Source organism: Trichoderma atroviride, chromosome 6 (assembly GCF_020647795.1).
Source record: "Trichoderma atroviride chromosome 6, complete sequence".
Lineage (NCBI taxonomy): Eukaryota > Fungi > Ascomycota > Sordariomycetes > Hypocreales > Hypocreaceae > Trichoderma > Trichoderma atroviride.
Window position 1 is genome coordinate 2,425,717 of NC_089405.1, and position 1,021,646 is coordinate 3,447,362.

The following is a 1,021,646-nucleotide window of genomic DNA, read 5'->3' on the forward strand; positions in this document are numbered from 1 at the left end:
TTTGCGGAATAGAGGGGCACGCTTTCTTTTGCCGATGCAAAAAATTTCCCGGCACTCGGACGGAATTCCCACGACACACACACCTTGCTCGTCCACTCACCCATCACGCAACAGACAGGTCAGACCAGCAGCCAGCAGCCAGCAACCATGACCCGCGCCCGCTCCCCACAAGACAGACTCCGAGTGCAGCTCGTCAAGCAGTCGGTTTCCATTCCAACTGGAATTCTGAGGGCCAGGTTGGGTGTTGGTGAGTGCGGCCGCTGCTCACATGCAATGGAGGGTAGTGTTGCACCTCTGGTCCTCCCTCGTTTGCGTCACTCGTCGGTCTCACGATGCCCCTCCCCGGAGCACAGGGTTGGGCCTGTTTGACAATGCTCTTGTCCGAGGGGCGCCCTTCAAACGTGCTCTTACATACTCAAGGCCCGCGGGCTCGAGCGTGCTCGCAATTTCGAGGACTCTTTACTCCGTGCTCGAGCTTGCTTGACAAACGGCCTAGTGGAATCTGATAACGGCAGATGCGCCAGATTGTTCGGCCGAGATGGCTAGCTGGACATTTCAACCCGTAGCGGATGACATGTCGCCGGCTTTACCAGATACACGCCGAGCCTCATTGCTGCATCGTAATCTAAAGACCGGCCTCAGCACTCGCTCTCAGGCACAGAGACTGGCCATGCGGCGGCCGAGTCCGCGAGCGATATGCTAACAGTCATTTGGGGCATATCTGCGTCCAAGTGCACCAGCACAAGGCCGGCGCCGCGAGTGGGCTCGCTGTGGATTTTGCAAAAGGACCTGTGCAATTGGAGCCACAGCAACGCTAGACACCAAATGGTAGCCGCTCCCGGGGCTGCTTAGCGCCTCGCTGCTCCGGAGTACACGGTCTCGTCCCAGCTACTGTGCGCCAAACCATGCTCAAGGGCATTGTCTGATTCCATCCCTTCTTTAGCAGTGACGAAGTGGCTCCCGGGAGAGTAGAGGGGCTGCTGTCCGTTATTGTTTCCGTCTGTTCTGTCCATCTGCGCCGTTCGGGGCATCCCGCCTGCTTGTGCTATAATCAAAGCGCCTGCGACTCCGTGCTTCACATCCTCGGTTATTTGCTGATGCTGTGGACCAGAGGACTTGAAATTGGGAGTAGGACCACTGGTAAGAAGCTGCTGCTGCTGTTTCGCCGGCGACGGCGTGACCGACACGATGGAAATAGAAACATATGATTACAAGTTTCATCTTACATCCAAGATGGCATCGAGAGGAAACGTTTCGCTCGCACCCAAAGAGGATGGCTGCGAGTTTCAACCGTTCTTCATCCTCAGCTTACAAGCAGCAAGCTATGCGACTGCTGCTACCTACGACTGAGCGGAAGGAGGGAGGGGGGGTGGTCTGGCAGAAACGCATTCACGTCCATGTGCCAACGCCAGTCCATGCATTGACTCTTGGTATGCCGGGAGTCATCTTTGCATCTTCGGCTGGCGTTTTGCTGTTTTCTGCTCCGTTTTGCTTTTAGCAGCGGAACTGGCTATACAGGGCGTCTGCATATCCGCCTCCATCTCCAAAGCTCACGCCTTACCGTGCCGTACTTGCACACCCTCTCAAATCGACGACCCCCATCTAGGCGTACCCCGGCTGGCCCTGATGACAGGGAGCTGGCATCAACGACAGAACGGCCCTAATCGTCCACCCCTGTTTCCCCATCATGCACCACATGCCTTACCACCCACCCCGTCTGCGGCTCTCACTTGGGGGGGTCCCCTGCCTCTGCAGAGTCCTGGGAGGCTAGCTCACAAGAGGGCCCGAGCCAGGATGATCGTTTCTGCACGCCCCCCCTTGGACATGTAATCCCGGCCTGGCTAGTCTCTCTTCATGTGCCAGTCCCGCTGATCTTCTCCTCTTTGTCCAGGGTCGCTGCTCTTACTGCAGTACGGGGATTCATATCCAGATAGCCCACCGCCCTCAAAGCACAAGTTGCCCCTTGCTCACGATCCATGGCACAAGCGCCCCGGCTGCCACTGCCTTTGCCGCTACTGTGAAGTGCCATCCTGGTCATGATTTTTTTTTGTGAGAGCCACTCCATATCAGCCGGGTCCAGGACTTGTGCCGATTCACACCACACAATAACCGTCCCTCTCGTTCATACATAACCCTCATCATGTCCGTCCTCATCTGGCTGCTTTGACACTCGGCATAACTTGCTTCATTGGCACAGTCTACTTCATTCTATATTCTGTCTCATCTCCCTTCCTTTTCAAGTTATCCTTACATCTTTGACTGCATCAAGCATCGATATATATACTATATACATATACACATACCTATATATATATACATCATACCTGCCCCTCCCTTCGTCTAAGTTGAGACTTTGAGAGAATCTTAGCTCCGCAGCCAACGAACAATCTTTTGTTCTACTTTTATATATACAATTTTCCCCCCCGACAATCCGCCGCTCTCACATCAACATGACTGCTCCGTTATCCCAACCTACCGTGGCTGTCAAGGACACCTCTGCCACCATCCGCAAGCGCAGAAGACGCGCCCCTGCTGGTGGTGCCGCAGACGACTGCTTCACATGCTCGAAACGCAATGTCAAATGCGATCGTCGTCGACCCTACTGCTCCCAATGCCTTGAGATTGGCAACGAATGCTCGGGCTACAAGACTCAGCTTACATGGGGTGTCGGTGTTGCCAGCCGTGGCAAGCTTCGTGGGCTGTCTTTGCCCATTGCAAAGGCCCCTCCCGTCACGCGTGAGCCCAAGAAGTCGCCCGTCTCGCGAGCAAGGGCCCATTCCAGCGCCGCTTCTTTGTCGACAAACATGTCTCGAAGCCCAATTGACATTCCGTCAACCACGCATACGGCTTCCACGCCGACTACTCCGGCCTACCAAGTCCCCGCGTACGACTACCTCTCCATCTCACACCACAACCACACCCCGCCGATGACGCAGAGCGGCTGGGGATACTCTCCAGGCCTTGTGCACTCGCCGGATGTGACGCCGAGATATGCCAGGTACCCTCTTCATCTGAGCACTGATGCGCTTTCCTCTTCATGCGAGTCGGTTGGCAGCGAGGTCGACTACCTTTCTCCTCTGAGCTCGTCTTATGCCCGCGAAGAGATCCCCTTCAGCCACAGCCCAAACGTCCTGTATGACGGATATCCTGCACAGCACAGCTCTCCCATTGCGCAGAGCCCTCCTACCGTGCTGGTTCTTGACCACTGTCGCGCCCCAACCTCATATCCTGGGCTCGTCTACGCCCCATCAGAGCCTCACTCTGCCCTCAGCCATCACATGGATCCTTTTGGGTCGCACCTGGGCCACAAACTTATGCGGGGTTGTGAAAGCCTCAGTGAGCATCACATGGCGCCCTGCCCGGCCTTTCCCTTCTAATAAGCGAGCAGGTGTCTCTGAAGTCGATGCGGGTACCGGTGGTGGCTCCACACCTCGAATTGCACGAAAAGAATTACAACAGCGGAGGCGCCATAGCAGTGGCCAGGTGCAATGGTTTGGGCAGGTTGGCTCCAAGACGGATCTGTTGGCCAAGATGCCGTTTTTCATGGACTACTTCAAGATTACAATGGCCCCATCTATGGTCTTTATAGATGGTCCTCACAACCCTTTTAGAGAACACGTTCTCCGCCTCGCTCTGCACAATCCTAGTGTGCAGCATGCGATTTGTGCTTTATCGGCTTGCAATTTACGAATGAAGCGAAGATTGAGCTTGGGATACGGAACTCGAGAGTTGCTTACAACGCTGACACTGGAGAAGCAGGCCGCAGAGGCCACTCCAGGACCAGAGATTGAGGATCAATCACTGTCTGAAGAGGTGCAGCACCGCAACTTGGCTGTAGATCTTTTGAATCGGCAACTAAGCGACCCAACGAGATCACATCACGACTCTGTACTTGCAACGATCCTTCTCCTGTGCCATTATCGAATGGTCGAATCGGGCGTGGCAAAATTTCATACCCAGTTTGTGGGTGTGCGCCAGATTCTGGCCATGAGAAGGTCCCGAGAACCAGCCTCATCCAAGGACTCTTCATGGATGGAAACTCTGTTTACCTACCTTGACGCCATTTCCGCCAGCATCAATGAGCGAGAAGCGCAGCTGGCGCCTGGGTTCGAGGGTGTGTCCCCTGATGTACAGGAACTACCTGCAGGATCCGAAAACATGATTGGATGCGATCGAAAGCTTTTCAAGACAATTGGCAAGCTAGGCCGCCTCAATCTTTTATCCCAGCATCGGTCTGTGCAAGGTATCAACGACTCGACGCCATCTGAACAAGACAACGCAGACGAGACCTCAACCCCGACTCCACAATTTGATGGAAATGGCTTCGGTACCACAATCAATGATGACGAGATGCTTGCTTCTGCAATGTATTCCTCCATATCCTTTGATGAACGCCGAGTCATCTTCTGGGCGGAGTGGAGAGCGGCGCGAAAGGAACTTCAAGATTGGCAGTTTGACGCATCTGCATTGGCTAAATCACTGCCAGGATCACCAACCACAGGACAGGTCCGGGATTTGGGAGCCGTCTCCGAGGCATTTCGTTATGCGGCTTTGCTCTACTCGGAGCGCCTTGCAAACCCACAGACATCATCTACGCATGCCAACTTCCAGAATCTTGTCAGCCATGTTGTTCATCACGCCACGAGCTTGGAGACTAGCAGCTCGGCAGAAAAGTTTTTACTATGGCCACTGTTTATTGCGGGGTCAGAGTGCATCGTGGAGTCACAGCAGAACGTTGTACGTGAAAAGTGCCGTGGTATCATGAGCCGATCCGGCTACATGAACAACCTGGCCGCTCTCGACGTACTGGAGAAGCTGTGGTCAGGGGAGATTAAGAATGACGCAAAGCTTGGCTACTACAGCGCTATGGGAACTGGCCGAGGCCCCTTCAACTGGACCAAGTGCCTTGGCGGACCAGGCGCCGGGGTCGAGTGGATTATGTTTTGATATGGAGAAGGTTTGCTTCCTCTTTTGACTGTATATACCTTGTTGGCTTTTTTTCTTTTCCTTTTTTTCTTTTTGTCTGTGTTTTTTCTCTTTTGTTTGTTTTCTTTCTTCTTTTGGTTTATCACTTGTATATGGTATTACGCGATGAAAAAAAAATATGGGCATCAGTTTCTGTACAATAGCTTACTGTCCTGCATGGACTTTGATGATGAGCGGCAATGTCTGCATGTATTGTATTCCAGTTTTGGGGATCTCAACGAGTTAGTTGCATTAGCTAGCGGGTATAAACAGCTTGGCATAACCTTGGCGTTTTACAGCAATGGAATTGAGTTTTTAATAATCACTTTTGCCCAGTATACACATACTCCTTTAAGCTGCGCATTGTGAGCTCTAGATAGCAGTTGAAAATTGGCGATGGAACGACAAAGTATGCACAAGGCAATTCTCCCTCATCGAGATGGCTGTTATCAATGTCACGTTTACTCTTGTGTTGGTACGATAAGATAGGATAGCAGTGTATGACGGTTCGTACGATATTGGCATATCTGCTCAGACTGATGAGGCTAGTTTTCGGCGATGCCGGTTTCAAAAGTCCATAGCAAAAGGCCCCTCTAAGGAAACGGGTGGAAACGGGCAAGCTGGGCGAGGACTTGCGTATTCGCGTCCGCCCAGATGGGGAGAGAGAGGGATGAACGTCCCCAGCTGCAAGGCACAAGGCGCCAGGCACCAGGCACCACGATAAGTGATACCTACTAGTAGTACTAGGTGCTTGCTGGCAAGACAAAAATAGACATGGAAGAGGGGGAATTGGTGTTGTTAGTTTCTTGGGTAGCACTGCTCTCACATGTCTTGTCCTACTACGTGGTACTGTAGTATATGGTGGCAGTGGCAGTGGTGCTGGAGCTGGTGAAGGACATGGGGGCGTGTGGTGGTGATTACAGTATGGAACAATATGGAACGGGGCCAGCCGAGAGAGGCCCGAGGGAGCAGAGAGACGTTGCTTGTTCAAAAGGGAAATGGGATGATGACATGGAGGGTGATGTTGGCCCGCCGTATCTTGGAGGATTTGAGATGGACTGCACGAAGCAACATCTAGGGAGGGCCGTGAAGGGTGTGGCGTGTAGCTTGAATCTAGATATTAGCGCCTCGTTTTTCTCCTACAGGGCACTAGTAGATAGTAGGCGGTAGGTAGCCTCTGCTCTCTTGGCCTGAATCTCATCACTTTCTGTGTTATGCCTAGCACTAATACTAGCACTACTCATTTGCGGACACGGAAGATTGATTCGGCAGATTGAGATACTAGCTCGCAGTAAGCGGAAAAATTAAGTTAAAAAAGGGCACGGATAAATACGGAGTATTAATGGTAGTAAACGGTATTGTGCATGGCAGCGGGCGCCCAGGATCGCCAGGATTCTGGCACTACTGGGAGTGGAAGGAAAAATTACATGTAAGAGAGAGAGAGAGAGAGCGAGAGCGGCCAGTAATAGCGAGCTACAGTACGCTAAGCATGGTGGGAAGAAAAAAAGTCGCGTGGACGGGACAGGGCATTGGAGGTGAGATTTTCAGGGTCCCTACCTGTTCCTTTTAGGATCATCTTTTTCCGTTTTGCTTAGGGGAGAGGTATAGGGTTTCCTCTTTTGGCCGAGGTTTATTACTGATTGTAGATGGAGATGGAGATGGGATTCTTAGGGATGGGGGCGTGAGATGGGATGGACGGATGGGCTTCTTTGCTTTTTGGATGAAGTATGGAATCTTTACTCCGTTGGGAATATGCTGTTTAGTCAGTTGAATGCAACGAATGTTGGCTCACCCGTAAATAATGGATGGCGGATCGGCAAGGGCGAGTTACTATTACACAACTTGGCTATCCAGGTACAAAAGGACACCGGCTCTCGGGAGACGCTCGTCCGCAGGCCGACGGGACGGTTTCGGGGGAGATGCTGGCGAGAGAATGCTACGGTCAGCATGGAATTAACTGTGGTTACAGTTTTGTGATGATGAGGTGACAAAGGTATTTTTTCCGCGACATGAGACTTTTGTTGCTCCTCTTTTTTTTTTCCCTTCGGATTATTTTCCTCCTCTTTTTCTTCTTTTGTTCCCTCTTTCCCAGTTGCTCTTAGTTTGAAGTTGTAGACTGTGCTATTTTGCGTGATATATGGAATATCCCGTCTTTTGTCATGATTCAGGACTTGCGCGACTAGTATAACCGTAATTCTAGACCAGCGCTTTTCCCCCACGGTTGAATCTGTTAGTATTCATGTTATCTAGCTAGCCTTTGCAGGAGAAGCGGAATAAGGTCAGAGGCGGCCGCGGGTCCTCGTCGGCTACAGATACGAGTACCGCATACTTGTATACTGTATGTACAGTAATCGGGGCATTGACGCCATGAACGGCAAGATGTGTTACCGGGTTCAGCGCTTTTTTTGCCGACTGTCTAGTCCAGGGGGGGGCTGGCTTGGCCAAGCAGGCAGAGATCAATGAGTGATGCTGCTAACAAGGTCAGGCCCAGCAGTGAGAAACGAACCAAGACGACAAACGACGAAAAACTCCGGATCATTTCATGCATCGACCTGGGGCTCTCAATGCCTAGTGCTCATTGGCTGGCTCGGATTGGACGGGAAAAAAAGAAGAAGAACAAAGGACCAGGTGATTTGAGAAAGGGCCCTAGGAGATATCAGATCAGAAAGAAAGAGGGCCGTAAGCACAGAGATTGCGGTGGCCTGAGCGCGAGGCTTATTCTTTTTTTTTTTTTTGCTCTGTGGAGGCGAGCTTATTAAGTGCGAGTTGTGAGGCAGGGGAAGGGGATTTGAGAGTTTGGGTATTGATTCGTGTAAGAAATCTGGTAGATTTATGCGGCGTGTCTTGTGAGTTTCGACTTGTGTGGTATATTCACTAGTATCGTGTGGCTGATTTCTTCTTTCTTCTATTTTTGACCTCTTCTTCGAAGCGAGATTCTTAGTAGTGCTGGGTGCGATTTAGGTTATGCAGATGCATGTCCCTGGTGGGGTGTAAGTTATGATGACCCTGCTCCGTAGCATAACCCCGAGGGCGATTGCCATGATATGATTCGAAGCCTCGTATACTTGGAGAGCTTTCTACTATCAAGCTTATCTGTTGGCGGGACGCAGATCCCCAGGCCTAGAACGGCTGATAATGGACTAGACAGACAATGTAATCAGGCAAACCCTCGCGTCTAAGTGTATAAAAAAAGAACAGAGTGCTAGTATACGCTCGCTATGCCAGATGGCGGAATAATCTGTGCAGATCTTCATCCGATGATTGGTGTGTTGTTTCCGCGGGATAGACTAGGGACCGTTGAAGAAAGATGGTGTGTACAACTACTAGCAGCATTTCACCTTTTGGGACCACTTGGGTACGCGAATGGAAAAACAGGCGAGGGTGGGAACATTTCCTTCTAGCCCTCTCTGTGCCCTTTTTACTATAGATGATAGATATTCTTACTTTACTGGACTAGCACTACACGCTTTTGCGGACGCCCTCCCGCTCGGCACTTTTGCATGGGGGATCTGCTCACTAAGAGGGAAAAAAAGAACTGGAGGACGGACAGAGCCACTGGCGCTTACACCGGGCCAGCAAATGCCGCTGGATCACGGACTTGAGTTGATTTGATGGGCACGATCTGGGGGGGAGGGAGTGATTCGTCCGCGGCTGGGCGAGGCTAGCTCACCGTTCTTAGACTCTGATCGTGGCAAGGCTAATGTTTAGTCTTACAGAGTGAAAAGAAGACTCCATTGACTTTGTTCTCACTCCCAGTGGTCGATGGCGTGTAGTTCGCCTGAAACGTGGCTGTGAGCCATGCATGCTGCTATATCTGCACGGAAGAAAATTCCGCAGCTCGGTCAACCCTGATGGTGAATTCTTTCGCTCTTGGCAAAAACGTGTTTGAACCTAATGCAAGGCGTTTAGATGATAACGAAAAGAAACGGCCCCAGAATGTAAGCATATAGGGCGAATAAATCGGACGCTCCGTCCCCCCCCCCCCCCCCCCCCAAAAAAAATTATGGGCAGTTTTTTTTTAGGCCCCCCATCTGCGGCACTAAAGTGACAGTTTGGACGGGAAAAAGAATCCAAAAGTTTCCTAATTGGGACCAAGCGAGGTGTTTTTGTCGAGTCGGATTCGCAGATGGATCACACGTGTGGGCGTGCTTAGTGTCTGTTGCGACTCATTTAGTTTCGGTAGTTGCGAGTTTTTGGAAGAGGTTGCCTTTGCGATACCGAGGAAAAACGTGGTGGTGTGAGTGAGCGGACCGCCATGGGCGAGAGGAAGCTGGGAAAAAGTGCATCGAATCCATTCTCTTAGCTTGGGATTGTCATCGTCGATGGCATGTCACCGCATGGCATCGAACCCAAGGCGCAGTGGAGGGTGGGCTTGAGGCGATGTAATGCTATGTCGTGCCATACGTTCCGGTGCCAAGGGACAGGATGATGTTGTTGAAGCTGTGGTCTGTACATCCGGATATGGTAATACGCTTGATGCGTAAACATTGTATAAGTGCGGACTGCGGACAACTGAGGATTCCCGACGTTGGAGAATGTCCATGGGATGTGACGTAGCTGGAAGCAAGACGGCTTATTTTGTTTACCATCTCCCCCGGCTCTCTTATTAACACGGCCTGTGAAGCAACCAAGACGAACAACGCCTGCGGCAAAGCGTAGAGTATCCGCAGCAAGCCATCAAGGTATCCATGGCTGGATTGGATTCCAGGAACGCGGCACGCGGCACGTGGTAGGCCAAGACTATATGGCTCGAGAAGGCTAGAACCAGGCAAGATTTGTCTGCAACATAGTGGCATCTGGTCATTTTAGGATATACTGCTTTCGGGAGGCTTGACTCGTGGGCGCCATCATCACTGACTAGCCGGGGTTCTTGATATCCAAGACACATCGCCAGAAATATTAACGGCACTAGGACAACGGGAGGTCTCGCTCACACAGCACTTACAGCAGTTTTGGCCCTCGGCTGCTCTGATCCACGGACCTGGGCCCAGAAAGCCAAGGCCTCAAGGTTCCTGCGGCTGTGGCGGCGGCTCTTTTTTGCCTGCAACCACACCTTGTTGCCTTTACCCCGGGAACATACCTGTAGAGAAACGCACACACGAGTGCCTTACTTGGGATCACCAGGGGGGGGACCAAGTAGGCTATGTATGTACCTTGCCCTGTGCGGGTGATGTATCAAGATACAGGTGCCTGTCTGCCCGCGTGCCTCGGCTACAAGCATTTACATTTTTCGCCTCTTTTTTTTGTGTTGTTTGCCCTGTATATACCTTCATGTCAAGGCTTACATGTGCCCTGTATTACCAGCATCTCTCGAAAGCCTGGGTAAGACAACCCATCCGATGGAGAGATGTACATCAAACGAAACAAAGAAAAATAAAAAGCCGAAATAAACCAAAAGAAAGGCCGCTTTACTTTCGGTCCGGCAAGGGGACTAAAAGACAGACGGACGAGGGGAGGCGTATAGTGCTACTATACCATCTTGCTGGTGGTGCAGGAACTCGTGTGGCCCTGGACCTTGTCTCTTTTCGCCTTGCCGGCTCCCTGTTGCCTGCCTCTAGAACCCGCATGATTGCAGAGCAGGAAAAAATGGAGAGAATCATACTGCATTATTTAAAAAGACGCCCCAAAGGTGGTCTTCTTGCGCGTATCTAGTGTGGTCATGGTGATGGCGTCAAGGTAGTTGAAAACACCCACTGAACACTAGGACTGGCGTCTAAGTCAAAACTCGAAGCAAAAGAAAAAGAGCCCCGGCGGTTGTCAATCCGCAGCTTTCAGCAGCAAGGGTCCTAGCCCCCCGCCTAAAGTAAATTACAAAGTTCAAGGCGAGACTGTCCCAGTCCATTTCTGACAGCAGCTATACTGCAGTAGGTAGGATCCAGGGGCAAGGAAGGAGGAGGAACCGACCCCCCTCCCCCCTCTCTCTAGCCTGCTTCTGGGAATTTCCATCGTGGCTCATTTTTTGTGTTTATACAGTAGAGCATAACGGCCGGGCTGCGGCGGATCTGCAGATTCCACCAGTGCCTCTGTTCTTTATGCTCCACGAGAAAAACCACACCAAAAGCGTATCTGCAAGGTGGAGGGTTGGAATAGAAGAGAGTCAAGAAGGGCAGGGGTTGCACACTTACACCCCTCGTCCTTGGGGCCATCTCGCTGCAACTAGCTCGTTGGGTGTACTGTAATACAGACTCGATTTGTGACCGGACATGCCACTGCCGCATCGTGTCATTGTTGGCCCTCTCTCTCTCTCTCAGCTGCTCTTCTTTGCCTCTTTTGATACCGTTTTAAATCTTGACAATGCGGTACTACTACAATACAATTGAGCGTAAGACATGGTCTTGGGTTACATATATACACCCACCCCCATTTCTTATTGTCTTTTTTAATATTGCTTTTTTTTTTTTGCCCTCTTTGCATGGGTTTTTATTTGCCCTCTAAATATAGGCCAAAGCAAATACTACACGTACTTTTCCCTCTTCTCTCCCCCGTACTATCTTGACGTCATCTACACGACGAGGAGTACTTGTAAACTGAAGGATTCATCCCAACACGTGTAATCGCCAAAAGAAGAGCCTGGTGTAAAGAACGGGGGTAAGGGAGGAGCAGGAGGAGGGGATAAAAAAAATGCATCTAATTAATACTACCTTTTTTGACCAGGCATAGAGAGGCATGGCTGGTGCCTGCAAACCGTTCCTGCTGCTAGGTTCTTACTCCGCAAAATCCCATGGCTTGGATTGGTGCATTGGGACTGGACCTGGTTCTCGCTGCAGGAAGGAGAGTCAGCTGTCTGTGCTACCTACATGTGTTTAAATTACGAGTGATATTCCGTATTAGTGTGTTGCGTAGATACAGAGCACGGCACGGCATGATACAGTATGTGTAAGTTGAGTTTGTTAGTTGGCGTCTGTTAGTTAAGCATGTCCGTCCCAGAAACCCGTTTTCGCCGCGGTGGCGTTTTTCTATTGACGGAATAAACAACTTCCATCATCCTTCGCAGAGGCTTCCATCTTTTCCCGCCGTCCGCCAGTCCGGCCAATCAACATGAGGTGACCGTCAGCCACTAAGACCCGGCCGCGCCTAAGTCAGCGAGTCAAATCAGCCCCCCCCCCATGGCAGTTGAGGTTTAGGCCAATTAATCGATCAGCCATCTCGCTAGGCACTGGGACAGAGGGCAGTTCTGCCAATCGCGTAAAATGACAGATGACCCATCATGGCTGTGGCTGTCGCTGCGCGGGAGTGGATGGGGGCAGCAGTGGCCTGGAGGCCATGTTCGCCAAAACGGTTCCGTCTCACTCACAGACAAAGCTCCAAGGGGACCCCGGATGGCTGATGCTGGGAATACCTATACAACTACAACTACACTATAGAGGAACAAGCCAGCTCGGCAATACTCCGCCCCCCAAGCTGCTTTGCACGGTCTGGGATATGCCTGCTTTGCCTTGTTGAAGCCTTGTCTGGCTCTCTCTCTGTGCTAGCATCGGTCCCTTGAGGGCCATCCAGCAAGGCCTCCTTGCTCTTTGATAGCAACACCCTCTCTATCCAAGGGCCCCCAGCTGCCTTTTCTCCCCATGGAAAGGGCTCCATATGTAACCATCGCTAGCGGAACTTGGGTTGTGAAGCCAATGCCAGTGGTTCATCTGCATCTCTGCATCACGCCCCCATGGCTGGCTCTCGCTCAAACCGATGGCCTTACTGTATTGTGCTGTACGGTAGCAACTCGCTCAAAGCTTCTCCCCCTGCTCAGCATCTTCCTCAACCCCCCCCAACCCCCCCCTGTATCTGCCCAGTTCTCTCCGTATAGTCCGATTTCCAAGGTGAGTTGATTTGAGTTAGCTGCTACAAGGAATCAATGCAGGGGAGGGGCGTTTGTCGCCCTCCCCGGCCTGCTGGAGGATCAAGACAGAGCCACGTGATGGCGACAAGCCGCCTCGCTACACCACTGTCTCTATTCGCTCGTCGGGAATTGATTGGTATGAATGTTACATACAGAGGATGGGCGCAGAGTCGCACTGGAAGTATGGGGTACATGACTAGGCAGATGCGTTTCTGCGGATTGGGCCAGAAAAACATGCCAGTTTGCATGTCGTTCCATATAATTGCGCACAATTATCAGACACAGAGAGTCAGTCACGGTAGCATCGTCGGATTCCACCGATGCAGTGCAATCGCTAGTTTTGTTTCGGTCCCAGCAGCGGTTTATCTGGATGAGGTTAAATATATCACGACGCAATGCCTGTTTGAGTCATCCGTAGATTGAAAGTGGTCATTGGTGCTGCTGTCACTAGTAGTGATACTATCATGACTTCAGTGTTTGCTGTACAAGCCGACTCAGCGTCTCGGCCCCGGCTCGGACATTTCACCGGGTTTTTATTCCTCATTGCCATTCACAACATACAAGTGCTCCTAATAGCATCTGCTCGTAATATAGCCCAATCATCAAGCACAGCACGGCTGCGTCTTCCGTAAAGCGCCCTCCAAGGCCGCGGAACCAGCGCTGCTCTTCGCCTACCGTATACTATCGACTTGTAACGCCACTTCCAGCCTCGCAGTCCCCTTCAATATCAATTACGCCCGACGTGGCCCCGAGTGTGGAGGAACAAGCGCGTCGGGGATAATCGCCTACCCCCTTGGGTCGTGACGCGACAAAATGGTCCGACAGACCAATCATGAACCTCGTTGTGCCGCAAGTTGATGGAAGATGGAGCCCCGGTCCGGGCTGCTTGTCCCGCAGAATCGATTTGCAAGGTGCCGACGCCCCCATGTTTCCGTTTCCGTTTTCTGACTGGGCTCCTGTCTGCTCGTTTCTTCTGGGATAAGCTTCAAAGTTCCTTCTCCTCACTGTCGGCCCCCTTGTGTTATTAGTGTTGACGTAGAGAGTCCAGTCCCTGTCCTGGTATAGAGACCCTGGGATGGTTATCGCCAACAGCTTGATGGCACTAAACATTATACGACTACACGGTTTCTGAGTAATGAGTCTGTGCGATTTGATTCCTCGCATCATGACAGGGACAAGGCCTCCCCTCCCCTACCGCGAATCCGCATACTTGTGCACAACTTGCAAGTATACGCCCTGCCTCGACAAGCTGACTGCAGTATACCCGCGGCCCTCGCTGCGTATTATTCCTAGCGATGCTTCCCACTTGCCGGGCTGCGCCTGGGTAAATTGCCCGTGCTGTATGCGTAGCCATTAAGCGCGTGGCTCAATGCTCGCAATCGAACCTTGTCCAGGCAGAAGCTGCTATAATATTCCTTGCCTTGTACGCTGCATACACTTGAATATACACTTGTACACATCCTTCACTTACACGCGGAAGCAGGCTTCCGGCTCGACACTCGACTTTACCCAAACCTTGCCCCGTGATCTTGTCGTTGTTAATCTATTTTGCCCGTTACGCATGCACTGCAGCATCTCGGCATCCATCACGAACCCCAAATGACTCGTAAACTGCACGCCCTTGCTGGCTGCAGCGGTCCAGGTGCACGGCTCACCATCGTGCTCCTCCATCTCCATCTCCATATACTGGTGCATCTCCATACACTTTATACCCAGCACAGCACCGAGGGCACTTGATAGCAACGTCCTGCAGCAGCCAGGCACATGCAGTAGCTGCGTTTCTTAGAGCAACGCAAAATGCCGTATATGGCGGGAGGCGCACCCTTTTTGAGGATTTGCCGCGTGCTGGGGGGGGGGGCCAATATGCCGTCAGCCTCGTCGAGCAGATCGACAATAGCTTCCAGCTTTTTTTATTCTTCCGCAATTTGCATGTACTTGTAGTTTCTAGTGGTTTGCCACTCGCTTCTCCCGTCCCATCCCACACCAAAGTCGCAGCCTCAACTCAACTTCAGCCAGAGCCAAGAGGTTCGATTTCCGTTCACAGCAAACATTTCGGCTTTCCATTCCGGATAACATCTTGGCAAATCCAACTGCCTCTCTCTGTCTCTCGGTATTGGGCTTACAGGTACATGTCGTGTTGCCCCCGGAAGGATTGTTGTCCCAGCAGACGCAACTGTGTGTGTGTGTGCTTATGCGCATCTCACCAACGCCCTGCTATTTGCGGATTATACGCAACCGTCATCCAAAAACGCTTTCTGCATGTCCTCGTTTATTTTCTCTTCTGGGACGGGCTTCGTAGTAGTAGTTGACCTCTTCCTTCATCCGTACGCTCACCAGTACCTACCCTACTACACGCACAGAGTGCTACACAAACACAACATTACATGCTACTGTACCTACATACCTATTCATTACATGCTGCGTCCAGTCTCACTTCACACACACAGCCTCTTCCTGATAATTGATCCCTGCTGCCCGCCCAAAGGCGTCCAACTTGCTTCAAATCCGCCCCCTTTCGGCAGCGCCCTCCCAAAGCGCCGACTAATATCCCACCGCGCAAAAGTTCGAGGGCGGCTCGCTGTAAGATTACACATTGGGAGCTCGTTTACAGCAGAAGCGAGCGAGGCGTGCGCTTTTGCTTCCTTATTGGGTCTGTGCCATACACGCACGCTTATCCAGAGTTTGTTGTTGATTACATGTAAGTGTCCAGAGCTCAGTCGAGCTAGAGTGTGCATGAGAGAAGACTCGCACAAAGAAATACTCAAAGGAGACAATGAAGCCATTAACACAAGCCGTACCCCCACTGACTCCCCAATTATACTAAAAGAGAGTAGCGTTTAAGCATCATCACAAGTTTGTCCCCCCCGTTCCTGAGCGGCGGCGATTCTTGCCTGAAGCGAGAGGTGGAACTGCGCAACATCGACTTGATGCGAACAGATGTTTGTTATATTTTTTTTATTTGGAATTATTCTTTGCCATCGTTGCTATGAACAATGTAACGTAAAATGGTTTCTGAAATCATGTGTGCATCTTCTCTTCATCCGCATGAGGAACTGCCGAGGCCAAGACGCAGCGGCTGAGATGTGACAAAACAGCCTCGCATTTTCTAGCAGCCATGTAGTAATCAATTTCACAAGCCTCGAAACGATGGTAAGATGAGATGCCGCACACGATGCCTCGTATACTTGGTTTCCGAGCACAGACTTGATCCGTTCCATGGAAACTAATCGCTTCACCGTATTTTACGTCGTTTCTTATTTCCGCGTTGCCCCGGATAAGGCTTCCGGTCAATGCATCGCTCGCTACCAGAAAGTCCTAGGCTAGTAGTGGCATCATCTTCACCGAAACTCTCTCCCCTTCTCCCTATTCTCGATGCAATTTATCGCTGAAACAAGTTGCCAAAAAAAAAAAAAAAAAACCACGTCTTCGGAACACACAGCCGAGGCGTCAAAGCTGAAGCCAGGCGAACCAAGTCTGGCCGAGAGTCTACCGGGCGTTTCATGTAAAAGACCCTGTCCGCTGCCGCCTTTTCGTCTCCAAAATAAAAGAATACAAACAAAGCAGAGGAAAACAAAGCAGGTTACTATAGTAATACGCTAGAACCAATCTCATACAACGTAACAATGCATTAGCTGCCGATAGATAGTACCTCACCTACTGATGGGGCATTCCATCTACTCCTTGCCCGTCATAGCCAACCCCTCTCTCCTCTTTTTTTTTCTCTCCAAAGCTCACGGCATCCCCTCAAATCAGCGCACAAGACACACCTCGACTGGTGCTGCTTTAGCCGAGCTTCATGTCTACAGTCAGACGAAAAATAACCCAGCCCTGCGGCGCTTGCCCGAGTTGTTTTTGGAATCTTCTCCGATGCGCCTGACAGGTCATGTTCGTCTGACCGCAGCAAGAAAAGAAGTAGGGAAAAAAGAGGCAAACGCCCAACGAATGGGGGCTGGATATGGGCAAAAAAGGGGGCAAATCTGGTAAAAACGAAAAATGGCTTCGGCACTCGTTAGCTCTGGACCCCATACGGCACATGCGTGTCTAGTGTATGATGAATGCCTGCTTTTCCACATGAGCCATCGCATGAGTCTAGAGCTCAACGAGTGTAGCCGTAGGAGTGAGATCTTGTACGCCCCCTTTGGCATCGTCTAGATTGCTTCAGCCGCATCTAGGGATCGGCCCATCCGATGTGGATAGCTGGTCATTACAAGATGGTTTAGTCCGGCTTCCCAGTAGAGCTTTTGATTTAATATGTACGCATTGGGTTAATAGAATGGCAAGCTGTGAAAGGGGGCATGACGGAGAATCGACAATGGGACGAATGGAAAATGGCCTGATCTCTTCATCTCTAACCTCACACCGAACGACGACGTATGATATCCACAATCTTGATCGGCATAAACTTCAGCAATCAACTGGGTTAGACTAAATCGCCATCTTGGCGGCCGTTGTGGTCTCTCAGGGCGCGCCGAGTCCCAAATCTCACAGCACCACCTCAACACCAAAGAGGGTGTGTTCACGAACTTGCACGACATCTTGGAGAGCAAAGGCCCGATGGCCGGAGATAATCGTAGCGCTTGTTATGTTTTGCTAGATTTGTGACTACGGGTATCCCGTAACCCACACATTCTCGTAATATTTGTTTTCCTTATTAGCGTTGCGTAACTTTGTAGGCGACGAATTGATGACATGTCTAGCGAGATTTAGCTCCAGGCTGCAGCTAATCAAGATTCCCAATTTCCTCGTTTTGCCACCATCTCTGTCCATCTCGTGATGGAAAGCTTACCAACTGTTACCTAGGTGAACATGAGATAGGGGGGAGAGGGCGCTGGTGGCAATGGAAGTTCGCCGAGAAGCTGCCAATGGACTACGCAGTCAGACTCGAGAAGGGAACCGCAATAGTTGCATCTGAAGTGGAGTATTGTCATACAGCTGAGGACGATCATTGAGCTATGTAAGAGAGCTAAGAAACGGTGGAGGCTTGGTCTAGAAGCACTGAGATGGTGTGCCAAAGTGTGAAGCGCGCGACGGAGATGCCAAGATAGTGTGTAAGATATACTGAGGAGAGAAACGGCAATAGACTTATAGTAATACTAGAAGAAACATATTTGTTGTAGCTATAGACGAGAATGAGATTAGAGAGACACTAGAACGTTGTCAGTCGTCGTCTGTGCAGGAGTTTTCAGCGTGTGGTATTTATGATGGATAGAGTAAATAGCCGGCACACCATTTGCACATGTTATGTAGAGTATAAGATGGAATATTACTTACTGTGCTAAATACAATTTCTCGTTTCTCGCTGTAACTGAACAATGTATAATGTACTAAAGCGATGGCAGTAGTATTTTGTTTCTAATATCGCTGCTGTAATTAGGATGTTACTAGAAGAATAAATGCACAAGCAAGACGGATGAATAGAGTTCTTTTTCTACAGTAGCTGTATAGGCTTGGACTGAGATGATCTGTAGTCTTTGTATACCATTTCGGGCAATTGACAAGTGTTATAGGCTACAAGAGATTCTAACAAATAATAATTCACTTTGCAAATATTTTGCAATGACTTCGAAACGGGATGTATGATCATACATATAAGGATGAGCGAGCTATTTACTCCAATCAAGATATAGCGAGTTTTATAAACAACACATGGACTATTTCTGGGCTGAAAGGGAAAAGTTAAATCCAAAAAAATAAAATAAATCCAAGTCCAATCATTGCTAAAACGTCCAGACTCGTAGTAAATCGCCCGGCTACGTATGAACAAGAGATTGAGAAGACTCGCCGAAAGAAAAAAGAGAGAGCTGGAGTAAACACGACTGACAAGTTCAAATAACAAGCATATAACGCTGGCCTATCTAAATTCACGCTAAATCTACTAAATCTAATTCCTAATCCAAATCCAAATCCCTTTCGCCTTGAACCGCAAGCCATCCATGTATCTCGTAAATATTGGTCTATCGCTTCAGCAACATATGATGAGTGCCATCGAGATATTCTCACAATCAGTCGTAACGTAGTATAAATCAAGTTTCCAACCCCTAGTTCTCACTGGGATTGGTCGTTGGGCTCAAAAGACACCGTATGGAATCCTCCAGATGGCCCCTCAGCGCGGCGGCGAAGCCAGATATTGTGCTGTTTGGAGCTGGGAGGTGAGTCGTGATTCCCGAGAAGAGACCGGCGTGAGCGATCTTCGTACTAGATCAGGGCTGAGACCACGAGGAAAGACTGACTGGGCGATGGTCTTTCGCGTGCTGTCAATACTAGCCGGGCTTTGAGAACCACTGGTTGCCTTTTCATTGGTAATGAGACCCTTTTCTTGGACGAATGCGCTGGAGCGAACGTGATATGGATCTCCTTCGTAGTATTTGTCCATGATGGGATGAACCATGACAGTTTGCCGGTGAATCGTCAGTATCGAGTTGGTAGGAACATTGACCCAATTTTCTAACATTAAATAGTCAATACGTATTCTCAAGTGCGTGCGTCTTCGGCTCTATTAGCATTCTTACCTCTTTCAAACGTCAGTGGCTCGCTTGCGACGAGGACAATATCGCCCCCTTTGTCTTTTCTATCCATTTGGTATTGTCGATCATCCGGCGATGGAGTTCTCGTAACCCATTGCGTTCCAGACGAATAGTATAGGCTGGCGGCCTCATCCTTGGAGCTGCTGATGTAGCGGGTGCAGATGACGCTGTGGCCGTCTGTTACGGCAAAGTTCAACAGACTTCTGGTGTCAACATCCTCGTTCTGCAGGATGCTTTGAGGGATGCTGTCGGTTAACTCGTTGATTTGAGCAATCGTCTTCTCCATGGCGGTACGCAGCACTGTTGGTCCAAATCCGTTGACCGGGCATGCGCTCGGGTCGTAGCCTGACTGTTCAAGCGTGTTGAGAAACAGGGCGAATGCCCATTCGCTGTCCGTTCCTCCCTTCACGCCGAGATACCATTTATCTGCCAGTAGGCTTCCCAGACGTCGTTTGATGTGTTTCCAGCCACCAAGGCCACCGTTATGCATCCACATCAAGCTTCCATGTGTGAATGGGTGGCAGTTGTCCTCGCTCAGAGAGCCCTCGGTCGTCGCTCGAACATGGCCGAATATTAATCGAGATGCAGTCTTGGATGCGATGCGCTGAAGATTCGTGCAGTTCCACGCGGGGATAGTAGATGTGAACAGGCAGGGTGCCGACCCGAGTTTGATATCGGTGTAGAAGCCTATGCCAAAGCCATCGGCGTTGTTTTGGCCTCGTCGTGTGTCCTATGAATGAGAAAAGGGCATGTGAGCCAGGTCTGATCGTGACATTGCGGTGAGGAAAGCAGGGAGGGAGCTGAGTCTTACGAGTCGTAACCGTGAATCAAATGACTGCTTAAGGATCGAGTGAGTCGGATCGAGAATTAGTTTCGAGAGCAGGATTTCATCGCTGCCTTTGTAGACCTAGATACCGGACAGAACTTGGGTTAGCCTCCCTGCAAGATCCGATCTCGGGATAGCAATGCTTCGTGTTTGCGGTGCCCTGGGTGATGACGTACCAAGAAGCGGCACATGGCGGTAGTCGGAAGCGGCGCTGGGATAGGCTCGGTAGGTTGACTTGGTAGGGTCGAAGGCGCTGCAGGATGAAGCTGGCGATATCAATCAGCGACTTGCGAGTTCAAGCAGCTGAAATATGCACAAGTACGGAGAACTATGGAGTTCGCAGGATGAATCATCGGCCAGGATGACACCATTGCCGATCGGATTGTGCCAGTGCCCAGGCCGCATTGGGCTAGCCTGGCGGAAAAGATGGGGTATCGGTACCTGCGCCTGGATGGCTTACCGCTTTCGTAGGACTCAGCTCCTCTCCAAATTGAAGGATGAAAGAAGTGATATGATGACGCTGCCTTGGGCTTTGTTTGCCTCAGGGAGTAAGATGAAGCAAGTCAAGAGAAGGATATGTTTTGAGTATCAAAAGTCGGAGACGAGATGGCCGGTGCTGAAAAGAGGTTGGCCACCAGGTACATGTACTTGCACCTTAGATGTTGGTAGTGCTGAGATATGCGGCTATTAGTGGCTAAAGATTGCAAAAATCTTTCAGTACAAGGACATTGAATATAGCTAGCCTATTAGCCTTGGGTACTACAGGCTTAGAAGAGTCGTGGAATTGCCACGGAGATTTGACAGCTACCTAGGTAGGTATGCATATTAGAAGTTTATTGACACATGTTGGGTTTTTATTTCCTTTTACACTACTACAACCTGCGTTGTGTTTTGCTATCATGCGTGCCTTTGAAGAACCTTTACATGTACTATATTCACTCACCAACAACGTATCTGTAGCAAGCTAGGTCACTTGGAATATATTACTCTTCATGTGAAATCAAAATCTAGCAAGGAGTGTCACATTTGATTGCTGCAAAATAATTTCTCTGGGACAACTTTCCTCTACAGACGTCGTGGATACGGTGCGTGTACAGTTATGGAGATTATTAGCAAGTGGTTATATCTTTCTAAAAGAGATGTGGGAATAGACAAAAAAGACGAGTTAGAGCTAACTTGGATTGCGGTTGATGAATGGGAAACGTCTGTCAATAGCCCGCCAAATCGTGGCTTCGCTCTGCGTCTAAATATGTATGGTACATTCACGCTATTTAATAAGAATCCTTGATGGTATTGCAAATGAAGTAAACGAAGCTACTAATCAGAGAGCTCGATTAGATGTACACCATACAGCTTTTTTCCCAAAAAAGCAAACCAAGCATCATTTTTGACAGTGTGGTCTTTGCCAGACACCACCTGCGACGACACGTTAAGCAGAGAGAACAGTAGCTCGTAAAGCGGAGTTCGATCCAATACCCTTACGCTCACCCAAGTATCAAGCCCGCCTGTAAAATTACTCAGGCTGATTTAAGAAAGAAGGCGGCGAATAGAGGAAGGCCAAATGGTAAAGAATGGCTGAATTCGAAGATAACATCAACGGGTTGGACATCAACTCGTAGTCTATGAATAACCTTGCTTGGAATGGCATGTTTATGGCAATATCTGCTTAATCACTCTGTTCCAACCTCGTTTTACCCCTTCTCGCAGATGATGTATCATTCGTCTTCCATTCGTCGAGGTGTGAGGACACCAATGGATGATTTCTATGCTTTCGTCGTAAAGGATGCCAGTGCGGTCAAGTCGTCGATAATGCGGATTTGAGGACAAAGAAGGCCGAACCTGGTGCCACCGAATGGTACGAGCTTTTTTTTTCAATTTGAAGGGAGACTGTACCACGGCCATAGAGATGGCTGCAATAATTGCAGAACTGCATCAATAACAAGGATTTTGGGCGCTATTGGGATTTCAAAGAGAAAGTCGCGCAAGTAATGAACTTGACTGAGTCTACTTGCAATTATCATGCCCCTAGTGCTGCGACAGCATCACTGTCAAGAAGATCCGCTGAATTGAAACGGACGACAGGACAAGGTCACTGCTCGTATAATCAACCCGAGAGCTACTGATTTTGAAGTCTCTGGCTTGGCGCTTCACAACTAAACGTACTTGTAGATACGTACAGGGCCCGTCGGGACAGCATAAAGCAACCGGAATGCCCATATCAGGGTTCGATCAAGTGCTCGAGACTGCGATTGCGAATCTTCACCGAAAGGTCAACGAGGGCCCTCTCAAGGCTCTCTTTCAGAGAGCTAGCCACACCGACAACGGGGCCGAGCTCTTGGGAGCACAAAGGCAGCAGCCCTTGTTTGGATCGCTCCCTGCTGTAGGGAAACCCATAGCTCATTATCATGGTATGCAATATCGCCGGAATTCGACAACAGTCGGCGCTATAATGATTGGTCGCAAAGAGAACAAGATGACGTGTAGACAATCAGAAACCACATATACTGTCAAATATGAGATGCAGTTGGCTTGCCCTTGTCGAGCGTCTGCTTGATACATGCCTGTAATACCGGTGATATCCCTTCATGCACCGTGACACATTGGCGTTGGCACGCGACTTCGGGATAGTCTTGGTATGACTAACACTACTGGCACATGTAATTAATTACTCGCGACGCCACGGAAAGCAACATTTTTCTATACGAGATTTGGTGTCTCCCGAGAAGTGCTTCCGACAAGCAAAAGCATCAGCAAGAGCAGCGACAAAGGCTTTACGCACAGCCCGTTTCGCGAAAAGAGAGAGTCGACGCAGGCTAAAATAGCTCATGTCGACAACAACAAACATCGACTCGATCGCCAGCTGAGCATGGATTGATCCAGCCCGACAATATGCAGCGGCTCAGTGACACGCAGCACGCCTTGCCCGCCCCTGCAGCCCCGCCGTGACAGGCGACGCAGCGCCAATACAGCGCCCTGGCCCGCTGGAACCGCCCCGACGCCAGCGGCAGCCCCAGATTCGTCAACTCCCAGAAACGCGCCAACGATCTCATTTACACGCTCCCGCGTCACCGTGAGACCGCGTCTCTCCACTTTGCCTCCATGTCCCTAGCCTCACTCATTTTCGCTTATCCAAAAATCTAGTCTCCGCTTGTCCAGACGCTTTTCCTCTGTTCCCGTGCTGTGCCTCTCCCGTGCCATGACATGATTCGCCTCGCCCAGCTCTCTTTTGCATCCTCGTCACCTCGTCCAGCCGCAGCCTTTGAGACGGCATCCTCGCAACATGGTGCATTACCACTATGGCCCGTCCTCAGATCCCATCTACCCCTCGAGCCCGCCCACCGTCAATGCGTCCTCTCCGGCAAGCCAGATGCTGTCGCCCACGAGGTCGACCCGGCGCAAGGAACGACGCAATCCCTCGGTGACGCCTAGGAGGTTTGGGAGGTTCTTTACGCCGCGGTCGTCTCTGCCCAGCGGGCGGCTGGTCTTGGGCATGCTGGACAGCGCCTCTGTCAACAACCGCCAGCTCGCATCCCCCATGTCCTTTCTCAGTGATCCGCTGAGCTCGGATCCGCTGTGTCCGCCCTCGCCCAGTGAACGGCTAGGAATGAACGGAGAGCAGAAGAGGCTACTGGAGGAGGAGATGCAGGCGGATGGCACAAAGAGGAGGAGACTCAACGGTGGTGCGGATTCGTGGTTAAGCAATGGAACTATTATCGAGGAGGATCTGACCGAGGGCCTTTCCGAGGACGGAGCCGGGACAAGAGAGTCTCTTGAGAGCTTGGGAGAGAGGCGGAGAGCTACTTTGGTAAACAGAGATGCTCTTTTTTTCTTTTTTACAAGTTGACTGTGATTCGCTGACAGCTTCCTAGAATCTCTTCTTCAAGGCTAGCCGCAATGGTTCCCGCGAGCTGCAAGAAAAGATAGGACTGACCCCACAAAGACTTGTTGCCGCAGACCCTAAAGCTCCCCTGGTATAGCTTACTTACTTATACTTCCCCTTGTTACTGTCCTGGAACTTGTTGCTAATCTTTCTTGCTACCTGCAGCAGCTTGAAGGATACCAGCCCCAGCCTGTCCGCAAGTTCCGGGATCTTGGATTTGAAGCTCATCTCGTCGACCGGGAGCATGGCTTCTCTTCGCACCACGGTAGCCAGTATCTGACTTCTCCGGCATGTGACCCCAGGATCGAGACATGTTCGTTTTATAGCCGAAGCAATGATCTTCACCACTGCGTTGCCTCCAGCGGAAGCGGCAATACCATTCCATTCAGCTTGGCCAGCTGCCACAAAGCTTCGGTTACCGCCATTGGCGACGAGCAGGGATATGTTCGCCTATTCAACACCACCTTGAACGATGTCTCCGAGGACTCCAAAGTTGACGTATACATCTCTGTCCACGATAATGCGATTATGGATCTGGCGTTTTCGGAAGATGATACACGGCTGGCGACGGCCTGTGGTGACCGCAGCGGCAAGATTCTTGACGTTCCCACTCAGACCGTTGCTGCCGAGCTCGGAGGTGGCCACTGGGATTCATTACGGCAGATTGCATTCCAGCCCGGCGAAGCAGCCGGTAATGTCATCGCCTCATCTGACCGAGCCGGCCGTATCCAGATATGGGACTTGCGATGTTCCTCATCGCCAGTGAACAGCTTTTCCTGCCCCAGCGGCATTGGCCAGCGAGATACGTATTTGGAGCCATTCCCAGCCAAGGGCATAAATACCATCGACAACGCCCATGAGCGTACGGTCCAGGGCAATACATCGTCCGCGTCAGTCACCGCTATTCACTGGATGCCACCCGGCCGCGAACACCTTTTACTCTCCGCATCTGAAGCCAATGCCTCAATCAAATTATGGGACACGCGATACATCAAGCCTCGGCGGCAGGCTGAAGAAACACCTCTAGCCGTGACACAGGAACCACGAGGCCACACGTGGCGTTCCTACGGTATTACTTCCATGGCTCTCAGCTCCGACGCGGCCCGCCTCTACGCCGTTTGCAAAGACAGCACCGTCTACGCTTACTCGACGAACCACCTGATGCTTGGCCATGCCCCTGAGCTCGAAGATGGAGCAGTCAAGCGTAGACCCAACGGAACTCATGGCCTGGGCCCCATGTACGGTTTCAAGCACGACTTGTTCCGCGCGCAGTCTTTCTATGTCAAGTGCGCTATCCGCCCTGGCATCAACGGCTCCTCCGAACTTCTCGCCGTGGGCAGCACCGACGGCTGCGCACTCCTCTTCCCCACCGACGAACGTTACATTCGAACCGCCTGGGCTAAGCGCTCCCACATCCTCCCCGAAGCCAGCGCCTTTGCCACTCCATCACAGAGCATATCGACCCCCTCTGCCTTTGGGTCATCCGCCGCCGCGCCTCTACTCCCCATCTCACGGTTCGGTACACCCCTTATTCGCGGCCACAGCCGCGAAGTTACCACTATGAACTGGTCTCACGACGGCAAGCTCGTCACCGCTTCAGACGACTACATCGTTCGCCAGTGGCAGCAGAATGAGTCTCAAGCGCGGTATCTACGGCAGGTGGGCGAATTCGGTGGCGAGCGTCACATGGCAGGGTGGGCCGACGTGGGAGACGACTGGGACTCTTCCGATGACGACGACGAATAAAAGAAGGAAAGAAAAAAAAATCAACAAGCATTAAAAAAAAAAAAGAAGAAACAAGGAGCGTTAATGATGAGTATATGAAAAATGAAGGATACCATGGTATGGGACTATTCACCTGTTCTGATTTGTTTTGTGGACCCCCCCTTTTCTTTCAACGCTTTAAAGAAAGTTTGCGGACATTGTGGCATAATATGTATGCTTGGATGAGCATTGTGTGGAAAAAAAGATTTTGGAAGCTGTATCTCTTTCTACCTGAGAGAGAATTGTGTTTCTCCTGTTTCATATCATCGTTAGAAGCATAGCAGTGGCGTTTGAAGGGTTCAGCTGTGGCATAGCATAGCCAAGCATTGTTCTGTTTTTTTTTTCAAGCCATGATGGGCGAATTACATGTAAAAAATTAAACACTGTTAAAGATCATAATCGTAACTCTATTGATTGCTGATTGAATATCCAACCATCTATCTAGGGAGTCTGTCTTTAGGAAATTCATGTCTCGAACGCACAGTGATGTGCTAACAAACTTGTACAACAGCCTTTCGTCTCACGCTCTTCTCTTCCGACTTGAGGTGGTATACCCAGAGACCTCATACAATAACCCCTCCAACGCGACTGTACACTACATACAGGAAAAACAAGCCAAATACGCCCACCAGCGCCGGCCCTATCAAAGTGCCGCTAGCATCACGCCGTTGCGACTTTGTATGTAAATCGAACCCCGAACCGCCATCTTTTGCAGCACGATGCTTGCGTGGCGGGATGGGCAGCGACTTTGCAAACCTCATAGATTTGGGAACACCAGAGCACGCTGGTTCAGTACTTGTTGTGCCATCGCCATGGCTAGTGCCCTTTTCTTTTTCCACAGCGTCTTGTGGTTTGCCCCGGAATGGATTTCCAATACCGCGCTCTCGGGCAATGAGGAGGCTGTCACGCAGACGCGCCCCGAATTGGGTGCCACCAACAAGACCCGCCAAGGAAGGTCTCATGGGGATCTGTACGACCGGCGTCTCCTCGTCCTGTACGGCGCTGCAGACAGCGTCCAGCTGACCAACCAGCAGGCCTATGCTCTCCAAGATGTAGACAGATTCTTGGAGGATATCCTCTCTCTCTTCTGCGGACAGTTCGCTTTCCCATTGAAGCAGCTTGCTCTTATACTCCTGCTTCAAGTCCTCGCCGTCGTTTTCTGAGTCAAAAGCCCAGAATCGCAGCGGCATGAGATTGTCCTCTTCGATTTGCTCCAAGGAGGAGTCAATGAACGAATCTACCTCGCAGGGCTGCATCGTAGGTTTGATAGTCTCGGGGACAATTTGCCAGAATTCTGCGCCGGCCTTTTCGAGGGTTGCTCTGATGAAGCGTCCTCCGGCGAAGAGGGCCATGAATAGGTTGTACGAGTAGGCGATGAGGACGTGTGGCTTCGCGCGGACGGCTTGTTGGATATGTGAAATAAAGACGGATAGCTCGCCTGTTCCCTTTACGCTGTTGATTTGGAGGTCGAGAATGTCGTCGGTCCAGCCCGTGATGAATTTGATATCGGCTCTGAGGCGGTCGGAGCGGAAGAGCTGAGGGAGATGTATTTCTTTGAGAATCGTATGTACACGCTCGGAAATCTGGCCTGGAGCGTCTCCGGGAGGCGTATCGAGAATGTCCAGCCACAGCTGCTCAAATGTCATGTATATCGGGAGAATGTGCAGTAGGCCACAGGCATAAGGGCCGGAGTCGGGTGCTTTTGGAGGAACTGCCAGTGGCAGGCGAGACGTAATCAGTTTGTTGATTTTCGTATGCATCGGCCTTGTTGCGCTGACCATGTCACTGGCAAGTGACTTTGGGGTTTGTGAGGAGGCATTGGCAGGATAGTCCATTGTGATGGCGGAGATGGTAAAAGACAACGATAGGATTTTGCTGTTGATGCCAGGTCTGCTCGAGTATATTTCGGTGTAGGAAATCGATAGGACGTGAGATGGAAGGTGTAAGATGACAAGTTGATATAGGAATGGTATATGATGTTGATACGATGCTGCTATGTATGGCCTTGTTCAGCAAAGAGAGAAAGAAAGAATGAACAATGGCTGAAGAGAGTTGCGGTCGAGACGAGTTCGTGAACAAGAAGGGAGTCTCAAAAGAGTGTTCAAAAACGTAATAAAAGAAAAGAATAATCAGATGGTCGTAGTAATTGGAGTAGAGTCGGGTATCCTAGGCAGGCGGAAGTAGGTTCAAGACATGCAAATATGGTAGTACAGAATGACACGCTAATAAGCACAAGAAAAGCGAAGCCTGCTGCTCGCACTTTCCGAGAACACCAAGGGAGACGAAGAGTAAAAAAGAGACCAGAATCAAATGGCGTCGAGCTGCATGTGCTCCGAACAAGTCTGCGTCATATGATGGAAAAGCCTCCTTGCATTTCCTGTGATACCAGCCACAGTCATGGGGTCTTGTAAGCTGAACAACGGATCTGATGACGCCTTGGCCAAGGAAAGATGCGCAATGGAAGGGCAAAAAGCGCGAGATTATAGTATGCAAAAGTCAAATCGAAATCGATATCGAAATCAGAATCGATAAACGGATTTGCGCTGGTTCCTGAGCAGATCGATGGAGGCTTTTTCGCCGTTGTGCTGATCTCCCGCTGTAGCGAGGGCGCTACACTGCCTTTTTCGGGGGCTCTGTGGAGTAAATGTGTGTGTGTGTACATGCAGCAGTGTAAGTCGAGCAACGCCCTCCTTTCGAGGCCTGCACTGGATGCTTTCCCGGCAAAAATGGCAGTGTCAGCAGACAATTCAGCGACCTCGAGCTTGCTTCGTCCAGCAGGCAGCAGTGCTGCAAATTGAGAGTGTTTGAAACACGAGCTGCTAAGGACTCGTCGCTGCCTCGGAGCAGACGCTCCCTTGCGGCGTGACCTCCGCTCATGGGTTTTCTTCCATCAGTCACTAACGATCGGGAATTTAGCGCTTCATCGGCAGTATTTCAGCGCGGAGTCCCGCTAACAGTTGGACGTTGCTCTAAGCGTAGCATAGCGTGTCTCGTCCAAAGAGCTGGCGCTAGGGATTTTATCTGATCATCTCCATCTAAAATGTCGCGATAAGAAGCAAATGCAGCGTCTATTAAAAAAATCTCATCATGGGGTATAATGTAGTTGTTGAATGCACATATCTTTGATCGTGTGTTAACATGAGAGCATATTTCAAACTGGCACAAAAGGCTCATCATTCTCATCCATATACAATGTCCTCGTCGACGCCATCAGCATCAATAGCGGCGGTGGGGACTGTAGCCTTGCCAGAATCGTCCTTCTTTGTCTCATGATTAACAAAGACAAAAGAAACAAAGACGACTGCGGCACCAATCCAGTAGATGAAGCTGGAATACTGCTGGTACTGGAATATCTCGCCGATGAGTGACAGCGGTATGGTCAGAGACAGGCCAACCGTGACAACCAATGGAGTGGTCAGGAGCATGGCCAGCGCCCAGGATAGGTCGCTGACAAAGGATGCAATGGCATTTACCTATGCAAAGTGTGAATAACTTGATCCAGGAGAGGCGAAGAGAATGTGACTTACAATGATGATGGTCCAAATCTGGCTCGTCGGAGGTAATTCAAACTGTATTAGACTCGGGTCAGTCCTCGCAAGCTCATTCCAGGTGGAAAAAAGTTGGTGAAGCTATACGTACCGGCTCCATTTCAGTCCAGTGCAAGACAAAGAATAGCGGCCACAGCAGCGACAGGTTAAACACTCCAACCAGTCCAAAGAACAGCTGCATGTTGACCTTGTCCTCGTTGCCCACCCGCCGCTTCATCACAGTCACATAAATGCCGTAAAGCACGGCACTCATAAAAGCCATGGTGTCCCCGAGCGCAATCTGCCCCGGCGTTTTATGCGGGAATGATCCCCTGTTCTCGTCACTCTTGCCCGATAGATCTACCATGGAAATGAGCGCAACGCCTGTGAGGGATGCGAGAACCCCAATCAGTTTGCGCATGGAGAACATCTCGACGCCAAAGATTGCACCGAATACCAGCGTCCAGACGCTGCTAGTTGATGTCAGAATGGTAACGCTTGCCACGCTGGTGTACTGGAGACAGGCAGACGACAGGTAGTTTGCCAGAAACCAGAGTATGCAGAACTCGAGGCTTAGAACCGCAGTCTCGCGGAATCCAAGCTTCTCATCTGTAGAGTTCCACCCGGGGCCATGTTCGTTGACTAACAAGCGCTCGTGTACTTCTGAGCCCTCCTCGTCTGTTGTAGGGTTCGCGGCGGCAGCTCGATATCGGTATTCTGCCCATATACGCCTGATGTCGCTTCGCAGTCCGTGGATTCCTCTTTGTGCTAGATATCGAATGAACATGGGTATGAGAGATATGGCGAACATGGAGGTGTTGAAATAGACGAGGAAAAACGGCTTGTCATAGGTCTGGTCGGAGAAGATGAACTACAACAGCACTGTCAGTTTGTGTCTGTATTCCATTAGCCCAGTAAGATAGGTTACTGACGCTGGCGAGAAAGTTGGACAGCGTCCATAGAAACACAGTCGTCAATAGAAAGCAGATTCCCAGCGTCCTCCGGGCCACGCCTCCCAGGCCCAGGCGCTCCCGAAAGCCAACTGCCGGTGCCGGCATCTGGCTGCGACTTGAAGCTGTTGCGTGCGAGGGCCGCCTCACAGCCGGGCCGTCGAACGAAGACATGGCCACGCTGGTGTTCGTCTCGGTCGTGCGTCTCGTCCGTCGCAGATGCTGGCAGATGCTGGTAGTGGCGCGGCTCTTATCGACAACAGGCCCGTGACGTGTGTCGGATCAAGCGCCAGTCATACTGCGGCGGTCGCGTGCATTCTTAGCTGGCTATCTTGGAGTAGGTGCTGGATTGGATCATGCGCTGGCATATGCACCTTCGATCCTTCGATGGCGACTTCGGTAGGGCGAGATGCACGGTGAGACTTTGGCAAGCAACGCGCCAAGCGAGGCTTCTGGCCTGAGTCGATTTGGCGCTGGAGACGAGAGAAGCGATTTCGCAATGCGGCGATGGCGGTGCACAAAGCCAGGCTGACGGAGTGAATTTTGCCATGGAGGGCTAGTCTCGGTGTTAGTGGGGTGTAGCGGGACAGGCTTCGGTCTGGACGAAGAAGAAGTATTGCTGCAGATTCTGATGCTATTCCTGGGGTGGAAGATGGAATTAAGGCGTCTTCGAAAACTACCTAATGACTTTGAAGGAAGAGTGAAATGTACATGTAGGTAGGTTGCACGCATGAAAGGCAGCAAAGCTCTATACAACCACTAAGGCAGTAGGTATACCCGATACCACGACTTGGACCAGGCCTTTCTAGATGGGCTGCAACTTTATGCTACAAGTACTATAATATGTAATATAAGCACAGCAAATGCGTCATATGGTTCATTCAACCCCTTTGCTTCTGTCTTATAGCTCACAAGTACAGGATTGATGATGGCCAACACCCTTGGACGGATAAATCGGCGATGATAATACTGATTGAGAATTATAATTGAATTCTCCAATGAGAGTGCCCCCTATACTACAGACGTCAAATTGATAATAGATGTGCATTAGCGGAAAAGTACATGTTCAAAATAAATCAAGGAAGCTCAAGATAATCCCCGACGTGGCCGACACACGGCGCCAATTGTCTCAGTTTCCCACATGACATGGTCGAATAAGGCAATTTCTAGCTTTAATGGAACACGCTGACGTTATTTCCCGATCGAGGGGTTGTCGGCCAGTTCTCAGCTCTCAAGCGGAAATGTCCTCGCGCAGAGATGGAAAGTTCCGGAGACGCAAAATACTCCAGTTCCCAAAGTCTCGGGATACGAGCCAACTGCCGGGGTCCATGATTCGATTTCAAGGTCACTGAACAAAGTGCATCGTACAAGTACCCTCTGAACGGCGTCTATAGTGCCTTATTAAGCATCTAGCGCTCCCTAGCGTCGCTGTTAGACCCTGAACGTAATGGCAACTTGGGCAAACAGCCCATTCGCGCTCTTCGCTTATCTCGCGTGCTCGCTGCTGGTTACCATTTTGGGCTCCGGAGAAGGTCGAATCATGCAGCTCGCCAACGAAAGCCGGGCTCGCGAAAGTTCTAGCGCAGTGCGGGCGTTTAGTACTCTATTCTCGGCCTTGGATTGCTCAGTTTATCTTTGTGTGTCAAACTACAAATACTACAAATGTGTCATAATATGATGCTCCGTTCTCGCCTCGAGTATTTCTTTTAAGTGGAGGGTGTCGCCCATATTCTCTAGATTTGTAACATGATACAGCTGTCTAGCTTCTTATCAATTGACTGTTGTTTTCTGTTTACTATTGTGCATCATCCAAGGTGGCACTGCAGATAGCCCTTCTAATTCTCGAAAAGCTGGAATTGTTTTGACTACATCGACTTCTCGCAGCATGATCTCGAATACCCCAACCGAAGAACAACCACACTCTCTCGGAGACAGCGCTGCATCTCAACCACACAACATAAAGGCAACACCAGAATCAACGGATTTCGATACGGATCGATATATGAAAGGCAGAGACAGGAGACGCAAACGAGTGTCCAAGGCTTGTGAGCGATGTCGAATAAAGAAGATCAAGGTTTGTTCACTACAGATTAGTTAAGGACAAGGTACTAACAGAAGGCCTTGGTAGTGTGATGGTGAACTTCCTTGTCAAAAGTGCAAAAACCATGGCAATGTCTGCACTGCGGGTATCCGCAAGAGAACAATTCATGTGGAATACAAGCAGGTCCCCAAGAGGTTTGTTCATTATTCATCAACATGAAGGCAGAAGACTTGCTAAATAATGAAGCTATGTTGAGTTCCTTGAAACCACACATTTGGCCATGATTGGTACTGTTCACAAACTATACATGATGATTCAAAAGAATCAGCCATGGGACCTTGGTGAACCAGAATTGAATGATCAAGGCGAATTGGTTATTCACGACATAGCCAAGAAGCTGGGATGTATTGGTCCCAACGACGAAATCGAGCTGCCTATTCAATATGAATTGCCGACAACTGCTTCTGGCATGGCAAGGGCCGCAGCACATCCGAAACGACTGCAGTATGGAGACTACGATGCAAAGGATAGCAACGATAAGGAGCCAGACTCACCCGCAAATGATTCTACAGACGAAAGCGTTCCATCACTGGAACCAATGCAGGGCGTCGAAACGGAGCTGAACTACCAAAGAGACGCTGTTGCTAGCCACAGTCACCGCACGACAAAGTCTCCTCAAAGCGCTTACAGCTTTGACGACTTGGACAATAGCCATTCTGAGTCTGAGGGAGCCAACACTTGCGTTACATCATCACCATATATTTCAACAAGTTCAGACTGCACCGATTTCCCTCAGCCGCAGCTGGGAACAGTGCCCGACGACATGACGCTTTTCCTTGAACAATATGGATCGATTCAGGTTACAGAGAAGATGACTTGGGAATTGGGCGATTCGAGTCATAGTACTCATAAAAGCAACTTTTCGGAAACATCTGATATTGAATCGCTACTTATGGAGAACCAGATGATGTTTCCCGATTATAATGGTCTTTTCGGCATAGGCATCGCAGACACTGTTGGTATAGAAGGAAGAAGACCAAATACATGTATCTAGGTCGCATCTAGCATTATTACATTGAACAAGTGTTGCTTGGATCAGAGCACCCGAAGCATTCATACGCGCCAATTGCCAAGATTTTTGACATGTATGGGAATACCAAATTTGAACTCAATCACTCTTGCATGAGATGCAGTAGGCAAAATATTTTTAACATGGGCGCTTTGACATCATTTTGAACTCCACGGCGTCAAAGCTTTGTATTTTCCCAAGTCTCATGCATCAGCATCATTCGCGCCATGGCATCCAGATTCTTCAACTGCTCAGTGCCTGAGTGCGGTAGGCCAAGTGTTAGAGCAAACGGCGGTTGTGATGGTTGTCATCGCTACTTGTGCTTTACTCACTTGTCTCCTTCTTTCCATACGTGTGACGAGGTACGAGAAACCAGCTTCCCCTCCCTTTCTTTCATCACAAGACAACATGTGTTACAACCTTTCAAGATACAATGCTAAACGTGGAGTGGGCGAACAGACCATAGATGACGCAACTTATGAGGCGCAACTTGTCTCCGAGATGGATCGTCTCCGCTCTCGGATCAACGACGCGGCCGTATGCCAACTTGCGTCCAGGCTGAATGGCGGTCGGAATTGCAGAATCGAGCACTCGTCCGTGGTTGGACCGGGCGCTCTCATGGGAAACGCCAACTACCATGCGCGTATACGCTTCCAGGACGGCTCCCCCTCGTGGCTCCTTCGAGTGCCGCGAGTGACGGGATTTGCTGTTAGTCTACCCATCCCGTTGGCGGACTATCTGATAGCCAGCGAGTACGCGACGTTGAAGTTTCTCGAAACCACTGCTGTGCCGGCACCTCGAGCATTCGACTATGGCGTATGCAGCAACGGGACAGATCATGGTGTCGGCGTGGCCTTTCTTCTTATGGAGGAGCTGCCAGGAAGACCCTGGATAGGCCAAGGTGTGTCGGGTCCAACGGCCACAGACGACGAAAAGGCAAGGATTTGGAGTGACCTCGCCGAGATCTTGGCTGAGCTAGAACATTACCCGTTTCCCAAAGCTGGGTCGCTGTGCTACCAGTCATGCAACATTCAAGTCTCAGCTGTAGCAAGCGACAGGTTCGTCGTCCTCACTCCTCACGGCCCATTTGATAACTCGACAGCATATTATACTGCCTTTGCCGAGCAGTACTTGGCACTGATTGCAGATGGTCAACTCTACACCGAGTTTCCCATCGATGCGTACCTCGTGTACCGCTTTCTGAAAGACAACGTCTCACAGCTAGTCGAACACGGCGGCGAAGCGAAGCCTTTGGAGGATTTCTTCCTAAAGCACGTCGACGATAAAGGCGACCACTTACTTGTCGATGACGACTTGCACATCACGGGCATTATTGACTGGCAGATGGCACGTGTCGTGCCGCGACGTGAAGCCTTTGGTCCGTCGCTTGTTACTGCCGACATGAATGCGTTGTGTGGTGGAAAGGTTTCGCTCAGTGCCGATGATGTTGCTTTGATGGATGCGCTGCGGCAAAAGGGCCTCTCTTGGATGACCAAGTGCGCAGTTGACGAGAAAGCCAGGAGGTTCTTCTGGGGCCTGGCCTTGGAATCCGAATGGTCGGATGCCTTGCCATTGGCGATTGCGATACTGCAAGACTTTGGGGTCAGCCAAGATTGGGCGCAGTGGAGGGAGATGGCATTGAAGGAATACGAGAATGACGAACGCCTAAAAGGCCTTGTTGAGCGTTGTCGCCCCTGAATAACAGGCAAGGGGGGACCAAGCCATGCGCAAAACAACAAGACGCCTGCCCAAATGGCATTTCACACTTCTCAGTCGTTCTAGTTTTGAGGCCCGATGAGAGCGAATCTTGGACCAGGTAATTAGAAGAAAAGTTTTCAATTTGATTGAGATTCAAAGTTTTCTTAGTATGCTTGGGACGTGGCCTGCCTCTCCGCAAACAATGCGCGCTTCGCATCCAAATTTATACTCTATAACAATTTCATATAGCTGCTTATTGATTACTCATAAAGTTGAAAAAGGAGAAGAAGAAAAAAAGTACTGTAAAAATCCATCAGACCTTGAACTTTCTTGGATCCAAATTGCCAACATTCGCACTCTTCGCTTCGCCATCCAGAATATACTCTGACATCAGCTTCCCCGTCGCTGGACCATTTTGGATCCCCCCAGCAGGTATGACCAGCCGCAACCCATAAGCCGGGAGTGACCGTGGGCCCTATGAGAGGACCGCTCTCCTGTCCAAAGCGTATATGCCGTGGCAGGTAGCAGGCTTGTTTGGCCTTGATCGGCGCAGCAGCCAGCACAGGGCTCACGGTTGCAAAGTAAGAGATGATGTCGTCGCAGTGGGCTTCGTTGAATTGAACCTGATCAGCTGTTTCCGGTAGTGGTACGTCGCTGTCGGGCTCGCCTGTTGCAGCGTTTTAACATTAGCATCATCTTACATAGAAAAGCGTGTTTTGCTGTTCTCGGGGCGACTTACCACACGCATACGCCTCGCCAAACGGCCGAGCATAGATTTCGGGGTCTACCCTGCCTTTGTGCTGCCTCTTCTGTCCCATCTTTGCCCGATGATCGGGGATAAAGTCTGCGGGCAGCTCGATATCTGTGAAGACGGCATACGGCGTGACGTTGACATCGTAGACGACGCTGTGAGCTCTTAGGCCCTCAACCTTTGCCCGCGGGAGAACGCGGCCTGTCCATGGTCCCGCCGCAACAACGATGTCGGTGACATCCGTAATCTTGTTCACCTCGTCTGTTGTCCGGTCTAGATACTCGACCCCTTCCACGGCTGCCTTTGATGTGATGAGCCTCGTGACTTTTGCATTGGTTTTGATCGTGACGCCCCCCTTCTGAGCCAGCTCTGCAATGGAGGTCGTAAAGTGGTACGGATGCACCTGGGCAGTCTCGGTAGCTCCCGGCGACCCCATCTCAGCCCATCCTCTCACCACCTCTCGGTCTATCCAGTCCAGATCAGCAGGCAGCTCCTCGTCCTGGAGCAGTTCCTTGGCGGCCTCATCCTGCTTGGGAAGCTTCTCCCACGCCTTGCCATTTTCATCTGCGGGATTCTGCAGCCCATCAAGCTTCTCCTTGGTCACAACGGCCTCGATGCTGCCGCATTTTAGCCTGCGATAGCCCCAGCGACTGGCCCCGTCGTGCTCGGCGGCCAGCTCCGCGTGCAGTCTGTACGACAGCGGCACGATGCTTGCTGGATACGCCCACAGCCCAAGGAGACCGCCAGCCTTGCCCGAGGCCCCGGCAGCCACCGCTGGAGCGGCCTCCAGAAGCGTGACGGTGTGCAAGGCAGGGCTGAAGCTGGGGTGGCGGGTCAGGTAATAGGCGGTGGTGCAGCCGATGATGCCGCCTCCTAGACAGAGCTGCGGTGTTAGCTACTACTGCTAGTAATGCCGTTGCAAGCCTCGCTAGCCAGCATCGAACCCCTCTATATGGGGAAGCATCAGCAGTAATGCTTGCGTCGGGATGTGGCGCTGGCTTGGCTGGCCTGACACATGGGCGGGCTGGATTGGTACTTGGAGATACATACCGACAATGACAATGTTTCTCTTTCGCTCCATGGCGGGCTGCGATTCGATTCACTGCTACGATTGCCGACGTTACGCAAATGCAGACGGGAGCTCAGTTGGAGCTGCAGAACATCAACATGCGCTGGTGGGTCTGCCGGCATGACGTAAGCCATTCAGGCACTCACAATTGATGGACAGTAACTTGTTGTACCATGTACTGGATGCGAGATTTCATGCTATAATATTTGTTGGGCAATCGAGGAGTGCAAGTTCACTTGATGGTGATTGTATCGTGTCTGGTGTTGTCCGTATCCTTTGCAGGAGAAGCAATCAACTTATACTGCCAAGCCTTAGAAGGATGCTATCTCTCTCAAATAGTCTTGAATTCTTACAGTCATAACTATGCTGTGTTCTTGCTCATCGATTTTATCTGTCATGCGATTTCAAAAAGTCAACCTTGATAAGGTTCTGTTAGTGTACCAAGATAATGGTCTTTGTGTACGGCCATCAATCTTTCATCGCACTTATAATCCAGCACTACCACTGCTTTTCTTCAAGATACTCAACCAATTTATCGAATTGCGACGCTACTATAGCTAATTTAAAATGATCAACAGGCAACATTGGCATAGACTTTGAATAGCCTGATACTAGCTCGTTCTCGACTGGTCGACATAATGCCCTTACGTGCGTCACTATGATTCTGAGGCGTCTGTGAAATACCAGACTGGCAAATGATTGTGCTACAAATCAGCCATTGGTTGGAATGGGCTTTACAGATAGGTCGGAACTCTCTTTTCATTCAGAGCGCTGCTAACGCAATCGAGTGTTGTGAGGGGTCTGTGGCTTACACGGGGACGCGGGGAATCACAATCCCCAGATTCACTCTTTGAGCATTGAACATTATGTTTAGATATTGATACTGAAAGCTATGTAAAGAAGAATGGAAATTGACATGGAATGGATATTAATTCGGTATTAGTAGCCATCTCCACTGCTTATCAGACAGTACCGGCCACAAAAGGATCATTCACCTCTTCAAATCAGTACACTAGTATCTTGAGGACCCTGCCTTGCACCACATCCAGCACAGAACCTATCCCCATCTCGGCAAGCATAACCGCATTGCGTACAATATCGAGATCGTAATTCTTGAACCGGCTCCGCAGAACCAAGTCCCTGTGCACTCTTTGGCCTCGCGTCCGGCGCTGGAGATGCCGACAAGTAGTACGCCGGCGGCTGTGGAGAAGGAGCTCGCATCAGCTGCTCTGGCTGCTGCATGTTGGGCACCATATACGCTTGTTGCTGTCCGGGCGACAAATAGCCACTGTCATGCCCCTGAATTGGCATTGGGTTGTTGTACTGCTGCTGCTGCTGCTGCTGCTGCTGCTGCTGTTGTGGAGGAGGCGACGCAACGGCGCCCTGTTGTGGTTGGGCAGCCTGATTTTCCGCGGCAGACTTCTTGAGGGCTTCCTCGACGGCGCGCTGTGTTCGTCGGTCTTGTTCTTCTTCTTCGCGTCTGCGTGCGTCGACTTGGTACTGGATCTCCATCTCACGCTGCGTGCTCATCATGTCCTGCCGTTGTACTGCGCGCTTGGCGGCGACGCTGGACGCACCGACAAGCACGGCGGCACCGAGGATGGGTCTTCGTCGACGACCAAACATTGTGATGGCTGGAACTGGAAATTGTAGTTGAGATTAAAAGGTAGATTTGGTTGATTGATCCAGTGTATAGGAGTCAATGGTGTCCAAGGAAGAGTGTATTTGAACGTTCTTATACCTGGGGCAAGACAAGACAGCCCCTCAGCTCCTCGGTATGTCGACACTTAGAGTTCAAGCCACCCAGTCGATTGTATGAATCTATTGGATCTCGGCTTTGGCCGGGCGAGGCAGTGACAGTTGGCTGTGCCATTCCCCCCCCCCCCCCCCCCCCCCACTCAACAACGGTTAATTATGTTTGTTTGGACAGTCTCTGGTATTGATGCCAACGTTTCTTTGCATCGGTGCCTGCGGCTGACAAGCCATATCGAGCTGAGCAGGCAATACTAATAGCGAAGCCACCGCCATGATCAAGTTAGCGGGCTTTCAGACTATCGAGTTGTTGCCAAAACTGATGACAGTTACAAGAAACATGGTGCTATCGACAGTTGCCTGTGATATGATATCGTGCAGGGAGAGGGCGTAATTGCGATATGGGAAGCTGAATACGCAGAGCATAATTGTATAAGATATGATGACTGCTAATCTGGTATAATGTCATCAAACGTTACATACTTGTCTATGTACAATCCATCTATTTTCCCCCCTCACTCGTCCCACTGCACGCATCAATGCACATTTATGACGCAGGCGCAGGCTTCTTGATCTCCTCCAGGATCCTGCCCTGGAACTTCTCAGGCTCAGTAGTGCTGGCCCAGCGGTCAACAACCTTGCCGTTGCGGCCGATGAGAAACTTTTCAAAGTTCCACTTGACCCTCTCCAGACCAAGCAGGCCGGGCTTCTCGTGCTTCAGCCACTTGTACAGCGGGTGCGCATCGTCGCCGTTGACGTTGATCTTGCCGAGGACGGGGAAGGTGACCTTTTGGTCCAGGGAGCAGAAGTTCTGGATCTCCTCGTTGGAGCCGGGCTCTTGGCCGCCGAACTGGTTGCAGGGGAAGCCGATGATTGTGAAGTCGTCGGGGTACTCCTTCTTGATCTCCTGGTAGACGGACTCGAGGTTCTTGTATTGGTAGGTGAAGCCGCACTTGGAGGCGGTGTTGACGACCAGGACGACCTTGCCCTTGAAATTGGACAGAGGAATTTCGTTGTCGGTGGCTGAAGAAATAATGCGCTCGTTAGCAGATGTCTCCAAAATGCGAATGTACGTGCAGGCGCAGATGGCGCAAGGCTGATTGATAATGAGAAATAGAGGGGTTTGCATGTGAAGGCTTACCGTCAAGCGCCTTGAACTCGAAGAAGTTGGTAGCGGAAGCCATGGCTGAAGAATACAGTCTGCGATGCAAGGACGTGTCCAGACGGGGGATGCAATGGCGATGATGCAAAGTCGGCGTTTCACCAGGCTGGGCTGCGGCGCAATATATAAAGCGACGACTCCTCACAAAGTCATTCCACCGGTGACGTTTTGCGACTAACGGTGGCACTCGGCTTAGTGCTTCAAAGCGGCTGGCGTCCCTCCGGAGTTTCAGGCCCCGGAGATTCGGACCCAGCGCGAGGACGGCGCCTGGGAATTTGGAATGCACTGGAGGGGTCATTTTGTTCCGGCGGGGCAAAAGGACAAAGAGATGGATGGAAGCAGCAAAAGAGAACCAGAAACAGGCGATTGTTGCCGCTATTGCTTGGTTGGTGCTTCAGCCTTACGGAGCTCCGAACCGAGGCCCATGAGTTAGTTTATCACGTCGCCTGCGCTAACAAAATCTCAAATACATTGATGTGGTTTTCTGCCGGCTCGGAGCACTGAATTTGTCCGCTGGGAGGCGATATCGAAGACCCCGCAGCTACAAATGGCATGACGACTCTTCATTTTCGCCTTCTGGGCTGGGCCATTGATCTGTTTCAAATACGGTAAACGCTGGCATGAGGCAGTGGCCATCTTCATCAACAAGACTTTTGCCTTTGGCACTTGGATAGCCGCGAGGCTATACATATCCACAGGGGACTGTTTAGCGCCCTAGGTCAGGCACGGTGCGCTGTGGCGGTCACAAGCCATGAGGTGTTGAAGCTTCCAGTGTGGGGTGCGCATCGACAATAGCCGCCCGCTGAACATCGTCGATTTAGCGTAGCCAGGGCTTCTAGAAACCGAGATTGTAGTACTCAATGCTATTGTCATCTTTTTATCAAAGTGCACCGTAGAAGAACTGACTTTTCAAGGCACTCGGTAGAAGAATGATTAATCATGCTGTTACAAAGCCAGAAACTCAGTAGACTGCACGTGTTTTCTTTTCATGGAGGGGTATTTTCGCTTTATTATTCCTCACATCCGCAGCGTCTGCCAATCCACTCCCCAATTCAGAGCTTCCGCTTAACAAGTTTAAATTCAGAGAGCTACCAATCAAGCCATAGCAGTGGCCTCGGGCAGATAGCACAGCCAAGGCCTGTCGAAAACAGGATGCTAACGTAATGGAAACCGGCCAGAAGCAATGCATTTTATAACTGCCAAACTCCCCACTACCTATCGCTCAAGTGCTTCAAGTATCCATAACCAAATACATGATTTTACTAAATTACGGTTATTATTTTTACCTAATATAGGTAATTGACCTCCGCTTGTTTAGCTGCCGTGCTGTTACGCTGTTTTAGATGCTTAACATTTTCCTGTACCTCTTACACAACACTACTTCAGAATGTTACTGCAACTAAGTATTATTGCCGCTGGCTAATCTTCCTCTTTTCCCAATAAGTAAATTAACCGGAAATCCAGCGCTTCTCATTCGGGCGCTTAATATTTTTGTTGCATTACATGACTTTGTCCCGTGTAGAGTCAGGTTTCTTGACAACTCCGCGACATACTCCGAGTTCCCTGAGATAGGTTACCTAATTGTTTTGTGATTTTTCTTGCCAGGTGTAGCTCCAAGGGGTGTTATATAGTGGTACGAGGCCTCGTATTTCGCAATTGGATTTGGAAGAGATGGTAGTTCTCTACTTGTTCAAGTGGAAACATCCCTAAGACATAGGGTTTTTGAAAGCCATCATCTTTGCAATCAATAATTCCCACACACCATATTGATCATGCAATTTCGATCGGGCGTCTGGGCTGCTCTTCTGGCCTGTGTTCAAACTGCGAGTGCGACTCTGCAAATCGTACCTGGGGCAACATGGACAGCAGCATGTCTCCTTTTCCTAGCACTCTTCTTGTTACCAGTAAAAAAGATGAAGGTTTACTAACTGGTCATGAATAGTCCAACGGCCTACACATGCAGGCGCACGGCGGCGGACTCATCAAAGTGGACGACACCTTCTACTTGGTGGGCGAGGATCACACAAACGGGGCTGCATTCCAAAACGTCAACTGTTATTCATCGAAAGACCTGGTGCAGTGGGAATACCAGGGCGCATTACTGTCGCTCACCAACACTACTGGTGACCTGGGACCTAGTCGTGTCGTCGAACGGCCCAAGGTGCTATGGAATGAGCGCACGAGCAAGTATGTATTGTGGATGCATATTGACAGCAGTAGTTATGGCGAGGCAAAGGTCGGCGTCGCTGTCGGTGATACAGTTTGCGGCAAGTATGAATATCTCAACAGTTCCCAGCCACTGGGTTTTCAGAGCCGAGACATGGGTCTATTTCAAGACGATGACGGGACAGCCTACCTGCTATCAGAAGATGTATGTTTGTTCCTTTTGAACTAGTTATAAATCATGGTCACAGGCTGATATAACCGTTGATGTGACAATATAGCGAGCCAATGGCCTTCGTATCGACCGCCTATCTGATGACTATCTAACAGTTGTCAATGCGACGTACCTGTGGCCAGATCATATTGAGGCGCCAGCTATGATTAAGATAGCTAACCGCTACTACATGTTTGGCAGCCATCTGACGGGGTGGACGCCAAACGACAACGTTTATACAACATCAACGTCAATCACTGGGCCCTGGAGCTCCTGGACCATCTTCGCCCAGAGCGGGTCACTTACCTATCAGTCTCAGACCAACTACGTGCTGAAACTCAGTAACAGCGAGGCCTTTTACCTCGGTGATCGCTGGATCTCAAGCGATCTTGGCAGCAGCTCTTACATCTGGCTTCCGCTCAACATATCTGGGACATCTGTGAATATGCCATATTTCTCCAGCTGGGTCCCCAACGTAAGCGAAGCAACGGCAGAAGGCTCTTGGAAAGTGTCTCCGCCAAATAGCGTCTACGAGGGTGAGACGGGCACATACGCCAATGGAGCAAAGACTGTTAGCTGCTCGGGTTGCTCGGGTGCTGGATCAGCGGGATGGTTGGGAGGTCCCTCAAACGGCACGGTCACTTTCCATCAGATATCGAGCAGCGTTGATACCATGACGACAATCACCATCCAATACAGGAATGGAGACTCGGCGCCAAGATTTGGCGCAGTTGTCATCAATGGTGGCACGCCTGTGAAGCTCGAGTATCTGCCTAGTGGCTCTGGCGTGTCTAACAGCACGCTGCATACACTTCTCCAAAAAGGAAACAATACCATCACATGCGGTGGTGTTGGGGATACCACTTACGCGGCCGATGTCGATCGATTGATCGTTCCTGTGTCATAAGACAGTAGAGTCTTATAGTATAGTAGGTTGAAAGGAGGCATAAAGATAGAGGTCACATAGCCCGAGATGAAAAGTTTGGAATCAGTACCAGTACGCTAGGCTAGTAGTATTCTATCAGACATCTTATGTGTGCTATTTGACCCATGTTATTTTCCCATCTTCATGTCCAGCACACCGTCTCAAATTGAACTTATTACGAGAAAACTCTATGCCGATTAGAAGATCAAAACAAGTTTTGCACTTCATATGGGGCTATACCCTACAAAATGTGCTACAATAGATCATTCAAGGGCTGGAGACTGACATAGTATTACTTACATTGTGAGTTTCAAATTTGACCAATAAAGCTACCCTAATACAAAGCACGAGAGCTCACTTACTTTGACGACTGTCCTAAAACTACTACAAGAGTCTTAAAGTCATGTTCAATATAGATTTGATCTACAATTGGTAGTTGGAGAGTCAAGAAAAAGCCACTTGGGGTACAAAGCAATTGGAAACTATTCGGGTGTATCGATATAAATGACAGCAGAAATGCCTGTGAGCGTCTGAAGTCTAGTACACGTAGCGGAAATTGGGATTCTCCTGATCTGTAAGATCCTCAAAGGCCAAGTCGTGTGAGATCTCAGCGACGAGCGCATCCCTGCGGCGGTTCCTCGCCACAAGTATCACACGCGTCAAGACAACCAAGAGAATATATGACCCGTAAATAGCGCAGTGCACGACAAATCCAGTGAGGTACCTGGGGGCATCTCTTTGCTGGAAGATCTGCGGAGCAACCATATTACCAACAGCCCACCCTACGAAGACCATTGTCATGGTAATTCCTTTCTTGGTTTGGCCAGCAATGTTCCGCGTAACAAGCGAGATAATCATGTTACCTTGGGCAAGAAAGAACTGTGTACAATAGAAAGCGATGAGCATCCCTCCATCATTGCCCGAGTTAGGGACGACCACTAGAATCACGATAGTGCCGGCAATGGCGGGCAGCGTCCACAGCTATGTGCGGGTTAGCATGTAACACCTTGCGGCTGTGGTATTCCAAGACTTACAAGCATCATCAAGCAAGTTTGCCCAGTCTTTTGAGAAGCCTGGGCGGATCCAACCATGACAATAATAGTAACTGCGCCTTGTGCAATATTCAGGAGATTGGTCTGGAGCAACGTAAACCCAAACTCTTTGATGATGAGGTTCGAAAAGACCCCAAGACCGCCGATGACAAGATTGGCTACTGTGATGAGCATCGTGCAGCACCACACGAATGGGTCAGTCAGGGCTTCAACAACCTGATATCTCTTGTATTCCTTATTTTGGATACCCGTTTCGTTCCCGCGCACACGTTCAATCATGAGCTTCTTTTCCTCCTCTGTGTAACACCTTGCCTTCATAGGACTGTCAGGCAAAAATATGGCGATGCAGAATGACCAAACCACAGTCGCCAGGCCGAGCACCAGGAAGAGAAGTTGCCAATTCCTTATTGGTCCGTTGGTGAAATATGAGACGCCGAAAGCGAGAAGACCACCGACCTTTTCATTTTTAGTTGGAAACAAGTGACATATTATGGGGTCTTAACCTACCATGAGCTGTACTCCCGTCATGCAATACCACAGAGAGTTCAGGAGCGATTGTTCAGATCTCGTATACCACATCGAAGTACTGGAAACCGTTAGGAGGGCAAAGATATGATCAAGGCTCAAGCGAGGCGCCACTCACAGCAGCATCATGGCCGGTTGTATACAGCTCTCAAAGAAACCGAGCAGGAATCTCACAACCATAAGAGGGGCGAAGCTTGATGAAGCAGCAGAGCAGGCCACAACAGCGCCCCAGCAAAATACATTGACAGCCAGAACTTTTGCTAGTGGTAGCTTCTGTAGGAGGAAGTTCTGCGGGTACTCGCCAACGAGAATACCCATGTAGAGGATGGTTCCGAGCCAAGAGTACTGCCCAGAGATGTTAACAGACTCTCTTTCAAGACAGACCGATGACTCTTACTTGTTGACCGACGAGGTTCGCGTCTTTCTGGATACCCATGATGGAAGAAAAGTTGAGCGTTCCTTTATCCAAGGATTGGCAAAAATACGTGACCAGCTGGATGGCAAGAATACGACGATTGAGCTTCCAAAAGATTCGTTTATTGGTGGCTGCGTCAATCTCAATGGGAGCATCGCCTAGATAGCGGCTCGTCTCTTCATCTCCCTTGCCAATATGTTTGACGGCCATAGCCTCTATCTTGATCGCTTCTTGGTGGTCGCTCATCGGCGAGGCTTCGAGCTCTTTAGATAGCGCCATGATGAGATTGCGCCTGACCTGAGAATGTGTGCAGAGGCTAGGGTTGTTTGACTATGCTACTGTCTATGATCGCCATGATTCACACCACCTGAACTTGATATACGATATTCGAGAGTCCAAGCGAAGACGACGCATCTCTCCGCATTCACTGTGGAGTTGGTGACGGCGGACACTCCCGAGACTTGCTCCGGATCCCTACACTATCGATTTTTAGCAACATTTGATGTCTGTTGACCCACTATACCCCAGACTTTACAACTTGGACCTGGCTAATTCTCTAGCCGACCAGTGCTTCAGATAAGTCCCAATTCTATTCTCTAGGAAGTTGAGAACCCGAAAGAAAAACATGCACCGAGTTGAGCCCGAGATATCTCAAAATGGCCAGGGAGAGCATATGTCTCTGGCGTGTTTTCTGTGTAAATGGATCAGTTTCTGCTACCCCGTCGTAACTGTATTCTATATCTCTTTCGCTGAGACTAGATTATGATTAGCTTGCCAGTTTATTGATGAATGAAGCTCTCGATATGATTGAATCTATACTGGATAGCATTTTCTCATTCTTGAGCGATTGCTTTATGAGCAACAGACAACACTTAACTCTGGGACTGTTAGAGCCACGCATCCCCGTGAGCCACAAATCGTCTACTAATGTATGATACACCACTGAGAAGCATGTAACTGCTCTATTGGGCCCATTAGACCTATCCTCGAGCAGTAATGGCAAGAACAAGAGAGAAAAAGAAGGGGGGGGTGTAACCAGCATAGCAACATCCATACATGTAGTTAGCGTGATGGGCACTTTCGCGTTTTACAAGGGGCAAGCGAAATGTCTTCCGGTAACTCTTCAACTCTCAAGATATTCAGCTCTCATGATATCCCTTCAATTATAATTTCGCTCTCTTGTACTGCAGCCGCTTTTTTTCTTCTCTCTCTTTCATCTCCTTTTTAGCTGTCGCCGGCCTCTATTAAGTGGATCGTTGTATCATGCAGCTTGGAAAGGAAGTGAGCCTTGGGGGAGATTAAAAATGCTGTGAAAAGCGGGAGCTAGGGAAGGCACCCACGTCATCTATTTAGGTAGCCAGCAGCAATTATCCGCAGGAAAGGAGTGAATAGCATACATGTATTAATAACCTCTATCATTCGCCTCTAGGAATCGCAAGCCAGTCAGACATCATTTGACTTTTTCAGCATTTGTTCGGCCCGCAAACTATTCTTCTGCAATGAGTGAAGCTTAACAGTATGGCAAGGCTGGATTTGAACAGCTTCCTGGTATGAAACCCTGGCTGGTTTTTGCCAGGTCAATCTCAAATACCTGCGCTGATGGATCCAACAAGTGATCAATGATGTGGATGACGCCCTATTAAATACGAGTCAACATGTATTTTAGCTGTATAACTTCAATAAATCACTGCCTTACATTCGTAGCTGGAATATCCGCTTCAGTGACGGTGGACACCTTGTTTAGGACGAGTGTCCCGTCAACAACCTGCGCTCCAACAAATAGAAAAGTCCCTGTCTGGAAGCGTGTATACGTAGTGTTGAAATTCTTGACCATGAGTTTAGAATTCGGTACATAATGATGCTGAAGTAGATTTCCAAGCCACCATTTGCCCTTTGGGGTAGCAGCAAAGGTAGAGTAGTATGCTCCCGTATTTTTGAACGCCGTGTTCGAAGGAGCAAAAAAGGTGTAAGACCAAGAAGCGGCCGCATCGAAAGCTTCAATAAATCCTTATTGATTCGTCAGCAGCCATTATTCTAAGCGGCAAGAAGTAATGCCAAAACGCATACCAGCACATTCGCTTAGCACTTCCGCCAGTATACTTAGGTCATCCCTTGATTTGACAACATCTAACAATGTTCTGATACTAGGATCCTTGGGAGGGGCGTAAGTGCCAGGCGGAGATGGGAAATACTCCAAGGGGTCGCGATCAACAATATCAGCGGAGGCGAGACCTCCCAAGAGGGAGAGAAATACTAGTATGCGAGGTTTCACCATGCTTGCTGAGTTTTGTATCTTCGAATGACTCAATATGTGAAAAGTTGATATCAATGTAAATGTCTTCTAGGCCGCTGGTTCAAGATAAAGACGGGGTTTAAGGGCAAAGCAGCCCCTAATGCGCTGCTTGCGGAGAAGGGCCGGGGATAGATTAGGTCTCCAGGAGACCCCGCACAATATCCCGGACAGGGTTCAAGTGCCTGGACGTTCCATGTTGGCTGTCCCGGGACAATTCCAGGCCCGGTGCTGAGGGAGGAACAACATTGACAGTCTCCTAATTATGGCAGGGAGCAATGAATAGTGGCGATGGCATGTGGTACTTTTGAAGAAGCAATTCCATGTCCTGTCAGAAACTCTCACCTTTAGTATTGTAGCTGTTCAAATCTTATACACACCGACAATGTTTGTCACAACACTGGTTGTTGGACTCCTGGCCGTGCCGTGCCTAGGCAGTGTAAATCCAGCAAAGCCTCAGATGGGTAATTTGGAACCATCAACCTGGTACAGATGATGACGACTAACCTGTCTAGGATGGAATTCTTGGAACACTTTCAAGAGCAATATAAACGAGACGTTGATCAAGTCAAGCGCAAAAAGCCTCGTGGACACTGGCCTGGCTCAGGCTGGCTACAAGTATGTCAACTTGGACGACGGGTGGCAAGCCTTCACACGAGATTCCTCAGGTCGCCAGCAGCCAAACTCTACCAGGTTTCCCAGCGGCATGAAGGCACTGGCAGATTTTGTGCACCACATGGGACTTAAAATCGGCATATACAGGTGAGTGTGATGCACGTATTTCTGAGACTTGGTGTACTAATACTGAACTGCTCAAGTGACTCGGGCATCTATGACTGTGCCTTTTACCCTGGGAGCTATGGCTACGAGGAAAGAGATGCTGCTACATACGCGGCATGGACGATAGATTATCTGAAGTTCGATAACTGTGGCAGTTTCCAAGCAGGCACACTTTCTCCTCAGGAGCGTTTCCTGCGCATGGGCGATGCTTTGAACCGATCTGGTCGCAGCATCTTCTACTCGCTTTGTCAATGGGGAAATCAGTTTCCGTGGCATTGGGCATCTTTTTCAGATAGCTACAGAATCTCCGGAGACATCAAGAGTGCGTTCGGGGAGGATAGTAGTGGCGTTTGTCAATCAGCTTACTGTCTCAATACTGGTTATGCTGGAGTCAGTGTATTGACGATGATCCGCAAGATGCGAGAACTATCGCGATTTCAGAGACCTGGGTCATGGGGTAAGTTATATATTCCCCGTTATCTATTTCAAGAATGACCATTTTGACTTGGCGTAGGTGACATGGACATGCTCGAGGTTGGTACTGGAACCATGAACTTGCACCAAGAACAGACTCACTTTTCTTTTTGGGCTGCGCTCAAGTCACCGTTGATCATTGGCGCCGACGTCAATACGATCAGCAAGGTGTCTCTGAACATCTTGATGAACAAAGAGATCATTGCAATTTCTCAGGATGACGCCGGTGTAGCAGTCAACTACCTGCCAGACCTCTCGACGGAGCACAAGGTCCAAGTTTGGGGCGGGCCCCTTGCCTCTGGTAAGTCACGATATGTAGTGTTGGCTCTCAACTATGGGCTGGACACCACAAACATCACAATTCCTCTTGATGAATTACCTGGATTGAATAGATCTCACTTAGCAAAGTATACCATGCGAGAGGTTTGGGCTGGAAAGGTTTACCATCATGTAGATGACAATCTTGTGCTGGAAAACGTAGCTTTGAACCAGACAAAGGTGATAGTTTTCTCAGAAAAATAGCCGAAGAGGTTATATTTAGTCAGAACTAAATATAATAAAGCAGTCAAACATTTCGTAGTTCACTGTGGTTCAAAGTAGTGATAGCCAAGCGTAGTCTATGACATGTTCAGAATGCCGAATTCGAGGATGCAAAGACAACCAAGGATAACAGCCCGTATCTTCGGAATCTGGAATTTACAAAAGCTAAATTAGATTATTCTCCTGAAGATATATATTCCCATTTATATATACCTGTACCATATGATCTGATAAACTGCATGTTTTACGAGGTTTGGAAAGCAGCTGACCCAATTGTCACTTTATGCGGGAAGAGGGTCTAGGAAGGGCAAGACAAGTAGTTGGAATCAGATGCATCATTGTTTTCATTGAGCAATAAACTACCGCGCTCAAGCTGAGTTGATCATGCCTGTTCCATTAGGCCCAATTGCACCGCCTCCCCAAATAGTCCTCCCATCGTCATTGAGGAACTGACCCTTCTTGTCGTAGGACCAGATCAAATCCCCCCAGCTCGGATGGTCGTCAGGGCTGCTTGTACCGGCTATTCTGTAGTTAGTTCACATTCCATCTACTAGTAGCGTCAACTCTACTTACGGTTGCCTTCACCTCCGAGGCCGTTGATCGTGAGCTTCATTTTGGTGGTGTAGGGAGCACGAAGACCGCGCTTGACAACATACTGGTAGTACAAAATCTGTATCAAGGTCAATATAAATCATTCATAAAAACTATTTCACTGAAAACAAAAAAAAAAAAAACTCACATCCCAGACTTTAGGCGGTGGTGTAGCGACTCCCCGACTGATGTTGGATGGCACGGCCCATGGCCCATTGATCAGAACTGCCTCGCATCGATAGAACTTGGGGTCGTAGGGCACATTATAGCCTAGGTTATACTTTGCTGTGTATTCCGCGGCCTTGAGTAGAAGATTGTCTCCGAGTGAGTACGCATCTGTTCCCTGTGACTGCATGATCCTGGCCGCTTCTGCAGTCCAGCCTAGGGCACCCTGAGCATGGCCCTGATCGCGGCCGGTTTCTGCACCTTGTCCCGTTTCTGGGTGGAAATTTCCATATATTCCAGCGCAGAGATCGTTTTGAAAAGCGTATACGGCGTAATTGTACTATCATTGCTCGTTAGTGGCGGTTATTGCGTCTCTTCTGGCGGTTGGGAAGTTGAAGCTCACCAGTGTCACATCATCTAGATAAACGGCAAAGGACAACAGGGCCTTGATGCTAACCATGCCGTAGTTCGCCTGGCCAATGATAATGGACTGCCGTGCGAATAACCAGTACAGTTGATTCGAGAATCCGCTTCCACCTGAAGCCTTTGCTCCCGCCTCGATCCAGCCTCCTTCCCATCGCATGATCTCTGCCGCATTGGCAAACATGTCTCCCTCAAGTCCGACAAGAAGGGAAGTGTCTGTGCCGATGATGGAGGTCAAATTAGTGCCCCAAGCGTCTAGGATTGTGGTGGATCGATCCCAGTGGCTTTCATTCCTCGTGATATACCACATCAAGGCGTTTTGATATGCTGCGCGCACATCATTGCTAAAGGTAGTGTAGTTATTACATCCGCCTCGGCAGATGATGCTTTTTGGGCCTTGCATAGCGTACTAGGATATTCAAAATCAGCTTTTATTCTACCTGTATGGAGCTTCCAATCCGCGGTCATGTTCAACCTACCGAGGCTTGTGAGAAGGAATCTACACGGAATTTCTCGTATGCTGATTTCCATGGTTCTTGCCCATTCGCCACTCCCAATCTGATCCGCTCGAGGTCGTCATGCGTATGCCAGATTCCTGGGTGTATAAACTCGCCGATACGCTTCTTGGACCCAAGACCCAGTGGGACAACCGGTACAGGTCCGTTGAGCACAGGAAGCCCGTTTAGTGGCCCGGTGGCTACAACGACGTGCATTAACAGTCCAATCGCTGCTGCGACACAAGCAAGCGACTGAGTGAGAATCATCCTGATGCTAGTGGAGTAGATGTTGTCGCCAACTACAGAATTTGAAGAGAGCTAATATCATATCCAAAAAGAAGGCGAGCATCTAAACTGGGTGTAGGTGCGATATTACTTACATCATTACCCTGAATACCCGACTTCTGGCCATCACTAAGCTGAGATCCAATATCTCAACTTGTGTTGTTTCCCGCCTTTTCTCCACATATTCCCCATGCCCCGAGATCAATTTAGTGTGCCGGCCTCCGGCTGAAGTCTCGGACCCAGGCCCGATATCAAACCAGCAAATGGCCAGCAGTTTTATTTCGGTCCGAGAATTTGAGCAATGGCAAGAAGAGATACATAGTGGATATCATCTAGCCAAAACCAATGGGCGGCAAAGACCGTCTTGCCTAAGCACAGAAATGGCAGCCTACCGAAATACTGCGTGATAGCCCGGTCTCTAAGGTTATGTCTTAGTCTAAATTTTGATGACTTTGAAGATTAAGAGGCTTTCAAGCACCTACGAATTTCTTTTAGATTATCATCTCGACGAAAGAAAAAGATAGGGAGCCATTCGGAATGAATGGAATACACAAACGACGACGGGGAGAGGAAAGAGCAAATGAAGCCCAAGGGAACCATGTGAAAACAAAGGTACAAATTCCATCATGGCGCATCAAAGTCATCGGCTTCTTCAAATATTGACGTTCTCAACTCTTAGAATCGCAATACGCTTTCGAACGGAGCTGACAGTCGAGTCCACTTCTCCAACGAGAAAACAGCCTCGATTCCAAGCGGACTAGAGTCTATACACGAGCTATACTCGGAGTCAGTAGTTGCAAAGATATGGGGAATTGCTCAAAGAGATTTGGACAAGGTACGAACATAACTGTACAAGCACTTCTTGCAAAAATGTCTGAGTGGCAGTTCAGGTATTGATCTAAGTCGGCAGCCTACACCACCAACATTGTACCCGGAATACACAAAGCCGGGTAGCGTTGAATACATCTATCGCGAGCTCGAGTTCTGGACGTCGGGATTCTTCCCGGGCTCTCTCCATGTGCTCCTTGAGAGGCAGAGGAGATTTGGCCATGTTATCGCGCAGCAGGCGCCTGAGAAGTCTAGTATAGCAGCACCACACGTTTTACAGCTTGAGTTTGCGTGCCGGTGGTGGACAGCAAATTTACACAGTAATTCACAACTACAAGGAACACACGATCTTGGCTTTATGATTGCGCCTTGGGCACGGCGCCAGTGGGAGCTTCTTCACGATACCCAGTCGTTTGTGACCATGATCAACGCAGCCAAAACACTGGCTGGGCGCTTCAACTCCACTGTGGGAGCTATAAGATCCTGGGACACTTGTGAGACCAAGGTGTATTCGTTTAAAGATTTGGACACTGATTTTCTGGTCATTATCGTACGTGTGGTGGTGGTCGCCCTTGACTTATACCTTTGTTTTTCCCCGGGTTCCTTCTTAGCTAATCCCTGCAGTAGGACAATATGATGAATCTCGACATCATCTTCTGGGCTGCGGCTCAAACCAACGATAGTTCAATGTATAACATTGCTCTGTCTCACGCGAAGACCAGCCAGCGAGAGCTTGTCCGACCAGATTCAACAACCACTCACTTGGTCAACTTTGACCCCGTAACCGGCACAGTCAAGCAACGGCTGACGAACCAGGGAATGGGTCATGAATCCTGTTGGTCACGAGGTCAAGCCTGGGCGATTGCAGGTTTTGCCCAGACCTACAGCTGGACGGGCGACGTTTCCTTTCTGAAGACATCGAGGGACTGCGCGGATTACTTTCTGGAGCATCTTCCAATGACGCTGATTCCTCCATGGGATTTTGATGCGCCAAAGGACGGCAAGCAGCCCACGGATACGAGCGCTGCAGTCATCGCGGCGTATGGGATGCTGCTGATCCACGAGTCACTGACCGCTCGCGGAGACAGCTCCGAGTATCTTGCCGCGGCGCTCCGGATTCTGAATGCAGTATGCGAACATCTCCTGAATCCGCCTGCGAGGTTTGTGGTACCGCGTCTGGAGGTGGAAACGGTCGAGCACGGCGTGACTCTCGAGCACGGATCTGTGACCGTCGATCTTGGAGATGGCGAGACCATCTTGAACGGGGCTACAATCAACAACTTCGAGTTTGCGCCACGCAGATGGGCAAACCATGGGCTCGTCTATGCGGATTACTTCTTTCTTTTGTGTGGGAACAAGCTTTTAGAGATGGGGGTTGGGCAGCTCATCTTGAGGGCAGAGTAATTTGGTAGATTCACAGGTCAAATTTAGAGCCTCCACTGTGTTCCCTCCCTCCTGTGAATGCACACACACGAGCTTTCATGTACATGCTACGCAGCTTAAAGGCATGAAGATGGTATATATATAGTTTAGCAGTTGTACACACTTCATTAGTCAATTCCTCAACTCTTGCCTAGAGCTACTGCTTATATACATATAATTTCTAGGTTCAGAGCATATACTTCTATAGAAAGCAGAGGTTTAACGTAGTGAGTTAAAAGGAAATAAGTTCCAAGATGGCGTAACTACACAAACTATATCTAGGTTTAGCAAGACTTCAAGCTTCCAACCGGTATAGAAGGGTGCCGAATCCGAGCTGATCGTAACCACCGCTGGTTGTGCCATAATCTCCGCCACCGCCCTCGGCTCCGCCCCCGTTGGACACAACTAGGTCACGATACTGTTTCGACCAGGATGCGTTCAGGCCTTTAAGAGATCCATAATGACCATAGATCAGTTCCCAAATCGGGCGGACATCACCTCGGCTCGCATTGCTGATTGTGGTCTGCGTCACATCGCTGTTGACATAGGTGGTGTACGGAACGTCAAAGCCAAGGTTATACTTGGCTGCGTATTCGGCTCTAAGGAATTGATCTTGGTTAGCTTCACCTCACGCAGAAATTGGGACAATATTTCTCACCCAGCCAAGATTCTGTTGGACAGGTAGCCAAATAAATCGTTTCCCTGGTTATACGCCTGCTGAGCAAGCACTCCCAAAAGCGCAAAGTCTAGCATGGCATGCCCCTGATCCCTCCCGGCCTCTTGGTTCTGTCCCAGAATTTTGCTACTCCCAGACTCGGTGTATGTCACCCAAATTGTCTTGTTGATGGCACCATTGCCCGCACCGCTCTTGAAATAGTTGACAGCTTCGTTTGCCATTGTAGCATTGTCAGACAACACACCAACCGCATACATGGTGCAAAGATTTGCTAGATCCCAGTTGGCCCAATAGTGATCGATCTTGGCACCGTTATGATTGACTATGAAATCATGGTTCATGGGATAGAAGACCTTGTTGAGCATCGTATTCATAGCGGCGAGACCGGTCCAGCTCGAATAGCCGCGCAGGATCTCGGCCGCATTGGCCAATTGGTACCCATAGATGCCACTGGCGAGGAACTTGTCAGAGGAACCGTCGATCAAGGTGAGAGTGCTGCTCCAAGCGTCCAGTGTAGTCGCTGCAGCCGTGGCATACGCCGTGTCGCCTGTAACTTTCCAGTAAATCGCGTTGGCATACGCAGAGGCCGCATCGCGGTACAAGCTGGCATAGTTCTCAGGCGAACCGGTGCCGCGATAGACTGTAGGCTTGGGGCTGGGGACGTAGCCGGAGTTGGCATGAGCCACCAGCTTGTTCCACCCAGTGTACCATGGATTCGTCTTTGCGTTGACCTTGGATTTGATACGGGTGAAGTCTGCTTCAGTATGGAGAAGGCCAGGATGAAGGAACCCAGCGCGGGAATCGAGAGGGTGAGAACCAGTGGTGGACGAAGGTGTTGCTTGAGTCAGAGTTGATAGCACAAGGCTGGAGAGCAGCGTCACAAGAACTGACGGCGCCATATTCACAATTGCGACAGGGAGTAAACTTTTGTTAGAGCGCAATGTTGAACAAGGCGTTTGGAAACCCATTCCATCCAAGGAATTACTGTTTTATTTATACATACTCAACTTGCTCGACAAAGATTCTTCATCGACTGCATGATCTGGCTGCAGCTCGTACTTGGACTGAGCGGGTATCTTCATCGAAAGACTAGGTAGTTTAGAATCACGCATAACTCTGTCATCAGTCGTAGTGAGCGTCAACAACCCCTACACCCTATATCGGAGCGAGTCTCGGTCCGCAGAAGGTTACAAATAAGTGCCCCTGGCTACCCCGCGAAAAGGTCAAAGAACTAAGAGGCGGATCATGGGGTATGCGGCAAGGGTTTTCCGTGGAGATGTGTTGCTATTCGGCACTTACATGTTTTCAACTACCTATATTCCCAGTTACAACGTTCTCAGGATAGGTGTTTACGAGAATTATTTTCCAAATCGATGTAACACACTATTAATGACTACAGAAGGTGATAGAAATCAAGTTTAAAAGAAAAATATTCTGGCTTAACACGCAATGATAAACATGTTCATATCAAAGAGCTGTAAAAATGCAAGCACACAAAAGGCTTCTTTCTAAAATAAAACTGCGAATAGTCATGCCACCTTTCGACAGGTCATGCCAGAATCTATATTTTCCCGTGCCCACCAAGACAAAGATAATTGAGTGCAGAGTCTTCCCATTATAGCAGATTCAGTGGATCTCATATACTTCGCTTATTACTTTTTGGCACGGAAATGTACTCCGAGACTTAGACCGAAGGCCGCCAGTTAGCAAAAGCAAGCTACCCCAGACTTGCCCCCGCTTATCACAAGTTGCTCTGTCGATCGCAAAGCGGGGACAAACATTGATGCAAAATGGGGTATGTCGTATGAGTGGACATGTCAAGCCCACGCCGGTTTTGGCCGCGAATACACCGCCAGGCGGGAGATGACAAGAGCAAATCCTGAGGATGAACATGGCCGAAATAGACGACATAGACGACCAAGCGTCGGTCGCCGATGAAGACTTTGTGTTGAGCAACAATACAAAGAAGCGCAAGGCAATTGCCAAAGATGAAGGGCCAGCGTAAGTGTCAGCCAAACAACGCGTTGGGATAACTTCAGTGTCTGAATCCTGCTCCCAGCTGCCAGTCATGTCGCCGGAAAAAGGCACGATGCAGTCGTCAGCAACCCTGTGATCAGTGCCTCAAATACCGTGGGTTTTTGCCTCATGGATTACGACTCTGTCTGGGGCAAGATAACTAAACTGGTTCGATAGACTTTGAGTGTGTTTACGATGAGAAGAAGTCGAAACCTGGTCTACGAATGGGCGCCATTGAGCATCTCACACAGCGAGTTAGTAAGCTGGCACGCAATGATTTTGGTCAGTGAACAATGAAGGACAGTTAGACTCACATCCGACAGCGACCCTGGAGAATATGTTCCTTGGCCAAGGTGTCTTGTGGCAACAAGTTTGGAAATGCTTAGACTCCCTCGGAGTACAACAGCTGCCGTCTGACTCTGGATGTTCCCCAGACCATGCATTAGACAGAGAAGAAAGCAACCTGAGAGAACACACTCTTCGACTGAGAGATACACTTTCTTCGTTGGCAAACCAGGCCGCGGGCGACCTCTCCGACTGTGATAATCCTTCTCCAAAGCGAAGGCGAACTCAGGAAGAGCGACCAAAAACACAACGCGGCGACTCTGCAGAATTCGGTCACGACGTGGAGCTTCCACCGGACGATCTCATCGATGCTCTAGTTGAGATATATTTCGCCCGGATTCATCCCTGGATCCCGATGTTGCATGTCCGCGAATTCCGCGAAAGAATGGCCACCCCCTCTAAGCGGCAGCGACTGACGACAATATTTCACGCCATAGTCTCACTTTGCGTGCGGTTTTCGCACGATCCGCGACTTGATGAGCCCGAGGCACGATCGAGATATGCAAGGCGGTGTCGCCAGGTTGTGATCATTAGGAGTATGGAGTCCTTTTCGGTTGAGAACCTGCAAGCGCTGATTATCTGCGCCTTTGATGTTGTAAGGTGCATTCTCTTCTTGGCTAAATAGTTTCAACTCTCACACAATGCTAGATCGGAAGTGGGCGCGGCCCCTCGGCTTGGTCCATCGTCGGAAGCATGGCGCGGACGGCTGAGCAGCTTCAACTGAGCATCGAAGATGAAGAAAGCCATTCGCCATCGGGAGCTCTCATCAAGCGGATCGCATTTCTCCCACCCTGCAAGAGCTGGAAAGAGGTCGAGGAGAGACGGCGGATCTTTTGGAATGTCTTTCTCATGGATCGCTTCTGCAGCATCGCAACTGGCTGGAACTGCTCCCTGACAAGTGCAGACGTGAAGCGAAGACTACCATGCGAAGGTGCCTTGTGGGAGGAGGGCGAGCCCCTCAAGACACCAACTCCCTACTTTGGCATCGCGGACCAGTCTGTGAACATGAACGCAGCAGGCGCCCTTCCGACGGCGCGACCAGAGGACGAGGATCCTTCCTCGCTGGGAGGTTTCGCGTACTGCATCGAGGCAACGGAGAGTCTCAGTCTGGTTACGACGTTTTTCCTGCAGCAAGCTGTGGATGTATCCAAGATGCGGGACGTACAGCTCTGGCTCATGAAGTTTAAGCAGCTAGACTTGCGACTAGTGCAGTAAGTTGTCCTCGATGACGCTTGGTATATGACACTACACTGGAGCTGAAATACTGATGATACATGCCTTAGATGGAAGCTCTTTCTCCCGGAGCGATGGCGAGAAGCCTGCGTATTAAATGACGGCATCATGGATCCAAACCTGACGCTCGCCCACATCACCCATAATACCGCTGTCGTTCTCCTACACCAAGGGATTGCATACCCATCCGCAGAATGGCAGGCCACGACTATAAGACTTCCCTCCGCTTCCAGCGCCGAGACCTGCCTCGCTGCAGCGACAGAGGTGGCCATCATTGCCGACAAGTTTCTTCTATGCTCCCCAATTCTCACAAATCCGCAATTCGCCTTTTGTCTGTTCATTTGTGGCCGGATGCTTCTAGCCCACGCCATCCATTATAGCTGCCCGCTGGCCCCAGAATTTGAGTCACTGATAAGTAGCCTGGGGGAGATCTCGACAAGGTGCAATGGACCACATACAACAACCGCTGCTCCCGACAACCTAGCCTCCAAATTTGCCGTTCGTCTTGACCAGGCTCGACAACAGGGGGCCGAGCCACTGGATATCAGGGAGGCAGCATACTCCCAGAGTAGTAGTATGAAAGCAAGTAGCTCTGCTATAAATCAGCAAAGCTCCCCTGATCAAGGTCCCGGAATGCAATCAGCCCATCTTGGCATCCCTGTTGGAACGAAATCCGCAAATATTTCCATCAATCGTGACGAAGAAGGCTCTCCAGACAGTATATCTCTTGCTTTTCCACCTCTTCCATTGGCTTTCCAGCCTCAGCCTGATAGCGCCGCTCAGACGAGAATGCCTTCCCCAATGCCAATAACGAGCACGCTATCCGACCCTTCTTCGGTATTTGCTATGCCGAGCACATCATACGACAATCCAGGACCGCCGCGCATGGATGCTGTGACGGGACCTGGCTTCGAGCAGCTCAATTCCTATCTGGAGTATTCTTTTCTACCAAACCAGAGAATTAGTATGTTCTCTCAGCATGATGTTAAGGACTAAACAATGTCTTAGAAAGCTTTTATACCATGAAAGTGAAATTTGAATGGACTTTGGGTACAAGATGATTGGCGCCTGAAGAACCTTGAAAGGGTTTAAACAGAGAGTGTAGTTAAATCCTACCTTGAATCAAGCTGCAATATGATATAAATCAATGGGAAGGAATACACTCCTATACATACGAAGCTATTCTCTGTTATAACGATAACAGAGGACTCCACGCTAACTTTTGTGCTTAATATTCTCTTGTGGCTGGCATCACCCATTCTACGCTTAGATTCGCATACATGTACATAAGATTCAAAAATTCCTTGATGGCTTCGCCGGACGTTGATCTGAAAGTGAATATTGTTCCCGACGCCTTTCAGGGATATAGGATCAGTGAGGTGTATGTTTTTAGCGCCTGGGAAGTGTTGTTGAAGATACTGGCGGTCAATGCCAGGTATAGGGGATCCCGTGTCAATTAGTGCCTCGGCGCACGCCGTGGCGGTGTAATAATGTCAATATGATGCGCAGTTGTGTGTAAGCCTGCAGCTAGACGTGGACGTCCTCAACCAACAGTTCGATCTTGTTTTGCTCATTACAGGTAGCATAGCGCTGTAAAACCCGAACTCGCCGAACGAAGGCAGCCTTACGAGGAAAGCCAACCCACAAGTCGATTTAATGACTGGAGCTTATGAAGAAGTGCATCAGCACTGTCAACGACTTGCCAGAGTCTGACGACGCTTGGACTTTGGCTGGCCATTCAGACATTCTTGTTCAGGAAATGATAAAGAATATCATCGACGGTCGCAAAGAGCCAACGTCAATACCAGTCACTGAGTCGGTCTTGCGTGGAGGAACATCCCCAAGCGAAACTGCTCGTTCCAAGGCCGCAAAGGTTTCTGCCAAGTCCATGGCCAGATTTTCTTGCGAACTTTTCATTTCAATCGTATATTAGGCAGCACTTTGGTCATCCAACTCTGCGAATCTTCACAAGCCGAGGGATTATAATAACCCATAAAAGAGGCCTGCCTGTATCTACTAGGACCCGCCCCAACATTTCGAGTACGTGATCTCGTCGGGTAGTTGCTTTGTGAAACGTGCACCAAACGGGGCATAGGCGGCCTCCTTGAGATTTGCCAAGTGTGCGGTCAGATCATCAGCGAGGATTAGACCCCTACAACACGCATCTGCCTAAACTCGCTATTATAACATAAATCTTATTAGAGTAATATTTCTCTCTCTCTTTTTTTTACTACTTATATCCCCTCTATTTGATCTACTTGATCTACTGTTATCTGTGCTACAGCTACGGAGGTACTACAGCTTCTACCGTTACTATCGTTATTGCAGCTAAATCGACTTGTAGCTTTCGCACTAGCCCGGCCCGAGCCGTATAGTCCCTTGCGCTATCAACCACCTAAGCTTCCTACTAGAAATATCTTCAGTGAATTCTTCTTCAACCGCAAATTTCTCTTCATCTGTGCACGAAGTGTTGGCTCTATTTTCATTTTTCATTCCCCCCCTGCAAGTGCTAATGCGGGAAGCGTATCACGAATGCGAGTTTCTCTGCGTTGGCCGTAGTTCAAGCAAATTATTGGGTGCATGTAGGTATGACAACCTAGGCAGCTAGTAAATATGATCTACCAACACACCAATAGCTGAGCCCGGATCCTGAGCCTCTCGGCGCGTAAATCTGCCTTACATGCTGGCGCATTCTTCGGCGGCAAAAAGGAAGAATCAGATCTTTATATATACAGGGAAGGGCCGTGCCTTGAGTAATGTTGGCCCTATTTGTACATTAGCCTCTCAATATGTAAAAAATCGAATCTCAGCGTGCATCATCATGAATTTACTACTCATTGCTTGTTTATTTGCCCTTCTTACTCCCGTGCGTGCAGACGGCTGGGACGACTTTTCCAACAACCTTGCCACCGACCTTGCACCCTTCTTGGCCCTCTTCGGCGAGCAGACCACGAAACAATACCTCAGTGAGAGCATAACTGTTCTTGATTATTACATCTTTTCGATCGCTCCGATAGGGATCCTAACAGCCGTTATTTCTGCGATCCGAGTCTGCGGAAGTCCCTCGTTGCGGGCCTTTATCGGAAGGGCTCAAGAGGGCGGTGGGGACGCTGAAGCAGAGCTTTGTTCCTCAACAAGCCGCGATGTGTGTGAGCTCTACAACAACGGCGGAATCGCCCGAGTTTTTGGTCGCCCAAAGATTCTAGAGGTCGTGTATGACCCCTCCAAAAGCACCGAGGAAACAGCAGGAATATACCCATGCCGCGAATTCGTCAAAACACGTCCAGACGAATGGACTAGACACGACGAGTCCGCCTTGGACATGCCTATCGCTGACGAGACTGTCGCCGACATCTTTGCCCCAAATTTATCTTTGAACATCGGGATTAAGCGACAATCGACTGTCGTGTCCTGGGTAGTTGCCGTGTCTGGCACGCTTTTGCAGGTTGGCGTCTTAGCCTTTGCTGTCGTCGTCACATACTGTCTAAAGTGGGAAAAGGACGGACAGCGTCCGGATTCTTATGCTTGTCCAATGGCCATCGTCGGGACTCTCATTGAATGGGCCGGCATGTTCCTTTGCGCGTTTCTAGTAGGGAAAACTAGCCGCAAGCAAGTTTTTCAAAGGAATCGACAAGCGCTCGATAAGCAGTCGACGCTGGATGTCCAACCGACAAATTCATCCATCTTTTGGGTGCAGCCTGGAGGACAAGTCCTTGGAGACCAGGTCTTTGACCCCTTCTGCCATAGCGATCACGACCAGCCTCTACTACAGTATGTCACGTCGTGGAAGCAGTCGTCCAAAGGCTCAGACTCAGAACTTGCCTTGTGGGCTGCTGTCAGCACTACTATCATTGGCTTTGTGTTACAGTTTGTTGGGCTACGGGGCATCCACTCCGCAGTCTCCGTAGCTCAGCTTGGAGCAATGATGTTGATGAGTATGGTCCGGTCCGCGCTCCGAATGCAGCGACTGAAACCGGATGATAATTTCCTTCGTCAGTGCCCTGATGAAGTTGTTGGACACGAGCTTGACTGGCTTGCTATGCGTATTGGTCGGCAAGATGCTCTACCAGGCTCTCCGCGCCGTCTCCTCTGGAGATTCTGCGGTGCTCGTGATAATACATATAAAATCACAAAAGAACGTCCATCTATGGGTGATGATCTGGATATCGCTGGCAAGTTACTAGCTTATCGAACCCGCCTCGCGCAACTTACTCAGTCGAAAACCACTCAAGCTTGGGCTGCAACCCCTTCGCAGCAATTTGACTCGGAAATGGTTCAGGTCCGAGAGATCTCTCAACGCCTTGCTTTAGCCATTGAGTCTACTGTTAACAAAATCTTCTCAAGAAGTTCCAAGTTTCAAGAAGAATGGAGAGATCACACATCCATGTTCTGGAGTTTTGCCTGCGACGTCGTCTCTGCTGCACCAAATGAATCCTGCAAACCCCTTAGCCAGCAAACTTTGTACTTGCAGCTAACGCGCGGAAACTTGGAAAACTCCTGGAAATTCCAGAATAAGTTGGAATTGGAGGGGATTCTGGGATTGTGGGCCTGGTCACTGAAGTCTGACCCTGAGGTCGAGATCTTGCAAGGACCATTTACCGTATCTCGAGCAACTGAGATTCCGACACGGCGTATCGTTTCAACAAAGAAAAACATCAAAGAAACTGGTCTGCAAATATGGCTTGGTAATGAGATGCCTATCAGCTTCGACTTCATGTCTCTTAGCGCTGCCTCTGAACGCTGCGACCCAAGTACAATACGATATCAGGACAAGGAGACACGATTCTTTGGCTGGCATGCAGCGGATCCATCACAACGCCAGGGCTCTTCTCCCTTCGAAGTATGGTCGGCTCCTACAAATAGCTCCCTCCCGTCACTATGCGCTCAAGAGGTGTTTGGGTCATTTATTGTGAGCATTTTTGACACCGTTAATCTTGCCGAAGACGTCGGCATCCAAGAGGATCCATATGTCCGTTTGGAGAGCAGCCTGGTGTCTGAAATCATAACATTGTTCACCGAAGCCCAGCTAGGCTCAAGAGAAGACGCATTATTATGTATCTTGCCTCCGATGACATCTCGATTGAAGATGCCCTCTGCAAAAACTGTTTTGGCTATAGCAAAGAGAAGAGCGAATGAGCATCGAAGGCGTGGCCAGTGGATCAAAGCAGAAGTCATGCTTAAATGGGCGTGGGATATCTGCAATCAGTCTCAGCCTCAGTCTCATGAAGGCAGTGGCTCACAGAATCATGCATCAGCTCTCACAGACAACCTTATGCAAGAAGCAGCCATTGCATTAGGCGAGCTGTACCGGTGGGCAATGACTACCAATGAGATGAGAAAATTCAGCTCCGATGGTATCAAATGGCTTTCAGCTCAGAAATCCAGCCGTGGGCAATCAATATCTACAGCGGTTGGGGAGATTATAGATCGGTATATTGATATTGAACACCGGGTTGACCACCAGGTCGATAACTCTGGTGACGATCTAATCTCAACATTATCCCGTCTCACTGTACCGGCATCTCAAATCTTAATGCTGACAGAAGAAAAGAGCAAGGCTCTTTGCTCGGCGGCGGCGCTCGGTTGGTCAGAAGTGGCTATCACGATGCTTGAACTAGGCGCAAACCCAGACTATAAGGATGACAACAGGAGATTCAGAACAGCAATATCTTTGGCCGCGGAAAGCAATAGTGTCGATGTTGTGGAGGAATTGATACATTGGGGGGCATCCCCAGACCTGGCAGATGATTACGGTCGAACACCGCTATCCCATGCATCCGGTATGGGACATGATATTGTGGTTAAAATGCTGTTGGACGATCCACGCGTCGACCCAAGCACCACAGATAGCTGGGGCGAGACACCATTAACTATGGCGATGTGGGGCAAGCATGAGGGAGTCTTTCAGTTACTCCTTGATTCCAACAGGATTGACATAAATGCTAAGAATAGGTTTTTGAAGACTCCGCTGTCATTGGCGGCACGAGATGGGCAGACAACATTTGTTCAAATGCTGCTTAATACTGGCAGAGCCGACTTAGATGCCGAAGATGAAACAGGGAAAACGCCGCTATTGTATGCGGAGGAGAATGGACATCAAGAAATTGTCGAGCTTCTGCGAAAGCATCTTCCACCAAGAACGTGAAGGAGGAAACGATGGGGAATGAAACAATCATTTGAGGTAACAAATATGTGTTTACTACCTCTGCTGCCTCTACCGCCTTACTGTAAATTATTTTCCCTTCGAATTGAGATTGATATAGATTAATGCGCAGCTTGTTTTTGATCAGAGTCTTGTAGTTTCCACTTCTCAATTAGAAATTTTTATTACCATGAATTTTTACGACTATAGAAATAAGCACAGCAAGCTTTAAGAAAATTCTCATTTTTTTCAATGTCTTTACAATAAATTAGTTCAAAGATCTTACAATCGATGATTATTAGACTCAGCTAACATATGCCCCACAACAAATCAGATATGATGTCTACACATCAGCATCCACCTCTTCTGTGTTCGCAGCCATCTGATTTTCAACACATTGACCATTCACCTGATACAAATGCTTCTCCGTCCATTTTTGCCTTTCTACTGCAGGATGTCCATCGAACTCGCTGACTTCACAGCATCACTCGCTCTCAGCAAAGAAATATTTATATAACTTGGAAGACTTGATATCTTATTTTTATTCAATCTTTATCAGGCCATCTCTATTTATGCCTAATGTGCATGTACATATATACGTATATGCATGCATGCATGCATACCTGGTACATTATATCGTTGGCTCCTATATGTAGAGTGTCTAATAGCAATCAAGGCTAGGCCTATATTCAGAATGTATACATCATCTAGTAAAATATTTGAGATTCATACAATACTGCGAAAATGAACGCGCAGATATATAAATATATAAAACACATGTAGATGCCGACATTATGTCAACTACAGTCCTCAAAGCCGCAATAAGCCAACTTCACCAAGGCTGAGGGGCGTTCACTGATAGCGGGGTCCTGCGCCCCACCAAAGCTCATACCTCCAGTTGACCTCACACAAGTTGACTTTCAGCCTATCTTCACTTTTCCAACATCATATTTTCATCCTCCATCTATACTCGATTCTTGTTCCAGCTCTCATAGCCAGCCTTGAACATTGCATTCCACATGCCGCCAATTCAACCAACCTCCAATCCACTCCCCAGGATCATAACTTACTATCAAACCCACCATGATTCCGCCAGCAGACCAATATCCGTCCTACCACTTCTCACTCAGCCGGGAATCTCATTAACTCACGTCATCTTGGCCGCCATTCACCTCAACGAAGACCCCAACCACATCACGCTCAACGACCATCCTCCTCATCATCCTCGCTTCGAGACGCTATGGGCCGAACTCCGTATTCTCCAGGCCTCTGGGGTTAAAGTCTTGGGCATGCTTGGCGGAGCGGCCAAAGGATCATACAGGCGATTAGATGGCTCCAGCGAGCAATTTGAACAATACTACGTTCCATTGCGCGACATAATCCGTGCACGAGGCCTCGATGGCCTTGACCTGGACGTTGAGGAAGACATGTCATTGGGTGGCATCATCAATCTTATTGACCGACTAAGAAGCGATTTTGGCAAAGGCTTTATTATCACTTTGGCGCCCGTTGCTGCTGCCCTCCTTGATCATAGGAGTAATCTCAGCGGTTTCGACTATGAAGCCCTAGAAGTTATGCGCGGCCATGAAATTGCGTGGTACAATACTCAATTCTACTCTGGCTGGGGCGATATGAGCAACCCCATCATGTACGAAATGATTCTTCGTAAAGGCTGGCCAGCCGAAAAGGTTATCGTTGGCCTTATTACAAACCCAGAAAACGGCAATGGATTTGTTATGTGGGAATTTCTCTCAAATGTCTTGGCTCTGCTTCGAGGACGTCATGAGCGCTTCGGCGGAGTCATGGGATGGGAGTACTTCAATAGTCTTCCCGGTGGAAGAGAGAGGCCCTGGGAATGGGCAAGGCAGATGACATCTATCTTGAGAAACAACGTTCCTTTACCGAGCATCAATCCTCCACCGATCAATGAGGCGACGAAGCCGATACTGGAGGCTGATCCCGATGCTCCCAACGATAAGCCGATCCAAGTTCCAGGAAAGTTCGATTACTACTCAGATGGACCAGATGAATAAAGAAGGGATCGAGCTTACATACTATTGTCGCACCATATTTGATAATAAAGCAAAAGGCAGAACTCACAAAGCCGAGTGTGCGAGATTGAGAATAAACATCCGTTATATGCTGTAGTCCCTAGAGGCAGTAGAGAAGAAATGGACAAAATGGTTTTTTTTTTTAGAGCAACATACATACATCTATAGCCTTGAGCAACTAGTGTAAAGATATGACACTTCATCCTCCTCAGTCATCTGGATAGGTGATTGTAGCATTCTAAGTGATAGTAACATGCTAACGCGTATAGATGCCGACAGTTACAAAAAGAAAAGGCAAAGAAGCGACCGGTATTCCTTAGACGCAAGCCATCCAGGGACTGCACTGGGCCTCAATGGTGAAGTTGTTGTAGACGGGATAGCTGCCCTGTACTGCAGAAATGATGGGATCGAAAAAGTCTGAGTTGAAGCGAGCCGTCTCGCATGCCGAGCATGGGCCGCTGAGGAAGCCATCATACTTGGTACCGTATGAGAGATAGCCGACAACATTCCGATTTGATAGGTCGGTGGCTCTAATGGTAAAAGCCTCGGGCATGACGACCCAGCTGGGCGCCGTAATGTTGGTTCCGTTGATGCCAGGGATGGCGGGGTTCTGGTTGAACCACAAACTCTTGAGGCCAACATCGCGAAGGGCTTTGATGAGGAGGAGTGTCATGTGGGTATCATCATCAATCTTGACGCCCGCACATTCGACGTTGATGGTGTAGCCTTGCCCCTTGATGGGACCACCAACACAGTTACCGGTGGTCTGATCCCAAACAAAGCTATTGATGAAAGCTCCCCAAGAACTTTGCCAGTTGATGAAACGAGGACTGACAGTAGAATAAACGGCGAGCTGTCCCGTGTGAGGAGTAGAAGTTGGTACGGGCACGGGCTGACCACCACTGCCCGAGGTTGGGGTTGGGACTGCGGTGTGTGGTGGCTCAGAGAAGAAAGTAGTGGAAGGAGCCGCTGAAGACGTGGTCAAAGTAGAAGTCTGAGAGCCCATGTCGGCTGGGCGAGGAGGAGGATGATTATCCCGGTTGCAAACAAAGGCGCTCCAGCAGATGGCGTCATGATTGATGGTCTTGTTGATGGCAGCGCTGACAGGACGACCGCGGTAAGCCCAGCAGTTGAGCATTTGGCCACCCTCTTTGGTCGTGACTGCACTTCCAGCTTTGAAGCCATCAGGGGTGCCGTCTTCAATGTAAGCGGTCCAGACGTCGCCGTTGGGCATGGTGGCGGTTGCACCGGTTGGAACCCAGGGATACCAGCCTTCTTTGAAAGGGACTTCAACGGCCATGTCGGGAGCTTCAGGGTACTTGTAGGCAGAGCTGGGCCAGTTGATGTCCTGGTACCAGTTTATCTGGCGAGAAGTGGACCATTCTGAGTGATCAGGATTGTCTCCAATGCCACAGTCACAGAGGATGAGATCTTCATCGCGAAACTGTTGAGCGCTGACAGTCGTGAAAAGACCAATAGCGCCGACAAGGCCGGTAGCGAGCTTTGAGATGACCATTGTCGATGAGATTCCCGAGGCAGACAGAGAAAGATTCTGCGAAGAAAGGTTGGTGAACGATAGCTTGGCTGGCTGGACTAGGCGTACGGTTGCTGGTTGTGAAGCTTGAGCGAGTGGCCGTAGATTGTGAAAAGGAAGCAGAAGAGACGAAGGAAAATATATAGAGGCAGAGGACTCCCAAGCGTTTTCCTCCTCCCAAAAGTACAAAAAACTCTGTCTCACCGCCAGGAGTCGTCATTACGGTGGTTTGAGGAAGCATCTCCGGCTGTGAAGGCAAGAGGTGTATAGTGGTAAATCCCGACTCAGAGAGAAAGAGTGTCCCGAGGCGGCAAAGTTGAGCCGATGACGCAGATTTTCATCTTAAATGAGATCATAGTAGCAGGTCAAGGCATCTTGGTACTTTCCAAAGCCAGACTTTTGTGTAGTAGAGGCGGTCAAAAATGCCACCACAGAAGGAAAGAGGCAGCCCAGCTTGAGGTGACTTCACCGCTCCTACTACTAGTAGTTACCTCAAGTACTTTGTACTGCCTGTAAGGTGAAGATGGCATTGAAGGCTTTGTATCCAGTAGTTAGATTAGGTCATAGGTCTGAAAGCGATGAAATAACTGCTACGAACATGTAGTGCACTCAGATCTGTAGGGTAGATATTAGCCAAGAAGGGCTTCCGGGGTCAAGAAAGAGTAACTCTGGAATGACTGGAGACTGGGAGATTGGAAACCATCGTGCATGTGGCCATTATCACTGAGAAAATCAGACTTGGTACCTGGGATATGACACCAGCGATTATTATTTTTTCTAAGTACCCTGGCGACTTTGCTGCAAAGGTCGGAATAAAAGATGAGCTGAGGCAGAGATGCTGCTGGGTAGTGTACCTAATGGAATGCGCAAGTAGAAGATGTCAGGTGAGGATGGAGAGAGGATAAAAGCGGCCTCCTGCAAGCATCGGAATTTGAGGCTTAGCTAAACGTCGTCTCAGATGCGAGCAGTGCGATATCCATCAAATCATCTCCAGTGTGCAAATGCTGCACAGAGTCTATTTTTGTCGCAGAATGATCATAAACACAAAATCAAGATGTCTGTCTCGATGCCGCGCGCCTAAGATAGCGACCACGTGTGTCTCGCGGCACGCCGTGTAGCACACGCCATGGTGAATCCTCGCGTCTTCACCGTCATATCGATGAACGATATGTATGCATTTGAGGCTGCGCATTTACGTCTTAAATTCTCCTCTCGTGGCGCAACTTCATGATTCATCAGATGCCTTCTTTGCCACGACTGGCACCGTCAGCAGCATTGATTGGCCAGCAACCTCCGCCACTGGGACCCCGGACAGGTTTTTGGCGAATCAGTTTCGAAGCGCCAGGAGTCCCTGCATGTTTCTTGTTTCAGGTTTGGATGGCCTACCAAAGTGAAGCTCTCCTTGTATGATGGCCTAGACAAACATTGGGGCAAGCAGCAGAACCCAACCAAAGTCGTTCAGGGGCTATGCAAAAATAGAAAGGTCCGGGGGCGAGGGGGCAACTTTTTATGCGTCGATATCGTCCTTACGTCGTGCCATCCCGAGTAATTATATATACCGTCACATCTGGAGAAAGAGTTCACTTTTGATCACAGCAACCAACAGCCCAGGCGGCCCAAAGTGAATATTAAACAAGCTACTTGTACAGCTTTTCTTTCATTACCATTCAAACTTTTCGATTTGTTTGTTTTTATCACACCACTATCACACACCAACAGTATGGCGCAAAGAATCGTTGCTTGCTACCGATGGATCAAGGCCGCTAGCGGAGGAAGTCACCTATATGCCAAAATCAGCAATAGAGGCACGCCATACAAGAAGCTATCGAAGGAACCAACTTTGATCAAAGGCCAGGATGTTTTTGGCGATAACACTCCGCTGCTTGAGTAATGGCTCTGAAGCGGATCTCTAACCGTATGGCCTACTTGTTACCACAGATCTGACTGCAACTGACCGAAAAAAAAATCAGATTGATGGAAGAAGAAAAAAATTCAATACACCAGTACGACATGATGAGAACTACGATTTATATACAGGATATTGCGGAAGCGTTGGCTTGGGCGTCCTTTGCTATACAGGGATAGGGGCATTACAGATGGGCTAAGAATAAAGGTGACGCTGCTGGACACTTCGACCTAGGGGCTTCAAACGGCGTTATTTTGGGTTACAGGGGAATTATAGCAGTCAAAAACATCATAGCATGGCCTATTCAAGCCGTTTTTACATTATAAATTGTTGAAAATCAAGATACTACAGCCATTACTTTCTGAGAAGAGAGCTGAATGCCATCCCACTATGTACTAGTAGTAAACGACAGCTCATGGATTAGAGCAGACAAGCCCCACCACAAAATGCTTGTCTCCGAGTTGGAGCTGCGAAACCACCGCCCAAAAACTCTCCTCCAGCAAACTCGCGTTTGTCGCAGAATCGCCTGACATGTCTCGCGCCCGCATTGTCTTTACCTGGCGCCCGACAATACGAATACGCCCTTCTACACTCCACCTACACTCTTCAATCCGGGCCCAGTCCACCGAAGCGAGCCGCATATCACGCCTCGACCGCCTGACGTCCAAGCTCCCCAAACGCCTGCAAAAATACACAAATGGCCTTCGCAACGCCCCTGTTTCGCATGTCGTTTCGTTTATGATTCTACACGAAATTACAGCAATTGTACCTTTGTTTGGGCTCTTTTCCCTGTTTCATTATACCAACTACATACCTATATCTTATGTGACCGATCATTTTGGAGAGTCCCTGCAAGGAGGAATCGAGAGGTACGAGAGGTATTTCAAGCGCAAAGGCTTGTTTGGCTTTGGGCAGGAAGATAATAATAGCACGCCTGCATCCGAAACCACGGACCAGAACGCACATGTGGAAGATGCAGTGCAGCGCTGGCATAATGGAGAGCAAAAGTATAAAATCCTTGTCGAGGTTGCCTTGGCATATGCGATAACAAAAGCCCTTCTCCCCATCCGAATCATAGGCAGTGTCTGGGCCACGCCGTGGTTTGCAAACCTACTCGTTAGAGCTAAATCTAAATTGATGCGAAAGCCATAGAAAGGGAGGCGGAACAAAACAAATCTCAGCATTTTTTTTTTGGTATTATTCTATCATAATGCAGCTTATCCAATAGTGTAAGGACAGCATGTATGGAGCCTCCTAATAAACGACAATTGACTATTTCTCGTAAACCCAGCCGTACTGGGCAGCCTTGTAGGAAACGGCCTCACCCTCCTTGAACCAGAGAGCAATCTCCTTCTGGGCGTTCTCGACGGTGTCGGAACCGTGGCAGACATTGCGGCCGACATCGATGGCGTAGTCGCCACGGATGGTGCCAGGGGCAGAGGCAAGGGGGTTGGTGGCACCGAGGATGGCTAAGTGATTATGTTAGCTGAATAGATCCAAAGGTAGCTTTACAGGATAACGTACTACGGCCAGTCTTGACGGCATCACGGCCCTCCCAGACCATGGCGCAGATGGGACCAGAGTTCATGTCTAACAAAAGGAAAAAGGTCAGCGGAGGCCTCGATTTAGTCAAACTATGGGTAAAGAACTTACACTCGATGAGACCAGCGAAGAAAGCCTTGTCGCTAAGGTCAGCGTCTAAGGATTCGTTAGTGAAATATTATCTTGGTGTTTGTTTAAGATGGTGACCAACAGTGAGCCTGGAGGTGCTCCTTGCCGGGAGTGGTGAGCTTGATGGCGACAAGCTTGAAGCTGTGAAATTGATCGTGTCAGTTGTTGTACTTTCGTCCCGATTCGATTATGGCCTCTTACCCTCGCTGCTCGAAGCGGGTGATGATGGGGCCAATCAGGCCACGCTATAGCTAAGTTAGTATAAGACATTTCGACAGTGCCAAATGGTAAAATATAGGAAAACTTACCTGAACACCATCAGGCTTAATGGCAATGAAACTATCGAATAGGTTAGATTCCTACCAGAACAAAAAAAAAAAAAGAAAAACTCCAGCTAATCGAGGTTGATGGCGGGGTATCTCACGTCTGCTCGGTAGCGTGTTCAGAAGACATTTTAGCGGTTTTTGGAGTTGAGGAGCTGAGAGAAGCTGTCTGAACTTGTGGAACGGATTGAAGCGAACAAGATTGCTGTTGGACTTGAGGAGAAGAAGAAGAAGAGAAGAGAAAGTAAATGGCGGCTAGAAGTAGCGGGACGAAGAAAATTGGTGGGGGGAGGGTTACCGCTACCGTAGTCCACCGCAATAGCGGGTTGCGTCGCTGTTGACTTTTTGGCTGCGAAGTGGTGGACTTTGGGCTGGAAGCGGGGTCCTCGTGGTGGGGTTCAGGCATGATGATTTGCTGGCTGGGCTCTATGGGCAAGAAAAAGAACAGATGGCTGCGTTGTACAGTGCGGTATGTTGCTGGGTGGATGTTATACGCAAAGTATAACTCCAAGGCGCTCTCGCCCAAGGCTCTATGCGGCAATGCTGTTAGTAGGTTTCGAGATGGAAAGGCTTAGATGCGATGCAGAAGTTCAATCTCAGATAGGGAAATCACAGTCTCACATACATGGTTATGCAGAGTCAGAAGTGGCTAATAGCAAGCTTGAAAAAGGACGAGAATATAATACAGAGCCTTGGAGGTCAGCTGTTGATGAAGCTGTGCTTGGTACGGTAAGTATGTAGTAGTCGAATCTGTGGAACAGCTGCAAGGACTCCTCTTATATCAAGACTTTCGTCTCATGAAATTTTTCACGGTTTCATCCCATCTTGAAAAGCTTCCACGTACAGTGCCAATCCACCAGCCTGCATTCACCGCCATAAGCAAATATCAAATCGCATTATTCGTTCCAATGCATCTAACGAGGCCTACCCCTCCAGGTTGCAACTCGGCTGCCAGGCTACGCCCAATCGAGAGCTGCCGAGGAGGTCCCAAACGGACAACATAGCTTAATCTCGACGACGCTACCCAATCCCAAAGCGTGGTACTCCGTAGACTTGCCTCTGGAGGGAATTCCATCACCAGCATCCTCCCATCGCCTCAGCCGATTGACTGAATGAGGCTGTGCATCATCGACCTCTTTCCGAACCAATGTGGCCTGCTGTTGCTGCCTAATTGATAGCGAATATTTGTACCGCGCAGCTTATTTGTTTACTTGCCCAGTCTCGCCCTCGTCATGAGGTTGACGATGGGGCTGTCCCAGAAGTGGACAGTGCTCTTTAGCTTTCTGAGCTTATTCTCGTGTCTAATCGGGCCGGCCTGTATGAAAAGAAAAAGCATAATGCGATTAGGGAGCCTCTTTGCTGATGATAAGGTATCTAGTGGCTGTCAAGGAACACGACTTCAAGAAATGCGACCAGGCCGGCTTTTGCAAGCGAAACCGCGCCTACGCCGATAACGCGGCTTCCCAGAGCTCGACATGGGTATCTCCCTATCAAGCGATCGTCGAATCTCCTACTCTGAAGGACGGCCAGCTCCAAGCTGTCATCCTCAAAACAATCAATGCCAATGGCGATACCGTCCGACTGCCTCTTACAATCTCGTTCCTCCAATCGGGCGTGGCTCGCGTCAGCATCGATGAGGAGCGACGACAAAACAAGGACATAGAGTTGAGACACAACAGTATTGCCAGAAAAGAACGGTACAATGAAGCCGAGAAATGGACTATTGTTGGCGGTCTAGAGCCCGATCAGCAAGCTGAAATTGTCCACCAGGAGGGCTCTCAAATTAATGTCAAATACGGCCCCGAAGGCAAATTTGAGGCCGTCATCCGACTCTCGCCCTTTGAAATCGACTTTCGAAGGGATGGCGCCTCTCATATCAAGTTCAACGAACGTGGCTTGCTCAATGTTGAGCATTGGCGACCCAAGATTGAAAGGCCAGAGGGAGAGGAAAACAGTACCGAAGATGAAAGCACTTGGTGGGATGAATCTTTCGGTGGAAACACGGATTCAAAGCCTCGCGGACCCGAAAGTATAGCTTTGGACATTTCATTCCACGGATACGAGCACGTTTACGGTATCCCCGAGCACACTGGGCCTCTGTCTCTCAAGGAAACCCGAGGCGGCGACGGCAATTTCCAAGAGCCATACCGCATGTACAATGCCGACGTCTTTGAGTATATTCTTGATAGCCCTATGACTCTCTATGGATCAATCCCTTTCATGCAAGCTCACCGAAAGGATTCTTCCGTCGGTGTCTTCTGGCTTAATGCTGCCGAAACTTGGGTTGACATCGTCAAAGCCAAAGGCAGCAGCAATCCCCTGAGCCTAAACTCTGGCGCCCCAACCAGCACGCAGACCCACTGGATTTCTGAAAGTGGTATCCTTGATGTCTTTGTGCTCTTGGGCCCTACTCCCAAGGATGTCACGAAGAAATATGGTGAGCTGGCCGGATATACCGCTATGCCTCAGGAATTTGCCATCGGTTATCATCAGTGCCGATGGAATTACATCTCTGATGATGATGTTAAAGACGTTGACAAGCGATTTGACAAATTCAAGATCCCATACGATGTCATTTGGCTGGATATTGAGTATACGGACGGCATCAAATATTTTACCTGGGATCCTCACTCCTTTACTGATCCCATTGGCATGGGCAAGCAACTAGATAGTCATGGCAGGAAGCTCGTGGTCATTATCGATCCACACATCAAGAAGACCGATGGCTACCCGATCAATGAGCAACTCCAGTCTCAGGATCTTGCAGTCCACGATAAGGAAGGCAAAATCTATGATGGCCACTGCTGGCCAGGCCAGTCTAACTGGATTGATTGTTTCAACCCCAAGGCCCGTGAGTGGTGGAAGACTCTATACAAATACGACAAGTTCAAGGGAACGATGGAAAACACTTTTATCTGGAACGATATGAACGAGCCTTCAGTCTTTGACGGACCAGAGACCAGTATGCCTCGAGACAACTTACATCATGACAACTGGGAACATCGGGATGTCCACAACCTGAACGGCATGACCTTTCACCATGCTACCTTTGAGGCTCTCCAAACTCGCAAGAAGGGCGAGCTTCGACGTCCCTTTGTGTTGACTCGATCTTTCTATGCTGGTTCCCAGCGTTTCGGTGCCATGTGGACGGGCGACAACTTAGCAGACTGGGGCCATCTCCAGGGCTCCATTCCCATGGTTCTGAACCAAGGTGTCTCTGGCTTCCCATTTGCCGGAGCCGACGTCGCAGGCTTTTTTGGAGATCCCGAGAAAGATTTGCTCGCCCGCTGGTATCAAGCAGGTGCATTTTATCCCTTCTTCCGCGGCCATGCTCATATCGACGCTCGTCGCCGCGAGCCGTATCTGCTTGGTGAGCCATATACCGCCATTGTTACTGCGGCACTGAGACTGCGGTATTCTCTCCTCCCCTCATGGTACACCATGTTCTTCTACGCAAACCGGGATGGAGACCCCATTCTTCGGCCGATGTTTTGGACACATCCGTCTGAGGAGGGTGGTCTGACCATCGATGACCAATTCTTCGTAGGATCTACTGGTTTGCTTGTTAAGCCAATCGTAGAGAAGGATAAGTTCTCGACCGATATCTGGATTCCCGATGACGAGGTCTACTACGACTACACTACGTATAATGTGGCAAAGACGCAAAAGGGCAAACATGTCACTTATGATGCTCCGCTCGATCGGATACCGATGCTGATGCGAGGTGGCCACATAATCACTCGTCGTGATATCCCTCGCCGTTCGACCAGCGCCATGCGTTTCGATGACTACACCTTGGTCATATCCGTGTCCAAGAATGGCGAAGCTGAAGGAGAGCTGTATGTTGACGACGGCGATTCTTACGAGTATGAGGAAGGCCAATACATCTACCGCAAATTCAGTCTGGACGGCGATGTTCTCACTTCAGTCGACCCGGAAGGACGAGATGCGCGAAAGATCAAGTCTGGCAAGTGGCTCAAGGCCATGCGGGATGTCCACGTCACCAAGATTATCATTGTTGGTGCTCCTGCTTCGTGGAACCGCCAAGAGGTTCAAGTTGAGTCTGAAGGACGCACCTGGTCTGCCACCGTGGAGTACCACGCTGCCGAGAATGGCAGAGCTGCGTTTGCCACTGTCAACGGCGTCCGCGCACGTGTTGGAGAAGACTGGAGCATCAAGTTGGCTTAAGTGACCACAAATGATGACTTTTTTACGATACGACTGATGAAGGGGGGGCACGTTTATGCAAACACTGCGAAGATGCTTTTTGTCGGAAGATATGTAGATGTCCAGACTAAATATTGCATGTTGTATGTAGGGTACGATATAGACGTGGATGAAATGGAAGAGAGCGTTGACCGCTGTCGAGCAGAATACTTGGAGACGAGGCATGAAATACCTAGCAAGGCATGGAAAGATCGAATACACCACCGCACATTACATACAAATCATAGCAGCCGACCGGCGGTGTTTTCCGTGCCGGGCTTCATTCAGCTGAGCTAATGGATCAATTGCTGCCATTCACCCATTGGATGACAGCAGAAAAGCACCACTTTCAATTTTTAGACAGTTGGATAAGCTTAATTATTGGTGTGCCGGGTATTAATCTACAGTTTTACGTCTCCAAATCCTTGGCAAATTAGAGAGAGATGCTGCATGAGCAATTAATCTTGCGTTTGGCCGTATCTTTGTGTTACCCATGCCGCCTTTCGGGAATTATGATAGTCCGCGAGCGCACATTCCTCTGCAATAAACGTGTCCAGATCATCATCTGCTGCAAAATATCTACACCTGCATCAGATACCTGTACTCCAGCACAACGACAATGACGGCATTTTCATCACAAACACGAAATGCTACCGGGTATGCATCTTGCTCGACAGCGTCACTGCTCGGGCTCGGCGATGGTGGCAGCGCCTCAGCCAAAGAGGGGTGGCGCCATTCTTAGCACAAGCCCCAGCCACGGCGTATGGAGCGCAACTTGGGTCTAGAAAGGCCAGTTGCCAGCATGACGGGCAACGAGAAGACGCGGTGAGTTCACGATGGCGCTCCTCCCGGAAACGCGGCAAGGTCCTTGGCATCTGATTCGATCCACCAGCTGCGGTCTTGGTCGACGCGCCCCGCTTAGCGATCCATGGAGAGACCCTTTTCGCACCGCAAATGCTCGAGCGTTTCATCCACAAGCTGGCCCTGGCCCAGCTGTCTCCAGCGGCCAAGCTTTCTCAGCCACCATACCTGCAGCAGCCGGCTTGGCCTGGGGCTAATCGGCAATCGTTTCCCGGCTAGCCAACCACCATCGTCACCCGGGTCCAGGGGCGCACTCAGATTGGTTTGCAGTGACGCCTGGCCACAATTCACGCAATGTACATGCTACGGGCGCATTTACAGCGTCAGCTTTGTGCCGGTGCTGCGACTACTGGTACACAGGTACTACGGGATCGTGCTGACGAAACCCCCTCCCCCCTCACTCTTTCAGAGTTACGATGGCTTGGGGTGGGCAGCAGCCAGACCCTGCGAGTTGCGAGACAGATGCAGCAGATGCCAGCATCCCGTCCAACCAACGGCCACACCACAGTTTATGGGGAGGCCTCAAGGAGGGGTCCTCGCAGACCCCGCATCGTCACACGCGTCTTGGGACAAAGCGAATGGATTCAATGGCACTGTCGATTTTTCTTTTCTATATGACTGTATTTACCATCGGTCTCCGTACTGGTTGTTGAGCTGCTCCTCAGCCTGCTGCTGAGCGTGACGCTTGGCCTTCTCGCGGTCAATGAAGTCGAGACCCTTGGTCTCAACCTCACGGTCGACGAAGAAGCCAATGGCACCGGCGAGGATCTCCTTGGCCTGGGCGTGCTCGTCAGGGTGGCCTGCACAGTGAAGAGTTAGACAGGTGAACTTTGATATCTGAGTCTGGCAAAGGGGGCCTTTCTCACCATTCTGGGCAACGTGATCCTCGTAGGCCTTGGCAGCCTCGTAAGCGGCAGCGCCGCCGATGAGCTCGTGAGACCACTTGGCTTCGTGAGGTCGCTGAGTGACCTCCTCGTAGGCCTGAGCCTGATCAGAGCTATCTGTAGCACCAATTAGACGACACCAAACCACGCGTGGCAGCTCTGGAGATGATCATACCGTCGAACCAACCCATTGTGAATGAAGAGAAGTTTTGTGGTATGTGGATTTGTGAAGAAGAGAGTTTGATTCAAAAAGAAGAAGCAAAAGAAGGTTACAAGTGGGAGCGGCAGAGCTATTTATAAGCTTAGAGCTGCCTCACCGTGCAAGAGGGGTCAACGACCTCGCGACCCTTTGCACATCCAATGATCTACGTGACAACCCCTTACCCCTTGGTCATTCACCCAACGATGCACCCGAGGCTACTGCGTTGTTACTTTGGCAAGTTTCAATGGCGTAGCAGTGTGGATCAAGGGGACTCCATTCGTGGGCTCGCCGTCCGGCTTCCGCCCATTTGGTGATCTGGACTCGCAAGCTCCAGGAGCTATGATAACGCGATTGGTGGCTCCCAGCACATACGTAGTGTGGCAAATGGGTCCCATGAGTCTCCACGCTCAGGAGCTGGCAGACAGCGAGGCATAGCAGACAATTGCGTCTTGAATCGTGGAGAGCAGCAGCCGGGCACCTTTGTGGCTCAGCTCGCTTCACTGTACACAGGCCACCCGTTTGCTCCCCTGACTTCATAGCTACGGACGTCATATCCTATCAACGTGGAGCATGGAGGGGCAGACCCTTTTACTTTGACAGACTATCACACTGCTGGGTGCTATTATTGGTATGACCCCCCAAAGCCCCCTTCTGCTTGGAGCGTGCTGGAATCCCTGGACAGCTGAAAAGGTCGAATGACTTGTCGCAAAGAGGAGCAACGGTGCAATAACTCGCATTGACGACGCCGGGATGATTTCTTGTTGAGCTGTCGGAGCTATGCCTACTCAAGCTTCCTGAAAACCTGCCCCGCCATTTCTGCCTCTCCCCCCTCCTCCCCCACCAATATCTTCGTTCCGAAGGAGCCTGTTCAATGAAAGGATTGCCCCTCTGAAGCTCGAGAGTTATCACCTATACGATCGAAGAACATTATGCTGCTGAACATTTTGCCTCGAGTGTGTGTGAAGCGGCATGATGAAGGTGTGCCGAGCCTTGAGATATAACCTCGTGGTGGATGTCACTGTCTCTCTGGAGTCTCCTAAGCCACCAACGTTGGCTAAGATCTTGTTAGAGCGAGCCACTCTTCACTACGATCCCCTCAGGTCGTCGCACCCTTACTACTTACATGAGAACGCTGACTGAACAGAGCAATTGGCTTGCACATCCAATAAAGCACGGAACAACACCCCCACATACAGCACCCCGTACTAGACCTATGATTAACCAATTCGTTAATTTAGACCACTATTGCGTTCCGCGCGCGTGTAAGTCTGTGTATGGGCCTGGATTGAGACAAGCTTGGCGCTAAGATGACACTCCTGACAGGTTAGTATCAATAGGAGAAGCCTTCTGCTGGAACCGTGTCCTTCTCAGTCTACCTCGAAACAGTAGCGATATTACAAGTGCGCGGGAGATGTCCCTCAGGAGCTACCAACCAATACCACGACTACCAGCAGACACGAGGCGGTGAGGCATTGCTCGCCGTTCCTTTCGGGGAAAGACGACGATGCAATTAATTAACTCGCTGCGTGAGCTGCCTGAGACCGGGGCGTATCAAAGGGTTGCATCCATCTTCTCTTTCATGCTGGCCTCGTAAACCAAGTACGGACGAGAGAGTCATGAGGGTCTATTGTCTCCCGTCTGCAACAACAAGGTACGTACCTCCGACGGATCCCGGGTCCGACCAAAGACCGAGCCGGGTCCCACCGACAGCCACAGCCGCGCCAAAGAAAAAAAAACTGGACGAATCCGCAAAAAAAGAAGAGTACAAAAAGTGCAAAAAGAAACATTAATTGGACGAACGGGGAATCGAACCCCGGACCTTTCCCATGCGGTTAAGCAGCCTGAAGGTTGCTTGATGCTAAGGGAAAATTATACCACTAAACCATCCGCCCATTTGCGTTGTTGTTGTGGACTGTCATAGGGCAGTATATACACTATTCGCATGCAGACATTCCAGAATTGATGACTGCTTGAGACTTGTATAAGAGTTACTTCTTGCTATTGTACATTATGATTACATGTGTTTTACAGTATTATGGTCACTGGGTTTCTGCCTTATTACTACACCCTTGAGACATTGTCAGCGAGTGCCCTCGCTTAGAAACCAGTTCATGGGCTCGTTCAGACCGGTGTTGTACGCAAACATGGCGTCCGAAATCTGACGCCACAAAAAGATCAGCAAGACCATCACAAAGTGAATAGAAGAAGAATCAATACTCGACTCACCAAAAAGTCCCAATCCGGGCTCTGCTGCCGCATACCAATACCCATGTCCTCGTCCACATCCACAGCTCCCACATCCTGGCTCTGCCCAGCCCGCTCCTCCAAGATTCGCACGCAAAGCTCCATTCCCTCTTCAGAAGCCTTTCGGAACAAGGGTGGAATCTCAGACGGATCGACACCGCGCATGAGGGCTTCCATGTGGGAGGTGATGACGCAGGAGACCAGGTAGCCCTTGACGTTGGTCTCGCCGCTCTTGATGCAGCGCAGGCTGCAGTCCTGGGACTCTCGGATGACGGAGAACAGGTCTGAACGAAGAGGCCCTGGCACGAGGCCTTGCTCTTCGCGGAGCTGGGTGTCGAGCTCGGCGGTGATGAGCAGGCTGGCCTGCATGGAGGCGATGCGGTAGAAGCCTGGGCCGCTGTAGGAAAGGCGTGTGAGGAGGTCTTCGTTGCCGAGACCGGAAGAGAGAGGGGATGAGGGAGAGGAGCCCTGACTGTGGCGATGGGACATTATGGCTGAGGAAGGGAAGGCTGCGGCCCAGATCTTGACGGCGGCTTCGATGGCGAGCTTGCGCGATATGGCGTATTTTGTCTGCCGGAGGGCGGGGATGAAGTATGGCGTGTGGAGGGCGGATATGTGTCGCTGCATGAGGAAGTCGACGAATCGCAGGTCCAGATCTGAAGGGCCAAACGCTGCCTCGCCGGTTGCTTGTCGGGTTTTGAATCCACGGAGAGTGTGGACCAGAATCTTATAGGCCGATCGTAATTCGGCGTCGAGCTCCAGCGTCCTCTCATACGTCCCGCACGAAGTGAGGTCGTTCAAGAAGCTCGTCACCGCAAGACGAGCGAGAAGCGTCTTCCGAAGGGCCAGCGCAATTGACATGCCAGTGTACTCGCTCTCGGGTTTCTGGACTGAGCTCTCCGTCATGAGCTGGTCGTCGTCAAAGTTGCCGGGGGGCTCCGTGTCAAAGTCGTCGGGCGAGATGAGCGGCGGGCCGCCCGACGACAGGCTCATTTTCAAGAGAATCTCGAGAATTGTATTCCACAGCCGCCTGTGCATCTGGGTTGCATAGAGAGATCGTTTTGGCAGGTGGTGCGGATCTCGATGCAGGCCCATGTGCATGGCTCTCCGCACCAACTCGCCTGCAGACACCCAGACTGAATCGCCGGCGACGCCAACGGCTTCTCGAGCCAGGAGATGCAGTATGTGAGTCTGTATGAATTGAATGCCTAATCGCGCCTTGAACTCGGGCTCTGATATCCATGTTTGCGCTTCGTATACCCAGCGTATGGCTGAAGAACGCAAGGAGAACTCTTCGTCGTAGCAGACTGCGCCAAGAGCCAACACTAGCTTGAGATGAACGACAAATGCTATGTCGGGAAAAGACCCGGGCTCCCATAGTTCCTCGTAGTCATTCTTAAAGGATGGTAAGTGTAGAATTCGGTGGGTATTCTCCGTCGTCTTCAAATAGCAGTCGATGAGCTTGTCGCAAACCTGCCTTTCCGGCAGCTCTCTAGTTGGGATTGTCGGCCAAGGAGGGTTTCTCTTGGCTTTGATGACTTTTGCTAGAGATTTACATTTGAGAAGCAGTGGATAAGTGTTGGATTTTTCTTCCAGAAGATGTACGTCGTTGAGTACAAACATGTTTTTGAACTAATAAGAACACACACCAGTGAGCAATGTACATTGGCTAAAGTTGGAAAGCAAAACATCTGCTTACTACTTGAAAGACATTGATCCAATGGCTTTGGCCAAAGAACCGCGTCTTGTGTGTAACGCTCCGTATCAGAGCTGGCTCAGTTGAGTTTGGTAAGTGATGGTCACGATGGAAGTGAATTGCCCCTCCAGTTATGTGACGCGCTTGATTGAGAAAATCGGTTTCAGGAGATGCATAAGGAGACTGCGATCGCCGCGCCGGTGGCTGTTGCTGCTGTGGTAAAGATCTCGGTTCAGTTGAACAATAGTTATGAATGGAAGACCAGACTCTGCCAGCTTCGAGGACGCTTCGGTTGGTGATTGACTCATCCTGACTTCTCGGCGTCAAGGGACTTATCAGATTCCTAGTCGCCAAATTGGCAGTGTGACTTCTTGCGCTCAGCGATGATTCATTAGGACTGGAATTGGAGACAGATTGAGCCGGAGCCGGAGCTGATCTTGGAGCTTCAGCATCGAGAAAGAAGACGCCAACCGTGTTCTGCGCAGACACGTGAGGTCCCGGGCTGTGGCTCTCGTAGACGCATGTCTCGGCCTTGGCCCGGATACAGTTGCTGCACGGCCGCTGGCGATTACAGCGAAGCTTTCGTTTCCTGCACAGCGCGCATGATCTACAATTTTTTCTTTCATTAATTATCTGCTGAGAACTCAAGCTGTATAGGTACAGAAGCTGAGATGCGGGCTTACATTGCAGGTCTCCGCCGGCGTCGCTCTCCCTCCACAACCACCGTCTTGGGAGTGCGTTCCATCAAAAAATTGCTTTTCTTGGCAGATGTATAATAGATTGATAAGATTAAGAATACAAAGAAGAGTTAAAAAAAAAGTCGCGAGTCGCGTATCTGGTAAACGAAAACGAAAGTCTGCATGTGATGACGCTTCCTTTCGGACATGCCAACTCGGCAAATCCCCCAAACAGGCATCTCGACCGAATTCGGACTCGGACTATGGGCTTTTGCGGACCCCGGACCTTGCCGGCCAACAAGCTGTTCACCAACCTGGCTATTTCCGCTTTGGGCGAAACCCCGGCTTATACACACGTTGGCTTGCAGCGTGGATGCAAGGTCCAACGAGAAAACCCTCCGAGAGTCAATAGCCAGCCTATTATCATCTCCGAGAATGGGACTTTTTTTTGTGAAGGAATCGTCGTATGATGGAGTTGTTTGCCTGAGATAGAAGGTACATGTAGATTGTTTTTCCGGGCTTAGAAGGATGGGAGAGTCTGTTGGTATATAAGAGATGGACGCTCCCGTGCCCCTGTCCACCAACCTTTTATTCAACCTTATTATCGGATCTAGATTATAGGGCAGAAACTCCTTTCCTGGTCTCAGATCCATAAAACTGGACCAAAATATCGTTGACACTGTTCGGACCTAAAAAAAAAAAAAAAAAAAGGACGCTTCATCATTCCAGCCATGTCGACAACTTCGGTCGAAGAGAAAGGCACTCCCCTGCCCGGCGAGGAGAAGATCGCCCTCGAACAACTCGTCCCCGACGACCAAGAGCGACAGTCGACCCCGACAGACGAAATAGAGCCTGCCCCCGAAGGCGGTCTGAGAGCGTGGCTTGTTGCTTGCGGAGCGGCGTCTGTGTTTTTCTGCTGCCTGGGATTTTCCAACTCGTTTGGCACGTTCACGGAGTACTACTTGACGCACCAGCTTCGCGACCATACTCCCGACGATGTGGCTTGGATTGGTTCTCTGTCTGCGTTTTTGCAGTTCTTTACGGGCATGATTGGAGGGCCCATGTTTGATCGCTATGGAGTAAAGGTGCGTATCTGTTGAAGTTGTTTCTACCCCTTGACATGTTCTTTTTAGAAAACTAACACCTGTTATTAGATTATGCAACCCGCGGCCGTCATCTACATCTTCGCAGTCATGATGCTCAGTCTCTGCAAAACATACTGGCAAATCATCCTCGTGCAGGGCGTCCTCATGGGCAGCACCATGGGCTTCCTCCAATTCCCAGCCATGGGCGCGCTCGCCCACTACTTTGACAAGAAGCGCGCCGCCGCCTTTGGAGTCGCAATCTCGGGCTCCTCCATCGGCGGCATCATCATGCCCATTGCCGTGTCCAGAATGCTCAACGCCACGTCCATCGGCTTCGGCTGGACCGTCCGCATCATCGGCTTCCTCATGGTGCCCTTCATGGCCTTTTCCATCATCGTCATCAAGGCCCGCCTGCCGCCGCGCCCAATCGCCTTCTTCATCACCGGCGTGTTCCGAGACGCAAAGTTTATGCTCCTCATCGCCTCCACCTTCTTCGCCTTCATCGGAATGTTCATGCCCATCATCTTCCTTCCGACGTATGCCGTGGAAGCTCGGGGCATGGGCGCAACGCTGGCTGGCTACTTGCCCGCCATCCTCAATGCCGCTTCGACCTTTGGCCGTGTCATCCCGGGTATTCTGGCCGACAAGTACGGAAAGATGAACATGTATGCTGGAGGCACAATCGTCACCGCCGTCGTTGCCTTTTGCATGAACTCGACGCACAACAACGCGGCCATCATCGCCTACGCAGCCATTTTCGGCTTCACCTCTGGCACAATCATCTCCGGAGCAACAGTTACCATTACAAGCTGTGCCGACGACCCTCGCAATATCGGTACTTATACTGGCATGGGGTTGGCCTTGGGAGCTGTTGGAGTCTTGATCGGACCTCCTATTGACGGCGCCTTTGTGGCCCATTATGGTAGTTTCGAGCAGGTCACAATGTTTAGTGGTGCCATGTGCCTTTTTGGTGGCATTCTCGTACTTTTTGCCAAAGCTGCAACTCCTCAAGGGATTTTCGGCAAATCATGAGCGGATTACACAACCTGTCCCATATATGCAACACGTCTTGAATACGGATTACAACGCAAAACAAACAAAGATAGACACATCTCTCAGCTCACTCATTTCAAAAAGGGAATATAGCGCATATTAACAGCGGCACGGCGTTTATTAGGAAGATAGACTGTCTCCATATCCTAGGCAATTAGTCTTTAACTTTGATTTAGTAGATATATACAAACTCATCATTCTGACGGTCTGTTAGATCCAAGAACGCGTTTCGCCCAAGAGCATCATCCTCATCGTTGACTCCCTCAGCATCCTGAAGTACTCCATCCTCATGGTGGCTGGCTGTGCGATAATGGTTTTGCATAGAGCGGTCAAAAACTTGTGCTTCTTTTCCATTGCGTACTCGAGTCTTGGCCTGCATCTTATTGAGAACAATTAGATTGGCCCACTGCAGTAGAATCACTCCAACCAATGCTGAGAAGACGCCCAGGCAGGCACGTAAACCGGGTTTATAGTCAGGCGCGTCTCGGTCATTAAACAAGATGGGGCCGATGATATTGCCCACGGAGCTGGCGGCGTTGTATACGCTCATGATCATTGACTTTTTCGTTGTTCCAGCAGTGTTGCCGACGATCCAAGAGACAATAAGAGGATTGCCGGCAAAGAGGAAAGCCAGCAGGTAGTATCCGGCAAGTAGAGCTCCTTGGTTTGATTTGCCTCGGGGAATGCAGTATAGCATGATTAATCCAGCGAGAACCGGCAACACGAAGACAGCCAGTACGGCTCCCTTTAATTTTGCCCTCCGGGCCAAGAGGCTGGAAATGAGGATAACGATTACTTGGAGGGCGCCAAACGGCATATTGAGTAAACTGCTTGTGTACTTGTCAAAGCCGAGGCCGTTGATGATGAGAGGGCCAAACGTTACGGTAACAATTGCTCCCACGTTGAGCAGCAGCGTCATTCCAAACCAGAGATAGGTTTTCGGCTCCAGAGCAGCCTCAACGACGTGATGCCACTTGAAATCACGGCTACCAGTGCCTGTTTGGTTGGCGCGAAGCCGCTCCAGCGCTTTTGGCTTCTCCTCCTCAGTCAGGAATCGGGCGGAGGGGATGTCGTTGTCCAACTTCCAATAAGCAATTGGAACAGAGACGATGGTCAGAAGCCCGACGAAGAGGAAGATGCTAGATGAATGTTGTATTAGCCATGATTGACATTTAAAGTGGTTTTGACTGCTTGTGCCTACATCTGCCATTCTCTCAACAGCGGCGAGTTGATCTGCCCCAGCCCGTACGAAACAGCGGCAGCAAAGATGGTCGCCAGTCCATTGGTCCCGTACCACGCTGCGACGCGCATGGGCTGCTCAGCTCGTCGATACCACTGGCTGGTGATGACGCTGAACAGGGGCAAGCAGCCGGCCTCGAACAAGCCAAGGAAGAATCGCGTGGCCATGAGATCCGAGAAATCATGACATGCCGCCATGGCAGTTTGCGCGATGCCCCATCCCAGACAGAGAACGGGCATCAAGATGCGATGCGGCACCTTGACGATGAGAACAGACGAGAAAGGCTGCCATATCAGCTGGGCAATGGGGGCAATGGAGCTTAAAAGAGAATATTGGCCCGGGCTGAGGTGCGTGTCTTCTTTGAGGCCGTATGTCGCGCCGTATCCCAGCACGGACTTGTCGAGGATCTGGAGGAAATAAACCCATACGAGGATCACCAGGATGGTTCTGTCGGTTTTTCGAAGTATACGGCGGTTATCCTCCTCGGTAACGTGGATTTTCTGGTCGCCAATGATGGCCAAGGCACGATCCGCTCCTTTGCTGCCAGATTGGCCGGGGCGAGAAGAAGTCGGGAGCTCACGATGCTCGGAGTGCTGCACCTCTTCTGGTTGTTTGGGATCCATGCTCCTTTGTGATGATAACGATGTCGATATTATACTCGATAGCCACTACTTGGAAGACGCCAAAACGGGAGTCAGATGCGAGGGCCATGGAGCCACGAACGAGACATGAGAAATGACCAAAAGACGGGCGACGATCCTGCGCAACAAGTGTCGAGGAGTTGAACCTTCTTATTCCATTTCAATGGATGCCTGCTCTCCCCCCTACATAGAAAATAGCCGGCCATTGAACTTGGCCGGCACTGAGTGCCCTGCAACGGCAAACTATCCACTAAAGACTGCCGAAAGCGTCGAGCTCTGGGGTATTTCTGCTGCACCCCGCGTTCTAACGAAGATGGGGGCCGCCGCTAAAAGCGAGCTTTGTCTTAAAGTCAAGGGAGAGCCCTGCTCCCGAACCTCATAAGAGCAGTGAGCATCTTGAAACAGAGTAAGTCATCAATTTGTCGATTTCTGGCTTATACATGGACATTCAGCGTGTAGATGGGCACTGATGTAACTACGTTGCTCTCAGAGTTTGTTCTCCACGTCCACGTAGAAAGAAACTGGAGTGACTAGCAGCGTATATAGCTACCCCGACCGCCGAGATATTCGATTTAGCCAAAACAGAGCCGATGAACTGCCTTGGACGAATAAAGTAACTCACGCGTGCATCGCTTGTGACGTACTCGGTAATACTGCAGCCCGTGTATGAACTGCGGCCAATCGCGAAGCAGTGTGACTTGTCGAAGATGGGGGTCATGAGGGGTCATGAGGGAGATGTGCAACGGTTGAACGGATACACGCATTCACAAGAAACTGCATGGAGAAAACACACATCGGAGATCTGCGTTTGGGAGGCTGAATGCGTTTGGATTGTGCGACCAATGGGAGGGTTGTTGCAGATGAGTTGTGCCAGGTTGGACAACCCTGTAGCTAACCTTGAACGGCTCTTAGATATGTAACGGCTGATCAATACTTGGCCAATAGTAAGTACAGTGATGGCAACGCTGTGAATTATTTTGAGTAATATGTTCAAGTATCAAGACATGTTTCTCTTACCAATTACCAAGTGCAGAAAAAATAAGAATTTCCAAAGGTGACTATGAGCTTGCTTGATGCAACCATCTCCATGCCCTGCAGCGGCAACTCGCATAAAGCACCCATTCATCGCAACAAATCTAGCTTTGAGACGGAAGGTAGAGCATGTTTTGGCTCCTACAGTCTATCCGAGCAACAATTAAGTGATATTTAGGTTCAGGTCGCTTCTGGTGTTGAATTAGCTACTATTGGTTTGTGGTGTCACATGTTCAACAAGATGTATTTATTTCCTTTCATGACAAACATCATTCTCGTCCCTCAGTATCGTATTGGACATGTTATAAGACCTTGGTTTTTAATTTCCAGTACCTTTAAGCTTAATTTCTGAACTTGTCCTGCTATATGTAGCCCTCTTGGTTCATTTCTGTTCGACTCTACCACAATCAAAGAGCGATATGTCTGCTTCTCAATTTCGGCCCCAACGGCGTCTACATAAAAGACATCTATGACTTTCCCAGTGGGTATTGCAGGGCTTACCGGGGCTTTCACAGCATTCTTAACTCTCTCAAAGGCTTTGTTATAACGGGCGTGTGATTTGATTAGGTACTACAGAGTTGGGTGGGCATGCGTCGATGTCCATAGATCTTCACAGCAATTTTAGTCATCCCCCAGGCCATAATACACCCCGGCTTGTGTTGCCTAGGTACTTAGTAATAGTGAAAAAAGCCAGACGCGACATTTCATAGCATTTTTAGACAACCACTCATTAGGACCTCGTTCAAGTGGATTCACATTTTAGTATGCGCCACAGCGTAATGGAGGCTTGCGGACCAGCCATCGCTCCCGGGCTGGCAGGAACAGAATTTTTATCGAAGCACTTTAATTCCCAAGTTCCATGCCATCCGGCCGTTTCTTTAATTAGAAAAGAGCCAATAGATACTTCAGGCATAGGCTGAAATCTGGGCGTTTGCGTATGTACACCTAGGCCCAGTTTTCATGACAAGGACTTGCTGGTTTGTTGAGGACGCGTACTCCCGACATACCTGCTTGACAATTCACAAAAAGTGGCGATGCCAACATTGACTCAATCTTGTAGGAAAATGAAAGAGCAAGTCAGTTCAAAGATGGATGCTGAAGACTGATTATCAGGGTCGCGCTCCGTCCATACCGACCCATATACGGCAATAGAGTACATGTAGTATTTCGTTTTAGTGGAAGCCCTGAAACGGCATCGCGGAAAAGCTTCATGGTGCCCCGAGCTCTACATGTGCACCTGCAAGCGCTTAGGCTAATTGTGGAAACCAATTGAATTATGCTTATTCTCTCCTTCTCTTCGGGGGTGCCAAGCGTGCCAAGCGTGCCCGCACGTCTGGATGCTCATATGTGCGTGATGATGCACAATCTCGATTCACTGCGGAACCTGGACAGCGGCGATGAGCAAATGAAGAAGCCTGCCTTTGCCACCTCGTATTGACAGGGAGGCCTGGCGGTGGAGCTCATATGTCATACTGTATAAAGACAATTTGGTGGATAACATTGATGATGCGAGTTGGCTTTGACGATTTGGGAAAACAAAATTCACAGATATCCAAGTGAATTGATAAGCGGATCGCCTCTGATTTGCCTGTCAGATATATATTGCGTGCCGGAGCGCCACGGGGACGATGGCCATTTGCTAGCTTCTTAGCTCATCTTTGTTCGGACCGTCATCCTGTTCCGAAAAGCAATTCACATGCACCAGACGGCACAGGGGAATCGCCGTTGGCTGGGCTCGAAGCGTGTGTACGTGTCTCTCCCACAGTCTGCGGGTCCGGGGCGGGACTGGGTAGCGGCGGCCACGCGGGGCCGGCAGCACAGTGAGAAAACGGCGGTGGCTCGGACGGTGAGCTGGCCGAGCTGAAGTTCCGCGGGGCTTGAGCCGGGGTTTGGATATTGACGCACGCAAAGCATGCTGCAGTGTCTGAGGTGCCATACGGAGCCGTGGCACTGCTGAAGCGGCGGAAACGGCGGGTAGCTCGCGCGGTCGTGCCTCTCGGGATGTATTCTACTGCGGTAGATGGCTGGATGGAATGCGCGCCATGTACGATGCCGATCACTTTGCTGAGGGGGGGTCAGGGTCGGTGTGTTTGAAGCCATCGTCGCCGTCCAGCCAATTGTTTGCGCCGAGAAGGACACCTGCATGTCCTGACACGCCCGCCGTTAAAGCAGGGCTCTCGCATCCATTCCCCAAAGGCGGGCAGATCGAGTCAGCCAAGAGAGCAAATCTCTGTTCATCCGTCACTGCGATTCTCCGCGATGCGTTTCCCTGCCCAACTCGACTCCAGCACCGGTAGCAACTCGGGCAGCTCCACTGCGATCGCCCGCGACCTTGTCAAGCACCCTGCCAAGCTTCATACTAAAAAAAAGCTTGAGAGGGGAAATCAGGGAAATCATCGAACAAGCTGGTGGGCCTCTGGGGCCACGTAGGACTCGGCGGCTCTGGGGACTCTCAGTGATGCTGTTTTCCTGTCTGTTCTCGGATTTTGTCGACATTCGGGAACAAGAGACACGACGTTTGCAAGGAGAAACCGAAAAGCAGGTTCGAGAGTCTTCTCCGACATGTGGCAGAAGCGCGCTAGGCCGCAACAAGCATTCCGGCGGCGCCTTGTTCCATGGCGCCTCTTAGCGATGAGCGCTAGCAGGTGCGCTACTGCCCTGTATTTGCCTCTGCGCTCCCGCAGACAAATAGCGCGCCAGGGCAGAGATTTGTTTGGAGAGATGGGGGAGCAGCGACCAACTGGTGGCTGCACCGCTGCCCTGAAGGCGCTGTCCAGCCGCCAAAAATCATCACGCTAGGCGCCACAGGGGACTAGCCGAGGACAAAACGGGCATGATAGCGACACCAAAATGGCAGAATGGACCATATAATTCCCGGAATATGCTCGATGCAGACTTTTTTAGCCACATTTGACGGACAATTTACGCCAGCATGTAGCTATCAGTAGAGAACATTTGACTCAGCGAAGCGGGCTCCTCTTTTAATTCCTGTTTGATTTTTTCGACGGGTGGATTCCCACTCCCCAACGGTTGCAGCACATACAAAAGAAGAACCCCGGCCATGGCTGCTCATTCCCTCTTGTAGAAACGGCATCATTTCGTCACTCGCTCCACCACGACCGCCAACAAAACACCACGCCGATCCTCTGAACCCTGCGATCCTGCCATCGACCTGCGTCGTGCTGGACCGAGCCTTGTCTGCGGAGAGCCTCCCGCCAGTTCCGTTATCTGGATGTCATTCTTATTCGCATAAGCGGTGCTCCTCTGCCTTCTCACGGATCTTATAAACCGCGGCCAACAGCTTCCCATTTCCCCAGTTTCTTCTCCACAGTCAATGCGCTTAAGCCAACGTGCTTCAGCTGTGTCGCGATAATACTGCAATGGCTGGAGAGCCTTTTCCCGCCATGCCTGCAAATACTCATCCGCATCGAACCTCGTCGGAGATGAACCGGATTGACGAGCAGGAGGGCGAAACAAATGAGGACTTCAACGAGCGGTACGACGAAAAATACGAAAGATTCGAAGCACCAACCCTTGACACCATCAACACATCAAACACACTGGCGCCTCTCCAAGATGAAGCAGATATTATATCCCCGATAAGCCAGCGCGCCGAGGCAAATCGTCTCAATGATGATCTTGAGCTTCTCCGCGCTGAGCGCATGGTCTCTAACCAGGAACATGATCTCGCGTCCGGCTCTCGGATGAAGGTTCGGCATCACAGCCCCGAACCGGAGGATGCCTTCAACCAGCCTGCCCCGGAAGCGGCCGTGGAGAAGAAGAAGAATACCAATGCCGCCCTGTACAAGCTGTGGCTCTTTATCAGCAAGTTTCCTCGCTTCTTTCGATACATCATCTATCTTATCCCTGGCGCGGCTTTGCTCCTCGCCCCCGTCTTGCTTGGCACGTATAGATTTAATGGCGTTAAAGATGCCGTGGGCGGCGTTGGCGGTGTCTATCTCATGTGGTTTGGCATCTGGCTGGAAATCGTTTGGTGTTCGCTGTGGGTGACCCGAATGATCACGAACCTGATCCCCCCTCTATTCCACAGCGTCGCCAAAATGGCCGGGTCGACCAATGCGCACAAGTGGCGGGACATTGGACAGCGTCTCGAACTGCATACGGCCATATTTCTGTGGTTTCTGGCCATCCTCGTCTCCTTCAAGCCTACCATGAACAGCCACCGTGCTCCGGTACCAGAAGGACGAGAAGATGAGGTGGATATCCAATGGATCGGCATCGTCAACAAAGTCATCATTGCGCTTTTTGTCCTCGCCGCACTCAACTTTGTGGAGAAGATCCTCATACAGTGGATTGCGCAAAGCTTCCACCAGCGAACATACGCCACTCGAATCGAAAACAACAAAGGAGACATCCGTCAACTTGTTCGCCTTTACGAATATGCAAAAGCCAAGCTTGACACCTCTGACCCTTTTTGGAAAGGCAGCAATGGACATGCTTCAGCAAGCGGCTTGCAAACTCCCATGAAAGCCTTTCATAATAATGCCCGCCAGGTGCTGGGCAAAGTCGGTCATGCTGCCGGCAGGGTGGGCAATGACCTTCTGGGCCGCAAAGGGGCTGACAACAACCATCCTCGAAAGATTGTGGCCGAGCTGCTTCGCACCACTCAGTCTGCGCACTCCCTCGCGCGTCTCATCTACCGGAGCCTCGTACGAGATGGGCGCGAGACTGTCCACCTGGAAGACCTGCAGACTGCCTTTGAAACGGTGGAGGAAGCTGAGGCGGCCTTTAGCATGTTTGATAAAGACCTCAATGGCGACATTTCTGTGGACGAGTTTGAGACAGTTTGCAACGAGATTCAGCTCGAAAAAAAGGCAATCGCGGCGTCTCTCAAAGATCTCGACTCCGTCATACAGAAGCTTGATAAAGTCTTCCTCGTCATCATCGTCATCATCGCCGTCATTGTCTTCGTCGCCATCTTGTCGGATTCAACCGCCGCCGGTCTCGCTTCTGCTGGTTCCTCGGTCCTCGGTCTCGCGTGGGTGCTTCAGGCAACGGCCCAGGAATTTCTGCAATCCATAATCTTCGTCTTTATCAAGCATCCATTTGATGTAGGCGATCGTGTAACCATTTATGGTAACACCGGAGCCACGCTGACAGGCGACGACTATTATGTGACGGAAATCTCGCTGCTCTATACCGAGTTTAAAAAGATGCAAGGTCACATTGTCCAAGCCCCAAACTCGCTTCTCAATACCGTTTTTATTCTCAATCAGCGGCGATCCAATGGCCTTTCCGACTCGATTCCTCTTGAGATGCGATTTGGCACACCCGGCCACCTGATTGACGAGCTCAAGGCTCGAATGCTAGAGTTTGTCCAGGCCAACAAGCGGGATTACCAGCCGAGCATCATTACTGAGATGACTGGCTTCAAGGAAGTGAGATCATGTACTATGAACATTGTCTTCTTCCACAAGAGCAGCTTTCAGAACGAACTCCTTCGACTGAACCGCCACAACAAATTTGTTACGGAGCTCATGTATCAGATGGTTCAAGTGGGCATTGAAGCGCCGCTCCGAATCGACCCTGGCGGTAGCCGAGACCATCCTTTGTACTGGGCAAACATGCCCGCGCCACCCGCATATAACAACGCTGGCGAGAGCTCATCATCATCATCGCACGGTCGACCTCGAGCTACGTCTAGCATCCGCAGCGTCCATGTACCAAACCAGGAGCCCGCCACGGGAGGGTTCCAAGATGTATTCGAAAAACGGCGAGAGCACGTACTTATGCAGAGGATGGCGTCTATCCGAGAGAAAGAGAGGGGGCTGCAGGAGGAGTCTGCTGCAGACGCCCGTGCGTCTACTTCAGCTCTGGCACCAGTCATTTCGATCGACTCTGGGTCTCAAACGCGGTCTCGCATATTTGGACGCGCACGGAGCGGAACTAGGAGCGTCCAAAGCCACAATGACATGGTCTAACTTGTGACGCGTCTCTCTATATTGCTGGCTCCGTTCTATTCCCCCTCCCCTTATTTTACTCCCCTTTTGTCAATTTTTTTCTTCTCTTCAACACATGTGCATAGATTGCAAGATTTGCTGGGGCCAAGTCTTAATTTGCTTATTGGTCGACTTGCATTTTCAGCGATTCACTCTCTTTACACAACATTAGCAGGCCTGGCATTGCATATTTCACTTTTTTTTTATGACTTGATGGATAGGTTACGGATATAGAGACAGATGGCGCAGAGTTCGCTAATTGGAAGAGATACCAGGAAGCTCGCAGGATAAGACGAGCCAAGCGAAATATGCCAAATTCATGTAGGAATGATTAAGATGGTATGCATTAGAGCAGCCAATAGAGAATAAATGTCCCGTCAAAAAGGGAGAGATTTCTGGATTACCTTTGAAGGCTACTATAATGAAGGCGTTGAGTGAAATGAGGATGTCGAGAGTGGTGCCATGTGCCTAGTAGTATAATGCCAGGTAGTTTATTTTTATCACTTATACGACAACCCATGTCTATGACTTACACGAGCATGACGAATTACGTAAAGATGCATGGCATTTGCATACGGCTTGTTTGTGTTTTGTAGATTGTTTTTATATATTAAAAAATGCCCTTCTGGAAGCTGAACGAGAAAGGATTAGAGAGGCCCAAGTCTGTGCAGCCCAAAAGTCCGCCCAACGAGGCGTCTCTGATGGTCTTCAATAGCGTCCGTCGATAGTGACCCCCGCATCCCAGCCAATATCGCGCCCCCAGCCGCACCGGGGCTGGGGATATAATTAGAAGCAAGCCAGTGGCATCTCATATATGCTGCGGTTTCAGCTGTCAGCTGTCAGCTTCTGTTCCCTTTTTTTCCCACATGGATAGCATGGGCCCTGCTTTTGCGGTTTCTCGGTTTGGAGCAGCATCATTTACGGATTCTCTCTTTTTTGACTTGAAAGCCAGTCAGTTTATTTAAAGCATTTATTTTATTCTTTTTTTGCGCCGGCGACCAAGCATAGCGTTTTTTTCTTTTCTTTTTCCATGCAAGATTGTGGACGACTTTCCCGCGGCGATGCGACAACGGTGCGGCTGAACGAGGCAATTCGATTCCGACCCGACGCTGCTCAAACACGCCTCTGATTGAGGCTGTTTCTGAAATAATAATTCGTATACTTGTTCAACTCATGATACGAACTGGTGGAAGCGGGCTCTCGACCAATCTCGCGCCGAATTGAACAACACAAGGGAGCGAAATACAGCGGCAGGGCAGCGGGCAATCGCATCATGGCCACTCTCCCACCCGGCTGGGAGTGGGATTATGACGGAAATCGGTGGCTGTACCGCTACACGCCCACCGGCCATGTGCAGTACCATTTCCCCAGCGCGGGCGACGAGTTTCCCGACTTCATCGACGCTGCGTCTCCGGCGCCGGACCTCGCGCCCGAGGAGAAGCTCGAGTCGCAGCAGCAGGTGAAGCGGCACACGAGCGTCACCGGAGGCCCCAGCCGGACAGGGCGAGCAGCGGCGAGAGACGAAGATGGGTGGAGATTGCGCATGTCGGCGACGGCGCAGCCCGTGAGTGCGGTCTGGGAGGACGAGTTCGGGGCCGAGGACGACAACGACAACGATAACGAGGTGGAGGGCGAGGCCGTGTTTCAGCCGGAGAATTTCATGTATCTCGGCCCGGGGACGTATGTGGATGTCAGTCCATTGGTTGAGGAGGAGGAGGAGGCGGCGAGGAGGGCCGTGGTGGGAGCCGAGCAAAGGGGGGGACTGCCGACGGACAGCAATAGGGGAGTCAGTCCTATGGTGAGCCAGAACACGACGCCGATGGTACGCACAAGTGAGGCTGTTGTTCGGACGGAGCCTGGGGCGCGGGAGCATGGGTTTACGACTGCGATAAATGAGAGAGCTTTTGAGCCGCCGCCACCGATAATATCGTACGAGGAGCCGGCAATGGTGACGCCCATTGAGGGCTACATCGTGGGAGAAGCGAGCGCAGTACCCGACGATGAAGCACTAAACTACGAAATGTACGAGCTCCCGGTAGAAACCGCCGTGCCTCTGCATCTGCAGTTTGATCCCGTGGGCGTGGTGGCTGAGATGCCGACGGAGCACACGGCATCGGCCCGCGTGGAGACACACCCGGATCCGGTTGAGCTGGCCGGCACCTACATCATGGCGCCGGTTGAAATAGAGCCGCGGCCGGGGTTTGTGGAACTGCCGGCCGAGATTGACCTGGGCGAGGATAGTCAACTGAGAGAGGAGAGGTTGACGGATCAGCAGCGTCTGGAGCTGAGACGGCAGCAAGTGAGACAGCACCAGGAGGAGCGGCAGCGGGATGTCCAGCAGAGAAAGGAGGAGCGGAAGAAGCGAGAGGCGGAAGAATTGCAAAGGGAGTTGGAGATGCAGCAGTCCAACGAAGGGTATAGCCCGTCCCAGGAGCAAAACAATGGCGCCCCGCAGCCGTTCAAGATTGCCAGGAAACCGACGCTCCGAGAGTCCAGCGCCGTTTACAACGCCTATGCTGGCAGAAGCCAGGCACAGGAGGACTACCAAGCCTATGCGCCAGGCCAAGCTGCACAGACGAGCGCGATGCCGGCGCGGATAATGAGCCCGGCGCTGCAGCGAGAGGCGTCGCTGAATATGAGCATGAGGCCGGCCACCGCTGCGTCTAAACCGCCGGCGGATTCTGGGCCGGGAGTGGTCAAGTATCCTTCTGTGCTTCGACCGGCGCGCGGGAAACCGGGACAGTCACCAGAAAGGCAAGATGTCGTGAGGGGATCGGAGCAAGGCTCCGTTGCCAGTTCGAGTGCGGAGACTGCTGGGAGAGATGCTCGAGTATCGGGATATAATTTGATTCGGCATGGGCAACACCCGCCTTCCATGACGCCAGCTCCCGCTCCGATCCCAGCTCCAGCTGCTGTCTCGCAGAATCCGCCTCAGCAACCTCCAATTGCAACTGCCCAGCCCCCAGCCCCTATTCAAAGGCCATACACGACGGTTCCAGATCTACCACAGTCAAATGTACAATATGCTGTCCCCCCCTATACCACCCAAGGTTCTAGCCCAGCAGCTCCCCTATCCAACAGGATCGGTGAGAATGCCGCAGCCGCCCCTTATCCGCCACTCCACGGCGCCATATCCGCACGACGATGGACCGCCAGTCATAACTCCTTACGGCCCGCTCCAGAGCCAGCAGCCACTGCGACCAGCAAGCGCCATGCCCGTTCTTCAAAACCAACGACGGGGACCAGCTCCAGGCCAGCCACAGCAGATGCCAATCCGGACAGGCCCTGTTCCTCCCGGGGCTGTGATTGTGCCGGCTGGAACGGCACCACGCTCAGCTACAGCTGGACCGGCACAGCAGCGTCGACAGTCGTTCCAGCCAGGACAGAATGCCGTCCCCGTACAGAGCCAACAGCCGCAAAGGCCGCAGAGCGTCGTGAACCCGGGCGTTTATGCTAGTTTTGCGAGCTATCAGACACCGCCTCCACAGCCGCGGCCTATTCAGCGCCGGCCTACGCAAGAAGATGTATCCCCTATACGATCTCGATCCCAGAGCATGTCGTCTGGGGCTGCTCCCCTGGATACACCTTCGCCGATTGACTCCCGACGAAGCTCTACGAATTCCATTGCGTCGCCAACCGTCAATAATTCTTACTTTGCGTCTATATCCGGTTCTCAGGGTTCTCTTTCGAATGTGTCTTTGGCGAGACCTCAAGACTCGCCACAGTCTCCCGTAGCCCAAGGTGGTAGACAATCAGTGCCGCCACAACAGCTCGCGAATGTGAATCAGGGGAATACGCAAGGGATGCCACCTCCTCAGCCTCAGTCTCAGATGCAGCAACCAAGCCCTGGAACTGTCTCTGATGCAGTGCCGCAGTCTCCCACGCGCATTGGGCCCACGGCTTCTGGCCACCTCCTGACTAGTATTGAGGAGCATGACGAGGCGCAACATGCAGCGGCGGCGGTGGCTCCGTTGAAGGTGAACCAGCGCAGGGTTCTTACAAAGGCGCCTCCTAATTCAACGACGCCCGCTTCTCCTCTGAATCAACGTGGTTCACAGCAGGTTCCGCTCCCGGGTCCTCTGCAGACTCAGGCACAGGTACCTCAGCAGTTCACTGCCCAGATCCAAGGAGTGCCGTCGCAGCAAGTCATGGGGCCTCCTGGCCAAGCCCCGGGTCCAGGAATGCCTATGCAAGGTTTTCATCCAGTTGGTCTTCCCATGCAGCAGCCACTGCAGCAGCAATGGGCTGCTCAGCCTCTTCCCAACCCGCCTTTGGCTGCACAACCAGGCCCATTGCCGCCGATACAAACGGCTCAGCAGACATCGCCCACAGCTGGCAGCAAAGAAAACAGAAAATCATGGGGAAAATGGTTCAAGAGCAGTGGATCAAAATCGGCAGCCCAGAGCCCAGTGGCTCAGCAGCCGCAGCATGTTTTCCCCCCAGTGCCCATTCCTCAAGCAATGCCTGGACCAAATCAGCCGTTTCAGATGCAGTCTGGTGGCCAGCAATTCCCTGCAGGTTTCCAAGATGGACAGCCCATTAATCAGCACTTCACCCCGGCGCCACTCAATGTCAATGCAAACAGCATGGCAGGCGGAGAGCAGTTCCCTAATGGCATGACGCCTGCGCCGCTCTTCTCAGGGGCATCGTCTTCGAAAAGGCCTGTTGCGAGCCCAACGGAGACTGGGCAGCAGACAACTGTGCCGGCCTCGCAGAATAGATGGGCGGGCAAGTCGCCAGTGGATTATTCGGGCGGGGGTTGGGGGGATGATGACGATGACGAGTTTTCGTGATATATAAAGGGAGATGGAGGATATATGGTCAGATGTATACCCTGTTTTGTTTTGTTTTTTGGTCTATATAGGTAGATTATGTGCCTGGATATTGAGTGCATAGCGGATTATTAGAGATTAATACTACGAAGCGGATCTTTGAAGCAACACAGCCCTCTTCCATATATTGACCCAGCAAGCCTTCTTCACGGTGCCTTGCCTCATATGTAATGATACTTCTTGAAAAAACCAGCCTCAATTCGAAAAGTTGAAGTGAGTAATGGCGCACGTGATAGCGCGTTGATGTGGCGCTCAAGGCAGCAGAGTCGAGATGCCAGGCGTAAAGTCACTTGTACTTGGTGCCTCGCCAGGTGCCCCGCCAGCCCTTGACGAACTCGAGCCTCCCAGTTAGTTTCTCCTGTTCGAAATCTCAAACAAAAACAAACACCAAGAAAATGCCCTCGTAATGTCACGACCACGGCCGCTCATGCGAGCCGAGCAATTGGCGCTGGACCAAGGCGTCGAGTCGCAGGACAGCCAGGCCATTCTCGACGCTCTGAAAGCTGAGTTCGGAGCTGCAGCGGTACGTACCCCGACTGGCCAGGGTCCATGAAGCTGCATTTCGCGCTGACCAACCAGCTTCACGGGGCCCTTGAATCGCCGCCACAGCCCGGGACAGCCTGCGAGGATGTGGATGTGCGCGCGGGAAGAGGCGCAGACGAGCGTCAAGAGCGGCACAGCGAACACGGAGCCGAGGCGGGCGATTTGCACCTTTCAAGCTCGGCGAGACGGAGCGTGCGCTGGCACGATAACAGCTTCAAGGTTGGTGCTGCCCTCTGCTTTGCTGCTGCGCCATACGCAGAGCGATACGCGGAAGCTGACTGAACTGGAAAAAAGAAGCAATTCACCAATACGCCACACCACAGTAATGCGAGTGATCCGACCGCCGAAATCCACAGAGTGGGACGCGAAGCACCCCAGACTCACCAACCATTTGCACGGCCAAGGCTCCGCGAGCAGGACCTGGACGATGCTGTCGTAGCTGAGAGCAGCCCGCCTGGTCGAAACGCACGTTCCTCGTCCCCTCCACGCAATCGCGATAGCACGAATCAGAGCCACAGCGACAGCATCCCTACCATGCCAGTTGGCGCTGCTAGGCCACAGATGGGCGCCATGGACATCTCGCAGCAGACGCCCACGCAGGTCAATGTGGAACGAGACTATGACCAGTTCTACCAACCGGTAGAGTCCAGCTCTCTGCCCGACACGCTGCACGTGGATGATACCGGCGCAGTCAACTTTGGAAACCTGAGCCCTGGTGCCGCCCGCCCATCATCTCAAGTTTCTGAAGATGCAGGCTTCGAAAATACTCGCGGCGAATGGAGGGCGCCGGCTGGCACCTCACAGCACCGGCCTAGCAGTGGTCATACTCCCTTCAAGCCCCGCGACCTTCCGCCAGAAACGCCAGTACCGCCTAAGAATCCCTTTGCGATTCAGAACGATGCGAATGGGGGTGTTCCTTTTGCGGGCACCCAGCTCTTTGAGCAAACGCCTGCCGTGACCTCGGCCATGAAACTCCATAGCCCTACATCGTCTCGACCATCTCCAGCTATGTTGCCCGATACCATGTCCCTGAATGTTATGGGCACATCTCCTCTAAAAGCACGCGCAAATGTCTCTTCGCCGACCGTTGTGCATACGTCAAGCCCTAGTAGAATGAATAACATTCCGACAAGCACGCACAAACCAAAAGTGTCGCCAATCCAGGAAGAGTCTCTAGATAAAAGCAGGGAGCTTCGAGATGACATGATTCCGGAGTCACCGACTATCCAGCCGTCGAAACGCCACGAGAACCGACAGCCTTTGGCGCACTACGAGCCGATGAAGAAATCCCAAGAGCGTAAAGCAGCAGTGCATATGCCCCCGTTGCAATTCGGTATCGACAGCGATTCGGACGATGCAATCATACGAATGAGGCGCAAGAAGAGGATGAATAAGATACGACTGCAGACAGCAGAGGAGATGGAGAAGGTGACTGTACAGATACCCCCACGACGAGACATGGGCGAGAGTCGGAACCGAAAGCGAAGAAGGCTATCTTCAAGTATGGATGAGGGAACGCTTCTCAGTCACAAGCAAAGTTCAGAAAGCATGGAACTTCCCAGCACAGTTGGTGGGTTGCGCAATTCTGAGAAAGGGTCAAGTTTGCCAGGGCAGAGTTTGTTGGCCGAGTCGACCAAAGCAACGCCTCGAGACGATGCGGCCGCACCATCCAAAAACAATAGCAAAAGAGCCTCAAGTACCAAACCAGGGAGAAGCAAGGATGATGCTTCTGAGGAAATGATACCTGCTACTAGTCCCGTCAGATCATTCCCATCGGGAGCTCGGGGCGATGCGCCGGTAGCTTCTGAGCCTGAGCCTGAGCTTCCTGTATTAGCCAAGGATGAGTCTGCAGAAAATGACCCCGAAGCCGATATGCAATCGTCTTCGCTTCCTCCACTACGTCGACATGCGCAGAGATCATATGGAAGGCGAGCACAAAGCAGTCGCCAAAGTAGGATTGTTGCTTCGTCGGAGACAAACGAGAGGGCGTCGGCCGAACCAGATATCCAGGCACATAAGAGAGCCTTCTCGAGTTCCAGTAACGCAACTGTTGTGCCTGCTAGGACCGAAACGACAGAGACAGAAAATCCTGAACCCAGAGTGTCAAAGACGGACTCTGCAACTACAATACCGACAGCAATTCGGACTCTGAGACGCGATAACAAAGCGCCGCTCACACCCGTGCGACCTCGTATAGCTGATCAAAAGGCTCATACATCATCTAGCTTCACAACTCTATCAACGCCAGTGGCATCGGAGAAGACTACACCAAATACACCATCCTCCCCCGTATCTGACCAGCCGGAGCCCAAGGCCACTACTTCGTCTTCTCCTGCGCAGGGCCGAAAGATGAGGTCGAGAATCTCAGAGAGGACATCAAAGGACAAGCCTGCACGACAAGCTGCCAAAGCTTTAAGAACGAGTCTCCGGTCTGTTCTCAATGAGCCGAGTTCTACTGATGAGCTGCAGCAATCGCCGTCCAGCAGTGTTCTTGAGTCAGGAGTTTCCTCGCTGAGATCGAGTAGAATCTTCAAACAAAGCATCGGATCTACTTTTCGTGGACGAAGATTATTTGAGGGCATGGCTTTTGCAATATCCATGTCACTTGACAAGAAGAATGAAAAGACCCGTGCTAGTATAGAGGCAAAGATTAAGCAAGCCGGTGGTCTCATCCTGGAATCAGGCTTTGAAGAGTTGTTTGAGCCTTCTACGGTAATGAACACCTATAACGTACCTAGTACTGATGAGGGAGAACCTCTAAGCTTATCCAGCTCTTATTCAAACTATGGATTCACCGCGCTGATTGCAGACACACATTCCCGCAAAGTCAAATACATGCAAGCGTTGGCTCTAGGATTGCCTTGTCTAGCATATCAATGGGTAGTAACGTGTCTCAACAAAGGAGTCTTGATTGACTGGGAACCCTATCTCCTTGCTGCAGGATCATCTGCCATTCTGGGAAATGCAGTAAGGTCAAGATGCTTGCGCTCATACGATGCCGAAGTTGCAAGGCTTGTAGAAATGATTGACAAACGGCCAAAACTACTTGCAGCTGAGAAATTACTCGCTGTCGTGGATGATAAAAGGGCTCGAAGCGAAGGGAAGAGGAAAAAGAGCGACTTAGAGAAGCAACCGTACCTCTTCCTCGCTCAGGCTCTTGGGCCCTCCATATCTTGGGTCTCAACGATACAGCAGGCTCGCGAAATGCTAGATGCGCAAGATAAAGCGGGTGAGCCATTTACTTGGATATACATGGACGAATCTATAGGCACGGTCGAATCAGTGCTTGCGAAGCCAGAAGTAACTGGCAAGAAACGGCGACGATCTCAGGGGTTACCAGCAGCGAGAAATATCCGTGTGCTGTGTGACGAGCTCATTGTTCAAAGCCTCATCCTTGGAAGGATAGCGGAGGAAGATGAAATGTATGATGCAGGGGTGAAGAGTTGAGCAGTAGTCTATCCCATAACTTGGCGTTTTTTTGGATTATGGAAAAAAGGGAAAGCATTGTTTTATGTTATTGGATGCGGGAATGATATAGCACGGGAACGTGCGCTTCAAGATGGCACTGGACAAGATTTGGATTACAACCAGGGAGTTGGTTTAAAGACTCGGCCATGCTCTTGTCCAACTGGGTTTCCGGTGTTGGATTGGGTTAGAATCGGTTTATTACTGGTGCAAGGTTACAATTTAGTTGTATTTATGCCTGCTGGATAAGTTAATCGGCTTGTTTGACCAAGCTTAAGATATGGACTACAATTACTATTGGATAGATACTAATTCATCCCAGTCGATAAGCCGTCTGCTTCTCATTCCGAGCCAAGCACTTACACTTGACACAATCCACCTCGTATTGAAACGTCATATGACTGCAGCGTTAACAATATATGTTTACTCATATATTCCGCAGCAACCATGCAAGTATTCTATAATTAGCCCACCAGCTGCTATTTAGCATATCTATCAGAGACGAAGGATTTCTGCGGAGTTTGACTACCCGGCTATGCATATTTTTAGCTTGGCTCTTGAACATTCATTCGTCCCTTCTGGCTGTGCCGCCTTTTGGTGATCTTCACGCAGAGAGGACGGAGTGTATGCGTGTCGGACTTTTAAACGGCGCTGGTTCATGCGGCGCTAGACGAGGCAGCAATGGCTGTGTTTTTGGTAGCAAAGTCCTATAGACTGACTTGTTATAAAGTGATGGCAGATGCATATACGTAGGACTGAATGGTTGTGGAACTAAATGCTTTGCTCGATAAACCCCCTCTTTGTTTGAAATATAGTTTACCTTTCTCTCAAGGATTAAAAAAGGAAAAAAATGGTAGAATTAGACTCGATACCATCATCCACCCTCTGCAATGTCTGCACCGGCATCTTCAAAGGCAACTGGCGTCCTCAACTCCGCGGTTGGAAGCGAGAAATCAAAACCCCCGGCGCACCGCCCGATCCCTTCCACCCGGAGCCAGCCTTCGGAACGGCCTACGACCACGGCATGGAGCCGTACATCAACCGCAACGCCGCGCCGCCGACGCTCTCGTATCCGCACCACTCGGTCGAGGAGCTGCGCAGTTCCGGCTGCTCGTGCGCGCTGTGCAAGACGGTGGTGATGGCATTTGATGCGCTGCACCCGCGGGACAATATCGGCGTCGATTACATGGAAGGGCGGAAGCCGTATGGCGTGGCGGCGTGGAGCGCCGAGGAGGTTGCGAAAGCGAAGGGGTACGTGTTTATATATACCGAGAAGAATAAGACGAGCCGGCTGGTGTTTCGGTATCATGTGTACGCGGATTGGGCGGCGAATCGGAACATGGACGTGAATCCAACGGTGGGAGAGCGAGAGGGGAACGTGAAGGATGTGACGCTGGATATGCATGGTGAGTTTTCTTCTTCTTTTGAAGTTGATGGAGAGGAATCCTTTGCTGATGGAGAGAGAATAATGCAGATTTATCTGTTCAGGAGAACAAGCATTACATCGACTGGATGGACTTGGGCAGCACGTTGGAACGAGTCAACAAGTTTCTCGACGAGACAAAGGACTGTGACAAGATTCTCCCAAAGAGTCTTGTGAGGGAGCTCCCAACCAGACTTCTTCACCTGACAAACGATTCACCTGAGCCAATGGCGCGACTCATCGATGGAGCAAACACCTCGTTGGATGTTGATACGCCGTACATTGCCCTTTCTCATAGCTGGGGCAACACCATGCCAATCCAGCTCATCGCCTCGAGATTGTCCGAGTTCACCAATGGGATTGCGTTCAAAGACCTGCCCGCCACGTTTCGCCAATCCGCAGAATTGGCTCTCGAACTGGGCGTCAAATACATCTGGATCGACTCCCTATGCATCATCCAAGACTCTGTGTCCGACTGGCTCCACGAAGCACAGCGCATGGCTTCCGTATACGCCTTTTCCCATCTCACAATTGCAGCTTCAGCTTCGAAAAACCCTACGACGGGATTATCGCCAAGCCCTCGGCCTCGCACCGTCATTGTCCGCCCGTCCTGGAAAGGCTTCATCCAGGAATGGGGGTTGCAGCCTGGCCAGACGCTCCGCATCACCAACCCGTGGTATGAAGAATTCAAAAACACCATTGTTTCGGCTCCTCTCAACCGCCGCGGGTGGACGTATCAGGAGTACGCGCTGGCTCCTCGTGTGCTGCACTGCACGGACGGCGAATGGTGGTGGAATGGCATCACTAATGGCATCAATCGTGAAACGTCGACTAAACAGATTATGTGGTACAGTGGCCCTGGGAGCATCACCTGGCCAGACAAGGTTTCGTTTTTCGACAAGGAAAGGCGGAAGTTGACCAGTACCCCAGACATCTGGGTCTGGGACTATCTCACGTCTCAGTACAACCAACGTGCTCTTACGAAGCGCAAGGACAAGCTTGTTGCGTTTGGAGCAGTGGCTCAGCTGTTCGGCCAAGTGAACAATCTGCCTGTGGACAAACCCGACGAATACATCGCCGGTGCATGGCGAAGTTACCTGCCATTCGGACTTCACTGGAGCATAGGAGAAAACGCCGAGCGCCACGTTAGTACGCCGGGATCCGAAGATGCAGAATATGCGATTCCCTCGTGGTCATGGGCGTCTATAGACGGACTGGTCCGCTATCACGACGGCAAGTCGCTCAAGCAGACGCGAGAGGAGCAAGTCAAAGGCATGCCGCGGCTGGTGGATGCAAAGGTAGTAACAGAAGGCGGGCCATTCGGACCCGTCAAGAGCGGTTACATCATCCTCCACGGTCCAATCTTTCGGATTCGCGTGGCCAAGAAGCCCAAAGACCACAAAATGAATGCTTTTTACCGCGGCTTCAAGGTCCTGCGTAGTGACAATTCGGAAGCGTGGGACCATAGCGGACAGGCCTTCTCCCTTGACTCGTGGAAGGGCAAGCTGGAGGAGTGGGCGGATGACCGGGAGATGTATTTCATGATTGCGGATTGTGACGGGGAGAGCAGATATGGGTCTGGATTTGCCATTTTGTTAGAACTCGCCAAAGACGTGGCAAATGAAAAGGGGGTGTACCGACGCATCGGGTCGACTCTGTTTTATTTTGATGGCATTGAGAAGCTCATGAATGATGTGAGGGAAAACGGCAGCGAGCCTTTAAGGGATGGGGAATACCTCGACGCTGACCCCAAGACCGGCTTTTACACATATAAAATCGTTTGAGCAGAAAGATGGCGATCCTTTTGTAGACTGGAAACGGCTGCCGAATTGCTCTTCTGCAGCTAGGCCCCTGTTACAGTATATCGAATAAATATGATCAGTCTCTCAACATGTCGTCACATGCCATGACTCTTTGTTAAATCTAGCCGCAGTGACGCAGCCTTATGGGCAAGACGGTGACATCGCGTATCTCTATCATCGGTGGAGCAAGGTATTAGTGCTGCTACCCACTCAATAGAACCTTGTCAAGAACCAGACGAGAGATTGCGATGGTATGAAGGTGAAGATGAAGAAAGTCCGGGGTACGTGAACGGTTCACCATTTTAGCGTAGGATTGTCAGATCGACCTTGTTGATCGTTCGGACGCTACTTTCGGTAATCGAAATCCATCGAGGCTGAGCAGCAGCAAAATCGACGCATCGGGCTAGCTTCACGACAATTGCGCTGCGGCGAGTGTGTAAATGGAGAATAGAAAGCATTATTTCCTGTATATTTTATCAAGAGAGCTCATTTGTCGTAGAAAAAAACACTTGATAGGACGAATAGTTATGATGTATAGATTGTTTAGAATCGTGCTTAGACTATGACGGCGAAAGCGAGGCGGTAGGTTCGGATAGAAAATCAGACATGTCCTTGAGCTGTCCGGACATATTATTGAGGGGTTAGGTATATTTCATTGTGTCGCAATCAAAATAGGCTCTCACAGACACAAAACATCACCAGGGATACAAACGGATGAAAAAAATTACTGCCCAGAGTCTGAGCACTTGTCGACACTCGACGCTGTTTTCTGATACTCTGCGCAATCATGCGGTGCAGAGCAGCTTCGCGTGAGTTGGACGCTGTGTCCACTGAAAAGAGACCTACCTCGGTAAGTCAGGTAAAATAACAAAGCAGTCAATATGTCACGAGTATCGTCATTCTATCACGACGTAATTGCAGCGAGGCAATGAGTGTAGGATTGCCACCAGGTAAACAGCATCGCTCGGCCAGTATTAGTAACTGTGACGACATTCATTGTCGCCTCTAGGAGTTCAGCTTCCGAGGAAGAAAGGGACCACAAGCCAGGCAGACGTCGCGCAATCGAAGCCTGAGCACGTGCTCGTCCCATTCGACGGCGGTTGCGAAAAGTTGTGAGTGGGAATCACGGATTTCGGAACTCGACAGGCGCCGAACGGGATAGGTTTGCTGTCCGACTATGTATCACCTCTCCTTTATCAACAGCATTCAACACTAACGGGTGGGTGTTGAGTAATAGGTACCTATCAATTTCCGAGCAATCCGGATACGTAGGTAGCTATGAGTTTGTCGAGCAGCTTACCGAGACCAATACGCCTGCATCGAAGGATTAGGATTTTACGCGAAAGAAAAGTCTTTCTCTCTGACAATTTGACTCTTATCAGCATCTATCCAAGGAAGGATTGTCATCCACTTAGAATACGCTGCTTACCCCGAGCTCGTAATGCCTTCATGGGACCTGCAGGCTTGAAGTGGAAAACAACACTGTGCCCATTTAATACACTTTCAGCTCCCCATGGTGATGTTTGAAAATGCACGACTAAGAAGCCGGTTTATGGCGCTAGAACCAGTAGAATCCACAATTGGTTTGCGACCAGCGAGTCTCAATGCCTCGCAAAGGACAGGGTAATGGCTCAAAAGAGTTCGGTAATTGACTTTGTACAGTGCGACAATGCGTACAGGCTGAATGCGAGTGAAATGTTTATTCGGACGGTTAGTGTGTGCTTTTTAACCGCTTACAGCAATTGTAACCCACGTGCTGACAAGCCTTTGACCCCAGTTGGATGCTCAACTAAGTCAAGGACAGCTGCTGGAAGAGCGGTTCGTACTGTAAGATTGGCAAATGAAAAGAAAAGCCGTGGAGCGAAGCTTTATGATGTGAGCCATTGTCCCTCTCTTTCTCGCCTTCTCACGCAAGGCACGCGACACTACACTTACATCATAAGCCGCCGTCTTCTTTGGCGACACCCCATACGACCCACCCTTGCCGCAGCCAACGGCTCAGTCGAGGCCGAGATGTGGAGTAGAGCACGCGACAGCTGCTGGAAGAGACTAGGCCTAGGCTTGAGCTTTATCGCCGTGGGACGAGTTGGTGAGCCATTGGTTGCTGCTAGTTGCTGTCTAGCAATATCCAGCTGGTGTCGAATCCCACTTTGGCAGTAGCTGGACCCTTGCCTGCCCTCTTTCCACCACCTTTCTTTGATGCTTGCTTTTGGATGACGCGGCTCGGAGTTCGTGGAAAGGCCGTTCTGCATGTAATGGTACCTAGTATCAGTGCTCCATGTAAAAAAAGGCACTGGTGCAAACATCGTCCGGCCCTGGTCAGTGCCAAGAGCCTAGATGACTATACATGTAGTAGGTATAGTTACCGATGCAGCGGGTTCCGTACCTAGTCCCAGATTCCATGCTTGGCTCTTCGTATATAGATGCAGGGCTCGTATGCGCCGCCCGCCCACCACTCTATACTCTATGGACCTTGGATGATTGCTGGAAAAAGATTAGAAAAGGTTTTTCCAATCTAGGTTTGGGGTGGGCGCTAGAGCCCCGAGTTCTTTGTGCGCTGAGTTTCTGTTATCTTGTCTGCCATGCTTGTTGAGGCGGTTGCGTGGTGACGGATATATCGTATCGGTAAGAGATGCTCTGCTGCAAGTCATAAGGAAATAAACAGACGTATTCAGAAGAATTCAGAAGAGACATCGAAGTAAAAAAAAATCCGTTTGCTGACAGCATGAATACACAATCAGAGACGGAAATATCCTCGGAACCTTGTGCCGACCGCCAAGGTTTGAATGGTAGGGGGGGTGGTGGCCAAACCCTCCACACCCGCGCCCAACCTCCGCGAGTATCCATGACGCCGCATCAAAGTCGGTGGCCTCACTGGTAGTTGTTGCCTTCGTAATGGCCCTCGTTCCGTGCTTGGCCAATTGAGGTTATGTAGCCGAGGCTTTGTCTCTTGGTGAGAGGCAGCAAAGGTACTTGCAAAGAAAGTATGGCGAGAGTACTCCGTGCCCCGTTCCAGACCCCCGGGTACGGCAGAAAGTGGCATGGGAACATCGCGGATGTGTGTAGACAAAGAAATGCCTCCGCGGCGGATACTCCTTTGAGGCCTTGCTCTCCGTGTACCTGGGCGTGCTCGCGTGGCCCCGTATCCGTAGCCCTCCGCATTCCCAGTATAGTCTGACAAGTTCCCGTTCATATATCGCCTTCAGGCTGCTTAGAAAGCCCTTATCTGTTTGCCTTGCTCACACCATAGCCTCGTCGTCTTTTTATCCAATTCCTTTCGTCCCGAGTGTCATCATCGGGTGCTGATTTATGTCTCAGTCGCCTCTTTAGACCTCATAAAGTCATTGATGGTTCCCGTTGTTTGTTAAATGTATTTACCACAAGTCGACAATAATTTCAACATCTGTGCCCAAATTACGATGACTGTTGGAGCATTCTTGGAACCGTTCGTGGTAGTGACGCTCCTGTTTGGCGGTGCCTGGTTCAACAGGAATAAGGAGTACAACTTTTGGGAGGGCACACAAGGCTGGGGTGGCCACAAACGACGAGATGACGTCGAAATAAAACGAAGTTCATCAGAAGTCTTGTCTCCCAGGAGTCCAACATGGAGCCCGGGTTCCTCTTCGCCAACTCTCTCTGCCGATGACGAGTCAGTCTGGTCTCTTACGTCGCGACGGCGCAAGATTCAGTTCTTTGGATACAAGAGGATCGTGACAACTCCCAACACACTTGTCTTCAAAGATCGATTTTTGAGCCGAGTTCTCCAAAAGTTTCCGTTCTTGATTGAAGCATGGTATTGGGCTCTCATCTATTGGGTACGTTGGATGATTTTTGTTTAGTTCGATTCGATGAGAACACTTGCGTTGTGTTTATCTGTTGTTCGTGAGACTAATATGTTGTCGTCTTCCTCCAGGTATACCAACTAGGTCGAGCTTTCACCGCTATTACCATTGTCCAAGGCACTGTCCACGTCGCTCGAAAGCATGCTCTCCAGGTGATCCATCTGGAGCAACGCCTTGGAATCTTTTGGGAAGTGTCTTTCCAGCAATGGTTTTTGAAACATCCATTTCTGCTGCACTGGATCAACCGTATATATTCCTTTATCCACATTCCTGGCACAATCTTCTTCTTGGTGGCTCTGTTTTATCTCACTACCAGTCGAAGACGTCAAGCGATGACTAGAAAAGTTCGAAACGACTTTGTGTCCGCTGGCCCTGCATTGTACGAAGCTAGACGCCGGACGATGGCTATGTGCAACTTGATTGCCTTTGTTGTGTTCACTCTGTGGCCGTGCATGCCCCCTCGACTGTTGAGCGATCCAACCTATAATGGGGCCGATGCTGCAGAGGCGAAGAGCTTTGGTTTTGTTGATACTGTCCACAGCAGTGCTGGCGAGAGCAGTGTATGGACAACGAACAAATTCTGTAACCAATATGGTAAGCATTTGACAATAATCTCTCCTACCAATCCTCTGCCAATCATCTAACCTTTTCTTCCATGTAGCCGCCATGCCGTCTCTACATTTCGGTTACTCGCTCCTGATCGGGTTGACTGTCGCAACCATCCCCATCAATGGAGTTCGACCCAATTCATGGAAACGGGCCGGCATAACTATTCTCGGCCTATCGTACCCAGCATTGATCTTCACAGCCATCGTGGCAACTGCGAATCATTTCATATTGGACGCCGTTGCTGGAGCAATTGTCTGTGGCGTTGCATGGAGCGCAAACGGGCTCTTGTTGAATCTGTGTGTCCTCGAGGACTATTTCTTGTGGATTATTCGCATCCACAAGCCCGTCAACTACACTGATCCGGAGACTGCTGTGGAGCCCGACTATCATTCTGTGCTTCTATCGGAGGAGGTCTAAAAAGGGGTGCTCCTTTCAAATGTCTGGAGAGAAGTGCTCTTTTGGAGCTTTGGAGTGCTCGAAGAGAGATGTTTTCGGATCCTGGAGGGTCATTCGCCAGCATCGAGGCGTTATGGTTTGTAGCTGGCTACTTTCCAGCGTCCGAGAAGGAAGGCGCCTGAATTTCCCAAGCAGCGCAACTAAATCGTATCGACGGATTTTTGTTAAAGCGGGTAAACGGATCTTGGCGTACGGCATAAGACACACGTGCTAAGGCTATCAAGTAACATCAAGATAGATAATAGTTAACGAAGGGAGAGTGTGTACGAGACGAGATATATGATCGCAACGACTTGCTGGGGAGGACATGATTTGGACGGACGCACACGGATATATACACGAACGATGTACGTCGCACATGGCATGTACGGAGTATTTATAATGTTAAATGTCTTTTGTTTCTTTTTTTATGCCAGCAAGCAGCTAGCAGTAAGCCGCGCGCAACGAGCTCCAAACCCGGGAGCAATACGCATGCCAAGACCTGCTTCTGACCGTCCAGTCCTTATCCAGTAGCCGCCCTATTGGGCAATCCCTCAGGCGCTATTTGCAATATCGACAGCGCGTTTGCGGCTTGCAGTCCCGGACCATGGACGAAAAGTCGGATAATTGTAGGATAAATACAAGTGAATAGAACCATCAAAGAAGAAAGTTTCGTGACGTGACACACCAAGGCTCGCCCCCAACATCAACAACGCTGGTGTTGCGTATGGCAGTACGTAGGCATCGTCTAAATGGGGACAATAGCGGCTAGATCCGGGGCGCAGAGTCTAGGCTGTGAGACGCAGCAGTTTGCACAGCGAGCAGTATCCGCTACTCGCCCGCGCTGCCAAAAGATGCCCGAACCGTCGGTAGCGGTACCCCGGCACAGGCCGCCCTGCGAAGTGACCTACAGTGGCGGGGCACATGCGCTTCCGCGTCCTAGAGTCGTCATTCAGCCACTATCAGGCAGCTCACATGCAACTCAATTCCGGAAACGACTTTTCTTTGGAGATGCGCCACTCGAACGATGCTGCGCCAAATATCCATCCTTTAGACACGTCAGTCTCGCCTGTTTATTTTCACCTTCAACTTGTTCTTGTTTCCTCACGGACGGCGAGCACTGCGTCTTGTCGCAAAGCCAACGGTTACGTCAACGACGATAGCGATAGATCTTCCTCTCGTAGGTAGAGAGCGCTCGCATCATGAGCTCAACGCCAGCAGACCAGAGCGGCTCGGCGCGGCCAACATCGCCGGCAGGGAGCTTCTATGCCATGAGCGACGATGAAGAGGGCGGCTACAACACTATCACGCACCTGGAGTCCGGCAGAGGCGTGAAGCTGCTGTTCTCGAAGAGCAAGGTGCGCCACCACTCACTTCTAACGGAGGAGGGCCTATGCCGAAGAAGAAGAAGGGCAAATAGAGAAAGACAGAGCTGACTTGCTTCACTGACAGGTATACGTCCACCCGACGCCGTCTGCAAAGGACAACATCTGTGGCTATATTGCCCTGTTGCAACAAAAGGGCCCAAAGCGTGATCGCCCTTCTACGTCATCATCCGCAGATGACCCCGATCACATCGCGTCTTCCGATCTTCTACTTGCCTGGGTTCCAGAAGCATCGCTTGGCGATTCAGCGAGCATCTATGTCAAGCTGGACCTCTCCGACGCCGACTCACCTCCCAGACAGTCGTATCTTGTCCCCCCGCCTCCCACGGTAACCGCCCACAGCAGCTCTATCGGCGGCTATGCATTTGCCATCCCCGTCAGTGCAATCTATTCTTTGCTGGTCCGACCTCCTAGTCTCGGCTGGTGGTACGGCTCGGTCATCATCAACTCCCGAGGAGGGGATAGCTTCCCCGCTCTCTTCTTTCACGATGACGAGTGCCAGAGCACCATCCTTCAGAAGAAGAAGCTGGCACGGGATAATTTCGATCCGTTTGGAGAGTCTGGCCAGATGTTCTGGGGTGCAGACGAAGTTTTGCGATGGCTGAGGAGATATATCAAAATTGAGCGATCAAGCGCAGAGCCCAACATTTATCTCATTGAGCCTAGTAAGGAGGACCTGGAAAGCTTTGGCGCTAGAATGGCTTCGACGAAAGCCAAAGGAAAGGCCAATGCTGGGGAGTCAAAAACTAAAGATGCTCAGATGGACCCCTTTATGAAATTTGTCAAGGAGACGGGCTGGAATCTTATGGAAAAATTCAGCAAAGTTACCACATTGACCAGGAGGGCAGCTCATGACCTGGCAGAGAATCCTAGCCTGCCGCCTCAAGTGCGGAGACTGCTGAAGAATCCAGAGGTCCAGACGCTCCAGGATGAATTCGACAGCGCAAGGATCTATCTTGCCAGGTGGGCGATGGGCATGGCAGAGCAGAGTGAGCGCGATCACAGACAGAAAATATGGACTGTTCACGATGTGATGGAGCTTGAGGATACCGATGTCGGAGAATTCGAGCTCCTTGATGGCGTAAACTCGCTGGGGATTGGAGAAAGGAAGCAGCCGATATCGATAGAGGATTGGGATGCATTTTTCGATCCCGAAACCGGGCGACTGTCCATCTCGGTTGATGAAGTCAAAGAAAAGATCTTTCATGCCGGGCTGGATCCCGACGATGGGGTTCGGAAAGAAGCCTGGCTCTTTTTGCTTGGCGTATATGACTGGTACAGCACGCTGGATGAAAGAAAGGCAACGATTGCTTCCCTGAGGGACCAGTATTACAAGCTCAAGCAATCCTGGTGGGACCGACTGGAAGGAGAAGGGGGAGACGGAGAAACAGGCGAATGGTGGCGCGAACAACGTGGGCGAATCGGTATGGCAAACTCAGCCTTGTTCATCTTTGATATAGTCTATGAAATCATACTAACGAATTTGCTATACAGAGAAGGATGTTCATCGGACTGATCGAAACGTTCCCATCTTCCAGGGAGAGGACACACCACATCCCGACCCAAACTCTCCATTTGCTGAAGTTGGCACCAACGTCCACCTCGAGCAGATGAAAGAGATGCTTCTGACGTACAACGAATACAACAAGGAACTGGGATATGTTCAGGGCATGTCGGATCTCTTGGCACCAATCTATGCCGTGATTCAAGATGATGCAGTAGCCTTTTGGGCGTTTCAAATGTTCATGGAGCGCATGGAGCGCAACTTTCTGCTCGATCAATCAGGCATGCGAGGCCAGCTGTTGGCCTTGGACCAGCTTGTTCACTTCATGGACCCTAAGCTATGGGATCACCTAGAAAGCACCGACAGCACCAATTTCTTCTTCTTTTTCCGCATGATACTTGTATGGTATAAGCGGGAGTTTGAGTGGTTGGATGTGCTCAAGCTTTGGGAGTGCCTGTGGACAGACTATTACAGTGCAAATTTTCATCTTTTCATTGCTCTGGCCATTTTGGAGAAGCACAGAGACGTGATTATGACTCATCTCAAAGCCTTTGACGAAGTGCTCAAATATGGTAAGTTCGGACCAACCCCTGGATGGATTTTTAAGAAACCCGTTAACGAATTCCTAGTAAACGAACTGTCTGGCACTATCGATCTTGAGTCGACATTGATTCGCGCTGAGGTTCTTTTCCGCCGATACCAGCGATTGGTCGAAGCAGTCGACAAGAAGCACAACTTCCCGGCTCCCAGGACAGAGAGCCCAGGCCAGAGCGCCGCCGCCACCAGCCCAGCGCGGAAGCCAGCTCCCAAAGGCAAATCCAATGCCGGCTCGCCAAAGCCAGAGCGTATCATTACTCCCGAGTTGAGAAAACTGCTGAGCCGAAAAGTGGAATTATTGGAGAAGAAGCCAAAGACTGCAACTTTGAAAGCTGAAGGATCAAGTGGCTCAAAATGAGGATGAGAGCTCTTTTTTTTTTTCGCGAGATTAATCTTTTCTCTTTTGCTTATTTTTTTCTCTTTTCACCTTTTTTGATAATTGGATATGCCTCGCGCTTTTTTTTATTCTTCTGTTACATGTTTGTCTTTAACACATAAAATACGAATATAACGAACTCTCGCGGGTGTAAGGCGCCATAATATGATGTTGGTTCGGTGACCGGTTAGCGTAGTCTTTTCCGTTATATATCTTGCAATGGTTTCCAAAAAGAAGATGAAGAAAAACAATTAAATTGCCAAAATATCTGAACCTCTATGTGAAATAGTTTATGTCTTACTTCTTGAGGGCCTTCCTATACGCCATTTTTCTCAACTCATAGCATATCCATTTCATATATATCAAAGTTTAAACTTCTGAAACACAATTATGATTCTAGCTCATATAACCGTCCAAGTTTTAAAACAAAAAGTAAAATTAATAGGACATTAATAGGCATTACATGCTGCCAGCTATGGCTCGAAGCGACAATTAACAACACACCGCATGACTGACTGACTAGCTAGCTACATATGCAAGAAGAAGAAGAAAACCAAGAAAGAAATATACATCAAATAACCTAGACCTATACGTTACATCATATGAATGCAAGAGGGAGATGAGAGAAAAACCAAGGCACGTCCATCTTTTCTCTCTCCTTCATCTGTCCCCTCTTGGACCACTGGGCAGGCCTTTTCTCCGGACGCCATTAGCAGCTCCTCCTGCTGCTCCTCCTCCTCCTCCTGAATAAGGACCGCCATCGCTAGACCAAGGGGCGTTTGAGCCTACAAAAGGCTGATAGCCGCCGCCGCCGCCGCCGCCGCCGCCGCCGCCGCTGCCTCGGGCATTATCGTAGGTTCCTCCCGGTGCGAATCTGTCCTCGTAGCTGCCCTGAGACTGATGGCCACCACCACCGCCGCCTGCTGAACCTCCATTGGGTGGTGGTTGGAACGGTCCGCTGCCCCCGGAAGACGGGCTCGTGGTGCGCGTCCCCCAAAGCCGCTGCTTCAAGCGATCCTGCGCCGAGCCAGCAGCGGGAGCCGGACCGCCAGGGCCAGAGTAGCTCCCCGAGCGAGGCGCCTGCGATCTGAGAATCTCCTCCCTCGAAGCCCCCCCGGGCTGTGTCGTCGCCGGCCTGCCCGCCCGCAAGCTCTGCGGCACCTGCGGCGGCTGCTGCTGCTGCGCAGGGCCGTTGTCCCAGAGGCTGCTGAGCCCGCCTCCTCCACTGCCGCCGGCCTGCTGCGATCCGCCGAGCCCGCCGTACCGCGACCCGACCTGCGGCTGGGCGTAGACGGCCTGCGTCATCTGCGGCGGCGGAGCCCTGGGATCGGGGGGGCAGCCAGTTGGGAAAGGAGCGGCCCTTTTCGGTGTAGTAGTTGCGCAGGACGCGGCAGACGTGGGTGTCGTCTTCGGTGTCGCCATCGGCCTCGCTGGAGAGGAGGGTGGAGCGGAGGTTGGAGATTTGGGAGGATGTCTTTGTGACGAGGTTGGAGTACCAGGAACTCATGGCGAATGGGGCATTTAAGAGCTCGCGTGATGTTTTCCGGGGGAGGTTGTGTATGTTGTAAGTAGCTCAAGGATCCTTTAGCTCTTCCAAGGATATCTGTTCTAGTTGGGTGCTGAGAAAGCTACGGTAGGTTTGAACAAAGCTGACGGGTTCTCGGTCGTATATAGCGTTTTCTTTTTATCGTGTGATGACTTGATTGTGGCTTGGACAAAGAGGCTTAAGCTCCGGCCATCTGGCGGTGATGCTTTTTTTTGTCCGCAGATCTCTCGTCCGATACCGTTGTTCGTGTCGCTCGTGTGCGGCGGTGAGAAAGTGGATGTAGCTGTGGATGTGGGAGCTCGTATTGTGTCTGATAGCAAGAGAGAAAGAGAGAAAGCTGGTGGAGCGTCGTTTGTCTGATTACAAGCAGCAGCAAAGAATGGTGCCGAGGTTTTGTTGGTGAGGAGGGAAAGGAGGTTGGCGGCTAGTGACGTGGGGTTGAAGATTGCTTGGACGGAGCATCACTTGGTCTCCTCTGGGCCTTGTAACTCTATTCGTTTTCGGGCTCAAGTGCTGCGTTGATGCCTCTCCTAGCAGGCTGGAGCGCACTAAACTCCGTGCTGTTTTAGGCGGTGGGGTCGCTGCTAAGACAGGGTGCGGATGCGTGCATTGGCTCTGCGCTCTGCGTTTTCTGCCCTTCGAACACTTCTGAAACCACATTCAGCCGCTTCGGTGAAACATGATTAAGGCAATGCATTTTATATCCATCTAAATATGTGTAGCTATTTGACATTAACATAATCCCTCATCCGTACAACAGAAACGACCATAAGCCTTGTTTTATTCTCCATCCCGACGCCGCATGCCATGAAGCCCGTTCTAGGACTAATAAGCTGATACAAACTTGAAAACCCAATCTTTGAAGACGACTCAGTAACGCTGCCGTGCTCTTGGTTTGGCCGCCGCGCAATTCGCTCCGCATCCGTAATGATACCCAAGTATTAACTGCATATTCCACCCCTATCGAGAGCCCGTTTACCAGGCCAGGTCGTTGGTCAAGGCCAGCTTCTCCTTCTCCTGCTGCTTCGGTCGCTTGTTCTTCATCTTGGTGACCTTGCCACGCTTGCGCTTGCTGCCGGCCTTTTCCGCCTCGGATTCGTCACTGTCCTCCTCCTCCTCCTCCTCTTCCTCGCTCTCCAGCCAGTCTTCAAGGTCCTCGAGCTCGTCTTCGCTCTCCTCAGCGCCGGAGACGTATTCAACGGCAGCATCGGCGTCTTCGTCCTCGCTTTCAGCAATGCCGTCGAATTCCTCATCGGATTCGATGCCCTTGTCCATATCCTCGTCTCGCTCACCCTCGCCTCCCTTCTCCATGGCATTCAGCACCTTCTTCCAGATGTCCTCGCTGACGTTCAAGGGCTGGTCGCCGTAAGCGCCCTGCCTCAGACGCTCAAGCAGCTCTCTCTCGATTGTCCTCTCCAGCTTGGCCGCGGCCTCGGCCTTGCGCTCTCTTGTCGCCTCACGGTGCCTGACCTTGGGGGCCAGCTTGGGAACCAGTTTCTCTCCCAATCGCTCATCTTCAGCGGCGATTCTGCGCATGCGAATCTGCACCTGCGTCAGGCGGGTGAGTCGCTGCTTGCATTTGTGAATTAGGAATTTGGGCCAGTAGATGAGCCTCTCGTCAATCTGCTCCAGGGCCTTTGTGTAGTTGTTGGACAACTTGATGCGCTCCCACATCTTGGAAGGCAGATGCGCGCGCTCGACAGTCTTCATGTAGAGGTATAGCGTATCCTTGGTCGGATGTTGCCGAATGGTGGCATATCGCGAGTTGGCTAGAGGGCACGACTGGCGATTGCACAGTCCAGTGACGTTGTGTTCATTGCGACAGAAGTTTTGCTGCTTCTCCGTTCTGGGGGTCGAGGTTAGCACTAATTTGCTCAATTGCTACTGATGATATGAAATAGTAATGTAGAAAGAAAAGCCAATGGTGTAAAAAGGCGTGTTATCAAGGAATTCAGCAGGCGGCCAAACTCACTTTAATTTGAAGGCGCAAAACTGCTGGTTTATGATTTGCCACACAATCTCGTCGGAAGCCATCTTGTCGATTTGATTCTCCCTGTAAAGAAGTTTCGAAATCAAGTATATGAATAAAAGAGTGAAGGGACGGAGGAAAAAAAAGAAAAATACAATGTCTGATATGGAAAAGACGTGCCAGAAAAAAAAAGTTCCCTGGCGGGGCGGATCGTCTCCAGGTTCCCATAATTTTTTTTCAAAGCGCCCAGCAGAGCTTCTGACCGCCTTCCCAGTTGAGACCCCTGCATCCCGGTTCCGGAACAACATGCGCTCCGGCGAGATCCAGCGGCTGACCTGCGTCACTCACTGCGCCAGCCGCCCGTTCTCCATCATCGTCGCCTCAACACCAATCATCGCATCCAACTCACGATCCTCTCGACGACAGCCCGCGCTTCGGTCCTCTGTGAACTCTTCTTCCTCGCCTCTTCTCTTCCAATTCTTCACGGCTTTATAGGCTCTTCAACCTCCCCTCCGCGGGGCCTGCCGTCCATCGAATCCCGAAACCAATCTCCCGTCGCATTACGACGACTTCGGTCCCCCATAAGACAGATCCGATATACACAACGTCATCATGCCTGCCGCCGGCCTCAAGACCATCATCGCCCTCTCCTTTGTCCTCGCCGTGGGATTCCTCCTCGTCATCTTGTCCTGCGCTCTCTACAAGGTCTACTATCCGCTGCTGGTCGTCGCCACGTACGTCCTCGCGCCGCTGCCGAACTGGATCTGCGGCCGATGCGCGAATCCGGACGACTTTGTCGAGAGCGGCGGCGCTGCCATACTTGACGTGGGACGATTCTTCACCGGTTTCTTTGTTGTTATGGGTATTGGTACGTCATCAATCTCATTGTCCTACACCTGTTAAAAAAAGGCCCTTGTAAGACTCTGGAACTAACATGCTATGCCTTTCTCTCGCAGCCCTTCCCGCTGTCCTCGCACACTCCGATCTCATCCGAGTCGAAGCCATGATCATGTCCATCACCGGCGGCCTGTTGATTTACGGAACCATTATTAGCTTCGGCATGTTTTTCCAAGAAGAGCAAGAGTTTTAAAGAAAAAAGCCGGGGGAGAATTCCACTTGAAAACCGAGGGGCCCGAGGATAGCAAGAAGAAACAACAAACTAGCAGCCTACTATTTAATGCGTGCACGAAAAAAGAGGAAAATGAGAGAATGATACGGTTTACTCAGATTAAGATGGCGCTGTCGAACTTATGAGACCTTTTTTTTTTTACTCTTATGTATCAGTAATTTCTTTTTGAGGGGATTTCGATACGAAGCATAAGCGAATCTTCGAGTTTATTGCTTGCGACTCTACCTTTTTTTACACTCGTGTCTTGGATTCTTGGATGTACTTGAAACTAAAAATCATCAGTTTAATTTATCTGTCTATTGAGAGATATTTTGATCTATTCAAAGTGAAGATTTGCTCGTGCGTCATCGCATCTATCTAGTATATAATGTTGAACCATGCCCAAGAACACCTGCTATGCATACGTTGAAGTATATATCATCTTTCTGTTCTTTAGTCCCAAGATTCCATATCTTCTCACCATAAAACCAAACCCCAAACATGAAAAGAAAAGAGAAGAGAGAGCAAAAAGGCACACCGTAATTCCTTCTTATGCCACATCTTTAAAAATGCCCAGCGGGCCGCAAAGCTTCGTAAACATCTCCTCCGTCTCGCCTTCGGGCGTGCTCAGAATCGTAACCGCACCGCCTGCTCCAATCCGCCAGACCTCTCTCGGCTGCGTAGTTTCCCCTGCCTCTTCTACAGGTGCTCGTTCATCGTCCCAGCGGAACATTGTCCTGATGGTGACGCTCCAGTCGCCTTGGCCGCGGGCGTCGAGGAATCCAACCACGCCCGAGTAGATGCTTCGCTCGGTGGGCTCAATGGTGTGGAGGATCTCGCAGCTGCGCTTTTTGGGTGCGCCGGTCATGCTCCCGGGAGGGAGGGCGGCGGCGAGAACGTCAAGGCCGTTGGGAGCGGATTTCATGCTGTTGTTATGAGAGGGCAGCTGGCCGTTGACGACGGTAATCATCTGGAAGACGCTCGAGTACTCTTCCACCTTGAGGAGATCCGGCACCGTAACGCGACGGGCACCGCACACGCCGTAGAGGTCGTGCCGGACCAGATCCACAATCATGAGGTTCTCGGCCTCTTCTTTCGGGATGTGGAGCAGCTTCTCGGCCTGTGCCAGCGTGGATACGGCCTCGGACTTGCGGACGGTTCCCTTCATGGGCCGCATCGAGCAGAGGCCTTGTGCATCGTGGGCGAGGAAGCGCTCGGGGGAGCTGCTGAGGATAGTGGCGCCGGCGAGGCGGATGAAGGAGCCAAAGGGGGCTGGTTGGCGGGCTCGGAGGGTGCGGTAGATTTGCCAGGGGGTGCCGTGTCTAGATGCTTCATCAGAAGATGTGCCGTTGGTAGTGCTGCCGTTGGTAGTGCTGCCGTTGGTTGACGCTGGCTGTTGTAGGTGATGCGGCACGTCGTTTCCACGGGGGCGAGTCATGGTGGTTTGCGCCGTAAGACAAAGTTCGTAGGACTGGCCCTCGGCAATGGCTTCTTGACACCGGCGGACGTCGTCATCGTACTTGGCCGGCTTGGGGGTGTTGAAGCGCAATCTGCCCGTGGGCTCTTGGATGCTCTTCAGCAACGCCTCGTTGGGTGTTCTCTTCGCCGCAATCGAATTATACTCCTCTGATCCGTATCCTGGCTGCTGCCACGCTCGAGAAGCCTGCAGCTTAGCCACCATATCGCCGATCCATGCTTCGGCGGGAGTTGGTGTAAGAGCTTGAACATAAGCCACGCCGGCCTGGTGATCAAGAACCAGACTCTTGGAAATCCAGGCAAAGCACAGATCTGGCCTACGATGGCCCCTGTTCTTAGAGATGGATTCGGGGCTTAGCGAACTCAGTCCCATTTCGTACGTGACGAAGCCCATGAAGCCGCCCTTGAAAGCCGGCTCTGGCTCTTGACCAGCCTCCTCGGCGACTTTGCGCTGCTGCCAAAACTCAGAGATGACGTTCCAGACGTCGTAGGCGCCGTGCTCGTCGCTGCTGTCGATTTCTATCCTCTGGCACACCTCTTCCTGACCTCTGGTCCCGGGCTGGCGCAACGTCACCCAGCTATCACCAACATGATATTCGAACCGGAGCGCCTTTTCCACTTCCAGCGCAATGATGGAGCTGCGAGCCAGGGGGTCACCGCTGATGGTGCTCGATGAATCCAGCATGATGGAGTCAGCGCCTCCCACGCCCAGGAATTCCGCAACGTCTGCGGCATCGACGCCGTCGGGGAGGGTGATGCGACGGCAAGAGTAGACGGGTGCTGTTCTCGACGCAGCCAGGCCGGACTGCATGTCCCTCCACCATTTCTGAGTGGCGACTCGGCTGTGAGAAGCAATGCTGCGCTCAACAATCATGGACGGAGCAAAGCTGTCGGCAATGCTTTGCGAGGCCACCGGCAACATCTCCCTCCCCGTGGATTCGTTCCATTTGAGCGCCTGGCTGAACCAGTTCTTCAGCACGCCATGCGCCGCAGGGTCCGTACAGATGGACTCGGGATGGTACTGGACGCCCCAAAAGGGCAGCTTCGCATGTCTCACCCCCATCAGGATCCTCTCCGGCTCAGCACCGCCATCCTCGTAATCCTCCATCGCCCACGCAAGGGGCACAAGATCCGGCGCCCCCCCTCGGCGACAGCCACATGTCCGTCTGCCACCTCTCCCGCGCAACGGCATCCTGTCCCACGTCGGCACACAGACTGTGATACAGCGTGGCCCTAAACTCGGGCACATTCGCAAAGATGTCTCCGTCGCGATGCTCGATGCGCCTCACCATCCCGTGCAACCCCCTCCTCAGCTTCCTGATGCCGCCGCCAAACTGCGCCACCAGGCTCTGGAACCCGAGACAGATGCCCAGCACCGGCACGGCTTTCTCCCGGGGCAGCTCCCACAGCAACCGAAAGGCGCCGACGTCCGCCTCGCACAGCGGCGATCCCGGGCCGGGCCCGCAGACGACGGCGTCGAAGCTCGGCAGCCGGGCCAGGAACTCGTCCGGCGTCCAGTCCGGGCTGGGATCCGCGTGCAGCGTCTTGAGGTCCATGTGCAGCACGTGCACCAGCACCTCGTCGCCCAGCGCCTCCTTGAGCAGCGACACGATGTTGTTGGTGAAGGAGTCGTAGGCGTCCAGGAAGAGGATCCGGCGGCATCGTGGGTTTGCCACAGCTGGCTGAGACTGGAGGAGAGGCATGACTGACTGCTTTTCGAGTATGCCCGTCTCCAGTTGTGTGCGTATGTCACCACCTCATGAAATGAAAAGGATTGGTAAATGAGAAATATGAAATAAAGGTACAGTATGAAAAGAAGAAAATAAGAGAAAATGAGAAAAGTCAAAAAACGGAAAGGCCGCGAAAAGCCGGATCGCTAAATTTTTTTTCTTCTCGGATATCGCGCCGACGGAGTCACCCGGGCCTGTCTAGCATGTGCAGCCTTGTTTGCGTTTCCAGGTTGATGGGAGGCGCTAACGACAGGGGCAAAGGAGGAAATGAATGAATGGGAATAATTCCAGGCCTATCAACTCGAGCAACTAGGCGAATGCTATGCCTAATCATGCCAAGTTGGTTGCTCATCTAATGGCCTGAGCTCAATGTGGCGTTTTACACTACAGAGTAGCGTCGAGATAAACAACTCAAGCTGTAGCGTTCGTATCCCATTCTCACAGGCTAATGACTTTATAGAGTGGCTACTGCCTTTTAATAGATTTATTGAGAATTAAAAACTTCGTTTTTCAATTAATTTCAAGCCATTCAATGTCCTCGTCAAGTGATGACAGCTCAGCGCTACGCATATGGCAAAAATTGTCCGCTTATATCTTCTCTCCATATAGCAGTCATGGTAGTTTTCTTGGCTCCCTCGCAGACTTTGGATCGAGCTATGGCTTACTTTTCCGCGCGCCCAGTTATCAACTAATGCAATTCATTATATTTACTTGAATTCTAAACAGTGTGCAGTAAAAGACAAAATCAGGAGCTGGTTCTATCATTGTAGTATCTCTCTCTGTCCGGGTAGGAAAAATATGTTGCCCCGACAGCAATACCCTCAAAAATGTTCCTATTTGACCCCCTTTGAAGATCCACAGGCTCTCTTACAAAAACAGGTACAAGTTTTAATATAAAACAAAATATCAAACTACTTGAACTCCTCAACTAGAAATTTTCTGCGGGCCAGTAACACTGATAATCCAGGTTGCTGTTTAAGGACAGGTTGCTTCTTCCACACTATCACAAAATACTGACCATGCTTCCTCTACTTGACCCCTCGTCTCAAATACAACTTATTTCCAAAAGTATCTCTTTTCTACCCACTGCCCTTTGGCTGGTGCCAACACAATAATTCGAGGATTGTTATTCTCGTGCCCATTCGTTGTTGGGCCAGCTTCCATCTGCACCCACGACTGCTCCGCCGTTTCCTCAGTACATATATGTACAGGCGTTGACTTGATATTCTGTATTATATCTGTCTTGTGATGTAACATTGCAACCATCTGCGGTATAGTGGCAGCAATCTTACTCAATGGTGCATCCTCGTAATCCATACTAAGAGCGATTTTTAAATCATCTCCGATGGAAAGAGATACATCAGAGCCACAACTTGAAAGTTTTGGCTTCAGGATAGGTGGGTTGAGCCGCCCAATTTCCTTCTGTTCGGTAGCGTCCCATATTTGATGATTTGGCATAGTAAGAGTCGTCCTGATCGATCCATTGATGCCTTGGCCCATCCTCTCCATGATAATTTTTGGTACTTGTCTCATAGCTGCCAGAGGCCGAATCATCGTTGGGGCGCCCTTAATTGCGTCTGTCAATTCAAACAATGTAATAGTCCCGTATCTGCTGTTGCCGTACGTAGCTGAAGTCAACCGCGTGTCAAATCCGCTGAACTTGGATAAATCGAATAGATTTGTGTCGAGGCTCTTAAGCCGTTGCTGACAATTTTCTTCTTCTTCTGAATAATCCGCCGGGAGCAAGATTTCGCGTTCTACTGATCGAAAATAAGCCAAAAAGTCGTCTTTGTGGAACCAGTGCCTGATGAGCCTGGCTAGCCCATCTAACCCGATACCGTTTCCTTTCATTGAGATGTTGAACTTTACAGTTTCGTACAATGCTAGTGTTGTCAGATACTTTTTTTGCATGATGTCTTCTGTTGCGACCAACTGATGGGCCCGAAGACTACTCCAGTCGAAGAAATTTGGACAAACGTTTCGTAGTTGTGAGCGGCGTGCTGTGGAAGCTATTGGAATACTCCGCTGAGATGCTTCCTCTCCTGGATCAGACGGTGTATCACCTTCTAAGGGGGGCACAATCTCGTCTTCGGGGAGATTTCCTTGTTTTTTTGTATGTTTTGAAAAACCTTGACCCTGTTTTTCTGTTCCTCCTGTTCCTTCTGCCATTCCTAGTGCATCAAGCAGCTCCAGAGCACTATTTTGCCTAAGCTTCGTATTGCTCCCAAGCTCTGCGAGCCTTCTCTTAACCTCTTGCAGGTCTGAATATGACGGTACGTGTTTCTGTAATGGATCGGGTAGTCCTTGGAGTTCCACCATCGACGTATCACTATAAGTGGTATCGTTGATCACGGCATCCACTTCGGTAACAGACCCGATAGAGTGTAAGAAATCTAGAGCATAATCTTGCCTAAGCTTCACGTTGCTTCGAAAATGTTCAATTCGTTTCTCAACTTGTCGTCTGAAGACCTCATTTTCCAAATATGGAGCGAAGGCCTCCTGTAATGGCTCACTGAGATCATTAAATCCACTCTGGAGACTGCCAGCACCTCCAGCAGTCCCTACAAAGATTTGGCTAGTCTCGGTAGGTCGTGCCCAGGGATATGTACTGTCCTTTTGGAAATTGTCGCTAGGTGTCTCTGAATTGCTCCCTTTATCTTGAAATTTCAGATTGTCTATGAATAGTTAGTATATCTAGTTAAATAATATTTGTTTTTATAATAGATGTAGTAGATGTAGTAGATGCAGTAGATGCAGTAGATGCAGTAGATGCAGTAGATGCAGTAGATGCAGTAGATGCAGTAGATGCAGACTAACCTAAGGTGATTCTAATCCTCTGCTGAGCCTCAACCTCACTCGAATCTATTCGGGAAAGTATTATTCTCGCACAAGCAGCGGCCGTCATCGCTGCATAGCTTTGCCACTCTTCATTCCCGTGCGAGTCTGAGTAATCGCAGATGCCACGAATAACTAGACATGGAAAGTCGTTCATTAGTCCAGCAGCTTCCATTTCAAAGCAAAGGATATCATCTCTCTTTTCTATAAGTTTGTCGCGAACGGAGGCATCCTCCATTCGTGTATTCGCTGAAGCAATTAGGCCATAGTGGATCTCCGGGCCATCATTTTTGTCCCGGTCATGCCGCTTCACAAGACTTGATGGATCATTGCCGCAAATCGTTGAGCACTCGCCCTTGCCTACCGCCGGGTGAATAACTGAAGATGGGTAGAGTCTGTCAGAGGATGCTTCAGGCTGTAGTATTAACTGGTGGTGAGATGTGGAATTAACTGCTTTATGAACTTGAATTTTGAAGGTATAATCAGGGTTGATTATTGCTCGTAGTGCGGTAACAGCTGTACGCAATAACGCTGGTGTTTGATTTGAGCCCGTTTCGTGGAACTCTTGACTTTGCATGGTCTTCTCAAAGTTATACTGAACGACGCCACCGCTATCATTGCTTGAAATACCCACGACAACGTCGCCGAGGCGGATGTCATGCTTTGAACTGGGAGCACCGCCGCCGATTCCGACCAATAGAAGGATTCTGATGTTGGGGAAATCGCCCAGCAGAGATTTTATAACGTCCGTCGAAGATGACAACGGTCCATATTCATCATGAGTAGGGGCCGCTATTACAATGTTATTGTCTCCAATTCGTCCAAGCTTATAGAGGTTGTTATTATCATGAGGAGATGCATGTTGAGAGTAATCATGCTCTCGGCGTAGAAACGTCCGTGCGACATCGTACTCGACCGGTAGAGTGCAGATCCAGCCTATGGTGTATGCACCTCGAGGAAGCGTTATCCGGTATGGAATATTTGGATCTGTTTTAGGTTGAGGCATGACTATGTTCATTGTTGCCAGCAGTTACTTTCGCAGCAGAACAACTTGAGTGGTATTAGATAATTGCTTGGATTGAGCACCAAACTAATTTCCCGCTCTTCGGGGTAGTAGCAAAGGCGGCGAACCCCAGTAGTTGCATAGCCGTCCAGTGGCATAGATATGTGTGGGATTTCATGGCCAATGAAATCGTGATGTGAGTCGTATCCTACTTCTGGCTCTAGAATCCTTGTTGCGTACATACCTGTAGAGACCACACAATAGAAATGCACGCTCAAGTTTAAAACATAAACACTGTTTTATTAAAGAAAAAGACACCTAGCACCCCAGTTCTGTTATTAAATACTGGACCTTGGTTATAGCTTACAGTAGCAGCAGTAGCAGCAGTACATGTATCCTATTAATGCTATTGATAACTGAAGTGTTGGATAACATTTGTAGAATTCCCGGCGGTGCATTTACTATGTGGCACGCATATACGCTATAGCGCTATTCATCGCCACCGCCATCAGTAAATCGGCCATAAAAGACATCTCGGTATTAAAAGAGGCTCTAGCTATACTTCATAACTCAATCCGAATCCCTCACCGTCAATATACACGGCTGTCGCGAATGCCACATCCTCCGCTCCTTCATCCCAAGAACCGTATTCACCATCGTCTGGGTACCCGACCGCGGCCGCCCCTGGCCTTGCTCTCCATCCGCTTCCTTCTCACTGGCTTCATCCCAGATCTGAATCTCCTCGACCGATGCCGTGAGCTCAAACTCTCCTCTGCAGAGCGCCGTCACACCAAGCACAAAGTCCGTGCTGCCACCGGCTGGGAGCTCTGGCAGAAGCTGCTGCAGTGTACCGTTCCATACAAACTTTCGTGTGTAATCGAGTGCGATATTGACAGAACGGTGGCAAAGTGCCGGTAAAAGTCTCACCAGTGAGCTAATTGGACGGCTTGTTCTATTACTGATTCGCACTCGCACTTGTAGAAACTCATCCACATATGCGACGTTGATGCTTGTCCCGCTGTCATTCGGACGCTCCACAGATACATCTATGCCAATCTCGCCAACCTTGATGATGTCAATCATGCGGGTAGTAAGACGAATGTTTCGAAGTTCAGCAACGCCGTTCCGCCTAGGAACCGCTGTTGTCCTCCAAGTCGCCTTCAAGCTGTCGAGAATCTTCTCCCTGTACCAGAAAGCTTCGCGGTTGGCCCGCTCCATCTCGGGCGAGATTTTGCTCATGCTTACCACAAACTGCCTGTTCTTTGAGGGATTGAGGCTGGGGATTGAAGCATGAGGATCCTCGAGGTACACCCGCCGGACGGGTATTATAATTCGACTCGTCTTGCCGGGGAGGATGCCCTCTTCAACAGCCATGCCATCTTCGTTTTCAATATGAACTGCCATCTGACTAGGCCAGGCATTTCGCAAGTCAACGGACAGTAGGCAGTATTCGTCGGGCTTTACAGGCTTGGTGCCTCCCAAGCGCTCCCACAGCGGCTGCGGGATCAGGCCGTGCATGGGAATCACATCGATTCTTGCCATCTCAACGCTTGCGTTGACTGTAACCGTCAAGGGCAAAGATAGCTGCCGTGTGTAGAACTGCTCTGTAATCTCGTCTCGAGGAGCTCCGAGATACGTATAATCGATTTGGATTGTCGCATGCGTCAGCCCTGGCTTGCCAAGAATCTCAAACTCGAACGTTGCTTCGCCTCCCGGAGCAATGTTGCGGTTTTGATTAGCCTTTGGAAGCCGTAGAGCTTGCTTCTTAATAAGTATCAGTTCGTATTCATAAATCTCTGCTGGCGTAGCTTCCCGATTGGCAAGAGCTGTTTGGAGAGGTTCCTGTGTTGAGTCTTTAAAGGAAAAGAGCATAAAGTCGACAGGCGTCGTAGATTGGTTTTGCAGCGTGACGGAGAATATCTGCCTCTCACCCTCCAAGATCATGACTGAAGATTGCGGAAGGGTCGTTGACTTGACCGTCACGAGGGGCTGAGGCTCGGTGACGTTGAGATCAAGGGTAGCTGGCTCTATAGGCATGTCATGGTATTTGCCTGACATCAGAGGAACAGAAACCGATGCGATGCCCTTGACCTTGATTTTGTCTTCTTGGTAAGGTTTCCAGTGCTTGGGGAAGACGGCGAATCTTCTCTCTCTGCAGCCCCTTACTTTAATAATTGCCCCCGTTACTTTGATGGACCCTGATTCCTTTGCTAGACCTTGCAGCCGGACAGCCTGTGTTCGATAAGGACCGATGATGACGCTATCAGTCATGGCTTCGAAATCGACGCCCTCCGTCTCTAGCTTTATACTTTCTATATCCAACTCAACATCATATACGTTTTGGATCGTCACTTTAAATTTCGCAGGCTCGCCAGCAACCAGATTCGCGGCAGCTGCATCATCCGGCTCCTGTAGGAATGAATTGTAGATGAAGGGGTTAGCATCCTGAGACGCTCGAGTCGTCGTCGCGCCCGGCAAAATGCTGCGAGCGTGGGGAATAGGAATCCGGGTACTTGGGAGCGGCTCCAACTTGATATCTCGAACGAGAAACTCATCCCAGAATTCGGCCGTCAATTGCGACATGCCCAATCTTTTGACAAGATTCGAAGTCCTTGAAATGTTGCTTATCAAACGGACCTGCTCATCTCTATAGATCTTGGGGGAGGCATCTTCACGACGAGGGCCCGGAGCGACACCCGATCCAGCAGTGCGCATCAGGTCGCTAGAAAACTTGAGGACTCCGTTAAAGTCCGGTAAAGCTTCTGAGAAGTTGATACAGGCTCGTAGAATGTTGAGTTTGATATCTGGAAAGCCAAAGAATCGCATCTTCATCTGGCCGCGAATTCTGGCAATCACAGCATCGTCAGAGTCGTCAAAGCCTTCCCGAAGCGACTGCCGCCGGGGCTTCGCTCTATCGAACCCAATAACCCCGTAAGACTTGCAAAGGAGCTCGAGAAAAGCTTCTATGCCTTGCTCAATATCTCCTTCAGCCAAATCCAAGGCCATTGCCCCGGTAGTGCCCTGCGGATTAGAAGCTGTCACAGCTACGAGACCCGCAGCGGGATGAACTCCAGCATCCGCAGCCCCGCGCGTTCGTGCTTCGACAAGGCCTCCAATGAGGACGGAAACCAGTTCGCGAGTAACTATGGCTTTCTTTCGATGGTATCCTAGGGGCCCCAGCACAGCTGCTATGCCGCTCAGGATTGAAATTCGATCAATGGTAGTAAGCAATTCCGTGGCTGTGGAAGGAAACGCCTGGAATAGGAGGGTCAGGATCTGCTGTCTTGTCGGCGTTATCAGCAGCCTCGGCGATGTTGTGAGTTCTTTCCCCGTGCCTTTCCCCAGCACAATCATATCAAACGCCGCTTGATTAAGCTTGCCCTCGCAGACATGAAGGGCCAACATTATTTTACTGAATCTGATGGTAGTCTCCGCTAACGGTAAAGGAGGAATGTTTTCCGTTGATGTTTTTGAATAAAGGCCCACAATCCGTTCCAGAAGCTCGGGAAGAAGGGTCTGAAGATATCGAACGTGTCTAGGTGGATCACCGTCCTTTTCTTCCGGCTCCGGTTTAAGAGATGAGTGTTTATCATGAGGAGGCTGACACACTGTCGGGATTTGGAAATTTAGGCCAGACCAGCCGAGAAGCAGTAGGTTCATCAAAATCAGCTCCAATGCTTTCCCGTGCCAGACGTGATCGTTCAATGACTTGGCAGCCGCGGCTCCTTCGCTCAATTCTTTCAAAGAATCGCTCCAGCGACCAGCTTGTAGGTACATTGAGCCTATAACAATGGAAGATCTGCCTTTTCCTTTAAGCCTCCAGCGGTCGTTTGCTGATCCAGGCCCGAATCCCTGCACGGAAACACGGTCGTGGCTCGTGTCTTCGGTGAGATCAGACCTGCTCTGTGTGTCGGGAGATTCCGGTCTCTGACTTGAAGAAGGGCTCGGAAGCTCATCCGCGCTCAGGGGAGGGCTGGATAAATTGCTCTTGAGGGGCGTAGACGGGCGGCCTGGCGTTGAAACGCTTGATCCGGGGCGCTGTGTCGGGACAGGAGGTAGGGACAGTCGCGCGCCTGATCGGTCGCCCATCAAGCCCGAAGCAGAGCTGGATCGCTGTAGGTTCGGCGGAAAAGCAAACTGAGAGTTCCTCCTGGTAAAATTGCTGGTAAAACTTGTTGGCGAAGTAGCGTCCGGGCCCCATGACGTGGTGCTAAGCTGTCTAGCCAGCGAATACCCTCCCGGAGATTCAATCGCCGTCATGGCCTCGTAGGATTTCCCTAGCGTTGTCATCTCAGCTAGTAGCAAGGACGATACGTCGCACATGACCGTCTTCATTGTGGTTCTCTTTGAATCTTCCAGTGGGGGGATCGCCGCCATGCCCTCGGGTATGGGCACTTCCGCCGACGGCGAGACATAGTCGAAGATGAGGACCCGGTGTATGAGGGCTTTGGGATAGTTGTCTCGCAGGTCTTCAAGCTCCTGATACAGCGCTCTGATATTCTTCTCGATTGGCCGGGGGCCCTTTCCGTTCATGGAGGCTCGCTTGTTGATCGTCGCTTCGCCGAGTTCCTGGCCGTCGGCTATCGCGATAACAGCCATTGGCTCTCGAAAGAGGTCGAAAGGGGAGAGGGCGAGATGCGAGGGTGGGGGGACGTGGGCGATGAGGTCGTACAGCATTGCGCCGTCGGGATACGCCAATGGCGAGAACATGTCTGGAGAACCTTTACATCAGTTTGTCTAGTCCCCCAAACACGGCCGTAGCGCATAGAGTCTATATAATGTGTAGGTCTGTACAGCTTCCCCCTCCACCTTCGGCCAGCTTCCTACTTACTCCTATTGGGTCGCCCATCGGCGCTGATGTCTCGGAGCTGGACGACATGCTCGGCCTGCAGCCTCTCGGCAAACGTCGCAAATCTGGCGGCCTTGATCTTTCCGAGGGGGAGCAGCAGCGCCTTCACCCTCGCGGGAGCAATGGGAAGCAAAGGGTCCAAGCTCATTCTAGCATCGGGAGTCGCTCAGCATCGTCCTCAGGGCCGCCTTTGTCAGAGATGCCGCGGGTTGGTCGCAATGCAGGGAGAGTCGGGTTCGTTACAGAAAGGCGATGCGCATATTCCGGCAGAATCTTGGTCGTCGACTGCGCAGGGGCTTGGCGGAGGTTGATATGAAGCCGCTGGACCCTCTCCTAATGAGGTATGTTGGTCTTTGTGTCCACCGATTCCAACAGCTTGTCGCACGTCCCACTCGTGACCCCACTGGGGCAGTTTGCGGAGCTTAATCGTGGGCGATAAGGGATGACGTTGTTGAGATGTTCAGATTGTTTGCATCCAAATAAATGAAAAGTATGCTCCAAAACGATGATAGAATCAGTTGATGCTCTCATATAGGATCAAGAAAAAATTGGCACATAAATTCCAAGGTGTTGTTGATGCCTATCAAATGCGATAAGTCTGGACATACCTCCAAAGCGTGGAGTAATGACTAAGCGCCCAAAGCGGCTAGCGAGACCAACAGGTACAAGAGAGCTCTCTCATGCAGGTACATTTTGGAAATGACACGATAAGTGTCTCTCAGTGGTTTTTTACATCAACTGTTACAAATCCTAATACCCTCGCCAAATCCCTTTTCTGATCTGGCCCTACCTGCAACGAGCAGAGTTGGCTGAAGAGAGGTTGACAGGTATATATGTGATAATGCCGACATCTTCGAAAACTGAGCAAATCAGCTTCGATCATTTCGTGGAACGTGCATAAACGAGAATAAGGACATACGCGACTAATAGATGTACAGACTATATAGTGTTTTGTGATATGTGAGAGATAGCTTTATGCAACCAGAAAGTACGCCGTTGGCTAGTGCTCAAGGGAGCCAGTTCAACATGAGTTTCAGTGAACTACCCAATCGACGAAAAAGGGATCATCTGATGATAACGACCAACATGGTCTGCCCAAAGGAGGCATGGGCTCCACGTGGCGAGTCAGTCACACTGCATCATGCTTGGGCCGGCTGCATGATGATTAAAGACAGGGGACGACCGTACCCGACTGGTAGGCTAATAGGCTGTAACGTCTGAAGAGGAGCCGAAGAAGAGCGATGACTCCACGAGATCTGTACTAGTGACCGGTTGATCGGTAAGTAGGCTGGTTGTGAACCGATTGGTTGAGCAGAAGTCAACCAGATCAGGTCAATCAGATCGGTTCACAACGAACCTGCCTGTGGTACGCTCTCTCATACCAGCTTACGAATCGGGCTCTCCCTCTTTCTACACCCAATCGATTATTTTGCAGAGATTGTTATGTTTCAAGCTCATCAGTGGCATCTAGCAACTACACATATAGTGGTGGTGTAACAAAAATGGCGAATGTCATATTAGCCGGGCAAATGGCTTATATCATCACAGATGAACATGACCAAACTGTGTAACCCTTGTTTGTAAGATCCTAGCCTGAATGAACGCTATGGCGTATGGATCTACGATGAGCATGGATTATCTAAAAACGAGTCGTCATAAACGTGAACTAATTATGACTCTTGTGTTGGCAATATGTAGTGTAGGTAGTTGTCAAGCTTGTAGTGTGGGTAATCAAAGTTGCATACAACGAACAAAGTTGGCTGTAGTTACATATTACCCAACGAACAAGCAGAAGCGACCAAGATCAAACTTGAAAATCAACCTTTAGGTTACAATGGAAGCACCTTGGCCTTTCAACTCTATACATTATAAAGAAATGCCTCTTTACGTATTAAGCTCTATCATTACGAACTGCAACAACCCACTGTACAGTCGTGTCAAATAGGGCAAAATACAATAATCACAATCCTGGTAGTTGTGGTAGCGAAACCAGTTGCTTATCATAAACGTGCACCACGAAGCACCACATCTTAGCAACCGGTTGGTAATCTATTACTGATACCTGCGTAACCTCAACTGTGGTTCAAATTATGTAAAGATTTCAACATGCTCGATTACAAAACAAAAAAGAAGAGTGTAAAAACTTGGAACAGGTAATCCGGAAGAGCTCTCCGAAACCCGAACGACCGATCTGAAGATTCATAACCTTCAAAATAAGCAAAGTGGTTTGCTTCATGGGCATCGGGGTCGATCCCGATTTGCTTCATCGGCATCGGGATCGGTTCGGCTGCTGCGGCTACACTGCGGCAAAGAAAACAAATGCTCATGCCGAAAAGAATATGAAACAAGGAAGAGAGAGAAAATTTTAATAAACTTCCAGCCAGCTAGTCATGACACTTCACGTCAAACCCGGCAGTCGCATCCATAGTGCCGTACAAGTCATGTCGAGAGTTTTTTGCTCAATTGTTCTGCCACGTTTTTTTTTCTTGGATAATCCACCAGTGGGTATAGCACCCAGACCCGTATAACCTTTCAAACAAGACCCATTCTTTCTCCAGAACGAGTAATCAGTCTCCTTGGCTTCCCTCACGTTAGCGAAAAGCACTATTTACGGAATGTGGTCCCCACTTGTCAACTTCTTTTGAGGGGGAAACTAGCACAAAGACAGATTTCACGTCAAAAGTCAAGAAATGAAGTCATACCACCAAAAAAAAAAAAAAAAAAAAGGTCTCTAAAAATCCAATGGCACAAAGCTTCCGAGTCATGAGACATAAATAGCAGTCTAGCGAGGGTGTATGTAGCTACTCATGTACATGTATGCATTTGACACAAAAGAATTTTGGGGGAATTCACGCAAAAAAAACAAGGCCCAGATTCAAAAAGCTTGTAAGTGGCAAAAAATTTCTCCAAACTTCTAAAAAAACCACCACACCCCCAAAATGTTCTACCCCAAATAAAACATACGCAACACACGGCCTGGAAGCTAAAGAACGAAACCGAAAAAAAAGGCACGCACAGTGTAAGCTAGCAAAAAAAAAAAAAAAAACACACACATCTTGATTCTGTAAACGCCCGCTAGCAAGGGGTAGAACAAACGAACCTCAAAATCCGATACTCATCACCGATTTATCGGATTTAATTCGCAGAAATCGCGGCCTATGCAACTCAAATGAGGCATATCCCATCATGCTTTAGCATCAATCAAACTCGTCAAAAATGGCATGACCAAAGTCACAAGTCAAAGCAGCTAGCACGCATTAAACGCCCCCCCAGTACCAAGGTACCAAAGCAACACCAGCACGCATATTAAGGAGTGCCAAGGTACTCTAATCGAAGATCATAGCAACACGTAAACAAAAGCGGCACATACCTAAAACAGCATCGGACATCGCTCTTTAGATCCAAGGGTGGGGGGGCCAAATTACTTAGTGTCTCAGCCTCCGTCGTATTACATAAGCCACATGCACTCGTCGTCGTTTAGTCCCTATTCCTCACCATGCACCTCTTGAGCACTTTTCCTACCTATCAAAACGGAGAATGCACGAATACAAGAAATAGGAAAGTGGTAAAAAACGATAGACATCACTTTGCGCAAGTCCGAATCCTTCGCACAAGATAGTCCCCTGTGATTCGTCGTACTGGCAAGCATCTCGCCCGCACTATGTGTACTTAGTAAGGCACTTTCCTCGTAACGGTTGCAAGGAATGCGGAGTATTAATAAGCTCTTCATTTACAGCCCAATCTACAGCCCTATTGGGCGCTGCTATTTTCAGCCCTCCACGTTAGGTGATCTGCAGCCAACCGAAAAAAAAAGGACCAGCCCTGGAGAGCTCGGACCGAGCTCCGGGCTCGGTTATAGTGGGCAAAGGGAGCTTCGCAAGTACCCGAAAAGTACAGGCGAGTCTTTTGCTCTCAATGGGTATCAATTTTCAACAGCCATATGGTGCTGTTGTCGGAAAATGGCAATACATACATGAATGTAGATGCAAAAGCCAAAATACTTCACGCCTTCATACCCAACCGTTACACTACTCCGTACGCAGGCCATTGAGTGGAAAAAATGGAGGCAGACAGGCGGTGTTTTTCTTTCCACCGCATCAAGGCCTAGAGCTCTCCCCCCCCAGCAGGGTACACGCAGCTACCAAACTCATACGAAACGCATCTCATCTTAAGCTTTTTTCCCCAAGCAACTGCAGCGTGGGAATCGGGCGTTTTTAACGCAACACACAAAACGGCAAATTTCGTGCCCAGATCCGGATCGACGTCCATCTCTTTTACGGGTATTTTTTCTTTTTGCATGTGCCGTAGATTTTCATCTCGACGACATGTGTGCAATTGCTTGTTGTAGAATCAATGGCCCGTGTATTGTTGATTCCAGCTAATAGGTGTCTATGGTTGGGTAAATAGAAAAGGGTGTATGTTTTTTTTTTTTTGATCAGTACCGGATTGTGTGCAGCAAAAAAAAAAATTGGCGCTCGGAAGTCAGAAAGCAGAATTTCCCAGAATCCGCAAAAAAAAAAAAAAAAAAAACACCAAGCTTCCCTCTCACGCTCGCTTGGTGCGTTGACTTTTTGTGAAAGCTTTTTGAGATCCCGTATGAAATGTAGAAACCCCCTGAAAAAAAAAATTGATCCTTGGCCTAATTTGTCGCGCTGCTCCGTATGTACTTTTAATAAAATTGCGATCTCCTATTTCTCTCTCATCGTCTTTCCTCTTCCTGTCCTGCTTGGCCAGATGGCGTGGTCGATAGTCCCGTAGCGGGCGTTTGGCTAGCACCACGGTTCCTGTCGTCTCTAGCCTCTTCGGTCAATTCGCTCTCAAAGATGTCGACGGCAAGGCTCGCTTCGACAAAGTCCTCCATTTCCTCCGTGACGGTCTTTAGTTTCTCCTTGACAGCAAGGGCCCCCTCGGTACCGACAATGTGTCGTGAGGGCGGGTTCTCGTGGCCGCCAATGGCCGTCAGTGCGTAAATGGTCTCGTTGACTAGCTTGTCGATGGAGGATGGTGGTAATTTGGGATAGCGGTAAAAAATCTCACCCACAGCTTCGCCCGGCTCCAGTGAGACGCTGTCGGGTGACGTAGCGGACATGTCGATATCGGGATTAGCCGGTACCGCCGTGTCAGGATGCGAGTTGAGGACCGTGGTTAGCATTTCGCGGACGCTGGGGGCCTCTGCAAAGCTGCTGGCATAGGCGGGGATCTGCGGCGCAAAGGCGATGCGGTTCGTGAGCGACTGGATCTCCTTGTTGGGCTGCACGATGGTGACCTTGATGTTGAATGGCGCAATCTCGTACGCGAGCGAGTCGCAGAAGCCCTCGAGCGCCCACGTCGCCGCCGTGTACATGGACATGTGCGGCGTTCCGATGTGGCCGCCGGTGCTGGTGAGGACCATGATGTGGCCGGTATGCTGGGTCCTAAGCTGTGGCAACGCGGCCTTGATGAAGTTGACCTGGGAAAAGAACAGGGTCTCGAACTGGTCCCTGGCCAGGCTCTGGGTGGCGAGATTCGTCGAAAGTTCCTCGACGGTTCCAACAACAGCTAAGAAGATCGGACAAATCTCGCGGTTAGCAACATAATCTGCTCAATCGATCTTCGGGCTCCTCTTTCGATCGATGCTCTCTCTCTCTCTCTCTCCTCTACTCCCTTCGGATTCGGATTCGTCCCCCCCGGAGTAGTCGCACAGCCACGCGCGAACGAATGCATGGGGGTCCAAGTAGTAGCATGGTGTTTTTTTCTTCTTCCTCTCCCTCTGTAGTTCTTGTTCTTTTCTTAGACATACCTTCAGACCTGCAGCACAGCAGGATATCAATTCTTCCAAACACCTCGACGGCCTCGGCAACCGCGGCGCCGCACCCACTCATAGTCCTCCCATCGCAGCGAATTCCGCGGATCCTGTCCTTCCAACCCTCCCGGTCTTTCCGCCCGCTAGTGCACTCGTCGATGAGCTCACGAAACTCGGCACTTCGTTCCTCATGTTCAATCTCCAAGGGAGGGAAGCAGGCCGCGACGCAATCGCCGTGAGATAACAACTGCCGGATCAGACGAACGGTCAAGGGCGACAGCGATGCAGTCAGAAGCCACGTGCGAGGCGAGTTATGGGTCGCTGTTGGGCTCTCTTGGTCAGCCATTATTGATGCTTATTGCTCGTCCCGTCCCAAACATTTTACGAAAGAGACGAGGGGAGGAGGGCAATTGAAAGTGATTGACAGGCCACACACGTGAACATTTGGGTGCAAATGATGTAGAAAAAGAAGAGGAAAATTAGCAGGGAGAAGAGGAGATTGTACTGGAGGCAAAAAGGAAGGAGAAGAAGAGGAATGGGTTATTTGAAATAAGTGATCAGAGCTCGAGCCGGCCGGAGAGTCAGGCAGATTTCAAGCTAGTCCAGATGGTGAAGCAAAGGGAAAGCAAGGGAAATGAAGAGAGAGAAAAAGGAAAAGTGTCTGCCGGCGTGACAGAAAAATAAAATAAAAAGCCTGTCAAGACAGAGCAGAAAAGCAAAGACAAAAGGGGAAGACGAAGAACGAATCAGGTAAAAGCCCCCCCTTGGACTTGGTCAAGTAAATGCCAGTTCCGGCATCACCACGCAAAGAGGGCGTTGTGCTGTATACAGCCCGGGCGATCGCCACCAAGGACTGGGAGAAAAAAAAAGTGTATGTGTAGGGATGAGGTAAGGCAGGCCTCTTTTTTTTTTTTTTTTTTTTTTTCCCTCTCTCCTCTCTCCAGTAGGAAACGCATACAATAAGCGAGGTTAAAAAAAAACTAAAAGGTAACGTACGAAAGGAGGGGTTTGGCGGTCGCGTCGTCGATGGACCCGGAGTGACGTCCTGTGGGCGACTCTGGGTGCTCTGGCTCGGGGTGCGCAGCGGAGGCTGTAGGTGGCTCAAGCGCTGTCGCTGCGGCGTGCCGGCGGGCACTTTGCCACTATCGTTCCCTGACATGACAAACTCGCTCGGACCTGAGTCTTATAGGCGTATAGAACTCGCTAACGTCGAATCAATCATGCGCAAAGGTGTCGAAAGCTCCAGTCTTTGACAACCAGGGGTAAGAAGAGTGAGCAAGATGATTTTGCTTGGAAAAAGATGAGGACAGTGAAAAAAAGAAGAAGTAGGAAATAAATATAATAATAATATTGTAAGGAGCGAAGGAGAAAGTGAAGAAGAAAAAAGGTGAAATCAGAATACAGACACACACACACAAAGAATAAAATAAAAGTTCCAGTAAAGAGTGTATGAAAAGAGTGTAGAGAAAGAAAGATGGCGTATACACACAGACACACAAGAAATAAAAGAGAGTTGGGCACCTCTCAAGAACAAATCCAAAGGGGGAGGAGAGCGCAGAAGCATTATTATCAACGAATACTGTTGCTCGCTCTTGGTCGACTGAGTCGTTAGCAGGCAGCATCACGCCTGGCGTACAAGTACGAAGCGGAAAGGGGAGCGGCGATAGTAACATTTTCATAACAACAGCGGATCAGCCATCAGGTCGGGAGCTCGCTTAACTCATTCATGGACGACCGGGTCCCCGAGCGGTAGAGTAGCCTGAATCCATCACCACGAGAACTTCTAGTATTGGGCAGTGTTCCACGTACCTCCCACCCCACCGGCCCGAACTTGGCGATAGTCCCGACACTTACAAGGCCGTCGCCGTCCATAGGGCTGGCCTCCATGGTAAGCTTGTTTTTTTTTTTTTTCCCTTTTTTTTTCGATGACACGGGGGCCTAACAGCAATACTGTACAGTAGCAAGGAAGACAAGCCCGGCGAGCTGGTGGGGCCTGGCAGGATGTGGCTCGCGACTTTTTGGAGCACAGCTGCCCATGGGCCTGACTCAGAGGGCCGCTCATTATCAGTATCGAGAAGCAGAATTGCAAGTGCCGAGAATTGTGCTGCCAAGCACTTGCAGCGTCTAAGCCACTAGTCGTATTGCAGCCCCAGTTGCTGGGACGCTGCACAGCTGATGTTCGAATCGGACCCGTCAGCCTTGCATCGGACGACGAAGTGGCCCCTGCAGCCGTCCGTATCTGGAAACTACCAGCTGATATACGGCCATGATGGCGCGTCTGCTGTGGCCGCCGTGCATAAGGCCCTACAGTATGAGGTCGACGCAGCGTCCGCGTCCCCTTTGCGGTTGTCGTTGACGGTCACTTTCGGGGGCCTTCGGTGCGGCCGGGTACGGTGCCGGCTCGACCAACGGCGCACTGGCTGGGCGTGGACATGCTGGATCAAGATCTCTGGACCCCCCGATTCCGGGTCCACGCTATCCCGCCGCGCTATACCCAGCCTTGTCGTTGCTTCATCACTTGCCGAAGCCTGCGAAGGGCCTAGGGCCGCTAGCAGTTGCGCTGTCACGGACCCGGCGGGCGCTGGAGCCGCCCCAGCCTGCCCTTTGCTGTGTCTCTGCCTCTGCGAGCAGTGACAGGCGGCGTCACTAAAAGTGTTCAGCTGACTGACTCGCAGCTGAGAGGCAAAAGGGCCTGCTTGGGCAGCTCGAGTCAAGCATCGTTTGATTCCTTATCATGGGATGCATCTTCCGCAGAAACGCCAGAAAGAAACCCCCCCCCCCCCTTGAGGCGCGGAATTAGCGGCAGACGCAACTTGCTGCATGCGGCCAAAAATATCGCAAAGCTGCTCTCTTTTACGCATGGCATGGCCCCCCCCAGCATCAGCCAGATATCACTACTGCACGAGTAATTACGACTTAATTAGGCCAAATACAACTCCGTATCTTTCGTGGATCGTTATACGGGCGGGCCAACGGCGGCCCAAAGAACGCACGGCAGCCCCTGCTTGGCGCTCCCCGGATGTCGTCGGCGATTACATAATCGACCAAGTCCAAATAGGGCAAGCAGTGCATAATCAAATCGACAAAAGCAGCATGGGAGGCGCGCGAGGTTACCGGGAAACAAGCATATATTGAAGCAAGGAGCATCATTTCGATGCGCTACGCATGTCGGCCGGGCCGTTGGTGCAACCCTTCAGCCGAGCAAGAGCCTCCGAGTGCGCCATATTAATAGGCCAGAGCGAGAAGACGCAGACGAGCAAGATCGAGAAGAAAAATTGAAAGAAAATCCCTAGTTTGCTCAAGACTTGATGTCTGCCCGCTCCTCGCGAATGCTGTCGGGGGCGCCGAGTTCAGGCTCAGCTTCAACCTGCTTTACAAGCTCCGTCACGCCAAACAAGTCGTCCATGCTTTCCAGACTAAGGCCCTTGGTTTCCGGCACAAAGAACCACACAAAAATGCCCATGATGAAGCAGAAGCTACCAAACATGAAGAACATGCCCTAAGCGGAAGAAAGGAGAGAAACGAGTCAGCGCACTGATGCAACGGTGGACGGGATGTATGGGTGTGTTTGAGACGTGATAGGGGACGGAGCACTTACATAGCCAGCCTTGCCCATGGTGGCTTGCATGGTGAGAACGGCTATTCACGTCATTGGTCAGAAACTGCAAGTTTGACGCTATTGGGTCACTTATACTCCAAAAATGCGCCGTCGAGGTATACCCAGGCCGACGCATGTTGATCGGAGATAGCACAAGACAAGAGGAGGGGCCACTTACATCGAGCGCATACAAAGTTGAAAAGCCATTGGGTGCCCGCCGCAATAGCCACGTTTGTGGCACGCAGTCGCGCAGTTGGGATTTCGCTGACAAGAATCCAGCAGACGGGTCCCCAGCCGAACTGAAACGAAGCGGCCCAGAGATAGATGCATGTTATGGCAACATATCCGAATGCGGTGACCTATAGCACCACAAGCTCGTCAGTCCACGGATTTCAAATTCCAGTTTCATCTTAGTTCCAATTGCTGGAATAAGAACTCGTCGGCGTTAAGGAGGCAAAAAGGGACCAGGCGAGGCAAGCCAAGGGAAAAGGGCAAAGGGTACGGCCACTTACAGGTTCTCCTTTGATGGGGGGCTGAACCCTTCCATAGATACCCACAATAAAGAGGAAGGTACCCTGGGAAGCAGCTGTCCAAAGCAGACTCCAGCGCCGGCCAAGCGAATCTGCCACAAAGACCAGGAAGACGAAGCAAGCTGCCGTCTTGACAACACCGTACACTCCGGTGGCGAATAGCTGCGAGTCATTGCCCGTCATCCCAAGATTGCTGAAGATTTGGGGAGCATAATAGTTCTACACGTCACGTTGTTTATGGATCAGCCAATAGTTTCTTTCCCCTGCAACGCAACATAGGCGGCGACAAATCACAATGATGCTTTTGCCTTGCAAGGAAGATGCCGCAGGCAAAGGGGTGAGAGGCTTACGATGGCGTTGACACCGGTCATTTGCTGGAAGATCATGAGCAGGATGGAGATGACGGCACGGTTTCGGTTGCCTGGAATCGTCCACATCTCCCTGAGGAGCGTCTTGAAGGTGGCGTCTCCCGTCAGCCGTCTCTCGTGATCGAGCTGGTCGGCCATTTCCTGAATCTCGTGCTGGATGTACTCTGAGTCGGCAGGCAGTCTATTTTTTTCGAATCACACACCCCTCTACGGTTAGAACAAGCACTCTTTTTGCAGCAGGCGAACATTGGGCGTGGGGTTTGCTATCTTACCCTCGGAGGCGGATGAGGATCTTGGTGGCTTGATCCCAGTCGTCTCGTCTAGCACACCATCGCGGACTGGATCATCAAATAGGGGAGAGATTAGCTCTATTCGCTGCACCTCGCTTCGACCATTGTTGGGGAGAGAGTTGCCACAAAAGGGCCTATTACGTACCTCTCAGGAGAAGCGAACATGCCAAACATCATGAAGCTGATCGTTTTTTTTCGGCAGTTAGCAAGTGGACTATTTGGCGATTCATGAACAGCCAATAGGCGGTACGGATAGCTTCTTACACGGCAGGGAGAGCTTGGAGAGTAAGTGGAACGACGTAGATTGCAGGGGCCTTGACGTGTAGCAAGCACCCGTAGTTGACCCTAAGATACGATTTTGTATTAGATGATGGAGATCTTCTTGGCTCTTTGCTTTTCTGATTCATGATATTTCGGCATCTGTGTTCGGCTGAAGGGAACAAGACAAAGGGGGGCTATATGATGATTGCATACCAGAAAGCTACCATGATTCCGAAGACGTTGAAGAGTTGGTAAAAAGCTGTATATCGAGGTCCGAGGTTAGCATAAGCTCGTTCCCTGCCTTAGTGCCGTCACCTGCATGAACGCTACAATCTATACACGGAGGGCATTCTCGGCTCGTAGTCCGCGTAGGGCTCGTAGGGCTCATCTCATTCGGCCCATCTCATTCGGCCCATCTCATAGGGCATAGGGCTGCGTCTATTATGCGGGACGGGACACCCGAAAAAGGGGGCTGAGGGCAGGCGAGGCTTTTCGATTCTTACCTGTCAAGCCACCACGGATGGCACGAGGAGCACACTCGGAGACGTACAGCGGCGTCAACGCAGAAGCAGCGCCAATGCCCAGGCCGGCAATGAATCTGCCAACGTACATGACGGCCAGCGTTCCCCTGGCCGAAGAGGCAGCCTGGAAGATGATGCCGACGATGGTGATTATGCCGGCGCCGATGAGCGTGGCGCGGCGGCCGTAGCGGTCGGTGAGCCAACTGGTGAAGAAGCAGGCGGCGAAGCACCCGGCCTGGAGCGTGGACACGATGTTCTGGCTCATGTTGTTCTTTGCGGTGGCGGAGCTGTCGGCGTAGTTGAAGCGCTCCTGGAAGTCGGGCATGTTGAGGATGCCGCCGATGGAGCCCGTGTCCCAGCCGAAGAGCATGCCGCCGAAGCAGGCGGAGAAGACGAGAGCGAAGACGCGCCAGCCGTAGATTTCGTCCGGGTCGGCGCGCATGGCGTCGTTGCGCACGATGGTGCGCAGCACCTTGGCGGTTACGGCCATGGCTGGTGATTGGAGGTGGGCTCTATCTTGATCCGATACTGGGTGTTGTCGGCCGACTATATTTCGCGTGCTGTGCGAGGTATACCCACATGTACTATAGGCACACACCACGAAGAAGAGCAATTGGAAACAAAAGCTGCTCTATGCCCGGACAGCAGGTTGAATTGAACGGGCTGAGCCTCCTGGATCAAGACGAAAGAAACCTGAATCGCAGAAGGGAGACGCTGCGAGAAAGGAGGAGGAGGAGGAGCGTCTCTCGCTGATGGACGAGGCCATGCGACGCCTGATATGTGTTTCTGCCATTTCCTCGACGCCAGGCCCAGTCCACGGGCGGCAATCCTGGACCCCGGTCGCGAGACGAGGATGAATGAGGCAGATGCACAGCGAAAGGAGCAAGGCTAAAGGCCTGGTGCGAATCACAAAATGTTCCCCAGACTTTTTCTGGGTCTGGACCCCCGTTTGGAAGTGGGACTCGCCTTGGGTGTGCCGTCCGTGTAAAAATACGAACGTGAATGTACAGCTACCTGCGGTGGCCATGCTATTCTGATGCTGCTATGCATGAGCTCTGCACGGCAATCGCCATTGGGTGAGATGAGCAATAGGCAATGGATCAGCGATGCCGAGTCGCTGGAGATGGCCGCTGAAGCGTCTCAATATTAGCCGGTGATGGGTGGTTTCCCCTCAGCCTGCAAAACATGAAGCTGTGTGCACATACTAGACTACGTGCAAAAACAGCTCTCTGAACGCTGCTACCAGGCAATTGTCGTATTGCCTCATGTCGTCTGTATTCCATTACAAAATCATCATGTTCAATTACAAAATCCTCACACCCAGTAAGCAGTAGTTTTCCTTTGGAAGCTGTCTCGGGAGGGTGAGCACCAGTCCTGAATGATTGGAGCAAGCAATGCTCGTTGTCGGCCCTTTTCTGTTGTCAATGTACATTGTTCGGTTATTGCCATCGTTGCGATCAAACGCCGATTCAGCCTTGGAAGTCAGCACTCTCTTCTTCTCTTTTGCTGTACTTGTACATGTGCCATTTCCAAGATGGGACGTATTAATTTGGCCACGGCGGTGACAATTTCGATCCGCTTTGCAGCAACTCGCATCGCATTGCATTGCAAGTTGCTTAGTTACAGGTACTCTCAGCTCTGAAGCCGCTACTGCTCTGACCTGCCGCGATCGTCTTGTTAGTGTGCACGGGCTGTTAAAGGCCCAGGGTCAGAGTTTGAGGAGAGCCAGCGGAAGAATCTCGTCCCACCAATGAGCTGAGTTGCATGAGCTTGCCAAGAAACACTTGCAGCGAGGCTAGTGGTGAGCAAAGAGGCCATCTTTCAGCAAACAGCCAAAATAACCTTCTGGAAATAGTACCAAGTACTGCTGCGATTGCATCAATGCTTTTTAACTGGTTCCAATGTGCAAGTCAGGCATTCGATGATACTCGGCAGAAACAAGCCGAATGTCCCTCTGACCCCTCCAGCAGCATTTGAAACAATCGCGGCTTTCCGGCAGCCAAGCCAAACCCCCCCAGCTGTCACTACGCAATAAATGCTACAGCACCTCCCACCACTACGAGTTCGCACACACATGGCACCCGAACGTTCAATAAAGGTGGTGCTACCACTTAAGCTTACAAGGGGGGGCGCCTTTTTAACCGCTGCCGGGTGAGGGGGGAGCTACAGTGGGGTTAGCATTTCGCGGAGGCGGCAACGTTAAAAAATCTCTACGTCTTCTAGCCCTCGTGCATTTCCAATTTTACGGCTCGGCTGCCCCAGGCTATGCTGTCATTTGACTCTGTTGATCCTGTATTTCTCCAGATTCTCTCCGCATTTTCAGAGGCGCCAAGGTCTAGGCCCCTCTTCTCGGTACAGGTACCTTTGACTTTGCGGATCATAGGTACCCAGGTACTTGTACGTGTCCTGCGGAGCATGCCTAAATGCAAGTACCGTGACATGAAGCGCTCGTTGCTTTCCGGGTGGAGCCTCTCCCCCGCGAAGCTGCTGGGATTCACGGGAAATTTCAGTTCCTTGAGTCTCTCCGTCTCTTTCAGCAAAGGAGGAAAGAAGAGGTTTGGTAGTGTTTTCTCAGTTGTTGCAATACGCGTACATTGGTGCCATGGTTACATGCAGTCCCGTGTCAGTGGCTTTTGTGCTTGATATGAAGTAACTCGCTGAGTTTGGTCAAGTTCTACAGAGTTCGGATGAGATGAGATGAGGCTCAATTTCAACGGCGCTCTCTTCAAATACTCATCACAATATCTAACACGGTTTCCATCTACACAGCTACTACTTGGTTTCAATGGCAAGAAAAAAGCACATCCACATGTGCACCGTTACATCCCGCTCTAAGCTGCTGCCATCTCCAAAGCTAGCCACGCTGGGATCGCCGGCGGCTTGTTCCATCCATCGAGATAGCTCTCCTTGGGCACGCCGTCACCCGCCGGCCTGGCATAGACTGCAGAAACGTACCACACCCCGTGGCCCTGCGGGATCGTGTGCTGCAGCGTCGGTATTGTCGTCCGACTGTCCATGAGGTTCGTGTTGGGGTCAGCGTTGACCAGCATGGCCTGCCGTCCGCCCTCCTCGAGCGCCTTGATGCCCACAGCTCCGCGGTTCGGCGCCGCGGCAAAGGCTCCGTTGATGCCCGTGTCCCAGCCTGCCGGGGAGTTGAGATCGTAGTTGCCGATGATCTTGGGGCTGGTGCCTTCGCACTTGGATGCGTCGTACAGGTCCAGATATCTGCCGTTTTCCGAGTTGACGTTGAGGATGGCAAACGAGCCATCCGCCGTCATGACCTCTCGGCCGGCTTGGATGTGATGTACTCGCAGATGCCAATTCGGGGTTTCCTCAGCTGGAGGCACTAACAGCGTCTTGACCTTGACGTCGGAAAAAGGCTTCCATACTGAAACGAGAATGGGCTGGCCGTCTCGCTCTTCGATGGCGGCGTACTCTGACAGCCTCCGCGTTTTCCAGTATTCGCCACCGTCGTCCGAAAGCCCCAGCTGTGATGCCAGCGCATATTGCTCCAAGGAGAAAAGCCCGGATGGCACCGAGTATCCAAAGGCGCTGCTGTACGCGAAGCATCCATATTTGGCATGCGTGGCCTTCATTGGATAGCCACAGGCTTGGCCCGAAGACAGAAGCATGCAATGTCCGCCAAGGTAGCTTTGGAATTATACGTCGCATGGGTTAGCTGGGCTCTCATTGGTGGGTAAATGAGGCTCTCTCCTTACCTAGTAATGTGACCTGGATGTCGGATGGCTTTGACTTTTGGTATCTGGAGGCTAATGGGCTCCTCTTTGGACGTCCAGAACGGATGCTGTTCCGGAACTGCTAGGCAGATGAAGGCTAAGCATGACCAGTACTAGTTATCGACCTCCTACCCCAATGAAGGGGAGGGGAGGGAATCATGTTAGAATGAGGCGTTCCTCTGGATGATGTCGAGATGTGGGGTTGCATCAATGCTACTTACTGGACTGCCAGGACTGTTGTAGTTTTCGGTAATCTGCATTTGTTCCACGTGAAAACAACCGTCAGTCATCTAGCATCGGAGAGATAGTCTGTAGACCTGCATGAAGTCTAAACTGGGGGCGAAATAGCGCATCTCTTGGTCATGACACGTACATACATGCTCGGGTACGCAAACCCGAGCGACAGCGTCCCACTCGACGTCCAGATGTCGTTCTTGGTCTGCCACCACCGTAGATTACGCAGCACGATGCCCTTGACCATGCCCCACGTCAGGGGCGCCGGGAGGTCGACATCGGCGTAAGCCATGGCGCCCCAAAAGGAGACCATGGCAAAGCGGTAGACCAAGCTGCGGCCAAAAGTGATGGCCCGGCCTTCGACATCGTAGTAGTGGGCGAGGTCGAGAGCGGCGATCTGGGCGCGGTGCTTGAACTCTTTTGCGCGAGAAGGGTCCGACTCGCCGGCGAGTTTGGCGTAGAGGAGCTGAAGGAAGTGGATGGCGAAGCTGGAGGAGTAATAGTCCATTTCTGCAGACGACGACATTAAATGAGCATTTTGGAACGACGAGATCTCGGGGGACTGAGAAAAAGAAGGGGGGTAAGACTGACGATGGATGCCCTCAGGACCGTCGTTGGACCAGCCATCTCCTCGATAAAAGGTATCGAGGTGCTTGATATCGCTTTCTAGCCGTTCTTCCGAGTATTTGGCTCCGTTTTGCTTGAGACCGAGGTTGGCAAAGACGCGGAACCAGAGCCAATTCGTGTTGGGCATGCTACATGACTGTCAGTAAGGGCGAAACTTGAGCATTTCTACAATGAGCGATTACGATTGTCTGAAACTGACTTTTTCTCATTGATAGAATTTCCCAGCCAATTCTCGACATTAGCTCGTTCTTTTGTTGAAAGACCTTTCCAAAGATCTGGGGCGACGGCCAGCGCGAATCCTGTATAAAATACCATTTTGTCAGCCGAGTCCATCTGAAGCCATTTCATAGCTTTATAGGATAAAACCAAGAAATCTCACCAAATGGGCACATCTCAACCATTCTCTGGTCATTATCACGCGGAAAGCCCCAGTACTCTGGGCTCTCGGGATCAGTCCCAGCACTGATACCCCGAATCCACCACTCCGTGAGGCGATACTCGCCGCCTCCGGCCAGCAGACACGCCAGGCCCCATAGCGGCCGGAAAAAGCCTTCTACTTCAGACGCCCTCTGGTCGAATCTGACGGCCGTGGCTCCGGGGCATTTGACGAGGGCTTTTTGCGGGGAGAAGAAGGGCTCGAGGGGATCGAGGAGCGTTCGGAGGAGCTCCTGGACAGATGAGCGATCTGTGATGGGGACTTGGGTGAATGGATGCTTGTCGTTGTAGCCGAGTGTGAGGGGAGCCATGGTTAGTGTTGTGAGAGGGAGTTGTTATGTGAATAGGGCTGCTGGAAGAGTGCTCTGAGATTGACTACCTTGATAATGGAGATGTATGTTGTATTATCTATGGCTATCACAAGGTAAAAGTCATCATGAGCTATGGCAGAAAAAAAAACATCAAAGCTAATCGGTAGCTATAAAGGTGCGTAAACTACCGTTTAAGCGCGCAGCTTGTCTAATGCAAGCTCTTCTTTTTTTCTCCTACATTTCGGTTTACATTGAGCCGAATTGAATGATATCAGACTCCAACATCACGAATGAGGGGAAAGATGGGGTCCGAGTGGAGAATAGAGGAGAACGCGGGAGCTGCACTTCTTTGTATCAGGACTTTCTTTAATTTTCTCTGAAAGAAATTGCCATTAGCGTCGTCACTATTCTTCGCGTGTCTTTCTTAACAATCTGATGAATGGCGGGATAATTTAAGCGGATGGGTATGTGATGTGTTTAAAATGGAGTTTGCGGATTGTGCCGGGTAAGTTGATCCGAGTCATGTTTTTGACGCATGCCTGCAAACAGTCTTTTGAGCCCTGCATGATGGTGGTAGATCATAAGTTGATGGAGGGGCTTGGTTAAGACTTTGCCGGCTAAATTCGAGGATAATGTCTGTGAGTGGGATGTGCATGAACTTATGATGGGGTGAGCGATAGCGACAGAACATAGTCGAGGTACCATGTATCTATACCGAGATGGGGGTTTTAGGGATTTAAAGTGACAATCGCAAAGGCTATACAGGGTGTTACTTAACGAAGACTGAGAAATGTCGCAACCTCAAAAGCGGCTACTACCAATGTAAGAATGCGTTTGTACTTGTGTTTGCCATAACGGCAGCTAGTTGATACACTTCAAGGCATCTGTGCCGCTGTTTGTAAGCTTAAAAACTTGGCAACAAGATGCAGTTGATATGGAGTCTAGATCATGTACATATCTAATTAAGATGGTTCGAATTGAGTACCCTTTTAACCAATCAATCAAAAGAATAAAAGCATTCATACCGTATCTTTAGAAACACAAACAGTAATTAATTAAAATTAAATACCTAGGTAGGTAAGCTTCTACAAGTAGATAGATCTGTATTTTTTTTGAGATGTTCTATTTCTTTGTCCGAGGTTAATTAAACAAACGTCTACCCTACAAGAAGCGGTTTTCGGCCATCAGCCAACACATTCTGCATTAAACGCCTCCATGCCCAGCTTAAACTTGATAAATTCAATCACCTCTTAATGATTAATTAAACAAAGGTCTAATAACGTCTTTTACCACTTGATCTCGCACTTTTTAGCGACATGACACGAGTTTTAACCTCCGCAATTCATCCCCAGAAACTCACAGCACTGCCGGCGTGAAACAATCTCAATCGGCGCATCAAACCCCCCCATCCCGGCCATCTGATTCCGACCAAACCCCCACGCGCAATGTCAACAGCCGGCTCAGCATCAGCCGATGCAGATTCAAGATTAGAGCATCAGGAGGCTGAAATCCCTTCTTCTTCGCCGCTGTCGTTGCATTCCGAGCTAGACTCGCCTGTGAAGCCTGTGCGACCGCGACGCCAGGCTGCGGCAAACAAACGGTACACATCACCGCCTAGAAACGAGCCCAAATCAATACCGCAGCGGCAAAAGAAGAAGCCTGCGGCTGCGAAAAGGACTGCGAAGAAGACGAAGTGGGATGCGGAGAGCATTCTGAAGGATCCAAAGTCTCCCCTAGCTACCGCTAACCTGAGGGTTTGTCCAACTTACCTCGCTTGCTTCTCTACAGCTTCATCTTTCCTGCTGCCAAGAGATGAAACTGCCAAGGCTAACTGGAATGAGATATAGAGCATTTTATGCAATCCCCTGACATGGACCGCCCTGGATCAAGATGAAAAGACAGAAATCCTGTCGCTGTTTCCAGACAAGGGACACATTCTCGACGCCGGCACAGAAGACGCGCGGCCCAATTTTGCGTCGCTCATGAACGACGACAGCTTTCGCTACGACTGCGCGGCCTACACGGACAACATTGCGCAAGGCCGTCATGATCCGGAGTGGCTTGCGTCTGCCTGGAGCGCCCATGAGAGGAGGAGGGCGGGTGATTTCAACAAGTATCTGATTGATAAGCTGGAGGAGGACTGGGGGGTTGAGATTCCGGAGGAGATGAAGATGAGGCGGACACTGACAGCGGTAGAAGCGGATAAGGGTGAAATATCGGAGATGGGTGACTCTATGAAGCTGGAGGTGGATGACGCTAAGAAACCGGCGAGGGATGACTTTAAGAAAGAAATGTCCATGGCCGAGATAAAGGCAAAGGCAAAGATAGGTGATAGCATGGAGATTGATGAACTTGCTCTCTGAGGCGAGTAAGTTTTTGTGTGGCAAAGGGAGATGGATGATATCCGGATTGCTTGAGTTGTGAATAGCTTAGCAGAATTAATATACCATAAGACTTGAGAATGCAGAATGTAGTTCAAGAAGCTATAATTTGAAGTAGTTTACCAAGTGTTAAAAGTCATGTTATTTTATTTATATATGGCGCCTTTCAATATACGCCCAAGGCCTAACTCGATGGCGGCCTTGCAAACACGCGAGCCTCGCCATAATTTTCATCTTCGTCTCATACCCAACGTCATAGAGTCGGATATGTTGAATGCGACACTATCATGTTCCCCATTTAATCCAAGTACATTCATACACTTACATACATCTCCATGTATGATGCATACATGCTGTGAAAACGCCAGATCCTTCCATCCACCCTTGTCCCAAGACGCAACTTTACGCAGCGTTTGCAAAGTCCGCAATGAACTTGGCCAGCTTCTGAGCTCCCTCGAGAGGGATAGAGTTGTACGAGCTGGCGCGAATGCCTCCAACGCTGCGGTGGCCCTTGAGACCAGTGAGGCCCAGAGCTGTGGCCTGCTTCAGGAAATCGGCTTCAGCGACGTCGACATTGTCACCCTTTGTGACTCTGAAGCAGATGTTCATCCTGGAGCGGACCGATTTCTCGGGCACTACGCGGTACACGCTGGGGTGAGAATCCAGGGCGTCGTAGATGAGCTTTGCCTTTTGGGTGGAAACGGCTTCTTGGCCGCTGGCTTTGTCAGGGTAGGTAGCCAGAAGCTTCTTGAGGACCTGGCCGGCGATGTAAACGCTTGGAGAGGGAATGAGGGTTAGCATGTTAAGATTACGATGGTCAGAAAATGAGATGCTTACTCGAAGATGCTGAGTGTATTGTACAAGCTGTTGTTGCTAGCAACGGTATCGTACTGCAGGAAAATGGGAGGAATAGGAAGACCGAGGCGTCTCATAATGTCCGCCGAAGGCTGTGGGGTTTGCGGAGCGAGCAAGCTCTTCTTGATGACGACAACGGTGATGCCGGTAGATCCAAGATTCTTCTGTGCGCCAAAGAAGATGAGCGAGTACTTCTTGACGTCAACCTTTCGCGACAGAATGTTTGAGCTCATATCGGCCACGACAATGGGGCCCTTGCCGTCCGGGCCAGGAGCCAGGCTCTGAGGGAACTCTTGGAACTCCACGCCATCGACGGTTTCGTTGGAGCAAAAGTACACAAGAGCCGCGTCTTTGGAGAGCTTCCAGGTGCTCTCATCGGGGATGGTTCCGAATTTGCCGCCGTTGCTCTGCTTGGCGCTGGCAACAATGTTGACCTTGTCCTTTCCAAACAGCCTCGCCGCCTCGGCAGACGCCTTATGCGACCATCCTCCGGTGACGATGTAATCCAGCTTCAGGTCGTTGTCGACTGCCGCCTGCAGCTTCTGGAATTCCTCCGGGGTGCCCTGGTCCTCGTTGTCCTTGATCTGGCTGAAAATCTCACGGCGCTTGTTGGTGATCCATGAGCCGACCAGGTTGTAGGCCGTGGCGGCGAATTCGCCGGTTCCACCGCCCTGGAGGAAGCAGATCTCATAGTCGTCGGGGATGTCCAGGAAAGAGGCGAGATCTGCCTTGGCTTCGTTGATGATGGTGCTGGCAATCTGTGAGCGATGCGAGTGCTCTGCAATCTGAACCAATCATCAGCACCAGGAATACTGTCATCATCCTCAAAAGGCCTATAACTTACTCCGAGGCCAGTATTATCAAAGTTTACGAGGGCCTGGGCAGCACCCTCGAGGACGTCGGTGGGCAACAAAGCTGGGCCGGCACCCCAGCTGGGTTATAAATCGTTAATTGAGCTGTACTTTTTGGGATCCTAAGAAAGGCATATTTACTATGTGATCTCCTCTCTGGAAGGCATCTTGTAGACTGGTTTTTGAGGGCGTGTTGTTTTGGTGTGGTGTGTTGTGAGAGGTTAAAAAGGAACGTCTAGTGAGTGGCTTGGCTAGGAAAAAGTGTACGTTTGGTGACGGTATGTTGGTCTTATCATAAGATACGACGCTGAGTGAGTCACGTCACAAGACTTGGAAAAGGCTCAATGGCCCCGGCGTAAATGAAGCTGAGATGCGTTGAACTGACTTCAAAACTTCTAGTGAGTCAAAAACTCTCTCATGCTTGTCGGAGCCCATCGAGAGCGACGGCTGAAATATTGCATCAACGCCGCGCTGCTCCGCATTGGCCGCTCTCGGAGAAACGGGCAGCAGCTTGCTTTATTAGCAATATCATCGAGTCACGGATCAATTTAGCCAGCAATGCTACTCTAGGGATGAAGCCAGATCAAGGGCATTCGTCTTTCTACAATTGGGGAGTCCCTTGAGGGTTCATCATCCAATTGACGTCTTGCAGCTACAAATAACAATTGAAACTCCTCTACATGACGATCTGATATGACAGCTTTGAATTGACCAGGATTAAATGATTTTACTGACAAGCAACAAGACGCCACTAATTTTCTTGCAGCTCCAGTGTGGCTGAGGAACAGCTTGGCTCAATGCTGACTAAGTTCCGGCGGGGAGCTGGCAGCTGTGGCTGGAGAGTGCTGCGTAGTGGCGTCTGCAGCCACAGAGGAAGGCGACGAAGCTTAGGTTGCCTGGATGCGTTTCCCTCATCAACCATCTAAGCCAGACGCCAACGGACTCTTCCTCCAGCTGCCGCGCCGTTGCAGAAGCAAACACCTCCTCTTTTCCTCGTCGAGACTTTTCAGCGCCCAGTAAACCACCATGTTCAGGAACAATTACGACAACGATTCCGTCACCTTGTATGTCTCTTGTCTAACCGATAGCCCCTCCAGCTCTACTGCAAGCTCGCATAGCTGACATGCCACGGCACCCAGCTCGCCGCAAGGCCGAATCTTCCAGATCGAATATGCCGGCGAGGCCGTAAAGCAAGGTTCAGTGGTCGTCGGAATTGTCAGCAAAACACACGTCGGCTTGTTCGCCGTCAAGGCAAGTTTCCCTTGTACCCCTCATCACGACGTTGGACTGACCTTGATCCGTGTGGCATAACAGCGAAACGCAGAGGAACTGTCGTCGTACCAGAAGAAGCTTTTCGAGATTGACGAGCACACCGCCATTGCCATTGCCGGCCTCACATCAGATGCTCGCGTCCTGTCCAACTTTATGAAGCAACAATGCCTGGGCCACCGCCTCACCTACGGCCGCCCGATGCCCATACACACGCTGGTTGGCCAGATTGGTGAGAAGGCACAGATCAACACCCAGGTCTACGGCAAGAGGCCGTACGGCGTTGGGCTGTTGGTTGCTGGCGTCGACGAAAATGGCCCCCACCTGTTCGAGTTCCAGCCATCGGGCATGACGGAAGAGATGGTTGCATTTGCCATTGGCGCACGAAGCCAAATGGCCAGAACATATCTGGAGCGGAACATAGACTCGTTTGCCGATTGCTCAAAGGAGGAGCTGGTCAAGCACGGATTAAGGGCGCTCAAGGAGAGCTTGGTACAGGACAAGGAGCTGACGGTCGAGAACACATCTGTGGGATTGGTGGGCCTGAAAGAGGGACCCAACGGCCGACCGAATGTCGAGCCTTTCAAACTATATGACGGCTTCGAGACCAAGGAGTGGATTGAGAGCGTCAAGGAAAGCCAAGGAGGTGAGGGCGAGGGTGAGGGCGAGACTACGGCCGCGGGCGAGGGCGATGGCATGGAGGTTGACAGCTAGACGACATATGGAGTTTGAAGAAGCCGTGAGGAAGGATTTAGATCATGCATCACTGGAGGCTGCTCGAACAGCCCGAATTGTGAAGCTTGCTACGAACGAAGTAATAAAAAAAGAAGATACCTAATCATGACATTACTCCCGTCCCATGACGTAACTAAAACCTGTCTATGGATATATATATGTCTTTGATGGAAAACCCTCTCTATACTGTACATCATAACCAGGCATTACACATGATAGCCGTTGGAAAAGGCGCCAAATAAACAAAACAAAAACAAAACGTAGAACAGAGTGGAGTGGGAAAAAAGAAAATGACACAGCAAAGAAAAAAAAAAAAGAGACCCGAGTCCTAGCAAGCTCGTGAACAAAAAAGGTGCTTGCTGCAACTTGGAATCATGCGAATAACATTTGCCACTCTGTTTCTTTGGCCTTTTTTATCTTTTCAAAACACACCCGTTTATTGCGATCCCCATTCCAGCTTGAAAGTGCCCTCGCTGACCTGGTAGTTCATCAGCGCCAAGATGGCGTCCTCGGCGGTCGTCGCCGTCACGAGAATGTCCTTGTTGGGCAGCTTGACGAAGCCCTGCTCGACAGCCTTGTCGACCCACTGGACGATGCCGTCCCAGTAGCCGTTGATGTTGAGCAGGCAGATGCCGCGCTTGTGGATGCCCAGCTGGTTCCAGGTGACCGTCTCAAAGAGCTCCTCGACGGTGCCGTAGCCGCCGCTGAGGGCGAGGAAGCCGCTGCCCGGCCCGCCGGCGAAGACCTCCTCGGCCATGAGCTTCTTGCGCGTGTGCATGTCCTTGACGACGGTGGTGCGGCCGTAGGTGCTCTCGGTGGGCACGTACTGGTTGTTCACGTTGATGGTCTGGTAGGTGTTGTTGCGCTCGTACTTGACAAGGGCCTCGGGGATGATGCCGTGCACGGCCTCGGGGCCCTTGAGCTCGCAGAGGGTTTTGGCGACTTCGCCCATGAGGCCGACGGTGCCGCCGCCGTAGACTATAGTTGGGATGAGGTTAGCCATAGGTTGTCTTCGAGTTGTCTTGAGGATATGATGCAAACTTACCGAGATCAATGTCGTTCTCAGCCATTACTCTGGCGAGCTCGCGGGCTGTTTCCATGTGCTCGGCGTCGTTGCCGCCGCTTGAGCCACAGTATACGCAAATCTTGGTGCGAGGCGTGCCATTGGCGTGGCCGTTGGAAGAGCCGTTGGAAGAGCCGTTCTGGCCAGTTGTGATGGAATCAGCAGTCATGGTGGGGGTTGTGATGGATGGTTTGCCGTGGGTTGAAGGAAATAGACAGGAGGCGAAAAAGGCTTTGTAATGTTGTCGTCCGATATAGAAGAGAGAAAGTTGAAACTATATGGTCCGAGGGCCTCTTAGATGGCGAGTTATAAGCCACAGACAAAGTCTCAGGCAAAGGAATGGTAGATGGGGTATGGTTTTAGAAGAAGAATGATTTGAGCCAAATGGCAAAAGAGCGAAGCTTCCAAGAATGTATCCCGTTGCAAGGCAACTCCAAAATCTCTCAGTCTCGTTCGAAAGAATAGAAACAAGAAGAACGAAGAGATCAAGTCGAAAAGGAGAGTGGCGAACCGCGTCTAGATATAGAACGTTCTGTGGAATGACGCTGCGAAACCGCGCCAACTCAGGTCCTCCCGCCAGATCTGACTGCACGCTTTTTTACCCACACTAATCCTGGCCCGGCAGCCATCGGCCACCGCCGGACCCCCCATTCTTTAGGACGGGGGAAAAAAAAGCCCCCCAAAAAATCGAAAACTGGAGGCGTGGGAGTCATATGAAGTGCCGGAGCCTATCACTAAACGGGTAAATTTTTCAAAAAATTGCCAGTTACGCTCGCCGTAGCTCTCGGCCGCCCAATTGGCGTCTTTGCCGGGAGGTGGGACGAATACCTAACCCCCCCCCCTTTGGGCTTTGCCTTGCGGTCGTTCAACGTCGTTTGACACGGGGCACGTTGGCATTCTATCGTTCTTGTACGACGGTCATTGACTTACATTGGGGTTGATTTGCTGCGTTGACGGAGCTGGTTGGCGGAAAGGGGGGTCAGCAGGACAGGGCCGGTGAAGAATAGCCAAGAATTTGCGTGGCTACACACATCCGTCTGCCACGGAGTGGGTTTGTGCCCAGCCAGTGTTGTTTGTCTTTGCTACAATGTGAGGCTTGTTATCTGCATACCGCTATTGCCATGTATCTGACGCAGGGGCAGAGGCTGCTCGGCTGCAATGTCTATAATACCAATCTATGGATACTAACTACTTCTATGTGATTGATGCTACAGCTCTCGCGAATTGCAATGTCCATAAAGATCAATGCGCGGGGCTCATCAATTGTATCTATATGGCGTGCCCGAGCCGATAGACGAGTCTCAGAATAACACCGGTAGCCTCCAATGAGAGCTTCTAGCAGTGTCACCTGGACAATGGGCTGAGTCCCGATGGCGGAAGCGGTCCTCGGAAGCCATGCCACGGCAAGTGGCCGAGTGGATCAGGGACAGCGTGTCACGGCCACTGAAGACGCAGCTCGCGGCTCACAGCTTCGATTCGGCCACGGCCAGGCTCTGGCAAACAGACCCGCTGCCCCTCGCCATCGTTGAGCCTCTTCTCTTCACTATCGTCGTGTCACAGCGCCAGTCGTTGATTCGCTGACCCGGTGCGATGGGGCGAGCCCGGCGCCGACTTGATCCGGCCGCCGGCGTCTGCCGCTTGCACCCACGCATTGTACCCTGCACGTGTGTTAGTATGTGCCGGGTACTTGGGTGCATGACGCCAGTGGAAGCTCGGCGGCCTAGACCCAGGTGGGAAATCTACCTGCCAAGGCTGCGGTGCTTGCGAAAGGCCATCTTGCATCCCACCTTGCAAAACACACATCTGGCCCTGTGTCTTTTTTTTCTAGGGCGGTCGACTCTGCTCCGGATTCACTACAGCAAGGCGACAAAAGCGCCTGATTTGTCTGTGCCGACGTGACAGCCGCAGAGGCTCCTTCGACAGCCTGCGCAATGTCCGACACAGCTGCTGCGCAGAGGCCCGCGGGCCAGGCGGGACGGCGCCAAGAGGAGAGCAGTGTAAGTCGTGATGGCATCTGCCTCAGAGCCCAGAGAGATGTGTGCTGACGTTTTCGCTGGTGAATTGTGTAGGGCTTTGGCATGGGCAAAATCATCGCGGCCATTGCCGTCTACTTTGGCGTCAATGCCGGCCTCAGCTTCTACCTGGCAAAGGAACAGACCGGCAAGGTCGTCACGCATCCCGAAACCGGGGCGTCCATCACCGTTCCAGACAATCTGGGCAGCATCCCGCCTTACCAGCTTCGACCGAAACGCCTGGACGAGGGGGCCACGTACAGACCCATTCCCAAGACCATTGCTCCCATCTGGGCGCAGGACAGCTACCTGGATATCATCGTTACAATCTCGCCCTCGTTCAACCCGGCGCCTCTTTCTTCGGTGCCGGCGGAGTATGTCGTGCTGGACGAGAAGAGGTTTCACATGAACAACAAGACGGACAAGCGGTCAATCGATACTACCTTCAAGGTGCCGGAAACGGTGCAGCACAATGGCACGCTATGGGGCCACTTCTACGTTGGTCTTGCGGACAGCGTCCTGGATCCCCATCTGCCCAACTACGACCCTGGACGAGCGTACCACGTTGTGCATCCCCTCACCCAGTATTTGGGAAAGAAGAAGTTTGTGCAGAAGAGGAATTTGCTGGAAGACCTTCCCACTCGTGAGCCAGAGCCCGTGGAAGAGGATGCTTCAGGTCCCATCATTGCCAACTACTATCACCAAAATGCTAGTTTCTCCCTGGTACCTGGTTTGGGCGTCAAGGATTTGGATTCTATCCATCCTGCGCTGAAGACGTTCCTTCGTCTTGAGGCAACTGGTGCTCGCGACGGCTCGGGCCAAAACGGATGGTATTGTATGTCACTAATCCTGGTCTTGGTATAATTACTGTGCTGTAAACTAACCTGAGCTCTCATAGACCCGCCACTGTTTGTCAACACATTTTGGCAATTGAAAGCCCACATGACCCTTCTAAACGACACCGTTAAAGAGCTGCCCCTTCACATTGATCTCAACAACATGCCCAGCTGGCAGTTCTATGCTATGGCTGCCATTGAGCTCAACTCCAAAGAGAATGCTCGTCAGGCTGCTCTCGGCAACCCTGTTCCCGGCGGTGGCGATGGATCCGAGATTGAAATGATCAAGGAAATCTTCATTGACACCAACCCCATCCTCCTCGGCATCACGGCCTTTGCAAGTATTGCCCACATGATTCTGGAGACCCTTGCCTTTGGCTCAGACATTGCGCACTACCGCAAGAAGAAGGACAACGTTGGCATTTCGGTCCGATCAATCCTGGCCAACGTGTTTATGCAGACAGTCATCTTCCTGTATCTCCTTGACAACTCTCAAAACACGAGCTGGATGATTCTCGGTACGCAAGTGATCGGCATCGTCATTGAATTCTGGAAGATCACTACCGTTGTCAACGTTCGTCTCCGAGAAACTGCTCCGGGCTCTGTTATCCCATACTGGTTTGTATTCGAAGATAAACACAAGCTCACCGAAACCGAGGAGAAGACCAAGGAGTATGACGAGATTGCTTTCAAGTACATGTACATGCTCGCTGTGCCTCTGCTGATTGCTTACGGCATCTACTCGCTCATCTACGAGTCCCACAAGTCGTGGTACTCGTTTGTCATCACGACTCTTGTCGGGTCCGTCTATACTTATGGTTTCCTGATGATGATTCCCTCGCTGTACATCAACTACCGACTCAAGAGCGTTGCACACATGCCCGCCAAGGCCATGATGTACAAGTTCTTGAACACCTTTATTGACGACTTGTTTGCCTTCACCATCAAGATGCCTATCCTGCATCGACTGGCGACATTCCGTGACGACGTCATCTTCTTCATCTACCTCTACCAGCGCTGGGCCTACAGGATCGACTATACTCGTGTCAACGAGTTTGGCCAGGGTGGCGACGATGACGAGCCCGAGGTCAAGAAGGATGCCAAGGATGCTATTGCAGATGCGGCTGAAGAAAAGAACGAGGCTACAGCTACTGGGGCGGAAGCTAAAAAGGCCACCAAGAGGCGATGAGCTTCTCGGCTGGGTATCTAATACCGCAACTGCTGTAGTGGGTAGTTTATGTGTTCCAAAGACAAATAGACGCCTTGTTGGCTATGTATTAGTAATTGATAATTAACTATTTAGCAAACAATGGGAATAGTTTCAAGTATCCATCATCTTTTGTACAATCTACAATACTGGAAGCAGAGCTGTCCCAGGAGCCCCTCGAAGAGGCCTCACGCTGGGCGCCCTCGATATTATAAAGCCTCTGCTTTCGGCTTTGTTTCAGGATGGCAGCCACCAACGCCTCAGGTCGGCATCGTGTCTATTTTCGCCAACACTGATGCTGACTGCCCAGGCTTTTAGGACACCTTTCCGTCAGCCCTATCGTAGTGGTCACTCCAAAGGCCATAAACGCCCCTCCCACACGAAATAGTGCTGTAATGGCCGCCACGTTCTATTTAAGTGCATGGTGGTGTCATCAATGTGCATCCATGCGCTAATAGAGCGCTGTAGAAAAGGGTCCTGGGCCTAGACCTGCCGCTGCCACAGCCCACTATCCCGGCGCCCACGGGGAGGTGGCACAGCGCCGCACCCCCTGTATCTGCCCCCCCTCACTGACGGCCTCCAACCATTGGGCGCTGCAGCAGACAACAGTGGGCTGCTCAAGCCAGCGGGAGGATCAACCAGTTCTTGCGTGCAGCGCAGCGGTTTGTCTGCTAAAAAAGGCGCTGAGCGTTTTTAGTTTTAGCGAATCAGACACTGGCATCTGCAACCCCATCTCTCCATCTCTCTCCCATCTCAAGTCTCTTGCGTGTTCTCTTTTGACGATTGTCGATTCGCCTTTGGAGTCGCTTCTGCCCCTCGCTTTGTTTGCTCCCCCCTTTCTCCTTTTTTTTCATATCTTTGTTCTTCTTGTTAGTCGGCTTCTTTATTCTGCTACGTGCGTCATTCGTATCCCTATCCATTACTCCATCCGACCCACCGTCCGCTGCCAGCACAGCCTCACTTCTGTGCCTGTTCTCGCCCACTTCTTCTCTCTCTTTGTCCTTCCCAAGGCGGGCGTGTCCGGGGCTTCCCACGGCGCGAGCAACCGAATGCTGGCCACAGCCACGACGCTCCGTTAGATAGGAACCACGGGCCATTATCCATAACCTTACTCGTTAAGTCGCCTCGAAAAGTGCCGCCCGTTCTCTACGTCATTTTTGCCAGAAGCAACTTCACCCCAGACCGCAGAGCTTCCCCCATGCGACGCGCCCGTCGACGGGTGTCTCTCCGAGGCCCCTAGACGAGGTTCTGAATCTCGATTTGGTTTATTTATCTATCCATTCGTTTCTCTGCAACATCTTTTTGCTCGATTCATAAAGGGATCGGGCTTCCTCACCTGCAGTGTCACCGTGTGGCGTTGGCAGCTCTTTATTAATCAAGGATTTACTTTGCTACGGTCTAGCATCAGCGCGGGGTTCGCATCGCATGCCAACAAGACTCACTATTACTTCGATTCTCTCTCCCCCCCTCTCTCCCTCTCCCTCTCCCTCCGCATCAGAGCAATGGGCGTCTTCGACTCGGTCGGGACACTGCTGGCAGACATAGCGAACATCATCTCCGACGGGCAGCGCATCCTGAGCCTTTCGGACAAGCGACATTGGGGGCAGGACGAGCGCGAGCAGGAGCGTGCGCTGAATTCGGTGCTGGACGAGGCGAGGAAGGACTTTCAAGAGCTTGGGCCGCTGGTCAATGGAAATGGGCGGTCGCAGTATGAGCACGATCGCAGACGTGAGTGTCCTTGTTGAAGATGGACAGCCCCCTATAGAGATTTCCAGGTTTGCTGATATGACTGCTGTCTGTTAGATGAGTCGATGGAAGAGCTGCGAGCGATTCTTGGCAAGTTTCAGGCATTAAACGAAAGGCTAAAGGACTGGAGCCGATCTGGAGGACCTATTGACCCCACCTGGGTGCGCGAGACATACACGATAAAACGAGAACTACATCGAGCTCAATGCCGAGCAGCAATGCGAGTGTTCACATCCGCGCGGGAAGCCTCACAACGGTGTCTGGGTGCCTTTATCTTACAGCGGAAACAGCGGGCTCCTCTCCGCGACGCCAAGGCCGGAATTAAGCCAGATGAAACGACACTCGAGAGATATTATAAAGAAGAGCTTATTGCGTGTAAGGCTGTGGGGACATTTCAGCGATTTGGAGATCAAGATATTGCGTTTGTTTGCGACTTTTGTGATGGACATTTAGTATGGGAGGATTTGGAGCGCATGCCAACGGTGCGATCGTCTACCCGAGCAGTCCCGCCAAGTTCATTAAGCTCGCCAGTATCATTATTACCAAACACGTCAAATTGGCAGGCATCGGGCGTGACAAATTGCGGCCAGCATCAGAAGCAGGTCATCTTTGCTCCAGTGGCTATTGCAAACCACATTATACCGACTCATGGAGACTGGGAGGCCAAATTGCTTTGCCCGCTTTGCGAGGAAATCGGGGAACAGCCGCAGGACGAAGACGACGATGAGGATCCGTATCGCCCCGATGAAGAATTTGACGACGTGAAATCTTTACAAGAGCACCTTGAATGGCAGCATGGAACGGCTACATTACCGATTGGATTACCAACGACGACGACAGCAGAGAACAACTGTCTGGTCATGTGAGCGAGTTATGCGGAACGTGGAAGCATTTTCATTTCATTTCATCATTACAAGCAAGAATGCGGGAACAGACTTGGGCTTGGCGATTGCATGTTAGTCGCTTAGACGACGGCGGTTGCAAGAGATGAATACTGAGAGGAATTATCAATTTGTTTGTTTCCTTTTGCAAGAAAGAAAGAGAGGGAGGCAATACCATGTCTTTGATGGGTTCAGCGAGACATCTGAATTAGGAGTTTGCGGCGAATCAGGTTATACGACGTTTCCCCCCCTGCTTTTACCTACCACAACTGAATCATTTTGAAGAGCAGCGTTCAAGCTAGAGAATAAAGACAATGGGAGAGAGGGGCAAGAAATAGCTGCAAAGACATTTATGATGCGTCGAAAGCATTTATTAGTTCACATAATTGTATATAGAGTATAATGGATATCCCCATCAACGCCACGCTCCGCTCTCTGTGCATTGATGCCTTCCCCCCCCTATCGCTTTCTCACAATATACGTGAAACCGCATATCAATCATTAACATCTCTCTCTTCCCCTCTCTCCACACTTTTCCTACCACTTTTGTTTTAGAAGAACCGCCAGTAGATGAAAATCAGGATGAAAAAGCCCAGTCCCGCAAAGGGTCCATACTGCTTCAACATCAGCTCCCAGTTGATGCGCACAGCAGCCCTCCGATATTTCTTGCTATCATCCCTCAAGCGGCTGCTAATCTCGCCCATGCGCTCCAGGTTATCCCCCCCGATACAGCAGGTCCTCGATATTCTTGGTCATAATCTTGGTAACGTCGCGCAGCTCGTCATTCAGCTTATCCAGATTCTGCGCCGCGCGGGCATCCGCATACGTCGTCCTCGTCTTGACGATGAAGTTGTCAAACTCCATAAAGGCGTAGGGCCGCAGGGCCGGGTTGTGGATGTTCTGCGCGGTGTAGGTGGTGGTGAACTCGCGGGCGAGGTCGGCGAGGTAGGTGAAGGCCAGCTTGCGCGGGTAGGAGCGCTCGCAGATGCAGAGGAAGACGACGTCGGAGTCGATGAGGTAGTGGATTGTGAAGAGGGCGGACGAGGTTTCGATGGAGGCTTGCGATTCCGAGGTGCGGGTGAGTTTGCGGAGGATTTGGCGGAGTTGCTGCTTGACTTCGTTGAGGGCGGCGGCGTCGGACTGGGGGGGGAAAATTGTCAGTGTGTTGTATTTGTTTTGGGGAGGAGGGTTGGGTGAACGAACTTGTGCTTCGTCGTCGACGGAGGCGCAAAGCATGAGGCCTGGGAAATGGTGATGTTAGCGTTTTTCGGTGGTTTCTGTGGACTTGCTCCTGTGACATACCGTCCAGCCTCGATATTTGTGTTGCGCGAATCATTTTGATCTGTGGGTGTTTTTGTATGCGTTTTATAGTGGAAGCAGGCAGAAGAGAGAAAAAAAGAGGGAGAAGAAGGGATTGACGCTGTTATCGCGGAGCAGTGATGCCCAGATGGCGCTGGCTGGAGAACTACGTGTCAAGAAGCTCGTAGTCGAATCCTCAGGCAAGCCGCGGAAGTTGGAAGTTGGAATTGGCTGCTGAAATCAAGAGCTGTAGCTTTGGTTCAATCGGGGTATCCAATGCTTCAGTATAAATTGCGTTTTGTATGTTTATTCCCGTCCAGCGAAATAGTGTTGTTTAACGAGCAGGGTATTGAATCTTGCAAACACATGCGAAATGTCGATTGCTGGACAGGTGGGTTTTGGGATGTGAGGTGTGGCTGACGTTGCCCCATGCAATTAAAGCTTGTGGCGTAACCTTCGTTGAAGTGAATGCAGCTGTGGCCGTGCTCTCTCCCTCTGAATTTTCTTGCTGAGTTAGTAAAATATACATTACGAATATTTCCTTTCTGATATTTAGGTAGTTTTATTTTTCTTAATATTTAATTTTATTTTTCTGGCCATTTTGCGTTTATATCTCATCCTCCTCGTCGTCGAAATCGTCCTCTCTACCCATCTCGTATAAAATCCTGCCTCCCTCTCCGGCTCCAATGTCTGTCTGGGCATCAAAGTATGGCAGCACAATTCCCTCTCTGTCCTTTCGCTGCTTCTCTGTAAGGCCGAGATTAAACGTGCTCTCGGGCTGCTCTTCCCCGTCTTCGCCCTGCTCTGCCTCGGGCTTCTTAAACATGGAATGGTCCGTGAGAAGACAAAGCTTGCCCAGGCCAGATTTTGTCGCCGCTGCAGAGCATGGCATGAGAATAAACTTTTCGTCGACGGCTCTTCCGCTCCTCCTTCGTAGCTCCATGTTGATGACAACACCTCCCTGGTCTTCAGGCTTGCTCTTTTCTGTGAGGCCGATGAGGACGCCCTCGCGATCTTCCTTGAGGCCCCATTCTGGCTCTACGACACTCCTGTTACGTGCCTTTTGCCGCTCGATTTCTTGCTGTAGGTTTGATAGTGTTAAGATGGCCGTCGCCAGGTGGTTAAGCAGCGCAAACGGGTGAGGTTCATATTCGTTGAAGGATTTTGGTAGAATGACTGGTACGTCGACGTGATATACGCCCACGATGGAAACTACCGGTGTGATGATGCTAGATAAAAATACGGCCAGTGACTGAGTAGCAGCCGATGAAAGCGAGTTTAATGAGTCAATGAAGACGACGGCTCCTACATGACATGGTCTTTTTTAGCTATTCGACTTCCAGGTTGAAAGATGGATGCTCTCACTCACTCTGGACGGTCTTGTCTTTGATGGCTGCTGGCTGAAATGCAGGATAATGTGACAGTAGCTCTCGGCTCACTGCGTTCAAATCTTTTCCCGTGGCTTTGATGAAGACGTCTGCTTCTCGAGGCTTGCGGAGTGTGGAAAAGGACAAGAAGATGATTTTAGTTTTCGCTAGCTACTAAAACGTTAAGTCACTTGTACCACGCAGCGTAACAGAATATGGTGAATTATGAATGAGTGAATAAAAAGGATGGGGGAGGAAATTACCTTTGCTCTTGTCATGAGCTCCGAGATTACTGGACGAGCGGGCTGTTCAAGATTATCGAGAAGAAGAGTCAGAGGGCTGGCGGCATCGCGAAGATTCAGAAGCCTCTGGAGCAAGAGCAGGCTGTGAGAACGGCCATGTGAGTTTGTCGTGGGGGGCATGGCTATGGAGCTTTTCTAATATGTAATAATATTGCCCTATCTGCTGGACTTTAGCTGGTCTCGATGTTTGTGTTGGAAAATAGTTCTTGACAAGGCGGTTTGAAAATGGACATGAGCTAAACTGCGGTTCCATCATTTGTGGCGTCGGCTCCAGTTAGTCTTTAAGAGACTGCACGGGCGCTAATTCCTGGCCTGAGGAATAGCGATGCCTCCACTAAACTCCTCTATAGGGAAATGTCCAAGATGCATTCGGGCACACATAAATTTTTTTCGCATCATAGACTTTATCTGAACATATTGACGCCATATACTTTTTTTTTATTCAACCGCATTTGTCCGTCTCATTAAGCAATCTTCGCTACAGCATTGATATCTCATCATAGTACCAACAGCCAATGCGCCGCCACGATTTACGACTGGAACACTTGACTCGCGCCGTGAGACAGCCTCAATGTGCTGCTTCGATCCGGCCCATCACAGCATTGAGACCGCTGCCATTGAAATCATGTCCCTGTGCATATAGTCGTCAACAGAGATTCTATTCAGGAAAAGCCGCTGAAAATCATCAAGCTGAACCGCCCAACAGAGCATTTGGTGCGGGCACCAATGACACCATTTATGCACTTTCGACAGCCCAGGGCAAGGCGGGCATAGCTGTAATTCGCATCTCAGGGCCATCATGTTTGGATGTAAGTGCATTCACCACCAAATACAGCGTCATACACCCCATAATAACGTGGAATGTCAGATATACAGAGCGCTATGCCCCTCCAAAGCACTACCAAGGCCTAGATATGCCTCTGTGAGGTCGCTGTTGGACCCTCAGCACTCAGGGTCACGTCGAGGAGTATTAGATCCAGAGGCATTGGTCCTCTTCTTTCCTTGTCCAAAAACCGTAACTGGAGAAGATGTGCTGGAGCTGCATATCCATGGCGGACCAGCCACTGTCAAGGCGGTTCTGGCAGCTATTCCACAGTGCTCCTCAAAGTATAGGATTCGATACGCCGAACCAGGAGAATTCACAAAGAGGGCCTTTTTGAATGATCGTTTGGATCTCGCACGGGTAGAATCTCTTGGTGATATCCTTTCTGCAGAGACGGAGCAGCAGCGGCGCGCAGCAGTCAGAGGAAATTCGGGGGCCTTGGCTCGTACCTATGAGAGCTGGAGGGAAGAGCTCCTCCTTGCGCGGGGGGAGATTGAGGCGCTGATTGACTTTTCCGAGGATCAGCATTTTGACGAATCGCCCACGGATTTGCTCCACAACGTGGCAAAGCTGGTGGACAATATCCTTCAAGGCATTCATCTGCACGAACAGGGCGGCCAGAGAAGCGAACTTTTGAGGAGCGGCATCAGGATTGCGCTCCTAGGCCCGCCGAATGTTGGGAAAAGTTCGCTCATGAATTTGATTGTCGGTCGCGAGGCTTCGATTGTGTCCGGCGAGGCTGGTACCACCCGAGATGTTGTCGAGGCCAGCCTCGATATTCGAGGCTATCTCTGTTCTTTCGCGGATACTGCCGGATTTAGGTCGAGCCATCCTTTGGGGCCATCCGGTCCGGTTGGAGCCGTCGAGCTGGAGGGAATCCGCCGGGCGAAGCAAAAGGCCCAAGAATCCGACATTGTCGTCGTCCTGGCATCGGTCGAGAGTGGCCCGTCGGGGCCGTTCATCCTGTACGACCAGCAGACGCTGGACATTGCTGCCGCGGCAGAAGCCCAGCTGATTGTGATAAACAAGAGAGACGTCGCCGAACCAGGCGAGTTTGGTCGGCTCCTCGACCAGTTTCGCCAAAGATTAGGCGAGAAGGATCCCAGGCTAGGATCAGTTCAACTAGCCGCAGTGTCATGCAAGGAGGCCAGCCAAACGAGCTCCCCAGCGGCGCGGAACAAGGATCCGGGAGGGATTCATGCATTGACAGAGGCTCTGGTCAGCACCTTTTCGCAAATGACTGAGATGCCCGTGGACCTGCAGGATCTGCTTGGTGTGACAGCTCGCCAGGCACAGCTCCTGGCCAGGTGCAGGGCCCATCTGGAGGACTTTATGGCAGAGGCGCGGCCGGAAGAGGGCGAGGATCACCATCCAGGAGTGGAAGCCGATGCTGTGTTGGCGGCTGAGTTTCTGCGGTATGCGGCAGACTGCCTGGCGCGCATCACTGGCAAGGGGGAGGCTGGTGATGTAGAAGATGTTCTTGGGGTGGTGTTTGAGAAGTAAGTCACTGAAGCTCTTTTTGTCTTGCTATTTGTTCACGAGTTTGCTAATGCGAGTCTTTAGGTTTTGCGTTGGAAAATAAGGTAAATTGAGTAAGAAAAAAAGGGCTCATAGTAACATATTTTACATTCTAGATATAGTATAAAAAGGGGCAGAGAGATGAAGAAGAGGAGGAAATGGAGGAAGAAGAGGAAGAAGATGGCAAAAGGAAAAAAAAAATGAGAAAAAAAGGACTACATAAAGTGCCGTAAAGCTTCAGAAATCTAACCAAGTGTTTGACTGAACCCATATCTCTAAGCTGTCTGCTTTCTTTGCAGCATACTGTATTGCTGTTGTTCCCGTGTCCAACGCCGCGTGAAAATCATCAGGGACAAGAAGGAGGATAAGTTAAAAAAAAAATTGGGGAAAAAAACAAGAAAAGGAATCCCAGAGGCCGCCCATATAAGAAAATAAATGTCGCACGCCATTTTAATAAAAGTACAGAAGGAGGTTTGGAAAGGGAAAAACCCCCCCGAGTCGCAAGAGATATGGCTGCTTCTGTTCCCTCCCAGGGGTTGCGATGAGAGGGAATTTTCTCCGCAATGTTTAATTTTCTTCCAGTGAAGACAAGAGAAAAAAGATCCAATGTGCGTGTTTTTTGTGTTTTGTCTATCCGTCTGTCCATGCACTTTTGACCGAAAAAGTTGTATAGATAGTTTTTTTTGGTAGTTTTTGTATGCGAAAATCGAATAGCCCGCGAAGGCAAGTCTAACGCTCGGCAATAAAGAAGAAGTAAAAGCAAAAAAAAAATTGTACAGCGTCGAAAAGCGTCTAGCAAGTAAGAAAAGATTATCTCTTCTTTCTTAGTTGCCCCGGCGGCCGGTGGATGATGAGCCTGAGCTGGAGCTGGATCCAGAGCCCGGGCCGGTGTTGGGACGAGAGACGATGTTGTAGCCGCTTCGGGCGGAGTCAACCATGGAGACGGAAGCGTCGAAGGAGGAAGCAAAAGCGGCCATTGTGATGTTTGTTTGTGGAGTTGAGTGATTTGTAGGGAGTAAAAGTAATGGTGGTTGCGTTGAAGAGATGCACCGAGTTCAAGACTTGATAGAAGAAGATGAGATGAGAGAGTCGAGATGTCGAGGGGATGAATAGCAGATATATATAGACTTGAATAGTTGCTTTGTATTGCACTGCGGTGTAATGTCTTGTATTGTACAGAACTGTGTTGCGTTGCTGGTTGAGAGTAGAGTAGCGATTCTGATATCCGTGTTCCCGGGATGAAGCAGCCACCTTATATAGCCACCTTCAAACCGCCAAAATAAGATCCTCTAGAACGACCAAGCGTTTCCTCTTCGCCAGTCTACCTATTCCCTGTAGCCAAACTCCCAGTTCCCAGGATTTCTTCCCACCCCCCTCCCCCCCTCCCCTCTCACCCATCCCCTTATTCGAAAAAAAAAAGGTGAGATGACGAATGGCCATTCCCTGCCCTGCCTTGCCGTGTGCGCTGCCATACCATACCATGCCATTTTTTGTCACTCACGGCTGAGCCTGTACTAACAAGTTGCAGTGGCTACCCCCAAAAAAAAAATACAAACCTCAGCGCACACACCCTCTTGTTCTACAAAGAAAGAAAGAAAAAAAAAAAGATGGGCATTCTTTTCCTTCTCGTTTGCCCGTTACCGTATGCTTGGGGCCCTTTTTTCCGCATGGGGGTGTGTGGCTTGGGTCTGGCTGACGGCACCTTTCTGGCCATGGACAATTGGGGGCGTGAAGCTTGCCCTGTTTGGAAGCGTAGGGCTGAGACACAGGCCGTGAGTCAGCCAGAGCCAAAGCCCCAATCGTAGAGGCTACCGATGGCAGGATTGCACACCCAGTGACTGCATTAGCGGTACAAGTAAATATGAGCACAAGTATGTATATACGGGCCGTTGAAGATGTGGCTATATGCGGTGCTAGTTGCTGGTGCGGGTATCCATGTCGTGGCCCTCTGCCAAAGTGGTGATGTGCACTACTTACACCACATGTACTTGCGAATGGGATGCAGCCTACCCGCCCTCGTGGCAACTCCTCTGGGACCGTTCCTGTCGGCGTCCCCATCCAATCTCGTCCGCGGACCGGGAGCCGGCGCAGGGCCAGTGGCCGCCAGATGGGATGGGATGGGATGGGAGGGGGTGCCGAGGGATGGATTTGGGTTGAATCAAGATGGGACGAAGAGGAAGAGGCACAGAGGAGGATTCATCTTGAATCATTGTGCGCTGTGCCTCGCACCGGCACTGACTCCCTCCGCAGTGATTCGGGGCAGCTCGGTCTTGGCCGGTGCCAATCAGTGCTTCAACGTCAGCTACGCATCTTGCCATGTTGATACAAGGCAGCACATGTGCTCATAACACCGCTTTCGGCCTCGAGTCTGCAGCTGTCACTGCCCTGCTACACATCGTGTCATAGTTGTCACTACACCACCTCTTTGTGTGATTCTCCAACTGCCTGGGTAATACGGAGTGCTGCTAATAGATGGGTACATGTACCTACTTGTTGCTGCTTCTTGGCAGCCCCTCGTCTCCTCTTCTTACCTCCCCTGTCCTTCTCCATCTCTGCTAGCTAGCCCTTTCGTCTAATGATTGATGTGCCTCGGATCCCTTGCCCTGGCTCGAACTTTTAGGCGTTCGGCAAATTATACTAGAGTATAACTGGCAGTACTTACATACCGTACCAGGTTGATGCAGATTATCACGCCTGAGGATGGGAGGAACCTGCGAGGATGCAGGCACCTGAAGAGAGGGCCTCGAATGAGTGGGGGAGAATGAATATCTACCAGGTGTGCACTGTTGCACTAGACGTTGCGTCGGTATATCATCCCCGGGGGCGGCATGCGGGCTATCATCCAGCATCATCTCATTGCATCTCAATAGCTCAATAGTGAGAGCTCCCACTCGGGCAAGATTACATGTCCACGGACGTTGGGTTGCAGAGGCACAGATTGGGGAGTTGGTTCGAACATGGCAGCCCCCACGTGGCGCGTACCTTTTCCCCTTGGCCCTTTGGAGAAAGGAAAAAAAGGATGGATGCCGTATTGGGGCCCTCCCCCTCCCCCCCCTGACCCTTGTTTCTTTTTTGGCTGTGCAGCCACCATGGCCGTGATAGTCACTTGTGCATCATCATCATTAGAGTTACATGATGCGCCCTTCTCCACGCATGCGAGCCCTCGAGTGTGACATGACAGCAGCAGGTCCAAGTCCCACGACCCAGGAAACCCAAAAGCCCTTGCACAGGCTAATCCTGAAGAATGCTCAGACGCACACGAGGCAGAGGCAGCCACCCGAACCGGCAAGAGACCTACCTGCTCCGTGATGCCACCACTGCTGCTGGTACTAGCAGAAGGAACAGTAGCATCACGACGGATACACGTATTGCAGCAGCTAAAGATACTTGGCAGCCATGTACATGTAAGCTAGCTCTTAGCCGTAGATGCGGCACTTTGCTACATGCAAACACGGCACGGCACGGCTTCGAGTACAAGTCCATCCCACTGAACGCATGTATCTGTTTACTCAGACTTGGTTCCATTTTGTATGGGCCCCAGGCAAGGAAAACGAAAAAAAGCCCAGAACCAGCAATTGATTCATCATTTCCCACTGGATGGATGAGAGTCCGCGGTCCCGGAAGCGAATCCCTACATGGTGTGCCGTGCCTGGCAAATCCTCCCAAACTCATCCTCATCTCATCTCGTGCAATCATTCCATCATTGCATGCCGTCGGTTCGGGTCCCCAATTTCAAAAATAACAAAAAAAAACCACACTAACACCACAGCCAAGCACAAAATAAGATGCCAAAAAATATGCCCCGTCGTCCCAACTAAAACTAAGCCTCCGCTGCCAAGGGGAGGGGAGGGGGCCGCTTGCTGATCATCCGGCGGCGCCTAGGCGCAGACAAGAAAGAAGAAGCAAAAAAGTGTCGAGGGAAGAAGCCTCGCTTACAGGTGAGTGAGTGAAAGGCAAGACTGGAGGGAGCACGGCCCCGGTCCCTCTTTGCCGCCCAGAGAGGAAGATGGGATCAGGGCCAAGCTTTTCCGGAGAGCCAGTGGCAGCGCTGAAGAATTGCAGACGAACCGAAAGCCACAGCGGCACACCCAGCAAATGAGCCCCATGGCCACACCCCTTCCCCAATCGTAAGCGCCGCGTGAACGCTCTTAGCAGAGAAGAGACCCCTGGAAGCAACAGACACAGAGACTCTCGGCTGCTCTGGCACCAGAAGGGGATAAAAATAGCGGTCCAATGGCAGCGCAGCCTGGCGAGCCGCGCGGAGGGGGGCGGTACTTGATTTGCTGGCCTCGCTTGCGGTGCTTACATGTACCTTGGCTCAGCGTGATGCGTTTCTTACATCTCATCTTTTCTGGATCCGGGTCATTTGCGAACTCTGCCTCTCTTTCTACTCTCATGACCGGGGACAAGCTTTTTTGACGTCTGTCCATCGATCCAAGCCTTTTCATTTGCCCTCTGTTTCACAAAGCTCTATCGGTTATACAGCTATGTGCCGGTTTAGTAATTCGCTTCGCCTCAAGCCTCGCGAGGCCGTCAGCACTTGAGCGGCGCGGAACCCGGAAACGAGGGTGGCCATGAATGTTTCAACACAAACAAATTATGCATCTATACTATTTGATTTGAATCCGGAAAGAAACACGCGCGCAAGCGCACTGCCCATCTCACTAAGGCTAGGCGATATTTCTTCTTCTTTTCTTTTCTGTGTGTCTCTGGCGGCAGCGCGGATTGCCTCTCATTCTGGAACCCTGGAGAACTTACGACTAGTTATTTCAAATTAGAGGAACCGCGTATTAGTAAAGGGTCGAAGCCGAGCGAGAAACGAGAGCCGGGGCTACGCTACGAGAGCCGAGCCTCCGTATAGGTAAGCAAGGAGAAATTATCAGTCCGTAAGGTTGAGTTTCCCAACTTGATATTGAGTCCGATACCTAATACGTGAACTGATGTCCTGCTCGACCCCACGATGATTGCTTGCTTACATGTACAAGTTAGGTACCCTGGCCAAAGAGCGAGCCGAGCACCACTTCGTGCCACTTGGCATCAAATTCGCCTATACTGCCGGGTTGACACCTAGTTATGTATACCTGGATCGACTTCTTCCCATATTATACAGTGTCCATCAAGGTCCGCCCTCCCCTGGGTAAAAGGCTTCTATGCTGGGATTTTCCGGGGCGGTAATTTACAGAGACTTGCCCTATCTATGGAGCCGCGGCCGTCAATCTCGTTGAGCTTGAATTTCAGCCGCCCAAGAAGTAAGAGGGAAACCTGGATATGCAAGCCTCGTCGCAATTGCCAAGTTTTTCCTAACTCGGTAGATGGGCGATGGGAAAATGTCCCTTGACGGGGTCCCTATCAAACTTCCCGAGAATACATGCACCCAAGCCTGGCCTTGGCCCTTGACTTCTTGGGCCGTGCTCGCTTCTTGTGTCTTACATGAAAAAAGTACAGCTAGGAACTCGATGCCAATACTCCATAATAGTGCGCTTGCATGTACTGGGTACGCGAAGACGACGCAGTTCCACGCCGACCAGCTGCTCGCCTGCATGCTCAGGTAAGAAATGGCATGCATGCCTGCTTGAACTGGTGGAGACACAGGATGACTGTGATTGCCGGGTAGCTGATTCAAGAAGAATCTCGTCTGATGTTTGTCATCTCGCGTCTCCATCATGAGGATTTGTGTTTTCGACGAATCAGGTCTTTTCAGCAGCGCAAAAAAAAAAAAAAAAAAGAAAAAGAAAAATTGGAGAGGATGCAATAAGACACCGTTGAAGCCAGCAGGTGCCTGGGAAGGAACTCGAACGATGCAACATCTCGCCCATCCTTCAAGTGGGCAATGACGTATCAGCGTCGTCTCCATCCTCTTGACAAATACGACTCTACATATAACATACGTAAACTTGGTGCTTTCAGATACATTTTACGCCCACACCTCGCTACGCAACAAGACAGATGGGATCGTCCATCACAAAGTGGCACCTTGCCCTGCGGCGCTGGTTCGCGGTGGCAGCTCCGAGTTCCTGGACTAGAGAAGCAACTCGTACGCAAGCTATGGGGCCACGCTGCGTCAAGTCAAAACGTCGGAATCGGAGTAGCGAGGGAGAAGGATCACTGTGATGTAAGTGCGTTGTATAGCGTCACATTTCCGAAAGACTCGAAATACAGAACTCCGATATAAAAAAAAAACAGCTTATCGCATGTATTGCGGCCCCCCGTCTCCTCGCCAAGAGTGGGAACTACGAGTTTCGGATTTTGACAGATGCGGGTATAACAAGTATATTGGTACTGTTTCAACGAGTGTGTTGTGCCGTTTACCAAGTAAAAGAAAATAAATCCTGAGAGCACGAAGCCGGGCATGTACAGTAGGACCACTTTACCGTTGCATGGCAAAAGCAACCGTAGCATGCATTGCCGTGTGTCACGTATCTGTCGTATCAGCGAATCCCACCCCCAAAGGGCAGGGTCCGCCACTATTAGGAAAGGAAACAAGACAATAAAGCAAAAAGAGGCGAGCGAAACGCCGCATAGGCAGCCTTGCCTTGCCATGCCATCCATCTCATCACCGCCTTTTGGACAGGCCCCCCAGATCTGGGTTCGCATGGTGGTGCTCCGTGCAGAAGGGACAGGACTAGTCATGCATGGCATCAAGGCTTGGGAAGCGAACTTTCGGGCTTTTTGGGGCCATGTCAGCCCCCTTCTAGAAGATCAGATGGAACATGGGAAAGGCCAGACGAGTCAGCGCCGCCCTTTTTGCTCGCATGCAGCCTTACTGTGATGGTCCCTTTTTCTGCGCCCGGCAGCACAGCCCTATAGGATCTGGGATTGGCCGTCGCACACATACAATACGGATATGGGAAAATGATTCATCCTGCATATACGCGTGCAGTGCAGTGCTTCGCTCTCGCCTTTCGACTCATCCGAGGCTACACAACCCGTTCAATCTATCTGTGATTGCATCCCTTTCCAGCTCGCCGGGCAGAAGGATTATTATGGTACGAGTCTTGTTACTAGCTGAACCCCCCCCCCCCCCCCCCCTCTTATACTGGAGTCGCTCCCGCACAGTACATGTATCCAGCAACGGCAGCCAACAGCATCACTTATACGACGAGAAATCATGCAGCTTACCCTGAAACTCCCAGATCCAGGCGGGCGAAACGCGGCAAGAGGAGCATACAGACGGGAGGCAGGATGAAAATCGAAAGATGACACCATGGCGCAGCAGCACTTTTGACAAAAACTGCCGCTGTTGCGATCCGCAACGCCGAATCTTGCAAACGCCGAGCGAGGTGATACAACAACAAGGCTTCAACTCAGCCAGCATCATCACATTATTGCAGGGTAGTTGTTCCGCAACACCTCTCCAGCCTTCTTGATTGCGCCTGGGGCGCTGTCAGCCCGGGACCGACTTGCTTGAACAAGGCGAGCGAGCCGCTTGCTCTCTCTTCCCTCCCCCATCCCACATGGCCGCCGTTGTCTCGGGATGCACTTCAGGGCTCCATCTTCCCTGGAAGGCTCTTGGGGCCACGGCCCCGGGCTGCTCCGTGCTTTTGTTTGACACTTTTGATATATACTTGGACATGCTTCGGTAGTTAATTGCAGTTGGCTATATACCACACCCATGAAAGGCGCATGGCACATGATTAACACTGACCCGGATAGTACGGAATGGCAATCCTATTCTTGGAGTCGTTACAGGTAACTTGAATGTACTCCCAACATGCCGATCCTGGAGGGCCGGGGCAGCGAAGCCGGCGTTCCGGGCGTCGCCGGCTCTTCCAAGTCAAGTCCGGCGCCGTGGCTTTTCACTTTGGGCGCACGGGCCGATCCGTCAGTACCGCTCAGCCGGAATATTCTTGCATACAGACAAAGACGTCTATGCACAGTAGAGTCGCAGCTCACTTATACGGATGCGCATCATAACCCTAACCCACGACTTCTTCGTGGCGTTTGCGCCTCTTATCCGCTATGGAAGTGAACAGCATCATTATTCTGCTTTAACCCCCCACCGATCGTATCTACATGTACGCAGTGATTTGGGGGCCAACTTCCCTTTTCGAGAATTGCTCAGTGTCCCATGATACCCTCATCTCTTCCATTCGGGCATCCGACACGCTCGAATGCTACACATGCCACGCCCAAAAGCCATTCTGCTGGATAGTAGGTAGTATTCTGTTTAATATAGCGCCAGCACTGCCTTTTCTGCCCCCCCCCAGCCCAAGTATGCCTTGGACGTGCCCACGGTGTGGCAGGGGCCTTGTAAGTCGAGTAGGCCTTGTAAGTGGGCTCTTCGCCTTTTATCCAAACGAGCACAGGCATCCTTCTGGTCTGATCACAGCCAGGGGGGGTTCATCACAAGTGCTTGCATTGCCCCTCGACCCCTGTTCCCGGTCATCCATGGGCTGGGAATTGCGATTAATCTCAGCAGTCGTGATGCTACTACTGCTTGCAAGGGGAAATATAAGCCTAAACCCTGACGTGTCTCAACCCTGCTGCATGACAGGCCACCGGATTCAGCAAAGCGTGAGAAGCCGATAGCCATGGCCAGCGTCGCAGCGCATTCGGCTCCCACGTGGGAAAGAGGCTCGTGTTGTCAAGTAGACAGCTTCCAGTTTCTGTGCTTCGGCTTCTCAGATTGAGTGATTTCTTTCACCATCCTCGGGAAGACAAAACGTAAGTCGAATGCCTCCTTGGGACGCTTCACCTCGGACTGAGCGTCTCTCCCTCACACACCTCCAGTCACAGAAGTCTGTCAACTGCTACTCTGCTGCCTCATGGACTGACGCCACGAACAGGGGGGGCAAGCAAAGAACAAAGGCTTGATAGCGTATCCGAGCGGCTCCCAAGTGCCCTCTAGGCCTGGCCCTGTCCATCAAATCTGCTGATGGCCCTGCAATATTGGAAAATCAGCACATGGGGTACGGCACGGAAATAGTGACAAGACAAGAGACGAGGAAGAGGGGACAGGGCCTGGAACTCTGTTGTCTTGAATTGATCCGACTCGCCCGCGCAATTATGATCTCTTCATCACGTAAGCGCGAGATCTCGCGCTTACGGGGCTTCAGATGAGCCCGATGTTCGTGCTGGGTTGCTGCATCAGGAGAGCCGAAGCACAAACGCTTGACGAAGAGCGATATTCTGTCCAGTTGGGCGACTCTTTGCCGACACGCGGGGTGGCGTGGCGAAGGAAGATGGGATTTGCCCCCTTACAGAGCCCAGGTGTCGATGGGCAATCTGTCCACGGGAGTGAGATTCCCACCACAGCCGATTTGATGAGTCTATTTCTCCATCTGGCATGTATCAACATGCGAGCATACACACCAGCTGCAAGAGCAACCACTCATCTCCTCATTTGGAACCGCCACGGACCGGAGTCGTGCTATACTTGCTCTTCTCGCGAGACACAGGGAAGAACAAGTCGCAAATACTACCATCATAGGCTCACGGCAGAGGAGGACCGGTAATCTGGGTATTGGAACGGAGCTGTTTCCGCCAGAGAGAACCCGCTTCTCCTGACTCGCGCCTTATCATGTCCTTTTTCCTGGGAAACGTGGCATTGATGAAACGGCAGAGATGTGGAATCTGGCATATACTGGAATAGGCAGATGAAGATTCCATATCCACCTTGGTACCCATCAAGCCAATATCGTGGAGACTATTTGCATGGAACTGTAATTCCTCCGCGAAGCAGGACATGTTTCTGGTCCCGTGCTCGGCAACTCCTACCTTCTCAACGCCAGTGCAACCTAGAGGCGGCCACCTCCGACTCGGAGTCAGCTCTCCGAATCTCTACGTTGTGATTGTTCCTGTCTGTGCTTCTCTCGCGCATTTACCGAATGCTAGGACCAAGAGGTCCGTGTGATCCCCCCCTTGTACGGAGGTTGCGGCAGGGTCCTCAAAAGGCCGGGGCAGCGGCATGTAAGACGCGTCTTTTTTTTCCTTGCCCTCTTTATCTTCTCATTCTTGTCAAAGGCCTCCGCGGTGCAGTACAAATTTGCAAAAAAGAGCCACTGCGGGAGGAGAAATCGACAGAAGATCCTCGAATTGCATCTTGGGATGATTAAGGGATGCAGTGGACCTGTGATCCTCCCTCACCGTAGCGTTTCAGCGTCTTGGCATGCTGGTAAGTAGGTAATACCTAGTATACTAGTGGTATAATGCCCTGCTTGTCGACAATCTGTAAAAAACTCCTCATTTATGCTAGCACTGATCATTTGCCGTGCCGTCCCTGGATGGGACGATTGTCTGCCAATAATTGCGAATCACGCTTTGAGAGGCGCTACCGGAAAGATTCCAGCTGTGGAGAGAAGCACTAGTATCTGACTTTATTTTGCTGCTCTGGGATAAGTGCCGCGAGCAGGGTCAGGGGGGGAGGGGGGGTACATTGGACAGAGAGTGGAAATGGGAAATGCCATACAATCGTTCGTTTGTGAAACGCCCATGCCAGCGTAAGAGAATGGGGTCTTTTTTTTGGGTAATCCTGGAAGATGATCATATCATTGCCGACGTCTGAAGAGAAACTGACGTGTTTCTAAAATAGAAATAAAACAGACCAGATACAGATAGACAGACTAGAAAGGATAAGCCATCGTACCACGGGGGGGGGGGGGGGGCTGGAAGAATTAAAAGCTGCTCCTGAAATTACTTACACCTCGGTGGGCGCTTGTATGAGCCGTGCACAAGCTTTAAACAAAGTGCCTGGCTACTGTGCCGTTCCTAGCTCGTATTGGGATGGACTGATATAACATCTCGTATTCTACAATGATCGACGCCTTGCCAAAGTTGGGCTTGGACGGCATTTGCTAATTTATACAAAAGGTTCGATTGCATGCTGTATCTTCGATGACGATGACGAGAAGAGTTAGCTCGCCACCCCCAAAAAAATATGTATATAGCCCTTCCAAGTTATTGCACTGCCCAGACCGGGTTCCAATTTTAAAAATCCCTAGGCCGAGCAGGGGCGGAATCCTTCCGCAGATGTGAGATGGCCAACTATGTCCTTTGGAAGGATGAAGGATCGAAATAGGAATAATGAAAGGGTTAAAGGAGAAGCAGCTAGCGTGTGTGCTTAACAATGGAAAAAACAAGTCTGGCCTGCGAGTGTATAATAGGCGAAGAGTATATAAATGTACCAAGTGGGACATGTTTTAGTGTACACGGCAATTGTGCTAGGATGATCGATCTTTGCACGCACGCGGCCGTCGGAAAGCGCCAGACGAGATGGATGGAATCGAACTAGTACTTTGATTGAGTGAAATAAATACAGTAAAAGAGTCATTTGACTTCACGGCAGTTGGCTCGTAGCCAGTGCGTTAGCCGCGGTGGTGTTAGCCGTGCTCGTCTCCTTTTGTCACTTAGAACAAGGCACAGCTGGCTATTTGCCCCTAGACGACCATGTCGCCTTTTTGGTACATCTACATCATGTAGCAACTGGTTTAGATAGATTGCTTACATCTTACTTCTACGGAATATGCGTTGGCATCCGGAAAAGCTCTCGGATCATGGCTCAAGAGGCGGTAAGTAAGAAATTGGGCATCGATGCATGTCAACAATAAGCCAATGGGACCCATCGAAACCCGTTACTGCCATATACCCTATGGTCAGATGGCCGGATTAGATAGAATTTAATATCAACAAGTTAATCTTTTCATTCTCCCAAGACGTCAAGATGATCAGCCGACTGAGGGTTGCGTTGACCCATGATATCAAGCTCGAGTACGCCAGGGGGTCCTCGTGTAACCGCCGTGAAGATCAGCAACCCAACTTCAAAAGTGATTTAGACAAGGTCAATTTCCAGCTTAGGAATACCATCGTTAGGCTTCAATTTGACTTTGGCGGTGAGTTCTATTCTCCTTGTGTCTATCCGAAGCGAAACGGATAGCTGTTGCTGACGTTGATATTGTAGGACAGGCAAACTACGGCACGGGCTTTTTCATCAATCTACCTTCCACCAAGTACGATGTTATCCTGACAGCAGGTCATAATCTCGTCAACGAGGAGAGAGTCAGAGCCAAGAATCTGACAGTCATCTACCATGGCAACCGCAAAGAGAAGGTGACTGAATTCAAGATCTGTCCCCGGTATGAGGAGTTTCTTGGAACGAACCCCAGGCCACCCACCCACGTCAATTATGATTACGGTGTCATTTTGCTACCAAAGGACGAGGGCCAGGCAGATAAGAGGCTGGGCCTAGGATTGGATCTTAGCCTCAATATTGACCCCTCTTTACAGGGCTTGAGGGATGCATTCGTCAGCGGCTACGGAGATGGGGTTGGCAGTATGACTCTTCGAACGTGCTTCAGTCCCCTCAAAGGATTGGGAAACAAGATTGAATACTACCTGGAGTCGAAAGAACAGGGCATGAGTGGATCACCTATTTGGGTGACACACGATGGTCAGATGACTGTTATTGGAATTCAGTAAGTGGGCAGCTCATCCTTGGGGGGGAAGCAATATGCGGCTGTATAGGAATGATGTGCACTAACAGCATTCTCTTCTCCCCCCTCAGTAATACGACTCCCGAAAAGAAAGGTGCAAGAGGCATAGGAACAAGGATCACTGAAGAAGTGTTCCGTACGCTGTGCCTCTGGACACAATCAGGTTTCTTCGATAGACGATTTTGCGCTCCCGGCGGGAAAACCAAACCACACAACACGTACCTGTCCTTTTCTCAGAATGGAGACTCTGCCAGTGTGTTTCTGGGGTCCTCCTCTGCGGCCGCCGATAAAGACAACCTGACGTTCGATATTATACCAGCATACGTCTTTCCCAAATGGGCAAACAGATCTCCCCTTTACGCATTCAAGTGCCGCAAGCCACCTTCCTGTGGTGATGGGAAGAAATGCTGGGTTGAGTGGCAACCAGCCCATCAACAAGCTGTACTGGTCGACACTCTGAAGGATATACACTTTGTTAGGCTTATCCAGCGGCCAAGACTTAAAGCAGCGAGATATTTTCTTCTCCTTCCAGACAAACCCAAAGACGGGGGAGATGGTCAGGAGCTAAGATTATATGACCATGGCCGAGACCAAGATGATGACGTTGGTAAGACAGAGTTTGCGGGAGTGTCCTTTGGAGACTTCAAAGAGCGCGGCATTGTTGGAGTAAGTTTGATTATCAGGCTACCTAGTTAAATTGCAAACTAACCTTGCTGTCAGAGCCGGACATTCATGATTGAATAAGCACACGTATAGTTTCTCTGCTGACAGATAGTCAGTTGACTCATGTTGAGTTGGGTGGTTTTTTGCTTTTAGCTTCAAGGTTCACTATCTTTGCAATATTCATTTTGTCATGGACGCGATAAGTCGAAGTACTATACTTTATAACTAAATTATTCTCTTTTGTCTCTGATACAAGCTCATAAGCCAATATATTTTGCTGTCCTAGCTGAAAGATTAGCATAGCGTTACTGTAGCATTCAACGAAAATCAAAACCCATGTTTAGTGAGCGTCCCTTGTGCAAAAGAATCGTCAAAGATTTTGATATCAATAGAAAGACAATGGTAACTATAAATACTACTTAAAAGAAAGTCTAGTGCATGTTTAGGTAGATCAAAAGTTCATTGAGACGAATAAAAAGATGACTCTAATAGACAGCTGGCTATTCTTGGATTGAAGAAATATTGCATATGAGAGGTTTCAAAAGAAGAGACAAAAACGCTTCAAAAAAGCTATGAGACAAAAGAGAATATAGTCAAAGAGTGTCTGAAAGCAACGCTTGCCTAAATCCCACAAAAGCTTGATCCACAAACCCTGTTTCCCATCTAGCTTCAATCGTGTTACAAATTCAAGCTGTTAATAGCTTCACCCATTATCGGCTCCAAGAGCGTGCGCAAAAGCTATGCTTTCGTTAGCCGAAGTCGTATTGTAAACAGTAAGATACTACAAAGACAATACGTACCCAACGTTCAAGGTTCTGTTCATTATGTCTAAATTCTTCAAATTGCTCATCAAGGCGCTCTTTGATTCAGAAAAGATGCATTAGTTCTACTGGCCTTGCTTGTATTATGGGCGGTGCTACTTACGAGCTGTGCAATAGAGCACTCCGTTAAGATCAGCATCGTCTTGAAGCTGTTTGAGGTATTTACCAGCACTAGATGAATTGCCAATTTGGCTGACCTGGAATCGAATGGCTGTAAATTTGGTTAGCATTCCATTGGGCTTTAAAACGCCAAGACCAGTAAGCATACTTGAGGGTGGATAGCCGTTTTCTTTGAGAATTCGAACGCATTCTAAAATCGTCTCCTTAAACTGGTCGACCGGTTCGTGACTGGGGCAGCCATCTGTAATACAAGAAACGAGAATTGGTCGTTCAATTTGCTCTTTGTTGTTGATAACATCATAAATTAGGGGTTGAAGAATCTTTCTCTTCAAATTGGTACCGATCTTCGTATGGCCAGTGGGCTTCACCGAATTCATAATAGCCTTAACTTGTCGCTGACTTAGTTTATTGTCGTGTATATCGCGGACATGGTTAATGAACTGTAAGCTCGTTCCATGGCCTGGAGGTACCAGGGAAGTAGAAATTCTAGTGACTCGACGAACCATGTCCTTCTGGTCGTCAACTCGGGTGCGATCTTTCTGGCCACGAACTCGGCTGCTAGCTTTCATAGAAGTGCTATCGTCTAAGAATGTTGACACATCGTTAGCAGGAATAAATATGAAAGGATAAAAAGCTCAAAATGGTATGTCAACTTACCGCAGTAGAGCACAGGCTGATAGAGGTTAAGTCTTGTAGTGGCTCGAATGTCTTTATCTCGATTAAGTAAATTGTCTGGGTTACTTTTGGACTCGAATGCGTTATTAGCCACGGTAGGAACATAGGAAGAATTCTTTGGGAAGAATAAGCCAAGACCGGCATTTCTGATGAATCCATTTATGTCTTCCTGAATATCTTGCGGCGTGTTGAAACTTGATCCATTCGAAAAAGGCGTAGATCCATTCGAAATAGGCGTATCAGTTGTAGCAAGGCCTTTTCCTTTATCAATGATTGGACTTTCGGTGTTCTTAGGTGCTTTTGGATCAGGGTATTTGAGACCAGATGGAACACTATTAGCTTCTCGTCCGTTTCCTATTGTGGTAGATGATTCCGCGGCGGGTGGTTTGAAGGTAGAATTCGTAGTATATGTTTTCGTATTAGGCACTTGGGCCGTTTCTGATGCGGGTTCTGACTCGGGTTCTCTCCCTCTGACGTTCTTTGTTTCTTGTTCTTTGGGTTCAAGATCTCCAATATTGGATACTTTGGATTTGCATTCTTCCGGTTCAGCGTCGTTTCTTTGAGCATATGTAGTATAAGGACTGTTAGTTTGAGTTTCTTCGGCTTCAATACTCCTTGTTTGAACTTCGCCAGGTTGGACATCGCCAGGTTGGACATCGCCAGGTTGGACATCGCCAGGTTGGATCTCAATGGGTTGAATGACGATAGGTTGGACTTCGCCAGGTTGAATGTCGATAGGTTGGATCTTGGTGGGTTGAATGTCAATAGCTTGAATGTCGATAGGTTGAATGTCGATAGGTTGGACTTCGCCAGGTTGAATGACGATAGGTTGGATCTTGGTGGGTTGAATGTCAATAGCTTGAATGTCGATAGGTTGAATGTCGATAGGTTGAATGTCGATAGGTTGGACTTCGCCAGGTTGAATGTCAATAGGTTGGATCTCGGTGGGTTGAATGTCGCTGGGTTGAATGTCGATAGGTTGAATCTCTCTATCCTTTTCAAGGAGTTCGTTCTCAAGCTCTTGCCTTTCAACCTCTTCACTTTGATGTTCTTCACTTTGAGGTTCCTCAGGTTGAATCTCTTCGTTTTGAGCCTCTTCGTTTTCAAGCTCTTCCTCTTCCCCTTCCTCTTCCTCTTCCTCTTCAAACTCTTCCTCTTCAAATTCTTCGTCTTCAAGCTCTTCGTTTTGAGCTTCCTCGGCTTGAACTTTGGGGGATTGATTCTCTTCAATATCAGCTTCAAGTTCAGAAGGAGCTGTTTCCGCTGCTTCCGAAAGAGTTCCCTCTGAGCCATTTTCTTCTACTGTACCTTCCGAATCAGCTTCTTCTAACCCATCTTCTGGCCGATCTTGTCCAACTAAAGCCTCTTCTGCATCAGTTCCATGGATATTGTTCTCGTCATCTCTGAGTTCCTGGTGCTCAGCCTCTTTTGGTCCACCTTCTTTAGTTTCGGATGCGTTTGTTTCTAATCCATTTAATTCAATCGCGCCACCTTCCCTCTGGTTCAATTCGGGTTCATTTTCTTGGGGAAGAATATCTGCGATGTCGGCATGGTTTGATTCGATATTTTCTGAAGTATCCTATAAGTAGAATTAGCATACAATTCATGTTTGAGACCAGAGTTTTGCTCACCTCTTCAGTTGCATCTTCATTCTGTCCGGTGCCGAAGAATCTCCGCCTGATAGCATTCAGAGGGTTACCAATACTGCTGAACCCAACGAAAATGGAGCTTCGTGCCGAAGGGTCGCTCGGAGTTTTCTTCTGCTCCGATGTCTGTGGCGATATTATAGCTTGGGCATTGGTGATCTCAAGGCTCACAGTAGCTGAAGTCTTGTTGTTATTCACCATTGGAGCGCCACGGTTGTCGACAAAGGGCTCTTGGAGTCCATCAAGATGCTTCGTTGCACTTGACTCTTGCTGAGGATATGAGCGCTTAACGTATTGTTTCCAAAGCCCTTTCGATATAGTAGCTTGAGCTAAATCCTTGCCCCTCCGCTTAATCATGGTGTAAAAAGGGTACGGGCTCCAGAAGTAGTACTTGTTGCGCTCCCTATTACCAAGACAAGGTACGAACTCTGTACCTTCTACTCTCCCTATAGTATCCAATTTCTTGCTGCGACATTTAATTATAGAGAGATCATCATTGTGAAGACAAAAGACCAATGGTCTAATGCGTTCAAATGGCTGTCTATCCTCGGCAACAGTCAGTCTGAAGGCTGAGCCAGGTCGCTCTGCTTTTGGATCGAGTATCTTGGCGGCCGAGAAGAATACATCTAATCATTGTCAGAACATCTTCGAACCAGGTCCCCCAAAGAGATGTTGTACGCACCATTCCATTTGCCTTCTCTGTTCTCCAGATAGCGAACAGTCCCATCCGTGCTAATGTAGAATAAAAACACGGCGTAGTTGGTATTGCAAGTAGCCAGTGGAGTTCCGTCAAGTGCAGCCACAGCTGGGAGTTTGACGTCTTTCCACTGGTTATTGTACTCATTGAGGCAACCGAGAGTACCATCTGGCTTCTGGTTAAAGACAAAGACGGTGTTTCTGTCATAAGAAACAGCAAGTTGACTTTGTGGGTGGACCTGAGTATCCACACCGGCAATATCTTCTTCTTTCCAGGGGGCATCATCGTCTATCTCGTCTTCTTCGACTTGGTCACCGTCTCCAAGAGGATCTATAAAGCATTTGATCGAGTTATCTTTATGAACGACAAATATTCTCTACAAGAAAAAGAAAAGATCAGCTTAGATTCTTTCATTACACTTGACAACTATGCACTCTCTGGGCCTGACTTACCTTATGACTGCCGTTAACAATTGGTGCTGAGGTACCCGGCCTGACCTCATCAGCGATCAACTCATTGTCGATAAGTTCAGATCCAGTCCATGTCCGCATGCGAACAGAACCTTGCTCCACGAAGGTAAAATGCGTGTTATTGCCATCCCTTGAGGGCGTTCCACCGGCAGCCGTGAGGAAGCGAATAATCTCCTGCAGCCTGTCCATGCTGGCAAATGATGTTTCGATGGAAGGATTGTTAGAAGGAAGGAATTGGTCTTTGGACCTTGGACCTTGGCCACACCATATATACTCGAGGCGCCTGCCGCATACCAGAGTTGGCTAGCCGGCCTGCACAGCAACAACATCGAGGCTTCGCCCACACCCAATCAGAGATGGAGATGATGAGGCTCTAAGTGGGTGGATGCGATGACGTGAAGGGTGTTAAACTGTGCGTGTAAGGTACATACATGGAAGGAAAAAAGATTTGGGTCACGAGGTACCGTTGGGCAACGTATTAGAGACAGCTCGAGTACAGGAGAAGGCATCATTGGGTTACAGCATATCAAAGCAATGCGAGAATTGGGCTGAGCCGACTCCATAATGGTGAGCTGGCTTTGCTTCTACATCCGATGGGTAGCATAGAGTAGCAGATGAAAGCATCCGATATATCGGAACCCGTTTTACAGCCTCTTGGAATCCAAGAATGACATCCATATTTGACCAACTGAAAAGATTTCCTGCACGAGAGGCCCAAATCCTCTCACCGAATGCAGTCTATGCTGCGTGTCGTATGCATGCCGTACCCTGTTGCGTCGCCGAGGTGCGGCTGAGGCTGCACTGCAGGCAATGTTCTACTTGGGCGTTTGGGGGCCTTGCTTTGGGATCGAGATACCTGCAATCACGGGTGCAATCATGGCCCAAGCTTACATGTGCAAGTAGAGTAGCAGCTATATCTATCTCTCCACTTATACCCGTCCTCGGGTTCTCCGAACTGGATGCTGCAAGGGAAGAGCGTGGAAGGACCACGTCAATATCTACGCCTACTGAACGAACAAATGGTGAATGAATCGGATAAGGGTTGGGATTGAGACATTTGTCGGTGTCAGCAAAATGAAAACGAGGCTGTGCTACCGTGGAGCCTCTTTTGTGTTTCCCAATTTTGTTTGCCTTTGCTCAGTATCCGAGTCCCATTTCCAATTGCAAGGGTCGTAGGCGTATGCAGCGGCTAAAACGAGGGCGCGAAAGCGAATGGACTGCTCAGCCCCCATGTATTGCATGCCATATGCTCTTTATTTCAGCCAATTAGCAGACATAGTAGTAGAGCCTCATTTTTTATGCCCTCACCGAAGCCACTTGCTCGAAATTCTCGACGAAACAAGCCCGTAGCTCTTTGCCATTATTTCTAGTTTCAAAGTCTTTACATTAGTAATGATACTCTGAAAGACCACATCTAGGTTAATAATCCTTTTAAATAACGAGGCAGCTTCAAACATCCCTAGTAACTTGCTTACATGAACTAGTCCTTCAGCTGCTTCCGAAAGAACACTCGATCGTACCCATCTTCACTCCTTCTTCCCGTCTCTATATACCCAAATTTTGGATACAAGCTAATATTTTCATGCATCTTCGCATTAGTATACAACTCCAGCGAATCGATGCCCTTTTCTCTCGCCACCGCCTCTGCAAAATCCATCAACGCACGACCGCATCCTCGTCCCTGGGCAGCAGGCCCAACAACAACATTGCTGATCTTGACCGCACTACCTGCATCATCTATAGCAAGTGTAATGGCGCCAACAATTTCCGAGCCTTGGTCGCCCGAAATGGTCTCCAAAACGAAGATATCCTGTCCTTTGGGCAATACTGTGTAATTGAGGAGCATAGGTGCGGGAGGCTTTCCCATGCGCTCAATGTATTTCGAGTAGCTGGCATTGACAATGGCTTGCACAAAGGACAAATCTTCCACTGTGGCCCTTCTGATGCTGAGACCTCTGTTTACCTCGTCTTGAGAGAGAACAGCCATGGCGACAAAGTGTTGACGTTGATTGAAGCGCTCGACGTATGGCGCTAAAGAGTTGGAGGAAGAGGCTCAACTGGAACAAAGCAGCTAAGTTAAATACAACCTCAACCCCAATCTAGTGAGTCAGTAGCCTCCGCTAGTCGGAAGACAGGATCATCCCCCTTGCTCTCTATATCCGAGCGACATTTTATCAACTAGAATGACGCAAACAGGAGATTTGGCATTGAATTTTGGTCTTCTATGAGCAACGGATGTCGTTCGCATCTACTTGTCAGAAAAGGGATGCAGGGCATATCACACCGCTAAGGATGCGAACATGCGTATAATGGCGGCGCACAGCATTCGCCAATCTCATTTAATAACGGGCCATGTTGTTGCCATCGACGTCGACGTGCATCGCCAATTAGGCGTGCAGAGTAGCTAAACCCGGGGATGAAGGGCAGCAGCCACGTCTGACCATGTACATCTACGCGGCAGCCCAACGAGCCCAATGACCTCATATTACCTCCTACATCCCGCAGGATTACGAACAGAGCCTTTTAACTCGCATAGAAGCTTCTTTCAGGGGTCAACGCCACGTCCAGGATGATGCGAGGTCCGGTTTTCTCATCCAATGGCTTTTCTACAACAATTTCTCATTGTAATAGCGATGCCGATTCGTCTATCCTCCAAGGCATCAACCAGAACTGGCGTCAATCAAACTCACTTAATCTTCTTTCCGGGGCTGAGAGTCACGCTCAGGTCTAGGATGATGCGAGGTCCAATTTTCTTATCCAATGCCTTTTCTGCAACGTCTCATCGAGATGGCGGTTCAATTCCAATTCGTCTATCCTCTAAGGCATCAACCAGACTCACATTCACAGCTCATCTCTAATGTGCACAGCCTCGTCCAGCGGCTCCATCGCCATAATCTTCACCACCAAGCTCGTCCAGCCGGTGAAATGCTGCGTGCGCTGACCAGCGCCCGTCTCAGGATTGTACTGCTCCCACGCGAAGCCCGTCTCCTCCCAGCTCTTGTACACCGTATCAACCAGATTCGTGCGCAGCTTGTTATACAAACCCCTGGCTTGGCGCTGGAAGGGACCCTCTTGGGTGCCAATTTTCTGCAAACAGAATGGTTAGTTGATGCATCAAAAACGGTATGCAGTATGCAACACTTACATATAATTGCGTCAATGCCATGTAGTTGATTGGCATCCAGACCGGGCTGCGCCAGTAATTCTCTTCAGTTCCATACAGAGCATCTTGCTTGCTCAGACTACGTAGCCCATGAGGACTAAACAAGTGGTCTTCATCACCAACCAGATCAAGGATCTTGCCCAGCTTGGCATCATCGGGCTGCATCAGCCCGACCAAGAACGGGAACAGCGAGATATAACCCTTATGGCATACGAGAGCGTGCTCCTCAAATTCATCAATGCTTGCATCGCAGTAGCATCCTTCCTTCTCGGACCAGTGAAGGTCATCAAGGTTGCGCTCGATGGCAAAAAGATTCTTCTTTAGCTCTTCAATTTCATCAGCCAGGTTTAGTGCATCTGCAATGCTGATGAGCGACTTTGTCATGAATCCAACCCAAGACATGAGGTCAACATGGAGCTCGCCAGGATGAGGTGGCTGCGGCCGGGGATAATCGTCCAAGCCGCTGGTAAGACAATGGGTCTCGGTTCGGCCCCTCCATCTGTATGCCTCCTTGGAAGAGAATGATTCTCGGTCATATGCCTTAATCTGGCCCCTCTGTGTCTTGCGGAACCAATCGTATTGTCGTCGGAGAAGAGGATAAATCTTTTGAAGGAAATCTCCGCCAAGTTCCAGGTTATCCAGATGAGCACTGTACAAGGTATGTCCCTGAGACAGTTTCTCTTTTTCAGCGGGTGCGCTGCCGTTGGCGCTTCGCAGGCGTTCCATAAAGTCCTCAATGATCAAGAACAGAGTGGGTGGGTTGGCGTAGTGGGGGTATTGGACTTGGAATTCCGGTGGCACTTTGCTTCTTGCCTCTGGGCCAAGAATCTGCTCACGGGGAATCCATCCATCGCTGTCCATGGTGTTGTACCAGCTTTTGACAATCTCAAGGGTCAAGTCGATATCCCAATCAGCAATCGGGATGAGGTGGAATCCCTCATCCCAGAAGAATCCTCGTGGAAAGAATGGTCGTGATGGAACGCTTGTGAACAACTCATACGGGCCTTCTAGCTGCTGGGCCTTGCGAGCGCGAGCTTCAGCTGTATCCTCCCAGAAGCCTTCATTCTCTTCTTCATACTCGTCCGCATAAGACCGATCAATCAACTGGTGACCATGGAAATATCCAATGCCTCCAATCAAATTTGAAAACATGCTCTTGCCAAACTTCTGGTACTTTTCAGCCGTGTAAGGCGCCTTCAAATCAAAGACGCTTGAGAACCGCTCTCCAAAGGATTCTGAAGCCACCTTGATCTCCCGAGTGATGTCTTTGCTCGTCATCTCCTTACCCGCAGAGGCTGATGAGAAGATGATGTCGAATTCGAATCCTCCCTCAAAGACTTTTTGAACGACATGAGCATTGCCGCCGCCCGCCTGAGACTTGATTCGATAAATCTGCCATGGCGGAGGGAAATTCTCCTCGTCATAGTCCTGTTGCATATCTTTGATGGTATCCTGCATAAATTGGAACACTGCTGGCTTGGCCTGCCACACATCGTTCGCCGCGAGGCTGACGCTTCGAACCACTGTAGTGTCTCCACGTCGAGTAGCGCTTATTTCATGATCAGATGTTGGATGGTTACCGGTTCCCTTGGTGATGACGACGTTGTAGTCTCCTAAGGAGTGAGAGCTACCCTTGAAAGTGACATCACCCTCAAATCCGAGTCCACCATTATCATCGCCCTGGACGATAAGATCACCTAGTTCTTCTTGAGCAACGTAGTAGTGTACCAGATAATTGCTGTCAGGCGGTGCATCGTCCCGGACAGTTGCCTTTATCCTGGCGCCCCAACTGCCACCATGGCTGCCTCCAGGCACTTTAATGAAAGAAATAGTGACATCAAGGCCGTTTCCCTCATCGTGTATGGTTTGAACACCACCAGTTCGTGCATCAAACTCATCCCAGCCGTATCCATGAATGTCTTGGCCTTGCTCGCATGTATATCGGAATACTACACCATGAATATTAGCAGACAAGCCCATGAGAGCAGCCATCACCACGTACATTGCTGGATATCCGTGTACCCCTCAGCTCTCCCCCACATCAAACCAGTCCACAGGCCTTGGGGCAGCCTCGGCCTCACTCCAAAATAGAGATTTGGCTTGTACGGGCCCCATAGCAGACTCTGGTTGTTCAGGCGGCCAATTTCGTTGATCAGGATAGATTCATCGCCAATAGCGGAGGCACCAGCGACCAGCGCCGCCGCTGAGGCCAGCAATTGGGCGAATCTCGCCATGATTGTTTCTCAGAGCTCAGCTCTATACAAAGAGATTTCTTACCAGAAGTTACTCTTTATAAAAAAAAAAAAGAAAAAACAAATACCAATGGTATGAAAGAGCTGTCTTCCTCACTAAAGACAGCTGCCCTGCTGAGTGAACACGGTGGCGCTGGTCCTTGGTGGGTGAATGCAAGGCTGATGAGCTACAGCGGATAAAAGCTCCAGATGGCCAATCAAGGCGCTCTGATAAGCCACCCCAGCCACAACTTCAGCCTCCTACCCCTGTAATTCCATTGTCTTCAGCCTGGCCCAAAGATTCTAAACTTTAGCTGCGACACTACCCGACGTCATATCCCAATTACTCCCAACCAAAGAAATTCGCATCTTTTTCTTCCTCTGGTTTAAAACACCAAGATAAAATACACACAATGAGCGACTCACGTCGACCCAGGCGACCCGACAGCCGCCAAATGTGGGATGAATCAGATCGCCGCGACAGAAACGCCGGTCGAGACCGAGACCGAGACCGTGATCGCGAGCGCGGCTGGGACACTCGAGACAGAGGAAGAGGCCGTGACCGTGATCGGGGACGAGACCGTCGAAACTACAGATCACGATCGCGAGACCGACGCGACAACCAGAATGATCGTTCCGCATCACCAGATAATCACCGACGAGACCGTGGAGGGGACAGAACCCGAGGCGGCAGAGACCAGCGCAGAGGCCGAGACGGCGACAGACGAGAGAGTCCTCGCCGGCACAACGATAGAGATGATCGCGATGGTTACAACAGAGACAGAAGATGTAAGAAGCCCAATACACACTATCAAATCCTTGCTTACCAAAAACCAAAAAACACAGCAAACTATCGCGACGACCGCCGCCGCTCAGCCTCTCCGCCCTCCCTCCCATCCGCCCTCCCCACCCGTCCCCATCCCGAAAACAGCTCTCGAAAGCCCCAATCCGACGCCACAAGAAGCCCTTCACCCCGCCACGACCGCGACCACGACTCCAAGCGGAAAAACGCACCCCCTTCGCCAAGCAAGATGGACCAGGACGACTACGACGAAGACATTGAGGTCCAAGGCCAAGGCGATGACGACGACGGGCTCGCCGCCATGCAGTCCATGATGGGCTTTGGCGGCTTCGGCACGACAAAGGGGAAAAAAAGTGGCGGGCAATAACGCCGGCGGTGTGCGAAAGGAGAAGAAGTCGGAGTATCGGCAGTATATGAACAGACAGGGAGGTTTCAATAGGCCATTGAGTCCATCGCGGTGAGAGAGAGATGAAGCTTGCTGAAAGAAGACCTGGGCGTATCCTCCTTTTCCCGCTTTCCTCTCTCTCTTTCATTTTTTGTTTGTTTGACTGGTGTAACGATATCCATCACGGCATAGCACTCCAAGTTCTATCATTTTTCCATACTTGACACCTCTCTTAGTATAGAATGGAGCATTGAAATTATATAATTCAAGACAAAGGACATGTTAAGCTTTCACTACAAGGAAAAATAAATCTTAATTATACAACTAAACTACAATCGGTACAACAAAAACCAAAATGTAAATGACCATACCTTGATACTTGTTCAACATCAGCGCTTGAACACAGCTAAAAAGGCACACATCTTATGTATCTTATATATTCCCGCAGACAGCGCAGCATATCTCAAACATTGATCAACTCCATTAAAGCTTCAATCATGCCAAGGAAAAAAAGGAGAGCAGCAAAGGGCGAGCGAGGAAAGAAGGAGAAAAAAAAAAGAGTGATTAATGCCTCCTCGTCTCGCCTCTCGCGGCTGTTGTAGTTGTAGACATTAAGTATATATGTATGATACTTGCTGACATAACAGGACGTGTGTATACATATATGCTCATCCATGGATCATCATGTTCATGGGGTATTCTTTTTTTTTTCCCTTTCTTCAAAAAAAAAATACACAAAGTAATGCTTTATTCCTGCATCTCCTCGGGTTCCTCTGGCTTGCTTGCTTCGCCAACAGCCTCCTCACTCTTAGCTTCCTCCGTCTGGACTTCCTCCGCCTTCGCCTCCGTCGGCGACATTATTGTCTCCTCCTCTTGTCTCGGCGTGTCTGGTGTTGGTGGTGCCTCTTCTGCTATCGATAGTATAGAAGCTTCGTCCTTCGGTCCGTCTACTGTGCTTGAGGCCCTCTCTCTTCGCCTCCGTCTTGCTCTTCGTTCCTCTTCGGCCGTCTGTCTCCTTGCCTTTCTCATCGTCTCTCTCCTCTCAATGTCCGCCTCGTCGTTTCCATCGCCATCACGCATGCCCTGCAATAATGCCGCAGCTCGGTCAGCTACATCGTCCTCCTCATGGCCATCCCGCGATGGAGGAGGAAGAGATGATGAGGCTTGTGCATCTCCTTCTTCAGTAATAGCCGGCTCAGAAATGGTGAGATTCGCCTCGACTGCTGAGTCTTCGTTGAGATCCACAATCTGCTGGCCGGAGGCTACGCGAACCTGGTGGCGATCCTTCAAACGGGCACGGCGGCGACGGTCTCTCTGATCCCGTACCTGTGGTGCGGCTGCTCGAAGTCTCTCAAGAAGAGAGTCCATAGCGCCAGTGCTTGACGGTGATATAGGGCCATTGTCCAAAACACTTGCGGCTTTGGTCGCCGCCTGCTTGCGCTTCATAGAAGCCTCGTTGCGCTTTCTCTGCTCCTCCAACTGAACGTTCTTGTCGCGTGACTTCTTCCATTCGATGACAAACGTGGCCAGCTTGGTGAAGAAGTCCCTTCGGGCGTTTTCGTCTGCTGGGTCTTCTCCGTAGAACAGCATGATGTCCTTGTAAGTCTTCATCATCTCTTCCAAGTAAACTTGCATCTGTTCTGCCTTTCTTCTGGCTTCCTTCATCACCCTTTGGACAACTTGGCCCACACGATCCTGAGGGTGGAATTTCTTGGGATCGCTCAAGTTACCATTGTCCAATGACATCTGAACATTCTTCACATTGTCGATATACTTCCTGGCGTCGGTCTGAAGTTGTTCAATGTTGATCTTTTGCGCCGTTGTAACGGCCGTAATGTCGTCTGCAAATCCTTCCCATTCCGGATACTGGTTTCGCACGATACGCTCTACAAGATCGGCCAGCGTCGACTCATTCTTGTCATCCTTGACCATGCCTAGTCTAGCGAGCGAGCTAAGCTTGAAACCGCGAGCCTGCTTGTTGGCATCGTTCATGTAATTTCCGATATCCAAAATGAGACCAAGGACATTCATAAGGGCGACGGAATCTCTCAATGACTCAGAGACAGTCACAACGTCCTGCATCTTGGAAATAATCTCATCGTAGTCGACTTCGAAACTCTGGGTAAGTGCAAGCGCCCTCATTCTGCTCTTCCAGTAATGGTGTAGCTCGAATGCCGTATACAAGTAGAGCTGATCCTGCCGTGTGAGCTCCTCGGGGTCCATTTCTCGGGTTTGGTTCGTTGCGTCTGGGCCAGTCAAATCTTTACTATACGGAGCCATCTGTTTGGCAACATTGTCGTTGATATTGCACATATCATCCTTTGATAAGAAATCCATGGTACCCTGGTTTGTGATTATGATGTCGTCACAGTGGATGATCATCTGTACAATCTTTTCAACAGAGGATTGAGAATGCTTGGCAAAGGCGATTTCTGATTTCACTCTCGTTAGCTTCAGTCCGTTCAAGTATAGAGAAATTCACCAATTCAAACATCATCAACGTACCAAATGCTTTCCGCAAGTCGGATGATATAAGCTGTTTCTTGTCATCCTTCTTACCACCACCTCCACCAATCTTCTTAATCTCCTTGGCAACGAAAAGCTTCTCGACTTCGTCCAAGATACCTCTCCGACTAAGTTCGTTGTACTTCTCTTCTCGCTCTTCGACGGAGGGGGTGTGAGCTGCCCAGTGACTGGTCTCAGGGGTATCGACCTTCTCCCAGTGAAGAGCCTTGAGTTTCTTCTTAGGCCGCATCACCGGTAAGCCAACAGAAGGCGCGGCAGTGAAGGTAGGGTGCTGAGGTAAGTAGTGACCAGAAATGGCACCAGGCATCCCGGGAGGCGGCGGCGGAGGCGGCGGCATGCCCTTGGCACCGGGCATAGGGGGCGGTGGAGGAGGTGGTGGCATCCCTCCCATAGCACCGGGCATGGGCGGCGGAGGTGGTGGAGGCGCGGGGAATGAGCCAGGCATCGGTGGGGGAGGAGGTGGAGGCGGCGGAGGTGGGACGCCGGGCAGTTGACCGGGCATAGGGGGGAGGTGGCGGAGGCGGAGGCGGAGGGGGTCCGGTGATTTCGACTTTGGGAGCCTCGCCTTCTGCCGGGGTGATGGGAGAAGACGATTCCATGCTCGGGTGGGATGGACCGGTCGTGGTGCCGTCGTCGGCTTCGGAATCGCTGCCGTCGTATCGCTTGATCTTTGAACCAATCTCGCCTGTGACTTGAGCAAATTGAGCCTGCTGCTTCGAATCGACTACTGGACGCCTCATCTCGATCAGTCTGGGGCGCTCGATAACGACACCCTCCTCGTCAAGATCAACGTCATCTTCACCGATGGCACTCTCACGCTTGGGCGGCCTTCGAGAGGCCCTCGGCTGGCGATGAATAGTTCCGAGTACACTGTTTGTGAAATCTCTAGGCGGAGTACCGCCTCCGGGAGGCGTGCCCGGCTCTTCATCGCCATCCATGGCTTCTCTGAGAGCACGAAGGCGATCAGATGGGCCGTCAGAATCTCCCCAGATTCTACCTTCCAGCTTATACTGAGTCTTTTGGCGCTCAAGCTGCTTCTGTAGACGCTCCATAAGGCGTTCACGGTCGAGGATGCCCTGCATTTGTGCTGAGTTATCCTTGCCAGGCTTGGCACCGATGCTGGTCTTAACAGCGTTAGATGCCGCGATATCTTGGGCGTCTCGCAGCATGAGGTACAGCTCTCTCGTCTCAAGCTCGTAACGCTGTGCCTCTTTGGCTCGAACACTTTGAATGTTATTCAATTCCACTTTGAGGCCATCAGCTTGGCGTCTCTGAGCTTCGATAAACCGAGTCTGCTCGTCCAGCTGCTTCTGTAACTTGGCGACGAGCCCATCCGCTCCAAGCTCCAACTTTGCCCTCATCTCGTCTCGTTCAGCCATGGCGGCTTCAGCAATCTGGCGAGATTCCAACGCTTCATCGAGTGCCTGTCGAGCTTCTGAATCGGTGTGCAGCTTGTCCAGCAGACTCTGAACTGTAAAGTTGAGACTCTGCTTGAGGTCCATATTTGGCAGACGGCGATCCATGGCCACATAGCTAAGCATCGAATCGACAAGCTGAAACATTCGCAGCCGTTCCTCGCCATCGCTGGCGCGGATGAGCAGAAGATGCTGCAGCGCAGATACAAAGTAGTCGTGTGTCTTGGTTCCATGCAGCCGTTGCTGGATGGTGTCGGCAATTTGTATAGGGTCAGTCAAATCTTTGAGATCCGCCTCGACATTATCCTTCATGCTGGTGTTCTCCCTCTCGAGCATATCCTCATAATCAATGGCCTCGTTGGTACGGAACCGTTCAATCTGCTTGTCCAACAGCTCGTATTGAAACCCCTCCATCTTGGTCAAGATTCTCTTGATGCCACAGGCGTGGAACTGAGCTCTGATGTGGACTCTCATCTGGAGATCCTTTTCAGGAGCATCGATGATCATGTTGACCAGCATCAGGGTAGCGACCGCATATTCCATCAACAGATTCTCCATTCCAATACCTCCGGTACGAAGCTCATCGCTGGCACCCACGAGACTGCCCATCTTTCCACGTCCATCAACGGTTACCTCCACCAGTCGCATCCAAGAATCAAATCTTCCATTTTCGCCGGCCTGTGTCTTGACTTCATCCAAGGCCTGGATGACTTTCAGATGTCCCTCGCCATGGTTTCCCCACGTACAGAGGAAGGTCAAGATTTCGCTCACAAGTTTTCGGGTAGTGAGTCGAGAGGAAATCAGGCATGTGGCCAAGGCCAGCAAGACCTTTGACTGCATGAGGGCATCGTCGGCGCCAAATTTGTTGTTCATTAAAGCCTTGAGACATTTTACAATGTCGTATTCGCGATCCAGATTCTTCTCTAACCGGGGGTCGACTGCCGAAGAAGAGGCCGGTCCTCCGTTGGCGTTCTTCCTATTGATCTTGAGCAACAGAGTGACCAGAGCCACTTGTCCCTGGCACTCGACAAATCGCTTCACCCAGCCAATTTGTTGTGTTCTCAGGTTGACTTCGAGGGACCCCATGCCCTTCGCATCCAGCTTGTCCTCCATGACCCTCCTGACATACCATTCCGGAGTGCCCTCTTCATCGGAGTAAGTCGTTACGTCGGGCGTAGTATACTGGTTAGCTCTGGCGGTTTGCTTCCGTTTCTGCTCTCCTTGCCATTCTGTTAAACGATCTTGGTGCAGCAATGTCCACTTCTTCTCTGCGGGGTAGGCCGTCATCTGTCTCCTAGCCTGCTCAGGGAGATTGTGCCATCCTCGCTTCTGCATAAGCTGCATGAACATCTGCTCGACTACGTAGTTGTCATCGGGTTTGGGGAAGTAGAAGCCGTCGTGGGACGCCGGGCCGTAAGCGCTCATTTTCGATAACCGGTGCGTGTCACGGGGAGAGTGAGGCGTGAAATGTGAGCTTCCGGGCGGCGAAGGCGCAAGCGTGGTGTGCGAAGAGCGGGCTGAAGCCGGGTTAAGGTAGCCGCCGCCGCCGCCACCACCGCCGCCGCCACCACCGTGCGGGTTGTTGAAGCTCTCTCCGGAGGATCGGGCATAGAAAGGGTTCTGGTAGGAGTCGTACCGGACAGGATACGAGCCGTTGGTGGTGGAGCTGGACGTGCTGCCACGAGCCGGAACAGCTCCTCCAGGCCCGGGTCCCGGCCCCCATTGCTGGTATTGTGCCTGCTTGCCCGTGGAGGCCATGGTGATGTTGTTGATTGACATGTTGGACGATGTGCCCGGCCGCGCAGGGGTGTGGGGGTGGGAGTTGTGGCTGGCCATTGTCGACGGGTCGATGGACGGATACTGGTGAAAGTCGAATCCGCTGACGTTGAGCTGGTGCGGCACAGGCTCGCGGCGCTGCGGCGGCCCTTGGTCGGGCCTGGGCAGGAACTCGAGGGAGACTGGCGATCGAGAGCCCGGCGGGCCGTCGTAGGGGATGGACGTGATCACACCCGCCATCTGGTTGATGCCAGCATCAGGAGAACCGGGCTGGTCGACCGAAATCGACGAAGACTCCCGCTTGTGGCGCGAGGAGCGCGAAGAAATTATGGACGCCGTTTCGAATTGTTCTGACGAGCTCTTGGGATCGATGTCGGTGTAGCGCTTGTCGGCGCGGTGCTTGCCTCGAGAAAAGAGAGATCTGCCGCCGGAAGACTGTCTGGACTTATCGGCAGCGGACGACATGATAATTGATCGTGGAGAGAAGTGGGTAGGCGAAACACGTAACGGCAGCGGAGTGCGAGCCCTGGACCGCTCGCATGATGGAGGCCTAATTTGCCGGCGAAAGAGGGACAGACAGGGCTGGGCCTGCAGTGGGGGGGAGGGGGGATCTAGAGGACTATTGGATGGCCTCGGGTTTGGAGTTTCTTTTTGGTATTAGCCTTTTGTTTCGTCTTTTCTGGCGCTGCTGTGGTCCTTTTTCTTTGCGTCCTCTGATGCTGCCCCGGTCCTTGTTGGCGCTTCGAAAGCTAGGCGACTGTGCTTGTCGAAGGCTGCGATGGCGCGAGGTTTGATGTTTTGGAAGCAAGGCTGAGGTGCTACAGAAGACGGGGCCGCTGAAGGGCCTGGCAAAGTTGGGCTCAAGTAGTTAGCGATAGGGGGCGGGGGCGGCAGAATCAATCAATGATGAATGACTGGCGGCACGCACACACACCTCACCTGCGCCAGGGGAGTGGGGATTTATGGGATGGGTTATTATGGATTTTTCAGCTTTCTTCTGTCCCAGCTTGTCGTGTAATGTGTATGTACTATCTATCTGCTCTTCAGATCAGCATAGAGAAAGAGAAAGGGCCTGAAGGAACAATGCAAAAAGCAGACGCTTCCGTGTAGACAGAAATACACGTGAGAAGTACATGTACATTTGATGTGAGACAAAGATAAAGGGTCCTCCCCTGACAACAAAAGAGACTGCCACCAGACGAACGAAAGCAGGGGGTCTGCCGCTTTTAGGCTCGCTCAGTGGCGAAGCTCAGGGAACAGCGACCGAGCAGGTCAAGTCTTTTTGGGTCACAACCACTAGACGTGCTAACAGCGCTAAAAGTGGCGCCGACGCTGAAGCAGAACATCGAAGCAGGCAAGGCCAGCGGTGATTGGGCGCTGGGCTGGCGCTGACTTCAGTTGACCGTGGCCCCTAAATCGTTGGCGCCGCAGCATCGACGGGCCTAATTGGGTCTTCGGTGCGTGTGGACCGCTGGATATGGGCAATCGAGGGTGGGTTGTCTATAATCGACGACAGGCGGGAAATGAGGACCAGGGCGGTGGAGGAGAATTTATTAAGAAGTGGCTGCCGCCAGGAAAATGATGACATGTGCAACCTGAAAAAAAAAAAAAAGAGAGACGTCCTTCGATCTCAAAGGTGGCCTCTTTTTGTGTGCATTATCGAAGGCTTACCAATGACAGCAGCGAGCCCTGAGCTATCCCCCATATGGGCGGCATTGCAAAGCCAACGAAACTCGTCTCCTCAATACGAACCGAGGTGCTTCGTCTATAGACTTTCAGAGTCGCATCTGCTAATATGGCGCATGAATGCTTGCTTGTGCTACTGTACCTGCTGCCGAGCACCGCTAGTACCTACGCCCGTACTCTCGCCGCAGCGCATTACGTACAAAGTGCCTGACGATTGCTACGGCGCGGATCAGTATCAGCCTGTACGTCGTCGTGACTTGAGGCTCTGGAATAGGGACGTCTGTAGCAATCTCCAACAGCCGAGCGACAATTAAAGAGCTCCCAGCCCATGGCAGAGACAGTCGGGGGTCCCTCGTCTTATCAGTGGGGAAGAGCCGACTTGGCCCATGCCACGCATCTAGAATGCGCCCGTGGAAGCGTCCAATGTCCGATCCCGTGGACCTGCCGAGTGATGCCATAGTAAGCCCACGCGATCGCCCAGCTGGATATTCGTCAAGTTTCAGGTGCCGTAAGAGTAAGGTAGTACCTTTGCCTGGCATATACACGATGTCATGTACTTGCTGTAATATCGTGGTGGTGAAAGAGACACTTTGTAGCACTTGTACATCTGTGGATGTCGACTACTCTTCCAAGTAGCTGTTACAAGAACGGTTATCAATTATCAGTGTAAAGTGATGCCATCATGGTACCCATTGTCTGCAAATAGACTCTTCCCCAACAAGCCTAGCCCAGCGGGCTCCCAGCGGGCTCCCTTAGCGCCTCCGGGGTACGTAACTCATCCCGTTCCGGCTGGCTGGCGGCCTGTCGTCGCAATTGCGCTGCGCCTTGGCTTCAACCTTCAAAGAAACACCGACGCCAAAAACCGCAAACCCTCAATTCGCTTGTTTCTACTTGCTCGCTCGCTCGCTCGCACCTTGGCTAGGGGGCCAAACCCTTACTGCCATGATCGCCATATCCCCTCGAACGAGCAGCATCCAGTAGATCAAGAAAACTACTCCCCCTCTCCAAAACACTAAACCCAGCACTTCTTCTCCCGATTTAAAAATAGCAGCCAAGATGGGTGACACACTAGTCGTCGTCAAAGTAAGCCTCATGTGCCCATTCTCTCCTCCAAGTTCGTCGTGTGTCTACGGCTCTACTGCAACCGAGCTAACCGAAACATCACAGACGCTCGTCATCCCCGCCGTCATCTCCCTCATCCTCTTCCTCATCCTCACCTTCGTCATCGTCCCGATATGGCGCCACTACCGCGTCCGCTACAGCCAGTACCTGCCCATCGACGCAATCTCCGAACACACAACCGGCTGGCGCTACCGCCTCACCAACCGCCTCATCAGAATCGCCAGCGCTCCCCTCACATGGCGGAGGAATAGGGAGGTGGCCTCTGCCGCCGTTGACCTCGAGGAGGGAGAAGAGCTGGGAGAGATTGACGACGACATCCGGCAGGTACTCGAGGCTATTGCGCGGTCGAGGCAGGGAATTGAAAGCACGAGAAGGCTCAGCCGAGAGTATGTTATTTACCTTTATGGCGACAGACGCTCAGATGTATTGTATTCCGAGCCGACTTGCTAACTTAATACAAGCCTAGAGGAGGGATTTATCGACGACAGCGACTCCTCAGATTCGGATTGAAAGGAGTTATACGGGCAATAGACAGAAAAAGGAAAAGCCAAACATACTAAACTTACTAGACATACTATCCCTCGAAAACACCTCCAAACTGCCCCCTCCAGGCTATCCAAGGTTTGAACTGCTCCAAAAACGGGCCGGGCCTCAATAACTCGCCAAAGACAAGTTCATGCTAGCTGATTACTGCAAAGATAGGGTAGCTAGCACTTGGGTCCACCTCTGTATGAAATCACATGTTAGACATTGCCACCTCAACACCAAGGATGATTCATCAAACAGTACGGTTTAGTTGGATAGCATTTCCATTGCTTTAATTATAATAGACAAACATAGAGTCATATACATGAACAGAGAGATATAATATTTACCAAACGCTAACGCCCTCGGGTAGTCCTTGCTCTCAATATCATTCAAACTCTTCGACTCTCGCAACTGCTAAAACATCGCTGGGTGAAGCATCGCTAAAACCGTCCATGTAATGACTCAGGGTATAATATAATTCAACGAAAAGGAAAGAATAAAGGAATTAAAAAGCGAAGAGAAGAAAGCCACTCTGCACCCAAATAAATAGCCCCGCAATCATGTTCTGCTTCATAATTGCTCAAGACCCCAAAAGTTCAAGGTCCTGCAGAAACTTTATTTGCATTTCCGTCTCCCATGGATGATGTGTGTAAAACCAAGACTCTCGAATGTTGACCCACCATCTCTTCGCCCATTCATCGAGCCACCAAGTCCTTTGTTCATGCCAGAGATCTGTCTCGGCTTTGAGTCTCGAATCTTTTACCATCGATAATAGCTTGGTGCTGAAAGGAGGTCGGTGGAAAGAAAGCACGTCAAGGATTTTGTGCCGCTTCCCTCTCTGAAGCAAGTGATCCGGGTCTCCCACCAAAGCTTTCTCCATGGATCGAAGCCGCTTGATATCGCGACTCAGTTTCCTGCCCCTTCCCTTTCTGCAGAACTCATAGGCTGATGGAATGGCAAAGGCTGAGACGTCGGTATGCAACGGATGTGGCGGAGAATCGTATGGCGTGACAAGATGGCCACAGAGGTGCCGGAGGCTGATACAGTCGTAGGGGCATCTGAAATGTGCAAAGGGAAGCTCGTCGAAAATAACTAGAGAAAGCACATTCGAGATCCATCGATAGAGGCAGTCGAGCCCGAAAGAATGTCCACAGGGGAGATAGACTTTGGGCTCTCCCTCATCCGAGTATGGTTGTTCACAAAAATGGCAAAGAACGGCATCGCTCTCGTATCTGCTTGTGAAATCCAGCGGTGGAATATCGCGAAGTGGGCTCGCTAAAGGTTGAACTGTACTCTGACTCATCGGACTGACGTTGTCGACATGTTCAGACGTTGGCTCCGACGATGTAATATTGCCAAGTTGGCGTGCCAAAGGCCGAATTGTACTCTGGTCGCTCACCGGACTGACCTCAAGGGGGCTCTGCATGTTATGAGAACGGAGAGACTCTGAAATATCTGACCTCGACGTTGTACTGGACATAGTAAACGGCTCTCTAGAAATTTTTATTGCGCTCAAGAAGGGCTGTTTCGGCATAGGCTTGCCCAGAATCCCCGATGCAACCGCCAACTGCGTCTCAGCTGGTGCTAATGGACTCGGCGCTCTGATGGTTGGGGCCGTCCCCCGTGAGATTGTCCGGGTGACGCTGACTTCAAGTTTCTCAGACTGTAGCTCTGAGTCACTTCCTTTCTTTGCCCGGGCCCATGGGGGCCTCAATGCTCGTTGGAGCCGATCCTTGATCGACTGCTTTGAATGTCCAGCCCCCATTGCTCTTTTTTTTTCTTCTGCTTCTGTAAAGCGGTAGTCCGGCTTGATTGATTTCGTGATGGCGCCCATAGCGAATTGACGAGATACTGGGTTGGCGAGACAAGATGGACAGGCAATATGATGTATTGTATAGTGTAAAGCAAGTTGGAATAAAAGCCCGGTTATGCAATGCTTTGGGTTTGTGGATGTGGAATGTTGAGTTCGGGTTGTCAGTCCAACGTGCTCCAAGCTTGATGGAACTGCGGTTGCCTGAGAATTGCGCCTCCATTGTTTGGGCACATTTTCCACGGAAGGCTCGACTTTGGGACTCATATGGGCAGGCATATCGATCAGTGGCTAACACGGATCAAGACTTTCTTTCTCAACACTACCTAGAACCTGCCTGCCTTGCGTGGTGCGCGCTCGCCTAAAATGTCTATACCTGTGAGTCTTTCAAATGCCTGTACAATTCTAAAGTAGGTACCTACTACCTTATCCGATGACTTGGAAATCATCCAATGTTCATCATGTAAGCGTCGGCCTTCTTCTGTAGGTACCTTGGTATGGGGTCCACAGCGAGTAGCGACATACGCTGCAATCGAATAAATCCATATTCATTTCTATTATTCTATTAGATTTTCATGTATGAGAGAAACTATTAATCCCAATCAAATCCGTCTAAACTTTTCGAATTCCTCATATCCATCATCAACGACATTCTGCATGCAGCGAAGCTCTCCAGCACCAGACCCGCACCAAACCATTTTAGCGGTCCCATGTCCATGCACCCTGTATTTCCCACCCGCTAACTCCAAACCATATTACAACCTCACTCCAACTTTCCAACCGTGAAACTTGTACATTTTCCATTTGATGAGCCACAGCCAGAATCAAACCATCGCCCAGCATGAGGTTCCACAGCGATTTGAAAAACATCCGCACCTTTGCCAGTAAGTTCTCCTTGCATCATCATCATCATAAAAAACGAATTTCAGCTTACCAACCTTTTTCTAGAACTCACAGCCGCATTTTCCACTCTGGAGAAGCTGGTATGGCTACGCCTCAGCGATGAAACTGCACACTTCACAGTCGTCCCAGATACAGGCTCGCAGATCTGGTCGTGAGCAACCATCTTACCAAGGATACAAATGGATTGCTAATGCCTTGAACAAAAAAAAAGAACACTGCCAATGGACTTCCTCTTCGAAAACTGCACCATCCAATCCGCCGAGCCCTCCAACACCATCAACCTAGAACTTTCCCTCCAGCCCCTCCATCGCGCCCTCAAATCCGCCCAGGGCAGCATCTCAGCCTCCCTCCGCCTCACCAAGAAGAAAGGCGTGCCCGTCCTCTCCATGACAATCACCACCAGCACCAAATCATCCACCTCCAAATTCGGAAACGCGCCGCCGCCTGCTGCCGCGCCCCTAAAGCCCCCTTCTTCCTTCGACGACCCCTTTGGCGACGTCGACGAGGACGCCGGTGGTGCTGATCAAACTCACCTCGAGACTTCCCTGCGCAGAGAGCACGAAAAGATCATCACCCAGGACATCCCCATCCGCGTGCTGCATCCCGACACCGTCGCCTCCACCGTCCAGCCCTCGCTGCAGGAACCAGACGTCCACATCCAGCTCCCGCCCCTCCTGCAGCTGAAATCCATCTCGGACCGCTTCACCAAGCTCGCCCTCGCCTCTGGCGGCGGCGGTGGCTCCGCCAGCAGCAAATCCCCCCCGGCTCGAGATCAGCGCCAACATGCACGGCGGCCTGCGCGTGCGCATCGCCACCGAGACGGCCGACATCTCGAGCGCCTGGACCGACCTCGACAATCCGCAGCTGGATCCCGCCCAGCTCAGGGTTCCCATTGAGGAGCACCCTAGTACAAAGTTCCGCGATCGTGGACCCGACTCTTGGGCTTCGATTTATGTCGACGGGAAAGACTGGAGCAGAGTCCTGAGCGCCGGCAGGCTAGAGGGAAGAGTCATAGCATGTTTTTGCCACAACCAGTCTCTAGTTCTGTATGTATACATACCGCATTATGACGACGGGGCTGCAGATGATGCGGTCCTCACTGTAAGTTCTGAATTTCCAACTTCCTTCCTTCTCATATAAGCTTACAAGAGTACAGTATCATGTCCAAGCATATAGTGCATAGCCTGGAATCAATCTTGCAATACGACGTAAGAGCAAATCCAAAGGGCTCCAATGGAATGGTGTATTGAAAAAGGGATACATGTTTTTTTTTTGTTATTTCCATGAAAGATATCCAAAATGCTAATATGTGTGTAATCATGCCATGTGTATCTGCATCAGTCATCCTCTCGTCGCTTCATTCGAGACTTCATTGTTGTGAAAAAGTCACCCTTCCCCCAGCTAACAATACATCATATCACAACGTCCAATCCTATAATACAAACACTACCACCATCTCGTTACAAAGAGAGCAAAAATAGCTCATGCAAAACAAGTAAATAATAGAAGTAAACTCCAGCAGTCTATCAAGTGTCTTTGGTAGGTCATGCAACTGTTGAGCACTTTCTGTTGATTTTATTTGGCCATAACATCGACATAGCGGCCTTTCCTTGCCTTTTTCTGCCCGGGTTTACGGGGTCCTGATGCACTCAACAAGTCATCAATACTACTAGCGTTGCTCATGCTCGTAGTAGGTCTGCTTGACGGTTTGCTATCGGTACTAGCGGTAGACATGGATCGTAACATGGGCGGTGCGCCAAGGCTTTCCTGTGACGGGGCTCTGTTGAGAACTGCTGGCGGAGCCAACGAACCAAAAGAAGATGAAGGTGGAAGGCTGGCTCGGCCTTGCGGAGGTGGCGGCGTTTGTGGAGGTGTTCCGCTGGCGGATCGTGGACTGCCAAGCGCTCTAGGTGGCGGAGGGGTGGCCGCTTTCGCTTCGACTTGCTCAGCTCCGGGTTTCTTGTTGACCCATCTCTTGAGTTCAGGGTCATATACAAAACTGCTTGCTTCTCCGAGCTTGGCCTTGATGGGCTTGCCAGGAGATGATGCCTCTCCGGGACTTCCAATCTCCTTCTTATTGCTGCCACTGAACCAGCCTGAGAAGCCCCAGCCTTTCTTGGCTTGTTGCGCAGCAGCAGCGCGTTTCGCTACGAATGGTTAGCCAAAACTTTCTTGAAAATTAAAAAGACACAAAAACTCACCATCTTCTTCCGCTGCCTTGCGGAACATCTCTTGGTTCTCACGATCCTTTTCCGCTTTAGATTTTTCTCTGGCCGTTGAACTACCAGTACCAAAATCATCGTCGTCATCATCCATGAAACTCTTCTTCTTGGGCTTGGGTTCATCCTCATTTTCGTCTGCAGAGGGTCCAAGGTCGGGCTGATAGGACGGGGGCTCATATCCGTAAGGCTGGAAAGATGGAGGCTCATAGCCATTTGACGCGCCCTCTGTTACGTCCGCATTATTGATCCCAGTTTCGGATATGCTGGTGTTATTCAAGGGGGGTTCATATCCATAGGACATTGGTTGGAAACCTGCCGTAGAGGGAGTTGTAGCTGGCTCTTCATGGGGTCGTTGTGATGAGACCGGCTCTTGATATAATGGCTGGTAACCACCCATAGGAGTCTTGCCCTTATTATTAACACCAGTAGTCATTGGCTGGTAGCCAAGGCTAGATGGCGCAAATCCATTGCCACGTCCAGGTGGAGAGCCAGGGAGAGAAGGGGAGACCCCGTATGCGCTCGCAGGGTACTCGCTTGAGTTGAGTGTAGGCTGAGAGAAAGAAGAAGGCAGCTGTGGCGGCTCAACACCATAGGTAGGCTGGGAAGTTGCCGGAGCGTATCGCGACAACGCTGATGACAATGCCGACGTAGCAGCAGGAGCACCGGCCCCTGGGTATGCGGGTGAGCTGATGCCCAGGGTGTCAAAGTTGGAAACCGACGGGGAGCGGCTCATGGACGGCGTTCCTATACGGGCAAATGGGCCACTCTCCTCGCCCGGGGTGCCATTGGCGTTCTCAGACTCATCTCCGGCAACGAACTTGTTGAACCTATTCCACATGCTATCAGAAACCTTGTTCATGCTAGGTTTGGACATCCACGAGGAAGATTCTTCTCTCGGTGCCTGTTTCAAGCGCCGCATGAAGTCGTCAACAGAGGCCTCCAGAACTGGGTGATGATAAGGTGACCTCTTCGTCTGCGATGACATGGCTGAGAGAATAGCATCACAGTATTGCAGAGCCCTGTCCCGGTAGCCATATTCAGCCAACGTGATGGCGTGGTGGAGTTTGTAGGGCGCGAGATGGGGAGCGCCAGCAGCGGCAGAAGGGGTGCCCGAAAGTGAAAGCCCGTACTCGTACACTTCACTGAGCTGCAAAGCTTCTGTGTCTCTTCCAAGCTGGTGTGAGTTTTGGCGGTGATCCGACCCCAAAAGGACAAAGTCTACATTCGGATCATCGAAGCCGCCAAAAACAGATATCTGCCTGCCAAATATGAAGCAAATATGGGCGGCTTCAGCTCTTCCATAGCTGGACAAGAGCTTGCCAAGGGCGTTCAACCCGCGGACGTCGTCAGCGCTTCGGTTGCTCAGAACAAGCGTCAAGGTCTCCCTCCACTTATCCAGCCCTTCCATAGCGTCCTTGGTGGGCTCAGAAGACGACCCAGTTGAGACAAGCTGCAGGCCGGCGCGTGCATGAACTGGAACTAGCTCATCGACACAGTCGTCGTAATTACCCGATAGGATCTTGTATAGAGCGGCGAGTGATTCATTACTCTGGCCAGGGTGGTTGACTTCTTTGCGAATAAATTCTTGTGCAACACGCTTGTACAAGTCAGGCGAGACTGTATGAGAAATGAGCATGGCATGTCCCCACAGACGCTTATCAACCGCTGCCCAGACGGCGGTCTCGCGGTTGCCCTTGAGAAGATCTAGACGGATTTGCTCCATAGTAGCGGAATCAGCACCGTCAGCTTGCATTGAGGTAGCTATAGCGCCATTGATGCTTATAGTAGGGTCCGTAGAAAACAAAGCATCGTTATCCGCGGTGGGTGTTACAGTCCCTGGGGAGAGGACATCTCGCACAGCCTTCTCGGCCGCAGGGTTGCCTTCCAACACGCCGTCATGCTCGATAAATATCCGAAGGATCTTCCACAACAACAGGCGCTCAATACTTCGTTTGGCTTCGTAAGAAAGCTGCGGGTGAAAGGATATTTCTGGAAGTTCCTTCTCCAAGCCGTCGATTCCCGAAGTAAGCCACGCGAGAACCTCCTTTTTCTTCGACTTGCCTTTCAGTGGACCGGGGAATTTGGCTAAGCGGTCTGGTAGAGATTCAATATCCTTGATATTCTGCACCTTGACCTCTCCTGAAGCTCGCAGCATCGACGGTGCTGTTTGGTTCATCACATATCTCGGGATACTCTTTGGGAAAGAAGTCACCACGGTACCACCCACTCCCCATGAGATAATGGGGACGCCTTGCCATCTCTGAAGGGGGTCATGCTCTCGGCCGTCCGTAGGAGCAATCATATTTATATTGAGGGATGGCGGCCGAGGATGGGTATGGGAAGCATGGGCAATCTTAACAGAGGGGGGAGACACAGGCGAGTGTGAAGAAACAGGTCGGCGAGCAGCCTCTGCATGCTTCGGGACATATTGGCCACCTCTAGTAGCTCCTGGAGACTGCGTATGAGCGCGAGGGGGTGGAACAAATCCAGGCTGAGTCGAAGGAAGGCTGTTAGGCATGTAGCCAGAGCCTGGTCGCTTTGGAGGGGATAGCGTTGACTGAGCGGAAGGAATGGGCAAAGGTGGTGGCGAACGGGTGTTGTTAGCAACCAGATCGTCTTCTTCTTCAACCTCGCGGGTAGGGGGGAGAGAAGCAACTCGAGTGAGTCTCGGCTCGTACGAGGAACTAGCTCGTCGCTCGGCGTGGACAGCTTCTCCACTGGCACCCAATGGCTTGTCGCTGCTAATCTCGAAATGTGCCAGCGGACTAGAGGTTCGCGGAAGATGAGGCAAAGCAGCCTGAGGCGAGGTTGCCGAGACGACTGCTGGATTATAGGCGGCAGTTGGATTGGGAGCGGGCGGTGCAGGAGAATATCGAGTCGTGGGCGGCGGCGCACTTTGGCTGCCAGCTCCTTGGGGAGGGGGAGCCGGAGAATATCTGGATACGTTGGCAGTTGGTGTAGGCAGGGGAGCGTTTGGCGATTGGAGAGGCGTGTATGGGTTCACTCGCTCGGGAGCGACAAGAGTCATCTTTAGAGAAGAGCTGAGAGCTGCCGGCGGAATCTGGGTTGCCATGGGAGGGCTCAAAGGAGACGGTCCATGAGGCGAGGTGGCCAGGCCATACGGGTTAGGAGAAGCTGCTCTGTTGCTTGACCTGGACATTGAACGTGGCTTCGGTGCGGTGGGTAAATCTTCAAAGAAGCCTGATTTGTGTCGTAAGAGCGGCGATTTTTGGATACCACCACTTGGAGGGCCTGAATCGGTGGCACTCAAGCTGGCGCTTCGCGGAGGGGGAGGGGGCTGAAGCGATGAATTGTCCAACTGGAGTTGCTGCATACTGGCTCGTTTCCTTGGCTTCACCGTAGAGGTAACCAAATCTGAGGGTAGGTCATAAGGCGACGAATATCCTCCCTTTGCTTTGTCGGCAAAGCTTTGGGCTTTGGGCGAATCCGTTGCCTGTTGAGGAGGCGCTTGGCCATATTGCAGTGGAGACTGTGACACTGCTCCCTGGGTTGGGGCATTATAAAACGGAGATTGCAGCGGTGGTGTGACAGGCGTGTAGGCAGACGCAGACGCAGATCGCTGTAGAGCAGGTCGATATGAAGGGGGCGCAAAAGCCGGTGTTGATGCCACGCTATTTGTTTGCGAGCTCAACGGCGCAGTCTGTGCTGGGGGCTGGGCTTCGTCGATATCATCCAGTAATCCTTCGTCGTCACTGCCCAGGAACGCGGCTGCGTCTACTCCCGGCTCTTCTGCTGGTGTATTTTCGATAAGGAAATCCTCTTCATCGTCATCGGCAGCAAACGCTTCTTGCCATTTTGACGCGAGGTCTTGAGTTTGGGGGGCCTCCGTTTCATTTCTGTTGCCTGCCTCTTCAAGCGCTTCGGGTTCCTCCGTCACTTTGACATCCAGGCCGGTAAATCCCTCTTCATCCCACTCGAGAGTCTCATCCAGCGTGGACTGACGAGAAGGAAATTCTTGATCTGTAGATGCCAGGACCTGCATAGTTGATTTCCGCTGCAATGGCTCGTCTTCTTGGCCTCTGCTTGTAGCGTCTGCTTCAGATTGGTTGATTTGATTGAAAAAGTCGTCATCTTCATTGTCATTGTCATCGTCAAAAGAAGGGATGTGCGTATTCTCACTGCTAGCTGCAGGGTCAGAGCTGGCTTGTGCGTGCGGGATCAGTGGCACGCCTTCTTCGTATCGCGCTTCGGATTCTTCATCTTCAGCCCATTGGATGTCCCCGCCTATGGATGTGGAGTGCGCGTGTCTGTGGTGCGAATCCTTGGAAGCTTTATCCACGGTATCTGAGCTTGGCTGGGGATGCGCATCAGCTTGATACTCTTCCTCTTCAATATGAACATCTCGCTCCGCCTCTTCCAATACGTCAAGCGCCTGATTTGGTGGCAAAGGTGTATCTTCGATGAGCTCCGGGTCTTCTGCCATGAGAGGCACGGCAGGAAAAGAATTTGATCTCTCAGATGGGGGCATGAACTTGAAAGGATCCGTATCAGTCCTCGACAGAGTCCACTCGGCATCATCGTCATCGCCGAAGCTGATTTCGGTTGAAACTGTCCGAGCAAAGGACATGGAGCTCGAATGCTGCGCAGTGCGGGTCGCCGGCCCAGTCGCATCTTCTTCCTGATTCTCGGTTTCAGGTGCCGATGGCTCCGTGGGTTCCTCGGCCGTTACGGTCTGCGGCTCTGAGGCCAGCTCAGCACCCTCCTCGACGCCGCCACCGCGGGGATAAGACTGGTCTTCCGTGCCATGCTCGTCCTCGTGATGATCAACGCCATTTTGCTCTTCTTCGTGCGCCGGGCTATACTCCAAAGTCTCGGGCAAGGGCTCTGCGGATGCTGATGGTATTACATGGTCGTCGTGGTCGTCGGGGGCTACTGCGATATCATGGACGCTATTTGGCATCAAGGCCGGATTCCATGATGATGTGAGCGGCTCGCTAGCCATGATCAATTGGAGGTCGAAAGGAACGAGTCCTCGCCAGCAAGGCGCGAAACAGAAGCTATTTTACTAGCCAGACGTGTCAGCAGGCAGAGCACATGCAGACTGCGCAGCCAAGATCGGATATCAGACTCGGCACATGTATCGATATCCCAAAGTGCGCGCGAGGACACGAGAAGTATCAGCAGCTACCTTTATACAGAATCGAATCGAATCGAAAGCGCAGATGGTGGATGCTTTAAATGGAGATCATGTTCGGGAGCAAGGGTAGCATAAAAGACAGCGGCTATCAACGAAGCAGGCCGTGGATGGGAAGAACGACAAGGGCCAGTTGGCACGTAATACTTGGAGAAGCAGATCAGGAGAAGAAGCGAGCAGAGCACAGAGCACGGGCGTCCAGCAGGTACCGAGTACCTCTGCGCTAGCGGCGTAGTGGGAAAACACTCGCCTAAGAGGCCGTGGTGCAATGTGTTCGTTACTGGACGGCGAGGCCTAATGTCACATTCCGTCATTCAGCAAACCAGTGGCTTTAAGGGCGCCGAGGCTTAGCCGGCGCAACATGCCACCTCCAACGAGCGTGTCGACGCGGCGGAGGAATGTTGAGGATGTTGAGCCGAGCTACTGTTTACTGGGTTGCCCAAGTATACTTTCATTTACAGTATGGTTCTCTTGAAGCGGATAATGGTATTCGCCGTGGCAGCGCGTTGAGAGCCGAATGTGCTATGGAGTCACTAGCAGCCCAGGTCAGACCACGTACATGTACAGAGGTACAGAGCTCAGTCTTACGCACATGGCCTTTCTGATATCGTCAGCCTCGTGTGGCTACCGGCGTGCTGAGGCCATGTTTCATTCTCCACTACGTTGCTAATACTCTGTACGACATGTACCAGATATCTGTCCATTTCAAGTCGTTGTATGAACAAAGCTCTGGCCCTCCATGAGTCAACTGGCAAAGCCCCGCGATTCACCTACCTGCATTCACTATACGCCATCCCTGTGCCACGGAAACGATCCCCGCAGTAGCCCTAGATGCGACAGCCTTCTTCAGGAAGGTCTTATCGGCGCAGGCAGTGATTCGGTCCAGTCGATGCTCCCATCGCAAGTCGCCTGCAGGATACAGGTCGTACCGCCACGTCTGGATGTAGCATTTGGATGCGGGCACATGCGCAGGCAAAGGATGCGCTGCGTGCCTGTCGATGATGACACGTACGCCGTAACTTTAATAACAGTAGATGCGTACCTAGGTACTGTAGCCAGTAGTCCAACTGGAGGAAAATCTTCATGTGACGAGCTTAGTTTACAGCTCCTGCTATTGATGTTTTGTGTTGCTTTGGAGAGTTGCTCAAAGTCGTAATACCTACCTACCTTGGTAGTGACAACCAGCTGCGCGAGTCTCTGAGTTGCCCCCAGGTTGCCGAGTGCCCAATACCTTGGGTACCTTAGTAGTGCTTCACCTGCAGATTCTCAAGCTGTCCTTTCAGATACCCGCCCTTCAGGCTCCCATCTGCATCATGTGATGGCGACTTCGGCTTCTGCACATGTGCGATTGCAGCATCCGTGCATGCATAGACGCACCTTTATGCTTCATCTTCAATGCTTACCTACGCAGCTCCAGCGATCGCTAGGCACGATTCGTAGCGCACGTGTGGCTGCTCGGCGCCCCACCAAGGCTCTGATGCGGCCGAGTCCCCTGGCTCCGGGAATTAGCGCGGAGCCTTACGTATCCCTTGTGTCTGATACAGACTTGATACAGCCAACCAGCACCGGCGCTGGCTCCCTCCGAGCTACAACGAACAAACAGCTTGAGCAGCCATTGTTTTGAAAGAAGAAGATACATTTTTGGCCCATAGATTCCGCTGCTGAAGCGTACACCAGCAGTTGTCATCATAAACGGCCCGTCTGGGCAATCTGGGGAGACATCTGACAGACCGAATAATGCTTCCCACCGCATTCGCCCATCGACCGTCATAAATCATACGCTCGTTCTCAGGGCTTGCTTAATTCGTCTGTTTATTGCTCGAGTGTGCAGCATGAGCATCCGGCCACAGCGGCAGCTTTCGCAGAACGTTACACACCACTGAGGCCCCGAAATCAGCTCGAGGCGGGATGCCTCCTTCACCTTCATACCAGCCGCCCGAGTCTCCGTCCAACGATTCCGACTCCGACCTCGACCTCGACATCCAAGAGCTCGACCCCATCTCAACAGAGCCAGCTCGAGAGCTGCAGCAAAACCCCCCGGCTGAAGAACAGAGGGCGTCAAGGATAGCTCTAAGGAACTTGCGTATGGGTGGGCTGCGGCGCACAAAGCGAGATAGTGGATATGGAGACCTCGGTCGGAATCGCCAAGACTCGGACGAGCTTGAGCAACAAAACCTAATAGGAGATCACGATGAAGCTCGGCATCCATGGTCGGAAGCCGGCGGGAGCGGGGAGGACGATGCGCCGTTGCTGGGAGATCAGGGTTCGCCGAGTCGAAGACCGCCGCCAACTAGGCGCTTTGGCTCCATACGTCGACTACTGCCAAGCTTCATGTCACGGAAGAAGCCCAAGGACAAGGAACCAGAAGAGCAGGAAGAAGACGATCCGTTATCTGCACGAATGATTGCAGTGGGCTCCATCCAAACCTCTCGATTCCCGACCAACATTGTTTCCAATGCCAAGTACACGGCGTTTACCTTTCTTCCCGTTACTCTGTACAACGAGTTTTCCTTCTTCTTCAACATGTATTTCTTGCTGGTCGCATTATCACAGATAATACCAGCCCTTCGGATCGGTTATTTGTCAACCTATATTGCCCCACTGGCTTTTGTTCTTTGCATTACCATGGGCAAAGAGGCATACGACGATATTGATAGACGGAGAAGGGATAACGAGGCAAACTCAGAGGAGTACCACGTACTGCGATTTTCAGAACCGGGGAATTTCACCAGAAATAGTAAGCCGCGCAGGCCGTTAAAGTCAGAGACGATCAGGCGCAAATCTCGAAAAGTACAAGGCGAACGTCATGACCTCACCGACATCCAGGAGGATAATGAGGATGGAGATCAGCCGACTTCTGTTGTTGAAGAAATAAGTCGCAAGTCAAAAGACCTGCGAGTTGGAGACGTTCTCAAACTTACCAAAGGGCAGCGAGTTCCAGCTGATGTGGTAATCTTGCAATGTCACTCTACCGAGGGGACTACAACTAACCCATCAGCGGACGAAGCCACCGAGCCAGAGGAGGAAGAGACGCTGCTTGCATTTGAAGAGGGAGAATCTAGCTCTAGCGCCAAAGGAAAAGCACCTGAGCCAATACCATCTCAGAACGATCATGCAAACAGCGGTCCTTCTGGAGAAACATTCATCAGGACTGACCAGTTGGATGGAGAGACGGATTGGAAGCTCAGATTAGCCTCACCGCTAACCCAAAGTATTTCTCTGGAAGAATTTGTCCGCCTACGCATAACAGCTGGCAAACCCGACAGGAAAGTCAACGAATTCGTCGGGACGGTTGAGCTGATGCCCACTAGACAGGCTGCGACCAGCCAGCAAGCCCTGGCTGACAATGAGGGCAGCAGTGATTCCAAGTCGGCTGCGCTCTCCATCGACAATACGGCTTGGGCGAATACCGTCATTGCATCTCAGGGTACCACCTTTGCAGCCATACTATATACTGGTCCGCAAACTCGATCTGCATTGTCTACCTCTCCCTCCCGCTCAAAAACTGGGCTTTTGGAATATGAGATCAACTCGTTAACAAAGATCCTTTGCGCTCTCACCCTTGCCTTGTCCGTCATACTGGTGGCTCTGGAAGGCTTTGAAAAGAGTGGCGAAAACGCTTGGTACATCAAAATTATGCGATTTCTGGTCTTGTTCTCAACCATCGTTCCAATCAGCCTCCGAGTAAATCTGGACATGGGCAAAAGCGCATTTTCACGGTTTATACAGCGAGATAAAGGTATTCCAGGGGCGGTCGTTCGCACGAGCACCATCCCAGAAGATTTGGGGCGAATAGAGTATCTCTTGAGCGACAAAACTGGCACACTAACTCAGAATGACATGGAAATGAAGAAGATTCACATCGGAACGGTTTCATATGCCAACGAAGCCATGGACGAAGTCCAGTCATATGTTCGCCAGGCCTTTTATATCCAGCCCACCACCGATCCCGCGTCTCAGAGCGTTCTCATTACTCCATCTTCCGCCATGTCCAACACGGTCAACATAGGAGCTACTCGTACACGGCGAGAAATTGGTTCGCGTGTGCGAGATGCTGTCCTTGCGCTCGCGCTCTGCCACAATGTTACGCCAACGTCAGAGATTGAAGACGGCAAAGAGGTGACCTCGTATCAGGCGTCGTCTCCAGATGAGATTGCAATTGTTCGATGGACCGAATCTGTAGGCCTCAAACTGTCATACCGTGACCGCAAAGGAATGATGCTAGAGTCGACGGAGACTGGAAGGCCTGTTGTCCGTGTACGAATACTTGATGTTTTCCCATTCACATCCGAAGGCAAGCGCATGGGAATCGTCGTTGAATTCCTCGAAAACGTGCACGATGCCAACCCCGGCCTTGGCAATGGCGAGATCTGGTTCTATCAAAAGGGCGCAGACACTGTCATGAGCCCGATTGTGGCGGCAAACGACTGGCTTGACGAAGAGACGGCTAACATGGCGCGCGAGGGATTGAGAACTCTTGTTGTTGGGCGGAAGAAGCTTTCACATCAGCAGTATCAAGAGTTCGCTTCTCAGTACCACGAGGCTTCTCTTTCCATCACAGGACGCGATGCGGGAATGCAGCGGGTTGTCTCGCGCTATCTTGAGAGCGACTTGGAACTGCTGGGTGTGACTGGTGTTGAGGATAAGCTGCAAAAAGACGTCAAGCCCTCGCTGGAACTGCTGCGAAACGCTGGTATCAAAATCTGGATGCTCACTGGTGACAAGGTCGAGACGGCAAGGTGCGTGGCCATTAGCTCGAAGTTGGTCGCACGAGGCCAGTACATCTACACTGTCCAAAAGCTCAACAGAAAGGACAACGCCCAGGAGCATCTGGATTTTTTGCGAAGCAAAACGGATGCCTGCTTGCTGATTGACGGAGAGAGTCTCGCATTGTTCCTGACTCACTTCCGCATCGAGTTTATTTCCATTGCCGTTATGCTACCCACCGTGGTTGCCTGTCGATGCTCGCCCACACAGAAGGCTGAGGTGGCGAAGCTCATCCGCGAGTACACGAAGAAGCGGGTTTGCTGCATTGGCGATGGTGGTAATGATGTTTCCATGATTCAGGCCGCCGACGTGGGAGTTGGTATCGTTGGCAAAGAGGGCCGGCAGGCTAGTTTGGCGGCCGACTTTTCTATTGAGCAGTTTTGCCATCTGGTCAAATTGTTGGTTTGGCATGGGCGAAACAGCTACAACCGCAGTGCAAAACTAGCCCAATTTGTCATTCATCGTGGTCTCATTATTGCGGTCTGCCAAACTATGTATAGCATAGCGTTGAAGTTTCAGCCCGAGGGATTGTACAAGGTATGTAGAAACATCCATCCTTCACGCTATATCCTTTTTCTTTTTTTTGTTCTGCTTCTAACGTGGGATAGAATTGGTTAATGGTTGGTTATGCCACTGTCTATACTGCGGCTCCCGTCCTATCACTCGTACTAGACAAGGACGTGGATGAGGACCTGGCAAATTTGTACCCCGAGCTTTACAAGGAACTCACTTCTGGCGCTTCTCTGTCCTATCGTACATTCTTCGTGTGGGTATTCGTGTCAGTCTACCAGGGCGGCATGATCCAGGGCCTCTCACAGATCCTCACAGAAGTAGACGGCCCGAGAATGGTTTCCGTCAGCTACACGGTCCTCGTGCTCAACGAGCTTCTCATGGTGGCCATTGAAATCACGACGTGGCACCCCATCATGATTTTCAGCATTGTGGGGACATTTATCTTTTATATTGGATCGCTGCCGTTTTTGGGAGACTATTTCGACCTCGCATTTTTAATTACTTGGTATGTTTCCCTCGTCTCTTGTTGGTAAGGACGACAGCTAATGGTTTCCAAGGGGATTTGTCTGGCGCGTGTTGGCCATTGGATCCATCTCTTTGATCCCACCGTATGCAGGAAAGTTAATTAGGAGGACGATGAAGCCGCCTTCGTATAGAAAGGTGCAGAACAGGTGATGTTTTCTACTTCTGTCTTTGTTTTCTTTTTTTAGTTCTGGTTTGAGATGTGTAAAAAGCGAAGAGGGGGGATGTGGCGTATTGGCGACTGAGCGATTTTCTTGTTATGCGTTGCAATGTAGTAGGCACATGGATGGTTATTGTTGTTGCTGTTGTTTACTTTGGGCCAAGAAATTTGAAGATTCAATACACTCAATTCTCGACACTTTGTGATCCTGGTGTATGAATGCATATCTATGAGTGTACATGTCTTGGGCTTTTGGCCGTTGTATAATTCCGTTTATACATTTGACTCTACATAATGACAACGCTACAACTTCAGTACGAGCCATTCATTTGCAAGGCTCGGATACTTTCTCTGAAGCTGTCCCGCTACGCCCCCTACCGGCCCCTGAATCTGCTGTCCTCCAAGCCACCTCTTGGGTCCCGAGTAGTGAGCAACAAAGCCATCCGGGCCGGAAACCACAAAGAGGTTTTTCCCAGCTCCAGCGCCGCATTTGCAGTCATCTGCCGTTGCAGGTGTCTCGAATTCGGGTGCCAGTTTCAGCGCTGACGAGTCGTGCAGACGGCATCCGGGAGTGGCGACGGGTGAGACACCCTGGTGATTGCCTGATGAGATTGCGTTTTGGACATGCGACTCGCGGAATTGTGTTTGCTCGTCGTCAATGGCGACTTGTATGTGCAGCCGCTTGCCGTATGTTGATTTCATGGCTTTGAGCTGCCGCGCCACTGGGCTGGGATCTTGTAGCTGAGAATCCAATTCTACCAATTGGTTACCATCTGTAGACCAGAATTGCCACCACGATGGCCGTTTTCTCGCTGGGCCATTGCCACGCTGCAGCTCTTGTCTCTTTCTGATTGCCCAGAGGATATCCACCTGTGCTTCCGAGCTTTGATCCAACACTGCCTGCGCGACTTGCATTGCCGGGGCGACGCCTGTTCCGCCAGCCAGGAAAACGACTTTCTTCATGCTGCCGAGTCTTGCCAAGACATCAAACCCAACATGCGGTCCTCGTAGCCAGACATCATGACCTATGCGAAGACGGCTAAGGTAATGGGACATTTCGCCGCCTCCTATGGCGCGCACGTAGAATCTGAGGCTTCCATCTGACGGATCCTCGCCCTCGAGAGGCGGCAGCGGCGTGTAGTGGCGGGCGATTTGGACTTGAGGCTGCTTGAACTCGACGGACCACTGGGGGTAGCGCCATGAGGATGTGCCGGGGGCGAGATATGGCAGAGAAGGGTTGTGGTGCTGAGGCGAGATTGTGAAGACGAATGATGTGGGGGAGACGGCTTCGCGGGAGGTGATTGTGTAAGGGGCGAAGTAGTCGGCGTTGAGGAGCGTGGGCTTGGAGGAAGTGGTGGAGTAGTAGATGAGGGAGCCGCCGAGGATGGCGGTGGTGATGAGAATGGGGAGGGTTTTTGATCGTTTGGGGTGGGATTTAGTGGTGGCCGTGGCGTATTGTCGAGAGCAGCATTGTATGGAGGGTGGTGCTGTTCGTGTTATGGCTTTTGTGAGAGGAGCTTTGTGAAGCCTTGCCGCCCAGAGGACGGCTCCCCGGCTTGACATTCGGAAATTGAGTAGATTTGAGACAATGAGAACAAGTTGGCTTTTGTAAATAGAGAACAATTAGAATGCAAGGGAGCTGAATTCAATGATGAGAGGCTGCTATGAAAAAAACAAATCATCACAGGTGTATAAGAGAGAAAAAAGCGCCAGAGGTTGAAGGCGAGTCACGTGTTCCCATATAGTAGTTTGCCAACTCAGCAAAGCCAGAACCAAGATGCAATTCCCATTCTCCTAAAATGATGCTCTCCTAAATATACATGAAATAAAAAGCAAAAAGCGCCAATTCTCCGTTTTCTCCATCATTTTTTTTTTACAATCTGAAAATAGAATAAACTCCCCTCAAGAACCCCCCAGATAGAAAAGACACTCAAGCAATCGAAATCTCCAAGCTGTTGGACTCATACTGGCCCGAAAACTCATCCGGGTTCGAAACATCGTCCCAGTCCGCCTCGTCAATGTCCTCGGCGCGGCGCCTCCAGACGGACATCCACTGGCCGCTCAGCTTGACCGTGGCGGACGAGCCCAGACGCCGCAGCGGCACCGGGTCGCGGAGCACAATCTCGGCCGTCTGGCTCTCGCCCGGGCCGAGCGTCACCATGGTCTCCTTTGGCGGCGGCCAGGCTCGCTTGAGGCGGATCGTCGGGTAGTCGAGCGGCTCGCTGATGGTGCTGCTGCTGCCGCTGCTGTCGCTGTCGGAGCTGGAGCAGCCGGAGCCCGGGTAGATGGCGAGGTTGCCCAGCTCGAGGATCAGCTGGTCAAAGGGCGACTGGTACTCGGCAATGGTGACGAGGTGCGAGTTGTTGTTCTTGACGGTGGCGATGATGGTTGGCGGCGAGGCCTTTGTCTGGCTGATGGAGACTTTGAGTCCGTTGAGGGGATCTGCAGAGGCCATTCTGATCTGTCTGTTGCCGTTGTTCCCCTTTGTGATTTCTAGCTTTGCTTCCCACCCCTTTAAATCTCTGAGACAATTGGTTTTTCTTCTGAAAAGAGAGCAGGAAAAGATCAAGGCCAACGAAGTGATCTCTTTATCTAGGCAAGAGAAAGCAGAAAGCGTCACAGGCCGTTTTTGGCGTGGGTAGCGATTCAACTCCGGATCCGGCAGCAAGACGGTTTAAAAAAAAAAAAAAAAAAGGGAGCTATTTACAGTATCACGAGCACAGGACCCCTCGCCATTCATATACTCGCGGCGTTCCGAACAAATCCAAAGCTCGGGTGGTCCGACTGCTGTAGTATAAGCAGCGCTCACACACACACACACACACACACACACACACACACAACTCGCCGACGCATGCAGTCATCAAGCCAGATGCATGGACACAAGGTGGGTCGAGAGGAACGAGCATGGCTTGATATCTCAGACACTAGCACAGACAAAGTCAGTCGGTCGGTAGCGCCATGGCCAGTGGTGATGTTTGTCTGCTCCCCCCGTAAGCCAGTGAGTGAGTGGTTTCACGCTGCAAGACCCGGCACTTGTAAGACGCCCACTTTGAGTCGGAATGGATTCTGCCAAGAGCGGCATGGCATGCAACAAGACATGGGGCGGGCGGCTACAGTGGTCCATGGGCTTGCGGCGGGATTCAGCAGCATCGCTCGCTATTAGCTGGGCAAAACCGGGGTAAATCACATGCGAATACTACTAGATAGAAAGCTGCCTAACCCAGGCAGTTGTCCGAGCATGTTGCCGATCCGTCCAAACGCCGGAATGGTATGTAGGGCGTAGGTACCTGTGCTGATGGCTGCAGGTCCCGATGTCTCTGCTTCCGAGCACTTACACGCAGCAGCTCCGTCACTTTGTCTCTTGTTCAGCTGGTCATGCTCTAAAGTGTGTTTCATAATCTATCTAACCCGTAGGTATTTTGTCTCACTAAAAATGCGTATCCTATAATCCAGCTGATACTCTCATTCTGTCTCACCCCCCGTCGTAAACCATCATTCTACAACCTCAATATCCGCCTCTGTGCATCAATCCCTCCCCGAAACTTGTCCTCCACCACCCGTCCCTCCATCACCGTCTCCCGCACAAGTCCCTCCACATGTTTCGGCTCTACCCTCCCGTACCAAATCCCACATCCCGCCAAAGCGTGCTTCTCGCCCTTGTCATTCGTAAATCCGGGCGGGACGTAGATGATCACGTTGCCAGCAAACTTGTGTCCTCCGATATGGCTAATCAGTCCAACTCTCGCCACTTTCTTCTCCGGGCTGCTGCTCCCTTCTATCCTCCTGACCTCCTCGCCATCCAGACTCCCAACCTGGACCGCCTCCCTGGCAACGTGGAACCCTTCCATCTCAAGCTTCTCTTCGAATTCTGTCCTCAGCACAGGTCCCATTGTGCCGCATCGTAAATCTCGTCCTCCGTGGCCGCATATCAGCACCAGCACGTCCTTGACGTCCTGCACGCCGGGCAACAGGCCCTGAAATGCCTCTTTTCGCGTCAGTCGATCGCGGTGAACGGGGGACAGTCCGTCGTGGGCGCTGTGCAGCTTTTCCGGTAATAAAAAGCCCTTTGCGAGGGCCTTGACGCTGTCGAATGACACGCGCGGTAGGAAAGGGACGTATTTGAAGGACGGTAACAGGTAGGCCGACGTCGACTGGATTGCCTTTCGAGGAGGTACCGAGCTCGGAAACGAAGAGTTGATGACAGAAATGTGGTGAAACGGCTGTCCATGCGCATCTCATTAGCACTGTAGTTCCAAACCCAAGCAACTTGTAGCTTCCCATCCTCACTTCACTTACATCCGTATACTTCCCCCCTCGTCCGAAAAGCTCCTTCAAGTCCGCCGCCAGGTTATCGCCACTATTCTCATCCTCAATCTTGGACAACCAGTCGTCCTTGCCCGTACACACCACCACATGCTCCGAATACCCAGCCATGACGCCCTTGAGCGGGTTCTGGTGGTCAATCTCCAGCCCGTCTGGCATGGCCGGCGTGTCGGCGCATCCGCATGTCGGCGACGGACAGGCAGACACGACGGGGAACGGAGGCGGCCGCGCAGCTCTTGTGGCGATGCTTCTTCGGCTTGCGATTGTCGCTGCCGGGACGAGGCGGTTGTTGGTGCGAGATGGCCAGGCTCTGGGGATCTGGTAAAGCGACGATGATGACGGCAGCAGCAGCCTCAACGGCGGGTGGGCAATTATTCGCATCGACATACTGGCGAGAAGTGGCAGAGACGGATGCCAGCGCTCGACATGTTTTTAAATCTAGAAGAAAGAAAGAACAAAAGATTCTAACAAGGGCGGTAATTCGGCATGTACAAGTCACGACGGGCTCGCAGTGGTGATGATACTAATCCCGACGCTCTCCATTGGCAATGCAAGGATCGCCAGAAGACGGCGAATGGGAACGAATCAGTAGTAATCGCTGCATGAGAGTTGCAACGAATCTCGGAGACCGAGATGCGGCCTTTTGGCACTTTCTTGCCTCTGCCCGGCAGCAAAAATCTCCACCACGGAGCGGCCCCACGGCGCTAAGCTGGCTGTAGCGGATTCTCTGCAACGATGTAAAAGCACCGTCACGTATCAACTGTTGACATAACATGTACCCAGAATATGTAGTAGTATTAGTTAGAAACAATATGCTGCAAAAGTCGCTACCATCTTATCCTCCCCCCCTCGATATCTGTCTGTACGGAAATCTCTATGTGAAATCACCCATGCCTAAATACACAATACAGAAACCATGTCCTCCTCTCTATACAATAAATCCCTTGCAATCTGAATAGTAACCTCAAAACAAATGCCTTTCGTCCAATTTGCTATCCCAATGCCCGAAAGAAAACACGAATAAAAGAAACAAAACAAGTAAAAGTTGAGATAAACCCCCCTACCTTCTGCGCTCCTCACTCTCTCCAACTTCTCCACATCTCTCACCATTCGGCTCAGGTTCATGCTTAGTTGCCTCTTCGGTCGCAGTACCCGGGGAGCTTGGGCTCGGAGTTGGCCCAGCTCATAACGGTCAAGCTGGTGGTGTAAACCATGGCAATGAGACCAAAGATACACAACACAATATCGGAGTATTTCCAAAACCTGTTTCGTGCGACTGCCTTGTAGTGGAGTAGGGGCTATGATGGACAAAGTCAGTATATTGTGCATTGAATACGGGGTGAAGGGGAGGGGAAAGTGAAGGAAAGGGGCTGCTTACAGGATAGATGTAGACCAAGGGGATACAGGCAAAGTTGCCCACCAAAGCCACAAACTTGTCCAGGTTGTCGGCGCCACCCCAGGCAATGCCAGCACACATGGCCACCAAGAAGAAGCGGAAGATGTTCTTCTGCCACTTGATCCAGGGGTTGTACTTGCCACTCCTCGTAAACAGCGCGGTCTCGGCAATACGGATAGCAGGGAAGATTTGCAGCGGAGTGGACAGCAAAATGGCCATCGAGTAGAGCAGCTGCACGCTGTTCACCATGCGGTTATCCTGCGGCAGGTTGAGGAGGACAACGGTTTGCGTCTCGGATCCATACGCAGCGTAGGAGATGGCGCCCATGACGGTGAAGAGGACAGTGATGATAATCATGACAAGGAACATGACCCTGGGGAACTTTTCCGGCTGCTTCATCGATTCCTGGATGGGGATGATGAGACCAATGCCCTCGAAAGTAAAGATGGCTGTACCAATGAAGAGCGTCCAGTCTTTCTTGTTGAACATGATGATGTCGGCGAGACCATTGGCGGCGAGCGTCAACACATCGTAGTAGAAGAGATACGCGAGTCCTATCAGAATAAAGGCATCCGCAATCAGAGCCGTAAAGCCGAGCTTGCCAATGTCTCGGATGAGAGAAAGCGGCAAGAAGACAATCATCTGCAAGAAAATCAACGCTGGAATACTAACAGACTTCTGGCAGTCTGTCACGGCCAAGATGAAGGCTTGCAAGTTTTCCGATGTAAACACGATGTAGGCGGCGACAAAGCCAATCTGGCTGAGAACAATCGAGGCAAGGATGATGGCTCGCATCCATTTACCATATAGGATACCGCCCATGTCACCAAACGAGCCATCGACATTAAGTCGTGTCGTAACCAGTAAAACAAAGCAGTAGTAGCTTAGAATCGCCACACCAATAAGGACAAGGTTGCTGAACATCATGCCACCGTTGAGGTAGGCACGCGGCAAGAACAAGACACCAGTTCCGACAAAGGATTTGAGCAGCAGCAGAGCGGCATTCATCTGGCTATTCTGGCCACTGCCGCCACGGACCTTTCTCCTGCGCTTCTTTTTCGAGGGGCCAAGCAGAGCGCTGTCCTCCATCGGTTCTTCGTCTTCTTCTTCGCCGTTGTCTTCGCCAGATCCAAAGTATTCGTTGGGGCCGAGAGCCTCGTCGTCTTCTTCCAACTCTTCACCGGCAAAGTGGCCATAGATGGACAAGAATTCTAGGAAGCTTGATGTAAATAGGGGTCGCTGATTGCTGCCCGGGGAATCGATTCCTCCATAGCCATCTTCGTGGTGTCCAGACGGGCTGATGACGTTTCTCCTTAGGTGATTCCTTCGGAAGCCTCCCGGCACTTTGATGGAGTTGATGTCAAGGGTATCGCTTTCAGGCTCGGGTCTGGAGTAGTCAAAACTCTTGCTGCGTTGCATCCTCGTCTTGGCCTCTGCCTGTTCAGCCCACTTGTAGATCCCCCGTGTCACATCACCGCCCTGCAGACGCAGACTCGAGAATTCCTCCTCACTCAGGCCGGTAGTACCAGCTCCGGAATCGGCCGCCTGTTTGCCCTTGCCAGTCTCTGACGAAGCCTCTGACGTGGGGTTGTCCATTTCACTGGGCTGTACCAAATGCCTCCTGACAATCTCCGGGTCCTCGTAGGGCCCGGTGCTCTCCGCCCCGATGCGGCTTCTCGAGTCAAAGGAGCCATAATTTGTCGGTGTAGCAGAGCGGCCTCTTCCGGGAGATGACGGCCGGACCGGCGGTGTGCTGACGCGGGCTGGAGGAGTGCCGTGTCGCGGCGGCGTTTGTCCCAGGGAGTCGGACAAGGCGGCGGCCAGGGCTGACACGCCTGGGCCTTGGGCAAACGCTGGACTATCGCCGCCTTCGGGCTTTGCGAATCCCGGACGAGGCGAGCCGCTTCTCATGGGCGACCCAGCTCGAACTGGCTCGGCAAGTCTCGCGGTAAGCTCTTCTCGGGGCACTGACGACGAGAATGGCCGCTGCTGGGAGAGGCTGGGTGAATGGGATCTCGCAATGTCCTGCGGTATCCCGCTTCTCGACGGCGAAGACATGATTGCTGTGATATTCAAGCTTGATCTAGCTCAGGTTTGGTCTCCTATCGCATATCGAGTCTGATACAGATGAAGAGTATCGATGCTTTGTTTTGAAAAGCGTCGGCAAGCCGAAAGGATGCGAACCGCGCGAGGGAGACTCGGTGACAAACGAGCGCGGCAAGATTAGCGATAAGGCGCCGGCGGCGTTCAAGGTCGAGACACGCGAGATGAGTCGATGCTTTGAGGCTGCGTTGAGGCTGCTTTGTCTGTCTCCGCCGATGCTGCTTCAATTGGGAGTCTCTGGGAGAGGAGACGGGACAAAGTGCTGAAAGATGGAGGATGAAAGAGAGTCAAGGCTAATCTGCCCGGGTCTCTTTGGCCGAAGCTACGAGAGTGCGTGCCTGTTCCCAAAAGGTCCTGCACTAATGACGGACGAGGCCGCGCTAGAGCAGCTCAGGTAGCGAGGTACTTGTATGCGCAGCCAGCTCCGGCGCCAAGCCAGGTACTCTGTACGATCATGTCCCTTGCAATCGCCGGGGCTCCAGCCTGCGCCAGGCCACGCAGTGGCTGCTCCGGTCTGGTGACTGTGTTAGGGGACCACACGTACTGGGGACTGCTAGGGACTGTAGGGAGACGTGCTAGGGGGGCTCAGCAGTGGGCTCAGCAGTGGGCCTCCGGCGGCCAAGGTCCGCTATGACAGCAAGAGATCGGCTCGATTGCAGGCTGGACTCTTATTGAACAGCTGGCACGGGGCGGCGCTTGAAGGGGCAGTTGAGATGGGGCTTGCATGCATACAACACACTTGTTGATATTGATATACAACGCTGCACTCTAATACAACGACGGTTTCTAGCCAATCCATCCAGCACGCAAGCACTGCCGCGCGAATTACATGATTCGACTCATGGATATCAAACGAAGAAAAAAGGGCGGGTGCCACACTCGCAGCATGGTGTGGAGGGGTTTATGTATTTCACAAGGGGGCCCTCGGTCGATAATCCGTCAGCTCAGACAGCAGCTGGACTTGTAAACTCATCCGAATATAATTCAGAGAGTAGACAATTTAATTTTGGCGGGCAAGTTTGATTTCCTAGTTATTTGTTTGCAGTCAACTCTACATATATTCAGACGTCAACATGTCGATACACATTACTGTTCCGCATCTACTGGGCGGTATGAAGATGCATGTCTCGGATGGAAGCTTATCAGGACTGTCAAGAGTGACGGCCGATAACGGGAATACGAGATACGCAGGCGGCAGACCTGATTCGCCCAGTCTCATATCAGAACCAATCGAGATATTACGTGATCCAAGACCTTGAAAGAGGCTATTTCATTACTTGTGATTTATTCTCCCACGTCTTACCTACCGTGACGCCGTGTCCTGTCCAATATAGATGGCACTGACACACGAGACTCGCTCGTACAGTGTACACGATATCTGCTGTGCTTGCTGCCAGTACAGTATTACCAAAGCAGCCACACATATGAGCATGCGCAGTCTCCTGTCAACCGTCAAAGTCCTTGACATCAAAGTCCAACCCCAAGACCACGCCTCCGGATAAGGGCGGGAGAGAACATGGCCCTAATTGGATGGCGGCCATGACACCGAACGCCCGTTGGCTGCGCACAGCGCAAACAAACTCCCAGCGGCCGGTCACCAGCTTTATCACGAGGCTGACCACGCATCCAGATGACTGCTGGACATGAGGCTTGTGTAGCGCACCGTCCATCCGCATCTGTCCATCCACCTCCCCGCGTTCTTCTCCGTTCTCCAGAGGGCTCAGATCTCGATACGCATGTCACAGGTGGCCACAGAGTAGCAGATATATGATGCACTCGGTCATACTGGGCGTTTGAATTCCTCTGCCAACATGAAGATTAATTACCACGGGACGAGCCGATGCGGCACTAACAATGATTGTCCCCCCGAATTTGTCCGCGCAGATGGGCCTAGGAATTCTATATCAAGGTACATGCGTTCATACCTGTTCATGTACGCTACGCTTCATTTGCTTGCAAAACCAGAGTCAACATCAGCTCTAAGCTGAAGGATTCGGTATCCCTTGTGCCGGGGTGGCTCGGAATGCCGTCATGGCGCGTGATATCGCCTAGAGGCGGGGCAGCCAGAGGGATCGCCGCGCATATGCCTGGCAGTTCTCGGAGGCTTCTCTGTGTCGATTGATCTATCAGGCTGTAATGGCTTCAAGTAGACTGGTGCTTCTTTTTGAAATCAAGAGAAAATAACTGGTGTTGACGGCATACTGCAGCCCCATCATCGACAATGGCACATCGTGACCATCTCTTACGGCGGCAATTCCTGATTACGGCCCCAATTACCAGACGATGAGAGGCATAAACCGCCCACGAATCACGCCGGCTGAAGATCGTCTTGCCATTGCTGGGATGACGATGCTCTACACCACCATCGCGCTACTGCGGAGCCTGTGATTCCCACCTGATCTGTGGCTTCTCGCGATAGAGGCCAACGGTGGCCCAGTACTAACTCTCCATACGAGTTAGCAGCGTACGACGGGCTTATTCTATACCGCTAGAGTGCCGAGCCTTGATGCCAAGTACTACTAGTATTGAATGAACCGTTGCGGTGTAAACTCTACGTACATGTACTGTAGGCAGCGGCAAAACGCTACAGAAGCTGCTTCCCCAAGATGCAAAGCACCAATACGCCATCGTACATACAATATCCATACAAGAGGGCCATTCTACGTGACAGAGCATGCATGTCCATATGCACAAAATGCACCCAAACTTGATTTCGGCAGCAAATCTGCTCGGGAAATGTCAGGCATGATGGCGTCGATGGCTCTCCGTGTCTCCTCTTCTCTTACACGAATCGCCGCTCGCGCTTCCTCAAGCCCCGCCGCTGATCCCAAACCCTTGGCATGACGCCGGCCTTGCTTGATTTGCTTAATCTCAAACGGCGTTTTACAGTGTACGGTTTTAGTAGCAAAGTTCAGATGTTGATATTAACGCCGTTGCCCCAAGTGCCGGGCTGTGTAAATTTTTTGATGGCCTCTTTATTCACTTATACCCGTTGATGGCCAGAGGTAGTGGAGAATGGTTATAACACTGCGGTTTTCTTTTTGTTTTCCCATCTTCGATTTATAGCACCTGGGCAAGATTCATTCCTACCGTTTTGATCGCTGTTGGATCCTACCCAAGACAATTGCGGCGTGCAAGGCACCAGGGCCGGTTGGTTGGCTGGTGGTGGCTCCCTGGAAATTCCTCGCTCGTTGGCAACACTTGCACTCTTGCCACGCGACCTGCTTTACCTTTGGAGTCATATTCCCATGCCTCATCAAACACCAGAGAGAAAAGGCTCTTTGTCAATAGCCATGGAGCCCGTAAAGCCCGCTGGCGGCGCCAGGCTCGGCACCATATCTGGTGTCTACATCCCCGTATACCTCAACATCTTGAGCATTCTCATGTTCCTCCGGTTTGGCCAGATACTCGGACAGGTTGGCTTCATTGGAATCCTAGGTAAGTCGCAAACAGGAATCAAAATAATCTGCAGCGTTCAGTTCCAACCTGTGTCGCCATACTAGGTCTTCTCCTCGCCGCCTATTGCATTGATCTGCTCACCGTTCTCTCCCTCTCTGCCATCGCATCGAATGGAGAAGTCAAGGGCGGCGGTGCTTATTACTTAATCTCCAGGTCTCTCGGTCCCGAGTTTGGCGGCTCTATTGGCATCTTGTTCTATCTAGCTCAAGCTCTAAACACTGCCATGAATGTAGTTGGTCTCATCGACTGCATCCGACTCAACATGGGATCTGACTTTCCTCAAGGATATTGGACTGGTTACGGGCTCCAAACAGCGGCCTTGGTGCTTTGCACATGTCTCTGCTTACTTGGCTCGTCAACTTTCGCAAAGGCGTCAAATGCACTGCTCATCATCCTTACCGTGGCTGTCATGAGCATTCCAGTGTCAGCAGTTCTTAAATCTCCGTTTGAGGATGCTACAGCTGGTGTCAAGTTTACGGGCATCAGTGTTGATACGCTCATTGGAAACTTTGCTCCTCGGGCTTCTGATAGCAGCTACCAAGGCCTTAAAACCTTTCGTGACTTATTTGGCGTTCTCTTCCCGCGAGTACATTCCACTTCTCCTCTGTAGCAGAACACATGTACTAATATCAGTGGTTACAGAGCGACTTCAGGAATATTTGCTGGAGCTTCCATGTCTGGTGATTTGAGAAACCCAAGTAAAGCCATTCCACACGGAACACTATGGGCCACTCTTACAACCTTCATCGTGTACTTCACTGTCATTCTCTCCATGGCAGCGGCTACCACTCACGAATCTTTCCTGGCCAACAATAACGTCATCTCCATCACAAGCTTATATGCCCCTATTATCCTGGCTGGCGAATGCGCTGTTACCTTCTTTTCGGCTCTGATGGGAGTCATCGGATCAGCCAAGCTGTTTCAAGCACTCGCTCGGGACAAGCTCCTTCCAGGGTTGTCTGTCTTTGGAAGAGGAACTAAAGTTGGTGATGAACCAATCTTTGCCATATTCCTGACATACGCCATCGCTCAAGTTGCCCTTTTTGCGGACTTGAACCAAATTGCCACCCTCATCTCTATGGGCTATCAGGTTAGCAGGAGCTCAAGACCTATATCCAATTTATATCTCTCGATACTAAGCAGCTGATGAATGAAAACAGATGACCTTTTTTGTTATGAACTTGGCGTGTTTCCTGTTGAAAATTGGATCTGCTCCTAATTTTAGGCCTGGCTTTCAGCTCTTCAGTGCCGAGACGGCTTTCTTGGGAAGCCTCTTCTCTGCTGCAGCCATGTTTTTTATCGACGAGGCCTACGCTTCAACGGCAATTTGTGCTCTCATCCTTGTGTTTTTGCTGATTCATTATCTATGTCCGCCCAAACACTGGGGAGATGTCTCACAGAATCTCATCTACCACCAAGTGCGGAAGTATCTGTTGAGACTAAAGCCCGAGCACATCAAGTTTTGGAGACCACAAATCATACTCCTTGTCAATAACCCAAGGCGTCAGACGAGATTGATCCAATTTTGCAATTCATTAAAGAAAGGCTCGCTTTACATCTTGGGGCATGTCATTGTAACAGATGATTTCAACACAGGAGTCCACGAGGCAAAACTTCAGCAACAGGCTTGGACGCGTTACATATCAGACTTTTCTAGGATCAAAGCCTTTGTGCAGTTAACCATGTCGCCGTCGATTACCTGGGGCATTCGAAATCTCATCTTATCCTCAGGCCTTGGAGGCATGCGGCCCAATATTGCGGTTTTGGGATTTTACAACATGGAAGATCTACGAAGATCCAGTCATAGGCTACGAGTACCAGACATTCCAATGGCTCCAGCTTCCAAAATGAATCGCCCGCCGAGACCCCACGCTGGGGGCTACACACGAAGCCGTGGCGATACATCCGCCCGCTTGATGGATGGCTTCCTACCGACTGACGCAATTCGTACGGAGGATATGATGTCTCCTACAGAATACATGACAGCATTGGAGGATTTGACTTTGATGTACCGGTTGAATGTAGCGGTGGCATATGGATTTGACGGCTTGGAGACGCCTCGAAAGGACGAGGACAACACGAAGAGGTTCATTGATATGTGGCCCATCCAGATGTCCGCTGAAGTTTCATCCGATGGCAAGAACATGCTGACTTCCAATTTTGACACCTGTAAGCCTTTTTCGTATTGCAGAATGCAACTCCCTAGACATGACTAACATTTGCTAGACACGCTCATTCTACAACTAGGCCACATTCTCCGTAGTGTCAACACTTGGAAACGAGCGTATACACTGCGTGTCATGGTTTTTGTTGAATACGAAAGCGAGGTCGAAGAAGAGTTGGCTCGAGTCCGCGCGCTACTTGAGAAACTGCGCATCGACGCCGAAGTTTGCGTCTTTTGGCTGGCATGTGGCCAGTTGGACACGTACGAGCGCATCATCAATGGCAAAGGCAGTAGCATAGACTGTGAAATCATTGTTGGCGACGCATTGAGAGACGAGGAATGGTGGAACGACCTGGAAGACTTCCGCGGACAGTCAGAGCCCATGACGAATAGCCAGGAGTTTACACACGTCGCGCACATCATTACTTCGACCGCTGGACGGCCAGGAGTCTACAATCCGCACGAGGAAACAGAGTCCCGGAGACGACGCTCGAGTGTGTTTGATCTTCCCGGCATGCCTAAGAAGCCGAACATCGGCTCTCTGTCCAAGATGGGTATCAACATCGGCATGCACACGCATCATCTAAACGAAGAAGTCTTTGAGGACTCTGATTCAGATTACGAAACAAGTAGCGATACAGACTCTTCAAGTACGGTGCGATCTGTGACAGACCCGTTATTGCGCGAATCACCATCGTCGAATGCTTCACGAGGGCAGCCTTCGCCTCCTGGGATGCGAGGAAATGGCTCTTTTGATACAATCACCGGGCATGGATACATGTACTCTAACAACGGCGTTGCCTCGATTACTCCATCATATGGCACCATGTCTGGATCTCAGCCGCCTTCCATGGCCCAGCATCGGTACAATTCAGTCTTTTCTCCAGATCTAGACGCCACCCCTCGAGCAAATAACCGACAGAGTAGCAGCTTCAAAATGGAAATCAAGAGCATAGAATCCTTTCCCAATCTCGATCAGCTTGCCATGTCCGAAGCTCGTCGCAGCAACTACCCGCCAAGCAGCTCTGCGAAATCATCAAGTGCCCGATATTCAGGGGAAGATGACACTTCAACGCCCCGGCCGACCATATCGCGACAGTCGTCCGCCGCTCGCTTCTCAAGCCGGCCTGTCCCGGAGATGAGAATCACAACAGAGGAGGGAAGCTCCCGGATTGGATTCGCCACTACAAATTCCTCAAGCCCTACGACCCCTAGAATGGACCGTCCATCGTTTTCGCGACAGTCTTCACTCAATGTTCCGTCGCAACCATTACCTGGGTCCAGGAGAAATCTGGTAGGAGGAGGAGGCCCACGCGCGATTTCATACCATGAACAGCCAACGTACTATTCACGCGCGAGCACAACAAAACCCCGTTATCAATCCCGTTCTCGGAGAGAGTCCCAATATCCCAACAGCCATGGCCAAGGAGACGTCAGCCTAAATATGCCCGATCTCGTGCAATCGTATAGAGCTGGCGCTGAGTCGGGCAACGCAGAAGGCGCTCCATACTCTACACAGGGCGTTGCGCTGTCGTTCAACGACTTGCCCAGCAGAGCGCAGCATCTGATTCTCAACGAGCTGATGAAACAGAATTCGAAAGACACGGCTGTCCTTCTCAGCACGCTACCGATTCCCAATGAGGGGACGTACATGAATGTGGACAGCACGATTCAGTATCTGTCGGATGTTGAGCTGCTGTGTCATGATCTTCCGCCGGCGCTTTTGGTGCTGAGCAATAACATGACGGTCACTGTGAGCTTGTGAGGCGATTTTTATCTATGCAATTGTATTTTAAGTCGCAGCGCAATTACGCAGGAGCATCTAGAATGAAAGGATACATGTTAACTTCGATTACTACACGTATCGATAAAGAAGGGTGTGTCTTTTTTTGATTGAACCTCTGGGTAACAAGTTGGAAACTTGGATTTAATCTCTTCTTATGTATATAAATAGCAAATTGAAACAAAACAGTGTTAATATGAACAAGATACCATTGATGTTCTATTTATATGGTCGATGCCAAAGGTGCGTGCTTGAACAACAAACCCCTGTTGTCGCTTTAGTTGTACCGCGAGAACATACAAAATGAACACAGCGCTGTTCAATAACAACGCCGTTCCATATAACAAACAACAGCCCACATTTCAATAAGAAATGTCATATCGCATCACTCGATAAAATAAAATCTCGTCACACAAAAAAAAGCCAACCACCCTTCAACGCCCCCCTCCCCCAACTTTGCTCGTGAAAATGCGTATCAAAATGCCATCAAGACCGCATCTCAACTCATATCCTCCAAAGGAAAAGCCCAAAAAGTCCCTTACAAAAATTGATACGGACGTTCATCCCACAGGAAACGTTTACGAACAAAACCACGGCACCTACAAGGCGAGAGCGCACGGGGGCCCAATCATCAAGACTCCTCGGAATCGGGCTCTTTGGCGAAGAGCGGTTTATGTCCCTCATTCTCCTCACTCTCCGCCGATCCCAACACCGTCATCTCCAGATATATCTTGGTCACAAACTCCAACCTGCGCCTCACCTCCACAGATTCACTCTCCGCCTCCTCCAGTATGCCTCCTCTGCATGGGATATTTGGGAGGCGAATATAACTATACCACCTGTAACTCATGCAAAGCAAAGTACGCAACGCCATCGCACCGTATTAGTGGCGAAGATGAGTATATTGACGACTTCTTCTCTCCCAGCCCTTCTTCGCAAGATGAAGACTCAGACGCACCAATTGTGTTGCTAGATGGATGCGCTGCCAAGGGGAAAAAACCCTGTTTCATAAATAATGCTAATGATTGTGCTACACTTGCGTCACAAAGTCCAAGCTTGACGTGCTCTGATGATGAGTTTGACGGCTGTGTTACACCGGCGTCATGTTCGAGCTCGGTGTACTCCCAAGATGAATCCGACATGGACACTAGACGTCTTGAACATCTCCATGGAACAAATAGGCCTGGTTCAGAATCACTCTTCACAGGCAGTACGAATAGCTGTGTTACCCCCGCGCTGTCAACTTCGAGCTCGGTATACTCTCAAGATGAAGGTGGAATAGAAAAAGCTGAAACAGAAAGAGTTGAAACAGAAAGAGCTGGGACAGAGACGGTGGGCTACTATGAGTTACCTGAGATGGCTCATTATTTCGGCGAATATCAACAGTCCGAAGGCAAAGGATTCGAAGAAAATGTGGAACAAGACTACAGTTTAGCAATCGATATTTATTACAGGTAGCGATGAGAAATCGGTGCGGGCTATTCATCCAAAAGTTTTCGCTCTTCATTTATTTGCCCATTGTAGCTGCAATTATCTTCTATATCCCCAGTAATCTAATTCCCTTCAAGTTCATAACGTCGTCTATATAAAAAGAAACCCCGCATTTCTACAATATCCTCGTAACAACCAACTCCCCTTTATTCACACCTTCTAAATCTATTAAGCCGCCAGCTTCCAGCTTCTTCTTCCATTTATTGCTTTCGTACCGCCCCAATATCATCGTCAGTCGCAAAACAACGCCGTTGCTTGAAGCATGCTCTTCTGCGCTCTCGGCCAGAGAGGTAAACGTCCATCTGCCAAATGCCCAGTTCAAAATATATCGACCGCACGGGTTGGACTCTGGCTGTGGAACGTCGAGATCAGAGTTTTTGGGCGTAGATGAGAGGGTAAGGACGGCCTTGATACGATACGCCTCGTCCTTGGGGGCTGATTTGAGAAAATTGAGCAGCTTGTCTGTTGAGACGGCAGTGCCGCTATCGCCTTTGAGTTCGACGGAAAGCACTTCAACCTCGCTCTGGTGGTTGTGGCTATGGCTGTGATCGTGTTTGTGGGAATCGCCGTTCGTTTGGTGATTGTGATCGTGGTTGCCATTCACTTCAGCCTCCGTCAGCTCCTTGGCCAGACCCCCATCAACACCGAATATCAGGCCCATGTCGACAGATCCCTTGTCGCTCTTCACCCGCGCCACATCAACATCCAAATCGCCCACTCTATCCAAACACTCTTCATAGCGGTCTTCTCCCGCCGTCTCCCACTTATTAAACACAATCAAGTCGGTATAGCGCGCTTGAATCTTGGCCGTGTAGCTCGTATCTTCGTATCCCTTCCAATTCTCAACGTCAATCACGCTGATGACTCCGTCAAGCACGTATTTCCCCGTGTCTCTTGCGATTCGGTTGACTTCCATAGCTAGAGTTGCCGGAAAAGCAGACCCGCTCGTCTCGATAATGATGCGATCTGGCGCGACAGTCTTTTCGAGTTCAGCCAGCGCAGGGCCGAGTTGGCCTACTAGGTTGCAGCAGATGCATCCGTTGAGAAGCTCTTGCACGCCGGAAATGGCTGAGCTGGACGCCAGCTGGGAATCAATAGCGAGGTCGCCGAATTCGTTTTTTAATAGTGCGAGCTTGTAGGACGGGTTTTGGGCGCGAAGTTGGGGGATGAGGTTGAGAATGAGGGTTGTCTTTCCGGACCCCAAAAAGCCGGTGATGATAGTGAGAGGAATCGGGGCCATTATCGCAGAATAGCCTCTGTTTGATCAATCTATATCGAATTGGACACTAAATCAAAGATAAAAGGAAGGGAAGGAGAAAGGAAGAAGCCAACAATCACACCACTTATACGCTAGGTTGTCACTCGGAGAAAATATCTCGGCTTGCAAATCAGATCGATCTGGGGCAGAGAGAATGCGACGGCTTAGTTTATCTTATCAGCGCCGTCTCTCGGCCTGAATTTCTAGATGCATCCACCGTAGCAGCGCTATAGCCACGGCCTTGGCTCTAGCCTTGGCCTCTGTTTTAGCGGCCTTGGGAGTCTTCAGCAGTTGTCATGCACTGATCGCCTCTTGACTTGACGTCACATTTCGTAAAGATCGGAAATGGGCGAGCTCTCTATATAAGTCCCGGCCATGACATCTTTTTGGCGCAAAAGCCAAGATATCTCAGTCGACATTGCAGCTTCCAGTATCTGTATGCTTCTATCCCTTTGACCTTTGCCGAGACCAAGTAGAAAAAGTAATAGCCATCATGCACTCGCCATCCAAGAATCAAGACAGCCCGTCGCAGGCGCCACCAGTCAAGGAGCAGCTCGACTTCAAGCAGCAGCTCGACCAAAAGGCAGATGAGAGTCGTACTCGTGAGAACAGCAATGGAGGAGAATCATTCATCGAAACGGTTGTCCACAAGAGTAAGTTGCTTGTCTGACACTCTCCATGCTGATGATTAGCCAGCGATCAACACATGCGAGAAAATCGCCATGGCTATATGATTCGCTTCGTCTACAATCCGTCGCGATCCAGCACTGACATGCCCTCGATAGTCTCACAAGCCATTCCAGCCACGGTGCCCATTCTTGGCGGATCAAATCCAGAGGGCAAGGTGGAAGACGAAGGAGAAGCCGGTCCTCCTAATCGGCCAGAGAACGACGTCCAGATCGAGGAGTTTGTGAGGGAGCAGCATCGAAGCAAGTATGTCGGAGAGACTGACGAGGGCGCGAATCTTTCAAAGGCATGAGTCCATGCGTGTAAAGTGGAAATACAGATACCAGGTCGAATGTACTTTTTAATCAATTTTGCTTCTTTTCGCTTCAAACAGAGATGCCCACATCGTCATAACAATTTTCGTTTCACCATCGCACAGGCATTTCTACGAGCCGTTTGCACGCAGCAAACCCATGCAAACTACACACAGGAGCTCACGACAAGAGACAGCCCATTGCCCAGGCAGGCTCAAGCGATTTTAACTCGACTACAAAGCATCTGCGAAGAAAATGCACCGACATTCATTCGTTCAGCTCGTGTTCAGCGGCACCTTGGCGCTACACCAAGGGCGCGCACGAACACAATAAAACGAAAGAAAATATTACCGAGCTTGTTTAGAAGCTGGTATGTCCCCCCTTCTTGGCATCTGCCGCCCACAGAATTTTTGTTTCGAAAAACGTAGCGGTAGATTTCCTATATCCAAGGGTTTTACTTTTCTGAGCGTTTCCCAACGAGGGGAAAGGCAACGCAACACCGTGGGTTAGCTAGGTGAGGGTCGTGGCAGCTCAGGTGCTTTTTGATAAAGAAGAAAAAGAAAGAAAAAAAACTAAAAAGTTTGCTGGCGATGGCTGTTTAAATGGGCTGCAGCAATGTGGGGCATGCTAAGCTGGATTGATGACTCAGCATTTTTGTGCTACGCAGGCAGACTTGGCAGAGCACTTATGGAGCTGCAAAGGCGGGCATGCTCAGATGTACTTCTCATGGCCATTGCTGATAAGATAGAGAGAGAAAAGACGTGTGATTAATTATTCAAATCCAGAAAATCCATCTAAACAGGCTCCAAGGGCAGTCTATAAACGAGGCAGTAAAAGCATTTCATCTCATCTCATCGTCAAACCCTAATCCACTCAACTCAGCCGGTCCACCTTCAGGCCTTTTCCAAGAAGCTCGTTTCCCACCTCTACAATCAAAGCCTCATTAGGGAAAGTCTTCTTCTTTGCCAATACCGTTCCTTCGGCATCTAGAGCGCGGAGTAGATCAGCAAGCTCTCCATCAAGCTTTGTGTAATAAATTAGGTGGCCCAGTGCCGAAAGCATGCCCTGGAGAGCCTCCTGTGAGGTCTCTTCCTGAGAGATTGCCTCTACAACAGAGGCTGCAAGCTCAACAAGGTCGTCCTCTGGTAAACTTGGCTTGGCCTCGCCAAGCCTTGACCTGCGATCAGCCAAAGCAATGTTGAACAAGAGAGATGATGCCGCCACGCGGGTATTGCTGTGACTATCATCGAGAAAACTCGTTGATATTAACCGGGTGATGGGCCCGCGAAGATGATCGTGTCGTAGAATTTCGTCCAAAAACAATGGAGTGGAGAAAAAATTGCATGCCATTTGCAAGGTCACAAGACGCAGTGCGTATGGGCACTCGGTCTGCTCGTTGACGACATTGAGGATGCCAGCAACTGTCTTGTGCGCCGTCTCTTCAGCAAAATATCCACTTACTCGGGGATCGAGAAGGGCGCAGCGCAAAAGATCGACCACGGTAAACATAATCTCAAGGGGTAGTTTTGTGATTGTCTCTTGGAGAAAGCTTGCCATGTGTCCCATGTTCGGCAAAACGGCATCTAGAGCTTCCCCATTGGCGCGGTCTTCAATAAATCTTTTCAGCTGCTGAATTTCGGGCTTGCCAGAAACATCTGGTCCCATCTTGGTCATTAATTTTTGCATTGGAGGCACCTTTCCGAATAGCACAGGCTTCGTATTTGGATTAGCAAATGTGGGAAGGCGAAGCTTCTCGTGAGGATGGTGGGGATGCGCCATCTGTACCAGCAGCTGAAGGTTTCCTCTGAGGGTCGCTGGATCAGCGCCAGACCATCGGTTTTCTTGTTCTCCTTTTAGGAATGTGATGAATGTCGGAGTTGCGCTGATCGAATATTGGCTAGCAAGCAGGTTTGCCTGAGGCTGAGCGATGTCAATCTTGATCAAAGTTGCCTTGCCCGCAAACTCCTCGGCCAGTGAGTCGTATAAAGGATATATCATCTTGCATGGCGCACAGGTTGCAGAAGTAAAGTAGACCACTGCGCAGGACTGCTTTGCTTGATCCAACAGAGCAGATAGCTCCGCATGGCCGGTCACATCTTTCACCGAAGCTGCCTTGAGAGGTGCAATGGGCTGGGCACTCTCCTGCAGTCCCAGGATAGAGCCGTTTTGCCTGCTGGCATTGACCCCTTGAGTAAGCTGAGGCATCAGCATGCGTCCAAACGGCGAGTCGAGAACTGCCTGTGGCATTTGTGCAATGTGGCTTGGAATGCCCTTTCCGAGAAGGAAATTGGAAAAGGCATCTGTGAAGTTGTTGCAGTTGTGGCGGAATAGATCATAGGCCTATTTTCATTCGAGTTAGCAACTACGCAATTACTAGGCAAATCAGCAATAATGTCTTACTTCTATCGTGAAAACGGATCTTATTGACTCCAGATAGTCCCCGATTACGTCCATGGGAAGATCTGTCTTGCCGAGGTGCAGTCTCTCCAAGGGTTGGCCTAGGTGTGAGGTGCCTGGAGCGATGGAGATGATGCCGCCATCGTAGACGTACTCGCGGCCCTGAAGCTCGATAGACGTGTGATAAATGGCATCAAGTTGGAATCCAAGGAGGCCTAGCGACATTTGACGAGCCAGGCCGCCAGACAGATCGTAAACAAGAAGGTGGACGTCCATCTTGAGCCGTGTCTTTATACGCAAGTTGTCGTGCGTCCTGGCAGAATTTCGCAGAGGCGATATCCAACAAGTTATAGACCCGGGTAATTGGAATGCTGGGTGCTGATTGCGAAAATCTCACGAGAAAACAAAGTGACCAAAGTCCGTGGAGTTTGGGCTGGTTTGAGTTTATTTATTGATGTTCAAGGCAGCAAAGGTGTACGAAATCACATGGAAGGCACCCAGCGCACGAAACCTGACGTATATGCCTACTGCTAGGTACTATCAAGAGGCGGACTTCAGCCTATAAACTCCGCTGTTCTAAAGCCGGAACCTGCTAGATACAGTTGCTTCTGACTCAAAGGCGTTGAAAATAATACAGAGCAATTGTTTAACGCCTCTACAAAAAACAACACTTGGAAATACATGCTGATTTCTATGCTTTCTGTCTTGAAATGCCGCCGTACGTCGCCACGGTCTGTATCTCTTGATCTACCCTGTAATTTGACGGATTTTCTGCACTAGGCGGACGACCCACTGACGCATCATCCAGGGGGTTCTTTGGCAGCCGGTTTCAGGGGAAATGGAATGTGGCGAATGGACTCTTCGTCAATCGCGTGGCTTTGCTGGCCTTAGCCAAAAGCGCGACCGTCTGTAGCGTCAGTGACACAGTGGTTAAAAACGGCGTGTGGTGGGTGCATAAAGTACTCTCCCCTACAAAGTTTGCGCACAAGGTACCTTGGCTTTGCCCCTCCACCTGGACAAGATTTGTTTGGTCTCCTTTTTTCCACTCCAGATCATTTCCAGACTCCAGCATTGTCCGCCTAGATCCTGGTAATGTTACTTTCTGCCGCCTCCCACCTGATAGGCCGTATTTGTTCCACAGTCCAGTCATTCTCTTGACGTTGGTTTCTAGACCTTCATTTTTTCCCTCTCTCTCTCTTTTCTTCTTCCAATCCCTCCCGCTCTTTAATGCGTCACGGCGTCTCTTATTGATCGCCCTGCGGCCTGATGAGGAGAACTTCAGTGTCGCTGCCCACGAAGCAAGTTGCCCACGATCCCCACGAAAAGACCGATCGGTACCGCCCAAGCCAACGGAAGCAAGGCCTGTTTGCCAGCATGAAGGAAACCATGCTGTCTCAGTCTCAGAAATCGCGGTGGCTTAAGACCGGCACGCTGGTTCTGATACTGTTCTGCCTGTTCTACTGGCTGTCACCAACCGGCGTCGAGGTATACAACAAGAGCCCATTGGGCAGTGAAGAAGGTTCTGTGAGCAAAGCTCCCGCTGCTGCTCCCGCTGCTGCTCCCGTCGCCAATGTCCCCGCCTCCAACAAAGATGCCACCTCCAACAAGGACACCGCCGCTGCTGGCAACGGCGCTCCCAACAGTGGCCAGTCTCCCTCAGACTCTTCTTACGGCACCGACAAGTGCTCCAAATCGTACTCCAAGGACAAGCCCATCGTTCAGTATGTCCTCATGATCGATGCTGGTAGCACTGGCTCGCGAATCCACGTCTACAAGTTCAACAACTGCGGCCCCATTCCCGAGCTGGAGAAGGAAGAGTTCAAGATGACTGAGAAATCCGTCGGTGGCTTGAGTGCCTTTAAGAACGACCCCGTCGGCGCTGCCAAGAGTCTTGATGTTCTCATGGCCGTTGCCATGGAACACGTCCCGGATGCGCTGAAGAAGTGCTCTCCCGTTGCTGTCAAGGCTACCGCTGGCTTGCGTTTGATTGGCAAGGAACTTGCCGATGCCATCTTGGTTGAGGTCAGACGACACTTGGAGCAGGACTACCCCTTCCCCGTTGTCTCTGCCGAACAGAACGGTATTGCCATCATGGACGGCTCGGACGAAGGTGTCTATGCTTGGATCACTACCAACTACCTGCTTGGCAAGATTGGCGGCCCTGACAAGAGTGAGACCGCTGCTGTCTTCGATCTCGGTGGCGGTTCAACCCAGATTGTCTTTGAGCCTACCTTTAAGGGAGCCCCAGACGGAGGCATGCCTGAGAAGCTGGCTCCTGGAGACCACAAGTACGAGCTGGACTTTGGCGGCCACAAATTCGACCTCTACCAGCACTCTCACCTTGGCTATGGCTTGATGTCTGCTCGCAAGGCCCTGCACTCCTTCCTGATTGATGATTTGGCCAAGTCCAAGAAAGATGACGAAACCTGGAAGAACTCGCCGATTGTGCACCCCTGTATCGCTCCCGGCACCACCAAGCAAATCGACGTCGAGGTCAACGGTGGCGAGGCACAAACCTTCAACTTCACTGGCCCATCTTCACCCGCTCCTGCTCAGTGCCGCAACCTGGCTGAGAAGATCTTGAAGAAGGAAGCCGACTGCAAGCTTGCTCCCTGCTCCTTCAACGGCGTCCACCAGCCTATCCTTTCCAAGACTTTTGCCAAGGAGGACGTCTACATCTTCTCTTACTTCTACGACCGCACCAAGCCCCTCGGCATGCCCGACTCTTTCACTCTTCGCGAGATGCACGATCTTACCGACAAGGTCTGTGCCGGCAAGGACTCCTGGGATGTCTTTTCCAGCGTCCCCGGTGCCCTGGAGGAGCTTGCGGACCGCCCCGAGCACTGCCTGGATTTGAACTTTATGATGGCGCTGCTGCACACTGGATACGAGATGCCCATTGACCGCGAGGTCAAGATTGCGAAGAAGATCAAGGGCAATGAGCTGGGCTGGTGCCTTGGCGCTAGGTAAGAACTCTTAGTCTTTGTTCCCTTGTGTCTTTTCATAACTAACTGATGATTTTTCTTAGTCTGCCGCTTTTGGCTCCTGGCTCAGGTTGGGAATGCAAGGTTAAGGAGGTTTTATAATATGCTTTCATATTACTTATTAGGCGTTTTCTGAATAAAGGGTTCGCGATGAGTCGATTGTCTAGAATAATCGCAAAGCACATTGCTGTATGACGCCTACGCTGTTGAAAGAAAATATAATGCGGAATTAGAGGTTGGTATTAATAATATGGTCTTTGATGCAACTGGGATGCGGAACTTCTATCTAGTTATATATTATGTATACATGGGGAATCATGGGCCTGGTTTTTTTGATTCCGGTAACAGGCTTGAATGGGCAAGGATACAGAGTTAATATGATATTATTCAAAGAGGCGCAGTTACCATTTCCAAAACTTCTTCCACCACTTCCTCAGGCCCGACACCTTCTAATAAAGCTTCCACAGCTTCCAGTTGACTTCCCCACTGCATACTCCTCTCCTTTTCCGGCTCGATAATACGAATTCGGTGGAGATAGACTTTCCTCACAGCTAGTCCAATGAGGGCCGGGGTCACATAGTCAAGCTTGTGTAAAGGAGCAAGGCTCTTGACGAGCTGGTGGAGATGCTTGGTGGCTGCAGGCGTGATGCCGCCATCGACGGCTCGATGCATTCGGAGAAAGGAGACAATGTTCATTTGGTATCGCAGGATGTCAATGTCAATTTGAACTTCCTGACTCAGTTTTGCAAGTTGGCTGATATCCTAAAAAAAACTTGTTAAAACTTGAGTGGAATAAAAGTAGAGATGGGTATAGGAGCTTACTATATCTGATATCAGAGTTGTTGACGGCGTCGCGTCATCCACGGCCTTCTTTACCACGCTCTCCGTAGACGCCGTCTCGTCATCCGGGCCGCTGTTTCGACCATCTGATTCATCTAGATTAACATATCCATCGTCTGGATTATGCCAATGGGCAATTGAGAAGAAGTCGTTGAGATGCGGCGTGACATGCGCCTCGCCACCGCTTGCAGCTCCCACGACGGGTATGAAGACGAATTGCTTCGGCGCGGCTTGCACCGACGTGCGCGTAAAGATGCGTCTTGTGCGTAGGAGTTCGAGGGCCTGGATCTGGACGACTTGTGGGGCGCGGTCGAGATTCTTGGCGATTACAAAATGGGCGATCTGAGGAGGCGGGAGAGAGGACAGGGGCGAGAGCGGCACGGAGGAGGTCCGGTGATTCGAGAGCGGGTGTGAGTTGAGAGCGAAATATGATTCTGTCGTCCGGGCAAAGGGCGAGACGGAACGGCCGGGAGTGCTTTGAGGATGAGGATGGCGAGGATGGAGGAGCAGAGCTGAGGCGAAGTCCTCGAGCGTGGTGGACGGGTGGCAGTCGACGACGACGGGCTTGAGGCTGAATGTCTTGCGTGCTACCTGTGCGTTGGGAATTGATTGTGATTGTCAGCTTCACATGCCTCGAGCTGAACAATAAGAGCGTAAGCAGCATACCAGTTGGAGCTCTTGCACCAGGTCATCAATGGCGGCTGGCGGAGTGCTAATCAGGACGTGCTCGCGATTGATGAGACAGAGCAGGACGGCCAGTTCCAGGTCGCTCAAGCTGTGGACCTTGTCGAGCAGGTCTTCATCCGCCATCGCAAAGCGCCGGCAGAGTTGCCAGGTCCATCAGCATCAGGATGGTGTGCTGTTTATTGAGGATTAGATGAGTGTTGGAGGAGGCATCATCGCATCTATTTTGGGATGGCAAGCGACATTGCATGGACCTTGATTGGAAGAGGGCCGGAGGTACCAAGGTACAGTGTCTTGGTGGATGGCCAACGTTGATGCCCCTAGATCTCCCATGATTAACTGATGATAATTTTTATAAAATATGCGCAATAAGATTTAAGTAGTTACAAATGCATCTACGAGTTTAAAATCCTTTTATCAATTTCTGTAAAGTGTTTTATGACTCTTCAAATACAAGACTTTTGGATCGATGAGTGCACTTCTGCATCAGGTACCTCAGCTAGATTAGGCGCCTGCTCTCTGCATGGGGCTAAGCTGGAAACACCCCCAAGCGCTGTTAGCGGCGCTCCCGCTGTTACGACACCGAGACCTTTGACCCGGATAGGCCCCTACTAATGGGTACCGCCGCTAGAGCCAAAAGCGTCGCCCGCCCGCCAACAAACCGAGAAGCCCAGCCAGCCTCGCCCATTGAAGCCTGCCTGAGCGAAAGCCTCCACGACTCATACGGTCTCGTGACGTCTACGACAATCGCTGCGATTACACAGCAGGCAACTCTTTTTCTGCACATCTCCCGCCTCCTCTCCGCCGACAGAAACACTCTCAAGCGTCGTCTGTGTTCGTTGCGACCGTGCGTTTGGCCTTGGGTTGATCCGTATCACGTCATTGGAGCGGCGAGCGTGGCCACCGATAACCAGTCAAGATGTCTTCGCGCAACAAGAAGGTCCTTCTCAAGGTATGCGAGCCCTGCCGCCGGAGCCGGAGCCGCGCTGGGTTGCTGCGATGCTGAACGTGCCTCTTTCGATAGGTCATCATCCTTGGAGATAGCGGTGTGGGCAAGACGAGTTTGATGAATCAATATGTACGCACACCCCTTCCCACGATCTCCGATCCATCGCCACGATATGCGAGGATGATTTATTGATGAAATGCCCTTTGGTGGATTGGTTTAGGTCAACAAAAAGTTCAGCGCAAGCTACAAGGCCACTATCGGCGCCGATTTCCTAACACGAGAGGTCTTGGTGGACGACCGACAAGTCACGATGCAGGTACGAGGCGTTTTGGGACAAAGGAAGAGTCATCAACGACGGTTACTGATGCACTAGATAGCTTTGGGACACGGCCGGACAAGAGCGATTCCAGTCACTGGGCGTTGCCTTTTACAGAGGAGCCGACTGCTGCGTTCTCGTGTACGATGTCAACAACTCCAAGAGCTTCGAGGCGCTCGACAGCTGGCGAGACGAGTTCCTGATCCAGGCCTCCCCGCGGGATCCCCCCAACTTCCCCTTTGTAGGTGTTACGGTATGACGGTCTTTAGGACGGGCGCATATGCTAATGGCGTCGCAGGTTGTCCTTGGAAACAAGATTGATGTGGAGGAGAGCAAGCGAGTGGTGAGTAATGACAGGGTTGAAATACCAATATGGGTAGCTGACACGGCCCAGATTTCGACCAAGCGAGCCATGACTTTCTGTCAATCCAAGGGCGATATCCCATACTTTGAGACTAGTGCAAAGGAGGCCATCAACATTGACCAGGCATTTGAGGGTATGCGCGCACACTTTGACGATGGCAGCGATGTTCTAGTTAATGGGCTAACGAAATGACAGTTATTGCTCGAAATGCCTTGGCTCAAGAGGAGTCTGAGGAATACAGCGGAGATTTTGATGATCCCATCAATATTCACATCGACAACGATCGTGACGGATGTGCTTGTTAAATGGGGAGATACGACAAGGTTGATTGGATGAAGACAAACTAGTCAGAGAAAGGCCATGGATAACCAGGCAATGAACATACCCGGCTATGGAGCTGATGCATTTTCTTATCGACTGGAAGTAGAGTACGGAGAAACGAGGCCATGCCGGTGTTTGCGCGGGTAGTAATTGTTTTTTTTTTTTCCCTTTTCCTTTTTTTTTTTCTGCGTCAGGGTTGAAATTTCTTTCTCTTTTTCATTTTGCTTCGCTTCTTGGTTGATGGGATACGGAGATGCTCGTAATTTTCGAACGCAGAGGTGCACCAGCCATTGCCTCGGCTCTGGCTGTCGGGCTCGGAGAGGAGGGGGAGAGGGGGAAGAGGAGAGAGTTTCTGAGACGGGCTATTCTCATACATCTACTTGTTAAGGGACCATGGGGCTATAGATTCTATGCATGGCTGGGAGCAATTTCACGCTATGGACTTGATTATACATAACATCGATATGCCTTTTTTTTTTCTTGCTTTATATGTACGATGTATGTTTGCATGTATGTGCCTGTCTTTGTCTCTTTTCTTCTGCACCCAGATTTCAAAGCGGGTATCCACCAATGTCCCAACGGCAGCCATGCTTTGTATTTACTGCCCTTTGACTTTGAATATTTTCGTTCCTCGTTGTCGATTACCATATCAGGCAGATTAATGAATCATTCGATTTGCAATGCAACCTGTTGCACTAAGGCCTATGGCATCGACTTATAACGCCCTCAGTCGGTGAGGCCCCACTCTGCACCTCGGCTTGCGGCTTACCCCGGACTCTCTCCACCGAATCATGATCCGACGGGACTCGTTTCCGCCTCGGCTCCGCATCAACCAGCTGTCCATACCGTCGAGATAAATATCAGACCATTGCAGCGTCTCCATGTCTCGGCTGTTCATTGTTTGCGGAGGAATCTTGGCTTGAATTCGATCCATTCATTTGCCCTTCTTTTCTTTCTACTCTTAACCATACAAACACGGCACACATTTCGTAATCATGGCTGCTCGGATTCCAGCTCTTGTAAGCTATTGGAGCTTTCCCTTTCGTGATTTGATTCTAGACATCTGGCGCATGGGCTAATCAGATCGCGATGGAACGACTAGGTCTCAAAACACATCAGCGAGGCGGCGAAGCAAAAGATTGACCTCGTTGCCAAGTTTGTCGAGGAAGAATGCATCCCGTGAGCCTCCAACCATTTCCCAGTCAACTTCTGCTACGACGAACCGACAAAGCTAATTGCCCAACGACACAAAACAGCGCCGACCCCGTTCTAGAGGCCCAGGTGGGCGAAGGCGATAACCGCTGGGAGAACCACCCGTCCATCATCGAGGAGCTCAAGGACAAGGCGCGCAAGCTGGGCCTGTGGAACATGTTCTTGCCCAAGGGCTTCTACACCGAGTCCCCCGGCTGGACAAACCTCGAGTACGCCATCATGGCAGAGTGGCTGGGCCGCTCGCGCAGCGCCTCCGAGGCCTGCAACTGCGCCGCTCCCGACACGGGCAACATGGAGGTCGTGGCCAAGTACGGCAACGCCCAGCAGAAGGAGGAGTGGCTCAAGCCGTTGATGGAGGGCAAGATCCGCTCGGCCTTTTTGATGACTGAGCCCGAGATTGCGTCTTCGGACGCCACCAATATCCAGCTGCAGATCACCAAGGATGGCAACGACTACATTTTGAACGGCTCCAAGTGGTGGTCCAGCGGCGCTGGCGACCCTCGATGCAAGCTCTACGTCGTCATGGGCAAGACCGATGCCAACCACGCCGACCCTTACAAGCAGCAGTCCGTCATCCTGGTCCCTGCCGGCCTTCCTGGAATCACAATCAAGAGAATGCTCAAGGTCTACGGCTACGACGACGCCCCCCCACGGCCACGGCCACATCACCTTTAAGAACGTGCGCGTGCCGGCAAAGAACCTGGTTCTCGGCGAGGGCAGAGGCTTCGAGATCATCCAGGGCCGACTGGGACCTGGCCGTATTCACCACGCTATGCGCAGCATTGGCGCTGTAAGTTTGGCTCCGTTGCTACAATATCCATAACCCTTTTTGCTAATACACACATTTTTTCCTTGCAGGCCGAGCAAGCTCTTGACTGGATGCTCGTGCGCGTCAACGACGAGAAGAAGAAGCCCTTTGGCAAGCTCCTCCGCGAGCACGGCGTCATCCTCGAGTGGATCGCCAAGTCGCGTATCGAAATCGACGCCGCCCGACTCATCGTCCTCAACGCCGCCATCAAGATCGACGAGGCCGGTGCCAAGAAGGCCCTCAAGGAAATTGCCGAGGCCAAGGTGCTCATCCCCCAGACTGCCCTCAACGTCATCGACCGGGCCGTCCAGGCATACGGCGGCGCCGGTGTCTCCCAGGAGACTCCCCTGGCCAACATGTGGGCTGGCATCCGAACGCTCCGTCTGGCCGACGGCCCTGACGAGGTGCACTTGCAGCAGATGGGCCGCAACGAGAACAAGCGCGGCAAGGAGACGGCTGAGAAGCACCAGAGGCAAAAGGCCAAGACACAAGAGCTGCTGAAGCGATATGGCGTTGAACTCGCCGAGCCTGGCACCAAGATTAAGCATGAGGCCAAGTTGTAATGGGTCTATATTTACTTCCTGGTCCTGCCTTGCTCTTCTTGACTTGTTATGACTTTTTACTGTAAAATACTGGCAATTGGATTATTGATGATGTTAATGCATTACAACTAGCGTATATAGTAAAGCAAAAAGTTGGCCCAGAATTGGACAGTGTGATGTATCTTTTTGATAGGCTGCTAATAGTCGGTGGTTGAAATAGACTCTATTTCTCATCGTTGCTACGATTCTCAGCCGTAGACACAATAAATGATACATCTATAACTGCAAAAGTGAGAACAGGTAAATATAGGTTTGAGTATAGAGTAATCATCCTCACCAGCTGGCATGTTTAGTGTCATTTATATTAAATCCTCATCTGGCTTCAATCCCGAGCTACACAAAAACAATTCCTTGCCAATCTGCTGTTTCCATCCCCAATCCAGGGTAAGTCCAGTAAATCCGGCCCCAAAAAGTGCCGTTGCCAGCTCCACTCACATCTTCATGCATACCGGCAGCGGCTCCCTACAGGGATTGTCCGTTCTTCGCCCGTCGCCCTGCCAACGCCTGTCATTCGTTTACTTTCTCTTTTTTTGCCTTGGGTAGACATGCAACTTGGCATGGAAGTGGAACGGAACGTCATAGTTTTTTGGCGGTTTTATCTCCTTCTCATTCTTCCTTTTCTGCTTTAGGTGGTTTTAAAACAAACGTTTACAAAAACAGCGACCGCCCCCCCCCTCGGATTTTCAACCCCCCTTTTTTCTCTCTCTTTTCTATAGGAGCGAATTCACGACTGCAACACACCGATTCTGCCAACTTTCCTAAAGTCACTCTTTCGTTAACTTCTCCTACCCTTGCAAAAAAACAAAAATGTCCGGCAATAGAATCCTCGGTGAACGGGACGTCAATGTCACCATGACCGATGCCCAGCCTCTCGCTAAGGACGTCAAGAGCATGGAGTACCATCGGCAGGTGTTGCAGTCCAGAATTGCCCAGGAGCCGTATGTCACTGATCTGCTGCTTCACGATTTGCTATTATCAACTGCCCTCAGCCGTTACTGACATCATCTCTGTCTTCCTAGTTCTAAGCAATACATCTCCCCGTCTGACACCATCATGAGCCCATGCACGGCAAAGCTCTCGGCGTTGCGCAACAAACAAGTCTCCAGGTAGGTCTTGTCATCAGTCTTCCCCCTCGACCCTCATCTTCGCAAATCGATTCCAACGAAAATTCAATAAAGCTAACCAGACATGCCTCAATTTAGAGCCAAACCAAAGTCCCTCTTTGCCCAAGCGAGCACTAAGAGATTCCAGGGCGAGAATCCCTTCGGCGCACAGCCCACTCAGAGCCAGAGCCAAAGCCCGCTGGGCGCTAGAAAAGCCCCGAGCGACGGCGTCTTGACCTCGAGAATTCGCTGATTCAAGTCTACGATTCACACAATTTTCCTTTGTACTTTGATATTTTTCCTTTATACGTGTGTAAAACAACGGGTCGCGAATTTCTTTGGTCTCGCCCCCCGTTCATAATGACGGGAGACGGGAAGCACGATTGGCAATGGTTAGCTGGGTTTGGATTGGAACATGCCTCGGACAAGATTTGGAGGTACTACTACTGGTTTAAGGGACAGGCGTTTTCCGGATGACGTGCACACCATATTCTTCATGGTGATGCCGGAAAGGGTTGATACGAACTTTGATGTCTCTCTTTCTCTCTTTTATTCTTTTTTAATGTCATGACAGAAGCATAGTTGGCGGGAGCAGATGAGCTGCTTCTGTACAAGTGCTCTCAATACGAATGGATACGATATTTGTTAGTAATAATGATGAGTCTTCTTTTTTTAACTTGCTTTCTGCTCTGCACTATCTACTCTACGCCTTCCATGCAGTATTAATATACACAACATCTTCATCTGCGACTGGATGCCCTAATCCTACCCTCTGAGGAATGTGCTTTGCGCTGGCGCCCCAAACAAGCGCATACTTGAACGTGTCCTTGAGAGTGCGGTGTATCCTGTCGCACACGTCTTCAATGGTGCTGTTACTCCGCACAATCAGCGCCTCGCTAAAGTCTGGGTCGGCTCCTTGCCTCTTGGTGTAAATGCGGATGAGCTTGAGCTCTTTCCAGCATCTGTCAACCACGTCTTGGATACCCAGGTCGAGCTCGCAGCTCATGACGACGGTGTGGTCTTCTCTGGCGAGCTTGTCCAAAAAGTCGAGAGAGACGCTATCAATCTTGTTGTAGACGTACAGGCATCGGATGTACTTGCGGTGGTCTTTCATGATGACATCGATGAGGTCGTCGACAGTGACGTTTTCATCTCGGATAAGCACCTCGCAGTTGAGGATCTTGTAGTCGCGGAGGATGTTATAAATCATCTTCTCGTCTATCTTGTTGGGTGGAGACTGGAAGGTGATTTTCATGCCGCCAGCCTTCTTGACCTTGAGGTAGATATTTCTGAATTCTTGTTAGCTTACTGAAAATGTGATGCATCTCATGTCACCTTACGGGGGCTCGCAGTTCAGTCTGATGCCGACAGACTCGAGTTCCGCCTCTAGCAGCGCTCTTTGCTCGGCTCGCTTCGTCGCATCCAAGACCATGAGGATCAGGTCGCTCGTCTTGGCTGCTGATATAACCTGCCGACCTCGCCCCTTGCCCTCGGAAGCACCTTCAATGATACCCGGTAGATCGAGCAGCTGGATTTCGGCACCGCCATATTCCAGCACTCCGGGAATGGCCGTGAGGGTTGTGAATGCATATGACGCTACTTCGGACTTGGTCTTTGTGACTTTGGATAGAAATGTAGACTTTCCTACTGATGGAAAGCCCACTAGAGATATTCTGGCATCACCGCTCTTGCTGACGTCGAAGCCGGAACCACCACCGCCACCTGCTCCAGGGCCCGGCTCTAGAAGCTGCGCGCGGAGTCGTGCGAGTTTTCTGTTCACGTTAGAGACTGCTGTGCCCCATATAAAATTGAAGTCTCTGTTTATGATGGCTTACCCTTTTAATAGACCCAAGTGGTATTCTGACCTTGTTGTCAGCTCTAATGACTTAACAGAGTATTATAAACACACATACCAGTGGCCTTGTTTTCTATAACGCATTGTTAGCCAGACTGTACTAAAAAGAGCTTGAGTATATGCGTTTATAAGCTGTTGGGGTTAATTGTATAATAAGCGCTGTGATAGACTCTGCAGCTACAACCGCACGTAGAATACTCGGGGAATCATGAAGATGGAATAAATTAAAGAAAGGGACATTTATCATTGTTCTTACTCTGTGTTTTTCTCATCTCATCCTCGATCCTGGACATCATGTTAGACATGGTGTCTCTCACAACATAAACTGGTCACTCACTCCTTGATCTTTTCCGTAATGTTCACCATCCTGGCACACGGTTATTTATAGACGGCAATACCGTCTTATTGAAGAGAAAGATAAGACGAGAAACACAAACAAATATTAGTCCACAAAGACGTATCGTCCAGCGTTACAGAGCAGAAGAAGCAGTTTTGTAGCTGGCTTTGAGATTCGAGATGGCGGGGGTTCTGGCGCATAAAGCAAAAGACTTGGAGGGGCCTTTGGTGATGGCGAGTGGAATCTCACTAGCTCACCGCCTGCCGTTTACGCCAGTTCAGCCTTTACATGGGTACGCATAAGTACAAGAAAAGCCATCCCAAGTCAATTTACAGCTGTTTTGCTCCTTCCAAGGTTTTTTTTGTACTTTTATTTAATTACAGGCTATTCTTGCTCTTTCTCCTTGCTTAATGCCTCTTTTTTTCCTTCTTTGAATGGAACCAGAGTGCAATTAGAAGAAGAAAGAATCCGGTGCTATAAGATTTGCACGTGATTTCTTCTACGCCACACGCGCGCCGATTCCTTTCCAAGATAGGCGGCACCAATTGCCATTTAGCAAGCAAGAGCAGGTCATCAGTCTACTATTTTTCTTCTTCAGAAATACAGTAAACCAATCTCTCTCTATCTACCTCTTCTCTCTTCTTCCAGCAACGATCAAATCATGGTTACAGTCCGCAAGAAGAGGCCAGCCAGGCCCCAAGTTTCGGCCGAATTCATCGGCGAGGCTCCTCCTCAAACAGGCACGACATTCAATATCTGGTAAGTAAAACATGTCGCGATTGCGCAATCATCTAGCAGAACAGCAGCTAAATCTAGTTAGGTATAACAAATGGGCAGGCGGCGATCACGAGGCATACCAGCAGACGAAAGCGAAGGGACGCTGCAACATCGCTCGAGACAGTGGATATACGAAAGCCGATGGTGTATCTGGCAGCTATTTCTGCTTGTTCTTTGCCCGCGGTCTGTGTCCGCGAGGAGCAGACTGCATGTACCTACATCGACTTCCCGGAACACACAACATCTTGGCGCCAAACGTGGATGTCTTTGGCAGAGACAAATTCTCAGGCTACAGAGACGATATGGGCGGTGTTGGAAGCTTTATGCGCCAGAACAGGACAGTTTACATTGGTCGTATCCACGTAACCGATGATATCGAAGAGATTGTCGCGCGACACTTTGCTGAATGGGGGAAGATTGAGCGCAGTAAGTACTCTAACTACCTGCAAACGATGTTGATAGTTTTCAGCTTGGCTAACTATGAGATTTAGTTCGCGTGCTAAACTCTAGAGGAGTCGCTTTCGTAACGTATGTCAACGAAGCAAACGCAGAATTCGCCAAAGAAGCCATGGCACATCAGTATGTATTTTCCAATCTCTACAGCACCATCCATTAGTCCAACGCCCACTGACCAGCCCTAGATCTCTAGATCACGACGAGGTGCTAAACGTTCGATGGGCAACGGAAGACCCCAATCCCATGGCACGAGCTAGAGAAGCGCGGCGGATCGAAGAGCAAGCTGCTGAAGCCATTCGAAGAGCACTGCCAGCAGAATACATTGCCGAAATCGAAGGCAAAGATCCCGAGTCAAGAAAACGGAGGAAAGTGGAGAGTAGTTACGGGCTGGAAGGTTACGAAGCCCCTGATGAAATCTATTTCGCCCAAGGCCCCAACGCAGTTAACCCTGCTGGAAGACTCGGATATCAAGAACCGCCCATGATTGAAGATGGGACTGCTGAAGAGTTAGAGGTTCCGGCCGCTCAAGAGGAACAGCAGTCGCCTCCTGAGAGCGCGGGAGTCTTTTCAAACAACACCTTGGCTGCGTTGAGTAAAGCAAAAGTTGCAGTCTCATCAAAACCAGCGGTAGCTACATCTACCGGTCCCTTGGTTGCATATGATAGCGATAGCGATGACGATGAGTGAACGGGCGATTTGGTACATAGTTTGGATATTTTTCATCTATTTTCTTTTTAGATTGGGCAAAGGCATAGGCATAGGCATAGACATAGGGAGAGAGCATTGATAATGATACCACCTTGATTAAAACAGTGCAGAATACAATATATCATGTCACATTCAGCTATTGAATATTCTTGAGTAAAGCAGCTCATGTCGCCCAACCCATAGATCAACAATCGGCACGCTCTGCCCAGCCTCCTCCACGGGCGTATGCCATTCCCTCTCCACCATGGCATTGATCACGTCTTGCACATTCTCGCTGGCGAGCAGCTTCTGTGCTTGATAGGGCCCAAACATATTTGCCCTCACCGCTGCCGAGATCAACGCCTTGACGTGGCTCAGCATAAAGACATAGGCCGTCTGTCTCAACGTCAACCCCACGATGGCGCAAATCGCGCCAAACAGCGGGCCAAGATGTGCCGAGACGAGCGGAGCCTCGCCGCCCGCCTTGTTGCTCTCGCGACGCAGCAGCGTCGAGAAATCCTTCAAGATGAGCGAATCGCTCTCGCTCCCCGGAGGCAGAGTCGCCTTGAACGAGCGCTCCCAGATGCTCAGCAGGGCTCTTCCCTGAGCGACGCTGGCGCGCCGCCCAACGGTGCAGATCACCGCCGCGTCGAGCTCGTCATCTAGAGCCGCGAGAGAAGCGGGATGGCGATGCGCGGCAAGGACAAAAGGCAGCGTTGTCGAGGCATATGACGAGAGCGACAGGGGCAGAAACGTGCTGAAGGACGAGGCGCGGCGGTTGTGCGCGGCGAAGGACTCGAGGCCGCTGCTGAAGGCGAAGGATCCGATGGGCAGGGCGGAGTCGGAGAGGAGGAAGAGAAAATGCGTGGATGACGAGGCGGATAGTTGAGGGCGGACTGGGATGCGTTGCAATGAGAATGAAGCTCTTGTATGAGGCTCTTTTGTTTTGGCGGAGCGATCACGACTTACATGGTATTGAGGGCGCTGAAGCTGAGCCAAAGGCGCTGAGGCGAGCCTTTGCCTCGTTTAAACGACTTTCTAAGAGGGCAATTTCACTTTGGATCTCATCCACCGATGCATGAGGGGGTGATGCCATTTGGAGCTTGTGTAGATGTAGAGTTCAAAATCATGGCTTGTCATTCATTTGCGCATTAGACCCGTGCGATATGCCAGATAGACAGACACGCTCACACCCACGTCCTAACATCTTCCAGCCAGTTACAAATAGGTATATGAGCATATTACAAAAACCCAGGTAAAAAAACAAAAAGTTCAATCCAAGCACCGTGACAGATTCACAAGAGAGCGTCCCGCTTTGCGTTATTACAATCGCTCTCGCTGGTGATAAACCCTATTCGTACCGTCTCCCTTTGCTGCTAAAAAAAAAATATTGCAAACACCACGCTGATCCCTAAATCAAAGCAACTAGAACACGCTTAGATGGCTCCTAAACAGAGCCTCATTATCTTCTCATGGCCTCACATTTTCCTTGTCAGTTCCGTCCCGTCGCCGGGCTCTCTTTTCGGCCATTCTCTTCTCGATCCGAGCAAGGGCGGCAGCTCGGCGTTCCGGTGGCAACGACCGTTTGCTATTAATGTCGTTGGATACGTCTTTGAGTTTGCCTTTGCCCACGTCGGGTCCGCCGAGGCGAGCAAAGTGATCTTGCAAAAGGTCGACCTCGGCCTCCATGTCATCGGATGACGATGAGCTCTTGGGATGGATTGTGGGTTTCGCTAGCCTAGGCACTTTGAGGAGTCCAATGTTCTCCTCGCCAGAAGACGCAAGCGCTTCACTGCCAAATTGGCTTCTCTTTGGCGCTTCTCCACTAACGGAGGCTCTTCTCTTAGTAGACGACCTCGTTACAAATGGCTGCCAAACGAGTTTTTCGTCGTTCGATTGGTAGCCCAGGGCTTCAGCTGGGTCTCTTGACTTCATTGCCCTCTTCGGCGTGGCATCCCTTCGATACTTGTCTCGCAAGGTGCGAAGTTTGGAGCTGCTTGCCTCGGGGAGTTGCCGGGGCCTTTCAAGGTCTGCTACGTCGATACTCTTTCGGACCCCATTCGTAGCCACAGGGGGCCTTGATAATATGTCTTCAGGCTGGGCTGTGGAAGCTGCTTTCCCGGCCTTGAGAGTCTTGAGCTCTTTTTTGAGATCCGAAATCTTCGTTTGAGCGCGCTCAAGAACGGCCTTGGTATCTGCATCGTGAGCCTCGCTTTCCTTCTTAAACAAGTCAAAATCCTTCTTCAACTGGCGAAGTTCGTCATCTTTGTTCGATGATTCTTCCTTTGCCTGCCTAAGCTGTGCCTTGAGCTCTCTCACGATCGCCGTCTCGTTAAAATCGTCGGTAGTTGAAAAATCTGGAATCCTTCGTTGCTCGGCGGTCTTTAGTTGAGCCTTGAGCGAGGATACTTGGCTGCGTAGGGCGTCCAGCTCCTTGAGTTGCGCTCGAGATCGTCGCAACTCTCGCTGAGTTTCGATTATAGTTTTTGCTGTATTGGGCGAAGTCGTACCTTGTAGCCGCCTCCATTCCCTTGCTTCTTCGTCGTCTTCCCGCCCCTGATGCAGTTCTTCAAGCTGGGCCTCAAGTTCCTGAACTCTATGCCGGTACTGAGCCGCAAGAGCAGTTTGCTTTGTTAGGGTCGCTAGTAACTCTGTGGTCTCGCTACTGTTGGAGGCTCCTTTCTGTTTTGATACCATGTAGTTTGCGTTTTCTGTAATCTTCTTCTCCATGGCAACCACCTTTTCCTGTTCTTCTTTGAGTCTCTGCGCCAGCTGGATGGCTTCTAAATCTTTCTCCTCCGCATAAGATTTGAGGTGTTTCTTGTATTTTAGTAGCTTCTCCATTTCCGCCCGCGCTTCTTGGTGATATTTTTCGAATTGCTCTTTCCAATATTTTCCAGATTGAGAGTGTGGCTCGTTCAGATCGACTGTGAGATCTTGACCGTTGAATTCGCCATTTTCATCGTAAAGCTCTTCTTCCTCCCAGTCCGACTCGTCCGACCCGTCTTTGGCAGTAAAGGTTTCTGTCTGTCTGGAAACGTTGGTGGTGCTTTTGCGCCTCGCTTTATCGAGAACATCGGACAAACGAGTTCGCTTGCTAATGGCGACCCCCTCGTTATTTGGGGAAATGGTCTTCGTCGTGGCAAGATCATGGTTGAATGATACGCGTTTCCGCCTCGAAGCTCCCGTGCCAGGTGTCAATAGGATCCCTTGCGGCTTCAGTGGAGTATCCGAACCTTGATCCGTTGTGAAAGCTGTCGATTTCGCCGCTCTAGCCTTGTCCCGCGATGCTCGCTGCGCATCTCGGACGGGAGTGCCGAAGAGCGCACTTTTGAACGCTCTGGCTGCAAATACGGGCGCAGGAGTATCTGGCATCTCGATAGTAGCGGTATCTGAGCCAAATAAGCATCAGGATATTATTCTCACATTAAAAAAAGTCATCGCAGGAGCGTCCTCACTTACCGCCAGTGTCCATCGCGTCCGGCGCGTTCTCCCCGCGCCCCAGCATCCATCCGAGCATCTTGAATGATAAGTCTTGGAAAAGTAATTCAAAGTTGAGATTGGCGCGTCCTTGAGCGCTTAATCGTACTCAATTAAGATGAATCGACTGGATACTGCATTTGGACGTTGCTACATTCGCGATGTCGGTGCTTCGTGGCCGCAGGTGTGTTTTTGTTTACTTCGCCATTGGTGTGTTCAGCTGGTGACGAAATGCTTGTTTTTTTTAAGATTCGGCTGCGACCATCAACTTCGACTTAGTGATAACGGGGCTCTAACTGGCTAGCAGCGTTTCCAGGAATCTGGCAGTGGATCGATCGCACTGGGTCCGCTGTAGCGCACTGGGCAGTCCTGGCTCAGCCCTGTACAGGAACAGATTTAGCGGGAATAGCCAGTGGCGCATCTCTCGACTTTCTCTCCTTCATACCAGATTCGCTCATATTACCTTTTCCCTCGGACGTCGATATCCAGAATGGCTTCCTCTGTGTAAAGCGTCACGGCTTTGGCTGTGGCTCTTACCCAGGTATCACGCGACCATGGCGCGGAAACAACCTAGGACACTGACGTCGCCGACGAAAACCTCCAAGGATGACTCAAGCTTCCCGGGCCTCAGGCCTCCCGGCCCAGATGCGAGGAATAAGACCGAGTATGAGGAGCAACAGAGGGACGAGATTATTGCTCTGCAAGCCATATACGCAGACGACTTCATCGAACATGTGGCAGCGCATAGCGCTTGGAAGGTATTCCGTCCCATGCTTCTCTTCCCTGCTGTCGCATGCTGACTTACACCGACGTATAGAAGTCCGACCCGTCTTTCGATATTCGAATAAAAGCTAGCGATGAAGATTTTGCCGTGACTCTCGGGTTTACTATTACGGCGACATATCCAAAGTCACCTCCTGTGCTTACTCTCAAAGGCCAGAGCTATTTGCGAGAGGTGACCCAGTTCAAGATCCAAAAGTTCTTGGAGACGCAGCCACGTGCCTTCGCCAAAGAGGGCGAAGTAATGGTTGACAAGATTGTCGAAGGCATTCGTGAAATTCTTGAAGATGCGGCGCAAGCAAAGGCGTCTGGTAAACAGCTGCCGTCGCTGGAAGAGGAGCGTGATAGGCACGAGGCAGCCTTGGCAAAGTTAGCGCAGGAGCAACAAGAGAAGGAAAAGCACCGTAAAGAGGAGGAAAAGAAAAAGGAAGAGAAGACTGCTGCTGAAGAGCTGCAACAAGAGCTTTTGCGACAGAAGCAAAAGGCGAGAGAGTCGAGATTCAGTCGTCACACAAACGGCTTGAGCCCGCACCGACCGTCTACGTCCTCTGCCTTGAACGTTGAGACGATTGATTTCGACCAATATTGCTCCGTGACTGACAACTTGGGAAACACTTTGGCTTTTAGATCTGTCGCGGGCAAATCTGATCCTCGTGCCGGACCGGCTTCCACGGTTTTCACTGTGCGTCCAGTCCTTTCCAATGGCCAGGGCAATCAACCACTGGCGTTGAAAGAAGCGGTCTTGCGTCCGAATGGTAAAGACCAAAAAGAGTTCAAGAAACTATTGCAGTCATTGGAATCTCGGCTCCAAGATCTCAAGATTGGGAACAAGATACACCATCGACACTTAGTCGATGTTTTCGATTACAAAGTTGAGAGCGGTATAGATGCCGATCGCGCTGCTGCTAATACGTGGACAGTGAGGATCCTCACTCCATTGGCAGAGAGAGGCTCGCTGGAAGAACTGTTGGAGCTTGCGGGTCAGCTTGAGATAGGAAAGGTGCGATCTTGGACGAGAGATCTCCTTGATGCGCTGAACTTCCTTCATAATAAGAACGTAGCGCATCAAGATATCCACCCCAGGAACATTCTTCTCTTTAGAGAATCTACAGGCGAAATTGTGCCTAAGATATCAGATGCGTCATATCAAAGAGAAATCCACAACCTCAGCTCTAAGAAGCAAGGGCCTTTGGGGCTCGCTACAGCAAAGTCTGCCTACTGGCTACCACCAGAGATTGCCGCTGCTACGAAGGCGCAGTATACATCCAAAGCTGATATCTGGGATTTTGGAGTTGTCTTTGTGCAAATGGTATTTGGTTTGGATGTGCTACGCAAATACTCTTCTCCCAAGAATCTCATGGAGTCAAAGTTGTTTTCGCAACCTTTCCAAGAACTGGTGAGTCGTTTCTTCAAGGACGACAGGCAGAAAAGGCCGAGAGCGTTTGAGCTTGGTGCTAGTGAATTTCTTGCGACAGATGCCCCTATCCTGTTTGACGATACTTCTGCCATGTTGTCCCATACGCCTTCTCTGAACTCGCTCCAAGCTGTCCCTATGAGGCTTCGGCGGGATTCCATGACCAATAGATCAACAACAGTCTCCCGATACACAGAAGACTTTGTGGAAGAGGGAAGACTTGGTAAGGGCGGATTTGGCGAAGTTGTCAAAGCTAGGAAAAAGTTGGATGGCCAGATATATGCCATTAAGAAAATTACACAGCGTTCTCAGACGAGCCTCACAGAGATTTTGAAAGAGGTTCGCTTGCTTTCACAACTCAGCCATCCTGCAGTCGTACGATATTACAACACTTGGGTGGAAGAAATCCCCGACTCGACTGATACGGAGGGCGAAACGTCGACTGACGACTACACGGAGGATACCAGAGATACCGGCGCCGAATCTGCCGGCATCGATATTCAGTTTGCTACAAGCACTGGTGGTTTGGACTTTATATCATCCAACGCTGCAGTTGAATTTGACTACGATTCGGATGAGGAAGAGGAAGACGATGAGGAACATGACTCATCTGACGAGGAAGAAGACGATGATCAGAGCTCTGTTATGGACTCTGTTGGTAACCGTGAAAAGCATTATGAGAAAGACAAACTGGCTGCCCTGCAACGGCGCGCTCGAATGCATCGGTCTTATCGGACTGTACTCTATATCTCAATGGAGTACTGTGAAAAACGAGTACGTATGAGATATTCATTATTCTTGCACAACTTACTTACTCTAAGCCTTAGACTCTAAGAGATCTTATCGCGCGGAAGCTATACAAAAACAACACGGAAATATGGCGTCTGTTTAGGCAGATTCTCGAAGGGTTGTCACACATTCATTCGCTGAGTATTGTTCATCGTGACCTCAAGCCAGAGAACATCTTCATTGCAAGCAGCACGGATGGCGTGGACAATATCAAGATTGGCGACTTTGGCTTGGCAACGAGCGGCCAATTTTCCGTGGATCGAACCACTGCCAACGGCTATGAGGCAGACGATATGACTAGGAGTATAGGGACGGCCTATTACTCCGCTCCAGAAGTCAGATCTGCATCTAATGGGCAATATAGCACTAAAGTTGACGTATGTTGCACATGCTGAACATTAATCGAAATAATGACCGATGCTAACTCGCCCACAGATGTATTCTCTCGGAATCATCTTCTTTGAGATGTGCTATCTGCCAATGATGGGTATGCAAAAAGCCGATGTCCTTGGGCAGCTTCGACGGCCCACTCCGGTTCTTCCCTCAGATTTCAAGCCTGCGGATAAAACACAAACCGAAATCATTCTTTCGCTTGTGAACCATAGCCCCAAAGAACGACCATCCAGTGCCGATCTTCTCAAGAGTGGTAAATTACCAGTCCAGATGGAAAGCGAGACTATCAGGCGAACTTTGGCGGGACTGGCGGATCCAAATTCGCCTTATTATCAAAAAATGCTGTCTACATTGTTTGCACGGCCTGTGGAAGCGGCCAAGAATTTTGCATGGGACATGAATGGCGCCACGCCCGGTGCTGGGGAGCTTCTCAACCAGAGCATCGTCAAGAACGAATTAGTGGCCATTTTCCGTCGACATGGCGCTCTTGAAGCGACAAGGACTTCGATATATCCCAAGACTATGCACTACGCTGATAATGCTGTTCGACTTTTGGATTCCAACGGGACTGTTCTACAACTTCCTTACGACCTTACAATGGGGCATGCTCGAATGTTGGCGAAGCACTCACAATCTCCTCCTCTACAACGCACCTTTACATTTGGTAGCGTATTTAGGGACAAACAAGATACGGGACAGCCTCAGATGTTTGGCGAAGTGGATTTTGACATTGTCACGATAGACACACTTGATCTTGCTTTGAAAGAGGCGGAAGTATTGAAGGTCTTGGATGAGATTATCAACACATTCCCCTCCTTATCATCTTCCCAAATGTGTTTCCATATCGGACACTCCGATATTCTACAGCTAATTTTTGAGTACTGTGGTATCCAGCCTTCGTCTAGAAGGGCAGCTGCAGACGTATTATCCAGATTAAACATTCACAACCACACGTGGCAGAAGATACGGATGGAGCTCCGTTCTCCTGCTGTGGGCATTTCAGCAACTAGCATTGATGAACTTCAGCGGTTCGATTTTCGAGGTAAGACGCCAATCTTTTGTGAGAATTAGTCAAATACATTGGTATCGGTGCTAACACCATGCGCCAGATACACCAAACAAAGCATTTGCAAAGTTGAAATCAGTTTTCGAAGGTAGTGATATGTATCAGCGTGCCGCATCAACTATTGCGCATCTCAAAGAAGTTGTCGAGTATACTAAACGATTGGGTGTCAGCACCAAGATTTACCTTAACCCTCTGAACAGTCTCAAGGAAGGCTTTTATATCGGCGGCATCCTCTTCTCATGCATTTACGATAAAAAAGCCAAGGATGTCTTTGCCGCTGGCGGTCGGTATGATAACCTAATCAACGAGCAGCGTCCTAAAATTGGAGGACAGTTTGAGAAACGCCATGCTGTTGGATTCAGTTTGGCCTGGGAAAGGCTGGCGAAAGCACCCAAGTCCGGTGGCTATTCCTTCTTGAAGAAGAGTGAAGAAGATGTAAGCAGTATGTTTAGCAGCAAGCGTGTAAGTAATTCTTTAACCCTGCAGCTGTTTGCAATGCCCTACTCACACCGAGCTATATAGTGCGACATACTGGTGGCAAGTTTTGACGCTGGCATTCTCCGATCTTCTGGTATTGAAGTATTGCGGCTACTCTGGGCACATGATATAAGCGCAGAGCTTGCCAAGGACTCGAGATCGCCGGAAGATTTAATGTCGAAACATCGAGATGAAAGCTACTCTTGGGTTATAATCATCAAGCAGGATTCCATGCTGAAGATCAAAACTGTGGGGAAAAAAGATGTGCCAGACGTAGACCTTCCTATGGCACAGCTGTTTTCTTGGTTAAAACCTGAGATTCGAGACCGAGACTCCAGGTCCGCAGCAAAATCTCGTGGAACGCCAGAGCCGGCCGCGCAAGGCGAGAGAGACTACGAACAGGAGGTCAAAATCATGGTTGCTCAAACCAAGAGCAAGAAGTTTAACCGACGCACAGTTGTGGAGCAAGCACAAGTCACTGCGGCTGCTTTGATGAATTCATTTCTTGAAGGCCCCATCTTGGCTATCGAGATGAGCGACCATCTAATGGAGCTCGTTCAGGAAACCAGCCTATCCGACCCAGAGAGCTGGCGAACGGCGGAGCATAGCGTGTCAACCTCGGAGAAGAAATGTATACGCGAGATTCGCGACCAGCTCACTACGTGGCGGCGGAAGTATGAGACAAAGAATGGCTCCAAGCATTCGTTCTTGTACAACTTCCGATCAGGCACTTGCATATACTATGACTTATCAGGATGAAGGGGACTTGTACGCAAGACGTGAGGAATTCTCGATGATGGAATATAGAGTACTATAATGTACGAGCAGTTTCCAAGTATCACTCTTTCCCCAGTGATTCCCCCCTATTCACAAGCACTGTGGCTAGCCGCGCCGTTTGATGCTATCGCCACGTACTACCACACAAAGGCAGCAGGATTCAGCCGCATATGCACCATCAAGACACCGGGGGCTGATCTCGCCATTTCCTGCGTAGCACTGCTGCTGATTAGCGCTGGACGTATTTTTAGGAGCCTATGAAATGAGGATTGGCCAGTCCCTTGCATCAGTTGGTGCACGCTGAGGCGAGCTGAAGCGATTCCCATGGATCTCACTGGCACAGATTGGTCTCCCTGCCTTGCAAGTGCAACTACTACTAGTAGAAGTAAGATTGGTGGCTTTTTCTCTCATCTTCTTTTGTTTTCTTTTTCCACGGTGGCTGTCTGACCTCATCCCTTAATAAGTGCCTACAGTGGGAGTAATATATTCGGGCTACTCCGTAGTGCTGGACTGCAGTAGTAGTAGTTAGATGGATTCATGTAGAGCATCTACACAGTGGATGGTGCAATCAAATCTTCCTCTGAATGTATAATAGTATTCGTATATACCAGCATTGTCATGCCGGCTAATTGCTAGTAATACCTAATTCGTATGACAGTCGATAATATTATCTCTCAGTACGTATCTCGTACTGCATGGTTCCTCTTCTCCCTGTCTGAGACGATTCAGGAAACTGGCTCTGGCGGCTAAATGAGTACCGACCAAGTACCTTCTGGCAGCGAGCTGACAAGAAATGTACTTGAAAAGACCTGCAAGTCGCGATACGGGTGGGTGGTGGCTGATACGCGCCTGAGAATCAATCACCCCTAAAACAGTGTAGTGCTAGGCCCAAGCGAGAAACTCGCTCCCACGTTGGCGGGACCCAAGGAAGCGCTGGGCGCCATCAGAGGCGCGAGAGTCGGGGCCTTCACCGCCCGGTAACTGCGGCAGTCACCTGCTGCAGCCACCTGATGCCGTCACTTCTCTGCTTGGGCCCCGGCTGAGTCTCGGAAATTCCCCTTCATCTTTCAATCTCTTTGCAAACCGGCAGCTTTGTTCTCTTTTTTGTTTTTCTCTTCATTTTGGATCTCTGCTGCATACACGCCCGTTTCCTTTCCCTGCTTTACTTTTGGACAACATCATCAAGCCTTTGCTGTTCTTAGCCGTCACTCGCCCTCTTTGTCCCGTTCGCCCGCCCCCTTCGCCCTTCAGTCTCCTCCCGGCTGTTACCGACAGTCACTTACCCAACACGGCTGCTCTCGTGGCATTTTCTTCCTAGGCAGTTGCAACGAAGAACAGCGAGGAGAGAAAGGGTCTTCTGCATCGACAGGCCTTTTGACTCAACCAACATTCCGAGTCCCGTCGAAAAGTCCATTCTTTCATTCTTTCATACCAGCACAGCGGCATCATGGCCCAGAAACGTCTCATGCAAGAGCTGCAGGCTCTCCAGAAGGAAAAATGGGTAGACATTACCGTAAGTGCCTTCGAACCGATTCAACTATAGTCAACTAATCTTGCTCACCCTATTAGACGGATGAAATCAACCTCTTCAGGTGGAAAATCGGACTCTGGGTCGTGAATCCTGACAGCGTTTGGCACGGAGCATTTCTCAAGGTAAGACGCCCTACATCAATTCATCTCGCATTGCGCTTGCCCTCTTAAGATTATGACGAGGAACTGACATAGAATCTTAGGCCGAGATGAGATTCCCAGCCGACTATCCCTACCAGCCACCTGTCTTCAGATTCCTCACTCCCAGCATCATCCACCCCAACGTGTATCTCGACGGAAACCTCTGCATCTCTATTCTACACAAGCCAGGAGAAGACGAGCAGTCTGGTGAACTGGCGAGCGAGCGATGGAATGTGCTTCATGGAGTTGAATCGGTCCTCCGATCCGTTCTTTTGCTGATGGACGATCCCGAGATTAATTCGGCCGCCAACGTCGATGCTAGTGTTTTGTACAGAGACAATCGTCCTTTTTACGACCGGATGGCAAGAGTCGTAGTGGAAGAGACCCAGAAGGGCAAGCCAGCAGGTGCGCGTATGCCTTCGATGGAAGAACTGGCTCCAACGCCGGTAAAGCCGGTCGATGACGACACAGACTTTTGGAATATGTCAGATGAAGAAGAGGACTTTGGCGGCAGCGACAGCGACGAGAATATGGAAGACGACTTTGATGATGATTTTGAAGACGAGGATGACAAATGAGTAGCAACTACAAGATTCTACGAGCTGCTCTGCTCTCACATCCGTTGGACACTTTGGACCGTTTACCGAGAGCGAGCGAGCGAGCAAAAAGTCGGATAGCATCGCGGCATGCTATTATCGACCGGGCATTTCTTACCTATACAGCAATTCTATCTTTGCGGCGTTTGGCGGCATCTTCCCTATCCATGCATGGAACGGCCCAAGGGAAGTTTCGGTGTCATGGCGCGGCATCTCTCTACTCTGGACCCATGAGGATGTTTCATTTTTGCTTTCCATGTCTTGTTTCCTGTAGCTTTGGATTTTTTTTTGGGGGGGGTCAATTGGTTCATGAGGCTTTCCTATTTCATTAGCGGGATTATCGTTTATTATAGCTTGCGTATTTATATAGAAGACAGAAGCGTATCAACGCCTTGTGGTACCAAGCATAAACACTTTTCTTTTTCTTTTTCACTTGTTGTCTTTTGAAGCTGAATACAGTGCTCTTCAGAGTAGGTGCCTACCACCTAGGTATGCAGCCAAAATTACAAACCCTCCTGGCTAGGTCCAGTACGTGTCATAGTTGCGTGGCAAACATTAGCCGCTCGTGGCAGCGTATGCTCAATCACTGGATGTGAAAAGCCGCGTAATCGGCGAGGAAGAGCAGTTACTACTCGCAATAGAAGAGAGGATATAAGTAACTGCGTAGTCGCTTTCCCTTTCGCCTGGAAATTCCTGAAAGGCCTATGGAGTTCTTTGCACTGCGATCCAAACCAGACAAAGAAACGCAGGTACCTGAAAGTGCCGCTAGCATCAGCAGCCATAACCGCTGCCAGTAGCCAGTGGCCCCTCTATCCCGCCGGCCTAGCATAGCTGCCCGCAGCTTATCTTATCGCCCCGGCATAGTCCCTGGACTGACGTTTGCCCACAGCGGGACAAGGACATGGCAGCTTCATTCATCGTCAACCACAGTCCTAGGCGCCTCACTCTCCATACCCAAGAGCTTGCATATCCTCGACTTGTGCAGCTTTCTCGCGCCGCTACTTCGACACTCCATTGCTAAACTCTATTTGCTCTCTGTTTTCGCTTCATCCATACATTTGTTCATGTCTTTTGCCCGCAGACGACGACGTTTCTGGGGCTAGGGTCAGCTGTCCCGCCTTGTTGAGCGAGAGGCCGCTCCCAGAAAGCGCACTTCCATTTCGGCTCCACCATTCTTCTGCTATAGAATTCGTATAGCTATCTGAATAGAGATCGGTATTGCTGCTATCCATAATGGCTTCCATGGAACCTTCCGAAGACGAGGTGTCGCAAGTCGTTGACTTTGCGGGCCTCAACCCCGTCGATGATCGCACCATGATCACGAACGCCCTGAGAGTATGTTTCCACATCGCCACCGACTCATCCCGAGGGATAACAGGGTACTTACCGCGATAAATTTCTTGCAGAATAATAATCGCAATGTCGAAACGGTTGTTATGCAATACTTTGACAATTCTGAGTCGGTATGTTGCATTACCCCTCCACCTGCGTCCTGGATGCAGTGGGCGAAATGGAGCAGATGCTGACTTGCATCGTCGCAGTTCCGGCAAAAATATGCGTTAGCATGGAACGAATCAATGTTTTCAGCTGATAGAGACGGCACAACCGGCAACAACGCAGGCATATGTATGGAACTGCTGACTATCTGCGGCGTGGGAGAAGATGATATGACGGCTGACGCTCTTCGCAGCATTTCACATCGAATCGTTAGAAGGCAACGACATTATACAGGGAGCTACGCCTCCCCCCCCTAGCTACCCTATTGGAGCGCCGTCAAGACCACCATCGCGATCGAACAATAGATCTCCACTCGGTAATATGATTGACTGGACTGCGGCAGACGCAGCTGGTAGTACTCTGCTCTTCGCATAGGAAATATGACGTTCTGACAATGTTGATAGGAGGATCCACCATGCACTCGCAAGAAGAAGACGATATACAACGAGCTCTGCGAGAGTCGGCACAAGAAGCAGGGTTTTCTCTGCCTCCACAGGAGTCTGGAGTGATGGACCACTCCACTTCAACACCGTACTTTGGCCCTGCGAACCGCTCCGATTATGATCAAAACAACTGGGCTATGGTACCTGCTACGCCGCTAAAGGCAAAGTTATCAAGTGCTCCTACGCCGTCTCAAAGAAAGCGAGATGCCGAAGTTCCCGCGTTCATTGTTTCAGGATCCAGCTCTGTCGGCAACCACAGCTTGGGCGGCTTGCTCACCATTCTTCACGAAATTCCATTGGCGAGAAACATTCTACTGCAGTGCGGCGCTCCAGCGGCCTCGTATGGGTTTAATAGTCAGTGGTGGAATGGTGAAGAAATCCTTCCTCCAAATGTTCTACGCGAAGTGTACACCGAGGACTCGACATGGGGTGACGGCAGCTATGAGATACCGAGGGCAAATTTCGAAGAGGAAATACATCGGCTCATGGCATTCCTCGATTCTACGGAGAGGAGTTATGGAACTATTAATACACTAACCGAATTACTTACAAACGCCTATAATGGAGTGGAAAGGGCATTCTACGAACGCTTGGGGTATGACGCGATCCTTGGGCCGTTATATCAAGAGGCATCTCTGGTTAATGTCGGCGGTGACGATGTGATCGGCAAAAGCTACGAGGATGCGAGGTTTGGATTGCTGGTACTCGACCATAGGCGGCCTGATTACGCTCACATCAAAACACTCTACGAGGCCCTTGATTATTTGATGTGGGGTGACGTTCTGTCATGGGCAGATCCTAATGAGACGTCAAGAATGGCCATGTTCCAGAACATGGGCGAAGTGTTCGTCATCAAGGTCGGCAGTGAGGGCCCCCCCGAATCGTTTGAAATTCCCGAGGTCTTCTATCCTGAGCGATATCTGGCTAGCCGTAAGGAGGAGGCCAGACGGATAATGTCTGCTTGGTGCAAGACCAAGAATGACATTGATAGAGTGACAACGGAAGAGCGGCGGTTGCAGGAATGGCACAATGATTGGAATCAACTGTCTCTTGATAAGAGCGAAATGATTGCCAAAGCAAAGGAGCAGTGGCAGGTGTTCTTTAATTATCTAGAAACCGCTGGACAATTCCAAGGAATGGAGGCTTCGGCGTTCGACATCAACAAGTATCCTGATTATCGGACCGCTCCTTGTCAGATGACTGACGAGCAGGCTACGCACTCCCAGCAGGTGAATGAGGTGCTCCTGCTGACAGAACGAATACTGTCCGATATAGAAACAAGAACTGAAGGTAGGAAAGATTGCATTCTGACAAAGTAGATTTTAAAGATGGACGTACTGACCCTGGGATTTCTAGACCTCCGTACCCAGCTGGAGCAGATCCAAGCCAAGCAGCGCTTCCTTGGCAGACTTTTGACGAAGCCAGAGAAGCCAGGCCGGCCAAAGCCGATGACGTGCAAGAAGTACCTCCTCCGAGGCATAGCAACCGATAAGGATATTGTTTATGTCTGTCAGCGAGTTCCTTCGGAGTCGGCGGACCCAGAGAGCTTAGATGCGCCAACCGACCAGTGGTGGCGACTGGAACTTTGTACCGATGAGGACGTGCCAGTCAAATCAGAGGTAAGCTCCCCTTTTGCTTCACATCTACGACCCCTTGTTGCTCATTCGAAGTTGATGCTTATCTATTCTGTGATAGAAAATTGAAATTGAGCGAGTTTTGAAAAGTGTGTGGTACGAAACAAAGACACCGCTGCTCCTATATGCTACCGAGGAAGCAGTTTCGACACCACGGGCGCCGTTATCAGACGCTTTGAGCATGTTTGCCAAATCGGATAATAAGGCATTCCGACAAGAGCTCAGACAACCTGCCGCTGATACCAGAGAGGAAAGGATGCATGTTCCCGTGGATACCCTCTCACCTTCCAAGAGAAAACATAGAGACAGTATGGATTCGATGAACAGCAACCGGGCGTCTATTGGCAGCGAGGATAGAGATCCATTTGCAAGTGTATTTGACGGACATTTGGAAGAAGCGCAGACGGAAATGATAGACATGTCTGAAGGCACTGTGGAGCAAGCCAGAGGCTCCGAATTTGAAAACAAGTTTGGAGATCATGGGATCCGTACACAGATGAACGTCGAGTCTGCAACTCTGACCCCAGATACGCTGGCCGCGGACGAAGGCGAAGCCCAACGACCAACACCCCCGTCTCTCGAAGCCAGCCAGCCAAACGACGAGAACAACTTGATGGATGAAAGCATGAATAAGGGCCCGGAGATGCAAGAACGAGCTCGACCGCTGACGTTGGTACGACCCTCGCAAGCGACCGAGGGGAGGGAAGACTCGAGCATGGACATGGAAATTCCGGACATACAGGACTAGAAGCTCTACTAAGGCAATGAAAGTCTATGGAAGTGGTTATGATACCAAGGAAGAGAAAAGGAAAGCGCTGGCGGCCCATTGTATATGGGATAAACTGGGTAGGCCAACTGTCTGCTCACCTTGTTAGTTGATACTGTAGCATATTTAAGCGGGTTTTGCTGAGAATCGCAATGATATTGTTTTATTTTTTGAGGTGATGGAGTTGGCTGGTGTCAGATGAAGCTCAGGCTGCTAGTGTATAATGCAAAGAATACTTTGCTGCTAGATTATCCCCTATTGTATACATGAACTGTTTCATTTATACCTATACTCTTACTGTCAATTGTTATATATGATTCATTAATGTTTCAACGGTATCTCGATTGTCCTTGCAATCTTTTGTTGTTCGGGCATAGAGAAGTTGAAGCATAGAAGCTTCTAGAAGCTTCCATGGGACACTGCCGAAAAGCTGTGCATGTTGCACAGAACAAGTAGTAGTAGCGATTTAATCTTTTAAGAGATTTAACAATGTTTACTAAGATATGGATACGTGTTATTTTAGCTGCTTCTTTAGGTGCTCTAGCCTGATGATCTGGGGGCATGTACCCCGAACTCGTATGAGAATGCACCTTCTATCAATATCGGATGCATGTGAGCCATATTAATGGGTGAGCAGGGATTTACGACGGGGATAGTTGGTCAACAATTTACGAGGATAGCCGTAGACGCAGGGGTAAAAGAAAATAAACGCTTCATCTGTTTATAGTGAATGCCTACAGTACATGTGACGTGGCTGGGGCGGTATTATTGATAGAACAGCGCATACCTTAGCAGGCCTCGTGGTTTTCGAAGTGGTGATAGCGGGTCGGTTGCCAAGTGGAGCTTAGCGCTGCCAGCGAGCTGTTTTTGGAGTTCCTGGCAGTTGGGCTCGAATTGATCTGTTTTGAGTCCCTGTCGTGATCATGGCCCGAAAGGACCGGCAGTGTGGTTATTGTTACTACGATTATTTGATTTGAACGTAATGGTAGCATTTTGTGGTGTTTGATATGTAGTGTTTTAATAGAGCGAGCGGTAAGGTAACCTGAGCCGGAGATGAGATGGCTGAGACGAGATGAGATGGGATTGAATGTCAGGTAAGAAAGAGAGAGTTTTTTTCTTCTTCTCATTTTGTCTACATTAGATGTGCTCTTATCACGAATGGCATATTGTCTTTTGTGATTGGGAAATTGCATCAATGCTCATCACAGCTTATTTTCCGTCACGAAGCGGATGTACATGCGAGCACGTTGTGGTGGAAGAGGTACTTGCGTGTACATGGCGAGTGGGCGAAAGAAAGAGCATCACCTGCCCGTTTGCGAGTCACCTGGCTATCAACCATGTACTGCTACGAGCAAGAGTAACGGATAGGCATTATAGGAGAATGCATACAAGTAGAAGATGAATCGAGAGATAAATCCGCTTCATTCCCCTCTTTTGAGTTCCTCTTCTATCCCTACTTCCGCATCTCCATTGCTGTGCGTTGGCGCTGCCGGTTGGATTAGTACATGGCAGCTGCAGGCATTTTCTGGCTCGCCGCATCGCAGCGCATCCACCACGCATCACAACACGCATCCAGTACACAGCTTTGAACAGCGCCGCACAGCACATCACTGGTTATCCGTGCACTGGGTCTTTGGCCGTTGCGGCGCCTCCTGCTTTACTCATTGGCTCGCTGCGGTGCTGCATGCCTTGAACCCGCTCCCACCAACTGCTGCAGCCGCCATTGACACCTCCCAGGGTGCATTATCTGCCTCCAGAGGGTACATGTATAAGCCGCCCCGATATAAAAGTCGTGCCACGTCCAATCTCGCGTCTCGTCGGAACATCAATTGGATATCCCGTCTGCGGCGATCAAACAGGACATTTCCCCATTGCTCTTGTCCGACAGACTGCTATTCCCATCATACCCAGTACTGCTTCTCACAGTCCAAACCCCAGCTGTCTCGTGCGTCATAGGCGGTAGCGGGAAGCTTCTACAAGGTCCCAGCACCAGCGGCCCCACCCCACGGCTCACTCGACCCTGCTACAGGTGCTGAGCCTGACAACTGACCAGGTTCCGGGGCTATCGAGGGCCTATTAATTGGTAGCGGCCATCTTCTTTCTCACCTTGTGTCCCAGCTTCCCCTCCATATTCTCCATATTCTCCATACCAGACGATTCTTACTCTTTCTCTCTTTTCACTTTTCTTCGCTACGATTCAATACTACAAAGACGAAAAGGCAATCTGGCGTCTCTTCCTTTGCTTCGACCGAGCTACGATACCGAGTGCCAACTCTACTCTTTTACACTCGACTCATTTGAACCTTTTCTTACTGTCGATATCATCACCCCACCAACTGCCACCTAGAGAGAACTCACACCGACCCGTCATCCGGCAGCCATCAAGATGGTGAAGGAGACCAAGCTCTACGATACTCTGAGTATCAAACCTGAGGCGTCGCAAGACGAAATAAAAAAAGGCTACCGGTATGTATAGATTACTTTATTTTTGCCGATTTTTCTTCCTGTCCCTTCCCTTTGGCTTCCCTTGCGTTTGTCGTCATTCATTGCTTGGGCCAAGAGCTAGCTGTGGGTGGCAATTGGGGAGCGCGACCAATCCGCAAGCCTCCCCACACAGCTTACCGCCCAACCAGCATGTTCCCGGTTGAGAGTAGAGAATTGACCATTGATGCTAACCACAATTTCGTGTGCAGAAAAGCTGCCTTGAAGTGGCACCCTGACAAGAACAAAGACAACCCCAACGCCTCGGAAAAATTCAAGGAGTGCTCCCAAGCCTATGAGATCCTGTCCGACCCGGAGAAGCGCAAAATCTATGACCAATATGGCCTCGAGTTCCTGCTGCGGGGTGGTGCTCCTCCGCCCGAGGGAGGTCCAGGGGCCAACCCTTATGCGGGAGCAGGCGGCATGCCTGGCGGCTTTGGCGGTTTTGATTTCGGAGGCATGCCGGGAGGCGGCGGCGCCAGGACGTTCCATTTCAGCACTGGCGGAAACGGCTCCAAGGCGTACAACTTCAACAACCCCGAAGACATATTCACAGAGTTTATGCGCAGCAACATGCATGGTGGAGGCGGCGGCGTAGGCGGCGACGACGACGATTTTGGCTTCTTCAGCAGTTCATCATTCGGCGGCGGCGGCGGCGGCGGTCCCCGGCCTGGACGAACGAGGGCGAGATCTGGCTTCGCTGAGGCTCCGCAGAGGAACCGCGAACCAACACCCGAAGTTACAACCGTTGAACGGCCGCTACCTCTTTCTCTAGAAGAGTTATACAACGGAACGACAAAGAAGATGAAGATTAAACGCAAGACCTTTGACGAGACCGGAAAGCGAGTGCAAACCGACCAGATATTGGAAGTACCCATCAAGCCGGGTCTCAAGAAGGGATCTAAAATCAAGTTTAACGGAGTTGGCGATCAAGTAGAGGGTGGTAGACAAGATCTGCATTTTATCCTTGAAGAGGTAAGCCAGCCCACTACTCATTTCATACATACTTTGATGCGAATTATTACTAACTACTTGACTTACAGAAAGATCATCCCCTCTTCAAGCGAGAGGACAACGACATTGTGCACACCGTTACCCTGGACCTAAAGGAAGCCTTGACTGGATGGAAGCGAGTAGTCACTACAATTGACGGCAAGCAAATCAGCATAGACAAAGGCGGCCCAACCCAGCCTGGAAGTGAAGATCGGTATCCGGGACTGGGAATGCCCATGACGAAGAAGCCTGGACAGAGAGGCGACTTTATTGTTCGCTACAAGGTCAATTTCCCATCAAGCTTGTCCCAAGATCAAAAGGCACAGCTCAAAGAGATTTTGTAGAAGGAAAAAAAAAATAGAAAAGAAAAACATATTGGACGCACAGAGCTTGAGAGAGGGGGAAAAGAACGATATATCCACATAGCGACAGAGGGCTTGGTATGCGGGACATGAACAGGACCTCAGGAACCGAGCCACGAGACCCCCTTTTGCAAGGCTGGGAATGTCTGTGCAATCCGACATGGGCGGAGCGGCACGATGCCGCCTGATAGTACGCTGATGGCAAGCTGGCGTGTTTTTATTCTTGTTTGTTTTCTTATTATTTTCATCCACCTTTTTGGGCACTTTTTGCACTGTCAAGACGAATTGACAGCGAGTACGGCGTTTTAGGGATGCATTTCTGGCAGAGTTCGAAGCACGCGGGGGGATTCTTGTTGACATGATGGAAGAAAAAGACATTACTAGGATTTTGTCGTTGAGGAGGGCTTGAAAGAGGCTTTACTTTGATATAGCAATCGTGTTCATGTTGGTCGGGTGCTAGCTCAACGCTGTAACGAGACGGATGGATGGATGGATGGATTTGATCAATTGAACTTATAGCGGATTTATTTTGGTATAAAATATCTATACATGCAGTTGTATTTTCTGTTGCTTTACGAACTCCATACTCTGAGTGATGTGGCTTGTGGGGGTTGAAATGAGCGCTTGCAGTGATCCCTGCGGGCTGTTTAATTACGGTGCTGTCATGACGATATCATCACTTAGTCTTACGGCCTTTTGCGGAGTGACATGCTGGTCTCAGCCACGGCGGCTGCGTTCCATGGGGTGGTCACGGGAAATTAGAGCATGAGGGGAATTCCAGGCGCGATTCTGATTAATATAGCTCAATTCATTGGCTTGACGCATTTGATGATATATTGCTGTAACATGTAACATTTGATTTGGTAGCAGCAGTAGCAGCAGCATCTTGTAAGCCAAGCAAAACTGCCGCCCGCAGCCGGATTTCAAGCTATGGAGCCAAAAGCAAGTGTCCACTAACATGGCCCCGAAGGAGGGGCAATGACGACACTGGGCAAGGATTTGAGGGGGGAGGGGTAAAAATGATGGATGAAGCAAGGCTGTGAAGAAGCTGTGAGAGCCTAGGATGGGAATAAGAAGGAGAAAAAAAAGAAAGACGCTAATCAAGAGGGAGGTAGAAGGAGGCTGGAGAAGGAGGTTATTTGTTTTTGGGATTGACGATGGAATGAATGGCGGTGCTGATAATTAAGAGTGTAGTCGGTTTTTTATTAGCATGTGATTTGGACGATGGAATAAGAAAAGTAAGTTTGCATGGAGTTATGATTCAATTGCGCATGGCCACGACATTTTTTGTAAAACGGCGAGAATCAGGATTTTGAGGGGGGAAATTATCCACTGCCTGCGTGTGAAATGTGGTTTTGTATCGTTTTGGTGTTTCATATGAGGTAATTATACAGATGGCACTGCATTCTGACTGGGCCTTGGAGTAGTACTATACGAACTCCCGACGTGGTGCTGCTTTGTGGAGAGCTGCTAAAGGGCCTTTTTAGTCTTCCCGTTGGGCTTATATACTTGCTGCTTCGCTCGTCTGGTTCCTCTTTTCCTTCTTCTTTTCTTCATACCGTTGCGAACCTAGAGTCTAATTAGATACCCTCTCTTCTTCTTCTTTTGACATAATATTACTTTTAGAATATACCATCAAAATGCCTGAAGTAAGTATACCATACTCTACCTCGTCTTCTCCCCCAGCGCTCGCTAATCAATCGTCAACCAGATCAACGCCATCCTCTTCGACTGCGACAACACGCTCGTCCTCTCCGAGGAGCTCGCCTTCGAGGCCTGCGCAGACCTCATCAACCAAATCTGCGCCGAGCGCAACGTCCCCGTCAAGTTCACCGGCGAGACGCTCATCACCGAGTTCGTCGGCCAAAACTTCCGCGGCATGCTCACCACGCTGCAGAAGACGCACGGCATCGAGATTGCGCCCGACGACATGGAAAAGTACGTCCTGATGGAGGAGGACGCCGTCATTGCCAAGCTGAAAGCCGCGCTGAGGCCGTGCGTCGGCGTCGACGAGCAGCTGCAGGCGCTGGAGGCAAAGAAGCAGCACCAGCTCGCCGTGGTGTCGTCGTCGGCGCTGAGGCGCGTCCGCGCGTCGATTGAAAAGGTCGGCCAGGACAAGTATTTCCCCGGGGACGTGGTATTTTCGGCGGCGACGTCGCTGGAGAAGCCGACGAGCAAGCCGGACCCTGCGATTTACCTGCACGCGCTCAAGGTGCTGGGCAAGAAGGCGGAGGAGAGCGTCGCGGTGGAGGATAGCAAGAGCGGCACGCTGAGCGCGACGAGGGCGGGCATCAAGACGATTGGCTATGTCGGGCCGTATGCGGATGCGAAGCAGGAGGAGATGGAGGGCGTGTTGAGGAGTGCGGGCGCGGTGGTGGTGATGCGTGACTGGAGCGAGTTTCCTGGTGCGTTGGCCAAGATTGAGAAGGGCGAGGTTTAAAGGAGTTTTCTTTTACCATTTTGTCTTTTGCTTTTCTTTTCTGTGTTTTGGATTGAAGCCTTTTTTTATTTATTGAGCCTTTTTTTGGTTCATCGTCTTGGTTAATAAAGAGAAGAAAGAAAAATAAGAGTGAAGGAGAAGGAGACGGCAAAAGGCTAGATATGAATAGATACGACGATACGAATTGACGGTCTTGGAATTGGTCTATCTGATCTAATTGCTTTCCTTTATATACAAAACCATTTTTGCACAATTGATTAATCGTGACTCATTTCCTCCAGTCCATCAGGAAGCTATTTACGCTCTGCAAAGTCGTTCTGCTCGGATTCGCCTCCGGATACACCGTCATGATGGTCCCCAGCCTAATTTTGACCAGCGTTTTTGTAAAGGACGCATTTTCATCAGGCATGCGGAAGTTGCCCTGCTCGTCAAAGAGGTAGCATGACAATGCGAGAGCGACTCCCACTGAGAGATCCTTGCCCGAGTCGCAGGCTACGATGATCTGTGGTGGCTTTTTGTTTCCATCCGCTGAGGAATCCAATGCTGAATGGTGTTTCTGTAGAAAAGCAGCGGCAAAGGAGCATATCTCTGGGAGGGCAAGGCGGAGATTGCGGCTGGCAGTCTTGTGTTTGCCAAGGTCGACGCGGATATGCGTCGGAGATTGGATCCATGATTCCTTTGGAGTGGGAGAAGTGTCGGTGAGGAGGATGAGGCATTCGTTTTCTTGCTTGACAGGTGGTGTTGAGAGATCATGGGATGTTGATACCGGGCGGACAGATATGTGTGGCGTGAGTTGCTTTCGCGCAAGAGCGATTTGACTGCCTTGTCCGGCCTGGCGCTTCACCTTGGCTTCTTCCACCAGACGAACAATGAGGTCGGGGAGATTAGCTTCTGGGGAAGAGAGCAGGGCTGTGGTGTTGGCCCAGAAGACGTCGGGGGTGAGTCCCAAGGCCCAGTTCTCGGTGTCGTCTCCTGCGCCTTGGATGTAGCCGCCTTCATCTACCTCGCTTCCAATGACTCGTCTGCTGGCGGTGCAGCATATGACAGGTCTAAAGTCTTGGAATATAACGTTCTGGTGATCGACTTCGTTGTCGTTTTCATCTTCCTCGTCTGTATCTGGAGAGTCGGGGAGGGATGACTCTTGCGTGATCCACAGGGGGCGAAGAGGTTTTGTGAGAGATTCGGGCAGAGTGAGGTTAAGTTCTTTGAGGGAAGCGAGGAATGACGGTATGAGGGCGAGGATTTGGGAGTGAGTTGATGCGGGTAGGTAAGGAGGGAGGAAGAGTTTGGTGGAAAGAGGGTGGTTTGGGAGGAGGGCGCGGTTGATGACGGCGCACCAGATGGGGATGGTGGTGGAGAGGGCATCGGGCATGCCTATTGACGGTTAGCATGAGATTTATATGAATGAATGAATTAGAAGAGGGAAGCCATACGTTTACCGCGGCGAGTTGAGTCGACAATGATGATTCTGATGGGGCCATATAAGTCAGCCATCTCATGTCTCTTCCAACACTCACTCAAAAGATGGAATAAATGACTAATGAATTGCTTCCACATACCCGTCATTCTCCTCAATCAAATCAATCAAATGCAAATTCAGCCTCCTCGTGCTAAACTTCCACGCCCGCTCATGCCCATCCGTGCTCTTGAAATAGGCGCTGCCGTCCTTTTTCTCCGGCGGGATGTACCAGCTCCCGCAGCGCTCATTCGCCACCAGCGGTCTCCTCCGTCTCTTGCGCTTCCGGTCGTGAGATTGTTGACGGGTGGAAAAGGCAGAGGCGACTTGCGCGACGTAGGCGGCGTCGGCGTGGATGGATTTGAGGCGGTTGTGAGGCGTGAGGGTGCTGCGGCGCAGTTGGGTGAGGAGGCTGGAGATGGAGGGCTGGTTGGAGAAGATGTCGTCTTGGTCGGTGTCTTGGGGAAGAGACATTTTTGGAGGAGGGTTGTTTAGTTTTGTTGTGTGTTGTTTTTTTCATGAGCAGTGGTTGTGATGAGATGTAAAGGCTGTTGGTGTATTGCAGTGAAATTTTGTGTTAGTGGCTGGTAGTGTGGGTTCAGGCTCAAGGCTTTGTCAACTCGAACAAGAAGCATCACATCAGCCACCAAGTTTACAGCCTTATGCTACAATCAAACTTGAGAATTGAGAATTGGTCTTTTTCATTCGATTTTATCTTCATTTTCGTACAGTATCCTTTATAATTACTCGTTATTCTAATTTACACCAGCTTCCAAGCTCCATTCTCCACCACAATCTGAATCTCACGGCCCTCATCAATACTCCGTCGTCCAGCCTCCAAAATGGCCGTTGTCGCAATCGTGTTATTCAGAGTAGGCAGGCCCTTTGCATCCAGATCCGCCGGCTTCGCCCTGCCCTCGTTGACCGCGCGGCAGCCGTCGACAAACTTCTCAATGGAAATGTAGCCGTAGCCCGTCTGGCCGTTGAAGTTGCCGTCCTCGTCGGGGGGCGTACCGCATGTAAAAGGGATTGAACCACTGCAGCTGGCCGGCGCGGTCGTCGGCAACGTCGTAGCCTCGGTGGGCCTGGTCGACGCGGATCTCGCCCTCCTTGGCCAGGTAGTGGAAGTACTGGTTGGTGTGAATACCGGCTCGCTGGGGAGCGGTCCACGATGATGTGTAGACGGCAATGGCGCGCTTGTTGGGCTCGTCCTTGCGCTGCCAAGTCACCAGCAGCGAGATTGTGTCTTCAGTCTCGTCGACACAGCCCAGGCTGGTGGCCACGCCCTTGGAGGAAGACGCCGAGACCTTGACGGGCAGGTATCCGCGCTGCTGGACCATGGAGTCGCAAATGTCAATGTGGTGGCTGTTGAGGTAGTAGGAAATGTCCGAGTCCTTGCCGGCCCACGACTTGAACGTCTCGAGCTGCGACTTGGGCTGCGACATGTACGAGTAAAAGTAGTTCCAGTCGCCCAGCGCCTGGGCCTTGAAGCGTGCGTCGCTGTAGGCCGGGTCGAAGCGCTTGTGGTGCTCGATGAAGACGTAGACGCCCTTTTCGGCCGCCTTTTGCGCCAGCTCGACGTGGTGCTGCAGCAGCTTGACGGCGGGCTTGGTGATGAGGACGTGGATGCCGCGCTCGATGGCGTAGAGGGCAATTGGGAAGTGCGTGGGATCGGGCGTGAAGATGGTGATGGCGTCGCCGGGCTGCAGCTGGTCGATGGCGGCCTTGTAGGCGTCGGCATCGATCTTGTCGTTGGCGGGGAACGAGTCGAAGGAGGTGTCGAGGTTGTTGTAGACTTGGGTGATGTTTTTGTCGAGGTGTTCGCCTTTTTTATGCCCAGAGTTAGCAACTGAATACATCGTCTCAGCCATGATACAGCAAATACTCACGGATTGCGGGAAACTTTGTGCCGTTGACGCCCACCATGCCCAGCTGGCCAACCTTGCCTCGTCGTCGCAGGTCAAAGAGCGTGAGGCCAACGACGCCCACTTTCTTGTCGGAGCCAGACATGCCACCACCGACGAAGCCAGTGGTGTACTCGCCGGTGCCGATCTGAATGAGAATATGCCAATTAGCCATCTGTATCGTTGCGCAACGAACTACAAGTTGTGAGAAGCTTCACTCACCATCAATACGTTGAGAGGAGTCGCCATGGTGAGAGACGTGTTAACGGGGGTATCTTGGAATAAGGAGACAACTCAATGAGACAAGAGGCTACAAGGAAAAGTTGAGAATAAGAGAAAAAGAAGATGATCAAGTTATAAAGGCTAGAAGAAAAATAAGCATCTACACAGCCTTGCCGAGTCGCGTTACAGCTCCAACAGACGTCGACGGCGCGCAGACGGAGGAATTGAGGGGCATTTGGCGGGGCAGCAATTGGAGGGATTAATAAAGACCGAGTTGCATATTCAGGGACCCTCAGCCTGGCTTTTGCGTTTGTTTTCTATTAAACTGCACATGTGCTCAGATGCATGTAATTTAGGTGCTATCTAGTTTCTGATAGACGCGGCTATAGGTGCATGCAGCTAGAGTTGTCTCGGTGTCTCAACTGAAAGCTGGTAGTTGTAATGCCAATTGCAATCATGATGCTAGAATAAGACTGTAAATCCCACGTTTAATGGTCTCGGGGGTCACTACCCCGCGCTGAATTCCAATGACCCCGCATCATCATCTTAGCTCTGTCTAAGCTATCTAAGTTGCTTCTTCCATGGAATTTTGGCTGTTGGAGACGATGATTGTAAGATGTGTATTCGCAATGTAAGTGAGTAAAGTTATGAAAAAAAAAATCCCAAAGAAATTGACCAGACAATACTCAAATTAGCTTCCATCTGCGGAAATATTAATGAAGCTAGCAACGCCTCTTCTATAAACTTCGGCGACAATAACCCGACGTACATGACTCCTTCGCCATGTGCCTAGCTTCTTCTATATTGCCGTACTACCGACGGCTGAAATGCGAGTAGCTCAACCAGGTACAGCGGATCTAGCTCGGGGTTCTTTTACCGGTATGTAAATGGCGGAAAATCCATCAAATCGATATTTCCACCAATCAACTACTCTATTCCCAACATCCCACTTTCCTCCATTGTACCTCGATTCCCCAGAATCATCATCAACCGAGCCGCGACACGTTCCTCTTATACACCAATATCCACACTCATGGGCCGTTTTATATCCAATCCGCCGCTTTCCATGGCCTTCAAGTCACTCATTCCTTCTATTCGCTCGCCGTCTTCGGCTCTGGCTCCAGTTGATTTCCTGACGGGGTCAGCCTAACTGTAAGCCGTGGCCTTGATATCGGAAGCTGATCGGTGGCTTCCCCTCCATGTACAAGCATTTCCTCGTTTTGTTAGACAAGCTTGTCTGGCTACCAGCGGCTATTCTTTGACCGAGAATTCTTAGATGAGCACCTACTTGTATTTATAAAGATTGGGTCTGCCGTATTTAGACTTGGCAGCATTGCTTACAGCTCCTCCTGTCTCGTCTTCTCTTTCCATAGTAATACCTCATCCTCTCTTCACCCAAAAATATACCCCAATATCCTGCGTGCCTTCATATACCCAACATTCAAAATGGCAGCTCCCAAGTCGCTGCCATGCGGCATCTACGCCCCTACCATGACCTTCTTCGACCCCAACACCGAAGACCTCGACATCCCCACCATCAAGAAGCACGCTGAGCGACTCGCCAAGGCCGGTCTCGCTGGTCTCGTCGTCATGGGATCCAACGGCGAGGCCGTCCACTGCACGAGAGAAGAGAAGATTGCCGTTCTCAAGGCCACAAGAGAAGCCCTCGACGCCGCCGGCTTCCAGTCAACGCCCGTCCTCTTCGGCGCAACTGAAGGCAGCGTCAGAGGCGCCATTGAGCTGTGCAACCTGGCCGCCGACGCTGGTGCCGCAGCTGCTTTGGTTCTGCCGCCTTCATACTACCGAGCCCAGACCGACGAGGAGAGCATCTACAACTACTTCATCGCCCTGGCTGACGAGAGTCCCATCCCTATCATCCTGTACAACTACCCCGGCGCCGTGTCTGGCGTCGACATGGACAGCGACCTGCTGATCAAGCTGGCCGAGCACAAGAACATCACCGGAACCAAATTCACCTGTGGCAACACTGGAAAGCTCACGCGAGTTGCCCTCGGCACAAACGCAAAGACCCCCTTCCAGGAGGGCTCAGGGTACATGGCCTTTGGCGGCATGTGCGATTTCACCCTCCAGACTCTTGTCAGCGGCGGCAGCGGCATCATTGCTGGAGGTGCCAATGTCATGCCCAAGTTGTGCGTCAAGGTCTGGGATCTGTATTCCGAGGGCAAGAAGGAGGAGGCCGAGAAGCTGCAAAAGGTTCTTAGCCGTGGCGACTGGCCGTTGACAAAGGCTGCTATTGCGGGCACGAAACAGGCGATTCAGAGCTATTATGGATATGGAGGATACCCTCGTCGGCCTCTCAAGCGCTTGGAGCAGGCTAGAGTGTCGGCTATTGAGGAGGGTATTCGAGAAGCGATGGACGTTGAGAAATCCCTGTAGTTATGTTTAAAATGAGGAAGGTACAATATGAGATATCTTGGCTAATCTACTATAAGAAACTGGTATGTGGCGTACGAACAATCTCCATATTATCTAAACCTTGGCTCTCGCTGAAGACCCATTGCCTTGTTCCTGCAGAAATTTAATGATATTCTCTTGCTTCATCTGTATGGCAATGCTAAGCGCTGTATCGCCACGTGTATTCTCAGTGTTCATATCAGCCCCTTGTTCGACAAGTATTCTGGCCAGATCTATTTCCCCTTGCCTAGTTGCAAGATGAAGCGGTGTATCGCCCTCTACATTTTGAGCGTTGATACTGGCTCCTTGCTCAAGAAGCAACTTAGAGACCTCTGTTCTCCCGTGGAAAGCTGTATAATGAAGGGGTGTATAGCCTTCGTTATTTTCAGCTTTAACATTGGCTCCATGGCTAAGAAGGAGCTTAGTTATATCCACTTGACCGCGGAAAGCTGCATGATGAAGGGGTGTTTCGCCGTTGTTATTTTCAGCTTTAACATTGGCTCCATGGCTAAGAAAGAGCTTAGCTATATCCACTTGCCCGTGCAAAGCTGCATAATGAAGGGGTGTATCGCCGTAGTCATTTTCAGCTTCAATATTAACTCCATGGCTAAGAAACAGATTAGCTACATCCACTTGCCTGCAGGAAACTGCATAATGAAGGGGTGTATCGCCATTCTTATCCCTAGCTTGAATATTGGCGCCATGGCTAAGAAGGAGCTTAGCTACATCCACTGGCTCGTGGGAAGCTGCTTTATGAAGGGGTGTTTCGCCGTTTTTATTTTCAGCTTCAATATTAGCTCCATGGCTAATAAGGAGCTTAGCTACATCCACTTGCTCGTGGGAAGCTGCCTTATGAAGGGGTGTTTCGCCGTTTTTATTTTCAGCTTTAATATTAGCTCCATGGCTAATAAGGAGCTTAGCTATAGCCACTTGCTCGTCCACTTGCCCATAGGAAGCTGCATAATGAAGGGGTGTTTCGCCGTTGTTATTTTCAGCTTCAATATTAGCTCCATGGCTAAGAAAGAGCTTAACTACATCCACTTGCGTGCAGAAAACTGCATAATGAAGGGGTGTCTCGCCATGCTTATTCTTAGCTTGGGCATTGGCGCCATGGTTTAGAAGAAATTCGACCGCCTCTGTTTCGCCATTGAGAAGTGCGTCGTGCAGCTTCGTATCAACGCCATCAGTGTGGGCCTCGTCGTGCTCGGCCTGACTCTGAGCCATCTCGCGGGTGTCGTACTCTTGGGCGCTATTATCCACAATATCCAGTGGGACAATGTCTGGTTCCAAATGTCAGTTTAGCATTTGCGGGTATCTTATGAGTCTGCTTGCCTTCAATGATCTCCATTTTATCGACATCTTCCACTGATAGTACCGTAAGAAAAGCTTTCGCGCATGCCGCAGCTGTAACTGCAGCATATTCTTGCCATGCCTTATTCTTATGCGAGTCTGCGTAATCGCAAATGCCCCGAATAACGATACCGGGAAAGTTGTTTGTGAAGTCTGCAGCCCTTGTGTCAACACAGAGGATGTTCTTGTTAAGTTCTTTAAGTTTCTCGCGGAAGGTAGCGTCTCCGATGATTTGATTTGCCGATGCAACCGGACCATAGTGAATCAGAATGTTATCGTTTCTCAGTGGCCTGTCAACGATCATTGATTTATCACAAAGCCGACAGCTGTCTTCTTCATCGTCTGAATAAAGGATCCCGCTAACGTGTCTGTAGCCTGGCTTGAAGAGCAGATCCTCATGCAAATGAGATTTGACAAAATTTCTTGGTACGCCATTCCGAGTTTCAACATGGTTGACATAAGTAAATAATTTCTTGGCATAGGTATCTCGATTAGCCTCAATTTTGGACAAGGTAAGCAACAGTGTTTTTGGAAGAGGCTTCAAAGGGCCTGTGTGTTTCAACAGTTTGCCATTGTCCATATCCAGTTGAAGAACTACAGGTTCTCCATCAGCAGGGCAGCTGACAACTATATCTCCTAGTCGAACTTTTGGAGAAATACCGCTGCCGGTTCCTACCAATAGGCATATTTTGATATTAGGAAATGTAGATATCATCTGAGCAGTTGTTTTTGCGTCATTCTTATCCGTTCTGCTTATAAGCGGACAAGCAATAACGACATTGTGCCCGCTAATACTTCCAAGGACGTATGTATTGTCATCGTCTCCCGGGTTTGGAAGATCCTCGTGCCTGTGGTCAAGCATATAAAGCGCCGCTAATTGCTCCTTTGGTAAGGCGCAGACCCATCCGACCGTATAATCTGAATGTGTACGGTAGGTATGACCTTCTATATGCTCGGTAGCATGATCTTTGAGCATTAACGTCTTGATATATGTGCCTGTTGCTATGTCCCAGACTCGAATAGCGTTGTCGTCTGAGGCCGATAAGAGTTGTTCGCTGTCAGGCGAGAAGATGACGGAATTAAACTTAGTGTTTTGGCTATTGAGCGTTACAAGACAGGCGCCCGTCGCTACATCCCAGAGCCGAATAGTGCTATCCAATGACGCTGATGCTAGCTGTCGGCCGTCGGGAGAGTAGACAACTGAAGTAATTTGATCATCATGGCCTTTGCCCGTCCATTCACACTCCCCTGTTCTCATATTCCAAAGCATAATAGTCCGGTCGCATGACGCTGACGCTAGCCATTGGCCGGTAGGTGAGAAGGCAAGTGACTTGACTGTGTCCATATGGCCTGAAAACGTGTGTCCCGGCCGTGCTGATGTTATATCCCAGGTCCAGATTAATCCTCCAACATCCAATGATGATCCTGATGATGCTAGTTGCTGGCTGCTGGGCGAAAAGGCCATTGAAGTAACTATACTAATTTGGCTTTCAAGCGTCCGTACCCGCTGTCCGGTTTTTGTATTCCAGATCCTGGGTGCATCAAAATCTGCCACAGATGCTAGCTCTTGGTAGTTTGGCAAGAAAATCATCGACTTGATAGTTCCATTGTGGCCTATAAGCGTTTGCACGCAAACTTCAGTTTCTATATCCCAGATCTTGATATTATAATCGACCGAGGCTGATGCCAGCTGTTGACTGTGAGGCGAGAAGGCGACTAAGTAAATTTTACTGTCATGGCCTTTAAGTCTTTTTGTAATTTGCCCCGTATCTATATTCCAGATCCTAATAACACTCTCACCAAAGGCTGATGCCACCTGTCGGCTGTCAGCCGAGAAGGCGACAGAGTCCTCAACACGGCTCGTGATGTGTGATTGAGCGGACAGGGTGGAATAAGCCGAAGCATTGCTTTGACTAAACTGTAGTTTGGAGGACCTATCCTCAGATTGGTCATCAAAGTATGCATTCATGAGGAAATAGTCACTGTATTCGAAAAGACTGGTAGGAACTGGGGCGGAGTGATCTTGTCCATCGTAATCGCTTAATTGTATCTCTGGGGGTCCCACGCTCGCGTGTGCAGCCCCTTTGATCCAATGTCGAACATCTTCCATAGGATCTGAATCTTTGGGAATGGTGAAGCCTCCTGGTAACATATTCAAATCGTATACAACAGGCTGTGGCCATGGGAGTGCCCGAAGGGCAAAGTCATAGGCATGTCGCAAAACGTGGTCCACCAATTCCGGCGAGTCTTCGGGCCCACTCGATGAGCATAAAGGACAGGATTTTATTCCCATTGTTTGTACCGCAGACCAAGAGAGAAGGGTTGCAAGCGAGTTATCTAGGAGCTCCTCTCCGTGGACATCCTGAAGGTGGCAGCCCATGCTCTCCATAGTCGAGTAATTTTCATTTTGCTCTTCACAAAATGGACATTCCCACCGGGGTAGATGAGTATTTTTAACATGGCTCTCCCATTCGTTTCTTGTACAAAATAAGAGCTGCGGACTAGGACAGTTCTCAGCAATACAAGTATATGGGCATAGATCCTCAACTATATGCTGCCTTCAACAAAAAATTTAAATCAGCCTTTATAAATTAAACAAGGGTAATGATTCCTACTACTTACTTCCATAGTTTAGGATTTTGGAATGTTCCAATTGGTAGAGACTGGCAACAACAGGGACATTTCATAATCTCTCGGCCTAAAGGGATAGAAGGGGCTTTTGGGAACTCGACATCAGAGGCGATGAATGTGATTTGCGTTTTCGTTACGCTTGGAGTATATTTTCTAGCAGCTGGAGTATATCTCAATGTTCCCTCAGCTGTTGATGCAAGAGAAAATCTTGAAATCGTTGGTGCTGTGGCTTCATGGCCCCTGGTAATTGGATATGATGTCGATTCTTTATTTTTAGCTGCATCTGCGTTCCGTATGTCCGCAAGAGGCTCTTGCTGTAGAACGCTACCTGCAGGTGATGGAGCTTCAAGAATTGAAGGACGTATCTGCACGTTCCTTTGGTCTCTGGAACGTTTCTGCGCTATCAAAAATTTATGTCTTCGCCGAAGGTTTGCTTCCACGAGGCGGTTCTGGATATCGGACAGTTTAGAGTTGTCTAATTTGGCGACAAATCCACCGTTCTCTGTCTGCTGAAAGAGCGCTTCTTCTGTCGGCCGAAGACGAATTATACATTCGAGATGCGTTCTCAACTCTTGGTGATTGTCCGGATTGAATGTCTTGTCGGCCCTACGGTTTCGTGATGCCTGTCCCGTTCGACGAATGGCCACGCCGATCAAAGCCAAATTCTTGATAGCAGAGTCAAGGTTTTGGATAGCTTCGTGATGGGCTGTTTCGTCGTAGTTTGTTTCGTTTTTAGCGAGGCCCACGCAATGGTCCAGAGAGTCGGCCAGCATGATAAGAACATTCTTCACCAATGCGAGATCGTTGAGACGACCTTGTAGTCTGGAATCCAACGAGGCCCCAGGCTTTGCTAAGGCGCCAACACCGTCGGCCCAAAGGTTGAAGTCAGCTAGCCGACTTTCCAACGATTCAATGCGCTGTGAGCCCCGAGCATATGATGCAAGAAGGTTGTCGAATTTAGAAACGCAAGACTCTGTGAGCGCTAAGATGGAGACAGAAGTACGCGACATTCTTGATTGTAGTCTTGAGTTATAGATAATTTTCTGTATAAAGCTAACGAGATCAAAGGTAGCAGGAGTATGAAGATGTCTTGGGCAAATATCAGGTACTGACATGCCGTGCTGCCAGAGTATATGTACCAAGATGACACGAGTATTGTTGGAATGCTTGGATTGGTCAAATAGAGCACATGATAGAGGTTACAAAAGAGCCTTGTATTGGTACAAAGGAAATACCGCACGGGCCTATAATAAAGGGAATACCTATTCAGCACCCCAACTCTGCTATCCAGCACCCTAAAAAATACTAAAGTATAAATAAGTATATTAAAAAATAGCTAAAACAGCTTACTAATAGTAAATACAGAGCACTGCTGCTATCCTATAATGAGCCTAGGAGCAGGTGCCCTGTTGCTGCAATGCTCGGTGCAGAAAGGAAGGTAAAATTGCTGTATTCCAACAAGTATCAAAGTTGACATTAGTGGATGGATACTTGCGCTCCTAGGTACGGGTAACTGTGGGTGAGAAGGATAAAGCACGCCATGTACCTGTGCTAAGATATCGATTAATCGTACCCAAGTGAGGGGTCTTGCGGAGTTATGCACCTTCTTCTCGCTGACTACGAGATACGGTGGACTCCTGACAGTATGTGCAAGGGAGCTATTAGCAGGGGTATCAAGGCAATTTCAGTTGCGTCGAATTGCTACCTATATAGTACCTTCGTAGTTTGACAGGCTACGTTGTCTACCTACATGCTAGTAGGTACAAATAAGTATATGGGAAAAGTGAAGGGGGGGCATCCAGCTGTATTGCTTCTGTACAAATACTTAGACTATGGTAGTTCCACTAACGTTCCCAAGTATAGATAGCCTAAAAGCCCAATTTCAGATTATTATCAAAAATAGATCCTTCAAAACATCAAGCAGATATCCCAAATTATTGTCGGGTAAAGGCCTACCTTTGATGTGTAAAAGAGCTACTTAGCCACGTCTTGAAAGTGCAATCTCTCATTGAAATAATTAATTCACCATGACGATAGACGAACCCATTTCAATTCTCTTGTCATCACACGCCGCGAAGCTCTCTGAAGCGATATTTGGGGTGTTGGCTAAGGGACGCCTAAAGCCCTCTGATTTGGGCTACAAGGTAGCAAACGATATCGCCGTTCGGCTTTATCTAATCAACACCTATCTCGACTCTCTTCCGCCTTACTGGATAGAACTTGACGTTGAACAACTCTGTCATTCAATCCTACGAGACCTACAGGCTACTACTCAGCCAGCCAAAGAGTCCACAAGCGCAGCTCTTCATATTAACTTACCATTTTTCAAATCTCCGTTTAATCAGAAAAACCAGTCAGATCCAGAGACGTGTCTCGTTGCGTTTTTCAAGACACGAATAGAAAATGCCAGAGGTCTCGAATTCGCATGTGATGACCTCATTGGTATGTTAACCAAAGAAGAAAATAATACAGATGAATTATCCGAATATGCGCAGCAGCACCTTGATATCCCATTTATTTCTGACGACGACAATGATACAATCTTCAAGGCTCTCCAACACATTACCCAATGCGAACCAGCGTCTCACGAATTCAGTAGCACTATATCACCCAGCGAATTAGAATCACAAGCAATACGGCATCCAGCACGGCTGTGCCTACACGATCTTCCAGACTCGACTTCATACAACATTTTGGTCCTTATTTCAGCCATAGATATGGCTCTTTGGCAAGAATTTTGTTTAAAGATGTAGGTATTTATATGTCTTACATGGCACTACAGTTACAGTCATTGTTAAGAGTGGGGCATTCATCATATCAGATGGTCCTATCGAGGCGTTATCTCTTTCCTTCTCCTTTAATCGTAAAGTTGCTCCCTAGTGGTTAGCCAATTACTCATATCATCCAAAACTTAACAATCGTTTATTTGGCTTGTTCTCGCTAACTCTAGAGGATTTAGTCAACCAAAGAGCTCCTCGGATGATGGTCAGGAGCTGCTCGGTCGAGGGGGCTTCTGCCGCATCCTAGAAAGAGAGATCACCGCCCGTCTCTTCCTCTCCTTCAATTATGACACCAATCTTTCGTTACTTAATGAATCGCAAGTTTTAAAGCAGTTTCTTCAGGCTGGACCGGGACAATCTCTTAAAAGTATCCTACGCCATTACGACCTTACACCAAAAGACAAAGTGATGCTTTCTTATGCCTTGGCACGATCATACTGGCAGTACTACGACTCAGAATTGTTACGGATCAAATGGACGAGCGATACAATATGGTTCATGCCTGAGAAAGAGAGCATAGAGCATGAAGGACAGCTGCCTCTCTGCGCCTATTTGTCGCTCCCTTTTGACATCCCCGGTAATATAACGCCAGATATCATAACTGAGGCCCTTATGAACCATCGATGCCCAAGAATCTTTGATATAGGCATATTACTTCTAGAAATTGGCCTCGGTAAGCCATTTCGGAGTGGGAAACGTCGAGATATGGTTGCACAGGCGAATCTCAATCACAAAATAGCAACCGATGAGCTTGTTGAACTAGAAAAGGGACATTGGGATGGCTTCACAAATAAGAACTACTTTGACCGGGCTGTGAAGTTCTGTCTTAATAGCGAGAACTTTATTCCGCCATCAAAGCCAGTGAAACCGTTTCGAGGGAGTGTCAAATTATCCAGTGAGCCGACGACAGCCCTGGACTCGCGAGCAGGTATCCTTGCGCGGAGGAAGATATTTTATAAGAACGTGGTTCGCCCACTTGCATGGCTAGCTAAAAGAGGCTTTAGAGTGCAAGCCGGGGACATTACCTACGTCAGAAAGAAGCCAGACTCTTCAATACCTGAAGAGGTATCTGATCCAATAGCACAGCCGGAGCCAGGAGCATTATTCCACAGTGCCATCGATTCCAGAATGTGGCTTCAAGACCTAAAGAGAATAAGCGAACAAGTTGAGCGCAAAAGGCGAGCGTGTAAAGTCGCTGCTCCGGTTCGAATTGCCATCCTAGATACCGGCTGTGACGAAGATTTCATCGCCTTTCAGGGGAGAAAAGAGCAATTTGCAATGGGAAAAGATTTTGTTAATCCTGGCGCCACCACTATGACAGATAGCTTTGGTCATGGGACCTTGATGGTAAGGCTTATTATGGTGTGTGCCCCTGGTGCCGAGATCCAGGTGGTGCGTGTTGCCGAAAACACAAAGATGCTAGAAAAGAACCGGGAGAATATAAAGGAAGTAAGTGGAACCGTGAGATATCTTACATTTGTTATGAAGCTTACAGACTAATTGGAAAGGCCATCCTTTGGGCGGGTCGGACTGGCAAAGCCGACATCATCTCCATGTCTTTCGGTTTCGCATTCGATGATCAAGGAATTCACGAGGCCATTGAGACAGTGCAGAAGGAGCGCCAGGGAGATGTCATCTTCCTCGCTAGCGCTGGGAATTCATCTACGGATAACGAAAGTTTCCCGGCTCGCCATCATGCCGTCATATCTGTCTACGCAACGAACCGCCATGGCACCTTCTTGCCATCAAATTCAGCCAGCACAACTAATGGCGCTGCTGTGCTCGGTACATATGGCGACGATATTCCGGACTATATCAGAGAAGAGTTTAGAACTACATATCCAGACGTTTGCCAACCTGGCTCCTCAGTTGCCACAGCTATAATGGCGGGTATCAGCGCTACTATGCTGATATATACCACTATCTTGCCTTCGCTGGTATCGCTTCAAGGGAAGCCGGCAAGTAGTGCTTTTCAACGGCTCCGGACTACCAAAGGTATGGAGAAGATACTGTATCGGCTAGTACAACAAGTTCCAGAACACCCTCGGCTCAATGCTGTAAAACCGGCATGGTTCTGGAAAAGCAGGCCAAATGATATGAGCCGATGTATGGCTTTCTGCGATGCATTGGCGGACCTTGGTTTATCATAGATCCTAGAACAGTCAAAACGCATCCGCCTTGAGATATTAGAACTTTAAGATCAATCAGATGAGTTGGATCAAATAGATCAAATAGATCAAATAGATCAAATAGATCAAATAGATCAACTAGATCAACTAGATCAAATAGATCAAATTTATGTGTTATTGAAATTGTTATTCTGGAACAAGCTTGATGAGTAAAATACCGCCAGTTAATGTCGGTGCCCATCATGTAAGTCGTTATACACAGCCTGATAAGCAGTTGAGACCTCCTCCAATCGGATGATTGATATCGATTGGAGTGTAATACACACAGGTATGCAATTAGCAGGCAGAAAACACTTATCACATGTATATCATCGGGGGGGAGAATCTTTGGAGCCTACGGCCTACCCCGCAGATAAATCTACAGATACTTCTCAATTATATACCACTCTTCATCCATCATATCAAGCCCATACCATCTAGCTATCTTTGACTGTCTTAAGCAATGGCGAGTAAATCCTGGTTTCTCTGTCCCGATTTTACCTTCCTCCCCGATGGGCAAATTGCGCTTGGTAGAATCATTCCCAGTCCTCGACAACCAACCATTACTCTCGCATCTCTCGCCGATTACCCGACGATAGACCTACCAGAGGTCAAGTCTATTGTTGAGAAGAATCGCAGCTTCTTGAACGAAACGAAACGATCTTTTGGGACCAAGCTATTTGCCAAGTTCCTTGAAATTGCCAACGCCAACGTGGGCATGTCGCTGTGTAACAGCAAAAATCAGTCTTTCGGCACCGCGGATCACGAGATTCGTGCTTTCAATGGGGCCTTTACCCCAGAGACTCTGAAAGCAATCGTGGCTCTCGATGGTGTGAAAAGGCACATTGATAGCGGACGTTTCGGCAAGCGATACGTGTACATCATCTCGGGGCTACGCGTGGCACAGCGAAGCTTCACAGTCACAGACGAGAAGGCAAATGAAATGGCAGCTTCTGTTGGGGCATCGGTTCCTATTCCCACCGGTGCTGTACCTGCCGCGGTGGGGGCCAGTATCACCGGCGATTCGAAGCATGAGAAAAAGAAAAGCTATGAAACGGCTCCCGGCATTGTCTTCGCGTATCGGCTCCATGTGATTCGCTCCAAGAATACAGGCGAAGAAGGGGAGCTGTTTTCGGATAGAACAGCCTTCTTCAGCGGCGAAGCTGAGGACGAAGCCGAAGAAATTGAGATTGCCGAAGTGAACAGAGCGGTGCTGCGGGGAGATTTCGATGAACAGCTCGATGGCTATAGCGAAGAGTGGTTTGAGGAAATAGATGATGAGGCTTATATTATATCTGCAAATTCGATCTAAGGTATTTTCATGGTTACCTTCTATTAGCTACTATTGAATGAAAATATGTAAGGAAAAGCTGTCTAGCATCCTACTTTTATGATATAAGACTTAATCAGTAGTAGTAGCTGTGGTAGCAGTAGTAGAAGTAGTAGAAGTAGTAGAAGTAGTAGAAGTAGTAGAAGTAGTAGAAGTAGTAGAAGTAGTAGAAGTAGTAGAAGTAGTAGAAGTAGTAGAAGTAGTAGAAGTAGTAGAAGTAGTAGAAGTAGTAGAAGTAGTAGAAGTAGTAGCAGCAGTAGTAGAAGTAGTAGCAGCAGTAGTAGAAGTAGTAGCAGCAGTAGTAGAAGTAGTAGCAGCAAGAGCAGCAAGAGCAGCAATAGCTTTAATTATTGTATATTGTCTGCTGGATAATTGTTCTTAAAATATGTACCAACTATCCGCCTCTTATTCACACTGAGTCTCACTACTTGGAGGCCACAACAGAAGCATCCTCAGCATCAACACCCCTATACTCGAAATACTTGCCAAACTCGAAATCTTCAATCAAAGTCTGCGCCAGCCTCTTCTCATAAAAGAAAGAAAACTCTGGACCCTCGTCCGACTCCGGATCTAGTTTACGAGGCGGGTAAACGATAATGACGCCCTCGGTAATGCGATCTGTGAGATGGCGATGAGTAATAGGCGTCGCGAAACCAAAGTCGGTCGACGCCATGTAAGCATCACGGTGGTCTGTGAAAAGCACCGACATGGGCGGCAGGGAGTCTGATCGGATGTTGAGAGAAGTTTTGTCGCGAACAGTTGCCACCATTTCCAGCGTCTTATCCAGACTCTCTTGAGTGACGCTATCCGTCATCTGTCGTACGTACTGAGCCACCCGAGACAAGGACCACTCTGAAATAAGCTCGGCCACCGTTGGCTGCTCGACTGGAGCTGTAGTAGACAGAGCTGCAAACATCACATTGCCACGAATTCGTGGAGGAACGGCAGGATTGCGGAAACGTCGTCGCATATCGATCCCTTCGCCAAAGAAGATCTTCGAAGCCGGGTCAGGGTTAAATACAGGAGCACGGACACGCGTAATAGCTCGCCATATAAAGGCTGTGAAGGCGTCATAGGTTGAGATCCATGTTCCGTCCGTGGGAGAGGCTAGCTTCTTCAGCTCGGCCGCCTTGCTTTTGGGCAGATGGAACAGCAAGGCTACACCCTGGACGTGATCCGGATGGCGTTCCGGTGCAGGGGGCCCGTCAACCTTCTGATCCTCGCTGGGCTCCTTCTTTACGAGAAGGGAAAGATCCAGATTCTTGGGATCCCAAGTAGGAAAGGCGGTGTTATTGAAAGCGGCGAAGCAGTTCTCAGCCAACTGCCGCGCATAGCCAGCCCAGCCCATGGCATCGTTGGAGTAGTGGTGATGGTGCATGTTAAAGACCATTCCGCCTCTGACAAAGTTGACCTTGAAAGCAGATACGATGGGGCTAGCATCCGGATGGGCTTCCGGCTTCTCGCCGTATGTCATGGGCTCGACACTCCAAAGCTTGAGGTCGCCAAGGGGCACTGCGCTAAAGTTTGCCTTTTCAATGTCATCCATGGATGGGTACTTATCAGCGTCTTCAGGTGCGTCAAGCCACTGCACAAATAGACGGACGGTGCTGTCCTTTTTCTTAACAAAGGAATACCCAGTTCCAGTGACATCTGTATCTTTCTCGATTGTACAACAGAGATGCCTCGCTTGGCTGATGGTGCGCGCAAGTCCCTCTTTCAGAATCTCTACTGCTCGAGGCTTCATTGCATCGTCCATTCTGAAAAAGAGCGCATAGTTGTTGTAAGCCATGGCTGAAAGATAATCCAAGGTGGACAGGGCAAAAGTCTCCCGTTCGGGATCGTTTTCCCATCCATACGGATGGAGGTGGAACACATCTTGCTTCGGAGCCATTATTTCGAATATCTGAGGAGAATTGAGAGAGGGTTGACGAAAAGAGGAGTAAAAGAGGAATAAGAAAGAAGTTGGATGGTAGCACTATTGACACCGTTTAATTCATCATTTTCTGTTACGTGTACCTTTCAAGCTGCTGTGCAGGTATCGTGCTGCTCCTTGCAACGCTAAGTCCAACCCTCACCCGCTATTGCTCATCCTTCGGCTGGTGATTCTCTCCTTCGACTCACAGCACTATCGCTTGGAGTGCCGGCACTAGTTTGTGCGATGGCTCAAATGATGGAGCCTAGGAAGCGAAGTCTTGAAATGACAAATATAGATATCCAGCTATAATGCGATGTATATTTCCATTCTTGGAATAAAGGAGCGCAAAGTTTGCAAGACGTGACAAAAATCGCCCATCATCTCCAAGACTATGCCATAATGGATTTTATCTTGGCGTTAGTCTTGCTAAATGACTCGACAAACCCTACCAAAGTGAATACTTGCACATCTCCAGCGAGTGGAGAATTCAGGGGCTCCTTCGGAGTGCAGGTATGCATCCGTACATCCTCCGTGTCTGTTTGTATGTATATGTCTGTTGGCCGTCGTGAGTGTCACTTTCTTGTCAAACTAATATGTGCCCGTCTCCGCATGTGTGGAGTGTAGTCAAGGATAATCGTGATTTCTAGGTGATATACTTTGAGTTTCTACTTCCAGCACTCCGTTTACCCCTCCACGACTGTCGCGAGAGCCGCGCAAAGCTTTTTCTTCCAATGGCTGGCTACCTATTCATGCAAATCACCTCCACGTTATCAACAGCCCACCAGTATCTGCAAGCCCTAGACCTCCATGTACATGGTTGAAAACCATTAGAGCTACAAGCCAGCAATCAGCAGTTATGAGACATGAGCTTCAGATTTGTGATGGGATCTTTCTCCTCTGTATATTCATTTGTTCTTTCTTGAATAGTATTTCCTTCTCTGTTTACCTAGTAGTTGTCTTTGTATTGCACTCGCATCCTTACAGTCATATTTCTTGCCACAATTCTTTAGCCTACTGGAGAGCAAAGGTACGTCCAAAGTAAGGACTTCTTGGCAAGGGCGCTACTAAAACCGTTACGCTAGCCACGATCCTGGCAGTTTCTTAGTTTCAACCAACGGCGTTTCGCTTCAGTTCGGCAGCTTCCAGAGAGGGCTAGTATTAGCTCAGCATAGCCGAAATACGTTGAAGTTGGTGCCAACAATTCGCGCAAGTGTTCATCGCCGATCAAGAACGAAGGATCTTCAATTTTGTATTCTCTTTAAATGATGATCAGAAGGTGTTGTCGAAAGTGAAGGATTGGCTAACAATTCATCTGATCTGCAGGGTTTCTCTTTGATAAATCACTCAAGGGCAAAAACAAAGATGAAAGTGGCGAAGCTGCGCAGGCTTAAATGTTCTAAGGCAGTACTATCGTCTGTTCAACAAACTCAGACTCCTTCTGCGGAGTAATAAATTCCATATCTATTGAAATGCAAGCAGCGCGAGATTTTCTACGTTGGGCATGTTGATTTTAAGTTCCTGAGCCGTCAGCGGTTCATATCTAGGTACTGCTTAGCCATACTAGCCAACATACCTAATCATTTCTTATAACCTAGAGGACATGAAACATTCAGTACGGATCCTTTTGTCATAGAAACTATATATGGCCATCGCCGTCGTCACTTTGGCTTTTTCTTATTCAGCTCAATGTACATAGAGACGAAATATGGTAATGAGATATGAAGAAGGTACATATAGGGTCGCTGCGAACCACCCCTGACTTTGGCAAGGAATATTCCAGGCCAGCTTCTCATCTTTCGATGGCTAGATTTGCTCACTCTTATACGCAGTTGGGATTTCTTTCGATCCGCTTGAGTACCCCGGTTGACTGGTTCACGCGGGTTCGGCATCGCCTAGTCCATGTTTCTAACCCAATATGCGGGAGTGATCAAATTTTTATCTTGAAGCGCCGGCAGATCTTCATATACGATGTTTTCTTCTCCATCGTGCTTTAAGTGCTCACAATCATCATGATAAAAAACTCTATCTGTAAGCTTATTTCTACAAATTATGCAATTAAATTGGCAGAATCAAAACGCATCTGTTGGTTTAAGTCAATAAAATACCGGCTTCGCCCTTTTCTCGCCACTCAACAATCTTGCTCGCATCGTTCCCGACCACCTCATCAAACAGGGTACATGTACGGATAGGTACCTGATTGTTCCCCAGATTCCTTATATACTCTCACACCCGCCGTGTTTCAAAATTCCATTGATACCATACGCAAAGTCTCTTCTCCCCCATTCTTTGATACATGTACCTTGCATCCCCAAGATTATATGGCAAACGGGCATCGTCCCAACGATCATGAAAAGATTAGACACGATGGGTTCCTAGTGGCAAATCTACTGATGGCTTGAGCGGCTATGTCCGCAGTGGGGCTGTGCAAAACCGCCCCGTCCCGTCCATCCGCAAGCTAAGACTGGAATAAGCTTGGAAAAAAGCATCTCGTAAATTGATAAAAAGTCTACAAAATTGTATACACCAGTGATACCTGCTTTGTTAGAAGCGTTCGTGCAAAGATACTAATTAGAGTAATGAAATGTCAGACTAAGATCGAATACGACAACACGAGAACACGAGAACCTCGAACCACCAAATATGACTTGTTCAATCCCACTCAAGCATCATTTACAAAAACCAGCAGCTGAAGCACCGGCTATATCAGCAATTCATTACAGCCTATTTTATCACTACTCCAGTTTTTGTCTATTCACTTTCTTATCTAGTCGCCAATCCATTACATATCGGACAGCACCTCAAGTCCGGGCAACGGTCTCTACAAGGGTCTGCATATGCACCTGCATCCTATCTATGTGCCAGAAAGAGATTTCCCATATATTATGCAGCTCGAGTGCAGGATCGTCGGCTTACGCTTCCAGACCCAATCAACCTTGCCCATGCAGGCGGTGGACAAGCAACAAGTCATCAAATGAGACTGTATCGTCTCACCAAGCAAGCATCCCCTATACCGGTAGTATAATAAATACCTAGTATACATATAGTCCTTATGTCTACATGTATACTATGATACATTCTGCCGCCAATATCATCTTCTTCTTCCAACTAACATACAGTCCGGATACATCATTTCTTGAATTCCACTTATTTTAGGTTATCGTACCACTTGCCATGTTTATCAAAGGATCGAAAAACAAAAACGGTTTCCATTACGATCTCAAGGACTAGCGCTTACTGATATACAACGTACCTGGAAGAGTGGTATCATCAACCATGCACCGCTTATCAATGCTCTCCTTCGGCATTGGCAGTGCGGCCCGAAATTCCGCTTCTTGCCCTTGTATAATACTACAAGCTACAGGTTGATGCTCCTTGTAAGTAAGCACTGACCCCGTCAACTGCCGATAGTAACTGCCCCAGTATGTTTCAATACCGGGAATTTTTTCTTGTTTTTGGCCTGGGGGGCCTGGAGCCGCGGACACGGAAGTTTTGAAGCCCAGATCTTAGATTCCAGGATCAGTTCCGGGGGCGCCATCAAGCCATCCAGCGCTATAACGCTTGAGCCACAGCACATCATTCCCGCTGGCCATGATGCATGGCTGCTAAGTCAGCATCTGCAGCCACTCAGGAGCCCGCATTTGCTAAGCCGAGCAAGGCGTATTCGGTATGATGAGAAGCGAAATGTTCATGTACATGCATGCATGTAGTTAAGAATCCCTGTATGGATGGTACGATCACTGCATAGGTACAGCTTGACAGCATACAGCATACAGCATACATGTACAGGCGTATGAGTAAGTACAGCGCATGCGCAGCTCAATGCTGTGTTAATGGGAAGAGTGCTTCTCTCCATCACGATGTAATGAACAGCCCGCCAAGTTATAGAGAGGATGTCGCCATAGCATCATGGATATAGCGCAGTTAGCGCACGTTGACATGTAGGCGCACTTACCAGACGCTATAAGTGCCTGGCTTTTGATGCCAGTAGCCAATGTCCCCAGCGACAGCGGCCACTTAAAAATCCAGGATTCTATGAGTAATGGTACATCGAGACCAGGATGCAATATCTTGCCCTTTCCCCGCCACCATCCCGTCTCACTAAGCTGATACTCGTCAACCACACGATTCCCACTTCTCAGCCCACCATTGCTGCAGGAGGATCAAGCTGCGTCCGGGGTGCAAACAGAAAAAAAAAAAGAGACTTCCACGGCTATACCGTACAGAGAGCTGCTCAGATCGCATACAAAAGTGGACTTGCGCCGTCGCCCTTCTGCTCTTTTTCCCTCGCAGGTGTTACAGTTGCCAAGTTGTTGAGATTTGAAACTTGAGACTTGACAATGACTGCAAAGCAAAGCGAGTCTCGCAAAGGCCGCCCGGCCGTCGCGGCTTCGGAGCGCACGCCGCTGCTGAGATCCAACGGATCTGACTACGACGCTGTGTCTCCCAGAAGCGGCAATGGGGCGGTTGCAGTCGCAGCGAAGCCGAAGCGCCATCTGCGCAATGATGGCGATGCGGAGCAGCTGCTGGCGGGTGACGATAGTGGCTATGGCGGCGAGAGCGACTACAGCAGCTACAGCGATGATAGCGACGACCAAGGCGAGACGACGGTGATTGCCGAGAAGGTGTCCTTCTCCAAGCTGTGCCTCATCATGGGAACCGCCTATCTGGGCGTGTTTCTCGGAGCGATCGATTCGACAATTATCGCGACGCTTTCAGCACCCATCTCTAGTGAATTTCAATCGCTCAGTCTGCTGTCATGGCTGGCGACTGCCTACCTCATCTCCAATGCTGCGTGCCAGCCCATCTCTGGCCGCTTGACGGATATCTTTGGCCGTGGCCCCGGCCTGGTTTTCAGCAACATCTTCTTCGCGGCTGGAAACCTCATCTGCGGCCTGGCTCAGAGCTCCAGCGTCATGATTCTCGGCCGTGTCATTGCAGGCATTGGCGGCGGCGGCTTGATGAGCATCTCGACCTTCTTGGGATCCGATTTGATCCCTCTGCGCAACCGCGGCATCGCCCAGGGCATCGGCAACATCTGCTATGGATCCGGAGCCATGATGGGAGGTATCTTTGGCGGGCTGATGAACGATCACACCAAACTGGGCTGGAGACTGGCCTTCCTCGTCCAGGTCCCTCCGGCAATCCTCTCCGCCGTGGCCGTAGCGATTCTCGTCAGAGTACCACCAAAGCAATCGGAAAAGTCGTACCTTGCACGTATCGACTTTGGCGGCGTCTTCTTTACCGTCTCTTTCCTCGTTCTTCTGCTTCTGGGTGTCAACGCAGGTGGAAACATCGTCCCATGGACTCACCCTCTGCCTCTTACAACCATTCCGCTCTCCTTTGCTGCATTTGCTGGTTTCTTGTGGTGGGAAAGCAGAGCAACGCAGCCCATCATTCCGGTTAGGCTTCTCCTTGACCGCACAGTACTTTCGGCCTGCATGTGCAACTTTCTCTCCACAATGGTAACTATGCAGGGCATCTTTTACATCCCACTCTATCTCCAGGTTCGTGGCGATTCTTCAACGGGTGCGGGTCTAAAGATGCTGCCTTCACCTGTCGGTATTTCTGTCGGATCTTTGGTAGCCGGCTACTTTATGAAGAAGACTGGCAGATATGTCGAGCTGGGAATCGGCAGCTTGGTGATGATTATTCTGGGAGTCGGCATGTTCAATACGCAGGACGAATCTACTCCAGGATGGGTGACCATGATTGCCTTCTTCTTTACGGGTGGGGGCTACGGCGCCATGCTGACGACGACTCTGCTGGCGTGCATTGCGGCTGTTGATCACTCACAGCAGGCTGTCATCACATCAGCAACCTGTAAGTTACTTTTCACCCATATCCAGGTGAGGGGCAGGACGTGTGCTAATTTGATCAGACCTTGCCCGCAGCCTAGGCGGTACAATTGGCATAACAGTTGGTTCTGCCATCTATCAAAACATCCTCAGCTCTCGCCTCTGGCAGCGATTTGGTGACGAGCCGCATGCCGGCGAAATCATTCAACACATCCGTGACGATCTCAATTTCTTGAAACATCTGCCCGAGGGATGGCAGGATGGAGTGATGAGCTCATTCATGGAGGCATTCAAGAGCGTCTGGCTGGCCATGCTCTGCTTGTCCATTGGCGCCTTCGTTTGTGTCTCACTCATGAGGCAGCACGTGCTCCATGAGACGATTTCCAGGCGATAAAAATCGGCCATCATCCACAAAAGAAAGTAAAAGACATTTAATTGTCAACCGGCCATGACTTATGACTCTCATATTCTTTTTATTGCAATGGTTATTTAAAATTGGAGCATCACGCACGGCGATTGCAGTGAAAGCGCTTGGGTATATGGATCCTTACCAAAAAAGGGAGGCGTTATCAAGGATATAAAAGGTGCAGTTTACTTTAACCAGGTACTAAAACTAGCGAGAATAGATACATTAGCAGAAGTAGATGCTGAAGATTTAATTTTGATCAAACTATAAGAAGCTCTTGCATCAATATTTGTGATCTGTAGAGAAAGGCCCCTTCCTCTTCACAGGTAGCATATGAAGACGTAAGGCTTATTTTGACGCGTTTTTTTCTTCTTCCTTTTAGTTTTGCATATTTGCAGCAGTATTCAATTTGAGACAAACATAAATCTATCATAGGTTCTGTTATTATTGCTTCCATGGAGTTGGAAATCTATCCTGCCGATATTTCCACCATCAAGTTTGAGCCGAACCCTATCGAGGCCGAAAATATCAGGAGGTTCAAACATGTTGCCGTTGTCATTCCATTAGAGGGTTCAGCAGGAGAGCTCAGACAGAAGCGGATTCTATCGATTCAAGAGTATCTCGAAGGAACATTTTCCAAGGCCGTAGCACTGTGCCCAATACTGGGTGGCAGCGTAACCTACGGAGAAAACGACGGACGGCTCACTGCCCTGGTTTCGGTGCCAAGCGTGCCCGCAAGGCAGCGAGGTGACCTCATCGATATCGAATATACGTTGAGCGATGAATTAGTCTTGGAGGACATAAACGAGAACTTGAGTGGAATTTTCTTTCCGGCGGACCGGACGCCAGAAGCCGGTGTACCACCGGTGTTATTGAAGATTGCATTTTTCGAGAATCTGCTGGTTCTGGGATTTTCTTTTTACGAAGTTATTTTTGATAACACGTTGATCGAACTTTTTCTTTCCTCAATGGTCGACCCAAGCTGGCCTTTTGGGAGCGGACACAGTACACAATATTATAGTGCTCGATTGCGCTTTGGTTGTATCATGGATTCCCCAGATCTGTTCTTATTTTATCAGCGAAGCAAGGAATCCACAGCCCTGCGCACGACAAGCAATCAGCTGGTCAGTCGGGTCATTGAGTTCCAGCTGCATGCAGTTCTAGCCTTTATCCGAAATCTTCGCAAGTATTACTTCCACTGCGGCAATAATTCACTCGACGCCGTCAAAGACAACGACGTCATGGCTGCCATTCTATGGGCTGCCATCACCAACGCTCGGCGCTTGTTAGGCAAGGTACAGCCGCCTGATCAAGTAAGAATGAATATTTTGGTGCCAGGGGGGGTCCATCCCACCCAAACGCAGATGCGGGTCGTTATTTGGAAATATCACGATGCCTACTGTAGCCACGGCCTCGGTCTTGGGTGTCGCCGACCTGGCCACTACTGCCGCTCCTTACAGAAACAGCTACTATCAAAAATACATCTCTGGTTGCGGGTACGGCATCAGGTGGATTTCCCAGGCGGCCGAAGAAATCCGCCGCGCAATAGACGCTGTGAACGAAGCATATGTACGGCACGTGATGGACAAGAAACAGACAATGGGCATAGAAGAAGACTTGGCAGCGTGTGAACGACGCCTCGACCGGAGCAGAACTGGGACGACGTTTGAGGACTGGACCGACTTTTATCGGAGCGGCTGCAAGACTACGGGCATTCCATTTACTGATACGCGTCAGTTCATACGGATTTTGCCATGCGCGGACGATTTGGAGGAAGGCAAGATTATTCTACTATCGCACTTCAAAGCGTCGAATACCGCACATTGCCAGACTCGGCAGTTAGCTTGGCTTTGTCTTGAGACGGAGACAATGAAGCTTGTGCGGGAGCAGCTGGAGGCCGAAGGCTGGATAAAAAAGGAGTCTATGACAGACATGACAACGCCGCCGGAATGAGATGAAGACATGTAATGAAGAAGCGCCGGAAACAAAAGGGGCCAGGATAATAATACGTTTTGGGACTTTCAAGATGTAAGGCTAGACCATCCAAGGACGAGACAATTTTGCCTGGGTGCTGGATGGAGGAGACCTCGGCGTTGCAATTCGTGTTTCGTATCAACCGCAAACCCGGTACCTACCGGAATAGGATGCTAATATTGATACAGAGTGTAATTACCGGCAGTACGAACAACGAGGTATTAAATAGTATTAAGAGAAGAAGGAGAAGAGACAATGTATCGCATCAGACCAGATCTCGAAAAGGTGTTTCATGCAAAGTGCTAATAACCGGCTCGTCAGGATGCAGTTATTTTTGGTGTTAATGTAAGACACTCGCAGTCTAAATGGTTATAGCCAACATCAATCAGTGACAAAACATTGATCCATTTACCGGGCTCCGGGACATGCTGCCGAGACCCGCAGCAGGCATTTTTCCCGCCATCGCATATTCTGTGCTTTCAATTTGATTCTCCTGGTTTCTCTTTTACTTTAGCGAAATCGGGTCGGTAAATGGGCAGCAATCAAAGTGAATCAGCCATCCCTTGACGCGGTGACAATAATACGAAGTGCGCCTCCGTATTCACCTGACTTCATTAAACAACCGTCTCTTCCAAATCAAGCACGCCGTTAAACCCATCGTTCAACAACCGCTACCAGATCCATAATTCACTGCACAGTATCGTGCTCTACAGCAATACCTACGTAATGCTCTGTATCTGTCATCGATCCTCTTCAGCTGCCCGGTTTTGCAGCCCAGGCATTGGCCCCGGTAAAAAGTCTCGGCGGGCCGAAAGGTGGCGCAGCGCCTTGAATAACGCCTACCCGCGCCCGCTAAGCAGAATAAGCCGTCAATCCATCCATGGCCCATGGGCTGTGGCTGTGGCTTGGACCCGGGCTGGTTGCCATGAGCGCAACGCGTGGCTCCCGTCCAGCGCCAGTCAATGCCGGGCGCCCCTCCATCCACCAGCGTCTGCCCGGAACCCGGCGCTTGCTGCTCTGTTCGCCTTGCCGTAAACAACCTGACAATAACAGTATTTTGACGATTCTGCGTCCTGATTGCGAGACTTATTTTAGTGCTTGTATTTGTTTCGCTCCCGCCCCTCTCCCCCTACTTTTCGTTTTCTCTTCTTCCTTCTTTCCTACTTCCCGTTTTTTTGTCTCGCATACCCGCGCATAAAGGTCTCTTTGTTTAAAGGCGGTCGACGAATCAGGCCCAGACTCGCACAAGTCTCAGCTTACGGCCCTAGGTAACCCGCTGACAGCCCAAAAAACGGAGCCCCAGCCTCAGTTTCCTCTTAGCTTCAAACTCGACGCTCGAAACGAACAACCTTTTGCCCATTCCACAGGTCCCTTGGCAGGCAGCTAGAAAACCGAAGCTGCGACATCTTCCTTTTCTTACTTCTGACACATACGGTATTTGGCTTTTTTTGCAAAAGCTTCGTCTGGAGCATCACCACCGCTCTTCCTCATTTCGTTGAATACCCTACCTAGCCCCTCCACCGTCAACGACTTCTCTCTCCTAACGCTAGTTGGCTGCCGCCGCCATGGCGCTCTTCGAGATTGACCCCCAGATTCTACCGAATCTGAAGCTGAGTGTCCATTCGTTCCAGATCATCTTGGCCTTTCTGGCGTGGTGTCTGGAGATTGCCGTTTTCCGCGGCGACACGTCCAGGATTCTGGGAACAAATGGATGGACTTTCGCAGTGGTAAGCTTTGTGTCCCAGAGAGCTGAGGGGGCTTGTGGAACAAACATGAGCTTATGGGTTTTGGCTGACGCTTTGTTGTTTCTAGTGCTTCATTTCCATCCCAGCTTGGATTTACCTTGTCATGACTCCTCGATTCGGCCGCACTCGCAGATTCGCCAACCCGTATATTATGCTTGCCGTCGATGGTCTCTTCATCATCATCTGGATCTCTGCCTTCTCGACCCAGGCCGCGTACAACAGCTCTGGCGCTTGCGGTGGCAGCTGTGGCATTAGCAAGGCCATTGTTGCCGTCGGCGTCTTTGTTACGTATGTATACTTCTCGATACGTAGTCTCCTTGCTGGTGTTGATAGCAGCAAACTAACTCAACATGTGTTTCATAGTCTTCTATGGATAGGCACTACATTCCTTAGTGCATACACCCTGCAGTACTACAACTTCCATGGCACTTTACCAGGCTATGATAGTCGCAAAATCAGCGGCAGCGAGAACATTGATCCCGATAAGGCTGCATTCTCCATGGCGCCCCATGATGAAGAGGCTTACGAGCGAGTCAACATGGACGACCACGATGCTCCGAGCTCTTACGACGACCACACCACAAGCATGAACAGCCGCTACGGCGACAACACCCCTTACAACCCCGATGACTTTGACGACCCAAGCCGCTACGGTGCCCTGCCGCCACGAACCAACAGCACCCCCCTTTTCGACAGTGAAACTGAATACCATGGAAGCGCTCTCGGTACCGATATCAGCGCCCACAAGACACCGTCGCCCGGCCCTTACAGCGGCAACCATGCAGACACTTATGCTGATGGCCCAGTGCAGTTCCCCACTGGTCACTACGATCGGATAGAGTCTTGAAAGGGGAAGGGAGATTGAGCGAAAGCATATGATGCAAGCACACACACACACACAAAGACAAAGATATGATGATGGTAGCGGGCACTATCAATGATTTGGACAATCAAATAACATAAACCTTGGGGGGGGATCTCTTGGTGGCCTGGATGCTTATATTTGCTTGGGTAGATTTATGTCTACGGCGTTGACGGCATCCCGATTTTTTATTTCTTTGTGTGAGCATCTAACAACATGATGAACGTTGATGAGATACCAGGTGTATATAGAATGGCCGGACTCTTTTTAGCACACGGAATGCGGCTTGATGGATTTTTCTTTTCTTTTCCACTGCTCCTGATTCATTCCTTATTTAAACAAGAATAAAGAAGATAGATTAAGACCATAGCAATGCGATTCTATCTCGACACTGATAAAAGCTGTACTTGCGTCTTTGATATTCAAACAGTTTGCCCTCCTAAACGCCGTGATTTTAAGTAGAAAAATGCAGCCGTCTCTATGACCCCAATTTGCACTCTAAAGAAGAGGAAACCACATGCATGTAATTAGTCACTCGCACCATTTTCTCCCCACGCTCAAGCCTTGAGCTTCTTAAGTCGCTTCGCAATATCAGACGCCGTCTGCTGCATCGGGTTGAGCTTCAGATCTCTCGCCATCGCCCTCGTGTCGTCCCCATGCTTGGCCACCAGCTTCTCCAGCCACTCCCTCTCGCCTTCGCTCTGGTATCTGATCTTGGGCGCGGCCGGGTTCTTGGCCTCTTCGATGAGCGACTTGACCACATCCGTCGTGCCAACTCCGTCGTCATTGATGCCGCCCCATTCTTCGGCATTGGCGTACTCGTCTTCAGCCTCGGAGTCTGTATCAACCTCGTTGAGCGGGTCGTTTAGCGGGTTGGCCTTGCGGCTGATTACGCGGACAATGTTGCCCTCGGAGTCGCGCTCGACTTTTGCTTCGGAGAGGGCGCCCAGTTCGGTAATGGATGAGATGGCAAAGGGGTCTGATTTAGCAGCGGCAGCGGCGGTTGCGACTTGGTCTTTTGAGGATGATTTTTTGAGGAGCTTTTCGGTGCCGCCGGTGGGTGTTTTTAAGCGGGCGAGGAGGCCTAGACGGCGGTAGTTTTGTGCTAGTGTTTCTTTCTTGTCCCTATATTGAGGAGTTAGTTTTGCGCAGAAATGGAGGGTTTTTTTTTTGTTCTTTCGCCGTACCAGTTCTTAGCAATGACAGAGTTGCCACGAGGATTGAGAATCTTCTTTGTGGTGTTGGATTGGCGGACGGGGGCGCGGCCGGAGCGGCGCTTTCTCTTTTGGAGTTCGCGACCCATTTTCTGTGCTGTGAGGAATGGAGTTTGAATTGATGTGGTGAAGAAGAAGAGGTTTTTTGGATATTGGATGTATATCTTCGGGCTTTGGACACCGCTGGCGGAGCGCTTAGAGAGAGAGAGAGCCCAAATTTTTTGGCGTTTGGCTTATCGATAAGGATGGAGCCTGTTGGCGCATGTTGGAATTGAGTGCTGGTGCCGTCTTGTAATTGAAATACGATGAGCGCATGCAGTGGATAAATGTCTACATGTATTCTTTGGGACTCATTTTCACATGATTGAGATTGAGATTATTTCAGATTTCATATAAGTCTAGAGAGTGTATTATATTCTTCATTCTCATATAGTGGCACGCTGGGAATATAAGAACCCAGACAGAAGGTCTGCACGCTATCAGACACGCTTTAATTGGAATCTGTACCATATGAAGATTTTCATTCTTTGAGAAATATCCAAGATAAACATTATCATCAAAATAAGGAGAGTATATCTGCATATCCTGATATCGGCGATATAAGACGTACTTCTGAGAGGCGCTTGCTCACAGCGGCCCCGCTTCAACAAGTTGATTCCGAGTTTTGCCGCAACTTTGCCGAATCAAGCTCAACAATGGCTTCACTGAGCTCATGAGCTTCGAAATCTCAAGCCACTCTGGAACATCGCTGCGGCGATGGCATCCAAACGATCTCTAGTGTCGCGGAATGGGCACCTCCGCCTATTGACAGGGTCGCGGGCGCCCGTCCTCTCATCAATATGCCCTTTCTGCTCTCACTCTCCAGCACCGCGAGCCGCCAAGATTCGATCAAGACTGAGGCCGAAATCTCAGAGGTGGCAGTCAACTTCAGCGGCAGCGGTGCGCGCCTCGTCAAATGCCCGATTTGAGCTTGAGCAGACCTTGGTGCAGCTCCAAACGAAAATCCCGGATCTCGTAGACCTCTCCAGGCTACAATTGGCGCTTCAAGGATTGCGACAATCGCCTGGCCAGGAAGCCATCAGAGTTGCCGTTCTAGGAATTGCCAATGGCTCCGAGGGCAGAGATGCTGCGCGAAAGGTTCTAAAAGCACTCCTTGTGGACCCCTTGGTTGATGAGCAGGAATGGGAAAAGAGATTGGACGAGCATGACACCAGCAAGCCGTTAATCATTCGAGTTGGACCGAGCCGTGGAAATGTCACTCGCTTGGAGCTACCTAATGACAACTTGCCAGACGTTTTGGAAGTCTCTTCTGCAGAACTCAATGGGCTGAACTTGGAGCTCCTTCTGATGGATGCGGAAGTGCCTGTCAACGGATCAAGTCCAACTACAGTTCAGTCGCTTGAGCAGGCTGTTCTGGTTCCCATGATTGATGTTGATTCGGCTGATAAACACACTGCTCCCTTGAACGCTCCCGTTCACCAAGCGATTTTGGTGGCCGATGGACTGACGGGAGCTGTTGGAATCGCCGGACTGCCGATACTTGATAGCTGCGACGCCATCACAGCTGCGGTTGATTTGAAGGGGCTCTCAAAGGAACAACTGGGAGCTAATTTCACAGTAATCGATACGGCTTTAGCAGAAGAAGCCGTCCGTTTGTTCCGCCAAGGGCCCCAGAATGCTATGAAGTACGAGCATAATTGGTCTGCAAGCAATCTGAACGTGCTAGTCGCATGGCTGAAGGCCGGTCTCAAGGCCGCCGACGATGAAGCAACCAAACCCGCAGTGCGAAGACTCATCGCGTCAGTTTTACAAAGCGCCCTTTCTGCAATCGAGACCGAATCAACGAGCAGAAGAGTGTCGCGCGAGTTATCAGCCTCAATGGCCAGCCCAGAAATGCGCGCCATGAACGAGAGACTTGCAAAGTGGGCTCAGCTGGCACACGCAGAGCTGCAAGAACAGCTTGACTTGGCTTTCAACGGGCGGCGCTGGCAAAAGTTGGGGTGGTGGAAGCTGTTTTGGCGCGTGGATGATGTTGCAATGTTGACAAACGAGATCTTGAGCCAGCGCTTTCTCCCTACTTCCGAGCAGGAACTTGTCTATCTCACGGGACGGATTGCTCAGCTCTTGGGGGAAGCTGGGCAATATCCACAGCCTACGTCTTCCCGTGAAAGCGCTTCTGAGAGTCTGGCAACCGGCTCCGGCAAGAATGAGCCGATAATTCCCACTACTCCTCGATCACGTCTTCCCAAGTGGCCGGGACACATCGCCTTTACACGCCGCTACATCCAGAATGAGACGGTCCCAGCTCTCCAGTCGCTTGCTCAGCAATTGGTTGTTCAATCCCTTGCCACATCATCCGTCACCTCGTGTCTGGCCGCTCTGCTTTACGTCTCGTCATTCTCATCGACGATATTTGAAGCCGGCGCTGTGGCGGCCCTCGGTGTCGTATACAGCCTTGGCCGAATGCAGAAGAAGTGGGAGACTGCTCGCGAGTTTTGGGAGGGCGAGGTCCGCGAAGAAGGCCGCAAGGCTATAAGAGGCGCGGAAGAGAGCGCTGCCGAGGTCCTCGATGGGGTCCAGCAAAACAAGCTCTCAGCTCAGAGAATCAAGGAGCTAGAACAGGCTGGTGAACTGGTAGCTCAGGCGGAAGACGCGCTGGCACGGCTAAAATAGATGAAGAAATAATGGCATATTGTACGACTATGGGTAGGGAATTAGACTTTTGTATGAGTATGTAGGCATGGAAAAGCAAAAATCGAGAGTGCGATGACATTTGTATGTATATCTAGATGCCTATTAGTCTAGAGAACGAAAAATTTCAAGAGTTTGAGCTTCGCGCAGCCCACACCTCCTTTTTCTCCTTTACATTTCCAGATTTGCCAATCCAACTACCCAATTTGCCATGGTATCTCTTGTCGCTCTCAGCACACATACACACACACGCCAAATAGCCATATATCTTTCTTTTTCTTCTTCTCTCTCCATATAGAAAACAGCACGATTGAAAAAAAAATCCCCGTGAATCCTGAACGCCAAGCCCATGTTTATCTCCCTCCCATTGCTTCCTCTTAAAGTGATTAGGCTTTTTTTTTTTTTTCTTCTACCGGCCACGGCCACCGCTGGCACGAGCACGGCTGACTGTCGCACGACCTCTGGCCAGACCAACACCCCGACCGCGTACGTTGCGGCTGCGGAACATGGGCGCGTTTCGAAGCATGTCGGGGACAATGAAGAAGCGGACGTGAGATCCTCGGATGTAGACCTGGTCGAGATGGGAGACGCGGCCGTCGCGGGCGGTGACGGTGATGTCCTTGAGCTGGACGTTCATGTTGTCCTCGGCTGCAGTTTAGGCGATTGTTAGTTTTCAGTTTCGCATCAGGCCAATTCTTATGGTTTGCTTTGATGATCCTGCGTTAGATGATTCTGGGGGGGGTTCATTACCTTCAAGGAGCTTTCCGCGGTAGGTCTGCCCCGATGTGATCTCGAGGGTGATGATGTGACCCTACAGCAGTTATCCATTAGCACCTCCAATCCAATGGACAAGCTAAGAGAGTAAGAAAACTCCGGAAGCTCAAAACGCACCTGAGCCTCATTGAGGAGCTTGATCGGAATACCAATGGTGGAAGTCATTGTGAAAATCTGCTGCGGCGCGCAAGGGAATGTCGCGATCAGAAGCTCTGGTTGGAAAATTGACCTTTCGAGGACCTAGCAGCCTACGATAGCGGGCTGGTGAGGTTGGAGGTTGCTTGTGATGGCCAATCGTTTATCCGCTTTCCGGGGCAGCGCAGCCACTCTTGCGCAGGTAGAGCTACCTAGTTTGCCGAAGAAACTCCGCGTATAAGTGCATCAACTCGAGATATGAGATGAGATCATTACAAGAGTACAACACTTAATCAGGGTCAAAAATTCAATCATCAATACAGACTGTAGCGCTCATAACGCCATGGAACCATTTTATTCAAGATTATAGCTAATTAAGCTCAAAATTACGCAGTGTCAGTTGGCGTCGCCATGGCAGACACCACAACTTGCGAAGTCCGGGTATCATTCGCCTTTTTCTGCTTCTTAGACTTGGCCTTTCCTTCGAGCATCTTCCTCTTCTCCTCCTTCCGTGCCTGCTTGTCCAGGTTTCCAATCGTCTTCTTCTCGTTTCCGCAGGGCCATTTAGCCATAGCCGCGGCCTCATCTTCTTCGGTCCATTCACATGGCAGAACGGCAAAAACCAGGTACGACGTATGAGTCTTGAGATCGCTTTCTGGCCTGTGAACAAGTCGCCCCTGCATGAATAGCCTCTCCGTATCACCAGCGGTTCCGTTTGAGTCATTCAAGGGCCGGTTATCGCGACTGGGAGTGGAATCGACATCCATTTCGCTATCAAGCCCTTCAGTTCCTGATTGTAAGGCCCGGACTCTATTTGTCTCGTTATTCCTCTCAGCGAGACTCTTGAGCTTTGTGATAGCCTCTGCAACGTCTGCAGGAGATGAATTGAATCCCCTCTCTGAAGGAAAGTTCACGCCAACGCGCTCTCTTGATATGTTGATCTTCTGGTTCGAAATCTCCACCATATCCACGTCAACCCAGCCCAGTGTTCTCAACTCTGTGACTGTTCGATCAACTTGCTCAATGCACGGTGAAAAGGTGCAGATGTGCACACTCTGCTTAGGATCCAGTGGCGATACCCAATTGCTGTCCTCTTCAGCTTCTTCGCCCCCCTTCTGCACTTTTCTCCTTGAAAGATGATGTACCGCTTCCCAGGGCGCAGGCACATCCAGGAACACGGCAGTTGCCTTCGGTGATTTGTCATCGACAAGAAAGCCGTCGTTGTATACATTGCGATGTGTAAGTTGGACAAGGCCGTCGAGCCCATGCTCTCCAATTTCCGCTTGCATCTTGTGATATCGCGATTCGTTAAACTCGAAACTGAAAACCTTTCCTTTCGTATCGGTCGCGTCTCGCGGGTATCCATTGTAGACCGCTCTCACAGATGCGTGAGTGAAACTTCCACTCCCAGCACCGGCCTCAATAATCCTAGTTCCAGGTCGAGCTCGTATCCTGTGGAGGATATAGCTGTAATCGGGTGTGTATACAACTTGTGTTCTATGCGGTAAGCTAGTCGTCCAGAGCTCGGGGGTAGGCCGTAAGATATAGATGAAGCCACTTGGCGCTGTAACAGCCTTCTTGACCGGCGCATTGGCAGCGGCGGAGTCTTCGTCGTCGTCTTGGCTGGCTATCGGTGTGTCTTCGTCTGTAGCATCTCTTCTCCGCTTCTTGCCTCGGGAGCCCGTGTCGACCTCTGACGCCCTGACTTGGGATCCCCAGGGCACATCAAGCAGTGTTGAGTGAGGATAGGAGCCGAAGCGTGTATTCAATGTTGCACCCTCGAGGTATCCATCGACTGCGCCGGTCGACTTCTCCAAAGTCAGTGGCAGAAAGTTGTCGCGCGATAAGCTGATAATGGCGAGTGTCCCGGCAGACGTTTTCTCGCCGGGCACTAGAAAAGTCGACGGTTTTGTCATGATTAAGTCGTATTTGTTGAATTGAAAGCCACGGGAAGAATCGCGAACTGGTTTGGCGGAAGCGAAGCTTGTCGGCGCAGTGTAAACCAGCCAACCGCTTATCCTCTTATCAAGAAAAAAAATTCCACGCGAGCAAGCACTTGTGATGGCTGGCGGCAGTTGGATTTCCGCAGCGGAACAGCGCCGTGCCCCGCCCTTTTCGCGGCTGAAAGCTGCAAATCACCTGGCTAGGGGCGATTATAGTGAGGGGCTTAGCGGGCTCAGGGCACCAAGCACGCTAAAAAATAATGCTATTGATGCTCTATTCTTCGAGACGAGGGAGGGGCATTTCTGCAAGGGTCTGTGAGACTTGAAGAGTCACTGCAACGACTACTGCATCTCCAAACCTTCGAGTGCATACTGCATGCTTGGGTCTGACTCACCTTGTCGCCTCGGTGATACCCTCGTATTCCCTGCGCTCTTTTTAAATCAACTTGTGGCCACTCTGAATGAATCTCCTCCGCGTCGTGTCCCGATATCGACCTCAACCTCGACCTCGACTCCAATTCTGCGCCGTCGCAAAAAGCCACGTCTATCGAAGATACTCGTTCTCTGCCATGGAGTCGCTCAAGCTCCATAACTCGCTGAAGCCCGGTGTGCCGGTGCCTTTTGTGCCAATCAGATCGGGCGAGGTGTCCTGGTACGCCTGCGGTCCGACTGTGTACGACAAGAGCCATCTGGGACATGCGCGCAACTATGTGTCTACCGATATCATTCGGCGCATTCTGACGCATTACTTTGGCTTCAAGCTTAACTTTGTCATGAACATTACAGATATTGACGACAAGGTGCGAAGAAACGACTTTGGAGTATAAATGCCTTGCGCAAAGCTTACCATCTGGCAGATCATCATCAAGGCTCGACGACAGCGATTGCTCGAGATCGAAAAGAACAAGAGCTACTCCCAGGAAGAGCTCGCAAAGCTGACACGTACGGCCTTCAAAGCTTATGCAGCTAGCAGCTTGCCATTGCTGGTGGAGAATGGAAACGACTTGGACGAGACGACTTACACTACTCAACGAGACGCAGCATACGGCAAGGTCCTTGCTGGAGGCACCTTAACTGGTGAAGGAAAGGCAAGCGATGCCGAAGCTAAGATCAAGATGCACATCAGCAACATGGATGCGGCGGCGAATGCTCTCAAGACTGGCTCCATCTTCCCCGGAGCTGACGAGATCTTCCTCCCTTACCTCGACTCTCTCTACAAGGAAACCGTTGATACAAGGGACCAGACCATGTTCACAGACCTGACGAAGAGCATGGAGGACCTATTCATGGCTGACATGGATGCGCTCAATGTCCTCAGGCCGGATCATATTACACGAGTGACCGAATATGTCCCACAGATTGCAAAGTTTGTCGAGACGATTGTGGACAAGGGATTTGCATATGAGTCTGAGGGATCAGTCTACTTCGACATTGGTGCTTTTGAGAAGGCTGGCAACTCTTATGCGCGACTACGACCGGAAAGCAAGAATGATAAAGCTCTTCAAGAGGAGGGAGAGGGGTCTCTGTCCAAGAACCTGGGAGGCAAAAAGGGCGCAGGCGATTTTGCTCTCTGGAAAAAGTCCAAGGCTGGAGAGCCATTCTGGCCCAGCAAATGGGGTGATGGCAGACCGGGCTGGCACATTGAGTGCTCCGTGATGGCGTCTGATATCCTGGGCTCACAGATGGACATTCACTCTGGTGGCATTGATCTTGCTTTCCCTCATCACGACAATGAGCTGGCACAGAGCGAGGCTTACTTCTGCGAACACGGCAAAGGCGAGCACACCTGGGTGAGGTACTTCCTTCACATGGGCCATCTCTCCATTTCTGGATCAAAAATGTCCAAGTCTTTGAAGAACTTCCAGACCATCGAAGACGCATTGGCTACTAGCTATACATCGCGAAGCATGCGTATTGTGTTCCTGATGGGCAAGTGGAATGACGGCGTTGAAATCTCACCAGATATGAGAGCTCAGGCTGATAACTGGGAGTCGACGATCAGCGTAAGTACAAATTACCACTTCACAGTTGATAAGTTCTAACCACTAACCATGCCTGATGCAGAACTTTTTCACAAACACAAAGTCGTGGTTGGCCGAGGCAGGCATCGAGAGCGGCGTGAAAGCTCTGAATATCAGCTCAGACAAGCCTGCCACCGGTCTCTTGGCCGAGCTTGAGCAGGCCAAGAAGGAGGTAGAGGCGGCGCTCACAAACTCAATTGATACCCCGCGAGCAATGCTTGTCATCCTGAAGCTGGTCAATACCACTAACAGCTACCTGAAAGACAACAAAGACGCAGATCTCGCTGAGGTCGAGGCTATTGCACGCTGGATTACAAAGTTGGTTGGCATCTTTGGTCTCGATCCTAATGCTCAACCTCCCTACGAAGGCCTTGGCTGGGCGTCTGTTATTTCCGAGAATACAGACCCTGAGACTGCCGTCAAGCCCTATGTTGCTGTACTCGAGCAGGTCAAGTCAGACATCGCGGCCCTTTCGCTTTCCAACGAGACCGTCTCGGCGCTTCTTGCCAAGGATCCTACATCAGAGTTCCAAGCTCTGGCTCAGGGAGGCTCTCGTGATATTGAGAGACTATCGCTGCCTTACTTAAGAGTGGTATCTCAAATCCGTGATGAGCTCCGTCGCACAGTCTCCACTTACGATCCGCAAACCAAGAAGGCTATCTTGCAAATCACCGATCGAATCCGTGATCAAGACCTGACCAACCTCGGCGTATACCTTGACGACCGGCCCGATAACCAGCCATCTCTCATCAAATTTGTTCCTGCTGCAGAGCTTATCGCTGCTCGGGAAGAGAAGATTGCCCGAGAAGCTGAGAAGGCGAAGAAGAAGGAAGAAGCAAGACTTGCCAAGGAAAAGGCAGATCAAGAAGCTAGAGAAAAGGCAAAGGTTCCCCCTGAGGATCTGTTTAAGAATGATGAGCGCTACAGTGCCTGGGACGAGCAGGGTATCCCTACCAAGCTGAAGGATGGAAGCGAGGTGCCCAAGAGCCAGCTTAAGAACCTTAAGAAGGCATGGGAGAAGCAAAAGAAGATTCATGAAGACTTAAAGGCCAAGGGTGGGCTCTGATTATAGTTTTGTCTTTTAAAGATAGCCTAGGGATAGCAGATAGAAAAGCGTAGGTTAGAAACGATGTCTTTTCTTGCTATGCTATCGAAACAGCCAAACGTAAACAAGTCTGCTTGCGAATATCCCATAAACTCGTTACAGGTATTCTGTTGTTTTTGGTTCTATTCTCTTTATTTGCCAGTGCTGGGCGCTGTGCCAGCTGGCAGTGTTGACACGCACGTGATAAGGGGCTGCACTCAAAGTGAACTCGAGCTCTTGTTATCAGCTTCTGTCACAAAAATACACGCCTTTTCTTCTATCCCTCATCTCTAAAATTTCACGTCATACATTTTTAAAGCTCATTGTTGCAGACATTGTTTTCTGCTAGTACGTTTCCTTCGATGCGGTTTGAAAACTCCTATGTCTCGTACAAGCGAGACACCAGTCTTCTGCTGTACTGGATGATCAAGACTTCAAATCCCATCATCGAGAATCTAAACAATTCTGGACACAATGTTGCATTAGAGGTCAATGCCACAGGTCAGATCACTGTTTCTGACCTCGTTCCGATGTCAGAACTCATTGCAAAATATCATCCCGACATCCCATCTACGATCTACCACTTGTTTCTGTCCGTCATCAAGTTACGACATACGTACTACTCTCGGTTTCAACAGCTAGCAGAATTGAACCCCAGCGAAGAGCTAGAGAAACGTAATTCGACCCACAAGTATTTCATTGATGCTCTCACAAGCGCGTTTGAAACCCTGGGCGGCGAAAAATGGCTTTCCCAAGAACGAGAGAAGCAAGCAAGCAACGATGAGGAGGAGGAAATCGACCCCAACTCTTTTTCGTTTACCAATAAATTCTCTGCGTTAGACTTGGAGAATGATATTTTGGACGCTGATAGCGAAGAATCTGACAAAGAATCTGCACCTTCTCAAAAAAAGCGAAGGTTGAGAAAAGGTAAAAAGAAAGTCAAAGGAAAGAAAGCCCAGCGAAATGGCAAGTCTTCGCAGTCAGACGGCAGAGCTCTGGACATTGCATTGGAGAGCTACCGCATAATCGAAGAGGACGATGCTTCAGAATATGCCATGGCTGTACTTGCGCTCACAAGAGACATGATCCAGTTTCGATTGTTTCTTCAAGGGATTTGGCGCAAAGTAGCCTACAGGAACCTCAACAGTGCAGTGGCTGCAGCTACCGCCAATATCGCTGTAGCGATGATCAAGCAGTATGAGTCAACCATATTCATTGATTTTCCGGGCTATGAATCATTTGAAAGGATCAAACAAACCATCATGCACGGCGAGGGCGAAGAATCAAACAGGGAAATGTACTGCTGCATCCGTTCAGAAAGCTCTGGGAAGGCCACTGTAACACCAACAATCCTGGATAAAAAAGAACTCTTCCTCATCCATACCTACCACGACCTAGTCGATTTTATAACAGACTACCAGAAGACAAGAAGTGGAAAGCCCACAAAGCGTATGCTCGCCCAAATTGACAACTGGAATCCAGATTTGGATCTACAGAAAGCGACCAAAGAAGAGAGGGTCAAATGGAGGCGCTCTTATACCATTAACTGGCTGTACGATCTTGTCAACATAACTTCATGTGTTTCAATGCATGGGGAAAATGCCAAAAAGGAAAATTACGTGTTGGAACAAATGGACTGGTCCAACCAAGGTCCATTAAAGTCATATCACAGGATGTTTGGTCTAACCAACTTTGCCGCTGCAGTGACGACGCTCGCCATGCAAAAATATGGTACAGAATTTCGTCAAAACATACCGCCGCATCTCGTTTTTTATCTTCAGTGCATTATCGACGCATGGACGGTGTCTCGTGGATGGGCAATTAGCTGGTTGAAAGGCCACATCCTCAGCGAGCCGGCGCAGACCTTTCGATCACGGCGCGACTTGGACATTTTTCTCGGCCGCGAAGATTTGAATGAGGAAAATGGCAACGGATACTTTCTATCAGTAGCGTGTCTCAAAATGAATTATATGTATTCAAGCAACGGTGGCAAAGGTTTCGAATACACAGAGAGCTGCTTCAAAGCCCTCACAGAGCTAGGTAGTGAGTTCCGGGACGCATTAGGGAAGTGCAAAATTTTCCAAAGCCTTTCAGGGCTGCTCCCTTCGAGATTTGCGTCAACTAATCGCAACGGAGCTTGGGATTATTCCCCTTTCTTCTGCGGCGCAGGCCTGGTGGAAGGCCTCGAGCTTTCGTATCGAAGCGCCATGGCCTTGTGGGAAGGGATGCTGGAACCAACGCTAATCATACACCTGCACAACATGCTTGTGCAAAAAGGCTACCTCAAACAGGAGATATCTCTCTATAGCGGTCTGGGGTGGGCATTATCCGATACCTTCTTCGCCGGCGGGCAGCCTCCTACCCGCGATTTTGTCGAAGCTTTTCGTTCGCGATTTGGCAAAGCTTTTCGTTCTCATGTTAGCAAGTGCAAGAGTCGAAAAGCGACAAATCGTCGACCGGTAGGAAAAATCACCAACGCTCGTGATTTTCTAAGCCTGACTTCTTTGCATCTTTTCAAGCAAAAATCTGTTCTGTCCATGTACGAATCAGTGGACTGGGATCCAAGTCGTATCCCGGAAAGCGAAGTCGACCCCAGGTCGGCCCTGGCACTGATTCGGCTTAGCCAGACGAGGCGTATTCGTGATCCAGTGACATCCGCTTGGCGATTAGAAGAAACGGATTTGGTTAAACGGACTAAAGCTGCGGGCATCGGCGAATCATGCTTGGTAGAGACCCTTGGCCCAATGCTTGACGAGCTTAGAGTCGAAAGACAAGCGCAGATTGAGGGAGTGCGCTCCATGCAGGACCGTGCTCGTTGGGTCTAGGATACCAACAAGGCGTCAAAAAAGGGAGAGGGCAGCTTCGAAACCGCCAAGGACGATATGACGGCAGAAAGGATGTTGAGGTTTCTCTACCGAGATGTCTACGGTGACATCGGCGGTGGTGGTCGACCGCTTTCGTGCCTCTGCTATATAGGGATTACAATACAGATGCTACTGTATTTTGAAAACCTCGAGGCAGAACTTCAAAAGAGCAACAGCACTACATTCGAGCTTTTATATGCCGGCGATACCGCGTCGGATGATTTATGCAGCCTGAAGAGCTATCAAAGGCTACAGGTTACGCTGCGTGCACTGGGTGGCAATGATAAAGCGCTGTTGAAATTGATGGCCAAAGTCTTTGAAGAATATGGGGGAGAATTCTCGCACAACATGTATTGGAGCATCGAAGACGATGAGGATGAAACGAGCCGCGGGCCACTGTTGGACGATTGCCATCCCGAATGCTGTATCTTGTAAGGGAATGGGGGCCTGTCGTGATAAAGGCATGGCGTGGGAAGCGGGATATATTGAGATCTGGCTAAATGATACGATGCCATGTACTCACTATCATGTATTCGATTTGTGAGTTTTCCTGGCGCGAGAGATTTGACAAAGATTCAGTTGGCAAATAATAAATTGTCATGGCTTGTATTATAGCTGGTTTATATTCCAACTGAAATTGAATTCGAATATGTTCGAATAAGCTCATCCAGCTTTCAATCAATCTTACTGATCATCCACAAGACAGCAAGTGTAACATCCATTCTTTCATCAAATGTCAGTATTTTCATCATAACAACACAAAGGACGACTGCGCGAGGTGACTGACCACTTCCTTCGAAACCTATCATCGTATTAGCAAGCCAAAGTAAGAGCTTAAATAAGAGCTTTGATACGTACATGGCCAGATGGACATGGCAGCGGGAAGTGAAAGCAGGTTTCATAGACGGCACAGCCGTCAGTCTGGCGATTCTGCAGAGAAGGGGCAGCCACAGCTACGCCAACGAACAGAGCGAAAAAGAACTTCATTTTTGCTGGTCTTGGTACTCTTTTGATAAAGCAGATGAGTAGCGAATTGATACAGTTTCTTATTGAATTGGCTTCTTGATTTGCTCTACGTTTCAGGATGATCAGTCCCTTTTATACACATTCCAAAGCCACCTGTCAGACAAGCAAGGAGTCCAATGGCAATAAAATAAGTAAGACATACACGTAACACACACACACATACACACACAACCTCGTTCAGCCGCTCAGCCGATGTTCCGTGTCGACAAATCATGAGAGACGCAGCATCCTATAACTTCGCACTCGCCTGAGAGGTAGCATTTTCCTGTAGCACTGCAGCTTATACGAGACTCTTTTTTTTCACTTGATACATTCCAGCACGGAGGGCAGCTGAAATTCCAGGCCGTAAGCATGTATGAATCCTATCTCGCATCTCTATATTTGTACATGGAGCATATTATCCAATTCAGCCGATAGAGTGTTTTAGACATTAGGTAAGAAAAGAAGCATGAAAGCTAATAACAGTTGGGTAGTATTATATCGTTCCTCGCACCAGTTTCGTTCATCGCTAGGGAAAGGGAGGGTTTGCCATCATTGCTCAACTAGCACTGTTGCTATATTCAAACTTCGTACAAGTCCCCATGTGTTTATACTACCTTACACACGATACTCACGGCGCCATCTCCAACAGACGTGCAGGGTATCGCGGTGATGATTCCTTCCGACTGCGGCAGAACCGCAAACTGGCCACCTGCGCCCTGCTTTTACACTTCATTGCGTTCTTCTACGTCTACCTAGATAGTATGTCTCAGTACCTCTGCAGGCCAACCTCAAAAAGGAAGCGGTTCAAGTAGGGGGACCTTTATCAAGACACCCACCAAATAAGACGGAGCATATTAGCTAACTCTACAGTTGATAGACAGCATATGTCACGATATGCTAGCAATTAGGCAAAACGAAACATGAAGGCTATATTATACAACTACATTTTTATATCATGATATATATAACTGTTTCTCCAGTCTTATCAATAACAGCGTCCATTCCGAGAAATGCCTGGTGGATCACGCAAACGCTCCCCATAAGCGGTACGTACCTCCACCCCGCCACAACCGCTCGGACTGGCAGCTCTCCCGCCGCGGCTCCGATTCCGCGATCTCGAAACTCCCCAATCTCCAAACGCAAAACACCAAAAAACCTCCCATCATCACCAACCAATTTTATTTTCCAACTCTCAAACCTTTCAACTCCCCCGTACAGACTTCAAGCCGAGGGCGCATCCCCAACATGGCCCAATCCACCGCCCACCGCCGCCTCCTCCAAGAATACCGCGCCCTCACAAACAACCCGCCCGAAGGCATCACCGCCGGCCCCGTCTCGGAAGACGACCTCCTCCACTGGGAATGTCTCATCCAGGGCCCCGAGGGAACGCCCTTTGAGGGCGGCGTGTTCCCGGCCGAGCTCAAGTTTCCAAAGGACTATCCGCTGGCGCCGCCGTCGATGAAGTTTCTGGCCGACATGTGGCATCCCAACGGTATGGTCTGCCCGAATCAAGCATGAAAGCACAAAAAGAAAGAGAGAGAAATAAAGCCAATACGATGGATGCTAACCCATAAATTCACAGTCTACCCCAGCGGCCTCGTCTGCATCTCCATCCTCCACCCCCCCGGCGACGACCCCAACCACTACGAACACGCCTCCGAGCGCTGGTCGCCCATCCAGTCCGTCGAAAAGATCCTCATCTCCGTCATGAGCATGCTGGCCGAGCCAAACGACGAGAGCCCCGCCAACGTCGAGGCCGCCAAGATGTGGCGCGAGCGCCGGGACGAGTACGAGAAGACGGTTCGCGACGGCGTTAGGCGCATGCTGGGGTTGTAGAAATTCTTACTAAAGAGAAGAGGGGCAATATAAACAGCCGCTGTGCGATGAGATGGGAGTTTAGATCCACGGACAAAAGGGGGGGGGGTTACATCTTCGAATTTTCTCAAATTATATACGTATATACGATAGGTATGAAATAGGGGCATAGCATGGCGTATGGGCAAAGTAAATCCAAATAAAGAGCAAATATCTGATCATCTGAGCAAACACTCAAGTCAATGTATCCATCGTCCAACACCGTAATGATCATGGTCATTGTCATCGTTAAATAGGAAAAATGCTTCTCTCACATCTCCTCCTCCTTACTCTGGCTGCTTCTATGCAATGAATGCATGCATAGGTGAAAAAAAATTAATAAACAACAAAAACAACAAAAATCGCTTTCGAATGAGACGCTTCATAGCCCATTGTCTGCTTTAAACTTGTCCCAGCTCTCATTCAGGGTGCTAAACACCAACCCAGCAATGAGTCTCACCTCAGTACTTGCGTCTTGCGGAAGCTAAAACATCCAAAAGTAAGCATTATATTCTCTCTCAAGCTTCGTTCGGTACATCTCAGATGGATGAATCTCTTACCTTGTCAGGGTGGGTCTTTGCAATCGCCTTCATGTACGAAATCTTCACCTTGTTCGCCATGACCAGCTCATGCAGCCCAACCTTCTTCCAACCACTATTCTCCCAGAGCACTGCATCCATACTGGCCAGTAGAGCCCGAAGATTCTCTCTCTTCCCGTCTCTCCATGCGGATACCTTGGCGTCGACCTTGTCTGCTAGGGCAAATTTCTCGTCATCCTCTTTGGCAGCAGCCTGGTTAGCTTCACGCAGCCGTGTGACTGCCTCTGAATCTTTCTGAGGTGCTCGACTAGCCGCAGAGGGTTGTGGTCGAGGCTTTGCTGCTGGCCTTGGAACAGGCTTGGGCTTGGGAGCAAGGGCGTCCTGGCATCGCTGACGGCCCTTGACAGCCGTGGGTCCGCCAACACCAGCCTCAACGCATTGCTTCCAGACCGTGCCTGCGTCCGCCCATCTCTCCATCTGCTCCAGCGCCTCTGCTTTCCTGCTTAGCGCCTTGCCATAGAGCTCTTTCATGTCACGGTTCTCTTCTTGCCCAGCCTCATTCTTTACGGCTACTGTCTCTCCTTGGCCGTTCCCGGGCCCAATGATTTTGAGCGCTTCGTCTGCATCAGTCACTGCCTGTTTAGGCTCTCCGGTCTTCAGAGCAGTTAATGCACGGTTTGTGAGTAAGATAATCATCAGGGGATGCGTTGTAGGAACAGAGGACAGAGATGATGAGTAAGACGCATGCGCTGCGGCATAGTCGCCTCGTTTGAAATGCGTAGTTCCCTGTAGCCTATGCGTTGTCGATGCCTGCAGTGCTGCAGGGCTAATGGGAGGAATTTGTCGAGCAGGCCGAGGTGTGACCTTGCGCGGAGGTGCGGCCGCTGGTGCTGGCCGAGGCTGACTTGAGGTTGTTGGCGTTGATCGCTGGACTGCTGGAGAGGGAGTTCGCTGCGTTGGTCTTGACGCCTGCGAGCCGAAGAGTAGATCCGGCTCAGGCTCAGATTTCTTAGGCTCTGGCGCTGGGCTTGCCTTCTTTCTCCTACTAGCACTTACATAGCTAGAGAAGCTGTCGTCATCGTCCGCTGCAAGTCTGTTCAGCCTTGATCTTGCATCCGACACCATGGGCGGCGGCGCTGTCTGCTGCTGCCATCGTGGAACGGGGCTATTTCGGCTTGGAGTTCCCGAAGATAGGGCAGGTGATGATCCTCGTGAAATCTGAGGCCCAGCTCTTGGGTCCACGGCAGGGCGACTGCTGCTGCTGCTCCTGGCAGGTGGTGGTCTACTACCAGTCTCAAGCATGAGCGCCTCATCCGTTGCGCTGGAGCTACCTTGGGGAGGTCTCGGCCGTGCTTGTGCCTGCTGAGCATCGCGCATCCATTTCGGCTGGCTTGGGTCTCCTTGTCCTTCTTGCTGGAATTCCGCCACCGCTTGTTGCATCTTCTTTTGTCCAGTCTTCCATAGAGTATTGGCAGACTTGAATAGTGTGTTTCCCATAGCAGCCGCCGTCTTTGCAAAGTCAACCTCTCCCCTTGCAGGTGATCGACTATCACTTCGCTGATTCTGGCTTCCCGATGCGGGGGAATTTCGCCCTTGAGAGCCCCGACCTTGTGATGCCTCTTTTGATTTCCTATGAGCCTCGTCCAAGAGCCAGTTAGCCGCTGCTTGCGCATTGAATCCCGTTCCGCTCTCCACAAGCCCTCGTCTGGCCTGCTCGGGGCTAAATCCATAATCGACAAGTTGCGCAACAGCTTTGTCAAAGGGATCCTTGTTCACCCTAGGCACTCGCTCAACGTTTCGTTCGATAGGTTCGTCGTCGTCATCGGAAGAGCTCGAGTCATCTTCAATGGGTTTTCCTGGCTCGCTTCTCAATGCTTCTTGTTTTGCCTGTTGTTCCCTTTTAACTTCATCTACAGGCTTCCCGAGGTCTCCCAGAAAGTCAAAATCATCTGCGCCAGAGGAAGTGCCCCGGCCAGCTGAAGCTGAAGCAGCAGGCTTCATCTCGTGCAATCCGAAAGGATCGTCATCATCAACTCCTCCAAAAGCCCCGTTGCCATTAGATGCCGTTGTTGAGCCCCATGCTGAGGAGTCTGTCAAGTCCAGTCTGTCTTTACTTGGTGCGGGTGGAGGATAATGGCTGGCATTATCCACCTTTGTATCTCTGTTGAATGCGGCAAAGAGGTCGTCATCGTCGTCCTTGGCTGAGCTCTTGGCAGGCGCAGGCTTTTGCTGTTGCTGCTGAGGCGCAGGACTAGGAGTGAAGCCTCGAGATCCCAGCGCATCCCAGTGTTGTCCATTTCCAAACTGCGCCTCTGCCAACTTCCGTCGCTCTTCTTCCTTCTTTCGTTTCTCGGCTTCCAGCTGCGCCTGTCTTTCGGCTAGGGACAATTTCTGTGTGGCTTTGGGCAGGCCAAAAGCCAGATTGCTGAAGCTGTCTTGCGCAGCCTTTGCCGGCGCCGCTTTAGGAACCGAGTTGTTTGGCTGCTGGGGCAGCGGCGTGCTTTGCCCTGTGCCAAAGGGAGACGGCGACGATCGATACGGAGGATACGAGGGGTTGGCGGCCATGGGCTTGGGCTTGTTGCCGGCGGCGTTTGCGCTCCAATCGAGGCCCGAGAGATCATCCATGGCGAATACGGTGCTTGTTTCTACCGCGGCGTGTCGTTCATGGCCAGGTGTTCAATGTAGGTCATTCGTTACTTGAAGCTATCGCTCGGCCCCATACAGAGGGGACTCCAAGTGGGCGCAAACCGCTCGCCGCGATTACAGGGGCTCTGATTCGTGTCAAGCTGCAGAATCGCTACTGCTGCAGGTCACATGACCATATATCTGACAGCAGCGCTCTCTGCACAGTCAAGTTATCACAGAATGCGAGCATCGGGAGTTGATTGTTTAGTAAATAAAAAGAAAGGCTTTTTTTTATTCTTATTGTGAGCTGAAAGATGCCCAAGTTGTTAGCTACTTTTATGTCTGACCTTAGAGACAACAGTGAATGCTAGTGAGTCAGACGCCATTTATCATGTACCAAAACGTTCGAACAGGATTTGCATTGATTGTTCATTCATTTTGACACATATGGCTTACTAGGAAAAGTAAAAAAAAAAAAAAAACTACACAGTACAGAAATACTAATAAGAGGTAGATTCTTTCTTACGCTGCACATAATCGCCGTCAAAATTACTCAGACAAGATGCAAGATGCAGGGTAGGGGATAACGCCAAGGATTAAAAAAAGCAAAAAATGAATTCCGGCGCCGGGAGTCGAACCCGGATCGCCGCGGGACTTTCACTGATGAAAGCGCGGTATGCTAGCCACTACACCACGTCGGAGATGTTATTCGATGTTACATTTGCGCTTTAACCTAGTATATCAATATTACCACTTGCAAGCCACGAAATTCCCCATCTAGCCGTCCTTCACTCTTACAACTGAGGTGAAGCTCTACCACGCTATCCATATGTCATATAAGCGTAAGATGCTTTTTCCTCTTTGCATACTGCAGTAAATAAAAAATATTTGGCTTCGTAGCCATATTGACTGAATCATACACATGGATCCGAAGCTTGTGGCATACAGCACACAGAGAAAGTATACACAGGTACTCGCACATCCTGCTTAGCCCCTGATGGGCGATTACTTCAAGTACAAGTACATATGTTTTGGATTGTCCATCACTTGTCGATCATTTTCTTTGTTTAGCTAATAAGTGATACCGGAAGACTGCCGATATGCGGCTCCTCAGCATACCTAAACTTTTGCACCCTCGATCATTTCGTCATAGGACCTCAAGCTGCTAAACCTCTAACCTAGCGGGATTCTAGTGCTCTTGGCAAGCAACAGGCCCTTTCAGATCGACATCGTGTTAGTACTATCGACGTGATGCTCTTTATTGGAAGCCTCGCGACTTGCAGCTGGATCTCGGGGCCCTATGGCTCATAAATGTAGGAGCAACACATACACAGGCTGCACCCATCATACGAGCCTGGCAGCGGAGACAATGGCTCGTGCCAGAAGCCAGCGAGATGATGCGAATTTAAGGATACGCGTAGGTGAGAACATGAAAAGTGCAGCTCCTTGTGGCTGTTTCTTCGCTGCCGGGCGGCGCCGCAGCCTCTCCTTCTCCAGACCCCCACTGGCCCAATTCAGGAACCGAGCTTTCAGAGCAAACAAAACAATAGCTGACTGTGACAAGTCTCGCTGATTTTCCAAAGGCGAGCAGGGGGAATTGCGCCCGAGCACCGCATTTGCCAGCTCGACCAGCAAACAAGCTTGCAGCCATCGCTTCTCTATTCACTTCTGCATTGGCCTTCGCCTAGCCCCCAGGTACAAAGCAGGGGCAGCTGTTTTGGGGCAGATTCCGGGATATGATTGGCCACAGGCGCTGATGAAACGGTTTCAAATGCATACAGGGTCTCCCTAATGCAATGCTCGACCCCTCCATCTTGGCGCCCCTGAAAATTCGAGGGCCTTATGCGGGTGCCACCCAACCTGTTCAACAATAAGAAGCAAACCAGCGTCATATAACAGCGTCAAACAATGGAAATGCATCTTGCTTTATGAGGCTAGCGAGGCCAGCTTTATCCAATGACCCATGCGGGGGCCCCAAAGCTCAAGGATCACAAATATCTCGTTTGCCCTCGAATATCATACCTGGCTGATGGTCTGCGGTCCCCCGAGTCCAACGGCATGGCCGACTGTTGTGCTCTCCTGGCTCTTCGACCAAAATTGGGATGAGCGGGAAGCGACATGCTTGCTGTCAAGTCCATTTGCACATCGCATGGACAAGGCTCCACCAGCCTCGTCATATGCGCCAGAAGCCATCCAAAGTTCCAAGCCGTTTCATGAGAGGAATGGGAGCTGCAATCAAGCACAGGCGTAGGCCGCCGCACCACTGGGGCGCTATAGAAGCCAGGTACACGCAGCGGGTGGCGTTTTCTGTTCTGATCTAGCGTTGTTTTTACTATTTCTATTTCAGCCGCAAGCCTTGTTTCTGGTGGCGACCCAAACTCACCGCAACGGTCATGCGCATTCTTGGATTCAGGAGGCAGAGCCTGAGTCCTTCTAAGAGTCTCCTTACTGTAGTGGGCAGTAAGGATTCGGTTCTGCATTGACGACGCTTGAACGGTATATTCCAGAAACCCCAGCAGAGACGGATTAATGCTCCCTGAAGTGGTATCATCACGCGGGTCGGACAAAAAACCTTCCCAAGGGGTACATGAACATCCCTGCTCGACCCCATGTCTCTCAAATTTCTTGAGTCCCTTGGCCAATCAGCTGTTGCGCATGCTTTTACATGATCCCATCGCCTCAAGCAAATACCTCACGGCAAGCGAAGTTTCTATGCCCCTCATCGCAAAGAAGCTCCTAATCGCCGCCCCCCCTTGTTAGTTCCTGTGGCTATTAATGTTTGCCGCGTTTGGAAAGTCGGGCTATCGATGGCGAAGCCTGACTGGTCCATTGTTGGGGCGGTTGGTCGACCCTTGATCCTCCGTAATCTTCTTTTAGTGCTTCTCTATGCGGATGGCCAGCGAGAGATGCCTGATAGCCGGTTATTTGCACGCCTGGAGGAAGGCCAAGGCTACGATGCGTAAGTTGTCGTAGCGTACGTACAGTACATGGCGCTGTGCTCCGTGATGCCTGCTGCTGGGTCTTGATCATTTCTCCCATCTTCTTCATCGATCCTCAGGGCCTGCCCTTGACAATCTCTCACCCATACCCAACTTGTACATCGGTATTGGCGCGAGGACCCGGAGTCCCCCCAATCCCTTGATAGCAAGATCGCCCTTAATATCCCATATACAACCACACTCATCCCTCGTTTTTTACGCTGGTTCCTCTCTCTGCGCTCTTGTCGCGTTGTGTTTTGCTCAGCATTCCCACGTTCTTTACCATTCCTTTCGGCTCACCGACGTACATTCCTTCGTTTTTTGTCTATACGCATTCCTTTTTGCACACTCTTGGGCACTTTGATCCTCTCTTCTTGCTGTTTGTATCAGCACAAGCAACAAGAACCCCTTGAGCACTGACAGGCTGTAATCGCCGCCAACGATTGTAGCTTGAACTCACCACGCACCGTATCGATATCCATCGGGCCGGTTTTGACTGCGCCGCAAAGTACTTGTGACATTGCGACAGACGCCCCGCGAGGAATTCTATCTGGTGGTTGGATACGTGTTCGTGTTGAACACCCAGTGACCTTTCTCTGGAATCTTCAGTTCAGGAGCCATTTCGTGAGGTTGGGAAATCACGAAAGATTTCATAAGTGTGTGCAGAAGTAGTATTCTTCATTTTCGCGTATACTCGCGATTCTTTTCTTGTGGAGGTTTGACGATAACAGCGATACTTTGGTAAGCCTACTTTCCTGTTTGACAGTTTCAATGGACATCATGCACACGAGGTTCGAGAAGATTACGAAAAATCGCCGCATGTATAAGCCCGCGCAACGCAACGGGTCACAGTGAAGCGATTGGCCCCACGGCACAGTTACTGTTTGAGCGAGGGAAATTGGCCGATTACACGAAGCAACTTTGGCGTTGGCTTGCGAGGATGCAGAGGCAGACGAAAAAAAGTCTCCGTTCAGTGACGGGCCTGGGGCTTGAGCTTGGGGCTTGTGCTGCGGCTGATCTGCTTCCTGCCAAGTGCTGGGACTCGGTGATGCTCGCGCCTTCTGCTTGCGATGATCATGTGGACGACCGCCTTCCTCTTCTCAGGCTCTCCCCCGCATTCTGCCATGACCACATCCTTCCATCTCTTTATTCTGTGCTCCTTTCCATCTCTTGTTCTTGCATCTCCATTTATTCTCTCGTTTTTCCTTCTGTCTCCAAGCCACCAGTCTGCAGGCTGCAGGACGCTGACCTCTTCTCTTCAGACAGCCTCGTTGCGTCGTCCACTCCTTACCAACTCTTGATATCAGTCTTGCCTGGAGCAACACCTCGAGCTTGGATACATCTCTATCACAATGCTCAAGTCTGTCATCGCCGTCACCGCGGGGCTGGTCGCCTCTGCCGACGCTTTCTGGCGCATGGAGTGTCAGGGACGTGTTGGCCTGGCACGAATGGACCCGATTGTCTATCCCGGCTCTGACTCGCCTCACATGCACGCTATTCACGGCTCGTCGGGTGAGTGCTCTCATTTCTTATAAGCCTGCTGGCTTGGCCTCATTGTCATGAGAGATGCCGCCGTCTGTTTCGATCAATGAGATCCAGTCCGCCCAGCCTCTACATACTGGCACCAAATCCGACTTCCAAAGAGAAACTGCGACTAACATGCTCTTTAGCGTTTTCTGAGACTTCTGGCACCTCCGAGCTGCTGACCGGCAACTGTACATCATGCCGTGTAACTCAAGACAAATCTGCTTACTGGCACCCTGCGTTGTACTTTCAAGACGCCAGCACTCAGGAATATGAACTAGTCCCCCAAGTTGGCGGTATGCTTGCGTAGGTGGTCTCCCTCCACTCACTTCCCCCGACAGCATGGCTAACATGACGTGCTAGATACTATCTTCTCTACGGAGACAACATCAAAGCTTTCCCTACCGACTTTCGAATGGTGGCCGGCGACACCACCCGACGCACTTACACAGCTGGCGATCCCACTCAACCTGACCCGCCAAAGTCCCTCTGGGCTTCGTTAGGTCAAACAAGCCAAGAAATTTTGGCCCAGCGCGCCCTCGGTTTCAACTGCCTTAACTACGACAAGGCCCCTGAAGGTACTTTGTACCGCCACTTCATGCCAGACAAGGCTTACCTCGATGCCAACTGCAAAGATGGTATCCGTTTCGAGATCATGTTCCCATCATGCTGGAAGGGAGGCGATGCGACCGATAGCGCCAACCACAAGGACCACGTTGCCTACCCTGATCTCGTCATGACTGGAGACTGCCCTGCGGGTTACCCTGCTCGTCTTCCAAGCATGCTGTTCGAGGTCATCTGGAACACCAATGCCTTTGCTGGCCGCAATGGTCAATTCGTCATTGCTAACAGAGACACTACTGGTAAGATTATAGGCTAATGCGCCGTGTGATTAAGACCGTCTAACAAGATTGCTAGGTTACGGACTTCATGCCGACTTCATCATGGGCTGGGACGAAAACTTCCTGCAGCAGGCCGTCAACACTTGCACCAACCCCTCTGGCCTCATCGAAGACTGCCCTCTTTTCGACGTCGTTGACCAAAGCACCGCGATGCAGTGCCAGCTCGAGGACATGCCTGCGAATCTGCGAAAGGAGGACGGCAATGGTCCTTTCAAGCAGCTGTTTGGAGGAATGGACGGACACGGCCAGAGCCAGCCTACCAGCAAGCCTACCAAGGTCTCAACTGCCCCTACCCTACCCTACCAGCCTGGTGTCACTGCACCCGTCAAGGGCTCTCCTCTTCCCGGACAGGTCTTCAAGGATGGATCCTCTGATGGCTACTCTGGTGGTGTGCAGATTGCTGCCATTGAATCGAGCCCTGCAGTTACTCCAGCCCCGGTGGGAGCGGCTGCCACTCCCGCCACTTTCGTCAGCACTCAGTACATCACCGTCGGCAACGTCGTTAGTGAAATCCTATGGAAGCAGGCATACACTACCGTCACTGTGGATGCCCAGCCCTCAACTGTGACTGTTACCGCGACTGGTGCTCCTCCTGCCAAGCACCGACGCAGTGTTCATGGTCATGGACACGGCCACAGCCACGGCCACGGCCACGGCCAAGGACAAGGACAGCTCTAAATGTTTTGAGACCAAGTGAATGAAGCTGTTATTATCCTTTTTTTTTTCGTCATTTTTGAAAGATTTTCGCGTGAATCTGGACAGGATCCAGATAGTTAGGGGTATTAGTGAGGCATGATTGAATCAACATTTGGCTGCTGGCTTTGTTCATAGGGTAAAAAAGATGTTATCCAGTCTTTGGCATCAAAAAGATTTAACGAGAGTTGCGCAGGTAGATGTATTATGTGACAATCAATTAAGTGAGATTTAATTTATTCAGTTTATGCAAATGTTACAGCCATGGGTTTTATCTTTAATCCTTCAAACTGTGTAGCCTCGTGGTGTGGACTGGTCTATCACGACGATGAGTATGATGATAGATCAGGGCAGGGTCATATTTTATTCATGTTTCTGCTATTCAAGGTACGTCTTACATACTTGATAAGCTGTTAGTATCATTTTCTAAATCTGTAAAAGTCAGGCAGCATTGGTATTGTGGATGGAATGGACCAGGCCCGGCAACGCATTCCTCGAAACAGCCACAATCAACCACAAGCACTGACCGTCTGGATTGCTGCGATGTTATTCTCGCTGAAACAGTGACAAAAGCACAAGGACCCGGGGGGGAGCCCATTTCCCTCTTGCTCTTGTGTTTTTCTCTACTCATCAGCACTCACTCGTTTGTGTCCGCAACCAAGACGTACAATTTAAATCTGTCGATATATTTGAATTATTATATGAAATGAACGAGGTTAATATCGAATGAAATTGGCGAACACACACAAACCATGAGCTACGCGACGCGTGTGCTTCGACGAGAAGTCGAGCAGACGGAGCATCCAATTGGGCTGGGCTGGCTGCTTGCCATTGCGCTCTGCGGCGGCATCCTGCTCTTCACGGCAATCGGATTATTGCTCGTATGGTGGGTGAAGAAGACTCGCCACCGCCATTCGGGCCCGCGGATGGTATACGGATATTCGGCGACGCACAACTCACTCATGCCGCCGTCGTCGTCGCGGCTGATCAAGCGGCGGCTGCTGGGGTCCCAGTCATTCAGCAAGATCTCCAGTCGACTTTCCAGCCGGTTTTCGTTTTCTGGCGGAGCGCAGCAGCATGCTGTGCCGCCGCCTCTGCCGACATATGAGGGCGTCCAGCTGCCGGAGAGGAGAAGGACGGTTTCGAGGGGCAGGAAGAGGTCGAGGAGCTGGGTTGACGAGGATGATTTGCATGGGCCGAAGATGGTGCGGAACAATAAGAGGAATGCGAGGGACTCGTGGTTTGGGAGAGATGGGCGCTTGGGGATGGCGCCGACGCTGCCTAATGTTGGCATGTTTGTGCCAGAGTCTGAGAAAGGATACGTGCAGGTTAGCGAGCAGCCGATGGCGCAAGGCCCGCAGTCGAGATGGCTACCGCGGAGCCAGACTGAGCCAAGGTTGGCTACGATACCTGGCTCGCCGTTGTCGCCGCGCGATGATCGCTCATCGTCGGTGGAAGTTGTGCCTCTCCCCGTTCGAGGATTGACGGTGCCCGGTGCCCAGCAGCCAGCTCACATCCGGCCGGCTCATATGCGGCCGTCAAAGACAGATCCAAGCCTCAAGGGCATCTTGCGTTCAACAGAGCTGAGGCTCTCTCAGAGGAGCTCGCGCTCTCCCGTCAAGGCATCTGAATCGTCGTCTGCCGTAAAGGTGTCGCCAACCAAATCATCTTGCAGCAGCCGAACTGGCGCATCAGGGAGATCGGGCCACGGCTGGCGTGCATCGGGTAGTCCATCCAAGAGAGGCGGCTCTTTTGCTGGAAGCAGAAACAACTCCACAAGCTCCATTGGAAGCGCTGCGAATAGCTTGATCCTGGCGGCGACGCAAGAGCTTGAACTGCCTGGCGGTGCATCTAGCCCTAGTAGAGCTAGGAGTGTGCATTGGGAACAAGACCAACAACAGACGGGGAATAGAAGCCCTGAGAGGGCCCAGTATACGACGTCTCTGACTCAGAGCCCGCAACGACAGAGCCCTCAGCGACAGAATGCCCAGAGACATAGTCCTCAGCAGCAGAGTCCTCAACGACAGAGTCCGCAGAGACAAAATCCTCAGATGATGAGGATGATGCCCCATGTGCAGATGCAGGCTCCACACATGAAGTTCCCCCAGATGCAGCACCCGCAGCTTGTTTTCCCTCAGATGCAACGTCCTTCCATATCGCATGTCCAGCAGCAGCATTCTTCAAAGAAGAGCTCCGAGCGTCGGATGTCTGTTGACAGCGACAAATCAAGCTCCCTGTCGACCCTCTACAGTACCAATGAGCCGGAAGAAGAAGAAAGACCAAGACCACAGCAACAGCAACAACAAGCTCAAGATGACGATCCTTTTGTAGAAAAGGGCGGTCCCAGGAGGTGGCCTAGCTGGCAAGCGCGCCAGAGACATCCAAACATGGACTCGACGCAGAGGCGGGTGAAGGCGTTGAGTGTAGCATCATTGGCATCATTGACACTGGGCGAGCCGTCGGGTCCACCGCCGTCGAGACCAGTCTCGGCGATTTCACGGCCGGGTATGAGCTGTCAGGGGGGGCTTGATGCCTCCTGTGATATTTGAGCCGACACCAAGACCCGCCAAAAGATACTCCATTTCCCAGATGCCCTATCTGCTCGAGGCGCCTTCAGAAGCGAGCTTCGCCTCGGTGTCGGTGGACTCGGATGCGACTGAAGTGCCCGCGAGCGAGATGCAAAGAGTAGACTGGGTTGACAGCAGCGACTCGGCGTCGTCGAGTCCCACGACACCAACCAGGAATACACAGTTCCGCGACACGTCCTCATCGCCGTATGACGAGAGAGAGATTATGTCCTTGTTGATGGGGACGGCGCCGACTCATCGATCTTTACCGCTACCTCCTTCGCCTAGCATGATGGTTTCTGATGGCAGCATCGTCACGATTCTTTCGCCTCCGCCTCGCGGCGACGGCGGAGGAGGTCTGGTGCGCCAGGCGTCTACCTCGAGTTCCATATACACTCTTGAATCTTTCATTACCGCCGAGCCAGGAACCGCATTAACACCCTCGCCACCTCGCAGATCTCCTATACGGTCACTCGTCGAAGGTCAAAGGTTGAGCAACACTGTCGCCGAGCTGCGCCGGATGAACAGCATGATCAGCACATACAGCGTCGCGTCGTTGGCCTCCACGGTTGCTGGAGAAGGCGACTCGCCTACTCTCCCTGCGTCGTTGAGTAGCAGCGGCGCCGGGCTGACTGCGTCTCGATCCATTCGTATTGGCACGGCAAGCATTGGCAGCAGGCATTACCTCAACATTGGCAGCGAAACCAGGAGATCCATGATTGTTACAGGCAGCCGTCGATATGGGCCGAGGAGATCGTTGCACCGCCGCGCAGAGACTTACCATTATGGCAAGGAGAATCTGGGGCTGGGCTTGCGACTATCCTGCATCATGGACGAGACTATCGATGTTGTTACGCAAGATGTCGTTGCGCAGGAAGAGGGAGATGCAATCGACGGTGACAACCTCGTCGAGATTATCGAGGGAATCCCTTCGGTTGTACTGAGTCAGAAACTGACTCCCGTGGAGCAACTCATTGCCGCGGAGCAGCGACAGAATTTCCATCGGGCGAGTATGGATAGCCTTGAGCTGTATGACAATGATGGGTTTTTGCTGAGCTCGCCGGAGAGAGATGCGAAGAGGAGAGGTGTACGAGTATGAGCGAGCGAGCGAGCGATAGAATACGCAACTTTCCTTTCCTGTTCTTTTCTTTCTTTTCGATTCTTGGAGGCGACAATGGCTTGCTGATATTGGTGGTATAACACTGTGAACCAAGTTTTCTTTTCTCATCTTTCTTCCTTTATTCTTTTTTTTTTTTTCTTTTTCCAATATTGTAGTTAGGTGTCTGGGCAATGGAGATTGGGTACTAGTAGATTGGGGAGTTTATTGGGGTGACTTGATTTGTATATTAGTTACACCCTGAGGTTACATGTTAAAATCTAATGTTTACTTGCTCTTTTTGTAATATAATGCACTGAATCCGATACCTGTTACTCACATATTCATTTCCTATACATTGTAGTAAAGGCCTTTTGGCCAGGGAATAAATCGCCATATCCCTTCTAACCGTAAACGCCATCCCACCTTTCCCATTGTCTACTCTTCAGCCTGAATGCAGACTACTCGTTGTTTTCATTCTCTACCCTTGGCCGTTTGCTCTCCGGATCTTCAGCCGAATCGTGTCCGTTGACATCATCGTCCTTCTCAAGCTCATCCCGTGGGCGTGTCCTACCAGCGCCCTCGCCAAGCTCTTCCGTCGCATCTTCGGGTTCGGGGCACTCTTCCACTTCCGCCCCCGGGCCTATGTAGTTGCCATCCGCATCAAAGTAGTTGTGCACATTCTCTGCTGTGATCCAACCACCGCTACCGGGGAAAGGCGGAGGAAGCCCGCCGTCTGTGACACCATGGAGCACTCCAGTGAAGCCCTCGACGGCCTCGTGTCCCGCGTTGCCCTCAAAGACGATTCGGTCGTATTCATTGTCGTCATCTTCCTCGTTGTCAGGGTCGGGATGTAAATCAGAGCAATTGGCCATGGCCTCGTAGAGCTGTTGCGCAGAGTTGGCTTCGGCGGAGCTTGGAGGGACGATTGTCAGCTCAATGGTTTCGAAATCGGAGTCGTCAGCGCCGCCGTCGGCAAAGTCGAGCTGCATCCAGACGGCCTGGGAGTCGTTGACGGATTTGAGGGCGTGGATTGAGATCAGAGGGTATGGGATTGAGACACCGGCCTCGGCTTGGTGGCTGAAGACGACAAAGTTTCTGGCGGCAGGTTAATAGATGTGAGGTGAACAAGGATTGATTCAAGGACGCACTCTGAAGTCGCAAATACGTCGACAGTCTGTTCCGCCAGCTCTTCGGCAGCTTCTCCATCATTTGTGTTGTTGGCAGCCGCAGCGGTATCTTGTGGAAAGATGGCCAAGCTGCCACACTGCGAGCGTGGGATTGTTGCCTTTGCGCCGGCCAGATGGTAGTGTAGGATTGGCTTCCCATCTGTGAAGGACTCGGGGGTCTGAGACTGGTACTCTGCGAGGGGCGTGTAGTCTGCCGCAGCAGGTGGTGATCGGATGGTGGTTGGTAGCATGATGGGCTGGCTGCCTGTAGCTTTGAGCTTCTGAATTGAGCAGAGCGTAGCTGGGCTGAGCTGAGCTGATGACTGGAGGAAGAAGCGCGCAGGGCGGAAAAAGAGTGAGATCGTGGGGTAGCTGCATCTTGCTGCCTTATCGATACTGCTGCCAGCTAGGCTAGGCACTGTAACGGCGTGGGGCCAGTGATGGCACGGCCCCGCCGATCACGATTCCCGCCCGCCTTGATTCAACCTTCGACCTCCAATCTTTTGTAGCTACGATACCCAATTCTGCCGCACAAGCCCTTACCGGCGGATGCCTGGAGCCTTCTAGACCATCTGAGAATTACCTTTTCTACGATAACTTCTACCTCTTCCTGCAGCCTCAACATTGCCCATTTGTGCAACTCGGCGAGCTCCAAGTCTTGCCATCTTCTCTCCCGACACTGCCTTGTATCCGACCTGCGTGGAAGAGATACCATGCACAGTAATCGTGAGTAACATCCCAACACTGCCCAAGCGGCCATGGGCACACGCTGATGGAAAGGCCACAGGAGCACACCACCTGCTGGAACAGGTCCCTCTCACAGTCTCGCCATTCGTCTCTCTCCCATCCGCCACCACCCTCTCGTACAACTACAAAACGATGCCTTCCAACATCCCCCCCCTCGCCATTGGGCATCCCCAACGCGTCAGATGACCCCTCCTCACAGCCAAAAGCCAAGTACGTGGTATCAAACTCCGGCCATGCCGCGCATCCCGATGATATCATTGCATCGTGCCGCGCACTGCAAGCACACATTACAAAAATGCAGGAAGATGCGGACAAGGACCTCAGAGAGCTCGAGGAGCGGATCAGGGAGCGGGAGCTGGCGGAGAAGAGACGCCTGGCGCCGGGATGGCTGGATAGCGATGCCCGACTGTTGGAGCCTGAGAGATCCGGGCCGGGCCATCAAATCGAGCCAAGCCCGCCGACATCAACAGGGCAGAGCGATCAAGGTGGAAGCGGAGATATATCCAGCGAGGAAGGCGCTCAGCTTGATCGAGCTTTTGGAGATATGGCGTTGAGGTAGATGATGTTATCGTCACGGGTGACGAAGCGCCTTGTCGCTTTTTTTTTTTCTTTCTTCTTTTCTTTTTCCCTTTGGGTTTACTTGGCTGGAGTTCTGTGATAAAGTTTACGACGGCTACATTATTTTTAGAGTTTGTTTCTATTTTGGTAATTGGTAGCGTGTTTTATACACGACTATACTCGCGTATCCCATTTTCGATTATGAACCTCCTTCTCATCACGCCGCTTCTTTCAAGCAAGCCAGCTGTTGTAATTGCGAAATATAGGAAAAGCTATCCAGCATACTAGTTCTATCATCTAGTACTCTCGCTGTAAACCCTCCTAGCTACCGCTTCAGCACATTTTCCTCTACTTGGCTAAAGTGCCTGCACTTCTCTCTGCCTCTCACACTTTTCTTTCTCCCCCCACCACTGATCCAACTTGTCCCTCTCCTCCTCTCTACTCCCTAATCATGATGTCTCTGTCAAGACATCTCACCAAGAAGCCAGTACATTACAAGTGACAGAGCCCCTCGGCCGAAAGAATCACTAGAAATTCATCATGGCGACCCATTCCTCTTTTGACTGGTCTATTTTCTGCCATGCCCGTGTACTTCTAATTCATACAATGGCTACTAGTCTAATGCAGGCAGCCCCTTGTATCTCTCTTACGGCGTAGTGATCTTACGGCGTAGTGATCTTACGGCGTAGTGACATTACTCAGGCATCCTTCGACCATCAAAAGTCTACAATTGTGACACAGGGAGATAGTTACCACTATACTTGGGCAGCCACATGTACGCATTCAGATGTCGTGATCTACAGGCTTTGGCTTTTTGGCTCCACATCATTTCGCTGTATTGTTTGGTGTACGAGTCCCATGATGGTTACGATAAAACAACTGCAGACTCTGTTGTGCTAGATTTGAATCCTTTTTCTTAATTCAACTTTCTTAATTTTTCCCCCTTTTTCTTCAGTTATACTATCCTCTTCTCGTAGGCGTTCCATAAACGTCATAATTCACAGGTACCAAGTCCGGTAGCCCATAACTCCCCGGCTCCCATCTACACGGAACCTGCTTTTGACGCTCTTTCGACTCCCGAGATTCCATCACCGCCTTGCAGATAAGTACGACTATTCCCGAAAGGACAATGGTGCCTCCTATGCAAATTCCAGCGATGGCCCCGCTACTGAGCTTCTTCTTCCCCTTCTCCTCGGTTGGGGACCACGGAGTAGCAGTGGGCCCTGGCGGATCTTGCTTCTTCGTGGGCGTCGGCAAAATCTCCCATTCCACGTCTGTGGTGTTGACACACGGGAAGGGGAAGTCAAGGCCTTCTCGCTCCACGTAGGTGATGTCAGCGCAGGAGAAGTAGGACCGCGGGAGGGGGGTCTCGTAATTAGATTCCAGGCGCATCTGGAACGTAGCATTGGCTCCAGCGTCCATGCCCTGAGGGGCGTCCGGGATCTTGAAGCAGGTGAAGCCCACGCCGTAGTTGGAGATGCGCCGCTTGAGGAAATGCGAGAAGTCGGCGACTGATTGGGGGTCTTTTTTTACGTCATGTCGGATTAGCACAAGGAAATGTGTCTAGAGAATATGGGAAAACAGTTAAAATGGGGACATGTAGTATGAATACGTACCCGTATTGTATGAGACCTTCACCTCAATATTCTGCGTCTCGTATTTGGACAGAAGTACCAGGTATCCATTGTCTGCTGACAGTTAGGACAAAAGCCGCTCGACTGTAGGATTTGAATAGTCATGGTAAAAGAGAAAAAGAACATACGCAAGGGGAACTTGGACCGCCGTCCTTGGGGTGACATTCCGCAAGGCTGAACATCGTCAGAAGTGCGTTTCCATTCTCTTGGTAGGGGCCATGCAAACGAGGCTGGCCCCATGAATTGCTGTGCACATGTCAAGCACGCCAGAGAAAGGAATACTACCAAGGGGAAGAGTGAGAAAGACATGTTGGAGGATGGTTGTCTTTGATGGTAGTGTTATGTGAGTGAGAAGAATTGACGAGTTCACAAGACTGAGCAAATGACAAGGACTATCCTTCACATAGGCTTCGAAGGAAAAAACTGGGAGAAATGAACGGGAGGAAGGACCTCTATATATAGTTCATAGGTCCACGCCGAAAAAAGGGATTACGACGAGATTACGACGCATTGGAGACAAATATAGAGTAATCTTGGAAAGGTTTTTCCATTTCCTTGCTTTCTTGTCTCCTACTTGCGCGTACAAACTATAAATAGGAAGTCTCCCCCTGAAAAGGTTTGATGGCTTAACAGTGGCTTTGTCGGACCGATCCGTAAATCAGAGTTTGAGATTGACCCAGGCAAGGCTTAAATCATCCTTATATGGACGTAATTGCAAGATACACATGTTTATATTAGAATACTACAATGTGTTGGATCGTTGTCAGGCATTGAAGCCGGAAGAGGAGCAGTCACGGCTGGCTCTGTTGGCTGGTTGGGCATTTCGGGCCACGCAAAAGGAACGGTATTATCAAACATGTTGATATTAATCAATTTTATCAATACTCGTCGTGATTATATGGCTCCAGACAAATTAAAGCAGAAACATTCTTCTATGGCCTGCTGAGATCCAACACGTCTTCAGCCAGTTGCAAAACCTCAACAAGCTGTTTATGCTTTACTCCCGTAATATTAAGGCCCTTTCCCCACGTCATCAACGCCAAACGGTATGTACCTTGAGAGGCATTTTGGTGTGGATAGGGCGCCCCTTATCTCATAAAGACGGCATGCGACAGCACCGCGTTCAAATACCGCATCGTTTACGCCGGGATGAATGCAAAATGAAAGATATGATAAGCTTATTGGTAAACTTTACAAGAAGGTTTCCCTTTTACAACAAGACAGTATCGGCATGGCTTGGTACCTTGATAGCTTGTTGAGAGAGACAGCCAAATTACTTTTGCTATCTCCGATAATCGCTTCGACAAAAGAGAGTACATGTATGTATGGGGTTTAAGCTTTTTGAGGTATATACCGGTAATTCTTTTTTTTCACGAAAAGGCTTTATCAAGGCTTGACTTATTAATAGAGTAATAAGGCCAAGGTTACAGTACAAGGGCTGAGTTTTAAGAGCAGCCTCCCACATCGCAAGCGGCAGCGCCTTTTATTGATATGGTATTTCGATGATCTGGCCTTTATTCGATGAGCGATTTATTGTTTAACGATTGTAAGCGAAGCTTGCCTGACCCGTAAGAGTACATTTACACAAGCATAGTAGGATGAGAAATAGATGAGAGGCATTTGAGGGCATCACGACTGGAAGGGTCTCCATAATTTTCATCACTCTTCTCCCAATTCAGTCTTCTTTTCTTTATTTTGTTTTCAAAGATGTCGTCAATCAAAATGTGGGCAATAGCGATGCTCATCTTATTTTTCTCTTCGCTTTGCTTGGCACAGCCCGGCGAGCATATCGACTGGCCTCGATGGTGCGGGAAGGCATACATGCCAGAGTAAACCCGCCCCCTTTTTTTTGAACCTCGTCCATGGTCATATCTGACTTCATCAAAGATACCCCGATTTCAATCCTGGTGGCCAGCTTTTTCAGCCACACGTACAAAGAAATCTAACGCTAAACGTCCGCTTCAAGCCGCGATACAACATCTTCCTAGCCGATGAGTTTGAAGGTGAATTCTTTATTCATGCCGAAACGTCTGACTATCACGGCGTTCCGTGGCCGCACATGGAGGACGACGACTTTTACTATCCGTATGATGTCAACGCCACAATCTCGGCCACGGCCACTGGCGAAGTGCTTGCCCAGGGCAGGCTTCGTGCGAGCTTCAATCTGCACAACGCCACCTCGGATCGTCCCATTTATCGGTTCAAGTTTGATCTTGGGAAATTCAAGCCAAGATTTGAGCCCTACGAGGTGACGTTGAAAGCCACGCCAATCAAAGTGCTCAGGGAAAAGGCGGAAGAGTACAAGCCGAGAAGGAATTACAGTTATCCCTTTAACCCACCCCGTCCGAGGAAGTCCTACCCGCTCGACCGGCACAGGCAGTACATTTTCAGTGCCAAGACCGAGATATACGTCCTGCCGAGCAAGCCAAAAGGCAACGTCGTCAGGATTGATAATCTGAGCGGCGGCTTGTTCTTGCGCAGCAGCCCGGGGAGCAAGTTTGAGCCCTTCTTTCCGTATGGATTCTACGCCCCCTGTGAAGGGTTTTTATGCGATGAGAATAGCGTTGCAAAGATTGAGGCATACCGTAGCCATGGTCTCAAATCAGTGGTGCCGATGATGCCTGCTTCAGCCACCTCGTGGAATGTCTATAAGTCTCTGGACTCTGCCGGTGTGAGATACATGTACGATTTGCGTCAACATTACAAGAACCACAGCGCGGTAAAGGAACAAGTCGAAGCCATCAAGGACTCGGATGGCCTCTACGCGTACTGGACCTTTGACCAGCCAGATGGCCACTCGGCAACTTACGCCCGTATGTGGAAAGCAAGCAGCCTGATCAAACAGCTTGACCCCTATCATCCGATCGCCGTCAGCCTTGGCTGCGACAACTATTACTTCGAGGAGTACACCAAGGCGGCCGACATCATCGTGGCAGATGCCCATCCCATCGGAGCCGGCGCGTCCAGATGGCAGACAAGTTGCAATGCGACCTACGGCAGCTGTGGTTGCGACAGCTGCAAAGGCAACGCGGCAGACGTCGCAATTCGGCTTTTCCATTTGGCACAATACGAGAGGTGGCTGAACCACTGGCCCAAGCCAAAGATGCAGAACCTGCAAACCGGTCCCAGCGGCGAGAAGTCCTTGCCCGTCAGTCCGAGCGCCGCCGAAGTCATCGCCATGAGCGCTCTCGCCCTCAACAACAACGCAAAGGGAGTCCTCCCCTGGGCCTGGCCCGTGGACAATGCGACCACTGCCCTGCACGAGAAATTCCTGCGTGTCATGAACAGAGACATTGTGAACGAGCTTCTCACCAGGATACCGGCCAGGAAGCTCAGGGTGAAGAAGAAGAAAGAGCTAGATGTTTCGTACTGGGTGCTCAACAAGACTTTGATGCTGAGCGTCGTCAATCTGGGCAAGAAGTCTGTCCGCGGGCCCATAGTGCTTAATCTCCCAGGCATTCAGCCCACGAAAATCACAACAGTGCTGTGGGGCACTGCGGCGTGGGATCATCGTGAGCTTTTCAAACCAATGGGGATGAAGCTTCGGATCATGGCGGTGGATCCCTTGTCGACGAATATAATTCTCAGCATGCTGTGTTGCGATGACGGACCTTCGCATTCGGGGTATTATGACTGAGCCTGGTGGAGGAATTTGGTGTCAACTTGTTTGGCTGTAGCTGTGCGCACATTGGAATCGCTTGGGAACGAAGAGCATGTATATAAGAGTAGGTATAGATATTTTAGGGGTAATTTATGCGGCACTCCAGCTAGATGAAATGATATTAAAAGTTTATAAGAAATACAAGCGAGAATGGCAGACTACTAATTTCAAAATCAAGGTAGATAGACGGCTACGTGTTGCCTAATGAAGTGATATGGTGTACTTTAGACGATCATTTAATGTACCTTCTATATTATATAGGTATCCTTAATCATTAGACCTTTTGGTATTATTTTGCGAGATGGCGGTTAGGCTCTTCTTTCTTCCTTTAAGTGATCAGGGACCGCAATGCTAGCATGAAACTTTTGGGAATTTTTGCTTTTTATTTGGTTGCAATTTAGTCTCTCATAATGCATCATGTCATTCCCATCGTCATCTCGATAATCCAGCTCCAACAGTGAAAGATAACGTCAAGAATATGTAGTAAGCAGCCTTTGTTGAAAAAACAAAAGACGGCCAGGAAAAAAAAAGCATTAAAAGACAGGAAAAACAAAAACAGGCATGCTCCCTTAAAAACTCTATAAAACTTTGCGGTACCATCTTTGTCCGATATCTCATCCAAATCGTTCCAAACTAACTTTGTCGTAAGATGTACCAGGTCTCTGCGGCTGTGATTTCATTTTTATGGCAGTGCCATCTTTAGAGAACGTCATTGCTCTAAATATCATATGTTCCCTGTCCACCCTTGTTGTGTGTGCATTCGCATGATGCTGGTTTAGAAAAAAAAGAAATTGGAAAAAAAAAGTTAAGAAAAGGGAAAGTGTCGTGAGTCCTGCTCTATACAGTGGTCTCCTTGTGTCGAGACTCAGGAGCCACCAGTGACTTTTCCCACTCGTCCATCAGATTGTTGGCCGTCCTCTTAAGGTTGCTCGGGGATAAATGATGAACCACGCTAGGAAGTAGGTCCTCCAGCGCTGGTGAAAGAAGCAATGTATCGGATTTTCGCGCCCTATAGTTATTTGGCATCCACAATCAGCCCTTCATCCCTGCACACAGCATCATGAAAGCAAAACAGGAGAGAATATCCTTACGGCTTGGCATCTTCCTCATCCTCCTTTTCCGGAATGTCATCAATGCCACTGCTATTAACGGTAGAACCACTCCAGCGGGCAGACTTGGTGGAGACGGGGGAATCCCAGTTGGACCAATCAGTATCGTCAACAGAGTCGAAACCAAGCGGTGTCCAGGAGAATTGCTTCCCTCTCCCAGTCTTTGGCTTCAGCTCGGGGGTTCTGTTAGCTTGGGATGAGGTCGACGTGGCCGTACTGGAACCTTCATTACTGCTGGTCCTAGTGGAGGTGGTAGTATCATGGTTCGGCTTACTCGTATCTTGCTCACGAGCACTGGCGATGGACGTCGACAAGGGTCGCTGCAACTGGCCGTTGACCGGTTCATCTCCCACGGTAATCTGGCGAATATCCTCTACAAAGGCGCGGAATCCTAGCTTAAAGTCTTCGACGATGGAAGGGACGCCGACAACGGATGCTACACTTTGCTGAGACCGTGGTTGCCAGGACGAGCGTTTCGACAGGGTCGGGTTGGTGAGCTGGGCCATTCTCTGTTCCACCGTTGGGAGGGCGATCGGGTCTGCCTGTGTGACTTCATTGAGAGAGAATACGCTGTCTGTCCGGACAGGGGAAAGAAGAGACAAGGTACGGGCGTGGCCGCCGCGCATCACCCTGCGGCGGGACTGTGCGGGAGTGGTTTGGCCGTGAAGGATTTGCTTCCGGCGATCCAATTCGACGCTGCGTCGTGACGCCACCAAGGCATCGTCGTCAATGCTGCCCTGGGAGCTTCCAAAGAGTTCAGCTCTCTGGCTATCACTCCTCTTGCGGTAGACCTCCTCTGAAGCCCACTGCTTCTTCAGTTTTGCCAGCTCAACCTCGGCCTGAGCAAGTTCCTCCTTCAACTCCAAGACTCTCCGCTCCTGAGCTGCAATTGCTATTATGAATTCATTTGCATTAGATGGAGAAGTCGCGACACTGGCAGGAGTCTCCAGTGGCGTTTGAGGAACAGACGAAGCCAATGCTGACGCAGTCATTATGGCCGGTGAGTCGGCCAGCCTGGGGTCATCTGCAAGCTGCAGGGCAACGGGAAGAGTAAGGGAGAGGCGGTTCTTGTGGCGAGAGACGGATGGAGATGCACGAGAGCGGCCTCGATTGAAGGAATCGCTGCGAGGAAGCGGCGGCGGAAGCATCGCATCGGTGGTATCCACGGTGGACGAGCTGGACGCACTGTGCGATCGTGAGATTCCAGGGGAGGATGAGGAGGATGAAGCGAACGTGGTGGTTCGCGCACGTGTGGCCGTAGCCGACTCGGCAGCCGGGCTGCGATCGACCGCAGACGAGCGGAGGCGGATTTCCTGCTGCTGCGAGGCCATGTCGAGATATTTCGGGAGATTGATGCGAGCTCGGAGCGACAACGATCGGACGACTAGTAGAGAGTGGCTGCCATCAACCGGACGGCGTTTGGGAGGGTGCAAATGAGTGGCTGGGCCCTGGAGGCGCCGCAAGAGAACGAAGACGACGGCTACTCGGACAAGGAGCGCTCTGTGGTGGTCCTGGTCTATCTCCTGGTATTCATCGAAGAGAGGGTGCGTGCTGCGGTCGTCGATGCAGATGCCAAAGTGCAGGCCACTCATGGGGCAGTCGGCGCTGATAAGGAGACGCAAAATCGGTCGCTCCCGCGTGCTGCTAGCACCGGCGGAGCCCTTTCCAGGTTCGCCCAGTCCTTGAACTTGAACTGATTGAGGCCTGTGGGTGCCGTTTCGTTTCAGCGCAGGCCACTTATTGGACGAGCGGCCGGGGTCGCCTCGCTGGTGCCCAAACGACGGCCGGGGTTGTTTTTTTTTTCGTCAACAAGGCGCTGTGATATTCTGGGGCTAGGCCGTCGGCTTAGTCTGGTACCAGAGTAAACAAAGGCGGTGGGTGGCGGCTGCGGGTAGAGTTGGCGGGCGAGATGTACTGGCGGAGGAGGGAAGAGGAGGCGAAACGAAACGAAACGACAAAACGGTCTTTTCCGGCGATGCGCAAGAGGTGAGGGGGTTCTTGAGTTTTTTTTTCCTTGCAGTCGGCGTTGACGTCGAGATCCGCCTCGTCTCCTCTTCTCGCGCAGGAGGGGGAATGTCTCGGTCAGCAGGCGAGCGATCCAGGCCAGGCGAGGCGATTTGGTGGTGAGCGCTGTGCTGTACTTGGTACCTATGGCAACCCCTGCTGTATCGTCTGGTGTTATCCTGGAGTAGCACTTGTGCGAGCGTGCTAGTTTAGAGAGGTACTCGGCCTGTATAAAAAGATTCAAGTCACCTTTACAAGCGTCGAATATGCGCTCGCCCGCGTGGTGGCCATGTATAGTAGTTATAGCAAGTTCATCGGCACCGCCTCGTACGAGGGCAGTCAGACATTCGCATTGGGCTCCCTTGCGGACAAGTCAACTGACTTGCACGCTGGAACCCGAAGCCGCCAAACCCGCCAAAGCGCAGCACATCTTCAGTGGATCGCTTGCTGTCTCTCAGGGGCTCGGCGGAGAGGGCGAGTGGGGGCACGGCCTAGCGCATGAATGCTCGATTGCAGGCTGGTGGCGGGAGCTTACAGGCGGTGCGCAGCCCAGCGACAGCTGTAGCATAGCAGCTGATGGAGATGGAGGGGAGGTCAGGCAAGCAGGCTAACATCAGTAGTACGGGTACAAGGCGTTGGGTACCGATGCCAAGTGCCATTAGGCTGTGGTACGTGCTTTCGTCCCCAGGCTCCGTACAGGTACTCGCGCCTTGGAATACGTGCTCGCCCTTGCTTTGCTTGGACTCAACTGTACTCGTAATAGCACGCAGCGTGCAGGATTCCATGCACTGCTTGAACCTCGAGACTCCCCAAATTTCCGCCATATATGGCGACTCCTGGTCAAGCGGCGCTGCCGTGTTTCGCATGACTTCTTCCTTGCGCCGTCCTGTAATAAGGGCGAGCATGATTGATTGCATGATTGATTACATGAAGACTGCGGCTGTTGTATTTTTGTTGAGTTTGTGACTGGTATCTTCCTGACTAACACGCTCCGCCGCCATCAACAAAGCTTCTCGCCTTCTCCACAGCCGGCTGCCCTCTAAGAAAGCTCCAAAGGGCTGCAGCCCATTTCACGTGCGGCCCGTTCATGTGACTTCCCGTCCATCTCGCGTCGCGTGCCCATTGATCCATGTCCCGTATCTGTCAATGTGAGTGGAGATTTCCACACGCATTCGCTTCCCGGCAGCTTCTGGTCCTATCGTGCGGCCACAGGCGCTTCCCTCCATATGCAAGCTGTGATCACGGGCATCTCGTCTCTCTTGTTCCGGGCGGTTTAAGCTTTGAGCTGGAGGGATTGTCTCGCAGCCTTGCCGATCTAGCCTTGCGATACTGTGGGGGCCTCGGACTACGGTGACTGACGCGTCATACCCATCGGCGTGAGATGTCGAGCGAAAATGCCCCTGCCGTTCTCCCTGGTCTGTGACTTGCTGGAAGAAGCCTATGCCCTTGCCACGACTCGCAAACCGTCCAACCAGGCCTTTGTGGCTTGGTGTGCTCGACATCGCAGCCGTATAGATGCACCCGACATAAATCTCGCAGCGTTGTTATCTACGCTGTTGCCCGAAAAAGAGAACAGACAGGGTATACGGTATTCAGGCAAATGGCCTTGAGCGCATCATCAGCCGTGCTTTAATGCTTGGCTCCTCTCGTATCAAGGAACTCGCTATCTATAAACAGCCCGGCCTTGGGTTAGATCTTGGTGATTGCGTAGAGCGTATCCTGAATGCTACTGTAAGCTACAACGGAATTGCCTTTATTTGGGGAAGCGGGATCTGATCCATCTCTAGCCCAATCCGACTTTCCCAGAAACGCTTCAGGTGACTGTTGAGGAAATCGATGAGGCTTTGCACTCCGTTGCAGCCAAAGTGAAATGGAGCTCGCCGGCTATAAGAGCCTCAGACGCTAGCTTTGCCGAATCACCTGCTCGCAGCGTGCTGGAGACGATTTATAGACGGCTCTCTGCTAGAGATGCCAAGTGGTTTACGAGACTTGTTCTCAAGGACTTTCAGCCCCTGGTATTTGATGCATACCAAGTGTATCGTTCTTGTGACCCAGTTTTACCATCAATCTTGCAAATCCGCCAAGACTTTACTATTGCTATCAAAACTATACAAAGACTTAGGAAAGACGGGCAATCCTTAGAACAGGGATCAGCATATATTGATCGAAAATGTTTGGCACTGGTCAAGCCACAGCTGTCAACCAAAGTGGGGAGGCAGCAATGGTTCAAAGCTCGCAGCATAAAACATTGCATTGACATGTGCACAGGCTTGATGAGCGTTGAGGCTAAAGTTGATGGGGAATACTGCCAAATCCATGTTGATGTCAGCAGAGGCCGGCGCGGCGTTCAAATCTTTTCCAAGAGTGGGAAAGATAGCACCGAAGACAGAAAGCGTCTAATTGGGTATTTACATGCTATCAACACTACTACTGAATTGTTAAGACTAACTGTGTAAATAGAATTATCACGGATTCCTTGGGAATAGGCAAGGCTGGATGCAGTATCAAGACAGAGTGTATCTTGGAAGGAGAATTGGTAGTTTATAGCGAGTTGGTAAGTTGCTGTTGTTGACCGCAAGATAGAGCGTTTTATTGACAGAGCCACCGCTTTAGAAAAAGAAAATCCTCCCTTTTCATCACATTCGAAAACATGTCACTCGTCGTGGCTGGTTCATGAATACAGCGGAGGATGTCCCGTGAGTCCACCATTTAGGATTGCTATAGGCCGCCAAAGTTGCTAACAAGTCTAGGCCGAGACCCCATGAACACCTAATGATTGTTTATTACGACATCTTGCTTCTCGATGGCCGATCGTTACTAGATGTTCGGCACTCGGAACGCTTTAAACTGCTTGAGGAAGTAGTTCGTTGTGATAGGGGGCAAGCTGAACTCATACAAAGGCAGATAATTAATACCAATCACCCAATGGCAGCTTCGGCATTGCGGAATGCATTTGCGAAAGTCATCACAGACAGAAGCGAAGGCCTAGTGCTAAAAGCAGACCAGCCATATTTCAACTTTCATAACTATGAACGGCCATTTACAAATCATTGCATCAAGCTCAAAAAAGACTACATCGGCCGCTTCGGTGAGGTTGGCGACTTTGCCGTGGTTGGAGCTGGCTTCAGTGCGGCAAAGGCAAGATCATACAATATTGACAATGTCAAATGGACTCATTTTTATGTGGGCTGCATTGACAACAGGGAGCAAGTCAAGCGGTGGGATGCTACTCCAGAATTTACTGTCATAAACGTTGTTGAGCTCAATGAAGCTATGCTCAAGACATTCATGTCATGTACAAACCCAAAACCGGTCTCAGTGGAAGGCAATGTCGAGACCAAATTGATATTTGCTGCTGGGGCACAAACAATACCCATGACAGTGGCATTTACTGATCCTCCTGTTTTCGACATGAGATGCTTTAGTTTTGACAAAGCAGGCAACACAGACTGGTGGAGTTTGAGATTTCCATCTGTTGCAAAGATTCACTTTGACCGGGGTTATTCTGATGTACTATCTTTCGACGAGCTGCAAAAGATTGCAGAGGCCGCCACCGCTGCCCCTGAGTTGGAAGATAGTCAGGATGATCTGGCATGGATCGCGAAGCTAGAGCAGGCAGACCCAAGAGGATTAGCTGTCGATGCTGCCACGCAGCTGACGGCAACGACGATGCCAACGCCATCGCCGAGACGGGCTTCTCATAATTCGTCAGACTCGATGCCTCTCATCAGACATGTCGGTGAAAGCTCCCTAGATCGATCGGTTGAACTCTTAGGCATACCAGTGCCAGAGCCTCATAAAGTTGCTGCAACGCAACCACCCCCTACTGTGAACCCTTTTAAAATCTCTTTCTTGCCTAATGACAAGAGAAAACGTGCTGTATCTCCACCGATCTTCTTCTCTCCGTCGAAAAAGCATCGTGCGGTTTCTATAAATGAGACCTCGCGACGAGACGCTTCGAGCCACATGCTCCAGCCTGAATCACCAACCCGTCGCGCATTGGGGGAGATAGATGGTAATTCAGTGCAAGTGCCTCGTGTATCGGGATCGCATCCCACTGACTGCCCGCCTAAAAGTCAAAACCAAAATTTTTCCAATCCTTCTATGGGCAACCCGGAGAAGGATAAAGGTGAGCATCAGCAGGAGAGCGGTGCTAATAGATCCACAGAGTCGTCATCTTCTTCCCCTTCTTTACACGACAGTGCTATTGTAATACCAGATAGCGAGGATGAGGATGACGACACCGACGACAATGTTACCGTCTCATCTTCGCCTCTGGCGAGAGAAGATAATGAGCGAATTGAAGACCAAGAATATCCAAATCAAGATGATAAAAAAGCCGAAACCAGCTGTCATTATGCTGGTTCTAAATGCCAGCTAGCTAATCGACTCATCTTACTACCATCGTACCTTTCGGATATCGAAGAGCTCAACCCCTTACTTCGAGCCCACGGGATATTGAACGTTGTCAGCGACGCCGAAGCTTGGGCTAAGGAGAATGCAGCCAATACTGCTCTATCGCTAGATGGACAAACAGGGCCCAATAGGATCCTGTTCGTCGACTCGGTAGACAAAGAGCCAGAGACAAAGGCTTTGCTCTCTAAACTGGAAGATATCCGTGAAGCTATTCTCGAAGAACGCCGAGAATGGATAAGTGTTTTTGATTGGCGTGTTTTGAATCACCTTACAATTTACGAAGACGAAGAGAATACGAAAAAGTATTATGATGGGTTTCATGATCCGTGGCGGCGTTGGTACTGTGGGTTGGTCTAGTATATAATCTATCCGGCGGAGGACAAGACGTCTTTTCCTCCTTTTTGTTTCTTTTTCTTTATTAAGGCGTACAAAATCAATGGGATTATAGTATGTATATGGCGCTCATGATGGATACAAGACATTAGACTTCTATATACCTAAAAGCTATCAATTATTAGATATGACGTTTACGACTTCTCATCGTATAAAGTCCCGTAGCTAGCCTTTAGTCTCATCAATAGATGCTCGTTTGCCGTCATGACCTTTCTCTCAGCATACGGGTTCTGGTTGGGATTGCTCTCATCCGGCACAAAGTTTCTCACCCTATCACTCGGCACAGGCTCCAAGGGTATAGTTCCTTTAGGGTGGCAGAAGAAGGCAATCGAATACCGCGGCGCGGAGCTCGTTTCGCCTTGCACGCTGCTCGCCTGATTATCAGACGGGAAGACCACCCTGTGAACAGTACTTCTAAACAGCCCGTTGGTCCAGTAAGAGAGCAAGTCTCCAATGTTGATCAGAATAGGGGGGGCTGGGGTCATTTTCTGAGCCAGGCGGGCAGACGGGCACGGGGGCCCAAGTGCCGTCCTTCTTCTGGAGTTCCAGGCCGGCTTGGCCTTTTAGCCGGAAGAGCAGCGTGATGGAGCCGTAGTCGGAGTGTGCGCCGGCACGGATGTCATCGCTGGAGCGGGAAGTTTGTTCGGGGGGTGGGTAGCGGAGAAGACGCAGGATGGAAGCGGATTCGCCGTTTGTGCCGTGGGCTGAGGAGAAGAAGTCGCCAACCTGGTTGATGTGAATAACTTTTGAATAAGCGAACAATGATGAAAGGAGAGACACTCACGCCGAGGCCTATTCCGAGGAGATGTAGCAGTTTCTTGCAGAGCTTGTGGCAAGAGTCTGCAAATGCATGAATCTGAGGCTCGTCGCTAGCTATGGTGGGAGGGAGAGGCTGCTGGGCCTTTCCGTCGACGAATTCCCCAAAGTTGAAAGCTCTATAGTGATGTAAGAACGCTTGAAGCTACGTTGGTATGAGAGAGAGTCAATCTTACTCTTTGAAGTCTCCAACCTAAAAGGAATTGTTAGTCGCCCGGTAGCGAATGCGTCATGGTGTAGGGGGGAGGAGTGTACTTTTTGGTTCTTGGGATCCAGAGTCTCCGAGTGCATGCCAGACCAGCCGCGATTGTCTGTGTTGATGGTGCAGGCATGTTTCTCTTCTACGGGGGGCATTAAACAGCTTCTTTGACTATATCGAGTTTCAAAGTCAATGAGTCGAATATCTGGTGTGAAAATCTTAAAGGGGAGCCTTACCAGCGCAAAGGCTCCGTCGATGCTGCTACTAGAGATGTCTCTTCCGAGATTTTTGATGTAAATGAAGCCATGCTCTTGAGCGGCGTCGACTAATTGCTGGGCCACAGCATCTTGGTCCCCTGATATGTCGATGATGGGGATGTTTGCCGAGGCAGTCATAGTGAGAGAAGAGGCTTGGTTTTTACTTTCTTTCTTCTTCTCTAAACGAAACAAGGTTTGTATGTCCGATGGTATAGCAGCATGGAGAGAGAAGAATGGAAGGCGATAGAGATGGAGAGAATCTCGTAGATACACCCAATGTCATGTCATATGATGTACAAGCAGATAGATAGCTTAGGCAAGTTTCATAATCTTATATGGATCTCCAGGATAGCCCTAGCCGCTATGGCTGGCGACGTTCCGGGATCGCTGCGATAACCACCCAGAGAGGTGCATGTAGGGCAGGCATTAGAACACCCCGCCACCAAAGCTTATGCTCTGCGAGTTTCTATGGCGGGGTTGTTGGCGTGGGAGCTTCCCCGCTACATGTACTAGATCTAGGTGAAGGACAGCATTGACATGGAATTGATGATACATGTGATGTAGGCCCCATTGTGAGAAAGATGCAGTACACAAGAGATGGATCCATCTTTTGGATATTTCTCTAGAAATTTTATTTTACTTAATTTGATTAATTCTTATATACGAGTCGAATAGCTCAACACGCTGCATACAACAGCCTCGCAATACCGAGGCTCCATTTCAGAAGGTCTCGTATCTCTACCAGCCACAAGCATAGCCACACCCGCCACATCCCGCAATGGGAAAAGCTCCCACCGTCCCTGGATTAGCCAGAGCAAACCTCCTGCCGTGGGCGCTTGCCTTTGCATCTCCACCGTGCAGCGACCACGCTGGAACTGTCTGTACCTTGCCTTATTGACTCGCCTCGTTCCTTTTTTTTTTGTTCCTCCACAACGACCGCTCTGCCTCCCTCCCGCAGGGCCAACCATCGATCACCGCCTTTCTCGGACGCGGCTGCTGGGGAAGTTGCCTGTTTGTTTGTTGCCGGAAAGCGTGCTTTGGCCAAGCTCTGGCGCAGTCTTTCATCCTTCAGCCTTTCATCCTCCAGCCTTTGTTTGCTGTCCTCCAAACGAGCCTGCTTTGGCCGTGCCTTTCTCGCCCTCCGGCTTGCATTGTGGCACAAGCACCACGAATCCTTCAAAGAAGCTTTCATTCTTCGAACCGACATCTCGCCGATTCTTCGATCCCATAAAGCCGACGACGCATCCTGCCAATTACACCCGCTTCTTGCTGTCTCGTTTCCGCTTGTTCTTTTTGGTAGCCAGCAATTCTCAGCCTCGTCCTGAATCAGCCCACCCACCACCTCGCCGCTCCCAGTCGCATACCGATTCCGACAACCATAAAGCTGCTTGACCTGAGGAGGATTTGCTCGAGATGCCTTGTGAGTCTTTTCTTGAAATTTGCAAGGCCTGCGCCGAGCTCGGCGAAACGCATGTCCTGTTGCTCGTGACTTTACTTGCGCTACTTGTGGCGGCCACGTTCTGGGTCTCGCGACTCCTCGGGCCGTCGCGGCGGGCTCCTCTGAGATACCATGGTAGCATGCGAGTGCCTACTTTGCTTTTTGATGCTGTATGGCCGCTCAATTGGTGGATTGGGCCAGTACTGTTGAATAGCTGCAGTCATCTCTCAGGAGGCTGCCGCATCGGGAATTTCGCGTCCTTGCCCATGTTCCCTACAATTTCGCTCTGGATATATCTCGACCATAGAAAGAGACGCACGCTAATTTCCCATCATAGACCTTGTGGAGGATTCCTGGATCAATGGCCAGGCAAGGTATGCTGACTCTACTCCCCTGGCAAATGAGAAATCTGTGCTGACGACCAAGCAATAGCACCTACAACATTTCCGACCTTGAAGACTGCACCATTGCTATCGATGCTTCTTACTTCCTGAGTCTTCTTCTAGACAACGACCCTTCTCGCGAGTCTTTGCTTCCTGCACTCGGGGGCTTGACGGGCATCCATTATCATATCCACCGACATCTTGACCTCTGGGAGAAGCATCGGATCACCCCCTTTTTCATCTTTGATGGCCAATCCTTAGTTGGACAAGATGAGGTCACTTTGACGCGCGCTAGAGCTGCAAATCAGAGGATGGATCAGGCATGGACGCTGTACTTGCAAACCGAGGGCAATGAAAGTGTCAATGTCTTCAAGGAGAACCCAGGTATGCTTTCTTTCGTTTGAGCCAGCACAGGAATACACTTACTAATCGAATCATGGGAAAAGAGGTGTTTCGTCTTCAGAATTTATACCCTCTCTTTCAGAGTATCTTGAAAGAAAGAGAACTGCACTTTTTGGTCCCTCCCTACAACGCGTCTGCTCAGGTTCGTTGCGCCCCCATCTCCCTATTCTTTGCAGCACAAGCAACCAAGTCTAACGTAAGCAAAAGCTTGCTTATTTCGAAATGATTGATTCGGATCTATGCGCCGGCATCATGGGGCCTCAGGAGTTGCTTCTATACCCTATCAACGAGTCGGTCATTCGCAACTTTGACTGGGATGCTGGAACTGTGACCGCCATCTCAAAGAAGAGGGTCATGCGTGCACTTGGAGTCAACGAATCCATGTTCATCGACGCTATGCTCATGACAGGGACGTCGTTTCTCCCTACATTTCCGCCGCTGCAGGACACCTCCATTTACCCATCCCCCTTCACCATTGCGGAGGCAGTCAACATCCTGCGGACCTCAGATAAGGCTGTTGTTAGCGCTTGCGCCTCCTTCAATGACATCTTGCAAGCAAAGGACCCCAACTGGCTAGACAAGTATCGCAAAGCCAGAATGGCAGTCCATCACTTCATCTACATCGCTGAGAGTGGCGAGGTCACGGTTCACGACTTCGACCAGCTCACACAAGACAATCACGAATACCTCGGTCTCCAGATGCCCGCAGAGCTATTTCACTATCTTAACACGGGTCTAATCGGTGCTCGTATCTTGAACGGAATAACACACGGGCAGATTCTTGTCTTACCGACCCTGGATGGCACTGCTTCTGACGAATACAAGAAGCTTGTGACTAGCCAAATTCTTCCCATCAAAGAGCAAGCCCTCGGCCTCATCATTCCAAGAATTCACAGGGGAATTGGCCACAAGGACATCACGATGAAGGTTTGGTTCGATCCGAATTACTCTTATACTTTCAATCATCGCTCCACCCAGCCACCCCCATCTCAACGGGTAGCAACCTGGGATGTCAAGGAGAAAGACTTGCGTCACTTTTACCCAGCAGATTTTGCTGGCCCAGTGTACTTGGAGGTGCTTGCGCTTGCAAACCAGGACTTTGTTGCGAAAACAATTTCTAGAGAGAAGCCCATCCGCGGCATCGATAGCACTGACATGGTGGTATCAATCGCCATCTGGCGCTTTCTCCACCTCAGGGGTTATGTTGACGACTCTCACAAGCTGACGAATTGGGGAAATGCCCTGGCAACTACGCTTCTTGCCATCAAAGACGCAAGGGAAGATGAGCCTGATGTACCAGGCATCGATGAAGCTGCTTTGTTGGCGTTTGAATTATTGCGTTTTGGACTTTTGAGCGGCAAATATGTTGCAGGCGCGCCTGGTATGCCCCGGAAGGGAACAGATGACGAAAAGTCGAGTTTGATTCTCATTAGCCAATGCGCTTCATTGTTGAAGTTGAGACACAAAGAGTGTGGATACACCGGACCTTTGAACAAGCATTTAACGGGATTCCGCGGGCTGTCGACAACGGTTCGCGAAACTGACAGAGACTTGATCGAAGCAATTGTGGCGTCCATGTTCATGTATGGCCAGTGCAAGCGCGAAAGGGCTGATCAGCTAGAAATCAGTCAGAAGTATGACGACCCTCTTGCTCCTTTCAATACGGTTTGCATTTAGACAACTTTGATCGCTAACTTTACCTAGGCTTCCTTTCTCACAAGAGCCGGATATTGCACTCGGCATCGCCACTTTCACCTTCTTTGAGGAAGACGAGCCCTCAAACAGTAAAGAAGAGCGAGGTCTTCGGCTGGACAGTTTCTCAACACCATTCGTACCACACTCGGAGGCATTCCCTGAAGATCTCCGCATCGCCCTTGACTTCGTTCGCGCCCTCAATCAAGGTGTGAAGACGCTGGATGCAGCCTCACTACCGCCAAATGAGAAATCGGTCTGGACAAAAGCCCAAGATTACATCACTGCCAGGCCATTTACATTCGATGGTTAACAGATACGCATAAAAAACAAATTAAGCAAGATAAACAAGCAAGAAAAGTCCGCATGATCATGGATAGCCTCTTTAGATACCACCCTGTACTGCGTTGACATTTCTAACTATTCCACAGAGGGTTTACACCATGAGTTAGAGGTATGTTTGGGGGAGACTCAACAGAGAGATGGAATCAATCACTACTTTTTGATTCTCACAAATTACGTTAGGTCTCATTTTATGAGAAGATTTGTGTCTTTGAAATGAAATAAACAACCAAAAAAAGAGAAGATGGAGAAGATGAGCATTCAGGAAGAGGGTTTTGTACTCATTCCTGATGGGTGTAGTATCGTGGGCTGGAGAAGAGGGGGGACGTAATCAACTATCGGAGAAGCGAAAAGGTCTTTTGCGAGCGACAGCTTCTGGAGGTAGCAAATAGCAAACAAACTTAGATGATAGCAAGATCTTAGAAGTTTGCATTTCAAATGGCTTCTTTTGTATGTTGATGTCAGTGTGATCCAAAAGAGACATTCCATGAGGATAAAAGAGTCCTCAATATCAGACCTTGATCGCAGGCAATTTTAATGCCGTAGGTTCTGGGGAGCAGACTTATAGTCGTATGCGTATTGTCTACTCATAGCATAACTGACATTGTAAGAGCATAAACTGGTTATTACTTGTAGTTAATTCACTATGACAGACAAAAACACTTTATTCGTGGAACAGGGATTGTCACGTTGGGGTTGGAGGGCGCTACCTGCGGTGCGTTGCCACGGATGTTTCATCTCAAGGCTATCCGAGAGGGCAGGCCCCTTTGGCTCCTTGAGATTGGCTGAGATGAGATCTGTGTTGAAAGGTCTGGGGGTTTTTAAGTACACTGCTGAGGAGTGTGTGAGATGGACTTTTGATGGGGATTAATTTTACACAGGATGTCGTTGCTTTTAGAGGAATGGATGTGTATTGGACTAGAGGGAGTTGAAAAGAGGACATATAAAATCGAAGGTGTAGCGTATCAAAAAAGTCTGGGTATCAAATGTATTCTTTTTTTTTTCTATTGTGCGCTTATAGATGTATACACATGTCTACCTATATCAGCGATATACAGTGTGGGAAAAGATGAATTGAGATGAAGAGAAAAGTAAAGTATTGTGTATATTAAAAAAATTTGACTCGAAATTCCTTTCTTTTCCTAAAATTTTCTTCCCCGCGATTCTCTATCCTCATCGCCACCTATGAGACCGTAATGGCAATAGGACCAGCAACAGTAATATCGTCCGTCAGAGCACCTGTCAAAGGAGCCGAGCTGGACAGCGAGAGATAGGTGATGCCGGCAACTCCCTCAGGCACCTTGCAGCCGTCGGCTTCGGTGAAGGGAGTAAACATTGTGCCGCCGGGGTTGACGCCACCAGAGGTAAAGGCGCAGAACTTGCCGCCGGCAGAGGCAGAGGATTGGAGCTTCAGGACCGAGTTGACGGTCGTGGGAGCGGTGGCGCTCGCCAAGCTAAGCGTAGGGAAGGCAGTGAGCTTGAGGTTTGAGCCGCTTGGGCAAGACGCGATGAATGGAGCAGCGAGAGAGAAGACTGCCTTGGGGCCGAGGGGGGCGTCGAAGCCTTGAGGCACGGCCTCCTGCTTGCTAAAGACACGGATGGAGCTCTGGTGACGAGCCTCAATGGTGAGAATCGAGCCAGCAACACCAAGAATGGCCGGGGATGCCAGCAGGGGGGGCCGCGCCCAGGTAGGCCGAGATACCGACGTTCTCAAGAATGGCGGCCGTTGCCACCATGCCGGCGGCATCGGTGAAGCCAAAGTTGTAAGTGCAAGGCGCGACGGGCTGGATGCCGTTCTGCGCGAGCGCGGACTGCAGAACAATAACGTGCTCAGACTCGGTGAAGCCAATCTGCGTTAGATCCTTGATTTGAGCATCGCTGAGGCCGAGGGCAGTGAAATCGGATGCAGGGAATTTGGCGAAGCCCTGTTGATAGAAGGCATTCTCGAGATTCTCCAGGGTCAAAGCGCTATCAAAAAATGTAAGTAAATTTGCTCCAGTTCAGGTATCGTGTTACTGCTAGTGGAGAAACTTACAACTGCAGAATGTCAAAATCATTGAGACCGAGAGCCTGGGCAGCAGCATTTTGCCTCTTGGCAACATCATGGTACTGTAATTGCCGAGTGGTGAATCTAGGCACCGACGGGAGGGCTGCAGCAGTGGCAGCCAACAGAGAGATTGCGGCAGTTCTGAGGGAAGGCATCTTGATAATGTTTCTCCGTCGAATTTATTCTTTTGCGTCTCTTTTCTTTTTTTTTTTTTAATTTGGTCTCGAAAGGGAAATCACTCGTCAAGTATGGTCCAGCCGTGCAGTTATGCGGTAAGAATGAGCGTAAGGAAAGTAAAATGAAAGATCGAGTCAAGAGAGTAGAATAGAATATTAACGAAGGGTATACCAGCAAAAGCAGGCCAGTGCTTTTTGACAACCCAAGTAAGATGAAACGAAAAAGAATGTGAGACGGATCGGAGCGAAACGATGAAGATCAAAAAGAGAAGAAAGAAGCATCCAAAGAGCGCAACAACAGACTTATATCCAGATCCAGCTGGTTGATTATCTCGTTTGGGGGTCGCCAGCCAATTGCCTAGTCGGGTGTAAGTGAGGATAATAAGCCCAAGGGGCCACCGGAACGTGGGACAAACCGCCAGGGCGGCTCCATGGGGATCCGTTTCTAGGCCTCAATTCCTCTGGAAAGCCCCCCCAAATGGACGGATCCGAGCCTCAAGCTCTGCCCCCTGACCTCGAGGACGAGTCCGGATCCTCTCATAAGCGAAGCTTCCCCCAGCTACTCCAGCAGGGTCCTGGTTCATTTAGCTCGCCCAGCCTATGGTCCGAAACAAATCTGATACACGCGCAAAATCAGTGGCCCGGAGGCAATCTCATCCGCCAGAGGAGGGGCCAGATGCGACCGGGCTAGCTTTTAACTTTAATTGTGTCCTTCTTTTTCATCTCCTATTGTGCTGAACAGGTTCGCTCCGTATTTCGTTGAGTGGAGGACGGGAGTGACAAGTGCGCGCCTTGGATTATGTTAGCGCGTGCGTCATGGCAGCGGATAGAGAGCTCATGTCGCACCATGAAGCAGCAAGCGCAACCGTTGTTATCGTCACTTTCCAGGCGTTTACCGATGTTGGGGCATCACAATTGGCATCATGGCCGTTCCTCTCTTTTTTTTTTTTTTTAGATGGATATTGCTCGCAGTGCCTCAGGCACCTGGCACGTGGGTTGACTTGGTTCAGAGAAGAACGTACGGAGACCGGAGAATCCTGACAACGCGCGTATAATATTCTACACAGCCAATTACACTTACTAGAGCACCAAGATAACTATCATCAACCTCAGTTTTGATAACAAAGGCCGTTTTCTTATCGAAAGCGCCAGAAATTTGGCACCAGTGACTTGCCCATGTTACCAATCACAGAGACCCTGCGTGTCACCAAACTGACACAAGATAGCCTTCTCTTGGCAGCTCCACTGGCAGCCCTCCCCATAACTCCAACCGTTTCCAACCCGGTACAGCATGGATGTTTCTCGAGAAATGTTTCAACTGTCTCGGGATCCCATCAGCCGGGCAATCCATCAGAATCTAGTCACAGCTTAACACATGCACCCATCGGCAATCACATTAGCATATTCATACATGTACAAGAATGCCCAAGCGCGCGCGTTAGCAATGCTCGTCATATCATCACCCATCCTTGCGGCTAACAGTACATATCAATCATATCTCATTCTGCTCCATCTTCTGCGCAAGTCTCCCCCATTACATCAATGCTTTTGCCATTACATGAAATGCGTCGCCTTGATAACCATTACGTGGCCGCCGGCGTAGGTATGTCTTGCCAATTCGCTTTACCGTGTGCCAGATAACAAATAAATATACACCACACATCACTGCTATAACAAGCAACTATACTCGGCCGACTGCCTTGTAGCAGTCCCCGATTACATCAATCTGCCAACTGCTTGCTCTCTCTTTCCTTCGCTCTCACTCTCACTCTCTCTCATTCTGTCAATCACCTTCAATCTCCTTTAAAAGTTTGCTCCCATTACAAGGCGTACGGGTTCAGAGACCGGATGGTCAGGCATCTGTTGGTAATCGCACATTAGCAAAACTAGCACCTTAAATCAACGTAGCGGTTGTAAAAGGAGTGGTACTCACGGCGGGCTCTTGGTAAGATCCGTCTTCAAAATGATGGGCACGCGGGTCATCTCCGTCACGTCTTGGATGTAGTCTCCGCCCTCTTCCCGAAGAGTAAACAGCTTGAGATACTTCTCCTTGTTTGTCAGTCGGGTTTCTACAGCCTCTGTAACAGGAACCTTGGAGTCAGATCGAGTGCGGTGCAGAGCCCCGGCGTTGGATGCCGATCGTGCTGGTGATCCAGGCACGCTCTGGGTAGGTCGCTCGGCAAGGGATGCTCCTGCCATAGCCTCAGTCACGTCTGAGGTGTTGTCATCGTCCTCGTCATCGTCAAACAGAGCGTCGACATCGTCCGTAGAGATTGTTCCGGTATCAGTCTGCTTTCGGTTGGCTTCTTCTCTCTCCTTCTTCACTCGCTCGGCCTCCTCTGCCTGTCGGGCGGCAGCTAGAGCATTTGACATCCTCATGGATGCCGCAGCCTTGGGCCGTTCATCCTCGGGCACATAGGCAGAGCTGGGGACACCCTTCTCCCAGTAAAGCTCCAAAACACGCTTCTCTTTTCTGAATTCCGCCTTCTTAAGGGGCAGCTGATCACAGTGGACTCGCTTCTCGAAACCCCACTCGGGAATCAGCACGTCAAAAGCCGACTCGTACACGCAGAGGACGATACCCTCAGCAATAAGGTCGCCATTGACCTCTTGGCGCTTCTTGTCCATAGTACGGCATGACTCAATGTGGATACTCTGCTCCTGTGCGTTCTGGGCCGAGTCTTTCTTGGTGTTGCAAGCCTCTACAGTCTTGACAAGATTCTCCATGTCATCTGTAAACTCGATCTTGCCTTCGGAAAGAACAGCCTCCAGCTGGCGGTGGACAATGATGTCTGCGTAACGGCGAGTAGGGTTGGTAAAGTGAGTGTAGAGGGGGAGGTTAAGGGTATAATGAGGCCACACGATCTTGGCAGTCTTGCCAGAGATGAAGTACTTGGCTCGCTGCATTGACTTGAGGAGAACAGTCTCCATACCCTTGCGCAAATCAGCATCATCAACCTTGAAGAGGCTGTTTTGGAGCGCCCCACTTCCAGAGGCATCAATGTCGTATCCCAGGGCCGTCATGCGCTCGACAAACGTCTGCAGGCGTCGTGAGTTGGGAGCAGCCTGGCGACGGAGCAGAGCCTTGTCGGGTAGACCCTCTACCAGGCGCTGGGCCACATAGCTGTTAGCCTTGTGCATGAGCTCCTCAACAAGCTCCAGAGCCTCAGTAGAGTCAAAGATGTTGTGTTGCACTTGGTTGTTTTCGTCATCAAGCCCTTGCAATAAACGGAGAGGGGCGATGGGCTCGCTGCCAGCACCCAGACGGGTTTCCCGGAACTTTTGAGCTACAGCCCGCAAAATCTGAATAGTGTTGGCCGGAACAGCGGCGTTGTCAAAAGTAGAAGCATCGGTCAAGGCCTTGTCCATATCGTTCAATGATACTTTGCCGGCGGACTTGATGATACTCTTGCCCACCCAGCTATCGCCTTCAGCTACGGCGCCGTTGACCGGGTTCACGGTGAACACAACACTGATGGTGAGACGATCTTCACCTGGCGCAAGAGAGCAGAGTTCGCCAGACAGCTTCGGTGGCAGCAACGGGCAGAAGCGGTTGATGAGATGGACGGCGGTGCCCCGCTTCTTGGCCTCGCGATCAGCGAGAGAGTTGGGCTTGACAAAGTGAGCGACATCAGGAACGTGAATACCGATATCAATCTTGCCGTCAGGGCGGGAAGTGACATGAACAGCATTTCCGAGCTCAGCAACGCCGTTGTAGTCAACGGTGAAAACGTTCTCATCGCGGTAGTCACGACGTTCAGCAATGGCCGCTTCGTCCTCTTGCGCGAGGGACCAGTCTTGAAGACCGATACTGCGCAAAACTGCATCCGAGAATTCGTCAGAGGAAAAGTTGTTGTCACGCAGCAGCGCATCGGTCTCCACCTTAAGTTCGCCCATGCGTCCCAGCTGCTCCACCAGTGTTCCAAAGGGGTGAAGAGAAGTAATGGGCCATCTCTTGATGCACGCAACAAAGATGCGATCAGCATAGTCTTGGTGCTTCTCAACGAAGTCACGAGGAGCCTGCTCCGTGGGGATGGCAATCAGAGGAACTCGCTTATCAGTAGGCTTGAACCAGACGATCTTGGGCTTGTCTTGCTGGCGGCTATCGTTTGAACGAGAGTTGCCACCCTCGCGAGCCGCCCTCTCAGCCTCTTGCTTCTCCTTGGTAGCCTGGCTGCTAGGTCGGAGCAGACCCAGGGTGCCCGAAAACATTTGTCCGGCTACGCGCTCAATGACAGCGACGACATGTCCGGCGTATAATGGCTTCTGCTCATCATTGATTTCCTCCTCTTCAACGAGGAGAAGGCTTTGGCCCTCAACTTCAACGTCGTCGTTCTTCTTCTGCGTGGGTCGCTGGCGAAGACTACCACGACGGCGGATTCCTCCCTCGGAGGCATTGCTTTCGTCGTTTTGTCCAGCGGACTGGCTGCCCTGGTTGATGGAGCCAGAGCGAGTGTCGGTGATATCCTTTCGCTTCTTCTTTTCTTCCTTTTCTCGTTTTTGGCCCCACACTTCGTCAACGTCGAGGAGCTCGATGGCGACCAAGTCGCCCTCGAGGGCACGGTTGCGGTCCTTGCTACCACAAATAAAGATGTCGGCATCCAAAAGGCCATCGAGAGTAGTGACGTAAGCATCGCTACGGTTCTTTTTGTTAACTCGGAGAATACCAGAAACAAGCTGGCCATCTCCAAGCAGGGCAGGAAGAGTAGCCTGAGGGAGGTAAGGAGTGAAAAGAGTCTTTCGCTGCTGTTGCTGTTGCTGGTTACCCAACTGTCCAGCATGCTGCGAAGCTTGAAGACCCTGGAACTGCTGGCTGTTCATCTGCGCAGCTTGCAAGGCCTGCAGCTGACCAAGTTGCATAGGGTTGAGTTGTTGGCCATACATCTGAGGCATCATCATCTGTCCACCAAGCGGAAGGACCGGAGCTTGGCTAGGGTTGTACTGAAAGCCTCCAATTCCAGACATGGACTGGTTAACAGAGCCGCGCGATCGGTGGCCAGGCTGGAAGCCCTGGTTTTGGGCAATGTTGCCGGGCTGATCCTGAGTCTGGCCTTGGGTACGCCAGTTGCCCTCGTAGTTTCTGGAGTTTGTACGGGCATGGCCGCCGCGGCGCTGGAAATCGTTGCCACCTTCGGAGGGGTTGGTGTTGAAGGCACTGCTGCGCAGGCCCCCTCCGCGGCCATTGACAGCCATGCTCTGGCTGCGGCCATGGCCACCACGGCCTCCACGTGTAGATCCTTGGGCCACAGGGACGTCGAGGGCGGACTGGGAACCAGGTCTGTTCTCGTCCTCTGGCTTGTCAGAAGCCGGAGACCCAGCGGCGGGGAACTGGAATCCAGAGGTTGTTCGCTTCTGCTGCGCGAGTTCAGCAGCCTTCTTGGCGTCAGCCAAGGCCAAAGAGTGTCGTCGTTGATGGCCGCCGCCGGCACCGCCTCCGCGGCCGCCTCGGGAACCAGCGTTCTCACGCCCTTGCGCTCCCGGAGCCTCAAAGTTTCCAAAAGTTGATCCGGAAGCTCCTGAGGATGGCGCGGGCGGCGGACCCATGCCCATGTTGGGCAGAGCCGACTGATTACGGCGATGTGAGAGTGGCTGGGACGGAGGGCCCAGCGAAACATTTTGTTGAGGGATCTGATTAGGGAACTGGAAAGCATTGCCCATGGGCTGCAAAGGATTGAATGGACCGCCGGGGCCGATGGTTTGGCCCGGAGGCATCATGCCCATGTTGACATACTGCTGGTGGGTGGCTTGGATCTGCTGCTGCTGTTGCTGCAGGAGCTCAATCTGTTGCTGAATTGCAAGTTGTTCCACTGCGGGCACGCACGCTTTAGCACTCAAGGGTCACGGACTCGATGAAGGTTTTTGGCCATGTTGCGGATGCAAGGGGTCGCGGATCAGCAACCGCGTTGCCCCGCGCCCGCCTCGAGCTGCGGCGACAAGGGCAGCGGCCACAACAGCTGCGACGGCGGGCCAAGCATCAGGAAAACAAGGAAAAGAAAAAAAAAGACGGCGGCTTACTTCCTGGATTGGCAAACATGCTCATGAGCGGCGTCAGCTCAGACGGGCTCCGTCGGTGCGCAATGTGCAGCCTGCGACCAGCCGGCCCATGAACGCCGCCGGAGGGATGCTGCTGGGCAGCTTGTTGCTGCGGCTGCTGCTGCTGCTGCTGCTGCTGCTGCTCCATGGCGGGCAGGCAAACGGCAGCGGAAAGGTGCACGTCGGGTGCGGGCTACTGGTGAGTGATGCTGGAGGAGGGGGTGGCGATGGAATTGCCGTGCGAAGCGTGTGCGATGTGGTTCTTGTTGTGGTGATGCTATGCTCGGATTCGTGGTCAAAGTTCGGCTCTAAGAGACAGTGGCAGACCCCCGGTGGACAAGGACAGATTTTGCCAAAGGAGGGTCGATGCAGGGGATTCAAGCGAGCTCGGCAGAGCCAAGGAGCGTTGGAAAGGAAGGAGTCGGGCAGACAGTGCAAAGCAGATGGGAAATGAGAAGAGAAGGTGAGGATGGATGGGATGCAGATGGGAAGTCCAGCTCCTTGCCAGAGGCTGTGAGGGAGGAGGATGGAGAGAGGGATGCTGCTAGCAGATGGCTAAAGATTGGGGGACGCTGGACCTGGAGCTCCAAGGCCGGGGGCGAGAATTATGGGGATGGCAGTGACGCTCTTGACCACTAGGCGTTTGGCGCACGCCACCTGGGCTGGGGCTGGGCAGCGCGGCTGCGACCGCTACGGCGAGACCTCCACCGAAGGCGTGAGCTACAGCAGGTGGTGGCGGCCATTCAGTGCCTTGAGTCTGTAGCCACACGCACTGGATGACATGACATGCGCTGTAAAACCACCCTTGATCTTGATCTTGCTTGCTCAATTGATGCTACTGCAGCTGAGGCGGCTGAGATGGACATTGAGTGGGGATCAATGGAATGTACTGTAGGCAATGCAAGGCAGCACGATATGAAATACCAACAATGCCGGCCCACGACCGAGGGCAGTTGAGAATTGAGGCGGAAGCTTGCGATGGAATCGTGGTTCTCGACTGCAATTGCCTCGTGGCGTCCATGCCAGCGCGCTCAATGGCCGCTCGCCGAGCTGCCGGGCACGCATCGCAACATAAGCTATAAAGCGTCGAGACAGGGTTCGGTAACCCGCCTGGACTCGACAGATTGCAACATCCGTGATCCATACGCCTTGCCAAGAGACGTCCATCTTACACTTGTGCACCTTGCGCGGATACGAGACGGCTGCCTCAGCAAAAGGCTCAACTCCCAATTCTCTCGTAGCCGAGCGGATGCTGGCCAGGGCAGCTCACTCGCAGTTCGGCTGATATCAAAACAACGGCATCCGCCCTCGTTTCGCGTCCATCACAACTCATTCTCGACCCCCCTGCTTGGAGCTGTTGGCGCCGCAGCCGTAGCGCTCCGTGTCCCGCTATTCTAACCCATCACGGCGTCACACGACACCGCGGAAAAAACAACAGCTATCGTGATCAACGGTTTGCTCTCGGTGTCTTAATTAGTCTTCTAGCTGTTTCAATGTTCAAATGGCTAATTCTAAATGGAATGTGATGTAGAGCACAACCGTCATCAGTGGCCTTTTTCCGCCTCCTGTCCAGCTGCCTGCTTGCAGCACGAGCCTTATCGTCAGATGGATGCACCGAGTGCTTCGTATGGAGCATAGCTATCAACTTTGCTACCCGCCCCTGAAGCTACCGCTCTCTTGCCCACCCTCATTAATACGAGCCCCGAATTCTAATGACATTGTGCCCACCCAGACCCTATCACAGCCTTAGTTAGGGCATTACTCACTTGAACACATTCAACGCCCGTTGAACTGTGTCAGCTCCCATGTGCAATAGAGTGGGCGTGCGTGGTTCGTGAATGGCACTCGGTAGCTCCCTTCGAGCTGACTTCCCAATGCCGCAGCTCTATGGCAAACACTACTTGGCAGTGGCAGTATGTGCCTGTATTACTACTATCGTGCTACCCATCTCAGCGTGGACAGCAGATACTGTAGACAGGCAGAGAGTATGGGGTAGCATGGATCAAGAGGTCGAATGTTACAGGTACGCTCTGCATTTGCAACCCTGCCGCCACAAATACAGGGGTCAATTGACCAAATCGAGTGGCATACAGATCCAGGCCTACCAGCGCACTTCGAGAACAGGGCTTCCAGTTGGGTTCCTATTGGGCATGCACAAAAGACGCCGCAACGTGTTACAGTAAAAGCCAAGTTTCTTCACTTGTCTTTTTCATCATGTATGCAGAGACCAAACGGTATCTAGCGCGCCCTTTTCCTGTTGCCGGGGCTAGGAAAAACAAGATGTCGAGTACCAGGCCCTTTTTTTCCCACCGGAAACTAAGACAGTCATCCCCATCATAGACCTACCTAGCTTGTACCTTTTCATTACTTACGAGTAATCCCACTGTGCTCCGTAATTCTGTCATCGAATTGTTCAACTCGGCAGGCCATTTACACGCCACGGTATAAAGGAGCCGACTATGATAGGGCCACGTAGTTATGGGAACGGACAAGACATGACACTATCATTTACTTGGAGGTAACGAGCGAGCGCAGGGCACGGTATCGCAGGGGACTTTGCTCGCATAATCTGTTTTGGGTGTCTGGAGAAGGCCAGCCGACGCATCCATGTTTCGCGAATGCGTCTTAGGCGAAATGAGACGAGCGTCAATCGTAGATCCCGGCCCTTGCGACCCTAGTCTTGAAGGTCTCTCCAGGCTTCTGTGCTCGGTGAGCTCCAAGTCCACATTCGGATAGCGTCGCCTGCGCGGTAGCCATCGGGATAACATTTCGGCGGCCCCCGGCGCGTCATCTGCTCTTCGCCTGACCAACGTGCGAGCAATGTACCTTGGCAGTCCCGTGTTGCCTGAAGTGGAAAGGAAAGCTACAAGGCTGCAACCTTGGACAATATCAAAACATTCAACGTTTTCTACAACCATCCTTCTGCATCTGATGATTGGGCGATTTCTGCTTTGCGGGCTCTAGAATTCCCAATAAAGAGCGATTGGACTGTTGCATTTCCTTTCCATTTTCTATTCTTCTTATTATTGATACCAGCTCGATATTTTCACGAACCAAGATCAGCAAATGCCGTCGCCTTAAACGATCCCCAGTCTCGCCATTCTCCACGAGAAACATGTCCAATTCTCCCCCTCCGAGGAGGAGGAGCCAATTGTTATCGAGTCCTGAGAACGGCCTACTATCCAACTTTCTCAATGACGGTCGGAATAACGAGCTGAACCATCTGAGTGCTCTCGATGCCGCTCAGGTAGAGCATAAGCGCGTACGAGAAGCGGCCATTCGGGTTTTTGAGCTCCATGAGCTTCGAGAAGAACATGAACGGATTCTAGAGTTGGAGCGCAAGGAGCAGGAGAGATTACGAGCGGAGGCGGCCATAGTGGAAGAAGAGCGAAGGCTTCGAGAGCTCAGGGCCAAGACGGTGCCAAAACTTCCTCCAGAGCCTACGCCGGCGCCTCCCAAGAAGGTAGAGCCAACACCAGCTCCTCGGCCAGAGCCTCCAAAACCCCAAGAGCCTGTTAAACAACCAACCTCGGAAATCAAACAACAGCCCACAGCAAACGTAGCTGCCCCGCAAGTGAATGGGATTTTGGGAGGACAAAATAAACCAGCCACGAATAATGCCTTTGCATCTCCCACTCAAGCAATTAGCGCGCCGAAACCCGAGCAACGCTTAGCACCACCTCCATTGGCATCAGGCGCGGTCCAGGCTCCAGCAGCACAGTCTCCAGCGGCCAATTCTATATCAGCACAAAAGAATGCCCTGGCAGGACGATATGTCGAAATTCACAAGGAACTAAAGAGGCTGCGGCAGGTGCTGCAGGCTGAAGCAAAGGTGCCTGGGTCACCTCTTAAAGGCAAGATGGGAACCTTTCGAAGAGAGATCCGAGTATCTATTGGACAGCTTACCGGTGGAAAAGGCGCCAACGCGCAACCAGTGAGTCTTTGCACATATAACCTTACTCCGCACGCGTTATCAAATCCTGACATGCATGACAGATTCAAAAAATCACAACGGCCTTGAAGGAGTCTCTTGAGGGAAGAGTCCCCAGCGCTCCCATCGAAGTAAGCAGATTCATCGTAGGACAGCGACAGCCAGTCGAAGGCGCCTTGAACAACGACAACACGCTGCCTTCTCTCTTCATCTACCTCTTAAATATCTGCGCCAAGGGCATCATCAGCCAATTCATCAACGAGTGCAGCGCCAATCCCAAAGCTGCAGATCCAATTGGCGTTTTTACCGCACATATATTTTCTCAGAAAGACTTTCTATGGCGCGGCGAATCACTAATTGACATCCTCATGGCCAAGTTCCGAGTCGTATGCCCAGTCTTATTTGGCCTCAGGGGAAGTGACAGGACCGAAAGGGGCAGATTAGCCATAGGATGGAAAAAAGATGGCCCTGGCTACGTCACCGAGCAGACTCACAACGACAGAATGACTGGTCTGGGCGCTGGGTTCGCTTCGATTTCTCTTCGCGACTTTAGCAAGACGTCCAAGGCGAATCCATATCCTCCGGTCAACTACTGGAAGGCTCTGGCTGGCATTGTCAACTCACCCCCCGAATGAGACTTCGAATACGCAGTATGTTGTTTTGAGAGCAATGATTGAAGGGCACGAGCAGCGGTTTTTGAATTTCTACGGAAACGCGGCCATTGCCGCGCTGCGCCTCGCGTTAATCGACTTTCCACAGAGGGCGCCTGCGAACGCATCCGCAGCACAGTCATTACGAGCTATGGTGGAGCTACTTCGCACTGAGGGACTTGTTCTAAGCTGAATGAATCACATTGTTTTCTCTTTTCATATAACTGCAGCCGTTTTTTCTTTTTACCAGAGACTAAGAGAAGGAAGATCTAATGTATGTTTTTAAATACATGGGAGGCACCGGCGTTTGGGAGGGAAATTGGCATGCCGGAGCATGTGTTATGCTATTCATATATACGTTTATATAAACTGTCTACGACTGATCCTGGGGGTCACCTGTTCCAGTTACATAGGAGATGTTCTCTGCACGTTGGAAAATGTTCCTTCTAAGCTATGGGCATAATGAAAGAACAAATGCCCACTATTCTTGCTCTATCTTGCATCATCCTATCGTTACAACTGTATAGGAAAAAAAATTGCTGTGGAAGTACAAGAGTGTATCAACCATGATAAGTCGGCGCGAAGCCATTCCGCCAAAAAAAAAAAACTCCTAACCCCAGTATACATTTGCCCATTATAAGACGTCTGTTCCCTTTTTTAACGTCTCTCATAAAGATGAGATCCCAGGCATGAAAATAGTAAAAACACAGAAGCCAACCAGTTCTCCCCTCCCTCTCTCTATTACAAGATCAATAACAGAACCAGTAGTAGTATCAAAACGAAGATCAAAACTCCGATGCAACAGCTGCTCAGCCGATCTTCATTCTTGCGCATCACATACTGCAGTTTGGCCATACCAGTCTGCAGTCGGTTGCCTACCCGGTCCGCCAAGTCATCTACCACTTCCAACATCTCATTTTGCTCTTCTAGCTCTCGGCCCATATCGTCCGCCTGACGGCGCAGGTTACCAACGGTATGAAACACGCCGTCAAGATGTCTGTCTTGCTCCTGCATAATCTCCACCTGCTGCTGCTGCTCAAACTCAGTGTACGCATCGCCGCCGCCGTCGCCGTCGCCAATCGCAAAGGAGCTCGGGTCCGGCAAGTCGCCGCCTCCACCCCCACCTGTGTTTGCAATGTTCTTGTTGAGCTCCTCGCGCATGTCCTGGATCTCGGCGCCGACTTCCTGGACGAGACGCTTCCGGCGAGAGGCCTCATGGTCGGAGATGCCGAACTGGGAGGGGTTGGACTCGATGGCTTGGACAGAGGCCACGAGGTCGGCGAGGTCTTCTGCGAGGGAGGACAGCGCTGTTTCGAGCTCGGTGCGCGCGGATGTCAGTTCTGGGGAGGTGTGCGAGGAAGCGAGGGAGCGGATGCGAAGGTAGGAGGCGAAGAGCGGCCGGATGGACGAAATTTGGCTGAGGACATCTCTGCGATGGTGCTGTTAGAAAAGTGTAGATTCATTTGATTGTTTGAGGGGATCGGAGTACTGTTGGACTTGGAGGAAGGGGTCCTCCTCGTTTGTTGAGGACATCATCCTGCTGTAGTGGGTGGTGGATCAAGATGCATGAGCTCGAGATTCGCGTGTGCGCTGGGCTGTAATGAAGAGCGTAAAGCGATTAAATATGTACGAAGCGCAGGAAGAAATGGCAAAAAGAAGAAGAGAGAAAGGAGTGAAAGTCGCAATGAAACCCAAGCCCAAAGTCGGACGTGGATGTAACCAAAAGCTCGAAGGTATGGAGGATGACGTTGCAGGGAATCTTGCGACGGCGAAACAAGGTGTGGCCCCAAGGTGAGGTGGTACGTACCGCGACGGTTGCGGTGAGGACACCGAATGGGGGCGTCCACAAATTGGGCTAGGAATGAGATGAGATGAGGGAACGGTATCATTCGCATGTTTTAAGGCCTAATTGTATTCGAAATACAAGCGATGTATTATATTTATACGATTGTTGATCATTTTATTTTAAGCAGAGAAGTGAAACAATTAGGAAAGATTTTCATCTTTTGAATACTTGCCTGGACTCATTGTCCTAATAAGGAAAACTCTGGCGGTTTTCGACTTCAATTTTTTCTCAAGCCAATTCCTCTTTTAGGCCGAGACTCTTCAGCGCCCGACACCCTGCTTCATATAGAAGTGCAGCGATATAACTCGCAATAGAAATTACAGGGCGACTCTTTCTCTTCTATCAATTCATAACAAGGAAATTCTTCCATCCGCATCCGGCTCTATTCCATACAGGGTAAAAGGAGCCTTTGCTCACTGCGGAAGAAAAAAAAAAAAAAAAAAAACACCAACACAGCCATGATACCCTCTCGGCCGCTACCATGCAGCGAGGAGTTTTCCACTCCGCAAGAGTACATCGAAGCTCTTTTGGAATTCGTACAAAACACGGAGATATTCCAAATCTTCTGCGGCGGCGTTCATATCCTCGACTTCTTCACCTCAGACCCGGGTATTTTTCACTCGGCCCTACCTGAAGAATGGAAAGAGTTTCTGTTATCGTATGATACGATGAAGCTGCTTGATCTTTTTCTGAGAGATGATTTGGACAGTCTTAGTTTTGAAGAGGGCCAGGAACCGCCAGAGAGTCTGCTTGATTATGCCAGAGCGCTGAGAAGATTCTCGCTGAGGAGGGAATTCGCGCCGCGGCAGCAGAAGCTGCCCGTCTTGCCGAGATCTGTGTCCGTGGGGATGAAGCCTAAAAAAATTCACGAAGTTGTCAACTTTGCAGACTACGTCGATACTCTCTCAGAGGATATTTCAAAGCAGACCGGCAGCGAGATATCGCATTTTGTGGACTTTGGCAGCGGTCAGAATTATCTTGGCAGGGCACTGGCCAGCGAGCCTTACAACAGGCATGTCGTCGCCGTCGAAGGCAGAGATCACAACGTTACGGCGGCCAAAGTGTACGACTTGACGTCTAAGCTGGCGGTTCGGCCAAAGATGATGAGAAATAAGAAGATGTGGGTTAAAGCCCAGGAGACTCTCACTCCGGAGCAGCAAAGGGATCAGGATGCGATACGAGCCGCGGTGCAAGAGGTTGAGGGGGCGAATAATTTTGAATTCCAGCCAATGAATGTCCAAGAGGTCGAATACGTGGCTGAGGAAGGCAAAGGAGGCGTTCAATACATCTCAGGAAGACTTGACAGCGGAGATCTCGCAGAGGTTATAGAGAGCATCGAACATAAAAACACTAATGGCGAGTCCGGGAAAGACCTCAGCCTGATGGCCGTTTCTATCCACTCATGCGGCAACCTATCTCACTTTGGAATTCGATCCCTCGTCATGAACCCGGACATTCGCGCCGTTGCAATCGTCGGCTGCTGCTACAACCTCATGACGGAGAAACTAGGACCTCCAACCTACAAGCAGGCCTATCTACGCCCAAGCCTCCAGGCCCTCAACGGAAGAATCGTCCGCGAATCCGAAAAGCGAGATCCGCAGGGCTTCCCCATGAGCCAGCAGTTCTCATCCTACAAAGACAACGGCATCCGCCTCAACATTACAGCTCGCATGATGGCCTGCCAAGCACCGCAGAACTGGACCCGGATCGAGAGCGACGGCTTCTTCACACGACACTTTTTCCGCGCAGTCTTGCAGCGCATATTCCTCGACCGCGGCGTCGTGAGCCGCGTGTGGCACGACGGCAACGGCGACGGCCAGGACGACAACAAGGAAAAACAGGCGACCCCTTTCAACATGAGCACCAACCCCGTGGTCATCGGGTCGCTCCGCAAGAGCTGCTACGCGTCATTCAAGGCCTACGTGCGGGGAGCGGTGGAGAAGCTGACCACGAGCACCGAGTACAAGCAGTACGCCGCCGTGATGAACGAAAAGATGGCGGGCATCACGGACGAGGAGATTCAAGGCTACGAAGCCCTGTATCTGCCGCGTAAGAAGGAGGTCTGCGTCATCTGGTCGCTGATGGCGCTGAGCGCGGCGGTGGTGGAATCGCTCATTGTGGCGGACCGGTGGACGTTCCTAAAGGAGCACAAGGACGTTGTCAAGGATGCCTGGGTGGAGACGGTGTTTGACTATGGTGAGAGTCCACGGAATCTGGTTGTTGTTGGGATCAAGAAGTGATGGGTGTTCAAAATCATGGAGAGAGTTTTGCTGTCAAGAAGAGAGAATTGGAAAGGTTGCTTGCAATTACGATCCAATGACAAGGAGAGAAAGAGAGAAGGGGTCAGAAATATCGTGCAATTTCATGCTTGAAGCAATGACGAATGAACTGATGGGATATACATTGAGTGGCATGTTATCCTCGTTGTCAGATGGAGGCGTCACATAGAGATGCAAGTATAAGCTGTTTGAAGCACGGGGATGGAATTGAGGGGTATTTGCCATATACGAGACATGTACAGAGTGTCAAATGCCGATTCATGCGGTGTGGTACGGCTGAGCGGCATTTCACTATCAGCAGGAAGAAGACGTGGTCGATGAGCCTTTTTTTGAAGAGTCTGAAAGCGTAGCATTTAGACAGTCTTTGTTATTAAAGCCCCCAGTGCGGGAATTGGATTTTCGAATTGTCACTTATCGCTTCCGAGGCATTTTCAAGTAGATTACAAAGTCTAGATATCTCTCTTCCCCGCCGTCAACAGATGCCTAGTTTTTGCAAAGCATCTGGTTTATGCTATGATGTCAAGGCAATTTGAACGTTGTCAGCTATGGATGAAATGCCAAGTTGAAGGATTAAAGTTGTGTTATTCGATGTTTTCCTACGAGAACTTTTTGTTAATTCGAAAAGGTATTGTCAGGTTGGTAAATCAGATCTTGAACAAGTCCAGGGTCTGATCTGTGGAGCACTTGGCGTGGGCCAACTGCCTGGCGGAACAAGACCGAATGATGGGAGTCTAGAAAGGCCTTTGCTGAGTATAATCTGCCTCGGCTTTTACACATAGTGCAAAGTTAATACGCAATTATTTTCTGTCCATGTGGTTCTTGTTTTTTGCCCAATAGGGAGCCACAACAGGAGATGAACAGAGTCGCCTGGATCATATGAATGTGGCGAGACACGCGCTGTGGCGCATTCGCGATACAATGCCATGATTTGCCATGGCCGTGGTGGACAAAGGACCAAGAAAAAAGGTGACAAGTCAACCTGCCACGCAGGGCTGACATCAGCCTCTGCTACGGAGAAAATAGCGAGCAGCCTGCTTAATGCAAAGCTTGCTTGCCTGCTACAAGCCCCAATGTGACGCTGGTGGCGCGCCTCGTGGACGGTTGGAGATGGCAGAAGTCGAATGAAATCCGACGGTCTGGATGGTGGTGCTTAATAGGTAGGCATTAGCAATCACAGCAATCAATGCCATATACCATCACACCAACTTGTCAGCCTTAACATGGAGAGAAGGATCAGACTGTGGGCAGTGGTCAGCACGCTATCAAAAGCGATTGGGCGCTGCAGCAATAATGGAGGGATGGGCTTTGAGAAGAGAGGCTGCAGCGCCGAGACATGGCGTGTCGGTCGTCTTTTCCGCCCACCCACCCAACGACCACGGTCACGATGCTCGACCGTTGCGGCTAGCTGGTGTTTTTCGCATCATGACAGGACAGTTGGCCGAGTCTTGGCTGTCGACTGCTGGGCAGCTTCTGCCCTGGTTCTTGGGCGTCGCATCAGATTAGCTGCCCATCACTCGCTTGAACCTGCGTCCTCATGGATGTTTGCTAGCGGCGCCATGCCCTCCAGCCATGCAACAGCTCACCACTCGCCTGGGCCGTGCCACCATCATCCGCATTGACATCACATCACCATACCCCGGATCGCCTCTGCAGAGCAGCCCATGACGAGCAAACGGGTTCCAGCAGCCAAGAGCCCAGAGCCAACAGCAGCCATCCACCTATGTCATGTCTATGCCAGCGCCCACAGGAACGCTGTCACGCACCTAGACGCCCCAAGCCAGCCTCCTTCTCCACCAGACGTGGATTGCAGCGCTTCTCCTCGCCCTCTGTGTCTCCCCTCCTCTTTGTGCAGACGTTCTCGATTTTCGAGCCAGTGCGTTTTTGCGGCCGTCCTTGTCCGGTCTGGCACAAACCTCCGCCCCGGCTTGGGTCGAGCCGCTGTTCCGCTGCAGGCTTAGAGGGAATAAAGGGCATCAATCAAGGCCGCGTGCCAGCGCATTGAACAGATATCCCCCAGATGTAGCACTGCATGCTGTGTCCTTGTAGCGCACACCCCCATCTTGCACGTACATGGATGCGCCCTTTTGTTCCCGGTATTGTAATCTGGCAGAGGCAACGGCTGTTAGTAGATACGTACACGCTCATACTCCATACTGGCACAGCAATCCCGAGCTTCAGGGACCCTGCCCCTGCGCCCCAGATTTCCGCAGTATCTTGCCGGGCTTCCAGCGGCTCCCCGCTCCGCTGCGCTGGGAAATGCTCGAATGGGCTGCCGCGATCAAGGCCTGTTCCAGGGTCCTCGCCTGGTGTGGGGGGATCTGGCCTGTTCCCTGCTCGAGTGGCGTTTAAGCCCGGCTGGATGATGTCTTTCTTGTCTTGGGCTTGGGCTCTGCTGGCGCTACGAGCGAACCTGTTAGCCGTGAGCAGTACTAGCAGGTACGGTAGCAGTTAGTGTTGATGCATCTGCTCCTTGACCTGTTGTCCAGACGCCAGGTCTAGATGCTTGCTGCGTGCGCAGAGTTTCCGCCGGGGTTCGCACATCATGGCTCATTCGCTCCCGCTAGCACAAACGCCGTTGTAGGTAGGGGGGAGGGATTTGCCGATGCTGCACCTCCTCTTCGTACACCGTCGATTGGGCTCGATGGTGGCAGTATTTATAGACGGCCCGGGCCCCTTCTCTCCTTGCTCGCAGACAGTTCTAATTGACGCCTGCGTCGTGTTCTTGGCTGGGGATCCGGTTAGAGCTACCCACTGAGAGATACTGACCCAGCCTTATCAGTGACGCCTCCATACCAGCTCCATGTACCGTTTATAGCACACGTAACCTTGCCTTATCACTTATCAGCGCCTTTCCACCTCCCGGTTTGCGGCGCTCCGACTGACTCGCCGGCCTCGGTCTTCGTTATCGTGACAAACTTTATCCTTCCTTTATTCTTCTCAAAAATTTTGTTGTTTTTAAAAAAAATCTTTCCTTGTGTCGTCTTTTCTTCTGTGTTTCAATATTGCGGGATTCTTTTGCATTATTCTCCTACATTGTTTGCTCACGCGACGTTTCGCAAAGGCTAGGAATCCCTGCTTTGGTCGCATCGTTAGGCCGTGGGCTTGCCGACATATCGGGTCTGGGAAGCCGACGTCGATAACGACAGCTATTGCGCCATCTTGACAATTGCGAAATCGACGGCAACAATCATCTTCTATATAATTCCTCGTGTCCTTCAGCTTCACCTAGTCTTGATTGGGATTTACTTTTGTCAGTCTTTTGTCCTCTGCGAGGGGACAGCATCGAAGCTAGAATGAACACTCACACTCAAGTCTCGTTCCTTGTAAGTTGGTCCAGCCATTCTCGCCTGTCTGCATTTCCCAATGACACTGGACCGTCTCTAATAAATTTCCCAATCACAATATTTTTCCTCCGTGGTTAACAAAAAACAATTTCCTCATCCAACTTTTGACTCTTTTGATCGGTGCTAATTAAATCTCCACTGATAGGACGGGACTTACACGCTGATCCACATACCTCTCGAAATATATCCGACTCTGTTGCAACCCATTCTTCGCATTCTCCTCCCTCAGACGCAGAGCCTCAATTTCTCTCGAGATTCAACAGAATATGAGCTTGAGGGTCTCACGACAGATTTCCAACACGCCTTCCTCAACATTAGCGTCACTCCCATCGAGTGCTCCGTCGTCTGCCACAGCTCATGGGCCAAAAACGTCTTCGAGCCTGCGCTCAATGCTCTCCCGAAACATGTTGGCAAAAGTGTGTCCATCTCTGAAGATACCTTTATGATCCTGGCAGTGACAACTGCCGGCTTGGATCCCGGTGGTCGTGTTATGGAGCTTAGTTCACCCCTGGCCTTTGCGGGGATTCCCATCTTCTTCATCACCACATATTATTCCGACTTCATCCTTGTTCCTACGCAAGAAAAGCTTGAAGTCGTGCTGGCGCTGGATGCCAGAGGCTTTGAGCTCTCAGGGGACCACCACTCCACCTTTGTCAACTCGTCATACGCTCCCAGAACATCTGACGGCCATTTGCCTCAGCAGCCCCCCGGAACCCCTCCGCCTTCCAACTATGACGAACTTCAAGCACGGACCTTTGACCTCCTCCTCAAGAACAATGTTAAGCCCATTGTCGAGGTAGGCCTCGAGCTTGTCCAGTGCTCCGGCCGTGAAACCTCGCCGCTCATGAATGCTTACACTACCCGGCCGTCCATGAGCCGGAAAAACTCGACCGACTACCGTCGCTCTTGGATAACCCATGTTGATCCGAAGCTTTATACGTGCATCGTATCTGCGCTTGTTTCGCAGCCGAGGTTTCTCTCTCTCACTCTTGCGCAAGATGACCCGCCGTCGCTGTTGCTTGATAAAGCCTTGCTGCCTATCTTCGACGACTCGCTCATGGGCGACATCAGAGGCTGTTTAATACCAATCTTCCTTGATCTCAGAAAGTTGCCTGCCAAGTCTACGGGTATAGTATGTGGTGTTGCCGGGCGAATTGCCAAAGGTGCTGATGCCAGTGAGAGCTCAGAACTTTCCTATCTCTCCACTGCTCGCGCCGGCACCGTTATCTTGTCGCAGGTGCAATCGATCCGAGCAATGTGCATTTTGACTCCATTACTTTCCAAGTAATCGCGAAATGCAGATCAAATATCGAGCACAAAGGAAGAAAATTACATGATATGCTTCATGGATACATATTGCTAGGTATACTTAATATTTATTAACATTTAGGTTTGTGTTTTTGACACCCCTACTCAGGGAGGGGATATTGACGGTATATATTGGTTGAGGCTGCCTCTTATTGTCTTTAGTTCTGGGTTTAAAGAGTTTTTATTAGAAATCTGTTCATGAAAGAGGGAGGGAATGAGACAAAAACGGTGAAAAGGAGTGGAAACGACTTCTGACTCCTCTTGGGGGGGGGGGGGCGTTGAATATAGGCTGCGCATGTCATTTCAAAGATACCTACTTGATTTGTTTTACTGGTTGGTTTATATACATGGTTGATATATTACAAAAACGTCTTGTTAAATGCTCTGACTGAATATAAATAAAACAAATTTTGAACACAACTGTCTACACTCTTTCCAATGAATGCTACTATCCAGATATCTACAAGACATGCTTTCCTCTTCACCATCATCAATCGATATAAAAAACACCCTTTCTTATTTCCCCTTCTTCTTCCCTCCATCCCCCATCCCCGCCCTCACAAGCCCATCCCTCGCAACACTATTAATCAACGCAAACCGCCTCGGCCCCAACTTGACGCCGCCATACCACCTCGTCACCACAACCATGGCATCCCAAACCTCCATCAGCTGCAGCAAGTGCAGCAACCTTCCCCCCCGCCGCATCCTCCCCATCGTCGTCGCAATCATTATAGCTCACGCCGCCCGCGCCGCGGATCCGCCACGCCGTGATGTTGTGTGTCGCGGAGCGTATGCGCTTGTCTGACCAGAGGAGGTGCTGCAGAAAGAGCTTCGCCTCGGCGGGGGACGACACCCGCGCAACGTGCGCTACAAAGGTCGATTTGTTCTCCACGACGACTTCGGAGAGCGTCCATGGCGGGGGCGGCATGGTTGCGAAATCCACTTGGCCGGCGTTGTTGTCGACTGTCCTTTCGCCCCGAGCTGCATTCTGGCCTTCGCCTTCAACGTCGTCATCTTCTTCCTGCTCCTTGTCCTCCTCTATCCTTCTTGAGAACTCTTCTACTGCGTCAAAGAGACATACGCTGCCTGGCTGGAAGACCGTCCCTAGAGCTTCCCTGAATACGCCCAGGTCCCTCGCGCCGGCGCCCTTTCTGCCCCCGGAACTATGCTGCGTCCCTAAAACACTTGGGGGCTCAGCCGGATATGCCGCCGGGAACTGTAGTCTCAGTGACGAAGACTCATCGCCCGGTAGTTGTAAGATGTATGTCGCTGATGAGGATACTGGGGTCTCGTCTTGATCCTCAGAGGGGATTAGACAGCCTTCGCCGTAGATGGAATTTAATGCCTCTACCTCATCGTGGAGGTCCTCGGACATTTCTTTGAGACGATAAATAGAGAAAGATTAAAGGCAAATGGAATGTCGTTTGGATGCTTTACGTAGACTGTCGTAATCATAAGAGACATCATATACATGTCTTTTCATCTGATAAGCTGGAAGTTCGAGGTATGATTTTCACACAGTGTCAATATTGGCAAATTCAACGTCCGTCACACTGTATCTGAGAATGCGATACTAAAGATCTTGTTGAGATAAAAAGCATTCGATTAAGGCTTGTAGAGCAACAGCTCTTGAGTTTAGCGAAAAATAATATTGACATTTGACATTGAGCTGATACAATATAAGGCGGCGCTTTCAAAGTCTGGCCGTCTTCTACCCGTCCTTGAGATGCAGCATTGTTCTAAGTGCCCTCCAGCTGCACCGTACATATACACGCGCGACCGCTTCTACAGATACTTGATTGAATGGATTAAAGCCCGCCTCATTTACTCGTCAGAAACGGATGCAAACTTGTCCAGCATCTCCTGCTGGATAGCCTCGTACTATAGTAACAATGTTAGCGATGGGAGCATTCTTTTTTCTAGGCAGGAAATGGCAGAAAACAAACCTTCTTGACAATCACATCTTCACCGTCGGTGGGGACCTCGAACTTGAGTTGTCGCAGCTTGCCTTGCAGATCACTGGTTGACTCGCGCACCTTTGCCCAGCTCTGGCCCTGAGCAACGGCCTTTTGTGCCTCGTCGTAGTAACCAACCATGAGCTTCATCATCCATTCCGTCTTCCAGAGAGGGCAGAACTGGTCATAATCGGAGTAACCGTTCTGCTGCAGGAAATCTTCCTTGATCAGAACAGCGAGATCAAGAGTGATTTTGTCGGGGTCGGACAGAGCACTCTTTCCGACCAGCTGCACAACCTGATCCAACTCGTCCGAATCGGAAATGAGCTGCTTGACGCGGTCTCGCAGCCTGGGGAAGTCGGGGTTGTTCTGCTCGTACCACTTGTCCAAAGCCGTGTTATACTTGCTGTATGAGACGCTCGTGTTGATGGAGGGGAAGTGCTTTCGCTGAGCAAGCTTCTTGTCCAAACCCCAGAAGACCTGGACAATGTTGAGAGTTGAGGTGGTGACAGGGTCTGAAAAGTCACCACCCGGAGGGCTGACGGCACCGACAATGCTGACACTGCCGCTGCGTTCAGGTGATCCCAAAGTCTTGGATCGGCCAGCTCGCTCGTAGAATGAAGCGAGCTTGGCACCAAGATAGGCAGGGAAACCCTGATCAGCAGGCATTTCACCCAAACGACCAGAAATTTCACGCAGGGCCTCGGCCCATCGAGACGATGAATCAGCCATCATGGCGACGTTGAGACCTTGGTCACGGAAGTATTCGGCGACAGTGATACCAGTGTAGATGGAAGCTTCACGAGCGGCGACGGGCATGTTGGAGGTGTTTGCAATGAGACAGGTTCGCTTCATGATGGGCTCTTTGCGGCCATCAACCTCAATGGTAAGCTCGGGGAAATCTTTCAAGACTTCAGCCATTTCGTTTCCACGCTCTCCGCATCCGACATAGACAATGATATCACTGTTGGAGAATTTGGACACGGACTGACTGATGACAGTCTTGCCGCAGCCGAAAGCACCTGGGATGGCAACGGTTCCGCCCTGGACGCTGGGGAAGAGGGCATCAAGAACTCGTTGTCCAACAACGAAGGGCTGGTCGGCCGTCAATCGCTCCGACGTGGGACGGGGAACTCGAACGGGCCAGCTCTGCATCATGGGATACTCCGTCTTCTTGCCGTCGAACTCTACCTCGAGGATCTTTTCGACAACAGTGTATTCGCCCTTGGGGGCAATCCTGGTGATGACACCTCGAGCGCGAGGAGAAACCAAAATCTTGTGAACTGCCAGGAAAGAGTTCTCAAAGACCGTACCCCAAACATCGCCACCGGAAACGTGATCGCCAACCTTGAGCTGAGGAGTGAACTCCCACTTCTTATCTCGGTCAAGGGCAGGAACAGCAACGCCGCGAGGGATATAGATGGACTTTGATATCTTGGCGATGGCCTCTAGAGGTCGCTGGATACCGTCGTAGATGCTGTTGAGCAGGCCGGGGCCCAGCTCGACGGACAAGGGCTTACCTGTCCGAGCAACGGGGTCACCGACCTTGACACCGGCTAAGAGAGCTTGGTCAGTATCATTGTGTCTTTCCTTGTGTGTATCAATCGTCTCGGCTTTCGAATATGGAAGGGCAGAGGAGTTCAGGTGTCGCCATACCGGTTTCTTCGTAGACCTGGATGGTGGCCTGGTCGCCGCTGATTCGGATAACCTCACCAACGAGGTTGTCATGGCCGACTTTGACCTTGATTGATCAGTCAATACATGTTTTGTAATCACGACTCGGATGAAAGATGTCTTACCAATTCGTACATGGCAACACCAATCATGTCTTCGGCGACAATGACGGGACTGCGGCTGCGTTAGCTACGGAGCTATCTTCATGATACCGGCCGCTGCTGGCTATGTCGGGATTGACTGACCCTGAGATGGAGTAAATCTTGCCTGCGCAAGCTTGTCAGTAAAGTCTGCTCCCTCTCCTGGACACATGCCCATTTCATCACGCTTGCTCTCACCATAGTGAATGGCATCGCCATCTGAGTCTGTGGTTTTCTGTGACGCCATACAAGTCAGCTTCGCAGTGGTTGACGTAGCGGGGCATTCGCATCAGCCTCGTCGTTTTGCTTCAACCTCGCCACAGCTGCTGCAGCTATAGCCTGTGCCTGGCAGACAGACTGTGCCGGCAAACGACGAGCAAATGGGGAGCGGGAGGGCGCATACAGAAGGCATCTTGGGCGATTGGAGGGGAGCGTCGTCGAGCTCTCGATCGGGGGGGGACAGAGGACGACTGAGACGGGCGAGATGGCGATGGAGAAGGAGATGGAGGTGGAGAGTTTCGCAACAGCAGCGGCAGCTTGATGGGTGCAGGAGCGCCAGGGCTCGGCGCCGGTGGAGGCGATGATGTAGCGCTGGCAGCGCCTGGAGCAGCGCCAGGAGTCCCACCAGCTCGAGCTTTGGGGCCGCTAACAACAAAACTGGCCCCCGAAGCGATGGCAGCAGTGCTCTCAGAAGTACCGGGCCTAGCAGCAGCAGCAGCAGCAGCAGCAGCACCTGTGCCTGTACCTATACCTGTACCGTCCACGAGGGACTGCAAGCCAGGGGCAGATGCGCTGCCGTAATCGCTTTCCGAATCGCTGTCGTCGTTATCGATGTCACTGTCGCCTTTGGTGCTGCCTCCTTCGCGAATCAGGTCTAGCAGAGAAGGCCGCGCCTTGAGCTTTGGCCGCAGTCCCAGCATCTGCGAGCGTGATATAGACAAAGACTCATGTGGAAATCAAGGGCTGGGCGACAAAAGACTGGCAAAACACGGGTGAAAAAGTTGAGATTCGGGAATTAGGTTCTGTTGACTCGGGTGTCAGATACAGAGTACGAGACGTTGTTGCACCTGAAAGACAGCTGGCAGCGACGCCAAGGGGCCATTGAAGCTACTGCTGCTAATAAAACTGTGTAAACAAACTTAGCCACAGCGGACGCGAATCTGCGTCCATCACTACTGTATCAATACTACTCTTTTACTCTTGCCGTTGCATGATAGAGGAATGAAATTGAGATGGATCCGCAGCGCTTTATCCCGGTACATATCTCTACTTTGTGCAGAGTATAGTTCAAGCCTTCTGCGCTGCTGTTTACTATTCTAATCTGCAATGGCGTTTTCAATTGGTTACTCTACTACGGGCGGCCTCCATTATTAGACTCCGATTTCAGCAATCTCGCTTTGATACAACTACACGCACACAGCCTCAACGATTTTGTCTTTACCAGGTGGACCAATATGCCAAGAGACAGCCATCTCATCTTCCACATGCATTGGATTAATCATACTACAGATATGTACATACGTATACGCCTCTCCAATTAATACGCAGCGCTTCCCTTCAACGCATTATATCTGCTCGCCAACTCCTCAAGCAAATCCTTCCTCATCGCCAATGAATTCAGCGTCTTCATTCCCGCCGACAGGCCGCACTCGTCGCTGTTCACAGCATGTTCCTGCTCATCTACCAGCTCGGATCTCTTGTTGAAATGCAGCCCCGGCGCAATCGTCTGGCAATTGTTCTCGCTTCGAGCAGCCCGCAGCTGGCAAAGCTCCGCCGTCGCGCAGTCGCCGGTGCACGAGGCCACGTTCCAGCCACGGCTCTTGTACGCAATGTACTGGTTGAACGAGGCTGGGTCCGACTGGAACAGGGCCGTCACGTTGTGCCAGAAGGCGGGCGTCAGCTCGGCGGCCGGGTCGGTCACTGGAGGGCTGAGCTTGGAGCCGTATGCCTCCTTGGCGGAGTAGTATTTTGTCCACACGGGGCCTGTCGTCTGGAAGGCGGCGTTGGTCATGTCGGCAATGTAGGTTGTTGTGTCGAGGACGGCAAAGGTCTCGGGGTCGACGTCGTAGACGCGGAATGAGGGCATGCCCGAGGTGGGCGTCAGCGAGGGACAGATGTAGGACGTCATGACCGCGTGTGCAGCGTCCTGGCTGCTGTAGTTGGAGTAGCTGATCTCAAAGTGGTCGACATGAGTGTGGCCGAAGAACATGGCGGCGATGGTCGACGAGTAGCGATTCACAACCTGGTCGACGTAGTTTGACCCTGCGTGGAATGCATCGCCCACGCCCAGGGGCATGTGTCCGATGATGTAGACCCTCTCGCCCGCCTTCTCTGCAGCGTCGAGCTCCGTGACAAGCCACGCAATCTGTCCATCGGGGTCCTGTTCCATCGTCTCCTGGTACAGCCAAAAGTTCATGCGATAGTAAAAGTTGGTGTTTAGAGAGATGATTCTCAGGTTGCCGTTGGGGTATTTGGTGGAATATGCGCCAAAGTTTTCAATATCGGCCTTTTCCGAAACTCCAACCCAGGGAGTCCAATCGTCAGACAGAAGATCGTATACCCATTGAGACGAGTTGCTGATGGACGCAACGGGGAAGGCATTGACGGGGCTGGCCTCATGATTGCCGGCGGTACCATAAACGAGGCCAAGATACTGGCTCATAGAAGTGTAGGCGTTGGTAACTGCGAACGGGGTCATGTTAGTCTATTGAAAGGGGCATGAGCGGACTTGGAGTGAGTAGGAGACCGACTTGACTGTTGGTTGTAAGCCTGTGAAGTGTTCCAGACTGCATGATCAACAATATCGCCAGTGAAGAGCGTAAAAGCCGCGTCTGGCACAAGTTCTTGGATGGCTTGATACAGACTCGTCTCCAAGCTCACGGGAGCATCGCAATTGTGGTCACCATTTGGGCCTGCAGGCGATGTCGATGAGCCAGGCTCGTCGGCGGCTGTATAAGGTCTTATTCATTGTCACCTCGTCAGGATTTTGTAAGTTGTTATTGCGGAAGAGCATCTCACCGGCAGCAAATGGGCTTTGTGCAATTCGTGCTTGAGCCCGACACGTAAAGAGGATCAACATGGATATCCGAGTACTGAACCACTTTGAGAAGCGTCTTGCCGCTCGGCGCAGGACGGCCGGTAGACGGTTTTGGAGAGGGAAAAGGAACGTTCCACTGGGGAACGGTTGGTTCAGCACAGAGTCCAAGGAATGATTCGCAAAAGAGCTGTGCTGTCTCTGAGCCGAGGTCCATGTTCCGAAGAGAGTTTGCGATGATGGGTCCCTCAAGTGCAATGGTCCCAACACAAACGTCGGTGTCTTCGACCTACAGCCTCATGTTAGCCATGAATAAAGAGACCTAAGACAATAAAGTGTGACGGTTATCAACCTTGGCAAGTTCGCAAAGCCCCGTGGCTATATTGACAAATGCGTTGTTGCCAAGCTCAGCAACGCCCATGAGGAGAACAAGAATGCCCTAGAGTCATGTTAGAACTCAGCTACTATATATATGTAGTTGTGAAAAGTATATCCTAACCTGGCAAGCCGTGCAGGTGGCGGCATTCTTAATGTCGTTCCAAATATCGTCTACCAAACTTCTTGCCTCGATGGCCCTCTTGAAGTCCTCGATATCTCGAGGAGAAAGGCTGCTGTCCTCAAGAGAAACTGCGCCCTGGGCAACAGAGCCCAGGGCCAATAGTGTAAGCGTCAAACTGGGACGCATCGTCAATCACGAAATCCAGGCCTGGCCATGAAAAAACATGATCTACAGGGACCAGGAACCAGGCGCTTGGCAGGGCGCTTCATCGTGTATATATAAACTTACGTAGAGGTGCCTACATCACATTACACCTACCAAACGCCCGCCCACTTACACCACCTACATCAATTCAGCCGGTGCGGCACAACTCTCTCCACTCGACTATACGAGTCTTGAGTCTTCACAAACAACGTTTAGTTCACACGGAACTTCCCCCCAGCTTGATCAGCAATGCTCGTCGAGGCGGATGACCTTCCGAACTTCGTCTGGTCCCATCCGCGATACCACGCTGAACAAACACCAAGGCCGAAGCACCGTCCAGTAACAAGCCCCCAAAACCCTCCCCTGAAGCCGTTCGAAAGCGACGGTCCGGGATCGAGATCCAATCAGAGGCGAGGCCCTACACATGCATCAGGATGGACCAGCTAATTAGAGGAAAAGATGTGCGGCTTCGGGGGGGCTTTCTGGTGCGGTTCGGCAGATCATGGGGCGGGGAAGGACGCCTGGCGGCTGATGCTGGTTGGGGAAAGCTTATGCGATGACAATAAGATCCGATGGCCATCTCTTTTTGTTTCTGGAACTTATGATGGTGGCTGTATGTAGTTGCGGTGCCAAGACGGTAGCGAGAGGATGCGCAGGTTAAAAACAGCTTGGAGAAGGTATCTAAATTACAATGAAGGCGATTCTAGTTACGTATAGTAGAATGAGAAAAGTCCCCGAATACCTGAGCCATCTTCTAGACTAATAGCGCTGTCGAGATCAACTTACAGCATGCTGTGTTCTAAAATGGGCATGTCAAATGACTTCAAGGTTTCCCGCATAAATCACGAGTCAATAGATCACCAATACCACAGCATAATGCTTTTTCTGGCTAATGCCAAAGCCCATTACAACCACCTGCGCGAAATTATGCAATGTTCTCGGCCTCTCTCCTTTTAAAACCAAACAAGAGAAGAAAAAGGCCCAAGTTTCCTTATATGCTCTCGGTCACCAACTCAGGAAGTTATCCATGCTGCTAGCCTACTGTGGGTTAAAACGACGGGTGAGGGGCTTGCTGTGATATCGGCCGAGACTTTTCTGCATGTGAAAACAAGAACTGCCAAGGTTCAATTGAATGGCTTGTTCACCCTGCAGCGATCGACCTTTCTCCCGGAGGATTTGGGCATGTTGCATAAGCGCTGCATTTGCTTCGTGTAATGATCTTTTGTTTGGCGTTTTTATTGATTTGGTAGTTATTTTGGTGGCTGTTGTGATTGTTGTCTTGGCTGCCGTTTTCGTTTTGAAATGGTCATGTATTGATTAGCGGCCGGCCGCTTAAAGCCGTCCTCAGCAAATCAAGCAGCTGGATATCCAAGACTTCAATCTCCTTAGCTCTGCTATAGGATCAATACTATGAGCAACTAACATCACCATCAACAGCCAAATAAGTATCCAAAAGTGCGTGAGTTTATTGTACACAAATTCGTCGCCAAATCGTACAGATATCCACCCATAGGTACATAATACTTACAACCATTGCCTGCCCCCAGATTTTGATATATTCCGAGTAATAATACAAGTATCCCTTCTGTAATTATATTTATACAGTAGGCTCTTCGCCGATTCACAGCCAACACCATCGTATCATCATTTCTCTGGTGGTTGAAAATTCTCGCGAGACACTGCTCCTCGTTCCCATGCAACATGCATCGGACTCTCCGCTTCTTGCTGGGTACGCATCTCTCTAAAGATTTCGCCCTTCTTAGACAGTGCCGGTAGTTTTCCTTGAAACATCTTGTACCAGTCCCAGTTGTCTGAAGGCGTAGGCGCAAGTACCTTCTTTCTCCGCTGCTTGAGTTTATCATAGATCTTGCGTGCCCTTGTATCGGGCAGCTCAGTAATGTTGTATTGAACCGACCAGTCGAAATCGTCTTCTTTTCTGACGTTTGTTGGGCGCTCAACGTGCTCGCCATTCACTTGGTTGCGAATAGTGACGAACATGCCAAAGAGTTCACGTTGTGGCCGTCCAGGGCTTTCCGTATTCTCTGCGGCATCACTCTCGTCTCCCTCTTCTTCTTCTTCGATAAGCTCATCATCGTTTGAAGTTTCGTCCTTGGCAGATGTCACTTGTTCATCCTCAATGGCTTCTTTATCATCATCCTTGGCCCTTGTAGTCAGATCGGCAAACATTCGTTGGAATGTCTTGAGATTTTGCGCCTTGTTGTCAATGCCCTCCGTGGCTTTCAGGATCAAATCTGTCAAGGAAGCCTTTTGCATCTCTGAGTCTGCTGTATCAAAGTTGGACCCTGAGTTTTCGTGCTGCTTCTCGTCCGATGCCTCATCAGCACCAAGACCATCCTCCGTGTCGTGTTTGCGAAGTGGCCTTACGAGATCTCCTGGGTCGTCAGATCTGTCTCGTAGCTCCTTAATTTTAGAAGAGTGTGCCGTCAGGGATGCCACCATGGCATCTAAATATTGCTCGATTTCAAGCTCAGTCTTGTCTTTGAGTATTCCGCTTTGCTCGAGAGCTTCCTGAACCGCTTCCCTGACTGATCCTATTCCCAGAGAATCATCTTCCACGGTTTCTTCAACCTTGATCATCATATCATTCCAGGCAGCCTCGTTCTGAGCATCTTGGTAAGAAAGATTGTCAGAAAGCTGCTCCGTCTCCTCGTTGAATGGCAGCGATGATTCGGCCTGGGCAGTTTCTCCCGTTTCTTCAGCTCCCTCTTCGGCTTCGGCTTTGTTAATGGCACGCTCTAATTCTTCAACAGTTGATTTGGCAGCTTCTTGAGTTTTGGTCATTTCTTCCTCCGTTACCGGCTCAACAAAAAAGTATGTAAGAGGCACCTTTGTTGGGCGAGTCTCCACATGCAGTCGGAGCGTTCGTCCTGGGAAACGTTTGGTAGCTCTGTCCATGAGCTCATTCAAAAGTGTAACGCTAATTTTGAATTCTTGGTCGCCGACTCGGCGATCATTAGTCCCGTGAAGAGCCACATCCATTTCATCCAAGCTGATGTACTGGAACCCAAATATTCGCTGTGTGTTGTGATATGCGACGAAGATGCCATCCATGCGGCCCATTCGCACTTGCAGAGAGTATTTCAAAAACACCGTTCTGACCATATCGTAATACTCGCGCTCAAAAGACTCCCACTGACCAAACCGATTCTGAATTTCGTAGCCTGCCCCTTTCTCGTATCCCCGGACATCCATTCTGACGGCAACAACTGCTCGTGTTTTCAGGTCGAACATGCCGGAGCCAGGAAGCCTAGGATCATAGGCATCAAGCTGTGACCGCATCATGAAGTCTCCCAAAGTAGTATAGTGGAACGAGTCCTCTGCGTTTCTCTCTTCCTCTGTCAGCTGATGAGACCTTGATCTCCTATATTTTTCGAATTCCTCTTTTGGCAGCGTAAGAAGTTTTTCCATGGATTTTCCAAGCGAGCTGAGGATATTTTCCGTGTCATATTCTTTGTCAGAGTCAAATGCATAGACTCCATCATTGAAGTGCGCAAAAGCGGCAGCAGGGCCACGGCTTAAAGCGGTAAAGTTGTAAGATTCCGGCTCTAGTGATCGTGACAAGTACGCAAAATTAGGTTTTCTCCAAGCTGAGAGGAGAAAGTGAAAATGAGATAAAATTGAAGTCATGCTTGATGTTGAGCCGCAGTATTTCATGCCGTGAGCAGCACTGAGCTGTCTCAACTTTACGTCTTTGGATGAGGTGACATAGCTCCTTAGTGCATCGAAATCGAACTCCTTCACCGGCATGATGGAAGCCAGATAAGGATCGAAATTGAAGACGCGGGATCGGTCATCCTGCATGTGGTAGACTCCTGGGTTGAACAATACTCGATCAAGGTTATGGGAGAGTTGCGGCACTGGTAGCAAGGCGTCCTCTTCAACTGGGCACAGCTTCAGATGTTGGGGCCTTATGGTCTTGACATCCAAGTTCGATTTGCCCTTTGTTTTTTTGCCCTTTGTTAATTTTTTGGCTAAAGAGGACTTCCCAGGAGGTAATTCTTCGGGAGCCGCTGGTGTCTCAGCATAACGAGCGATCAAATCATCCTCAATTTCCTCTTCATGCTCTGTTCCTTCAACGTCATTTTCTCGCCTTTTCCTTGGATTTGAAGATGAGCTCGAGGCTTGAAGGCGGGATTTTAATGAAGTCCATAAGCCTGCAGATGGCGGTATCACTGCATTATGCGATTCTCCCTTGCCTTTCGGGACTCCATTCTCAGGGCTCAAAGCGAACTTTCCAGGTTCAGCAGAGCTGGGCTGCTTATTCTTGGTTGGCTTTTTACTTTTTGGTTTCTCTGAAGGGTCTTTGCGAGATTTGGTGCTCAAAGAGCTCTGTCGGCGCTTTGCTCTGGCTCTACTTCGTCCTGCTTTGCCATCTACCACTTGGGTGGTTGTGAAAGATTTTAAACTGATCTTGATCAGAGGCTGTGGCTGGCGGAGCGCCCAGAGGGTAGCACGTTGGGCCAGTGGTCTGGCACGAAGAAATGGCTGAATCATCTCAAATTGTGAGACGACGACATGCTGTTATGAAAACAGCATAGAGTAGGTTTTCTTAGATTGAAGGAGGATATCCCTGGCAAACCAAACCATCAAGTTCATGATTGAAGTACAAGGGTACATCATACATAGAGTTTTGCTTATCGATAAAAGATGCCGGCGCTCTCGGCAATACAACGGAAGAGCCAGGCCCTCATGTCACTGCTTAGCGGGCGGCAGCTTGCCGTTTGCGTGCGCCACACGCAATCCGCTTTGTGGTGCTGGCACTGATGACGAACTCCCCTGCGACAGCTTCATCGCGGATCTTAAGCAGCGCCAGTCGGTTGGTACGTCATACGAAAACAGTCAGCAGGGCTCGAGGCCTTCAGCTGCAAAGATGGGTGCCAGCGACTCCAAAATAGGATTCAAGCAGGGGATATTCAGACTTTCAGAGGAGCGGAATATTGCGGCGCATGACCCGTATTGGACCTCAGTGCGTGATGCCCTTGATCTCACATGCCACCCAGAAGCTGATGGGGTTATAGTTCTGGGAACTTCCCGAGTCGTCTGAGGATGTGTTTAGCCTCTTCTCGCCCAACGATATCCGTCGAACCCGTGACAATGCCCTAGAGAACATCGAAACCCTGATTATAGCCTTGACAACGCGGATCTTCAATTTACGTCACCATCCATCCTTTCCAGACGTCGACAGCGCTCCCGAACGAGACATTCTAAACTGCATTAGAGTCTTGACCCGAATACTTCCATACTTGTACGAAAAAGACAGTTTGGGGTCATGGGAAGAGCGGTTCTTCTGGACCCCACGAAAGATAAAGCGTCGAAGTTCAAATGCAGCTGAAGTGCTGTTTGATGAAGCCCAGGGCGGAAAAGAGGCGCCGCGGCCTGCAGCAGAAAAGCATGAAGAGCTAAGGCCTCTGGCTGAGGAGTTGTTGGATACGCTGATTGACCTCCTATTCTTCTCGGATTTCACATTGCCTCGCCAGCCAGATGGGCAGCCCAAGGTCTCATATGCCATATGGCAGAGCGGGGTTGGATGCAACACAGCTCTTGCAACGACAAAGGAATTTGAAAGCAACCGATGCGAAATTCTAAGGCTAATTATGACTTTTGCTGGTCAAAGCATGTACATGACCCCAGCGGTGCTTCCGCAGAGGGGAGTTCGGACTCTGACTTACCTCTGCACATCTTCCGACAAGCAAATGGTGCTTTCAGTGCTCTGTTCTCTTCTAAACACCGTGAGTACCTTGTTTTTATCTTCAGAGAGATCCCAGAGCTAACAGCTCCACCTGCAGACCTTGAAGTACAATCCAGCAAGCTGGCGCGTACCATATAATACTTTAGTCTTCAAGGACACCAAGCAGGTGCTTGTGACTTACTCCATTCACACCCTATTGGCCATGCTCATATACCCCATACCTGAAGACGCTTCTTCAACCTCCCACAAGAACTACTATCGTCATTTCCTCGGCAGAATACATCGCCCCCAAGACTTCCAGTTCATCGTTGATGGGATGACGCGGATACTCAACCAACCACTTCAGGAGAAAAGTTCATATCTGCCTACCTCTCAACCTTCTTCAAACCTAGCTCCAGAAGTTCTAATGCTTTTCTGGGAGCTGACTCAATGCAACAAACGATTCCGGTCCTTCATCATTGACACTGATAGGGCACACGACTTTGTTGTGTTAGCCCTGTTCTATGCTTTGGAGTACAAAAATGAGCCCTCCAAGCAGGGCGTGGTGCGCATGTGCGTTTTTCTCTTGCAGACGTTGAGTGTGGAACAAAGCTTTGGTTCTCACCTCAACAAGTCATTCGAAGGCCAGGAAAGCCTTCCCGCAAGCATAAGGATTAATGGGTTCAGTGGCACCTATGCCGACTTCCTTTTGCACTCCATTTACACATTGATTACTACAAGCCAAAGCAACTTTGCTCCCGTCTATCCCGCCCTCCTGGCAATAATTAACAACATAGCTCCACACATCGAGGGCCTGAGTACCTCCAGCAGTTCTCAGCTCATGCATCTCTTTTCATCAATGTCGTCGCCATCATTTTTGCTTGCCAACGAGACCAACCATGGCCTTTTACACTCTCTGCTGGATTCCATCAACTCAATAATTGAAAACAAATACCGCGAGAATCCCGAGCTGATATTGGCCATTCTGAAAAATAAGAAGCGCATTGAGGCACTCAGAACATTCACTTTGGAAAGCGGGCAAGAGGAGATTGAGAAGATCAACAGGAGAAGGAAAGACTCTGGAGGTCACGTCGGACCTTTTGATGATGGGTCTCGACGAAGCTCTGTGGATAGTCTACGAAGTCCGACCAATGCTTTATCCAGAACCCAGTCGTTGGAAGAGACCCCCGAAGATAGCGCATTTGCCATTGGAGATGACGACGACGACGACAATGACGAAGACGTCGACAATGATGACAGCGAAGAAGAGCCTCAGCCAACCCCAGCGGCGTCAACCGCTAGCGAAAATCCATCTCAGGCGTCCTCTACAACCAATGTCGAAGACGCGGTACCTGTACAGATGCGAGGAATGTCAGAGAAGGCACGAGGGAAAATGCCAGCTAACATCCAATCTTTCTCTCGGCAGAATAGCTCAACAAGCCTAGGGGCATACTCCACTGCAAATCAGGCGTATGGGGGTAACTTTGAGCCGACAACGCCGTGGATCGACAGTTGGTTGCCTGAGTTACCTCTCCATACCGTTCTGTCCATTATTCAACAGGCAGCGAGCCTTCTTCCACGGCAAGTATCCGCTCGAGATGCGACACCAGAGACTCTACGTCGGATTCAAAAGATGGAATTTGTTGGTCTAGAGCCATCTCCCGTCCGGGTTCAGTCGTTTGAGTGGTCTCAATTGGCACTTGGATGGTACGAATCGCTGCTCTGGGGGGTCATCTTTGCCAGCGAGATGCAGATTGCAAAGGGTACTATGGGGATATGGAATGGTACTTCCATCAAGCTCTTCCGAGTCCAGGAGACGGCGGCGGCAGGTCCCACTCTGACCTCACCCAGAGGGGCTGTGGATGCTGTCGGAAGCAATATCGTCTCGCGAATTGGCCAAATCAACCTTCGCGGCGGCGCGGCACCTTCAAATCCTGCACCGAACAGGGGTGGGCCATGATGATATGCTTCCATCGTTTTATTACATTATTTCTACTACGGGAGATACAGCGTGTGAAATGAGCCACGAGTTGTCAAGCGCGAGGTCCAAACGGTATACCATGACGAGCTGCTCTTGCTTGGCATCCCCAGCAAATCTCATCCTGCTCCGTGCGAGGCGCCGCTTGGCCCAATCACGCCCCCTGGATGAGCATATCCCTGCGTGTACTCGGCGAGAAAAGAGGCAAGCAGCACATCAGCTTTTGGCTAGTATTCCCTCCGTTACAGCGCTACTGGGCCAATCAGACAACTTGACGTGGCTGGGAGGGCCTCGTGTTAATATCCGCAATCGTCGACACCTGACGGGCATGGGAGGGGATGCTAGGAAACGAAGGCATACTTGTACATACAACGTATTTGTACGACTGATAACGATGGGCATCAATATTCTGCGGCTGGGTGTGATGGTTGGGCCGTGCGTCCCCCATGACTCTACCCCAGATGGGTGTACGATGTACGTATTTGAGAGAAATTAATATTGAAGGCAATATGCAAAGTACCTACTAGTAGTATCTACCTACATATAGGAGACTGGGGCTGCGACGTCATCGGCGCCTCGACATGAGTCTCATTACTTTAGCCCTTGAAGGTGCTGGCATGGAGGGAATTGAACCTGTGCACTGATTAATGGCCTACAATTGGAACTTTGTGAATGCGACGTGATGACGGAAGACAGGAGCTGAAACGAGCGATTTGGTCCCTGGATGAGAGGCCACGCTAGAGGCACAAACTGCGCAGTCCCTTAGTCTTCACGTCGGGAGATGATCCCGCGCAAGGATCGGCGATTGCCACTAAGAGGGCTCCCCATCGGATTAGCAGTTGGCAGCTCGAGCTCCCAGCCCAGCCCCAGAATCGAGACGAGGCCGCCAAACAGCGTGGGATGAAGCCGGTTTAGTGAGGGGCCAGGCCACAAGAAGCTGCCAGCCCGTTAGCGCTACCTACCTCTAGCCGCCGTTTTTACCGTGACCTGAACGATGGCCCAGCCGAGCTACAGCTAACCTGTTTTGCCGTGTCCTGTTGCTGCTGTATGCGGCTGAGACAAACAATACGTCGTTTTGCGTTTTGCGTTTACGAGCTTCCCTTTGCAACCTCGTCTACCTTGGTAGCTACTGTTCTGCTCGCGAGCCTCTAGTCTCCAGCATACAAATAGCGTCTTGTCTCTTCTCACAGGCGGCCGATGCGATGAATGCGACTCTCAACTAACACCATCAACGAGCTCCCGGCGCGCTGAGGACATCGTCGTCCTTTTACCTCGCCATCATGTCGCAACCCACTCAATCCGCCGAGCCGACAACTCCTGCTGCTGATGGAGAGATCAAAGAATACAAGATTCACGTGAGACTTGAGAAACCTCATTTGGGCTGCTCAGATCTGAGCTCGGGTCCTGACTAACCATCTGCTTGTCTCCTTGCGCAGGCCTCGAGCAAATACCTGGAATTGACGCGGCAGAAGCTCGAGCTAGCCCGGCTGCCTCGCGAGGTTCCCGACGCGAACTCCAAGGCGTGGTGGAATCCGAAGCCCGCGCTGGAGCCGCTCATTGACTTTTGGTAAGTATGCGCGACGCGCGCAGTAGCCTCCAGCTTTTGAAGTTTGGGAATGTAGCAGTTAATGGAAAGTCGCTAGGCTTGAGCACTTTGCCTGGAAGGAACATGAAAGTGAAATCAATGAGTCGGTTCCCCAGTTCAGAATCAGCATCCAGACATCTGCCACTGAAGGCCCGACGCGGATGCACTTCATCCATGGGCGGTCGCGCCATCCCAATCCTGTGCCTCTGCTGCTGATACCTCCGTTCCCTTTTACCAACCTGTCCTTTCGGCACATCACCGACATCTTCGCCAATCCCAATGACCCAGACGTCGACCAGCCCTTTCACTTTGTTATGCCGTCCCTTCCTGGGCTGGGCTTCAGCGATCCTCTGCCCAGTAGCGTGCATACAGTTTCCAAAACGGCTGAGATGCTTGACACCCTCATGAAGCAACTGGGATACAGGTACTACATTGCGAGTAATTCCGGATCGTCTATTACTCCCAAAGGCAGTATTGACTGGAAAATCATCAACCACTTGGCCGCTAGTTACCCAGGGTCGTGCCTGGGCGTTCATTTGGTATCGCCGCCATGGAAAGCGCCCGAGGCGCGGAAGAATCCCGTCGAGTGGCTAAAACTGACAGTGGCAAAGTCTCTAAAGGCTGGGATTCTGGGCTATACAAAGGAGGACATAGCATCGCTTCGGACAAGTGATCGACAAAGGGCAAAGAAGAAGGACAGCGACATGACTACCATTGGGGCTTTTGGCGCATATGACCCTAACACGCTCGCTTATGCGCTTTGTGATTCTCCAACGGGACTGCTGGTCTTCTTCCTGACTCTCATTAGGATGCTGGGGTCAGAGAAGGAGTTTACTGCTACGGAGCTCGTCACGATTACCAAGTTAACGTGGCTCCCGGGTCCAGAGGGAGCATTGCGATTATGGGCGGAGAACGATATCTTGGCGAGGGAAGAGGCGGAGCTGAAGCCATCACATAGAGTCAAGGCCGCCATCACGGTATTCTTGACCGACGATGGAGCCAGTCAGGATGGTCCCGACTCGGCGCAGAAGACCGATTCGCTCTCGTCATTCTCTTACGTATGTCCCAACTGGGGCAAGCAGCATTACGATGTAGTCTGGACTGGTCGAATACAGGGGAATCAGGGCCTGTTGGCTTGGGAGCGGCCGCAGATTATTGCAGACGGTGCAAGGAATCTCGCCAAGGCATTACTCGCGGTGGACAAGAGACTTTATGAGGTTGAGCGCCGCAGAGGAAGGACGGCTTAATTTGAAGTAACCGCTGAAGCTGAGGGGGGCTCATCAATCTTTTCAGGGGATGAAACTTGATATGGGCTGGCCATATTGAAAGGCACAGGCTAGTTTGTAATTGTAAGTTAATTGGCATTTAATAATAAGGATTTGACGGATCGATACGATTTTCGAAGCTTGAATAAGAAGTCGAGGGGTGCTACCACTTAACGGCTAGATATGATATGTCCATATTGGGGGGGCCACTCGAAAGTTGGTGTTGCTTTCTCTGTAAAGTGGCGTCCAAAATATGATGCTCAAACGATTGGAAACTACCTATTTGAGGAGATTATAATAATACGTTCAGAAACATTTTGGACTATTGCAAAGTATAGGTAGCCCTATTGGCTACAGGTACTAAGGTAGCAGGAGTGACAACTTGCTCCTATAGCGAACATTGGCCTAGAGCTAGCGGGGCTTGTAGCTGTAGCTGTAGCTGCCACAATGGTCTGTGCGTCCATGTCAACCCAGCCAGTGCCGGCCTGCATTACAGAGACCAGACAGACTCAACGGCTTGAACAAGCACCGATCCTGGGTTAAAGCACCAACCTCACCTCGAATCCCCTCCCTGCTGCAACAAAATCACAGCGAGGAGTCTCCCGAATCCAGACCCCGAGCGCATCGACCTTCTTTCCCCAGTACCGACGACAATGATCTCTCGTGGCCGGCCCCTCTGGTGACAATACTCTACGGCCCATCATGTCCAACGGCTACGGCAACTCCATGCGCAATGGCGACGGCTACGGCAACTTTGGGCGGTCGAATGACGACTACGACCCGTTTGGCGACAGTAGAAACAGAATAGACCGGTACAATATCCAGCCTCCGTCATCACAGAGCCTCCGCAGCATGCCGTCGCGGCCGCGCGCCCAGGAGACGAGCGCCGAGAGACAGATTACCCAGGTCTTGGAACACATCAGGGGCGAATGGCCGTCTCTGTGCCGGGAGGACTGCGTGCCTGTCCAGCTGGCGCTCCAGCTGCTGGATAACAGCTCGGTTGGTCGCGCCCACGACTACCGCAGGTTCCAGACGACGCATACGTACCTGCAGGACTCGCTGAAAAACATTGTGCACGAGCATCATCAGGGCTTCAACAGTTCGATCGGTACATTCCACAAGATCCAGAGCAGCATTCAGGTCTCCCAGAAGCGAGTCCGAGCGCTCAAGGAGTCGTTGTCATTGTCAAAAACGAGCCTGTGCGCTACAGATCCAGGACTGAAGATTCTCTCCGAGGAGTCGAAAGCTTACGATGACCTTTTACAAACGCTCAATGAGCTGGACGACCTTCGAGCTGTTCCTGATCAGCTAGAGGCCCGTATCTCCGAGAAACGATTCTTGACGGCGGTCGAGGTGTTGCAAAATGCGCTGCGAAGACTGAGAAAGCCCGAGCTGGATAACATTGGAGCCTTGAGTGATCTCAGAAGCTACCTCGCCAATCAAGAAACTGTCCTCATGGATATTCTGGTGGAGGAACTACATGAGCACCTTTATCTCAAGTCTCCGTACTGTCAACAGAGATGGTCGAGCTTGGCTAAGAACCGAGGCGGAGCCAACGAGGGGAATCACAACGAAGAGAACCCCGTCACCCCTTTCTACCTGATCCTGGACTCAATTGATTTTGAGAGGCCAGTGATAGAAGATCCTATGAAAAATCCAGAGGCGGACACGTTTTATTACGTGACTCTCTTGGTAGAGGCATTGAACAAACTCGGAAGACTGCAGAATGCTGTAGAAACGTTGAAGAACAGACTGCCTGTTGAGCTGTTCAGTGTCGTTAATGAGACCAACAACGAGGTTGAGCAGCGGCACCCAACTTCGTTCCGGGCGGCTATTGGGAAGCTGGATGGAGTGCAGATATACAGCCCCAGAGAAATCCAGATGCGAGCAGACGTCATTTACGATCTTCTTTGGACACTCTACGGCAAGTTCGAGGCCATCGGAGAAGGGCAGCGTGTGTTCCATGAGTCCATCAAGGCTCTTATCCGCCGCGAAGGCTCTGGCAATAACATTGCTCTGCTCGGCAGTTTCAAGGAGCTTTGGAATCTCTACCAAAACGAGATACGGTCCCTTCTGCACAACTATGTAACAACGGATGCTGATGTTTACCAATTCGATTCTCCTACACCGGGAGTTGGTGCTGGTGGCAAAGACGGCATGCGAGAACACCTATTCAAGTTCTCAGAGACGGATTCCAAATCCACTGAAGTCACTACAGAGTACGAGGCGCTGGAGACTATCATTCAAGCCACCGTTCCCGGCCTGACGGGCGGTTCTCGCAAACAGGGCTCCGACAGCAAGAGGAACAAGTCAACTGCTGATGACGCCGGTTCAAGACGAAGCGCTGCGTATGGTGCAAGTCGGCAGGCATCGGGTCCTTCCAAGTCCTTGGTTGAGCCAAGCGTCTTCAATATGAGTCTGCTCTTACCGCCGACTCTCATCTTCCTGCAGCGGCTCAAAAACATTGTTCCTCCTGGTTCTGATTTGGCCACAAGCACGCTAACCAGCTTCCTCGATAACTTCCTGGTCAATGTATTCCAGCCGCAGCTGGATGAGACTCTTGGAAAGCTGACTGACACCGTCTTTGGTGAGGCCGACTCCTTTTCCCAAGATCCCGCGTGGAGTCAATGCTCTCAGCGGCCGATTTTCAAGGGAACCACTGCCTTCTTCCAAGTGGTCACAGCATTCTGCCGAATGCTTGGCACTATTCCTCCAGATCAAGCTTTGAGCTCTCTCATCGTCACTCAGATGATGAGATATTATGACCGCTGCTTCAGCTGGTTCCAATCACTCGTGACTAAGAGACACGATCAGCCTTCTGATTCAAACAATTTGCGAGCATCGGCCCGCTTTTCTGTGCAATCTGGAAAAGTCAACGAAATCGCAAAGCAACTTTCCGACGAGCTGGATGGCAGCCTGATGAAGGAAGAGGTTCAGCTTCTAATTCAAAAGACAAACGTCCAACGGCTGCAGGCAAATGACGTTATCCAGGACCGAGACACAATATCATCCTTGTGCCTTTTATACAACAGCATGAGGTGGCTGGCTGCGAAGATTCAGAGCTTGAGGCATATAACAGCGCATGAGACGGACTCGTCACGGCAGCATCTCCCACGCCAATCAGGCCAGCGGTGGGCGTTGAGTGATCCTAGTAAGGCTACAAACCAGAATCAAGTGCAGCTTCCTCTTACGGAAGAGTCAGCTCAGTAAGTTATCCATGATGATACCATAATCTAATATTCAACGCCGTCCGCTAATAAATCTCGATAGAAACTTTGACAACATTGTGTCGTCTTTTGAAGAGCTGGCTGCAACAGCTCTGTTGACCTTGCACATGGAAGTGCGTTGTCGGGTGATTTATGGGCTGCGAAACACTCTGTCGCCAGACTTGGCGCCATATATCCTTGAGCAGGACGTGAGAGAGCCGGATCCCCAAATCATCAGTCTCAACCAAGAGCTGATTGTTTTGGATGAGACAATTGTGCAATTCTTGAGAGAGAAGGAAGTCTTATTCATACGCACTGGGCTTGGCATCCTGATCAACACCTTCTTGGTTAAGAATGCCACTCTAGCGTCTCCCATGAACGACAAGGGATGTCAGCGCATGCAGCTCAACATTCTCGTTCTTCAGCAAAACCTCAAAAACGTCGAAGACGGAACTGACCTGGCAAAGGCCGCAAGCTACTTTTCACTCTTCGAACGGGGTGCAGACGCCATTATTGAGAAGGCAAGAGAGTACAAGGACAGGCATGGGATGGGAACGCTTTCCATTGACCCCAACAGCTTCTCGTATGACGAGCTCAAGGCTTTGATTGAGCTCTGCTACAGCGAGCAGATGGCGAATCCGGAGAGGGGCATCACGTCAGCTGCCAGGAGGCAGCTGGATGATAAGTTTGCGAGGTTGAGTGAGTTTAAGTGGGATTAATAGCATTAGAAGTGGCGTAATGAGTTATTTGTAGATGTTATGAGGATGAGTATGGTAGATGTGAGCGCTGGGGGTATTTTTATATGGTTGATCATAGTTATGCGCTTGTCGATGTTAAACGGTGGTGCTTTCTATATCAAGATTTTGGAGAACTAGATTCAAGCCGGGTATTAATCATGAGGACTATATCATATATTGAGCATACCTAGGTAGTTGGTAGTCGAGTGGTATTGACGATCAGATTATCTTCTCAGCGAATGTTGCCTTTCTTGCATATAAAATACATGCGGTTTTTGAAGGCAACCTTGGTTACAAACGCCGTCAAACAGGTAAAAGAGGGAGTTTTAAAAAATTGAAACATGAACAAGGGGTATCAAAGAAAACATCATGTCCTGGGATGCCTCATATTTGCCAACACCCTTGCGAGCAGCTCCTCCCGGGTATCCCTCTTATGCGGGAAGAGGTTTCTCTAGAAACAGAGGACCAGATTAGCCTACCATTTCACATTTTATTTCTTTAATAGAAGAATTAGGAAATCTTACTGCCTTTAGCCATCTTCGCATCTCTTCTCTGGTCCAGGTTTCTGGATCGCCTTTGGGGTCATCTTGAGCTGGGAAAATGTCGCCGCCAAAGATGGTCCAAGCTGCCGCTGCGGTCACGACAGCTCCGAAGCCTTTATTGGTTGTTAGACTAAAGCTGGGTTAGGCCAAATGTTATTTCATCATGGACATACCGAGCAGTAAATTCTATATGCTGTTAGAAATTGAAGTTTGATGAGCGCCTATCAGTTATTGCAGAGCTTGGCTCACCTTGGATCTCATCGCATTGTCGAGTGGAGTAGACATGGTGGAATGATGTAGTCTGGTTCACACACAGAGCCTGTCTTGACCGTGCAAAATTGAAATTCGTCGAAAATATCCCTGGTAGTTATATATTGCTGTGAGAGGAATTAAAATGCAAATCTGCCTTACTTAGCCACTTTGCATTGATGGAATGTGTCCTTGATTCTCGTCCTTCGATGCGAAAGCCACTTAGACTGTCGGCAACACGCACGCTCGTCGCCACAACCACCAGCCACAACCACCAGTCACAACCACCAGCCACCGCCACAGCCTAAATTGTGGCTAGTGTATCTGTTGGTCTGTGCGTCTCACCCCCGCGAAGCGGACGCACAAAAATAATTTGTTGCCAAAAATCCAGCCATACTATCTCCAATCGTAAATTTCGTTACTCTCTGTTGCCCACGAACCCCGTCTCACAGAGCCGATCAAATACCGCCAAAATGCCTAAGGAGGTCGCTGATATCAAGAAGGTGAGGATTTTGATTGAGAAAGAGTTGATTACCTTTCTATTTATCAATGTACTGACATCCTTTTTTCTCCAGTTCATCGAGATCTGCCGTCGCAAGGACGCTTCGTGTACGTATTTTCGATGCAGCTAGCTGAAAGGCCGCCCCGGACGAGGAAGAATAAAAACGATATTCGAGAATGAAGCGACAAGATGGAAAGGAGAGGAATTCAATAACTAACTTGCTTTTCTTGCAGCCGCGCGGATCAAGAAGAACAAGAAGGCCCACAACATCAAGTTCAAGGTCCGATGCCAGAAGCACCTCTACACCCTGGTGCTGAAGGACAACGACAAGGCCGAGAAGCTTAAGCAGTCCCTTCCTCCTAGTATGCGCCCCCCCGATCTCTTGTTACTCCCTCCCATATTCGATTTCGACGGCATTGGTATCGAAACACGAGAGAAGATGATGAAAAGCTAACATTGTATTTTCAACTACAGACCTGCAGATCGCAGAGGTTTCTAAGAAGAACTAAGAAAATGAATTGGCGGTAAAACGGAGGTGGTGGCATTCGGCGTGAGAAGGGTTTACATGCACAAACTGGGCGTCTCGGGATACCTTGCATTTCATGTGCTCAGAACGCGCGCTCGCAATAGAGCTCAATATAACGATTTGAGACGCAAAAAAACAAAACAAAGCAACAATTCGCACACACACCGATTGATGAGTCCGAATGATTATGTGTCCCAGCTGAAAGCCGCCTGATGAAGAGCCACGACGAAGAAGAACAAGGGGAAGAAGGAACGGAAACGGGGACTCAGGTGCTCGGTGATGTGCCCAATTACACAATGTGCTTGAAGCGGCGATGATCCTTCTTGAGGGCAAGGCTCGCCAAGCCTTGTAATCGCTCCTTTAGAACATCGCCCGCCCAGAAGATGACCAGATCCTCTTCCTCTTCAAACGTTTCAATCCTCCAGCCTGCCCATATGCTCTTCTCCTGACCCTCTTTTCGCAATTCGTCTTCCAGTGCTTGATATTTAAGTTGTAGTGCTTCTCGATGATTGCCTTTGACCGTTATGCGGCAGACGTCGAATGTATCGTTGCTGTCCTTGTGTTTGAAGGCCTCGCGCATCTGCGGCCTTTTCCCCGCCGGCTCCATGTGGAACAGCAGGACAGAGTCGGCTCCTGGCGCGGTGAACTCGCTCAGGCTGCCGTTTGCCATCCTGTTCTCGGCGCTCTGGATCCATTCTCCGTGAGCCTCGGGGGAATCCCAAGGCGCTGTGATGAGAAGGGTCGATTGGTTCGTTGCGTCAGTGTACATGCTGCTAACATTGGCGCCGGGATTCAAGTTGTGCGCCTGGTTGTTGCGAACCCAATTGTCCTGAATCTCCTGACACTCCATGAGAGTCTCGAGGAACTCGAGGGTATCGTATTGGCCCCGTAACTTGATGAGGGCAAACTCGGTGACAGGCATGACGGCTAAGTGCGTGTGTGTGGTGTTACAAAGGGAAACAGATATGATTGGATGATGTTATTGAAGTGTGAACTATGGATTTAGGAAAGCTACTGCGAGCAACCGAAGGCCTTTTATCTCATATGAGATGTTTTTTTTTTTTTAAATCTAGGCAATGAGACGGTGACGCTGGCAATCCGTGGCTCCGCGGACAACAGTTGTTTCGAATCTCGAATTATTGGTGTTTGCGTAAGACGGTAACCTAGAATATCCGTGGGAGACAGCAGCTTACAGGGTACCTTGGTAATTTAAACAAAAAGAGGGAGCATGAAGGCATCGCGGCCGCGCAAGCAGCTGCACTTTCCCTTATAGGTGAGTCAATCTCATTTTAGCTCATCCCCCCCCCCTCAATAAACTAAGGCTCCGTCGATCAGCCCGAGTTGTCTGGGCAAAAATAAATATTAAGAGGTGGCTTGAGGCGTTTTGTGTCGTCATCACCCCCGCCCTTTTAAGAGGCCGCTGGACGTATCGCAGTGACAGGATGGCGGTGGCACTGAAATCAAAGGGCGATGGGCGCAAACTTGGGTTGGGTCAGGTTCCTCGCAATCTTCCTTTTTTGGCAGGGGGGATTTTTTTTGACTTTTTTTTGTCAAAGGTGGCGTGGGAGGGAGTGGGATGATTATTTTGTCCGCAGCTAATGAGGGGACGGGTGATTGACGCCGGCTGAAAGGTCACATTGACGACGCTACATGAGGAAAGAAACGGGCGTTTAAATAGTAGTTTAGAATCGGTGAATGAGATTCAATTGTAAGTGCGGTGACGATTGAAGACGATGTCGCCTGGTATGAGTGTAAGTTCTATAAAGCACTCAGTGGTACAAATTTCCATGGGGAGCTGCCAAGACAAAAAGGATATATAATCATGTGAATAGTGAAAGTAAAGAATTTTGTGTCATGCCTGTCTATGCGTACAGTAGTAATTTTGAGCATCTCCTGTCGACAAAACTTCCGCTTCTCTTGTACTGCCTGCTTGACACGGCATATTTACCGAGTGCGCCATGCAGGCCGTTGCTCATTCTGCTTACCAACTTCAGCATATCGCACAATGAATTTAAGATCTAAATTGATGGCTCAAACACAGATTGTCGCGGGTGTTGAAAATTATTTCTCTCTGAACGACTAGCGAATCTTAGTTCTCAGCGTCTCGAGACCCTTGCTGAGAGCATAGATGGTGGCTGTCGATTTACATTGCTTTATTAACATAAAATTGATAGACTTCTCTCCTCTAAATGGATGAAATGTGTGCTAAATATTTGAATATTGCAACTACTTAAAATGCCTATATATTTCTTCATTTTATTTGATCTCTTTACGTGTAATGGATAAGATGGGCAGGTTACATATCAAGTCAATGCCAGCATACGGCACTTGGTTGCCGAATCTCTCAAGAGACTGCGTGCTCGACTGCTGGCTAGTTCCATTGATCAATTAGCCCGAAGGTGGCATATCTCTTGTGCATCTATCTAATATAAAGTCTATTCCGGGCATAATACTAACAGTAGTGAGCAGCTGGAAGATTAATCGGAATATATCGACGAATCCAATTCAGCCACGCACCAGCTGTCTGGTCTCACAAATGATTAGCTTCGGCTTAGGATTGTCAGAGTGCGAATACGCAGCGGCATCCGGGAAACAGTGGTAAAAAAAAGTGAAACCGAGAAAATTTTGAACACACAACCGGGCAACTATGTGCACATTGGGCTAAGATCAATCTCTGCGCTAATAGTGCTCTTGTTGATGTTTTACACGTGTATATTTATTTTGCGGTCTCGCTTGTTTTGGCTACCACTTGCCAGGATTCACCCCACTTGCCCTGTTCCAGCAATGTCCAGGGCTAAAAGGCCAGCCAATGGTCTCTACTACCTAGTAGAGCGCCCACCACCAGCGAAATTTCTTCCAATTGGGGCTTCATCATTACTGTGCGGCGCTGAGACAGCTGGGACTTGGTGGCGGCTGGCTAATGCAGGCGTGATCGTGGGTGCAACCGTATCCGACACCAATGTGTACAATCCGCGCATTCGTATCTGGCGGATCTGTTGGAGGAGGTCGTGGTATCTGGTTGATTGACTGTGGGATTTTCACAGGATGTGACGCATGACAGAATGTGCGAATGCCAGATTACAATCTAGATACTGGAGCAACTGATCGGACCTCTGTTCGAATCAAATAGCGGTGCAGCAAGGAATAAGGTGCATCAGTTGGCCTTTATCATGTTACTGTTGAATGTTCCCGTTTTTGGGGCAGTTGGAGATCAATAGCCGCTAAATTCCATCGTGCGGGGACTTCCTTTCAGGAAAGGCTTGGGTCGCTTTGACTTTGGCCATCCCAAAAAGCTTGGCCCCAGATCCTTTTGGCGTAGGGGGGCAGCCGACACGACCAGCAAGCAGCCTTGTACTTCCACGTCGAGAAGCTGTGCTGTACAAAGTCTCTGCATCACCCATCCTGCGGCCAGACAGTCTCGAGCTTCTCCTCTTCACGCCTCTTTTCACATGAATATACGTATATAACAGCTCAGCATTGGCATATTCTGACCGCCGCGCATCTACGACGACGATCTTCTAGAGGCGACCTCTGCCCCTCGCGCCTCGAGAACCCCTGCCCTGACAATCAGGTAGCAGCTCCAAACTGTCATGACATTGCAGCGTCCGACGCCAGCAGACGAGCCGTTCAAAGTTGCCAAAGCAGTCCAAATGGCCGACGCTGCAGAGACCAACGGGAGCGTGTCCCCAGTCAATGGCAATGGCCACCACCGCACTCTGTCGCAGCGCAGGGCATCTGCCCCCATGGCGCCGCCCTTTATGGTCTCTGCGCCGGGCAAGGTGATTGTCTTTGGAGAGCACTCCGTTGTATATGGCAAGGTGCGTTGGATGTTAAGACACATGCAATCTTTCAAGCAATTCATCAATCGCTAACTGGTCATGTTCTTGCCGTGTAGCCTGCCATCGCCGCCGCCATTTCGCTACGATCCTACCTCCACGTCACAACGCTGTCCAAGTCAAAGCATACCGTCTCGCTTCGCTTCCCCGACATTGATCTCACTCACTCCTGGGATATCGATAATCTCCCCTGGGCCCAGTTCCAGCACCCAGACAAGAAAAAGTCATACTTTTCTTTGGTCACGCAGCTTGACCCCGAGTTACTGGCTGCCCTGCAGCCGCACATCGACGAAGTCTCTCCAGACCGGCCAGAAGAGATTCGAAAAGTTCACCGGAACTCTGTCACAGCATTCCTCTATCTCTTCCTTTCTCTTGGGTCGCCACGATTCCCAGGATGCCTTTACACTCTGCGCTCTACAATTCCTATTTCAGCTGGATTGGGCAGCAGCGCTTCCATATCTGTCTGTCTAGCTGCGGCTCTGCTGCTTCAGCTGCGGACCCTTTCTGGCCCTCATCCCGACCAGCCGTCAGAAGAAGCGCGCGTTCAGGTTGAGCGAATCAACCGTTGGGCCTTTGTGTCTGAGATGTGTATTCATGGGAACCCTTCAGGGGTTGATAACACCGTGGCGACCCAAGGCAAGGCGGTAGTCTTCCAGCGAACAGATTACAACAAGCCGCCATCTGTACGCCCACTATGGGACTTCCCCGAACTACCACTGCTACTTGTAGACACGAAACAGGCCAAATCAACGGCAGTTGAGGTGGGCAAGATTGGAAAGCTAAACAAGACACACCCCAAGATTATTGGCCCAATCCTCGAGGCCATGCGCCACATCACAGATACTGCCTCTCAATTGATCGAGGACAAGGATTTCAATCCAAAAGACGAGGAAAGCCTACGGAGACTGGGTGAGCTCATGGCTGTCAACCACGGCCTGTTGAATGCTCTGAGCGTATCACACCCCCGCCTGGAGAGAGTGCGTGAGCTGATAGACCACGAGGGCATCGGCTGGACAAAGCTCACTGGCGCTGGTGGTGGCGGCTGCTCCATCACTCTGCTCAAGCCCAATGTGCCGGGAGAGAAAATTGCCAAGCTAGACAGCCAGTTTGAGGCCGAAGGCTACGAAAAGTACGGCACTACTCTGGGTGGTGACGGCGTGGGAGTCCTGTGGCCGGCCGTACTGAAGAACGGCACCGAGGAAGACGAAGAAGGCGGCATGGAAATTGACGTGGACAAGTTCCTCAACGCGCAGGGCACTGAGGGCGTCGAGCAGCTCGTCGGTGTCCACGGCGATGGTGGCGAGCGAGAAGGATGGAAATTCTGGCGAGTGGAGAGCGAGTAGCCAAGCCAAGCCAAGCCAAGCCAAGCCAAGCCAAGCCAAGCCAAGCCAAGCCCCGTATAATATCGAAGCTCGGAGGCTATGGTGTGGTCTGGCATTGGATTAATATCATGGTAGCAGACAGAACATGTGCGCGAAGAGGTTCAGTAGCACTGCTTTTCAACGCATGAGCATTGGGACGCTGCAGTGGCGTTTGAGGAACTCTTTTTTCTTTTCTTTTCTTTTCCATTCTTTTTCTTTTTCGCTGTATGATATAACAAAAATCAATTCTAATCATAGTTCTAGATACAATAGATTTAACGCATTTGATGACTTGATGTTTTGTCTCTGACAGTAGAACACATTTTATAAAGACCACCAGCCACTACTCATATATAAGATTAAATCCAGGTTATATATAGGCCACTCTATTTATTTCAGCTCTGACAGCCGGTACTTCCAATATCCTTCCCGCACAGGGTCCCACTTCTCTGATAGTTCTTCCAGACATAGCTTGGCTTTTTCAATATCGCCCTGCTTGTGGTAAACTTCTGACATGAGGTCCAACGCATGCGAGCTCGTGACCTCGTCCTCGGCGCCCAGATTAGAAAAGAACTGCGAGGCAAATTCTCCCACTGTATCCAGTCCGCGGCCACCTTTCGCCAAGACTCCGCGCAAGTACAGCCAAGAAGACTGATTCTGCGGCGCAAGCTTGATCTTCTCCTCTGCGTACGCAATCTCCCTATCAAGAATGGCGTCTGGCACCTTGGGATCATACTCCGTAGCAGCGCTGCCCTTTGTGGAATGGGACGGATCCGAGAAGACAATGAAGAAGCGGTGCGACCACGCCGAGTTGTTGCGCAGGTCATCCTCAATCATGCTCTGCGTGGTGGCGAGCTCAAAGGGGCTCCAGTAGTCGAGCTTCGTGATGAGGTACTGGCGGTACGACCACACATGGTAGTTCTTGGTGTCCTTGGCGAGGATCTTGGAGATGAAGTCGGTCTCGGATTTGGCAAACTGCTTGGTGGCCTCGGCGTCGGAGCTGAGCGTGTTGGCGAAGTGGTGGTCGAGGAGCAGCTGGCGGTGGTGCCAGATTTGGTAGTTCTTGAGGTGGTTCAGGGCAACGTCGTTGAGCCACTGGATTTCATCCGTGATGGAGAGCTTGAGGGCGGAGACGATTTTGAAGCGGTAGAGCCAGACGGTGTAGTGGCCTGGGTTCATGGCGATGACATGCTCTGTGAGGCGGAGGCAGCGAGGGGAGTATTCTTCGGAGGCCATGACGGCGCGGAGGTAAGAGACGGCTGGAGATGATGATGTTAGCTGAATATGCCTTCACTCTCCTCTCGTATCATGCATTCTAGAGGTTTGTATGGTCATACCCTCAGCATAGTCGTCGGTATAGGCAATCCTCGCCAAGGCATCCTGAGGCTCCTCCTGCGGAATGGGAATCACATCGTCCCACTCTGGGTCGTTGCCAAGCGGTCCGGGAATCTCCCCGTAGAGCTCTCTCTTCAATGCCGCCATCTCTTGCCGCCTCTTCTTTTCCTGATCGATGTCCTCCTGTGGGAGCTCGGCGCCTTTGCTGCGAGCGGCTTCCCTCTTGAGCAGAAACTGTCGATGGAGGACGTTGAGCGCAGTCAGCTTAGCCTGGCTCAGCGATCGCTTCTTGAGCTCTTCGAATCTGTAGGTGCCAACGTCGCGGCCGTGCTTGTCTGTTCCCCAACTGTAGTTGTTCTTGAGGCGGCGGCAGGGGAGGCCTTCTTTGGTGACCTGCTTCCAGTACTCGCGGTCGGTCTTGTTCGAGAGGGACACTTGGCGGTTTGCGACGGGGAGGATCAGCCTCGAGTGGGTGTACGTCTTCTTTTCTGCCGGCGTCAGGCCAGGGAAGCCGACTTCTTCGAAGCGGCGCTCGACGGGGTTGGTCTGGTAGTAGCGCTGCTTGGACCGCTCGCCAACAGTCACTGGGGGGGGCATCAGTCGTAGCTGTAGAGGACAAGAGAGCTGGTGTTAGCTGGCGGATTGCTGTGGCGTGTAGACTATAGCATCCAATCACGCTGGGAGCGGGAGAACAATCGGTTCATGCTTGCCTTTGGGCTCTGGGTTGGCGGCCTTTGCAGTGGCCTTTGGCTTAGGCGGCATGTTGGATGCTGCGAGGTGTAAATGCCAATGGCGGGGCTTTTTTTTCTGAGCTGGAGCTCCAGATAATGCTGTCGCCCGCGATGGGTCCGGACCAAATAGCGGCGCGGCGCCGTAAGAACAATAAGAACAATCAGATGCGGGAAGCGTTCAACTTTGCATTTATCGTTTGCATTGTGTACAAATTTGGGCTATGTACTGTAACACAATAATATCCATAGAAACTGCATAATAAAACCATCAAAAATTCACCAATTGATACAGTACCTGGCGACCGACATGAGTGTCCGCTTTGTCAATGTAAAGTCTCTCTCCGCACAAACCATTATGCAAATCTGTGGCTGGTACAGTGCGTACCGTCCTAAGAGTGCCGTCCGTTTTTGGTTTCTAGATAAAATGCTATTTCTGGCGCCTAGTTGCTGCTACCGTCGCCATTATCTTATCAACGGACTTGCAGTATAGCAGAAGTGATGTAACTGCAGCTCTATACATCATTGCTGAAAGTCTACTAGGTATTTTAGCAGCTAAGAATTGACATGACTTTGAAGACGGAGCATACAGAGACAAAGAAAATCGTGATGCCCGCTCAAAGCGTTCATAATGGTGAGCAAAGCTGCTGCACTGATCGAAGCCATCTTGTTCGAACGAAGCCGCCTATTTTGATCGAAGCCATCTTATGGGGCGTCATAACGTGGCGAAAACGACCATTGCAGTACACTGGAAAAAGAGCTATGAAAACACCAAAAGAACAGGTATATTAACATCGCGAGGGCGGTAAAAGATCCTGCCCTGACCAATTGCCACTCGAATTAGTTTTAAACTCCATTCAGCGTTGTTTTTCTCAGCCCATTAATAGGAGCAAAGCTGCAAGTGCGATTTTCTCCGGTTGGAACCTACGCAAATCTGCTTCGCAGCTTTGCTCAACAAGTATAAGTCAAAAGCGTAAAATAGAACACAGCAAATTGTACAACTTCTATAAAGCATATACTCTACTATGTACTCCAATAGTAATGTAACTTGGGTAAAAAAGCACCGCTAAGCTAGTAGTACCTAATTGACAAGTTGGTAATGTTGACTAACTGCACCTAAGCCATCTTTAGAGTAGAGGGCAAGGAAATGGGTTTGGTTAAGGGTATAGAGCCCAGGCCAATGTGAGCGGGCATCGCCCGTGACAGTAGCTAGGCCCCATGTTTGACCTCCGTCTACACTAGTAACAACTTTCATTTGGGCTCCGTCATAACCGCTGCCAGGGATTCCGGCCACATCCTCATCTGTCATAAAGCTTGTAACAAGAGTACCACCAACATTCATAACTTGAGGAGCTCCGGCACCGGCCCCGTTTCTTGCTGTGTATAAGCGCCCTCGCTGTCCCCAAGAGTTACCGTCGTCATGAGATAGAACATAGTCAACGGTAAAGGGGCCGGATTCCGTATTCTCAAAAACAGCACTAGAAAAGTAATATCATTAGGCTATGTTCACACATTCCTAAACAGGGCTAAACAGCTTACATTAAGTTACCCGAGTTATCGATATTTGCAACACCAATCATTCCATCGCGTGATGTGCGGTCACCTCCAGAGATCTTGGTCCAGCCTGACCAAGTTATTCCTCCGTCTGTTGAACGCTTCATATAGCCGTCCTGATCTACCGCACTATTCTCGGCGGAGTAATAACATTGTAGTGACCCATCCGTGGCAACACGTAGAAAAGGTTCCCAGAGGCCGTTAGGGTTATTTGGAGTGGCTGCTTGCTGCTCTATGGTCGATGCATAGACAAAGTTCTTACCACCGTCATCGGAATAACACAGAGTTAGTCGGTAGTATGTAAAAGTGTTTCCTGTGCGGTCATGGTTGCGGAAGGCATATACAATGCGTCCACTGGGAAGCTGCAAAGGCATAGCGTTATCAACATCATGCGTAGATGTATCAACACGCCAGACTTCACCAATAAAATTCCACGAAGAACCACTATTGTCAGACTGAGCAAGACGAAGAATACTCTGACCGTTTTCATGCGCAGTATAACCAGCTATTAAACCTCCAGTTTTAAGAGGGCTTGCCCGGATGTATATGCCATTCGCATCAATAACAACTGGTGAGCCAGCCTGAACCACATTTCCAGGTGACCTTTGCTCAATGCTAGTAGTAATAGGATTACTAAGAACCGTAACAGGAATAAGCAGAGCAGAAAATAGTTTATAGAGAAACATGATTGCTAAGTATTAGTGGTTAGTGATTTAACTATAGATAATGAAAGAAAGGGAGCTGTTATTTATAATTCATGAAAATATTGTATATATTCAAAGTAATAGAGTTAATTCAAGGGATGCCTCTATGATATCATCCTACAGCTTCTATTCCTAGTATAGCCAAGCAAACAATAGACAAAAAAACAGAGACCGCAAAATGAATATGCGCGTAACCCGCTATAATATGCACATCTTTTTCACAGAAAGAAGTTGGAGATTGTATGTGTATAATTTTAGCTTGGGTGTTCAAAATCTTCTTATTCCCTGTTTTTCTGTCGACCGCTTGCCTAGCAATAATCCCCGCTAAAGGATGCTCCTTTCAATTCTTTTAGGAAGCTCCGAGGGCTTTTTAACTGGCTACTTCATAAGAAGAATACATTTTCTCCGAAAATATTGCGTGTTGTTCCTGCAATTAACTACTCGGACCGAATATTCCTCGCGAACACTTGCCTTGTGAGGGATCACGATGGAACAAAGGATCAACGAGCAAAGCAAAGCGAATGAGAACAAACACAACAACTAAAGGCACTGACACTCAAAGGTGCACTATGTGACTATGACTGGAAACTACTAATGATGATGAAGAGAAGAATTAAGCTAGTGACAGGCAGAGGGAACCATAAGGCGTGCTGCAGTGGGTTGCGTGACATGCCTCTAGCAACTGGAAGATAACTTCTACTTGAAGACCATCATTATCCAGAATGTGTTCCTAGCCTAGAATGTGTACTAGAAACAGCCAGTAGAGTGCAAAGTTATGCCAAGAGCCTCTATGTTATATTTCCCAAGCATGGCTATTATATTGCCATAGTTAACTTATGTTTGACCGCCTAAACGTGTGTGGCTTTTGGCAAAAAAGTGGTTTTCTGGGGAATCGCATGATATAGTCGTTCACTTTCTCCCAAGTCTTGCCCAAGTCAGCTTCGTCTCAAAAAGCAAATCAGTCCTCTGCTGGCTCCTGAGTGCGGACAAATGCATTCGGGGCAAAAGCTTTTTACTTTATTACGCCTGTAGTTATAGTAGAATATAGCTAGCCATTACTTGTACTTGTTTTTTTTTTTTTTTTTTTTTTTTTTTTTCAATGATGAAGTCTCGTGTCCTCAATGTGGCCTTGCCTGAATGTATAATGCGCACGCAAGAATTTAGCACTTATAGGTAATAAGAAAAGCCTATTATAGACGCTTCTTGGTGGCATACACTAGCTGACTCTATTGCTGCCTAGATAGCAGCAAATCAACATTACAAATAAAGGTTCATTCCGGCTTGTAGTACAGTAGAAACCGAAATCAGTGTCCGGTTTTCATTATACCGAAAGTCTTTCTGTAGCGTAGTGTGGCTTGTACAGTGTAGACGTCGAGACTCTACGTACATTATTAAACTGGGTCTAGCATTGTCTAGATATGGATTCGGGGTTCTGTTGGCCGGAAGTTGGATCGTTATCTTTTTCTTAGGGCGAGCATTATATTGCATAACTAATTCTATAATTACATGTCAATCTAGAGCCAGAAGTAGATCGTATATTGTAGTAACAGTAAAATGGTAGGTGGGGCCTATTTCTATTTGTAAATAGGATTAGCTCTCAGCGAAAGCCTTCACAACAGCTTTTGCTCCCTCAGGATGCGTCATGAGTCGATCCATCTCCTCACCGGCCTTGATGTGATGTTTGCCGCGTTTCAACATATCCCTCTCATATTCCTCTACCGCCTTATTTATATGCTCCAGTCCGTTTTCTCCAATCTTAGTAACGAGTTCCAAGGCATCCTGCATGGCGAGATTGACACCCTCCCCATTGGGCAACGATAAATGCGCAGCGTCTCCCGCCAAAGTCACACCTGGTACCGAGTTCCAACCAAAGCTTTCTGCAGGAAGTTGATACAGCGGCCAACTGCGGAAATTCTCCGCGTTTCGGATATAATCTCGTAAATCCTCAGCCCAGCCTTGGAAGAAAGAGGACAAAAGCATATCGCGAGTCGCTTGGGGGTTGTTCAAGTCCATCGATGTGCCAACAAAGTGCTCGGGGGCAGTGATGCCAAAATAGATCCTGTATGAGTTATCGCCTTGTCGTTGAATGATCATACGGCTTGGCCCTGCCAGAAATAGAGCTATGCCGTGACCGATTTTGTCCGTCAGCGTCTTGTGCAATAAGCTGCTTTCCTGTATGCGAGTTTCGATAAAGGTACTTCCTGCATATTGTGGCTTCGTAGAGCTGATCTATAACTATTTTGTTAAACGTCCAGCTTTTAATGTCGAGGAAGTGATGACAGCCGTACCGCAGCTCGTACTTTGCTCCAGGCCCCATCCGTCCCGACAACGAGCGAGAATCCACCAACTGTGTTGCCATTGGAAAAATGTAGGACGGGAGACGAGTTGTCACCGTCGAAACTCAACTTTGCCAGACGATGAGACCACACTATTTGGTTTTGCGGGATTGACTCCAGAAGGATGTCTCGTAAGCTCTTGCGGTCAATCTCGGGCTTTCCGCCGGTCTTCAAGCCGTCTTTTCCATCTTCCGCCTCGCCAGTAGCTCGATGCAACAGCTCTCCATAGGAGTCAAAAAAGGTAACCCGATCGTCCTCCCATCTTGCTTTCTGAGCAAAGGCATTGTACAAGCCAGCCTCCCGAAGAGCAAGCTGACCTGTTTCTTTGCGTATATCAAGTGAGCCACTAGAGACTAGTGTCGCCGCTGACTCTTCCTTTTCGTAGACGGTGAAGGGGATATTCTTGCGGTGGAGGAGGCGGGCTAGAGTGAGACCGCAAGGGCCGGCCCCGATGATGGCAATGGCACTCTTCATTGTGCAGTGACAAACACGTCAAGTTTGGGCGAAGAAGGGTTACTGTACGAGTGAAGATTATTCTAAAGCCTGAGTGAAGCATGCTTGATATACTTTTCTTATTCAAGCGGCTCTATATGTCTTATTCAAGTGACTACCTATCTGATGTCCAGCAGGCTTCCGGCCCCACCTTGGGTGATGCGGCACTCGGGGCCGAACCACTCGGGACCGAGTCACCAAGACCCGAACCCACTACGGTCCGAGCCACCGTGCAAATGAAATCTTGATGCCGGCGTGGATGGCCACTCCTACCAGATAGCGTGCAGCCCGACTTGATGGCACATGTGTTGAGTCATCTCATCTCCATCTCTTCATCTCTGTTTCATTAGCATTCTTCACGACAGTACTCAGCGCCGACATCACTACTGACTGTGGATCGGCAGGGAAATAGGGGGTTAGCTTTACAACGACGGATCATACTTTCTCTCCGCCTAATCGGATGCCATGGGAACTGCACGCAATCCACCCTCGAGCGTTCCCAGCAGGCCAACTTTTGCTTGCGTTCGCTGCGCTGGGCGCAAAGTGAAATGTGACAGGCATATACCATGCACCGCGTGTGTCAAACATGGAGCCGAGTGCGTGTTTCAACCTCCGCCGCCTCGGAGAAGACGTCGACCTGGGGCAGCTGGACCTTTGATTGATGGGCGCGAATACCCGCAAACACGCCTTCAAGCGCAAGGCCACAGCCCGAAAGAATCATCCAATCCTCCTGATACTGATTCACGGAGCCATCTGTCGAGTCAGGAAATTCGCGGCTCACAATCGAGCTCATCAGAGCCGAGCGGGAGTGTCAGCAAAACTCAAGTTATCCAAGGACGAGGGCAGTCAATGTTGATTGATAAGTGAGTTCAGACCCCCAGTAATTAAGATGTATTTGCTAAGTCCCCGCGTAGTAGCTTGTGGTCAAGAGTTGTGGAAGAGGTGAGTGTCCTGCCGCGTATCTTGCTTGGGTTGCTTGCTGGGCGCTGACGGTATCACAAGTTTCACGACCCCGAGGATGCTCTGCGGAGGATCTCAGACGACTCGAGTGATGCAGAAACGCTCAATGATGACTTCAGTTTTGTGCTTGGCGGCCCACCGATATCTCGCACCAAACTCCGTCATCCACCGCCACAACAGATACATGAGCTATGGCGCACCTTTGTGGAAAATGTTGATCCTCTCTCCAAAGTTGTGCATATCCCCACATTAGAAAAGGCATTCCATGAAGCTGCAAATGAAGTAGACACGGTCTCGCGGAGCTTTGAGGCACTCATGTTTGCCATCTACAGCGCCGCCGTCATGTCACTGAGCGACGTTGAGTGTGAGGACCGACTTGACGAGCCTCGAAAGCCTCTGCGATCTAGATTAATGACTGCCACAAAGGCAGCATTATCGCGAGCCAACTTCATGAGCACAGCCAGCCTTGTAGTTCTTCAGGCATTAGTCATTCACATCATCTCAGCGCGAGACATGTACGAGCCGCGCGCCCTTTGGACCTTGACAGGTGTGGCGGTTCGCGTTGCCAACGGCATGGGCCTTGATCGCGATGGAACCCTTCTTGGGTTGCCCCCATTTGAAACAGAGCTGCGGCGACGCATCTGGTGGTTTCTGAAAGCGCAAGATCTACATAATGCTGAGCTGTGCGGCCTTCCCAAGTTTCGAGATGTTGGCCTGAGCAGCGACTCCACGAAGCGTCCCACCAACATCAACGACATTGAGCTCTATCCGGGAATGCCTGTCTCGCCGGTGGAGTCGGGAATCTTGACGGACATGACGTTTCTCGCTATAAGATACGACCTGCTCTGGTTTGCCGCCGCCCGCGTTGCCAAGTTTCGTCATCTAGGCAAGAGTCTGAGCCAGTGGGATCAGGATTTCGCATCCGAAGGTGATAAGGCGGAGACGGACCAAAGTGTCAAGGAAATAGAAGAGCATCTGGAGAAAAAATATCTTCGGCGTTGCGATCCTTCGCAGCCGCTGCAGCTCATGTCGATGCTGATGGCACGGGCTGCGATCGACACCATTCGCTTCATGACACACCACCCACGCAGATGGACCAGCATCAACCAGGCGCCGCCATTTGAGCGTCAGTGGATGTGGGAAGTCAGCATCAGGCTTCTGGAGCAGCGCGACATGCTGCAGTCAAACCCCTCGCTGAAGAGGTTTGCGTGGCACGCGGCGTTTACCATGCAATGGCCTGCTTTCATCCACGTGCTCGATAGCCTGCGAGCCAATCCGTCCACGCCGGATGCCGAGAAAGCGTGGAGGCTGATTGCGAACACGTTTGAGAATAACATGAGCATGTTCTCCGACTCGAGAAAGCCCATCCACAGAGCCGTGCGCAGTCTCTGTCTGAAAGCATACGATGCTCGCAGGCTGCAGCGCAATGGTGTTTATGCTCTCCAGACGCCGGCGTTTATTTCGAAGCTACGGCAGCAGCAAGAGGTGGTCAAGATCAAAAGACAAGCCTGCCGTAGGAAAGCCGAGGATGCGTTCCAGTGGGACTCCATCGGCTCAGAGGCCACTACCGCATCGACAGGTCTTGAGCACGGCACGATACCCAACCAGGAAGACGCTGCGGAACACGTGGATGCTGGTGGTCAAAATCAACGATTGGAGCATGTCAATGAGCACGGCAGCGAAGCTGAATATACCTATGCTATACAAAACATGGACCTGGATGCTCTGCTGGCTGGGGACGGCAGCGCAGATCACAGGGCGTATCAAGCTATCAACTGGGAGCAATGGGATCTTTTCCTCGCCGATTCCAAAATCAATTGAGCAATGCTACTGCGAACCCTTTTAACAATTGGGAAAGTGCCAAGGAGTTGCATACTTTTCAGTCATATCAATACAAAGACTTGGTGATGCCATACACTGTGAAAAATAACCATAAAGATAGAAGAGCCGGGTTCTATTAGTTGTGTAACATGTATTATGAAGGAGACGGCAAACTCGTATTTAGAGGGCCAACGTAGATGAAAAACTACAATGCTCAGCTTAATGAGCGTGTTGCTATCCACATTAATCAGGATGCTACAAATGAAATCCCAATCAGATAACAAGGATATAATCTCCCAGAATATTCAATGGCAGATTACGATATAAGCAATGGGGATACGCCAATATATATGCTATATGTATTACTCAGAGATTCCAAAAGTTCTTTTCAAGAACGTATAGCACTCATCTCTGTGTTGGGTAAGTGGTATCGCCTTTTTATGAGAGACATGGTTCGCAAGGTCAACGTGAAATCCCATCGGCCGCTGCCCACAAAGGACCCAATCAAGCGCTGGAAAAACTGCAGCGTACGCCTCAGCCTGTGCGAGCATGCGGTTTCGATGCGCTCTCTCCCAAATCTCAGCCTCAGCTTCACTCTCTTCTTCCTCGTCCTGTTGATTCTCGATCATATCATGCGTATCAACAACTGACGAGGTTTCATCAATATCAAGATCCTCTCGGGCTCTCGCGTCAACGCGCTCACTTTCTCCCGCTAGTCGCAGACTATAGTAATTCTCCACATCTATATGGCTTGATAATGAGATGGGATATGTATCGCGAACTAGGGCTAGCATCTTGAGTCGGCTTAGAGTTCTAAGATGCTGGCGTAGCTTATCGTGGTCTATAAGCCACTGGTTTCTCCACCCAAAATTATTGCCAGCACGAAGACTTAGTCGCTCAAGGGACACAATCGTACCGAGTGTCATGATTGCTGCTTCAGGAATGTGAAAAACATGTGGTGTGGTCAAATCACTCACGCCTTCTCCACCCCATGCTAACGAGAGACAACGAAGATTGTTGAACCCACCTTCTGCTAGGATAGGGACGACAAGGCGGTCCATGTGTGTAGTGTTATGTTCATGTACAAAGAGTTTGTGAACATGTTTGTGCTGTTTAATAAATCCTGCGATATGCATACATGCCTGGCTTTGGGGAGGTAATGTCGGAATTATTAAGCTCTGGAGATCTCGTAATGGCTCGCACGCAACAAGACTTTCCGCAAGCCTTCCCAAAGATGTAGGTAATTCAAGGTGCTTCAGCGGGGACGAAAGCAACAACGAGAACGCGCGAGGGCTTAAAGAAACAGAACCAAGCCGCAAATATCGCAGAAGAGGAAAGGATAGAGGAGAATGGCCCAACGAGATTGTACTCTTTGACCAGAACCCCATATGCTGCCAACTCAACGACTCTAGTGTGGCAGCGCAACGCTGGAAAAGAGTTTCGAAGAAACCAGATATAGGATTTTCCAGCTCTTCAGTCGATGTGTGTTCCTGAACAACTTCCGACTCAAGCTGACCTGCATCCCAGCCGTAAGCCAGCTCGACATCGAAGTCAAGAGAACGAAGAGGCCACAGGGCAGGAGCCAGAGGCGGTTCCATACGCCAAGGTTTATCGAGTTTAACCCTTTGTAACCTGATATGCTGGGCGGAACACCGAGAGACGTGTTTGAGAAAGTTGTCATCTACCGAGAATGGGTCTTTCCAAGTAAAGACCTCAAGATTGGGCATTGCACAGGTAACAACCAATGTCGCAATATTCCGTAGCGTAATGTAATGTGCCTTGGCTGCTTCCTGCAGCTTAGCTCGCTGCTCCTCAGAATATGAACTGGCCCTCTCGCTAAAAATTGAGTTGTGTAGTTCTTCGTAGCATGCCATGACGCACTCAGGACGCGATGCAAAGATAACGCTACGTACACACCTGCCAATAGGGAATGTACGTGTCGTCAGATCTGTTTCACGTAGAGCTTCCTCTGCCAAATGCAGGAGAAGCTGTCGTGATTGATGGCTGTAGTCGAAATGGATCTCAGCAAACTGACAGGAACGGGCGAGATAACGACAGTCGCTGTTTACTAGCGCAAGGCAAGCTAAAGCTGATTTGTCGTCGGCAAGGAAGTCAACTATATCGGCCAGAATCTCGGCGGGCATCTGGAAGAGTCTGCAACGGGATTCACGCTTTCGACCTTGCATGACGATATCCAGTAGAAGACATCGCCTTGTGCCCGCATCTTTGCCAAAATCATCTCTTGCATTGCCGCCAAATGTTCCTATCATCAAAGCGGAAACATCTGAATCCATGGTGACGGGATGATGGCGAAAAGAAAAGAAGCTTATAAGATTGATTTAAAGGTGAAGTAGGAAAGACTCAGTGAATGTTAAATAATCTTTCTCCTTAGGCCCCGTTCTGCCCTCAAGATCGAAATATCCAGTGTGGATTTGGTCACAGTAGCTTTTGGGGAAACAATCGCCTGGTCAATCATTCTAATTTCGAGAAAATGACCCCGAAAGGTTTATATAATTGTGTAGGAACCACCTTTGGTGAGATGATCAAGGTAGGAGAGCGGGGTTACGACCCCCGCACTTGCTCTGTCAGGATTCTATATGGTAGGTAGCTAGGACGGATGCCTACATATATAACCCTATTTCTGCTGGTTGCTGCCATATTGTGTCAGGCATATATGTAAGCTTCAGTAGTAAGCGATGAGTCTTATATGTACATCCTAAAGATGGTGTTATATTAAGCACTTCAAGCGACTCTGGCTCTAAACGATGCATGCTGCATGAACTAGTACCTGAGATAATTACCTTTGTCTCACAATTTCCATTGGCTCAGATTTGATGAGGTTGCGCGTTGAAATGGAGAGTTAGGTAGCCATAGCTAGTATAGGCTGGATCCATTTTCCAGACTGGAAAAGGATTTCGAGAGAAAAGTAAAAGGGCGGGAAGTGGCAAACATAATACAGACAGTGGGCTGGCATATCCAGTTTTAGCTTTATTTATTATGCTCCAGGTTCTTGGGGTATTTGCTTTGTACAAAGCTCAAAGCGTCAAGCTAGTTGTATTCTATAGTCGCGTATTAAAGTTAAGGGTAAAACAGTGACACCTATTTCGCCTTCTACTGTACAAAGACACAACCTACTTCAGTCTGTTAGGAATATTGCTCATCTCTCTTGGGATTGGCTTAAGCAGGTATGCTGATACAGGAACGTCCTAAATTGAACGCTGCTGAAGAATTAATGTTTCATATAGGTAAGAGTAAATATAGGACCACATTGGAGCAAACATCACGACTTGATCAGGCAGGAATATAAAAAGTTGGGTATAGAGATTTTGTTATAATTATAGGTAGCCAAGAGTGAAATAAACCCTCGTAGTTGCTTTTGACATGCTTGGGGTATGTATGACATGACTTCTAACACACAAGCTCTCCGTCTTTTGCACTTGACCAACTATTGTTCATTGCAAATGACCCCCTGTCCAGCCTGAATGAAGAGACAGTATTAGTAAATGCTCGAAAATGATGGGTAATCACCGCATCTGTGTATGAATCAACGTACCAATCCAAGAGTGCAGCAATTGAGCTTGGCGGCGCCATGGCAACCGTCTTCGCCAACTATAGAAAGGAGGAATTATTAGTCACGGGTTTCTTATATAGGTAGTCATATGGAAGGAATAAATATATGGAAAAGAAGCTATACCGTTCGCGCAATCAAGGGCTAGCAGGCCAAGGACATTAACACTGCAACACATGGGACTACTATTGGTCAAGCCGCTGGGGCAGGAATAGGTGCTGCGGGCAACGATGTTGTGAGATTTGGTCTCCGTCACGGGGGCGGCGAGGCCCAATGTAAAGAGAGCGGCAGCAATAAACAGCTTCATTTTGGTGGATTTAAATAAAGAAGAGTCGAATGGTTGAACGTTTCTTGTAATTGTGGTCTTGAGTGTACAGGAGAAGAAGTCTTTGCATTTCGAGATGGAAGAGCTGACTTATATACATGTATCCAAGTCAAGGGATATCTGGCCTGGGATCGTCGCAATCTCGTGTGATAGTTCCGCTGTATTAAATGTCTCGGTCAGTCCCAAATTCCCCTATGATGCACTGATAGTAGATCAACTTTTCATATGGCAACGCACCAGAGATTCTCGTACGGGCCTGTCCATCTCAAATGAGTAGGAAGAAGGGAGAGGCAATAACATCGCCGCTATTCGTATAGTCTGTGAAAGCCATGACTCTTCCGGAAAGGACCATTCAGCTATGCCTCCCTTGCAGCCAGCCTAATGTATTGCAAATTATCTCTTTTGCCCAGATCCAGCCGAGGGAGTATCTTTGCCTACCATGCGGCACAGCTCTCCCGGTTCTTGGATATTGGCCTGTCTGAGACATCAAGCGGGGTCTAATAAGACAAAGTTTCTCAAGCATGATTATCACTCAGTTGAATTATATGACCATACATCGATTGATCCTTCTTGTATCTACATCATTTCATAAATCTCCAACGCCATCACATTTGAACACATATTAGGCATTTATCATGCCTATTGTGAATTTTATGTCTTTATTTTGAGGTTCTATATCCTATCATAATGAATTTCATTCTTTTGCGTGTATCCGTTCTTGAAGAAGCTACAGGCAGCAAATATATCGGCCAAGCTGCTGTGCTTATGATTTTTAGATAAAAGCTCAAGCAAAAGTTAGGCCACCAAGCGGCTACCCCAAAGACCGAGACCACAAAGGATCACACACAAATCTGTATGTGACAAACACAATTGGGGCGGCACCCCTGCTTGCAGCGCTCTGCACTGCCCTATTGTATGCATGTACTTATTTTGCGGTCTCTGTCCCTCTGATAACAACTTGGCCACGGCGACCATGCGCCATCCCAGGCTATAGTAATTGTGTGGATAGCCCAGAGCCACGAAACTGTCATTCAGAATATATCATCCGTTCAAATGGTCCCAAGACGATGTTCGAAGTGTGCTCAATCCCTGCGCGTACGAGAGTCTTACCTTGAGATTGGTCTCTCGTAGCGCGTCTTTCAGGTGAAAGAGCACACAGGTCGAACACCGTCTTGAGACCAACCTCAGTTGTATAGTGAATAAATAATCCTGTGCGTGTGTGCGCGTATGTATGGATGTCTCAGTTGTGTCTCGACCGATGTACCGTCTCAATGTTCAACGGCTTTGACAATCGGCTGCAATGTTTAACAGCCAGTTGTCAAAGCTGTTAAACATTGAGATGTTACATCGGTTGAGCGTGTCCACTCTCAAAGAGCGCGGAAGTTTTGCGACATGATGAGCCATCTTTTCAGTCCTCGTGCCGGATTTCGCGCCATCGAGTCCCAGTTGGGGGTCAGCACAAAAGTCTCGTTGAACATCTTCTGTGGTGCCTCCCTCCCCTTGCCGAATCGGACTTTGCCCATGGTCGTGACGACGATGCTCATCTTCCGTCCACTCTTTTCGTTCTTTTCACTCTCGTACACAGTTTCCGGAGCCCCATATTGGAATGAAGGGTTGATAATGTGCGTGTCGAACGACTCTATCTCGTAATGCACATTCTCGCCTTGGGTTTCGAGTAGCTTGGAGTACTCCTCCGGGGTAGGAACGACAGAGCCGTTGATGGAGATGTCGGCTGGGATCGAATATCGAGAGGACGAGTTGATGTAAAAGGTTTCAAGTTTGGCACGGGTGTTTATGGCTTCATAGTAGTTGATGACAAAGATCTCAGCAGCTAAAACGAGGCGTCGTCAGTAATAGAATCCAAAGCTCCGTGAACTTTAAAACGCACCATCGCTGGAAGCTTTAACTTCCGTATCTGCGTCTGGCAACGGCATGATGGTTTTAAAAGAGCTGCTAGTAGCGTTCGTATTGCTTCTGATAGCAACTTTGAGGTGTAGTTCAAGCCCAAGTCGAAGACAGAAAGTTCCAGCCTAGCTCGTCATGACGTGAAGTGCTGCCCCGCAGTTATCTACAGACTACAGTTATCGCCATGCCAATTAACACCATTCACACTGTATCATGCAATTTCACCACCCATCTCTACATCTTGCTCTAAATTATAGCTCGCCGTGGGTGTCGCAACAATGCTGCTCCCATTCAGGTCGCGGGCCCTCCCAGGGCTGCGGCAAGCTCAATCAAGGCTTGCTTTGCGATCTGGCTGGACCTGCTCCAGCTGTCGAACATCTCGGGCTGCCGTGCAACGCTGGAGCAGCTCTCAGAGCTCTGCGGGTCCCTCAAGCGAGAAGCCGTATTATATAACTACGCCAATCTTTTATGTCAATGCTGGTAAATATAATCGAAAATGAGCAACTACTCCCAACGGTCTGGCTAATATGTGATACAAAAGCCCCCCACATTGGTCATTTATATACTATGGTTCTGGCAGATGTCATCAAGCGCTGGCAGCAGATCAAAGGTAAAGAAGCGTTTTTGTGTACGGGAACAGATGAGCATGGAATGAAGATCCAGAGAGCTGCGCTGAAGCATGGAATGGAGCCAAAAGAGTTTTGCGATGGAAACTCAAATAAATTTCGAGAATTGGTGGCGGCTGCCAACATCTCGAATGACTTCTTCATTCGGACAACTGACCAAGAACACAAGGACGCAGTAGCAGAGTTCTGGCTGCGCCTGAAGCATTCCACTCCCGAGAGCTTGGGGCTATATAAAGGCTCCCACGAAGGCTGGTACTGTGTCAGTGATGAGTGCTTCTATCCTGAAGACTTGGTACGACCCAGTATTGCGCCTCAGACTGGAAAGAAGATTATGGTTAGCACTGAGACGGATAACGAGGTGGAATGGATCAAGGAAGAAACCTGGTTCTTCCCATTGACAAAATACAAAGATGCTTTGCTGAAGCTTTACGATGAGAATCCCGGTTGGATCAAGCCTGCGCATCGCATGGCCGAAGCAAGAGAATGGATTGAGAATCATCTTGAAGATCTATCGGTTACAAGGCCGGCTTCTAGGCTCAATTGGGGCGTCTCTGACCCCGAGGATAAGAACCAGACTATATATGTGTGGGTGGACGCTCTCATCAACTACATAACTAAAGCTGGATACGGAAGCAAATGGCACACAGCAAAAGACGACATGGGAATATGGCCTGCCAACCTGCAGGTTATTGGAAAAGACATTCTGCGCTTCCACACAATTTACTGGCCAGCTTTGCTCATGGCTCTTGAGTTGCCTGTCTCAAAGGGCTACCTTTGCCACAACCACTGGACCATGTCCAACCGTAAGATGTCCAAGTCACTGGGCAACGTTGTGAATCCGTTTTTTGCCATTCAGCGATGGGGCATCGATCCCCTGCGATATTTCCTTATGCGCAACGCAACCTTCCACAAAGATATGAGCTACTCTAACCAGATAATTGGTACCGTCTATATGAAAGAGCTGCAGGCAAATATCGGCAATCTCTTCTATAGAATCGCAAAGCCAAAATCATCTGTGAGATGGTCGACTCTGGAAGCTGTGACAGCCTTTCGCAATGGAGAATTGAACAATTGGGTTAAAAAACATGACAAAGATGGTTTCGAGGCAGTCTACTTTAGCTTGGAAAGCCACTTGTCCGAAAGCCCTGAAGCTTTCTGTAAGGAAATGGACGACTATGACACGAGTGCCGCGATCCGAGTAGTTTTCGAGCTTCTGAGAGAGGTATGGTTGACTGCATACACATACATATTTGGAAAGATGCATAAACACTAACGATATGGCAAATTAGACCAACCGCTACGTCTCAGATACCAAGCCTTGGGATCTGGTCAAGAATCAGGATCCAGAATCTCGCGTCCTGCTAAACTGGGTAATCTTCAACAGCGCAGAAGCACTGCGCATTGCTGGCATCTTACTCCAGCCAATCATGCCGACAAAGGCATCAGAGTTGCTGGATGCTCTTGGAGTCCGACCTGATAGACGTACCGTTGAGTTTGCTGCCAAAGGCAAGGATGCCGACTATGGCACTGAGTCTAAGCCCGCAGAGCCAGCGCCTCGTATGAGCAAATGGGATACGATATTCCCTCCAACTGCCAGTGCAGATCTTTCAGATGATGAGCTGCTGGAGCACCTGAGGGTTGCGTTGCTGGATAAGACTAGAAACAAGATGAATCAGATGGCTGAGTTACTGGCCATGGAAGCGCGTATGGGAGAGGAGGCCGTCGCTAAGCTATTGGCCGAGACACATGCTGCCAAAGTTGGCGCACAACAGTCATGAACGTGGAGTAGGAGTTTTGTATAACTTGGCGCCGCTTGTGTGCGCGGCACTGTAAGATATGTATAATATGACCAGGAATTGTAGACTAGATGATACGTCTCCAATTAGTAAATATATATATATTGAATGAAAAAATATGCTATCAAAATAGACTTGCTATTTCTGGTTTGTTTGTGCGGAATATTGCGACTGTTGTTTTTCATTTGTTAGTGGCGTGCCCAAATTCACCTCTTCATTTTGGGCCGATGCGCAGCTTAATACCGCTCTGCTACAAACTTTTCACTCTCTCACATTGAGCCACCTATATAAGCACGACCTACGAGCAGCAACGATTCAGCATGAAAATCAACGAAAAAATAGGTATGAGTGATTTTTATTCACCCTGATCTGCTCATTGAATACTAATTGAGTGTAGCTATCTCAACGAGTAAAGTTTTACTGGTTCCATATGAAGCCCACCAGGTGCTCACATATCATGGCTGGATGCAAGATCCTGTACTAGACAATCCCTTTTAGCTTAATGTTTATTTTGCAACTTATTAACAAATAAGTAGGCTATCCAAGAGGCGACTGCATCGGAACCCATGACCTTGGAGGAAGAGTACGAAAACCAGCAATCGTGGCGGACGTCTCATGATAAATTGACCTTTATTGTCTGCGAGCCGCTCAGTGCAGAGCAACGAAGTCTTGATGCACGGTTAATTAAAGCCGAAACCGACGATTCGCCAGACAAAATGAAGGGAGACGTCAATTTCTTCTTATACCTGGACGATGATGACGAGGAAGATGGCGCTGGACAGCGAGAGGGCCATATACGACTGAGAGGCGAAATAGACGTCATGATAGCCGGACAACAACATCGCGGCAAAGGCACAGGAGAAGCAGCAGTGCGCACAATCCTGGCGTATATACGGAAGAATTTGACAGGCATACTACAGGAGTATGCACAAGGCGAGAATTTAGACAAGGACAAGATACAGCTTGTCGGTCTGATGGCAAAGATCAAAGAGGACAATACAGGAAGTAGAGGACTGTTCAAGAAGCTTGGATTCAGGCAAGAGGGAGAGGCGAATTACTTTGGAGAGGTGAAGATGGTGATGAGTTGGGAGGAAGTTGAAGGTGTGGGAATGGCAGATGGGTTGGAGTATCGCGAGGTGGCATATGAGATGTAAAGCCTTGGATGAGAAACGGCCACGTGCAATCGGGTATCTCACTTGCTATCTCAGTACGATTAAACACGAAAATAGATCATTTCATACGTATTTTTCTGTTCTCAGAACTAGAGATCATTGACTGTCGTTTATAGAGCTCCCTTAATTATATTAGATCAAAGCTACTCAGTCCGACTTCAAAAAAGATAACTTGCGATCTACAGAGCCTCAAGCCTTTCACAGCAATTTTAACGTACCCCAAGCCTGTGCTTATCCTCAGAAATTGAACTAGGCGGATGGGTATTATTGGCTATGAGAGGCGATGCACGCCCCCTCCATTTTCTTCACAGCATTTAGCTCACCTCAAGACCTTCTTTTTCAAGATCCGGAAAGCTATTTGAGCCCCCCTTACAACAACATGAGCAACAACTTCCAATTAGCACTGCTTAGAAACGAGATGTAGTTCATTGATTTATGTAGCTTCATTCAAAATTTGGGGAGAATCACATCAACTTTCAGATTCCAAAGACTGAAGTACAACATTTTTCTGCCATTTCTGTGCCTATGCTCGCGGGTAGAGGTATCGTTGGGCCTGGTGAGGGAGCCTGACTTAAGCTGGGTATCCGCACACCCTCGGGTCTGCGGGCTCTGTTCATCGGGGCTGTGTCCTGACTCGCGTGCATACATGTCTTTCACAGCATTTTTTATTCTCTCCAAAGCTCTGTGTGCAAAGTACCTAGGTAGGCAGGTAGGTTAGTAGATACGTTTACACCAACATCGACTCCCCAATGCCATGACACATTCGCACTGTGTTGCCTTTTCCACGAGTTTTCATTGTCCCTTAAGGCCTTGGTATAGCCAAGATCATGATCTGCTGAGTGTTTTGTAGTCATTACACTCTTAAGAAGCTTTAGACCCAAGCAGTTTGGTACCTGAGATCGCTTTTCACAACATTTTTTCCTCTCAATAAGGCCCTGGAATGACTGAAATATAATTTACTAGCTCTACAACCACTGAACCACCCCCGATGTGACCTGTCGTTCTTGTCGTTCACAGCGTTTTTAACTCTCCCCGATGCCGTCCTCACACAGGCTCCAGATCCACTCGATGCCCCCCCCCCCAACCATGGATTAGCGCACAATTGCCTCCAGCTGCAGCCATCCGCCGCCAACTGTCAAGGCCCGAACCTCCAAAAATTCAACGCCAAGCTACTCTCACCACCAAGCCTCGGAATCGCAGTCGCAACTTCCAACAAACCCGCCAATTCACCTCCACATTCTCTCTTCAACCAGCGCTCGCCACACCCAACGAGTCGCCTTCCTTTCCCTCACAATGCATTCCATCATCCGCCTCGCGCGGCCTCTCCTGGCCCCGCGCATCTCTCCCCCTCTCGCAAAGGTACATCTAAAAAATCTCTCCAATATCATCCAAAAACTTCAATGCAACTAACGAATCATACTCGCAGGACATTCTCATGCCTCTCTCCTCTCCGACCAACCCTAACCTCCACCTTCCGACCCAACAACTCCTTCACCCCCTCACCCACAGCTGCTGCTACAGCGTCGTCAGCCGAAACGACAACCGCAGATGTCGTCCCCAAAACAGCGCTCTCCATGCATCCCTCTCTGCAGGGCGCCATGCAGCTCCGCTTCGGACCCCGAAATACCATGAATGGACACACTAGATTGGTGCAGAAGCGGAGACATGGCTGGTTGAAGAGGACGAGGAGTAAGACTGGCCGAAGGATCTTGCAGAGGAGGAAGCTAAAGGGCCGGAGACACGTTGCGTGGTGAAGAGGCTTGTACTTTCGAGGAGAGAATTTCCATGATGACGGATGACGAAAAAGAAACGAAGATGGGATATGTGTGAATAAACACGAGTACTACTACTATGTAGGATGGGGAACGGGGGAGTGTATAAAAGGGAGCATCTAGAGGTATAGATGTGTTATTGTATTGTACTACTACTTTCACGCCAAAACTCAAAAATAACAGTAAAATCAACGAGATCAAAAGCCTGTCAATTGCTCAAATATGCCCATCATTTCGACTCTTATACATCTACACCGGCCCAGTGACACCAGTCTCGCACTTCAGTGTATCGGTATGGCACACAATACTCAGATTATCGCTGGCCTCCCCAATCCACACCTTGTACCCTCCATCTACCGCAGGAACTGTCCAATCTTGGGCCACCACATCCCATACACTCAGATCCTTCCTCGTGAGCGTCAATGTCACCGTCGTAGACGCCCCCGGAGCCAATTCCTCCGTTTTTTCAAAATCCCGAAGCTGGATAATCGGCGTGTCATAGGCGACGTTATCCGGAAACTCCAGGTATGCTTGTGCGGATGCCTTGCCGGCAAAGAGATCGCCCGTGTTTTGGACAGTCACCGTGAGAGTGTACGCAACGTCCCAGAGCGCAGGATTGCCTCCCTGATCACCGCCGGAGCGAGGACCGGGTTTCTGGACGGTGGAATAGCCAGGTGGGTAGGCATACTTGCCATTCTTTCCATCGGAAACAGCGTTGTTTGCATCACTCTGGGAGAGCCAAGAATAGATGTAGCGGGGAATGGAATTGAAGCCAGACGGCGCAACGGCTTGCGTTGCGGAGGGGATGGCTTGTGAAAAGTTGAGAATGCCGCTCTTGGCAGGGCGAGTAGGAGGATATGAGCTTAGCTGAGTGACTTTGTTAATTGATGCAGCTGTGTAAGTGAAGTTTGTATAGCTCAAACCATGGCCAAAAGCGTATCGAGGCTTGGTGTTGTTCTTGTTGACCCAGCGGTAGTCAATATACAAGCCCTCAGTGTAAGGATCTTGAGGCTGATTAAGAAACTCCGAATTGATTAGCGTGGTGACGCTACTTGGCATGTCGCTCTCGGCCTTGGTGATGGTATACGGCAAATGTCCACAAGGTGAGGCATGGCCAAAGAGGACGTTCGTCAGCGACGTTCCAGCTTCCTGGCCGGGAAGATGAGCAACGAGGACGGCTTTGACGGATGGGAGATCAATCCAGTTCTCAAGAACCAGAGGTCCAACGGTGTGAATGACAACAACGACGTTGCTAAACTTGCTGGCAGCGCTTTGGACGAGCGTATCACCATTGTGCCAGGCGTATAAGCCAGACGCATCACGGTCACCATGATTGCCTTCAACGGTATAAGTGTTCTCGCCGGCATCTGATGTGATGAATACAATAGCAACGTCGCTAGCTGCGACTTGGCCAACCGAGGGAAAGCTATCGGTGTTGTAGAATGTGACGTTGCTCGCCTCCGCCGTGATGGCTGTGATCGGATCGTCCAGATAGGGGTAATCGACAGTGCCGGAACCCCAGCCCTGGCCAAGAGTGCCTGTATTGCAATTGCGATCTGTACAAGCGTTAGGACCAGCAGAGTTCTTCTGAGCGTCGGTGCCAAAGACTTTGAGATGCTGTGATGGCGACAAAGGAAGAATGTTGCCATCATTCTTCAACATGGTGATGGCATCCTGAGAGATTTGCCGAGCAATCACGTCGTGATCAGCTTGGACTTGGACAAATTCATTTGTAACTCCGGACGGCGAGTTTGGCCACGCGGCAGGATACAGAGGATTGACTGCAGCGCCGGAATTTGTGTCAAAGTTGGTCGCCGGGTAGCCCTGATCCTGGCCCATTTGGTACCACGCCGCAACAATGCGTGTGGCCGCGTCATTGAGTCGATCCATGGGCACCGAGCCGTTGAGAGCAGACCGAGTAAGCTCGTACATCCAGTAAGAGTTTCCAAATAGCGGGATCTGAGTGTCACCAGGCATGTCCATATCAAGACCAGCAATGGCGGAGGCGACGCCGGACATGTGCGCGAGCCAATCAGTCTGTGTGAAGCCCTGGAAGCCCATCTCGTCTTTGAGGAGATTATTGATGAGATACGGGTGCTGGGTGCATGCGGTATTGTTTACCTGCAGTGGTGACATGGAGAATCAGCTCTTTTGAAGTGTTCAAGTCAACTCGATTTCACTTACAGCATTGTATGCCATCATGACGGAGCCAACGCCTGCTCGAATGCTTTCGGCGAATGGCCAGGCATAGAGTTCATGCATTGTTCTGTCATCTTTTCATAGAAATCATCATCAGCAATCATTAGCTCCTCACAATTTGGGTTATACATGTGCTCACCAATATTCGAGCTGTAGGCATATTGAAAAGGATTGTACATGCGGTACATCTCCTGCTCATTGCCGATAAAGTGCTTGATCGTTGCAATCACTCCCTGCTCCTGAACGCCCTTGATCGTCTCTCTTGCGCCAACAGCTTGAAGCACAGGATCGGCTCCAAAGCCCTCCCAGTTGCGGCCGCCCTTTGGCTTGCGGCCAATTGGCCCAACCACTGGTCCCAGCCAGACGTTGACTCCCTTGCCACGGTTCTCCTTTCCAATGGCCACGCCGCGTTGGTACATTAGAGACTTGTCAAAGGTTGCACCGACCGTGATGCCGTCCGGGAAAGCTGTGACATTGTCGGCATGTCGCACACCCGCGGGACTGTCATTGAGGCACAACTGGGGAAATCCGACTCGAAGTGCTGAGCCTGTGTTTCCGGCACATCGTCTTGAATATGCCACAGCAGAATTAGCTTCATGTTTGTTTCAAGTTACACTCAATCAGCTTGCTCTACCAGAACCATGACAGTTTCTTTCCGTGAATAGAATAGCTGCTTAGTGGTGTGCTTGGATCGTTTAGCTTACCCTATCAAGAAGTCGGTCAGCATATAAATCCCATACATCATATTACAATCACGTCAATACAGAAAAAGACGCTCAGTCTAGTTCACTAGGCGTAAAGAGCCCATGCTTACCCATGTATATTCCAGTTCCTGCAGTGATATTTGTCTTTTCTGCCAGAGTCATCGAGTCGACAAGAGCTTTGGCTTTGGCATAGCTGTCCTGCCAATCGGCCACCCATCCGCCATACGGCGCAGGATAATACGGCGGCACATAATAGTCAAGCGCAGCTGAGTCTCGGGCCGACAACTGCTCACTGTCTGCGTCGGCGATGGCTCCGGCGTGTCCTAGTGAAGCGAGGCTGGATAAAACACAGATGGCGGCGGTGGGCACCCCGACTCTATCGAGAAACGGGGCCATGGTGCCAATGGCTAAGGGAGGCAGCTGAACAACAAGATATCAGAAGATACGAGATCCTATTGCAACGGGCGCTTTGCTCTCGCGTGCTCACGAGGCCTTGACACAAAACACACAAGGATCAATTCAAAGGCTGTCTAATTCCAATTGACAGGGACAAGTTACGGAAAAGTCATCTCGATGGCCGGAAGACGGTCAATCATATCCCTATAAAGAGGGCCCTGGACCCCCCCCAGGACAGGAAAGGATGGCTGAGCACTTGCACTCCATCATCCTCTCTGTGCCACGATAAGACGATCGTGACCCTCCTGCTTTAGACGAGCTTAGACGAGCCAAGACACAGACATGCCTGTCACTCATATCCAAGGTGGTCTTTTTTCTCCTCATTTTTTACATGCTTCTTCCCCTTCTTTCCTGGAGGTCACGTACAAGTCCATGTATTCTGATGCCCAAAGCAGTATTAGTAGCGCCAGAGACATGCAGGCGGTCGAATGAGGATGAAAAGAGACGAGCTGAAAGGGACGGAACAGCGCATTCCGGAACAATCAACTCAGGCTATTTCTCTGTCCATTATACTTTGCCAAGAGCTGAGCGGTGGTAACACATCGTGATATTGAAATACAGTGGGAAAACCACTAGCTCCCTCGTGTCTCAGTAGTGCCGTCATGCGACAAACGCCAGGTCACCGCCTCCAGCCCAAAGGGACGGTCACAATGGCCACTTTTCAGGCATCGATCATTGGGCTCGGTGAAATGTCTCATCGAAAATCCGTGGTGGAGCGGCGGCTTTCTTCTTTCTGCATTCCGTAACGAGGGACAGGCGGGGGGGGGAATCCCGCTCTGGTTACGACGACGGCTGTGAACTTGTTCGTATTTGCAGGGATCAAAGAGAAAGCTAAGAGACCGGACAGAGTCTGGGGAAAGCAGGCCGATGGCGGGGGAAAGCGATTACGTGGAATATCCAGCAGTAATCGTATTAATAATTGATGTTGCCGCAAGCAGGTAAGGCAGCAATGACAAGCATTGGATCATTGATGCTGTTAATACTTAGCACTTAGTGGTGGCAGCTCTGCAAAATCCATGCATCGTCGAGATGCCCAACCCAAGGGCGGCCTTCTTTGGCGGTACAATAGCCAGAGCTGGCGGGGAAATCACAAGGAAAAAAAGAAGACAAGAGACAGCAGACAGACGCGGATGGCCCTCGGTTCAAATAATAGCTGCCAAGGGCCATTCCATCGAATCTACACTTTAGCGCCCTGCACGATGATCTTCTTGGGAGTTGACAAGAACTTGAGGGTGTGCAGCCCTTGCGCTCTGCGCCTTACGCTTTACGCCTTACAGTATGCACCTCGTGGTTGTTTCTCCGTTTCGGCGTCGATGCTTACAACTGCTCATTGTTTTGAGTCTGTGTAGAGAATGTCGTATTGCTCCTCGATGAAGCATGTCAAAGCGTAGCCAGTCAGCATGTATGAAACACTTGCACGTCCCAAAATCGACAATTGCGGCATGTCGAAACCAACAGCAACGGTATTTGATGCCGGACAGGGGGTGGTCCCGCTAGACAGCAGAAGGATTCTTATCCGCAAAAAGACTCAATCTGTTGTTGCAAGGTTGCAGTCTTTTGGCCGCGACCCTGTAAACGGTAGGAAAAGAGAACAGTTTCGGGTGGCAGTTCCACGCCCGCAAGGGCCCCTGGGCAAAAGACCAGTTCATACGAGAAATGCTTCGTTGGAGCCTAATTAATTCCCCCCGACGAGGAAATGCAGTCCGATTGCCGATATGTTGAGCGTATTTGAGACTTGTCAAGGCTCAATCCCAGTCTATTCTGGGAGTGGATTGTCACTTGTCTCCGAGTTTTGCTGTTGATTTACATGTAGCCTTTTCCTACCTACGTATGGTTGGTAATCAATCTCTATACAAAGCATTGAGTATTCCACTGATGTAGAAGGAAAGTTGTACAGTAAAAGACTTCCATTCAACTTTACCTGCCTTACCTATCTGTACATCTTGATGGTATCTTGTCTATTAAAATGCCTAGTCAAGAGTCCACTGCGGGTACTAGAGCTTCTTTTCGAGCTGCCGTTTGGAGATGATCTCCGAAGTCAGGTGTCGGCCGAATGGCTCTCGGAGCTCGTGGTTAGAGCCACTCAATATGTTAGTACGGTAATTAGTCTATCAGCTAGAGAAAATGTGTGTATAGTGATTGTTATGGTTTATGAGTCAAGACACATGAGCTCTACACTTACACCGAGATTAATGGCAGTAAGCTGTAAGCCCCAACACACACTTGAGAATAAAAGAGACAAATGTCAGTCAGTTTCTTCTCTACACCAAATATACTTTTTCACTCTTCATGTCTCATCTCGGTCACCATTGTCACCATGAAAAGCGTCATTCTCAGCATGCATGCCCCCCCGGCAACAAATACCCGATTTCGTCTCGTCGAGCTGCAAATTCGGGAACCCTAGAACAAAACTTCCATCACCCCGCAGCGCCACAGCAAAAGATCCCGCTCTAATGCCGGCAGAGCCCTAGCCAGTGTTAGTCTCTTCCACTAAGAAGCCCGGAAAAGAACACCAAGCAATGTCATTTGACGAGATTGCCGCCGACAACGTGGGCGAGGCGTGGCCGTGGCCGTGATCAGCGAAACGACTGGCGAACGTGCCATGATACAGCTGATTGCTCCAGCCTCAAAGCGCCAATTTGTCTTGCACGAATCGTGTTTCTTCGTGCCGTATTGTGTAAACATGGGCACAGCTGCTATAAGAGGCTGATACAAGATAAGAAACTGCCATCGATGCTCCCTGTCGTCATGCCGCATTGGTTCCAGGGGACAAATGCTTGGCAGGGCCGCGATCCTACACCTTTCCATCGCCCTTTTCCAGATCCCCGAATAAGAAAGCACATGGTAAGCCTGGCAGCATAGCCGCATCCAGTGAATGCTGATAACGCAACCTCTTACTCGTACACTGCAAAATGCCACCTACCGTGTCAGTAGCGCTCTAGTGTCGATCCCAGATCCTTGGACGCATCTCCCGCCCACCTTGGTGAGCATCAAAAGGTAAAAGCGCCGATCAATCACACGCATTCGTAGCCGCCCTGCCCTTTGTCTTTGTCTTCTTTGACTCTGCTAGATATTAGACCACCAATCGTCTTTTACGATTCCGTTCCCAGATCCCCATTCGGCGCCACCATCCTTGCCTCCTTTGGAAGTTGTACCGAATCTCCGAGCCTCCAAATCAGTTCTCATCCTGCACGTTTGACAAAAAGTCTCTTCTTCTTATTCATCCTATTTCTCAATTCGGAGCATCTCCGGTGCCGCTCGTTCCTTTTCCATCTTGCAAAGAGGCCTTTCAAGTCCAACTAAACTACATGTAGACACCGGCAAGAGTAAATGGCCCCTCACATCGTGGAGAAGTGCGGAGGTGGCTGGCGGTTCACGCACGCACTTTGGACCCATCCCATGATACAGGATGAAATGAGAAGAAGAAGAAGAAGAAGAAAGAGGCGTAGCTCATTGTGAGACGCGCGCATGCTTCATGGCTTTGCCCGGCATTGAAGCAGCCCGTCCAGCTGCCTGGAGGGATCAGGGGCGCTCGGACGCCCCGAGTTTTGCTCCCGCGTCTCACATGTTGCCATCCGGAGAAGATGAACATCATGCACGGTATAAAAGTATATAAACATGTGGCAACTCACCCCAATTATTAGAGAATTAAGCATTTGACATTCTAGACCATCTTGTGTGAAAGAGAAAAGAGTGTTTCAGCGTTTCTGATCGAGTTTCTGTCTGAGCTCTAACAAGCAAGACACTTTAACTTATACCCATCTCCATCCCATCTCCATCCACACTTTCTATTATCATTATACACATATCACAATGAAGTCTGTCCAACTTCTCTCTCTCGCTGCTCTTGCAGCCGGCAGCCCCATTGGCTCTATCCAGGACTACACTCGCCTCCTCAAGGCCCGCCGTAAGTCTAAACTCGCTCCTTGGAAACACACCGCTTACAAAGAGCTAACAACTCCCAAAAGAAAGCGACACCAGCTTCACCACCTCACAGGCAGAGCTCAACAACTTCCAATTCTACAGCCAATATGCCGGAGCTTCGTACTGCAACTCGGCCACGCCTGCTGGACAGGCCGTGACTTGCGCCGACGACGTCTGCGATGACGTTAGCGGAATCGTCGTCAACTCCTTTACGTGAGTCTCTATTGATATCGTCTCATATATATATATATATAAAGAGTAGCTAGCTAACAGCTACATGCTCCCAACAGCGGCTCCGTAACTGGCATTGGCGGCTTCGTCGCCGTCGACTCGGCCCACCAGCTCATCGTCCTCTCCGTCCGCGGCAGCAACAACCTCCGCAACTTCATCACCGACGTCACCTTTGCCTTCTCCGACAGCGCCTTGGCCGACGGCTGCGAGGTCCACGACGGCTTCAACGACGCCTGGAACGAAATCGCCGACGCCGCCACCGCCGCCATCAGCCAGGCCGTCGCCGCCAACCCGGGCTTCAGCATCGTCACCACGGGTCACTCCCTCGGCGGCGCCGTCGCGACGCTCGCGGCCGCAACTCTCCGCACGCAGGGCTACAACATCGACATCTACACCTACGGCTCTCCCCGCGTGGGCAACGACGTCTTTGCCAACTTCGTCACGGCCCAGCCCGGCGGCGAGTTCCGCGTCACGCACGTCGACGATCCCGTTCCTCGTCTGCCCCCGATCCTGTTCGAGTACCGCCACGTATCGCCCGAGTTCTGGCTGTCCACTGGCAACTCCTCCACCATTGACTACACAATCTCGCAGATCGAGGTCTGCACCGGCATTGCCAACACCGACTGCAACGCCGGCACGTCGGGACTCGATGTCTCTGCCCACTCAAACTACTTTGAGCACATCTCGGGATGCGCCCCGTCTCCTCTCCAGTTCAAGCGTGATGATGGCGACTCGAGCTATAACCAGACCACCATTGACAGAATCAACAAGTGGGCCGAGCAAGACCGGGCTTTGGTTGCTTCTGGCCAGGCATAACGTTGCTGTATATATGGGGTGTATTTTGCGTACGAAAAGGGGCGTTATGGGTTGTTTCTTCGGGTATAAAAATGTAGCATGAAATGATGCTGGGAATGTGAATTTTCGACATAGTTACTTCGAGCTGTGCTGAGGGGTTGATGTAGATAAATCTTCATACTCGTATATATGAGTTGGATATAGGTATATACATATTTGTTACTATGACTTTCGACAAGACATATGAAATACATCAAGTGACATGATAGCTTCAGGTAAGAACATTGAAATGTAGACCAAACTCTATGGCTCTAATCGACTCTGTGTTCCCTCTGCACTTGAACTCTAACTATATACATTACAGAGGAAAAAAACGTTTGGGTTGATCTGTAATATCCCATACCATATGTAATTTGCTCTCCCTAGCGTGAAGTTCGTTAAGAGAAAAAAAGCGTGACAAGTGCGAAGCTCTCCGGCAAATTATGCTCAGTGCGTGCCTTCAGTTATCATCCCCTGGGCGTTGGGTACGCCAACCAAGATAACGCCCCGTGGCACTCTGACTTCCTTCACCTTCATGCAGCCAAACACATTCACTTCTTTGATGTTTGGGCAAGCCCGGAATATGCTCCCAAGGATAAAGTCGGTGACTTCTTCGCAGAAGCTAATCTCTAATTTTCGTAGTTCCGGATACAGCTTCTTTTCGCTAAAGGCTTCTTCAAACGCCTCGCGAGAGATGTGTCGGCAAGCATGCACATTGAGATTTCTCAAGGCGTGGCCAGAGTGGTCCATGAGCGCCTTGAAACCCTCGCTGCAGAGCCCAATACCGTCGGGGTTTTCTCGTGGATGAGCGGCGTCGAGCTGCCGGCACTTTTGCAAATCCAAGAATTCCAGAGGCGGGTTTTGCCAGTCTGTAAAGAGCTTGGCGAAGCCCTTGTCTGTCATGGTTTCGCTTTCTGTGATACGAAGCTTGGATAATGATCGACAAGTATTATGAATAGCCTCCAAGACACTGTCATCGGCATCGGGTACAATCTTAAAGGAGAATGTCCTGAGGTCTTTCCCGATTTGTGTGATGCAAGTCCTGAGAGCTTCTGCCGAACTGTCCTGCTGGAGCTCTAAACTGAGATGCCGAAGGCTTGCAAGATTTCCAATTGCAGTGACTCCTACATCCGTGACCTTTTGGTTGTGGCAGACCTTGAGGCGAGTCAATTCGGGGCAATATTCCTTCAAAAGTCTCAAGGTTTCGTCTCCAAAGTGTCTATCGGTAAAGTAGACTTGTAGTTCTCTCAAGGATTTGCCTTTGGCAGCGAGAAATTCGTGCCACTTATCCTCACTCAGTAGATTGGCACCATGAAGATAAAAGCTTTCCAGGAGGATATCTCTCGAGAGCAGATAGTCCATGACCTCGTCCTTGAATTGGACCGCACACCGCACCTTGAATTTCTTCAGGTTCGGGGCAACTTGAAAAATGCTGATGAATTCTTGATGACCAAGTTTTGCACCATCGTAGATGTGCAGAACTTCGGTGGTAGGTTGCGTGAACAGTGGCAAAGTATCTGGCTTCAATAAACGCCGCTTGGAGAAAATCCTGGCAATCTTGTCGATGAGATGCTCAGGTAAATCGCCCAAACTTTCTGCCAAGTCCACATTCTTCGCCAGTGTCTGCACACACAGCGTAGCCAAGCTTTTTGTACCCACGTCTCCATCGAGCATTCGGCTCTGGAGAGTGCGTCGTGAGCCCACACCACCGGTCTGTTTTCGAGGCTTCTTTTTGGGTTGTCCCTCTCGTTCTTTGGCAATCTCACGCCCACAGGGAGCACATAAGAGGCCTCCATCAGGCCCTGCCAAGGAGTAAGGAGTCACAGTGAAGCGCTTTCCGCAGATTTCACAGTTCTCCATCTGCCCAGGAAGCGGTGCACTCCTCTCTTCAAAGATTGCCTGGGCGATTTCGTCATCGTATTCGTCGTCGTCGGCGTTCTTCTTGCGCTTTTTGAATGCTTTGCTAGCTTTGATCTTATCCAAAGCCTTGACTTTCTTTTCTGCTGCGGCATTGCGACTTCTTGCTCCCCGTCCAGCCGAGCTTGCTTCAACAGCAGTGATGGAGACTTGTACCGTTTCTGAAACTTCATTTTCTTCGGTCGGTTCGGCCTCTCCTGCTTCTCCTGCTTCTCCTGCCTCTGTTGTCTCTGCCGTCTCTCCGTCCTCTCCTGCTTGTTGCCTTCGGCGATCTGCGTCGGCTCTAATTTGAGCAGCCGAAATATTGTGTGACTAGCAGATGTGTTAGCAAACCATGACCACAGACCCGTTGAGGGATGGTTCAAAGCATACTGCAAGAAAATCAGTCAAGGCAGATTGGCTAAATAGACACGGTCAGCACAATCTGTCTAAAAAAACTATCATCGTCAACATTGTTTTGCTTACGGCCCAGTAATGTTACGACTTGGCCGCCCATTCTGCCCTTGATCATACTGGCGTCGACGGGCCCTAGACATTCGTATTGGTCAGCCGTGATTGCAGCAGAAAGAAAGTTAGGCCGAAATATGGAAGACCAACATGATGAGAGCCTGAATAGCAGAAAGTGACTGTCACTGCTATGGTCTTGTAGGTGTTTTGTGTCTCTGTATCAAATTTCCCGGTGCGAACGAGTGGTGCAGACAAAAGGCACGCCACAATATTCGCTTGTTCTTTCACCCAGTGCCGATGACATACAGCGTGTCGACGGTGTCGCGAGATAACACGGTGTCACGTGATATAGCTCTTACTCAATTGGCACTGTGAATTTTCATCTCCCAGCAGGCGAAAGCAGTCACTCACCGGTCGTCGGTACAGTCCCAGTACAGTGCGTATCTACAGTTGTGGCAAGCCCCTTATCCCTGCACGCGCCTTCGTGTAAAGTGGCAATTCGCGCCTGCTTTCCAAAGTAGGCACTGTGAACTGGCATGGCCGCTAGGTAGGTAATCACGGCCGATGAGGCAACTTCCTAACAAGTTTTCGTCCAGTAACAGGCGCCCGTTTTTTTCGTTCTTTTTCTCCTCGTCCCTTTGTCAGATTGAAGTGATCGAGGCTCGTTCATCAGCCATTGTCTGACGAAAAGGCGAAGAGAAGACTCATTTTCTCCGGCAGTCATTCTCAGAGCCTCTTCTCCACCATCAACGATCACCGGTGACCCTGTGCTTACTTGGGCTGGTGGATGAACCTTTTCTCAGTTTCAGCCCAATTTCCCTCTCTCTGGCCCAGCCACATCTTCATCTCTCAGACGACTCGGTCCGAACGGGAAATATCTGAGAGCTTTTATTGCGCATCGGTTTTTTTTTCTTTCTTTCCCTAATCTTCGACCGTTGCCTGTGCTGGTGAACTACGGCAATGCCTCGTACATCGCTTGGAAAGCGTCGCTCGTTATTGACAGGGCCAAGCACCCCTGTCCAGCAACCATCGGGTATGATAACATATTCATCGCTTCAACCGCAAGATGTCACTAACAAATCATCTGTAGAAGCTGAAACCGGCTCTGTCACTACAAATGGCCGTCTTACCCGTGCACGGTCCGCAAGGAGTCTTGCAGCTTCCTCTGTAGTCGATGAACTTTCCTTGGACACTACTGAGTCTGTATCGTCGGCTCTTACGCCTTTTGGCCAAACTTCAGAAAGCGGCTACTCCACGCCTGGAACTAGCAAACTCCCAAGCCCTGCCGAAGCAGCCAGTTCGTCAAAGACATCTTTTGAAGTGCGCATTCCTGCCAAGAGCAGGCTGCAAGAACCCGACGGGGATGAGCGAGCCTTACGGCAAAGCGTCTATTCATTAAGCTCAAAAGCAAAGGGGAAACGAGTCACCGAAATTGAAGATTCGGATGAAGATGACGATGATGTCTACCCTAGCAACAGTCACGATGCCCAAGTAGCTCGCCGATTGCAGAACGAAGAATACCGCCAAGCAAGTCTAAGATCTCGCCGCTCTATGGCTAGCGATATTCAATCTCCTGCCTCAGCTGAAGCATCAGTGAAACGAACCAGATCTCAGTCAGGCCCTTCTTCAGCGCAAAAGCGACCAGCCAAAAAGAGCAAGATCATACCTGATTCAGACGACGCACCAGAGTCTGGTTTAGATATAGACGCCGAATTGGCTGCTGCTGCCGCCTTAGAAGACCAGCTAGCTAATGAGGTTTCCTCATCTGATGAACATGATTCAGTGGATGAAGGACGGGCTGAACCTGCTGAACAAATGAGGAGCCTGCCGACAACCCGGGGCAACAACGTGGTTTTTACCGATCCCAAAACTGTAGCCGATATGGAGACACTATGGTTGACACTTCCTTCAGATATATCATCTGGACTTCCATCTGACCTTTCCGGCTTATCATCTGGTATTAGCTCTGCCACTGTTAGCGATAGTGAAAGCGTTGATTCCGAGATAGCTGCGCCAGAGCCTGGAGCACTTCGGAGAATTGCTAATCAGAGACGTGGATATAGACGGTCTAGACACAAAAGCCGTACTGCCAAGGAGCGAGATCGCCTTGAAAAACACCATCCTGAATTGGTCACTATGTGGACGGATTTGGAAAACATGCCGGCAATCAATGCTGGCAAGATAGACCAACCGAGGAGTATATCAAGGCAGTTGAAGCCCTTCCAGCTGGAGGGTGTGGCTTGGATGAAGGAAATGGAAAAAACAGAATGGAAAGGTGGCCTTCTGGGCGACGAAATGGGTCTGGGCAAGACGATCCAAGCCGTCTCTCTCATCATGTCCGACTATCCAGCAAAGCTACCCACTCTAGTCCTTGTCCCTCCTGTCGCACTCATGCAGTGGCAGTCAGAGATCAAATCTTACACAGACGGAACTCTCAAGACCTTTGTGTTCCACGGAACCAACACAAAGGCTAAGAATATTACAGCCAGGGAGCTCAAAAAGTTTGATGTCATTATGATGTCCTACAACAGTCTTGAATCCATGTATCGGAAGCAAGAAAAGGGGTTCAAGCGAAAAGATGGCATCTACAAAGAAAAGAGCGTCATTCACAGCATTACGTTTCACCGAGCCATCCTTGATGAAGCACATTGTATCAAAACACGAACCACAATGACTGCTAAAGCATGCTTCGCGTTGAAGACCGAGTATCGTTGGTGCTTGACTGGCACACCTTTGCAAAACCGAATCGGAGAGCTCTTCTCATTGGTGCGATTTCTCAACGTTAAACCGTTTGCTTTATATCTCTGCAAACAATGCACCTGTTCGAGGCTTGAGTGGTCTATGGATGACAACAGTCGTTGTTCCGACTGCAACCATGCTGGTATGCAACACGTCTCTGTCTTCAACCAAGAACTTCTCAATCCTATTCAGAAGTTTGGCAATTTGGGCCCTGGCAGAGAGGCGTTCCGGAAACTACGATTGATGACAGGCCGTATCATGCTGCGACGTCTCAAGAAGGACCACACCGATTCCATGGAACTTCCTGTGAAGGAAGTGTATGTCGACCGCCAATTTTTCGGAGAAGAGGAAAACGACTTTGCCAATAGTATCATGACCAACGGACAGCGCAAGTTTGATACCTATGTTGCGCAAGGTGTCCTCCTGAATAATTATGCCAACATCTTTGGTCTCATCATGCAAATGAGACAGGTGGCCGACCACCCTGACTTGATTTTGAAGAAGAACGCTGATGGAGGTCAAAACGTTTTGGTTTGCTGCATCTGTGACGAGCCAGCGGAAGACACTATTCGAAGTCGCTGCAAGCATGACTTTTGCAGAACATGCGTATCTGCATATATCAAATCGACCGACGAGCCTGACTGCCCTCGGTGTCACATTGGGTTGGTGATTGATCTCGAGCAGCCTGAAATTGAGCAAGACGAAGCCATGGTGAAGAAGTCATCAATTATCAATCGTATCAAGATGGAAAACTGGACTTCTTCTTCTAAAATTGAGCTGCTCGTTCATGAACTTCACAAGCTGCGCTCTGACAATGCCACGCACAAGTCCATCATCTTTTCTCAGTTCACCACAATGCTGCAGCTTATCGAGTGGCGACTTCGAAGAGCTGGAATCACCACTGTCATGCTAGACGGCAGTATGACCCCTGCTCAGCGCCAAGCATCGATTGAGCACTTTATGAACAATATTGACGTTGAATGCTTCCTCGTATCACTCAAGGCTGGTGGCGTTGCACTCAATCTCACCGAGGCATCGCGAGTGTTCATCATAGACCCGTAAGCATTCTCCCTTTCCCCTTTATGCTCTTCTTCAGCTAGGCTAACATTGCATTCTTAGTTGGTGGAACCCGGCCGCTGAGTGGCAGTCTGCCGATCGTTGCCATCGCATTGGACAAACTCGACCCTGCAGCATCACGCGTCTTTGTATTGAGGATTCCGTCGAGAGCCGAATGGTACTGATCCAAGAGAAGAAGACGAGCATGATCCACTCCACTGTCAATTCAGATGACAAAGCGATGGATACTTTGAGCCCTGAGGATATGCAGTTTCTTTTCCGAGGCTCCTAAACTCCTTTTTAAATCTCTTCATTTCTCAGTAGACGGTACATGTTTTCTTTTTGAGCAACGAGTTAGGTATGATGGTATTACCTAGATGAACGCATCGCGGATATAATGACTGGAGGTTTTCCGCAAGAGGCGCTAGGGACTTAGAGATGATTCGCTCGCATTAATGGATTAGTTTACTGCGTATACAGCGTATACAGCGATACAGCGTATACAGCGATACAGCGTATACAGCGACCTATATAATACAGTATACACTGAACCTTATTCTTGATATCTGTGGTTCTAAGATTGTGCTATAACATCGCGCACTTGGAACTACATTCTTCTCATGGTTCATTATTCAAGATTTGTTACACTCAATCTAGCTAATCAATATCTAAGAATCTGGTTCAATGTAATGCTAGCTTTCATCACGAAGAACGAAAATCAGTGTGGCACAGAATCAGATATGTATGATGTAAAGATGCTAATGTTGTATTATTGCATCTCGTGTTGTGTTGTATCTGTCTATCTAACTCGGGACTCTTATCTCCCCTAATTTTTTCCATCATAAAAAATTTGTAGTAAATCCACATAAAAGTGGCAAAAGTGCCTGGTACTATTAGGCAGCCTTTTTACAAGCCTCCTTCTTTTGACGGAAACCCTGACAAAGGCCATCATGACCAATTGGCTAGAATGTTTAAAAACCACTCCCTCCCAAAAATTGCTTCGCTCCTTTTGTTTTCCATGATATGGCAAATATATGCTACAGTCACATGCTTAGAGGTCCATGAGGGCCTTTGCACCAGGCTCGCTGCAAACGTAGATGGTGTCGTGCGAGTTGGGGAATCCGTTGAACTGAGTGGCAGAGCACTTGGTGTAGGCACCCATGTCCTCAAAGTAGAGCCAGTCTCCAACATTGAGGGTGCACGGGAAGAAGGCGCTCTGGCTGATGAGATCGATGCCATCACAAGTGGGACCCCAGATCGAATACTCGATACCATTTCCGACCGAGCACTGTTCGGCGGCGTAGGAGTTGTAGAGGGTCTGGCCACTGGAGTGGAGGATCTTGGCAACGGGGTGCTGGTGATCGAACATGATGCTCGAGAAGTTGCCGTAGACACCGTCGTTGATGTAAGCCATGTAGCTGGTGGCTTGGGCCGCGGGGTCATCGACGGTGCGACGAGCGATGATGTTGCAAGCAATAGTGAAGGCTGTAGCAACGTAGAAGCGGCCAGGCTCGGCAATGATGTCAACGCCGCATCCAGCGGGGAAGTACTCGGTCAGGGCATTGTCGAGGACCGCAGCCATGGTCTCAAAGGTGTCTCCAGAGAAGCCTCCGCCGACGTCGAGGACCTTCAAGTGGAAATCGTAGGCACGAGCCTGCTGGAAGACGGTGTGGGCGTCGACGACGGCCTTGCGGAAGGCAGAAGGGTCAGAGGCGCCAGATCCCACATGGAAGCTCACGCCGACGACGTTGAGGCCAAGCTCCTTGGCCAGGGCGAGGAGGCCCTCGGTGGTGTCCATGGGAGCACCAAACTTCATGCTGAGGCGACACAAGCTCGACGTGTCGTCCGTCATGATGCGGAGGAAGAGCTCGGCGCCGGGGAACAGCTTGGCGATCTTGTGGAGCTCATCAGCATTGTCAAAGGTCATCTGCTTGACACCAACAGACTTGACATAGCGGACGTAGGAGTTGGTCTTGCAGGGTTGGGCATAGATGATGTGGTCGGGGCTGGCACCAAGGCCAAGGACCTGTTCAATCTCTCCCTTGGAGGCGCAATCAAAGCCAGTGCCGAGGGCCGCAAGGAGCTGGAGCACCTTGGGGTCAGGGTTACACTTGACGGCATAGAATGGCTTGATGCGGGGGAGGTTCCTCTTCCAGCGGAGGTGCTGGCGGTAAACCTCACCAAGGTCTGCGACAAAGAAGGTGTCTTCCTCGCCGGGGTCGCAGAGCTCATGGTTGACGGCGCCCACGCGTTGGCGGAAGGCCTCGCCGATCAATTGCTTCGGATCGAGAGCAACATTGTTCTGAAGAGCACCCAGATACTGGGGTTTCTTCTTTACAACATGATTATGGATGACATTCTGGACGTAATTGTCGAGGACGGCTGTTGCCATAACCATATCCCTGAAAAGTTGGGGGGTGAGGGATGTTGAAAATCAGAGTATTCGTATTCCGAAGAAGAAAATCTGAAGATAGTCTTGTAAGAAAGACTAGGGAAATTCTGCAGCTAAATAGCGAAATGGATCTTAGGGTGGTCGAAAGCGATAGCAGACTGTTCCCTCAGTGATCGGGCGAGGCCTCCTCGACGACTCTTCCTCGGCGAGAGGAAGAACCGCAGAACTCCTCCTATGCGGCAGCTGGCGGGGGTCGTTTAACGACGGCGTGGGCGGCTGGTGACGAGGCACGTCGAAGAGCAAGAAGGCGACGAGCTGCTTAGACGGACCAAGCGGCGGGAGGAGGGATGACGTTGATGATGTGAGGGATCTTGCGAGCGCAGAAATCTTTGTCAGTCACGGCCTGGGGAGCCGTGATGGGTGGACGACGGAGTGCCTTTGTGGAGACAAGGCACCGAAGCTGGGATCGAGGCGAGAAGGCGAGAAGCTCTAGAATGGTGGAGAGGCCAGTTAGCTCAAGCAGCTCGTCGAGGCGGGTGTTGTAGCAATCAGGCAGCTCGAATTGATCGCGAGGTGGCATCGACGAGATGCAGCTTTCCGCACAGTTTGCGGCCCTCAAGGCGCACTTCGCGGCGGAGGAGTCATTCTGTTTGTGGTGGCGGTGACATCCGCCTCACCCAACGAGTAAAATCGACCAGCCACAGCTGATGAAGACACGCAAACCGCACAAGAAAGAAAACATCTCGCGAAAGAGCTAGAAGAAGAAAAAGCCTCACATACCTAGAAAGTAAAATCTAGAGCGACGGATGCAGTAGCAGCAGTAGCGGAGAGAGCTATTTTTTTCACAAAAGTGAATTAAAAAAAGAGGTAGGAAAAGAGTAAAAAGGAGGACTGCGTGCGAAAAATTGTGGTGGTGACGAGGGGTCAAGCTAAGGTTTTATCCTGGTTTTTTTCTCTCTCCCCCCCTTGCGAATCGATCGCCGCGAAAAAAATTTCTAAAGAGCTGTAGTGCGGTAATGCGGCGCGGTACGTACCTGCGTTTGAATTTGAGTAGGCCGGGAACGGCGTTTTAGGTTGGGAGAGCCGCCCACAAATCCTTTTTTAGTATTGAGCGCCAGCAAACCAAATTGGATTGCATCAGCGATACTTAAAATTGGATCCTGGATGAAGCGGGCGTGGAGAGAGAGCCAATGGGACGTGCAGCTTTTGTGATGCAGCGCTTTACTGCGGTTGACGCTGTGTACAAGGCAAGGGGCGAGAGCTTGTAGAGGGAGCGGTATCTGGTACCGCAGCGGTGATACGCATCATGTGCAGCTTACACGCATGGCAATTACAGTTGGGTGTTTACTGTAGTCTATTCAAGAATCCCATGGGCCTATACTGAGCTGTGACTATAGGATATGCGGTGCACGCCACAGCTGTCCATCATGGTGCCTGTTATTAGACTTTGCAAGCATACCGGCTGCAAAAGATTCGCCATATCCTGTCTACAAGCTCTCGACACAGCTACCAACCGGCCAAAGGTAATCGACAGGTACCAGTGCTGCATCTCTGCAATTGTATGTAATACCTGATGCCCTGCCTTTGTAGTAGTAGCTACTCCGGCACGGTTTTCCCGTCGTGCATCGTGCCTTGCGTCCGTCTCACTCACCCTATACTACATACTTACTCATACGTGCTTTCATATACAGGCACATCACAGGCAAGTGAGCACTCTCATCTCGATTCATTTGCAGCCCCCAAAAATTCACCTCTCGTAGTAGCCCACATGTGTGGCCTCGTGGGTATTTTCCAGCACTGGCTCCAGCTTCCACCTGCAAAACACGCGACACCACGTACCTACTTGATAATGAAGCCACGAAAGCCTCGCCTTGTCCATTCCCACGAGGCGCAAACTCTCCTTTGGGCAAATACCCGCCCGCCGCCACACCGCACGAGGCAAATAAACAACAACGTGCTGTCAAGCTTGATTGGCTCGTCTGGGGTAAATTGCCGCATGCAAGGGAGAACGCTGCGCTGCCTGAACGGCCTGTGACACGTCTTTACAGCGGGCTGGATAGGATACTAACTTGCTGTACTGTGCATAGCCGCAAGGAGCAGTATATTACTAGGGCCGCTGTCATGCAACATGTGTATCCGCCTTTCCGAGTAAAGCTATGAGCAAAATGGTCTGGATCTTATGCCTCCGTAGCCGAGACATTGCCACGAATCTCATGCGAAAAGCAGGCGCCAGCACAAATGATAGAATGCCAATTCTAATTCGCATGGCTAGCTTCTCCATTTGTCTTCCCCAGTTGATTCCAAGGCCATCATTAGCCCCCCCTATCCTTGCAAGACCCAATCTATTGCGTTCCGTATCCAAGTACTATGACGAAATCACAAGAATACGGCAAAAAGGTGAGAAAGACCAAAATGCACAAAGGGAAAAAAAACATCTCAGCTCCGACAAGTTTATATCATATAGAAAGTACCCAAACTACAAAGACACAGCCTCCTCTCGCTTACCTTCAATCTTACCTCTTAGCAACTAGGCCTGCCCATATCAAAACCGTCGAGGCAATTATCCTTTAAATCCCTCTCTCTATCTCGCATCCTAACGGTAAAAGTCAATCAAATGTGCTCGGCTCTTTAGTCCAGTAACCCAAAGCTCAGGGGCTCTGGCTCTGATAGAACGACCTCCTCACCGACGTCACTCCTCGCCTTTCCTCTCCCTCCCCTCTTTAAGCTCCAATGCTTGTTGCTTGCGCACCTCAGCACCGGTCTGAAAGGGATCGTTGAGAGAATTGGGCCCAGGGAGGCCGCCAGTGAGGTATAATTGTTTTGCTCTTGCGTTGCTCTGTGATCTCCATGCCATGGGGGAAGTGAGTCGGTCAAGCCGGCTCGGCAAGAAGATGTATCGTATCTGAACGCGTACTGTGCCTAACGAAAAACCCCAAGTCTCGAAAAAAAAAGAAAAAAAAAAAAAAAAAACGAAGAAGCAAAAGAAAAGAAAAAAAGAGGCAAAAAGCCCTCAAGAGGGGAATTATTCTACAAATAATGTACATCTTGTATCGTAAATACATCCATATCATCACAAAATTACCCAACCATAACCCTTCCGCTGACGCCATTTTCATATGTACCCGGAGATTCTTAGCTGTGTTAATGATGATAATTGTTCCTTACTCCTGGGAGCCGTTTACATTCATCTCATGAACGGTCCATGTTCCATCCACCCAGCCTTGCTTTTCTCCCAAAAAGGTTGTGCGCTCCTCTCCCTTTTCAATAGGCTCGACAAGGAACTTTTGTGCCACAGCTCTGACTTGATCCTTTGTCACGTCTAGCAGCTGCTCTCTCTTCTTCTGCTTCATCTCATCCGTAATGCCAGACAGGAATCTTGCCATGCCCTCCTGGTTCACAGACTTGGGAGCGTCAACTCCTTGGAACACAGAAATCTTGGCCTCTTCCAGGTCTCGATCGCTCCATTCCTTCTCCGTTGCCCAGCGCCCTGCATTGCGCATAATGCTCAATGTGTTCTGCGGGTTAGGATCACGGTATGAGTAGAACCCAAACAGGCCATCCAATGCCTTGGAGTAAGCCCCGCCGCCGTAGGCACCGCCCTTTTCTCGGATCTCGTGGTGGAGATGTTTGTGTGTCAGCAACTGTGCAAGGATCTGGAGCGGCGCACCGTCGGGTGAGGTATATGATGTCGTGGCAACGGAGAGGCCTCCATAATAGACTTGATATGGCAGAGGGAAGAATGCTTTGCTGTCTTTCGGGAGAGGCGACGGGCCCTTGCTTGCAACCCCTGATACTTTTTGTGGCAGTCCGCCTGTAAAGCTCTTCAGAGAGTTCAAGTTTTCTTGCACATTCTCAGTGCCGCACGTAAGGGCCGTGCGCATCTGACCGCTAGTCAGAGCAAAAGTCTGGATCTTCTTGAGCTTGCCAATGACATCCTCTAGCTGGTCTGACTCGGGTCGGCTGGTCAGCGAAGTAACCAGCTTGACCTGTGACAAACCGCCAATTTGCTGCCTCAGCCAGGCGCTGCGGGTCAAGCTGGATTCGGCGTGGCCCATTGCGAATCGGTGTCCGGAAGAAGCAATGTCGTTGACAACTCCATCGGCTGAGGCATGCAGCAACTGTCGAATTCGCAGTGAGGCCTCCGGGCTGTCAAAATCGGTCTCTTGCACCAGCTTGCGCAGGATATCGTACATGACGGGCACGTTCCTGTCAAGCGCCATTCCAGTAAAGATGATACCTTCGCTTGACTGAGTGTAATCGGTTGGCGAAGGCGTGGAATGGTAGCCAACAGAAACACCGCCAGTCTTGAGTTTGATGAGATCCTCGAGTTGCTCCATCGTCATGTCCTTTGTCCCCAAGCGCATGATGCTGTCCGTAAACAGAGGGATAAGCTCTCGAAGGTCGTCAGGCAAGTTTTCCAATGTGTTGATGGCACGGAAATAAGTAAGGCCATTGGTCGGAGCCTCGTGCCACTGGATGGGAATACCATTTGCAACCTCATCTCGGACTACCGTTGGCTCTTTTGACCTTGGAATATCCTTGACATGGACAGTGGGCAGACAGCTCAAATCCTCGGTGTTGGTCTTGTTCTGTTCCACCAACAGCTCCTGTTCCTGCTTCTCAAATTGCTGCCGTGCGCTCTCCTCGCTTCCGGCCTTGTTCACGGCGTCTTGGATTTTGGAAGAGAGACGCGCCTGTTCCTCGGCAATCAGGTCATCTCCAAAGGTCGCCGATGGCGCCATCGTAAAGGTCAAAGTGTTGTCGTTTAGCAGATATTTATCCATCAATCCTTCCAAGTAGCCACCCTCGGCCATCTTGGCCTGGAAAGCAGCAATTGTATCATTCCAAGCCAAGGAGTCAAAGGGATCGCTTCCATTGAACCACTTCGGCTTCAGCCTGTTGAGCATCGAATAGCCAAAGGTAGACGTTTTGTGCTTGAGCGCAAGCTCGAGTTGGTGAAGCGTTCCATCAATCTTGCCCTGGTCAAAGCCCTTGTCCCGGGCATCGCGCAGGATCTCTTGGATCTTGCCCTTCACCTTGGGAACATCAGATTCCTGGACACCAGTAAGGCCAATTGAGAAGATTCCGCGCTTCGCATAGCTATCGTAACCTGCATTGGGACTCCAATCAGCGCCCATGCCGGCTTCTATCAAGCCCCGGTATAACGGCGAACCATAGCCGTCCATAAGGAGAGTTGATAGCAGCGACACGGAGAATGACTCGACTATATCAGTGGTATCTCCAGTAATCCAAGATACCGATGTCTTGTACTGTCGATCCGGAGCAACCAATGGGTCCAATGGGCCGTGGAGAATAACTTCTCGAGGACCATCCAGCTCAACAGGTAAATGAATAACCTTATCCTTGGCAATCTTCTCAAAAGCCTGCAACCTAGCGTCAACCTCCTGCAGGTGATCTGCCAGGGGCATGTCTCCATAGGTAAACAGCTTGGCATTACTGGGGTGGTAGTTTTCGGCATGGAAGCCCTTGAGCTGCTCGTAGGTCAAATCCGTGATCTTTTGCGGGTCACCACCGGAGTTGTTGATGTCGGGGAAGATGTGGTCATGGAATCGAATGTAGTAGAGATATCCCGCATCCGACATTTGTCCCTTCATCTCATTATACACAACGCCCTTGAAGACAAGCTTCTTGCCCTCCGCGTCCTCGGCCGTGGGGTTCTCCGGCCCAATTCGCCAACCTTCCTGCTGAAAGTCGGATTGCTTCAGCAGAGGATGGAGCGTTGCGTCGAGATACACGGACATAAGGTTCTTGAAATCCTGCTCGTTTGTCGTCGCAAAGGGATAAAAAGTGTGGTCCGAAGCTGTCATTGCATTCATGAAATTGGAAAGCGTCCGGGGCAGCATCTTGAAGAAGGGATCACGAATAGGATATCTGGGATATTGTCAGCCGTGTCGACTCTCGTTGGCTGCCAAAAGATATCTCCTACTTTTCACTGCCGCAAAGAGTGGTGTGCTCTAGAATGTGAGGAACACCGGTATCGTCCGGAGGATTCGTCTTGAAGCCGATGGAGAAGACATTGTTGGAGTCATCGCGGGCAATGTGCAGATAATCGGCGCCGGTTTTGTCGTGCTGCAGCTGCAGTGCGGTTAGTTCCAGCTCCGGGACGTGCTTTGCTCGGACGACGGTGAAGCCGTGGAGTTTGGCGCCAGGCTTCGGATACAGCGCGAGATCCGTCACGGTCTTTCGAGCCGCATTTGCTGCGTTTCGCAACATGGCGAGAGAGCACGCACTATCGCGAGGTCTATAAGTGGGAAGAAGTAAGAAGGAATGGCAAACGTTCTAACGATGCATCGGAACAGGAAATGCGATGTGAACGGCCCGAGTAGCTGCACAATGTCCCTACAGCTTAGCCACGCAAATAAAACGACCGCAGCCAGAAAACCAGATGCTGATGATGATGTTCCCAGCATCTGTCGGGTCTGGCTCGGACTCTGTCGAAATTTAGCAACGCCCGCCACCAGAGCGCTTAGTCACGTCCTCGGCAAGACCCCCAAGTCTTTCCGGCCACTCGGTTGCTAGTGCACTAACAACCCCACCATATTGGACGCTGACCTAATCCCTGAGGCACTAACAAATTCACTGCACGCCGCATCATCGCACTATTAGAATTCTAACGAATTAACCTCCCGCCTGGTCACGCTCCCACCTACACATGTCTGCCATCGCCGGCTGTTGACAAATTCGACACACGTCAGGATCGCAACGACGGCCCACCACACCCAGTCCGGACCTCAATTCGCGGCCAGCTAGTATTTCGTAAGCACCGGCGCTCGCCCATTGTCCCGTAGCCCGGCCGACAGCCCAGACGGCGAACGATTTTGACAGCAATTCCGCCTCGTTTCCCGCTGGAGCCGTTGTCCGCTGGAGCCTCGAGCCGACGCCACCTTTTATAACCATATATCGATTAACAATCAGCTATATTGAACGAAGAAGGATATATAAAAATATATATTTCCCTTTTTTTGGTCCGCCTACAGCTCTCCATCAATGTGGCTCGGCCCTTGATGAGACTCGAGCCCAGCCAAAACACCCTTCCTTGACGCATTATTCGAGCCATGCCGGCAACTCATGTAGAGGCGGCCCTCACAAATGGCCACGATGCGCATGTCCACTCGTCACCCGCTGCGAAGAAGGCCAAGGGAAAGAGGGGGATGGACTCGTCCGAAGCTTCGCGCCTCCTCCAGGCCCGTATCTCGCAGCTGGAGCAGGACGCCGCTGGAGAGAAGGACCAAGAGATGGAGATAGGTGCGTCCAAAAGTTGCCGCATGAGACAAGAGTATTTGGGCCAGAGGTCAACTAACGTCTATATTTTCGCGAATAGAAAGGGAAGTCAAGCGCGCCAATCGAGATCTTCTGCAGCAGGTTTCTAAGATGGACGACATGCAGAAAATTGAACATCTTATGAGGCGCTCAAGTGAACTGTTAGCCGACATGCGACGCCTAGAAAGAGAGAATCAGAAGAATAAGAAACGCGGAGACGCTCTCCAGAAAGAACGAGATGCTAGCCGTACAGAACTCAGCAAGACCGTGGGATTGAAGGAGAAACTTGAAAAGCTGTGTCGGGAACTGCAAAGAGACAACAACAAAATGAAGGTTCGCACCGACCGCTTCGAGCAAACAATTACCGAGCCTTTGGCGCAACACGGCGCACTGACACTGGGACATAGAATGAGAATAAAGAGCTCCAGAGTACGCAGAAGCGAAATAACGCCGCCTGGGACGAGAAATTCGCAAGCTTGTTATCAAAATTGGAGGGGTACCAAGAGGAAAAGGACACCCCAAAGAAACAAGTAGTGGACATGGAAATGGACGAATTGTAAGCTTAACCCACTCACGAATTCTCTGGGGCGCATGGATTAATTGGCGAGACACAAAACTAGATTCCGAGTTCGATTCAAATCCTTCATTGAGCAGTACGAGCTGCGCGAGCTGCATTTTCACTCTCTCATGCGGACCAAAGAACTCGAAGTTCAATACCACCTATCTCGCCATGACAGGGAGAAGAAGAACGCCGAAGCCGAAGCGAACAAAGCGCGCCATTTGCAGAACCAGGTCGGAGCCTTCACTAAGACGGAGACGGAGCTTCGGAACCAGCTGAATGTATACGTGGACAAATTCAAACAGGTATGTCATACAGCATGCATTGGTTTAGCAATTGGCAGCCAGGCCTGACCTGTTGCGTCTTGTAGGTGGAGGATACTCTTAATAATAGCAACGACCTGTTTCTCTCGTTCCGGAAAGAAATGGAGGATATGTCGAAAAAGGGCAAACGCTTGGAGAAGGAAAATGAGACGCTGAAGCGTCAGAAAGAGGCGACGACGGCGAATATCATCCAATTGGCGGAAGAGCGGCAAGACTGGAAGCGGAAGATTGATGCATCCGACAAAAAGACCGAGAAGCTCATGAGCATCATCCAGCAGATGCAGCAACAAGGGCGGAAAGTCCCACGGGAGACTGCCACCACGGTGGAGGCCAGCACAGTAGAAGTGTGCCCCCCGGATAATCAGGGGCACGGAGCCGCAGAGGGCGAGGGCGAGGAGAGCGAATATTCCGAGGAGGAGGGCGAGGAGGAAGAGCTTAGTGAGTTCGATGATGATACTGAAGAGGAGCCTCAGCCGAGCGAACAGGGGCCCCCAGTGCCTTATGGCCCGGAACGCCCGCCGCAGCCAACTACGAATGGACATTAGTATGCGATTATTCAGTGTTTGGTCCCAAACGTACCAGAAGTCGCTCCAGAAGTCAATCCAGCGACAGTCCAAAAGGAAATCAACAAGTTTTTGAAGGTGCCAAAAGAACAGAGGTGCTCTCACTTGCTACAGCGAATGAAAGATGACCCAATTATGTTCTCTCACTTGCTACAGCGAATGGAAGATGAGGAATTTCTACCTAGGTTGCTGAATTTGTTACTAAACATACTATTGCCGCCATCTATGCTACGGCCACACTTTGATGATGTGCCTCGCGCATTGATGATCGACGTCTTTTGGAAGCTGATACTGGCTGCGAGATACAACGTAGACCTACATGCAATTTACAAAGGCTGCCAAGGACGAGAAAAAAAAGAAGAAGGGAAGAAATAGGGGCCGGAAGAAAAACAAAGTATACTTGGTTGGTATCAATTGTCTGACTGGCAAAGCGGGACTCATGTGTTGGGTTTAGCCCTGTAGTTATTATCGTCTATGCTGTCAATTATATTGCCTCTTTCTCAGCGGAAATCATTACTGCGGTTTTCTTTCTCCTTTCTCCAGTGAGCTTCAAATCTTGAATCTTGACTAAGTACTATGCCATGTGTGTGAATGAACACTGTGGCCTCGCATCATGCGTGTAAGGAAAGCTTCCCCTCACAGCTGCCAAGAAGATGGCATCGATTATTCACGTATCTGGGCCAGGTCCTTTGTTGTACAGTTGTCTAACTAAAGCAAAGCAGCTGGTCGCGTGATCCAGGACATGACAAGGTAAGCAATACTTGTTCGCGGGCTCAGTAGAATTCAGAGAGGTCTGTCCGTAACGTGTGTTTTGTATGTTACTGCAGGCACTTCCTTGACGCGGTAATACCATGCTGGGCATATCAGGCAGACTTTACTGCAATTGGCCTCTACAGTGAATGGTAGGTGAAGTACTAGTAGGTTATAGGTCACCAGTAGCATCAAATGTGCATGCAGTTACATCAGTATGAGATTGGATGGCTATCAGCAAATTTCAACAAGTAACATTTACCAATCTTACTTGAAGATCAAAAAAATCAATCAAGCAACAGCAGCATAATTCCATCACATCTCAATTGGCCCATTCCTGAGCACTTTTGAGGCACGTCATACACGGTAAACAAGGGCCAACTAAAAATCGGGTAGCTATCCGCGACGTGCATTAGCTCAGCAGCACTTATAGCCACCCTGGCCTCCCCCCCCCGCCAAGCTTCTAGTCGTTCCATCTTCTGTCCTCTGCATAGCAAGAAAAGATCCTGTCCAAGCTGTTGATATCCTGAATCCATCAGGAGAAAAAACAACAGCCCATCATGGACTTTCTACAGGTGCGTCTAAAGCCAATTGCACTCAATCAATCAGATTGAAGCCTTCCCTCTTGGCCAAGTCCGCTAACCAAACGCTCTCTTCACAGCGCCTGTCGCAGTTCCTCGACCGCCCGCTGTTCCCATGGAAGAGGCTCGTCCTGGGCTTCTCCCTGGGCCAGTTCGTCTTTGAATCCTTCCTCACCTTCCGCCAGTACCGTGTCCTCCAGTCGCCCAAGCCCCCCCGCCGTCCTCGCCAAGGAAGTCTCCCGCGAAGATTTCGACAAGTCGCAAGCCTATGGCCGCGCCAAAGCTGAATTCTCCGTCGCCAGCGGCCTCTGGGGCCAAATCGTCAACTTTGCCTTTATCCAACTCGATGTCATGCCCAAACTGTGGTCCTGGACCGGCGACCTGCTGCTGAAGTGGGCGCCCGCGCGCTTCACCGGCGAAATCTCCCACTCCATCGTCTTCGTCTTCACCTTTATGCTCATCCAGCAGGCGCTGGGCCTGCCGACCAAGATCTACAGCACCTTTGTCCTGGAAGAAAAGTTTGGCTTCAACAAGCAGACGCCCGGCCTGTTCGTCTCCGATATTGTCAAGACCAACCTTCTGACTGCCGTCCTGATGCCCCCCCGTCCTCGCTGGTTTCCTCAAGATCATCCAAAAGACTGGCTCCCAGTTTGTCTTTTACACTTGGGTTTTCACCGCCACCGTCCAGGTTCTCATGACTACTCTGTATCCTACCTTTATCCAACCGCTGTTCAACAAGCTGTCTCCCCTCGAAGACGGCGAGCTCAAGACAAAGGTCAACGAATTGGCTGCTCGGTTCAACTTCCCCCTGCACGAGCTGTACGTCATTGACGGCAGCAAGCGCAGCGCTCACTCTAATGCCTTCTTCTACGGTCTGCCTTGGAAGAAGCACATTGTCATCTACGATACTCTGCTGGAAAAGTCCGAAACTGACGAGGTTCTCTCAATCCTGGCCCACGAGCTCGGCCACTGGAAATTGGGTCACACCACGAGCCTCTTTGGCATCTCTCAGGTATAACCTTTCTCTCATCTTGCTCTGCGCAGTATCCAAGCATCCATCCAACTAACACAATGACAGGCCCACCTCCTCTACGTCTTCAGCCTCTTCTCCGTCTTCATCAACAACCGCTCTTTGTACTCATCATTCGGCTTCCACAACGAGCACCCCATCATCATCGGCTTCCTTCTCTTCTCCGACGCTCTGTCTCCCATGGACACCGTCATCCAGTTCCTCCTCCACATGGTCACCCGCGCTTTTGAGTTCCAGGCCGATGCCTTCGCCAAGGGTCTCGGTATGCAAACTGAGCTGGCCAGGTCGCTTCTCAAGCTGCAGATCCAAAACCTCAGCTCCATGGATGCCGACTGGATGTACGCGAGCTACCACTTCTCGCACCCCCACCTCTCAGAACGTCTCAAGGCCCTGAACTGGAAGGGAGAGCAAGCCGTCACTAGTGAGAAGGATGAGGAGGGCGTCATCAAAGCCAGTGGCCGCGACGAGTTGTAAGACATAGATAAAAGAACTATGCGTGTAATAGATAGATATCTTAAGTAGGGAAGAAGAGGGGGGGGAATATTCGAGAAGAAATCATGATTCTGATTGAGAAATGGTTTTCACGGCTATCGTCGTACTATCTATTTATGTAGATTCTACCGGCCCATGTCATCATCTGTGAGTCTATGTGAAGCTTACAGTACAGGTTTTCCAGGCCCATGTCTTGAGTTCGAACAATTGACCTCGTATCATCGAGTCTATTTAGTCCTCGTCCTCCTCGCTCCCCTCATCCGAATATGCTTCCTCATCGTCATCTTCGTCATCATCATCGTCATCGTCATCATCATCGTCATCGTCCTCGTCCTCGTCCTCGTCATCACCAGCATCCAAGCCATAATCATCGTGGAAATGGCTTAATTCTTGGGTCTGAACCTTGTAGCCCATTCCCTTAAATGCGGTTTCCATACCCTATACGAAAAATGTCAGCATAGCTCTCTCTCATGTTAAAAAGGAGAACAACAAAACGTACCTCCTGCATCAGCTTAGCGCATGTAATAACCACATTGCTCTTGCCCGGCTCAAAGCAAGGCATAATGATGTCCTTTAGCACCTGTCGAATCTCATCCTCCTTTACTTCTCTAACGCGCTTCAACATACCCTTGTTCCAGTCTTTGGGCAGCTGCCTGAACACGCTCTGGACAAAGTTCTGCTGGGCAGCGCCGGACATGGTAGATTGTTCGTCTGCAAAGCTAACCACAATCTGGCTGATGGTACCTTCCAACAGGTGTTTATCAATTGGCACCTCTTCATTGGCAATCTTTTGAATTGCATCACGCGAAGCAATAATTGCCTTGGAGGCATCTGGAGATCGGTAAACCTTGTAGTGTATAACTCCGCTCTCAACATTGCGTGAGAAGAAAGATCCGTAGGCATACCCGGCACCTCGAACAGCATTCCACAGGGGTCCCTCTATCGACTCAAGATAACCGATTGCCACCATGATGGACGGCAGCCTAGGATCTGAAAACGAGAAGAGACCAGGAGCAGTGCTTACGGAGAAGGAGCTGTCGAGAGTCGTCATGGGAACGATAATGGCGCCGACAGAGCCAGGGGCCTTTCCTTCATCGTTCAAAGTACTTGAAGTCTTCGGAATAGCAACCATCGCTCCATTTTGCGACTTCAACGCGGTGGAGAGCGGATCCCAGGTCGTGATGGGGTTAGGAAGCTTCTCCAAGTTTGCGGTGACGAGAACTCTGACGTTTTCGAAAGTGAAAAGCGAGTTGCGGATTGTCTTGAACCACTCCACAACCTGATCTGGATTCTTCTGAAGAATCTTTTTGAGACGTTTGAGGTAAACTGCCTTGACAAGAACGCGCCTTGCGACTGTAAGGGTTGACCTGTCCTGGTGAATAGCTGTGTTCACCTCAGAGGACATGCTGCGCCCGTCGCGTTTCGATTCTGGGACGTCTGCCAAAGCTTTCATGATGGCAGCTTTGATGCGTATCGGGTCAAAAACAGAATCAAACATCATAGTACGGAGCCAGTTTACGGCCGCAGCATACTTTTCTGGCTCAACCTGAAACTGGATCATGTATCCTTCTCCATCGCTAAGCTGGCGAGAGTTTCCAATGTCATAGCCAACACTGTCCCTCTCTAGCTCCATCACGACCTGCTCAAAGTTAATTTGCTGCCCATCTCGCGTGATGTGAGTGTTGAAGAAGTTATCACTAAAGATTGACATTAGTGGCTTCAAGTGAACAGGGACTTGGGCTGTGCCAAGGTGAAGGGTAATGTGCACAAAATTTGTAGGCACATCTTCGAACTGAAGGAAAAGCGGCAGTTTGCCACCAGGGGCCGCATTGATGAGTTCCTGGGCACGGCCAGGACCAAGTCCAAGGGCCTTGGCGTGACCAGAACGAGCTGTATCGGATTCGATGAAATGAATTGATTCTGTACCGGGCACAGCCCAGCGATCAATGACTTCAGGGGGGATTGGTGCATCGTTCTTCGTCTTTGCATCTTCAAGCTTTTGTGCGAGTTTTTGCAATCCCTCTTCTCCAAGCTCTTCTTTACGCTTGGCAATTCGAGCTTCGTGATCGCCCTTCATTTTGATGGCCAACTGCAGAGATGGCTTGCCCAGGACAGAGATGTGGTGAGCATCAGCCATCCATTTGCTCAAGAAAGCTCGCCATTCTTCGTCTGACCACTTTTCAAGAACATCATATTCCGCGATTGATGCCAAATCCTTGAGTGTGGAGCCGTCACGCTTTCCAAAGAGGTAGTCAGCTATGATGTTGGTAGAGTAGAAAGACTCTGACGTTTCAGCGTGAAATTTGACTTGTCGCTTCTCTCGCCGGATGCATTCTGTCATGTACTTCATGTCCAATGGTTTCGACACGACATCTTTGAGGACTTGGAAGAGGCGCTTCTCCACAAACTCCAGCTTTTCCGTTTCTACGCCAGTAGGCTGAAGCCAAATGAGCGAGTTCGGCCGTGAATCCCACCAGCAAGAGATAGAGCTTGCAAGTTCCTCCCGCTCCACAAGAACATTTTCCAACACAGAGACAGATGAGCCGCAAAGGTAAGTAAGGAGAATGTTCAAAGCGGATGTGGCGATCACATCAGCGCAGTGAGGGCCAAAGAATCCAATAAGTATTTCGCCTACGGACTCATCCTCTTCGGGAAACTCTGCTGTCGTGACGATGCTTTCTTTGAGAGCTGGCGGCTGAGCTGACTCTACCCATGGTCGCTTGAAATTGGAATCAAGAGCAGGGATATCATCTTTGATGCTTTCTTCGAATGTATCCAGTATTTCCAGGAGATTCTCATGGTCTGCTTCACCGACAATGACTATGCACAAGTTGCGCGGCTGGTACATATCGCGATGGAATTGGCGAATACGCTCAGGGGTTAGTACTCGTAGAGCTTCCGTCATACCACCAGTCTCGTAGCGGAAGCCGACGTTTTCTGGGTACAAAAGTCGACGAGCTTTAAGGTCCAAAATTTCGGTACTGCGATGTTCCACAGCCTGCATTTCAGAGTATACAACACCAGCATCGTTGCCTTCTCCATCGATGTGCCAAACTTCAGTGACAACGCTCTCATCGGTGATGGTAGGCAAAATTACATGCTCCAAATAGACAGGGAGGATCTGGGCAAAGCCCTCCCAGCCTGCAGTTTCAAGGGTGTAGGCTGTGTGATCGGTAGCAGTCCAAGCATTGGTACCAGAGTATGCTCGAGAGGACAGCTTATCCAGAAGTCCTTTCCACTGATAGTTCTTTGATCCCATGAAGATCAGATGCTCAAGCGTGTGAGGAGCACCAGAGTCGTCGAAAATTTCGGTAGCAAGTGTGAAGTAGCCGTTGATCTTGGGGCCCTTGCGATCGGCCACTACGACCTGCATGCCACTTCGCTCAGAGACATATTGGGTCATTGTGCAGGGAGCATAGTCGGTCTGAAAACTCTGCACCTTGCGGAAGCCAGGCTTCAGCTTTTGAGAGGGCATTTTGAAGACTTGCGAGTAGAAGCGCCCTTTCCAGCCGGACCTAAGCAGTAGTATGTTAGCACAATTGCAATGACAGTCAATATCCGGCCCCTTGTCACTACACTTGGATGTCTAGAAGGGAGAAAACGAGGCGAGGGAGAAGAGGCATGATTTCGAAGAATGGTTTGAGTTCGGAAAAATTGGTGCAGAGACAGGAGCGGCTGATGATGCCTGCATGGGCCACCTAGACAGAGGAGCATAGAAGGAACCAACCTCAGCAGGTGGCCTTGCAGGAACGCGCAGACAGATTGGCCATAGTCGCCGATGAACAGAAAGTACCCGCCGACGCTGATGAGGGCGACAACAAGCGGTAAGATCACATTCGTAAGCCTAGCTGGAAGCATCTAGGGGAGCCTTTCAGCAGTGCTGCGTAGAAGCCAGACGATGACTTCCAACCCAGACTGTTTGATGGGAGAATGCGGGCAGTTCAAGATGAACAGATCGGTGAGGCGGTTCGCAAAATACACAAGAAGCAGGGCATGTGATATGTTTCGTTTCAGCAACTCACCAAACACAGCGACGCCCTAGCAAGTGAAGAGAGGGCAAACCACGTTCTGTCCGTAGAAGACGAAACGTCCTGAGCGACTGATTCGTGCAAGAGAGAAGATGAAGATCTCTGCCCGCGATCCAAGGTGAGGGGCTGTAGAGACTGCTTATGGAATGTCCTCCGGCCTAAGAAGACGAGCCCGCCGGTCAAAACTCTCGCGTCTGACGGCAATGGCTTTTCAACACACTTGATCCCTGTCTAGTCGAAGGATTGCCAACAGCAGAACAATATCAAAGTACGTACCGCCAAATGCTTTGTTCCGTCCAGATGGAGCCCATTGCCTGGCCGCTGGTTGGTGGCTGGTGGGGTATCCCGGAGAAGCAGTTGGGAGTGACATGTGCCGCATGTGCCGCATGCGCCACAGAAGGAGGGGGTTTAACCGCCTAGGCGCGCACACGCCGCCAGCAGCCACCTGTCAGTAGAGGCAGTCTCAGCTGTATGTGGCGCAGCAGACGCCGAGTGACGTTGAAGTTGCCAGCTGCTACCTGGTACCTGAGAGCTCAAATGCTGGCATCATCAAAAAAGGCGAACCTGAGCCGACTTGCGCAAATCGACGCGCCCTCAGCCACAACGACTTGATACCATGTCCTGCGATGCCAGATAATACCCTACTCAGCATTGATGCTATCTAATAGGGCTAATCCTTGCCATTTACATCCAGTCACCAGGCAGACAGTCGCCTATCCATCCGCGTAGCTGCGGCTACCAAGGGTTATTGTGGACGCTACCATGGCGACAGCGACAGAACCGCAGCAGCTTAGCAGCGCTGTTATATCGTTTACCTTGGACGGAAACTTCCCTGAAGATGCAGTCGCACTTCTAGGTGTCTCAGGGACTGACCTTGGCCCTACGATTGCAGCTCTGGACAAAGCCAAAGTGGATATTGAGGTACCAAAACTACCATTCAAGTGTTGCCGCTTTAGCAACGGATCCTGTTTTAACGCCATTGTAATCTAGGCCGAAATACACACCATCAACGAAGAGACAAAAGATGACATTAGCTCGTGGGTTAGAAACTCAAAAGTCTTACAGGAGGACATCATCCGATCGAAAACCATTGCCAATGAGATCATCCTCCAATCAGAGGCCCCTGAAGTAACTGGAGAAGCAATCCAAGATGCAGAAGAAAAGGCCGAATTTCTGAACCGAGAGGTCCAATACAGCCAACAGATGCACAGCGTCTTGAGACGGATCCAACATGTAAATCAACTCCTCGCGGAAGTCGAGCAGGCAAGTCGGGAAAGGCGCGTTCTGGATTCGCTGCGGCTGCTTGAGAGTGTGTATTCTTCCAATTCCTTCATCAACTGTGGCTAACTTGATGAAGAATCATGGACAGCTCTTGACGACGTGGGGGTCAGCAAGACCGCCCGAGTGATGAAGCTGTTGGATCTGAGAGCGTTTGAGCTGAAATCTGATATTCATCAAGTTTTTGAGCATGTCTGGAAGACCCTGGTTCAGATTGATACAGACTCTGGGAAAGTTGCCATTTACAAGACGCGTCAAGGTCCGTTCTGCAACTTACATATGTACCTGACTCCCTTTGGGAAAATTTTGTTGACAATCGACAGATGAAAAAATGAGCCTGGAAGATGCTGCGATTGGCTTGCAAGCTTATAAAGAGGTCGATGAGAGAATGGAGCAGCTGTGGCACAACTTGGATACGGCAGTGGTATCACCACGCATGGATACTATGAGATCAAACATCCCGGGTATCAAAGTAGAAGGAGACGTGCTGGAACTTGCAGGGTCTGCCGATGGCTCAGCAGAGTCTCTTTTGTCGGATCTCGAGCGGATTCTGACATTTATTTCCCAGAAATTACCTGCAGATTTACTGCAACCCTTGGTAAGTGTTATGATGAACGACATCATATCCAAACTGACCCGAGAATGGCTGAACCCTGCTGTTCCTTCGGGACTCCGAGACTTGGATCGGTTCCAGGCCTTGGTCTCAAAATTGAAAGACTTTTGTGAGGAGTTGCAACGTAGTGGGTACACTGGCCTTGAACAGATACAAGACTGGGCCAGTAAAGCACCTACAATATGGCTTGAAAAATGCAGAGAGACTTCCCTCAACAGTGTCCGAGTTAATCTCACAGGCGGTATTGGGCAGTCAAAGCGGGTTGAAAAGATTGAGAGACAGATGGTTTCCATAGCTGAGGGCAAGGAGCTCTCTAGGACAGGAGCCGGAGCTGTTGCTGATACAAACGACTGGGGCGAGGATTGGGGAGAAGCTTGGGATAATGACAAGGCGAAGGAGCCAGCAACTGAGGCGAGCGACCAGAATGAGGGACCTGGCGGAGGCGATGAAGACATGGCAGATGCTTGGGGGTGGGATGATAACGAGGACGCGAACAAAGATGCGAGCGAGGAAAAAGAAAAAGGACCGGCGCAAACGGCAGCTACCGAAGCAGAGGATGGAGACGACGGTGCTGATGCATGGGGTTGGGGGGACAACGACGATGCGAACGGCAATGCAAACGACGATGCGAACCAGGCAGCAGAAGCCAAGAATCCTGCTGAAACACCAGACGAGGATGATGGCGCCGATGCCTGGGGCTGGGGTGATGATGGCGACACTGCTGTCCCTGCAGCTCCCGCTCCGGCACCTACGTCAACAACTCGCAAGACGAGACCAAGCCTAAAAGCAAGAGAGCAAACACGAGAATTGGTCTTCAAAGAGACGTACAGCATTTCATCAATGCCCGAACCTGTTCTTGAACTGATATTCTCCATCTTGGAAGACGGAGCGGCTCTGACAAAGGACAGCGACGAATACAGCCTGCTAACCGCAACGGCACCTGGCCTGTTCAGCTTGCCTACATTCGTTTTGGCGCTATTCCGAGCCATTTCACCTCACTACTACTCGTCAGACGCTGGAGGCAACATGTAAGTCTGGTAACGCCGCAAACCTCAAATCTCATCATATAATTGACAAATGATGCAGGTTTCTGTACAACGATGCCATGTATCTAGCGGAGAAACTATCTGACTTTTCTCTGGCCTGGAAACAACGCGAGGAGCTGACGCCTCGTGCGCGGAGCATGCTTCGTATCGACAATGATGTCAGGACACTCAAAAGCTTTGCGAACCGCAGCTACGCAAATGAGATGAGCCTCCAGAAGACGATATTGCACGATCTTCTCGGAGGTTCGCAGAGTCTAGCGCAACAAGACGACAAAGATTCCTCGATCGAGGCTGGAACAGCACGAATTCGAAGCGTTGCTGCGACCTGGGAGCCGATTTTGAAGAGATCTGTGTGGTCTCAAGCTGTCGGGTCACTCGCAGACTCACTCGCGTCACGAATTATATCAGACGTGCTAGAGATGTCTTCTATTGGACAAGAGGAGGCCTTTGGCATCGCCCAGCTCATTGCCTCAGCAACAGAGCTTGACGACTTATTTATACCCAGCAAGCTGGCTGGTACCGCACCAGTGCCAGATGAAATGCCAACAACGGCTCAATATGCGCCAAACTGGCTGCGTCTCAAGTATCTTGGCGAAGTGCTGCAGAGCAACCTCAACGAAGTCAAGTTCTTATGGTGTGACAGCGAGCTGAGCTTGTATTTCACGGTGGACGAGGTAATTGATCTGATCCACGCCAGCTTTGAGGACAATGCGAGAACAAGGGGAACAATCAAGGAGATTAGTGCCAAAGAGCCGTTGGCTAGATGACGGAACTTGAGCGAAATGAATGAAATGAAGAGGATGAATTACTTTCTACTTTTATACGTGCCTTTGGCTATTACAGTGTTTTTCTCTCTGCATTTCATGTCGAGCTTTCCCATTTCTCGCAGATGATGGATACAAACTATGGGCCAAGTTTCGGGGTTTTCGCGCGATAGTTTCATGAAGCTCCTACCTTCACGATGCCTCCAACAACATTGGGCGGATGGTTTAGTGGTATAATTTTCCCTTAGCATCAAGCGACCTTCTGGTTCGGCTTCATCGCATGGGAAAGGTCCGGGGTTCGATTCCCCGTTCGTCCAACCTTTTTGTCTTTTTGGGGGGAGTTTTCGCCACTTCATCTCCTCCCCCCCTTTTTTTACGCAGTGAAGAGAAAAGTAGGCATCAAAGTATCCTATGTCGTAATTTTGTCTACTTTGGGATTTCCAATGTTTTTCTCTCTCTCTCTTGTTTTAACTAAATTTGCGAAGCAAAAGAACCAAGTATCCCTGTAAACTCGCTTCTCATCCAAGTAGGTACTCCATGCAACGTTTCTTTCTAGAATATTTTTTTTTTTTTCCAAAAATCTGCCGATGGCACATCCCGATATATGTAAATGACATTTATTTAATCTAATTTAATCTAATAAAAAAAAAAAAAAAAAAAAAAAAAAACTTTTGCCGAAGCCAAACAAAAAAAAAAAGAGATGTGCAATTTTCCTTCAAATTTTCTGCCATGACTCGTTTCTTGCATGCTGAGATGGCTGTGTGGAAACCGGGCATGTTTCTCTTTTCTCTTCTTTTTTTCTTCTTCTAATGTTTTCTTATCTTGTTGGCTTTACTTTATTCAGAAGGGGGGTGGGTGGCAAATTTCTCTCTTCTCTTCTTCCTCTTTTGCCTTTTATGCCCATTGAGGCCGCAGTCGAGTATTAGTGTACCAAGAAATTGCACTACTCTGTTCCTTGTCTCATCATACATCCTTCCAATGAGTTTTGAATTCTCACTGACCAAAGAACTCTTCATCAAAAAACTTCCATGTACAGCCCAATCCCGGCACAAATCAACCAATAAAAAAAAACTAAAAAAACTCCGTTGGTCTTCGGTATTCGACGGCCCCCCCCCCCATAAAAACCTGCACTCACCGCCATCTACGACTTTATACTGCCGCCCTCTCTTATACACATATAATAAAAGTTAACAAGAGGTACAGCACCATTCATGATAGCACTTTCGCCGTTCTCGTCCAATACTCTTCTGGTTCTTCCTCCCTCCCTCCCTAGACCTAACCTGTATTTACTTCATATCGCTCGCTGCCTCCCTCCCTCCCTTGCCTACATCCCAGACAGAGCCTGGCCCCTGACTCACATCGGCCTCTCCAAGCATCCCTACTCCGAGTCATTGATTCGTTCATTTTGAAATTCAGCTCAGCTCAATTCAGCTCTCTCGGGCTTCTTCCTTTGCCCGGCCCCTCCCCTTGCCGACAATTTGCATTCGCCAAGAGGACTGCTACCCGCTGGCAACATATACCCAATACGAGAGCAGAGAGGTAGGTCGTGCCAAGGTAGAGGCAATAGAAAGTACTCGGTACCGGTAGCAGTACCTGGTAGCTGTAGTGTACCGAGTGGTGCATGCATATCAACTCAACAAGAGGCCACCCTCCCCCCCTGCCCCCAATCGCAAGTTGATCATCGTGATCTTTCTTTCCGCGGACGGATTCGACGGCACGCGGAGACACTAGCCAGGAAGGACGGTGCTACTGCTCCTGGCAGCACAACCTACCAGGATTTTCTTCCAGGGCGTGGTAGCCTGCTTGTAGAAGAAACAACAACAAATAAGCATCCCCTGCCCGGTCTTTGCAGTAGTGCAGAATGTTCATCAGCCTTGCAAAGACACGTCAGCCTTTTTTGTTCCATTCTGTTGGTAAAAAAAGCGATAGAACTGTATTTTGTATTAGTAGTGCTAGGTAATACCGACACATACTTGTATATACACAACAAGGCAGCAACGGGAAACCCTCCGTACCCAGCTGCCGTGTAAGAGGTACACGCAGGGGATAAATCCATAGCAGCTGGGCACCATAAGCAGCTTGTCTCAGGACGATTATTTCCCAGACCCCGGAGAATTGCTATTCTTACTGTAGTGCCTTCTCTGCCTAAAGCAACGACTGACTCTATGACCAGCGTAACTGATACCAGTCCTAGCTGTAACGTTGGTATGTGAGAATCACCAGCCTCACACTCACGGTGACCTATCACGATTCACGATTCACGAGCATCGTCCACCGCTCTTCCAAGCCAGGCTCCTGAAGAGAGACAAAAGGGCAAAACTAGGCTCGCTTGAGTCTAGATTGCACTGGCGCTGTCCAAAACTAATGCAGTCTTTTGCCTTTTTCTCTCTACTACGCAGTAGTTTTGTTTCTAATCTACGGTCTAGATGGCGGTTCCTGGTGTCATCTCGCGATAGGCCGCGGAATACCCGTATGCTAAAGCCAACATACCTTGCGGGCATCGTCGTCTCCGGCACGCTGGTTAGCAGTATGTACAATATCACGAGAGCCGTGGTACTAGTGGGAGGCCTAGCCAGGCACAGCAACAAGTCCTGCTTACTGGGGACCCAGCAGCGAGGGAGCTACGCATCAAAGAGCATGCCATTTCCCCAGATTTTCACTTCTCGGCCCCCCCCCTGAGATTGTCCACAAAACGGGCTGGGGTGGACACGGGGCTGATTGCCTTTCTCCTCTGCGCCCGTCTCTGCGTTGGAGTCGTTTGACGGTACACGAGACCGTATGTGCGCGCGCATTAGGGCATATCCCGTCTTTCCAATGCACACGCCTCCCCATTTGGAGCTCAGCAAGTGGCAGTACTAGTACCATGTAGAGTACCAGGCATGGACACGACCTGTCGTAACTCATGCGCTCTGTATATGGCATAGCCCACCACCAAAAAAGGCAGAAAGGAAGAAGAAGAAAAAACCACCCACAGCACCAGCACCACCCTTGCTAGCTGGACAACTGGGCTAAAAAAAGAGTAGAAACCCGAGGCAAGGGATCACTGAGTGGGAGCCTGTAGGATCAGCAGGGACTCGGGTACCGAGCTATTGGAAAAGGTAGTGCTGTGTAGTAGTAATCGTCATCATAGTACCTGATAGTAGTCAGCGACCAGGGGGGGAATTGACTTACCATCCATAATAGTAACTGTTCATCCATGCCTGCTTGGGACTGCAGAGTGAGGCTGGTCGCCGAAGCTGCCGTGGCGAACCTTTCCCTGCATACTGAAGACACTTGTACCAGTAGCTTTCACCACTACTGCCGAATGAGGGTCCTGGGCGGAGAAATGTCTTTCTTTTCGGTCAATCATGCGCCAAGGCAGCCTGCCAGCCTTGGGCCACCCGATCGTGATCCAACCAGCAATCTGGATGCTCTTCTCCAGAGCTTTACCGACATCCCTTCATCCTTTATGTGGGCTATGGCTCCTTCGGAATGACGTTGTATATACGAACCATATGCACACTCTGTAGCGGCAGCAGCACAAGTTTGACCAGATCGAGCCACCGGGTGGGTCGTCGTCGACTTTCCCCTCTGTGACACACGGGACGGGACGAAACGAGCACTCGCACTCCATACTTTGCATGAACATATGGGTAGCGCTCGTACAAGGTAGGCCGCTAGACGCCCAAGAAGCTCGTGGAATCCACTGGGCGACGATGAGCCGTGAGTGCCAGTCCTGCCGGAGCCAGTTCCGGCGGAGAGACGGGGAAACAGATTGGATGCCATTGCAAGTATGGCTTGCGAAGACTGAGTGCTCTGTCTGCAATGGCACGACAAGGTGCGTAGGATTTGTCGCGTACAGCTGCAAAGACGTGCATGCATGCGTGCGCAGCACTGAAATCGGACCATCTCCTGGAGTGTGCTTTAGAAACGGCACGCCGTCCAACCGGCTTGTCCTGCGTGCGATTGCTCATACGCAGGGTGCTCTGCTCTGTTCCGTTATCCAAGTACTTGTAGAATTGCCACCGGTGCCGGTTCCACTTTATCATTTCCTTGGAAAAATGCCCGGCCTGCCATACAACCCGTCATATGCAATCCCAGACCGTCACGCCCGTCTGTGTTTGCTGCTGCTCACTGCATCGGCTCACCTAAGCTGTCAATCTCCCTCCCTCCAGGAACCTTGTAAAGGCTATTGCAACGCGCATTGCTCGGGTGCTCGTTTCCATCAGCTTTCGTTTGTTTCAAAGTAGCAGTAACACGTAGTGCTTGTAGTAGTATATCGTAAACGGCGGCTGGGCCATGGGCGGACGCGTACAGGTACAAGTAAGCATCGGCGCGTCAGCTCTTGATTGCATCAGACAACCGGACGCATGCACATGCAGTCAGCGTCTGTTCACTTTCGCAGGGTCGATAGGGAGTTCGACCACTTTCATCGCCCAACAGGAGATATTAGTGGAATGGCATGGCCTTGTGGAGATACGAATCAGCGTCGCATCGCATCGCGAGCTGCCAAGGACTGGCATGTTTCGGCAAGGCGAGCTTCTTCACAGGTCCCTCCGCACCGCCTCGTGGCCATAGAGCTGGCTGGCTGGCTGCTGCCAGCACGTATTGCGGGTCGCTGCATGAGAGCTTAGCGATGCTGTGACTGACAGCTTCATCCTGTCTCGGGGATCAGAGGCTCTGCAACCCGCTCCCGTTAAGCACATGCCGTTGAGTAAGGCGCCTTGCGGCTCCCAGTCCATCCTCGACGTGTTCATGTCGCTCGCCGCCCATGCCGGTCCCGCAAAGCTTGCTGTGGTTTAATCTTTTGATGGATTCGAGCTTACATGCCTTGCCGCTCCTCCATGCGTATATGGATCTGGTCCTTGGGCCGATAATTGGTAGATGGGCATGAATTAGCCCCCTTCTTCTGCCGCCTGATCTGCAAGGAGAGCAGTAGTTCTCAAGTCTGCTAGCTTTTGCGTTCGCCGAATTAAAGCCATCGTGATTGTTCCAACAGAAGAAGATCATCCACGGGGGTCGTCAAAATCCGGCCGCAGCTCACCCAGCACTGCAGACCTCAGTAGTCAGAGCTACTGCTGCCCGTACATAAGACAGGCGGGCTGTAGCTGCAGAATTAGCTCAGGCATAGCCTTACATACCAGTGCTAAAAGCAAGTGAGACATGACCAGTCGTTGCGTGTGAGGCAAAATGTGATGGCAGTGAGCAGGATTCCAGAGCAGGCAAGAGCATGAAGCTGGCGAGGACCGTGCCGTAGTTGAAACCCGCCCTCGAACCATCAGCTGAGTACTAGGAGTACTAGTAGTAGCGTTAGATAGACTGGCGCAGTTTGTCGCCGACGATGCCTCATGCGCACCCCGGGCCATAGTGTCCGCGAGTGATGTTTCAATCCCTGGTGGTTTCTGCGCCGTGGTCATTATTCGGTGGGACATGGCCGTGAAGAGCCAACAGGCTGCTACACTGTACCGTTGCGCCACGTACAAGTGCATGTAGCCCACTCGATATCGTGCTCGCCGCATTATCTGCTCATCCATGCTGTATATACCCATGGCTATAAACGGAGTTTTAGGTCCGTAAGAAGCACGTTCATGTCGATAACGCGAGTCTTTCCAGTGGTAATAGTAGTTCGGCGTCCAAAGGACATGCCGAGTTCACCGAGGTCCCTGTTTTCCAGCTGCGCTATCCGTCCCAGGAACATGGCCAGCTAAGCACAAGGCTGAGAGGCGATACTACTTATCGCCCATGTGTATGGTCTGGGACAAGTATTTCGTACTTGAGAAGTACACAATTGGTCGTATCCACACCAGAGACCCGTCAAACTGCTCTGTTTGGTCCCGATACCAGTAGTATTCGCTGATTCCTGCTAGTATGTCTTGCCAGGCGCTCATCCCCCCCTAATCCCGATCATTACTATCCGCAGACACCAAGGATAGCAAGTAAATGCTCAGGGAATTTCGGTACCAAATAACAACGTGAAGCAGCGTTTCTCATTTCACGCATGTATAAATAGCCCCAACAGTATGGGGCAAGGTGTCTAGCGATTGCCGAAAGCGAAGGGGTAGGGCCCCCCTATTCCCAGCTCACATCACCAGGGTGTCTCCCCTGTTGGCAAGAGAGCTGGAGCTGGGGGGGGGGGGTAAGTTGACATGATCCTGCCAGCACCTAAGGATATGGGTAAGTGTACAAAGAAAGACGTCAAGGCTATCTTTAGTAGCCCGTTGATCCCAAAGCCTAGAGTTGCTTAGGTTAATCGATTATTGCCTCGGTTTCCAGCACCAACGTTTTCGTAGTATATTAGCTGACTTGTTTTCACTCGTGGTGCGACCTCCGCGAGAGACAGATCGTGTGATGTATGTATGTTGATGCTGCCATAAACAGGGGCTCATTATTTGAAATTTCCGGCCCTCCGGTGTTCCCACTGGTGCTGCATCCATTCTGGCGATGCCTCTCCTTTCCGCTTCGCCAATTACAGAGTACAATGCCGCAAGCCGTGCTTGTACCTAGTAGATCTGAGTATTCTGCATAAAGATACATGGTCGGAGACGGGACTTTGCATAAATACCAGCAGCCAAACGGATAGCGCTCATGCATGCTGCAGCAGGCCAGCCCGCCACGAAGCGTCCTTGCAGGAGTAGAAAAAAAGCAACCGCCTGCAGGCCAGCCTCACTCGGACAAATTCTGCCAGCGAAAGGGGGTAGGCTGCACGAATGGCATCATGTTTAGTGCTGCTGCTGCTGCTGCTGCTGCTGTGTCGTCGCGCGTCCAGTTCAAAGCAAGGGTTATGGGCGGTTGGTTGGCTCGCCGACTGCTGGGCTGACGGCAGCTATTTTCGACAATGAAGCAGAGTAAGTTTGGCTGAGACACACACACACACACACACATACGAAAAAAAGATGATATATGAGATGGTGAAGGAATCAAGCATCGTTGGTGCGAGCTGGTGAGCTGAAGCAGCTCAAGCCACCCTCAGCCCTGCGCGGCACAAACCGCTTCCCACCAAGTTACCCGATCCGGCAGCCGGACAAACAGGATGATGGGAAGCCGCAGGAGGCCCAGAGGTTCTTGGTGCACTCGCCCGCTTATTCTCACTGCATAATATCTGGTCAGAAGATCGAGATACGCAGCGCCCCAGGAAAGCGGTTAAGGCGCCAGGATCGCGGTGGAGAGCGATGGTGGTGGTAGCTCGGCAATAGCGCGCACTTCTGAAGTCCCCAATGCTCATATAGGCAAGAAATGGAGCCATTATAGCATCGTCACATTCTTCCCTTCGGCCTGCCCAAAGGGAAAAATGGCTCAGTCCACAATGACCTACGCGCACAGTCATACACATGCCTCATGCCCATACCCATGCCCGTGCCCACGTCCATGCCTATGCTGTACCAGCAAGAAGGATTCTCTTTGCCAGGCACCCAAGACTTGCCCTCACGCGGAGACGGATAGCGCACCAGCCGGGCAGTTCCTCTTCGGCCCCAGCGCCGGGATAAAAGAAGAAAGCAGCAGTAGCCCTGGTGCTGGTGCTATTGATGGTGGCGACTGACGTGGAAGAAAAGACATCAGCCAAGGCGCAACTCGGGAAAGCCCGCCGCCTCAGCCGCCAATTGTAAAACAGAAAGGTTCTAGAAACCCAACCTCCAGCTAGATCAGCTCCTCCTTCTTCCCCGCGACAGGCTTTGGACACCAGTAGCGGCCAAGAGGGTGAGGGAAACGCCAATCCATTGCTTCCTTCTCCTCAATGGCTCTCGTTGGTGGATGGCTGTGACCGGCCGTCTATGGTGACACGACGCGATGTTGGCATGTGGGGACTGCTGGCATCCGCGTGCAAGTGTAAAGCGATATGCATGGCTGGGCTGCATGATGCCCGTCCTAGATGCTGGCCGTGTGGAGAAGATATCGTTGCCAGCCAAACGGTGGGCTAGACCCGGCCTCCAATGCAGGCAGCATTTGTTATGAGTAGGATTGAAGGGGGTTCATCTTTCATCAACTGACTTGACCTGACTGAAGGCGCGCGTCTTCCCCACAGTGCACTTCACGAACACCCCGTAGCACAAAGATTTGATGCTTTTGCTGCTGTCGTGGCAGCCGCTGGTGCGTCTCTAGCAACTCTCATCCCCAGCCAATTCGTCATTCAGCAGCCCATTTGCTGCATATCAGTCAAGCCGGTCGGTCAGTCCAGGCGTTAGCCGACATCAAAAGCGTCACTATGTCCTCATGGTGGTGTGTTGCGTACCATTGCAATGCACACCACACCCCTCGAGACATCGATTCGGCCGTACTTGCTCTGTCTGGTATCCCCATTGGCACATCTGCAACCTCCAAGTACAGGTGGAACGTGTTATACATCGTGGTTAACAAAGCTGGTATTCTATGCTACCAGATTGCATCCCACGCGCGCACCTGGTGTGATTTGTCCGGTAAATCTGGCGGGAAAAGGCATAAGTTATGGCATACAAGTCATACCAACCATTTAGAAAACCCCAAGCGTATGGAACTTCTGCTGCTGGCGATGTAACAGGGAGAAAAACTATTGCTTCCACGAGTCCCGGGCACCCTGTAGTATTACGCAGAATGCGCGCGCGCGCTCGAGGCCCCCCTCCTGGGATGTCCAACCGTCGCATGGCCTTGCTTCGCTCTGGCACCAAGGTGAGCGTGTTTGTACTGTATTATCAAAGTCGCTTTGTCTGCTCTGAATTTATACCCAATAGTCGCCACAACTGCAGCATGCTTGTAAGAAGGAAATAGAATAAAAGCAACATGGCTTGGGGCACCCCTTGCCAAATCAATAGTCGATCTTCCAAAAGATGGGGCGGGAAATGGCAGCGGATAAGAGCCCGAGAGCTCCCCGTCCTTTCAGGAAAGAGATGGGGTCAATAATGTACCCATTTCGGCATCCTTCAATAATAAGTAGATGCTGAGTGTAGGTACTTGGTTGAATTTTTTTGTTCCCCCCTTGTCCGTGTACAAGAAAAATATAGTTTCTCCATGGAATGGCCAAAGGGCACAGACACGGCTCTCATAGTAGTCATATGGGAATGGGATAGATAGTAGAATTGTAGTAGAATTGTCGACGAAGCTTGGGATGGTATTGAGTTTTTTGTGCCTGTGAGTTCTGTACAGAAATCGCCAGACAGATGGAGGTATAATACTGCAAGGGAAGCACGATTAGTCTCACGTCCAATGCATTGTCCTTCTCTGCAAGCCAAGCCCATGACCTGCCATCTGCAAGGCCAACATGAGGCAGCATCTCATCAAGTCAGACAATCTATTGCTTGTGTAACGATAGCCCAGAGGACAGCGGGCACAAATGCGCAGGTGTGTAAATTTGATCGTCGCCGGCCAATCGCATTGTGAGTTGGCGGAAGAATAGCTACCCATAAAAGTTGCAAATCCCCTGATGTTCGTGAATATTTGAAATGCTTGAAGAGCAGTAGGTCTAGAATTATGGCAAAGCCGTGATTCTTGGAATGTGTGAAGAGACGCCGACCGAAGCGGCCATCGTCATGCTCCTTGCCACGTAACTTGTCTCAGCGCATGCAATTGGAGCTTCAGTCACTTCCGAAAACCTCCGTAGAACTGGCAAGTGATTGACAGCAAAGGAGACCACCTGTGAGCCACGACAGCAGGTCTCCAGAGAAGAGGATAGCTGTACATGAGCCCACCATTCCGTTCCCGCGAGTGCCGCCAGTAACCAGCAGCGGCAACTGCACGCCTCCAAATCGCGTAGCGACCCTTGCAACCCAGACGGCCAGGGTCGTGGCAGCACAAACAAGACTCTTATCGGCAGATAAGGTGTGATTGTAGACGATCGGACGCGGGTGATGGCCGTCGGCAAGACCAGGACATAAGGCCTCCCCCCGCATCAGTCCCGTCCATATGGATGAGGCTTCTTCATCCCGTACCTGTAAGCGATCCAACCGCGTCGCGCCGCCAGCTCGCGCCGCAGCCCATCCCGTCGGCTAGCTGATCCTTTGCTTTTACTCAGCATGTACTGGCCTGCCTGCGATCTTGCAGGCGCATATGTGTTGATCCGGTGCTGTGAGAGTTGACGCTCAAGCTGCAACAAATATTCATCATATATTCATATGCCTTGGATAAAAGCATGATGTGACTTGGAAGTTAACAACCCGGCTGCAAACTGTAGATGGTAGTATAGATCGACCCCTCCTAGGGAAATTGCGGTGCCAGCTGCGAAAAAGTGGAATGTAGATATTTCGTCTGTTGCCCAGGCTTGACCAGCCACTGTCCCGTATATGCACCCAGAGGATTTGGAGTGCATGGAGAGTGACAGCAGGCAAACGGAGCCCAGGGCTCCGCTCTTTGATGTCTGGTAGAGAGAGGGGACAGAGCATAATTTACCATATGCTGAAGAGGTTGGTCGCATGCAGATTTGTGCAGTCCGAAGGCGGGTAGGATTCAAGACGGAGAATGCAGGAGTGTGTAGCAACGGTGCGGATGCTCTGCATTGGACATGGCAGGGGATGAGATTGCGCCCGCGACACGATGCGTTGCTAACGTGAGGCTGAATGGCCCTTTTTACTCAGCCTTTGAGTACCTAGCCGAGCGTGTAAGAAATCGAGCTTCACGGGTGTGAGTTATGAGCAGCATCATATCATCCAAACGCATTGCATGGCGCAGCTGATGGATTTTTTTTGCATATCGATTTATAAGCACTGATCATATGTGTCACAGTTTGGTGTTATGTTTCGAATGGCAGCCTCGTAAAGTGCTATTCATTTGATGGGTAGGGAAGCTGCAGAGAGTCGCATAATTAGACTTGTCCGTTTTCTTCCTGCTTTCATTCTTTCTTATTTCCATTGGTCGCGTAATTGGCGAGAAGAAAGATCAGATAAGTGAAGGCCAGATTGAAAATCGCACACAGCTTGCATTTGAAGTTTGCAATTCAGTATAAGAAGCTGATTAGATATCCGCAATGGGGAAGCGTTAGCTGGGAGCTGGGATTGGCCGTGCAACTTGCAAAACGGCATTCTTTTTCCTGCGTCGTGAGTCGCCAATATTAACTGGCCAAGAAGCTCCGTAAGCCGTAAAAGGCAATTTATTCGCTGATTATGTCTGAATGTTTGGTCATGCTGACCTAGTCTAAATCAAGACATATCCGACGCACCCGAGCCAAGACCAAGCTGAGAGGACATCTTGGCTCTCGTTGTTACCTCTTGGCAGCTGTTCTTGAACGAAAACTGCTAGACGCTTGTCGCCAATACGACATTTGTGAGTGCGAGATGGCAAAAAGGGGGCGGCAATGTGGGCGTAGGGAACCAGAGGGGGGGATTAGAAACGCCACGTTAATGCCGGCTCTGTGCCTAGGCAAGAGGAGTTGTCTCAGAATAGCAACGATTGAACGGGTATGTATTCATGAAGGGAAAAGGGTATTCACATGCGAAGCGTGCCCCCTTGCCATGTTTGGCTGTAGACGTGATATACTTGTAGGTATAGGTAGGTACTCTTTATGCCGATATAGAGGCTGAAAGCTACCTATTGATTGGTTAGCAGTGCTTGAGGTCTAGATCTTCTGCCGTCCAGCTCACCTGCTCACAAACGCCTTTCCGATTGAGCTCCGAGGAGGAAGAAAAAAAGGGCAACTCAAGCCGAAATGAAAGGAATGCTGAGGTTGCAAAGCGTCAATCAAATTGGTGGCCAATGTGACATGTGTAACACCGGGAAATAGCGATGCTCCAACTCCCTCATTATATGGATGCCAACATTGGGCACGCCCACTTGGGCTAAATGCTCCATGCCTAGCCGGCTTCTAGGAGCAAAGCAGAAATTTTATTGGAATATTCGACTGCAGAGGAGCGGAGCTAACGTGCTAGCAGTTGACGGCCATTAGCGGCAACTCTGATGGAACCAACACTCTCCAGCCGCTATGAATTGTCGTGGAATTATGTGCTAATAAGCACGGAGTACGGGATGGATTGCAAATTTGTGTTGTGGGTGATGCCTTTGGGGCTCCGGGCCCGGAGGCCAAGGTGCAACTCGCTTTACGTCACAACCAAGGCCAAGCACCAAGGCCAAGCACCAAGGCCAAGCACCAATGGCATCTCCATAAGCAGCCGGAAAGACCCTGGCGGTCCTGGCGATTTCTTCCTGGCTCCAATGGGCTGCAATTAAGCCAGCGTTGGCCCGGGAGCAGCAGTGCCCGACGAGGCCATATCGGCTGCTGATGATCACGGCTCGGCAGCCAGGGCCAGGGGGAAGCCAATCCCTCACAGCCCCCGCGACGGAGAATGATTCGAGAAGAGCGTCTGTCGGGAGCAGACGTCAGGTCAGGTTCCCGTTGAGACGGCCATCTGAGAGGCGCCTCCCAAGCAGATCCCCAGTCGGGCTAGCAAGGCTGCGCGCTTCAGCCGATTGGGCGACTCCAGGGTTAGGACGTCATGGCGTCTGTGAGCTGCAGCGTGAAACGAGAACCCCGGCAACGTTTGTTTCTGTCTGGAGGCCCTTGCGCTAATGTGGTCGCCCAAGCTGCCGGCCGTGGCCTCTGATTGGCCCGGCCGGGTGGCGCCGGTGTGCTGCCAGGCTCGAGAATCTCTTCAAGCGAAACCGTGCATCTAGCTGTGCTCGCCGTATCCGTCGTGCGAGGACAAGCACACCGCATCTGATAGGCGCTGTCTTGAAGACAAATTACGTGACGCTCGGAGCCTTGTGTCTCTTCCGGCCGGGCACTTCTGCCTTGGGCTGCGGATTGGACCCTGATCTTCAATGGCCTCATGACGTGACAAGCTCCGGCCGTTAAAAGTCGGTGAAATCTCGAGGCCGTCCTCGTCGATGACTCTTACTCGTGCCGTTGTGAGGACAGGCAGGCAGATGCTCCAGATCAGACCAGCCAGACCCCGCAGTTGGGTTGCATGGGTGTCTGAGGCCTCGTCCGCCCGAAGCGCTCCAAGAAATCCCACGATGCCCACGATGCCTGCTGCGGGTGGCAGAAAGGCAGGTCATGGCCGAGGCGGCTGGTCTGGCAAGGCATCGAGCCCTGGCCTGCGCGGGCGGTACTTGGTCGCACGGCAGGCAGTACCTCCCGAACAGCATGCATGCCACTAATGCCCTCAGTACTCAAGGGTTGACGGCTTGTACTACTAGGCCAGGTCGCACAGACTAACAACTGCAGAGTACGGCAAATGAAATCGTGTCCCGTCCCCAATTCGGGTTACTCTTTTCTTTCCTTCTTTTTTTTCGGTGACTATGTGAACCAACTGCAATCCGCAGGGCCTGGTCTCTCTGGACAGCTCAGGTGACGCCTTTGACCGCTCGGCGGCACGGATGCAGGTTCGCTAAAGTCGTCTGCAGGGCAGCTGCATCTGGGCATACAAGTAGGACTACCTAAAGTAGTACCTACCTACTGTACTAGTATGTTACGTGCGAGCTTACCAACTTGGTAGCACAGCACAGGCAGTACCTACCAGATAGGTTCCTGCCAGGTATGTAGGTACGAGAACGTGGGCAAGTGCTACTACGAAGATAGGCTGTAGGAGATATGGGGTTATGGAGGTATTAATAGAGCAGTACAAGGCCCTCTCGTACGAGTTGCGCGGAGCAGCTGCACAGCAAGGGCAGCATCTAAGGCATTCCTGGCATAGCTCTCTGCACCTTTGCGCCAGCCAAGGGCTAATGTACCTGCTAGCGATGTATCTACACGCGCATCTACGACAGATGGTACCGAGTACCATGTACCGTCCTCACGCCGCATGCGTCAACCGATATGGTGGTTGCACAACGTCGTAGGTACCTTCAAGCAGATAGCCCAAGAAGCCATACAGAAGGGGCTCTGCGAGATACTAATGTACAAGCACGCACAGGTACGAGCAGGTAGCACCCGCGTCCTTACCTTAATCTTCGTGGCGGTGGGGGGATGGGATTCTTAATCACACGCCCCAGAGCCAGACCGCTGGAAACTCAGCGAAAGCGCCGAGGTCCTTGCTTGGTCAGAGACCCATTAGGTTTTGGGCTCCTCTGATTTTTTTCTCTCTGTGCCGTGTCGACTGGAATGGGGTTGAGGATGTCGAAGGGAAGGAGGGAAAAAAAAAATTAAATGAAGTGAAATAAGCAATGATCTCATCGGACGCTTGAGCTGACACACCCAAGACAATTTGAAGCCGCCCTTGGAGTGGGATCGCATAGCCGACCGTGCTGGCACAGCCAGTGATATGTAGCTAAGGCTGCACTCATGATCCAATTTGATCAGACGCAATGCATCTCAGCCAACCTGTCAATGCACTCGCCCGTCGGAGAACTGAATACAGCTTCCTAATGAGAAGACCAATGCTTGTGTAGCTTCCCTTAATTTGGCACCAAATGCGAGTGTGCCGTGGGAGGGAGGGCCAAAAGAGGAGGCACCACAGCACAAGAATACACACACAGCTGGGAATCAGAATTACACGAGTTGTCGACTAGGTATAATGATCTTCATACGCCCACAACTATGGCTTACGCGATGAATTCGTCTAGGCTTTACGCCTCTCCTCTGTATCAAGCCACCAGTGTTCGGGATAGATAAGCGGCAAAAGCAGTAAAGTACATGTAGAAGCAATCGATCACAAGGTAAGGTATGTAGGTAGGTACCTATCTAATCTATATGACGGTGTGCGTAATTGAAGATTGTGGGCGCAGCGTGACACGTCTCTTTTATCTTTGCGCAAGATAGGTACGTATGTCGACGAGTGTAGTCGCAACGACGCACATCTTCGGCTGCATGCGAGTCTCCGAAAGAGAGCTTGTGGCAGGTGCAAGCGATCCCACGCCCCAAGCCTCGCTCCTCTTCAGCCAGGGCACTGCGCGTACCGGTACTTGCGACTGCACGCCGACATACACCTTACATTATTACTAGTAGCAACGCCATTGCAGATGTTGGAGATTGCATCTCAGCTTCCAAGGGCCTGGTGCTATTTCATGTACAAAGGGGCGCGTGGCCATGGTGGGATTCAGACCCCAATTTACCCGCCAAGTCGGATAGTCAGAGTCAGCGGCAGACCTGTTGTCCCGCTGCTCAGGGGAGAGGAGGAGGGAGGAGGAGGAGGAAGAAGAGGAGGAGGAGGAGGAGGACAGAGCCGCCTTCTGCTTGCCCGCCAGCGCAATACGAAGGCATCGCGCTAGCCTCTGCCTTTGTCTTTTGCCTACATGGACTACACAGACGCGGCTGGCGAGACGGCGTGGATATCTGCAGCGCGCGGCCTTGTGTAACGGCGTGTCAATTGTCAAGTCCGGGTAGGTGGTATCGAGCAGCGGCGGCTAGCAAGGTGAGACGACGAAATCGTTGAATCCGTCAGATGCAGAGGCCCCCGACGACATCGTCATCCGTCGCGGCGGCGCAGCCTGCCAGCAGAGCAGATTGCGCGACCAGGCTGGGTGTACAGCGCTAGACGTGCATTGGTCCCCCAGTACGGTACGACGGCGGCCAACTCCCAGGCAAACGCATCACGCACATACTGGTATTCCATCCGTTCGAGGCTAGGGTTTCTTCCCTCTGCGCTTGGATGGCGGGGAACTCCAAGACGGCCATCGGCTCATAGAGCGTTCTTGGCAGTCGAGAGATCACTTGATCAGACAAGAACGGAGGGCAGGGCCCCGTTCGTCTTGTTTCAATTCCCCAAAGCAGCAAGATAGGTGGCTTCCCGTGTCGTGGTGCATGCACTGGCACTGATGTATGGATTACGATGCCTTAGCAGCTACAGTAGCCAGCCCGCAGCCAAGGGGGGGCACTTCGTATCCTGCAGCACTACTGCGGCTGCTAAACTGATGCTCGTCCAAGGTCGCAGTAGCAGCAGCAGTAGGACGAACCAGGCCCCTCTTCTGTCACTCTAATTTTTTTTTTTTTTTTTTTTTACCCTCTTTTTCTCTCTGGGCTTCGTGCAGAAAGATGCTCGTGAGCCAGCAATAAAACGCCGAGGTCAAGCAGCTCATCTTCGCCGATCTCTGCCATCTCGTTGGTCGAGGTTGCTGTTTCATCTTCTTCGCCGGGGCACACAATGGCGCTTACAGAAAAGCCGTTGAGCTGCTGTCATTCGCCCTTTGCATGCACAACGTGATCACCGGGCAATGAGAGGGATCAGCACCTTAAAGCCACAGCCGTTTGTGCTGCCATGCGGTTGCAGGCTTTGTACGGACCGCTGGCAGAGCAGATAGAGCCAGCCCCCCGGAATTGTCCGAGAAGCGCCGCTCTATCGTGAACTGCCAGTCAGGTGTAAGAGTCCATACCTTATGCTTGGGCAGCAGATGCAACGGAGCAGACGGTCTCAGTCGTGATCCAGCATGCAGCTTCACCGGTGTGAAGGTGTCTGGGGGGGGCGTTGTAAACCCACGCTTTGATAGTCCGAGATCGCTGGTGTTGTCCTGACGTGGCAGCGCGAAGAGTGATCAGCTGCGCCAACAAAAGAGCAGCACGGAACCAATAAAGCGTCACCTCGCTGAAGCATCGTTGAAGCACAGCCAAGGATCATCATCATGGGGAGCAAGTTGGGGGCCCTGGGAGTGGTGGATGTGACGAGTAAGAGGCTCAAGAGTTGACATGTTGCACGGACGTAGTCCCTCTCATAGGGTTGAACAGACCTAAGCTTTAGCTGCCCTCTGGCTGACGTGCCGCCCATGCCTCGCCATGAGGTGAATTGCTCTGCATACAGTAGGCGGACAAAAAATGTCGATGCATTCTTCATAGCGCACGCAATGATGCGTGTAACAGTGCACTAGCAGGTGTCATGAATCGTTGCCCTCGCTCGACGTCTGACGTCTTCATGTACTCATGCCAAACAGCCGGGTCCGTGGAGAGCCCTCCGAGTCCGCCCATGATTCGCTGCCGCCGCCCTTGGATAAGATGATAATTGCTAGGGGTCAAGCTAAGAGGCCGGCGATCGCCCATTGAGCCATACTTTTTCAACCATGATGGTCAGGAGAGGCACAATTTGTCCTGATTCCCATGGCACTTTCGGTATGCCGGCGTGCCCAACATTGAGGCCGGCCTATTCCAGATAGATTGCAAGTTCACTGGCCGCCTATTGCCACCGGCCCCCCGGCAGCTTCTAGCCCAGACGAACAGCCTTCTTTTGCGCTGCTCTTTTCTTTTTTTAACCCTTTTTTTCCGGGCCCTGATGCGATTACTAACAGGCGACAGGACGTGCCTTGGTACTGCTGCTGCTACGAGGTGCTGCTTACCCAGTGGGTGTTAGCGGAAGCCCCCATGCAAAAAGCGCGGGGTGGATAAGAAAAGCTAATGCGAATCTCGAGAAAAGGCTGGACACATGGCGGCCTAGGTGTAGGTACCCAGCGACGGCCGGTACCTCTGGCACAGCGCTCTCAAGGTACCCCAATTGCTAGACACACCCCCAAGGCTTCTGTCGTCGTCATTCCTACGCTGCTCCTCAGGCGTTAATTTCGTGGTTTAGCAGAGCAGAGGAACTGCTGCAGCGCGCATCCCTTGTCTCAGCATCCAATGCTAATCATACCCTCTTGTGCTTTTTTAGAGGAGCATCGCCCGCCCTTGAGCCAGTTGTTCGCGTGCTAGCGGACTGAGAGGGAAGGGGAAAAGTACTAGTATCTTCTTTCTTCTTTGAATCTCTCTCTGCCCTTTCTTTTTAATTTCGTGATACAGTACTCCGTAGGACATAGAGAGCTAGAATCAGTAGTGCTTCGGGCAGTAGCTTGCAGACCGAGTATCCGCCTACAAAGCGACCTATGTGAAGAGAGCAGCAGTAGCTTACAAAACCACACCTCATACATCCAGCTTCTCACGGGCTGTTTCCGCCTGGACGCTGAAATTGCACTGCATGGATGTCCGTCGCCTCACTTTTTCCCTCTGACGTGTTGACCTGACCTGACGTGATGGACGGACTCTTCTATCGCATTGACGCCGCATTGTCGCTGGCCCCCCTTGTTTCTCCTGTCTCTCACGTTCCATTTCCCCGCTGCCAAAAGGGCCTCACCGGCGCTCGGCTTGGGCTTGGCCAAGGATCCCTCGAAAATCACAGCTCGCTCTCCTGTCCACCCGTTGAAATTTCCCGACTGCTGTTAGTAGGAGGTACCCCATCAGTGCCTGAGGAAGGGGGGGGGGGGGGGGGGGGTATACACAAAAGAGGAATAAAAAAAAAAGGAAAGAAAAAGAAAAATAAGAAAAAAAAAAAATTAGCTTCTAGGCGTAAAAGCCACACACCCCTTACGCATGCCACGCCATTAGGACAGGCGTTATTTAGTAGTGGTACTTTGCTCTTTTTTTTTACTTACACACCCACAAAATCTAACCTGTCCCGCAGCCATTTGACTCAACGATTCTCGACTACTTCTGTGATTCAACCTCCAGACTCAGAAACATTTCCTCTTCGTCCCACGCCTAGATATTGCCAATCCTCAACCCAACTCCCTTCGTCAAACCACTGCCTACGCAAAGGCAGCACCAAAGTGCTTCGCATTGGCTCGTTGTTCATCCGGACATCGCACGAAAAAAAAAATACTCCAAGACGTCCCTCGCCATCGAGAGTTACATTCGGTCCTCGATTTGCCTCTTTGCAGCTCTTATCAAGAGATAGTCGGGCTCGTCTTGCAGCTTGTCACCCCAGGACTCGATCTCTATTTAACTCGGCATCCTCGTCGCCTTTTCTGTCGGCGGTCCTGCTCCAGCCTCTCTCCAGCTCGCTGCGTCCCAAGAAAAAGGCAAGGCAAGACACCGAGCAGCAACATCGTCATCAAGCGTCGCCCTTGGCCGCAAGCCTCCAGCCTACGTCTAGCAAGAATAGCCGACTCGCCCCCAAAAGACTCGCCAGGCTGTGTCGCATCGTATACCGAGTCGCCTCACAGCTTCGCGCGCTTTGCCCGTCCTTCCTGCAGTGCCTCCAAGACATAGGCCTGGGGCCAATACCCAAAGCAGCGACCTGCATACGATAGAATTCTGCCACCTCACAGCCTGCCGCGACCTGGCATTGCCTGACAAGGTCAGATCGCCCCCCCTAGTCTACGCTTTTGACGCTCCGAGAGCCAACCCTTGACCACGGCCCACCGGACTGACGCCAGCGTCTGCAGCAGCTGCAACACTGGACGTGTGTGTAGAGGGTCAATTCGCCTACTCTCAACGGCCGCCTCTGCCCTCGACCCTACAAGTCTAATTGTACATACTCTTCGTACCTGTACGCCCTCCATTCCCCCCTGGACCAGGACGGCAATCCGCAAGGGCTGGCCGCGGATCTCTGTTTAGACCATTTTTTCCCATCCCCCCCCCCCCCCGCAATCCCCGTCCCCAGATCGCTACAATATGCATACCGGTACAGCTCAAGGCTTATAAGGGTCAATCCACCGACTGAAACCTCGAGGCCTGCCTCTGCCATGAGCTTGCTATTCACCTACATACCATCTCAATCATGATTAGCAGCAACACAGATTCAACTCGCTCCTCCACACCTCAAGCATTGGGCTCTAGTAGCACCATGCCTTCACAATCCAACAAGTCACAGCGTCCAAACGTCCAGACAGACTTCCACGCGCAGAGTCCTGACGCAGCTCCCGCATCTGCCATCAGCGCGTCCTCTGGAGCTTCCAATTCACAGCATGGATCTCCAACCCAGTCTCCGAGATCTACCATTCTCACCGTCGCTACCTCCATTCATGCGTCGCCAACTCAGTCTCCGAGATCTACCATGCTCACCGTCGATACCTCCATTCATGCCTCGCCCGATCTCATGCCAGATGCAGCAGACCAGGAGTCTCCCGAGGACCTCGAGCAGCTACCTGGGCCCATCATCTCACCAAAAACAAGCAGAAACTCACTAGGATCCAGCGTAACAGGAAGCCCGAGTGCTCCTTCCGAGACCGTCTATAGTAACTGTAGACCATCGAATGCTTCAACGTCGAATGCTTCAACGTCGAATACTGCAGCGTCGAATACTACAGCGCCGATTACCACTGCGTCGATTACTACAAACAATAGCAGCAATAGCACCGGCGGTGCCCCTAAGAACCTGATTCGAAGCATATCTAGAGCATCATCCAGAGCATCAAGGCGGCTATCCAACAAAGGGAGGCGACAATCCTCGGCCGCTTCCTCAAGCCGCGAAACTAGTGCTGGTCCCAGCTTGTGGCGGAAACGCAGTGACAGCAATTCAACTGCCCCTGAGTATGGTGTTGCCGACTCTGATTCTGGATCCGAAAATGCTGGCGAGGATAACAACTCCTTTCGCCAGCCCTTCATTAAAAACACCCTCTACCAAGATTCACCACCAATGAGCACGTCGGCCTCCATCAGCAGTGGCTCCAACACCACGGTTGGACCTGTCATTCCATTACAGCTACGACAGGGAACGCCGCTCAAAAAGATATCCAAGAAGAACCGCTCCAAGCGCATAAACCTTATTTATGACACAGCGACCAACAAAATGATGTGGGATGCAAGCCGTCCTCAAAAGTTTCTCCACGTCGATGAAATAATAGAGATTCGGACTGGTTCCGATATCGAGCAGTACGCTCGTGATTTTGGCGTTCAATCGGAAGAGCGTTCGAATTGGTTCACCATCATCTACGCCGTACCAGAGAAGTCCAAATCAAAATTCCTCCATCTTGTGGCTAATAGCAAGGAGATCTACTCGGTGTGGGTCACGTTTCTCGAGGCCATGCTAAAGCATCGCCAAGAGGTCATGGCATCCTTGATGACCTTCGATGAGAAGGCTATCAAGCAGTACTGGGGGACAGAGATGATGAAGCACAATTCCGAAGATCAGGAAGAGCTTGACATCACCGGCGTCATGCGAGTATGCCAAAACTTACATATTCACAGCTCTCAGTCAACTCTGCAGTCTAACTTTCGACTTGCCGATGCGCGGCAAAACGAAAAGCTAAACTACGACGAATTTCTGGAATTTGTTCGTCTCATGAGGCAGAGGCAAGAAGTCCACCGCCTTATACAAGGCCTTGCTACAAGGCCCTACGTTGGTCTTACCTTTGAGGAATTCTTTAGCTTTCTTCGTGACGTTCAAAAAGAAGACGTTAGCGATCGAGACAAATGGCAGAAAATCTTTGACGGGCTTGTTCGTAATCATAGAAATGACGACACAAGCGCTACAGTCACTCTCGATGAGCTAAACACCCTATCAGAGACAGCGTTTACTGGATTCTTGAGCTCCAAACAGTTCAACTTGCCCACTATTGACGAGCAGCGCGAGTTTACGCTCGACCGACCCATGAACGAATATTTCATCTCCAGCTCGCACAATACCTATCTCCTTGGACGCCAGGTTGCGGGTCAATCCAGCATCGAAGGGTACATTACCGCGCTTTTACGAGGCTGCCGCTGTGTTGAGGTTGACTGTTGGGACGGCCCTGGCGGCTCTCCCATAGTCGTCCACGGACGTACGCTCACTAGCGCAATCGGCTTCCTCGAAGTCATGAACACCATCAACAAATATGCATTTGCGAAATCAAAGTTTCCGCTCTGGATTTCTCTCGAGGTCCACTGCAACCCCACCCAACAGGCTATCATGGCCGGAGTCATCAGGGACACATTTGGCGAGAAACTTGTTACAGAACCTGTAGAGCCAGACTCTTCCAAGCTGCCCTCTCCCTCTAAGCTCATGGAGCGCATTCTTATCAAAGTCAAACAGCCACGAACTGCGGCCAGGAGCGAGACTATGGGCAGTGATAGCCTCATGGGAATGGGTCGAAAGCGCGGAAATAGCGTCGGCTCTGTATTGGCGAGATCGTCTACCACTGAGTCCAACACAACCGCTGCCACCACCCAATCCCTTCCTCAGAGCCCAACGATGGCCCCTATCAACGCCAGCCGCAAGTTTACGGGTAACAGTCAAAAAATAAACACCATCAATGAAGGCCGCGTGCAAGAACTCAACAGCGACTCAGATAGCGGGGGTGAAAATGGCTCGATCAAGGCACTCAGCAACATCATTCCTGATCTAGGTAAGCTCGGAGTGTACTGCACGGGCCTCAAGTTTTCTGGATTTGAAGCGCCAGCGGCCAAGAAATTCAACCACATCTTTTCTTTCATGGAAAGCAGTTTTGCAAAGAATTCCAAGACAAAGGAAGAAAAGATGCAATTGAACATTCACAATATGCGGTACCTCATGCGCGTTTACCCTGACGGCACTCGCTTGACTTCAAGTAACTTTGATCCGCTCGCATACTGGCGTCGTGGTGTCCAGATGGCTGCTCTGAATTGGCAGACATTTGACATGGGTATGCAAGTCAACCAAGCCATGTTTGAGGGTGGCACCGATTCATCTGGATACGTCCTCAAGCCCCAAGAGCTTCGCGACATTCAAGTTTACCCAAAAGACGACACTGTCAGTGCAGCTATTGCAGAGGGCAAAAAGGAGCGAACCGTCGTTTCATTCAGCATTGACGTTGTCTCCGCTCAACAGCTGATGCGGCCTGCCAATCTCCCTGCCAATAAATCCATGGACTTTTACGTTGACGTTGACGTCTTTCACGCAAACGACAAGCGAAACAAGAAGGACAAGGACTTTGATCTGGGCCATGAGCCCGACTCGCCTCTGCGGCGCCATACTGAAGTGATTCGCGAGAATGGCTTCAATCCCATGTTCAGCAATGGCCAGTTCCACTTCAAGGTCACGACTAAGCACCCGGAGCTGATCTTTGTTCGTTGGTCAGTCAGGCTAGCTAACGATGGCGACTACAACAACAGCGCAAAGGATAAACCTGCAATGGCTAGCTACACGGCGAAGCTCACCAATCTCAAGAATGGATATCGCACACTGCCTCTCCTGAACCATGCTGGCGAGCAGTACCTATTCTCCAGCCTATTTTGCAAGATTGACATTGATCCATTTGAAAAGAAGTTTATTGATGTCCCTCGCCCCGCTCAAGAAGGAGGTAGCAAACTAAACCGCCTAGGCGGCATCTTTGGGCGAAGTAACAATACCAGCCCTCGAAGCACCATTGAGAGAAGCAGCATGGAGAAGAACAGCTTTGAGATGCACAGTCCTCAGGCGTGAGCTGTCTTGCTGCCCCACTCTCGCGATGCTATTATGGAGGCCTCTCCTATTGCCTCTTTGGAGAACAATGAAAACGGCCTTTTTTTTTTTGACAACTTGATACGAGGCTTTGTCGCGAGAATATCCCCACTCTTACTTGACCCCTTTCCCAAAATCAACGTTTATTCAATGCTGGCGCATTTCAGCGTTGAGATTTTCAAAAAGGGGGGGGGGCATTCAAGATTCTTTTTTTCTTTCTATTTTTCTAGTCAGGCCTAGGCTGGTTACTACCCGCTGACGCCTACTTCTTCTTTACACCTTTACTTCAAATGGCGATGGAAAAATCCTTCAGTGACTTTATGCTGATGCAAAGCTCACACGCCATCTGTCTTCTTTTTATCACTTTTTTGGAACTCTTTTTTTCCTGCTTTTCTTTTTCTCATGGACAGCATGGCGCGGAACTAAAAAGCGAAACTGAATACCCACCCGTTATCGACTTTGTGGGATATGAATAACATTTGTACACCTTCTTCTTTTCGCTTTCTCCTCTTTTTACTACTTTTCTTGGTTTGTTTTGATGATGGAATGCAATGGACTACCACAGTGTCCCAGGGAATGCATACACCTCCTCTTATTATCTGGCTATTTACAGATGAAGCATTTGCATAAGGAAAGGACACACATGAAAGGCATAATATAGACGGGACAGGCAAAGGGAGTCACTAGCTTTTTCTTTTTCTTTTTTTCTTCTTTATCTCTGATTTATTTTTATATGTTTTTTGTGTCATCAGATATGGCAAGGGTCATATTACTGGTTAAGAGAGAAACAATTTTGGCTTTGTACAAACAGACGATACATGTGAAGAGAACGTTCAGGGATTAAAGACCGAAAAATGGATCTGTTCATCAACGATTGATGCATACTACTTACTGTCTTGTGTTGTGTTCCATATAGTGTTGGGCGAATTATGTTGTACTTTTGTTTCCTTTTCTTTTTCTTTTGGAATATCGGGGAAGTCCGGTCTGGTGATACACGGGCAAAACGGGAGGGGTGGGAGGAGAGGCACAGAGCACATCATGGTCAAAGGTGGAAAGGGGGCATTTTGGGAATGAGGACAAAGAGAGGGTCTGTATGAGTACCCGTCTATGGAGGGAGCGATGATTACGAGGGCATTTTTTTCAGGGCCACTTTGGCGACAGGGACACCTTTACGAAAGGGGGGTATGTATTGTTATGAATATTATTGAAACGAACGCAGCAGCACGTGCATTGTTGCTGCGATGGCATGAAACAGCGGATTGAGGCGCATTTACTGCGATGAGAACGGAATTACTTGGCATATTTTGGGATATATATAGCGAAATGTGGATCTAGCTCGTGTTTGAAAGAGACCTTTATTTCCCTTGGACTGGTGCTTGCTTTTGTAAATGACGTGAGATGTAACTTTTGAGGCAGGACAGCTTTTATGCAGCAGACGTTGAGCCCATAGTGTGACTTGCAGCGTATGCACTTTTGGGGAATGCCTTACACACGGGGCAGGAGATGATCATGATGGCCCAATTCTGATACAGCAGTGTTTAATTCGGGCCGCTAATGGAAGAGAGATGGGTAAATCAGCTCAAGGCAATTTCGAGAACAAGGATGAAATAGAAAGAAGAGAGAAGCATCACATGGCATGCCAAGTCCGTTGGATACAAATAAACCTCACAACTTGGGGTGCTGGGCAACAAGCAGATTGGGTGATGGGAAGAGAGATGATGTGATTTGGCGAGGCTGGTGTCGGGTGATTTTGAGTTTCTGGTTGAGTAGCAGTAGTGTGGTTCTGAGGTTAAGAACTACCGAGATTGGAAACTACGAGTAGATACCAGCATGTTATCTACCAAAGCACAGTGGCTCATAATCTACAGTATCTGTGTGCTCCAATTATGAGTGTTTTCGTCTTTTACTGATAACGGGAGGCGGCCGTGGCGTGTTCAAGTCGCGATAAGTTGTGCGTATTTAGGCGGCCGTGTATATCTTCTAGAAAGTGGCATATAAAACCGGGTCAGCGAGAAGGGGAATACTGTAGGTGGAACTCCGCTCTGGAGATTCGACCGAGGGATGAAGTTTGACTTCTGCGGAGTGCGGAATTCGAGGATTTGCACTTCTGAAAAACACGCACTGCTCATCGGAAGAGGGGGAACAGAGCTAGAGCGTAATATTTGCCGTGGGTACGCTTCCTGTATGTGGTGTGTAGTGCGTGGCTTGGCACTTGGACGTTAAACTGTTTTTTAACTATGGGAGTTATTTTGCTTGCTTCTTCCTTGTCCCCCCCTTTGTGCATGTGTTTCTGCAGATATGTACCATCGGGGGAAAAGATTGGCAGAAATGACGCATGTCCGATTTTTCTTCACTTGATCATCATAAAAAGGAGACGAGGGGTTATTTTGCTGGCAATTGTCCCTTCCTCTGTGGATGGGCAATTTTATCGGCATTTTGATGGGCAAAGGAGAAATGGATTGGCGGAGGGATTGGCGGTTCATCAGCGGTTGTGAAACCAGATGTTTCACAACGTTTGGTCTAGTTGGAGACAGCTTAGCTAATGCAAACCAATCTTTAGGAATCTACATACGGTAATTACCTACATGTAAAAAAGTGTGTGTGTGTGTGTGTGTGACGGGAAAGAAGAGAAAGGGAAAAAAAGGAGAGTGGGTGCAGGGTGTGTATCGAACAGAGGGGAGAAAAAACCAGAAGAGAAAAAGCCAAAGTACTGCTACACCGAGTTTGAAGTCGCTTCGGTTATTACCATGTTTGGTTAAGAGGACACGAGAAGCCGTTTGAAACGGAGCTTCGCGGCTCTAGCGGAAAGTTTGCGAGGAACAAGGTGGGGAGAGAGGGAAGAAGGTTGATTGGTGTGTGTGTCTGGACTTGAAGCTACACCAAAACATGCAGCAGTTGCGTTGTGTTCTTACTGTACTTTGTGTCTCTTCCTCTCAGAGGGCATCGTATAGATGTGGTCGATCAGTGACTTTACGGGGCTCATTTTGCGCAATTTTGTTACGAGTATTCGGGCCTGTTTGGAGCAACTGGAGATGACCTTGAATTAGAGACGGTTTCGTCCATTTAACGTTGCATACGAGGTTCGATACGAAGCGAGATTCCCGCCAAGGGGGAGCCAAAGTTTGTTACCTCTTTAGCAGCCCGGTTTCTTATGCCTTGGTTTTTTTTTTTTTTTTTTTTTTTTTTGCGTGGCCTTGTGCTTGTGAGAGCTGTATTCGGACTGTGCTCCGAAAGCAAAATAAACGCATGTAAGCACTTAATGGCATTGTGCGTATACTGTAATGCATGAAAATGCTATTAGATGGCAGGCTTTGTTAGTGATGTCAAAACTGCCAAAAGGGCTAAACAGGACTAAATTCTCCGGTGTGCCGCTTTCCCCAGTACTTTGTTTCCATGTCTTTTTTTTTTTTTTTTATTCAAGGTTTGGCAGCTTTGAGCTTTTTTCTTTAATGCTAGCTGTTCAAAAAGGACACCCGTGCGGAGGATGGCGGTCCGCCGTTTTTTTCCTTTTCCAACCGCTGGTGTCTCCGTGGCTTGGGTCTAAGCCCACGGCGCCGGCCAAAAATGTCGACAAAAGAGGGGGAAAGACACGCTTAATAATGTGCCGTTTTCTCGCCTGAGCTCTTTTTTCTGTTTTTCCCATACCGTGGAGAACCAAAAAAAAAAAAAAAAAAAACGGAGAATGGGGAAGAGAGAAGAACAAATACGGAGACGAGAAGAAGCTGCTCGAAAGGCATTACTGCACGCAGTTTAGGCTGCCAAATGTTCTAGGCAGAAGGGACGTTTCTGTCATCCGGGATTTTTTTTGAGGGGAAAGATCTACAGTGCAGAACGCCTTTTGTGTCAATCAGGAATCAATGCAGAGTAATGATACATGACAGAAACATAAAAGGCAAAATTATCAAGTTAATAGTAGGAAAGTAAAATACTCGCATAAACAAATAACGTCGAGATGGGTTGACTTTGCGTTTCTAATTCCGAGCCGCCTCTTCAAACTGAGAAGAGAGATACGGAGCATCATCAAAGCATGAGCAAGAATTAAAAGGGCGTGTAGGAAAAAAGGAGTTAAACCACAAACGGACGGGAGAGAGGGAGAAGAAGAGAGAGAAACGGTACAAGATGGCTCAAAGCCTGCCATGTACCTTTTCCTCAGCAGTACTTTGGCCTCTAGTACAGCAGCTGTTTAGCTTCCTAGAGCTTCGATTTAGCTCCAGGGCTTGGAGCATGTACCAGCATTTGTGCCCCTTTGGAGCCAACTGCGAATAAACGTGTCGAGCCGGGGTTCGCTGCCTTTTCTTAGCAAAAAAGGATGGTGTGTGTGTAGATTGCTCTGCTGTCCCTTTCCTGTGCGCTGGGCTTGGAAATGGGTGCACATGCGATCCTTCTGGGACGGGGGGGCCCCATGGCGATAAAACACGCCAAGCCCGCTGGGAAAGCCTCACTTTTCTCAGCTCAGATGGGTCCCCTGTGAATGGTGAAGGGTGAAGGTGAAAGCGGGAGTCGATTCATTTTTCCATATACAACATATTAGTATTACTATAGTGATATGTATATGGACGGAATTGCTACAATGAACGCTTTCTTTCAAGAGAATATCACAACAATTCAGAAAAAAATACATACCTAGGTAGGCAACACAGAAAACAAAAGCAGACTGCATCATTCCTTTCATCCTTGCACGCCGTCATGCGCGCAATTCGCAGTGCTGAATCCGCCGGGCACAGCTTGCTCCAAGGCGAAATGACCCATTCCCAAAATTGATTTTCCATACAATGTATGTACATGAGACAAGGTAAAAAAAAAAAAAAAAAAATCGCATATAATACTTGTCAGCTAAGACGAGGAATGACCAGGGGAGGGGGGGCGTATATGAGCTGGGCTGAGCTGAGCTGAGCTGAGCTCAAGCCAAGTTTTGTCTCTGTATGCGAGCGCGGAAACAACGGCTGAAAAAGAAAATTAAAAAAAAGAAAAAAAAGGAATCAAAATAAATTGCGTGAGCGCAAATGACGACGTTATTCGAGCATCATTACAGAATAATGTTTTTTTGGTGAAACAAAGGGGTGTGGGGAAAATTTCAGTAAAACAGCTTCCCCCAGTTTAGCCGTACTTGTAAGTTTCGCTCGTGAATGGCGTGCACTTTGTACCTTTCTTTTGGCCCTGGCCCTGGAAAAAAGCTAACGGATAACAGTTTCCGTGGCTCCGGCTTCTGGGCTTCGCCCCCCCCCCCCCCTTGTTGCCTGTTCAAGCAAGAAAAAAAGACCAGCACAAGCATCTAACAAGAGAAAACATGGTTCATCCATGTTTGGAAGCAGGTTTCTTTTTTTTTCCAACGTACCTAGGTACCTAGTAGGCAGCTGTGCTAGCAGTTTCGCCGCGTGTTCGAATCAGCCTTCCTACGAATTCCCTCTAATGGAAAAAAACCAATGGGGATCAAACACGCCCCCCCTTTTTACGAGTAATGCTGCCTATTAACCCTCTCCCCCGCAAATTGAGCTCTTTTCCCATTGTGTGAAAGAGAGTCAGAGTCAAGAGCTAAATCTCCATTGTATAGTTTTGTCGGCGTCGGCGCCGAGTTAGTGTCCGCGACGCGCATGAGGAAGCAACACGCGAATCTGGAGAATTGCCTAGTAGAGAAAACGGTGGGAGAAGAGGGGGGCGTGTGTGTATGTTATTGTGAGACTGGAGAAGGAAACGCAAAAACCAGCCAACGGTGCCGCACAAGCGTGAGCTTTTATAACTGAAGCAGCTGTTTGGAAATGGTATGTGGCACTAGAGCCTCGAATTACAACTAACAGCATCGCGCAGGATAGTGACAAGTGTTGCTTCTATACAGCTACAACAAAGGGGAGGGCTCATCTCAGCTCATCTCACCATCCTTCTTAATATAGAACAACGTAGAACAGCAAACTAGTAGCTTCGTATATTACCCATACATTATCAGTTAACTCGTATATCAGCGCTATATCTCTGGCGCTCTAGCAATGATGCACACATCCGCTCTCATCAAATAAAGGACAGGTTGATTAGCCCTCCCCCTTATTTCCCTAGTTCTCATCATTCTTCCCATTTCTTCTCCCATTCTCAGCAGTGTATTCTGTATTCCATCTAAAATAAGTCTCAATCTTTCTTTTATGTCTCTGGGACGAAAAATGATTAGGATCCTCGCATCAAAATATCTTTCTTCTAACTTCCTCCTCCCCTTTCCCCCAACTTGCCGCTGTAAGTGTAAAGGCTGTAATAAGACAAGAGAGCAGAAGACAGAGCAAGAGAATAAAACAGTTTGATGAATAATAAAATAATAATAAAAAAATTCGAATAAATTACTCGCCATGTAGAAAAATGATAGGCATAGTTTATGTCGAGCAAGATCAGAAAAAGATTTCAAGTCAATGAGACCTCAATCCACTCCATCGTCATTCTGCTCGGTACTCGGGCTCACCACACGGCTGCTGTGGCCGCTGCCACCGCCGCTCTGCTGGCTGCCCTGGCGTAGCATTCCGCTCGCGCCGCCGCGTCCCCACGGCCTTGTGTTGGTCACTACGCTCATGGCCACCCGCTCAGCCTCGAGTCGGCTGGCCGCCGTGTGGTGCTGCTTATTGCCATTGCCATTAGCAACAGTGCTCAGCTCCTCGTCGTCCGTGTCCAGCAAATCATCGTCGTGTGGCGCCGCATGGCCCCGCGGGCTAAGTCTTCGCAAGGGCACATCTTGCGACGAGTCGGCGTACATGTTCGGGTCCCTACCCAGAATGCGGTCCGCCTTGCTCTGCGTCCTTCTCGGGCCGCCGTTGGCTACCCGGCCGTTGGGTACCCGGCCATTGGCTCCCGCGAGAGGTGCGCGGCTGTGGTAGTTGCCGGTAACGTCCGCGGTCGCTGAGGGAATGTCCTCGCCCTGTCCCCAGCCTGCGTTGATCTCTCGCTGTCGCTGCTGTTCTCGTTCACTTCTCAGCCTTTCGCGCTCCGAGACCCATTGGGGGTTTGCCTCCCAGCTCCAGCCATCGCCCGTCGTGTTGCAGATTGGGAAGAACCACAGCAGCGGGCTGGGTCCGAAAAGGTGCAGCAGGTTTCGCTTCCAGCCCAGGTCGAAAGCATTAGGTAGCTTCTCTGAATCCTGTTCGTCAAGATACTCCTCATAACGCTTGCGGCTCTGGTATCGTTCTAGTTCCTCATATGACATCTGGACACGGGGGGGCTCCTGTGTCGAACGTCGCTCTTCGCCCTCTTCCCGGTGTGTGATGCCAGGCAGTGCGCTCGCATGAAAGTCTACAAACTGTCTCGCTTGCGGAATTCCATTGGCAAGGCCCTGTGCCTGGTGGAGCGTCCTCTTGACCGTTGACAGATATCTCGTCTTCTCCAGGCACTCAATCGTCGTCTGGTTCCTGCGCGCCAGGATAATGTGCCACGTGGTGAATGCGCCCACGACAAGCCCGATAATTCCACTCATGACTGCCAGCATGATAAAGTTGACTGGCAGCAGCGTATCCAGATACTTGGAGTCGTCCATCACCTCCAACCAAAACCACGTACCGCTGACCGCGAAACAGTAAAAGGAAAAGACGGTGGTGTAGATCAAGAAGAGCAGAAAGGGCTTGTAGTTGCGCAGCCCGATACACGTCGCCAGCCAGGGGCAGTGGTGGTCCATCTTGAGAACGCATCGGCGGCACGTCGAGCAGTGGTGCGTGCGATCCGGCTTCCGCGCCTGGCACTTTTTGCAGAATCGAATTTCGCCATTGCTCTTAACTGTAAAGGACGTTGCTGCGCGATTCTGGCCACCGCTTGTGGGGAGAAGGCCATAGCCGTCCACGTTGGTTGTTGCTCCGGGATCTGTAAAGACGGCTGTCGTGTAGGACCAGTTGAGCAGGAGATAGAGCGCAACTCCGAAGAAAGAAGACGCTGAGCCTGTATATTTTGTGTCAGCAAGTTTTTCTTGTTTTTCCTCCCTTCTCGCAAACCGATGGATACCATGATCCCAAATGTCCCACGTACCTATCCAGCGGCTCCTCTCAGTCTCCTTGCCGATGCTGACTATCACCCAACATGCCCACGACGTCAAGCTGTAGACAAACGCCAGCGGCAAGTATCTGGCCGTGGTGCAGCACGCCCGCTCGATTCTGCGCGCCCAACGGAACGCCATGCTAGGGTTGTCGCTTAACGACTCGTCTTCCATTAAAATAGCCGGCAGCCCGACGTCTCCGCTTGCGCTCGCTCGCGTCCGTGGCGCTGCTCTGTTGCTCCTATTTCGCCTGCGAGCTGTACCTGTGCGCTCAGGATATCGTGATATTGGAGTCGTCCGTAGCGATGGTCGCTGGTGCCGTCTCTCGTTCGTCCAAAGGTCGGCCTCGAAGTGATTTCTCAACCATTCGGCTCGGCGGTGGAGATTAGCTGCAATGTGTCAACTCGCACATTTGACGCCGGGGCTGCGCGGTTGATTGCGACTCGTAATCAATCTGACTGCTAATCCTAGGGAGATGCTCAATCCGTACACCTTGAGATGGGTGCTTAGGTCATCCAGGGGCGCAGCTTGAATTTCGGGAAATGTCCCGAGTCGCCGGCCCGGACGCTTAACCCTGTAGGGCTGCCAGTGCCTGTTGGGTGCTGTAGCTGTTGGCTGTACTGCATTCACGCAGACGCCGGAATACCCTGCAGCATTTGATAGGTACCTACGTTTTCCAATGAGAACAAAGAGCATATCCTGAAAGCGCATGTTTCCAATAGTCTCAATGAAATCAAAACTTTTATTAATCAGATTCTTTAAAATACTCCTGCGCGATACTATTAACTGTGATGGTCCTCGTTGCGTGCCAATGTCTGGCGCTGACACAAACCTCAAATGTCAAACTGAAAGATATCCCCGTATTCATCAATCCTCAAAACAACAAAGGCCTCTACGGCAAAGCAGAAAAACGCACACATCCACTACCAGTAGGAATCTCTTCCATCTTTAGTATCCGTTGGGTACTTATCCTTTTCCTCGATGGGTTTACCACGGAGCTTCTGCTTCATCTGCTCGGAAGTCTTGTAGATGATGCTGCCCCCCCTGAAACCGAGTTCTCTCGATGTCGACCATCCCCGCCGTCAATTGGTCCATAAACATCTCATATTGTGCGGTATCCTGAATCTGACACTTGGAGCTCTTGGCCTCAGCGTGCGAAGTAATGCCTGTCAAGGTCTTGAAAATCTTGAGGCAGCTTGGGCATCTATACTTCCTATTTCCATGCACGGGTGATTTGAGGTGGGCAATAAGACCACCTGCCTTCTTGAATGTTTTGCTATGTAATGTCATTAGTTATTTACGAGCAGGATCGTAACATGAGGCGATATTATTCTTACCCGCAAAGTCGCTTTGGGCAATTGAATCTCTCTGTAATGGAGCAATAGCAGCTAGCCGCATTGAAAGATGGGTTATAAGGATCATCAGGATCCATACCTGCGACGACAGTGGTTATGCCAGACTTGAAAGCTGGTAGAGTAGACACTTGAGTCGGGGTTTGCTGATTTTGCTGCCCATCTTTGACATTGCGCTTGCTGTCGCTGAGCAGTCGTAAAGGAAGCTCGAATTGAGGTCGGGCTTCAGGCGTGGTATCAGCGTCCACTGTCTCATCTCGTTTCACGGCCGGCCGAAGAGGAAGGTCAAACGAAAATGGCTGTTTGCCTTTTTTATCGTTAATCTCACCGCTGCAAAGATCCAATTTGTTGGATGTATCCGCTTTCGTGGGTTCAATGCGAGTATCCTTTGCAGTTGCTAGAGCTGGGAAGTCTTCTTCGACCATCTCGAAAGCTTCTGGCTCCTTGTCAACGTACCATGCCGAGACTGTGCTGTTTGCGGCAGCCGATGGCATATAGTTCATGTAGTTTCCCTTGACTTTCTCTTGGGTCAATTGCTCCAAGCGTCTGGGGAACTCGAGTTTCTCCTCTCGGAGTTGATCAAGAGTGGTGGTGTCGAGGCGGGGACAAAAGCCGCGTTCGATGTGGTGAATCAAATTACTCAGACGCTTAAATGGGCCACGGCCGCAACCGGGACAGTCGAGATTTTGCTCAAGAGGATGTTCCTACGGCGGTGTTAGAGGAGTGCCCTTCTCTTAGAGAGCTGTTGCCTGTTCTTAGATTGACTCACCGCTTGCATGTGTAGCATTTCTCCAGCCAGTGTCTTGTAATCACGCCCACAAATCTTGCAGTGGATATGATCCTCCTTGTCGTCATTTCGTTGCTGTCCTTTGTGCCTCAACAGATCTTCCCATGCGTCGAATGACTTATGGCAATGGCCGCAGAAGAATTCGCTGTCGGGGAAAGGATCAATGTCCGAATTCATATTGTTAGTGACTTGGGATGGCAGGGCTGTTCTGGGAGAGGATAAAATTGGCTCAATCAAGTTGAATGAAGATCTATTGGCCAGATTGTTGGTCTTGGACGGCTCCAAAGATGTGATTGGAAGGATGCGAAACAATGAGAGCGAGGTGTTGAACTGGAAGAAGAAGGAAGGATCAGGATTCTCTCTACGGAAAGTGCTTTATAGAGGAAAGATGCTGCCCGGGAACTGGAACAAGGCGGCCTTAGGCATCTGTCGCTCAGGGCAGCGGCAAGGAGGGTAAGCGCTGGGCGCGTCGAGAGGTACAAATCCAGGCCTCGGTGCTATAAGGAAGGCGCGGTCGGTACTTCTATTGACAGCGAGTGCACAATAGGATGCCACGCGCGTGAATAGCAGCTTGAGAACAGACGAAAAGCCCCTGGCTTGACATGTGTTTCAGCACATGCAGAGTGTCTGCCTGTTTGTAAGCTTGAGTGTGGAAGCATGCGAGTATGGCAGAGTAGGCCTTTGATCAATCTCAGCTGAGATGTGTTATGTTTTGTCTCTATGTCTGCTGTCTAGGTAGGTAAGGGAAAAGCTTTGACTCGTAAGTCATGTATTTCGTAAGGAGCCTGATATTAGCTGATATGTGTGGCCATCTTTATCACCTCTACTAGCTGCCATCTCTGCCACCTACTCCTCGTCTTCCAGCTCACCGAAACCATCTTCATCATCTTCATCCCTTTCAAAGGCAGTGCGATCCATCCCATCTTCTTCTTCTGAGCCGTTCTCGTTCTCGTCATCATCGTCATCATCAGCATCACTACCAGCCTCAGAACCCTCGCTATGGGAATCCATTCTGCCAAGGATACTAGCAGCTTCTGCCTCTGCGTTTATGTCTGCGTCTGCATTGGCATCGTGAGAGGTAACAACCGACTGCTCCTCGGTATCGGCATCTGGCCTTCTGGTACGAGGACGAACCCTAACGTTATAGACCTGACTCTTCTTCTTCGAAGGTTCTCGACCTCGAAGCTGCGTGAGCTCTTCGTTTGTAAGATGTAAATTGGGCAACGGAAGGTGGAAGGTCGCCGACGTAGTTCGCACAGGAGTCTGATCTCCACACTGCAGCGTTGGTGCAAAGTCCTCTTTGGTGAGTTGTCGGCCAAACTGGATCGCCACTAGTTTCGTCTTCATGATGGCCTTGACTTTTGCCCACAAGCCGCCGTGATACCACCCGCTGCTGACATCCCACGTAGGACGCACTTCTGCGTTATCCAAAAGCTCGCGGAGCAAGGGATCCGTGATATCGCACACCTGCCACACCTTGCCATCGGTGTGATATGTTTCTCCGTCAAACGTGTGGCTGGCCGATAACTCTTCTACAAACTCCTTTGTTCGGCCCATCTGGGCTCTGCGAAGCGACTGCCAGGTCTGGTCTTTGCGAGCACGCTTCTGCTTGGGAAGCTTGAACATGAGGGTTTGATAAATGCGATATTTGGGATCAGTTCTGGGGTCGATTCCATAGGGAACAACTCCATCTCTCCATGGCCCACCCTTGAACTGGTAAGCCGCGTAATTCAGATACTTTTTAAGCTCGTTCCAGTTTCGGAGCTTGCCAGCAAGATGATTCAAAAGAGATCGTCGAGTCCATACGGGGCGATATGCAAATGCCTCTTCAAGCTGGGCAATAACTTCCACCATGCGCGGATCTGTCATGTCTGGAGGAATTTGAGGGCCGGCAGGAGCAGCATCTTCTGTTCCGATAAAATGACCAACTTGTTTGACCGCCGTTGTGTTAACGGTACCGCCATCCTCTGTCAAGCGAACATAGGGATTTTGTGAGTAAAAATAGTTGAATGGCAAACTCATGTGGGTAAAGATGGGTGGTGGAATAATGTCCACATTCGAGCCTTGGTCGATGCCAGGTGTGAATTTGAAGTCTTTAATCTTCTCAACTGCAATAATAGTCAATACCAAATTGTGAAATACAAGGGAAACAGGTTGAAAATACCATCTCCGGGCAGGACTTGGTCGACAAATCTCTGTGCAAATGATGATTTGTCCATGTCCCAGTAAAAGTCAGCCAAACCCCTGAAGCGATGCGTGTGCTTGATCAAGCCCGCAGCCTCGACGTGATATTTGCCGACATTGTCCTCTAGTTTGCGCCTTAGAAGTCTTGGATCATCATGACGCCCTATGGAACGAACATTTTCTGATGCTGGGGCCGATGGGTCGATGCCTTGGAAGTCCACGTCTCCTTGCCAGGGCTCATTTGTTCCGCGCTTGCGCTTCCTTCCAGTGCGTTTGGGGACCGTGACTTTGAGAACGACGTTGTGAGACCTGGCATTATGTGACATGATTGGCGGGCAAAAGGGCTCCTCTGGATTTATATACAGCGGTACTGAGTTTCTCAGAGGATCTAGAACCTGTGATATAAGATTGTTTATGAGTGAATAGAAAGAACTAGATGAGCCACGGGTTCAACGCTTACATGTCTAAGTGAAGGCACTCTCCCAAATGCCCTGACAGCTCGGTCGATGTTTTCAACTACCGCCGGGATCTCAACGGCTGTGAGGTCTCGTCGCGGTATGGCGTATCGAGGGGCGCCATTCTCTGTTTCTCTTGCGCCTTGTGAGCCGACGCCATCTCCGGCCACTTGGCGAGATGAAGCCATGGCAAAGAATATCTCCTTCTTCTCTGTTTATTTCTTCTTTAAACTTTATTGATATTTCTTCTTATTTTTTTTTTTTTTTTGGTAAGATGATATATCCCTGTAAGAGTCGAAGCTTAGCTTATCAGGCAGATGGAGCATGGCCGCAGATTTTGTCCTGGCGCTGAACAGGACCCCTGCCGCTGGAAGAGCTCAAGCTGAAGCTGCACGAATTGAACAGTTTCAACCAGCAACGGGAGGAATGGTGGGGACAGTACGCGACCGGGCCATGACGCACTGTGTGCTTGCAACCTTTAAATTGAGGCCCCAGTTAGGAGGTACGTAATTTACGCATCACGCGCTTGCTGGCGAGGGCTGAAACACTTCCGATTGGCCAGTGGCCACAGTAGCAAGAGCACTGTAGCGGTAGGAAACGAAAGGCCTGGGAGCTTGGGCAATACAGAGGACCCCAGAGAGAGAAGCGCGGGCTGCATCAAATCCAGAAAGGTGTCCTGCCCATTGAGTTTGATTTGCAGGCCTGGAGCTGGCCATTATCGGGTTTGCGAGTTCTGCTGGTTCTGTTTTGGCGTTGATTTCAGCTGCTCTCCATCAGACCTAGGGACAGGGAAAGCGGCTCCACTGCTACAGGTCGGCCGGTTTAGCGGGCAGGTTACAGGTAGATGGCAGTGCCCCTACGGCTGCCGGATCGCTGAACAGATACCCGCAGGGCCCTAAGAGCGCGGCCAGAGCGAGCGTCTAGAGCCTTGGAGCCTCCTCGACTGCGCAAGCACGACCAGCAACTCCCCCCGCGTCGCCTCGACGGCTAAACCTCCCAAGCTGCTGCGCCGTCTGTCTCTTAGCTCTGATCCAATCTGAGCCCGCCACTGACGCCGTACAGTCTCGCTCTCTATCAGCATCGCTACAACACGCCGGCGGTCTCTTCCTTCCACTCTTTTGGCCGACATCGAGCACCCACGGCCTCCACAGCACCAACATCGTCTCTCGACACCGGCTCTGCGCGCCCAGTCGACAATTGGCTCCTCTCGCTGAGCGCAGCTGGACCGCCCCCAATCCTGATTCCCGGCGGTTGAAGCGTGGCCACCACCTTGAGCCCCCCCTGCCTCTTTCTCCTCGACCAGCTCCCTGCGACCCGCGTTCCTGCGTCCAGCCTCCAGCTTCCAGCGTCCAACTCGGCCTCGTCCAGGTCCAACTCGCCTCTCCCTACCCCGACGTTGAGATCCAGCAGCCCGTCGCCTCCATCGACACGCGCCTTTGTGGCTTGACGACGCCGTTCTCTATCTCTCCGGCATAGCTGGCGTTGGTCCCCCCCCTTCGCCCGCCCAGCCTCGCCTCACCTCCGCTCCGCATCCCGACTGTGTTGCCTCGCCTACCCCACTGCGGCTACGGAGCTGGCTGGACGGCTTCCGGTTCTTCGACATCGTGATTCCCTGAGTGAGACTGAGAGATAGCTTCACACGCCATGATGAAGCGATTCAGCCAGAGAGTGAGTCCCAGCTTCCTTCCCTCCTGACGCCCGTCGCGCGCACATCGGCTGACGCAGGCCATGATTGTGTGTGATTAGCTCTCGCGAGGCAAAGATGCCGCAAAGTCCTCCAAGAAGAGTAAGGATTCCAAGGATGGGACTTCGTCTCCCTCGTCTCGAGATGCCAACCAGTCTCCGGTCCTGACCCCGTCGTCTTCGACATCGACCCTCAACGACCCTCGCAACAAGCCGCTGCCCCCAAACTCTGCTCTTGGAGGTGATCATGGTGCCAACCAGTCCTCAGGCCTTGGTGCTGGCCAGCAGGGCCTCGATCGATTTGGACCGATGGGCAGCGCGGGCAGCCCCAACGGCGCCAACGCGGGTGGTAGAGGTCCCCCAACTGTCGTCATCAGTCCGACTCCAGGCGTAAGTGTTGCCAAACGCCGACTAATGATGGAAAGATCAAGATTGTGATGCTAACTCATCTACTTCATCACAGCACATTCCTCCCCCTGGGGCCACCGAAACAATGCCTCACGAACTGGCGCCCCCAAAGGCCGGCCAAAAGTCGCTGATGATCAATCGTATGGATAACCGAGATGCTATCCCAGAGGGCCTGCGGACGCCAAAGCGACAGCACTCATCTCGATTCGATATTTCTGCCCATCGCGAGCTGGAGAAGCTCCCGGGCTTCCACGAGGTACCGCCTAACAGGCGCCAGGAGCTCTTCATGCAAAAGATTGATCAGTGCAATGTCATCTTTGACTTTAACGACGCTAGCGGTGACATGAAGGCCAAGGAGATCAAGCGGCTGGCTCTCCACGAGCTGCTGGACTACGTTGCCAACAACAGACAGGTCATCACTGAGCCTATGTATCCCAGAGTTGTCGAGATGTTCAGCAAGAATCTGTTTCGACCAATCCCGCCGCCATTGAACCCCCAAGGCGAGGCATTCGATCCGGAGGAGGATGAGCCCGTCTTGGAGGTCGCTTGGCCGCACATCCAGGTTGTCTACGAGTTTTTCCTGCGCTTCATCGAAAGCCAGGACTTTAACACCAACATTGCCAAGGCATACATTGATCACAGCTTCGTGCTTCAGTTGCTAGATCTCTTTGACTCTGAGGATCCCCGCGAGCGAGATTTCCTCAAGACGACTCTCCACCGCATTTACGGCAAGTTCCTCAATCTACGATCATTTATCCGGCGATCCATCAACAACGTCTTCTTCCAATTCACATATGAAACGGAGAGGTTCAATGGCATTGCCGAGCTTCTAGAAATACTAGGCTCCATTATCAACGGTTTTGCCTTGCCTTTGAAGGAAGAACATAAGATCTTCTTGACCCGAGTCTTGCTTCCCCTCCACAAGCCCAAGAGCCTGAGCATGTACCACCCTCAACTCGCTTATTGTATTGTCCAGTTCCTGGAAAAAGATGCATCCCTCACAGAAGATGTAAGTAGACACTGGCACGCAACTACTCCCTCAACTTGTAAATTTCTAGAACGGAACACTGACGATAGACTTGATAGGTTGTCCTTGGGTTGTTGCGATACTGGCCAAAGGTCAACAGTACAAAGGAGGTCATGTTCTTGAATGAGGTTGAAGACATTTTTGAGGTCATGGATCCCGCGGAATTCGCCAAAGTCCAGGAGCCTTTGTTCCACCAGCTTGCCAAGTCTGTGGCGAGCCCCCATTTCCAGGTCGCCGAGCGTGCGTTGTACTTCTGGAACAACGAATACTTCTGCAATCTCGTAAGCGATAACGTGGAAATTATTCTCCCCATCATGTTCGCCCCTCTCTACGAAAACTCAAAGGGCCATTGGAACAGGTACGTTTACCACTGCACTGCTGAGCTTTGAGACCGTATTACATGGACTAACATACAAAAAGGACAATCCACGGCATGGTTTACAACGCTATGAAATTGTTCATGGAGATCAATCCTCAGCTCTTTGATGATTGCTCTCATGAATACACAGAGCAGCAGAACAGCGCCGCAGCCCGAGAAGCACTGCGAGAGCGAAAATGGGCTGCTCTATCCCAGCAAGCTGACGAGCGAAGAGCTTCACTGGGACTGGCCACGGTTGAGGACCCCGGCAGGGCTCGCGGAGGAAGCCTCCCACGGGTTGACGAAGTTGACACTGCTGAGGATAACCAGAAGCGCCTCGATTCGCTAAAGCTTCAAGATGCTACGGGACGACAGCAACATGAGCGACAAGGTTCCGTAGGGTCCAACCGAAGCAGATAGCCTCGTTGTGTGATACACAGGTCCTTTTATCATTGCGGTTTAGCCTTTGTTTCGCCTTTCTCGATTCAGTCAGTCCAGGATCTTCCATTCTCGCCTCTTTCTCTATTCTTAGTGAAAATTTGCCTCGACAAAGAAGCCCCTTTATTACAAGGGCCCTTAGAAAGTACTAATATTGCGGTTCTGGGACTATCAACTTGTGCTTCACATACAGGGAGGCACTTTTGGATGGCGGATCAACGTCAAAGCTGGTTACTAAAGGGGACTGCCTAATGTTACACAAAAAGGAGCTGTTACTCACAGTAATGTTGACGATTCTTCTCTTTTCTTCTCTTTTTTCTTCTTCATTTTCTCATGGTCACTTGCATTCACTTGCAGGCTTTTGCAAAAAAAACACCGATATGGAGCAACATTCGTGTACGGCAGGGGATCGATACAATAATATTTGTTTTATTACTCTTTCTCTCTCTCTTTTAAAAGAGAGAGAGACATCTCAAAAGACCCGGAAAAGAGAAGAACTTCTACAACATTACTACTTCTTTTTTTTTCTTTCAAAATGGAAACAGACCAGAGGTGAGATACAAAAAAAAAAGGTTGCGTTTGGGCTATAGAAAATGCTAGGTGTGTTGTTGACAAAAGGGGAGAAACGATGTGGAGGAGGGGAAAAAGGGAGGAGAAAGCATACGCTAGCGAAACAGCGGTTGCATTTGTTTCTTTCCATTTTTTGGGAGGAAAGAAAAAGAGCAGCGGGAGAGATTGTGTGTGTGAGAGAGAGACGGCTTTGGGACTTTGCGCTATTTTTTCTTTGTTGCTTTCCTTCTCGACGTGATGGATTTGGTTGGCCGGGTGGCTGTTGTGGGAGAGGGAAGAAGGAAACATACGTGTTTTTTCTTTTTTATTTCTTGTGCGCGTGTGTACTTGATTGTACTTGATTGTACTTGACTCGGATAGACTACTTGCCCTTTTATCTCTTTTATAGTTGAATTCTTATTTCTGTAAGGCTTTTCTTTTGTAATAAGTGATGTATTGTTCTTCTGTGCAGCCGTGGATGCGGCACCTTTACGGTATGGAGAAACACTACCAGTTATGTTAATTTCATTAGATTTGGCTATGTTAATTTTATTAGTTTCAATCGGTATAAAAGCTGATTCTAGTGCTCAGTGGCCTAATAGCCAAGATTATCCCACGGTTTCAACCAGCTGATACTACCACAAGTCATTACAAAATTTTAAAAGCAACTCCATTGCCAGGTCCCGGAACGCCCTGTATCATAAAGTAACATCTCCAACAGACATGGCTATTGGGCACTAGTATTGTCCTCTGTAGCCACCACGGCCATATCCGCCTCTTCCACGACCCCTATAACCGCCATTTCCGCGTCCGAACTGGTTGTTGTACATAGACGACTGAGATTGCTGCTGCTGCTGCGGTGGCGGTGGCGGCGGCGGAACAGGGCCGCCGGGGAATTGGTTCATGCTCATGAAGTGAGCAATCATTTCAGGAGGGATCGGGGGCGGTGGGAATCCCGGCAGAGGGGGAGGCGGAAATGGAAATGCCATGGCGTTGGGTGGTGGAGGGAATGGCATAGGCGGCATATTAGGCGGTGCCTGAGGCTGAAGCTGAGGCTGAGGAGAGCGATCATTGTACTGGCGTGATATTGACCGGTACCTGGAACCAGATGCGTCGTTGCTGTCATATCTCCCACGACTTCGGCTTCGACTGCGGCTGCGACTGTGGCGGCCCCGGCTACGGCTGCCATCTCGACGACGGCTTCGACTCCGGCTCCGGCTGCGGCTGTAGCTGCGACCACGACTGCGACTTTGACTGCGACTCCTGTCGCGCGCTGAAAGCCGAGGTCGCTTAAACGAAGGTGGAGATAAGCTTCGGGATCGATCTCTGGAGTAACTGCTTGATCTTGATCTCGGCCGTGATCTCGATGCGGACTGTGAGCGTTCTCCGGACGCCTTTGCAGATTTCTTCTGTCTCTCTCTCATGCGCTCGCAGAATTGGCGAGACCAGCCGTAGTAACTCTCTCCTCGAAGCACCTCACCCGTAATCTCGTCCACAATGATACGTTCGCCTAGTTCGCTGAAGCCCGTCTGTAAGTCGTCGCTCGGCTCGCTCTCTTTAGCGTAGACGTAGTCTGCGTCTTTCAGCAACATCTTGACAGCATCCACGACTCGCTTTTCCGCAGGACCTGCCGCGAGTTGGATGGGGCGGATTTGATCGGGGATCATGGGTCTGGAAGAGTTTGGTGTGATGTGAGGTAGCCAGGTGCCCGCAGGAAGATCGTACCATGGGATGGAAGCATCGCCATGGAAGGAGGGTAGAATATACGGCGCGTCCTTGGCGAGTTTAAGGGAGCTCTCCGAAAGCTCAAGATTGACAGCCGTAATCTCAGCAGAGCCGTTGGCGAGAGCCGTGCGAAGCTGCGCAACCACCTCTGGCGTAAAGTACCCCTTTTCCTCCCACAAATCAATCAGGCCCTTGAGCTTGCTCTTATGCTTGGGGCAGTTGTCGAAAGCCGCCGCATTCCCAATCATGGCGGGCAAGACGCCAGCCCACGTCTCTCCCAGCTTGCGGTTGCTCTGGCGCACAAGCTCGTGGTAAAGGACATCATTGACAATGTAGAGGAGGTGCAGCCTCCGTCTCTTGGCGCTGCGGCGCTTCTTCCCGTCATTCTCCACGGCCAGATTCTTTGACAGGACGGCCCAGAACTTGCCCAAGGCTGTGCAGCGCGCGGCGGATGGGACCACGTTGTCGACTATCCAAGCCTTGCATTTCTAAGCCCGAGGAAGGAGTTTAGCAAACATGAGCGACGGCATTGCGACAAAATGCTTGGCGAGCAATGAGTCAGTCAAACCTGAACGTTCTGGCGGGAGCACTGGATGATGGCGTCGTCTAGCAGCGTGAAGAAGGCGTCGACCGCGGCGCGGTTCAGCGAGGTTGGGTCGGCGCGAAAGAGCGTGGCCGACAGCGTCGCCTTGGTGATGGCCAGCTCGGGAGAAGCCATCGTGGGAGATAGAGAGAGAACAGAGGCGCGACCCAGGAACGGGATGCGGAGAGAGAGTCTGCTCTCGCAAGGCCCAGGTTTAAAGAGAGGAAGGCTTGTTGGTTGATCTGGGTGAAAGCGAGACGGGCGATGGAAATTATTCTTGGAGCCTCGACGTCTGTGTCGCAAGTAGCGGGAAAACTACGGAAGTGCTCCCCACCGTGGCTTTGAGGGAGCTCGGAAGCTCACGATCAGCGACGGGCTAATTGATGCAAGCTCGTTTGAGTGCAAGAGGTAAAAATGCATGTGATGGGAGCTTTTTCTAGATGATATTACTCCTGGAAGCTGCAGAAGCAAGCTATTTCTGCAAAGCCTGGGTAGATTGTCTCTAATACTCAATCTGGGACGGCCCCGGATATTCGGCGCAAAAAAAAAAAAAAAAAAAAAAAAAAAAAGCTTCACTGCGCCAGGCTTCTGAATGTCACCTCCTATTACATGCGTCTCACTCCCTTATTCTCAAAGCTACACATTCAGCTCTGATTTCGAGCAATAACAATATTCCATTCTAGTAATGATTCGGGGTTCAGAAACAGACTTATCCAGGTCCCCAATGTGTGGCGCGAATACTATAGACATGCAGCCCAGCGAAGGGCACTATTTTACACCATGATAGAATACAGCGGCGAGCTCAATGTCTCTTCAAAAACACTTCCAAGACCAGCTGCCCAACTCTCCTACGATTTCCCGTTCTCTGCCATTTCTAACTGAAACGGTCCCCTTTGCGTGTGCGCATCGGTATAGCACTCTCGTATTTGCTCTTCTCGGCTACCTGCTCGGACTCTGTTGCTGGCGCATGTCTTGTTGCCGCGGGATCGCTACTTGCTTCCTGACTTGGCAAGCCGGTATTGTCGGTTCTTGCTGGGCCACCGTTCACACCGTTGCCGGAAGAGACTGGCTCCCCGTGTTCAATGGCCCAGTTGGCTGCCTGCTTCTCACGCTGTGCTTTGAGCTTGGCCACGCGCTGTTCTTTGACGTTCTGCTTAGCGAAGTAGTAGGCACCGCCTCCGGCTGTCAAGGACAATTTACATCAGCTGCGAGTGTTGGACAAAGAGAAGGTGATTCATCTGCCTACCGAGAAAGAGGGAGCCCCATCCGAGCCTGAAAGAAATGTTAGCAATGGAAGAACTTCTGTACGCAGTGACAAGCCGGGATTGGCGGGCTATTCGTAGTACCAGAAAGATCGAACCTAGAGAGCAGTCAGTAAATGCCCATGCTAGTGCCGGGGCAGAGAGACGCATACGTTGTTCATTGCGGCGGTTGAAAGATTTGCGGTGATTCCTACGAGTCTGTCGAATGTCGTGGGCAGTGGAGACGGCAAGTTGCGAGTAGCCGGGCTGATGCGATGCTAGAAGAAAGCCATCGTTCGATCAGAAAGCTTAGCAAAGGCGGTGATGCACCCAATGGGCGCAAACGGGGCCTGGCGCATCGGCAGCTTCAACTGATGGCGGTGCCGGCTGTCATTGCTACAGGGCAGCCCTGAGGGCCAAATTTAGCGCTCTGGCGGCCCGTGGACGCTACAACTCACACTGTACAGGGGTCGCCTTACCGAGATCCAATTTACAGTGCCAAATTAAAAGCCCGGTTTCTGGATATGACATAGATCGTCATTTGGGGCGTTTTCCTAAAGACCACGCAAGCACCTCAACAAAAGCTTGGAAGCTCTTCCATTTCACTGCCAGGACCGCGACAGGAGCATTTTCTCCCCCCCTTTTCTCGTGCGCTTCTCTCGTCGTGCATTTGTAGCGTCTTTGATGCTCTCGTTGTTGATCCGACAAAGTTCTTTCTGCACAACCAACAAGGCTGCGTAGCCAAACTCAGACTCGTCACCGCGATCCAATCGGCCCCTCGAAAATCCTCACCTCACACCCCTTTAGACTGCAGCACTTCCCACGCCCATCTAGACGAGGGAATCCGAACACGTCCTTTTGCCATCGACGCTTTACTTTTGCGCCCTGCGGAATACTCGTCTAAAATCCCAGTGCGCGTATGATCTATTAAGAGACCAAGCTGTGGGTGTAATGGGTAGTTTTGCCCAGAACCCCACCGTCCAGAAACCATGTCTTCCCCCCAGTATAGACCAGAAAGAGGGCAACGGGCCTGATGGCTCCTCCATCGTGAGTTTTCCTCTTTCTATGGCTAGATGCCATGATTCTAATAACCATTTTCGCTCTGCTAGAGACCCGTCTCGTCGCTCCTCGCCCGATTTGAAAACATGAACGTCAACCCTCCGTCGCAATCACAGCCTACCTCTGCTCCGGCTCCTCCCCAGCCGCGAAGACTCTCGCCGGGGCCAAAGCCAGATCGATTAAAGACCCTCAAGACGGGGCAAGACTCTGTTCATGGCCCTGCCTCCCCGATCGCTCCCGTCAAGCCGTCAAATCTCAAGGACCGCGCTTTTGCTACGGCGTCTCCTGTAAGCCGCGATAGAGGGGCACCAATCCCACCGCCTCCCCTGTCCACACGGCCAGCGCCGCCACTTGCGTTGAAGCCTCAGGTGCTGCCTCACCCACCGGCAGTTACGGTTCAACCTCCTCAGTCGCCCCCCAAGGGAAGCACATTGAACATTGTTCCCGGTGAACAGTCTCCGTTCCTAGGTCCGGCTGCGATTTCTACCTCCGCCACGCCGAGCCGATCTCCCACGCCGCTCAGGATACCGAGCCGACCGCATAGCCCTACTAGCAGCGGGGGTGGTAGTGGTACCGCAACGCCGCGATCCCCAAGGCAAGGGATTTCGAAAGCTCCGTCACCGCCGCCCCCCAGACGATCCGCCGAGCTAAAACGAGAGAAAGAATGGAAACCTGCGCCGCCGCCGCCGCCCGCGCCACGATCAGGGACGACGTTGATGAGATCGGCTACCGGAATCGAGGTGAGAGGCAGGTCAGCTGTTCAAAGGTCCAACCGCTCGCAGGAGTCGTCTCCAGTTGGCGGCGTCTCGCGAGGCTCCGAAACCAGGGCGGAAAGCAATCCGCCAGACTTGCCCTTGCGACCGAGGCCACAGCAACCGAATGATGGACCGAGTAGGACGAAGCAGATGGCCGGAGTATTTGAGCAGCCTACCCAGCCTACCCTCCGCCCATCCTTGTCTGTGCGAAGACCAACACGCGATGGAGAGCCAAATGCTCTGGGTTTAGTCAGGGCCCCAATTACTCCTCAGCTCACTGGGGATGTTCGCCCTGCCTTGCCCGCACGACCTCAGACTACTGATATTCCCCCACAGCATCCAATGCCAAATAACGTCGCAAAGCCGCCTCCAAAGCCTCCGCGACCGTCTGCTCCGAACCAGGCGCAGGCTGCTACTGCTTCCACTCCTCTTCCGCCACCTGCCACAAACCGAGTCGTTTCCGGTCCTCTTACCCAACAGCTACCCACAAAGCCACTTGGGCGGTCTACAACGGTGGACGTATCAACAGCAGATCATGCTATCGTGGATGTCCGTACGCCCCAGGCGCCTGTGGCCGCTGCCGTAGTAAGGCACGCGCCTGCACCTGCTGCCACCGAAGCCATCATTCCGAAATCCGACCCCCCTGCCCAGATTACAGCATATCCCGACAGCTCGAGCACTAACCGCCGGCCTCCATTCATCAAGAAAGGATGCTATGAGATTTCACCAAAGTACGATCCTCGTATCTTTGATGTTTGTGGGCAATATGTCTGCACTACTGGCCCTCTAACTCGGGTGTGGAGCATGCTGGATGGAGAGCAAATTGTCAGCTTGGCACATACAGAAGGCGTCAAGGCCACGGCTGTATCGTTTAAACCCAGCGCGGACCCTGATCACGAAGGCTCTAAAGTTTGGATTGGCACTAATCTCGGAGAGATTATGGAGGTTGAGATTGCGACGGAGCGTATATCAATGAGCAAACCGGGCATCCATGGAAAATCGGAAGTTACCAAGATATACCGACACCTAAACGAGATGTGGACTGTTGACGAAGGCGGAAACTTGCACGTTTGGGGCCCCGATGCTAGCGGGGAGCCGAATTTAAATAATTATCCTCATCAAAGTTTCAAGATTCCCAAGGCAGAGACTTTCTCAATAGTGGTTGGGGATGAGCTTTGGCAAGCGACTGGCAAACAATTACGGATATTTGCTCCTACTCAAGATAATCACAGGCCTTTTCAGGTTTTGGCAAGGCCAATCACCATAGAAGGAGCAGGAGATGTAACCTCCGGTACAGTGATGAAAGGCCACCCCGGAAAAGTCTTTTTGGGACACGTTGATGGAAAAGTCAGCATTTGGTCTACATCCGACTATTCTTGCAAGACGATTGTGAATGTCACCACATGGAAAATCAATACACTATCAGGTGTTGGTCAGTATATCTGGGCGGGATATAACACGGGAAAAGTTTGTGTCTACGACATTGCTCAAACACCATGGGTTGTTTTGAAGGAGTGGCAGGCACATGACAGTACCATCTTGGGGATGAAAGTGGACTTTGCCAGTTCCTATCAACTTGACCAATTGCAAGTCGTTTCTCTAGGCGCGGATAGCCGGATTAAAGTGTGGGACGGCATGTTGCAAGACGACTGGCTTGAAGACGAGATGAAATCCAAGGATACGACATATTGCGACTTTGACGAGATTAAAACGCTGATATTCACGTGGAATGCCGGCGCTTCTACCCCACATAGTCTTCGATACTCTAACGGCGATGCCACATTCTTTCAAGATCTTTTGCAAAAAAGCGGCTCCCCGGACATCTTAGTCTTTGGGTTTCAGGAACTTGTCGACTTGGAAGATAAAAAGGCGACGGCAAAGCGGCTACTTAAATCGAAAAAGAAGGAGGGAACAGATCAGGAACGAATGAGTCACCAATATCGAGACTGGCGCGACTTTTTGCTCAAAACCTTGGACGACTACATGCCAGCAGATCATCTATATCATCTCCTGCACACCGCGCCCATGGTCGGACTCTTTACCTGCATTTTTGTCAAGTCCTCGTTGAGGGAAAGGATAACGCATCTAAGCGGTGCTGAGGTGAAGCGAGGTATGGGAGGTCTTCATGGAAATAAGGGAGCCGTTGCCGTTAGATTCCAAATCGACGACTCGTCTCTCTGTTTTGTGAATTGTCACTTGGCAGCGGGCCAGACCCAGGCCAGCTCACGCCATAACGATGCAGCAGCCATTCTCGAAGCCAGCCTATTCCCCGTCGAACGCGATGGCGAAAGTCGGATTGACACCTTCAGTGGCGGTGGAGACGGCTCCATGATTCTTGACCATGAGCTTTGCATTTGGAATGGCGATCTCAACTACCGTATCGACACCATGTCACGAGATACAGTGGTGAAGGCCGTGGAGCAAAACAACCTGGCAAAGCTCCTTGAGCGTGACCAGCTGCTTGTTGCGCGCCGCCGCAACCCAGCCCTTCGCTTGCGAGCATTCGAAGAGCTGCCGATTACGTTTGCACCAACCTACAAATACGATGTAGGAACAGATACATACGATACTAGCGAGAAACGAAGAAGCCCCGCATGGTGCGATCGACTGTTATTCCGAGGACGCGGCCGTGTGCAGCAATTAGACTATAGACGGCACGAAGTAAGAGTGAGCGATCACCGGCCGGTTACAGGAGACTTTCGACTTTGGGTCAAGAAGATTAGACCAAAGGATAGAGCAGCCGCCTGGATGCAGTGCCAGCAAGGGTTTGAAGACGTTAGGCAGAAGGAGCTGGCAGAAGATAAGTAAGTTTGTCTTGCATGATGGTTTGAGAAGATGGAATTCAAATTGCGCACTGTTTACTAACCGGGGATGAATAGACTTTACTATCTAATGAATATTTGTGGCTTCGATGCAGCAACAAGCCATCGGTTACTAAACGAGAGAGCAACACGCAAACCGCATAGAGAGCCCAGCAGAAGCAGGGCAGCGTACTAATTTGGATTTTTGTTCATTTACTTAATCTTCTGAGAGAAGCACGTACGACGGGCGCTGGCGGGTTGGCGAAACAATAGGCCGGTATTTAATATATATGGAAGACGGAGCATTTTGCAATGATGATACAAAGGGAAATGGGAGACTGGCCCCCGAGTTTGCTGGTCTCAAGAGGCGCAAGAAAACCAAAAGACAAAAGAGCGAGAAATTTGATGAAAGGGTTTTAATGAATTGTTGTTATAGAAAGTCGTGCATATATAATTTTCTTAGCGACTGGAGCGTTTCGGGAGAGAGCAAATTAGGGATGGGTTGGTTGAATCTAAGTTGGAGGGGTTTTCAAAGTTTTGAGGATACGGAGCAGACTAGACAAATGGCTATATTTCTTGATTTTATAAGTGAGCGACGGATTGAACGGGGCTGTGATGATTGTTCATTTTCACAAGGACGACAATTCCCATTTAATCATGTTGAATGAAAGACGAGATGCAAAAAGGATTCAAGTGAACGATGATGTGAAAAGCTAGGTACAAGGATATGAGAACTACAGAGGGCAGAGCAATACTGTAGTACAAGATGGTAGCAACAAGAATGCAATGACCTAAAAAATCACAGGCAGCAACATTCAGCTATACGATAGGCAAAGTCTCAAAGAAAAAAGAAGAAAAGGGAAAAAAAAAAAACGAATACGAAAAGATGGCGCGGTCTCGGAGACGACGAGGCCGAGAGAAAAACAGATCGAAGATGCAGGGGTTAATGGAAATTAAAGATTGGCAAGTCCGGCGGTCGGTCCAGGGGGGAGAGAGTTCCGGGCACTCTAAAATGGAACGAATTGGCCCAGCTGCAGTGTTTAAATTAGCCTCTACTGTCTAAGTTGCCTTTCTTTCTCCTCATAAATCAATTTGACAACGAGCGTGAAGAAAAAGAATTTTTTTTTTTTCTTTTCTTATTTTTCTTTCTGATTGAAAAGAAGTGAGAAATCTGTCTTGGGCGGCAAAACGAGGATACCGAAATTAGGGGGGATTTATAACAAGCCACCAAAAAGGCTTATCGCCCATCGCATATACACAGTGTCTTCACCTCCCTTTCACGGACCGCATTGAGGCTCTCATTTACAACAAAATCTAACGGCATAGACTGTCAGTCGGAGGGATAGAAACACACACGTGGCACACAAAATAAAACAAAACAGAGCACAATGGCTTCCGCAGCAACATCACTAGGGCCCAGGAAAACGCCCATCGCGGCCCCCACCGCAGACTCGACGCCCACGCCGCGGCCAGACCTCACGGCAGAGCAGCAGACCAAGTACGAGGCGCTGCTGGAAAAGGCAAAGTCGTTCAGCGAGATCAAGTGCGACAAGGAAAAGGACAAGTCGGGCCCCCTGACGGACCGCGATCTCGCGTGGCTGACGCGCGACTGCCTGCTGCGCTACCTGCGGGCGACCAAGTGGTCCGTCGACGATGCGGCCAAGCGGCTGCTGGCGACGCTGGCGTGGCGGCGTGAATATGGCATCGACGACTTCTCGCCGGAGCACATCTCGCCGGAGCAGGAGACGGGCAAGCAGATCATCCTCGGCTTCGACCGCCAGGGCCGGCCGTGCCAGTACCTGAACCCGGGCCGCCAGAACACGGACAGCAGCCCGCGGCAGATCCAGCACCTGTTCTACATGGTGGAGCGCGTCGTCGACACGATGCCGCCCGGCGTGGAGACGCTGAGCCTGATGATCAACTTCAAGCCCAGCAAGCAGCGCCAGAACACGAGCGTGCCGGTGTCGACGGCCAGGGAGGTGCTGCATATTCTGCAGAACCACTATCCCGAGAGGCTGGGCAAGGCGCTCATCATCAACGGTGAGTTTTCTACACTGCAAAAGGAAAAGACGACTAGCTGATAAAAAACACAGTGCCCTGGATTGTCAATGGATTCTTCAAAATCATCACCCCCTTCATTGACCCCGTGACCCGGGAGAAGCTCAAGTTCAACGAGGACATGAAGCAGTATGTGCCCGCGGAGCAGCTGTGGAGCTCTGACTGGAACGGCGACCTGGACTTTGAGTACGATCACGAGACGTACTGGCCTACCCTCAACGAGATGTGCAAGCAGAAGCGCGAGCAGAAGCTAGAGCGGTGGGCGGCCGCTGGAAAGGCCGTTGGTGAGTCCGAGGAGTATCTCTCTGGCGGTACGGACCTGAGCGTCACGGGCTTCAAGTACACAGCCGAGAAGAAGGCCGAGGAGCCAAAGGCAGAAGTAAAGGCAGAGGCAGAGGCAGAAACGAGTGTGCTGGCAGAGAAGCTGGAAGCGGCAAAGCTCGAGGAGACAGTTGAGGCACAAGCTTGAAGAAAAGGCCAACGGGAGCAGTTTTCGGTGAGACTGGCAGCAAATATTGGTCGGATAGAGGAGTCATAATCAGTCGTGTTAGACAGGAGGACTGTGGGTTAGACATGGTATAGAACGGTTGTCCTTTTGTTTTTTTGTTTTACCCAATCAATTGCAGGATCAGAAAGTCTGCCCGCCGTTGGCAGCCAAGATTTGGGATTTGTTATACGTTAGTAAGAGCGGTAATACATATGACTGCATAATAGATGGATACATCGGACAAAGAGAGAGCGCACTATATGCCGTGTTACAAGGGCACACATACATAGAATCAGGCATGATTTGTCTGATAGCCAAGGCAGTCTGCGAGGGGGGGGTTGGATTAGGGCCAACAAAGCCAGAAGTATGCCTCGGGCGTGAAGATGAACTGGAGACGGTGAAAACATGCCATCGACTTACATGCATGCTAAAGACCACTTGGCAGCAGGAATACCGACTCCTCTGTTGGAGCGTAAATGGGGCCCAGAGGATGCATATAAGATGCTCCATGACATTACGGATAGTAATCCCATTCCTTCTGACATGTCGATTTATAAAGCTAACGTTGGGTGCGTATCCATCGCGCGCTCTGATTTGTCGACCCAGCCTATCGGAATCGCTCTCTCTTCTGGAGTCGATCAAAAGCGAGAGCCTAGGTAGGCATTGTTCAGCGTATGAGAAGTATATAAATATCTCAACGCCCAACCTGAAAACGCTCTTATGGATCTTCCAACCTCGCTTAGCGGTGGTGACTGACTGTAAGAGCCGCACCGCCCCAGCGTGGGATATGCACGTTGGCTGGACCGTTTCCGAGGGCCTGCAGTTAGCCAGCTCACAATGAGATGCCAAAGAAAGAAGTTTCGGCCGCGGCCTTGAGACCCGATGTCGTTTCCTTTGTACAAAAAAAGGTCTACACGCAACAAAGGTTCCCTTTTTTTCGTACTTACATGAGGCAGCGTTGCACTGAGGTCTGGCCTCGATGCGTTGGGCGGACACCGAAGCGATCGAATCCATCAATCAACGGCGCGTTAAAAGGCCACCGCATGACGCAGTCTTGAGTCCGTATTACACTGCATGAGAGAAAATCCGTCCCGTGTGACCCTGACAAGTTCTGACTATCTGCTGCAAACTTGCAAACTGCTAAAGCAAAAGCAGAGAAGCCCAACCAAGCGGCAGGTGATGCAATATCGTTCTACGGCTAAGCGTGAATCAAACCGTAAGGCGAAAATGAACTTGCAATGGAGAGTAGGAAACGCTAAAATGAAAGAAGAAACTGCCCAGTGGCGTGGCAGCAGGCGTTGCAAGCCAACAGAGGTGTAGAGGCGGTATAGCACGATTCCCCGAAACTTTTCTAACCAACTTAGGCCACTCTGCTCGCTGGTTGGCCGCGAGCCACATGCTTATTATCCAGCGCTGAAGATGCTCCAGCCAGACTAGAGAGAGGCAAGAGGAGTGATGACGACGCGCTATTTCGTAGCCAGTGGCGCTATTAGTATCCGCCGGCGATCGAAAAGGTGGTCTATAGTTCGGATCTCCGTCGCAGGGCTCATTCGTCTGAAGCTATGCATCTAATTGCTCGAGTAACTTGCCTTGTCCGACCGCTTGCGCGCCCATAGTCTCGCGGCCTAGTCCAAGGATAAGCTCGCCCTCTGGTTGCTTTCGCCACTAAGAGCAGCACGGGACTGCCCTTTAAATACTGTGGATAGTTGTAAATATATGCCCTGGTCTTGTTCTTGGATTCAAGTCCGAATTTCAAAACGAGCCCGAAAGCAGAAAACAGAAAGTAGAGAAGAGGAGATAGGATCAGGCAATTGCTTGGGTACGGCTGGGCAGAACCGCATCCGCTGGGTCCCAAGAGAGGTCGCAGCTGTAGTTCCCATAGGCAGTTTGATGTTGTAGGATACCATGCACATGAAACTGACAACAGTAGTGTTGGGCCTAGCAATCTTCCAGATTTCTTAAGTAAGTATCGGGTGTCCGAGGGGCGTGGGAGTTACCGCCGCCGCTTGTCTCTAGTTTTCGCCATCGGTTGTTCTGAAATTAGTAGGCCTAGGTATAAAAGCCACAGGATGACGTGTTGAGCTGGAAGCTGATATCCAGCTTACTTTTTTCTTTCATTCAAATAGTTAGCCTGCTGCCTTTCGTTGAACCTCGATCCTGGTTCACGCCTCTCTGCACTCATCATGACCCTGGTATCCATCGTCAGCTCCTTTAGCAGGATGAGCCTTGCTCCCATCTTTAGCACTCCTGTAGCAAATACATCATCTTTCAATGCTTCGTCTTTCGCTACCAATCTCAGAGGGGATGATGCTGCGGGAGGAGACAGCAGCTCAAACATTCCTTTTGTTGCTGGCGGCATGGTAGATACCATACTCACAACGACCGGTCACGCTTCGCCTCTCGCACAACTCGTCCTTTTCGTTTATCGACTTCTGGGCACACAGTTCGGTCTGGATCCGTCAATGGTACTGGCCATTTTAGGTTTCGTATGGGGTGCCTTGAAGATTGGTTCCCAGATCTATGACTCTATTCAGCGATTTGTTGACGACTATCTCATGTGCGCCATGTATGTCTCTGAAGACGACCACATATATATGCATCTGATGAAATGGTTATCTCACCATCCGAGTATAAAAAACAACCAATATCTTATGGCTCAAACCGTTTGGAAGAGCGCTTGGGAGGAAGAGGACGAACTAGAAGGCGCACTATTCTGGACGAATGGTGGCGAAGTTGACGGTGGCGATAACATGTACCTGAACTTTTCTAATCAAGCAGCTAAATCGGTACGTATTTGTTGGTGAAAAGGTGACTTGAGAAACGATGTAAGCTGACGTATATGCCTATAGAGTCCTAGATTTGTTCCTGCTATGGGTTCAACGGCATTTTGGCACAAGGGAACATATTTCAGAGTCTATCGGAAGAAGGAGTCGTTCGTCAATACTCACTCATGGGGAGGCCCGATGAAGGATCTCGAAGAGGTTAGGATCTCGTGCTTTGGACGCTCAATAGGTCAGTATGCTGGGCCCTTCCTCTTAAACTAGTCACTGACCGTTGTGCAAAGACCCCATCAAACAATTACTATCGGATGCCAAAGCCCTGTATTACAATGACACTCGTCAAAAAACAACCATCTACCGCCCGAGGGTCAAGGAGCAGCGGCGAGACCATAACATGTGGCAGCAAGTGGCACGACGCCCTGTAAGACCCATGTCAACAGTTGTGCTAGATTCTTGCGAAAAACATGATATTCTGTCCGACATCAACGAGTATCTGCATCCTTCGACGCCACGATGGTACGCATCTCGTGGAATTCCGTTGAGGCGAGGTTATCTCTTCCATGGACCACCAGGCACCGGCAAGACCAGCTTTTCCTTTGCATTAGCGGGCGTATTTGGCATTGATATCTATGTCATTAGTCTGCAGGACCCCGGCGTGAACGAAGAAGACTTGGCGACATTATTCACTAAACTGCCACGAAGATGCATAGTCCTTCTGGAAGATATTGATACCGCAGGCCTGCGACGAGACCCCAGTGCAGAGAACGAGGATAAAGCAGAAGATGATAAAAGCGAAGACAAGAACAAAAAGGATAAAAAAAGAAGCAAAAGCGCAAGGCGGAGACCAGTGATAGCGAGTCGGAGAGCGAACCAGAAAGGAAGCCGAAGAAGCGAAGCTCTAGAAAGAAGGGCTTCGGCAAGAGTAATCCTGCAGCTTTGGAAGGCATATCTTTATCCGGACTTCTGAATGCTATTGACGGCGTCGCATCTCACGAAGGCCGAATTCTCATTATGACGACCAATAAACCCGAGGCTCTTGATGAGGCATTGATTCGCCCTGGAAGAGTAGACGTTCAAGTCAATTTCAGCAATGCCACCAGCGTCCAGGCCGGTGAGCTCTTCCATCGAATGTATGAGGCGTCTCGCATGAAGGAGACGACAAAGACGGTAAACGGCACGGCAAGAGTGGAAGAGGTGGTAGAAAAGACGAACGACCAGCCAACAGCCAGGCACTGTCTTGATGAATTAGACTCTGTCACAGCTGAAGATATGAAAGAGATAGCGGAGGAGTTTGGTCGAAGAATCCCAGAAGGCATCTTCTCCCCGGCAGAGATCCAAGGGTTCCTCCTCAAGCGCAAAAAGTTCCCGCGCCGAGCGCTGGACGAGGTATCAGAATGGGTGGAGGCTTCACTGCGACAGAAAGAGGCGAATTCCAAAGTCTTGACCGTTCAATGAAGTCTTTGAGATGATGGATCTGGTGCTAGAACCTGGATTCCATCATTGATTAATAAAGGGGCGAAGTAATTTGCAGTGTCACGCATGGTGTAGATGCCACGGAGAGTCCGGTATTGGTGTTGGGGATCTGTAATTGTCTTTTCTTGTCTTTTTGCATAGTCCGTTTTTCGATATATCCTATTGCTTGGCCATGATTGATTTAATAACGCAACATTGTCGAATTCGTTCCAATTTGTGCAGATGTGATGAAGATGAAGAAAGTGACTTGTATCGTCGTCCTTCCAGGCAGTCGCTCTTGGGTGGGCAGCAGGTACGTACAGCCAAGTACAGTCAGCCAACCCCACGTCCTGAATCTCTCACAAAGGTACAAGCTACATGCAAGTGCCACCATCCCTCACATCAAATCATCGCTGCCGCATCTCGTCCGCTTCCACCTGAGAGTCCCCATATCGCACATCGCAGAGACAGCAATGCGCCGCTATTCCGCCCGGTAATCGCTAGCTTCAGGATGTCGTCCCTCCCCTCAAACGCCTCCACGGGCAAAGATTCCGGCCTCCGCGTGCCCAGCAATGGCAAAACCATCTACCACCGCCCGCTCAATCGCACCAAGGCGTCCGAGCTCAGCCAGGCCAGCTTTGCCTTTTTGTTCTCCGAGATGGTCGCATATGCGCAGAAGCGCGTCAAGGGAATCCAAGAGCTGGAGCACAGGTATGTCCATCTGAGCATCCGCACTTCCTCGTATCCTCTCTAGAATCAGACAACTAATGTTGCCTGACACACTCTAGACTCAACGTTCAGGGCCACTCTATAGGCATCAAGCTACTCGATCTTCTCCTCTACCGCGAGCCTGTTCGCACGCAGCTGCGGCCCCAAAACATAGTTGCCCTCCTCCACTTCGTCAAACAAAACGTATGGCAGCATCTCTTCGGCCGACAAGCGGACAGACTGGAGAAGTCGACGGATGCAGAGAAGCCGGACGAGTACATGATTATCGACAACGAGCCGCTCGTCAACCAATACATTAGCGTACCCCGCGAAATGAGCCAGTTAAATTGCGCCGCCTTTGTGGCTGGAGTCGTGGAAGGGGTATGTGACGGCGCAGACTTCCCCGCAAGGGTGACGGCACATACTGTCGGAGAGGGCGAGATGTGGCCCGGAAAGACTGTTTTCCTGGTCAAGTTTAGGAGCGAAGTGGTAGAGAGGGAGGCTTTCTTGGCGAAGAGCTGATTTTGAGCGCTTTGATATGGCTGAGTCAAGAGCATCAAGGAAGACGGAGTTTGAAAGAAAGGGCACAATGGAATGGAGTTTTGGAGTTGGTAGTTTGGTCAGCAATCGTCTGCTTTGATTGATTAGTAGACAGATTCGACATTTTAATGTAGCTTGTTTGCACAATGTAAAACTGATGACATTTAGAGATCCGATTGATAATCATAGCTTCCCAGCCGTCCTAACGCCATGCCAGTCTCCAAATTGGTAGAGCTTCTACACCCACTTGATTCAAAATGTACAAATGTCCCATCATCCTGACTCGCAAAGAAAAGAAAGAAAGAAACCACATTCACCGCGGTAACGCCTTTGACGCCTTGCTCGGCCCAGCAGCCTTGCTCTCTGAGCTGGGCCCTTTTCTCATCAAATCCGACAAGCCCAGGTCTTTCCACGCGGACTCCTTGACGCGCTGCGTCGCGCGCTGGATCCCAAATGCTGCGTGCTGATCGGGTACCACGTCATCCTCGTCTTCTGGGTTGATAGGCCGGTGCTGAGGCGGGACGTAAATCTCGTCGTCGGGGAGCTTGTCCTTGCAGAAGTCCTCGAAGAGATCCGCGTCGCCGGAGCGATGCATGTGCACGTAGTTGAAGCACGAGTCTTTGTTCTAGATTGTACGTGTTAATTATGGAGTGAGACAGAGATGTTGGGCTTAATTGAAAATACCATGGTGAAAATATGTGAAATATGATTAAAGCTTTGGTATTGTTGTTGTTATCTTGGTTGTGATCGATATGGAGGAGTCCAAGTATGAGCTCAAAGCTCACTGCACCAGGGACTGTAGTGGGGTGATATCTTGAAGCACAGGGCACTTACAGGGCGAGAAGCGCTAAACGAATTGCCGTCAGAGCTCAGCCATCAATTCCGAATCAAGCATATTATAAGAAAACAATCCAGTTATCCAAAATAAAAAAGAAGAAGAAAAAAGAAAAAGAAGAAAAAAGAAAAAAAAAAAAAAAAGAAAAGAAAAGAAAAGAAAAGAAAGAAAAGAGAAAAAAAATTGTAAGAATAATATGCAAAAGATGTATATAACTAAATTCTTGAAATTAACCTGTGCTCACTGCCGCTACATTTCTGGGCTTCAGATCTGATGCCGCAATCTTCGTAGCAGCTGCACATACATAAAGGAAACTCGCCCCAGATAATCTTTTCTTTATCACTACAAGTCATCGAATGTCGCCTGAGCTCAAGTTATCCGTACAAACTTGTTTCATTTAAGCTGCTAGCTCTATGTTCTGAAATCACAAAGCTACCTTACCCCTATCGTACAATATCTGACTCTCCTCAACCTTACAGATACTTCTCATGCACACGAATCGTCTTCTTGTTGACAAACTCGTGGAATCCAAGCTCGCCCAGCTCTCTACCGAAACCAGAGTTCTTGACGCCTCCAAATGCAAGGCCGGGGTGGCCATTGAGTCCAGAGTTGATAAACACCATGCCAGCTTCAATCTGTGCAGCAACCTGCTGGGCGCGCTCGATATTGGCAGAGGCAACCGCACCGCCCAGGCCAAAGGGAGTTGCGTTGGCCAGCTCAATGGCCTCTTCCTCCGTATCAACAACGTACAGAGAGGCCACAGGGCCAAAAGTCTCTTCCAAAAACAGCGGGTTCTCTCTTGAGATGTTTGTGATGAGCGTGGGCTCGAAATAGGCACCGGGGCGAACAATTTTGTTTCCGCCAATTACAATCGTAGCGCCAGCAGCCTTGGCATCCTCAACTTGCTTTTGAAGTCTTTGTACACCAATCTCAGCAAAGAGAGGTCCGACAGTGGTAGACCTATCTTTAGGATCGCCGACCTTCATGCCCTTGATGAGCTTGGCAAAGCCTTGCTTGTACTTTTCGCCTCGCTCACGACCAACAATGATGTGGCGCTTAAGAGCCACGCATACTTGGCCCATGCCCTCCATCCTGCTGTCGAATCCAATGCGAATGGCCTCATCGAGATCTGCGTCTTCAAGGACAATAAAGGGATCCGAGCCACCGAGCTCAAGAACGGCCTTTTTCAGATTCCTTCCAGCTCGTTCTGCAACGGCTCTGCCAGCCCTCTCGCTGCCTGTCATGCATACTCCTCTGACACGGAAATCGTCAATGAGAGTGCCGATTTGGGGGATAGTGGCGAGAATAACTTGGAACACGCCAGCTGGGGCTCCTGCTTGAAGAAAGAGTTTCTCCAAGAACAAGGCTGACCCCGCGACACTGTTCGCCGGCTTAACCAGCACTGCGTTGCCGGCGGCAAGTTGACAGGCGGCCACGCGAATGACTTGATAGTAAGGGAGGTTCCAAGGCTCGATAGCCAAGATTACTCCGAGAGACTCGGTGACTACCTCCATACCAGGAACGTGTTTGTCGGGAATAGGCTTGCTAAACTCTTCAGAGTTGTCGGCGTAATACTCTATGATTGAGATGATGAAGTCGATCTCGCCCTCCATTTGCGCAATGAGCTTGCCCATTTCTGTGACACCAATCTCTGCCATTTCCTTTTTGTTCTGGCGGATCAAATTTGCAAGTTTGGTAAGAATTCTTGCGCGCTCGGTCACAGGGGTAGATCGCCAGGCTTTGGTGTAGGCATTGTGCGCTTTGTCGAGAGCAGCAGAGACCTCTGCGTCTGTTGCCGTGGAGTATGCCTTGACGAACTGGCCATTGCTTGGGTCGATTGACTTGAATTCTTCAGTAGCTGACATTTTGCCCAAGCTTTATATTTATGGTGTTATGAATCTCGTAAAGGGTTCTATAACTTAGTTTGAAAACTAGATGCTCGAGGAAGGAGATGTGTAGATTTTGTAATGCTTGAACCTAGAAGTTCTTGAATTTTTGCACACTTAAATCTATTGTCTTGTCGGTTTCGATATTGATGGTGAAAAGGGGATCGAATATCTTTCTGGACCGTCTGTATTATATAGACAATCTTTTACGCCAAGAATGCCTTCCATTTTGTCATCTCATCCCCAGAGTAATCCCCCACGTCACATGTGATCTCAATGGGCCTTGACAATGTATAGCAGAATATCTAATCGTATAGCAGAATATTAATCATGCTAGATGGTAACTTGCAGAATCTGGGACTAAGATGCTGAAAGTCTGAAAAACAAACATGATACTTTACGATGTAAGCGAGGTAGACGAGCCCCCGAGACCAAAGGCGGCACTTGCCGGGCCCACCGCGGAGGATGCCATGCAGCTGATTATCTCCATCTACTTTCTCTACATAAACCTCGGCACGATGCCGGGATTGATAATTACCCCAGACTCGCCCCGACTATTCAGTGGGCTGGGTTGTTTAAGCTGACCAACATCGGACTTAAGCCATTTTTAAGCAGTTCATGAGATTTGACGCCCTCATTAAGCTTTTCTGTACTGCCTCTATTGGGAAGTCAAGCATCATTGATTGTGTCACGTATCTGAACGTCTCCGTGAGTTGTTCTAAATTGGGATGATGGTTAATACTTAAAAAAGCTCGAGCTGAACTATGGTTGGATGTTCTGACTCCGGTACCAGGTCATTAAAGTGCCATAATTTACATGGTAAAATCCCCCAACGCATCTCAGCATTGTGTGATTGAGAACATCCTATGCCGCATATTCTCTTGTTTTCTTCCTGCCTTCATTTTCATCCTGTTACATTTCTTCCACAACATTCCGAACGTACTACATGCCTTGACTGCTGCACTATAGCTTTAAGCAAGTCTAGTTGGTTAATAAAGGGAGAAGTATCCAGCACCCTGATTTTATTATCCAACACCCCAACTGTAGCATAATAGGGCACCCACTCTATATATTAAATATACAGCTGCCAAATACTTGTTAAAATGGCAGGAGTAGTAGCAGTAGTAGCAGTAGCAGCAGTAGCAGCAGTAGCAGCAGTAGCAGCAATAGCAGCAGTAGCAGCAGTAGTAGCAGTAGCAGCAGTAGTAGCAGCCTAAGCTACAGCTAGAGTGCTAAACAACATAATCGGGGTGCTAGATAATTTCACTCTTTATTTTTGGGGTGTTGGATAACAAAACTGGGGTGCTGGAGAATGGCTCCCTTAATAAATCATGATCTATGTTTGAACATGATAGTATAGAGCGATACTATTCATTCTTTGTGCGCGACAGCCTTCTATAGGTAGAGATTGCGCTGTCACATTACAAACGTGCAGCTCTGGTGGGGCAACGCCTGTGACGTTTGCCATGGAGGGCCTTTTTCCTCCACGAGCTGCCACCCCGCCTGCCTGGAGCTCGACCCCACTACTAAGGCAGCCTAACTCGAGCCTCCAACTCGGACCTCGAACCTCGATGCCACTCGCACTGCTGCCTCACTCCACCAGAACGGCTTCCATCTCGTGAGAAGCTCTCGCCTCGGCTTCAGCATCAAACGCCTCCAAGCTGCTGGTAGATGCACTAATTGGCACCGCTCCATCTTCTACAGACAGCGAGGAGCAGCCTCCACCAGCTCACCATGGCCACCATCGCCGCCTCTGCCGCCACGCCCCAGGCCGTCATAGGCCATGTCCAGAAGCTAGGCGATGCCGATCCCGACTTTCGTTTCATGTCCCTCAACGACTTGCTCCAGCTGCTCACGACTGCGAGAGAAGACTTCCTTCAGCACGACTACAACATTGCCGCTAGAACGGTCGATGGCATCATCAAGACGTTGGATGATCAGAATGGAGAGGTGCAAAACCTGGCGATTAAGTGGTCTGTTTGGCATTCTAGCCTGCGTCTTGTCATGCTAGATTTACTAACGCCTCGTCAAATGTAGTCTCGGGCCGCTTGTGGGCAAAGTCCCGACTCCCATTATTGCTCCCATGATCGACAAGCTCTCGTCGTTGAAGCTCAAGAACTCTGTTGATACCGCTGTGCCAGCGTTGGCCCTGCGAGCCGTTATCACCGCACTCCCTCGGCCTATCCCAGGCATTCCGAGCACTTCTAGTATCCAAGAGGCATACAATGCCATCAGCCGTGTGTTAATTCCCAGACTCATTGGACCTGGTCCTCTGACGCGAGTTCCACAAGCACCAAGAGTCAATTTGCCTGCTGTCCCGACCGGACTACTGCAGGACGAAAATGGAGTCAACGCTGAAGCCGTTGATGTGCTAGTGGAAGTTGTGCGATGTTTTGGTCCCTTACTACAGCAAGTCGAGGTGGAGGCGATGCAAGAGGTCGTCTTGCAACTACTGCAAGGGGACAAGGCTTCTTCTGTGGTGAAGAAGAGGGCGGTGGTTGCTATATCTATGCTTGCCGTCTACCTATCCGATGCTCATCTGGCAGATGTTATCAATCGGATCACCACTGATCTATCCAATGCCAGTGTCTCTCCAGTCACCCGCCGTCTCTATATTTCAATAATGGGTAGCATGGCCCGGTCAATTCCTCCTCGGTTCGGCGTGCACCTCCAAAAGACAACGCCTTTTATTCTTGCCGCCCTGTCTGAAGCGGAACTCGAAGCGCACACGGAAAAGATTAGCGATGGTGACGATCTAGGACCAGAATTCAACGAAATTCGAGAGACTGCTTTAGTCGCGCTAGAGGCATTCTTGGCTTCTTGCCCTCAGGAGATGCGGCCTTTCACAGACGATGCCCTTACCTCCTGCTTACGATATCTAAAGTATGATCCCAATTATGCTCTGGATGACGACGAAGACATGGATGTCGATGAGGAGGAAGAGGAGGATCAAGATGACGAGTTCGAGGACGACGATGGCTTTGAGGATGATGATGATGACGCAAGCTGGAAAGTCCGTCGATGTGCCGCGAAAGCCATATACACACTCATTTCCACCCGTGGCAGCGGCGATCTTTTGGACAATGGTGTCCTGTATAACCAAGCTGCCCCGCATCTTGTGAAGCGTATTGAGGAGAGAGAGGAAAACGTCCGTCTCGAGGTCATCTCGGCTCTGTCGCTGCTCATCCGCAAGACAGGCGAAGGTCTCCACACGGTAGATCTCACTCGAGACGAGTACGAGCCTGAAATGGTATCTCAGATCCCCGTCAACCGTAAGAGGAGAAGGCAAAGCAGTGCCGGGGGGTCGAGCGCTGCAAAGTTTATGGCGGGCTCTGGCATCACGTCACCTGGCGCGGAGAAGATTCCTGCTCAAGGCCCACGAGCAGATCTCTCCAAATTAACGCCAAGCATCGTCAAGGCCGCAACCAAGCAGCTCAAAGGAAAAACTGTGCCAACGAAGCAGGCTATCGTTAGTATGCTAGATGACCTGGTTTCTGTTCAGCATGGTGGCCTTGTCGACTTTTTCCCTGAAGTCATCGGACCCATCATTGATGCCGTCAAGACTACCGGCACCAGCTCCATCTCGTCTTCCCTTGCCGCCGCAGGAGGCTCTGCATCTGCAACTCCAAGTACCCTGCGCGTCGCCTCGTTGAAGCTTATAAGCGATATTGCCAAGACACATTCATCTTCAGTGCTTCAGCCATACCTGAGCAAGGTTGTTGCTGGAGTCGCGTCGGCCGTTCATGACCGCTTTTACAAAATCTCGAGCGAGGCAATTCGCACATCAGAGGAGCTTGTCAAGGCAATCACTCCTCCACGAGCTCGCACTGCCGGATCAAAGTTCAAAGACGACCTGGACAAGCTCTACGAAGTCATTGTGGATCGTGGCTCCGCCAATGACGCTGACGCAGAAGTCCGACAGCGTGCTATCCATGCTCTGGGAATTCTCATTTCCAGGACCTCTAGCGCGGAAGGATCTGGCCTCCTGTCGGCCGAGAAACGAACGGTTGCTCTGAATATTCTTCAGGAGAGGATGAAGAATGAGACGACACGTCTAGCCGCAGTTCGTGCCGTGGATAATGTTGCAGCATTTGCTGTCTCTCCGGACCAGTTGGAGCAGACTTGGATTCAAGAAGTTGCCCTGGAGCTCTCAGCTCAGCTACGAAAGGCCAACCGCTCTCTGCGAGGCTCCAGTGTCCAGGCTCTCAAACACCTCGTGCTCTCACCGGCCACTCAAGGCAAGCTAGAACCAGCTACTATCCAGGGACTTGTTTCTGCTCTGCTGCCCACCGTCAAGAACAGCGACACACACCTCCTCGGCCCTACTTTGATCATTCTTGGCAACATGGTGAAGGATCATTCAGACCTGATTATCAATGAAGAAATGATTGGCGCGCTTTGCCAGCTGCTTAAGTCTCACTTTGCAAGCATCGTCCTCGACCAGTTGCTTGACTTGATCAGCCGCGTCGGCCAGAGTGGCGCCGGCGAACCGCTTATGCAAGGTCTTTTGAAGGATGTAAGCGTTCAGGGCGACCCGGGTGTCGTCGGCAAGGTTATTGGAACCCTTCTGGTGACTGGTGGTACCTCAGCTGGTGTCTCTCTTGACAGCTTCGTCACAGAGCTCCATGGCAGTACAGAACGTGGTGATGAAGCTGGTGTGAGCCTTGCCCTCGCTGTTCTAGGAGAGTCGGGAATGAGACTTGGGGATAAGTCGCCTTTGAAGCCTCAGCTATTCTTGGACCAATTCCATTCAGAGCCAGACAAGGTGTCGCTGGCCGCTGCCATCGCCCTTGGTAGGGCCGGCTCTGGAAATATTCCCGAGTATCTCCCAATTATTCTCAAAACAATGGAGAGTGGGGGCAATACGCAGTATCTGCTTATCCAGTCGATCAAAGAGATTTTGCAGTCAATCTCATCACAGTCTGCCGATCTTCGGGGTTATGCCACTCCCATCTGGGACCAGCTCCTAGCAGCCTCATCGAATGCTGACAACAAGATTATTTGCGCTGAGTGCGTCGGCCGCCTCGCCACCCTGGACCCTGCAACTTTTATGCCCAAATTACAGGTAAGTGACTTCCAGAAGAACGAAGTAGATTGTAAAAAATACTGCAAGTACACAATATGCTGATGCTTGTTTTACCCAGACACTGTTGAAGGACCATTCATCAGGAATCCGAGGCATGGCAGTCCAAGCAGTCAGATACACACTTCCCGAGAGTGACGAGACGTTTGATGCCATGCTTCGTAACGTCCTTATAGAAATGCTTCTAGTCATGCTGCAAGATTCAGATATGGAAATCCGCCGGCTTGCCATGACGACGTTGAATTCAGCCGCTCACAACAAGCCCGATCTCATTCTGCCCCATCTGGGTGAACTCTTGCCCTTTGTTCTTAGCGAGTCGGTGATCAAGAAGGAGCTTATTCGGGAGGTAATGCTCGGCCCATTTAAACACAAGGTCGACGACGGCCTGGAAGTGCGCAAGGTGAGTAAACTACTCTATCCTTGGTATAAATTCTTATGACACTAATATTATTTTTCATTCAGAGCGCATACGAAACCCTCTACGCTCTCATGGAGACGGCTTTTACGCGAATTAACAACATTGACTTTTATGACCGAGTGATCGCTGGTCTTAAGGATGACAACGACATTCGTCAACTTTGTAACCTCATGGTCACCAAGCTCATCGTGATCGACCCCGATGAGACAGCACGACGGCTGGACTCGATCGCCGAGGCCTACCGTGGAGTCCTATCAATTAAGCTCAAGGACAACGCCGTCAAACAGGACGTTGAGAAGCAAGAAGAAACCAATAAGAGCATATTGAGAGTAACGCTTCTTCTGGGTGACAAGATGAAGGCAATGACTGGAAACGCTGGCGCAGCCACTAGCAACACGGCGGCGGCAGGTGTCTGGACAGGCTACTGGGAATGGGCCAACAAGGAGTTTGACAAGCAGCTTAAAGGTCTTCGTGAGGAAAGCAGCCAGCTTCACACGAGAACTCTTTAAGCCAAGGGAGCGCAGTATCCAGCAGTAAATAGTAAAGGCTATAATGAATCGATATGAACGCAAAGACAGCAATACAATGTAACCATAGCATTCTGCTTTATAGAGACAGGCAAACTCGTGTCCCCGCCGAAGTGTAACCAGGGATGATACGTCACGCCCTGCACTCTCCCCAAGAGAAAGAGAAAGGTCTCGTAGGGATGTCATGACCAGATCCAGGGCCTCGGTATCCCCTGTTCCCGGGCTCGTCTGTGACATATTACCCCATATGATTGCGACGGTCAAAGCGCCATCAGAATGCACCATCCAAACTTGACATGCACTTTCTCCTACTTGTTCTCCCATATGCATGAGCGGTGTCTCAAGCTTGTTTTGACATTGTACAGAATACTATGGAATCGATGTTGGTAGGTATCGTCAACCAAAATAGATGCGTATTACTCAAGACGGCAAGGGTTCAGCTTATCTCTACTAGGGACGGGCGGATTGCTCGGCAGGCTAAAATAGCCTTCCCTCGCTCCTCGTACTTTATGAGCGAGCAGTCATATATCGACAAATAGCAAGCCAGTATTCTCTATGAACAAGGTTTCCTTTACAAGGAGACATGGATTAGATTCTCAATTTTTAAACAGGGTACCAACCACTTTAACATACATACATGATGATAGTCCTACTTGTAAGCGAGATGCGGAGAGAGAGAGAGAGACTTTAGCCAGTTGGATCTAATGCCGCGAATGCGACTGTTGCTACTACCACCACATGCTTTTTTCCCTCTTCTTTCTGAAACTGGGTTATCTTACACGCAGATCATTAAACGGCTCTTCACAAGCCGCGTAGAATCCTTAAATGCTACTCTAATAAATTAAATTGAGTTTCTTATTTCAGGATTATTTCCTCCGGTAAAATCTGCAAGGTGGTCGTATTGCATATATAAGACGCGGCAGAGAAATGTCTTACGGTACTGCCGCCGCTCGGTATCTACAACAATATTTAACGCACGGGCAGCGGGAACGATTCCCCGGTTATTGCGGACTTCCTATTTCAGCGATTGTGAGAAGGCAGGCATTTTTTTTTTTCCAGGCAGGCAGCTCACTCAGCCTTTTTTTTTTTTTTTTTTCGTGACAATTAGATAGACTAGTAAGGGCATGGGTAAGACGACGGCTGATCATTTACCGGGTGTTGAGCACTATAAGTGCCCAGGTGATACCGAAGTGAGGGGAAGACACCGAAAGAAACAAGAGAGAGAGAGGCAGAGCCTTGTCGTCTTTGGGGCTTATACTTGCTTGCATGTCGGCCGTTTCAATGATAGGTCGTCTTGACATTACCCGAAAAGCGTATAGATGGTAAACCGCATGGGAGGAGGAACTAGTCTATGCGCTGCAGGGGCCTGCCATTGGGCCGTGTGGTGGGTTGTTACGAGATAGCAAAGACTCTCAAAGGATGCATCCTCCAACATGGGTTTCTCCAAGGCAGCGAAGGCGTTGTGGCTTGCGCATGGTGTCCCCCGCGTGAGCAGGTCTGTTTAGCGAGTGGCGGCTGCACCGGGGCTTGGGTGAGGAGTATAAAGAATGAGCGTGGCCGCTCTGTGGAATTGATTGTTCTTTCATTGTTCCTGTTTCCACATGCAATCAGCAGTTGTACACATAAACCACGTAGACACAACACATACCCTGTTGCGCCAAGCAAGATAAAAAGAGTCGACGTTTTTTTTTGCAACTTACACCATCCACCCTTTCTCACAGACGGCGCTATACAAGAACAAGACAAAAGCAAAAAAGAGAAATAATGGCTCGACGAAGCATCTACCTCGACCCTTATGGCGACAACGCCCCTCGCGGCGTCGATGGCGAGCCCAGCACCATCTACACATTCTTCCGGGGCGTCGTGCGTGAGGCTCGGACTTGGGTCTCGCGCGGCGGACCTGGCGTCAAGGCGCCTACGATTGAGAAGCACATGTCTTGAGAAGAATTACGCCTCGCCTTGCGTGAGGCGCTTTTCGCATGATTCTTAACGTCCATCTTTTTATTTGATATTCGTCGACGATCAACTGGTTGGCCGTTTTGCACTGAACGACCAAGGCTGAGGTCCTTGGTCTAGTACCTATGTAGTACACTGACATGGCGATAACAATCAGAGTCGCCTCTATGGAATCACTCATTCTTTTCTTACACTCTTTTTTGCCTTTTGTTTCCTTTATATTGGCTGGGAGTTTCATGGCGCATGTTTTGGAAGTTGGAGGACAATTGGTTTGCATTATCATGCCTCTGGTTGAATCACGGTTGCGTTTTTGTTCTGTCGTTTTGACGGCCTTGGAATATGTTTGAATGAACAAAGAAATCATGAGTTTGGAAGGAGCAACAGCATTGAGTATATCATTTGAATATATTATTATACAATGTCCAGATGGGCAATGGTATCAGTCAGATTGAAATATAGTATGTGTTTGTCATTTTCTTTTTAGATGGCTGATATCTCTCAATACCATCGTGAAGCAATAGGTTTAAAATTCACCTTACCCACGCCACCAGGGCTTGAATGTGGGTAGACGAAGAAGTAATCATCTTTCATGGAGGGGCGAGAGTTGGGTACGGATTATCCGAATGCAACCCCAAAATATGCGTGATACCACTGGCTTGTCCCATTGGTGTATCAAAACTGCGACGTATCAAGCGGCAAATATCGAGGTCACGTCGGGATCTGAGGATGCTTCAGCATCCGAGGGGGTATCCAAGGTGTCGTCTACTGGTACAAGCGCAAGCCTCTTCTTCTTTTTCATAACTCGCTTGTGACCAGCGCTCTTAATGTGCCTATTCCAAGCCTGCTCTGTCAAGCAGACTGTTTGGCATATCTCGCACGTCCTTTTACAAGGAATTGCTTTTGGCGGGGGCTCACTCACTCGCGTGAGCACCTCGCGAGCCAACTCTGATAGCTCGGTGTGACGTGGTTGAGGCTCCCCAGAGAGGAACTTTGCAGTGATCTCAGCAGCAGGTTCTACGACTTTGGTCTTGAACTGAGAGACATCGGTACTGTCAACCAAGTACAAGCTTTCAAAGGCCTTGGGGACTTGCTCCTTGAGGCGTGGGATCTGCTTCAGCCTGATCCACCGAGTCTGAGAGTTAGCATATCGGCGTGTCGCCGCCTTCATATCTTCCATTGCGTTGGACTTGAGTTTTGCAAGATCGGCTAGATCCTTTCCCTCTTCCTTTGCAGACATGTATGGCTCAAACTGCTTGTAGCCAATGGATTGCCATATACCCTTTGTCATGTTTAGAATCTGACCTTCGGCCGTCTTCTTCTTTTTCATGTCGAAAAGCTCTTGAACCTCGTCCAGTAGCCCAGCGTCGAGCATCTTGTCTACTCGACTGTCCAATCGTTCAACAAGAGTTTCACGTTCCGAGTAGACCCAGAACAGCAACTTCTCCCAAGGTTGATTGGTCTCTGGTTCTTGAGCTGCCGCAGCTTTGCGCTTCTCTTGTTCCGCATACAACTCGGATGCAGGTCTGCCCGTATGCAGATAAATTTCCAGTGATCGCTGGATCTTGCGCCTATCATTCGGATGCCATCTCTCCGCCATTATCGGATCGACCTTCTTTAGCTCTTCGAGCAATACATCCGTAGGCTCCTCCAGGATCGGGTATGATGAGGAAGGGTCGATTTCAACATCGTCAAGGATAACGTCTTTAAAGAGAAGCGGGTCAACGTAATATTGAGTCCCTCCAACAAGGATGGGCAGATTTCCCCGGCTGCGGATTTCACGAATGATTTTGGCGGCTTCTGACTTGTAGTCTTCTACATCCCACGGAGCATGGTCAAGCGGAATATGGCCCAAAAGATGATGCGGGATACCGCACCGCTCCTCGACGCTGATTTTGTTTGTTATAATGGGCAGGCCATCATAGAGCTGCATAGCATCAGAATTGATGATTTCGCCTTTGAATCGAGTTGCTAATTCTACGGCTAGCTGTGTAAAGTCATCAGAAAAGTGAATCATGCGCACGCCGTAGTGAGACCGGAGACGCCTACCTCTGATTTGCCCGTGCCTGTAGAGCCCAAGACAACCAGCAACGGTTCAGCTGGGGCTGTATGGGTGGCCATCATAGATACATGGCGCCGCAGCGTGAAACCCTGGCGACCAAGCATTCGACAACAGACCGAATCAGGGTCCCACGCCCACCAAAAAAGGCGCCGGCCGGTCGTAAGCAGTGGCCGAGAGGATCCTGCAATGTGTCTTTTCAGGCGCAACTCCAGAGAAGCTTCCTCTTCCAGCAGCACGGCAGCCGTTAAATTGACACAGGCAGCACCAGAAAAATAAAACAGTAGAACAAATTCGAAACGCAACAGTCATCCACCCCACTTCAGGCTCGTTGATCCAGCGAATCTCGCGCGCTGGAGTGGCTCGAACTGGTTGGCTCCGCAGACCCCTGGCGGCGGTCGAGGCCAGCTTTCTTCTCGCCATCGGCCGGTCACGTGCAACCCCATCGTTTCGGGCCACATCAACATTTCGGCTTGAAGCCAGATCGCAACCTTCTCTCCAGCTCCCTTCATCACTCTCTCTCCCATTGATTAACCTTCCTTCTCCCCCCCGAGCTCATCCCAGCTCGAACTTTTTCTTCCTTGTTTCTTTCATTGGATGAATTAGTTTTTTCCTTCTCGGGCTCCCCCCTCCAGTCGCCGCCATGAGTTCTCGTGAGTTGCATCTTCATCTCTCCCCCCGCCAAGCTTCCGGCCAGCTTGCGTCGCGCGCGCACACACGATCCGCCAGAAACGCGCAATTGATTGTCAATGGCACGCCGCTAACACGGGCAATGCCTCTGCAGTACGTTTTCTCGACCTGGTCAAGCCGTTCGTGCCGTTCCTCCCCGAGGTTCAGCAGCCGGAAACCAAGATTCCCTTCAACCAGAAGTTGATGTGGACGGCCTTGACGCTCCTCATCTTCTTGGTCATGAGCCAGATGCCGCTGTACGGCATTGTCTCCTCCGACAACTCGGATCCCCTATACTGGCTGCGAATGGTCATGGCGAGTAATCGAGGTACTCTGATGGAGCTGGGCATCACCCCCATCATCTCCTCTGGCATGGTTTTCCAGCTCCTTGCGGGCACCCACCTCATTGACGTCAACCTCGACCTCAAGTCGGATCGCGAGCTCTACCAGACTGCCCAGAAGCTCTTTGCCTTCATCCTGTCTGCCGGTACCGCTACTGTCTACGTCTTCACCGGCCTCTACGGAACCCCCTCCGACCTCGGTGCCGGCATTGTTTTCCTGCTGATCCTCCAGTTGGTTGTCGCCGGCATGATTGTTATCCTGCTCGACGAGCTCCTGCAAAAGGGCTACGGTCTTGGCAGCGGTATCTCTCTGTTCATTGCCACCAACATTTGCGAGTCCATCATGTGGAAGGCTTTCTCTCCTACCACCATCAACACTGGCCGTGGCCCCGAGTTTGAGGGTGCTGTTATCGCTCTCTTCCACCTCTTGATGACCTGGCCCAACAAGCAGCGTGCTCTCCAGGAGGCTTTCTACAGACAGAACCTCCCCAACATCATGAACCTGTTGGCCACCATTCTGGTCTTTGTTGCCATCATCTACCTCCAGGGCTTCCGAGTTGAGATCCCCGTCAAGTCCAACCGCCAACGTGGTGCCCGCGGCTCATACCCCGTCCGTCTGTTCTACACCTCCAACATGCCCATCATGCTGCAGTCCGCTCTCTCTTCCAACGTCTTCCTGATCAGCCAGATGCTCTTCTCTCGCTTCTCTGAGAACCTGCTGGTCCGCCTCTTCGGTGTCTGGGAAGCCAAGGACGGTACTTCTCAACTCCACGCCGTCTCCGGTCTCGTCTACTACATGTCTCCTCCTCTCAACTTCAAGGAGGCTCTTCTCGACCCTATCCACACCGCCGTCTACATTGTCTACATGCTCGGAGCTTGTGCCCTTTTCTCCAAGACTTGGATTGAGGTCTCCGGCTCCAGCCCCCGTGATGTTGCCAAGCAGCTCAAGGACCAGGGCCTTGTGATGGCTGGACACCGTGACCAGAGCATGTACAAGGAGCTCAAGCGCATCATTCCTACTGCTGCTGCCTTTGGCGGTGCCTGCATTGGTGCTCTCTCCGTTTTGAGCGACCTCATGGGCGCTCTTGGCTCTGGAACTGGTACCCTTCTCGCTGTTACGTAAGTTTCTTTCTTTCCAGGAAGTTAATTAAAAAAATGGTTAGCTAACATTATTGTAGTATCATCTACGGCTACTTTGAGATTGCGGCCAAGGAGGGTGATCTTGCCGGTATGAAGGGCATGATCATGGGTTGATAGAACCTGTGTGAGAGAGCAAGAGGAAGGTTTGATTCTCTAATAAAAACACTTTATCTCCGTTATCGAGGGTTATACTTGATTGCATGGGAATATTAGTTATGTACCAATAAGGGAATATCATTTATAGGGGCTAAGGAGTATGACACAAAATATAAAACGGAATGTACGATTTTTTCTTAATAGCGACTGGAGGTTGATAGCCTAAGCTGAGATTCAGATCGGATGTTGACAAGAGTGTACGAGTACGGCGCCACAATTAGCGATCGGCAGTTCAAGTAGGATGGATAGCTAGTAATACTATCTTTCTCTATCCTTAAGACTTTTGCAAATTACCTTTAATTATGAGAGCAACACAGACTTGATGGAGACGGGAGCCTGTGCCCGGTTTTCTACAGCTTTGGGGTATTGGCGGGGAAAGCTCGGGGCGTTTGTTGCTTTATAGCTTTATACGGAGAAATACCCGTGTTGATAGAGCGCTAACATGGAAACGGCACTCGGCAGCTGGGGCTAAAACCCGCTAAACTTGTTTAATCCGCCATCATGCTACAAACAGGCTCGCCATGTTGAAAAGAGCCTGTCGTCATCGGCCAGGGCCTACGGCTTTTGTTGCTCTCATAGTCTCAATTGACATTTGCGGCGTATCCGTGCTCTCCAATGGACTGTTTATAATACCCTGCAGACCGCCTCTGAAACCCGGCGACCAGAACCAAGTGCTACAGCAGACGCTCCAATAGAGTCGGTGACAAGCAGCCCGCCGCCGGAGACACAACAGAAAATGCCAGCCAGGAACAGGCACTTCTTCACGCGAGAGCCATTCCGCAATGACGATCGATTGACGCTGCAGCACGCCGAAGGGCCATTTCGATGTCTCAATCCGACACGCGCCCACTTTGATCACTCGAAATTATGCGCTGGCTCGACGTCTAACAAAGCAGCGACGCCGCAAGAGAGCGGCGACGACGCGGAAGCCAGACACGAACCGCCGAAACAAGTCGCGGAATCCAACGTCCCCGCTAGGAATATCAGGTTCTTGTGGCGGTCGCGAGACAATCGAAAGGGCAGACATCCTCTCCTTGTCCAGCAAGCGCGTGCTGGAGAGGATGCGCCATTCGTGACGCCGAGGCGATCGTCGCATCCCAAGGAGGTTATGAAAACCATCATCAAGACGTTTATATATTATCCATTCTGGGATATTTCGTGGCTGGTGGCCTTTATCTTTACGTGGGGAAGCGTGGTCTGGGTCATAAACGTATGTTCCACTTGCTGTAATATTAAAAAAAAAAAAAAAGCATTGAGCGCGGGCCAAAATGATGATCTAATGATGCAGTTAAACAGGCCTTCTTCGTGTGGCTTCCCGTGGCAGCCCCCTCTACCGAGTTTGACGGCGAAATCACCGATGGCGGCGGTATAACGGCCTTTATCGGCGCGATAGTCTTTTTCGAGCTCGGTTCCATCTTGCTCATCTTCGAGGCCATAAACGCGAATAGTGCAGGCTGCTTTGGCTGGGCCGTTGAGCAATTGGTCGATGGTGAGAAGAATGGTAGGCCGAAGCTGCAAGTGGTTGCGGCCCACAGACATTGCCACCATCATCACCAGAATAGGCGCAACCTTGTTGGGAAAGCCTCGTCAGCCACCTTGGCCGAAGCTCGTCCGGATTCCAGCAGTGCAGATGACAAGAAGCAATGGCAGTGGTTCCCGTCCTGGCATGAACTGCGCACGCATTGTCTTCATGAACTGGGCTTCCTTGCTGGGTGTGCACAGCTCTTTGGCGCCACTGTCTTTGGCGTCTCTGGCTTTACCGCGCTGCCGGGCATACAGAACCACCTCACGCCGCAGTGGCGGCTCAATGCTGCGTACTGGATCCCCCAGGTCGTTGGCGGCAGCGGCTTCATTGTCAGCAGCTCACTGTACATGTTGGAAACGCAGCAGAAATGGTGGAAGCCCGCGCCGCAACTTTTGGGGTGGCATATTGCCTTTTGGAATCTCGTGGGAGCGTTTGGATTTACGCTCAGTGGCGCGCTGGGGATGGCGTATAATAACTCGGGGGCACAGTATGAGGCCGGGTTGGCTACGTTCTGGTAAGACTTGTCCTTTAAAATCGAACCCCCCTTCGTCTTTGGAATTCATTTGCTGATTCACTGGCTGTTGCTTGTTTTTAAAAGGGGTTCCTGGGCTTTCTTGATTGGTAGCTACTTGCAGCTTTATGAAAGTTTGAACAAGCATCCTGTGGAAGAAGCGTCGTCGATGAAGGATTTTACCACTGCGGATGGGTAGAGCTTTGCGTGTTGGAGATACCTAGTGTTTGTGACAGCTATTCGGCTTTGAAAGCAGGCAGCATTTATAAATGAAGTTCAGAATATTTCATGGTACAAGTCACCACCGGTTTGAGAGATTGTTTATCAGCTGTAAAAGTTATCCAACACCTCGGCTGTAGCTTAACAAGGTAGCCAATTCACATATCAAAATACACAACTGCCAAACACCTTTAAAAACAACAGCAGTAGCAGTAGCAGTAGCACCCAATAGCCTTACATGCCCGTATAGATGCTATCCAGAATGCTAGACAACAAAATTAGGGTGCTAGATAACTTTCCCCTTTGTAAATTGATCCAGTCGTCCTACCCTGCATATGAGAATAGCTGTCGCGTATACGACGAATAGTCGGTATGAGTAACTTCAATCTAGGGTGAGCATATCAATTGATGGGTCGTATTTGTCAGCGTCAGAATTGTAGTTAGGAAGACGGTGAGCTCTCGGCGTAGTCAAGAGATTTTTTTCATGTCCTTACATGCCTGTTACTCACCTGTACTCTGTACTCTGATATGATACTAGGTACTATATACAAAGACAGCCAGCAAGTGAGCGCGGGCAACACTTGGTCTCATGTTACCGTTATTTCTCGTCAATCTACCCGGTAACCTACGTGCGCATCATCTGAGGCTGCTGAGATCTGACAGGCAGTATCTGCATCGGTGTCTCAATGGAACAACCATCGCAGGCGTTTACTCAATGCGATTAGGCGCCGTTATCACAAAGTCTCATGACACACATATCGTAGGATTAGAGGCATTTGCGGGGAACTTGCCCGGGGTCAATATTTCGAGATGATTACCGCAGCTATTGCCCGTCAGAACACCTACTTTTGCATGATGGCGATTCATAGGTAATAATCATCTCGACGCTGCATGCAAGGCACGTTGGAAAAAGATGGCGGCGAAACCGAAATTGTTCTGAGACATTACTTGACCCATCAGACGTAGTGATACCAATACTTACTGCTTGCCATACGGGAAGCGGCTGCATGTAATCCCTGCATCGCGATGCGTGCTGCTTTCCTATCTGAGCTGTGCGTGTGACAGCTGATCATTTGTGCCGACGCAATCTTCCCGCTGTCGAGATAGCCGAAAAGGCTATTGTTTCTAAATCAAATGATGCTAAGCAGAATCCAAGCTGATGAATGATAGAAAGAGGATGATGAAACAAAGCTCCAAGTTCGGATGAACCCTTCGCGGAGCTTGGACCTCGAGCAAACCGAGGCCATGTGGAGAGTGGCGTGCGTGCCGGGGTGCTATGCAGGGATCAATGCGCATGGCTGCATGGAGCTTGTGGCTGCCCTTTTGCATGGCGAATTGGTCGAGACGAGCCGTGGTGTTCTTGATGGTAGAAATCACAGAGCTGCAGTACCTACTAGCAGTTACAAGGTAAAAATTGGCGCTTTCGGGATTGCTTGCTGCATCCTGTAGGATCAAGACACCATCTTCTTTTCCGCAGCCACACACTCACAGAAGAATCTATCCTTGCTACAAGTCACTAGTAGTACCTAGGCATGGCGGAATAAGAAGGCTGGATGAGGCGCTGCCATAGCGGTGAGTCACGACGGTAAGCAGCGAGAGGAGATGGAGGCGCGTGCTGGCAGACAGACAAGCAGACTTAAGGGGAAGGTGGAGTTGGAAGAAGTGGACTGGCTCTTTGTTAGCGCTAGTGAAAAGAGAGTATGAATTGAAGGAGGAAGAAAGATGAAGAGATGCTGAAATGCTAACAATGATGTTCGAATTGAAAAGGCAAGGGCGGCTATTAAGCGGTAGGTATGCAGCACGGCCAATAACTGTATAGCGGAATACCAGTGCTCGCATCCATCTGACGGACTGACCAAGACAGCATGCATTGACATTGGATGTAGAGAACAGGGAGGGTATTAGCGCTCTGGAATAACAGGAACCGGGGTAGAGAAGGAATTGGAACGTTTGTCGAGCCAAGCGCATCGCGTAGAATCTGGTGACTCAATGGCTGAGTGAGTGAGTCGACGCTATGAGAAGACGATCGATGACTGGGAATGCGGGAGATGCAGCAGCGCAGATGCAGGTGATGATCGGCCTGCGAGATTGGTCACAGTTGGAGATGGAGCGCCGCGAACATCTGATAGGTGATGTATGATATCAGGTACCTGTGAAGTACTTTTGCAGCCCTTTTTAAGCTTCTGGGGCTAGTGGCGGCGGTCCAAGCACGGACGGCGGATGCGAGTTACCGAGCAATACTTTGAATCTCTGCATTATCAATCATGCGTATTACACGCGAGACCAGAGCCCAGAGACAGCACTCGGCCTTTGTGACCCAGTTCCCACGAGAGCTTCACCTGTCCCGGCGGTGAGCCCTTTCGCTGTACTGCTACTGGTATGTAACGGCGTTATCGTCTGAGCGCACAGCATACGGGGGGACAACCCTGCGTGAGCTTTGGCGGGAGAACAGTCCACGCTGGTACCAGTGCCCCCCGAGCCAACCTACCTAGCATCAATGTCTTCTCGTAACGGCGCTGCCATATGAGAGTTGAGGGCATGTTCGTCCATGTGGCACTAAACCAACCGCCAGCTGTAACCACTTATTGCCCGACAAACCATCATGTGAAGGTGTGGGCGAATGCATCTGCACTAATGCACCTGCTGCCGTGTGACTCTTCCTGCGCAGTTCTCATCGAATTGCCTCCCGAGGCTGATCGTCATATCGACTCGACAAGAGACCTGTGAGCTGGCAGCAAGGAGAGATATAGATACCTATCAACAGCCGCTATGCTGTTGACAAATGAAGGCCTCGATTGATGCCTCGCTCGAATATCCAAGACTCAGCATGCTGTTTCCTCGTTCGTCTTGCTGCTTCATGTTCATTGTAGGTGCTCTTAGCAGAAGCTTGCTGCAACACTAGGCCACTATACTTTGGCTCGCCGGCGGCTGTACGAGGTGCATGCTCCGCACGTTGTACGTTCAATCGAATTACAGGGTGTATCAGCCCGTTGCTTTGGGTAAGGACCGCCTGCAAAATTCCCCGGTGGAACCACTACCGCCGCTGAAAGGACAAAAAAAAAAAATAAGAAAAAAAAGTGCCTCCCTAAGGCTTCATGTGTCATGGATCTTTGTATCTTCTCCACCAAATCGCGCGCAACGCTTCCAGTTCCCTGTTCCGCCGCCTCCCCACTGATAAGTGCTCCATGCCCTGTTAGTCTGGCGGCTTTACGGTGTGCAGCCCGCTGCGACCCAGTGGCCTCGGTGCCTGCGCTGCACTACAGGCTGCGGCATGCCTGTGCGTGCGTCCGCGCCGTGTCCCTTATCCACAGGCGGTATTGTCGCTGGCGCTAGCAGTGCTAGCAAGCTCCACATTGCTGTCGTCTTTTCGACGTCCCATCACGGCCTTTCTTTCTCTTCTTCCCCTTCCACGTTACTGGCCCTCTTGCTCTCCTTTGTTCTGTTCGCGCATTCGCTGACACCATGAGTGTATAGAGCGGCAGGAGGAACGCGCTGGGAACCGGAGACAAGTCGCACTGGCCCCGTCAATATTTTCTGACTTCTTTTGCTCTCTTCTTACACCGCCGACGTCTGCCCCGCGACATTCCCGGACTCGCCAGCTTCGGCGCCGCTCTGACGCTGCCGGGATCGCCAAAGCTTCCTACCTCGAATCGGGGAGCCGCCAGCTGGTTCGAAACAAACATATCTACCAGTATCGTTACGGCTCTCCATCATAACATATCCCTGGGCAGCTCTCCACCTCCAAATCAGCACCAACATGGGCTTTGCTCAGTGCTCGTGGCCGCCGTGGCAGGTCGATGACCTCACCCAGTGCTTTCAAAGAGAGTAGGTTCTCGATGCGCGCGCTTCCGCCCTGTTCTATGCATGGCGATTTCTGGACAGTTCAGCTAACGGGATAATCAACAGCTACCTCAGCGTCCTCTTCCCGTTAATAATAATTGGCATTTCGTTCTTGCGCCTCTCATGGTCCAGCATTGGCCGTGTCGTGCGCAGTGGCAAGAATAAGGGTTATAGCTCTGTTTCTGCCTCCGACGTCACGCCAAACCACACGGATATCCCTCCTCTCGACGACGAATCCGAAGACAGCGATGACGACGACCTCGAGATCAACGGTGGCCGCTTGGCCCTGGCGAAAGTGACTTCCAGGGGCTCAATTGTCCAAGCCGATACTCCTACTGCTCAGCGCTTCTCGCAGTTCGTCGAAGAGCTTGCTCTCGTTGGCCTCGTCGCTGTCAATGCAATTGCTCTTATCACTGGTGCTTTTGGACCGGGTGGCCGTCTTGCCGCCATTGCTGGGCTTACAACCTGGATCTACACCTTGATTTTGGCCACGCTACGTGTTGTGCTGGGCACCTCTAAATGGCGAATCCCTTACATCTGGAACCATACCGCTACCATCTACGGCTGCAAATGGACCCTGGCGCTCCTCATCTTCCGCTCTGCCATTGTTCATCCTTACACGAAGCTTTCTCAGACTCTCATCATTGTTGAATTCGCTCTCAACTCTTTACTCTTCGGTATTGCTGCCTCCACTAGAAAGGGCAACAAGACTGTCGTGTTGGAATGGGAAGATGGGATCGAGCCCTCGCGAGAGCCTCTCGCAAGTCTCTTCTCAATCGCCACCTTCTCGTGGGTCGATGCCATTGTCTGGCAAGGTTGGAAGAAGCCCCTGGACATGGAAGATGTCTGGAATCTCCTGCCCAAGGATAAATCTACTGCCATCATTGCCGACTATAGGCTTGTGAAGAAGACGACCGCCCTTTCATGGCACCTACTCAAATATTTCCGCAGTCTGCTCTTCATGCAATGTGCACTGGCGGCTGTCGCTGGTATCTTTACTTTTGCTCCCACCCTGCTCCTCAAGGCCATCCTGCAGTATGTAGAACGCCCCGACGACGCGCCTGTCAGCGTTCTCTGGCTCCTTGTCATTGGCCTCCCGATTCTTGATACTCTTCGTTCGTACTGCGATGGTATGGCCCTGTGGATTGGCCGCAGGATCTGTATCCGTGTCCGTGCCATCATTGTCGGTGACATTTACGCCAAGGCGCTGCGTCGGAAGGCTGCCGCTGGCAAAGACAAAATACTGCTCGGCGACAAGGCCAAATCTACCAAGGATCAAGATGAAGAGTCTGACAGCCAAGGTGCCATTAGTAAAGTCAAGCGCGCTCTTGGTTTTGGCGGCAAGAAGCAGAAAAAGGCTGCCAGCACCGATGACGCCGAAGCTGCTGGTCCAATCAAGGCTGCTGAGGGCGAAGATGAGCAGGCCAACCTGGGAACCATTATCAACCTCATGTCAGTCGACAGCTTCAAAATCGCCGAAATCACTGCGTACTTGCATTTCCTGTGCGCTTCGGCCCCTACTCAGCTGGTCATCTCCGTCTTCTTGCTGTGGCAGGTCATGGGCCTCAGCGCCATTCCCGGCATTGTTGTCATGGTCTTCCTTTTGCCCGTGAACTACATGCTGGCTCGTGGCTTCAACATCACTTCAAAGAACATCATGGCTGCTACTGACAAGCGCATCAATGTGACAAACGAGATCCTACAAAACATTCGCATTATCAAATACTTCGCCTGGGAACGACGATTCGGCAAGATTGTGGATGAGAAGCGTCAGGCCGAACTAAAGGCACTTCGCTCCCGATTCATGCTCTGGGCTCTCGCGGTTGCCATCTGGAACTCGGTTCCCGTACTCATCACGTTTTTCTCTTTCCTGGTGTACACACTCATCGAAAAGAAGCCGCTATATCCCTCTGTTGCGTTCACGGCCATCTCCCTCTTTATGCTTCTTCGTGTTCCTCTCGATCTCCTCGGTGACATGTTCGCCCACGTCCAGGAAGCTAAGGTCTCCATTGATCGAGTTGAAGAGTACCTTATGGAGGAAGAAACGGAGAAGTACAAGCAGCTCGGTCTGGATAACGTGGATGAAGATGGCAAGAAGCACATTGGCTTTAGAGACGCAACTCTTATCTGGGGTGGCAAAGACAGTGTTGCTGAAGATGGCTCCAGGGCTTTCCGACTGCTTGATCTCGATGTCGACTTCCAGATTGGCAAGCTGAACATCATTGCCGGTCCCACTGGTTCTGGTAAAACATCCATGCTTATGGGCCTTCTCGGCGAGATGACGCTTGTAGAGGGCAGGGTATTCTGCCCCGGTGGCCGCAGCCGAGAGGATGTTCGCCCTGATCCTGAGACTGGCCTTGCCGATACAGTTGCATATGTCGCCCAAGCTGCTTGGTTGGTCAACGCTAACATTAAAGACAACATCATCTTTGCCGCACCTTTTGATGAACAGAGATACAGAGATGTCATCGTGGCTTGTGCTCTTGAGCGAGATCTCGAAATTCTGGATCACGGTGATCAGACCCTGGTTGGTGAGAAGGGCATCACGCTCTCTGGTGGCCAGAAACAACGAATTTCCTTGGCTCGTGCTCTCTACTCGAACTCGGCTCACATTCTCTTGGATGACTGTCTCAGCGCTGTTGATTCGCACACGGCTCAATGGATCTTCACCAACTGCATCAACGGACCCCTCATGAAGGGCCGTACCTGCATTCTTGTCACTCACAACATTCAACTCTGTGTGCCCTCATCCGACTATGTGGTCCTGCTTGACAATGGAAGAGTCACCGCCCAGGGACCTTCACAAGAAGTCATCGCTTCCGGCAAGCTCGGCGAGGAAATTCAGCGCTCTCGACCTGCTTCTCATACTGCATCTCGTATTCCGTCTCGCGTCCCTTCGAGCGTTGGTGACGAGGAGACCATGGTTAATAGCAACGGCGATGCATCCGATGCCGCAAGCACCTCTAAGAAGGACAAGAAGAAGGAACAGCCTCCTCCACAGGAGGAAACCAAAGCAAGTGGATCCGTCAAATGGTCTGTCCTCAGGATCTACCTTGCGTCCATGGGACCCTGGTGGTTCTGGCTCGTCGCTTTCATGGTTTTCGGCATGCAGCAACTCTCGACCGTTGCAACGAATGTTTGGGTCAGACAGTGGGCGAACCAATACATTCAAGAGCAGAACGTCAAGGTTGTTTTCGGCTCCATGTCAGCTACTTACGGTACCGAGTCCTTTCCCAAGGGCTCCTGGGCATCTATCGCCAACCTTGGCAAAGTATATCCTCCTCAGAGCGAGCCGAGTCTGCGTGTACCAGATGGCCAGATTGCGCTCGGGGCCACTGCCATGCCAGACGTTAATGTCGCTTACTATCTCGGTGGACTCGCCGTTATTGGTGCACTCGGCGCGGCGGCTGCCCTGATTCGAGACGTTTGGATCTTCTTTGGTTCTTTGACTGCTTCCAGGCGTATCCACGACCGTCTCATCACCTCCGTGACCCGAGCCAAATTCAAGTTTTTCGATGTCACTCCTCTCGGCCAATTGATGAACCGGTTTAGCAAGGATCTCGAGGCCGTCGATCAAGACATCGCACCCACCGCTATTGGCGTGATGACCTGCGCTCTCTCCCTTGTCGTGACCGTTGCCCTCATTGCGTACATCACTCCTGGCTTCCTTATCGCTGCTTTCCTCATTGCGCTTCTTTTCTATGTTGTCGCCGCCTTCTATCTCCGTGCATCTCGCGATCTGAAGCGTCTGGAATCGGTTCAACGCAGCCCGCTCTTCCAGCAGTTTGGCGAAACTCTCAGTGGTATGACTACGATTAGAGCTTACGGCGACGAGCGACGCTTTATCCGTGATAATTTGGCCAAGATCAATAACCAGAGCCGACCTTTCATCTACCTGTGGGCCTGTAACAGATGGCTTGCATTCCGAGCTGATTTGCTGGGCAACTTTGTATCTTTCTTCGCAGGTGTCTTCATCATCATTAACCTGGGCAAGATCGATGCCGGCGCGGCTGGTATCTCGCTGAGCTATGCGATGAATTTCACGGAGAACGTCCTGTGGCTGGTCCGCCAGTATGGCATGAATGAGCAAAACATGAACTCGATGGAACGTGTTAAGGAATACCTGGATGTTGAGCAAGAAGCAGATGCCATCATCGAGGATAGCCGGCCGCCGAAGAATTGGCCCGCTGAGGGTGGAGTCGAATTTGTCCAGTACTCTACTCGTTATCGTGCCGAGCTGGATCCAGTTCTCAGAGGCATCTCTCTCAAAATCACTCCCAGAGAGAAGGTTGGTATCGTGGGCCGAACCGGTGCAGGCAAGAGTTCATTGACGTTGGCTATCTTCCGTGCGCTGGAAGCTGATTCAGGAAGCATCGTTATTGATGGCATTGACATCAGCAAGATTGGTCTTCAGGATCTTCGAGAAAACATCACCATTGTGCCTCAGGATCCTACCCTTTTCATGGGCACGATCCGAACCAACCTTGACCCCTTTGATCAGTACACCGACGAAGAAGTCTTTGAAGCTCTGCGACGTGTGCAGCTAATCGGGCCTGATGAAGTCACTACTCCTACAGCTCCTACCAGTCCCGTCATCCAAGTCACCGCCGAAGGTGAGAGCACAGAGGGTTCATCCGGTTCAAGAACGCCGTCAGTTGCCACGAACAAGAATGTCTTCCTCGATTTGTCATCTCCTGTAACCGAATCCGGCTCCAATCTTTCTCAAGGTCAACGACAACTCTTGTGTCTGGCACGAGCAATGCTGAAGAAGCCAACCGTCATGGTCATGGACGAGGCCACGGCATCTATCGATTACAACACAGACTCCAAGATCCAGGAAACCATCCGTGAACTCACAGGAACCGTCATCACAATCGCTCACCGTCTCCAGACCATTGTCGACTATGACAAGGTCCTGGTTCTCGACAAGGGCGAGGTCGTCGAATTTGACCACCCGTGGGAGCTGATCAACCGAAAGGATGGAACTTTCAGAAGCATGTGCGAGACAAGCGGCGACATGGACATTCTCGTCACAGCAGCCAAGAAGAAGTGGGAGGAAGGCCAGCTATTAAGCGTTGGAGAGTGAACAGACGAGCTTATAAGAAAAAAAGCGACTGAGGGGGGCGAAATAAAACATTTGCATTGTTTAAAAGAAGAAGAGCGTCTCAATTAGACGTATATTGGCTCTGTATATGCAGTGTTGAGTGCATCAGAGGGTGAAGAGAAAATAAAAAGAGATGCTCTAGAAATAGGAGGAGAAAAACGGGACCCCCTTGAGAAGCATATACAGGCACCAAGGAGTCGGATTACCTTGGATGCATGCTCCTAATTTTATTGTTATTCTCTCCGTTGGAATACATGCGAGAGACGAGGACAGAGATACAAAACATTATGTATGAGCATGAATAGTAATTATATATTTCAAGTTATTGATAGTACATGAATGTATTATTCGACACACTATTCTTGAAGCTGAATGTGATATTTGATTCATACATTGGACAACTGGCCTGCTAAGCATCAAGGGGTGCGTAGAACATTTAAGGACCGCAAGATGGAAATACACACACGAGTTTTAAACCATAAGCATTATTTTATTAAAGAGAGAATAGCCATCCGGCACTCTAGTTTATTATTTAATAACAGGTCTTAGTTATAGCCTCTTAATAGTAGTAGTAGTAGCAGCAGTAGCAGCAGCAGCAGTAGTAGTAACAGTAATAGTAGAAGTAGTAGAAGTAGTAGAAGTAGTAGAAGTAGTAGAAGTAGTAGAAGTAGTAGAAGTAGTAGAAGTAGTAGAAGTAGTAGAAGTAGTAGAAGTAGTAGAAGTAGTAGAAGTAGTAGAAGTAGTAGAAGTAGTAGAAGTAGTAGAAGTAGTAGAAGTAGTAGAAGTAGTAGAAGTAGTAGAAGTAGTAGAAGTAGTAGAAGTAGTAGAAGTAGTAGAAGTAGTAGAAGTAGTAGAAGTAGTAGAAGTAGTAGAAGTAGTAGAAGTAGTAGAAGTAGTAGAAGTAGTAGAAGTAGTAGAAGTAGTAGCAGTAATAGCAGTAGTAAGTGCTAGATGACTTTAGTGTTGTTAGGGTACATGTATGCAAAGCTGAGAAATGTGTACTGATTGTTTAATAATTCCCTCTTCTTCTCCCCCTTGGCATACGCCTATTCTTGAGTGGTGTCAGGTCTTTGCCCATTCCCGGCCTTATTGATATCCAAAGTGAAAGTAAGTACTAATGCTTGGGCATCCTAATCTGCCAATTCCGTAGTCTACCACTACTATTTCGTACGTCCAACACCAACGGCTGACTGCTTGCCCCTTTCATTCAATCTATACCCTGAGCCATATCTACCACCAAAAGACGGATTGCTTTCTCTTGCATTGATATTGATGTATTGCGCCGTTCGGTCCATAGACAATTGTTGTAGAGAGGTATCTGTCATAGATCCCAACCACTGCGAGGAAAAACTTCCAACCTTTATGTTCTTCGCGTTTAGGAGGTCTCCTACAGTCGATACGATAATCTGCTGGCTGTTGTCCTCGGCGGAAACGTCACCAAAGACGTGTACTCTCTGCCTGGAGGCTTGGTCGGCCGCCATGTTACAAACCTCGAGGCATTGCTTGGCTGTATCAATCTCCTTTAGGAGTCGAGCCCGATCCTGCTCAAACTCATCGGACCGCAATGATACCTCTGTACTTAGTGACTTCGCCGATAGGTCGACTAGCCGTTTTTGCAAGTCGGTAATCATGAGTACCATTCTGTCTCTGGCCTCGCTTAGCGCAACGGCTGTCTGGCGACGATCCTGGTTTGGTTCAGCATCCAAACGCTGCATGTTGTCTTGCAAGGACTGGATATGAGACTTTGCACTCTCGCAGATGAGGATGCACTGCTGAGCACTTTGCCTTTCTTCCTCCATTCGCTTGACAGTCAATGCAGCATTAGGGTCAGGCTCAGAGCGCGGATGGTCGGCCAGGGCAGCTAATTTGTCGTCGATGCTCTGGAGATGAACCTCAAGATCGGCTGTTGTCTCTCGAATCATCTCATTGTACTGATCCAACGCTTCGCGAGTCATTTTGACGTTTGTCCTATTCATGTACCGTCAGGATTATATAGAAAGAAGGAAGGAAAAATAATACACGTATGGCTGCCTTTGTCGAAAGCCATAGACTGCAGCTACAAGGGGCAACGAACATATTAAGGCTACCAAGAGCAATAGCAATGGTAGATTTATAGCCGGATAGCATGTCTTTAAAATCTCTGATATCGCCACCCATGTATCTGATCTGAGCCCAGTCTCTGAAGCTCGTTCGCGAGCCAGCAGACGCATGTTTAGTGCACTTTATGATGACGGCATTAAACTCCTGGCAAGTCTGGTGGCAACACAGTACCGGAAGCTTCAGCATAGAGACAATGGGCCCTTCATCAGTAATGACATTTTTGAGAGATTCAAGAACCTGTATGAGCGACTCGAGCTCGGAGCGTAGATCCCGTATCGTCCGCTCGTAATTTCGAAAGGACTGAATCGTCTCATGTAGAGATTTGCCAGCCTGGATTGCGCTCGTTAGGAGCGTCAGGACGCCGCATGATATGTCGATGGAATCCATGCTGTCTGGCCACTGTAGGCTTCAAAAGGCGACTTTGATAACTCGAGAGATGGATCAACGAGACGCATGGATATATACACCTGCTAGATTGTGAAATTGACGCCTTGCTCAAACTCACCCACCAGCCTTATTATCTAGCTGTGGGGTAAGCAGTCTGGCGCGCGCGAAATCATACACCGAAGTGTATAAGAGAGCCACCCATACGCAGCTGTGGCTTTATTGGACCAATCGTTGTCATTGATCCATTTCCAGCGGCTGGTAGCGGCCTCCCATCCTCGCGTACAGCAGTTGTTGGTTGTGTTAGTGTAAGAACAGCTGTGCTGCTAGTAATCGCAGACTTGAATCTGCTCCGAGAATGGCATGGCGAGGTGGTGATGGCGGTGGGGTAAGTTGAGGTGGAGGATGCCTTGGGTGCCTAATAGCCAGCGATGAGCTCTGCTTCAAAGCTTCGACTAATAAGCGTTCAGCAGCGACGGTCAAACATTAATCCACAAAGATTCTTTGGCCTTTCCATACCCCGTCCATCAAGGGTCGTATTGCGTGAATCATTGTTTGTATGAGTATGTTTCGACTAATCTCGGTAGGCCATGCTGCTTATTGCCAGCTGCTCCAAACTCGGCTTCAGCGCACTTGGAACGTGATCTCTGTTTCAAGCGGCCTCTTTCGTCTCGCTTCGTCTCATCATTCTTCGTGTCAACAGCAGATTCGGCCATTTCCAGAAAGGGAATCATGCCACGAACGAGTGGAGGCGGAGGCGACGTAAGCTGCTGGGCTTGCACCTACAATGCCCTCGCGCTTGTTCTTTCATAGCGCAATTCAGCCGCATGGGTAGGCGCTATTAGCACTAGCCGACTGTTAGCAGGCCTTGATGTCGACTCTTGTGCATCTTCACGCATCCACCGCCCATAAGGTACCTACGCCTGGTCCCATCTCGGGCCTGGTGACTGCCTAAGGGGCGGAGAGTAATAAGCAACAAAGCCACCCGCCAGGGCCAGATTGTGTTTCTTTTCTTCTTTTCCACCGTCTTGTCGAGAATCACGATCTGGCGACTCTGGAGTTGAAGAGAGTTGATTGATAAGCGCGAGTGTGAAAAAGAGGAGAAAAGAGGAAAAGAGGAAAAGACCGAAGCTTGAAGACAGCGGCAAGCGTACCCACGCGTGTACGTCGTACCTTCCGACTTTAAGCTTCTTTTTGCTTATCGATTTCACCAGACTTATTTCTTCAACACCAGACCTTTTCTTACTCCTACTTTTCTTACGCCTTCTTTTCTTACTCCTCCTCCTTTTTGATTTACTCTCCTGCCTCATAGCCAACTCCTCCAACACCATGGGCAAGCCGGACTTCCTGCCGCCTGCGTCTCCCGCTGGTGGGCCTGTTACTCCATTGACCGAGTCTGCAGGCTCCATCTCTCTCAATCCAACCTCTTCCACATACTCTGCCTCCAATCTCGGCAACCATCGCCAGACGTATTTCGACGATGATCCCGCCGAAATCGCTGCCGATGACCTCCCTCCCCTCTATGACGAGCACGAAAACGATGCCGTTGCTTTCATCGACCCTCTGGCCCCCACTGTCGGCCCTGCAGCTACCGGCCTGACTATTGAGCCATTCAAGCGTGATGCTCGCTCAGACACCGTCTATTACATGGACCCGCGCCTCGACTCCGATCCCAAATTCCTCAACGAAACCCTCGTCCACCTCTCACAATTGCCTCCTCGGCCTTTTGCCCAAATCCGCGGCACTCACACCGAGACTCGCCGAAAGTCGGACGACAAGACCGAGCAGGTCACAGTAGTTGATTTTGACATTGAGATCGAGCTCACACATCTGCTTTACACCAACATTCAAGATCCTACAAATGGGGCTTGGCGGGAAATGCGTTCCGTTGGCAACCTCGAAAAGGTTCGCCGTGGTACCATCTTCGCAACTCGTGCTCCCGGTTTCGGTGGCAGCGGTGGCATTATTGAGAATGGCGAGCCCACCGTCGAGGAATGGTGTCACCGCTTCTGCGCCAGCCGAGCTGGCCTCAAGAACATGGCCTTTGAGCGCCGTGTTTCCGGCTGGGACTGGGACTACTTGAAGAAGCAACTGGAGCGCCTGGTCAAAGATACCAACTACCGCGGCCACACCAGCATCACTTTCCCAGTGAGGAACTCGCGCGTGGAGATTTACAATGCCTGCCGCGTGAACCAGATGCGCTTGACCAAGTGGATCGAGGTCATGTTTATGCTGACGCTCATGTTCCTCTTTGCATGGCCCTATCTGTTCTTCCGCACTAAGCGCTGGGAAACAGTCTACACTGAATGGTCCATGAGCCGCCAGGAGCCAGATGGCACAGGCTGCATGGAACGTCGATATACTTCCATGAGCGAGGCACAGTGGTATCATATGTGGGCGAGAGCCATCCAGAAAGCCGTGTTGGAACGCAGGCAAGGACACCTTGACCAGGGAGACGTCGAGAGGGCTGACCAGCCGGCCGATCAAGCTGGCGGTTTTGCTGGCATGGTGCAAGCTGGTGTAGAGGCCATGGGAGTTGTTAACCGATCGTTTGGATGGGGAGGCGACAGCGGCAGTGCTGGAGGTTCACGCTTCAAATTTGGAAGGCGTTGATCAAGCTATGGCTTCTATAGCTGTGGTAAAGAAGTAAGACGTGGCGACAGACTGGAGATGCGCATTTTCACCGGATACTGGACTCCTCTCCTCCCTCAGTTCTCTACACAACAACTTTTCATTGGGTCATTCTGGAGTTATAGGGTAGCACGATGCTTTCAAAGAGGCAAAGCAAATGGTCAACTATTGTACAATCTTTAGCTTTTTTTTTTTTTTTTTCCCCTGCTGGTTACTATATATACACTACTGTCTAAGCATGTTCCAAATTTATCCATCTATGATCTATCTACTGTTTGATTCTGATTGCTTTCTCTCTCTCATCTCTATTCTTGTAGAAAACCAAAGCTATCAAGATGCGGGTCCCACTCGGTCCTTTTGGCCAATGATTTTGCCCCGCCGCCGTACTAATCTGCTTAAACGCGGCTGACAGGCCATCACTAAGCAAACTGGCTTCTATCATCACATTTACATCTCGCCTTCTGCTCTCTATATCTAGATTAAACCTCGCATGAATACACATTCTCAATTCCTTTCCTCCGATATATTATTTGGTCATTATAACAAACTGCCCCAGAAACCCCCGAGCTCACCTCGTTTCAAACTACTTTTTTTGTTTTTTTCCATCTCCGCATCGCAGAGAAGAGTTGTCAAGAAGAGAATGGAAATCTCCAACCCGCGGAGGATTTTGGCTGTCAGTCTGGAAGGCTCAGAATCGCATCTGAGCCGTGTTCTCAAAGGTACGTTTTTATTCCATTGATGGTATTCATACTGTATTCTTCGGGAGAGTGCGTCTTTTTATAGACGAGGTTTTTGTTGCAGTTCTTTTGGCGTTGAAGAGCGTATGCGAATTTTCAAGATGCATTCATCGTTATCGCCCCCCCCTTTTTTTTGGGGGAAAAAAGCTTCACACATTACCCTTTGAACTCATATCTCGCCAAAAAAATTGGATTGGACGAATTGTTATTCCTTTTCTTCTTCTGCAAGAGCCAAGGCTAACTTGGCCTGAAAGATCTCACGGGCTCATCCCCAGACTCCTCATCAGCCTCACTAGCAGGCATCACACACGACCTTGAGCTCAAAACATCATACTACACAGCCTCCGTCCCAATCTGGCTAGACGTCATTGCCTCGCCTTCAGAATGGGCCTCGTCGTTTCTCTCCGAAGAGGCCCGCGAGGTCCTTGCCGTTTTGGGCGGACTTGTGCTCGTCTTTGCGATACCGAATGAGAAGCCTGCTGTTCTGACTCAAGATGGCCAACCGCCCAGTCTGATTCGGCATGTGGGCAGTGTTGTTCAGAAAGGTCTTGGTGGGTGGGAATGGGATGGAGTTCGGCTGGCTATTGGTATTGGCGAGGGAGACGCCGATGAGTGGGATGAGCTGTGTGCGGAAGCTGGGTTGGAGTTTGTTCAGCTTAAAAGTGAACAGATGGGAAAGAATGAATTTGGAGGTATGATTGTTTTTTTTTTTCCACCATTCTTCTTTCAAAGAGTCTCACTGAAACGTAAAACGCACCAATAGAACAGACGGGTATCCCTCGTGTCAGAGAAGCACTGGAATCAAACGACTGGGAGCAACTAGATGGCGGAGATCCACTATCAGACTTTGACGAGGCGCATTCCGACAATTCCGACGGCGCGGAGGACTTCAACCCAGAGAGCTTAGAGTTTGGCGTCGACCGTTCTGATTTCGACGGCCTGCGTATGGCGATATGGGAGACGAGTCATCGCGAAACAGGCGAGTCCGAAAATGCCGACACGGCCAAAGCTACGCCGGATCAGCCAAAGGCTTTAGATGTAGCGGGAGGCTCTGCCGCTGCTGACACCAAGGACGAAGACGGCGAGCTTGGTGACGAGGACATTGCAAAGGTAGAAAAGATGATGAGAAAGCTTCAGGCCGCGAAAGAGATGGGCGAGGGCATGAGTGAGGCGCAAAGAAAGCGTTTGGCAGCTAGGGCAGTGGAGGAGGTGATGCGAGAGCTGTGAAAGCTGGAGAGTTGATACAATGTTTCTTCTCTTATCGACTTGGAGACTCATGAGTGACTCAGGTACCGGAGATGCATAGTCTCATGTTGGTTTTTCATGCTGGATTGGCGGTCAAGTTTCAAGCGTATCATGCACCAGCACGTGTGAAATGCTGTAATAGGTATTTACTCTGTTCACTTGACGTGTGTTGGGCCTTTCCAAGGATCACCGTGCTGTGTAATTGTTATATACTACCGACATATCTCGCCAAGCCCAAGACACCTCTACACTCTTTACCGACTTCAGTAATACGACTTACTAGAAGTATATCATGCATGCATGTTGGAGTGATACATTTTATGTACTACTGTACGATATCTGTGGCTAGCTGCAAGGGACTGCCATCAAGCATCATGCCAAAGCGTCAAAGGTGAGACATGCGCACGCCGTGCATAAGCCACAGCAAGGAAGGCTCTCGGTGACTTTCGTCCGCATCTTGTAAGTGTGTCTTGGCCGCTGGCCGAGAACGGCGAGAGATGCAAGGGACCTGAGACCTAAAAGATGCAGCTGCGAAAATCAGTAAAGAATCTTGATGTTTTTGCTGCATTGATAGCGTCTCGAGACTTGCGAGTTAGGCTCCTCTATCTTAGAAAGAGAGCCAAAGCTGGAGTTGGAAGGTAAATCACGTATCTGGAGTGCCAGAGTCATCTTGGTTTAGAGATTCTTCACGAATAGAGAGAACTAGCCGTCCTCACTGGTTAGACTCGTTTCTCTAACGGTCGAGGCTAGTCTTGGCCAAGGTGAGACAGGCAACACGCTGGCGGGTGATGCTGCACTAAAAAATGCTCCATTGGCGGGAGTGGCAAAAAGGGAGACAAGAAAAAAACAAGCCCAGATAGCCAGGTGAGGACTGAAGCAGCGTGAAACATCAGACGATGCTGATTGCAAAGTGAATCGCTCACAATCTCTGTGTTTTCATCGTAATAGATTCGGTTCAGTAACACAGACACTCAATCTCTGTTAGAGAGCAGATCAGTCTGCACTCTGTATCAATTTCGTATACTTGAGTCAACGACGACGTAGCCATTGCTGATACATGTGGCTTTTCCTTTCAAAAGAGAGATACGACCGGACTCCACCACTGTAAGTGCTGATATCCTAGCTGAATTGTTCGTGGCTCCATTATGTAACTCCAATTGGAGGGATCCAGTTTGCTAAATGCTCGAGTCAAGTCGAAAGGTATTAATAGAAATCAAAACCCAATAGTATATACTCCATAGTCGATTGCAAAAGGACCTGGGTTATTCTTTTTTTTCTTGCCCAAAAAAAAAAAAAAAAAGACGGTTTGGGTTCGTGAGCCTTGACAGCCATTTCGACAATCGTAAAAATCAGGCGCATATCGTGAATTTTTTTCTTGCCCCTACTCCGCGAAGATCCGAATGTGGCGAAAAAGTCCAAGCATCCTGCGACACTACCAGTCTGATCGCCTTAGTAGCTTTGCCATTTTTCCAGACATGTCAAATCTTGACCGACGGCTAAAATGGCCAGCCCGCAGTGAAGTTTGCGCAGGGGGCATTTCAGTCTCTTCTGGTACGAATGACTAGAAGTCTTTGAAATCTGGGCAGGCGTACGTTTGCCACTCTTATCGCCTAGACTTTCGAAGCAATCGTCAAGCTGCTGCCTGCCACTAAATGCCAAGGGAGGTAGAATGATCTTGCCAGCCTGTTTATCTCGATGTTGTTGAGTCTGGAGTAGAGTGACAAACATGGAAAGCGAAAATGGTGATGTTTATTGTAGTAGTATTGACCAAGTCTCCGCCTCATGGCAGAGCTGAAAACATGTGGTCAGTCAAAGCCGGAGGCAAGGTCTCACAAGCAACGAACAAAGTACATGCACAGTACTGTCACTGCTAAGTACAGTAGGGACTTCTACCACTAGTAGCAGTGAGCTGGGATCATGTGGAGAAGGATAGAAAGCCGTGCCTGTGATGGATCGATCGGAGGTGCAAAGACTCGAATTAGGATAGAATGGAAGCCAGGGCACATGGAGCTTTAGCCGCGCTAGAGCTCTCTGTGGTTGCAAGCACTCTGCACCTCGAACTTGCATGTGCGTGAGGATGAGCTCGTCGCCTTTGCTCGATGCTACTCGCACTTGCAACGATCTCTCCTATGATGGTTTAGGTTTAGGACAAAGTCAAGACGGGCGGTTGGGCGGAGCGCCTCCCGACTACTGGTTGGCCGTGGCTGACGCTGAACGCCGCCAAGCGACAGGGTCCCAAAATCCTGGTTTGTCCTAGTCAGGGGTAAGGAGGCTGTGGAGCAGCCTGAGCTTCTCCGAGACCGTTGAGCATGCGGCACTGTGTTCTGGTTCGTACTGTGTGCCGTCCGAGCAAAGCCTTTGGACTATCGTATTTGAGATGGCGAGGTCCAACTTTTCTTCAGAAGGCTGGCCGGACAGATATGCTTCCTTTGCTGGGCAGCACTTCGCAGAGCATGCTCCCACGTGCGTCGTATCGATCACGTATCGGCTATAAGTCACTTGGCTTTGGTGAGGGCTCCAGGAATAGGGATAGGGTTATCCTGGCCTTCTGCGGTCTCGCCGTTGAGTTTCGTCATCTCTCACAGAGACATGGTGCCACTGATGATTAGCTGTGCTCCGTCGTTACATGCGCTTTTCGTATGTATCGGCAGCCGGACGACCTTGTGCCTAGTATATACGATGCCAACCAGCAGATACTGGAGCCCGGCACTCCGTCCCTGACGCTTGGCAGGCACTCCGGCTTGCACACTTGATACCGTCCTGCCGCGATCATCGGCGGCGAACGAACAAGCGAGGCGGCGGACATGTGTCAAAAGGGGGAGGGCTTTTGTTTGAGGCACGCTCAGCAGCAGGCCCTCGCCTGGCGTGACTAGAGAGAGCTTGGTCGATAGTGCCCGCCGTGATGGAGCAGTTAAGGGGCGCACTGTATGCAGACGCAGACCCGCTCTGTGACCGCATCGGACGCTTCTGCAGGAACACACTTTTTTTTGGGCTGTTCGTTCTGAGGTTGCATCGGCCTTTCTCTCAATGGCACTTATCCCCAGTTGCCTTTAACCACAAAGAGCACCCGGACTCGCATCTACACTAACACCCTTGAGGGATGAATCGCCGGATCTGTGATTCTGCAGCGGGCTGGGTCAATTCGCAGGCCATGGGCGAGTAAAGAGCAGTAGTATCACCGTCTTATCAGGTAACAATTCAGCTGTTCTCCGCATTTGAACTGCTAGTATGGCACTAGACGATGCTCCGTAGTAAACAAAGCTGGTGGCATAAGCGCCTTTCGCCAGTCACCAACAGCTCGCCATGATGTCACCCCACTGCAGCAGCTCGAAAGTCATTACTGGATTGTGGCTTAGGGTTGGATGCTTCAAATCGAGCCATGGCGGACGAGAGCCACAAACTCTCGCACAGACGCACGAGTAGCGCCATGCATGCGTTAGGGTGACCAAGAGCGGCATGGGGTTGAAGCTGGGATTTGTGCCGCCATCACACCAGTTCCTGTTCCTGTTCCTGCTCCTGCTCCTGCTCCTGTTCATGTGCCGAACGCCTGTGAACGCTGTGCGACTTCGTATACTACCCGTAGACAGTACATGGCGTTGCTTGATATGGTGAAGAGCTATTGGTATCGTCACTACCGGTAGCGCCGGTAGGCAGTTGTACTGCACTTGCAGCAATGGGTAGCCAACCGCTAGCATGACAGAAAACGAGCCGAAAAAGATGGTCATCCGTGCGCCTGTCTCACACGTTGCAAGTCGTGGTTAGCTCGAGCTGCCGAGGTGAATGGCAGATGGGTGATGGCAGAAGAATGCTAGATCGAGAAGCAGCATGGATGGCAGGCTTGATAGGCGCTAAACATGCACGGCGTGAGCCCACGAAAAACCCTGCCTGTTTCGCACCTCGGAAACGACTGATACTGTAGGATGCCGCAGATGGATGCGCCAGAGAAGGACTGAGAAAGCAGGCGTCAGCCTGACTAGGTGCTGCGGCAGAGGCTGCCAGGCCGTACGATACGTGTAGATGAGAACATCCTGTGCCAAGTGTGTATAGTAAGCAACGAGAGCAAATTCCTGCCAGCTGCTCGGTCGAGGACCGCGTTGTGTGCCTGTGTTTGTGTACTCTGTTGGCTTCGATGCTCGCGCGTACTCCCTACAGGTGCGACTTGCTGTACCGCGGCAGGACACGGGGCCGTACCAGACGATGGCTTTGACGCAGGTACAGCCAAGTACTGGTGTAGCATCGTGGTCTTGGATTACCCCGGCTGATACTCTGCTGTTGACCTCCGACTCGGTCGCCTGGTCAAGCTGTGGGGGCGTTGGGTCAAGCGAGGCTCAAGGTGACGATCTCCGGGGGCTAGACTGACTAGAGCTGCCACCTAGTCGTACGAACAAACGCTGTAGCGCAGGCTGATCTGGATGCTCAAGCTCTCTTTTGCCTAGTTTGGAAAAGGACGGAGAAAAGCACAGGTGAGTTGTCGTGCTGGTTAAGAGGACGGATTCTGCTGCTTGGTAGGTACCTATGCAGGCATAAACGAATAGCAACATTGAACCGAGTAGAGATACTTGCAGTGTCCATAGTTGGGACGACAATGGCGGCCTATTGTCTCGCCGAAGGCACGCATGTCGCCCTTACGATAAACGCGTGAGAGCTCGAAAGGGGAAGAGAGGAAAGGGGACAGACATGGAGGCCAGCCGGTGGAACATCAGATCGCCGGCGCACAGCAACGTGCACGTGCCGTATCTTCTGCACTGTACGGCACTGTGCACGTCTGGCCGGTCTCGAACAGCAAGCCAGCCGGCGACAGCGAGCTTTGCATTCTGCTGCTGCGGATCTCGTCCAGCTGTCTGAAAGGGTCTCAACTTGCATAAGAGCATCAATACCTCCACCAGCATGAATAGACGCGCAAAAGAGAAGCACTGGCTATGGTGAGGTAGAGACGGAGTCTGAGACGATGTACTTCGTGTTGCTCCGCACGCATACGGAGCTGCAGGTACCAGACCCTGGTGAAGCTTCAAGGCTCACGTCTCCTTTTTGTCCCTTTTGCTCCGTCCTCTGGTGGGCAAAACCTGTCCCGAGTCGCTCCGTCTGGAACTTGTGCCCCGAGCTACAGTCTTAGGGCGGTGCATACCCCGTACTTGCAGTATCTACTGCTCCAAGTATGCGCTCATCGCGGGCTAGCCAGATGGATCCGTTCGGGATAAGACCTACTGGTATCGCTAGCCGCGATTATGGCTGCTTTGGTGAAGATGCATGAGAACCAAGCAACAGGAGTCGTTGCAGCCGACGCCCGCTCCACGCCCAATGCCTTGGTTAGTTTGAATAGTAGCCGGTACTTGTAGATATAGGTAGGTACTAACTCGAAGAGACGAAGCACGGCGGATGCGGGCTGTGATGGAGTAGAAAGGAGACGACGACAAGAGTCTTGTCAATTGTTGCGCCCTCGCGGGCTCGCGGGATCTACAGGCACACCATTGCGTTAAAAGGCCACAAGAAGATGGGATTTTGTCCATCAAATACCTAGCCGATAAGACAGCGCGACGTGATAGTCTGGTGTTTTAGCCATGCTGACGGATAATATCATTCTGTAGACGCTCGCCACCTCAGGTACAACGTCGGGCTGTGCTGTGTGTTTGCTGCCACTACCTGCAAGTACCAAACCGGTTCGCTGCTGCTCGTATACCTTCATATGTTAGTCTAGACTGTAGTATACATGCATCGGTTCAGTCTCTTGGACCGCAACACACTCGTACAAACTGAGCACATGCAGCTCGCAGGCTTCGCTTCAAATGCGATCTCTGGGAAGCATGCGATGCGATGCGATGCGATGCAATGCATGCAAGGCAAGGCAATGCAGGTACCGTCCGCAGAATCAACAGGAGGAGCTGCTGCTGCTGCATGCAAGGTACAAGTACTTGCATCAACGGCACTCGCCTCTGGGGACGGGACCTTTTGAGAGAGCGCGCCACCACTTCCAAACACCGACAACACGAACTGAGCTTGCACTGCACTGTACCGGCACTGTCGGTAGCCACTAGCAGCTCTGGCCCAGATTCTCAACTGCTCTGAGAGGAGCCGATGCGCTAAAGGACGACAGGGTTGACAGGCCGACAGGGTTGCGATGTGCGCCAGTGGCTGGTCAACTGGCCAGAAGGGCACTTGGGAGCGGAACAGACAGCCAGCGCTATCTGGGTACCTGCGCGGGTACCTGCGAGCTCGCCTCTGCGGCGCCATCCACTGCTGCTCAGCTCCAGAGCTCCTGGTCCCCCGCCGGTACCCCCAGGGCCCTGTCGCCATCGGATGTCTAGAGCAGGAAAAGCTCTGACCAGCCCGGCCATTGGCGCTGCGACCGGCGGATGCAGGGCCCGTTGGCCTGTGCTGCCAGGGTCCGGCCGGGACAGTGTGGACGGGACTGTGGGTGGCGCTGCTGGCTGCTGGCTGCTGCTCGTGCCTGTGCCTGGCCATGGCTGCCGCCTGCGAGGCACTCACTCGCGGAAAACACGCAACTGGCAGCGTGGCGCCCGAGGCCGGCAGGTACCCGCCATGTGCTCGCCCAGCGCCTGTGCTGCAGCGTGCGGCGCAAACCGGTACCTGGGCGGTACGTGCGCGTGGCCTCCAGTGTTTGCTAGTGGGAATAGCCCGCAGCGTGCCTGTACAGCCTGCAGAGCCTGCAGCGCAAGTGGCTGCCATCCCCCCCCCTCGCTGGCAGCGGCTGCAGCCAGTGGCAGCGCTCTGTTCTGCCCCCAGGCGCCAGGGGACCCCCCCTCCCCCAAACCCACCGCCGGCTCGCCTTTTTCTTCTCCCAAGTCTCCTGTCCCCGTTCCCTCCTCCGTCTTCCCCATCACCATCCTCGCGGCCATTGTCTCCTCCTTTTTTTTCCTTTTCCCTTTCTCTCGTGCGTCTTTCTTTTCACGTCACTCTCTTAATCTTCGGCCATTTCGGTTACCGTCACTCTTTCCGGGACCATTCCATTCTTTCGGCTTTCATATCCAAGGCCTGTCAATCTTTCTGCTGGGTAGACTCCGCTATTTGTATTGAGCATCAGCTTTGTTCCTTGCAAGGATCCCAGACCACATTCTTTTTTTTCTAGAACTCGCCTCTGCTTTCTTTTTGGCCTATTACTCCCTGTCTTTGCCTACTACTCACAGTATCAACATCATATTCGAACCCTTTCGAGCGCCCGTTGCCGCTGCCTTTCTCACCTGATTCTTTTGAATCTACATACAAACCCTTACTTCTCCGGGAGGTTCTGACGGCTGTGCTATTGCGACCCGTCTGATTGGGAGCGATATCCTAACGCTCAAGAACCTTCTGCATCTCTACCAACATAACCCCCCCTCCATCGACTCTCGACCACGAACGGTAGTACGACCTTGACGCGTCTCATCGCCATGGCTACCGAGATAGAGCAGCCGCTGGCTTTGACGGCCACCGTGGTTACGCCAACTGCTCCCATCAGCCCGACTGGATCCATGATTCACCACTCGGCATCTTCAGACGGTACCCCTGGATCTGCTTCTAGACCTCTTGGTTCTCCCACCAGCGCCAATGGCCAGGCCAATGCCGCTCGCCGCCCGCCGCGCAAAAGCACCCTCACCCAGCAGCAGAAGAACCAGAAGAGACAGAGGGCCACACAAGATCAATTGACGACTCTGGAGATGGAGTTCAACAAAAACCCAACTCCCACGGCTAGCGTCCGCGACAGAATAGCCGAGGAGATTAATATGACTGAGCGATCTGTCCAGATCTGGTTCCAGAACAGGTAATCATCACTGCGTACTGATTAGGTACTGGTCGACGGCAATGGGAGCTAACGTTTCTTACAGACGAGCCAAGATTAAGATGCTGGCCAAGAAGAGTCTTGAAACTGGCGAGGACATTGACTCTATCCCCGAGTCCATGCGGCAATATCTCGCGATGCAGGCAATGGAGTCAGGCAAGGGGTTTGCTGGGAGTTACATGGGCCGCACCGGCCTGATTCCTTTTGGTGGTAACAACATGCTCTTTGGCGGCGACCAGAGCGCGCAAGGCAAAGTTTGTAAGTCAATCGCGATCCTTCTTCGTTTCTCTAGTAGTGCCAATTTCTGTTTTGTCACGCCCATTTAGCGGTACTAATTATCTTCTAGTGATCCATCACCTTACTTGTCGCTCTCTGAGTATCGGCAAATGGACGCGAGTTGGACAAAACACCATGGATCTCATCATCTTCTACTCGCCGGACAAGTGCACCATGACCTATTACATCAACAACGAGCAAGCTGGATACAAAATCGAGTACCCCTTCTCCCATATCAAGAACATTTGGCTCGAGAACGCGGACAATGACATGAACAAGCTAGCTGGCATCTTCATTGAGCTCAACCAGCCACCTTATTTCATGATGGACGCAACTTCGTCGACAACGGGCTTTGATTATGTCAGTGATTTTACCGAGGACCAACAGGCGTCTCAGTGCTTGCTTCACCACCTTGGAGGCAACCCCAAGGTCTTGGCCAACCAATTGGCCAAGCTGGTGTCCTTGGAATCTTTTATGAACCGCCACAACCCTCACATGCGCCAGGTTCATCCATTTGCTGATCCCCAAGCCATCTCTGTTTCGGCGCCTGTATCTCCCACGCTAGCTCGACCCTCGTCACAGCCAAGCTTCGGCGCACAGCCCATGGCCATGGCTCAGCAGCAATGGGGCATGGCCAACATGCACTCTGCCGCTGGTATGAGACCCCCGGGCCACAAACGACAGCGTAGCCGCTCTGTTCCAGGACCTGTTGACTTTGCCATGTTTCAAAACCAGCCCATGCCGTCCTTCTATATTCAGCCTCCTGGAGATATGGGCGCTCAGCACAACCCCAACATCTACGCTCCAGTGCCACAACAACCCAACGCTGCCCACAACTTGAGGATTGACACACAAGCAGGCTTTGGTTTGGACATGCGGCAATACCCCATGTCAGCAACAACTGCTTCGCCATCCGAGTTCCCTCCGAGCCCAGGCTACTTCACCCCCGGCCCTGAGGCTGGTGGTCCCCTCGCTCCGTCAAACTACAGCACCCCATATGGTCACGCGTTCCTATCGCCAATGGTCAGCGCTGAAGCCAACATGCCCACAGCCATCTCTCCCTTGCCCTTTAACGGCCCTTCCGAACCCTCAATTGTCGAGCACTCTCCTCCCATGGCCATGATGGGCCGCCCAGGCTCTTCAGAAATGTACATGGGTCAAGACAGCTCATGTGCTGTGTCGGATGACGGTGTTAGCCTGAACGAGATGTACTCCAAGCACTCAATCAACATGCCAATGCACGAGTCAATGCACGAACAAATGCATGAACAAATGCACGAGCCTTCACCAGGAAGTTATGTACAGCATTCACAAGCGGATATCGACATGGACCAGCTGGTCCATTTCGATGCCGTCGATCCATCCAGTCTATCACCAGAGGCGATGCAGTCCATGCCTCGGTAGTCTTGATGGATAATGGTGGTATTGCTGGCTTTGCGCTTCATTTGGTCTTTTTTTGCCCTTGGCGTTGTTTGGACACATCATTACAACGGAAGGGCGTTCTTCGGTAAATCTATACCAATTCGGAAACTGCATCGTGTCTCCCTGCAAGACATCTAGGAGCTCATCTCGCCTCATAAAATTATGTTCGCCCATACTCTTTTTTTTGTTAGCTGCCTACCGGTGGTATAATATGTTTGGCTTGACTTACCTGCCATCGCAAAATGCGGCCATGATGAATCTGCATGACGGTATCATTCTTTAACATCGGTCATGCATGTCCGGTACAGCGATCGTACGAGTTACTTCTGCGCGTGGAGATTTTACTCAGCCATACTCTTTTTTTTTTTTTTTATCTACCGCCTGCGCGTTTATCTCTTGTTTGCTTGGTGATCTTAGTTGATGGATGTATCACATCCGCATACTCCACATTATCTGCTTCTCCTTTTTTCTTCTTCTATTTCTTCATCTTTTTATCTATCTTCTCTTGGCTACTCGATGCGTAATTGCCCAAGGGGAGCACACAGCTGTCTCGCATCTCGCGGGACTTAATTTTCTTTTGGCGCACATCATTAGTTCCGGGAGTTATCATTTCGCTTTGTTTCGTGTTTCGCACTTGCGTTTTTATTTGGTTTGCAACCCCGGAGGTTGTGACTGAACTAAACTGAAGTTTTGTTTTATCTTGGATTTTTTTAACTAATGGAAAAACCGAGAGGGAAAAGGAATATATGGTGCAAGAGGTGGAAAGACTTTTTTTGTTAAAAGTATAGCAGTGCATGTGTGTATGTGAGGATGATGTTGTGTATGTGAGCGAGCGAGACAGAAGCGGAGGAATCTGCATCTCTTCGACGTCGACGATGATGAAGAAGGGCATTGCACTTTTTTTTTTGTAACTATTGGGTAACTTTAGAGTTACGAGGGAATATGGCGGTCTTATTGGCGGCCAACCGTGAACCTTTTGCAATAGTACTTTTGATGTTCAAAGTTTCCCTTTGCCTTTTACGTGAATTCACCTGTGTTCGTTCAAGCTTGCCTCGTAGTTTCAACAACCCACGCGACTACGGCCATTTTATACAGTCAACCTTGTATCATGCTGTAGGATCTGTCTGACTTGGTCTTAATTTAATACTCTCTCCAAGTTTGTGCCCGCAGAATCGGCTAATGATGGCAGCTTGAGCAACATACTCTTTTGTATAAATCGACGTGCTGGGTGTAGAGAACGAATTACATTTTGCCAACTGGCTGCAGGCTTCTAGCAAGCCTTTAGGCAATTAACAATGCACATACCAATTGAGAGACTCCTGGAACTCTGATTTGCTTCTGAATAGTAGGTACATGAATCTTTATTCATTGTCTTTTACTCGATATCATCTACAAGTCAATGAAAGCCATAAGTGGTCGAGGCCCAATGTCGGTGTGGTTCTCAACTTGGTTTAAAAATAGAATAGAGTTTCTTCGTTATGACCCAAAGTACGTACCTTTGTCGTATTTGTATAGCCCTTTGGGCCACAGTAGTATTGCAGTCGTATTGCGGGGGGGAGCCTTTGCTCTAGTCAGGATGCTAAAAGCGGCACAACTGAGATCTCCCCAGCCACGATCAAGCCCTCTAGCACTGCCGGTGTGCCCAACCACTGGGCTTGGGAGAGCATCGCCGCTTACACGTAATGCGGATGCGTCATACCAGACGCGCCTCGTTTCAGAGCCCGACCTAGGTCGCAGGGCAGCGTCGAACAGCCCATCCTACAGGCTCAGGCAATGAGGCGCTGCTGGTCCTTCGTGCGTCCAGGGCGTGACGTCCTGCCACTGGCTCCAGCCTTCTTCTGGTAGCGTTGCACCAGCGTCTCTGCTCTCTCCGGGCATATCCCCCCGCCCCCGTCCACTTTTGTGCATCTGATTAGTCCAAAGCGTTGCATCCTTTGCCAAATTGACTGCAAATACAGTATTCGATACTATCATCTCTTTGCCATGGCATGTCCTCCCTCTTTATGCTGAGGCCGTGCTGCCGTACCCAACGTCAGCACTAACGTCATCAACAATGGATCGCCGGCACCAGCCGCTGTCTCAGCCGGGCGACCAGCACAGCCACGCCCAAGACACCGAGGGCACCGCAGACGAAACGAACCATGTAGATCAGGATGGCGCTGAGCCTGGCCCACCGCTGCTGGCTGAGGGCACTTCGTCGCCAATGGCTGGCCCAAGACGTTCCCAGACAGATCCAACAGCAACATTATCGCCTATCCCGCAGACTACAAACAGGCCATTGACCGGATCTTCGTCGAGACCGCGGTTCTTCGAGCATGTTGACGTGGATCAAAGCCCATCCGAAGGGAAAATGGCCCAAGACACATTGCTAAGAGAAGGCCTGTTGGATGCCAGACCAAAGACCGCCGCTGCCAAGACGAAATCACCTTTCTCGCTCGTCGCCAAGAAGTATGGGTATAGTAAGATAGCAAAGGGGAAGAAGGGAAATCGGAAGTCCGGATCTGGGTGGAAAGCCCAGGCCGAAGCATTCATTCAAGGTCTCTACCAGAGACTTGTTTTGGAAACCATTCTTCGTCGCAAACCACTGCTGCCCTCCAAAGATGGGCGCCATATTCCTCTTAATCCATCGGCGGTCGATGCCGGTGGTCTGATAGATGAACGCAGCGACCAGCCTTATATTAGCAACTTTATTCGTTCCAGCCGATACACGGTCTATGATTTCGTCCCGAAGCAGCTCGTCTTTCAGTTCAGCAAGCTTGGAAACTTTTACCTCCTTATTATGGGCATTCTTCAGGTAATTCCTGGCCTCAGCACTGTCGGAAAATACACAACAATTGCTCCACTGGCTGGCTTCGTGGCCTTTAGCATGGCCAAAGAGGGCTATGACGACTACCGGCGATATTCACTCGATAAGGCGGAGAATCGCAGCATGACCTGGGTTTTGGCACACGGTGTAAGAGAAGGGAGAGAGAGGCCGCGAATGTCGGTATGGAAGAATAAACTGAAGATAAAGCGAAAAGGCAACAAGAAACGACGCGGAGCAGATGAGGAGGATGTCATTCTGCAAGATATCGAGGAAGGAGCCCTTGCTAGATTGGACGACACGAACGACTGGATGTATGTGCAGTGGCAGCATGTCCAAGTAGGAGACATTGTGCGACTCCGTCGAGACGAACCAGTGCCCGCCGATATGGTCGTGCTTCATGCTACGGGGCCGAACGGCGTCGCATATATCGAGACAATGGCGTTGGATGGCGAAACGAACCTGAAAGCTAAGCAGGCTTGTCCTCTGCTTGCAGATAAATGTGACACAGTGGATGGGCTCCGGTCGACTCACGCTACAGTGGTATCCGAGGATCCCAATCTGGACCTATACAACTATGTTGGGAAGGTCGGCATCGACGGCGGCGAAACCGTACCTTTATCGTTGAGCAATGTCGTCTATCGAGGCTCTATACTTCGAAACACTTCAATGGCCATCGGGCTTGTGATTAACTCGGGCGAGGAATGCAAAATTCGCATGAACGCGAACAAGCATGCGCATGCTAAAAAGCCGGCAATGCAGTCTACAATTAATAAAATGGTCCTTGCTCAGATCTCCATTGTCATCTCTCTCACCATTGGATTGAGTATTGGATACCTCAGATGGCACAACGACACAGAAGAGAAATCTTTTTACATTGTCGATATTCCCGTATACGACGCAAGCGTACCGTTTAAGCAAATTTTCTTTGGGTTCTTGATCATGTTTGGAAGTTTGATTCCGTTATCGCTTTATATCAGTTTGGAAGTTATCAAGATTGGACAGCTCTTCTTGTTGCAGGACGTGGAAATGTACGATCCGGTCACAGATACTCCCATGATCGCTAACACCACGACCATCTTGGAGAATCTTGGTCAGGTGAGCTATGTGTTTTCGGACAAAACGGGGACTTTAACAGAGAACTTGATGCGCTTTCGGAAATTGAGCGTTGCTGGTGTTGTTTGCCTTCACGACATGGATACTCAGGACGATGAGACAGCCAAGATGAAGTCTCGCGCAAAGGGAAAACAGCCGGTTTGGGCGACATCTACTAGGATGGGCCGGGGCCAGGGGGGAGGGTGACGAGACGGGAGAGGCAAATTTCTCTGGACAGGTAACGGATTTGAACAACTCGGCTCCGGACATGAAAACTGAAGAGCTACTTGACTATATCCGTCGACGGCCCAACACCCCCTTTTCCCAAAAGGCTAAACAGTTTTTGCTTTGCATAGCCCTTTGCCATACTTGTTTACCGGAGACCAACGAAAGCGGAGATATCGAATACCAGGCCGCTTCTCCTGATGAGCTGGCTCTTATCGAGGCGGCTCGAGACCTGGGATACGTGCTCATTGACCGTCCAGCCCAGTCCATTAAATTGCAGATGCAAGATACGGATGGGACACTACAGACAGAAACGTACCAGGTACTGGACGTGATTGAGTTCACTAGCAAAAGAAAGCGAATGTCAATCATTGTTAGAATGCCTGACAACCGGATTTGTGTCTTTTCTAAAGGCGCGGATAATGTCATAATGTCTCGTCTCAGGCTTAACCAAGTTGCTGCACAAAAGGCCAAAGATGTCAATCGCCGAGCAAGCGTGAGAAAAACATTTGAACAGGACAAGGCAATCAAACGCATGAGCAGCCAAATCGTTCGAAAGTCTTCAGTTCGCAACAGCTTTGGCCTGGCCCGAAGTAAGTCAACTGCTGGGCTCGAAGGGTTAAGAAGAAGTATGAGCAGGCGGTCTACGGATCTTAATCGGCTCTCACAGGCTGAAGGAGTCGCCTCGTGGCTGCATAGGCGAAATACAGAGGAAATGACAACCCCTCGGCCTTCGACTGATGTGCTACGGAGTCCGAGACAGAGCCTTGGACGCATGTCATCGTTTGACTACAGGGATTACGCTGGCGATGATGATGATAGAATAGACGAATTAGTGGCCGCTGATGAATCGATGATCTTTGAGAGGTGTTTCCAACACGTGGACGACTTTGCCGCAGACGGTTTACGAACACTATTATATGCCTATCGATATATCGATGAAGAAGCTTATACGGAGTGGAAAAATCAGTACAAAGAAGCAGAGACTAGCTTAATTGACCGCCAGGAACGCCTCGAAATAGCGGGAGGGAAAATCGAAGAGGAATTCGAGCTTGCTGGAGCTACAGCTATTGAAGACAAGCTCCAAGAAGGAGTTCCGGAGACAATTGACAAGCTGATGCGTGCAAATATCAAAGTCTGGATGCTCACGGGTGACAAGAGAGAAACTGCCATCAATATCGGCCATTCAGCGCGCGTTTGCAAGCCGTTTTCGGAGATATACATCTTGGACGCCTCCACAGGGAAAATACGAGATGCCATAACAACGACGCTTACTGAAGTCGGACGGGGCATGGTGCCTCACTCGGTTATTGTTGTGGATGGACAGACACTGGCCGTGATTGACGCTGATGATGATCTTTCCGCCTTGTTCTACGACTTGATTGTACGAGTTGACTCTGTCATCTGCTGCAGGGCGTCGCCTTCTCAGAAAGCCAATCTGGTCAAGTCTATACGGCGATGTGTGCCCAAGAGTATGACTCTGGCAATTGGCGATGGAGCAAACGACATTGGCATGATTCAAGCTTCACATGTGGGCATAGGAATTTCGGGGCGCGAAGGCCTTCAGGCGGCGAGAATAGCCGATTTCTCGATTGCCCAGTTCCGGTTCCTTCAAAAGCTGCTATTTGTGCACGGTCGATGGAACTACATCCGGACGGGCAAGTATGTCTTGGCCACGTTTTGGAAGGAGACCTTCTTCTACCTCATACAGGCGCAATTCCAGCGCTTCACTGGCTATACGGGCACTTCACTTTATGAATCGTGGAGTCTCACGGTTTTCAACAGCGTGTTCACGTCTCTACCTGTGGTCCTGCTCGGTATTTTCGACAGAGATTTACAGGCGTCGACGCTGTTGTCTGTACCGGAGCTGTATACTTTTGGCCAGCAGAGGCAAGGGTTCAACCTAAGGCAGTATCTGGGTTGGATGATTTTGGCTGTTGCGGAGAGCTTTGTCACGTTTTACTTTATGCTAGGAGCGTTTGAGAGCATTCTGTTTACGGAAGACAATACGCTTTATGCTATGGGCACGATATGTTTTAGCGCTGGTGTGATTTTCATCAATGTGAAGCTGCTGTAAGTGATTTTGAAGTGCGTCATATGCAGAGGTATTGTACTAATTTCGGCTCTTTTCACATAGGCTTCTTGAGTTTCACAGTAAAACGTTGATCCCGCTTATTGGACTCGGTTTAGAAATCACTGGATGGTTTGTCTGGAACCTGTTGCTTTCCGCTATATATCCGAGAACAATTGGTCCTATATCGGTGAGGGATGCCTTTTTGCACGCTTTTGGGGATCGACTTTCCTGGTGGACGACGCTGTTCCTCACATTATTCACCCTCATCGTTATAGAGTTGGCTGTACAGGCTATTCGCCGAGTATACTGGCCAACCGACCAGGATCTGATGCAGCGCATAGAGAAGGATACCAACTCGAAGCACATATTGAGACAATACGCTGCCGATGGAGCTGGAGACCTGGAAAAGGGCAAAGCTCAGGCACAGGGCATCGAGTTGGAAGAAATTGGACTACAGCCTGATCTTCAGCGAGAGGAGGGGGCCACGCTGCTGACGGAACGTGAGAGGAGTGTAGAGAGAGGCCAGAGCCCCCAGCCTATCAGCTCAGCTTCGAGGAGAAGCTTTCAGGATTTGGGGCCGAGAAGGTCGGTTAGGATGAGCCACGACGACTATCGGCCGCCGAACTTTATGCCGCTGGCGGAAGAGAGGGAAATTCCGTATGAGGACGCTGAGGAGACAAGGGGCGGTGCGTGAGAGCGTTTTTTTTTTTTTTTTTTTTTTTTTTGGGAAGATAAGAGGATCGAGGGGAAACAGGGGGAAGCGATACCACTCGTTCTTGATTTGGCGATAGTGATATACGTACATTTGCATTTTTAGAACCTTTGGTACAAGCGGTTCTCATTGGTAAGGGGTGGTTTATAGTTCTTCTTTTGTTTCAAAGTCCAATTGAGTGTTTGGAGGACGATACTGTACATTGATATGACGGTATGATTATATTGTCAGGTACTATAGTAGAATAACGAATTATGATAGATATGCACTACAGATTCGGGTATCATTCTTGATATTTAACGAACAATGGAGAGAGTCTGCCAAGAGATGGATAAACGAGCAACCAAGCAACAAAAGGGCAATGACTCGTTTGATGTAAACGAGAGTCACAAAAATCCTTTTACACGAACACGAACACGAAACAGTTATCATCCTTAGCACTCATCATCACCCACCGTTTCATCCACTCTCACTAATATCTTACCGCGTGCATGCAGCCCGCCCAGCTTGGCATATGCCTCCTTGACGTCCTCGAAGCGCCAGACGCTGTCCCGGACTACGCGTATCTGGCCATGCCGCAGCATCTCGGCAATGCGCTCGCGATGCTCCAGCGTCGGCTCCATCATCGAGACGCCCCGCCAGAGACGGCCGACGCCGCCGAGCCAGCGGCTCACGGGCCACCACTCGTTGAGCTTCATCTGCCACACGGCGCGGAGGAAGGCAGGGATGGAGAAGTCGGGGGGGCTTGATGCCGACGGAGGAGTAGGTGCCTGAGGGGGCGAGGTAGGCGGGCGAGTTGGCGTAGAGGGATTGGTGGCCGAGGGTGTCGATGATGGCGTCGAAGGGGTTGGTGTGGAAGGTCTGGGCGAGATGTGCTGGGAGGCTGTTGTTCTTGTTGTTAGTGTGCTGGGTGTAGTCGATGGCGACGTCTGCCCCGAGGCTCTCGACGAGCTGGACGTTTCTGGCGCTGCATATGCCGACGACGAAGCCCTCGGGCCCTACGGCATGGCGAGCCATCTGCACGGCCATGGTGCCGATGCCGCCGCTGGCAGCGTTGACGAGCACGCGGTGGCCCGGCCTGAGGCCAGCCTCGACGACTTGCTGGTGGGCAGTCATTCCCGTAAGGAGGCAGCCCGCCGCGTCGGCGAAGGAGGCTTGCGGCGGCTTGTGGACGGCGAAGCGGGCGGGCAGGGCAACGTATTCGGTGAGCGCGCCGGAGCCGGTTGGGAGGGCGTGGCTGGCGGGGATCATGGCGATGATTTTGTCGCCTTTGCGGAAACGAGTGCTAGTAGTATTGGACTCGATAGTAGCATGAGGATGCCAGACGTCGTGGACGGTGCCGGAGAGGTCCATCTCGGGAATGCACGTCTTGTTGCGCAAAAAGGTTGGGATGAGGGCCATTTGGAAGATGGCGCCGGGGTTGAGGGCTGCAAAGGATACTTTGATGAGGATCCATTCTTGTTGTTCTGAGGGATTGAGGGAAGGAGGGAAAGTTGGTATGGGATGGGAGGATGTGAGAGAGAGGACGTCTGTGGGGGGAGCCGCGGTGGGAGAATGTCCAGGCTCGTGATGTTGCCATGGTTGAGACTTGCTGTTTGATTTTATGAGTGAGAGGATTGTCAAGTTATAGAGTTTACAGCTTTCCACGTAGAATATGGTGGTGAGGGATGAGTGAGTAATGGAGAAGATTCCATCGAGGTGGTAATGGTCGCTCGTGCTGTTAGGCTGGGCTCTGGCTCTGGCTTGGCAGCTGAAGCTGAGTTGAAGCTTACATGTACATTGAAGAGTAGTTTTGGATCTGGCCAAGAGGCGTCTTTTCCCTCCTCTTCTAGTTTCAGCTGCAGCTGCAGCACATGAGCCTAGAGCAGATGTGAGTCGAGTTCATTGGTTCAAAATGCCATTTGCTGTCTTGGGAGTCGGCTTGGCGGGTTTGCCGCAAGAGGGGGCTGTAACACGCCACAAACCAATATGAAGTTGCGCAGAAAGCCACTCAAGGAGATGGCCTACATGGCTTTAGCAAGAGGATTTTGATTCAGAAATTGTGCTGCCTATAGTAATTGCTATAAGCATTTAATACTGCTGCCTTATAATCATGGTAATTGTAATAGGAGGTTCTAGGGATGGCTAGCGGTGGCTTGTTAAGCTTAAACGACGATACGCAACGACGATACGCCGTAACAGAAGAATCAATCGACTTCTGCAAGTCAGTACATGTCCCTGGTCAGCGCGACCAATGCTCTGCCCAGACAGGGAGCGAGCAGGACACAATGCAAAACATCTCAAGTGTAGTACGCGAACTACCTAGTTGCCGCACAAGCGATCGGCTTTCAGTGGGTCGCCCGCTGTTTTAATCTGCGTGCCTGGATGTCTTTAATCAATCGGCCTGGAGGATTGATTGCTGCCTTGTCGCCTTTGCTGCCTTTGTCACCGAAAACGCCGAAGCAACTGAAACAAGCTGCAGGTTGCATCATCAATTGTGTTGCCTGTCAGGCTGCCTTATTGCGACCTGCGGATCGCGTTTTCGTCCGCCAGGCACTAAGATTGACGGCGTTGCAAAGTCCGGGAGTCTGGAATCATTGCTGGAAATGTTGAGCGCGTATCCCGCGTTCACGGCTGGGTTACGAGTGCGTGAAAAGCTGCAAGTTTGATTTCAAGTGCGCGCGCTTGTTTGAAACTCCGCCACAAATGCCCAACAAGGCAAGACGACATTGTCTCAAGCGGCATCATCCGCGGAGCTAGAAACGGGAGCTGGCCCAACATCGTGAGCAACGCGAACTCCGAGCAACTACTAGACTAGGCAATGGTAGTTACGTAGTTAATGTAGCACTTGTATAGACTATGCGCAGGCACGCCGTATGAATCTTCTGGAACACTCGCCTTCCAGGGGTTTGGGTTGGTATTCCCATTTAGATCCGGCAGCTGAGGAGTCATGCCGGGAACGTTGCGGGCTAAAAAAAGATCAAGCAATTTCGGCTGCACATCTCCATCAGGGCCTCTATCGCAATACGCGATGCTCGAGCTGTCATAAACGTCATCGAATTCTATCAGCATGCCCTAGGCCCAGGGTCCAGGCTGTAGGATTTTGCATGTGCTCAGCGCTTGGCTCCGGGATTTGTGTCCAAGTCTACTGACGTAGCACGTCTATCATCAATATCAATATCAGCACATTTAGAGTTGCACATGATACACGTATGGTGCCAGTGATACGTAGTATAATAACAGCCGGCTGCAAATAGACGTAAGCTGCAAATCGTCTTGTCTGAATCTGGCCCAACTCATCACAAGCCACACATGTGCCGACGGCCATGTCTTCTGATTTGACTCACGACCCTCCGCTGGCCCTGAGGACCGGGGTGCGGACTTCCGAGCGGATTCGGGTGGGTTTATCCGGTATTTTCGGGCGACGGCAAGGCCCCGAACCCCGGGGAGGCCAGATTTGATAATTGACGTCCCATTATGGGGCAGCCTGAAGCTTGGCGTGGCTCTTTATTCAGAGGAACAGCGCCGGCGCAACGCCGCTTTCTGAGAGGCGTCAATGGGAAGATGGAGGGTGGGAAATAGAGACGCAGCGCGGGCGAGACGCTGGACAGCCCAACGCGAGGAAAGCGATGCTGCCAAACGCCATGGCTGTCGAGAGGGCCAATCGGCATCGCCTTTGATAGTCGATTCACTTTAGAGTTGCAGATGGCAGGAAAGAGTCATCCCGCGCTGATCTTGGCCCTCATCTCTAAAATTCTGTAGGCGCTTTGTCTCGGTCGCGAGGAACAAGTGTTGTCTGTAGCGTAGAGTCACGGTGGTCACACGCCAGCAAGATTCGGTACCGCGAGGCTGCGAGTAGCCCAGTGCCGGACCTGAGGCCTGCTTTTCTTGGTCTTTCGGATCCGATCCGGCTCCTGAAGATTCCGATGCAAGCGTTGTTCTCCCCATAAACGAGATGAGCATAGAGGGAGACAAAGCGCAGCGGCCAAGTAGTCCGCAACGGGGTTAATTGGAGGCCTTGCTGGAAATGAGAAGCATCCTCTTATCCCTTTCGAGGCTGTGATTTGATATAGTCGAGACAGCGGCCGCGTATACCGTCCAGTCATAGTGCTTGGTAGTGCCAGCAAGACGAAGCTCCATACGCGGCCTCGACTAACTCATAGGCACTCCGTACATGGAGTAGCATCAAGATTGTTCGCGGCAGCCATCGCCGGTGCCTGTTGCTACTAGCACATCTTCGTTTAAGTCGTTTAGACCGTAGACTGCCCGGTTTGGATGGCCGTTTTTATTACCTCGACTGAGTCATCAGTGGTGTAGCCTAGCTTCAAAGCCGTTGCGCACTGCCACGCCTCAGGTTTTGCCAATCCTTCTATGCTGCCGTCTCCCCTGTAGTGCTGAGCTCGAGGCCCTTTTTGAGGTAGTCATGATAATTTCTCGGACCAGTTGCGGGCGATACGTCAGAAATGGCGACCACAAGAGAAATGAGCCATGACGAAGCCGGGATTTAGACTTTTGCGTATTCCCTGCTTCCTCTTTGGTGGTTATTTTTTGTCTCTCCGGGCCAGGCTCAGCTCGCTGGAGAAGACAGACTCAAAGAGGTTTGGTCGCGTCACCCACGCACCACAAAAGAGATCCACAGCCTCCTGCTATCGAATAATACGGGAGCATGATTACCAAAGTGCGGACTCGCTATCTCGAAGGAGAAACATGTACCTGAACAAGGGAGGTTGTATGGAGCAGTACGGGCGAATCCGTTGCTTGTCGTCTGATACCTACCACCGCCAGCAGGCAGGATGTATATAGTAGTCGCTTGATCCATACCTATCCGCTGATTATTAACATTGGATCTGGACAAAAAAAAAAAAGGTTGAGGTTGAATTGGAGCTATAATATTTTTTGTAGGTAAGGCTTAGGGAAGGAAAGAACTAAACGCCCAAGGAGCGCTTCCTTCCATTCCTGAATCTTTAGCTGCCGAGCTGACAATTTATTAAGCTTTACTGCCTGAGGTACACAATTCTCTTTGATCTTTCTTCACTTCATCTTTTCTTCTTCATCTTCTCTCCTTGATCCCTACTTTCTACGAACTCAAGGCCTCTCAATTGGTTTCAGTTAGTTTCCACGTCTCTTGGGTTCCCCGCTGCGCAAGTTCCGCTGACCAACCAGCTCCAAGCTGAGAAGCTTTGGAATTTTCTCTCCGCGGCCTCCGTCCATTCGATAGCGGATGCGATAGCCGAGTACGCGAACCTTGATTATACCTGGATTCGCTGAGGGATTGATCGCATTGATTGATCCTGATCCTGCTACTAACAGGTACCTGCTGCTACGATCCGGCAGCAACAAGCCACTGCCCAGAAAGCGCACCACGCTGCATCCGCCGAGCGCTGAGGCCCCTGGCTCGCAGCTAAATAACGCCAAGGGCCACTGACACACGCGATCACACGCACACTGCCGCTTCCCACCTGCTCGGTATACATCATCCAGCCCACTGTGCTGTATTATAAATTTGCGGCCGGTACCTGGCGCTGGAAAACCGCTAGGTCGCGCTGTCGGGCACATCTCGACGGAATAACGGACATAGTTGACCGACGTCATTTTAGGGCTCTGCTTAGAGCTCGCAACCCGGCAGGCATCCCAGCGCTTCATCTCAGTCTCCGGACGGAACGAACTAGAGACTTTCTCTCCGCAATTGACGGCGTCCAAGGGCGGCGGAATAGTCCAGAAGACGGCGGAAAGAAGCTTAAAGGAGACGTCTGTCCAGTGAGGCTGCGGTCAAAAGGGCCCACGACCTGCGGAACGCTTGGATAAGAAGCTGAGCTCTTCCGTCACAGCCGCCTCCGCCGCGCCGCCAAGATCCGGCCGACGTCTCTCTATCTCTTTGATACCACTGTCTGCTTGTGTCCGTCTATTATCACTGACCTCCGCGGTATCCTGCCTTCCACCCGGCAGCAGCTCATCCGGGATCCTACAAGCCATCACTTCATTTCTCGGTCCCAACAGCATCTCCACCGCTGCCCTCCTTGAATACGCGTATCTGGAGCGGCCACATTCGTCCGTTTCTCTGCCTCCCTGGCTCGTCCGGACACAAGAGAAGTCTCCGGGAACAGCTCTAGGCCCTGTAGGACTCGCTGGTTCTAGGTGTTTTCTCGCCCCCCCAGACAGCCCACTACTTTCAATTCTCACAGGGAACTGCGCCGTCAGCTTTTTTTATTCTTCGTCAATTACAGCAACTCCGTGCCCGAGCTGCTGCACGCACACACAACCTCTTGCCCCTGTCTCACGAGAAAGCAGTTGGGTCAGGCAACATCACTTCTTCTTCCTTGCTTGTGAATATCTGTTCACGCGCTACCAGAAAATCTCCCTGGTTTTTCTTCCAGTTTATCTGTGCCTGGTGCACTTTGATTCGTATTGGCCACTTTTGGATTTTCTTTTTTTTTTTCTTCTCGTCTTTCCTTGCTACATTTTCCTGGTGCATTTGCTTTGCTGTCACGCGTGTTTTCTCTTCTTTTACCGCTCTCAGTCACCCCAGTTTCGGGGTTTGACAGTGACCCGGCTTTATTATTTACACCCCACGTTCTCCCCGCTGGTGACATGTGAAATTGCCCACGCAGACTTGGTCATGTCGTCAAAAGCTTCACCCGTCACTCACAAGCAGCCTAGAATATTGGCTTGTGTGCTGTGCCAGCATCGCAAGATCAAATGCGACAGGAACTCACCATGTTCCAACTGCATCAAGGTGCGCGATACACTTCTCTCTGACTCGGCCCGCTAGCTCCAAGGTCTCATTCACATGCTGTTCCATCTTCCGCCCTATTCTTCAGTCTCCCGGATTTAAGCTCCCAACCGCTAAGAGCATGCTCGGAGCGAATGAAGCAGCAGAGGAAATGAACCCTTCCAGCTCTCTGGCCAACATTTGATTCGAAAACAAGCTTACATTGCCCCAGGCCAATGTCACCTGCACTCCTAGTACGCCAGCGCCAGCTCGTAAACGCCGCCGCCCGAACCAAGATCTTCAGGAACGACTTGCTCGATGTGAGGAACTACTCAAGCAGTATGCCAACGGCTCCGTGCCGATACCTGGCCCTCCTCTTCCTCCCCCTCCAACGCCCGCTCAACGCCCGCTGCCACCATTTCCAGCAACCCCCTCCAATTCAATCGCGCCATCCTCAGAGGCACCTGTCGCTACACCGGCCAGCATCGACTCAACCGTGTCGCGGAAGCCAAGTACTCTCATAGTCAGAGAAGATGGCAATGTCCGATTTATGGATAGTTACATCTGGACCAGTGTATATGAGGAGGTGAGTGGAATTCATGACCTATGAACGGGTTTACCCAGGTCCTCGAGCTGCTTAATCAAAGTTATGCCACCTTCTTTTTGGTATTCCTTCAAATTACTAGTAGTAAAAAAACGCTGACATGAAGCGGATGATGTAGCTCCAAAAAATGCGAGAAATCGTAGAGACCGATGACCCAGAAGACTCCAGCCTTCTCGGCTCAGATGAGCTCACCCCTGACAATGTTGCGGATCTGGTTCTTTCGGCCGACATGTTTAACTCGAGTACTGAAGACCTGCAACCTGATCCCATCCACATCTTCCGGCTCTGGCAGCTATATCTCGACCGCGTCAACCCTCTTTTCAAAGTCATCCACGTACCGACCACGCAACCCTTTGTGATGGAAGCGGCTAGCAATATGAGTAACCTACCGCTACACTACCAGGCCCTTATGTTCTCCATCTTTGCCATGGCCAGTGTGTCCATGACTTCTGCGGAGTGCATACAGACAATTGGCATCTCTCGCGAGGCCGCCATTCAAAGGTTCAACACTGGCACCAAATCGGCTTTGATCAGGTATAGTTTTCTCAAAAACCACAATATGACTGCGCTGCAAGCTGTGGCTCTTTACTTGGTGAGTTTTACACCGGATACACTCTTCTTTTCTTTCTCATCCATGACAGGGTGTGACTAACGCATCTTTAGCTTTCGTTGGAAGGGCGCTATGACAGACATGCCCAATGGGTTATCAGCGGAGCCATTGTGCGAATAGCGCAAAAAATGGGTTACCATCGAGATGGATCACAGCTTGACTTGAATCCCTTCGAAACCGAGATGCGCAGACGCATTTGGTGGCACATCATGATGCTCGACGCCAAATGTGCCATGATTTCTGGCCTGAGTTCGACATGGCTGACCAACAACTGGGACACTAAGAAGCCTCGGAACGTGAATGATGCGGACCTATACCCCGGCTCGACTGAACCCGTTGCAGAACGTGATGGCCCAACCGAAATGGCATTTGTCATGGTTGTGACAGAAATGTTTCGCTTTAAACTAGAAGCAGATGGCTCAAACGAATCTCGTGCGTTCGAGGCTGCCATCATGGGGCAGACGCTCGATGAAAGCGATCCAGAAAGCAATACCAAAGCCATTTTTGAAAAATTTCGGACCAAGGCTGCGGAACTGGAAGAGAAGCTGAAGTTTATTGAGAAGAATTATGTCGACGTCAGGGCTGGAAATGCTCACGCTGCAGCCATCGCTATCCGGCCAATGCTCACAAATCGATTATCAGAGATGCTCGTTCCCATGGAGGAGCAAGCAGAGTGGGGAGCTGAGATATTCGGCCCCAAGGACAACTTTTTCAAGGTTTTGCTAATGATGATGGAACACAAGACAGAAGCACATGAGCAAATGGTCGCTGCTGGCTTTCAGTGGTTCATGCGCCAACACTTTCAGCTTGACGTGTTTGCAGTTTTCACAGGGCTACTCCACGATCGCCCTATAGGAAGACTTTCTGATCGCGCCTGGGCCGTCATGGACAAAATATATCTCGACCACCCTGACTTTACAGATATGACGATTAAGCAACATGTCGCGCAAGCCCAATTTGTGCTCAAAGCCTGGCGGGCTCGAGAGACCGCTTATGCCCAAACCGGCCAGCGGATTGATGTTCCCGATTTCATAAGCCGACTCCGGGACGTGGTACCTTTCAACGAATCCAAATCGTCAGGTCAGGGATCCGTCACATCCCCTGCGATAGCCACACCTCAGCAGCAGCCCATGGCGGGATTCAACCAGTTCCTAGGTGGCTATCTCGATGTTTCCACCGTAAACTGGGAAATGTTTGGGGAATTTTTACCAAGTAGCGGAGAACAGCTCTCTACTGCTATGTTTGAGGGATACCCCATGGACAACCTTAATATGGGCAATCTGGGCTAGAGCTGATGATTTTAGACAAGCTCTGCCGATGTGTCGCGTTACGCTGAAGAGAAGGTGGAAAACCCATACGCATATGCTTGTGAGGAGCACAGAGTGTACGGTTGACCGGAGGGCAATTTTAGTTGAGCTAGAGTTGTCAAATGTCTCTACATTGAAAGCAGCTTCCCTTTCTCCTCTTGTATTTCACTTTTTTTTTTTTTTTTTTTCTATTCTGTTCATTTCTCTTGATTTGTTTACTACATCTTCATCTCCTCTATTTTGCTTTTTGCACGGGGCGTTCAGGTCGACATAGAGTTGGTCTCCTCTCTCCCTGGACATACGAATCGCCACAAAACATAATCATTCTTCTTCATTGTGTCGGGTATGTGTGGCTTTCAACACGATATCATGTACGATTGAAATGGAGCCACTCCAGCGTTTATCTTATTTGCTATTTTGCGTATTGCACATTTTCTGCCACTGGGCGACATATTGTGTGGACTTGGATGAGCTTTCGAGTATGCAGCGGATGGAAATTGGTCACAATGCGTGATTATGTACAACATGGAAGGCGCTCGCATGATGTGTGTGTATATATTATTATCTATTCAGTCGGTATATACTCGTGGCATTCTGTGCACATTAATCTACCAAGCTTAGTCACTGAAGCCGAATTTGATTCTCTGTTCCATATAGCGTCCTTTATTTCTTTCTATTCCTTGTCCTTCTCTGCAGTCGATAGTTGGATAGTAAGCATGTGAGAGTTGTTCAATCGATTATCGATGTGATGTCGGGGGTATAGTGGCAGCTTGGTGGTGATATTCTTGATGGTGACGGTTCTCACCTAGATGCGACAATTCAGCAGCAGTTTTGCAACAGAAGCATTGTCTCTCTGCCGGCGTGGCATACCTATCGTGGCTGGCGAGAGGTAACGGTGACCCTGTTCGGCGAGGAAAGCTATCGTGTCGTATTTGTAGGTCAGACCGCTAGATACCTGCTCTTGGTCAGCGTATTCTATTTGGAAGAGACCAGCAAAGTTGGATAATGGGGTAAAGCTAAAGGGCATCCGGTTGGTGCCAATAATGAGATGGCTTTGTGGGAGAATTTCGTCTTGTGCCAGCGATCAAGGAGAGTATGTGGGAGAGGAAGGAAGAGAGAGGAGCAAGAAGGAAGGGCAAGAGGGAAGGGCAAGAGAGAAGAAGAAGGGGAGAAGAGGCGGGGTCTTTGTGGCGACTAAGCAAAACAATTGCTAGAGGAAACATTTGGAGATAGTCTTGGTTTGACCATGGTCTGATCTGAGGCGGCTTCGCGTTGGGTAAACTTTGGGTTGGAGATGCGATGGATTGCTTGGGGGTGGAGCAATTTTTCTGGAATTTGAAGACAAAGGTGATGGAAGCAGGTAGTATGTTAAATACAGGACAACAGATGTGCTCCAAATTCGAGATACGCCGTAGTTGAACCAAAAAAAAAAAAAAAAAGAAGAGAAAAGAAAAAGACTGAGCTGCTGGTGCTGTGGGAACTGGGGTCAATAAAATAGCAACAAAGAGCAGTGGCCTAGAAATCAAAACAAAGCAAACCAACGCAGCCCAAGATAGTTCAAGTCCAACAAAGTAGCTATAATTAGCACAAAAAATGACTTCATTGTTTTTTCCCCCATGTCACGATCAAAATAGAAATCACGTCAAAGACAGTATGTCATAGCGATGCAAGTCATTTAATGAAAAGGGTGCATTTGTGATAATATTCTCACGAAAAAGATGATGATGTGTAATATTCACCCTATTGAAGTACAGAAAGAACCCTTTGTTGAAAACCAGTAACCCATTTCCTTGTAAACCGTTTGTTAAAGCCAAATTATCCTTATAAATAATTCATCATCAGATTGATTTCGTGAGAAGTAAAGTGCGGGTGTTCGCCGCTGACCATTTAAGCTTGGTCTTGCTTCTTGCCGAGAAGTTATTGCTCATTCTCAGCGGGAGTGGCCTTTGGGACACCTTCTGGAGCATCTTGGGACTCTTCAGCGGCCTTTTGCTCAGCAGGGAGCTCGGCAGGAAGCTCGGCAGCGGCCTCGGCGAGAGCAGCTGGGAGACGCTCAGAGAGGCCCTCTTGGATGGGGCCAGGGAGCTGAGCCTGGACGCTCTCAGAGAGCTGCTGCTCTTGCTGATCGACGAGGACTTCTTGGATGTGAGAATACATGAGGGCCTTGCCTTTGCCTTCATACTGAGGCTCGCGGAGATTGTCCAGATTCTGCTCGGTGGTGGTAATAGCGATATCATCTTCCTGCTCCGCGAGAGCCATAGCAATAGCAGCATCGTCTTCGAGCGTAGCATCAAGCTGAATGGCACTATCAAGGCTTTCGACGGAGTTGTTTGGGGCACGGTATCCGGAAGATTCGCCAACTTCGTCGACATGGTAGAGCGAGGAGTCATAGGGGAAGGGGCCATATACGAGATAATCGGTGCTGTCGTCTTCGGCTGCTTCACGCGCAAGGGCATCACGATGAAGTTGACGCTTTTCACGATAGCGAGAAACGCACATGGCGATGAAGCAGGGAATGACCATCATCGCAAAGAGGCCAACGATACATCCGGCGATGGCAGCGTAGAAGGTCTTGTGCTTGATGGCGTCTGCCATGATGAAAACTTGGAAGAAGTTGGTGATACAAATGAACTTGATGGTTTTGCTTTTGGGAGGAAAGAGAGTGGGACATTTAGCTGAGGAGCGGATGGAAGAGGGGAGGGGAGAAGGAAGAGATGGATGTGATGGACGTACCTTGTTTGCTTTGGCTCTCTTCTCGGAGAAAGAAGAGAAGCTGATGATTGAGAATGATGATGAATATGATGAGGCTTTGTGCTCAGATGCGTTGGAACGAGATGCTTAGCGATGAGAGGAACGAATGAAGCTCGAAGAAGAAGGGAGTGGAGATGGAAAGAAGAAGCTTGCAGAGGTTGGGGGGAGCTTTGCAGATTTTGAAATAGAAATTTCAGAGCCGGGGGGGGAATTTCTGACAATTTGGGGCGAAATAGTGATTGGGGGGGAGAGGGTGGCTGTATTCCGCAAGTGTTGGCAGCTGGTTGTGGTCCGTCTGCCCCCAAAGGGTGGTCTCCCCCCTATTTTTTTTCGTGAAGGGTGCTAGAGGGGAGCTGCAATGTGAACGAATAGATGTTGAAAGTGATATACTTCTGATGGCACGAGAAGCCTCTGAATAAAAATGAGGAGGAAAGAAAGATTATTCTCTGAGATGGTGGATAGTTGCTGTGGATGCTGCTGGTATTGAAGTCTGCATGTCGAGGTAGGTGTATGGCAGCTGGGTTTACTAATAGCTCAGTTATCATATATTGGGCTGATGAAGAATTTCACATTCGATAATGTGCTTGATATGGTCGTTTGTCAACATGGTGGAAGAAAGCAGGTGTGCATTACTTTGCACGTGAAATCATCTTGGTAGGGCTGTTGATCTGGTAACTGCTGAGGGCTGCAAACGAGGAGTCACCGCAAACTACTTGCTCCCCCTATCAGCTGCTAGGGGAAAAAAAAAGGTCATTGTGGTTTTACTTTACACTTGAATACTTGTTTTTCTTTTCAACAGAGGGCTTTTGTGCTGGCATGAGCAACGCGGATTGTTTACTTTTATGGAATAACAGATTCAGCTATTGATAGGCCTAGTCAGCTGAACTTTTGCCAGTTCTATCTCGGTTATTTTCCTCTGCCAATACGTCATTGCTGCAGGAACATTCGCCCTGTTTTGTCAGATTGTGGATGGAATCTTTGCGAATTTTATTTCTCTCAGCTGGATACGTTCATGATGCTTCAGGATATTGGAAGCTCAGCAGCATCGTATCCTTCATTGCCTATCTTCTTGCTTTTTTGCTTTTGTTCATATCAAAGATACACAGCCAGACTAATTTGATTTGTTTCGGCAGATAAAAGCTCGCAAAGATTTTCTAGAATTGCAAGCAGCACATCCGAACACGTACACGACACGCCCACCGCGTTTTACGACACACGAGTTCGAATATGATTGCGGTTGACGATTAAGGCCTATGGAATTTCTGCCAAGTCACGCCTTGTGGAGATGAAGAAGATGCGTGGGCTGGTAGGCAATCGATCGCTGGAATAAAGCAGAATCCAAACGAACATTCGATCAACTCACGATGCAGCGAGAGCATCTCATCAGTCTTTGAAAATCGACATCGAGCTACTTTCCAAGCAGAGAGTTTTACTAGGCAAGATGGATAGAGTTTCTTATTAATTTTGGTCAGCTAATTGTTCAACACCAAGTTCTTTGCCTTGTCCACCAAGCCGTTTCCATTCACGCTCTTTTCGCTTTCAAGTCGCGCGGCCCTCTCCGACAGAGACTCGCTGTTCTCGGGATCAAAGAACGGCCGCTCCCCAAAGATGGCAGTTCGCTTTCCTTCCCGAAGCTCGGTGTCGTAGCCGCCGGGAATGGCCTTGTGGGCGATGACTCGGTTGTCCCAGAAAGCAACCGCGCCGGGCGTCCACTTCCAGCGGGCAGTCACGTCGTCTGCGTTGGAGAGATGCTCGCGGAGAAAGGCGAGGATGTGGTGAGACTCCTGGGCGTTGAGCTCCTGGATGCGCTCGAGGAAGGTTGGGTTGTAGAAGAGAGACTTGAGGCGGGTTACGGGGTGTGTTCGGACCAGGGGATGGGCGGTGGAGATGGGGGATCTGTGTGGTGTTCCGCCGCCGTTGATGGAGCCGAGATAGGCTCTCTGTATGATGCTTTGGTTAGTTTTGACAAGTACCGGCTGATGATTCAAGGGCAGGGGTCCAACGACGATGAAATACGTACGTCTGAAGAGTGGACTCCGTGGAGACCCTCGATGGCCTTTTGGAAAGCTGGGCTGAGTTTATCAAAGAGGCCGGTTTGGCTGGTGAAGATGGTGTCTCCGCCGCTGGGAGGCGTCTTGAGCAGGCGAAGCAGGGTATACGCAGGCGGGTTCACCTCGTAGGTGTGATCGCCGTGCCACTCTCCAGAGAAGTTGCCATGGCCTCGGATGTTTCTGCCATAGGTTAGTAAGTAGCTCAGTGTTCAATATGGTTTTATGCATGGTCAAAAGACTTACCCGCCTCGGCCGATGATGGTTACATGTCTGGGGTCCTGCTGGTTGGGATCTCTGTCTTGCTATTGTGTTGGTTCTATGTTAGAGGTGCATTCAGGGATCATTGTCAAAGATGGAGCTACGTACAATGCCATAGTATGATGCAAGCTCGTGCTGCTGGTCAAGAGTAATGTCCTGATCACGGAAGAAGACGACACCTCTCTACATTTTAAGCGTCAGTTGGTGCTTTTACGGGGGGAATATTCTCCTTCGTCTTCTTCCTCTTTATCCCCGTCTCTCTTCTTTGTTTCAAAACTCAAATGCGTACCTCCGCTACCAGCAGTGCCAGCTCGTCCTTTTGCTGGTCGGTCAGCTTGCTCAGCTGGACTCCCTTTAGCTCGGTGCCGATGTATGGAGTGACCTCCTCAACGGCAGTCGCTAAGCTCAGCAGTGAAGCCTTGGCTGGGTCGGCGAAAAAAGCTCGATCGCGGGCTGGGACGAATTCCTTGAGCGCCTCGTGGGGAGGCTTATACGCCAGCACGGCAGGGGTGATTGCGGTGCCGACAAGGACGCTTGGGGTGAGGACGTTGGCCATGCTGGATATGACCTGTTGGTGAGGTTTTTTGTTTCTTGATTTTTGACGGTTTGATTTCTTCTATCCTTATCCCTTGTCTTTTTTCAAGTTCCTTTTCGCTGATCCTTTCTTGCCCCTTTGCCTTTTATACGACCAGGGCTCTGGCTCTCAGCTCTGATTTAAAAGCAACACAGCAATGATTTAAAGATTGCAACGACTAATCGTTTATGACGGACCAATCGGCTCATTGCCCCGATGCGAACGCATCCTCGGAGTTGTCAAATCTGCAATCGCCATGCCCATTCAAGATGACGCCAGCGCTGATAACCCCGCGAATTCGTGCATCCAAGCACGCAGTTGGTAGCCACGCCGACGATCTCGCATTCAATGCGCAAGTGATGCATCCCGCGGGGAAGCTAAGCTCGAAGCTCTGGGATGTGGAATCAAATATCTGGATTGGTATATTGCTGGTTGTTTAGGGCCGGACAAGGGCCATGATACCATTATTAGGTTGCAAACGCCATCCACCTGATAGGTCTAAGATGCGATGGCAGATTGCTTAGCTCGCAGAGGCGGGAAGCTTTATATGTTCCTGTAGACTATCGATAGATACCATGTAAGTCACGGTATTGAGCGCCTGTTGCGCTTGGAGGAATGTTTAGACACATCATGGATGATACCATTTCCATATCGAAGACGTGATTTTCAGGCCATGCAGCCTCACGTCAAAAGGCGAGCGCAACGTGATATTTCGTTAGCTTGATCCTTCTTTGAGATGCCGGCAGCTGAAACGAGATGGTGACTGGATGCAAATTTATATATACTTTAGGATATGTTGAACAAGATTAATTAAAAATACATTCGGAAAGATTACTATTTCACATTTCCGATTGTATCATCTTTGACCTTTAGTTTCCAGACGATCTGTTATGTAATTGGCAGCCATGGCGATTGAATCAACCGAAACAGCAACTCCATCCGAAGCGGTGCTTGAAAAAGAAAGGCCCATTGATGCTGCGAGCTCAAGCTCCAACAAGAGCGATGTGCCCGATAGTAACGAAAAGTCCGCCGTTGTGGTCGAGTCTCAATACGAGACGTCGTCTTCCAGTTCCAACAGCGAGGTGTTTGACATCAAGGCGATTGACCCCGTCTTGGCTCGGAAGATGGCGCTGGTGAACACTGCGATTGACGAGATTGGCATGACGAGCTTCCAGTGGAAGCTGTTTTGGCTGAATGGGTTTGGATATGCGGTTGACTCGGTATGAACTGCATGACTCCCAAGCAACTCTCGTCAACTAAAAATAGTCTTTGTGTAAACTGACATTTGCGAGTTTTAATCTTTTGCAATTGTAGCTTCTAGTTGTCTGCCAGTCTATTGCCAATCCGGCAGTCCAGCAGGAATATGGACTGCCGAGTGCTCACATATCCGGCATTCCTCTGGCTTCACAGGTTGGTCTCTTGGTGGGAGCTGGCATCTGGGGTTTCTCTGCCGACATCATTGGCCGGAAATTGGCCTTTAACACGAGTCTGCTCTCTTGCGCCGTGTTTGTGCTCATTGCAGGCGGCATGCCATCATACATTTCCTTCTCTGCCATGTAAGTGGTTCTTTTCTTTTGAAACCAGACTTTCGGTTGAAATGTTTAACCAATCATAGCGTGGCCATCTACTCGGCCGGTGCTGGAGGCAACTACATCCTCGACGCTACGAATTTCCTCGAGTTCCTCCCCACCAGCTACGCATGGCTCGTCACCTTCATGGCCGTCTGGTGGGCTGTTGGATACACCATCACGGGTCTCCTGGCATGGGCTTTCATGAGCAACTTTAGCTGCGCGCCCGACGCGGCGGTATGTACTCGAGCGGACAACATGGGCTGGCGATACCTTCACTTCACTTGCGGCGCGCTCGTGCTCGTCATGGCGTTTGCGCGGCTGGCGTTTGTGCGCATGGTGCAGACGCCGCGGTGGCTCATTGCGCAGAACCGCGACGAGGAGGTCGTCAAGACGCTCAACGACCTTTCGGCACGGGCAGGGACGTCGCACAGCCTGACGCTGGAGCGATTGCAGGCCGAGGGCGTGGTTCTGCACACTGAGGAGTCCGTCTGGTCGCCGCTGCGGCTCAAGAACCACTTCAAGGGCCTCTTCCAGACGCGCAGGCTGGCCTGGTCCACGACCGTCATCCTGGCCAACTGGTTCGTCATCGGCATGGTCTCGCCGCTGTACAGCGTCTTCCTGCCCTTCTATCTGCAGTCCCGGGGCGCCGTCGTTGGCGACAGCTCCAACTATGCGACGTGGAGGGACTACGCCATCAACCAGGTTGCCGGGCTTGTCGGGCCCGTGATTGCGGCGGTGCTGATTGAGACCAGGTGGTTTGGGCGACGGGGCACGCTTGCTGTGGGCGCGCTGATCACGATGGTGTTGCAGTTTGGCTATACGCAGATCAAGACGCCGGCGCAGAATCTGGGTGTTTCGGCGGCCATTTCGGCGGCATCGTAAGTTTGCGACTTTATACCTCGTCACTCAGAAAAGGGGCTAATATTGTTTTGTAGAAACATTTACTATGGCACGATATATGCGTATACGCCCGAGATCTTGCCTTCGGCGCATCGTGCGACGGGCTATGGGCTCTGCGTCGTCCTCAACAGAGTCGGCGGCATTCTGGGCGTTTTGGTGGGAAGCTATGCGAATGTAGAGACGACGGCGCCGTTGTTTGTGTGCGCGGCCTTGTTTGGGCTGCTTGTGATTTTGAGTTTGATACTTCCCTTTGAGTCGAGGGGAAAGAGAAGCCAGTAATGACAACTTTTTTACTTCTTCACGCATGTAGCATGTCTCTTGTAAGATGATTTGAGGTGAAGAAGAGATGGGTTGCCGTTGCAGCCGCTGTGGAGATGGCCGCTGCGTAAAATATCAGCCGCACATGTTGCCGAATGAGGAAACTTTTGCCATGTTTGTTCCGATTCAGCATCACAGCGGCGATCCATGGCGAATTATATATATGACGCTGGCTATTGTTGCAGAAGCATCTGGAAGACCCCTCGGAACCGGTTTCAATCGCTGTACGTGAGCCGGCAGCAAGCAAAAATTGCCGGACAAGCCCCCCCCCGGGGCGTTATCTCTCCCGGCGTAGCATCTACCGGGGCTTCTCGAATATGGAGAATGCGGGGAATGGCCACAGGAACAAAAGAAAGAACTGCCCTGGCCTGACTCGGGACGTGACGAGGTTTCGGCGGTCCAGCCTCCGGCCCGGCCACCGGAGATGGAACGAAACCTTCTCCACGCTTTTCGACTTGATAGGCTTGAGATAAGAAGTTGACAGGTCTTTTCATCCAGCGAGAGAGGTTCTAGAACTAGCCTGGAGGAGATTCCGGGGTCTAGTGCGCGAATTTTGTTTTGATGCCCGCATGATCAAAGTCATTACGTGGTGGCAAATTTCCCCACACGATAGCAGTGAATCTGCAGCAGGTAGGCAAGATTGTGCTATCTCGGCAACTCGGCTGATGTATGAATGATAAGAGATGGAAGGGGGATAATAATAATAATTCGTTTAGCTGGTTATCAAAGTCGTTAAATGGAATGTTTGTTAAGGTGTATTTCCAAAGCTGAGGCTATAAGCATGTAGTTTATTCAATATTTGACATCACTGTGTAGACGAGAAAATTGAAGAAGAGAATTAATTTTTAGATGGTATAGTATTTCTTTTTTTCCACTGAAACCTATCTTCTAAAGCCATATGATGCGCGCCAAATACAAACGGTATGTACAGATGATAAAACAATTAATGAGAAATGGCTTCTCTTATGAAATAATGCCTTTTCGCTTTCCAATTTTCTTTTCTTTCCTCCATTCTATGCAGATCCGAGGGCCTTGTCCAGGGACTCAATCAGGTAAGGGACTGTGAAGAAAAATTGTTAGTTTAGCTGGATCAACTGAGAAGTTTGAAATGTGGCTCAACTCACTGTGAGCCTCCTCAAAGACGAGCATGGGGCGAAGTCGCACGGTCCGGACACCGCAAGTGCCGATGTTGACGCCAAGCGTCTTCATCTTCTTGACAAGGGCGGCAGAGTCCTTGGTGTCAAAGGCAATGTAGGTTCTGAATACAAAGGCGTTAATTTTCAGATGTCGATTCATTCATTGGCTGAGAATGACAACTTACCCTCGGTCCTTGCCACGAAGGTTCTGCACCAGCTGTGGGTACTTTTCGGCGAGGCGCTCCATCTCCTTGTAGAGTGCCGCACCAACGCGAGCCTAAAAGACGGGACAGTTAGCTTTTGGTACTAACGGGGGAAAAGATTCTCTTTCTCTCTGGCTGGACTTACAGTCTGGTTGCAGAGGTCCTTGGACAGAATCTCCTCGACAACGGCCTTGGCCATGACAACACGGGCTGGGTCACCGATCCAGCTATTCCCAAGTTAGTACATATTAAATATTTTTTTTTACCATCATAAAAGGGCAACGTACGTGTTGAACTGGCGGTAAGCCTTGTCGGGCACCAGCTGGGGGTTGCCGAAGAAGTAGCCCGCAGTGTTGGCCTTCTTGGAGAAGGTGACAATGTCGGGAGGCGAAGTCAGGTTCCAGTGCTCGTGGCCCCAGAACTTGCCGGTGGCGCCGAATCCTACACACGGTGCATTAGCGACTTTTTTACACTGAACTCGTGAGATAGTCTAAACATACCAGTCTGGACCTCGTCGACAATCATGGTGACGTTGTGCTTCTGGGTAATGTCGCGAAGGCCCTGGAAGAAGGCGGCAGAGGCGTGGTTGTCGCCGCCCTCGCTCTGGATGGGCTCGACAATCAGGCCGGCCACGGGGAACTGCCACGTCTTGATGAGCTCCTCGACCTTTTCGAGGCATCGCTTCTCCTCGGCGGCGTTCTCAGCCTTGTACTCGTCGAGAGGGTACTTGAGCGCCGGGAAGGGGGCCTGAGGCCAGTTGAAGGAGGGAATATCCAGCTTGTGGACGGCCTTTGAGCGGGTGGTGGACAAGCTGCCAAAGCCGCGTCCGTGGAAGGAGTTTGCAAAGCTGAGGATGGCCAGGTCCGGGGAGCCGGGCTTGGCGTTGTCGAGGCACGAGGCGATTTCCTCCTCGGTCCACTCGACGCCCTCGCCGCGCTGCTTGCGGCGGTAGAGCATCATGGCGGCCTTGTAGGCCAGCTCGTTGGCCTCGGAGCCGGACTGGGCGGTGAAGATTTGGTCCAGGCCCTTGGGGGCGACGCGGAGGAGGCCGTTCTTGAGCACGTCGTGCCACTGGCTGGAGGGGAAGTTGCCCAGGGCAGGGCGGTTGACCAGGGCGGAGATGAGCTCGGGGGACTGGGCGGCCTTGATGAGCGTGGGGTTGTTGTAGCCCACGGGGATGGAGGCAATCTGGGAGTAGCTGTGTTGTGTGTGTTAGATACAAGGCGTTTGAGCATGGGATATATATGATGTGATGTGCAACTATAAGGCTATGAGACATACACATCAAGGTACTGGTTGCCGTCGACATCGACGATGCTTAACACAAGGTTAGCTTTTATTCTTATTTCAAGCTGATGAGATATATAAATGGGATATCAATGTCACATACTAGTTGCCAGAGCTCTTGTCGTAATCGGCAATAAAGTAAAAGGCTCGGTTATCAAAGAAGGCTCCCAGCTTCTCGGCCTCAGCCCTGGACTTTGGGCCGGGGATCTCAGTGGCCACCTTGACTTCGCGAACAGAAGACATGTTTGCAGCAGTAAAATGAACTTGTTATGATGGAAAGAAAGAAGTTCAAGATGATTGCTCTGCTATACAACAAACAAAGAACAAGATACTATACAAAAAAAGATAGGTAGCGCATACCTTCTTTATAGTTTCGAATCTTGTAAGTGCCCTTTCCCGGCAATGGCCTCGCCCGGCTAACAACGGTGGCGGACGTGGGGATGGGGCTTAGCGTCGACGACCGGCCCGGTTCCGGCTGTGATGCCGGACCCACGTGAACAGCTTCCGGTGCTTTCTTAAAGATGCCGGTCGTGGAAGATGGAAGATGGAATGAACGATATCGGAATTGGCGGCGAGGGGAATGAATCGTGGATGGGCATGGCATTTGGTAATGCGAATTTCTTGGGATGGATTGATAATGGGGGTTCGGGATCGATCCGGATGTTGCCATGTAGCCGGTTCTATAAGAAGAGGCGGGAGGACATTACAGAACCTATCTATCATATACATCTATACATAAAATTATTTTTGAACCTATTTCTTTGTCATACTTAAGAAATTAGATCATCACCACAAGTTTGAAATACAACAGGACAAAATGTCTGCTGCTGCTGCTGCATCGCTCCTCAAGGACGCATCGCTGCTCAAGACGAAATCTTACGTCAACGGCGAATGGGTCGAAGCCAAGTCTGGAAAGCAGTTCACCGTCGAGAGTAAGTTGACAAAAACTCAACGACAAAAACAGCCATGTCTATATATATACATGTAAGATGAAAGATTTTCTCTAACGCAAGACATAGATCCTGCTACTGGAGAAGAAGTTGCAAAATGCCCTGAATTTGACGCGCAAGACACTGAGCTCGCCATCAACGCCGCCAACGATGCCTTCCAGTCATTCCGCAAGGTCTCCCCCCAGGAGCGATCCCGCCTCCTCCGCCGCTGGTACGACCTCATGGTCGAAAACGCCGAGGACATTGCCAAGATCATCACGCTCGAGAACGGCAAGGCCCTCACAGATGCCCGCGGCGAGACCACCTACGCCGCAAACTTCTTCAAGTGGTTCTCCGAGGAGGCGCCCCGGATCTACGGCGACGTCATCCAGCCCAGCGCGCCCAACTGCCGCGTCGTCACTGTTCGCGAGCCCATTGGCGTGTGCGGCCTGATTGCGCCGTGGAACTTCCCTGCGGCCATGATTACTCGTAAAGTCGGGCCTGCGCTGGCGGCGGGCTGCACGGTTGTTGTGAAAGCTCCGACGGAGACGCCCTTGACGGCGCTTGCTTTGGCGGAGTTGGCGCACCGGGCTGGTATTCCCAAGGGCGTGGTCAATGTCATTACTGCTTTCGACAACACGCCTCTTGTGGGCAAGGTGCTCACCACGAACCCCATTGTCAAGAAGGTGTCCTTCACCGGCTCGACCCCTGTTGGCAAGATCCTCATGAACCAGAGCTCCTCCACGCTCAAGAAGCTCTCCTTTGAGCTGGGCGGCAACGCGCCCTTCATCGTCTTCGAGGACGCCGACCTCGACACCGCAGTGCAGCACCTGATTGGCTGCAAGTTCCGCGTCGCCGGCCAGACGTGCGTCTGCGCCAACCGCATCTTCGTCCACAGCAGCATCTACGAGGAATTCGTCAAGCGCGTCGTCGACGTCGTCAAGACATTCCAGGTCGGCAACGGCCTCGACAGCAAGACCACACACGGCCCCCCTGATCCACAGCAGAGCAGTGGCAAAGGTCGACGAGCACGTGCAGGATGCCATCTCCAAGGGCGCTCGCCTGCTCCACGGCGGCAAGAGATTGCCCCTCGGCCCCAACTTTTACGACTTGACTGTTCTGGCGGACGTCACGCCCGAGATGCAGGTCTTTAGGGAGGAGACGTTTGGGCCTGTCGCGGCGTTTTTCAAGTTTGATACCGAGGAGGAGGTTGTTGCGCTTGCCAATGATGCCGACGTTGGTCTGGCGGGATACTTCTTCAGCAAGGACAACAGCCGCTGCTGGCGCGTTGCGGAGGCGCTGCAGGTGGGCATGGTGGGTGTCAATGTTGGAGCCATCAGCGACGTTGCTATTCCCTTTGGAGGTGTCAAGGAGAGTGGGTTCGGACGAGAGGGTAGCAAGTATGGTGTTGACGAGTATCTGACCACCAAGATGATCATGACTGGTATTTGAGCGTGGGATTTGGAAAAAAGAAAAGGATGTTTCTGAAAAGAGTGAATAGCTCCTGTTAATATTTGGTTTAGCGATTGCATTAATAAATCAGGATTCTTAGAATTAGTTTTAGAAAGGTATAGGGAAAAAGAAACAACTTACCTCTTTTAATATCCTTCTCTTGTACTCTCATGTCACTTGTTTGCATGGAAACCCAGCGTAGCGTTTGCTTCAAATATGTGTATAAGGGCTGACTACATATAATAGCCCAAACTGGCTCTCTGGCGCCCAAAGTAGTGAAAAATAGCCCAAGGTGGCTGACAGTCTGCTCGAATCCCCAGAATGATCCGTAGAAGAACAATCAATTCGACCCAAATCATAGCAAACTGATATCCCATAATAACCGTCCCGTACTCCAATTCGTGTAACCAAAAACAATTTTTCCCGCTCCCAAGAATTAAAACACTATGCCGGCCTGCGGTAATGAGCGCACATTGCTGACTTGTTCAGCCAAATGCCTCTCGATAATTCGCCCAGTTATCTTTCAGCTGGTGAGGTGGCTCCCCATAGCCAGAGATTATACATCAGCCACCTTGTTTTCCTCCTACATCATGTTCCTATACATTTGCATGTCCACAGTCGTTTATAGAAACTGCAACACGATGCATCCTCGTTGCTGTCGTCACCTCGCCATGATTGCCCGTAAACGATCGCGTCTCCTTTGCTTCTGCGCAACAGGCGGTTCTATGCCGTACGCCGCCAATTCGAACGGATCAGATGCATCTTCGAGTTTGTCGAGTTTTCTCCGCCGCAGGTGCAGCCAGAACAGAACCAACAGCACGGATCCGCCGAGTAGTAAGCTGGAACATGGGCAACAAAAGTTAGCACGCTTGCGTCTTTGGACAGTATGGGATAAAGAGAAGAGGAGAGATCATACGCTGTAGAGATGACTACCGCGATGAGGACATGCGTTTGAGACAAGGGCTTTTCGCATGTGTTAGTCTCCTGGGTTTCTGTGCAGCGCGCCAAAAGGCGATTGGCGACGCTGTGTAACTGATCAATTGAGCGGCTTAGTATGCTTCTCGACATGTCGCGCGCCATTACGACGCCTTTGTTGCTTTCCATCGCCGCAATTGAGAATAATGATGGATGATGGAGAACGTGAATGTGTGTGTAAGAGTGTGATCTTGCAGAGCAGCAAAGCAAAACACCATCCCTTAAGCCACCTTCAGCAGCAGCCAACACCTCGTATATAACGCTCACCCATCACTCTCATGTCTCTCTAGTCAGCCCCCAATACCACCACTACTGTCAGCCATGTTTTGGCTCTTGAACCGCATCAACCATTCCGCACGGCCAACAGAGGGCTGTGCAGCGGAGGTTTCAGATGTGCATTCCCCACAACCCTGGGAAATGAAACAGAAGGGGGCCCGGCCAATCGAGGCGCCGCCGTGCCTGGTTTCACCCCCGCGCTGGCCGACGCTTTTGGTGTAGCTTGGCGCTGGTGGCTGATCGGTCTGGCATGGCGATGCAAGCGCAGGATCGCCGTGACGCCAGTGAGACGCTGGTTATCCGCGTTGGTGCAGGGCATGGCCATCTTCAAACGGCCTGCGCAATGCTGGAGGGGGCGGAAATGTTTTGTCGCATCGCATCGCGTCTCTCTTGGAGGACTTGCGCTGTTAGTAACGACCTTGCGCATGTTCACGTCTTGTATCATGAATACCACTGCTAATAACGGCGGATGTTAGAGCTGAGACAGCGGAAAATGGAAACTCAAAAAATGAACTGTGAAGTAAACTTACAGAGCAGTCACAAACCGTCGCGTGGTGCAAAAGCAGCATCAGCGTGCCACTTCCAGCAAAGCAGCAGGGGTCCTCAGATCTACGCATCTCAACCCTCGGCTTCCCCATAATTAGAAGCTTTGACAATAATCCACATGTAGCACTCGCATGTTTTCAGGAACCATGATGTCAGAAATGATATCATATTAAAACCGTATATAGTGATCCCCAAAGTATTATCCATCTTTACCAGATCAGTGACGGGACCGATCTCTCGTTAATGTTTCCAACGCGAGGTTGGCGAGCCTTTGCCCTCTTCGTTGTCTTAAAATAAGGATTGACGGCTGGAATAAGGCTTTTTGAACCAGCCGCCACGTCAGCACTCTCCCTTCAGGTGCCCAGCCTTGTGCAGAAGCTGGCATTGCATTTGTGCCGCAGGCCCTTCGGCGGGGTTGCTCATTGTTCTACTCCGCCCCTTTCAAGATCATCCAGCTCTGTTTCCTGTTGTATTACAAGCCTGGGCGACTTGGCGTGAGGCATCTTCATCTTTCTAGGTTGAATATCTCCTTTATCGTGAGTGCGTTCTTCATCCATGTCCAGGATCAATATTATTTCCAAACTCGTTGCCAAAGAATGCCGAAAAGTCATCCAAACTTTGTGGAAATGACGCGAAATGTCCGTCTACACCGAAGAACGGAGTGCCGTGTGGCATCATCGCGGGTTCTTCCTTCGGAGCTTCTCCCATATGCCTTGGCTGCTCCATCACAGGCGGTACAATCGGCACTGGTTTGTTTTCAACGCCTCTCTCAGCCATTTCTGCTATAGGTGCGTCGCTCTTCCACAGCTGCTCCCACTTTTTGAATTTGGCATATTCAGACTCGCTCACTATTGAGGTGGCTGTCAGCTCCTGTGCGTTCATGTTAGCTATAGCCTGTTCGAATGCCTCTATTAGCGACATTTCGGAGTGTGCTGATTGGCTGCCAGTTGACATTTCCTTGAGCATAGATAGCCCATCTCGCAAAGCCTGTCGGAACATGTAGGTTTTCTGAGAAAGACATTGCGTAGTAATGACCAAAAGAGCCGCCCGACAAGAGCTGAACTCCGTATACGACGCGCGGGCGAGACCAATACTATTGCGTAGAGAGCGACACGTGTCTATAATTGACAGCGCGGCCTCAGTACAGTCTGCAACCAAGGTCGAACGAGTGCCCTTTCTACTCAGCGACGCACTGGAGGGCCCGTTTGCAGATGTGGCCGGACTGCTACCATCTTTGAAACCTGCCTCGGGAAAGATGAAAACGCGGCCGACAAACATGCGTACAAGGCAATATTCCAAGTGCAGGTGCATGTGTTGACGAGACAGTGTCGACTGAGATGTGAATTCTTTGCAGAAAATGTCATTCGGCAGAGATTCCCACCAGCCTTTTAGCTCACGATGCAGGCCTAAAAGCCTCTTTAGGCCTTCTGGAACATCGTGTTTTGGTAAAGAGCGTAGTATAGTTCTAGAAGATACTATTAGCAGCTTGACTTAGTATTCGACATTGTAGTATCTCACATCTCTTGGGACATTCTGCTTAGCTTTTGATTTAGCTCAAAAGTCGCTAGCAGATGTGCAGTATCGGTCGGCGTAGTTGATGACCAAAGTTCGGGGAGGTGTATGGGATAATCGGCATCCACATCAGTACTTGAAATAGAAGTTGGCCTTCCATGGAAGATTCCGACACGCCTATGAAAGTGTTAGTCAAGTCGAAATTTTAGACTCGATTCGGGGGGAAATGATATCCTCCTGCCAGCACATACTTCTCAATCGTGTAAACACTCCACCACACCCGATTTCTGGTCTCGACAATGCGCACATCTCGATTTTCGACGGGATATTTCCTATGCATGCCGTTTTGTATCGCAAGCTTAAGGGCCAAGTTGAGATAGATGTAGGCTAATCCAGATGCATCCACTGGCAGAGTGTATATACCGAGCAATAGGACGGCCTGCACGCTCTCCAATGAGGATACCGTAATAACATCTGGAAGCAGTCTGCACGCTTGCTGATAGAACAGTATCCCAACCGCATCTTCTGTAAACGCGCCCGTCCCTTTCTCCGTGGGGTTCTCAGCGCCTTCAACCAACGATTCGAGGTACGCAAATTGGGTTCCAATGGCAAAGGTAGCGAAAATGATGCCGATGATTCCCACATCTCTCCGAGAAAAGGATCCAGGGTTCTCGTAAGCAAGATTTAACTTGGCCCTGAGCCATTCCTGTTCAACGAAGAAGTAGTTGGTCTGCGCATGCTTGAAAAAGGAGTAAACGAGGAAGTCAGCGATGGGTCTCGGTGGTAAGAGTGATAGTGATCCTAGGATTTCGGAGTTTGATTGGAGCTCCTCGGCGCGATAGTACTCCTTGAATGACGTCGCGGACTTGGATGGTTGCTGCATGAGCTGGTCAGCCTCGATGTAAAACACAGAGATGGCATGCCGTATTCACATTCAAAGAATCATTTGTAACTGTTTGGTCGATCCACTTCTTTATACGCATGGAAAAGTTCCAATGTGAAAATTCTCCGGAATAATCTATTGGCTCGAGTTAGTTTCCGGTGCGTGCCAAAACAGGCAAGATGAAGCTTGTACGTGTAACATTGCCGTGGAGAGGTCGCATCTCAAACTTCTCGTCCACGCCATCGAATTCAGAGCTCTGGGACGAGATGTCGGCCGGTCGAGTGGAATCTCGGCGCTTGTCCGTGGCCTCGGCCAGATCCTTGAGAGCCTCGAGGTCCAGCGCATCTTTGCTGCCGACGTAGCCCTGGACAATGCGTTCCAGGTACTCGAGGCGCTTGGCCTGGTCAGCGGCGCTCTCGGCGGCGCGGGGTCTTTGGTGGTTGTCAGAACGATTCCGCCTTGTGAGATTGAGCATGGGCAACCAAAACAGCATCATGGATCGTAGGCTCTACCTTGCTATGGCTCCCGGGCGCACGCCTGAGCCGGCCTGCGACTCGCTGTCGGCTGAGGCTCTAGCCGTGAAGTCGCATGGGCGGCCTAGCCGGAAGCACCTCCGACACGGCACGCCTCCATCGCACCGCTCCTTCTGGCGGCGACAGCCATCGCACCTACATTTGCCGCGTCAGATGAGATTCCTGTGGTTTCAGCCTGCTCAGCTCTCGGGGCAACGTACGCTCGAGCCGCTCGTTTCCTCTCTCTATCTAGGTGGCGGCTGGACTTTGCCGGCGGCTGCTGGATGTCCATGGGGAGAGTCACAGCGATGACATCAATGCAGGGGCAGTCCGAGAAGCCGCAGATGTTGGGATTTCCAGTGATGAAGCCCCATTCCCATATGAAGCAGAAGAGTGGAGATTGAAGATTAGTGTTGGTCACTGTCGCGGATCCCCAGAGGAAGATATGGCTGCTGCTAGGCCGCGATGACTAAGCGCCAGCTAGACGGCAGCCTGGCCGAGGTCGGGATCAATGATCAATATTATCAGGTAGACAGACTACAGCACAGTAAGCTCAGCCGACGCTTAATGCTAGCAGCAGAAGCTATTTGCCACTATTTTATTACAGTGTCAAGCCAAGTGGTGGATACCGGCAGGTGGTTGGTTTCGCAGAGTTGAGTTGAGATGCGATGCGGGGGCTAGCCCAAGAACCGGATTGTCGGTACTGTAGAAGCTTCCATCTCTTCTACAGCTTTTGGAAGCCAGAGCCTCAGTTGTTTACGGGCGCGTGGTGGGGCATTGCATATACTAGCAGCCCTGCGTATAATTTCATGGTGCCTATTAGCTGCCTCTGTATTTTACACGCTGATAGATGTTATTGATATCACCCATTAAGAACATGAAGAGAGGTATGTTCTAGTGCTTGAATTACAAATCAGTGCACCTGCTGATGCCGCTTGCTGTGTTCGCCACATTCGCCTCTATAATGCCATACAGGGCAAGGACCAGAGACATCGCCAAATTACCTAGTTCTGAGCAGGCACATAATAGCACCGATATATAAGCTACCCGGCATCATTCTCAAATACCGGCTTCCAAACATATACCTATTTAGCTCATGCGAAAATGACCGTCGCTTAAATACATGTCCTTTAAGGATCTCCCGTTCGCGTTGGTCATGATAGCTTCTAATATGATAAACACAAATGCGCCTATACTTCAAACACACCAAGCAAAAGAAAAGGACAGGTGTGTCACTCAAGCCACATTGCAAATAAATGTTGCCGTGGCTTACATAGCCTAGAATTGTATGCGTCGGAGTTTTTGTCCATGCCCTAAACTCAATCTGAATTTCTGAATAGTAATCACGGCCATGATCCCTCGGGTCGCGCTTCCACGCATTTCTAATTCAGCTGAGAATATAACCAGAGAATGACTTGCAACACTGCTCCAAAAAAGAATTGCCTTGTGGACTAGTCCTCAAGAAGCACAATTGACTTATATTTGCATGCTGATTCTTAGTCCTTGACCAACCCACTTCTGCTTCAACTCCAGTATCCGCTTTTCGCAGCAGTTGCTCCATACCATCTATCAACGGGCGACATGCCGCAGTCCTTTTCCTTTGTCAACTTTGATGGGCCGAACCTCGTCCCCGATGCACAGGTTCGGCGGCGCATTCGGCAGCAGGCGATGAGAGATACTGCCGTGGCCCGGAAACAGAGAGGCGATTATGGCAAGCATAACATGAGGCAGTATCCTGTCTTTATAAGTCAGGCCGACGGCTCTGAGCCTGCAAAGGATGCCCCAGATCCAAATGAACTACAGCGCATTCGCCAATCTCTAGATCTTTATGTACCATTCTCCTTCCAGGATCCGAGAATGCCCAAAGAATTCTCCTTGCTTCTTAATCTCATGCCGCTGACCGGTCTTCGTCTTGGGGTTGGCACTCTTTCTCACTATCTCTACGAGCCAGACCAGCCCAAAGATGCCATCGTAACAGCACAGGCCTCGAGCCAGAGGCTCTTATCCTTCATCCCAAGTCGGTATGGACATGTACAGCTACTTCGCCACGCAACGGATTGTGTCATTGCAAAACTTCAGTACCTTTCGCAACCGGAAGAAAATAGATCGCCCAAGGGGGGACTTGAAAGCGCTGATGCACTATCAGAAGGCGCTTCAAGCGCTTCAAGAGGCATTGCTAGATGAGCGCGAGTGGTCGAAGCCAGAGACTCTATGCGCGACACAGCTGTTGGGAATTTTCGAGGTGAATACAACATTGCAGATATGAAGCTGTTTGACATAACTGACCCAAGTATTTTCACAGGCCTTGAATGGAAATGAGAAAGATTCCTGGATGCAGCATGTCGGTGGTGCGGCTAGACTTGTGGAAGCTCGAGGAGCTCACATGTTCCAGTCAGAGTTTGAGAAGGCCCTGTTCTTGTCACATATTGGGCCAACGGTAAGAAAATCCAGGCCCCAAAGTCCCAAGTTACAAAGTTAGGCTCATCATTTTTTCTTCCAGGTCATGTCGGCATTTTTAAGCAATACGCCCTGCTTTTTGGAGCAGTCACAGTGGCAAGCCGTTATTCGAGAGGCCGTCAACGAAGACGCGACTCTTTCAAACGATAAAGAATTTGTCCTCGCATTATGGGGCGGCCTTATTGAGCTACCAAGGCTCTTCAAAGACACAACGGCACTTCTGATGGCGCCTTGTCCGCCTCCACAGAAGGTTGTTGATGATCTGATAGAGCGCTTGCTGGCAAAACGTAAAAATCTCATGATATGGCTGACTTTGATAAGAAAGAACCCATAATCAAGGATGGAGGGCTGGTAGATGACGAAAACGGTGTTCTCATATTTTCTACAGATTTTGACTACAAGACTCTGGGACCCTGGTGTCTTACACGCATCGGCTTGCGAGGCACTTACGCAGTGTGTCGAATGGTCAAGTCACGGCTTTTGTACGCTTTATCTCCTGAAAGATTTCAGCATCTAGAAGCGGAAGCGCAAGACATAGCCCATCGCATTCTTAATTTGCAGGATGATATGGCAGCCGCCAAACAGTCAGCCTTGATCTGGAATCAGTTCATGGCTCAGGGAAGCTGGATTGCAAAGGGCATTGTTGAAACAAAGGACATATGGGGCGAGAAGCCGCACAGGGATGAAGGTATGCTTGAGAGATGGAAATTCGAAAAGTGGAACAAGGTTATAGGAAGGAAAATATCTTAGCTGTGTTATTTCTTCCTTGTAGGAGACTGCCTTCTTCCCCCCTTTTTTATTCAAAGCCAATGTTCATTAGTTAGCATGTCATGTAGCGATTGTTTCGAAATTACTCTCCTCTCATATCAATCTAAGTTGGCAAACACCTTTTCACAAATCGATCATCATCGCATTCCTTGATTTAGGGTTGAGACAACAATAGAAAGAGTTGGGCATAAAAAAGTGATAGCTTTGCTAAAGTGTATTATTTTATATCACATTAAAGCGAATTTCTGCTTTACACGTGGTTGATCTGTCAACGATACACACTCAAACAATTTGATTACCCGCTATGGTTCATTACTAATTGGTCATCAATTCGTTTTCCCTTTAGCTAATTACTTCCTCCAAGAATGTTCTCTCTCTTCCATTGATAAAATTAGTCGCAAGTGTTGGTATCGCAGTTGCCACGTGGGTCATTGCAGCTGGGGTCGCTCGGCTCAACGCAGAAGCTGGTTGGGTCGACTCCGAAGCCTCCGAAGTGATTGCAAACTTGGTCTCCAGGGCAGTCCTTTTCTTTTATTAGCATACTCATCATAAGGGAACGATAAAGGTTGTGAGTCGTGAGAGGCTTACATTGCAAGAGTTGCAAGCGCTAGCCAAAGCTGCAGTGAAGACGAGGACGGCAGTGTAGAGCTTCATGTTGATGAATGACTCGATTTAGTAAGGATTAAGGATTGTAGGTGATGAGTTTGAGTTGACCGTATTTTTTCAAAATTTAACTGTCGAAGGGGTTAAAGCAAGTATTTATAGATGATTATTGCGGTATTCGCACCCAGCGATTTGCTCTCTTATACTCGTGGCCATACCCTGAGCTGTGATGCTAGAACCATTTGAGCCATGAATATCTCACATCAGATAGTTTTCTGTGTTTTCGTATTAGTATAACTAATCAATCGCTCATTATTGATTCAATTTACCGATTTCCTAGCCCCTAGGGGCTCAGATCTCCGCCCGTCGCTAAACCGGCTCCCCCCAATCAACATCTACAAATACTACGAGGTTCAACTACAATGGCGCTAAGTAGTGGCTATTAGGCTATTTGCAGCTTGAATTGTCGGGTGAAGCTCAAAGGAACCTAGTATCTCTTGATTGGGCGTGTCATCTTTAGCGTAGAAGCCATGTTAACCTTCTCTATATTGCTATTCCTATTACTATTCAAACCGTGGCAGTTGCTTGATAAGGACTGCATAAGCATATTTCTCCATCCATAATAGGTAACGAACGGTCAGCGTCCGACGACCCGACAGACTGAGCAAGCCAACCGTTATTTGTGGGTTTCATATTTCGCGGCGAGATAGCTTATGTACCCCATATTATTGAGAGCAGCCCTGTTGTCCTTTTCCCGATATATATCGGAATTTACGTATTACCAATCAGCCTCTATGTATCCCCAGACAGATGGCATTTATAACGTTTCCGTATACAATAAGAATCTGGAAGTTTTGAAACATAGCACGTAGCAGCCCAGCATGGCCTAGAAGCCTTCAGTCAACGTAGAAGTCTATATAAACGATGTATGTTCAAAAAGAGGCCAACTACCATCGTTTTCCTTTTGCTTTGGCTGTCTATTCTGCATCCCACCCCTGGTCGATATAGTCAGAGCTGCCTTCCTAGTTTGTCAACGGATACTTGAATAAGCATCTCGTATGCCGCAGTAAGCTTACTTTACAGTGGATATGGAACGATTCGAGCCCCGAGCAGCCGCTGGGCATGCTATTGTAGTGGATCGCCGTCGAGCCGTAAAGCTTATAAACAGAGTTAGATGGTTGGAAACAGACTTGGCATAATGGATGTTGAATGGAGTAGGTTGTTTGCACCTCGGCTTCGGCCACCTACAGTATATGCTCGGTCTATTTGATGGTTTCCGGTATTAATCAGGATTTTTCATTGCCCTAATCGTGCAAGTCGCTCCATTATTACATAGAGCTGATGAAGGCCGCCGGTCGCTTCAGTGAGGTGTGTGAGGCAACTTGGTATTCCCACAAACTGCTAGTATACCATCAGCTCGACCGCGTAAATGGTTCCAGGCCACATGCAAATTTACTTACCGCCAATTTGCCATCTCTGCGTGAATTCACCAAGTGCCCAATTAAATTCTTCAATATCAGAATGAGTAAACATTCCTTCTTCGTGTAAATTCATATTGGCTTTAGCCAGCAAGTTGGCGGCGCGGCACGTTGAAGACAGCCCTATCAGGGAAAGCCCTTCAACTCCCTTTCTCAGCACTGTCTCGCTCATGGACTTGCAGATGTCGACTGCCATTCGTCGCGAGGATCCTATGGCGAGTCTATCTGCCGTGCTGATAGCCGCCTGGGATTGTTCAGTATAATGTACATTGAGTTCGAATAGAAAGCTAAAACTATACGGTTAATTCCATTTGACTTGTCCTAGGAGTGATATTGCAAAGTCATACCTCAGTGCTAATGCAATGCTATCGCAAAATACAAGAGAATTTGGACCCGCAGCTTGAATTAAAGCAAAGCAAACATTTCGAAGTCGTGACTCAATTGTTGTATATGAACTGGCTGGAGACTGTATCGTCGCGTCGTTCTTGAGATACTGAATAGCCTCCCGAACAATGCTCGCAACTCGGAACAGTATCTCGAAATTTGATAGTGAGCGGTCGCTCTCACCTAATATATGTTCATCCGGCCAGGCAGGCTCATTCAATAAATTGAATCCATTATTTGTCGATGTTTTTATATCTGTCGATATTTGAATGTCTATCGGATATTTTGGAAGTTCTGTTAGACTGTTGAGGGCATGGTTAGAGATATATTGATTTACCCATACACTAGCGGGCCCCAAGTTTCCAAGGCCGAGTAGTCCAAATACTGACCAATCCATAATTACAACTGCTCTCCGACATACAGCTGCTACAATCAACTCCTCTCCATCTTCGCTTCCATCTGATAGGAACTTGTGCGATTCGCACATGGTTGTACAAGCTGCAATCGAGAGTTTGGACTCTTGATCGAGACCATGGCCGTATTCAAACAGCGACAGCAAAAGACCAATCTGGAGAGTTTGTATACAATTTCTTGAAGACGTTTGCAAGAGGAGAAAGGACTGCTTTGCTGCCTTGTATAAGTTGCAGCATATGCCATGACCCGGGTGCCCGCACGGCTGCTGTGACACCAGAGCCATGCAGAGGAGCAATATGCCGTCTCTGCCATGACATGTTCCTAAAATAGAAGGTGTGGCAAATGAGATAAGTTGGTCTTCTGAAAGAATTGGGAACCAGTCATGGACCCTTTTCTTGTATGCCTGAGCAATGGATGCAGCGGTCAAGCCTGTAGGTTTAAGCGCCATGCGAAGAATCGAGGCATCTTGCTCAGCATCATCAATACTACTCAACAGAGCGACCGATATCATACCAACTATCTTGTAGCACGTCTCAAGGGATACTTCAAAAATACACGCCGTCTGATGATTTGTGGGCGGTATGACGCCTTCTCCGCCATCAGTGCAAACTCCGCCGGCGGAGGCGTTGGTGGACAATTGGCGCCCATAGACGCATCGCATCTGTTTCCTGGACGACTAGAATATGAGAAGAGAGATCTAAATAAAACTGTGCTAGGAAGTAAAAGTTACGTACGACACGCATCGGGAACAAGCAGGAAGAGATTTGTCACAGCGGGCTTTGGATCTTCTGCAATTGTGGCAGACTCCAGCGGCTCTGCCAAAGACTGGGAATTGCGGCGGAGAATCGGTGTAGGTCGATGTATAAGCTGTTACTTGCATTCTGCTAATGTAACTATCGAGCTGGATGTCGTGGAAAAGTCAATCTTCTCTAGCTGATGGCAATAAAAGGACTCTGTCTGTACATATGTCAAGGTGAGGTTTTGTTAAGGGTGCGTACAAGTTGAGAGGACGCTTCACGGAGTTTAAGCTTCCAGTACCGTGGGGCATCCAGCTAATAAACCGCGAGCAGGGATCGGCCGATGCATTAGCGCCAGTTGAAAGTCCGTTTTGAGCTTATCGAGGAGTAAGTCGCCCAATCAGAGGCAACGCCATAGTAGGAGAGTCTCATTGCTGTATTGCTGCCCGTGAGCGAAGACATACACAGAATTAGATGAAATAGTCAATCGTATGTCTATATAAACCCAGTCTTCCGCCATGTGTTTATTTGAGAAATCTGCATTCTCAAACCGAATAACGGGAAGTTTAATAGCCATTTGTCTGAACCTCAAATATTCGGAATTTACACGAACTCAAGATGTCGCCGATCAAGACCGTCGCAGTTCTCGGTGTACGTGTTGTTTCTACACTTCAATCATGATCCATCAGCTAACTGTCAGCTTTCTTTAGGCTACCGGAAATGTTGGGAAAGTTGCGATACCAGCTTTGCTCTCTGCCGGCTTCATTGTAACTGTCATTGCAAGGCCAGAGAGCACTTCGACCTATCCCCAAGGCATCGCTGTCAAGAAGTCTTCTTATGATGACCTGAAGACACTTACCGAAGTATTACAAGGCCAGGATGCTCTGATTGAAGCATTCAACCCCGCCGCTGCCGAGCACCAGAGCACCATCGTACAGGCTGCTCTGGCCGCCGGCGTGTCTCGTTTGATCACGCCCGAGTTTAGTACCGACTCTTTTTCTGCGCATTCCGCGGAAATTCGAATCTTTGGACCTAAACATGAAGCTCAAAAAGAGCTTGAAAGTCTCACGTCGGCGCCTGACTGCACTTTGTCTTGGACAGGTATTATCCTCGGGGCGTGGTTTGACTGGGGCATTGAGGAGGGATTCTTCTGGGTTAACAAGAAGGATCGTACTATCACGCGCTTTGGCTCTGGTGACCAGAAAGTCTCAATGAGTCATCTGGCTCTCGTTGGAGAAGCTATTGTGACTGTTCTTCAAACCCCTGAAAAGTACCGAAATCGGGTTGCTTATTTTGCAGATTACGCCGTCAGTACGAATGAACTTATCGACATGATTCAAAAGTTCTCGGCTCCGGGAGAATGGAAGATTGTGGACCTGTCCGTTGAGGATTTTAAGAAGGAAGGATTTGCGCTTTGGGATGAAGATACCAAGCAAGGCGTCACGAATCGGCTGTTTACCAAGGCATACACGATGTTGGGGACGGCAGGAGTATTTGATGAACAGAATCGCTACGATGGAGATTATACGGCCAAGCTAGAGCCTGGATGTGGCAAGCCTATTGAAAGCCTTGAGGAAAACCTTAAGAAGCTGCTAGGATACGTTTAACGAGATTTAGATATTTAAAGGTAACAGGTTTTGGACACAAGCTTTATCTCGAAGGGTGGTTTATTTGTACCTAGTCATGTGTTCAAGCAAACAAGCATACTCTTTGCATTGAAACCATTTTTCTTAAATTACTATCGCTGACCTCACTTCGCATTAGCGAGTTTGTACAATGTTTGTCTTTTCTCTAAACTTCGTGGTTTGGTGTCATGCCGATGAATAAGCCTGTTGACACTTTATGTAAACAATCCTCCCACTATGGATTAGAAGCCTTGATCAGATAATCGCTCTAGTTCCAGTCCGTCTTCCCTTTCAATTTTCCGAATTTCACATCTGGCCTGCCTCTCCCCCAATGCTTTCAAGACGAAACTCTTCAACTTAATCCCCAATTTATAAAGGATGAAACCAGGCAGAAAAAAGATCGTAAATATGCCATGAAATAGCGCCAGATATGCAACGCAACTCATACCTTTGGATCCAATTCTTTCATCTGTTGTCCGTTTTCTCAACTTTGCATTTTTCTTGGCAAGCCATTGGGCCCTTGTAGTGGTAATCACAGGACGTGTAGTCTTGAGACTTGGGATCTTGGATGGCCGAGCTATTTTGAAGACTGAGAACATGCTTTACTCTGAGTCGTTGAATTCGCTATGTTGCTTCTTGCCGGTGAAAAGAGCATGGCAAGCAGAAAACATGATAAGCGACAAGCAGTTCATGTCTTATGTCGTAGGCAAGTTACTGTGAGATTTGACTAGCGAACGCACACGTTCATATAGACTGGATCGCTTTGGTGTTCAGAAACGACGAAAACAAAGCAGACACAAGCCTCGGTACTGAACGAAGACCCACGATTTGAATCACCGTTGTTCAGATAATGTACCCGGAAATATTGAACAGGCATTTTCTCTTTGTCCTTTGCCTAGCCAGTGCAGACCAGCTAAGGCCCAGGCAGAGTGCATCTCTTGGCAGAATACGCGCCGTCATATGACAAACGGCATTTAAACATGAAGCCAATCTCGCAAGGATAGACGTTCATAGGCTCAGCGGCTTTGAGAACAATTACGCATACTAAGTGGGGGGTTACAGATTGCTGTCATAAACAGGAATACGCTGATTGTTCAAGAATTTCCTCTTTTTCTTCGCAACCCTTCTTACGTCAGTAGTAGCGGGACCGGAAGAAGTCGTAGTTCGTTCATTATCACTGTTATCAGCAATGCTTTCCAGTTCATTCTCAATTTATTGTCCCTTGCTTCGGATCACCCAATTAGATTCTTCTTGTAGAGCGCTTAACTAAGATCCATTGTCCATTACCACATCATTAGTAGTAGCGGGACTAGAAGAAGTAATAGCAGGACCAGAAGAAGAGGTAGTAGCAGGGCCGGAAGAAAAAGTAACAGGACTAGAAGAGGTACACGAGAGCCCCGACGACATCAGACAAAGTCCCGAAGACATCAGACAAGACATCGGACACAGTCAAAGACCTACTTGCTGGCATGGCAAGAAGCACTACCCTATTCAAACCGACTCTAGGCCCAACCAGCTCCAAGGTGTCGGAGATGCTTTGTCACCCGGCGGGCATGTAGCTTCCGCTGTAGAGGGTGAGGCTGTAAGAGACGCTCCGGAATGTATCTCGTATTGCGGTGTGATGTGTGACAACGTCGACGTGAGAGTGGTCCAGGATATGGGACAGTTTGTGCAGCGCCCAGACGAGGGCTGCTGTCTCCAATTCCGTAGATCCATAGTTTACTTCTGCGGGCGTGAGAGCTTTTAGGAGGAATAGAATGGGACGTAGCTTTCATTCCTTTGTCTAATGTAAGACTACGCCGAATCCTCGCTCTTTACTCCCGTCAACGTGAAGCTCGAATAGCAACGAGTAATCCGGGGGTGCGAGATCAACGGTGCTACAAAGCTTCCCCTTTAAGAGAACCCATGCTTGCCGTGCTTCCTCCCAGATCCGCCGGCGTTCCTCGATGATTTTTTTAGGGAGCCATTATCCAGCACCCCAGTTCTGTTATCCAACACCCCAAAAAGAGAGAAGTTATCTAGCACCCCAATCATGTTTAATATTTAGCACTCCAGCTGTGGCTACTTCTGCTACTTCTGCTACTTCTGCTACTTCTGCTACTTCTGCTACTTCTGCTACTTCTGCTACTTCTGCTACTTCTGCTACTGCTGCTACTGCTGCTACTTCTGCTACTGCTGCTACTGCTGCTACTGCTACTATTTTAATAAGTATTTGGCAGCTGTATATTTAATATATAAACTGGCTGCCCTATTATACTACAGTTGGGGTGTTGGATAATAAAATCAGGGTGCTGGATAACGTCTCCCTTTTTCCAATCCGTTGCTCTTCTGGTCCTGCTACTACTCAGCTGGCCCTGCTACTACTAGTAGTAGTAGTAGGGCCAGAAATTTACTGGTAGTAGTAGCAGGGCCAGAAGAAGGACCAGGAGCGACAAGATTCATCGAAGCATCAAGAGGGAAGCCGGCACGGACGAATGCCGCCCGAAGCTGTCGTTACAGGCTCCGAGAAAAAGCTCTCTCGACACTTGGTTGCACGTGATAGACCCAACGATGAGGAATTGGAGCTGCGTGGTTGGACCACTTACACCGAGGATGAGGGTTTACAGGATACAGTCATAGATACGAATACATAAACATCAACAGCAAAAAATGTAGATCTCAGAATGAAACGAAAAATGCACTGAAAAACAAGCAAATTTCGAGATTAACGAAGGATCAGTTACTCTCCAAATATCCACGGGCCAAAATGGCCTTGCCATCATCAATGTCCATAGTAGACAGCGCGTGGCGGATATTCGTGACTATCTGAAGAGAAAAAAAAAGAAAAAGAAGAAAGAGCTCCGCAAGCTCCTGCCCAGAAATATTAACCCAGGGCACCGGGAAAAAAAAACGGATGAGTCAGCATTCCAATCGGGCACGTGATAGAGAGACCCGGCGATGAGGAATTGGAGCTGCGTGATTGGCCCACCTAAACCGAGGAACCGAGCGCCAGTTCCGTTCCGAAGAAGCTCGTCACGGATCTTGAGCCCGAAGCGACAAAAACGAGGGAATCTCGATACTTTCGAATTCTGGGGGAATCAAACCACTTCGCCCAATTGACCGCCCTCTCCGCTCCTTCGAGATTGCTTTTCCAGCTTGCCCAAGATGATCGCTCAACGGCTCGGCCTCGCTGCCATGCGCAGTATGTTTTTCTCTCTCTCTTTGCCGGGCTCTTTCACATGAGAGGCAGAGCTGCGAATAGCCTCAACCTTGCGGGAGACGATGTGCTAACTTTGGAGCTTCTCTTATAGGCGCGACTAAGCCCAACGCTTTCTTCAGCCAGAACATTCCTCGCATGGTTCTCGCCTCTGCCATGTCGACTTCTCAGGCCCGGTAAGCAATGTCACTCGACCCCACGCTCTCCGTCGTTCGCAACATCGAAAGGCAACCCCTCCATGAAGAACAACATCAACCAAAAAGAACTTTGCTAATACGATGCTCTTCTTTCATTCATAGACTCATCTCGACTGAGAAGCTCACCCCCCGAACAGGGCCAGCAGATCCTCGTCAAGCAGCGTCTCGACCGCCCCGTCTCTCCCAACCTGGGCATCTACAAAATGGAACAGACCTGGTTCGGCGCCTCCGCTTGGACTCGTATCACCGGCTGCGCGCTCTCCGGCGCCGCCTACGTCTACTTCACCGCCTACCTCGCCTCTCCTCTTCTGGGCTTCCACATTGAGAGCGCTGCCCTGGCTTCCGGCTTTGCTGCTCTGCCTTTTGTCGTCAAGGGCGCCATCAAGTTCGCCTTGGCTTTCCCTTTCACCTTCCACTTCATCAACGGCATCAAGCATCTGGTATACGACCTGGGTATTGGATTTGCCAAGAAGCAGATCACGAGGGGAGAGATTGCTCTGTGGGTTTCAAGTATCCTTGGCGGTGGCTACTTGGCTTTCGGCTTGTAAGAGGTGGGAAATGGGGCGAGTGGGATACATACGGAAAGGGAGTATATACCGGGCGGGGAATTGAAGGTGTAGTGTAAAACTAACTGGCCATGAAAGGCCTTTTCGATTAACTGTCCAAATCTTGATATTAAAAAAAAGAATTATAAACAATCTGAACAATGCGCACTAATCGTGCAGTATAAAGCTATTTTCCCGGATATCAACCAATCTAAAACGCCGTGCGCCTACTTCATATGCCGTTTTAACTGTGGCTGTTTACATGTTACTCCTCCTTGTATGCTTTTACTCTAGAAACCGAGCATCGAGAATCGTCTTGTTCAGCTGATGGTTGCGAGCAGTCGCAATCTTCTCGCCAACGATGGGGCCCAGGAAGTCATTGAGGTCAGAGAGCTCAGATGCAGGGGTGCTTCCGTTAATTCCATTGGCTTCCGCTGCATTACCACCTGCTATATCGGTTCTCTGCGCAAGAGATGCTACCGCCTGCACAAGCCCCTGCACGAGCATCTCATACTCGATAGAGCCTTCGGATTTCTCTTTCAAGGGTTGGAGGATCCCAGAGTCAAAGCTCTTGAGGTTTCGCAAGACCAAAACTCGAATTGCTTCCGTGCCTCCTGCCTCGAGAAGGCCGTGAATTGCGCCGTACAACACGGCGGGCGGCTTGGTGGGGTCCAAGAAGTACTTGAGACACGTTCTTGTGAGCTTTGGTCGAAGTAGTGAGTTTGATGCCGAGTATTTGCGGGCAATGCGGCCGAGTAATGAGGCCGCCAACTGACGAAGATCATATTGCTCTTTCAGCGAATCCTGTCCCTCGTCCGTGCCCAGTTTTCTGGCCATCAAGCAAGTCAGCACAGGTGCGGAGAGGGAGCTGGCATACGGATCTAAGAACAGGCTCTTGTTCTCAATCAATGCATTTGTCAGCTCCATCATCTGCTTCAGAGTGAATGTGTCGTCGAGTTGGTGTGTGACTCTGTCCATGATGAAGTTGATGAAGTAGGGAACTAGCTGATGAAGACCGGGATCATCTCTAACGGAACCCAGCGCAGCTTGACGTAGTCGTATAACCTCCTCATCCGGATTGTCGTCGAGGATGGCGGCCTGAATCTTGTCGAAATAGAGGATGAGCTCCTTGCTCACAATATGTTTGACTGAAGGCTGGCCAGCGGAAGTATCATTCCCAGCCAAAGCTGACAGCGCAGGGTTCGCTCCTGGGCCTTTTGGAAGCAGATCTTGCGGTCGCAATTCGGCGGAAGTCGGATTCTGAGGGATAGAGGGCTGAACACCTTCAATGGCAAGCCAGTGCGCTACAGAAAACTGTCAGTGAAACCGCATGCAAAGAATCAACGTTCTGCCAGACGAGACCTACCAGTGAAATTCATATCTCGCGGCACTCTAGGGAGCGGCGCGTTGATCAGTTTCTCAAAATCCACCTCTTCATCCTCAATGTAGAAGAGCGGCTGGCCAGGTCCCAAGCTCGCCTCGCCATATCGCAAAGGTCGCGTCGAATCGTAGCCGTACAGAGGCTCCGCGTCCAGGACTCGGAGGGCCAAGGAGATGTCGTTAACCGTCATGGTCGTTCGTCGTGCCGCGCGCATCAAGCGGAGAGCCTCAATGATGACCTGGCCGATGCGGTACTCGACGTCCTGCGCGAGAGCCTTGAGGGCCTCATCGCTCATGGAGCCAATGCCCACCGACTCGGCGACATCTTTGACGTTTTCGGGGTTCCACAGGAGCTTGGGGTTTTCGTTGGCCATAATTCTTGCCTTTTGATTGGCAGTGTCAGCGGTGTGAAGCTGCAACTTCGCTCAAGGAATGGTTGGCGGCCTCGTGAAGCGATTCGCGAGTGGGTTGATGATAACTCGATAAGGCTGAGAGACCGATGCGAGGCGAGCTTGGATGAATTGTGGGGAGGGAGAAGGCTGGAAGATTGGTAGTACAATGGACAAGGTACCTGGGTACGACCGCGCAAAGTTTCACAGCGCTTGTTCCAGCGGCTGTAGCGGGGCAGCTCTAGCGTGGCCTGGTAATTCGGCGCACGTCAGTGGCCCAGGGTGCCGAATTCGGGACGTGGGGTTTGACTCTGCGCTTGTAGTTCCGATGCTCAGAGGCCGAATGAGTGCGCATCTTTTTTTTTTTTTCTCTTCTATTATACCTATTATTCTCCAGCCATTGAGCCACTTGATCATTGCTTCAAGAAGGCCTGAGTGACAATGGTAATTGCTGAGCTGCTTTTCTGATATTATCTTTCATTAAGAAGCAGCGGCGCAACGCCTATTCGACACAATGCCGGGAGTAAGACGATATCCTACTGATTGCGATGCCCTCATCGAGTCTCTGACTAACAAATTTTCAGCCCAGGACCTTGGCCTTGGCTCTCTCAGCCACGAGAGTCGCATCTCGCCGCGTCTCTCATTTGCGATCTTCTCGTCTTCCGGCCTATCGACAGCATGCGTTTAGCACTTCTCACCCCGTTCGACGACCCGATGCTTTCCACTCTATGCTTGAAGAGGCGCGCAAGGCTTCCGATGTCCTCTCCGCCAACCCGAATACTATCTCTAGCTCGCCTCAAACACGGACAGAGAAAATTATACAAAAGCATTCAGTTGGTCTTGCGCCTGGAAAGGTTGTCAAGTCTGGAGACTATGTATCTCTTCGACCCCAACACAGCATGTCGCACGACAACTCATTTCCCATTGTCCAAAAGTTTTTCAACATTGGAGCATCCAAGATTCACGACAATCGCCAGGTGGTCTTCACCCTCGATCACGATGTTCAGAACAAAAGCGAGTCCAATCTCAAGAAATATACCTTTATAGAAGAGTTTGCGCGTACTCATGGCATTGACTTCTACGGTAAGCCTCCTTCCGTCTTCCAACTAGCAGGCTGAAGGCTAACAACAACAACAATAGGCGCCGGCCGCGGCATCGGTCACCAGATCATGGTCGAGGAAGGATATGCCTGGCCGAATACAGTCGTCACCGCGTCCGATAGCCATTCGAACATGTACGGAGCATTGGGAGCGGTTGGATCACCCATCGTCAGATCAGATGCCGCCAGTGTACTCGCAACTGGACGAACTTGGTTTCAGGTACCACCCGTCGCCAAGGTAACATTTACTGGCGCGTTGCAGCCTGGAGTCACGGGCAAAGATGTCATCATCGCGTTGGCTGGCTTAATGAATCAGGACGAGGTATTAAATCACTGCATTGAGTTTACCGGATCAGAACAAACATTGCGAAGCCTCCCTGTGGATTTTCGTTTAACTATCTCCAACATGACCACCGAATGGGGTGCTTTGTCTGGAGTCTTCCCTGTGGATTCTGTTCTCATCTCATGGCTACGAGCAAAAGCTACTCTGGCAGCCATGTTTGAGGGGGGGCAAGGGACGCTTCACTCACGAGCGCATAGATGAGCTGGAGAGAAATCCAGTTGAAGCTGATCCCGGTGCTACCTACGCCAAATCGCTATTTCTCGATTTATCCACTTTATCTCCAGTCGTATCAGGACCCAATACTCCCAAAATCGCAACGCCCCTCAAGGATATTGAAGCTCAAAAGATTCCTGTGAACAAGGCTTATATCGTCTCTTGCACGAACAGCCGTGCCTCTGACTTGCAAAGCGCTGCTCAAGTCTTCCGAGAAGCGGCCACAGAAGACGGCGTCATCCCCAAAATCGCACCAGGAGTCGAACTTTATATCGCGGCAGCTTCTCTTCCCGAACAAAAACTCGCTGAAGAGGCTGGTGACTGGCAGGTGCTTCTAGACGCTGGAGCGCACCCGCTTGTCTCTGGATGCGGGCCGTGTATAGGCCTCGGCAGCGGTCTACTTGAGCCAGGTGAGGTAGGCATCAGCGCCTCGAACCGAAACTTTCCTGGTAGAATGGGTGCAAAAGATGCGACAACATATCTTGCCAGCCCTGAAGTTGTAGCCGCTAGTGCTTTGAAAGGTTATATTGGGGGTCCGGGTTGGTATCAGGCGCCGGAAGGTGTTGAGAAGGTTATTATTGGCGAGGGCAGCGGAAATCTTGAAGCAGACAGGGCCAGGAGCATTGAGGATGCTCTTGATAAGCTCCTGAACGAAGCCGAGAGCATGATCTCCGGTGCCGAGAAAAATCTTAACGGCTCCAGTGAGGCTCCGGTGGTTGAATCCGAAGACACTCTGACCGATATCCTGCCCGGATTTCCTGAGTCCATTGAGGGCGAAATTGTTTTCTGGTAAGTCAAAACTGAGGGTTAATTATGTCGTTGCTGACTCAAAAATCTAGCGATTCCGATAACATCAACACTGATAGCATCTATCCAGGGACGTTTTATCTCTTGTTTCTTAAGATCTAGTTGACAGTGTATACTAACGATTGTACAGGCAAGTATACCTATCAAGATAACATATCCAAGGAGACCATGGCAGAGGTGTGCATGGAAAACTATGACTCTGCATTCCGCACCATTGCCCGTGAAGGCGATATATTAGTAGTTCCATACAATTTCGGCTGCGGCTCGTCCCGAGAACAGGTATAATCTCTAGCACATCCACCCAATCATACTCTTAACTAATTAATAAACAGGCCGCTACATCGATCCTGGCAAAGAAGATTCCACTTGTTGTGGCTGGCAGCTTCGGTAACATCTTTAGCAGAAATAGCATCAACAATGCTCTTATGGGCATCGAGCTGCCACGCCTTGTCTCACGGCTGAGAGAAACGTTTAAGAGCGAGGATGGCAAAAAGGTACTTACACGACGCACCGGCTGGAAACTCAAGTGGGACGTCCGCAGGAGCAAAGTGACCATTACAGAGGAGGGCGGAGAGACGTGGAGTGAAAAGGTTGGCGAACTGCCGCCCAACGTTCAGGAGATTATTGCCAAGGGAGGGTTGGAGGGCTGGGTGAAGTCTCAGATTTCCCAGTGAGTGTGTTGAGTCACACCAACTATTTAACTGTGGTTGCAATTGCTTTACACCATGTATAGACTTGATATCCTGCCATTTGTTACACGTCTTTTTCCTTTTGCAAGATTGGCGAGCCACCAGTGCGAGCAACGTATATATTTTAAAAGAAAGAGAGAAGAGAAAAGATATTGAAGAGGAAAAGGAAAAACGAAGACGATTAAGAGAAGGATCAGTTTCAAGCCAAAGGGTGAAATAAAACAAAACATTTAAGCGAATTCTAGTCTATCATAAGCTATCTGATAACAACTGAAAGCGATACATGACTTCTATCCACCGCTTAGGCGCCAATGGCGGCAACGAGGGCCTTGCCAAAAGAATTGGCCGAAACCGGGTTCTGGCCAGTCACAAACTGACCGTCAACAGCAACCTTGTCGCCAAAGACACCCGCCTTGACAAACTTTCCACCGGCAGCAATGACCTTGTCCTCAACAAGCATAGGCATGGCGCTGGTCAGCTTAATAAAGTCCTCCTCCTCGTTGGTGAAGCCGGTAATCTCCCGGCCCTTGATGATGTGCTCGCCATCAACCTTGACGTTGACCAGAGCAATAGTGCCGTGGCACACGGCAGAAACAATCTTGCCGGCGCGGTAAAACTCCTCAACCAGGGCAATGGAGTCGGCGTCGTTGACGAGGTCGTACATGGGGCCGTGGCCGCCAGGGAAGAAGATGGCGTCGAACTCGGCCGAGCGGCCGCGGAACTCCTTGATGGTGGCCGTGTTCTCCCACAGGGCCTTTTGGTTCTCGAAGAAGGCCATGGCGACGGGGTCGTCCTTGGAGCCCTCGAGGGAGCCCTGGTCGAGAGGGGCGGCGCCGCCCTTGGGGGAGACGACGGTGACTTGGACGTTCTTCTCGGTGAGGATGTGGTGGGGGTGGGCGAATTCAGGCTGTGTTGAAGTGTGAGTGAGTTTTCAGGATTGGGGTTGAGATTTTCATTGTGAAGAGAAGGAAATGAGAGTGATTGAGTAACGTACGAGGTACCAGCCGGTTTGCTTGTTGAGGGCGTCGATCTTGTCGTGGGAGGTGAGGACAACGAGGACCTTCTTGGCAGCCATTGTATCGGTTTTTTTGTTTAAGAACTTGAAGTTTTGTGATGAGTGTTGCGAGATGCAAGTGTTGCAAGTTGAGATTGCTAGCGAGTTGAAGAAGTTGTTGCTGTTGTATTGATGCTGAGCTGTCTGGATGCTTTCTGATTTTTTCTTTCCAAAACTGGTGACATCAAAGGGTCTTTATATACTCAGCCCTCCTGTAACTTCTCCATCGTCCTCAGCCCCATACCAGCTCCTGAAACCTCCACCACGATCGCCCTATTCTCATCTCCCTATCCTTCTCCGAGCTTCTACCTACAATTCGGGGACATATTCTCTCCGCCTCAAGCAGGGCTTCAGCTCTAGTCCCCGCTGGTGCATGAACGTGTACCCCTGTTTCGTCCCGGACTCGTTCCGGAAATGGAAACAGATTGGCTGCGCTTTTGGTGTACGTCACAGAACGGCCTCTTTTTGGTGCTAAAGAAGCTTTAGAGCGGATGGGTTTCCGAGAAAACGGGTTACGTAACTACGCGTAAACTGAAGGCTCTTTGTGGGTTTGCAGCAATTGAGGCTGCTGAGTCATCTGGCGCGGCGGATGATACCGTGGATTTCGGCGGCATGTCCCGCAACGTAAGCAGCTGTTTACAACTTACCCTGGAATTTTTAGCAGGATGGCAGGACTTAAGGGCTTGTCTCCGGCATTGAAGCACGGGAAAACATTCTATTACGGCTGACGTGGGCGGTTCTGATGGAATCATTGTTGTAGTCTGTGATTTAGTTTGTAATAATGTCCGTGGCATTGCGTCGGTGCTGATTTGGATTGGTGAGCAGTGAGGATGGGATCCGCTGTTGGGGTTTTGAACAATGTGTAAGAGCATTCAAGATTATCAATTGGTTAATTGAATTTGATTGGAACAGATGATGGCGTAGAAGCTATCCTGATGATTCCATTGAGCTGGATTAGCCTAGAAGAAAATTTTTCAGAGACAGCTGGCGAGATAGATGATGTGAATTGCATCAGTTGGAGGATGATAATATTGCCGAAGAAGACCATCTTTCATCTTGATATTTTTTGGCACTTATTGTGTCTTGAGGGTATATGTATCTCCTATTGTTGAATTTACCTGAAAATGGAAATATCATGTAATCTTCTAGCTATAGCTTACAACGTTTCGATATTTTTGTTTAGACGCGGATAGCAGCGAAGCATACGCAATCTAATTTTCTATGTAGTCACATAAAAGAAGGAGAAGAAGAAAATGTGTGACGTATAGAAAGTGTAATACTGAGCTTAATATGGTAGCATCTATGATATTGATTTGTGCATGGTCTTATCATTATCAATTTCCTGCAATGTCCTTAAAATGCCTTTCCCCCGGCGCATGTCCATCCAAACAAAATAATGACGCCATATATCCTCCATTGCATCTTTCTCCATCTCCCCCAACAGGTTTTTCTTCTAGCTCAAAGAGTCTGCCACACATGGCACGATGTCATCTCTTCAAGCAAAGTCCTTCAAGCTACACTTGTCATACCCCGAGCCAGCAAAGAACGTGTGTTCCGATGCATCTTTTGAGCTAAATCCACTGCTGCAGTCTCGGTTCTCACCCTCCTTCAATGCCGACCGCATGGCCGGATGTAATTCCACGTATGAGATCGGCCCTTGGGTTCATTCACACTGGACGGAGAATATACATCCTTGGCCCCCAGAATCGAGACTCATATGTGATTTCTGAGTTGTCGGCTACCGATAATTACGGCAATAGACAAGAAAAAGATCCAAACTGTACTACAGTCAGCCATTGATGTGGACGCATCAGAAGAACAGGATAAGCATACCATGAAGGGTTTCATATGATTTGCGGATCGAAGCAATTACCATCTTCTGCAAACTTGGATCAAAGGATCGCAGTGCTTCCAGGCTCCTCGATATTTTAGAAATTACCTGAGGGAGTTAGAGAGAGGTACCATCTCAGAAGTACACATAAAACATATTAAATGAAGAGGGGTGTTTATCGCCATGGAAGAGTAACAGAGCGGTAACTTACATCGTCAGCCAAGTCGTCATTCCCAATCTCTGACCTCAGGATTTTGGTCATGACAGAATGAAATATCGTAGCAGAAGTTTTCGTGCCAAGAGTTCCCCATATGGACACGATGACGCTGTTCATGCCGATGAGTAACGCTCGATCTATGCTCATCAATCAGCAAAAAAACAACAACTGACATTGCATATCTTGAAATGAAGAAAATACCATTCTTTGCAGATTGAGAAAACGACAGAAGCGAAACGATAAGTCCTTCAAAGGTCGTCGCGAGAGATGCCCCCAACAACATGAGAACTGCCCAGTTCAGCATCCCACCAATCTCTAATTTTGGAGTAAGCATAGAACTTTGTCTCATTAGTGCAATAGATGAACAGAACATTGAATACGCACCAACAAAGCCTGAGGCGAGCGACACATAGCATATACTGGTCAGAGAGGACGCAAAGAAAACAGCAGCCATAGCATTGCCGGTGGCCCGAACATAGAGCCCCCCAACGAGGAAGCCTAGTCCCAGTCCGACATAGAGAGGACTTAGACCACTATTAGATGAGTTGGGGTCGGCATACGCTTCCGCTTGAAGGAAGAAGGAAATCTGATAGAGACTCTGGGCAACTATTAGTAGATGGACAAAGTCGCCTGGGGACAAGACTATAGATACAGCTGTGTAGCCAAACATGGCAATGCTATTGCACCCAATAGCAAATCCGACCGTTCTGTCGCTCAGAAAATTCAACGGTATGAGTGCTTTGCCAGGCCTATTGATTTCCACGTAAATGAAGGCAACCGTAGATAAGATGGCTGTAAGGGAGGTAACTATTAGGGCAGCGCTGCCCCAGCCGAGTTTGCTACCTCCAAGCTCGAGTGCCAAGATGAGCGAGAAGACTGATGTTCCAAGCAGCGCTGCGCCGAGAATGTCAAACTTGGCAAGGAATCCGCGCAACGACCACACATTCTCAGACTGAGCGGAGGCTGGGGAACGGTTTGAAGCCAGAGAAGGCATAGTAACCACTACCCAAAGAAGCGGCACGAATATAATGCCAGAATTCACTTGGTACCATCTATACAGCCTGAGTCAGTAGCTGCAAAACTAAGAAGAAATCGTCATCGGGCGGGCTCACAAGCGCCAGGCAGCTGCATTCGAGTGAGCAAGGCGGGATCCCAGGATGCCTCCGAGCACCAGTCCCGCAGTTTCGCAGATACTATGAACACTTTGAAGCAAAGCAAACGTCCGAAGCTGCACCATATCTTGTGATGCTGTTAGACAAAGTCTAGTCTTCCTTCACCTGGGTATGAGACATACCTGATAGCGTAAACGTTACAAGGATAGTCATGCCTGAGACGCCTGTGGACAGGATTACTCTCCCCAACAGTGCTTGTGCAAAGCTCGATGCAAAGGAACTGTTTCATGGAGCTGTTAATATCACCTAGTCGGGGATGATGGAGATTGCAGTGCCGTCACACCTCAGACTCGACACAACGAGGAAGAAGAGATAGGCCAGCAAGGTTAATCGTTTGCGACCATAGGTATTGGATAAGCCTCCATACTGAGGATGAAGTTAGCGCGAGACAGACGGCAGCGGTGGGTGAAACTTGCAATCGGCTGCGCAATGCTGTGTATCAGCTCATGAGTGAGGATCAACCACGAGGCATTCTCGAGGTTGTGGAAATCGGAGCCTAGCAGAGAATTAGCAAGCAGACTCGCAGCAGAAACGAGGTCCGAATGAACCGTTCCACGTACCAATCAGTGCGTATGTTGCCGTGTTGTATGCCACATCCATACTCGCGAGAGTTGCTCTATAGCAGGTTAGGGTCCATCGTAAGCCATCACAATCTCAAGGCCACCGACCCTAGGAAAAGACCTGTCACCACCACGGCCGTGGCGTAGTTGGTCTTGACAATATTCTCGTCAGGCTCTTCATTTTGTCCGAGATGCGCGCTAGGTTCTGGCGCGAGTAGCGTCTCTGATTCAGTCGATTCAGGCATCCCGATGGATGAATAGGTGGTTTGCAGAGTAGGTATGGAGTAGAGGTTGGACACTTGATGGGTGATAGGCACCTTAGCAGGCAGATTGGTAGGCAGATTATAGAGGGCAGAAACAAAAGGTCCAGGTTAGGAGCACACCCTACCCGTGTTGGATGCTGGTTTTACCAATCAAAAACTTGCTGCATAAGCAGCTAGGACGCGCAAGAATATTATTGAAACGATATGCCGAAGTAGACTGCTTGGTGATAAAAAAGGACATTATGTTTACTAGAGAGCCGTATCATATTAATTGTATCATGAAACTTGGGCATTCCGGTGTTAGATAACCCTTTTTATACTAAATTAACTATGAAAACAACGTGGTTTTTATTTATACATTTACATATTTAGCAAATACTCTCGTCTTTGATAAGCAAACGAATTATAGGCAATAATCTTATAAATTGAATTATGTGAAGATTAAGTGTTTATAGAGATAATAACTTGGAGAATCGATGGATGCTACTAGGGTGTCGCGCGTCCCACTCATAACCGCGACGGGAGTGCCCCGCGCAAAGCCGGTGGACAAAAAAGCGGGATTGCGAAAGGCAGATTTACCTGTATCAAGGCAGAAATTCTCAGAAATCTCGTTCGGTATTGATATAACAAGTAAAGGTAATTGCGAATAAATAGAGATGTGAGAAGGAGGATGAAGCACATTGCCACTTCTATAAGCCCATGGTTGGCTGTTTGTTTGCCATTTCGCAGCTGCTTATTTTGTCCACCGCCCGCCAGCAGTACAGTCCATCCCCCGCGACCCCTGTAAACTCTACCGCCAGAGGACCTTCTAGCGCAGCGCTAGGTGGTGCTCAGCTGTTGTCCTTCAGGTACTCAGCAGGTTGCTGTACACGCTGAAACGCTGAGTCCTTGCTGTGCATCGATCGACTGGCAGAATTAATCCAGCTTGTAGGTAACTCTTCCATCCTGAGCACGCAACCATCAAGTTTCCAGCAGCTCTGACCATCATGACAGCCACTAGCCCTTCTTTATCACCTCATCTGGCCACGATGGGCCTCTCAGACGGTTGGCAATCGGTGATCCGCCTCGACGAACGATCGTACCAGTGGTCTCAGGATCCTGTTGCTCGTCTAAGCGCTGATTTTCGTGTGAGCTCCCGCCAAATATACATGTAGTCCACTGATTGCCATCGCAGACGCGCTGACGGCAAGATAACTCTCTAGCAATTCTGCTCCGAAATTTCAGCGAGTCCGTGTCTCGTCTTCCGCGCTGACGATTGCCCTGACTTTGCCGACTCCAGCCTCTGTGAGCTCTTCTCACATTGGCTAACAATTGACGATGTCACTTCCGTGTCTTTCTGCAGGACCGTCTTCCTGCTAGATCCGTCTCTCGAATCTGGAACGGTCGAAAACATGTCCAAAGATTCCTTTCCCGGTCTCAGAGATCTAGGCACGATAAACGTCATCCGAATGGCCACCAATGGCTTACAGGGACTGCGCTCAGGGCCATACTTTTATCAAGAAGCCAGCTTCCATCACGTGTATCGAGTGTTTCCCGATTCTCAATCTGCCTTCTTCTCGGCCATCACGCAGAACCCTATAAGCGGTCAATTTATAGAGCATCGCCCAACCGACCATGTGGCCGTGCCGTCTCGCCTATACTCTCCACCGCAGACCCCCAAACTCCCCTTGTCTGGCCTTCGATTTGCGTCAAAAGATGTATTTGATGTTGCCGGACTCAAGACTAGCGCGGGCTCCAGGTCTTTCTTCGAGCTGTCTGATCCCAAACCCAAATCGGCATTCATCGTCCAGAAGCTCACTGCTTTGGGCGCAGTCCTGGTTGGCAAGGCCAAAAATACACAGTTCGCCAACGGTGAAGATCCACAGGAATGGATCGACTACCGCTGCCCTTGGAACCCGCGTGGTCAGTTATCCCCTTCTTCTGCTCTATATCTTGGCGTCTTTTCCTAAACGTTCAGCAGGTGACGGCTATCAAAACCCCGATACGAGCAGTAGCGGGAGCGCGACGGCGGTTTCCTCATATCCATGGCTAGACTTTGCCATTGGATCCGACAGTAAGATTAAGCTTGTCTTTCCTACTTTCAGATGTCAGGAGCTGCCAGAGATCAGTGCTAATGAGACCCTTCCTAGCTTGTGGCAGCATCGCGTGCCCGGCGGCTGCACAGGGTATCTTTGGCTTAAGGTTATCTACTGGCGCGCTCCCTCATGAAGGAGTCTTCACCATCAGCAAGTATGAATAAGCATATATTACTTTACGGACCATCTATACAAACAGACTACTAATCTTCACGTCTTAGATATTTAGATACGTCAGGCATCTTCACTCGAAGCATCGATATTCTGCATCTCGTCACCTCCAAGCTACTTGAGGGCACATCTGAACCTGGAAGAAGCCTTCCTCTATCCGAAGTAATCGAACCTGCCCTCCCCCTCCCTCCGCCATTAGCTAGTGCTTGCCTTCAAGGCTAATATAGTAGGTCCAGACAATTCCTTCACGGATAGTATACCCCGAATCGTCATTTCCGCACGACAATGACGAAACCATTGATTCCGTTGATCGATTTATCAAGGCTCTCGAGAGCTTCTGCGGCACAGAGCGAACGACATTGGATATAGATGAGAAATGGATAAAGATGGATCCCCACGGCCATAAGCTATCGATCTATAGCGAATTAAAGACGGTGGCTCCCCCTCTCATTCCTTTCTGTAAATTGTTCCTGAAATGTGAGTCCTGACATGAGTGCCAAGACCACAGCTCATCTACACCTGGCTGGATTTTACGACGCCATCGCACCCTTTCAGGAAGCATACCGAAGCACATACCAGAAGAACCCTTACCTGGATAGAGTCAATATCGAAAAACTGTAAGAACTGTGTAATTGTTGTCGGCAAGAGGTGCCTTCTATCTAACCACGACTCGCCAGGAAACTTGCCCGGTTGGTCACGATAGAGGATCGCGAAAAAAATGGTACAACAAAAAGCATTCTTTGCCAACTTCGCCCGCAAGCAGATTCTACAGGGTGGTGACGGTAGCGGCGCCACTGGCTCCCTTGGAGGAATCATGGTCTGGCCTTTTAACCCCCAGGAGCCACAATATCGCGACAATTACCCATCGTGAGTTTTACATCTTGTCACCTAGATGTTGAAGTCGCGTATCTGACGTATTGGGTGTGGAAACAAAGTCTTACGCCCCATGTAAATTGGCGCTGGGATGTGGACTACACTGCCCCTCTTGCCGGGTTGCCCCAAGTCATTGTGCCTAGTAAGTTGGAGAAATGCCACTTTTGCTCATGTGCGTACCTCGCTGATGACTCATTTCTCCATAGTTGGCCAATTCCAGTATGATTCTCGCATCACAGGAGAGCCGGATTTTCTCCCGATCGCTGCCTCAATCGTGGGACCTCCAGGTGAGCTTACTTGGCACCATGTCCCATAACCTCCTAGCTTCCAAACGTATTGTAGTACTGACTAGATACATTTTGATAAGGGAGCGATATTGCATTGCTAGACTTTATTTCAAAGTTTCTCCAAAGGACACGAGGCCTGTTATCCGTGAAGCCTGGGCGCTATATTGTGTAGGTATCGATAGAATGGAAGTAAGTAGTCATGCTTCATGAACAAGAGTGCCCAATTAGATACAATGAAGTACGTACTTTAACAAGGAAGACGGAAAATTGTGCTTGGATGCTCTCCTCTTTTCCCTACGTCATTACTCTCATTCCCCTCAACGCGATGCATTCAGCATGGTTACACTTGTTGTAACTCTTTGCTCTAGCTGTTTTGCTTTAGCCGGCAGTTATTAGACTACTTCGGTCACTTTCCATAAGGTTAGGGCTACGAAGACCCAATACACCTCGGTACTAAGTTTTGTTTCTATCCAATTGTCTCGAGATAGACAATCACAATTCACATACATACGAAGCACACCCTATTCGTCGCTGGCTGGTATGCCTACTGCATATATAAGCCCATTCGGTCCGAACTAACAAGTAGACAGACGTTATTGTTTTCAGAGGGCGCACAAATAAATTACATGTAACATCAGAGCTGAAAGAAGGATTGGTGGCGTCGAGACAGTTGAGGAAATTGACTGAGGGGCAAACCACGGGTGGTGTTCGAGACAAGAGAAGGGAAGCAGTTGCACAAGATACCCAGAACGGGTAACATTGGAATTAAGAGGCTGATAATATCGGAGCCAGAAATTGCAGCCTGATCATTGGGCAGCTTCAAATCATGTATAGTTGCTATAACATTCTACCCCTCATTCACTACATGTATAAGCGCACATGAAAGTGTATAGAACAAGTACCTAATGTAGTGGCATGCGTACATAGCAATGTAGCATTAGCTTGTTTCGTAACTATGCGGGTACAGCTAGAAACGTCAAAGGTACAAGTCCACAAATAGCTCTTACCTTATTATTAAATTAACTAAGAAAACCTGTAACACCCATTCAGAAGCTTGCAGTATAAATGTGATTAACGATATAGAATCTATCGCGTAGCTGCCTGGAGCAACGAGTTGGTGTGGACGGACGATCGACCAGACCAGATGAGGCCTAGGTCAAGGGATATGAGCTGATTCCCGTGCACTATAAAATTAGCCTTGGCTCCTATACTTGGATAGGTAATAACTAGGGCGCTAGCACTAGGGGTGGCGGGTCGCACGTGGAGCAATATTGGGGCTTGAGGTGCTGGGAGATTTACTTGAACGTATCCGTACGTTGGCTATTGGGTACTGGATACTGTCAGGATACTGTCAGCGTCCAGGACACGATAGTACACGAAGCTATGGCATATATGCTACAGGTGGTGTGGACAATGCTACAGGTTAGGTAGGTGTATCCCATGCAATTCTATCCGTACCTTGATGCGAGCTCCATTCCAGTTTCTACTGCATCAATCCTCTCTATCTGCTGAATTGATCCAATTCAGAACAAGATTATCAGCAAAGCTTCCTTGTCCAGCCTGAGCGAGATCATCACAGTCATTCAAGATGCCTTCAGCCCAAGGCCCCATGGAGACCCAGGTGTGGTACCTAAAAGATGACCCCAAGTGGGACAAGGAAAAGCCCTACTATAGCAATATCCCCTTTGAACATCCTGATGCAAAACAGACAAACTTGGAGACGGAGCCCAGTAATGTCACCGCCGTCGATATTCGTGGCCGAGAAGGCGAATTTGATCTGGAGCAGCACGGGTTTTGCGTAGTTCGCACAGACCTAGACGATATAGACAACATCTATCCCAACTTTGCCGACCCCTATTGGGTTCAGGACAGTTACTATGCACGCCTGGAGAAATGGATGCGAGCAGCAATCGGTGACGACAAGATTCGTCGCATCTATATATATGATCACACGGTTAGCACCACATCTTCAAACTCAATGTAAATTGCCCAAGTCTGATGCCGCCTCTTACTCCAGGTCCGTCGTCGCGATCCAGGTCTCGCAGTAGAGTCGAGAGGCACCGAGGGCGCCCTTCAGCCGGTCCTCGCGGCCCATACAGGTATTTTCTCGTTTATCGGGTTCTAGGCAAAGTTCAATATGCTAACCAATGTTCAAGACCACAGCCACGGCAGTGGCCCAACCCGAATACAAGCTCATCTGTCCGAAGAAGAGGCCAAATCGCTAATGCAAACCCGTTTTCAAATTATCAAGTTTGTAATCTTCTCATCCTCGCAGTGCAAAGCAGGTCTAACAACACAGCGTATGGCAACCTCTTTTTGGGCCCCTTGAAGACTGGCCCCTCGGGATATGCGATCCGAAAAGCGTCCACCAAGAGGACCTTGTCCACACGGACTTGATATACCCGCACTACTTTGGCGAGATCTACAGCCTTCGCCTCAACGCCTCACACTCTTGGTTCTATCTTAGCCATCAGATGCCGAACGAATTGTTGCTGTTTAAAAACTACGACTCGAAACTGGATTCACCAACTAGATGTAGGTTCTCCCCTTGATAACATCAAGCAGCCACTGAAGAAGTTCTAACATCTGGGGCCCTTTGGCGAACATCCAAAAGTCACCCCCCACTGCGGAATCAGGAATCCGATGACTTCCGAGACAGCCCGGCCGCGCGAGAGCATCGAATTCCGTGTCATGGTATTTTACAACGATGAATAAAAAGATTCTTTTACTGCTCCCATCTTCCCTCTTCTACGTAGAGAAAGTCAACTTTGAACTAGATCATGGGCACAAGCTTCGATTCACAAAGTTTCTCTGCTTCAGGCTGACTACCTATGGACCACGAAACTTGATCATGATTTCGCATCCCTGTAAACACATCGGCACATACTTGTAGTATTTCAAGCGGTGGGTTAACCCCCCCTGCCTGATGTGTATATACCGTCTTGGAGCGGTTAGCCACCTGCGTTGCCTGATGGGCCAGCGCCTTCAATGCCGCCCGTCTTGACCCAGTCAATCCACGGCTTGGCAGACTCGTTTTTGGGGTCTGGCTTCCAGCCGATCCAGGGCTTGTCATCGCTCGCCACGGCACCCTTGTCAGGCAGCCACTGGCGCCAGGTCTGCTCCTTTCCAGACTCATTGGCCACCTGGATGGGCGCCTCAAACGCTCTGTTCTCCCCGGCGTCAGGGTTACCCTGCACCATGATTACTGTAGCACACGATACAAAGACACGGCCTAAAGGTCTAGTAACTGTCAGAATGCTTTGACGAGAACTATCATCTTGCCGAGAGGGCCGGCGGATACGTACATGTGTGTCAATTGACAAGTGTCAGATGGAATGTTGCGCGATGTCTTGGGAATATCTCACAAGACAGTAACAATCTTGCCGTTTATTATTCACAACATGGTGTAATACCAGTATTTATACATATGGCCAGTCAGATTCTAGCAATGGAGCTTTATCAGTCATATTCCAGGATGCCGAATCACTCCGAGACGAATGCAATACCCCTCTTCTTGACGGTTCTTGATGGTGTGTAGGAAGAGCCTCAACCCTTCAGCCCCATCCAATACGCTTACTTGCTTGGCCAGCCATCTCGACCAAACGCAACACCCTTTGGCAAGAGGATCCTTGGGGATATGCGCGCAAATAGGCCTATTCACGCCAGTGGATCGATTAGTTCTCTGCATATCGCCAATAGCAGTTCGCCATGTGTCGAGGCACTCGGCATCTCCTCGCGAAATGCCGGTATAAGGACGCTGCATCCCGAGGTAATTAGAGGCACTGAAGCTGATAGGCGGCGTACCCAAGAAGGGTTGCCGCACCTGAAACGAGGGGGGGGGTGTGATGGCCTCACTTTGGTAGGTCTTGTTTTATTTTATTTTATCTTATTTCTAATTCTATCTTCTGGTCCATTGTCCAGAGTTTGTACGGAATATAGGTACCACTCTCAGTTGTATCTGTCTGCCTTTAGGTACGTACCTCAGTTGAGCCTCCTTCAACGAAGTATTGTCAAAAGTCCTCGGAAGTTATGCATCACACCACACGACCAACACCAAACTCTAACCTCTCTCCAAAGTACTTTTGCTCTGTTCGTAGTTGCATCGCGTTGCTACGGATATATCACCGAGAATTTTGCGGTACCCGTACCCTATTCCGGGGGCATGGCCACACTACAGATGTTGCCTGTGGTGGGCAATCTCCAGATCAGCGACCCTACTGCCAACAATGATGTCGACATTGCCAAACAACTCAACGAGAAGCTATGGGCTGAGGCATTCAGCCAGCTGCGTAGCCGTCTCCAGAAGAAAGATGTAAAGCAGTTTCAAGCCGACTCTTTTGAAACCCTAAAGAAATATGTCTTGTCTCAGCGCAAGATCTATAGAGACAAACCCGTGACGAAGCTGCTGATCCGCCTCGAGCCCTTCTTTGAGAGGCTTCGGAGCTTTAGCGGCGTCTTTGAAACTTTTGCACAGGCCCATGAGATTGCCGGGTTGCTGTGGGGGAGCATCAAGTTGGTCCTACAGGTGGGTGTTTTTCTTCTTCTTCTTCTTTTCTTTCTAGATGTGACCAACGTGCAACCAACGTGCATGTGAGGCGCAGCTGAGCCAATCTTGAATTCTACTAGTTGGCGTCCAAATTCAACGAAATCTTTGAGAACATCGTCGTCATGCTGGAGAAAATCGACAAGCATCTTCCCCGATTCGAAACCTACATCAAGGCCTTTCCCCATTCCACACGGATAAGCGATGCCGCACTGAACCTGTACACCAAGATTGCTGGGTTCCAACTGGATTCTATCCTGTTCCTCCAGCGGAATCCCCTCAGTAAGGCACCCAGCAAGGCATTTTTTTATATAAACCAATGTTGCGCCAGCTAACTCGTAACAGGAAACCTAATACGGGGTGCCTGGGCATCGTTTGAAGCAACGTTCCAGAAGTGCCTGACCGAGATTCAAGAATGCTGCGACTCGTTGGATGTGGAGGCCTTTGCGGCCAATATCGAGAGCAATATCTCGCGACATGAAGAACTGAAAGAGCTCCTATCCCGCAGAGAACAGCCGGTCGTAGATAAGCGGCCTAAGCTGCCCTGCCACATCTTACATCTCCCTCGCAATGCCCGATTTTCCGGGCGTCTGTCGATTCTGGATGACCTGCAATCGGCACTTGTTCTGCCTTTGGACCGAGTCGAACAGCGTTCTGTCGCCGTTGCGGGGCTTGGAGGCGTAGGAAAGACGCAGCTCGCTGCCGAATTCACCTGGAAGAATCAAGACAAGTTCGACATCATTCTATGGGCGCATGCCGACACCTCTTCCAAGCTGGAGCAAGGCTTTCTTAAGCTGGCTAAGCATTTAAACATCTCAGATGTAAATCCTTCAGCGGATACTAGCAAGGTCGTCGAGGCTGTTGTGCACTGGCTATCCACTGGTGAGCTCTCCCACCACGTTTCGATATTACGTAGTTTCTCTGCGATTTGCATATATATGTGCAAGTATATGTATAGGTATAGGGGCGTGTGTAAGTTTATGTGCGTGTAGATGTGTGTGTGTCTATGTATACGTGCATATTCTTTTTATAAACGTAAACTATACAGGAGCTCAGCTGACCTCCCCTTGTCAGAAAACTACTCGTGGCTACTCATTTTCGACAATGTTGACGAAGGCATCATTTTAAAGCCGTTCTGGCCAGTATGTAGCCGAGGATCTATTTTGGTAACCACAAGAAACACGTTGCCCAAGGCAACTCCTGCCTCCACCTCTATTCATTTGCATCCTCTTACTCACGATGAAGGAAGAGATCTTCTTCTCCTCTCCATCAAGGAGATGGGACAAGGCGCGATTGATATCGACGCTGACGCTGCATTTCGACTGTCCATGGTACTCGGAGGTCTACCGTTGGCCCTTGCACAGATTGCAGGATACATCTCGACCATCGGCTGCTCGGTGGAAGAGTTTCTGGAAATATTTGAAGAAACACAACACTCGAGCGGAGAAATCATCTCAGGTCTTGACAGCACCGATTTCAATTATGACTACACACTTGCTACCGTGTGGGATTTGACTCTGGCCAAATTAGATCCCAAGGCTTTCTTCCTGTTGCAGATGATGGCCTACCTGGATCCCGACTGCATTCCAGAAGCCGTCTTCACCAGTCCGGAGAGCTCCAAAGTCGATTTAGGCACAGATTTCCCAAAGTCCAAAGTGAAGTAAGACGGACCTTCGCTTCTCTCCTTACTTCGCAACAGCTTGTACTAAAAGACACAACCCTGATATTAGGTACTTTGAGGCCCTGAAGAGCCTCTGCACCTACGATTTCGTCCGTCGAGACGCCAAGACGAAAACACTCTCTATACATCGCCTCCTGCAGAAATCTGTTCGCGAGCGCCTCTCAGACTCGGGCCGGCCTGCCGTCTTCCGCTTTGTCGTGCAGCTGCTGGGCGCCATATACCCACAGCAGAAGCTGGGCATGGCCATGGACCGTTTCTGGGAAAAGTGTGATCTCTTCTTGCCCCAAGTCATTAGTGTAATTGGGCACTATGACTGGGTTGTTGAAACGGATCTGCCTTCAGAGCTGGATGTTGAAGTGACTGAGACGTTCGCAATTGAACTTGTAGAGCTACTTCACAACGCCACTTGGTGAGAAACCCCTCAATCTGAACCCTTACCAAGCCAACGTACTCGCATAAAGGATCTAACTTTTTTGCGCAGGTTTATGCAGGAAAAAGGCATGTTCAAGCAGCTCCTACCCATTGCCATGGTTGGCGAAAACATCCTCAAATCTCTTGGGAGAGCTGATTCCATGCTCATGGGCGAGCTGTACAACACCGTGGGCAATGTCTACCTGGAGATTGGAAACCACCAAGAATGCCAAGAGTACTTCACCAAGGTAAAGGTTATTCGGGAGGCTCTTAACCCTGCAGATTCTCCCGTTGTAGCCAACATTACAAATAACCTGTCCCTGGCCGAGACGGCGCTGGGAAACTATCAAGTTGCCGAGACTCTTAGCCGTAGAGTCATTGCCATCCGGGAAAGCCTGCCGGATGACAAGTATGCAGAATACAAGAAGAACACGCTTCCAATCAACAATTCCAACCTCTGCCGCATTCTCTGGGTCATGGACAAGTTGGATGAGGCGGCCGAGGTTGGGGAGCGCGCAATGGCGTTGGCAAAGAACTCTTTTGGGCTTCGATCTAGAAACACTGCTCAGTAAGCGAATGACACAGATAATGAGGGCCTCTGGATTGATATGGCATTCGCTAACCTCTTGAGCAGAGCCACGTTCAACCTTGCTGATGTTCGGATGAAGCAAGGTCATCCAGACGCTCTAAAACTGCATCTTCAAGCGCTTGTCCTCCGCAAGGATGTCCTTGGCAACCATTACCAGACAGCAGGTTCCTGCTACAAAGTAGCTTGTCTCTTCCTAGAACGGGGGGGATTTAAAAGCCGCCAGGCAAGTTTTTCCGTTCTCATTTGTTTGAAGTAGCTGTGACCGAATAATGACAACTAATTTACCTACTGTTTAGAGAGCTCTTGGAAGAAGCCGTCACTATATACGAGGCATCCTTTGCATGCGAAGGTCCGCTCGCCAGGACGCTGGTCAAGCTCTCAAAGACGGTTCTCGAGATGGGCGAAGAAGCAAAGGCCAGAGAAATACTAACCAAAGCAATAGGATTGCTGAAGATTCTGCTCACCGATTTATCACAAGAGAAGGATATGCTGGAAAAACTCGACAGCTTGGTACCGTATGTAGACCGCTAGATAGCAGTGATGGGTGCCACTATATGAAATGCTCTTCCTCGACTTCCTTTCCATTTTCTGTCAGTAATTAGTACACCTCTTTTCATCATCCAACCTTGTGTGTATTTGTACGAGCTTCACTCAAAACACCTGCTTCCAGTACGAACTCTAGAAGGAACCCCCATTTTGTTCAATGCCACTTCCACCAAGTTCAATGCTGTCCTCTCATATCCTATGATATAGTAAGTAAGGCTTGGGATATAAATTGAATTTTCTGAGCATTACCTTTTGCTGTGAGCACTGAGGCGACAATTGGTAAAAACGCTTTCTTACCGGTGACCTTGGAAGTGAATTCGTGTTCCCCGACTGATTCTACTTAGCAGACGCGACTACAGCCATCATTGAGTAAATTGTATTAGCTTTCGCTTACTCGGAACAACAACCTCTGGAATCCCACCAAGTGTCGACAGTAATTTGGGATGCCAGCCAGCGCTGCTGATACCTATGGGCTCTCTGAGACCAACTTAGTTACCGCAATCTCAAGAACAGAATACAGACACTCACGCGTGATATTCGTCCCGGTAAGTCAAATTTCCATCGGTAAACGGGAACACGAGTATAGGAATGTGACCATCTGCATCAACGCACATGACTTGTGTATTCAGCCATTGCGCTATTGCCTCCCGTTTTTCCAAAGCGGTGGCATAATCTTGGGATGTGACATGCTCTGCCGCGGCACTGGGAGGCGTTGTCAGTTCAAGTATCCGAGTCTTTTGCAAGCTGGCAAGGCGTACGCACAGCACATGTCGGATCACTGGATTCAAGTAGGGCTGTCTTTTGTATTTATTTTCGTAGGCACGCAAGAATTGCTGAATGAATCGCTGCTGAGTCGGTAGTTTTATGTTTATGGCAACCTTGCGAGATAGTTTTAAGTCAGGTTAGAGTTAAGACTTGTCCAGCTTGAACAATTCCAACGTCAAAGCAATTGCAATTACTTACCGTGTGGCAATACTCATAAAAGTCAACCTCACGAAGAAGGGAGCTTTGTGATTTCCAAAGCTCTTCAATCTTGACGTCTGCTCGCCTACACGCACATACTTCCTCCAAGGCAAGAATAAATTGTTCTTGAGCCATTTGGATATCGTCGTGATCTGTTTTCCAGTCCCCAGGGAGATGCATGAGCTAGCAAATCTTTTAGACGTGAGGCGTTTTTTTTTTCGGTAGCTAAATTGAAGAGACAGGCGATATTTACCTTGAAGCCCATGGCAGAGCTCGTTCCAGAGCAACGCAGCCAGTGCAGCGAGAGCGCTGAGCAGATGGAAAGACTTTGCGAGAAAAAGCCAATAGTATCGAATGATCTAAGATAATAAATGATCAATATTGCCTTCATAAATAATGTTGGGTGATATTTTCTTCTCACTCTACGACAGACACAACGCCATCGCCATCTAGAGAGCCCCAAGTCGGACGGACTCCATAAACACCATTCCATAGGGCCGGGCCACGAATACTGCCGAGTGCTTCATTTCGTCAGTTTGATTGTTATATCCAAGCAACGTCAAACTAGCACTTGCTTACTGTCTGTGCCAATGGTGAAATCAAGCCAAGGATAAGCTGCAACGGCCACTGCACTACCCGTGCTGCTTCCAGACGGTATCAAATATCCATCTCCTCTCGGATTCCAAGGATACGACGTTTCAACCCAATCTGCTGTAAGGACATCTCCATCTGCAAGCGTGGCTGTCTTTGTCTTTCCAACGAGCACGGCACCCATACTGAGCAATTTCTCAACCGCTTTTGCGGTGGCGGTCTGGACGCCGTGGAGCTTTCCAAAGTCTCTACTGCCTGCTGTTGTGGAGCATCCTCGAATATGAATGTTATCTTTGACTGCGAACCTGAGGCCATTCAAAGGCTTCGAGTCCGTCTTTGGGTAATAGCAGCGGGAAGGGACAATAACTGACAGTTTAGCACTTGTCGATGGGAAAAGTAGTGGTTTGTAGCATTCAGACAACGATGAATCCTGCACACTACTCTGCAGGAGCAATGCTTCAGGAGTAGCCAAGCTACCATTTTCAGGTCCATCATTTGGTGCAAATGACGCGATAAAGGCATCCCGATTGTCAGTAAATGCCTTCCATACCCTGTGGAATCCCAAAGAGGTCATGGCATAAGGACCAGAGAGTAATGTGGAGGAAACGTCTTCTACAGGAAGTGGCAGCACAGACACATCTTGTCCGTGAAATTGCAATCTTCCGAAAACGCTTCCGACTTGAGGATAAGCAAGTTGCTGCTGCGTGGCATGAATATAGACTCGATCAGCAAAGTCAAGTGAGAAGACGTCATCTTCCTCCAGAAGAGCTTCGAGTCGCGCTTTTAGCGAATCTTGTGTGAAATCCTCATCAAAATCTGAGAAGGAAACAATGGCAACGAATTCACCATGGCCCTGGACAGCTGCGGGGTTTCGTTGAAGCCCTGTCGCTGTATCATTGACAGATTGGAGAGGATCCTTTGCTACCACACGGGGGCAGATGTAATAGCAGTTGGTGCCCTTGAAGCGATAATTGGATAGCATCTCCATTTCACTAAGACAGTGATATGATCCAAGATTTCAGTCCCAGGCGCCGATGGGCTTGCGAGTTGCAAGGTCAGCATGGCTCCAATCCACGCTGTAAGCAACGAGGTCCGGGCATTGCCTTGGGCCACCAATTCCCGACAGAGGAGATCCATCTGCTTCTATCAGCCATGGCATAGGTAAGCGACACAGCAAATTTGCTGCCCGAACTGCACGAGGCCATCTTTAAGCCTTTTAATGACTTGTACGTTTTGTCAGCCTTTGATAACGAAAGATTGATTAATGATTCAATGAAAAGTTTTTGAAGCTACGAGTAGAGTGCGTGGTGAAAACAAATCCATCCACGTGCTCTTTGCGCGGGTAATCTTCACGTTTAATAAAAACCGACCGAACCTGCTTTCTTGTTCTCTCATCTTTACTTCTGATCTATATACCCAAGTTATTTTGAAGATGTATCAAGGTTGGAGAATAGACAATGAGAGCCAAAATTGAGATTGCATCTTTGGAAATCCTACCATTAAAGTAACCGTGGAGAAATCTTTATTGTATGGCAGCCATATGTCTACTGAAATACAAAACCTTGTTTTCTAAATCCCTTTTTTTTACTTCAACCCGTGATTTGCCACAGCTCAGGTCCTTCATGCACACAAGAGGCAAGGCTGCAGTTTTTGGGTTGGTCAACTATTATTGTAGGAATTCAGCTCAATCTGCATTTGATTGGGGGCGTGAGTCCACAAGAGGCTGGTAGGTGTAGGATTATAAGGCTGACGTGGCTACTGTAAGCTCTTAAGCTGCTACACCAATCTCATAGATCCTTCAAGTCTTATAAAATGGGCGGAATCGCTAGACGCTGTTCGCTAATGTTATTTCTCAGAGCCCTGCCTTATACGTTAGGTTCTGTAATCTTTCAAGTCTGTACCTTAACTCTCGCAAAATAAAAGCCTAAACTTTTAAAATAAAGCTTATAGACCAGCAGGACTTGTACAAGTTGCCTAATAAGCAGGATCCCAGATCTAGGAAACCCAAGATATACATACAGTATAGTAACAGGAATAGATCGCAAAGGCAAAGCCCGCCTTATATCCATTATTCATGTTATATTAACCTTTATTTATAGTACTGCTAAGCCTTTAGACCTCACGCATCGAACAACACTCATAAATCATGTCCATACGAATAATGACCATAATGAAAATTATCAATTGCTGTCTCGCAAATAATGCATCCCGCATCTCCCATATTCCAACAATACCCCCTTTGCTACTTTTTTTTCTTGGAGCTTGAAAAATACAGATAAATACATAGAGTAACAGAATAAGAAAAGAGAAAAAGGGAAAATATCGCTCATCGACTTGTCTCAGAAACAGAATTGGAACAGGGGCGGAAAAAAAGGAAAAAGCAAGAGTATAGAATCAGCGCTCAAAAGAAAAGAAAAGAAAAAAAAAAACAGAACGTCCCGTTAGCTCCTTGTCCAACAAAACTCATAGATTACACATTTGAGACATCATCTGGACGAATTGGTAACTCCAGATAGGCAAGGGAAAAAAGGTATAAACGAAGGAATATGTGTGGGTAGTCGCGAAGAAACAAGTAAAAAATCTTGAAAATCGACTGGTCGTCATATCAACGAATCATCCCCACTGTTGTGTTCTCTGCACTTCGGGCTCCATCATGGCCCAAAAACCAGAGAGAGACAAGATCAAGTCCTGTTGTCGCCCTATCTCGTCTCTCGCGCCGCTCCTTGGATATCTCTGCCCGTGGGCTTTTCAACCGCAGTCTGTTGTTGTTTTGATATAGCTTTGCTCATCTTGCCGCTCCCCTTTTTGGAATCATATCACAATCAAACCTTTTCAAAGGTTTCATCCGTCAAACTTAGCCCATCTTTACATCTGCGTTCAACTCGGCCTGTTGCACAGCCGCAGCCTCTTCCTCCTCTCTATTATCCTTTCGCTTCTTCCCCATTCTCTCGCACCACTGCTCGGCGCTCACAATCGTCCCGTCCAAAACGCCCGTCACCTGTGTAACCATGTCGAGACCCTCTTTGGCCAAGACTAGCACCTTTTGCGCACCCTCGCGCAACGCAGAGTCGCCGTCCCTGTCGGCGTTGTCCGATTGCCTCTCAGACATGGTGGCGAGGCGGAAGCGCTGTGGCAGGCTGGTAAGGTGGCGGCGAACAAGCACTCGAGCGTTCTCGGGGAGCGCACCGCCGGCGTATTTCGACACGTTGTTGATGACGTCTTGGAGGGTCTTGAGGATGTCACCCTTGAGGGTGTTGATTTTGGCGGCAAGTTCACTTCGTGACGGGTTTGGCTTCTGTACGCTGTTTTCCGCGCCATCCACGTCCATGGCCCCGGCATCATCCGAGTCGCCCGTGGATGGTCCTCCCTCCAACTGTTCTTTCTTTTCCGCCTTTTCCAATTCCTCCAATGTATGCTTCAGGTTTAAGATGGCCCGGTTCATGTGATCGTTGGTCCATCGAAGCCAGCGCAAGCAGTACTTCAAACTGCGCAGACTCTCAGCGCTCATGGCAACACTCAATCCCGACGTAGACATCATCAGACGAGTCTGCCACGGCTGGCTGCTTGGCGGCTTGTGAGTAGCGGGCGCTGTTTCAGAGTACGCAGGCGAGCGCACATCGTCATAGGCGGGCAGCGTGTCTACGGTGCTGGCGGTCGATAGACGGCGAGGTGTCTTTGACGACACGACAGACGCCGAGTCATCAAGGCCATTGGCGTCGGGTGACCCTCGGAGATCGCCACTGCTGCTACTCCTACTGCTCTCTCCTGTCCTTCTTCTCTTGTTGGAGCTGCTCGGGTCGGGGTCCGACGTTGGCGCTGGGTGTCGACGGCCAGAGCCAAGGAACCATCGTACGCCTCCCTCTACGCCTGTCACTCTGCCGACAGAGTTGACGGTGTTGGCGAGGGGAGTCAAGTAGCCCTCGACATATTCGGCGCCCGATTTGAATCGCGGAGAGAAGTTCTTGGCGCCACCATATGCTGAGCTGGCGCCGCCAATGGTAGATGCGACGAGGGGATGCGCGGTCGTGAGGAGCGACAACAGGGGCTCGGAGTTTGGTGATTTGGGCTTTGCCTGCTGGGGCTGGAACGACGCGATGGGTGGGCTCATGGGAGGCAGTGAGGAGGTGTCGGGTGGTGATGATACAAAGTCTGTGTAATCAAGCACTCGATTAGTATTCCAATTGAACCACGAGGGGGGAGCGAGATTGATTTTCTGGAGACGGCTCACCTGCTCTCAAATCGCCCAGTGCTTCGGCTGCAAGTCGCACGTCCGGGTCGTCGAGCGTGAGACTGCTCGGTGTCGGTGTCCCCTCGTAGAGGCGATCCGGCGAGGGCGAAGTCGCACTCGCTATGCTTGCCGCGCCATCCATGTCCATGATTGTCGCAGGGCTGTCGGGCGCGGGAAACGGCGGCGGTTGTCGGTACGAATTCAGTGATGCGGCCGACGAAGCATTGAAGGACGACGGCCAGTGGCTTGGCTGCAGGGGCGGCGGCGGGCTGTGAAGATGCTGGTGCTGGTGCTGGGGATGGTGATGCGGCTCAATGTCGCCGGTGATGCTGCTCAACGACGGCAAGATGCGGTTGTCGCCGTCATGGCGCACCAGCGGCGGAAGCCTGTCGGACTCGGACGGGCTCGCAAACTGGCGATGGCTGTGCATCGACGATGGCGACGACGATGGCAGCGACAGCGGCGCAAGGGGAGGTTGGTGGTGATGCTGGATCTGCGAGTAGTTTGGCGGGAGCTGCGTCAATGGCCGCGGCGACAGCGTTCGCAGGGGCGGGCTGGCACTGGCACTGGCATCCGATGGTGCGTCGCGATGGTCAAAGGCAAAGGCGTCGATGTGCGGGAGTCGAGGTTGAGGTCGCGGCGGCAGAGGCGGCGGCAGTGCCAGAGAGGATCCGAGGGAGGGCGCACCGGCCGAAGCTGGCGGATGTGGATAGTGGCTGGACGTCTGGCGATGCATGTGATTGCGGTCCATGTCTGCGGCAGAGAGAGAAAAAACGGCTGATAAGCACGCAAGCAGACGGGCTCCAGCTGACTGCGGGTAGCGGTACTATGTACTTGTAGCAGCAGCAATTGGTCATGGAATTGAATGCATGCTCACAGCCACGCAGGGGTTTCTGGCTTCTGTCTGGCGGGAATAAAGGCCGGGCTATTGTGCCAAGAAGCGCAACAGCGAAGAGAAGAAGAAAAATGATGAAAGTGGCAACGAGTGAATGATGATGGCTTCGATCCGCTGCAGTAGCTCCTTGCCCAACAACAAGTCTGGCACTGCACACCAAAACAGGAGACGGGGAGAGTGTGCGTAAGAGAAATGAAGGAGACGACAGATCTGAACAGCCCGGGGGGCCTGGGCACGTGGATAGCAAACGGCGATGATGCTGATGACGGTCGTGATAAGAAGAGCCGGGGAGGGACGGCAATTACAGGCCTGGGCTGGGGCAAACACAGCAGGCGAGGGCAGTCCTCTTAAAGTGCTTTGCAGAGCACTGAGCCCGTGAAGCAGTTTTTTTTTTTACAAACAAACAGAGAAAAGATGCAGAGGGCATAAGAATGGAGATGGACGTAAAAATAGCCAGAGCAGCGCAAATCCACTCTCACCGCGCCGAGTCAGGACGAGTCGAGACGAGCACCCGCCGTGTCACTCGGTACCTGGATCACAAGCAAAGCAGAGAGATATTGGGGTCAGCACCTATTGATCTACACGTTTGGTTCTGTTTCATCTCGCGCTCTCTTTTTTTCCTCTTCTTCTTTTCACCCACCCCTGGATGCTGATGCCGGTTTGCAGTCCATTCCTTCAACAGGACGGGATGGCCGCCTTCTCAACCTGCTTCCCGGACTCGGCCTCTACTACATAATCACACTGGCCTCGTTGGATCGTCCGCTTCAAGGAATCTCTGTGACGCCGTGGTGTGGTGGCTGTTACGTACGAGAACCTGGCACTAACGCAAATGTCGATGCCTCAGCACCGCATTGGGGCAGGCGGTGGCATGCTAGAGCAATTAGGCTGCTTGTTCGGAGCACCTCTTACCGGAGCACTTGTATCTCGCGAGGGCCCAGGTCAGGCGCTGAGACCGGACTCCCCCCATTTCTGCAGGGTCTGGCAGGGTCCTTGGAGAGGGCGCCGGGTCCTGGAACATGCGGACAGAGCTGTTTATGCCATCAACGGGGCCCTGATGGGGAGTTATGGGGCAGTCCCGGTGGATGCCGTGCTACAAGTCATGAAGCTTGCATGTGCTGGGTCGAGCTGCAGACGGTGGAAGAGGGAGCGAATATTCCATATTCCATGGGCCTTTTGAATGGCTGATGCCTGCTGCCGCAGTACCTATTGATACTGATGCGCAAAAAAAAAAAAAAAAAAAAGACTCGCTCGCAGCTGTCCCGGGTGGCGCTGCCAAAATGCCACATGGAGGCAAGACATTGCGCCGGCTTGGATTGGAAATGGAAGCTGATTGAAATGGCTGCAGCTTAATTCACCACTGACAGCACGGCCTGTGTCATCCCTGTTGCAGCCCATCGCGATGAATCGAGTCAATTCTGCAATCTCCCGCCCGGCCTGGGAGGCGGATTGATTGATCCTCGCCAACAGCTTGCCTGGCACCCATCACTTGCTTTCGAGACGACCTGGACCTTTCTCGCCCTTGGCATGACGGCTAAAGTCGAAATCCTACATTAGTCGCCCTCCCCAAGACGCAGCCGGAGCCATTGCCGTCGCCGACTTACCCCAATCCTCCAATCGTCGTGCTGTCACTGCTGCTAATTTAAGCCCCAATCAGCAAAAAACCGGCGTTCGGGACCGCTTCAAGCCAGCTCCCAAGCACGTGCCTGAGTTGTTTCATAGGGGAAAAGCGAAGAGCACACAATCACATGCAATGTGACGCTTCCTCCTCCTCTGCTCCAACTTTTGCCCCCACCGGAATCCCTGCTTGCTTGGGTCTTCATGTGCTTTTCCCCCCCCCTCCCACCGCTTCTCGCCCTCCATGCCTGGAACTTGGTGCGTACCGCATGTGGCAGTCTTCACGGGCCAGATTGGAATGCCCTGCACTTCTCGTTCTGGTGGGGGCCTTGGGCAACTTGGAGCCACTAACCGTATCAAAGGAGGGCTTGATGTTCACATGGCCACGAGAATTCTCACCAAAATATGCGCCAGGTGTGGGGAAGCCCTCGTAGAGTTGAAGCCGTCGGTAGACTCTTCATCTCCATCCCATCCCCCAATACTACTGTCAAAGGCGAAACGGGTGTCCCTCTTTTGTTAAGTCATGATGATAGTGGGTAGCCAATTTGAGACAGACCTGTGGCTGTGCACGAAGATGGTCGTGTACCAGATAAGTCCCGCCCCAGGTACCAGTACTGTTATATTCTGTTATATTCTGACAACTTAACAATGGCCACTTTTGGTCCCTTCAATCCGTGTAAATGTAGCCGCATGATACAGTCAAGTCCTGATATAGAGATTTATCTAAATTGGACCGGTGGGTAGGTATGGAGCACATTGCGCCTTTGTGATTGGAAAGTCTCTTCCAGAGCAGCCAGAAATGGGCTGATCTAAACTTACCTTGTTAAAAGTGTCCATGGGCGCCGACATACGTGCACACAATTAATCAATTTAAACCCGCGAAAACAGCCCAGCATCATTTCCCATTGTCACCCAAAACGCTCATACAGTACACCCAAATCGGAGGCATGGACCCTCGAGTAAGTCAAAATAGTTCCAATCCAACAATGCGCATATTCTTACAGTCTACAGAGATTCATGGCGCCAATGGCAGCATTTGCTATGGCAAGCTTATTATTTGTGTACGCCCAACCAGCCTTGGGCCAGTTTGAAAACGTTTAATTCGACTAACCGGCATAGATATACGAGATCATCTATAAGGGCAGCCAGAAGAGAATCAGGTCGGGGATAGCACACACAATATAACAGCTTGTAGACGTTAGATGCATACATAATCCAAGTAGTGGCTCTATTTGAAAACAAAACTCCCATGCCATGTACGTACGTACAGCTAATGCTACAGACTCCGGCTCCAGCCATCTTCCACAGTGCTACAATAACTACTTAGTAAAGTCCTTAAATAAAGCCTTATCTATTAATACCATATTCATCAACAAACGCGCAATGGGGTGCTTTTACTCCAGCCATCTTCAGTAAACACTGGTAAAAATGTCGCAGTTCGGGCAACTGTTGGAGGGCTGTACCTGGGCAGTACCAGCGTCTCCTGCACTAGCCACACGAGCCACATTGTAGCCCCCCCCAGGCCTTGTAAAGCTGTCTAACAAAAAGAGGGACACCCATTTCAGCACAGTGGTACCCCTTCTGAAGTGGCAGCGATGGCACACGCAGACTAATGCTTGAACAGCCACAATTCCCAACAAAGCTTAAGCTGTGTAGCAGGAGATGGGCATCGCTAAAAGGCCTGATCAAGGCTTCACAGTTACCCCGAATCTGATTTCAAATGCGGGGACCCCGGAGGAGACATCTCGGATATCTTGTGCTTACACGTACTTGCATACTCTGTACTGTGTATCATTCACCAGCTGTACCGCATCGCCTGCGTTGCCTTGCCTTGCGTCTCAGAAGAAGAGAATCAGCAGCAGCAGCAGCAGCAGCAGGGACCGCTCGCTTCCCCAGAGCAGGTGCACCACTGCGCCAGACACATCCCCAGATAGCTCCAGGACCGCAGCATCAGGCAGTGGAATCGGGTACTAGCACAGGCACATTGACGTCTTCCCCAACAATGTTTGCGAGCTGTCTCAGACGACCAGATAGCTATTCGCAGAAAAGCTCCGATCACCTATGCCACTCGGCACACTGCTAGCTTTCAGCCATCACATGCCCTTTTTACGCTGCCCCTTATTGATCAAGACCGTGGGAGGTAGCGTGGAATCTTTCCGTACTGTAGTGTCGTCTTCACGTTCTGTCTTGTTGGGTCGCAGTGCTTGCCACAGGCTCGATTCCGTCTTCGCGCGGTGCGATGCAACCGAAGCCGGTCCGATGGCGGAAGCTCGCTCGCCAAGCAAGCTCTCACATGCCACAGAGCGCTAGACAGGCCATACGTGTTGGAGCCGTTCACAGCAGGAATCATGGTCAAGGTGTCGACATCGTGCGCTTCCAACAGCGCTGCGCAGCATCAAGAGCCGTCATGTCAAATTACAAAAGTCGCTTCATCGATGATGGAATGTCCGGCCCCTCTGACGCCGCCCAAGCAATTAAATCCTGCCCAAAAGCAGGAGACACACGCGGGCAGCTCTTAAAGAACCAATATGAAAAACAAGTTTCCTTCCTCTCCGCACCTCGAAATCGCTAACTCATCCACGGCTCCGCGGCTGTCGTGACAGAATGCCACCCAGTCGCAGGTTTAAAAGATGAGCTGCACTGTCTAAAAGGGTGCGTTGAAGAGGAAAAGAAGAAGATGAAAAGCAAACCGACGAGAAATCTCTATTCATAACTTTTTTTCCAGCCTAGTGGGGCTGCTCAGGAACACAGATTGGTGCCACGTGACCCTTATCTGCCCAGACGTGCCGCTGTTTTGCCGGCTGCAGCTACTATCCCTGTCCCGCAATAGGCCCTCAGCTGTCCGATTCGTAGGGGCCTAATTTCCAGCTACGTAGTCGCGAAACCGCCATGATACCCGCCTTGCTCTGAACTCGTCCCAGCCAGCCCGAGAGAATCCCAAGGCCTGTGGCCTGTTGTATGATCAGAGCCTTTTGCGTCATTCTCAGTCCCTGGCCGGCGTGCCAATCCCCGAATCGGTCCCTCTGAGCGCCCCTCCTCCCCGCCATCTCTCCTGGCCGCTTAAGCACCCGCTGTCATCTTCACATCATCTTCCACCATGGCGTCTGCGCTGTTCTTCCTGGATCTCAAGGGCAAGGTACTGTGAATCCGGGAACATGGGAGCATCGTCCGCTGCTTGGTCCGCCTCAATCTAACATGATGTCTGGCAGACCCTCCTTGCTCGAAACTATAGGGGTGACATCCCCATGTCCGCCGTCGAAAAGTTCCCCGTCCTATTGTCAGAAGCCGAAGAAGAGTCATCAGCCGTTCCGCCATGCTTTTCCCACGAAGGAATCAATGTCCGTAACTATCTAGACAAGCCTTCAATCATGGCTTTATGTTAAAGCAGCCACTTCAGAGAAGAAGCGTCTAACACGTGTGTACGCAGTATCTATACATCCGCCACAACAACCTCTACCTCCTGGCGCTAACAAAGCGCAACACCAATGCCGCCGAAATCCTGCTCTTCCTGCACAAGGTCGTCGAAGTCTTCACCGAGTACTTCAAGGCCCTGGAAGAGGAATCCATCCGCGACAACTTCGTCGTCATCTACGAGCTCCTCGATGAGATGATGGACTTTGGCTATCCCCAGACCACCGAATCCAAGATCTTGCAAGAGTACATTACTCAAGAATCACACAAGCTGGAGATCCAGGCACGTCCGCCAATCGCCGTAACCAATGCCGTGTCTTGGCGATCAGAGGGTATCCGCTATCGCAAGAACGAGGTCTTCCTGGACGTTGTTGAAAGTTTGAACCTCCTCGTTAGCGCCAACGGAAACGTGCTAAGGAGCGAGATCCTCGGCGCCATCAAGATGAAGTGCTATCTCAGTGGTATGCCCGAGCTAAGATTAGGACTCAACGACAAGGTCATGTTTGAAACGACTGGCCGAACAACGCGCGGCAAGGCCATTGAGATGGAAGACGTCAAGTTCCACCAGTGCGTTCGACTTTCCCGCTTCGAAAACGACCGAACGATTTCATTCATCCCCCCCCGATGGCGAATTTGAACTCATGTCGTACCGCCTCAACACCCAAGTCAAGCCCCTCATCTGGGTCGAGTGTCTCGTCGAATCCCACTCTGGCTCCCGCATCGAATATATGCTCAAGGCCAAGGCTCAGTTCAAGCGACGAAGCACGGCCAATAACGTCGAGATCATTGTCCCCGTGCCCGATGATGCCGACTCCCCTCGTTTCAGGACAAATATTGGCTCTGTGCATTACGCCCCCCGAACAGAGCGCCATCGTCTGGAAGATTAAGCAGTTTGGCGGCAACAAGGAGTTCCTCATGCGCGCGGAACTTGGCCTTCCTAGCGTGCGAGGAGACGACGAGCACGGCGGTGGAATGACGGGCGGATTTGGAGGCAGCATGGGTGGAATCGGCGGCAAGGGAGCCAAGCGACCTATCCAAGTCAAGTTTGAGATTCCTTACTTTACAACAAGTGGAATCCAGGTCCGATACCTCAAGATTACTGAGCCCAAAGTAAGCCTTGTAAGAAATTTCTTGCTATACGTATCGTAAGCTAATCTTTTATTTTCTCTTCCTTTAGCTTCAATATCCTTCCCTCCCCTGGGTCCGATACATTACGCAATCTGGCGATATCGCTGTTCGACTGCCTGATGTGGTCTAAACCATTTAAAGCATCTCAATTTTGATATATAAGCACATGAGAAGGACGACAGTGTAAGGAAACGAAAGACGTATTTAATTTAAAGCGACAGGCCGTTCGATTTCATCAAAGCTAGTGGCGTCGAAAAGAGCGCGATGAGGGAAAGGGGGGAGGCGGCAAAAAGTCGTGATTATATTCATGTAGAGTCTTCACAGTATAGCGATTTAATGGGGACTCATGAGATTTTCTTTATGGAAAAAGAGGGTGGAAAAAAAGAGAAGAAGGTTTGATCTAGACGTAGAGGGCTATTATGTCGATATACATTTAAGACAGGATGCACCAAATAAAGTGAAATCCACACTACTCAATCTCCCCGTTATTTTTTTTCGTTAAAATCCAGTTTCAGATTGAAGCTATCCTAGAAACATCAAAATTGCTAAAGTACTGTTGTTGGGTGAACTGTTGTCAAAAATTCATGGAAAGTTAAGTTGAAGAATAAAGAAAAGGGTTGAGCCTCGTTCGTCATAAAGAAGCAGATTCATCTAAGATGCTCCTAACCGAGGCTGTAACGTATCATGTGTCGTCAAACGTGATCCAAGTCGAGAAATCGTATTTCGTAACAAAAAAAAAAAAGTGAAACATGACGAATAAATCAAGAAAGTGAAATGAAAAATCCAGGGTAAAACAGAGAGAGGGGAGAAGAGACCAAAAGAAAGGAAACATGAAAAAATCGTGCAAAGATTCGTCGCTTCAAGATTGTGCATTGTCCCAGACAAGAATACCTCTCCATTCCATATCAGCAATGTGTGCTGCAGTGGAGTAGTCAGGATTTTCAGGATCAAGATAGATGGAGATGAAGAACCCTCGTGGGTCTTCCTGGGCAGAGAGGGCATCTATTATATCATTAGCATCCTGTGAGATCAACGATACAATAGTATCTAGAACCTAAAGAACAAATGCCTCAAGCAACGCTATAAATGCACAGGAAAAACAAGGGGAAAACTGACAGCCTTTTGGGTCCTCGTTATGACACCAGAACCCGCCTCTCCATTTATCATGGGTCGCACCATCTGCCAGAAACGGTTGTGGCGCTGAAGAATGTTCGCTAAACGCCATCAAGCCAAGAACAATAGGAAGCTCTCCAGCAAGGCCAACTGACTGAACCGCATCATAGGGGTTACGGTATGTACACGGCACCAGGCTAGTTATCCAGCTTGGGTTTGCTCCAGCGACGTACTTGCAAGGTGCAGGGCCCTGTCCCATACGGCTGTCCGGATGCACTGCCTGCGATACTCCTGGCCGGGAAGGAGGATGGAAGAAGAGCAGAGGGCTCCGATCCAGCGCGGCGTTGCTAGACAGCGGATCTCCGTTGTCAACAACGATAGGGAGTAGGGGATTGCACGAATACACTGCAAGCTCCTTGTACCTTTGACAATATTGTAGCTGGCCCTCGTCGGTGTAAACGGCATTTCCATCAGCGCCAATCATGCAAATAATGCCAGGAGGCCAGGCAGTTCCATCAAACTCTCCCCGCCACCATCCGTACCCGGGAGCTGCCCTTACTTCGCCATCTTGATATCTCATGACAAAGCTGGGGATCTCGCCGGCAAATCCTTGGGGTTCAGTCGGTGGCACGCGGTTGTACCAGGGATCTCCATTCAGCAGATTCTCGTTTAGTCTCACGTGTAGCCTATTGACTACAAAGAGGAAGCTCGTTGAGTTATAGCTGAGATCTTGAGTGCTGCTGCTGCTGCTCCCAGTAGCCATGCTGCTCCGGCTGCCATGGGGCCCCGCACGCTTATGCATATTAGTACTCTATACACTCCCATAAAAGAGTAGATGGAAACAGAAAAATGGGAAATGGCAGACAGCTCGTGTAGTCAATGATTAAGATGAATAACTCACTCTGCCAGACATAACGTGAGCTTGTTTTCGCCAACGTATGGTATAAATGAACGCACTCAAAAGTGGTCCTCAAACGAGGTAGCAAGTCAATGATACAGCAAGCTTGTAAAGATGATGTATGGGGCCTCAAAGTGCGGTGTAGAGTTATATATTATGACTTTGCGGCTCTGAACTCTCTTCTGGCTGTCCAATCAACTCCACAGGCATCGCTGCCCAAGGCTGTGTTGTTAATAAAACAACCGGTCAAGGTTGGGCGCTGAGATGCAAGGTATCAAATATCACAATGCGATGAAGATAGCCGACTGCTAGTAATGAGATGGGGCTAGGAACAGAGTATTCCGAGCGGAATTGCGGCTGAAAGCCACCCAAGGTAAGAGCCAGCACAAAGTTGACGTCGACATACATAAGTGGTAGTGTCTCGTGGCCAGCCTTTCATGAACCGGTGAGAGCAAGTTGCCATTCCACTGGGCCTCCAGCCTTCCCTTTGGCTGCTTTACCCCGGCTGGCACTTGTCGCTTCTCGCGGCATGTGAAGAGACGGTTGGGCTCTCTCGAAATGTCCCACGAGAGCGAGCCTGCCCTGCCAGCTGTACACAACACCACTTCGTCAACCATCGGTCACAAGACCTTCACGATACTGCCAGCGATATGGTAAGCTAGCGGAATATGCCAGATGCGCTGCTTTTCCGCTGCTATAATGCTGCCATAGGTCGAATATGCCGGGCTTCCTGTACACTGGCGCCACCAACAGTGGTTTGTCGGGATCTTTGAGTAGTCCAGTGGAGGCAGGTCCCAGAACCTACCTACTAGAGGTGTCGCAGAGAAAAGCTGAACACCCTTTGGGGCAGTGGACCAATAGTAGGTACATCAGCTTGACGGGGGCAAAAGGGATTATGGACCTTGGGCACTGGTTAACCTTGGAACGGGCCTATCACTGCTCGTCGTGGCAAACAAGGCTGCGGCCGAAAGGGTGTTCTCCCCGTTGGCCCCTCCATCGGCTGCAAATTGAACGCTGTCGACTGATGCTAGCAAAGCAACATGGATGACGAGAAATCCCGGTTTGAACACACGGGTGTGGGGTCCGGAGGACATATAAAGTGCGAAGGTATTGTGACTTGCTATGCTGAAGTGGTCGTCTTAATATGAAACACATGCGACAAGCCGCCATGTCCTGGACAGATTATCATTTTGCACTAGCCAAAACCAGCAGCAGGCTTTTACCTCTCAGTATGAGGGGCGAAAAAAAAAATTCGTATCAGGAGAACGCAAACGTTTAGCAAGCTCGTCATTGTCTGGGCACCAACAGTTGAATGAAGGTTCGGCTGTGAGATCTGCAACTCCATATAATGGAGGGTTACACGAAAGCTGGACATTGACATCAGACCTTGCTCGGTCGATGTCCAGGATTTGTCGGGTAGGGCACTCTCCGCTCCCGAGAGTCTCTCTGGTTCATATGTCAGCCTGAATGTGAGGGTGCCAAAACGCTTCATAGACCAGGGTCCGTACAGTGTCTTGTTAGTCGGAGCCCAAGGTACCATGAGACGTTGAAAACGCATAGCTCCATGTCACCGCTCGAATATTATTGCCTTATCCACGAGATTTAGCGACAGCATTGGTATTCCTGATATTCCAATGGTTGGTTGGAATGGCCACCCTGGGCATGTGTAACCACTTGTATACGCCGGTTGAGTCGTGCGACCTTAGGCCCCCATCGTAAGGTATAGCAGATGTGTTGATGAAGCGGTGAATGTTGAATGCAGCACAACTTTTTTCGAGCTGTTAGTACTGATTAGAGCCTGGCTATACTCTGTGTCTGCTTACCTGGAATCCCCATACTCTTTCCAATCAGTAAGACGTGCGAAACACGGCGTATACCGCTGGCAGATGATGTGATACAATACGGTTACACTGGTTTTGAAAGAAAAAGCTTAAAAGGGATTGTAGAATATAGCATAAACTTGCGGGCACTGGCAAAAATTGAAAACGAGAGATTGCGCGCCGGAAAGTATTTCGCGTCAATGTAGCCAAGAGCAGGATTGAAGAGTATGGTGATTGAGTGAAAGATTTCTATTTATGAGAAAGGGAATGAGAGATATAAGAGAGAGAAAAATGTTCAACAAAATGACTGAGGCTGCCTGATTTGGTTGCCTCGTAAGGCGTTTTGTCGTGGTTCGCATCCATGTGTATTGTGGATCTGAGGCTCACCAGACTGTGATAAATCGATTTCGACCAGGCTGGTTGCCTTGTTACACAGTTGAGATATCTTTTTAGCCGGCCAAAGTGTCAATGCTAGCCCAATTTATTCCGCTTATTGTGACATCCCATCAATAAACGCCAAAAAGCAATCATGGCGAAAGTTGGCCGCATAAACTGATATGTCGCTTCAGTCTTACCGCCTAGCTTTCTTGTTCGGTGCTGGAGCGTCGTCCAAAATGGCATCGGAAGCGATCTCCGATAAAAGGACTCTAGCCTCTTGGAGCAATCGTTTCTCCCCAAGCCTCACTGTGACAGCGGCTTTGCGCCGCTCGCTAAGGTTGCTACCCGAGAGGATCAGCTCATCTTCTATAATAGTCGTCGGATACTGTGACGTGAGGGCATCAAGCGCCGTGATGAGTACAGTATGTTGAACCTCGTCGCGTTTTCGCTTGTCGACAATGCACGATGGATCCACTTTGCGAATAGCTTTGAGCATTGATTTGAGCTGCTCCCGGAGATCTTCTGGTATCTCGCTAAATTTAGCTGGATTGGCAAAAGTGCCATCTGGATTAGGTTCATCTGATTCTCGTTCCAAGACAAATGTCTCTTCGAACTCGTCCAAATCCAAATGCTCTCGCTTATCTAACATCAGCACGTGTTGAAACAAGAGAACTCACAATATTAGGGTAAAACTCACTGCGCTATCTAGCTGCTCACTTGACAGGCCTAGGTTTGCTGCCAAAGCATCTTCAATCATCTTCCATGGAAGTTCAACGACATCATAGCGAGAATGTTTCGGAGTTACGTATCCGTAGCGACGAAGGAGCTCAGAGTTAGGATGAGGGCCGTAGTAATTCAAGATCTCTTCGCCAGCTTTAATAGTTCGTAATGTTGCCACAGTAAGGGCGTCGTCTCCATAATTGACATGTGCCTGCATGATGTGAGTAAACTCATAAGCCGTCGTGTTGAGAACGTGTTTGGGGTAGATGGAACCATACGTTATACTCGGCATCAGCGTTGAGAATATCAGCCATTGGCACCATGCCCATTGTAGACTTGGCCTCACGATCTTCGACCCATTCTTCAGAATCATCCTCTTCTTCTTCGTCCTCATTCTGGAAGTCAAAAGCATATGACATTATCGTGCTTCCCATGCGATGGGCTAGTTGGATAAGCTCTTCATCGCTCTTGGCCTGGCTAGTTTGGAAGATGTCAGGATTTCCACGGATCACGGGCAAAATCTTTGCGTGGAACATTTCTTCCGCATTGGTTTTGCCAATTTTCGATCGTGTGGCGCTCGCTTGAAGCTCGTCAACTTCAGCATCAGACCAAAACATGGGCGTCTCGAACGATGCTGGAAGGACATCAAGGTATGGCTTCCAACTCGACTGGTCTCCTTTGAAGTACTCGTATATCAAGACAATAATCAGCGTGCTCCAGGGATCTTGCTGCGGCTTGTTATCCACCTCCATGGCAGTATCCTGGTTGAGGAAGACATCGGGTAGCTTTGCTCTGAGCTCAGAGGTCTCGATATTGACAATTGCACTTCGAGGCACAGTAAATAAGACTGTATCAGCAGGAATATCCTGAAGCGCCACTACAGTTGTTTGTTAATTACTGTAATGCCACGGTTAAAAGTCAATGGCAACAAACCTATGCCGCGACCTGCATTTCTTTCTCGTAGATCCCTAATCTCGATATGCTCAGAAAATGTAGACCCAGGCAAAGACTTGAACCAATCAAGGAACACTTTTGTCTGGCTCTGAAAATCGCTGGTAGACATGGTGAATCTATGATGCCGCTTATTCAATCCAAAATCACAAGTTTTCAAGCAAAGTGTAGCAGAAATGAGAGTTGGGGTTGATATTTGGTGTAGAGTAGAAACTTTGAGAAGGTACTTGGTAGGCGCGAAGCGTTTTTATACAGTGCGGGTATTCATACCATACACAAAAAGCATTTTTTCCCGCACGGAGCTCCTACTACTACTAGTAGTACAGCTTCAGTACGGAGTACCCTGTACCGCTTGCCCAAGAGCGCTAGGATCTCGGCACTGGAGACATCTCAGCGAAGAGCTCGGTTTTGCAATTTTCATCCTCTATTTTTACGGAGACGATATATATTAATCTTGTCAAGGCTTCAGTAGCCAAGCTCACAATCACTCTGACCTACAATCTCTCTCCGGGAATTGCTCCTCTTCGGTTACACGTCACGATTGTTCACAACTTGGCCTCATGCGACGTGCGCAAGCGATAAGCCACCAATCTACAGCATATTCTTCTTTCAATTTTTAGATTGAACCCCTAAGCATACTCTTCGCTATTTACCGCCACCTTCTCTTTCTTGCTGACCTCCCGCTTCTTTGGACGTAGCCATTCTTCCATGCCCAACGGCCAATATACCCGGTTCTGCGGCCCTCCCATGCCAAAGTCCTCAGGGCTTATGCGTGGAGCTTCTGATTCTCTCTCTTCCTTATCACCGTCGCTCCTGTTGGTCTTTTTGACCAATCTTTTCGCTTCCCGAATAGCCTCTTTGCTAAGTTCATCGTCCCGCTCGTGTGGGACGACGTCGTTAAAGAGGTCCCATCCAGGGAGCTTGAAGGTCCTCATGAGCTCAAAAACGGCTTGCTCTTTGTCTTTGGCCTCGATCATCAAATCCATATCTGGTTTGCATGGGGGGAGGACCTTGACGCGCGCAGAATGTTTCCGCCGATCTCGTGGCGTGACAGCGTCTGCTGTCGGTTCGCTATAGTGCATTTTCTGCTTGATATTCTTTCTCGACCAAGTCTTTTCTATGCGGTCGTAGAAGCTCATAATGTCCAGAGTGCCCTCACGGATGCTGGGGTCAAAAATGATGTTGTGATGGTGATAATCCAGGACTAGCGGAATATTGAGCTCCTCACATATCGGCAAAAGGTCATGGACACTCCACGAGACATCGTCATTTTCCAGAACCAGCCTCCTTTTGACTCCCTCCGTCAGTCTGGAGTAGTTTTCGCGAAAACGATCCAGAGTCGCTGCCTTGTCGCCATATACACCTCCCATGTGCAGAATCATGACTGCATCTCGGTCCATCTGCTCAGGTAATTTCAACAACGATAGCATCTCGTCGTGGTATTCGAGGTCTCTGAAAGAAGCAGCCACAACCTCTTTTCTAGGACTGGCAATTTGCGTATACTGTCCCGGATGTGTTGTAAGGCGATGACCTAGCTCAGTAGCCACTTTTCCCGCGTCGGCCAGCACATCAGCGGCGAACGGGGCGAGTTTATAGCCATGTTCCTCGTGGCTTGCAAAGGGGAACATTTCGCTACTGAGCCGCATAAATTTTATGCCGTATTTGTCGTTCCATCTCAACATCTTGACTATATCTCTTGCGTTTGCAAGGCCCAGATCCTGTACAAATTTGAGCCCTCTCTGGACATCTGGAGGCTTTGTCTTGTCTGGTCGGTTTTTTGTAGGATGCTCAGGCTGTGTTGGATCCTGTAGGGGATATCTGTGATCGATGATTGAGGAAATGCGGCAAGTTCGAGACGAAAAGACTGGAGGGTTAGCTGCTCTGAGATATGTATTCAGACAAGCCTATGCGTACTCGCATTAGCCTCCATGCTAATTATCAAGTTGCAGCGTTGGATGATAGTCAAGCGATTGTTATCGACATGGCGGCATCAGTACTCACATAACCGAGACGTCCTTTCCACGGTAGTGGAAGGACGTCGCTATTTACAGGCGGCGGTCGTCTTGCACTCCTTTCGGTCGTTTCCGCATCTGCATTTGCCTCAGATGTATCAGCTGTCTCCGTCTGTTGGACGACTTTGGGCTTCTCTACAACTTTTTGTTCAGCAGCTTCCTCGGGGCTCTCTTTTGCCCTCCTCTTCAAGGCCGGCCTGGTCCTCGTCGCTTCCTCTCGAACCCTTTCAGGATCGCATTTGGATAAATCTGAGGTTTCCACAGCTAATCGTTGTCTTTTTACTGCACTCTGCAGTTTCAGCCCCATCTCTCCAAGCTCTTTCATTGTTCGCTGGAAGGCTTCTGACGAGAGGCTTGGGCCGCCCGCTAGGCCAAAGGTTCTTGTCGGTCCATCTTCTTGATGAAGGTCATCGAGCTGCTGGCTGATAATTCCAACTCCATTGGTCTTTCTCGAACTACGTCGGACTTTGGCTGCAGGCGGCTCTGCTACAACTGGCTCCCCTTTCTTCCGCTTGGGAGCCATTTCGTGAGTTGAGCGAATCAGTGGCTGGCGTGGTGCTAGTCGTGAGATGGATGAGAGGGAGAGTTGTCGAGAGCTACTCAGCAACGCCACAGTAGTGCACTGTAAGGTGAAGACGGATGGGTTAGAGGCGTGTCAAGCACACAAAATCATCTTTCCTCGGGGGTCTATATCAGACAGCTATTCCAAACAAGGCAGTACAGATCAATGGTTTATGTTGAGCCAATACCGCTGCGCTGGTCACGAAGATGGATGTTCACGCTTTCGCACGTAGTTGCGCCGAACGTCGTATAAGAAAGCTTGGCTACCCTTGTTTATAGTCTCTACGAAATAAGCCTTGGTCAAGGAAGGGGGGATCTACGTAAGACACCAGGTCGAGCGAGAGCGGGCAAACAGGGTGCCACAGCAACGCCAGAGGCTTCGATCTATGCCCAGATCCCAGATTCGTCGTTTCATAACCATGACTTCGATGAAGTCATCAGCCCGCCAAACCATCTCGATCGGGATCGTGCGTTGGTGGATACGTACCAACTCCACAACTTTGCTTGGCGAATGGCGGCCTAGCTAACGTCTCAAGGCGGCATTGCACGTCTCTTTGGGGATATTAGCTGGACGGGCTAAACAGCTCTGTCTCGTTATCAGATGACCTTTTGCGCATCTCATTTGCTCCTTGAGAGGCAATCTCACCAAGCTAAGCCACGAGCCGCAAGCTGCGACGGAGAGACAGAGCTTCCTAGAGCTTTCTAGCGCCAGGCTCTGCTTGTAAGTGATGCTGGGAGCACCACCGCATCATGCTGATGCAACCCTCCCTTGTCTGTGCCTGGCGCCACCGTGCCACGGAGCACTGCTCCGTGGTGACACAATGTCGAGGGCAAGTATTAATTCGCGCTGAAGCTGTCATCGATGTGTAGCTGATGCAGCAGCTCGACCTGAAACAGCACTCTGCAGCACTCGAGATGGCCAAATCATCATGATCTCATCAATGCCTACCACAGATACGGATATATACGCCTCCTGGTGCCAGCCTATAGATTGCTCCACACTGACGCCTTTGGGGGGTTCTCGAGGAGCGACGAAGACGAGTCCTTACTGAAGCTTTTGTCAATTGATAACTCCTAGAGTTCTGTGGCGGTAGAAATCATCATATACCTGCTCATTGAAAGGCGAATAAGTTGTCCAAAGCATGGGTCGGTGGACGAACTCATTTATGCGTATAGATTCGATTCGACCAACGGTTAGTGGCAAAGGCGCCACAAGCGTTTATGAAATCATATGTGGAGCCTCTCATTACCGGGAGCTCATTTTTGATTTGGTGTTTTCGTCTTGCCGCTATCCCAAGGCTCCAGCCCATGCCGCCAGCAGATCATTGTCTCGATTGGGGTTTAACTTTTAAGAATCAAGGCTAAGCTCGCTTGGCTCGGCCATGAAGCTGCGTAGATGCGAATTTGGGGGCGGGGACGGTGGAGCTCGCCATGAAATTGCTCCTTGGAAACCTCGGGTATATGGAGGCGAAATATCCTTTAGTAATGCTTCTCTTCACTCACCAGCAAAGAGAAGTGTCGTGCGGCTGACTAGCATGCAATCTTGAAATTGCGCTGCTAAGAATTGTTCACCGTTAGCCGCCGTTTTAGCTCAGGTGTGGATTCCGGGGTTGTATCAAGTTATAACTGACCTAGGCTTCTTTCTATCCTCGCGCAAGATGCGACGTTGAGCCGTGAGAACGAAATGCCAATATGCGCCCGGAGATGCTCTGTTGGTTAGGTTGGGTGCGAAGACGTTGTTGACGGCAAAATCGTATACGTACATGGCCGTTTTGTTCCTAGCATTACATCAAAAATACCGGAATAAAGAAGGCCATGATGGATTCTGGCGGAACCACGATTCAATCCTCCGCCACCAACTTCCACGGAGACTTCGCTGATAGCAGGCAGCCCCTGCGTCGATGCGTGTGATTACGGAGTGCTACCCCGTATGTACATCGGACGGGCAATAGCAGGCAATAACTGGCAATATCCTGGTCCTGGCTTTTCGTCCCATGATGAGCGTGCCATCGATAAACCAACCCCTCCCCTGGTTGTTACTGCATACAGCTGGCGATGAGAAGACGCTCAAAGATGCTCCAAGTCTTGTACTCCTGAATAGATGCTTTGTTCTATGTATTGGTACATACTACGGTTTGCTGCTTCAAACATAGCGAGCAGCAACCGCCGTCGCAAAACTGTGTGCTTGCGGTAATGCGGCTTTGGCATTTGTCAGATTCGTATGAGGTACGGATGGAGGCAGTAGTGCAGATATAGCAACATCCTCGTCCCAACTCGATCGCACAATATGTATTACTGGCTGGCCCCAGTCTCGACCGATGCCGTGGAGCGGGCCCTCAGAGCAAGCTCAAGCCAAACGCGATGCTGTATACGACGCCTTGCTACTTCTCCCTGCGCAGAGCTAGCAGACGTGTACTCGCTGCGGTCATTCAGGAAGGGCTATTGAATTGGAAGTAGGGCGACGTCGAAGCTGAGTTGAGCTGAGCTGAGCCGAGCTGAGAAGCGCACTCGTAATTGATGACAAGAGGGCACTCGCATACCGCTTTTATGTTTGCATGAGTAAGCAGGCTACGAGGACAGACAAGTAAGGGAGACGAGAAGTCAAATGAAGCTCAGCCGTGAGAGTAAGTATGATGACCAGACGAATGCTCTCCGGCTTCAGCCAAATGCATCCGTGGCAGATCCAGAAGCCAAAAGGGAACCGTAGCACCACCCCATGTTCATGTCATGTTAATTTTGGGTGCGCCAGAAACAAGGCTTGCATGCCTTGCTCGCTGTGATGGGCAAGGGGTAGTCTGTGATTTGATTCATGCGCTACCCGCCGGAGAAGCAACTCCGCTCACGCCGTCGTCTCTCTTCTCGCGTGGCTACCTAATTCTTACTTGCACATGCAAAGCGCATACCCCTTGCTGTTAGTTGGTCGAAGAAGTGCTGCAAATAGGTATGAGCTGTGTATGTATCGTTTCGTACTCAATCAGCTCGGCGGTTAGTGGCTTGAAAGGCTGGGGTTGGGCGGAAAGCATTTAGCCGCGAGAACAAGCCCGGTTTCCAGTCGTCAGTAGAAGCAAAGCAGCTCGTAGTCTAGGGGATGCCATCGTGATGCCAAAGTAGGTAGTAGTACCTAGTATGTAGGTATTTTTGAGCTTAACAAAGCATGGAACGTACGACTTGCCATGCCGCTGTAATATTCTCCGACCGTTTAGCCCATCAGCCGTACGGAGAAAAAAGAGACTGGATGCGCGTAAAAGGCACGCAAAGGGGATTCTGGTCAGCTCTCCATCCCCACGTTTGGCAACTGATCAAACTGTGGTGGGGTCCCAAAATCATCCATATCGAGACTTGAAGGGGGGTCTCAGCTATTGTTTCGGCCCTGCTCTCTTTCTATTTTGATATACGTACGTTGCGTGACGAGGCTTGGAGTCGCCAAGATCACGATGAACGAAACCCTAATATCGATGAAACAAAATTAGCCTATTCAAAACGGGATGATATAAATAGTGCAGGCTTCGATGGAAGGAACGTCGCAGTTTCTCGCATTCGCTTATCGGCGTGTTATCTTTTCTCTCTCGCCTCGTGGATTTCGCTGTTTTATTATGGATCCGTCTCCCCAAACACACGTCCACATTGCTCTCAAACTCGGTCCCGCTGTATCAGCTTTTCGATCAGTCTAAGCACGGCATTGCTACTGCTAGGCTGTAGGTGTGTCAGGGGATTGCGCCAAGTTTCCACGGGGAGTGGACTCCGTCATCTCGGCGATATTTGCTGGTTCGTATCGCTTAGCTAAAAATACCCAGGTGAAGCCATCTAAAGAAGGTTTTTTTTCTTCTTCCAATTCAAGTTTTTGCGCAACGTCGGTTGACATCGGTTGTGAGCACCCAATGCTACAACTGGTTCGCCTATTGCTACTCGGACCTACTCTATGAAGCATTGCAACGTGGAAACGGAATTGATTCGCTGCGATATCCAGAGTGTGGCAGGCTAGTGTGAGACAGATGCATGCACACAGCGTCAGAGAGGCTGTGACGAGTATTCCAGCGAGTACTCCGCCGTAGCATTAGCAGGCAGCAGGTTGAGATATCACTGAGTACATTGTACAGGTATGCCGCTGTATTTTAGTGCGCTTCTTGACGCGGCCACGAGAGCGAGATGAGACGAGACGATGTACATTGCGATATTCCGTGGAAGCTGCGTGTTCCCACGGTCCGAGGCGCACAGAATAGGTACATGTACAAAGGTACAGAGGCACTGGATGCTCCAGGGACATGGCCTTAACAGCTGGCCCCTCACCTCGACCTCAACGTTTTCTCCCCCCCTGTCATCGCCCAGCCATTCCACCATCCACCTCGCAACTTGGCTTCGGTATCTATTACAAGTACGCCGTCCATGACAATTACGAGCGAATGGATCTTGTGGGCAATATCTGCCTTGTAGCTGGAGTTCCTGCAGCGCTACAGCACTCCCCAGAAAATTAACCGCGCCGCAAGATCTAGATTCATGCCCTCTTGCTCCCGAAGACGACGGCGTTTGGGCGTCCCCCGGGTGGCGACTGATTCTCAGCACCAGCAGCGACAGATCGATTCACCCGCGACAAGGGCCTGCAGCCACCACGTTTTCGGACCATGGCCGGACCTCTCAGAAGGCTGCATTCCGGCCAGCCAGCCATGAGCCTTTGCGGCAGCTTATTCCACCGCAATGCGCAATCTGTACAGCACAGTATGCACCAAGGCCAGGACGAAGTTGAAGGCTAGGGCTATCGGAACCTGCGGGCACTTCAGCCTTACAGTATGCTGCCGCTGTTCAGGAAGAGGCAAGCGTGCATGTAGTATGGAGGATGCTGCTGTTTAGCCAGAAGGCTGCCGTCCCTAGCGGCATTGGCACCCGTCCGCATCCTGGACCAACAGCATCGCCATGTTCAATTGTGTTGCGAGCGCAGGTATCTCTCCTCTTGATCTCCTTAGTCTAAGCTTGTTGGACACGGCTGTCTGTCCCTTCTACAACGCACTCCTGCGCGTCCCTGGAGAGCAACAGGCCATGGGCGAACAGACTCAACTGGGATAGTTCACCCGTGCCTTGTCCACTACGCTCAGTCCATGTATACCGTGCTGTACGTACCTTGGCTGGGCAGCCCTTGATGGTGATGGCGCCAACAGAGAGCCTCAGGTCATACGCGGACAACGGACAACGGACAACCCCCCCTTCTCCGCCCTTCTGACGCCTTTCTCGGCTTCCGCTTGGCAGAAACAGGAGCACGAGAGAGATTTTCGTCAAATGGAACAGGGCAGAGGGCAAATGCTGCCACGCCCACGCCCACTACGTACTGCTAGCAGCGGTAGCGTTACATCTTATCGGCGCCTCGATTCACTTGCCGATGCTAGTCTGTGCCAAACCGACTAAACATGGCGTCCAGACAGCCACGCAGCGGCCTGGACCCTTGACAGGTCACATCACAGCACGTCTAGCCTGGCTTCTCGCTCTTCCTCCATGCCGTGAGTGTGCGACAGCAAGCTTCAGCGCCGTTTTGGCCCCGTCTAGAGTGGCCTTGGCCCTAAGGCAATCAACATCCCCCTGGTCGGCTGGTCCTAGTCTGGCAGTTGCGTGCTGCGCTTGAGGCAGGCTGGCCATTTAGAGCTGATGGCGGCCCTCCTAATTCATCCATCTCTCTGTACGCGTTGGTCAGCCCTGGCCAAAGGACCCGGTCGCATCTCCACCACGTCTCTCCACATGGGAGCAGACAGGACTAGCGCCAGCCCTTCGGTGAGCTCAAGACGGCTGCGAGCCTGTGTAGACACTCGAGCACTCTATCCGCAGGACGAAGAGCGTGAAGCTGTTGGTGCTTGGTTACTTTAGCAAGCGGGAGCAGTAGCAGTAGTACTAGCTCTACTCTGCGGCCATCACTCAAAAGTCGATAAGAATACAGCCTTCTTCAACGACTAGAAAGCTTGAACAATTACAGCACTCGCAACAGCGCGTGCATGTACTGTACATACAAGTACGAGGCCTCGCCCAGACGGAGAAGCCTTTTTTGGCCTGCTCCGTACTGATCAATTCATCCATCCGCAGTGATCCCCGCAGCAGCCGCCCTACAGAAGGCCACGCTGCGCTAAAGGCTAGCGGCTTAGCGCAACAACCGCACCCCCAAATCCAGTAAATCCCAGCCCCGGGTGGCGCCTAGCCTGCTTGCTCAGCAGGTACCTCGTGCTAGCAGCGGCAGCTCAGCGCAGCAGAAAAACGGCTCCCAGCTCGGTCCAGAGCCGGCGTTAGTTGCGGCCGACTTTGCCAGGCCCTCCATCCTTCTCGCATTTAACAACGTCGCCTCGCTGATTTGGCCGCTTACCGCCGACTTCTCGTCTTTCCTCTCCTTGTCCACCGTTTCTCCTGCGCATCAGTCGGTCACTTGCATTTTGATATCAATCGCGAGCGCCGTTGGCTGTTGGCGCAAATAATTGATCAAGGAGCAAACAAGCCGGCAATCAATCAATCGCAACAAGCGACAATCAGCATTTTGCCCCCTTCTCTCCCTTCGTCTTGTCCCGCCCCGAGCCTAGCTTGCGGAATCCCGTCGTGTGGCGTCCCTCTTCTGTGTCTCTCAGTGTGCGTCGCCGAGGCTGTGTCTTACACTGGGGGTCCAGCATCTGCTCTGCGCGGCTGAGCGTCTCTTTTGAAGCAGCCTGGTCCCAGCCTGGCGGTTTCAACATCACCACAGCATTGGACGAACATAAAATCCGTCGCCAGCAATCCTGCGCCCCAACAACTTAGACACTGCGTAACGCACGTCCTCCCGGTCTTCACTTTCCGGGAAACAAAGCCCTTCTTTTTCTTTTGCTTCCTCGTCTCGGCATTGATACCGAAGCGACATTCGAGGGCGAGACATTGATCCTGGCCTTGTTGCACCCTGTGCCATTCTCCCTCTTCAGCGGCGTCAAGGAATAGCATGCCCCATATGCGTGAGGTGAAGACCTGTGACCGCTGCCGGCACTTCAAGCGGCGCTGCGACCTTCTCAAGCCGTCGTGCTCGCGATGCATCCAGGCCGGAGTGCGTTGCAGCTTCGATGTCAATGGCGTTGCCGTGCCCAGCGCAGCAGCCGCCGCTGGTGCCAGTGCGTCTCCTGGTTCTTCGCGACAGGCGAGGACGGCGCTCGCATCTTCTTCATCTCCTCCCGTCAACGGTGATCCGACCGCGGGCCAAAACGGGCTCATCTCGCCCACTGCCTCAACCGAGAGCCCTGAGCCCGCTGTTTCCATCGATGAAAATGGCATGCCGGTTCAGGGCAATGCCAACCCGCTGCGCGTTGTTCGCAAGCGCAAGCGCAATTGCCTGAGCTGCTTACGCTGTCATCGCCTCAAGGTCAAGTGCGATAAAGAGCTGCCCTGCGGTCGTTGCAAGTCGAGCGGCAACGGCAGGGAGTGTTATTATAGCTACAACAAGGGCCCCAACGGCGGGAAATTCCCCTGTCCCACAGCTCCGTCAAACAACGAGGAGACAAAGACGGTCCTAGCCACGTGGCAGGTCCAGCATAAAGTACGAGGATCCAGCCATTGGCGAGATCTCATGACCAAGGTATGTTTTGCAGGATTACGCCGCAGCAATTCCTACAGTGTATTAGATACTAATAGCTGGGGCTACACAGATTGGCGCTTTGGCATCTTTAGAATCGGCCCCGCTGGCTGCCGCTCTTGAAGATGTTGCTACAAATGCTTGTTTGGCAAACTTTACGCTGCCGGGCAATTTCCCCTTTGGTACCCCTGGTGCCACAAAGTACTTTGCGCGTGAGGCCGTCACTCGGCTGTTGGCGGGCGAGAGGCAGAACCATGAAAGGTATCTCCAGCGATATCTCGACTTGCTTGATGTCGTGAATCCAATCATCGACCTCCACATTTTCAAGCGCGAGATCGAGCGGTATTGGCTGGATCCCAATGCCTCCAATCTTTGCTGGCTGGCACAGTTCCTCATGGTCATGGGCCTCGGCAGCTTTGCCTCCGCCGAAGGAGAGCCTCCCGTCGCCACAGAATTCATGATGGCTGCCGAAGCATGCCTCATGCAGACGCCCTTTTCCTTCAGACCGACCCTGCTCACCCTCAAGACGCTGGCCCTCATGGTGGTGGCCAAGCAGGTCTGCAACCCCACCTGCTGGTCCGTGGATTCGTGCTGGTCCCTGCTCGGACTGCTCGTCCGCACAGCCTTCATCTATGGTCTTCCGCAAGATCCAACTGATGATGCGGAGACTAACCAAGAGGAAAAGGACGCCCGGAGAAAGCTGTGGCTTACCATTTTGTACCTCGATATCAAGGTGGCCATGTGCACTGGCATGCCTCCTCTAACACGGCCGGATGAGCTTGGCAACCTGCAAAAGATTCCAGAGTGGGGTCCGCCGGACAGCCTCCAGATGGTCTTGTACCAGTCGCTGCCAACCGTGCTATCGGTCATGGCGCAGATCAATTCCAAGAAGGATCAAATCTCATACCCCGATGTGCTGCGGTACAACGCTCAGCTGCGAGAGCTCATGAGCCATGCCCAACGCGTCTGCGTCGGACAGCTACAGCGGGTAACCGTCGACATCTTCCTGCGACGGTGCCTCATGGTTTTGCATCGTCCTTTTGCGTTGCACCCAGAGGGCCCTGTCATGTTTCCTGAATCGTACTGGTCATCCCTGGAATGCTGCCTGGCGTTGCTGGTGCATTATCGTGAGATGTGGTGTAGTGACGCGAGCCTGCGATTAGATCTTGTCGGACGAGCCTTTGTCCTCGATTTCTTCTCTGCAACCCTGACGACGTACATCCATGTGCTTCGCGCAGATGCGCCTCTTACAGGAGCTGCCGCCATAGGGTGTGCATTTCCTCCTCGGCAAATTATTCTCGATACTCTACGAAGCTGTGTCGATATTTGGAGTTCAGAAAAGGATAAGAGTGTGTGCTACCGCACTGGTTACAATCTGCTTGATGCGGTGCTCAACTTGGTTCCTAAAAATAAGATATAAAATCGCCGTGGTGGCGTAGGGCAGTGTATTACTCCACCTGCCAAAGCATTGCCAGAAGATGCCGCAAACAAGCGATAATGTGTATTCGGAATATTGACTGGATATTCCGGTTTTTATTCCTCTTTCAACAACCATAATACGACAGATGCAAATACGTCCCATTTCTCTTTATATATCCTGCTCATCGGCGCCCTGTTATGAATTTCGAATGCGTCTATTCTTTCTACAAGGACCTATTCATTATTGCGGTCTGAAATATACTCCATATAGCGGCCTGGCATGATTGAATATCTGAAGCGTCGTTTCTTTTCTTTTTCTATTTTCCATATTTCCATTCCACTCTCGTTTCTTTATTAGCCATCATTGGATTTGCGGGCTGGGTTTTGTATGAGGACAAATGCATGAAATCAGGCATGATGATGGACGGGCTATGAAAGAGGTCAGCAGGACAATTATATACATTAGGCCAGCGTTTATGTAGGAAGCGCGAGTCAATAGCAGTAACAATATTACTATTAGTCTGCAGAAACAGAAGCGAGACGATGCCTTCCTGAAGCAGACACGGCGGTGTAGGTCACCCATGTGCTATGGCGTAGATGGTGATTGATGGGCGATGATATTCGGCACAAGTGAGCATTTGAAAGCAATCATACGATACAGCGTTGTGTGCAGATGCGGTGCTTTTCCATCGTCGCTTCTCCATGCTGAGACATTTTGCTTTAGTCCTGACTGAATGGAGGCATCATCGAGTCAAGCCAAACAGAGCCGAGCTGCATGAGCTGAATAAACCCATAGACATCATGCTTATACTCTCCGTCCATGAAGAAAGCAACGCACCCTGCACGCGCCAGCCATGAAAACAACGCCTTGGCAACTCACCGTGCATGGAGACGCAAGACAAAGCAGCACGATATGAGATCATAGAACCCCCGTTCTGTCACGATCAAGCTCTGTTTTGCTCCCCCAAGCCGCTGACTGCTGCTATCTGGGCCACAGGCTTGTGATCAGTCAACCCCCGGCAATGGGGTGTGACGACATGCCACCGGTGCGTCATCCGGGTGCTGCTAGCAGGTGCTAGCAGGTGCTTTGCTTTGGCCGTTGCTCCTCGCCTGTAAAATCCCGCCAGCGTTGCAAAAGCCCACTAACGAAACAGCCACAGCGTTCTCGATCCCCCTCCCCGCTGAGGAGCTCCTCTCCAAGCTTTTTAGCAAGCTTGGGCTACTCTGCTCCCCACCTTTGGAAGCAAGGTTGAGAGGGTACATATACATTTGGCTCTGTACATGCAACCCTGACTTTTTTTTTTTTTTTTGCGCATAAACACCAAAAAAGAGCTCAGCTGCCTCAGGCCTTTTCCCTCTAGACCTGTTTAAAGTTGTCTGGGACCTGGCAACGTGATTCGGATCCTGCTTATCGCTTCGCACCATCTGCATCACCTGCGAACTATAGCTGCCCTCCCTTCTGACGACGGCTTTCAGCCTACGCCATCTCAGCCTCATCCTGCTCTACTCTACTCTGTCCCTGCTCTGCCTAGCCAGACTAGATTCAACCCGCCAAAATGACTTCTATTGTTGAGCACTCTCCGCCTGCTCACAGCCCGCCTGGCCCAGATGCCAAACGGCCCAGAGGTAAGTCTCGTGCTCTGCTGGCGCTGCTGGCGGCTTAATGTCTCTATTTACATGGCCTGTGGGCTGACTTGTATCAACGCTTTTAGGCATCCTCAAAAACCCTTCCTTTGGCTCTCCGCCGTCCCCTGAACGGCCGCGAGACCGGTCTCTGTCCGCCAAAGAGGTGACCCTCGCAAACACCCACATCAACGCCGGCCCTCGACGATCGTCCTCCGGAGCAGGCTCGCGCCGCCACTCCTCGCACAGCATCGGCGACCCGTCCGAGCCGGCCCAGCGTCTCAAGTGGGACGAGGCCAACCTCTACCTGACGGAGCAGGAGCGCTCGTCGACGATGAAGATTACGGAGCCAAAGACGCCGTATGCCAAGCACTACGACCCCGCAGAGGACCCGACCGACGACGAAGACGGGGATGAGGACGGCATTGCTGTTGCTGGCCGCAAGACTCAGCGTGCCGGTGCTGAAGACGACATTCCGGGCCTTTCGCTGGGCGAGCCGGAGGAGGAAATCCCGGAGAGGCCAGCGCACATATCGCGCAGCTCCAGCGAGAAGACGGTCCACGTGGAGCAGGAGAGCGTCACCCCCTCTGCCGAGGAGGAGGTCCTGGGACTCACGCCCGAGGAGAGGGAGAAGCACCGCAAGTTTGAGGAGGCGCGGAAGAAGCACTATGAGATGAAGAATGTGGCGCAGATTTTGGGACACCCGGAGGATCTTGATGATGAGGAGGATGACGACGATGACGAGGAGGAGAATGGAAATGGGGTCCCACCTATGCCTCCTTTGCCTACCAATATTGCTAACGGCTCGGCGTAGTTGAAGGAAGACCATGCATCGGTTTTGTTTTTTGCCCTTTTTCCCCTTTCTTTTAGCCATATCTACTATTCGTTTTTTTTTTTTTTGTCTTATTACATTTTTCGGTGCACCGCTGCATTACGGTGAGATATTGGGAGAAGAGGAGTATATTTTTGACAAGAGGAAGCTTTTAGGAGGAGTTTTATAGGTTTTTTATGAACTATGATGGCGTTTGTAGGTGGCATGGAAACGAGGAACGCGCATAACGGCGGCATCACGAGGTATGGGAATACCATAGTGGCAGTTTGATCAGGACTGAAAAAAATACACCGGTTTATATTTATGTGTTGCATCGTGTATGTTCTGCGTGTTTGCTTCATGACTGGTAAATGTTAAGCTAGAATATGCGCTCCTACATACTTGTTTCTAAAAACAGAAATAGAAATTGTTTCTAAGAATATCAGTCTATAGGCTATCCCATCTCTATATTCCATCTTTATATACAACATTTCCAACTTTTTTTTCACGTTTATCAAATTGTTATTGTGCTTATGTTTTTTGTGTTCCCGTATGACTGCATAAACTGTCCCTTTCGCTCAAAGCAAACCCTTCCGCGCCAGTTCAATCTTGCGCGCGGCTTCTCCCTGCTTGAACCCGCCTTTTGAAACGCAGGTGCGCTTCCCTTCTGCGAGCTCGAATTTGTCGTCGTTGGCGTCCCATGCGCAGGGGCAGTGGTGCGGGAAGTGGACGCAGGCGAGTGTGTCGGGGCAGAGGTAGTGGTCACAGGTGGCTGTTGGCGTCTTGCGTTAGTATCTCTCCATGTTCATTTGACATTCTCATTATTTCTCGGATGATAAATAGGCAAATAGAAGTTTAAGAGATTGTGAAATGAGGAAGAAGGCGGGAAATCCACACTCACAATGTGTGTACTGGTGTTGATAATGGCGAGCGTCGCTGGGGTTGTTCTGCGGGCGCTGCTCTTGGTGGTGGCCGCCGCCGCCGCCGCCGCCGCCAAACATTTGGTCAAAGAATCCAAACTGGGCATTGGCCAAGGCGAAAAAGGACAAAAGAGCTATTAAGAGCCGCATCTTGAGTAATTCTGATTGGCGATTGGAAGAGTGGCCAGAAAGTCAACAAAGTTCGAGGTGATGACGCTCTCGTTGGCGGAAGAGCTAAGCTGGCCACTGCAAGGTCTTATCGATAACAATCGAATGCGTGACTAAGCATCATAGCACCCAAAAATGGAAACTTGCAACTAAAGTTTTGATACAAGGATGCATTGGAGCATTTTGACATCAAACCCCTCGTAAGACTCGAGCCACAGACCTCCCCACGACAGAAGGGGGGAAAATCGCCTGGCCATGCGACTCTTCACGATACAGCGGCCGATATTGGCTGCTGTGGCTGCGCTTTCAAGGCCAACAATTGCAAACAGCGCTGTTGCTCCTCTCGGAGCGCAATTGGCCAATGTCCTGGCCGAGGGTCGAAGAAATGCTTCGGTGAAGGCGCAGGGAGCCTACAGGAAGAAGAGCAAGAGGGGAATTCCTAACAAACTTGGTGCCAAGCGGACTGGAGGTACGTCTGCAGCCGTTGGGGGGAAATTGAGAGAGAGATTTTTGGCACACGATTGCTAACCTGATGGTGATTAAAAGATCAATTCGTTATTCCGGGCAATATTCTTTACAAGCAGCGCGGAACACACTGGTGGCCAGGCGAGAATTGCATCATGGGCCGCGATCACACCATTCACTCCATGGCGACGGGCTACGTCAAATACTACCGCGACCCGGCGAAGCACCCCGACAGGAAATACATTGGCGTCGTCTTCAACAAGGAGGACACGCTGCCGTACCCGCAGCACGCCGAGCGTAAGCGCAAGCTCAACAAGACGGCGCACACGATCCGGACCGAGGCTGCGAAGCCGGAGCTGTCGCCGTCGGGAATCCCCTTTGAGGTCACGCGAGTGGAGGCCGGCGAGCCAGACAGGCTGCTGAGGCTGAGGGCGAATTACAGCTACCGCGAGGACAACTGGCGCATTGGACGGCTGGTGAAGACGACGGGGTTGAAGACGACGAGGTTCCGGACGAGGAAGCAGTGGTTCCGGCATAGACGGTGGAGGAGGGAGCGGGAGATTTCGGGGCAGAAGGAGGCGGAGAGGAAGAGGGCTGAGAGCGGGGGGGAGAAGGTTGTGAAGGCGATTAGCAAGAAGGCGGCGAAGAAGGCGGCGAAGCAGGCTGGTAAGAAGGCGAAATAAATGATGGGTGAGTGGGGTGGATGGTGTTGATACGATGTTTTTTTCTGTCTGGGGATATTGTACCTGTCTCAATAAAATAAAGTGTATAGTAGAATAAAAGGAATGAATTGATGGATATGAATCAGAGATGGGAGCCATCTTGACTGTTTGGATGCCAATGGCATGATATGATGTGGCACTGTTGGCAGAGATGAACACGGCGTATCTGACTGCAAGATTGCCTAAATCGGTATAAGAAAGGGCATGTGCAAGATTACCTGCCTGGGATATTAATGCTAGACTGCATATGCTTAGACGAGTAAGCTTGTTTTTATATCCTTTCTTGAAGAGTTTATCATGAATCCTTGAATAAGGCCTGGTCATTTAACTCTGTACTTTGATATTTACTGGCCTAGATTGAAGAGGAAAGAATTAGATGATGCAATGGGCAGGAATATTCAATGGAAATAGACTGGGCTGCAGACATATAAATCTAGGCCACAAAGCAAACAATCAACTTGGAAACCTAAACAATAAAACAATAGGTACTCTTCCAAGTCTTCCTCACATTCACTGCTACTGCTGTGAATCCCGCGCACAACCAACGCTTTCTTGTGGATGAAGCTCTGCGCGCTCGCGCTGCCCGCGCTATCGGCTGTATCTGCCCCTCGCCGTGGTGCATGTCACTAAAGCTCCACTGCAGAACGCCCACAGCACCTCCCGCGTGGCTTAAATGCACTCCGCGCTCGAATCGCGATAGGGACGACACCAGCGAGCAGATCGAGCACAGGCGATGAACCCTACGAGACAACTACCGTTACACCAAAACCTTTGATTCGACATCTTCCTACACGGACAACAAACATTGGGTGCTGCAGCTTGTCTGCGCGCCATGCCGGGAGCTTGGGCAGCCTGAGAGAGACGACGTTGTGCGATTTTCACCGGCCGGACCGACGCCAACATCGAGCGTACCCCTATGAGAACAGAGCCTCTGCTGCTGTTGGCTTGAAAGAACACGCCCTGGCTGTCGGGGCCTCGTAAATTGCTTCTCGCGCGCCTACCCTCCTTCTGCAGCCGGACTATGGCTTCCGCCCATAGAATGAAGCGTACAGAACAATCCCTGTGGAGGAAGAACAGCCAGACGATGCGGCAACGCGACGACCCAGCTGATGCGCCGCCTCCCCTAGTCGTCAGTGATATTCTGCCGTCTTCGTCGGCGGCTGGCAACCCCATTGCTCATGTCGAGACGCCTGTGCCTCTCCCGCTGCCGCTGCCTCCTCTGCGGACCTTGCCTTCGAACGGACCGGCGCTGAAGCGAAAGGCAATGGCGTCAAACGACAAGATTCTACAGGCACAACAACACTGGGAAGCCATGAACAGGGTCATGGAGCACAAAGGTGAATGCCGAGCCTTCTTGTTTGTCTAGACGCATTTGCTAGGTGCACGGGGCAGAATGAGACTTGGGCCGGCCATTGGTCAGCTCAGAGTGAATCGAGGCCCTTCCCCGGAGTGACCATATCTGTGTAACCGGCTGCCACTGCTGCCACCTCACTCAAGCTTGTCACACCTCGTTTCCGCTGCATACGCTGACATTGCATGTTTCCAGGCCCTGCTGTGTTACCAAGCAACCACGCACCTTTCGCTCAGATGATGGACTGGGCAAGGCCACCAAAAAGGGACGAGGCTAGAGGGGCAGCTGCCGAAGCAATGCCAGGAGCACAGCGGTTATCGGAAGAGGGCCTGATGCAGAGGATGGCGGATCTCAATAGATCTGCGAGCACCGGCTCAAGAACGCGTCGAACGTCGAGAAGCCAGCTTGTGGAACCGCCCGCTTCAGCCTCTGCGTCTGCGTCTGCCTCTACGTCTGAATCCGCGTCGCTGTCTCCAACTCAGCAACCTTTGGCCATCGATGAGATCGACACCATGGATCTTCGAAATGCTCAGGGCAATTGGAGTGGGCTACAGGAAAATTCCGAAAATATGTCGTACTATCTCTATACAGGCAAGTATTAGACCATGTACATTCCAGTCATTGGTGTTTTGGATTGTTTGAGCATTTAACTGATTCGATGTTGGCTGCTCTCAGAGGATGACGGTACTGTGCGAGGAACGCAGAACGCTCCATTTCCTCCGGGGAAAGAACGATACGACCATCCTGAGCCCGAGATGGGACGGCCGTTTATCTGCCCGGTGCGCAACTGTAGATCTCTTGCTATTAGCATGAAGCACATGGCGGCACACTTTCATGGGAAGCATAACCGCCTTTTGTTCAACGATAATGGCGATGGTACCTTTTCCCCAGTGAGAGCCTACACAAATAAGGACGACAGCTCTCCTGGCATCATCGTTTCGCGCATTCCGATCTCTGCTGAGGCACCACCCGCCGCAACCCCGGAATATTCAGAGAGACAAAGACTGCTGCTGCTGAGGACAAACGGTTCGCCTATGTCATACGTATCCGCAGGCCCTCGGGAAGCCGTTGTTGGAAGCGCTCTTGGAGGCAATTCCCCTGACATCCCAAAACGCACTTTGCGCACTGAGGCAGTCAACGATGTCATGGACGAGAGATTGGCAAAACGTCCCAAGAAGACTCCAGTGCCTCTACCCGTTCAAGCAACTGTGCTGCCGCCATCACCAACGCCCCCCAGTCTGCCCATGGAGCAGCCACCTATGACTGAAACGCTCAAGTTTTTGCACCGGTTCCTATCACCAAATCAGCAAATCCCTTCTCGGCCGGACATACTCGCACTCTCAAAATATGAGCGGGTTCGGAATTTGCCAGCCTCGTGGATAGACTATCATATTGATAAGACGATCGATCCTCTCCACTACGCCTGTGTTTTGGCGTATCTAGTAGGCACTGCAGAAGAAAAGAATCCGTGCCGCAAATGGAAAGGAGTATCGCGGCTGTCAGATCCCTGCGTAGGGTTGCCTGCGAGCCTTTCGGCCGAAGCGCGAGCTGCATTCAGCAGATCAAAGACGTGCATTGCCTGCCAATACCAATATTGCTACAACCGTACCAAAAACGAGTGCGAGTGGGCTAAAAACGACAACGGCATGGCGCTCGATACTATGGGCGAAGAAGCAGATGCAACGGCACAGGCAGAGGTGATACCCCAGTCTGGGGTTGAACCAGCATCTGAGATGATGCCCAAGGTAGTCGCAGCGGATAGCGGTTACGCAGACGATGATTATGATATGATATCAGACGGCCTACCACTATCGAAAAAGGAGCCTGAGCAGGTCCCCATTCGAACATCTCAAAACAAGAGTCCGCCACCTATATCAAATGTCACACAAAATCCAGCAGCCGCTCAGATGGAGGCGGAAGAAATGGAAGACTGGGAAATTGCCCCTGGTACTATCAAAGACGAAGTGACTAATATGAGTGAGTTTCCCCTCTGCCATGGCTGTTTACTAGCTGTACCAAGCACACGTTAGACTAACTGACTATACTAGATATCGGCTTTTCCAACACCTACATGTCTGACCAACGACCAATTACCATCTCCCCAGGGCTCAGCTTCAACGTTCTTGTCCTGAAGCCAGGACGCCCGTATCACTGGCCGGTGGCGATTAGCATGGTGCGCACGTGTTCTGTAAGCGCCGGCAAGATCAGTGTCAAGATGGGCGACAACGAGACGTTCAAGCTAGGGCCGAATGGAGTAGTTGTCATACGGCCAGGACAGGATTGCACGGTTTCAAACCGGCTTTACACAGATGCGGTGCTTCACTGCACGACTTTTGAGGACGACTTTCAGATGAAGTGATGGGCGAGGGGGATAAAGCAATAGGTCAAGGCTACTACTTATTTGGAGACGGACGGTTGTTTTGCTAGACTGAGATGATACCCTGTGTACATGTACATGAGCTGGCGTTTAGGGTTTCGTTTTACGGGGGGGGGGGCTTTCTATCCATCTTCTTTTCTTTGTTCTTCTTGACATCTGGTAAAGGCACAAGACGTTGTGAGTAGAGATGCAGTTATAAACATATAATACGCATTTGGATTATGGGCAGAACGTTGAACTGTCTTTCTATATAGCACCTGTTTCACACATGATTTGACGTCAAGGCGGCCTCTAGTCTTTGCTCTCATACCAAATTAAGTCGGAAGCGACGCCGAGTTAGCCATGACGAGTGCCGAGCCTACGGATGGCAGTTTTCATATCATGTGAATGTTTTTGCGGAGCTTTCAAAAGCCGACAGACGACAATCCGATGAGCTTAAAAGAGGACTCTTTCCCGCTCTAGTGGATCTAATTAATCTTGCATTGTCCTCAGCTTTGGATGCCAGCCTTGGGGTTCATGTGCCGCGAAATAGTCACGGTGGCGCCAGTCCCATGGCCAGAAATGCCAGGGTGCTGCCGGGGTCATTCGCAGCGTGGAGGGGGGCGCTGTAAGCACTGTAAAGTCTGCTGAAGGCAGCCAGGCATCAAAATTGACGATCAATGGATGCCTCCCTCGCCTAGGTGCATTCCCGCCTTCCCGTCACGAGCGAGGCAGATGATTTCGGTTTGTCGCGGGCCTTTTTTTATTGTGAATGATGGAGAATGTGCCTCCGCATCGCTGGACTTGAGTGATTTTAGAGCGGCGTCGTCCTTGGTCTGAGATGAATCGGGTGAGTGTGTGAGATGCGGGATTCGTGATCTGGGGTTGCGATGCCGAGGGTGGTAGATTTGTCCTCGGGGCCGGTTTGGGTGGATGGATGGATGCTGGTGGTGTCTTTTACTTGAAGGTTCTGTGCCGTATTACTCATGACATTTGATGACAGTTTGTGCCTTGGGTGTCTGTCTAATAGCGCATGAATCTGCTTTTGACGGCGAAAGGTGCCTTGCCTGCGTATGCTGGAGCGGGCAGGTGATGGCTCGGTTTCGCGTGTAAGTTGAGAATGTGATGCGGGCTGTGGGGATACGAGGTGATGCGTACCTTATGCTCTGTGCGATGGAATTTTTGACTTTGATCGTGATTTCTTTTGATTCTACATCTTCTATTTTATCGAGCTTGTTTCGTTATATAACTGAGAACGTCTGCTCTGGCTGGGGGCTTGATGATGCTTGGCTTATAAACCGTGCTGCTTGGCATCAACCCGCTGCATCAACTGAGACCGCTGTAATTATAGCGAGGGACAGGTATGGCTCGTGGCGGCGGCGGCCCGATACGGCGGGCCTCTGCAAGCCTCGCGCTGGACGTGCCTGCTCCTCCTGCACCTACGCGGAGGAGATCTGGCAGATCAAAAACACCAAGTATATTCACGGATACCGACGATACCGATTTGAAGCCTGGAGCGAGCGAGAGATTTTCTGAGAAGCCGGGGACTGGACATGGTCAGAACCAGCAGCCGCGGACTCGGTTTACCATTGACCCCGAGGGCCAACTTACACACGATGAGACGAGCGTCGACGTCGTCACGGTGCCGTGTCCGGGCGGGCATCCCCTGCGGAGCTGGAACCGAGATGGCCTCATGGGACGATATTATGGCGCGCCGTCGATGCGGGATGCCGAGGTTCGCGAGGTGGAGCGGCAGGGCCCGTCGTGGGTGAGGCAGGGCATTCGGCGAGAGGCCAACAGGGCGAGGATCTTGCTGTACGAGCACCCGGAGGTTGTGGACGGCATGACGCTGAACAAGCTGGCGGTTGCGCTGCTGGACGAGCTGAGGGAGCTGAGGACGAGGGAGAAGCGGGAGAGGCCGCTGTTGTTTATTGGGCATAGCATTGGCGGGTTGGTGGTGAAGATGGCGTTGGTGAGGGCGAGTCGGGATGCGAGGTATGAGGGGATACTGAGGGAGTGTTATGGGGTTGCTTTCTTTGGTGAGTGGCAGTGATGGCTGCAAGCCTTTGGGGTGATGACGGTGATGCTAATGATGGGATGTCTAGGAACGCCGCATCAAGGATCCAGCTACTTTGCCATGCCCTCTCTCGCGTCGAGCATCCAGCAGCTCTTACAGCTATCAGCTCCCTTGCCGGCATCTCTCACGGATGATTTACGCATGGCAAATCATTTACTGCTCCATGTAGATGAAGACTTCAAAATCATATCCGACGATCTCCGCGTATGGACCTTTTACGAGACAATCGACTCTCGACTATCAGCCAACTCGGGAGACATCTACTTCACGGCTCCCCCTGACATCCATCAAGTCTGCCATTCTAGGGATGCGTCAGGAGCGCATTTTCCCCCTGCAGGGCGACCATGCCAACATTGCGTCCTTTGGGAGGCACAACGTGCACACGCTGCGGCTGTTCTTGCGCCAGCTGGCGGAGCATATCGAAAAGGCAGATTCCAACGCCCGCGAGGATGCGAGGGCGGGGAAATGGATGCTCAACTTGGAGCAGAAGGTGACGGTGGAGGTTCATGGCTTTTTTGACGACGCGGGGATTGATGATGGGACGGTGAGGGCCTGGTCGACGAGATTGCCGCTGAGGGAGTTTCTGAACAAAGGCCCGGAAGCATGTCTGAGTGAGAGGCTGAATGAGTCGGACGGCCCGCCTGAGGAGGGAAGATTTCTTGCCATGAGGGGGGAGGACGGGCTTGGTGGATATGGAGGGACCACCCGAGGTTGTTGTTGCGTTTCCTCCGGATCCTATGACGGTAAAGAATGCGTTGGGTATTAATCAAGACATGATCCCTTCGGTTGATCACACTGATGCGCTGCCTTTGGTATTGCCGGTGCCGCCGTCGCCCATGCTTCTACCGGTTGACTCTCCAATGTCAAGGCCAAGAAAGAGTACGGAATCTGCACCGTCGGCAATACGTTCACGGCCTGCAGCTGGACCTTTGACGCCTCCTTCTCGGCCCATCTCGCTGCCCCCTCAGCAAACGTCGGCTTTTCGGAAACCCTCGCCCCTTATGCGGGCGAGCCTAGACCAGGAGCTCGCTATTGATCGTCTTTCGCCTCCTTTACGTGGCCGAGTCGGGCGGTCATTTAGCCGGTCTATGAGTCTGGACAGTGACATTGGGGGCGCATCATCTCCCCCTCGGTATCGTGGCTTTCCTCCTTTATCTGCGCGAAGTAAAAGTACGTTTGACAGGGCTCTTATTGGAGATGAGAATGATAGCGATGACGGTGAGGACGACGGTGGGCTGGAGGGGTCTCCGAAACTGCCCGAGAGCGTTCTTGCGATTCGGAAGATGGCAAAGGAGAGGGGCCACAGGCCGAGCGAAACTGTGATTGTAGATGACGGGGTGGTGGCGGCTCATACTGCGTTTATGAAGCCGGAGGCTAAGGCGAGGAAGTTTGTTTGGATTCATTTGCCGTTTAATAACCCTACCTGGGTGACTGTAAGTTTCCATTTCAAGAGTTACTCTCAGAGATTGATGAATGTATGAGGACTAACAAAGGAATGTTGTTACTAGGCTATCCTTCAGACGTTGCAGGTTTCCTATCAGAGGGACTTTTCTGCCTTGTCGAATCATGATTTTTGGGTGAGGAGGCATACGCGCGGGAGACACTCGCAGCATTATGCACATTTTGCGAAACCGGGATGTTACTTTACAGCACCTCGGACGTGTAAGTGAAATCTGTTATTCTTCTATCCCAATATCATGAAAACTGACATGTGCTCATGTATAGTATCTCCACGGGCTCATTCTGTGACCAGCCGCTCCCTTTCACCACCTGGTGGAGACGACCAGATGTATGTTTGTGTGTTTCTCCCGTACCTACACTTTGACTCGTACAAGAGACTCATCCGCCGACGCGAACTCATTGCGAAGCGTTTGGCTCACGGGAGGGCCAGGCCCGTGCCTGAATCTGTTGCCAAGTCGGATTCTGTTGAACTGCAAGTTGTCTGGGAGTTCTTGGGACATGACCCGCCAATTAACTGCCGGCGCACGCTGGATCAATATGGCTACCCGTCGATCAGGGATACACGGTCTCGGGACGACGACCAAATGCTGTACAAGTTGACAAAGGAAAGATACTATGACGTGGCTGAATACAGGGGATTGTATAGTCAGACTTCGGGCAGTGGTTCCGCGTCAGGAGAAAGCAGTAATAAAAGCGGAAACGGGAGCGGGACTGGGAGCGGCAATGCTGGTGGAAGCCGGACTGGGAGCTGGCGGGAGAGGCTCAATAAACAGAATGGCGGCGAGAACGGAGATGAAGAGGTTGAGAAGGATGTGCTGAATGGGAATGTGCTGATGGTGGACCAGCTATGGATCTGGACTATTTCAACTCGTGAGTTGACTTGCTGTATACACTGATTGATTCTATGCTAACTTGGGTATAGATACGCTGCTTTCATTCTTCCCCAAGCGGGAGAGCGATCCTATCGAGGGGCCATTGTATCAGCAGGCAGATCTGCGCGATAGCATCTTCAACGATGTCAATGTAGATCTCACTCGCCTTTGTGATAGCTCTTTGGACTTGGCGGCACTAGCAGCTCTGCATGCGGTGAGCGTTCTCCTTGACCGGGCTTCTCATCCCGATTTGGAGGTCTTTCGCATCTTTGAAGAAGCCATTAGCATCTTGGTAAGTCAACTGCTGCCCTACCTGGGTAGTATGTTTTTACTAATACGCTTGGTAGACTGAGAAACTTACAACATCTCTCAAAGAGTTCCGCTCAGAGGGATTCCGTGACAAGGCTTTTGACTATGAGCCTGTCGAGAATAAAGCTCGCTCGATCCGGGAGCGTCACAAACAGGAGGGTCGACGAGCCGAGCAAGAGAATAGGGACAACACTTCGGCGTTGTTGGAGCTACGAGATATTGAGGACGAATTGGCAACTCTACTGGGGCTCTTTGAGAGACAGACAAAAGTGATTTCATCGATGCACACCATCTATAATCGCCCCGAGATGAGAGCCCACACGGTCCATGGCAGAGGATTCCTCGTTGAGGCGCTGAAGCGGCTGGGAGAGTATATCCACGTGACGGAGGAAATGATTCGACGGGTGAAGAATACGAGAGACGAATACGACAAATTGCTGCAAATGGTGCAGCGCCAGGCGCAAGTTGACGAAGTACGACTCAGTAGACTTCACGCTGATTTAGCCAGCGCACAGAGCCGAAGTGTGTTGATCTTTACGACCTTTACCGTCATATTCCTGCCGCTTCAGTTCTTTACGGGAATATTTGGCATGAACACGCGAGAATGGGGAGGAGGCGACAATTTGCCGCTGCGGACGATTGCCGTGATTGGCATCCCGGCGAGCGTGCTCCTAATCGTGGTGACTCTCATCGTTGCGTGGAGCACCAATGCGCGACGCTTCTTCAAGTGGATCGGGAGGCGGTATGGAGGAGCAATTCGGTTCTTTTACGAAATCTTTGCAAGACCCGTGGCGCAGTGGACAATGAAGTACATGGATAGTATGGCGGCGAGGAGGGAAGGGAAGCGCAGGCAGGGAGGGCCCGGGAGAGGGGAAGACAGAGCTCCGAATGGCAGCTTGAGCACGGAGACGAGTGATTTCTGGGAGAGGCATCGGCTGGAGAGGGAGAGGGGGTATCAGATTCCAGAGGTGAATAAGGCGCCGGCGAATAGGGTGAAGGGAGGGGGGATGAAGTTGAGGAAGAGGGAGAGGGGGTGATTTTCCATTCTTGAGTGTATGATATACCATGATTGTTTTTTTGTTGTTTCAATTTTTTTTTTTTTTTTTTTTTTTTTTTGGCTTTGAGAAATGAAGGTTATGATGGGATGGGGATGAGCATTCTAAAAATACATGTAACATGAATTTGGTGTGAGTCGGTTTGGTGCTATCAGCATAAGAACAAATAAACAATGTCACGATAGCTAATGCTTGAAATAACCTTTTGGTTTTCAGTACAATTTACACATGTTGACCATCAGCCCTCAATCATCTCATTACTCTTCCCATCCCTCTCATCAAGCAACAACCGCGCCGTCTCGGCACCTCCCACCGGCAGCTTGATGGAACTCCCCTCGTAGGGCAGATGCGTGGGCAAAATGTCCAGCTGGCGCAGCACGGTGGCCTGGTCCCACAGGATGTGCTCGTGGTAGAGGCGGTCGCCGCGGATGTTGATGATGCCGACGGTGGGGATGGCGAGGGGCTTGTTGGTTGGGGGGGATTTTGGGGAGGAGGGCGGGGATTTCGGTGGTGTGGGTGCAGCAGAAGATGAATTCGTCTGGGGGGGGGTTAATGTCAGTTTACTTTTTTTTTTTTTGGATATGTATGTTATATGTTTGAAGGTTGATGAGACTTACCGACGATGCGATCTGGGCCGATGGTGCGGGAGACGGTTTTGAGGGTTGTGTCCGGGGGGTTGCTGGAATTGAGTGAGTGAGTGAGAATGTGAGAGATGAGGATTGGGTGAGATTACCAGAAGATGAAGTGGTCGCGGTAGAAGGCGGTTAGTTTCTCGCGGCCAATACCACCCGTCATCTATGCAATGGTCAGCGTTCCATTTGATATATATGACATTGAATATTGTTATTCACAGTAGGGACATGGTTGACATATGGCTCTGCCTATAATTAATTGCCTTGTTAGTTAGTTACTACATCAGACATGTTTTTAAAAGAAAAGGGGAATCATCCTCACAACCATGGTGGCCATGGTCTTGGCAACACTTCGTCCTACAAACTCCCAGTAGCAGTGCTCTTCCCAGATGGCCTCGAGATCAAAATGCGGCCCGCCGAGATGCTTCCGCAGAAAGACCAAGCTTCGCGTGTGCGCCATGCTGGCAGAAGCGTTGTCGTAGGCCGCCGCAGACGGCAGGACAAAATGGGCAGACGTGCCCGGGTAAGAATGCACTTTGACGTCGAGACTTTTCCCAGCGTCGTTTTCTGAGAATTCGGGTGGTGGAGGGATGCTGGTGTGAGAGAGCAGCGGGAGCACAGAAGCGCTGCTGGGGGCGCTTTCGGAAAAGGTGATGATGCCGGCGATGCCATGCTGCTGGAGGCGCTCGGCGTCGAGCAGCAGCGACGGCACGATGACGCCGTCGTAGATGGCGAGGCCAAACTTGTCCTTTGTGTCGACTGCGTCATGGGCCTTTAGTGCCTCGACGGCCTCGCGGATCTGGTTCACGACGTCTGACACGGTGGCGTCGTCGCCGGTGAGCTCCTCCATTTCGTTGGCCGGCAGCGTGATGGCCACGACGGCGAAGCCCTCCTCGGCCCATTTCTGCAGGGGCTCCGGGTCGAGTGGCTTTGCGACGGCGGCGGGCCGGGGCGGGATGGACGAGGCGCTGGGGAGGAGGACGATGAGGCCTGGGCCGGAGCCGCGGCGGGAGAGCGGCGGCTGGAGCACGGAGGAGGGGCCGATGGGGAGGGCCGGGGCGGAGGGGGAGGGGCGGGGCGGTTTCGTTGGGGGAGGAGGCGTCGTAGGAGGACATGGTGGTGTTTGTAGAGTGATGATTGAAGCTTTACATTAAGAGATGTTTGGAGAGAGATGAAGGTATATCGGTTTATATCATCATGATGGCTTTTGGCGGTTCAGTTGAATGAGGGGTAGCTCTTGTAGCATACACCCCACCATGATGTTTGGGGGATTGTCCCGTCTATACGTATACGCCTCTATTGTCGTATTACTCGTAGCTTTATGTTTACTGTTAACATTTACAGCTACTGCGTGCATGCATGATTCAGGGCGCGTCGCCTTGTTAGAGCTCGGCGACAGTTCCGAAGCCAGGTGCTGGATGCAACGCTATTGGAGCAGGCATAACAAGCGAAGCAAGATGGATGCGCATGCCATGCAATGCAATATATGCACTCAGACATGTTACTCAGCCTTTGCTATAGATCTAGTACCTCTTATCCCATTTCATGCCCAAGACACCAGAAAAAAGAGTCAATAAAAATCATCGAGACCCTGTGATCTGATCATCTGCTGCCCATGCTGGTGTAGCGCCAGCCGCTGCCATTCGTCTCCATCAGGCACTTGCAGGGTTCACCGGGCCCCGCTACGAGCCCTGCCGCACAGCGAATGCGACTCTGAGCCTCGATGCAGCAGTTTTGAGCTTCCTGTTCGTGTTGGTGAATCTCTTGACCTCCATCCTCTCATCTTCTGTCTCTCTTGACCCTTTTCCTTCTTTTCCACGCTCACGGCTAGAGTCATGAAGAGCTGACAGCTGGATCAAGAACAACAACAACCGCCAGCCCAGTCAAGATGCCTCCTCATGCTCCAAGATGGCTCCTCGCGCCGCCCATCCAGACGGCGCCCTTGAAATACCTGCTCGTCATGCCCGTCGTCCTCTCCGTCGCCACCTTTGCCGCGCTCTTCGCCTCGTCCGACGTCGACATCGCGCTGCTGTGGTCGCAGTGCCACGCCCACGCGCGCATCCCCGGCCTCAGCCGCATCCCGCTGCTGGGCACGCCGGCCTGCTTCCTCGTCAGCTTCTTCCAGGCCGCGCTCGACTCGCTGCGGTCGCGCGCCGTCATGGGCGTCATCCTGGCCTACGTCGGCGCGCTGGCCACGGTGTGCACCGTCGAGTCGGCGCGGCGCTGCAACCGGCCGAATGCGCTGATTGCGCGGCCCACGCTGTGGTGGCTGGTCTTCAACCTGCTGGGCGGCGCCATGGTGTGGCAGCTGGTGATTGTGCCGGCCTTTCTGCACCGGGCCAAGGCGCTGGCGATGGCGAAGCAGCAGGCGGGCAGCAACGAGAATGAGGTTGAAAGCGATGCCCTCAACGCCACGGGGCAGGGCCGCACGCTGCCAGACTCCGAGGCCGTGGCCATCCCCATTGCCGTCGCCGTCGGCTACTACCTGCCCTCGGTCCTCATGCTGGCGTACAACTCGCCCGTCGCAATCGCCGCCTGGCTCTTCTTCCCGGCCTACGTCTCGCTCGTGCGCCAGGGCGTGCGGTACATCATCCAGAGGATACGCCGCGTGGGCCCGACCGACATCCACCACGAGTCGCACTGGCAGAGCGTGGCCCTCGTGTACACGCTGCCCATCGTGTTGTCTGTAGCGGCGCACTTGTTTGTCCTCTGGAACCTGGCCCAGCGCGACGATCGCAAGGAGCTGACCAAGCTGGCGGTGAGCTTCATCGAGATTGACTTCCAGTTCATTGCCTGGACCGTCTTGTATTGGGTTTTTGTTGAGGCCGGGTGGCGGGTGCCGTTGGGCATGATTGCGATTTCGGTCCTGGCCGGGCCTGGCGCGGGCACTTGCTTGGGGTGGCTGCATCGTGAGAGGGTGCTGAGGAATGGCTTTGCGGGGCTGTTTGAGTCTGAGGCTTCTGGGGATGATGAGCGTGTAGGTGAAGAGGCACCGCTGTTGAGATGAGACGGGATGGCGATGTAGCGAAGCGAGTATTCGCACTGATGCTATGAGATACCCCTAATATTATACGTCGCAACATCTAATAATTATACAATGGCAATTAGCAGCTTGGCTCTTTTTATATATACATATACATCCATCTCACTGCTAGATCCAAAGAGCGATTGTTGTAATGGTACATCCTGCTAGTATCATAGCCAGGTGCATTCATGCTTTCTAGATTCAAAACACTCAGCTTCGTCTCCTCATAAATAGTACAAGGTATGGTTACACAACGCCGCCGCCGCTATCCCTTTTCTTTCCTTTATAGCACATGCTCCCTCTTCCCCCCCCCTCCTTTTTTGTCTATGAGATTTTTTTAGTTGTCCTTGGGTACCTGCGCCAAGATCCTCTCCCTCACCACCTGCGCCGCCACGGCAGATCCGTGCTGCAGCGTGACGGCGCCGATGATGGCCATGAGCGCCGAGTTTAACACCACTTCCACACCTGAGGCCTCGAGCCGTCGGGGCTGTTGTTTTCATGTTAGTAAAATCAAAGCCACCAGTCTGTTGGACGAGCCATCAACGTACCAATCGGGGCTTCCACCGAACTACATCCATCAGCCCAACGTTGTTAGCCAACTGGTAGAGCTTATCCTTGCCGATTATGTCTCGGGGTCCCATGACGTTGAGGTTGTCTACCGAAAGCAATTGGTCGTCCTCCAATGGTGTTCTGTCGAATTGATCGGGGAATATTGAGCCGTCAAGAGGCTCTTTGCTGACAATCTCTTTTGTTGCTTCCATTACCATTGTCAACCGTCCTAGAATTGCAAAGTTTAGCATATGCTTCTTCTCCGTTCAACATGAGCCGTCATAACCAACCTAGCAGTGCCAATCTGTCATTGAACCCTCTCCTTCCTTGATCAAAGCTCTTGTGTGTCACCGCCAGCCACTTGAGTTCCTCCGGCAGCATCTTGCTACCTCCCGGTCCGAGCAAGCGGTTGTACACTTCATCCAGCCGCGTGGGATCGTTATTCACCGCCCAGATCTTATTACGGGCGCTCTTTGCAAAGTCCAGCTGCAGAGGCGCCTTCATTCCCTGCGGCGTCTGGCTCCATCGCGGCTTCGTCTTCGTGCTGGCTGATGTCGCGGGGATCTTGAAGGACTCTGGTGTTGAAGGTGCAGATTCGGATTCCGTTGCGAATGTGCGTGCGCATGGGGCCAAGGCGCGGGCGGTGTGCCGACAGCGAGCCAGGCTCGGACGGCAGGACTGAAGAGCCATGGCTTTGTGAGATCAATGGTGCACGGAAAGTCGGCTTCTATGGCGATTTCGACGCTGTCTATATGGTGTTGAAGGCCTATCGAACAAATCTGGAGCATTTTCGGGGTCACGTGTTTGGCGGCATGTTGCGATCTTATCTTATCGCTTATCGATTTGCGGTCCTGGCGTCACTGGGGAGCTTGCTTAGACTGATCTTACCCTATATCTGGAAAGTTTGTTCGATTGCCGAGTTTTGGTAAAACAAGCACATTATTCTCTACTAGATTATCAATGAAATTTGAAACGACACTTAGTATCAAGAGTAAGCTAATGTGTATATATGAAAGAAGCTTTAATGGGTAGTGGGCAGTGTGTGAATGTATTTGGGTGTTTCTTGAATGAAACGGAAGAAATTAATAAAATGAAAAAAGGTTGCAAGAATCTCACTGGTGTGCTGTAAGACCATTTTGATGTTTTGCAATAATAAACATTTACCCCTCGGTTACTCAGTCAAGGCTCTAGGCCATCACAATCACTGCACGACATATACAGCGCCTACTTGGATTCCATGTACGAAATCAGCCCTACTGTTCGCTATTTGCCTCCGCTGATTCCCATTTTGGGCATGTGGCGCCCCGGCCTTCAGCGGACCCATAGCGCTAACTCAGCTGTAGGTACAGCGGAGCTCCTGCATTCAATCTGACGTTTTGTCGCGACTCGACTCGAGGGAGGTACCAGCCCTACATCTTTTGCTTCTCTTCTTGCTGCTTCCTCCTCTTTCTTACAACCTGACACCTCGGATTTTTCTTCCACCAGTTTTTGAGAAGCCATCACAATCAGATGGCGTCTGCAGATCCTCCAGACGCCGGTCTGCGCGGTCGTCTTGCTGCTGTGCTTCCAAAGGGCTACAAATTCGGCATCCATCACGTTTCCACTCCTCCCACGAAAGTCGACGCGCTCTACTCTGCGCCCCCAGGCGAGCGACCCGAACGAACATACTGCGAGAAGCACTTTCTGAGCGTTTCAATTGACGCCGAAAACTCGTCATCAGATGCTTCAACAAGCGAAAACACACCAGAACAGGCTGCGCAGCGCAAACGGGTCCTCATTCTTGGCATCGAGATCTTCATATATACCACGGCCCGGTCCACCACCTTGTTTGTGTCCAAGGCTGACTCTACTGGATTTTTGAACAAACTACAGCTACCAAAAGGCGCTCCTAGCCCGATACGAGAGGTTTGCGCGACCTTTGTGCGCTATCTGGTCGACAAGAGGAGGAGAAAAGACGTGCAACTCGTCGTCAGCTTGTTTGCTCGCGCCCAAGACCAGTATCTCTTCCCCGGAAGCATCGAGTATTCTGGCAAGCATGTTTTGGACGACCGCGGCCTTGTTAAATGGTGGTGTCGAGTGCTCGACCCCATCGTCGAGTCGCCTCCGCGCGGCAGTCTCTCAGCATGGCGTAATACCAAGGGCTACCTGCTTATTCCTGGCTTAGATGCTTACGAAACCCGTGCTTTTATCCCCCGTCGTGCCGGCGCGACATCCAGCTGGGTGCTGAGCCACCCGCTGGAGCGCATTTCTCACTACTCTCGAGAATTTGACTGGGTGCCACCGCGATGTCTCATTCCCAAGTTCCCAGACGACCCCAAATGCCGGTTCCGCGATGAGCTGGACGACGAAGTCACCAAGACCAAGGCGATGAAGACGACGGGAAGCTGGAAATCTGTAAAGACGCTGGACATGTTTTGGGAGATGATGGCATTCCGACAGGAGTGTTCAAGCGGGAGGATGACGGGGTTTATTTGGGTCGTATTTGATGATTTGGATGACGAGTCAAAGCAAGATGGTAGTGATATTGTATCAGTATCTAGTGCCTCGGTCGTAACCAGTGCGTTGAGCGGCGCTCCAGAGACGCCCAGGAAGCAGAGAACTCTGTCAAATGTCACGCCAGCGACGACGCCCAGGAGACTGTTTCCATCCAAATCAGATCAAAGTGGCGGCACGCCCACTAAATCCAAGCGTGACTCTGAGCTTGAAGACAAAAAGTCCAAGAAGCGAAAGGCGGCAAAGATTAAGAGAAAACTCAGAGGCCCCATCAAGTCGCGCCAGCCGCGTATCAAGACCAAGCAGCGCAACTATCTCCTAGACAAGCCCGTATCGACGGCCTACTACTATTGGCCGCACCATGGCCGAGGAGAGAGAATCGTCGACGAGACCGATTACAAGCGCATGCACGAGCTGCTTCTGCGCCTGGACTTTGCGACGCTGGACAAAGCCACGGGTAGCACTCGCCGCTGGTTAAGCGAAGTCGGGCTCGGCAGCCGGTGGGGCTTTGACGTTACGGGAACACGGGAACTCGCCGCTGCATCGGCGGAAACGACGGAGGGCGGAGCGGCGCCGGTGAACAACTTGTCCGGCCTTGTTAAGAGAAAGAGGTCGGACACGGTGGGGGACGGGTCACAGGGCGAGGCGGCCAGTGCCGGCGTCAATGTATTGGGCGGTGGGCTTGTGAGGAAGAAGCCGAAGCAGGGCGAGGGTGAGGGTGATGGCGGTGTTGCTGATACTACTCCACCGGTCAATGTTTTGAGTGCAGGGCTTGTGAGGAAGAAGCAAAAGACTTGAGATGATGTCCGGCTGAATGGGCGTTTTGCGTGTGCTCATGGGCTGGACCTGGAGCATGTAATGATTAGGATATGAAGCTTGTGTTTTTTTTTTTTTTTAAATATTTTTAATGACGAATCTAGATGTCTTGGTGAATGCGTTTACAGGTGTGTTTGTGTAGTGATACCTCTTCAATCGGTCTACGATGCTCGACGTCGGGAATCCGATGCAGTCATGGGACGTTTTACATTGAGAAGACGATGGCCAACGGCAAACGATCTGTGATGAGAGGTACATGTGTCCGTGTCGCGCGCTGGAGTATACGAAAGGGCGTTGTATCGAGGGCGGTAGAGCTACAAGTGACGTTCTGGATGGTTATAAGGCTATGGCATATGGATCTGACTTGCGGGAAGCGTATTGGCTTTTGAAGAAGACCAGATGGGATAGAGTCAGAGTAACTTGCTAGTACAGATCCCTTGTTGCTCCTCATTCAGCCCATCTTCTCTCTGTCAGTTTTGGGCGACAAAAGCCAGCTTTGAACAGACAAGGTGTTGGAAGCAAGTTGCACAAAATCACAGAGGCAGCATCTGCATAATGTCACAGATTACAGCTTGTCCAACGATAAGTGACAGGTAGATGGACATATGTTAATAGTGCAAAGGCGATGGCTGAGCTTTCTGTTCTGACTTGGCTGTTATACGGCACTTACCCAAGAAGCGACCCGTTAGCTCAGGGATATTTATACACCGATGCACTAATGGCAAATGAAGATGTAACTAACATGGGGTTGCAAGCATCGGAATTACATACGAATCCATCATCATAAGAAAGGAGTTGATGTTGGGAAGACTATCGGTAGCTTAATGCGAATGCAGCTGCAGTCAACCATCTAATGGAATTTCGTTGAACAGAAATCAGCCTCTATAAGCTGCTTACTACTTGTGATAGGCATGTTTGGAATACCATGATAATAAACCTGGACAAAAGAAATCACAACATTCTTGAAATGGAGCACAAGCCACAATAAGCATGACAAGTAGATGGATAAATATTGAATAATGCAGCGGGTGATGACTGAGCTGTTATACGGCACTTGTTCATTGAACGCCTTGCCGTTTCAGGGATGTTTCACGCTGTCTGCCGATGATGACTATAAAGATGTAGCTGTTGGATGAGTTGAGATGAGTTTACAAATATTGAAAGTTGTATACAAGTCTAGTATCACAAGAAAGAGTTGATGTTTGAGATACCGTCACTGAGATCCTAGACAAAAGCAATCACAACTCCTTGAATAGGAGCACAAGCTACAATAAGCAATATTCTCAAGTCGTATAAATCCTTCAACCGTGTAAATCCGATACACGTGCAAAATGTTCTAGAAAAAGCCTCACCAAGACTCATAATCCCTCATCCTCAGCTCAGTGTAGCATCTTTATACTAAACAGAGGTATTAAAACTTTTCCCAAGCTTACTGCGGTCTGAGCCCTCTTGGCAAAGTTCAATTAGGCCTTATGACGCGGCCAAGCCGTGCAAGCTTGCCAGAAGAGGTATAAAAACCGCACCGTCACTATGGATCCACGGCCAAAAAGAGACGACAAGACAAGATATCGCAGTTGTCTAGAACGCTCGAGCCTCGTCGTCCCTTCTCTAGGCAACAACTTTGAACATGTTTCACATGTCCGGCGCATAGACAATTTCCAGGTACCGAGATAACTTCTTGTTGGGCGAGGCCAAAGCAACTTAATTTAGCCGCTTGACAGGGCGCATAACAATCACCAACCCCACGGTCTCATGACTGTCTCAAAGGCCGATCTGCCGGCGCGTTGCCCATCCGAGTATCGACTCTGGGGAGCACCCCCCCGTCTAGTTCGTCTAGTTTGCGGGGTATTAGCGGAGCTGCAGAAGAGCAAATGCGGGATGAATGAGGGAAGCACGGGACGTAGAGGGGCTTATTCGCTGCTCCTTTGGCATATCTAGTCTCTGAGAGGAAAGATTTCATGGTAGCGGTGAAAAAAGTTCTTTTCAGAGCTCCAAATGAGTGTCTAGTTTGCCTGCTCACGATGTCAAACATGGGGGGGGTTTCTCAACTCCCACTTTGCATGATTGATCGCAAAGAGCCACAATCATGCCGCGCAATTCTCCGTTGAATCCGCATGAAAAACTCGGAAACAGGGGACTGCCTATTACGAGCGCATGAAGCTCGCTACGGACCACGCTGAGGCGTCGGTATTGTGTCCAAAGGCGGATGCGGTGCTTCCAGACTGGTCCGGGGAAGGGAACTCCAAAAGCTGTGAGGGTGTGTTGACGGCTCTGGGTGTGCCGTCTAAGCGCACAGCTATTGGAGCTATTGGAATCTTTCTTGCAGCTTCTTTAATTCGTTTGGCTTGTGATGCCGAAAATCCTCATTATTAATTTTACGGTGATGAGGGGAGTGGCAGTGTTGATAGGCTGCCAAGAGATGTCAAGTGTGGGTGGCTGTACACCAGCCAACCCTTGCAAAGCCAGGTGGAAATACCTAGTCTTGGATCCTCGCGTGCAGGACATGTGTGAAATGGAAGGAAATAGGAATCCTACAAGGGGGTGGCGACAGGATCGCCCAGATCATCTGGTTCCCGAGCTGTCCCGGCAACTCAAAACACTACTATTATTATCTGCTGCAAGTGGTGAGATGTTTACATGTTGATGGCATGAGCTTAATGTTAACTGAAACCCTCTTTCGGCACTCGTGCAGATGTTTCAGAGAAAGTCTTATCATGCTTATACTCTCGTATCCTTGGGAGCCAGAAGCGAGGCCGGGAACTTCTCACACCTCTACGACAATGCAACATTCCCCGTGCTCGGCCCCAGATAGTAATACTATAAAGCTCCGTACGCAAAGTCACGCACATGGCCGCTGGGCCCGCATTGGCGCCGGGGTAGGCGGGCGTCGTCTTACTGGCGGAGCAGTAGAAGCGCCGCATCGTGAAAAAGAGGACTCTCCAAGCCCCATGTGGAAGTTTGTCCTTGCGCTACGCGAAGTGCCTGGCCGCGAAAGGGTGTAGACAAGAAGCATTCTACTCGTCAATCGAGTTGAAAGATGCCGAGTTTGGGACTAGCAGATCTACTCGTCGTGGAGAAAAGCATGTGCTTTATAGAGGCCTTCTAGATGGGGCAGACGACGAGTATAAGACTGCCGCAGATCCGCTGTTTCACTCTATTCATGCCTTTCGATATTCCAAGAGCAAAGTGAAGTTTTAGTTTTCCCTTTATACACCAGGTTATCATCGTACAGGATGCGATCCGCAGCCATTTTCACAGCTCTCCTGGCGGGCCAGGCCTTTGCTTACCCGAAGCCGGTCATCCAGTCCACCAGCAAGCGGGATTGGCCTTCAATCAATGCCTTCCTCACCGAGATTGCGAAGATTATGCCTATTGGTGATACTGTCACGGCTGCTTGTGATCTGATTGGAGATGGTGAAGACATTGCTGCTGATCTCTTTGGCATCTCTGAAACTGAGAATGAGGCGTGCGGCGACGTAACCGTCTTGTTTGCTCGCGGTACTTGCGACCCTGGCAATGTCGGAGTACTTGTCGGACCTTTCTTTTTCGAGTCGCTGCAAAACGCACTCGGTAGCACATCTCTTGGTGTTCAAGGCTTCAACTACCCTGCGAGTGTTCAGGGCTTCCTGTCTGGAGCGGTCCAGCCAGGCATTGACTTGTAAGCTCCATACTTATTATTCGCTTTCCCACTGCAAAAAACCACCAGACTAACCAGCACTTTCAACTCAAATAGGGCCACTCAAATCACATCTGTCACACAGAGCTGCCCGAATACCAAGCTTGTGGTTGGTGGCTACTCCCAAGGCAGCTTGGTCGTCCACAACGCGGTGGGCCACTTGGATGCAGCAACCGCCTCCAAAATCAGCGCCGTGGTGCTCTTTGGCGACCCAAGAGACGGACAGGCTCTTCCCAACATTGCTGCTTCCAAGGTTCTGACCGTCTGCCACGATGGAGACAACATCTGCGCCGGTGGAGACATCATCCTGCTCCCACACTTGACATATGCCGAGGACGCAGATACCGCTGCTGCCTTTGTTGCATCTCTTGTTTGAGAAATCACATGTTTTATTCCTGTACAAAAAAATCAAGGCGAAAAAATGGGGCGTAAGAAAATTACGCAGTGTATATAGCTGAGTGTTGGGCATCTTGAGGATTGCCATGATGATTAATGTATATAAGAAAGCGTTATGCGATTCAATATAAATTACGTATATATTTATTAGGTTATCCATTGTTTCATTATATGCTTCTTTCCTTCATACAATAATTCTTCCCGTGTTCTGGTTGGCTTTGTGTTACATCAAACGATCACTCCATGTGGTGGGCTAATGAAAGAAACGTGGTGAAGGGCCACGCTGGGAACACACACACAGCATTGAACAAATATATGATATAAATTTATCGCTAAAAACTAGTCTAAGTATATCAGGTTGCCTGAATATACTCCATAATAGAAACTCTAAAACTCTCGTAAGCCGATAGTTCTATACTAAGTCAACAACATCTAAGGTGTCTATTTGCGACCAATCAGTTCGAGATAGTGCTCTACAACAGACACTGTCTGCTCTTCGAACGACTTGAATTTGCCAAAAGTCTTCTCAGCCTTGGATGAATCGACGTTAACTGGGGCCGTGATCGGCCGGGGAACAGACTCGAATTTGAAGACGCCATCAGCATAGGCCTCTGGGAAGCGTCTCTTGACGATTTCGAAGGAATCGGCCCAGTCAATTGAGGGAGGCGAATATGCAAGGAAATCCTCGTTGCCCTTGACAATGGACGAGTCCAGAGACTGAACGTGCATCTTGGCAACGTCGTCGACGTGAACGACGGCACCAATCAGGGGCTGATCACGAGCATGGCCGAGGAGAGGGCCAATGAGGAAGGCGTTGGAGCCCTTGACGATATCTGAAGCGTCGGTGATGGTGTCATCGCGACCGACGACGAAGGCAGGCATGATGTTGATGACGGAGAAGGCGGGCTTCTTCTCGGCGACGAATTTGTTGGTGGCCTCGAAAGCTAGAGCTTTGGAGACTTGGTAGGCGTTGACGGGTGATGCATAGGGTCCCACGGTGTTGACGGCGCGAGTTTTCTCTAAAAGGTATATGAGCATCTATTCGCTTCCACCATATAAAATATAGAACACGATCAAAGAAGTGACATACCGTCGGTCTTGACTCCACTGGCCAAGCTCTCGAAAGAAGCAACGGACAAGATGGAGGCAGTAATGACGATTCTTTCGATGCCGGTCACCTTGTGTGCAGCCTCCAAGATGCTGACTGTGCCCCGAATGGCGGGCTGGATAACTTCAGATTGAAAGCCCTCTTCGGTATCAACTGGCCGGACAAGTGGAGAAGCAACGTGCACGACATATTTGACACCCTTGACGGCTTCATCGTAAGCCCCGGGAACAGTAATGTCGGGGACAATGATGCTCTCTAGGTTCGAGACATAGGGAGCAAGAGGCTTGAGCGAGGCGATGCGGTCAAAACCAGCTTGGTTGCGGACAGCGGCGCGGACTTTGTAACCGGCTTTGAGGACTTCAACAAGAGTTTTGAAGCCAATCATGCCAGTGCCGCCGGTGAGCTAAACAGAATAGGGTTGTTAATAAAAATGATGACTAAGTGCAGAGATTGAAGGATTCAGAAACGTATAAGACTTGGAAGTTGATGAGGACTTACAAGAACGAGATCGCCAGCCATGGTGATAGTTTAGTAGTTTTGTGGATTTTTGGTAGAGGTTTTGTCTTAAAAATCAAGTGATTGATTGCTTTGTTTTATTGTTGAGTTGCTTGTAGCTGTGTGTGCTATTGTTTGTTGAATTGAGTCTGAAGATGAAGATGGAAAGCACAACATTGCTGCTTTCGGGCTCCTTATATCCATCTCCCGTCGACGCGAATTACTACATATTTCAAATATTGTATCTCAAATCTTCCATCTGTTGCCATCGTGATACTTGTTAAATTCTCCAAGATTTCTAATCTGGATTCGGACTTTTCCTATATCCAGGGCAACATGAGCTATTCGCGGCTTTTTCGTGGCGTTGAAAAGCCATGGTACGGACATGTAGAAATTGCGGCCTTACGGATGCACCGTAACACCGCAGCGGGCCTAAATGCCTTTCTCTGATTCGCAAGTTGCTCAAAGAAAGTCCGCAGAAATAGCTAGGATCCACTTTATGGAAAATTCTACGCCGGCGCCATGAGCTCCAGCCACGGCCGATTACGATCATGACGCAGTAGCTGATTACTATCCAGGGAATTATTGATTAGTCGAACGTTCTATGATTGGCCCGCAATCATTAATAATGGCTGAACAAGAGTTGGAACGTTTTGGATCCCGAGGTGCATTCCTAGTGCACAATGGTGAGGAAATATGTAAACTGTTTAGAATAACACCGCTTGATGGGCGTGACTCGGCCGACTTCTAGATAACTGTACAAAGGTACCAATGTATATCAGCTGGCAATGTCGTAGTGGCAATGCTGTAATAATTCCGAGACGGCCTTGATTGTGTCGCCGCTTAAAGCCGCAATTAGGGTTCCTGCAGCTATCGCTTGAGGATTCTTGTTTACAAATAGGATTCTGTGCAGCTGAGTGACCAAGTCAGTTGCGCGTATAGACTGTTGACTACTAATGCAATTTGTATATTCCATTCGATTTGATTTGATTCCAGTACCTAAAGTACGGGTTAGTTAGATTCGGCTAGATGTGATGCCGCGGACATCACGCAAAATTGGACACATTCACAGATAACTAGAATGGCTAGAATAGGATAGAATATATCTCATTCTTTTTGAATGACAAATACTAACTTGAACAGAAACTGCCACAGTTGCCTATTTGCGAATTACATGACTAAGCGCCGCCCTCAAACTCTGGCTATTGTTTCTTCCCCTTCCTCTTTCCCTCTCGAACACATGAGCAAAGAGTGCGTTAACTCTAGCTCATGTAGTTTTCGCCACGTAACTATTAGCGACATATGTGGCTTCATATGTTGGAAAGTTTCAGTCGCCTAGCCGTTCGAAGGCGACAACTACAATGCCCTCTAATACGTGTATCAATCTATGTAACCTCCATAGCTGACGAATGTGTCTGTCTGTATACAAGAAAAATGGCCTTTAAACTACGGTATTCTGTGTCACTACTTCACATATAATAGGCACTAAAACCATGAACTTATTGCTATATGCTTCTGTGGGCACGGAATTAAACATGAAGTAAGTCCGCGTGGTATGGTCATATTTCACTCCCTCGCTTATATTCAGCCTCAGCACTAAATTTAACAATGGTTCGTCAATAATTATGCCACTACACAGTTCTCTGTAGAAGCATGATTGGTAATGCAGCTCAAGGCAACGTGAATACGCGGACTTGATCAACTCGCAATTCCCGCAGAATCCAGTTCTTAGTACATATATAGCAGCTCCCGATTGGTTGTCATCTATCCAAACGCTAATATTTCATAAGCATTTCTATCTACGCAAACGTCATGGACAATTTGCATTAATAGCCTTAAAATTATCTGTTGTAAAAGCATATTCATCTTGATTATGACGCCTCTCCAGTAGGCATTCGTCATTCCAATAATTGTATTCTGGATCATGATTCCACGCATCTGGTCCCATTGATGACTGCTCCATTGACGCCATCAGCATGCAGATTGGCGTTCCATCGCTGCTACCAGGCCCTCGCTTATAAACCGCCTGCACTGGAATTGGCAACTGCATCGGAAATGGGGACAGATCTAACCATCTTTCCCCGGTCTTTCACAGCTTTATTTTCTCATGAATCCACTAGTACGGCAACAAGTCGGAAATACGAGTAGCTTTTCCAAAAAAAAATAAAAAATAAAAAAAGCATAAATTAGGACGGTCGCCAAGATTACCATCAAAGCTGCTTCCCTCCATCATCTTACTCTCGAGACTACAGGATCCTTAAAACGAAGACTATAGGAATTAATAAGCAGCGTGCATAAGCCAGATTCAAGCCGGTCGTGAAGCCATGTATCCTGGTTAAGGCGAGGTGTGGGCATGAAATTGGGTTATTCCAACCATTTTTGGCGGCGACAATCGCGTCCTCCCAGAGCCAAATTCCCAGACGAAAATTCCAGTCTTGCCGCAAACAGTTTGTGGACTTTCAAGTCAGTCTTTTGTCATTTAGCGCATCGTTTCAAAGGGATATCGAGTGGCGTCTTCTTACAAGAACTGCGCCATGAATCCATTGTGAGGCTTTTAGTTTGGAACGTGTCAATAGTTCTCAGCAATACATGATTATGTATCCTATGAATTCATCCAAACTGTGGATAAAAAGGTTATAAATTGTCAGACGAGCATATTCTGGCAAAGGTTAGATCCAAATAACATAATAGGCAAAAGTTGGTGACGCGCTGCTTTGAAGAAGCTAAAACCCTCTGGAAGCATACTGATAATGATGCTTGGCGATGCTTCTTTATTTTGGACATCCTCCAATCAACATTATTCCATTAATTGTTAGTAGTTCAAGGCGTTTGGACTAATTAGACGTGCAAATTTACTTGTCTTCTACCAAATACGGCAAATGTCATTCTGGGCAACATTAGCTAATTAAACCGTTGAAACAATAAGTCAAGTAGCATTACGTTCTGGATTTTGTGAATAAAACTCTCCGCAGAGGCAAACAGCGATTGATATGGTTGCAGAGACTCTTGTATAAGACCAGTACCTTGTCACAAGGACATATAGCAACAAACCGTTGCAAGTGTGACAATGTACAAATTTGCACAAAGATTGACAGACCATCACTTCTTTAAAAATAAAGAGCTGCGTCTACTCTTATTCAATATATTCTGATAATGAATTCGCAAGTGATTAAATACATTGTGTAAAACAATATGTCTAGAGAATAAAATGTACACCTTAGCGCCATACGCCACCAAACTTAACAACTGACACCTTCACGTCCTCACCACATCTCGATAACAATATCAGCGAAAGTCCTAAAAAACATTTTTCAAAGGATGCACCCAAGAAACGCGCCCAGAAAATGGCTCTTCTGCATCCAAAAAATTGAATGCCCTAGCTTCACGGGTAGTCGGTGCAATCATCCAATTGTCTCTGAAGTCGTCCATGAATTTTGGCACCAGGAGGAAGCGGGCTACCAAGTAGTACCAGATATTCGCCCAAGCGTGGATTCGCGTGACTCTCGCAGATAGAACCGCATCATTGCCAAGAGGTTCCCATCGCTCAGTTTTGTAGTCTTCGTACATGGCCTCTAGAGAAGAGACGCCGGGACGTTTCGAGGGCCCTGAAGAAGCCACCAGCTCTCGCAAGTGGTTGACCAGCGACACCACGTCTTGGATGCCGTTTTGGTAACCCAAGCCAGCGTTGGGGCATGCTTTATGGATAGAATCTCCTGCGAGTACGATGCGGCCCCAGCCCCAGTTGTTGCAGATGCCCTCTTGCAGATCTGACATGCCGCTCGTCAGCCTTTCAGCAAACACGTCTTTTACTGTCAAGGTTTCATCGATGTGAAAGTCGGCAAATCTTCCGGCCATTGCTTGGACATCCTCATCGGTGTAGAATGATCGTTCCTTGGTCGGCTCAGGTAGTTTCTCGTAAAGGAATATCCAGCTGCGGTCCTTGCCGCTAAGGTACATGATGGACATGTCCTTGGTCTGCGTTTCGAAGCCCTGCCCAGGAGCTGTAGGTCTAGGAAAGCTAGCCCACATGCACCGATAGGTGGATGTATATGGAAGCTCAGGGTCCCATTCGGCGTTTGGATTTGCCTGCAATGCGAGTTTTCTCATCACTTGTCGAGTATTGCTGTTCACGCCGTCTGCGCCAAGCACCAAATCGCCTTCATACACGCTGCCATCCTCACAGAAGACCTTGACCCCATTTTCGTCAGACTGAACGTCCTTGACTTTCTTGTTGGTGAAAACATTGGGCTTGAGCTCTTCAGGCAGCTGATCGTAGAGGGATTGGACAAGCTCTGCACGGTGAAAGGAAGAAGGTACACCTCCGTGGCTAAAAGCTTGAATTAGATCATTTGGCAATTGGCAAGTTGTCGAGGGTTCTTACTTCTTCTTCGCCTCAACAAAAAAATCAGGGTTGTCTTTCCACAGGTGGCCATCTGGAGCGAAGCATTTCTTATGGTTTATCTCGGAATATGTATCTCGCAGCTGATCGAGTAAGCCAAGCTGATGAAGAACTCGCAAACTGGCTGGTGCAAGTACTAGACTGGCACCCACGTCCAGTGCGATTTGGCGGCTTCGTTCGAGGATAGTAAACTCCATTCCCGCCTTGTACAAAGCGTGCGCGGCTATTAAACCTACAGGGCCTTGTTGAAAGAGTCAGTTGATAGGACGTGGAGTTAATAGTGTGTAAAGTGCAAAACTACGTACCGCCACCGACTATCACTACTTTGAATGGTTTGGTTGCCATTTTGTGTATTTATGGTGCAATGTGTGGTGGGGGGGAAAGGGCGTTGATGTTCGAATTTGTATGTTTTTGACGCGATTTTTCGTTTGAGTGTTGAAGATTCAAAATTTCTGAGTGAGGAGCAAGTCTGTCTCTCATATATATAGATTAACAGTATATGCATTTATATACACAAGTCTGTGTGAGACATGACATGTGTACGGATACACAAGCATTCTAAATCTAGCGCAATGTCGGACAGTAGTGTAACTCCGACAGCGATAGATCTGTGACCATCTGCAGGGTTCAATATCGTCGAAGTGGAACACGATAGAATGGAACAGACCCGATCCGATGAACGGAGTTCTCGTCTGTGGAAGAGATGTAGGACAAAGCCAGCATCGGATTTCCATATTGTACGAGTCTCTGTGTAAGCTCTTGGCTGTGGTAGGCGCAGCACTGGGTGTAATCTCTCGCGATATCCAATCCGCCTAGCTGAGGCGGCGGCCTTTGTCTCTCCGGCACAGGAGGTCCGCCCCCGGGCGATAATGATGTGGCATAGGACATGCGGACACCCTGATTGTCGCAGATCGGGAACCGCTCATGAAATCGGCGTTTGTTAAACCCGCATTAAGTCCACATTGCGGCGGAAGCCGTCAAATGCTTGCCATGCTGTCAATCAACACTTGCAAATTAGGAACTTGAGAGCTCCTTAATGCAATATAGTTTTCCAGCGTTATGAAATGCTGTAAGTCTGCTATATAGGCACAGAATACAAGCCTGAAAGACTTGCTGTATCCTGTCATCTCATTATCCACTGTCTGATTACTTCTTTTTGAAGGTATGCACCGTAGATAAGAACTCAATCCACTTTGCGTAGGGCATGACATACCGTTACACATCGTGATGGTACCTAGGTAGGTTTAATACCCTTTTCCAGCGTCAGAACAAATCAGAATTGTAGCAGTTCCTATAAACGGTTAGATTACCGAGGACTCTTTCTACAATAACCCTGGCAAGGCTCCCTGATTGGCCAGACGAGGGATGCAATGCAAGGAAAGCCATAGCATTGAACTTGACTCCACTAACACTCTCCCTGTCGGGCAAAAAACTCTAGATGTACTATTATGGAAAACTAGAATCTATGGCTAGATGCTTTGAGCTTTGCCCCTATTCGCAACGGAAAAATCAGGCTTAAAGGGGATTCAATGATTCCGTCTATATATATAAATTTTTACGAAGCTTAGCAAAAAATTCAGCCCCGCGGACTCTGGACTATTCGTTTCCCCTTTTTGGCGGGGGGGATACGGTGTAAGAGAGAGATATCTGTAAATATCCGCCAATCATTGTGGAAGTAGTACCAGCTGCGTGCTTTTCATGCTACCCCCCGACTGCGCAATTTGTTTCTTCAAGTTGCAATGCTTGAGACTAATCTCTTTCGCATTGATATCAACGTATACACTTTGCGATGCGAATAAAGGGAGGCCGTGGATATGGAGCAAGTTGGCTGCTCGCGCGCGTTTCTGACTAAGCGGAGTTTTGGGGATCGACCATACATCCGGCAACCCATAGTTGATGTTGAACTCTGTTTCTATCTTGCTGTCTGTATTGTAATGATAATATCTCCTAATCATTACATATTGATGACAAAGGCCGCTCGAATCAACGTCGAATTGCGCTAATTCGCCGTGAAAAGAGAAGATGAGCTTGTGGTCTTGTTTTGCACAGACTGCTGTCCATATAAGGAAACAGTGGAGGCGGTAGATTTCCCCAAAGTGGATGATTAGCACCAGAGAATATTTTTGAATCGGCTATATTACTTTAGAGTTACGCTGTAATAACCGCGTATAGATGAGGCACGTGCCGCCAGCCAAGATATTGTACCTAGAAGCGAGCAAACAAAGTCGTTGATGTCATTGCCTGCCAACTAGCTACGCTACAAAAATAATAGTAGCCTCTTTAGCATCAACACACATAGAATTCTACTTTCTTTTATAGCAATCTCATCCATATTGCGCTTTATGGAAATAGCTAGATGCCATTGTTTGTGAACATGTCTAAAACGGCAAATGCCAGTCGATTGCCGAAGCTACATGTACTTTCTGCAAGTCATCACGGTGCAAAGTTGTAAAACTTACAATATTGGGTTGGATAGTATGCTAAGAGAAACAGAACATTGATACCTCGACTTATATGCGAGATGGTTCTTTTCGTGGGAACCAAGCATACTGCCGGCATTGAACCCAAAGCTGTAATTGCCCCTTGATCCAAGACGGCGATAGATTTCCAAAGCTTCAAATACTGTCTTTATGATATGCTAATTACCTCCACCCATATCTCCACCGCCTATTTGTGTGATATGGGAAGATGAAATTGTTCGGATAAAGAAAGCAGATTAGATACCACATCGGTATTATATGGGAAGCGGCTGCCACCGGAATTTGACGGCGATTCCAGGGGACGTTTTTAGCCCAATGCTACGCTTCTGTGCACCATTGTGTGACCTGTAATTATTTCACACCGAGATGGATTGCGATTCGCTGGATTTGTGTGATATGTGATTGGAAACAGCTAATCTTCGGTGTGTCTTGTGCCGAGTGCTACCTGCAATTAGAAATCGTACTCGCCCCATTAACCCACTTGTGGGAAGGGCACTCGATAAGCTAGGAATTAGCCCGATAGTTGATAGGCTGTCCATCATTACTGAAAAGTGGGCGTCTCCTTGAATCTCCGCGTTCTCCTGGTCTTGACTACCCTACAGCAGACTGAAAGTGACAAATAGATATCACAAAATGTTAAATAAATATGAATTGATCGCATATATATACTCCGTAAGCTTTGTAACTTGTCGACGCTAATAACATATTAATAATCTCGGTGATTTGGGTAGCGGTTGGGTGTCCTCGCCACCATGATACGTAGAGAAGGATTGGCGTTGGGCTGCTCATCGATGCCTGATTCTACATGCAACTGGTCCTGAGCAGCCTATAGCGATATAGAACCAAGTATCCTCACGGAATCCAGTGGCTGGGTTTTTGCTGCTCCATTCATATCCATGTCTTCGTTGATTCTGAGGTTTAACCTCATGAATCCATACAAGTAAAATCGCTCGGTCTGTTCCCAAGTATAACACTCTGTCATTCAAAGTAAAGCCATGAGCACAGAATATCTGCTCCGAAGATCCCGGAGTTTTTATGCATCGTCAGATGTTCAGAAACCCCAAGCCAATGAAGTGCTGGTATCCACCCCAGTTGCAGCTTAATTACTAGCAAACTGCTTGATTCGCGACAACCAGCACATAGAGTAGCATTTACTGTGAAGCGAGACGATGATCTGTCAGGTGCTCACTGTGGGCCAGAAGTTTGACGATCTCCCGGACCCCGCAAAAAAAATTGTCGCTTGACAACGGAACTAGAAGGAATGCTCCTCTTGAAATCTCGTCGTATGATAATCACTCCACGAATCCATCGTAGGGAAATTGTAGAGAATTGTAGAGTCAAACACCAAACTTTTGCAATAGACAATTTGTTTGAGGTATAAGGTATCATTTATCATTAACGAAAGACTAAAGCATATTTAACGACCGAATCTATCCATCATTATTCCATATCCCCATCCGTTCGCAACCTCATTAATATGGGGAACCATCCATTATTCTCCATACACTCCACTACTCAAAATCTCGCCAATTTTTCTAGCCTGGTATCACTCTATTTGTAAATTGCTGTAACCGTTTCTGGCTGCCCCAGATGATCGTGCTCGCACAGACATCTGTAGGTGTTCACGGGTTGACTGGTGGTGTAGAGGAGCGGAAGCTCGCCGCTGCTACTCTCAAATCATGTAGAAGTTTGGTGTCGCTGCTTAAGCGGCGTTGGCGCCAGAAGAAAGCTCCTTGTTGACGGGAGCAGCAGCAGCCTTGTTGGCGTACTCGGCGCGGAGGAGGATGCCCTCAACGATGGTGTTGGCCAGAAGGAAGAAGCTGTGAATGCGGGTGTTAGCGGGATTGTTCTTGGTAGTATGCAAATTGTAGAGGAACTTACAATGCAAGGAAGTTGAAGGCGTCAATGGCGTGCTTGCGAGAGCAGTGTCCCTGGCCAGGCTTGCCGAAGCCACACTTGCCACTGCTCCAGTCTTGAGAAGAGAAGATGAAGGAAGTGAGCCAGAGGTAAGAGAAGACCAGGTTAAGAGGAGCCAGGTATCCGCGGTATCGGCCAATCAAAGGAAGGACTGAGCCAATGAGCCAGAAACCCAGAGTGATGACGGCCTAGAAAGAGAAGTTGTTAGTTTACAGCTCGAGGCAGTGGTGTTGATGATGAGAGCCAAGACATACAATGACCTCCTGGTAGACAATGTCGACACCGCGGTAGTCATACTTGGCAAGGAACCAAGAGGCAAGACCAGTGACAATGATGGAAGAGATGAGAACCATCAAGTGGTTGGCAAAGGCGATGTATCGCAGGGTGGCGTGCTCCAGAGTGCCGAACATTTTGATAGTGTTAATGGTTGATGTTTTGGGTATAAGTGATGCTGATGGGTATTAGGTATTGGGTATTAAGCAGATGCTGCTGCCCGGAGCTGGAAATGCGCTTTGGGGTATATATAAGTAATTAAGAGATGGGTATCGAATTAGTTGCGATGCTGATCAAGAGGCTTCTATATGTATTAAGCTCGATGCTTTGAATGCAGAAGAGGCTGTTGAGGCTGATGCTGAGTAGCTAAAACAACATCTAGATACGCGGAGCGCACGACCTTTTTTATAACAAATCTCGACAACCATCTCGTCCTGATACCCTCGGCCATCGCGCCGTGCAATCCCATCCATCGGATCGATGTCATCTGATGATTCGCCTTGCAGTGAGAAGGAAAAAAAATCACAGCAGTCCAGCAAAACGACGTCATAGCATGCCACTCTCCCAATGCCGAACGATGCAAAATGGTTCTGGCATTGGGCCATCTGCCGGCGCCGGGAGCTCCGGCAGTCGTCGTGCATTAGCACCTCACAACTGGGTGCTTTGTGCACCTGAAATTCTAGCTGGATTGGGTATCAAGGCCCTTGAGCTTCACACCAGGCTAGGCTTTTGCCGTTGTCTTGGCTGCTTGTCAACCGAGAGCCATGCAGGGATGGGCGATTCCCTCGGTTAACCGTTAACTCGCTGCCATCCAGCCATCCACGAGGTACAGAAGAGCAGCGAGGACCCCAATGAGGAGAAGAATGCTTCATCTGGCTGCATGCATAATCCACGATACACCTCTAACCGGCTCGGTAAATCTCGGGGTCGCGAATTCTCTCCAATGGCAGGCTGTATTTCATCGTCGTGAGTGTGACGCTGTGAACCAGCTAACCAGGGTCAGCCAGTTTCGCCCAGCGCTAAGCGCCTTACTTAGCAACGCAACAGGCGATGAATCCGAATGTTTTCCGATTCTTCATCATGCTCTGCTGGGCAGCGAGTAGAGCTGCGTGAAGTTCCGCCTGGTTGACTAGAAGTGATAGCAGTCTTGCCCGGCTTGTAAGTGCGGAAGTCCCGAAGCAATCGCGTAATTCACGCCGCATACATGCCGCATATCGGAGATGGTTTGCAGTTCGGGAATGGCCTTGTTCGACAGTGTGTTTCTTGTTTGTTTCCAAGGTGAGATTGATGACAGACCATCTTCGGAAAGCGGCTCGGTGGTGGTCGGGATCGGGATGTGAGCAAAATTTTGCTTTTTCCGAAAAATCAGCCAATGCGGCTACGTTAACGACGTCATACCAATCAATCAATCAATGGTAAACGTGAGAGAAGAATCAAAAGCCTCGATGTCTTTTTTGAAAGGCCCATGGACCAATGCAACTAAATGCGAAGCTCGCCCATTCACAGCAGCGTTGCCCAGGCGCGATGCAGTAACATCTGCACACCCATGTAGGTATTACAATCGTGCCATCTTGCTGTTATTTCGCTGAACAGGCTCAAAATCTGTCGCTATCAATTATTAGTCAACAAGTTCGCGACAACGTTGACCGAGTCTGCATTTTTGCCGGATCGTGAAATCGCAAGTGTTAGCGGTTGCGGCTGGAGCGGGCATCGGCTGCCGCAATGGCTAACAAAACGTGCTTGGTCTCATTAGCTTCCATGAGCAAACTAGAATCTGATCATAATTGCTCTTACGAGTCATTGATAGACGTCTTTTGCCGCTGAAGGGTTGCATTTGAGAAATTTCTCCCGTCCGGAGGAGGGTGAGCGCCGTTCCGGAGCTGCCGGCTGCATGTTAATGGCAACCCAGCCATCACATATCATCGAAGCCCACGATCACATAAACGCATCAGGTGGCCCATTGCAGCAACTTTCTGTTCGATGAGGGTAATAGTTTTTGATTCGACTTGTTTAACCGATGCAAAGGTCTGTGATGGACGATGGCGGGCATGTTGGATCGACTGCCTCTTACAGAACTATAAGCCCCCGCATTAGTTGGTCAAGAGGCTAGGTAGGGCTGCAGGCTCAACAAAGTGATATTGTCATCATGATTGCGAGTTGTACTGCTTCAAATGCTGAGCAGTACTTACTGACTGAGATGGTGAAAGTGCAAGACAGAAAAGAGAGATCAAAAGACTTGGTCGGGAGATGCAGTCTTCTTAAGCATAAGATGGGAGGCTGTGCCACAAAAGCCTATCGTTGCCACCGACATCATCAAACGCGTGGCCATGAACTCAATCCCCAAGGCCCGTGATCAGCGTTTTTATAATACAACAACTCGACTCGAACTTAATAATTGCCACGGCCGGAAGCAATGGCTGGCGCTCCTGAGGAAAGAAATGGGTTCACTGCCAAAGGTAAGGACCGACTGCTAACGGGATGAAGGCCTTCTTCTTTATTTCATAAGCAAGCCTCTTTGCCTAATGACGACACGAATTTAACGGCAAGCACGGAACACCAAACGCAAAAGGTTTTTGATGTGAGCCATAGGCTGCGAGAGGCATCCGTAAGAGGAAATTTAGAAGCCAACTATATTGCTTGCTTCGGAGAGCGCGGTGGACACTATGAGCCCGGCAGAGAAGTGCAAATGAGATGCCGTCTTGCTGCAGTTGTCATGTTATAAATTAAACTATACGGATAAACATTAAAGCTACTGACATTGTGGACTATCTAATGAACATTAAAGTTTGCCAAGAAAACCGCAGATCCGCCCTACGATAGGCGATTGTACAAAATGCCCTTTCTGTGGATAACAATCCCCTCTTCACTTCTAGTACTAGTAGCTTTCTTTATCCTGGGCATCTAAAGCGACTCAATTACGGCGAATGCTGGAACTGTACGGCCCCCGGGGTACGTAGCCACGACGTTGAGGAACCCGGTGTAAGAGATTACAGGAACACCTGCGGTCTGGATTTCTTGATCAGGCCTGATGCTGGAGAGACGCAGCTCCGGTCCGCCCGGAATGGCAATGGTCCAGTCGAGAGGGTAGGTGACACCAGTTGCGGGCGACGTAAAAGTTCTGTTGGATGATACTTTTTCGGTAACAGGCAAAACAATCTGCTCTGCTCGCCCGCCTGTTCGGTGCGTCGCGAACTGCTTGTTGCCGTTGATAGGGTCGTTCCATGCCCATATGGAGTAGAGTTCGTCTTCAGTCCCATCAGGCGCCAGTCCCGGAATATGAACCTGGAACCATGAAAAGTCTGAGGGGATGACCCCCCACTGTCGATCGTACCACGTTAAAGAGCGGCTTGCGTCGACGTTGACTTTGGTGCCGTTGACTGAAATCCAGCCTGTTGTTTTGCCAGCGGGCATGGACCATTGGAAACCAGTTCCGCCTCCAACTTGGAATGTGCCAGTGCCGGCGTTGAGGATCGGAGGAGAAGACAGATCAAAAGTGAGATCGAAACCAACGTCCGCGATGTTACTAAAGATTCGTATACCAGAGAGGGCATCTGTTGTGCTGGTGGATTGAAACGCAAAGCCCGGAACCGTGAAGTTGAGAATACCGGTGGGGCCATATGTCTTTGCTAAGGCTGTGAGGCGGGCGTATTGCGCATACTGAGACGTATCTTCCAGATCGAGAATTGAAGCTCGGTATACATCGACAAGGCTACCGCCGCCCACAGGCAACTCGGCTACGGCGTTGGCAACGACGAGGTAATCTCGGCCGTTTGAGCCATGGATGAGGGAGGAGCTCCAGTAGGAACCGCCAGTCGAGGCAAGCTTGTGATTTGTCTGTGAAATCGACAAGTTATATGGCGTCGGATAGTGACCCTGTCCAGCTCGGCATATAGAGGTTAGAAGGTGTCCTGTCTTGGAACAGGAGCCGGATTGAGTGGCTGTAAGACTCACCAGCCCGCCAGACGTAAAACCACTCGTCTGAGGGTGAAATATCCAACCTGGATTGGTTGCAAATGCAGTGGCGATCACGGCTTGGACAACAAGCAGCTTGCTGTGTTTGTTTGACGAGGCCAGCATCATGCTATGTGTACTTTTGTACCCGTATCTGGACAATTGGCCAGCTATCAAATGTACTCAATGACGTACAGAAGGCTGAAGCTTGGTATTAAATAGGTAGGCAGTAGGTAAAGGGGGGTTCCATCGACGGCACCCAGCATCTCGACCCAACCCAATGGGCATTTATTTCAAGGAGCTAGCATCTCGCTGACAAGCTTGCCCCGCAATGATCCCTGGTTCTCATAGCATGTCTCCTTTCGGAAAGGCCTGGATTGGAATAAGACAGTAAGACAGCTTGAGGATCGTCGGGTGGCGGCAACACGGGGTCTATAGATCCCGATTTACCTACCATACGGGCTGCGGGGATGGAATTTAAAGCTTGGCTACAGTCGCAATAAGCATTTCGGGGCCTCCCTGCTTGGAATCATGCAGGAACTGCTAGGGTGAGGAATAGGCTACAGGAGAAGCTGTTAGTAAGCGGAGGTTGGGGATAGGGGCACTGAAGATAGATGTTGATATAAGCAAGGGAAACAATTACCGAGATGTATGTTGTTTCTTCGTCCTGAAATCGTGGTTGAAAGGGGTGTTTTCGGTCAATCGCTCATCCTAGCCTGCCTACTGCCTGTAGCCGTTGTTGTATTGTAATTTGGGTTGTATATTGATATGGATGTTGTGAAATATATCTTTCTTATTGTGCATGCTGTGGATCTATCAAGCAGTTATATGAGCTCTATAACCAAGCTTGACTGGACTTTTTCAGGTAGAGAGCACCATGTATAGAGCAAGACTCACATGTCACGACATTTGACACACGGGGTGAATATGATCCAGCAATCGTAAGACTTCATGTTCAAATTACTTCTTTTGACAATTCATTCTATAGAATTCATGACGTGCAATCTAAATTAAGAAAATGGCATTTCATTTCTAAAATCATCATTTCCATCAAGGGCATCAAGCAAACGGTAGATAGGCAGCAATAAGACCGCCCCATCCACCCTTATTGTCGGCACTCAGCGCAGCAGCTTTGCCATTCACAGTCACCATGTTCTTCACCAAGTGCGTGCCGAGGTTGAAAATCTTCAACCGCTTCGGTTGGCCCTCAATAGAGACAATGTTGTCTTGGGCGTATGGACCTGAAACACCGTTAAGGCCGTTGAAGAACTGTCGCATTTGGTCAATATTTTGCTCAACGCTGGGAATGGTAGCATAAAAAGAGTAAACTTACTTGCCAAAAGCCCAAACCGTAAAAGGTCATATCGCTGCCACCTACGACACGGAGAGACCAGCCCATGAAACACTGGATTGAGCTTCCGTCGCAGTTGGAGTAATCAGGGTCAGAGTATCGGGCATCAGGTCTAGGTAGTACATAAATTAGTCCTGTAGAGCCGTGGATCTGATGAGAAGGGATGTAGAACTTACGTCCAAGGAGAGGGAGCCGCTGGCGCAGGCTGCCAGTAGACAGTCTCCGTTTGCGCCATCAAAGCTTGAACGTTTTGTGCGCCCGCAAACTGATACTGGTAAAGAACATTGTGCTCAAATGCTGTGCCTACAAGCCAGGTTCCGAGCTTGGATTCCACAAGAAGGCCTCGGCCCACGGCAACAGACTGGCTGGTTCCGTTGGTAGCACCGCTCAGACCATCGAGATCACGGTTGACGGACCAGCCCCAAACGCTCTCCAAGTAGGTTTGGCTGCTAGACTTGAGATGCAGGAACAAGAAGGCGGCTTTGCACTGATCGATCGGGGACTGAGGATATGAACGACACTTGGTTTCAACGGCAGAGCCAATTGTGCCACCAGCGCGGAAATGCGAGTCCCAAAGGCCAACGTCGCCTGGTCTGAATCCAGCTGCGTTGTTTTCGACGAGAATGGCACCGGGAAGGACATCTGCCACGTCGAATGCAATGTCGCTCACTTCTATAATGCCACGGGATCCGGTGGTGCCCATCTGGAAGACAACCTGAGGGTTCTTTTCATCCTCAAAGGCGCTTCCGTATGCTGAAGAACGATTGAATGAGTAAGTGACTCCATATAATTTAATCTAGAATTTCAACTTACCACTAATGGTAGACCAGACCTCGCCGACGATTCTGGATCCGACGGGAACGTGGATGGTGCCGCTGACGCGGTAGTTTCCAGCAGGGAAGTATGTGATCCTTCGGTTGGCATTAGCCTTGAGTGCAGCGTTGATAGCCTTGGTGGCATCTGTCTTTCCATCTCCGGTGGCACCGAAATCTCGGACACTGGAAAAGCAGCCAGAGCTGTACTGTTCGTACTGCGGTCGTGACTTGGTCCAGTAAGCGCCACTGGAGTCTACAAGAGCTTGGGGGCGCGAAAGTGAGCCGCTGCTCTCGAGATATTTGCCAGTGGTCTGGTCCTTGTATACGGTGCCTTGGATGAAGGAGCGGATTGTCGTAGAGCGAGTCGATCCTGCAAGCAGAGAATTGCCATGCGTATCAGCGACTGCATGGCCGACGGCATTGAGTTTGAGGTTCTCAATAATGAGAGAGCCATCTGCGTTTTCGGTGTGTTGCGATACGACAACGTTGCCCGTGGAGGTGGCTTCTGAATCAATCAAGATGACCGATCCTACAGAGTTATTTGGCGGGGCGGTAAAATTGACTCCAACGTTGACATTGTTGAACTTGACGCCCTGCAGGGATAGAGTGAAAATGTGGTCAATTTGGATTCCGGTCTTGACATTGTTGAAAGTCAGAGCGCGCATGGCATACTGCTGGTTGTTTAATCGAATCTGCTCGCATGAAAGACATTAGTCGTTGTTGATATGCGCCGAAGCTATTGGGGTTTGAGAAGATAATCTGCCAACTTACACCGATATTGCCTCCAGTGAACTCCAAGTCTCCCATGAAAGTGGCAGAACCACCACCTCCGCCAGTGGTTCCGTTAAAAACGACGCCCTGGTGCAAGCTGTTCTCAGCCATCTTCATGTGATTGAAGCTCAGAGTCACGGCTTGAGCAGAAGGCCAATTGACGCAAGCAACAGTCGATTTGACATCCACGCTGGTTGTGTCAAATACAAAGTTGCGTACTTGGTAGTAAAGGTTGATGGTTGTAGGGAACGGCGAAGTCGTTGGAGAAGGGAAAGTATCCAAGAGGTATAGACCAGAGAAGTTCTTATCGGCTTTGAGAACTGGTCTGTCCAATGGATTGCCGACAAGTTGCGTGTAGATGTAGCTGTTTAGAGTTCGTGAAATCTTGTAAGTTCCAGAGGGGAAGTAGATGAGCGCTGGCTTGAGTGTTTTCGCCGGAGGATCGCCCGGGCCGCATCCCCATAAGCAACGTCCGCCAGCTAGAAAGGTCAATTAGAAGCAGTTTATTGTCAGAATTGGGTAGATGCGCACCATCAATTGCCGCCTGAATGGCTGCAGTATCGTCTGTTTTACCGTCGCCCTTTGCGCCAAAATCTTTGACGTTACGGTAGACTGTGTATGAAGAATCATTGAGAAATGGAGAGACGCCCGTATGCTTAATTGTCTCCATCCAAAAATCCTCGTGGCGGACAACAGGGTGGCATTGGCCGAAAGTGAGACTGGCATCCAGAGACACGGTGAGATCACGGGCAGTGAGCCTGGAATCTTTGTTAATACCAATACTGCTTAGCCGTGCGAGAACATGCATGTGGCATAAAGAAAAAAAAAAGAAAAAGAAAAAAGAAAAGAAAAGATAGTTACTTACCCCTCTGGAGCAATTTCAATTGCAGCAGCATTCACTGTGGACGTCACTCCGGCGAGCCACGCCAGCAGTCGCGTTGCTCGAACCATGATGGCGCTGTTCTTACACCGAATGGAAGAATCCCGAAACAGCAATGCAAGTGCCAAGAAAGCCCAAGCTAACAGCTTTGACGAATCTCCTACGTTCTTCGGCTGTGCACATTGGGAAAAGACGTCAATATATAAAGAACAAGGAACCCAGATAACCTTGATTGAAAGTTACAGCGACAACCCGCAAAAATATCCGTCATTGTTACATTCCCCCCCTCGCACTCTACACTTTTCCGAGGCCTTGGCTTTTCCCCAGCTTCTGGATAGCGAATCGGAAGAAGCCCGAAAATAGGGAGCTGCAGGTTTGGGCGTTATGGTTGGTGGAATTTCTCAAATCTGGGGTATTGAGAGCCGGGCCGAATGGCGCGTCACAACAATGAGGCTTGAAATACCGGTAAAGAGTTCTCGGAAAGGATCAAGGAACAGTCTGGTTGTGATTCGTGTAAATTCGCTAGGGCTGTGGGGCGAATTGCCATATGCTGTAGTTACTTGGAGGAACTATTGTAATTGAGATCAGTCAACACAATGGCGTTGAGTTTGGTTCTCCAATTACGTTTGTCGATTATATATGGGCTCGCTTATAACTCAAAGAGTCGGATGATTCCGATGAGTATCATATACTGAGACATTCAGCGTTGCTCACCGCAAGCTTCCAAGATGCTTGAAGTAGAGGCACTTGGATGACCCCCACGGACCATTTAGGGAAACCCTCTCTTGCCTAATTAGATGGTTTAGTGAGTTGTGTATTTGGGAATGAAGTCTAGTGTTGGTTACCATTGCGTCGTTCTAGGACGCATTTTCTTTTCTATAGTAATGTGTAGAAAAAACTCTTTCTGTTTGTTGCAAACATTTGCTCAAGCACAGCTCTTTTAAGCTACGAAAAGCTTTTGGGAGCTTTGTTTAGATATAAATGGTGTCAGAAAGTTGGCAATTGCGTGAGATTTAGAGGTAGCTCTATAAATAACCGAACTTTGAAATCGCTTCGGTCCTTGCCGTTGGATGCACGAATCGAACGCAGAACGCGAACCGCTTGTTGGATACCGTTGCCTTGTAAAAGAAAACTATACTTACACATATTGGAATGAATGATCAATAAAAGATGCTGCATATGTGTGCAAAAATAGCAAAAAAGAAAAGACAGCCCAAACTCGAATCGTTTTAATATAGGAAAAGCCCAATGCGGGGGTCGAACCCGCAACCTTGAGATTGTATCAGAACGTGTGTCCCTCTTAAGAGTCTCACGCTCTACCGATTGAGCTAACCGGGCAAGTCACATGACCGTTGACCAATCAACGGCGATGAAATTCCGATTAAGCGCAGGCTGCTTGTTGGACGGCTGAGCCGTACAAGATGCTATAAGCCTTTGTTCTATACATGAGCCATCACGGATGATTGGAGGACATCAAAGTACATGACAAACGCGAAGAGGCTTGTGTAGCAACAACTGCAACTATCCAAGAGAGGAAGATAAATACACCCTGACCAAGGGCAAACGGATTGTTGCAAACGGATCAACAGTGGGCTTGCCAAGAGGGTGGGTCTGTGACCACTCAACACTTCACCGGATTGCGGCGCAACCAACAAACATCGCCTCCTCTTTTCATTGCAGTCCCTCTCTCCTATCATCCTATACGCCTCTCGATACCCTCAAATCTTCCATGATGCAGCGCATTGCAGCTGGAGGCAGAGCCCTGCGGCAGATGTGCAATGCCAACCATAACTGTTCAAGATCGCTATTCACATCCTTGACCAGAATCGATGCGACGACACGCTCGGTGTACCATGCAACAGGTGAGACTGACCGGATTTGTCGTCCTCGCGCCATGATGAGCAGTACTTCAGCAGCATTTCCTCCGAATTTCGGGAACGAAATCTGTATCGGCCATGATGTCGACTTTGACCGTATCAAATCTCGCATGACCTGCTCAAAATTTCACGATTCCGTCTGGGGTTTGGTGGTAAGTCATACCATACTCTTCGATATCTGTTCGGAAAATTGCTCAAAAGTGTGTCATACTGACGCACAGAATCTAGATATATCGGTGCTCTCAAGGTCACCAGTCAGCTTGGGACCGTCTGCTGCAAGGCTTGCGCAACGATGTCCGACAGAGTGCCGAATACTACAACCGTGAGGAAGTATTGCAATTCCATGATCTTCATGCCATCGACGATAAGAGACTCTAGTACGTTTTGCGACGCGTCAACTCCAAGTCTGCTACTGCTAATAGGTAGCTATCATTAGCGGAGCCACATCCCACCAAGTCCGAGAACACTTCCAATCCTGGGTCCCAAAGAACCTTGAGGACCGTATCCGGCCGGACGCGGTCGATTTCAAGAAGGACAAATGCTGGGACATAGACTGGCTCCGTGCGACATCTACGCCCAGATATGAATATTGTCTCTTTGCGGATGATATCTGTCTCGAGTCCGTGGATCAACCCGGTCTTGACTTGCCAGTCGTTAAGATTCTGTGGAAGGACTGGGAGTCCCCATGGTCCCCAGAGGAGATGAGCCGCCCAGTACCGGCCCCATTTCATGATGGCGTCACTGAATACTGGGAGGAAGATGTGGGCTGGATGTACATGCCGTTGTTAGACTACGTAGGGAATTATCACGTGCTTGGAAAATGTTTCTGGGAGGACCAGTACGTGAGACCCCCATACATGGATGGTAGTGAAGACGAGACGAATTTCGTAGGATATTGGAGGAAGAAGTCATCAAGCGAGGAAGCAAATCAGGCAGACCGTGAGAGACCGCTCTCCACGGAACAATCGAGCCGCTAGACATCTTCAAGATTACATTTTAGTCTCCTTTGCTGATGAGCCAGCTGGGTTCTCCCATTGCGTATTCTGAGCAGGAAATCTAGTAACGATAGAAATGGCATTCAAATTGATTCCCTACTATGTCATTTATATAACATCGCGCGTCACCTCGTTTTCTGGCGATGATTTATTCCCCCGTAACCGGGCTAAACCTTTTTTTGACCTCCGTAAGCCTTTTAGAGATACGAAAAGGCTCACCAGAGGAGTAACTAGTGGAAATTCCTTTCAGAAAATGTCACTAGAAAACCTCATGGCACGGCAATTGTAGCATTCCCCAGCCAAAGTGTGCTACATCCCGACCCCACGGCAGGGTTCATCCATATGCAAGAACTCACCTAAACTGATGCCACCGCATCAGTAGTACTCCAAAGCTCATCTAAAGTAATAATTGTGTGCTATTTCTTGCCACTCTTGGATGCTCGTTGTTGGAATCACACTGGAGGTGGTTGTTGTGAGCCGGTAGGCTGAGTCCCATATCTCAACACGCAAACCTGTTCGTAGCCATCTGAGGTCAGCTGGCTCCAGATTCCAGTATCGCAGTGAGATCCAATCCAGGGATTCAGACTGGTTAGTTCCGCAACCGTGATGCCGAAAAGATTGGGAGCCATGGAGCAGTTGAAATTATCTATAGCAAAAATCAGCAAGGAAACGCGGGATTGACAATTGTGAAGGAAGTCATTATACTTTTGTCCTGGATCCGAAAGTTTGTGTAACAGCTACAGTGTGATGGCTGAAATGTCGAGGCTGGTATGCGCGTGCGGTTCGCAGGCACGCAATAGTCATATGGCAGCACCACATTTGCTAGAAAGTAAGTATCACCGTCAGTGAACACGCAACGCGCTGAGCTCAAGGGTAGGTAAAATTTCATAACGGAATGCCTTACGAGGAGTCCGCCATTTCTGTACGCAATAGCTTTTCCCTGCTTGGAGTACACAATTATTTGCCGAGAGGCTGGGATTCCACTCCAACAACTGCTCGACAGTGACGTTGGCAAAGTGTGCCCAACTAGAGCACGAGTCTGCTGCGGATAGATATTCTATCTTCGAATTGGCGTCAAATGCGTTCTCATACACGTAGCAGTCACTGATAGTGCCAGAGGCTGTGGGCTGCAAGGTAGCTGTCTGGATGGAGCTGGGCACGAAGTCGGTTGTTGTTACTGGACGTGTGAACGTGGTTGCTTCCGTAGCAGTCGTGTAGCCAGAGTAAGTCTCGATGTTTCCAACGGGCTTAACGCAGTAAGAAGTGTTGGCCCATAGATTGCTACAGGTTGAATCCACTTGAGGGTTGAGGAAGTAAAAGTCTGAGAGTGCAAGACTGAATTTCAGCAATATTGCAGCGCAATAGTCGCCAGCCTCGACCTTGACAATATAAGCGTTAGGTTGTCGTTGACAAGATAGATGCGATGAATCGACTTACATAGTACCACTGCCCGTATTGAGCTATTGATTGGCTCTGTGTATTCGACGGCATCGGGACTGGGGTAGTCACAGCGTTGCCCGAAACGACAGTGGCTGTGCCCGACGGAGAGCTGTGTCATGTCAAAAATTACGGCGTATATAGAGAATAGTAATTTTTCAGCTTGCTCAGAACAAAGTGACCAGCCTCTCCATGATGCTAGGTTTTATTTAGAAACCGAGTTTATTATTGGATTCTATTCCTGGAGTTGAACCAGGGTTGTATTCTAGCTCGTTACCAACGCCTGGCAGTTGTCGTAGGCGTCTAGTTGATAAGCCCGACATGTGTTTCTGGTGGCCAAACAGAGCAACTGGCCTCCAGCAGGGAGATTGAGCTTGTCCTTGGTGGTAATCTGGTATATCGACATGCCCTTGGCTAAGACAACCCTGGAGTTTGAAGAGGATATGTCCATTGAAAAGAACTCTATACCTTATACTAATTGATAACGTATCTACTGCCATATGAACGATTACTTAATCTTATTGATTTACATGTACCGTGGAAGTTCAAGATCTATCTCCCTACTCTGTAGTCTGTATAATGGAAAATCAATGTGCATTGAGGTTACAATTATATACATATATACTTTCCTTTGAGCATAATCATCGGCCAGTATACCTTTTTTCAATGTACCTGCCCACAGAATACACAACAACTGTAATAGCCGCGCTCATATATATGCCCACATCTCCTCCATCGCCACCAAACTTGGCCGCAATGGGTCCCACGTACCACGTCTGGCTCATACCCGGTACACCCCCAGCGAGGTATCCTGCCAATAAGGCAGTTACCGCTGCAACTCCCCAAGGAAGCAAGTGCGGTTGATCCCAGGCCTCGAGATTGTAGCCATCTTTGCGGCGAAAGATGCGATCTTCAAGCATCAGCACCATGGTGAAGCTCACAGTCCAATAGCCTAGTAGCGACACGAAGTTGTTGACCACGTTGGATAGGTTCTGCTGTCCTGCAATGGCTAGCACCGCCACTACAATAGCAAAAGCCATGGACCAGATGAAGCGAGGCACGGCGTGAAAGTAATGGCCCATCAGCTGCATGCTTAGGCCGGATGAATAGTTGATGGCAATGTTGTTGCCAAGAACAGAAAAGGTGAGCAGCACAAGGCAAAACTTGGACCAAGCATCTGGGTGGTAAATTTCGCTAATAAGGCCACCCAGGCCATGATTAGTGTATGCATCGGCATAAGGGGGATAAGCGGCCGTGGTGGCAGCGTTTCCGAGGCAGCAACCGATAGTGACGGAAAAGGTGGTCGGAATCACGATGCCCCAAAAAGTGAGGAAGAAGGTCTTCCAAGCGGGAGTGCTGGCGGGAAAGTTGCAGTAGTAGTCTGCGGCGATGGAACACCATCCCGATGCGTTGGCTGGCAATGATGAGTCAGGACATGCTAGATAGGAGGATGAGTTTAAAAAACTTACAAAAGTTGATTGCAACAATGGTGAGAAACGTTCCCGAATATACCAATCCCGAACTGCCATCCTCGCCCGGGAGATTGGTTTGTACATGAGGCGCCGCCTGTCCAATGAGAACGCAGAGCAGGATAAACGTATAGATCCATGAGTACTTTTCAAAAGTGTGAATCAGCCGGAAGCCAAAGATGGACACTACATAAGATATGACAGCTATAATGACGATGCCGACAGTGATGCTCATGGTATAGCCTGATACGGCGCTGAGGATCTGGCCAACAACGACATAGTTGACGACTGCAAAGCCGCCGCCGACGACTATGTTGAGGACGCTACACAGTTTGGCGCCCCAGAAGCCGAAAGAGTATCGAGATGTGGCGATTTGTCTCATGCCGAGCTGCCTTTATTAGAATGATGTTTAGAGATCATCTGCCACACCGAGATGTCCTTACTTTTGGTCCCAATGTTCCCGTAGTCGAAGTCATCAGCGCGCCCAGTATTATACCGATGATTGAAGCCGCAATCGACTGTTTCAGCGAGAGACCGAACTCCGGTCCCAGCAACCCCAAGGGCAAAACGCCAACGTGGATGTTGAGCGACCACCACATGAGAAAGATATTCCACACCGACGGTGGCTGCTTCTCCTCCTCTGGAATCCGATCCACGCCCTGCGTCTCAACGCCCAGTCTGCGATCAAGCCATGATTCGAAGCCGTTGAGGTATCGCAAGACTGCGACACGTGCTTGTAGTTCATGCACGCGATCTGCCTTGAGAAGAATGGTTCGGCCTGCTTCGACGTCGGATTGAATGGCGTTGTCGGGGGTCGGAGATCCCGATTCGAGATCGCGCTTCTCCATGGACATGATTGCTGAATTGACGGTTTAAGGAAAGACGAAGCAGTCCACTCAAAGAGGGTCTCACATTACACGACAGCAAAACCGACGTGTAACCCAAGGGAGGAAATATTGAAAACCGCACACGACATGTCTTTATGGCCGATCCTATTTTCTTCTTATCTCTTGTATATCCTCTTATCAACTGTCAATCCCCAGCTATAAAAATTGCGATGCCGTCTTTTCCGTCCATTACTCGCTGAGTGATAAGCAATGGTGGCTTGTGATTGGCCTGCGCTGAGGACTGGGATGGATCAGTTTCCTGATACGGATCGTTTCAGATAACTATAGTGGCGACCTGCCGGGCTATTTTGCGGGTTCTCGGCCTTGTTTCTCGGAGATGGGTGCTGTTACCAGCTTAACGCTGTTTATTTTATGACGCGGATAACTTGGAGTCCGTCAGCTATCGATTTTTGTGAGATACGAAGCCCGTTTATTTAGCTTAAGATTAGGTTTATATGTGCGCATGTGCCTGTCATCGTTGAACGCTGGTAACGTACCTGCATTTATGGCATGCATGAATTCTATGAGAGTATTTGTTTCGAGTATATTGGTGCGTGCAGTTGTTGAACATCTTTTTCTTTTTTCTTTTATTATGTATTACCTTTTCTTTTTTGTTTCAGTCCTTGTTGCCTTGTTGTGTAAGGGTCAACATGCCGCGACCTGTTAATCGAAAAAAGGACTATCAAAGATTTGGTCAGCACTTAGAGGGATAGTAAGAGGAACGAGGAAATAGTGGTAGTTTGACAAAGCCACATGGACAAAGAAGAGTGTGCCAGCTGGTATAACTCCATTAATACTTACGTAGCCACAGGAAGCACCGTATTAAATAATACCACGGAGAGCGAAAGTAATATGTGAAGAGGGAAAAACAAGCCCTAACTCCATGAGAACGAGATCCGCTTCTACATCGTTGACACGACACACATCCTAGACTAATCCTTAGACTGCGAGATGCCGACTTCGAAATCGGCAGTGGTTTCGAAAACCGCATGGCGCCACGTGTATTTAATCGCTTGGTGCCCTGAAGTGCCTAGCAGCACATTGTGGTAGCGAGACGACAGGTAGCGAGCAAACATGAATGTTGGCGCGTGAGAGTCGCTGAAAAAACTGACGTGGTGTTGCAGTGCTTTGGAAGCCAATTCAAGGTAGCTTGCGGCAGGTGATGAGGTGACGTTGAGAAGACTTGAGAAACAATCTTAAAGCCGGTCGCGCCCGTTGTGCCGGACACAGGCCTGCAGGAGGAAGAAGAAATGTTGCCGGTTGTCAACAAATCCTTGTCAGACAATGCTGCTCTTGATACAGCCTCACACCCTGTTCCTTGGGCTTTTATTCAGGTTGGAAAAGTTTAAAATGATGCTTTGACCGCGCTATTCATGCCGTGGGTCGTCAATATAGACATTCTTGTTTTCTCAGGCATCGTCGACCAGAGAATATAGTTGCGGAGAGGCATAGAGTTGAAGCGTATGCGGCGGCGCTGCTGTTGCTGTTTTCCTGTAGCTGCGGCTTCTCCAAAGAGAAGTAGCCCAGCCATGACAGACCCTCGCAGAGAGGGTATCGCGAGATAGTCCGGCGAGGTCTCCTTCTCGCGCACGTTACGAGCGCAGATCATTGTCGCAACTTGGATCTGACTCTAGATATGTATTTCGTGCAGTGAAGTTTCCAAAAGGCAATCTCCGTCTGGAACCTAGGTATGTAAGTGCTTTTGGATAGGCCTGTAATTCAGCGTTGCTGGATGTACTGTAGTCACAAGCAAAGGGTCCTATTCCCGGAAATAGTAATTCCTAGATAATTATCACGCGACGCATGGTGACATGCACGATGAGATCTATGTCGCCTATATAATGCTACTTAACACGGCCGTCGGGGTTACATTACAGCTTTACTTTAAGCATGAAGCATTGACAGACCCTAGTTATGCATTCCATTGTGGATCTTACCATGGATCGAATTACTACAATTCCAACTATAAATTGCAATTTCCGGAGATGGGATCTTTTTGCTTCTACAGCAGCACAACCAACAACGCCGAACTATAGGCCGGCCCTAGACGTTTACAGCTCGTTTGGAAGAGCGGGGCCCTTCTTCAGCGGCCAGTCTGCCGTGCCATAATCTCCAATCGGATTCACTTGTAACGTTGGAACCTGGCGTTGACACTTCTTACAGGCTAGCTTCCGCCTGCCTAGATGCCGGAGATTTCCTTTTTTGAACAGCGGCTCGGATGCTTCCAGGTACTTGTAGACCAATGCATCCTTACCTACCTATGTAAGGCGGCTTAAGACAGCACTGCAAGCTGTGAGTTTGCTATTTTCGAGTGCCTATCAGGAACGTTGTAGCACAGCTCGAGTTAGCCAGCAACGGCCGACAATCTGTAACTTCTTCCAGCGTGCCCGGCACAACTGATGGTAATATATAGCTGGCTTTCCTAGTTCGCGATAATGGCCACAGGCAGCAAAATAAAGAACGCCGGTACCAGCCCCACCCTGGTCAGGCGATGCGGAGACTGGGAATACATAAATAAACGCGCCCTCCTTGCAGGTGCTTCATGCTTCATGTCCCTTGGTTACGCTGCGTGCCACGAATGCAATGATTCTTCCCGCCGGCCTTCTCCTTCTCCCTTTCGCACTAGCCTCCTGCAATGATGGCTACTGGGACTGTATGACCAATAACGAATTAGACTATATTGGCTTCATAGATCGTCTGTCTATCTGTTACTCGATCTGTTACGAGATGAACCCAAGCGACGACAATGGTGATGATGATGATGACAATGATAGATGCGACTTTCCAAGCCAGGAGCCCCTGCCAGAATATCGGTTGTCGACAGGCTCGAATCCCGGCTCCATCTTAATGTGCTGGCCATCGAAAGGCGGCATATACAGGCTTTCTAATGTTCACAATGTGCAGCGCCAGTTCCTTGGTTTCGACCGCCGTGTTGCCAAAATCCTGCGACCTGAAGCCTCGGCAGATGCGGAAGACGCCTTTTGCAATCAGCGTAAGCAATGTGTTTCAATAAGTGAATGGATTGTATTGCTAATAGCTGTTTAGTCCGGAAACTGGGTGCTCGATGGTGGAAAAGCGAGTCTCCATACGACTATGAATTCTTTGTGGACCAATATACCGGGCGACCTGCCCAAGATAAGTCAGCGCTATATATCGGCTGGCCAGCCTCGGGCGGTGTCTGGGCGCTCTCCATGGATTTCTGGGACGCGGCGGAGAAAGGTTACGGCGTCATCTACAACTCTCTTACTATGGAGGAGCAATGTGAGATGATTGAAGAATTCGGTGGCACATTCTATCAAGATCCAAAAGACTGTCCATACTTGGACCTCCCAGAGAATGAACCAACCCCTTCCTAATCCCATCTACCTGTACTTAGCCAAACCAAACCCCACCGTTGCCATGGACATCTTATGTACCATAGAGGTGGTTCACCGTCAAGTTCAGCATCCGAATATCGTCCTATCTTGCTTCAATTGCCTTGATGCGAGGGGTTGAAAAGAGGACTTCTTTGGTCAGCGGCTTAATGGGAGGATACGATGCCGCTAATTCCGATATAGAACTGAAACCTCGGGAGTTTAGTCAATGACGCTTGATTTCGCTTTACTTCTGTATCATAATTTTGTTCTGGTAGCGAGGTCAAAATTGAGTGGCCGTTGTATAAGCCATAAATTAATACCATGTTTAGCCCATGAGCTACGTAACGCAAATTCTTATGGATGCTTAGAGTATCCCTTCTTACTTTTCAATTGTTGCTTTCAAGTCTAGATCCTTCCGGTACCATTTCTACACTAGGCGAACTCGCTGTGCCGCTTGTCGCTGATAATGTGCAGGTTTGCAAGACCAGCATATTGGCGTGTAGGGCCGGCACATCGCATTATGCATAAATACAAGACTGGATCCAAGTTCACGCGTTTAGGCAAATCATGACTAAGATTCTACTGATTAGCTGGAGCGAAAATTCCAGCGCAGATGGAACGAATGTTCGGACACAAGGTTATATAAGAGTAATCTGTTTCGTCCGATATAAGGCGGGAAATATGCATTTTGTCGGCACGTAGAACCGATTAATTTGTCCAAAAGGTTTAGCCATCAAAGTCCGCTATGAACGGCGCAACCATCAAAGTCCGCTGTAAACAGTCTAACAGTTCAAGTCCGCTGTGAACGTTACAACAAGCTAGTAGTACCCAGAGATTGGGGTTCCTTCGCCGCCTCTATTCACTCCTATGAAAATTACAATCTAGTAATGCGGGCAGGGGCAGCTGTTTTAAATTCCGGAGTTAATGAGTCCTATGTCTAGTATGAGAGACACTTATCTCCATCTTGCATTTGTCACATATAGCTGGAAACCTTAGTAGCATCAAACTATTCAATGTTGTGGTACATAAATATGTCTCAAACATACCTTTTCCCATTTATTATATGACGTTTTATCGTTATCAGCATACAAACACTGAGGCTTAGTAGTCCAGCCGACGGCAAAATGTCAACTGTTTTCGAAAACAAGTACGCGATTGTCACTGGAGGTTCCAGAGGCATCGGAGCTTCGATTGCGCTGTTACTAGCCGAAAGAGGCGCCAAAGGAGTGTGTTTACTACATCAAATACGACTACACACAGAAAGTATGAGGACTAATTTAACTCTGTATAGATAGCTATTACTTATTCCGGCAACGAAGCAGCAGCTAAGGATGCTATCGCCAAGATCAAAGCCCACGGGGCAAACGCGGTTGCAATTCGCGCTAATATTTTGGACGCCGATATTGGAGAGACAATAGTGAAAGGGGCTCTCGCAGGACTGAAAACCAACACAATACACATTCTTATCAATAATGCTGCTCTGTGAGTTTAACTAATGACCAATGAGTGTATAGCACTAACGACGCTTCAGTGCTACTTCAGAGCATCTGCTTCCTATTCTAGATACTACCATCGAGAATTTTGATAACCTCTTCCATGCAAACGTACGGGCACCACTGTTTACAACACGCGCAGTGCTTCCTTATATGCCCGCAAAAGGTGGCAGAATTATCAATGTGAGCTCCGTCACAGCCAAGCAGGCTGCCGATGAGCCAGGAATACTTTACGGGGCTAGCAAAGCGGCATTGAATAGCATCACTCGCTCCATGGCCAGCGCTCTAGCTGCAGAGAAGAGCCTTACGATCAATTCGATAAGCGTCGGCCCAACTAAGACTCCCGCCATGGAGGACGCTTTGGCTAATCTTCCAAAAGAGTATATGGAGGGATTGAAGAATTATGCCACTGCTGAGAAGCGATTGGCAGAGCCGGAAGAAATTGCAGCAATCGTGGCTTTTGTAGCTAGCGATGAAGCTCGTTGGATGAATGGAGCTAGTGTTCCTGCGAATGGAGGGGCGATCCTGCTAGCAGAGGGTTGATAATTGACGCTTCAAAGGTGTAGTTCAAATGGATATTTACATTCACTGGATGATACATTGGCAGTGATAATGTGATTATAGGTTTCAAAAATTGAATAATAATAGAAATACTCTGCACCCCAGAATGGTGTTGTATACATATAATCCGTTTAAGAAAATGCGCACGGAATCTTCAGCCTCGTCTCTCAGATTGTAATATCCAACACAATTAAAATATCAAGGTTCATTGCATGGACTGGATTATCTCTTCCACGTTGGTGAATTTGAACTCTTGAAGCGTCTCATTCCACACCAAATCCGTCAGTTGACTCCCATCCGTGTAGAACCAACAGGCGAGGCTAAAAGTTGAGTGTTAGGATACCTGGCTGCGAATTTTGTCGATAACAGAGAAGAAAACTTACGGTGCGTTCTTGCAGTTCATGAGAAAACTCCCGTGAGAATCTTTTCCATGGCCCAGAACGGCATTCACATATGTAGCGCTGCCCCTCTCGGCTGGTCTTCCAGCAACGCCCAAGAAGCCCTTCAATGCGAAACTCAGCGGCCCTTTAACATCTCTGCCGAGGCTTGTGCCTTTTGTAAGCCCTGGGTCGACCATGTTGATGATGACGTTATCAGGGTTTACCAGATCTGCCAGCTTGACAATGAACAGTTGGTTTATCAATTTCGACACACCATACCTCTCCTGTGGATCAAAGGCAATAATTTTTGTATCATCAAATGAAGCCAGAAGAGGGCGCTCGTTTCTGTTGGGGAATTTGCACAAGTGTGCCGTAACTGAGTTGACAATTGTGAGACAAGGTAAATCTATACCCCCCGGCTTTACTTTTCAGGCAAGGAAGCAAAAGCACTGCCAATAGAGCTGTACCAAAATGATTGACTTGCATGGTCTTCTCATGGCCAGTTGAACAAGTGCTAAACGATAGCGGACTCAGTCCTGCATTCAAGATGGCGATATCAAGACGCTCGAGTTCTTTGTGGCACTTGTCGGCAAAGGCTTGTATGGAATCGTATGATTCCATATCCAGCTTCCAAACATCAATCTTTGCTGCTGGATTTGCATCACGAAGCACCTTGGCCGCCTCGTTTCCCTTTTCTAAAGATCGTACCGCCATAATGAGATGCGGGAGACCAAGAGCGAGAAGTTGCCTTGCTGACTCAAACCCTAGTCCGGTATTTGAGCCTGTGATAATTGCGCATTTGCCTTGTGCATTTGGGTATCGTTCTTTGGTTGGCAGCTCAATTTTCGTTCGAAACTGATTCTGAATGAATATGGGAAGAAACTTTTCGGGAAAAGGGTCCATGTTCTTTGAGAGAACAGCGGGAGAGTCCCCAATCTCAGTGCTGGCGTTTTTCTTATGTCCCATGGTAGAGAGGTATCGGCAAATTGGTATTGAGAAAACCGGGCTGTGTTCTTAGTCGTATAGTTAATGGTAAAGATGAAAGTGTGAGTCTTGCAGCACGACATGTATTTATATGCAAACAACTACGACATCTTTGGCCCCCCTAACACCTCCTTTCGCTGGTACTGGCTATCATACAATAGAAGGACGAAACCCTACCTGGCTGTATTAGGAAATCGAAAAAGCTTGGCCATCCTCGCAGAACGCTTTCCATTAAGCTGAACTCCACCAAGGGCGCTATTTTCCTGCCCAAGACGAAAAGGGTAATCCAAAAAGTCTTGGCATTTCCTTTGTGACGAAACTCCGGAATCCGGCTTTTCTGGGCCATGTTCAATGCCGCTGCTAATGCTCCGCTAATTCCGAGGGCTGGTTAGACCATTCGTTACAGGGGGGCTCCCAATTTCAACATCTCTGAGATCTTGGCAATTCTTTGCTTTTCTGGTTGGAATTTGGTGGTAATTGCTCTGGACATTTATCCATTTGTTTCTTCGGAATCATGGCGCAGCATCATTCAGGAAAGGTAAGCACTAATGCTGTGATGGATGCAAAGTTCAATATTCATCACTGACCGTCTTCAAGTATCAATTTATCGAATTCGTAGTAGCAACATCTACTTCATCACCTAGCAGAAAACAACAACGGACTATCCGAAGTCATGCTTCTCGAGGGAGAACTAAAAGGCGCCAGCGTCCACAGCTCAAATCTTGGATTCTACAACGAGATGGTAGCCCATCATTAGTGGATGACCAATACACTTCAATACCTCCGCGCGTCGGCTGGGATCTTTCCTTTTTCGACTTTCCTATAGAGATCCAGCCTTATATGCAAGGTGATCTGTCATTAGGTAATTACTACCTGTTCTTTGATTCGATGTCATGGATTAACACACTATACTAGCTTTATCTCCGTTGAGAGAAGCTTTATATCCTCCGGAAATTTGCCTTCAAGTGGATCCCGCGTCCAGTTCTTGGACCACGACGCTCCTTACTGATTCAGTATACTTGCACTGCACGCTATTTTCAGTTGAGGCATATCTTGAATTGTGCCTTCGAAAATCCCATGGCCCACTTACGCACTTCTATTTCCAAAAGACACTCCGGCTGCTGCAAGATAGGTTGGACAAACCTGGCGATCCGCTTTCAATTTCAGATCCTACTATTATGGTAGTGTCTGTCCTGGGCTTGACAGCCGAGGTCACTGGAGATTCTATGGCTGCAAAAAAGCATATGGAAGGACTGCGGAGAATGGTGGATTTGCGAGGTGGGCTTGAGATGCTGCGATTTGACAATTCTCGACTGCCTGCCAAGGTCTGCCGGTAAGTACATTACCATCTGACTAATTTTCTCTTGCTGGTCGCTTCTCTGACACGATGAAGCATTGATCTCGTTTTGGCTCTTCGATTTGGAATCGAACCCGTTTTCTTCAATAGTGCAATACCGTGGAGGTCATTTGTTGACCATGGACTAATTGGAAAAAGCAAAGAGGTTCCAGCAGGCAACGAAGATCTGTCAAACATTCTGAGTACGCTTGATAAGAGACTGACAAACGTTTGGAACGACTTGAAAGAGTTTTCTCAGATCTGCAATCTTGCATCCCAAACACCTAATAAGCTTTCGCCAAACCTTTTCAGCGAAATCATGATATCGATTTATTATCGACTGTTAAGTCTCAAATTTAAAGATGACCCCGTTTCAGAAGCCATTCGCGTCGCGATGATGGCCTTTGGATCGGGTGTATTTTTCCAATGGCGGGGCATGAAACAGCGACTAGCATTTCTCGATAATCTTTCGCAAAAGTCCCTATTCAACTTGCGAAAATCCCAAACCCGACCGCCTCCTTTGTTAATCTTGTGGCTTTTAGTGGTCCAATTTTCTGCTTTTTCGCAGTTGCCGCCCGGGAATGACATGAGGCTGTGGGTTGATGATATAGTTTCACAGCTGGGCATTTCTGATTGGAAACAAGGCCGCCAAATGTTAAAATCGGTTATGTGGATTGACTATTGTCATGACAAGTTACTTGACCAAGTATGGCCAGAAACCACCAAAAGTCCTCATGTCTGTCAATAGGGGATAGAACTTTCTGAACTTTAATCTAATGAACAAGACTATTTTCCTTTATGAGAAAGTGTGTGACTTTGACTCAGCGGACGGTGAACGCCTTCGGCCTAGTATTGTTAGTTAGATTGCCTTGGCATTTCATCGTCTTGTACTTCCAAATACATGAACCATAGATTTGAGATTTACTTTTACAATTTGCTTCTCGTATTCATATCTACAGAAGATCCTAACGAGAAATTTATGTGTTGAAGAGAATAGGCAATTGGTACCAAAAGAGCTGCAGGCCTATGGCAGGTTACGGCCCAGACATGGGCTCCATAGCGGCCGAAGCGTGAAAGGTAGGTATGTATTCTGGTTTATATTTTCAACGCTCATGTGGCCATGGCCAATGTCTCTCGGCGAATGGATCATAGCGTTGAAACCTGTGCTTTCCGGCACTGACAACAACGGCCAACTCTGGCAGCGCGCCTGACTATACTCGAGCAAACATCATTCACTTATCTACATCCTATCAATCCAGCTATTCGCGAATCCAGCCATATCGTACCCATTGCCCTGCACATCCTTCAGTAGACTCGGCGTTGGCCAAGACGAAAGACAGTCGGTTCGCCTTGATAAGCCTATACTACATCACGTCCCCACCATGACAGCCCTTGTTCAGGTTAATCAAATATAGGGTAATGAGGAAGAAATGTAGGCATTCGCTCACGTCTATGACGAAAAAGGGTCTTGCCTGACCTTCCGCATCTCTCGAATTAATGCGGTACCCCTGAGTCTCGAGAGCCGAATCGTGGCATGCTTTCACGACTTGCCGGTTGCATCCGCTGACGAAACATTCGAAGAGCGCGCTGCGATACGTACGGCACTCAAAGATGTGGTTCAACAAGCATGGCTGAGTTGCGTACAAGCAGCACAATCACCAGACGCGATCGTTGATCTCTATGGCGGTAAAGAAGGGCAAGCTGACTGGCATATACTATATGAGTCTGCCTTCTATCAGAACTACTTACAGACGCTATCGCCTACCGCCGCTGTACTCAGGTATGGAATTACACCAGATCGTTATCGACGTTAATTACAAAGATCTTGCCATTGTTTACCGTCTGCGAAGACGAGGAACATTATGTGTCGTACGCCAAACCTCGGCGGATCATGCCCAGTCGCTCTTGTGTGGGACGCTATACCCTTTCATGGGACGTGGTACTCTGGACGATCAACTCACGCGATGAAAAATTAACGGAACGCGCATTGGACTGCGAGACAAGGCGCTCTGGTGCTTTCAACTGTCTTCGGCTCTTGCACACACACATCAAGTGGGGCATACATATCATATGGACATTAACCCAGCAAACGTTGTTGTGAATGACCATGGGAATACAATCCTCATTGATTGAGAAAGCGGTACGCCATTATGCACGCTGGCACCGGAAGCAGATTGGGACGATATCCCAACCGGAGGCTTCATTAAAGCTTGTGTACACGCGTCACAATGGGCCTATGCGTGTTAATTTCCCTATGGTTAGACCTAAGTGGAGTATATTTCCAGAATGGAGTAGGCGCTGGCCGCGAGCTTGTGAGTTGCAGGAAGTGCCCCAAGAAGATGTAGCAGGCCTCGATCTCAAAAGTATTGTGGTAAATTGGAATAAGGATGCAGGTGATATACCAGATACTTGGAAAGCTGTTTTTATGAGCTGCTTAGAGCCTGACCTCAACGTGGGAATCAGGCTAACTCACCTTGTTCAGTTTTGAGAGTTGCAGCAAATGCGTCTCAAGAAGGATATGAGATGAGATAGTAGATTACCAGCAGCAACATCGTCTTTCATGGCAGTGACACTAAAACATGATGACTACGTGTAACAACTTAAAAAATCTTTGGAGTGAGTGCAATGGTATTAGAACTCAAATAAATGGCCAAGTACAAGTCTCCCCGCACATATGAATCGCCCTTTGCCAGCATATTGTATCCAGAAAGTTGGTTCGTGCTTTGACTAAGCGACGAGTCCAAGAGTCCATGGCCAACCCGAGATCATAATTTTGTCAATATTTTAATGCTGCAGTCGCTCAAGTTAGATTTCTATGTTCAGCGGTCTCAATGAAGCTGAACTCACCCCACAGTTCTTGCATGTGCAGCTCTGGCCACAGTTGCATGAGCTGGGCCCAGTGCAGTTGCAGGTCGATCCACAGTCGCAAGCCATATTGTTATAGGAGTATTGATAGCTGGATATAGTATGTCTCTCAATATCTTAAGATGAAGAGCTGTAGTTTACATAGAAAAATGATGGCGTTCATCTGCTTCTTATAGCCATCTCCAGCGGTGACGTAATCATGAGACCCAAGAAGATTGTAGTCTCACCACTCTAACTTTTATTGTTAGAATGTTATGTAAACATGACAGCATGATATTAGGTTATATACAGTTCCACCAAGAAATTGGAGTAGGATAAAGACTGCTAATTAGGCGCCCGACTTCCGAAAACTACCCATATCATATACTACATAGGTAGGTATGGCCTAGGACAAAGACTATACCAACCTTTCGCCTCTATAAAGCACCGTGAATCTGATTCCGTATAGGTAAACCTGTATACTGGCAGAAGGGTTAGATTGGCTATTGAGCAATCTTTATGGCACATTTAACTGCGATCCGCCGTCACTGCTTTCGGCCGCCATTCGTAACGAGACTTTGGGCTGACCAGGCGCAGAGCTAAACAAGCCCGTGATTACACTAGTACGAGTGTCATGTTTTGTATCTCTTTGACATTTCCTTTGAGCGTAAGGTGCTTATCTAGGTATGTGTCCGGATATTTTTGCGACGGGTTACTTGTACTCGCCATCATAGACCTTGTACGGGAGGCCTGGGTCCGAACTCGGCGAAATCTCCTTTGTACTGTAGAAGCCGCAATTAAACCAAATAATCTTAGCACCTTTGCATGTCTGTCAATATTCTCTGCCCGTTGCGTTGTTGGTATTATTAGTAGGCAGATAAAAGAAGGTTTTGAAAATTCACTTGAGGTAGGTAGGCATGGTGAAAAAAGTTCCTTTAGTAGGTAGTTTCTCAGCTGATGAGCTTGCAAACGACAGTCTTATTGTGAGTTTGGGTGTCGACCAGGAATATTACCCAAAATCGACGTTTTTTTTTTTCAAACGGCTTAGATTCGTAGTGCCGGAAGATGTTCTTCCCCATAATATAGGTGATTTCGCTTTCCGGACTCGTAAAAGTTACTCAAACTTCAATCATAGGAACATGCGGAGGCTTCAGCTGGGGTATGCTTAAGTGGAGTACCGCGCCAGGTCCGCTTTTCAGCAGACCTCAGCCATTAGACACGCATCAAGATTCCCATCTAGAGAGAAATATATCACGGCACGCTATCCGTTCATCTATATATGAGAAGGAAAAAAGCAAAAAGAAAAGAACAAAAATGCGGGGCGGGTGTTCGAACCCCAGACGTCTCAAATGCACGGCAATGCTCCTCCCGTTGCGCACTCGGGGCAAACGCATTACGCCCGCATCTGCGGACTGCTCTGTGCTCTGTGCTCTACCGTTCGACCATCACCTCGCAGCCGGCGTCCCAGCTATTGGCAACAGAAGGGATTATAGCGATTAATAAAGGAAAGGGCGTAAACTGGCTGGACTTGAAGAAAAAAAAAACGGATTAGGGATTACGAGCTGGGAGCGAGCGCTGGCTTTATAGACGTGAGACTTGATGATGGCGCTAGGCAAGGCAGATCTGGTGCCCACTCAGCATCCACAGTATTAATTTAGCATCGCGGTTTTAGCACATGGTTGGTCTGAATGTGATTTTAGCTGGGCAAGTGGATTTGGATTGAATCAATGAGGCAAGCTGAGAATTGAGATGGAATCGCTGGGAGCGAGAGCTAAAGGTTTACCTGCCCTCACCCAAGTTATAGCGGGCAGCCCCCTGTAGAATAGGCGCTGAACTGCCGTTAGGAGCCTGCAGTGATTACTCGAGCCTTTTGCATCTCGATCCTTGCACTTCATCCTGTCAGTTTTTTAGACTTGAACAAAGCTGCAAATTCTCTGCCCAACTCAGTGCCGCACTGGATATTGCTTTCCAAAAGACCAAATCGCAGCCGCCCGCTGTCGAGTCCCGGCTGAACACACTTGCAGGGGTTGAAATGCATGTTGGTCGCGATGCGTTACAGCTACGCGGCCTCGAACGCTGTTGGCCTACGAAAAATTCACGATGGAGAGCCTCGTCGCCTCGTGAAGTGGCTATTTCTGGATCAAAATGGCCTCTCTCCCTGAAGCAAGTATAAGCGTCAGGCTGCATGTCTTGATTAGCTCCTCCTTCCAGACTTTGAGCACGATGACCGCTGAGTCTTATGCTCGACGCCAAAATGGCCATCACCAGGCGCGACAACGCATTTCTCGACTTCTTCTCCTTCGGACATGCCGACTTTCTGGCTCTTCTCTTGACCACGCCCATTAGCACTCTACTTCTGTACTGGTCGATTAACAACACCGTCTTCTCAGGCTCTCTGCTTCGCTTCATCGACTTAAATCGCCCAACGGTACAGTTTGCCGTGCAGCTGATAGCCAATCTACTGTCGCTCTGCCAAATCCTGGTGCTGTGCAGGCTCATCAACTATGGGATTCGAAGACATCTTTCGTCCAACGCGATGAGGCTGGACTCTCTGAGGGCCTGGATTGACGCTATGCAGCCGAGAGTGAATTTTGGCCTGCCCATCCGCTTTCTGCTACCCTTGTCCGCCTTTGTTGCATTGACGATGATTTTGTCGGCGCTCTGGGCCGCTGCGCTGACGCCCGTCCAACTGTGGGAAGACGTCGATCAAACCATCGTTGTTCCCAATTGGGACGATGATGCTCTCATAAAAGAGTATCCTTCCGAGGTTGGCAAAGAGGGAGCCACGGTGCAGAATCTCAAAGGCCGGTTTTCATATTCTGTCGGCAATCAGTTGCTTGGAAGTCTCCTCGCCAGCGCATCCTCTGCGACCACCATCGATGGCTCGCCCAGAATTCACGAAAAGCTGGACAAGTCCAAGTTCGCATACATCGGTCGCTCTTACGGCATTGGTTCATCGATAGGGCTGGTGGACGAGGAAATTTTGGGTAACAATCGGGCGCTCGGATACGCATTTCAAGAGGCAGGATACAAGGCCGATGTAAACTGCATCTATAATGCCTCAAGCGCGTTTTCTTTATCATCAACGGTCGATGACTTGGTCTATGCTGCGAGCGGGCCTTTGCCCGACAGCGACAACGGCCCCGAATACTCGGACTACATCGGCCACAATATGGATCGTATAGTTTCCATCGGCGTCGCTCATTTCGCCAACGAATCAGCGAACGTATACCCGCTTCGAAGATATCTGGCGTTCGCGACGGGGTCAAACTACGATTTCTTGAACACAATCCAGTGTGAGATTGACTTTATCCCAACGCTGTTCAACATCACGGTGGATCTCCAGGGCCAGAACATCACTGTCAACGCTACAATTGGTACCAAAATCCAAGACATCAATCCAAGCAGGCGCCTAAAAAGCACCGTGATGCGCCAATTCGAACTCATTGCCAACGACGAGACGAATCTCTACATCTCAACAGTTGGAAGCGCGTTTAATGCTTCTATTACCGATTTCCGAACCCATGTCCACTTCTCGAGTAAAGCCAGCCATTGGTCAGACACCGATATTGTCCTCGTCGCCGTTGAAAACTCCATTACTGCGATGACGGATGACATGTTGGGCGCGTATGCATCGGCGCAGCTCATGGTCGGCAACCTGACACAACGCATAAACGCTACTGTGCGAGTAACTGCTATAGCATTTGGCGGGATCAAATACAACATTGCGGTATTCGCGGCCAATATTGCCGTCATCTTGCTGCTTTTGATCGAGGTTATTAGGACTAGAGGATGGAAAGGCCTTCCCGATTTTGATGTCTCAGATGTACGCCAGTTGATCATTGCGGCGTCAGAGGGAGGAAAGAATTTGAGTAATATTGCTTTTGGGCAAAGAAGTGACATTGGAGATGTTTTGATATGGTATGCGAAATTGATAGGCGATCGTTTTGCTATTGTAGCAAATTCTGAGACGAAAGATGCCATTGTGATAGAGCACAAGGGGCTTGCGACGTCGGCAAATAGTTCAGTTACCGAGGTTGCTGACATGATATAAATCAATATCGTGGTATACCATCGTTTCATTGCTGTTGTGTTGAGCCATGCCCATAGATACACAGGTACATATTTACATAAAATTAGAAAAAATCAAGCCAGCTATCAACGAAGAAACAGACGATATACCCGAAAGTAGCATTTCACCTTCCGATTAAATTCCGCCAACGAGTCACTGGTGCTATATGTCGTCCAATTCATTACCAATAAGGATTCTCTAAGAGGGACTGTGGTCCATCAATTCTCCATGCTCACTCTGACACATACACCCTGGGTTAATTACTTTCACCAACCTTGTCGGACATCGAGTCGAAAATGCTAAATATATGGTTCTTGTGAGGTTGGAGAAGCTTAATATGCTGGAAGCACTTGAAGCTGTAATCCATATCCCTGTAAGTCTGGCAAGTATGCCTCATATCGTACATGTCCGGTGAATGCGGTCAGTAACTTATTTATTTTATGCGCCATTGGCTTTTGTTCAACTTACACATTCGCAACTCTCGTATCCTGCCGATGGCCACATTTAATCTACCCTAAGAGAGCTCCAAGTTACCTGACGAGCCGCCCTATTCACGCGTATACATGTCTCTAAATCACATCCATCTAATGCTAATGAGTCAACCGAAAGCATGGGATACTCCGTAGTTTTCACCAAAGACATATCCGAACTGGCATGCTAAGCTACTACGTCTCGTGGCAGCCATCCATGTTTTGTAACCTCAATGACTCTGGCCCCTTCATTCAAAAGAAGCTGTATAGTAAGGGCGTCGACAGTGCCCATCCTACGGGAAGCACACGAACTGCCAGAGCTTCTAAAGCCACCTCTACTGTTACTGCTGCGACTTCCACCGTTCCCGCTTTCTTTATTGTTTCCACCTTTTCCGCCGCCGCCGCCCTTGCTCTTGAACAGATTGCGCTCATTGGATTGAGACGTGCCCTCTATCGTGGCCACTTGCCGAGGGCCGCCACTAACAGTACTGGCGGTGAAAGTAGGTAACAGAGTAGCTTGCAAGAGAGTAAGGTCAAATCTCATGGTGCAAGGCGATAGCGATGTCAAATGGAGATTCAGAACGAAGCTACCATGATTGGTAGCCGATCACCGAAATAATCGAGTCTATCTCTCCCCTCCCAATCACCTGGCATTAAAATTTGCAGTGCAGTTCATGCTAATGTACGTTGTACTCTACCCACGCTCTAGTGCTATGTAGGCTCACTGTGAGACTTGGACAACTTGCGTACAGCATGATAACCTTGGGAGCTTTGAAGGCATAAATTAGCGCAGAGTACCTACATCTACTCAGTCAGACTCGACTGAAGATTTTATTTACTGTTCCATCTGCTGGTCTTTTTGCGCTGAAAACGGCCTTGCCCGTTGCTCTTAATAAAGGCCACCAAGGCTACGGGTTAGAAAGACCTACCTTGGGCTGATTTAGCTTTCTTCTAGCCTTGGTTTGAGAAGATAGGTATGTGGTTATGATACGCTGTAGATGTCGTATCGCTTTTTGGGAGTTTGCACCAAAATCAGAACCTCATAAAGCTCTGTCAGTCTTGTGCCTTCTATCGTCAAATGAAGCCTATCTTTTCTTGTATGGATCTTTTCTTGTAGGGATCGAGCAGTGGAGTATACTAGAAAGTAAGCAAGACGCAAGACCGAATCGAAATAGAAAGACGGGGAGGACGTAAGCACGAGGAGCCAACAAAGTACGCCTGTCACGATTGAAAAGAAGCTGTCGTGCGCGGTAGATGGATGGTGGTGATAAAGATTGCAAGGGGCTAGAGCTACTCGACTTTCAATCTGGCGATGCGCTATTAATAGCTACCGGGGCTTCTAGCGCCAAGCTGCACTGGGATATAGCGCCAGATCCGTCTCTCGGGTGATTCCACCCGCTAAAATGGTCGATACACGAAATCAGAATGATAGAAGCTCTCAGTAGCGACCGACTCGATCGATAGGAGAAATAAGGAGAGGACAAAAGACGACTGTCAGTCAGTATGAGAAAGCAATAAACTAAAAGAGAAATAGAAAAAATAGAAAAAAAAGGGCGGGGCAGCACGAGTTCGAACCCCAGCTTTCCGCTGCGGGAATGCTTGAGCCTGCAGGTACTACAAACACTCGGGCGCTGATTCGCATATTGGGATTAACCACTGTACCACCCCGCGGTAAATGTGATGAACATTTTAGTATATAAGGCATAGAGTGCAGGCCAGCTGGCAGTTTTTGGAGGGAGAAGAGAAGGGACGAATTTTAAGTTGGAGTTTGGCGCTGAGAACAGGCGCTGCCAGCTGGCTTATAGGCGCCAAAGTCCAGGGCGGTGGGCTGCATTGCGCTAAACAGGGAAGGCCCGGCTCCCGCTCAGCCCCTGCGTTTTGGCTTTAGACCCACGACACTAGCACCAGAGTGGTTTGGATGGCGATCTTGGCTTGCCGCTATTTTGCAGGATGGAGTGGTTCTGAATCTGAATTTGGCAAATTGTCGTCACTGGCATCTACTGCAAAATCACTCTATTTCTACACACCAAATTTCTATTTCGTTTATCATTAGACTATGCCGAACTACCTCGGTTAGGCCTCTCGCAGTAGGTACTACTATCAGTATGAAATATTTACTTTCATCGTCCTAGATTACATAAAGCAACAAGCCGCAGAACAACAAGCTCAACTTGGCTGATGATGCGAGCTTAACGCCGCTAACACATATGTACTTTCACAACGTATATCTTCCGATTGGCCACCTGGTATGTTCAAGCCGAGTTTCTACTAGATAAGAAGCTGTTGGGCAATTTCTCGTCAAAGGCCTATGGGCATAGTCGCATAGGAAAAGGGCCTCTCAAGTGCTGCTATTAGCAAAACTTTCTTCGCAGCCTGCTCAAACGCACACTCTATAGTGTTGAAGTTAATTCGAATGACGCCCACGGAGCAGTAGCAGCAGTAGCATGACTACCTATCTATTTCGGTGTAGGCGATATTGAATATGTCTATATGTACCTACATGTATGAAAAGTATGAGAAGTATAGGCCACGCAGCGCCCACCACAAAATATTTGTCTCTAGATGGGGTCTTACGTAGGTAAGTATTGGTTGTGGATCGCTTCGACAAACTTTGGCAAGATGGGCTTCATTTGTTTAAAAGGTCTAAAATGTCCCTTGGATGTGTTTCTAATGACATATTTGAAGTTGTGCATTAAGATGACTAAAGCAGCAGTTGCTGTCAAGAAGCAATATGGAAAATGAATAGGCTCAGCTCCTGGATACGGCAAACGGCCGTTGAGAGCTCCACACAACACCATCTGAGGACGAATATCTTGTGGCGGACGCCTCATGATTTTATAGATTTCATAGAGTTTACTACAAACACTAAAGATATGGAAAGTATCGGGTCATTGGCCAGATTAATCTTTTAAAAGCACACTACTCTCTTCCCTTCTCTCGAACTCTTCTTCTTCTTAACGATACCATTTGGCAATTCTCTTTCTTCTCTCTCGCACCAAGATCAAGCTTCGTTCTACATTCACAGCTCTCCATCGAACAACATACAGACCATCATGCCTTGGTACACTGATCTGGCTATGGAGGGCCGAGCTCGCCTCCTCAAAGCACTCGATATGATCGCAAGCCCAGAATTTATCGTGGACATCCTGAAATCTCTCACAACGGCGTTTACATATAAATTTCTCCGAGACGATGCTCATCTTTCGCTTGGTCCGCGGATTTTCGTTTTCGCCTTGATTTGTCTAGTGTATGTCCATACGAGCATATGGATTCGTCGCAAATATCCCTCTGGCAAAAAAGTAAGTTGTCATGCATTTTCAATACTTGATTAGTTCTCTAACGTAACTCTACCCTAGCTTCAATGACTTCATCGTGTTGAAATGGGTGTAACGGCAGCTGCTTGCAAATTCGGCGATTTACTACATGTAAATATGGAAAGTTAAAGGCGAAGGCATACATATGGGACCTACGCAGAACTGGGACGCTGGGGCCGCAAGTAGTGAATAACGCGAAAGAAAATACACCGCGGATAGATGATACTGAGCCCGATAGGGAAAACAAACGTGTAATTTTGAAGACTTACAGGCCAATATGTCCCCTAATATCAACTACAACCAAGAAACTCCTGACCTTTTCCGTCCTTGTGTGTGTTCTTTCTTTTTTCCAAGCGTGTCCAAAATTCGCTCTAGTTGAGTGTCTAGGAAGATAATCGTGGGGAACCCCCAGTTACAGTGTTAAAGATGGTCCTTTCAATAGTGGCAGCAGGGCGATTTAATACAGGAAATAAGAAAACGCGTATTTTTATTTTCTAGGGTCTACCTTACTGCATCGGACAAATATCTACAGTTAGCACAACACTGGTGCTCACAATTTGACTCGAGACATTGCACGTAAGTTTGGTATATCATACCACCCATGCCACACCGGCACTCTATGATGTTAGTGTCTTCAATGGTTTGAGAGGCTGGTGATGATACATACACATGTCCAAGTATCAACGGTCTGTATCCTGTCTTTGTGCTGCAATGCATTATCTTTTTCATATTTGGCAAGTGGAGTGTCTTGACTGTTTGGTATCGACGCGTCCGAGCCTGGGGTTCTCACTTGCGCTTCTGAAGAATTACTCGAAGGATCAATTGCTTGCGTCTCCTTGCTATGTTCGACTTCCGTAATAGAATTTCTTTCTTGTTTACTCAATATGTAATCTTTGTCGGTGGTGTTGGGACTGCCTGATGCGTCAGGTGGGGTCTCTTTAATATTCTGCTTCAAGACATTATCTCTTTCGACGTCGTTTTCTTGCCTTTCATCCTCATCCACTGCCACAGCTGAATGCGTTGCATCTGAAGTAATAATAGAAACGGAATCTGGTGAACCTTCATCTTCATTGGCTCGTGGTACGGCAAACATTGCCAGCTGCTCTTGATGTGAGGCAACGTGTCTTTTGAACCGGTAATGGTTAACAAGTAATCGTTGCATTGAATCAAGTGGTCGAATTCCTGACTTCGACTTCTGTAGCAATTGTTCTGCCCATTCATCACAAAATGGGCAATCTTGAGCTTCAAATTGTGTAGGATTTTCTCTTCCTTCTTCTTGAAGCATTGTGAGTTGCGCATCCGAGAAATGTCCATGAGTTTTCAGGATATGGGCTTGCAAGTCTAGATAAGAAAAGCCTGCTGATCTGCACAAGATGCAAAAATATTGCGATCTGTGTTTTCGTAGCTCATGCTCGAACCATGAGTCACGATCTTCGAAAAGTTCTGCATCACATTCAGCCCCGCCAAGCGTGCACACATATGCTTTCAAGTCACGAAACGCGTGGAGCCTGTGTTGGGAATCGTCAACCGACGTACACGAGATAGAATAGGATGAAATAGAAGCATACTTCCATGACTTTTCGTTTTCAAATGACTGAATAGTGAAGCAGATTGGACACTCAAAGGGCTGGCTAGTCGGAGCCAAATCGACCAAACTTGGTAACGTTAGATTTGATAAGGAAGTTGCCATTGTTGAAGCGCTAGCAAGAGAGAAATTATCGCCTTCTTCTTCCTGTGAGGTCAAGTCAAAATTGGGAGGAGGGGCGAGTGTCGTAGCTTTACTCGATAGCAGCTCAGTATCCGCGACGTCGTGGATATTCGTCTCATCCATTCCCAGTCGAGATCGGTGATCTCTGCAGTACCTGATGAAGTTTCTCCTTTTGGCGATACCGCTGCCAAATCTTATAGATAGTGGACTGTTGGCTAGTTTGGAGTACTTGTTCCTCACATAATCGATATCGAAGGAATCCGGGAATGCTAGATCAGAACTTTGAAGCGCTTGCTTGAATCGATCGCGTGGCGACAGCTTTCTAATCAGGATACCCAGGCGAAATAGAGAGTTTATGCATTCGTGGATTATCTGTAACGTTATTTTAGTCTCGTCAAGAATGTCTTCGCTAGGCTTGTCCAAGGCGCTTATCCCGACTATTGAAGAGCTGCTAATTTGGTCGATTGCGGTGCCGCGATTCACACTCGGGTTGCGAATCATCTTCGTCACTACCTGATGGGTGAGACAAATGAGAACAGAATTGGTACTAGAGACTAACAATCACCAATAGCTTCTTCCATCTCATCGAGTTGTCGATGTATCTGCTGCCGAATATCTGTCGCTTGAAGAAGTCGCCGATCAAGCGACAGCGACGCCAGAGGGTTGCGCATGGCACCCATATTCCCCGCCCATAAAGAGAATCTCTCTAGGCAGTCTACAACTGCTGCTGATGGCAAATCAAAAGTCAAAGAAGAATGATTTTCTTTAGAGAGGTCTATCAAATTGAGAATGTGCTGTCGAACGTTACGACTCTGGGCTGAAATAGTTACTCTTTCCATTGTGTCCATGTTGGTCCAAGAATTATTGCAGCGAAGAACTTTTACTCATAATGGGCAACATTCATGTCAAGTGAGAAATCGGGCAGTGGTAATATAGAGCAATAATTGGCCTACCTGTCGGGCACGCATGTACATGTATACCCCGCTTGCGAGATAAATGCAGAGGCAGATACGATTGGTCCACGCAATCATGCATGGAGGTGTGTAATCATATCTATGGGAAGAGGCACAGTTTTATCTTTTTTATCTTTACTCATAGCTTTATTTCATCAAAACACCGTGCTTCACAATGGCAGCATCAGGCCTTGAGAGTGCGGGGATTGTTCTTAATGCGTTTCCGATTGCCATCAACACGCTTGACATATGTCGCGATGCTGCAAAACTGGTTGGGTTGTTTCTCCAAATTAAATTAGCATACAAAAGATGGCGCGATGATTTGGAGTTCCACAGACTCTTATTTACAAAGAATTTGCGACAACTTCTACTGCCTCTCGTACTGGATGACGACACAATTGAGGAGCTTTTGCTGGCGCCAGGAGGAGATCGCTGGAGGGAAGAACGAGTCACACGGCTTTTTGAAGAACGTCTCGGAGATTCATATGACCTTTACATGAAATTTATAAATGGTATGAATCAGACTATGGACGAAATAAACAGAGAGCTCGCTGTCGACTCCAGCTGGGCTCAAAAGATGATGCTCAATCAGTCGGTAAGAAAAATCGAGTCAATGAACACGTGAACTCAGTTGGTTGACCTCGCCAATAGCAAGCATCAAATAGCGAAGAAAAAATGGCAGACTTTTTAACTCGTCAATTACATAAGTTCAAGCTTAGCAGTAATGAGACTGCCCGCAAACGACTTTTCGGAGAATTACAGCAGTATAATGATAAGCTCGAGAAGCTTTTAAAAGCTAGCGATGAAGATATACGCATGCAACGCGATAGAAAGTCAAAAGGTCAATTAGACAGCATTGACTTGGGAGTGTGTAATATTTGGAGGCAGGCCAAAAGCGTCTTCCAAGCTCTTGCTTCTGCGTGGACCTGTCAATGCCAGCAGCATGGCGCGAAATTGCTTCTTCAACATCGGACAACGCCAAAGGCCGAATTCGAAATCACGCTTTCGGGATTTACTACGTCTGAATACGAAATTCGCAAAATAAGAATTTTAGAAGCAGAGGATATAGCGTTGAAACAGAGCACCAGTACTTTGGATAGTGTTCCTATTCCCCTCCACCAACCAAGCCACAGATGGACCCATCGGCTTATATCCAGACTCCGACCAAGAAACAACAAAGGAGAATCTACCAAGAATCCAAGGTTAGTTGATACGATTTCAAATATGGACCAACTGATTTGAATATATATTAATATTCTTCCAGGGCTCAGTTATCTGTAAGACTTGGGCGCGTTGAAACAAGCCTTAGTCTCCAAACAGACGACCAGATAGTGAATCTATGTGCTTCTTTGGAGATTTCTGAAGTGTCATACTATGGTTATCTCTTACGAGAAGAGTGCCGTTATCATGTTTACAACATATCTCGGCATTACAGCCAGGCAGTTCGATCGGTGACCCTGGACCAGATGCTTCGCGGCGGTGTTTCTCCACCATTAACTCGTTCGCAACGATACAATCTATCATTGATTCTAGCATCAACATTTCTTCAACTGTTAAATTTCCCGTGGTTGTCAGTATTCCCAAAAAGATCTGATATCGTTTTCCTTAGCAGTCATAATGAAAACGCAAGGATCCTCCGATTAGATCAGCCATATATAAGCCACAGCTTCAGACCTTCAAGTACACATGACACTATTTCTTCACCAGAGGAAATTTTCAGCTTCAACGACGCCCTTGACCATCTCGGGATTATGCTTTTAGAGCTTTGCTTTGGTCAAGTCATGGAGGACCAGCCCTGGAGAAAATGTCTACCGGCAGGAGTAAATGATCAAGAGAGGAAAGGATTCGATATATTGGCAGCCCGAGGATGGCAGCGCCATGTAAATGAAGAAGCCGGCGGGGACTATGCCGAAGCAGTCTCTTGGTGCCTTGGGGGAAATCGAATCGCATCACCAGAACGGTGGAGACAAGAGATGCTGCGTAAGGTGATACAGCCTCTGCATAGGTGTCGCGAATATTTGTCAAATACTGGGGTTGAGATATAAATCAACGTAATTATGATGATGAGACTGAGATTAAATCTAATAGAAAAGATTTGCTAGCTTTGATCGAGAGAGTTTTACAAGCAATCTATTGAATATTATCTTCAACATAAGAAACGTTTTGAACACTTATTCCGAGGCGATTTCTGAAAATTGGAACCCGCCCTTCATAACCACAAGCCTGTGACCGTTGACAAATGCAACGCCATGATCCATGCTCTGTAAAGCCATTCCCGGAACCGCTGCTAAGGAGCAATTTATTATTCCGCTTGCGTTACACCATTCACTCAATGCAAAAAAATGGCGACGGGCGCTGATTGTAGACGATGGCAACCGACTGCCACCGAGTTTTTCATCTCCCTTACCCACCGACTGGAGTTCGATGCTACACACCCAGAGGTTGGTATCAAGAAACACCAGAGTTGATGGGCTTATGAATCCAAGAATTGATCGTATAACATGGCTTCCATCATTGAGAACAGGTTCAATAGCGGACGAAGCTGAAATCTTCGATGAATGTGGGTTAAACAGAGCTGCCGGCCACTCGTATAGCTTTGGAGGCGCAAATTCTGTAGATGGTAAAGTTTCAATTATTGTTCCACAGCCAACATGATACGATGATCTATCAAACACCTTCTCGGACTGTTGTGAAATAAAATCATACTCCGAGGAGACTTTAAGTTCTCTGGGCGATGCAGGCTCCAAGGGCGACATGGGCCGTTGAAGGAGAATGCCGTCAACCGAAGTCAATTCTTGGTAGTCGGCCCAGTTGAAAATGCGCGCAGTATCACCAGCGATGAGAACAAACCAATCTTCATTTGTGGGATGCTGAAACGCCACACACGCCGATGAGGTAGTAAGTCCGCCGCTTTCAGAACGACGAGAATGCGCCACATCGCCTTTAATACCTGACAGCTTTAGAGGCAAAGATTCCCCTGATGGTAATGCCCAAAGCTCAGTAATCTTGTGGCCTGTGACGAGAAGACGATCAGCTGCAGTATTCAGCAGCAATCGCACAACGACGCCGTCAAAACGACGATTAAGGATGATACGGCCTTCTGGTATCTTTTGTCCTCGTATCTGTCTTGTAGTATCTCGTAATGATATGGCTGGCTCGCAGGCTAATATCGTGCAGGAATCATCAGCTGAGATGATTAAATTCCTACTCTCACCGAGGGCAACCTTGGTAATAAATACGCATTTTCGATGTCGATAAAGCGTGCCGATTTCCGTTCCGTCGGCAATGGAAAAGAGACGCACTTCTCCACGCTGAGTTCCTGCAATAGCGTACCGTCCATTAGCCGATATCTCCAAAGGACTTGTTATTTCGGGATCTTCGGAGCTATCTGCTGTTCTCGCCAATGGTATTGGGAGATTTGCGGCGTCGCTGGTACTTTGTAGCTCGTCATTTTTCCTGACTAACGCTGCTGGCTCCCATACACGACACCGTTGGCCGTGAATATCAAGGAACCGCAGTCCGTCCAAACTGAATGCCAGACTTTCAGTGGGATCATATAGGCCGTCAATACGATAAATAGACACTAAAATGATGTTGCCGTCGTAGTCTTGGTCAAAGCTAAAAATTTCGATCATGCCACGGCAACTACCAGTGACCAGGCTATGTCCATCAGAAGAGCAAGCAAGGGTTTGTGCGTATGCTTCATTCATCAAGAACATTAACTTCATGGTAAAGTAGTCAAAAATGCACAGCCTACCATCGTTGTATGATACAACCAATGCATTGATATCTGGGTTTGGATTGAACGCCATGCCGTCGATGCCATTGTTAGCGACAACGACACACTCGCCCAATACCTGTTGCTCTTCATTACCCCATATAGTTACTGGATGCATGCGAAAACCAACGGCAAGCAAAACAGTGTCAGTGGTAACCAAGAAAGCCGCGCTAAGCACCGCCCCCCCGGTTAATCACGGAGTGCGTATGTGAAACAGGCTCAGGAACCTCATGAAGAGTTGAATCGTCTTGATTTCTCGTTAGGGTCCTGGGAACTATTAGTATTTATTGTACAAATAAAAATATATTCTCATGATGATTGAAATATTACCATCTTGTTAGACTGCCATACTGGAATGCGCAGAGAATTTCCTCAGACCCCCAAAAAGTGATACTAACAGGTGACGAAGGCAGAGAAAATCTGTACAGCTGCGTGCCAGCTTTTGCTTCCATATAGTCATCTGTTTTACACCACAGGAGGCGAGATAATTATCCTGTTGGCTAAACCGGAGAATTTTGACCCTTTCGGGATGAGTGAGGGTCCGCCGCGGCTGAGTAGTCTCGGCATCGTAAAGAAAAATCTGTCCCGTAGATAACCCAACCGCAAAAATACTGTTGCCATGGCTGACAGCAGTTGTATAACCCTTTTGGAAGTCAATACGACTGAGGCAGTCATCCCAAGTTTCTGCTGAAAGACCTTCAACAATTAGTGCTGTGGCTCGTAGGTCCTTTGAGAATCTTTTCGATATCATAGAATCTGTAGGACATATGGGAGGTATCAGGCGGTGGATCGATCGGGGATATGTGAGTAACTGAGATGGGAATTTGGCAGCTACACGAATCAAGTCTGTCACCCATCCCGCAACAATACTTATTGACAAATCTGTGAGCGGGACGTACTTGGCTCGGCGGGCTAAATACTCTCGCAGGTTCACTGCAGCCCGCTTGATAGGCCTCAAGTCACCACCTTTAGCGAGATACTCGATCCATGAGAGAATATTGCTATCAAGGAAGTTGCATATAATGTCCATTAGACTGTCTTCTTTTGATGTACAGCGATATAAGTGGTCGGAGAAGAACATTGATGCGTAATTGAGCAGAGATGTGTCAGCAGATGGCGGCGTGCGTGACTTGGCAGAGATCCTTTGCTTTGAAGGGCGTTGAAGTCTCATCGGTTTTGGCTTGAGGCAATCTCCAGACAGAAACCTTATTAGAGTAGATGCAATGCTAGTATGGCCAAGATTCTTATATATTGCCAGGTCGAGGCATATATTCTGATCGAAGAGAAATTCGCGGGCTGTTTCATGTATGATATGTGCCTTGTCATATGAGTCAATGTAAACCAGCTGCCCGCAGATCTCAGGAATTGCCCTTTTCACGTTTTGGAGTGTCTGATTGAGATCGAGCTTTACAACGCAGCGCAGTTCCTCTAATGACAATGGGCGTCGTGCTAAAATAATCCATGTCAATATGGTCTTGGCGAGAACTGTCTTGCTCTTGTCTTTCTGTATTGACTGGATCATTCTACCGTAAAGGTCGCATAGCTCCTCTGGAACATCCCTTAGTATATTTTCCATGGCCTCTTGTGTCCAGGCGCTTTCAAACTCTTGTAAGACAAGACGAGCCCAAAGAAAAGAGCCTGATGATTTTTTGAGTATTCTGTTGCACATGGCCTTCAAATCATCTTCGGTCTCGAAACGGTCGATTTCGTCTAGCTTGGTGGTCAGGAATGACCGAATATCGTCCAGCGTGTCAGAATCTGACATAAAATAGGTGCTCACATGGGCCCCCAGAGAGACTCGTCCACGTTCAATTGCTTCTAGATTGCGACTTGTAATGAAGACTTGAAGTTTGCCTTCAAGTGGTAGTTTAGCCAACAGCTTTTTCGTAAAGAGTGAATTGAAGTTTTCGCATTCATCGAGGGCATCGATAACCCAAAAATGCCGCCTTGTGAATGATAAATTGAAGATCCCGTCAACAAAAAGCTTTGCCCAAATCACTGAGTCGCTAGCCGTATCCCAGGCTAGTCCCTCGTGTTCCAGCTCCATCAGTTTCTCCTTCACTAGGCTATCTTGAATAGCCATCTGGAAGGCAAGAGATCTGAAACAGTCGCTTAGCGCCGATTTATCAGAAGTTGAATGCTTGAAGAAGAAATAGCTGCAGTAGGCAGGCAGGTTGCTCAAATGATCGACAACGTGACCTGAAAGAATAGATTTTCCGGTCGCTGGCTTCCCTGTCAACCACAAAATGGTGGGAGCATCGCCCTCCTTCCAGGATATGAATTGCGGCTTGTTTATGAGCCATTCGCAAGACTCGGGCATTTTGAGCTCTGACTGTATCATAAGATCCTCCTCCAGTACATCTGATATCCTAAGAAAAGATTTCAAGCGTAAATCAGTCCCAACGTCTCTCTCATTCTTTGTGCCAAGGCGCAGAAAAGTCGTGTTCAAACTCTTCTCTTTGATCTCGTCAATGGCAGTGTGGAGGGCATTTCGTAGCATTTTATAGTTAGAGTCTTCGCGGCTGGTAAATTTGCAGACATGGCGATGGTCGGCGTTCATTGCTTCGATTCGTTCATTGTCAAAGCCTAAGATTGCTGAATATTTCTCCACCACAATTTTGTTTACGGGCCCCAAAGCTGTGGGCAGCGTCTCGTAAAATGTCCACAGCGCTAGATCTGCCGCAACATGGCGGAATCGATCCCTGATTAAAGCAAGCGCGGAAGATCCGGACTTCAAATCTGTCACAAAGGGCTTTTTACCCCAAATGGCTGTCGACATAGTTTCCAGGATGCCTGCCAAATCTGACCCGTGGTGTGGAGTTCCAAGGAAGAACATTCCATATATCCGACCAGCCAAGTCTTTATATGATGGGTGTTGTCGTGCGACAATATATGCTTCCTTAGCAACACATCCACCCATACTATGTCCAACGAGGATGACTTCTGTACTATCTCGACGTATGCCTGGGTGGTTTTTCAGCCCTCCAATTAGAGATTCGGCAAAATCGTGAATGTTCAGGATGCTTTGCTGCTGCCACTTTTTCCCCCAATCAGCTTTGTAGCCGAAAGAATGAATGCGCACATTCTCAAATCCAGGTTCAATCGGCAACCAGTCTTGTGGCCAGAAGGACCTTGGTATGCTTGAGCTGGACCATGTCTTCCTGCCATGTCCTCCAAGGCCGTGGATAAATATGATATCAGCCACAGCTCTATTAGGCGCCGGGTCATAGAGCGTGTTAAACCCAAGCGAGTCGGCCTCCTGGCCTTCTGCTTCGGACATATCCGTCTTGTCGCGGGCCACTTTGGCTTGTAGGCTTTTGATGCTCGCTGGAAGGGATGACATGGTTGTGTTCTTTTGGCGGCCACGATTAATAGGCCAGTTTCGCCATACAACCTCTTGCCGTTGCTTCGTCGAAGGCTGCTTTGTGATGTGGTAGTTCGAGAGAGGAGGCCTTCGGCCGTGGTTTTCGCCTCACCAGCGGTAACACCAGCGCAAACACCAGCGCACATATTAACATCCAATAAGAAACGCGACTAGGCGCTTACATGCGGTAACTCACGCAGCACAAATGCTAATCCAAGTGAAGATGTGGGCCAGCGCGGCCTTGGATGCTGCGGGGGTCTCTAGAAATTGTTAACGGAAGGCCTGGAAGTGAAATCCTTCTGCGCATGGCTATCTAGACATCAGCTAGTTTGGCCAGGTAATTTTCAAAAAATCGCATCAACCTAGTCATATCCAGCCGAATTGGTCAAGACCTGCTACGTTTTCTGACCCACTACGTTTTCTGCCGGTGATGCACCATATGGGTACCTCAAAATGGGAATGACTTTTAGACATGGCCTACCTAGGTATATTGTGAGAAATTACTGCTGCGGAAGTCTAGCAAATCTTAGGGAAATTGTGCAAGTTCATACAAGTCCCCCGGGAACCAGGAGAACATGAGATGATTGAAGCCAAATGTACATACACATTTTTAGCCTATAGTCCATAGCCCATTTATCTAAGTACCTGTCGGTACTATTGATTGCGGCTCGGCCCGTAGCGATACGAACTAGACATAGTCAACTAAGTAATCTTGTTCGTAATAAGAAGCATCAACTGACTTCCAGTTTATGCTGTTTTTGTGTAAGGGTGGCAATTATACCCGTAATAGGAGTATTATGTGCGGCATGAATTATTTGAAAGTTTACATTTCTCTGATTGCTGCGTGATACACCATGTACTATCGTCTTCCAATATACAACTCCACTGTGTTGAGCCTTGTAATCTACTCTGTATAACCCTTAGGATACTTCTCGGAGAGTCTCTTGATTTCATCCATCACCCTAAGCCAAAGTTTCTCTTTAGCTCAGCTCTGTATCGAGTAAACAAATGTTCTGGTGATAAGCTTACATCTGTACAAATTCTTCCTTCTCTGGAAACAGTGCCGCTGCGTGTAAGTTAAATCTCCTATATCGAATGTATAAACGAGAATTTCTCCGAGCATTAATTGGATTGTGCCTTACAATGAATAGAGAGCGATGCGGTCGTCATAGTCGTCTTTTGGCTCAGCTTCGGGCATATGAGAACGATATGCTTGAAAATGCTCAAGTGTGAATTCGTTTCGTGTAGGAAGCCAGTTTCCTAACTCGTCTGTTCCCGATTCTCGTTAACTGCCACATAGAACAATGTTTTACACTTCTGTTCGTGAATCGCAGGACGTACACTCGTTATGCGCCCAGAAACTGGAAGGGTCATAGACGATGCCCCTCGTCGTAGGATCGTGGACTATTCCTGTGTTTCCACACCATAAATCTCCGTGCACCAACGAAGGCTTAATGCTTCGTCCCCCGCTTTCAAGTGGCCGCAAGAGCCTGGGGATAACTTTGTCAAAAAGCTGAGGCAGAAGTGCGTCGAGTTCAGTGCAAGGACCGGCCCTTTCTTCTCGGACGTTTAAAATGTGGCGCAGGCCATTTGTGAAAAACTCTTCCCAGCTATCGCACCAGGAATTATCCTGGGGGAGGTCGCCATTGTATGTTGTGCAATGAAATCCGAACTTGCCTTCGGGTGAAGAATGGTTGGAATGCAATCGAGCGAGACTCTCACAGAAAGAAACGGGCTCAGGTACGCCTTCACCAAAGTCGTAAAACTTGCAAATGTAGAAATGTGATTTTGGGTCATTCCTAAATGTTCCCCAGCCAATTGGCTTTGGACAAAAGCCGGGGACAACAGCGTGGATAGCTGATGTAGACTCGAACTCGCCCATTAGAGCCAGCTTGCCATGATGACCAACAGAGACCTGAATTCGGTTAGTAATTTGATCAGTTATAAAGTTCTTCAATCAAGTTACAGGCCTTCATGAAATAGCACTCCTCGCCTTGATTATTCTGAAGCACTGTAAGACGAAAGGCTTTCGCCCAAGCTGATTCATGGCGCAATGCTACTTCAAGCACCTCAGTAACATCTTGTGGGACTGATATAGCATCAAACAGGTCAATCAGAACATTGGTTACCACCAACAGGTTGAATTTCAGGACTAACCAGCAAGAACATTGGGATCCACATTCCAGTGGTCTCCAGCAGCGGCGTTGTCGCCAAGTGTGCTATTCATCTTTGGGCGAAGATGTTGAGCAGCAGAATGTTGAAGAAAGTGAACTCAAATGGTTCAAATGCTGTTTAACGTATACTCAAATGCCTTCAAACGATACAGCCAATAAGTCAGTTAGTTGAGAAGGCGTATAAATCGAATGCTGGACGTCCGAGGTTGTGAGTAGAAGCAAGAGTCTTCAATTGCCGCATACAATGTTGAGGAGGTCGAACAGGCCCCATTTATTTAGGTCGAAACACAGCATGGTTGGTTGGATACTTCTGTTGGACCTGCAATATAAACACTATTAAACCCCGTTATTGCAATGGAACTTGGCGTGCTCGGACCCCAAGCATCAATGAGGAGAGATGCAAGTTCTTGATCTTGATCTTGATCTTGATCTTGATCCTGCAAGGTAACCCGCCAAGCACATCAGTGTTTTCACCATGGATCTTCCAATCATCTTTCCTCTCAGCAGTGGCCGCAATGTTCCTGTAGTAGGACTAGGCACCTTCCGGGGCGACGAAGGAAACGCATTGGTGAAAGAAGCCGTTAAGAAAGCGTTACAGCTGGGATACCGGCACATCGACGGTGCCCGCGCATACGGAAACGAAAAGGAAATCGGACAAGCGATCAAGGAGAGTGGTATTCCTAGACATGAAATCTTTTTGACTACTAAGCTGTAAGTTACAAATCACTTCGGGCTGATATGGTCGTTCTTTGCTTAACGTATCTGATAGCGCGCAAACCTGGCATGAACCTGCCGACGTTCAGAAAGCATTGGAGCAGTCTCTGAAAGATTTGCAAATGGAATATGGTAATGTTTTCTTCTCAATTTCGTAATACAGCCAAGTCATACTTTAGCTAACGGTTGAGATAGTCGATCTATACTTGATGCACTGTACGTCGCAATCGAATTCCTTGCCGAATATCATAACAATGGACGGGGAGTGCTAATGTTACTAAGTCCCTCATGCTTACAAGGCTGGCGAAAATAACGGAACGATCAGACACCCAAGCGGCAACGGAAAGGTGAGATATCATGACATATGCTTATGGACTACGCGCAACGATAGGCTTACACAAGCCAGCCTGTCATTGACTACGACCTCTCCAGGAGATACCCGGAAACTTGGCAAGCAATGGAAAAATTAGTTGACTTGGGTCTAGCACGCTCGATTGGTAGGTATTGATCTTCCTGGTTTATTATTGATCTCACTAACCGCTATCAACGTAGGTCTTTCCAATTTTAACATTCTCAAGATCAAAAGAATAGTTGGTATTGCTAGAATCATGTCAGCAGTCAATCAGGTCGAACTTCATCCGTAGGGCATTGTCCCACAGAAAGTCAAGCCGGTATTTGAAGCTGATTACGGGCCGCTATAGGTATCTGCCCCAACAAGAGCTTTTTGAGTTTTCTTCCCGGCATAGCATTCTTCTTATGGCCCATCAGCCTCTGGGCGGACGCCCGGTTGAAGTAGTCCGTGGGTCCAATGCACCATCTCCTACAGAAGATTCCAAGGTACGCGACCAGAGACAGTAAACGTCTCAACGGGAAAATATTGACGTGAATTCTAGATAATCGATATTGCAGCCAGATACCAAATATCTCCGGCTCAGGTAAGTGCATATCAGTCCCCCAACTTTGTAATATCGGTCAACTAACAAGCAAAAAACTATCTAGGTCTGTTTATCTTGGGCAGTGCAAAAAGGAATTCCTGTCATACCCAAATCTGTGCAAGAAAGCCACCTGCAGCAAAATATTCAGCTTACAAGGCTCTCGGATGAAGACTTCTACACTGTAGACCAGCTATCTTCTGAGCGCGGCCCTGTCCGATTTCTTGACCCGAGCCGACATTTGGGCTTTGACATCTTTGATGAAGAAAACGATCAACCAGTGGCCAACGGCGCACCTTGGGACTGAAGAGAATTATCGATATAGCTGACACCCCAAGTTATATGTGATCAGACAGTGCTGTGCTCTGGAATATGCTTGGAGAATCACAATAGCAGCTAGCTCTACCAAAGAAGCCTCTTTAATGACAAATATTGCTCTTTAACTACGTTCATTTTATCCGATGTGCGTGTTCTGAATGATAATTCCTCTATAAGCATTCTCTATCCATGACTAACTACTCGAATTCTACTTTGAAGCGAACCTCTTTCGGCTCTGGTTGGATGGAAACATTTCTTGAAAAGCTTTTACCAAAGTGCCGTCCATGCTTGAGGTTTCCTTCCTGGTGGAAGTTTCGGCGAGAGGATTTGTTCGCAGCTTCATCCAATCCGAGCTTCCGACTACTTGTTACGTATCGATCGCCTTTCTCGGTCTTTGAAGTAGCGGTGCGTTTGGTGGCCTCCAACTTCTGTATGCTCTCTCGCTCGTATCCCGCTGTATAGTTCGTCAGCCCATACAGCCCAACAGGCTGAGGCTGTAGCGGGCCATAGAGCCATGTGACATCTTCGTCTTTTGACCTACAACTATGAGTAACATATAGTCCTCAGACATTCATAGTAAACTAACCAATTAATGTGAGTTGGTGAAATCGTAGGTAAACTGTGCCTAAATTTAGTCCAGGATCTCCACGCAGCGTTTTCTAGGCGAGCCGCATTTTCGTAGTTTGTCTTTTGCGATTGCACATGTCTCCAAGATTGGTGGAGGTCTTCTTCTTGCCACACATGGGATAAATAGTCCACATGCCGCTCAGGTTGCATTTTAACACCACTGTCATCTTCTGTTCTGTCATAGGCAGCTAGAGGAGGGCTTTGTGGCCTACGTCGACTATCAGAGCCGACCACTCGACGTCGAGGTACATGTTCAGCTGCCTCAAGCCCGCTGCTATGCGCTATTGGCGTTGGTTGCAGTGTCTGGTCTGCATCTGAGATTTCTACAACAGAAAGTAACGGCGTGACTACACGTTGACTATATCGATAGTATGACAATGTGGGAAAAGAGCCTTGGAATAGGGACCGCATGCGTCGCTGTTGGATCTTCACCAGCAAACAGAAAATGCCAAAACTCAACGCAACAAGGGTAATGAGGTTAAATGCCGAACTTATACGAGTATTAGAAGGCCAGGACGGCATTTGTCGACGAAGAACCGGTGGTGGCCCCAAAGAATCGGGCTGCAGATCACACCCAGTGGGCTCCCAGTCGAGCTTTCAAGCTCATGGTTAGCACTGTGCATGCTTTCTCAGCTTTATATGCGCTTACTGATTGACAGAACTCTATAAAATCCTTTTTGGCCGTCCATTTAGCTAGTTCTGTGGCTTTTTTTGCGTCTGCAGTACCGGTGAACGTCGGCCAGAGCGTCAAGATTGCGATGAGAAGAGGAGCTGCTACCAGGACATGGCTCCAGAAGCCCGCTTTCATGTTCTTCAAACTCGACACAGCTCTACATAAGGGTTCAACCCAAGCAGCAACTTTCAGTTGAGCAAATAAGAAACCCAGTGATAATATGTTGCGAGAAGGGTCCGAAGTAGTCCCTGGCATCGGTGCCTCTTGGCTTTGCGTTGCAGCAGTACATGTATGTGCTTGGCTTTGGCCGCCACCAGCGACTTCCGAAGACGAAGTTGTCGACATGATTCTGTCATACGTAGCTAAAGACGACAACTAGTTCCAATATTTGATGAGTTAGAGTTGCAGACAGGTTTCAACAAGCCGTGCTCATAGATCGCCGTCTCCAAATGGTGAGGCAGCCTTACGGACGGCCGCGCCCCACGTATAAATGCCTTGCCGTGCACAGCCATTCACTATTGGCTGCCTGGAGCGCATTTCGCTGCACTTCGCCTTGCCAGGGCTTTCTGCCTTGTCACTTCTATAATGGTGACGTTCGAAATTGGCATCGGAATTGACGCTGCTAAGCAGCTTGTATCGGTTACCCTTATCAAGAACAATATAGGTGTCCTACACTATCCTTAGGGTTGGAGCTGTGGCTGCATATTCACGATATTAGATTATGCTGCGGACCGAATATTTACGCCATGTTCAACCCATCTGAAACAACAATAGTCCAAAATCCTGCTTGTAGACATTAGCTACGTCAGCCGACCTCCAGTAGCCTACGCAACTATCAATATTTGGAATTGCATTCCCAATGCCATTGCCTATTCCATTTTACATCATTCTGAACTCGCAGTATATAGGCTTATGCTAAGAACATCCGGCTTACCGTTCATTGTAGGCTTTTAGCCTACAGGCTAAATGGATTGTCAACGCTTCAATTACCAATTACCCCAGACGCACTAAAGGAATACTGCTGTAGTGAGCTTTCTCCGCCCATGTCTGCGTTAGCGGCCCTGTTGTTTCCTCTACCACGTATTCATGTTGTGGCACTCATATTGTCGGCACCAGGCTAGATCATGCCATGTGATGACGATAACTACGTATCCGAGATGCTCTTTTAATACCCGAGGCGGGGGGAGATTGATGCTACACACAGCTCTCGGAACGTTTGTGCCGCCTGTTAGGTTGCTACCCTTGTATGCAATGCAATAAAGATGGATGATCACTCGTGGATGCGGAGTATTATACACAAGGTTGCTATTGGTCATATCCGATGCAGGTTCCAAGAAAGCCGCGGTTCTTACCAACAACTGGGATAAGGACTTACGATGATATTAGGCTATTTAATGTCGTCCAAGCATTCAAAAGAGAGAGGCCCTTATATGTCACCTCCATAGCTGCTATATACCTATCACTTTTTCTTCGCCTGGGTGGCCAATCTGGGGTGAAAGTGAATTGTCAGTCTACTCGTGTAAACTGCACTTACAGCAGCTGATAGACTACAACATGCGGTTGATCGTCTTGATCTCGAACTTTGCTGTGGCGCTGAATGCTGCGTCGCTACATCCTAAATCCGACTTCAAATATCTTGTCACGTTTGGGGACAGCTACACCGATAACGGTCGGCTTAGCTACTATGGAGGCCATAATGATCAACCACCGCCCCCAGGAGTGATGCAACCAGAGTCCAACGCCACTGCCAGTGGAGGTTTAACATGGGCTCAATATGTTAAAAGCAGCACCGGCGCAACTCTTTACGACTACGCCATCTCTGGTGCCACATGCGACAATAACAATGTAGCAAGATGGGCATCTTTTCTCAATGCAAACTTTCCTTCAATCATTACCGATGAGATCCCATCATTCAAGCGGGATCGGAAGACGGCTTTGTATCGCGGCGTAACTGCGGCAAACACCGTGTACGCTCTTTGGATAGGAACAAACGACCTCAGCTTTTCTGGAATCCTTAGCGACTCTCAAGTGGCCGGAACAACTATTTCAACATACATTGACTGCCTGTGGGCGACATTTGACGCTATCTACGCTGTAGGTGGTAGGCGCTTCGTGCTACTGAACCTGAACGCCCTTCAGCTGGTGGGATTATATCGCCCTCAATCTGATGGAGGCGCAGGCGACAACCAATTCTGGCAGAACAAGACATTGTATAACCAGACAGAGTACGCTCAAAAGATGCTCGAGTATACTACTTCATCGAACACTATTATCGACTATGGAGTTCCATTCTACCTCCTCGTCAAAAATCGCTGGCCAGGAGCAAAGATTTCGGTATTTGACATCCACACCCTCATTACCGACATCTATGACAACCCCAAGACTTATTTGGAGTCACCACACAACGTCAAGGGATTTTACCACCACTGTGACGTGAATGGTGCAAACTGTAAAGATGGGCCAGGATCACTCGATTCTTATCTGTGGTATGTATTGCGCTTCACATTGAAGGATAGACGCTGACATCGATGATAGGTATGACGAGCTCCATCCTTCTAATAAGACAGGTAAGTAAAGATGCATATCATGACGATGGTGCTAGAGCAAGTTATATATTGAGAAGATGCTAACTGAAGATTTCTAGACTCTGTTATTGCCCGGGAATTTGTCAAAGTTGTCGCTGGAGACTCCAAGTTTGGCACGTCTTGGGGTCACTGATGAACAAATTACTGGAAAATCGCAAATATGGCGTGTTAGGTACTAATGATTAATACATGAATTGAATGCTGTTCCTCCTAAGTGTACCGATCTATTCAGTCGCCTCTTACACTTCAATTCAATGGAAGACGTGTCCAAAACGCGCATTAGGGAAGTGCGAGCATCTTCATTTGTTATATACAGTAGGTACCGGTAATTGTACTATATTATTGAAGGCGGTGTTGGCACTTGGCGACTGCATTCACTTGCTTCCCCGTGCTCGTACCCATTCCATTTCGTTAAGTGCCAACAACTTTGTCATTTTCCAATGCACATTGAACAATCTCTCCAATTAAACTACTATCGGTGTTTCTGTCTCCGGTCAAGTCCTATTACGACGGCATCAAGTAAGCTAGTCGACCCCATGTCAGAAGCAAACTAACGCAGGATAGTCATGGCGGCCGATGAGCCATTCCCGACGAACTCCTTACGTCTCCCGAGACGCGTATTATCCAAGGCAAACGCGAATTCGTAGCTGCGGGCGCAACTTTACTCGTGGAGCGACTACTGAACGGCGATATTATCAAGGCACTATGGGGCGATTCTAATAGAGAGGGTTATATAGAAGATTTAATCACCGAGGCAACAATCTACCAAATGCTAGGCGACCACCCGCGACCGGTGAAGCTTCGAAATCGGGATCATGTACAAAATACAATGATAATGGAGTATATGTCAAATAGCGCACTGCATCAGTACATGTACCTCGAAAACCATTATGAAGATATTTCACAACCACTGCAGCTCAAATGGGCTCAACAGGCAGCTGAAGAGCTACAAATTATGTCCATTAAGTATTCTAACAACTTCTAACTTGTGAGATAGAAAACACTGCTACCGACGATTTAACAACTCAACGTAGTCTAAGATCAAACCGGGGTCAGTCTCCCTAAAACTCTGCGCTCGTTTGCTCACTCCTACCTGAAGACTTTTTTGCCTTTGACTCCCGAGCAACATGTCGTGTGACAAGTCCAGCGGTTACAAAAGCCAGTACACTTATCAACTCTGGAATCAGACCTAGGACGACACGGATTGCGAGAGAGCCGGTCTGAGGGTTCAGATTCTTGTCTTTTGTGACCAGCGCGATGAGGGAGTAGATGACTCTAATGCCACTGAAGATATCTGATACAAGGACAGCCCAGAGAAGCTATTGCTCGATGAGTAAAATGAAGTATCTGAATATACGTTCTTGGAGAAGACTTACTCTGGTTCCTGCAGCAGTAATAGATCTTGGCATTGGAGATTTGGCAGGACGAGCCAGTATCCATACTGATACAACGGCAATAATGGCCCAAGCGAGAGTCAAAAGCGACATGCCAGTTCTCACAGAAGAAGCATTTTTGGAAGCTTTGGGAGCGTCTGTAGGTTTGCCATCACTAGACTGCAAGCTCGACGCACCAGAAGCTACAATTACAAGTCCGGTGGTGACAAGGATGTGGAATAATATGATGACGATCCATTTTAGTTTCCTAGACATTGGATTGCAGTAATAATTCCTCCTATTAATATCTATTAGTACGCATGATTGGATAACTACATTGAGGGAATGGAACAGTACGCTTCATGGAGAATGCCAGATGCAGCAAGGAGAAGAGGAGATAAGCCAACGCTTGAGATAATGCCTGCTGATGTATTGCCAGACAGATCCATAGCGCTTCCAATGACACGCAGCGAGCAGAAGGCGAAAAGATAGAGCCATCCAAGCAACCCAGCGTGACCATGTTTGAACAGGATGTATAGAGTTGGGATGCTAAGAGTAGCATAGATGATCAGCTCGGCGGTCGATATCGCGGTCATAGTGCTTCCGAGAGTCTCAGGCACTTGGTAAAGGTATATCGACTTCGATTTCAATTGATATTGGACAATGGCTCGAAAATTGTCTGTCGGCTTCTGTCGTACACCGCGTGAAGGGATGCGAAGTTTGCTTCTGCCAGAAAGACAACCGCGGCGAACGCAATGGAGAACGAGTTCAAAAAACTGATGAAGAGAATGGCAGAGAGCTGGCTGGAAAGATTTGATTAGAGAGAAAAGCGAAGAGTAGAAAGTTATTATAGGTGACTCTGATGCTTTATATGTACAAGCGATGATCTATTTCTGGCTTGGAGAGAGTGTTAGCAGAGCAAGGCGGATATGCCATCCATCTAGCGTCTATGCCCCTAAGCGCCTCATCTGTTTTGAGGCCTCCAGCCGCCGTTTAATTGATGTTATCTCCATCCTTGACGCAGTCTCATTCGGTAGGAAAAAGGCCTTCTCAACAGCTTGACTCCTGGAAAGAGATGGCGGGCCTGCGACGAACCGACCAGAGGCGCAGGATTCAGAAAAGTGGAACCTAAACGATACCGAGGAGCGATACCGAGAAACGAGCAAGGGTCAGAAATGGCGGTAGGATTTAGAGCGGCGCGACAAAGATGGCGTTTTCATGGGGATCGTGAAGAAATGAGACAGTCTTGGTTTCCTAATTGATCCATTGTCTTGTGCAACGTGGTCCGTGTTCGACAGTCCGGTTCTGAAGGCAGCCAGAAGCTAGCCAAGTTGATGACAACAACAGACATTAAACATTGGATTCTTGTCTTCCTACATTCCCAGCCGAAATAATCATGACGGAATAGGTTGTCCAAAACTTCACTTCTCACTGCCACGCACAGCGGATCGTTGACCACGCTCGCGAAGTACCTGTAGCGGCCACGCCATCATGCCCTGCCACTCGCTGCTGAGGCTGTCGTTGATGGCTTCAATTTCCTTTTCTGGATAATTGCTCATCCACCATATCCCGTCCAGGTGACTTAGCAAAGCGAAGTAGTGGCCGAGGATAACCAGGGCACGTGGGCTTAGCATCTCAATCAAGGTGATGAAACGATCATGCAAGATGAAGGGGAAAATTGTAACTCTTCGAGCAACTTTCAGAGGAATTTCTCCTGCTTCCATTGCTGCCGCGACCGATCCAATGTACGCAACCGCTGTTACATATGCCTTATTATCGATGTCATTCTCAGGCTTGCCAGCAATTACAGACAGCAAGTGAGCGAACCGGGCACGATTAGCTTCTGTATAGATGACCTCTGGATCGATGAAAGCGGCAGCGCCTCTGGCCATGATACCGAAAGTTGTGTCAGAGTCTTTACCGATCATGCGTAGTCCGACCGCAGCGACATTTCTGGCCCCCCTGCACATCCGAAGCCATTCTGTCGGTGACTTATATGGTATATTGGGGTCGATGGGTTGAATCCATCGCTCTCTGAGACTGGCGAAAGCATCAAATATGAGAATAACGGAAGTGAAGCTGGCCCCATTGGCAGTGCGATGGTCCATAGAGCCAAGTGCCTGTCGGTGGTCCCGTAGAGCAGCCTGAAAATATCTTGCTCTGTGTGCAAATAGCTCGTCCTTTCCAATGTCGACCTGAGAGTTGTTGCATACCATGTAGAAGAGAGTGATGGAGAAAATGGCGGTGAGTAAAGGTTCATAGTCAAGAGCAATCTTGGGGACATCGTGAGCCCAGATTCTTAGATTTTGTGCATCGTAGCTGCCCGGGAGCGTCTGACAGACCTCGGTGGTCCACATGTGAAGCAACCGGAGTTCTAAATAGCGGCGATCACGGCTTTCTGCCGACATTAGAGGCACCGACTCCTCGGAGTGTGAGTCATGGGTAGCGGCTTGGCCCGCTGCCATTCCTGCCCGATGCAATGCTGGATCGGTGGCGCTATTGTCATCTGGCTTCGAGGTCTTCCAGCAGTCTGTTCTGTCGTACAGACAGCTTACTTGATGGCGGGCGCAGGAATTCTGGGTCTCATTGTTAGACCTTCACATGTGCAGAAGGGATGGACGTGAACGGAGGCATGTACGAACACACTTTGGTTTGGCTTCATCGCACTGGAATCATACAAGGACTCGGCGTCAGTTATTGTGAGGCGGCCGTTGAGAAGCAAGCTGAAGATGCAGGAGGCTACAGGTACGTTACCTTGACGCGGCGAGCTCTGCAGCGAGCACAACCAGTCTTTGACTTGGTGTGATAAAGCCGAGGCATGACGATGGAATATTTGCCGCGAGACTCTCATCAATTTCTCATAATGGAAAATTACAGATGGTGTTTATGGTTTCTACAACTTTATAAAGAGATGGTAACGAGGAGACGTTTGAAGAGTTGGCTGCGTATTAGAAGCCAGCGCCTGAAATCACGTGGACTGAGTGAACGAAGGCCCCGAAATTGTTTGGACGGTGCTACGAATTAGCAGCAACTGTGACAAGCCATTAAAGGTTCGCCGATAGTCATCTCAATCTATCCTTTACATACCTAGATATTATCCATCTTGCATATATGTATGCTACGTGAGTATATGTACTAGCTATATGTACTGGAGCCTGGGCATTCCGTCGGCGCTCTTACAACCAATACATTCTAGCCAACGGAGACTTATCATTTAAAGATGGTGAATTAAAGATGGGGAAAGAGCGGCACTTGAAAGAGTGCACTAGCCTAAGCTTCTCAATTTCGTTGAAAAAAATGCAACTAATTTCACAACTACCAACTTTTTTAATATCAATAAATAATGACCTGAGGAAGATGCGGCTCGGGCTCAGCGTATAGATCCCTCAAACATGGCCAACAAATTCGCTCATCTCCTACAATGACTGCGCTATACCCTTTTCCTTGCTGAACCAAGATGGACGCCGCTGCCAGACGCGCTGCCCAGTTTTTTTTCGCGCGGAAAATCCCAATACAGGGTGGCGGATCAAGCAGCTCTTCCCAGGAGTCTATAGAGACTTTATCCCCATAGTTCTCGGCCGCTGCCGCTGCCGAACAACCATGTTGGCTGCAACGGAACTTCTCAATGACATCGGGGCAGCTCTTTTCCATGTCGATAACATCAATATCCGCTACCCAATTGCCATTATCTTGCACCGACACAACTGACTCGAGAAGGAAAATTTCTTGATCAATTTCTCCAGTATTTTGCCAGTCCAATGGCATCTTCCAAGTGGTGAATGACAAATGCAATGACGTTCCACCAAAGCTGTCTGTACTCTTGCCGTCAAAAGGTCGGTGCTCCACGAGTGTGGGATCTTGGCCAACTGCACGGATACAAGGTGCAAGGGGGGAGACCATGAGCACCATTCCTGAATGGCCGATGTTACCAACCAAATGGCGAATTTGAGTTCCTTTGGTGTGGGAACTGGGATCAGAGAGAATAACGCCTGCTACAAAAATTGAGTCTTCTGAACACAGCGCGATAACTTCGTTGAGTTGATCAGGATCTATGTCAAAGCATCCAGATTCGAACATTGCAATACAGGAAAATGAAGCCGCGCGAGTCATGGCGGCCAAATATTCCGTAACGGGCGTTTTGGCGACATCTCTTGCGGTGCCAATGCCAAAGGGGTTGTTTAAAAGAGCTTGCATGGGCGGAGGTAACCATTTTGCTTTCAGCAGATTCTGTTCCACGAGCCGCAATGAAACTGTTGCCATTGGGAAATCCCGATACAAGAGGCTAACGACCTCTAGTATACGTAACGACATGAGCCATGACGTTGACTCGTCGCAAGCGCTGCTCAATAGGTGAAAGCAGCCAGTAATATCGTCTTGAAACTTGCTCTCGCCAGTAACATCTTGGTTAAGAGTCGAATCGGAATCTTGATAAAATTTCTCTTGTGCTGGCTCATCCATCGGAGCTTTTCGTTTAACCCCAGCATGAGAGTTGACATTTTTAACAACCAAGTCATCAGTCTACTTTATTATTTAGTCCAGGTCTTTGAATCAAGTTTATTTTTTTCCAGGTACTCACAAAGACAGATCCCTTCAGGTATTGGATGATGTGGTGTGGTTTAGGCTTTTGTTTAAGCCATGCAAGTCCTTGTTCTAGTGGGGCTTTGGATAGTGCGGCAAGTTTCATGAGATGAACAAAGTAGGCAGACCCGAAACTGCTATATTTGCTCGATACCACCCACAGTTGAAAGTTGGACGGCTGTGCATGCCGTATAGATGGGATGCACGTAAACTCAATAGGCGATAGTGCGCCGAAAATTCGAGGCGGTCTATCCCAACGATATGCTTGCTGCTCTCGTCTTTTGATTGCATATAGCATCTCATTCTTATCATAGATGACATAGCAAACATCTCCCATCTGCTCAATTTCTTGGCGTCTTTTCTCCAACATTGTAGTAGGAATGCTTTTCTCCTCGTCATTGTGAGGATGAAGCCATCGAACATGTCTCTTTTGCATAGCATGTGAAGGACTAATAGTAGTCCGGAGCCCAAGGTGCGCCTCGATCGGAACAATTGTAGCCCATTCACTGTACCTGTCTCCCCGGTTTAGATGCCCCGTGTATGATATGATTGCTTCATTAGCCTCGAGATTTAGTTGAGACGCGATACCACGCAGATATTCGAGGCCGCGATCGACATCGGTGGCGCTAGTAAAAGCCGACATGACATATGGGTTGCATAGCCCAAAGAACGGACAACGCATGGCTCTATCATCAGGCCCGAGAAGTTTTATGGCTCGCCTCCAACCGTATTTAATTAATCGTCCGGCCTCTTTGCGATTATTATTGTTTATAGTGGAGGCAGCATCGCAAAGCCGAATCAGCCACGATAGCTCTGTCCGTTGAGCTTCGTCACCGTGGATTAGTATCTTTTGCAGTTGCTGAAACCAAGCGATGGCGTTCTCAAAGTTGGAATACGATACTTCCCATTGCCGGAATATGACTCCAAGTGTGAGAAGCCATAGCTGATGGATATTCACCCGGGTTTGGTTGTCATTGCTCCTAACCAAAATAGGATCTCCATAGTATCGCAAATGCGACAGGGCGAGAGACCATTTGGTGACATTGTCCGAAGGGCCTTTGTATTCAAGACCTACGCTGAGTATACCAACGTTGGGAAAGAGCCTGTCATGGAATGGTATCTTCTTCGCTTCTTGCTGGAAAACTAGGAGGTCTGGATAAATATGCCAGGAATGTATTGCTAGTAGAATAGCGCGATCAGATACCTCTTGAGGTAGGTTGTTCAGAAGTCTCTCTACAACTTCCATAGATCGAATCCATGCCGTTGTAACTTTCTCAAAGGTTGATCCAGTGGTCGAATATGGTATTCTTATATTGTCCATGATTAATTTGAGTTGGATATGCTGCAACCCCATTGCAGTATTCGCTCGTCTCTGCCATGAGCGAACGCTTGCGTCCCAATTAGCCAATTCGGCTCTGCTAATATCTTGCTTTGCAGCGGCTAAAGAGTGGGGATGCACTATCTTATTGCTTTCTGTTTGAGCCCAAATATTTCTCTTTCTTTGTTCAATGAGCTCAGCCCAGATAGAAGTCGCCGTTTTCGCATCCCAAGCATTGGAGAGCATGCATGCCAACAGGAGAATACAGATTGATGCCGGTCCCGAGGTAGCAGCAGCCCATATTGAGGTGCAATCAGCACCTATAAAGGCACGGAATGGGCCATCATCCTCGGTGCCCTCTGGATTGATGCCAGGACGAGATAGAATCTCACATACACGGGTACCGTATGCCTGTAGAAGCTTTGGTGTGTCTGGAAGAATCTGGTGAAATAAAAAGCCCAATTTACAGGCTGTGGCGTGAATAGCACCGTTTTCGGCCTCGTGTTTTCTTTTGGTTGTCAACGCCGAGCCAACAGCGAGGTATTCCGGGGATGGATGACAACGAAAAACGGAAAAATCAACGTTCAGATTGACAAGCGCGACTGTATTTTCATTTGCCACCGATACCAACGAATTTGCAATCTTTCCAAGAGAGGCCATGATGCAAGAGGTGAACTCAGAAGCCTTGGTGGCAGATATATGGAAAGCAATGTCCTGACCTTTCACAAAATTTGTCAGATTTGGTATATATATATATATATATGCACACAAAAAAGTAGTAGATGCCAATACATACAAGTCACATTCTACAGATAACACGACATAGCGAATAGCAGTCTATATTTCCACACCGCTGCAATCTACCCCGCGTTCGATACATGCATCTTAGGTAGCAAGATTTCAGCCCAATGCTTCTTCTTGGTTATACCTACGGATGAGGCGAAGCCCTAAGAGTGCCTAGCGAGGCAATGCTCGCCATGTTCCGAATTGCTATTGGACATATGCACCCTAAGCAGCCCATATGCATTAGGGCTGTTGTATTGGTTGCCGGTCTGAGAGGATAGGCGTTTTTCTGCCTGGCGAGCCTTGAATTTGCAAATCTTGTATCAACGGCATGGTTTTATCAGTAATGGTACAGTTGGATGAGACCGCAGCACTGCCAACTCAACAACTGTTCGGCTCCTTCTCACCGCCGCCTCGACACTGCAATACGTGGCTCTTGCCGTGCACTGTGGCCGCTGTGGCATTGGCCCACGGGCCCTCTATGGTGGCGCCGCTGAGATGATATACAAACTTTACGACTACTTTTTGTGCACTTCAGTATAAGTTTGCGACCGCCGTGATAGGAAGGGTATGGAAAAAGAAGTGCCGACCCTGGGAACTCAATCATCAGAGGTGCGGAGCCTAATATCATCTTGGTGCGGTCTTGTCTTTTGCAGTCACCAGAATTTATAGCCAACTGATGAGAAATCATTGTAGTGGTTGCTCCTCAATGCTCCTCCCTTTGCATGGCCGACTTTTGTGAAATAGATAGCTCTCTGAGTTAATGGCGAGATGTATGCTGTGGCTCTCGCAGCGTATCTTTACCGGCACATTAGCATCACACGACGTCGAATTGTAAAACCTAGGCCGATATATGGACGTGTAGGTGGTGAATACATACTGAACCCTGCGTGAATAAGACTTCACTGATCTGTTGTCGTGACCATGATGATTATGGCCGTATTCTTCGCGAAGAGTTTAACTTTGCCAAAATCTGTGCTAGTTGTTAGTCGAAAACTTGCTCTCTCCATCTACAAAGCAACGAATGTTTGAGTACCTAGTTTGCTATATCAATTGTGTTGGTTCGTGTTGGGAAAATCGGCGTATGGTACTGCAGTATGCTATGTGGATTGATGCTTCAGTACATCGAACTGGGCTTCATAGGTAGTCTTGGTATGCACAATCACCTCTGAACTACTGATGCAACAATGTTAAGAAGATGTATTTCTTTTGACTGGATTAGCAGAGCTTAGAAACGTTAACCTTTGCAATTTTATCCATCATTAGCGATGAATTAGACAAGTGAAAATAGTTCGAGTCACCTTGTATTAGAAGCCCCCGACAAAGCGGTATGCAGATGTGTTTGGGTCTCTTTGTATATGGGCATCCTGAAAATCTAAACACATGTTATACAGGTGGTACAATATCCATCTGACTCTATGGATTACGCGGTAGATGCCCTAATATCGACATGTAGACCAGTACTGTTCACACGCAAGAGGAAAACACGGGGGGATCCTAAAAAGAAAAATGGAAAGAAAAGGAATAGATAGGAATGGAGAGGAACGTAAAGGAAAGGAAAAACAGCCTCGAAAGCAAATAAAGTCAATTTTTGTGTGCATCCCTTTCAGGTATGCAACGTCTGCAGATGTGCATTCACTGCAGCATCAAACGAAGTGTCGTTGTCTGGTAGGTGGTAGGTACCTAATGATTGGTGCGCCACGAAGCAAAAGCGGAAATTATATCTTAAATCTTCCCCTGTGGCGCCGGATATTCCCATAGCAATTGTGTTTCTTGAGTTCCTCACTGTTTACTACCCAACATTCATGCTCTCCCATCACGTACGCCCTTACTGTAACCAGGATTTCTCCCAGTACAACTCGGACATACGCACATCGGTCCACTTGTGTAAACTCATCATGTGCCAGCTGTATTAAGCCTAGTACTAGAAGCAGAATTGGGTAGATGTTAATAGTATATATAGCCTTCAGCCACTTGGAAAGCCACAAATATCACCTTGGCGACGGGAGAACAAACGGATACACTTTGACTTCGATATAAATGCACACATTACACTATTCGGCGATACCCAAAGGAATGTCTTGATGAAGCTTTATGAATTTATAATTGGCTTTGTGAAGCAAATTTTATTTGTTACAAATATGAAAGCACCATATACCAAGCAAACGGCGTCTCAGCAACCTTTTGCGAAGTTGCTTGAACAAATATTCTTAGTATCCTCCATCATACTTTTTCTTCCCAAGTGAAATCACGTTTTTCAAAATTTAAACTGCATCATACTGTACACGAATGGTGAGTATACGTAATCAGCATCGAGTGGATGCAGGACTTGGGATGAAGTTTGGTCGTGGCCCACCAACTCAGTTCAAACTCACTTTCCAACGCCACGACTCCATATAGTGATGCGAGAACCCTTTGTTTTCTTATATATTGCGCTCTTCTCTCCTGAATCCGGCCTCTTCTTTTCTTCCATACGTCAGCATCTTCCGCAAGTCTTTCGATCGCAGCTGCAAGCCTTCACCTTGCACCACATCCAAAGACTCTGACAACCATCCATCAGCGACGCCATCGACAACCATCGTCGACCAAGACTTTCCTCCCCACGTCTTGCACCCGTCCAGATGCCGTCCCGTGTTGTCCTCCACGGAAGAATTGAGAAGAAGGGAAACATGAGTTCCCCCGCCAACCGCCGTCCAGCCCTGCTGGACTTGCCCATCGATCTCCTCCGTGAGATCTTCGACCAGTTGTCCCCCGCGGACAACATCGTCTTCGCCACGACCTGCCGAGCAGTCCGGAACTGTGCAGGTCGCGGCCAATTCCCCGCCGACGCCGAGGAGAACCAAGAGCAGCGGTTCGAGGTCCTCGCCAGCATGTGTCGCGACATGCCCGACCGCTGGGTCTGCGAGGAGTGCATGCGCCTCCATCGCATCGACACCGCCGACACGCCCGCCGACAGCAGCCCGACGTGCCCCCTGGCAGACGCCTACGGGCGATTCAACCAGCCATTGCAGCTGGCCCCCGCCGACGAGTACGAGCTGGGCAGGCGCCACGTCCAGCTGGCGCTCAAGTACACGCGCCTGGGCGACTCGCTGCGGCCCAGCCATCGCCAGTACCTGCAGCGTCTCACCGCGGCCCGCCAGTTCTCGCTCTCCTACGCCTGGGAGAAAAAGGCTGCCATCACCGCCAAGGTCGCGCCGCGGATCGTCGACGGCCGGTTCCTGCTGCGGACCATCTGCGAGTACCGCCTGCCCTCGCGGCCCGTCACCAGGGACCTCATCGCCAGCGAGTCCGTCTGCCGCCACCAGCAGTTCTTCCCCCTGGAGGACGGCGCCTGGACCAGCAGCTCCCTCCACCAGGACCTGCGCCAGTTCCCCCGCGCGGTGGGCGAGTCGTTTGCGTCGCCGGGAAAGGAGGTGCGCGGCCACTGCCCGCACTGCTTCACGGACTTTTCCGTGACGACGACGGCGAGGAGCGTCCGGATCTCGGTCTGGATGGACTTGGGCACCGAGAGCTCGCCCCTCGACCCCGTCTGGCGCTCATTTGTACACATTGCCGAATTCCCTCCCGTCGAGGAGGTCGAGTACATTGAGCCTGGTCGAGTCCGCGAGCTGTACAGCAGCGGCGAGGAGGGGGAGGAGTAAAGGCGGAAGAACTGTGAGGGATATGCCTGGAAAGAGATTGTGTTCTGGTAAGTTGCTTCCTTTCTATACCTTCTGTTGTCTCATAAACTAACAAGTGAGAAGATTAGAAAAGGACTTGAAAGAAATGTTTGCTCTTCCGACTATAGGAAGCATTCAAGGTACTGTTCAAGAAACCTTTGGGTCGATGCCTACAGTTTCGAGACACGACACGACATCATGATTTTGGTTGGAGTCATTGTACGATACATGAGTGAGACGGATAGAATTGCAATCAAGATGGTTCTCTACAGTTTTAAAACGTGAGAAGACATTGGCAGTCATTATACCACATGACTAGGACAGTTGGGAATAAAATAAAAGCTGGTTGTAACCCAGATATATTCTCCTCGCCTCAAATGAATCCAAGAACATCGCGCTTCCTATGTGCCAACACAATCCATTCGTAAATCTCCGAAAAGTCGCTAATATCACTGGCATCCTCTTCTCCCTCAGGCTTGTACTTCTTGAGGTTATCAATCGCCCAAACCATCTCCTTTGTGAGCGGCGGCGGAGTTCTCCCCTGTCCAGTCAAAGTTCCCAAGCCAGACCATTTGAAGAATCCCTGCAGCCATTCGTGAGTTTCGCCATTCTCCCATGTAATGTCGTGAAATTTGCGGTGTTCCCGGGCCCTTTCTTTTTCTCTTTCGTCTTCCCAGGCTTGCTGTTCGGCTAATGGCGGAAGCGGGAATGGGTTGCGATTGGCAAATATGCGAGCGAGGGCAATGGCTTGATATTCGAAGCTTCGAAATGTTAAAACGCGGGGCAGGCCCACGATGCCCAGATTCGGAAAGTCTTGAAAGAAGGTGTGCCAGTAGCTCTTCACCAGCTTTCCTTTTTTGTCGTCCCACAGCGGTTGACCATTCTTCTTGGCATCCCAGAAGGGATATGATGGCTTGTATCCGGTACAGTATATCACTGTGTCAATGTCATCCAAGTAAGTGCCGTCTTCGAAGAGAATTCTGCCAGATGGTAGATACTCTGATACAACAGGCCTCCACTCAATCCCCTTGGATGGCGAATCTCCCTCCCACCACGCTTTTGATCTCCTCGACTGGTAAACGGGAAGCTGAGCAGTCGAGACTAACTCTCGACTTACATCCGTTCCCGAAGCAGAGTTGCCAATCACAAGCACCCTCTGTGACTTGTACGACTTGGCCGATCTATACGTCTTGGAGTGAACTACACGGCCAGGAAACTTTTCAATGTATTCGTTTAGACCCTTGACATTGGGAATCTAAGATGGTCAGCATCCAGCCAAACAAGTTGTCAGCGAGCCACTTACTGTCGGCACAGAGTAGTGGCCGTTTGCCAGAACCACAGCATCGAATGTTTCTTCCCACCAGAGATCGGCGTTTTGAAGAGCATCGTATTTTCTGAGAGTCAATTTCCACTGATTGGATCCATTATTTGAAGCGTGTTCGACCTTGGAGACGTCTTCAACTGTAGTGTTGAGCTCCAAGAACGTATCCGTCTTGTGTAATGCAAAGTAGTTTTCTATGTATTGGCGAGGAATATGATGTGGAGCAAACGGTCCGTATGCAAAGCGGCAATCTGAAAACGACATGGCAATTTCAGGCACGTTCGTTCTAGCAATCTCTCTTTTAGCACACAGCGACTCCATGTTATTCGACGCTCGCACACTTACGTCAAGACATCATAGATGGGCGTCTGGGAGAATCGCTCCTGTTTATTCGGTGGTAAAACGGCAGGGAGGCTTTTTGGAATTTCCAAAGGGGGGGTCCAGCTCAGATGGCGTTGCTCCTGGCCGCCCAAGCAGGCTGGGCTGAACTGCCGCATCGTAGATCCTAAAGCCGTGTAAGACTTCCAGTATGTTGCGACGCAGGGGAAATGATTCTCACCATGTCCCTCCTGCGCTCTCCCTTCTCTCAAAAACTCGAATTACGTCAAACACTTCTTCAGCTTTCAAAGCTGCCGCCGTTATCGCTCCTGAATGTGAGCATTAGTAATTGTCGTCAGCTTAGATAATTGGCTCCGTTCTAGCTACCTGCAGCTCCAGCCCCAATGACGGCAACGGATTTGATTTGATTGCCTCCTCCCATTGTAACCGAGTTTCATCAATTTGAAAATAGTTTATATATCTCAGAGAACGAATTGATATGAGGGGGGATTCGAAATGGGCAGCTATGAGCATCATTGATATCTTATGAGACCATGTAGCTATCACGTGCGGTTGGATGTCGTGATTGACTTGGGTGATGGCACGATGCTAGCTTTATATGTCAGCTTTCTTCCATCAGCAAATAGGTGCATAAAACGCGTTATCTCAGACCATCTTGAGAGGCCAGAGAGGTTGCAATGGGACAATCACGACTTTGCACAAAACAAGCTGTTCGCCCAAACCAGCGACACACTCTGACTTTAAGTTACATGCAAGGGGGAATGGCTGATGAATTTAAACAGCACGTCGGCGTGTTTCTCCGAAATGCAGATGTAGCTTCATCTTAGTGTATTTTAGGATACCCCATCTCCAAATGATAAGCAAATGAATCGCTAGCACAAACAGCTATTTGTATTCATCGATATCTCGGTGAGAAGTTTATTTCGTTACTACTGTGCGGTAAAATGTGCAAGCCTGAGCATTTACCAAATCTGGCAGCAACAACTACCGGTTTAGATTGTCGGAACTAAGCGTCCCCACAACTCTCCGCTATTCAGTAAATCGTACGGCATACTAACACCATTCGCGACATCTATCTTCAAGTTTCCAATACTATCCATCTTTTATAGAAACTACATTCTTGTTTCCAGCTACTAAGATATACATAGATCAAGCAGAGACATTAAGTGCTGCAAATCGCTAACACCGCTGACTCGCACGCCTCATCAGATTCATATTGTATGAGCAACTTTCTAAAAAGTGCTCATTTTTATCACCATGGTACATCATGTTACCACACGACTCCTTGCATTGCCAGCTTCTTATTATTTAATAAAACAGTTTTCTTTATATCTTTTGTGAAATTCCACAGCCTTATATATTCATCTCTCTATTTTAACATAAATTTCCCTCTCAATACTGGAGTAAAGCTTCGCTCCCGGTTAGTCGCGTCATGTCTGAACCAGTGTCCCCACAGCTCCAATCGCGATCGATCTCAGATAGCGGCACGAAGACTCATTTGAATGCCAATATGAATGCAGAATTATGACCATGTAGAAAACTTATCTCTGAGCCGTTCGTTGCTTAAGAGAAAATAAAATGAAATGGTCAACGATGAACTTGATGCTTGATAGGAGGGATTATACTGGTAATCCTGGTCACTTGCTTACTCACGACCGCCACCACATTCCTGTGGTCTGAGCACCAAGGATCTCATATTGTCGGCGCCCTGAACCTTAAATAATGCCAAGATCATCCATCGCCGACGCGTTACCCCTATATCTCACCCAATATTCTCACTCTCATCTTGTGGCTGTCCATCTATTAAACATGATCTTATTGTAAAGACGCGCTAGTTCCCCATATATACCGCGTTCATCATCATATTGTCACGATGAAAGCGTCTGCCTGTCTTGCGGGCTTTATTCCGGCGCTGGTCGCCCAAGCCGCTCGCATCGTCCAATCCAACGACGATGGCTGGGCTGAGCTGTATCTTCGCTCCTTTAATGATGCGCTGAATGAGGCTGGTCATGATGTTGTTTTATCCGCGCCTGCAGATAACCAGTCTGGAACGGGTACGTGCTTTTCCTCTTGCTACGCGTTGTCTTCGCGGCATCTTCACAGCATCTGTAATTACGTGGATATGTATCTGTACATACTTCATACATCATATACATTTTATCTCAATATCAGCCAATCAATGAAAATTAACTAATCACTTAACTCAGGCTCCAGTGATTCACCTCCAATACCCCGAACAGTACCCTGCGAATACGACTCGTGTACCGGCAACGGCAACGCCACTGGCCACAATGATACACGGCCTGATCTCAACTGGGTCAATTCCTTTCCCGTAACTGCCATGAAATATGGCATAAACACTTTCGGTCCTCAACTGTGGAATGGCTCTGCCCCCGACTTTGCCGTCGCGGGGCCCAACGTCGGCACAAACGTCTTTGTCCAACTACCGTAATGTCTCCCAATTTCTCTCTCGCACACCGAGGCATATGAGCTAACACTGCGATAAACAAACAGATTCAGCGGTACAGTAGCTGCTGCTGCATATGCCGCCCATGACGCCGGCATCCCTTCAATCGCCTTTTCCGCCGCTTCAACCGGCCGCCTCGCATTTGACACTGATCCAGTGCCTCTCCGCAGCAGCCTCTATGCCCAGCTTGCTGCACAACTCACTGACCATATCATCTCTTCTGGAGCTCCGTATCTTCCCCCGGACGTCTTTCTCAATGTCAACTTCCCTAAAGTTGATGGCAGTTGCACCGACCTCTCTGACTTCAAATGGGTGCTTACCCGGATCAACCCTGGTTACTTTTCTCCCCCAGATGTCAGCTTCTGTGGTGGTGAGCGGTTGCCTACCGAGCTATCCGTTATCACTCATGGTGGATGCCTCATCTCTGTTAGCGTCGCTAATGCTAAAGACAAAACTACTGCGTCGACAGATAGTCAGGCTGTTGTGCTTGAAAAGTTGCGAAGCATGCTTACCTGCCTCCCAATCTCAATAAAATTAATAGAGACCTCAGATCAGCTGATACTTCAAAATTATAAACAACGATTATAGGAGATGTCTTAGCTAGGTGATTGTTTTAATTTGTACATATTTAAAAATATCTAAAAATACAGAGTTGCGGAAGAAACGCTTGCTCAATCTGTATTGTCCACGTTTGCACTGTTAACACATCTCAACTAGGAATTTAACAATATCCAACCTGCTGTTCTCAACAGCTTTTGAAACCGGCGTTTTACCATAACGATCCTTGCTCTCAGTATTAGCACCTTTCCCAGCCAGGAATTTCACAACTTCGAAATGACCCTTTTCAACAGCCAATGATAACGGCGTCTTATGAGAAATATCAGGACGTTCAAAATTAGCGCCTTTTCCAGCTAAAAATATAACTACAGCCAAGTGGCCATATTCCGCAGCCAGTGAAAGTGGCGTTTTAAAATTTAGGTCCAATCTATGAATATTGGCACCTTTTTCAACCAGAAATTCAACAATAGCTAAGTAGCCATACTGAGCCGCACGTGAAAGAGGTGTCGACCAAAACCGACCGGAGTATTCGATACTGGAACCTTTCTCAACTAGAAACTTGACAATAGCCAAGTGGCCATGCTCAACAGCCACTAAAAGTGGGCTTTTGCCAGAAATATCCTCCTTTTCAGTACTGGCACCTTTCTTAGCCAGGAATTCAACAGTAGTTCCGCTAAAAGTATCTGATTTGATATCAGCACCTTTCTCAGCCAGCAATTCAACAATAGCCAAGTGGCCTTGCTTGACAGCCTGTAACAGCGGCGTTCCGTTAGGACTAGCTGATTTTTCGATATCAGCACCTTTTTCAAGTAGGCGTTCAACAATAGCCAAGTGGCCACACTCAGCAGCCCAAAACAGCGGCGTTCTGCCCCTGTGATCGGCGTGCCCAATGTAGGCACCTTTCTCGATTAAGAATTCAACAATAGCCAAGTAACCGTTTTCAGCAGCCCATGAAAGCGGCGTTCGGTCATAATATCCTTCTTCAATAGAAGCACCACGACCAAACAGCCATGTGACAATGTTTTGGTGTCCTTTAACAACAGCTCTGGTAAGGGGTGTCTGGTCATGATTATCCTTTATATGGACGTCGGCGCCTTTATCAAGCAGCAACTTCGCAATAGCCTCATGCCCATTATCGACGGCCAAAAAGAGTGGCGTTCGGTCATCTTTATCCCGGTTATCTATGTCCGTTTCGGCTAGTAATACGACCTCAGCTGCAGTACTGAATCCGTATATAGATGCAACTCGCAAGAGTTCACATCTGAAATTCATTGCGGCAGCGTCTTGTGTATTGTTATTGCTTAAAGGGCCCTGACGTAACTCAGAACTAGCCCATCTCTCCAGCAGAGAAGCACTATGATCCACTTTGGTCGACTGCTCAATAAACTGAGAAACGGCTTTTTGAACGTTCGCATCTCGTTCACAAATGGCAATATGAGACTTGGTGTAGCTAAGGGCATATGATGCTAGCGGTCTTCTATTGAGATATTGGCAATAATCCTTGTATTGCAGTATATCCCAAGATTTAAATTCCGGTAATTCTTTCGCTAGACATGTATTTGCAGCGCAAACCGAGAGATATCGCATGCAACTGATAGCCATGTGAATATGTCCATATGTCTCGGATACCGAGAACTTTGAGTTTGCGACAGGCCCGTCAGGACTGAGGAAGAATTCGCGAACAGTTTGATGCATAATCTGAACAAATCTTTTGCCTGGAATTGGTTAGTTGAATTCAGTTTGATCTGTTTGATAATTTGCCAATCATACCATTATGCTCCCTAAGTTCTAAAAAATTACCACCGCCTGAAAGGATGATCCGATCAGACGTCGGAATATGCTTTTCAAAAAGAGCATCGGATGGGATGAGTTTAGAATCGGAGTCAGCGGTGTTTAGAATACCAAGAGCATGAAGGAGTTCATCAACTGTGAGCGGGCGTCTTGCAAAAAGAATAAATTCAAACATCCTTGCTCCATACAAGAGAGAAGCGTTGTTGTGTTCCATTTTCTCCAGCATGAGTTTGTAGAGATCTTCGAGTTCAGTAGGAAGCTGTTTAAGTAATCGGAATATTTCTTCTTCCGAAAGACCCTCTTCATGAGCCTTTATTAACTGCTCACTAATTAGCTTTACCCATAGAAACACACCCTGAGCATTTTCGAGGATATGAGTAGTTGCTTGGGTGAGAAGTTCCGTTGAATTGAGGCCATGTAATTGCGACTGTGCATAGTTATAAATATCGGATCTTGTCTCAGCATCTAGCTTGATGAAACTATGAAATTGATCTCTGCGAGATTCAAGCTGTGCAACTGGGCGGCTGGCTATAAATATCTTCACAACAGAGTGTTTCATTTTAGAACATAGGTCGAAGAGTAAGCCAAGAATCTCGCGCCTATCATTTGGTTCTGATTCATCTATCGCGTCAATGATCAAGTAATATCGTTTGTTGGTCCGATAATCTTGTAACGATTTGAGCATTTCCTTTAGCGAATCATAGTCCCACGTGGAAGGGAGTTTTTCAAGCTGTTGCGTCCGATATTCGGTTTGAAATTGATGATAAAAGAAGCCCTCGTCTTGGTGCAGAATCTCGTACAAAATCGATAAAAGCATATTGTAGTGACTTCTTTGAGGTTCGCCGTCTCTGGAACTATAGAAGAACCTTGCCACAATGCCTTGTTGAGCAGCTGAATCTTTATGTTGCAGATTCCGGTTAAAATATTTCATGAGGGTACTTTTGCCACTGCCAGGCTTTCCTTGGATGTAGAAGAGTTTAGAGGTATTTGAAGCAGACCAGGTCTTATACTCATTATGTTTCCAAATCCATTCAAAAGATCTCTCGCATTCATTGGAGATCTTATCATATCGGGCGTTGTCAAATTGAAGACTTCGTAAGCAATCTGGGTTCAAAGTTGTTAGTTTTCAATTGGCAATTTCTGTATAGATCATAGGCATTTGAACCACCTTTCCTTTCTTTATCATACTCGATATTCAGAAAGTCTTGAAATAGACTTAAATTCTTAAATCTTGCCGAGCTTGTGATTAGTATTTTGATTTTTGATTTTCGTTGAAGATGTTTTATAAGCGAATGAACAAAGTCGTCCATAGATTCAACTAAGTCCAGTCTTTGAACAATGTCGTCCATAGGTTCAATTAAGTCCAGTCCTTCAATCACTACCAACAGACGCCTTTGCTCTGCAAAATCGACTGCTGTCTTCAACGGACTCAAGAGATCTTTGGTTGTTGCGCCTTTTAAGATTTTTTCCATGTATTTTAAGAAGATTTCATTGTTAAATGTCGCCTCCTTCCAGTCCACACTACTCTCAACCTTATGGTTTTCTAGTAGCTTTTTGAAGAAGCTTCGAATGACATGAGTCTTCTGTGAGTTTGGCGAGCAACACACTAGTTTTCGAAGCAATATGTAAGGAAGTGCATTGATAGTCGGCGTGTGCTCCATGTCTGAACGAGAAATGGATAAAATAGAATAATTGGCTGCCTTTTCTTGATCCACAATGTATGACGAGAGCTGATTGAGGTTGTTTTGGGACGGATGGCCCGTGAGGCAAAGAAGGCGAGGGCCTTCATTTAGACTCCATTGCTTAAAGTCTATATTTCTCAGGACCCAATGAAACTCGGGACTATCGTTGTTTTTGGGTATTTCGTGATATTCAGGCAGTGTCGGCCTATATTCTGATATTGGTAGCAATTTCAACAATTCCTCCCCATTTGATTCGGATAAAGTAGTCTGAAGCATTCTCTATTCAAAAGCCAATATTAGCACATCATATTACGCGTTCTGAGTTTCCTGATTGAAGATTATCATACGTAAATGGCTTCCTCATTGAGAAAAGTCTTTATAGGAAATTCGGAAGTTGGCGTAGCTAATAACACTTCTTTGGCGCAAGCGGCCGCCGTTACTGCAGCATACGGCTGCCACCGTTTGTTTTTGTGCGAGTCAGCATAGTCGCAAATTCCCCGGATAACGAGACAAGGGAAGACATCCATAAGCCCCGCAGCCTCCATCTCGAAACAGATGATATTCTTCTCGTCACGAAGCTGATCTCGAGTTACTCCATGTCGCATGACTTGGTTCGCCGAACCAATAAGACCGTAATGAATAATTGGATTTGTATTTTCGCGAGGTTTCCGAAGTACCAAGGCTTCTATATCGCAAGAGAGGCAGGTTGGTTTTCCACTTGGGTGTTCGTAGTCCGCTCGAAATAGCTGATCATGCTCCAAGCCAGGATGGGAAAATTCTCTTTGCATCTTTCTGTTCAACTCAAGCATACGAACAATATACTGGGGAACGCGGCTTTCTTCTATTCGATGGCGCGCTCGCAAAGCGGAAACGCTACTGCGCAATACTATAGACGTCTTGTTTAAAACGCCTGTGTGAACAAATTTGCCTTCGCTCATGGTTTTTCCAAAATCGTATTGTAAAACGCCACCTATTATTACAATGAGCACAGAGAAATTATATAGGGAAAAAAAAATTGCTCACCAAAATTTGCTGATGGCCAGCTGACAACTACATCTCCAAGCCGAATATCCTTGCGCGGATCATCGCTGGGAACACTTGGAGCCCCGCCTCCAATGCCTACCATCAAGCAAAAGTGGATGTTTGGAAAGCTACGCAGCATGTTGGTCGCGGTATTAGCTGCAGCGTTTGTACCCGTTGTCCCCGCTGGAAGACATGTAAGAACAATGTTATGCTGGCCGATTCGGCCTAGAACGTAAGTGTTTGTGTCTCCTTGGACCTGAGAAAGTTTCGGGAGCTCATAATCCAGTATTGCCACTGATGCTGCCAACTCCACGTCTAAAGCGCAGATCCATCCCACAGTATAGCTGTTGTGTGCGAGGCGTTCTGGAGTAAGGTCATCCATGGTCTCCGCAATACGCTTGGTATCAATGTTAGTGGTACTGTTGCTGAGAGAAAATTGAGTCAGTACAAGGTCAAATTTGGCATGCTCGATCGCTCTAGGCTCTCTAGACGCACTGTAGTGATGGAAAATGTAACTGGTGCACGGCGCGTAGTGAGCTGGCCCGTTACTGCTTGCTTGTCCAGTTCGACTGCAGCTTCGAATTTTGCAATGGTAACGTGTGCGAACTTGACCAGGAAGAATATTAGAGTTGATAGACTAGCATGACAAGAGTTTAATGAATTGGAGTACGGGCGCGCTGCTTTGATTACTGGGAGCCTAATATGCGTGCAAAATTGATTTAGGCGCCCATGTGCATTGGGCCATCCAATAGATAGGTATGATTTCTCCTCAGAGACCTGCAGTCGTGATTGGGCATTCCCAAACGAGCCGCATAATTACAGCTATCGGTAGCAGTGCATTTGCAACTCAGCCTTGGCCGACATATCCTAGAACGTCTCACAGCTCAAATCTTCAGTCAGTAATAGATCCGACCTTGCTTTTTATTTTTCTGCTAGAACTTATTTAGGACCAGTTTTTCCAGTAGGAATGCTAAACAGAACAACTCTCGGTCCCTTCAACCCAGCCTCACCAGGCGCCCAGTCATTCATGCCTTTGTCCACTCTGTAGAATCCTCTACGCTCAAGCTGAATAATGTCATCCGCCTTCAATTCACCAACGCCAGCATCGCAAACGGCATCCTCCATGCTCGCAGTGTTGGGGTTCAAGAAATCCTCAAAGTTGTCCTCTTCCTCAAGCTTATCCTTGGTCAGGAGGTAGTCAAACTCCCACAGCTCGGCAGGAACCAGCTTGAAGCCCTCAGCAGAGAGCCAAGTAATCTTCTTATCGGTAGTCTTGAAATCTCCCTTCAAGTTGAGGTCAAGCTTCAGGCTTGTAACCGGCTCAGCCGAAGATGAGAGATCTCTGACAAAGGCGTTGCCCCAGCCCATAAGGGTGATTTCCTCGTCCGCCTTGAAGCTCTTGGCATCGGCCTGGTCGATGTAGAGAGTAGGCGAGAAAATGACCTTCTTCAGGCCGACGCTTGCGTTCTTGGGGTGCTTTGGTCGCTCCTCCACAGTAACGGCAGAAGGCGCCTCAGATCCGGCAACCGTAACCTTGACCAAGTCCTTGCTCAGGAGAGCTGTGAATCGAGGCACGATAGGGTCGATCACCTTCTTGTTGTTGGCCCAGAAAGTAGTCCAGTCCATGTTGACAACGTTTCGGCTGGGTCCTTGCTTGATGATAAAGTCTCGCAGAGCCTCAATGGTCATTCCACGTCTTCGGATACCTCGAATAGTGGGCATACGGGGATCATCCCAGCCCCAAACCTTTCCAGCATCAACCAGCTTGGCCAGCTTACGCTTGGACAAGAAAGTCTTGACAAAGTTAATTCGGGAGAAATCCCACATGTGGACCTGACGCAGCTGAAGGGTGTCGATGAACCACTGGTACTGGGGGTTTCGGTCCGTGTATTCGGTAGATCTCAAAGCGTGAGTGACTCCCTCGTGGCTGTCGACCACGGGGCAGGCAAAGTCGTACATGGGGTACATCTTCCATTTTGTGCCGGTACGGTGGTGAGGTGTGTCCACGTTGCATCGGTAGATGACAGGATCGCGCATGGCCTTGTTGGGGTTGTCGTAAGATAACTTGGCGCGAATGCAGTGTGCTACACCCTCCGGTGTGCCATTCTTCATTTCTTCGAAAATTCGGAGAGTCTCCTCGACGGTTCTCTCACGGCGCTTTGAGGGGATACCGTCCATTCTCTGGGCGCGCATTGTCTCCTGATCAGTGTCATCGGCGTACGCCTTGCCCATGGTGATCAGCTTCTTGCACATATCGTAGAGATAGTCGAAGTAGTCGGAGGTGTAGGTCAAGCTGTCGGGCTTGATGCCCATGAGAGCCAAGTCAAGGACGATGGCATCCTGGAACTCCTCCTTCTCCTTGTCGGGGTTCGTGTCGTCCAATCGCAGGCGCATCTGGCCCTTGTAGGCAGTATGGCCAAAGTAGTCGCTGAGAAGGGCAGCCTTGGCGTGTCCGATGTGAAGGTAGCCACTAGAAAAAGCGAGTTAGAAGAGCTGTGAGGACAAGAAAGAAGGGCTTGTATATCATACGAAGGCTCGGGGAGGAATCGAGTAATGACGCCCTTGTCAGTGTCTTGAAGAGCGAGGTTGTAGTTGGCGCCGCCCTTGTTAGCCTTGGCCGCAGCTTCGGCCTTGGTGGCCTCCTGGATCTCAGGGTGAGACTGCTCGATGAAAGTGAACCATCGAGTCAGGTTGGGAAGTCCATTTCGTCGAATGGCACCAATGGCAACCTTGTTAGCCCTCAGAGTCTGCCAGATCTTGGTCTCGAGCTCTCCCAGAGCGTAGCCCTCAAGGTAGGATCGGAGAGTCAGGTGCTTGTCTAGATCCCGCATGAAAGGCTCAATGGTGCGGAAATCGCCGGACAGCTTGCCGGAAACGGCCTCGAGCTCGTCGTGCTTCATCTTTTCGGCTTATTTGAATGTCAAAGTCAACAAAAGATGAAGTGCAAGAAGCAGAGAAGCTTCTCGTGACTCGAGTAACGATTTTAGGCGTTTGGTGGAGAGCAGCCCCTCCATCGTCGTTAGTCGTGCCACACTTTGTTTATCGATAAGAGTTTGTTCATTTTTCAGCCTAATTTCCGAGGCAGGACGTCGCAGAATATGGCGAGGTTCTGGCGCAGTTGAAGAAATCCCAGTTTCGACTCATCCAGCGGCAGAAATGGCACCAATTGATCGATGCTTGGCCTCCGTGGCCAAGCTGGCGCTCTCACAGCCATCAATACGACCCGTTGTGCCGACGATACCCCGATTCCTCGCGCCTGCGCTGATCCAGTCCCGACAAGCCTCTGTGATCCGGACAAAGAAGACGACAAAAAAGAAGGCTGTTCCGAAAGACTTTAAGCGACACAACCTGGAGAAGAGGGAATTCCCACAACACACACTATGCGATGCTATGCGGTAGGTATTGGGGAATAAGATGCAGTCTACAGAGAGAAATTTGCTGAACCCTTGAGCAGAGTTCTCCGAGCCATCGAGGTCGGCCAACCTCCTGCTTCGATCAAATACGAGATTCACATCAACCTTAAGACAGCAAGAAACGGCCCTGTCATAAAAAGCAGCATCAGACTGCCGCATCCTGTCCAGAGCGATTGGCAAATCGCCGTCATTTGCCCCGAGGGTAGCGACATCGCAACTGCTGCCACCGCCGCCGGCGCTGTCGCCGTTGGAGAAGAGACGCTCTTCGAAGCTATCCGCCAAGAAAAGATTGATTTCGACCGCCTGATTTGCCACGAAAACAGCGAAAAGGCCCTGAACAAGGCCGGCCTGGGAAGAATCCTTGGTCCCAAGGGCCTGATGCCCAGCAAGAGAATGAAGACGATTGTAAACGACGTGGTCAAGTCCATTCGCGACTCAGCCGGCGCTGCGGACTACCGTGAGAGACAGGGCGTCATTCGAATGGCCATCGGACAGCTTGGCCACACGCCCGACCAGCTCAAGGCCAATATCCAAGCGCTGTTGAAGAAGGTCAAGGTGGAATGCGCCGAGATTTCGGAGGAAGTTTCAAAAGAAGTGCATGAGGTTATTCTGAGCACAACGAATGGCCCGGCGCTGAGCTTGAACGGCAAGCTGAACGAGGCAGAGAGCACGCTTACAGTCGAAGCATTGTCAAGCGTCATGTAAACCATTAACGACATATACAAAGTGTACAATATCCAATTGAATGCAAAAAAAGAAGGCTAGATGTAACAATTTATCACGGGGTATCATTATGTTTTGTATTTATGAAATAAATGAGTGGTCATCTGCCGCGAAGCACTTTGACAGCCTCTCCTTGCGCGTCAAGAGCTCTATAAACACCCAGATAGCCCATAACTCGGCCCTGGCCTTTTGTCCCAGCGGCTCTAGCTTCCTTGAGAGCGTTATTCAAATCTAATAGGAGCGTATTCCGGCATTTCGTCAGTCGCGCCCTCAGCTTGACGACAAAAGAATTGCTGTCATCGAGCTTGCCAATCAGGGCCGTAATATGGCTACATTCGCGCGCCGAGGCCAACAGCTTTGAAGGCGGGCTCCCTATCAGGCCTTCGACGGCTTCTGCTTCAAATTCTTCTTCGTCTTCACTATCGTCATTCCAGTCCGTGGTCTCTTTCCTTTGAGGTAGGCTATCCAGTGCCAGTGTTTCTTCTAGGGAAGACAGCCGCTCCGATACTTCCAGCATTGCTCGCCCTTGTTCAATATCTGACCGTATGTCTCGCAACTCGTTGGTAAGCGAATCCGCATCCCTCCTGCGCTCAGAGACCTTTTCCTTTACTTCTTCAACAGCTCTGCGAAAGCCAAGAAGCGAAACCTTGACATCCTCGACCTTCTCGTCGCCTCCCCGCAGTTCTGAACCGAGTGATAGGAAGGCAGTATAGTTCGAATTGACAAGCTCCAGGAGCTCAGCGCTGATGGTTGCCGTCCGCTCGCGTAGATCTGATCGTAGGTCTTCAAGGGTCTGGTGGCGATGGGGGAGAGCTGACAGATACGCGGCCGGCTGGAATTCTGTAGCTAAGAAGTCGGTGCGTGGGAGAGCAGCTGGGAATGGCAAGGGCGCATCGTCTTCGGTGTCTGAAGAGTTGGAGGAGCCGAGATTGAAGGTTGACGCATTTTGTCGCCCAGGGCGCCGTGGCAGCGTGAGCGGGAGGGTGAAATCCGCCATGGATGAAGAAAATGACGACAATTGAGAATTGAATCGCTAATTAATTACGCAAATACAAAGATGCACTGCAAAATAGAAGCACTCGTGATATCGCCCTGGATAGAGCAAGACACATGTTAGTTAGACCAGGAAGTGGATAGCTCGACAAGCGTTGATCGCATTGGTGCATAACTCCACTATAAGCATACAGATCCAGCTGTCAAGATAAAATGCTGCGTCTCTCAACCACAGCACCATTTGAAGAGAATATAGCGTTTTAATTCTCGATTGACTAACATGGTAGATACAAGTTCATAACAATCCGCCTATCTAGCAGTTTATAGAGGAGCGACTTTAAGCGAACTCAGGGTCTCTAGCCAAGACCCAGCTCCAAACGCTAGCAGTCAACGGTTTCTCGCCAATTGAGCCCTCAAGAGGGCTATTTGAGTCATGATAGGCTATTGTCATTAGCAAGTATTAGGACATTCTCGCCGTTTGCTCTTCGTAATCCGAATACGATCCGAACCGAGACTATCTTCTCTTCATGTATCCTTCCAGACAGCTGGGTCGAGCCTTGGTTAGCCTCACGTGCAAGCAGCAGTAGTCAGTGTCTCTAATGGCCAAACAAGGCAACAACCTGTTAAGGGATCCATCCTTCTTAGGTAAAAAACGACAATTAACGCAGATTTGCGCAGTTCTCGGTCAAAGGACGTCAAGGTAGATGGAGTAGTGAGACTCATAGTGGGGGCATAAACAAGCTGAAGGCATCTGATTGGACCTTTTGATCAAAAGTGGGTGCACCCTAGTGGCTGATGGCGCGTCAAATTTTTATCAATCACATCTTATCAATCTGTCAAGCCCACCCGCTGTCTCCTAGAATCGGACCATAATGCTGTTAAAAGGCCAGCCGGGTACGCTCGGGACACGAAAAACTCACAACTCACAAATCCCTCTCTGGTCCCCGCATCTTAATTTTTCATCTATACATTTCGCATCTCTTTCAACTGCTGCCTCTTCTTAACATCCTTCATACAAGGCAGCTCTACAATACCGCTGTGAATTGACCGATATTCCGTGTTATTCGGGCAACTCTCGGTGTAAGGCCCGAATCTGCCTCCTGAAGATTGGCCACGTGCGAACGAGACGACGACTACTCCCCCCCGACTTACGCTACCATCATACAATCTCCTACGACACTACGGAGAATTATTTAAACATTTTTTTAATCGTCTCCAACTGCAACCAGACGATAAGGAAACTCGAGCACGTCAACAGATCAACGCCAGATAGAGCCGTTTCCCTGCATAACGGGCCCCAGTTTTTCCTTCTCGGGCTTCCGAGCTGCCGCCGACAGCGAATCACGGATCATCCCTCTCCGAACCCACCCAATTCAGCTCGCACCACTATGGCGAGCATTTCACCAACGACATCTCCTCATCGCCAGCCAGGATCCAGTGAAGCTCCATCGGACTGCAACCAGGACTTGCGTCCCGCCATCAAGGACGAGCCTTCACCGCCCGAGGGTTCATCTTCGGCTCCTGTCGCTCCCAAACGGGCGCCGCTGCCCTCTCACCGAAAACCCGCCGCCCCGCCACAACCCGCCCCATTTGTGCGCATTTCACTGCCTCCCGTCGACAAAATGTCAATGACGGCCGTCATCAGTCCCAACCCGCCCATGGAGCAGCCACAGCCCAAGATGTCAATGACTTCAAAGGAATGGGTTATTCCGCCGCGGCCGAAGCCTGGTAGGAAGCCCGCCACTGACACGCCGCCAACAAAGCGCAAGGCGCAGAACCGAGCTGCCCAGAGGGCCTTCCGGGAGAGAAGAGCTGCGCGGGTTGGCGAGCTCGAGGAGATGCTGGATGAGAACAAGAAGGTTCAAGATGCACACGAGGCGGAACTAAATGAAAAGATTCGCACTCTGGAGCTGGATGTCCAGTCATTCCGGTCCAGATGCCTACTGCTGGAGAGCATGCTGGAGAGAGAGCGCCAAGAGCGCATGAGAGCTGAGATGCAAGCAGAGGCGCTCAATCGCAGATATGACCAGGCCGCTTTCCGATCGGAGAGCATGGGCTCCATGTACTCGCAGCCATATGGTCGGCAGCAACATCCCCAGCAAAGGCACAGCCTCTCGGACGACCGATTGGCCCAGCAGCATGCCGCAACTCGGCATTTCTCCATCTCTCAAATCGTCTCACCGCCAGAAACACTGGACGCTCACTCTCCTCAAGATCTGTCTGAGCCTCATCTTACATGCGGCAGCTGCTCACCAAACGGACACTGCGCTTGTGCCGAGGAAGTTCTCGCATCAGCAGTTAATGGGTGCGGCAAATGCGGATTTGGGACACAATGTCATTGCTTGGACGACGCCACCAAAATATCCGGCCTTGGGTCTGACTTGAAACGCCCTATATCTCCCTCGGGGAAATCATCCGATGAGAAGCGGCAGCGATCAATGGCTGCTAGCAGCAGGGAAACAGATTTTGGTCCCTTGTTCTCAAAGCCGACGTCACAGCAGCCACCTCAGCCGAGCTCCATCATCCAGCAACTTCCCTCCACGGACTCTCTTTCATTTAGAGACAGCTCATTTAGAGACAGCTGTGGGTTCTGTAAAGATGGGACATACTGCGTGTGTGCGGACACAGCCATGAATGGCCCAGCCGTAGCACCAGCAGATGCGTCCCCTCCAGTTACAAGACAAACCCGAACACCACCTCCCATGGAGACGGACGTCGTCACCCCGCTCCCACCCATGGCAATGGAAATGACGGCCGATGGAGCAGTCAAGTTACCACGCCGAAAAGAAGCTCGATCCAAGCCACAGCCGGAGACGACCGCTTCACGTGGCAGCTGCGGACCTAATGGCCCGGGCACATGCGCGCAGTGTCAGGCCGACCCCAAATCGGGTCTCTTCTGCAGACTGATGGCTGCCAACTTCAACCGCGAGAACGGTGCCAGCTCAGATGGCTGCTGCGGCGGAAAGGGCGCTGGCGGAGGATGTTGCAAGTCCAAGCCCAGCCAAGAGAAGATTACACTACCTAGCCTCCCTAGCCTTGGGCTGAGTTGTGCAGAGGCGTACCAGACGCTGTCCAGTCATCGCAACTTTGAGCAGGCTGCCGATGAGATTGGCACTTGGCTGCCGAAGCTAAAGGCTCACCCATCACCAAATGATGCTCGACCCGTGCCGGCGGGCAGGATACCTATAGAAGTAGAAGCAGCAAGTATCATGAGCGTGTTGAAGGAGTTTGACATTCGATTTGGGAGAGAATGTTAAATGGGCGCAGTGCAGAGGTCGGTTGTTACGGACGGAGTTGCACAGCGCCATGTATTATATCACATATATGTTTTCATTTTCGGTAGCATTGTCTTTTTGGTCCTGTTCTCCGTCGCATGCAACACGACTCGCTTAATAGCAGCTAAATAAACTTCAACCTGAATTCCGTCACATCTATTCTTGTAACTATCTTTTCCTAAAGTGATATGAACGCGCCCGGGATAGTTATTCGATACCACACCAAAAGCTATGCTTATTATACCATTTTATGTTTCACAACAAACACATCAACAGTAAACAAACAAACAAGCCAACACAGAGAACACTCATGCGCCCATCAACTTCATACCCACACTCAAAGCACCCCCAGCCACATGAAACGAAAACTCCTCTTTTACATCGTCACAATACCTAATCTCATCCCAACCCCCATTCTTCATACCCACTGCCCTCGATTTTGCACAAATTCTCCCCATCCACTCACCGATTCTCAAAAACATGGCATGTGCCTTTTTTTTTCCCACTTTCGCTTCCCATTAATTCACGCAGCCAACGCAGCCAGCCTGGTCAAGTTAAACAGGCAAACGTGGAGCAAAATGCATGGCTGGCTAAAATTGGGCCCTTTTGTCACATTCACTATTTCTTCTACTTTTTTGCCCAGCCTTACTTTTACGAGGGGGGAAGCTCATCGTAACACAGCAGCTGCTTATATGCACGAGGCCGGTCCAATTCACTGCCCTCTACGATGATGTAGTACTTCCCTTTGCTGTGTACGTAAATGCGAGAGGGCTTACACATGAAACAGTGAATATAGAGTGTCAGGCGCTTCCGGCAGCTTATACGCTGTTACTCGGCTGGCCTCCTGCTGTTGGCCGCTTGACAGTCGGGTAGCCGTACCCAAGAAGTAACATGACGAGTCCTTTAGGCTGACGTGACAGCAAAGTGAATGAGGCAACCAGCCAAACGAGTGAATAGGCCTTATCCAACACAGCAAAAGTGAAAGGCTTGTAGGCCGCCCAATATCATGGCGTAGGCATTCGTATCTCGCGTTTTTTTAAAAACACTTACACACCCCTCGGCCCACAAACTGGAGTCTGAGAGCATCATTTTTTTTTTATTACGCCTACGAGGTTAAGCTGGGCACAAACGTTTTGATGAAGCCCGAGCTTTGACCAGGAAACGACGACATGTCATCACCACCCACCAGCGATTCACCGAGCGTGCCCAACTCGCCGGGGTCAGACACGAGATTGTGCCCTGATGCGAGCAGGCAGCCCGGCCCCAGTGTATTGAAGGCGTATCTGCTCCAGAATGCCCCGGAATATCGGAGGCTAGACGCGCTACGGCAAAAGGTATGATGTGCCCGAATTCATTCAATGTGTTGTATCTTTAAGCTTGCGAGTCTTACACGGGGTTGATTCCACTAGGGATGGGAGAATAAAGCTGGAGATGTATTCTTCCAACAGCAGAGACAGCGAGCAGACCACCCAGATCAAAAGACAATCACGTTCTTCTACAAGATGATGAAGGGCATTGCAAAGGAACTGCACTCAACGACTGGCGGCGCGCTCCGCGTCTACGCGAGAAGACCAGATAGACCGCAGATTCTAGACTTTTGCACGGCTCCGGGTGGGTTCCTCGAATCGGCCATTAAGATGAATCCTGGAGCCAGAGCCACGGCGTTCAGCTTGCCGCCCACGCAGGGAGGGCATGAGATCATTATGCCGCTGGATTCCACCGTGGCGTTCAAGTATGCGGACGTCACCATGTTTGCCGGCGACATGGGCTACACGGACGCCGTGCCAGCAGAGAACCCTGACGCCGCCAGCTTTGTGCTAGAGCGCAGCGTTGGCCCTGAGCAGCGCTTCCATCTCGTCTTCTGCGACGGGCAGGTTCTGAGAACCCATGTCCGGGCTGCCTATCGGGAGCAGTGGGAGGCGCGGCGTCTGTCAGCGACGCAGCTCGCCATTGGGCTCGAACACGTCTCGCTTGGCGGGACCATGGTGGTGCTTTTGCACAAGCTCGATGCCCCGGACACGGCGAGTCTGCTGCACACGTTTAGCAGGTTCTCTACCATCCAGCTCTTTAAGCCGAAGAAGGCTCACGCCAAGCGATCCTCGTTCTACATGGTTGCCCGGGATATCCAGAACAATTTGCCGCAGGCACGGGAGGCCATCGAAGCCTGGAAGCTCACGTGGAAGACGCTGACTTTTGCCGCCGACGAAGATCGCTGGGCGGCGGATGGCCACATGGATGAACAAGAGCTGGTGGAGCAGTTTGGGCCGGACCTTGTAAGGCTCGGGAGGAGCATTTGGGAGATTCAGGCCGAAGCTCTCGAGAAGGCGCCGTTCATGCAGGCCGGGCAGAATTGAGCATGGGAAGAATGGGCTGGAGAAGCTCTTTGGTCAACACAGGCGGTGCATGTGGTCAGCTGCAGAAGGATGGCAAACCGGTATTGATTGACACGGGTAGATGGACGTAGCGAGCTGTGATGCTCTACTGCTAGCTCTACATGGCAATGGTCCATAAAGAGAGTTTCTTCTGGCATCGCTTCGCCTCGCCTCGCCTCGTGTCCCCTTGTGCATACGTACAGTAGCCAAGGCATTCCCTACATTAGTAAACTTTTTGATTAGGCCAAGCCACGTCCCGATTCAGTGCGCCAGGTCCGTGAAGCTTCCTGGAACGGGCATGGCAACAGCCGAGGCTGGTTAGGTCGGCTGCGGTGAGTTGTCAAATCGACATGGTCAGCGCATCGCCAGAGCCTTGGAAGCCTTACGCCAGCCCGCTAGACACACCGCTTGGGTCGCTGGCCGGACGAGCGATTGGGCGGCTGTCATTGGAGGAGAGGCGCAGGAGAGGCGGCGGAAAGGAGGTCAAGAAGAGGTGGATTGTGCGTACATGAGATTGCTGCAAGTGCATGTAAAGTCTGTATCATGGAGTCTATGGAGCCCAAACGAGGATGCGGGACGACGCAGCAGGTCGTTGAGGTGCAGGTGATGTATCATGTGACTGCAGCTGCTGAAGGTTACAAAGCAGAGCAGGCAGCCTGTACAAGAGTTGTAATGGATCGAATTATCATGACAGAGCAGCTGATAATCAGATGCCTAGTATTCTTTCGATGTAGTTGAATTATTATGACTACAAGTTTGGTACATAATAGCACTACGACATGCACCAAATATCACAGTGTGGTATGCCCAGGTATGTTACGGAGTAGAGAAAGAGTCGACGGAGCAAAAGGGAGAGGGAAGCAGAGAAGGATGAAAGCTGGCGGCTGATGACAAACTGCATTCTCTCATATGCACTTCGTACTCGTAACAGAGGCACTACTAGGCAAAGGCCCGCTGCAGACAAGAGTCCACTCATCGATCGAATGGATGCTTCGATTCCTGCCCGGCCTCAATTGCTGACTGGCAACTGCATAGGCCCAGACACACTTGTCTACGCACGCAGCAACATGCAGGCTCATACTGTACGACTTACAGGATCTGCGAGCCCAAACCCGTACAATTGCTACAAGTACATATATCCGCGACACACGCATGGTTGTTTTTGTCAATGTTGCATGTCAGACGACGCGGCGCATGACGGAGCGGCGAGAGGGCAACGAACTGCTGCTCCGATGGAACGCGCTCGGCCCCGTCGCCAGAGCCATTGGCTGGGAGGCGTCTCGACGTGACTGATCGGGGCGCTCGGAGGGCCAGCAAGAGAGAAGAAAGAAAAGAGGACAGACAGACAGACAGGGAGAGAAGGGCGGTTGGACATGGCATCCTTGGTGCGTCGGCTACTGCTGCGATGCTGAGCGGCGGCGACGCATGGAGGTGTCGGGCGCGGCGCCTGATTGGGCCGCTGTGCGTGAGCTGGCACCCCTTCTCTGCTGCCGGTTGCGTGGACGACGCAGATTGGGCAGCGCCTGGGGCCGTTTCGTGGTGGGCAGGGATTGGCCGGTGGATGCGATTGCGTCCCAGATGGCATGCCAATGCAATGCACAATGCACTGCCAACTCATCTGGCCGCGGGCCACTGGCAGCCGCAGGAGACACCCGGCGGGCACCACCCTCTTGCGCTTTTCTGGGTCCTTTTCTGGGGCCTGGGCTTGAGTCACTTTCACGGCGCTGCTTCTGGCGCTGCTTCTCCCGTCAGTCAGTCTGCACGCCATGTATCATGTATGGATGTTGCAGAAGCAGAAGCAGAAGCAGACGCAGAGGCACAAGCAGCACAAGCAAGCGGCGGGAAGCGTGAGGCAACAAGCGTGTCAAGTGCGTGAGAACTGAGCGGCGTGGGTGGACTCGCTCGTCCTCCATCTTCCGCCTGCTTCTATCCTATGCATTCGGTATTCTGCATGCTGCACTCTGCCTGCACTCTTCCGCTGCCTGCACAGGACGGGCACCTATGCTGTACTACCTGATTGATATCAAATCCAAGCTGTAGACGGCGTGTAAGCCACTGTACCGGCGTAGTACCTATATCCTATATCATGGCGCCGCGGCTGTCTGTGTAATTGGCATCTCGAGAGCCGCCACCCCTTCTCTCTCCCTCTTGCGCCGCGAGAAAGCAGGTAGCCTCTCACGCTGCTGACACCGCCGCGCTACTTGTACATTCTGTGTGCCCTTGTGTAGCGCCAGCCTCGAATCGTCACCGGCCCCAAAGCGAGGGCGCCATCCATTGCCACCGGCATCGCGGTAGCGCTGCTTCGTACCGCCTGGCATCATATCGTACCAGGCCGCGCATTGACGACTTGTACACCATATACTGCACCACCGGCGTCTGCCTACGCCAGCAGAACAGGACAGCGCCATCACATCAGCGCCAGCGACACGTTGACCAGCCTCTCGTCAGCACCCTGCGCTCCAATCGCACCTCGTACACCGTTCCCTACACATAGCAGAAAAAAAAAAAAAGACCATGGCCACGCCCAGTCCGGCCCAGCCCGACGTCTAAAATAGCCACCGCGACTTCTGGATATACGAGCGCCGCCACCCGCCATCAGGTACCGCCAGGGGGGGGCTAGAACATCGCTGCTTGTCAACGGCCACGCACCGAGACGAGAAATCCCAGGCCATCAACCCAAAAAAAAACACACGACCCCACCGCGAGCCGCCGAGCGCTGGCGACAGGCCCTATAAGCTCGTCCCAGCAGCCCAGTGCCGCTGCTATCGGTGGAGCAGCGCTAAGACAGGCCTGTTTTGCTACCCCACGCCGGGTCCAGCGCTGCACCGAATCGTGCCTTACAGCTCAACTGCCCTCTTCTGCTGCCTCTTAGCTCAGCTGCTCTGCGCTGGCCAACCTTTTCCTCTCGTCCCGGCCTGTCCAGCCTTCTCTCCTCTGCATCTCGCAGCCCGGCTTCGTCTTAATAATAACGGCTGCCGTTGTTATTAGCTGCGTCCCGCCGTCTTATCTTGTCCCATTTTGCATACTGTTCAATAGCTGCATCTGATAGGAGCTGGCTCTGCGTCGGAGTCCTCAGCCGTCTTACCAAAACAACACAACATAGCCTCTCCGCACTCCAAGCCCCTCCAAAAAAACCGGCCGCCGAGCTGTTGCTGCTCTCTGCCTTTAAGCAGCCCACCACCCTCGACCTCTGCTATACATCTCCATCTCTTGTCGACAGCATCAACATCTCACTGCTGCCGCGAGCTTGGGTGATTGTTTGCATTTACACATTGGTTCGATTCCTCCATCGCCCCCATAGCAGCACCAGCCCGCCTCGATTAGACGCCCGTCGAGCCACTGTCAACGGCTCTCGAGCCCACCAGCAGAACCGCCCACGTTCCTCCGGGAACAAGAAATGCTCCCCATGCAACGCTCGCTCTCATCGCCAGACTGTATCCAATCCTCCCCACGTACGTTGCCGCCGTCCTCTGGCCCAGCCTCTGTCCCGGAACCCCGTGACCTTGCACTCGTGTACTGATGGTTCATGCCACTGGTCCAGCCGTGTCACCCACGGCTGCTGCGCACGACTCGAGATCTTCGACTCCGTCACCGGACAAGAAGAGCAGCTCCAACTCGAATAGCAACAACCCCAACAGCAACAATGGCGCCGAGGCGCAGCGACCGAAGCGCTACGAATCGCGCAGTCCCAGCCCGACCCCGACTCGCACCTCGGACGTCCCCCAGACCTTGGCCCTGCGCCTGAGCGACGATGTTAATGTTCCCCGCCGAGGTCGCCATTCGCCCATGGCCTCTCGAAAGCCCATTGTGGCACAGCCAAATATGCCAAACTCGAGCAACGCAAGGCACGGCTCCGGTTTCCGGCCCCTGACCCCGACGAGCTCGTCCAACGAAACGCTGCCGGGCTCAAAGTTTACAAAGAAGCCCCTGCTGCACGATGTGTCCATGTATACCAACACGCACCTGGTGCGGGACAGCGACAACACCACGCTCGAGGAGCTTGCCCATGTTGTGCGCCTGTCCAAGTACCAAGAACGCAAGCGTGCCAACACCCGAATTCGCCTGCAGAGAAGCTTGATTTCCACTGCCTTGAGCGCTCGGCTGACGCGCTGCGGTGAGATGGCCCATCGTTACCTTGTCGAAAGCTTCCGGAAAGATGACAAGGACAGCTTTGCGGCTCTGTACAATGCCATTCACGATGTTCGCAAGAGCTGCGATGAGCTCCGGCGATATGCGCTGCTGGAGCCCGAGCTGGAATCCATCTCCTCGGCCGCTGCTCTGGGGTCGTCTGACAGCTTAGATACACCCACTAACTCTACAGTTGGCGTCGTTGATCCGCTCAAGTCCATTACTCCGTTTCTGCATGACATTTCTGCCTCTGCTAGGGAGACCTTTATCGAGTTTCTGACACAGATCCGAACGAACCCGGACTACTTGGCCACCCGCATATGTGCACTCACCAGCTCTGAGCTGAATGTCTTTTTGAACTTCCACAAAGGTTTGGAGCCAGTCGAGTCGGTTCTTCCATTCCCCACGCGAAATCCCAATCGGCCTCACGCGAGTGCCTCTGGCCGTAGCTCCTCCAATACCGACATCGAAAGGCTCCTTTCCTTCCAGAGACATGACCCATTGTCAATCTTGATCCATGCTTGCTTTGCCAATTCGGCTGGCCCCGACAGCTCCGAAGACCAGCGGCGCACCGATATCTGGGCGACGGTCCTGGCCAAGCTGATAGCCGAGCCCAAATCTGCCGGCGAGCATTTCCTCATCTGTGTACTAAACATCTGGACAGCTATGCGCGACTGGTCGGGTAAATCCAACATGGAGTGGTACCTGATGAAAATCCTTGAAGACGGTGCCTTCTTGCTGGACCGCGCCGAAGATCAGCACGGCACGCGATTCAATCTCTCAGACTGGAACCAGTCGGACGAAGCCGCTGCCAGGGACTTTTACGACCGCGCCGTCAACGGCTTGTTCGAGCTGGTTGACGACGAGGACGCTACCGGTATCCCAGAGGGCCTTTTGGAGCTGGGAAACGCCATCCTGAGCAAGCTCGAAAACAAGTTTGTGGAAAACACCTCCAAGTGGCTTGTCTGGAGATGCCTCTTCTTTGTCTTTTTGCTTGGCGTCATCATTCACCCCGAATACTATGGCATGCTGGCCGAGTACCACATCACCCCTTATGCCAGAGAAAAGATTCTGAAAAAGGTTGCCATGAGAGCCCATGAATACGTTTCAAGCATGTGGAGTGGCAAGCCCTCGGCCACCTGTGTCCCGGTGAACATTCCGCCCAAGATCAAAGGCCACGTGGAAAACATCCTCGCCCGGTTCCAAGGCACCCGGTCCAAGGTTCCCGCCGCTAAACTGCTGCCCGCGAGATCCATCACCTCCCTCAGGGAGACTGTCGAGGTCCGCCCCTACTTGGTCATCAGCCCTGCTGATTTGGCGACGCTGGCCAACGCTCTCTTCCCTGAGAAGCGACCGCATTCTGCACGTTCGGGCCCAGCCTCCATTTCCGGGCTGTCGGCCATCTCCCAGCCCATCTCCATGTCCAGCCATCACAACAAGAATAGCTTTGATACAGCCTCCATCATCAGCACCAGTGCCTCGTCCATTTTGAGCGACGCAACTACGTCTCGTGATTTCATCTATGATCTCAACACTGCCACACCTCGATACTCTCCTCCTGCTGAAGATCCCGAGGAGCAGAGGCGGCTGAGCAAGTACGAGGACGATGGCTATCGCCTCAGACTCGCCATTCACGAAATGCAGCAGAACCTTGGCGCAGATGTCGTTCGTGGATCCAGCCACCCATGCGCCGAGAGGTGGGTAGTTCTCTTTATTTCTCCTGACGGAAAGAGCCTGTCTACGCAGATGACCTATGATCCGGATGACGAGCTTGAAGATGAGGAAAACTCATCCAGCACCGATACCGATGAGGACGAAACGCCGCAGCGCCCCGAACTCGACAAGGATTACCATCAGCTACGCAACTCTGTTCTCAAGCTGGTGGAGGATTATGAGATTCCCCGCAGCTTGGAGCCAGAGCGCGGACGTGCCCAGCTTAGCAATCGCGCTTCTGGACTGAGGAAATACACGTCGAGAAACAGAATCATCCAACCAGAAAAGTCTGTTGCTAGCCGAAATCCTTACCGAAAACAAATGGGCGTTGATGGCACCATTTCCACCACCGACTTGACGCCAAAGAAGCCTGAAGAGTCCGAGCCTGTCTTGATCACCATGCTCAAGGCGGCCTCATCCCAATCCAAGGCCCAGGCAGACTTTGTCTCGGCGCACATGTACTGGAAGACTCTGAACCAGCTGACTGCACTGGCATCGAGCTCACTGCGACAGGACGGATTCGCAGCCCTCATCAACATTCTGGCCCGAGGACCGCGCGACGCCATTCGCCGCTCCGCATCTGCCATTGAAGAGTATGATGCGTGGCTCGTCTGGCTGAAGCAAAGCCAAGAGCGCCACGAAGGCCTAATCGACGGCATGATGAAGCGCGTCAACGCCATCCGCGACAAGATGTGGTATGTTACCGATGTTCGCAATTCCAAGGAATATGCGCACAGCCGTGACATTTGTCAGGCTCTCAAGACCATGGGTATGCCGCGTCGTTGGAGCTCGTTTCAGCGCTCAAGGGCTCACAACAACCGTGGTCCTAGTTCCTCCTACCTCTACCGCACCGAATCGCAGATTATGGACCTCCTGGCCGCTTCGGAGGAGCAGGGTGGGCCGAACAAGCTTAGCGACGATCAGGCAGAGATGACCTCCCTGTGGCTGCAGCAGTACGGCATCGAGAATTTCTGCCAGGGCGAGGAACGCATCCACCGGTTCTGCTGTGAGGTGGACCGATGCATTTCCAAGCTCGTCGGCGAGACCCTCCGAGAGGCACCGGTTCTGTGGTCCAGTGAGCTGTATAAGCGCGATAAGCTGGTCTATGACCGCAGCAAAACCAGAGACCGTGATCACTCGTGGGGTGGCGATGATTCGACAAGCATCATCAGCGAACAGGATAGACGCCATGCCTCGCATACCTCGTCGTCGTCTGGGCGATCCAGTTCATTCGCTCGCGACCTGAGGTCCATGACCAGCAATAACACCAGCCACCACTCTTTGGACTCGTCGAGGCACAGCCACTCGAGGACTGGTGGCATGCTGGCCGATATCCCAGATGGTCAAGAGTACTTTGATAAAGCATCTCCTGTTGATTCTTCAGGTACATTCTGGTCACCATTCCAGCCAGCCATGTCCACCAGCTCGGCCCCATCGCGATACTCGCCTACCACAAGCCTTACCAATGTGTCGACCACTTTCTCCGCTCCTCAGCACCACACGATCCCATCAATTACAAGCGCCTCTACCGGGCGTCCCAGCACTGCAGCTTCGTCCAATGACACTATTCAACAGCATCGCAGTGATGACGAAAAGACTCGATTTTTAAATGAACTCAAGCAAACTCTTACTAGCTTGCTGCTGTCTGACTTGGGCAACCAGGTCCTAGCCCGTGGATCAGAGACAGACGGCTGGTTCCAAAAGCTAGGACAGCAATGCATTGACAGGAAAGATGCCTTGGAGAGGCGAGCTCGCCGCAAGTCTGACAAGAAGTCTTCGCAAAAGTCGGGACTAGGAAGAGCTAGAGGGCTGGAAAAGAAGAGAAGCTTTGGCAATTTGAGAAACGCAGGCGAGGGTACGCCAGATAGGATGTCGGAGCCCTCTGAAAGCAGCCCGATAGCCTCTCCGGAGTCTCCCATGGCCACGATTGACCCGCCGCCGGCTCCCAAGGAGACGTCAAATGAGTTTCCATTCAAGAAGGCCTACAAGCGCCTTCTAAACATGTTTTGTGTTCATCCTAACCCATATGCGAAGCTCAATGCCCTCAATGAGCTTGAACAGCTCATTGTCGCATCTATGCTATCGAGCGGCACTAAAAGATCGCGGTGGAACCGATCTGACGCAGGCTCTAGCATAGTGGAAGATCACGGATCCAGCACCCGCCCCACTCCATTGGAGGGCATGATTGACAATGTCAAGGAGCGGCGACAGCAAGCCATCCAGTCGGGACTTCCGTCGGTAGGATTTTCCTCGTTCCCCTCTCGGCAATCCAATTCTGAGACACGATCCATCGTCTCTGGCGGTGCTTCCAATTCGGACCTCATCACCAAGGAGCTTTTTACCCTCTTCCGAGATGCGTCAATTCGGCCAAAGTCTCTCTTCCGCGACCTGCAGTTCATCGCTGCCTTTGTGCCCCCTTCCGTTCTGGATAAGCCAGAGAAGGGAAAGGCTTTTTGGAACGCCGGACTTGCTGCACTCAAGCTCAAGTCTGAGGTGTGCCGAACCATGGTGGAGATGGCAGACGAAGTGATTGCGGCCCATTCGCATACTCGCCAGACAACAAATGACGGTGCTGCTCCTCTCGACACACCTCAGTCAACCACCGGCACTCCGCCACCCCCATCTACTACGTATGGACTAAACGACGTTGGTAAAATGTGGACGATTACCGCTAAAGAAGGCTACCCCACGGCGCAACGTGAGCTAGCCTTATTCTACTTATCAAACCCTGAATACGTTGAAAGAACAACGCTGCCCTTGTCCAAACCAAGGGAAGTGTTTAAACAATCGGTCATGGAGAAGTATGGCCGCACCCGAGGCAGCCTTGGCGGCTCTGGTGCAGGCGGACTCGGCGGCGTAGGTGTTTCCTCTAGAGGCCCGGGATCTGGAAATGGCAGCTCTGGAGACGGGCAGCTCGCGGGTGGATCCGAAGGCGACGTCAGGACTGATCCTGGTTTGATGTGCGTCGCTGTCCACTGGATGGAAGCGGCAGAGCAGGGCGGCGACGAGCTTGCCTCGAGCTTCCTACGACAAAATGAGTTTATGGGCCTCAGCTAAACCTTGCAGTTTCTTGCATGCAGCTGTCCAATTTCGGATACTTTCAGATATACCCCTGAACTTTCCAGATACGATAGCCTTGGATTCCCAGATATACCCTTGGCTATTATGATTCACCATGATTCATCCTTGCTTTTTATTTGTCATTTATCAATTTTGATTGTTTTTGCATCTACATGACGCATATGCATGGAATCTACAAACACGGATATGACTTGACGAAATGATATGACGGCATTTTTTTAAAACGTTTTCCACGCCAAGAGAGAGATGAGATTTACGCCCTTTGCAATCTTGTGTCATGAATCACCCAAAAAAAGAAGGAGCGATTTTTTTTTTTCTTACTTTTCTCTCCATTCTCGACCGATATAGAATATGAGGGAACCGCGCGGGCTAGCTGGCTGGCTTCTCTGATTTTATGATACCATTCTGTAACGGACGAAAATGGTGTTGGAGTCTTGTCTTTTTTTTTTTTTTTACTTATACATTTATTAAAGCTATACGTTTTTCTGCGACCTGTCATTTGCAGCTTTTCTAGATAGACGGACAACACACGTTCTTTTTTTTTCGTTTCTGATTCTTTCGTTGTTTTTGGATATTCTTTTGCTATTCGTGCACTCGTTGTTGTTTTACCTTTTGAGCTGTGAGGGAGGATATACCATGAGTTTTGAATAACTTGTTGGATGTGGAATTTTTTATATTTTGATTTTTCGTGTAGTGTGTTGAGTTGGGCTGAGGGGAGGTTTTAGAAAAAAAAGAATAAAGAAAGAAATGAAGTTGTAAAAAGAGAAAATGCATTCAGTTCGTCTAGGAAGTGAAAGTAGTAGATGTTCCGGCCTCCGTAAGCCCTTTAAAGGCATAAAGAGATTCACCAGAGGAGTCACCGAAGACAATTCCATGTAGAAACGGTTCCTAGAAACCTTGGTGCGCAATGTAAAATTGTAGGCTGTCAAGTTACATTTCTCGCTTATTATAGAAGAGGAAGAATAGCAATTGTGGTGGATACAGAATGGAGATTGTGATATCTTGATGTTAATTGTATAGTGGTCGGAGACTTTAGGCCATCATCCCCAGAGGAAGGATGTCCCAGATCGGTTTTTAGAGGTATATAGGTAGCAAGCTCCCTATAAACCTTATCATTTCTCACTCGAGGTCCCTACGCTTTGTGCCGTAGAGGTTCCTCACTCGTCCCATGACAAACGGAGTGGAATATTTGATATTTTGGTGCAACGTGTAAAGTGGTCGGAGAATTTTTGGCTACTACTGTACTATACTTTGGCATATTGAATAAGATACGCATGTTATTACGGTCTATTGTACTACTGCTACATCGATAGTGCTCGAGTAGGATATTGATAACAATTACAGTCGGACGTAACTATATTCACTCGGAATAATATCATACATTAAGAAGTCAGATTCTTTTCCCGATGAAGTGATGAGCAGGGAGGTTATATCGTGAGTAATCATACGGAATTAGGGGCAGGGAATCCGATATCCCTCGATGAGTAAGCCTGTGTATAAGCGGAATGAACCGGACTTTTGGCGGAAGAAGCCGACAAGTCTTCTGAAGCAAACCGCCTGGAGTCGCCTACATCGTCTACGGCGACTAGAATGACACGGAATGAGGAAGTTGTAATGGTTAATTTGTCTTTGTATTCCTTTTTCTTGTATTACCTCTGTTGCCGCCTTAACCAATACATGCTGCTTATTTAAATTCCGTTGTATTCGTCGAAGGATATCGGGATATCGCACTCCCCAGATATAAAGCCGATACACTGGGGCAAGATGTACCGTGTTACCTCGAAACTTTGGCCAGTGGGCCTCTCTATAGGTATGCTCCCTATGATACAAGGTGAGGAGTAGGTAGCTAACTGCCCTTTTAAGGAAATGATTCGATCAGATTGGGACCAAATCCACTGGCCAATGTTTCGAGGTACTAGTACGGTATCAGAGCCGGACAACTCGAGGAGAAATATGTAGGGTCCACTGGCATGGTTGTACGAATCGAGGTAGTATTGACATCAAAGACGCGCGCAAGTAGATATTATGCCGAGCAACGAAATCTCTGGTAGTACGATGCCCCACGAGCGTAGCGTCAGATGTTCCGAAGGATTTAGGGTTATACCTATAAGGGTACTCAAGCCCACGTATCCGTACAAGCATCTGACAACCGAATCCTTTGGGAGTGCACGTGCCGCTTTTACCAGATAACAGGGAAAAGGAGGGATTTGAGCACACGCGGGTCAATTATACGCATATAACTGCACCACTTCGTCGATATTTATGGGCATTTGTTTTGCTATTGCATATATACACACACCATTCACCAAAAGAGCCAAGCCTTCTCCAAGCTTTACTGCATTTGCTTGATAAGGAGGAGGGGGGGTAGGCTAATGTATTTAGGGGAAGCCTTTTAGGGGGAAGGCTATTCACTTGCGAGTTGATAAGTGAGGCATGCTGTGCAAAGTGACAGCTCTGAATTGCCTAGGTAGGTCAATACTCAACTTGACCGAAACGGCGTTGGTAGCATCAACAGGTGGCCAACTTACCGAGTTGCTGGCTCGCCATGAAGCAATCGGTAATTTGCAATCTGTGATGCTCAAGAGCTGCTCTTTTACCGCTATAGTAACATCAAGGACCTATATGTAGGCAGTAGTCGTAGTAGTAGGCAATATACCACTTGTTGGCCCCTTTGCCTGTGCCTTGCCTACCTGCATACATGTACGCTTGGTAGGTACCTAGAGTACATGTATGCAGTGGGCATCACTTGTACATATACCTATTCTGGACATTGAATCCCCTCTCACACGCATATTACCAAACAGGCATGCCGTACCCCCGTCGACGCCCTCTGTCAGCCCGGTCACGGGTCAAGCAGCAGAGGCAACTGACTGTTGATGAGTCCCGGCATTCAAGATGGTGTGCACGGTGTGCCTAATCCAGCACTGAGTTACTGCCAAGTCGAGCCCGTGCACCCGGCAGCCGGCTTGGGTAGTGCCCCAGCCTGGTGCTGCGAGGGTCCCGGTCAAGCGCTTATGTCTGCTCGTAGGGTAGGTAAGGTATGTGGTGTTTTTTATACATGCAGAGAGTGCCGCCGAGGCAAGGGTAAAGAAAAATAAGGACTGTAAAATAAAAATGTACACACAAGTTTAAAATATAAACGCTGTTTTATCTAGTACCTGGAATTTATTATTCAACACTAGATATTAGATATAGCCTACTGATGGTAGTAGTAGTAGGAATAGTAGCAGCAGTAGCAGCAGTAGCAAGTATCAAATACTATAGTGGTATTTTAGTGTGTAAAATTAAAAAATGTGTTTAACCTCTTCTTCTTCGCACCCCTTGCCAGCATTGATCCGAATTGCGGCTATGCGGCCGAGCACCACATCACTGGTACATCGAGGGGCATTGTTGCCAGACTGATTTAATCAAGTTAGGTCAAGCTTGTTGCTCTTCAGGCGCCCGGGCCCCGCTCAAGGCCCTGCAAGTGGGGGCCACAGCTGGAGCTGAGCTCTAGAGCTCCAGCTAGCACTGGCAGCCTAATCTGGCGCCCCGACCGGGCTACATGTATATAAGTCCGCGTACAAACAGCAAGGCTCTGGTGTAACACGCCATATCCATATATTTCCTTTTCCTTCTCTTGCTTGCTTTCCATCTTCCCCTCTTCCTCTCATCACCCACTTCTTCGACGCACCTCCATTCATCTCCTTCACCCGCCCTCGCAATCATGGTCGGCGATGCTGAATCGCCGGCAGCTCTGCCCCTTCTGCAGGTGCCGCCAGAAATCCTCGATCGAATCACCTGGCATCTCCACACGACAGAGCTCTGCAACTTTCGCCTTACGTGCAAATCTGCCGAGCGGGCCGTCCATTTCAGATTCACCTCGGAATTCTTCACGCGCAAGCAGTTCATGGTTTCCGAGTTCAGCCTCAAGGCCCTCATCGACATCTCCAAAAGCCGTCTCGCTGCCCATCTGCGCCATGTACACATCAGCCTCGATCAAGTCGACGAGACGGCCAGCTCTCGCGTGACCATGTCGCCAAAGACTCGCAGCCTGTACCAGCAACGCCTGGCCGAGCAGAGCACTCTTTGGACACTGGGGCTGGTTTCCAAATATCTCGCTGATGCCTTCTCTCGTCTGCCGAATCTGGAGACGGTTGCGCTCCGCGACTTCAACTCGACGAGGAGGTCTCGGGATGGCCCTCGCGCGCAGTGGCGCAGCTACGGCTCCCAAACGCTTGCCGGAGAGACTGGTGCTCATCCAGTCACCAGCCAGCTTTTCAACTGGGGCAGTGCGGCCCTGCTTGACAGAGCCAACGTCCTCTTCAAGGCCATCATCCACGGCCTGGGCCTGGCGAATGTGAGACTCAAGAATCTCGAAGTCATGGAGAGGAACGGCAACCTGCTGTTCGACTCTGCTTTTCACTTGCACCCAGATTTCGAAGCCGCCTATGCTCCTGTTCTTGGAAATCTCCAAAAGCTGCACCTCTGCATTGACGTTTACTGGGCTACTGCCCCCCCATGCTGCACAGCCATATCACCAGAAAAATCTCATCAAATTTCTTAGCCATTGCCAAGGCCTGGAAGAACTCCGCATCAATGGGAAACGCAACAGTTACAGCAAAGGCAGTCGTCTGAACCTCCATCTCTTTATGAGCTGGCTCGCATCATCAGAAGCGAAGCCTCTATCGCAGCTCCAATCGGCCGACATCTCGGTAGATAGCCAAGATGCTCCCCCCTGCAGTCGAATTTCCGCAGCTGTCCAACCTCAGCTTGGGAATGATGGCTCTTACTCTCGACGAGACCGTTCAGCTCATCACCAAGTTTGCCGGCTCACTCCAGCGCCTGGAATTATGGAGATTCCAACTGATGGCCGATCCGGGCACTGATGTCGACATGGAGGAGAAGAAGCAGAATTTATACATTAGCCTCCTGAAGAGGCTTTTGGCTATACCAAACCTCAATCTCCGACATATCAAATTGGGCATGCTCCAACAGATGCTAGATGTCAGCGGCAGGTACAATAAGATGCAAGCCATAGAATTCACCAAAGACGAGCCGGCCAGCACGGATGGCGAGAAAGACGCAGCCGCCCCGGCTGCTCAGCATACCAGACGAAGGCCAACAAATAACTCGATGGAATATACGGGCTCAGACTGGAGACATTTTGTGCGCCATGAAATGATGCCCCGACTGCACATAATCAACCCTGATGAGGGCGGTGAGTGTCTCGCTATTTCTACTATTTCTACTATTCTTTTTTGAAATTTTGATTGCTAACTTTATTGTTTAATTATATAGTGGATCGACTTAGCTCTGACGAAGAACCAGAAGACCTTAGCGAAGATGACGAAGACGAAGAAATGGATGAGTAACTAGACTGGATGGATTTGAAGAAAGATTAGCTATTGGCTGGGTAATGAGGCGATTTTGGCACTTTACGAGTTATGACATTTGGGTGTAAATTAGGTTTGCTGTCTATCAATATCGGCCCGGCTGATTTGGGCTCTCAAGAATAAATTGACAATTATTGCTACGTAAAGAATGGCTGCAACATGTGTTGCTACTAGGTAGTGCTATTAGCGAAAAACCAACACCAGGATGCATTCGTACCTGCATGTCGATAGTGTGGGATCCAGATCGGGTGAAGCCGCCGGCTAGAGATTTGTTACTATGAATAGCATACGGTAGATGGGGATGGCTGATGATGTCGAGATGGCTCATAATGCCGAGACCAATTTGCAAAATGTTCCACATTTTAGCTGTACAGCTCCAGCAAAGAGGCTTTCCACGGCGTACATGTAGCCACTTTTAAAGAAAATACAGCTGGCTCTGTGACTCAGAAGTTATATTCTATAGAACTTTACAGATGGACACCACGTGCCTCTATCGCAATGGCTGGTGTATACGAGAATCTGACTTTCTTTACAAGCCACTTGAATGGAGACTTGAGAGGAGCAACACATTTGCGTGGAGAGGCATTTATTTAAAAGCCAGCTGTTCAAAATGATTTTTCTCTTCTCATGTTACGTCTTTTCTCATCACCGACTAAATCGACTATTCTCTTGATCCTAGGACCTTGATACATCGCCATGAAGGTCTCGACAGTCTCCCTTTCCGTCCTCCTCCTTGCTTCACACGGCTCCCCTCTGCGCATCCGCAGCCCACCACCAGGCCATGACGAGGGCAAAGATATAGCGTCGGGTCTCCCCAGATCGCCTCCCGAGAAGCCCCGTCCGGTCGACGACGTTACCTTTTCGTGGTGCCTCGATTACACCAGGCCGGATACATGTTTCTCGAGGGAATTGAAGCACGGCTCGTGTTGTGAGTTTTTGTTTTTTTTGGCATGGATTTTAAAAGAATAAAGGGGCTAAAACATATCTTGTGTAGATAACCTTGGGGTTCTGGATCCCAAAATGTCAGAGCTGGTGGAGGACGTGGGAGTAGAGGGCGGGGCTTGCATGTTTTTTACGTGAGTTTATGCGTTGCTCCCATCATCTACAGGATGCGTCATGTCTACCATATCCATATATATATATTACCGTCTGCACTAGACAGCTAGACTAACTTATGACTCCTCTACAGCTATCCCGACTGCAAAGACCACCACACGGCCGCCTTCACCGGCCAGCACCTTTGGACGTCGTGGCTCTGTCCGGGAACCAGCAAGAAGCGGATCCAATGGAACCACGAGGCTCGGTCGGTGCGCTGCTGTTCGGGCTCGCCAAGCACGCCGTGGTGCAGCAACTCGGTCAAGAAGCCGCACGAATGCCGTTAGAGTGTTGGTTTCAGTGGATGGTGTCAATGATTGGGGTTTTTTATCGTTCTATTTTTGCCATCTCGGTGGTGCTCTCGCGAATCTTGATTACATGTATGTCGCTTCGATTGCGCATCTTTATTAGCCGCAATGCGCCAATTGAATGAAATAATGTTAGGGAACACGTGTCGGCGATTGCCGCATTGAGCGCTTTATCGCGGCATCAACATCCATCTCTGTAATTCCACTGCAAGCCCCAACAAAACTGCTAGCCAAACTTCATTAAAATTGCCCGCATCAGCCACCGGTTAGCTAAACAAGCTCAGAGCTCTGTATCACCCCCCCATAAATTCCAGGCAGCAAGACCACTCAGAACCCAGCGCCCAGCGGCACACGTGACGTCGCGGTCGTCTCGCGCCGCCGCCCAGCGAGGTCTAGGCGCGCTGGTGCCTGGAGCCGTTCCGAAGTGGCGCTCGAGAAGCTCAGCTTGGCCGGATGCCACCGCTAGCGGCAATCGCTGGCGGGGGAGCGCTCCACTAAAGTAGGCAGCTCTGGGGCGCTGAGGTCCAGCGACAGGGCCTAATCGAGTAACTGCGGCTGCACAGCTGGCGAGACGAGCTAAGCTGCAAACCATTTAAAAGGGCGGCATCAAGCCGCGTCCAGCTTGAGCTTTTCCTTTCGTTTCCTGAGCCATTGAGCAGTCAATTGAGTCTTGTTGACGCGTTTTCTGCTTTGTGCCGTGGCATTGAATCGAATTGCGCAGGCAGCGTCGTTGAAACGAGCATCCTTGCTTGTCTAAGTCCCAGAAAGACCGCCAGCACTATTAGACCACTGGCATCAGTACTCTTCCTCCTCTCCGCCTTTTCTTTTCTTTCAACCTCCTTCTCCTTCTCCCTGCATACTCTTCTTCGCATTCACCCATTTCCATAAATACTATATATTTTCACAGTCACAATCATCATGGCCCGTCGAAAAGCTGCCGCTGCCGCTGCACCTGCTGCACCCGCAACGCCTCCGCTGGACGGACGTGTCCTCGCCATCAGCGGCAAGTTTGACAACTCCAAGCACACCCACGCCTCGCTGGAGCAGCTCGTCCGGTCTCTGGGCGGCAGCGTCACCCGGAGCGTCACCAAGACCACCACCCACGTGGTCTGCACCGAAGACGACTACAACAGCAACACGGCCAAGGTGGCTGCTGGCAAGGCCAAGGACCTGCCCTTGGTCAGCCCCGAGTGGATCTTCGAGTCCGAGAAGCAGAACACGGCCATTGACCCGCAGGATCATGTCTGGGGCAGCAACAGCGCTAAGCCTGGCGACTCACAGGCCAATGGCAAGAAGCGGCCCCTGATGGTCTCCAAGAGCGACGATGACGCAGAGCCCGAGGCCAAAAAGGCAAAGACCAAGGGCGCCAAGGCCAAGGGCAAGGCAAAAGCTGCCAAGGCCGACTCTGAGCCCGAAGCTGAGCCCGAAGCTGAAGCCGAGGCTGAGGACAAGCCCGAGAGCAAAGAGGAGAAGCAGGTGGCTGAAGGCCAGTTCATCAAGAAGAAGAATGTGGCTATTCCTGTGGATGAGCACTGCCCGCTCAACTCCACCTACCAGGTGCATATCGATCCAGACAGCGGATTGATCTACGATGCTTCCCTCAACCAAGCGAATGCATCACACAACAACAATAAGTTTTACCGTGTGCAGGCAAGTTTGATTCCCGTCTCACATTCGCAGCAGAGCGTACTAACGGCATATCCCTCAGGTCCTTTTCGAGCCAAAGTCCAAGTCATACAAGACATGGACTCGGTGGGGCCGCGTTGGTGAAACTGGTCAAAGTGCCCTTCTTGGTAACGGCACCGTTGCAGACGCACTCAGGAACTTTGAGAAAAAGTTTAAAGACAAGTCCGGCTTGACCTGGGACAACAGAGGTGATAATCCAAAGCCCGGAAAATACGCCTTTGTCGAGCGTAGTTACAACCCTGATTCGGATGATGAAGATGATGCCGATGATGATGCCGATGGCAAGGGCGTCAAGAAAGAGGATGAGGAGATCAAGATTGCGGACTGCACCTTGCAACCCGAGGTCAAGTCGCTCATGGAGCTTATTTTCAACCAGCAGTATTTCCAGGCCACTATGACTGCCCTGAACTACGATGCGAACAAGCTCCCTCTGGGAAAGCTCAGCAAGGCAACCATCACACGCGGCTTTCAACAGCTGAAAGACCTCGCAGCCTTGATGGACGATGCGACACTTGCCCAGAGCAAGTGGAACATGACTGTGGCCAACGCCACCGAGCATTTATCCAACTCGTACTACTCCATTATTCCGCACGCGTTTGGTCGCAATCGCCCCCCGATCATCCGAGACAATGTATTGCTCAAAAAGGAAATAGAGTTGCTGGAGAGCTTGTCGGATATGAAGGATGCTGCGGAGATTATGAAGATTGACCGCAAATCGACGGACAATGTTCATCCTCTGGACAAGCAGTTCAAGAGCTTGGGCCTCAATGAAATGACTCCGCTGGATCAAACTAGCACCGAGTTCAAGTATCTGTCGGACTACCTCAACGGCACCAAGGGCGACACCCATAATCACAGCTACAAAGTCCAAGATATTTTCCGCGTCGAAAGACAAGGCGAAGGTATGCGCTTCGACGAATACGCAGAGAAGAGCAAGATTGGTGCAAACAGCCGCCTCCTCTGGCACGGCTCGCGCGCCACAAACTTTGGTGGTATTCTCAGTCAAGGTCTGCGAATCGCCCCCCCGGAAGCGCCCGTCTCTGGTTACATGTTTGGCAAGGGCATCTACTTGGCCGACATGGCATCCAAGTCTGCCAACTACTGCTGCTCGTACATCTCTGGTGGCCAGGCCCTCTTGCTTCTTTGCGAGGCCAGGCTGGGCGATCCCATGCAGGAGTTGACCAATTCCAGCTACGATGCCGGCAACACGGCCAAGAAGGGTGGCATGGAAAGTACCTGGGGCATGGGCATGACGGCGCCGCCCAAGTGGATGGATGCGGGCGTGGTGCACGAGAGCCTCAAGGGCATCCAGATGGTAAGTTGATGTCCCCCATTGTTCCCTTTCTGAGTTATTTGCTGATTCATGAATAGCCCGACATTACTGAGAAGCCGTGCGCCACCAACGTCGACGGCGCATACCTCCAGTACAACGAGTTTATCTGCTACGACGTTTCGCAGGTCAAGCTGCGCTACCTCCTCCGCGTCCAGATGTAAGCAAAGTGGGAGGCAAAAAAGGTGGTAAGTTTGGGTGTAGCAATCGCGGACAATTTCTTTTTCTATGTTCTCTGCGGGTATAAGATGGATCATGGGCCTGGGCATTATGAGAAGGGAGCATCTTCAGCCGGTTTAAAGGCCATTGCTTTAGGAGTCATGGACAATATGTGTGTAAGATAGCTGGCTAAAGCGATAAGTATGACGTTATGACTAGACGATAAATTGATGCATTTAAAAGTATATTTTTACTGGCATTCACGGCTTCTTACGTATTTTCATTATCAAATACAGACGACACCATTCTCCTTGCTCAACCTAGTCGCCTAGCGGATAAGCATGCAAAACCTGTCCATAATACAGCTCAGCATCCTTGGAAGCAAGAAATATAAAAGACGGCGCAATCTCGCTCGGCTGACCAGGCCTCCCAATCCCGGATTTGGCTCCAAAGCCCTCCATCTGCTCAGCAGGGCGCGAAGCAGGCTGCAGAGGCGTATGCACCGGGCCAGGGGCTACGGCATTCACCCGAATGCCCTTTGGCATGAGTTGTTTTGCCAGCGATTGCGTGAATGAAGTAATGGCTCCCTTGGTAGACGCGTAATCCACCATGGCCGCAGTGCCTCGGAACCCAACAGTCGAGGTTGTGTTGATGATGCTGCAAATCAACCTCACATTAGCAACGTCCATAGGCGTGTAAGTGGAGGGGGAGAAACTCACGAGCCGCCCTTTTCCATATGCGGCACCGCATACTTGGTCACAGCAAACATTTGCAAAATATTGCTTCTAAACGTGCTCTCCACATCATCTAGGTCAATCTTGGCAATGTCCTCGCACATGATCTGCTTCGAGGCATTGTTGACCAGCACGTGCAGCGCGCCGAACTGCTGCATGTGCTGCTCGACGGCCTTGCGGCACGTTTCGTTGTCCATGAGGTTGCCGGGGATGAGGAGACACTGCTTGCCTTCCTTTTCGACCATTTTCTTGGTCTCGCGGGCATCTTCTTCCTCTTCGGGGAGGTAGACGATTGTGACGTCTGAGCCTTCGCGGGCGAAGAGGACGGCGACGGAGCGGCCTATGCCGGAGCTGTTTCGTTGAATAAGCCATCTGGGCTTATGAATTGAAGTATAGGTGTGCTTACTCTCCGCCGGTGATGAGTGCTTTGTTGCCTTTGAGCTTTCCTGCTGCGAGATACTCGTGGTGCTCATGTTTGCCTTCAAGAGCAGTTGCCTCGCTTGTGGGCTTCATGTCCTTTTCCAGTCTGAACGTACTGGTATCAGCAGGGGGGCTTCAATTCTTTGGAAATGACAAAATTTACCCTGGAAGATCTTGTCTTTGGGCTTCCTCTACCGGTTTAAAGCTGCCTGACTCAGTGCGAGACATTGTGTGGAATTTGTTTGGAAACTTTGAGTTGTGGTTTACTGCAGGGTATTTGCGTGTAAGATGCGTGCAAGCTAAGTGTGGTCTGGGGATTAATTGCTTTAGAGAGCGGCAGGTAGCGGTCTTGAGCATGGTTTTTCAATTGAGTATTTATACAATTTTATAATTACATGTCGTTTTGTTTGAGCTTGTTTTATAGTACTGCTTCATTGAATGCTGACAGGGTTGCGTTTCCGTGATGTCACTCATTTTGGCCGGACATGACGCATACGACACGGCATCGCTCTTCAAAGGATATTGCCAATGGTCGCTGTGTGCAGCATTGGCCCCACTGAAAACGAAGACTGAAAAAACCATCGAGATTAAAATTGAATAATAATTAAACATTTATACCATTATGCATTACGGATGAAAATCTCCTGGATATGGCTCTCTGGATAGCCGGCGAAGATAAACTTGGGCGATCGACAGGCGCTAGTACAGAGTTTAAAGTCGCCGCTTGACATGAAGTGATGATCAGGAATTTGGGCGATATTAGTTAATTACGTGTGATAATTTGCTGGCTGAGTACATACTTGAATAAATATATGAGTGCAAACGAGCCTTTTGAGTGCAAGTGATTAATGGTTGGCTCTTGGCTGCTAATGGTAGTTTATGAGTGCAGTTTGAGACAAGTCACAGTATCTCGAGGCATTGAACTTCACCTCGCTTTTATTGTATATTCATTTTCGCAACTACCTGGGCTACATTCCATCGGCGAGCGTATGCCCTCCGTCAACCACCACTCTCTGCCCATTGACGAACTGATTCCCAGCCAGAAATAGCACCGCCTGCGCCATGTCCTCATCCTTTCCCGGCCGCCTAGCAGGAATCATGCTTTCAAACCTCTCACTATCCAGCTGGCTCTTTTGTCTCTCGTCGCTCTCTCCAGTCGTCATCTCACTAGGGAAAACCCCCGGCGCAATGCTATTAACGCGAATCTTGAGCCCAGCGGCAGCAAATTCCGCAGCCATCATGCGCGTCAAGTGTTCAGCCGCTCCTTTTGATGCATTGTAGCTGAAGTGGTGTTGACTGGTCTTGATTAAGCCGGAGATGGAAGTGATGTTGATAACGGTAGATGACCACCCAGTATGAGTCTCAGTCGACTTCTGCAACAGCGGCAGAAAAGCAGCAGTGGTAAAGTACATTGCCGTGACATTAGTCCTATACGTTTCAAGCCAGTCATCAAACGTCGACGAATCGCTGTCAAAGAGTGACTGTTTCAGCTCCTCTGCGGAATTCGCTTCTGCGGTGGTGTGCTTCTCGCCACTGACGCCGGCGTTGTTGACGAGGATGCAGAGACACTTTTCTCGTGACTGGATTTCTTCAAAGAGGACTTTGATGCCGTCCTTGGAGTTGACGTCTGCTCGGATGGGGATGATTTCACCGGGAGCGCCTTCGCCGTGGGTTGATGCGGCCTTGTCGAGCTTTTCTTTGGTGCGGCCGCAGATGTAGACCTTTGCGCCATTGGCGGCCAGGGTTTGTGCGGCCATGAGGCCAATTCCGGAGCCACCGCCTGGTAATGTTGATATTAACGGTGCTGTTTCATTTTATGCCATTAACAAGAATGAAGCTGGACATACCGGTGACAAGGGCCACTTTGCCGGAGAGGTCAAAGAGCGACTGTCTTTTGAGATTATGTGTGCTTGCCATGTTGATTGTCAGGTTATACTAGTCACTGATTGAGAGGATAAAATGATAATTAGAGAGAGAAAAAGACTTGTATTTAACTCTATTGAAGCTGGTTTTTATTGCAATCCAGCTGTTATGCAAGGCTCTTGCGATCCGAAGACGTCATTATACCGAATGGCGGGTAAATATGGGTAACGCTGGTGAAAGTGGCGACTTGTATGCGGCGATTACATCTTCGAAGTGCATCGACTGCGACTCTATTGCGTTGCGGCCGGGGAGATCGCTCCTGGCCAGTTAAATTGAATCATTTGAAGATTTAGATCCAGATGCAGATGAATTCATTAGCTTAAGGAAATATGCACTCAATCGCTGAACATGGTTAAAGCATGTGGCGGCAAGAATGCTCGACGATTTATAAAAACATCGGTGCGGAAGCTATATTCCCAATACAATAATAGCAGATGTAATTGACCCAACATGCGTCAAATCATCCATCAATTTGCTGACACTGGTGTACGCAAACGTAATTGTCGACAGCTCAATCAGTCTCTTTCTTACGACTTGCGCTTTCATGGATTCAATTGAGGCCTAGGTACAAATATTTACAAGCCCTCGGAATAAAGCATCACACACGTCCCGTCGCAACCGCTCTTTACGCAATCCACAAAATGTCTTTCGTATTGTCTGCAATCTCCGTTATTTCGACACCATTCGCCCGGTCTGTTTCCCCAATTGCGAGCACCAAAAGTAGCGACGCATTTGCCCGGGCAGCCATTGTTGTTGTCGCATAGACATTCCGCTGGCGTGCATAAGCACTCGACATCATTCTTGCAGTGCTCGCCGTGCCCTGCTCCGCGGACAATAATTGAAACAGCGCCAAAAACCATGAGCCTTGCAAGGAGTTGCATCCTGGAAATCCCAACGAAATATTGAAGTGCGTAAACTTTTAGTGACGTGTTGATAACGGCTGACTAGTTGCTGGTTGGTAAATAGTCATATGTCTTGGATAAAATACTAATCCCATACGTATTCGAGTCGCAAAAGATGAGAAAAAGGTATATACAGTACGTTTTAATAGTATTACTAACGGGGAGTCTGTGGTAACCAAGATGCTCAATCGGATCGCAGGTTCTGTTGTAGTACGCAAACCAAAAAGTCAAGTCGCCAAAAAATTGCAGAGCAAATGCTCGGCCAAAGCGCTTTTATAATGATTCATTGGCTTAAAATATTTATACTTTTAATCGTTACAATAGAGTGGTTGTAGCTATTGTAAATGTGGTCAAGTTTGTTATAGCGCAGCGAGCCATTCCATTTTCAACCCATGGCAAAAGGCGCCCCGCGGACTATTACATAGATGTTATATCATCGTCAACCTGAAGCAAAGACGCTATGTAGAACACGAATGGCTTAAATGCAGCTCTGTTACTATTCTAATGTCTATAACCTTCGTGTAGCTATTCAGATGAGAAGTCTTGGTATTGGGAAGATTTACTCATTCATGTACCCTATTTGATCGCAAGACGATTGCTCAGATATTACTATTAGGAGTCTACTATCTAATAATGTAGCGAGACGTTTGGTACAGCTTCTGCTTCAGTTACAGAGACGGGGAAAGACAATCAGCTCAAAGGGATAGGAATGTCTATTGCTAAAGATAGATTTCACATACCGCCATCAAAAAGTGCCATTAGAGCAACACGCCTAGGATTTCCGTCCATACTTTCTTGTGGTGCTTTAACCCCTCGATTGGTGACTCCACAGTTTGCCATTTCCTCCTTATTACACCAGGAGGGTAAACGGCCATATCTCGCTTGGCTGGGCTCTTGGAGAGTATTCGGTCTAGTGGGGATTCCAAGAAAGATACCCATTTCCAATCCTCTGGGTCGCGACAACGTCCCAACTGATGGTAGGCAGTAATCGTGATAGACCAACCATCGAGCGGCGGCTCAATAGAAACCTGGTCTCCTGATTAGCTGATGCTATGTGCTCATATACAGAACCAATAATACTGACACTGGATTTACAAGTTTGACATTGAGTAATTTCGCGCACCTTGGCACGCTCAATTGTGGTGATGTAGTCAGTCAAGCACACAGTGCAGGATCCCGGCACGTCTCGGCATTCTTCAAAAGGCGGCGGCCTTTGTGCCTTGCTCCCCTCGGGTTCAAACAACTCTGGCATCCTGTAGACATCGCGCCGGTGTGTGTTCCACAAATCAACTGGATCCGTGGCGACATGCATGCAGATGCCGTGCCGCCCCTCATCAATCGCATCTCGCAGTGTAGCCGCTTCTCCTGCAAGTGTATGCGTAATACAGAGGAATAATTCATCGCCAATTATCCTTGGGGACGGAGTTTCTAGCCATAATGGCCCATCGCCCCAACTGGCCACTAGGGTGGGATGTTGGAGGCTTTTCAGAGGTAACCCTTTTGGAGAACCATGGAGGTGACGATTCATAACAAGGCGCCCATATAGGTAATTTCTATTCTTCATATTAGGCGGCTGAGGCCAAGCACGTCCGATGATAAATACGTACAGCTCATAGGGGTGGGTTACAGGAACTCCGAACAATGCAGGAGTTGGTCGAAAGTTTTTATTGTAGTAGTAGTCAATACAACTTTTAGGCATCCAGAGATAGTCTGCAGTAATGGGACTCCACTGCTGCGAGAAATGATGGAGTTGGCAACAGACTGAGCAGTAGAAGAATCTACTGCCAAGATCTTTCTCAAGCAATAACAGAAGCTGGCGCCGTGATTTCTCACAAAGTTTCACTGCATCCCTATCAAGAATCGAAGAGAGGGCTTTGCAGGTTAGCGACAGGGCGACAAGGGATTCCGGGGATGAAGAGAGGTGCGATACAATCAGCAAAATGATCTCGGTTGGCAGATTCAGGAGCGGTGGGACCGCCCAAAACCCCGTAATGTAAGAAATAATTTGACCCATTGCTCGGATAGGTAAATGGAGGTGCCAGGTCGGAACATTCTTTGAGCCAACGAAGATCAAATGGTGGCTCAAACGTTATAAGATTCATGCACGTGATCTCCATGCCGACTCCCAGTTGATACATGTACCTTGATGGCTGGTGGCTTGTCGACAAACGCCGATAGAGCACATCGAGAGACTTCTGGCGGAGGATCAAAGAAATTTATACGAAAGAGCAATTAACCTAACATTACCCGCACCTTTGGATAAATTGCAGCCGACAGTTCCTTGCTACATATACAGGTATAAGTGACGAGGAATCATGTCAAAGCGAATGAAGGTAGAGCTATGGAGAATATGTACTCAGTTCTATGAACAGAAATGCTCCCGTCGTGCTAACATTCTCCTACATGACTGGCAGGTACATACGTGGAACGAAGATACGACAGTGAAACATGGCGTCGAGGCGTGACACCCGTTGTCTGCTGTTGAGCTGGGAAAGAATGGCGTGTACGCATCTTACCGATAGCAAGAACATTGCGCATGGACTACGAGACTGTCTGCGTCTCATTGAAGGTAAAGCCAAAAATGGAGACGTGGGGCGAAATGGGAACAGCAAAATGGAAAGAAAAAGGAAATCATAATCAGGTTTCTCAACAAGATGCCGTCAGGGTAACAAGAAGAAAACGTACCTGGCAGATTACAACTCGTCTTGGCTTCACCTACTCGAGGCTACTAGACCCCAGCACCACGATGAGGTGCGAGTTGCTCGCTGGGAGACAGCACGTTGAAGTACTGTCCCACGGTCCTGTTCGGTCAGACCGTGGAGGGCCCTTGCGGGAACCCCCTAGCCAGAGGCTACATCAGAACGGCTTGCGCGATTCTGGGATTGCGTTTGATCGCCAAGGTCTGCATGCCCAGGGCGACGAAGGCGCACTTCGGCGATCCACCCATTTCCCTCCCGCGAGGGCAGGCGATCCATCGTTGCTAAGAGTTGTCCCAGGATCAAGGTCTGCTTTTCCTGCTCAGCTAGGATCCCTCTCAGCTCTCCTGTCAAACCCCGGAGTACAATGGGGAGATCCAGTATCGCTTCAGCCAATGGATCTGACCGGGTTGACACAGAAGTCGGAGTCCGGTTATGGTCACGGCGACCAGAAAGATTCCGAATGGCGCTGCCAAGTCGGAGAAGAGGAGCTCTGAAAAACCAAGCGCTCCCAATTGCCACGACGCAGCCAATAGCGGCGACGACGCCAGACCAAACGTTCCAGAAGGACATGTTGGCTGCAGAAAAGATGTCTGACGGTTTGAGGAAGAGAAGAAGAAGAAGAAGAGGAGGGGGGGAATCCAACGAGCAGACATGGTCAAATTCTGTACTCAGCATGCGGCTTCCGTTTCGACTTGGACGTACTGAAATTGGAAGTTGCCAACTGCATCTTGAGAAGGTGCTGCGCGGTGGTAGTGGTAGGGAGAAGGGGCGAGGCAGGAGCAAGGTTGAGAACTGGCGTACAGCTGGCAGAGCTGTTGACCGACAGGTAGGTAGGCAGTAGGTAGACAGTACCTTAGCAGGCAGTTGGAAAATGAGGGATTGTAAGTACATGAACCTACGACGTAGCTAAGAGAAACTTCCATGAAGCTCTCAGTCTTCATGGAAACTGCATGTTCCTGGCCAAACCGAAATCTGCGCATACATCTTGCGGACTCTGGTGCCAGTCGAGAGCAACTCCATGCCTAGGCTGCATACAGGTGCTTGGACATGCAGGTTTGGAGTCCACTTCTTTCTTTTCTCAAAGGACAGCCGACCAAACGCAAGGCTGCACGGGCCTCATTCCGCCATGGCCTTGTCAAACTTGGATTGTCTTCAATCGTTGGCACCCTGACATGGACCCCGCCTCGCTGTCTCTCCTCAGTCTTCCGGTGACTGCATGGAAATATTTCGGTGCATCTCATTGCTTTGGAGCCGCGGCCGACAAACCAGCGCGAGATATCAAAAACAGCAGCCACCTTACAATCGAAACATTTGCTCTCGGCCTCCAAATTCTTACCCTAGCGGTCGCATTTCATTATCTCAGGAAGGACTCATGGCGCCAGAATCCTTCAACCTCCTTACCTCGACCGTCCATGACATTCAACAGCTGTTCGACCGTTCCGAACTCACTGCGGAGTCGCTGGTAGCGCAAGTCTTGGATCAGGTCGAAAAGCACAATAGAAAAGGCCTTTGTCTGGGAGCCTTGATCTCTGTCGCTCCCAGACAGAAGCTCTTGGAGCAAGCGCAGCTTCTCGATCAAGAACGCGCCGCCGGAAAGGCCCGAAGCCCGCTCCATGGTATTCCATTCATCGTCAAGGTACAAGGTTCTCCATGGTATCATCTCCGTTTGTGCTGATCAATCCCTTAGGATGCCATCGCGACCGATCCTGAGCTAGGCATGGGCACAACGGCTGGGAGCTGGGCTCTTGTCGACTCTCGGCCGCATGGGAACGCCCCTACAGTACAAAAGGTGTGTAGAACCAACTCACGTACTGTATCAAAAGGGGAACAGGCTAACTTCATCTCATGCTCAACATAGCTTCTTGATGCCGGGGGCATTCTCATTGGAAAGGCTAGCTTGACAGTACGTGTACTGCCTTTCTCTATTCGAGTGTTTGACTGACGGTGGCACTGCAGGAATTCAACAACTTCAAAGGCGAAGGCCTCGTTGATGGATGGTCTCCTGTCAACGGCTATACTCGCTCCGCATATGTCAGGGGACCTCTCAAATTGGACGAGGGAGCAATGGGTCACTCAGTAAGTTCCTCTCCATTTGTTCCGTGCGCGCACCAGTTCACTGACTTCTTTCTTTGACACCTGCCGGGTCATCTTCAGGGTCTGCCGTCGGTGTCTCCGCTGGGTTCGGAATTGTGTCGCTCGGCGTCGAAACCGACGGGTCTATCGTATCCCCAGCCTCTCGTGCCGCCCTCTATGCTATGAAGCCGACTATTGGGACTGTTTCCATGGATGGAGTAGTTCCAGTGTCAAAAAGCCTGGATTCTGTCGGTGCCATGGCCAGGTCCCCAGCTGACCTCGCCGTGGTCGTGGAGATGTTGCAAGCGACAGGACCAAATCACGATGAAAGACTCTCGCAACTCATGACGCAAAAATGGGACGGGCTGAGGATTGGATTTGTGGATGAAACGATTTGGCAGTTACCAGAAAGTCTTTGCACAACTAACGACGAGGCGCTCTCTCAAATGGTAAGACCACTATTCTTCGATGCCACATTGCCTAACATTGTTACAGAGAAAAGAATATCACTCCGTAATGAATATTCTAGCTGATTCAGGCGCCCACGTCGAGTATCCGGTCGCGCTTCCTCTCGGTGCCAAGATTTGGCCTGATACTGGAAACATCATGTGTAGGTTGCTTAGCAAGCCCCTGAGATGACTTTTTGGTCAAGGCTAATGACGTTTGAAGCCTACGAGTTTCAGCCAGCCTTCAATCGCTATCTTGAAACACTCGATTCATCTCCAGTTAGGAACCTAAAGGAACTTGTCGACTGGAATCGCCAGCACGCCGACAAAGAACTCCCCAAAGGTATGCGTATTTCGACATTTACCATGGATTCTTTATCCTGACACATGAGCAGAACATCCATCTCAGTCATACCTCGAGAATGCGTTAAAGTGCAATATCCCTGCCACCGAAAATGCCAAAACTCTGGCCTCCCTTCGCAAGCTTGCCGGACCCGACGGAATCGATAAGATCCTCAAGCTGTATCAGCTTGATGCCATCGCGTCGTTAGCTGACAGTCCGATATCGAGCGTTGCTTCTGCAGCCGGTAAGTTTTTCCGAGTCTGACTGTCTTCAACCAGCGCTAAACATGTCTTGAGGCTATCCCGTCGCCACGATGCCTCTGGGTGTTTTGGACTTAAATGGGCGACCATTCGGTATTAGCATGACTACTGGCAAACATCAAGAGAAAAAACTGTTTCAGATCATGAGTGCTTGGGAGACTCTTGGACCTCGGCAGCCACCGCCTACTTTAGAAGAGGAAGTAAATCAGGCACAGGTGTAGCTGCTTTAACTCAAACAGTAAGAATAAGGGATAACACAAGCTAGGGTCCAGGTAGTACCTCATGTGCTATAAAGAGCAAGAAATATGAACCAAAGCTTGGCAATGGATCAACAATCCTCACTTGATTCAGGGCTTGAGTTGTAAGATGGTAACTAAAAAGGCAGCAATAAATATTTATACTCTAAGAAGGCAATCATTTCTTGTAGGAAACAAAAGTATTTAGCAGAGGCGCAATGAGAACGCAATTACAAAAGTTACCTTCTGCTTTATGTCTATCCATTATCGAATTACGATTAAAACAACATGGAATACAGCTTATTTATATGCGCGGCCGGATGAATACCAATCCCTACTTCATTGCTACTAGCAAAATCAACATACATTTACTGCACAGCAACTTTAGAATGATAAAGATAAAGATAAATATCCAACATGCATATCTCTTAATAAAGATTTCTAAGACTATATACAGCTCCAAGATACAAATGCGCGAACTAAAAAATTGATAACAATGAACCAGGCGATTCTTTGTGCAATGGTTATAGCAGCAATGACACAAAAGCTGAAAAGATGATTGGTCTTAGATATAGCCAAGTATATGTAAGGGCCCGGCTATATATTTATCCGCAGGATATAGACAACGCATCGAGGCGGGGTTAAGCACAGATAGAAGGCTTCTGCAAATAAATACTCGCGTGTGATGGTTTTATATTCTACTAAGAAACTGCCAATCTCCCTCCCAACTTCTGAAAATATCGCCTTGAATCTATAAGTGAATACGGCGTTGCGGAAATTTCAGTTCTTACAAAACATCTTCTCCACAGAGCAGTCTCATCCTACAACGTTGTTACATAAATTGCGCTTACCATTAAATGAACACTCAGCCTTACTTCCGGTCCATATATGTCCACAAGCTTGTAAACAGCCATGGATGAAGACTACATCGAATCTGGCGAGCCGATCTATGAGCTCGCGAGCGATTGTGAAAAATTGTTTTCTAAACACGTCTCAAAACTAAAAGATGAGGCCGATTTTAATGGATCAAAGGTTGTTGGGGAATACCAACAACAGTTTTCAGCATGGGCGGCCTTTTTAGGCGTATTCGCTGTTCCAGAGATGTGCCTTGACCGCAGACTTCAGCGGCATGTTGAAATACAAGATCTGGTGCTTCGTTTACTGGACATAATGAAGAGAAACTTGACTTATCGTACGTCCAACATCTGGTAGCTAGAGTGAATAAAATCTTATATAACCCGCAGTTTTCAAAAGTGAAGATACGTCCGATGGGGAGAATATCAAGGTCCCGGCCTTGGATGGAGGTACATTGCCTCAACCTCAGCTTCACATCAGCATAGAAAGTCTAGGAGGGATCAAAGGGGCTATCGAACGTCTCCATCATCTCGGAAGTACCATTCAACTATCGTCAGAGGTAAGCCAAGCAACGAGATTAGGGAAATTCGCAGCAAAGTTTGACTCCACTTCATTTGAACAAGTTGCACACCTGGCCATTATTTCATTTTATCCGGACGCAAGCCCATCTCTAATGGAGCACCTCGCCCGCGCAATGACGGAAATGTATCAAAAGTTTCACTATAATCAATCTCGTCACATGAGGCTTCAACCTCGGTCTCAATTGCAATTGTCTACCATAAATGAAGAGCCAATTTCACAGATAAAGGAGGACACATGGAAAGTTGATTCATCACCAGCTCCTCCTCCTCCAATAAATGATACATATAAAAGGTTGGCTCGACCAAGAGTTTTATCACATTTAGTTGCCAGATCTCATCAGTCAAAGGATTCTACGCCCACGTCTCTTGACAGTCAAGAGTTCAAGAAGCTGTTTCAGCAGCGAAAAGACGGCTCTGTAATGACTAAGACCAGATCTATTGCAGCTAACCTGGTCGCCTATCCTCAGCCATCAGACGAGAGTTTGGTTTGTGATTGGTGCTTTTCACCTCTCGCTGAGGACGAGTTTAAAGGAGACAAATGGAAGTAAGGACTTTACTCTCCGACCTTTACAATGCTGAATTTCTAACACCTAGTGGTTTCTCAGGAAGCATTTAAACGAAGACTTTAAACCATTTCTCTGTCTCTCAGAGAAGTGCAGTAAACCATTGCAGAGATTCGCGACTTCAAAAGCCTGGTTCAGCCACATGCTTGAAACCCATGGTCACAATTGGCATCGAGAAGTGCATTTGCCGGCATGGTGGATTTGTCCCTTATGCAACGACCAAGAGACAACATATTCCAAAGCACAAGACCTCTCTAAACACATATCTAAGCTCCATGGAGACGTTTTTTCCGAGCAACAGGTTCAGGTCATTGTGCACCAGAGCCGACTCCGGGCCCCCCGACCACAAGATGTCTGTCCCCTATGCTGCCTCTCCATGAAAGATGGACAAGACCCCGATGAAGATGATCAGGTCGTAAAAAAGGCTTCCCCAAAGCTTTCAGTTAAAGGCGTGCAGCTCGCCGAAAGCTTTAAGCGCATCAAGACAGAGACCGGCTCTATACAGCTAGATCAGCACAACGACGTCAACGCTGAGCCAGCAGAGCAAACAACACTAGATCCTCAAACTCCATCCTTCCAAAGCCAAGGGCTATTAAACGCTAGAATAGTTGCAAGACATGTGGCTGCACATCTTCAAGGATTAATGCTCTTCTCTCTTCGTATGATGGCCCTAGATGCTGTCGCACACAAGTCAACAGAAGATACGGCTTTGTCTGGCGATACCGACGATGATTTATCCCGCCTTGGCTCAAATCAACAATACTCTCTCCCTCAGACTCAGGAGATGGAGGATATTAATGATTTGTTGGTACAAGATGAAAGCATGGATGTTGATGACCTTTCGTTGGAAGATGCCATTCCGGACTGCGAGCATGACATGAATTGGCAAGACTTGATTCCCAATATGGCAAAATATGCAGATGATCCCGAATTGCTAGACCTCCAGCAAAGTGAGCCTGTCGAAAGTGTCGCTGCACCGCTAGAAACTATTCCTAGAGATGCTAGCGGAGAAGATGAAACTGCACAGCCGAAGGAATCTACGGACTCACCTGACAATAAAGCTACCGACTTTGTTGAAAATGAGGCCGAGGTGCCACGTCCTCCTGAAGAAGCGATTACTTCCGTACCTCAAGAGGAAGAGACGGAAAACACGTCGGATATGTTCACAAGCAACTGGGGCGAGTCTTCTGGGAAAAGGTCCGAATCTGACCTTGCGAAGAGTATAGAGCTAGCCCTGGACAAGAAACAATCTCCAGAGCACTCAAGTGATGGGCAAGCTCAAATAATTCAAGATGTGCCTTTGGTTGACGAGCGCTCGGAGATTTCTACACCGCAGCAAAGGAACAGCCAAACGGATAACACAGTAACGGGAAACACTGGCAGTGATGAGCCTGCAGGATTAGAATTGCGGGATGAGAAGCAAGCCTCATTCTTTGGAACCCAATCGCCAAAGGGGGAGGATCTGAAGAGGCCGGGCTCAGCATCTAGTCAAGCATCTGACCAGTCACCCCCACGAGAGGTGCCTGCAATTGAAGAGCAGCCGGAGGCGGAAACCGAAGCGACACCATTTGAAGCAGGCTTTTACAGAGGCACCGGGATTGACGCGGACTGGATAGAAGCAGCCATAGCACGGCTCAAGACTCCTGAGCCGGTGGATAGGACAGAGCTCCAACCCCAGAGACGCCTAAGACGATCTACACTGGGCGGCCAGAACCTACGGGATACGTCACTACGGGAGGCGGCTCAGGATCTCGAAAGGAAGATGATAGTACCGGGAACCAGGGAACGAGTGTTGACGGGAACAGAAACACGACCGGAGACTCCAACAGGGAGATCCAGTCCTACTAACGAGTCGCCGTCAGCGACTGAGACACCCGTAGCCAACGAGGGCCGCGTGCGCGCACGTGACATGGCGGGTTTATTCGTGAGTGCAATAAGACTCTCTTTGAAGCTCTCGTCACATGAGATCCAAACCACCGGCATACATGTACCCTCACAGCTTCTGGCTTTCCTGATTGCCTGCTGCCGAAGTGCTTGCATGTCGTGTTTGGTCATTTGCGGGCATTTTCGACTGTTTTTTTTTCTTTTTTTCTTATTTACTAAACTATAGTTGATAAGTTCATTTATTCTTGGATTGCATTTTTCTTTTACTGACCTCATTCGGCGTCGCTTCGTTCTAACATATTGGGCTTTCTATAGGATGGCTTGGGAGAGGGCCAATTTGGCTCGCCACGATCTCCCTCAAGGCCTCACAGCATGCGTCGAAATCAGAATACGCAAGTCCTCGAGCTCGAGGCCAGAGTCGAGCAGCTCATAGCCGAGAACCGTCTAGTCTCCGACGCCCGCCACAGCTCCGAACAGAACCTAAGCCATCGTGTTGTCACCTCTCTTTCCGACCGGGACACGCAGATTGAGGCTCTCAACCATAGACTCAAGTTCCTCAAGGCCGAGGTATCTCGCCTGACCGAGGCCAACGATAGCCTCGCAAGCGCCAACGCCAAGTTGGCCAACAAGGACAACAGCCGCTACGCAGATCTGCAGGTCTACGCCGACCAAGGCGAGCGCCAGGATGCCCTGGTGCAGGCTCTGCGCAACAAGGACGCTCAGATTGCCAGCCTGACAGCCGAGCTGGATGCTGACAAGGAACAGATTCATGAACTTCAGCGTCATATTCTCGGGGCTCCCCTGTGATGAATCGCCATCGTGGTATTATCGACTGGCAAATATTGTGAGCCGTCGGTCATACTTTAGATTCAGCAAGGGAAAGAATGGATTGCAGGGTTGGTGGGTCTTTGTAAATTTCGTGTAAGATAGCACGTTCTTCTCCTGCGAGCATAAGTTGCAATTCCACACCTCCGCCCTCTTTTTCCGATGGTCAAGGGAGGTCGTTCCCTCTTCATACCGTTCGTGCGTCTCTCCACCTTTCACGTCCCATCCTCTGTAGACTGCTGGCGGAGAGACCAGGGCACGGAGACTTGATAGAATTCTACGAAAGATTTGGTCACGATGCAAGGCACATGCGCAAATGTGGAGAGCCCCCTAATAATACCATCTACAAGGGAGACATTCATTTAGATAGCTTAGAACTCGCTGCTAATATAGCATCAATTGTACGTTTAGTTCTATAATGCTCACAAGTGATAAAATTACTCAAAACTATTACACCATGTCTATCTACCAACATGAACCTGACCTCGGTCAAGTATATCATTTGGAAACCGTTCCAGACTACTCTTCTTCCTGGTTATTCTCATCTTGGGCAACGCTTTTCTCAAATTTTTGTAGTTCATTCTTCATCACCTTGGTCATGTTTGTTGGTTTAATAATATTCAGTGCCTCAATAAAGTGTTTCCGTGTCAAAATTCGGTTGTCGGTATCCTCTTCTTGATCGCTGACGCAAAGCGTTGCAGCTGTAACGCATAGATTTTTCAAGTCAGATCCTGAGTAGAGGTGTGTCTGTTGTGAAAGAAAATGGCATGTCATGCCTCTTTCCAGAGTTTCATCAGCAAGCAACCTTGTAATAATCTCCAATCGCTCTCTTGGAGTTGGAATATCCAGATGAATTTGCATGGGCGCCCTGCGCAAGACAGCTGGATCTAGATCAAAAGGTCGATTGGTAGCCAGCAGCAAGAACGGGGCCTGTTTGCTGCTTATAAGCCCATCCCATTCCATGAGGAATTGGTTGAACATTGCGCGTATGTGTCTTTTCTCGCCCGCTTTCCGTGCTCCGAGCATGGCGTCGGCCTCATCCAAGAATATGATGCATGGAGACAACTTCCGACCCATGGAGAAGACAGCCTTGATAACTTTTTCATCTTCGCCATGACACTTCTGCCACAGCTCAGCAGTGGAGACTGAGAGCATATTGAACTCGGATTGCCTAGCCAGCGCCCTGACAAGCAATGTCTTTCCGGTGCCTGGTGGACCCCAAAGAATGGCTCCAGTGACTCTGTTTCCTTTGAGGACGCCGCGAGAAAAAGCGCGAGGCCGCTGCAGTGACAGGCGGGTGACATCTTCCAGCTTTTTAATGACCCCTGGATCAACAACCACGTCTTTATAATCGGGGGCTATTTCATCTAGAGTATTGTGTTAGATACTATTTGACGCTTAAAGTTGATACTCACGACAGTCTATGGGTTTTTTTTTTACCTATATTCACTATGCAGTCAAGCAGCATTTTTTCGAATTTTGTTGCCGCCTTGGAGCGCCATTCCCTCATTTTTTTGTGATGCTCTCGTTTTATGCGGTTGGGCTGAGACCGCTGAGAATCAAGGTCACTGTCATACACGTCATCATCGGCGTTGTGGCTGCGATCTTTGACATCGTCTGCATCTGAATCGTCATTATATTCCCCTGATCTACCCTTAGCGGCCCAAGATGGAGCCACGGATCCTTTCTCCAGAATGCTCTGTTCGGCTTCTGAATATTTGTCCACCTCGATTGGAATCTCGAGGGCAGGGCCTTTCTCCTTGTCACCCCATTGCCTCTGAAAGTCCTCAAAAGAACTCGGTACGCTCCGTTCAGAGTCAATGCTTGGCTCGTAAGGATGATTTCGTGTTTCGGGATAGTGAGCCGTGTTATGCGTCGTTAAATCTTCCGTAGGCCGGCGTAGGCTTATCGTTGGGAGGCTCAATGGGTCCAAATCTAGAGAATCCCAGCCTGTATCAAATGCTGTTTGATCATCAATATCAGGATTAATTGCTGTATGTTCGTCATTGCTGGGATTTTGATTCTGGCAGTTGTTTTGTTCACAATTATTATGTCCAGGTATTGAAGGATGCCGAAAGTTGTTCTGCTCAGTGTGGGTGTAGACATCTGAGACCCATTGTTGCTGATACCACGCCAAGCTGCCTTCAACCTCATTATCTCGGGTCATGGTGATGGCCTTACTTGAAAGATCAGATATTAAAGGTGATTAATCCATAGGATATAGACAAGAATGGGTATAAATTCCCCCACTGGCAACCATCTAGATAATCACGGACAGAAAGCATAACAAGGCGGGAACATGCTACCCCGTTGCTTCATGTTGTTTCGCATAGCCGCATTCATTTGGACCCCAACCGCACACCACCGTGAATCTAGCTTATCTCCATTACCCCATGCACACTGTATAGCCTTGGGTATCAATGTCTTTCTCTTCATGCGGGATTTGCACCATTGCTGATGCCTGACAGCCTGTTCGATTCGAATCTACCACACAAGTAAGCAAGTCAGCCATGTTAGCCCCACCGAGTTACCGAAGCAATTTGTACTTTCGGTATCATATCTAGCCTACGACTACTACGCATCACATCTCATGTCGCATTTATGCAGCTTTCAGCTGGCTATTGAACACGCTAGCAGTTTGTTGACTGCATTCTCAGCCACATCATCTCCACTGAAGGATGCGATTGCCTTGCCAGGGTGCTCTTACCAATGAGAGCCTTATGTGACATCTCGAGAGGCTGGTGATAGAAGGGCACATTGGCCAAAGATACAGCAGGCTGCATCAGGCTGTGGATCGAGCCCGAGCTCAGAGTGAGCCAGAGGGCAAGAGCTCCAGTGTCCAATTTCTCGACGAAAAGCGATCTTCAACGATTTTTTTTCTTCCCCCCCTCAGTTCACATCTTTGGGATAATGACATTCAACTGTTTCTCCTTCGTATCGCCGCCATGGTATCCGGGAGTCGAGGTTCTCCCAGCGAGAGATTTGAGAAACCCGGCGACCTCTCCAGCGAGACTGGGCTAATCAATGATAATGGACAACCCGTGGCCACATCCAACTCTGTGCAGAATCTTGGCACACGACTATTTGGGCAAAATGTAAAAGGCCAATCAATTCGATCTAATGGTGCAGAAATCTGGCGGCGCGGGAGGCAGTATCTCTCCCACGGAAGGCTGAGAGCTCAAGCAACCGGTGCACCTCCCATGCTTAGTGCTCCCCATGAAGGAGAGCCTGCTAGGCGTGGTTCGTTACAGGAATGTCCTTCCATCGATTCTATCATGGAAATCATTGAACCGAAGAGCGAGTCGAACATTACGTATCCCGAGTTTGATAGCTTAGTTCAACATTCTGTCCCCAAGGGTGCCGCCAAAAGGTTTCGCAAGGCCGAAGCCAAACGCCTTTCACACATTTTAGAACAACCTCAGGAGAAATTGTGCTTAGGGCAGACAAAGCTGCTTTCGGCGATGAATGGCAACGAGGAAGGATACCGCAAACTATCCAAAATGTCTCAATGCATCTTGACGGCTCAAAACCTCTGCTTGCTAGACAATGAATGCATAAATGCTCAGTATTGCACTCGCCTTGCGAATCATAGTCGAATGCAGAAATTGATACAGCAAGCGCAGTTGGCGGCACAACCATCCTCTTTTGCTGATGGGGAGGGAGGGGAAGAAGACCAATACGACTCTGAAGAATTCATTCATGACGCGTTTCAATTGGTCGATTACGTTTCTGCTCTTCTGATGAGGTTGATACACCAGACAGCAGTTGGAGAGTACTGGCTCACCAACGTCATGGCAGTATTAGTTGCACGAGTTGCAAAAATCAAGGCATTGCTGATGGATATCAAGTTGAGGGCCAACGAGTCGGTCGCGGTAGGGACAGAGCACTTGAAGGACGCTCAAACGTCAGCTAGGGGCTCTCACAGTATCTCCATCAACATTGATGCTGATGAAGAAGAATGTGAGGAAGCGTTGCGAATCATCGACGCAGATACCAAAGAAGGCCTTACATCGGAAGAAGACGCCAGCATCAGCGCCTATTGCGTAACGCAGAACAAGTTCCGTTCAGGACTTAATTCTGCGATAAAATACATTCTTTCTTCGCTATTATCCACGAATAGATCAGGGCTCCCTGTTACAAATTATGAGGTGTGCGCTGTGGTATACGATATTGGATTCGAAGGTTTCAAGGTAAGTAGATGACGACCCTGCTTTATGGCTTCTTCTGACCTTTTCTTATCATAGACTATGCTTTTCCAAGACAGAGACCTGGAGTACTCCGCATCATCTGATCGAAACGTACTGAATACTGCACAATCGGCCCTGAGCATCGTGGACCAAACTCTACAGAACACAAAGCGCAGAGTTGAACAGTCTCCGCCACCGAGTAATCAAGGTATCCGTACCTACTTTGAATGGGCATTCTTCGAAACGACAAATAAAAAGTCTTCAAATGGCGCGGGTGGAATCAATAGCTTTTGGCGCTCAAAGAAGAACGTCCAGATTTTCTCAATGGCCGATATTACTGAGGTTATGATTGCGCTTTTTGTAGCGAGTCCAATACTCATCTCCGACTTCACTAGCTTTCGATCTATGATAGCTATGTCTGGAGGAATTGAAGACGTGGTTACCTCGTATGAGGAAGGTCAGTTTGGTGCCTTTGTTCGACTTTATACAGGCGAATTCGAACAAGGAGCCAGACAACGAGAGACTCTCCTCTTGCCAACAGCATTTGCAGATCAGCGTTTCTCACGTTGCAAATTGCTAGCGGAAGGAAATGGCAGATGGGGCCGGGCAAACCACCAGCTTCAGCGATCCCCAACATTATCACAGAACCAACCGACAAGTGAGAATAATGGCGAAGAACAAGTACAAGAGAAACTTGATTCCTGTGTAGTCAAGATGGAAAAGTGGGTTGTGGATGAAACCTCGGTGACTGTCTCTTGCAAAACCTACGTTTGGTCACTGATGGCCATCACCGCGGTTCTTGTTGGCGGCGGCCTGGCAATGGGCCTCACAGTTGGCCAACGAATAGACGGCGTGGATCCATTTAACCTAGCAACATATACTTGGGCTCTCGCAGCATTCATTATTGTGGTATTCAAGAGCATGTGGGTTGAGAGCTGGACGTGGAGCGACTTCCTACGTCAACGAGTTCGATGCCGATCAGTGTCAGAATTAGCAGCGGCGACAAATCTTGACTATCAGCTTATCATGGCGAAACTGCTACACGACGATTGTAATGGAAGTATTCTCGTCACCAGAGGTCCTTACAACACCATTTTCCGCAACCAAACTAATGGCGGCGACGGGTTCTCTATCGATCAACCACTCAGTGCTGAAACATTGATGCTTAGCGGTATTGCACTCCTCAAGGTTTTGACCCCACGTGGACATGCGATTGTTTGCCTCGACTACCGATGTGGAACATTTTTGACAATACTGGAACACCGAAGGGGCACTGATAATTCACGACTTGTTTGCGAGGACCTGGGCCGTATATCAAAGGAGAGAGATTCCGGTGATGATAAGGTAAAGGATTTGGTTGGTCTACGTCTGAAGAAAGTAGACAACTTTAAATGGAAACGAGTTCAAGGTCTATGGGAATTCAAAAATGCTGGAGTTGTTTTCGAGTAGCTGCTAGGACCAAAGATTGGCCTGTTGACGTCCTATCGATGATTTATTCACTACTTTCTCTTCTGAGTTCTTAAGAATGTATAGTATAAGACTGATAGGAACCTGACTATATGATATGACACAGATTGTGGTAAAGAATCATACCCAAATTAACACGTAATTGCCACGAATGCATATTTGTGTCATGTGTTACTTTGGAACACTCTTCATCGCTGATACCAAATCTCAAGGAGGCGACGCGCTGTGGGATCCTATGTTGGCAACCTTCAAGAAAACATAGCTCCCGTGTCTTCCCCTGCGCATATGATTAGATTTCTTTTTTTGCCACCGTGCTCGTCTTATGCATGCCACGTCACCTATAGATATATGCACTCACCTGCATGAAGGCAGCTGGACCAACTCTTACATGGCCGCGACGCAAAGCCTACAAAACTATTCGCACTGGCTCGGTTACCTGGACTTTGCTCGGAGCCTCATTTTACTACAGCTACACCCTCTCATATTTGATGTGCATATTATTAAAATGCCTACGCACAGAAGCGGGGATTGATGTGTTGCTATTTCCTTCAGATTCCATCGTCAGCTGGTGTGAAGATTTAAAACCCCCATTCAAGCCTTGTTACTTCAAGGCGCATTATCGAACTTGTTCTCATTCTCCTCTGTTTATTACTCTACCGCAATATTTGCAGCCTATTTGTATCCTAACAAGGACCTTTGAAAGTTCCAAAATGAGTCAAGATTTGACCAATTGGGAAGAACTAATTGACTCACAACCGCAGGGAGATTGCAGCGCTGGTGACTCCAACGTTGTCAATACTGACAATGTAGAACCCACAGAGAAGGACATTTCAGATGAGGCGATAAATCAAGATGCCAAGCTTGGAAGCAAAGATGGAGTAGTCGACAAACTCTCAACAGAAGATTCAGTCACGGATCCATCCGGCAATATAGCTGAAATAGTTCCGGAATGCCGTCCGCCCATCGCCGCGTTAGAGAATGACAGTCAAAGCACATGTGGAAGCGATCTGTCAAATGGTCACTCATCAAATGCCCTACCTTCTAATAACGGGCAATCTGATCAACGACCAGAAGTAATGCATCCCGATGGCCAAGAAGATACACCAAAGCACGATGCCATGCCGTCTAGCAGCATCGAGCCACCAACATCTGAATCTCAATTCCAAAATGACATAACCGATGTAATTGGGCTCGAAGATTCCCAGTCTGTTCTAAATGAGCAGGAAATCCCTTCGCATATAGAAGACCTCAGGGAGCTCTTCTGCGAAAAGGACACTCGCTTTTCGGAATTGGAAAAGTCGTTAAGCAAATCTCCCAAAACCGAAGACGAAGAAGAGAGCTCACTGAAGGAGAGCGAACAAGAAAACTCACTAGATGAGAGCGAACAAGAAAGCTCACTAGAGGAGAGCGAACAAGAGAGCTCGTCAGATTCTGGTTCTGAACACTCTGTAGACCCTGCTGAGGTATCTTTACCAGCATCGCCTTATTTTAATCCTTTCGATTCACCAACAGAAGGAGAAGGGCACTCCCGACGAGGCTCTATTGATAATATTCCTCCTTTGAACGATACATTACTAACTGAAGCCTCTACTGATTCATCCGTGAAGAAAATATGGCAACTTCAAAAACGCAAATTGGACCAGACAAACGAGACGCTGGACAAGATTATGGACATGGTTGGGCTTGAACACATAAAAGCCGCCTTTATAGAGATAAAGGGAATGATTGATACAGCACGAGGTCGCCGTGAGCATTTGAAGAAGCATGATTTCAATTTAGTCTTGACTGGTAACCCGGGAACTGGTATGAGAATTTTATTCATTCATTTCCTGTCATAAAGCGCGATGTTTCGTTACTGCAACATTTTCACTTCTCATGTCGCAGTCAGAGCGATTTTACTAATCGCATCTTATTAGGCAAAAGAAGTTTGTCGGAATTGTATTTTGCATTCCTTAAAGATTGCAACGTTTGGGACCTTGAATCAGAGGATCCAGAATACGAATCTATGTCGGGCCGCATGGTCACTAGAACATCGATACTCCAAGATGATATTAGCTTAATTAGCGATGGAGTTAGTTGATTTTCTTAACGTATTATTTCTTTAAACCTTCTTTTTTGCTAATTTATAAAGGTTTTTTTCCTCTACGACGCAGGCTTCGTTGATCATGATGCACGCGCATTATTAATAGACGCTTTAAACAATTGCACTGGGGTTATTTTGGTCGTGTCAGGCTCACCTGACCACATATCATCCTTCTTAGGAAGCTCTCCTCATGGCAGATGGTTATTTCCGCGGCGATTTCATATTAAAGACTATGATGACGAAGAACTCCGAAGTATTTTACTACGGATGATCCGACAAGACAATTTCAAGATCCAGCAGGGACCAGCCGGCCCATATCCTCGTATATTAGCGAAGCGTGTGGGCTATGGCCGCGAGGAACCTGGATTTGGAAACGTACATGAGCTCCACTTGGCCTATTTAAAAATCTTGGAACGACAAGCTTCTCGCCTTCGGCAGAGGCTAGTAGATATTGACGACCTATGGGTTGAGCCGGCTCCGGACGAGAATCTTCTGACAGGCGAAGATATCATCGGACCTGAGCCCGAGGATTGCCGAGCAAAGAGTGATGCATGGAAGGAGCTTCAAAAGATGGCTGGGCTAGATGATGTCAAACAAGCCATCAGCAAAAACTTTGATCGAGCTAAACTTAACTACAGGAGAGAAGTCGCTGGTAAGGAGCTTCTCAATATATCCTTGAATAGAGTTTTCTTGGGTCCTCCTGGAACAGGAAAAACGACTGTTGCAAAGCTCTATGGTCAGATCATTACCGAAGTTGGTCTTGTACCAAATCAAGAGGTGGTATTTAAAGTCCCAAGCGACTTCATTGGCCAGCACGTAGGTCAATCGGAGGTTAAGACCAATTCCATCATTGACGCGACAAAGGGGAAAGTGTTGATCATAGACGACGCACATATGTTCTTCAATGGGAGTCTGGATGGGGTAGACGGAACAGACAAATTTCGACTTGCCTGCATTGATGTGATTGTCTCCAAAATCCACAACAGAACAGGAGAGGGTCGCTGCATTATCCTCATCGGATATCCCGACAGGATGGAGCAAATGTTTCAGAAATGCAATCCAGGTCTGCGTCGCCGGTTTCCACTTGAGGAGGCCTTTCGATTTCAAGATTATGATGACGATAGACTCACAGAGATCCTTGGAATGAAAATGGAAGAGAGCGAGATAAAAGCTTCCACGGCCGCGATGCAAGTTGCTTCAGAAGTGTTGCGCCGGGCAAGAGATCGGCCCAACTTTGGCAATGGTGGAGACGTTGTCAACTTGTTAAATCAGGCAAAGGTCAGATATAAAGAGCGAACATTGAGAAAGGGCAAAGGTGAGACAACGAAGAAGGAAAAGCCCAATGAAGACAAGTCAATCATCCATGAGAAAGCTGATGCTGATTCTGGATTGAGTCGCCCAAATATGGTCAACAGTTCCTTCGAGCTCGACTATCTGGAGATGGTGAATATTACTCTTGAGCCGGAGGATTTTGACCCCAATTACAATCGCGGATCTACGGCGGCCGAAAGATGCCGAGCCCTGTTTGATGGGTTGATTGGGTTCGAAGAAACTATTCAACGATTTCAAGGCTATCAACGCACGGCTGAGAACTTGAGGCGTAGAAATAAGAATCCCAGAGACACCATTCCATTTACATTCGTTTTCAAGGGCCCTCCAGGCACTGGGAAGACACATACTGCTCGCATAGTTGGTCAGATATTTTACGACATGGGCATCTTATCCACTAATGAGGTGGTTGAGTGTTCTGCTTCGCAACTAATTGGAAAGCACGTTGGCCATACTGGGCCAAAGGTGATTGATTTGTTTGAAAAATCATTGGGCAAGATTTTGTTCATCGACGAAGCCTATCGCTTAGGGCTTGGTGGCCGAAACAGCTTTGGAGACGAAGCAGTCGCGGAAATAGTTGACTGCATGACGAAGCCTCGATATCAGCGCAAACTAGTCATTGTCCTGGCTGGCTACACGCGCGAAATGGATCTTCTCATGAAAGTGAATGCTGGACTTCGAGGTCGTTTCACTACGGAGATCAACTTCTCTCCCATGAAACCACGGGCAGCTCTACAATATCTTCAGAATCTGCTTTCCAAGCAAGATATCGAGCTTCTGGAAGATAATAATGTCAACACAAATGAGTACGAAACAGTAATGAGACTATTCAAAAAGTTGAGTATGACAAATGGATGGTCGAATGGACGAGATATCAATACACTAGCTGGCGCAATCACGGATGATGTTTACAACTACAGTGAAGTGGAAGAAAGTGGTAAAAGCTTGTTCATTCGAAGAGAGGACTTGATTAAGTTTTTGAAGGATATGCTACGACAAAGGATCAAAGGAGGGGTAGCTTGAAACTTTTGCCCGATAAGTATTTAGGTGTCTGTCTCTACGTAAAGGATTTTTTTTTATTCCGACCATTCATTTTCCAGCCTTGAATGGCAACGCATGCATCATTTGAGCGTCCTCTGCGGCTACCCGTCTTCGCCTCGTTCTGTCAATCCCATCTCTTAAGTTTTATGCAGAGTTAAGCGTTGATCTTTCGTATTTGTTTACTAACAAATTGCCTTGAGAGTAATTCAGCCAAGTGAAGAACGGATTGCAGGATTGATTAGTCTTTGCAGATTTCGTGTAACATAGCACGTTCTTCTGTGAGTATAAAGTGCAATTCCGCACCTCTGCCCTCTCTGCCAAGGCTCAAGGGAGGGCGTACTCTCTTCATACTGTTGGTGCGTCTCTCTACCTTCTTGACGGCAGCGATGCCAGCGTTCTGCAATTACCCTAATGCCAAAGGCATCAGAAATATCATCACGGCGAGCACTAAATCAACAATTGATTCCTCTTCTTTCCCACGACTATTACCAACCCAGTGACTAGTCCATCGACTAGAGGCGACCAGTTGTGCGAAAGTGGTGCTTGGCCAACAAACGAAGTACATCATTGTTTTTTTTTGATTGGCCTATGGAGCCCTCAGTAGATTAAGAACGGGCTGCTTGCACATCTATGATTCTGTGGGGGCTGAGTGGTCTAGGCATCTGGAGGAGTCAGGGATCAAGGGGGTTTTTTCATACCTGCAATGTCGGTTTGGAGAGAGTAACTTGAACCCCTCGCGTCGTACTTGATACATCAGCAATCATGAGCTGGGTAAACGCGTATTCTATAGTAATAAGCTATAGACTCCGCTTATTAAAATGATGAAACCCTTATATAAATACTCAAGGGACACTCTCCTAATAAAGCTATTTACAAGGAAGACACTCATTTAGATAGCTTATATAACTACTTGCTACGTCCGTAATATAGTACTAATTGCACGTTTAGTTCTATAATACTCGCAAAAAAAAAAAAAAAAAATTTGCTCAAAACTGTTACACCGTGTCTCTCTACCAACATGAACCTGACCTCGGCCAAGTCTAACGCCGGCTGTTGTATATCTTTTTCTTTTCTAATTAGTCTTCCCAAAATTCTAATGCTTCATGCGTAAATTTGCGGTCGTGATAAGGAGTAAGAAATATAAGCACAAGCTTAGCAATACATTAATGATGCTCACTTGAGTCAGAGTCACGATATAAGTCGATTAATGTCACGAACTAGCACATACGACCATAGGTAGTGGAGAATTCGGGGTCCCGTTAAGCGCTTTTCTTGAGTGCGATGTCTTCCATTTTTTACAGCCCAAGACTCCAAATCGCATAATTCCATTTTTGATGGGTAACTAACCCCGCGATGCTCGCTACCGTACAAGTCCAATCAAAACGGACCAACACTACTACCGTTTTCTACTGTACCGATTAACGTTTTGCAATCTGATATCAGTAAGATCATCACCTAGGTTCACCCCTCCTTTACTCGTAGCACCATGTCCAGACTGTAACTACCCACTACCTTATGTACTAGTGCTAGCAAGTTCAGCGTGTAGAAACCAACATGCAGAGGTATTATGGACTTGGATGTTATTTCAACACACAACGCAAAGGGTTATATTAGCTACCTGAGGCGTGTATTTTACAGAGGACTAGCATCAATCACTCTTGTCAACGAGGAGTTGGGCTTTCACAGCCTTGGAGGCTCGGCTTAGATGCCAGCCCAACCCCGCTCCGGGTCTAGAATTTCCAGCCTATACCGAGTAGGAATTCATTATGGTGTCGAGCCTGTTATCTCCCAAATTTTGCCAGGAGCTGACAATTCGAGATCGCCAACTATCATCGTCTAGGATCCGCGATGGCCAACAAAGACCTGCTAGACTTTGCACAGACGGCCATAAGCCAGGTTGCAAAAATTGCCATCAATTTAGGAATCTCTCTTGTGAACCCGACGTGCGCTTCTCTTGGAACGGAACTGTGGCTGGTGGTTGACCATCTCGGCTCTATTGATCCAAACGACTACGATGAACTGAAGTTGCACATCTTCAAACTGGTCAAGCATGTTGAGAGGATATGTAGCGTAAGTCTAGAAGCCCACTAGTCGGACCAGCGCCTAACCCGTTATTAGTGGCCAAAGCGGCTCTCAACAGACCCAGCGTACGGATATCCAATGTTGGAGGCCGTCGCAGAGAAGCAAGAAGGCTCGCGAGAATATACAACAGTCAAGAGGAAAATCGAACAAGCAATTGGAAACCTCGTATCGAATGATAGGAATGGTACCGAGTCTATATGCCGCCTAAGAAGAATCGTACTGCGAGCAAACGAAATGGGGCGTGAGGTCGATGAAGAGGTGTTAACGAAGCCTCGAAAGGATAGACCGGTGGATCCTCATCCTCGTGAAATCCACGCAAAGGCTTTTCATGTTCTACGAAGTCATATGTGTTGCACATGTGATGGTTCAACCCAGGGGGGGCTTTAGTCACTTGGCGAGATTGATGTTGCAGCCAGTGCTGCAAAACACAAACGACTACGGGCAAGTTCAGTTTGACATGCTCTTTTCACGCAGTACTAAATGGGGAGAGCAATTCAACCGCTGGCAAGATGTAGAGCTGCTCGTTTCACAGTAAGATGTCTTCTTTTTCTTGAAAGATTTATCACCGAAGCTGACGATAAATGCAGGCCCCCAAAGAGGCAAAAGAGTTCAAGCAGACCAGCTAAAAGCACACGATTCTCCAAGAGCGATGAAGATCCCCGACGACTTCCACGCGCAGAAGATGCTATTGAGGTTGTTGGCCAAGGGGACTTTTGTAGCCTCATAAAGTCGGATACCAGCTCCCGCGTCCGTTTGGCAGTCCAAGACGAAAAGCTTCAGAGATATAGACCATATTTACTAAAGCAAATGGTTCAGCACCTTCCAGGCATCTCGCTCGCCAATATTCTCGAGAACTATCATCTTTCAGCCAAGATGAAAACTGCGCTCGCATATATACTTGCCCACTCCGTCTGGCAGTACTACGACACCGATTGGATGACAACTACATGGACGAGTGAGACTATCCAATTCATCTGGGAGAGTAAAGATAGCTTTTCTGGTCATCAAGGTCTCTTATTCCCATCCAAGCCTTATCTCTGTGTTCAATTCGACAACGAGGATTCCAGTTTCAACGAGTATAGCACCGTGAAGGATGAGATACATTATTACCCAAGGATCCGCACGTTGGGAATTATGCTGGTCGAAATTGGCATTGGGTCGCCACTTCCTAAGCAAGATCGCGAGCATCAAGTACAGTCATTAGCGGCTACCACCAATCAATATTTGACGCAGGCTATTCGGTGCCTGAATGACGGGAAACTCTGGGAGAACTTTGAGTTCTCTGACTACCATGATGCTGTCAAAGACTGCTTGGATCCCAAAATGTTTACTCTTTATGGAGAAGCAGAAGAAACTCAGCAAGGTCTAAGACAGCGGAGGGATGTGTTGTATAAAAAGGTTGTCTCTCGACTGAAAGACCTCCTGGAAGGGACGAAGTGGATGGAACAACTAATCAACAATAGAATTGACCCTCTGAATACTTCCTTCCAAAAATCGACTGTTCAGCAGGTTAAACAACATTCTTCTAATGACGGCCTTTGGGGGCAAAAAGATAACAATAAAGCCAAGAAAACCCGCGCAAAAGATGATAAGGATGAGAAAGAGGCCATGAAGTGGCTCTCGCGCATGCAAAAGCTGAGTGGGATCCTGTCAGCTGCCCCAGGACATTCCACCAGACGTGTTCGGATTGCTATTCTGGACACCGGTTGCGACAATGACTCCCCATTCTTTCATCTTCCATCCAATATTTCTCGTCTCAAAGGATGGAAAGACTATGTTGATGGGTCTGAGGAGTGGGTGGATAAACACGGGCATGGAACCCATCTGGTCTCTCTTATCATGGACATTGCGATAGATGCCGATGTATATATAGCACGTATCGCAGCAGATGCCACTGAACTCTCGACTGCAAGCGAAAATGTTACAAAGGTAAAGTCGTTTTGCAGCAAGTGAGTAGAAATGTGCTAACACGACTTCAGGCCATCGCCTGGGCGAGTAAGGAGTGGAAAGCCGACATAATCACAATGTCATTCGGATACACTGAGGAGAAGCAGTGTATCAGCCATGCTATACTCGATGCGTTAAATGACGATCACGGATCCAAACTCTTCTTCGCAGCTGCTTCAAACTCTGGATCAAACCAAGTGGAGATGTTTCCTGCTCGCCATGACTCAGTGATATCTATCCGCGCCACCAATGCGGATGGTCAATATGAAAGCTTTAACCCACCTCGGAGCGAGAACGACACCGTTACATTTGGAACCCTGGGCTTGAAGGTTCCGGGCGCATGGTTGAGCGACCATATCGGCAAAAAGTGTCAGACGGGCACCTCTGTTGCGACCGCAATAGCGGCAGCCACAGCAGCCCTTTTAATAGGATACATCAACAGAATAGAAGTCGGTGCTTCTTCGAAATTCATATTGCAGAACGTGAAGAGGAAGATACGTACATATCGGGGAATGCTAGCCTTGTTCAAAGCTCTCTCTACTGAGACCCTGTATCAGCACTCTTTGTATCTGACACCATGGCAACTACTGGACAAATCAGACGATGAACGATGGATAAAGATTGCGGCGGCAGTAGCAGATGTTTAGGACATTATGAGTAACTAAAGAAACTAGACCCAAAAAAAAAAAAGATAACATCAGTCATTCCATGCTGTGCGTATGACTATCAAGCCGGTCTGTATGGCCATCCGCCAGTTGTCCTTACACGTCAACCGCTGATATGCATGCTATCCTGTGCTCGCCTTCTATAAGTTCCACCTGCTCAATCTCAACCCCCCCCGAGGCTTGAAGGTGATAGATTGTTTACTCCCGCTGCACACACTGTAACTTGTCCTTTAATTTCGTCGTCTGCATCCTCTCCATCGGATTCAGAACAAGATTCCGAATCGTCTTTGCTGAGATACGCCGCATTGTGTCGAAACTCATCATATTCGACTCTTGTCCCCCTCCAACCCTTGACCTCGATCTTAAGAAGTTGATATGCAAATACAATATCATCTACCGTCTTCCATGTATCGCCCTGTTCGGTGGTAGAGGAGCTGGTGGTGCCTGTCCCGAGCCCTACGTCACCTGCAGGCGTGAGGATACCTCCAATGGCGCTCACCTCGCCGGCCTTAGTCCTTGCCGTTTGCTGAACAGCGGCAAAGCCCTTGGCGACCATCAAACCAGTGACCATGTAAACCGAATGCCGGAAGCCAGGTATATTACTGGCCTTGATAACTGCTTGAACGCGCGGCGCTCTGAGGCGTGCCTCGATTACTTCCAGACTGGGGTCGGTGACAAAATAAGTCGTTTCAAGAGCCCTCATTGTATAGGTTGTTTGCATGTTGACACTCCGCCCACCAGATACTTTCGCGGAGATGGTCTGTAGGAATTGAGACCATATAGCCATCGAAAATTCACAGCTAGCACCCCGAACTGTACTACGATCCTGATCGGCAATGGTTTCGACTCGAGGATAATCTGTCTCCAACGTCTCCTCCCCGACGGTAGTCAGCGCGCGATGCGGCCGCAGCGGGTCTGCAATGATATTGCCCAAGGCTATTGGACCTGTACCAGGCTTGAAACGAAAGCTGGGTGCAAGGAAATAAGTAGGCTGCTGGGCCATGCCGTGAATCGAAGTCGTCACGACACGACGAACTTGTTTATATAAAATTTCGGGCTTGCCCTCGCGATGAGCAAAGGTCGAAATGTGTTATTAATGTACCAAAAGAGTCCCCCTCCTCATGATAAACATATCTGAAATAGAGGGTATGCATCTCTCAGCCTTTGCGTAATCAATTTCTACGCATAAGTTGCGGGGTTCCGACCAATGGCTTCCGATGGCACCACGTGAAGTCCCATCTCCCCTCCATTCACAAGCGGAACAGAAGAAGACGTGTAACAGCGGAGTTATTTTCTTTCTACATCTTTTTAGTCCTAGCGTCTCTGAAGTGCCTCTGCAAAAATGGACAAGACAATTTCTCAAGCAAGTGCAGATTGTTTGCAGAGCTTCACGGACTGCTTGGCCGTCGAGTCACTGGGAAAGGATGAATGGGCTGAGAACCGCTTGGCCGACTTTAACCTCTGGGTCTCGGGTACAGGAGCATCTGCGCAAAAGCGAGCTTCTCTGGACTCCAGACTCGCCCTTGAGCCTCAGGCGCGAGAGGTCATATTGACCCTCTTGAACCACCTCGCTGAGGCTGTCAATCGGTGCAAAGCGTTAGGTGAGAGACGAATCATCATCCTGTCGACGAGGTGGCTGCTAATTTCGGTTACAAACTTGCCTTAGCCCTCTCTGAGATTATCAACCAGGACGTGGGGCATACAGACGAGCAACCCGTTGCGGGAGCACAAACAGGTCGATCGTCACCTGTTTGGTCAGACGAATCCACCGACGAAGAGTTGGAGGTAGAATTAAGACTGCTCGCTTCACGCAGCCCATTAGGCAAACAAATGAAAGCTGTGGAGCTGATGCTCGATCAGCTTGCCCGAATCGCTCTCGCAGTGCGAAGATCAGGTAGACGTTCGCGGCTGCAGAAAGCAGATCAACGGTTCAAACCGGAAGACCACAGCGACTTGCAAACACATCTCGTTACAATTCTACTTGCCCACCCTGAGTCTTCCGGTGGGCCATTCCATTTATTTGATCTGAATAATCCCAGCATTTTAAAGGAGCAAACCGATCCTGCGAGACTGAGCGAGATTCAGCAACGCCTGGTTCGGTGCAATCTGAAGCGTCGAAACCGATTCTTATATGCCCAACGACATGCTGAAAAGTTAGGGTCAGGTATTTTACAGAACCAATCTCACATACAGCCTATAGAAGCGACCGAATCACCTCCGAATGCTTCTAAAGAGCCCGTCAAGGTAGCTGTAACCTCAGTACCACTGCCTATCCAAGAAAAACAACCAGATCGAGGAGAGAACGCGCCAGTAAATCCGACAGTAAGGACAGGCACCAGCGCATCAGCAGTCAGTAATGTCCTGGCTCTGCAGCAGATGCATAAATCAGCGCCAGCCGCATCGACGGTCATGTCAACGACAGTCCGCTTACTCAAATATCCTCACCCCCCAAAGGTTGGGGAGGACGTGCTGATATTCAAGTGCCCATGTTGTTGCCAAGCACTTCCTAGGGTCTTTTTAGAAGGTCAAAAGTGGAAGTAAGTCGTTTGACCTGAAGTGTGGATTGTACATTATTCTGACTCGAGACAGAAAACACCTTGCTCATGACCTAAGCCCATACACTTGCATACTACCCGATTGCATTAAACCCGAGACTCTCTTTGCCACAAAAGAGAACTGGCGAGCCCATCTCCTCAACGAGCACCATAGTTCTGAGCACTGGATCTGTTTTTCCTGTCGAGATGGTAGAAGGTTTCACGAGGAGAATGCCTTTCGGGAACATATTATCGAAACGCACGCAACATCCATACCACAAGACGATATTCCGCTATTGGTTGACATCTCCAAGCGGACAATGCCGATGAGCATCGGAGCATGCCCACTCTGCAATTGGGTGGAAGCTCAAGGAGGCAAAGTGGACGAAGATGTTCTCCTCGATCATATTGCCAAAGATGTCCACTCTTTTTCGCTGAGATCATTGCCATGGGCAGATGACAACGGCGAGGAGACTGACAGAATAATGAGCCGAAGCAAGTCCAAGGTTGACAGCTGGCTTATAAACAATAATCTACTGAATGAAAGCCTTGAGGGAGCCAAAGAAGCCCAGGCGAAGAAAGCCGATGCCTCCGATTACTTTCAGCAAAATGCGTATTTCGCGGATAGTTTGGCAACTTCAGCCTCTAGCGAAGACAAATCGGTCATTTCAATAGAAAGAGAGCTGGAGAAATTGAGGCAAATGGATGACTCTCTTACGTTTGGAAGCATAAATGAGGCGAGATCTGATTACGAAGCCAACGCAATGGATATATCCGATACGAAACCTTGCCAAAGCCAGATGGTGTCTGACGAGAAGATCGCCCAGCCATGGAGTATTAATACGGTCAAGTGTATTAAGCAGCTTCGGTGCAATAGCGTTGTTTATTCAGTAACTTTCTCGCACGACTCATCACTTATAGCGTCAGGTTCACGCGATGAAACAATACGGCTATGGCGTACTGATACAGGCGAGTGTATTCAGACGTTTAAAGGCCATAGTGACACGATTCGATCGGTAACCTTCTCGCACGACTCATCGCTTATAGCATCAGGTTCATATGATAAAACAATCCGGCTATGGCGTACTAATACAGGCGAGTGTATTCGGACGCTTAAAGGCCATAGTCATATAATTCGATCGGTAACCTTCTCACACGATTCATCGCTTATAGCATCAGGTTCAGATGATAAAACAATCCGGATATGGGATTTTACTACAGGTGCTTGTGTGCAAACGCTTGAAGGCCATAGTGATTGCGTTAACTCAGTAACCTTCTCGCACGACTCATCGCTTATAGCATCAGGTTCAGACGATGAAACAATCCGGATATGGGATTTTACTACAGGTGCTTATGTGCAAACGCTTGAAGGCCATAGTAAATTGGTTTGGTCAATAGCCTTTTCACATGACTCGTCGCTTATAGCATCAGGCTCAGAAGATGAAACAATCCGGATATGGGATTTTACTACAGGTGCTTGTGTGCAAATGCTTCAAGGGCATAATCATGGCGTTAACTCAGTAACCTTCTCGCACAACTCATCGCTTATAGCATCAGGTTCAGACGATGAAACAATCCGGATATGGGATTTTACTACAGGTGCTTGTGTGCAAACGCTTGAAGGCCATAGTAAATGGGTTCAGTCAGTAGCCTTTTCACATGACTCGTCGCTTATAGCATCAGGTTCAGGTGATGAAACAATCCGAATATGGAGCGCGGATAATACTACATAGTGGAAAGCTTAGAGGTCTAATGTACATGTATCATGCGAACACCTTGAATAAATTACCAGAATCTTGCTCTTCTGGAGAGCAAGTATCCAATGCGTAGCACAAGCCAACACGCAGACCTCCCATCTAGTTCAATGCATGTAGGATAAGATATAATATATGCCGCTCTTACGTACACATTAAGCATCAGAGTGCAACTGACAGTTTAAGTTCAGGCTACGGAGGATGGAGTAGTATCATGTACATCCACTGATAGGCAAGCTAATATATAAAACCTCTACCAAAACTAGTTATTTTAGTCTCTCATCAATATTTTTTTCAGAAGGATTCGACAATTACTGTCAAAATCCGCGTCCGTCGTCAATTGTTGGTAAGGTCCTGTAGCTTCAGCTACGTATTGGCGTCCATCTTCAACCTATAATATGGAATTTTCCAAATCATTGAGGCATCGAGAGAAGACCCGCCTTCTCACAAGGCGGGCTTCCTTTCAAGCAGCAAGCGATGCTGACGGGAATCTATACTGAGGATCGGGGTAGTCAAAATACTACCATTCACAACAGTTTGTTACGAGACCTGAAAATTTATTTAGTTGCCTCTAAAGGACGTCTGTGGCGCCGCCGATACAGAGTTATGTATACATCACTCATACAACCACAAGATGATAGAGAAATCTAGTTCCTCATCCAAGCACATACGACCATAGGTAGTGGAGAATTCGGGGTCCCGTCTGCTCCCCCATAGACAAGCCACTAACCGGCAGATTAGTAGTTGAGTGGGTGACCATCAGCGAACACCGGCTGTTGTATGTTTTCTTTTTTGCCTCTCCTCATTGTTTTGTCGTGATGCAAACGTGGTTGTTCCATAGTGGACTGTAGCGCAGGTTTCTGCCACATACGACCATATCCATTGGAATATACGGGATCCCGTCCGCTCTCCCAGAGTCAAGCCAATGAGAGGCAGATTAGTAGTCAGGTGGGTGACCACTGGCGAACACCGGCTGTTGTATGTCTTTTTCTTTTTGTTTTTTTTATCTTGGCCTTCCCAAGGTTCTGATGCTTCATGTGTGAATTTGTGGTCGTGCAGTAAAATTCCCATTCGGGCTAAAGGGATAAGCTAGTCTCGAATAAGCAAGCGGTGTGACATTGTTCCGGGCAAATCGATGGTGGGGTCGGCACTCTATTTTAGCGTCGCCTTGTCAAAGTTACCCCACTAGAGCTTCCATAGTTCACCACCAGCTTCTTGGCTGTAACTCTATAATCCTTTTGTCTGCCATTTTCTTTGTTTCACCACTCAGATTCCCTTGATCTGGACGGTTTCTTCTTCTCGGGATATACCAACTCCCCTCACTTCTCTTCCCAACACCCGCAACAAATACAGTCACATCACAGCCTTCAACCATGTCGTACGTCACTCTGGCCCAGCAGGGCCTCAGTGCTACCGAGTCACGCAACTGGGATGAAGCCGTCACCAAGCTGTCCACTGCCCTGCAGAGCTCTATGAATCCCGCCTGGCTCATTGCCCGCTCAAAGGCCCTGATCGGGCTCGAGCGATACGAAGCAGCCCTGGACGATGCCGACCTGGCGTGGCACACTGCCTATGAGCGCAACAAGCGTGATCTCATGGCCAGCGCCCAGTACCGCCGCGGCGTGGCCTTTTACCACATGAAGCAATACGCAAACGCCGACTACTGCTACCTGCACTGTATGAGACTCATCAAAGGCGGTCCAGCGGTGCCCAAGGAGGATCCCGGCCTGAAGCATGTGGACGACAAGGGATTCTGGACGGTGACTGCAGACCAGGCCACTGCTGATGCCCGCAGCGAGGAAGCCGACAAAAAGGACGATGCTCTCAAATCCGCCATGGGCGGACAGGGTCAGTCTCAGCCACAGCAAAGAGAGTCGCGAATGGCCGGTGTTATGCGAACCCAGGCCCTCAAGGCGATGGAGAAGCTGCCGGAGGATGATGCTGGGAGGAAATTGACGACGGCTTTGATTCCCCAGCAAAAGGAGCTCGCTGTCCACAAGTCTGCCAAAGCTCAAGATGAAGCCAGACCCGCAGTAACAAAGCCCGTGGTTCCCAGCGATGCGCCACTCCGCCTTCAGGATTTCCAGAGCAACACGGCCATGTCTGTTTCCATCTTCTCAAAGGGCGTCAACAAGGAGAAGCTCAAGGTGGAATTTCTTGAAACCTCGGTTCGCCTGGACCCTCTCATCTATCCCAACGGCGACGAGAAGGAGTTTCAGCTTCATCTGTGGGGAGAAATCGACCCCTCCAAGTCCAAGTTTAGCGTCACTCCCAACAAGGTCGAACTCAGCCTGGCGAAGAAGGCTGCCGGCAAATGGCCAACTCTCCAATCCGATGGATCCTCAGCAGCACAGCCCGCTGTAGTAAAGCCTGCTGTTGTAGCAGCGTAAGTTTATTCATCATCGTCTCTTCATTTCCTTTCGTGTACATTGCTGGCTAACTCAAGATTTCAGACCAGAGACCAAAAAATCAGAACCTGTCGTTGATTCAGCCAAAAGCGAGCCTTCAGAGGCTCCAGCCGCAAAGCCATCCTATCCCACGTCCTCCCGCTCCGGCCCCAAAAACTGGGACAAGGTCGGCGAAGACGAGAACTCGGATGACGATAAGGACGTCAACCTGTTCTTCAAGAAGCTCTACAAGGGAGCCACCCCCGAGCAGCAGCGCGCCATGATGAAGAGCTTCACGGAGAGCAATGGAACATCCCTCAGCACGAACTGGGACGACGTCAAGGACAAGCGGGTTGAGACGGTGCCACCCGATGGCGTCGAGGCAAAGAAGTGGGATTAAGTGCTGCTACTTGCTGGAAAGGGTTGCAATGGAGGACTGTCTAGATTGACGACATATCAAGTGCGTATAATGTGCGCGGCGCACGAACGGGACAAAAGGGGCTTTGCGTTTATTTATTGTTGCTAGTTTGCTTTATCGTATCACATTGACTCGAGATACACTCTGTACTATACACTAATTTTCTTCTTCTTCTCATTTCTACTTTGCCCGTTGCTGCCATGATGCACTCAAACATGTCAATCATAAATCTCTACGCTGCATGCTCATCATATAAAACACCATCATCACGCCTCCACACCAGGATCCAGCTCCTTGACCCTCCTCACAACATCCCCATACCACACACTCTTCTTCAACCCACTCTGCGCCAGCCCCGGCGTCCACGCCTCCTCGCCACGATACTTCTCCGCCATGCCCCGCGGGATATGCGCCGCCCTCGACAAAAAGTCCTCGGCAGCAATATACGCCCCCCTCAGCCACCGCGCGCCCTGCCCGCCCTCGACGTCAAACGCATTCCGCCCATGCAGCACCCGCAGATTGTCAAACAGCACGCAGTCGTCCTGCTCCATCTTGTGCTCGTGGATGGCGTCCTTGTCATTAATCAGCGAGGCGAAGATGCGCGCCGGCTCGATCCACTGCCGGATGTCCTTGACGGGGCTGAGATACCGCCCCTGGAACGGCGGCGACCAGTACACGCTGGAGAAGCCCGCGGCGTTGCCGTCCAGCACGTAGCGGGAGCTGAAGTAGTGGTGGCCGTGCTTGCCGTACTGGTAGGGCACATGGTGCTCGGCCAGCGGCGCCAGGCGGTGCCTCGTCACAAACGGCCACAGCAGGCGCCCGACGCGCTCGCCGTCGCTGAAGAGCGACTCGCCGCCCGCGCACGAATTGTCCATGCAGTGCAGCACCTGGATCATCGGCGGCGGGTCCAGGTACAGCAGGTCCTGGTGCAGGCCCAGGTAGCCGCTCGTGTACGCGACGTTCTCGGCGTTGGGCTTTGCGCGGACGTCAAAGGTGCGCCCGTAAAAGGTCTCGCGGATGTTGGCGATGCGCGTCGTGATGCGCACAACCGACTCCTCGTCCCGCGGCACGTTCTTGAGGTACACCAGGCCGAAGCGGCAGATGTCGATGATGACGTCCCAAAAGGCCTCGCTGTCGTCCCTCATGAACTCGGCGTAGTCGATCCTGCGCACCTGCTGGGCGATGGTCTCGCGATCCCAGTACACGACCCCCGTGCGGCGCAGGACCGATCGCTTGCGAGGCAGCCGCACATCCTCCATGCCCTTGCGCTTGAGCGACAGGTCGACCGATTCCCACGGCAGCAGCATAACGTGCTCCTTTCCATCTTGCACAAACCGCGGGATGTCGTTGAGAAACTGTATCTCCAGGCCCTTCTTCGTCGGCTTCACGTGCTCCAGCCCAACATCCACCGGAATCTCGACCGACGAAAACGTCTTTTGACCAGACGACACGTCCCTGCACCGCGCACAGGCGCAACTATCCCGCAGCGTCGCCGGCTTCAGCGTCCGCCGCCCATTCTCCGTCGCCGGATCCTCCACAAACAGAAACCTGTCCGTCCACGCAACTTTCACGGGACCATTCTCCTCCGGACCGTCCAGGTCATGGTACGTGAACCGCTTGGCGTGTTTCGGAATGTCCAGCTTGGGCCAGTATCGCGAGGCCGACGTCGCAGCCTGGTGTTGCGGGCCTGCCTCCTTGGCCTGGATCCTCCTCGACTGTGGCCTGTAGCGAGGCTCTTCCGTCTCTGCAGCAGCAGTAGCAGCATCTCTCTGAGGCTGTCTCTGTCTCTGGTTTTGACTTTCTCGTTGGCGTTTCCACGGGGCTTGAGTTCCCACGCCGCGACAGGCCACGGCTCTGACTTGCGCTTTTGCCGTGGCGGCGGCTCTGGCTTGTGAGGTGCGGGCCAGCGACAACATTGTGAAAAAGTTGCTGCTTATGAACTGGCGCTGGATCAAATTTTCAATGCATCTAAATCAAGAGCTGCTGGTAAATGCAAAAATACATGACACGTCGGTCGTCTATGAGGAGAACCGGAGTTGACAAAGTCGCATGTCAGGTCCCTTTTTTGCGCTAATAAGAGAGCTGAAGTGGACCGAGGCACAGGTCCGGCAACAAAGCACCAAGTGATGCGGCCAGAAAATAGTAGTCGACAGCCTTGCCGAAAAGTCAGAGTAAAATTTACGTTGCTCAATTAGCCTGCATTGACTTGCTCTTTAGCTTTCCAAGTGTCTGATCAGATGATGTTGAGAAATGAACTCATTGCTTCGGCTCAAAGGAACATTCACACATTAGCCACCACCAACCCCTCAATCTCAGGGTCCTACCTATTCAGGCAATCGCAATACTTTGCAGTATTCACTTTGTCAAATCAAGTCCAGTTTATTCTTCATGTTTCAAAGTTTCTTGTTATTGATTGAAATGCATTTTCATCTTTGATAAAAAGGTAAATGTGCCCCTATAGCTGGATCCAGATTCATTCCATCATTACTCATGTCCATTAAACGGCACGTCGCTGTCATGTTGTCCAACTCCCATGTGCATACATATACAATATCATCGCCTAGAAATCACCTTGATCGTACAACACAAGTCCGATAAAAAAAGAAAAAAAAAAAAAAAAAGCTGAAAATAGACGTCAAAGACGACTTCATCGATTTCGATTGCTCGACCATCTCTTTACCATAACCTCTCTGATCTTGTACAATTTCATCGCCTCCGTGATGCCCTTCTTCAACCCCTCTTCAAACTTGTGCGGAGGCGGCACATCCACGTAAATGAGCACCAAGCTCTTGGTGACGTGGGACAAGACGCGTACAACGCTGTGTAGCCACGACCATGGTTTTCGCGGGCCTTTTTTTCCTTGCTTCTTCCACCACGCATCTGAATACGAGGGAATCACAATCAGGCCAAACTCGGCGTGGTCAAACACTGGTCCCCTGGTGTAAAGAAGCCAATCGACTCCAAATTTGATGCCCCCGCGGGGAACCCATCCCAACGATCTGAAATGATGGTACACGGCATAGTGAACCAAGAATCCATCGTCCGGCTCCAGATCAGGTTCGTCGGGGCCGTTGCGGGGAGGAAAGTAAGAGTATTGCCGGAACAGAGAAAAGAGCTCTTGGCGCGACAGCACTCTGCCAGATGCAGGGTCGCAGACTTCCAGCACGCCAAGGCCAAATGAAAGGAAGAAGGCTTCCTCTGGTGTCAACTGGAGATGTTCCTTATTGATAATGGGGTCGGACACTGGTACGCTTGCCAATGGGAGTGAAGGCAGGGTCTGGCTAGTTGCGTTGCCATTGCCATTGGCTTGGGAGGGCTTTGAATACGACACAGGAGGCGAGCGGTTGGGGCTGGGAGGATCGGACGCCTTGTACGTAGCTGATTCCACGGTGGGAGAGAATCGGACACTCTTTCTGCGCTTCAACGTCTTGTTTCCCGCGCCATCACTCGATGAAATTACAGATCTATCGTCTCTAAAGATTTCTGGAGTTTCGTTGGTGATGGGAGTCCGAGGCTCTTCAGAGTCTTCTGTTGAAGACCCATGAGGCGACGACGACTCGTTGGCTTTGGACGCATTTACTTTGCCAAGCCTGGCAAGATCGGCAGCAGAGTTTGGCAGCGCCAAAAGCTGTAGCGGTCCGACAGGTGCAAGAAGCAGTAGAGGCTTCAGAATCGACTCGAGGCGCGATACAACGACGGCCGAGTTTGGAAGTGCGAGGAGCTCCAACGGACCAACTGGTGCAACAAAGGTTGGGGTGGAGTCTGGCACAACCCTGGCCTTTTCTGCGGCTAGTCGCTCCTCTTCCAGCCTTGTCTGCAAAATAACTTCTTGCTCGAGTCGCGCACGCTCCCACTTGGCTTGAGCTCGCTCCTCTCGCCGCTGCTGCGTGAAAATCTCGCTGACATGGACTTCCTGGAGTCCTCTCTGGACTTGTTCTCTCTTCAGCCAGTTGGGCTCACTGCGACTCAGGTTGCCCTTGCCATAGAAGCCTTGCTCCCACAAGGCCCTCATAGACTTTTCATCTTTGATGTGGACTGAGATTGTCGTCTCAGACCAGACGCCCTGGTGGATCACGGCAGGCTCTGCGGGCGGTGGTCGGAAAACCTGGCCCAGCCATGCGTAGGCAACGTGAATCAGCGAAATTGGGTTGTTGGGATAGAAGGCTGGGAGGGGAAAGGTTCGGATGGGTGCAGGAAGCGCGTATATCTGGTGGATAGACGGGCCTCGCTTTTGCTGCGCAGCCGGAACTGCAGCTTCGGACTGGGCCTTGGCCGGTGCTGGAGCCGGAGCTGCAGGATTTGGTTGCAGCTCAGCCGAAGCCTTGCCAATAGAAGGGGGCTCGGTTTGGACTTGCATCTCAGCCATTTCGGACTGGGATCATTTTGACCTTGACCTAGAGGAGCTTCTGGTCAGTATTTAGCTCCAAAGATTGCTGCATCGGGATAGTGTGGTGAGAAATGCATGGGCAAGCAACCAAAATTTCCATCGCTGTATCAGATACCGTTGTAGTCTATAATCAAATGGCAATCACAGAGGTCTCCAAATGAATGGTCGCTCTTTGCGCAAATGGTAATCATCATAACAGTGAGAGGGAAGGGTTGCAGGTGAAAGAGGGAGCTTCTTTTCAGCAAGCTTCTGCCGTCTGGCAATAGCTCAAGACGCGGGGGTGAAGTTTTCAGGGCAGAATGAATGAAAGCAAGCTTGAGCTTGGATGGAAACGTTGTGAAAGAGTTGCCCAAGCTTCTTGATGGCTACCAAAGCTCCGAGGGGAAAAAATGAAGACGGACGAGTTCGACTTACTTCTCTCAAGACATGGCCCGGTGAAAACGACACTCCTCTGCAAGACGAGTCCAGCTGGATCTCATCCACGACGTTCCAGAAAGGCAATAGATGCTCTACCAGTCTGGAATCTGGCAAGAGGTTGTCGGGGCGCAAGAAAAAAAAATCCTTTGCTTGTTGTTTAAGGAAAAGAAGTAAGAAGAGGGAAATTTTTTTTTTTCTCTGCTCACAAGGGTTTTTTTTCCTCGGCGGTTAGTCGGAGAAAGCCGCTAAACGGGGACCCGGAGCGGATGCCTGGGGCGCCAGGCGTCAAGAAAATCAAATGCGAGGTTCCTGTGTGGGCAGCAGCCACGCACAGCACATGCATGCATTTCTGCGGAGCGAGAGGCTACAGGCGGCACAGCGCCCTGAATCTAGGGCACATCGGCAGGCACCGCAGGCACAGCGACGCCTACAGGCCGTCCTGCAGCATTGGGTGATCCACCGGAAGGGCTTGACGCTCACCGCATGGGTCGGCGCCGAGTTTCGCGTCAAATCACCATGTTTGTTGGATGCTGCGGTGTCTACAGGCCCGGATCTTCCGACAGGTGACGAAGCATTGGTCGCAGCAGTCTTTGGCATCGCAACATGTAAACTTCAACGTCCGAGCGGCATCAGCAAACGTGTCAGCTGGGCAAGACAGCAGAGCCCAACATACAAAAGAAGCAGAAGAAGAGCGTAGCCTTGGAAAATGACGTCTGCCATGTTAACAACCTCTTCGTTTTGCTGTGCTTGTGACCCCGTCTGCTTCGTCCATTGGCGTATTTTTCCGTGCTGGGCTGCATGTACCGTCTAGCGACTCTTGCAGGGCTACCCGAGCTTCGATTCGTGCTAAGCCCAACTCAGAGATGGCCAGGTCATGCTCTTTTCAGGCACCTCGTTGCTTGTCCTGTGGCTGTCGTCGATACCCTTGGCAAAAGCCTCTTTTCGCACTTCCTCTTTGTCAACACAGCCTCAACTTCAGCGCTGGCTGGAAACAAGTCCGCGAGTTCGAACAGACTCGTCACCCTCTTTTCATCCTACTCTCCCGAATACGCCGCCGTCGTATTTGCTCCCTACTTTGCTTCTGCTCGTTAACCTGTCCTCTGGCACCCCGCCTCATCCTCTACTCCCTATTTATACAACCATCTCTACCTCCCTCGTATGCTCTATCATGTCCCAACAGTCCATCCCTACGCGCAGGTGATTGTTTTCCGCCCACAGTGAAAGGAATAATGGTTATTCGTCCATCCTAGACGTGGAAATGTCCGATCTTATCCAAATTGTGGCCACGGTCTGCCTCGTCTGGTCCGTGGTCATCGTCTTTGTCCAAACCGTCGGCATCAGCGCCATGTAAGCCTCTTCTCTCCAGCCTCGCCCCCAGCCAGCATCTGGCTCATACCCAGTTTCTGTCCACAGATTCAGTCGCTTCTCCCGCCGAGCTCGCCCGTCCGTATCTTCCGGCCTTGGCGCCGATGCGCCGAGCGTCACCATTATCCGGCCGGTCAAGGGCCTCGAGCCCTGTCTATACGAATGCATCGCTTCCACCTTTCGCCAGAACTACCCCCGAGATAAAATCTCGATTCGGCTCTGCGTCGAGGACACCAGCGATCCATCATACCCGGTCCTCCAGCAGCTCATCCGCGACTTTCCCTCCCACGATGCGCAAATCCTAGTCGAGAACGAGGACCCGGCCCTGCACGGCCCCGATGGCCGGGTCAACACGCTGGGACCGAACCCCAAAATACGAAACATCAGCAGGGCCTATCGTGAGGCCCCGGGAGACGTCATATGGATCATCGACTGCAACGTCTGGGTCGCAAAGGGCGTCTTGGGGCGCATGGTGGACAAGCTCATGGGCTATTCTCACGCCGGTGAATCGGCTCAGCCTTACAAATTCGTCCATCAGCTGCCCATTGTCGTCGACGTCGTCGATTACCACCAAGACGCCTCTGCCGAAAGCCAAAACTTCCTCGGAGCTGCCGCCGGCACATCCACTCCCGCCAACGAAACACTATCGCAGCGAATATCCAACAACGGCGGCGGCCGCCTCGACGAAATGTTCATGGCCACCACGCACGTCAAGTTCTACGGCGCCATCAACATCGTCGGCGTCGCCCCGTGTATCGTCGGCAAGAGCAACATGTTCCGCAAGGCTCACCTGGACCAAGTCACCGATCCCGCCCGCAACCCGATTCTCCCAAAGGATTTCGAGCGCCCACGCGGCGTCGACTACTTCTCCCACAACATCTGCGAGGACCACCTGATCGGCGACCTTCTCTGGCGCTCCAACATCCCGGGCTATGCAAACCACGGCATCGCCTGGAGTGACCTGGCTGTGCAGCCAATGGCCGGCATGTCCGTGTCTGCATACGCCGCCAGGCGAGTCCGCTGGCTGAGGGCTCGAAAATTCACCGTGCTGGCCGCCACCTTGGTCGAGCCCGGCGTCGAGTCGCTCCTATGCTGCGCTTATTTTGCTTTTGCCGTTACCACCTTGGCCTGGTTCAAAGACACTATTCCACAGACGTGGTCAGCCATGGCCTCGGTTTGGCTCATCTCCATCGCCGCCTGGATGACCGTGGACTGGTTCACCTTCAAACTCTTACACACGGGCCGCACCATTGAAACCGACGAAAACACCCCCCAGTTCGCGTTTGGCTCATCCAGCCTGCGAGGCCTTCCGAGACGCCGTTTCCTGGAATGGCTCCCCGCATGGATTGCAAGAGAATTCATGGCTCTACCAATCTGGACCTTGGCAGTGCTTCTCGGCACGACTGTCAACTGGCGAGGAAAGGTGTTTCACGTCCGGCTGGACACAAGTGTCGAAGAATTGCCCAGCGGAACGCCCAGAAGAACAACGCAAACGCCAGAGCTGGAGAAGGCTAGACAACGGAGTAAAGATAGACTTGATTGACGGGATGCAGACACGTGTTTTGAAAAGTTCTTAATGTGGCGTAACACGGAATATGGAATGATATGGATGATTACAAAAACTACATTGTTAGACTAGAGTTTATGATTGGGGCGGGCGTTTAAAGTGTTCAAAATAAATACTTCTTTATACGTTATTGTCGCGATAGATATACTACTAATGAAAGAAAGAGGTGGGTAAATAAATACAAATTCTCAGCAAAAACTCGCTTGGAACGAAATGAGAAACATAACTGCAGCGTTGCAAAAAAAAAAAAAAGGAAAATTATACAACGGGAGGGGGGTGTTGAAACGATAATCTTGTCTCATAATCTCATAACTTCATGTAGTATCTCCAAATACTCCCCTCAATTCTTCTCCGCGTTCGCAGCCTCTGCGCTTCCAAACACGTTCGCCGGGACGAGTCTTGACCTCTTCGCAATAAGATCCGACAGCTGCATCATCGACAAGGAGCTCATTAGCTCCAACATCTGGACATGTCCGCCCAAATGCCCCGTGATCCAGTTCCGCAGCTCGACTGAGATGAGCGAATCCACGCCATAGCTCGACACTGAGCGGTCAGACTGTATCTCCTTTGTAGCCACGGAGAGCAGGCCGGCGAGCTTCTCCTTCAGGCCGGTGTATACGGCTTCAACGGCGACTTCTGCGCTGGATGCGCTCCGGAGGACGGCCTGCACGTCGAAGGCGTCTTTGCCGCTCTTAGAGACGCGGGGTGCGGCGCGGGACCAGACGTGTGCGAAGCGAGCATCTGGTCGTCTTGTGGCAGGAGATGAAGGATCTGGTGCGAAGAGGCTGGCGCCGCAGACGATTTGTGCCTGAGATGGATTCGCCGCAATGGGGTTCTGAATAGCATAGTTGATGACGGCGAGGACTTCCTCGATTTTCTGCGGTTGGACGTCGGAAGAGGGTGATGCGTTTTGAGCATCAACCGAGCCTTCTTGCTGCACTGCACCAATGTCGATTGCTTTGACAGGGAAGCCCTGCGAAGCTTGGCTTCGGGCAAAGCTATCTCGGAATGCGCCAATGGCACCAGCGATGCCCTGCTCAGGGCTGCCCACGACTGAGGAAGTGCTGTTGAGTAAGAGGAAGAAATCAAGCTCCGAGCCGAAAGCATTCTGGAGGCTGAGAATGCCAGCGGTGGAGGATTCAATGGCAGTGGACCACTGAGAGTGAGTAAGAGCCTGGACATCCGCAATCTAATCATCCATTTGTGTCAGCTTTGCCTTCTTCAAATCAACGGCCATGAAAGTCACATCACTTACTTGAGTCTCAGAATCTCCGAGAATTATACCCTTCAGGGGTACTCCTACGCTTGCCTCCTTGAGTTGATCGGCAATAGGCCTATCAGAGACATTGCCAGGGATAATGGCAACGTCCGTGCCCAGCTTCTTAATCTCATCTGTCAGAACTTCAATGTCTGATCCTTGCCGCGCAATGAGGCGACTGGCTCCTAGCTTTGCCAAGTACTTCGCAACGGCTACATCCAGACCTCCATTGCTTCCGGCAACAAAGTAGGAACTGTTCTCTCGAAGAGCCGCAGACTTGGGCTTCCGAGGTTGAATCTTGAACCAAGTTAGTGAAACGATCCGCGTGACATCTTATAAGAGCACGCAACTTACCTTCAAAGGCAGGCTAGAGTCCAGCTTGAACACAGCTTTGCCTAATTGGTCGCCCGCCTGCATAATTCGAAGCTGTTCCGCAACATTGGAAGCATGAGAGGTAGTAATGGGGCTCATCAAAGCCAACGTTCCTTCCTGTAGCATCTTGAAAGATGTCTGCAGCAGCTCTTCAAACGCCGCGGGCCGTTCTCTTGCGAGGAACGCCATGTTCACAACAGAAAGGGAGGCATTTCTTTGAAGGGCCTCTAGGCCAAGTTGACCATTGTTTGCAACATCTCTCTCGCAGAGCTGAACAATTCTGCCAAATGAGGCTACGGCACTGCAGCTTTCTGAAAACGCGTCTCCAGAAAGAGAGTTGAGAACAACATCAACGCCCTGGCCGTTTGTCTGCTTAAGAAGGCGGTCACCAACATCCAGGTCTCGGCTTGAGAAGATGCGTTCAGTGGGAATGCCAAAAGTCTTGTTGACGAACTCTGCCCTGTCTGGACTTCCAACTGTCACAAAAATGTCTTCGGCGCCAAGGGCCTTTGCAAGGGCAATTGATGCCTGGCCGACTGCTCCCGCTCCAGACTGAATCAAGATGGACTCGCCTCGCTGAAGCCTAGCAATGTTTCGGAGAGCATAGAGCGCCGTTGAGTAAGCCAAAGGAATTGCTGCCGCGACGTCGCTGGCGATGGCCTCGGGAATTTTAACAGCGTGACGAGCATCTACGTTACTCACGGTGGCAAGTCCATCAGGAGCAAAGAAGCTTACCCGATCGCCCACAGTGAATTTCGTCTGAGAAGCATCGCCTACATGAACGACTGTGCCACTTCCCTCGAGGAGAAGAGAAGAGTTGCCTTCAAGCTGGCCAGTGGTGGTGAGCATATCATTGAAATTGAGTGCGAAATTCTCCACTTGAACTCTGATTTGTGTCGGCTTGGGAGAAGCTGCATGGAATTCGCTGTCTGCCCAGTATAAGGAGTCGAGCACTCCGACCGAGCTAATTTGCAGACCCAATGAGCGGCTGGCATCGTTGTAAATCTCCTCACGTGGGTGGTGACTTGATACCGCATCTTTAACTTGCTGGTTGACCGCCTTATTCTCCAATAGACGGGGAATTACGATGCTACCATTGTAAAAGGCAAGCTCCCACTCGGATGCAGAGTACGGCGAAGCATTTGGCCCAAGATACTTTTCATATACTTGCAAAATTGCAGATGCTTCATCCGAGCCCGTACCAATGTCCAAAGTGAAGAAGTCGAGATCAGGCCGCGATGATCGCAAGCTGCGTGCCAATCCGGTAATGAGAGCCCGGTGTGGCTCAGGCTCAGCCAGGGAGGGTCCCTTTGTCACCCACAGCACTGCCTTGGCATTAACAAGAAGATGTTGGACTTTGTCCCAATCATTCTCGGATGCTCTCAGCAGGGCGTCTTCAGAAACCTCAGGAAGGAATATGTAGGTTCCAGGAGATGCTACTTCTCCAGAGAGTGATACTGTAGACACAGCGGTTTCGAGGTGCTGTGCCGCCAACGCGCGGCGCAACTCACTCGCTACAGAATCACTTTCCTTTCCAGTGAAGATGGAGATGTTCTCAGCGTGCGCTTTCAATTGAATATTAGCGGCATGAGAAATGAGCAAGCTCACTTCGTGTTCCTGATCTGAATCAAAATCTTTCAATTCGAGTGAGACACCGGAAAAGCCGCTCTTGACCAGAGCCTTATCCCACTCTGATGTTGATACAAGAGAGGAGCTTGTGCGGCCATCTTCGGCTCCCAGCCACCAGCTCTGCAGGCCCCCGCCAAGGACTCCCCATCTCAAAGATGGTGCTGTCAATTCTGCAAAAGCAATCTGGCCACCTGGCTTCAGCAGGCTTCTTAGATGACCAAGGGTGTTCTCAAGATTGTGTGTCGCGTGAAGGGCATTTGAAGCAACGATAATGTCGAAAGAGCCAAGTTCAAACCCTTGCTGCGCAGGAGACTGCTCGATATCAAGGGGCTTGAACTCTACAACACTTTCAAACTTCTTCAACTTCTCTTGTGCGCTTGCAATAGAAGACTCGGAAGCATCTGTGAGAACATACGTGCCCGGAGTAGTAGCATAATCTCGCTTTTCTCCATGCAGAGCTTCAAGCAGAGTAAAAGTCAAGTTGCCGGCTCCTGCGCCGACTTCCAAAACACGCAGATTTGGCACTTTGTACTGGACAAGTTTGAGATACTCTGCTAGTTGGGTGTGGCACCGGTTAAAGCCATCATCCTCAGAATAAAGGTGATGTAACTGAGACTCATCAATTAGGAACTCTTGGTTTCCTCGCAGAATGCCTGCCAAGTGAGGGGCAATTTGAACCAGCAGCTGGTTGGTAATACCCTGTGTTTTGTTGTCGGAGCTCAATGGCAGCACATTCGCTGTGTCTTGCCCTCGCATCCAATCATAGAAGCGTCGCAAGTGACCGGTAATTAAAGGTTCGTCTTCGCTCGAGAGCTGACCAAGGGTGTCCTTAATAATGCTAAGAGAGATAGGGTCAAGGTTTTTCCGCTGCTCTTGACTCTTCTGATCAAGATTTCTTTGGCAGTACTCAGCAACTGCCTGTTTCGTAGACGAAAAGGGATCCACAAGCCATTCAACCTGGTGACTCAAACGGTTATCATCGCCGTTAGCGTCCGCCTGGTAGCTCCCCAGAGACGAGAACTTGATTCCTTCAACTCGAACGACAACGTTGTTTGCATTGTCTGTAGCAACGATATGAGACGAATGCTGTCTAAGTCCATAAGGATTAGACTTCGCCGCAACAGAGAGCTTGTGTCCTGGCTGGAGGTCGATATCTGTAGGAATGTAAAGCTCATCAATGGAGGTAACAACTTGAGGGCCATCCAAGCCATCAGCAAGTTTTACGCCCGAGAGCGTTGCCAAGAAGCAGCCTTCAAGCGTCGTAGGGTGGATGTGATGCACTTCTTGATGGCCTCCAGGCATTGTTGCTTTCACATCCTGCACGTAGAGCTCGCTATTGGACTGCCAGGGCCGAGCTGAGATGTTGTCGAGGTTTGCAAAACACCCAGAATAATCATTACCAGAGGCGCTAAGCAGCTTATACAGCTGTTTAGACTCTAATTGAGTCCATAGAGCAGAACCATCTTCGTTCTGAAGAGAGTCAGTCGCAGTATCTGGCTTGACACCCAGCTTTCCCAAGTCTTCCGACAGAGCAATTAAGCCTCGGCAGTGCTCAGTGGATTCGTTATTTGGAGAGATGCTGTAGATTCTGAATTCTTGCCACTTTTGACTAGAATCGCGAGAGGTAACAGAGTAAGGTCTCAAAAGAGTAAAGACTTCAGCTCCAAATGCGTCCTCTTGGATAAGGAGAGGTCTATCAATGACAATCTTCTTGAACTGTATCACTTTCTTCAGCCATGGGCGATTTGACGTAATGGACTGACGTTTCAAGGCCTCCACAATCATAGCCAGAAAGCCGGCTGCAGAATACAGGACTTGGCCATCTATAGAATGACCCTTGATCCACGGCATCTCCGAAAGTCGAATGTACATTCTCCAAGATGGCTCGGCACTGATGCTGTCCGCGGCAGCAGTTCCAAGCAGATCATGGCGGGGAAACTCTCGCATGCGGTACACTTGGCTTCGACGGGACTCATTCCAATGAATCTTTCCGTGATGCCAGCTGTATGCCGGCAAATTCGTCAGCACCTTTGTGCGCGTGCCGTGAGGGTTATTTATGCCTATGAGATCAATTGCAAGGCCATAGTTGAAAAGACCAGCTGCAGTCGACAACATGCTCTGAACTGCGCCCTCCTTTCTCTTCAAGCAAGAGAAATAGGTCACTGAAGACAGCTCCTTGACAGTTTTTGCTATCTGAGTGGCCGGTCCTTGGAGTGCAGCGTGAGGGCCAAGCTCAATCATAACAGTCGGTAGCACCGTGGCACTGCCATCTTTATCCGTAGCAGACGCAGTCAAGCTAAGGAGCTTGGTCAAGGCAGGCGAAAACCGAACTGGGCGTAGCAGATTGCTCACCCAGTAGCTTCCGTCCATCTCTTCGCCACTTAGCTCTTCACACGTAACCGAAGAGATCATTCGCACGCCTGGCTTGAATTTGCGAGGCTGCAGCGACTTCAACGCATCACCATAGAGCCCCTCGATAACATTCATATGAGAAGAATGATAGGCTACTGGGACGGCTAGCCTTCGGTTGAAGATGCCATCTTCCTCCAATCTAGCACCAATCTCTTCAATGGCCGAGACGTCGCCCGAGATTGTCACACTGGTAGGACTGTTGATGCATGCAACATTTACAGCGTACTCGCTATACTTTGATAGGTACTTTTGCGCATCAGTGTCTGAGAGACCTGCTGCAAGCATTCCGCCTTGCCTTGCACCCTCCTTCCGCATGATTTGATATACAGACTGGCCACGGTGATAGGCAGCCCTGAGGGCTTCCGGTGCAGTCAAGGCTCCAGCAGCATATGCGGCCGCAATCTCTCCACTTGAGTGGCCACAAACCGCATCAGGATGCACGTTCCAAGACGCAAGGAGATCAACCAACGCAATCTGGATGGCCGTGCACACTGGTTGGGCCAGCTCAGCTTCATTGATGCGAGAGGTTTCCTTTGTCTTTTTCAGCTCATCGATCAGGCGCCAAGTCGCGCCCATTCGAATAAACTCCCGCTCAGATTTTTGCATTGAGTCGGCAAAGAGTGGGTAGGATAGCAGTCCCAGTCCCATTTCTGCCCATTGGGCTCCCTGGCCTATAGAGGTGAAAACATATCAGCCTGTGCTAGCTTCACAGTATACAGCTTAGAAAGACAAAGGGGCCTTACCAGTGAAGATGAAACACCTCCGTGCATTCGTCCAAGCTTTGACCGGACGAAGTGATCCTAGCTCAATTTTGTTGAGCCCCTCCAAAAAGCTCTTCAACCGTGGAAGCAACAACTGCAGTTCGCTGCGCAAACCGACTTCGCCTCTCTGACAATGTATAGGCCAAGTCGTCTAGAGATAGCTCTTCGCGGTTTGCTTTGGCCACCCTCATGAACTTCTTCCACGCATTGGCCATCTTGGAGCAGCCATCGTCCCGTTGGTGGCTCCACACGAAGACCCTGGATTTAGAAGCGGCGGGTTCAGAGATATTTGGGCCACGCGCTGCTCTGAGCTCTGATGTCGATGTTGGCTCTATTACCTTGGTTGGCTCTGTCCATGCCTCGAGGATAACATGGGTGTCTGTGCCTCCATACCCCGACCCATTGATAGATGCCCGACGTATTAATCCTTCTGGCCAATCTTGGAACTGTGTTGAAACCTAGAGAAAAGAAACCCCCGAATTAGTTTGAATGCTTCAGTCAAAGGTCTTCGGGCACTTACTTTAAGTTTTCGTCGTTCGAGCTCCAACCTGGGGTTTTCGTTTACAAAGGTGGGTGTGGGAACAAGTTTTCTCTTCTCAAGCATCAAGAGCACTTTTACCAAACCGGCCAACCCTGACACACACTCGGTATGACCCAAATTTGATTTGACACTACCGATGATAAGCTGCTTCTCGGAATTGTCCGAGCAGAAAGCTCGGTTAAAAGCCTCGGCTTCAACATTGTCTCCAGCATTGGTACCAGTACCTATATATAAAAAAAAGCGTTAGTTGGAGAAAAGCCAGCAAGTTACTGTTGGTTTCAAATTACCGTGTGCTTCCACGTAGACTGTCTCTCGGGGGTCAAGCCCAGCAACCTTGTATGCACGCTGAATAGCGGCAAATTGAGCATCCGGCGACGGCATGGTGATGCCCGGGGTTTTGCCATCGGAGACAACCGCGCTACCGCGGATAACGGATCGAACTGTATCGCCATCCCGTAGGGCGGCACTAAGTGGCTTGAGCAATAGAGCCACTACGCCTTCTCCACGGGCATATCCGCTGGCGCGAGAGTCGAAGGAATAGCATCGGCCGTCCGGGGACAGGAACCTTTTGGTTATCAGTAAAGAAGACTATATAGCCTGCAAGGGGGATACCTGAAGCTTACGACATGGAGGAAATAATGGACATCTTGTCAGGGTCCAAAATAAGATTAGAGCCCCCCACCAGAATCTGGTCAGCGTCGCCAGCTCGAAGGGCGAGGATGGCATCGTGCAGGGCCACTGAAGCGCTAGAGCAAGCGGTGTCAACGGCTTTACTGGGTCCGCGCAAGTCAAAGGCGTAGGACACGCGACTGGATACGAGAGACGGCCCTGTTCCAGTGAATCGGTACCTGCAGTCGTTGGTAAGCATTTGTAAAGAAGCAGCGAGTTGCCAAACTTTGCCGGCTCTGTTTCCCAGAGTCGGTTCCGAGAGTTTAGAGAGTTGACGAAAGTTGAGGAGAGTTGAAGAGTTGGGCGAGACCTACATTGGCGATGTCTCAGGGTCGCGACCCAGGATTTGGTCATAGTCTGTGTAGGAGACGGCACAGAAAACTCCAGTGTTGGACTTTTCCAGCTTTTCCAAGGGGATACCGGCGTTCTCAAAGGTTTCGTAGGCCACCTCGAGCATGAGTCTCTGCTGAGGATCTATGGCCTTGGCTTCCACGCCGCTGATGCCGAAGAAGTCACTGTCGAAGACAGCCGGGTCTTGTTGAAGAAGGTGAACGCCCCTAGCACTGGTCTATAAATAGAGTCGTTGGTCAGTTGAAAGCACCAAGGCAAGACAGCGACAGAGACGAGGCTGAAGCGAGAAAAAAGGGGGGAACAGAGACAGAGAAAAGAGACAGAGGGTTTGCCTCTCGCCTCTCCTCGCCGTTGTCTTCATCGCCCACGTACCGAGCCCGGCAGGTGAGCTTGGGGGTGCCAAAAAGACTCCATCCTGAACCGGCTCCGGGCATTGCTCGCCCAGCTGGTTCTCCCCTTTGACAAAAGCTGCCATAGACCATCCTCATCAGAGGCAGTGCCTGAGAACCGGCAGGCTACTCCTATGATGGCAATGGGCTCATCCCCGTTGGCATCGAGCCAATGGGGGTCCACGGGATTAGATGAAGTCATGCTGGGCAGAATTGACTCAAGGGGAAGGGATGGTTGAGGTTGGAGGGTTGAGGAGACGAAGAGAGGCGGACATGCGAGCTGGGATCGCGGCGAGAATTATATGGAGTTGCCACAGTGCAGGAGACGCTGGAATAAGCTGACTTCATAGGGAACCAGCTCGTTCTCGGCCGCCCCAGTTTTGGCTGCAGCGCATGGGATGGGATGGGGGCGAAGATGGAGGAGGGAAAAGAAAAGGGCCAGCAAGGGAAACGGAAAAGAAGGGTTGCATTAATGCAGTCCCTAGCCCCAGGCCATGCATGTCAAAAACCAGCCCGTCTCGTAAAGTGTCCGGGTCCAAATTCTGGAGACGCGCTTGAGGCGATCGGCCCATCCGCGGCGCTCGTCAGAGACCACTAGGTATATAAATATAAAATTGCAGCTTACCCTGCGACAAAACGACGCCAACTCCAGACCAATCGTCACGACACGGCGCTGCGTTCTTCTCTGCTCAGCCAACACGCATTTTTGCCATCATGGGATCGGTTCCTACTCTGGCCGAGAGCACTCTGGTGCAGCCAAGCATCCCGCTGGTGCCGGGCATTGTTGATGTCACACCGCTTGATCAGTATATGGTTAGGGTCATTCTGCCCATGATGATCTTCTTCAAGGTCGACGAGCCTTCACTTCGACCCATAATTCTGCGCAACCTGAAGAAGGCTCTGTCGCTGGCCATTGACGAGTTGAAGATTCTGGCCGCCGAAATCGTTCCAAAGGACCCCGTCCGCAACACAATCCAGCTGGAATACCGCAAGGACTCGGGCGTCTGGTTCCACGTCAAGGAGCTGCCAGATGTCGACTATGAAGACTTGGCTGGGCGCAACTTTCCCTTTGCTGCATTGCCGGCGTCCCAGTATGCCTCGCAGCCGCTGGGGCACTCTGAGCGAGCCCCCGTCATGACCTTGCAGGCGACCTTGATCAAGGGCGGCCTGGTCCTGACGTTTGGCGGCCACCATGTGGTCATGGACGCCCAGGGTATGGGCACATTTGTCGAGGTCTGGGCCAAGCATGTGGCCGCAGTGTCTACGGGAGTCGTCGTCCACCGCAACCAGTGGCTTACCAACGAGCATTTGGATGCGTTTCAGCTCTACAGCCCGGGCATGGACCGCCCACTCTCAGAGTTCCCACTATATCATCCCGCCAAAGAGGGATCATACGAGAAGCTGCAGGCGGACCTGCAAGTCAAGGTTCTGCAAAAGGCAACCTCAGGCGACCACGAAGGAATCGCCAAGCTCATCCGCGTATCTCACTGGGCCATGACCCAGGAGAAGATGGACGAACTCTGCGATGTAACGCTGCCAAAGACAAAGGAGGAATCATCCGTGACGTCCCATGCGACGCTATCCGCGCTTATCTGGAAACAGGTGAGCAAGGCTCGACGACTTACAGAGAAGCAAGTCGCCTCGAGCTCGCTTCTAACCTCGGTGAACCTGAGGAGGCGCGTGGAGCCGCCGCTGGCACCCGAGTATCCAGGAAACGCCATTGCCCTCGCTCGAGCTAATGCAACTACTGCAGAGCTAGAGACTCCTGGTGTGGAACTGGTCCATGAACTTGCGAAGAAGGTTTCGGCTTCCATTGAGGAGTGGACCGCAGACGAGCTCTGGTCTCTGACTGGGGCGCTGCAAACACATCCCGGCGACATCTCCAACAAGCTGCTCCCATCGCTCAACTCAGACGTGCTAGTCACTGCACCCTCTCGGCTTGGAGAGATGCTCAAGGCGGCAAACTGGGGGCCCGAGCTTGGAGACATCAAGGCCCTTCGATGGGCCTTCCCGGCCTTCATGGACGGGTTTGTGATTGTTCTACCCTCGATCCATGGGGGCATCGAGATCATGCTTTGGACGGCACCGGAGACTACTCGGCGGCTGACGGAAGACCCGGACTGGACAAAATGGGTAACGCAGTTGGAGTAGAAGCTGAGGAGGAGGAGGCTAGATGCGGTCGACACAAACTGATACGTCGGCCGCGGAAGAGGATTCGAAACCGTATGCGCAGGCAGGACTAGTGACTCCCCTCTGCCGCAGTAGTAAACTGACGGCGGTTTATGACCAGTCGTATCGAATGGATATAACGTCACTGTTTGTGTTGGTTGAAGTTGTTTAGTTGTCTCTTATCAATACATACCTAGCATGGCGTAACTTTGCTTTGAATCTACTTTTGCACACAAGACTGTTGCTCGCTTACTCGGCTAGTTGGTATACTACTACTACTACTAGCAGTAGTAGTAATACGCATTATGCTAACCCATGGCAACAAGATGGTGTTTATGGGCATCAGGCTTGCGGCCCGGGCCATGATTAGGGGCGGTTAGAGGCGAAAGGTGGCTTTAGACGAGACGACCAAAATCAATTCCCTTGTCAAGCTAGTCCTAGTCTTCTTGCCAGGAGTAGGAGGAGCATCAAGTGTCGTAGCACGGGCCAGAATGAATCCAAAGCACGATGGGTCGACTGCTAGTATCTTCACGGCCGATATTGTTGCATCACCCAGTCCTGCCGGCGTCCCGGGCTAGTCGTCCCAAGGTTCGCGTTTCCCAACTGCAGGTTTGACTATCGACGGCGTTGCAACCTGGATGGGATGGGGGGGGACCTGAGATGGAGGGGTCCCGACAAGTCGGTTGAGACAACGGCGGCTGATTGGACAGACGAGCTGGAAGAGGCTGCGAAGAAAGCGGGCGGGGTGCCATGGCGCGCACTCCTGCACGAGGGTCCCAGCCAGGCTTGGACGAACGAACCAGAGCCGGACGGCAGGGTTATTGGTCCAGGGCCGCGACCAGGGGCCCAGGCATTCCACTCGATTCGAGTGACAGGCGGTGAGAAATTAGCATGTCTGCTGCGTCCGCCACGCGAGATATTTGCGGTAGCGAAATCTGATACCATCAGACCAGGGCTCGCCATCGCCCTCCAGGCGGTCGTGACGGCGCTGATCTGGTCGTTCCCCGGACACACCAGCGACAGAGCATCAACGTGGCAGCACTAGCAGTGCGACTCATGGCTCAATTGACCTGTCAGTCTTCCACATGCACTCCATGTCTACTCCGGACTGGGACATTTGTGCATACGCGAGCTGCATCGCCGGACTCGCAAGGGAAAGGCCGGGACCAGCAACGTCGCTGGGGACTCGCCGTCGGGCTCTTCATCGGCTTGGCGGCCAAAGGGGGGGCCTCAGACACGTCGTAGGCACTGGTGAGTGGCGTCTAAGTTAGCTGCTGTCATCTCATGTCGTTTGGGAATGGCCAGTTGGCCGAGGAGACGGTTACCGCATTACCAATGCCTTTACAGTATTCCTCAGTCCTCGTACGGTACAGCCTGGTTCTCGGTAATGCAGCGGCGAAGAGCTGCAGCTGGCCGGAATACTCTATTCCCGAGGACCCTGTTGCAGTGGCGGGGCTGATGTCTGATGATGTCTGATGATGTCGGCAGCAGGGTGGCCAAAGAGTTTGTTACCTACTAGTAGTACTGTAGATGTATGGGGAGAAACAAGATGCTTCCAACCTCGATCTCTGCTGGGATGGCTGGTTACAGGGCCTACAGCGGTTGTGCCTGCCAACACAAACGCTGTAGAATCAGGCCAGCGCCAACCAACCCAAGAGGCCGGGCCAGTAGATACTCCGTCCTCCTTGATACGGTGTACCAGACCAGCGTTGATTCAGCACGATCCCATCCAGCATCCAGCATCCACTCCAATTTGATCTCAACATCAGCCGGTTTATTGCGCACCGCCTGCCCCGTCGCTGCCCGCCTGCTTTTCCAGCCGAGCTCTACACCCATTTCCCGCATGGCTGTTTCTGCTTCGCGAGTAGCGTCGGCCGCGAGGCTGCCTGAGAGTCGGCATTAAAGAAAGACATCCGAGGAGCTTGGCCGCCTCGAGATTCTCGCATGGAGGTGGCGGTCCGATAGCACCGCGCTTGCAATGCTATAATGCTGCCGCAAAATGAAGCAGCCTCGACGCTCGGAATCAGTGGCATCATGCGGATTCAGACTGTCGGCGATCAGCAAATGCCAAGCTTGCGGCTCGCACCGCGGGCGGACACTGCTCCATACGTTGGTACAAGGACTATATCAGGCAATTCCCTCAACACCGTTTGAAGTTGACAAACGCTACTCCACAGCGTGCTAGATTCTCAGTATCCCTGCGGAATCACCTAGCAGTTCACGATATCGCCGACGATGGTACTGGTTTGGAGCAATACCAACCCATGCCCCCATATCGCCTTTGCGCGCTGCAGGGTCCGGCATATGCATATGCCCTGGACCATATGAGGCTCTCTCCTGTCCGCTGAAGAACACTCTACCTACCTAGTTCAAATTCCCGAAGCTTCCTCATTGGACCAGCTGCAGAAAAGGATGATTCTTAGCGCAGCTGCAGCTGAGCTGGACCATCCATGCATTAACCGGTACTGTAGGATCCTCCCAGCTTCTTTAGGGTCCAAATCCAGTAATTGATGTATCAACGCCAAAAATGTCACAGCCTTGCCAATTCACCAACCCTCCAGAGGCGTCTCGATGATGCAAGGCTCCCAAAACGGGTCTGACCGCATGCGCGATTTCGTACATTGTGGTGTTTCCATGTGCACCTCCGCTACACGTGGTTTTAATTAACCTGCATCCTTCATGCCCCTCGTCACCGATCCTTTGGTCCAAAATCGAGAACCAAGAAACACGGAGCCCCTGTTGTTGGCTTCTTTGTGGAGTAGCGGACCAGCCTTGGCCATAAACATCCGGATCTCGAGGATGCCTGTCTATTTTGGAGTAGGACTTAGGCTGCGCAGTAACCACACATGCATATTTTTAGCTGTCAGTGAGCCAATCCTTCGCCACCATTGGAAAGGGTTGCGGAGGGGCGACACATCAGACGAGATGTAGCCTGAAATCCTGCGTCGACTAAACTGGTTGATGGTGGCATCGTCTATCCGGTGGCTGCGTACGTAAGGACTATTTTTCGGTGTTGGCGGTGATTCAGCTGCAGTGGGTGCATATTCCGATTCCCTAGTCCTAGAGCATCAACGAAAGCGATGGCACGAGTAAATCCCGATCTCTACTGCATGAGTTACCCAAATGTCTTCGATCTTACTCATGTGATGTAGATATGTACTGTCGAAGCTGTCTCAGTCAGTGTTGAGATGGGTCATGTGCGTTTAAACTGATATTGTATTGCACTCATATCATACGTCCATAGCAATTCTGACCAGCTTGAATTAGAGTCCTAGTAGGTACCAAGGCCTCGCAACCTCGGTTAAACACAACACCCTCTTCCTATCTCTTCTGCTATGCATACGGCAAAGCCAATTGCTATTGTTATGATTAGGTTCCCTGGATCTAAGCGATACAGATCGTGTTACCAATTGCAAATGCTCTAGCATGATATGCCGTGCTACGTTGCACCTCCATTTTCTCCGAGATTCAAGTTACAGCTTTTCTTGTCAGACCCATTGTTCAATTCCCAGAGTGCGTAACACTATCCAAAGTCTGCTGTGGCTAGAAAGATGGCCCAGGATAGAAGCCTCTCAGGGGTATGTAACTGACATCAATTACACCATACTATTCCCACAGCTCAACGAAAGGGGAAATATAAGTCGTATCTATCAATCAGAAATATTCAATCTCAGCCGTATAAGTGGTCTTCTTGATGCCTTCTTTCGGTAATTCCGGGATTTCATATGCGTTTTTATGCAGATGCATAGAAATAGTATTGACCTCGATTTTATTTGGAAACAAATTCTCATTGTCTCGCCGGAGTAGTAACATCTATTTTCAGAAGATGGGGCCGTCCACGAGGCGGATTGATTTTCGAATGATTATCACGAACAGGCACACGTATTCGCATGGGCTGAGTAATTGATTTGCAAAGCGAGATTGTTTAATTACGAGTAAGCTGAGTTTGTTCCAAGTTTGGTGTGATTATTGCAAGGATATGGTGTCGCGGCATGAGCCTAACAAGGATGCGCAGAATGCATACTGCGGCCAGTTGTACCTATTTCAGACTCATCACATAGTTTGTAGGCGCAGATGTCAGCATACCATTGCCCGTCACATCCCAACGGCTGTGATTGTTTTTCTGTGGTGAGAGAATTAATAATGCTTCCTTCACATCATGAGTCTCTCGATCGGAAAAAGGACCGATGGACGAGCAGTATAGTGGTATGTGATTCATTCAGAGAACACGGGGTCAGCATTTCAACTGCTCTCTGGAGCCATTCTTCAATACCAAGGATCGACAGTGCTTGATACAAAATGCGAACATGCGAGCTGAACTAAGTCCGGAAAAGATGAAAAGGAGGAGCTCAGTAACATCAGCAGCAATACGCTGCGCGTGATGCCTTTACCGTCATCGATCCGTCGTGCCAAGGCTCAGCCGCACGTGTGAGCGAAGCATTTCATCTTGGCGAAGCTGTGAGTTGAGCGTGACCTCTTTTTTTCTAGTATTCCCTTTTTGTACACCATATCTGTATCTCTCCCTCGCCACAGACATGAACCCTGCAGTTCTCACCGGGCGCATGTGTGAGACCTCTGTATGCTGTCAGATGAACAGTTGGCCCTGATCGAATTCCGTTTTCGTTATCACACACAATATTAAATGCAAGGAGGCCTAATATTGAAACTATGAGTCTCTTTTTCTTTACGGAAAGGCATTATGTGGATGGCGCAATTGACATTCTATGCCTTGAAAATGATATATCGCATACTTCTCCGCTGGGCAACTATGTACTATACCTGTCAGAAGCTCATTATTATCACATATAACACATTTAGAGTTTAGTCACAATGTGTGTCGAGCTGACAAACAAATAAAAGAGCTAATGAATGCTGCCTCCGCATTGCCTCGTTTTGCAAAGTTCAGGCATGTAGTATTCTCGGAGATAATGCTTGACCCAGACTTACGGGATGAACCTGAGACAGCGAGGTCTCATGCGTTTTTCTCTGATCTGTTAAGATCGATCGGCATTGTAGGATGGCAAGCTAGGAACCTGTAGATATGTGTGTCAAGTCATATCCATTCCTTTCAACGTGGCCCATCATTTGCAGTAAACCACTCGGTTAACAAACTTCGTTGGTCATTTCCATTGTATATGCCTCCTTATACACGAATCGCAGTATCTCATCTAGCGGTATATTGCCGTTTCCGCCGCCATTCCGTTCTCTTCCTTTTCATCCTCTGCCAAGACACTCTGTCATGATATTGCTTGTGTCTGGAAACACGTTGGCAGTCATTAGCCAATGAATATATCCACATCTATGTAAGGGATGCCAATGTCTCACATGCTCTGCACGCGGAGCAGGCTCTCCCGTCCCAATTCAGCCACCTAGAGTGGTGTATTGTCTCAAATAGTAATAAGGACACTGACCAACGCGGTACCTCACGGGCGTTTAATGTCTTTCAGCTCCTTGGCAATGGGAATAATGTCCGGCCGTTAGGTATCTAGCCCTAGGAAAATTCAGGCCGTTCCGCTCTGACGGTGTGGTTTGCTCAACGTTTTTCTCCTACTGGCTAGTTTCCACAAGTAACTGGCCGAAAACTGTCAAAGGAGGCAAGGAGGTCTCACATTAATATCTAAAGGAGCGGAAGATGGTCTTCCGAGCAGCCACAAAAAAAAACACATCCGACATGTGTGAGTCGATGCGGTGACAATGATGTTTCTACCAGACAAAACAAACGCTCGTGGGAAACGCGCGACGCTGAGCCGACCTTCCGAAGCATAAATAGAGGCCCTGTGTCCATCTTCAGGTTGGAATCTCTCTCCCTCCATCCCCATCGCAAGCTTCAGGAACAATCAAGATTACAGTACTTCTCAAACAATCTTTCAAGATGCAATTCACCACCTTCGTCGCCCTTTTCGCCTCTCTGGCCGTTGCCGCGCCTGCTTCTGAGGTCGTCGAGCGTGATGGCATCAACGGGCCTTGCTCTGCTGGTGTCACCAACAACATCCCCCAGTGCTGCGGTGCTGGTGTCCTCGACCTTCTCTACCTGGACTGCGAGACTCGTAAGTCTTTGACGTGTTTTGCTCAATGGACAGTCGTTTCATACTAACTGCAATATAGCTCGAACGGTTTCCTCTGCCCTCAACCCATTGAAAAACATCTGCGCCACGGTCGGTCTCCAGGCCAAGTGCTGCACCCTTGGCATTGTAAGTTGACTTCCCCAAGTGATACGGTAGAGCGATGCTAACTTCGTTACCAGGCTGGTCTCGGTGTTTTGTGCCAGGATGCTCTTCCCCTGTAAATTACTCTCGCTGGTCCACCGCCTTCATCAGGCCGCTCCTGTGACTGGACTGTAACTCGAGGAAGCTTGCGTACAATGACATTGGCGATGGATTATTAGGAGGGCAGTTTGTTTTTAATGGACAAGGAGATGGACTGGACCCGGATGTACCCTTAAAAACTGGTTGGTAGTGAGTGTTTAGTTAATATATGCTTATCCAGCCAACACACCCTTGCCTCTCATGTAAACGCCTCATGACCTGCTCAATTCTTTAGAAAGTTTACAAGCCCTTAAAAACGCAAACACTTTACGATTATCATTTACAGTAGAGTCTACCCCGACAGGTGAAGTTGGTGTAAACTTGGCTCGTGGGCGCGCTATTGAAGTCGCTCGCTTTGCTCGTGCCGATCTTAGTGTCTTACCCCATACCATCCAAATTTAGCTGCTTATTTGAGCCTCTAGCCAGAGCTAGAGGATCGTGAAACCAGTGCCTACAAAGCTCAGGCCTCTCCTTAGCTTCCTTGACTGTTGTTTCAGTAGACAAAATCGGTATACTGCCCAACCTCTTATGATAACACCATAGTAAAACAATGCCGCACAATGTTGCGGACATCAAACACAACCACTCACATAAAATCCTGATATATTCTTCGACTTCATTCGAACCAAACTCAGACAATTAACTTCTGGATTACTCAACCTATACAAATCGTGTGCTAAAACATTGAATCCGTCTTCAGAATTCTAGACATGTTGCTCTTTATCTACTACCGCCATCTCTACCAAATCTTCTCGGAACTCGTATGTGCATAATGGCGAATTTTTTCAGCCATAATAATTGGGTTTGATAGTATTTACCTGATCACAACACAAATCTCTTCCTTGGCTAAGATGAAATCCGACCATACTCCAGGTCAGGTTACAGGGAGTGGGTTGGTCAGCTTGTCATAACATTGGGTTTATAGCTACCCTAAACATGAAAGCTACCCAGTAAGCACTACGCATAAACATTGTGATAGGCTCAATCTGGAGCAAAGTTCCCATTCAGGAAGTTTTGTTGAATCGTAAATTTCCAGACTGTATTATTATTATTTTGCCAAGATCATCCCACGGAACTTTCCTGTTCTAGTAAAACTTCTTTACCACACCATGTGTTAACAAAATACGCTGATCGTCAAATAAGAGGAGGCTCAGATCATCTCCCACGGCCTTTCACTCCGAGGCTGACTAATGATATTTTGACTTCAACATGTTAATTTTTTATTTTATATATATTCAGAATCTTATTCTAAACTTCCTGTAAAGAAAGGTACGTCAAATTGCTGAATTTGTTTATATGCAAAGTCTGATTCAGAACTTCCCACGTAGATGGAGGTATTGACATGCGGAACGACAACGCCATCTACAAGGCTGGCATATTTCTAGAAGTGCAGCAATACGACGCAGATTATGCGAAACCAAGACCGCTGAACCCACGTCACAGATCGAAACAGTCAAGATACACACTGTCACAGGACAGTAAGTCCTTGAAATTGGCGGGAAGACTTCAATAAAGCAGTTACATCGAAACTCACAGAACATCTGAGCCAGTGTTCTTTCAGGAAAGATGAAAACACTTTTAAGTGTAGGCTACACAGACGGGCAATAATGACAGATAGATAAAATAACAAAAGAAGACAAAGAAACCCATGAGTGGCATGAAAAGAAAAGTCACTAACAATGCGCTCGTGGCCATCAATTGGCCCGGCGAATCGACCTTGACCTTTGTGCTCATTTATGTGACCAGACTTTGCAAAAAATGATACCTTGAAACCGTTAGAATGAGTGTAAGAAATATGACGGGCAACAAGTTTAACATCTACAAGCTTGGTGATAGCATATGCAATGCCGTATTACTTGGGCATCGTTTTTGCTGAGATGATGGTCTCTGTAGTATCATAAAGAAGCGGTTTCAGGCGCTTCCTTGCCTTTATCAGTTGTGCTGCGGGAAAATCGAGAAGATCCAAGGTGTGTTTCTTGTGCACGGCCAATGTTGACCTGTGGCTGTGCTCAATGCATACCACGTTTTAGAAATCGCCTGCCTCTCCACCGTCGAATATGGACAAAGACAACCTTCGTGCTTGGTAGACGGGGTGATGTATTATTTCGGATACATGAAAGGATGCCTTGTTGATGTATGGGTGCGCAAGCATACCAACAAAATTTACCAGATGCATGCGTCAAATGAAAGAGTTTTTTGTCTTTAAAGGGGAGTACATACCACATCTTTGGAATTCAGGGAAACAAAATCCATCAGCGAGCTTCGCAAAGCTATCAGGGAGGATAATGTCAATCTAGTTGCATCCCGTGCCTGCATCAAGGCCGCACGACATACCTGAAATTGTCTAGGCTAGGCTTAATCACCATGTTTAGTTCAGAAGATCACCATTTGCCGGCCGGAATATTCTCGTGCCAAGCGAGGAGAACAAGACTCCAAGTGGGGGATTACTGTTTAAGCTAGTTGATTGTGATTGTTACATTCACTTATTGATATTATTATTGCCATGTGTGGAAAATTGGAGTACCCCCACATAACCGTTGAATTTAAGCTTGTATTCAAGGTTGGCGTTAGCGGAAGCCTCCGTATTCTGGGGTAAACGATTTTCCAACTTTATTTAGAAAAGAGAAGAAAAGAAAGTATTTTTTTTTATATAAAAAAGTGAGAAAATGGGAAGAAAAGGCAAAAGACATGGATGAAGGTACCTACATAAGAGAAAGCAATCGCTGGGGAGGTCGCACGAGAAGTGCACTTTGAAGCTCCACGACGAAGTAGGGATAGCGGTATCCTTGTATTCAAAGGCAGACAACGCCTTTTCTCCAATCGCTGAAGGCGTCTCTGTTTAGATTAGAGGATCTAATATTTCTGTTTGTGGAATTGCTTCCTTATTCATTGAAAGGCTGAAACAGCTGTTTAAACCAACGGTGAATTACGCCTCGCATTTACCATGTGCTGCATCAGCCATGCTAGTTATAATGCCAAGGGGCTAAGGATGCGATGCAACAGCATTTTTTTTCCAGTTATAATTTACCACCAAAAAGGAGGGATATGAGGAAAACGAGCTACCTGTGGCTTTCCCCCCTGCCTCTCTTTCTATCGGGCAAAAGGCTTTGCGTTTAAAAGGCCCATTAGAAGTTTCAAATCAAGCCCAAATCTTTTCATAGTTTTGCCACCTTGATTGTCATAATGGTTTCGCAGACAACAGCCAAGCCATGCCAAGTCTCTTGGTACACACCACATTCAATACCGCTACATTGTGCGAATCAAAATGGCCTTATTCTCCAGCCTATTCTAACCTAGTCCTCCCACACAACACATCTAGCTCAAGAGCCAACGCTTCTGAGCGCCAGTCACTATTCATTGAGAGTGCACAGACAGTGACTCCAGAACTAGCAAGGGATTTCTCCAAGCACCAATATGGGACCATATGGATGATAACAGTATAGTGTAGCTGGTCGATGGACTTGGAGGTCGTATTCCCCGCATGCAACCCATGATAGTAGAAGGAGCGCTTAAGCTTAATACCAAGGTACAATGTCAGCCTTAATGGACAAGCGCTCGGTGAGTAGTCAGAAGGTATCTATGAGTAGACTTTAGAGATGGAGACGTAGAAACTAACGCTCTACAAATAAAAGTTGATGGGCATTAGCAGCAGATACAGCCGCACAACGCCCTTAATGCTTATCATAGGTACATGTATACATCCATCTCTTCATATAGGTACGGAACAAGCTCAAAGTTCGCTTCAGCAACAATTACTTCATATTTTCCCCGGAAGCAGTAACTGGGATAACTGCCAGGTAAATAAATCCCTAGTCTTTCATATTCGGGCCAATTCGGAAGCCTACAACTACTGGGCTCGTCATTCTGCGGTATTCCAAAACACAACAGCTTACCGTCTGATGCTTGCATCGTGTCCTTCTCCACAGTAGGTCACGTCCATGTGCCCTCCATCCCTTCATATTCTTAGTCTGTCCATTCTAGAAACGACGAACCATTTCTATTCTCCAAACTCTCGCGGCCTTATCCCGGTTTAGGTGCCAAGATTCCAAGATTCAAAAAAAGCATAGTGCCCCCTCCGTGCTTGTGGTTCCCCTCTCTCCATCCGATCCTAGATATTTCCCTCCACATCATCCCCCGCATTCCTCGGATGACGCCTCCAGATTTGCCTCCCCGTTCTCTCCAGGCCGTCATGAGCGAAACGCGGCCGAGATTTGTTGAGATGTGGCTGTTTAACCTCTTAAGCGATCTGTCCAGACTTTGTTGTTTCGGGGAAAAGAAATCTAAAACTGTAACCTGGATGGTAGATAAGGCGGGCAGGAAAAAGTTTATACAAGTCCAGACTCATCGAGGCCAGCCACATTTCAGCCAAAGAAAAAGAAGCCCCGAAAACTTGCATGTCTACTTCCCTCCACGGTGAGTTTCAACAGCTGGTTCAGAGGCCATGTTACTATACGCCCGCTCAGATATGGGGCAGCATTAAAGCCTTCACCCTGATGATCTTGCTGTAGCAACACGCTTTAATGTCTAGCCCCCCAGGCTAGTGCGGCGTATTAGACATTCTTCTTTCTCCATTCTCCATATCGTATTGTTGCTCCGAAAAGCTTATACATCAAACTCTCGTCGCTTTCGGCCGGGCTTCATTCCGATTTTGATCTCATCAAGCCAACGTGTCTGGTTCAGGTCGACGTCGATCCACTTGTCATTCGTCTCTATACATATAAATACCCCCTTCTTGGACGCAGACTCCAAGACAAAAAAAAAATCATCATCCAGACTCATCACCATTCATACTTTCCCATCTTTGTCTTCTTCCCCATCTTCCCATCTTCCCTTTTGGCTACCAAATCAGTCCTGGTAACCATGTCAGACAGCGCCAGCACCCCCTCAACACAGCACGAGCCCGCCGACGACCTGGCCAAAGGCGTCCTCGCCACGGCCAAACAGTCATGGCGGGACCTCTTCGTGTGGAAGCAGCGCGTAGTGCTCACAAATGCCTACGGTGAGACGAGATGTGAGTGGCACGAGCCAGATGCCATCCAGAACCCCATCTCGCTGCTGGCCCAGCTCACGCTCAGAGACTGGGTCTTCTTCATCGTCGGCTGGCTCGCGTGGACGGCCGACGCGTTTGACTTCCACGCGCTCTCCATCCAGACAGTTAAGCTGTCTAAATACTTTGGCCGGTCCAAGACGGACATCACAACGGCCATAACCCTGACGTTGCTGCTCCGCTCCGCCGGTGCTGCCCTCTTTGGCCTTGCTGGAGACAAATGGGGCCGTAAATGGCCCATGGTCTTCAACATGCTGGTGCTGGGATGTCTCCAGATTGCTACAATCTACTGCGGGACATTCACCGAGTTTCTGGCGGTGCGGAGTTTGTTTGGCCTGTTCATGGGAGGCGTGTACGGCAACGCCATCGCCATGGCGCTGGAGCAATGCCCGTAAGTAGCAGTTCCTCATTTTGCCATCCAGGCCCTTTTCTTGTCGTACTTGCTCGAGTCGACATGTACGTGGCGTTTTGTCTTTTCCGCTTCCAGGCAACTAACATCTCTTGGCTTTCAGATCCAACGCGCGTGGCTTGATGTCGGGCATCCTCCAGCAGGGCTACTCGGTAGGCTACGTCTTGGCTGCGTCCGCCAATCTCGGTGTTGGAGGCAGCATCGAATCGTGGAAAACCGTCTTTTGGATCGGAGGTTGGTTTGCCCCAGCTTTTTGAGTTTCTCTTTGTCTATGTTTTATATTTTACATCTCTGAATCGAGCCTAACATTTTGTGGCTTCAGCGGGACTATCCATTGGCGTCGGCCTGCTCCGCATATGCTTCCCCGAATCGCAGCAGTTCCTGGACGCCAAAAAGGCGGGCAAGAAAGCCTCGTCTGCGGGCGCCTTCTGGCGCGAAACGCGGACGATGCTCGGCCAGGAGTGGAAGATGTTCGTGTACTGCGTCATCCTCATGACGTGGTTCAACTACTACTCGCACACGTCGCAGGACTCGTTCACGACGTTTATGCTGACGCAGAAGAAGCTGGACAACGCCGGGGCGTCGCGCGCCTCCATCGTGATGAAGGTTGGCGCCTCGGTCGGCGGCACCATCATCAGCTACCTCAGCCAGTTCTTTGGCCGCCGCCGCCTGATGATGGTTGCCGCGCTCATGTCCGCCCTGCTGATCCCCGCCTGGATCCTGCCCGAGAGCGAGGCCGCGCTGTGCGCCACGGCCTTCTTCATGCAGTTCTTCGTCCAGGGTGCTTGGGGCGTGATCCCCATCCACCTCAACGAGCTGTCTCCTCCGGCCTTCCGGTCGTCCTTCCCCGGCGTCACGTACCAGCTGGGCAACATGATTTCGTCGCCCTCGGCCCAGCTCGTCAACGCCATCGCTGAGCACACCTTCATCACCGTCAAGGGCGGCGAGAAGGCCGAGGCGTACGGGCCCGTCATGGGGATTGCCACGGCCATCATCGCCATGGGCATCTTTGTGACCGTCATGCTTGGCCCCGAGCGACGTGGCCGCAGCTTTGAAGGCGTTGTTGCTGGCGTCGAGAGGAGCGACTCAAACGGAGAGACGGGCGTGAAGCTGGCGGATGAGGAGAAGGGCGAGGCCCAAACCGTCGAGGCGGCTGAACAGAAGAGCCAGGCTCCGACAGAGAGGGAGACGGGTGAGGAATAGGCCCTTTCCCAGGCCTGGCTTTTGAGTTTCAGCGCGACGAGTTCCTTTCTTTGAGCATGCGAGTACGGACGTCAGGGCGGGTATATTGAGTGTGGTAGAAGCTCGTCACTCGGACGGTTTCGTCATAAACAGTCTTCTTTGGATTGTCATCGTTTCATAGTTTTTCTTTTCTGCGGGTTGCTACTTTGGAAAGTACTGGAAATGTGTTGTGTTATGATATACCCTAGTCATTTGAAAGACTCTACATTGGGAGAAGCGGGCCTGCAAATTCATGTTGTATATCATGGAAAAAATAAGCGAGAAAGAGAGTTTCTACAGTATCTAGTCTTGTTCCAATAAAAAAAAGCTTAGTCATTCATCATTAAAAGCCATCTAACCGGTGATGGCCAAACGTCTTTTACATAGAAGCCCAGTCATGGTGACGTCGTTGGGAGGTAAAGCACCGTCATCATCCCAAAAGAGCCAAAATCACGACGATAATTCAACATCACTCAATGTCGATAGGTACCCGTAAAGTCAAAATCAAGCCATGCTTGCCATGCTTGCCATGGTCTAAAAGTGATCTGCATATAGCGTGCCACTACCAGTAATACGCGTCTGGTGCCATCGCCCGCAAACAAGTTGGCTCTACCATCATAGGCCAGCTAGTGGAGACGTCATGATCGTCGCGAATTCGCCACATCAGGAACCCCCAGATTTTGAGAAGACGCAGTTTGCTCGATCCGGCACACAAAAGCCAGGATAGGAATCCCATTTCTTGGATATTGTCAGGCTTGGTGGGGACTATCGTGAACCATGGGCCGTCATGTCGACATCATGGATGCATGTCATTGCCTTGCCACGGGATGCGCCCGAGTGGTTATATAAAGACGGTTGTGCAAGGCAGGGATAGCGCTTTTAACTTAGATACTCAAACAACATCAAACATTGTTTACGACAATTAAACCAAACGAAAAAAAAAATTTAAACAAAATCCACAACACCACAATGCCTCTTTCCAGCAAAAAGAACCAGGCGCTCGCAGCTGAGCAGCAACACCTCGCAGCTTCCGGCGCTGCAGGCCCCGGCCCCACCTACGGCTCCGGCCCCGGGCACGCAAACGCCTCAAACGCCGCAAACGCCAACCTGCCCGGTCCGGCGCCCTTCACAGCCGGGCCGCACCGCCACGACGTCCTCAACAAGCTGGATCCCACCGTCGACAGCGGCACGGGCGGGATGCAGGTCCTCACCGGTGCTCACCACAACACAGGAATGGCCGGCGGAGTTCCAGCCCAAGGCGCCATGGGCGGCAACAACCCCTACGGCGGCAATGCCGTCGATCCGACGCTGCCCAACGCCGGCAACTACTACACCATGGGCACAAACGTCGTTCCGGGCAACAACACCGTGCCTCGAAACGCTCCCGAGGGCACGTATGGCCCTCACACCTCTCGCCTGGCCAATGCTGCTGATCCGCGAGTCGACTCTGACGCAGACCACCGCCGAAGAGTAGGACTCGGCACCGGAGCTGGCTCAGGAGCTGCGGCTAGAGGCGGCGCTGGAGTTGGTGCCGGAGGAGCCATGGGAACTGGAGGAAATGCCAAACCCATCTTTCCCCCTGGAGTGGGAGGACCAGCACCGACGACAGCAGGACCTCATCGACATGACATTTTGAACAAGTTGGACCCGAGTGTGGATAGTCGATCTGCCACTACGGTTGATGCTACTGGCCGCAAAGTCATCCCCTAAGCGATAACGAGAGGGACGATGTGAAAGCGTGCTGGTGTTTTTTATGTTCTACCAGAATGCAGTGTACGATTAACGATATGAGTTTGGTTTGAGTTTATGGAAGATACCAATTGGGAATTAAGAGCAGGGGGCTTTTGCTTTGTAAACTATCTAGGCTTCAGTTTATGAGTAATGACGAATTTGATCTATTACATCTCGAAGAATGTGACTATATAAAAAAGTGTGAGGCTACATCAGGGACAGAGAACTGCGACTTGATGTTTAGGTAATAGTCATGAATACGCCGATAATGTCCATCAATCTGGGCAAGGCGTCGATTATCTTCCAAGCATCTGGTCGTGCTCCTATTGTCTGATTCGTTCGAGTCTGTGCAACATCTTTGCCGTTGTCGTCACCGATTGTATGGACAGTGGGCTGTCCCTCAGTGTAAGCAGGCGACGCAGAACCATCCCCAAAGTTCGACTGCAATAAACGATCATCAGATCAGGCCAATGCATGCCTTCATGTCCATTAGTGTTCAGTCCAGCAAAATTATAGAAGCAAAGGAGGGATTTCCCATCACGATGTACATCGTTGTAATAAGGAGTCGGTTCATCTTGATCAACACTGTTTACTCCAATGTATTGATATCGATCTATAGGCATTCCCTTCCATGTGGGTGCGGATCGGTGCAGTACTCATATTGGCAAACAAGTGCCCGCGTCGGAGGGCAAACGGTAGCTAGCTATAATGTTCGAATCTCACAAGCTTTGGAAATTGCAGCTTTCACAATACCCTAATAGCAGCACCAGGCACATCTGCTTCGTAAATAATTATTTATTATACGATATTCGCTGGGGGCTCAGCTACCGAAAAGCTAGCTTGACAACGTTTTAGGACTCCATTATAAACCTCTATGTGTCTTCTCTCCGCTCCGTGGCGAGGATTTTGCACCATTGCCGAAGATTTCGCTCCAAGTAAAGTCGGTGCTTTTCCCACTGTACCAAGCTGCCAAGTGGCAAGGGCCACAAGCCGACATGATCCCCCGATTCCTACATCTCAGAGGAAGCCAAGCCCTCGCCCCTCGTAGTGCGCTTTTCCCATATCCGATTCCAATATCAATAATTCCTCTAACCCATAGTCGCTTCCGTCAACTCATTGCGCCTTTCCTCGGCTGTTGAAGATGGTGATGATGCCGAATCCAACGTAGAACAGGGCGACTGGGTACGCCACCAGTCCGCGCATATCCTTCATTTTGCCGACGGCTAATACAAGTTAGCTATAAACTCATCCACCAAGAATCTTCCTTTTGCTCAGCTTCCAATCGTACTCACCACAGAAGATGGCGCTTGATCTTGAAGTCGACCAGCAGATGGCCAAGCTCGTAATGATGTATCCCGCCATGCAGTCCAGAGGCATGACCACACCAACCAACGACGTCAGAACCAGCGGCAAGAAGCTATATCCCAGCACACTAGCATTCTGAGTAAACGTCAGTGTGCTAGCCGTGGGCTCGGCCCCAGGATATCCCTGCGGAGTGTCGGGCGTCATCAAGCCGAGAATCATGTACAACGTACTCGAGCCCATAACCGCCAGACTGTAAACGTAGCCAAAGTGGACCTGCCCGCTGCAAAGCAAAAAGGCGCCAAACAGAATCACAAACAGCAAAGGCCCAGCCAAATCAGAGTCGTTCATAACATGCTCCAGCCGCTCGATGGGAGAAAACGGGTTGAGGACGGCAAGCGTCTTGGCCTGCATGTGTGCAAAGTCAACGCCCAGCTCCTCTCGTAATGACGGCTCGTTGTCGTAGCCTTCTGCGGAAAAGGCCGCCAGCCACCCCGTCCTCAGGCCGGTCTGTTCGCGATAGCCGCCGCCAGGAGGGACGCCGTAGCTGGCCGGGGGGGGCTTGTGAGGGCGCGGCCTGGTAGGAGCCATGGTAGAATTGGAGGTTCTCGGTCGCTGAGGGCGATGCAGAGGCGCCGTACTGGTTGTAGTATTGCGCCATGGTCGATCGCAGAGATGTGGTGGTGATGCGTAGGAAATTGTAACGGGGATGACGCTTTGGAGAGAGTGACGCGATACTCGAGATTTAGAGTTGCTTGACTTGACATGTGGTTTCAAAGGTCCAGAGACCAGCTTAGGTGGCGGATTACATAAGACAAGGCAGCGATAAGAGCGCAGCTGATAACGATCGCCGGCTGAGCTCCAGCTTTGGAGCTTTTGGCTGCCTTTAGTACGCTCAAAGTAGAGCATGTACTTCCAAAGCCACTTTCTCGTATATATCTTGGCCTGCAGAGGGTTAGTCCAGGGATGCAAATTACAAACAGATCCATTTATAGAAGCGCGATAGAGTCGAATGAAATGCCAATGTCGCACCTAATTACAGCTGAGAGCTACACCAGCAATTGCACGTGCCCATGCCGGGTACAGGTACTCAGGCCACTAAAGAGGCTCCCGCACTGCTAGCAGGTACCTTGCATGTACCGCCCGTAGCCTCTCTGTGACAACCATCTTGGACCTCTTTTACTTCCTCCAACACCACACAACACCACATTCTATACGCTGCCACTTCACCACCAGCTCTCGCCATGGCTTCATTTGGCGAGCCCCCTCCGCCAGACGCCGGCTCTGATGTCCGGAACGAGGTCAAGAAGCCTAAGAAGAAGAAGGTCCTCCTCATGGGCAAGTCCGGGTCCGGCAAGTCGAGCATGCGCAGCATCATCTTCAGCAACTACATCGCGCGCGACACTCGAAGATTGTGAGTTGCCTTGTCTCTCTCTCCTTTTTTTGTCTTTCGCTTTTTGTTTGCTTCATACTCATTCTCTCACTCACAGAGGCGCCACCATCGACATCGACCTCTCCCACGTCAAGTTCCTCGGCAACCTCACCCTCAACCTCTGGGACTGCGGCGGCCAAGAGGCCTTTATGGAAAACTACCTCTCCCAGCAGCGCGTCCACGTCTTCTCAAACGTCGGTGTGCTCATCTACGTCTTCGACATTGAGTCGCGCGACGTCGACCGCGACCTGGCCACCTACGTCTCCATCCTCTCCGCCCTGCTGCAGTACTCCCCCGCCGCAAAGATGTACATCCTCGTCCACAAGATGGATCTCGTCGTGCCAAACTCCCGCGAGACCGTCTACGACGAGCGCGTGCGGCTCGTGCGCCAGAAGACGGCCGAGTACGTCAACTCGGTCGGCATGGACATTAGCAACGTCGACCTGACGCCCTTTGCCACGTCCATCTGGGACCAGAGCCTGTACAAGGCCTGGGCGTCCATCATCCACGACCTTGTCCCCAACCTCGCCGTCATTGAGCACAACCTCGCCAACCTCGGCGTGGCCATCGAGGCCGAGGAGCTGCTCCTCTTCGAACGCACGTCCTTCCTTGCCGTCTCATCGTGGACCTCTCCCGAAGGCCGCAACAACCCCACAGAAGACCGCCAGGAGCGCATGTCCAACATCATGAAGCACTTCAAGCAGAGCATATCGCGCTACACTGGCACGCCGCGCAACGCCGAGCAGTTCATCCGCATGGAGCACAAGGCCGGCCTGCGCTTCAGCCTCTTCATCCTCAAGTTCACCACAAACACCTACCTCATGGTGGTGCTGCCCCCCGGCGAGGCACGATTCAACGCTGCCATGCTAAATTGCCAGATTGCCATTGAGCATTTCAAATTTCTGGACGCTCCAGCAGCCGTGCCCACTGCCGCTGCGCAGGCGCCACCAGCTTAAGGGGTTGGGAGCATAAACAGATGGGAGGAGAAGAGAAATCCTTAATGATTATATGAAGCAGGCTGTGTTTAACGAGGCGTTTCGGAACAATTAATACCTTGGTAAATCTTCTCAATGGTAATAGCAGTGTTTATAATTACACCTACTCTGGTCCCTGATCCTTTTCTCGGTGTTTTGATTTTTTGTACATATTTTAGAAACAGTCTGTAGTATAAAACGAGCACGTCAACAGTTGATTACTTTTGCATACTGTCTGCCAATTATGTTAGCTTGCTTAGTACGCGAGAACCAAGGAAGACCTAGGCGTAACTGTGATTCCTGTCTTAAAAATGACCTTTTTACCGGTCTCTAACTCATCTATACGTGAGTTTTACCAAACTTGACTTAAAAGCAATGCATCCCTTTGTTCCCTTTAGCTCAATGCCTAACCCACATCTCCGTCACCTCTTGTCTATGCCCACTTAACAACAGCCGTTCCACCCTTTTTGAACTCGGCCATCTCACCCAAAACAAGAGCCTTATCTGTGTGCTCCTTGTTGGGGAAAGTTGTAGCCAGGACCCAGGCTCGATCACGAGTCTCTACTGAGGCGCCCTGAACAAAGCCGTATACATCGCCCACCGTATGCGTGGTGTTGAAACGGGCAGGCAGCCTAGATCCGTCGGGCATCTGGATTCTGATCATGATTGTCGGTTGTGAATCGTCAATGGTTGGCGCGGGAGCAGCAGACGACGAGGAAGCTCCAGAGGGAGCAGCGGTTTGGGTCGAGGATGGCGCAGCTGTGGCGCCAGGGACTGGGCTGCCAAGGCGATGGCCAGCACTGGAAAAGGGCTTGTACTGCTTCGGCGGCTGTTTGTATGGGCTATCGTGTTGGTGGAGTTTGACATCGACGGACTGGTCGTGCTGGACGTTCATCAGATGTAGAGGAGCCCGACCAGAGCGGATCAGCTGAAGATCGGCCTCGTTTTGAGGGTCATCAAAACGACGAAGCTCGCCATCGTCGATGCTGAATCCATCGTGCCAGATGTGAAGCACTCGTTCCACTGGGGGTCCCGCAGGTCTCTGCTCAGCACCGCGAGCATCGGGGATGCTTCGGCTCTCCACGCCATCTCCTCCAAGTGTTACGCCGGTACCGCGGAAATGAGTCTGGCGAGAAGGGCCGGCTTCGGGGTTGGCATCTGACTGACGTGAGTTGCTGCAAAGCATTAGAAAATTGTTACACCCAACAGACAGCATCCACGCTACTCACGCCTTGGCCTTGGCCAATATGTCACTGATGATCTTCCTTGAGCCACCTTCTGATGTGGGATCCTGAACCGCAAGTCCAGACTTTTCGCCGCCGGCAAACAGATTGCCCCGTCCATCGTCTTCATCGTCATCGTCGTAGTCGTCGTCCTCGTCATCGTCGTCGTGGTGAGCAGCTGAGCCTCCCAGTGATCCCAACGTGGCAATTCCCTTCTTCTTTGGCTGCTTCGATTTCCGAGACGCCGCACTGGAGAAGTCTTCTTGAGGGGCAGGGCGACCGTCCAAGGTGCGTGGGCCGCTGTACTGCTCGAGCGTGCCCTCCTCGGCCTGTTGCCTGCGTCGTTCGTCGTTTCGCTCATCCTCGTCGTGGAAGTAGGAGTTGCAGGCGGCCAGCATATCCCAGCCGTTTGATTCAAGGTACTGAACGGCCTGCATCAATCAGTCAGAGTTGGAGGTGACAAGTCCACCAGGGCCATGGTTATACTGACCAGCTCTTCTGAGGCGCCACTCATGGTAACAAAGTTCCGTACCATCTCATCACGGTCTGGAACTTCCGCCATGGTGGTGAGAAGCTATGTGAGGGGTCGTAAACAGGGCTGAAAATAAACGAGATGTGTGATTGAGCTGAGGAATGGAGCTGAAACTGCAGCTGCCAGTCCTTTTCTTGTCCTTTTTCGTGCAAATACGTGCTATCGATGCAGTAAAATGGAAGATAACCTGGTCCTTTGATAGCCGTTTGATGCGATTACCAAAGCAAGGCAGCGGCTCACTTTCGTCATGCAAGCTGTCCCACACGCTTTGCACTTTCGGCGCGGCACCTAAAAGTAGCGGGTGCTTGACGCTTGACCCCACCGGAATAGCGATCCACCGACCCCGACGACGCATTATGTCAGCTTCCTTCGATTGCCGAGCATCTGCTCCGTATCGGCTTTACTCCAAGTAGGTAGACGGAGGTGCATCATAGCTTGCGAGCGCCTTGTCCAGCATCAATTCCGACCCGCGGGCATCAGCAGATTCCATCTGGACAAGCCGTCACGATGTCGACCGACGATCTCAGCGCCCATCTGGCCGACTCTGGCGTCACCATGCGGTCGGACAGCGAGCAGTACTCCCCAGGCAACGAATCGTCACCATCGTCATCAAACTCGCCCGTCATCCTGTACAATCCGCCGACAGCCTGGTCGCTGATACGGAGCGCGGCCATCAACTTGGTGCTGCCATTTATCAACGGCATGATGCTGGGATTTGGCGAGCTGTTTGCTCATGAATTCGCATTCAGACTAGGATGGGGCGGCACAAAGGTCAGTTGTGCGGCTGGAGACTCTAGTTTCTTCTCCCATTTTCAAGCTTACAATCAAAATACATTCGAATTCTTGACGGAATTGGCAGGCTAATCTGTTTGGATGCATCATAGGTCTTCCCTCTATCTCGAAGACGAGCTCACGCCATTGGCCCCGGTATTGAAGTCCGCGAGCGACGAGAGCGACCTGGACCTTCACTAGAGGATATTGCAAGCTTGGAATGAGAAAAGGAGCATTTATTAAAGAAGAAACCATGTATATGAATCAATCATGTCTAAATACACGTGCAGATGCATTATAAAGACTGCGACATCCATCTTTGCACTTTCAGACTATCAGCTTAGCAGCGGGTAGCGCTATAAAGCTACTCAGGCAATAATATCGCTGCAAAATGAACCAGCAATTTACACAAAAGACTGCCAACTACGTCGTTGAAACCACCAATTCATCCCGTTACTATGATGGCCACGTAAATACAATCACTCTTCTCTATTCAAACCAAGTAACGCTGTCATCATCTCATCTTGTCTCATCTCATCCTCTTTGCCTTCTCGCAGCACGCAGATCAGCACACCCGCCGTGGGGTAGATCCGACATTTATCCGCCGCTCCCAAAATTTCACCCAGACAAGGGCCCCGTCAGAAGCGCAACAATTTGATATCCAGACTTCATTCATCCCGAACCACAATCCAGTCGCAATGCTTCCAAGCAGAGGGATTGCGCGCTCCTTCCCTTCTCCGGGAGCCTGGAGGCAAGCACAAACAAGTCGATTAACGGTAAGAAAACAACTTACCTTTTAAAAAAAGACGGCCTATTTATTGGCGCAAATTTTCCTTTATATATACAACTTTTTTTTTTTTTGGAGTGTCTTGCGACTAATAACCGAAAAGCAGAATCTTTCCAATCGACAACTCAGCCATGGCCGCCAGTTTGGAACCTCGCTGCGAAACACAAACGCCAGATTGACGACTGCCTCATCGCCATTCCGCACTCGATACGCCGCCGCCGCGCCAATTGTGCTCGGAGGAGTCTCGTCTTCAAGATCGCTGTCTCTGTGGGGTTGGGGTGGGGGAAGCAAAAAGGACGACTCTGCTACGACGACGACAACAGCAACAACAACACCAGAGACTGCCAGCGATGCCGTTGCTACTCAGGCATCCGTAGAACAGGCTTCTGCCGCAACCTCTGCTGCTCCCGCTGATGCTGCCGCCGCTGTGTCTGCCTCTGCGACCGAACCCGCCGTCGCCGCCTCCGATGTCGACCTCTCCTCGATTTCGGCCCTCATCAACGGCCAGGACATCCTCAACATGCCCGAGGATCTCGGCTACCTGCACGCGATTGGACTGGACTACGGCTGGGGCTTCACGTCCGTCATGCAATGGACCCTGGAGCACGTCCACGTGTGGTCTGGCCTGGGCTGGGGCGCCTCCATCATGGCCACGGCCGTCCTGCTGCGAACCCTCATGTTCTACCCTCAGATCCAGAGTCTCAAGTTCAACGCCATCATGCAGCGGATGAGAAAGGACCCTCGATCCAACGAGGCCATGAAGCTCGTCCAGCAGGGCTTCCAGGAGGGCGACATGGAGAAGCGCCAGCGCGGCCAGGTGCTGAACAAGATGCTGCGGTCCGAGTACGGCGTCAGCAACTGGGGCATCATGTGGTCACTTGCGCAGATCCCCTTTACGTTTGGCCTCTTCCGCATTGTCAGCGGCATGGTGCACATCCCCGTGCCTTCGCTGGAGTCTGCCGGCTTCCTGTGGTTCACCGATCTTTCCGCCACTGACCCCTACTTTATTCTTCCTGCTGCCGGCACCGCCTTCATGATGGGTGCTCTTCTGGTAAGTTGAAATTCGTCACGCCCCATCTCTACATGCCAGTACTGACCCAAATCCCAAAGATCAACGCAAAGCACACCCCCCAGCAGCAGCGAAAGATGCTCAAGCCCATGATGTACATCTTTGGCACCGTCGGCTTCGTCGGCACCACCTTCCTCTCCGCCGCCGTCAACCTCATGACCGTCGCCCTCGGCGGCTCCACCCTCCTCACCGCCCTCATCCTCAACATCTCCTCCGTCCGCCGCTCCCTCGGCCTACCCACCGACCCCGTCGACGAGGCCCCCAGCGCCGCCGCCCCCCAGAAGAAGATGCAGTACGAGGCGCCCCGCTCCGAGGCCCCCGGCCTCACCGGCCTCCGGGAGCGACTCACCACCAGCCTCGACGACATGAAAAAGGGCGTTTCCGAGTCCGTGTCCAACTACACCGGCACGTACTCTGGCACGGAGCAGGAAAAGGCCGAGAGGAAGCGCAGGGAGATGATTCGCAAGCTGGAGGATATGCGGAAGCAGCAAGAGCGAGAGCAATTTGAGCTGAAATACAAGAGCAAGAAATAAAAAGAAAAAAGAAAAAAAAGCAGCCACATAGATTTGGAAAGAGGAAAAGATGAAAGAACTTACAACATGGCAGCAGTCAAAAGCGCTGTTGGGAGGAGAGGTTCTTTTTTTTTGGGGGGTCAACCCTTTCTTGTACATGTACTATCTATAAAACTCGCCAGTGTAACAGTATATACTAGGTACATACGTAGAACGTATCGAGCGAGGCGAAGATGGGATAAAAAAGACGGCATCAAATAACGGGGATAGGGGAGGAAAAGAAAAATCTTCAAAACAGAGCTGAGATATTGTACAATAGGTAATAGGGGGCGGAGTGGGAAAAACAACTCTTTTCGCAAATAGACCAAAGCATTTCAAAAGAAACACTCTCGACAAATTAAAAAACTTATAAAACAAAACTATTACTATTCAAAGTGTCAGTCAATCTACCATATCTAGAAAGAAAAGGGGGAGGGGGGTTCAATCCTTCAGCCCAGTTGCCGGAGCTTGAAAAGGATCAATGACCTAAAAACAAAAACCCCAGCACCATATTAAAACAGCACGTCTAAAAAAAGAAAGAAGAAGAAAACGCCAGATAATAGAAAGAAGAAAAAAAACGGGCAAAGCAATGCAAGGCCCGTTATGATTTTATTTTATTTTTCCTCCGCCATAGTAGCACCAAGAAAAAGCAAATATCCCATAATATCTCTCTGTGTGTCTGTCTCTCTCTCCTTTTGCTTTCTTTTCTTTTCCAACACAGGTCCCAAACCTCTTTTTTTCCTTTTTCCATTTTTTTCTGTTCTTGTACGATTTTCCGCTAGTAAGTATCTACCAAATCGCAATCAATTGGAGATTGGAAACACAAAAGAAACAAAAATAGGAACCACCAATAGATTTGCTCATCATTTCCGCATCGCAAAACAAACAAAGAACAGGCCCAAAAAAACAAAAATCAGTGCGTGCCATCCCATATATAAATCGGAAAAAAGGAAAGAAAAAAAAAAGGAGGGTGAAATTTTGGTGAGCAGTTAAATAGTAGTTTTTCGGTCAATAAAACGGGGTGAGTGAGAAGAGAAGAACACCCGCTGCCGCGACTGTTATTAGAATACGGTTCCGTCGCTCTCGATTAAAATCGGCGGCTCTTTTGTGTTTGGCCGATTAATCTCGGCAATCTCACGACCTCCCTATTGATATAATTAGTTGATTTTCTTCCACGTGTGTTGAGTGTGTTGAGTGTTCTCCTTACCTTCCAGCTGCCAGCTTCCATTAGCTGTGCCATGGTTATCTCGTGGCCATCCAGCTCCGACTCCAGCGCCAGGTTAATCTCCTCGCAAAGCTTATCCAGCAGAGCAATGGTCAAGCCGCGCCATTCCACAATGACATCATCCGAAGTCGGGAACATGGGAGCCACTTCAATCACCTTGAGGCCAGACGTCTTGCAGTATTCGCTGTAGTTGGCCAATCCGCGGGCCATGTCAACCTCCTTAAGGGTCAAAACGCCGAGATCGACAAAGAGGCCGCCATTGCGGTACTCGGCCAGGCCAGTCAATAGCTCTGCTCCGGAAAAGTACATGTTTAGCAGGGATTGCATGGGCTGCATGAGGGAATATGCAAGCCACTGCGTCAGCTTATGAAACGGCAGGATGGATTCCCACGAATTAGGCCCGGAGGTGGGCAAGGCTTCACAGGTCCAGGCATCTCCAAGGTGGACGCCGTTGATTGCTGTTCGATAGGGCCAGATGGATTCAAGGCTTTCCATTAGAATGGTCCACAGGACTGGTAGGGGGGACGATGAGGATCGATGACATTTGTGTTGCGGGATGTGACAGCAAATAGTCTGTAAATATGGTTAGAATGGCACACCGACGTTGGGAATGTAAAGGCGAAGATTAAGACGGTTACTCACCAACCAGGTTGCCAGGGCGGCCATCAGCGCCAAAGTACTCTGGGTGCTCTGCAAGAGCTTCTGACAGCTTGACCAAAACCTCGGTTCGGCCCTCCAAGCCAACAATTTCGTTGTCAGGGTCAGACTGCATGCCCGAGGCAATCTTAGCTACCGAAAGGGCTCCCAATGCAGTCTTGTCAACTTGATGTTTGTTGGTTGGGCTTGCGGAAAATATTCCCTAGATGATGCCGAGTTAGAAATCAAGTCTTTTTTTCCAAAAAAAAAAAAAAAAAAAAAAGCATTCCAGGCTTGTCGGGTTAAAACCTACCGATTTGAACATTTCTAAGCTGGCGATTGCAATACCCTCAGAGCGCCTATAGCTTTTGCCATTGTCAGCGCTCTTATAGGTCCACGTAGTTCCAGCACCGGCATCCAGCAGTACGCTGATGAAGAAGAGGTCGACAAGGCGGCGGCAGCGCTCTGTGGTGTCGACGCTGTCAGGCCAGCTCCCCAGAAGCTCGGCGATCCGGTCTCGGCCGCCCATGCAGAAATGTTGATAGCGACCATGGCTGGGAATGTCCTGGAAAGGAGCCTCGTGGTCTCGCTGTATAGAGGCATGTCTTGTTAGTCTAAATTCGCCCGAGATATACAGATGAGGAGATGATGAGTAGCGTAATCCAATGGAAAGGCAAGTTTAGAGGCAAGCGAATCAACGAAAAGACTGTCTTGAACAGTCCACTGTCTTGCACGAGGGTGAAGAGCGCAGAGCAAGAGAAACAATTCGAGCCCAGCTTGACTATATGCCAGCCAAATAGCATATCCACCGCCCCAAGGTTTCCATCTCTCAGCAAGCAAGCAAACGTACCTTGATAAGCCCTGAAACAAAAGTCACCACGTTAGGGAACTTGTTCATATCAACATCGAAATGGACCAGCTCGTTGTCTTCGGCCTTTTCTAACAGGACCTTGGCCCTGTCTCGGATTGCACCCAAGCTTCGCAGGTAGCCGGCCGGGTCCAGCGCTGGATCCGGAGGTCGGGGCAGGTCCAGCTTGGGTATTTTGAGGGAGGGCAGCGGCGATAGAGGCGTATTGGGCGTCAACATGCTGCCAGCGGACACGCGGTTGTTGGTCAGGCCTCGGAATGTGGAAGACCCGAAGCTGGTGGTGGACTGAGACTCGAGGATGCCCGACTCTCGAGGGGACTTTTGTTTACGGGAGAAGAGACCCATGGTTGCTGATTATGCCGGGAGAGGCTTGAGTGAAGGATGGTGGTGGCAGAGTCTTGCTCGTGGGCGGATATGGTAGAGCTTGCTTCTCTCTTTTTGCGTGTATCTGCGTGTGTGATTCGATATAGAGAGGAATCGACGATGACGGACACCGGATCCGATGTATTCGGGTTTCGAATGCCAAACAAGAAGCCCCGATACGGGCAGCCGCAGAAAGATGGACCGATACAATGACTGGAGGCAAGACGAGGAGGATGAGGATGAGGATGAGGACAGGCAAAATGTGGTTGGATGGCTAAAAGGGTATCTCGTGCAAGGCAGGCAAGGTACTTGGTACTTGACAGCTGCTGGAGCTGCGAATCAACGGAACAAGGTGAGCTGAGCGTGAGAAAGTGCAGAAATCAAGAAGAGAAAAGTGATGGACAAGAGAGAGAATCAGTGTCCGGCAGAAACAGCAACGCACGAGGGTCAAGGTAACAGCCGAGGACGAGAAGAGAAGAGAAGAAATGCCAATATCGATCCCAAGCACAAGATTTTTGTTTCCCGCTGCTCTACTGTACATAAGCTCCGTAGCTCAACAGCCCAGCACCTACACGCACTACCTATTCTACACCCCCCGGCCTGGTAATTTTAGGGAACTGTCGCCGCCCAGAAGTCAGAACCCAAGAACCCCCGACTCGAGCTGCCAAAGAGCCGGAACTGGAAGGGAACGAACCCGCCCATCGCATCGGCTACAAATTGCAAGGAGAGCGGCGGGGGTGCGAAAAAAAAAAAAAAAGAGCGACCAGACCAGCATCCCATGAATCCCAGATTGGCCCCAATAGCGGTTACCAGCTGCCAGGTACGACGAGTCGGCGTCCGGGCTACAGCGACAGGGGCAGGCTGAGCTAGCAGCTAATAGCGGCACTGTGCCTGGCGTTGGAGCGTTAGCAGCCAGAGCTATCATTCATTGGTGCTGCCGCCACGATCCGGTGGAGGAGGCTGTGTGTGACTTGACAAGTGCAGCATGTCTGTAGTAAGAATGAGCCAGGTATGTTATCACTGCAGCACACCAGAAACACCACTTGGCCTGTAACAGCAGCTTTGGCATCCGTGTTGGAGCGCCACCCACTGATTGCGGCAAGGCACCTACTGCAGGACGAGCGACGAGCTCCATTCCGCCAGTGCGCGCTACCGGGGCCTCTTTTAGCACGTCGCGGCTAGCATCCCGATTTGCGATATCCGCAACCTCGTCCGTATAAAGAAGCACCGCTGTGGCTACCGTCGCCACTCGAGTCGACAGGGCGCCTAATGGCACCAGGACGTGCAAGGTCTGACGCTACAGGTCGCTAGCAGCACCCGAGCTCTGGTTAGCCCGCTGAGCTGCACGCAGTCCAAGAGCCTTATCTGCCAGCATAACGTAACGCGAACCGCATCAGTCTCGTCTTCTCTCATCCGCAGTACAGTAAGATGCCCGTGCAAGCACCTGCAGCTTATGGGGCTTGTTAGCATGTACTACACACCACGGTGGTCAGTAATGCATACAGAGCCAAAGAGCTCAATGCCGCTCTCCCCTCAGCAGTGTGCAGCAGCCATCGTCACAGGCCCCGGGACGTGCTCGTGCTCCCTGAGTCTTTGACCCGTAGCCACTTGTTTAGTGGCCTCTCGGCGTGGAGAGAAGAGCCAGCGGTGCGGGCAACGTTGGGTGGCTCCCCCAAAGACCAAAAAGACACGCCGGCCAGGGGTCGAGCATCCCGGACGCCACTTGGGCAGACTCGGACCCCTTCTCGCGCTTCCAAGCGGCTGGGGACTCGGTCCGCCCCAATGCAGACCAGCGGGGAGGGTTTGTTCCTTCAGCAGTGGCTCTTTGATTGGTTTGGCTGACCGGGATGCGATGCGATGGGACGAGGAGAAGAGGGCCAGTGCCAAGGGGCCACCATGGCATACTGCAGATACTTGTAGGTTCAGGCTGCCCGGAGAGCGTGGCGAGATGGCCTTTGCTCTGGACGGTCCCAGCGCTTGGAGAGATTCTGGGATGCTGGGGCTCTGGGACTCTGGGATTCTGGGATTCTGGGACTCTGGGCGGTGCAGTCCAAGCGCCCCTCTAGACCAAGCGCCAGGTCGCAGCTTCTAGCCCTTTCGACGGGCGGTCGTGGTGCCGATTGGCGATGGCCTGGCGATCAGCTGCGATGCACCTTTTGCCTGGAAGCGGAAGATGTAGAAAAAGCACTGGCACTGATGCACGCACTTACAGCACTGCAGACATGCACTAGGCTGAGCTGAGCATCGCAAAGCAGAGCATGGAAGTCAATGGAAGCAGCACTTCAGGTCTGCACGTGCTGATACAGCGCTGCAGGTGCCCTGAGATGCTGCTGCAGCTCTGTACCAATTCGTCCAATGTCAGCCATGCCATACAGGGAAGTGTTCATCTCATCTCTTTTCGTCTGTCTTCTCCATCTGTCCCTCGGCCGGCGACCAGTTTTGGAGCCCCCAAACACTGACACAAGACCACAAGAAGAAGAGTACTTGTAGAGTAAAGAGAGAGAATCAACGAGGGAATTGCACAAAAAAAAAAAAAAAAAAAAAAAAACACACAAGACCGAGTAATTCGCATCCCTGCCTCGGACGCTGCAGGTACGGATGTACATTCCGGAAGTGCGATGTTACCACGCGCGTGTGCTCGTACCTTGTCTCCGACGACGTACCGCCCAGGTATGCTCCTGGTACCGGCTGTCGTCGCCCACTGCACGCGCGCCGCCCACAGGGAACCGCCCAGGGACCGTGCAGCAACCCGCGGCGGCGCGGCAGTGACCTCGGAATCGCACAGGTACACGGCCCGGGCTGGGCTACCGCAGGTACCGTCGTAATCGTCATTTTATTTTCCTCGGGCTAGGCTGTCTTTGGCTGCTGCCTGTCTGCGATCCTCATCTCATCACTTGATAATTTGGCCTGCCTTGGTGCGGCTCATCCATGCTGTGGCACACGCGCGATATTGGGGGCCTTTTGTGCTGCTGCTGCTGCTGCTTCTTTGCTGTCAGGCAATCGACGTTGGATCATGCCACCCGCTTTGCACTTGGTCACTCTAGCACCAATATGCTACTACTAGTACAAGTTGTTTACCCCCGGCCAGTGGATGGCGATACTGATACAAGAGTGCCCAGGGCAAGGGCTTCTCAATCTCGACAGGCTGGGTGGCTTTGGGCGACAGAGAAGTTTTCCCGATCAGCCTTGATATTTGCCAGAGCGACCTGTCACGATACGCTGCCGTTTCAAAACGCAGAAACATCGAACCATCACTGTAACGTCTCCGCGCTTAATTGACTCGATTGAGCAGTGAGAAAACAGGAAACCGGGGCAGAGATGGCAGTCAATTGATTGCGCGGCATTGCAAGAGGCTCTCTGCAGTTGCTTCGCCGGTGCAACTTCACTTCTTGGCCATTGTTTGATACCCTTGAGCTGTGATGGGCTGCCCAATATCCACAGCGTCAAATATGGGCCCTGCCTAATCCAGGAAGACCATCCCGGGAAATGATGCCATGTTACAAACAAGACATGCTTGTTTTAGTCGCCGGTCCGGCATTGCAGCTTTCCTCTTCATATCCATTGGACTCTGGTGATGAGTTTTGAGTATTGACTACTCCTGCTACCATCGACATCATGGCCATCGTCAGCCTCATGCTCAGCCGCCTGGCCATGGCTCTTCAGAACGAGCAAACAGGCACCCAGACCAGCCCTGTCGCAGTTCGGACTCTCTCCCACAGCCCAGGCCGAAAAGAGCCATGGCGGAGCATCACACCGAGCGAACCTGTGCTTACCATACTCGACTGGTACTAGCAGGACCGCGGATATTAAACTACAAGAGCCACAGGCCACCTAGGCCGAAACAAGCAAAAGCAACGAAGCGACCTCTTCTGCTTCCTCCCATACAGTACAGAGTACTACGTGGGTACATGGCCGGCTTCTTCTCCCAGCAACCCGGAGCCCGCTCCGTGGATGGAAACGTTTAATATATGCAGATGAACCAGAATGCGACCTCACGGCCCACATGAGCAAATTCGCCGATGCTTAAACTCGATGTTGGGCGACAGACATGAAGCGAGCAGGCATACATGAGCTCCTGCACCGGGACTGGCTCTAATTCCGCGGAAGCGACACCACAGAGACTTTCTGGAACTCCGTGCAGATAGATTGATGCTCCTGTTACAGCAGTGCCAGCGTGCTACGCTGGACGGCCCATCTCATGCCAATCACTGCAAAAAGTTGACCTGTCAAGCGTTTTGGCAGCGCTGCGTCCCGTCTCCTTCAAACGTCTAGCCCAGGGGGAGGGCATTTCCCTGCCTCTTTGGTGCTGTTGCTCTCGTTCTCTGCCTTTTTCCCTATTTCCACTTTCACGTGTCTATGGACCTGTGTATACACTATACAAGTACATTGCGACGGCGAGCCATCCCGAGTCCCCGTAAGGAGAGGGGCTTGCCTTACCCACCCGGCGAAACAAATCTCGGTATCCGTTCTTTGTCAGGGCAGCTCCGCAGGGTGGGCATTCCACTCGGTAAAGCTTGAAGTGGCAGATGCTCTTCATTGGTCACTCGCTTCTCTGCAGGATTTGGGCGACTGCGAGAGAGTACGGGCTTGGCATAATCTACTCCGTGCAATTGCTAGTAGCTATATTCGCGCAATAGATGGCTACCTACTACAATGAGTACGTACTTACACAGGGGAAATGTCTTCAAGCCAACATGCAGAGAGCGGTGCTTCAACTAACACGATGCAACAAGTACAGTACGTACCTCGCGCAAATCAAGACTCATCTCTCAGCCCTTTCCCACGAGGCAAGCTTGGGGGTGATCTAGAGCGGCAAAAGTTACCGTCTGCCGCCCTCGGGACCCAGCAAACCGGCCATGGTAGCGAATAAACTCGGGGCCTGTGCGATATAGCGCGCACCATGCTCTTCTCGAAAAAAGTGAGGCTCAAACCAGGAAGGATACGCGGTAGAGTCGCAGTCGTCATTTAAAATGACGTTACACGCGGGTAGATGCCTACTGCGTGTTAGTCAGTGCGACGCAACGAGAATGGTGTACTGTAGCAATGCTACCATGCAGCATTTGATGTTCACCAGTATGTTTCAGTTCAATTCGTACCTTGCGACTCTACGAAATGAGGGTGTAGCACTACGATTGCTTCCATTCGCGCTGTACGCGCCGTACAAAATCCCGAGATGGGCGCCCATCACTCACAAGCCATCTGGTTTTTATTTTTATTTTTTTTTTATTTTTTTGAGACAATTGAAAGCATGCCGTGTGATCACATGCTGTGCCACCTCTTGCAATATCGCGGTTGATTAATTAAGATTGGCATCAGAAGTGCCGTAATGAGCTGTTGTTGGTGCATGCGCCCGTGTCTTGTGACTGTGAATTCTCGCTACCCGGGAGTTGATCCCGAATTTGCGAAATATCGCCTGCCACGTTGTACGCGAGGGCAGTTTTATGAAGCTTGTTATAAGCGACGAGTATAAATCGAACTTTTGGAGATTAATTATGTTGGTTGGGTGTGCAGCAGGGAAATGAGTTGTGTCTAATTGTGCTGGTAAGTACGTGTATTGACATAATCACATCTCCTCTGCGCAGCATACATATAGATAACACCACTAAGATCAAGGCTCTCTTGACATGGAATGCTAAAAAAGGATGCTTATTTAAACCGATCTCAAGCTTATAGTAGCAATTCTTCATGGATGACTTCAGATACACCCATCTTTTGCCTTTCAGCCGAGATCCTACCTGCTAATATTGGTGATGCGCCCGCTTTGTGTCGAAGCGACATGACAATTAAACGTCCATGGCACCGATGATGACGAGATTATTCATCAACATTCGAAAGAACAAGAACACAATAGTATTGCTATAAATAGATCTCAGATTCAAGAGCGATACCCAGTAGTTCTACATCACATCTCAAGTACAGCGGAACTCTCATCAGAGCCCTATCTAAATCTATATCTTGATGACGTACAGGCAATCTCCTACCATACAAGGGAGCGTCTTCTTCCTCCTTCTCCCGTGGTTCTAATCGCAATCTTTCATTTCGCGGAGATCAAAAACAAGATTTGATATGATATAAACACCAATCTCCAAAATGGGATATTTGGAGAGAGGACAGCAACTGATGGCTGCTTATGATGATGCCAGAAGGTCGTTAATCTGGACCGCTGCCGAGAATGGCAAGGAAATTGAGCTTCTTTGATAATTCATTGGCAGTGGTTTAAATAGGTAGCAACCCGTATTTTTTTTTTTTTCTATTTTTGGGTAACATAGCCTTTGGGTTCTATTTAAAGGGTGCGCTGATTGCATACGAGGATGGGATGTCACTGGATATGTCACCGCTGAATATGCCGATTGAATGATGCCGATGCGTCAATAACGCATTTGAAGTGCCATGTAGACTTCAACAAACTCATGATTCGGTAGTGCTCTTGGCTGGATTTGAGCTTCAAACAACGCAACGCCGCTTCTTGCCTGCTACAATTAATCACGGAAAATGATATAACATCTGTACACTCCGCGTCATGTACGTCCTTGTCTGGTTCCTGAATCTCCCCTGGAATAATCTCATTTTTCTAGGATTCTTTGAATACACTAAAGGGACGCTCATTCACAGCATTTTTAACCCTCCCCAAGGTCATCAGCTACGACAGCCTTTCCAACTTTGCCGGAGCCCACATTCTACGCATCAGTTTTCACTGCATTCTTAACTCTGTCCGAGGCCTTCAACTGTGACTGATAAGGTCACTCACTTGATTGGCTGTTAGCGACTTTATATTTACCTATTCTGCCCTTTTTTTTGCGGTTTTTTTTTTATCTGCCGCCACACGATTACTGCATGTGGTGTGCATCGAATGACTTCAATAATTTTCACAACATTTTGAACACTGCCAGCTGCCGTCAACTATGATAGATAGTCACTTGATTCCCTAGCAATTTCACATTAACCCCCTTTATCCCCAAAGTTCCCGAAGTCCCCGAATTCCTTAGTTATTTAGGGGCCATTTGTCCCTTCTTTCACAGCATTCGGGAAGATGTCAGGCTGTATCTATCGATAAACTGGATAGCATAATTTGCCGCCTCTTCATAGAAGAGACAGACATATATCGATAAATATCCTCCGTCAACAATGTGGATTTGCGCATTCACGACATTCGTGCAAAATTTCTAACATCTGTATTCATCAGTGAGCAGTGAACCATCTAATGCAACACTTGTGGCTATACAGAGTATAAACCATTATATTAGCCAATCATACCTCATGTTTAAACATCGCCCAAAGAATTCAACTCCTACATCTCATTGTCTCAATGCCCCTTTTACGGGGAGGCGACTCATCCAAGGCAACTGACGATATATCCCTTGGCAAGGGCATCAGCAAGATGTTGCTAATTTCTGTTCAAGGCATTAACAGCCATTATACAGAGTCGAGACACACACAGACTGCGATGAGAATACTACGAGTGCAACCATGTCTGATTCAAGGAGTCACCAATGTGGCGTGTTTCTTTTGAGCTTTTATTAATGGATACATCTGTTACTTGGCGATAATTGCAGCATATACTCCGAATGAGATCCATAGCCATCATCCAAACACGACTCGGTTCCCAAAAAGAAAAAAAAAAAGAATACCAATCTGCGCACTCAATATTATTAGCGAAATCAGCAAAATGTCACGAGGAGGAATGTTGCTCACCTGATTAAACTTGCTACCCCTTTCCTCCACAATTAAAGAGCCGGGCCTGCCCCTGGTCCTCGGCTCTGCATTTCGCCCCAATTATGTTGCGCCCGCAGTTATACTTTTCCCTTATGCATCTTTTCCATGCGAGAAGGAGGGTGGATTACGCGATGAGATCTGCGACGTTCATCGGCATCTCGTCAATTTGAGTTGAGTAGTACACTGAATCATGCATGTTAGTTGCCTGTCAAATGGAATATGTGGGGAGCTTCTGGAACGTACACTCAATGTCTCGGAGGATGCGAACGTCCTCTGTAGTCACAAAGTTGATGGCAACACCCTTGCGACCAAATCGTCCGCTACGACCAATTCGGTGGATGTAGTTCTCTCGGTTGCTTGGTAAGTCGTAGTTGATGACCAGACTGACTTGCTGAACGTCGATGCCACGTGCCCAAACATCTGTCGAAATGAGCACTCGGCTGTTACCCTGTCGGAAATCTTGCATAATGCTATCACGCTCCTTTTGCGGCATATCACCATGCATGGAGCTAACAGTAAAATTCGCCTCGCGCATCTTGTCTGTGAGCCAGTCAACCTTCCGGCGAGTGTTGCAGAAGATGACGGCTTGGGTAATAGTGAGCGTATCATAAAGATCGCACAACGTGTCGAATTTCCAGTCTTCCTTCTCCACAGCGATAAAGTATTGTTTCAAACCTTCGAGCGTAAGTTCGTCACGCTTGACAAGAATTCGGACGGGATCGGTCATGAATTTGGTGGTCATGTCGAGCACATCGTAGGGCAGGGTGGCACTGACGACCACGACCTGGGTCGCGGGTGGTAGGTAACGGTAGACATCGTAGATCTGCTCTCGGAATCCCTTGTTGAGGAGCTCGTCTGCTTCATCCAGAATCAGCATCTTGATGTGCCTCGTTCTGAGATGGCGTCGTCGAATCATATCCGCAACTCGTCCTGGTGTGCCTGATACAATGTGCTGGCCGTAATCCAATTTTCGAATATCCTCTCCAACATTTGTGCCTCCGATACAAGCGTGGCATTGCACATTCATGTAATCGCCCAAAGCCATGACAACCGACTGGATCTGGGTAGCCAATTCTCGAGTGGGGGACAGAACAAGGGCCTGAGTCTCGCGCACGGCCGTGTCAATAACTTGCAGCATGCTGATCGAGAAGGTGGCCGTTTTTCCGGTACCAGACTGGGCCTGTGCGATGGTGTCGCGTCCTTTGCAGATCTGGACAATGGCTCGCGACTGAACGGCGGATGGTGATTCGTAACCGTAAGCGTAAATGCCGCGAAGGAGGTTCTCTGGGGGTTTCTCGTCAGCGCGATTTCAAATGGGCGATACAATGCCCGCAATGCTGGCAGTAGCAGTAGCAGTAGGTCAGTTACCTTTCAGCGACATTGCCTCAAAGGTCGGATGCACCGTCACCTCTTTGGAGGTGGAAAACTCCATCCTCTCATCCGCCTTGCGGTCAATTCCTCCAGCGCCTTCAGCCATGATGCAGATGTGTGTAATTTTGGGGAGAAGGATACGATATGTCGCTGGTCCTGTCGGCAGCTTTGGGATGAAGTCAGGTTAGCAGTTGGGGAATCTGGGCTCTAAAACTTTGGCTCGATCGATAACGATTCTAGCGGCGGCAATACTCCGGCAATACTGATAAGCCACTTTTGCCCCAGCTCTCCAAAACGCGACCAGCTCTGGTGTTTTTTTATGGAGTCATCAAACGCTACCAACCCAACTGTCTGATATCTTGATTGGAAGCGATTTCCTCTTGATATTGCGCCTGCTTCTTCTCTTTCTTATCGCTTATCTCTCTAAGCGTCGGTCGGATACAAAATGTTGGTGTTAGAAGAACAGAGATACATTCACGAGGACCTGGAGCGCCTCGAACAGGGCATCGCAGATCGCATCCGTGAGGACCCCAAGCATGTGAGTTCTCCCAACCCGCTCCTTCATTTCTTACATTGCTAATGATGTATCCCGGTGCAGATCCGCGATAGACTCAATCGCGATCACGAAGTCGCACAGCTATTAGACCAGATCCAAGCACAGTCCCAAAACCTACTCAACATCTACAAAGACGAATCCGGCAACAGGGCACAAGAGATCCAGCAGATTGGCAGTGGAGACCCCTTCGAAGAGTTTTATCGCCAGTGGAAGGATGTTCGAGACCATCACGCAAGATACCCCAACGAGCAAGCAGAGAACTCCGAGCAGCGGTACAAGTTATCAAGACATGGCGATCCATCAGAACCATTGCCGTCCATTGTCGACTCTCTTTTCTCCGGAGAAGAGGCTTATGGAAGATTCTTTGATCTGAATACCTGCCACGAAGCCTTTTTAAATCTGCCAAACGTAAAACGTTTGACGTATCTGCAGTATCTGGAGCTGTTTGACAACTTTGCCCCTGGCTTCGCAGGCGTTAAGCGAAACGAGAAGCTGACAGATCAATATTTCCAATATGTTGGTGATCTGAGTGGCTATCTTGAGTCATTCATGAGACGAACTCGACCTCTGGAGAACGTGGACAAGATTATGCAGACTTTCGACCAGGAATTCGAAGAGGTTTGGACCAAGGACGAAGTAGAGGGATGGAGTCTAGAGCAGGGAGCGTCGAATCCAGCCAAACAGCGAACGGGAGATGCTATATGGTGCGACGACTGCGAGAAAGAATTCAGCAACGAAAACGTCTACAAGAACCATCTCACGGGACGAAAGCACATCAAGGCTGCCGAGCAGCGAAGCCGACGGCAAGAAGAGTCTAAACCAGAAGCAAATAGATCTGGTAAAGGGACCGTTTCTGCGACCAGGCTAAAGGAGCGAGCCGTGGCAGAACGCGAATTTAGGGTCAAACGATTGGCCGGCGCCATGAGCACTGAGCGAAGCGATACTCGTGTCAACGTTGAGCGTAAACAGGGCATGACAGAAAGAGAACGCCAGCAGGAGCTAGAGAACCTCCTCAACGTGACTGAGACCCGACATGAGCCAACAGAAGAGGCCGACGGCGAAGGGGAAGACGGCGAGGAAAAGATTTACAATCCTCTCAAACTCCCCTTGGCATGGGATGGAAAACCCATTCCCTTTTGGCTGTATCGATTACATGGATTGGGTGTGGAATTCCCCTGTGAGATTTGTGGAAATTTCGTCTACATGGGCAGGCGTGCCTTTGACAAGCATTTCAACGAGGCACGCCACGTATATGGTCTGAAGTGTCTGGGCATTGCCAACACCAGCTTATTCAGGGACATCACGGGTATTGACGAGGCGATGAGATTGTGGGAGAAGATCCAGAAGGAAAAGAGGAGGGGCAAGATTGATGACGGCAGCGTCGTGCAGATGGAGGATGGCGAGGGAAATGTCATGCCGGAAAAGGTCTACTACGATTTACAGAAGCAGGGTCTGCTATAAGTTTTACATTTTTAAAGGTTTACATATTTAATCATTGGGGGGTTTGCGCGGAATACAATTCGGGATGAAAGGGACAAATTGTTCGGAATACATATTCTTGACAATTATCTAGCTACGTATTGGGAAAATGCTGTCTACCTATAAGGCATATGCTGGCTGCTAGCCGTAAGCAAAGTTTTTTTTTTTCTTCTACGTTGATCTGGACCTTGACTCTCCTCAGGACCCTTAGCTATTCAGAGGAGATTTTGTGCATCTGTTTTTTTTTTAAAAAAAAAAAAAAAATTTTTATTTATTTATTTATACAACTCCATATACTCTACCTGTTTGTGATATGCTATCGTAGAAAGTGTCAAGTGTCGCAGTTCTACTTTGTGACCATCAAAATCGTGCCCATAGTAAGATCCGCGTCTCTGTCAAAAGTGGCTTAGTGTCTACCCTCTGAGCGCGCTTTCATCATTAAACCTCCGATTTCTTTATCGTCGAATCGCGCTTTGCTTCTTTTACTGATCAATGCAAAAAAGGATACGTACAATCTTATATTGGAAAGGTGTCATTTCTCTTTAGAATTCGGAGCCTCTAAATCCTTGTACAAATCAACCACAGTATGCAAAAACAGTGTTTCGACCTGGATCCCCTTGGCGACGTGCTGCTGACCCTCCGATGCCCAAATCAATTGGATCTCAGCTGGCGCTCACTGATATTTGCCAAACCCCGAAAATCAGCTGAAGGAAGCGACGAGTCTGAATCTAGGCCCAAGTCTAACGCGCCTACGGCTAGCGTGGACGAACCCAATGCGCACGAGTAAGTAGTCCAACCAATTGCTTATGACGGCAATGGCCTTGTGAAATCGATATCGAATGAGTAGTTACTTGCAATTGAGCTTTATACTGATGAATGAATGAAACTAGCGAAACCGAAGATGTGCAATTTTTGCTTTCTTCGCGGCACTTGAGTCTCGCGTCGCCTGTCTTTGGTACGATGCTATCTGGAGGCTGGAAAGAGAGCACTGTTCTCATTGAGCGGCCTAGGAAAATTGCCAGATTAGAAAATAGTTACACAACCAATTCAGAATCGCAACCGCGCCATCAAATCACAGCAACGGAGTGGAATACAGAGGCGTTTCTCCTCCTGATGAATATTATCCACGGTCATCATAGGAAGGTGCCGCAGAAGGTTGACCTAGAGACACTGGCACATTTCTCTATCCTTGTCGACTATTACAAGTGTCAGGAAATAACCGAAGTTTTTGCCCGTATTTGGATAGAGAAGCTCGCCCCTTCCTTGCCAAGAAGCCACTGTCCACCGTCTATGATTTGGATCTTCGTGTCATGGGTCTTTTCGAACGCCTCCATATTCGAAAAGATGACGGAACTAGCATTGAAAGGAAGCCAAGGTCCGCTGGAAACTTTGTGTTTGCCGCTGCCGTCAGTAGTATTAGGTAGGTATATTGCCATAGCATACCTACCTACCTAGTAGGTATATTGTGAGGATTAGAGCTAACTTATGGTACAGATGCCTTTGAGGAGAAGAGAACAAGCTCGCTGCAGAAAATGATGCACGCCGTAGACGAATTCCGGAACGGCCTGCTCAACAGCAGCATAGGCTGCGACTTAGCTTGCACGTGTATGCTTCTCGGCGCGCTCATCAAACAATCGGACCGCCTCATACATGGCCAGCATGTTCAACGAAGCATCAAGCAGGTTAAGTTAGATTTCCAGGGGTTTGAAACGCCAGCCTGGGGTTCCCTTGATTCTCGCGGCCGTGCAACTCGGCACGATTGCAGCATAGCAAGCCAGCTTATGCCAGCAGTTGATAAGGTTTGGTATAATTTGAAGGGTCTGAAATCGGATGATTACCGTGTTCAAAAGGAAAATGAAGTTCCCAAGGTCTAGAGAGGATATGGGAGCACCCTTGGGGTACATTTACGTACTGCATTCTGTATCTATACTGATGCAATCAAAGCGTGCCTAATTTTAATTATATCTAGGTAGCTACGAATATTTGAGTTTAAATTTCTTAGCATTTACATACTAAATTCCAATGTTCTGAGATATCAAAAGCTCGCTCATCTTGAGTAGTAGTACCTCTTATGTCGGGAACAATTGTGCTTAGTCATCGTCATTCAGCCATTGCTAAAACAAACACTTGGGACCGCGTTTATCAACATCTTTTACCCTACACAGACATGACATACCCGAAATCGGTGCTTATCGAGAAATCGTTCTGAATCTCATATAGTAACAAAGGAATAGGCATGTCAAGTCTGGCCAAGCCTCTGCCTGCTCTGTATGCTGTTTACGTTTTGCGCTCCACGGTGAGAAGCAAATCGATATACGTGGGATCCACGCCAAATCCACCAAGGCGGCTCAAACAACACAATGGTGAGGCCAAAGGCGGTGCGGTGCGGACATCGCGCGAGAGTCTGCGGCCCTGGGAGATGATTGTGCTTGTCACTGGATTCCCGAGCTCGGTAGCAGCCTTGAAGTTTGAGTAGGTTTTTGCAACGCCGGATAACCTTACCCTGCATCTCCTGGGGTTGCCTCAGATACTGATACTCAGTTTACAAGATGGGCGTTGAACAACCCGCACCTTACGCTCCATATACCAAAAGAAGATCGCATTACAGTGGCTACGCGGCGGAAAAAGAATGGCATGCCAGCACGATCACCGCATTCTCTTGACTCTATTATTCCTAATATCCACCTCCTTACTAGCGTACCAAGCTTCGCAAGATGGCCATTGAACGTGCACTTCTTTAGCAAAGACGCTCACGAAGCCTGGATAGACCGGGTAGAAACAAGCAAGACGGCTGTTCGAGCCGGACTGGAGATATTCAGCGACTTTGGTCCATCTGCCGCCGACCTTTCGACGACATCATGGGGGATTCACTCTTTGCCTCTGGATTACTGGCCGATGAAGGAGTACATCGAAAAGGCACATAATGTGGTATCATTCGAAAGACAGGGCAAATGCATCCACTGCCACGAGGAAATGGAGCCTGACCAAGCTTTATACGCAATGTGCCCCAATGATGGCTGCGAGGCAATGGGGCACCTCGACTGCTGGAGCAAGCGTGCTTTGGCTAGCGATGACGACCCCGAGGCCATTCTACCAAACAGCTGCGAATGCCCATCATGCAGAGGCAATATTCGATGGGGAGACATGATCAAAGAACTGAGTCTCCGGACACGCGGAGCTGGCGAGGTGGAGAAGCTGCTGAAGAAGAAGAGACGGCTGGCGGCAAAGGAAGCATGATAGAGCCAATGGGAGGTTTTCCGGAGCTTCTTTGAGCTGGGCGTTGATGGTTTAAAGTATAGATTTTGGGTTGCGTGGATTTTGGACTATCTGGCATCCTTTTTGACAGCAGCTGATATTGGAGAAGCCATTGACGTACACATTGCATGGAAACGTGGAGGTGCCTGATGATCATTCATCGCCGGGGATTCCCTGAACCATGATCCAAGCATGATTTGCGCTTCGCTTGCGCCTCGAAGGAGGCTCAAGGCTTGATGGTGGGGGTGATGACGGCACAATGGCAGTGGGGGATTTTTTTCATCTTGCGCCTCAAAGTCGCAGATCGCGGGTTCGGTAATCTGGGCTCGGAACAATGAAAGAAACAGGCAAGGCGCGTGCAAAAGCCGCATTCACGAGACACGAGGCCTCCTTTAATTGCTCTGGTGCATTTGGTGTAGTAGGGAGTAATATAGATGCCATCAAGTAGGTAGTACGTGGATTTAGGCCCATGCGCTGCAACTGGCACCATGACTGTATTTACAGTCGCACGAACCGAGTGCTACCGCTTTAGCAAGCTCTTATTCTGCTTTACAACTGTCATTTATTACATGGTATTCATCACCTTTTCTTTTCCTCATTAGCCAGCATGTCTCATCGAAATGATCCTTCTGCATGAGGCTGCTGCGCCAGCTACGGGCTGTGGACACGGCCGTTCAACTTCATCGACGCCTGATTGGCTCGGTAGCTGCCCACCATGGGTCTGACCCTTGTCGGTGCAACCACTCATATCAGATTTGTCTCTCTAGCTGAGGAGGGAGGAGATTATGGGCGCAGCGTGGTCAGCGGCAGCAGACTAGCCGGAGCATATTGGCCTGTATGAGCATGAGAGAGCAGGAGTGTGCGCAGTACGATGTCGGTACTGCTGGGAATAAATGCCAGGTTAAATCGAATGACGGGCATTTGTGATTAATTATCTGCGGGCGCGACAATGATTTTCCGTGTCTTTTTCCATGTCCTGTTTTATAGCGGAAAAGCGCCCCTTGCTGATGGGCTTTTCTTTTCGAATACCGAAGGATTTGACGGCTGACTCGACACACGACCGACGTGCTTCCGGAAATTCGGTATTGTGTCGCTCGGATCAGCATCTGGATTGCTGTGCCGCCCCTATTGCCCTAGCCAGCTCCTTGACTCGCATGATGTGTTTTTCTTCTCTTCTCTCCAGCTGTCGTATAAGAAGCTGCTAGCTATGAACCATATTCAATCATCTTGTGCCTATTTGACAATATTGGATATGAGATATTGATGAGAGGCGGAAATCACGATGCATGTGATGCGCTGTGAAAACTAAGAGGAAGCTAATGCAATAGTCAGTCGCCTTCTCACCAACGCAGCCCACATAAATCTCTTCCATTTGCAAAATTAACCTGCTAGCGATAACCTCGGGCATAAAAATAGCGGGAGGCTGCGAGCAAACAAGCGGCTTAGCTCAGCGCAGGCAATTGGAAGAGACTGCTAGAGCCAGGCCAGGCCAGGCCGGCCGGATGTCGTCTGCAGTGGGGCGTGTCACTTGCATGGTGGGCAACTGTGCTTGTACCTCCATTGCCGTCTAGGGCGCCATTGCAAACGCCGCAAAGGAAAAAAAAACTAACAGCGATGGATGCTGGCCAGAGGTAGAGAGTGATCAATATATGTGTACTGACGTAATGCGGCCGTGAGTAATTGATGATATCTGGCTACAGGCTGCCACGCCCCTCCGTGCTGTGCGCTGCCTCTGCCTCTGCCTCTGCCTCTTCGCGCTGTGCTGTCGGGATCGGTGCCTCCGGTGGGAGCACTGCATCGGCCCCGAGAGCGAGAGGCAGACGCAGCGAAAAAGAGGAGCTTCTGAGCGCACCGGATCGTCCGCCCAGCGAGCCAAAAGGCCCTGAGCGAGCCCGCCTGGATGCACTCCATCATGCACAAGAGTCTCAATCTAATTCGGGCCACGGATATAAAGTACCGGTACGGCGCAGTCTCCAAGCGGCCAAGGTACCGAGTACTGGACGCGACAGGGAGCCTCCGGGGCTGAGGGAGCCTGGTCGGGAGCCACTGGTAGTCTCCGCAAGTCCCGAGTACCCATCGCCGCGCAAGACGCACTGGAAGCATTGCCTGTGCAGAGGTGCTGCTGCATGTACTCCGTACCGCCCGCGCAGTCCAAAGGCAGAGCAATAGGCCGCATACGGCGTAGCAGCGGTACTTGCCCAGCGAAAAAGCGCCTGGGATCCATCGAATCAGCGGCCGCCCATTGGCTGCCTGATGGATGGCCCCACCCACACGGACCATCTGGCTGGCTGGTTACTTCCTGCCGGGGCTGGCTGCAGCGCATTACAGAGGTACTGGCCGTATTACTTGTACCGGTACGCTGCACACTTCAAGTACATGCACTGGCAGCAGCTCGTCCGGCAGGGCAAGTGCTAGCGGCTCGCCGAGGCAATGTCGCCAGTACCTGGCCGGGCGCATCTCCCACGGGCTCTGCAAGGTACTGGGTACTGCCAGTCCTCTCGCTCGACGCTCTGCTCTGCGTCTCTCGCCAGGAACGTCCTGCGCACCTTCTCGCCGGAAGCCTCGACCCATATTCCCACTCGTGCGCTTCCCACTCTCCAGAGCTAATCTCGCTCCGGCATCTGCACCACCACGAGGGCCAACGAGACTCGCAGAACTCGCATCACCGTTGCTGGCTCTCTGCTTCTGCGGCTCCCGTGGCCCTGCCATCGAATCGTCGTCTGCGGCTCGACAATACAATACAAACGCCCCCAGTCGTTTGTGTCCTATATGTATGTCTCTCCCGCGGCGTGCGCTCTGCCCTTCGTGTTAGTTGGGACTTGGCGCCATGTTCCATGTTCCAACTGTGCTTGACCACTTGTTTTAAAAAATAACCGTCCTTTCCTCTCCAACTCCAAGTACTCATCCTCTGTTAGTCGAGCCACGATTCGCCTTTTTCTTTTCTTTTCTTCTCTCTATATCGGCCTAGACAAAACAAGACTCCACGGCCTGCCTTTGATCACGTCTCGATTTGGTGGTCCCGAGACGTTATAGTCCCTCGCATACATGATGCGATGCGGATTGTGCCCTCACGACAGGTGTTTCCTTATATGAGCCTCTCTGGCCGACCCTTCCCTCCTCGTATCGAACGACAGCAATATCGGAAGCCTGCGCCTGCCACCAACCACGCCTGTCGCCTCCGAATTCTCAGCCCCGGGATCCGTTTGCGCCATGGCACCGAATGCCTCCCTCAGCGCAGCGGCGGCCGTCACCAGTAGTGCCAATGCGAGCTCGCGCAGCTCGCCTGCGATTGGGACGTCTGCGACCCCTTCGTCCTCGAAGCCGAAGCCCAAAGTCAACTCCAACGGCTACCACCCCTCGAATCCACCCGTGCCACTGAGCGCCATGGTCAGCGCGCCATTGGACCTGACCTCGGTCGAGAGACGCGGCCAGCCTACAGCGGTGCGAGAACCGCTCAAGAAGAAAACACGCCCACATGGTATATCGGAAGCCCCGACCTACTGCCCGACAGAAGACGATTGGCGTGACCCCCTGCAGTATATCAATAAAATCGCCCCAGAGGCTTCTCAATATGGAATTTGCAAGATTATTCCCCCGGATTCATGGAACCCTGAATTTGCAATTGACACCGAGGTACGCATCCGCGTATTGATTACACTGACTCGCTGCGTGCACGATGATGCAACGACTGACAGATTGGTAGAAATTCCACTTTCGGACACGAAAACAAGAATTGAATTCTGTTGAAGGCAGTGAGTTTCTCCATTACACCTTCTTATTTCGGAAAACCGAAAACAGGGAGGGAAAAATAGACAAGATCTTGGAAGCCAGTTTTGCTTATTAACTTTTTTCATTACTCTAGGCACGCGCGCCAATCTTACGTATCTGGATGGCCTTGCCAAATTTCATAAGCAGCAGGGAAGCAACTTGCACCGCTTACCATATGTCGACAAGAAGCCGCTTGATCTGTATCGCTTGAAAAAAGCTGTCGAATCTAGAGGCGGATTTGACAAGGTGTGTAAGCTGAAGAAATGGGCCGAGATTGGAAGAGATCTTGGCTATAGTGGCAAGATAATGTCATCCTTGTCTACATCACTCAAGAACTCCTTCCAACGATGGCTCTGTCCGTACGAAGAGTATCTGCGCCTGGCAAAACCCGGAGTACACCAGCAGCTCGAACAGGAGTACGGCGGTCCTTTGACTCCCAGCCCCGCACAGACACCCATCAAGCGATCCTCTGCCAACACTCCGAGCAGTGTCCGAGGGACATCGCCTGCTCGGCAAGCGTCAGATGCCCTCCAGAACAGCGTTGGTAACAAAAAGGAGGTGGATCGAGACACGCCCATGGCCGATGCGCCGCCGGTAGCTCCTGCTCCTGGTGGATTCACGGCTATCAATACCAGCGGCGGTTTCACGGCAGTCAATTCGGGATTTACTAGTGTAAATCGTCCTACCAATGGCGAGAACAAGAGTTACACGCCAGACCCCAAACGTTACGACAGTCCTGCCACTTCTGCGAGAAACACTCCCGAGGCTCGGCCGTCTGGCCTCAGCTCAGCTGCCGCGCTGAAGCGCCAACTGGGCACCGCGAGCCCGGCAGACGGAATCAAGAAGGAGGTGGATACCGACAGAGATGATGCTGACAGCGCGAGCCGGCGTAGCAGTAAGCGCCTCAAGAAAGACAACGTACCTACGGTAGCCGGGTCGCACATGACCGTGTTTCGCCCGTCTGTTCCACGAATTCCCCGGGAAGAAGGCGCTGCCGCCGGAGGAAAATGCGAAAACTGTGGACGGGGCGAAGACAGCGGCCCTCTGCTTGTTTGTGAGTCCTGTGATCATGCGTACCACGGCCCTTGTCTCGATCCCCCCGTTGAAGCGCAAACCGGACGCCGAATGGAACTGCCCACGGTGCTTGGTGGGAGACGGCCAGTTTGGGTTCGAAGAGGGAGGCCTATACTCGTTGAAGCAGTTTCAACAAAAGGCAAACGACTTCAAACAGGGCTACTTTGAGCAAAAGATGCCCTTCGACGACACTCTCCAGTGCCACCGGCCAGTCACCGAAGAAGATGTTGAAAGAGAATTCTGGCGTCTGGTTGCCGATTTAGAAGAGACTGTCGAGGTTGAATATGGCGCTGATATCCACTGCACTACACACGGTTCCGGCTTCCCTACAATCGAAAAGCATCCGAATAATCCATATGCCACCGATCCATGGAACCTCAACGTCCTCCCCTTTCATCCAGACAGTCTATTTAGACACATCAAATCCGACATCTCTGGCATGACGGTCCCTTGGGTTTATGTGGGCATGATTTTTTCGACATTTTGTTGGCACAACGAAGATCATTATGCCTACTCAGCCAATTATCAGCACCTGGGAGCGACGAAGACGTGGTATGGCATACCAGGAGAAGACGCAGACAAGTTTGAGACGGCGATGAAAGAGGCCGTGCCAGAACTCTTCGAGACTCAGCCAGATTTGCTCTTTCAGCTAGTCACGCTCCTTACGCCCGAGCAGCTGAAAAAGGCAGGCGTGCGCGTCTACGCATTGGACCAGAGAGCTGGTCAGCTGGTCATTACGTTTCCTCAGGCCTACCACGCCGGCTTCAACCACGGCTTCAACTTCAATGAAGCTGTCAATTTTGCCCCTTGTGACTGGGAGAAATTTGGACAGGCTGGAGTGGAAAGGCTGCAGCAGTTCCGCCGCCAACCATGCTTTTCTCACGATGAGTTGCTATGGACTGCTGCCGAGGGAAGCGCATCCTCGGGTCTCACCATTCAAACAGCAAAATGGCTCGCACCAGCTCTCGACCGCATTCACCAGCGTGAACGAGCACAGAGAGACGAATTCCTCGCAAAGCATAACGAAGCATCGCCTCATCGATGCAAGGTTACCGGGGGAAGCGAAGACGCCTGCCCACTCGCGTTCAAAATCGACGACACTGATGTCCATGACGAGGAAGAACAGTGCTGCAGCTATTGTAAGACATTTGCATACCTGTCTCGTTTCAAGTGCCACCGTTCAGGCCAAATCCTATGCATCTTCCACGCGGGAAGCCATCCCTGCTGCGACATGCCAGAAGAGAAGCGGCTCTTGGGCGAAGAGCATACGCTAGTCTACCGGAAAACCGATGAAGACATGACTTTGGTATACCAAAAGGCGTCTGACAAAGCGCATACCCCCGAGGCGTGGGAGGAGAAGTATGACAAGCTTCTGGAAGAGGAAGCTAGTCCGTCTCTGAAGATTCTGCGGGCTATTTTGCACGAGGGCGAAAAGATCCCATTTGAGCTTCCTTCTCTGCCTATCTTGAAAGAGTTTGTTGATAGATGTAATGACTGGGTCGAGGAAGCTACCAATTACATTGTTAGAAAGCAGCAGAACCGCCGCAAGAATGAGAAAGCTTGGCAAGCCACTGGACGCCGAGGAAGCGCAAATAACGACGCAAAAGAGAAGGAAAAAGAAAGCCGCCACGTAGATAATATCTACCGACTGCTTGCAGAGGCAGAGCACATTGGATTCGACTGTCCTGAGATAGCACAGCTTCAGGAACGGGCTACCGCCCTGAAGCTGTTCCAAGATAATGCCTCTGCAGCGCTCAAGCAAAACGTCCCCCCTCCAGTGGAAACAATTGAAGAGTTGATCGAAGAGGGGCGCGGCTTCAATATCGATACCCCAGAGCTAGAAGCTCTATCTCGGAGGCTAGAAGAGTTACGGTGGAACGAGAAGGCCAGGACGAACCGCGCCGTATTACTAGGAATGACGGAGGTACAAGAAATCATTGAAGAAGGAAAGCGGCTCGAAATCCCCAACTACAACGACCACTTGAAGTACTATCATGACAAGCTGGCTGCAGGCCAGGCCTGGGAAGCAAAGGCCCGAGAACTGACACACGCTGAGTTTGTTCACTATTCTCAGTTGGAGGCACTTAGATCGCAGGTACAAGCCAATGTCTTGCCTGTTTCTCGCGACACTCTGGCCGCTGTCGATCAGATACTCCACAAGCAGCGCGAAGCGCATCTCCAAATCATTGACCTCACCGAGCGATGCCGCGATCCCGATTTTAGAAACCGACCCAAGTACTCGGAAGTTGTCGACATCACTAGAAAGCTAGACGATCTCAATTCCAAGCCGACTGGCACTGTCGATTTAGAGAATGAGAGAAAGCGACATGAAGATTGGATGCGCAAGGGCAAAAAGCTCTTTGGAAAGTCGAACGCGCCATTGCATATTCTGAAAAGCCACTTGGAACACGTTCTTGAGCGAAACACTGACTGCTTCGACACTGACCACGACACGCCGCGTCTTCCAGGAGAGCCTGTATCCAGGGAAGCTAGCCCAGAGGCGGGATCCGGCAGGTGGGACGATCGATCGAGGCAGGTGTTTTGCATTTGTCGAAAGATTGAGGCTGGTATGATGATTGAGTGCGAATTATGCCATGAATGGTAAGTTTTGATGATTTGTGCCCGCAAAAAAAAAAAAAAAAAAAGTAAATGGAAGAAAAGCTAAACAATATTTGCCAACAGGTACCACTACAAGTGCCTTAAGATTGCCCGTGGCAAGGTCAAGGAGGACGACAAGTATACCTGCCCGATATGCGACTGGCGAATGAAGATTCCTCGGGATGCGGCTCGACCCAAGCTTGAAGATCTCACTGCTCTTGCCGACGAGATACTAGGCCTACCGTTTCAGCCGGAAGAAGAAGAGGTTCTGCGGCAAATCATTGACAATGCGCAAAATTTCAGAGACAAGATTGCTCAGTACTGCAACCCGCTTCTTTCGACAGAAGCCGAGGCCGAAACACAGCGATTCTTTCTTCGGAAGTTGGAAGGCGCAGAAATTCTGCTGTCGTACGAGACCAATTTCTTCCGGCAAGAACTTCACAAGTGGTGTCCTGTCGCGCCGGAAGCACCGCCCATCTTGCAAGTCTCTCTGAGCACGCGCAAACCTCGCCCCACGAAGCTGCAGAAGATGCTCGTTGAATACGGAGTCGACAATCCAGACGACCTTCCTGAGCATGCTAAAGGCAAGGCTAATAGTTTGCGACGCAAGGCAGCGAATGCGGAGGCGGCAGCTGCTGCGGCTCAAGCGCCGACACCCATGCCCAATGTGCCTAACCCGCACAATTCGGCATATGGACCGGCGACGTACTTCCCTCGCGGCTCCCACTCGGCAACTCCGAGCATCTCGGCTAATTCGCACGGGCACCCAGACGAGAAGTCTCACTCGCCTTCAGATAGTGACATTAAGATGGGTTCCGCAGACTCAGACAGCAATCTGCATCCTAGCTTCTTGAGAGGAGGTCCTCACTTGGCGGCAGACGACTCGACCATGTCGCTTGAAGATCGGCTTCTGTACGGTCAAGTTGATGATATGGATCTACAGACGGAAGCAGACAAGAACAAGGCTCTTGAAATCTTTGCTCGCACCGAGCTGGGCAGAGAAAAGGCCGAGAAGATGTGGGGACCCGATATCTGGAACAACAGGCAGAGGTCTATGAGCGACCATGGGCGGTCCATGACCCCGGCGGATATGGACGAAGGCATGAAACACGACGACAGAAAGGTGGACCAAATGTTTGAGGAAATGACGAATCAAGATGAAGACGAAGACCAAAAGAAGAAAGATATCACGATGACGAACGGACCCGTCACAGCAGACTTTTTAGAGAGCGAGAGAAACAACCTGGATGCGATGTTGGATGGGGAGTAGTACGATTTTCATTATTGGGAAGGCTTCATTTCTTTTCTCCACACACTTATTCGTACTACTATTTTGAGAGAGGATAATCTCGTCTCCAACTTTTGGGAGGGATCTGGAGTTTCTGGTACTGGGTGCTGCCTGGAAGGGACTTGTTATGTGTTTTGTAATACCAGGACGACGCAGTGTGCTTTTGTTTTTAATGTTTCTTCTGGCACGTTTTTCTTTTTTTTTTCGAGAAACGTTCTCCTTGGCGCATATAAGAGAGGTCGGGAATATTTTTCTTTTATTTCTTCTTACACTTTGTGGGAGGAATGAAATCAACGCATCAAGGGGATGGCGAATATGTGTGTACGCGCGTGCGCGAACATTATTAATGGAATTTCTAGTTACGTACGATTTGATAGTTTTAATTATTCCGTCAGGTAGAAACAAAGCTACTTGCAGAAATTACAAGGGGAAATTTAACCGATAAATGCGTTGTGAATGGGAATGTTGATACGACTTCGTAGTCTTTGAGATGACCTTGACATGCTTGTACAGTTTTGATGTCAGCTTGATTACTCCGTACTACTAGTAGTATTCCTGATAGAGCTTAGTCACCGCGTGGCTGCTCTGCGATCTGGAGGTGAAGGAGGTGCGGAGCTTTGCCTCACGTGACATCCCGCTCAACGCGTTGCGTTATCGCAATCGCAAGGTTGGGCTTCTATCGGCATCTGCAGCTGCAGTTCCTTTATAACACGTCTCGAGTCGCCATTGGAGGCATCAGCGCATAATCTTTTTCGTCAGCAGCGTTCAGCACTCTTCGCAAACATGGCGTCGCCTCCATATGCCGCGTCGCCGTCGGCCATGTCGCCTCCTTACCCGTCCCCAATCCAGATCACAAGCAAGAAGCGAACGTCGACGATGGACGTGAACATGCCGCCTGGAAAGCGCAGAAAGAGCTCCGTCGTCTCGCAGCCCCCGATCCACCCCCTGCGGCAGACGTCGTTCCCGCCAGAGGCCGGCTCGGGCTCGCCGTACCCAAGGTCGCCGTCGGTCGATGCGACGTCACATGTCAGCGGCAGCGTGGTCAGCGCGACGGCGGGCAGAAAGAAGCGCGGCAGGAGGACGAAGAATGCAAAGGGGGGAGATGATGCTACGGAGAAGACGCCCAGCCTTGTTGGGGGCAAGGCACCTACGACGGCGAGCGGGCCGGGCGGCGACAAGGAGCTGGAGGATGATGAGGATGATGACAAGGCGGAGATGGCGCTGGAGGACGCGGTCGCGCGGACACAGGAGCAGAAGCAGGAGGAAATAAGATTGAGGGCTATGCTCGTGGAAGCGTTTGATCCGCTGCAGTATGATCGGTATGAGTTTTGGCGGGCGGCGAAGTTGAGTGATGCGGTTGTGAAGAGGGTAAGTGAAGAAGAGGAAACAAGACAAGACAAGGTGATGGATGAGCTGACAAGGTTAGGTTGTCAATGCAACCGTCTCGCAGTCGGTGCCGCAGATGGTGGCCACGGCCGTCAAGGCAGTGGCCAAGCTCTTTGCCGGAGAGATCATCGAGGGCGCACGAAACGTCCAGGCCGAGTGGGTTTTGTCCGGAGAGAAGCAGAGCGACCTGCCAACGCCACCGCCGTCAAGCGAGGAGGCAGCAGCAGCAGCAGCAGCGGCAGACAAGACTGAAGAAGAGGTCGACCTCAAGAGGGGTCCACTCCGACCGGACCATTTGCGAGAGGCTTGGCGACGCTACAAAGTGTGTCACGAGAGTCGAGGAGTAGGGGTCCAGCAACTGTGGCACGCGCAGCAGGGGACTGGGGTGGAAAGATTTTCAACGAGGACGCGGAATAGGCTGTTTCGGTGAAAAAAAGGCGCTTGGTTTGACATGCTAGCGTGGTATTTTTTCTATTTTTCTTATTCTTTCTCTTTTATTCGGCATTAAGCGGGTGGAAGGGACCAATTGCGGGATGGCGTTTTGGAATTTTCGGTTGCTTTTTTTCTTTTTCTTTTTCATTATGAATTATGGAGGCGATCGTCCTGAACTAAAGAGAGACGGCTTGTTTTGTTTGTCACTGCAGGTCTAACCGCTACTACTACCATTTCTCTACTGCTACTGCAAAATGCTTACTTATACTGCCAGAGATATGCCAATTCCATGGGGCACCTGACATGGCCACCCAACTCGAATTGATCGTCCTCCCCGGATCTCTCAGCATCTGCAAAGACGAATGAAACGGCCTGGATAGACGATGACGCGCAGCTTTCGTGCCTCGCTAGCCTGCAGCCGTTATTGCCCGTTTGGTCGCAAGTGCGGCTCCGTAATTGGGGCCACGACGGTGGAGCTGGCGGTGCCTTTTAGTGACAGATTTTTTTTGCTCAGGTCCCATTCGGTGTTTGTTGCTGCAGACGATGGAGTAAGGAGAGAAAAAAAAGAATCTGCTGGTGTAGTGTCTCTGTAGCACGGTAACTGCTCTTCTGTTAGTGTTAGTGGCCTGGAAGCGCGCACGCGACTTTTTGTGCTGCTGACAAAAATCCTTCTTGTCCCTCTTTCTGCTAACTCGCCCTGGGTTTTTTTCCTGTCAACTGAACGAACTCTGCATGAGTTTTTGTCACCACCCACCACAGCTGCAATTGAATCTTTCTTATTTGCCTTGGCCAATCGCAATTCTCCTTCATTTTATTTTGTTGTATTCTTTTCTTCTCTTTTTTTATGTGCACTGCATTTTTACGCAATTGAGCTTGCACAATGCCCAGAGCAAAGGTATGTCTTTTTTCCTCTTGTGTTTTTTCTACATGTCACTGGCCCCCCCACGCTTTTTTTGTGCAGCATGTCACCAAATTTTCACACACTCTCACTTCTCACTTTCTCCCGCCAAATCTGCACCTTTCCGCACCAACTCGAAAACACCACAACATCAAACATCTGCCTCCTTTTTGTTGACAATCATGCAGCAGGAAACCGACAGCTCGGCCAAGTCAAGTGCTGCAGCGATCCGCATCAGAGAAAACCAGCGCCGGTCCCGGGCCCGCCGGAAAGAATACGTCGAGGGCATGCAGAGGAAGCTGCAGGACTTTGAGACAAAGGGCGTGGCTGCGACGCTGGAGATGCAGCAGGCCGCGCGCGACGTGGCCATTGAGAACTCGCGGCTCAAGATGCTGCTCGCCCACAACGGCGTCGGCGTCGATGCCGTCGAGAGCTTCCTGCAGAGCTTCAAGGGCCAGGACGCCGCCGAGGCCGAGCACTACGCCGCCAAGATTGCCACGGCCGAGAGCATCGCCAGCCTGGGCCGGGCGTCGACGGTGGCCACGCTGTTCCCGGAGCACGCCCACGTCGACAAGCTGGCCGTGCTGGCGAGTGCCAGCATGCAGCAGCAGAATGGCGGCTCTGGCCACGACTCGGACACCACCATCACCTCGGACGATTCGACAACGGGGCTCAGCACGGGGCCCGTCACACCAAGCTCCAGTCACATGAATGCCCCCTCGCCGAGCGATGCCGACTTTTCGTCTGAGGCGCCGCAGACCATGTCTTGCGATGCGGCGGCTCACATCATTGCGCAGATGCAGGGCTGCGGCTTTCGGGAACAGGCTTCCAAGGGGGGGGCACTTGGAGGGCCAGAACGGCGACTATTTGATTCAGAACTCGGCGTTTTTGAAGATTCTTGAGGCTGCGTCTATATTCAACTAGTCTTGCACAAGTCGAAAAAAAAAAAACAAGAAACGAAGAAGAAAAAAAGGAGAAAAGAGGGAACGCCAAGGGTCATACAGGAGAGTAAGTGGCAAGCCCGCTTTGCAACCCCTTCTGGATGATTCGTATGAGCCACACATATACTCTGCTCAACGGCAGCCCTCATGAGATAATTTTTTTCATGATTTACGATGCTGGTGTTTTTTTGCAGAATGGACTTGGCACCCCCTCGGTGGGCCGCTATGAGTAATGCATTGTCACCACCAATTTATTTTTCTCTCACGACAACTGCGGCAGCAGCATCGAGCTATGCGCGGCTTTTTACTTGTCAACAAGTTGAGCTTAACCGCTGTTGTCCAATTAGGGACACTGCCTCGCGACAATGCAACGGAGTACATGACGAGAGCATGACGGCGGCATTTACTGTTGCGAGCAATGCATATGTACCAACACAAGAAGACATGTGAAGGACACAATCTTTTTGATTTGCAGTTTCAGATGCCGACAAGCACATGCGCAAAAGGGACAACATGAATTACTTACTTCTTGCTTTGTCATTGCCATTATCATTGTTTGGCCAGCCAAATGTCTCACTTTTTGTTCTAAAAGTATTCACATGCAACTCGGCATCTGGACAGAGAACCCGTGTGCTTTACACCTCGTCGCTCTGATTTATTCGACACATCACAGCATTGACCAACAGTTTTGAAACTTTTCATGGCGTTTTTTGGGGAAGGGGAACAAAGAAAAAAAGTTGATTTGTTTTTTGTGTATTTTTTTGCTCATTTTGCTTTTGCACAAATGGCATATTTGGCATACATTACCTGCATGCATGGCCTTTATAAGCATTAATGATGGAATCATTTTGAGATGGGAAAGCCTTTTGTTTTTATAAAAGGCATCAAGGAAGAGTTGTACTATACATAGTTTACAGACAGCAGATCAGATTCACGGCACTTGGGCGATGATGCCCAGGGCAGCATATGTATAAATATATATGTAAACATGTGTCTGCTGCAAATACTATCATCGTGAGATTGACTTGTATCCTTCCTGGCTCTTGTGAAACTCATCTCGCATAGATTGCCACCCAGCCACAGCACCAGCTACAGCACATCGCCACGCAACCACTCCCCATCGCCACGCAACCACCCCCCATCGCCAACCAACTTCTCCCCCCTCGCCACGCCTTCACACAGAGTCTACAGCCCAAATCAACAACAGCACCCGCAGCACCAGCAATAGCAGACCGAAAGATGACCGCCACACCCACCAAAGAAGCCACAGCAGCAAAAGCATAGTAGTAACGCGGATTAACGCGCACGCTGTCCAACTTCCTGTGAATCTTGCCCGCACAGTCGTCGTCTCTATATAAAACGCAGCTCCCATAGTCTGTGTCTTCGAACCATTCCTCGGCATACCACAAAGGCGTGCGGCCGTCCACGTCTTTGGCTTTGTAGTGCGTGGCGGGAGTGTACTCTAGCAACACATCCATGGCATCGTCGTGGCCCTTCATTGCGGCAAGATGAAGCGGCAGGCGACCATCTTTGTCCGCCACGCAGGGGAGATTTCGCCCGTACGGTCCTCCGTCGTCGCCTACGAAATCTTGTTCTGTTTGGGACCATTGCTGGAGCGCCTTCACGGCGCCGGCTTTGCCGTATACGGCCGCCCAGTGCAATGCCGTCTGGCCCAGATTGTCCTTTACTTGCAGGCATTTCCCAGAACAGCCCTGCAGGAAAGCAGTCACAATCTCAGCAACTCCAAGCCTGCACACGTAGTGCAATGGCGTGGCGCCTGTGGGAGAATCCTGCGCGTATGGGGATGCCCCCTTGCTGAGCAGAGCTGGGATGAGACGCATGCGGCGTGCGATTTGAGTTTCTGCACGATAAGTAATAATAGTCGTGTCTTTGAACTGACGCACTGCTTCATCTTTGAAAAAGCCTCCTAGTTCAGGGACTAGGAGGAATCTCTTATTCCAGCGGGCATTGAAAGCATCCGGGTGAACCCCCCCGCAGGCGAAATGCAAAGCTGTCTGGCCATGCTTATTTACTTGGTCAATCGCCTGGGCGTCAAGAATCTCTAGTAAGAACAGAGCCGTATCTGGTGCTCCTGTGTGTATCGCTGCATGAAGCGGAGTGTTTCCATCGTCATCTGTCAAAGTTGGATCCGCCCCCAAACTTAGCAGATGCCGAACGGCGTCCATGTCAACGCCAGCATCGCCACAAGCAATAATCAAAGGCCGAGTGAAGCCTCCGTGTGGGCGAGCTATTTTTTGATTCACATCCACGTTCCACTCCAGAAATTGTTCGAAAAAGTCTCGGGGATAGTTTATGCCGCGATATTCAGAAAGAGCCTTGCCCAGCTGTTCTGCGGTATAGGGAGTGCCTCGACGCTGTGCCTGTTCATACACTTTGCGAATCACGCTCAAGCGGCCAGAAGAATTGCCGTGGCGAGCGGCATAGGCCAGAGGCGTCATATCCCCATTTGTCTGGGCAACAGGATTGGCCCCGTGTGCGAGAAATAAATCTACCGTCTCGTTGAAAAGCTTTCCTAGTCCCATGGCGGAGAAGAGCGGCGGGAAGTGTCGTGGCGTGTTTGGATCCGCCCCAGCTTCCAGCAACATCTTAAGGATGTCGATTTTGCCTTGAGACGAGGCAAATAGCAAGAGATTCTGTTTCGTCTTGATGTTTGGATCTGCGCCTTTGGCTAGAAGCCACTCTGCCCCTGCCGCGGTCTTTGCGTGGCGAACGGCATACTCGAGAGGCGTGTTTCCCTGGTAGTCCTGGCTATCTATATTCCCTCCATTTTGATGAATTATTTCCGCAGATTCTAGATTCGGGGTCTCTTGTGAGAATACCCAGTGCAGTGGAGTTGCTCCGAGAAAATCTTCATAGTTGGTGTCTTCCCCTTCCACAATCAGCTGGTGAACTGCGGCTGGGTTATCCAGGGCGTCAAACAGCCGTGATTTCCCAGCTCTTTCCATTGCCTGTTTTTCCTGTTTTTCCTGTTTGACCCTCTCCCTTTCCTGCCCAAATCTATCCATTTCACCGTAGGATAAGTCATTGTAGAGATTGATTTGACGTATCGAATCGTCAGAGAGATACTGACATTCACCATAACCATCAAAATATATGTGAGAAGTACACGAATCGATAAAATCCATGATGCTCAAGTTACTGGTGAATGGCAAGCCAGTATCGGGACCTGGATTTTCTGGATACGCTGCAATCCTTGGATACGCTGTAGTCTTTTGCAATGCCACTGTATTATGAAAAACGGCTAATAAGACGGCGGCCAACGACACATAATGCTTGATTCCTGACATTTTGAGGCCATTGAGATAAATTTAGAGACATGTAATTGAGATGACGCGGATGTTGTTGGTTCAGGCAGCAGCAGGGTACTTGTCCCATCCCGGCCCTCTTTTAGCCACGTGTCTAGAAAGTCAAAAATCCTTCGAGTAACGTGCCGTGTTGTTGTGCGCTTCATGAGGCAAAAAGGGGGCATAACGACCTCGACTGCTCGAACAGTCTATAAAAGACGAAACACGCATTTCTAGCGTGTACCGTTTGCTTCATAAGCTTATTAACTTCTTTCGAAAAAAATTGTGAGTTACAACATAGCAATACAATGGCGAATAAATAATCGCCGTAAATCATTTCTTGGCTATGTCTATCGCCCTCGTCGTTTCTTCAGTACTTTGTGGCGCCACATCGCGTGAAACCGCGACGTTGGGCCTGATGCACTTCTTCCAGAGCTATTATCCTGGCCAAGAGGCCAATTCTCCGCCGTCGGTGCTGAGACGTATACAGAGGTAATTGGACATTCTTGGCTTGGAGCGCTCTGGTACCTGTAGCCATCTTGTGGATTCACAAGCTCTTGCACCGTTCAGACTGGGATAACGACGCGGAAGACCAAGGGTTCGCCCGGGCTGGCAGGTTGGCGGATTACTGTCGACAAAGACTTTCATAAGCCTGTGGCGGTCTTTGCCGAGGCGCGTAAGGTGAAACAGGAATCGGCAGGTTGCCATGCAGGGGCGTGTCTGTGTTTGGTGCGATGGGATAATGGGGATTGTTGCTGGCATGAGGCATTGTGTCAGGGGCAGGGGCGTTTTCATGAGCTGGGTTGCCATAATAGGGCTCAGAAAGTATATAAGCTGGTTCCGATTCTCTCTTGGGCGGAAGCACATCGATAGGAGCAGAGAAAGACGGCATTGAATTGTCCGTGCCGAGCTGTCCTTCGATAGGATATACACGCTTTTGCAGATCTCTTAGTGCTTCCGAAGTATTGAAATAGCTGACAATATGCCACTGCTGCTCCGAACGTGCGGCGGTGTATGCGTCGGCTTCCTTTTCGACCACAACAGCATGGCTATCACTGGGTCGTAAGTAGTACTCAAAAGCCACATACGGGTTAGCACCGTACTGGCAAAGACTCTCCACGCATGCCTGCTTCCCGAACGAGGCCGCTATTTGGACCGCCTTGTCCAGACTGGCCTGAGAAACAATTCGCCACGAGGGATCGAGGAAAAGCGTCAAGCAATCAACATATCCAAACATGGCTGCAAGATGCATTGGCAATAAGTTCAGGGAGTTGGTCTCGATGTCTGACCTTGCACCGTGTTGACGAAGCAACTTGACGGCATCGTCGTGCCCTCCCCTACAGGCTGCGTGCAAAGGGCTCCTCCCCAGATCATCTGTCAGGTTGACAGATGCCCGCAAGCGTATCAGCGACTTAATAGCCTTACAGGCGCCTGCAGCAGCGGCATGCCAGAGCGAAGTCCGTCCGTACTGATCCACATTGTCTATGTTGAAACCCCAAGGGCTAAAAGCGACTAGAGCCTCAATGGCATTCGCGTTATTCCCAGCAGCGGCTCTATGTAGCGGAGTTTCTTCAAAAATATTTCGAGGGTTCGGGCCAGTGCGTACCCAACTCCAATCCAGCAACTCTTGAAAGAATTGCTCACCAAGCTCAGTGTCAGGGGTGGATGCTGCAGCCAGATGCAGCGGCGTCTCCGAAAAGGGCCACGTCCTCTCGTTTGCAAGCCATGCGGCCTCTCCTTCATCATTGAGATGTGCCAGAGCACCCCAGACCCAATTATTACAGAGTACGGCAACGTGAATAGGCGACAGGCCGCTCTCTGTAAATATCTTGCGTTCGGCTCCATTCTTTTGGAGCAGCGTGATGCAGCTAGAAGAGCCACCTGCAGCAGCCCAATGCAGTGGTGCAAACCCATACTCATCAGTGGTTCGTAAATTAATATCGGGTACCTCGTATTCAATCAGCGTCATAGCCCGGTCTAAATCTCTAAGGAACAAAGCCTCAGCTAGTTGTTCGATGGCACTCAGTGTATTATTTGAGCCGCCTTCTATTCTTTTCTGCTGAAGTTGTGACATGAAATCGTAGAGGGGCTTCATAAAAGCACAGTCTCCTAGCAAAGACGTCACTCGAACAGGCTGGACCATCCACATCAAAGGAGACGAGGGGTCAAGCCCAAATTGAGAGCTAGAAGACCAGCAGTATACTTTGGTCATTGCTCTCGCCCCAGAATTGGAGGATGTGGACTTTAGTGTCTGATTGCATCTGGATAATTCTACAGCGTTCGTGGAAATTTGAAATGTCGCACTCTCAGCCAGAAGTTCTGCTCTTGGAATCACTAAGATGGAGATGTAGAGCCGTCCTTGAAGCTGTACGCCCTCGACCGACGCGCTGCTCGCCAACGTCGAGTCCTCTCCAAGAGAGTCACGGAGAGTTGACGAAGTCATCTCGCTATTGTTGGACTTGCGAGTGGTTTTTTCAATCTTTTTGTTGATTTCTTGGAAAACATGCTCGAGAGACTCGTCACGATATGCCAATTGGAAGCACCATCCCTCCCATTCCATCGTGTTCAAGCGCCGCAAACCCACGACCACGTCCACTTTCTCGGAAGATCTGTCAATGTTCTGGAACCTAAACACTCCCATGGCTTGTAATTTGGGAGAGTAACGGACGCTGAGAGTCATGGTGGCAGAATTCCAGTAGTGCGCGGGGTACTTGTCGAACAGGCGATACTGAACACCATCAGAAGAACCAAGTCCTGACTCGACATTGAGAGGCGAGAGTCTGAACTGTGGAAGGTGATAGTATACCGGCTGTTGCCTTATGTATACCGAGCGGTAGCCCTCTTCTCCTTGGTAGGAAGAGGACACGGGTCGCTTGAAATGCTTCGTTTTTGGCCGCAGCCTTCCGTACTGGTCCTCTGAGAGCCGCCGCAGATGAAGTGCGGGGCACAGGTGGACATCTCGGTCGCGCTTAACACAGTCCAGGATGGCTAAGTAGTCTTCTTCCATGACAGTTTTGTCTGTGAATGTACGTGGCACGAGGTAGAGCTGGACGCGAAGGCCTTGATTCGTCATGGCGGATGGAGCACTTGCATACACAGGTAAAGGCGGCAGGACTTGCAAAGCGCCGGCATCTTTGAATTGGGCTGGAGACTGTGCAAGTAAGCCAAAAAGAGCATCTGGGTCTTCTTCTACATCATCAAATGAGTTCCACGCAAATATGGACTGGTCGTCTGTGCGTTGGATGATGTGCTCTTGAAGTCTCGTAAAAGCACGCTTTCCTTCACCGTATAGAAGCGGCATGTTGACTTGGAACAGTCCCATCAAACAGTATGCAGTGTCTTCGAGCCTGGTGGTGTTTCTATGAGACGCCCAGGCCATGCGAGCAGACACGCTCAGCTGAAGGGGGTCGATGGTGCCGTCCAGCACTTCCTCATCAATGCCAGTGATTTCGCTGATGGTCTTTGCGAACTCGGGGGGAGAGTGTTTTTGGCCAAGGAGGCTCCAGTCGCTGCCGTAGAAGAGAACGAGCTTTGGCGCAACCAGCTCTTGGAGCGTCCATCCCCTTGTGAACCACCGACTATTGCGGAGATTCTTGTCGAATGCATTGCCATCTTGGGTGGCCGGCGGCTCGACGTCGGAAAGGTACGCATAGCACTCGGCAGATTGCTCGTACCACAGATACATGGAGTTGATGGCCTCGGACAACTCAGATGAGCTGGTCTTGTCGATGCAGCACGTATCGGCCCAGACGTAATTGAGCCCTCGGCTGACAGCTAGTCGAGCGGCACCAGCGATTTTGACGTAGCCCTTTTTCGAGAGAATGGCTCTCCTCTTTCTATCTAATGGTTTGGGAGAAGAGGACGCGAGATGCGAATGTCTTCCCAGTCGCCGCAGCTGCTGGATCGTAAGTTCCTCATCGCCCCAAGTATGCGATATAATGGCGTAGGGAGGGACGTCGTCGTCGAGGATGTCGACCAACTCTAGTGTTTTCGCGTCTAATAAGCGCATTGTTCAGCTGCCATGGCCGAGCCGAAGAACAAGCCTCGAGCAGTTTCGATTTTGGTGTTACCATTGACAACTTAACTATCCTCCAACTCGCCCTACGCACAGAATCTGAGACCCGGCAGTAGGATTCGGGTGCGGCTGTGCGGCGAGGCTTTGGGATGCCTTGCAGCCCGCCCGACGCAGGATCCTGGAACCGTCCAATGAGCCATCGCGAGGCCCTCGATAGTTCGACATGCAGCCAATAGATAAAGCCGCCCGGGCATTTGTGTGTGTTGCTTGTGTGACCTGCTGGCGTGGCCCTCAATTAGCCGTGAAGGGTCGAAGGCAGCGAGGCAGATTCGAGTTGAGGAGAAGCAGATCAAGCGACCATCGCGGCTAAGCCCAATATGGCATGGCGGTTGATCGCTAAGAGCCGAGCCTAGACCCCGTCGCTCCACTGGACTGAGAGCGCTAAAAGACGGCTGGAGCGCTATTGTCTGCTGAAATGCCCCAGATCAGCGCGGCCACGTAGTGAAAGTGAACCGATATATGAGATGACAACTTTCGTTCTGTGGATAGGTAGCTACAAGACTGAAATTATAAGAACACATGCACGCGTTGTCCATCGAAGGGGTCTCAGCTCACACGGTTTCTTGATATGCTGAAGGCACAATATAAGTGTGAGTCGGAATATCTCCCCCTCTATTAACTTCCATGCTCTATGCTCTATGCTATTCTTGTGTTCAAGTCTTTGACCAAATTTCAACCAGCCATCGCTACTTGCCTCAAGTTTTTTACTAAAATTGATACGCAGAGGGAAAGGATACAAATGATACTTCAACTTCATGATTGTATAGATTATTTCTTTTTCAATTTCATTAGCGCTGTCATTATCATTTCCTACTGGCGCTGTCCCTATTGCGCCATCCCGCCCCCACGCCATTTCATTCGCTTTGGTTTTCAAGACCCCCATGGCACACACGCAAAAAGGTATCTATATATACACGCATGTTGTGCCGCTTCTGAGTAAAATCATCTGTATATACACCATAATCCGTAAATATCTGACATTTTATTTCTCCTCCTCTTTCTCTCTCTTTTCACAGCCAGGTATTGTTGCCAAAGCCCTGCGACATCCAGCTCCCTCCGTTGGTAGCCCACAGATTCATGTCCACTCCCATGGCATAATCAAAGCCGTCATCGAGTCCCAGCCCTGCAAAGGCCCCGTCGTAGGCGTTGTTCAAGTCTGACTGCGCGTAGTCTGATCGGGGTGCAGATAGCTCGGGCGTCTCGCCCTTGCTAGGATCTGCAGCATGCATCTCGGGCGGCAGCGTTTGCTGGTCCATGGTTGATGCAAAGCCGCTATCTGACATCCACGGAGCTGTCATGACAGGATGAGTAAAAGGCGAGACAGCGCTGTTGGCAGCATTGGGAGGGGAGCTGAAAGGCTGCATGCCGGCTGAGGAAGCGTTCATCACATCCGACCCATCTGCAAACTGGGCGTTTTGGGGAATCGTCTGCGACGGCATGTTATTGCCTTGGATGGAGCCGGCTCTTCCTTGGCTGATCAATCTCTCAAGATCTGTCACGATGCAGTCCACCGCGGGTCCCACGCAGCAATCCTTGATGGTCTGTAGACAGAGCTGCGCCTGCTCCATGACTGTCTCTGCCGTGATGCCAAAGCGGCTGAAGAGATCGAGCTGGAAGAGGTACATGAGCATCCGAGCGCACTGGTACGCACACATTGCGAGGTCGATATCCGCCACCGGCTTGGCATCAAGCTTTTGTATCAGCGAGAATATGTGAGTCAGGGCCAGGGCATGATCCACGCATTGCCTGTGGCAGTGATCGAGGAAGGCCTGGTCAAACATTTCAAGCATAGACTGCGGCAGCCCGCCGTTTACGTCTGCCAAGGCTAGGCGGTAGAGGTCGCAGTAGCACTGACGCCACCAAACGTGGATCATGACGAAGACGCAGATTCGTGGGGAATAGGCGCGGAGGCGCAGGGAGTTTTCGGAGAACTGAAAAGATGTTGGTAGGTTGGCGGCGAAATCGCTAAGCTCCTTGTCCAAGGCAAGAATTCGGCCTTGCAGCTCAGCAGGTTCCATGCCGCGGTCATATTGTGCCACCCTGGTGAATTCGATAATCTTCTGGCGGATATATAAGATGCGCGCGTGGAGAGCCAAGGTTCCCACGTCCTCGGCAAGTGGTGGTCGTGGCTGGTGCGAATCTGGCACGAGCTTTTCCGTATGTTGCGCCAGATCGAATTCGAAATTGCGCTCGTTACATGGCAGGCTCACATGGATCTGGTCGGCCCTCCAGAGGACAAAGTCGGGGTATCCGCCGCAGACACTGGTATCGATGCAGTACATGGCCCACATGAGGCGTCGACGAGATTCCTGTGCTAGGAAACGAAGATGTGGCGCCTCGTAGTTGAGACGCAGCGCGGTGGCGTAGCGAGACGCAAAGCTATGGAGGACAAAGGCGCTGGAGAACTTGTTACAGAGAATTCGATGCTTGATGACGAAGACGAGTGCCTGGATTTTGACAATGGAAAGGCGGCTGTAGTCGGCGAGAAGAAGGGCCTCGGCTTTATCGATGCAGAGATTCCCATATTCGCGCATGCCGGGGCCCATGTTGGTAAGACATGATGTGATGCCGACAATGGCTAGCAGAAGAGGCCTTTCGACTTTGCCGGCCTGATATTGCTCCATAAGAGAAGCTCGATGCAAGAAGGTGAACATGGGCATATGGTGGACGTAGCGGAAGAAGAGGTCGAAGGCGCGGTTGACAATGGAGTCGAAGCTTTCGTCTATAGAAAGGCTGAGACTGAAAAGTTAGCGGCCACGGCTCCTACAAAGAAATGTCGCCATATAGAGCTTACCCTTCGGTGATGTCCGGTCCAGGACTGGCAGAGCTGGCCTGGTCAGTCAAGGCTGGGCTTTCGTTGCGTCCATCATCCTGATATCGATTCTCTCCCTGACTGCGGCCGTCTCGACCACCTTCTCGGTCTGAATCTCGATCTGGGCTGTTGGGGCTCTTGGTAAGTGACGACGGCTTGGCTCGCTTGCTGGGCCGGTAGACACACTCGATGCCCTGGACGCGACACCGCTCACACGAGGGCAGATGGCCGGAGCACCGCGCCTTGCGGCTGTGGCAGCTCAGACAGGCCTGCTTGACACGCCGCCGCGGCAGCGAGAGAGACCAGGCGTCGACGTCGGCATCGTCGTAGGAGCAGGGGAAGCCCAGGCGCTGGCAATTGCCACAGCACGGACGCGCGCCGTTGCACCGAACCTTGCGGAAGCGACAGACGGCGCATGTCATGGACGACTTCTTGGGACGGCGGTCGACGGGCAGGGATCCGGGGCCGTCTGCGCTGGCAGCGCCGGGCTGAGGCTCCGGGAGCGACGACCCGGTGAGGCCAAAGGACGGCATCTCGGCCCCGGGCGGCGGGTCGAGGTCCATCACGGCGACTGACGACGCTCCGGAGAGGGACGAGGACGGCGAGAAGCACAGCGACGGTGGCGACTGCGTATCGACGAGCAGGTACGGAGAGGCTGCGGCGAAGAGGCTGGACGGCGTCGAGGCGGCGGACAGAGAGAGAGAGCTGGAGGCGTCTCGGAAAAACTGGGGGTGGCTCGGCGTGGACACGGACGGGCGCAGCGCAAGTGGCTTATAGGGAGGGTAGAGCTCAAAGTTGTAGAGCAGCTGGATAGACGGGAGGTCAATGCGGGTTAGTGGAGGCTCAGGAGCTACAGTGGAATGAAGCAGACGAGGAGCAGACGATTCATGTGCTGTGAGCAAGAAACGAGAGGACGAGAAAAAGATGGAGCTCTGTCTGCGTGCGGCGCTCACGTACCGGTTGAGGAACTTTTGGCGCCGCGGTTCCTAGTGGGTACACGCAGGTACCCTCTGGCTGGTCCAGGCCCTCCATTTGCAGCGACGGGCCACTGGAAGCAGCGCACGATACCTGGCAGGGACAAAAGGCGACAAGAGGCGTGCTGTTGCAGCAGATGCCGACGACCCGAGGTAGAGCGGCGCCGATGATCCGACAAGCGCTGACTCTCTTGTTGTATTAAAAGCTGAATGCAACTGCCGCTGTGTATCACGATATACAGCTGAATGGCATATTTTGTGCGTGCAGTTTGGTAGTTTTGGTTATGTATGAGAAATAATAAAGAAGAAACAAAGTAACGAAAACGGTTGTGGCCAATTGCGTTTGTCAGAGACTCGAGTTGTCTTGACTTACAACGACTTTCCACAAGTTGCTGCAACTGTTTGCATCTTTATGAATCCATGTTGCATCGGTGCTGCATCTCCTATATACCACCATGTGAGTCTCAATCAACTAACCCCGTCATATCTAGTCCTTGGTCCTCGTCCCGAGCGAATATATGCAAGGCGCAAAAAGTAGAATCCGTCGGACTCAGCCTCCCGGCATTCGGAGAGGCTTGCACGTGTTTGGCTGGCGATACAAAGCAGCAGGACATCGTGTGAGCGTCCAAGACATTGGCCAGCAGCTAGTCGGGGGGTCTGTCACCTCTCCACAGCAGCGGGTACGCGCTTGTACGAGCTGAGCAGGCTGCATACAAATGAGGCGATGGACTAGGCACAACGGGAGACTCGATTTGACAGGGCATGAATCAAATTGGCGGATGAGGCGTCGAAACACGAATCAAAGTAGAAGGATTTCCAGTGCTACAGCTCTCTCAAATGAAAGTCAAATGAACGACTCAGGGCATCGGCGTGGATTAGCATCAAATTCGCAGCCGACGGCAGATCCATATGCTCAAGATTACTGATTCCGAGGCCACGGATTTAATTCCACTGAGCTGGCTCAGAGACCCGCTAAAACGGCTCGCAGCCTTATCGGTGGACCACTGAAATTTTTCACTCTCCTCTCTTCTCGTTGGCTCAGATAACGCCACAACCATTGTTCTAAATTTCTTCGCTTGGATGAAAATGGCTTCCATCTGTTTGGCCTTTATTTCCTGCTTATACCCACGGCAGTACAAGGGCTGACAGCCTAGTTTGGGAGCATCCAATTTCATCTGCCGAACTACAAACTACGTCATTTCTTATGCAACAGCGTAATAAGCGGCTATACGGCCAGTCGAGTGTAGAAAATACCAACAATAGGTTTACTTGATGGCAGCAATGAAAGAGTGCTGAATAGAGGTCTGTGCGGAAATGGAGTTGATCTCCCGTTTCTATACGCAAAACCTGGGGAATGAATGGAGTCTACTCCGGAATTTGACGATTGAGTGGTGAGCGATTCAGTTTGTGATTTCCGGGCGGCGTCACCTACCTTCGCTGTACGCACAATCGTATCGACGTCTATTTCCGCATCACCACTCTCTCCACCAAGAAAAAAAAACTAGCACAATGATCACCATGTGAAGTCTCACTTTCTTTCTTCATCCTGTAAAGCTTCACCTTTGCCATTCCAAATCTTTCAAGATTCCGTGTCCCGGCCCGGCGTTCGGCTCTCCCGGATTCTCTTCCCCCAAATCTTGCTCCGGTCGGGCTCCACCACGATCCCCGAGTCAAGTCCGGCGTGCCAAATCTGCATGCCGTCACCGTCACCAGCCCGGGACCTCGGTAGCAGCCGCCTGAAGCCCGCGAGCTTATGCTTCTCGGGTCAAGTATCGCGAGTTGCGCCCATTCTAAGCCTGGTGTGCTCACCGATAGTGCTGAAAAAGACGTCATATGGCAGGTATGGCAGCATGTTGGCCTGTGATTTCGTCTCATTCAGGTCCACGCCATGATTGAACCGAGACTAGCTTCGTTGTCTCGAGACAACTGCCAGGGTGCTAGACGGCATTAATGGACTGAAGGATTCATTTTCAAGATGCTCAAAAGCCTGTTTGCTCTCAAGATGCATACACAACATCTTTAGCGCTGAGACCGTTAGATCGGGACGACTCGTGTAGCGCAGATCCATCGCTGCTTTGCAAACTTTACCATGCCGCCATAGCCTTATCTTCGTCAGCCTTGTCTTTCGTCCTTCTATTGTGCCAGAGTGGCAATTTTTTCGGGCAGCAGTTGTGCGCTCCGAGCTATAATTCGTAGTCAAAACGCACGATTGCGTGGCATCCCCCTTTTACGACACTCTTCAATCGAAAGTAGCTGACGAACAATTACTGACAACAAGAGCGTAGCCAAGTACCGGCATTTCAAAGCCATTGAGAGCCGCTGCCAAGAAAAGTTCCTGCATACGTCGATCTTACCTAATGCCATCTTGATGCGTGGACTACCAGACGCCCTAAACGGCTAGGACCGTCTATCAAGTGGTCGATATAAGCTCTGATCTAATCGAGATTCTTAGTAATATTACCTATTGGAGCAGTATTTTCTGTGTTTCGTATTCTTTGTCACTCAGCGTCTCTTCTTTCTCCAAGTCTCCTCTTGCAATTGAAGCTGCGTTCTCGTTTCCCCAAAGGCATGTGGCAGAGAAACCATGCCGACGACAAATGATGGCAGCAGAGATTACGTTCCAAAATCCATGTCACCGAGTATATTTCATCAACTATTTGCCATATACTAATGAGGCGTCAAGAAGAGCCACTGAATAGCATCGGGACTCTCGTGCAAGATAGCTACTCAACCTCAACGCTCCACAAAGACCAATGGAATAATGTGAAGCGTGAAATGGGTCGCAAAAACAAAACGTGGGAAGACGCCATCTTGTTGAAACCTTACAGCTCGATTAGGTGCCTAGTTGCTAAGAATTGGTGATGAGCTTACAAAGCCCATATACCAATCAACAGCGTTCCATCACTACGATCATAGCTACGACAACCCAACGCATGTACCAGTTTAGACATGCAAATATTCACTCATCACGCCTTACGATACTGCATTGGTACAGTAGTTGCGAGACTGCATGCGACATCAGCAGTCGTTAGAGTTACCGATGCCGTCACATCTTACGGGTATAACCTCATTTGCAACTCTGAACGTCCAATGGAGTAAACTCGGGGATGGTCTACGGCTCTCCCCGCCTTGCTACCATTACTAGCAAGCAGATGGTTCTCGATAATGATCAGTGCCAGTTCTGCCTCGCGCCAATCGCCTTCCTTTATTGCGCTCTTTTACTGTCATTTCATTTCGTGAGCAGAGTCAGCTTCAATGACACAATCACCATGATAAAGAAAAAGAAAGACATCACGCCCGCAATATACACTCATAGCTCTGCCATCCACGTGATTGATATGCATCAGGCCTCCCCCAAGGCTAAACCGTCTCTCTTTCACTTTCAAGTAGGCCCGTATGCCAGCATCCCATCTCCATACCATTCGGCCCGTTCAATATACCAGTCTGGGTCAGGCCCCGCGCATCAGCTCCAGACTTTTCCGCTAACTCAATGCCGGCAAGATCTTCCACGATTTTCAGGAACATCAACTGATCGCAACGGCTCTTTCCCATATCCTCCAATTACACGATGCCACAGCCAACATCGTAGGTAGCATTGCCTGCGCTGTGTTGTATTGCTTGCCGTCTATCCGTCTTCTAGTCAAAGTCTCGGAAGGTTGCCGCAACCTCAGCTCCCTCCTAGTCTTGGCTACACAACTGACCAGTAATGATTACTGAAGGATTTTCTTCTTTCTCTGGGGGAAACTGCCGCTTGTCAAAAGGAGAGCAGTACCACCCTCGTCTGGCCTCTTATTGGCGGGCTTTTGGTCCCCCGCCAGCCTGTGGGGAGACAAAGTGTCACAAGATATGGGGTAATGCGCACTCCATCTGCTGCTAGTACCGAAGAGTATCTTAGACCCCCCTGGCTCCGAGATGATGCAAAAATGTTAGCGTCGCGGCATTACTCGCACGGCCGAAACGACTGGCAGTTTCTTTGCTTCGATACCGCAAACTTGGGCGAAAATAACCAATAAATGCCGCGACTCCCCGGCCTATAGGGTTGGATGGGCATGGACTATGTATGAGTGGTATAGGTAGACTGATACAGAGCCTCAAATATAGTAGTCGGGAATAGGGACCTCTCAAAGGTAAGTTGCCTTTGCAGGACGCTGTAATTTCCTCGCTGAAACAGCCCCCTCTATCGCGTGTCTTTGGTGCTTCCATGTATATTCCTGACTCGGCAGCTAGATACATGTACGAAATGTAGTCTTCATCTTGGGATATGTCGATAATCTGCTTAGACAATGACCGCCGCGGTTGTGCATCCCAGTAAAACCATCTCGCTGTGCTCTACCTGATTCACTCTCTCCCGCGACATTCCAGCCCAAACCTGCCATGCTCAACATCCCGACATTTCGGATACCAATGAATGCGGGGAGATGCGGAGCCGAAATGCGCGACTGCTGGCTGTGCTGCTTCCATCCTCCATCTCCGCAACTGACAAGGCCTTGAGAAGCGGCCGATTGTGGGGAAGAAAGAAAACAGTCACGCATGCTTGTTTTTTGACTCTTTTCCCCCGTATCCTTGTTTGACAATAAAAACTCCGAGGCATGGCCATTCGCCATTTGGCTGATTACTCATTCTACTCTGCTCGCTCTCATTAATCACTCAAAATGTGCGCAAAACAGAGCAACTTCTATAAACAAACAGCTTCTCTATTTCCTCGCATTATTATATGTTTCAGCATATGGATGTATCAAAATAGATTGTCTTCCGTCAGCCGGTTACAGTGCAGTTGAGCCCTAAAAGAACAGACGGATCTCCCCAGTTCTGCCACCCCATGTCTTCTCCCCCAGTTCAGAGGCCCACCATCCCGAGCCGGGAGGCTACCCAATTAGGCAATTGGATAACTTCTTGGCTTCTTGGCCGCGGGATTGAGCACAACAGCTTGTCTAGTAGCTTTTGAAGGAGCGCTAGGTGCTTATAGTGAAGAGTTTACTTTTTTTAATCTCAGTTGCTCAGGGCAGTAGATGGCTCCATAATGCCCGCACTCTTGAATTACACTCTTGCCTTGTATCACAAGACAGGACGGAGGAAATAGCCCGCCGTTAACCCCACGCTTCTTCCGCTTGCTACGACGAGTCACCTCAGGGGCAAGATGAAGTTGACTAGGGTTAAGGAATAGTAATCGGTAGCATGAAACAGCGTGATGGCATGAAGAAAACACGCAGAGATGGCCAGAGATAAATTGAACAATCATGCCAGCATACGTCCCTCCAGGAAAGGCAAATTCCGCGAACGCCAATTGATGGAACATCTCCACTGTCTCTACGCTCCATCTTGGGCAGAGAAAGAGGTTGCGAATGATTCAGCAGATTTGACGTCTTTTCACCTTCGGTCCGATCTAAATATGCTTTAGACCTTGCCACCGGCCCCCCAGTCGCAAACAGGCAGAAAACGTCGAGATTGATCGGGATCATCGGCGAAGTGGATAATGCCAATGCGAGCGCATAGCCGGCTCTGCTAATCCATGCTTGGCCCTGAGCACGTTCTGTTTTGCGTGTAGTTGACAACCTAGCTACGACTCTTTCGGAACATGCCAGGGAGTGTTGAGGGCTTAGTTAGATTACATGACAGCCGTATGATCCCTCCCATTGCTTCTTGCTCTCGGATGGCCAGACCCGGCCGCCCATGGCAATGTCGAGTACCGCCGAGAACGAGATGAGAGTGCAGCATGCGCGGCATTCCATTACCGCCGGGGTTGCACCTAGATCGGAGCGAGATTCCGCTACGAGGGAGGCAAGACTGAGAGACCCATGGCCAAAATAGAAAGATGACATCGTCGAGTGATGCAGTGGGAGATTCTTGCTATTGAGTTTTGATATAAGAGGCCCTGTCTGCCCCTCGTTCCCCTCGACGAGAATCTCCAAGGTTGTGGCCAAGCAAAGCGGTCTTCCCTAGCCTGTCTTCTCCTCCAAGATGCTGGGCTCTCTTCTCAACCTCGTCATCGCCTCTGCGATTGGCGTCACGGCCCTGCCGAGCAGTGACAAGCTCAACTTTCTGGCTGAGCGCGGTGTCTTTGCGCCTATCGCGACGAGCAACCCTTCGGGCATTTCTGGCGGTACCGTCCAGACTGCGCCGGATGGAGCTCCGGTTTCTTCATTCTTTGCTGGATTGAAGCCTCCGGTAAGAGAGAACCAACTTGAGACTTACAATTGCTCAATAACTGACTCGTTACTTGTAGTACCCAACCAACTCGTGGTGGGCTTCATACGCCGCAACGCCAGGAAACGGCACCGCCTCGGGCCCGTTCCCGTACGAGTCCCAGCTCGACGGCTACGGCATCAACTTTGGCGTCAGCAACAGCCGCCAGTTCGACGGCACGTCCATCAAGCAGCCCACACAGAATGACTGGCGCGCCGGCTTCGTCGAGCACTCGGGCGCCTTTGCCAACCACAAGGCCACGGCGTTTGACACGCACTCGGTGACGGTGCAGTACTTCCAGGGGAGCGCCTCCTTGACGTCGCCTCTGATTCCGGGATCGCCCTACATTACGCTTCAGTACAATGCTGCGACGCCGCTGCTGACGTCGCGGAACGGCGGCATTGCGTCTTTCAACGGACAGTCCATTGCTAACGGACAGAGTGGTGAGTATCCTGTAGCCCCAAGAGCCTGAGGACTATTGACTAACACAGACTCAGTCTCCGCCACCGGCACCGAGTTCACCGTCGTCGACACCACCGGCACAACGTACCTCATCTACGCGCTCTCCTCCATCACCCTCAAGGCCACCGCCACCAACAGCGCCGTCGGCACCATCCAGGCCAGCGGCACCTTCACCGGCGTCCTGCGAGTGGTCAGACTCGTCCAGAGCAGCCACAAGGCTCTCCTCGACCAGTACTCCAGCGTGTACCCGACGGGAGTGAGCCTCGACTACAGCTTCACCACCACGCAGGGCACTCTCATCTTCAACTACGCCACTGTCGGAGCCGGCGCCAACCTGTTGATGTTGACGTGGCCGCACCACCGATTGTCGCTACAGAGCCCCAACTCTCCTCCTACTTCGTCGCTGGGTTATCTTACCACAAAGGTTGGCATACCTAAAAAGTTTCATGAGAAAGATGGAAGATGAGACTGACAATTGAAACATAGGGATGGATGTACCCAACTCTCGGCAACCAGTGGAAGCTGCTGTACAACCTGAGCAGCATCACCTGGAACCCTCCTCGAGCCCTCGACTCTTCCTGCAACTCTGCTGTTATCCAGGGTCTCCAGTACGAAATTGGCCAGCTGAACGTGGCAAACGCGCCTATCCCCAACGAGTTCTACTACTGGGGAGGCACTCTAGCTGCCCAAGCCCGTCTTGCCCTCATTGCGTAAGATCCATTCGAAACTCATCTATGAAATGAACAAGGCTAACCTTTATGCCCGCTACAGTGAAGCCGTAGGACAAACTGCTCTCATTCCCAATGTCACAAACTACCTCAAGGCGTCCTTCAACAACTGGTTTGCCCCTACCACCGGAGCCTTCCCTGCGTACGAAACCTCCTGGGGTGGTGTTGTCGACAAGGCCGGCGCAGCCAACTCTGGCATTGATTTCGGCAACGGTTACTACAACGATCATCACTTCCACTACGGATACTTCCTGACTGTTGCTGCTGTCATTGCCAAGTACGACTCTTCGTGGCTGGCTCAGCACAAGGACTTTATCAACTGGTTTGCTCGGTATGTCTCTTTCTCGAATCTCAAACCAGATGTTTTCTTTTCTAACCAAATAAATAGTGATATCATCAACCCCTCTTCCCAGGACCCCTACTTCCCCGTCACCCGCTGCCGTGACTGGTTCGCAGGCCACTCCTGGGCCTCTGGTATTGCCAACGGAGCCGGCAGCCGTGATCAGGAATCCACCGGCGAGGCCATCAACGGCTACTACGGCGCCCTCCTCTGGGCCACCGTTGCTCTCTCCCAGGACTACGTCAACTACGCCAAGCTGCTCGTTGCGACTGAGCAGCAGGGCGCTCAGGTCTACTGGCACCTGTACCCCCAGCAGAGCTCGACTGATCCCAACAACCCCTACCCCGAGGCCGCCGTCCGAAACTTGGTTACGATGGGCAATGTCGAGGACTGGCAGTCTGGTGCTTGGCTGTTCTGGGGCGCTGAGAAGAGCGAGATTGCGGCTATTCAGATGCTGCCTATTACGCCCATCAACGAGGCGCTGTATGACACTCAGTGGGTGAACAATGTTTGGTCGTATGCTCAAAACGAGATTGTCGACCCAACCATTGCCGATGACTGGTATGTTTTCAAAATTCTTCAATAGCTTCTCATGCGATTATACTAATATCAATGTCAACTTAGGCGATGCGTTTTGATTGCTGCCTACTCCAACGCCAATCCCCAGACTGCCGCTGCCTGGAGCGCCAACCTCACCACCTGGGGTAAGTTCTCCCTTTTCTCTTTTGAAACAAATCTGAAATCAAATCAACTAACATTGCTCCAGGCTCTGGAAACACCTTCTCCAACGAGCTCTTCTTCATCGGCACCCGCCCCAACCCCAGCGGCCAGCCCATTTGCGGCTCCAACTTCCCCCAGAACCCCTACGGCACCTTCAAGATCCAGGCCGCCACCTCCGGCCAATGGGTTGTCTCCTCCACTGCCTCGTCCAACCTCGTTGCCTCTGGCTCTCAGGCCAACGCCGGCGTCTTCGTCAGCTCCTACACGCCCAACGCCGGCAACCTCAAGCTCACCAGCAACAACCAGTTCGTCACCGCTGACTCGTCTGGTAACTTTACCCTTCAGGCTGCTCGTGCCACGGCTTCTTCGTGGGAGGTCTTTACGATTCGCCAGAAGATTGGCGCGGCCAGTGGCGTGTACACCATCAAGGCTGGCAGCAACGGTCAGTGGGTTACACTGGCTGGTGATGGATCTCTGATCAACAATGGCGCCACGGAGTCTTCTGGTGCGGGCTTCAAGTTTGTTGCTTCATAAATTGTGTGATTTATGGTGCGATTTGGCTTGTTGGTGATGGTGATGTGAGAAGAATAAGGTTGATTCGGTCTTGAAGGGCTGTATATGAATTGACGTATATACGATGTACATATCTAGCGATGATTTGGTAGGATAGGATAAAAACGATAACAAAAATAAATTGCTCCTTGAAAGGCAAAAATACATGCTGCTTGAAGCAATCAAGATGCGCCGATGCTACATGGACATGCATCTCAGGTTTCAGTTCATTATCTGCTGCAACATGGAGAACATAAAGCCGTCGATCTTTAAGTCTTCTTGCTCATATGACGGATCTTTGCCCCGTACTGCTTAACGGTCAGTTTAGATCGTAGTAATTATGTTGATGATTCGGACACACCTTGTAAAAAATAAAGGGAACCGGCATAAAAAGCAAAGCAATGCCGCCAAGGAGCGAGTTGCCTGGGCCAATGCCGAGTTGAGAGAAAAGCTGGCGCGCCTTCAACATGCCTCGCGTCAGTGACAGAAAACAAGATACAAGCGCTCTATTACTCACAAAAAGTGGAAAAGAAGCACCAAACGAAGCGCGAAACAGTGCAGACCCTGAGAATATGGACGCGGCGTATCTGGGATATGAGATGCCTAGATAGTTGAGCAGTGAGTTAAACAGCGTGACCACGCCAACAGAGAAGAAGCCGGATCCAATAATGGGCACAATCCAGTGGATATCCGCTCGAGATGTCCACCCAAACCAGAAGAGGCAGATTGGAAGGGCGATGCATCCTAAAAACGTCGGAGGAAGGATCATCTCTGGCGTAAATCCCGGCTCGTTGACTTTTGTGGCAATGTGAGTTTTGATCCATAGTAGAAAGAAGGCCAGTGAGATGAGAGCGAAAACGAAAATGCCCAGGAATACTAGACCCTGCTCGCCTTGGTTGAAGCCGTATATGCCGCCGAATACGATGGGAAACGACTCAAACCAGATGAATAACACACCATACAGGAGACCGGCGTACGAGTTCATAAGCAGAACTACAGGCTCGGAGAAGGTCAAAGTAAAAGCCCTGCCAAGGACGATCAGATGATCTCTTGCCGTATAATGTGCGGCGTCAATCTCGGACTGGCTCCTGAGTCGGCTGTTTCCAGTCACCTTCCTCAACCTCTTAGCTCTCTTGTAGAGTATGTTGTCTGCGCTGGTCTCAGGGAAGAAGAAGAACATTGCGGCTAGGACAACTGTGCAAAGCCATGTGATGACCCATATGGTCCAGCGCCATCCTTTAGCTGGGGCTAGATATCCACCAATGATGGGACCGAAAACAGGGCCGCAGAAACCAGCTGTTCCCCAAATACAGAACAAGTACGAGGCGAGCGAGGGGTCGTATAGGTCGGTAATCGTACCAGCACCAGTTGATAGGCATGGACTGCCGCAGAAGCCCGTCACCCAGCGAAAGACGAGAAAGACTGCAATGTTTGGGGCAAAGCCGACGGGAAGCTGGAATAGGATGAAGGCGAAGAGGGTCCAGAAGAAGATGCCGCTACGTCCAATTTTTGGCATTTCGGATAAAGGAGACCATAGCATAGGGCCGAAGCCATATCCACTGATGGCAACGAAAAGGAGAGGTTAGCGGGGGGTGATTATGATTTGAGATCTGACATGGGGTTTAGTTGACTTACAGAGTGAAGAGAGAGAGCCCTAGAGTGGCTACAATTTCGCTGACTCCGAATTCTGCCATGACACCCTGTTCACCTGGTGCATAGATGGAACTTGCCATGTAGACGGCAAAATTGAGGACGCAAAGTTGAAAAATCATGAGATTTTTCCATCTTAATGGCCAGTTCCGAGGATTCTACAAGCCGAATTTGTATTAGAGCTGTATAATTATGTGGATGAATTTTGTAGAGGCTGGAGGTGAAATGACTTACCTCGGGGTCATCAGGCCCGTACCACTCTACAAGCAGGATCTCCTGTTCGCCATCATGAAGTGTAGTATTCTCCAGGGCACCATTTTCGGTGTTCTCATTTTTGCTCAGACCTTTGTCAGAGCCGTTCATATGCTGGGATGCATCTTGGCGAAGGAATTTCTTCCATAGCAATGGGTCAACCTCGTCGGGATACTGGAAGGCCTTATTGCCAGAAAGAAGGCGTACTAGTTGACCAAAGGTAGTAGTATGAAACTGGAACGCCATCTTGTATAAGAAGCAGACAAGATTGTTCTAGGGAAGGAAAGGAGCAGATGGAGAAATTGATTGATTATTGCTTGTCAATGATGAGGATCATGATGATTGTAGAGGATATTGGAGTGATGAAGCACATTTTATTATTTTGTAAAGGAAGTTATCTAGTAATTATAGCACATGAGGTTGTAGATACCTTGTTGAAAGAACAACTGGTGAACGATCACCTAGTCCGGGGCTAAGTGTAAAAGCCGCTGGTTGAGTTTCCAGATTGGCAGAGCGGATATTATGCATAGCCGGGGCCTATTTCTTGTTGACAACTGTTTAATCACTGCCCGTCTGTCTTTCAATGGAGACAGACGTATTATACTTTTTTTAAACGTAATAAGCTCTTCAGCGATGATATTAAAGAAAGAAAGAGATGTTCAGCAGTAGTATTAGCATAACTGAGTAAAATTTGTTGTTTTTGGTGACATCTTATCATCTTTGATCGAGATTTCTTTCTTTGTTAATTTGTAGTATTTTGTTTGGATCAAAGCAAAAGTTTTTAAACGTCTTTTTATTCTTTGACCATCTTATAAAAATTTTAATACATAAGATCTTTCTAAAAACATTGCACGATTATGGTAACTGGCCTGTTACAGTTTCGAGATGGCAAGTCACATATTTTGCACACCCACTATGGCGTTCTCGGAACTTAACAGATAGGCTGAAAGATGCCTCAATATTTATGCTATTTTTACAATAGATAGAGTAGGTTTATTTGGTCGGCGCGATGCTCAGCAGGCACAAGAAATTTGATGATCCAGTAAGTCTCGTTGGGTATTGGACCAAAGTGCGACAAACTTCCTTGTACATAGGCAGAGAGGCAATATGGAAAGGGGAAAAGGAAAAGGGGAGGGAGAGGGGGGATTCATGCATGGCGTACATCCTGCCGGCAGATATGACGTAAGTTGAACTAGCTGTTACAGGACGAACATTGCTTTAGAGAGAATATCAGACGATTAACCCGTCTTCATTTGGTTCCAACCATTAGTAGTTTATAGAAATACCTACCGGCGGAGAGTATACTAGTATGGGTGAAGGTGAAGCTACTGCGGCAACATGAAAATTACTGTGCTCATCTTCACTTTTGCGGACCCACTGTATAAGGATCGCAACCTCCCTAGGGATGTGGATGGGATACAACTCTGAACCACGAAAACTCCCCGCAATGAGCTTTGGATTCTTCAAAAAGTATAGTTCGTGCGTGGTGCAAGACAAACTATTCAGTGACTTGTGAAATCTTATTAGTTAGAGGGCCTGAATTGCGGGCTTATACGACAAGAGAAGGATTGGAGTTAACGGACGTAGCGGACATTAGTCACATAGCTCCGGGCCTGGGTCCAAGAGTCAAGTATCTCACGTTTGTATTCTCGCCCAGGACGCAGTAATTCTAGAATAAACTCATTCAAAATACAGTATATACATGTAGTATGCGAGCTAATTGTCATACTTGTGTTGTTGTCATTGGTGTTGTCTTTTAAAAAAGTTGAATTTAGTGTCTGGCCTACCAGATTCGAAAACAGTGAAGTTTGCGTAGTTTACAACCATCGCTTATCGGGTTGCTGAGCATATACATACATGGATACATGCCTACGCAGAAGAGAGCTACAATACCTACATCTTGATAAGTCTCACGATAGAGCCAATCCTACCGCGCGGGTCATTTATTAGAGGCCTGCGCTTACGCCTTGAGCCGCCATGAATACGCTAAGTCCCCTGTCGTCTATTTCATCATACCTCCACTGGTAGGTACTTGGCGAAAAAGGAGTTGAGATAATCGCGCGCGCCGTTTAAGACTCAACTTCGTGACTCACTCAACACCAACCAAAACACCAACACCAGCACCATATATCACAATGGCTGCTGCAGTGAGCGCCTCTCTCGCTGAACCGGCCCAGGGGCCCCAGGGTATCAACCTTTACTCTCGTTTTGCTCTTGCCGGCGCCCTGGGATGCTCCATTACTCATGGCGCCTTTACTCCTGTCGATGTGTACGCTGCTGCGGCCTTATTGAGCCATACTCGCTAATGGACTGACTAACCTACTGGATATACAGCGTTAAAACGAGGATTCAACTTGAGCCTACTGTTTACAACCGTGGCATGATTGGTGGTTTCCAGCAGGTTATCCGGAATGAGGGCGCTGGCGCCCTTTTGACTGGCTTCGGCCCGACATTTGCAGGATACTTCATCCAGGGAGCCTTCAAGTTCGGTGGCTACGAATTTTTTAAGCAGCAGTCGATTGACTTTCTCGGCATCGAAACTGCCCGCAAGAACAGGGCTGCTGTCTACTCAGTCTCCGCTGCTTCGGCTGAGTTCTTCGCCTCCATCGCTCTTAGTCCGCTTGAGGCAACCCGCATCCGTCTCGTTTCGACCCCTGGCTTTGCCACAGGCTTGGTCAGTGGATTCAGCAAGATTCTAACACAGGAGGGCATCGGAGCTTTTTACTCTGGATTTGTCCCCATCTTGTTCAAGCAGTATGTCATCTAAGCCCCGCCGTTATCTGATATTGACACGGTTACGCAGGGTCCCTTATACCGTCACCAAGTTTGTTGCTTTTGAGAAGGTTTCTGAAGCAATCTTCTCGCAAGTGGATAAGTCTACGTTGTCGAATGGTGCCCAGACGGCTGTCAACTTGGGATCCGGTCTTATTGCTGGCTTCGCTGCTGCGATCGTTTCTCAGCCGGCTGATACCATGCTGTCCAAGGTCAATAAGACCAAGGGCCTGCCGGATGAGGGCATCATCTCCCGCCTCGCCAAGATTGCAGGAGAACTTGGCGTCCGCGGTTCTTTCGCTGGTCTTCCCACTCGTCTGTTCATGGTTGGCGGTCTCACAGCTGGACAGTTCGCTATCTATGGCGATATCAAGAAGGCTCTCGGTAAGTCTTTTCGCGTTTTCCCCTTTCTTCTAATTCTTTGAGAAAGAAAAAGCAGAAGAAAATAGAAGCATGTAAAAATGTAGGACGAACAGTACTGACGATCCATTTGTTTCTAGGCGCCACTAAAAGTGTTGAGATTGCTAAATAAGTGAGTGACAAATCGGTTCAACATTGGCGTATGATCGTGAGGATAACCTTGGACACATCGGACTACTCCAAGACGATCAACTGTAAGATAATTGCGTGAACGAAGATGCTTGGCCTAGAATTAAAACGCGGCATAGAGATTTTTACTCATACCAGGTACCTAGACATAGACATTTTTTACAACTAAATCCACTCTACAACAATATTCGAGAATGCAGTACCAAATCGACCTGAAAACTTCAATTCAAATTGCCTCTTATCATAATGGAAGGCACAATAACATACATGTAGCATTCGTTCGCATCTAATAATGCTTAACTTAGTGGATCTAAATTCAGATACTAGTCAAACGTGTTGCTGATAACATTAAGTGACTGCTCTAGTCCTTCAAAATCCCAGATCCTCCAAATAATCAAGGCCACTTTCAAAATTGCCAGATCTATAAGGCTTCCACTGAGCCCTATCAGATTCCCATTGCTCATTTGCAAGTCGGTCAGTCTTGTCTCTCTCCTCATCCGGGTCTTCCTCCGGGTCTCCTGGCAGGCGAACACCCTGAGCAAATCGGAACAACTTATTCTTATCCCACATTTCTTTAACGAGGCGCAACTCTTCCCAATTGTCGCCGAAATAAGCCTTCTCGAAAGACTTTGTTGGAAAGTCGCGGTCGGGAAAGTTGACAAAAGCAGCCTCTCCTTTAAGAGAGAGCGGCCTCAGAGCTGTCTTGACTTTGGCCAGGAAAAATCTCATGTCTTTTTCCATCCACTTGTCCATCCATTCCACCGTGACATATGTGTGGAAAACGGCTTCGCGCCAGAAAAATGCGGAGTCGGTTGGCTTCTTTTCTGTTGCCTTGCCGCCAGAATGAATCCAGGTGACGAGGAAGTTTACTTCCTCTCCAGCAAACTCCTGTCGAAATTCTTTCATCAAGTTGCTAATCGCGCTAGTGACATTTTTAATATTTTCTTCATCATCATTCCTGAACACAAAGGAGCTGTAAAGTTCATAGGATTGATTGGTTGGATAGGATCGTTCAGTCTCCTCCAGCCATTGATTCACAAGAGTCTCGTAAAGAAAGCGCGTCGATTTCTCGGGTAGTGCTCTTCGCTTGAGTTGAGTTTTGAGCTTTTCGTGCTCGACGTACTTATTGATAACCCTCTCGTACTTAAGTCTGCTGCCATCAAATGAAATGTTGAACCGAATTGCATCTTCTTTTTTATTCTGGCGGAGATCACACGCCCAGGTACTGTCGATAGTGATACTATTGGGCCAATTGGTTGTGTAGAATTTGTTCATCGTGTCAATGACTTCCTGGGATGGTCCATCTTTACCTAGCAACCATTGGTACCTACCTGCGACTACCGTCCCTTCAAGGTTTTGTAGTTTCTGAACTTTTAGCTTCATCTGGACCACAACACCAAAGTTACCGCCGCCTGCTCCCTGGAGAGCCCAAAAGAGCTTTCCCTCTCTGGAGTTCCTATCGTCACTCTCCTTAACTGTCACCAAATTCCCATCCGCTGTAACTACCGTCGCTTCGGCTAAAGTATCGCAGCCCATTCCAAAGCTTCGGGTAAAAGGTCCAAGACCTCCCCCGAGAATAAATCCGCTCACTCCTACAGTAGGACAGCGTCCGCCGTTTATAATGTGTCCGTTATGTCTCCCATTTATGAGTGTCTCATAGACCCGACCCCATTGGCAGCCGGCATCCATAGTGACAATATTGGAATTCATATCAAGATTGACGCCCCTCATTCTTCTTAGGTCAAGCGAGACGCCTTTCATGGCAGTGGAGTGACCCGCATAAGAGTGACCATTGCACTTGATAGTGAGATCGATATTCTTTGACGCTGCTTCTCTAACGATAGCCTGAACGTGCTTTGCCGATTCTGGCTGAACCACGCAATCGGGTCTGGAGAAGCGAAATAGACGGTTCGAAGTCGCGATTGCACGGTCGTACTCGGCCTGTCCAGGCTCAAGGACTGGGACATCCAATGATTTGAAGAGCTGTGCCGCCTTCGAGCTAAGCAAGCGTAGGGAAGCCCGCATACTGAGATCGATACATGTGTAAGCATATACTCGAAGTAATTCTGAACGATGTGAATGCTAATCTCAGCTAAGGCGCAGAAGAGTTATATCGTTCATATTCTCGTACAATCAATATTAAAAACCCGCATACATTTCATATTCTCCCTTGCACGCGCGGCTTAAACGGATACAGGATGTGAGCTTTGACAAATCATTGAGAGCAGGCACGCGCATCGACCACCACCATTTGCTTTCAGCTGGCTTCAAAAGCCCATGAGCAAGAATATGCACCTCTTCTTGGTTAGCAACAGTTTCCATTAAAACGTTTCAACATTTAATTGGATAGATCAAAGCAACCTGCGGCAGCCCGCGGCAACTGAAGCCGCAATGGTGCCCGACACAGCCCTTTACTTCGTAAAGGTTCCCTCATATGCATGATTTGAACCAATGGAGAGGAAGTGGGCTTTTTGAACATCGTTGATAGGATAGGAATGCATATTAGTTTCTTATAGTGCCATTTTCAGCTGCCTTCTATAAATCCAAAGAACAGAATGTGCGTCTTTGTTTGGCCAAAGGCCTACCCCGCTGGCTATGACTTTGGAGTTCATAAATTCAATTGGATATACACAATCACGCTGCAGACAGCTTGAGCCGCAATACTGCCCAACACAGTGTCTTGTAAGATCCACTGTACTGTAAGCTCCCATCGGCCGGTAGTAAGCTCGGAGTCCTTGTATCGGCAGCTTATAAGTGTCAAAATTTCCCACGAGAAATAAAGAGCAATTAAGTCAACAAGCACGCAATTGTTGGGATTTTTTGAATACTTTGTTTAACAATTTTCGGGCCATCATCATGTCAATCCACGAGGATGCTAAACAGGGGATTTTGGTCGGAAATGTCCTTGACAGTTACATCAAGAACAACCAAGATATCCTTGAGGAGCAGAACTCTGAGTCGGGTTTGACACCACTGGCGATAGCCGTTACTGAAGGATTCCCGGACGAAGTTGAAGAACTCCTTGAAAAAGGGGCCAAGGCTGATGGCCTCTCTAGAGATAAAGAGACCCCCCTTCTCCTCGCTGCATGGAAGGCCAAAAAAGAACGGGCGCGACTCATCCAGCTACTGCTTAAAAAGATTCCTCCGAGTTCTGTTGATTCGACCTGTGATGTTGCGGGTTTGAAGACGCCATTAATGTTCGCAATTGAAAACAAAGATCTTGAATCAATTAGACTATTGCGAAAAGCCAAAGCTTCCGTGGATATAAAGAATAAAGAGGGATTCACAGCAGAGCAGATGGCTAGGTATACAAATAATCCTGCCATCTCTCTTGCACTTGACGTGAACGAAGAAAAAGCAGCCATTGGATTACTCGCTTCCAAGGTTGTTGATTTATTGCTCTACATTGTTGATTGGGTGAAAAAGACTGTGAAGGGGGCTCTCTTCATGGTACCAAAAGCAAATGCGGAGTCAAACGAAGATATAGACAAAGTGAGTGGAGTTCATGGGTCAGTCAATGATGAATTGGTGTATTAATTTGGAAAACAAGATAATAAATGAAGGCGAAGAGCCGACGCAAGAAGAATTTGTGGAAAATATTGGCCAATATCTTGAGAACCGCCAACTCCTAGAACGTTTCTTCAAGGGGAAGAAAGACTTTATCCAGAACTTTGCTAAGAAAGTTGCGAGCCTGGAGGAAAGTTCTGCCAACGATCTCGGGGGTAAAGAGCTACTGCAAAAAAGGATCCAAGTATCCTTATACCAGCAAGTCATCTACTGTGGCAAGTTATCCTAAAACACCAAACCGGTGCTTCACGTACCATCTTTTGTCTGACCGCGATGTCTACAGATGATAGCACCTCAATGAAGCGCGAAGGGCGCTGGGAAAGCCAGAAAGAACTCATCCAGCGCATCACTCAGGTGACCACCTTGGTTCTCCCAGAGGGCGAGGGTGTTGCACTGCGCTTTATTAATAGAGACGTTGACAATGCTACCAACCTGACTATTGAGGGAATTAGGGATATCCTGAAGCCCATGACCTGGCAGCCTGGCGGCGACACCCCCATTGGAACAAACCTACAGTCCAAGATTCTCCAACCGCTAGTATATGAAAAGATCAAGAACGGGACACTTGAGCGACCGCTACTGATTATTATTATTACTGATGGCATGCCAGAGCCTGAAGATTCGTCCATGCTTGTTAATGTCATTCTAGAATGCGAACGGCGGCTACAGAAAAACGATTACCCTCCTCAAAGTATGTTACATATAAGCCTTTGCGTCTTTCGTCTTATTTATTTTCGACTAATAATTTTAATAATAGCTGTGAAGTTTATGATTGGTCAGATAGGGACAGCAAAGTCTGCTACAAAATTTCTAGACTCCCTTAGAAATAATCAAGACCTTTCCCGAACAACATTCGTCACTTCAGGTAGGCTTTTCAAACAATATCGCATATGTGCTTAGCATCTATACTAACTTTTCTTAGAGAGGCTAGACGAAAAGTTTTCAGAGTATAAGGCCAATGAGAAGAATGTTGATCAATGGGTAAGACTTCCACGCTGTCTCTTTTACTGTTCTCCCACTGCACTAAATGTTACTAATGTTAATATCTCTAGTTGATTGAAACATTATTTTCGCCTTTCCAGAATTACTAATTTGGAGAGATAACAAGATTTTTGATTCACTAGTTTGTCTCGTTGAGAGGGAATCGCGCACTCAAGAAGATCATCTTATCAAAAAGTATATTAAATTGCATTCCAAGATGCTCTTCTATTGTCATACTTTATTTTAGGCCCGGTTACTTTCTGAAGTATACAAGAACTCTAATGACATTAAATTCTGCATCTCCAGTGCTGGCTACTATTCTTTCTCCTCTTCATATTGCTGGAGCATACGCGATCCCTTCATTCAACATAATAATTATATTGGGTCTATCGGTCGCGTCAATAGATTAGGCCACTTGAGATTGAATTGGCGGAAAGTTTAGGCCGGTCCGAAATACAGGAGCCAGTGATGCTTCAAATTTTCCATCAATTAAGGCTGTGTGTGCTGGCTGCGCCTGCATGGCGAGTTACACCAAGGCGACCCTCCTGGAGCTTTTCACCAATGGCAGTTGTCCTCCAACTCAGCCCCCAAGTCTGCCTAACAATGCCACATTGTTGCCCAGCCTGCTATAGATGAAATGTCGGTCAAGAGAATTGGGCAGTAATTCTCATAGCCAGGGTTCGGATTTGTTGAGAATCTTCTCATGGTACATGTTGCATTATTTATATCTCTTCACTTGCCTAATACAACGTCGGTACGACTAATATTCAATCTGAAGCTCTTCATTTAGACGAGCAAAGCAGATTGGCAGGGAATTATGGCGACGGTGCCTGATCTCACCCCCATCCAGCTGGCATTTACGGAAGCCGTTCGCCAGTTCAAGTCCAAGCTCAAGAACGATCAATTGTACGCTGATATTCTGAAAACAAAATCCATCGACGAGGTCTATGATAAGACGGATGCGCTTCAAATTGAGCTAGGGAAACAGGGACGAATTCGAAACCTCTCGAAGATTAGACCTTTTCTTGAAGGGCTCCGAAGCTATGCAGACGTTATCGATACCTTCATCCAAGTCAAGCCTGATGTGCTTGCGCTTATTTGGGGTCCAATCAAGTTGCTTATTCAATGGACGGCTTCACTAACCCAGTCCATGGACGCCATTATCAATACAGCAGCCGAAATCGGTAGCTTGTTGCCCGATTTCAAACTCATGGCTACAATGTTCGGCCACAATGAACACATAAAGGACGTCCTCGTCCTCTTTTTTCGAGATATTCTTGATTTTTATGCTGTGACTTTGAAGTTTTTTGCCTCGCCTCGTACGTCACAAGCCTAGTGTAAAGGTAGCAAAAGTGAGCTGACGGCTAAATAACAGACTGGCGATTCATGTTCGAAGCCTTATGGCCATCACAAAAAGACAGAATAAAACTCATAATCGATAACATCGGGCGAAGCACAAATTTAATGAGAACTAAAGTTAGCTTAGAGCACATTCGAGAAGAGCGTGAGCACAGACAGCGTGCTTCTGATCATTATGAATCGACGAAAAAGAGTAGCACGCGCCAAGAATATAATATCATCAAGACTGATATATCTCCCAAATCATATGCCGCTGATCTGTATCGGATACGAGGCCAAGTCTGTGCCGAAACGGGAAGTTGGCTGAAGCAAGACAGTGGTTTTAAGAAGTGGCTGGATGTAGAGGATGACTCAAGAAAAATACTATGGCTTTGCGGTATCCCAGGAGCAGGTTTGCAAAATCAATTCCTTCACTGTTGCTCTAATAGACGATACTAAAGGCTGCATAGGGAAAACTCACCTAGCCAGTGTGGCCATCGACTACGCTACATCGACCAAGACTATATTCGCTTTCATCAGTCATACCGACAAAAACAATACTTCCGCCCTGTCAATTATGCATTCCTTAATATTTCAGTTGACTTCAGAAGATGAATTTCTTCAAGCGGTTCTTTGCGGTTTAAGTAGAAAGCGGTTAAACGATAGCCTTGATGTTGCTGTTGGAGTTATTCAGACGCTACTTAACTCTACCGATCCGATTAGCATCATAGTTGACGGAGTTGATGAGATTGATAGCTTCGAGCGAGAGAAACTCTTAAAGAACCTCCGTGACATAACTACGGTTTGCAAGAAGACTCGATTGTTGATAAGCAGTCGCGCTGAACACGATATCTCAACAATTCTAAGCCCAATATCATCAACGATTCGGGTGGATACACACAATACGGAAAGTATCCAAATATTCATCGATAACTGGGCGGAACATTGGTTCTCAGCTCGTGACTTTTTACCAGCAGACAAATCCGAGATTGAAGACCTCTTTAAACCGCTTGCTTTAAAAGCAAAAGGTATTTTTCACGCTCGCACTGCTAGCGGCTCTCGTTTACTGTTTAACAGGGATGTTTCTGTACGCCAAGATTATGCTAAGCAGCATAGAAGAACTAGATAATTTGCATGAGATTCGCAACGAGCTCAAACTACTTCCAGAGAGCCTGGATGAAGCGTATGGACCCCCGATAGTTATAAAAACGCGGAAAGCTGATAGATTATTAGATATGAGAGAGTTTTACGCAAAAATTGAGAGCAAGTCTAATCTTATTAAAAGGAAGTGTAGGCTTATTCTCGGTTGGATCAGCTGCTCACCTACCCCTCTGACATTACCAGAGTTGGAGCAGGCTCTAGTAGTGGCCATCAGTGGTACATACAGAGTTTCCTCACGACTGAACCTCATTCGCCTTTGTGGTCCCATAATTGAGGTTGTGGGCGATCACCTTCAGTTTGTACATTTCACTGTCAAAGAGTGAGTTTTCAGCTCATCGCTCTAGAAATTTCTGCTAACCGCTATCGCATTAGATATATTCACAGTCGCCATAGGATCGAATATTACATCGACCCAATCGAAGCGACCTTGAGCCTTACAATTTGCTGCGTACGATACCTGTGCCAGGATCATCACTCTCCTGATATCAGCAGTGAAGACGTCCAGATTGGCATAGAGATGGGCAACTACAGACTGCATTATTACGCGGCAGAAACCTGGCTAAGTCTGATCGTCCAATATCTGCGCTTGACTCCATCTAAAGACATATCGGAAGAGTTGATCGCGGCCCTAATCAAGTTACGCAAAGACCGAGGCAAGCAAGAATATTATGGACACACAGAATTGAAGGAGCAGCAGTATCCATGGCAACTACAGAGGATTGAATGTCACGATCCGAACCTCTTCAGATTCCTTCAGAGTTTTGCACAATTCCAGCAGAAATGCTCAATGTCCCTCTACAGTCTCGAAGAAGGTGAAAAATCCTGCTTCCTCGTATTCCTGACTGTACATTAACATTTTGCTTAGACCATTATTGGGACAATCTAAATCCCATTACTACATCAACTATTTCAAAGATGCTGTACACACAATTTGACCAATATCAGTGTGACCCGCAGCAGCATCCTGATCAATGCTTGTGCTCAACCCTGAGTTGGCATTACGGCCAACGATTGTACAAATGCGACTTCTTGTCTTGCTCATTTTACCAACATGGATTCGAAACACCATCTCTCAGAGACTCGCACAAAAAATGCCATGATGTCGCTTGGAAATGCGATGTTCCATCATGCCATTACTCGAAAGTCGGGTTTCTATCCAAAGCTATGAGAGACAAGCACTTGAACTTCCATAATGCAGAATCCCAAGCCGATCAGCCGAGTAATGAGGCACTGCTGCTCAATCTAGATTCCGATGATCTTCAACCTTTACTGTTCGACCTTGTTTCAGCTGACGACGTAAAATTTGTCGAAAAGCTATCACCCTTTTTCGAACAGCTTCCGGACGATCACAAGAAGAAATTGCTGAAACTTGTTGGACGGTTCGGATCTACAGCAATGGCGAAGTTGATATATGAACAAGCTGGGGAATACCTCAGTATCGACATGTTGCATCGGTTTATGATCGCTTGCATAAATGGCCAAAAGATCGACTTCTTGACTTTTTTAATGTCGGGCAATGGTAGCAAAGTTACACAAAGACTCAAAGATGAAGCTTCCTGGAATCAAATTTGTGAGCTTCTGTATCGTTCTGTTGCAACAGGATCGATGGAACTGACTCGGATGGTTGATCATTTTGTGGTTGAATACTATGTGGAAAAACAAAAGCCTCCTGTGTTCGCATATATGGGTCTAAAAATGATCGAAGCAACTGCAAGATGCTCAGATCGGGAAGAGTATCTTATCAACGCATGGTCAACCCATGGCATTGCCAATCTCCCGTCGGCGAAAATTTCCGGCTTACTAAATTGTATTGCGTTAACAACAAGTTCTATTCGCCTTGCGCAAGTATTACTCCAACACGGCGCCACCGTGGATTGGCGGCAGAGTACAAAACATCCGACGGCACTCTATTTGGCCGCTCTCACTGACTCTGCTGAATCTGCAAATTACATGAAATTTCTCTTGTATGAAGGGGCGAACCCGAAAGTTCAGAAAGATATTAGTGATAAGAGTGGTTCTGGAAATATATCAAAGTGGCTTGGAGTGTCTTGGGATGAATTAGTCCAAAAGGTTAAGGAGGATATGTGACAAACCGTACACTAGATAGTTAGTATAGGGTAGATTCCCAAGGGATAAACCTAGTAAGTGATTCTGGGTTTATATTAGCGGAGCAGTTAGGAAACCTAGTAGGTGATGTAGGCAATAGTAAGCAAATATTACTAGATTGTAAGTAGTGTAAAGCGTGTTATAATCTTAATTTTATATTAATAACTAGCTATTTAAGTTATTTAAATAAGCATAAAGAAGTAAACTTATATATCTAGTTACTTGGACTAGATTATTTATAGGATTTAATAATCTATTATAGATTATCTTAAGTTATTAATAATTTATTCCTAGCTTACTAGATTATTAAGATAATCTAGTAAGCTATTTATAATTAGTAGGTTAGTCCTATATTAATCCAGTTCTGCTTACCTGGTAGGCCTATTAATATAACTATAAGAGATAGGTTATAACATGATACTCCCCTCCTGTTAGTCTTGTCCTTAAGACCTTATTAGCCCTAGTATAAATAACATATCCCCTACTTGGTAAGTGCAGTTATTTCCTAGTTTTGTCATAACCCAATAACTTATGGTCATGATAAATAAACCTACAGGGTATATGCAATGGAGAAACCTTTAGCTGACGTAGCTAATTAGGATTATGTTTACTTTGAGAAAGTGAATACTAGTAAACAGATTCCTAATATAGAGGATGTTTACTTTAGAAAAGTAAACACTAGTAAATAATAGGATATATATACACTTTTTACATTTACTTAAAGATAGTTTTAAATAGCTAGTTATTAATATAAAATTAAAATTATAATATGCTTTATATTACTTACACTTTAGTAATATTTATTTACTATTACCTATATTACCTATTAGATTTCCTAACTGCTTTACTAATATAAACCTAGAATTATTTACTAGGTTTATCCCTTGGGAATTTACCTTATATTAACTATCTAGTATATAATTTATTATATATTAATAACTCTTATTTAAATAGTTACTAGGCCTTATAGGTAATATAGAATTAAGGATATAAATACTAACTTTTAATATCTTAGAATATAATACTAATTACAAGAGCTAAGCTTTAAGTAATTACTAGTTAAATAGTATTATTAAATTTAAAGATATATTAATAAAAATAGCTTATAACTAGCAAAATGCTTTAATAAAAGCTCTTAAATAAGAATATAAATAATATAAGCAATAAGAATAAAGCGCTAGAACTTACATAAAGAATATAAAACATATAATTTAAGACTTATATATATAATACTTTATAAACTAGTAAACTATTACTTAGTATATATAAACTATTAATAATTTATAGTAATAACTTAATAACCTGCTAGTAGTAGCGCCTTAAGTGGCCCCTGCTATAACACCTGCTATAGCACTTATAGTAGCATTAGTAATCCCTATAAATAATAAACTAGAACTAGGAAAAATCCTAAAGATTAAATAACTAGAAAAATTTAATAAAGATATTATTAAGCTCTATTAATTTCTTAAGGACCTATAAATATACTTTAAATACTATTACCTAAAGATATTCCTAGAAGATAATCTGGAAAAAAGGATCTAGTATACAGGAATATACACTAAAGATATAATAGTTAACTAGTTTAAAATACTCTTTAAAAATAAGAAAAATAACCCAGCTAAATAAAGTAAACTTATAAAAAAAAGTCTTTAAGGGATATAAAAACCTTAAAAAATAATTAAAAAAATCTTTTAAAATTACTAATAAAGCTTAAGAAATAGAAAAAAAACTTAAAAACCTTAAATAAAAAAAACTATACTATAAGCACACTTTAACCTTTATTTAATTACTTAGTAAAGTTAATTAAACTAAAGACTTAAAAAAGGAAATATACTACTATAGCCTAAAGTTAAAAGTTAAGGATAAAATTTATAAAATAAATTAATAAAAAGTTACCTTTATTATACTTACTTAAAAAGCTATTATAATTAATAACTAATAATAGGAATAAAAGCAAGAGAAAAGGGATAAGAAAAGTAGCTAAACTATTAAATATTAGCCCTAGGCTAACTAAGGAAAAAAATAAAAAGATTATATTACTAAGGATAATAGAACTTAACCAGGAAGGATAAATATTAATATTATTAACTATAAGAAGTTTAATAAAACCTATAATACTTATAGTAAGAAAGGCTATAAGAAAGTAAACTACTAATCTAAGATAACCTGCGGATTTTATAGTAAAAAAGGCTATAATAAAAGCTACTACTATATTAAAAAGAATAAAAAAAAATCTAAGATTATAAAAAATAAGGTCTAGATAAATATTATTATAGAAATACTATATGCCTACCTTAGCTAAATAGCTTACTATAATAATTTATATCTTATATATAAAAATAGTAAAAATAAATTAGGCTACTATTTAAAAAAGCTATAAACTAAGAAAACTTATAAGATAGTAAGAATTAATACTCTTAATTTCCGCAATTAAGCCCTAAGCAAAAAAGAGGATTTAAACTAGAATAAGGACTATAAGTATTACAAAGCTTATAAGCTATAACACTAATATAATATTAACTACCTTAAACTAAAAGATATTTATAATTATAATATTTATAGTTCCTAAGACCTTAAATATAATTATTTAAGATACCTTAACTATAGATTTATAAAAGGATATTAATATAGCTGTAAAAGTAAATAGTAAAAAAATATAAAAGCTATATATAAACTCTTTAAAGAAGAAAATAAACTAGCTAAAGAATATCTTAAAGAATAAGAGAAATATAAGAAAGCTTTAAAACTAAAACTAGTTACCTTTAAAAATATATATAAATATAAAATCTATAAATTTATAAATTTAAACTATAACTATAAAGGATGCTATATCTATAGATCCTATAACCTTAAATATAACTGTATATATATTCTAGGGGAATAAGTAGAAGAATAAGAAAGATAAGAGGAAAAATAATAATATTTTAATAAAAACCTACCTTATAGGATAACCCTAAAGAAAGCTTAAGAATAAATTAAATTTACTAAAATAAATATTAAGGAAGCTTATAATTAAGTTTAAATCTAAGACCTTTTTAATACCTTTAATAAAGACTATAGAATATATAATTAGAAATAGTATAATAATATATATTACTAAATATATATTTTTAATAAACTAGGAGATTAATATAAATATTAACTAAAGTATATTATATATAAAGAATATACTATAACTTATTTTATAAATTATATAATAATATACTATAATATATATAGGAAAGAAAAAAGCTAGTTTTACTAAATTATTTAGAAACTAATATAAAGAGGATATAATTTTAATACCTATAGTAATAAAAGATAAGAAAATAAGACTTTAATTAAGAAATACTATTATATAATTTAAGAATAAAATTAAAAATTAAAATGCTAATAGTATATAAAATACTAGAAAATTATATAGGATTAAACTTATTTAAATAATATTTAAATTAACTTAATTAAATGAAATAATAAGAAATTATTAGTTAAAGAGTATATTAATTAACACCTAGTAATAATATATATAGATAGTAGTATAAATTATAACCTTATTACTCCTTAAATAGTAAACTTACTTAGATTACTATACACTAAGAAAAAACAACCTATATATATGTCTAGTGTTATTACACCTAATACTAAGGTAATAACTAATTATAAGACTAATTATCTTTTAATTAGAATTACTAGTTATACTAAAACTATTAAGTTTAATATTATAAACCTTAATACCTATAATATTTTACTTAAACACCCTTAGTTAAAATAAAGCAATCTACTAATTAATTAAAAAATAAAATAAATACTCTAAAAAGAAGATATTACCTAAGAGCTATAATTAAGCTATAAAGAGGGCAAGGAAGGTAAAGATACACCTTTAGACCTAAAAATAAAATCTCCTGTGTAATAAAATAAAAAAAACATAAAAGAAAAAATAAAACCTAAAAAAAAGGTTAAATTTAATATAAAAAAATCACTAGTATTATTATAATATAATTATAAATAAGTTAAAAAAAGAATAAGTGTAAATTAATAGAATTATTATATAAATAAGAATAAAATTATAAGCTTTAGATAAAGTATTATTAAAAGTAAAAGAAAAAGAAAAAAACAAAGAACTAAAAGATATTCTTTAAAAAGCATCTTAATAATACTAAAGGAAATATAAAAAACTATTTAACTTAATATTAGAAATAATATAACTACTTTACTTATAATAGAATTATTATATAAATCTTATAAATAGAAAAATAATAAAATTCTTTTTAATTTATAACCTTAGTAAAGTAAAACTTAAAATACTTTAAGAATAAATATAAGAACAACTAGAAAAAGGATATATTAGGCTATTTATATTATTAGCTAAATACCTTATTATATTTATATTAAAGAAAAATAAGAAACTTAAACTAGTTATTAACTATAGACAGCTAAATAAGATTATTATTAAAAATTAAACCCTATTACTATTTATTATAAAAATATAAAACTACTTAACTAATATAAATTAGTTTACTGCCTTAGACCTTAAGAGAGTATATAACCTAATTTATATTTATAAAGGGGATAAATAAAAAATAGTATTTAAAACATGCTATAGATTATTTAAATGCTTAGTTATACTATTTAAGCTTACTAATACACTAGTAATATTCTAATAAATAATTAATTATATACTATAAATATATATTAATAACTTTATTATTATATACCTTAATAATATCCTTATCTTCTTAAAAACCCTTAAAAAATATAAGAAATATATCTATTAAGTATTATAAATATTATAAGATATTAATCTTTTAATAGAACTTAAAAAATATTATTTTTATATTTAAAAAGTTAAATTCCTAAAACACTTAATTTTATTAGGTTAAGTTTAAATAAACCTAGATAAGCTTAAGGTAATCTAAGATTAGGAATTTCTAGAAATAAGAAAAGGAATATAAAGCTTTTTAAGCCTAGTAAACTACTACTAAAGGTTTATTAAGAGCTATAATAAGATTACTAAGCCCCTTACTAATACTACTTAACTTAAAGAAAATAAGAAAAGCAAGAAGAAACTAAAAGATAAGAAACTTATATATAAACCTAAGATAAAAAAAGTATTTAAATAACTTAAGAATACACTTCTTAGTAAACTTATACTTATTATATATAATCCTAATAAACTATTAAAGATTAAATCCAACTTATTAAACTTTACTATTAAAGAAGTACTAATATAAAAAAATAAAAAAGGGAAAAATTATCTAGTAGTATTTTTCTTATAAAAACTACATGAACTAAAGTTAAGATACCCTATCTATAATAAAGAATTTATAATAATTCTTAAAGTATTTAAAGAATAGTAATACTACTGCCTAGGAAGTAAGTATAAGGTTAAGGTATATATAAATTACTATAATATTATATACTTTACTAAGACTTAAAAGCTTTCTGCATACTAAACCTGCTATTTTAAGACACTGTTAAATTTTAATTATAAGCTTACTTATTGCGAAGGTACTACTAATAGAAGAGCAGATGCATTAAGTAGAAAAGAGGAATACTTTAAAGAAATCCTAGAAATTAAAGCTTAAATTTTTAAAAAAAATTATAAAAGAAACTATAAATAAATATAAATTAACACTTTATTTATTATAAAAGAATATAACCCTATTTTTAATAAAATAAGGGAATATATTATAACTATAAAACTAAATAAACTCCTAAAAGAAATAACTATTAAAGAAGGTTTACTAAAGTAAAAAGGAAAAATCTAGGTATTACTAGAATTATAACTAAAAGTAATCTAGGATTTATATTATAGTATAATTACAATAGCACACTATAATATTAAAATAACATAAAACTATATAATATACTACTATAAATTTCTAGGAATAAAGAATAAAATCTTAGAAGTTATTAAAAAATATAATATATATAAGAAAATAAAAAATAAAAGGCATTAGCTATATGGAATACTATAACTAATCCTAGTTCTAGAAAAAAATTAGCATACTATTATATTTAACTATATTACTAACTTACTTAAATTAAGAGATTTATTAATAGGAAAACACTTTAATAGTATTTTTATTATTATAAATAAACTCTTAAAGTAAGTATACTTCTTACTATATAAGAAAGCATATATAATAGAGAACCTAGCATATCTTTATATAAGATATATATTTATAGAATATAAAATGCTAAAAGAAATTATATTAGATAAAGGAAGTACCTTTGCATTTAAATTTTAATAAAAACTAATAACTAAACTTAGAACTTATTATAAGCTAAGCACTATATTCTACCTATAGATAAACAGATAAATAGAATAAATAAATTAAGTTATTAAAGTATACCTATAATATTATATTAACCTTTAGTAAGATAACTAGGTTAAGATGCTACTAATTGCATAAATATAGTATAATAGCTTTATAATAAAAACTATAGGAGTTATACTATTTTATACTAACTATAGGTTTACACTAGAAGCCTATAGACTATCTTATAATAAACTAAATGCAAATAATATATATATTCTTATAGAAGATATAATCTAATTATAAAAAGAACTTAAAGTTTAACTTAAATTCTTTAGATAATACTTAAAAAAATATACAAATTATATAAGAATTAAGGGACTAACCCTTTAGGAGGGAGATATAATCTACCTGCTATAATACTTATATAATAAAAAATTACTAAATATTAAAATAAATAGGCCAAGTGATAAATTAAACTTTAAAAAACTTAAACCTTTTAAAATCTTAAAGAAAATTAGTAAAGTTAATTATAAATTAAACTTACCTAATAATATACAGCTTAAAATAGCTGTCTTTTATATATTACTACTTAAAAAAGCACTAGTAAATAAAGAAATAAGTAAGCTAATTATAAATAAAATTATTATTTAAAATATTAAGAAAGAATATAAAATTAAAAAATTAACTTACATATAAATAAATAAAATAATAAGAGAAAGAGAGTACTTTATTAAATAGAAAGGATATAATAATAATAAAAACTTATGGGTCCTAGAATAAGAACTTAAGAGGAACACCTAGATAATCCTGCGGGAATATTACTAGTCCTTAGGAATAAAAATAATAATAAGTTTAACTTAAAGAAGAAGAGGTTAAGTACCCTAACCCTGCTTATAGACTAAACCTTATAAAGAATCTGCGCCTCCTTATTTTAAACTCTTATAAGTTTAGCATAACACTTTTCTTCCTTATAATAATCAGCTTCTTTTATCTCCTTAGTGTTTAACCCATGCCTTATTATCTTTACACTATAATTATAAAAAATATAATAAAGCTTATATAACTGTATTAAATAACCTAACGCTTTATTAAGCTTCTTCTACTGCTTAACTAAAGCCTCTTTTACAAGCTCTTCCTAGCGCTTTAAATACTTTAGCTCCTTAGTAATATAATTAATTAAAAAATTAATAATAAAAAATAAAAATAAAAAAAGAAAACACTTATAACTTAATATTAGGACTTTTAAACTATTATAAGAATAACCTAAGCTATAATAATAAGCGCAATTATTAATACCTTTAACTACTATATAATAAATTTTCTTATTTAAGTATTATATATAAGGTACTACCTTAAAACTAAATAAATAAATAAAGTTTAGTTAAGAATAATAATAAGCAGTGGAATATAACTTTAATAGCGCCTTTAACTTTTTAATATAATTAGGTATAATAATAATAATAAAAGGAAGTTACTTACTTAATATAACTAAGGGCTTAGACTTACTTATAAATAGCAGGCTAGGCCTTAGGGATAAGGTTAATAGGAGGGGAGTATTATATTATAACCTAATAACTTATAGTTATAATAAATAAACCTATAAGGTATATGTAATAAAGAAACCTTTAGTTAATATAGCTAATTAGGATTATATTTACTTTAAGAAAGTGAACACTAGTGAATAAATTCCTAATATAAAGGATATTTACTTTAGAAAAGTAAATATTAGTAAATAATAGGATATATATATACTTCTTATATTTACTTAAAGATAGTTTTAAATAGCTAGTTATTAATATAGAATTAAGATTATAACATGTTTTATATTACTTATACTTTAGTAATATTTATTTACTATTGCTTATATTACCTATTAGGTTTCTTAACTGCTCTGCTAATATAAACCTAGAATCATTTACTAGGTTTGTCCCTTAGGAATCTACCCTATACTAACTATCTAGTGTATAGTTTGTTACAGTTATAAATTAAAAAAAACTTTATTATTTTACTATTTATAAAATTTATATAGTAATTTTATTATAAATAAAATAGTTATATTATTTCTAATATTAAATTAAATAGTTTTTTATATTTCTTTTAATATTATTAAGGTACTTTTAGGAGAGTTTTTTTCTAATTCTTTTAGTTTTTATTTTTTTTTTATTTTTAATAGTGCTTTATTTAAAACTTATAATTTTATTTTTATTTATATAATAATTTTATTAATATATACTTATTTTTTTTTAACTTTTTTATAGTTATATTATAGTAGTGCTAGTAATTTTTTTATATTAAATTTAACCTTTTTCTTAGGTTTTATTTTTATTTTTTTTTATTTTTTTTAATTTTATTATATATAAGATTTTATTTTTAGGTCTATAGGCGCATTTTTGCCTTCCTTGCCTTCTTTATAACTTAATTATAGCTTTTAGGTAATATTTTTTTTTTAAAGTATTTATTTTATTTTTTAGTTAATTAGTAGATTATTTTATTTTAACTATAGGTATTTAAGTAAAATATTATAGTTATAAAAAGGCATAATATTAAACTTAATAGTCTTAGTATAACCTATAATCTTAATTAAGAGATAATTAATCTTATAGTTAATTATTATTTTAATATTAGAGATAGTAATACTAAATATATATATAAGTTATTTTTTCTTAGTATATAGTAATTTAAGTAGGTTTATTATTTAAAAAGTAATAAGATTATAATTTATATTATTATTTATATAAGTTATAACTAAGTATTAATTAATATATTTTTTAATTAATAATTTTTTATTATTATATTTAATTAAGTTAATTTAAATATTATTTAAATAAGTTTAGTTTTATATAATATTTTAATATTTTATATATTATTAGTATTTTAATTTTTTATTTTATTTTTAAATTATATAATAATATTTTTTAATAAGTTTTTTATATTTTTTTTAAAATTTATAGTAACTTTTTAAATTATAATCTTTTAACCTTAGCTTTCTTATTACTTAGTAGTATTATTATTATTTTATTATATATTTTTTATAATTTTATTTTTTATAATTTAAAAAATAGGTTTTTTAATATTTAGTAGGTTAATAATATATTTATAGGTTATTATATTATTTATTAATTTTATTATATATATATAATCTATAGTATAGCTTATTATAGTATTTATAATTTTTTTTCTTATATTCCTTATTAAATTTATATTCTTTTATAAGTTTAGTTCTTAATAAAGTATAAGATTATAATAAAATAATATAATTATATATATTAAAAATATTAATTTTAATAAATATTAGGAGGTTAATTTATACTAGGGGGTATTCCTTTAGGTACTAGTGTTATTTCTTTTATTATTTATATTCCTTAACTAATATATTAAGGATTTTATTATAATTATAGTTTAAGTCTTATAAGTTATAAATTAAATATCCCTTATAATTATAGTTATAGTTTATAGTATTATAAAGCTTATATTTATAAATATAAGAATTTATAATATACTTTTTTTTTTAATAAGATTTATAGTTTTTATATTTTAGGTTATAAAAAAGTGTATTTTTTTTATAATTAAGGCTTATTAAATTATATAAGTAATATAAAAGTTTATCTTTTTTATATATATATCTTTAATATCCTAAGGTATATTACTAGGCTATAATACTATATTAGCTATATTCTTTATTTAAGTTTAATTTACTATTTTTATTTCCCTTAATATTTTTACATATATAATTAATATCTTATAAGCTATAAGATAAATATTTATAAAGTGTATAAGTAAAATAAGGTTCTATTAAGCTATAGTTTTTGCATTTTAGTTTCTTATAAAAGTTAAGGGTGTTAATTATTATGGTTTTATAAGCTTTTCTAGCTTATAGCTTTTTTAAATAATATCCGGATTCTTTCTTATTGCTTTTATATATAAGATATAAATTATTATAATAAGCTATTTAGCTAAGGTAATTATAGGGTACTTTTATAATTATATTTATTTAAGCCTTATTTTTAATAGTCTTAGATTTTCTTATATTTTTCTTAGTATAGCAATAGGCTTTATTATAGCCCTTTTTATTATAAAATCTATAAGTTATTTTAAAGCAGTAATTTACTTTTTTATAACTTTTCTTTTTATAAGTATTACAGATTTTATTAAATCTTTTTTTATTAATATTATTAATATTTATTTTTCTTAGTTAAGTACTATTATTTTTTATAATATACTCTTATTGCTTCTTATCTTAATTAGCTTATAGTTAAAACTTAAGTAGGTTTTTAGATTTTTTTACCTTATGTTTTTACTTTTACTTATATTAGTAATTATTAATTTTAATAGCTTTTTTAGTAAACTTAATAAAGCTTATTTTATTTTTATTAAGTTTAAAAAGCTTATTTTTAACTTCTAGTTTAACACTTATATAATAGCATTTCTTTTTAAATTCCTTAGTTTAGTTAACTTTCTAAAAGAGTTAATTAAAAATTATAGTATATTTAAATAAAAGTTTTTTTTAAGTTAAGGCTTAAAATTATTTCTTAGCTTCTTATTATTTATTTATAATTCTAAAAGCCTTAATAAGTTTATTCTTATAGTTTTAATATTCTTTAAAAATATATTATATTTTTTTTTTTAAGTTTTTTTAATTAGGGTTTATATTTTAGTCCTTTATATAAGGTTTAAAGTATTCTTTAGCTGCTCTTATAAGGTAACTTACTATAAAGTAAACTTTATTTTTATTATTTACTAAGATAGTAGTAAAGTATTTAAAATAAATTTTTACTTTATTAAAGTATTTTTCCTTATTAATAGGATTTCTATTATAATTATTAGGATGCTTAGGTTAAATAATTTCTCCTTTTTCCTTAATATAATAGGTATTTAATTATTCTTTTTATTCTTTAATAATAGTTTTTTATTTATTTACTAATTTCTCTAAGGCCTTAATATATATAAAAAAAGTATTAATTACTTACTATTCTAGGGTAAGTATTAGCGGTAATACCTATTATAGGTTAGTAAGGGGATTCTAGTTTATTAGGTCTATTAGTAGTTAAACATTAGTTATTATTATAATATTACCTATAGGTTTAGTAACTATTTAAATAAGAGTTATTAATATATAATAAACTATATATTAAATAGTTAATATAAGATAAATTCCTAAGGGATAAATCTAATAAGTAATTTTAAGTTTATATTAATAAAGTAGTTAGGAAATCTAGTAGGTAATATAGGTAATAGTAAGTAAATGTTACTAGATTATAAGCAGTGTAAAGCATATTATAATCTTAATTTTATATTAATAACTAGCTATTTAAGTTATTTAAATAAGCGTAAAAAAGTAAACTTATATATCCAGTTGCCTAGATTAAATTATTCATGGGATTTAATAATCTATTATAGATTATCTTAAGTTATTAATAATCTATTCCTGGCTTACTGGATTATTAAGATAATTTAGTAAGCTGTCTGTGATTAGTAGGTCGGTCCTATGTTAATCTGGTTCTGCTTACCCGGTAGGCCTGTTGGTGCGACCATAAGAGATGGGTCGTGACAGGATAGGGAAAAGGGAATTCGGTGGCCATGATGGCTTAACATAGAGCCTCGGTAGTGCAAGACAGATTACTGAGCTAAAAAGAAAAAACCCAGGAGACACTATAAGTGCTACGTGAGTTTTTGAGCTTCTTTTCCTTTCAACTGCAGATTAAAGACTTATTTCATTTGTAGAACTTCATCTATCTCACTTAGTCGGATTCAAGAGTCTATCAACTCCCACGTGCGAGACAGTTACGCAATTTCTATGTTTTATTAGCCAATATTCGTGTGAGGCAAGTAATACTCGATATCTAACCTTCCATCGCTCGTCATCAACGTCTGCTTGAAAAAATTCTTTTGAGCCCAGTGACTGCTGAATCAGCTTAAGCTTTTCTCGTTGTATCCATTGCACATACTGATTGTGTTAGTATTGGCATGCGCATGTATCAGGGGTGTTCAATGATACGTGTTGGAAGCGTTATCTGTTGCTTACCGTTTCTATCGTATCTTTTGTCATATATCTGGTTATAAGAACTTCTCGCGACTGTCCTATCCTATGAACACGGTCAAGGGCCTGAGCCTCTATCATCGGATTCCAGTGCGGCTCTAGCAAGTGTACGTTGTTGGCAGCAGTGAAGTCGACCCTGTTGGTCTGTTTGTCAATACATAGATACCCGCAGTGACATTGGAGAATGTCTGTGTAAGGATATTGAAACTTACCCTTCACCAGCACTACCAGTAGTGGCAAGCATCACAGTGCATTTAGGATCGGAATTAAACTGTTTCATCGCTTTCATCCGTCTTTCTAGGCTCAGTTGACCATCAATTCGTGCGCAAACAAAACCGTCAGCCTCGAGGAGATGCTGGGTTAAGTCTATCATTCTCGTCCAAGTGCTGAAAATAACACTATTTTTTGGAGTTTTAGCTAGCTCGTAGTTGGATAACAGGCGATTTGTGCTTTCTTTACCTTTTAATAGGTTGACTTAGATTGTACCGGTCGGAACAAGATTGTTCTTGGCGAAGGTTATGAATCAAAGTAGAAAGCTTGGATGACTGTTGCCCTGTTTGTGATTCACTTGCAGAGGATGATTCTCCTATGTCATCACTCGGAGGAAACATGGAATGATTGGAATTTGTTGAATGACTCCCATGCTCATTTCCTCCAGTGCTAGCAAGACATGCTTGGCACACGATTTGTGGAAATGAAATATCGAGGCTGATCACTGAATGACCCTGGGAATTATCGATATTCATGTCGCATATCTCACATGATTCCTTAAACTCCTGTATTTTTTGCCAGTCAATAGATTTGCCTCCTGCTGCCTTCCAAGTGTCAACAGCTGATGGAGGAAGAAGCTTCTCTCCATGATTACAGATCAAGCGGAGGAAATTGAGTAATCTCAGAATATTGTTTTTTGGATTCATTGACGTCGAATTTTCAGCCTTGTGTCGATAGAAACCTGATGCAATTTTGAATGCCTCTTTTGCAAAAAAGTTATACAAATCGCGATCTCCCGGTAGTAGCTCTACCCATGCTGTTTGTTCTCGTCCATTAGGTAGCTGATATGACAATTCGATTACCTTCTTAGTACGTCATAGGCATGTGTTCTTAATTAAGAGACTGAGCCTTTGTAGACCTGTCACAACCCAACAACTTATAGTCATAATAAATAAACCTACAGGGTATATGCAACAGAGAAACCTTTAGCTAACATAGCTAATTAGGATTATGTTTACTTTAAGAAAGTAAACACTAGTAAACAGATTCCTAATATAAAGAATATTTACTTTAGAAAAGTAAATACTAGTAAATAATAAAATATATATATACTTTTTATACTTACTTAAAGATAATCTTAGATAACTAATTATTAATATAAAATTAAGATTATAATATATTTTGCACTTTTATTATTTAGTAATATTATTTACTATTACTTATATTACTTATTAAGTTTCCTAACTGCTTTATTAACATAAACCTAGAATTATTTACTAGGTTTATCCCTTAGGAATTTATCTTATACTAACTATTTAATATATAATTTATTATATATTAATAACTCTTATTTAAATAATTACTAGACCTTATAGGTAATATAGAAATTAAGAATATAAATACTAATTTTTAATATTCTAGAATATAATATTAATTATAAAAGCTAAGCTTTAAGTAATTATTAATTAAATAATATTATTAAATTTAAAGATATATTAGTAAAAATAGCTTATAATTAGTAAAATACTTTAATAAAAGCTTTTAAATAAGAATATAAATAATATAAGTAATAAGAATAAAGCACTAGAATTTATATAAAAAATATAAAATATATAATTTAAGACTTATATATATAGCGCCTTATAAACTAATAAACTATTACTTAATATACATAAACTATTAATAATTTATAATAATAATTTAATAACCTACTAATAGTAGCACCTTAAGTAGCCCCTGCTATAGCACCTGCTATAGCACTTATAGTAGTACTAGTAATCCCTATAGATAATAAACTAGAACTAGGAAAAATCTTAAAGATTAAATAACTAGAAAAATTTAATAAAGATATTACTAAGCTTTATTAATTCCTTAATAACCTATAAATATACTTTAAATATTATTACTTAAAAATATTCCTAGAAGATAATTTAAAAAAAAGAATCTAGTATATAAGAATATATATTAAAAATACAGCAGCTAATTAGTTTAAAACACTCTTTAAGAATAAAAAAAATAACCTAGCTAAATAAAATAAACTAATAAAAAAAGTCTTTAAGGGATATAAAAACCTTAAAAAATAACTAAAAAAATCCTTTAAAATTACTAATAAAGCCTAAGAAGTAAAAAAAAAACTTAAAAACCTTAAATAAAAAGAATTATACTATAAGCATACTTTAACCTTTATTTAACTATTTAGTAAAGTTAATTAAACTAAAGACTTAAAAAAGGAAATATACTACTATAGCTTAAAGTTAAAAGTTAAAAATAAAATTTATAAAATAAACTAATAAAAAGTCACCTTTACTACACTTACCTAAGAAGCTATTATAATTAATAACTAATAATAAAAATAAAAGTAAAAAAAAAGGGATAAGAAAAATAACTAAATTACTAAATATTAGCCTTAGGCTAACTAAGAAAAAAAATAAGAAAATTATATTACTAAGAATAATAAAACTTAACTAAGAAGGATAAATATTAATACTATTAACTATAAGAAGTTTAATAGAACTTATAACACTTATAGTAAAAAAGACTATAAGAAAGTAAACTACTAATTTAAAATAACCTATGGATTTTATAGTAAAAAAAGGCTATAATAAAAGCTACTACTATACTAAAAAAAAATAAAAAGAAATCTAAGATTATAAAAAATAAGGTCCAGATAAATACTATTATAGAAATACTATACACTTACTTTAGCTAAATAGCCTACTATAATAATTTATATCTTATATATAAAAGTAATAAAAATAAATTAAGCTATTATTTAAAAAAAGCTATAAACTAAGAAAACTTATAAGATAGTAAAAATTAATACTTTTAATTTCTATAATTAAGTCTTAAATAAAAAAAAGAATTTAAACTAAAATAAAGATTATAAATACTATAAAGCTTATAAGCTATAATACTAATATAATATTAACTACCTTAAACTAAAAAATATTTATAACTATAATATTTATAATTCCTAAGACCTTAAATATAATTATTTAAAATACCTTAACTATAAATTTATAAAAGAATATTAATATAACTATAAAAGTAAATAGTAAAAAAATATAAAAGCTATATATAAACTCTTTAAAGAAGAAGATAAACTAGCTAAAGAATATTTTAAAAAATAAAAGAAATATAAGAAAGCCCTAAAACTAAAACTAGTTACTTTTAAAAATATATATAAATATAAAACCTATAAATCTATAGATTTAAACTATAATTATAAAAGATATTATATTTACAGATTCTATAACCTTAAATATAACTATATATATATTCTAGGGGAATAAGCAAAAGAATAAGAAAAATAAAAGAAAAAATAATAATATTTTAATAAAAACCTACCTTATAGGATAACCCTAAAAAAAGCTTAAGAATAAATTAAACTTACTAAAATAAATATTAAAAAAGCTTATAATTAAGTTTAAATCTAAGACCTTTTTAACACCCTTAATAAAAACTATAAAATATATAATTAAAAATAGTATAATAATATATATTATTTAAATATATATTTTTAATAAACTAAGAGATTAATATAAATATTAACTAAAGTATATTATATATAAAAAATATACTATAACTTATTTTATAAACTATATAATAATATACTATAATATATATAAGAAAGAAAAAAGCTAGTCTTATTAAATTATTTAAAAATTAATATAAAAAAGATATAATTTTAATACTTATATTAATAAAGGATAAGGAAATAAGACTTTAATTAAGAAATACTATTATATAATTTAAAAATAAAATTAAGAATTAAAATACTAATAGTGCATAAAATATTAAAAAATTATATAAAACTAAACCTATTTAAATAATATCTAAATTAACTTAATTAAATAAAATAATAAAAAATTATTAATTAAAGGGTATATTAACTAATACCTAGTAATAATATATATAAATAATAGTGTAAATTATAATCTTATTACTCCCTAAGTAATAAACTTACTTAAATTATTATATACTAAGAAAAAATAATTTATATATATATCTAGTGTTACTATACCTAATGCTAAGGTAATAATTAATTATAAAACTAATTATTTTCTAATTAAGATTATTAATTATATTAAGACTATTAAGTTTAATATTATAAACCTTAATATTTATAATATATTACTTAAATACCTATAGTTAAAATAAAATAACCTACTAATTAACTAAAAAATAAAATAAATACTTTAGGAAAAAAATATTACCTAGGAGCTATAACTAAGCTATGGAAAAGGCAAGGAAGGTAAAAACATACCTTTAGACTAAAAAATAAAATCTCTTGTATAATAAAATAAAAGAAATATAAAAGAAGGAATAGAACTTAAAAGAAAGGTTAAATTTAATATAAAAAAATTACTAATACTATTATAATATAACTATAGAAAAATTAAAGAAGAATAAGTATATATTAATTAAATTATTATATAAGTTAAAATAGAATTATAAGCTTTAGATAAAGTATTATTAAAAGTAAAAGAAAAAAAGAAAAATAAAAAATTAAAAGATATTTTTTAAAAAGCACTTTAATAATACTAAAGGAAGTATAAGAAATTATTTAACCTAATATTAAAAATAATATAACTACTTTACTTATAATAGGACTATTATATAAATCTTATAAATAAAAAAATAATAAAGTTCTTTTTAATTTATAACCTTAGTAAAATAAAACTTAAAACACTTTAGGAATAAATATAAGAATAGCTAGAAAAAGAATATATTAGGCTATTTATATTACTAGCTAAATACTCTATTATATTTATATTAAAGAAAAATAGGAAACTTAAACTAGTTATTAACTATAAATGTGATAAACTGTACACTAGATAGTTAGTATAGGGTAGATTCCCAAGGGATAAACCTAGTAAATAATTCTAGGTTTATATTAGCGGAGCAGTTAGGAAACCTAATAGGTAATATAAGCAATAGTAAATAAATGTTACTAGAGTATAAGCAATATAAAGCATATTGTAATCTTAATTTTATATTAATAACTAGCTATTTAAGTTATTTAAATAAGTATAAAAAAGTAAACTTATATATCTAATTAGTCTAAATGGGATTAAGGAAATATTCCTTAATTTAGTTAAGAATTATTATTTATTTTATCAATCTTATAGTAGATTAAGAAGTTAATTCTTAATCCAGTTATAATTAGTTGCCTAGTCCTAAGTTAATCTAGTTCCATTTACCCTATAGGCCTATTATTATAACCATAAGTTGTTAGGTTATAATATAATACTCCCCTTCTATTAGTCTTGTCCTTAAGACCTTGCTTATTTAAGTATAAGTATCCACTCTGGCCTTCTTACTTTATTATTAATTTCCTTTATTCTTTTACTATCTAAATGTGCATATATTAACAGTTATAACAAGTGTTTAAAAAAAGCCTTATCCCAAGATAAAGTGTTATAATATTCTTTTAGAAATTATCTTATCTTATTTTATTAAAATAAAGGACTATACTTATTATTTAAATAAGAAAAAACAGCATTTCCCTAAATATTAGATATCTAAAAAGGATTCTACTTAGTGTACCAAGTGTGTAAAGGATAATAAATCTTTATATAATACTTATCCTCTTACTATTACTTAGCTGCGAAAAATTACTTCTCTTTATGCTTAGTTCAAGGATAAGTTAAAGGCAGTAGAGGAACAATAAAAAGCTATTAACACTAAAATCAAGTGTATTAGGAAACAAAAATAACTATAGTTAAAGAAAATAACACATGCTATTACGCAAGGGATTAATAATTTAAAGGAATTAGAATAAGTTAAGCATAAGGAGTAGAAAGCAGGGGCCATTCATTAGGCTGCCTTATTAGCGCCTAATTCTACCGTTAAGCCGTCCTAGTCTATTAACACTATTAATTAGTTATCCTTTAATTTAAACCTATTATTATTTCCACCCCTAGAGACTAGTGAAATTCCTATAAAATTATCTAAGTATTCCTCTTAAGTTCTTTTTCTAGGACCTAAGAGTTTTTATTAAAATTATATCTCTTTTATTTTATAAAGTATTCCTATTTTCCTATTTCTTTATTTATTTATATATAAAGTAGTTTTTTAATTTTATATTCTTTTTTTAATATTTTAAATAATAATTTTATTTATAATTAATTTACCTATTTCTTTATCTACTAATACTTCCTTAAGTAGTAATATATAAAAAACAACTATTTTTAATTTTATATTTTTAAGTAAGTTTAATTTATAATTAACTTTACTAATTTTTTTTAAAATTTTAAATAATTTAAGTTTTTTAAAATCTAATTTATTACTTAGCTTATTTATTTTAATATTTAGTAATTTTTTATTATATAAATATTATAATAAGTAAATTATATCTCCCTTTTAAAGGGTTAATCCCTTAATTTTTATTTAATTAATATATTCCTTTATATACTACTTAAAGAATTTAAGTTAAATTTTAAGTTCTTCTTATAATTAAATTATATCTTCTATAAGAATATATATATTATCTGCATTTAAACTATTATAAGATAATCTATAAGCTTCTAGTGTAAACCTATAATTAGTATAAAATAATATAACTCTTATAGTTTCTATAGTAAAGCTATTATATTATATTTAAGTAATAAGTAGTATTTTAACCTAATTATTTTACTAAAAGTTAATATAGTATTATAAATATATTTTAATAATTTAATTTATTTATTTTATTTATTTATTTATTTATAAATAAAATATAATACTTAACTTATAATAGGTTTTAAGTTTAGCTATTAATTCTTATTAGAATTTAAATATAAAAGTACTTTCTTTATTTAATATAATTTCTTTTAGTATTTTATATTTAATAAATATATATCTTATATAAAAATACACTAGGTTTTTTATTATATATAATTTCTTATATAATAAAAAGTATATTTACTTTAAGAGTTTATTTATAATTATAAAAATACTATTAAATTATTTTCTAGTTAATAAATTTTTTAACTTAAGTAAATTAGTAATATAATTAAATATAATAATATACTAATTCCTTTTTAAAACTAAAATTAGTTATAATATTTTATATAGCTAATACCTTTTATTTTTTATTTTCTTATATATATTATATTTTTTAATAACTTTTAAAATTTTATTTTTTATTCTAGGGAATTTATAATATTAGATTATATAATTTTATATTATTTAAATACTATAGTATATTATTATAATTATATTATAATATAAATCTTAGATTACTTTTAATTATAACTCTAGTAGTACCTAAATTTAATTATCCTATTTTAGTAAGCTATCTTCTATAGTTACTTCTTTTAAGAGTAGTTCTAGATTTATATTTATTATATATTCCCTTATTTTATTAAGAATAAGGTTATATTCTTTTATAATAAATAAAGTGTTAATTTATATTTATTTATAATTTCTTATATAATTCCTTCTTAAAATTTACACTTTAATTTCTAGAATTTCTTTAAAGTGTTTTTTCTTTTTATTTAATATATTTACTTATTTATTAATAATACCTTTATAATATATAAGCTTATAGTTAAAATTTAATAATATCTTAAAATAGCAGGTTTAATATATAAAAAGCTTTTAAGTTTTAGTAAAATATATAATATTATAATAGTTAATATAAACCTTAACTTTATACTTACTTCTTAAGTAATAATATTATTATTTCTTAAATACTTTAAGAATTACTATAAATTTCTTATTATAAATAAGATATTTTAATTTTAGTTTATATAGTTTTTATAAAAAAAATACTATTAAATAGTTTTTTCCTTTTTTATTTTTTTATATTAGTACTTTTTTAATAGTAAAGTTTAATAAATTAATTTTAATCTTTAATAGTTTATTAAAATTATATATAATAAGTATAAGTTTACTAAGGAATATATTTTTAAGCTATTTAAATACTTTTTTTATTTCTAGCTTATATATAAGTTTCTTATTCTTTAATTTCTTTTTACCTTTTTTATTTTTTTTAAGTTAAATAGCATTAGTAAGTAACTTAATAATCTTACTATAGTTTCTAATAAATTATTAATAGTAATTTATTAAGCTTAAAAAGCTTTATATTTTTTTTTTTTTTAAAAATTCCTAGTCTTAGATTACTTTAAGCTTATTAGGATTTATTTAAACTTATTCTAATAAGATTAAGTATCCTAGGAATTTAACTTTTTAAATATAAAAATAGTATTTTTTTAATTTTACTAAAAGATTAGTATTTTATAATATTTATAATATCTTATAAATATATTCCTTATATTCTTTAAGGGTTTTTAAAAAGATAAGAATATTATTAAGGTAAATAATTATAAGGTTATTAATATATACTTATAGTATATAGTTAATTATTTACTAAAATATTACTAATATATTAATTAGCTTAAATAGTATTATTAAGTATTTAAATAATCTATAGTATATTTTAAATATTATTTTTTATTTATTCCTTTTATAAATGTGAATTAGATTATACACTCCCTTAAGATTTAAGGTAATAAACTAATTTACACTAGTTAAGCAGTTTTAAATTTCTATAATAAGTAATAATAGGGTTTAATCTTTAATAGTAATCTTATTTAGCTATTTATAATTAATAACTAGTTTAAGCTTTTTATTTTTTTTTAATATAAATATAATAAGGTATCTAGCTTATAATATAAATAATTTAATATATTCTTTTTCTAGTTATTCTTATATTTATTCTTAAAGTATTTTAAGTTTTACTTTATTAAAATTATAAATTAAAAAGAATTTTATTATTTTTCTATTTATAAGATTTATATAGTAATTTTATTATAAATAAAGTAGTTATATTATTTTTAATATTAAGTTAAATAGTTTTTTATATTTCTTTTAGTATTATTAAGGTGCTTTTTAAAGAGTTTCTTCTAGTTTTTTTAGTTTTTCCTTTTCTTTTGCTTTTAATAGTGCCTTATTTAGAGCTTATAATTTTATTTTTATTTATATAATAATTTTATTAATATATACTTATTCTTTTTTAACTTTTTTATAGTTATATTATAATAGTACTAGTAATTTTTTTATATTAAATTTAACTTTTTTCTTAGGTTTTATTTTTGTTTTTTCTAATTTTTCTTAATTTTATTATATATAAGATTTTATTTTTAGGTCTATAGGCGTATCTTTGCCTTCCTTACCCTTTTTATAGCTTAGTTACAGCTCTTAAGTAATATCTTTTTCCTAAAGTATTTATTTTATTTTCTAGTTAATTAATAGGTTATTTTATTTTAACTATAGGTATTTAAGTAAAATATTATAATTATAAAAAGGTATAATATTAAACTTAATAATCTTAATATAACTTATAATCTTAATTAAAAGATAATTAGTCTTATAGTTAATTATTATTTTAGTATTAGGTATAGTAATACTAGATATATATATAGGTTATTTTTTCTTAGTATATAGTAATTTAAGTAAGTTTATTATTTAAGGAGTAATAAAATTATAATTTATACTACTGTTTATATAAGTTATAATTAAGTATTAATTAATATATCCTTTAACTAATAATTTCTTATTATTATATTTAATTAAGTTAATTTAAATATTATTTAAATAAGTTTAATTTTATATAGTATTTTAATATTTTATATATTATTAGTACTTTAATTTTTTATTTTATTTTTAAATTATATAATAATATCTTTTAATAAGTCCTTTATATTTTTCCTAGGATTTATAATAATTTTTTAAATTATAATCTTTTAACTTTAGCTTTTTTATTACTTAATAGTATTATTATTATTTTATTATATATTTTTTATAATTTTATTTTTTATAATTTAAAAAGTAGGTTTTTTAATATTTAGTAAGTTAATAATATATTTATAAGTTATTATATTATTTATTAATTTTATTATATATATATAGTTTATAGTATAGCTTATTATAATATTTATAATTCTTTTTCTTATATTCCTTATTAAATTTATATTCTTTTATAAGTCTAGTCCTTAATAAGGTATAAGATTATAATAAGATAATATAATTATATATATTAAAGATATTAATTTTAGTAAATATTAAAAGGTTAATTTATACTAAAGGATATTCCTTTAAGTACTAATATTATTCCTTTTATTCTTTATATTCCTTAACTAGTGTATTAAAAATCTTATTATAACTATAGTTTAAGTTTTATAAGCTATAAGTTAAGTATCCCTTATAATTATAGTTATAGTTTATAATATTATAAAACTTATATTTATAAATATAAGGATTTCTAATATATTTTCCTTTTTAGTAAGGTTTATAATTTTTATACTTTAGGTTATAAAAAAGTGTGTTCCTTTTATAATTAGGGCTTATTAAATTATATAAGTAGTATAAGAGTTTACTTTTTTTATATATATATCTTTAGTATCTTAAGGTATATTACTAGGCTATAATACTATATCAGCTATATTTTTTATTTAAGTTTAATCTACTATTTTTATTTTTTTTATTATTCTTATATATATAATTAATATCTTATAAGCTATAAGATAAATATTTATAAAATATATAAGTAAAATAAGGTTTTATTAAGCTATAGTTTTTATATTTTAGTTTCTTATAAAAGTTAAGGGTATTAATTATTATAATTTTATAAGCTTTTCTAGCTTATAGCTTTTTTAAGTAGTATTTTAATTTTTTTTTACTACTTTAGTATATAAGATATAAATTATTATAATAGGCTATTTAGCTAAGATAATTATATAGTACTTTTATAATAGTATTTATTTAAACCTTATTTTTAATAGTCTTAGAGTTTATTTTATTTTTCTTAGTATAGTAATAAGCTTTATTATAGCCCTTTTTACTATAAAATCCGTAGGTTATTTTAAAATAGTAGTTTACTTTTTTATAGCCCTTTTTATTATAGGTATTATATATTTTATTAAATCTTTTATAATTAATAGTATTAATGTTTATTTTTTTAAGTTAAGTACTATTATATTTTATAATATAGTTGGATTATTTCTTACCTTAGTTAGCTTAAGGCTAGAATTTAGGTTAAGTTTTAGATTTCTTTGCCTTATATTTTTACTTTTAATTATATTAGTAATTATTAATTTTAATAGCTTTTTTTATAAACTTAATAAAGCTTATTTTATTTTTATTAAGTTTATAAAGTTTATTTTTAACTTTTAGTTTAATACTTATATAAAAGTATTTCTTTTTAAATTCTTTAGTTTAATTAACCTTTTAAAAAAGTTAATTAAAGATTATAATATATTTAAATAGGGGTTCCTTTTAAATTAAAAATTAAAGTTATTTTTCCACTTTTTATTATTTATTAGTTATTTTAAAAGCCTTAATAAGTTTATCTTTAAAGTTTTAATATTCTTTAAAGATATATTATATTTTTTTTTTAAATTCTTTTAGTTTAAGTTTATATTTTAGTCCTTTATATAAGGCTTAAACTATTTTTTAGCTGCTTTTATAAGGTAATTAGCTATAAAATAAACTTTATTTTTATCCTTAGCTAAGGTAATAGTAAAATATTTAAAATAGGTTTTTACTTTATTAAAGTATTTTTCCTTATTAATAGGGTTTTTATTATAGTTATTAGGGCGCTTAAGTTAAATAATTTTTTCTTTTTTCTTAGTATAATAAGTATTTAATTATTTTTTTTATTCTTTAATAGTAGTTTTTTATTTATTTACTAATTTCTCTAGGGCCTTAATATATATAAAAAAAGTATTAATTACTTACTATTTTAGGGTAAGTATTAGTAGTAGTACTTATTATAAGTTAGTAAAGGGATTCTAGTTTATTAGGTTTATTAATAGTTAAATATTAGCTATTATTATAATATTACCTATAGGTTTAATAACTATTTAAATAAAAGTTATTAATATATAATAAATTATATACTAGATAGTTAGTATAAGGTAAATTCCTAAGGGATAAACCTAGTAAATAATTTTAAGTTTATATTAGTAAAGTAGTTAAAAAACCTAATAAGTAATATAAATAATAGTAAATAAATATTACTAAAGTATAAGTAGTGTAAAGTATATTATAATCTTAATTTTATATTAATAACTAGCTATTTAAGTTATTTAAATAAGTATAAAAAAGTAAACTTATATATTTAGTTAGTTTAAATAGGATTAAGAGAATATTCCTTAATCTAGTTAAGGATTATTATTTATTTTATTAATCTTATAGTAAATTAAGAAGTTAATTCTTAATCTGGTTATAATTAGTTACCTAGTCTTAAGTTAATCTGGTTTCATCTACCCTATAGGCCTATTATCATAACCATAAGTTATTGGGTTATAATAATAAATAGCTAAATAAGATTACTATTAAAGATTAAACCCTATTATTACTTATTATAAAAATATAAAACTACTTAACTAATATAAATTAGTTTACTACCTTAGACTTTAAGAGAGTATATAACCTAATTTGCATTTATAAAGGGGATAAATAAAAAATAGTGTTTAAAATATACTATAAATTATTTAAATACCTAGTTATATTATTTAAGCTTATTAATATATTAGTAATATTTTAATAAATAATTAATTATATATTATAAATATATATTAATAACTTTATTATTATATACCTTAATAATATTCTTATTTTCTTAAAAACCCTTAAAAAATATAAGAAATATATTTATTAAGTATTATAAATATTATAAGACACTAATCTTTTAATAAAACTTAAAAAATATTATTTTTATATTTAAAAAGTTAAATTCCTAGAACACTTAATCTTACTAGGTTAAGTTTAAATAAACTTAAATAAGCTTAAGGTAATCTAAGACTAGGAATTCCTAGAAATAAGAAAAGGAATATAAAGCTTTTTAGGCCTAGTAAACTACTACTAAAGGTTTATTAGGAATTATAGTAAAATTACTAAGCCTTTTATTAATATTACTTAACTTAAAAAGAATAAAAAAAGTAAGAAAAAACTAAAAGATAAGAAACTTATATATAAACCTAAGATAAAAAAAGTATTTAAATAACTTAAGAATATACTTTTTAGTAAACCTATACTTATTATATATAATCCTAATAAATTATTAAAAATTAAAATTAATTTATTAAACTTTACTATTAAAGAAGTATTAATATAAAAAAATAAAAAAGGGAAAAACTATTTAATAATATTTTTCTTATAAAAACTATATAAACTAAAGTTAAAATATCTTATTTATAATAAAGAATTTATAATAATTCTTAAAGTATTTAAAAAATAGTAATACTACTACTTAAAAAGTAAGTATAAGGTTAAGATATATATAGATTATTATAATATTATATATTTTACTAAAACTTAAAAGCTTTTTATATATTAAACCTACTATTTTAAAATATTATTAAATTTTAATTATAAGCTTACTTATTATAAAAGTATTATTAATAAAAAAAGTAAATATATTAAGTAAAAAAGAGAAATATTTTAAAGAAATCCTAGAAATTAAAGCTTAAATTCTTAGAAAAAATTATAAAAGAAATTATAAATAAATATAAATTAATACTTTATTTATTATAAAAGAATATAACCCTATTTTTAATAAAATAAGAGAATATATTATAATTATAAAATTAAATAAACTCTTAAAAGAAATAATTATTAAAGAAGGTTTATTAAAGTAAGAAGAAAAGATTTAAGTACTATTAAAATTATAATTAAAAGTAATTTAGGATTTATATTATAGTATAATTATAATAGTATACTATAGTATTAAAATAATATAAAATTATATAATATATTATTATAAATTTCTAAGAATAAAAAATAAAATCTTAGAAGTTATTAAAAAATATAATATATATAAAAAAATAAAAAATAAAAGATATTAGCTATATAAAATACTATAATTAATCCTAGTTTTAAAAAAAATTAGTATATTATTATATTTAATTATATTATTAACTTACTTAAATTAAGAGATTTATTAATAAGAAAATACTTTAATAATATCTTTATTATTATAAATAAACTCTTAAAGTAAATATACTTTTTATTATATAAGAAAGTATATATAATAAAAAACTTAGTATATTTTTATATAAGATATATATTTATAAAATATAAAATACTAAAAGAAATTATATTAAATAAAAAAAGTACTTTTATATTTAAATTTTAATAAAAATTAATAATTAAACTTAAAACCTATTATAAGCTAAGTATTATATTCTACTTATAAATAAATAAATAAATAAAATAAATAAATTAAATTATTAAAGTATACTTATAATATTATATTAATCTTTAGTAAAATAACTAGGTTAAGATATTACTAATTATATAAATATAATATAATAGCTTTATAATATAAACTATAGGAGTTATATTATTTTATATTAACTATAGGTTTACACTAGAAGCCTATAGACTACCTTGTAATAGACTAAATGTGGATAATATATATATTCTTATAGAAGATATAATCTAATTATAAGAAGAACTTAAAGTTTAATTTAAATTCTTTAAATAATACTTAAAAGAATATATAAATTATATAAGAATTAAGGGACTAACCCTTTAGAAGGGAAATATAATTTATTTACTATAATATTTATATAATAAAAAACTATTAAATATTAAAATAAATAGGCTAAGTAATAAATTAAACTTTAGAAAACTTAAATCTTTTAAGATCTTAAAGAAAATTAATAAAGTTAATTATAAATTAAACTTACTTAATAATATATAGCTTAAAATAGCTATCTTTTATATATTACTACTTAAAAAAGCACTAGTAGATAAAAAAATAAGTAAGCTAATTATAAATAAAATTATTATTTAAGATATTAAGGAAAAATATAAAATTAAAAAATTAACTTATATATAAATAAATAAAATAATAAAAGAAAAAAAATATTTTACTAAATAAAAAAGAATATAATAATAATAAAAACTTATAAGTCTTAAAATAAGAACTTAAGAGAAATACCTAGATAATCCTATGGAAATATTACTAGTCCCTAGGAATAGAAATAATAATAAGTTTAACTTAAAGAAGGAGAGGTTAGGTATTTTAACCCTGCTTATAAACTAAATCTTATAAAAAATTTACACCTTTTTATTTTAAACTCTTATAAGTTTAGTATAATACTCTTTTTTCTTATAATAATTAGCTTTTTCTATTTCCTTAGCATTTAACCTATGCTTTACTATCTTTATACTATAATTATAAAGAATATAATAAAGCTTGCGTAACTATATTAAATAACCTAATGCTTTATTAAGCTTCTTCTGCTACTTAACTAGAGCCTTTTCTGCAAGCTCTTCCTAGCGCTTTAAACGCTTTAGCTCCTTAGTAATATAATTAACTAAAAAAAAAAAAAAAAAAAAAAAAAAAAAAATTAATAATAAAAATAAAAAATAAAAAAAGAAATACTTATAACTTAACATTAGGACTTATAAACTATTATAAGAATAACCTAAGTGTAATATCCTGACCTATACTATTGTGCTTAGGTATAAGGTAGGTTCCTAATCTATAAGCTAAGGCGTTAGTTTATATTAGCAGAGAGATGCAAGAGATCTAATAAGTAATATAATCACATAGCTAACAAGGTTATAAAATAACTAATTTAATTATTATCTAAAAGTGCTATATTAATAACTAACTATCTAAGTTCTATTTAATAAGTGTAATAAATAGTTCTTATATAGTAAGTTATTTTATAGTTATTACTAGTGTAAGTCTTATAATACCTAATAAGAATGCACTCCTAGAGCTATGTTCTTATCTTATAAGTAAATATATATCCTACTAAGAGAGGGAGTCCCACACCCTAATTAGTTATAGCCTTTTAGTGTATTACCAAAGGTATATACTAAAAGAATCCTTATGTAATTAGTTTATAACATAATGCCCCTCTTCCATTAGTCTTATCCTTAAGGCTATAATAGTACATAAGGTCTATAATTCTTCTTCCTTAGTGCAGTAAGCAACTTCTTTTCTTCTTGTTATAATACCTTGTGGTATTTTAAAGTATTATCCTATGGTTTAGAAAAGTTTAATTAACTACCATAAGGCAGCTATAGTAGTAATTAACACTATTAGACTTTTTATTATACCTTATTCTTTTTATAATACCTATGGTTTATTATATAAAATAGCGCTAGGGTATTAGAAGTATTTAAAGTATACTTATAAAAGTTAAATATGCAATAAAAATAGTATTTCTTTAGCAGCTGGTAAGTTTATAGTTTTAAAATAAGCGAATTTTTTTTTAACTCTTCTTAGCTTAACATCTAGCGTTTAAGAAGAAGAGGTTAAATGCTAAAGAGCATTAAGCTAAGCAAGAATTACTTTAGTAACAACAAAAGCTAATAGAGTTTTAACAATAGTTAATATTATTATCTTAGTCAATAAATAAGAGTTTTACGCAATTATTGCATCTTTATGTCATAACCCAACCTTTATGGTCGCAACCACGGGGGCCCCGGGTAGGTCGCCCTGGACTAACTAAGGACTAACCTAACTAATAAAAACCAGATCTAGTAATATTTCCTAGATCCCCAGAGGATCTAGAGAATTCCTCTAGATCTAACCATGGATTTAACAATCTTTTATAAATCCCGCCTAAATTAACTAAATATATAAGTTCACTTCTCTATGCTTATTTAAATAACTTAAATAGCTAGTTATTAACATAGAATTAAGATTATAACACACTCTGCACTTCTACCATCTAGTAATATTATTTACTATTACTTATATTACTTATTAGGTTTCTTAACCACTCTGCTAATATAAACCTAGAATTATCTACTAGGTTTATCCCTTAGGAATCTACCTTATATTAACTATTTAATATATAATTTATTATATATTAATAACTCTTATTCAAATAGTTACTAGACCTTATAGGCAATATAAAAATAAGAACATAAATGCTAATCTTTAGCATCCTAGATAATAACACTAATCACAAGAGTTAAGCTTTAAGTAATTACTAGTTAAATAGTATTATTAAGTTTAAAAACATATTAGCAGAAATAGCCTATAATTAGTAAAACATCCTAATAAAAGCTCTTAAATAAGAATATAAATAGCATAAGTAATAAGAATAAAGCGCTAGAACTTATATAAAAAATATAAAATATATAATTTAAGATTTATATATATAGCATTTTATAAACTAATAAACTATTATATAGCATATATAAACTATTAATAACTTATAGTAATAGCTTAATAACCTACTAATAGTAGCACCCTAGGTGGCCCCTGCTATAGCACTTGCTATAGCACCTATAATAGTACTAGCAATCCCTATAGATAATAAACTAGAACTAGGAAAAGTCTTAAAAATTAAATAGCTAGAAAAGTTTAATAAAGATACTATTAAACTTTACTAATTCCTTAATAAACTATAAACCTACTTTAAGTATTATTATCTAAGGATATTCCTAGAAGATAATTTAAAAAAAAAAATCTAATATATAAGAATATATATTAAAAATATAGCAGTTAATTAGTTTAAGATACTCTTTAAGAATAAAAAAAATAACCTAGCTTAGTAAAGTAAACTTATAAAGAAAGTCTTTAAGGGTTATAAAAACCTTAAAGAATAACTAAAAAAGATCCTTTAAAATCACTAATAAAGCTTAAAAAGCAAAAAAGAAACTTTAAAACCTTAAATAAAAAGGACTATATTATAAACACACTTTAACCTTTATTTAATTACTTAGCAAAGTTAACTAGACTAAGGAATTAAAAAAGGAAATATACTACTATAGTCTAAAGTTAAAAGTTAAAAATAAAATTTATAAAATTAATTAATAAAAAACCATATTTATTATATTTACCTAAGAAGCTATTATAATTAATAACTAATAATAAAAAAAAAGTAGGAATAAAAGGATAAAAAAAATAGCTAAACTATAAGACACTAACCTTAGGCTAACTAAGGAAAGAAATAAGAAAACTATATTATTAAAAATAATAGAACTTAACTAGGAAGAATAAATATTAACACCCTAAACCACAGGAAGTTTAATAGAACCTATAACACTTGCGGTAAAAAAGGCTATAAGAAAGCAGACTGCTAATCCAAAATAACCTATAGATTCTATAGTAAGAAGGGCTATAATAAAAACCATTATTATATAAAAAAAAACAGAAAAAAATCTAAGACTACTAAAAATAAGATTTAAATAAATATTATTATAAAAGTCCTATATAACTACCTAAGCTAAACAGCTTACTATAATAACTTATACCTTATATATAAGAGTAGTAAAAATAAATTAGGATACTATCCTAAGAAAACATAAGCTAAGAAAACCTATAAGACAGTAAAAATTAATACTTTTAATTTCTATAACTAAGTCCTAAGCAAAAAGAAAAACTTAAACTAGGATAAGAACTATAAGTATTATAAAGCTTATAAACTATAACACAAATATAAGGTTAAAACCCTTAAGTTATAAGACATCTATAACTATAATATTTATTATTCTTAAAACCTAAACTATAAATATTAAAAATACCTTAACTATAGATTTATAAAAGAATTCTAGCATAATTATAAAAGCAAATAGCATAAAAACATAAAAGCTATATATAAACTTTTTAAAAAAAGAAGATAAATTAGCCTAGGAATACCTTAAAAAACAATATAAAAAATATAAGTAAATAGGATATAATTACAAGGAACTCTTAAATAAAGAAACTAATAAAAATAAAATTATCTATAACAAAAGTAAAAGAATTAATAAAAATACATATCCCTTTACCAAATATAAAAACCTTTATAAATATAAACTTTATAAATTCTAAGACCTTAATTATAACTATAATAAATATAACACCTATAGCTTATAGGACTTATAATATAATTATAGTAAAGTCTTAGACGCCCTAGTTAAGGAATATTATTAATAAGAAGAATAATAATAGTACCTAAAGGAACACCCTTTAATATAAAAATATCTTATTAACTATAACCTATTACATATTATCCTGCTAAAATCCTATTACCTATTAAATAATAAGTATATAAAAAGCCTAAGATTTAATAAATACTATAAAAATAATAATTAAATATTATATAATACTTTATATTATAAAACATATGCTTTTAATAAACTTAAAGATTAGCATAAAATATAAAATTACTACTTATAAAATTTAAAATACTAGATAAATTACTTCCTTAACTATAATATATAAGACTATTTAAAACACTAGTAAGAAAAGAACTAGTATTATTAGACTACCTAAAGGCTAATATAAAAAGGCTATAACCTTAGAACCTATATTAATAGCAGGAAAGGAAATAAAGCCCTAATTAAAAGATATTACTATATAATCTAGGATTAAAACTAAAATCTAAAATACAAATAATATATAAAATATTAAAATATTATAAGGGACTAAACCTATTTAAATAATATCTAAATTAATATAATTAAATATAATAATAAAAAACTATTAGTTAAAGGGTATATTAACTAATAACTAGTTATAATTTATATAAATAATAGTGCAAATTGCAACTTTATTATTCCTAACTTAGTAATAGAACTCTAGCTACTAAATACTACTAAGAAACTACCATCCTATATTTTAAGCATTATACATCTAGAATATAAAATAGTTATTAAATATAAGATTAATTACCTTCCCTTAATAATTACTAGATGCCTTAAGGATATTAAGTGTAATATTATAAGCTTTAACACCTGTAATATTATATTAGGACATCTATAGTTAAAATAAAGTAACTTACTAATTAACTAGAAAATAAAATAAATACTTTAAGAAAAAGATATTACCTAGGAGCTATAATTAAGCTATAGAGAGGGCAAGGAAGGTAAAGACGCGCCTTTAGACCTAAAAATAAAATCTCTTATATAATAAAATAAAGAAAATATAAAAAAAGAGAATAAAACCTAAAAGAAAAATTAGATTTAATATAGAAAAATTACTAGTATTACTATAATATAACCATAGAAGAGTTAAAGGAGAATAAGTATACATTAACTAAGTTATTATATAAGTTAAAATAAAGTTATAAGCCTTAGATAAAGTATTATTAAAAGTAAAAGAAAAAAAGAAAAATAAAAAACTAGAAAATATTCTTTAAAAAGCACCTTAATAATACTAAAGGAAATATAAAAAACTATTTAGCCTAACACTAGAAATAGTATAGCCACTCCACTTATAATAAGATTACTATATAAATCTTATAGATAGAAAAATAATAAAGTTCTTTCTAATCTATAACCTTAGTAAAGTAAAACTTAAAATACTTTAGGAATAAATATAAGAACAGCTAGAAAAAAAATATATTAGGCTATTTACTTTACTAGCTAAATACCCTATTATATTTATACTAAAGAAAAATAGGAAACTTAAACTAGTTATTAACTATAAATAGCTAAATAAGATTACTATTAAGAATTAAACCCTATTACCACTTATTATAGAAATTTAAGACTGCCTAACTAATGTAAATTAGTTTACTGCCTTAGACCTTAAGGGAGTATATAACCTAATTCATATCCGCAAAAGGGATAAATAGAAAATAGCATTTAGAACACACTATGGATTATTTAAATATTTAGTAATACTATTTAGGCTAACTAACACACCAGCAACCTTTTAATAAATAATTAATTATATACTATAAATATATATTAACAACTTTATAATTATATACCTTAATAATATCCTTATCTTCTTAAAAACCCTTAAAGAATATAAGGAACACATCCATAAGGTACTATAAACACTATAAGACGCTAATTTACTAGTAGAACTTAAAAAATATAGCTTTTACATCTAAAAAGTTAAATTCCTAGGACACCTAATCTTACTAGGATAAGTCTAAATAAATCCTAATAAGCTTAAAGTAATCCAAGAATAAGAACTACTAAAAACCTAAAAAGAAATATAAAGCTTCTTAGGCTTAGTAAACTACTACTAAAGGTTTATTAAAAACTATAGTAAAATCACTAAGCCACTTACTAATGCTACTTAACTTAAAGAAGATAAAAAAGGCAAAAAGAAACTAAAAGATAGGAAACTTATATATAAACCAGAAATAAAGGCAGCGTTTAAACAACTCAAAAACTATAACAAACTATACACTAGATAGTTAGTAATACAAGGGATTCCCAAGGGATAAACCTAGAGTTTAGTTCCAGGTTTATATTAGCAGAGCAGTTAGGAAACTTAATAGGTAATATAAGCAATAGTAAATAATATCACCAGATAGTAGAAGTGCAAAGCATATTGTAATCTTAATTTTATATTAACAACTAGCTATTTAAGTTATTTAAATAAGTATAAAAAAGCAAACTTATATATCCAGTCTATTTATATATAATTATAGTTATAGTAGTAATTACTATAGTAATTACTAAGATAGTATTAGTAAGTGCAGGAGTAATTACTTATAGTACAGTAATCACTTCCTTTTAGTTAGTTATTTAGAATATAGTATATCCTTTCTAAGGCCTACTAATATAACCAAGTGTTATTAGGTTATAATATAATGCTCCCTTCTTATTAGTCTTGTCTTTAAGGCCTATAACTAGGTTATTTTATTCCTATTAGTATATCTCCCTTCTTTTTTCCTTAAATTCTTATTAATATAATATCTAACCTTCTTTCTCCAGCTTCCCTTTTAACCCTTTATTATTATTATTTAGCAGATTTAGTTGCTATTAAGGGTTTTAATATTATATCTTATTCTTATTACTTATTTAAGGGGCTTTACTATTAAATAGCAGAGCATTACTCTTTAAAGTATAGTAAATATATAAGGGCTAATTGCTTATATAATAGTTAAGGAGTAGCTCTTAATTCTTATAAGTTCTTATTTTTATTATAATAAAGTTTTATATTAATTTATAATATCTTATATTATTTTAAAGTCTTATTATTTAGATTTAGCTAAAGAGTTAGCTGAACTTTTATTATTATAGCGTTGTAAAGCTCTTTATAAGGCTTAGGCTAAAATAGATAAGGCTTTAGATTATTTAAAGCAGTTGCATTATTAGAAATAGCAGCTTTATACTAAGGGTAAGAAGATAATATAGTATAGCCTAAGCTTATTAAATAAGCTTAAGGATATTAAGCGGCAAGAGTTAAAGGTTCTTTCTATTATATAAAACTACCAGAGGGTAGATCTTCTTAATTCTAATTTCTTACTTAACCCTTCTTTATTATTCCTAAAGACTAAAGAAACTTTATTATTAGCATATAGGAATTAAAGTTTTCTTTAGGTTCCTATAAGTTTTTTATTTCTAGGTATTCCTTTTATTTAACTAGGTACTTTATATTATTTATTTCTAGGTTTTAGTATATAGTAAGTATTTTTTTAATTTTATATTCTTTTTTTAATATCTTAGACTATTATTTTATTTATAATTAGTTTACCTATTTCTTTATCCACTAGTGCTTTTTTAAGTAGTAATATATAAAAGACAGCTGTTTTTAATCTTATATTATTAAGTAAGTTTAGCTTATAGTTAACTTTACTAATTTTCTTTAGAATTTTAAATAGTCTAAGTTTTCTAAAATTTAATTTATTACTTAGCTTATTTATTTTAATATTTAGCAGTTTTTTATTATATAAATATTATAATAAGTAAACTATATCTCCCTCCTAAAGGGTTAGTCCCTTAATCTTTATATAATCTATATATTCTTTTAAGTGTTATTTAAAGAATTTAAGTTAAACTTTAAATTCTTCCTATAATTAGATTATATCTTCTATAAAAATATATATATTATCCGCATTTAATCTATCACAAAGTAGTCTATAGGCTTCTAGTATAAACCCATAGTTAGTGTAAAATAATATAACTCCTATAGTTTTTATTATAAAGCTATTATATTACATTTATGCAATTAGTAATATCTTAACCTAGTTATTTTACTAAAGATTTATATAATATTATAAGTATACTTTAATAACTTAATTTATCTATTTTATTTATTTATTTATTTATAAGTAGAACGCAATACTTAGCTTATAATAAGTTTTAAATTTAGCTATTAATTCTTACTAAAATTTAAATATAAAAGTACTTCCTTTATCTAATATAATTTCTTTTAGTATTCCATATTTTACAAATATATATCTTATATAAAAATACACTAAGTTCTCTACTATATACGCTTTCTTATATAGTAAGAAATATACTTACTTTAAGAGTTTATTTATAATAATAAAGATACTATTAAAGTATTTTCCTATTAATAGGTCTCTTAACTTAGGTAAGTTAGTAATATAGTTAAATATAATAGTATGCTAATTCCTTTCTAGAACTAGGATTAGTTATAGTATTTTATATAGCTAATACCTTTTATTCTTTATCTTCTTATATATATTATATTTTTTAATAACTTCTAAGATTTTATTTTTTATTCCTAGAAATTTATAATATTATATAGCATAATTCCATATTATTTAAATGCCATAGTATACTACTACAATTATACTATAATATAAATCCTAAATTACCTTTAGTTATAATTCCAGTAGTACCTAGATTTTTCCTTCCTATTTTAGTAATCCTTCTTTAATAGTTATTTCTTTAAGAAGTTTATCTAGTTCTATATTTAATACATATTCCCTTATTTTATTAAGTATAGGGTTATATTCTTTTATAATAAATAAGGTATTAATTTATATTTATTTATAATTTCCTTTATAATTCTTTCTTAAAATCTAGGCTTAAACTTCTAGAATTTCTTTAAAGTATTCTTTTTTCCTACTTAAGGCATCTACTTATTTATTAGCAGTGCTATTACAGTAAATAAGTTTATAATTAAAGTCTAAAAGTATCTTAAAGTACTATATTTATTATATAAAGAGTTTCTAAGTTTTAGTAAAGTATATAATATTACAGTAGTTAATATAAACCTTAACCTTATACTTACTTCCTAAACAATAATATCTTCATTCTTTAAATACTTTAAGAATTACTATAAATTCCTTATTATAAATAGGGTATCTTAGCTCTAGTTTATATAGTTTTTATAAAAAAAATACTACTAGATAGTTTTTCCTATTTTTATCTTTTTATATTAGTATTCCCCTAATAGTAAAGTCTAATAAATTAGTTTTAATCTCTAATAGTTTATTAGAATTATATATAATAAGTATAGGTTCACTAAGGAGTGTGTTTTTAAGTTATTTAAATACTTCCTTTATTTTAGATTAATATATAAGTTCCTTGTCTTTTTATTTCTTCTTGCCTTTTTTATCTTCTTTAAGTTAAGTAGCATCTATAAGTAGTTTAGTAATTTTACTATAATTCCTAATAAACTATTAATAATAGTTTACTAGACCTAGGAAGCTTTATATACCCTTTCTTATATTAAGTAGCTTTTATTTTTATATTACTTTTAGCTTATCTAAGTTTATTTAGACTTATCCTAGTAAAATTAGGTGTCCTAGGAATTTAACTTTTTAAATATAAAAGCTATATTTTTTAAGTTCTACTAGCAGATTAATATCTTATAGTATTTATAGTACCTTATAAATATATTCCTTATGTTTTTTAAGGGTTTTTAAGAAGATAAGAATATTATTAAGGTATATAATTATAAAGTTATTAATATATATCTATAATATATAGTTAATTATTTATTAAAAGGTTACTAGTATATTAGTTAGCCTAAATAGTATTACTAAACATTTAAATAATCTATAGCATGTTTTAAACGCTATTTTCTATTTATCCCCTTTATAAATATAAATTAGGTTATATACTCCCTTAAGGTCTAAGGTAGTAAACTAATTTACACTAGTTAAGCAGTCTTAAATTTCTATAATAAATAATAATAGGATTTAATTCTTAATAATAATCTTATTTAGCTGTTTATAGTTAATAACTAATTTAAGTTTCCTATTTTTCTTTAATATAAATATAATAAGGTATTTAGCTTATAAGATAAATAATCTAATATATCCTTTTTCTAGCTATTCTTATATTTATTTTTAAAGTATTTTAAGTTCTACTTTACTAAGGTTATAAATTAAAAAGAACTTTATTATTTTTCTATTTATAAGATTTATACAGTAATCCTATTATAAGTAAAGTAATTATACTATTTCTAATATTAGGTTAAATAGTTTTTTATACTTTCTTTAGTATTACTAAGGTGCTTTTTAAAGAATATCTTTTAATTTTTTATTTTTCTTTTTTTCCCTTGCTTTTAATAATACTTTATTTAAAGCTTATAATTTTATTTTAACTTATATAATAACTTAATTAATATATACTTATTCTCCTTTAACTCTTTTATAGTTATACTATAGTAATACTAGTAATTTTCCTATATTAAATTTAACTTTTCTCTTAGGTTTTATTCTTTTCCCTATTTTTTCTTTATTTTATTATATAGGAGATTTTATTTTTAGGTCTAAAGGCGCGTTTTTACCTTCCTTGCCCTTTTTATAGCTTAGTTACAGCTCTTAAGTAATATCTTCTTCCTAAAGTATTTATTTTATTTTTTAATTAATTAGTAAGTTACTTTATTTTAACTATAGGTGTCTTAGTATAATATCATAAGTGTTAAGGCTTATAATATTACACTTAATATCCTTAAGGCATCTAGCAATTATTAAGGGAAGGTAATTAATCTTATATTTAATAATTATTTTATATTTTAAATATATAATACTTAAAATATAAGATAGTAGTTTCTTAGTAGTACTTAATAGCTAGAGTTTAGCTATTAAGTTAAGAGTAATAAGATTATAATTTGCATTACTATTTATATAAATTATAACTAGTTGCTAATTAATATACCCTTTAACTAGTAGTTTCCTATTATTATATTTAATTAAATTAATTTAAATATTATCTAAATAAGTTTAGTTCTATATAATATTTTAGTATTTTATATACTATTAGTATTTTAAGTCTTAGTTTTAATCCTAGATTATATAATAGTATCTTTTAATTAAGGCTTTATTCCTTTATTTATTATTAATATAGGTTTTAAAGTTATAGCCTTTTTATATTAGTCTTTAGGTTATTTAATAAAACTAATTCTTTTCTTACTAGTATTTTAGGTAATCCCATATATTATAGTTAAGAAAGTAATTCTTTTAGTATTATAAATTCTATAAATAATAGTCTTATATTTTATACTAGTCTTTAAGTTTATTAAGGGCATATGTTTTATAATATAAAGTATTATATAGCATCTAATTATTATTTCCATAATATTTATTAAATCTTAGGCTTTTTACACACCTATTATCTAATAAATAATAGGATTTTAATAGGATAATATATAATAGATTATAATTAATAAAATATTTTTATACTAGGGGGTGTTCCTTTAAATACTATTATTATTCTTCCTATTAGTAATATTCCTTAGCTAAGGCATTTAAGACTTTACTATAGTTATATTATAAGTCCTATAAGCTATAGATACTGCATTTATTATAGTTATAGTTAAGATCCTGGGATTTATAAAGTTTATATTTATAAAGGTTTTTATATTTTATAAAGGGATATATATTTTTATTAATTCTTCTGCTTTTATTATAAATAATTTTATTTTTACTAGTTTCTTTATTTAAGAGTTCTTTATAACTATATTCTATTTACTTATATTTTTCATATTATTTTTTAAGGTATTCTTAGGCTAGTCTATCTTCTTTTTTAAAGAGTTTATATATGGCTTTTATATTTCTATGCTATTTGCTTTTGCAATTATACTAGAATCCTTTTATAAATCTATAGTTAGGGCATCCTTAATATTTATAATCTAGGTTTTAAGAATAGTAAATGTTATAGTTATAAATATCTTATAACTTAAGGGTTTTAATCTTGCATTTATATTATAGTTTATAAGCTTTATAATACTTATAGTCCTTGTCCTAGTTTAAGTCTTTCTTCTTGCTTAGGACTTAGTTGCAGAAATTAAGAGTATTAATTTTTACTATCTTATAGGTTTTCTTAGCTTATGTTTTCTTAGGATAGTATCCTAATTTATTCTTACTGCTCTTATATATAAGATATAAGTTATTATAGTAAGTTATCTAGCTTAGGTAATTATATAAGACTTCTATAATAATATTTATCTAAACCTTATCTTTAATAGTCTTAGATTTTTTTTTATTTTTTTTTATATAATAATAGCTTTTATTATAGCCTTTCTTACTATAGAATCCATAGGTTATTTTAGATTAGCAGTTTACTTCCTTATAGCCTTTCTTATTATAAGTATTACAGGTTTTATTAAACTTCCTATAGTTTAAGGTCTTAATATTTATTCTTCCTAGTCAAGTTCTATTATCTTTAGTAATATAATCTTCTTATTTCTTTCCTTAGTTAACCTAAGGTTAATATCTTATAGTTTAGCTATTTTTTTTATTCTTTTATTTTTACTTCCTTTCTTATTATTAATTATTAATTATAATAGCTTCTTAAGTAAATATAGTAAATATAGTTTTTTATTAGTTAGTTTTATAAATTTTATCTTTAACTTTTAACTTTAAACTATAGTAGTATATTTCCTTTTTTAATTCCTTAGTCCAGTTAACTTTATTAAGCAGTTAAATAAAGGTTAAAGTGTGTTTATAATATAGTCCTTTTTATTTAAGGTTTTAAAGTTTCTTTTTTACTTCTTAAGCTTTATTAGTAATTCTAAAAGATTTTTTTAGTTATTCTTTAAGGTTTTTATAACCCTTAAAGACTTCCTTTATAAGTTTACTTTACTAAGCTAGGTTATTTTTCTTATTCTTAAAGAGTATTTTAAACTAATTAGCTATTATATTTTTAGTGTATATTCTTATATATTAGATTCTTTTTTTTAAATTATCTTCTAGGAATATCCTTAGATAATAATACTTAAAGTAGGTTTATAATTTATTAAGGAATTAATAAAGTTTAGTAGTGTTTTTATTAAACTTTTCTAGCTATTTAATTTTTAGGACTTTTCCTAGTTTTAGTTTATTATTTATAGGGATTACTAGCGCTATTATAGGTGCTATAATAGGTGCTATAGCAGGGGCCACCTAGGGCGCTACTACTAGTAGGTTATTAAGCTATTACTATAAGTTATTAATAGTTTACGTATACTATATAATAGTTTATTAGTCTATAAGACACTGCGCATATAAATCTTAAATTATATATTCTATATTTTCTATATAAGTTCTAGTGCTTTATTCTTATTACTTATGCTATTTATATTCTTATTTAAGAGCTTTTATTAAGATATTCTACTAATTATAGGCTATTTTTACTAATATATTTTTAAACTTAATAATACTATTTAACTAGTAATTACTTAAAGCTTAACTCTTATAATTAGTGTTATTATCTAGGATGCTAAAGGTTAGCATTTATATTCTTATTTCTATATTACCCATAAGATCTAGTAACTATCTAAATAAGAGTTATTAACATATAATAAATTATACACTAGATAGTTAATAATATAAGGGATTCCTAAGGGATAAACCTAGAGTTTAGTTCTAGGTTTATATTAGCAGAGCAGTTAAGAAACTTAATAAGTAATATAGGTAATAGTAAATAATATCACTAGATAGTAGAAGTGCAAAGCATGTTGTAATCTTAATTCTATGTTAATAACTAGCTATTTAAGTTATTTAAATAAGTGTAAAAAAGTAAACTTATATATCCAGTCTATTTATGCATAATTATGGTTGTAGTGGTAATTACTATAGTAATCACCAAGATAGTGTTAGTAAGCGCAGGAGTGATTACTTGTAGTGTAGTAATTACTTTCTTCTAGTTGGTCATTTAGAACATAGTATATCCTTTCCGAGGCCTGCTAGTGCGACCAAGTGTTGTTGGGTCGTGACAAAAACACACTCTTTAGTAAACCTGTACTTATTATATACAATCCCAATAAACCATTAGAAATTAAAACCAACTTATTAGACTTTACTATTAGAGGAGTACTAATTTAAAAAAACAAAAATAGGAAAAATCATCTAGTAGCATTCTTCTTATAAAAACTGCATAGACTAGAATTAAGATACCCCATCTACAATAAAGAATTCATGGTAATTCTTAAAGCATTTAAAGAATAGCAATACTACTATTTAGGAAGCAAGTACAAGGTTAAGGTTTACACCAATTACTATAATATTATATATTTTACTAAAACTCAAAAACTCTCCGTATAATAAACATAGTACTTTAAGACACTTTTAGACTTTAATTATAAACTTATTTACTATAATAGCATTACTAATAAATAAGCAGACGCCCTAAGCAGGAAAAAAGAACACTTTAAGGAAATTCCAGAAGTCTAAGCCCAGATTCTAAGAAAAAATTATAAAGGCCACTATAAATAAATACAAATTAACACTCTATTTATTATAAAAGAATATAACCCTATCCTTAATAAAATAAGGGAATATATAGTAAATATAAATCTAAAAGAACTCCTGGAAGAAGTAACTATTAAAGAAGGATTACTAAAATAGGAAGAGAAAATCTAGGTACCACTGGAATTATAACTAAAAGCAATCTAAGATTTATATTACAGCATAATTACAGCAGCACACTATAGTATCTAAATAACATAAAACCATGCTATATACTATTATAAATTTCTAGGAATAAAAAATAAAATTTTAAAAGTTATTAAGAAATACAATATATATAAAAAAATAAAAGATAAAAGGCACTAGCTATATAAAACATTATAACTAATCCTAGTTCTAGAAAGGAATTAGCATACTATTACATTTAATTATATTACTAACTTACTTAAGTTAAGAGATTTATTAATAAAAAAACACTTTAATAATATCTTTATTATTATAAACAAACTCTTAAAGTAAGTATACTTCTTACTACATAAGAAAGTATATATAGTAAAGAACCTAGCGTATTTTTATATAAGATATATATTTACTAAATATAAAATACTAAAAGAAATTATATTAAATAAAGAAAGTACCTTTGCATTTAAATTCTAGCAAGAATTAATAGTAAAACTTAAAACTTATTATAAACTAAGCACCATGTTCTATCCATAAACAAATAAATAAATAAAACAGATAAATTAAGTTATTAAAGCATACCTATAATATTATATTAATCTCCAGCAAGACAACTAGGTTAAGATGCTACTAATTGCATAAATATAATATAATAGCTCCATAATAGAAACCACAGGAGTCACACTATTCTACACTAACTATAGGTTTACACTAGAAGCCTATAGACCACCTTGCAATAAACTAAATGCAAATAATATACATATTCTTGTAAAAAATATAATCTAATTACAGGAAGAACTTAAAATCCAACTTAAATTCTTTAAACAACACTTAAAAGAATATATAGATTATATAAGAATTAAAGAACTAACCCTTTAGGAGGAAGATATAATCTACCTGTTATAACATTTATATAATAAAAAATTGCTAAATATTAGAATAAATAAGCTAAGTGATAAATTAGACTTTAGAAAACTTAGACCTTTTAGGATCTTAAAGAAAATTGGCGAAGTTAACTATAAATTAGACTTACTTAATAATATGCAGCTTAAAACAGCTGTCTTTTATATATTACTACTTAAAAAAGCACTAGTGGATAAAAAGACAAGTAAGCTAATTATAAATAAAATTATTATCTAAGATATTAAGAAAGAATATAAAATTAAAAAACTAACTTATATATAAATAAATAAAATAATAAAAGAAAGAAAGTACCTTGCTAAATAAAAAGGATATAATAATAATAAAAACTCATGGGTCCTAGAATAAGAACTTAAAAGGAACACCTAGATAATCCTATAGGAATTTTATTAGTCTCTAAGGATAAAAATAATAATAGGTCTAATTTAAACTTGGACTAATTAACAGTATTAATAAAATAGGATAGGCCGGCCTTAGAATTAGGCGCTAGCAAGGCAGCCTAATAAGTAACCTCCGCCTTCTTGCGCTTAACCCAATTTAACTCCTCCAAATTATCAATCCCTTGCGCAATAGCATAAGCCATTTTCTCCATCCATTACCGCTTTTCCTTACAAAAATACGCAATTTTAGCATCTATTACTTAACACTCTTCCTCTGCCGCCTTAAGGGTATCCTTTAAATAAGCATAAAGTAAAGTAATACACTAAAGTTACTAAGGTATTAAAGGATGCGTATTATATTGCAGTTAATTATTAACTATATACTTAGTACACTAAGAAGAATTAGTTTTAGATATTTAACATTTAGAGAAGTTTTATTTTTTCTTATTAAAATAATAAATGCAGTATGCTATTATAATAAAATAAGATAAAATCACTTTTAATAGAATATTATAACACTTAGTCTTAGGGTAATGTTATTTTTTCTAAACACCTGTTATAATTAGTAACTGTAATAAGATAAGGAAGAAAAAGAAACTATTTATAGAAACTAAGAATAAAGGGTAGGTATTTATATACCCTAGATAAAATAAGGTCTTAAGGACAAGACTAACAGGAGGGGGACATTATATTATAACCTAACCTTTATAGTTGTAACTATAGGGGCCCTGGGTAGGTTGCCCTAGATTAACTAAGGATTAACTTAACTAATAAAAACTAGATCTAGTAACATTTCCTAGATCCCTAGAGGATCTAGAGAATTCCTCTAGATTTAACTATAGATTTAATAATCTTTTATAGATCCTGCCTAGATCAACTAGATATATAAGTTTACTTTTTTATACTTATTTAAATAACTTAAATAGCCAGTTGTTAATATAAAATTAAAATTATAACATGCTCTGCACTTTTACTATTTAGTAATATTATTTACTATTGCCTATATTACTTATTAGGTTTCCTAACCGCTTTGCTAATATAAACCCAGAATTATCTACTAGGTTTATCCCTTGGGAATCTACCTTATACTAACTATCTAGTGTATAGTTCATTACATTATGTTAATAATTAACTATTTAAGTTCTATTTAATAAGTGTAATAAACAGTTCTTATATAGTAAGTTATTCCATGGTTATTACTAGTGTAAGTCTTATAGTACCTAATGAGAATACACTCCTAGAGCTATGTTCTTATCTTATAAGTAGGTATATATCCTACTAAGAGAGGGAGTCCCACACCCTAATTAGTTATGGCCTTCCGGTGTATTGCCGAAGGTATATACCAAAAGGATCCTTGTGTGGTTGGTTTATAACACTAAGCTATAATAATAAGTGTAATTATTAATACCTTTAACTATTATATAATAAATTTTCTTATTTAAATATTATATATAAGACACTACCTTAAAACTAAATAAATAAATAAAATTTAATTAAGAATAATAATAAGTAATAGAATATAACTTTAATAGCACCTTTAACTTTTTAATATAATTAAGTATAATAATAATAATAAAAGAAAGTTACTTACTTAATATAACTAAGGGCTTAGACTTACTTATAAATAGCAGGCTAGGCCTTAGGGATAAAACTAATAGAAGGGGAGTATTATATTATAACTTAATAACTTATAGTTATAATAAATAAACCTATAGGATATATATAATAAAGAAACCTTTAGCTAATATAATTAATTAGAATTATATTTACTTTAAGAAAGTAAATACTAGTAAATAAATTTCTAATATAAAGAATATTTACTTTAGAAAAGTAAATACTAGTAAATAACAGGATATATATACACTTCTTACACTTACTTAAAGATAATCTTAAATAGCTAATTATTAACATAAAATTAAGATTATAACACGCTTTACACTTCTACCATCTAGTAATATTATTTACTATTACCTATATTACTTATTAAGTTTCCTAACCGCTCCGCTAACATAAACCCAGAATCATTTACTAGGTTTATCCCTTGGGAATCTACCCTATACTAATTATCTAGTGTACGGTTTGTCACAAGACCGTATGAGCTTTTTCCTTTAATTTGCGTTGTTATCCAAAAGTCAAATATCTTCTTATTCATAAACAACGGCACATGAACAAAGCTCAAAAGTGCTGCAAAATCGTCAATAGAATTATGGATCGGTGTCCCGGTTAAGCACCATCGGCGCCAAGCCTGGATCTCGCATGCAGCTTCAAAGGTTTGCGTGTTCCTAGTCCTGATATGGTGTGCTAACATTGAAGTGTTAGCAAAAAATCCATTTATAGCGCGATGATGCCTCTATGTTTATACATGCCTTCATCAAGAACAACACGATGCCATGAATGGGTAAATAAAGGACCTTTCTCTACCCAATCTCGCCTCATCGTTTCGTAAGTGGTGAAAATTATATCTGAGCTTTGGAGTTCGTCGCGCAACCTTTTTCGTCCTGGGCCAAGATATACTGCAGTTTTTATCTTTCCGTGATGAATGTGACTGGATTGGATTCTGTTAATAGTTATAAACTAAATATGAATAACTAACAAACCTTGCGCACTGTCTTTGCCAGGTATGTATGGCTACTGAGAAGTCAGCATGCGGATAGAGAATGGCTAAAACACAATATTGCTGACCTGTCTTTGGCGTGACGATGAGCGTTGTCCAGGATTGTTTGGGTAGCATCTCTCCGCTTTCAGAATTCTGGCACTCCATGTCGTCCAAAGATGAGCATATTAAAGCCAACATGCTAAGGGTTTTGCCCAGCCCCATCTCCTAAACTATATTTAGCGATTACCGTCATTCTAAGTGGCACTCTTTGCTCACTTACATCTGCTAAAACGCCACCAGGCACGAGTTCTGGGCGAACTACTAGACTTCCCGTAATTTTATGCCGATACCTTGATAATGAAAGTCAGTAGTTGATCATAGAGGTTGTGAGGTGATAATATGCTACTTCTTTGTGCTTGTAACTGATGATGGTTCCCACAGTGAGGGGAATCCATATCTTATAGTCCCAGCTTCAACGCCCATCATCCATGTGAGTGCTGAAACCTGATGTCTGTTGAAGTTAATATGCAAGTACTTTTGATATTTATAATCCAATAAATGCCTTACTCTTTCATCCTCGATTTGAGGCGACTACTAGGCTCTGTAGTTGCTTTCATATCGGTATTGCCAGCTTCATCAAAGAGTTTCATAAACCGCCCTTTTGTTGATTCATCAAGCAACTTTTGCTCCATTCTTCTGTCGCCCTGTATTTCTACGACTGCCTCCAGTGCTGGCATTTGGGTCCCTGGACGAAGAAGATAGTGAGGGTTGCAATACTGCATCCTGCTATCATATTCCAATGGTGACGGATGTTGAAAATAAAAGCCAGAATCTCCAAGAATATTTCCAATAGCGATTTGGTCAGTGGAAAATCCACATAAGACGATTCGAATGTCGTAATTTGTGGGTGAGTAAACAATGGTAGCCAATTTCTTTGAGCTCTTTGAAAATATCTTTTTCAAAGCTTCCGGTACTATCAGTTTGGCATCGGCCTTGAGAGTGAATTCCCGAAGTACCCTGGTTAGTATGGTGTTGTTGATAATTCCCACGTATTTTTGATCATATTCCGACGTGACAATGATTTTTGTATCCCCAGCTGTGAGAGTTACAGGAACCTGTGTTGCGCCTTCATCGTATTGAAGAGAAGATGTTGCTGTTGCAATGATCTGTGAAGAGGCAGAGTTAGGAACAGGGCTAGAGAACGCGTGGTGGGTGTGCCCTACAGCGCCAAAGCAAGTGTCAGGCTCAGCTCCATCGTTTGTTGCCAACATAGCGGCCGGGGTAGCCGACGTGCTGCCGCAACAATCTGGAGTAACTGTGATTTATACGAATTGGACGTTAACAGATCGCACGTCAAACTCGGATCTTAATTACTTGCTTGAGATTGACTCTTCATGGAAAGAATAAGGCATTTCGTCTCCACTTGTGTCCATTGGATCTTCAAATTGGATCGTGTTGGCGTCTTCAGTTGTTACAGCCGGAAGGTTTATGCTGAAAACTAAATCGCTAGAGCATTTTTGTTGCTTTCCGGATGGTAACGATGCTTCTTCCTGCGTATACTCAGGATGTAGGCACATCCTCTTGGATATCGCATGACTATCAACATCGTCGTCCGGAGCAATATGGCGCTTCGCTGCGTCAGAGCTATGCGAACTCAGTGTGCACTGCATCGTCTCGCTCGAATTCATGACCACATATGGTCACTACGAAACGGCTGTCCGGATGGCCAGCAGGATGATACAAATAAATAAAAACCGTGAGCCAGAGAAACTTTTTTTTCTCACCGCCTCATCGATGGCAGCACAGCCCGCATTGTATCCGTCAAGACTGCCTAATCATCCGCCTGAGATACAGCCTCACCAATGCAACGCAACTGAGGTTTCTTCGTGATTTCATTGGTCGAATATCTGCATCCTTAACTAGACCGATTAGAAAAGGACGAGTCAGGTCCTTGGGTCACTTATTGGCATCGCCATCAAAATCTAGGCAAATATTTGAAGCTTTGACGAGGCAGGGATATGCTATATGGCAGTATTATTAACGGAATTAACTGATACCAAGAAAAAGAAGAAGAAAAGACCTTTTTTCCCGGCCATCAGCGAAATCTCTGTTCACGTAAGCAGGTGAATTGGGCCGCATAAAGTTCTGCCCTGGCATGCACTGCCACAGTTCCCCTGCATAGCTGACCTTGCCAGCACACGTTTGTGCGACCTGTTCCAGTGTACACGGTTCAATATGGTCCCGAAAGCAACCCAAGTGAAATACTTACTACAGTCCTATCAGACAGCGTTATTGAACAGCAATCTTGGGTGATTGGGAGCATCATAAGACCTTGCTGGTATACGTATCTTGACACGCGCCTGAGCGTTTTGTAGGATAGATACACACCTGTGGTAGTTGCATAGACATGACTTGATGGGCGTGTCCAGGCTGAGCGGCGGCGCCGCTCTGCTGACTGCAGCCTCTACCTTTTTGGAGAAGACGATCGATACAGCATGTCAAGATTTGAGTAGAGATTTTATTCTTCCTGAAAACAGAGACATTGATTAGGTTGGAATTTGGTACTCACAGTAGCCACACCAGCTTGCTTGGTCAATAATGGGCGAGTGTATTTCATGTTTCTGCTGCTTGAGAAATTATCAGTAGTTTTCAATGTCAAAAACGTAGGCCCGGCTGCTTCATATGAAGACATTCGGTGAAATTAGCCAGTGTGACCCCAACTTAGTTGTGTTGAAGAGGTAAATTGCATGCTGGCCTCTTTTCCTTATTATATTCAGGTAGTCCGACCTAGCAGCAGTGGAACACCCAATTTCATCAAACAAAAAACGAGTATTCAAGATCAATAGGGTAAGCGGCATATGGTAGATGCAAGGCTACGCTGTACTTGGCCTAACACAACTACCTTATGGACGACATAGAGCTATATTCTTACTGTCTATAGGTATATGTGTTGTGATCACTGAGTTGCGATAATACTTATCTACGATTTCGTAACATTACCTTTGTGAACTTATGAATTCATTCATTTGGGTTCGCCCGTAGCGATCCGCTAACAAGCCTCATAACCCGACACAAGTTCAACGCCATGTTCATATGCGGGGACACTAATATTACCTGTTAAGGTTTGGCTTTCTCTTGCTCCGAGAGACTTTAAATATCCCATCAGCTCTCTATAGAACATGTCGCTGAAATGGACAGCTCTCAGCTTTCTAAAGTCCATAATAAGCACCTTGTCAAAACAGAATGGCGATTTTAACCTATACGTAGCCGTCTAGTTGTTTAGTAAACACCACTCCATACAATATTCTCCTGTCATGGCCACTGAGTCAACCCCAACTTGACTATTTTAGTGCATGTAAGCTCTACATTCGCACTAAAATACCGGCTAGTACCCCTTATGGCTCGGCGTATTCTTTCCCAATCGCTTGTCCCTCGACGTCTGCATCACTTTTCGGTGCAATCGGCTTGGCTGTTGAGCCGGGCACAACACCATGATTCCCTCTACAGCGCTCGTCAACTCGCTGCCGCGCAATATCCTTGGTAAGAAGCATACGCGCGTGGGTAAGCCCAAGAGCCGTGCTGGCTGCATACCGGTATGTATACATGTATATGTACCTCACAAAGCAACCTGCATATGACTTCCAACAACTGTTTAATGAAGTATACCTGCTGTCCAAGTGGGTAGAAAGCATTGAACTATTACTACGTCTTGATGGTTGATCGTTTCATAATCTAGTTGCATGGTACATGTAGCTTTGCTAACCTACCTGGTCTAAAGTGTAAACTCAGGCACCGGAAATGCAACGAGCAGAAGCCGATATGCAGTCAATGCAAGAAGTCTGCGCGAGATTGCCACTATGATGTGCCCAAAGAGAAGCAGCATGGTGGCATCACGCCCCACAAGAGATCAATTCTTCCGAGACAGGCGGCACTTGATGCAGTTACCGCAGGAGCTCTCCATTTTCGCCCAAGGGTGAGCTATCTAGAAGCCGACGAGGCTCTTTACTTTGACATGTTTAGAGCCCAGATGCTCCAGGACTTTTCATACACTCCATGCACCAAGTTCTGGAACCGTGTCATTCCCAGAGAATCCATGGGAGACGAGTGTGTGCGGTGGTCTGTTTTGAGTATCGGGGCTTTGATGCTGTCGTTGCGCTCTCCAAACCCCGAGCCAACAGTGAAGCTGCTCGAGGGGCGTGGTAGCAGTGCACATCAGGTTGCTATAGCATACCATGACAAAGCCACCACCACTCTCCATATGAGGATGCGACAGGAGTTTCACACCATTTCACGCAGGAACGTGCTAATCAACATGTTTTTGCTATTTCTCTTTGAGCTTTTGATCGGAAACACCAAAGGCGCGGATCGGTTGCTGACAAGCAGCGTCGAACTATTAAAACAGAAACATGACCAACTCGCAAATGAGATAAACTCGCAATCCCATGAACAGGGAGTTCACACTTATGTTGCGCCTTCTAATGACGAGGGGCTGGATCAAGCTGAACGAATTTTACCCCGATTCCAAATATTCCTCAGTCTGAACTCGCCATTTTTCCCAATGCAGAAAGCCTGCTGGTCCAGATTGCAATCACGGCCAATCTCTGGTGGCGTTCCAGGGGCTGATACCGATATGCATGAATTTGGAGCCATGTGGAATAGCTTCATCACGCGGGCAGTCATATTCGTTGTCAAGGCCATGCAAATGCATCAATTTGGTAACCATACAGGTGATTTCGAGCTCCACTTCGCCCATCGGGCCATCTTCCTTGAACGACTTCAGGACTGGGAATCAGCTATTCTGCTGAAACTGGAGACGGAGAAAACCCCCATCGTATGCCAGTTCTTAAACACGTTCTATATGGGTCAAAAGGCTGTATTTATCCTTATGAGCTGTTGTTTCGATGCAACAGAAATGGCATACGATCAGTTCAACTCTAAATTTCGGGAGATTGCCTCTACGGCCTGCTCTCTCGGAGGGACATTGAAGCAATTTTCGCACCTCGAAACTGCGCTGGACATTTATACCCTTCCGATCTTGAACTTTGTGTCACAAAAATGCAGAGATAAAGCCATCCGCTCTGACGCATTAGACAGCTTCGAGAAGATGACGTCGTCCTCATTTAATTGGGATACCAAGGCTAGTTTACTGGCGAGGCGCCGGCTTATGGCTTTGGAGGAGCAGAGTCGAGATACTACAGGCCAAATTCCAGCGAGCGGTCGATATCGGTGGACTAGTGCATCATGGAATACCGATTATTCGAGTCTGAGCATTGTGTTTACTCCTGTCACCTCTGACTACGATGGAATACAGAAAGAGAAGCGATGCAGAATACTTCGCTCAGACTTGGAAATGTAAATAAAGTAGAATATCTAGCTCCACAGTAATGTATAATGCGCCTCCCAAAGACCTTTGATCTCGTCTCAACTCTCTGGCCCTCCGGCCATATTACACTAGCATAGCATGTCAATGAGCAATGCTGATTTAGCACTATGTTATAGTTGTTGTATCACTCCTTTCACCATTTACTATATACAATTGTGCCAAATGTATAAATTGCCTATAATAAAAATGCCATCACTTCGCTGCGGCTGTAGACGATGATGCTGACCTTAAGCATGAGATGATCTGGTGATATGCCACTCACGATATCATATAGCAATTATGATGTTGTAAAACTGGCTGGGCGAGATTAATCTCTGCACCGTTATCGAGCAACAGTTGAGCCACATCTTCCGTTCCCAGGTCAGCATATGCCCAAGCCACCCTTCTAGCAGTTACTTGGTTAAAGTCTGCAAAGAAGCTAATTGATATGACAACTACAGACCACAGATTGATAGGCCAATTCTGTTTTGATCAAGTTTTGTATAAAAAAAAAAGTATTCCTCTTCATTGAGATTGTCTTTAGACAGCGTGTAGGGCTACTCAACCACATGCCTTCTCTCAATGCCAAGATTTTAGAATGGGTAGGACTTAGTCTAAAACTACGGAGTATGTTTGTAGAATGAGTCAGCGTCATGAATAGCCTGCAGCCTGCGCAGTTGTTAACTTTCCAGAAGGCATAACTGGTGCCGCCGCGATTGAAGTGCTCGAATCTCTAGTTGAACCAGGATCTATAGTCTTTTGAAACTCCAGCCATGCCGGCTATAAATTGTGTCTCAATGCAGATATTTCACATAGGTTTCGTGTACATTTGGAGTAGCTCCTATTTGAAAGCACAACTGGTTAATCCATTCAAAATTCTCTACATACTTGCAAGAACCCCGGGGCTGGTGTCCCTGAGTATGCCAACTCAGCCAGATCACTGAAATCATCACTTTGAGGAATGATTACAATTGAGCAATATCGGCGCGGTTCAATGAACCGCAAGTGCTGTTACTAAAAGGATAATCATTTGGATTTCGGATCTCCTATGCTTATTTGTAAATAGTGGGTAGGAAGCATGGAAACGTAAGAGGTTGAACATGCAATCAAAACTCTGATTGGTTGCGGAATACGCATTTCTTAAAGCAGAGATGGTGCGAAGCTGATGGTGGGTCTACGCCACTCACTACTCGATTAATGGCGTCGAGCTTTGAAAACACTATTAACAACCACCGCTCTAAGCCACCTGTAAGCACAAGGCCGCATGGTCTGTCATTTACGCATCAAGTATACACTATCATGTTCATATCCTATACTTTGAAGCAGATAGCTTAGCAATCTGTATACAAAAATGATCGATGTCAGCTTACTAGTATTCTGTAGCTACGAGGCTATTTCTTTAGTAAATTCGTGGACCACACAGGGTGGCTCGCCTGAGCTGTATAAATATGGCAAACCATACCCCTTTGCAGCTATCTTCCCAGTTGCCTATACACACATCATCAACAGTCTACACAGATTATGTCTTCAACACCCAGGATTGTGAAAGCGGCAGTAGTCCAAGCAGAGCCTGTGTGGTTTGACCTAAAGGCTACTGTCGCAAAGACATGCAGTCTAATCAAGGAAGCAGCCTCAAACGGCGCTCACATTATTGCATTTCCTGAAGCATTTGTTCCAGGATATCCAGTATGGATCTGGTATGTATTCACATCTTGACAAGGAAAGAAGCCTATGCTAACTCAAGGACAAGGGTACGCGCCATGGACTTCGACATGAACATTCGCTACGCTGAGAACTCCCTCTCTATTAACTCGGAAGAGATGAAGCAGCTGCAGTCCTGTGCAGCTGAAAACAACATTGTTGTGTGTATCGGTCATGCTGAGCGCAAAGGCAACTCTTTATACATTGGCCAGTGTACTATTGACAATACCGGCGAGCTGGTAATGTCAAGGCGAAAACTCAAACCTGTCCATATGGAGCGCACGTTGTTCGGAGACGGAGACGGCCCTTCTCTTAACAATGTTGCGACAACTGGCGTTGGAAGAGTTGGGCAGCTTTCTTGCGCTGTAAGTACTTTGCAGGCTCTTTTCGTCCTTAGTTTTGCGACACCTCTTTTCTAAAGGAGTTATTATTATAGGACCACTTTAACCCACTGATCGTATACAATACGTATTCTCAGGGCGAAGAAATTCACTGCTCTGCCTGGCCGCCTGTCGCACCTCATCCAGGAGGGCCGGCTCCATACTCAATGGCAGATGAGGGTAGGTAAATTAGCTCTGATCTGTCTCACACTATGCTGACAGGAGATAGCTGTTGCGGCTTTCTCAAGCGTATATTCGATGCAGGCTCAATGCTTTACTCTCCACTCCACTTCTGTAATTTCACAGCCATCTATTGATAAGCTGGGTGTTGATGGAACGCCTCTGTTCAATCGTCCTGGAGGTGGTAATGCCCGGATCTACGGCCCCGATGGGCGTCTCTTGACAACTGACTTACCACCGTCTGAAGAAGGTATCGTATATGCCGACTTGGATATGAGCCTAATCGCAAAGGAGAAGGGTTTCTTGGATAATTGCGGCCACGCCGGCAGGCCGGAACTGTTGTGGGTACGTGCTCCTCCACTTCAATAATCTTGAAGATGAGTTTTAAGAATTCATATGTCTTTCATATGTTTACATGATGCCGAACGAATAAAACGCTAACAAGCCAACATAAAGCTAGGACGTAATGTCTCCGAACAAGCGCCCGTTCGCTCTGCCTAGAGTGGATATGAATTCTATTATTACTTGATATAAAGTTATTTGCGAATAGTAATAGTAAAACCTGTGTAGAGTGTGATACATCACAAATTTGAGGCATTGTTTTACATGATTCCTTTTGTTTATCATGTTCGAAACTTCTTCAAAGCTGCACCAGTAACCCTGCTCTGTTGACTCCCAGGATGTCGATGGCACCAAGGGCTTCACTGAGGCTTTTGGAGACGATTTCTCCTGTAGGTCACTGTCGAGCTTCAGCAATCTCGACAGCATTCAAGTAAACGGAGGTGATGACAACATTGTAAACATCATCTACCACTTCAGCAATAGCCACAGCTACAATGCTCAATGCACTGGAGAAGGTGTTGACTTCTGCCAGGCAGGCAACATTGGAGAACTCATCCCTGGAGGCTTGTTGAACTGCCCGCTTCCGGCTGAAGCCATCTCCATCAACTCTTGCGACGAATGCTACGGCGATGTCATCAAGGGCTGTAAGCCTTCATAGCTCGGATGAAATTGAGACAAGAGCTAGTAAGTTATATAATATCTTTTGATATGCCGCTCAGTTGCTTCCAGGATCAGCGACTAGAAAAGTCTAGACAATGCAATATAGTATCTGCTAAATATTCATTGCGGGCATAACTCTATCTGGACTTTTGATTTTCCGAAAATAGAGGCGCCAAGACGGAACCCTCAAACCATTTCTTGTCTTTAGCCCACCCTTTGAGAATGAAATCTCTCCCCAAGGTCAAGGCAGCCAGGACCTTGGGCAAAGGGAATGGCAAAGGATCGTTACGGTTTCGTCGGTAATACCAGCAAATGAGATGCACACCAGCATGAATGGCAGCGCTAAATGCCAGTTCCTCACTCAGCGGACCATAGCCCTCTATGAATCCCTGTATAATGGGAATACTACCGTCGACGTTTCTAAAGTGTTTGCGCTCGTAGAGGTCGGCCAGCATGCCACCAATATCCACAGCGCGATGACCAAACTGAGCATTCTCCCAGTCGATGATGAAGAGTTTATGAGGATCTTGGGTAGACTGTTGGGCCTCCTGCCACGAGCTACCTAGGAGTAGAACACTATGTTGTTGAAGCGACAGAGACCATGGTTAGATTTAATGTTTTAAGCAAAGAGTATTTTCTTTTTGTGCGGAGCAGTAATTCGAGATGCGCTTTGACTTACTTGCCAGCCCAAAAGTCTCCGTGAATGAGCCCACGGGTCTCGTCCCTATCTGTTGGCGGTTGCTCAAACTCATGTTTCATGGTAGTTCTGACAGCTTCTAAGATCTCTCTATGGCCTTCTATAGTCTCAGGGTGGCGTTCGAGAATCTCGATGAAGCTATCATAGGTGATAAGACATTTCAGTTGACGCATGCCCTTGTTAGGCCCTACTCTTTCTCGAAGCGCAACCTGGGCTGGCTCTGAAGCCCATTTGTGAAAGAAGCGCAGCCAAGAACCCATGGCATAGCCAACGGATTGGCGGCTAGATTCGGGCAGTATCTGATCGACATTGGCGGATAGCAAAACGGTGGTAAGATCGGTAGCACCAAGAAAGTCTTCATGAACCTGAGTGTATGTGTCTCGATTAAACATGTAGAGCCGCGGTGTCGTAGCCACTGCTAGGCCGCTATGAGTAATGATGGTGTGGCTGACTCCATCTAAAGCATGGAGCATAGACTCTTCAAAGATACAGCGTGTGACATCGAGAGGAAAGTTACGGTTGACAGCAACATAATCCGTCGAGTGTTTAATGACGACAGTTTGAGCTGCTTTTGTGTCGTCTGCATCTCCTTCGAGTGGCTTGAGAAGAGTGCCGCGATACAGGAAATTGGCTGTTCCGCCGCTTAGTTTCGTCAAATCCGAGCAAGCATAGGTCGTATGCGCTAGCTCATCAAGGATCTGCTGAGCGAAGGTATCCCCATCTTGTTCGTTTGGCGGTGACATTTTGTTCAATCTGTATAGACCAAATACTCAGCCTAGATGTTGTCTGGGAATAGCGACGGATAAGTGCTTATGCACATACAGACTGGTGAGAAGGTGGCGCGGCAGATGGGCTGAGAGAAAAGCTCTAGTATATAAATAGACATCTATGTGGTTGGTTGGCGTGTATTTAATCTTTACGGCAGTTGCAAAAATACGTGTACAAAGAAGATGAAAAAATTCTCTACGAAGTCAGTTGTAAAACGGAGTTGATGTGTATTATTGACGGGCGTGCTCAATCTGTAGTTGAGGCGGGGCTTTAGTGCTGTTTCGCGGATGACAGTAGGAGTGTGCCAGAGAAATGGTAGCCAAAATCAATCTTAAAAATACATGTAGTCATATGATGGATAACATGGTGGTATTAGCTGAATTTTAGCGCAATTGCGCGAGTTTAAAGGCGTTAAGAAATTGGACCTTTGTGGCTCTAGTTGCAGAATGTTGAGTCACAAAAGAAAAGAGTCATTGAATTACAAACGACTTCGAAGGATTCCCAAAATCTCCACTTTCCAAGGGCAGCATGATGCTCGATAACTTCGACCGCATTAAAAGGGCTATGGATATTGATTACGGGTTCTCTAGCTGTGCCGTTGGCTAGAGAGGGTAGTACGTAATTCTCTCTCCCCCTTTAAGATGTCGGTCTGCCCTATCGTGCCCAGATCTATTCTGCACGAGAAAAGCTCTTGTATCTGGACTAAGTACAGATTGAGCTGGACGATATGGATCTCATTCGAGGCTCTACGTTGATAGGATGTTCAAATTTAGTATATTTGAGTTTTTGTAGGATGCTACACGTTAACCACTTTCAGATTTTACTATTTGGAAGCATTTCGACGACCTAGGATACCTTTAAATCTACTAGACTTGGGCGGAAGCTTTTCTACCAGGGGTGACTCTGAAGTAGCTGTGTCTATCCTGGCAAATCTATCAACGACAGTCAAGGCCTCTCGCAGTGGTGTTTCTTCAAGTACATCTACTATCTCGTCAAAAATGGACGGAATCCTCTCAATAACAATATCCACGACGAAATATTTGCGTGCATCAACAACCCTTGAGACAATGTTCGTCCAGACATGCTCGTCTTGTAAATAACTGACGTTCCCCGGTGGTTGTGGCCGAAAGAAGCTTTCCCATTCACCGAATGGCCTCTTCTCATCACATCCATCGAGTATATGAGAAGCAACTTGTCCCGGGTCCGCAGATGAGCCCAACAGTACAGTCAACTTTGTATCATCCATGCGTGCGAAGACAATGACTGCCGCCAAGCAGTTTGCGTCTTTGGGGACTTGGAAAGCTACTCGGATACCTGCGGGAACCCAGTCCCACGAAGAAGTCATACTCAACGCGTTGGATGTCTGCCGTCCCATGGTTCCCAAGAGTCTGTAGCCTTGATCCAGAGCAGGTCCATGGCGAAGCTGCACAATGTGTTCTGGGTACACATGGAGCGAAGGCGGCAAAGCTGTCGACTGACGAACATAAAATGTTTGAACATTTCCCCGATCCGCCGCGCTATCGATGGATAAGATTTTGTCGGTTTTGATGCGCGCATACTGGTCGTGGTATCCCGATCGATTGGAATCGGTGAAGTTGGTCATTCTCTTCAGACACAATCCGGCAAAACCGTCCGTCTTCATTGGCTGACAGCAGTTTAGAGAGGCAACGTAAATGTCATCTTCTACCCGACGTAGAGGGAGCGTGATCTGAAGTCCCTGATTCGTCTTGAAAAATGGTGCTCGTGGCTCCCAGTCGTAGTACGGGAAAAAGTGACTCGATGCTTTGAACTGATCTGGAGATCGAGCAAGAAGGCCTGCAATTGCATTTGGGTCTGCACTATCGTCTGTCCATAGGAAGAGAGATTCGTCGTTTGACTCTTTCATGATTTCTTCTTGTAGTCGAATAAACGATTTCTCGCCTTCTCCATATAACATTGGCATGCTGATGTCAAAAAGCCCCAACAAACAATATGCGCGGTCTTCAATTCTCGTGGTTATTCGTTTGGATGCCCATGACATGCGCTTAGCCACACTGATTGATCGCATGTCGCGAGTATGAGAGAGAATACCGCTGTCTATGCCAGTGATGGAAGAAAGCCTCTCGCACATGCTGGATTTTCGCCCAAGGCATACCCAGTTGCTTTTGAATTCATTTTGTACAGGCTCATTTTCCAGCCCGTCATCCGAGCAATCATCTGAATCGCCATTTACCTCCCTTTTTTCACCGTCGGTGAAGAAGAGCACCTCTGTTGGTGCAATGAGCTCTTGAAGCGTCCATCCGCGGGAAAACCATTCATGGGTGGCGAATTCATCTGCTATGTAAGGGTCTATTGTATGAGACAAACCCGCGAGATAAGCGTAGCAGACCTGGGCTTCCTTGTAATAGCTAGAAGTCTCATTAGCATAAAATTCTTTGTTTAACATGACCGTATCCCTTTACTTGAACATTGAGTTGATGGCTTCGTTGAGTTCAGAACTGGAAAACTTGTCGATGCAACAGGTGTCGATCCAGATGTAGCCATGACCGTCCAGCCGTGCCTGTTTACATGCGCCGGCGACTTTAGCGTAGCCCGGGTGATCGTTTCTTTGAGTTTCAGTCATATCGCTTGTGATATGCTCGTAGAGAAACTCCTGTCCATCAACCCATCGGTGGGACAATATCGCATAGGGCGTGCCATCTCTGCACTTCTCGAGGCGTAGAGTTTTGACATTTAATAAATTCATATCGCAAACGTCTTTCAGTGCTGAATCAAAACGGAGTGAAACCAGAAGACTGTCGCGACGGTACTAGCTCATTAGTATCAACGCCAACTTGTAGCCTATAGGCCTACTGTTCTCATAGGGGTTACCAACAGGATGGTGTCGAATGTTGCTGTGTTACAGCCAGTATGGAGTCAACTCTAGGTTGCTAGTATAAGCGTCAGTGTTACCCCAAACAGCCGATGGATTAATCGCTCACTGAGGCAACGCAGGCCAAAGGGTTACAGCGGATACCTGTACTTAAAAAATAACTATAAAATGAGGCTCTTAGGGCTGCTTCCTTTCTAATATGTTTCTCGCTCAGTTTTCTCAATCGGCATCTCTAAGCATTTGATCGCTCATCCATTCAGACGCGTACAGGGGGCTTTCCAAGTTTTCCAAGCGACCTGTCAGCAGTGACGGCGCGCCAAGAGCCTCGCGAACTTCGCGTTTTCGGAAGACCGAGTATCTTCCCTGTAGTTGTGTATGACCTGATTGTCCTAATGAATCCTTCGGCCCTGGCAACGAGGCTGTTGGTTGGGTTGTTTCAGTGCGCTAGCTAAGCCCATGCTACCTACTTTGCCCCTGTTTCTATTTAAAACAACAACGTGCCCGCTGATCGCATGGGGATAAAAAGAAGGATTCAGGCTCTTGCCGTTTGGAGTGATTTCTGTTCCCTTGGTGCAAAGATCTCTGAAGTTGTTTAGATTCGTCAAAACCTCTCTATATCATCTTTGAAGACACTATGGACGCCCAAGATGCTACTCTCAACTCTGCCTATCATGGTCAAACCCATGGAATTACGGCAGCCCCGACACCGAACATGGCAGGAACAGAAAAGAAGTTGAATGCTGTTACATCAGAAGAGGACGAGATCCGCCAGATGACGCTAAACACAGCAAATACTTCCCCTAAACCTGCGCAATCGCAAAGCACAGGAATTGTAACCAAGCAACCGAGCATGGTGCAAAACATGAAGCCAGAGAACTATGTAGTCAAACCGGAGAATCTGGGGGAGTCTCCTGATTATATTGATTGCCCTTACTGCAAATCACGCCAGAAAACTGAAGTTCGCCACCAATCTACCAGCCAGACATCGTATGTTATGCCACTCATAGAATTGAAGCACTGAACCTTGGCCACCCTTTGCTAATATATACATGACTAGGCTTGCGGCTGCTGTCTGCTGCCTCTGTTGTGGCATACTCCCTGTATTTATACCGTTTGTGTGCAATTGGTGCTCTGATCTGGACCACCACTGCGAAAGTTGCAAGAAGCGTGTTGCGCACCAACCACACGAGGGGAAGATGGAGGCCGTATTGCCGCCAGTCTCTGCTGCGACAACCGGAGCAGACTCTAGATATCAGCTAAGTCAGTACGCCGATATGAGCAAGCAGTCGCAGCAGAAATTGGAACCCACAATGGCCTAAACGCAGATCTGTAAGCCACAGGTAAAAAAAAGATTGGAAAATTGTTCAAAGAGGGTCATTAATCCAATATTAAAGTGGTGATGTCTTCACTCTTTTAAGAAGACATGACTCCAAATATTGGCTGTCATCATGCCAGAATGTTGGGCTTGCGGAGATCAAGGTCGACCCAGCGGAGGCCTACACGGCCTTTAGTTTGATGAAGCACAGGCTGGAAGCAAGAGGCGTACAGGAAATACGGAAGGAGAGAATAGGCTGTTCAGATTTAATTAAGATACCATGTATGGAAGCCCGAATAATGATAATTTAATGAGACGATACAAAAGAATGTATGATAATGCATTTCGTATCATTTTGACGCATGAGAAAGAAGCTAAATATGGCAGACCTAACTTACGTCTCTTCGCTAAGTAGGAACCTCAAGCCTCAGCAATATCTAGCGCGAGAATTCATTCTTCGAACAATATTCTATATAAGATTTCATAGTGCTGATAAAAAGTTCACAATCCTAGCAAGCTGCTTTCATAACAGACTGTCCGGGATAAAGGTGCTAGGAAAATGCAGTAAATGATAAAACCCGGCCTGGGTACTCAAAATATAAATGTCTCGGTCCAGGGGTTGATGGTTCTAAACCTCAGTTCCTAGAAAATTGGAGCCGTAAGCACTGGCGCCCGTATCTTTATAGTATGCATTGGCTCTGCTAAATTGATAATGTGCAATTTGCTTCTACTTTGTTGCTGTATAGTTGAAGAAACTCAACTGTAACGACAGGCTATGCAACCGTCACCTGCCCTATTGCCCATCTACCTTACTAAAATGATTTAGGTGAAGAAAGCCCTACAGTCAGGGGGTGTGAGGCGAAGCTTAACTAGGCTATTGTCACATGCAGCAAGGATCAACTGAGCACATGGTTAGCGATTGACGCCTTCCAACATGCCAGGCGTTCTTTGGAGAGATGGTCGGGTGGGGGCGAAAAATGCTATATAAAGATGAAACATAATCCTTCAGATAGGAAGGTCTAATTTGCAGGGTTTGTTTCTGGTTCACTGCTGAATAGATGCGGCTCAACACGGCGGCTGCAGACTCATGTACGACCTGCAACCCGTCACGCGGCTAAACCCAATATTGCGCTTATAGCCGGATTATATTCCGTGGAGCTGTTATCATAATGCTAGAGCTAGCAAGATAAGTTATAATTAAATAATCCCTTTAGCATAGCATCAGTGGCCGTAACTTGGCTGGTAACTACCGCCGTGATGCCCGAGTCAAGTATTCAAAATATGTGGGAGGAGGCCAGGGGACGATTCTTAGCTCGCACGCAAAATTCGCTCGATTTTAAGCCGCCGAAAACCATCGACGATGTTCGTGAAATGGTAGAACATCGATACGACCCTACTTCTCCAGCCGATTCAGACGAAAATCACAAACGGGCCAAGGAGATTGGCTTAACCATCTTATCATGTTTGAAGTTGCTAGGCGGAGTGGCGGCTCAAGGAGCTGAAATGGTAACTTTGACAGACCATTCCTTCTTCACTTTTGTCTTCGTCTAACTTTTATAAGGTATTTCAACCTGCTAGCATCTGCTTCAACGCCGTGTCACTTTTGCTCGACGTCCCAAAATCCGTGAATGAGTTTCATGGTACAATCGACGCCGTCTTCAGTATTGTTGGTCCCACTCTCAGTCAATTCAAGATATATGAGAGGATAGAATTGTTTAGTTCTATTGATCCGGAACTGAATACCGCAATACACAAAGTCATGATCTCTTTTGTCGATATATGTGCCTTGTCAATAGTACTTCGGAAAGGGAGCAGATGGAGTCGCTTTAAAGCAGCGACAAAACAGGCCTTGCTAAAGGATGACTCTGGTCTGAAGGATGAGATCGAACAGTTCGAGAAGCTTATTCGAGGACAGCAGAATGTTCAGGCGACCTTGACCCTGGAGGTTGCTCTAAGTGCCAAAGCTGATCTTACTGCCATCCTGGGTAAAGCCTGCGAGACGGGAAAGAAGATTGATGACATCGCCATTGGTATTTTAGACTTGAAAGAAGTAGAGTCAAAGAGAAGCATAGAGAGGACTAGGCAAGAGAATCTCGCCAAGATTCGAAGCAAGTTTGCCATCGACGAGAAGACTATCAATGCTTCCAAATATGTTTGCAAGAAGATATGGCAACAGTGCGTAACAGGAAGTGGAAACTGGCTTCGCGATTTAGATGACTACAAGAAATGGTTTGACAAGGCCGATTCTGAAGCAAGCCCCTTACTGCTACTTACTGGAGAGGCGCACTCGGGCAAATCGAGCGTGATGTCGATTATAGCCCAGGAGCTCAAGGCCGCCCACGAATCTGCAGGCCAGTCGAATATTCGAGCCATGGTAGCTTATTATTTCTTTCCTCTTTTCTCTCGAAAAGCAGACGAAGACAAACGGCCGGCAGCAACAGCAATAAAGCACATTGCGTTTCAGCTCGCAGAGCAAGACTCGGCAATTGCAAATACCATGGCAACATTTTGCGACGATAAGCACAGCGAAGCATACTTTAGGGACACAAGCTGCAAAGACCTCTGGCGTGAACTGAAGATTGGAGCACCTAAACAGGGTACTGTTTATTTCATCATAGTCGATGGCCTAGACGGACTGTTCGAAGGCCACGATGAAGCTGCAAATCACTTTCTAGATATTTTGGAGACTCTTCAAAGCCAAGCATCAGCTAGCGCCGATGGGGTTCGAGTTAGGGTGATTGCGAGTGGAAGAAGCGACAATTTCCAGCGGGCATCGCTGCAACTGGCTCCAAATATTGAGATTGAGAAATACAATGGCCCAGATATCACATCATATATCCACGAAGAGCTAAGAAAGTCAAGCCTTCTACAAGGGGATGAAGAGGAACCCAAGAGACTGCGAACGAAAGTCCACGATAGGCTATTTACTGAGGCCAAAGGAAATTTCCTTAAGGTGCAAACTGCTCTAGGCAAGATCAAAGATTTGATCATGTCGGATGGATCAGAAGCCGAAATGGATAATATTCTGAATGAGAGTAACCAAGACAAAATGAAAATCTCAGAAAATGTGGTCAGCGAGCTGGAAGCTTCCCTCAAACCGCAGTCTATTGAAGAGCTTAATGAGCTCCTTATATGGATTGTATACGGCGTTGAATATTTTGACGCTGATGAACTAGAAGCTGCACGGGTAAGTAGCTCATCCTTTGGTGAAACCTTGAGAAAAGAAAAGTTATTCTAAGTCACTATCTTCTAGTTTCTCCAGTTTGGAACAGCATCTCTACAGAAGCTAGAAGACAAGCTGAAAGGGAAATATTCTAAACTGTTTTATATGCACTATAATTACTTTGCTTTATCCCCGACCATTGAACCACTTGTCATCAAAGACAGAAAGCGACCGAGAGTCGGCGAAGATGCACCCAAGATTTCACTCAACATTACTGTAACTAATGCGGACATCACAACAGTACAAAACTTCCTCTGGAATCTCTTTCAAAAGTCTATGGTGGACAAGTTCGAATTTGAACCCATATCTAACCACAAAAGCCATGTCACAAGGGAAATTCAGGTCAACATGTATGATGCTCACCTTGCTATAGTAAAACATGCCCTACGTTATCTTACATCCTCGCCAGATGTCAGGACAAGGCCTATAGGAGATTACCTGGCAAGAAGACTCCCATCTCACTTGGATAAACTAAGCCAAGCAGACGGCTACGATGAAATTCTTGCATCTGACAAAAAAGAAATTGGCGATGGGCTCTTTTCTCTTTTCGTCTCTGGAGAGGTCATAGAAAGGCACTGGGAGTCACTCAAGTCTATTATTTGGTTTGGCGAAGATGGTAAAGTTGAGATTTTACGAAAATGGCTACAGGATCCAGGCGCAATTGGCCATCTTGGGAGACTTGACAAAGATTGGCTCAAAACTGTCAAGGACAGCCAGCGGCCCAATCGAGAACTTCTCACTCCGTTGATGAGAAACATTGCATACCGTTGGCTACAAGACCGTACATGGGATACTAATGATTGCTTTGGCGCTTTGCGCCGCTTTTTGACGCTGGTATGGTCCACCCTGAACGCATACAACTATCTATCTTGCTAACTTCAATAGAATCCGCTAGAGGAAGAATCAGGAAAAGAAATTAGCGTCTCGGAAGAGTTAGAGAGAGCCGAGAAATGGTGCGAAGATGTTTTATTGCCAACAAGCCTCGATTCTCTTTGGTATGAGAGAATGGGAGAGACTGCCAAAGCGCAATCTGAATACAACTTGGCGATCTCGAAATTTACACGCGCTATCGAGTTAGAAACCCCAAGCCTTGGCTGTTTTAAAGGTCTGGCTGAGTCATACTACGAAAACGATGAGCTTCTCTCCGCGTGCTCCTCCATGGAAAAGGCGCTTAGTTTGGTCAAAGAAGCCGAGTCGCCGGATAATGAAGAAATGACACGCATTTATCTGCGCCTTGCGAATTGGTATACTCAACTACAACAACCCGAGGGAGCTATATCACATTATGAGCATGCTTTGGAAACCTGCCCAGATAACCAAGATGCTCTCAGTGGGATATTGACCATTCGAATTGACTCTGGTCCTGAGGAAAAGACCCACGAGCTTATAATTGCTATGAACGAGTCTAACTCTAAACAACCAGGCCTCTCTCGGCTCGCTTCAACGCTACTCAGCCAAGAAGAGGATTACAGCTACCAAAGTCCACTGCGCAATCTGATTCTCGTATGCAGCTTAAGACAGGATTGCATGGCGGTCTTGCTAGAAGCCATGGATCAAGCCATCAACGCAGCCCGAGAGCAAGAGCAAGAATTCAAACTCCAGGTACTTCTGCTACACCGCGGCGTGGCCGCTATCCATAACGGTAGCCAGAATGACGAGGCTTTATCGCAAGCTATATCTCTCTGGACCGATTGTTACAACATCACGGATAAAGTTTACAGAAGGACTTACGACGACGGCGTGCGAGGGAACTCAACCACCTCCTTCCACTACACTATTATCCATCAACTAAGCCTTCACTATTTTGAGCAGTCTATAAAGCTACAGAGCTCTCCAGAGACTCTTTCTAAGTTGATTGAACTAAGCCAGAGTTTCCGCTTTCGCGGAATACTTGGGATAACTGCAGCCGACACGAACCTTGCCATGTACTATGCTCTTCGTGGCGATCGAGAGGCGGCCAAAGAGCAACTGAGGCAGTACGTGCGGATCTCAGTCGAAAACTTGTCTGACGAAACTGACGAAAACGACTATTGGGCCGCTTATACTTTATCCAAATGCTTGCTGGCCAGCGGAGACGATCTAAACGCATTAACAGCTTGGTCTCTACTTGAGCCTATTGAAACAGACGTTGTAACTAAAGCATTCATGCTCGAAGGAGGGCCTCAGCAACCGCTAATTGATGAGCTCACTGAGTTTGTAAAAGCTAAATGCCCACTTGGAGCCACGCAGATTGAGAGAATCAAGGCTGTTCAAGAAGAATTGGAAGCACGGATGGCATCTAGTCAAGAGGAGGATGAATCAGATAATTCAGAGAAGAAGGAAGATATTCAAAAGGCACTAAATGTTCTGCAATCAGCTCTCACATTGAAGGAAAACTCAGCTAATGATATTGCTGGAGAGGCTCCCATCACACCCTTGGACAGTAAGGATATCGCAAAGGATTTTCCGTTCACCTGCGACGGCACATGTGGCGCAACGTGGGGATTCGATCGCGCATTAAATACGTGCAAATATTGCTGGGATCTGGGATTCTGCGACGATTGTCTGTCGTTATTGAAGGCTGGTAGACTAAAGAAGATTGTATGCAGTTCCGACCATGAATGGTTGGCGATCCCAAAGTACAGTCCGAGAGGAAACATGGCAGCACGAGAGGGCACGGTCCAAGTACGCGGACAGTTGGTCAAGGGTGTTCGTGTGGGAGGTGAGCTTGTAACAGTGAAAGAATGGATAGGCTTGTTGAAGGAAGACTGGGCATTATGATGAGTAGTGAGCTGTTTCAGTAGCTTCTGCTTTCCTTGGAACCTGAATAATACAGGATGTTGCACAAGTGCCGCTATACCATGTTGCAAATTATACAAAGAGGATACCGCTTGAAAAGTTCTTCAAAGACGTTTTGAGAGTTATTTTTAGTCTCAAAGATATGCCACCGAATCCCGATGCAAAGACGCAAAATGTGACTTCCACTAGTCAGGGAATAAACATATCATAGCTTTGATACACAAAGAATCGCAAGGAAAAGTGAAATTCGCGAGCATTGTAACCTCAAACATTTTTCAATGATTCTTTGTGGTCTGAGCTTAGTTTTTTCAACATCCAAGGGTCGCAAGGCATGCGGCAGCCTTGGAATATAAAAGACATAATAGACACAACCAATATCTATGACGATTGACAGATTTTTTGATACATATTCAACTCTACGATAACCCCAGCGTATATTCTAGCAATAGCGCTAAAAGAGCTACCAAGTGCTCCAAAACTCGCATATACTGATGAAGGATACGCACCAGAGTTAGCCATGGACGTCCGGACCGAAAAGCCAGGGAAGCACAACGATCCAGGCATGGCGCAATCAATGTCAGCAGAGACACTAGTCGAGGATGACAACAAGGTCACAGACACTGAATATATGACCAAATATGGCATGACTTTTTGGGAACATCAGGGCTACATACAAGAGGTAGCAGGGCATTTGTTCGAAGCAGTCCGTACAAGCTGGTGGTGTGCGGACCAGGAGACGCGAGCAAGGGTTACAGAAATTTTGCCTCGTTTGCTCAAGGGATTTGCTTCCAGGCTTCGTTATGATACGGATTACCTCATTCACCAAGATATTATAACCTTTATTGATGAGCATAGTGGGTACGTGACTTGACGGTTGTGATGAGATCATTGACGCAAGTTGGGAGATTGCAAACTACTAATCCGAATCCCAAGTTGCTATTCTCCAATTCAGGGCCTATAACTAACAACCTGGTTTTCTATAGTGATATTGCGACGGAATTTTTAAATATCGGATCAATGCAAGGCAAAGGCGATGTGGATAAGCCTTGGCGATTCGTCTTTAACACCCGTGCCTCTGGATGGCTTCGCACCCAACTTCGGAGGGAGTTTTGTCTTGCCTCAACAGGACCAAACATTATTCAAGAAATCCAAGACACTATTATGTCTGCGTTCCCGCCCGCTCCTGAATACAGCGAAGATTCATCCCGTCAATATTATGCTGTTACCTTTGAGCTTGAATGCGACCTTCTTTTCTTTTTCGAAACACAAAGTCCCGAACAGCCAGGCGAAGGAATTGGGACGGCTTTCACCCTGACTGGTTCCGAATTAGATGTTCAGGGAGCAACTTGCAGTAATTACATGCGGCAGACTTGGCCTATGACAGGAGATACAATCATCGAGCTGGTTACAGGTGCTCTTCGCGTTCAGCAAGGGTGTGCCTTTATGAGTATGTTCTAGAATCTCGAGAAGCATCAATAATCATTATTAATATCTGACCTATCTCTAGAAACAATGTTAGATGGAACGGAACTCAGTGCAATGATTAACGAATGCAATGGTAAACTTATTGTGGAAGCTTACGGGGCTGCAGTTTCGATAGCGGAGATTGGAGAACAGCTTGCTTAGCTTGGAGCTGCCGTAGGGACATTGCCCCGAGAGCATAACAAGATCATGTATTGCACGCCGGTCATCACCGAAGATCGGGAATCGGACAATATTACATCGCCCCGTTCAATTTTACAGCCATCATTAGAAAGCATCAACCTTAAGATCATGTTCGAGATGGAAGAAACTTCCGCCACGGCACAACATGGAGGGTGCATTATTGTGAAGGGTTATCCGATCTCTCAGAGAAACGTGTGGAGAAAGTCTGGAAGTTTTGGTCAGTGTGGTGGTACAATTGGGACTGATTCTTGGAATCGATCAATTGAGAGGCTTTGCATGCGCGAATGGCTTTTTCACCAAGGATTTTCCATGAGAGAGACGTAAAGTCACTCTTTGAGCTGCAGTTCGAATGAACGCCAATTTTTCCGCCTCCTGTCGAGGGCTATCTACATATTGAAAGAAGAAATATCTCCTTGGAACCTGATCAGCCGACTATCTCACCTAAACAAGAAGTTCGTCTAATCTAAATCAAGAAAAAGTCATTATTAGGCGTAGTTATGATTAGAATCAGCACGTAGAATCAAAGCTATCGGTAGGTTCTTTGACTTCAGCCGTGGCAGGCCCGGCCCTTGACATCTTCCTATCCAATCAAGGAACAAATTCCAAACTTACGAATCATCATTCCGACGACGACCATTCCACCAATCATAGGAGCACCTATGTACAGCAGAATAAAAAAATATGATAAGAGTGTATAACCCAAATTGTTCTTTGCTCCTCTTCTCATCGTGGCATGTATTGAAGTGAGGTCTCCGAATCCATACACGAGTCCGTACAAGATGCCTATCACAAGCCACGACATGGTGAAGCCCCTCTCCATCTGTGAGCTATTTCCCGGTTGGAAGCCAGATAGACCTCCCACGATTCCGAGCGGAATCAGGCTGCAAAAGAAGGCTATGCACACGGTCATTAACGGCTTGTATTCATATGAAGTTGGCGGCGAAGGGCTATCATCCGTCGGAACTATCACTGGGTTTGCGTCCTGCAATTTAACACGAAGTGCCCCTTTGAAGAAGCCCTCCCCTTCTTCCTCTGCCTTGTTCATCATCGGTGTTCTGATGAGAAACATACATGGATAGTCAGGGGTTAACATATTCGCCAACGTATTCAAGATTGACATGGTAGCATACGGAGCAACCGTCAGCCCGAACGCGGCGTATCCATACTGCTGGATCTGGTCTCCTCTAGTGCGGTAGATCGTGATGACTGCCCATACAGCTTGAATGAAACCGATGAACAGCTTGGGGAGATTATAGGATGACGCAATGACAGCATTTGGTTGATTGCTTGGTCCTTGTTTAACAACGCCATCTTTTTTAGCGTCGAAATCGAGTTTCATAGAAGCTATAGGTGGCACCATGGCGAGATAATATGTCGAGTTATCGCAAAGCCAATGTTCCCCGTGGATATCAGTAGCTAGCGGAACTGGTGTGTAGCCACCTGGGGGGTCCCACCAAGGAGAGTCTGACGATGGGGTAGAGAAGCTATATGCGCCGAGTTAGGTTCGAGATTCTGCAATCAAGCGAGTAGTAAAACTAACACTCTAGACTTTGAACTGCCCTGCGCTTCCTTTCGCTCCTCGTCCACATTGGCAACAGCAGAGACCTCATCTAGTTCCTGATTGGCAGTTGTTGTGGCTAACTGTTCAGTCTCAGTCTCAGTCTCAGTCGTCTTCTCTTCAGTCTGACCGATTTCAATCTCCACTGGGCGCTCTCCCCCCTGCATCTGGCGACGCAACAACCGCGCGTAGCGCCCATCTTCTGGTTTCTTCAACACCATGCAAAGCGCGCCGGCCCGAGCGGCACGCTTCAAGGGATTCTTCCTTTCCGTTACAGCATGGCGTAAAATTGCACGAATTGCACGGGAAACCCCAGCACCAGGAAGAGTGAGGGCGAGTAGGATATATAGGCCGGTAGATGCAGAGCCCTGGCCCGGCTCAAGGATGACAGAGGCGGCATGGGCGAAGTAGTTGGCGAAAAAGAAGATGATAAGGTCGTACCATTCCGCGGGCGTGCACAGCAAGTTTGGATTACCATGGTTCATGGAACCCTCAGGAACGGTGAAAGTGAAGTTCATGGTACGTGAATGAGACTACCGCGTAGCAGAGGTGTAGGACCGACTTTGTGCGAAGTGGAAAGGCGGCTACTCGCAACATATATAGATCCTACCACGTCCTCAACAACTCAGCAGCGAAGTAGGCACAGTTCTCATCCACAAGAACATTTCATCCCAATATCCCGCTAGGACCTGGATGTAACACACGGCTGCAGGGAGAGTTCGAAAGCAGCGAATAATACATCTGAATTCAATACCGAAAATAATGCCAAGACAATACAACTCAGCTGTAGGCACTAGTGCTGCGGGCCGCAGCCTTGCGATTTAATCTTATTCCTTTGAGGCTGGTAGGGTATATTACATGTACCTTGACCTACACTGCTTTAACTAGTACGACAGTAAATACATAATTAGAACCTTAGCTACAAAGACAATATAAATAGGTACCTTAAGTTAAGACGTTTGGGTTTAAAAACAAGGAAGAAGGACGCAAAGAAATTCCATTTCTCGGTTGTATGCATTACCAGTTGCAAGATAGAACACTCACTATTGGCACTCCAGATATGTAATATGTATTCCCATTTCTCTTGTTGCTATTATTTATCTCGAATGCTAACTTCTTTTTGTTTCTAGTATCCGCATGCTAATCCATTCAAAATATGTCGTTCATTTGCAATACCAAGCTTCTCAAATACAGCAAACATGTTGCTCCTTTCCATACTCCATTGACGAATTCTTCTCTTCAATACCCCTTCAACGTCGCCTTTGCCAACACCGCTTCTTCGTTTGCAGATTTTATAACCCTTATCCGTCAAAGGATACTTCTCCATCGACGATACGTGCAGCTACCGACTTATCTGAGCTGATTCGGTGGCGACTAGCTTCATCCATTGCACTTTTCAGCTCTGCCACGCAGTCATCAAAAGATCTTCTGTGCCACCCCAGTATCGCATGTACTCGCTCGATATGCCATGGAATGCGGGTAGGCATTTTATCTGCTTCACTCACAATGTCATTCCGCTGCATATCCGTCACAAATCGGGCGAGTGCTTCGTATTTTTGGTCTGCGAATGCCCACAGCAGGGTCTTGTGGACACGCCTGTTGTAGATGGTGACAATGTTCTCGAGGGCCTTGATTTGCACGTTATTCAACTCCTTTACTGGGTCGCCTTGAGAGAATGTGTACTTAGGTGAGAGAATAGCCTCAATGCGAGGACGGAGAAAGCGCTCATGGAAGAGCTTCATCGTACCGTTGATTTGAAAGCAGAAGCAGGTGTGATCAAAGCTTACCTGGTAAGTTGGATGAGGGCAGGCGGAAAGGCTGGCGTTGGGGCTGACAGTCGGGCGGGCTTTGCATGCCGGATCCAGCCTGTCGCTACAACTTCCAAAGAAATGTTCTTCCTCTTCGCCGCACCAACAGACAGATTCACCCAAATCGGGGTGTCGATCGAGCGTTACCCATCGGGGATTACCAGCGAGACGAGATTTGACGGTGAGACCAATCATGATGTTGATGGCCGCTTCGAGGTCGAAGAAGAAAGGGTCGTCAATTAGACCAATCGTACGAGACATGGTGGAAGATGAAGCACAGATCAGGATGTTGGTTTTGTGATTTTGAGGCTTGTGTTTACTTTCAATGGTGCGTATCAAGGGCTGTTGATTGAGGACTTGCTATTGCGAAGACAGGAGAGACACTTGGGGGATGGCGACGACTTAAGTAGGAAAAAAAAGGCACTACGAAATCATGGCGATACGGCGTTCTGTTCATAATTCTTTGAGACTCAGTTCATCATGAACAGGCTTTGCGTTGTGATTGTAAAATTAGAGAACTGGACTTGTACAACCACGATATTCTCTCACGCCTTTGAGAAGACAAATAACATAGCAAATATGATTCAGTTGGAGAGAAAATTTCACAATTAGTTCAGCCTATGGAATTGTCCAAGACTTCATTTTAAAAAGGGTAAAAAGAAGCAAGGAAAAACAAGAAAAGAACTTGAATCGCCATTAGGAGACAAAGACTACCAGTGTGTAGCAGCAATTATGAACAACATTGAACATGAACATCCTCATCATTGCACATATGCAGAACAAAGCACTCAACGCAAACGAACGCATCGGTTTGTTTTGAGATGTCAAACATTCCATTCGTTACCCAAACGATAGCTACACTAACGCTTTGAATATGTACAGTAGATCAAGTGCAGCCCAGGTATTTCCCATTAACAAACGCCCAGTAAAATCAAGCAGCCAACCTCATTGCTCCACAAAGTCGTCAACTTCTACTCCCAAAAAAATCCAAATTATAGTTATGTACGATATCCAGAAAAATGAAAGGAGGTGCGTTAAAAGCAAATGATTCAGTGCAGCTGCCGAGGAAGTCCTCCCAACAGCATCTCTTTGCACACTTTTAACCGTTCTCGTGCTTCCGACAGTAACTCCGTATCTGCCTCTTCTAAAATGTCCACCATCACATCAAGTAAATCTGGCAAGCCCTCATATAAAACCGCTGACGACTGCTCATCGAGCTCCTGTAGCGCAGCAACACTAGATACGTAGTCCACCATGCGTGCATAACTGCTATGTCCAAGCTGTGACGTTGGTAGTGGAAAGCCCTTTCCAGGAGGGCGCCCCAACGCTTGCACAAACGCCCAAATGGCCAACACGGCATAGTACATGATCCACGGTCGGTGAGGGTCTGGCTCGTTCCGGATAGAATACTGCATGGCGGCGTGTTCGGGCGGGTGGGGACTGTTTCGACGTCGAGGGTGAGGATCGACGACGACACGGTAGAGGAGCTTGAAAGCGTGGAGGATAGCATGGCGGGTCGATCCCTGGTTTGACCAGGTGCTCATGCGTTTGATAACATTGGTATAATCCCTGGATGAGACTTTGCGGCCGAGAAGACGCTTGGCGCCGGCATAAACTTGGCAATCGACAATGTCGGCATGAAGGCTTATGTGGGCGAGGTGGTAGAGGACCGAGGCGCTGTTGATAGGGCCATTTGGGATGCCCCGGTGGCCAGGAGCATCGGAGATGGAGTCTGACATGGCAATGTCAAAGCTGCCCTTCCAATTATCGAATGCTCTGAGCAGCAATTTCCGCCAAGTCTCCTGCGTCTCCATCGATGGTGTTCGGATATCTAGCCATTTCAAGTGTGTCTCTCTGTGGTTCAAGTGCCAGCCCACACTCAGTAGACCCGAAATGATAATCATGCGCCCAAACGAATGCGTCTTCACTTCCTTTCCATGCAGTGCGCTTTTTAGCCCGTCTAGGAAGGAGACCTGCTTTACACCGTACATCCTAAAGTTGGCATCCAGTTGGCGAACGACATCCGGGCTATTTGCCGCCCAGAGGTTGTCGTCACAGGGGAGTGGCAGTCGAATCTCGTGAGGCGCCATGTCGGCCGCGTGGCCAAACATGGCGGCGTGAATAACATCGAGCATAAATGCTGCAAACACCACTCGATGCATCGATTCCGTCTCTGCCCATCGAGTCCACCATGTCCGAGAATCCAGCGCCATGTTTGGGGTTTCCCGATCTGGACCCAGCGAGTCTGGCTCAGGAGGAGATTCGCTGCCCGTCCTGCCTATCAAGGGACTTCCGCGTCTGAGCAGCGTTAAAAATGCAGGGTGATAGATGTGCGCCCTCTCGTGAAGTTTTCTAGACGAATACAGCTTTTCGTAGAATTCGAGAAGTAAGAGAGCCTGTAAAACCCAAAGACTAGCAGGCGGTGCAGAGTCATCAGAGGTTAAAATCTCCCATCGGGCACAAGAAATGATGACATCTGCAAATGGGCCATATTCTGATAGTTGCCCCGTCATGTCGCGGCCACGCAATGATGCTGCCCCAAGAGAAATCATGACAAGGAGCAGCAAAATGGGGCATCGGTTCGGAGAAAATGTGTGTTGGTGGATAATGGGGAGTCGAGGCGAGACATTATCCCAGAACTCCTTGAGACAGTCTCTCATCATGTCCACATTTAGCGCAGGCAAGTCGCCGCCGCTTTCGAGGACCAGGTTGGGCATCAATGGCTCGTATCGCGGCTGCTTCTTGCGAAAGGTCTGGAACCAGTGAAGCAGCTCTTGCCGCCTTGATTCCGTGATCCAGTCGTCTGATGATGACTCGGAGAGTCGGTGAGGCTGGTCCATGGGCGACAAGCTGTTGAGGGATTCGTAGTCGTAGTGAATATTGTTGTTGAACGTAGACTCCAGGCCTCCTTCGAGGAAAGGGAGACCCGCCATGCTAAAGTCACTGTAAGTAGTCTGGGGATCGAATAGCCAAGCTGCAAAGTTTCCCTGCGACAAGGAGTCGTCGCCGGGATACCCAACACCCCCAAAGTCCACCATGCCAGACGACTCGGGCAGAACTGACGGGTCAGTTGCGTAGAAACTCGGCCTATGTCGCATGATGTTGCTGGAAGCCGTGCGGTCGTCGAGCGACGGCGCCCAGGTTGTGGCCGGGTGGGCTGCTCTGCCCGTCGTCAGCGGATGGCTCAGCGGCCCGGGCGTCGAGCCCGTGTTGGAGTCGGGCGTCAGCAGAATGGCGGCATCGTGAGGCCCGGACGTCGACACATGGTGGTGATGCTGGCTGTACGACGGCGGCTGCGGCTGCGGCTGGGCGGCGACGCTATGGCGATCGGGCGGCGACTTGATCGTGGCATCGCCGCCGGTGTCGAAGCTGGGGATGCGGTTGCGCGGCGTGTACGAGGCCGTGTGCCGCTTCTTGTGGCGCGACAGCAGGTCGAGCCGCACAAACTTCTGGTCGCAGTCGCCCACGTCGCAGCGGTAGATCTCCTTGGGGTTGTCTGTTGTTGGGGCACATGTCAGTACTGCAGGGCGGAAACGGGACCGGCGACTGGCTCCTACGGTTCAGCTGATGGCGCTGCAGATGCTCGGCTCGCGAGTAGATCTTGTCGCAGCCGGCGTGGTCGCACACAAAGCGTCGCGGCGCGCCCTTCCTGCTGGCGCGCTTGTACGACGCCGAGTTCGTGACACCGCCGCTGTGGCTGTTGCTGTTGCTGTTGCTGTTGCTCGCGCTGGTGCTCGCGCTGGACCCCGAGCCGGTGCGCGCGGCGATGCCCGTCGAGATCGCGGCCCCGAAGACATTCGCAGTCTGTGGCGACTCCATCCAAGTCATCTATTCATTGCCGGCCCCCGTCGACGAAGCCAGCCTGCGATTGTGTGCTTTTGCTAGCGGAGTCGAGCGTTTCTCTGCAGCGAACCCTGGCCAGCAGCAGCATCAGCGTCCGCATCGGCAATGGATCTGATGCCAAAGGGTCTTTTCCGTTCCGGCGCGGCTCACTTACGCGGGGACGCAGAGCTGGGGAAATAAGGAATCCCACGTTTCGACGTTTCTGGGGTTGACCCCCACCGAGGCTGTGATGGCGATGCTTGACGGACAAAGGTGCGGAGCAGACCAAGAGATAACGCCAATAGTGCGTTCTGGGCTTCAGCGGAGTGGCAAGAGTGGCTTGAACATTCCAGCGCTATCAGCAGCTGGAGCTTATCCGATAACAGTGGCGGTGCAGAAATCCGACCACCTATCTGGGGAAAACCATCTGGCTCTTGGTGGGGGTCAGTCATATCGACGGTATGTTGCCCACCAACTCCCCGTTACTCCATCTACATTGCTCCATAAACCGGACCTCTGATGCTCTTGATTCGGTACATCTTCCATCTCCCCTTCTCCGCGTTAGTCCTTTCACTATGCTACGTGGTAGTATTTCCCGTTTGTCGGTAGCATAGTTCCAGTATCAAACGCGCCTTGGCAAGCATCCTCTATCGGCTCTGGGTTCCGAACATGAACACCGCAACTCACAGATGGAGACAATCTTGGAGTAACGCTTATCCCGTATCGAGGTTTTATTTGGATGGAAATGCCACCTTCATTATGAGTTAGTGATTTGCTATTACTTCTGCTTCTACTAGCAGCCATCAGTCCAGGCTGTCATCACCTTTTGTTCCGAAACTGAATCCACGAGCAATCTTAGGCTGCTTATTATGCTAGTGCAAATTCATACATTAGAGCGGCAATGCTCTTCAAAGTCTATCCGAACCCAGGTCATCGTAAATATAGTATCCTTTTTTTGTTCCAACAGACCCATCCCTATCTGTGCATTCCTTTCAATGTGCCCACCGCCATGACAAGTCGTCGCCTAACCGTAAAGCCAATAATTTTTTTTCTCCCATCTATAAAACGCCCTCCAACTCCTCATGAAGCAGAAGCTTGGTTCTCCTCCTCTCCTTGACCCTCAGTCTCGTCCAGCTTGACTGCCTCCACGGCACCGTTCAATCCGCTCTCCTGGTTCTTCTCCTCCAGCATACCGGCAGATGCCAAAAAGAATTGCGCAACGTCGTTGTGTTCGTTAAAGTAGGCCAAGTCCAGGGGAACGTAGTTTCGCTCGTTGGCCAGCGCAGGCAAAGCACCTTGCTCCATGAGAAGCTTGACAATATCCAGATGACCTCCAAGTGCTGCCCAGTGCATGCCGGTGTTTCCATGTTCATTGGCGTCGTCCAGGAAAGTCTTCTTCTCTTCCTTTGGTCTCTCATCAAAGTATTGAATGAGTTTGCGAACAGTTTCTGAACATGTCATCAGCCTCCCAATTCCTACCATCAGATTTCTCCAACTCGACTGTGACAATTTCACAGCTAGTACTGAACACTTTCAGAAAACATGTATGAAATTTTCTTACCTAGATGGCCATTTCCTGCCGCCATGTGTAAAGTCGTTGATTTGCCTTCATCCTTCGCAGCCAGCAGAATCTCAGCTGGTGACGCCTTCTCGCGCTCGGACAGGGCCGTCAGTGTCTCTGTAAGATCCGCATCTTCGCCTACTCTGGCGAAGTAGACGAGATCGTCGATTTCTTCTTCTGTGAGATTCGGCGCCATTGTGATATAACGACTTCACTCGCTCTTCTTTGGTTTGCAAAGATAAAATTTTAGCACTCTTCTTCATTGGTGGAGGGGACTGTGTGAAAGTCTTGCCCCGCGATTTTTGCACTGTGCGCAGCTGTCTCTTCAACTTTTCCGGGTAGGTGGATACATGTGCGAGCGCCGGTTTAAATCGTTAGTATCCTCAATGATATGAGCAGACACGTAAAATAAGTCAACATGCCATTGAGATATAGAGAGGTAGATATGGATGCCAACGTAGAATCACTTCCTCAGGCTCGTTCTCTGATTTGGTATGGAAATACCATCTACAACCGCTAGGCTGTGGCTAAACAAAAACCACGAGATTTGTCGGCGGACGCTTATTTCAAACAGTAAACTTTATTAGGTTTCGACCGATTGACGTTGGCCTAAAAGATCAGAATTGAGCTGGTGGATGATCCATATAGCCCCTATCTCATCGACTCTAATTTCACATCGTTGGCTTGATGAGTTGAATCTGAACAACTTCTAGTCGTTGATACTATTCCGGACTTCAGCAGCCGTTTCGAGAGATTCGCGTAAAAGGTCCATTGGTGACTTTCAGATTTAGTAAGCCCCATTTCTACAAAGTGGTTGTGAGCTCATGGTCATCGCTTTTTGGTTTAGTAGAGGCTGTCGGTATTACCATGGACTGTCATGCAAGTACTTCTTCAATACCAGCGACACCGGATCTCTTGGTATGCCTTGGTGTCAAATCTCACTATTTTAGTATAATAGTGGAGAGATCAGAACAAGACGGCCATAGCGCGTATATACGAGTAGGATCATTTGAAGTTCAGTCAATCGAAGAAAATGGAAATGACCATCTTAGGAACTGGATAACGGGAATCGACATCTATTACGGTAGCATTCGTATGGACTACCTAGCTATATAGAAGAATTGTACTCGCCTCATCAACATGGCTTTGGCTCTCAAGTGGGAATTTTTGCGGGATATGAAAGACCATTGTATTCATACAAGGAGCTGCCCAAGCTTGAAGTCAAGCCAATCGGCGAGGTTTCCTGCCTCATCAAGCCATTGTATCTCGGCTTTGACACCCATCATCAACATTACTTGAAGCTCCCTCTGAACTTCGACAACTTCGGCGTCATCCTTGACGTCTAAAAGCTTTTCTAAAATCCCAACGGCGACTTTGCGATCGCGTGTTGAAAGGAATGAAACTGGATCACGGCACTCGGTGGACGAGATTGATGTTTTCGAGCTATTGCTCTCCTGGGATGACTGACTCGTTGGTGACTGCTGGTTGTGTGAAGAGTGTCTTTTCGAGTTATTGAGATAAAGCTCATATTCTAAAAGATCTTGTGACTTGATTCCTAGCCAGCGGATACCTGGAGCTGTGACATCTGTTTCTTGAATTGCAGTGTTGGATCTGAATCGATAGCAGCGGAAAATATTGAGCCCATCAGGGTCATAGTCGACTAGTGCGAATATTGGAATCTGCGGACAATTGAAGCGGATGAGCTGCAGAAACGAGCATGTGAGTATGTCTGGATACCCCTTTGCCTTTAAAGATGTCAAATTAGCTAGCAAGCAAAAAGCGTTCATTCGATGGACTTGCTGTTATTATGATGCCTGGACCAACACGAGACGTTTGCCAAAACGACGAAGATGTTAAAGAGCGAAATACCGCCTTGGAAGAGTTAGCAGATCAACAAAGTAGGACACGGAAAGATTGCACAAACGTCTTTCTCAACAACAAGGATCCACCGGGTGGCTTCGCAGTTCAAGGTGGCAATTGATCCAGTCGTTGGTAGTGTGATCCCCTGTCAAGCATTTAGAATAGGACAACAAGCGGTATAAGCAAGTCTACACACCGCGTCACCTGTAGCGGGACCAATCACTCTATCATCTTGAAGGCGAATGCTGAGAGATCCTGAGAAGACTCCCTTCGAAGATGCGACCTAGATTTGTTAGAAGGGTGCTCCAATGAGCAACCGGCTACGTCGTCACTTGACATACAATATTCAACTCATCACGGTGGATGCCAAGTGCGAGGGCAAGGCTGTCTACAAGCTTGTCCACCGTCCTCTGGCTGCTAAATAATTCTTGGTGCTGATAGAAGATGTGGCTGGTTCACCGCGATAGTCATGTTAGAATCTAGCAACACAAAAGAAATATCACAAACGACTTGTACGAACCGCTTGGTCAATACTATTCCCGAAACTAGAGCGTCGTGGGCGAGCTGTAAGATGAGAAGTATCCGAGCTTGGAATCACAAGATGAGACGCAGAACACAAGATTTACTCGCTTGAGCAATGGTGCGTACCGAATTTTGTGGCCTCCTGCGCGCATTTTCCCGGAAAACGAATCTTTTGGGTGGTTTGACCATCTCCATCTCTGGTCAAGTCGATGCAGAGCTCCTTTCCTTCAGCCAAACAGTCAAGGATAGACTCCAAGATGGATTCAATTCGAGAAATGACCGCTCCAGCCGAAGTCGTGTTCCCAGGCTGGGTAACAATACGCTCTCCATCGCGGGGTATGACGTCCATTGTTGCTCAGCCCATGGATATTTGCATGTGATAAATAGGCAGATGATGCGTTCGCAGTCCCGGACTCTTGAGCAGTCCGTGAATTGGAGTCGTGCAATGCAGCTGACAGTGGCTGGTGAAGGCGAAATGGACTCGATTCAAAAAACGAGCCCTTCGACACTGCCGCATACGAATACGAGCTGCATTACTAGTGGTGAATCTCGCAGCCTTTTAGCGCCACTGCCCGCCAAGGTTGGCTGCCAGCGCCCCAAATAGGGACCAGTGGATGTCACCGTTCAGGCACAAACACCGCTAGCAGCGAAGCGGGAAACGTGGAGCGATTCTTGGATGACGCTAAACACATTGAACTCCTTCGCTGAATTTGGATCTGCTTTTGCACCTTTTCTCCTCTATAAAGCGTTGGACAGGCTCCCGACTTTTAACCTCTGATCAATTGACCATTTACAGCAACCAGAGCCTTTTTCATCAAGATGGTCACCGCAACGGGCCGAGATATCGGCAACGTCAAGTCCCGCAAGCGAGCTTCTGACGACTCTGCGGACAGCTTTCCCAAGCGACCCAAAGTTGGTGGCAAGACTGACCTCACGAGATGGCGAATGAAGGACGACGAGAGCCGCCATACGTGGCACTATCTGGAGGACGACAAGGCAGCTGAGGAGTGGCCGCAGAGCTATGCTGAAAAATGGTACCTGAATCTGCCCATGGTACGTCTCTCAATAGCATCGAACTCATCAATAAGCGATTGCAATACTGACAATGTGGTCGCATCCAGGATCTCCCCGCTCTGCCGAAAGCCACGACAGCGCTTGAATCCGCTGAGAACGGCCTTTCCTTCTTCGAAAAGCTCCAATTGCCCTCTGGCCACTGGGGCTGCGAATATGGCGGGCCCATGTTCCTTCTGGTGGGCGTTGTCGTTGCTTGGTACGTAACGAAGACGCCCATCCCCGACGCCTACGCGACCGAGATCAAGAACTACCTCACCGCACGAGCGCACCCCAAAGATGGTGGCTGGGGACTACACATTGAAGGAGAAAGCACAGTGCTCGGTACCGCTATGAATTATACCGTCCTTCGGCTCGTTGGCGTGGACCCTGAGGAGCCCATCATGGTCAAGGCCAGAGCAACTCTGCATAAGCTGGGCGGCGCAGTGAATTCCCCTCACTGGGGTAAATTCTGGCTGGCAGTCCTGGGCGTAGTGGAGTGGGATATCGTGAATCCCGTGCCTCCTGAAATCTGGCTGCTGCCAGATTGGGTCCCAATTGCTCCGTGGCGATGGTGGATTCACATCCGACAAGTGTTTTTGCCCATGGGTTACATTTATTCCAAGAGGTGGAGTTGTGAAGAGACGGATGAGATCCGGGGGCTGAAGGAGGAGCTATTCGTCACGCCACACGCAGAGATCAACTGGGCGAGCCACAGAAACAGCATTGCGCCTATTGACAATTACAACCCAAAGTCATGGCTGCTCAACACCATCAACTGGGTTTTGGTCAATGTTTACAATCCATACCTCCGCTTCAACTTCATCAAAGAACGAGGAGAGCAATGGACAAGTGAGCTTGTCGACATGGAAGATGCGAATACAGACTATGCAGGCCTGGCACCGGTCAACTCTCCGATGAACATGCTCGTATGTTATATTCGGGATGGCCCAGATGCATTCAGTGTACGGAGGCACAGGGAGCGATTGGAAGAATTTCTGTGGGTCAAAGATGAAGGAATGCTATGCAACGGCACAAACGGCGTCCAGTGCTGGGATACTGCCTTTGCTATCCTAGCTGTGGTTGAGTCAGGGCTGCACGACAAGGAGCGCTGGCGACCTATGCTGTTGAAGGCGCTTCAGTATCTAGAGCGCCAGCAGATAAGAGAGAACTGCAAAGACCAAGAGAAATGCTACCGACAACCCCGAAAAGGTGGCTGGCCATTTAGCAACAAAGACCAGGGATACGGTGTCAGCGACTGTATCTCAGAAGCGCTCAAAGCTGTCATCTTACTACAGAAGACAGAGGGTTACCCGCAACTTCTTGAAGATCAGCGAATTTTCGATGCCGTTGATACGCTATTGCTGTATCAGAACGACAATGGCGCCGTTTCATCATATGAGCAGCGAAGAGGTAGCGAGTACCTGGAGTTGCTCAACGCAGCAGAAGTATTTGGCAGAATCATGGTTGAATACGACTACCCCGAATGCACAACAGCATGTGTCACAGTGCTGTCCCTATTCCGCAAGCACTGGCCCGAATACCGAACTGACGACATCAACCTGTTCATCAAGAGAGCTACCAACTGGATCAAGGGCTACCAAAGGCCTGACGGCAGCTGGTATGGCAGCTGGGGCATTTGCTTTACTTATGCCGGAATGTTTGCGCTGCAAAGCATGGCTGCCATTGGAGAAAACTATTCCAACAGCAAGATTGCAAAGCGAGGCTGCGATTTCCTCATTTCGAAACAGTGCGAAGACGGTGGATGGTCTGAGAGCTACCGGGTAAGAAAAGTTCTATCATTTTGGCAGCCCAGAGCCACAATCTGATTGGATCATTCCGCTAATATAACAAATTCTAGGCTTCTGAAACCATGACATACATTGAGCATGAGTCGGGATCTCTCGTCGTGCAAACTGCATGGGCCCTGATTGCCTTACTCGAGGCCGATTACCCCGACATGGAGCGAATCAAGAAAGGTATTAAACTCCTCACAGACCGACAACAGGCAAACGGCGAGTGGCTCCAGGAGAACATTGAGGGCGTTTTCAACAAATCTACCATGATTTCCTACCCAAACTACAAGTACACGTTTACGATCAAGGCGCTGGGACTGTTTGCCAAGAAGTATCCCAACGAGAAGCTATAATGGCGAAAAGAAGGCTCTGGATGTACGAGTAATAATGATAGCGTGCTAGCGACGGAATTGGGAAAAGTTATCAAATTTTAAATGATGGGCATTGATAACGAATGATTTTAGTAGAAGCTATTTCTACAAACTATTTTGGCATAGCAAAGCGGCCAGCCTAAGGAAATCATCTTGGAATCACGTAATTTAATATATCAAGGAGCCAATGGATGGCCAATTGAGAAACAAGATGAATTGCAACAAATGAAACTTGCTATATGTCTATCTATGTACATGTAAGATATAATTATGTCTCTCACTAATTGCTTGGTCATTATCCATCCCGTTCTATAAGTAGCGCTCGAAAACATACACGCGCCCTCAACTCCAAATACAGTGTGTGCGACAGGCAAGATTTTGAACAAAGTAACAAAGAAGGCGAAAAACAAAGGGAAGAAGAAGGATTAAAACAAACAGAGAAAAACGAAGAGTTGTTGTGTTGGTACACGCATATCAAAACAGGCTGGTAGATGGCCAAACAACACAACAAGTGTTCACCGGGTATCATCGTCACTTTTCCTTCACAAGCATCGTCCATCAGCGGCTAATCTCATATCTCGACCCAGCCATGGCCCTGAGGTAGAGTAACGCCCTTCACCGCGGCCGGCTCAGTCAATTGTTCGCTGGGCTCCAGCTCGCCCTTCATCTGCTCCTCACTCTGCTCAATCTTCTCCGTCGTCGATTTGCCGCTCTCTTTCTCTTCTGCCTCTCCCATGCCGATAGTGTCGATCCACTTCCAGCTGTCAACAACATTGTTTGCGCTTCTGTCGAAAATGGCCTTGTCGTCGTTTATCCCTTCGGCGACCACATCTGCGCTTGCATCCTTCTTTGCGAGGTCCACCTTGTCCATATGAGCTCCATCAACGAGGTCTCCAATCCATGTTCGCGCTACGGGAATGTTGTTTGCTCGCAGGAATTGCAGCTGTGCTCGCAGGTTCAGTCGAAGAGCACGCTCTGGCTCGACGGCGTTGAACACCTTTTTGGTCAAGAGGGGAAACAAAATGCCAAAGTCAGATTGGCTCAAGTGAGCCGAGTTGACAACGTAGAAGAAGTTGGGCTCAGCAAGTTTGTTGCCGCTGGGTCTCTCAAAGATCTCGGGGGTCACAACCTTGGCCGTTGGATCGGGAGATAACAGTCGAGCCGTGGCGTGGAGATGCTCAGACCATTTGAAGAAAGCATCAGAATCAACAGCCAAGAGAGCGTTTCCGCCCGCTGCTGAGGGGACATCGTCATATAGTGGGAGCGGTACATTGTATAGAGGGCTGGAATTGGGAGACAGCAGGGGCATGCACCACATATCCAGGAGCATAGTGACGCTCTTCTCTGTCACCTGTTTCCGAATGCTGCTGTCCTCTGCAGGAGTAAACAATGGCGCTTCCATGCCAGCAATCTCTGGAACAGCAGCGTAATAGGTGCTTTTAAGGAGCTGGTACATGGTGGTGGAGCCAAAGCTGTGGCCGGCAAAGATGATGCTGCCGGGCTCATTCACATGTAGGCGGCCAACAAACTGGCTCAAGCTCGGGGTAGTGAGGTTGAGGTTTGTAAAATCTCGACCGGCGTCCATGGCCAAGATGGCCTCGTGTATCAGGCCCATCTCCCACAATCTGATCCTCAGCTGCGCTTCTCTCGCCTCGTATACTTCTGGCGATACTTCGTGGGAGATTCGGTTGTATGGAATCACTTTCCGCGCAAGACGGCCGTGTTGGCCAGGAACGCGAACATGTGTAGTGACGGAGCTTCCA

At 48.7% G+C, this 1,021,646-nt stretch overlaps 352 protein-coding genes and 2 non-coding genes across 370 annotated transcripts in view; 183 read left to right on the forward strand and 171 right to left on the reverse strand.

Annotated features, from left to right (window-relative positions):
* Positions 1 to 1,183: 1,183 nt before the first annotated feature.
* TrAtP1_011395 (uncharacterized protein) lies at positions 1,184 to 5,282 on the forward strand. 2 transcript variants are annotated; one of them, XM_014084556.2, is made up of 2 exons: positions 1,184 to 3,336; positions 3,389 to 5,282. In XM_014084556.2, exons 1-2 carry the CDS (start codon positions 2,451 to 2,453, stop codon positions 4,945 to 4,947), a joined length of 2,445 nt encoding a protein of 814 aa, XP_013940031.2. In that variant the 5' UTR covers positions 1,184 to 2,450; the 3' UTR covers positions 4,948 to 5,282. The 2 variants fall into 2 exon arrangements, with proteins under 2 accessions (XP_013940031.2, XP_065971195.1); XM_066115097.1 differs by having other exon boundaries at positions 1,184 to 5,282.
* A 2,142-nt stretch (positions 5,283 to 7,424) lies between these two features.
* Positions 7,425 to 7,724, forward strand: TrAtP1_011396 (uncharacterized protein; the record flags this gene model as incomplete). The annotated part of the gene is made up of 1 exon (XM_066115098.1): positions 7,425 to 7,724. One exon carries the CDS (start codon positions 7,425 to 7,427, stop codon positions 7,722 to 7,724), a length of 300 nt encoding a protein of 99 aa, XP_065971196.1.
* A 5,753-nt stretch (positions 7,725 to 13,477) lies between these two features.
* TrAtP1_011397 (uncharacterized protein) lies at positions 13,478 to 13,906 on the reverse strand (the record flags this gene model as incomplete). The annotated part of the gene is made up of 1 exon (XM_014084557.2): positions 13,478 to 13,906. One exon carries the CDS (start codon positions 13,904 to 13,906, stop codon positions 13,478 to 13,480), a length of 429 nt encoding a protein of 142 aa, XP_013940032.2.
* A 55-nt stretch (positions 13,907 to 13,961) lies between these two features.
* TrAtP1_011398 (uncharacterized protein) lies at positions 13,962 to 16,712 on the forward strand (the record flags this gene model as incomplete). Its single annotated transcript, XM_066115099.1, has 2 exons — positions 13,962 to 14,120; positions 16,698 to 16,712. The coding sequence occupies 2 exons, from the start codon at positions 13,962 to 13,964 to the stop codon at positions 16,710 to 16,712; spliced, it is 174 nt and encodes a 57-aa protein (XP_065971197.1).
* A 1,733-nt stretch (positions 16,713 to 18,445) lies between these two features.
* Positions 18,446 to 20,450, reverse strand: TrAtP1_011399 (uncharacterized protein). Its single transcript, XM_014084558.2, has 4 exons — positions 20,323 to 20,450; positions 20,132 to 20,227; positions 19,306 to 20,050; positions 18,446 to 19,240 (listed from the first exon to the last, which is right to left on the reverse strand). Exons 1-4 carry the CDS (start codon positions 20,335 to 20,337, stop codon positions 18,900 to 18,902), a joined length of 1,197 nt encoding a protein of 398 aa, XP_013940033.1. The 5' UTR covers positions 20,338 to 20,450; the 3' UTR covers positions 18,446 to 18,899.
* Positions 20,451 to 23,096: 2,646 nt separating this feature from the next.
* On the forward strand, positions 23,097 to 26,219 carry TrAtP1_011400 (uncharacterized protein). The gene is made up of 3 exons (XM_014084559.2): positions 23,097 to 23,951; positions 24,016 to 24,117; positions 24,192 to 26,219. Exons 1-3 carry the CDS (start codon positions 23,427 to 23,429, stop codon positions 25,770 to 25,772), a joined length of 2,208 nt encoding a protein of 735 aa, XP_013940034.2. The 5' UTR covers positions 23,097 to 23,426; the 3' UTR covers positions 25,773 to 26,219.
* Positions 26,220 to 26,353: 134 nt separating this feature from the next.
* Positions 26,354 to 27,625, reverse strand: TrAtP1_011401 (uncharacterized protein; the record flags this gene model as incomplete). Its single annotated transcript, XM_014083252.2, has 1 exon — positions 26,354 to 27,625. One exon carries the CDS (start codon positions 27,623 to 27,625, stop codon positions 26,354 to 26,356), a length of 1,272 nt encoding a protein of 423 aa, XP_013938727.2.
* A 1,344-nt stretch (positions 27,626 to 28,969) lies between these two features.
* TrAtP1_011402 (uncharacterized protein) lies at positions 28,970 to 30,441 on the reverse strand (the record flags this gene model as incomplete). Its single annotated transcript, XM_014083297.2, has 4 exons — positions 28,970 to 29,263; positions 29,318 to 29,359; positions 29,430 to 30,188; positions 30,250 to 30,441. 4 exons carry the CDS (start codon positions 30,439 to 30,441, stop codon positions 28,970 to 28,972), a joined length of 1,287 nt encoding a protein of 428 aa, XP_013938772.2.
* A 1,486-nt stretch (positions 30,442 to 31,927) lies between these two features.
* On the forward strand, positions 31,928 to 33,483 carry TrAtP1_011403 (uncharacterized protein). Its single transcript, XM_066115100.1, has one exon. It carries the CDS (start codon positions 32,589 to 32,591, stop codon positions 33,360 to 33,362), a length of 774 nt encoding a protein of 257 aa, XP_065971198.1. The 5' UTR covers positions 31,928 to 32,588; the 3' UTR covers positions 33,363 to 33,483.
* Positions 33,484 to 33,511: 28 nt separating this feature from the next.
* Positions 33,512 to 35,167, forward strand: TrAtP1_011404 (uncharacterized protein). Its single transcript, XM_014083488.2, has one exon. The coding sequence runs from the start codon at positions 33,678 to 33,680 to the stop codon at positions 35,073 to 35,075; it is 1,398 nt and encodes a 465-aa protein (XP_013938963.2). The 5' UTR covers positions 33,512 to 33,677; the 3' UTR covers positions 35,076 to 35,167.
* Positions 35,159 to 36,943, reverse strand: TrAtP1_011405 (uncharacterized protein). The gene is made up of 3 exons (XM_014084560.2): positions 36,877 to 36,943; positions 35,815 to 36,699; positions 35,159 to 35,742 (listed from the first exon to the last, which is right to left on the reverse strand). Exons 1-3 carry the CDS (start codon positions 36,905 to 36,907, stop codon positions 35,336 to 35,338), a joined length of 1,323 nt encoding a protein of 440 aa, XP_013940035.2. The 5' UTR covers positions 36,908 to 36,943; the 3' UTR covers positions 35,159 to 35,335.
* A 951-nt stretch (positions 36,944 to 37,894) lies between these two features.
* Positions 37,895 to 38,521, reverse strand: TrAtP1_011406 (uncharacterized protein; the record flags this gene model as incomplete). Its single annotated transcript, XM_014084561.2, has 1 exon — positions 37,895 to 38,521. One exon carries the CDS (start codon positions 38,519 to 38,521, stop codon positions 37,895 to 37,897), a length of 627 nt encoding a protein of 208 aa, XP_013940036.2.
* A 557-nt stretch (positions 38,522 to 39,078) lies between these two features.
* TrAtP1_011407 (uncharacterized protein) lies at positions 39,079 to 39,897 on the reverse strand. The gene is made up of 2 exons (XM_014084562.2): positions 39,789 to 39,897; positions 39,079 to 39,670 (listed from the first exon to the last, which is right to left on the reverse strand). Exons 1-2 carry the CDS (start codon positions 39,829 to 39,831, stop codon positions 39,195 to 39,197), a joined length of 519 nt encoding a protein of 172 aa, XP_013940037.1. The 5' UTR covers positions 39,832 to 39,897; the 3' UTR covers positions 39,079 to 39,194.
* A 1,409-nt stretch (positions 39,898 to 41,306) lies between these two features.
* On the forward strand, positions 41,307 to 43,093 carry TrAtP1_011408 (uncharacterized protein; the record flags this gene model as incomplete). The annotated part of the gene is made up of 3 exons (XM_014084563.2): positions 41,307 to 41,677; positions 41,752 to 42,180; positions 42,254 to 43,093. Exons 1-3 carry the CDS (start codon positions 41,582 to 41,584, stop codon positions 43,091 to 43,093), a joined length of 1,365 nt encoding a protein of 454 aa, XP_013940038.2. The 5' UTR covers positions 41,307 to 41,581.
* A 555-nt stretch (positions 43,094 to 43,648) lies between these two features.
* On the reverse strand, positions 43,649 to 45,382 carry TrAtP1_011409 (uncharacterized protein; the record flags this gene model as incomplete). Its single annotated transcript, XM_014084564.2, has 5 exons — positions 43,649 to 44,092; positions 44,146 to 44,619; positions 44,671 to 44,749; positions 44,807 to 45,033; positions 45,086 to 45,382. 5 exons carry the CDS (start codon positions 45,380 to 45,382, stop codon positions 43,649 to 43,651), a joined length of 1,521 nt encoding a protein of 506 aa, XP_013940039.2.
* A 1,198-nt stretch (positions 45,383 to 46,580) lies between these two features.
* TrAtP1_011410 (uncharacterized protein) lies at positions 46,581 to 47,378 on the reverse strand (the record flags this gene model as incomplete). Its single annotated transcript, XM_066115101.1, has 3 exons — positions 46,581 to 46,739; positions 46,800 to 47,110; positions 47,171 to 47,378. 3 exons carry the CDS (start codon positions 47,376 to 47,378, stop codon positions 46,614 to 46,616), a joined length of 645 nt encoding a protein of 214 aa, XP_065971199.1. The 3' UTR covers positions 46,581 to 46,613.
* Positions 47,379 to 47,778: 400 nt separating this feature from the next.
* Positions 47,779 to 49,169, forward strand: TrAtP1_011411 (uncharacterized protein; the record flags this gene model as incomplete). Its single annotated transcript, XM_014085012.2, has 4 exons — positions 47,779 to 47,857; positions 47,909 to 48,155; positions 48,212 to 48,630; positions 48,688 to 49,169. 4 exons carry the CDS (start codon positions 47,779 to 47,781, stop codon positions 49,167 to 49,169), a joined length of 1,227 nt encoding a protein of 408 aa, XP_013940487.2.
* Positions 49,170 to 49,555: 386 nt separating this feature from the next.
* TrAtP1_011412 (uncharacterized protein) lies at positions 49,556 to 51,130 on the reverse strand (the record flags this gene model as incomplete). Its single annotated transcript, XM_014084566.2, has 5 exons — positions 49,556 to 49,707; positions 49,761 to 49,857; positions 49,927 to 50,283; positions 50,347 to 50,775; positions 50,846 to 51,130. The coding sequence occupies 5 exons, from the start codon at positions 51,128 to 51,130 to the stop codon at positions 49,556 to 49,558; spliced, it is 1,320 nt and encodes a 439-aa protein (XP_013940041.2).
* A 1,204-nt stretch (positions 51,131 to 52,334) lies between these two features.
* Positions 52,335 to 53,380, forward strand: TrAtP1_011413 (uncharacterized protein; the record flags this gene model as incomplete). Its single annotated transcript, XM_066115102.1, has 2 exons — positions 52,335 to 52,526; positions 52,604 to 53,380. The coding sequence occupies 2 exons, from the start codon at positions 52,335 to 52,337 to the stop codon at positions 53,378 to 53,380; spliced, it is 969 nt and encodes a 322-aa protein (XP_065971200.1).
* Positions 53,381 to 53,693: 313 nt separating this feature from the next.
* On the reverse strand, positions 53,694 to 54,973 carry TrAtP1_011414 (uncharacterized protein; the record flags this gene model as incomplete). Its single annotated transcript, XM_014083331.2, has 2 exons — positions 53,694 to 53,997; positions 54,057 to 54,973. The coding sequence occupies 2 exons, from the start codon at positions 54,971 to 54,973 to the stop codon at positions 53,694 to 53,696; spliced, it is 1,221 nt and encodes a 406-aa protein (XP_013938806.2).
* A 906-nt stretch (positions 54,974 to 55,879) lies between these two features.
* Positions 55,880 to 59,571, forward strand: TrAtP1_011415 (uncharacterized protein). The gene is made up of 5 exons (XM_066115103.1): positions 55,880 to 56,075; positions 56,134 to 56,348; positions 56,414 to 57,030; positions 57,084 to 57,646; positions 57,719 to 59,571. The coding sequence occupies exons 2-5, from the start codon at positions 56,315 to 56,317 to the stop codon at positions 58,662 to 58,664; spliced, it is 2,160 nt and encodes a 719-aa protein (XP_065971201.1). The 5' UTR covers positions 55,880 to 56,075; positions 56,134 to 56,314; the 3' UTR covers positions 58,665 to 59,571.
* An 875-nt stretch (positions 59,572 to 60,446) lies between these two features.
* TrAtP1_011416 (uncharacterized protein) lies at positions 60,447 to 64,030 on the forward strand. Its single transcript, XM_066115104.1, has one exon. The coding sequence runs from the start codon at positions 60,490 to 60,492 to the stop codon at positions 63,811 to 63,813; it is 3,324 nt and encodes a 1,107-aa protein (XP_065971202.1). The 5' UTR covers positions 60,447 to 60,489; the 3' UTR covers positions 63,814 to 64,030.
* A 799-nt stretch (positions 64,031 to 64,829) lies between these two features.
* Positions 64,830 to 65,843, forward strand: TrAtP1_011417 (uncharacterized protein; the record flags this gene model as incomplete). The annotated part of the gene is made up of 1 exon (XM_014084569.2): positions 64,830 to 65,843. One exon carries the CDS (start codon positions 64,830 to 64,832, stop codon positions 65,841 to 65,843), a length of 1,014 nt encoding a protein of 337 aa, XP_013940044.2.
* Positions 65,844 to 66,177: 334 nt separating this feature from the next.
* TrAtP1_011418 (uncharacterized protein) lies at positions 66,178 to 67,377 on the reverse strand (the record flags this gene model as incomplete). Its single annotated transcript, XM_014083385.2, has 1 exon — positions 66,178 to 67,377. One exon carries the CDS (start codon positions 67,375 to 67,377, stop codon positions 66,178 to 66,180), a length of 1,200 nt encoding a protein of 399 aa, XP_013938860.2.
* A 2,409-nt stretch (positions 67,378 to 69,786) lies between these two features.
* On the forward strand, positions 69,787 to 70,483 carry TrAtP1_011419 (uncharacterized protein). The gene has a single exon (XM_014083503.2). It carries the CDS (start codon positions 69,833 to 69,835, stop codon positions 70,451 to 70,453), a length of 621 nt encoding a protein of 206 aa, XP_013938978.2. The 5' UTR covers positions 69,787 to 69,832; the 3' UTR covers positions 70,454 to 70,483.
* Positions 70,484 to 70,494: 11 nt separating this feature from the next.
* On the reverse strand, positions 70,495 to 71,560 carry TrAtP1_011420 (uncharacterized protein). Its single transcript, XM_066115105.1, has 7 exons — positions 71,397 to 71,560; positions 71,281 to 71,311; positions 71,174 to 71,217; positions 71,055 to 71,113; positions 70,955 to 70,999; positions 70,826 to 70,891; positions 70,495 to 70,770 (listed from the first exon to the last, which is right to left on the reverse strand). The coding sequence occupies exons 1-7, from the start codon at positions 71,423 to 71,425 to the stop codon at positions 70,574 to 70,576; spliced, it is 471 nt and encodes a 156-aa protein (XP_065971203.1). The 5' UTR covers positions 71,426 to 71,560; the 3' UTR covers positions 70,495 to 70,573.
* Positions 71,561 to 72,527: 967 nt separating this feature from the next.
* TrAtP1_011421 (uncharacterized protein) lies at positions 72,528 to 75,483 on the forward strand (the record flags this gene model as incomplete). The annotated part of the gene is made up of 2 exons (XM_014084572.2): positions 72,528 to 72,612; positions 72,674 to 75,483. 2 exons carry the CDS (start codon positions 72,528 to 72,530, stop codon positions 75,481 to 75,483), a joined length of 2,895 nt encoding a protein of 964 aa, XP_013940047.2.
* Positions 75,484 to 76,986: 1,503 nt separating this feature from the next.
* TrAtP1_011422 (uncharacterized protein) lies at positions 76,987 to 77,437 on the reverse strand (the record flags this gene model as incomplete). Its single annotated transcript, XM_014084573.2, has 3 exons — positions 76,987 to 77,162; positions 77,229 to 77,363; positions 77,422 to 77,437. 3 exons carry the CDS (start codon positions 77,435 to 77,437, stop codon positions 76,987 to 76,989), a joined length of 327 nt encoding a protein of 108 aa, XP_013940048.1.
* Positions 77,438 to 78,082: 645 nt separating this feature from the next.
* TrAtP1_011424 (uncharacterized protein) lies at positions 78,083 to 82,202 on the reverse strand. The gene is made up of 4 exons (XM_014083498.2): positions 82,072 to 82,202; positions 81,392 to 81,995; positions 79,675 to 81,324; positions 78,083 to 79,606 (listed from the first exon to the last, which is right to left on the reverse strand). Exons 1-4 carry the CDS (start codon positions 82,131 to 82,133, stop codon positions 79,529 to 79,531), a joined length of 2,394 nt encoding a protein of 797 aa, XP_013938973.2. The 5' UTR covers positions 82,134 to 82,202; the 3' UTR covers positions 78,083 to 79,528.
* Positions 82,203 to 82,565: 363 nt separating this feature from the next.
* TrAtP1_011425 (uncharacterized protein) lies at positions 82,566 to 84,404 on the forward strand. Its single transcript, XM_014084574.2, has 2 exons — positions 82,566 to 83,150; positions 83,220 to 84,404. The coding sequence occupies exons 1-2, from the start codon at positions 82,797 to 82,799 to the stop codon at positions 84,180 to 84,182; spliced, it is 1,317 nt and encodes a 438-aa protein (XP_013940049.2). The 5' UTR covers positions 82,566 to 82,796; the 3' UTR covers positions 84,183 to 84,404.
* Positions 84,376 to 86,066, reverse strand: TrAtP1_011426 (uncharacterized protein; the record flags this gene model as incomplete). The annotated part of the gene is made up of 2 exons (XM_014084575.2): positions 84,376 to 85,342; positions 85,405 to 86,066. 2 exons carry the CDS (start codon positions 86,064 to 86,066, stop codon positions 84,376 to 84,378), a joined length of 1,629 nt encoding a protein of 542 aa, XP_013940050.2.
* A 1,310-nt stretch (positions 86,067 to 87,376) lies between these two features.
* Positions 87,377 to 93,559, forward strand: TrAtP1_011427 (uncharacterized protein). Its single transcript, XM_014083379.2, has one exon. The coding sequence runs from the start codon at positions 90,497 to 90,499 to the stop codon at positions 93,056 to 93,058; it is 2,562 nt and encodes an 853-aa protein (XP_013938854.2). The 5' UTR covers positions 87,377 to 90,496; the 3' UTR covers positions 93,059 to 93,559.
* A 1,256-nt stretch (positions 93,560 to 94,815) lies between these two features.
* Positions 94,816 to 98,016, forward strand: TrAtP1_011428 (uncharacterized protein). The gene has a single exon (XM_066115106.1). The coding sequence runs from the start codon at positions 96,091 to 96,093 to the stop codon at positions 97,867 to 97,869; it is 1,779 nt and encodes a 592-aa protein (XP_065971204.1). The 5' UTR covers positions 94,816 to 96,090; the 3' UTR covers positions 97,870 to 98,016.
* Positions 98,017 to 98,314: 298 nt separating this feature from the next.
* Positions 98,315 to 101,898, forward strand: TrAtP1_011429 (uncharacterized protein; the record flags this gene model as incomplete). The annotated part of the gene is made up of 3 exons (XM_066115107.1): positions 98,315 to 98,431; positions 98,488 to 98,670; positions 98,746 to 101,898. The coding sequence occupies 3 exons, from the start codon at positions 98,315 to 98,317 to the stop codon at positions 101,896 to 101,898; spliced, it is 3,453 nt and encodes a 1,150-aa protein (XP_065971205.1).
* Positions 101,899 to 102,766: 868 nt separating this feature from the next.
* Positions 102,767 to 103,516, forward strand: TrAtP1_011430 (uncharacterized protein; the record flags this gene model as incomplete). The annotated part of the gene is made up of 1 exon (XM_066115108.1): positions 102,767 to 103,516. One exon carries the CDS (start codon positions 102,767 to 102,769, stop codon positions 103,514 to 103,516), a length of 750 nt encoding a protein of 249 aa, XP_065971206.1.
* A 50-nt stretch (positions 103,517 to 103,566) lies between these two features.
* TrAtP1_011431 (uncharacterized protein) lies at positions 103,567 to 105,123 on the forward strand (the record flags this gene model as incomplete). The annotated part of the gene is made up of 1 exon (XM_066115109.1): positions 103,567 to 105,123. One exon carries the CDS (start codon positions 103,567 to 103,569, stop codon positions 105,121 to 105,123), a length of 1,557 nt encoding a protein of 518 aa, XP_065971207.1.
* A 1,345-nt stretch (positions 105,124 to 106,468) lies between these two features.
* Positions 106,469 to 107,393, reverse strand: TrAtP1_011432 (uncharacterized protein; the record flags this gene model as incomplete). The annotated part of the gene is made up of 6 exons (XM_066115110.1): positions 106,469 to 106,501; positions 106,571 to 106,586; positions 106,802 to 106,821; positions 106,895 to 106,906; positions 106,968 to 107,007; positions 107,077 to 107,393. 6 exons carry the CDS (start codon positions 107,391 to 107,393, stop codon positions 106,469 to 106,471), a joined length of 438 nt encoding a protein of 145 aa, XP_065971208.1.
* A 1,167-nt stretch (positions 107,394 to 108,560) lies between these two features.
* Positions 108,561 to 110,009, forward strand: TrAtP1_011433 (uncharacterized protein; the record flags this gene model as incomplete). Its single annotated transcript, XM_014083243.2, has 3 exons — positions 108,561 to 108,956; positions 109,055 to 109,577; positions 109,645 to 110,009. 3 exons carry the CDS (start codon positions 108,561 to 108,563, stop codon positions 110,007 to 110,009), a joined length of 1,284 nt encoding a protein of 427 aa, XP_013938718.1.
* A 1,011-nt stretch (positions 110,010 to 111,020) lies between these two features.
* Positions 111,021 to 114,150, forward strand: TrAtP1_011434 (uncharacterized protein). The gene is made up of 4 exons (XM_014084578.2): positions 111,021 to 111,385; positions 111,480 to 112,836; positions 112,907 to 113,488; positions 113,546 to 114,150. The coding sequence occupies exons 1-4, from the start codon at positions 111,230 to 111,232 to the stop codon at positions 113,869 to 113,871; spliced, it is 2,421 nt and encodes an 806-aa protein (XP_013940053.2). The 5' UTR covers positions 111,021 to 111,229; the 3' UTR covers positions 113,872 to 114,150.
* Positions 114,151 to 114,264: 114 nt separating this feature from the next.
* On the reverse strand, positions 114,265 to 116,100 carry TrAtP1_011435 (uncharacterized protein). Its single transcript, XM_014084579.2, has one exon. It carries the CDS (start codon positions 115,309 to 115,311, stop codon positions 114,550 to 114,552), a length of 762 nt encoding a protein of 253 aa, XP_013940054.2. The 5' UTR covers positions 115,312 to 116,100; the 3' UTR covers positions 114,265 to 114,549.
* Positions 116,101 to 116,120: 20 nt separating this feature from the next.
* On the reverse strand, positions 116,121 to 117,578 carry TrAtP1_011436 (uncharacterized protein). Its single transcript, XM_014084580.2, has 2 exons — positions 117,408 to 117,578; positions 116,121 to 117,281 (listed from the first exon to the last, which is right to left on the reverse strand). Exons 1-2 carry the CDS (start codon positions 117,467 to 117,469, stop codon positions 116,411 to 116,413), a joined length of 933 nt encoding a protein of 310 aa, XP_013940055.1. The 5' UTR covers positions 117,470 to 117,578; the 3' UTR covers positions 116,121 to 116,410.
* A 132-nt stretch (positions 117,579 to 117,710) lies between these two features.
* Positions 117,711 to 117,899, forward strand: TrAtP1_011437 (uncharacterized protein; the record flags this gene model as incomplete). The annotated part of the gene is made up of 1 exon (XM_066115111.1): positions 117,711 to 117,899. The coding sequence occupies one exon, from the start codon at positions 117,711 to 117,713 to the stop codon at positions 117,897 to 117,899; it is 189 nt and encodes a 62-aa protein (XP_065971209.1).
* A 117-nt stretch (positions 117,900 to 118,016) lies between these two features.
* TrAtP1_011438 (uncharacterized protein) lies at positions 118,017 to 118,494 on the forward strand (the record flags this gene model as incomplete). Its single annotated transcript, XM_014084581.2, has 2 exons — positions 118,017 to 118,272; positions 118,361 to 118,494. The coding sequence occupies 2 exons, from the start codon at positions 118,017 to 118,019 to the stop codon at positions 118,492 to 118,494; spliced, it is 390 nt and encodes a 129-aa protein (XP_013940056.1).
* A 347-nt stretch (positions 118,495 to 118,841) lies between these two features.
* On the reverse strand, positions 118,842 to 121,051 carry TrAtP1_011439 (uncharacterized protein; the record flags this gene model as incomplete). Its single annotated transcript, XM_066115112.1, has 1 exon — positions 118,842 to 121,051. One exon carries the CDS (start codon positions 121,049 to 121,051, stop codon positions 119,063 to 119,065), a length of 1,989 nt encoding a protein of 662 aa, XP_065971210.1. The 3' UTR covers positions 118,842 to 119,062.
* A 16-nt stretch (positions 121,052 to 121,067) lies between these two features.
* On the reverse strand, positions 121,068 to 121,691 carry TrAtP1_011440 (uncharacterized protein; the record flags this gene model as incomplete). Its single annotated transcript, XM_066115113.1, has 1 exon — positions 121,068 to 121,691. One exon carries the CDS (start codon positions 121,689 to 121,691, stop codon positions 121,068 to 121,070), a length of 624 nt encoding a protein of 207 aa, XP_065971211.1.
* A 966-nt stretch (positions 121,692 to 122,657) lies between these two features.
* On the reverse strand, positions 122,658 to 125,618 carry TrAtP1_011441 (uncharacterized protein). The gene is made up of 2 exons (XM_066115114.1): positions 124,536 to 125,618; positions 122,658 to 124,393 (listed from the first exon to the last, which is right to left on the reverse strand). The coding sequence occupies exons 1-2, from the start codon at positions 125,569 to 125,571 to the stop codon at positions 122,775 to 122,777; spliced, it is 2,655 nt and encodes an 884-aa protein (XP_065971212.1). The 5' UTR covers positions 125,572 to 125,618; the 3' UTR covers positions 122,658 to 122,774.
* A 253-nt stretch (positions 125,619 to 125,871) lies between these two features.
* On the reverse strand, positions 125,872 to 130,960 carry TrAtP1_011442 (uncharacterized protein). Its single transcript, XM_014085016.2, has 2 exons — positions 130,388 to 130,960; positions 125,872 to 130,268 (listed from the first exon to the last, which is right to left on the reverse strand). Exons 1-2 carry the CDS (start codon positions 130,551 to 130,553, stop codon positions 126,127 to 126,129), a joined length of 4,308 nt encoding a protein of 1,435 aa, XP_013940491.2. The 5' UTR covers positions 130,554 to 130,960; the 3' UTR covers positions 125,872 to 126,126.
* A 3,955-nt stretch (positions 130,961 to 134,915) lies between these two features.
* On the reverse strand, positions 134,916 to 137,088 carry TrAtP1_011443 (uncharacterized protein). Its single transcript, XM_066115115.1, has 2 exons — positions 136,185 to 137,088; positions 134,916 to 135,943 (listed from the first exon to the last, which is right to left on the reverse strand). Exons 1-2 carry the CDS (start codon positions 136,531 to 136,533, stop codon positions 135,105 to 135,107), a joined length of 1,188 nt encoding a protein of 395 aa, XP_065971213.1. The 5' UTR covers positions 136,534 to 137,088; the 3' UTR covers positions 134,916 to 135,104.
* A 1,977-nt stretch (positions 137,089 to 139,065) lies between these two features.
* TrAtP1_011444 (uncharacterized protein) lies at positions 139,066 to 142,663 on the reverse strand. Its single transcript, XM_014083322.2, has 10 exons — positions 141,738 to 142,663; positions 141,448 to 141,493; positions 141,238 to 141,318; positions 141,119 to 141,154; positions 140,956 to 141,021; positions 140,666 to 140,864; positions 140,298 to 140,534; positions 139,964 to 140,144; positions 139,786 to 139,826; positions 139,066 to 139,686 (listed from the first exon to the last, which is right to left on the reverse strand). The coding sequence occupies exons 1-10, from the start codon at positions 142,243 to 142,245 to the stop codon at positions 139,486 to 139,488; spliced, it is 1,596 nt and encodes a 531-aa protein (XP_013938797.1). The 5' UTR covers positions 142,246 to 142,663; the 3' UTR covers positions 139,066 to 139,485.
* A 395-nt stretch (positions 142,664 to 143,058) lies between these two features.
* On the reverse strand, positions 143,059 to 143,361 carry TrAtP1_011445 (uncharacterized protein; the record flags this gene model as incomplete). Its single annotated transcript, XM_066115116.1, has 1 exon — positions 143,059 to 143,361. One exon carries the CDS (start codon positions 143,359 to 143,361, stop codon positions 143,059 to 143,061), a length of 303 nt encoding a protein of 100 aa, XP_065971214.1.
* A 945-nt stretch (positions 143,362 to 144,306) lies between these two features.
* TrAtP1_011446 (uncharacterized protein) lies at positions 144,307 to 147,267 on the reverse strand. 2 transcript variants are annotated; one of them, XM_066115117.1, is made up of 7 exons: positions 146,733 to 147,267; positions 146,553 to 146,652; positions 146,318 to 146,481; positions 145,866 to 146,236; positions 145,714 to 145,746; positions 145,475 to 145,605; positions 144,307 to 145,406 (listed from the first exon to the last, which is right to left on the reverse strand). In XM_066115117.1, exons 1-7 carry the CDS (start codon positions 147,097 to 147,099, stop codon positions 144,587 to 144,589), a joined length of 1,986 nt encoding a protein of 661 aa, XP_065971215.1. In that variant the 5' UTR covers positions 147,100 to 147,267; the 3' UTR covers positions 144,307 to 144,586. The 2 variants fall into 2 exon arrangements, with proteins under 2 accessions (XP_065971215.1, XP_065971216.1); XM_066115118.1 differs by having other exon boundaries at positions 145,866 to 147,267.
* Positions 147,268 to 148,260: 993 nt separating this feature from the next.
* On the forward strand, positions 148,261 to 149,565 carry TrAtP1_011447 (uncharacterized protein). The gene is made up of 2 exons (XM_014083221.2): positions 148,261 to 148,853; positions 148,947 to 149,565. The coding sequence occupies exons 1-2, from the start codon at positions 148,545 to 148,547 to the stop codon at positions 149,460 to 149,462; spliced, it is 825 nt and encodes a 274-aa protein (XP_013938696.2). The 5' UTR covers positions 148,261 to 148,544; the 3' UTR covers positions 149,463 to 149,565.
* A 23-nt stretch (positions 149,566 to 149,588) lies between these two features.
* Positions 149,589 to 151,598, reverse strand: TrAtP1_011448 (uncharacterized protein). The gene is made up of 4 exons (XM_014084585.2): positions 151,328 to 151,598; positions 151,180 to 151,267; positions 150,318 to 151,120; positions 149,589 to 150,255 (listed from the first exon to the last, which is right to left on the reverse strand). The coding sequence occupies exons 1-4, from the start codon at positions 151,351 to 151,353 to the stop codon at positions 149,883 to 149,885; spliced, it is 1,290 nt and encodes a 429-aa protein (XP_013940060.2). The 5' UTR covers positions 151,354 to 151,598; the 3' UTR covers positions 149,589 to 149,882.
* A 483-nt stretch (positions 151,599 to 152,081) lies between these two features.
* Positions 152,082 to 153,267, forward strand: TrAtP1_011449 (uncharacterized protein). Its single transcript, XM_014084586.2, has 3 exons — positions 152,082 to 152,250; positions 152,326 to 152,437; positions 152,501 to 153,267. Exons 1-3 carry the CDS (start codon positions 152,213 to 152,215, stop codon positions 153,167 to 153,169), a joined length of 819 nt encoding a protein of 272 aa, XP_013940061.2. The 5' UTR covers positions 152,082 to 152,212; the 3' UTR covers positions 153,170 to 153,267.
* Positions 153,268 to 154,731, reverse strand: TrAtP1_011450 (uncharacterized protein). Its single transcript, XM_014084587.2, has 2 exons — positions 154,236 to 154,731; positions 153,268 to 154,168 (listed from the first exon to the last, which is right to left on the reverse strand). The coding sequence occupies exons 1-2, from the start codon at positions 154,420 to 154,422 to the stop codon at positions 153,627 to 153,629; spliced, it is 729 nt and encodes a 242-aa protein (XP_013940062.1). The 5' UTR covers positions 154,423 to 154,731; the 3' UTR covers positions 153,268 to 153,626.
* A 917-nt stretch (positions 154,732 to 155,648) lies between these two features.
* TrAtP1_011451 (uncharacterized protein) lies at positions 155,649 to 155,834 on the forward strand (the record flags this gene model as incomplete). Its single annotated transcript, XM_066115119.1, has 1 exon — positions 155,649 to 155,834. The coding sequence occupies one exon, from the start codon at positions 155,649 to 155,651 to the stop codon at positions 155,832 to 155,834; it is 186 nt and encodes a 61-aa protein (XP_065971217.1).
* A 350-nt stretch (positions 155,835 to 156,184) lies between these two features.
* On the forward strand, positions 156,185 to 158,290 carry TrAtP1_011452 (uncharacterized protein; the record flags this gene model as incomplete). Its single annotated transcript, XM_014084588.2, has 3 exons — positions 156,185 to 156,250; positions 156,323 to 157,100; positions 157,164 to 158,290. 3 exons carry the CDS (start codon positions 156,185 to 156,187, stop codon positions 158,288 to 158,290), a joined length of 1,971 nt encoding a protein of 656 aa, XP_013940063.2.
* A 661-nt stretch (positions 158,291 to 158,951) lies between these two features.
* TrAtP1_011453 (uncharacterized protein) lies at positions 158,952 to 161,291 on the forward strand. Its single transcript, XM_014084589.2, has 2 exons — positions 158,952 to 160,036; positions 160,112 to 161,291. The coding sequence occupies exons 1-2, from the start codon at positions 159,811 to 159,813 to the stop codon at positions 160,918 to 160,920; spliced, it is 1,035 nt and encodes a 344-aa protein (XP_013940064.2). The 5' UTR covers positions 158,952 to 159,810; the 3' UTR covers positions 160,921 to 161,291.
* A 195-nt stretch (positions 161,292 to 161,486) lies between these two features.
* TrAtP1_011454 (uncharacterized protein) lies at positions 161,487 to 161,639 on the reverse strand (the record flags this gene model as incomplete). The annotated part of the gene is made up of 1 exon (XM_066115120.1): positions 161,487 to 161,639. One exon carries the CDS (start codon positions 161,637 to 161,639, stop codon positions 161,487 to 161,489), a length of 153 nt encoding a protein of 50 aa, XP_065971218.1.
* A 10-nt stretch (positions 161,640 to 161,649) lies between these two features.
* Positions 161,650 to 162,271, reverse strand: TrAtP1_011455 (uncharacterized protein; the record flags this gene model as incomplete). Its single annotated transcript, XM_014084590.2, has 3 exons — positions 161,650 to 162,075; positions 162,139 to 162,176; positions 162,238 to 162,271. 3 exons carry the CDS (start codon positions 162,269 to 162,271, stop codon positions 161,650 to 161,652), a joined length of 498 nt encoding a protein of 165 aa, XP_013940065.2.
* Positions 162,272 to 162,779: 508 nt separating this feature from the next.
* On the reverse strand, positions 162,780 to 164,139 carry TrAtP1_011456 (uncharacterized protein). Its single transcript, XM_066115121.1, has 3 exons — positions 163,865 to 164,139; positions 163,604 to 163,772; positions 162,780 to 163,539 (listed from the first exon to the last, which is right to left on the reverse strand). Exons 1-3 carry the CDS (start codon positions 164,021 to 164,023, stop codon positions 162,842 to 162,844), a joined length of 1,026 nt encoding a protein of 341 aa, XP_065971219.1. The 5' UTR covers positions 164,024 to 164,139; the 3' UTR covers positions 162,780 to 162,841.
* A 160-nt stretch (positions 164,140 to 164,299) lies between these two features.
* On the forward strand, positions 164,300 to 167,510 carry TrAtP1_011457 (uncharacterized protein). Its single transcript, XM_066115122.1, has 3 exons — positions 164,300 to 164,712; positions 164,772 to 166,225; positions 166,290 to 167,510. The coding sequence occupies exons 1-3, from the start codon at positions 164,419 to 164,421 to the stop codon at positions 166,306 to 166,308; spliced, it is 1,767 nt and encodes a 588-aa protein (XP_065971220.1). The 5' UTR covers positions 164,300 to 164,418; the 3' UTR covers positions 166,309 to 167,510.
* A 740-nt stretch (positions 167,511 to 168,250) lies between these two features.
* TrAtP1_011458 (uncharacterized protein) lies at positions 168,251 to 168,562 on the reverse strand (the record flags this gene model as incomplete). The annotated part of the gene is made up of 1 exon (XM_014084593.1): positions 168,251 to 168,562. The coding sequence occupies one exon, from the start codon at positions 168,560 to 168,562 to the stop codon at positions 168,251 to 168,253; it is 312 nt and encodes a 103-aa protein (XP_013940068.1).
* Positions 168,563 to 170,392: 1,830 nt separating this feature from the next.
* Positions 170,393 to 170,692, reverse strand: TrAtP1_011459 (uncharacterized protein; the record flags this gene model as incomplete). The annotated part of the gene is made up of 1 exon (XM_066115123.1): positions 170,393 to 170,692. One exon carries the CDS (start codon positions 170,690 to 170,692, stop codon positions 170,393 to 170,395), a length of 300 nt encoding a protein of 99 aa, XP_065971221.1.
* A 4,608-nt stretch (positions 170,693 to 175,300) lies between these two features.
* On the forward strand, positions 175,301 to 175,699 carry TrAtP1_011460 (uncharacterized protein; the record flags this gene model as incomplete). Its single annotated transcript, XM_066115124.1, has 1 exon — positions 175,301 to 175,699. One exon carries the CDS (start codon positions 175,301 to 175,303, stop codon positions 175,697 to 175,699), a length of 399 nt encoding a protein of 132 aa, XP_065971222.1.
* Positions 175,700 to 177,107: 1,408 nt separating this feature from the next.
* TrAtP1_011461 (uncharacterized protein) lies at positions 177,108 to 179,683 on the forward strand. Its single transcript, XM_066115125.1, has 4 exons — positions 177,108 to 178,072; positions 178,141 to 178,654; positions 178,744 to 179,338; positions 179,393 to 179,683. Exons 1-4 carry the CDS (start codon positions 177,904 to 177,906, stop codon positions 179,414 to 179,416), a joined length of 1,302 nt encoding a protein of 433 aa, XP_065971223.1. The 5' UTR covers positions 177,108 to 177,903; the 3' UTR covers positions 179,417 to 179,683.
* Positions 179,684 to 179,859: 176 nt separating this feature from the next.
* Positions 179,860 to 184,104, reverse strand: TrAtP1_011462 (uncharacterized protein). The gene is made up of 8 exons (XM_066115126.1): positions 183,747 to 184,104; positions 183,280 to 183,670; positions 182,583 to 183,223; positions 180,934 to 182,530; positions 180,425 to 180,859; positions 180,260 to 180,367; positions 180,136 to 180,194; positions 179,860 to 180,073 (listed from the first exon to the last, which is right to left on the reverse strand). Exons 1-8 carry the CDS (start codon positions 183,951 to 183,953, stop codon positions 180,014 to 180,016), a joined length of 3,498 nt encoding a protein of 1,165 aa, XP_065971224.1. The 5' UTR covers positions 183,954 to 184,104; the 3' UTR covers positions 179,860 to 180,013.
* Positions 184,105 to 185,244: 1,140 nt separating this feature from the next.
* On the reverse strand, positions 185,245 to 185,751 carry TrAtP1_011463 (uncharacterized protein; the record flags this gene model as incomplete). Its single annotated transcript, XM_014084601.2, has 1 exon — positions 185,245 to 185,751. The coding sequence occupies one exon, from the start codon at positions 185,749 to 185,751 to the stop codon at positions 185,245 to 185,247; it is 507 nt and encodes a 168-aa protein (XP_013940076.2).
* An 854-nt stretch (positions 185,752 to 186,605) lies between these two features.
* On the reverse strand, positions 186,606 to 189,161 carry TrAtP1_011464 (uncharacterized protein; the record flags this gene model as incomplete). The annotated part of the gene is made up of 3 exons (XM_014084602.2): positions 186,606 to 186,851; positions 186,910 to 188,876; positions 188,930 to 189,161. 3 exons carry the CDS (start codon positions 189,159 to 189,161, stop codon positions 186,606 to 186,608), a joined length of 2,445 nt encoding a protein of 814 aa, XP_013940077.1.
* A 317-nt stretch (positions 189,162 to 189,478) lies between these two features.
* Positions 189,479 to 190,668, forward strand: TrAtP1_011465 (uncharacterized protein). The gene is made up of 2 exons (XM_014084603.2): positions 189,479 to 189,947; positions 190,005 to 190,668. The coding sequence occupies exons 1-2, from the start codon at positions 189,572 to 189,574 to the stop codon at positions 190,325 to 190,327; spliced, it is 699 nt and encodes a 232-aa protein (XP_013940078.2). The 5' UTR covers positions 189,479 to 189,571; the 3' UTR covers positions 190,328 to 190,668.
* Positions 190,669 to 191,092: 424 nt separating this feature from the next.
* Positions 191,093 to 192,727, reverse strand: TrAtP1_011466 (uncharacterized protein; the record flags this gene model as incomplete). Its single annotated transcript, XM_066115127.1, has 1 exon — positions 191,093 to 192,727. The coding sequence occupies one exon, from the start codon at positions 192,725 to 192,727 to the stop codon at positions 191,093 to 191,095; it is 1,635 nt and encodes a 544-aa protein (XP_065971225.1).
* Positions 192,728 to 193,089: 362 nt separating this feature from the next.
* TrAtP1_011467 (uncharacterized protein) lies at positions 193,090 to 196,527 on the reverse strand (the record flags this gene model as incomplete). Its single annotated transcript, XM_066115128.1, has 1 exon — positions 193,090 to 196,527. One exon carries the CDS (start codon positions 196,525 to 196,527, stop codon positions 193,090 to 193,092), a length of 3,438 nt encoding a protein of 1,145 aa, XP_065971226.1.
* Positions 196,528 to 198,526: 1,999 nt separating this feature from the next.
* On the forward strand, positions 198,527 to 199,800 carry TrAtP1_011468 (uncharacterized protein). The gene is made up of 3 exons (XM_014084605.2): positions 198,527 to 198,831; positions 198,916 to 199,256; positions 199,332 to 199,800. The coding sequence occupies exons 1-3, from the start codon at positions 198,805 to 198,807 to the stop codon at positions 199,378 to 199,380; spliced, it is 417 nt and encodes a 138-aa protein (XP_013940080.2). The 5' UTR covers positions 198,527 to 198,804; the 3' UTR covers positions 199,381 to 199,800.
* Positions 199,801 to 199,978: 178 nt separating this feature from the next.
* On the reverse strand, positions 199,979 to 201,487 carry TrAtP1_011469 (uncharacterized protein; the record flags this gene model as incomplete). Its single annotated transcript, XM_014084606.2, has 1 exon — positions 199,979 to 201,487. One exon carries the CDS (start codon positions 201,485 to 201,487, stop codon positions 199,979 to 199,981), a length of 1,509 nt encoding a protein of 502 aa, XP_013940081.2.
* Positions 201,488 to 202,049: 562 nt separating this feature from the next.
* TrAtP1_011470 (uncharacterized protein) lies at positions 202,050 to 203,007 on the forward strand (the record flags this gene model as incomplete). The annotated part of the gene is made up of 3 exons (XM_014084607.2): positions 202,050 to 202,092; positions 202,157 to 202,262; positions 202,323 to 203,007. The coding sequence occupies 3 exons, from the start codon at positions 202,050 to 202,052 to the stop codon at positions 203,005 to 203,007; spliced, it is 834 nt and encodes a 277-aa protein (XP_013940082.2).
* A 679-nt stretch (positions 203,008 to 203,686) lies between these two features.
* Positions 203,687 to 209,296, reverse strand: TrAtP1_011471 (uncharacterized protein; the record flags this gene model as incomplete). Its single annotated transcript, XM_014084608.2, has 2 exons — positions 203,687 to 204,258; positions 204,313 to 209,296. 2 exons carry the CDS (start codon positions 209,294 to 209,296, stop codon positions 203,687 to 203,689), a joined length of 5,556 nt encoding a protein of 1,851 aa, XP_013940083.2.
* A 1,598-nt stretch (positions 209,297 to 210,894) lies between these two features.
* TrAtP1_011472 (uncharacterized protein) lies at positions 210,895 to 215,647 on the forward strand. Its single transcript, XM_014083447.2, has 3 exons — positions 210,895 to 214,792; positions 214,864 to 215,273; positions 215,326 to 215,647. Exons 1-3 carry the CDS (start codon positions 211,397 to 211,399, stop codon positions 215,441 to 215,443), a joined length of 3,924 nt encoding a protein of 1,307 aa, XP_013938922.2. The 5' UTR covers positions 210,895 to 211,396; the 3' UTR covers positions 215,444 to 215,647.
* Positions 215,648 to 215,753: 106 nt separating this feature from the next.
* TrAtP1_011473 (uncharacterized protein) lies at positions 215,754 to 217,013 on the reverse strand (the record flags this gene model as incomplete). The annotated part of the gene is made up of 1 exon (XM_014084609.2): positions 215,754 to 217,013. One exon carries the CDS (start codon positions 217,011 to 217,013, stop codon positions 215,754 to 215,756), a length of 1,260 nt encoding a protein of 419 aa, XP_013940084.2.
* Positions 217,014 to 217,380: 367 nt separating this feature from the next.
* On the reverse strand, positions 217,381 to 217,905 carry TrAtP1_011474 (uncharacterized protein; the record flags this gene model as incomplete). Its single annotated transcript, XM_014084610.2, has 1 exon — positions 217,381 to 217,905. The coding sequence occupies one exon, from the start codon at positions 217,903 to 217,905 to the stop codon at positions 217,381 to 217,383; it is 525 nt and encodes a 174-aa protein (XP_013940085.2).
* An 835-nt stretch (positions 217,906 to 218,740) lies between these two features.
* TrAtP1_011475 (uncharacterized protein) lies at positions 218,741 to 220,378 on the reverse strand. Its single transcript, XM_014084611.2, has 2 exons — positions 219,750 to 220,378; positions 218,741 to 219,673 (listed from the first exon to the last, which is right to left on the reverse strand). Exons 1-2 carry the CDS (start codon positions 220,161 to 220,163, stop codon positions 218,951 to 218,953), a joined length of 1,137 nt encoding a protein of 378 aa, XP_013940086.2. The 5' UTR covers positions 220,164 to 220,378; the 3' UTR covers positions 218,741 to 218,950.
* Positions 220,379 to 220,552: 174 nt separating this feature from the next.
* Positions 220,553 to 224,515, reverse strand: TrAtP1_011476 (uncharacterized protein). The gene is made up of 2 exons (XM_014084612.2): positions 221,155 to 224,515; positions 220,553 to 221,074 (listed from the first exon to the last, which is right to left on the reverse strand). Exons 1-2 carry the CDS (start codon positions 223,228 to 223,230, stop codon positions 220,904 to 220,906), a joined length of 2,247 nt encoding a protein of 748 aa, XP_013940087.1. The 5' UTR covers positions 223,231 to 224,515; the 3' UTR covers positions 220,553 to 220,903.
* On the forward strand, positions 224,516 to 230,880 carry TrAtP1_011477 (uncharacterized protein). 2 transcript variants are annotated; one of them, XM_066115129.1, is made up of 5 exons: positions 224,516 to 226,713; positions 226,779 to 227,316; positions 227,377 to 227,824; positions 227,895 to 228,903; positions 228,961 to 230,880. In XM_066115129.1, the coding sequence occupies exons 1-5, from the start codon at positions 226,524 to 226,526 to the stop codon at positions 230,661 to 230,663; spliced, it is 3,888 nt and encodes a 1,295-aa protein (XP_065971227.1). In that variant the 5' UTR covers positions 224,516 to 226,523; the 3' UTR covers positions 230,664 to 230,880. The 2 variants fall into 2 exon arrangements, with proteins under 2 accessions (XP_065971227.1, XP_065971228.1); XM_066115130.1 differs by having other exon boundaries at positions 224,516 to 227,824.
* A 281-nt stretch (positions 230,881 to 231,161) lies between these two features.
* TrAtP1_011478 (uncharacterized protein) lies at positions 231,162 to 232,139 on the forward strand (the record flags this gene model as incomplete). The annotated part of the gene is made up of 1 exon (XM_014084613.2): positions 231,162 to 232,139. One exon carries the CDS (start codon positions 231,162 to 231,164, stop codon positions 232,137 to 232,139), a length of 978 nt encoding a protein of 325 aa, XP_013940088.2.
* Positions 232,140 to 232,287: 148 nt separating this feature from the next.
* Positions 232,288 to 233,412, reverse strand: TrAtP1_011479 (uncharacterized protein; the record flags this gene model as incomplete). The annotated part of the gene is made up of 1 exon (XM_014084614.2): positions 232,288 to 233,412. The coding sequence occupies one exon, from the start codon at positions 233,410 to 233,412 to the stop codon at positions 232,288 to 232,290; it is 1,125 nt and encodes a 374-aa protein (XP_013940089.2).
* A 511-nt stretch (positions 233,413 to 233,923) lies between these two features.
* Positions 233,924 to 234,409, forward strand: TrAtP1_011480 (uncharacterized protein; the record flags this gene model as incomplete). The annotated part of the gene is made up of 2 exons (XM_014084615.2): positions 233,924 to 234,083; positions 234,216 to 234,409. The coding sequence occupies 2 exons, from the start codon at positions 233,924 to 233,926 to the stop codon at positions 234,407 to 234,409; spliced, it is 354 nt and encodes a 117-aa protein (XP_013940090.2).
* A 740-nt stretch (positions 234,410 to 235,149) lies between these two features.
* TrAtP1_011481 (uncharacterized protein) lies at positions 235,150 to 237,293 on the reverse strand. Its single transcript, XM_066115131.1, has 2 exons — positions 236,811 to 237,293; positions 235,150 to 236,750 (listed from the first exon to the last, which is right to left on the reverse strand). Exons 1-2 carry the CDS (start codon positions 237,081 to 237,083, stop codon positions 235,284 to 235,286), a joined length of 1,740 nt encoding a protein of 579 aa, XP_065971229.1. The 5' UTR covers positions 237,084 to 237,293; the 3' UTR covers positions 235,150 to 235,283.
* Positions 237,294 to 238,073: 780 nt separating this feature from the next.
* Positions 238,074 to 239,893, forward strand: TrAtP1_011482 (uncharacterized protein; the record flags this gene model as incomplete). The annotated part of the gene is made up of 2 exons (XM_014084617.2): positions 238,074 to 239,773; positions 239,836 to 239,893. The coding sequence occupies 2 exons, from the start codon at positions 238,074 to 238,076 to the stop codon at positions 239,891 to 239,893; spliced, it is 1,758 nt and encodes a 585-aa protein (XP_013940092.1).
* Positions 239,894 to 240,178: 285 nt separating this feature from the next.
* On the reverse strand, positions 240,179 to 241,441 carry TrAtP1_011483 (uncharacterized protein; the record flags this gene model as incomplete). Its single annotated transcript, XM_014083378.2, has 3 exons — positions 240,179 to 240,553; positions 240,614 to 241,222; positions 241,298 to 241,441. The coding sequence occupies 3 exons, from the start codon at positions 241,439 to 241,441 to the stop codon at positions 240,179 to 240,181; spliced, it is 1,128 nt and encodes a 375-aa protein (XP_013938853.2).
* Positions 241,442 to 242,234: 793 nt separating this feature from the next.
* TrAtP1_011484 (uncharacterized protein) lies at positions 242,235 to 243,249 on the forward strand (the record flags this gene model as incomplete). The annotated part of the gene is made up of 7 exons (XM_014084619.1): positions 242,235 to 242,267; positions 242,340 to 242,393; positions 242,485 to 242,580; positions 242,642 to 242,821; positions 242,879 to 242,923; positions 242,975 to 243,077; positions 243,140 to 243,249. 7 exons carry the CDS (start codon positions 242,235 to 242,237, stop codon positions 243,247 to 243,249), a joined length of 621 nt encoding a protein of 206 aa, XP_013940094.1.
* A 1,011-nt stretch (positions 243,250 to 244,260) lies between these two features.
* Positions 244,261 to 245,152, forward strand: TrAtP1_011485 (uncharacterized protein; the record flags this gene model as incomplete). The annotated part of the gene is made up of 3 exons (XM_066115132.1): positions 244,261 to 244,284; positions 244,368 to 244,444; positions 244,522 to 245,152. The coding sequence occupies 3 exons, from the start codon at positions 244,261 to 244,263 to the stop codon at positions 245,150 to 245,152; spliced, it is 732 nt and encodes a 243-aa protein (XP_065971230.1).
* Positions 245,153 to 245,249: 97 nt separating this feature from the next.
* Positions 245,250 to 245,848, forward strand: TrAtP1_011486 (uncharacterized protein; the record flags this gene model as incomplete). Its single annotated transcript, XM_066115133.1, has 2 exons — positions 245,250 to 245,267; positions 245,336 to 245,848. 2 exons carry the CDS (start codon positions 245,250 to 245,252, stop codon positions 245,846 to 245,848), a joined length of 531 nt encoding a protein of 176 aa, XP_065971231.1.
* An 846-nt stretch (positions 245,849 to 246,694) lies between these two features.
* Positions 246,695 to 247,243, forward strand: TrAtP1_011487 (uncharacterized protein; the record flags this gene model as incomplete). Its single annotated transcript, XM_014083222.2, has 3 exons — positions 246,695 to 246,825; positions 246,907 to 246,993; positions 247,090 to 247,243. The coding sequence occupies 3 exons, from the start codon at positions 246,695 to 246,697 to the stop codon at positions 247,241 to 247,243; spliced, it is 372 nt and encodes a 123-aa protein (XP_013938697.2).
* Positions 247,244 to 247,643: 400 nt separating this feature from the next.
* Positions 247,644 to 249,389, reverse strand: TrAtP1_011488 (uncharacterized protein). Its single transcript, XM_014084620.2, has 6 exons — positions 249,183 to 249,389; positions 249,102 to 249,130; positions 248,904 to 248,918; positions 248,826 to 248,850; positions 248,331 to 248,762; positions 247,644 to 248,279 (listed from the first exon to the last, which is right to left on the reverse strand). Exons 1-6 carry the CDS (start codon positions 249,209 to 249,211, stop codon positions 247,694 to 247,696), a joined length of 1,116 nt encoding a protein of 371 aa, XP_013940095.1. The 5' UTR covers positions 249,212 to 249,389; the 3' UTR covers positions 247,644 to 247,693.
* A 168-nt stretch (positions 249,390 to 249,557) lies between these two features.
* Positions 249,558 to 251,233, forward strand: TrAtP1_011489 (uncharacterized protein). The gene is made up of 4 exons (XM_014084621.2): positions 249,558 to 249,941; positions 250,003 to 250,385; positions 250,451 to 250,538; positions 250,601 to 251,233. Exons 1-4 carry the CDS (start codon positions 249,844 to 249,846, stop codon positions 251,100 to 251,102), a joined length of 1,071 nt encoding a protein of 356 aa, XP_013940096.1. The 5' UTR covers positions 249,558 to 249,843; the 3' UTR covers positions 251,103 to 251,233.
* On the reverse strand, positions 251,222 to 252,229 carry TrAtP1_011490 (uncharacterized protein). Its single transcript, XM_014084622.2, has 2 exons — positions 252,072 to 252,229; positions 251,222 to 251,998 (listed from the first exon to the last, which is right to left on the reverse strand). The coding sequence occupies exons 1-2, from the start codon at positions 252,196 to 252,198 to the stop codon at positions 251,256 to 251,258; spliced, it is 870 nt and encodes a 289-aa protein (XP_013940097.2). The 5' UTR covers positions 252,199 to 252,229; the 3' UTR covers positions 251,222 to 251,255.
* Positions 252,230 to 252,233: 4 nt separating this feature from the next.
* Positions 252,234 to 254,983, reverse strand: TrAtP1_011491 (uncharacterized protein). Its single transcript, XM_014084623.2, has 2 exons — positions 254,565 to 254,983; positions 252,234 to 254,494 (listed from the first exon to the last, which is right to left on the reverse strand). Exons 1-2 carry the CDS (start codon positions 254,620 to 254,622, stop codon positions 252,573 to 252,575), a joined length of 1,980 nt encoding a protein of 659 aa, XP_013940098.1. The 5' UTR covers positions 254,623 to 254,983; the 3' UTR covers positions 252,234 to 252,572.
* On the forward strand, positions 254,984 to 260,980 carry TrAtP1_011492 (uncharacterized protein). The gene is made up of 6 exons (XM_014084624.2): positions 254,984 to 255,340; positions 255,400 to 257,550; positions 257,604 to 257,942; positions 258,001 to 259,000; positions 259,068 to 259,486; positions 259,547 to 260,980. Exons 1-6 carry the CDS (start codon positions 255,137 to 255,139, stop codon positions 260,258 to 260,260), a joined length of 4,827 nt encoding a protein of 1,608 aa, XP_013940099.2. The 5' UTR covers positions 254,984 to 255,136; the 3' UTR covers positions 260,261 to 260,980.
* Positions 260,981 to 261,325: 345 nt separating this feature from the next.
* TrAtP1_011493 (uncharacterized protein) lies at positions 261,326 to 262,976 on the forward strand. Its single transcript, XM_014084625.2, has 3 exons — positions 261,326 to 261,791; positions 261,848 to 261,931; positions 262,012 to 262,976. Exons 1-3 carry the CDS (start codon positions 261,726 to 261,728, stop codon positions 262,525 to 262,527), a joined length of 666 nt encoding a protein of 221 aa, XP_013940100.1. The 5' UTR covers positions 261,326 to 261,725; the 3' UTR covers positions 262,528 to 262,976.
* Positions 262,977 to 263,161: 185 nt separating this feature from the next.
* TrAtP1_011494 (uncharacterized protein) lies at positions 263,162 to 267,185 on the forward strand. The gene is made up of 7 exons (XM_066115134.1): positions 263,162 to 263,880; positions 263,952 to 264,008; positions 264,087 to 264,171; positions 264,236 to 264,358; positions 264,447 to 265,775; positions 265,842 to 266,104; positions 266,181 to 267,185. The coding sequence occupies exons 1-7, from the start codon at positions 263,779 to 263,781 to the stop codon at positions 266,865 to 266,867; spliced, it is 2,646 nt and encodes an 881-aa protein (XP_065971232.1). The 5' UTR covers positions 263,162 to 263,778; the 3' UTR covers positions 266,868 to 267,185.
* A 1,824-nt stretch (positions 267,186 to 269,009) lies between these two features.
* On the forward strand, positions 269,010 to 271,292 carry TrAtP1_011495 (uncharacterized protein). Its single transcript, XM_014084627.2, has 3 exons — positions 269,010 to 269,351; positions 269,579 to 270,341; positions 270,410 to 271,292. Exons 1-3 carry the CDS (start codon positions 269,272 to 269,274, stop codon positions 270,701 to 270,703), a joined length of 1,137 nt encoding a protein of 378 aa, XP_013940102.1. The 5' UTR covers positions 269,010 to 269,271; the 3' UTR covers positions 270,704 to 271,292.
* A 1,069-nt stretch (positions 271,293 to 272,361) lies between these two features.
* On the forward strand, positions 272,362 to 273,161 carry TrAtP1_011496 (uncharacterized protein; the record flags this gene model as incomplete). Its single annotated transcript, XM_014084628.2, has 2 exons — positions 272,362 to 272,370; positions 272,433 to 273,161. 2 exons carry the CDS (start codon positions 272,362 to 272,364, stop codon positions 273,159 to 273,161), a joined length of 738 nt encoding a protein of 245 aa, XP_013940103.2.
* A 268-nt stretch (positions 273,162 to 273,429) lies between these two features.
* TrAtP1_011497 (uncharacterized protein) lies at positions 273,430 to 275,091 on the reverse strand (the record flags this gene model as incomplete). The annotated part of the gene is made up of 3 exons (XM_014084629.3): positions 273,430 to 274,535; positions 274,595 to 274,629; positions 274,721 to 275,091. The coding sequence occupies 3 exons, from the start codon at positions 275,089 to 275,091 to the stop codon at positions 273,430 to 273,432; spliced, it is 1,512 nt and encodes a 503-aa protein (XP_013940104.2).
* A 165-nt stretch (positions 275,092 to 275,256) lies between these two features.
* TrAtP1_011498 (uncharacterized protein) lies at positions 275,257 to 276,952 on the reverse strand. The gene is made up of 3 exons (XM_014084630.2): positions 276,744 to 276,952; positions 276,507 to 276,669; positions 275,257 to 276,442 (listed from the first exon to the last, which is right to left on the reverse strand). The coding sequence occupies exons 1-3, from the start codon at positions 276,768 to 276,770 to the stop codon at positions 275,568 to 275,570; spliced, it is 1,065 nt and encodes a 354-aa protein (XP_013940105.2). The 5' UTR covers positions 276,771 to 276,952; the 3' UTR covers positions 275,257 to 275,567.
* A 727-nt stretch (positions 276,953 to 277,679) lies between these two features.
* On the reverse strand, positions 277,680 to 284,325 carry TrAtP1_011500 (uncharacterized protein). The gene is made up of 3 exons (XM_014084633.2): positions 283,131 to 284,325; positions 280,491 to 283,066; positions 277,680 to 280,438 (listed from the first exon to the last, which is right to left on the reverse strand). The coding sequence occupies exons 1-3, from the start codon at positions 284,252 to 284,254 to the stop codon at positions 279,234 to 279,236; spliced, it is 4,905 nt and encodes a 1,634-aa protein (XP_013940108.2). The 5' UTR covers positions 284,255 to 284,325; the 3' UTR covers positions 277,680 to 279,233.
* On the forward strand, positions 278,190 to 279,140 carry TrAtP1_011499 (uncharacterized protein; the record flags this gene model as incomplete). The annotated part of the gene is made up of 1 exon (XM_014084632.2): positions 278,190 to 279,140. One exon carries the CDS (start codon positions 278,190 to 278,192, stop codon positions 279,138 to 279,140), a length of 951 nt encoding a protein of 316 aa, XP_013940107.2.
* A 724-nt stretch (positions 284,326 to 285,049) lies between the features above and the next one.
* Positions 285,050 to 288,214, forward strand: TrAtP1_011502 (uncharacterized protein). The gene is made up of 3 exons (XM_066115135.1): positions 285,050 to 285,888; positions 286,099 to 287,368; positions 287,428 to 288,214. Exons 1-3 carry the CDS (start codon positions 285,167 to 285,169, stop codon positions 288,067 to 288,069), a joined length of 2,634 nt encoding a protein of 877 aa, XP_065971233.1. The 5' UTR covers positions 285,050 to 285,166; the 3' UTR covers positions 288,070 to 288,214.
* A 336-nt stretch (positions 288,215 to 288,550) lies between these two features.
* Positions 288,551 to 289,399, forward strand: TrAtP1_011503 (uncharacterized protein; the record flags this gene model as incomplete). The annotated part of the gene is made up of 1 exon (XM_014084637.2): positions 288,551 to 289,399. The coding sequence occupies one exon, from the start codon at positions 288,551 to 288,553 to the stop codon at positions 289,397 to 289,399; it is 849 nt and encodes a 282-aa protein (XP_013940112.2).
* Positions 289,400 to 289,841: 442 nt separating this feature from the next.
* On the reverse strand, positions 289,842 to 291,308 carry TrAtP1_011504 (uncharacterized protein; the record flags this gene model as incomplete). The annotated part of the gene is made up of 1 exon (XM_014084638.2): positions 289,842 to 291,308. The coding sequence occupies one exon, from the start codon at positions 291,306 to 291,308 to the stop codon at positions 289,842 to 289,844; it is 1,467 nt and encodes a 488-aa protein (XP_013940113.2).
* Positions 291,309 to 295,395: 4,087 nt separating this feature from the next.
* On the forward strand, positions 295,396 to 297,793 carry TrAtP1_011505 (uncharacterized protein). Its single transcript, XM_014084639.2, has 2 exons — positions 295,396 to 297,152; positions 297,211 to 297,793. The coding sequence occupies exons 1-2, from the start codon at positions 295,670 to 295,672 to the stop codon at positions 297,519 to 297,521; spliced, it is 1,794 nt and encodes a 597-aa protein (XP_013940114.2). The 5' UTR covers positions 295,396 to 295,669; the 3' UTR covers positions 297,522 to 297,793.
* Positions 297,794 to 297,966: 173 nt separating this feature from the next.
* On the forward strand, positions 297,967 to 300,032 carry TrAtP1_011506 (uncharacterized protein). Its single transcript, XM_066115136.1, has 2 exons — positions 297,967 to 298,828; positions 298,872 to 300,032. The coding sequence occupies exons 1-2, from the start codon at positions 297,989 to 297,991 to the stop codon at positions 299,484 to 299,486; spliced, it is 1,455 nt and encodes a 484-aa protein (XP_065971234.1). The 5' UTR covers positions 297,967 to 297,988; the 3' UTR covers positions 299,487 to 300,032.
* A 524-nt stretch (positions 300,033 to 300,556) lies between these two features.
* TrAtP1_011507 (uncharacterized protein) lies at positions 300,557 to 302,436 on the forward strand. The gene is made up of 3 exons (XM_014084641.2): positions 300,557 to 301,234; positions 301,320 to 301,540; positions 301,616 to 302,436. The coding sequence occupies exons 1-3, from the start codon at positions 301,073 to 301,075 to the stop codon at positions 302,097 to 302,099; spliced, it is 867 nt and encodes a 288-aa protein (XP_013940116.2). The 5' UTR covers positions 300,557 to 301,072; the 3' UTR covers positions 302,100 to 302,436.
* On the reverse strand, positions 302,437 to 303,567 carry TrAtP1_011508 (uncharacterized protein). Its single transcript, XM_014084642.2, has 2 exons — positions 303,302 to 303,567; positions 302,437 to 303,239 (listed from the first exon to the last, which is right to left on the reverse strand). The coding sequence occupies exons 1-2, from the start codon at positions 303,415 to 303,417 to the stop codon at positions 302,672 to 302,674; spliced, it is 684 nt and encodes a 227-aa protein (XP_013940117.2). The 5' UTR covers positions 303,418 to 303,567; the 3' UTR covers positions 302,437 to 302,671.
* A 330-nt stretch (positions 303,568 to 303,897) lies between these two features.
* TrAtP1_011509 (uncharacterized protein) lies at positions 303,898 to 306,097 on the forward strand. The gene has a single exon (XM_066115137.1). It carries the CDS (start codon positions 304,085 to 304,087, stop codon positions 305,999 to 306,001), a length of 1,917 nt encoding a protein of 638 aa, XP_065971235.1. The 5' UTR covers positions 303,898 to 304,084; the 3' UTR covers positions 306,002 to 306,097.
* Positions 306,098 to 307,045, reverse strand: TrAtP1_011510 (uncharacterized protein). The gene is made up of 3 exons (XM_014084644.2): positions 306,911 to 307,045; positions 306,770 to 306,830; positions 306,098 to 306,667 (listed from the first exon to the last, which is right to left on the reverse strand). The coding sequence occupies exons 1-3, from the start codon at positions 306,956 to 306,958 to the stop codon at positions 306,429 to 306,431; spliced, it is 348 nt and encodes a 115-aa protein (XP_013940119.2). The 5' UTR covers positions 306,959 to 307,045; the 3' UTR covers positions 306,098 to 306,428.
* A 269-nt stretch (positions 307,046 to 307,314) lies between these two features.
* TrAtP1_011511 (uncharacterized protein) lies at positions 307,315 to 308,844 on the reverse strand (the record flags this gene model as incomplete). Its single annotated transcript, XM_014084645.2, has 1 exon — positions 307,315 to 308,844. One exon carries the CDS (start codon positions 308,842 to 308,844, stop codon positions 307,315 to 307,317), a length of 1,530 nt encoding a protein of 509 aa, XP_013940120.2.
* Positions 308,845 to 309,166: 322 nt separating this feature from the next.
* Positions 309,167 to 312,082, forward strand: TrAtP1_011512 (uncharacterized protein). The gene is made up of 3 exons (XM_014084646.2): positions 309,167 to 309,671; positions 309,729 to 310,874; positions 310,936 to 312,082. Exons 1-3 carry the CDS (start codon positions 309,333 to 309,335, stop codon positions 311,956 to 311,958), a joined length of 2,508 nt encoding a protein of 835 aa, XP_013940121.2. The 5' UTR covers positions 309,167 to 309,332; the 3' UTR covers positions 311,959 to 312,082.
* A 256-nt stretch (positions 312,083 to 312,338) lies between these two features.
* Positions 312,339 to 314,801, forward strand: TrAtP1_011513 (uncharacterized protein; the record flags this gene model as incomplete). Its single annotated transcript, XM_014083248.2, has 1 exon — positions 312,339 to 314,801. The coding sequence occupies one exon, from the start codon at positions 312,339 to 312,341 to the stop codon at positions 314,799 to 314,801; it is 2,463 nt and encodes an 820-aa protein (XP_013938723.2).
* A 2,171-nt stretch (positions 314,802 to 316,972) lies between these two features.
* Positions 316,973 to 317,910, forward strand: TrAtP1_011514 (uncharacterized protein). Its single transcript, XM_014084647.2, has 2 exons — positions 316,973 to 317,340; positions 317,431 to 317,910. Exons 1-2 carry the CDS (start codon positions 317,094 to 317,096, stop codon positions 317,682 to 317,684), a joined length of 501 nt encoding a protein of 166 aa, XP_013940122.1. The 5' UTR covers positions 316,973 to 317,093; the 3' UTR covers positions 317,685 to 317,910.
* On the reverse strand, positions 317,911 to 320,959 carry TrAtP1_011515 (uncharacterized protein). The gene is made up of 2 exons (XM_014084648.2): positions 318,263 to 320,959; positions 317,911 to 318,186 (listed from the first exon to the last, which is right to left on the reverse strand). Exons 1-2 carry the CDS (start codon positions 320,864 to 320,866, stop codon positions 318,085 to 318,087), a joined length of 2,706 nt encoding a protein of 901 aa, XP_013940123.2. The 5' UTR covers positions 320,867 to 320,959; the 3' UTR covers positions 317,911 to 318,084.
* A 524-nt stretch (positions 320,960 to 321,483) lies between these two features.
* TrAtP1_011516 lies at positions 321,484 to 321,567 on the reverse strand. Its single transcript has one exon. It is a non-coding gene; the product is annotated as a tRNA-Glu (tRNA).
* Positions 321,568 to 323,543: 1,976 nt separating this feature from the next.
* TrAtP1_011517 (uncharacterized protein) lies at positions 323,544 to 327,223 on the forward strand. Its single transcript, XM_066115138.1, has 5 exons — positions 323,544 to 324,585; positions 325,107 to 325,356; positions 325,515 to 325,674; positions 325,732 to 326,231; positions 326,287 to 327,223. The coding sequence occupies exons 2-5, from the start codon at positions 325,197 to 325,199 to the stop codon at positions 326,946 to 326,948; spliced, it is 1,482 nt and encodes a 493-aa protein (XP_065971236.1). The 5' UTR covers positions 323,544 to 324,585; positions 325,107 to 325,196; the 3' UTR covers positions 326,949 to 327,223.
* A 305-nt stretch (positions 327,224 to 327,528) lies between these two features.
* TrAtP1_011518 (uncharacterized protein) lies at positions 327,529 to 329,512 on the forward strand (the record flags this gene model as incomplete). The annotated part of the gene is made up of 1 exon (XM_014084650.2): positions 327,529 to 329,512. Exon 1 carries the CDS (start codon positions 327,716 to 327,718, stop codon positions 329,510 to 329,512), a length of 1,797 nt encoding a protein of 598 aa, XP_013940125.2. The 5' UTR covers positions 327,529 to 327,715.
* Positions 329,513 to 329,552: 40 nt separating this feature from the next.
* TrAtP1_011519 (uncharacterized protein) lies at positions 329,553 to 330,838 on the forward strand (the record flags this gene model as incomplete). The annotated part of the gene is made up of 2 exons (XM_066115139.1): positions 329,553 to 330,617; positions 330,806 to 330,838. 2 exons carry the CDS (start codon positions 329,553 to 329,555, stop codon positions 330,836 to 330,838), a joined length of 1,098 nt encoding a protein of 365 aa, XP_065971237.1.
* TrAtP1_011520 (uncharacterized protein) lies at positions 330,828 to 332,121 on the reverse strand. The gene is made up of 2 exons (XM_014084651.2): positions 331,778 to 332,121; positions 330,828 to 331,724 (listed from the first exon to the last, which is right to left on the reverse strand). The coding sequence occupies exons 1-2, from the start codon at positions 332,044 to 332,046 to the stop codon at positions 331,088 to 331,090; spliced, it is 906 nt and encodes a 301-aa protein (XP_013940126.2). The 5' UTR covers positions 332,047 to 332,121; the 3' UTR covers positions 330,828 to 331,087.
* A 446-nt stretch (positions 332,122 to 332,567) lies between these two features.
* On the forward strand, positions 332,568 to 333,101 carry TrAtP1_011521 (uncharacterized protein; the record flags this gene model as incomplete). The annotated part of the gene is made up of 1 exon (XM_066115140.1): positions 332,568 to 333,101. One exon carries the CDS (start codon positions 332,568 to 332,570, stop codon positions 333,099 to 333,101), a length of 534 nt encoding a protein of 177 aa, XP_065971238.1.
* A 959-nt stretch (positions 333,102 to 334,060) lies between these two features.
* TrAtP1_011522 (uncharacterized protein) lies at positions 334,061 to 334,899 on the reverse strand (the record flags this gene model as incomplete). Its single annotated transcript, XM_066115141.1, has 3 exons — positions 334,061 to 334,623; positions 334,717 to 334,788; positions 334,863 to 334,899. The coding sequence occupies 3 exons, from the start codon at positions 334,897 to 334,899 to the stop codon at positions 334,061 to 334,063; spliced, it is 672 nt and encodes a 223-aa protein (XP_065971239.1).
* A 1,557-nt stretch (positions 334,900 to 336,456) lies between these two features.
* On the forward strand, positions 336,457 to 338,441 carry TrAtP1_011523 (uncharacterized protein; the record flags this gene model as incomplete). Its single annotated transcript, XM_066115142.1, has 2 exons — positions 336,457 to 336,563; positions 336,622 to 338,441. 2 exons carry the CDS (start codon positions 336,457 to 336,459, stop codon positions 338,369 to 338,371), a joined length of 1,857 nt encoding a protein of 618 aa, XP_065971240.1. The 3' UTR covers positions 338,372 to 338,441.
* A 305-nt stretch (positions 338,442 to 338,746) lies between these two features.
* On the reverse strand, positions 338,747 to 341,822 carry TrAtP1_011524 (uncharacterized protein). Of its 2 annotated transcripts, XM_066115143.1 has the most exons (3): positions 339,779 to 341,822; positions 339,487 to 339,720; positions 338,747 to 339,404 (listed from the first exon to the last, which is right to left on the reverse strand). In XM_066115143.1, the coding sequence occupies exons 1-2, from the start codon at positions 341,094 to 341,096 to the stop codon at positions 339,674 to 339,676; spliced, it is 1,365 nt and encodes a 454-aa protein (XP_065971241.1). In that variant the 5' UTR covers positions 341,097 to 341,822; the 3' UTR covers positions 338,747 to 339,404; positions 339,487 to 339,673. The 2 variants fall into 2 exon arrangements, with proteins under 2 accessions (XP_065971241.1, XP_013940130.2); XM_014084655.2 differs by having other exon boundaries at positions 339,487 to 341,822.
* An 843-nt stretch (positions 341,823 to 342,665) lies between these two features.
* On the forward strand, positions 342,666 to 346,387 carry TrAtP1_011525 (uncharacterized protein). Its single transcript, XM_014084656.2, has 5 exons — positions 342,666 to 343,239; positions 343,296 to 343,912; positions 343,969 to 344,062; positions 344,122 to 344,204; positions 344,259 to 346,387. The coding sequence occupies exons 1-5, from the start codon at positions 343,141 to 343,143 to the stop codon at positions 346,279 to 346,281; spliced, it is 2,916 nt and encodes a 971-aa protein (XP_013940131.2). The 5' UTR covers positions 342,666 to 343,140; the 3' UTR covers positions 346,282 to 346,387.
* On the reverse strand, positions 346,388 to 347,962 carry TrAtP1_011527 (uncharacterized protein). The gene is made up of 5 exons (XM_014084657.2): positions 347,569 to 347,962; positions 347,389 to 347,503; positions 347,310 to 347,326; positions 347,102 to 347,252; positions 346,388 to 347,043 (listed from the first exon to the last, which is right to left on the reverse strand). The coding sequence occupies exons 1-5, from the start codon at positions 347,637 to 347,639 to the stop codon at positions 346,732 to 346,734; spliced, it is 666 nt and encodes a 221-aa protein (XP_013940132.2). The 5' UTR covers positions 347,640 to 347,962; the 3' UTR covers positions 346,388 to 346,731.
* Positions 346,522 to 346,695, forward strand: TrAtP1_011526 (uncharacterized protein; the record flags this gene model as incomplete). Its single annotated transcript, XM_066115144.1, has 1 exon — positions 346,522 to 346,695. One exon carries the CDS (start codon positions 346,522 to 346,524, stop codon positions 346,693 to 346,695), a length of 174 nt encoding a protein of 57 aa, XP_065971242.1.
* Positions 347,963 to 348,255: 293 nt separating the features above from the next.
* On the forward strand, positions 348,256 to 352,285 carry TrAtP1_011528 (uncharacterized protein). Its single transcript, XM_066115145.1, has 7 exons — positions 348,256 to 349,009; positions 349,365 to 349,401; positions 349,460 to 349,794; positions 349,857 to 349,954; positions 350,020 to 351,446; positions 351,517 to 351,958; positions 352,030 to 352,285. The coding sequence occupies exons 1-6, from the start codon at positions 349,003 to 349,005 to the stop codon at positions 351,815 to 351,817; spliced, it is 2,205 nt and encodes a 734-aa protein (XP_065971243.1). The 5' UTR covers positions 348,256 to 349,002; the 3' UTR covers positions 351,818 to 351,958; positions 352,030 to 352,285.
* Positions 352,286 to 353,029: 744 nt separating this feature from the next.
* Positions 353,030 to 353,593, reverse strand: TrAtP1_011529 (uncharacterized protein; the record flags this gene model as incomplete). Its single annotated transcript, XM_014084659.2, has 1 exon — positions 353,030 to 353,593. One exon carries the CDS (start codon positions 353,591 to 353,593, stop codon positions 353,030 to 353,032), a length of 564 nt encoding a protein of 187 aa, XP_013940134.2.
* Positions 353,594 to 354,547: 954 nt separating this feature from the next.
* On the forward strand, positions 354,548 to 354,760 carry TrAtP1_011530 (uncharacterized protein; the record flags this gene model as incomplete). Its single annotated transcript, XM_066115146.1, has 1 exon — positions 354,548 to 354,760. One exon carries the CDS (start codon positions 354,548 to 354,550, stop codon positions 354,758 to 354,760), a length of 213 nt encoding a protein of 70 aa, XP_065971244.1.
* Positions 354,761 to 355,196: 436 nt separating this feature from the next.
* TrAtP1_011531 (uncharacterized protein) lies at positions 355,197 to 360,810 on the reverse strand. Of its 2 annotated transcripts, XM_066115147.1 has the most exons (3): positions 360,085 to 360,810; positions 356,003 to 359,876; positions 355,197 to 355,929 (listed from the first exon to the last, which is right to left on the reverse strand). In XM_066115147.1, the coding sequence occupies exons 1-3, from the start codon at positions 360,248 to 360,250 to the stop codon at positions 355,890 to 355,892; spliced, it is 4,080 nt and encodes a 1,359-aa protein (XP_065971245.1). In that variant the 5' UTR covers positions 360,251 to 360,810; the 3' UTR covers positions 355,197 to 355,889. The 2 variants fall into 2 exon arrangements, with proteins under 2 accessions (XP_065971245.1, XP_013940135.2); XM_014084660.2 differs by lacking the exon at positions 360,085 to 360,810 and having other exon boundaries at positions 356,003 to 360,048.
* A 2,136-nt stretch (positions 360,811 to 362,946) lies between these two features.
* Positions 362,947 to 365,108, forward strand: TrAtP1_011532 (uncharacterized protein). Its single transcript, XM_014084661.2, has 2 exons — positions 362,947 to 364,036; positions 364,099 to 365,108. Exons 1-2 carry the CDS (start codon positions 363,218 to 363,220, stop codon positions 364,666 to 364,668), a joined length of 1,389 nt encoding a protein of 462 aa, XP_013940136.2. The 5' UTR covers positions 362,947 to 363,217; the 3' UTR covers positions 364,669 to 365,108.
* On the reverse strand, positions 365,109 to 366,420 carry TrAtP1_011533 (uncharacterized protein). Its single transcript, XM_014084662.2, has 2 exons — positions 366,173 to 366,420; positions 365,109 to 366,112 (listed from the first exon to the last, which is right to left on the reverse strand). Exons 1-2 carry the CDS (start codon positions 366,217 to 366,219, stop codon positions 365,425 to 365,427), a joined length of 735 nt encoding a protein of 244 aa, XP_013940137.2. The 5' UTR covers positions 366,220 to 366,420; the 3' UTR covers positions 365,109 to 365,424.
* A 567-nt stretch (positions 366,421 to 366,987) lies between these two features.
* Positions 366,988 to 368,769, forward strand: TrAtP1_011534 (uncharacterized protein; the record flags this gene model as incomplete). The annotated part of the gene is made up of 1 exon (XM_066115148.1): positions 366,988 to 368,769. One exon carries the CDS (start codon positions 366,988 to 366,990, stop codon positions 368,767 to 368,769), a length of 1,782 nt encoding a protein of 593 aa, XP_065971246.1.
* Positions 368,770 to 370,098: 1,329 nt separating this feature from the next.
* TrAtP1_011535 (uncharacterized protein) lies at positions 370,099 to 370,311 on the forward strand (the record flags this gene model as incomplete). Its single annotated transcript, XM_066115149.1, has 1 exon — positions 370,099 to 370,311. One exon carries the CDS (start codon positions 370,099 to 370,101, stop codon positions 370,309 to 370,311), a length of 213 nt encoding a protein of 70 aa, XP_065971247.1.
* A 1,192-nt stretch (positions 370,312 to 371,503) lies between these two features.
* TrAtP1_011536 (uncharacterized protein) lies at positions 371,504 to 373,724 on the forward strand. The gene is made up of 2 exons (XM_014084663.2): positions 371,504 to 372,131; positions 372,298 to 373,724. Exons 1-2 carry the CDS (start codon positions 372,102 to 372,104, stop codon positions 373,438 to 373,440), a joined length of 1,173 nt encoding a protein of 390 aa, XP_013940138.1. The 5' UTR covers positions 371,504 to 372,101; the 3' UTR covers positions 373,441 to 373,724.
* Positions 373,725 to 374,014: 290 nt separating this feature from the next.
* TrAtP1_011537 (uncharacterized protein) lies at positions 374,015 to 374,929 on the reverse strand. The gene has a single exon (XM_014083216.2). It carries the CDS (start codon positions 374,833 to 374,835, stop codon positions 374,044 to 374,046), a length of 792 nt encoding a protein of 263 aa, XP_013938691.2. The 5' UTR covers positions 374,836 to 374,929; the 3' UTR covers positions 374,015 to 374,043.
* Positions 374,930 to 375,044: 115 nt separating this feature from the next.
* On the reverse strand, positions 375,045 to 377,772 carry TrAtP1_011538 (uncharacterized protein). The gene is made up of 7 exons (XM_014084664.2): positions 377,633 to 377,772; positions 377,428 to 377,464; positions 377,335 to 377,356; positions 377,215 to 377,263; positions 377,072 to 377,156; positions 375,407 to 376,971; positions 375,045 to 375,341 (listed from the first exon to the last, which is right to left on the reverse strand). The coding sequence occupies exons 1-7, from the start codon at positions 377,639 to 377,641 to the stop codon at positions 375,285 to 375,287; spliced, it is 1,824 nt and encodes a 607-aa protein (XP_013940139.2). The 5' UTR covers positions 377,642 to 377,772; the 3' UTR covers positions 375,045 to 375,284.
* Positions 377,773 to 380,948, reverse strand: TrAtP1_011539 (uncharacterized protein; the record flags this gene model as incomplete). The annotated part of the gene is made up of 5 exons (XM_014084665.2): positions 377,773 to 379,911; positions 379,980 to 380,188; positions 380,248 to 380,552; positions 380,616 to 380,702; positions 380,763 to 380,948. The coding sequence occupies 5 exons, from the start codon at positions 380,946 to 380,948 to the stop codon at positions 378,767 to 378,769; spliced, it is 1,932 nt and encodes a 643-aa protein (XP_013940140.2). The 3' UTR covers positions 377,773 to 378,766.
* Positions 380,949 to 382,610: 1,662 nt separating this feature from the next.
* On the reverse strand, positions 382,611 to 385,481 carry TrAtP1_011540 (uncharacterized protein; the record flags this gene model as incomplete). Its single annotated transcript, XM_066115150.1, has 1 exon — positions 382,611 to 385,481. One exon carries the CDS (start codon positions 385,479 to 385,481, stop codon positions 382,611 to 382,613), a length of 2,871 nt encoding a protein of 956 aa, XP_065971248.1.
* Positions 385,482 to 385,730: 249 nt separating this feature from the next.
* TrAtP1_011541 (uncharacterized protein) lies at positions 385,731 to 389,285 on the forward strand. Its single transcript, XM_014084667.2, has 3 exons — positions 385,731 to 385,953; positions 386,006 to 386,716; positions 386,774 to 389,285. The coding sequence occupies exons 1-3, from the start codon at positions 385,858 to 385,860 to the stop codon at positions 388,613 to 388,615; spliced, it is 2,649 nt and encodes an 882-aa protein (XP_013940142.2). The 5' UTR covers positions 385,731 to 385,857; the 3' UTR covers positions 388,616 to 389,285.
* TrAtP1_011542 (uncharacterized protein) lies at positions 389,286 to 391,624 on the forward strand. 2 transcript variants are annotated; one of them, XM_014084668.2, is made up of 3 exons: positions 389,286 to 389,988; positions 390,070 to 390,200; positions 390,277 to 391,624. In XM_014084668.2, the coding sequence occupies exons 1-3, from the start codon at positions 389,914 to 389,916 to the stop codon at positions 391,463 to 391,465; spliced, it is 1,395 nt and encodes a 464-aa protein (XP_013940143.2). In that variant the 5' UTR covers positions 389,286 to 389,913; the 3' UTR covers positions 391,466 to 391,624. The 2 variants fall into 2 exon arrangements, with proteins under 2 accessions (XP_013940143.2, XP_065971249.1); XM_066115151.1 differs by having other exon boundaries at positions 389,286 to 390,200.
* Positions 391,625 to 391,994: 370 nt separating this feature from the next.
* On the forward strand, positions 391,995 to 395,577 carry TrAtP1_011543 (uncharacterized protein). Its single transcript, XM_014084669.2, has 2 exons — positions 391,995 to 394,689; positions 394,754 to 395,577. Exons 1-2 carry the CDS (start codon positions 392,186 to 392,188, stop codon positions 395,406 to 395,408), a joined length of 3,159 nt encoding a protein of 1,052 aa, XP_013940144.2. The 5' UTR covers positions 391,995 to 392,185; the 3' UTR covers positions 395,409 to 395,577.
* On the reverse strand, positions 395,578 to 396,435 carry TrAtP1_011544 (uncharacterized protein). 2 transcript variants are annotated; one of them, XM_014084670.2, is made up of 4 exons: positions 396,218 to 396,435; positions 396,142 to 396,154; positions 395,951 to 396,081; positions 395,578 to 395,877 (listed from the first exon to the last, which is right to left on the reverse strand). In XM_014084670.2, exons 1-4 carry the CDS (start codon positions 396,251 to 396,253, stop codon positions 395,794 to 395,796), a joined length of 264 nt encoding a protein of 87 aa, XP_013940145.1. In that variant the 5' UTR covers positions 396,254 to 396,435; the 3' UTR covers positions 395,578 to 395,793. The 2 variants fall into 2 exon arrangements, with proteins under 2 accessions (XP_013940145.1, XP_065971250.1); XM_066115152.1 differs by having other exon boundaries at positions 395,578 to 396,081.
* Positions 396,436 to 396,690: 255 nt separating this feature from the next.
* Positions 396,691 to 397,228, forward strand: TrAtP1_011545 (60S ribosomal protein eL38; the record flags this gene model as incomplete). Its single annotated transcript, XM_014084671.2, has 4 exons — positions 396,691 to 396,720; positions 396,793 to 396,826; positions 396,953 to 397,081; positions 397,194 to 397,228. 4 exons carry the CDS (start codon positions 396,691 to 396,693, stop codon positions 397,226 to 397,228), a joined length of 228 nt encoding a protein of 75 aa, XP_013940146.1.
* A 306-nt stretch (positions 397,229 to 397,534) lies between these two features.
* On the reverse strand, positions 397,535 to 398,167 carry TrAtP1_011546 (uncharacterized protein; the record flags this gene model as incomplete). Its single annotated transcript, XM_014084672.2, has 1 exon — positions 397,535 to 398,167. The coding sequence occupies one exon, from the start codon at positions 398,165 to 398,167 to the stop codon at positions 397,535 to 397,537; it is 633 nt and encodes a 210-aa protein (XP_013940147.2).
* Positions 398,168 to 400,835: 2,668 nt separating this feature from the next.
* TrAtP1_011547 (uncharacterized protein) lies at positions 400,836 to 402,424 on the forward strand (the record flags this gene model as incomplete). The annotated part of the gene is made up of 2 exons (XM_014084674.2): positions 400,836 to 401,063; positions 401,141 to 402,424. The coding sequence occupies 2 exons, from the start codon at positions 400,836 to 400,838 to the stop codon at positions 402,422 to 402,424; spliced, it is 1,512 nt and encodes a 503-aa protein (XP_013940149.2).
* A 262-nt stretch (positions 402,425 to 402,686) lies between these two features.
* On the reverse strand, positions 402,687 to 404,562 carry TrAtP1_013370 (uncharacterized protein). Its single transcript, XM_014084675.2, has 2 exons — positions 403,780 to 404,562; positions 402,687 to 403,701 (listed from the first exon to the last, which is right to left on the reverse strand). Exons 1-2 carry the CDS (start codon positions 404,372 to 404,374, stop codon positions 402,833 to 402,835), a joined length of 1,464 nt encoding a protein of 487 aa, XP_013940150.2. The 5' UTR covers positions 404,375 to 404,562; the 3' UTR covers positions 402,687 to 402,832.
* A 1,003-nt stretch (positions 404,563 to 405,565) lies between these two features.
* On the reverse strand, positions 405,566 to 406,822 carry TrAtP1_011548 (uncharacterized protein). The gene is made up of 2 exons (XM_014085011.2): positions 406,045 to 406,822; positions 405,566 to 405,983 (listed from the first exon to the last, which is right to left on the reverse strand). Exons 1-2 carry the CDS (start codon positions 406,743 to 406,745, stop codon positions 405,587 to 405,589), a joined length of 1,098 nt encoding a protein of 365 aa, XP_013940486.2. The 5' UTR covers positions 406,746 to 406,822; the 3' UTR covers positions 405,566 to 405,586.
* Positions 406,823 to 408,353: 1,531 nt separating this feature from the next.
* Positions 408,354 to 409,573, reverse strand: TrAtP1_011549 (uncharacterized protein; the record flags this gene model as incomplete). Its single annotated transcript, XM_014084676.1, has 2 exons — positions 408,354 to 408,992; positions 409,052 to 409,573. The coding sequence occupies 2 exons, from the start codon at positions 409,571 to 409,573 to the stop codon at positions 408,354 to 408,356; spliced, it is 1,161 nt and encodes a 386-aa protein (XP_013940151.1).
* A 598-nt stretch (positions 409,574 to 410,171) lies between these two features.
* On the reverse strand, positions 410,172 to 410,384 carry TrAtP1_011550 (uncharacterized protein; the record flags this gene model as incomplete). The annotated part of the gene is made up of 1 exon (XM_066115153.1): positions 410,172 to 410,384. One exon carries the CDS (start codon positions 410,382 to 410,384, stop codon positions 410,172 to 410,174), a length of 213 nt encoding a protein of 70 aa, XP_065971251.1.
* TrAtP1_011551 (uncharacterized protein) lies at positions 410,256 to 412,372 on the forward strand (the record flags this gene model as incomplete). Its single annotated transcript, XM_014084677.2, has 2 exons — positions 410,256 to 410,454; positions 410,506 to 412,372. Exon 2 carries the CDS (start codon positions 410,867 to 410,869, stop codon positions 412,370 to 412,372), a length of 1,506 nt encoding a protein of 501 aa, XP_013940152.2. The 5' UTR covers positions 410,256 to 410,454; positions 410,506 to 410,866.
* A 9-nt stretch (positions 412,373 to 412,381) lies between these two features.
* TrAtP1_011552 (uncharacterized protein) lies at positions 412,382 to 414,736 on the reverse strand. The gene has a single exon (XM_014084678.2). It carries the CDS (start codon positions 414,664 to 414,666, stop codon positions 412,735 to 412,737), a length of 1,932 nt encoding a protein of 643 aa, XP_013940153.1. The 5' UTR covers positions 414,667 to 414,736; the 3' UTR covers positions 412,382 to 412,734.
* A 977-nt stretch (positions 414,737 to 415,713) lies between these two features.
* On the reverse strand, positions 415,714 to 416,298 carry TrAtP1_011553 (uncharacterized protein). The gene is made up of 3 exons (XM_066115154.1): positions 416,067 to 416,298; positions 415,926 to 415,981; positions 415,714 to 415,850 (listed from the first exon to the last, which is right to left on the reverse strand). Exons 1-3 carry the CDS (start codon positions 416,245 to 416,247, stop codon positions 415,818 to 415,820), a joined length of 270 nt encoding a protein of 89 aa, XP_065971252.1. The 5' UTR covers positions 416,248 to 416,298; the 3' UTR covers positions 415,714 to 415,817.
* A 1,334-nt stretch (positions 416,299 to 417,632) lies between these two features.
* On the reverse strand, positions 417,633 to 418,199 carry TrAtP1_011554 (uncharacterized protein; the record flags this gene model as incomplete). The annotated part of the gene is made up of 2 exons (XM_014084679.1): positions 417,633 to 418,096; positions 418,154 to 418,199. 2 exons carry the CDS (start codon positions 418,197 to 418,199, stop codon positions 417,633 to 417,635), a joined length of 510 nt encoding a protein of 169 aa, XP_013940154.1.
* Positions 418,200 to 418,423: 224 nt separating this feature from the next.
* TrAtP1_011555 (uncharacterized protein) lies at positions 418,424 to 420,703 on the forward strand. Its single transcript, XM_066115155.1, has 3 exons — positions 418,424 to 418,650; positions 418,712 to 420,018; positions 420,086 to 420,703. Exons 1-3 carry the CDS (start codon positions 418,449 to 418,451, stop codon positions 420,572 to 420,574), a joined length of 1,998 nt encoding a protein of 665 aa, XP_065971253.1. The 5' UTR covers positions 418,424 to 418,448; the 3' UTR covers positions 420,575 to 420,703.
* A 153-nt stretch (positions 420,704 to 420,856) lies between these two features.
* On the forward strand, positions 420,857 to 421,921 carry TrAtP1_011556 (uncharacterized protein). Its single transcript, XM_066115156.1, has 3 exons — positions 420,857 to 420,934; positions 420,990 to 421,069; positions 421,129 to 421,921. Exons 1-3 carry the CDS (start codon positions 420,913 to 420,915, stop codon positions 421,744 to 421,746), a joined length of 720 nt encoding a protein of 239 aa, XP_065971254.1. The 5' UTR covers positions 420,857 to 420,912; the 3' UTR covers positions 421,747 to 421,921.
* Positions 421,922 to 423,785: 1,864 nt separating this feature from the next.
* On the reverse strand, positions 423,786 to 426,462 carry TrAtP1_011557 (uncharacterized protein; the record flags this gene model as incomplete). The annotated part of the gene is made up of 4 exons (XM_066115157.1): positions 423,786 to 425,657; positions 425,721 to 425,809; positions 425,875 to 426,302; positions 426,440 to 426,462. 4 exons carry the CDS (start codon positions 426,460 to 426,462, stop codon positions 423,786 to 423,788), a joined length of 2,412 nt encoding a protein of 803 aa, XP_065971255.1.
* A 49-nt stretch (positions 426,463 to 426,511) lies between these two features.
* TrAtP1_011558 (uncharacterized protein) lies at positions 426,512 to 426,835 on the reverse strand (the record flags this gene model as incomplete). Its single annotated transcript, XM_066115158.1, has 1 exon — positions 426,512 to 426,835. One exon carries the CDS (start codon positions 426,833 to 426,835, stop codon positions 426,512 to 426,514), a length of 324 nt encoding a protein of 107 aa, XP_065971256.1.
* A 3,111-nt stretch (positions 426,836 to 429,946) lies between these two features.
* Positions 429,947 to 431,866, forward strand: TrAtP1_011559 (uncharacterized protein; the record flags this gene model as incomplete). The annotated part of the gene is made up of 3 exons (XM_014084682.2): positions 429,947 to 430,802; positions 430,864 to 431,032; positions 431,110 to 431,866. The coding sequence occupies exons 1-3, from the start codon at positions 430,709 to 430,711 to the stop codon at positions 431,864 to 431,866; spliced, it is 1,020 nt and encodes a 339-aa protein (XP_013940157.1). The 5' UTR covers positions 429,947 to 430,708.
* On the reverse strand, positions 431,312 to 434,525 carry TrAtP1_011560 (uncharacterized protein). Of its 2 annotated transcripts, XM_014084683.2 has the most exons (4): positions 434,399 to 434,525; positions 434,267 to 434,329; positions 434,174 to 434,201; positions 431,312 to 434,113 (listed from the first exon to the last, which is right to left on the reverse strand). In XM_014084683.2, coding segments are annotated over exons 1-4 (1,875 nt in total). In that variant the 5' UTR covers positions 434,401 to 434,525; the 3' UTR covers positions 431,312 to 432,331. The 2 variants fall into 2 exon arrangements, with proteins under 2 accessions (XP_013940158.1, XP_065971257.1); XM_066115159.1 differs by having other exon boundaries at positions 434,267 to 434,525.
* A 683-nt stretch (positions 434,526 to 435,208) lies between these two features.
* TrAtP1_011561 (uncharacterized protein) lies at positions 435,209 to 438,335 on the forward strand (the record flags this gene model as incomplete). Its single annotated transcript, XM_014084684.2, has 3 exons — positions 435,209 to 435,281; positions 435,339 to 438,045; positions 438,107 to 438,335. 3 exons carry the CDS (start codon positions 435,209 to 435,211, stop codon positions 438,333 to 438,335), a joined length of 3,009 nt encoding a protein of 1,002 aa, XP_013940159.2.
* Positions 438,336 to 439,094: 759 nt separating this feature from the next.
* Positions 439,095 to 440,441, reverse strand: TrAtP1_011562 (uncharacterized protein; the record flags this gene model as incomplete). Its single annotated transcript, XM_014084685.2, has 1 exon — positions 439,095 to 440,441. The coding sequence occupies one exon, from the start codon at positions 440,439 to 440,441 to the stop codon at positions 439,095 to 439,097; it is 1,347 nt and encodes a 448-aa protein (XP_013940160.1).
* Positions 440,442 to 440,754: 313 nt separating this feature from the next.
* Positions 440,755 to 441,015, reverse strand: TrAtP1_011563 (uncharacterized protein; the record flags this gene model as incomplete). Its single annotated transcript, XM_066115160.1, has 1 exon — positions 440,755 to 441,015. The coding sequence occupies one exon, from the start codon at positions 441,013 to 441,015 to the stop codon at positions 440,755 to 440,757; it is 261 nt and encodes an 86-aa protein (XP_065971258.1).
* A 2,289-nt stretch (positions 441,016 to 443,304) lies between these two features.
* TrAtP1_011564 (uncharacterized protein) lies at positions 443,305 to 446,880 on the reverse strand. The gene is made up of 2 exons (XM_014084687.2): positions 446,383 to 446,880; positions 443,305 to 446,327 (listed from the first exon to the last, which is right to left on the reverse strand). Exons 1-2 carry the CDS (start codon positions 446,667 to 446,669, stop codon positions 443,597 to 443,599), a joined length of 3,018 nt encoding a protein of 1,005 aa, XP_013940162.1. The 5' UTR covers positions 446,670 to 446,880; the 3' UTR covers positions 443,305 to 443,596.
* A 169-nt stretch (positions 446,881 to 447,049) lies between these two features.
* Positions 447,050 to 449,671, forward strand: TrAtP1_011565 (uncharacterized protein). Its single transcript, XM_014085020.2, has 5 exons — positions 447,050 to 447,701; positions 447,778 to 448,049; positions 448,124 to 448,272; positions 448,337 to 448,580; positions 448,646 to 449,671. Exons 1-5 carry the CDS (start codon positions 447,512 to 447,514, stop codon positions 449,141 to 449,143), a joined length of 1,353 nt encoding a protein of 450 aa, XP_013940495.1. The 5' UTR covers positions 447,050 to 447,511; the 3' UTR covers positions 449,144 to 449,671.
* An 800-nt stretch (positions 449,672 to 450,471) lies between these two features.
* TrAtP1_011566 (uncharacterized protein) lies at positions 450,472 to 450,779 on the forward strand (the record flags this gene model as incomplete). The annotated part of the gene is made up of 2 exons (XM_066115161.1): positions 450,472 to 450,486; positions 450,573 to 450,779. The coding sequence occupies 2 exons, from the start codon at positions 450,472 to 450,474 to the stop codon at positions 450,777 to 450,779; spliced, it is 222 nt and encodes a 73-aa protein (XP_065971259.1).
* A 407-nt stretch (positions 450,780 to 451,186) lies between these two features.
* On the forward strand, positions 451,187 to 451,996 carry TrAtP1_011567 (uncharacterized protein; the record flags this gene model as incomplete). Its single annotated transcript, XM_014084986.2, has 2 exons — positions 451,187 to 451,504; positions 451,571 to 451,996. 2 exons carry the CDS (start codon positions 451,187 to 451,189, stop codon positions 451,994 to 451,996), a joined length of 744 nt encoding a protein of 247 aa, XP_013940461.2.
* Positions 451,997 to 452,245: 249 nt separating this feature from the next.
* Positions 452,246 to 455,872, reverse strand: TrAtP1_011568 (uncharacterized protein; the record flags this gene model as incomplete). Its single annotated transcript, XM_014084688.2, has 3 exons — positions 452,246 to 452,452; positions 452,514 to 455,529; positions 455,742 to 455,872. The coding sequence occupies 3 exons, from the start codon at positions 455,870 to 455,872 to the stop codon at positions 452,246 to 452,248; spliced, it is 3,354 nt and encodes a 1,117-aa protein (XP_013940163.1).
* A 689-nt stretch (positions 455,873 to 456,561) lies between these two features.
* Positions 456,562 to 460,337, forward strand: TrAtP1_011569 (uncharacterized protein). Of its 2 annotated transcripts, XM_066115162.1 has the most exons (5): positions 456,562 to 456,963; positions 457,033 to 457,351; positions 457,400 to 457,579; positions 457,644 to 458,961; positions 459,020 to 460,337. In XM_066115162.1, the coding sequence occupies exons 1-5, from the start codon at positions 456,805 to 456,807 to the stop codon at positions 459,744 to 459,746; spliced, it is 2,703 nt and encodes a 900-aa protein (XP_065971260.1). In that variant the 5' UTR covers positions 456,562 to 456,804; the 3' UTR covers positions 459,747 to 460,337. The 2 variants fall into 2 exon arrangements, with proteins under 2 accessions (XP_065971260.1, XP_065971261.1); XM_066115163.1 differs by having other exon boundaries at positions 457,033 to 457,579.
* Positions 460,338 to 469,264: 8,927 nt separating this feature from the next.
* Positions 469,265 to 469,579, reverse strand: TrAtP1_011571 (uncharacterized protein; the record flags this gene model as incomplete). Its single annotated transcript, XM_066115164.1, has 1 exon — positions 469,265 to 469,579. The coding sequence occupies one exon, from the start codon at positions 469,577 to 469,579 to the stop codon at positions 469,265 to 469,267; it is 315 nt and encodes a 104-aa protein (XP_065971262.1).
* A 7,763-nt stretch (positions 469,580 to 477,342) lies between these two features.
* Positions 477,343 to 477,974, reverse strand: TrAtP1_011572 (uncharacterized protein; the record flags this gene model as incomplete). The annotated part of the gene is made up of 2 exons (XM_066115165.1): positions 477,343 to 477,725; positions 477,960 to 477,974. 2 exons carry the CDS (start codon positions 477,972 to 477,974, stop codon positions 477,504 to 477,506), a joined length of 237 nt encoding a protein of 78 aa, XP_065971263.1. The 3' UTR covers positions 477,343 to 477,503.
* A 4,974-nt stretch (positions 477,975 to 482,948) lies between these two features.
* Positions 482,949 to 487,986, reverse strand: TrAtP1_011573 (uncharacterized protein; the record flags this gene model as incomplete). The annotated part of the gene is made up of 3 exons (XM_066115166.1): positions 482,949 to 482,970; positions 485,599 to 485,712; positions 487,964 to 487,986. 3 exons carry the CDS (start codon positions 487,984 to 487,986, stop codon positions 482,949 to 482,951), a joined length of 159 nt encoding a protein of 52 aa, XP_065971264.1.
* TrAtP1_011574 (uncharacterized protein) lies at positions 487,975 to 491,197 on the reverse strand. The gene is made up of 2 exons (XM_014084694.2): positions 490,670 to 491,197; positions 487,975 to 490,582 (listed from the first exon to the last, which is right to left on the reverse strand). The coding sequence occupies exons 1-2, from the start codon at positions 490,848 to 490,850 to the stop codon at positions 489,084 to 489,086; spliced, it is 1,680 nt and encodes a 559-aa protein (XP_013940169.2). The 5' UTR covers positions 490,851 to 491,197; the 3' UTR covers positions 487,975 to 489,083.
* Positions 491,198 to 491,399: 202 nt separating this feature from the next.
* TrAtP1_011575 (uncharacterized protein) lies at positions 491,400 to 493,169 on the reverse strand. The gene is made up of 3 exons (XM_066115167.1): positions 492,798 to 493,169; positions 492,014 to 492,732; positions 491,400 to 491,952 (listed from the first exon to the last, which is right to left on the reverse strand). Exons 1-3 carry the CDS (start codon positions 492,990 to 492,992, stop codon positions 491,664 to 491,666), a joined length of 1,203 nt encoding a protein of 400 aa, XP_065971265.1. The 5' UTR covers positions 492,993 to 493,169; the 3' UTR covers positions 491,400 to 491,663.
* A 329-nt stretch (positions 493,170 to 493,498) lies between these two features.
* TrAtP1_011576 (uncharacterized protein) lies at positions 493,499 to 495,816 on the reverse strand. Its single transcript, XM_066115168.1, has 3 exons — positions 495,460 to 495,816; positions 494,980 to 495,394; positions 493,499 to 494,923 (listed from the first exon to the last, which is right to left on the reverse strand). Exons 1-3 carry the CDS (start codon positions 495,640 to 495,642, stop codon positions 493,662 to 493,664), a joined length of 1,860 nt encoding a protein of 619 aa, XP_065971266.1. The 5' UTR covers positions 495,643 to 495,816; the 3' UTR covers positions 493,499 to 493,661.
* A 194-nt stretch (positions 495,817 to 496,010) lies between these two features.
* On the forward strand, positions 496,011 to 499,832 carry TrAtP1_011577 (uncharacterized protein). Its single transcript, XM_066115169.1, has 5 exons — positions 496,011 to 497,122; positions 497,201 to 497,527; positions 497,601 to 498,554; positions 498,632 to 498,930; positions 498,993 to 499,832. The coding sequence occupies exons 1-5, from the start codon at positions 497,099 to 497,101 to the stop codon at positions 499,348 to 499,350; spliced, it is 1,962 nt and encodes a 653-aa protein (XP_065971267.1). The 5' UTR covers positions 496,011 to 497,098; the 3' UTR covers positions 499,351 to 499,832.
* Positions 499,810 to 502,707, reverse strand: TrAtP1_011578 (uncharacterized protein). Its single transcript, XM_014084699.2, has 2 exons — positions 502,211 to 502,707; positions 499,810 to 502,130 (listed from the first exon to the last, which is right to left on the reverse strand). Exons 1-2 carry the CDS (start codon positions 502,358 to 502,360, stop codon positions 500,655 to 500,657), a joined length of 1,626 nt encoding a protein of 541 aa, XP_013940174.2. The 5' UTR covers positions 502,361 to 502,707; the 3' UTR covers positions 499,810 to 500,654.
* Positions 502,708 to 502,885: 178 nt separating this feature from the next.
* Positions 502,886 to 503,843, reverse strand: TrAtP1_011579 (uncharacterized protein). Its single transcript, XM_066115170.1, has 4 exons — positions 503,640 to 503,843; positions 503,572 to 503,585; positions 503,472 to 503,497; positions 502,886 to 503,407 (listed from the first exon to the last, which is right to left on the reverse strand). Exons 1-4 carry the CDS (start codon positions 503,646 to 503,648, stop codon positions 503,100 to 503,102), a joined length of 357 nt encoding a protein of 118 aa, XP_065971268.1. The 5' UTR covers positions 503,649 to 503,843; the 3' UTR covers positions 502,886 to 503,099.
* Positions 503,844 to 504,010: 167 nt separating this feature from the next.
* Positions 504,011 to 508,665, forward strand: TrAtP1_011580 (uncharacterized protein). Its single transcript, XM_014084701.2, has 3 exons — positions 504,011 to 504,513; positions 504,576 to 508,084; positions 508,160 to 508,665. Exons 1-3 carry the CDS (start codon positions 504,418 to 504,420, stop codon positions 508,275 to 508,277), a joined length of 3,723 nt encoding a protein of 1,240 aa, XP_013940176.2. The 5' UTR covers positions 504,011 to 504,417; the 3' UTR covers positions 508,278 to 508,665.
* A 434-nt stretch (positions 508,666 to 509,099) lies between these two features.
* Positions 509,100 to 510,871, forward strand: TrAtP1_011581 (uncharacterized protein). Its single transcript, XM_014084702.2, has 2 exons — positions 509,100 to 510,121; positions 510,175 to 510,871. Exons 1-2 carry the CDS (start codon positions 509,470 to 509,472, stop codon positions 510,606 to 510,608), a joined length of 1,086 nt encoding a protein of 361 aa, XP_013940177.1. The 5' UTR covers positions 509,100 to 509,469; the 3' UTR covers positions 510,609 to 510,871.
* Positions 510,872 to 512,809: 1,938 nt separating this feature from the next.
* On the forward strand, positions 512,810 to 514,373 carry TrAtP1_011582 (uncharacterized protein; the record flags this gene model as incomplete). The annotated part of the gene is made up of 3 exons (XM_014084703.2): positions 512,810 to 513,412; positions 513,476 to 513,638; positions 513,691 to 514,373. The coding sequence occupies 3 exons, from the start codon at positions 512,810 to 512,812 to the stop codon at positions 514,371 to 514,373; spliced, it is 1,449 nt and encodes a 482-aa protein (XP_013940178.2).
* Positions 514,374 to 514,417: 44 nt separating this feature from the next.
* On the forward strand, positions 514,418 to 514,861 carry TrAtP1_011583 (uncharacterized protein; the record flags this gene model as incomplete). Its single annotated transcript, XM_066115171.1, has 1 exon — positions 514,418 to 514,861. One exon carries the CDS (start codon positions 514,418 to 514,420, stop codon positions 514,859 to 514,861), a length of 444 nt encoding a protein of 147 aa, XP_065971269.1.
* Positions 514,862 to 515,107: 246 nt separating this feature from the next.
* TrAtP1_011584 (uncharacterized protein) lies at positions 515,108 to 516,276 on the forward strand. The gene is made up of 2 exons (XM_014084704.2): positions 515,108 to 515,569; positions 515,647 to 516,276. The coding sequence occupies exons 1-2, from the start codon at positions 515,370 to 515,372 to the stop codon at positions 516,086 to 516,088; spliced, it is 642 nt and encodes a 213-aa protein (XP_013940179.1). The 5' UTR covers positions 515,108 to 515,369; the 3' UTR covers positions 516,089 to 516,276.
* TrAtP1_011585 (uncharacterized protein) lies at positions 516,277 to 516,863 on the reverse strand. Its single transcript, XM_014084705.2, has 2 exons — positions 516,791 to 516,863; positions 516,277 to 516,731 (listed from the first exon to the last, which is right to left on the reverse strand). Exons 1-2 carry the CDS (start codon positions 516,791 to 516,793, stop codon positions 516,420 to 516,422), a joined length of 315 nt encoding a protein of 104 aa, XP_013940180.2. The 5' UTR covers positions 516,794 to 516,863; the 3' UTR covers positions 516,277 to 516,419.
* A 374-nt stretch (positions 516,864 to 517,237) lies between these two features.
* TrAtP1_011586 (uncharacterized protein) lies at positions 517,238 to 518,806 on the reverse strand (the record flags this gene model as incomplete). The annotated part of the gene is made up of 1 exon (XM_014083436.2): positions 517,238 to 518,806. One exon carries the CDS (start codon positions 518,804 to 518,806, stop codon positions 517,415 to 517,417), a length of 1,392 nt encoding a protein of 463 aa, XP_013938911.1. The 3' UTR covers positions 517,238 to 517,414.
* A 1,593-nt stretch (positions 518,807 to 520,399) lies between these two features.
* TrAtP1_011587 (uncharacterized protein) lies at positions 520,400 to 524,926 on the forward strand. The gene is made up of 4 exons (XM_014084706.2): positions 520,400 to 520,800; positions 520,865 to 523,892; positions 523,972 to 524,310; positions 524,373 to 524,926. The coding sequence occupies exons 1-4, from the start codon at positions 520,562 to 520,564 to the stop codon at positions 524,835 to 524,837; spliced, it is 4,071 nt and encodes a 1,356-aa protein (XP_013940181.1). The 5' UTR covers positions 520,400 to 520,561; the 3' UTR covers positions 524,838 to 524,926.
* Positions 524,927 to 525,824: 898 nt separating this feature from the next.
* On the reverse strand, positions 525,825 to 526,123 carry TrAtP1_011588 (uncharacterized protein; the record flags this gene model as incomplete). The annotated part of the gene is made up of 2 exons (XM_066115172.1): positions 525,825 to 525,870; positions 526,008 to 526,123. 2 exons carry the CDS (start codon positions 526,121 to 526,123, stop codon positions 525,825 to 525,827), a joined length of 162 nt encoding a protein of 53 aa, XP_065971270.1.
* A 267-nt stretch (positions 526,124 to 526,390) lies between these two features.
* Positions 526,391 to 529,232, reverse strand: TrAtP1_011590 (uncharacterized protein). Its single transcript, XM_014084709.2, has 2 exons — positions 528,858 to 529,232; positions 526,391 to 528,795 (listed from the first exon to the last, which is right to left on the reverse strand). Exons 1-2 carry the CDS (start codon positions 528,972 to 528,974, stop codon positions 527,500 to 527,502), a joined length of 1,413 nt encoding a protein of 470 aa, XP_013940184.2. The 5' UTR covers positions 528,975 to 529,232; the 3' UTR covers positions 526,391 to 527,499.
* Positions 526,620 to 526,796, forward strand: TrAtP1_011589 (uncharacterized protein; the record flags this gene model as incomplete). The annotated part of the gene is made up of 1 exon (XM_066115173.1): positions 526,620 to 526,796. The coding sequence occupies one exon, from the start codon at positions 526,620 to 526,622 to the stop codon at positions 526,794 to 526,796; it is 177 nt and encodes a 58-aa protein (XP_065971271.1).
* Positions 529,233 to 531,693, forward strand: TrAtP1_011591 (uncharacterized protein). 2 transcript variants are annotated; one of them, XM_014084710.2, is made up of 3 exons: positions 529,233 to 529,520; positions 529,652 to 530,996; positions 531,056 to 531,693. In XM_014084710.2, the coding sequence occupies exons 1-3, from the start codon at positions 529,511 to 529,513 to the stop codon at positions 531,129 to 531,131; spliced, it is 1,431 nt and encodes a 476-aa protein (XP_013940185.1). In that variant the 5' UTR covers positions 529,233 to 529,510; the 3' UTR covers positions 531,132 to 531,693. The 2 variants fall into 2 exon arrangements, with proteins under 2 accessions (XP_013940185.1, XP_065971272.1); XM_066115174.1 differs by having other exon boundaries at positions 529,233 to 530,996.
* On the forward strand, positions 531,694 to 534,978 carry TrAtP1_011592 (uncharacterized protein). The gene is made up of 3 exons (XM_014084711.2): positions 531,694 to 532,383; positions 532,470 to 533,212; positions 533,297 to 534,978. Exons 1-3 carry the CDS (start codon positions 531,910 to 531,912, stop codon positions 533,406 to 533,408), a joined length of 1,329 nt encoding a protein of 442 aa, XP_013940186.2. The 5' UTR covers positions 531,694 to 531,909; the 3' UTR covers positions 533,409 to 534,978.
* Positions 534,979 to 536,369: 1,391 nt separating this feature from the next.
* On the forward strand, positions 536,370 to 537,144 carry TrAtP1_011593 (uncharacterized protein; the record flags this gene model as incomplete). The annotated part of the gene is made up of 2 exons (XM_066115175.1): positions 536,370 to 536,427; positions 536,903 to 537,144. 2 exons carry the CDS (start codon positions 536,370 to 536,372, stop codon positions 537,142 to 537,144), a joined length of 300 nt encoding a protein of 99 aa, XP_065971273.1.
* Positions 536,850 to 542,727, forward strand: TrAtP1_011594 (uncharacterized protein). Its single transcript, XM_014084712.2, has 2 exons — positions 536,850 to 537,253; positions 537,335 to 542,727. Exons 1-2 carry the CDS (start codon positions 537,186 to 537,188, stop codon positions 542,352 to 542,354), a joined length of 5,088 nt encoding a protein of 1,695 aa, XP_013940187.1. The 5' UTR covers positions 536,850 to 537,185; the 3' UTR covers positions 542,355 to 542,727.
* A 494-nt stretch (positions 542,728 to 543,221) lies between these two features.
* TrAtP1_011595 (uncharacterized protein) lies at positions 543,222 to 545,876 on the reverse strand. The gene is made up of 2 exons (XM_066115176.1): positions 544,447 to 545,876; positions 543,222 to 544,340 (listed from the first exon to the last, which is right to left on the reverse strand). Exons 1-2 carry the CDS (start codon positions 544,857 to 544,859, stop codon positions 543,533 to 543,535), a joined length of 1,221 nt encoding a protein of 406 aa, XP_065971274.1. The 5' UTR covers positions 544,860 to 545,876; the 3' UTR covers positions 543,222 to 543,532.
* A 194-nt stretch (positions 545,877 to 546,070) lies between these two features.
* TrAtP1_011596 (uncharacterized protein) lies at positions 546,071 to 548,406 on the forward strand. Its single transcript, XM_014084714.2, has one exon. It carries the CDS (start codon positions 546,186 to 546,188, stop codon positions 547,467 to 547,469), a length of 1,284 nt encoding a protein of 427 aa, XP_013940189.2. The 5' UTR covers positions 546,071 to 546,185; the 3' UTR covers positions 547,470 to 548,406.
* TrAtP1_011597 (uncharacterized protein) lies at positions 548,128 to 549,451 on the forward strand (the record flags this gene model as incomplete). Its single annotated transcript, XM_014084715.2, has 3 exons — positions 548,128 to 548,206; positions 548,479 to 548,916; positions 548,988 to 549,451. 3 exons carry the CDS (start codon positions 548,128 to 548,130, stop codon positions 549,449 to 549,451), a joined length of 981 nt encoding a protein of 326 aa, XP_013940190.1.
* A 6,855-nt stretch (positions 549,452 to 556,306) lies between these two features.
* On the forward strand, positions 556,307 to 559,950 carry TrAtP1_011598 (uncharacterized protein). The gene is made up of 3 exons (XM_014084716.2): positions 556,307 to 557,225; positions 557,290 to 557,501; positions 557,590 to 559,950. The coding sequence occupies exons 1-3, from the start codon at positions 556,855 to 556,857 to the stop codon at positions 558,921 to 558,923; spliced, it is 1,917 nt and encodes a 638-aa protein (XP_013940191.2). The 5' UTR covers positions 556,307 to 556,854; the 3' UTR covers positions 558,924 to 559,950.
* Positions 559,951 to 560,994: 1,044 nt separating this feature from the next.
* Positions 560,995 to 563,046, forward strand: TrAtP1_011599 (uncharacterized protein; the record flags this gene model as incomplete). The annotated part of the gene is made up of 1 exon (XM_066115177.1): positions 560,995 to 563,046. The coding sequence occupies one exon, from the start codon at positions 560,995 to 560,997 to the stop codon at positions 563,044 to 563,046; it is 2,052 nt and encodes a 683-aa protein (XP_065971275.1).
* Positions 563,047 to 563,107: 61 nt separating this feature from the next.
* TrAtP1_011600 (uncharacterized protein) lies at positions 563,108 to 565,832 on the forward strand (the record flags this gene model as incomplete). The annotated part of the gene is made up of 2 exons (XM_014084718.2): positions 563,108 to 565,137; positions 565,202 to 565,832. 2 exons carry the CDS (start codon positions 563,108 to 563,110, stop codon positions 565,830 to 565,832), a joined length of 2,661 nt encoding a protein of 886 aa, XP_013940193.2.
* A 498-nt stretch (positions 565,833 to 566,330) lies between these two features.
* Positions 566,331 to 567,251, reverse strand: TrAtP1_011601 (uncharacterized protein; the record flags this gene model as incomplete). Its single annotated transcript, XM_014085015.2, has 1 exon — positions 566,331 to 567,251. One exon carries the CDS (start codon positions 567,249 to 567,251, stop codon positions 566,331 to 566,333), a length of 921 nt encoding a protein of 306 aa, XP_013940490.2.
* A 5,194-nt stretch (positions 567,252 to 572,445) lies between these two features.
* Positions 572,446 to 573,794, forward strand: TrAtP1_011602 (uncharacterized protein; the record flags this gene model as incomplete). Its single annotated transcript, XM_014084719.2, has 3 exons — positions 572,446 to 572,562; positions 572,771 to 573,124; positions 573,261 to 573,794. The coding sequence occupies 3 exons, from the start codon at positions 572,446 to 572,448 to the stop codon at positions 573,792 to 573,794; spliced, it is 1,005 nt and encodes a 334-aa protein (XP_013940194.2).
* An 86-nt stretch (positions 573,795 to 573,880) lies between these two features.
* On the forward strand, positions 573,881 to 575,041 carry TrAtP1_011603 (uncharacterized protein; the record flags this gene model as incomplete). The annotated part of the gene is made up of 1 exon (XM_066115178.1): positions 573,881 to 575,041. One exon carries the CDS (start codon positions 573,881 to 573,883, stop codon positions 575,039 to 575,041), a length of 1,161 nt encoding a protein of 386 aa, XP_065971276.1.
* Positions 575,042 to 575,079: 38 nt separating this feature from the next.
* TrAtP1_011604 (uncharacterized protein) lies at positions 575,080 to 576,662 on the reverse strand (the record flags this gene model as incomplete). The annotated part of the gene is made up of 3 exons (XM_066115179.1): positions 575,080 to 575,168; positions 575,930 to 576,014; positions 576,648 to 576,662. 3 exons carry the CDS (start codon positions 576,660 to 576,662, stop codon positions 575,080 to 575,082), a joined length of 189 nt encoding a protein of 62 aa, XP_065971277.1.
* Positions 576,663 to 576,976: 314 nt separating this feature from the next.
* TrAtP1_011605 (uncharacterized protein) lies at positions 576,977 to 578,460 on the reverse strand (the record flags this gene model as incomplete). Its single annotated transcript, XM_014084721.2, has 2 exons — positions 576,977 to 577,703; positions 578,444 to 578,460. The coding sequence occupies 2 exons, from the start codon at positions 578,458 to 578,460 to the stop codon at positions 576,977 to 576,979; spliced, it is 744 nt and encodes a 247-aa protein (XP_013940196.2).
* Positions 578,461 to 579,260: 800 nt separating this feature from the next.
* TrAtP1_011606 (uncharacterized protein) lies at positions 579,261 to 580,785 on the reverse strand. The gene is made up of 5 exons (XM_066115180.1): positions 580,409 to 580,785; positions 580,228 to 580,302; positions 580,105 to 580,163; positions 579,831 to 580,041; positions 579,261 to 579,750 (listed from the first exon to the last, which is right to left on the reverse strand). The coding sequence occupies exons 1-5, from the start codon at positions 580,673 to 580,675 to the stop codon at positions 579,283 to 579,285; spliced, it is 1,080 nt and encodes a 359-aa protein (XP_065971278.1). The 5' UTR covers positions 580,676 to 580,785; the 3' UTR covers positions 579,261 to 579,282.
* Positions 580,786 to 581,598: 813 nt separating this feature from the next.
* TrAtP1_011607 (uncharacterized protein) lies at positions 581,599 to 583,764 on the forward strand (the record flags this gene model as incomplete). The annotated part of the gene is made up of 3 exons (XM_066115181.1): positions 581,599 to 581,913; positions 582,008 to 582,249; positions 582,309 to 583,764. 3 exons carry the CDS (start codon positions 581,599 to 581,601, stop codon positions 583,144 to 583,146), a joined length of 1,395 nt encoding a protein of 464 aa, XP_065971279.1. The 3' UTR covers positions 583,147 to 583,764.
* A 565-nt stretch (positions 583,765 to 584,329) lies between these two features.
* Positions 584,330 to 586,554, reverse strand: TrAtP1_011608 (uncharacterized protein). Its single transcript, XM_014084723.2, has 8 exons — positions 586,212 to 586,554; positions 586,103 to 586,138; positions 585,322 to 586,019; positions 585,109 to 585,262; positions 584,967 to 585,048; positions 584,804 to 584,895; positions 584,607 to 584,740; positions 584,330 to 584,542 (listed from the first exon to the last, which is right to left on the reverse strand). Exons 1-8 carry the CDS (start codon positions 586,349 to 586,351, stop codon positions 584,496 to 584,498), a joined length of 1,383 nt encoding a protein of 460 aa, XP_013940198.1. The 5' UTR covers positions 586,352 to 586,554; the 3' UTR covers positions 584,330 to 584,495.
* Positions 586,555 to 587,017: 463 nt separating this feature from the next.
* On the forward strand, positions 587,018 to 588,639 carry TrAtP1_011609 (uncharacterized protein). Its single transcript, XM_066115182.1, has one exon. It carries the CDS (start codon positions 587,280 to 587,282, stop codon positions 588,189 to 588,191), a length of 912 nt encoding a protein of 303 aa, XP_065971280.1. The 5' UTR covers positions 587,018 to 587,279; the 3' UTR covers positions 588,192 to 588,639.
* A 511-nt stretch (positions 588,640 to 589,150) lies between these two features.
* TrAtP1_011610 (uncharacterized protein) lies at positions 589,151 to 589,569 on the reverse strand (the record flags this gene model as incomplete). The annotated part of the gene is made up of 2 exons (XM_014083369.2): positions 589,151 to 589,328; positions 589,406 to 589,569. 2 exons carry the CDS (start codon positions 589,567 to 589,569, stop codon positions 589,151 to 589,153), a joined length of 342 nt encoding a protein of 113 aa, XP_013938844.2.
* A 1,266-nt stretch (positions 589,570 to 590,835) lies between these two features.
* Positions 590,836 to 593,485, reverse strand: TrAtP1_011611 (uncharacterized protein; the record flags this gene model as incomplete). Its single annotated transcript, XM_066115183.1, has 7 exons — positions 590,836 to 591,751; positions 591,805 to 591,975; positions 592,050 to 592,675; positions 592,731 to 592,816; positions 592,874 to 593,139; positions 593,194 to 593,349; positions 593,415 to 593,485. 7 exons carry the CDS (start codon positions 593,483 to 593,485, stop codon positions 590,836 to 590,838), a joined length of 2,292 nt encoding a protein of 763 aa, XP_065971281.1.
* A 1,731-nt stretch (positions 593,486 to 595,216) lies between these two features.
* On the forward strand, positions 595,217 to 595,984 carry TrAtP1_011612 (uncharacterized protein; the record flags this gene model as incomplete). Its single annotated transcript, XM_014084724.2, has 3 exons — positions 595,217 to 595,435; positions 595,496 to 595,630; positions 595,694 to 595,984. 3 exons carry the CDS (start codon positions 595,217 to 595,219, stop codon positions 595,982 to 595,984), a joined length of 645 nt encoding a protein of 214 aa, XP_013940199.2.
* Positions 595,985 to 596,809: 825 nt separating this feature from the next.
* On the reverse strand, positions 596,810 to 597,072 carry TrAtP1_011613 (uncharacterized protein; the record flags this gene model as incomplete). Its single annotated transcript, XM_014083405.1, has 2 exons — positions 596,810 to 596,941; positions 597,007 to 597,072. The coding sequence occupies 2 exons, from the start codon at positions 597,070 to 597,072 to the stop codon at positions 596,810 to 596,812; spliced, it is 198 nt and encodes a 65-aa protein (XP_013938880.1).
* Positions 597,073 to 600,652: 3,580 nt separating this feature from the next.
* On the forward strand, positions 600,653 to 601,641 carry TrAtP1_011614 (uncharacterized protein; the record flags this gene model as incomplete). Its single annotated transcript, XM_014083231.2, has 2 exons — positions 600,653 to 600,685; positions 600,745 to 601,641. 2 exons carry the CDS (start codon positions 600,653 to 600,655, stop codon positions 601,639 to 601,641), a joined length of 930 nt encoding a protein of 309 aa, XP_013938706.2.
* A 3,162-nt stretch (positions 601,642 to 604,803) lies between these two features.
* On the forward strand, positions 604,804 to 605,600 carry TrAtP1_011615 (uncharacterized protein; the record flags this gene model as incomplete). Its single annotated transcript, XM_066115184.1, has 2 exons — positions 604,804 to 604,840; positions 605,155 to 605,600. The coding sequence occupies 2 exons, from the start codon at positions 604,804 to 604,806 to the stop codon at positions 605,598 to 605,600; spliced, it is 483 nt and encodes a 160-aa protein (XP_065971282.1).
* A 2,280-nt stretch (positions 605,601 to 607,880) lies between these two features.
* TrAtP1_011616 (uncharacterized protein) lies at positions 607,881 to 609,009 on the forward strand (the record flags this gene model as incomplete). Its single annotated transcript, XM_014084727.2, has 3 exons — positions 607,881 to 607,889; positions 607,951 to 608,449; positions 608,507 to 609,009. 3 exons carry the CDS (start codon positions 607,881 to 607,883, stop codon positions 609,007 to 609,009), a joined length of 1,011 nt encoding a protein of 336 aa, XP_013940202.2.
* Positions 609,010 to 609,475: 466 nt separating this feature from the next.
* TrAtP1_011617 (uncharacterized protein) lies at positions 609,476 to 609,930 on the forward strand (the record flags this gene model as incomplete). The annotated part of the gene is made up of 2 exons (XM_066115185.1): positions 609,476 to 609,810; positions 609,861 to 609,930. The coding sequence occupies 2 exons, from the start codon at positions 609,476 to 609,478 to the stop codon at positions 609,928 to 609,930; spliced, it is 405 nt and encodes a 134-aa protein (XP_065971283.1).
* Positions 609,931 to 609,996: 66 nt separating this feature from the next.
* On the forward strand, positions 609,997 to 610,502 carry TrAtP1_011618 (uncharacterized protein; the record flags this gene model as incomplete). Its single annotated transcript, XM_066115186.1, has 2 exons — positions 609,997 to 610,107; positions 610,161 to 610,502. 2 exons carry the CDS (start codon positions 609,997 to 609,999, stop codon positions 610,500 to 610,502), a joined length of 453 nt encoding a protein of 150 aa, XP_065971284.1.
* A 260-nt stretch (positions 610,503 to 610,762) lies between these two features.
* TrAtP1_011619 (uncharacterized protein) lies at positions 610,763 to 612,052 on the reverse strand. Its single transcript, XM_014084728.2, has 2 exons — positions 611,512 to 612,052; positions 610,763 to 611,424 (listed from the first exon to the last, which is right to left on the reverse strand). The coding sequence occupies exons 1-2, from the start codon at positions 611,590 to 611,592 to the stop codon at positions 610,819 to 610,821; spliced, it is 687 nt and encodes a 228-aa protein (XP_013940203.1). The 5' UTR covers positions 611,593 to 612,052; the 3' UTR covers positions 610,763 to 610,818.
* Positions 612,053 to 612,835: 783 nt separating this feature from the next.
* Positions 612,836 to 615,904, reverse strand: TrAtP1_011620 (uncharacterized protein). Of its 2 annotated transcripts, XM_066115187.1 has the most exons (12): positions 615,460 to 615,904; positions 615,352 to 615,407; positions 615,208 to 615,287; positions 615,075 to 615,157; positions 614,914 to 615,011; positions 614,732 to 614,858; positions 614,272 to 614,671; positions 614,004 to 614,217; positions 613,821 to 613,934; positions 613,614 to 613,756; positions 613,405 to 613,510; positions 612,836 to 613,349 (listed from the first exon to the last, which is right to left on the reverse strand). In XM_066115187.1, exons 1-12 carry the CDS (start codon positions 615,594 to 615,596, stop codon positions 613,285 to 613,287), a joined length of 1,623 nt encoding a protein of 540 aa, XP_065971285.1. In that variant the 5' UTR covers positions 615,597 to 615,904; the 3' UTR covers positions 612,836 to 613,284. The 2 variants fall into 2 exon arrangements, with proteins under 2 accessions (XP_065971285.1, XP_065971286.1); XM_066115188.1 differs by having other exon boundaries at positions 614,914 to 615,157; positions 615,352 to 615,904.
* A 738-nt stretch (positions 615,905 to 616,642) lies between these two features.
* TrAtP1_011621 (uncharacterized protein) lies at positions 616,643 to 619,192 on the forward strand (the record flags this gene model as incomplete). Its single annotated transcript, XM_066115189.1, has 12 exons — positions 616,643 to 616,741; positions 616,817 to 617,516; positions 617,575 to 617,667; positions 617,744 to 617,843; positions 617,911 to 618,022; positions 618,091 to 618,294; positions 618,362 to 618,477; positions 618,538 to 618,553; positions 618,624 to 618,727; positions 618,796 to 618,875; positions 618,940 to 619,020; positions 619,101 to 619,192. The coding sequence occupies 12 exons, from the start codon at positions 616,643 to 616,645 to the stop codon at positions 619,190 to 619,192; spliced, it is 1,797 nt and encodes a 598-aa protein (XP_065971287.1).
* A 1,079-nt stretch (positions 619,193 to 620,271) lies between these two features.
* On the forward strand, positions 620,272 to 621,804 carry TrAtP1_011622 (uncharacterized protein). Its single transcript, XM_014084732.2, has 6 exons — positions 620,272 to 620,447; positions 620,501 to 620,974; positions 621,038 to 621,119; positions 621,177 to 621,270; positions 621,320 to 621,555; positions 621,635 to 621,804. Exons 2-6 carry the CDS (start codon positions 620,609 to 620,611, stop codon positions 621,733 to 621,735), a joined length of 879 nt encoding a protein of 292 aa, XP_013940207.1. The 5' UTR covers positions 620,272 to 620,447; positions 620,501 to 620,608; the 3' UTR covers positions 621,736 to 621,804.
* A 167-nt stretch (positions 621,805 to 621,971) lies between these two features.
* TrAtP1_011623 (uncharacterized protein) lies at positions 621,972 to 622,220 on the reverse strand (the record flags this gene model as incomplete). The annotated part of the gene is made up of 1 exon (XM_066115190.1): positions 621,972 to 622,220. One exon carries the CDS (start codon positions 622,218 to 622,220, stop codon positions 621,972 to 621,974), a length of 249 nt encoding a protein of 82 aa, XP_065971288.1.
* A 962-nt stretch (positions 622,221 to 623,182) lies between these two features.
* Positions 623,183 to 626,775, forward strand: TrAtP1_011624 (uncharacterized protein; the record flags this gene model as incomplete). The annotated part of the gene is made up of 8 exons (XM_066115191.1): positions 623,183 to 623,545; positions 623,647 to 623,845; positions 623,909 to 624,445; positions 624,638 to 625,223; positions 625,294 to 625,653; positions 625,726 to 626,223; positions 626,290 to 626,408; positions 626,543 to 626,775. 8 exons carry the CDS (start codon positions 623,183 to 623,185, stop codon positions 626,773 to 626,775), a joined length of 2,895 nt encoding a protein of 964 aa, XP_065971289.1.
* TrAtP1_011625 (uncharacterized protein) lies at positions 626,630 to 629,391 on the reverse strand. Of its 2 annotated transcripts, XM_066115192.1 has the most exons (9): positions 628,333 to 629,391; positions 628,175 to 628,274; positions 628,007 to 628,112; positions 627,754 to 627,936; positions 627,553 to 627,668; positions 627,319 to 627,492; positions 627,185 to 627,267; positions 627,040 to 627,120; positions 626,630 to 626,986 (listed from the first exon to the last, which is right to left on the reverse strand). In XM_066115192.1, the coding sequence occupies exons 1-9, from the start codon at positions 629,330 to 629,332 to the stop codon at positions 626,892 to 626,894; spliced, it is 1,938 nt and encodes a 645-aa protein (XP_065971290.1). In that variant the 5' UTR covers positions 629,333 to 629,391; the 3' UTR covers positions 626,630 to 626,891. The 2 variants fall into 2 exon arrangements, with proteins under 2 accessions (XP_065971290.1, XP_013940210.2); XM_014084735.2 differs by having other exon boundaries at positions 627,040 to 627,267.
* Positions 629,392 to 630,417: 1,026 nt separating this feature from the next.
* Positions 630,418 to 634,755, reverse strand: TrAtP1_011626 (uncharacterized protein). The gene is made up of 2 exons (XM_014084736.3): positions 632,573 to 634,755; positions 630,418 to 632,493 (listed from the first exon to the last, which is right to left on the reverse strand). The coding sequence occupies exons 1-2, from the start codon at positions 633,321 to 633,323 to the stop codon at positions 631,199 to 631,201; spliced, it is 2,046 nt and encodes a 681-aa protein (XP_013940211.2). The 5' UTR covers positions 633,324 to 634,755; the 3' UTR covers positions 630,418 to 631,198.
* A 2,565-nt stretch (positions 634,756 to 637,320) lies between these two features.
* Positions 637,321 to 637,653, forward strand: TrAtP1_011627 (uncharacterized protein; the record flags this gene model as incomplete). The annotated part of the gene is made up of 1 exon (XM_066115193.1): positions 637,321 to 637,653. One exon carries the CDS (start codon positions 637,321 to 637,323, stop codon positions 637,651 to 637,653), a length of 333 nt encoding a protein of 110 aa, XP_065971291.1.
* A 525-nt stretch (positions 637,654 to 638,178) lies between these two features.
* Positions 638,179 to 639,129, forward strand: TrAtP1_011628 (uncharacterized protein; the record flags this gene model as incomplete). The annotated part of the gene is made up of 3 exons (XM_014084737.2): positions 638,179 to 638,217; positions 638,291 to 638,419; positions 638,509 to 639,129. 3 exons carry the CDS (start codon positions 638,179 to 638,181, stop codon positions 639,127 to 639,129), a joined length of 789 nt encoding a protein of 262 aa, XP_013940212.2.
* Positions 639,130 to 639,293: 164 nt separating this feature from the next.
* TrAtP1_011629 (uncharacterized protein) lies at positions 639,294 to 639,750 on the forward strand (the record flags this gene model as incomplete). The annotated part of the gene is made up of 2 exons (XM_066115194.1): positions 639,294 to 639,602; positions 639,670 to 639,750. The coding sequence occupies 2 exons, from the start codon at positions 639,294 to 639,296 to the stop codon at positions 639,748 to 639,750; spliced, it is 390 nt and encodes a 129-aa protein (XP_065971292.1).
* A 729-nt stretch (positions 639,751 to 640,479) lies between these two features.
* On the reverse strand, positions 640,480 to 641,646 carry TrAtP1_011630 (uncharacterized protein; the record flags this gene model as incomplete). The annotated part of the gene is made up of 3 exons (XM_014084738.2): positions 640,480 to 640,622; positions 640,737 to 641,526; positions 641,635 to 641,646. 3 exons carry the CDS (start codon positions 641,644 to 641,646, stop codon positions 640,480 to 640,482), a joined length of 945 nt encoding a protein of 314 aa, XP_013940213.2.
* Positions 641,647 to 642,524: 878 nt separating this feature from the next.
* Positions 642,525 to 643,171, reverse strand: TrAtP1_011631 (uncharacterized protein; the record flags this gene model as incomplete). Its single annotated transcript, XM_066115195.1, has 3 exons — positions 642,525 to 642,631; positions 642,938 to 643,077; positions 643,140 to 643,171. The coding sequence occupies 3 exons, from the start codon at positions 643,169 to 643,171 to the stop codon at positions 642,525 to 642,527; spliced, it is 279 nt and encodes a 92-aa protein (XP_065971293.1).
* An 851-nt stretch (positions 643,172 to 644,022) lies between these two features.
* TrAtP1_011632 (uncharacterized protein) lies at positions 644,023 to 645,612 on the reverse strand (the record flags this gene model as incomplete). The annotated part of the gene is made up of 4 exons (XM_014084739.3): positions 644,023 to 644,466; positions 644,527 to 644,760; positions 644,828 to 645,426; positions 645,483 to 645,612. 4 exons carry the CDS (start codon positions 645,610 to 645,612, stop codon positions 644,023 to 644,025), a joined length of 1,407 nt encoding a protein of 468 aa, XP_013940214.2.
* Positions 645,613 to 646,126: 514 nt separating this feature from the next.
* Positions 646,127 to 650,464, reverse strand: TrAtP1_011633 (uncharacterized protein). Its single transcript, XM_066115196.1, has 2 exons — positions 647,502 to 650,464; positions 646,127 to 647,404 (listed from the first exon to the last, which is right to left on the reverse strand). Exons 1-2 carry the CDS (start codon positions 648,033 to 648,035, stop codon positions 646,130 to 646,132), a joined length of 1,809 nt encoding a protein of 602 aa, XP_065971294.1. The 5' UTR covers positions 648,036 to 650,464; the 3' UTR covers positions 646,127 to 646,129.
* Positions 650,465 to 653,926: 3,462 nt separating this feature from the next.
* Positions 653,927 to 658,253, forward strand: TrAtP1_011635 (uncharacterized protein). The gene is made up of 2 exons (XM_014084740.2): positions 653,927 to 655,631; positions 655,702 to 658,253. Exons 1-2 carry the CDS (start codon positions 655,005 to 655,007, stop codon positions 657,046 to 657,048), a joined length of 1,974 nt encoding a protein of 657 aa, XP_013940215.1. The 5' UTR covers positions 653,927 to 655,004; the 3' UTR covers positions 657,049 to 658,253.
* On the forward strand, positions 658,254 to 659,570 carry TrAtP1_011636 (uncharacterized protein). The gene is made up of 2 exons (XM_014084741.2): positions 658,254 to 658,673; positions 658,760 to 659,570. The coding sequence occupies exons 1-2, from the start codon at positions 658,604 to 658,606 to the stop codon at positions 659,482 to 659,484; spliced, it is 795 nt and encodes a 264-aa protein (XP_013940216.1). The 5' UTR covers positions 658,254 to 658,603; the 3' UTR covers positions 659,485 to 659,570.
* Positions 659,571 to 660,059: 489 nt separating this feature from the next.
* On the reverse strand, positions 660,060 to 660,551 carry TrAtP1_011637 (uncharacterized protein; the record flags this gene model as incomplete). The annotated part of the gene is made up of 2 exons (XM_014084742.1): positions 660,060 to 660,253; positions 660,383 to 660,551. The coding sequence occupies 2 exons, from the start codon at positions 660,549 to 660,551 to the stop codon at positions 660,060 to 660,062; spliced, it is 363 nt and encodes a 120-aa protein (XP_013940217.1).
* A 193-nt stretch (positions 660,552 to 660,744) lies between these two features.
* On the forward strand, positions 660,745 to 661,842 carry TrAtP1_011638 (mitochondrial 54S ribosomal protein bL27m). The gene is made up of 2 exons (XM_014084743.2): positions 660,745 to 661,038; positions 661,116 to 661,842. The coding sequence occupies exons 1-2, from the start codon at positions 660,825 to 660,827 to the stop codon at positions 661,715 to 661,717; spliced, it is 816 nt and encodes a 271-aa protein (XP_013940218.1). The 5' UTR covers positions 660,745 to 660,824; the 3' UTR covers positions 661,718 to 661,842.
* Positions 661,843 to 662,422: 580 nt separating this feature from the next.
* TrAtP1_011639 (uncharacterized protein) lies at positions 662,423 to 665,773 on the forward strand. Of its 2 annotated transcripts, XM_066115197.1 has the most exons (4): positions 662,423 to 663,093; positions 663,303 to 663,698; positions 663,783 to 665,084; positions 665,156 to 665,773. In XM_066115197.1, exons 1-4 carry the CDS (start codon positions 662,778 to 662,780, stop codon positions 665,464 to 665,466), a joined length of 2,325 nt encoding a protein of 774 aa, XP_065971295.1. In that variant the 5' UTR covers positions 662,423 to 662,777; the 3' UTR covers positions 665,467 to 665,773. The 2 variants fall into 2 exon arrangements, with proteins under 2 accessions (XP_065971295.1, XP_065971296.1); XM_066115198.1 differs by having other exon boundaries at positions 662,423 to 663,698.
* Positions 665,774 to 666,826: 1,053 nt separating this feature from the next.
* On the forward strand, positions 666,827 to 668,059 carry TrAtP1_011640 (uncharacterized protein; the record flags this gene model as incomplete). The annotated part of the gene is made up of 2 exons (XM_066115199.1): positions 666,827 to 667,502; positions 667,569 to 668,059. The coding sequence occupies 2 exons, from the start codon at positions 666,827 to 666,829 to the stop codon at positions 668,057 to 668,059; spliced, it is 1,167 nt and encodes a 388-aa protein (XP_065971297.1).
* Positions 668,060 to 668,232: 173 nt separating this feature from the next.
* Positions 668,233 to 671,336, forward strand: TrAtP1_011641 (uncharacterized protein; the record flags this gene model as incomplete). Its single annotated transcript, XM_066115200.1, has 6 exons — positions 668,233 to 668,973; positions 669,049 to 669,202; positions 669,266 to 669,871; positions 669,924 to 670,165; positions 670,221 to 671,150; positions 671,316 to 671,336. The coding sequence occupies 6 exons, from the start codon at positions 668,233 to 668,235 to the stop codon at positions 671,334 to 671,336; spliced, it is 2,694 nt and encodes an 897-aa protein (XP_065971298.1).
* On the reverse strand, positions 671,299 to 673,127 carry TrAtP1_011642 (uncharacterized protein; the record flags this gene model as incomplete). Its single annotated transcript, XM_014084745.2, has 6 exons — positions 671,299 to 671,775; positions 671,855 to 671,916; positions 671,971 to 672,032; positions 672,089 to 672,118; positions 672,192 to 673,012; positions 673,118 to 673,127. The coding sequence occupies 6 exons, from the start codon at positions 673,125 to 673,127 to the stop codon at positions 671,516 to 671,518; spliced, it is 1,245 nt and encodes a 414-aa protein (XP_013940220.2). The 3' UTR covers positions 671,299 to 671,515.
* A 630-nt stretch (positions 673,128 to 673,757) lies between these two features.
* TrAtP1_011643 (uncharacterized protein) lies at positions 673,758 to 674,876 on the forward strand (the record flags this gene model as incomplete). The annotated part of the gene is made up of 1 exon (XM_014083272.2): positions 673,758 to 674,876. One exon carries the CDS (start codon positions 673,758 to 673,760, stop codon positions 674,874 to 674,876), a length of 1,119 nt encoding a protein of 372 aa, XP_013938747.2.
* A 111-nt stretch (positions 674,877 to 674,987) lies between these two features.
* Positions 674,988 to 676,198, reverse strand: TrAtP1_011644 (mitochondrial 54S ribosomal protein mL57). The gene is made up of 3 exons (XM_014083340.2): positions 675,734 to 676,198; positions 675,443 to 675,672; positions 674,988 to 675,381 (listed from the first exon to the last, which is right to left on the reverse strand). Exons 1-3 carry the CDS (start codon positions 676,131 to 676,133, stop codon positions 675,232 to 675,234), a joined length of 780 nt encoding a protein of 259 aa, XP_013938815.2. The 5' UTR covers positions 676,134 to 676,198; the 3' UTR covers positions 674,988 to 675,231.
* A 625-nt stretch (positions 676,199 to 676,823) lies between these two features.
* Positions 676,824 to 678,833, forward strand: TrAtP1_011645 (uncharacterized protein). Its single transcript, XM_066115201.1, has one exon. It carries the CDS (start codon positions 676,953 to 676,955, stop codon positions 678,732 to 678,734), a length of 1,782 nt encoding a protein of 593 aa, XP_065971299.1. The 5' UTR covers positions 676,824 to 676,952; the 3' UTR covers positions 678,735 to 678,833.
* A 3,152-nt stretch (positions 678,834 to 681,985) lies between these two features.
* On the forward strand, positions 681,986 to 682,804 carry TrAtP1_011646 (uncharacterized protein; the record flags this gene model as incomplete). The annotated part of the gene is made up of 2 exons (XM_014084747.2): positions 681,986 to 682,410; positions 682,486 to 682,804. 2 exons carry the CDS (start codon positions 681,986 to 681,988, stop codon positions 682,802 to 682,804), a joined length of 744 nt encoding a protein of 247 aa, XP_013940222.1.
* A 325-nt stretch (positions 682,805 to 683,129) lies between these two features.
* On the reverse strand, positions 683,130 to 684,625 carry TrAtP1_011647 (uncharacterized protein). The gene is made up of 3 exons (XM_014084748.2): positions 684,431 to 684,625; positions 683,915 to 684,335; positions 683,130 to 683,843 (listed from the first exon to the last, which is right to left on the reverse strand). The coding sequence occupies exons 1-3, from the start codon at positions 684,449 to 684,451 to the stop codon at positions 683,266 to 683,268; spliced, it is 1,020 nt and encodes a 339-aa protein (XP_013940223.2). The 5' UTR covers positions 684,452 to 684,625; the 3' UTR covers positions 683,130 to 683,265.
* A 3,099-nt stretch (positions 684,626 to 687,724) lies between these two features.
* Positions 687,725 to 689,171, reverse strand: TrAtP1_011648 (uncharacterized protein; the record flags this gene model as incomplete). The annotated part of the gene is made up of 3 exons (XM_066115202.1): positions 687,725 to 688,754; positions 688,809 to 689,058; positions 689,132 to 689,171. The coding sequence occupies 3 exons, from the start codon at positions 689,169 to 689,171 to the stop codon at positions 687,725 to 687,727; spliced, it is 1,320 nt and encodes a 439-aa protein (XP_065971300.1).
* Positions 689,172 to 692,675: 3,504 nt separating this feature from the next.
* Positions 692,676 to 693,855, reverse strand: TrAtP1_011649 (uncharacterized protein). The gene is made up of 3 exons (XM_014084749.2): positions 693,478 to 693,855; positions 693,188 to 693,411; positions 692,676 to 693,126 (listed from the first exon to the last, which is right to left on the reverse strand). The coding sequence occupies exons 1-3, from the start codon at positions 693,631 to 693,633 to the stop codon at positions 693,009 to 693,011; spliced, it is 498 nt and encodes a 165-aa protein (XP_013940224.1). The 5' UTR covers positions 693,634 to 693,855; the 3' UTR covers positions 692,676 to 693,008.
* A 2,542-nt stretch (positions 693,856 to 696,397) lies between these two features.
* Positions 696,398 to 697,576, reverse strand: TrAtP1_011650 (uncharacterized protein; the record flags this gene model as incomplete). The annotated part of the gene is made up of 2 exons (XM_014084750.2): positions 696,398 to 697,369; positions 697,448 to 697,576. The coding sequence occupies 2 exons, from the start codon at positions 697,574 to 697,576 to the stop codon at positions 696,398 to 696,400; spliced, it is 1,101 nt and encodes a 366-aa protein (XP_013940225.2).
* Positions 697,577 to 698,506: 930 nt separating this feature from the next.
* TrAtP1_011651 (uncharacterized protein) lies at positions 698,507 to 701,335 on the reverse strand (the record flags this gene model as incomplete). Its single annotated transcript, XM_014085021.2, has 7 exons — positions 698,507 to 698,716; positions 698,781 to 698,910; positions 698,975 to 699,551; positions 699,612 to 700,305; positions 700,385 to 700,863; positions 700,916 to 701,142; positions 701,250 to 701,335. 7 exons carry the CDS (start codon positions 701,333 to 701,335, stop codon positions 698,507 to 698,509), a joined length of 2,403 nt encoding a protein of 800 aa, XP_013940496.2.
* Positions 701,336 to 702,506: 1,171 nt separating this feature from the next.
* TrAtP1_011652 lies at positions 702,507 to 702,602 on the reverse strand. Its single transcript has one exon. It is a non-coding gene; the product is annotated as a tRNA-Lys (tRNA).
* Positions 702,603 to 702,709: 107 nt separating this feature from the next.
* TrAtP1_011653 (uncharacterized protein) lies at positions 702,710 to 704,233 on the forward strand. The gene is made up of 3 exons (XM_014084751.2): positions 702,710 to 703,293; positions 703,370 to 703,518; positions 703,578 to 704,233. Exons 1-3 carry the CDS (start codon positions 702,994 to 702,996, stop codon positions 704,116 to 704,118), a joined length of 990 nt encoding a protein of 329 aa, XP_013940226.2. The 5' UTR covers positions 702,710 to 702,993; the 3' UTR covers positions 704,119 to 704,233.
* A 355-nt stretch (positions 704,234 to 704,588) lies between these two features.
* TrAtP1_011654 (uncharacterized protein) lies at positions 704,589 to 705,627 on the reverse strand (the record flags this gene model as incomplete). Its single annotated transcript, XM_014083426.2, has 4 exons — positions 704,589 to 704,782; positions 704,842 to 704,958; positions 705,041 to 705,515; positions 705,574 to 705,627. The coding sequence occupies 4 exons, from the start codon at positions 705,625 to 705,627 to the stop codon at positions 704,589 to 704,591; spliced, it is 840 nt and encodes a 279-aa protein (XP_013938901.2).
* Positions 705,628 to 706,074: 447 nt separating this feature from the next.
* TrAtP1_011655 (uncharacterized protein) lies at positions 706,075 to 707,977 on the reverse strand. 2 transcript variants are annotated; one of them, XM_014084752.2, is made up of 3 exons: positions 707,486 to 707,977; positions 707,043 to 707,430; positions 706,075 to 706,987 (listed from the first exon to the last, which is right to left on the reverse strand). In XM_014084752.2, exons 1-3 carry the CDS (start codon positions 707,894 to 707,896, stop codon positions 706,215 to 706,217), a joined length of 1,572 nt encoding a protein of 523 aa, XP_013940227.2. In that variant the 5' UTR covers positions 707,897 to 707,977; the 3' UTR covers positions 706,075 to 706,214. The 2 variants fall into 2 exon arrangements, with proteins under 2 accessions (XP_013940227.2, XP_065971301.1); XM_066115203.1 differs by having other exon boundaries at positions 707,043 to 707,977.
* Positions 707,978 to 708,441: 464 nt separating this feature from the next.
* TrAtP1_011656 (uncharacterized protein) lies at positions 708,442 to 709,775 on the reverse strand. Its single transcript, XM_066115204.1, has one exon. The coding sequence runs from the start codon at positions 709,536 to 709,538 to the stop codon at positions 709,275 to 709,277; it is 264 nt and encodes an 87-aa protein (XP_065971302.1). The 5' UTR covers positions 709,539 to 709,775; the 3' UTR covers positions 708,442 to 709,274.
* Positions 709,776 to 710,493: 718 nt separating this feature from the next.
* TrAtP1_011657 (uncharacterized protein) lies at positions 710,494 to 711,643 on the forward strand. The gene is made up of 2 exons (XM_014084753.2): positions 710,494 to 710,921; positions 710,975 to 711,643. The coding sequence occupies exons 1-2, from the start codon at positions 710,513 to 710,515 to the stop codon at positions 711,283 to 711,285; spliced, it is 720 nt and encodes a 239-aa protein (XP_013940228.2). The 5' UTR covers positions 710,494 to 710,512; the 3' UTR covers positions 711,286 to 711,643.
* Positions 711,644 to 712,409: 766 nt separating this feature from the next.
* On the forward strand, positions 712,410 to 713,321 carry TrAtP1_011658 (uncharacterized protein; the record flags this gene model as incomplete). The annotated part of the gene is made up of 3 exons (XM_014084755.1): positions 712,410 to 712,511; positions 712,577 to 712,767; positions 712,817 to 713,321. The coding sequence occupies 3 exons, from the start codon at positions 712,410 to 712,412 to the stop codon at positions 713,319 to 713,321; spliced, it is 798 nt and encodes a 265-aa protein (XP_013940230.1).
* A 223-nt stretch (positions 713,322 to 713,544) lies between these two features.
* Positions 713,545 to 714,685, reverse strand: TrAtP1_011659 (uncharacterized protein; the record flags this gene model as incomplete). The annotated part of the gene is made up of 3 exons (XM_066115205.1): positions 713,545 to 713,659; positions 713,723 to 714,095; positions 714,187 to 714,685. 3 exons carry the CDS (start codon positions 714,683 to 714,685, stop codon positions 713,545 to 713,547), a joined length of 987 nt encoding a protein of 328 aa, XP_065971303.1.
* A 431-nt stretch (positions 714,686 to 715,116) lies between these two features.
* TrAtP1_011660 (uncharacterized protein) lies at positions 715,117 to 716,838 on the forward strand. Its single transcript, XM_014084757.2, has 4 exons — positions 715,117 to 715,241; positions 715,301 to 715,565; positions 715,619 to 716,036; positions 716,097 to 716,838. The coding sequence occupies exons 1-4, from the start codon at positions 715,218 to 715,220 to the stop codon at positions 716,785 to 716,787; spliced, it is 1,398 nt and encodes a 465-aa protein (XP_013940232.1). The 5' UTR covers positions 715,117 to 715,217; the 3' UTR covers positions 716,788 to 716,838.
* A 3,969-nt stretch (positions 716,839 to 720,807) lies between these two features.
* Positions 720,808 to 722,937, forward strand: TrAtP1_011661 (uncharacterized protein; the record flags this gene model as incomplete). Its single annotated transcript, XM_014084758.2, has 1 exon — positions 720,808 to 722,937. The coding sequence occupies exon 1, from the start codon at positions 721,123 to 721,125 to the stop codon at positions 722,935 to 722,937; it is 1,815 nt and encodes a 604-aa protein (XP_013940233.2). The 5' UTR covers positions 720,808 to 721,122.
* A 672-nt stretch (positions 722,938 to 723,609) lies between these two features.
* On the forward strand, positions 723,610 to 723,933 carry TrAtP1_011662 (uncharacterized protein; the record flags this gene model as incomplete). The annotated part of the gene is made up of 1 exon (XM_066115206.1): positions 723,610 to 723,933. The coding sequence occupies one exon, from the start codon at positions 723,610 to 723,612 to the stop codon at positions 723,931 to 723,933; it is 324 nt and encodes a 107-aa protein (XP_065971304.1).
* A 3,757-nt stretch (positions 723,934 to 727,690) lies between these two features.
* Positions 727,691 to 728,053, reverse strand: TrAtP1_011663 (uncharacterized protein; the record flags this gene model as incomplete). Its single annotated transcript, XM_066115207.1, has 1 exon — positions 727,691 to 728,053. The coding sequence occupies one exon, from the start codon at positions 728,051 to 728,053 to the stop codon at positions 727,691 to 727,693; it is 363 nt and encodes a 120-aa protein (XP_065971305.1).
* A 1,522-nt stretch (positions 728,054 to 729,575) lies between these two features.
* On the forward strand, positions 729,576 to 730,642 carry TrAtP1_011664 (uncharacterized protein; the record flags this gene model as incomplete). Its single annotated transcript, XM_014084760.2, has 2 exons — positions 729,576 to 729,995; positions 730,052 to 730,642. 2 exons carry the CDS (start codon positions 729,576 to 729,578, stop codon positions 730,640 to 730,642), a joined length of 1,011 nt encoding a protein of 336 aa, XP_013940235.2.
* Positions 730,643 to 731,571: 929 nt separating this feature from the next.
* On the reverse strand, positions 731,572 to 733,296 carry TrAtP1_011665 (uncharacterized protein; the record flags this gene model as incomplete). Its single annotated transcript, XM_066115208.1, has 1 exon — positions 731,572 to 733,296. One exon carries the CDS (start codon positions 733,294 to 733,296, stop codon positions 731,572 to 731,574), a length of 1,725 nt encoding a protein of 574 aa, XP_065971306.1.
* Positions 733,297 to 733,515: 219 nt separating this feature from the next.
* Positions 733,516 to 736,521, reverse strand: TrAtP1_011666 (uncharacterized protein; the record flags this gene model as incomplete). Its single annotated transcript, XM_066115209.1, has 1 exon — positions 733,516 to 736,521. One exon carries the CDS (start codon positions 736,519 to 736,521, stop codon positions 733,516 to 733,518), a length of 3,006 nt encoding a protein of 1,001 aa, XP_065971307.1.
* An 852-nt stretch (positions 736,522 to 737,373) lies between these two features.
* On the reverse strand, positions 737,374 to 738,947 carry TrAtP1_011667 (uncharacterized protein). Its single transcript, XM_066115210.1, has 6 exons — positions 738,700 to 738,947; positions 738,513 to 738,631; positions 737,884 to 738,457; positions 737,685 to 737,811; positions 737,572 to 737,628; positions 737,374 to 737,504 (listed from the first exon to the last, which is right to left on the reverse strand). Exons 1-6 carry the CDS (start codon positions 738,767 to 738,769, stop codon positions 737,447 to 737,449), a joined length of 1,005 nt encoding a protein of 334 aa, XP_065971308.1. The 5' UTR covers positions 738,770 to 738,947; the 3' UTR covers positions 737,374 to 737,446.
* A 149-nt stretch (positions 738,948 to 739,096) lies between these two features.
* Positions 739,097 to 740,809, forward strand: TrAtP1_011668 (uncharacterized protein). The gene is made up of 9 exons (XM_066115211.1): positions 739,097 to 739,427; positions 739,486 to 739,562; positions 739,626 to 739,646; positions 739,713 to 739,777; positions 739,837 to 739,927; positions 739,983 to 740,070; positions 740,132 to 740,267; positions 740,324 to 740,365; positions 740,430 to 740,809. The coding sequence occupies exons 1-9, from the start codon at positions 739,192 to 739,194 to the stop codon at positions 740,667 to 740,669; spliced, it is 996 nt and encodes a 331-aa protein (XP_065971309.1). The 5' UTR covers positions 739,097 to 739,191; the 3' UTR covers positions 740,670 to 740,809.
* A 25-nt stretch (positions 740,810 to 740,834) lies between these two features.
* Positions 740,835 to 742,373, reverse strand: TrAtP1_011669 (uncharacterized protein). The gene is made up of 3 exons (XM_014084764.2): positions 741,957 to 742,373; positions 741,267 to 741,901; positions 740,835 to 741,217 (listed from the first exon to the last, which is right to left on the reverse strand). The coding sequence occupies exons 1-3, from the start codon at positions 742,323 to 742,325 to the stop codon at positions 740,878 to 740,880; spliced, it is 1,344 nt and encodes a 447-aa protein (XP_013940239.2). The 5' UTR covers positions 742,326 to 742,373; the 3' UTR covers positions 740,835 to 740,877.
* A 1,161-nt stretch (positions 742,374 to 743,534) lies between these two features.
* Positions 743,535 to 744,698, forward strand: TrAtP1_011670 (uncharacterized protein; the record flags this gene model as incomplete). The annotated part of the gene is made up of 3 exons (XM_014083348.1): positions 743,535 to 744,466; positions 744,516 to 744,547; positions 744,625 to 744,698. The coding sequence occupies 3 exons, from the start codon at positions 743,535 to 743,537 to the stop codon at positions 744,696 to 744,698; spliced, it is 1,038 nt and encodes a 345-aa protein (XP_013938823.1).
* An 873-nt stretch (positions 744,699 to 745,571) lies between these two features.
* On the reverse strand, positions 745,572 to 746,534 carry TrAtP1_011671 (uncharacterized protein; the record flags this gene model as incomplete). The annotated part of the gene is made up of 4 exons (XM_066115212.1): positions 745,572 to 745,600; positions 745,659 to 745,884; positions 745,942 to 746,236; positions 746,296 to 746,534. The coding sequence occupies 4 exons, from the start codon at positions 746,532 to 746,534 to the stop codon at positions 745,572 to 745,574; spliced, it is 789 nt and encodes a 262-aa protein (XP_065971310.1).
* An 825-nt stretch (positions 746,535 to 747,359) lies between these two features.
* On the reverse strand, positions 747,360 to 748,758 carry TrAtP1_011672 (uncharacterized protein; the record flags this gene model as incomplete). Its single annotated transcript, XM_066115213.1, has 3 exons — positions 747,360 to 748,514; positions 748,581 to 748,604; positions 748,693 to 748,758. The coding sequence occupies 3 exons, from the start codon at positions 748,756 to 748,758 to the stop codon at positions 747,360 to 747,362; spliced, it is 1,245 nt and encodes a 414-aa protein (XP_065971311.1).
* Positions 748,759 to 754,929: 6,171 nt separating this feature from the next.
* Positions 754,930 to 756,258, forward strand: TrAtP1_011673 (uncharacterized protein; the record flags this gene model as incomplete). Its single annotated transcript, XM_014083395.2, has 1 exon — positions 754,930 to 756,258. The coding sequence occupies exon 1, from the start codon at positions 755,239 to 755,241 to the stop codon at positions 756,256 to 756,258; it is 1,020 nt and encodes a 339-aa protein (XP_013938870.2). The 5' UTR covers positions 754,930 to 755,238.
* A 235-nt stretch (positions 756,259 to 756,493) lies between these two features.
* Positions 756,494 to 758,463, reverse strand: TrAtP1_011674 (uncharacterized protein). Its single transcript, XM_066115214.1, has 4 exons — positions 758,303 to 758,463; positions 757,943 to 758,244; positions 757,580 to 757,883; positions 756,494 to 757,531 (listed from the first exon to the last, which is right to left on the reverse strand). Exons 2-4 carry the CDS (start codon positions 758,092 to 758,094, stop codon positions 756,650 to 756,652), a joined length of 1,338 nt encoding a protein of 445 aa, XP_065971312.1. The 5' UTR covers positions 758,095 to 758,244; positions 758,303 to 758,463; the 3' UTR covers positions 756,494 to 756,649.
* A 1,201-nt stretch (positions 758,464 to 759,664) lies between these two features.
* On the forward strand, positions 759,665 to 761,073 carry TrAtP1_011675 (uncharacterized protein). Its single transcript, XM_014083281.2, has 3 exons — positions 759,665 to 759,990; positions 760,144 to 760,384; positions 760,451 to 761,073. The coding sequence occupies exons 1-3, from the start codon at positions 759,810 to 759,812 to the stop codon at positions 760,989 to 760,991; spliced, it is 963 nt and encodes a 320-aa protein (XP_013938756.1). The 5' UTR covers positions 759,665 to 759,809; the 3' UTR covers positions 760,992 to 761,073.
* Positions 761,074 to 761,078: 5 nt separating this feature from the next.
* On the reverse strand, positions 761,079 to 766,384 carry TrAtP1_011676 (uncharacterized protein). Its single transcript, XM_066115215.1, has 6 exons — positions 765,953 to 766,384; positions 765,458 to 765,882; positions 764,782 to 765,404; positions 763,921 to 764,713; positions 762,732 to 763,856; positions 761,079 to 762,676 (listed from the first exon to the last, which is right to left on the reverse strand). Exons 2-6 carry the CDS (start codon positions 765,837 to 765,839, stop codon positions 761,103 to 761,105), a joined length of 4,497 nt encoding a protein of 1,498 aa, XP_065971313.1. The 5' UTR covers positions 765,840 to 765,882; positions 765,953 to 766,384; the 3' UTR covers positions 761,079 to 761,102.
* Positions 766,362 to 768,439, reverse strand: TrAtP1_011677 (uncharacterized protein). Its single transcript, XM_014084771.2, has 2 exons — positions 767,987 to 768,439; positions 766,362 to 767,927 (listed from the first exon to the last, which is right to left on the reverse strand). The coding sequence occupies exons 1-2, from the start codon at positions 768,355 to 768,357 to the stop codon at positions 766,397 to 766,399; spliced, it is 1,902 nt and encodes a 633-aa protein (XP_013940246.2). The 5' UTR covers positions 768,358 to 768,439; the 3' UTR covers positions 766,362 to 766,396.
* Positions 768,440 to 768,566: 127 nt separating this feature from the next.
* Positions 768,567 to 770,681, forward strand: TrAtP1_011678 (mitochondrial 54S ribosomal protein uL1m). Its single transcript, XM_014084772.2, has 2 exons — positions 768,567 to 768,852; positions 768,912 to 770,681. The coding sequence occupies exons 1-2, from the start codon at positions 768,614 to 768,616 to the stop codon at positions 769,573 to 769,575; spliced, it is 903 nt and encodes a 300-aa protein (XP_013940247.1). The 5' UTR covers positions 768,567 to 768,613; the 3' UTR covers positions 769,576 to 770,681.
* On the reverse strand, positions 769,694 to 770,590 carry TrAtP1_011679 (uncharacterized protein; the record flags this gene model as incomplete). The annotated part of the gene is made up of 1 exon (XM_014084773.2): positions 769,694 to 770,590. The coding sequence occupies one exon, from the start codon at positions 770,588 to 770,590 to the stop codon at positions 769,694 to 769,696; it is 897 nt and encodes a 298-aa protein (XP_013940248.2).
* Positions 770,682 to 771,434: 753 nt separating the features above from the next.
* TrAtP1_011680 (uncharacterized protein) lies at positions 771,435 to 774,015 on the forward strand. Its single transcript, XM_014084774.2, has one exon. It carries the CDS (start codon positions 771,975 to 771,977, stop codon positions 773,841 to 773,843), a length of 1,869 nt encoding a protein of 622 aa, XP_013940249.2. The 5' UTR covers positions 771,435 to 771,974; the 3' UTR covers positions 773,844 to 774,015.
* A 1,348-nt stretch (positions 774,016 to 775,363) lies between these two features.
* On the forward strand, positions 775,364 to 776,215 carry TrAtP1_011681 (uncharacterized protein; the record flags this gene model as incomplete). Its single annotated transcript, XM_014083293.2, has 1 exon — positions 775,364 to 776,215. The coding sequence occupies one exon, from the start codon at positions 775,364 to 775,366 to the stop codon at positions 776,213 to 776,215; it is 852 nt and encodes a 283-aa protein (XP_013938768.2).
* A 368-nt stretch (positions 776,216 to 776,583) lies between these two features.
* TrAtP1_011682 (uncharacterized protein) lies at positions 776,584 to 776,745 on the forward strand (the record flags this gene model as incomplete). The annotated part of the gene is made up of 1 exon (XM_014084775.2): positions 776,584 to 776,745. The coding sequence occupies one exon, from the start codon at positions 776,584 to 776,586 to the stop codon at positions 776,743 to 776,745; it is 162 nt and encodes a 53-aa protein (XP_013940250.2).
* Positions 776,746 to 779,021: 2,276 nt separating this feature from the next.
* On the forward strand, positions 779,022 to 785,911 carry TrAtP1_011683 (uncharacterized protein). 2 transcript variants are annotated; one of them, XM_066115216.1, is made up of 2 exons: positions 779,022 to 779,685; positions 779,775 to 785,911. In XM_066115216.1, exons 1-2 carry the CDS (start codon positions 779,631 to 779,633, stop codon positions 785,129 to 785,131), a joined length of 5,412 nt encoding a protein of 1,803 aa, XP_065971314.1. In that variant the 5' UTR covers positions 779,022 to 779,630; the 3' UTR covers positions 785,132 to 785,911. The 2 variants fall into 2 exon arrangements, with proteins under 2 accessions (XP_065971314.1, XP_065971315.1); XM_066115217.1 differs by having other exon boundaries at positions 779,022 to 785,911.
* Positions 785,912 to 788,861: 2,950 nt separating this feature from the next.
* Positions 788,862 to 789,701, forward strand: TrAtP1_011684 (uncharacterized protein; the record flags this gene model as incomplete). Its single annotated transcript, XM_066115218.1, has 1 exon — positions 788,862 to 789,701. The coding sequence occupies one exon, from the start codon at positions 788,862 to 788,864 to the stop codon at positions 789,699 to 789,701; it is 840 nt and encodes a 279-aa protein (XP_065971316.1).
* A 161-nt stretch (positions 789,702 to 789,862) lies between these two features.
* Positions 789,863 to 790,509, forward strand: TrAtP1_011685 (uncharacterized protein; the record flags this gene model as incomplete). The annotated part of the gene is made up of 2 exons (XM_014084777.2): positions 789,863 to 790,355; positions 790,436 to 790,509. The coding sequence occupies 2 exons, from the start codon at positions 789,863 to 789,865 to the stop codon at positions 790,507 to 790,509; spliced, it is 567 nt and encodes a 188-aa protein (XP_013940252.2).
* A 495-nt stretch (positions 790,510 to 791,004) lies between these two features.
* On the forward strand, positions 791,005 to 792,102 carry TrAtP1_011686 (uncharacterized protein). Its single transcript, XM_014084778.2, has 3 exons — positions 791,005 to 791,458; positions 791,525 to 791,606; positions 791,720 to 792,102. Exons 1-3 carry the CDS (start codon positions 791,227 to 791,229, stop codon positions 791,910 to 791,912), a joined length of 507 nt encoding a protein of 168 aa, XP_013940253.1. The 5' UTR covers positions 791,005 to 791,226; the 3' UTR covers positions 791,913 to 792,102.
* Positions 792,103 to 792,473: 371 nt separating this feature from the next.
* TrAtP1_011687 (uncharacterized protein) lies at positions 792,474 to 795,365 on the forward strand. Its single transcript, XM_014084779.2, has 3 exons — positions 792,474 to 793,583; positions 793,642 to 794,934; positions 794,991 to 795,365. Exons 1-3 carry the CDS (start codon positions 792,852 to 792,854, stop codon positions 795,111 to 795,113), a joined length of 2,148 nt encoding a protein of 715 aa, XP_013940254.1. The 5' UTR covers positions 792,474 to 792,851; the 3' UTR covers positions 795,114 to 795,365.
* A 63-nt stretch (positions 795,366 to 795,428) lies between these two features.
* Positions 795,429 to 796,490, reverse strand: TrAtP1_011688 (uncharacterized protein; the record flags this gene model as incomplete). Its single annotated transcript, XM_066115219.1, has 4 exons — positions 795,429 to 795,765; positions 795,828 to 796,193; positions 796,249 to 796,368; positions 796,426 to 796,490. The coding sequence occupies 4 exons, from the start codon at positions 796,488 to 796,490 to the stop codon at positions 795,429 to 795,431; spliced, it is 888 nt and encodes a 295-aa protein (XP_065971317.1).
* Positions 796,491 to 797,217: 727 nt separating this feature from the next.
* On the reverse strand, positions 797,218 to 798,278 carry TrAtP1_011689 (uncharacterized protein). Its single transcript, XM_014083256.2, has 2 exons — positions 798,110 to 798,278; positions 797,218 to 798,042 (listed from the first exon to the last, which is right to left on the reverse strand). The coding sequence occupies exons 1-2, from the start codon at positions 798,177 to 798,179 to the stop codon at positions 797,231 to 797,233; spliced, it is 882 nt and encodes a 293-aa protein (XP_013938731.1). The 5' UTR covers positions 798,180 to 798,278; the 3' UTR covers positions 797,218 to 797,230.
* Positions 798,279 to 799,829: 1,551 nt separating this feature from the next.
* TrAtP1_011690 (uncharacterized protein) lies at positions 799,830 to 801,119 on the reverse strand. The gene is made up of 3 exons (XM_066115220.1): positions 800,695 to 801,119; positions 800,172 to 800,640; positions 799,830 to 800,115 (listed from the first exon to the last, which is right to left on the reverse strand). The coding sequence occupies exons 1-3, from the start codon at positions 801,099 to 801,101 to the stop codon at positions 799,846 to 799,848; spliced, it is 1,146 nt and encodes a 381-aa protein (XP_065971318.1). The 5' UTR covers positions 801,102 to 801,119; the 3' UTR covers positions 799,830 to 799,845.
* A 146-nt stretch (positions 801,120 to 801,265) lies between these two features.
* On the forward strand, positions 801,266 to 802,653 carry TrAtP1_011691 (uncharacterized protein). Its single transcript, XM_014084780.2, has one exon. It carries the CDS (start codon positions 801,624 to 801,626, stop codon positions 802,278 to 802,280), a length of 657 nt encoding a protein of 218 aa, XP_013940255.2. The 5' UTR covers positions 801,266 to 801,623; the 3' UTR covers positions 802,281 to 802,653.
* Positions 802,654 to 802,914: 261 nt separating this feature from the next.
* Positions 802,915 to 805,129, forward strand: TrAtP1_011692 (uncharacterized protein; the record flags this gene model as incomplete). Its single annotated transcript, XM_066115221.1, has 9 exons — positions 802,915 to 803,422; positions 803,474 to 803,575; positions 803,645 to 803,689; positions 803,743 to 803,866; positions 803,941 to 804,308; positions 804,355 to 804,469; positions 804,529 to 804,648; positions 804,701 to 804,892; positions 804,945 to 805,129. The coding sequence occupies exons 1-9, from the start codon at positions 803,003 to 803,005 to the stop codon at positions 805,127 to 805,129; spliced, it is 1,671 nt and encodes a 556-aa protein (XP_065971319.1). The 5' UTR covers positions 802,915 to 803,002.
* A 680-nt stretch (positions 805,130 to 805,809) lies between these two features.
* TrAtP1_011693 (uncharacterized protein) lies at positions 805,810 to 810,237 on the forward strand. The gene is made up of 4 exons (XM_066115222.1): positions 805,810 to 806,336; positions 806,389 to 807,124; positions 807,186 to 809,067; positions 809,343 to 810,237. Exons 1-4 carry the CDS (start codon positions 806,057 to 806,059, stop codon positions 809,832 to 809,834), a joined length of 3,390 nt encoding a protein of 1,129 aa, XP_065971320.1. The 5' UTR covers positions 805,810 to 806,056; the 3' UTR covers positions 809,835 to 810,237.
* Positions 810,238 to 810,371: 134 nt separating this feature from the next.
* On the reverse strand, positions 810,372 to 812,019 carry TrAtP1_011694 (uncharacterized protein; the record flags this gene model as incomplete). Its single annotated transcript, XM_014084783.2, has 2 exons — positions 810,372 to 811,219; positions 811,293 to 812,019. The coding sequence occupies 2 exons, from the start codon at positions 812,017 to 812,019 to the stop codon at positions 810,372 to 810,374; spliced, it is 1,575 nt and encodes a 524-aa protein (XP_013940258.2).
* Positions 812,020 to 812,452: 433 nt separating this feature from the next.
* TrAtP1_011695 (uncharacterized protein) lies at positions 812,453 to 815,488 on the forward strand (the record flags this gene model as incomplete). The annotated part of the gene is made up of 2 exons (XM_066115223.1): positions 812,453 to 814,042; positions 814,097 to 815,488. The coding sequence occupies exons 1-2, from the start codon at positions 812,798 to 812,800 to the stop codon at positions 815,486 to 815,488; spliced, it is 2,637 nt and encodes an 878-aa protein (XP_065971321.1). The 5' UTR covers positions 812,453 to 812,797.
* A 577-nt stretch (positions 815,489 to 816,065) lies between these two features.
* Positions 816,066 to 819,941, forward strand: TrAtP1_011696 (uncharacterized protein; the record flags this gene model as incomplete). The annotated part of the gene is made up of 3 exons (XM_066115224.1): positions 816,066 to 817,309; positions 817,423 to 817,577; positions 817,638 to 819,941. Exons 1-3 carry the CDS (start codon positions 816,217 to 816,219, stop codon positions 819,939 to 819,941), a joined length of 3,552 nt encoding a protein of 1,183 aa, XP_065971322.1. The 5' UTR covers positions 816,066 to 816,216.
* Positions 819,942 to 821,807: 1,866 nt separating this feature from the next.
* On the forward strand, positions 821,808 to 822,428 carry TrAtP1_011697 (uncharacterized protein; the record flags this gene model as incomplete). The annotated part of the gene is made up of 2 exons (XM_066115225.1): positions 821,808 to 822,029; positions 822,078 to 822,428. The coding sequence occupies 2 exons, from the start codon at positions 821,808 to 821,810 to the stop codon at positions 822,426 to 822,428; spliced, it is 573 nt and encodes a 190-aa protein (XP_065971323.1).
* A 16-nt stretch (positions 822,429 to 822,444) lies between these two features.
* Positions 822,445 to 824,635, forward strand: TrAtP1_011698 (uncharacterized protein; the record flags this gene model as incomplete). Its single annotated transcript, XM_014084787.2, has 3 exons — positions 822,445 to 822,572; positions 822,629 to 823,970; positions 824,021 to 824,635. The coding sequence occupies 3 exons, from the start codon at positions 822,445 to 822,447 to the stop codon at positions 824,633 to 824,635; spliced, it is 2,085 nt and encodes a 694-aa protein (XP_013940262.2).
* Positions 824,636 to 824,816: 181 nt separating this feature from the next.
* On the reverse strand, positions 824,817 to 825,656 carry TrAtP1_011699 (uncharacterized protein; the record flags this gene model as incomplete). The annotated part of the gene is made up of 1 exon (XM_014084788.2): positions 824,817 to 825,656. One exon carries the CDS (start codon positions 825,654 to 825,656, stop codon positions 824,817 to 824,819), a length of 840 nt encoding a protein of 279 aa, XP_013940263.2.
* Positions 825,657 to 825,995: 339 nt separating this feature from the next.
* On the forward strand, positions 825,996 to 828,127 carry TrAtP1_011700 (uncharacterized protein; the record flags this gene model as incomplete). The annotated part of the gene is made up of 4 exons (XM_066115226.1): positions 825,996 to 826,254; positions 826,320 to 827,190; positions 827,243 to 828,055; positions 828,109 to 828,127. The coding sequence occupies 4 exons, from the start codon at positions 825,996 to 825,998 to the stop codon at positions 828,125 to 828,127; spliced, it is 1,962 nt and encodes a 653-aa protein (XP_065971324.1).
* Positions 828,128 to 830,158: 2,031 nt separating this feature from the next.
* TrAtP1_011701 (uncharacterized protein) lies at positions 830,159 to 831,888 on the forward strand. The gene is made up of 2 exons (XM_014084791.2): positions 830,159 to 831,327; positions 831,395 to 831,888. The coding sequence occupies exons 1-2, from the start codon at positions 830,315 to 830,317 to the stop codon at positions 831,726 to 831,728; spliced, it is 1,347 nt and encodes a 448-aa protein (XP_013940266.1). The 5' UTR covers positions 830,159 to 830,314; the 3' UTR covers positions 831,729 to 831,888.
* A 124-nt stretch (positions 831,889 to 832,012) lies between these two features.
* On the reverse strand, positions 832,013 to 833,662 carry TrAtP1_011702 (uncharacterized protein; the record flags this gene model as incomplete). Its single annotated transcript, XM_014083226.2, has 1 exon — positions 832,013 to 833,662. The coding sequence occupies one exon, from the start codon at positions 833,660 to 833,662 to the stop codon at positions 832,013 to 832,015; it is 1,650 nt and encodes a 549-aa protein (XP_013938701.2).
* Positions 833,663 to 834,393: 731 nt separating this feature from the next.
* Positions 834,394 to 836,112, reverse strand: TrAtP1_011703 (uncharacterized protein; the record flags this gene model as incomplete). The annotated part of the gene is made up of 1 exon (XM_014084792.2): positions 834,394 to 836,112. One exon carries the CDS (start codon positions 836,110 to 836,112, stop codon positions 834,394 to 834,396), a length of 1,719 nt encoding a protein of 572 aa, XP_013940267.2.
* Positions 836,113 to 837,180: 1,068 nt separating this feature from the next.
* TrAtP1_011704 (uncharacterized protein) lies at positions 837,181 to 839,612 on the forward strand. Its single transcript, XM_014084793.2, has 2 exons — positions 837,181 to 837,897; positions 837,964 to 839,612. The coding sequence occupies exons 1-2, from the start codon at positions 837,809 to 837,811 to the stop codon at positions 839,456 to 839,458; spliced, it is 1,584 nt and encodes a 527-aa protein (XP_013940268.2). The 5' UTR covers positions 837,181 to 837,808; the 3' UTR covers positions 839,459 to 839,612.
* Positions 839,613 to 839,822: 210 nt separating this feature from the next.
* On the reverse strand, positions 839,823 to 845,801 carry TrAtP1_011705 (uncharacterized protein; the record flags this gene model as incomplete). The annotated part of the gene is made up of 3 exons (XM_066115227.1): positions 839,823 to 840,671; positions 840,738 to 841,037; positions 841,095 to 845,801. The coding sequence occupies 3 exons, from the start codon at positions 845,799 to 845,801 to the stop codon at positions 839,823 to 839,825; spliced, it is 5,856 nt and encodes a 1,951-aa protein (XP_065971325.1).
* Positions 845,802 to 845,958: 157 nt separating this feature from the next.
* Positions 845,959 to 848,066, reverse strand: TrAtP1_011706 (uncharacterized protein; the record flags this gene model as incomplete). Its single annotated transcript, XM_014084794.2, has 6 exons — positions 845,959 to 846,372; positions 846,435 to 846,679; positions 846,743 to 847,020; positions 847,079 to 847,303; positions 847,439 to 847,692; positions 847,848 to 848,066. 6 exons carry the CDS (start codon positions 848,064 to 848,066, stop codon positions 845,959 to 845,961), a joined length of 1,635 nt encoding a protein of 544 aa, XP_013940269.2.
* Positions 848,067 to 848,488: 422 nt separating this feature from the next.
* Positions 848,489 to 850,250, forward strand: TrAtP1_011707 (uncharacterized protein). Its single transcript, XM_014084795.2, has one exon. It carries the CDS (start codon positions 848,579 to 848,581, stop codon positions 850,013 to 850,015), a length of 1,437 nt encoding a protein of 478 aa, XP_013940270.2. The 5' UTR covers positions 848,489 to 848,578; the 3' UTR covers positions 850,016 to 850,250.
* Positions 850,251 to 851,263: 1,013 nt separating this feature from the next.
* TrAtP1_011708 (uncharacterized protein) lies at positions 851,264 to 851,878 on the reverse strand (the record flags this gene model as incomplete). The annotated part of the gene is made up of 3 exons (XM_066115228.1): positions 851,264 to 851,281; positions 851,359 to 851,471; positions 851,656 to 851,878. The coding sequence occupies 3 exons, from the start codon at positions 851,876 to 851,878 to the stop codon at positions 851,264 to 851,266; spliced, it is 354 nt and encodes a 117-aa protein (XP_065971326.1).
* Positions 851,879 to 855,853: 3,975 nt separating this feature from the next.
* TrAtP1_011709 (uncharacterized protein) lies at positions 855,854 to 856,557 on the forward strand. The gene is made up of 3 exons (XM_014084796.2): positions 855,854 to 856,080; positions 856,139 to 856,224; positions 856,278 to 856,557. Exons 1-3 carry the CDS (start codon positions 855,906 to 855,908, stop codon positions 856,317 to 856,319), a joined length of 303 nt encoding a protein of 100 aa, XP_013940271.2. The 5' UTR covers positions 855,854 to 855,905; the 3' UTR covers positions 856,320 to 856,557.
* Positions 856,558 to 861,198: 4,641 nt separating this feature from the next.
* TrAtP1_011710 (uncharacterized protein) lies at positions 861,199 to 862,997 on the forward strand (the record flags this gene model as incomplete). The annotated part of the gene is made up of 3 exons (XM_014083290.2): positions 861,199 to 861,776; positions 861,898 to 862,028; positions 862,117 to 862,997. The coding sequence occupies 3 exons, from the start codon at positions 861,199 to 861,201 to the stop codon at positions 862,995 to 862,997; spliced, it is 1,590 nt and encodes a 529-aa protein (XP_013938765.2).
* Positions 862,998 to 863,909: 912 nt separating this feature from the next.
* TrAtP1_011711 (uncharacterized protein) lies at positions 863,910 to 864,923 on the forward strand. The gene has a single exon (XM_014083312.2). It carries the CDS (start codon positions 863,985 to 863,987, stop codon positions 864,723 to 864,725), a length of 741 nt encoding a protein of 246 aa, XP_013938787.1. The 5' UTR covers positions 863,910 to 863,984; the 3' UTR covers positions 864,726 to 864,923.
* A 509-nt stretch (positions 864,924 to 865,432) lies between these two features.
* On the reverse strand, positions 865,433 to 866,957 carry TrAtP1_011712 (uncharacterized protein; the record flags this gene model as incomplete). Its single annotated transcript, XM_014084797.2, has 2 exons — positions 865,433 to 865,969; positions 866,039 to 866,957. The coding sequence occupies 2 exons, from the start codon at positions 866,955 to 866,957 to the stop codon at positions 865,860 to 865,862; spliced, it is 1,029 nt and encodes a 342-aa protein (XP_013940272.2). The 3' UTR covers positions 865,433 to 865,859.
* Positions 866,958 to 867,292: 335 nt separating this feature from the next.
* Positions 867,293 to 868,436, forward strand: TrAtP1_011713 (uncharacterized protein; the record flags this gene model as incomplete). Its single annotated transcript, XM_014084798.2, has 2 exons — positions 867,293 to 867,462; positions 867,539 to 868,436. 2 exons carry the CDS (start codon positions 867,293 to 867,295, stop codon positions 868,434 to 868,436), a joined length of 1,068 nt encoding a protein of 355 aa, XP_013940273.2.
* A 451-nt stretch (positions 868,437 to 868,887) lies between these two features.
* Positions 868,888 to 870,239, reverse strand: TrAtP1_011714 (uncharacterized protein; the record flags this gene model as incomplete). Its single annotated transcript, XM_014084799.3, has 3 exons — positions 868,888 to 869,629; positions 869,684 to 870,108; positions 870,168 to 870,239. 3 exons carry the CDS (start codon positions 870,237 to 870,239, stop codon positions 868,888 to 868,890), a joined length of 1,239 nt encoding a protein of 412 aa, XP_013940274.2.
* A 385-nt stretch (positions 870,240 to 870,624) lies between these two features.
* On the forward strand, positions 870,625 to 871,640 carry TrAtP1_011715 (uncharacterized protein). Its single transcript, XM_014084800.2, has 2 exons — positions 870,625 to 870,980; positions 871,094 to 871,640. The coding sequence occupies exons 1-2, from the start codon at positions 870,717 to 870,719 to the stop codon at positions 871,202 to 871,204; spliced, it is 375 nt and encodes a 124-aa protein (XP_013940275.1). The 5' UTR covers positions 870,625 to 870,716; the 3' UTR covers positions 871,205 to 871,640.
* Positions 871,641 to 871,678: 38 nt separating this feature from the next.
* TrAtP1_011716 (uncharacterized protein) lies at positions 871,679 to 873,369 on the forward strand (the record flags this gene model as incomplete). Its single annotated transcript, XM_066115229.1, has 3 exons — positions 871,679 to 871,756; positions 871,874 to 872,818; positions 872,878 to 873,369. 3 exons carry the CDS (start codon positions 871,679 to 871,681, stop codon positions 873,367 to 873,369), a joined length of 1,515 nt encoding a protein of 504 aa, XP_065971327.1.
* Positions 873,370 to 874,448: 1,079 nt separating this feature from the next.
* Positions 874,449 to 874,948, reverse strand: TrAtP1_011717 (uncharacterized protein; the record flags this gene model as incomplete). Its single annotated transcript, XM_066115230.1, has 2 exons — positions 874,449 to 874,532; positions 874,595 to 874,948. The coding sequence occupies 2 exons, from the start codon at positions 874,946 to 874,948 to the stop codon at positions 874,449 to 874,451; spliced, it is 438 nt and encodes a 145-aa protein (XP_065971328.1).
* Positions 874,949 to 875,093: 145 nt separating this feature from the next.
* On the reverse strand, positions 875,094 to 876,461 carry TrAtP1_011718 (uncharacterized protein; the record flags this gene model as incomplete). The annotated part of the gene is made up of 4 exons (XM_014084802.2): positions 875,094 to 875,185; positions 875,255 to 875,471; positions 875,562 to 875,837; positions 876,099 to 876,461. 4 exons carry the CDS (start codon positions 876,459 to 876,461, stop codon positions 875,094 to 875,096), a joined length of 948 nt encoding a protein of 315 aa, XP_013940277.2.
* Positions 876,462 to 883,932: 7,471 nt separating this feature from the next.
* TrAtP1_011719 (uncharacterized protein) lies at positions 883,933 to 885,747 on the reverse strand. The gene is made up of 4 exons (XM_014084804.2): positions 885,561 to 885,747; positions 884,436 to 885,476; positions 884,172 to 884,375; positions 883,933 to 884,111 (listed from the first exon to the last, which is right to left on the reverse strand). Exons 1-3 carry the CDS (start codon positions 885,667 to 885,669, stop codon positions 884,317 to 884,319), a joined length of 1,209 nt encoding a protein of 402 aa, XP_013940279.1. The 5' UTR covers positions 885,670 to 885,747; the 3' UTR covers positions 883,933 to 884,111; positions 884,172 to 884,316.
* Positions 885,748 to 885,901: 154 nt separating this feature from the next.
* TrAtP1_011720 (uncharacterized protein) lies at positions 885,902 to 887,845 on the forward strand. The gene is made up of 2 exons (XM_014084805.2): positions 885,902 to 886,101; positions 886,162 to 887,845. Exons 1-2 carry the CDS (start codon positions 886,009 to 886,011, stop codon positions 887,578 to 887,580), a joined length of 1,512 nt encoding a protein of 503 aa, XP_013940280.2. The 5' UTR covers positions 885,902 to 886,008; the 3' UTR covers positions 887,581 to 887,845.
* A 201-nt stretch (positions 887,846 to 888,046) lies between these two features.
* On the forward strand, positions 888,047 to 889,639 carry TrAtP1_011721 (uncharacterized protein). The gene is made up of 3 exons (XM_014084806.2): positions 888,047 to 888,381; positions 888,489 to 889,018; positions 889,093 to 889,639. The coding sequence occupies exons 1-3, from the start codon at positions 888,185 to 888,187 to the stop codon at positions 889,470 to 889,472; spliced, it is 1,107 nt and encodes a 368-aa protein (XP_013940281.2). The 5' UTR covers positions 888,047 to 888,184; the 3' UTR covers positions 889,473 to 889,639.
* Positions 889,640 to 889,834: 195 nt separating this feature from the next.
* On the forward strand, positions 889,835 to 890,835 carry TrAtP1_011722 (uncharacterized protein; the record flags this gene model as incomplete). The annotated part of the gene is made up of 2 exons (XM_014083215.2): positions 889,835 to 890,070; positions 890,148 to 890,835. 2 exons carry the CDS (start codon positions 889,835 to 889,837, stop codon positions 890,833 to 890,835), a joined length of 924 nt encoding a protein of 307 aa, XP_013938690.2.
* Positions 890,836 to 893,448: 2,613 nt separating this feature from the next.
* TrAtP1_011723 (uncharacterized protein) lies at positions 893,449 to 900,011 on the forward strand. The gene is made up of 4 exons (XM_066115231.1): positions 893,449 to 894,486; positions 894,557 to 894,605; positions 894,716 to 898,296; positions 898,378 to 900,011. The coding sequence occupies exons 3-4, from the start codon at positions 895,691 to 895,693 to the stop codon at positions 899,561 to 899,563; spliced, it is 3,792 nt and encodes a 1,263-aa protein (XP_065971329.1). The 5' UTR covers positions 893,449 to 894,486; positions 894,557 to 894,605; positions 894,716 to 895,690; the 3' UTR covers positions 899,564 to 900,011.
* Positions 900,012 to 900,364: 353 nt separating this feature from the next.
* Positions 900,365 to 901,397, forward strand: TrAtP1_011724 (uncharacterized protein; the record flags this gene model as incomplete). The annotated part of the gene is made up of 2 exons (XM_014084808.2): positions 900,365 to 900,949; positions 901,008 to 901,397. 2 exons carry the CDS (start codon positions 900,365 to 900,367, stop codon positions 901,395 to 901,397), a joined length of 975 nt encoding a protein of 324 aa, XP_013940283.2.
* Positions 901,398 to 902,279: 882 nt separating this feature from the next.
* TrAtP1_011725 (uncharacterized protein) lies at positions 902,280 to 903,199 on the forward strand (the record flags this gene model as incomplete). Its single annotated transcript, XM_014084809.2, has 2 exons — positions 902,280 to 902,294; positions 902,486 to 903,199. The coding sequence occupies 2 exons, from the start codon at positions 902,280 to 902,282 to the stop codon at positions 903,197 to 903,199; spliced, it is 729 nt and encodes a 242-aa protein (XP_013940284.2).
* A 1,091-nt stretch (positions 903,200 to 904,290) lies between these two features.
* TrAtP1_011726 (uncharacterized protein) lies at positions 904,291 to 906,264 on the reverse strand (the record flags this gene model as incomplete). The annotated part of the gene is made up of 1 exon (XM_014084810.2): positions 904,291 to 906,264. The coding sequence occupies one exon, from the start codon at positions 906,262 to 906,264 to the stop codon at positions 904,291 to 904,293; it is 1,974 nt and encodes a 657-aa protein (XP_013940285.2).
* A 904-nt stretch (positions 906,265 to 907,168) lies between these two features.
* Positions 907,169 to 910,552, reverse strand: TrAtP1_011727 (uncharacterized protein; the record flags this gene model as incomplete). Its single annotated transcript, XM_014083478.2, has 1 exon — positions 907,169 to 910,552. The coding sequence occupies one exon, from the start codon at positions 910,550 to 910,552 to the stop codon at positions 907,169 to 907,171; it is 3,384 nt and encodes a 1,127-aa protein (XP_013938953.2).
* An 819-nt stretch (positions 910,553 to 911,371) lies between these two features.
* TrAtP1_011728 (uncharacterized protein) lies at positions 911,372 to 914,915 on the reverse strand. 2 transcript variants are annotated; one of them, XM_066115232.1, is made up of 3 exons: positions 914,388 to 914,915; positions 913,413 to 914,236; positions 911,372 to 913,351 (listed from the first exon to the last, which is right to left on the reverse strand). In XM_066115232.1, the coding sequence occupies exons 1-3, from the start codon at positions 914,460 to 914,462 to the stop codon at positions 911,629 to 911,631; spliced, it is 2,622 nt and encodes an 873-aa protein (XP_065971330.1). In that variant the 5' UTR covers positions 914,463 to 914,915; the 3' UTR covers positions 911,372 to 911,628. The 2 variants fall into 2 exon arrangements, with proteins under 2 accessions (XP_065971330.1, XP_065971331.1); XM_066115233.1 differs by having other exon boundaries at positions 913,413 to 914,915.
* A 5,447-nt stretch (positions 914,916 to 920,362) lies between these two features.
* On the forward strand, positions 920,363 to 923,519 carry TrAtP1_011729 (uncharacterized protein; the record flags this gene model as incomplete). Its single annotated transcript, XM_066115234.1, has 8 exons — positions 920,363 to 920,569; positions 920,628 to 921,030; positions 921,085 to 921,473; positions 921,536 to 921,759; positions 921,821 to 922,108; positions 922,166 to 922,678; positions 922,742 to 922,821; positions 922,884 to 923,519. The coding sequence occupies 8 exons, from the start codon at positions 920,363 to 920,365 to the stop codon at positions 923,369 to 923,371; spliced, it is 2,592 nt and encodes an 863-aa protein (XP_065971332.1). The 3' UTR covers positions 923,372 to 923,519.
* A 139-nt stretch (positions 923,520 to 923,658) lies between these two features.
* On the reverse strand, positions 923,659 to 925,537 carry TrAtP1_011730 (uncharacterized protein; the record flags this gene model as incomplete). The annotated part of the gene is made up of 5 exons (XM_014084814.2): positions 923,659 to 923,697; positions 923,751 to 923,849; positions 923,907 to 924,948; positions 925,025 to 925,197; positions 925,274 to 925,537. The coding sequence occupies 5 exons, from the start codon at positions 925,535 to 925,537 to the stop codon at positions 923,659 to 923,661; spliced, it is 1,617 nt and encodes a 538-aa protein (XP_013940289.2).
* Positions 925,538 to 926,979: 1,442 nt separating this feature from the next.
* TrAtP1_011731 (uncharacterized protein) lies at positions 926,980 to 928,948 on the forward strand. Its single transcript, XM_066115235.1, has 4 exons — positions 926,980 to 927,560; positions 927,626 to 928,045; positions 928,095 to 928,447; positions 928,564 to 928,948. Exons 1-4 carry the CDS (start codon positions 927,427 to 927,429, stop codon positions 928,593 to 928,595), a joined length of 939 nt encoding a protein of 312 aa, XP_065971333.1. The 5' UTR covers positions 926,980 to 927,426; the 3' UTR covers positions 928,596 to 928,948.
* Positions 928,948 to 930,637, reverse strand: TrAtP1_011732 (uncharacterized protein; the record flags this gene model as incomplete). Its single annotated transcript, XM_014083279.2, has 1 exon — positions 928,948 to 930,637. The coding sequence occupies one exon, from the start codon at positions 930,635 to 930,637 to the stop codon at positions 928,982 to 928,984; it is 1,656 nt and encodes a 551-aa protein (XP_013938754.2). The 3' UTR covers positions 928,948 to 928,981.
* Positions 930,638 to 931,409: 772 nt separating this feature from the next.
* Positions 931,410 to 933,270, forward strand: TrAtP1_011733 (uncharacterized protein; the record flags this gene model as incomplete). The annotated part of the gene is made up of 6 exons (XM_066115236.1): positions 931,410 to 932,104; positions 932,163 to 932,394; positions 932,463 to 932,870; positions 932,937 to 933,044; positions 933,102 to 933,160; positions 933,232 to 933,270. The coding sequence occupies exons 1-6, from the start codon at positions 931,469 to 931,471 to the stop codon at positions 933,268 to 933,270; spliced, it is 1,482 nt and encodes a 493-aa protein (XP_065971334.1). The 5' UTR covers positions 931,410 to 931,468.
* A 573-nt stretch (positions 933,271 to 933,843) lies between these two features.
* TrAtP1_011734 (uncharacterized protein) lies at positions 933,844 to 935,627 on the forward strand (the record flags this gene model as incomplete). The annotated part of the gene is made up of 3 exons (XM_066115237.1): positions 933,844 to 934,479; positions 934,536 to 934,910; positions 934,969 to 935,627. Exons 1-3 carry the CDS (start codon positions 933,978 to 933,980, stop codon positions 935,625 to 935,627), a joined length of 1,536 nt encoding a protein of 511 aa, XP_065971335.1. The 5' UTR covers positions 933,844 to 933,977.
* Positions 935,628 to 935,632: 5 nt separating this feature from the next.
* TrAtP1_011735 (uncharacterized protein) lies at positions 935,633 to 936,882 on the forward strand (the record flags this gene model as incomplete). Its single annotated transcript, XM_066115238.1, has 5 exons — positions 935,633 to 935,681; positions 935,732 to 935,978; positions 936,032 to 936,471; positions 936,525 to 936,636; positions 936,858 to 936,882. The coding sequence occupies 5 exons, from the start codon at positions 935,633 to 935,635 to the stop codon at positions 936,880 to 936,882; spliced, it is 873 nt and encodes a 290-aa protein (XP_065971336.1).
* Positions 936,883 to 947,640: 10,758 nt separating this feature from the next.
* On the reverse strand, positions 947,641 to 950,324 carry TrAtP1_011736 (uncharacterized protein; the record flags this gene model as incomplete). Its single annotated transcript, XM_066115239.1, has 4 exons — positions 947,641 to 947,658; positions 949,853 to 949,951; positions 950,030 to 950,180; positions 950,257 to 950,324. The coding sequence occupies 4 exons, from the start codon at positions 950,322 to 950,324 to the stop codon at positions 947,641 to 947,643; spliced, it is 336 nt and encodes a 111-aa protein (XP_065971337.1).
* Positions 950,325 to 982,955: 32,631 nt separating this feature from the next.
* On the reverse strand, positions 982,956 to 985,410 carry TrAtP1_011737 (uncharacterized protein). The gene is made up of 9 exons (XM_066115240.1): positions 984,992 to 985,410; positions 984,837 to 984,928; positions 984,181 to 984,779; positions 984,020 to 984,124; positions 983,894 to 983,963; positions 983,700 to 983,838; positions 983,615 to 983,645; positions 983,384 to 983,562; positions 982,956 to 983,318 (listed from the first exon to the last, which is right to left on the reverse strand). The coding sequence occupies exons 1-9, from the start codon at positions 985,299 to 985,301 to the stop codon at positions 983,077 to 983,079; spliced, it is 1,767 nt and encodes a 588-aa protein (XP_065971338.1). The 5' UTR covers positions 985,302 to 985,410; the 3' UTR covers positions 982,956 to 983,076.
* Positions 985,411 to 987,037: 1,627 nt separating this feature from the next.
* Positions 987,038 to 989,010, forward strand: TrAtP1_011738 (uncharacterized protein). The gene is made up of 2 exons (XM_014084818.2): positions 987,038 to 987,206; positions 987,392 to 989,010. Exons 1-2 carry the CDS (start codon positions 987,105 to 987,107, stop codon positions 988,967 to 988,969), a joined length of 1,680 nt encoding a protein of 559 aa, XP_013940293.2. The 5' UTR covers positions 987,038 to 987,104; the 3' UTR covers positions 988,970 to 989,010.
* A 1,486-nt stretch (positions 989,011 to 990,496) lies between these two features.
* Positions 990,497 to 992,236, forward strand: TrAtP1_011739 (uncharacterized protein; the record flags this gene model as incomplete). Its single annotated transcript, XM_014083416.2, has 5 exons — positions 990,497 to 990,672; positions 990,726 to 991,041; positions 991,113 to 991,236; positions 991,286 to 991,581; positions 991,916 to 992,236. 5 exons carry the CDS (start codon positions 990,497 to 990,499, stop codon positions 992,234 to 992,236), a joined length of 1,233 nt encoding a protein of 410 aa, XP_013938891.2.
* A 52-nt stretch (positions 992,237 to 992,288) lies between these two features.
* TrAtP1_011740 (uncharacterized protein) lies at positions 992,289 to 993,896 on the reverse strand. Its single transcript, XM_014083505.2, has 2 exons — positions 992,918 to 993,896; positions 992,289 to 992,814 (listed from the first exon to the last, which is right to left on the reverse strand). The coding sequence occupies exons 1-2, from the start codon at positions 993,676 to 993,678 to the stop codon at positions 992,376 to 992,378; spliced, it is 1,200 nt and encodes a 399-aa protein (XP_013938980.2). The 5' UTR covers positions 993,679 to 993,896; the 3' UTR covers positions 992,289 to 992,375.
* A 630-nt stretch (positions 993,897 to 994,526) lies between these two features.
* TrAtP1_011741 (uncharacterized protein) lies at positions 994,527 to 996,428 on the reverse strand (the record flags this gene model as incomplete). The annotated part of the gene is made up of 2 exons (XM_066115241.1): positions 994,527 to 996,090; positions 996,145 to 996,428. 2 exons carry the CDS (start codon positions 996,426 to 996,428, stop codon positions 994,527 to 994,529), a joined length of 1,848 nt encoding a protein of 615 aa, XP_065971339.1.
* Positions 996,429 to 997,188: 760 nt separating this feature from the next.
* TrAtP1_011742 (uncharacterized protein) lies at positions 997,189 to 997,873 on the forward strand (the record flags this gene model as incomplete). Its single annotated transcript, XM_014084820.2, has 2 exons — positions 997,189 to 997,541; positions 997,612 to 997,873. The coding sequence occupies 2 exons, from the start codon at positions 997,189 to 997,191 to the stop codon at positions 997,871 to 997,873; spliced, it is 615 nt and encodes a 204-aa protein (XP_013940295.2).
* A 1,029-nt stretch (positions 997,874 to 998,902) lies between these two features.
* On the forward strand, positions 998,903 to 1,003,976 carry TrAtP1_013371 (uncharacterized protein). The gene is made up of 4 exons (XM_014084821.2): positions 998,903 to 999,375; positions 999,431 to 1,001,056; positions 1,001,123 to 1,001,926; positions 1,001,978 to 1,003,976. The coding sequence occupies exons 1-4, from the start codon at positions 999,127 to 999,129 to the stop codon at positions 1,003,850 to 1,003,852; spliced, it is 4,554 nt and encodes a 1,517-aa protein (XP_013940296.2). The 5' UTR covers positions 998,903 to 999,126; the 3' UTR covers positions 1,003,853 to 1,003,976.
* Positions 1,003,977 to 1,004,387: 411 nt separating this feature from the next.
* On the forward strand, positions 1,004,388 to 1,005,328 carry TrAtP1_011743 (uncharacterized protein; the record flags this gene model as incomplete). Its single annotated transcript, XM_014084822.2, has 2 exons — positions 1,004,388 to 1,004,728; positions 1,004,854 to 1,005,328. The coding sequence occupies 2 exons, from the start codon at positions 1,004,388 to 1,004,390 to the stop codon at positions 1,005,326 to 1,005,328; spliced, it is 816 nt and encodes a 271-aa protein (XP_013940297.2).
* An 815-nt stretch (positions 1,005,329 to 1,006,143) lies between these two features.
* TrAtP1_011744 (uncharacterized protein) lies at positions 1,006,144 to 1,007,611 on the reverse strand (the record flags this gene model as incomplete). Its single annotated transcript, XM_014084823.2, has 3 exons — positions 1,006,144 to 1,006,192; positions 1,006,300 to 1,007,019; positions 1,007,076 to 1,007,611. 3 exons carry the CDS (start codon positions 1,007,609 to 1,007,611, stop codon positions 1,006,144 to 1,006,146), a joined length of 1,305 nt encoding a protein of 434 aa, XP_013940298.2.
* A 783-nt stretch (positions 1,007,612 to 1,008,394) lies between these two features.
* On the reverse strand, positions 1,008,395 to 1,009,162 carry TrAtP1_011745 (uncharacterized protein; the record flags this gene model as incomplete). Its single annotated transcript, XM_014084824.2, has 1 exon — positions 1,008,395 to 1,009,162. One exon carries the CDS (start codon positions 1,009,160 to 1,009,162, stop codon positions 1,008,395 to 1,008,397), a length of 768 nt encoding a protein of 255 aa, XP_013940299.2.
* Positions 1,009,163 to 1,009,719: 557 nt separating this feature from the next.
* Positions 1,009,720 to 1,012,894, reverse strand: TrAtP1_011746 (uncharacterized protein). Its single transcript, XM_066115242.1, has 2 exons — positions 1,012,459 to 1,012,894; positions 1,009,720 to 1,012,397 (listed from the first exon to the last, which is right to left on the reverse strand). The coding sequence occupies exons 1-2, from the start codon at positions 1,012,727 to 1,012,729 to the stop codon at positions 1,009,951 to 1,009,953; spliced, it is 2,718 nt and encodes a 905-aa protein (XP_065971340.1). The 5' UTR covers positions 1,012,730 to 1,012,894; the 3' UTR covers positions 1,009,720 to 1,009,950.
* A 668-nt stretch (positions 1,012,895 to 1,013,562) lies between these two features.
* Positions 1,013,563 to 1,014,505, reverse strand: TrAtP1_011747 (uncharacterized protein). The gene is made up of 2 exons (XM_014084826.2): positions 1,014,285 to 1,014,505; positions 1,013,563 to 1,014,171 (listed from the first exon to the last, which is right to left on the reverse strand). The coding sequence occupies exons 1-2, from the start codon at positions 1,014,478 to 1,014,480 to the stop codon at positions 1,013,804 to 1,013,806; spliced, it is 564 nt and encodes a 187-aa protein (XP_013940301.2). The 5' UTR covers positions 1,014,481 to 1,014,505; the 3' UTR covers positions 1,013,563 to 1,013,803.
* A 972-nt stretch (positions 1,014,506 to 1,015,477) lies between these two features.
* TrAtP1_011748 (uncharacterized protein) lies at positions 1,015,478 to 1,017,015 on the reverse strand (the record flags this gene model as incomplete). Its single annotated transcript, XM_066115243.1, has 7 exons — positions 1,015,478 to 1,016,029; positions 1,016,085 to 1,016,156; positions 1,016,209 to 1,016,289; positions 1,016,341 to 1,016,427; positions 1,016,486 to 1,016,594; positions 1,016,665 to 1,016,731; positions 1,016,793 to 1,017,015. The coding sequence occupies 7 exons, from the start codon at positions 1,017,013 to 1,017,015 to the stop codon at positions 1,015,478 to 1,015,480; spliced, it is 1,191 nt and encodes a 396-aa protein (XP_065971341.1).
* A 267-nt stretch (positions 1,017,016 to 1,017,282) lies between these two features.
* TrAtP1_011749 (uncharacterized protein) lies at positions 1,017,283 to 1,020,081 on the forward strand. The gene is made up of 3 exons (XM_014084828.2): positions 1,017,283 to 1,017,719; positions 1,017,788 to 1,019,500; positions 1,019,578 to 1,020,081. The coding sequence occupies exons 1-3, from the start codon at positions 1,017,486 to 1,017,488 to the stop codon at positions 1,019,863 to 1,019,865; spliced, it is 2,235 nt and encodes a 744-aa protein (XP_013940303.2). The 5' UTR covers positions 1,017,283 to 1,017,485; the 3' UTR covers positions 1,019,866 to 1,020,081.
* The window catches only part of TrAtP1_011750 (uncharacterized protein), a 2,427-nt gene continuing 862 nt past the window's right edge, over positions 1,020,082 to 1,021,646 (reverse strand). The window contains exon 2 of the mRNA XM_014083381.2: positions 1,020,082 to 1,021,646. This exon is cut by the window's right edge and continues 198 nt beyond it. Within this exon, the coding sequence (XP_013938856.2) occupies positions 1,020,455 to 1,021,646 (1,192 nt within the window). The 3' untranslated portion in view covers positions 1,020,082 to 1,020,454.

What these genes read in the sequence shown, in the direction of transcription:
- TrAtP1_011395 (XM_014084556.2), top strand. Translation starts at nt 2,451, where the DNA reads ATGACTGCTCCGTTATCCCAACCTACCGTGGCTGTCAAGGACACCTCT. An exon ending in GCGGGGTTGTGAAAGCCTCA is followed by an intron (nt 3,337 to 3,388) that starts GTGAGCATCACA and finishes ATAAGCGAGCAG; the next exon opens with GTGTCTCTGAAGTCGATGCG.
- TrAtP1_011399 (XM_014084558.2), bottom strand. An exon ending in TTGATTCACGGTTACGACTC is followed by an intron (nt 20,051 to 20,131) that starts GTAAGACTCAGC and finishes TCTCATTCATAG; the next exon opens with GACACACGACGAGGCCAAAA. An exon ending in GCCACTGACGTTTGAAAGAG is followed by an intron (nt 19,241 to 19,305) that starts GTAAGAATGCTA and finishes ATTTAATGTTAG; the next exon opens with AAAATTGGGTCAATGTTCCT.
- TrAtP1_011400 (XM_014084559.2), top strand. Translation starts at nt 23,427, where the DNA reads ATGGTGCATTACCACTATGGCCCGTCCTCAGATCCCATCTACCCCTCG. An exon ending in AGAGGCGGAGAGCTACTTTG is followed by an intron (nt 23,952 to 24,015) that starts GTAAACAGAGAT and finishes ACAGCTTCCTAG; the next exon opens with AATCTCTTCTTCAAGGCTAG. An exon ending in CAGACCCTAAAGCTCCCCTG is followed by an intron (nt 24,118 to 24,191) that starts GTATAGCTTACT and finishes TGCTACCTGCAG; the next exon opens with CAGCTTGAAGGATACCAGCC.
- TrAtP1_011403 (XM_066115100.1), top strand. Translation starts at nt 32,589, where the DNA reads ATGATTGGTACTGTTCACAAACTATACATGATGATTCAAAAGAATCAG.
- TrAtP1_011404 (XM_014083488.2), top strand. Translation starts at nt 33,678, where the DNA reads ATGGTTGTCATCGCTACTTGTGCTTTACTCACTTGTCTCCTTCTTTCC.
- TrAtP1_011405 (XM_014084560.2), bottom strand. Translation starts at nt 36,907, where the DNA reads ATGGAGCGAAAGAGAAACATTGTCATTGTCG. An exon ending in GAGAAACATTGTCATTGTCG is followed by an intron (nt 36,700 to 36,876) that starts GTATGTATCTCC and finishes AGCTCTGTCTAG; the next exon opens with GAGGCGGCATCATCGGCTGC. An exon ending in TGGCGAGGCGTATGCGTGTG is followed by an intron (nt 35,743 to 35,814) that starts GTAAGTCGCCCC and finishes ACGCTGCAACAG; the next exon opens with GCGAGCCCGACAGCGACGTA.
- TrAtP1_011407 (XM_014084562.2), bottom strand. Translation starts at nt 39,831, where the DNA reads ATGGCTTCCGCTACCAACTTCTTCGAGTTCAAGGCGCTTGACG. An exon ending in CGAGTTCAAGGCGCTTGACG is followed by an intron (nt 39,671 to 39,788) that starts GTAAGCCTTCAC and finishes TTATTTCTTCAG; the next exon opens with CCACCGACAACGAAATTCCT.
- TrAtP1_011415 (XM_066115103.1), top strand. Translation starts at nt 56,315, where the DNA reads ATGGGCGCCATTGAGCATCTCACACAGCGAGTTA. An exon ending in GCATCTCACACAGCGAGTTA is followed by an intron (nt 56,349 to 56,413) that starts GTAAGCTGGCAC and finishes CACATCCGACAG; the next exon opens with CGACCCTGGAGAATATGTTC. An exon ending in CTAGACTTGCGACTAGTGCA is followed by an intron (nt 57,647 to 57,718) that starts GTAAGTTGTCCT and finishes TACATGCCTTAG; the next exon opens with ATGGAAGCTCTTTCTCCCGG.
- TrAtP1_011416 (XM_066115104.1), top strand. Translation starts at nt 60,490, where the DNA reads ATGAATTTACTACTCATTGCTTGTTTATTTGCCCTTCTTACTCCCGTG.
- TrAtP1_011419 (XM_014083503.2), top strand. Translation starts at nt 69,833, where the DNA reads ATGTCTCGCGCCCGCATTGTCTTTACCTGGCGCCCGACAATACGAATA.
- TrAtP1_011420 (XM_066115105.1), bottom strand. Translation starts at nt 71,425, where the DNA reads ATGTCTTCTGAACACGCTACCGAGCAGAC. An exon ending in GGAGCACCTCCAGGCTCACT is followed by an intron (nt 71,000 to 71,054) that starts GTTGGTCACCAT and finishes ACGAATCCTTAG; the next exon opens with ACGCTGACCTTAGCGACAAG. An exon ending in TGCCGTCAAGACTGGCCGTA is followed by an intron (nt 70,771 to 70,825) that starts GTACGTTATCCT and finishes ATAATCACTTAG; the next exon opens with CCATCCTCGGTGCCACCAAC.
- TrAtP1_011424 (XM_014083498.2), bottom strand. Translation starts at nt 82,133, where the DNA reads ATGGAACGCACTCCCAAGACGGTGGTTGTGGAGGGAGAGCGACGCCGG. An exon ending in CGCCGGCGGAGACCTGCAAT is followed by an intron (nt 81,996 to 82,071) that starts GTAAGCCCGCAT and finishes AAAAAATTGTAG; the next exon opens with ATCATGCGCGCTGTGCAGGA. An exon ending in GGATCAATGTCTTTCAAGTA is followed by an intron (nt 81,325 to 81,391) that starts GTAAGCAGATGT and finishes TGTTCTTATTAG; the next exon opens with TTCAAAAACATGTTTGTACT.
- TrAtP1_011425 (XM_014084574.2), top strand. Translation starts at nt 82,797, where the DNA reads ATGTCGACAACTTCGGTCGAAGAGAAAGGCACTCCCCTGCCCGGCGAG. An exon ending in TTGATCGCTATGGAGTAAAG is followed by an intron (nt 83,151 to 83,219) that starts GTGCGTATCTGT and finishes ACCTGTTATTAG; the next exon opens with ATTATGCAACCCGCGGCCGT.
- TrAtP1_011427 (XM_014083379.2), top strand. Translation starts at nt 90,497, where the DNA reads ATGGCTGGAGAGCCTTTTCCCGCCATGCCTGCAAATACTCATCCGCAT.
- TrAtP1_011428 (XM_066115106.1), top strand. Translation starts at nt 96,091, where the DNA reads ATGTACAATATGCTGTCCCCCCCTATACCACCCAAGGTTCTAGCCCAG.
- TrAtP1_011434 (XM_014084578.2), top strand. Translation starts at nt 111,230, where the DNA reads ATGAGCTCAACGCCAGCAGACCAGAGCGGCTCGGCGCGGCCAACATCG. An exon ending in CGAACAACGTGGGCGAATCG is followed by an intron (nt 112,837 to 112,906) that starts GTATGGCAAACT and finishes TTTGCTATACAG; the next exon opens with AGAAGGATGTTCATCGGACT. An exon ending in TGACGAAGTGCTCAAATATG is followed by an intron (nt 113,489 to 113,545) that starts GTAAGTTCGGAC and finishes ACGAATTCCTAG; the next exon opens with TAAACGAACTGTCTGGCACT.
- TrAtP1_011435 (XM_014084579.2), bottom strand. Translation starts at nt 115,311, where the DNA reads ATGGCGACACCGAAGACGACACCCACGTCTGCCGCGTCCTGCGCAACT.
- TrAtP1_011436 (XM_014084580.2), bottom strand. Translation starts at nt 117,469, where the DNA reads ATGGCTTCCGACGAGATTGTGTGGCAAATCATAAACCAGCAGTTTTGC. An exon ending in TTTTGCGCCTTCAAATTAAA is followed by an intron (nt 117,282 to 117,407) that starts GTGAGTTTGGCC and finishes CTCGACCCCCAG; the next exon opens with AACGGAGAAGCAGCAAAACT.
- TrAtP1_011441 (XM_066115114.1), bottom strand. Translation starts at nt 125,571, where the DNA reads ATGAACATAGTCATGCCTCAACCTAAAACAGATCCAAATATTCCATAC. An exon ending in GAGGATTAGAATCACCTTAG is followed by an intron (nt 124,394 to 124,535) that starts GTTAGTCTGCAT and finishes AACTATTCATAG; the next exon opens with ACAATCTGAAATTTCAAGAT.
- TrAtP1_011442 (XM_014085016.2), bottom strand. Translation starts at nt 130,553, where the DNA reads ATGAGCTTGGACCCTTTGCTTCCCATTGCTCCCGCGAGGGTGAAGGCG. An exon ending in CGATGGGCGACCCAATAGGA is followed by an intron (nt 130,269 to 130,387) that starts GTAAGTAGGAAG and finishes AAGGTTCTCCAG; the next exon opens with ACATGTTCTCGCCATTGGCG.
- TrAtP1_011443 (XM_066115115.1), bottom strand. Translation starts at nt 136,533, where the DNA reads ATGGCTGACCAAGAGAGCCCAACAGCGACCCATAACTCGCCTCGCACG. An exon ending in GCTGTGCTGCAGGTCTGAAG is followed by an intron (nt 135,944 to 136,184) that starts GTATGTCTAAGA and finishes CGATCTTCTTAG; the next exon opens with CTGTTGTTGGAACCGTCGAG.
- TrAtP1_011444 (XM_014083322.2), bottom strand. Translation starts at nt 142,245, where the DNA reads ATGGCCGTAACCGCCAAGGTGCTGCGCACCATCGTGCGCAACGACGCC. An exon ending in TGACCGGTGTCAACGCCATC is followed by an intron (nt 140,535 to 140,665) that starts GTAAGCCTCTCA and finishes CGTGACGTGTAG; the next exon opens with AACTATTATGCTCCCCAAAT. An exon ending in CAACTTTGTATGCGCTCGAT is followed by an intron (nt 139,827 to 139,963) that starts GTAAGTGGCCCC and finishes TGACGTGAATAG; the next exon opens with CCGTTCTCACCATGCAAGCC.
- TrAtP1_011446 (XM_066115117.1), bottom strand. Translation starts at nt 147,099, where the DNA reads ATGGCTCCCCTCACACTCGGCTACAACGACAAGCATCCATTCACCCAA. An exon ending in CGGTCCTGAGGGCATCCATC is followed by an intron (nt 146,237 to 146,317) that starts GTCAGTCTTACC and finishes CGTCGTCTGCAG; the next exon opens with AAATGGACTATTACTCCTCC. An exon ending in CATCCAGGTCACATTACTAG is followed by an intron (nt 145,407 to 145,474) that starts GTAAGGAGAGAG and finishes ATAATTCCAAAG; the next exon opens with CTACCTTGGCGGACATTGCA.
- TrAtP1_011447 (XM_014083221.2), top strand. Translation starts at nt 148,545, where the DNA reads ATGTCAACAGCCGGCTCAGCATCAGCCGATGCAGATTCAAGATTAGAG. An exon ending in TAGCTACCGCTAACCTGAGG is followed by an intron (nt 148,854 to 148,946) that starts GTTTGTCCAACT and finishes AATGAGATATAG; the next exon opens with AGCATTTTATGCAATCCCCT.
- TrAtP1_011448 (XM_014084585.2), bottom strand. Translation starts at nt 151,353, where the DNA reads ATGCCTTCCAGAGAGGAGATCACATA. An exon ending in TTGATAATACTGGCCTCGGA is followed by an intron (nt 151,121 to 151,179) that starts GTAAGTTATAGG and finishes TGATTGGTTCAG; the next exon opens with ATTGCAGAGCACTCGCATCG. An exon ending in AATACACTCAGCATCTTCGA is followed by an intron (nt 150,256 to 150,317) that starts GTAAGCATCTCA and finishes TCCCTCTCCAAG; the next exon opens with CGTTTACATCGCCGGCCAGG.
- TrAtP1_011449 (XM_014084586.2), top strand. Translation starts at nt 152,213, where the DNA reads ATGTTCAGGAACAATTACGACAACGATTCCGTCACCTT. An exon ending in GACAACGATTCCGTCACCTT is followed by an intron (nt 152,251 to 152,325) that starts GTATGTCTCTTG and finishes CACGGCACCCAG; the next exon opens with CTCGCCGCAAGGCCGAATCT. An exon ending in TCGGCTTGTTCGCCGTCAAG is followed by an intron (nt 152,438 to 152,500) that starts GCAAGTTTCCCT and finishes GTGGCATAACAG; the next exon opens with CGAAACGCAGAGGAACTGTC.
- TrAtP1_011450 (XM_014084587.2), bottom strand. Translation starts at nt 154,422, where the DNA reads ATGACTGCTGATTCCATCACAACTGGCCAGAACGGCTCTTCCAACGGC. An exon ending in TGAGAACGACATTGATCTCG is followed by an intron (nt 154,169 to 154,235) that starts GTAAGTTTGCAT and finishes TCCCAACTATAG; the next exon opens with TCTACGGCGGCGGCACCGTC.
- TrAtP1_011453 (XM_014084589.2), top strand. Translation starts at nt 159,811, where the DNA reads ATGGGCGTCTTCGACTCGGTCGGGACACTGCTGGCAGACATAGCGAAC. An exon ending in GTATGAGCACGATCGCAGAC is followed by an intron (nt 160,037 to 160,111) that starts GTGAGTGTCCTT and finishes GCTGTCTGTTAG; the next exon opens with ATGAGTCGATGGAAGAGCTG.
- TrAtP1_011456 (XM_066115121.1), bottom strand. Translation starts at nt 164,023, where the DNA reads ATGCCCCCCACGACAAACTCACATGGCCGTTCTCACAGCCTGCTCTTG. An exon ending in AGCTCATGACAAGAGCAAAG is followed by an intron (nt 163,773 to 163,864) that starts GTAATTTCCTCC and finishes ACGTTTTAGTAG; the next exon opens with CTAGCGAAAACTAAAATCAT. An exon ending in CAAAGACAAGACCGTCCAGA is followed by an intron (nt 163,540 to 163,603) that starts GTGAGTGAGAGC and finishes CATGTCATGTAG; the next exon opens with GAGCCGTCGTCTTCATTGAC.
- TrAtP1_011457 (XM_066115122.1), top strand. Translation starts at nt 164,419, where the DNA reads ATGCGCCGCCACGATTTACGACTGGAACACTTGACTCGCGCCGTGAGA. An exon ending in CAGGGCCATCATGTTTGGAT is followed by an intron (nt 164,713 to 164,771) that starts GTAAGTGCATTC and finishes GTGGAATGTCAG; the next exon opens with ATATACAGAGCGCTATGCCC.
- TrAtP1_011461 (XM_066115125.1), top strand. Translation starts at nt 177,904, where the DNA reads ATGATCAGCCGACTGAGGGTTGCGTTGACCCATGATATCAAGCTCGAG. An exon ending in GCTTCAATTTGACTTTGGCG is followed by an intron (nt 178,073 to 178,140) that starts GTGAGTTCTATT and finishes TTGATATTGTAG; the next exon opens with GACAGGCAAACTACGGCACG. An exon ending in ATGACTGTTATTGGAATTCA is followed by an intron (nt 178,655 to 178,743) that starts GTAAGTGGGCAG and finishes CTCCCCCCTCAG; the next exon opens with TAATACGACTCCCGAAAAGA.
- TrAtP1_011462 (XM_066115126.1), bottom strand. Translation starts at nt 183,953, where the DNA reads ATGGACAGGCTGCAGGAGATTATTCGCTTCCTCACGGCTGCCGGTGGA. An exon ending in TCAGCCTGTGCTCTACTGCG is followed by an intron (nt 180,860 to 180,933) that starts GTAAGTTGACAT and finishes CAACATTCTTAG; the next exon opens with ACGATAGCACTTCTATGAAA. An exon ending in AACAGAACCTTGAACGTTGG is followed by an intron (nt 180,074 to 180,135) that starts GTACGTATTGTC and finishes ACGAAAGCATAG; the next exon opens with CTTTTGCGCACGCTCTTGGA.
- TrAtP1_011465 (XM_014084603.2), top strand. Translation starts at nt 189,572, where the DNA reads ATGAGCGACTCACGTCGACCCAGGCGACCCGACAGCCGCCAAATGTGG. An exon ending in TTACAACAGAGACAGAAGAT is followed by an intron (nt 189,948 to 190,004) that starts GTAAGAAGCCCA and finishes CAAAAAACACAG; the next exon opens with CAAACTATCGCGACGACCGC.
- TrAtP1_011468 (XM_014084605.2), top strand. Translation starts at nt 198,805, where the DNA reads ATGGGTGACACACTAGTCGTCGTCAAA. An exon ending in ACACACTAGTCGTCGTCAAA is followed by an intron (nt 198,832 to 198,915) that starts GTAAGCCTCATG and finishes GAAACATCACAG; the next exon opens with ACGCTCGTCATCCCCGCCGT. An exon ending in ACGAGAAGGCTCAGCCGAGA is followed by an intron (nt 199,257 to 199,331) that starts GTATGTTATTTA and finishes ACTTAATACAAG; the next exon opens with CCTAGAGGAGGGATTTATCG.
- TrAtP1_011472 (XM_014083447.2), top strand. Translation starts at nt 211,397, where the DNA reads ATGCCTCCTTCACCTTCATACCAGCCGCCCGAGTCTCCGTCCAACGAT. An exon ending in AGCCCGAGGGATTGTACAAG is followed by an intron (nt 214,793 to 214,863) that starts GTATGTAGAAAC and finishes AACGTGGGATAG; the next exon opens with AATTGGTTAATGGTTGGTTA. An exon ending in CTCGCATTTTTAATTACTTG is followed by an intron (nt 215,274 to 215,325) that starts GTATGTTTCCCT and finishes ATGGTTTCCAAG; the next exon opens with GGGATTTGTCTGGCGCGTGT.
- TrAtP1_011475 (XM_014084611.2), bottom strand. Translation starts at nt 220,163, where the DNA reads ATGTCGATGCGAATAATTGCCCACCCGCCGTTGAGGCTGCTGCTGCCG. An exon ending in GAGGGGGGAAGTATACGGAT is followed by an intron (nt 219,674 to 219,749) that starts GTAAGTGAAGTG and finishes GCGCATGGACAG; the next exon opens with CCGTTTCACCACATTTCTGT.
- TrAtP1_011476 (XM_014084612.2), bottom strand. Translation starts at nt 223,230, where the DNA reads ATGTCTTCGCCGTCGAGAAGCGGGATACCGCAGGACATTGCGAGATCC. An exon ending in CCTTGGTCTACATCTATCCT is followed by an intron (nt 221,075 to 221,154) that starts GTAAGCAGCCCC and finishes TGTCCATCATAG; the next exon opens with CCCCTACTCCACTACAAGGC.
- TrAtP1_011477 (XM_066115129.1), top strand. Translation starts at nt 226,524, where the DNA reads ATGCCTCATCAAACACCAGAGAGAAAAGGCTCTTTGTCAATAGCCATG. An exon ending in TGGCTTCATTGGAATCCTAG is followed by an intron (nt 226,714 to 226,778) that starts GTAAGTCGCAAA and finishes TCGCCATACTAG; the next exon opens with GTCTTCTCCTCGCCGCCTAT. An exon ending in TTATTTGGCGTTCTCTTCCC is followed by an intron (nt 227,317 to 227,376) that starts GCGAGTACATTC and finishes CAGTGGTTACAG; the next exon opens with AGCGACTTCAGGAATATTTG.
- TrAtP1_011481 (XM_066115131.1), bottom strand. Translation starts at nt 237,083, where the DNA reads ATGGACGTCCACCTTCTTGTTTACGATCTGTCTGGCGGCCTGGCTCGT. An exon ending in GATCCGTTTTCACGATAGAA is followed by an intron (nt 236,751 to 236,810) that starts GTAAGACATTAT and finishes GAATGAAAATAG; the next exon opens with GCCTATGATCTATTCCGCCA.
- TrAtP1_011488 (XM_014084620.2), bottom strand. Translation starts at nt 249,211, where the DNA reads ATGGTGAACATTACGGAAAAGATCAAGGA. An exon ending in CACTTGGGTCTATTAAAAGG is followed by an intron (nt 248,763 to 248,825) that starts GTAAGCCATCAT and finishes TAACGTGAACAG; the next exon opens with AAAACTCGCACGACTCCGCG. An exon ending in AGACTGAACTGCGAGCCCCC is followed by an intron (nt 248,280 to 248,330) that starts GTAAGGTGACAT and finishes ACAAGAATTCAG; the next exon opens with AAATATCTACCTCAAGGTCA.
- TrAtP1_011489 (XM_014084621.2), top strand. Translation starts at nt 249,844, where the DNA reads ATGGTTACAGTCCGCAAGAAGAGGCCAGCCAGGCCCCAAGTTTCGGCC. An exon ending in GGCACGACATTCAATATCTG is followed by an intron (nt 249,942 to 250,002) that starts GTAAGTAAAACA and finishes AAATCTAGTTAG; the next exon opens with GTATAACAAATGGGCAGGCG. An exon ending in ATGGGGGAAGATTGAGCGCA is followed by an intron (nt 250,386 to 250,450) that starts GTAAGTACTCTA and finishes TATGAGATTTAG; the next exon opens with TTCGCGTGCTAAACTCTAGA.
- TrAtP1_011490 (XM_014084622.2), bottom strand. Translation starts at nt 252,198, where the DNA reads ATGGCATCACCCCCTCATGCATCGGTGGATGAGATCCAAAGTGAAATT. An exon ending in TTCAGCGCCCTCAATACCAT is followed by an intron (nt 251,999 to 252,071) that starts GTAAGTCGTGAT and finishes AACGCATCCCAG; the next exon opens with TCCGCCCTCAACTATCCGCC.
- TrAtP1_011491 (XM_014084623.2), bottom strand. Translation starts at nt 254,622, where the DNA reads ATGCTCGGATGGATGCTGGGGCGCGGGGAGAACGCGCCGGACGCGATG. An exon ending in GGACGCGATGGACACTGGCG is followed by an intron (nt 254,495 to 254,564) that starts GTAAGTGAGGAC and finishes TATTTGGCTCAG; the next exon opens with ATACCGCTACTATCGAGATG.
- TrAtP1_011492 (XM_014084624.2), top strand. Translation starts at nt 255,137, where the DNA reads ATGGCGCGGAAACAACCTAGGACACTGACGTCGCCGACGAAAACCTCC. An exon ending in TGGAGTACTGTGAAAAACGA is followed by an intron (nt 257,551 to 257,603) that starts GTACGTATGAGA and finishes TCTAAGCCTTAG; the next exon opens with ACTCTAAGAGATCTTATCGC. An exon ending in TCAGCGGTTCGATTTTCGAG is followed by an intron (nt 259,001 to 259,067) that starts GTAAGACGCCAA and finishes ACCATGCGCCAG; the next exon opens with ATACACCAAACAAAGCATTT.
- TrAtP1_011493 (XM_014084625.2), top strand. Translation starts at nt 261,726, where the DNA reads ATGGCCCAGAAACGTCTCATGCAAGAGCTGCAGGCTCTCCAGAAGGAA. An exon ending in AAAAATGGGTAGACATTACC is followed by an intron (nt 261,792 to 261,847) that starts GTAAGTGCCTTC and finishes TCACCCTATTAG; the next exon opens with ACGGATGAAATCAACCTCTT. An exon ending in GGCACGGAGCATTTCTCAAG is followed by an intron (nt 261,932 to 262,011) that starts GTAAGACGCCCT and finishes ATAGAATCTTAG; the next exon opens with GCCGAGATGAGATTCCCAGC.
- TrAtP1_011494 (XM_066115134.1), top strand. Translation starts at nt 263,779, where the DNA reads ATGGCTTCCATGGAACCTTCCGAAGACGAGGTGTCGCAAGTCGTTGAC. An exon ending in GAACAATAGATCTCCACTCG is followed by an intron (nt 264,359 to 264,446) that starts GTAATATGATTG and finishes CAATGTTGATAG; the next exon opens with GAGGATCCACCATGCACTCG. An exon ending in ACGTGCCAGTCAAATCAGAG is followed by an intron (nt 266,105 to 266,180) that starts GTAAGCTCCCCT and finishes ATTCTGTGATAG; the next exon opens with AAAATTGAAATTGAGCGAGT.
- TrAtP1_011495 (XM_014084627.2), top strand. Translation starts at nt 269,272, where the DNA reads ATGGTGAAGGAGACCAAGCTCTACGATACTCTGAGTATCAAACCTGAG. An exon ending in GAAATAAAAAAAGGCTACCG is followed by an intron (nt 269,352 to 269,578) that starts GTATGTATAGAT and finishes TTTCGTGTGCAG; the next exon opens with AAAAGCTGCCTTGAAGTGGC. An exon ending in TGCATTTTATCCTTGAAGAG is followed by an intron (nt 270,342 to 270,409) that starts GTAAGCCAGCCC and finishes CTTGACTTACAG; the next exon opens with AAAGATCATCCCCTCTTCAA.
- TrAtP1_011498 (XM_014084630.2), bottom strand. Translation starts at nt 276,770, where the DNA reads ATGGCGACTCCTCTCAACGTATTGATG. An exon ending in CTCCTCTCAACGTATTGATG is followed by an intron (nt 276,670 to 276,743) that starts GTGAGTGAAGCT and finishes ATTCTCATTCAG; the next exon opens with ATCGGCACCGGCGAGTACAC. An exon ending in CACAAAGTTTCCCGCAATCC is followed by an intron (nt 276,443 to 276,506) that starts GTGAGTATTTGC and finishes GGCATAAAAAAG; the next exon opens with GCGAACACCTCGACAAAAAC.
- TrAtP1_011500 (XM_014084633.2), bottom strand. Translation starts at nt 284,254, where the DNA reads ATGTCAGTACCTGATATTTGCCCAAGACATCTTCATACTCCTGCTACC. An exon ending in CAAAATCCTAAACTATGGAA is followed by an intron (nt 283,067 to 283,130) that starts GTAAGTAGTAGG and finishes TTTTTGTTGAAG; the next exon opens with GCAGCATATAGTTGAGGATC. An exon ending in TAAAATGGAGATCATTGAAG is followed by an intron (nt 280,439 to 280,490) that starts GCAAGCAGACTC and finishes ATTTGGAACCAG; the next exon opens with ACATTGTCCCACTGGATATT.
- TrAtP1_011502 (XM_066115135.1), top strand. Translation starts at nt 285,167, where the DNA reads ATGACGATAGACGAACCCATTTCAATTCTCTTGTCATCACACGCCGCG. An exon ending in CAAGAATTTTGTTTAAAGAT is followed by an intron (nt 285,889 to 286,098) that starts GTAGGTATTTAT and finishes TAGAGGATTTAG; the next exon opens with TCAACCAAAGAGCTCCTCGG. An exon ending in ACCGGGAGAATATAAAGGAA is followed by an intron (nt 287,369 to 287,427) that starts GTAAGTGGAACC and finishes CTAATTGGAAAG; the next exon opens with GCCATCCTTTGGGCGGGTCG.
- TrAtP1_011505 (XM_014084639.2), top strand. Translation starts at nt 295,670, where the DNA reads ATGACTGCAAAGCAAAGCGAGTCTCGCAAAGGCCGCCCGGCCGTCGCG. An exon ending in TGTCATCACATCAGCAACCT is followed by an intron (nt 297,153 to 297,210) that starts GTAAGTTACTTT and finishes TAATTTGATCAG; the next exon opens with ACCTTGCCCGCAGCCTAGGC.
- TrAtP1_011506 (XM_066115136.1), top strand. Translation starts at nt 297,989, where the DNA reads ATGGAGTTGGAAATCTATCCTGCCGATATTTCCACCATCAAGTTTGAG. An exon ending in CTCGGCGCTTGTTAGGCAAG is followed by an intron (nt 298,829 to 298,871) that starts GTACAGCCGCCT and finishes TTTTGGTGCCAG; the next exon opens with GGGGGGTCCATCCCACCCAA.
- TrAtP1_011507 (XM_014084641.2), top strand. Translation starts at nt 301,073, where the DNA reads ATGGCGCTCTTCGAGATTGACCCCCAGATTCTACCGAATCTGAAGCTG. An exon ending in ATGGATGGACTTTCGCAGTG is followed by an intron (nt 301,235 to 301,319) that starts GTAAGCTTTGTG and finishes TGTTGTTTCTAG; the next exon opens with TGCTTCATTTCCATCCCAGC. An exon ending in GCCGTCGGCGTCTTTGTTAC is followed by an intron (nt 301,541 to 301,615) that starts GTATGTATACTT and finishes TGTGTTTCATAG; the next exon opens with TCTTCTATGGATAGGCACTA.
- TrAtP1_011508 (XM_014084642.2), bottom strand. Translation starts at nt 303,417, where the DNA reads ATGGGTCGCGAACTCCAAAAGAGAAAGCGCCGCTCCGGCCGCGCCCCC. An exon ending in TCTGTCATTGCTAAGAACTG is followed by an intron (nt 303,240 to 303,301) that starts GTACGGCGAAAG and finishes TCCTCAATATAG; the next exon opens with GGACAAGAAAGAAACACTAG.
- TrAtP1_011509 (XM_066115137.1), top strand. Translation starts at nt 304,085, where the DNA reads ATGGCATCCAAACGATCTCTAGTGTCGCGGAATGGGCACCTCCGCCTA.
- TrAtP1_011510 (XM_014084644.2), bottom strand. Translation starts at nt 306,958, where the DNA reads ATGACTTCCACCATTGGTATTCCGATCAAGCTCCTCAATGAGGCTCAG. An exon ending in AGCTCCTCAATGAGGCTCAG is followed by an intron (nt 306,831 to 306,910) that starts GTGCGTTTTGAG and finishes TAACTGCTGTAG; the next exon opens with GGTCACATCATCACCCTCGA. An exon ending in CCGCGGAAAGCTCCTTGAAG is followed by an intron (nt 306,668 to 306,769) that starts GTAATGAACCCC and finishes CCTAAACTGCAG; the next exon opens with CCGAGGACAACATGAACGTC.
- TrAtP1_011512 (XM_014084646.2), top strand. Translation starts at nt 309,333, where the DNA reads ATGAATCTCCTCCGCGTCGTGTCCCGATATCGACCTCAACCTCGACCT. An exon ending in TTACAGATATTGACGACAAG is followed by an intron (nt 309,672 to 309,728) that starts GTGCGAAGAAAC and finishes ACCATCTGGCAG; the next exon opens with ATCATCATCAAGGCTCGACG. An exon ending in ACTGGGAGTCGACGATCAGC is followed by an intron (nt 310,875 to 310,935) that starts GTAAGTACAAAT and finishes TGCCTGATGCAG; the next exon opens with AACTTTTTCACAAACACAAA.
- TrAtP1_011514 (XM_014084647.2), top strand. Translation starts at nt 317,094, where the DNA reads ATGGCCCAATCCACCGCCCACCGCCGCCTCCTCCAAGAATACCGCGCC. An exon ending in CGACATGTGGCATCCCAACG is followed by an intron (nt 317,341 to 317,430) that starts GTATGGTCTGCC and finishes ATAAATTCACAG; the next exon opens with TCTACCCCAGCGGCCTCGTC.
- TrAtP1_011515 (XM_014084648.2), bottom strand. Translation starts at nt 320,866, where the DNA reads ATGGATGATCTCTCGGGCCTCGATTGGAGCGCAAACGCCGCCGGCAAC. An exon ending in CAAAGACCCACCCTGACAAG is followed by an intron (nt 318,187 to 318,262) that starts GTAAGAGATTCA and finishes TGGATGTTTTAG; the next exon opens with CTTCCGCAAGACGCAAGTAC.
- TrAtP1_011517 (XM_066115138.1), top strand. Translation starts at nt 325,197, where the DNA reads ATGCTCAAGTCTGTCATCGCCGTCACCGCGGGGCTGGTCGCCTCTGCC. An exon ending in CGCTATTCACGGCTCGTCGG is followed by an intron (nt 325,357 to 325,514) that starts GTGAGTGCTCTC and finishes CATGCTCTTTAG; the next exon opens with CGTTTTCTGAGACTTCTGGC. An exon ending in TGCTAACAGAGACACTACTG is followed by an intron (nt 326,232 to 326,286) that starts GTAAGATTATAG and finishes CAAGATTGCTAG; the next exon opens with GTTACGGACTTCATGCCGAC.
- TrAtP1_011520 (XM_014084651.2), bottom strand. Translation starts at nt 332,046, where the DNA reads ATGCTACCAACCACCATCCGATCACCACCTGCTGCGGCAGACTACACG. An exon ending in GACGTATTTGCGACTTCAGA is followed by an intron (nt 331,725 to 331,777) that starts GTGCGTCCTTGA and finishes ACCTGCCGCCAG; the next exon opens with AAACTTTGTCGTCTTCAGCC.
- TrAtP1_011524 (XM_014084655.2), bottom strand. Translation starts at nt 341,096, where the DNA reads ATGAGTGGCCTGCACTTTGGCATCTGCATCGACGACCGCAGCACGCAC. An exon ending in GATGAGGAAGATGCCAAGCC is followed by an intron (nt 339,405 to 339,486) that starts GTAAGGATATTC and finishes AAATAACTATAG; the next exon opens with GGCGCGAAAATCCGATACAT.
- TrAtP1_011525 (XM_014084656.2), top strand. Translation starts at nt 343,141, where the DNA reads ATGCTTGGCTCCTCTCGTATCAAGGAACTCGCTATCTATAAACAGCCC. An exon ending in GACAGAAAGCGTCTAATTGG is followed by an intron (nt 343,913 to 343,968) that starts GTATTTACATGC and finishes CTGTGTAAATAG; the next exon opens with AATTATCACGGATTCCTTGG. An exon ending in TGGTAGTTTATAGCGAGTTG is followed by an intron (nt 344,063 to 344,121) that starts GTAAGTTGCTGT and finishes CCACCGCTTTAG; the next exon opens with AAAAAGAAAATCCTCCCTTT.
- TrAtP1_011527 (XM_014084657.2), bottom strand. Translation starts at nt 347,639, where the DNA reads ATGGCTTCATTTACATCAAAAATCTCGGAAGAGACATCTCTAGTAGCA. An exon ending in TCGACGGAGCCTTTGCGCTG is followed by an intron (nt 347,504 to 347,568) that starts GTAAGGCTCCCC and finishes AACTCGATATAG; the next exon opens with TCAAAGAAGCTGTTTAATGC. An exon ending in TCCTCGGAATAGGCCTCGGC is followed by an intron (nt 347,044 to 347,101) that starts GTGAGTGTCTCT and finishes CACATCAACCAG; the next exon opens with GTTGGCGACTTCTTCTCCTC.
- TrAtP1_011528 (XM_066115145.1), top strand. An exon ending in TGGATCAATGGCCAGGCAAG is followed by an intron (nt 349,402 to 349,459) that starts GTATGCTGACTC and finishes ACCAAGCAATAG; the next exon opens with CACCTACAACATTTCCGACC. An exon ending in CAGCTAGAAATCAGTCAGAA is followed by an intron (nt 351,447 to 351,516) that starts GTATGACGACCC and finishes AACTTTACCTAG; the next exon opens with GCTTCCTTTCTCACAAGAGC.
- TrAtP1_011531 (XM_066115147.1), bottom strand. Translation starts at nt 360,250, where the DNA reads ATGGAGCAGCAGCAGCAGCAGCAGCAGCAGCAGCCGCAGCAACAAGCT. An exon ending in CATGTTTGCCAATCCAGGAA is followed by an intron (nt 359,877 to 360,084) that starts GTAAGCCGCCGT and finishes GCGTGCCCGCAG; the next exon opens with TGGAACAACTTGCAATTCAG. An exon ending in GATCTTACCAAGAGCCCGCC is followed by an intron (nt 355,930 to 356,002) that starts GTGAGTACCACT and finishes GATTACCAACAG; the next exon opens with ATGCCTGACCATCCGGTCTC.
- TrAtP1_011532 (XM_014084661.2), top strand. Translation starts at nt 363,218, where the DNA reads ATGTCCAATTCTCCCCCTCCGAGGAGGAGGAGCCAATTGTTATCGAGT. An exon ending in AAGGCGCCAACGCGCAACCA is followed by an intron (nt 364,037 to 364,098) that starts GTGAGTCTTTGC and finishes CATGCATGACAG; the next exon opens with ATTCAAAAAATCACAACGGC.
- TrAtP1_011533 (XM_014084662.2), bottom strand. Translation starts at nt 366,219, where the DNA reads ATGATGTCCTCAACAAACGAGGAGGACCCCTTCCTCCAAGTCCAACA. An exon ending in CCCTTCCTCCAAGTCCAACA is followed by an intron (nt 366,113 to 366,172) that starts GTACTCCGATCC and finishes GCACCATCGCAG; the next exon opens with AGATGTCCTCAGCCAAATTT.
- TrAtP1_011536 (XM_014084663.2), top strand. Translation starts at nt 372,102, where the DNA reads ATGAACACTCACACTCAAGTCTCGTTCCTT. An exon ending in ACACTCAAGTCTCGTTCCTT is followed by an intron (nt 372,132 to 372,297) that starts GTAAGTTGGTCC and finishes CTCCACTGATAG; the next exon opens with GACGGGACTTACACGCTGAT.
- TrAtP1_011537 (XM_014083216.2), bottom strand. Translation starts at nt 374,835, where the DNA reads ATGTCCGAGGACCTCCACGATGAGGTAGAGGCATTAAATTCCATCTAC.
- TrAtP1_011538 (XM_014084664.2), bottom strand. An exon ending in TGGCGATGCCATTCACTATG is followed by an intron (nt 377,357 to 377,427) that starts GTGAGAGCAAGC and finishes AAGCTTGCGCAG; the next exon opens with GCAAGATTTACTCCATCTCA. An exon ending in AAGATTTACTCCATCTCAGG is followed by an intron (nt 377,264 to 377,334) that starts GTCAGTCAATCC and finishes ACGCAGCCGCAG; the next exon opens with TCCCGTCATTGTCGCCGAAG.
- TrAtP1_011541 (XM_014084667.2), top strand. Translation starts at nt 385,858, where the DNA reads ATGGGTGCCAGCGACTCCAAAATAGGATTCAAGCAGGGGATATTCAGA. An exon ending in ATGACCCGTATTGGACCTCA is followed by an intron (nt 385,954 to 386,005) that starts GTGCGTGATGCC and finishes ATGGGGTTATAG; the next exon opens with TTCTGGGAACTTCCCGAGTC. An exon ending in TCTGTTCTCTTCTAAACACC is followed by an intron (nt 386,717 to 386,773) that starts GTGAGTACCTTG and finishes CTCCACCTGCAG; the next exon opens with ACCTTGAAGTACAATCCAGC.
- TrAtP1_011542 (XM_014084668.2), top strand. Translation starts at nt 389,914, where the DNA reads ATGTCGCAACCCACTCAATCCGCCGAGCCGACAACTCCTGCTGCTGAT. An exon ending in TCAAAGAATACAAGATTCAC is followed by an intron (nt 389,989 to 390,069) that starts GTGAGACTTGAG and finishes CTCCTTGCGCAG; the next exon opens with GCCTCGAGCAAATACCTGGA. An exon ending in GAGCCGCTCATTGACTTTTG is followed by an intron (nt 390,201 to 390,276) that starts GTAAGTATGCGC and finishes GAAAGTCGCTAG; the next exon opens with GCTTGAGCACTTTGCCTGGA.
- TrAtP1_011543 (XM_014084669.2), top strand. Translation starts at nt 392,186, where the DNA reads ATGTCCAACGGCTACGGCAACTCCATGCGCAATGGCGACGGCTACGGC. An exon ending in CTTACGGAAGAGTCAGCTCA is followed by an intron (nt 394,690 to 394,753) that starts GTAAGTTATCCA and finishes AAATCTCGATAG; the next exon opens with AAACTTTGACAACATTGTGT.
- TrAtP1_011544 (XM_014084670.2), bottom strand. Translation starts at nt 396,253, where the DNA reads ATGTCTACTCCACTCGACAATGCGATGAGATCCAAG. An exon ending in TGCGAAGATGGCTAAAGGCA is followed by an intron (nt 395,878 to 395,950) that starts GTAAGATTTCCT and finishes CTCTGTTTCTAG; the next exon opens with AGAAACCTCTTCCCGCATAA.
- TrAtP1_013370 (XM_014084675.2), bottom strand. Translation starts at nt 404,374, where the DNA reads ATGCCCCCCCCAGTGACTGTTGGCGAGCGGTCCAAGCAGCGCTACTAC. An exon ending in TACCGACGACTATGCTGAGG is followed by an intron (nt 403,702 to 403,779) that starts GTATGACCATAC and finishes CATCATCTCCAG; the next exon opens with CCGTCTCTTACCTCCGCGCC.
- TrAtP1_011548 (XM_014085011.2), bottom strand. Translation starts at nt 406,745, where the DNA reads ATGTTTCTCTATAAACTATTTTCTGCTCTGCTTATTCCTGTTACGGTT. An exon ending in GATAACTCGGGTAACTTAAT is followed by an intron (nt 405,984 to 406,044) that starts GTAAGCTGTTTA and finishes TTACTTTTCTAG; the next exon opens with TGCTGTTTTTGAGAATACGG.
- TrAtP1_011552 (XM_014084678.2), bottom strand. Translation starts at nt 414,666, where the DNA reads ATGGATTCAGATGTTTCCGCTTTGATGATAGGAACATTTGGCGGCAAT.
- TrAtP1_011553 (XM_066115154.1), bottom strand. Translation starts at nt 416,247, where the DNA reads ATGAAGCTGTTTATTGCTGCCGCTCTCTTTACATTGGGCCTCGCCGCC. An exon ending in AGCCCTTGATTGCGCGAACG is followed by an intron (nt 415,982 to 416,066) that starts GTATAGCTTCTT and finishes TCCTTTCTATAG; the next exon opens with TTGGCGAAGACGGTTGCCAT. An exon ending in ATTGCTGCACTCTTGGATTG is followed by an intron (nt 415,851 to 415,925) that starts GTACGTTGATTC and finishes CTCTTCATTCAG; the next exon opens with GCTGGACAGGGGGTCATTTG.
- TrAtP1_011555 (XM_066115155.1), top strand. Translation starts at nt 418,449, where the DNA reads ATGCTGCTCCCATTCAGGTCGCGGGCCCTCCCAGGGCTGCGGCAAGCT. An exon ending in AATCTTTTATGTCAATGCTG is followed by an intron (nt 418,651 to 418,711) that starts GTAAATATAATC and finishes GTGATACAAAAG; the next exon opens with CCCCCCACATTGGTCATTTA. An exon ending in TTTTCGAGCTTCTGAGAGAG is followed by an intron (nt 420,019 to 420,085) that starts GTATGGTTGACT and finishes ATGGCAAATTAG; the next exon opens with ACCAACCGCTACGTCTCAGA.
- TrAtP1_011556 (XM_066115156.1), top strand. Translation starts at nt 420,913, where the DNA reads ATGAAAATCAACGAAAAAATAG. An exon ending in GAAAATCAACGAAAAAATAG is followed by an intron (nt 420,935 to 420,989) that starts GTATGAGTGATT and finishes AATTGAGTGTAG; the next exon opens with CTATCTCAACGAGTAAAGTT. An exon ending in ATGGCTGGATGCAAGATCCT is followed by an intron (nt 421,070 to 421,128) that starts GTACTAGACAAT and finishes ACAAATAAGTAG; the next exon opens with GCTATCCAAGAGGCGACTGC.
- TrAtP1_011560 (XM_066115159.1), bottom strand. Translation starts at nt 434,337, where the DNA reads ATGTCTAGGGCCCGTCGACGCCAGTATGATCAAGGGCAGAATGGGCGG. An exon ending in AGTCGTAACATTACTGGGCC is followed by an intron (nt 434,202 to 434,266) that starts GTAAGCAAAACA and finishes GTGTCTATTTAG; the next exon opens with CCAATCTGCCTTGACTGATT. An exon ending in CCTTGACTGATTTTCTTGCA is followed by an intron (nt 434,114 to 434,173) that starts GTATGCTTTGAA and finishes CACATCTGCTAG; the next exon opens with TCACACAATATTTCGGCTGC.
- TrAtP1_011564 (XM_014084687.2), bottom strand. Translation starts at nt 446,669, where the DNA reads ATGTTGCGAAACGCAGCAAATGCGGCTCGAAAGACCGTGACGGATCTC. An exon ending in ACTCTTTGCGGCAGTGAAAA is followed by an intron (nt 446,328 to 446,382) that starts GTAGGAGATATC and finishes ACAATATCCCAG; the next exon opens with ATATCCTATTCGTGATCCCT.
- TrAtP1_011565 (XM_014085020.2), top strand. Translation starts at nt 447,512, where the DNA reads ATGCCGGCAACTCATGTAGAGGCGGCCCTCACAAATGGCCACGATGCG. An exon ending in GAGACAACAACAAAATGAAG is followed by an intron (nt 448,050 to 448,123) that starts GTTCGCACCGAC and finishes ACTGGGACATAG; the next exon opens with AATGAGAATAAAGAGCTCCA. An exon ending in GACATGGAAATGGACGAATT is followed by an intron (nt 448,273 to 448,336) that starts GTAAGCTTAACC and finishes ACACAAAACTAG; the next exon opens with ATTCCGAGTTCGATTCAAAT.
- TrAtP1_011569 (XM_066115162.1), top strand. Translation starts at nt 456,805, where the DNA reads ATGGCGACAGCGACAGAACCGCAGCAGCTTAGCAGCGCTGTTATATCG. An exon ending in AAGCCAAAGTGGATATTGAG is followed by an intron (nt 456,964 to 457,032) that starts GTACCAAAACTA and finishes ATTGTAATCTAG; the next exon opens with GCCGAAATACACACCATCAA. An exon ending in CATTTACAAGACGCGTCAAG is followed by an intron (nt 457,580 to 457,643) that starts GTCCGTTCTGCA and finishes GACAATCGACAG; the next exon opens with ATGAAAAAATGAGCCTGGAA.
- TrAtP1_011574 (XM_014084694.2), bottom strand. Translation starts at nt 490,850, where the DNA reads ATGGAAGACGAGTCGTTAAGCGACAACCCTAGCATGGCGTTCCGTTGG. An exon ending in TGAGAGGAGCCGCTGGATAG is followed by an intron (nt 490,583 to 490,669) that starts GTACGTGGGACA and finishes CAAAATATACAG; the next exon opens with GCTCAGCGTCTTCTTTCTTC.
- TrAtP1_011575 (XM_066115167.1), bottom strand. Translation starts at nt 492,992, where the DNA reads ATGAATTCGGACATTGATCCTTTCCCCGACAGCGAATTCTTCTGCGGC. An exon ending in AAATGCTACACATGCAAGCG is followed by an intron (nt 492,733 to 492,797) that starts GTGAGTCAATCT and finishes ACACCGCCGTAG; the next exon opens with GAACATCCTCTTGAGCAAAA. An exon ending in TGCCCAAAGCGACTTTGCGG is followed by an intron (nt 491,953 to 492,013) that starts GTAAGAATAATA and finishes GACATTACATAG; the next exon opens with CAAAACATTCAAGAAGGCAG.
- TrAtP1_011576 (XM_066115168.1), bottom strand. Translation starts at nt 495,642, where the DNA reads ATGGCTTCATCTCGCCAAGTGGCCGGAGATGGCGTCGGCTCACAAGGC. An exon ending in GAGTGCCTTCACTTAGACAT is followed by an intron (nt 495,395 to 495,459) that starts GTAAGCGTTGAA and finishes CTTATATCACAG; the next exon opens with GTTCTAGATCCTCTGAGAAA. An exon ending in CCAAGTCCTGCCCGGAGATG is followed by an intron (nt 494,924 to 494,979) that starts GTATTTTCAACC and finishes CTATTATTGCAG; the next exon opens with TTGAGAAGATTAAAGACTTC.
- TrAtP1_011577 (XM_066115169.1), top strand. Translation starts at nt 497,099, where the DNA reads ATGATGAAGCGATTCAGCCAGAGA. An exon ending in ATGCATCCCTCACAGAAGAT is followed by an intron (nt 498,555 to 498,631) that starts GTAAGTAGACAC and finishes TAGACTTGATAG; the next exon opens with GTTGTCCTTGGGTTGTTGCG. An exon ending in TCAAAGGGCCATTGGAACAG is followed by an intron (nt 498,931 to 498,992) that starts GTACGTTTACCA and finishes ACATACAAAAAG; the next exon opens with GACAATCCACGGCATGGTTT.
- TrAtP1_011578 (XM_014084699.2), bottom strand. Translation starts at nt 502,360, where the DNA reads ATGGCTTCTCCCGAGCTGGCCATCACCAAGGCGACGCTGTCGGCCACG. An exon ending in GCTCCCGCCAGAACGTTCAG is followed by an intron (nt 502,131 to 502,210) that starts GTTTGACTGACT and finishes CCTCGGGCTTAG; the next exon opens with AAATGCAAGGCTTGGATAGT.
- TrAtP1_011579 (XM_066115170.1), bottom strand. An exon ending in ATGGGGCTCCCTCTTTCTCG is followed by an intron (nt 503,408 to 503,471) that starts GTAGGCAGATGA and finishes TGTCCTTGACAG; the next exon opens with CCGGAGGCGGTGCCTACTAC.
- TrAtP1_011580 (XM_014084701.2), top strand. Translation starts at nt 504,418, where the DNA reads ATGGGTAGTTTTGCCCAGAACCCCACCGTCCAGAAACCATGTCTTCCC. An exon ending in GGCCTGATGGCTCCTCCATC is followed by an intron (nt 504,514 to 504,575) that starts GTGAGTTTTCCT and finishes TCGCTCTGCTAG; the next exon opens with AGACCCGTCTCGTCGCTCCT. An exon ending in AAGGAGCTGGCAGAAGATAA is followed by an intron (nt 508,085 to 508,159) that starts GTAAGTTTGTCT and finishes GGGGATGAATAG; the next exon opens with ACTTTACTATCTAATGAATA.
- TrAtP1_011581 (XM_014084702.2), top strand. Translation starts at nt 509,470, where the DNA reads ATGGCTTCCGCAGCAACATCACTAGGGCCCAGGAAAACGCCCATCGCG. An exon ending in CAAGGCGCTCATCATCAACG is followed by an intron (nt 510,122 to 510,174) that starts GTGAGTTTTCTA and finishes TAAAAAACACAG; the next exon opens with TGCCCTGGATTGTCAATGGA.
- TrAtP1_011584 (XM_014084704.2), top strand. Translation starts at nt 515,370, where the DNA reads ATGTCGTCCCTCCCCTCAAACGCCTCCACGGGCAAAGATTCCGGCCTC. An exon ending in ATCCAAGAGCTGGAGCACAG is followed by an intron (nt 515,570 to 515,646) that starts GTATGTCCATCT and finishes GACACACTCTAG; the next exon opens with ACTCAACGTTCAGGGCCACT.
- TrAtP1_011587 (XM_014084706.2), top strand. Translation starts at nt 520,562, where the DNA reads ATGGCCACCATCGCCGCCTCTGCCGCCACGCCCCAGGCCGTCATAGGC. An exon ending in CAAAACCTGGCGATTAAGTG is followed by an intron (nt 520,801 to 520,864) that starts GTCTGTTTGGCA and finishes CGTCAAATGTAG; the next exon opens with TCTCGGGCCGCTTGTGGGCA. An exon ending in CTTTTATGCCCAAATTACAG is followed by an intron (nt 523,893 to 523,971) that starts GTAAGTGACTTC and finishes TGTTTTACCCAG; the next exon opens with ACACTGTTGAAGGACCATTC.
- TrAtP1_011590 (XM_014084709.2), bottom strand. Translation starts at nt 528,974, where the DNA reads ATGCTTGGTCGCCAGGGTTTCACGCTGCGGCGCCATGTATCTATGATG. An exon ending in CAGGCACGGGCAAATCAGAG is followed by an intron (nt 528,796 to 528,857) that starts GTAGGCGTCTCC and finishes GACTTTACACAG; the next exon opens with CTAGCCGTAGAATTAGCAAC.
- TrAtP1_011591 (XM_014084710.2), top strand. An exon ending in GGTACCCTTCTCGCTGTTAC is followed by an intron (nt 530,997 to 531,055) that starts GTAAGTTTCTTT and finishes ACATTATTGTAG; the next exon opens with TATCATCTACGGCTACTTTG.
- TrAtP1_011592 (XM_014084711.2), top strand. Translation starts at nt 531,910, where the DNA reads ATGCCAGCCAGGAACAGGCACTTCTTCACGCGAGAGCCATTCCGCAAT. An exon ending in GCGTGGTCTGGGTCATAAAC is followed by an intron (nt 532,384 to 532,469) that starts GTATGTTCCACT and finishes GCAGTTAAACAG; the next exon opens with GCCTTCTTCGTGTGGCTTCC. An exon ending in GCCGGGTTGGCTACGTTCTG is followed by an intron (nt 533,213 to 533,296) that starts GTAAGACTTGTC and finishes TGTTTTTAAAAG; the next exon opens with GGGTTCCTGGGCTTTCTTGA.
- TrAtP1_011594 (XM_014084712.2), top strand. Translation starts at nt 537,186, where the DNA reads ATGGGCTTTGCTCAGTGCTCGTGGCCGCCGTGGCAGGTCGATGACCTC. An exon ending in ACCCAGTGCTTTCAAAGAGA is followed by an intron (nt 537,254 to 537,334) that starts GTAGGTTCTCGA and finishes GATAATCAACAG; the next exon opens with CTACCTCAGCGTCCTCTTCC.
- TrAtP1_011595 (XM_066115176.1), bottom strand. Translation starts at nt 544,859, where the DNA reads ATGGATTCCATCGACATATCATGCGGCGTCCTGACGCTCCTAACGAGC. An exon ending in GCTCTTGGTAGCCTTAATAT is followed by an intron (nt 544,341 to 544,446) that starts GTTCGTTGCCCC and finishes GTACATGAATAG; the next exon opens with GACAAACGTCAAAATGACTC.
- TrAtP1_011596 (XM_014084714.2), top strand. Translation starts at nt 546,186, where the DNA reads ATGGGCAAGCCGGACTTCCTGCCGCCTGCGTCTCCCGCTGGTGGGCCT.
- TrAtP1_011598 (XM_014084716.2), top strand. Translation starts at nt 556,855, where the DNA reads ATGGCTACCGAGATAGAGCAGCCGCTGGCTTTGACGGCCACCGTGGTT. An exon ending in CAGATCTGGTTCCAGAACAG is followed by an intron (nt 557,226 to 557,289) that starts GTAATCATCACT and finishes CGTTTCTTACAG; the next exon opens with ACGAGCCAAGATTAAGATGC. An exon ending in GAGCGCGCAAGGCAAAGTTT is followed by an intron (nt 557,502 to 557,589) that starts GTAAGTCAATCG and finishes ATTATCTTCTAG; the next exon opens with TGATCCATCACCTTACTTGT.
- TrAtP1_011606 (XM_066115180.1), bottom strand. Translation starts at nt 580,675, where the DNA reads ATGGCCAACGTCCTCACCCCAAGCGTCCTTGTCGGCACCGCAATCACC. An exon ending in ACCATCATCGGCCGAGGCGG is followed by an intron (nt 580,042 to 580,104) that starts GTAAGTCTTTTG and finishes AACCTATGGCAG; the next exon opens with AAACATCCGAGGCCATGGCA. An exon ending in ACGGAGTCCACTCTTCAGAC is followed by an intron (nt 579,751 to 579,830) that starts GTACGTATTTCA and finishes AGCATCATACAG; the next exon opens with AGAGCCTATCTCGGCTCCAT.
- TrAtP1_011608 (XM_014084723.2), bottom strand. Translation starts at nt 586,351, where the DNA reads ATGTCTTCTGTTCGCGAAGTCAAGGTGGCCACTGAGATCCCCGGCCCA. An exon ending in AGGACCTCTGCAACCAGACT is followed by an intron (nt 584,896 to 584,966) that starts GTAAGTCCAGCC and finishes CCCGTCTTTTAG; the next exon opens with GCTCGCGTTGGTGCGGCACT. An exon ending in CGTCTTTGAGGAGGCTCACA is followed by an intron (nt 584,543 to 584,606) that starts GTGAGTTGAGCC and finishes TTTTCTTCACAG; the next exon opens with TCCCTTACCTGATTGAGTCC.
- TrAtP1_011609 (XM_066115182.1), top strand. Translation starts at nt 587,280, where the DNA reads ATGGTCGAAAACGCCGAGGACATTGCCAAGATCATCACGCTCGAGAAC.
- TrAtP1_011619 (XM_014084728.2), bottom strand. Translation starts at nt 611,592, where the DNA reads ATGGCTGCCAAGAAGGTCCTCGTTGTCCTCACCTCCCACGACAAGATC. An exon ending in AGCAAACCGGCTGGTACCTC is followed by an intron (nt 611,425 to 611,511) that starts GTACGTTACTCA and finishes ACTTCAACACAG; the next exon opens with CCTGAATTCGCCCACCCCCA.
- TrAtP1_011620 (XM_066115187.1), bottom strand. Translation starts at nt 615,596, where the DNA reads ATGCCTGAATCGACTGAATCAGAGACGCTACTCGCGCCAGAACCTAGC. An exon ending in TGTAACGTTTACGCTATCAG is followed by an intron (nt 614,859 to 614,913) that starts GTATGTCTCATA and finishes CAGCATCACAAG; the next exon opens with ATATGGTGCAGCTTCGGACG. An exon ending in ATCATATGAAACCCTTCATG is followed by an intron (nt 613,350 to 613,404) that starts GTATGCTTATCC and finishes ACTGTAGTACAG; the next exon opens with TTTGGATCTTTTTCTTGTCT.
- TrAtP1_011622 (XM_014084732.2), top strand. Translation starts at nt 620,609, where the DNA reads ATGCCTTCAGCCCAAGGCCCCATGGAGACCCAGGTGTGGTACCTAAAA. An exon ending in TCTATATATATGATCACACG is followed by an intron (nt 620,975 to 621,037) that starts GTTAGCACCACA and finishes CTCTTACTCCAG; the next exon opens with GTCCGTCGTCGCGATCCAGG. An exon ending in ACCCGTTTTCAAATTATCAA is followed by an intron (nt 621,271 to 621,319) that starts GTTTGTAATCTT and finishes CTAACAACACAG; the next exon opens with CGTATGGCAACCTCTTTTTG.
- TrAtP1_011625 (XM_066115192.1), bottom strand. Translation starts at nt 629,332, where the DNA reads ATGGAGATGCTATCCAATTATCGCTTCAAGGGCACCAACTGCTATTAC. An exon ending in TTTCACCATTGGCACAGACA is followed by an intron (nt 628,275 to 628,332) that starts GTAAGCAAGTGC and finishes GACGAAATGAAG; the next exon opens with CACTCGGCAGTATTCGTGGC. An exon ending in CTCAGTGCTCACAGCAAAAG is followed by an intron (nt 626,987 to 627,039) that starts GTAATGCTCAGA and finishes ACTATATCATAG; the next exon opens with GATATGAGAGGACAGCATTG.
- TrAtP1_011626 (XM_014084736.3), bottom strand. Translation starts at nt 633,323, where the DNA reads ATGGACCGCAATCACATGCATCGCCAGACGTCCAGCCACTATCCACAT. An exon ending in ACTGGGCGATTTGAGAGCAG is followed by an intron (nt 632,494 to 632,572) that starts GTGAGCCGTCTC and finishes TTGATTACACAG; the next exon opens with ACTTTGTATCATCACCACCC.
- TrAtP1_011633 (XM_066115196.1), bottom strand. Translation starts at nt 648,035, where the DNA reads ATGGCTCCCAAGCGGAAGAAAGGGGAGCCAGTTGTAGCAGAGCCGCCT. An exon ending in GGAAAGGACGTCTCGGTTAT is followed by an intron (nt 647,405 to 647,501) that starts GTGAGTACTGAT and finishes GAGTACGCATAG; the next exon opens with GCTTGTCTGAATACATATCT.
- TrAtP1_011635 (XM_014084740.2), top strand. Translation starts at nt 655,005, where the DNA reads ATGCCCCATATGCGTGAGGTGAAGACCTGTGACCGCTGCCGGCACTTC. An exon ending in GGCGAGATCTCATGACCAAG is followed by an intron (nt 655,632 to 655,701) that starts GTATGTTTTGCA and finishes GGGGCTACACAG; the next exon opens with ATTGGCGCTTTGGCATCTTT.
- TrAtP1_011636 (XM_014084741.2), top strand. Translation starts at nt 658,604, where the DNA reads ATGACTTCTATTGTTGAGCACTCTCCGCCTGCTCACAGCCCGCCTGGC. An exon ending in AGATGCCAAACGGCCCAGAG is followed by an intron (nt 658,674 to 658,759) that starts GTAAGTCTCGTG and finishes CAACGCTTTTAG; the next exon opens with GCATCCTCAAAAACCCTTCC.
- TrAtP1_011638 (XM_014084743.2), top strand. Translation starts at nt 660,825, where the DNA reads ATGCGACTCTTCACGATACAGCGGCCGATATTGGCTGCTGTGGCTGCG. An exon ending in TGGTGCCAAGCGGACTGGAG is followed by an intron (nt 661,039 to 661,115) that starts GTACGTCTGCAG and finishes GGTGATTAAAAG; the next exon opens with ATCAATTCGTTATTCCGGGC.
- TrAtP1_011639 (XM_066115197.1), top strand. Translation starts at nt 662,778, where the DNA reads ATGGCTTCCGCCCATAGAATGAAGCGTACAGAACAATCCCTGTGGAGG. An exon ending in CAGGGTCATGGAGCACAAAG is followed by an intron (nt 663,094 to 663,302) that starts GTGAATGCCGAG and finishes GCATGTTTCCAG; the next exon opens with GCCCTGCTGTGTTACCAAGC. An exon ending in AGACGAAGTGACTAATATGA is followed by an intron (nt 665,085 to 665,155) that starts GTGAGTTTCCCC and finishes TGACTATACTAG; the next exon opens with ATATCGGCTTTTCCAACACC.
- TrAtP1_011644 (XM_014083340.2), bottom strand. Translation starts at nt 676,133, where the DNA reads ATGGCTCTTCAGTCCTGCCGTCCGAGCCTGGCTCGCTGTCGGCACACC. An exon ending in TGACAGATTGGCACTGCTAG is followed by an intron (nt 675,673 to 675,733) that starts GTTGGTTATGAC and finishes TTGCAATTCTAG; the next exon opens with GACGGTTGACAATGGTAATG. An exon ending in TTCGGTGGAAGCCCCGATTG is followed by an intron (nt 675,382 to 675,442) that starts GTACGTTGATGG and finishes TGAAAACAACAG; the next exon opens with CCCCGACGGCTCGAGGCCTC.
- TrAtP1_011645 (XM_066115201.1), top strand. Translation starts at nt 676,953, where the DNA reads ATGGCGTCTGCAGATCCTCCAGACGCCGGTCTGCGCGGTCGTCTTGCT.
- TrAtP1_011647 (XM_014084748.2), bottom strand. Translation starts at nt 684,451, where the DNA reads ATGGCTGGCGATCTCGTTCTT. An exon ending in TGGCTGGCGATCTCGTTCTT is followed by an intron (nt 684,336 to 684,430) that starts GTAAGTCCTCAT and finishes TATTCTGTTTAG; the next exon opens with CTCACCGGCGGCACTGGCAT. An exon ending in CAGTGGAGTCAAGACCGACG is followed by an intron (nt 683,844 to 683,914) that starts GTATGTCACTTC and finishes TATACCTTTTAG; the next exon opens with AGAAAACTCGCGCCGTCAAC.
- TrAtP1_011649 (XM_014084749.2), bottom strand. Translation starts at nt 693,633, where the DNA reads ATGTTCGGCACTCTGGAGCACGCCACCCTGCGATACATCGCCTTTGCC. An exon ending in TTGTCTACCAGGAGGTCATT is followed by an intron (nt 693,412 to 693,477) that starts GTATGTCTTGGC and finishes TTCTCTTTCTAG; the next exon opens with GCCGTCATCACTCTGGGTTT. An exon ending in GCCTTCAACTTCCTTGCATT is followed by an intron (nt 693,127 to 693,187) that starts GTAAGTTCCTCT and finishes CCGCATTCACAG; the next exon opens with CTTCTTCCTTCTGGCCAACA.
- TrAtP1_011653 (XM_014084751.2), top strand. Translation starts at nt 702,994, where the DNA reads ATGATGCAGCGCATTGCAGCTGGAGGCAGAGCCCTGCGGCAGATGTGC. An exon ending in ATTCCGTCTGGGGTTTGGTG is followed by an intron (nt 703,294 to 703,369) that starts GTAAGTCATACC and finishes CACAGAATCTAG; the next exon opens with ATATATCGGTGCTCTCAAGG. An exon ending in ATCGACGATAAGAGACTCTA is followed by an intron (nt 703,519 to 703,577) that starts GTACGTTTTGCG and finishes AGCTATCATTAG; the next exon opens with CGGAGCCACATCCCACCAAG.
- TrAtP1_011655 (XM_014084752.2), bottom strand. Translation starts at nt 707,896, where the DNA reads ATGTCCATGGAGAAGCGCGATCTCGAATCGGGATCTCCGACCCCCGAC. An exon ending in CGGGAACATTGGGACCAAAA is followed by an intron (nt 707,431 to 707,485) that starts GTAAGGACATCT and finishes TAATAAAGGCAG; the next exon opens with CTCGGCATGAGACAAATCGC. An exon ending in CATTGTTGCAATCAACTTTT is followed by an intron (nt 706,988 to 707,042) that starts GTAAGTTTTTTA and finishes CATCATTGCCAG; the next exon opens with CCAACGCATCGGGATGGTGT.
- TrAtP1_011656 (XM_066115204.1), bottom strand. Translation starts at nt 709,538, where the DNA reads ATGATCTGCGCTCGTAACGTGCGCGAGAAGGAGACCTCGCCGGACTAT.
- TrAtP1_011657 (XM_014084753.2), top strand. Translation starts at nt 710,513, where the DNA reads ATGATTCTTCCCGCCGGCCTTCTCCTTCTCCCTTTCGCACTAGCCTCC. An exon ending in AGACGCCTTTTGCAATCAGC is followed by an intron (nt 710,922 to 710,974) that starts GTAAGCAATGTG and finishes ATAGCTGTTTAG; the next exon opens with TCCGGAAACTGGGTGCTCGA.
- TrAtP1_011660 (XM_014084757.2), top strand. Translation starts at nt 715,218, where the DNA reads ATGGCGCAGCATCATTCAGGAAAG. An exon ending in GCAAGGTGATCTGTCATTAG is followed by an intron (nt 715,566 to 715,618) that starts GTAATTACTACC and finishes ACACTATACTAG; the next exon opens with CTTTATCTCCGTTGAGAGAA. An exon ending in CTGCCTGCCAAGGTCTGCCG is followed by an intron (nt 716,037 to 716,096) that starts GTAAGTACATTA and finishes GACACGATGAAG; the next exon opens with CATTGATCTCGTTTTGGCTC.
- TrAtP1_011667 (XM_066115210.1), bottom strand. Translation starts at nt 738,769, where the DNA reads ATGAATAGCACACTTGGCGACAACGCCGCTGCTGGAGACCACTGGAAT. An exon ending in AGGAGTGCTATTTCATGAAG is followed by an intron (nt 738,458 to 738,512) that starts GCCTGTAACTTG and finishes AACCGAATTCAG; the next exon opens with GTCTCTGTTGGTCATCATGG. An exon ending in CGCATCGCTCTCTATTCATT is followed by an intron (nt 737,629 to 737,684) that starts GTAAGGCACAAT and finishes CATTCGATATAG; the next exon opens with GAGATTTAACTTACACGCAG.
- TrAtP1_011668 (XM_066115211.1), top strand. Translation starts at nt 739,192, where the DNA reads ATGGATCTTCCAATCATCTTTCCTCTCAGCAGTGGCCGCAATGTTCCT. An exon ending in ATCTTTTTGACTACTAAGCT is followed by an intron (nt 739,428 to 739,485) that starts GTAAGTTACAAA and finishes CGTATCTGATAG; the next exon opens with CGCGCAAACCTGGCATGAAC. An exon ending in AGATTTGCAAATGGAATATG is followed by an intron (nt 739,563 to 739,625) that starts GTAATGTTTTCT and finishes CGGTTGAGATAG; the next exon opens with TCGATCTATACTTGATGCAC.
- TrAtP1_011669 (XM_014084764.2), bottom strand. Translation starts at nt 742,325, where the DNA reads ATGTCGACAACTTCGTCTTCGGAAGTCGCTGGTGGCGGCCAAAGCCAA. An exon ending in TTATAGAGTTCTGTCAATCA is followed by an intron (nt 741,902 to 741,956) that starts GTAAGCGCATAT and finishes TGAGCTTGAAAG; the next exon opens with CTCGACTGGGAGCCCACTGG. An exon ending in TCACCAACTCACATTAATTG is followed by an intron (nt 741,218 to 741,266) that starts GTTAGTTTACTA and finishes TCATAGTTGTAG; the next exon opens with GTCAAAAGACGAAGATGTCA.
- TrAtP1_011674 (XM_066115214.1), bottom strand. Translation starts at nt 758,094, where the DNA reads ATGCGGCAGTTCAGCCCAGCCTGCTTGGGCGGCCAGGAGCAACGCCAT. An exon ending in CCCATCTATGATGTCTTGAC is followed by an intron (nt 757,884 to 757,942) that starts GTAAGTGTGCGA and finishes AGAGATTGCTAG; the next exon opens with AACGAACGTGCCTGAAATTG. An exon ending in GCCACTACTCTGTGCCGACA is followed by an intron (nt 757,532 to 757,579) that starts GTAAGTGGCTCG and finishes TGACCATCTTAG; the next exon opens with ATTCCCAATGTCAAGGGTCT.
- TrAtP1_011675 (XM_014083281.2), top strand. Translation starts at nt 759,810, where the DNA reads ATGAAAGCGTCTGCCTGTCTTGCGGGCTTTATTCCGGCGCTGGTCGCC. An exon ending in AGATAACCAGTCTGGAACGG is followed by an intron (nt 759,991 to 760,143) that starts GTACGTGCTTTT and finishes CACTTAACTCAG; the next exon opens with GCTCCAGTGATTCACCTCCA. An exon ending in AACGTCTTTGTCCAACTACC is followed by an intron (nt 760,385 to 760,450) that starts GTAATGTCTCCC and finishes ATAAACAAACAG; the next exon opens with ATTCAGCGGTACAGTAGCTG.
- TrAtP1_011676 (XM_066115215.1), bottom strand. Translation starts at nt 765,839, where the DNA reads ATGGATGACCTTACTCCAGAACGCCTCGCACACAACAGCTATACTGTG. An exon ending in TCAATGAGGAAGCCATTTAC is followed by an intron (nt 764,714 to 764,781) that starts GTATGATAATCT and finishes GCTTTTGAATAG; the next exon opens with AGAATGCTTCAGACTACTTT. An exon ending in GTATGATAAAGAAAGGAAAG is followed by an intron (nt 763,857 to 763,920) that starts GTGGTTCAAATG and finishes CTTTGAACCCAG; the next exon opens with ATTGCTTACGAAGTCTTCAA.
- TrAtP1_011677 (XM_014084771.2), bottom strand. Translation starts at nt 768,357, where the DNA reads ATGAAGCACGACGAGCTCGAGGCCGTTTCCGGCAAGCTGTCCGGCGAT. An exon ending in CGATTCCTCCCCGAGCCTTC is followed by an intron (nt 767,928 to 767,986) that starts GTATGATATACA and finishes CGCTTTTTCTAG; the next exon opens with TGGCTACCTTCACATCGGAC.
- TrAtP1_011678 (XM_014084772.2), top strand. Translation starts at nt 768,614, where the DNA reads ATGGCACCAATTGATCGATGCTTGGCCTCCGTGGCCAAGCTGGCGCTC. An exon ending in ACACTATGCGATGCTATGCG is followed by an intron (nt 768,853 to 768,911) that starts GTAGGTATTGGG and finishes ACCCTTGAGCAG; the next exon opens with AGTTCTCCGAGCCATCGAGG.
- TrAtP1_011680 (XM_014084774.2), top strand. Translation starts at nt 771,975, where the DNA reads ATGGCGAGCATTTCACCAACGACATCTCCTCATCGCCAGCCAGGATCC.
- TrAtP1_011683 (XM_066115216.1), top strand. Translation starts at nt 779,631, where the DNA reads ATGCTCCCCATGCAACGCTCGCTCTCATCGCCAGACTGTATCCAATCC. An exon ending in CTGTATCCAATCCTCCCCAC is followed by an intron (nt 779,686 to 779,774) that starts GTACGTTGCCGC and finishes CCACTGGTCCAG; the next exon opens with CCGTGTCACCCACGGCTGCT.
- TrAtP1_011686 (XM_014084778.2), top strand. Translation starts at nt 791,227, where the DNA reads ATGAAGGTCTCGACAGTCTCCCTTTCCGTCCTCCTCCTTGCTTCACAC. An exon ending in ATTGAAGCACGGCTCGTGTT is followed by an intron (nt 791,459 to 791,524) that starts GTGAGTTTTTGT and finishes TATCTTGTGTAG; the next exon opens with ATAACCTTGGGGTTCTGGAT. An exon ending in GGGGCTTGCATGTTTTTTAC is followed by an intron (nt 791,607 to 791,719) that starts GTGAGTTTATGC and finishes ACTCCTCTACAG; the next exon opens with CTATCCCGACTGCAAAGACC.
- TrAtP1_011687 (XM_014084779.2), top strand. Translation starts at nt 792,852, where the DNA reads ATGGCCCGTCGAAAAGCTGCCGCTGCCGCTGCACCTGCTGCACCCGCA. An exon ending in ATAAGTTTTACCGTGTGCAG is followed by an intron (nt 793,584 to 793,641) that starts GCAAGTTTGATT and finishes CATATCCCTCAG; the next exon opens with GTCCTTTTCGAGCCAAAGTC. An exon ending in GCCTCAAGGGCATCCAGATG is followed by an intron (nt 794,935 to 794,990) that starts GTAAGTTGATGT and finishes ATTCATGAATAG; the next exon opens with CCCGACATTACTGAGAAGCC.
- TrAtP1_011689 (XM_014083256.2), bottom strand. Translation starts at nt 798,179, where the DNA reads ATGGCAAGCACACATAATCTCAAAAGACAGTCGCTCTTTGACCTCTCC. An exon ending in CAAAGTGGCCCTTGTCACCG is followed by an intron (nt 798,043 to 798,109) that starts GTATGTCCAGCT and finishes CAACATTACCAG; the next exon opens with GCGGTGGCTCCGGAATTGGC.
- TrAtP1_011690 (XM_066115220.1), bottom strand. Translation starts at nt 801,101, where the DNA reads ATGGGTCAAATTATTTCTTACATTACGGGGTTTTGGGCGGTCCCACCG. An exon ending in GTAACCCACCCCTATGAGCT is followed by an intron (nt 800,641 to 800,694) that starts GTACGTATTTAT and finishes TATGAAGAATAG; the next exon opens with AAATTACCTATATGGGCGCC. An exon ending in GTCAAACTTGTAAATCCAGT is followed by an intron (nt 800,116 to 800,171) that starts GTCAGTATTATT and finishes TCAGGAGACCAG; the next exon opens with GTTTCTATTGAGCCGCCGCT.
- TrAtP1_011691 (XM_014084780.2), top strand. Translation starts at nt 801,624, where the DNA reads ATGGACTACGAGACTGTCTGCGTCTCATTGAAGGTAAAGCCAAAAATG.
- TrAtP1_011693 (XM_066115222.1), top strand. Translation starts at nt 806,057, where the DNA reads ATGGATGAAGACTACATCGAATCTGGCGAGCCGATCTATGAGCTCGCG. An exon ending in GAAGAGAAACTTGACTTATC is followed by an intron (nt 806,337 to 806,388) that starts GTACGTCCAACA and finishes TATAACCCGCAG; the next exon opens with TTTTCAAAAGTGAAGATACG. An exon ending in TTTAAAGGAGACAAATGGAA is followed by an intron (nt 807,125 to 807,185) that starts GTAAGGACTTTA and finishes GTGGTTTCTCAG; the next exon opens with GAAGCATTTAAACGAAGACT.
- TrAtP1_011701 (XM_014084791.2), top strand. Translation starts at nt 830,315, where the DNA reads ATGTCGTACGTCACTCTGGCCCAGCAGGGCCTCAGTGCTACCGAGTCA. An exon ending in AAGCCTGCTGTTGTAGCAGC is followed by an intron (nt 831,328 to 831,394) that starts GTAAGTTTATTC and finishes TCAAGATTTCAG; the next exon opens with ACCAGAGACCAAAAAATCAG.
- TrAtP1_011704 (XM_014084793.2), top strand. Translation starts at nt 837,809, where the DNA reads ATGTCCGATCTTATCCAAATTGTGGCCACGGTCTGCCTCGTCTGGTCC. An exon ending in ACCGTCGGCATCAGCGCCAT is followed by an intron (nt 837,898 to 837,963) that starts GTAAGCCTCTTC and finishes TTCTGTCCACAG; the next exon opens with ATTCAGTCGCTTCTCCCGCC.
- TrAtP1_011707 (XM_014084795.2), top strand. Translation starts at nt 848,579, where the DNA reads ATGGGATCGGTTCCTACTCTGGCCGAGAGCACTCTGGTGCAGCCAAGC.
- TrAtP1_011709 (XM_014084796.2), top strand. Translation starts at nt 855,906, where the DNA reads ATGCAATTCACCACCTTCGTCGCCCTTTTCGCCTCTCTGGCCGTTGCC. An exon ending in CTACCTGGACTGCGAGACTC is followed by an intron (nt 856,081 to 856,138) that starts GTAAGTCTTTGA and finishes ACTGCAATATAG; the next exon opens with CTCGAACGGTTTCCTCTGCC. An exon ending in AGTGCTGCACCCTTGGCATT is followed by an intron (nt 856,225 to 856,277) that starts GTAAGTTGACTT and finishes CTTCGTTACCAG; the next exon opens with GCTGGTCTCGGTGTTTTGTG.
- TrAtP1_011711 (XM_014083312.2), top strand. Translation starts at nt 863,985, where the DNA reads ATGCCTCTTTCCAGCAAAAAGAACCAGGCGCTCGCAGCTGAGCAGCAA.
- TrAtP1_011715 (XM_014084800.2), top strand. Translation starts at nt 870,717, where the DNA reads ATGTCGACCGACGATCTCAGCGCCCATCTGGCCGACTCTGGCGTCACC. An exon ending in TAGGATGGGGCGGCACAAAG is followed by an intron (nt 870,981 to 871,093) that starts GTCAGTTGTGCG and finishes GATGCATCATAG; the next exon opens with GTCTTCCCTCTATCTCGAAG.
- TrAtP1_011719 (XM_014084804.2), bottom strand. Translation starts at nt 885,669, where the DNA reads ATGGCTGAAGGCGCTGGAGGAATTGACCGCAAGGCGGATGAGAGGATG. An exon ending in TGAGGCAATGTCGCTGAAAG is followed by an intron (nt 885,477 to 885,560) that starts GTAACTGACCTA and finishes AGAAACCCCCAG; the next exon opens with AGAACCTCCTTCGCGGCATT. An exon ending in CATCCTCCGAGACATTGAGT is followed by an intron (nt 884,376 to 884,435) that starts GTACGTTCCAGA and finishes TGCATGATTCAG; the next exon opens with TGTACTACTCAACTCAAATT.
- TrAtP1_011720 (XM_014084805.2), top strand. Translation starts at nt 886,009, where the DNA reads ATGTTGGTGTTAGAAGAACAGAGATACATTCACGAGGACCTGGAGCGC. An exon ending in TCCGTGAGGACCCCAAGCAT is followed by an intron (nt 886,102 to 886,161) that starts GTGAGTTCTCCC and finishes ATCCCGGTGCAG; the next exon opens with ATCCGCGATAGACTCAATCG.
- TrAtP1_011721 (XM_014084806.2), top strand. Translation starts at nt 888,185, where the DNA reads ATGCAAAAACAGTGTTTCGACCTGGATCCCCTTGGCGACGTGCTGCTG. An exon ending in GACGAACCCAATGCGCACGA is followed by an intron (nt 888,382 to 888,488) that starts GTAAGTAGTCCA and finishes GAATGAAACTAG; the next exon opens with CGAAACCGAAGATGTGCAAT. An exon ending in GCTGCCGTCAGTAGTATTAG is followed by an intron (nt 889,019 to 889,092) that starts GTAGGTATATTG and finishes CTTATGGTACAG; the next exon opens with ATGCCTTTGAGGAGAAGAGA.
- TrAtP1_011723 (XM_066115231.1), top strand. Translation starts at nt 895,691, where the DNA reads ATGCGTACCACGGCCCTTGTCTCGATCCCCCCGTTGAAGCGCAAACCG. An exon ending in TGCGAATTATGCCATGAATG is followed by an intron (nt 898,297 to 898,377) that starts GTAAGTTTTGAT and finishes ATTTGCCAACAG; the next exon opens with GTACCACTACAAGTGCCTTA.
- TrAtP1_011728 (XM_066115232.1), bottom strand. Translation starts at nt 914,462, where the DNA reads ATGGAGGGCCTGGACCAGCCAGAGGGTACCTGCGTGTACCCACTAGGA. An exon ending in CGCCAAAAGTTCCTCAACCG is followed by an intron (nt 914,237 to 914,387) that starts GTACGTGAGCGC and finishes CCGTCTATCCAG; the next exon opens with CTGCTCTACAACTTTGAGCT. An exon ending in GGACCGGACATCACCGAAGG is followed by an intron (nt 913,352 to 913,412) that starts GTAAGCTCTATA and finishes TTTCAGTCTCAG; the next exon opens with CCTTTCTATAGACGAAAGCT.
- TrAtP1_011731 (XM_066115235.1), top strand. Translation starts at nt 927,427, where the DNA reads ATGGCTGCTGCAGTGAGCGCCTCTCTCGCTGAACCGGCCCAGGGGCCC. An exon ending in GCCTTTACTCCTGTCGATGT is followed by an intron (nt 927,561 to 927,625) that starts GTACGCTGCTGC and finishes CTGGATATACAG; the next exon opens with CGTTAAAACGAGGATTCAAC. An exon ending in CGATATCAAGAAGGCTCTCG is followed by an intron (nt 928,448 to 928,563) that starts GTAAGTCTTTTC and finishes ATTTGTTTCTAG; the next exon opens with GCGCCACTAAAAGTGTTGAG.
- TrAtP1_011737 (XM_066115240.1), bottom strand. Translation starts at nt 985,301, where the DNA reads ATGAATTCGAGCGAGACGATGCAGTGCACACTGAGTTCGCATAGCTCT. An exon ending in CCATGAAGAGTCAATCTCAA is followed by an intron (nt 984,929 to 984,991) that starts GCAAGTAATTAA and finishes TATAAATCACAG; the next exon opens with TTACTCCAGATTGTTGCGGC. An exon ending in CTGACACTTGCTTTGGCGCT is followed by an intron (nt 984,780 to 984,836) that starts GTAGGGCACACC and finishes GCCTCTTCACAG; the next exon opens with ATCATTGCAACAGCAACATC.
- TrAtP1_011738 (XM_014084818.2), top strand. Translation starts at nt 987,105, where the DNA reads ATGATTCCCTCTACAGCGCTCGTCAACTCGCTGCCGCGCAATATCCTT. An exon ending in GCCGTGCTGGCTGCATACCG is followed by an intron (nt 987,207 to 987,391) that starts GTATGTATACAT and finishes CCTGGTCTAAAG; the next exon opens with TGTAAACTCAGGCACCGGAA.
- TrAtP1_011740 (XM_014083505.2), bottom strand. Translation starts at nt 993,678, where the DNA reads ATGTCACCGCCAAACGAACAAGATGGGGATACCTTCGCTCAGCAGATC. An exon ending in GGAGACTTTTGGGCTGGCAA is followed by an intron (nt 992,815 to 992,917) that starts GTAAGTCAAAGC and finishes TCAACAACATAG; the next exon opens with TGTTCTACTCCTAGGTAGCT.
- TrAtP1_013371 (XM_014084821.2), top strand. Translation starts at nt 999,127, where the DNA reads ATGCCCGAGTCAAGTATTCAAAATATGTGGGAGGAGGCCAGGGGACGA. An exon ending in CGGCTCAAGGAGCTGAAATG is followed by an intron (nt 999,376 to 999,430) that starts GTAACTTTGACA and finishes AACTTTTATAAG; the next exon opens with GTATTTCAACCTGCTAGCAT. An exon ending in TGCGCCGCTTTTTGACGCTG is followed by an intron (nt 1,001,927 to 1,001,977) that starts GTATGGTCCACC and finishes TAACTTCAATAG; the next exon opens with AATCCGCTAGAGGAAGAATC.
- TrAtP1_011746 (XM_066115242.1), bottom strand. Translation starts at nt 1,012,729, where the DNA reads ATGACTTGGATGGAGTCGCCACAGACTGCGAATGTCTTCGGGGCCGCG. An exon ending in GCAGCGCCATCAGCTGAACC is followed by an intron (nt 1,012,398 to 1,012,458) that starts GTAGGAGCCAGT and finishes CCCCAACAACAG; the next exon opens with ACAACCCCAAGGAGATCTAC.
- TrAtP1_011747 (XM_014084826.2), bottom strand. Translation starts at nt 1,014,480, where the DNA reads ATGGCGCCGAATCTCACAGAAGAAGAAATCGACGATCTCGTCTACTTC. An exon ending in GGCAGGAAATGGCCATCTAG is followed by an intron (nt 1,014,172 to 1,014,284) that starts GTAAGAAAATTT and finishes TGACATGTTCAG; the next exon opens with AAACTGTTCGCAAACTCATT.
- TrAtP1_011749 (XM_014084828.2), top strand. Translation starts at nt 1,017,486, where the DNA reads ATGGTCACCGCAACGGGCCGAGATATCGGCAACGTCAAGTCCCGCAAG. An exon ending in GGTACCTGAATCTGCCCATG is followed by an intron (nt 1,017,720 to 1,017,787) that starts GTACGTCTCTCA and finishes GGTCGCATCCAG; the next exon opens with GATCTCCCCGCTCTGCCGAA. An exon ending in GATGGTCTGAGAGCTACCGG is followed by an intron (nt 1,019,501 to 1,019,577) that starts GTAAGAAAAGTT and finishes AACAAATTCTAG; the next exon opens with GCTTCTGAAACCATGACATA.